This window comes from Pristis pectinata, chromosome 15, assembly GCF_009764475.1.
Source record: "Pristis pectinata isolate sPriPec2 chromosome 15, sPriPec2.1.pri, whole genome shotgun sequence".
NCBI classification, from domain to species: Eukaryota; Metazoa; Chordata; class Chondrichthyes; order Rhinopristiformes; family Pristidae; genus Pristis; species Pristis pectinata.
In genome coordinates, this window is record NC_067419.1 from 21,456,374 (window position 1) to 22,609,806 (window position 1,153,433).

At 40.8% G+C, this 1,153,433-nt stretch overlaps 15 protein-coding genes across 29 annotated transcripts; 8 read left to right on the plus strand and 7 right to left on the minus strand.

Moving 5' to 3' along the window:
- Positions 1-22,960: 22,960 nt before the first annotated feature.
- LOC127578140 (synapsin-3-like) lies at positions 22,961-226,440 on the plus strand. Its single transcript, XM_052029747.1, has 14 exons — positions 22,961-23,078; positions 51,082-51,654; positions 74,408-74,465; positions 94,853-94,944; positions 133,133-133,289; positions 145,593-145,682; positions 200,472-200,534; positions 205,189-205,331; positions 207,185-207,259; positions 208,869-208,971; positions 214,813-214,959; positions 215,907-216,000; positions 216,881-217,187; positions 218,445-226,440. Exons 2-14 carry the CDS (start codon positions 51,335-51,337, stop codon positions 218,575-218,577), a joined length of 1,782 nt encoding a protein of 593 aa, XP_051885707.1. The 5' UTR covers positions 22,961-23,078; positions 51,082-51,334; the 3' UTR covers positions 218,578-226,440.
- LOC127578142 (metalloproteinase inhibitor 3-like) lies at positions 147,657-175,339 on the minus strand. 2 transcript variants are annotated; one of them, XM_052029749.1, is made up of 5 exons: positions 175,014-175,339; positions 156,492-156,574; positions 152,998-153,109; positions 150,556-150,677; positions 147,657-150,209 (listed from the first exon to the last, which is right to left on the minus strand). In XM_052029749.1, the coding sequence occupies exons 1-5, from the start codon at positions 175,141-175,143 to the stop codon at positions 150,015-150,017; spliced, it is 642 nt and encodes a 213-aa protein (XP_051885709.1). In that variant the 5' UTR covers positions 175,144-175,339; the 3' UTR covers positions 147,657-150,014. The 2 variants fall into 2 exon arrangements, with proteins under 2 accessions (XP_051885709.1, XP_051885710.1); XM_052029750.1 differs by lacking the exon at positions 175,014-175,339 and adding an exon at positions 171,969-172,228.
- Positions 226,441-234,148: 7,708 nt separating the features above from the next.
- fbxo7 (F-box protein 7) lies at positions 234,149-247,199 on the minus strand. Of its 3 annotated transcripts, none has more exons than XM_052030240.1 (9): positions 246,976-247,199; positions 245,018-245,170; positions 241,266-241,752; positions 238,886-239,027; positions 237,854-237,937; positions 236,811-236,906; positions 236,004-236,180; positions 235,573-235,604; positions 234,149-234,762 (listed from the first exon to the last, which is right to left on the minus strand). In XM_052030240.1, the coding sequence occupies exons 2-9, from the start codon at positions 245,137-245,139 to the stop codon at positions 234,370-234,372; spliced, it is 1,533 nt and encodes a 510-aa protein (XP_051886200.1). In that variant the 5' UTR covers positions 245,140-245,170; positions 246,976-247,199; the 3' UTR covers positions 234,149-234,369. The 3 variants fall into 3 exon arrangements, with proteins under 3 accessions (XP_051886200.1, XP_051886202.1, XP_051886201.1); XM_052030242.1 differs by having other exon boundaries at positions 241,266-241,749; positions 246,976-247,157; XM_052030241.1 differs by having other exon boundaries at positions 246,997-247,156.
- Positions 247,200-248,720: 1,521 nt separating this feature from the next.
- rtcb (RNA 2',3'-cyclic phosphate and 5'-OH ligase) lies at positions 248,721-273,424 on the plus strand. Its single transcript, XM_052030428.1, is given in 15 exon segments — positions 248,721-248,871; positions 255,511-255,589; positions 256,384-256,451; positions 258,357-258,456; positions 259,212-259,368; positions 265,308-265,327; positions 265,330-265,463; positions 266,030-266,189; positions 268,649-268,824; positions 269,589-269,777; positions 271,133-271,214; positions 271,217-271,242; positions 271,900-271,987; positions 271,990-272,018; positions 272,800-273,424. Coding segments are annotated over 15 exon segments (1,509 nt in total). The 5' UTR covers positions 248,721-248,778; the 3' UTR covers positions 272,908-273,424.
- A 3,290-nt stretch (positions 273,425-276,714) lies between these two features.
- wash1 (WAS protein family homolog 1) lies at positions 276,715-305,127 on the minus strand. 2 transcript variants are annotated; one of them, XM_052030430.1, is made up of 10 exons: positions 305,003-305,127; positions 303,599-303,758; positions 297,251-297,362; positions 291,642-291,788; positions 283,685-283,821; positions 282,535-282,670; positions 281,502-281,706; positions 279,412-279,552; positions 277,317-277,478; positions 276,715-276,788 (listed from the first exon to the last, which is right to left on the minus strand). In XM_052030430.1, exons 2-10 carry the CDS (start codon positions 303,736-303,738, stop codon positions 276,751-276,753), a joined length of 1,218 nt encoding a protein of 405 aa, XP_051886390.1. In that variant the 5' UTR covers positions 303,739-303,758; positions 305,003-305,127; the 3' UTR covers positions 276,715-276,750. The 2 variants fall into 2 exon arrangements, with proteins under 2 accessions (XP_051886390.1, XP_051886389.1); XM_052030429.1 differs by having other exon boundaries at positions 304,830-305,005.
- A 15,639-nt stretch (positions 305,128-320,766) lies between these two features.
- On the plus strand, positions 320,767-609,229 carry LOC127578611 (IQ motif and SEC7 domain-containing protein 3-like). 3 transcript variants are annotated; one of them, XM_052030780.1, is made up of 14 exons: positions 320,767-321,120; positions 398,893-398,973; positions 482,587-482,920; positions 516,599-517,683; positions 530,265-530,426; positions 542,677-542,799; positions 550,735-550,901; positions 553,447-553,586; positions 558,388-558,513; positions 559,786-559,885; positions 563,555-563,716; positions 568,095-568,187; positions 593,902-593,948; positions 602,986-609,229. In XM_052030780.1, the coding sequence occupies exons 1-14, from the start codon at positions 320,813-320,815 to the stop codon at positions 603,418-603,420; spliced, it is 3,363 nt and encodes a 1,120-aa protein (XP_051886740.1). In that variant the 5' UTR covers positions 320,767-320,812; the 3' UTR covers positions 603,421-609,229. The 3 variants fall into 3 exon arrangements, with proteins under 3 accessions (XP_051886740.1, XP_051886741.1, XP_051886742.1); XM_052030781.1 differs by lacking the exon at positions 593,902-593,948 and having other exon boundaries at positions 603,003-603,251; XM_052030782.1 differs by lacking the exon at positions 593,902-593,948 and having other exon boundaries at positions 602,986-603,195.
- Positions 609,230-613,099: 3,870 nt separating this feature from the next.
- On the plus strand, positions 613,100-680,276 carry LOC127578464 (macrophage mannose receptor 1-like). 4 transcript variants are annotated; one of them, XM_052030524.1, is made up of 6 exons: positions 613,100-613,274; positions 668,873-668,952; positions 673,502-674,265; positions 675,799-675,939; positions 677,808-677,919; positions 679,401-680,276. In XM_052030524.1, exons 2-6 carry the CDS (start codon positions 668,910-668,912, stop codon positions 679,472-679,474), a joined length of 1,134 nt encoding a protein of 377 aa, XP_051886484.1. In that variant the 5' UTR covers positions 613,100-613,274; positions 668,873-668,909; the 3' UTR covers positions 679,475-680,276. The 4 variants fall into 4 exon arrangements, with proteins under 4 accessions (XP_051886484.1, XP_051886487.1, XP_051886485.1 ...); XM_052030527.1 differs by having other exon boundaries at positions 673,505-674,265; positions 679,401-680,221; XM_052030525.1 differs by lacking the exon at positions 613,100-613,274 and having other exon boundaries at positions 668,796-668,952; positions 679,401-680,221.
- Positions 680,277-682,923: 2,647 nt separating this feature from the next.
- On the minus strand, positions 682,924-710,138 carry LOC127578445 (protein mono-ADP-ribosyltransferase PARP12-like). Its single transcript, XM_052030474.1, has 7 exons — positions 710,028-710,138; positions 708,640-708,733; positions 704,251-704,347; positions 698,496-698,589; positions 690,489-690,619; positions 686,509-686,663; positions 682,924-683,929 (listed from the first exon to the last, which is right to left on the minus strand). The coding sequence occupies exons 1-7, from the start codon at positions 710,106-710,108 to the stop codon at positions 683,655-683,657; spliced, it is 927 nt and encodes a 308-aa protein (XP_051886434.1). The 5' UTR covers positions 710,109-710,138; the 3' UTR covers positions 682,924-683,654.
- A 722-nt stretch (positions 710,139-710,860) lies between these two features.
- LOC127578546 (protein mono-ADP-ribosyltransferase PARP12-like) lies at positions 710,861-728,959 on the minus strand. Its single transcript, XM_052030695.1, has 6 exons — positions 728,602-728,959; positions 725,655-725,790; positions 720,940-721,204; positions 718,477-718,578; positions 713,593-713,716; positions 710,861-711,059 (listed from the first exon to the last, which is right to left on the minus strand). Exons 1-6 carry the CDS (start codon positions 728,934-728,936, stop codon positions 710,861-710,863), a joined length of 1,161 nt encoding a protein of 386 aa, XP_051886655.1. The 5' UTR covers positions 728,937-728,959.
- A 5,694-nt stretch (positions 728,960-734,653) lies between these two features.
- Positions 734,654-770,905, minus strand: dennd11 (DENN domain containing 11). The gene is made up of 9 exons (XM_052030157.1): positions 770,521-770,905; positions 765,513-765,612; positions 756,610-756,768; positions 752,646-752,808; positions 750,995-751,133; positions 750,299-750,427; positions 740,995-741,145; positions 740,454-740,522; positions 734,654-739,844 (listed from the first exon to the last, which is right to left on the minus strand). Exons 1-9 carry the CDS (start codon positions 770,756-770,758, stop codon positions 739,649-739,651), a joined length of 1,344 nt encoding a protein of 447 aa, XP_051886117.1. The 5' UTR covers positions 770,759-770,905; the 3' UTR covers positions 734,654-739,648.
- A 5,665-nt stretch (positions 770,906-776,570) lies between these two features.
- On the plus strand, positions 776,571-792,335 carry stmp1 (short transmembrane mitochondrial protein 1). Of its 3 annotated transcripts, XM_052030385.1 has the most exons (4): positions 776,571-776,781; positions 788,836-788,939; positions 789,469-789,522; positions 791,083-792,335. In XM_052030385.1, exons 2-4 carry the CDS (start codon positions 788,889-788,891, stop codon positions 791,161-791,163), a joined length of 186 nt encoding a protein of 61 aa, XP_051886345.1. In that variant the 5' UTR covers positions 776,571-776,781; positions 788,836-788,888; the 3' UTR covers positions 791,164-792,335. The 3 variants fall into 3 exon arrangements, with proteins under 3 accessions (XP_051886345.1, XP_051886348.1, XP_051886346.1); XM_052030388.1 differs by lacking the exon at positions 788,836-788,939 and having other exon boundaries at positions 776,634-776,781; XM_052030386.1 differs by lacking the exons at positions 776,571-776,781; positions 788,836-788,939 and adding an exon at positions 776,812-777,440.
- A 15,167-nt stretch (positions 792,336-807,502) lies between these two features.
- On the plus strand, positions 807,503-841,617 carry LOC127578230 (sodium- and chloride-dependent GABA transporter 1-like). Its single transcript, XM_052029980.1, has 14 exons — positions 807,503-808,006; positions 810,364-810,495; positions 815,166-815,266; positions 816,868-816,977; positions 818,912-819,044; positions 819,427-819,561; positions 822,709-822,812; positions 823,923-824,047; positions 827,128-827,240; positions 830,392-830,523; positions 831,982-832,084; positions 834,194-834,294; positions 838,939-839,106; positions 840,368-841,617. The coding sequence occupies exons 1-14, from the start codon at positions 807,772-807,774 to the stop codon at positions 840,470-840,472; spliced, it is 1,797 nt and encodes a 598-aa protein (XP_051885940.1). The 5' UTR covers positions 807,503-807,771; the 3' UTR covers positions 840,473-841,617.
- A 9,704-nt stretch (positions 841,618-851,321) lies between these two features.
- LOC127578457 (protein FAM180A-like) lies at positions 851,322-884,412 on the plus strand. Its single transcript, XM_052030494.1, has 3 exons — positions 851,322-851,482; positions 873,010-873,113; positions 882,361-884,412. Exons 1-3 carry the CDS (start codon positions 851,407-851,409, stop codon positions 882,679-882,681), a joined length of 501 nt encoding a protein of 166 aa, XP_051886454.1. The 5' UTR covers positions 851,322-851,406; the 3' UTR covers positions 882,682-884,412.
- A 12,116-nt stretch (positions 884,413-896,528) lies between these two features.
- LOC127578277 (solute carrier family 13 member 4-like) lies at positions 896,529-957,485 on the plus strand. Of its 4 annotated transcripts, none has more exons than XM_052030083.1 (15): positions 896,529-897,186; positions 914,226-914,357; positions 934,569-934,705; positions 937,236-937,441; positions 938,642-938,690; positions 944,292-944,346; positions 947,377-947,543; positions 949,206-949,325; positions 952,161-952,262; positions 952,373-952,474; positions 952,718-952,824; positions 952,977-953,131; positions 953,718-953,879; positions 954,753-954,890; positions 956,196-957,485. In XM_052030083.1, exons 1-15 carry the CDS (start codon positions 897,088-897,090, stop codon positions 956,331-956,333), a joined length of 1,869 nt encoding a protein of 622 aa, XP_051886043.1. In that variant the 5' UTR covers positions 896,529-897,087; the 3' UTR covers positions 956,334-957,485. The 4 variants fall into 4 exon arrangements, with proteins under 4 accessions (XP_051886043.1, XP_051886044.1, XP_051886045.1 ...); XM_052030084.1 differs by having other exon boundaries at positions 938,645-938,690; XM_052030085.1 differs by lacking the exon at positions 896,529-897,186 and adding an exon at positions 913,777-913,869.
- Positions 957,486-1,049,497: 92,012 nt separating this feature from the next.
- Positions 1,049,498-1,050,910, minus strand: LOC127578423 (muscarinic acetylcholine receptor M2-like). The gene has a single exon (XM_052030432.1). It carries the CDS (start codon positions 1,050,908-1,050,910, stop codon positions 1,049,498-1,049,500), a length of 1,413 nt encoding a protein of 470 aa, XP_051886392.1.
- Between the last annotated feature and the right edge of the window lie 102,523 nt (positions 1,050,911-1,153,433).

Genomic DNA, 1,153,433 nt, shown 5'->3' on the forward strand with positions numbered 1-1,153,433 from the left:
TAGAAAGATGTTTTCTGAAATAGGAAAAAGGCAAGAAAAAAATAGCTTTTAAAAATGGATTTGAGATCTACTGATATTTTTATTATGCAAAAGGAGAAACAAAACTGTACCAAAACAGCAAAACAAAATCAGCAACAAAGAAAACCCATTAAACCCCTGATTGTGACTCCATTTGCTGAGACACACAGGTCATTTGTATCAAGATGATGAATGGAGATGTGTTATCTGTTCATTTTGTAGACTCCATTACATTTGATGGTGGGAGGGCATCTGAAAGGTGTTCATGATTTGTAGACTGTAAAATGCTTTATCAGCATCATCTCCCAGGTCTTGTGATTGCTGCCTGCTTTGTTACTCTGTTTGTAACACGGGGAACATGCACCAAAATTTAGCCTACTCATAATGATCTAACAGTATAGTGTTCTCTGCTTTTTGAAGTGGCCAGTTTATGGTAGCTAGAGGTTAAATGGAGCAATACGTTATATGTTAGCTCTGCGATAATATGCCATTCAGATCATGCAGGAGTGCATGTTTTTGATCCTGGTTTATAGCTGTGCTGATAAAAATCACGAGAAGAAACAGTGTATTGAATTTATATTTTCCCTGTTTTACCATCAAGCAGGTGCAATCTTTCAAAGTTGAAAAATCCCAAGTTTCCCCTGTGTTTCCTCACAACTCAGTTCTTTAATGATCAATTATATGCCTTTTGAACCACTGTGGTTTCTGCATATTGCCCTCAGGGGAAGGTGTAATTGTGCATTTCCCTATTCTGAGAGAGAGGATGGTTAAAATATTGAGAGTGAACAACTGTTTCACCAAGGGGCTGAAAAATGTTACATCTGCATTTTTTGGATGGGGTGCAAAGCTTGGGTAGACTCTTGCTTATGAGCTGGAAAATAGTTAAATTGTGGGTCCCAGTATTTTTGATGTAATTATGTGCCTGGCTGTTTATTACTTGGTTTATGCATTTCTTTAGTGGGAATAACACATTTCCCAATATTCCCATTGTTTTGCTCAAGAAAGGAAACTTAGTGAACCATCCTAATTACACAGTATACTGTGACAAAGCATTAAAATTTCATTGGAATTGCCAATTTGACTGGATTAAAATCAACAGCTGTTGCAGATGAATTTGATACTGGGAGACCTAATGACAGACAAAAGGATCTGTAGAAGCAATTTATGTTAATATTACATACTTTCAGATCATAAAGTTCCCATTGTGGGATGAGTTTGACATTAAGAACAATAACCAAGATTGTCTCCTAAAATGCCATTTCTACTTTAAAATAAAAATGATTACCAAGAAATGTACCATAAAGAAAATCTGGTAAAAAGAGAAAGACTGAGTGAATTCTAAGCAAGGAGGGCAGATGTTAGAACTAAATTACAAAGGAAAACGTGTGAGAGTAAATAAAACTAAAGGGGGATGTGGGAATTGTGTGAAATCATTCTTTCCGTCTTAAGGATCAAGGACTCTGGACACGAGCTTTGTAGACCAAAACTAGCTTAATAACAAAGGCAAACGCGGGACAGAATGGATGGGACAGACACACGCTCACTCACGCACAGGATATCACAAACACGAGAGGGAAATCGCAAATGGGGTAAAATACACACACACACACACACACACACACACACACACACACACACACACACACACACACACACACACACTGATACAAACAAGCACGCAATAACAATGTACAACTTCAGGATATAACACTTCAATGCCTGTCCCACATTAGCATTGGCCCTTAACACTCCCTGAGTCTGAGTGAAACGCTCCCTGACCATGTGGTGATGCACTCTTACCAATGATCTCTGCAGCATTGTCTCACTACTCCTGGGGTCATCAAAAGAGTAAGGGCTAGGGGATGCAGCCGTTTTTATGGTGCTAGGAGGCTGGGTGGAGCCTCACTGTTGTGATTTAAACGAGGCAATGGTGTGGGATTCAAAGACAAAGGTTCCTTCCACAGCCAATGGTCAGGCAGGTTCAGAGACAAAGGGTACTGGTCAGGCAAGTTCAGAGTGGTCAGGCAAGTTCAGAGGCAAAAGGTACTCTCACACCTGAGGGGTGGGTGGAGCCGCACCTTGATTGACAGTAGTATCACTTCCGATCAGAGGAGCAATGCTGTCCTCCGGTCAGCGGGAGTCATTGTCGTTACTGTCACGTGACAGCCTTGTGGATTTCTCACAAACGTGGGAGAAATAGGACAAAATAGAAAAGCAACAAGTATAACTTAAGGTGGAAACCTTTAGTTATGTTTCACTACAGATGTTCACGAGGAACCCAGATACAGTCAATGGGTGAAGAGAAGCAGAAACTATCTTTTAGTCACTAAGGTCGGTGATAATGGCTGGTTAGCATTCAACACCCAAGGGAGAAGGACAATCAACATCAGCACCTTCATGTTATAATATCACGTGGTGGAAGAAGTGAGGCAAATGGGGAGGAGAACAGAAAAAGCTAAGAACGGTAAGAAGCCCTGTGAAGTTACCCAGTAGATTGTCTTCAGATACCTGATGCTGTACAACATTGCAAAATAAGCTCCTTGATAAGAAAGCTTATATAAAAAAAGGACAAAATGGGGAAAGACATAGTTTGCAGATTAGAGAATTGTATTTGAGATGATGCTTTGAAAAGTGGATAAATGTAAACGCAGTCCCCAGCTACAGGACACCACAAGTTTATGGTTTGCTTCAGTGGGAATGGTTGAGACATTACTATTGAAATTTCTATTTAAAACTATGTTTTGAATTTGAGCTTCTCTATAACCATTCAATTTTTGGAGCTGTTCAATGTTGTGCATTTGCTGCCTTATGTGTAGGCTGAAGTAAACTGGTGATAAGTAATTAATTGGCTACAAATTGTACCAATTAGTTTTTCCCTAGTAGTTCATTGTTGTAGTTGGACACTTGCGTAAATTGAGACAGTAACACTAGGCAGCTCCAGCTGAATTCCAGGCTGTGAGAGACTTGTTGAGTTAGTTTAAGTTTAAGGTCAACTTTCAGTTGCAGTTGGATAGCAATATCCTAACACTTTCTCACCATTCCTAAGTTGAAGTGAGGGCCAAGGTGTTTGAGTTTGGTGCTCAGGCTAACGTTGTCAACATTTTTTAAGGCATATGAAGTGGGAGTGTGAGAATTTATGGTGTACTAGGACTGTGATATGTGCAGCCTCTGGATTCTCAGTGGGTCTGAGGCAATGCCCTTAAACTGTGTGGGAAAACTGAACCTCTGTGCCAGAGGATCTTTCTACTTGGGTAGCTATTAAATACATTCTAAAGCATCAGTTAGTACCACTTATGCAGATACAAACCTGGGATTTTGGTGTGTAGGGAAATTAGACAAAATGGTGGAAGGAGGTGTTTCTCTGGTACTTTAGAAAAAAAGGAACAATCCAAGGAAGAGAACGGGAGGGAATGAGAAGATGCTTGGCTAGTTGAGGCCACTTCAAAGGAAGGGGCTGGTTGGTGGGTTGCTGGTTAATGAGTGCTTCTGTTTTTAAACTCTTCAAGACTTTTATTTTTGTGAGGTGCAAACTTAAGGACTTTTCCTGAATTCAGGAGCTTGAGCTGTGGGTTTTGGAGCTCGAGCAACATATGATGTCTCCGTGGCCTAACCTAGTTAGGGAAACATCCTTCCTGCATCTACCCTGTCAAGCCCTGTTAGAACTTTGTACATTTCAATGAGATTCACCATTAAACACAAGAGTATAGGCTCAATCTGTGCAACTCCTCCTCATGGGAAAGTGTGTATTCCCAGAAATTCCTCTATCCCAAGCATATCCTTCCTTAGAAAGGGATATCAGTTTTGTCACAGTATTCCAAGAATGCTCTAATCAGGGCCCTAAATAATTACTGTAAGCTGTACTTACTCTTGTACTCAAAGCCTCTTTCAATAAAGGCCAACATGTTAATTGCCTTCCAAATTGCTTGCCATTTCTGCATGTTAAATTTTCAGTGATTCATGTACCATGTCACTCTGAACACCAAATATACCATTTAAAATATCCTCTGCTTTTTTAAATTCTTTTTTCAACCCGGTTGGATGGCCTCACATTTTTCCACATTATATTCTGTTCATTGTATTCTCCTTATCCATTCATTCAGCCTATCTATATCCCCCGAAGCCTCCCTGATTCCTCTTCATAAACGACATTGGAGGCCTGCTTTGTATCACCTGCAAACTTGCACATGTTACACCTGGTCCTCTTTTCTGAATCATAGAAAGCCATTTCTTATACATTGCTTGAATTTATTCTCCATAGTATTATGGCTGATTTGCTGTTCCCAGTATACTGACAGATTACTGTGTTACATGCACCTATAATTTCCCAATATATTTTAAGTCCTACATTACCGCTACTGAGTGGGGGCTTATAGGCAACTCCCACCAATGTCTTCATTGTCTTGCTGTTTTTTTTAACTCTGTGCACACTGATTCCACCCCTTCATTTTCCAAACTAAGATCCCTTCTCTCTACTACCTTTATCCCATCCTTTATTATCAGGGCTACCTCACTCCCTTTTTCCATTTTGCCTGTCTTTTAGCACATGGAACAGTGCAGCACAGGAACAGGTCCTTCAGCCCATGATGTCTGTGCCGACCATGATGCCAAATTAAAAAAAAATCTGCCTGCACATGATCCATACCCCTTCATTCCCTGCATGTTCATGTGCCTGTCTAAATGCCTCTTAAATGCCTCTGTCATGTCTGCTTCCACCACTTCCCCTGGCAGTGTGTTCCAGGCACCTACCAGTCTCTGTAAAAATAAAACACCCTGCACATCTCCTTTAAACTTTCCCCCTTTCTAAAACTTCCTAAAAGATAAATATCCTGAAATATTTAATTCTCAATTTTGGTCACTTTGCAACTATGCCTCTGTATTGTCTATTAGATTGTGTCCATTTACTTCTATTTGTGCTATTCACCTATCTTGTAATGAATGTGCATGCATTCAGATAAAGCAGCTTCAATTTTGTATTTGTACCATTTTTTCCTGCTCAGGAGAATATCTAATTAGACATATAATTATATGTCTGGATACAGTCTCCCTCCTTGGCAGACTCTGGTTATCATTACCTATTTCATTACCCTGCACTATCTCCTTGTCATTTCTGTGCAGCTATCTAAATGTCCCCTCATTAGAACCCACCATCCACTACTTAGTTGAATGCATTACCTACAGCCCAAGTTATTTCATTTGCTAGGACATTGGTCCTAGGCAAATTCAAGTGTGGCCTGCCCCACCACATCCTCTAGTTCCCCCTTCTTTGCTGGTTACAACTTCAAAAAAGCTCTATTAGATTGGTCATAAATGATTACCCTTCTATAAGTCTACAATGACTCCCTCTTTTCCCAGTGCTGGTACAGTACCCCTTGAAGTGAAACCCATTTCTTTCACACCAATCTTTGAGCCATGCATTCAACTCTTGGATCTTATCAACTCTGCCAATTCACGCACGGCTCAGTTAGTGATCCAGAGTTGATTAATTTTGCAGTTCTGCTTTTTAATTTGGACTCCGGCTGTTTACACTACTTCAGCTGAACCTTGATTCTATCTCTGTTGATGGACCACAGAAACTGGATCTTTCCCCTCCCATTCTAAGTTCCTCTCCAGCCCTGAGGTGTTATGCTTTACTCTTCAGTGACTGCAGAAGACAGCATCCATCCCCCTAACTTTACTCACAACTACACTGGTTTTCGCTTCCCGTGAACATGTAGTAAACATAAAGATGCCCTGGGATTATGCTAATATAGGGATAGGGTTAAGAATTGAAAATATGGAATTAATGAAATTTTCTTGGCATTTTATAAACCATTTATAAAGGTGGAGGTAGGGACCAGCATACTTCAGAATATTTAATGAAATATATTTTGAAAACTGTGGATGAATAAAAAGATTTGAAAGTTCAAGTATATTATCCCTGAAAATGCAATTTCAGGCAAATGGAGTCACAAAAAGCTGATAGTTTTTTTTATAAACAGAGGCATAAAATACAGGAGTAATGAAATCACAATGAATTTACAGAGGTTTTTCAAGGCACTGCTGGAGCACCGCGTGCAGTTGTGCATGTTCCATTATGTAAAGACATTTTGTCTCCATTTGTTACAGAGTTTTGAGATGCCGGGACTATTTCCACCAGAGCAGAGAAGGCTGGGGTGAAATTTAATGGAGTTCTTTTCATTATTATGAATGCAGTTGATACGGTGAATGCATCAGACTTTCCTTATTTTTGGAAGTCAGTGACAAGGGATCATCAATTTAATCTGTTGGATACTAATAGAGACGCCAAGATGTTTCTGAATGGTTGCCAAGAATATTTGCCCCATGCAGACAGCTCTGGTGCCTGCTGCACTCTCATCTGCTTTCCCTGCTTTTTCTTCTTTAATTACCTTATTTACTAAAATACTGTAATAATTTTCAATGCATTTCACAATCTATAACCCTTTGCATAAATAAGAGCTTCTGATTATTTATTATCTCAAATACCAATCCTAAATTTAGTCAATCATTATAATACTAACTTGTGGAAATAATTTTATACAAATAATCCTTGCAAACCTGTGAAAATTTTAAACATTTTTATTGATTGTCTCTCAACATCCTAATTTTTACTACTTCTTTTCTCTTCCCAGGGATCATCTTCATGAATCTTCATTTCATTTTTCCTGGTTGCAATGCTTTTTGAAAGAGAATAACAACATTGTGCAGTCTATGATAACTGGACCAGTTTTATAGGAAGAAACAGGAAACATAAAATTGGGCACATCAGACTTCCTTTGTATAAATTATTCAATCAACCTTGTCATCTGATCAGAGTGGGAATCTGTGACAATGACTAAAAAATGGAAACCCATAACTACAGTTGGGGATGACAGGGACCATTGCGTAAATTTACAGTGTGTGGCTTGGCTTGAACTGCATAATGTAATGTGTGTGTGAGTTCTTATATTAAATGCATGAGGTGCCAGGTATATAATGAATCACTATGAGACATGGAGAACTGCTGAAGCAAATGCATCTTGTTCATTTCACTTTCTCCACTAGACTGTGCATGTGCCATATATATATAAAACACATACGCTACAATGATGGAAAAGAAAGAAAAGGTCACATATTCAGAGTATAATGTGTAGGTTTTCTGAATCTCTTTTAGATCTTCCCAAAGGAGCCTCTGTTGTTTACGTTGTGTTCACTCCTTGACCTTCTGTTCTTGAGGAAGGTGAGATTTCTTGATTTAATTCAGTAGAACCTTGTGTCATTTCTTCTGCAATCTCCATTGGGTCCAATTCTAAATACACTCATGATCACAAAACTCTTCAATATTCTCTTGTTTAATTCTCATAGAAATTAAGTACATGTGCACTTCTAAATCTATTTCCTATTTTCAAAAGGCATCTCTTTGCTATAGTCCAATACATGACTAATAATTTTACTCCATAATTTGAAGCATTACATGCAAGATTCAACACACAGTATACCACATCATGGTAAACTAACAAAGACTCATTCTGAAGATTCTTCTTGTATGAGTCATATGCCTTTTGCTGTTTTAGCCCAATTTCATTTTTCATCTTTCTTCAGTAAGTTGCAAGTTCTGTACCATGCCTAGGAGCCATCTAAGTTTTGCTAGGCTTTTGGGTTCCCTTACTTTTACAATTACTTTGACTTGCTGCAATTCATTTGCATCTATTTATGGCCCAAGATAAAACATACAAATGTGAACTTGGTTCTTTTGAGAGTTGCATTACATTCATATAACTTCATGTAGCTTCCTCTTGTAATTTCAAAGATTTTCCTTGGTATTAATACATTATCTTGTTAGCATAGACAATAGTCTATACCTTGTGGTGTGTTGTCCACTGTAACTAGAAAGATCTTCAGAGATCTTCAGAGATTATTTCACACCACTAGGTAGCTTTGTGTATAAATATAATCCCATTTGTGTATTAATTGTCGAATATTGCTGACTTTCCTTTTCAACATATAAATAGAGCATTTACATGTGGCAGATCTAGTTTGGTGCCAAGTTTGCAAATAAGGCAAATATTACCCGTGAAGTAGCTAATAGCTACTGATATCATCAATTGCATAGTTCAATGTCACCATGCAAACATCACACACTCAAACAGTCTTGGAAGTATTGCAATGATTGGTCCTGCCCAGTTCCTCTGGCCTGCTCTAGAATTCCATTTCATTCTAATTTATTTAAGTCTTCCTCCACCTGGTTCTTCAGTGGATATGCATCAGATTGATGCTAACAGTAAATTGGTTTACCACCTGAAGATATGAATATGGGCATTAAAGTCTGTAACAAAAAACTGTGTAGGCATCTGGAATGTCTCTGCAAACTCCCAATAAACATGATTTTAAAGCATTTGTGTGAACACGTCTTTCCAGTCTAGTTTCAATTTTCTGAGTCACGCTTTGTTGGACAATTAATGTATTCAGCTACAAACATTATTAGTCCTATCTGCTGACTGCTGTGACTTGCTAAAAATTGAATTGAGCCTAAATTGTTTAACACTTCACCTAAATATATTTTCAAGTTCACCGTACTCTACATCTATGGTAGTTAGTTGAACTTACCCATTATTGATCAATTTGTTGCTGTGTTGATGCTGATCTCAATGCGTTTACAGTACATTTCACCTGTCTTCTTTTGAAAGCTGAACTACCCTTGAAGACATTCTGCTTTTCAGTAATGCTGCCAGTGCTGAAAGTGCTATACAAGCCCAATTCTCCACTGTTCTCAGTCGCTCCAGTACTGTGCAGACTTCCTCTCTCTGAGCTTTTTACTATGAAAAACTATCTTCTGTGAAGAAATCACATCCTGGATTTCAGAATGAGGATATGTGGCCTAAGTCTCACCCAGACATTTCATATTCTGCTTTGAAACTGTAGTCTTTACCAGTGCTTTTCAATTGTGAACTGCCATCCATAATTGGACCTTTCAATCAATGAAATTCTTGAGCATTTGTTAATGCCATTTCCACAGATATTACACTTTTGACATAAGGTCAAATATGAGATCTATGTGTTTACTTACTTTAATTGAACTCATTTGCTAATTAACCTGCAAACAGACTTATGCAGCACATGGTCCAAGCAAGTGTCAAAGTTGTAGTGCTGAGACAGCTCCTTCAATAAGACGCAGTACACACTGACCATCTTGCCTGATTTCTGATTCCTGCTTCCAAGTTAGCATCTCTCCACAATTCCTGAGCCTTTACAATTAAAGTGATCTTTTACACTACTTCACTAAACAAGACATCTTTCTCCTTTTAGAAGTTTTGCCAATGTATTGTACATATCCGAACCTATGTCTAGTAACAAAATAGTTTTCTGCTCCTCAAAAACATTGTTTTGTGCTGGCACATTCTCAATTTCTGCCCTATTATTTGTTCTGACAAAATAATTCCATACATTCTTTGTATGATCTGAAAAGTATGAGAGTTTTATCATATAACCTGGCTGCCACTGTAAGAAGCCTTAATCAGAGTGGCAATTTTGTCCTGTTCTTCTGATGCCACTCCTGCCAAGACTGATGATACCATGTTTCCTGCAGCTTTTATTTAGTTAAATGGCTGCACCCTCTGACTCACTAAACTAACCACAATGCTTTTCTCAATGTGGCTCTTGTGTTGTTGGACCCATCAGGTGTTCTGTTAGCCCAGTGAACACTCACACCTAAAGGTGGTCTCCTGCAGACATTGTATCTGTGAAACCCCACTCTTTTCCACAGAAACTGTGCCTTTGTTCATCAAAAGTATTGCTCAGGAGACTCTCAGGCCATACTGAATCCCATTTTGGTGTAGACATTTGGCTAACTGTGCCCAAACCTGCTGGCACTCGCTCAGGGTCAGTTACCACTGTGCTCAGCAATGCTGCTGTTCATCAAACTGCCCCAGTAGTCAGCAACACTTTCTGTTTGCAGGTAAGTGTTCTTGCTTGACATCTTTCTATTATTTTTCAATACACAGGATCCATTCTTGCCAATTTGTAATGTACATGAGTTCTTATTCTAACTGCACATTGCAGAAGAAATATAATGAATCACCAAGAGACCTGGTGAATTGCTAGAAAATTTGCACCTTGTTTATGCCACCCTCTGCAAAATGATTGTGCCTATGTGCAAAAGTTGTACATAGGTCACTTATTTATATATGCTCCATGTACAACAAGTAACCTCATGTTATCAACCTAAAGTACCACACACTGATCAAATCTATATCCATTATCCCATACTGTAAGAAATCAAGTTATGAAGAAATCCCGACAATTCTTAATTTTAAAGAAAATAAAGTGGCCTGGCTTCCTTATGAATCAAAAGCAATGAGATTGCACTGCAAGGGCCCATTCGGTTCAGAGTTGCTGATGCTAAATTCCATCTATTTTCGATTATTAATCATTTGGGCTGCTCTGGAAAATCAGTTGGTGTGTCCATGGTAAAGTATGTAGCTGATGTCAATTTCAGTGCATTAATGATTTGATTCTAACCCTGCAAAATTAGAAATGGTTTGTAATCATCTCTCTTGACAGGTTCCAGAGAATTTGTCCAGTTTTCATCCCCTTAGTTTCCCCAGTGATTTCTTTTCGGTGATTTTAATTACTTGATTACTTAGTGGTTTAAGTCCTTGGTTCCTTTTAATTTCTGTTATGTTAATTGCAGCTTCTAGAGGGAAGACAAATACAAAATATTTGATGCCTCAGCTATTTCTTTATTTCCCATTATAAATCGTCCTGGCTTTGTCACTACAGAACCCAGGTTTGTTTCCTTTACCTTTTTTTTACATTGTTGTAAAGGTTTTACAACTTTATTTGCATAACTTACCTTCCCAACTTTATCGTTGGCATTCATTGTTGTTCCTGAAACCATTCCAATCCTTAAGTTTGCTACCCTTTTTGGCAACATCATAAACTTCTTTTAATCTAAAACTATCTTTATTCTCCTTAGTTAGTTTTCCCATGGTGTCCTAATTTCTCAGGGAAATGTACAATTGTTGAAGATCATGAAATATTTCTTAGATGTTTATCTATATAATATTTTAATCTCATTGACTACTCTCTATTGACCAATTCACTCCTCACACCAATGTTATTGGATTCAGCTAAGGTCAAAATACCAGTTTGACTTTAACTAAAGCCTACCAAACTGTATCCCTCTTAAATTGCATACAAAATTCTGAGACATTGTGACCACTTTTCAGTAGAGGATTCCTTACTAAGAGATTACTACTTAATCATGTTTCATTACACAGAGATAGGATCAAAGAGTTTCAGCTGAAGGAATGTGAGCAGCCAGGGTTCATATTATAAAGCAGAATTGTAAAAGTAATCATCTCCGGATTGCCACCTGAGCCATGTGCAGGCTAACTAAGGGTTGACAAGATTATGGAGTTGAATGCATGAGTCAAAGATTGGTGTGAAAGACTGGGTTTCAATTTATGGGGCATTGCACCAGTACTGGGCAAAGTGGGAGTCAATGTGGATTTATAGAAGGGAAATCATGTATGGCAGATCTAATTGAGCATTTAATTTGAGGTTGTAACCATCAGAAAAGATAAAGGAGAATTAGTGGATGTGGTTTATTATCTGGGCAAGTACCCATATCTCTATTGTCAACTGGGCTATCAGACTGATAGAGACAGACTTGGAAGCACCCAGTGGCTGAATATCAAAGGGCTAAAAATTGGCAAGCATGATGGATAAATTTCTAGTGCTCCTTGTTACTGAGTGGTGCGTTACTGTGGGTTAGTATTGCTGATAATGGAAATACTAAAATTTTGATATAGTGATCAGAGAAGACTGTTCTTGTGTCACACTGTGCCGGCTTAAAGTCCTAAACCAGGTTACTGACTTGAATATGGAAGACCAGAGGGAGTGGGAAAAGGGAGAAAGATTTTTAACTTATACACAAAGCTACAGAAGAATGCTGTATAAAATAGCAATAGTTTTCTAGGTGCAGTTTTATCAGTTTCTAGAATGTTCTGCCAAAGGTTTCCCATATTATCTTGCATGCAAACAAAAACTAACTTTCTCTGAATTAATTGCTTAGAATTATTCTGTTGATTTAAAGAGTAATATTGCTCAAAGGCATTGAACCATGAAATTATAGTGGGCAGTTTTCAGATTTACCCACAATGTCTATCCTTCCATTTATAGTGAAGGGTGATAAAGCGGCTGTGGCTTGATGATCTTTTAACTGTAAAATTCCAAGATTTTTTGGAAGAGTGGGGCATTGCAGGAGGACCACTTTCTGTTTGAAGATATGACTAATTATAGCACGTTTATTTTCTTGTTAAACCTTGGTTTTATGCTGATATTTGTTTTAGTTTGTCAACCTAATCAAACTCTGCCATTAAGAGATGCAGTTGTATCCCACGAGAACCAGAGTGGGTTTTTAACTATGCAATACTTATATAAGGCACTGGGACCTGCAGGGGTCAAACAATTTCTTGCCACTGCTCTCTGTTTTTTGTGCAGGAATGTGAAACTTTAACAGGTTCACCTCAAAGTGAACCTCAAGTTATTTTGTCTGGGCCATCAGCAATCACACCGAATATTTGGAATTGGATCAGATAACTTGACCTGAGTATTTTGAATTTTGGTGATCATCAGAATTAATGTTGTCCAGTCATTTTATGAGACATTAACAGAGCAAATGCAAACTACTGCAAATACTGCAACCTGCAAGAAAAAAACACAGAAAATGCTGGAAATATTCAGGTGGTCAGGCAGCATCTTTGGGGAGAGAAACATTTCAGAACAACAAATTTTGTCAATTTTGAACAATATCAATGAATTCTATTCACTTTACATTTCCTTTTGTAGGACATAACATAAAGGAGGTTATTTGACTGAACTAGTCAGAGCAGATCTTTATTTATGCATCTTGCAGGAATAAGTAAACCAACATGAGTTCACAGGAAATGGTGTTAACCTTCAGTAATATACAGCTAACAATCTATTCAAAAGGTAATGCTTTTTCACCTTCACAGTTGACCCCAATAAGGTGGAAAAAATCCCACCCTGCCATGAATGATGGGAAAGGGAAAGGTGAAATAGACAAAGGTCATTGGAGAAAGAAAGTACTGTGAAGCAATGATGATAAAGCAGAATTAATGTTTCGGGTCCATGACCTTGCATTGGAACAAAGCATTCTAGCGGAGCTTCTATACAGGTGAAAAGTCATCACCCTGAAATATGTACTCTGTTTCTCTCTCCACAGATGCTGCCTAACCTGGTGATGACTTCCAGCATTTTCTGTTTTATTTCTGATTTCCAGTATTTTGCTTTCAGAACTTACTGTGTTGGAATGGTTTATGAATACACCACATGTAGCATTCCATTAACTCTGAGACTGTGTGGTCCCACTGAATGTGTGATTTTAAAACGGCGATATTGCAGGATCTGTGACATAGTACAATCTGCATATAACACATTCACTCCTGGGGGGTTACTCCTGGTTACTGAAAGATTCTGGCTTTTGAAATGGAAATCTGAGTCTCTGTCTTCTACTCTATTTACTTTTGTGTCTTATGTAGTTGGTAGCATTTGTCATTATTGCTGCTTATCGACACCAAAACACTATTAAAATTCCAGCAGATGTCCTGGTTCTGTAGCTGCCTGGTGTAGAATTGGGAAAGGTTTGTGCACCTACATGGGAGATAATAAGAGCTCAGCGGGCTGCCTGTTCGTAATTGTAGAAGTGACACTTGTCACTTGTGGCTTTATTGGGTATGTCACTCTGAGTGAAGTGGAATACTTCTTTATGAGTCTGAACAATAACAGAAGTGGTTCTTTGAATCACTATGACATGCAAATAAAATTATAAATAAAATCCTCAATTTACAGGGGAAATCTAATCATGATTGAGGAGGCCACAGACTGAAATGTACAGAAGACGGAAAAGCTTTAGCCAAGCACTTTCATCCGCTCCAGCAATAAAAGCTCTGATGCAGAAGGAATTAGGAATGATTAGGATTAAGAACCTTTAATCTGCAGCAGAATGTTAGTGAAAAATCACTGAAAACATCACAAGTTGACAGTTACCCATTTGATTGAACAAATTAATTCAAGGACAACCTCTCTAAGGTCTGTGGTACACTTATTCTTTGGAGAATAACTTCCGAATGATCTTTATGCCTGACCTCTGGTGATGTTGTGTATTGATAATTGGTAATTGGTTTATTATTGTCACATGTGTCAAGGTACAGTGAAAAGCTTTTGTTTGCATTGCCATCCAGACAGATCATTCCATGCATAAATATATTGAGGCAGTGCAAAAGGAAAAAAAACAGTATGTGTTACAGTAGTGTTACAGTTACAGAGAAAGTGCAGTGCAGGTAGACAAATAAAGTGCAAGGGCCACTATGAGGTAGATTGGGAGATCAAGAGTTCATCTTTTAGCATATGAGAGGTCCATTCCAAAGTCTGATAACAATGGGATAGAAGCTGTCCTTGACTCTGGTGGTACGTGCTCTCAAGCTTTTGTATTTGCTGCCTGACAGGAGGGGGGAGAAGAGAGAATGATTGGGTTGAGAAGGGTCCTTGATTATGTTGGTTGCTCTCCCAAGGCAGTGGGAAGTATAGGCAGGGTCAATGGAGGGGAGGCTGGTTTTTATGATGGACTGGGCTGTGTTCACAAGTCTCTGCAATTTCTTGTGGTCTTGTGCGGAGCAGTTGCCATACTAAGCTGTAATGCATCTGGATAGGATGCTTTCTATGGTGCATCTGGAAAAATTGTGAGACTCATCAGGGACATGCTGAATTTCCTTAGCCTTCTGAGGAAGTAGAGATGCTGGTGTGCTGTCTTGGCCATGGTGCCAAGCATTGCAACAACACTCAAGATGTCGAGGGACTGTGTTCAGAGAAGCAATTTAGATTTAGGTCTTTCCGTTTTTAGTAGACTAGAGAGCCCCAAACAAATTTTTTGCTTTGCTGCACTAGAAAAAGTTTTTTTTCTGCTTCCCCCTCCCAGCTAACATTCTAAACACGTTCTACTTAACCCTAGTTATACAAATTGAATAGAAACTATTTGCTTTTATAATTGTCCCCCACCCCTCCCCCTCATGGGGGATGGGGGGCACCCTTCAGCGTGAACACTTTAGATCAGGTTGTAAGCATATGAATCAGATGGCCAGAGAGTGTTGCTCGCATACAGCTCAGATTGTGTGGGGCTGTGGGTGTCATGGGGAAAATTCCAGTCTGTTGTTGGCTCATCCGAGGATCATCTCCTCCCAGGCTCTCACTATGAGTTGACTCAGCCTCTAGGATGCTGATTTCCTTCCTCTGCAAACTGGAAAGCTGCAGAGTGGCAACTATGTAGTGTATGCCAGTGACATGTAAGTGAGGCTTGGCCATTAACAGAGCTTTGCTTCACACTTGGTGAGAGCAGTGGGTGGCACGAGTTCTGCCTGCTGCCCTCCTATTCCCTGTGTGCCAATAAAACGGCCCCATCTGACAAAAAATATCCTGTGTTACTTGTATGCAATCAGTGATTGGGAAGTGTGCATTAACCAATATTAAGTGGTTATCAAATCACTGCAGATAGAAGGATTGTGCATAGCTGGATCTTTTGGAAAGAGAGGAGATTGTATAATTCTCATTCCAGTGAAGCATTAAAACTGCTGACTTGGAAAAAGACTCATTTTTTAATGAAAATTGCAGGAATTGAGAATAAGAGATTTATAAAGTGAAATATCAACTAGGTGTTGATCCAGAGGACGAGGAGATAATATATTGAAGATAAACTTGATTCAAGTAAACCAAAAGATTTATAGGGTCTGATCATAACTGATGAAAGGAGTGTTGGAATTGAACTGTTGTTAGTATGAGAAACTAGTGAAAATACTGATGATGACAGAATGTAATGAGTTCAGTTATAAACGTACAGATTGATTGTCCAGTAAAAAGAAACAGAAATCCCAAGCTAGGTTAGAGCTGCATTATATTGAATAGCATGACCCTTCCAGAGTAATTGAAATTATATGTTTATATGAAAAAAATTGTAAGTATATAACTGAATGAAACCCATTTCCATCAGTATGCACTGAGAGAATGCATGTGGCAAATACATGAAATCCACCAAGTCTGGTGTGGATGGAGCTACGCAGTTTCTGACTCCTGTCCTCTCTGAGTCTCAAACTGTTTGATGGTAATACAGCGAGATTTGCCCTTAGCAGTGACTCAGTCACACTCCATATTGCTAAGGCTTTATGGCTTTGAATAATTTAGTGTTAAAATCGTTGACTATACAGATCCATCATCATTGATTCTGAGAGGTGTGGTGTTGTCATGGGAACAAAACTTGCAAGAACAAAACCAGGCAGAGAAACTGAGGGAAGTGTATTGATGTTGTTTGGTAATGAATTGATGCAATTGATCAACCTGATATTAAAAATTAAATACCTTTGAGTCAATGAGTGTGACAGTTATGGAGAAGGTTTATCACAATTTGCAAAGAAGATGATAAGAATGAGATTTTGGAGCAGCTGTCTCTGAATTTCTAGCAGGGGTGGTGTGAATTTGTAACAGTAGAAAATACATGCAAGTACCATGACTTCAGCACCAGGAAGAGTTACAAATGTGAGTTACACAAACGGAAGGCAATTTTGTTCTCGGGTACGTTGGTGAATGTAAGTTCTTCCAAGCTGGGCTCTGTCTTTTCTTGCAATACTGAAACTACCTTAGACAATGTCATAACTGACATTTTCTAGAATGGTGAATGGATTATTCTTCTTCCTTAAGGGCTTGAAGCAGCTGTCCATATCATTTATCTCTAATTCTCTCCTCCATCATTCAGCTTTGTGGGACTACAGTTGCTTGTCCTATCCCTAAATGCTTGCAATGCATTACCAGCCATGGGTTTTCTTACAATTCATACTTCAAAATGGAACATAAAAGTGTTTTGATGAAAGTATATAAATGGTCAAAAAAAGGTTGGAGCATAATAAGGACCAAAAATGGAGATAATCTTGGGGAGGCAGGGGGAATGGTTGAGTTACTATGTAAATATCTCGCATCTGTCTTTATCAAAGAAGTGGGTGCTGTCAATATCACAGAGAATAGCCCTCACACTACAACCTGGAAGACTAAGTTCCTTCACCAACCTATCCCCAAGGCACAACACTAACCCCCAATAGTTAAGATTTATGACAAAGGACAGATAAACATAAAGAATAGGAACCGGAGCAGACTAAGCAGCCCCTGGAGCCTGATCCTCCATTCTGTAAGATCTGATCTAATTTTGTCAAAGCTACTCTTTCCCCATACCCCTTGATTCCTTGCAGTTGAAATGTCTGTTCTGGCCTTAAATATATTTCATGTCTCCACATCCACAACTCTCTAAGACAGAGAGTTCCAAAGATTCATGACCCTCTGGTAGAAGAAATTCCTTCTCATCTCAGTCTGAAGTGAGCAACCCCTTACTCTGAAACTATGCCCTCCAGATTGAGTTAGGGGAAATATTCTCTCAACATTCATCCTGTCAATCCCCCCTCAGAATACTATATTACCTCTCATTCATCTGAACACCAATGATTTGGATGAAAACATGGATGGGTTGATTAGTAATTTCGCAGACAATACAAAGATTGGTGGCGCTGTGGATAGTGTAGAAGACTGCCAAAGGATACAGCGGGATATAGATCAGTTGCAGATATGGATGGAGAAATGGCAGATGGAATTTAATCCAGCCAAATATCAGGTGTAGGTATGAAAACAAAACCTGCACACAAATACCTGGCATGGTCTTACCAAAGCCCTCTATACTTATAAGACATCCTTACTCATGTACTCAAAGCCTCTTGTAATGAAGACCAACATACCATTTGCCTTCTCAATTGCTTGCTCCACCTGCATATTTGCATTCAGCAACTAGTGTATACCCAGATCCCTTTGTACATTAACATTTCCCAGTCTATCAACATTTAAGTAATAGCCTGCCTTTGTGTTTGTCCTGCTGGATTGGATAATTTCACAGTCATACTGCATCCAGCATGTATTTGCCCACCCACTCAACTTGTCTAAATTGTCTTGAAACCTCTCTGCATCCTCCTCACAATTCATAATCCCACCCAGTTTCACATCATCAGCAAACTTGGAAATATTCTGTTCAATTCCCTCATCCAAATTATCGATATATACAACATACATTGATATAATGATGAGATCTATCACAAAGTCCAGCTCAGCAGCATGGTCTCAATTTACCTGATAAAAAGTATTACCCAAGACCAGCGTCAAGGACATGGTGCATTGAAGTGACCTCCACACTCCTGTATGCACTGGAGACATGGACAACTGAGAATAGCCTCCTCAACATGGTCTCTGCAAAACCCTCAAAATCTCTGGCAGGATGGGTAAACTCAGGCCAATGTCCCCAGTAATGAGGCTCCAACCATGCCTGACCAACTCTGGTAGGTGGGCATCTACATGCCTGACACTGGACTCCTGAAACAAGCACTCTACTCCAAGCTCCACCACTGCAAGGGACTTCAAAGAGGACAGAGAAATTGCTTCAAGGGTGTCCTCACTGATTCTGTGGAATTCCTGGCCTGTGACCACTCAAAATAGAGAAGGATTTTAGTCTTCTGAACAGGAGTGCACGAGGTCAAGGACAAACAGCAGATGGAGTGTGCAACAATTCAAACAACCCACCTTCCTACCCCCTTAAGCTCTGCCTGCCCCACCTTTAGGAGAGTCTGCAGATCCCATGTAGGAGTTATGTCACTTCAGACCCACTGAATTGAAATGGAAGCAAGCCATCTTCAACTGCCTTAAGAAAGAAGTAGGAGGTGGTTGAGAAATTAGAAAGGAAAAGATAAATCGATGAAGATAAAGTATTAAACAGTTGGCTGCATTCAAAATAGAAAATTATCTGATGAATGCATGCTACAACCTGACAATTACAGCTTAGTCAGCTGAATTTCAGTTTAGGGACCCTATTCTAGGGCAAAATTAATTGGCATTAGGAAAAGTACAGGTTAGTAAATGAAAAGCCAGTTTGATTTTTTTAAAAGGTAAATCCAATTTAACAAATTTGATTGAATAACTTGATGAAGTAATGAAGAGTGTTGGTGAGGGTAATGTAATTGATCTTCTGTATATGGACCATATCGTAAAGCATATAATAAAGTGTTCATAATTGACTTTAAAAAAAAGATGAAGCCCACAGGGCTGGAGGCAGTGACAGTCTGGACCCAAAATTGTTTAGGGATAGAAAGCAGAGAGAGCTATTAAACAGCTGATCTCCATGTTGGAAGGAAGTATGGAATGGCATTCTCCAGAAGTTAATTTTCAGACATAACTCTTTCTGATTTAAACCTGAACCATTATTTCCCAGTTTGCGGATGAAATAAAGAGAAGGGCTTCAGGAGAGCATGGATGGACTGGTGAAATGGACAATGTTTGCTGGATGAAATCTAGTACGGGGAAGTTTGAGGAGGAAATGAAAAGAGGCATCTTAAACTAAAGGTTTGACTAAGAGCTTCGGCACACATCTTTAAACTGGTAGGACTAGAAGAGACGCATGCTTCAAAAACATAAAATCCTGTGCTATATGAATTGAAACTTTAGATACAAAACCTATGAAATTGTGCTAAACTTTTGTAAAACACTGGTTAGCTCCCAGCAGGAATATTGTTGTTAATTCTGAATACTTTAGCAAGGATGTCAAAGCTATGGAGAGGGTGCAGAGAAATTTTCAACAATAGTAGTACCAGGAACTGAATACTTGGTTCCTTGGAAAGAATAGAGAAACTGGTATTGTTCCTCTTTAGAGTAAAGAAAGTTAAGGGAAGGTTTGATAGAAAGGTTCAAGGTTCAGGATCTTGGAAGGAATTTGTTAGATAATAAGGAGAAACTATTTCAAATGGAGTAAACATTTTGAAGCAGAGGACACATAGAACAGTTGATAGAAATATCAAAGAAGACAGGAGGACTTTTTTTGCACAGTGGGTTTTGTGATCTGCAATGCATGATGAGACTGCGTAGGGAAAGCAAATTTAACAATAACTTTCAAAATGGAAAGTTGAAAAGACAAAAATGTGGGGATATGACCAAAGGGAGCTGAAAACAATGCATGTCTTGTTCACTTCTGTATGACTATCTGGAAATTATTCTCTGCTCTTATCTCTGTTACACTCTATTTGTTACAACGTGTTCAAAGTTCTGCCTCACCCATCTTATCCTGTACAGGGACTTGGTTGTCCATCATTCCAATAATTGAGGAACTTCTTATTCCAAATACACAAAATTTTAAATTTTTGACTCTTTTATAAATACCTCTTGTCCTTTATCCACATCTCAGTGTTTATTCATTGTTTGACTTTTCCTTCAGTTAGTGCAGAGTCTTTCTTGCAACCTCTCTCCCTGAACCCTCTACCTTTAAGAACCTTTACAGCATCCATCTCTTCAATCAGACATGATCACCCAATCTTCATTATCCATTGTCCATTTTCTTTATCTACCCATAAAGCATTTTGAGATATTCTTACAAGGCACTATATAATTTTAACAGAATATGACTGGCCTTTTACATGCTCAGGACACCATAAATCACTTTACCATCAAGAAACTACTGTTGAAGCAAAATCAGTGTCATTATGTGAGCAAACACTGCAGTATGCACGAGGATTGCTCCTACACACTGCGAGATGGATGACAAGTTAATCCGATGGGTAGGATACAGGGGAACTTCTCAGCTCTTCTTCAAATAGTGCCAGGAATCTTTTATGTCCATGAGAACAAGCAGAGGGTCCATGCCCTGATACCTCGTCTAAAATAACCCACTCACTCATTTTTTTCTGAATTGTCAACCTAGGCTTTGTGCTCAAATCTATAATGAGATTTGACTCAGAAATAACAGTGTTACTTACAAAGCTAAGAATGTGAATAGTATTAAACAATTCCAGTCTCAGGAATGATTCATGGGTAGTACTGGGGACGAGAACAGAATGCACAATGTAGCAGCAGTAGAGGGCATGAATTAGGTATTAATATTTTTGAGAGAGTGAAAATAGGAAGTTGGGATACATGAACTGGGGACAGTAAGAAAAGATCTTGCATCTGTGTACAACTAGAGGATTGTTGCAGCATGAAAGCAGGCCACTTGGCTTATTGACCCCATGTCAGCTCCTTTCAAGAGTAATCCAGTCAGTCCCTCCCATATTCCTGAAATCTTTTCTCCCTTATGCACCTATGCAAGTTCCTTTTCAAGATGACTGCTGAATCTGCTTATGCCATCTGTTCAGGCAATGAAAGCCATATCATGACCACTTACTGGCCGCAGCTCTTCTAATTACTTTAAATCCATGTCCTATGATCCTCAACCCATTGGCCGAAAGGAACAATATCTTTTTATTCACTCTGCCTCAACCTTTTGTTAATTTAGTAGGCAGGTGTAGCAGGTTTTAGAAAAACAAATGGCATAATGGCTTCCATTGCAAGAGTATTGGAGTTTAGAAATGAGAAGTATTGTTAAAATTGTACAGGGTACTGGTGAGGCAACACCTAGAGTACTGTGCAATGTTTTGGTCCCCTTATGTAGAAAAGGATATACTGCCATTGGAGGCAGTCAAAAAGAGATTCACTAGGCTAATTCCTGGAATGAGAGGTTTGTCCTATCACAAGTGGCTAAAAAGCTTTGATTTATGTTCTTTGGATATTGGAAGAATGAGGGGTGATCTTAACGAAACATATAAGATTCTGAGGGGGCATGACAAGGTGGATTTCAAGATGTTTCCACTAGTGGGAGAATTTTGAACAAGGAATCAGAATCAGATTTATTATCACTGACATTTGACGTGAAATTTGTTGTTGGTGGCAGCAGTACAGTGCAAAGACATAAAATCTATAAATTACAAAAACAAATAGTGCAAAAAAGGAATAATGAGGTAGTGTTCAGGGGTAGTTACAAAATTAGAGGTGGACATATAAAACTGAGGTGTGTAGGAAGGTCTGCTTGCAGAGGGTGATGAATTTCTGGAGGATTGTGGAGGTTGGATCATTGGGGGTTTTCCAAGAGGAAGTGGAAAGATCAGGGAATTGAGGGCAATGGGGAACTAGAACAGAGGAGGAGTTGAAGCCGGGGTAGGGCAGACTTGCCGGGCCAGGTAGCCCATACCTGCTCCTATTTTCTTATGTTCTTATACATTCATTGTTGCTGAGTAGTTTGTAGAACCAGGAATGGATGGGAAGCTATAGGATCTCTTGACAACTATATAAATGTGTGATGATGCAAATACAATAAATGAAAGAGGAAAACATTCTAATATGATGCTATAACTTTAATTGGGGTGTGGGGAGGACTGAACTGGGGGAAATTTTGCTTTGGCATTGGACTGAAACCAGTATTTTTGACAAATTCGGCAAAATACAGCTTGCTCATGTTGCACGGCAGATTATAAGGTTATAACCTTCTGTAGAAAAAATGGCACATGTCAAACTATCGGGTGAGAACTGGAGGGAGATGACTGCTGGGCAAAAGAGGCAGTAAGATTCAAAATAAGGAAGTCAGTATGATCACAAATGATCAGAGTCCCCTCTTTAAAGAAATCAATGCAGTAATGAATGGTAATAAAGCTGCCTATATTCTAATGGCAACGAGTCTGGCTGCAGGTGCCAAGTTACATTATCTCGGCAGCAAGGGAGGAGATGCTCCATGTTTCGTTTTCACTCGGCGCTGGTAAGATCCAAGCAAATGGCTCTGATGTCTTTGTGAAAAATACATGTTTGTCTAGTACAGCTAATATGACTACGGGGAAGGAAGCATAATTTAATTCAGCACGTCGCAATTGGCCAACAGTTTAAAAGGGAGGGGAAGAAATGAAGTCACTCTGCAGGTTCCCAGTTTGCATTGGGGTTGGAGAGAGAGGAGGGGTGGAGAGGGGGAGCTGGCGTGGGTGTGGGTGTGGGGAGGGGGTGTTGGTGGAGAGAGAGAGAGCGCAAGCAAGCAAGCAAGCAGTGTATAGGAGCTGGTAGAAAGAAGTGCATAGGAGAGAGTCCCATCGCACAGTCCCTTTTGTAGACGGGCACGGGGACACTACAATAGTGCACAGCAGGTGAGGTAACAGATAATATAAAGAGATATGAAACAGTCTTTCAGCATCGCAGGTCGTGAGCCGGTTATTTCTTTTATTTTTAAATTGCTGTGTATACCCGCTGCTTGATAGCAAACCAGTTTATTTGCCTTGGGATTCTGTAACCTCATTGCATGCAGCCTTGTATGCTCTAATTATTTTATTGCACTGAGCAGCATGCAATGTTTTCACCGAGATTGTTTGATCTTAATGTTTATTTCTGGTTGCTGAGCATTGTATGTGTACGTACGTATGTGGAACTGAAGATTAGTCCTGCTTTCCACTGGAAATGCAAGGCTGTGTCAGGAAACAGTGCAGTTTCTGATTTGAATTGATTTGGGGGAGGGGGACGCTGCTTTCACTGGCGGATGCTTCCCTCCCCCCCCCCCCCCCCCCCCCCCCCCAGCCTGCTCGCTGCTGTTCAATGTTTAATGTCACAGCCAGGACTCCGAGCAGAAAGAGAGAGTGAGCGATCTATCTGTGTGTGTGGATTCTAGCATTGCCCCCCCCCCCCCCCCCGCCCCTCCGGTCATCGACAAGCATTGTAATCCACCCGGGACTGGACCCGGCACTCTGATGGGGATTAATGAGATGCGGCAGCGAGCATCTCTGAGAAACCGACGGGCACGTGGAGTGGGGAGAACAGCGCTCCTTGGTGGCTTGGACAACCTCCGAAGGACATTCTGTGTTTTCAAGTGTTAAAGTCTTTATGGGGATCACACACGCACAAAGTGCAGGCAGCGATTTCAAGGAATTCCCTAATTTTCAGTTTGTGTTGTCTTTGTACTTGCCTCGCCACTTGTAACCCCACCTGTTACAGACGGTGAGTTACGACTGTTTCTTTTTTGTGGATGGGGACAGCGGGAAATGCAGCACTGCCTCGTCCAGTCCGCCAATGCCCCTGATGTGGCTGTGGGCGCCCTGGGCGATTGTGCAGCCGATGATCCGCTCACCTAGCGGATTGGTCGGACATTCGTCGGAGTGTTGCGATCGCTCAGACCCACTGCCAACCAAGGGCGATATCATCTGGGATTCTCCCCCAATTGCTGGTGCAGCGGTCCCCTGTAGGAAAGGGTGCGTGTGTGTGACTATGGGCGGATCGGTGGGCGCCCAGTCTGGGAACTGCATGGCCCAGTCGCTGTAGTCGACACAGTTTGGGTGTGACAAATGAGAATTAGCCACTTGTCCGAGGGCATAAGACAGTCGCCGCCACACCCCCTGGAAAGCTACAGTTTCCACAGCCGAGAGAGACCAGTGCCGGCGAAACACAATAACGTCTAATCTCGGTAAATGATTCAAAATAAACTAACCTTTGTTGCCAGTCTCTTTTCGAAAGTGACAGCACTATAAAGTTAAGCTTCTGATTGATCCCAGTTTTATTACGTGCGAAAGTACTTTCTTTACCTCAGTACAGTAGGTATTTTCCCTATTGTGGAGCCTCTCTTGATCGTGCCCTGAATGTGCTGACAGGGCTGGTGGAGAAAAGTAGAAGTAATGTTCCTGGGCAGACCATTGAGAAGGCATGAGCAGGACCTGGTCATGTCTCGTACCTTTAATGTCCATCCTTTCCCGGGAGAGTGCAGCAGGCTATGCAACCACTTGCTGTACTCCCACAATGGCATCACTGAGAGAGACTTCTCAGTGTGAGATGGTTGTGAATCCATGGCTAACCACACAGCAAAGCTCTTTGGAGGTGCACGTTTAAGGCTGATTCCACTTTGGGAAGCAGAGTACCTCTTCAGTACTGCAGCCTACTTCAGTGTCAGCCCTGTCTCTAATGGAGTCATGTTCAGTGTTCACGTTGACCGTGTAGAAGTACTACCACAATTTCTAACTTGCGATACCAATAAATATGGTTCCAGACTGCCTGGAAACATTCGGCATTTGAAGTCTGCACAGTGCATTTCAGAGAAAGGAAACAATTCATTCCTATCAGCTGCTAGTCATGCTGACTGTAGTGCAGGAGCTGGTGTCTCACAGCAAAACAGCTGTTGCTGCAGGTACAATCTGCTCTTGGTTTCTTTCCTATAAAGGGAAAAGACTGGTAACTGCCCATTCTTCTGCTAGGCTTCATTTTTAATCTAGTTTTATTAAATGTTGAATATCTACAGCAGGTGTATGGAATCCACATCACCAAATGTTACCAAATATTGCTGGCTTTGTAATAGCTTTACAGCCAAGTTACTGTAGACATTCTCTTTTTTTAAATAATAGATAATATGTAAGGAGGTATTCTGGTCTGTCAGACTGTGAAGCAATTTTCTCTATTCTTCCTGGTCAGGTTTGATTGGTGAGTACCAGTGCTATTAATGGAGATAAAAGATATACCATGTCTGTAACCTCTGTGTCAATCTTGCTGCAGTGAACCTATTTAAAAAAAATCCCAAGGCTTTCCATTTGTGCTGAGGTTGGAGGGTAGTCCCTGACATTTGCCCTCATTTTGAGTAGCAAGCTGTATGCTCAGGATGGTAATGCCTGCCTGAGCTGAAATTGTTAAATGAGGCAGTGAAACTCAAGGGAGAACTATGCTGCTGAGGTGTAAATGTATTGTGGTGCATTTTCCTTTATAAGACAAATGTGATGATGATTCTGGGCTATATTTTCCACTGATCAAAAAGACAGAGAATGCCAGTTTTTAATTAGCATTTGTGTTTGAAGCTGATGGTCAGGGTTTTGTGAGCTTGGTTAGTGCAATCAAGTCTCTCTTATTCAGGTACTATTGTTTGGTTGCAGGTGCACCAGACAGGCCTCAACCTCCACTCTACCTGTGGCCTGGATGACTGCTCCTGTATACTGTAACTGGGAACTCCCTGAAGGCATCCTGCCAAACTGATATAAGGACAACAATCCCAGTCCATTGTGGCACATGGGAATAGGGGAAACGGAGCTGCAGCTGTTGGACTTGTGGGAAATGTAGGATAGCAGGGAATATATGCCAAGGGAGAGAGGCCAGAATGAATGATGTTGGGGGAGTTGCATTTGAATGGCAGGATGAGGAAAGGGAGGATGAATGACCACAAGATCACAAGAAATTGCAGAGAGTTGTGAATGCAGCCCAGTCCATCATAAAAAACCAGCCTCCCCTCCATTGACTTCATCTATATTTCCCACTGCCTCAGGAAAGCAGCCAACATAATCAATGACCCCTCCCATCCCAGTCCTTCTCTCTTCTCTCCTTTGTTGGGCAGGAGATACAAAAGCTTGAGAGCGCATACCACCAGACTCAAGGATAGCTTCTATCCTGCTGTTATCAGACTTGAATGGCAACACTATATTCTGCATTCTGTTTTTCTTTTTACTACCTTGATGTACTTGTGTATGGAATGGTCTGTCTGGATGGCATGCAAACAAAAGCTTTTAACTGTATCTCAATACAGTGACAATAATAAAGCAATAGCAAGACTGAGGCAAGAGAAGAAGTGTCAGAAAGATTAAACCTATCAATTTTAAATGCACCAATGCTTAATGCATTTTTACACATCTCACACTCTCAATTCTAATGGTAATGCACAACAACCGTATTCTTTATTTAACGTTTGCCCCCCAAGTGTACCATGGACATATCTTTTTGTTTTCTCCAACATAGTTGAAGAAAGGGGTATTTTTGAACTGTTAGCTCTTCATGGGTTGAGCTAGCTTTTCTAAATTTGTTGGTCAGGTCCGATTGATTTTCTGAGTTGGCATGTATAAACTTATGGTCAGTCGGGAGTACTGGAGATCTTGGTCCATATTTTACTTTCAATCAACATAATTAAAATGTAGTTTATGTGCAAATGTATTACAAATGCAAATATATCCAGTCTCTCAGAATACCCTCCAATAACTTTCCCACCACTGATGTAAGGCTTACCAGCCTGCAGTTCCCTGGCCTATCACCTGCTGCCCTGCTTAAATAAAGGCACAACATTAGCTATCCTTCAGTCTTCTGGTACCTCATCTGTGGCTAACAAGGATACAAAAGTCTCTTTTAGAGCCCCAGGAATCACCTCCCTTGCTTCCCATAACACCCAAAGCACACCTGGTCAGGTTCCAGAGATTTATCTACCCTAATGTGTGTCAAGACCTGCAACACCTCCTCCTTTGAAATGCTCCAGGATACCACTGTTCCCTCCCCTGAACTGATCAGCTTCTGTGTCTTTCTCCACAGTAAATACAGTGAGAAGTTTTCATTTAAGACTTTGCCCCTTTCCCATTGCTCCACACATAGATTACTACATTGATCCTTAAGGGGACCTATTCCTTTCTTAGCTAACCTTTTATTCTTTAATATTCTTAAAGAATCTTTTAGGATTTTCCTTTATTTTATCTGCCAGGGATATCTCATGGCTCCTTTTTGCCCTCCTAATTTCCTTCTTAAGTTTATGCCTACATCTGTTGTATTACTAAGGTACTTGCTTGCTCCTGTTTGCCCATACCTGACATATGCCTTCTTTTCCCTGACCAGACCCTCAATACCCCTCATCAACCTAATCTTGCCAGCCTTGCCCTTCTGACAGAAACATGCTGGTTCTGAACTCTTTGTATCTCACTTTTAAAAGCATCCCACTTGCCAGATGTCCTTTCTACTGCAATATATGGATATAGAAAAGATATTGGAATTACAATGCAGGCCAATCAGCATCTTTAAGAAGAAAAAAACATTTGTTATCACTCTTACTTTCTCATTTATAGACACTGACTGTAATATTTTTATTTTGATCACAGGTCCTGGATGGGTTGAATGGGATCCTCAATATTCATGTGTAAAATAAAATGCACAATTAGAATTTGTTTAATATATATCCATAGCAAAAAAAATTGTCATGGAAATGGATGTTGCAGAAAGCTTAACCACAAAACAGTGTGATACAAGTGATCTGTGAGTGACACATTAACATGTGTCATTGTTTTTATATTGCTCAGTTCCCTTCAAAGAAGAGTGGGCATGAAATGTGCTGCTGTAAACTGTAAAACAACCAATTAAGCCAGTTTGAGAGGTTGTGAGTCTGACCTTTCCACTGATTAAAGCACTGCAAATAAACAGTCAACACATGGTGGAGTTATGGATAGTGAAGACGGTTGTCAAAGCAGGATGTAGATCAACTGGAGATGTGGATGGAGAAATGGCACATGGAGTTTAATCCAGACAAGGGTGTGGTGTTGCACTTTGAGGTCAAATGTAAGGGGGAAGTATACAACCAATGGCAAGACCCTTAGGAGTATTGATGTACAGAGGGATCTTGGGGTGCAAGTCCATATATCCCTTAAAGTGGCAACACAAGTAGATAGGGTGGTAAAGAAGGCTTACAGCATGCTTGCCTTCATCAGTTGCGGCACTGAGTATAAAACTTGGGAAGTCATATTTAAGCTGCATAAAACTTTGTTTTGGCCACATTTGGAGTATTGTGTTGCAGTTCTGGTTGCCCCATGACAGGAAGGATGTGGAAGGTTTGGTGACGGTGCAGAAAAGGTTCACCAGGATGTTGCCTGGATTACAGAGTATTAGCTATAGGGAGAGGTTAGACAAACCTGTGTTGTTCTCTCTGTAGCACTGGAGGCTGAGAGGAAACCTGATAGAAGTTAATAAAATTATGAGAGGCAGTCAGACAATCAAAGTTTTTCCAGAGTGGAAATGTCAGATACTAGAGGGCATAGCTTTAAGGTAAGAGGGGAAAAGTTTAAAGGAGATGTGCAAGACAAGTTTTTTTTGTTTTTACATGGAGAGTGTGGTCAGTGCCTGGAACACACTGCCGTGGGGAATGTTGGAACTTGATACAAGAGGCATTTAGACAGGCACATGAACGTGCAGGGAATTGAGGGATATGGTTTGTGTGCAGGCAGATGGGATTAGTTTAATTTGGCATCATGGTTGGCAGGCATCAAGGCCAAAGGGCCTGTCCCTGTGCTCTACTGTTCTGTGTTCTATCCACATGGGCAGCAGACACAGTGCAATCTTACACCCAAGCTGCTGAAAGCATCTGCATGTCAATTTTTAAAGTTGTGATTAACATTATTTGGAAAGCTAATACAATTTTCATGAATGGATTATCTTTCCTCTCTGTTGAGATTAATTTGTCAAACTATCAGCAGTTTCAAGTTATCAAATAATCACCTTAGGAACATTTTGTACTGTTCCATCCCTTCATAATAATTTGATATATTGGAGAAGATTCAGAGAGAAGCTATATGTATGATTCAATATGAGGCAAGACTCCTAAGCAGAAAAGATTGAGAGGATGCTGTCAACCCTTTCAGTGTTCTCATGGCTGTGACGATATTTACCCTGTTTTGTTAATATATGAAGTTCAAGGCATAGGACAGAGAGAGCACAGAATTACACCCTTTGGGCAAGAATCTCCTCTCAACCTGAGGCACTGATACCATTTCAAGGAGAGAGATTGCACCTATACAGTGCTGATTCTGATGTAACTTATGACTGAACCTTCAGTATTGCTGGGTCTAAGTCATGCAATTCCCTACTCAACAACACTGTTGGAGTACCTTCACCAGAAGGACTAGAGCAGTTCAAAAAGATGGCTCACCACTGCCTTCTCGTGGGCAAATAGGGATGAGGAATTACTGCTTGCCAATCTCACCCAGATTCAGAAAAAAATGAATAAAGGAATGTTTGACTAGTATCATAAGGAGCGTGTTTTTAATATGGCAGGAAGATGGGCATCGGAATAAAGTACTAGGGTTGAGAAAACATATCAAAGGATTGGGACAGCACTAGAGTAATAAATGATTCAGGGTTAGGAGAAAGAGGATGCAGCTGAGGTATCTCAGGATTTTACATTTCTCTTCATTAAAAAGAATGCTGGAAATTTAGAAGTATAGGGGAGAGGCTAATGATATAAAACACAAAATGTTGGAATTGCTCAGCAGGTCAGACGGCATCTGTGGAAAAGGAAATGGAATCAATGTTTCAGAACAGTGCTGCTGAAGGCTCTTTGACCTGAAATGTAACTCTGTTTCTTTTTCCACAGATGCTGCCTGACTTGCTGAGTGTTTCCAGCACTCTGTTATTTCAGATTTCCAAGATCTGCAGTTTATTGATTTTCAAGAGACAAATTGATAATGGTAGGATAAAAGTCAACAATGAGAAGGTACATAAATGTTCAAAATAGCAATGTCCCCTATTTCTGACAGAAACAAGAGTAGACATTTCAGAGGCTCTGGTAATAACTTGAGTAGGGAACTGGGGCCAGAGGACAGGATGCTGTTTTTAAAAACAGGCACAAGGTTAGATTGAACAATTGACAGGACAGCTGGTCTAATACAGTTGGTGGGAAAACTTTTGTCCAGGATAAAATTAATTATTACATGGGAAAAAATGTTAATGCATGAAAACCAGAAAGGATTTGTTGAAATTGTTTTAGAAGGTATTTGACAAAAGAGTTGACTGATTAGCAAAGAATAACCCAAGAGATTAAAGGTTGCATGGATACGTAATTGATTGGGGGAGAGAAAGCGGGGAGCAGTGGTAAATGGGGTAGGGATCACTTTTTAATATAGATTAATGACCTGAATCTCAGGAATATAGAACATAATTTGTAAGTTTACAGATGAAACGAAATTTGGGAATGTTGTACCAATGAGGATCATGGTAACAGACCTTAGTAAATAACATATGCTTTCCCATAAATATAACAGAAATGTTAAGTGATATATATTTGTAAGAAGAATGAAGGAAGATTATATGAACCAAATGGAAAAAATATTAAAGGGTTGCAGAAACAGAGACTTTGGGAGTGAAAGCACATAAATCTTTAAAAGGGTGAGGAGAGGTTGTTAAAATATGTAATATAAAAAGAGAAAATGCTGAAAACACTCAGCAGGTCAGGCAGTATCTGGGGAAAGAAACAAAATTAATGTTTCATGCCTGGCACAAAGGGCATCTTATGTTTCTATTTCAGATTTCCAACATCTGTAGTTATTTTGATTTTCATTTGTTAAGAATATATTTGGGATTCTTAGCTTTATTAATTGCTAACCAAAGTAGAAGTAATGTTAAATCTTTATTAAGGACTGGTTACACCTCAACTGGAGTATGGTGTTAACTTCAGTTTAGTAATGATGTCAAGGCCCTGGAAAAGATGCAGGAAATATATTATAATGGTAGCAGAAATTAAGGATTTCATTTAGCTGCAGAGACTTGAGAAGATTTATGTTACTCTCCTTCCAGGTTAAGAGAAGATCTGATTTACGTCTTCAAAATAGGTGAACTTTCGAGAGAAAATGAAGGTATATTGTTTCCTGCGGCAGGATTTGAAACCAGAACCAATAGATAAGATCAGAAGAACTGGGAATAACGTGAAGAGTCACTTTTTTTAAAAAAGTTGTTTGGATTTGAATGGTATTGTTTGAATGAGTGTTAGAATTGGATATGTATCAAAATACGAAAATTGTAGGAAACAATGGAACGATTTGGATAGCTCACTCAAGGCAACAAGTCTTCTCATTTTCTCTACAATTCAATGAAAACAATGCATTTACATTGTAAAATTGTTTTCCAATGGAAAACTTCAAGGAAATTATTTATTATAGCTCTACTCACTTTCAAAACAACTGTGATTGTAATTTTCTTGGATTTGCACTGGTTATCTTGTGTTGCTGAGAAATTGGGCTGCAGGTGGGCTTTTGGCACCTGGTAGCTTTCAGATGATTCTCAATGTGGAATAGCATTTTGTGCTTTCCAGCTTCATCTGAGCAGTGTGAACTGGTTTCTCCATTTTATTTCTACTTTGGTCCAGAGTAATTTAGCAAATTGTGTGTCAGCAGGTCATGCTTCACTTAAAGGACTTAGTCACCACTATAAAATGCTGCCGGAACATCAGTGGAAGTGGTTTGCTTCCCACAAGGACATAGAAATGAAGGTCACCACGGCTCAGGGATTCTAATTCTTATTCTGAGTCATATGCTGGAGCTCTGCAGCTTCAGCCAGAAAGCTGTGAGGGACAATATTTGACAGCTGATATATCAGGGTATCAGTCCCTTGGATAAAAGAGGAAAGAGGCAACATCATCAACACCCACGATATTGCTGGCTTTCCCAAGTGTAGGCATCTATCCATGGAATTGACCCGAGTCAAAAAGAAGCAAACGTGGACCCTTTCACTTGCAAGGCAAAAACAGATTCATTTTGCTCAAAGTGGAAATTGCAATACTGTAATGTGAATTAGTTTCTTGTTACATTACGTAATGAACTGTAAGGCAGGAGACATACAGGTGATCAGGTCCCTCACTCGTTGTAAAACAGCATTGTAGGCCAGCAGCGTGACAATTCATCACCATGTTCAGTACTTGGAGTGTATTCTTTCCATGTCCAAAGTGTTTTGGGGGAGGTGGTATCCCAGGTCTATGTCCTTTTGTTCACATATATTATGGATTAACATTTCCTTGAGGAGATGAAAGGATATCAGTGAGGTGCGCAGTGAAACAACATGACAAATGAGAGCTTGACTACGGCTTTAAATCCTGTATTTCTGCTTTGAGGGAACATTGCAGTCATCAAGATATGTCAGTTAGTCAAATTTCCCTTTATAGCTTGCTCCTGCCTCATTGATTTTATTGTGAGCAACCTTTAAAAGTCGGTCTCCCTAAGCAACAGAAACTGAAGCCATTTGTCAACACATTTGTAGGGTGGTGTCTTCTTGAGTAAACAGACCCATCTGCTTTTCATAGTTAATGATTTGTGAGAGCACTTACCCATTTCAAATTCCTGTAACAGGCTGCATTAACAGGTTAATGCCAAAGGAGTAGCAGTTGTTAAGAGATCATTTTATTTCTTTGTCTTCATAAAAACAAATAAACAGAACAATCTGTAATCATTCAGTCAATCAGGCCACATGTTATAAAGTAATTGAAAATAAAAAATTGTTGGAAATCTGAATCATGAATTCTCAGGAAGGGTCTTCAACCTGAAATGATACTCTCCTTCTCTTTTAGCAGATGCTGCCTGACTTGCTGAGTGTTTCCAACATTTTCTATTTTTGTTGCCTCACCTTTTAAAATTTGTTACCTTGCCTGTTGAAGTCAGGTTGTTGAATTTTTATGGTGCTGATCTTTAATCCAAAAGGAGTTAGTTGGGGGTGGAGGAGGGAGGTGGGTTGTTCCTGCCACCTCCTCCCATGTGTTCTGACTAATTTCCTGGGGAGAGTGCCCTTAGACATTTTTAACAGCTGCTCAGTCATTGAAAATGACTTCTTAAAGTGACATAAAACAGTTTTCATCAATAATTGAAATGTTGAGATACTGACAAGTGTTTAAATGCATTTAAAAGAATTTCCAAGAAAATAAAATTGTAGAGGCCTGAGCCTTATTCTGAGGAATGACATTTTGCACTGAGTTATTATAGCCCTTTACCTGAGATTCCTAGTCCTTGGAATTGGAATCTGAGGTCCCCAAAGCCACACTAATGATACATGCATAAATGACTATGGACCTGCTACTGGGAAAATGGGATCAGTATTAACATGACAGGTTGAAGGCCTCAGGTGTTGTATACTTTCCAAAGGTTTTCTATGTCTGGATTGTTACATCAACAAACACCAGAGGGGCCTGATCTGTGTTTCCGATTTTTGGCCAATGTTGTTGGGGTTGGGGATGGGGATTGGGGTTAGGGGAGGTGTACCAGCATAGGCATATAAGAACTTGTGAATTTTTAGGAGCAAAGTGCAGCAGAAAATGCTGGAAGTGCTCAGCGGGTCAGGTAGCATCCACGGAGAGAGAAATAGTGCCAATATTTCAGGTCAAGGACCCTTTATTTGAACTGGAAAAGTGAGGAAACAAGCAAAGGGTGGGGAGGGGTTTGGAGAGAACAGAGGGACCGTCTATGATTGGATGCAGAGCGAAGTAGTCAAACTTTTTAAAGTATTTGACTACTTCGCTCTGCATCCAATCATTTTTTTAAAGACAGCAGTTGGAGACAGAAAAGAAAATGTTACGACGTCTGAATTAGAGGGACCTGGCAGCAGTTTTGGTATAAGTTGATGAAAATGCCATTCAAGTCACTTATGTCCAATGAAACACTGGTTGCAAAAATAATAAGTTGTGATTAGAATTGTGAATTTTTCTTGTAATAATCTTGCTCTGGGAATAATATACAGATTAAATCTGCACCTTTAAGCATTTCCATTGTGGAAGTCCATGATGAAAACTCCACAACTTGCAGCCATTCGGTTGCCCTCCAGAATAATGATGTTGCTCGTTTACTTGCCATGTGCAAAAGCAAAGAGATAACTGACGTCAGGCTTTTTCAAGAATATTCGGCAGATATTTTTCCCAGTGATGACATTCCTTTTTCTGTGCTGCCTCTTTGGAAATAGCAGATTGTACAGCAGGATGCAGAAGTATAAGTAGCTGTGACCACATCTGGCACCATGGTGAGAAGGTGGTCCGAAAGCACAAAATAATGCCATCAGGTCCTCATTCCTGGCAGCATGTGGGTTGTGTTTATTCTGCAGCTCATTGCCACTGAACTCCTGTATTATTTTAGGATGAGTCATTCTTTGTTTCATCTCATGGTAAAATGAGACAGTAAACAAGTCATCAGGGGAAAGTTTGGAACTGAGTCAGTATTATCTGAGTGACTGAACCCTCGGCATTTAGCCAACATGTTCAGAATGAATTCCAGGGTGACTGGTATCCAACTTGCTTATTAGTTGGGAGGGAATCAGGCCTGATTGAAGTCTCATGCCATGTCTAACCTTTAGGTGTTCTCTCTGCAGTTTTTTCCTAGTGTTTCACTCTCTCACAGGATAGACACCACAATTATAATTACCCAGGTATGTACCTGAATATTTTCAGCCATCGTTTTAACTATACTTTTTAAATTAAAAGAAAGGGTGAGAGGTTGTGCAGGGAACTAATGGAGCAATATTAATTACTAATAAACCAGCATAATAACCAGGTCCACAGGAAACTCCATTTGTGCTGGCTGTCATGATTTTTCATAACTTACTAATGTAATGCCCACTGATGACTCAAGATGATGGTAAGAATTAGATAATGGATATTATAGACCTCTGCAATGGGCGGTACTGTTAACAACATTGGGGGATGTTGTGGAATGATACCAAGCATCCTGCAGATCCGAAATGGCACATAAAACAGAATGCAATTCTAAACACTAAGGATTGAAAGATCTTCAGGAGCCTGATGTAAATGTTTAAAAACACAGTTTAAGAGGCTCTGACTGTTATCTGGATACTCTGTTTGATCTGAACCTGCAAAGCAAGATGCTGGTCTTACTTATGGTTGTGCTATCCAATCCCCATCAAACTTATACTAATAGGAAATGCTGAAGGTACTTAGTGGGTGTAATGAGTTTAATTTTATTCTAATCCCACAAAAAATCACTTGCACTTTTCGAACACCAACACCTCTCATCAATTCTTGGTCACTCTTCCTCATGTTTCAGTTAACTCTGTGCCATATCTTGGGTTTTTCCTTTCAATGGGAAACATGTTTTACAAGTGCAAGTGGTTGTTTATGGGATTGGAATAAAATTAAACTTATTTGACAAAGTCATTGTTTTCTTTGTTAATCATTTTGTGTTTAGTAGTGTATTATTCAAGTTAGGGTCATATCTGAGCTGGAACCAAGCAATGAAAGAACTTTATGACCAGCTCCAGTTGGTTGGTGCATTTGAAATTATATATTCAATTTAAAGACAAGGGCTGACAACCTGAGGGAGCTGTAAATATTGTAGGTCCTACTAGTTTCACTATTACGTGGAGTGCATAAAAAGGATTTTATGAGTTGAGTGCTTCACTACTAATGAGGCTAAAAGGATTGTGGATTATGTTCCTTCATTGGAGTGTAATAGTGAATTTATTAGTGGATTTATTACAATAACAGTAAGTAGCTAAATTTAAGACATCAATACTTTATTCATTCCTTCAGTTATAGTCTTTCAACCATGTTGTCAAAGCCATACTGAGAACCAATTTAGGAATAAATTATCCAGTGACATGGAGTTAAAGTTGGAAATGATGTGAGAAAACACAGTTGCTAGGAAACAGCCTATTCGCTTGCTGTTGAATAAATGATAACATGTTACAATCGCTTATGATGAGGGATGGTTCAGTGTTGAAATGTTTTAGTCAACAACGTATAAATATTATGTCACACAATAAGCTTACGATGGGAGTATTAAAATTATACTGTCATTTGATGAGTTGGAGTTACAAAGGTCACATTTGGATTTGCAAATATCCTTTCATCTTTGACAACAGAGGTGACACCTAAACTGGTTATTTTCATGGTAAAGGGGCATAAAGAAGTCAGGTGTCCTGAAAGGACATGGACAGTATCAGGATGCTTTGTAGTTTTTCATCAACTGCCTAAAACTTAACATGAAGTGCTGTCAAATACCTGCATGCTAACATTATCTAAATATGTTAAATATGAGCAAAACTTGGAACTTTTGAGACTTTTCCACTTCATTTGGCCTCAGGCTCAGTACAAGGGTGAAATGGCATCTGTGCTTTATGTCATCTACATTTGGGTTGCTCTAGGATTGTTCTTCATAAAGATGGTTCTGAGCTCTGCAAAGAGTGATCTTTGCTTGGAGGATCTTCTCCAAAAGTCCCTCCAGTGTTAGCTGAGTGAACTCTTTGACCTGTGTGTTTCTCCATTCATTTCTCCCTGTAGCAGGAGTGCTTCAAAGGAACAGCTTGCACTTTCAAAACTGACTCCACATAACCCAATTTTTACCCACTGTGTCCTCTCAGCACCTGGTGCTACGCAGCAGGATTTAAGTGATTTAATGCAAATGATTTGGTGAAGTATTATAGCATGGGGTTATTGAGATTGTCAAATGAAAATAATCTCTTTTTCTGTAATGTCTCTTATTCAATTTATTGTGTTCATTGAATTGTTCTTTCATAGAGTAATACCAGTCTTTCAGTAATCAAATGTTAGCTATATTTTCCACTTTAATTACACTATGAGCAGGCTTCTGGCATTAACCGATTATCTGGCTTGGAGGAATTATTTCATCTGATAGTGTTAGAAATCTGAATCAAGTTACACCTTAATATATTTCAGATTTGTACATTTAATCAACTCCTTCATTCCACCACAGTATTTCATGAGATCATGGATTAGGCTGTCAATCTGGGATATTTCTGATCTGTCCTACAGATCAGAATTGCTATAGAGAGAAATGAATGGAGAAACAGGAGATCACTGAGAGAGTTAACCTGGGCTGGTATATTCAATTTGATTCCCTTCTTTGAACTTCTCATTTAATTCTTTATTACCAGCTCAGAGCATGGTAGATGATATTCCAAATGAGCCAGTGACTTCCTACTGGTGGGTGGTTCAAATTCGGCCATGCAGAAGATTAAAGATTTCTTGGCTGTGAAGAATGCCTGTAATTAGAGCAAACCAGGCCACTCTTTTATCAAGTGTGACTATCAATTAGTATTTGTATAGGGCAGAGAGAGAGAAGCAATGATCTTTGATGAAAGCATAGGTTTCAAAGTGGCACATTGGGTATGGCCTGAGTAACCTGAGTTTATAATATTTAGGGTCAGCATGTAAAGGGTTCAATCCACATCCTCAAGGTTTTTTTCAGGAGATGTCATTAGCAACTGAACACTAGATGTGACAGCAGAATCACTGTATACTTATGTTTAGCCATGAATGATGGAGCACATTAATTGATGAACTGCTTTGGCCATTAATTACAATTTTCTGCTTTTGCTATTTGTTTCTCTTTTCCTGTCCCTGACACTTAATTGTAGAATGGTATGTTTCGACCTGAAACATTAACCTGTTTCTCTAATCACTGATGCTCCCTGATCTGCTGAGTGTTTCCAGCATTTTCTGCTTCTATTTTAAATTAAACTTCAACAAGGTTGCTTTGGCTGTAAAGCTCTTTGGGATGTGTCTCTCCCTTTCTCAAAAGTAGCAGTCTATGAATTTTACAATCAGCAGCAAAATGGTTCTCTGCACTTTTAACCTGCTTAACCTAGAGGAGGTAATGAGCCCTTCTTAGGTAACTAATTAAATTTTTTCAAGACCTGAGGCAGGTAGAAAATATATCCTTCCTTTGGGAGCTGTGGATTCGTATCTTGATTATTTCTATCCACTTTCAGTTAAAAGAGAGCTTGCATGGCAGCATGTCATACATGAACTTGCGCTGGGGCAAAGCACAGGTGAGTTTTGCAATTGTCACATTCTTTTTGTGCAACCAGTTTCATTTGACCAACATACAGCAGACTGTTAGTGATTATCTTCCAACAGAGGGAGGATAAGAAAGAAAGTACATGGATTTATATAGTGTCTTATCATCTCTTCAAGCCTTGCTAAAATACTTCACAGCCAATGAATTATTTTGAAATGCAGTAAATTGTTACATAGGCAAATACAGCCAGCGCTCACACAAGAACCCCGTAGTAACAAATAAATGAATGACCAGACCTATTATGGCATCGCCCATTGAGGGATGAATGTCTGCTCAGATACTGAGAGAACTCCCACACAGTTTTTACTTAAAATAGAGCTGTGGGATTTGTTTTGTAGTTGCTTGAATAGACAGATGGTTTAAATTGTCACATTAAATTCATCTTCTCCAACTGTTCACCACTCTTTGTGCACAACACTGAGCTGTCAGTTTAAATTATGGAATGGAGGTTGAACCCTTAACCTTTTGACTCTGAGGCAAGAATGTTACAGACTTCGCCAATCTTTAGATTTGGCGATGCTCCAGTTTATAACAAAGAAAACTGTCTGCGACAGACTCAGGAAACTAGTAATTGAGACAGATGGCATAAATTCAGGAAACCGAGTAATTTGTATGGTCAGGAGCAGTTTTGACAATTGAATCTCAGGAAAGATGTACTAGCTTTGAAGAGATTACTACAGAGAATGAATTATGAGAAGAGGTTGCATAAACTTGGACTGCATTCCCTTGAGTTTAGAAGATTGTGAAGTAAACTAATCAATGTGTATAACAGATAAAGGAATTATAAAGGGTAGACACAGAGAAACCCAGAACCAGCCAATTCATGCTTTGATGAAGGATCTTCGACCTGAAATGTTAACTCTGTTTCTCTAACCACTGATGTGACCTGAGCTGTTGGGTGTTTCCAGCATTTTCTGTTAGTGCTTTTAATTAGACCATTTGGATGTGAAAGGTCCTTTTGTCATAAAAACGGTAGTGGAAATTTAGAACTCTTTTTCCCTATAAAGCTGAAATTTTCACAATTGGAAATCGGTTGATTTTTTTTGGGTAAGGCCACCATAAGATATAGACCAAAGATGGATAAATGTGGATAAGACACTGATCAACCACAGTCTAACCGAATGTTGGAACAGGCTTGAGGAAGAGAATGGCCTGCTGTTATCTTCTAAGATAGTTTTGACGAGCCATAATGACTTGTTAGTGAAATTTCTGAACCTCTTCACATTGTACTTCACATAACTCTGCAAGCAGTATTCTGATGGATAATGGATCTTAGGAAGATAATCAGAAGGAAGTGTGTGAGGAGCTAGGCTTGCAGGTTCTGTGTCTTAAGTTGTTACAATTGCAACATCACCCACACTTTCTCCATGGTTTGCTGATGTTTGGTTTTTGCCAATTTGTGTCTTGGGCAAGTGGAAGGATTTCTTTGGGAAAAGTGCATTTCCCATTTTAGACAAATAGACTCTCTCCTTGTGTAGGTCCCTTTTAGTTTGGTTTAGGGGTCACTTCATTTTGGTGATGGGATACAACAGATATCACCTTTGTAGCTGACCAGTAAAAAAAAAGCTTTGATTAGAGTAAGTGTACTCCATCAGAAACTAAAACGAGTCAACGATTCATACAGCAAGTTTGTAATGAACATTAAATTCAAAGGCAATTCATTCTGCTGTGTGACCTTTTGGCTTCCCTGACAAGGCAATATATTTAAAGGGGTTACCAGTATTGGGGAATATTTAATTAAGCTAATACCTGTTTCTTCTTAATTAAATCTAAAATTCAGTAACAAATATATCAAATATTTGTTGTCACTCACTTCTACCTGCTCTTAAAGTGAAGTATATATTTCTTAATTTAGAAATTTAGTGACAAATTCTCACTTGCAATTCAAAATGTCTATTGCTTTCAAACTTTAATGCAGAATTGTTTAAATCATCAGAAGTAACCTATATGATTGGAGACAATATTATAATGTTAGGACTGCTATTTTAAGAGGTCTTCTGTATTGTTTAACCATATAGTCTCAGAGATTTACAGTACAGACAAAAGCCATTCAGCTCATCTATTTCTGTTAGCTTTGTCAGAGCAAACCAAAACTAATCTCAGTTTCTTCACTTCCTATAGCCTGGTATCTACCCGGCTTTACAGGTAGATAATTTCTTTTAAATGATACATGGGTGTCTATCTTAACTGTTTCCTGCTGCAGCAGAATCTATGCTCTATCTGGCTTATGTTTTTTGAGAGCTCCAGTTGTGAAATTGATTCCAAGATGACATCTGATGCATATGCATTTGCACGATATGTTGGTGAGGGCATTAATGCATGCTGGTAGAGTAACAGATTGTGCAGACATGCAATTTCACTATTAATTTGGAGTGCATCTTTCCAGTGAATGCCCTTAACTCTGCAAACCTGAACTCACATTCAGCAACAGAAAGGACAAAGCCCTAATTAAACAAAACCATCTATTTTCAGATTAGTTGCTGGTTGATTTCGGCTGGCATTGCAATGGCATTTACTAGATATATCATTGAACATCCATGTGTCTGAAAGGCCTCCAGAGCCCCTGCAGATACATGGGTTGTCCCCTCTTCTCCACCTCCTTTAGGAAGGTCTCTAGTGGAGCTTTATGTTGGATCCAGTGCTCTCTCACGTTGTGCCATTCTTCAGTGTCTCCCATGTTAGAATGAATTCCAGAATACCGGTCACCCCTGTCCCAGCCCCTGTGAACCTCGCCTTTGAGAGGAGTAAATGCAAGTCCATAAAGCAGGTTGGCTTAAATTTTCTTTTCCATTAACAAAACATTGACCTCCCAACCCCTAACCCTGAGATATGAAACTACTCAACAGCATGCTGCAAACATGTTAGTTAGCACTTGGTGCAATGTCTGCCTCAAAGCAATGGGTACATGGTAATTGGAGATTGTAATCCATGTGCCCTTTTTATGGAGATTTCAAAAGGGAATCGGATAGGCACTTGAGGGAAAATAATTGAGAAGAATTGCTACAGGGAAAGAGGGAAAGAATGAAACGGAGTAGGTTGTTCATGGACTTGAATGGCCTCCTCCTACTGTTATGATTCTATAACTACATTCATTGGATCCCCACTTTAAGAGTTGCAAATCATTAGTATTTGTCACAATAAAGTCATTTCATCCTATTGCAAGAATTCATGTCCAACTCAGTTATTTCTTGATCTGATAGGTCCTAGCAGGAAGTGGTATTTACAAGACAAGGGTCTTGGGAAGTCATCACAGGGCAGGCCAAGATTTTCTATCCGTTCATTGAATAGTAGACAAAGCACAGCTGGTGCTGCAATTTCCTGAGATCTGTTCTCCATGAACATCACTCCCTATCAGTGTAAAATGGATAAAGTACAGTTCGATCTGGGTTACGATGACCTATTTTATTTTTTATCTGATATTTATTCTATACTGATCTTTTTAATCTCTCTTTATCTGGCCTGCTGGCACCCACTTTCCTGACTTCATGTCAGTGACCCTCAGGTATTGTGTATGCTTGGAATGTTATGAGCAATTAGTTGCTGAGTTTTAGACCGAGCAGTTGCTCATTGTGTGTGTGTCTATCAAACAGATGGCCAAGAAAGCAACCTTTTATTAACAGAGACACAAATCTTTGTGTTCTTCCTTGCTGATTAATTGCTGTTCATTTCACAGCTTGAGAAAGACTTGCTATCATTCACATGGATAAGTGTGCAGAATGCATTGGGTTATTCAGGGAATGCAGCGAAGGGTGGGCAAATTGATGAAGTACTTACAAACTTCTAGTATAACATGACAGTCAATGTGAACATGCTCTGCAGCACAGTCTCAAAGTCTGAAAAGCTTTAAAACTCCTGAAAATAAATTAATGTGTCTTCTGGGAAAATAGCTTATTTTTTTTTCTTCTTTCTAATTGACCCATGCAAACTTTTCATGAAAGATTTATACACATACTGTACCTTCTGGATGTCAGTTCCAACTATAATTTTAAATATCTTGTCAAGGCTTTTAAAACTGTGTGTGGTAAATCTAAATGAGTCTGTTTGAACTCTAAGAATTCTCTTGTGGAAAATCTGTGAGTGTTTGGTAGACTCTGTACTTTTTTCCATAAATAATTTACAAAACCATATCTAGTTTTAGTAGGAATTATGAACTATGATGGCTATTTATAAACTCTTGTCTAGGCCAGGTGAGATTCTTCCTTCCAACTGCTCCTTAATCTGGCGAAGGAGGATACACTCTATTTTTTGTTATGTTGCTTTGCATTATGGACCTCCAGTTACAAAAGGATTGTCCAAATGCAATTCCATTTAAGTGTAACATTTCCAGTCAACACACAGATTTTAATCTGGTTCTCTAAACTGTATAAGCATAAGGACAGTCTACTAGCTGACTGGTTATCTTTTGTGTAACAAAGATGCCATTGCATTGACCAATTCAAATTGAAAAATAGAACTGAAAGGTCAGGACAAACTTATCCTGAGTAGTACGAACTGGATTTCTTCATTTTACTGTGTGTTTATATTTTCCTGGTGGGAGAGGAGGAGAGAGAATGGTTGTTCATTCCTCTCTGTGGTTGGTGGCATCATGAAATATATCATGTGCTAGTTTATATATCAATGACATTGCAGTAAATTTTCTGCCTTTGCCTGTAACACCAACTATGGCTCCAAATGATTTTACCTAGCCATTGTATGGAATACCCTACTGGGATGATACAGAGATGTGATGTGAAAGTAGGAAATCAGTGAAGACGGCAGACAAAACAGATCAATAACAGCAACTGACCTAATGGAAGTCATTAACTACTTACATTAAAGGGATTATTTTGGGCAAGGAGTGGAAGCAATCGCTAAGGCAATGGTGTGCCAGTACAACCATCCTGTTTGAAAGTTTGTGTGCAGCACTCAATTTTAGTCCAAGATGCTGATTAGCACCTCCACATTAGTTCACTTACTAATAATAAGTTCAATGTTTTTCATTTATTTCTTTTTGCTTTAATGCTTTTAATTATGTAAAAATATTTGAAGTGATTTTTATACTTTTTAAAAATTTTGTATAATTTTAAAAATCGTCTATTTGATTTTAATAGTTTTTGAATGCTCTGAGTGTTGGATACATGTGGTAGCATTCAGAACACCTAACTGCTTTGACAGATGGTAAAGCTGAGATGTGGCTTTCCCATTTGTCAGGTTTTCCTAATCATTTCATTGGTGGACCTTACACTGGTTCATCTATGTGGCTGGATCATGCTTCACATTGACAAATGGGTCCTAGGAGCTCTTGTCCCATTTTATTCAGTTCAGCACTATGGGTATGAAGCAGGAAAATAAGCAACCTCAGTGATGAATCCAGATGGCAAGGTGCTTTCAATAACTTTCACGCCAAAATGTTTACTCCAAAAAAGCTTGGTACCAGCTACCAAAATGCTGTACAGCCTCTTAAAATGTCTGCAAGTGTGCATTAAAGTTTCATTCAACTGTTTAAAAGGGCTCTGCAGGCCTTTCTAGCAGTGGCTTCAGTTCCCTTACCAAGATGGCATCTTGTGTTAAGTTCAGGTTAAATCAGTGCTTCAGCGTAAGACCTCAGCTTGGCTGATATCTTCACCTCTATGTTGTGGATGTATGATGTAATGAACATATGGAAAATGAATTAATGATAACCTTGTGTAATTTTTTTAGAATAAGTGCTGATTAAGTAACAATGTTTCAGAATATGAGTGGTGAAGGTTTAAAATTAGCAGTATGTTAGCATCATCATTCATTCCGTAAACAATTGTCTTAATGTACATCGATTCATTAACTTTTGCAGCAATTAAGATGGATGCAGGAGCAGGGATTGCCAGAGCAGGAACTTGCCACAAGTTTATTGGTACTTTGTGCAGGCATACTTTCAGCAAACAAATAGAACATAGAACAATTACAGCACAATTGAGGCCCTTCGGCCCACAAAGCTGTGCTGAACATGTCCCTACCCTAGAAATTACTAGGCTTACCCATAGCCCTCTATTTTACTCAGCTCCATATACTGATCTAACAGTCTCTTGATAGACCCTATCGTATCTGCCTCCACCACCATTTCCGGCAGCCCATTCCACACACTCACCACTCTGAGTAAAAAAACTTACCCCTGACATCTCCTCTATATCTACTCCCCAGCACCTTAAAACTATGTCCTCTTGTGGCCACCAATTCAGCCCTGGGGAAAAGCCTCTGACTATCTACCCTATCAATACCTCTCATCATCTTATACACCACTATCAGGTCCCCCCTCATCCTCCGTCTCTCCAAGGAGAAAAGGCCGAGTTCCCTCAACCTGCTTTCATAAGGCATGCTCCGCATCCCAGGCAGCATCCTTGTCAATCTCCTCCGCACCCTCTCTATGGCTTCCACATATTTCCTGTAGTGAGGCAACCAGAACTGAGCACAGTACTCCAAGTGGGGTCTGACCAGGGACCTATATAGCTGCAACAATACCTCATGGCTCCTAAATTCAATTCCCCGATTGATGAAGGACAATACACCATATGCCTCCTTAGCCACAGAGTCAACCTGCGCTGCCACTTTGAGCGTCCTATGGACTCGGACCCCAAGATCCCTCTGATCCTCCACACTGCCAAGAGTCCTACCATTAAGACTATATTCTACCGACATATTTGACCTACCAAAATAAACCACTTCACACTTATCTGGGTTGAAACTGCATCTGCCACTTTTCAGCCCAACTCTGCATCCTATCTATATCCCTCTGTAACCTCTGACAGCCCTCCAAACTATCCACAACACCCCCAACCTTCATGTCATCCGCAAACTTACTAACCCACCCCTCCACTTCCTCATCCAGGTCACTTATAAAAATCACAAAGAGTAAGGGTCCCAGTACAGATCCCTGAGGTACACCACTGGTCACTGACCTCCACTCAGAATACGACCCCTCAACAACCACTCTTTGTCTTCTGTGGGCCAGCCAGTTCTGGATCCACACTGCAATGTCTCCTTGGATCCCATGTCTCCTCACCTTCTCCATAAGCCTCGCATGGGGTACCTTATCAAACGCCTTGCTGAAATCCATACGCCTGATGAACATATGTTAAAAGGTATTGGGCAGGCACAGTAGTGTAGCAGTTGGCGTAATGCTGTTACAGTGCCAGCGACCCTGGTTCAATTCCGGCCGCTGTCTGTAAGGAGTTTGTACATTCTCCCTGTGACTGCATGGGTTTCCTCTGGGTGCTCCAGTTTCCTCCCATATTCCAAAAGATGTATGGGTTAGAAAGTTGTGGGCATGCTATGTTGGCGCTGGAAGCGTGGCGACACTTGTGGGCTGCCCCCAGAACACACTACGCAAAGATGCATTTCACTGTGCGTTTCAATGTACATGTGACTAATAAAGAGATCTTATCTTAAAAGATGTGAAACATTTTGGTTGCATGCAACGATGAACTGAAGAGATGTGAATGTGCACTTAAACAGATACATACTAGACAATGGAATTTAGATTCTGTAAAATAGGTTAAATTTCACCAGTGTGCATCGCTTTGTCGTGAGGGGTGGGAGTAATCCTATGTGACCAATTTGATTGAGTGTTTTGAAGAGGTAACAAAATATGTTGATGAGGACAGTATGGTTGAGGTAGTCTACATGGACTTCAGTAAGACCTTAGTCAAGGTCTCACATAGGAAACTGGTCCAAAGATTAGAATCCATGAGGTCCAAGGCAAGTTGCCAAATTGGATCCAAAACTGGCTTGGTAATAAAGAGGTAGAGAGTGATGGTGGATGGTTGTTTTTTTATTTGGAGGCCTGTGACCAGTGGTGTACCACAGATATTGGTGCCGGGACCCTTGCTGTTTGTCATATGCATTCATGACTTGGATATGAATGTTGAAGGTATGATTAGTAAGTTTGCAGGTGACATGAAAATTGGTGGCGCTGCTGATAATGAGGAGAGTTGCCTTAGACTACAGGATGATATTGATCAGTTGGGAAGATGAGCAAGGGATTTAATCCTGATAAATCTGAGGTGATGCACTTTTGGAGGACTAGTAAGGGTGGGACATAAATAACCTGAGGAAGAATTTTTTCACCCAGTGTGTGGTTGGAATCTGGAATGTACTGTCTGAGTGGGTGGTGGAGGCAGGAACTCACATACAGTAACATTTAAGAAGTATTTAGACAATAACTTGAATTGCCAAGGTATAGAAAGCTACGGACCAATTGCTTGTAAATGGGATTAGTATAGATGGTTACTTGATGGTTGGCATGGACATGGGCCGAAGGCCTTGTTTCTGTGCTGTATGACTCTATCAGGCCGAATGGCATGTTTCCATTGCTGTATGATTCTATCAGTGAAGGTATTTGAGAACTACAGGCAAAGGTGATTGAAGGCTTTATAGAACTAAACTACTCCTATGCTTCTGAGATTATTGCAAATATAATTTATGAAAAACAATTGTTCAGAATTGAAAATGGATTAAGATGCAGAAAAACTGTGAAGGTGTGCTTGAGGGAAGGCTGAATATTTATCTAGGGATATGAAGTTTTTTTTTAATGTTTTCAGTATTGTTGCCCGAAGAGCAAGGTTATGAACTTTCTCGAACATTATAGCAATGTTTTTGGATTGATGGTCCCACAATGACATTGTGAGAATTCCAGACTGCTGCAAGTGATGCTGAAGAATTGACAACTAATATCCAACTTGCAGGGGATGTGAAAGGTGATGGCAGTCCTGCTCTTTTACTTGTTGATAGTAGAGGTCATTAGTGAAGAAGGTTGTTGTTGCTAATTTTCATTGCATAATTCAGTTGATTTTTATAATCCATATTTTATGCAAGAAATTTTCCATTTTCAAGAGTAAATTGTATTGCACTTGCCGCATCCCCATCTGTGTGCTGAAGGCATTTGATCCAGAGCTACCTGAGCCAACAGCCAAGCTGTTCCGGTACCGCTGTGGTACTGTGTGTTCCGGTACCGCTGTGGTACTGCGTGTTCCAAAAAATGCACACACTGCCTACAAAAAGCAAGACGGATCCAACCCAGCTAATTACTGATCATCAGCAACAAAGTGATGGGGATGATTATCAACAGTGCTAGCAATTGGCACTTACCAATAATCTGTTTGTTCATGGCTAGTTTAGGTCTCCGTTAGGAGAATTTAGCTCTGGACATTGGTCCAAACATGCACGTGATCTGAATTCCAGTTCTGAGGCAAAACCGATTAGCTTCATGGCCCCAAGGAGGAGCACAGTTGTGCAGTCATTAGATCATTAAAGCTGTTGCCTTACAGCTCTGGTGACCTGGATTCAATCTTGACCTCTGGTGCTCTGTGGAGTTTGCAAGCTCTCCCGTAATGTAGGTTTTCCCGGGTGCTTCAGTTTTCTCCCACATCCCAAAGACATGCGGATTAATAAGTTAATTGGTTACTGTAAAGCGTGGGGGATGAGTGGAAGAATCTGGGCTGAGTTGATGGGGATGTGAGGAGGATAAAATGGGATTAGTTTAAATGGGTGCTTGATGGTTGGCACAGACTTGGTGGGCTGAACGGTCTTTTTCCATGCTGTTTGACTCTATGTAGAACTGACATCAATGGACATCATGGGGAAAATATCCATCTATTATGGTCAATATTGGCACAATGGTTATGTTTGTTGGAAGCATGTTATCTTGGGCCTGGGTCACTGCTGCAGGAACTCTTTAGTTTCAGCCCGATTTGTATTCACCCGAAGGAATTTCCTCCAATTTCTGAAATTGAGGTGTTTGCTGAAGATTGCTTGATGTTCTATTCCATTCAGATGTTCTCAGATAATGAAGCAGTCAATGCTTGCATGCACTAAGATTTCACAACACACAAATGTCAGACAATACACAACACACAAGTGTCAGACAATAACAATTTTCAACAAGGTAGAGCTCTACCACCTACCTTTGATATCAGTGGTAACATCATTGTCATATTGGGAGTCACCATTGACCAGAAAATCAATTAGAGGAGTTATATCAATACTATGGCTACTAGAACAGGTTAGTGGCTCCCAACACTCCACCACCTACAAGGTACAAGTCAGGAGTATGATAAAGGACCTATCTGGATAAATGCACCTCCTGCAACACTCAAGTCACTTGATAGTAAACAATCAGTTTTCTTGTCTGATACTACAAGCAATAGTTTAAATATTCACAAAACCCATCATTACTACACAGTGACCACAAATTAGCAACAAGATACACCTCCAGGGTTCTTTGGCAACACTCTCCAAAACCAGAAACAACAAGAGCAGCAAGTGCATGGGAACACCATCACCTCCAAGTCACATACCATCCAGACTCAGGCAAATATCACTGTTTCTTCATGGCTGCTGGGTGAAAATCCTGAAGCTCCCTATTTCATGATGTTGATGGAGTACCACCCATATGGACCAACTATTCAGGGCAATTAATACCTCTTTCCACTGAAGCCCACATACTGTAACAAAATTTTAAAAAAATTCCTTGGTGGTGAGCCAAAAAATTTCTACATCAACGTGTGTCTGGAACACTTTGTAATCTCAATTCATTTCACTCCAGTTGTCAAAACTGCTGCCAAGCACATTTTTGAGAATGCACTATCGAAATGATTAATGCAGTTGATTTTCATGTCAGAAAACAATAACACACGGTTTAAGAGCCGTGGATATTTGATGGCAAATAGAGTTCTTATTTTGGTTCCTCTGTTAAAAGCCGGATTTGAATTTTGTTTTTTTTAAAGAAGGAAATAGGTCCATAACAGAACTTAAAGATAGTATAACTGTAGGCAGACAATCCAGCAGATATTTCAAAGGAAATGGGGAACACATTTTCCTTTTTTCTTGATCTTTGTCCTTAACCTTAAGACTCCTTAAACAGGTGGAATTAAATTACAGTCAACCATTTAACAAACCTTGTCAAGGAAAGCTATCACATTAATCTTGAATAATTTAATTGGCTGTCAAATTAATTAAAACCTTTGTAATCTGAAATTCCAGTAAATTAGTGTGGCGATGTACATGATGGAAGGAAAGCAACTGATGCTTCGTCAGCACCTGAACAGCAGCCAACATATGTATAGTTAACAGTGAATATTCTAAACTCAGGCCAGCCTATTACTCAACTCAAATTCTCAGAAGTATATCTATTAGAGCGCTGATTTTCATTGTGTGCTTATAAAAATGAGGTAGAGCATAGCAATTAATCATACAGTTTTCGCCTCAGAGCATTTAAACTCACTCTGTCCCAATTAGTAAACCTATTCTAATAACATACATGGCATGTGTAAATGTAACATTCCCTCTGGCCATTCCCAATGAGTGATTTGAACTTTGGCCATCAAAGAACAAAGCTTCTTGCATCAGCTTCTCGCCTCCTGTTCTGACAGTCATTCACAGAAATGGTTACCTGGGATATCTTCCTCAATTCATTACTACTGAGCTGCACAATTGAGGTTTTCTAGGGAAAATACAATAAACAAATTAAATATAAATCGCAGAAGCAAATTAAAATGCACCTCAAAAATGAAAATATATATACTCTTTGACAAAATATTTAAAACATCAGAATCTGTATTTCCCCTTCCAGATATGCTGGGAGCAAGGTAGAGTTGAGGAGCTGTTGCCTGGGGCTAGAACCAAGACCTTCTGCTGTGCCTTTGCCAGAGCTGACCTAATGATGGACTCTTGACCTCACAATCGACCTCATTATGGCCTTGCACCCCACTATCTGCCTGCACTGCACTTTCTCTGTAACTATAACACTTTATTCTGCATTCTGTTATAGATTTCCCTTGTACCACCCCAATGCACTGCTGTAATGAAATCATCTGTATGGATGGCATGCAAAACAAAGTTTTTCACTGTACCCCAGTACATGTGACAACAATAAACCGATTTACTAAGACAAATAAGAATCAGCAATTAGCTGGCACAAATTGAGTTACACCCTTTAAGATGAATCAAGGAAATCCAGGTACGTTCCCACTAGGCAAAAGAGAGGGCAAGCAGAAGTAGAGTTGCCAGATGAAAGAGGCAGAGAGCACGGGGAGCTCCTATTAATGCCAAATATCTGACAAAAAATGGTTTCCACAAACTTAGCAAAGCTTCCTCTTGCTCTTGCCAGCCCATTCTTTGTACATGTTTGCAACCTGAAGCAACAACAACAGGAAGCACTAAACACTTGCAGATTCAAATCTAAAGCCAGGAGAAATTAACCAACAATGTACCTGTAGGTACTGCATGATCCCCTTAAAGGCTACAGCTAGGGGGTTCTTCCTGCAGCCAAACCTTTCTTCAGCTGTGCGATATTAAAGGAAGATATTAGCTGGAGTGCCAAGCTTCAAACGGATAGCGCTGGCATTGTCAGTATTGCATGTTAATTGTCAGCATAATGAATAAAGAGCATAGTGTCCTTCTTCCATTGAATGATTGTCATATGTTGTATAGTTTTCAACATTTACAGCTTCCTTGGAGGAGTGGACTGGCGATGGAAGTTGTTCCAAATCTCCACCAGTTGGGCCTGTGGAGGAAGATGGATCCTTCAATTATTATTCCCTAATCTTGACAGCTTCATGATGCGATGTTTGAAATCAGGAACTGGCGAAGTTGGAGTCGCAGTCGTGTAGTTAATGTAATTACAGCTTCTGTAATCTTTTCTTTGACAGTTGCATCTGGCAAGATTGCAAGTTGAACACTGTCCCTCTTGACAATCCAGTGTTGCAGCCAACATTACTGAATAACATTCACTATTGAACTGGTGGTACGTTGAGGCAAATCCCGCCTTGCTAATTGATCTGGAATGTTTTGTCCGTCACAGGAAAGACACAGCTGTCTGAAGGCCTGAGTGTGGCACAGAGGACATCAACCCCACAGTCGTTAGATCCTCTTCAGGAACCCCAGATCATTACTCCTACCTGCTTGCTTCACCATCTCGAGTTACAACAAGCCACACAAAGATAAGAACACCCGTCGAGATATCTCAGAAACTGAAAAGGTGCCAGCGTGTCACCAGAGTCTTGCTCATTTGAGCAGTAGTAGCCCATTCCTTCAAAGACGCACTTCACCTTTTCATGAAGATGAATTACTTGAGGAGGCGCCTCTCCGACAGCAGTTTTGTGGCGAATTTGCCGAATGGTTATATGATGGACCTGCAGCGACCTAACAATTCAACCAGCTCACCAGTGTCCCCGGCCACTGAGCGCCGCCAACCGCCGGCCCCCTCCGCTGGCAACACCATCCTCAGCTCCATCTCCAACGCCGTCAAGCAGACAACAGCAGCCGCTGCGGGATTGGTGGACCAAACGGGAGCGCCGCCTGCTGCCGCTCCCACCCCTCCCGCCGTCCGGAAACCGAAGATCCTCTTGGTGGTCGACGACCCTCACACTGACTGGTAGGTGTTTGTTGGCTGGGCTAGATTGGTGGAACTGAAAAAGTTGGTTTCTCTATCTTGGTTTGAAATCTTGTATTTGAGGGTTTGGCTTTGGGAAGGAAGAATTGAGATTGGACCAGAATGTTCCCACAAACATGGGCCATTCCATGGAACTTGTGCTGGGTTTTCGGTTCCTCACTAGCCGCCTTCTACTCATTTATTGCCAGTTGATGTGCTTGTTCACTTTTGTATATAGCTTTACAAAATTGCCTTTTATTTTACCCAGTTGAATCTCAAAAGAATTTGTCTGCATCCAGTTGTGTAAATATGCTGCATGTGCTCAAACCGCCCATTGCCGGAAAGTAAACTGATTCGCCTTTCCTGAGCAAATAAAGCAAACGTCCAAGTGCTGGAACTTCAAAATAAAAAAAAGGATGTTGAGTGTTTCCAGCACTTTCTATTTTTATTTTCGATCTCCAGAGCCTTCTGTTGCAATCTTAGCAGCCTTTGGGTTATCGGATATCACCAGGAAGTCTGTTTGTTATAAACGCTAATATCACCATTTTATAGAAGTTTCATTATCATTTTAAGATGTTGTTAGTATGGTTTTGAAGTGGATTAAATGATGATGTTACTGTGCGTAAACCAACTAAACTTAACAAAATTGAAGTACAGCAGCTGCTGGGAACCTGAAAAACAAAACCAGAAAACATTCAGGACTCAGACATCATTAGTGAAGACAACAGACAAGTTTTTTTTTTATCATTCGTTCATTGAACGTGGCCAGCATTTATGGTGGTAGTGAAATGCCTTCTGGAACTACTGCAGTCCATTCAGTGAAAGTACTCACCTTGTACAGTTGGGTAAGGAGTTCCAGGAATTACATTCAGTATCAATGAAGGAATGACAAGTTTGACTGCTTTGTAATTTGGAGAGGGACCTGCAGATGGTGGTATTGCCATGTACCACTTGTCCTTGTCACAGATCTTTTTAAGTAAACTGGAAAATGTTACCAATTTAAAACAGAGCAGAACAAGTGTTCAGGGAAAACAAATACGTGGATTCCCCCTGAAATAGAATGGCCTTTAATGATTGTTGAATGATAGAGCTGATCTTACAATGGGATTGGGGCGGGGTGGGAGGGTTGATGGTGGTGGGGGGGGGGGGGTAAGGAAAGTTAAGGAAAAAATAAATAAAGGCACAGAGAGAATGTGAATGGCATAAAGAGAAGGTAGTGTGCAGCAAGATACATGTGAAAATGTGGAGCATACTTTGATGGCTCAAGAACCTAGTAGAAGTCAAACCAGGTCAACATTATCACAACTGAATTCTAATCCTCCAACACAGAGTAGGTCTGTGCTCAGGCTGGTTGAGTGACGGGGGCTGTGGAGCAATCAGAGCAAAAGGATTGCTCCACAACCCCCATCACCCAACCAGCCCGAGCACAAACCCACTCTTTGTGCTGGAAGATCAGAGTTCCGTTGTGATAATGTTACTGGACTAATAATCCAGAGGCCCCAATTGGAGAATGTCAATAAAAATTCTATTGTGGCATAGAGAGAATTTGAATTGAACAAACAAAAATGTTGGTATCAATAAAAGTGACCTGAAATTGATTCTTTTAAACACTTAACTGCTTGATTAATTTCCTTTTGGGAAGGAAACCTCAGCACTTACTCAATTTGGTTTTTAAATGACCCCAGTTTCCAGGATGTATCTTCTTCCTGGTTGCAAGTAGGGTTTTTGTATAGCAGCCAAGAAAATCACACCGTTGTATCAAACCACTACCTTAAACCTGACAGAAATGGTTAAAAATGTAAGCCTGCCCTCACCATTTTGTGCCAAGCAGGCCAGGTGCATAAACATAAGCTGTGCCACACTCTGAAAGTTCTCATACTCTGAAAATTAACTTAAAAAAATTTGATTTAAAAAGCAACACCAAAATGGAAAGCCAGAATATGTCAATGAGCACTCTCTAGAGCAGGCCCGATTCAACTGAATTTCTTTCCAGAGATAATTAAGTGTTGCAGTGAATTGGGTTGCCAATGTTTAACCAAGCTCTCAGGATTTTGGTTATTAATTTGTGTGATTGTCCAAAATAAGGTTGGGGAAGAAAGGTGATTGGCACAAGGTATGTGAGTATATGAGACTGCTATTTTGGAATCATTACAGTATGACACTGATTTATTGCAGACATAATAACATTCCATTTGGAATTATACTGAGCTCCTGTGGGTTATGTCTTAAGATACTACTATTCAAATACTGGAGTTGTAGTCTGAATTATCAGTTCATGATTCCTTCATTATCACACTGCAATCCCCAGAATGCTGATTTCTGCAGAATGAAGAGTTAACATTAGGTATTAAAACTATTTTTCTTATTTATTGACATTAAGAGAGATTGAGTGAACTGGGAATATAGTCTCTAGAATTTAGGAGAATGAGAAGAGATCTCATTGAAACATAAAAATTTCTTTAAGGGCTTGATGGACTAGTTGTGAGGAAGATGTTTCCTCTGACTGAGGAGTCTAGGACTAGGGGGCATAATTTTAGAATAAGTGATTGCCTGTTTAGGACTGCAGTGAGGAGAATTTTTTTCAATGAGAGGATTATGGACCTTTAGAATTCTATATCCTGGAGGGCTGTGGAGGCTCAGTCATTGAGTTAATTCAAAACACAATAGATAGTAATGGATTTCTAGATGTTAATGGAATCAAGAACTTTGGGGATGGTTCTAGAAAATGGCACTGAGGTAGAAGATAGCTATATTCTTGAATGGTGAAGCAGGTTTGAAGGGACAGGTGACCTACTACTCCGGCTCCTACTTCTTAAGGTCTTTTGTTCTTGAAAGTGCATCATTGCCAAAACGTGGTTCCTAAGCATACCAGAGCCAGATGAGCTTCCACCAACCTAACTAAAGGACTGCCATCTAATAACCAAAGTTAGATCTACCAAGAATAACAAAAACATTGTGGGTCACATTTATAACCTAGAGAAAACTGGCTGCTTTGCTGCAAGTGCCCAACTAGTTTTTTTTCAATATTCCTGGATAATGTCTCATCTCTACAGATGCTCTGACATATTACTTATTTTAGTGACTTAATGCTTAGCTGTATCAACATTAATGGACAGTATTTTAAAGGACTATACCTCAGCTATGTAAACTTTCTCCTGAACAAGAAGCAAATTGCCAGTATTATAGACAGCACAGATAAGTTTCACCTTGCAGAGTTAGGAGTTGGAGCCAGATTTGGAGCAGGAGCTTTGAAAAGAGGTGAGTCTCTGTACGTGTGTTTGTGAGTTTCACCTTGCAAGAGTCTAAGAGGCACATTTGCAAATTGTTAATAGTTCTCTTTGTGATTTTTGTAAATTACTTGGATGAAGATGTGGAAGGGTGGGTTAGTAAGTTTGCAGATGATATAAAGGTTGGTGGTGTGGATAGTGTAGAAGGTTGCTGTAGGTTACAAAAGGATTAGAGGCATAGATTGAGTGGACAGTCAGAGACTTTTTCCCAGGTGAAAATGGCTAACACGAGGGGGAATACTTTTAAGATGATTGGAGAAAGGTATGGGGGATGTCAGAGGTAAATTCTTTTACACAGAGAGTGGTGGGTGCGTGGAACACACTGCCGGCAGAGGTGGTGGAGGCAGATACATTAGGGACATTTAAGGGACTCTTAGGAGGGAAGGGTTAGATAGATCTTAGAGCAGGATAAAATGTCAGCACAACATCATGGGCTGAAGGACCTATACTGTGCTGTAATGTTCTATGTTCACAGAACTATCACCAGTGCAGACATTATGGTAATGAATGAAGGAAGTACACAGATTTTGTGCATTTCCTGAACTCTGGATGTTACACAATGCTTTACAGCCAATTATATATATATTGGGAGTATAGCCACGATTGGAATGAAGGAAATGCAGCAGCCAGTTTGCATACTCTTGCAAACAGGAATGTGATAATGAGTAGATTTGGGGATAATTATTAACCAGGGCACCAGGGATAATTCCCTTAATCTTCAAACTAGTGCAATTGAGATTTTTTTGATCACCTGATGGAAGAAGGCCGATAACAAAATGAACAAACCAAGATCTGGTGTTTATTTCCAGAGGGATAGAATTGAAAAGTAGGGAGATCATACAAAATGTGTCAAACTGGTTGGATCACAGTCCTGGTTGTATATTGTGCAAAGGTTACAGAGGCAGTGGAATTAAAAACGAAAGCACTAGAAATACTCAACAGGTCTGGCAGCATCTGTGGAGGGAGAAAGAGTCAAAGAGAAAAAGGGAGAGAGAAGCAGAAGCACTTGAGTGAGATATACAGTGAAAGATGAATAAATTAGGCCCTCTTTCTCTGGAGAAAACAAGGCTGAGTAATGGAGCTCTAAAATGATTAAGGATTTTGACAAAATGGATGTTTTTACTTGCAAGAGTAGCAATGGAAGCCATCATTATAAGATAGTTACCAAGAAATCCAATGGGAAGTCTTCTTTACTCAAACAGTGATGAAAATGTTGAGCAGTTGAAGTGAATAATAAGGATACACTTAAGGGGAAGCTGCATAACTACACGGCGGAGAAGAAATAGAGGATGGGGTGAAAATAAATTTCTCACTGGTATGGGTGTATTGCTAACATTGCTGATTTAACCCATTTGGAATTAATGCATCATCCACTTTCTTGGTACACCACTCTGGCTTGTACCAGTTTACTCTCTGAGAGTTATATTGATAGCTTTAGATGAGGAAAGGCTAGAGGAGGCTTAAGTGGAGCGTGAATGAACTGCTTAGGCTGAATGGCCTGTTTTTGTGCTGCATGTAATCTTTGTAATCCTTTACAATGACACAGGGTCTCTGTTTAACATTCTGTGTGGAAGAAGACATCTCTGACAATGATGCATCAATACTGCATGGGACTGTCAGCCTGGATTGTGGCTTAATTCCCTGGGTCCTTAAAGTCTTCATGCTCCCCAGAAGAGACATTGACACTCAAGCAGCAATTGGGAGGTCAATTTGGGGAACTAAAAATGGGGTTGAAGAGTAAAACTGAGTGAATTTAGGACAAAATCAAATGTAGCCAGAAAAAAATGTGATGTTGGAATTTGAATAGGATGGAATAGGGAAGTTGGTGGATTAGGCTGACGAAGATTTGGCTGAAAATTTCAGTGGCACCTGAATGAGTAGTAATGGACCTGGATGATATTAAGTGTGGTTTATGTATGCATTTAGGCATTTGTCCAATTTTTGATGCTCAGACATTTAATCAGAAGATATTCCATCCTCCAGAAAATTCAGCTTCTCCAACCATGCTGAATTCCTACCTGAACATGTTTTGCTTGCCTATCAAGCAAGTCTGCATTGACTTTTATTGCTTCTTAGTTCCTCACTGCCTCAAATCTAATTTAGATATCTGCTCCTTTTGGTTTATCTTCTTGCGGCCTTGCCCCTCCCCCTTTGTACAATCTCCACTAACCCTATAATGTCCCTTCCTCATTTGGACCACATTCATGCCACTGATGGTATCATGCTTTCAGCTGTCCAGATTCCACCCTTCGGAATTTTTTTCCTTATTCCTTGTGCATCTCCAACTCCTTAAGAGCCACCTACCTGATTAAGATTTTGATCAACAAGCAATTGTACTGAGATTTCAGTAATGCACCATGATTGGAAACATCGTCATTCAGCAAGTATGCTGAAGTTTACCAGTGTTGTTTATCTTTGTAATTAATATACCATCCTGTCACATTCTGTAATACATTCGGTTTTAAATGCGTGTGCAACATGTTGCATTACTCAGATGCGGAACATTTCTCTTTATTGTGTACTAGTGACTCACTAACGTCCTGCATAGTCAGTGGCATTTTCAATGCTAATTCTGTATCTACTTGCTGTGAAATTTACAATTGAGGAAGTAAAATTAGCTATCTTGTAGGTTATAAATTATCTTTTTTTGCAATGGCTTTGTCGCAACGACTGCTGGGCCAGATCTTCATAGTATCTAATAATTCAGGGTCTGAAACAGATGTTCGACACCACAATCAAATTACACTGATGAAGCAGTTTATGTCTTCCATGTTGCTAGTGAGCTCTCTGTGCATCCTTCCAGTGATTTCCCACAGGAGATATCTTGTGTATTGGCTTCACAATTTGGCAGTAAAACCTACCTACATGGCCCTATTTGCATCATAAAGAATTTATGAAAAGTTCTAATCAACACTGGGGAATCAGTACAGGTGACATAAGCATTGTTCTCAAGTTTGAACCCTGTCCAAACCTGGACAAGTGTTCAAATGGATTCAGTAATGTATATAAAAAAAAATTCAGGTTCAAACAAATCTGAAGAGAAAAGGAATTTGTTTCAAACTTGTATTTTTATAAACATATTTGTTATGTATAACTGGAGCAAAAACGTGCATAACCACTGGAATGCACAGTTCTGTTTTCCATTTGAATTACTTTATAAAACTTGGAATCATCCAAAGAGTTTGCTTAATTTGAATAATCTTCATTTGAATTTAATTCAGTCATTATGACATCTTTAATAAATCAGTGACTGAACCAATGCCAACAAAAATGGCATATATTCATAAAAAATAAAAACATTTTTTGTGTATAAATTGCAATAGAGTACAGTGAATTTAAGAAAACAACATGCACGTCAAAATTTTCTGAAAGATTGAGGCTGAAAGTGTGGATGCACTTACAGATTTTGGCTTTGTAGTGATATATATAAGAGTTAAAAAGTACAACGGTATTCATCTACTTTTACACAAAATGTGTAGGATTTAACCATTGTACTTTTTTTTAACAAAAAGTACTGATAATCACCACCAAGGACATCTTTTGTAGGTTGGATATAATAGCATCTAAGGCTAAAATCACATGGTGAAGCCTCCAAGAACATATCCAGCTGTAATAACATATCATATTTCCAGTGTTAACATACTATTGTGCATTAGTAATGAATATCGGGTGATTCTATGCAGTATTGAGGGACTGTTTTGGATGAGTCAAGTGTCATCTCAGGTGGATGTAGGAAGATCTCATGGCACTATTCGAAAGGACTGCAAAGCGGGTCTCCTGGCATACTGATCATCATTTACAGTATGTGTCCACAGATATGTCTCATATACATTATCGGCCTGGGCCATTGCATTATTTAACCAGGCTGCCACATCTGTGTATGATAGATCAGTAGCAACATTGCCAAACTCCTTCCTTGGCGTTGAGGTGCTTGGACGTCCTGAGGCAAGGCATGCTGCTGTATAATTACAAATGTTTATTTTTAAAGTTAGGAGTATGACCATCTCTAAATCAGATCATCTTCACTGACTAGCTTTTTCATGCAAAGCAAACATTATCTATTTAGTCTTGAATAGTATCTGCTGTTAATGAAGAAAGAAGGTTTAAAATTTTAACCTGAAGATTAGAAATAGGATGCCCTGTTTAAAACTGACAGTAGAACAGGTTGCTTTGACCTGGATGGTGTTGAGATTCTTGAACGCAGTTGGAGGCAAGTGGAGAGTTTTCTATCACACTCCTAATAAGTACCATGTGGATGGTGGAAAGGCTTTGGGAGTTGCTCAGTATAGGATACCCAGGTTCTGATTGCTCCATATATGTCAGTGGTAGCCTCCAGGAAAGGGATTTGCCAGTGTTAATATTGAATATCGGGGGAGGTGATGAGATTCTCATTTATGGAGTCAGTCATCGTCTTGTGTGAGCAATGAGTAGAATTCAGCACCGACTAATTGCTGTGAATACGCCCACTTCAACACTTATGATGGAGGGAAGGCCATTAATGAAGAAGTGGTGATGGCTGGGACAGGAAGGATGTCTTGGGGTTGACATGTTTGGCCTCCATTAACCACAGTCATGTTCCTTTATCCTAGCCATGTCTCCAACTAGTGGAGAAAATTTCCCTGCTTCCCATTATTTTCAATTTTACTACGCAGTGACTGTCACATCACTTCTGGTCTTTTTATCTTGTTTGAATGAAAGCAAAAATGAGATCTGGGACAGCTGGTCCTGGCCGAACCCAAACTCAGCATCGGGTAACAGGTTACTGGTGAGTAGTCATGATTGAGAGGAGGCTGTTGTGGTGATAACTGTCCAGGTTGTATTGTCTGTGGTTTGTTGGCCTGATAAAGCTGGATGCTTTCCCCCTTTGTCAGGTGATGCAGTATTGTAGATGTACTGGAACAGCTTAAGAAAAGATTGAAGTTATTAAAAGCATGGTGGGGAGTAACCCTTAACAAATGTCACTTTATTGACTACTGTACAGTTATGGAGGTAGAAACAAGCAAAGAAGTTCACAAGTAGAACTTGGTAACACCAGGAGATGGTGCTGTTTTTCAATAGTTTGCAATGGCTTGTTTTCAGTCTAATTGCAGTGCAGTCATGGGTTATATTGCTAGGTCCTCCAACTTCATTGATGATATTTAGAATACATGGTAATCTGCTGGGAAAATGGGAAAGTACTGTGTCAGCATTTAATTGAGAATGTCACAATTTGTTGAATCAAAGATTTGCAAAAATACAAAGGTGGAGCATGTAAGGTCCTCTGAAGTCCTCTTGTTAGACATTCTTGCACTCACGAGAAAAAACTGATTCAGAAAGTTCTTTTGAATAGCTACTACCTGAAATGTTATCTCTGCTTTTCACAGTACATATGATGCCTTGTCAGATGAATATTTCTCGCACTTTGTTTTATTTCAGTTTTTCAGCAATTGCTTTTGTTGCAGGAAATACTTACTGGAGTGTCTTGGTTTTGGGTGCATTAAAACATGAATTAAGCATTGATCAGGTAGATATTTTAGGAATTTAGGATTGGGAGCAGGTGTTTTCGATCCTGACTATAATAAAGTGATTCCTGTTATCACTCAAATGTTCTAATTTTAAAGTTATGCCCTTTATTCAGAGTTTGTCATCAGAAGAAATGGTTCCTCTGTCTCTATCATAACTGATTACTTTGTGTTGAGTTCTCTCACCAAGGGTCTCCATTAAGGGCCAGTTTCTAGGCAAAATAGTAGCTAAAGGTTCTAATTTCAGTTTTCAAAGTTTGGATAACATTTGGACTGATTAACCACTTGTAAAAGTAGTGAATTTATTGCACAAAAGCTTTCATTCAAAGGATGTGGTTTCACAGGCTAAGCCAGCATTTAGTTGCCCATCTCTAATTGCCCTTGAGAAGGTGGAGGTGAACTGCTGAAGTCCTTGAGGTGTAGGTTTACCCAGGGGGAATTCCAGGATTTTGGCCCAGCTACAGTGAAGGAACAGTGATATATTTTGAAGTCAGGATGGCGTGTAGTTTGGAGGGCCACTTATAGAGTTGTTGGTGTTCCCATGTTTTTGCTGCTCTGACCTTCTGACTGGTAGAGGTTGTGGATTTGGAAGGTGCTGTCTAAGGAGTCTGGTTGGATATTGTCATTGCCTGGGACTTGTGTGGCACAAATGTTACTTGCCACCTATCAGCCCAGCCCTGGATATTGTCCAGATCTTGCTGCATTTGGTTGTGGACTGCTTCATTATCTGAGGAGTTGCAAATGATGCTGAATACTGTGCAATCATCAGTGAATATTTCTTCTACTGGCTTTACAATTAAAGGAAAGTCATTGATGAAGTAGCTGAAGATGGCTGGGCCAGGGATACTACCTGAGGAACTCCTGCAGAGATGTCCTATTCACTGACTTAATGAAAAATTAATTTTTAATGTTGCCCTTTGACTTGCATTTGAATACATGAAGCACTGAGGAGTTCTGGAGCGGGGAGCAGAATTATCCTGTGCTTATATGGTTCTGTGCTGGCTCCCTGTCTGCTTCTGCTCACTCTTTGGATATTAGTATAACCATATTAAATCCATTCGTCATTGTGAATGTACAAGTTGCATTTAACATTGTATTTAATATTGCATGCAAGTAATATTTAGTGCCAACATAATGCCAACAAAGGAGAACTGTGACCTGCACAAATCAGAATCAGGTTTATTATCACTGACATATGTCGTGAAATTTCTTGCATGGTGCTGCTGCCACAAAACAACAAATTTCATGACATATGTCAGTGATAATAAACCTGATTTTGATTCTGATTTGTGCAGGTCACAGTTGTCCTTTTTTGGCATTATGTTGGCACTACATATTACTTGCTATGCTACCTTGGCATCTAAAGCAAGAAAAAAAATCTCCTGTGCCAAGTCTCGTTATAAAGCTGGAAGTCATAGAAAGGATGCAGAGTCGCTACCTTGCTATAATGTGCAGTGTTCTAATCTGGAGTTGGAGCTGAAGGAGATGCCTGGAACACATACATTTGATTGAATGATACAGCATCATCAAGTTTTTGAAGTGACAGTGCATAGTCTAGCTCCCACAGGTACAATGGATAAATTTGCTGTCTAATATGTTCCGCAGGAACTGAGCAGATGAAGGTTGCTTTGGCTTGCTTGCTCCTGCACTGCTTTGTTTCTGCCAACAGATGGCCTTGCTTCACTGTAAATATGTGTGATTAATGAGAACAAAGAACACATGCTCATAGGAGTGTGAGCACGCATTGCTGCCATCACTGCATAGGGAAAATATATCACCTTACTTTGGCCTACCGATTTCTTTGAAGGCTGGGGATTCAATATGTTTTGCAAAGGTTTTTTGTGCAGGTCATTAATTACATTGGCCCCTGTACTACTGTGATTTATTTCACTGCTTTGTCCTGAATGATAAGCTTCCTAACATCAGTGAGAGGATAATATACATTGAGCTTGTGCTGGTATGGATCAGACAACATATTTTACCAGATCAGCATTGATTGTTGCCACTTTTCCAACACCTTCAATCTAGATTCATAGAAATGTGCAGCACGGAGGAGGGTGCTTGACCCATTGAGTCTGTGTTGGCTCATTGAAAACGCCATGAAAATCCAAATTGTTCACTCACCTGTTCAACTCCCTTTTAAAATGATTCATGGAATCAGATTCCATCTCAGGGATAGAAGACACCTGCTCATTGGACTTGAAGTCAAGATATAAAGAAATAATGACACCTGTTTATACAATGCTTTGTATAACCTTAAGATGTCTCTAAGCACTTCATGTTGAGCTGAGTTGTTTTGAAGGGGAGTTGTAAGGTAGGAATGTGACAACATTTGTAGGAATAGCAAGCTTCCACAATTAATACTTAAATAAATAGACTAGGGACCATGCTTTAGGTGATGTTGGTTGAAGGATAAATTTTGCCGAGGACACAGCAGAGGACTGCCTTGCTCTTCTTTGAAGGTGCCCTAGCAATTTTCCATCTTCCCTTTGATTGGGCAGATGGGGTCTTTGTTTAACATCATATGTGTGTGGCGCAACCTCAGACAGTGCAACCACTTCGTATTTTCTCAAATAAGTAATTCAATTTGAACCTTAATTGATTAAAAGGAACCTCAGGCTGTCCAATGTATTTGGCAGAGAATCATGAATTAAGTGCAGCTTCATTGGCACAAGATTGACAGATGGATCAGAATGCTGCTGTAGGCCTGGAGGGATTCAAGATTGCTCAGGCCAGGTAGAAAACATGTGGTGGGACAAAACAAGGAAAACTTGGACTGCACAGGGCATATGATGCTGACACTGGACGAAAAAAGGCAGAGAAATCCCCATCATTATCTAGTAGGGCAAGGATAGATGCAAAAGGGCAGATGATGAATGGATAAGACAGGGAGAGCTCTTTCCTTACATTTCATTTTTTGTGGTACATTTCATTCTTCCTTTAGGAATCTGGTTCTGTAATGCTTTATAGGTTTTGATTTTAAAAAAATCAGACTCTAAATATAATAAATAGAACTCAGATATGGGGATCTAGGTAGTTGTACATTAACAAATAAAATCTCGTTAGTTGAACCAAACCTTTTGATTTGTTGGCAAATGCTCTAAGGACTGTAATGTGTTGCAGTAGTATAATCGCATGTGTAGCTGAGCATCCCATTAGCTCCTTGGCTAAACTTTTCCTATCATTCCTGTATCTATTTTGCATTAACATTTATTCACTGTTCCTAGCTGCATACCTCCTCTTTGCTCTTGAATTAAAACCATTATTCCTTCTGGCCTCATGCTCTCCATTAAAACTAGCTTGGACCCGCTATCCTCCTTACTAGGTGTTAAAGGCTCTGCAACTCTTTCTAAAACCCTAAAACACTGGAGACACCATGCTGTCCGTTGCTTGTTGTTCACTTTTGAGAAGGCCGTTTGATTAGAAACTCTACACTTGCCGTGTGCCTTACAGAACAACAAATAGAACAACCTAGGGATGCTGCGTTGGTGATGAGTTTGGAATGATATTGCTGTGGTAGAAACAAGACAATAATCAAGGCCAAGTATATGGAACAGTGATGACTGCTGGCAGTGTACACGGCTGATATGTTTGTAAGCTGGAAAGGTAGGAGAGGACATCGTTGCCTGCCCTGTACATGGACAGAGCGGGGGTGCTCCTGGACACACATTATATCAACTTTGCAGGGAGGACTCAGAACTGAGCAACATGGCCATATGTGAAGAGAGGAAGGTGACATCAGTACAATTAGTAGGGATGGAGATAAGTGAAAGTCTAGTTATTATGGACCACAGATGAGTTCTCTAATGAAACAGGAGAGATGGTTGGTGAATAACTCGTCAGGTTAAATACACTAGCTGAAAGGTGCAAATTTCAGATTTTTCAGTGTCAGTTGCAGTGGGATAGTTTGGTGTGCAGGATGGTAAATGAGCAAATACAAGTAAAACTGAACTGACACGGAGGACATCCACAAAGATGGGGAGAGCATTAATGAATACAGAATTAGTTTTGCTTAGGGCACAGTCCTGAGTAGCAGGCAGGAAACAAGCTTATATAAATGGCAACAGCAGTGGGATCTTCTTTGCATCTGAGTTACGTGGGTGATACAAGCATCTTCAATAGAGCGACAGTAGGTCACATGAATAGCACAAGCTGGAAAGCTGTGGGTGGTGAGGGCGGAAAAGGCAGGAGGCCTTGCTATGGCTGTTATGGAAACCACCTGGTGTCCAAATGCTTGTTCTGGATGATGCATTGCCTTAATTGCTGCCACATAGGGCATATTGCGCAGGTGTGTGTGTCCCTAAAGAAGGCAATTGCTGGCAAAGAAAGTGGTCTCCAGTAAGGGACAAAAGTGCAGATTAGGCCTGTTGAGGTTATGGTCCATATGTTAGGATTGGAGAGTGAAGAGGTGGAGCTAGGTAGGTTAGGTTGAATTTGCTGTATACCTGTAGAGGAGTTATTGAAAAACACTATGATCATTATGCAGATTGATTCTGCTGCAGGCTGGTTGAATATAGGGCAAGATGTGTACTGAAAATACTTCAAACACTTCTTGGTAAGTCATTGTGAATAGATAATCGGACTAATGCAGGAGAGACTCTTCAGGTTCTGGGTGAGATTGACACTGGTAACCCAACAGTCTATGGATGAGTCCAGTTAATTATCATGGTTATGGGTCACAACCATGTACCTGCAGTTGTGGGTATGATCAAGTCACTTTAATTAGCAGGGTTGGCAATGAAGAGATCCTGGAACTTCTCAATTTGAGGGTGCGCTGGGCCTGCCCAAAAAGACCACTGATTGGGGGGTTCAAGAGGGACTACAGGATCTTGAGCTCACTGACATGACCACATCAGGACCACCAGTTTGCACAGGCTGATCATGACTGATAGCCACTGGTTCACTGTCTAAAAATGTGTAAGAAGATAAGCATGGGAAGACTGTGACGTGATTCTTTGAGGGAAGGTATGCTGCTTATGGTATGGGTAGCAATGGACTGGCACGGACACAGATGGAGTCTGAGGAGAATGCATCCCAGGGGGAGTGTTCAGCTTGGGCTAAAAGGTGAGAGGTTTTCTTGAGAGGAGGAAAGTCAGAAGTAGGTTCAATGTATGCAGTGGTTGAGTGAACCAGAGATTGTGGGAAGATCCAATAACATAGAGACAAGGGCTAGGATGGAATTGCATGATGATGCATGGAAATGTTTCACTCCCAGGCATAAGGCTATGGATATCAATGAATAATAAATGTAGGAGGACATCAAAAGGATTGTTAGAGTGTTTATTTAAACCTTGGGATTTGCAGAGCAGTAAGTAGTTCAGAAGAGGATTCTGATTTTCTTTTTTAGAAACAAGACAGCCTGTTCACCAATGTGTTACGACAGCAACTGTACCATTGCTAGAATCCATGAGAAAGGTGGGAGGGGAAAAGCCCGACATGAGGTATGGTAGCAAGGCCATCTTGGTCAAGTTGGCCAGTACTGTTGTGGTAGATGCAATTGGAAAGGGTGTGGAGTCTTCGAGACTTGTGCTGTTCACACAGCTACTAAATGGCCCAAACAATAAAAAGCATTGTCATAGAGTCATACAGCATGGAAACAGGCCCTTCATCCCAACACGTCCATGCTGACCAAGATGCCAATCCAAGCTAGTCCTATTTGTCTGCGTGTGACCTGTATCCCTTTAAACCTTTTTTATCCATGTACCCGTCCAAATGTTTATTAGATGTTGTTATTGTACCCGATTCAAGCACTTCCTCTGGCAGCTCATTCCATGTACATATCACTCTCTGTGTGAAAAGTTGCCCTACAAGTTCCAACTAAAGCTCTCCCCTTTCACCTTAAACCTATACCCTCTGGTTCTTGATTCCCCAACCCTGAGAAAAAGACCTTGTGCATTCACCTTATCCATGCCCCTCATGGTTCTATCCACCTCAAATAGATCACCCCTCAGTCTCCTAAACTCCAGGGAATAAGGTCCTAGCCTGTCCAACCTCTCCCTATAACCTGGTCCCTTGAGTCCTGGCAACATCCTTGTCAACTTTTCTGCACTCTTTCCTGCACAATGGCACCTTTCCTATAGCAGGGTGACCAAAACTGAACACAATATTCCAAGTGTGGTCTCACCAACATCTTGTACAACTGCAAAATAACATCCCAACTTCTAAACTCAATGCCCTGACTGATGAAGGTCTGCACACAAGAAGCTTTCTTCACCTCCATGCCTACCTGTGATGCCACTTTCAGGGAAATATGTACTTGTACTCCTAGGTCCCTCTGTTCTACAATACTCCCCAGGGCCCAACCATTCACTGTGAAAGTCCAACCCTGGTTAGACTTCCCAAAATGCAAAACCTCACGTCTCTGAATTAAACTCCATTTGCCATTCCTTGGCCCACTTCCTCAGCTGATCAAGAGACCACTGTAATTCTTGATGACCTTCTTCACTGTCTATGATACCACCTATTTTAGTGGCATCTGCAAACTTACTAGCTACGTGTTGTACATTCTCATTGAAATCGTTGATATAGTTGACAAACAACAAATGGCTACATCTACCTCCCTGCCCTCATCGACCTTCTTGGCTACTTCTTTGAAAAATTCAATCAAATTCGTGAGACATGATCTCCCATGCACAAAACTGTGCTGACTATCCATAATCAGCCCCTGTATTTCCAAATGTGTGTATATCTTGTCTCTTAAAATCCCCTCCAATAACTTACCTACCACAGATGTTGCACTTGCTTGTTCCCGCGTTTTTCTTTGCAGCCCTTCTTAAACAAAAGCACAACATTAGCCACCCTCCAGTCTTCTGGCATCTCACTTGTGGCTAACGTTGATGCATATATCTCAGCCAGGGATCCTGCAATTTCTTCACTACCTTCCCAGAGTGTTCTTGGATATACCTGATGAGGCTCTGGAGATTTATTTACCTTCATACGTTTTAAGATGTCTAACACTTCCTCTATAGTAATGCAGACTATCCTCAAGACACCCCCATTAACTTTCCCCAGTTGTCTAGTCTTCATATCTTTTTCCACGGTAGAAGGAGAGGAGAAGTATTCATTGAGGAGCTTGCTCGTCTCCTGCAGCTCCACGTGTAGATGTCCACTTTAGTCTTTAAGGAGTCCTATTCTCTCCCTAGCTACTCTTTTTCCCTTAATATACTTATAAAATCTCTTTGTATTCTCCTTAATCTTCTTTGCCAAAGCTATCTCATGCCCCCTTTTTGCCCTCCTGATTTCCTCCTTAAGTACACTCCTGCATCCCCTATACTCCTCTAGGGAGTCACTTGATCCCAGCTGCCTGGACCTGACCCATGCCCTATTTTTCCTGACCAGAACCTCAATATCTCTTGCCATCCAGGGCTCCTTACTCCTGGCAGCCTTGCCCTTCACTCCAACAGGAACATGCAGATATTGACCTCTCACTATCTTACTTTCAAAAGCCTCCCACTTGATGGACATCCCTTTCCCCAAAACCTACTCCAATCAAATTTTGCAAGTTCCTGTCTAATACATCAAAATTCACCTTGCCCCAATTTAGAACTAACTTGTGGATCAGTTCTGCCCTTTTCCATAACTATTTCAAAACTAATAGAGCTGTGGTCACTGGTCCAAAAGTGCTCCCCCACTGACTCCTCAATTACTTGCAGTGCCCTATTTCCCAAGAGTCGGTCAAGAATTGCCCTCACCCTAGTAGGACCCTCTATATATTGCCTTAAGAAACTCTCCTGAACACACTTAACATATTCCACCCCATCTAAGCCCTTAGCACTATGGCAGTCCAAGTCTATATGAGGAAAGTTAAAATCCCCCACGATGATAACCCAATTATCCTTGCAACTCTCTACAATCACCCTACATATTTGTTCCTCCAGTTCCTGTTGACTGTTTGGGGGCCTGTAGTATAATCAACCAAGGTGATCATCCTCTTCTTATTTCTCAGCTCTACCCATAAATCCTCACTGAATGTAACTACTGCTCAGTAACTACTGCTGTGATGTTCTCACTTATCAAAAATGAAACTCCCCTCCTCTCTTTCCTCCACTTCTATTTTGCCTGTAGCACCTGTACCCTGGAACATTAAGCTGCCAGTCCTGTCCCTCCCTTAGCCATATTTCTGTAATGGCTATAATATTCCAGTCCCACGTATCTATCCATGCCTAAGTTCATCCGCTTTACCAGTCAGGCCTCATGCATTGAAATAAATGCAATTTAATCCAACAGTCTTTCCTTGCTTCCTGCTATGATGTTGCCTGTCTTGCCTACTGAACATGCTGTTGTTGGCTCCTGTATCAACTTCCAGCCTCTCATCTGCCTTACTACTGCTTTGGATCCCACCCCCCTGCCAATCTAGTTGAAACCCTCTCCACTAGTGCTAGCAAATCTGCTGGTGATTGATTCTGTTGCATATGGAGGTGATTTAAGGAATCTGAAGATCCCATGCATGATGTTACCTCAGGCCTAGATTTTCTGATGTCTGCATGCTGCCCTCCAGCTAAAAGAGGCTGAGAACATGAAGGCAAGAGTTGTGAGCACTGGGAGCCATTCAAAGTGGGCAAGTCTGTGACTTCCTAACTTCAAAATGGTTAACAGAGAAAGGCCCATTGTCCAGGTGAAGCTGTTGTGGGAGTTGGGGTGTGAGGACAGAGTGTATGTGAAAGGAAGCTGATGGGAAGCATTTAAGAAAAAATGAGTTAAAAATATTACTTAGTTTGTGATACTTGGAAATATTTTGGAAACTATGAATACTTGTTGGAGACATAATTGTAATTATTGTAGTAGTAAATTGGTGTATTGGTGCAAAGGGCCTATGCCTGTCCCTATTTCTTCTGTTCATAAGCATATGATATTCTGTATTTATAGCTATATATAGTCAAAATAAGATCTTAGTACAGGATGTGAGACTTGTCATATGGTAAACTGATTTGAAAAGTTTTTTATTGGGTTTCTCAGATCTCAGCTCATACTTTGGAGCTGTTAAGCTTCGTTAGTGTTAGTGCTGCATCTAAGAGGACTAGAAAATAAGTAGGTTAATGTTTAGCTAAATGTATTGTTGACCTTGTTCATGCGTTTCTTGTAAAGAATTAGTTGTACAATTTTACATATTGTGACAATAGTCAAGAGAATAATTTAATGAATATGGATAATAATCTGTTATTAGACAGTTACTTTTCCAAAGGTAAAACTGTAGTATTTGAGTTTGCATGTAACTTTACGAACTGTGTGTACATTCAGGAGTGATTTTTGATATGCTGTCAATGTTAGCTACTGCTATTGTTGGGTGTTGTTTACCTTCAACAAAAGGATGTTTGGTTAGAAGCTCTATGCTTGTTATTTGCCAAACTGAATGGGAATATAGAATCTACGGATGTTAGAAGTTGCAGTAACAATCTGTTGTGAAACACAATATCCACGTAAATTGGGGGCATTCTGTTACGTGAATTCATTTTAATCATTAACACGATGTAAGTACACAGTGGGTTTGACTTTGACCTTTCAATTCTGGTTGCTTGGTCAAAATCTAGCCTGATTAATGAAGTGGATGAAAATTCCCCTGTCTGAGCAGGTTCAAACTAGTTTATGTTAGGTGGGGATATCCTGTCTAATCTTTGACACTGATTTAGATAATGGGTCAAAAATATTTCAAAGGACTTTCTGCACAATGGATCACTTTTAAACATAGCCACTGTTATGTAGGTAAAATATGACAGAAACACAGCTCAGAAACACAGAAATATTCCCTCTCCCACCATCCCTGGCACTAATGAAATGAGTGATCATACAGAAGGAACAATGTTGATCAGAGCACAGGGAGAGCTACCAGGTCCTCTTCAAACTCATGGCATCTTTGTTATCCAGAAGGATGGGTTCTTCAGCAATTGTAGGTGTTCCTGAATTAGCAGACCAGACTGTAGCCATTCATTTGTGTGAACTAATAGGCAGTAAATTATATTCTATTGGATTGGAGGTCTCTTCTGAGGCAGGGCCATTATCATGGACACCAATATTGTGCTTGCAGACCAAATGCTGCTCCCCAAGGACTGCCTAATGCTGACACGGGGTTACAATATGTAGCATTTCATCCTCTATCACTGTAAACTGATCAGCACAAACATTCATCAAAAAAGAAAAAGATACTGAAAACAGAATACTTAACATTCAATTCTCAGTGCAGAAACATGGTAACTTCAACCGTGCCCAGTGTCTGCATTATGAAAGGCTATTCTGGTAACCTTTCAGAAAACATTGAACATTGGTTACAGAGAAGCCTTGTGCATGCTTACAATTCTAAGTATGTCTCTTTGTTGTTGTTACTGCCATTGTGGTAAACAAGATCAGAGTGAACATGTCCAGAATTCCAATTTGCTTCCCTTCATTCTTGGCACGTTTACCTCTGATGCTGTCAAAGTCCTGTAAAGAATCTTAATCCATGTGCAGACTGAACATGTGAATGCTGGAGCTGACAGCCAGGCTTCTGTGTAAGGGCACTCGACCATAGCATTTAGGCTGCTGGTGCTTTCAGAGTGATTTAAACACTTCTCATTGCACAGGCAACTGAATCACCTCAGTTAATACTGCCAGCTGGCCTCACCACCAAACCCACATTGGGCACGCCAGTATTCAAACAGGTTAACTCAGGAGGCCAGTATGTAGACACAGGCTGAGAAAGATCTGATAATTACAGCTGAAATAATTCTATATAAAAACAAACTGATCCTGAGTTCAAATCTAATTGTTCCAATGGCTTATATCATGTATGCTATAATAAATGCTATGTATCATATATTATAATAAATACTGAATGAATCATAAGCTACACACTCTATCGAATAATAGAAAACTTGCAAAACATTTCCAAAGGAGAAATTGTAAAGAGTCTTGACCCACCTGTTATGTTTCTCCAGAATTCTAGTAGGTGGTGCTGTAATAGTGGCTCTCGGCCATGAAGTTTAGTTCTGTGGCACCTATAGGTCGGGTGCCAGTGGAGCCAATTTTCTGTGCAATGAATGCATGTACATTTATAGTGTGAATCGTGGCATCTGCAGGGATACTCACAAGTTCATGCTGTAGTTTAAGAGCTGTGAGCAAAGGGTTTACAGATCTGCTTCTGGAAGGTGTAATTAGGTTGAGTGGCCCATTGGCTGAATGGCCACCTTCTATGATTCCACTTGCACTTGTTGGAAGATGGTGGAGTGTAAAGATTGTGATATAAGTCAGTGTGCAACTATGATATGACACCACTTCTGGTAAATGGAGTATTGTTGAATGAGTCAAATTGATGTGTTCAGCTTGTATGGGGAACTCAGAGTTAAGCAGGGAGAAGGTATCTTCCCCAAGCTCCAGAACCTGCACTCTTTAAAAGGATCTGTACCGATTTGGTGCTGATTGGTTTATGGGGTGGTGATTGGAGTAAGTGATGCATTAATCTTTTTCCAGACTTTGCTCTGAAGTTTTACTCGTCCATGCACTGGTTTTGCAGTATGTATTGACTTCAAGCTTTAACTTGAACTTTGGATGAGGGGAGAGTGAGTTTATCTCAATAATGGATGTGGAGGACTGAGTGTTGTAATGTGGTGCCCAACTTGATCAGGGTTGCACAACCACATCCTGGAGAATTTGTATAAGCCACAGCCACCATGTCCCATTTAGATCTGACTGAGAACCTTCCATGTTTTCCATGGCAGGTCAAATCAAATAGATTCATTTTTGTGTTGGAAACTTGATGTTTAATCCAGATGGTGCGTTCCTCTGGGCTGCTGCACTGCTGTGTTCCATTGGGGTGTGTGCTTATCACCCAAAAAATGTTTCTAGACACCAGGTGAACTGTAAGATTCAATGGTGGACGGAGAAGTCTGGGCTATTTCTCTTTCAAATGGCTTCCCCTCATGTAGCTGTGTTGCAGCAGGCATCTGGTGGAGTACCATTGGCCAGCACCAACAAATGCTGAACCTGTGTCAATTTCAGAGATCCAGTGAAAGCACGCACTACCATATTCAGTTGAGCATTGAGATATTAGGAATGAATGGCTGCAGCCCAGAGAGGCACACAGCACTCTGTGGTTGGACAGCCCATTGCCAAAGCTGAGGTGCAGTTAGGTTTGGGTCTACTGATTCCTTGAGGGTCACCCATGACATTAATTGTTTGCCCCATTTCCTCACTGACCCTTGGGCTCCTACATTATTCTAATGAAGCTCAATATAAGATTGAGGAACAAGGTACAGTATTTTACAACTTTCTGGACCCAGCATTGAGTTCACCTGTTTCAGATGATTACTCTCATTTAAACCTCCTCTGGAACTATTATTTCTTTATTTACTTGTCCCACCACCACCCTCTTTCTCTTGGGCTACCATGCCATTTCTCATTTATTCTCTCCTGCTTTGCACTGTATGTTGACCTTTACTTGTCTTGCGCAACATCCCACTCCTCCCTCAACTTTATACCTCTCGAACTTGCTTAACCCAGTTCCAGGTCTAACTTCTTCCATTTGCTGAAGAATCACTAACCTGTTTCTGCTTCCATAACTGCTGCCTGACCTGTCAGCGTATCCAGTTCTTATTTCAGATTTTTTTGTTTTTGCTGACTATTTTTCTTTGGAATCTAGCAATTCTAAATACCGTGGATGGCACGGTAGTGCAATGGTTAGCACAATGCTTTACAGCGCCAGCGACCCGGGTTCAAATCTGGCCACTGTCTGTAAGAAGTTTGTATGTTCTCCCTGTGTCTGGGTGGGTTTCCTCCGGGTGCTCCGGTTTCCTCCCACATTCCAAAGACGTACAGGTTAGGAAGTTACGGGCATGCTATGTTGGCGCCGGAAGCGTGGCGACACTTGCGGGCTGCCCCCCAAAAATCACTGCACAAAAGACGTATTTCACTGTGTGTTCTGATGTACATGTGACTAATAAAGATCTTATCAATTACTGATCTGTGATTTTCAAAGCTGTTGGTGGAAAAGTTAGATGAAAAATCTCAGAGTTAGAAACTTGTTTTTATCTGATTTTGATTGAATCCATGGGAAACAATGTCTCCATTGATTAAATAAGTATCATGGATTGGTAAATGTGTACATCTCAACATTTCCGAAAAGTGAGACAGTTGGAGGGAGGACGTCGTTGGAAGGGAGAAGACAGCTGTGGATAAGGAGACCAATGCATGTGTTAAGCGGAAAACAGATGAGGAAAGGGAGGAACTAGAAATGTGGGAAATGTTTGGGAATGGAACAGAGAAATTGAAAACATTGTATGCCACCCACCGCTCTCCAGAAAGGAAAGATAAAGGAAAACCAGAAAAAGAAAAGAGGGAAAAGTACACAGGAATAACAGCAACAAGAGAGTCTTTACATCTTCTGATCTAGCACGTGTCACTCTGTGGGAAGTGACACTACATTGTTTCTGTGTGTATGTTTACACAAAGATATTCCAGCCCTGGGGTCAAAGTGGGGATTAACAAACGGCTTCAGTTGGTTTCTACAGAGTATCACAGAATCTCTGCCTGTACTTCAGCTCATCTGCCGCTGATGTTATCATTCATGTCGTTACTACTTACTGACTACACTTGTGCCCTCTGTAAACTTGAGCTCATCCTGTACTCTAGATTGTATTCAGATCCCCTATGGCCTCTTCCAACCTCACAGCCTTCAAAGGCATTCCCTCTGTCAAAATTGCTAAATTACGTTATAGCGTCTGCATTATTTTGATTGCTGTAGGATGTTACACGGATGCGATTTCCTATTGAATTACATTGAATTGGATTTTCTAATGTTGACTGTAAAGCTAGGTTTTGGATAAGCTTAGAATGAAGACTGAGTGGTGATCGGAAATTCTACACAATATTGTCACAGTATTTTTCAGAAGGGAACATGCAGCTGAAGTAAACATAATTACGATCTTCGCCAGTGTTGACGTGAGTTGTTGTACGTCAGGTAGCAATCTCAGCGTGTGACTTTCTTCTCATTTCTCTTTCCAGGTCCAAGTACTTCCGTGGCAAGAAGGTTTTGGAAGAATATGAGATCCGTTTAGAGCAGGTCTGTTCAATTTCACTCAACCAAGTGATGAGGGAAAGGAAGGAGCTGAAATGGGTGAAATATGAAAAGGCTGGGAAGTAAGCAAAATGAGGAAGGGATGAAAAGATTGGGAATGGAGCAGGAAATGCTGAAGAACTGCAATATTTAAATATTTTGTCTAGGTCTCAGGCCCCAGAAGCTCAGCAGAGATAAAAGTCCCTGCTGATTGCTGCATCAGGTACTGGAGGTGCTCTTGAATGCAGTTCTGCACTTTTAGGTGAACAACACACCATCTGCCATCCTTTTTCCTGTGCCCGAACTCCTCTCAACTCAGCTTTTTGTCCCCCTCATTGCAATTTGGTGCTGAAGAAGACTAAAGTGAATAAATTGTCAAGGGTTTGTGAGGGATCTGTCACTGTTGGAGTAGCATTTGGCAAAATTTTAAAACCAGTATGCAGCTGACTATGAAGCTCATGACAGGTTGTGGTGAAGGTTTTCTTTCTAGTGAGCATGAGCTCGGAGAGTCATAGAATCAAACAGCACAGAAATGATACCTTCTGCCCACCATTCCTATGTTGACCATCAAGTACCTATCTATAGTAATTGCATTTACCAGTATTTGGTTTGTAGTCTTAGTACATAGAAGAGTACAGTACAGGAACAGGCCCTTCATCCCACAGTGTCTGAACCAAACGCAATACTGAATTAAACTAAATCTCTTCTGCCTGTACATGATCCACATCCCTCCATTCCCCGCATATACATGTGTCTGTCTAACAGCCTCTTAAATGCCATTACCGTATCTACTTCCATCACTACCCCGGCAGCCCATTCCTGACACCTACCACTCTCTGTGTAAATATAAAACACTTGCCTTGCGTATCTCCTCTGAGCTTCCCCCCCCCCCCCCCTCACCTTAAATGCATGTTCTCTAGTACTTGACATTTCTGCCCTGGGAAAAAGATTCTGACTGTCTACCCTATCTATACCTCTCATAATTTCATAAACTTCTATCAGATCTCCCCTCAGCCTCCAATCTCTCCTTATAGCTCATATCCTCTAATCCAGGCAGCATCCTGGTAAACCTCTTCTTCACCCTTTCCAAAGCCTCCACAATCTTCCTGTAGTGAGGCAACAGGAACTGCACACAATACGCCCAAGTGCGGCCTAACCAAAATTTTATACGGCTGCAACATGACTTCCTGACTCTTATACCCAATGCCCCGACCAATGAAGGCAAGCACGCCATATGCCTTCTTTACCACCATATCTGTTTACGTGGCCACTTTTAGTGAGTTATGGACTTGGACCGCAAGATCCCTCTGTACATCAAAGCTGTTAAGGGTCCTGCCATTAACTGTATATTTTCCCCTCATATTAGACATACCAAGGTGCAATAGCTCACACTTGCCTGGATCCATCTGCCATTTCTCCACCCATATCTGTAACTGATCTGCATCCTGCTGTATCCTTTGACAGCCCTCTACACTGTCCACAGCTCCACCAATCTTTGTGTCATCTGCAAACTTATTAACCCACTCATCTACGTTTTCATCGAAGTCATTTATATCTGTCACAAGCAACAGAGGCCCCAGCGCCGATCTCTGTGGAACACCACTGGTCACGGACCTCCAGTCAGAATAACACCCTTCCACCACTACCCTCTGTCTTCTTTTGGCAAGCCAGTTCTGAATCCAAACTACCAAGTCACCTATGGATCCTATGCATCTTAATAAGCCTATCCAGTTTCTCCTCATAACTGAAATATTCCATCCCAGGCACCATACTGGTGAATTTCCTCTATTTCTTCTCCAGTGCTATCACGTCCCTCCAAGGTGACTGTGGCATGGACCACCTCAGAGATTTGAGAGTGCTGTGCCCCTCTGACAGCAAGGATGTATCCTCCACAGTTTGTCAGTTTGAATCAGGGGTTTGAGATCTAGTCCAGGATCATTCTCTCTCCCTATTAACAGCTTGTGGCCCTTTTGTACACCTCAGCTGAGGTGAGCTACATCAATCCTCTTCAAGGTAAAAGGAGTTCCTCAACCCTCCCTTCAATGTGGTGGGAGGCTGGGAGCTCAGAATTCTTCCTTGCCCTCTCCTTCTGGGAAAGTAGCTGGATGGAAACACTGGGGTGGAGCCGAAGCACAGCTGGATTTTATACTATTTTAGTTGCCTGTTACGGTGATCTGCTAGAATCTTTATCCTAGTTGAGATTCTTTGACCTGGGACCGAACGGAATATTTAAGTGCTGCAGGTACTCGATGTTCCCAGCTCAATAGGTTCCCTGTCATCGTGCAAACAGTATTAAATATTCAAGATGTTCACTTTAAATAAATATTTTTGTGCAGTTCCTTCTCTTGGCTCAGTTAAGTTGAGTGCTGGTTATATTAAATGGGCTCTGGCACAAAGCTATTTTTATTTGTGGTTAATAGAATCCTGACCCAGGCAGGATACTTCTGACAAAGCACTTGCTGTTCAACTTCAGCTGTGCATGTATCTTGTCAAAAACACATTCTCACTTATCAGCAAACCTTTAACGAGACCTAAACTCCATGCTTCTCAGTTTATCATGTTACAATCAAGCTCCTTCCCCAGACTGTTTCCGTATACCTCGAGACATCATAAAACAGATCTCCATTTTACCAGGTGTGGGTGAATATCAATCTGGATTTCAGAAATGAAAGGGAACCAATACACCCAACCCTAGCCAGGGTAGGAGTTCAGTGATGGGCTGATTTCCTAAGATTATTTAAAATGATAATTAACCCCTTGTGTCCTGATGTTCTGTAAATTGCAAGGTTATGGGCTTGATACAAAGAGCTTCCAGTAACTAAACTGTAAATCTCTAGCTTAGAAATTCTTTTGCAGACAGCATTTTTATCCACTGCACTATCATAGTTTATAAAATGTACAGATTGCTAAGCACACTTTCATAATTTGTTTTTGCATTTTTTTTCTATTTATTTGCTCACAGGGTGAGCTTGTTGCTGGCAAGGCTAGCATCTATTGTTCTGCCCCAATTGCCCTTGAACTGGATCATTTTTTGGGGAACAAATCAGAGGGCAGAGTCAACCACATTGCTGTAGGTCTGGAATTACATATAGTTTAATTTGGGCTAGGATGTTAGTTTTCCTGACCTGAAGGAGCTTTGTGAACCCGGTGAGTTTTTCCAACAATTCAATAGTTTTGTGGTCACCTGACCTGATGCTAGCTTTTTACTTCTGATTTATTTAATAAAAATGTGACATTCTACAAACCAGTTTCTTGGTATAGGTTTTAGTTGATGTCTGTTCAGTATAAACAGGACCTGACATGATGAATACATACCAACTTTTTTTGAAAAGAGAGAGAACTGCAAGACCTCATGGCAACAGCCTTGATCTAGATTCTGATCCCTGTTAGGTTGTGTCCTCTTCTAGGCAAAAGACCAAACAATGATGTCCTCATTACTCCTGTTATGACAGCTGCCAATGGCTGCTGGATTGACCTGTGCCTAAGTCTGTCCACTGTCTCCATCAGCCTGTCCCAAAACAACAGCAGCGACAGAAATGCTGCCAGAAGATCAACTTCAATGATTTCAAGGACCTAGATAGAAAATTGTCATCAAGCAGAACTAGATGGATAACCTGGGGACTTGTAACTTGTGAAGGCTACAGAGTGTCCAAAATGCCTTGATTGGCACCCTATTCATCAACCTAAACATTCATTCCTTCCGCCACCTACACACAATGGCTGCAGTAAATACCATCTTCAAAATACCGTGCCACTGGGATCCTGGAAAATGAATACATTAAAAAAGTGATAGTGGGTGCAAAGGACACAGGTGATCTTGTAACTAGCTGATATTCATGACATATGAATTCTTTAGCACCATGGGCCAAACATCCAAGGGCCGATTTTCTTAAGACCCAGGAACAGAAGAAGCTTAAGAGAAGGGGCCAGTCTGGAGCTGTTGGAGGCAGCACTCTGAAGATTTCTTCAACTGCAACTCTGTCCTTGACTCTGGGTCCTTGTTTATAATCAACAGCAAACCGGTCTAGTGTTTCTATCTACCCATGCTAACAAGACATTGAAAAAGCCTTACTTCAACTGAAAAACAAGAAAATCTTTGGAGTGGATTATATTCCCAATTAAGTTCTAAAACTTGACGGAGAGGAACTTCAAAGCCCACATCTGAAAAGAGGAAGACATGCTAGGGGACACTGGTAACCTTGACCATCTTCAGAAAGGGGGACCGATCCATTTATGGTCACTACAGATGTGTCTGCTACAGGGAAAGTCATCATCATAGGCTTAACGTGAGAGGGGGGAGATTTAATAGGAACCTTAAGGGCAACTTTTTCCACCCAGAGGGTGGTCTATATATGGAATGAGCTGCCCGAGGAAGTGGTTGAGGCAGTTACGCTAACAACATTTTAAAGGCACTTGGTCAGGTACATGGATAGGAAAGGTTTAGAGGGATATGGGCCAAAATGGGCAAATGGGACTACTATAGAGTGGCATCTTGGTTGGCAAGGGGCCGAAGGGCCTGTTTCCATGTTATCTCACTATTATTCTATGACCATGGTTCTCCTCAATCATTTCCTTCCATTGCCTAAAGAACTTCTCCCTGGATTTTGCTAATCAAGAGGCACAATTATCTTCATCCTGTGACAACTCCAGGGAAAATGAAGCACCAACCTTTTGACCTCACAAAAATCTTTGCGTCTGTCAACTGACAGGCAGTGCTGAACATTTTTATCATATTTGGATGCCATCGGAGTTTGTCTCTGTTCCATGTCTGCTACGTAAAGATATGGAAACTATGATTCCAGCCAATGACCCATAACAGACCCAGTGTCATTGCCCCAACATCTTCTGCAATTCTTGTCTACTTGGCGAATGGGAAACTGTTCAACCTCCATCACGTCCTCTCCAGAAACAAGGTCACTCCAATTGTACTCATTGAATTCCAGTGTGCAGATGAGCTCCAATTCATTATCTATTCACTCACAAAAATATATAAGAGAATGGATCTTGTACTAAATATTCACAAAATGAAAGAACTCTGCCAATCTACCCTGACTACATAGTACCGCCGCCTAAAAATAAAGGTCCATGACAAGACACTGGATCACTTTCCATATGTCAGGAGCTGCCTCCCAGCAAAGGCAGACATTAATAATGAAATTCACCATGTTCCTGCACAGTGTCCCTGCACAGCCTTTGGCCATCGGGGGAAATGTGTATTTAGCATAAAACTATTACAGTGCCAGCGACCCGGGTTCAATTCTGGCCACTGTCTGTAGGAGTTTGTACGTTCTCCCCATGTCTGCATGGGTTTCCTCCGGGCGCTCCAGTTTCCTCCCAAATTCCAAAGATGTAAGGGTTAGGAAGTTGTGGGCATGCTATGTTGGTGCTGGAAGCGTGGCGACACTTGCAGGCTAACCCCAGAACACTCTACGCAAAAGATGTATTTCACTGTGTTCCGATGTACACGTGATTAATAAAGGTCATTTGGCAGCAGTGATTCCTACCTCCTTGTATGGTTTAGAAAATTGGAATGCCTTCATCAGGTACCTTAAAGCACTGAACAGATACCACCAAAGTTGCCTCTGCAAAATCCTCCAAATTCACTGGCAGGATAAGCAAATCAAAGGTAGTGCCCTCTCCTAGGCCAACATCCACAGCCTTGAGGCTACAGTTACACTCAGCCAATTCCATTGAGCAGGTCATGTTATTTGCATCATCACAGTAAGGGATAACCAGGAGCATGGAGTAAATAGTTCAAGAATGTCCACAAAGCCTTCCTGAAAAAAATATACAACCTAACAGACTTTGGGAATCCCTGGCCTGTGACCTGTCAAAATGGAGAAGGAACATCAAGGATGTCAGTGAGAACTTTGGATTCCTTCGCCAGCAGCACATCGAAGATCAGCATGTGCTTACCGCATTCCAAGTTACTGAAAAATTGCCCACTGCATTGAGTATGTCTGCGAAAGAATCTGCGGGTCCACATTGGTCTCATTGACCACCTCAGAACCCACAGAACTGGGAAGCAAGTCATCATCAATCCTGAGGTGAGCATGGGAGAAATGAGGATCCACTGGTTCAAAATATGTAAAACAAAATGCAAACATTTACAAATAATGTCTCAATTTGTGAATTAATCACTAACAAGTCATAGATAATGAAATTGCTCCTTTGTAAAAGATTGAAGCTTGATTAAAAGTTGATTGTAAATAGGTTAAGAGAAACCTTCCTGGAAGTTACAAGCGTGACTAATAGCTTTCTGACATTCCGCAATGTTTGCCTTCATTTCTTATGCTATTGAATGGCTTTCCCAAGCTCAGCTGATACAGTTTCTAGAAAATCACATGCCATTCTGTTCTTTTTTTGAGAGTCTTTTGATTAAATAGATTTGGTACTTTGGAGAATCTCAAGTGCATTGAGCCATTTTCTCAGGATGCTTGTGACTGGTTTTAGATTATGCTGGTCTGTGGACTTTTGTTATCAGGAGCCACTTCAGGTCTTATAGTTCAAGCATGAAGTAGAAGTGGTTGGGAAAAGGGAGAGGGAAATTATGTGTTTCCTTAAAAGGAATTAGGAGGTGAGGTTTTGTACAGAAACTTGGCAGAGCCTACAGAAACCCACATCCTTGAATCCTTTGGTATTTAGAAAGCTGTTTGTGGAAATACATCCCTGCTTGGTACAACTGAACAAAGTTAGTGGATTGAATTTTGGAGACCGATTACCATGTGCTAAGATGACTATAAAGCATGTTTAGTAGTCATAACCACAGATGAATTAGTGGTTGAAAATCAACATCACTGATGATGGAATTCTAAAAAAAACAGTAAATGTGAGAAACATTCAGTAGGTCAGGCAGCATCTGTGGAAAGAGAAACAGAGTTAATATTTCAGGTTAAATAGAATGGCAGGGCACTAGGGAGTGTAATGGAACAGAGAGACCAAGGAGTACCAGTGCATAGTTCATTGAAAGTGGCATCACAGGTAGATGAGGTGGTGAAAAAGGCTTTCAGCATGCTGGCCTTCATCAGTCAGGCATTTATAGGAGTTGGTACATTATGTTGCAGTTGTATAATGCATTGGTGAGGCCGCACTTGGAATATTTTGTCCAGTTTTGGTCACTGTTACAGGAAAGACGTGCTTAAACTGGAAAGAGTGCAGGAAAGATTTATGAGGATGTTGCCAGGACAAGAGGGACTGAGTTATAGGGAGAGGTTGACCAGGCTTGGTCTTTATTCCTTGGAACGTAGAGGAATGAGGGGCGACCTTATAGAAATGTTTAAAATTATGAGAGGCGTTGATAAGGTGGACGGTAACAGTCTTTCCCCGGGGTAGGGGAGTCCAAAACTAGGGGGCACAGATTTAGGGTGAGAGGGGAAAGATTTAAAAGGGAACTGAGGGGCAACTTTTTCACACAGAGGGTGGTGAGTATACGGAACGAGTTGCCAGAGGAATTGGTTGAGACAGGTACAATAGTATTATTTAAGAAACACTTGGATAGGTACATGGAGGGGCGGGGCTTAGAGGGATATGGGCTGAATGCAGGAAATTGGGACTAGCTAGGTGGGCACTGTAGTTGGTGTTGACTTGGTGGGCTGAAGGGCCTGTATCTGTGCTGTATTGCTTTATGACTTTATAAAGACCCTTCTTCAGAACCCAAATTGATATTTTGATCTCTATAGAGAATCCAGAGTGCACTGATTATTTGTTCTTGATAGGAATGCAGTATTTATTGGGACCTGCTTGCTTTTGTGTAGCATCAACTATTTTGTGCTGAGAAGCAGTAATTTAAAGGCTCCATCCAAGTATTTGAAACCTTTCATCCTACTTTTGTCTTGAAACTCCATCGCCCTTTAAAGTTCAAATGGTTCATATACTGGAATACAACTGTTGGGAGCTTTTTAGAGATAAATCATTGTGAGAAATTGGACTGGGTAGACTGCTGTCTGTTCATACAGACTTAGGTTTGCTTCCAGTGCAGACTGATGGAGTATCTCTCTGCCAGTTCTAGGTAAGGTGAAGATAGGCTCCTCTTGACCCAGTTCCACAATGCACGAGTCTGCAGTATTTGCTGGTGATTTTGGTTGGAAAAAAATTGTCCTCTGTGGATGGTGGGAAAACTCACTTCAGGAGATGAACTTCTAAGCTTCAGTCTACACCACATTTTAAAGTATTATCAAGGCAGTTGATTATCACAAGATAAGGGAGCAGAAGCAGGCCATTCGGCCCATTGAGTCTGCTCCAAGGAAAAGGGAAAAAGAAATGGGGAATGGGGAGAGAAAAAAAAACTATTCTAATCCCAATTTCCGGCCTTATCCCCATATCCCTTGATACCCTGACTATTTAGATATCTATCTATCTCTTCCTTGAACGCCCCCACTGATCTGGCCTCCACTGCTGTACGTGGCAAGGAGTTCCACAAATTCACCACCCTCTGGCTAAAGAAATTTCTCCTCATCTCTGTTTTGAAATGTGATTTAATTGAATTTAACTATTACCAGGTGAAAATAATTTCCTTCTCTCTCATTATATTCTTTCACTTTCTTTTATATTTGCTGTCTTTCTCTATTTTGACCATTACTTCACTTATTTCCCCGAAAACTTAATCTATAAAATAAATAGGCTTCTCTGACATGGTCTGCCATTGACCCCAGCCTTAAGCAAATGTTGTAAATGAAAGAAGCCTTTGCAGTACCCTCAGTGCATTGCACAACTTAGCCTTTGCTATCTCAGTTTATCAAACATTTGGTATTCATCTGTTAGTTGTGCAATATTCCTCAGCCACTTCCATTGTGTTTGAGGATGAAGATCAGAAACAATCTTTCCATTTCTAAGACACTGTAATTCTGATTTATTGTCAAACCCTCGCAGGAGCAGAGAAGGATGATTTTAACAAAATATTGATGAGGAAAAATATAAATTGAAGATGTAAATCTACTGTAGTGAGCAAGAACTGAGCACAAATACAGTCAACCTTGCATGAACCTAGAGTTTTGGTACTTGGCAACTACAGTGAATTGTCAGTCCCACAAGAACTAGATTCAACACCATCATGGTGGTCTTCTCCAGCTGGCTGCATTTGTTACTGATGATTACATTCATCTCTGCTCACAATTCCTCACAGTTCCTCCTTTAAACATTCTGGCTCTGAGACGAACTTCTCAACAAAAAAAATTTTAAAAAGCATTCTTTTACATTTCCTGAAGACCATGTGCTTCAGGCCTTGTTTCACAGTGAATGTCCCCAGATTCAATCTTACATTGGTACAAAAAGTAACAGCTGAAGCATTACAGTGTCTGTGCCAGTGTCTCTATTCTAGGTGATAGGGCAAAAGAATAGTAAACTTACTCCTGGTACGTTGCATAATATTTAGGTAGAGGATAAGAACAAAATTGGTCTTAATGATGCTAAGTACATCAACAGCGGCTTCTGACACTCACTGTCTGTATGCACACTTGAAGAATGGCAGCATTGGCCAAGGTGACCAGCACTGGAAGTAAAATGTTGGCAAAGAGAATCAACTTCTTCAGGGAGGGAGCAGAGTCAGCTTTGGAAGTGATAGGTGTGGGCAAGGCATGGTATTATCTTGTGTCAATAGTGCACAACCTAATGTGGCTCTGAACCAGAGAGACCTAGAAGATCCCTGGTTCATCTCCTGTTCAAGGCTGAGTAAACTGAACTTATCAAGCTGATTAAACTGATATGATTGGCAGAGCCCTACATGAATAAAAGGAATAATTAGGCAGGGCTGCTACTTCCAACACTCTCCCTGGAAAGTATGTGCAGATGGACTTTGAAAATGAATAAAAACTTAGCTGTGCTACACTATGTGATTCAGTAACCTTGTACTGCTCAGTATCTGCATCTTAAAAAAAGATGCATTCCTTCGGGGTGCGGCATCAAAAGAGATGCCAGTGGACACAAAATCAAATCTCAGCCACTGCACAGTTAGGGGGAGGCAAAAGGGTAAAGAATAGGAGGAGGTGATAAGTGCCCAACATGTTTCTTCTGGGTTTTTGGATACAGAACCAGAGAGCTCGGGCTGTAGCAGAACAGAGAGTTGTAACTAAGCTACAGTGGATTATTAAAGCTTTTAACTATTTAAACTTTTTCAAAGCTGGGACAAGGGATGTGGAAATCACTTTAGAGCACAGATACCCCTGTGAGTGTAGAGCTTGTTCCTTTCTCATTAAATAAATAGTAAGGACGGAACCTTCAATTATGTGAAACTGAAGAGATCTAATTGATGATGTCGGACATCTGGCCTTCTTAATGAAATTTTGTGGCGCCCACACCCTGTCTGCTCTCTATAAAAGGTGGGACATTTATTTTATTAGCAGTCTTAATCAGGAGGGTTTCCGGAATCTAACCCTTTTGCGTGACATGTTACTGTCCAGTTGCAATACACTGTAGAAGGCTGGTTATTTATATGAAAGAATTCAGACAACCAACCCAGGCAATGATTTCTAAAAATCATGCTGTGGCTCTTTTTGTGTGCTGGGTTTGTTTACAACCTCTCAATTATCTTTAATGTCAGATGTTTTTATGTGGTAATATGATGGGTTCAAAAACATCTGTTTAATATAACTAATTAAATGTCACTATTAAACCTCCCTTATTTTGACCAAGTTGACAGTGATGTGCCAATGTCAGCCAACACCAAGCCTCAGAGCTACAAATTCACTCTACTATGGCATGTACGGTGGCTGTTCACCAATGTGCACTGCAGTGTGTGCTGTTTCACAGACACACCACAGTGAACACACAGTAAACCATTTCTCATGAGTTTGTGTATGGAAGGAATGTAGGAACATGAATAGACTTCAGAGTTTTTAACCTTTTCCCTTATTCAGGCATTATTCAATTAGATTGTGGCTGATTCATATCTTAAACATATTTAAAGTTTCTGTAACGATACTAAAGGTGTACAGTGGTACAGCTTTTAGAGCGGCTGCCTCTCAGAGTCAGAGAACTGGGTTCAAACCTGACCTCGGGTCCTGTCTGTGTGGTATTTGTACTTGCTTCCTGTGACCATGTGGGTTTTCTCGGGGTGCTCCAGTTTCCTCCCATGTCCCAAATATGTTCATGTTGGTAGGTTAATTGGTCACTAAAACTTGCCTTAAGTGTGTAAGGTGAATGGTAGAACTCTGCAGGGAGTTGATGGGAATGTGGGGGTTGGATGGAGGTGGGGGAGTAGGATTAGTGTAAATGGGTTGGTGCAGACCCGGTGGGCCATAGGAGCTGTTTCCATACTACTTGTCCCTAAGACTCTATGTTCTGTAATCTTCAATAGGATCAGAAGAAGAGGGAAGGACATTCAGGGCTTTCCCAGGCTTTACTTCCCAAACCATTTAACAGCCAGTTACACACAAATCATAGTTGAGCATGGGAGTAGATTGCTTGTATGTGGTTTTCAAGCCAAATCATAGCTGCATTGAAAATAACAAATCTTCAAAAACACAACAGCGAGAGACGAACCATGAATAAATCTATATCCCCTTGTTGGGAGAGTGGAAATGTCGCAAGGGATGGTGTAAACAAGCACTGAAAGTCGTGCACTAATCCAAGATAGTCACCATGGTTTCTTAAAGTTGCTAATTTATCGAAGTTATTTTTGCAGATTACTAGCTACTGAGTAGGTGCATGTTTTAAAATGGATGGTAACCGCGTAATCAAACTTTGGCATGGGTTAAGGAGTCTTAATTGGGAAGGTTATCTTAAACCAGTGGGTTTCAGATTTCTAGGAATGCTCTGTGGGTAGGTGGGTAGTATGGATCAAGGTCATTTCTTAACCATTTACACAAGTGGATACAGTGATTAAGAAGGCATGTAAGATGCTTGCTTCATTAGCCGGGGCAAAGCTTATAAGACCAAGGAGGATATGTGATATTGGTTCAGCTTTTCTCTCTCCATTAACACAGCCAAACCTTCAGGACATATCCTACAGCATAGCATTTCTGTTCCTTTGTTTTCTCACTCTCTGACTTCCCTAATTTCATAACATTAGTTCATGTTTTCTGTCTCACTCTCTAATTATCTCCACCAGCCAGATGACCTCATCTACAACTTATCTCTATAGCAATCCTCCCCTCACCCATTGTTCTGTCAGTTGTCCCCCACCCTCTCTTCAACTTGAAAGTAATTTATTTTCTCTGTTTCCCAGTCCTGATGAAGGGTGTCTAACCTGAAACATTAACTCTCTTTCTCTTTCCGCAGATGCTGTCTGATCTGCTGTGTGGTTCAGAATTTTCTCTGCATAATGCTGTGTGGAGGGTAGATACTGACATGCACCGGTTGGTCCAAGTGACCTATTTCTGAATTGTCACTTTGTGTATCACTAAAACTGCACCAATTTTCTCAGTAGCACTATTATTAATTTACTGGAACAGAATTCAGAGGCTTGGACCATTGATCCCGAGCTATTTGAATGAAACAACCAGGTCATTATAAAAGTCCACCTGCTTCTCTACAGGGAAGAAAATCTGTCATCCTGAGCTGGTCTGGTCTGTATCTGATGCCAGATCCATCCATGTGGTTGATTTCTAACTGGCTCTTCAGTTTACAGGCAAGAAATGCTCTTCTTGCCAGAAATGTTCCAGTCCATTAAGGAAGCCAAGTTACCCACACTGTGACCAATATTTAGCACTACTGATACACAATCAAGTATGAGCCTCTTTTACATTGCTGTGGTAGGATTTAGAGAATAGAGAATAATAATTGATATTTTAAAAAAATTACCCTCCATGTCCCTGGGTATCCTTTTGGAAAGGCAGCTAGAAGGACTTTAGAAGTCCCTGTAGATCCTTCAGCTGCTGAAACTAGATGAAAAATGGACAGGGTAGAATCATTTTCTCCTGAGATCAGCTTGCACCTAGCAATACTATGCATAAGATCACTATCCATAAGACTGGGGATTTAATAATGGGAAATGGGAATGGCAGTGATTCTAAATAATTATTCTGGATTAGTTTTCATTAGCAACATCCTAATGATAATAGATAATCAAGGAGTTTTAGGAAGGGAGGAACTTAAAACAATCTTTATCACTAGGAAAAAAGTACTTGGCAAATAAAAGTGGTGAAGGTCAATAAGTCTCTTGGCTATGATGGCCTGCATCCTAGGGTCTTAAAGGAAGTGGCTACAGAAATAATGGGTGCATCTGTTGTAATTTGTTGAGGTTCCAGAAGATTGGAAAACCACAAATGTAATACCACTATTCAAGAAAAGGAGGTGGAAAGCAGGAAACTATAGGCCAGTTAGCTTAACATCTGTCCTTTGAAAAATACTGAAATCCATTATTAAGATAATAGCAGAAAATTAGAAAATCATGAAAATATCAAACTGAGTTGAGATGATTTTATGAAAGGGTGATGGTGTTTGTTTGAGTTCTTTGAGATTGTAAGAAACAGGGTGAATAAAGGATTCTGGATTTCTAAAAAGCATTCGATTCGGCATCACATAATTGGTTACTGTATAGTATAAGCCTGTGCAGGGTTAGAAGTAACGTATTGGCATTGACAGAGGATTAGTTAACCAAATGAAATCAGTGAATTAGGATATATTAGTTAATTTTGGGGTGCCACTGTTTGTGACTTGGATGAAGGGACTGAGTATACTCTAGCCCAATTTGGTGATGATACAAAATTAGATGGGTTTCCAAGTTGTGAGGAGGATACAAAGAGGCTTCAAAGGGATATAGACAGGTTAAGTGAGTGAGCAAGACATTGACAGATGAATTAAAGTTTTGAAAAATATGAGGTTAATCCACTTTCGAGGAAAGACTGAAAAAATGAATTACTACTTAAATGGAGAAAGACTGCAGAATGTTGTACAAAGAGATTGGGGGGGGGGTCTAGTGCATGAAACACAAAAGATAACATGCAGGTACAGCAAGTAATTATGAAGATTAGTGGAATGTTAACCTTTTTTTGCAAGGGATAAAAAGTATAAAAGGAGAGAAATTTTGACTCAACTTTACAGGGCACTGGTGAGACCTGCATACAGTTTTGGTCTTTATGTTTACATAACCATATACTTGCTTCGAAGACATTGCAGAATAGGCTCACTAGGTTGATTCCTGGGATATGATGAAAGGTTGAGCAGATTAGGCCTATACTCATTGGAATTTAGAAGGATGAGAAATTGCCTTATTAATATATATGGAATTCTGAGGGGGATTGACCGGTGTATGCTCAGGATGTTTCCCATCATGAGGTATCTAGAACTAGGCAGAATAGTTTCAGAATAAGTGATTGCCATTTAAGGCACAGCTGAGGAAGAATTTCTCCTCTCAGAGGGTCATGAATTTTTGAAATTCTTTACCACAGAGACCTGTGGAGGCAGATGCATTGAATATATTAAAAGTGAAGACTGACGGACACTTAAACTACAAGGGAGTCAAGGGATATAGATAGAGATTGGGAAAGTTGTGTTGAGGCCAAGGTTGGATCAGCCATGATTTTACTGAATGGTGGAGCAGACCTGAGGGATTTATTGGCCTACTCCTGCTCCTGTTTCTTCTATTCTTATGTTCTTGTCCATAGTATGAGACATGCTGACTGCCATGACTTTAAACAGTTACTGCAGAAGACAGCTCTTCAGCTCTTAAACAGCCACTGCAGAATACTCCTACATCAAAAGAATCATAATACATAAGCTAAGAACCAACATGTGGAAGCATTTTTTTACCGTCTGCTTTTTATCCATTTTTAGTGTAAGTAAATACAACTATCATCTCAGTCTGTCATGGTCCCATTTGCCTGTCATCAGCAGTACAGTTGTCATAAGTACCAGATTCTCCACCATGGCACAGAATAATTAATAGGATGTAACTGTGTGGCATACAGGGTTAGTATGTGGACTACACCATGTGCCGAGGCTTAATTCAGTTGCTTTTCAGGAAGCAAGAAACATGTCAGACACTACCATTGAAGCATATGTTTTGATTTTTGTCCTTGGTTACTTGTACTAAGCACAGATATATGGTACCAAATGCCCAATGTGCTCTGTTCTGAAATTTTGCTCCACTGAAGCTAGTAACTCAGATATGTAGTTTTACTGATTTGTGTGTTAAAGGGATTATCAGTGGGCAGGTATGTTATAAGGGATTGAAAGTTTGCATGTAAATTTGAAAACATACAGAGTGTAGCGGTTGCTACCGCGGAATAAAACAAGACTCTACTCGGAGGATTGCCAAACAGAACTGGTTTATTTTCCCGCCTTGTGCGGGCCCTTTAAGGGAGAATGTTCCCGCCCAAAAGAACCGGCAATGACGTAAGTCCTACGTCATCCGGACTTCCCGCGCGCGGGTTCTCCCCGTCGCTCGGAAAAACGAGGCCCGCCGCCATCTTGGGCCTCGTCGCTCCGACGCCACGCGACCCGACTGCGGAGCCGGTTCGCCCGACTAGACGGTGAGTCGCCACACAACCCCCCCCAGAACCGGCGATACAGTCCCCAAGGTCCGTGGGCTGTGCCAGCTGCCGCTTAGAGGGGCGGCCTCTGCGTCGCGGCGTGGCAACCTCGACAGGCTGTTGCAGATCCAAATGGGCCGGTTTGAGGCGGTCCGCCGTGAAAACCTGTTCCCTGCCTCCAATGTCCAAAATAAAAGTGGATCCGTTATTCCGTATGACTCGGAACGGTCCCTCATATGGTCGTTGCAATGGTGCCCGAGGTGTGCCCCTGTGAACGAAAACAAACTTACAGTCCCGTAGTTCCTTGGGCTGGCAGGATGGGGCTTGACTGTGCCGTGAGGTGGGAATCGGGGCCAAGGCGCCAAGCTTCTCGCGCAGTCTTTGTAGGACTGCTGGGGGTTGTTCCCCTTGGTCCCGAAGGGCAGGTATGAAATCCCCGGGGACAACTAGTGGCGCCCCGTATACAAGCTCAGCTGACGAAGTGCGGAGGTCTTCTTTGGGGGCAGTGCGTATGCCGAGCAGGACCCAAGGCAGCTCGTCAACCCAGTTAGGACCCTTCAGGCGGGCCATCAAGGCCGATTTCAGATGGCGGTGAAAACGTTCCACCAACCCGTTTGATTGAGGATGGTAGGCCGTGGTGGTGTGCAGCTGCGTCCCTAGCAGGTTCGCTAATGCAGCCCAGAGACTGGAAGTGAATTGGGTGCCTCTGTCTGAAGTGATGTGGGCCGGAACGCCAAAACGTGAGACCCAAGTTGTGAGCAGCGCCCGGGCGCAGGAATCAGTTGTGATGTCAGTCAGGGGGGTTGCCTCAGGCCACCTCGTGAACCGGTCCACGATGGCAAGGAGGTACTGGGCTCCTGTTGAAACTGGCAGAGGGCCCACGAGGTCGACGTGTATGTGGTCGAACCTCCTACGGGTAGGCTCGAACTGCTGTGGTGGGACCTTGGTGTGTCGCTGGATTTTTGACATCTGGCAGTGCAGACAAGTCCTGGCCCACTCACTGACCTGTTTGCGCAGGCCATGCCAGACAAACTTGCTGGCGACCAGTTGGACAGTAGAGCTGATGGACGGGTGCGCCAACCCATGTACCGAGTCAAAAACGCGTCTCCGCCAGGCTGCAGGGACTATAGGGCGGGGCTGACCAGTCGCAACGTCACAAAGTAGGGTCCGCTGACCTGGACCAACCAAGAAATCTCGGAGCTGCAGACCCGAGACTGCGGTTCTGTAGCTGGGCAGTTCGTCATCGGCTTGCTGTGCGTCAGCTAGGGCCGTGTAGTCGACACCCAAGGATAGGTTGTGGATGGTTGGTCTGGAAAGTGCATCAGCAACGACATTATCCTTTCCAGAGACATGTTGGATGTCAGTTGTGAACTCGGAAATGTAGGATAAATGTCTCTGCTGATGAGCTGACCAGGGATCGGAGACTTTGGAGAAGGCAAAGGACAGAGGCTTATGATCGGTGAAAGCGGTGAAAGGCCTGCCTTCTAGAAAGTATCGGAAATGCTGGACCGCCGGATACAGCGCTAGAAGTTCCCGATCAAAAGCGCTGTACTTCAGTTCGGGCGGTCTAAGGTGCTTGCTGAAAAATGCCAAGGGTTGCCAGCGGCCTTCGAGTAGCTGTTCCAGTACCCCACCCACCGCGGTGTTGGACGCGTCTACCGTGAGGGCAGTCGGGACGTCAGTCCTGGGGTGTACCAGCATCGTGGCGTCTGCCAGGGCGTCTTTGGCCTTAACGAAAGCAGCCGCAGCCTCGTCAGTCCAGGTGATGTCCTTGCCCTTACCAGCCAGCAGCGAGAACAGAGGGCGCATGATATGGGCTGCTGCAGGGATGAAACAATGGTAAAAGTTGACCATCCCAAGGAATTCCTGTAGGCCTTTGACTGTGTTGGGGCGGGCAAAATGGCAGATAGCATCCACCTTGGCGGGTAGGGGTGTTGCCCCGTCGCTGGTGATTTTGTGGCCGAGGAAATCGATAGAGTCAAGTCCGAATTGGCATTTGGACGGGTTGATCGTGAGGCCGAAATCGCGGAGGCGGGAATACAGCTGGCGGAGGTGGGAAAGGTGTTCCTGGCGGTTACGGCTGGCAATCGGTATGTCGTCCAAGTAAATGAACACGAAGTCCAGGTCTCGGCCTACCGCATCCATCAGCCGCTGGAAGGTCTGCGCGGCGTTCTTAAGGCCGAACGGCATCCGAAGGAATTCGAACAGGCTGAATGGGGTGATAATCGTAGTTTTGGGGACGTCATCCAGATGGACCGGGATTTGGTGGTATCCCCTAACGAGGTCCACTTTGGAAAAGATGCGGGCCCCGTGTAAGTTCGCTGCGAAGTCCTGGATGTGAGGGATGGGATAGCGGTCCGGGGTGGTGGCGTCATTCAGCCTGCGGTAGTCGCCGCAGGGCCTCCACCCTCCGGTGGCTTTGGGGGCCATGTGCAGGGGGGAGGCCCAGGGGCTGTCTGACCTGCAAACAATCCCCAGCTCCTCCATGTGACGGAACTCTTCCTTTGCCAGGTGGAGCTTGTCTGGAGGTAATCGTCGTGCACAGGCATGAAGGGGTGGCCCTGTGGTAATGTGGTGTCGTACCCCGTGTGTGGGCCTAGAATTTGTAAACGAAGGTGCCAAAATCGATGGGAATTCGGCTAGGAGCTTGGTGAAATCGTCGACAGAAAGGGAAATGGAGTCCAGGCGCGGGGCTGGTGGGCTGATTTCTCCCAGGGGATAGGTCCGGAGAGTGCTAGAGTGGACTAACCGCTTCCTTCGCAGGTCGACTAACAGGTTGTGGGCCCGAAGGAAATCGGCTCCTAGGAGTGGTCGGGCGACGGTGGCAAGGGTAAAGGTCCAGGTAAAACGGCTGCCGCCAAAGTGTAATTGAAGCGTACGGGTGCCGAAAGACCGTACCGTTGGCGGCATTGAGTAGAGGACCTGGTGGCCTGTCACGAGTGTCGCGGCCTGTCGGGGGCAAAATACTGACTTCCGCTCCAGTATCAATGAGGAAACGCCGTCCAGATTTCTTGTCCTGAACGAAGAGGAGGCTCTGTCGGCGGCCAGCCGCCGTAGCCATCAGCGGCGGCTGGCCCTGGCGTTTCCCTGAAACTTGCAGGGTGGGCGGCATCGACGGGCCTCCGCACCCCACCTCTGATGGTAGGAGCACAGCTGGTCACCCGTGTCGTTGTCTGCGTTCCTGGGGCATGGCTGCTCGGTTGCTGGGGCCGGGCGAGGCGGGCGTTGGGCTCGCGGCCTGGTGATTTGACTGACGGACGAACCGCTCTCGCGCTTGGCCCTCCACAGGACATCTGCCCGGGCGGCCACCTCACGGGGGTTGCTGAAGTCGGTGTCAGCTAACAACAAGTGGATGTCATCGGGGAGCTGTTCGAGGAAGGCCTGTTCGAACATCAGGCACGGCTTTTGTCCCTCGGCCAATGCCAGCATCTCATTCATTAGGGCGGATGGGGATCTGTCCCCCAGGCCATCCAGATGAAGCAGGCGGGTGGCGCGCTCACGACGGGAGAGGCCGAAGGTCCGGATCAAAAGGTCTTTGAAAGCCGGGTACTTATCTTCCTCCGGAGGCGACTGGATGAAGTCTCCAACCTGGGCGGCTGTCTCCTGGTCCAGAGAGCTAACCACATGGTAGTACTTCGTGGAGTCGGAGGTGATCTGCCGAAGGTGGAATTGCGCTTTGGCCTGGTCAAACCAGACGCTGGGCCGAAGTGTCCAAAAGGTGGGCAGCTTGAGGGCCACTGCGTTGGCTGCTGCGCTGTCGTCCATTTTGCGGGTCCAAAAACCGTTTGGACCGTCGGGGTCACCAATGTAGTGGTTGCTACCACGGAATAAAACAAGACTCTACTCGGAGGATTGCCAAACAGAACTGGTTTATTTTCCCGCCTTGCGCGGGCCCTTTAAGGGAGAATGTTCCCGCCCAAAGCAACCGGCAATGACGTAAGTCCTACGTCATCAGGACTTTCCCGCGCGCGGGTTCTCCCCGTCGCTCGGAAAGACGAGGCCCACCGCCATCTTGGGCCTCGTCGCTCCGACGCCGCGCGACCCAACTGCCGAGTCGGTTCGCCCGACTAGACGGTGAGTCGCCACAAGAGGATGTATTATAGATGATGTATTACGTGTAGGGAGACATTCATTCCCTGCACCACCAACATGCAGAGGCTATGTACCAGCTACAAAATGAATTGTAGTTACCCACCTTGGCTACTCTGACAGTTCCTCCCTGATCTGTGACCTTTACAGCCAAGGTAGGCTTTCCATGTCACACACCATTCTGACTTGGAAATATATTGCCAGTCCTTCATCATCCTAGAATTCCCTCCCCTACATATAATAAGCCACATGCTAACCCAGCACTGTGGGAGTACCTTCACCAGAAGAACTGCAGCACAGGAAGGGATGGGCAATAAATGCTTGTCTTTTCAATGATGCCTTGATCCCTAAAAAAGAATAAATAAGAAATAGCAAGCAACCTCTGAACCTGTGGATGTTACAAGCAGTCTGTTACAGAAAGCATGCCTTATATGTTCCAGATAAATGCTAAACATATATACGTTTTGGGAAAGTGACAAAGAACACACTCAGCAGGATTTGTGATAAATAAAAATGAATGCAGCCTCATAGTGTTGTATGTGCATTAGATATGATTTATTGTAATTATCACAGTACCCTTTCTACCTCCCTATTTGAAAATAAACAATATTTCTTCCTTTTGAAGATCGGAAGATGCATTAGACATTTTCTAGTTTTTTAATAATGTGTTCTGTACATATTTTCAACCAGATCTAATGTAAAACTTTCTCTGTGCCTCAGTGCAGAAGCATAGTGAGGACTCTCTATTTCAAGGAAGGTGAAATGAAATGGAAGATTTTATAACCTGCAGCTGGCTTTTAAAACATTTTTGCATTCAAGATTTGCAACTACTTATGTGGATGTGATGTAAATGCGTGTACTAAAACTCATCAGTGTTTCCTACAATTATTAATGCAGGCTGAGTTCTCAGAGCTGAATCTGGCCGCCTACGTGAATGGGGGATGTATGATTGACATGCAGCTGATTCGGAATGGAACTAAAGTGGTCAGGTAGGGCAACAGAATCTCATTCCTTTGTGCCTTATTTGGGAGGGAGTGGTGGGGCGAGAGGTACGTGGAATTCACTTGTAAAAGGTGTTGCACATTGAACAAACCCTAACGCTCAAATTGAAAGGAAGAAGAGCTTAAACAGCAGGTTGTAAATGACATCTGCAAGTTAAGCACATTTTCTGCTTGATGTAGGCTATAATTAAAAAGCATGGATTGTTTTCTTGCATTTTAATGGATTGAATCAATTGTCAAACGGGTAAAATTTGACAAAAGAGGCTAAAGTAGCTAAGTTAATAAAATGAATTAATTTGCACAACTATTTCCAAAACATTTTATTTTTCCTGCCATTTTTTTTCTGCTGAGCATTTAGTTGCTAAGTTCAGCTCATCCCACATACTTCTTATGCACAGAATCGATGCAAGCATTAATGATTTGAATGAATCAGCCAATTCCAATGCATTGGGAACACTTGGAAAGTATAATGGGGTGGAGGGTTTTTAATTGGTTCATGTAAAGGATATAGATGTTGCTGGTAAGGCCAGCATTTTTTCTTCATCCCTAATTGTCCTGAACTGAGGAGGTGGTTAATAGTGGACCATATTGACAATGGAGTCGCATAGAGACCTGAACTGGTAAAGATGATAAATATCAGTCTCCAGTGGATCAAATGGGTTTTATAACAGTGTTGTCATTATTTATTATGTTTTTCTTTGCAAATATATTAATGTTTTGACCTAAATTGTATTGAGACACAGACGAATTTGAAATGTAATTGAGATGGTAACAATCCATGTTGTCTAGACGTTTTGCATAACATAACAAAAATAAATTGCCAAATAGGTTTTGTTGAGTTGGTGGTCTTTTGAGACCAAAAGCAATCCTTCAGATGTAAAAGAACGATGTGGTTTTAAAAAGAGACCTATTCATTTACAAGTATACACATGGTATTCTGACTCATTTAGTGTGTTAGACACATTCTATTTTATGTCTGGGTGATGTGCCGCAGGAAGGGAACAAATTTATGTTTATGAGATTCATGAACGTCTGAGAAAAATAATGAAATGTCTTTTGGTACTTTGAAGCAGGAGCCTAATTTTGCATCTGTCCCAGTCACATTGCCCTGTGGCAGGGCTCTGCAGAGTTACATGTGAAGCAGTTAAAGTGCACTGTGAAAGAGAACAAAGTAGTGAGTTACAATGCACACTGGAAGGTTTCCCTGTAGTGAGGTACAACACACGATAGAAGGGTTCTGCCTTCCACAGTAAGTTATTGTGGAACAGGAAATGCTGCAAGCACTCAACCGGTTGGGAAACATCTCTGGAAAGGGAAAGATCTGTGGAAAGACAAACATAGTTAACATTTCAGGTAAAAAAAAACCTGAACCTCTACAGATGCTGCCCAACCAGCGGAGTGTTTCCAACATATTCTGTTTCTTTTTCAGATTTCTATCTCCTGCAGGTTTTGTTTTATTTTTCAGTGAGTTAGAATGGTCTGGGAATTACACCAGTGCAGCGAAATGTAGTGCATTGTGAAAGGGTATTGGACAGTGAGCTATAGTGCACTCTTCAATATCTCCAACCAGTGAGCTACACTTTACAGTGGAAGGATTTGCAGTGAGTTGCAGTACACAGATGAATGGCTCTGCAATGAGTCATTGTGCGCCACGGAAAGGCACATTGCAGTGAATCATTATGGATCGGAGTAGCGCTAGGCATTACAGTGCCCGGAGGAGGGACTCTTAGCAATGACTTACAGGGTCCTGTGAGTCTTGCAGAATGAGGGTGACTAACATTGTACCATTTTTGAAGAAGGGCAACAAAGGTAAGCCAGGGAGCTAGAGGCCAGTGAGTCTGACATCAGTGGTGGGCAAGTTAATGGAGGGGATTCTGAGGGATAGGATCTTGGAGAGGCAAGGACTAATTAGGGATAGTCAGCATGGCTTTGTGCATGGGATATCATATCTAACAAATCTCTTAGAGTTTTTCAAAGAGGTAACCAAGAGGACAGATGAGGGTGGGATAATGGATGTTGTCTATATGAACTTTAGCAAGGCCTTTGAAAAGATCCTGCATGGCAGGGTAATCTAGAAAGTTGGATCGCTTGAGATCCAGGGAGCGATAGTTAATTGGATTCATAATTGGCTCGATGGTATGAAGCAGACAGTGATGGTCTAAGGTTGTTTCTTGGACTGGAGCCCTGTGACTCGTGGTTTGCCAGAGGGGTCAGTGCTGGGACCTTTCTTGGTTGTTATTTATATAAACCTTTTGGATGTGAATATCCAGGGTATGGCTAGTTTGTGGATGATACTAAAATAGGCGGTATCGCAGACAGTGAAATAGATTATCAAAAATTGTAGGGGGATTTTGATCAGCTCGGTAAGTGGGCTGAGGATTGGCAAATGGCTTTCAATTCAGATAAGTGTGAAGTGATGCATTTTGTGAAGTCAAACCAGGGTAGGACTCGTACAATGAATGGTAGCATCCTGTGGAATGTTGTGGAATAGAAGGACCTAAGAGTACAAGTGCATAGTTCACTGAAAGCAGCATCACAGGTAGACAAGGTGGCGAAGAAGGTGTTTGGCACACTGACCTTCATCAGTCAGGGCACTGAATATACAGTAGGAGTTGGGATGTTATGTTGCAGTTTTACAAGACGTTGGTAAGACAGCACTTGGAGTATTGTTTACAGTTCTGGTTGCCCTGTTATAGGAAATACGTCAGTAAATGGAAAGACTGCAGAGATGATTTACGAGGATGCTGCCAGAACTTGAAGGTCTGAGTTATGGGAAGAGGTTGAGCAAGCTAGGACTTTATCCCTTGGAATGTGGGAAATTGAGGTGTAACCTTATAGAAGTGCATAAAATCATGAGGGGTATAGATTGGGTGAATGCACATAGTCTTTTTTCCCAGGGAAGGGGAACTAAAAACTAGGATTAGGTTTAAGGTGAAAGATTTAAAAGGGACCTGGGGGCAACTTCTTCACAAAGAGGGTGGTGAGTATATGGAATGAGCTGCCAGAGAAAGTGGTTGAGGCAGGTACAATGACTACATTTAAAAGAAATTTAGTTTAGTACCTGGATAGGAGGGGTTTAGAGGGATATGGGCCAAGCTCAGGATACCTTGGTGGGCACCATGGTCGGCATGGAAGAGTTGGGTTGAAGGTCCTGTTTCCACGCTGTATGACTCCTTCAAAAATGCATTAGGCAGTGAATTACTGTGCTTTGGGAGGAGCTGTGAAGTGATTTAAAGTGCTTTGGGAAGGATTATGTGTGATGAGTTACAATGTTCTTGATTGTGAATTACAGTGCTGTGGGGATGAGTTCTGTGCAGTGAATGACAGTGCTCAGGGAAAGAGTTCAGTGCAGTGAATTATTTTGCCTTAGAGAAATTTATGTTAATCTCATTTAAAGAAAGTTTGTGGACTTCTAGCGAATTTCCTTGCTTTTGTACATTCTCCCTTTTCCAATATTTACAGAGTGATGTCATTTAATATGCTTGACTGCAATAAATGGAAATTCTCCAGTTCTTTGGTTCCAACCATTTTCCAGTTGTTCAAATTGTAATTTCTTCCAAATTGTAATCTCCTGCATTTCACACTTTGAGTTTATTTTTTGTTCTTTCTTGGAATGTTGACTTCTTTGGCAAGGCTGGCATTTTCCTTTAACTGTTTAGTTTAGTTAATAGTTGTTTATGACATTCTATTAGTTTTGCAGTTAACATTACCTATACTAGGTTTTATTTAAAAGTTTCTTGAATTTATTTGAATTTAATTTCAAAGCTGCTGAGAGGGAATTTGAGGTCATGCCTCGAGATCTTTAGGAAGGACTCCTGGATATTGGCCCAGTAGATTGTCCATTGTGCTAATGTACTTTCTCACCCTTTTTCACTCCTTCTCACCTTCTTCTTTCCCACTCCTAATTTATGACTTTCTGCTCTTGTCTTTTTGTTTACCTTCTCCCATTTTTCTCTCCCCTCTCAGTCTCTTCTCTCATTTCATCTTTAATCTTTTAATTCCTCTTCGTAAAATAACAGAATTTGGTTTTGGCTCTTCTGTGGGGTCTCGGTTTGGGTTTTGTCATTGACAATGCTGCTCCCTGTTTGTTTCAGTGAACATTCTGATACAAAGCAAATGTGCACTTCTGCCCACTGGTTTGGTGCAATTAGCATAAAATTAATAGGCAGATACTGTATTTAACTCAAAAAATAACTTAATGTCATCAGAATGCAAAGGCAGCAGCCAGTGGTTAGATTTCACATCTGTCAGTGGGAGTGGATGTATTTTGTAGACATGAAAGGCCATCACAAAGGAACTCAGTGCAGCTGACAGAATACTGGCTGCACTCCACTGACTGTGAAGATTTGTTTATAAAGGCCACTCATAGCTCAGCTATGTTCAGCATCACCACAGGAAGGCTACCAATATTCTTCCAGCAATGGGCACTGTATCACAGACGTTTAGTTCCAAGGTCATCCAGGGCACATAAAGGTAATGAGCAAGACCCCCTGGGGGTAAAAATAACCTCCAAAGTGCATGGCTTTGGCTAGGATGGGAAGTAAACAGTTCAGAGATTTCATCCTGAACTCAAGCTGCTTTGAACTCTCCTACGCCTTGTTGCTGGGTCCAAATCCTGGAACTCCCTCCCAGCAACATCAGGGGAGTAATTTCAGCAGAAGAACTGCAGTGTTGAAGAAGGCAGCTCTCCACCGCCCATCTCCTGCGTAATTTGGGATGGGCAATAAATGTGTCCTTGCCAGCAACACCCACACCCTGAGAAGTAAAAATAAACTACATGTCCAAATTGAAAGGAGGTGAGACGACGAATGAGGCATGATGTAGGTATTTGTTTGAAATCTACTTAGAAGGTCATATCCTTCTATTTTATAACAAGATTTCTTTTGTCAATGACTATCGCCAAGTTTCCTGGGACATAGGAGGGGCAGAGGGCAGGAGGAGTCTCGAGCATGTCTTCCACCCAACAAGCCTCGTGAAATGCCTCACCATTCTCCCTGAACCCTGGTGATGGCCAAACTTGGCAAGAACCTCTACTATTAATCATTCATGATAGTTCCCCTGCAATTGGCTTTAACTGCTGGGCAACTGTGAACAACAAACTTCCATGGCTCATCGATTACTACTGCACCCAGATCTAACTAGTAAATATCAGTTCTGCAAAACAATCGTCAGAAATTTCCTTGACAGATTAAACGGAAGAGAAGATTAACCTTGAAAAAAATGACAATAATGAGAAATCATCTAAGCCCAGAATGGAAAGCAGAAACAGTATGGATGAAAATAAGAGAAAACAGGTGATAAATCGCTGTCTGGAATGGTAGGGAGACCTCAAACAGCAGCAACACAATTGGGAGGAAAATTAATCAAGGAATAAGAAAAGTTTGTAAGAATGGTAATACAATAATTACATGGCACTTTAAGACAGAAAAGTTCAAATTGGCAAAATCAGTTTGGAAGGTGATTTCACAGAGAGCACTAGTGTCAGTTTTCTGGAACAATTGATTAGAAAAGCATTGCATAATTCAATTTTATATCAATGTTATTAGTATTGGTATATTATTGTCACTTGTACCGAGGTACAGTGAAAAACTTGTCTTGCATACTGATCATACAGGTCAATTCATTACACAGTGCAGTTACATTGAGTTAGTACAGAGTGCATTAAGGTAGTACAGGTAAAAACAGTAACAGTACAGAGCAAAGTGTCACAGCTACAGAGAAAGTGCAGTGCAATAAGGTGCAAGGTCACAACAAGGTAGATCGTGAGGTCAGAGTCCATCTCATCATATAAGGGAACCGTTCAATAGTCTTATCACAGTGGAGTAGAAGCTGTCCTTAAGCTGGGTGGTACGTACCTGATGGAAGAGGAGAGAAGAGAGAATGACCCGGGTGGGTGGGGTCTTTGATTATGCTGGCTGCTTTGCCAAGGCAGTGAGACGTAAAGACAGAGTCCAAGGAGGGCAGGCTGGTTTCCGTGACACACTGGGCTGTGTCCACAACTCTCTGCAGTTTCTTGCGGTCCTGGGCAGAGCAGTTGCCATACCAAGCCGTGATGCATCCAGATAGGATGCTTTCCATGGTGCATCGATAAAAGTTGGTGAGTGTTAAAGGGGACATACCAAATTTCTTTAGCCTCCTGACGAAGTAGAGGAGCTGTTGAGCAATTTTTGGCCGTGGCATCTATGTGATTTGACCAGGACAGGCTATTGGTGATGTTCACTCCCAGGAACTTGAAGCTCTCAACCCTCTCGACCTCAGCACCGTTGATATAGACAGGTGCATGTACACCGCCCCCTTTCCTGACGGTGTCAGGAAAGTATGGGGTTGAATATTGATTTTTTTTCTTTGAGTGAAATGTGATAATGACTCTTCCTTTGTCATTTTGTAGCACTCCAGATATTTGACCTGGCCCCTCTCTGTATGCAGTTGCTCTTGTCATTGCTGTGCCTGTCACACTTTAGGATTTTGTTATTGCCCTAATGCAGAGGAACTTGAATTCCTGAGGTAACCTAGGCTTCCCAATGTTGCACTGGACTGGGTGCCTTTCATTTCTTGAGTCGCACCACACTGCAATGACGCTCGTCCCCTCACAATTTTACAGATTATATTCCATCTGCCATATTCTCTCCTAGAACTCAGCTCGTTTATATCCTCCTGGAGCCTATTTACGTCCCCTGACCTTGATCCTAATCCCTCAACCATACAATGTCCCAAGGTTCTGATGTCATCTCCCTCGGCCAAACATCCATCCATCCCAGTCTCGGGGTGCTCCTCCCCCTTCTCTTCCCTCCCTCTCACCAGTCTACCCATCACCCCAGTTCCTCAATTTCTGTGGATGCTCCTCCCCACCCTCAACTTCATTCATCCTTCAGTGCCTCTGGCTCCCCCCCCCCCCCCCTCCACTCCATCCATTCAGCTTAGGTCCCCGATATCTCTGCCCTTTCCATCCATCATCATGGTTCCCTTATCTCTGTTGAGCTGCCATCCTTCACTGCCAGAGTTGAATTTCTGCATCCACCTTCCTCCCCATCCTCAAATCAGTCCTATCCTTAGTTCTGATGTCACCCTCATCTTACCATTCAGCGCTGCTGATCTACAATGCCACCCTCCACTCCCTCCCCCCACCCAAGGCCTGCACATAGGATTAGATGATGATTGAGCCTGTGGCTGTCTGCCTTAGTAATCCCACTGCCTCACCACCCCATACACTGGTGTGCGCCCACACACACACACACACACACACACACACACACACACACACACACACACACACACACACACACACACACACTATTTTCAAGAGAAAATATTTGAAAGATCTCAGGAGGGTGGTTGCAGTATAATAACTGTCACGTGCTTAGAATGTGTTAAGAGTGGGGTTAGAGCAGGTAGAAGGTTAGGGAGGTTCTTGCCTGGCGTAAAGTTGAATTAGGTCATGTAATTTTTGGTTTTAGTATCACTGGGAGTATGTTAAGTGTGGAGAAGCATGTTTTGGAGAAGGTGAAAGGCTTTGGTGGGGTAGGAAGAGAGAAAATTGGTCAGGTGGGAGTAGGATGCAATTGATTCCAGTTATGCAGGTACACTGCGAAGGATCGAGTCCTGGCTTTGAGTGTGAAATGTAGCCTAGCCCTGATGGCTGGAGTTCAGAAGCTTCTTCCCTACCTACCCCATTGGCTTTAGGGATCACGAAATCTGATCTGACTCGCTTGCTCACGGGTCCTCTCTGCTGGCAGCATTGCAGTAAAAGCCATTTTCACCTGAGAGGATTCAGGCCGTGGCTGACGGTTTGGTTGTGGGCCCTGGCTCAGTGTTTGGAATACATGTGTTTTGGACTGGTGATCAGGAACCAAGGCCTAGTTGGAGGTAGAGTGGATGGGAGCAGCTACGGTCTAGAACTTGCCCAATCAGATGATTCGATTCTGCACCCTGGCTGCTAGGTATTTGCCCTCAGAGAGAAGGGTTTTGTTGCTGGAGATTGAATGTTCAGCACTGGCTGACTGGTGTGGTCTGCTGTCTCGCTGTCAATTTGTGTTTGCGCTGAAGGGTCTCAGCTGAAACTGACCAATGGCTGGATCCAGAACCTTGACCTGCAGTTGAGTTCAGTGCTTATTGGTGGATATTCAAGGCTGTACATTGGGTCAGCTATTTAGTTGTCTCCTCCTTCAAGACAACCTGCCTTATATTTGTAAATTTTGCTGATGCTCCAGTTCCTTCAAGCGTTCTAACATTTCATTCTTAATAAAGGATTCACATTGCTATGTGTGGGAGAGCCTGTATATCACAAAGGAAGGGTTGGGTTTGAGACAGCAGGTGGCTAATGATGGAGATGATGCCCTTTCTACATCAGGATGCTTGAAGGACGATATACACACTTGATGGGTATAACATCCTGTATCTGAAATTGTAGAATTTCCATAGGGAACACCAAAGACTGCAACCAGACTGGCAAATCTTTGCTGCAAACCCTCTGTGGCAAGTACATTCTTAAGAAAATCAAACCTATACATAATAGTCCTGGTTTGGTGTCTCAAAGTTGCTGTATAATTGCAATAAGCCTTCCTTACTTCCCTATTCAAATCCTTTCGTAAGAAAGGCTAACATAACATAACATTTGCCTTCTAAATTGCTTGCTTCCACCTACATGATAGTATTCAGTGACTTGTGTTGAAGGACTCCTGGGTCCCTTTAAACATCAATATTATTCAATCTCTTGCCATTTAAAAGAGTACTGTGCTTTGCTGTTTTCTGCACCAAAGTGGATGACTCACATTTTTCCAGATTATATTCAACATGCCATGTTCTCCACCACTCACTCAGCTTGTGCATATCCCCCTGAAGCCTCTTTACATCCTCTCCCTACTCCCATTTCCATCCAGTATAGCATCATCAGCAAACTTGGAAACATTTGATTCCCTCAGCCAAATCTTTTATATAGGTCGTATATAGCTGGGACCCAAGCACCGATCCCTGTGATACCCGACTGGGCACAGCTGCCAAACTGAGGTGGTGATATATTCCTTTGTGTGAAAGGTAGCTTCAACCACTCTTAATCACAGAGCAGGTAGAGAACTTCAAAGATTTATAACCCTCTGACCCTTCAGTACATTACCGAGAGATTGCTGCCTTTTTGGTGTGCAACTTTTGGATAAATCATTTAAACAAAATGTCTCTGCCCTTTTGGAGAAATGTAAATGATCACATAGTCCGAGCTGAAGAAGAGCACGAGTGTTTTCCCATATTCTGTTCTATATCTGAACCAATATCATCCAAAAAGATTACCTGATCATTCATTTTATCTGTAATGTATGGCTAGTCTTGAAAAAAATGCGCTTAATTATTTTAAAGCACTTTGAGAAATTTAGAAGCCAAAAAGGCTCTATTTAAATACAATTTAACTGGCTTGTTCATTGTGCACGTTACTAGGTGGAGGCTAGGTATTTCCCAAAGAAAGAGAAATTATTTAGTGATGCTTTTGGACTGCCTCCTGTACAGTTCCGATTAGCTGCATGCAATTCATATTCATCTATCAGTCCAGGACCAAGGGTTAGGGGTGTGGGGGGGGGGGGCATTGGAGGAATAGGGAACTCTCAGAACAGCAGAAATGAAGGTCAGGGTTATAAATGTACCATTTCTTTGTGAAAATATGGTAACAGCTAGAGGAAACAGTCACTTTCTTACTGAGCTAAATACAATTGTATGTATTCTGCACGACAGAACAGGAGGGGATCTGCACTTGGATGCCTGCACGGCAGCAATTGCAGCTGAAAGATTCTGCAAAGCCAGGGTTACTTACAGCACAGGATGTGCAATGAAAAGGTTGTGAACCTGGGCTTGGATCAGACTACAGGAACTGCTCAAGGATTGGGTGATTGCCTTTGGAAAAGTACAGCCTGTGTTATTTTAAGTAGGAACCAAGCCAAGCAAAGCAAACCATTTAGAGATTAGGAACAAAGTCTTGTTGTATGAAAAGGATTATGCTGGGTCTGGAGAGTTTTTGAGGAAAAGTACAATAAAATGGGAATTTGGAGCAAGAATAATTTTTAAGCTGTTCATTCTATGAAAATTCTCAAAACGTGTGTGGCATTTCTTATTTATTCCATTTTTATGTCTCAGCACTATGTGCTGGCTGGGGAGATGGATGGCAGCCAGCTGTGATCAGGTGGGTAGAAGCTTTGCTGCTGCTTCCAATTTTTCTTCCTTTCTCCTTTATTTTGGGAAAATGCCTGATCTCCACCCAGTGTATGCAGGCAATATTTCCCACTGTGTTGAATGGTGCTTGAGATCTATCTGCTGTCATCCATGAGATTTTTGGTTTTGCTATCACTATGTTTAGTGGAATATTAGGCGATACATTAATTTCTTTCCCCTGCATTGTGGCTTAACATCTAGCCAATATTGGGATTCATAGACTCTGCCCCAGGAGGTACCTGATGAGGCAGATGTGTGGATAGTTCAAGTGATGGCGTGCTCCTTTCACCATTTACACTGGGCTTCAGTGATATAAGAACTCCAGTTTCTCAGTAGCATCCTATGTGCTCCTTCTCCATTTTGATGGGCAGGTGATTCACTGAAAATGCAACATTTTCTTTAAGGACTTGAGAGCATTTTCACTCATTTCCTCTGTTCTCCCAGTAATCACTTGCCATAGCTGGGTTCAGAATACCTCTTGGTGTCAGGCATGTGACCTGACCATCAGAGCCAACTGAATGTGATTAGGGCCTTGATCATCAGATCATAGAAAACCTGTTACATGGAAGAGCCTGTTCAGCCCATCAAGTCCGTGCCAATCCAAAAAGATGTACCCAGCCTAATGCTACCTTCCAGCACTTGGTCCGTGGCCTGGCAGATCATGAGTCTTCTTGAACACTTCTAAGCACAGTTTAACTGTGTTGAAGGTTCCTTCCTCTCTCAACCTTTCAGACAGACCCCCATTACCTTCTGGGTCAACAAGAAACATTTCTCAATCCTTTTAACTATCCCCCTTGGCTTTTAATCCCTCTGTCAAGGTAAATGGTTCCTTTCAAGTTGCTGTCTGGGGCTCCTCATTGTTTTATGCACCTGAATTAATTTTCCTTCAGCCTACCCTGTTCCAACAAAAACCCTATAACATCCAACCATTCTTCACAACTACAATTTTCCAATGTAACATCTTTATAAATATCCTGTGCATCCTTCCCACTGCAATCACATCTGTTTTGGGATGTAATGACCAGAATTGTACACAGTACTCAAGTTGTTCCATAACTAGTCTGGCACAAATATCAAACTCTGTGCCTTAGCTAATAAAGAAAAGCATCCCATTTGCATTTTTAACCATTTTATTGACCTGTTCTTTTGCAAGGACCTTCTGTTCCTCCATATAACTCATAACCTACAATTTATATTAATTTGTTTATTATGTTATTTAACTTACATTTGTCATGTCTATAATGTACTGCGACGCTATTGCAGAAAGCAAATTTTCATGGCATTTATACTCTGTGTATGTATGCCTATGGTAGTAAACTTGAACTTGAACCTCAGTTCCTTGCCTCTGTGTACCTTCCCGAATTCATTGTGTCACACTTCTCTGGATTAAATTCTATTTGCCATTTTGCCTTCTGACTGACCAAACCATCTATATCTTCCTGTAATCTAAAGTTTTCCCCCTTGTTAAATACTACATGGGCAACTTTTGTATCATCTGCATCATCATTTTATCATGTCCCCTGCATTAATATCTAAACCATTAATATATATTACAAAAAGTAAAGGACCAAATACTGAACCTTGTGGAACCTACAGCTTTCCAGTCACAAAAACATCATCAATCGTTACCTTTTCCTTCCTACCACTGAGTAATTTTGGATCTAATTTGTCACTCTCCCTGGATCCCAAGGGCTTTTACTTTTTGACTAGTTGGCCATATGGACCTTGTCAAATGTCTTGCTAAAGTCCATATAGACAACATCAAACACATGTCCTCATTAACCTTCCTTGAAATCCTCTCCAAGAATTCAGTCAAGAATCACAGATGTAACCTTCACTTAACAAATCTATGCTGATTGTTTCTGATTAATCTTTCCCTTTCTAAATTAAGATTTGTAGGGTCCCTTAGAACAGATTCCACTAGTTTGTCTAGTACCCAAGTTAAAGTAACTTCCCTGAAATCATTTGGTTTATCCCTATCTCTTTATAAGTAAAAGTAGGACAATTAGCAGTCCTCCAATCTTCCCACATCACTCCTGCAGTCAGGAAACACTGAGAAACTGTAGTCAGAGCATCTGCAATTTTCTTCCTTGTCTTGCTTTCATCTGGACCTTGCCCATGTATGCTGCTTCTACACACTGTAACCTTTTTGGTCATTAATAAGCTCTCCTCTTTCCTTAGCTGTACTCATACCTTTGTTTACTTTTTTGATTTCAGTACGACATCCTTTGTAATCATCCATGCTTTCTCTTGTACTAATAATCTTGACATAAATTTCCCTTTTTGCCATATCCTGTCCTTTGTGCATCTAGGTCGTTCTAGATTTGGCAGTCCTGGTCTTTTTCTTATTCTGGGAACACATTTACTCCAAATTCCTTGAATCAACTTTTTAAATGCCTTCTATGCTCTGAGACTGATTTATCCTCTCGCTGTTTCTAGTTCACTTTTATTACATCAATTATTAGTCCAGTAAATTGACAAGACCCCAATTTAGAACCTCTACTTCTATTTTATCTTTGTCCTTTTCCATAACTAAATGAAATTGAACATTGTGTAATTATCAGCGAACATCGCCACTTTAACCTTATGGCGGTTCAGTAGTGTTCTATCACAAGATGTTTGGCTCTAGGATATTGCACAGAAGCACTACTGTTGTGATGTCCTGCGGTGGAATAATTGACCTCCAACAAATTGATAAATTGGTTTATTATTGTCACATGTACCGATGTACAGTGAAAAACTTGTCTTGCATACCATCTATACCCATCACTTCATTACAACAGTGCACTGGGGTAGTACAAGGTAAAACAATAGCAGAATGCAGAATAAAGTGTTACAGTTACAGAGAAAGTGCAGTGCAGGTAGACAATAAGGTGCAAGGTCATAACAAGGTAGATTGTGAGGTCACGAGTCCATCTTATTATACTAGAGAACTGTTCAGTAGTCTTATAACAGCAGAATAGAAGTAGTCCTTGAGCCTGGTGGTATGTGCTTTCAGGCTTTTGTACCTTTTGCCCGATGGGAGGGGGCAGAAGAGAGAATGTCAGGGGTTGGTGGGGTCTTTGATTATGCTAGCTGTTTTACTGAGGCAGCGAGAAGCATAGGTAGAGACCATGGAGGGGAGGCTGGTTTCCGTGATGTGCTGAGCTGTATCCACAACTCTCTGCAGTTTCTTGCGATCACGGGCAGAGCAGTTGCCATACCAAACCATGCATGTGCAGGAGCATATGCACTGCCCCCCTTCCTGAAGTCAATGACCACCTCTTTTGTTTTGTTGACATTGAGGGAAAGGTTATTGTTATGACACCATGTCACTAGGCTCTCTTTCTCCTTCCTGTACTCTGACTCATCATTATTTGAGATACAGCCCACGACAGTGGTATCATCTACAAACTTGTAGATGGAGTTAGAGTACAATCTGGCCACACAGCTATGAGTGTATAGGGAGTAGAGTTAGGGGGCTGAGGACACAGCCTTGTGGGGCACCAGTGTTGAGAATAATCATGGCAGAGGTGTTGCTGTCTATCCTCATTGATTGCAGTCTGTTGGTCAGAAAGTCAAGGATCCAGTTGCAAAGGAAGGTGTTGAGTCCCAGGTCTAGGAGTTTGGAGATGAGTTTGCTTGGAATTATAGTACTGAAGGCGGGGTTGTGGTCTATAAACATTAGTCTAATGTGGGTGTCTTTACTGTCCAGATGCTCCAGAGCTGAGTGAAGGACCAGGGAGATGGCATCTGCCATAGACTTGTTTTGGTAGTCTAGGAGGCTGGGTTCATGTGTGCTGTGACCAGCCTCTTGAAGCACTTTATGATGGTGGATATCAGAGCCACCGGGTGATAGTCATTAAGGCATGTTACCTTATTTTTCTTAGGTACTGTGATGATAGTGGTCTTCTTAAAGCAGGTGGGAACCTCAGATTGAAGCAGGGAGAGGTTAAAAATGTCTGCAAATACCCCACCAGCTGATCTGCGCAGGACCTAAGGACACGGCCAGGGACACCATCTGGGCCAGATGCTTTCCACAGGTTCATTCTCTGGAAGACTGATCTTACGTCCTCAGTGGTGACCGTGGGTTCAGCTGCATTGGAGGTTGTCGGGGTGGATGGTGACATACCAATCCCCATCTGTTCAAAACGTGCATAGGTTAAGCCCATCGGGAAGGGATGCACTGTTATTGGTGCTGTTGCCCAACTTTGTATTGTAGCTCATTATAGCATGTAAGCCCTGCCACAAATGATGGCTAGTCGGGGACTCGATTTTTGGTCTGGTATTGTCTCTTGGCATCTCTGATAGCATTACGGGGGTTGTATCTCGATTTCTTGTATAGGTCAGGGTCTGACTTGAACACCACAGTCCTAGATTTCAGTCGGGAGTGGATCTCCTGGTTCATCCATGGTTTCTGGTTTGGGAACACCCCATCTTACTTGGTGCAAAGTATGACTCCAACCAACAGAGTGCTTTCCTCTTGGTGCTCATTCATTTCAATTTTACCAACATTGCTATTGGAAAGTTGAAAAAACATATTGACATGGAGCTTGAAATGCCAAGGATTTAATGCACAATGGGTGTGACTAACTAGGGGAGGTTTCCTGCATGTCTCCCATAACTTTAGCAGGAAAGCTAAATGTTACTGGAAAAATAAAATACCATTTATGCCATTTTTTAGAATCTCTGTAGCTCCTTTGCCAAAATCCACCACACTGGTTATTAGCAACAGTTTGGCATCGTATTAAATTTTGTATTCCCGGTAGGACGTGGAAATGTATTTACAGAGAAAATCTAAACTGTTTACAATTTTGAGGAATGCCTGGTTAAGTTAACTTTCAAAAATATTCATAAATCTTTTTTTATAATTTGTCAAACTGCCTGATTATGTTTAATTGTCACATCTTAAAATAATTAAATATCACTCATCTGACAGTAAATATTTGAAAGATATTTGAAAGTGGAATATGAAGGTTAAACAGGGAATTTGGATAATGTAGCTTGTAGATGGAAAAGGTACTTTGTACCTTTCATGGTTTATCCTACCTCACTAAAATTTAAAGTGATGCCGTAGGGATTGCTTTCAACCTGTGTGTCAGAGGAGTGAATCATACTAATTCAAGGTGTCATCCTATTCTTCACATTAGTGAAGCTCATAGCCTCTTGAAAAGAGAGTGCAAAAGGTGCCCAGTTGTATCATCTTAGTGACCAGGCTGGTGACCATATGACACAAGGTTTGAGATTCCTTCAAATTCCTTTATGTATAACAGTCCAGTATCAGTCAGTCAATCACATCCGGGATGAAAGGCAAGTTTGCATATTGTGCAACCCAACTGCTGAATTGTTAACTAATTCTATGAAGCAACAGATGTGGTATCTGATGAGCACACAGACTGAGATCTGTGTGTTATGTGGAGATTAGAGCACATGCAGATGCTTTTTCTAATAATGACAGTTGCACTTTATTAGCGTGTTCCAGGCTGACTTTACAATTCAGAGCTAAAATTGGAACCATCAGTTAAACTCTAATCTACTGTGTAATATCGAGTGATATGATAATGTGTATAAATAAAAGTGCATTAACTCTATCCACACTGATAAATATTTACCTAGTTATTTAAAAATGGGTGGTGGCAATTGTGGTTTCTGGCTTTGTTTTGGTGATTAAAATATAGATAAGATTGCACTAAGATGACGCACAGTTAGAATATTAGCAGACGTGCACACCAAAGCCTTCTAATATGGCTGCAGATAACCCATCTGATCAAGGAAGAAGAAAGCTGCTTAATGAGCTAAAGATGGGAGAGGAACCACACCCTTAGGCAAGACTGGAATAAAGTAGGATTTATTCTGAGAAAAACCTTGCCTTGGTAGCATTGATTTTAAACGTCTGTTTTTAGCATCACATCTGCTTTCAATATAATTTTAAAAAAGCCTTGGCAAAGCTTGGTCTAGTTTTCTTTTGTGGAATGTTTTAAGATTCTAATCATACAATGCATCAGGGTTGGTTTTCTTGCCGTGTTTATCGAAAAGTTCTCCTTATAATTTTTCTCTTTTGACAAGAGGTACTATTAAAGGCTAATGTGGTTTAACATTCAGCAGAATTTAGCCATGATTTAAAAAAAGAAACAAATGCTAAATATACTGCAGGTTAGTTAGCATCTGAAAGAGACTATAGAGGTTAATGTTTCAGGTCAAAATCTGCATTCATTTTATGAGAAAAAAGAGCATTTTTTAAACCTGAACTAAAAAGGTGAAATCACAGTCAGAAGAGTACAAGTATGATAATTGGTGTTTGAGAATGTAATATTGTGGAATATTCTTTATTGACTGCAAGAAATTGTAGAAAGTCGGATATATAGTGCACCCTAATGTGGTTTGTGAAATAAATATCCCAGCAAATTTCCTAAAATTCAAAATGAAAGATCTTTCTCTCTGTCGGCCACAGCACTAATTCTATGTCCTCCCTTTCCCAATTAGTTCAGTATAATTTGGGTGCGAGTGACAATACTTGTTGCTCAAGTAAGATATACTTATCTTTTTTTCTATTAGTCAACAAGAAAGAAAGTATTTTATTTGGTGACTTTCGTGACCCAAAAACATCCCAGAGCAATTCATAGGCAACAAGAATTTTTAAGAGAAAGTTTTGTTGGGAAATTCAGCAGCTGATCAGTTAGTATCAAGTTGCCTTAAAGAGCAGCATGATTAGTGATTAGTGCTCTATTTCAGTAATTTTGTTTCAGAGCTAAATATTGATCAAGACACCAAAGAACTTCCCTGCTCTTTAAATGATGCCACATGACTTTGGTTCCACCAGGAAGAGCAGAAAGATGTTAGTTGCCTCAGTCGTGCACTTTGTGAGTTCATGTTTTTGATTCTGTGACTTTCTGTCAGAATGGCAAGAGCGTGATTATTAAGCTAGGATTGATAGAGATGTCCTTCATGTGACGCTAGCACATTTGGATTAGTAGACTCCTCAATGTTTGAGGCCATTCATAGTACCTGCTTTTGCTCTCCATCCCAAATGGGTTGATGCTTTGTAATACAGAAATGGTTGTTCTACTTTTAACATATGGCCATAGTTTGTGCACATTTGGTTGGATTCTGTCAAGACTTCACATCTGTTGCTTAGTCTGACCAGTTGCATTTGCACTGATCTGATGACATTAATGTTCCTGGTTGCGACAGCTCCTGAATGAGGGAGTCCCTGCACCAGCCCTGTCCCTCCCCCCACTCCCTCCCATGTTTGAAAAAGACAATTCTGCTGCTCAAGATCATCCTGGAAAGTTCTCCTTGTAGTCAGGATTTGGTGTCTCCAGGTCTTGGTCTGGGTTCCAGATGTTCCAGCAACTGGTATTTCATGCTGGTATTCCACTTCTTGAAGATCTCTGCAAAGTGGAATGGAGTTGACTTACAAGATCAGTCATAAACATCTTACTGAATAGTCGAGCACACTTGATGATATGTAAGGGGCACTGCTGTTTCTACTTCTTATGATTTCATTTCCTTCAACCTTATTTTTTTAAGTAACCCTTTCAAAGAGAGAGGCATCCCTCCTGTATGCAGAATTCAGCAATTCACTCTGGAGGGGTATATTTGGTTAGTTATTGGGAGAGCAGAACTGCAAGCACACTTGAAACTTGAACAGAGGGGTGTGTGTGGTAGGACTTTCCTACATTGGCAGGGAAAGCATTAATCCTTGCCAAGCAGGCCTTCATCTCCTTTCCAATCTCGTACCCAGTTCAAGGCAGCCTCTGTCACTTCTCCCAATACAAACAAAGGTATCCCTGTTCATCTCCCAGCCTACCGCCTTTCCAAATATTTTGTAACCTTTTTCAGCACCAAGCTGTTCTTTTCTAAACAACGAAAAATACTGCTTAAATAAAAGGGAACTTTTCCTTCCCATGGATGTCCTGTTCTGATGTTTGCCGTACATATTCTGGGCTTTCTATAAGTATTTCTGGCTTGAAGACCCTAGAGCAGACTGTACTTGATAGTAGGGTTGTATCTCTTAATTTTGTTCCTTCGAGAGAGCTGGAAATGTTTGCCTGAGCTTGATTGTTGGTCTGTTTTATAGTTTTTTCCTCCAGGAAGTATACACATGAATACATACATGTATGTACTTGAATATATGAGTGACTGTCAGTATCCTTGTTTACACATATTTGTATAAAAAGCATAAAAACGGTACATGTCCTTCAAATGTGTGATTGCTGGGTAGGTGCTCAGTGCTCACTTCTAAGGACAGCAATGGGACATCATATTAATACTTTCATCAGAAATTAGATCCACAAATTTGTTGTAGCCCTCACCATGAGGTTGCCTGGCCCTGCAAGTGTACTTTAAGTGCAAGACTTGAAGCAGATGATCTTAAATATTTTGGACTGGGTGCACAATCTTCTTGTTCTTGTATTTTTATGGGAGATAGAGTTCGATGGTCACCTTGCCCTCCTGTTCTCTCGTTATTTCTTTCCTTGGTCTGCTGTTAGAAGTGAATAGTTTTATTCTTGGTGCACGGTGAAGAGCTCACTTGTCTGTAGGGTAGCTATTTGGTCCACTTGCCTTAGTTGACAGGATCTCGGGGGAGGGGAGCAGAGAAAGAAGTGAGCTAGAGTGGGACTGCAGTTTGTAGTCATGTTCTGGAGCTAGGATTAATCTGATTGCTTTCCCCAGCCTCCAAGGAAGCTAAGAATGCGGTGAATGATAGGGAAGTGCTGTGGAGGGAATTGCAGGTGAGGACTAGATTATGAATCTGATATACTTGGGTATGTTGAGGAGCCAGCAGACTGGAGTGATGAAGCAGAGAAAAGTTCATGTTGCAGAGATTTGGGCTTGATGAAAAATGGATTGAAGGAAGCTGACAAGGAGGCCATTGGTGTAATCAAGCCTGGGTATGATGCAGACAGGTAGAAATAAGCAGTGTAGTAGCTATCATGCAATGCATAGCCCTTTGTTACACAAGGATATGTGTGAATCATTAGCTTCAGAAACCAATAATAATGTGATATCCGATGAGCACAGCTTCCTGCTCTGCAGATGGCTGACTGCAGGCACTGAGTCTCAGACCTTCGGTCCTTGCAGTGCACGTGGATCTCAGCCCTCGTGTGACACCCATCTTTTCCTCCAAAAGGGAGATGAGAGACTGCAGATGTTGGGATCTGGAGTAACAAACAATTTGCTGGAGGAACTCAGCAGGTTGAGGAGCATCTGTGGAGGGAAAGGAATTGTTGATGTTTCAGATTGAAACCCTACATCAGGACTGAGAGGAAGAGATGGGTGGATGGAACCAGGAAGGGGACAAAAATGTGTGGTGGGAGTTTGGGGGGAGGGTATGTGAAAGGGGACAAATTTGGAGGACTGTCTGAGGATTGGGAAGGATGGGGGAAAGTACATTGAGATGAGATAAGATTACTTTATTAGTCACATGTACATCAAAACACACAGTGAAATGCATCTTTTTGCATAGAGTGTTCTGGGGGCAGCCCATAGGTGTCGCCGCGCTTCCGGCGCCAACATAGCATGCCCACAACTTCGTAACCGTTATGTCTTTGGAATGTGGGAGGAAACTGGAGCACCAGGAGGAAACCCATGCAGATACGAGGAAAACGTACAAACTCTTTACAGACAGTGGCCGGAATTGAACCTGGGTCACTGGTGCTGTAATAGCGTTACGCTAACTGCTACACTGCAGTCCCTGACGTTGGAAGTGAGTGTTACCTGAAACTGTCACATTCGTCATTCATACCATTAGGTTGTAGACTACCCAGGCGGAATATGAGATGTTGTTTCTCCAGTTTGTGTTGGGCCTCACTCTGGCAGTGGAGTGTGCTGAGGATGGATAGGTCGGTGTGGGAATGGGAGGGGGATTTGAAATAACATGCAACCAGGAGGAGCAACAAAGGAACAGACTGGAGGAACAACACCTCGTATTCTGCCTGGCTAGTCTACAGTCCAATGTTATGAATATAGAATTTTCCAATTTCAGGTAACCTCAACCTTCAATGTGCTGCCCACACCCCCCCCCCCACCCCGCCCACTTCTGATCCTCCCATCCACCCATTTTCATATCCCCTCCATCTCCTGGTTCCATCCACCCACACATAATAAGTCTGGTTTTATGCACCAGCTCCCTCCCCAGCCCCTGCATCTGGTCCTGGTTCCATCTGATCTTCACCTGTACCCTAACAGTTCCCATTATCACCTTCCTCACTTATCAGATTCCAGCACTGGCAGCTTTTCTGTTCCTGTTTATCAGCCTCTTAACTGTGTCTGCCGTCACCCTCCCCTCCTCCCACCTCACTCCATCTACCTCTTCTTATTTTCTTTTTGTCTGACTCCATCTATCATCACCTGAAATGATCTGTAGTGCAGATATATGTTTGTTTCAAATCCATAAGGATCATTGGATTGCAATGTACAAATCAATCTTTAAATTACAAGGCCATTCAGAAATGGAACTGTGAGAGATGAAGAATGTTGCTTTTTATGCAGAAGTAGCAATCTGCAAGGTCCATTTTGCTCTTCATTTCTTGACTTATTCCATAAATTTAAAATATTTAAAAGTTATAAATGAGCAGAAATGCAATGGATTTTAGAACAATGTTGCTTAATGCAGGGCATGATAACAAGAGATGCCCAGGAAGTCACAAGCTGGGTCTCTATTGGTTTCACTTGGGTGTTTGTGCCCCCAGCTAGGTCTCGTTCAGTTGGCAACAATCCTAGAGGAGAACCATTAGCTTCACCGAGGCCAGTCCCAAAGAAAAATACTTTTTCTGACTTGCCTTTATCAGCACTAGCAAATTAACTTTAGATTTGTCACCAGCTGTATAATGGAATACGTGTCAAGAGCCAGTGGCGGAAATGCAGATCAGATGGATAGAAATTATTGAGAGCGGTTTCATTTTTCTGACCTGCAAACTGAATGCCATTAATGTCTGCACTGGTCTGTATGGATAGTGATGATGGCTCAGTCATAACTTTCCACTGTGATGCTTGAGAAAAACTATTTCGTTTTAAGCTTTGAATGGTTGAGATGTCAATCCATGTACCCATTTTCTCTTCCTGTTTCAAAATTAGCCTTGATCTCAGTTGTACGGCTGAGATGACTCCATACCAGTTTAGAGTCTGGAACTTTGCAGTGATTACAAAATAGATGATGGAATCCAGTAGATTTATGTACCATTGTCAAGTAAATGACACTGGAAGTTAGCATTGATGTATCAACAGTTTCACTTGACGGGGCGTGGAAAAGTACTGGAGGGAGAATTATGGTTTATGACAATAATCTCTACCAAAAGGGATCTGGAGTCAAACTACATAATACAACAAACCAAAGAAATTCATCACAGCCAGGACCAGTGTTATTGTACATTACACTGAACTTCAAGTAGTCACCTGACCTTAACAACATCACAAATATGTATGTTCCATGAAAAGTTATTTCCATTCACATCTGAAAAGATAGTTGTGTATTACAGCCAATTAAGTAATTTTTGAAGTGTAAGCATAGTTTTATTGTAAGGGATGTGGCAGACAATTTGCATTTGATTAACTCCCACAAACAAAATCAATATAATAATGACCAGATAATTAATTTAAATAATTCTGATTGTAGGATTAGTATTGGCCAGGATATCTGGAATAACCTCCCTATCCTAAATAGTGCCAAGAAATATTTGATGTTCCCTTGTGAGGGTAGATAGGGCCTCTAATATGTTAGGATATCGGAAACATTTGAAATGTTTCATTGTCAGTAATGCAGTAACATCCCAAGATCATGTTTGATCTTTAAGCAGAAGATTTAACTTCTGTAACTATGTTATAATTATTGTATATAACAACTTGCATCTGTAGTGCTTTTATTGTAGTAAAATGATGCAAAATGTTAATAAGGACCATGAAGAATGAAGATATTTCTAACCGTAAACTACAGAATGGAGTGCCATGACAGATTATAACAAAAAACTTAGAAGAGGTTTTAAGAAATACCTTGAAGAAGCAGAGGTGGGTGAAGAAGCAGGGAGATGGAAGGACCTCATGGTGACTAATAGTAGGATGATTGAAACTGGGGATAAGCAGGAGGCCAGAATTGGAGCAGCGCAGAAATCTGGAAGACTTGTAGAGCTGAAGATGATAAGGGAGATAGAGTGGGGAGAGATGTAGCCATGGAGTGATTTGAAAACACAGACTACAGTTTTAAAATTGGGATATCATTGAACCAGGGATCAATGTAAGAAGTCAGGAGGTGTATGGAATCGTGGGGGTTATGATATGAACAGCAGACATTTGGATGAACATATAGAGGATTAGAAGATTGGCGGGAAATGTGACGGAATAGTCAAAGCAACGGGTAAAAGGACACAAATAAGAATTTCAGTAGCAGATATATTGAAGTGCGTTGGAGTTGGTCGGTGTTCCAGAGGTGAAAATAAGCAGTGTTGGTTGACATGTAGTCTGAGAAACCTCAAGCATCAAGTGTCACCAAGATAACCTAGTGAGGGTTCGTTTCAGACTGTTGCAGAAGGATAGAGTCAGTAGCCAGGAATAGATTCTGTGCAGGTACAAAAGATAACATTCAGCTGGAGCTGAATTTCTGCTGGTTGAGGCGTGGACAAGCTATCTGACTACTTGGCAAGTGTGAGGAGTTGAGAAGTCTGCTGGTGAAGTGGAGCTGGTTGCCTTTGATGTACCTAAAAAAGCTTATGCTGTATTTTCAGTGATGTAGAAAGGAAACAGTAGGTGTCCAAAGGAAAAGTGTCTGAGGTCACCAGATGCAACAATGCAGCAGAGAAGCCAATGCCAGTGATGGTCTGGCCGTGACTGGATGGGTAGGTGGGGAACTAAGCTTCTACTTGGATGCTTTGGGAACACCAAAACTAATTGTTTGCCTTATCCATCAAGGTCTGCCATTTGTTTATTAGCAGTGGAGATGAGGGCCATAGCAGGGGAGAAACCAAAGGAAGGAGTGTGATAGAACGGTATAGCACAGGAACAGGCCCTTCAGCCCACAATGTTGTGTTAAACTAATTAAACTAGTAATTAAATGCCTAACTAAATGAATCCCTTCTGACTACACAATGTCCATATCCCTCCATTCTCTGCACATTCATGTACCTATCTAAGAGCCACTTAAACACCTCTTGTATTTGCCTCCACTACCACTCCTGGCAGCGAATTTCAGGCACCCACCATTCTCTGTGTAAAAAAAATGCCTTGCACATCTCCTTTGAAGTTACCCCCTCTCACCTTAAATGCATACCCTCTAGTATTAGACATTTTGACCCTGGGAAAAAGATACTGACTGTGTATCTATGCCTCGCGTAATCTTATAAATCTTTATCAGATCTCTCCTCAGCCTTTGCTGCTCCAGAGAAAACAACCCAAGTTTGTCCAACCTCTCCTTCTCATACATGCCCTCTAATCCAGGCGGCATTCTGGTAAACCTCTTCTGCACCCTCCCCAAAGTCTCCACATCCTTCCTATAATGGGGCAACCAGAATTGAATGCGGTACTCCAGATGTGACCTAACCAGAGTTTTGTAAAGCTGCAACATAACTTCCTGACTTTGAACAACATCTTGACTAATAAAGGCAAACATGCCACATGCCTTCTTTACCACCCTATCAACCTGTGCAGCCACTTTCAGGAGCTATGGACTTGGACCCCAAGAATCCCTCTGTAAATCAACACTGTTAAGGGTTGTGCCATTAACAGTGTACTGCCTCTTTACATTTGACCTCCCAAAGTGCAACTTCTCACATTTGGCTGGATTAAACTCCATCTGCCATTTCTCTGCCTATATCTGCAACAGATCTATATCCTGCTGTATCTTTGGGCAATCTTCTACACTATCTACAACACCACCGATCTTTTTATCGTCTGTGAATTTACTACCCACTGGTCCACATTTTCATCCAGGTCATTTATATATATGAAAAACAGTATGATGCTGGACGAACTCAGCAGGCCAGGCATCATAGTATTTTTAATCTAGATTCCGGCATCTGCAGTCCCTTGTTTCTCATTTATACATATCACAAACAGCAGAGGTCCCAGTATGGATCCCTGTGGAACACCACTAGACGCAGACCTCCCGTTCAGAATAAGTCCCATCGCCTACTACCCTTTGTCTTCTATAGGCAACCAATTCTGAATCCAAATGGCCAAGTCATGATGGATCCCATGCATCTTAAATGCCTTACTAAAATCCATGCAGCCAACATCCACAGCATTATCTTCATCACCTCCTCGAAAAACTCAATCAATTAATGGTTTTGATGGGGTCCGGGTCTCCAGAATTGGAGCCAGATTTACTATGAATAGATGGAATGCTGCGGAAATGCCATGGTAAATGGAAAGCCAAAGGCCAGGCAGTTGGAACTCTGAAAGGGCTATTGTTGATGACTTGGAGGGAGTTTTTTTCCCAGGGCAGACATTGAAGGCAATGGGATTGGAAAGGGCAAGGGTGGAAAGTGATACTAGATAGTAATTGAAGGAGGCTTTGTGTGTGTTGGCAGATGAGATGGCAAAGTCAGGGGGACTAACTGAATGTAATGAATTTATGTGGGTGGAGATTGAGGAGGATAGGAGGACTTTGAACAGAGGCAAGAGGGCATGAGGAGTTGAAATAAACATTAAAATATAAGAAAGAGGAGCAGGGAAAGGCCATTTGGTCCCTCAAGCCTCCTCTGCACTGCAATCACTGAGAAATAGCTCAGTGCAGTGCCCCAGGAAGGGAGGCAGTGAAGACAGCTTAGTGAGAAAGCTACAAGTTATTTTAGGGGATGTGTTTAAGCTATTTAATAATTCCTTGAATTTCTAACAGATTATCTGTCCAAGTCCTTTTCAAATGCACTTTCATTGATGATACTCATACAGGGCAATATTAACTGATAAGTTTATTTCAAGGATTTAGCTCACAATGTTATCTGACACATTTTTGTCCTTGTTATATTTTCTGCTCAGAATTTCTGTTGTTTGAAGCCATAGCATTGTTTTGAATGAATTGTATCAATTTCATTTATAGGAATTTGGTCCTGTAATTAATTCTATGGTGTGAATATCTCCGTAAGACCCAAGTGCATTGTAATTCAGTAGAGACTGTCCAACTCATTTCTCTAAATATCAAATAGAAGAAAGTTTCATCAAAAGGATGAGGGCTGGATTTGAAACCAGACTCCTTAAATAATAATCAATTCAGTCTGTTTGAATAAAGTTTCCACCAAATCATAGCAGCTGCAAAACAGAAGGAGACTAATTGCCTTGGTGATGGTGGTAGAATTCCAGCTGACTCCAACTACGCTAATCCTATTTTCTTGCACAGTCTCAACGTGCTTTATTCTTTAGAATTTCGTACCTAATTCACTTTTATATGATGTATCTTCTTGACGTCTGTTACTGTGCCCAATTCTGGCTTCATAATGATAAAAAGGAGAATAAACACTGGAGAAAATACCAATAAATACAATATTGGTACTAAACTGAAAATTTACCACCGTGGGGGAAATATCCAACATGTTGGAGTGTTTGCTTTAGAAAATAAAACAGACTTAGAGGTTAAAGAGGTTCTTTAAAATTAGGAATGGCTTTTGTCAGGTGGATGTGGAGACACATGGATGGTCTGCAGAAATGGGCAAAGGAATCACTACATACTCACATTTTTAGCCCAACTGCAAATCATAGAACTACATCTAAGTGCAGGCACTGATGAGATATTGTGCAAATATACATTGCCACACTCCTTGACACATTTTCCCACCTGTGGCAGGACAAGGTGGCACATATTCACAGGAAGCAGCAGAGAGAATAGGGGCTGTTCGTGACATTATGCATGCTGAGGAAGCAGCGCTTGCCATCACTGGAGCTGCCTTTTCTGAAGTTGCATCTGGTGCCAGGTCTAAAAAGACTGTTACAAACAGAAAATTGCAAAAAGCTGGTTATCACAAAAAAATTTACATTTGTCAAACACAATTGTCAGTCCATAAAACCATGCTGCCTCTGCCAAATCATTTTTAAGTGTCCTGTTACCACATGCTAAAAATGGATTTTGGCATTTTCCCAACAACTGATATCATTCTAACTAGTCACTAGCTCCCTTTTCTTTCTCGCTTCTTCCTTTCTTAAATAGCAGTGTTACGTTTGCTCTCTCCCAGCCTGCCAGTACTATCTTACCACCGCCACTTTTCTGGATACCGACTCCCAAATTCTCTCAATCCTCAGACTTGCAACTTTTCTTAGTAACATTATAAGCCTCTTCTTTTAATCTAATACTGCCCCAGGTAGAATTTTTATTTCTGAAACAAATATACATTTGATGAGAAATATTAAATATTTTATTAAATATTTGACATTGTTTATCTACCAGCAAACCTTTTAACTTAAGTTACCTAGTGGCATACCTCGTAGAACCACTACCTCATAGCACCAGGGACACAGGTTCAATACTGACCTCAGATGCTGTTTGTGTGGAGTGTGCATATTCTTTCTATGATGGCATGGGTTTCCTCTGGGTACTCCCACATGCCTAGGACGTGCAGGTTGGTAATTGGCCATTGTAAAATGTCCCTCGTGTCTGGGTGGGTGGTAGAATCTGGAATTTGATGGGAATATGGGGAAAATAAAATGGGATTAGAGTAGGATTAGTGTAAATGGGTGGTTGATGGTCGGCGCAGACTCGGTGGGCCGAGGGGCTTGTTTCCGTCCTGCAGGACTCTATGACTCTACTAAGTGAATTCACTTCTTATACCCATGTAATTGGCTCCATTTAAGTTCAAGTCTCCAGTTTCCTCTGAACTTTGTCCCCTTGAATGGAATATAAAATTCTATCATATTGTGATTTCTTTTTGGTTGATGATTTGAATGAGGTTATTAACTAATCCTGTCTCATTACACAAGGTTAAATCCCAACATAATGTTTCCTAGCTGGTTCCATGATGTATTGCTCCACATTACTGTCCTGAATGCACTCACTCTTCAGATTAAAATAGAATTGAAAATGCTAGAAATACTCAGCAAGTCAGACAGCATCTGTGGAGAGAGAAACAGACTTATTCTTCATGCTATTGGAATTATCTTGTTAGGCCCTGTTGATTATCTTGTGTGATTCAGCTCAAATGCATTTTACCAAATTGGAAGTCCATGTAATTTGATTTTTATTGAGATTTATTATCCCCAAAAGGACACTTCATTATGAAATACAACTCAAGCACTCATGACCAGCAGACTGATTTACCCTTAACCAGCTGGGCTTGCCTAGGCTTCAGGAAAGATTATTGCCACATGGAGACGGGACAGCCAACTCCAGTAGTTTTTCCAGTCTGTGACTGGAGCTGGAGTGCATTCCCCAGCCCCTCATGCAAATCAGAATCAGAATTCTGCAAAGTTGGCTAATGCCCACCTCTGCAAATCCCTAATACACTTTCCTGTAACTTTTATGGTCCCCTTTCCTTCCTAATTACTCACTTGAGTCTCACTCCAGATCTTCAATCTCTGGTCCCTGGCTTTCTGCTGCTGGCTGTCCCCATCTGCCTACTGGCTAGCTCATTATCTGCCTGCCAGGTGGAAACAGAGGAATAAAACAAGAATTTCACTATACCACTGCCCCTAGTCTGGAAAACCCACCTACCCAGTCTGGGCATTGAGGAGATATAACATACTGTCGTCTCTTCTGATAACTGCTGGGAACTGTACATCAGCAAGAGAGAAGATGGGGCTGTGCTGATTAACATCAATGGAACGTATATTTATGTTTCAGGAGATGGGACAAAGTAAAATTGTTGGGTGGGGTTTGGCAATAAGGAGGAAAGCCAATATGACATTTGGAAGGGTGCATAGTTATTTCACTTAGAAGACAAAGCATTCCACAAATTAGGGAATGAATACATGTAAGTCTTTGCATTCACCACTAGTGAGCCTTGCTGCCAAACCCTGATGTTCTTGATGGAAAGCTTGTATAGAACAATGATCGTCTTGTTGTTTTACAGTCACTCATTTACTCAGATGTCTCCCAGATTAGGACATCCTTCCTCTGAGCACATATTTTCTGAATTGTGTTGACTTAAGCATGTGTCTACTTGACCTTGTTCAGGGTTGAAGATATTCCTCACAACCCTGATGGCAGAAGAGACAAAACAATTCACAGAAACTGAGCACTGAATAATATCCATGCAGAGATAGATTTAGATAAATGCCATTTCAATTCAGCTAGGTCATTGATAAGCTCTCTGTATTCCCAGACTAACAACATGAATTGCATAACTGAATTTGAACTGAACAAAATATTCATATTTCCAATGGTAGACCCTGTCAAATCAAACATAATAATGTGATGTAGCTGGAGGTATGCTCGAGCCATTCAGTGCTTTCTCGATCCATGCACCGTTACTGGATCATGGTATACTCCATTTTATTAATTTGGAACACATTGCATTCATTCTCTCTCTGACTCACGGACTTGTAGACTTTCTGAATATCATTTTTTCATTCTCTGTCCTCTACTTTCTGTATGTCTATCTCATGAGTTTCAGCAAAATAAGAAACCTGAAACACATGCATGGATCTTTTGCATGAAGAGTAACAGAAAAATAATAATCTTGCATGGATTAAAACTGGGCGTCAAAGGAGTAGTAAATGAAGGATCTTATCTTGGGAGCAATAAATCTGAGAAGAGTAAACTAAAATAGAGGTCATCCTCAAAGTTAGATGACAGCAGATTTATCTTATGTTTTTATACAATGGGGAAGCTCATATCTTCTGTGAACTTTATTGAAAATATTTAGTTTTCATTTGCTCTGAGTATTACCGTGGGTATTGAGGGAGGCTCAATGCATAAACAGAATTATCAACCCTGAGAGATTGGGGTCAAGGATTGTGCCAGTGTGTTTGTAGAGATGGACATAGATTAGACCAGTTGTTGGTTGGAATAGTGCACATACACAGATTTGGCAGGGGATTAAGCACTTGAACAAGTTTGGTTGAGGAATGGACCAATGTGTTTGCAGTGTGTTCTTCTTTCCCTGTTTATTACTGCAGTCTCTATTGCAAAGGTGACGATGCATGTAATTTGATAAGCTTGCCCTGCTCATGCCACATCTTAAGAAAAAAAAGTGCTGAAGTATTGAACAAGCTGCGGAACAAATATTTTTCAGTTTTAGTAACCATTATAACCAGCATATTTCATGGTGCTGCAGAACCTCTTTGATGCACATTCAGAACATGGTGGTAAACCAAAATTCTTTTTAACACATTTGTTTGTCAGAGGGTGAGATTCTTTGAACCATGTGATTTTAGCTTTGCATGTTAGTTCTCCTCCCTGCACATGAACAATTTTGAAAATGCACTGAGAGCTATGTGGACAAAATGATGTCCTTTCATAACCTTTACTAAACAGTAATAAAGTAAATAAAGAGAGCCATCTCAAATGCTTGGTGTTGTTTAAGTGGTTGTTATAAGGTTAAAATCCTACCTTTGGTAATCTCTCATACACACTGTCACAAGTCACTCCTGTAAATGTCACAGGCAGCATGCAGGTTGTGTAATTTCTGAATGTGGGTCTCTAAAGTGTCCTGAAGGTATGTTCCAGAATGGTGGGCAATCAGGACAACTACAGTTTTGGAAGAGTAAATCTGGTCCTCCTGGCTCCATACGAGTTGACCTGGTATTTGGAATTCTCATCAAAAGTACATTTGCCAACAGGTATTAGCCCCACATTCAACACTTGCAAGAGGCCTAAGTGCTTGTCTTAGACAACTGCCCAGTATCAGTATGCTCAGTGGGTTCAACTGTTGCCCATCTGATGCATGAGGCAGTCTAACATATGTGTGCTTTACAGAGGCTTATCATAAGATGTAGTTAAATGTCAGGGGCAGAAAACACTTAGTGAATCAGGCAGCATCTGTGGGGTGTGAGTAGTTTAGATCAATGAAAGGTCATTTTCCTGAACCTTTCCACACTCGTGTTCTCTATTGGTCTACTTGGAGTTTGCCTGTTTTGCTTGTATCAGTCTTTTGGAGTTTCATCACATGCAGTAGACATTATGTTTAATTACATTTGACATAATATGACATAAACAAAATCATAAATCACTCACTTCCAAACAAGAGCAGCCCAGATGAAGCTGGAATGGGTTCTTGAAGTAGTCTTAAATTTGAATTAGAATTGGCTTCGGGCATGGTTGGTGGTGAGGTCCTTTGCTCTCCATACATCTTGTCTTGTGGTCCAGGCACCACCACCATTCTACCACTGTGTAAGGCTGGTAGGGGCCTGAGCTCCGTGATTCAATTTATTGCCTTGTATGATCACCCTTTATTGAGCACTTCTCAAAAACGCCAATAACATTTACTGGACAAGCAGTATGACTGTCCCTGTCAATGCTGCTTCATTCTCACCTATGATTACATTTGAGAATATCTGTACACAAACTTACAATTGGGCCACTGTCCCAAACGTTTAACAACAGTAAATGCGAAACGAATAATTGCACACCCTAAATATAATAGGGTTGGAGAATAAGCAACTGAGATTTTAAAGAGTCCAAATTAAATTATACCAAGAACAAAACAACATTAATAATAAGAGCAGAAGTAGGCCATTTGGTTCCTGAAGACTGAACCACCATTCAACAAGATCTTCCACCTCTTCGTCCACCATTTTCCTCCCTATCCCCCGTGCCTTGATTCCTTTAATATCCAAAAATCTGTCGATCCCTGGTTAGTACTTGATCAATGATTCAGCCTACGTTGGTGTCTAAGATTGAGAATTCCAAAGATTCATAACTCTCTGAATAAAGAAATTAGTCATCACTTCTGCCCTAAGTGGCCTGTTCCTTACTTTGAGACTGTGATCCTCAGTTCTAGGCTCCTCAGCCAGGTGAAACATTCTCGCTACATCTAGCCCACCAAACCTACTCCAAATTTTGTATGTTTCAATGAGGTCACCTCTTGTTCTTTTACCCTCTAGAAAATACAGGCATAATCTACTCAATCTCTTCTCATATGACAGACCCACCATTCCAGGAAGCAGTCTATTGATTTTTTGCTGTACGACCTCCAGTGCAATGCCTGTCTTTTTTTAGGAAAGAAGATCAAAACTACATGCAATGTTCCTGTTGTGGTCTTACCAGGACCCTATATAATTGCAATAAGACATCTTTATTCTTCTACTCAAAACATCTGACAATAAAGGCCAATATGCCATTCACCTTAATACTCGCCTTCTGCACCTGCAGATTTGCCTTCATTGATTTATGTCCAAGGATATCTGGGTCTCTTGAAACATCAACATTTCCCAATCTCTCAACATTTAAAAAAATACTCAACATTTCAATTTTTCTACAATGTTCTCCATCTGCCAATTGTCACCCATTCATTCAGCTTGTATGTGGTGCCTTGAAGCCTCTTTGTATCTTCTTCACCACTCACATACCCAGTTAGTTTTACATTATAAAAAATTTTGGAAATATTACATTTAGCTTCCTTCACCAAATCGTAAATATAGATTTTGAATAGTTAGGGCCCAAGCACTGATCCCAGCAGTAATGCACTAGTAGTGCAGATGTGTGGGTTACTACTTGGTGTGTGTAGAAAGAAAATCCCAGGAACGCAGGCATTGAATGCAAAGTGTATTTCTCATTTCTCTGGGTCTTTTTTTTTCAGCAAAGCAAACTTGTAAAGTGGGAGATCAACACCAATCCATGCTTAAAAAGAAAATATAGTTTAAAAAAATCTTTAAAAAAACGAATGATTTAATTGACATGACAGTGTGGAGGTTAAAAAAAATTGCTTAACCGCAAACAGATTAGATCATGATTTCATTGCAATTAGAGAATATATTTGAAGCCAAGCACTATGTAAAACCCCCAGCAATATTATTTTTGATTATACATAGTGGTGGCATGAAAAATGGTTTAACTTCAGGAAGTTTGTGATCACCATTGACGTTAACAGGGCGGATATATTAACAAAGTATTGATTGTTTCAGCACCACTAGTATTGATTGAGAGGACTTTGTAGATCAGTTAAATAATGAAAGGTACAGACTGCATAAACTTCATTACAAATGATTCTATTAAAGATTTATTGGGCACTTTTCATATAGGCTTGTGCAAACTTTTTAGTTTGGTAATTGATCTCAAAAATATTGGGGTTGAAACTTTGTCAAAATCACACATTCTACAGTGATATGTAATTACTGCAAAATGGAATGTATGACATCATGGGGAGCAGAGCTCCTGAAGAGCTGCATTTATCTCAGCTCCAGAATCTGTGGGCAGAGGTAGAGATGGGCTGAGGGCTGAGGGCTAAGACTAAAAGCAAAGTTAACTTTGTCCTTAATGTTGCTCTCTGGTGCACTGTGTGAGTACTCAGTTCCCTTTACCTCCTATGCCATGCAGGTTGTATTTTCAGGAAGGGCTGTGTTTATTCACTCAGGTCTCACAAAGCAACATGCCTCATTTCTCCCTGCCTCTGCAATCCTATGGAAATGAATGGCCCAACCTCACTGCTTCCTAGCTGTGAGTCTAAAGGTGAAGTGGCAAATCTCCCTTATTGCTTCTACAGATCTTCTTGCTTAAGGGGGCTTGTGTTTTTATAGCACCTTTCTTGGCCACAGGATTTCCTCTTGCAGCAGGTGAAGGATAGTTTGAGACACAGAGCAACACTAATATGTGTACGGGATGGTCCAATCAACTACTGCAGGACAGTGCCCAGATTATCTGGTTTATTGATGTTGATTGAGGGACAAATATTGGCCAGGACATGAGGAGAACTGCACTTGTGCTGTGGGATCTTTTACATTTGTATGAAAAGTCAGCGGAACCTCAGTTTGATGTTTCATCTGAGAGGTAGCCGTCAAAGTTCCCACTGTCATGTTTCAAGAAGCCTGGGGAATCCATGGATCACGCATTAATGTGTGAAAGTGGGTGCTGACATTGTTCTAGTTCAGTGATTAGCATTTGATAATTGCCAGCTGCAACACACGCAAACATGCATCAAGCTGACTTCCTGACCCATGGTCAATTTTACCTGCTTTAATCCCTATTTGTCCAAACTAACATGCTCCTTCATGTTAAAGTCTACACACAATCCACTTTAGTACCCAACATGGATATGTGCTTGGCCTCCTGCCTTTTGTTGCAGTGAGTTTCTTTTCCCCAGGTTGCAGAAATGTCTTTCCTGGCATGACAAAGGAGTTATTCATGTGTGAATACACTTGATTTCTAAACAAGTGGAAATTACTCACCATGAGCTGCCAGCCTTGGCCTGAGATCCATCTAATTACATTGCTTAGTAATGTTTGTGACTGTGTGTTTGTGTCACACTTGAAAGAAATCTGGGAAACGTTTATATCTGATTGAACAAGTTTAGCTCTGCATTGGAAGTCTCCTTATTCGAGTTATTAGCATGCTTTTACTTCAGAGAGGGTCAGAGGTGCGTTCTGAACCAGAAGGCACACCTAACCTTTTAAAAGCATTGGTTGTGTGCCATTTAATTTCCTTTACTTTTGGATGTTTTCAAATTGGACGGTAGCCCACTTATTTACCCCACTTTGGGAGAAATGTGAAGGGCTTAGAAAGGACGCAGAAGAGATTTACTAGAATGATTCCAGGGACAAGGAAGTTTGGTTACATGGATAGACGAGAGGTTGGGTTTATTATCCTTGCAGCTTGAGAGGGGATAAGATAGAACTATTTAAAAATATGAAGGGACTAAATGGAGTGAAATGTCTACTTCTACTTTTTTGTGGTCTGACTTTGGGTGATTGTCTGAGAGAACCTGGATTTCACAGACTGTGCTTTGTAGCATTCTGAGCTTGCTGAAGAACATCTGGACACTGGAATCAATAGATCTTTTTTTTTAAAAAGTGAATTTATCTTCAATGTTTTGTGGCATTTTTATTGTTTTAAAAGCTACTTGGACAAAGGTCCATGCAAAATAACATTAATATCTACAGTTTACTGGTGTGTGAGGTGGAGGGAACTTGTGGCTTGATCTTCATCTCTTGTACTCTGAATATTGCTACAGGAAGGCACATGCAGGGGAATGTGATTTCACAGCATATGGATAGGTTCGACCCCCTGTGGGGATCTTGAGTCTCTATAGCTGAGGCTGCTTGCTGCACACGAATTAACATGATTTGCTTCTGGCCCCTCATCCGCACAAAACTGATGAGATTATATCCTCAACTCCGCATTGTTGTCTACCCCAGGTAGCCTTTCACCTCTTTGTTTACCGTGTCCCTATCTACCTCTGTCTTAAAAAATATTCATTCAAAGATTCTGCTTTGACTCGCAGCTCTGAGAGAAAAAATATTGCTTCATTCCTGTCTTAAATGGGTAGCCCTTTTTTGTTAAACAGTGATGCCCCACCCCTATTAGTTGTGAATTTTTGCTGAAAACCCCTGGTGAGTATTGATGGTACTGGAAAATTCTGGGTAATTCTGAAGATTTCTTAGTTATGGTCATAAATTAAGGGGATTTCTACTGGTTGGGAGATAGTGATAGGAAATGGGGCCAATAGATGTGTAGCTTCAGGCCAAGAACAGCCCATAGGCTTCTGGATTTGAAAAACAATTAGAGGATAGCAAGAGGAAGAGAACTTCCCACTCCTTGGGGGGTAAGGACAGATCCTTAACAAACTGTTCAGATAATTATGTAGGGACAGGGAGGAATGCCATTGCTGAAATTAATTGGGTAATAAAGGCTGGTCATTTTCCTGAAATATTGGTGGCCTGAGTGCAGTTGTTTTCCTGCATTGTTTCTGGACAATGTGGAAAATTACCCAGGCACGTCCTGTCCACAAGAAGCAGGACAAATCTGACCTAACCAATTACCACCCCACCGATAGTGCCATCAAGCACCATTTGTTTGGCAACAACCCGCTCACAGAAGCTCAGTCTGGGTTCCACCAAAGTCACTCAGATTCTTACCTCATTACGTCCTTGGTCCAAACATGAATAAAAGAGCTAAAATCCACAGGTGAAGTGAGAGTAACTGCCCTTGACATCAAGGCCATATATGCCTGAGTTTGGCATCAAGAAGCCCTGGTTAAACAGGAGTCAGTGGGAATCAGGGGGAAAACCTGCAGTGGTTGGAATCATATCTAGCACAAAGAAAGATAGTTGTGGTGATTGGTGGTAAATCATTTCAGTCACAGGACATCTCTGCAGGAGGTCCTTGAGCTGGTGTCATAGGCTCAACCATCTTCATTTACTTAATCAATGTCCTTCCTTGAGTTGTAAGGTCAGAAGTAGAGATACTTGTTGATGATTGCACAATGTTCAACACCATTCGTGACTCCTGTGATAATAAAACAATCCACGACCAAATGCAGCAAGGCTTCAACAATACCTAGGCCTAGGCCGATAGGAGGCAAGTAACATTTGTGCCACACAAATGACAGCCAATGATGATATCCAACAAGAGAAAATTCAGCTATCAACCCCTGACATTCGATGGCATTACCATCACTGAATCCCCCACTCTCAATGTCCTGAGGTTACCATTGAACAGAAACTGAACTGGAGTAGCCATATACACAAAGTGCATATAAGAGCAGGTCAGAGGCTAGGAATTTTGTGGCAGATAATTCACCTCTTAACTTTGCAAAGCCTGGATGAGTGTAGCTTCAACAACGCTCAAGAAGCTCGACACCAAAATGGACATAGCAGCCCACTTGAAAGGCACTCCATCCACAACCATCCACTTACTCTACCACCGAAAGATAGTAACAGCAGTTTGTGTCATCTACAGGATGCACTGCAGCATCTCAACAAGAGTCCTTGGACAGCACTTTCCAAACCCACGACCTCTACCAGCTAGATGGACAAGGACAGAAAAAGCACAGGAACACCACCACCTGGAAGATGACCTTCAAGCCATACAGCATCCTGACTTGGAAATCTATCACCATTCATAGCATTTCAGTAGCAGGAATGAAGTGAAGCACTATAAACTACGGGGTACAATTCTAAAGGGGTTATAGGAAGAGGGATCTAGGGTCATAAATGCATGAATTATTGAAAGTGGCAGGACAGATTGAGAAAGTGGTTAAAAAATATGGGATCCTCGGCTTTATAAGTAAAGGCATGGAGTATAAGAGCAGCAATGTCATAATGAACCTTAATAACTCACTGATTTGATCACAGCTGAAGTATTTTGTTCAGGTTTGGGGATCAGACTTCAGGAAAAATGACCTTCGAGAGGAGATAGCCTAAGATTTCCTAAAATTATTCCAGGATAAAACAGAGAACTGGCGTTGTTCTCCTTTCAACATAAGAGGTTGGGAGGGGATCTGATAGAGGTATTTAAAATCATGAAACATCAAGACAGTGCAGATGGAGAGAAACTGTTCTCTTTGGTGGAAAGATGGAGAATTAAAGGATATGGAATGATAATGTATGGCAAAAGAACCAAAAGCAACTGGAGGAAAACCTTTATGGCACAAGTGGTTGGAATGGAATGTGGTGCCAGAGGGAATAGTAGAGGCAAATCAACCATGGCATTCGAAGGAAACTGGATAAATTATTAAAGGAAAAGTCATTACCAAATTAAGGGGAGAGGATGGGGGAATGCAACTAACTAGATTGTTCTTGTGTAGAGTTGGCATAGATTCAGTGGCCTCCTTCCTTGCTGTGTAACCTTTATATGATTCTGTGATTACTGTTTGGAAATGAGCATCAGGACTCAATGTTCACAGGAAAGGCAGCAAAGTGTGGGAAACCCAGTGGGGGAATACCATATTTTTCATCCTCCCAGTGGAACTGTCAATTGGAGAAAGGGCTGAGATGTTGCAGGTTTGGAGTTTATTCCATATTCCAAGCTGCATCTGCTGGTGTTCTCTGGGACTGTCCTCTCAGGCCCAGGGATTTAGGGAACATTATATTTATTTGTATGTTTCCACTCAAGTGTTCCCATCCAGTCTCTGCCTCTTCATCGTCCATCTTTGAGTGGAATAATCTGTTTGTATGTGGAAATCTGTACAAAATATCACCCCCTGGGCAGCCTTAGACCACAGCTTAGGTACAATTGGTATATTTTAAAAGGAATTCCCTGTGCAGCCCCAAGTCAAATTCTGGTGCTCAGGCTAAAGATCAGGGCTGCCTTGTTTCAGGCCTCATTGGGACATACTTTGCTAATCACGAATGTTGCCAATGTTGTAATCATCAGTTCTGTGTACGATGCAATGTCAAGGGAGCCTCAGAAATATTAGAAGCATAATGGGCAACATTATGCATAATGGAATGTTCATCGCAGGCCATTCAGCTGATTGAGCCAATTTTAGTCTATTTGTTGGGCATGATAGTTTCATTCTATCAATTATAGTTGCCTGTCATTTCTCAATTTCGTTTCTTTTTAGGAATGCCCATACTTGACAAATAACTGTGTGATTTTCAAACACTTTTAAATTGATTCTCCATCTGCATCTTGGAAATACTCCCTTCACCAAAACCCTGGGAGACAATACTATTATTTAAAGAAAAGTCTCTGCCAACTTGCTCTGAACCTGTTTCTTGTTTGTGCTCTGATTCCATGTGCTTCAATTTAAGCAATTGCTTGGGCTGAACCTTGGCAGTGCCTCTTTAATTCTAATGGTGTATAGCAGCACATGATCAGGAGACAATTGATGGCTCTTATCCATCTTGGAGTTTAGATTAATATGATTTAACTCTTGTGATCCACAATATCACCTGAGCCCTAAAATCACTGCTTTACTGTTATGTGACATCTCCCTGAAATATTATGAGTATTATTCCATTAGTTCTGATTAACTGTCTTCTGTCTAAAACAGAAAACATTAAGGAAGTAATTTGTCCTCTGTTTTTTTGGGGGTAAGCTATGGTAAGTTAGGTATGTGGATTGAATGCTGCATCTGAAATTTGATTCCAGTAAAATCAATTTATATATCACTTGTTCGGCCCATTCAACTGAGGACAAATTTCTATCCTTTAATCTCTGGAACAGACTTCTGTTTATTACTTACACTGATCAAGATTTTTTTTGATGCTCCTGTAGGTCTTTCAAACCAGACTTTGTTCTCATTCGTCAGCATGCGTACAACATGGCCCATGGTGAGGACTTCCGTAACCTCATCGTCGGCTTGCAGTACGGTAGGGTGCCCGCGCTTAACTCTCTCCAGTCCGTCTACAACTTCTGCAACAAGCCCTGGATGGTGAGTTTGGGTGCCTGTGTCTAGTGCTGTGGTATTTCTATCTTTAATGGAAACCATCTGACAGCAGCATTCTAGATCACCTACTGGTATGTCAACTTCATTGATTCTAGGCTCTAGGTTTATCCTTCAGAAGTTGCAAGTTGCTTTGCTCTGGCAAGTTGGACAGTGGTAACCTGTTTGTGCTGTACACTACAGGCTGGATTATGTCTTGCAAGGAAAACAGGAAGGAGGCATCTGTGAAAACAGAGGGCATGCAATAGTCAGCTGATGGTCAGCAGCAGCTTTCTACACTGCTGCTCAGAGAGATTCCAGAAAGTAAGTCTGGACCCTACAAAACAGAAAATAGCATGGTGGGTATGTTATGCTTCTGGACCAGTAACCTGGAGGTATAGACTCATGGACCAAATACACATTCAAATCCCACCATGGTAGCAGGCGAACTTAAATTCAGTTAAATCTATCCAGAATAAAAATAATTGTGACGATGACCATGAAATGACCAAATTATTCAAAATATCTGCTCTACTTCACTAATATCATCTGGGGAAAAAAACCTGTTGTATCAGTCCAACTTATACATGACTTCAGACTCAAAGTACTCTCTTAAACTCTTAACTGCCCCCTGAAATGGCTTGACAAGCTACTCACTTTTGGAATAATTTGGCCTTGTCTATGACACCCACTTACCTTGAATGTATATATTAAAAAAGGGGCATGTAACACTCGTGCAGGACTTGATACAGACAATTCCTGTACACTCCTGGAATAAGTGTGGGATTTGTGTAAATGAGTGCTTGATGGTCAGTGTGGACCTAAAGGATAGAAAGGCTTTTTCCATGTTGTATGATTCTATGGCAATAAAAAACAGAAAGTGCCAGAAATATTTAGCAGATCAAGCAGCCTCTATGGGGAAAAAAAATAGATGCAATGCTTCTGGTGAATGATCAGACCTGCCTAATATATTGACAAACAAGAGTCAGAGTATTAAATGTGAGTGAATTGATTTTATTTTATATCTGGATAATGCCCACCTTGGTTAGAAGAATTGTTACCGAGCATTTTAACTGGTAAAATATTTCTGAGAGTGTGTTTAGGCTACTCAGGGTATGGTAGTGCAGTGATTGTGTGACTGAGTCTGTGACTTGGACCTTTGATCTGGAGGCATGAGTTCAAATTCTACCATAATAGTTGGAGAATATAAATTTAAATAATAAATAAGTGGCTTGGTTATCATCCCACTTATGAAATACTGTAAACATTTTATCTTGTATGTCATTAGCAAAAGATATTGAATATATCCAAAGACAGGCAAAAGATTTTTGAAACAAATGTTGGGAGACTGTGAAGAATTAAAAGTCTGTAAGCAGGTTGGCACATGGGAAGGAATGGTTAGAAATTATCTTATGATGTATTGATATGGAGAAGCTTGGCATATTCTATTTTTTTTATGGGAAGCTTAAGTGAAAGTGATTGAATAAAGTGAACCTGATTATAACTATTGTTTTCTATATTAATTCTACTCCGAAATTTCCTAGTTGACAACTTCACTTTAACTAGCTTCTTCAACTGTTTGCTTGGTCTGCACCTTGAGAAGATTTTAAAGGGGGGGCATATACGAAAGATGGACATTGGGCATAAGCAGACTACATCTTTTTGTAACCCTGTACAAGATGGCTTGAGTCAACATATATGTAAGTTACTCACTGACTTAAGGGAACAACAGATGTCAGTGAACCAGAGAAGATATGAGAGGGTAGACCTTAATCTGTAAGGCAAAGATATATTTCTGGACATATATTTGAGAGATAGGACTGGCTGCAGTTCATTTCTATTCCTGTACGGTGTCTCTAAAACCAGTTTCCTGCTGAGAAAGTAGCAATTTATTTTTAAAAGCATTTACTATGCCTCAAATAGCCCAGCAGAACAGGAAGCAGGTTTGTAATGAGAAATTGGTAAGAGCATCACCTGATTAAAGATTGGGCAGAATGTTAGAGGCCAAGAGCTCAACCCTCTGCTGAAACAAAGGTAGTGTCTGGACAAACAAACAAGCTGCTGGAGGAACTCAGTTGGTCAGGGAAATGGACAGTCGATGTTTCAGGAAATGTTGACTGTCTGCTTCTCTCCACAGATGCTGTCTGACCCGCTGAGTTCCTACAGCACCTTGTTTGTTGCTCCAGATTCCAGCACCTGCTGTCTCTTGTGTCTCTGAAGTAACTGCACGAGTCCAGCAGCAGCTTACTGAAATTTAAAGTTAGGCTTGCTTGGCAGCAGCAAACAGAGGTTAAGCTGGTGAAAAATTAAATTTTGTTGCAGAGAACCAGAATTTAGGTGCTAAATAAATCCAAAAATAAATCTGAATGTGGGTTATATGGGTATTTAACAGGCATTCCTTAATTTACAACTGTTTAGTTTACAATTTCCCCAAAATGCTATTGACTTCCTGAAATAAATATCTTCAATTTGCAAAGCTATTTTCCCCGTAATGACTAGCATGTTACCCTCTATCCATAGGAATATTTTGTACCAAAATTCCCACAATGGATTTTTCCCAGCCTTTTCAATTAACAAAATTTTGCTGAATGATCTGTTTTCCAGGAAGACTTTCCCTTTTGTAAATTGAGGAATGGCTATACTTGAAGGTGAAACTTACAGTATCATGTATATAAGAAATAAATGGATAAATGAGGTGCCTTCGTCTCTACCCATGGTGATATTTACTTCCCTGTAGATCTGTATAATATCTTTAATCTCACTACTGCACGGTTTTGCATGAGTAGGATCTTGGACCTTGAGAACATGCCCTTTATAATTGCCATTCCGTATATGTAATTAGGAATGCCTAGGGGGAATGCATTCTTAACCACAATTTAAATAAAACAAGAATTTTGCATATTGCTGCTGGGTGACTTGAAATCTGTGATCCCTGAAGCTTTTCTGGGAAGTCTGATTTAAATCCCAACTAGATGTATTCAATTTGAAAAGAAAATGTTTATTCTTTCCTCACCAGTTGCATAAGTGCTAAGTGCCATTCTGTGATCCTAATGCAGAACTCTGATATTAGATTTCCTGTCAGACTTCTCGTGTTGCACATACCCAATTTTCTCCAACTTATGACCTTCCTTTTTAAAATCAGGAACATCTGGCACTTCCTAATGTTAGTGTACTGCTGGGGCAAAGAGTTCTATCAAGCTAAACCTGGTTCAACCCCAACAATGGTTATGAGATGACTTTATCTACACTGTTCCACTGTATCTTTTCGTGAAATGGGTACAGAGAGTGACTTTGAAAGAAGCTTTGGAGGAAGGCATTTATCCAATTAAAATGGGCAAGGAAAGAGAGAGAGAATAAACTCAAATTCTGGGAATTATTAACCAGTCAACGATGTTGTAAGGACAGAATAAAAATTAAAGAGAATAATTTCTATCTTTCCATCCACCTTTGGCTCATTCCACCTTTTCAAAAAAACAAACAGCAGTTGCAGGTTTTTTGCAGTGGCTTATGATCTGGAATAAATTATCTGAAAGGGCTATAGAATATTTTTTTATAATAACTTCCGAAATGGAACTGGATATGTACTTGAAAATGGGAAAAATTGCAGTGTTATGTGGAAGAAACTGAGTGGAATTAATTGGATGGTTCTTTCATGGAGTCAGAAGAGAGAATTGGATGAATGGTTCGATAAGACCTTGAGCCAGATTGAGCTGGCTCAGTACCAGCAGGATTTATCCATTCCCAGGGAATCTCAGGACATATGCAGTCCGTTATAAGTCTGGGATGTACTGAGTGACAGATGCCCATTAGCCAGGGGAATCTGCCTCTCTGATCTGCACCAGCCAGACCTGGTGTCGGAGTGATGACCCCATTCATTTGAATGTGAATTCCTGGGCCTGCAGATTAAATGAGAAATGTAAATTTGGTTATCTATTCTTTAACTTTATTTTAATTTTTGTAAATATGTCTTTATGTTTTTAATTGATTTTTTTTAGTAATTTTTAATCATGTTTATTCTTTTAATTATTTAAAACAATCTTAACAGTTTCTCTGTGGCTCTGAGTATCCAAGGCATTTAAAACTCTTAAAGATCCTCACAGCCCTGACGAGACAAGGCTTTGCTCCCAGTTTTACCTCCTGTCAAAGGCTGTCCCAGAGGTGTGATCTCAGCAGTACGGTCCCTGAGGCCAACTCACCATTGTTGCCTCCTGGGTGTGAAGGTCCTGCTTGCTCAGCTCTCTACTTCTGGCCCAAGTGTTGAGATTGTGGGAGGTGGGCTGAATCTGGCTCAATCAGTCTTATAATCTTATCTTGGTGAACAACTGACCACACATTCAGTTATTATATGACATGTAAGTTCACGTGTCAAGTCTTGAATAGCACACCAACTAATAAAGAATGCTTTGCTGCGTCTTGACACTTTAATTTCTACCTCATTTATTACTTTAGCTACTTTGACTTAATCTAGAAATTTGGAGAATTTTAATACTGTTCAGTGTTTTACAGAAAGGAAATGGTTTGACATGTTCCAAATACTCCATGTGGTGCTTTTACAGGCAACAGATAGAACAGATTCTTGCCCGTTAATCTAGCTAAATTCGTACTAGAGTCCAGAGATGAAGGGACAATTTTCTGAAATGATAAGTAGTGCAGATTGGGCCCTTAACTTCTCTGCTGGCAGTAAGGTACCTCCTATGTTTTGGCTGCAAAGGACCCACTTCAAAGCAATAGTTGTGTATCTAAAGTTTTTAGCAGGAGAGCTGCTGAAGGGGAATCTGTCACCAGCTGAGCCAGATGTTTCTTTTAGTTCTGTTCTAAACTGGAATGATTAGAAAGTTGAGAGCTGAAGCATTTCAATTTTCTTTCAGTTTTTTTTCAATTTTCTGCTCAGATATGTCGACCAGGCCTTTCATCTAAGAACCGTTCACTGAAGAAGCACATGCCTGTTACTAGATTAGGGTCCATGTGCCGATCCTTGCATGTGTGTGATTGACATGTCTGTAATGCTGTTAGCTATGGGCAGAAACTGAGTGTTAAATATTTTGTGTGAACCAGCCACATTCCCAGGATGCCAACTTGTACCACTGTCACATCTGTGGTTAAAAGTGACCAGCTCCATCCATTCACAGACATATTAATATACAAATTAGAAGCTGGAGCCAAGATTGTGGCCTCTTGAGCTTGTTCCACCATTCAACAAGATCACAGATGATTTGATTGTAACTTCTGCCTACATTTCTGCCTACCTGCAATAACCTTTCACCCCAGAGCTTATTAAGCTTCTATCTTCCTCTGCCTTAAAAATGTTCCACAATTCTGCTAGCTCTGCCCTTTGAGGCAGAGTGTTCCAAAGACTCATGACCTTCTGAGAGGATAATATTTTGCCTCATCTCTGCCTTAAACTGAGCAACGCCTTATTTGGTTGCTTCTGCATGTTAATCAGTTAGTAATGAAAGGAAAGGAGACAGATATATTTTAATATTTTTCTGCCAAGTGATTTGTCCTCCAGTACACTAATATCCAATTATTTATAACATTTCTTGATTAGGATTAGAGACTTATTTGTTTCCCACAGTGGCGTCTCACTGGAGACTAGCTGACCTTTCAGCGAGCATCAATCTCCAACATATTTTCTGTGTAAGTGTTTTTAAATAAATGAAATCTCCTGTGTGGGGAGAAGGCACAAGAGATGCAAAATAAACACTGAGGAGGAAAGCAACTTCAGGGCAAACTAACTTGAAGTTTCTTTAGTGCTCAATGTTACGAAGGTTAAAGCAATGTGACCACACATTCCCGTTTTCAGCGATGGTTCCTGGACAAAGTGGCCCCAGGCAGTGTTCTCAGTTCATCAAATTAATCTCATGCATCAAATTTCACTTGATCCATGTGAAGCTTGGTGTTTCATTGAATCTTTGGGGGCTTTTTGTGGGTCAGGATTTCATGTCATTCCAAAATCTGATCTCCCCTGGCCTGGATTTAATTTTCTATAAAGTCCCTATCCAGGAACTGTTCACATTTTGAAAGCGACCGGGAGCCTCACTGTGGGGAATGTAGTGCAGTTGTGCCTAATCTGCTCTGTTGCATTTCCCACAGAACTCTTTAATAGAATTACTGAATTTTATAAAACAAAATAAATCCCATCCTTTGTGATAACTGGTAAAAATATTCTGCTCCCACTGTTCTTATGCATTTGTAAGTGCTGTGAGACATGTTATTCCTGACAGTTGGTTCTCCTTATTAAATGTGCCTTCACAAAGTACTGTAATTTAACAAATAGCTGAGCAGATCTATTGGAGGACTGTCCCTGTGTGTGTCTTCCTTGCTGAGAGGAGGAGGAGGAGACACTCATATAAAAGGCCATGTGTTGATGTGCAGTGGATTGAACAATAGGGCGGAAAGACAGTTGGAAAGAAAGTGGCTGACATTCGAAATTTCCACAAATGATGCATCCAGTCAGATTCTGCCTGGCATTCACCTCTTGTCAATCTTCAGGACAATGGTAGTAGAGTTTGGAGAGTGATATTGAATTAGTTCCAAGCAGTGTCTAAAGGAGCATCCATAGTGTCACTTCTACAGCATCTACAGCAATTGTATGCACATTTGTTTGGATTTGTATTGTATATGTACAACTGCTGAATTATAGCCTGGTAGAAATGTTTACCCATTGATACTGTTGCAAAATACATTTCCCATCCTGGCTGGATTGCTGTGCTTCAATACTGTTTGTCCTTGGATTTTTTTTTAGAAAATATTCCCCTTGGTAAATTAGTTTATTATTGTCGCATATACCGAGGTACAGTTTAAAAAAACTTGTCTTGCATACCATCCATACAAATCATTTCATTACAACAGTGCATTAAGGTAGTACAAAGTAAAACAATAGCAGAATGCAGAATAAAGTGTACAGTTACAGAGAAAGTACAGTGCAGGCAGACAATAAGGTGCAAGGTCATAACAAGGTAGATAGTAAGGTTAAGAGTCCATCTTATCGTACTAGGGGACTGTTCAATAGTCTGATAATAGTGGGATAGAAGCTGTCCTTGAGCCTGGTGGTCTGTGCTTTCATGCTTTTGTATTTTCTGCCCGACGGGAAGGGGGGAGAACAAAGAATCTCCAGGGTGGGTGAGGTCTTTGATTATGTTGGCTGCTTTACCGAGGCAGCGAGAAGTATAGACAGAATTCATTGAGGGGAGGCTTGCTTCTATGATGTGCTGAGTTGTGTCCACAACTCGCTGCAGTTTGTTGCAGTCATGGGCAGAGCAGTTGCCATACCAAGCTGTGATGCATCCAGATAGGATCCTTTCTATGGTGCACTGATAAAAGTTGGTGAGGGTCAAAGGGGACGTACCAAATTTTTTTAGCCTATTGAGGAAGTTGTGCTGGTGAGCTTTCTTGGCCGTGGCATCTACGTGGTTGGACCAGGACAGGCTATTGGTAGTGTTCACTCCTAGGAACTTGAAGCTCTGAACCCGCTTGACCTCAGCGCCATTGATGTAAACAGGAGCATGTGCACTGCCCTCCTTCCTGATGTCAATGACCACCTCTTCTGTTTTGCTGACATTGAGGGAAAGGTTGTTGTCATGACACCATGTCACTAAGCTCTCTACCTCCTTCCTGTACTCCGACTCATCGTTATTTGAGATACAACCTACTACAGTGGTATCATCTGCAAATCTGTAGATGGAGTTAGAGCAGAATCTGGCCACGCAGTCATGAGTGTATAGGGAGTAGAGCAGGGGGCTGACGACGCAGCCTTGTGGGGCACCAGTGTTGAGAATAGTCGTGGCGGAGGTGTTGCTGCCTATCCTTATTGCTGCCTTTTAGTCAGAGAGTGAAGGATCCAGTTGCAGAGGGAGGTGTTGAGTCCCAGGTCTCGGAGTTTGGTGATGAGTTTGCTTGGAATTATAGTATTGAAGGTGGAGCTGTAGTCAATAACCAATAATCTAATGTAGGTATCTTTACTGTTCAGATGCTGCAGAGATAAGTGTAGGGCCAGGGAGATGGTGTCCACTGTAGGCTTGTTTTGGTGGTTAGCTAATTGCTGTGGGTCAGGTTTGTCTGGGAAGTTGGAGTTAATGTGTTCCATGACCAGCCTCAAAGCACTTCATGATGTTGGATGTCAGAGCCACTGATCGGTAGTCATTAAGGCATGTTACCTTGTTTTCTTATGAACTGGGATGATAGTTGTCTTCATAAAGCTGGTGGGAACCTCAGATTGAAGCAGGGAGAGGTTAAATGTGTCTGCAAGTACCCTGTCAGCTGGTCTGCGCAGGATCAAGGGACAAGGCCAGGGTCACCATCTGGACCAGATGCCTTCCACAGGTTCACTCTTCAGAAGACTGATCTTCCGTCTGCATCAGTGACTGTGGGTTCAGGTGCATTGGAGAGATAAGTGTAGAGTTTAGTATTGGTTTTGCCAGACAATGAAGCTCCAGCATTTGGAGCTAGCAACAATGATGCTGAACTCTGAAGCCGATAATCAAAAAGCTTTTTCACAGATCTTCACCTGATTTAATGAAGTATTCAATCTGCACCCTGAGGACACCCCCCTTCGGCTTGTGTAGCATCATCATGACACTAAGTGAGATGTTCAGAAGAACAGTCAACATTTACCATCAAGCCAGAGGACCCCACTCCCCTGGATTCAGTGAGGAATAGAGTTGAGCATGCTGAGAGCTGCAGTAGGAGCACCTAAAAGTAATGTGAACTTATTGAAGATAAAAAGGAGAAGCAATGTACTATGGAGACAACTAAGTAACCCTCCAGATTAAAACTTCAGAGTCCTGTGTTGTAAAATTAAAAAAGGTGTAAACAACCAAACACTGATAGGAAGGGGTCCATAAATATCACCCTCCATTAATGATGGTGGAGACAAACACGTGAGTGTAAAAGATAAGCCAGAAGTATGTGCAGTCTTCAGGCAGAATTGTCAAGTGAATGATTTACCTCGGCCTCCTATTGAAATCCCACCATTACGGAAAGTCAGTTAAATTGATTCAGTACACTGGATATCAAGGGGTGGCTGAGCATACTGGAAGAACAAGAGTAGGGGTCTCAGTGATGTTCTGGCTGCAGCTCTGAAGGCTTGTTCAAGTCTTGTGTTTACACAATCAGTTCCAGCAGAGGTACAATGTTGGCATCTGCCCAATAGTCCATCAAATAGCATAGTCACCATTGCTCAGTTTGGGTCAGGCAGAGCCACATGGCCCCAGACATCATCATTGCCTTAGACCAAGCACAGGGAGAAGAGCTGAATGCCAAGGTAATGTTAGAATGACTTCCTTTGACACCAAGACTCTCCAGTAAAATTGAAGTCAGTGGGAATTGTGGGAAAACACTCTAAAACCTGGAACCATACCCTATACAAAGGAAGATTGTTGTGGATTTTGGAGGTGAGTCACCTCTGCTTAATCATAGGCATTTCTATAGCTGAAGCCTAAAAAGCACAATTAATCAGCACTTATCTGGGTTAACCACATGAATGCTGTGGCTGAATGAATATTCTTTAGATAGTCTGTGGTGAATGACTGACCTTTTGACTCCGCCTGCCCTTCCACCAAGGCACACGTTAGGAGAATAATGGAATGTTATACATTTTCTTGTATGAGAACAAAGCACACAGATTTCCAGCTTAATTATTAACACCCTCTACCATTGGTACTCCTTGGCTCTTCGACCATTTGTCACATTGCAGTAACTTGCCAGGGCTGTCCAGCAACACCTCCCAAGCTGAGGGGAACAATTCTTGCAATGGGAACACCAACACCTGCAATTCTCCTCCAATTCATTCACCATTCAGACTTGGATACATAACGTTCTTCCTTCCCTATCACTGGGTCAATGTTTTGCAGCTTCATACTGACAGGACTTTGGGAGCACTAGTAAGACATAGTGGTTGAAAATGGTGGCTCAATGCCACTACTCAGTTAGATCCAGGCAATAAATGCTGGCTTTTCCCCAGGAATAATGGAGAAACAAATCGTGATCAGATGGGTGGCAATGCAATTTAGTTTGATTAGTATTAGCACTAAAGCCATTTCAAACAGTCTGCAGATGCATCTACTTCTAAAAACAACTGTCACATATTCACGGGAGAATAAGGGTATTCTGCATGCAATTCCTACGATTCTGGTGTGTGACCTTTACACCTATTTTAAATAGGTGTCCATAAATGACAGCCACAACAATGGCTAAAGGATATGCTGGGAGCTCTAGTTCTTTCATAGTTTTCTGACCTGCTGCCTCTGTGCCATTGAAACCACTTAGCAGAGGGAACAATAAATTAGATTCCAGCAGGTTTTTGCTGAATTCATTGCATGTAATCAAATGAACTTTAGCAGGAAAAGGTTAGGCACTATTCTGCCTCTCAGATTTTGATGGGAAGCAAATCAAAGATTTGAACCGCACTTGTAAGGAGGTAAGTAGTGGTCACGTTTTGTCCTGTGGCTTGTTCCCTTTTGTACAAGACCAAGAACTATTTCTTTATAATGTATTGTTTGAAGACTATATGTCATGTTAATGTTGTGTTGGCTGCCTGTTTCCTTTGATGCCTCTGCTGGGGTCCTGGTCTGCTTCGTGCAGTATGAGACCTCGTTCTGCTTTTTTATTTCCTCCAGCATCACAGAACCTGTGGTTCTCTGTCCTTCTGCAGTTCTGTGAGATGCTAGACCAGGTTGTGGCCTAGGAGCATATACAGACTGTCAGCAGCACTTCAGTGTTGAGCTCTTATGTCTGCCTTTGTCTTGTCATTTTTTGCTAACATCACAAACTGTCCATGACAATATTCTTCTGTGTATGAACCACAGCAAAGTCTGGCTGCTATGGATTGTATAACCGTGCCATTATGCCATGCATCATGTTTTGCCATTTTCAAATGGTAGTGGATCTGCATCGATTGTCATTAAAGCCGTGAAAAACACGATGCTGGAGGAACTCAGGAGGTCAGACAGCAACCGTGGAGAGGAGCAGGCAGTCAACATTTCAGGTCAGGACCCTTCTTCAGGATTGAAGATAGGAAAAGGGGAAGCCCAATATATAGGAGGGAAAAGCAGAGCAGTGATAGGTGGACAAAAGAGGGGAGGCGGGGTGGGCACAAGGTGGTGATAGGTAGATGCAGGTATGAGATAGTGATTGGCAGGTTCAGGGGAGGTGGGGAGAGCAGATTCACCAGGGGATAGGTCAAAGGTAAGGAGAGGATAAAAAAGGATAGAAAAAAGAGAGAGAGTCTAGGAAAGGGAAGAAAAGAAGAAGCATGGTTTGGGAGGGGGGGGGTTGGTAAAATTTATGAAACTGTCGAGTTCCTCATGGGTACAAGAGGTGGCACCAATGCAGTCGTCCATATAGCGGGGAAAGAGTTGAGGAATGGGGCCAGAGTAGGCTTGGAACAGAGACTCTTCATTGTAGCCAACGAAGAGGCAGGCATAGCTGGGGCCCATGCAAGTGCCCATAGCTACACCCTTGGTCTGTAGAAAGTCAGAGGAGTCAAAAATGAAGTTGTTTAGGGTAAGGACAAGTTCAGCCAGGCGGAGGAGAGTGTTAGTGGAAGGGGACTGGTTCTGTCTCTGGTCAAGAAACAAGCAGAGGGCGGTGAGGCCGTTGTGATGGGGAATGGAGGTATATCGGGACTGGATGTCCATGGTGAAGATGATGATGTACGTGCCGGAGAACTTAAACCTATGGAAGAGTTGGAGAGCATGTGATGTGTCATGGACGTACGTGGGAAGGGATTGGAGCAGGGTGGACAGGATAGTGTCCAGGTACGAGGATATGAGCTCCATGGGTCTTCCATTGTTTCATCTAGATTCCACCATTTGCAGTCCTTTGTTTCTCCGGTCATTAAAGCCATTGTCTGTTTAAATTCAGTTTGGTTCAAGAACCATCAGGTTGTTCTCTGAACAAGTGATGCCCAAACTGAATTTGTTTAACTTCAACTTCCCAGGACTGGTGTCAATCAGATGCAACCTATTGTTAGGGCTCTTGTCCACAAATGTGGTCCTCCATCCCATTAGACTTCAAAGACCCAGGAAAGGAGTATGGGAGGTCAAATAAGAAGCAGTGTTCCCTTCCTCCTTGGGCTGCACTTGGAACATTTCTCACACTGGCATGACTGCATTTCATCCTTTTTGTTAAAGTTTTCTGTGCTCTTACACTTCACACCACACAACTATCAGGATTTTTTTGTTTACAAAATAGCTTGACAGCTAAGTGAAACTCTTGTTCAGAAGGCAGAATCTGCTCTGGGTGCAGAACCACAACAGTGAAGAGCTGATGGAGATGAAGATTAAATTGTTTACAGCTGTTTTTCTCTTACAGTTTTCCCAACTGATAAAGATCTCCCACACTCTGAGTCCAGAGAAGTTCCCACTGATTGACCAGACTTTCTTCCCCAACCACAGAGAGATGGTGAGTATCACTCAGACTAACTCTACAAAATGTTAAATGCTGCTGTGTTTTGTCCTTCACAGCTGGTTGGAAGAAGGAATGAGGGGGCTATTTAGTTTTCTTTCAGAATATTCGGGAGCGGAGTATTTTTCTATGAAACTACTCTCAAACTCATGTGCTTTCAGTTTAGCCTAAATCTAGATTTTTCCTTCTGAGTTATTGTATGTTCACTTCTGTATTTAATTATAAATAAAATGTTGGTTCCTCTTTTGGCAATAAATACCTGGTCAATATCATGAGCTGTTTTCAATTGGTTTAGTTCCTGAGTTGGTCCGTTCTGAAAATGTGGTTTCTTTTCTTATTTTATTGGCTGTCAGTGGATTCACACAGCAGTAGGTGTGATGACAGCTGTGGTGCTAGCATCTGGATCTGCTTTTTCTTGTTGAATTTATGAGAATTTTGAAATAGCAGGCTATGAATGCAATCCTCAGTCATTTAACTGAAGACATGCTTTGTGTCTGGCAGACATATCTGAAGATATTTTGGCTCTTGATATTGAAATTGAGCTGGCACTATTAAAGACAGCATAAATTCAAAACTAAGGCAGTCACTGAAATCAACTAATTGATATAGCTAATGCAATGGTAACACTCCATGTTATTCTCTCAATATTGAATTCTACAGTTCCACATGTGTTGGCAGGACCTCACACCCCAATCCTTAGAGTCATGGCTTTTTTTTTAGTAAGGCTCATCAAAAAGTGACCAGAAGTGGATTTTTCATTCCCCAGTCCAGTTGTTGAGGGCAAATTTAGCATCTCTGGCTGAGATCAAATTATTCATTAATAATGGGAACTGTATCTTTCCTGGTCTGTAAAATTAAATTCTCCACAATGGCACCACACATTCCTCCACAGTACCATTTGGCTTAGCTCTATGTTTGGGCTTAAGTAAGTTTAGCAGAAGTCACAATGTGTGGTGGCAGACACTTTCTTGAGTACTGATAGGGAGATATTCATTTAGATCTTATTCTACGTGCACAGACTGTTTATCATCCCCACGTGGTTTCCTTACAAATGTCACAATGACCACGTCCTTCAGTAACTTCCATGCTCTCATTAAGGATTCTAGTGCTAGTCTAATAGCTCATCTACACCTCATTACTCAAGTGCTTCCACAAGGGTCTATGTTTAGAGTTCTGCAGGAAGTTCATTTGCAGTCTGCAGCATTTACCCTTATCCAATATCTGCTGTGGAAGTTGAATAACTGACAAAGAATACAAGTTAGTGACTGTAGGAAATTGCTTTCAGCTCTAGTTCCAGATAGAAATTGTTTAGTTTTAGTACTTTTGTGTGCATAACATTCTTCCTGCAATTAAACAGAAAACTAAAAATGATGCTTGGAATTATTCTTTCTAAATCAGTGCAATGCAAGGCTAGGGTTCCTGCTACTGTGAGGGTAAAGCCCACAAATAACTTCAGCCTATATATCTGTGAATATATCTACAAATTTCTCTGTGGTCTGAACTTTTCAATAAAGAGGACCATCCTAGGATAAATAAATTGATATTACCCAATAACCTTAAGCCCTGAGCAACTTTGAAACAGTTCATTGCTGGGAAAGAGTAATGAGAGAAGAGGTAGAATGGCCAGTGTGTATCCAAGAGCAATACCAATCTCCACATTTGCCTGGCTGTTTTCCCTGCTGAACAGCAAGGCTGACCTATTTATGGAAGCAATGTTGTTAGTTTCTCAATCTCACAATCCTACATCATTTCACTTGGTGGCCAACTTGTACAATTCTGACCCCATCACTCCTCCCAGCTCCTCAGTACCAGATCTCCAATAAAAGTCATCCAATTTGGGGACTGGGAGAGGAGGGAAAATGTGATAATCCAGTTTAAGTGAGGATCTGGGGGCTACTTCTCAATGACCGATAAATAGAACTAACAAATTGTCAACAATCAAGAGGATGAAAAAACGAAATGGAGACAAAGTTACTATGATAGCATTTTTACTACTTAGAGTAGAAAAGACTCTAAACGTGACACATGAAAAGTTAATTTCTGAAAAGGCAATTTACATTCATGGAATATAAAATTCATAAATAATACAGAGAAATTTGCAAATAATGCTGTGAATTTAGCAACAAGTACATTCCCTCAGGAAAGCTTTGTTTCACCTTATCTTTTAATTGCTTTGTTTAAATCCCAACTCTACCTCCCCCTCCAAAACCATGCCCTTATCAAACAGCTAGACACAGACAAAAAAAAGTGTACAAACACAACACAACCTGGCTTCTATACTTGTAAAAATGCTGACATCCTGGTTGATATACAGGATGTCAGCATCCTTACGTGAACCACCAAACCAGGTAAGCTATAAGAAAATTAAAAATAACTGATTTCACAAAGATACAGGAAAATGTTTTGAAAAAGAGCTTTGAATTCCTTTTTTCCCCTCAAAAGAGTTCTGTATGTTTCTTGCCTGGCCCTTAATCCAGACACAACACAGAATACTTTTCAAGCAATTAAAGATGTTCTCCATAAGGATGAAATGCCCACTCATACAGCCATATGCTGAGTCGAATATAGCTCATGTAACTAGTTGATAAAATTTAAACAAATTATATATAGTTAGGTGCTTGTTTCCACCACAAAATTTTGGGTGATTTCTTTTCTGGAATATTTGTTGATCAGAATTTACATGATGTTTGTGTGAAAATATAAGGACCAGTTTGAAATTTTATAACCTGGCAATGTAAGGGAGGTCTGCAAGTCCAGGCAGGAATTATTGTAATTGTTGGACACAAACAGGCATTTGGCTTGTTTGTTTCCAATAATTACAACAATTTTTAAAACCTCATCATTTGTGCTGCTTGGCTTTGCAAATTGTGGTTGATTAGAAGTGTTCTGTAGCTATATGAATGATGCTCCCCATTATCTCAGGTTCAGAACATTCTTTCTGAGCATCGGTGCTCTGTAATCATGCAGTAGCTCCAGTAAACTTCAACCTGCAGTGAAATGCATTACAACTATAAGGCCTTCTGTTTATTTGCCTATATGTCACCTTGGTGTGTTCTTCCATATTACAGGTGCTCCACTAATGCAAGTTGCAGTTGAAAGGAGATAGTATAGAGTCAGCCGTGTGCTCTACTTTGGTGTTTACAGCAACTTCCTCATTATGGCCCCAGAAACTGGTGGGAACTTAGCAGAAGGTCAGCAAATCCTTTGGGATCCTTAGCCCTATTCCCCAGCCCCCACATATGTGTGCAGATGAGGAACAAATAGGCAATGTTGCTTCCCCTCGAGGAGAAGCAGTGTGCTTTCTGACATTCTCCAGTGTGATCCCACCCAGCAGTGAGAAGGATCATAGAGGAGAGGGAATTCTCCTCATTTAGTCAAGTTCCATTTTTATGACGTGCCTTTCAGAGATCTTACTGGTGCTTTGGGCATCACAATTCTGCAAATACATTCATTTTTAATGCAAGCTAAAACCCAGAAGCATTAAGTAGAAGGCTATTCAGCTTTTGCTTCTCTGTAAATATGCTTACACTTCTGCATTATGTGAGCCATTGATGAGAGACTAGATCTTCTGCAATTGTCTGTACGTAGAAGTGTAAAAAAGCCAATGCCAAGGTTCCTTCATCCATAAGGCAGTGCAAAACTGAAAAAATATTGCAGGCATTCTATTATCTGGGTAAAGAAGCTAGTTTCAGCTATACAAATGCAGCAGCAAGCCTGTCCAACATGGCTAGTCTCCATGGAGCTTTATAATATTGAGATCGGTTCTTTACTGTAATGTAAAAGAAGAAGAAAAGCACACTTATGAAGCTTTTCCAAAGTGGAATCAGTTCAACCATGAAAGATAAAGTTGCTTAAACCCACCAACCAAATAGGTTGCAGAGCTGCCTGTAAGCAATGTACTTTACAACAACCACAAATGTTCAGAATTTGAAGATCTTATTTAAGTATTAACAAAACTTATCCAAAATATCTTCACCTGGAACCTTATGGGGTAAGGCACCTTCTATTGTGCCACATTTATAAAAGGCAGTAACAGTTATGTATAGCTCAAAACACTCCAATATTAAAATATATTTATATATAAGAAGCTCAGTAATATATCCGTTACTGTAAGGAGCAAATCTGAAGCAACATTAATTGGCATGGAGTCAAATGGCCCAAGCACTGGGCAATTTAAGAGTAATTCTGAGAAAATAAGAAAATGGCTTAGATAGAAGTCTGTGTTTGATGTACTAATACTGGGAGCAGGCAGGCACTAAGTTGTGGCTGGTCACACAAAAAGGTTGCCTTTGCTGGCCAGCATTTTTTGTTTACAGAGGAATGTCCCTTTCAGGGGTCTGTGGCATTAATCTTGGTTTTGTCTGACATGGCTCCTCTGTACCAACTGCAGTAACCTCCTTTCTGTTCCATGCAGCCGTAGTGCTTAGCCTGATGTCCCATGTATCCCTGGTCAGACAACATATCGGTCCACAGGCATTCATTCTTTGCTGTCACAGAGCATGGCAAGTAATAACAGGGTTTGATCTGTGGAGATATGATTTAGAGATTGGAAAAATGTTAAATATTTTTTACTTATGGAGAACACATTGCCTATTCTCTGGAAACTTGTGTGGAATAGTTGGAAGCATTACTTAGCCCACTATGGCATCAACATCAGAAGAAATAGTCAATAACATGAGGTGCTCCTAAGGGTTATGCACTATTTCTTACTGATCATGGTCCAGCTTCCATGTATTCCTTAATTCCCTCCAATCACCACCCACCGTGAGGAACTGTAGCTTTATTTTTCTCAGTAATAGATAGGAAGTACACATTGGTGGTGGTTAAAGAGCCCAAAGCACGAGTGCCTCATTCCAGAAAACGTACATACCTTGCAATTGCAGCCAAACTGGTAGCGATAATTAAGACCTTTACGTTGTGATAAGGTCAGTTTCTCCCATGGCTCGATAAAGTTACATACTCCTGTGTAGACTTTACCATCGTAAACTCTACCTGCATTATGGATGAACAAAAAACTATTATTCCCTAACATTTTCTGTTTTTATGCAGGACTGTGTTTCTATTACATTTACTAAAAAGGAACATGATAGAGTAGGCAGTACCTCTGCAAATGGTGAGTCCAGCTGACTGGGGTGGGGAGGAGGGAGAAGGTAGGTGAGGACAGTGTAAAATATAACTGCCAAGATTCTGCTTTGCTTTTTTTCTGGTAAGTGCTCTTTTTCTTGTAAAGTGGGTGGATGGGATTTCCTCCTCCTTGGCATGCATTGCTGTTCCTAGGGTCAACCTAATTTTTTTGGTGGTTTCCTGGGAAGATCTTTGATTGAAGGGATCAGATTGGACATATACCCTTTTGCAAAATTCTAGTGACTTCAGTAACAGATGAAATTGGCAAAACCTGTGTTAATCCTGCAAATAGTTCTGGAATGTGACAATAAGTCAACTGCCCGAATTATAGCTTGTGGGGAGGACCTTTTCATTTCAAAAGGGCTATGCCTGTGCCGGCAGTGCTAAGTGCTAGCTTCCGCTATCTAATACTCCCATGACAGTAATGATGGAAAATATGATGCATTACAAGCGTGGAAGATCTGGCTAAACTGACCCCCACTCATCAGGGACAATTTCAGCATAAAAAGAAATCTAAGGCTAACAAATATGACCTTTACTGATCATTTACTCTCAACAACTGTCCCTTGCTATCTCCTAATCTTTTCCCTTTCTAGAGAGGGGCACTTCACTTGATGGCCTTATGAACGCTTTTATAATCTCTGTTTTAGTGGCAATCCCAGGTCATGTCTTCCTGGCTCCAAGCAAAAATATTCAGCTTAGTTTCCCTTCTTACTCAGCTCTGTAATGCTTAGCCTGCATTGGATGATCTTTGAACCCTGTGGTGAATAATTTCGTTGCTTGCAATTGGATAATCTTTGAACCCATAGAGAATAATTTACCTGTATCAATTTTGTTGATGCCCTTGTCCTAATATAATCCTGATGCAGTGTTTCAAGCTGAACTGTCGACAATTCTTTCCCCCCCACTGTTGCTGCTCAACCTGCTGAGTTCCTCTAGCAGCTTGCTTTTTCAGTTCCTCACAACGTTTACAAGACTATCAATTCCTTTGATAGTCTTATAAACATTGTGAGCAACTGAAGAAGACACCTTTGATTCTTCCACAGGGAAACTTGTTAGTACATTCTGATTTTCAGAAGACTAATATTGTATTCAAGGATGCAAAACCAGATGATCTTACCAGCTTTATAAATAAATATCGACTGTGTTCACCAATGGCAAGGGCTCTAGTGGCTCAAGTTTCATTATATTGACTGTCTTTTTGGTCACCCTCTAACCTTTATTTATGTAGAAATAAGTTGAAGAGAACAAGATTAAATACCCTTTTCTCAATATTTAAATTATGAATATTGTAATTATCTTATTGGCACCTTTACAGTGGAGATGCACATCTCAGCCCAAAGACTATTTAGATACTGCTCAAAATGCCTATTGATGGTCATGTTCATTATGGTTTGAACATGGACCAATTGGTCTACAGTCAAGAGTGCAAGATTTTGGATGAGCAATGCATTACATTTACTTGTAATTTTGCCTTATGTGATTACGAACTTTGAAAGCTGAAAATTATCTAACGTGAAGAAGCATGACACTATTAATAAAACCAATAGTGCTTCTAAGCCTACAGTGTATACAGGTATTCTAAACTGATACTAAAGACCCTATAAGTGGTAGATGCAGGTTCAGTTGTAACATTTAAGAGAAGTTTGGATAGGTACATGGATGGGAGGGGTTTGGAGGGATATGGTCCAGATGCAGGTAGATGGGACTTGGCAGAAGATCAGGTCGGCATGGACTAGGTGGGCTGAAGGACCTGTTTCTGTGCTGTTATACTCTATGACCCAACAAAAGGAGATAATTAATTGAATAGGAACTGGTAGGGGCCAATATGTGGTATATCCTTCTTTAAAATTGCCTCCATGAAAATCAATCACCATATTAAGTGACTCCACCACAATCTTTACCATGGAAAAAAGAGAAGTGATCACTAAATCCATGAAAATAAATCATCCATGCTTTGAATTCTTCTATACGATGTTAGGGTGCCTGAAAATCTGACAACTTGCCAAACTTCCTGATGAAGGAACTCCTAGATAGAGGTTTTCTTCCCAACATTCTAATGGGAGATACGCATCCTTAGATACAGCCTCTGTGAGGATTTTTTTTTACTCAAAAACAAGTATTGTTCTAATTTGTAGGAGAATTTGTAGAAAGTTCTCTGGAACTCAAGATGTACTGTGCTGCCTACCTGTGATTAGGTATTGGAATTTGTTCACCTGCAGGCGTACACCACACAGGCTCTCAGAGGCTTCTGTATAGATGTACTGAATGTGGTGCACTTTGTTGAAGCCACGATACATCTAAAGAAGAGAAAAAGTTTCCGTTGATACAGAGAAACAATTACCTTAAACAAAAAGCATGTAGATATCACATCAACAAGAATGGAGTTGCATAGTTTGGGATTATATTAATATCTCAGCAGTGACACTAATTAATTCAGCTGATAATTAGCTGTGAAGAGTTCTTGGCATTATGGGCAAAAGGCTGGAAACAGGTAAATCCCTGCCAGTCAATTCACTCTCTATAAAAAAAAATCTGAAATGGAAGAAATCAGCTGGAAGCAGAGCAAGAAGATGACACTGTGCATGGAGTGGCACAACACAGGCTCGAGTCCAATTCTGCACAGTGAGGTCCCATTAAGCTGGTGGCAGGAGAAAGTTCTGTTCAATAAAGTATAGGTATTGTTCTTCGTGCAGGCGATCCTTTGTGTTAGAAGGTCAATGGGCCACCTTCCCACTTGTAAGACTGCAATATAACATATTGGCTTCTTCATTGGCCATTTATTGGTTGAGCCAGAGTCCAGAAGCTAAAATTGTTTTGTACTTTTGCCTTTAATTCACATGGCAATGAGCTGTCAGTGAATGTAATAGCAAAAGTCCATCTGAAAGAGTCAGTTAAAGAAAAATATACTGAAATTATGAGCATTTATTTAACAAGGGCTATTTTTAAACATTAATTGCAGAGAAAGAATCTTGAAGGACATAAGATTACAAGAAGAGTTTGCATTCAAAATCTCTTATGTCTTCATTGTCTTGGCAATAAGCCATTTTGTCAGAGTTGTAAAATGCAGAAATGCTCTATGGCAAGGCTAAAAATGTACATGTATATTTAAAACACTATTTGAAAAGAAATAAAAGCCATTTGCATTATACTGGTTTACGTTGTGGCAGATAACATAATTCCAATTTTGTGGGCAGTCGGCACAGCCTTCTTTAATGTGAGTTGTTCAATGGAATTGTTGTTGGTAAAATTTACTGGGTAGAACTTACCAGTGCTGTAGTGATGATTTTTAAAATCCATTTTATTTCAACAAGAAAAAGCAAGGCTTCACAATATGACTTTGCTAAATCCCATGAGATTACCTTTTTAGAAATGGTTTCAGGTTCTGTCAGACTACCCCTTGGGATTTTCACATTTTTGAAAGTGATCAAATTCAACTTCTCAAAGTGCAGTTTCTTAAAAAAAAATCTTTATTTTTTTTCTCCTAAATCCATTTTGTATGAAAGGATAATCCATGGAACAATTGAATTCCCACCCTTAAGCACATGGTAAAGTTCAGTGCACACCTGTCCATATGAAATGTTATGAACAGATGGGAGGGGAGAGGGATAGCTGATGCATTTATTCTCACTACAATATTGCTGTCATTCTGTCTGTCCCCATGTGTTATCTCCTGTCTGTTAAAGGATGGGGTCTTACAAACAGATGCCCTTGATCTGCTTCCAAGGGACAGTTGCCTCCTGTACTAGGTGAATTATACTGGGTAAAAGGGAACAATTCATTGTTCCTTGTTCTCCTGCAGCTGCTACAATGTGATCACTTATACATGTACAGTACATATCTAGAACAAAGAATGTCTCACTCCAGTTTGGTATTAAATAGCTCATGTTTGGCATCCACCTTCTTTAGATTCTGCTTATACCCTGTGCTTCGCTGAGGCTAATGTTGGAGCTCTCTTCCCAACGGCACTGTGGTGTACTGTCACAAGAGGAACTGCTGTGGTTTACCATCAACATTTCCTCGAGGGCAAAGTGGGAAGGATAATATACGCTAGCCTCATGAGCGACACTCTATAAGTGATTAAAAAAAAGCAGGAGAATGCTTACATACATCTGTAAGTTAGGGGATAAACCTCCCAGTTATCAGGAGTCATTGATAGTGGTGTGAAGACGCACTGACTCAGTAATTGCTTCTGTAGCACTCTGTTTGTAGTCGAGTGATTCTGGTTAGGCCCAGAAACAATCGCAGCATTAAATCACTCATGGATCATGATCCTGATATTTTAAAGAACCAAAAGGCAATTCACATCAGCCCAAGAGGGACAGGGTGATGATGCAGCAGCAACCTGTAATGGACTCAATTTCATGATTTCATTCAGGTTAGATTTCCAATTATGGCCTTAGCACAACTTGAAGTAGGCACTGCAGGGAAAGGAAGGCAGGATTTCATGGTTAGCTTCTAGAAGCTGGGAGCCTGTTAACCGCTAATGATAATGGCCTTCTACTAATGAAAAATAATGTTTCTCTGGATAATCACAATGCAGTTTTGTATATTATAATGAATAATTTGAGTTTACTTGCCTTCTTACAGCACTGTCCTTCCATTTACTGCATCATTTGGTGTATGACACAACATGTTCTCAATCTGCTGTATGCATTGTAAGGCAGCGTATTCTGTGCAGTAGCCTATACATTTGGCGCATAATAGTCGAGGCTAGTCGATTACCAAAGACTTCCCCTCATGATGACAGAATGGAGAATGTAAGGTGAACCAACTGATGTTGGTATAATGACAGAGAAAATGAAAACCTTCTGTCACCCTTGCAAAAATAACTTAAGGGAACATGAACCTGCTTTCTTCAAGATGACTATACTTGTGGTGCAAATGGAACTTCTTGTGGCCTAGAAATTGAAGGTCACTGTTTAAAGGGATGGTGTGCAGCAGGCACTGAAGATTTTGTACTAGGACCACTGATGCAAAGTTCACTGGTGCACAAAGCCCAAAGTGTCACATTTTATTGAATAGGTCGCAACTTGGGAATCCTTGAAGTACGTGAGCAAGTCTAGGTCTGAGTCATACCAGAGTTAGTGAGAGTGGGTGGGTGGAGTTTATTGCTTGAGAGATGATAACAAATGCTTGTGGAGTGAACGATCTGTTGAGGAAGATCCAGCACGATGGGGAAAAATGTGTGTTACTTAAGAGGAAACAGGCATTGAACCTCATTGCATATGTCTGGCCATCTCTGTGCATTAGTTTGCACCTAGGATCTGGAAGGAAAAGCACAGAATTTGTACAACTTAGAGTGTTCTTGGCTTTACTTTACAGAATAATCTTTTGTGTAGTGCTGAAAAACAGGAGTGGTGTTATATAATTTAATTCCTAGGCTCTAGACTTTACTCAAGGTATCAACGTCAACCATTCTCGAGCCAGAAATACTTTGATGAAAAATAATTGGTTGCTGTTGATTTTCACATTGTTTTGTGCTGTTGATTTTCACTCAGAACTAGATTAAAACCTCCCCAAACTTGGGCCCCTTACAGCCGTAGCAAGAGAAAACTTTTTATCACATCAGCCTAACTCTGATTTGAATTCAGTTCCCAGAGTTGAAAAGCAGTATATCACTGCATCAGTACATGCAGTTTTCTTATGATGTTTAAACTCTCTGAGCCTGTCGTGTCTCACCTTCATTTGTTTGATGGTGTAGCGCATTGTCCCAAAAGGCCCATGGTTCAGTAGCTTCTTCCCAACCACTTTTGCCCGAATAACTGGAAGATAAAGCATACGTAAAGGTCATTCCATTTTAAAGTGCAAGTTTATCAGTTCACATAAGTGTTGGCTAAATTTGACAGCATAAAAATGGCACACACACTTCAAGTTGTTATTTAAACTACTGTTGCAGCTCCTTCCTGTTTGGTTATTTTGCTTACCACTGTTGAACTAACCAGGCAGCAGGATAAATATCAAATAGGGTTTCCGCTCCTATCATTTTTACACCTGCAGGCATGGGATGAGATGAGAACCGGATGAGATAATCCCAGTAGTTGAAAAGAATGTAAGCATCACAACAGGTCAGGCTTCAAGTATAGCCACTCAGGTGAGGCTGGAACCTGTGGAAATACTGTAAACCCTGGCAAAATGTTGAATTCTGGAGCAGAGAGAAAATGGGAGGAAATAGCATTGTAAATGTCACAACCTTCTCTGTGAAGTTGTTGAGGAAAGCAGGCACTTTGACAGTTTTTGTTAGCAAACGTAGAATGATTCTTTAAAGGGGAAGTAATGAAGATATAGAACTAGTTACTAATGTGAGTAAATGAAGGATGAAACAAGGCAATTTCAAAACTGATGAGGCACAAAAATCTGTTTCTAGACTGACATCAGTAAAATCTCCTTTTTGACGTCAGGAGAACTACCTGCAAAAAGAGAACATATTTTCTCACTGGAAAGGTTACAATGTACCCCTGTAGCATTTGTGGATGAGAGCACTTTAAATTGGTTTAGGCCTTTCCTTTGGGCTGTTCAAGATTGTTTTTCAATCCTCCATTCCTCCTCCCTCCTGCTTCCAAAAACGATGTGTACTGGCAGCTCTTGGTCTTCATTCCAAGGAAATGCAGCAAGGTTAGACACACACTGTGCTGAAGCTGGCTTTGAGCATTTGATTGTAAAGCTTTGTTTCAAGGAAAGTGTGTGACTTCTACAGGAGCTGCTGTGTATTTAGTCTATAGCCCACCATTCTAGCCCCTAAGCACAAGTGGACTTTTGTTCCATACCAGCCAAGCGGCAGCATGAGGGAGCTAGGTGCAGTGTACCAGATGGGGCAAGAATGTGGAAAAACACCAGTAGCAATTCACATTGTTTTGCATCTTGCTCCAAGGATTTGGCTTAGTTTTTAAAGAGCAGTTTCTGGTCAACCTAATTTTGAGTGTCTAAAGGGAACAAAAGTCTGATTGTGTAACAGACTTGACAAGGTCACTGCTTTGGAAATAGTTAGTACGGAAATCTGCTTTGGCATGGCCTCTCATTAGTAGTGTTGTGGTGCCTATTTATGATCATTTATATTACGGTGCCAGAATGGAATGTCACACATTCTCAAACTGCCCCCTTTTGCCCTTCTTCCCATTGCTGCTGGTGCCTTGGAATCTAACCATTGTATAAATAAAGCAAATTTTGCTCCACCAGAAACCTCAGAATTACAAAATTTCAGCTTCTGACAAGGATCTTAGGTTTAGCAGGAAACAAAGCAGTTTTCTTTATTCTCCATGTGCAGCAGTTTGTCACCAGCTAAGACACTGATGTACGGGAGTGATTTTTAAGTGCCAGATAACTATCGCTTGCTTGATAAATGGGTAAACAGCAATAGAGAAGTAAAACTGCGACTCCCTTCAGCCACCCATTTGACACTCGAGGCCTGACTGAGGCAACATTCAGATATGCAACCTGCCAGGAAAAAATAGGTAGGAGGCAATGTAAATATTCAAAATCTAGTTAAAGGCTTAGAGATTTGACCCACTTGGAATCATATTCCCCAGACCTGGCCTGCCAGCTGGTTCAGCCTTGGAGCTGAACAATTTCCTTAGGCCTGACAGCTCAGCAGCAGCAGCAGCAGATCATAGAGGGCAGGGTTCCACATTGATGGCAGCAACTGAATGTCATGTTTGCTCTGGGTGACACTGCATGTGTGTCAGGCAGTCAAAGATCCAAAAAGCTTCCATGATATGAGGACATCCCAAAGTGCTTTACAGTCAGTGAAGTTCTTTTGATGCTCAGAAACGTAAGAACAGTATGTGCTTAATTGGCCCCAACAGATAGCTGGGTGATTTTGACCAGAATATTTCTTTTAAATCATCTTTAATGAAGTTTAAGTTTTGGCTAGGACCTCAGAATAATCTGTGATGTCTTTTGCATCCACCAAAGAGAAAAAGTTGACAGTGCAGAACTCCCTTAGTACTGCACTGGAATTTAGAATCTATGTTCATCCTGGATAGTGTACAAGTAGATGAAGCGTGGTCAGAGATGCACCAGTAAGACTAGTGCATCATCTAAGCTGATATAAACTTGATGGATTTCTGGAAAAAGATAATAATAACAAAGCCAGGATATCTCAGAGGAATATTGAATTTAGGACCCAACTGCCCTCCACATCACATATTCTGCTTTTCAGCCACTTCAACCAGGGTATACCAATTATTGCAATTGTGGTCTGTCACCAAAACATTTAATTATGTACTTCACAGGATATGGAAAACATTAATAATTTTTTTATTCCAAAAAGCTCATCTACTCTTCTCAAGGATAGTTCTTAGAATCTTTTTTAGGAAGCTTCATTATGCGAAGTTCCTCTCTCATACAAAAGTGTACTTTAAGCTCCCTGCTATGAATGACATGGGGAAACTGGCAGTAAATCTAAAAAAAACAAATGTTCCTGTCATTTGTAGAAAATGGAGAATAGTGTGTGGTTCCTATAGTAGTTGAAGAGACAAGTTGGGAACAAAAATGCTTTTTAGGTACCATGTAGTGTGGTGAATTTGAAATGTTTCATCTGAGAGACTGAAACTGATCTGAATGGCCCCTATGCTAAATTCAGTTCTTTCAAAGGCTAATAAGCTGTATAACCTCATACTGATCAGTGGTGTTGAACAAACTTTTAGGAACTGGTTTGAGACCTATTTACATCCTCTTCACTAATTAGCCAGGTTCCCTGTGGTTCACCTATTTACCGGGACACATTGCCATTAATTCCCAACTGTAAGCATGTCTGCAATTTACTCGACCAGTAATTTCCCTTTATTGGCACATTCTGTGTATTAGTACTTGCTCTCTCTGAAAGGCTATATATGGAAGGAGTGTACGAACACAGTGCCCCTTGCTAAAGTTGCATTTTAAATAATTTGGCCCAATTCCATTAGCCGGTGTCTGGATCCAGATAAACAGTGCATTTAGAACATTTATAGAAATGAACAGTTTTACTTTGTCACTTCATCTTATTTCCATTTCCAGAGCAGTACATAAGAGGATTTCCATTCTTGCAATCAAAGCCCTGTAGTTTTGATTGCCATGTATTAAATCAAATTAGTAGTAGTTAACTAGTAGCTACCCCTGAGTGCAGCTGGGTTTCATAACAATCTACCTGAATTCACATTGACTTTAAATAAGGATTTAGTGTTAATTGCAACCAAATGTTGATTGGTGCAAAGAAAGAGAGGTGCTGGTAAACTGAGTAATTAAAAATTTTAGGAGTTTTTTTGTAGTCAACAGAAACTTAATTTACAAAAGTAAATGAATGGTCAATGTGCCTAGACTTGCTCACCGAGGGCCATGAAAATCCAGTTTCAAAGTTTGGGAAAAAGGAACACCATTCCAGGACATTCCTGGGAGGAGGATGATGTGCCAGGCCTCACATGCACCTGAAACAGATGCAGGCTGGGAAGGGAATGTTCTGCCCTCTGTTTGCAGATGACACCACTAGTTTGAACATTTCAGTGTCAGGTTTTGCAGGAAGAAATGATGTTTTAGCTTCCTGCTGAACTGAAGAGTCCAACGATTTCCAAGCAATTAAGTCCATAAGTTATGGATAACATTTTTCTTTAGGCTCCAGCCAGAAATTAACGTTATTGAGGATAGAGTAAAGCCAGAAGCTTTTCCTGATTTACTAGGATTTATTCAGACATAAACTATATCGAGATGCCTGTAAAATAACACAAGTCAAAAATTGCATGTGGATAACTACAGTGTGCTTGTGGTGGGCATTATGAGTTCAGTATCCAGCTTTGCATGGGTAGTGTTGGAACCTGCTTTGCCCTTTGAGAGTATATTTGTATCTTAAACTCGGTCTGACAGCTTTACAATTAATATCCAGTGGCATACACATACAGCCATTTCAAGAGAAATAAAGGACTGCAGATGCTGGAATCTAGATGAAAAACACTATGATGTTGGAGGAACTCAGCAGGCCAGGCAACATCTGTGGAGAAAAGCAGGCAACCATTCCAAACTGTGACCAACCATTGAGTGAAACCATTCTATTTTCAACCCTCTGAAAGAGCAGACACCTACCTTGCCTATTCTTTATACTTCTTATATATTTGTTTTCAAAAATATTTTCATTGCTTTATTGAAAGCCATTAGAGATATTTGCGTAGTCCACTTTTTAATAGAGAATTTCATCCTAACAACTCTGAATCAAAACAAGAATATAATTTCTTCCCAAACTCCATTGGTAATTAAGTTTATGTCTAGTTATCAACTTACCAATGGAAATAATTGGGGAAAGTGGACTAAAACTGGCAAAAGAAAGTCTGGCAGAGTGTAAAAGTGGCCGAATTACTTGCATCAAATGCTTTGTACTCCAGTTGAAGATCAGTTTTAAGTAACTGGTCCAAACATGGAACAAGTGGAGAGGCAGGGGGAAGGTTGGGCTCCATAGTGAGGTTATTGTGGATGGTCAATCCAGTAAATACCTCTAGACATACAAACACGTAGAGCAGGTAGCTTGGCTCGATTATGCTGATTTGACCAAGGCACAGACTAAGGGCTTTGATTTTACCCAGTTCAGCCACTTGAGGCATCATAAAGTTATTACCAGTCCTGGAGTATGAAGCACCCCACAACAATATGTTCTGTATCTTCACTTCCTCTGAGATGTGCAAGGAGTAGATGTGCTGAATTGTCAGTGAGCTGTAGGACAGTTCCATTACTTGGAGCAAAAAGATCTTAAGGTGGTTGGTGTCAATATTAAGTAGATTAGAACATAAACCAGGAGTAGAACCACTTTCCCACTATTTTTTAATATTGCTTGATTCCCTTGTTGTTTAAATGTCTGTCAATGTCTGCATGAACATATTCAATGATTTTGCCGTGAATGTATTCAATGATTTCGCCCCCACAGCCCTCTGGAATTCCAAAGATTCCTAACCTTCTGAGAAAAGAAAGTCCTCCTTGGCTCTGTCTGAAATGGGTTTTTCTTTATTGCAAAACAATGCCTCCAAATTCTAGATACCTTCACTAGGATATCTCAGTATCCACCAGATGAATCCCCTCAGAATCTTTATATGTTTCAATAGAATTACCTCTTGTTCTAAACTCCAATGAGTATAGGCTCCACCTGCTCAACCTTACTACACACACAGGCCTTCACCCCAGGAATCATCTAACAAACCTTCTCTACACTGTCCACCAATTCCAGTATATCAGTCTTTGAATATGGAGACAAACTGTATGCACTACTCCTGGTGTCTTTAACTTATTGTGTTGCATCTACTCAAACCCCCCCAGATCACTTTGCACTGCAACATTTTGGTGTCTTTGAGTGCTTTGTGGGCCAGGTCCAACCATGCCCTAGTGCAGGTAGAAGAGGGCCTGCAGAGTGATGGTGGAGGAAATCTCCAATATCAGCTGATGTCTGTGACTCTCTGCATTTGGCCACTGATGTTGCTTGCCTCATCTGTGGGCAGCTCCCTCAAGCTGAACACCTGATGTTACAGAGGAGGAACTGACTGGGTTGATATTTAACCTAATCCATGCCTGGATTGTTGCCAGTTGTCCATCGGTTATTTTTCATGGTTGTGTTGCTACATTTCATGAGATAGAGTCAAAACTGTCTTGCTGATTAGAGAGGATTGGCAGGCACGCTTCAGTGGCACAGAGTGATAGTTTGTGCAATGTTTCCAGGGTGTTATCATCTCAGGATTCTGCTCAACTTTGATTATTTTTATCTCTTATTCTTATAATCTTCAATCCCATTCTGAAATAGACATGTTGCTGTACATGATATAATAAATTGGACTAAAGTGTTAGCTTCTCAGATCTGTACTGTACATGACAGGGTGACAGCTGCCTCCCTTAATGCAGACTCCACTCAATGCTTTGATCTGCTTTTAGAACTGGAAATGATTAAAAAGGCATCACTGGCACCTTTGGGAGTTTGGTACAGGCCCAATTCCTGGAATAGCTGCATGATAAAAGTCCTTTGTAATTGAAAAGCTGGGTGAAATTTTCTTTCCTCTAGTTTTCTATCCTCTTCTGCTGAAGATGGCGGCTCCTTGTAGTCCTATGGCAATTAACCACAATACCCCTGCCTCACTAATGGGCCAGTCATTGTTCCATAGCTAAGTCTCTGACAGTAAGTACTGGGAAACTATTCAGCTGTGGAGAAGAGGTAGGTCTAATCCTTCATTCACACAACATTATTGCAGAAACATTTGCAGTGGGAACAGCTCGGTCTGGACGCCTGGATAACTTCCTTTGCACTTGTTCAGGTGTAGCACTTGTACTCAGCAAAAACTAAAAGAAAAATCAAACCCCTGTGCGTCCTGAATGGTAAAATTCTGCAGTTACTTTACCTCTGACTCATTTTAAGTGTGTAGGGTCAGCTAAAGTATAAAGTTTTATGTGTAGGCAGAAAAGTAACATGGATATATTGGTCCATTGACTACATATGATGTCAACAGAATATCTTTATGGAAGACAAGACTCGATACTTTCTCAAGCAATTTTTTCAATAAATGTGTTTCTTTGTTGCCTATTCTCCACTTCTACCCTCACTTAAATAAGGCAGAGATGTGGGTATTTCATGAATGGAACTCCACTACCGAACCCATCAAATGGTGGGTTCGAGGGAGAGGTCTCTGGAGTGCAGCCTTGGTGCTGCGGGTGCATTGGCTGCACTCGCCGGGACTAATGAGCCACAAGGAAAGGTGGAGATTGAATCATTGGGTGTGGGACCTTGATCCATTAACCATTTACTCTATCCTTCACAACTTCCAGGGATAGAATTGGGATCCTCATTCCATCCTTCAGGAGGCTCATTAGCTTCAATACACTTAAACCACTGCCTTGCAGGTGGATTGGAGTTCACCATCCTCAGGCTTGTGCTGTTAACATGGGTGACACTCCAGGGACTGGAGCTTGCACTTCTGGGTTCCAGTAAAGTTTGTGATGGCTCCACCAGATTGCCACTGGAATGAAATGGCCAGAGAGTGGTCTCTGATTGAGACTGGCTCTGCCAGCAGTTGTACATAGCACGTACATCCATTAGTCTAATGCTCGATCATGTGGAATGCAATATGAAGAGCTTGATATGGCAGCCTTGAATCCCTTTGTTTAATATTAGTGATTTTCTAAAAGTCCTTTTGAAAATCATATGTTGAGGCATGAATAATTACAGGTGTACAAGGAGAGAGCACCCGTCATTCAATAACTTGTGCTGAAACTTAACGCTGACGGTGAAGGGATAGATTTTGGTGGCTGACTGGTGAATCAGATAGCCTACTGCCTTACTAGCCAGCTGCGGCACCTGTGGAGGATGAAGGACTGTTGTTAAAGGGAAGGAGGGATCTAAACTCTGCCATTGTTATTACTGGAGTACCTGGGAGAGCCACTTTAGATAATATTAAACATCCGTCCAGAACTCCTTTGACTGGCTTCCAGCTGATACTAGCTGGAAAGGGCATTCAGGTCAAGAATAACAAATCATTGCCAGTGTGCGTGCTCCTTGATTGATGGGATTAAACCGGTTGTGGGGCCAGGGGAACAGAGTTGTCATAATTATACTGGTAGTGGGGATAAGAGTTTACTCTTTCTGTTAGATAGGAGACATGAAGATTCTCCCAGTAATCTCTTACTGACAGAAAACAAATTTAACTTTGGCAATTCTCCGGAGCTATCGGCTGTAGCCATGGAGAGGCTGAAATTGTGACAAACTTTGTGTATTCTTTGCCTTACCCCAACATGGTGACAGGAATTGGGACCTCAGGCAGTGGAAGTGGAATTGAAGTTGCAACAACCTGTACCATCTGACTGAGACAGCCCTCCAAATAGTTGAGGAGGTCCATTAGCATTCCACATAATTAATAAGCAAGCACTGTTTAAACAGCTGAATAAATACTGTGTTCCTGGCAGCACTGGGAACGCGTGACTCTGCTCTCACTTTGTGCACACTAGGATTATGCAGGGGTTAATGTTAAGGTGTGCACAGACAGAGATCACTTTTGTTCCTGTAGCAGACGTACAATGGTTCAGCGTAGTTTCTAAACTGATGGGGGCTTTAGTTATTTGGCATTACCCTCAGCACCTGCCTGGCTGGATTTCAAAACACATAATTGCAGTGATCTCATCTGCATGAGGGATAGAGAGATTACTGTGGCATTTCCTGCTGAGGGGCATACTTCACATTTAGTGCCCAGGCATTCCATGGTTCATTTAGGCCAGACAAATAAACAAGCCATAATGGGCTACGAGCCAGAACACAAATGCGTCTGCTCCAGTCAGTCACCTGAACAACCTTGAGCTTTTAGGAGTTTCTGTTCAATCTTTAAAACAATTTGATATCTTTCCACAGCCGTAAGGTTTGAGCAACTGGTGTGAAGAATCACAATACAGGAGGGAAAATGTAAATGAAAGGAAATGAGAAAGAAGTTGTCACCAATAACATGAGGTGTCCATGTGGCCCAGGCTGAGATCTCCATCTTTTGTTTCCTTATATCGCAGGGAGCCTCGGCTTTTCAGTCAAGCTGATTTTATGCTAGCTTCCACCTGAACCCAAGCTGTTATTTCCAGAACAACTGACTGAGATTTGCATGCACAGTTATAGGGCACTGAATCTTAGCCATGATTCTTGCCAGTCAGAGTTGTGCAGCAGAGCACAACTCTGCAATTTTCAGCTCAGGAGACTGAAAATTGGGCCCAGTATATTAATCCCAAATCAATCATCAAAGATCCCATTGGGAAATTGCTACAATGGAACCTCCTTGTGAAGGGAGGTCAGCACCTGTCCTGAGGAGAAAGAGGCTCTCCATATTGGAGGTCTTTCCTTTGTGGTACAGTATTGTTCTATTAAGTAACTGGATAAATAACTGAGTTCTAATCCCACTAAGGAGTTTAAATTCACATAATTCAACAAATCTGGAATTTAGAAACAGCTTGTATCAAAGCTGTAACCATCAAACCATCAGATTGTTGTAGAAATCCATCTGATTCATAATGCTTTTCAGGGAAGGAAATTTGCCATCCTTACCTTGTTTGACCTTAGTGTCACTCCAAATCCACCAATATAGTTGTCTCTAAACTACCTTCTCAGTTCAGGGGCAACTAGGGTTGGGCAATAAATTGTCAGTAATACCCACCCATGAATGAATACAAAATTAATGCAGGACTGTACCTTTATGTCTCAGAGTTTCGGTCTCCCCTTGAATGGGCTCCAATATCTCCCCCTTCCACCCCCCCCCCACTCAAAAGAATCCCACATGAAATTCATCTGTCACATGAATACAGCTCTCCTCTTTGTACTAGCCAGGTACTTCTGAGTACATGGACTCTGCTCCCACATGATGGTGCTGCTTTAATAGAGTGGTACAGCATGGAGACAGGCCCTTCAGTTCACTGGGTCCACACATCAATTGTCCATTTATATTCAGCCACTGTATTCTCCCCATATTACCATCAACTCCCTTCAACTCCTCCTCCCTCTATCTCAGGTTCTATCACTCACCTGCACACTAGAGGCAATTTACAGTGGCCAATTAACCTACCAACCAGCTCATCCTTGGGATGTGGAATGAAAATGGAGCACTTGGAGGAAACCTGCATGGTCACAGGGAGCACATGCAAACTCCACACAGACAGCGCTCAACGTCAAGATTGAATCCAGACTTCTGGAACTGTGCCACTCTTCCACAAATTTTGGCTGAGCAGCTTATCAGCAAAATGCATTACTGGGTTAAGAGCCAAAACATCCTGGGTCTATGCATGCAATTTGAATTTGCCCTCCCTGTGTTCTTGCTGTGAATTGGAACTAACTCTTGCTTCCTGCAAATCTAAATCTAAGTTACGGTCTGTCCCTCCTGGAATATGCAATGTCACAGTTCCTAGCAGTTGTGATGCTGAAGGACAGTTTGAATATTGAGAATGAGCAATCCGATCTAGAGCATCGGCTTTCTGGACACTGACGTAACTCATAGTTCCAGCACCGCACAATCTGTTACAGAACTGGAGTGCAGATGAGATGTCCTGTGGCCCTGTGGGTTGGAAACATACTTTGGGGACCAGTTGTACTTTAGAATTAAAGGGTACGTGCAAAGTTCAGGAAGACAGGCTTTCGGCAAAGCATACGAAGTTGGCCAGATAAGTTTTAATATGGCAAGATCCTGTACAGTTAAATATATAGTGCAAGTTGGTGTTCTCCTTCAGGATTGGTTTGGACTGGAGATAGGGGTGAGGGGAGAGAGTGGTGATTTGTCTCCTTGCTATTTAATTATTGTGGAGATTGAGTTTTGATGCCATTAGTCACACCTTCCTTGAAACTTGTACTGCCCCAGTCCTTGTGTTCCATTCTGAAAAGGAGGGTGGCAATATCTCAAAGATACTCTGAAAAATATACATCATTTGGGCACTCCAGAAGTGGTATAGAAACAGAATATTAAATGGCTTCCATAAATAGAATTCATGATTTATTTTTATCAGGAATTAACTGCACGATGTGGGCAATGAATCTGTTTTAGGATCACAGTGGTGTTAATTCATGGTTCTCTCTCATAGACCCTATCATGCTGTGCTGATTTGTGGCTTGGTGCTCTTCCCCCTCCGCAGAGCATTGAAACATTTCCCCAGTACTTCTGTTTGTCCACAGTCATTCACCATTCACACCAACCTCATCTATTTGGGAAGCATAGATGAATTCAAGTTTAAATGGGTAAAATCTGTATGTGTTCCCACCTCTACCTCCTGTGCTGTGATTTTTCTCAACTGCCAAAGTCCCACTTCTATCTCAAAAGTTTCCGTGCATAATAAATGGATATTAAGCAGGCTGGAGAAGGGGCAGTTCCCAAAAGAAGTAGGAGAATAAGGGAGTTATGATGTAAATTTGGTCAGGACCTTGAGTTGACCAAAAAATACATGCATGAGAAATAAAAAAAGGGTAATCATTGTTATTCAAACTTCGTAAAAACACTAGAATATAGTTCATTGCAGGAAACATTTCTGCGGAGTGGTAAAACTAACTAGTTGCACACCATCCTGAGCAGTAAAAACTCAGCATTACTGCCATTTGTGTGGAGAATGGCAAGAGCTTGTGAATGCAAGGAAGCAGAACATATCACTAAGCACTGAACTCCAAGTGCACTGCAAGCAAATTGCACTCAGTTCTGTGTTCTGCTTTCCAGGAGCCATTTCTAAGCAATGAAAATGGAGTCCTGAGGTGGTGCAGTACCCATCAGGGTTGCATGTTCTCTGTCAGCCCATGAATATTTCCTTGCATTCATACAGTAGGTGGAAATAAAGGAGGCTATTTGGCCATCTTACAATGTTTTCAAAAGCCTAACTTTATTACAAGACAGTTCTTATGGCCTGGTGGTGTCTTTACTGACAACATGCTGGTTAAAAAAAGGTGCCTTGGCAACACATTTCCGATAAAAATGAGTTAAACTTTGTAGGGCGATTATTTTAATCCAGATTGCACCAGCAATCCAGATTTTGTGGCATGCGTCTGCTGCTGGAAAGAGAAGCTGGGTTTAATGTGAAAGCCTGGGGTGGTGGGCAGCAACCATCCAAAATCCAAATTAAAACATCAGCAGTATGAGAACAAATATAATGCTTCCCAGCTCTAGTCTGTTTCCTTTAGTCCTTGGCTCAGACTTTGATCTCTGATTGTTTTTATTTGATCCCAGTCTTTCATTATTTGGGCCCTCTTCATTCAATATTCAATTTGCCTCAGGTTATCTCAGACGATATGGTTACCCAAGTCACAGATTAGGACAAATGGCTTTTCAGAGCCTCTCAGTATGCTGCTCCAGAGCATGCATGCCACACAACTGACAATAACCATTGCCATTTCTGCCTTTTCAATTACACTGCACACTCTGAGCTTCAAAAATTTTAAATAAATGATGTGGATTATTTTAAAGCATTGGGAGCTTTCCTTCTCTCTGCCAACAGAGATACCAGAAGGTAGCTGACAAACTATTTGAATATGTTTATTGTGGTATTGTCGACATCACAGTTTAACTTGCAAGTCACAAACCTAATGCAAACAATATGAATTTCTTGGCAGTATTGAACCATAAGAAATTCTGAGTTTAGTATTCCTGTAACTATTTGTGGCCCACAGCACTCATCAATTACATTAGGAATGTACATGGCTTTATAGCTGGTCAGTATTACCAAAACTACTTCCATAAATGTACTAGACGTTCATTATCTTTTTGACTTAAAGCATAGTTGCAGTCGTGTGAGAGCACCTGTGACTCCGAGAAGAAAGAGTAGATCAAATTGCCTTCCAGTGTGGTAATACATTGGGCAATACAGTGATTTACAATGCTCAGACCTTATATCAAAAACCTTGAATCAAGTTTGATTCTGCTAATTTGAGCAAAACTCTAAGCTTTGCTGCACTTTTGAAATGCTTTCAACCTGTGGCATTTCAGCTGTTATGTTTTGATTTTTATCCCCCTTAGAGGTCAACTCTGTTAAATAATATAATGGAAAATTAATCATAGGGAAACCCGCAAGAAATTATCCCAGAAGCTTCCAGTTATACTAGCTGTAATTTAATAAATCCCCTCATATCAAAGATTTTTAAAAAACCTGAGAGGCAAATTATAACCAAGTTTGCTCTCTAGTGCAGAGTAATGATCAGTCATTTTTCTTTTCCCCATATACAATAAATAACTTCAAAGAGATGGACAGTTGAGAACACAATGGGAATTCTGTGTGTAGAAACTCATTTCAATGATGCAGCAGTTAAAGCTGACTTTTAAGTGGCTTGCCAAAACCTTGTCCAGCCTGATTGCTCTTATATAAAAAATACTAGCTACATATTCTGATTCCACAGCCACAATAATCTGCAATGCACCTCTCCCTCCTCCTTGCCTTCCACAGGGTTTTATTGGGAGGTTGGGTAGAAGGGCATGGGGAGAACAATAGAAATTAAGAAATAACTAACTCGTGCTGACAGAAGTCATTTACAAGAGTCCTTGGGGTTTCATGGGTTGGGGAATACATGTGGTGGCCAATGTAGACAGTAACCTAACATCAGGCACGGTTGGGAGGAGAATTGTGAGACAGATCCTCTCGTTGATCTCTGTAGGAGGTAATGTGTTTGGTCAAATGAAAATTTTGACATTATTAACTCCTTCAGTTGCATTAGCTTACATTTTATTTTTGGGTACATGTATTTATGTTTGTAGTCTTGACCCACCTGTTCTCTCTGAAAAAAGACTATACGAGAGAAAGAAGAGAAGGACAATAATATTGAATGAGCATGTAAATAGTACTTGCTGCTCTGCAATAGCCAGACTCTGGAACTGGCAGAATTAAAAATTGAGCATTAGTATATGACATGGTACATTAGACTATTTGGGTCTCAGGAAGTTTGCAGAGCTTCACCTCAGCTACATTGCTACAGTAGGATGCTCAGCAGTAGTCAAGTTCTTCCTAGTCCTGGGAAGAGAACAACAATAGTCCCCAGGAGCATGCTGTTCCACCTCGACTATCTCTGGGGTAGCAAAATATTGGGCTGTTAATGGAAGGAGTACTATGCACAAAATGAGTATCCAAAGATTAGGCAGGACTAGAAGATCATGAAGGAAGAAATGGGGAAAAAAGACCTAAAAAGGTGCAACCACTGCTATATGGCATGTTTTTGCCATGCTGACTAAGGGTGACTTCTCATGCAATTAAGTTAGATTTTAATTTGGAGTGAGGGGAGCAAAATGAATTGGGGAAAGCACACCTCAGACAACTCTGGTTCGAGATCCATGTATTTAACTGAGCCTCACATACATTTCTTTGAATCATCTTCTGCTGGGGTTGGGTTAGGGATGCAGGAGCAGGGGATTGGCAGGAGACTCACACTGCATGGAAGCTAAGACAACAATACTTGGCAGGGTAAAGACAAAGGAGGTGCCAGCACTTACATCTGCTGCTGTTGTGAAGGGCTGGGTGTCCCAGCCTGAGTCACGATGCTGAAGATCCTTGGACAATTGTTCCAGGACATCCTGTAAAGGATTAGCAATGCAGCCACAGTGTGGTAGTGAGATGAGATAGGGTGGGTGGGCAGAGTTGTGTTTCAAAATAAACAATGGGGAGCGACTGATAATTGTGCACAAAGGTCTACAATTTTATGCAGGGTTCAACCCCTTAAATCAAAGCTATGAACAATGGTTACCTGTTCACTTCAGAACAAGGTTGTTGGCTTTTACAAACTAAGAATGTTCATGTATAGGTGAATCCTACTATCCTTAGTCCACAGTCATGCTCTTTCATTTACCTCACATTAGAGATTTAACAGCACATTTACAGACAATCCAGTGATTTCCAGCAGCCTCCTGCATTATAGCATGACTACACATCCCCTTCAAATTCCCAATTTCAAATGCTGTTATTGATTTGAAAGATTAGTTGCAGGCAGAGAGTCAGTAAAATATCCCAGATGAGCAACTCAAGGCAGCTCTAGAGTACACAGTTGGTAGAAGCAGACAGCTCAGAGTGTATTGGATGGGAACCAAGAGGAAGCCAATAAGGTCTAGGAAAAAGGTGCAATTCAATGATGTTTCAGCAGGATATTTAACAAAATTGTCTGTATCTTCAGTATGATTGTTCCAGAACATACCACTCTACAGAGGTCAAATATACCAGTGAAAAAGCCCATTAATCCTGAAACTCATTAAAGAGAAGCTTTACTTATTTGCCCAGAGTTTGGGAGGATGGTTTCTTTCTGGCTGTAAATGTGTAAAAAAAAGCAATAACTTCTACTGCGCTGCTGAGCTTTTAAATAAAATGACAGTATTGACTGTAGTGTAATAAGATATGGGCAAAATCTTACAACTCATCTTCAGGCAAAGAACAGAAAAACTGATCTTTAATCCTAATATCAACTAGTTCAGGTTACATTTTACAATAGTTCACATTGAGCTATTGTTGATTGAAGTAAAGTTTATCAAAGGAAACAACAGAATCATGTATTTTAACAATGAAAACTAATAATGGTGAAAGACCCAAGTTATATTCACATAGATTACATATTAAAAAAAAACTGGTGAATATGTTGAAATTTGGAGATTTCATTCCATGCCATGGTTAAAAAGAACTTCTATATTTTCCTAGACGTACCCAATGTGTTCGCCATCGTTCACCCCTTTTTCCTTTCACCCTTTAATAAAAGAGAATCCTTACCTACTTCAGAGTTACAGAAGGCGTGTTGAGGATGGGTTGGCATGCAAGAGCAAGCTTCTGTTAGCTGGCTGAACTGCACACTGCTCACAGCCAGCAACAGACTCAAAGCCGCTGTGGTAGAAACTGCCATTCTCTCTGAGAGACCTTTCCTCTGGAAAGCGAGTAAAATGAGAGTTGCAGAAACCTATGTAGGAGAATCTTTCTGTACTGTTTTAGTCGATGATTGATCCTTCTCTGTCTCTCTCTCCAACTGAATGAGAGAATATAACTACGCACCATTTATTAGACAAGTGACACACTAGCTCTGCCCACCCTTCAACGTAGCAGCCAATTAGCAAGTAGCAGATGGACGTGATGCAACCCACTTCTTCCTCTTCCTTGCCCTCTATGGGGTTTTATTGGTGGGGGGGGGGGTGGGGGTTGGGTGGAAAAGCATGGGGAGAACAATAGGAGTTAAGAAATAAACAACTCATGCCAACAGAAGTCACGTAGAAGTTTCCTTGGTGTTTCATGGGTTGGGGAACACGTGTTTTCCAACATAGACAGTAGCCTGACATCAGGCACTGTTGGGAGGATATCTGTGAGACAGATCCTCTCATTGATCTCCATGGGAGGTAATGTGTGGTCAAATGAAAATTTTGACATTATTAACTCTTTCAGGTGCGTTAGCTTACATTTCATTTTTGGATTTGTGCATTTGTGTTTGAAGTCTTCACTCACCCTACTCCCTCTGAACAAAGACTTAATGAGAGAAAGTAGAGGACAATAATATTCAATAGCCATGTTAATAATATTTGCTGCTCAGAATTAAAAATTGAGCATTAGCACATGACATGACGAATTAGACTAAATTGGTCTCAGGAATTTTGCAGAACTTCACCTCAGCTACATTGCCACAGTTGTACACAAAGGTCTATGGTTTTATGCAGGGTTCAACCCCTTAAAACAAAGCTATGAATGATAGTTGCCTGTTCACTTTAGAAAAAAGTTGTTGGCTCTTACAAATTAAGAATATCCACATAGGTGAATCCTACTATGCTTAGTCTACAGTCATGTTCTTTCATTTACCTCATGTTAGAGATTTAACAGCACATTTAACAGACAATCCAGTGATTTTCAGCAGCATCCTGCATTATAGCATGTTAAAGGTTAGTTGCAGGCAGAGAGTCAGTAAAATTTCCCAGATGAGCAGCTCAAGGTAGCTCTCGAGTACACCGTTATTGGAAGCAGACAGCTCAGAGTGTATTGGATGGGAACCAAGAGGAAGCCAATGAGGTCTAGGAAAAAGGTGGAATTCAATGATGTTTCAGCAGGATAGTCATTGTTGCTTTGTCGCTAGTATGGGAGCCAACTTGCCTTCAGTTAGCTCCCAGAATGAGAGAAATGCTCCGTTAACTTTGATTTGTTTTAGGTGTGTTCAAGGAAAGAATGTTGGTCGAATACCAAGAGACCTTCCAGCTGTTTGTCAAATACAACTAAAGACCTTAAACATTTCCCTGAATTGCCAGACCAGGCAGATTAACCAGTTACTGCCCTGTAGTTTGAACATTAATAAGCTGAACTTCTCTGGACCAATTCAGCATCAGTTGTACATTGGAAAATAGACAGTAGCTTTTAACCCTATGCCTGGTGCTGCTGGAGTTCAGAGCATTACTTAATTTGAGTATCCTTCCTATTCTCTTCCTCTTGGAATGTTCAATTGAAATTTATCAATTCCGTGTTTCGATTCTCTCCGTATGGATTAAAGTTTTCGTGCTTTTTCTTGTTGCATATTCAAGTCCAAGGCATACAGTATGTGTGGGGTTGAAACCTTACTGGAGTGTAGTACAAGTGCAGTACAATTTTCCTTCTAAAAGAATAGATTGCTCCAACATGTGTCTGGGGCTGCACCCGACTGTTCAATTCTTACTGAATAATATTTGGTTTCTTCCAAAACCTGCACAGAACAGGAAAGAGGTGCACAATCTTGCTGTTGGTATGGGGTATTGAGACAATTAGAGAAATTGTCTGTACCTTTAGTATCACACAAGATGCTGTTGGAACTCAGCAGGTCAGGCAGCATCTGTGGAAGGAAATGGAGGGTTGACATTTTGGGTCAAGATCTTTCATCTGGACTGAAAGATAGAGGGAAGATGGCCAATATAAAAAGGTGAAGGGAACGGGTAGAGTAAGGGCGAGCAGGTGATAGGTGTATCCAGGTGAGGATCCTCCTATCTTCCTCTCAGTTTCTCATACCATTTCCACTCTCCCTCAACTGCCTATCACCCCTCCTCACCTGGATGCACCAATTGCCTGCTAGCTCTTGCTCCAGCCCTTCTCTTCACCTTCTTATACTGGCTATCTCCTCTCTAACTTTCAGTCCAGATGAAGGGTCTCGACCTGAAACGCTAACTGTCCATTTCCCTCCTTAGATGCTGACTGACCCGCTGATTTCCTCCAGCATCTTGCTCTGGATTACAGTGTCTTGTGTCTCTTGTATCTTTAGTATGATTGTTCCAGAACATTCCACTCCAAAGAGATCAAATATATCAGTGAAGAAGCCCACTAATCTTGAAACTCATTAAAGAGAAGCTTTACTTATTTACCTCAGAGTTTGGGAGGATGGTTTCTCTCTGGCTGGAAATGTGTTAAAAAAAAGCATAACCTCTACTGTGCTGCTGAGCTTTTAAATAAAATGACAGTATTGACTGTAGCATAATAAGATGTGAAAAATCTTATAGCTCATCTTCAGGCAAAGAACAGAAAAATTGATCTTTAACCCTAATATCAACCAGTTCAGAATACGTTTTACAACAGATCACGCTGAGCTATTGTGGATTGAAGTAAAGTTTATCAAAGGAAACAACAGCATACAACTGATAATGGTGAAAGACCCAAGTTATAATGACACAGATTACTTAAAAAAAACTGGTGGATATGTTGAAACTTGGAGACTTCATTCCAGGCTATGGTTAAATTTTAAAAATATTTTCTGACAAGTGCCCAACATGTTCACCATCGTTCACCACATTTCCCCTTTGCCCTTTAATAAAAGAGAACCCTTACCTATGTCAGAGCTGCAGAAGGCGTCTTGAGGATGGTTTGGCATGCAAGTGCAAGCTTCCGTTAGCTGGCTGAACTGAACGCTGCTCGCAACCAGCAGCAGACTCAAAGCTGCTGTGGTGGAAACTGCCATTCTCTCTGAGAGGCTTTTCCTTTGGTGAGTTGTTTTGATAAATTGAGAGTTGCAGAAACCAAAGTAGAAGAAACTTTGTATATAGTTTTAGTGTTTTAGTCGATGATTGATCCTTCTGTTTCTGTGTGTGTGTGTGTGTGTGTGTGTGTGTGTGTCTGTGTGTGTCTGTGTGTGTGTCTCTCTCTCTCTCTCCAGCTGAATGAGAGAATATAACTACCCACCATGTATTAGACAAGTGACACACTAGCTCTGCCCACCCCTTCAACGTAGCAGCCAATTAGCAAGTAGCAGATGGATGTGATGTTATAAAAGGAGTCAGGTCAGTAATGGGAATCCGAGCTGTAGAAGGACATGTTAATGATCCTGGGATAAACAGCTGGCTTGTTAGCAACTGAGGAGGGAAGAAATAATTACTTAGTAGTATCAAAAGAGGCTGTCGGAAGCCACTTCTCTAGCAGATTAGATTGTGTCCGTGAAGTATTTAAATTCTAAGGCAGGAAGAGAAGACTGTGTTAAATATTAAACTGAATTGCAAACATAATTCAACCTAAATAGCCTGGCACTGAGTGCTGACCCGACATTGCTCCTGCTTTCACCGCACCCCCACCACTTTTTTTCACTGTATTGCGATAACACTGGAGAATCTGAGACAACATTGTGTACAGATGACAAAGCTGAAGAGAGTGATAGAGTGGGAAAGAGAGGTGGGGTACATTCCATTCCTCGTAAACTGTGTGCTCCCTGTGAATTAACAATAATATGAAGAAATGAGACCAAACATTTGCAGACTGGCTAATGATTAGTCCCTGCAGAAGTATTAGTTGTTTACAAAGCAGAATGTTAGCTGGAGCTTTCTATTTTTTAGCTGCTGAGTTGATTCATGTAGTGCTTCCTGAAAAAGGGAATTTTGTGCATGTTCTTGAAAATAAATCAATTAAGACAAACTTTTTGTCATTGTCCACAGTGTCTGTGTTTAACTTATCCATTTGTGCTATGATTAAGTTTGTTCAGACAATTTTCTCTATGGGGTGACTGAGTATAATGTATTCACTTGCCTGATCCCAATCCAACTCTGTACCACTGCCAAATTACATCTCCTAGTTTTTTTTGTTCTGAGCAATGAACCATAGAAAAACTGTGACATCACAGATACTCTGGTTACAGATACACTGCAATGTTGGTTGCAGTGTGAAGAATGTCAGAAAGCTTAGAGGAGCTGCAAAACTTGTATTTATATAGCACCTTCAATGTAGCAAAATGACTCAAGTCACTTCACTGGTGTGATATCAAGCAAGATGTGATTACACACTAGAAAAGGAAAAATAGTGACAAAATTCTTGCTTAGACGTGGAGGTTTTAAGGGGTATCTTAAAAGAGGAAAGTGAGGTGATGAGAGTGGGTTTGGCTGGGTTTAGGGCTTTGGTAGCCTAAGGGATGGCCACCAATGGTGGAGCAATTAAATTTGGAAGTGAAGAGGCTTGAATTAGAGGAGCACTGATACCTCAAGTAATAGGGCTGGAGATCAGAGAAATAGGAAGGGCTGACATCATGGAGGGATATGAAAGCAAGGATAAACATTTTTAGAGTCAAGGTGCTGTTTAATTGGAAGGCAGTGGTAATGGAAGGCAAGAATATAGGTGAAAGGAACTTGCTGCAAGTTGGGAAGGGACAGAAGTGATTATGGAACTGGAACAAGAAATTTGGGCAGGACTGCACTAAGATAATCAGGTCTAAAAATAACAAAGACATAGATGAAGCTTGCCGCTACAAATGAGCTGAAGCAGGTAAAGTTTCAGAGTTGGAAACAGAGGACATCGGGATGGCCAGATATGAGGTCCAAAGCTCATTTTAAGGTCAAAAGTGACACCAAGCTTGTGAAGGGTTGGCTTGTATTTCAATTGCCCAGGAACAGCATGACATCTGTCTTCACTCCCTAGTCCCCAGGCTCTGATACTTTATCATGCTTAATGCCTAAGGTTCACAAGAACCCTTTCCTCTGTTGCCCTTCCATTGGCTTGGGAGATGGTGGGGGAGGGAAGATGTTTATCATGAAAATGATTGGGTAGGATTTGGTGGGGGAGGTGATTGGATTGGCGAGATGATGGGGATAGATTGGATTAGGGAGGTTATAGGGAAGGATTGTGTTGGGGAGATGATCAGGTAGGATTGGTTTGGGGAGATGATTGGATGGGGTTCAGTTGGGGAGGTGATCAGTTTAAGAATCATTTGGGGAGGGGATTGGGTTTGGATCAAATGGGGAGATGACTGGGTAGTGTTTGAGGAAGTGATCGAGTTGGGGAGATTATTAGCGAGATGATTGGGAGTATTTGTTGGTCAAGGAGGTGACTGTGAATGTTAGGAAGCCTGAGGATATCAGCAGATAGGGGATGGGGGTGATTTGTAAATAAAAACTGAAGATAGGTGAAGAACCTGTGCTGATGTTAGTGGATGCCTTGGACACCATGCAGTGGCCCAGACTGGTTGTGATCTTTAACCGGTCATGAAATTGACCTCAGCCCTCCAGCTAAGAAGTGGGTGACATTGCCTTTGAATAGAGGGATGAGTGTTGGCAGCTGGCACCATCTGTCTCTGGGTGATTGGATATTATGCCTTCAAGAGTAGGCACCAAGGCAGTGGTCATTGTGGTCAGCCCAGCCAGCCATAGAAAGTAACAGTGATCTTCATGATGGAAGGCATCAGAACCATCCATGACGTTTCTGGGCTTGGTTCACTAGTGGGCTCCCTGATAGTGGCTCAGGTAGGGATGGCCTTTTACCTTTCATTGGAGTCAATGTTCACCCTCCTGTGAACCCCACCCCCTGCACATTTGAAGTCCAATGCAATTCTGAGGCATACATTCATGCTATGGTATTGCAGCAGTAATGTCAATCTCACATTCACACTAATGATCACAATGCACGGAGAACCATGATGTATGTTTCCAGTGCTTTTGCAGACAAAGCACAGCTGATAGCTTCTAGTACTTGATTTTCATCTCCAAAACTTTCAGTGAACAAAGATATCCTATGACATTTCACCAATCCATAATCAAAGTTCAATAACAGGTCAGGGGAAGGCATTTTTAGGAAGAGTGCCTTATGTGTTGACTAAAGAGGTTCATTTCAAATAGCATCATACAGGAGAAGAGTCTTGGAGAAAGGCAGAGGGACTTAGAAAAAAATTCTAGAGCTGAGGGCCCAAGCAGCTGAAGGTTCTATTGCCAAAGGTGAGGGATGTGGAAGTCTCTAAATCTGGAGGAATGTAAGAGTTTGGGGCTTCCTGAGGGCAAGAGAAATTTACTAAGATTCTAAGGCCAAAGCTACAAAGGGAATTAATATAAATTTGAGTCACTGGAGGACAATGAGTCAGAGCAGTTTAGCAAAGACTTGGGCCGGAGGGCCTGTTTCTGTGCTGTTTAACTCTCTGGCTGTAAATCCCACCTGTGATTTGATTTGGGATCATTGATTTCCGTTTCTGCTTTTGGTGAATTAAAAACAAAGTCACCTCATCTTGAACAAGCCACCTCTCTGTAGACTTGCCAATTTGTAATATTGATTTTCCCTTTAAGCGTAGAGCTGAGGTCTTTTTCTATGTTATCAGAGGCAAGCAATTCCAGAGTTACTGTAAGGAACAGGTTGCTCTCTGGTGTACCTCTCCTAATGACCATTTAAACATTAAACACATCAGTCACAGAACTATCATCCAAAGCAATAAAACAGGCTTTTACAACACCACTATTGTGATTTGAATGGCTATCATCTGTCACATGATTCAATAGACTGAACGTGCTTTGGGATTTGGGTACAATATTCATATTTACCAATGTATAGCTTTTAGTTAATAACAAGCTTGTTTTATCAGTGGGCTGACCCTTAGTTAGGAGGTTCCATGGCCTTTAATTGCTGAAAGCTGCCAGTTAAAAATCCAGCATCTCTGAATTGAGATGTAGATCTCAGAGGAGATGTGTGTATGTTTATGTAGGGTGGAGGGAGTGGTGAGTGGGTGCTTAGAGAGGTGAGGGACAGGCTACTTTTCTGCTGTGTTGCTTGTTAATGATATTAGTCAAACAGATTTCCTTTCACAAAGGAAGAAAGGCGAAGGCCCCTAATTAAGGGGGAGTGTGTTTCCAGCCAAACTCTATTTGTAGGAGTCCGAACATGCAACATTAATTAGTATGAGCTAATTACTGTGGCTTGCCTCAGCATAAAGAGGAAGGAAGTCTCCTGAATGTTACTCCTTATTAGTAGAGCAGGATAGGCAGTCATGTCAGTTTGAAGCAGAAAGCAAAATTTCAGCTAATCACAGAAACATTTTTTTAAATGTATGAAAATCTCACTGCGGACTCCCCAAGCCATTCATCAGCTGCCCTAGAAGAGTTGTCAGGCAACTGAGATTTAAATCTTCCTCAAAGGATCTCGGAGCTGGTCACTACAAGATGTGTTAGAGTAGCTCGGGGAATAGTTCTCCTCCTAACATTATACAGAGCAGCATCTGGTTCCACTTGTGTGTTACTGCCAGCAGCATTCAGGGATTGAAGTAGATTGTCACGTATCCATGGTACCTGCCAGGGATTCATGGCCTTGAGTAGATTTCTTAAATCTTTCTGAAGATCATATTCTCAGGTCCAAGCCTTGTGCCAATGGTGAAGTAGTACTGTTGAAGTTTATGTCTGCATTTCCTTTTATATTTGCAGTGTCATTTGGGAAAAAGAAAGAACTCACATTTACATGGTGTGTTGTATTTGTAGAAAATATTACAAATCCTCTTACAGGCAGCGTGGATGAAGGCTAGCATTTAGTGATTTCTGTACTTAAGAGTCCTAATCCTCTGGGCAGTTTCAAAGTTGCTAGCTTCACACCGTTTGTAAAATATGTTGAATGGATTATCCTGTACTATAGTCTTGTGACTGCTCCTTCCTCTCATGTGACACAAGTTACAAAAAGAAAATTCCCCTGGATTTCTCTGTCCTGAAGCAAACTCGAGCTGTAACATTTTGGTCAGTAGGGGAGCCATAGTCAATCAGGATAAAGGTATAAAACAAAGAGCAATGCATCCTGTCAGTGCTTGGTCACACTGCCCAGCATCATCTCACTCTCATCAGTGTTCATAGTTTGAACAGAATTTGATAAAACTTTACTGAAACAGAAATAAAGCCGAAATATAAAGTGAGGCAGAATCCTTCATCTCAGAGGTGAGACTTGTCCCTCTTTAGGGCAACACAAGGATGAAGCTCTGCAGAACCTTGCTGGAGCAAGGGGCTCTGAATCACGTCTGAGTGGTGCTTGTAACTGGCAGTTGTGTTTACTCTCCCATCAGTGTGAGCTGTAGGGCAGGATTCCAGCTTTGTTCACATGATCAGCAGAATTTTTATATCAAACAGCTCCATTTTAGGAAGAAATCGGAAACAGGTTAGTGCTCCCTGAGAGGGAAAAAATACTGAAGCATTTGTTTTCCCTCTGGATTTGTGTGATTTGGCTCGTCCCATTTGTGACCGACAACATTTCTCGAAACAAGCCAATTCACAGTATCATTTCACTGCCAAGAAAGTCGTGCAGGGAAAAATAATGCAACAGCTTAACCTGGTAACAATGATATAAGCAGCTCATTGCTAGTCAGGGTTTAATGAATCCAACACATGGTTGTAAGATGAACTCTGAAAACTGTCTGGCAGATTTATTTGCTAGTCAGTCAGCATAGGAATTATAAAATGACACTCCAATGTGTGTAATAAGGTTATTATCAGTAATTGTTTATGGAAAAATGACTATTCTAATGAGCAACACCATAAAATAAAATCTGACAATAGGTTTGGGTGACATAAAATGAGGCGAATGTTTGCATCCAATATAAGGCAGGTTTGCAGCAGAATTGGGGCAGTAAGGCATAGTATTCTTTAGAACATCAAACAATACAGCACAGGAACAGGCCCTTCCGCACATGTTGTTGTGCCGAACTAATTAAACTAGTAATTAAATGCTTAACTGAACTAATCCCTTCTGCTTACACAATGTCCATATTCCTCCATTCTCTGCACATTCATGTATCTATCTAAGAGCCTCTTAAATACTTCTATCATATTTGCCTCCACCACCACCCCTGGCGGGTCATTCCAGGCACCCACACATCTCCTTTGAAGTTACCCCCTCTCACTTTAATTGCATGCCCTCCAGTATTAGACATTTCGACCCTGGGAAAAAGATACCAGCTGTCTACTCTATCTCTGCCTCTCATAATCTTATGAACGTCTATCAGGCCAATCCTCAGACTCCCCTGCTCCAGAGAAAACAACATGAACTCTTTCGGGTGCACCGCATCAAGTCACTGTTTACTTAAATGGTCCTTCCCGTTACACTCATCAGGCTGAACAATGATGTCATGTAGTCACTGTCATCCGCGAGTTTATGTCTAAGAAATTATGTTCAGACATCAACCATGCCTTTGGTTGCTATTTGCTTGAGTCAATGTACTGAAGCTTCTGTCATTGAAACACTTACAAGGACTGACAAGGTACAAGATTTTTTTTTGATTTCTGCCTCTGCATTGGATGTAGGAATTGGCAATGAGTGCTGCCTCATCGTTGAGCATTGCTGTGTTCCTCAGAATAATCTCTACTGAGATATTTGGTGGAATTGTGGTCCTTGATGAAAACTAAGAGGACCAGAAATGTTCAAACATGCCCCTAATGTAATGTTATGCAGCAAAGGACAGGGGGAAAGGACAGGCTGGTAGATAAATCTCTGCTGTGATATAGCATATAGCGTTTTGTGGTGGAGCAGAGTCTACCTGACACTGCATTTATGAGATGTGATGAGCTGTTTGCTCTTCCTTCATCTGAAACCCACAAGTCAAGTTCATTGGTTTAGTGAACTTTTGACTTGGGAACAGATGATTCTAGGCAAATAATCCAACTACTGCCACCAGCAAGTAATCATGCAACGTGTTCCTGGAGACTGAAAATTGCATCTTTATAAGATAAGATATCTTTATTAAATACATGTACATTGAAACACACAGTGAAATGCATCTTTTGCGTAGAGTGTTCTGGGGGCAGCCTGCAAGTGTCGTCACACTTCCGGCGCCAACATAGCATGCCCACAACTTCCTAACCTGTACGTCTTTGGAATGTGGGAGGAAACCGGAGCACCCAGAGGAAACCCATGCAGACGTGGGGAGAACGTACAAACTCCTGGGATTGAACCCAGGTCGCTGGGGCTGTAATAGCGTTACGCCAACTGCTACACTGGGTTATTTTATGTGACAAGCCATTTCTCATAGAACTTCATTATTCTAACTGTTGTACATCTGCATAGCAGGCTTGAACTTGGAGGATTGTTGATAGGTTCAAAAGAACTCATTCAGAGGAAGCGTATGGTACCTATTCCTCTGTGTGGTGCATTCACCACCAAATGGCCATCTCATCCATCGGATTAAGACATTTTGCATTCTTTAACTCTTTATAGTAACTTATGCTGGTTGAATAGTGTCAAGCTATTTAACTGCAAGAAGTATAATAACCAGCCTGAACCCCTCCACATTCAATGCCCAGATATTTAAAGAATAGCAAGTTAAAATCCATAACGTCAGGGTATGTGAATAGTAACTATACTCCTAAAGCCATGGTAGAGCTAAGTGGAGGAAATTGTAACACTGAACAGTATTTAAATTAGTAAAAGCTGAAATATGATAGAATATTTCCCTTACTTAGAATATAGTATATACTTATGGTACATAATGAATACATTGAAGGGTATTGCACATAAAATTCATAACCAAGAACATGGTTTCTGTTAGTAAAGTCACTAACCCTGTAAAGCTGGCCAAGTAAATTCTTAGGCTTACTTTCCTGTAGGTGTTTATGGAGAAGTAAGGAGAAATTGGTTAGCTCGCCTCTCCATTGACCCTTGTTCCATGATTAACTTTTCTACTTTTCCAGCTGTATCTTATACTTTGCAGCATGCTCCAGTTTTTGCCTCACCATTAACAAGCTCCCCATCTATCCGAAACGACTTCTTTAATCAGTTACATTTATGCTTTGCCCCTGCTGATGACTGAGTGGAAAACTGCACTGCCTGATATAGTACCGAAGGTTGCAAACCAGTAAGGCCCTATGTTCAGTGCTTGGTCCCTATTGAGTTCTTGTGTTGGGTTGGGCTAAATAGAGAATAAGAGCAGCCAGAATTCCTATTCTTTGACCTACAGCAGGTCACCCATGTGGGTAATGAGTGAGGATTAGAATTTTCTGTCAAGTCATTTTGATCACCCCTTATAGTTGAAGCATAGCCTCACGCAGCTGACATATTGAGAATAACCCTTGGAGGAGAGGGTGGCAGGCCCCTGTGGAGCTATGACCAGCATGTCAATATATTCAGGAAGAAAGGGGGAACAACTGTGGGAGTTCAAAGTATGCAGTTTGGAAATGAATTGCGTCTGAGCAAATTTAAAAATACAGTTACACCCACTTATTGGTGAGTAATTTAGAAAAACATTTCTACTATTTAAAGGGAAATGGAAGATTGAGTGTGGGCTGATGCCTGTGAGAATTACATGGAAAAAAGAATTAAAATTAACTATTCTTGAGTTAATTTATTTTCTGTATATCAGACTTTAGGATGAAAAATGAGATTTTGTTTCTTCAGTGCAGTGATGATTTGTCTATCATTCCCCTGGTGAAACATTATCATAGCGTAAAGCCATTTATAGACACTGTCCTTCCCAATGCATTTTTCTTGTGCAGAACTGCCTGAGAAATGGAATCAGAGCCAGCCAAATTGCCTCTGAGAAAAAAAGCTTTTTTTGTCTTCGTCTCCTTAAGCTGGACACATGCTGGTTCTGCATATGGTGAACTACCCATTATCAAATGTGAGCCAGAATAGTGAACAATAGCAGGATATTCAACCACCAAGAACTGCCCTGTTGCACCTGACCTCTGTCCTCGCCTAACATCTGAATACTTGCATTTTGCAGAGAGGTGTTGGGAGAGGAAAGCATGATGTTGTTTTCCAATGGGTGACCCAGGATAGCCAAGACTAAAACCTGTGCCTCATTCAGCACCACTCTACCAAGCACAGCTAAGTCAGGGCAAACCAGAGATCAAGCTGCATCTGCCTAATGCACGAGTTTTGTACCACATTATGCTCTTAACCACCAATGTGCTTCAGTGGAATTTTATCCTCATTCATTTATAGTGACAGTTTGCAAGAAACAGTAGAACTGTTGCTAAGCATTCAACCTAAATATGATCTTATGTTTCAAATAAAATGGATAAAGAGGGATATTTGGCCCATCATAGTTCATTCTCAAGGAAAACCCTATCACAGAATCCAGCTGTTTTGGAAACCTATTCCAAATGGTGATTCAGTCAAAAGGTAGATTTAATTCAAGAGTAGTGTAAATAGGTAACATCAAATGGGTCACCCGTTTTTCCCTTTCTATTGCTCCAGGTGGATAGGAATGTTGGGTACTTTTGTATAATTTGTGACAAATATAATTTCTCACATTTTACACTTCCTCAAGTTAAAATTATTCAATGTCCAAAAAAAATTCTTGAAATCGGTCTTAATTTAGCCTTTCATTGCTTTGATTCTGCAACTCACTTGGTGTACTGTTGCATTTAATTTGAAATGCTCTGGACTTGCTTATCATATCAAGTTATTATTGTACATTCCCCTCTACATGTAATGATCAAGTACATGTGAGTGGCAAAGCTGGGGTGTCTAAAGACAAAACCTGGAAAGTGTTGCAATATTATTTTATGGGGTCAGTTTGGTTTTGAAGAGACTACTGATACAGCAGGATGGATAAAAATGAGCAGAAGCCTCAATCTGAATCTGAAACTTTAATCCAACATAGTGCTCTGCCTGGGTTGAGATGTTGAGAATCTTTTTTATTAATCATTTTTAGAATCTGTGCATCACTAGCAAGGCCAGCTTTTATTGCCTTGAATCACCTTCTTGAACTGCTGTCTATATGGTGAAGGGACCCACCCATTTGTGTCCCTCCCCTGAATTCCCCCCCACCTCTTCCCAATGTTAGGTCAGGAGTTACAGACTTGGACCCAGCAATGAAAACAAATGATGGCTTCCTAAATAAGTTGCTCAACTATTGCCACGTTCATAAAGAATAAGCAGCACACTGGAGTTTGGCAGTATAAGAAGCCTACTTTTTGGAATGACAACTGATTAAGCACCCTTCATACCCACACTGACAGGATTGCATTTACAATTGATTGGAGTTTCCCTCTGGTAATGACTAATAGATGTTATCAGTTTTAACATCTTTAAAAATATTTTATGCTTTTCTACAACACTTTATGCTTAAATCTTAAAGAAATTTAATTCCATACCTATTGTTTAACTCTGCCAAGCCACAATGACTACTGTATAGTTAAGCCATAATCTTTTATCGCCTTCTTTACTCATACCACTCTATACTAGCTACCCAGAATTTTATGAGGGCTGCCCCACAATTACAGCTTCCTATCACTTTAGGGGAAAAAAAATGTTGAACTTGCAGCCCCTGGCAATCTTCCCTTCAAAATCCAAACACCTCATCCATTTAACCCATCGTAGTATTTATTTCTTATTTGGTGGTTTGTTCCACTGGAATATGTGAGCTGGATTTAAATGAGCCAGAATGATCTCAAATTCATCCTGTAAACACAGTGACCCTGGACTAGGAGGAGGGGAAAAATCAGTCAAAATATCTTCCTCAAAGTTGCTGTTCATTTTCTTAGTTGGAACTGTAAGGAAGAATATGTCTAAGTACATCTACCATATTTTATTGGCAAGGTTCACGAATACTATAAACTTCAGGGAAGCACTGAAGGACCACTATTGCCTGTAGAAATCTAGCCTAGCAAGCCTAAAGACAAAAATAGAAGTGGTTGGATAAAAATACAAGATCTATTGAATCTTCAACTAAATAATTAAAAGAAACTCAGGCACACCTTTAAACATCTCCATAAATTATCAAGTACAGTAAAACTCCAATAATGGGGCAGCCTTGGGACTTTGGTGGTGCCCCACTAGCAGATTTTCCTGACTGTTGGTTGTTGTTCCTATTGCCTCAACACGGTCTTATTTCACTTATTTTATATATTGTATGGGAGTAAGATACATTCTCCAGTGAACAAAACGAGTTTAAAGGGAGTTTGAAGCTGAGCCCTGGTGAGCTTAAAGGGAGTACAGGAAACAGAACCTGGTGAGTTTCAGCTCGGCCTACAGTAATACACAACCGACCTCGTGAGTACGCAGATCCCTGAGTACGGATAACGAGAACTTTGTATACTATTGAGTGAGCCAGATTCCAAACCATCAGACTTCTAAACAATTGGAAACTGGATTATCAGAGTTTTCTGCAGGAAGATTTCTGTGACTCTCAAGCTTACCAAGCCAAGCAATATCTGTGTAGGGAATAACCCCTTCTATTTCAGGCACCCAGAGCCTGCCTTATGTACTTCCAGGTTGAGGCTAGTGTAGAATTCCTCCTATTGTGCCCACTTTATTTTTGTGTCAGCTCTAGAATCATCAGCGCTATCGACTGAACCAGTTTTGAAAGTTTTGAATTTTTTTTCTATTTCTCCTGTGGATTAATTGAGTGAGATTGCCAGTTTAGTGTCAAATACATATGGAAAAAAGGCTTAACTTTCAACATTCCATTTCAGTGCCTAACTTTATTTGATTAATATTTATAACAGATTCATTGTGGACATAGTCACTGAGAGGCTTTTCCAAAACCAAAAGTGTGATAAATCCATGTTAAAAGAAACAGAATAAAAAGAAGCTTGTGTGGCGACTCACCGTCTAGTCGGGCGAACCGGCTTGGCAGTCGGGTCGTGCGGCGTCGGAGCGACGAGGCCCAAGATGGCGGCGGGCCTCGTCTTTCCGAGCGACGGGGAGAACCCGCGCGCGGGAAAGTCCCGATGATGTAGGACTTACGTCATTGCCGGTTGTTTTGGGCAGGAACATTCTCCCTTAAAGGGCCCGCGCAAGGCGGGAAAATAAACCAGTTCTGTTTGGCAATCCTCCGAGTAGAGTCTTGTTTTATTCCGCGGTAGCAACCGCTACATTGGTGACCCCGACGGTCCAAACGGCTTTTGGACCCGCAAAATGGACGACAGCGCAGCAGCCAACGCAGTGGCCCTCAAGCTGCCCACCTTTTGGACACTTCGGCCCAGCGTCTCGTTTGACCAGGCCGAAGCGCAATTCCACCTTCGGCAGATCACCTCCGACTCCACGAAGTACTACCATGTGGTTAGCTCTCTGGACCAGGAGACAGCCGCCCAGGTTGGAGACTTCATCCAGTCGCCTCCGGAGGAAGATAAGTACCCGGCTTTCAAAGACCTTTTGATCCGGACCTTCGGCCTCTCCCGTTGTGAGCGCGCCGCCCGCCTGCTTCATCTGGATGGCCTGGGGGACAGATCCCCATCCGCCCTAATGAATGAGATGCTGGCATTGGCCGAGGGACACAAGCCATGCCTGATGTTCGAACAGGCCTTCCTCGAACAGCTCCCCGATGACATCCACTTGTTGTTAGCTGACGCCGACTTCAGCAACCCCCGTGGGGTGGCTGCCCGGGCAGATGTCCTGTGGAGGGCCAAGCGCGAGAGCAGTTCGTCTGTCAGTCAAATCACCAGGCCGCGAGCCCAACGCCCGCCTCGCCCGGCCCCAGCAACCGAGCAGCCCATATCATGCGCCCTCTGTTCTCGCTGCTGGCTGGTAAGGGCAAGGACATCACCTGGACTGACGAGGCTGCGGCTGCTTTCGTTAAGGCCAAAGACGCCCTGGCAGACGCCACGATGCTGGTACACCCCAGGACTGACATCCCGACTGCCCTCACGGTAGACGTGTCCAACACCGCAGTGGGTGGGGTACTGGAACAGCTACTCGAAGGCCACTGGCAACCCTTGGCATTTTTCAGCAAGCACCTTAGACCGCCCGAACTGAAGTACAGCGCTTTTGATCGGGAACTTCTAGTGCTGTATCTGGCGGTCCAGCATTTCCGATACTTTCTAGAAGGCAGGCCTTTCACCGCTTTCACCGATCATAAGCCTCTGTCCTTTGCCTTCTCCAAAGTCTCCGATCCCTGGTCAGCTCATCAGCAGAGACATTTATCCTACATTTCTGAGTTCACAACTGACATCCAACATGTCTCCGGAAAGGATAATGTTGTTGCTGATGCACTTTCCAGACCAACCATCCACAACCTATCCTTGGGTGTCGACTACACGGCCCTAGCTGACGCACAGCAAGCCGACGACGAACTGCCCAGCTACAGAACCGCAGTCTCGGGTCTGCAGCTCCGAGATTTCTTGGTTGGTCCAGGTCAGCGGACCCTACTTTGCGACATTGCGACTGGTCAGCCCCGCCCTATAGTCCCTGCAGCCTGGCGGAGACGCGTTTTTGACTCGGTACATGGGTTGGCGCACCCGTCCATCAGATCTACTGTCCAACTGGTCGCCAGCAAGTTTGTCTGGCATGGCCTGCGCAAACAGGTCAGTGAGTGGGCCAGGACTTGTCTGCACTGCCAGATGTCAAAAATCCAGCGACACACCAAGGTCCCACCACAGCAGTTCGAGCCTACCCGTAGGAGGTTCGACCACATACACGTCGACCTCGTGGGCCCTCTGCCAGTTTCAAGAGGAGCCCGGTACCTCCTTGCCATCGTGGACCGGTTCACGAGGTGGCCTGAGGCAACCCCCCTGACTGACATCACAACTGATTCCTGCGCCCGGGCGCTGCTCACAACTTGGGTCTCACGTTTTGGCGTTCCGGCCCACATCACTTCAGACAGAGGCACCCAATTCACTTCCAGTCTCTGGGCTGCATTAGCGAACCTGCTAGGGACGCAGCTGCACACCACCACAGCCTACCATCCTCAATCAAACGGGTTGGTGGAACGTTTTCACCGCCATCTGAAATCGGCCTTGATGGCCTGCCTGAAGGGTCCTAACTGGGTTGACGAGCTGCCTTGGGTCCTGCTCGGCATACGCACTGCCCCCAAAGAAGACCTCCGCACTTCGTCAGCTGAGCTTGTATACGGGGCGCCACTAGTTGTCCCCGGGGATTTCATACCTGCCCTTCGGGACCAAGGGGAACAACCCCCAGCAGTCCTACAAAGACTGCGCGAGAAGCTTGACGCCTTGGCCCCGATTCCCACCTCACGGCACGGTCAAGCCCCATCCTGCCAGCCCAAGGAACTACGAGACTGTAAGTTTGTTTTCATTCGCAGGGGCACACCTCGGGCGCCATTGCAACGACCATATGAGGGACCGTTCCGAGTCATACGGAATAACGGATCCACTCTTATTTTGGACATTGGAGGCAGGGAACAGGTTTTCACGGCGGACCGCCTCAAACCGGCCCATTTGGATCTGCAACAGCCTGTCGAGGTTGCCACGCCGCGACGCAGAGGCCGCCCCCCTAAGCGGCAGCTGGCACAGCCCACGGACCTTGGGGACTGTATCGCTGGTTCTGGGGGGGGTTGTGTGGCGACTCACCGTCTAGTTGGGCAAACCGGCTCAGCAGTCGGGTCGCGCGGCGTCGGAGCGACGAGGCCCAAGATGGCGGCGGGCCTCGTCTTTCTGAGCAACGGGGAGAACCCGCGCGCGGGAAAGTCCTGATGACGTAGGACTTACGTCATTGCCGGTTGTTTTGGGCAGGAACATTCTCCCTTAAAGGGCCCGCACAAGGCGGGAAAATAAACCAGTTCTGTTTGGCAATCCTCCGAGTAGAGTCTTGTTTTATTCCGCGGTAGCAACCGCTACACTTGCATGTATATAGCATCTTCCCCAATGTCAGTGCAGCTCAAAGTGTTGTATTTCATGCAGCACTTTTGAAGTGTAGTGACTGCTGTAATTTTAGAAGCAGAGAATCTTGAACTGTAACAGCACAGAAGGGGCCATTTTGTCCACCAAGTCTGTGTCAGTAATGTAGTCACCTCCCTTCCATTCTTTCCCTATATCCCTGCAAATTAGTTCACTTTTGATAGTCCTGATTGACTCATGGACGGAGAATTACTGATTATAACCACATTCTCTGGAAAGAGCAAGTTTTTCCAATCATCACCTTCCATTGCGATCTTTTGCTCATAACTTTAAATCTGTACCCCCTTATCAACATAGTCGCTGAATTGTAGTGAGGGTCTGAGACAGGAGCTGGTCCTCATATTGTTGGACTCTGTTCCCCCCTGCAGTATGTTTCCCTGATGGTACCTGCAGTTAATAGTCTCTTAGGATTGCTCAGGTGATGGAGGTAAAGGAAGAACTCTTGGTCTCCCAATCTACCTTGTTGTGGCCGTTGCGCTTTATTTTTCTACCTGCACTACACTTTCTCTGTATCTTTATTCCACATTCTGTTTTCCTTTTTACTATCTCAATGTACATGGAATGATCTGTCTGGATGGCATGCAAGCAAAAGCTCTTCACTGCATTTTGGTACATGTGACAATAATAAACCAACACCAAAAAGGATGATGACAATGAAAGGTCTTTGTAAATTATGAATCTTTTAAAGAGAGCTGCAATAACGGCACTCTCTTTTGACAGTTTGCAGTTTTGATGTTCAGTTTAATTCGGGGTCCCCACATTCTGGTATATTTCCCAAGATTAAAATAGCTCATTCTTAATTTGTGGAAGAAGTTTGTGTCAGTCAATTTGAAGGAAAACATTACACATAAGTCTGGAATAATGGAGCACCTCAGCACTTGCTCACATCTAAAGCTGCCGGAAATAACTTATATTCCAAGCCTTATGAATGTGTAAGCTCTTTGCATGTTTTTAATTAAGATGTTGGTTGTGGGAGGAGGAGGGAAAAGTGAGGAGGAGTCTGTGCAGTCAGATTCAGCAGACCTCAAAAATTAAAAAGCAACATCAACTCCTTCTCAACTTAAAAGTTTAGAGCATAATAATTGTTGCTGTTGGGAAATTTAAATTGGGTTCTATTCCACTTGGCTGTTGATCTGAGTCATTCTAAAAGAAGTTGCAACATTACTTTGTAGGGAGGAAGGAAGTTAAAAGAAATGATCACTGCTGGGTGGACCCTAGTACCATTAGGCTGTCACAAATAAGAATGTTTTAATCAGACAGATTGCAAATTAGGCAATACTTATGGGAAGGAAAGTCTAACTGTTTTATGATGTTGTATAAACAATCCTGATGAAGAGAATCTCTGATCTTTCCTTCCCTGATACTCTACTGCACAAGCCAGCGCTACACATATTTTGGAAGGAAAGGAGCTGAAGGCTATGAATACTGGGGATCTGGGTGGTTCAGTGGATCAGACATTGGCTTTTAATCTCTGTGGCCTGATAGGATCAAAGTGTCTGGTGGTTATGAGGGACTTAAATGCAATGCGTCAGAATCATCTCACATCACAAAATCTGTAATTGTGTATTATGTAACACTGGATTTTTCAATCTCTCTTAGAAAGCCACAATATATGAAGTGGGAATTTGAAATAGACAATGTAGGAGGCACCATCTTGAAGCTATAGTCGAAGATAGAGAAAAATAATGAGAACTTTACTATATTACTAAACATATCAATTTAAAACTTTACCTCCTTATTATAAGCACTCGGATTTCACTGAACTTATACAACTCAGACCCAGGACTTCTTATGTGGAGTATCACTGAAATTGCCTCAGCTCAACATGAAAGTCGCCTCATCTTGGAGAAAGATTATTTCAAGCAGTTGTTGCTACATTATTTCAATGAGCTAGCAAAGAACAATATAGCACCCTGTCCATGATTAGTCTATAGGCTTTCTGTGGAAAATATGTTGGGCACAGAGAATAGCAGACAGGTTCCAGTGAGAATAAGCTGACATTCATTCCTGAACATGCCTTTGGTATTGGGTGGTACGGTGGTGCAGCAGTAAATGCTGCTGCCTCACAGCTCTGGCCATCCAGCATCAATAATGACCTCACATGCTGTCTGTGTGGAGTTTACACCTTCCGTAGCAAAAGGGGAATTAGTGGGCACAGGAGAGAGAATAAGTTGCAGGACTATAGGGAAATAAGAGGGGTAGTGGACTGATAGGATGCTCTGCTGGGAGCCAACATAGATGCAGTGGGCTGAATGGCCTTCTTCTGTGTCATAATAATTGAATACTAAATAAGAGTATAAAATATACATTACTCCTGTGTTAGAATTGAGGAACAGTTTAGAAGAACAGAATGGAAATAAAGTCCATCGCTCCGCCGGGCTACTTGGCAAATCAGAGTGAAAATATTCATAGGCACTGGATATTAAAAATGCTCTTTTTTGCTCTCTAAAATGTGAAAGAGCAAGCAAGGAAAAGCAAAGCGCATCATTTGACCAGAAGACTCATTCAAGATGAAAGGGGAGGGGCAACATGCACTGGATTTCTATTCATCATGAATTCGGTTTGACAGAGTTTTGTGTTTGGATAAGATACAAGTGTATTCAGCACCTATAGTGCATATGTTTCTCCTCCATCTCCTGTTTTGGCTCAGTGTCAATTCTTGTTAGACAGCATTCTAATTTAGGACATTATACTCTATTACAGGGGCTAAATAAATGCATGCTGCTCTTTATGAACTTGCATCATGATAGGCAGATGTTTGTGAAGGTATTGGCAGAATTAAGCTGACTAATTGAGGCCTTTCCTTTAGAATATTGTGTTACCTGGGATTTCCTTTCTGCAAAGTCTTCATACCCATGTGCTGTCCTTTAACCTTGAATAAATATAGCAAATGTATAACCTACAGCTGAACAAATCTCAATGGAGAGTGTCAGCAGCTCTGTAAAAAGTACCAGTTCAGTGCTGTTAGGATTTGACAAGTACTGACCTTCGGATTATTTGAAAAAAAAGAAATTCCGTCTCAGGAGAGGTAATGCTGCAATAAGATTGTGTTTAAATGTGCTATGTATGACTTAGGAGAGCTGCTTGTACACTATAATACTTTATTCCTGCATGCTGGTAAGCATGAAATCTACAATTTAAAGAATGATTTTACATGGCTTTCTTCCTGATGTGATACATTGAGCTGCTTGAAAGGGAATGAGCAGTTTTTCTCTTTCCCTGATGTCTCCACATAGTATTCCTAAAACATCAAAAAGTGAAAATTGCAGACACTCGAAATCTAAAATGAAAACAGGGAATGTTGAGGATACTCAGCAGGTCAGGCAGCATCTGTGGAAAGAGAAACAGTTAATGTTTTGAATCAATGAACTTCATCAGAACTAAGACATGTACTAATACCATCTTTACACAGTTTACCACAGCTCCACTGTAACTCTAGTAGAGGATTGTAAAACCCACAGAGAAGCTATTCCCACTGATTTCCACAGAAATTACAGTGGGAGAGGAATTCTCATAAAAATGGTAACGGTGAGATGACTAAGAGACTCGTATGAGCAAGATCTGATGTAATAATTAAGAATTATTGGAGAATTCATCATAACAAAATATTTAAGCAGTCTGTAGGTTGACTGTATTCAGACAAAAGCTGAATTGATGATGGACATATGCTAGTGATGAAGTTGGTTGGTCTTGTAAGTGGAACAACAAATACACTGTGGACAGACAGTGGGCATACAGACATTACAAGAAGGAAAACTATCTTTGTAGATGTTCCTGGAAGAGAATGTCTTTATTTCCTTTAACTTTTGTTATCTGATGGCTCTGCATAAAAAAATGTTTATAGAGAATTCAGTAAGCTGTGTTCTGATGTGACTTACAGTACACATCAAAGAGATTACAGCATGCAACATCTGTTCTCTCTCTCCCAGGGCTGCCTTCTTGTTTAATTTACATTCCGTTTATGGCAACAGAACAGGGAGTTAGATTGTGTCTGCTACATCCACACAATTTGGGGCCTGGGTGATTCAGACAGGCATCATAAACTGTTAACCAAAGAAACCCCTATCTTGAGATAAGTTTAATTTACTGAGAACAGCAAACCAGCATTGAAGAGAAAGGATCTTGCCAGTCTTTCACTTGTTAACATTCCTTTCAGAAATAGGTAATATTATGTGTATTGATGAACGAGACGGCAAAAGTATCTTTCCCCTTAGTCATTGAAATGTCTTATCCACTTACATTTTACATTTCTTTCAGTCACCTCTGAGAGACTTACAATTCAGTGTGAAATTTTAACAGTATGATTGGTCTTTTTTGCCAAGTAACCTTGTTGGCACTTTTATTGTGTGGTGTCCCCGTCCTTCTACTATTGGAGATTTTTTTAAAAATCAGAATTATTTTGTGTTTCCTTTCTGTCCCTTTTGTCTCTTCCTCTTTTTTATCACTCCTTCTCATAATCCTTTACCTCATTTATTATCTATCTTCAAATTAACTACACTAATTTTCCCTTTGTTCAGACTGTGTGACTGATTAAGGACCCTTCAATATGTTTGGTTGAAGAGTTACCTAGTTGCTCATTCTGTTCATAGTATGAAGAAGAGGCTTTTGTCACCAAGACCCCAAATCATGTGGATAGAACAGACACAACCCAACTATAAACAGCGTGTAAGTTATACAAATCTGCAGTGTCAGGTGTCACTCTTCTTGGAATTTTTAATCATTTCAAGTTCTAATGCAAAAACCCAGAGAAGGTCTGTGGACTGGTACAAAAATAATAAATGGCTGATTCCCCTTGTCATTGCAAAATTTGGCCAAGGTCTGTTTCTTAAATGAAGAAATGTGGGCTACACTAACATGGCCACCTCTTATTGATCATTCCTAGTGCCAATGGTGAGTCTTCACCTCAATCCACTGCTGCCCTATACAATTTGTGCTTAATGACATCGTAGAAGCACTAATTGTATAGAGCAGCAGTGGATCGTAGAGAATTCCAGGATATGGGTGAAGTAACAATGAGGGAATATTCCAGATCAATTTGGACTTAAGCTTCTGTGACATTCTTGCTTTTTTTCCGCCTAGAGATATAAGGGATTTGTAATGGAAACCATCCTGCTGAAGTGGTAAAAATTGAGGGTAAGGTTTCCTCACTGTGACAAAATCATACCCAGAGAGCTGTATAGGCTCAGTCTCTGAGTATATTCAAGATGCAGAGTGGTAGCTTTTTGGTCATTAAGAGAATTAAATGATACGAGATTTGATATGGGGAAAAGTAGCACTGAGGTAAGGATCATCCACAATTGAACTGAATGGAGGTGGGTACAGAGGGCATTTAGCTGGTTTGTTGCAGCACCTCTGCATTTCGTAAGAGTGGAAAATGCATTATTCAATGAGAATCTCCACTCTGCAGCTGTGAGCGGTGGTGCACAGATCACTGTGACAAATCTTGTGAGGATATAAGATTTAGAACGTAGAACAGTAGAGCAGAAGAACGGGCTCTTGGGCCCATGATGTTTGTGCCGACTACAATGCCTATCTCCTCTAATCCCATATGTCTGCATTAGGCCCATATTCCTCTACTCCTTTCCTATCCAAGTACTTGTCCAAATGCCTTTTAAACATTGTAATGTTATCTACCTCTATCACTTCCTCTGGCAGCTCATTTCAAGTAACCACCACCCTCTGGCTGAATCTGCCCCTCAGATTGCCTTTAAATTTCTCCCTTCTCACTTTATACCAATGCCCTCTAGTTTTAGACACATCCACCCTAGGAAAAAGACTCCGATTATCTACCCATCTGTGTACTTCTATCAGGTCGCCCCTCAGCCTCTGATGCTCCAGAGAAAATAATGTAAGTTTGTGCAATCTCTCTTTTCAGCTAATACTCTTTAATCCAGGCAACATTCTGATGAAACACTTCTGCATCCTCTTCAAAGGCTCAATGTCCTTCCTCTGGCCAGAATTGCACACAATAATCCAAATGTGGCCTAACCAAAGTTTTATACAGTTGCAACATGACTTCCTGACTTTTATATTCATCGCCCTGATTGATGAAGGCAAGTATGCTGTACACTTTCTTTACCACCCTATCCCATTGTGTTGCCACTTTCAGCGAGCTATGAACTTGGCGCCCCAAGATCCCTGCTCCTTAGGATCCTGCCATTGACTGTATACTTTTCTCTTGCGCTTGACTTCCCAAAGTGCGACATTTCACACTTCTCTGAATTAAACTCCATTTGCCAGTTCTTTGCCCATATTTCCTACTGGTCTATATCCTGCTGTATTCTTTGACAACCTTTTGCACTATCCACAACTCTGCCAATTTCTATATCACCTGCAAACTTGTTAATCAGCCCACCTACATTTTTTTCAAATCATTCATATATGTCACAAACAACAGAGGTCCCAGCACTGATCCCTGCGGAACACTGCTGGTCACAGATCTCCAGTCAGAATAACACCCCTCCTCCACTACATTCTGTCTTCCATGGTCAAGCTAATTTTGAATCCAATCTAGCAAGTCTCCAAGGATCCCTTGTGTGTTAATCTTTAGGATCAGCCTACCGTGAGGGACTTTGTCGAATACTTTACTAAAGTCCATGTAAACAACATCCACTGCCCTACTCTCAACTATCATCTTCGTCACCTCTTCAGAAAAATTCAATCAAGTTTGTAAGGCCTGACCACCTCTGAACAGAGCAATGCTGACTATCCCCAATACGTCCATACTTTTCCAGATGTGAATAAATTCTATCCTTAAGAATCTTCTCCAATACTTTCCTTATGACTGATGTAAGGCTCACTGGGCTATAATTCTCCATTGCTCTTCCTAAACAAAGGAACAACACTGATTATTCTCCAGTCCTCTGGGTTCTCAACTATGGTTAAAGTGGATACAAAGATCTCTGTCAAGGCCCCAGCAATCTCCTCTCTTGCCTCTCTCAATAACCAAGGATAAATCCCTTCAGGCTCTGGAGATTTATCCGCCTTAATATTCTTCAAAAGACCCAACTGCTCCTCCTCCTTGATATCAACATGCCCTAGAATATCAGCATACCTCTCCCTGATCTCACCATCCCGGTTGGACTATTCAAGAAATCTTCCTGGATGCACCTAATAAATTCTGCCCTATCTAAGCCTCTGGCATGAAGAAGGTCCCAGTTAATATTGGGGAAATTAAAGTCACCCCCTACGACAACATTGTTGCTTTCACATCTTTCCATAATATGCCCACATATCTGTTTCTCTATCTACCACAGGATATTGGGAGGCCTATAGTATAACCACTTTGTACCTTGCTAATTCCTGAGCCCAACCCATATTGCCTCACTGCATGAGCCATCCAGAATGTCCTCACTAAATGAACATTGGTCTGATGTGCGGGGATTCTTACTCCAAGAGGCAATTCTATAATCACCTTACACCAGGCCCTTCTTGTGGTGGACCTGAAGGGTAACCTGCCACCTAGCATACAGGATCTTTCTTCTGGCATGTATCCTTTTGACCAGGACTTGCATTTCTCTTTGGGTGAATGTAGGAGCTCTCTCTTCCTGCCCTGTAGTCTCTGTCTGAGCATGGCAGAGATCATGCAATGCTGTTATTGTCTGGTGGATGTGGGGAGTGAAGAGGTTGCTGCCCTTCTCTGGTTGCAACCTCTTCACTGCAAATTGTTTGGAGCTGTCCCAAATTTAGTGAGGTGGCCTTGAATATCATGGACATCCCCTTGTGGATCTTGTAAACCACCCTACCACCATTTCACAATGTGCTTTGAGAAGCTTCATGATACTTTAGGGGGCACCCCAATTTCATGTTACCGTTAAATGCAACCAGGTTTAAGTGGAATAGTGGAATCCAATTGTGAGGCAAAGGATTCTCCCCGTATGTTTTAACTTCATATTTGTCCATGATTCCCTGTATACGCTGGTAGCTGAAGGAATTGGATTTTCAGAACCTTTTATGCAGTTTTTGCCCTTTTGCACAGCAGTACTCTCTGTTATTGGGAGTATTAGCTGAAATCACCCTCTCATGTGAAGGTGCTCCAGATTGAGTGGAATAAAATAAGAATATCCTTAACATTGCCTTGAATTTCAGCTCCCATGCCTGAGAAAGTTGCAGGGAATTGTGGAATGCATCAGCAGTGGTGTAGTACCTTCAGCAGAGGATTTGGCAACAAAATATGGGTTATCTTTTCACTTATGAATCACTGCACTTTCCCCTGGGCCAGACCATGGAAATATGGAATATTAATAACACAGGAGATGTCGTTGGAAGGGAAATGTCAAGTTAATAAACAGCAGTTTTCAAGATTTAGAATAGATTTGTAAATACTGCAGCCAATGGAATCACTGACTATCCTGAAGGGGTCATATTATATCCTGTCCCATTGAATCACTGATTGCTCTGAGGGGGTCATGTTATATCCTGTCCCGTGGAATCACAGACTGTCCTGAGAGGGGTCACATCATGTACTGTCCTGTGGAATCACTGACTGCCCTGAGGAGTCACATTATAATCCTGACCCATGGAACCCACATTGTACATTAACCATAACAGATGGTGCTACATTTCTGAAATGCTTAGAAATCTGAATCATTAGCAGCCAATTTTAGGTGCAAAATGCACATCTAATGACATCACTGGCTGTGCTCTGCATATTTCCTCCCATACTGACATAGGTTGCATGTGAAAGCTCCAACTTACGACCTTCATTAACCATTCAGGGTAAAGCTTGGAACACGTGGTGCTACTATATTGCACATATGGCTATTTAAAGGGACACTGCTAACATTGGGATATCTGACTGGGCAGCTTCAGAACTGAAAGTAGGCTGCTCAGACCTTTCCTAACTCTACAGTATGCTTAAACTAACAGGCTATATTTTTCTTTTCTGCATTTGGCTGCTGAGATACTTATTTAGTGGGTGTCTGGCAGTACTCCATCAATGGCCATGCAAAGCCTTGCAGGAAGGGTCTATTCCAGAGAGACTGCAGAAACACCACATCCTACCTAAAGAACATATCTGAAGGCTCAGGCTTTCCAGGGCTGCCATCGCATAAATACATGACGTTCTACAGGAAGACTTTTAGCTATGTTTTGACACTAGGCTGTATTATCATCATATGGTTAGAAGTGGAGATTCTCACCGATGGTTGCACAATATTCAATTCCATTTGCAACTCATCAGCAAATGATCTGGCAAAACCTAAACCACATCTAGGCATAGGCAGTTAAATGTCAAATAATATTTGTACCATAAAAATGCCAGACCATAACCATCTCCAACAGAGGGTCTGATGACCTATTCTTAATAACTAATGGCATTATCATTTTGAATCACTCACCATCAGCATGGTGGGATCATCATAATCAGAAACTCAATTGGACCAGTCACGTAAACATGAGAGCAAGTCAGAGGTTGGGTATCCTGAGGTGAGTTTTATCTCCTGACACCCCAAAGCCTTTTTGCCATCTACAAGGTAAATCAGGGTTGTAATGGAATACTGAGACACAAGACACTGCAGATGCTGGAATCTGGAGCAAAAAACAAACTGCTGGAGGAGCTCAGCAGGTCAAGCAGCACCTGTGGAGGCAAAGAGATAGTCAACATTTTGGGTCAAGATTGAGAGAATACCATGATGGAGTACTCTCCACTTGCCTGGTAGTGTGCAGCTTCAGTAACATTCGAAGCTCAACACCATTCAGGACAAAACAACCTATTGGTACCCCATCCTCCGCACTGAATATTCATTCTCCCTGTCACTGGTGCATATTGGTTGCTGTATGTACCGCTTACAAAAGGCACTGAAGTTACTTGCCCAGGCAACTCTAATAGTAACTCTCAAACCCACAACTTCTGCTACCAAGAAGGGTTCAGGTGCATGGGAACACTAGCCATCCTTGGAAATATATTGCTGTTTCTTCATTGTCACTGGATTTAAAACCTGGGATTCCCTCCTCAACAGCACTGTGGCAGTACCTTCATCTGAAGGACTGCAGCAGTTCAAGGAGGTAGCAGTTCAAGGAGGTAGCTCAAGAATTGTCAGGGATAAGTAATAAATGCTAGCCTTGCCAGTGATGGCCAGACTCTGAAACATGAATAAAAAAGGAAACTCCAACAAGATATCAAACTAAAAAATGGGGTATAATTATGCTACAACACACATAAAATGTTGGAGGAACTCAGCAGGTCAGGCAGCATCTATGGAGGGAAATAAATAGTCGACATTTATTTTTTTCCGTAGAAGCTGCCCGACCTGCTGAGTTCCTTGTATTTTGTGTGCATTGCTCTAGATTCCAGCATCTGCAGAATCTCTTGTGTCTCTATAATTATGTTATGCAGTTTGACTGCAAAGTTTTAACTCATGAAATTGCCCACAAAGAAATCATAGTGACTAGGGATGATCTACTGCATAAGACTTAGAAGTGTAAAACGAGAAGAAACAGGAAATAAAATGAAGGTAAAAGCAGGTCATGAGGTTCTAAATGATGTGCTGTTTTTCTGTTTCAGCTCACAATTCCCAAATTCCCTGTGGTTGTAAAGATGGGCCACGCTCATGCAGGTATGGGTAAGGTAAGTGGTATCAAAGCAAAAGCAGCCTTGGACACTGTTCACTCCAGCTACTCAACACAAGAACACAAGAATATAGGAGCAGGATTAGACCACTGGACCCCCTAACTTTGTCCTGCCATTCAATGTTATCATGGCTAATCTGCAGTACTCGATTCCTCTTCTGTGCCTGTTTCATATAGCCCTCAGTTCCCCAATCTTTCAAAAATTTATCTATCTCCACTTTAAAGTGAACAAGCCTCCACAACCCTCCTGGGTTGAAAATTTCAGAGATTCTGCGAGAAGAAATTCCTACAGCCCTTAATTTTAAATGACTGCCCCCTTATCTTGTAAGTATGTCCTGTCATTTGAGACTCTCACCATTGGGAACATCTCAGTGTTTATCCTGTCATGCCCCTTTAGAATCTTATACATTTCAATAAGAACGCCCCTCCTTCTTTTAAACTCAAAGCAATATAGATGTAACTTTTTTGGCCGGTCATGACAGGACAGTCCTCTCATCCCAGGAATTAGCCGAGTGAATCTCTTCTGGATTGCCTACAATTAAATGAGAGGACCAAAACTGTGCACAGTATTTGTGGCGTGGCCTTACCAATATCTGTACAATTGAAACCAGGAACCAATAAAGCACATCTATTTATAAACTAAATAGAAATGCATTACTCACTTTAATCCTTGGTCTCCATCACTTCTGCATCATTCTGGTGTGCCCTAATGGGTGCATTGGAATTTCAGAATGTTATGGATCTCTGGAATTCTCTATACTTAGGGCCATGGATACTCAGCTGATAAGTAAGATTAAGACTGCTATCACTATGGAAATCAAAGATTATGGGCATAGTAGTAAGGCACGGTTGATGTAAGTTCAACCATGATCCTATTTATTGGGGACCACATCCTGCTCTTGGTTCTACTTGTATCCAAAATTGAAGGAAAGGAGTAATTTGACAGAATGTTAAAAATAAAGATGGAAGTTGAAGAAGATAAGGCTAAACTAGAAAACGAGAATACTCCATTAATAGAGAATGGCACAAATAAGTGATATTATTGATAATACTTGAAATATTAAAAACTAAAGTATATTGCAGGTACTAAATAAATGAAAAGGGACTGAAGATAAATGATTCCCTTCAACTTGAGGATGTATGCTTTCACCAAGAGACGGTCATTGGACAAGATATAAAGTACGAAGTTGGCACATCTGTACATCAAATAGAAACAAATCCACAGTTTTGTTAAACTAACCTGCATGATGGATCAGATGGCATAAATTATTGTAATGAGTGGACTGGACTAGGAACTGGAGTGAATACAAGTTATATAAATGAAAAATAATAGTCAGGAAGTTGGAAGGATGAGCACCATTTTTATGTGCAAATTACGCATCAGCAATCTTTTCAGGGAGGTATGACAGCCTACAGCTATGGCAGCAGCTGCCACGCCAGTAACACTCATATGGGACTAGTGTAGGATTAGTGTAAGTGGATGCTTGATGGTCAGTGCAAGATAAAGGGCATGATCCTTGCTGTATGACTGTGACTCTATTTCAGCACAGTGAAAGTTGTCGTTTGCCCTAAATGAGAACAAATTTGAACGTACAAGTGTGTTTAGGGTCACTTATTAACAAAAAAACCCTGAAAGTTGTTACATTTGGGTCTGAACTTTAACAGCCAAACCCATTTCACTATGAGGGTTTTGATGTTGGATCACTGTGTCCGTGTTCCTGTGTGGCTGCTGGAAGGCTGCACCCACACAATAACCCTAGAGAAGCTCTTGCCTTTGCTGGGCCAGCCACAAGACGACTGTTCAGGAATGGTTGAAGGACAGTCTGGGATGGCTAGTGTTTTATATACATTGGTACCTGTTGGACATAACCATAATCACAGTTATACACACCCTGTTCTTTAAAAAATGGCATCCAAAGACACAAACAGGGCATGAGCCCCTACCCTCTACTGGAGCTGCTGCAACAAAACTTTTCCCATGGCTCGGTGTGGAGAGGCTGCCTGAGATAGTGGGAATGCTGTGATGAGGGCACTTGTGGTCACTTATCACTGCAATGTGGGGCTCATGGACTAGCAGCACCTGCTGAGTTGACAGACTACACAGATCCCACTGTCTCTCCCATTACCTTCCATTGGAGGGGATGGAAGCTGCTGTCTCCTCCTCCCTTTATTTGGATGCAGAGCTCTCTCCCCAGCCTGGAGGTTCCTCTATGGTAACAAGCTCAATGGTGGTCACTGGCCATTGGGCTTGTTACCGTAGAACTGGGGAGTAAACAGCTTTGTCACCACCAAGAGGATGTGATCGACTTTGACTTGACAATAAACTCGACTTCAACTTTGATCTGGGCAGTCCGTTAGCACGTGGATCAGTCACTGCCACCCCCAGGAATGGCCTGCACTTGCCCCAACAGTTAGGAAACAAATCAGAGCCCCACAGCAGTGAGCATCAGCACTGCTCGTCTGGCACATGCAACACCGCCCTTGAAGGTAGTCTCTCCATGCTGAGCCATGGAAAATTCATTGCTGTCAGAGTGCTAGTGGAGGGCAGGGATTCAGGCCAGGTTCCCAGAACAGCAGCATGCAACAAAAGAGAGGACAGGAAACATGAGACTGCAGGTACTGGAATCTGGAGCAACGGTCTGCTGGAAAACTCAGCAGGTCGAGCAGCATCTGTAGGGGGAAAAGAATTGTCGATGTTTCAGGTCGGAACCTGCATCAGGGCTGGAACTCCTGCCAGGTTCCCAGCACAGCAGTGTCATCAGTAACACATCTTTCTCAATATATAAAACACTATAATGAACGCTTTCTGCTGGTTCCATTAGCTTTGTCATTTCTCTGAATGCATCCTGAGTACCAAGCGAGGTACCAGTATATATTTAGCATAATCTCCTGATCTTTTAGGGTTGGGGACAAATAATAACTGTGGGGCTTGCTACTGATCCCAATCCTGAAAAATGATTAAAAACTATCTACTCCCTCAATTATCTCATTTAAAAAAAACTCATTCAATGATGATTTACTCTTAATATATGTGTGCTGGCTTCCCTTTTTTAGTCCATACTTGTCGAAATGGTTATTTTCTTCTGGATAACTATTTATAAAAGCTTCCCCACCATCAGTATTACATTTAAAATACTGTCCCCCAGTGTCTGTATCTAAAAACAAGTCCGGGACTTCCACAATTTTTATTCTTACTTTTCCCAACAACCTAAGAGGCATCATAGGTATGGCCAAACAATCTAATATCCCTTTATCTATTATTGTCTCGCCCAATATCTTGGCAACATTCAGGTTTAACATAACTTTGCTAAACGCCAATGTAAAGTAACACCTTAGCCATGCATTTAATCTTCAATACTAGATCTCCATGTTGGCATCTAAATGGCCTGATCACATACTGTATCTGACATAGATCTTAATTGTGATATAAGGGAATGTATTTCTTTGGAGTACCAACTTGTGCCTAATGGAGAATTTACTCAGCCACCTCACTTAGCTATTTAAAAGAAGGAATACTAAAACAAGACACAACGCATCCTCAAATTTGATGAAAAGGCTGAACCCCTTCACTGAGAGGACCTGAGTTGTTTAAAAGTGAGTGTTAAACACCTGGTCTTACACCAGTTATTAATTTCCAAAGCAGGAACCTTGATGCATAGCAGTTGTTCTTGTATTCTCAGTGAACCAGAGCAAAATCTACTGTGGATAACAGGTGAGTCATTGAATTATTGCCCAATCTGGGGGTGTAGAGATCTCTGTCATTGGATGAACTGAATCTTCTCCGTGATTCCAAGAAATTACACATCTCGCTTTTCCACAACTGGCCATCTGTGAAATAAAAATAATAATTCTGTAAGGAAATCTCAACAAACTCAACTCACGGCTGACTGAACTGATAATGCAGTGAAAGAACATGCCCAGTGGTTACATGCTTGTTAGAAGTATGGCTCTCACCTTAGTTCATACTTGTCTTGCTACCTGGGGGGAGAAAAGGTACTGACTTGATGAAGGCTGGCAAGATGACACATTAACTACTTTCCCTTCATTTTCTTCAACACATATTATCACACCATTCCATCTCAAAACCTAATAGGTGGACAAGTCATCTTTAATGCTGCCCTGTGATTAAGATTTCATTAATTCCCAGTGTGACAATATATACATTGCATCTCTTTCAATAGAGAAAAAAAAGACATGTATTTATATAATGGTTTCCATATATGGCAATGCGAAAATGAGCAGATAACTTTTTAACTGTTGCTTGAATTATAAACATTGTAGCAAAATCAATAGTACAATGCAGGCAACAGGTTAGTGGGTGCATACCTACTTCTGCTGTAAAGCAGAAGTAACTTGGGAGCTTTGTCTTTGTCTTAATCCCAAAAGGGCAAGACCCAGTCAATTTTAGTTTATGCCCTCTTTCCTGTAGTTCCATTGCAGCAACATGAAGGCAAAGGTAGTTGAGGATGAGAAAGAAATATATTTCTTATCAACTATGCTGTGATATCCATGAATATGAGGATGTTGTTATGGGTGAATTCAGAGCTCAATGAAACATAATGGTGTGTATTTATGAAATGAACTTTCATCATGCCCCTAACAAGGTTTACTTCTTTCTCTTTGTCCTGCTGGCCTGGATTTGTTTCTTACAGGTAAAAGTTGAAAATCATTATGACTTCCAGGATATAGCCAGTGTCGTGGCCCTGGCAAAAACTTACGCGACCACAGAACCTTACATTGATTCCAAGTACGACATCAGAATTCAGAAGATTGGGAACAATTATAAAGCATACATGTAAGGATCTGACGTTTTATCTAGCAGAGAAAAATCTGAGAAGGGCTAGGCAGTGTGGGTGCAGGGAGAGTATTTCCCCTGGATGGGAGGTTTAGAAAAGGAGTCACAGGATAAGGCATTTACGATTGTGATAGGGAGTAATTTCTTCACTCAAAGGGAGGTGAACCTGTGGAATTCTTTACCACAAAATGTCGTGGAAGCCAAGTCACTGAATATATTTAAGAAGGAGGTAAATAGACTTCAAGACAAAAATGCCATCAGGTAGTATGTAGAAAGAGCAAGGTATGGTATTGAGATAGAGGGTCAGCTGTGTTCATATTGAATGGCACAGTGGGCTCAAAGGGCCTAACAGCCTAATCCTGATGTCAGGACTTCGACCTGACTTGTTAACTCTGTTTCTCTTTACACAGAAGCAGCCTGACCTGTTGTGTATTTCCAGTATTTTCTATTTTTATTTTAGATTTCCAGCATCTACATTTTTTTTATTTTCAGCCTACTCCTGCTCCTATTTCTATGTTTCTAAGTAAGCATGTTCAAAATGGTAAAATTAATTATGGTTTTGGTGTTTTAATCTGCTGAAATGGAAGGAAGAATAGAAAGAATAATACATTATGGTTTTCAACACATTTTGAATTCCTGAAATGATTGTATATTGAGAATGTACTAAATTGCATCCAGGGTCTTCCTATAATCAAGGGGGAAAAGCCTATTGATAGAATAGTAAGTCATCTTTCCTACAAGGCCTGGGCTCAGTGGATATTGTATGATAGGTACTTTTACTTTATCCTAAATCAAGATGATCAAGTTGGTATGTTTCCAAGGCAATCCTCTCAGCCAATCTTCAGGAGAAAAGTTCAAAGGAGTCAGTATTATCTGAACCTCTTCAGTTACTTTGTCCTGCTTAAATAATTAAACTTCACCAGCTGCAGGTAACAAAAAAGGAATGTATTCATGAGCTGTGTTTTGAAAAGATCTTGACCTCCGTGTATCAGATAACCAACCAGTGACAAAGAAGGGATGAAGAAGTTGATGAATGAGTTTCTGGATGTAAATCTGGGCCCTTCTGACAACCACAGCTGAAATTCTCCTTATGCATAAGGAGGCTCATTTTTGTCTTTACCTAAAATATATCTCTTGCAAAGCAGTACATTTTAGCATCTGATTAGTTAATACAGTGATAGCTATTTGAAAGAATTCCTTGACAGTTTCTTAGGTTCCCAAAATGTAACAGGACTATGAGAACATTTGGAAATGGAGCAAATCTTTCCACACCTGAGGTTAGTTTAACATCATCTTTAGCTGCTTAGAATTCCAGTGTGCACCTGGTGGATAAGCTGAGAAACATCCACTGATATTTTAGATTGTGACGCAGGAAGTCCAATATTGAGCCAGTCTGCAAGTTTCTCTTTGGAGTCACTAGTAAGAATTTAGAATGAAAATGGGACTGTGTAGTTAGTCATTCACACAGCAGACAACCTGCTACACAATGTACTGACTTGTTTCATTGGGACCACTGTGTGGTAGGATGTTAAAACCTGAACTTCACACCATGGTACATTTCCGGTTACAAATATGCCACTAATGTAGAAACATTGGGATAAGTGAGTGAGTGGTGAGTTATTTACAGCTATGCTATATAACCATTATAGCCCTTAATGTGACTGTCTCAAGAGCACCAAAACAGCTCACACATGAGATTAGGAAAAGTTATGCTATTCATGTCAGATGTGAGGTGAGGGAGGGAATTTGTCTTGTGACCAATTTGTTTTTGCAGTTATTTTACTTCTGCCTCTAGGATACAGCTGTAAACATTGTAAAAATGATGTTCTCATTGTAACTTTTCTCATTTTCAGGAGGACTTCAATTTCAGGAAACTGGAAAGCAAATACTGGCTCTGCTATGCTGGAACAAGTGGCCATGACGGAACGGTAAGAATTTAGACCACATAAACCAGGCCAGGAAAAATCTCTGTTTTGAGAACTTAACATTGTACAAAATGTTAAAGAATTAAACCCATGAGCAAAACTTTTAGCAAAATTTTCCCCAGACTTATTTATTTAATATAACCTCCCTGAGTTAACAAATATTTTCCATGAAATCTAATTAATAATGTTACTTGTTTTGAAAATAGGTTATTGCTTCATGAGCCCTGTCAACAATAGCCAAGCCCTACAGGGTCAGATACAGGGCGCAGTGTTGGTTCCTGGTTTGTTTGTCTCATTCCCTGTAAGTTTTCATTTTTGTAGGGCATTTTCATATCATGGCCCTCCAGGGAACTGTACAGACTAATCACAATCAAGAGAATTATTTATAAGCTAAAAATGCACAATGTAAATGGAGCAAGTCAGAGCAGAAGGCTGGAAAAGCATGCTGCTTTCATTCAGAAAAGGAGAGGGAACTTGCCTCTTATTTTTATAACCTATCAATAATCAACAATGCAGTCTTTATAGTGTCATTCTTCAGAACTCTTTAAAGTAGCTTGAATGAAAAAGCAACATGTAGCTTTACATCTATTGTTTAAAGTGGCACCAATGCATTGGCAGATATATCCGGTTGTGTGAGTCACAGGTACCACTCCATCTCTCAAGTTGAACACTCCCTTCTGCTTCCGCTGAATACATACTCCATTGGGGAACGCTGCATCCCAGTTATATTAGAAGACTGACTGAATGAGATCAGTTTTGAATTGGTAATCCCTCTGGTCAGATTAGCTCAGTATGGAACTAGTGTGGAAACCAAGACGAGTGCCCAGAAACAGTCTCTCAAATGTAGAAACAATACAACTGCAACAACTTTGATCAGCCCAAAACATTTTGTTGAAACAGTCTGGTGACTGGTGCTGTCTAGCTGCCAGACCCATTGCCAGGATCTTAAAGCCACCATGAGGTTTTGTCATATTCCTATGGGAAAAGACACTCATGTTGTGTGGCAATTATTTACAATGATGTTGTGATAATTAGCTTTGGTGAGCTCATGTCTAGCGGGTGCCACCCGCAATTCATTATCTCGATTTATGATTTTACTGAACACCTGTTCCAAAGCTGCCCAAGGGAAAACACAACAAACATTAGAACAAGGAACAACAGAAGATAAGATATTTACTTATTGGTCATATGTACATCGAAACACACAGTGAAATGCGTCTTTTTGCGTTACTGAGAATGTGCTGGGGCAGCCCGCAAGTGTCGCCACTCTTCCAGCGCCAACATAGCATGCCCACAGCTCCTAACCTGTATGGCTTTGGAGTGGGAGGAAATCAGAGCACCCGGAGGAAACCCACGCGGTCATGGGGAGAGCGTACAAGCTCCTTACAGACAGCGGCCAGAATTGAACCTGGGTCACTGGCACTGTAATAGCGTTACGCTAACCGCTACACTACCATGCTGCCCCAAAAGCACTGTCAAGATTCTATATGTGGAAATGGGGATTAAATTTCCTTTATATAGAGATGCTGCAACACACTGGGAGAATGCATGATAGTGTGCAGGACTCTAGTGTTTCAATGGAACTGCCTTTTCAATGGAAACTCTCTTGCAGCTATCGAACATGGGTGGATGCCTGTTCTGAGATGTTTGGTGGCCTGGACATCTGCGCGGTAAAAGCTGTACATGGGAAAGATGGGAAGGATTACATCATTGAGGTTAGTTGGATCGCCCACATCCCAATTCATAATGTATTTTCACATTGTGAATGTTGATTTTGGTAAAAAGACTTTTTCATCTTGTGTGGGCTCATCTTCTGGCAGGAGGTTTCACAAGCAAATTATTAAAATTAAGGATTGTTTACAACAGTGTACAAGAAAAGAGCAGCTATTTTAACAGTGACTATCTAAATTATAATTGGGGTGACACCAGTGGCTTATTTCACACAAACCAACCCTATTAATGGAATATAACACTTCATTGCCAGTTTAAAGCTCTTTTTAACTTAGTTTGTGGTTTTGCCAAGCTAACTGTGGAGGTTCACTCTATTACCTCTTAATTTTATTTTTAGGTGCCAATTTTAGCTACATCTACCTGCTCTGTGCAGCCATAATATTCTAATTAATTCTAATGACAATACTAATGTTACTAAAATTATTAATAATGTTATTATTCCATTCCCAGTCCAATTATGCCTGCTGCCACTAAGGGACCAGGCCAAAATGGCATTTTCCTGATGCAGGAAATACCCCCAAACCCCAAATCCAATTTTGACATGTGACTTTCTAGTTTGTCTCTGGTGGTGACCAGTAGTCCTTAAAAGAGATGGGTAGAGGCGACTCTAAAACACAAAGAAAATATTTCCTTGGTGAGGCCAGGAGAAATGTAAAAATATGATCGGAGGCCTCCTCCTGGATCAGTATTCCTGCTCCCATCAACATGAGAGCCATCGGACTTCTTCCTTATACCAGCAAACTGCAGGCCAATATGAGCACCACCCTTTGTTGCTTCCTTGCTGCTTTAGATCAATAAATTATTGTGGAGTCCATTTACCTAGCCTTGATTCTGCACCAGTTAAGCTTCACATCTTATATTGAAATCTCCTGTATGCACATCCCTTCCTGTTTCTTCATACAGGCAACCCCCATGTTATGGCTATTTGAGTTACAGATATTCGCCCTTAAGGAATTCACAAATCACTACCCAAAAATTTGAGATATGGAATAAAATTAGCTCACGGAATTTGTGTGAAAGAAAGTAAATAAATCAACACAAATTTATTTTTTTCAACTCGCATTTCTTGATGCATGCACAGATGATGCAGCTTTGTGTTATGGAAAATCACAATATGGTCCGTTTTCTAGGAACACAAACTCTCCCCCTGCCTCCGTAGTTGATTGGGGGGGGGGGGGGGGGTGGGGGGTGGGGGTTGTCACCTGTGGTCTCAAAGACATGAGTTACCTATCTGATGAAAACATGAGGTTGTGTGAACATACTCCAAGAGTTCATTTGGAAATGTCTCAGTCTGGCAATGATTATCCAGAGTGATTTGTTCTGTGGCTTTTATCTTTTCCTGGACTGATTATATATACATGCCAGTTGTTCCTGAATTTAAAGCTAGTCACCTCCTTTATTTATTCTCTCTGTCTTTTCTAAACACTTCATAGAACCATAAAACAGTACAGCACAATACAGGCCCTTCGGCCCACCATGTTGTGCTGATCTTTAAACCTCACCTAAGACTATCTAACCCCTTCCTCCCACATATCCCCCTATTTTAAATTCCTCCATATGCTTATCTAACAATCTCTTGAACTTGACCAATGTACCTGCCTCCAACACTACCCCAGGCAGCGCATTCCATGCACCAACCACTCTCTGGGTGAAAAACCTCCCTCTGACATCTCTCTTGAACTTCCCACCCATTACTTTAAAGCCATGCCCTCTTGTATTGAGCATTGGTGCCTTCATCTGCTTAAATGTCATATTCCTCAATATTTAACCAAGTTCCTGATATTTGCACCATATCATGGTCTTCTGTTGTCATCAGCCTCCTGTGCTGGCAGCCTAATGCATTCACAATGTTGTAATACATCTAGTTCCTCTTGTCCATTATGAGAAGAGGAGAAAAAGGGAAGTGCTGCAATGAGACTGTGGACAATGAATCCGTGTGATACCAGTGCTCCACAGGAAACAGTAATCCTTGACTGCCATCCTGTGGCAGGATTAGCAAACATAAACAAAAAAACCTCAAAGCATCCCTCTCTAATAGAATCCAACTTTTTACCTTTGACAGAGGCTGAAACTGTGATTAATTTGGATGTTATATGGCTGGGGGAAAGAAGCAGATGCAGTTCTTGTCCCTGAATGGTTTCCACCTCCATCAGTGTTGACATTTGAATGTCAAGGGTGGCATCATCTAAGGCTTTTCCACTATCTGTTTGCCTCGGCATAAATCAGATGCTGTTCCTAATCCCAGCCCTTTATGCTTGTAACTGAAGGTAGTCGATTGCTATTATAAAGTAATAGTATATGGATGGCAGTAACCCCTGTTTGCCTAAATAGTTAGGTAGTTATTGTGAGCACTGCGTGTAACACATCATTTCTTTGCTCAGTATTAAATGCAGCCTATTATTACTTGCAATGATTACATTACTGCTGAACTCTTGGAAGAGTTAACACATTTTGTACTGAATGTTGTTCTTTTGGGGCTAAAGAGTGAGTCTTTCCTGGAGCAAGCTGGAAGGGAGTAACTACTGTTGAAAGTTGTTGCTAACATCAATGGAAAAACAAATTGCATTGGTGGAGCTGCTACTTCTTTTTCTTCTGGAAAATGCCTATAATGTTTTCTTTTAATGTGACAGAATGAGGTCATAATCCAATGGCGAGAGAGTACAGAGTATTGAAGTTCAAGCTACACACATGCACACGCATGCACGCATACACACTCCATACACATGCACATATAAGCCCTCTTCACAGTTCTTCCTCATCCCACTTCACCAATCCCTTCTTTAGAGGCCTTGCCCTAATTCCTTTCCTCCTCAGCACACCCCTCCTTACAGCCCCCTGCTCTCTTCCTCTCACTCCTTCTCCCTTTCTGACCCCCTTCTCTCCCCTCCCTCTTCTGTCCTCCCTCTCTCTCCTCTTGCTTACCCCCTTTTCCTTTCTCTCTTGCTCCCCTCTGCTGTCTGACTCATTCTTCTTCTTTCCCACTATCCCTAACCTTGTCCTCCCTCTTAATCTCTACCTGACCTCTCCCCCCATTCTTCAGCCACCATTCCCTTGTTTCAGGGCCGCTCTGCTAGTTGTCCTCCCGTATCAGCATCCTGATTCCAGCAGCCATATCACGTGAGACTAGTGGAGACCCTTCAAAAACCTCGGGTGTGTTCCAGCTGCATTTGTAGAACACCATAAACAAACTACGGCATGACCTACAAAAGCACACACTACTAACTTGTTTATATTGAGATTATTCAGGAAGTTTCATAGGCTTTTAATGCAGAGGAAGAGCATAACATCACAATCTTCCAATATTCTGCAATATTATTCACTGTCTGTGGTGCCCCCTCTTTTCTCCAGAGACAGAGATATTTCAGCAGTATTTCAGCATCAAATAAAGTTTTGACATTAAATTATTACTTTATAATTCCCACTCCTGGTATCTATCCCAAAATTATAGCCTACAGGATGTTGTACAAACGAGCATTTGGAGACCTCTGGGATGGACGGAGATGGATTTGCCGGCTGCTGTGGGGCTGCAGGCATCTTCTGCCAGGTGGGAACAGGCCACTTCTGTGCACATTCTCCCCACATCACAACATACAGTGTGAATGTGGGACTTAGCAAGTGATCATTTCAGAAACAACATGCATAAAATCATCCCCAGAAACCCAGTGTTCTGCCACACTGCAAGGATAAGCAATGTTGTGCATCAATTTACAGAGGTGCCAGAGCTTGGTAATAGAGGATCCTTTCATAGATCACTGGAACATTTTGTGTTCAGCCACATTTTGTCATGACTTCCTTTCCAACACACAGACCGTAAAGTACGCAGACTTGACTAGATAGGACCAAGAAATTGCAAAATAACATAGGCAGCTTAGTTTGTGAATAGAACAGTGACAGATGGAACTCAGAGCTGGCAAGTGTGAGTTGATCCATTCTGAATCTAAGAATGACAAATCAGAATATTTTCTAAATGGCAAGAGACTAGGAACTGTGGAAGACCAAAGGGATTTAGTTGTCTGTGTACACAAATCACTCAGCCAAAATAATCAAAAAGGCTGATGGAATGTTGGCCTTTATCTCAAGTGATCTCGAATGTAATGAGATGAAGATACACCGCAGAGGCACGGGACCTCGGTCATACTTCACCTGAAGGAAGGATATTTTGGCTTTTGAGCATACACACAGCAATTCAGCAGACTTGTTCCAGGAACTAAAGGGTTAAGTTGAAAGACCAGGTTGCATATATTTGGCTTGTATTTCTCTAAAATTAGGAGACTGAGAGATGATTTAATTGAGGTTTAGAATTTTAAAGGAATTTGATAGAATGGGAGTGGCAGCTACAAAAAAACAATGCACCACAGTAAAGTCATTAGAAATAAAATCAGAAAATGCTGGAAATACTCAGCAGGTCAGGCCACATCTACGGGAAGAGAAGCAAAGCTAATGTTTCTGGTCAAAGACCCTTCATTGGAACGTGGAAACTTGGAAAGAGACAAAAGAAGCTTGTTAAGCTGCAGGGAGGCTAGGTGGGGGGATCTCTGATACCATAACACTGGGCGAACTTGGGCATAAGCTCCACAAGAGCCACAAACTTTAATTAATAGTTGGGCTATTTGCTGGAGGTAATGCCAGCAGTAAAATCAGAAGCACCAAAAAATCTGGAACTGTCATTCCCTGTGTGGTGGCTAGGTTGATTGACATTTTCAGGAGAAAGATGGGGTGGAAACACACTATCAATTGGCCAGTGTGTCCACAGTGAACTCAAGCACGCAGTTACAATGTGCACAGTGGCCCGCTCCTGATTTTGTGCTTGTAAAATGAAACGTGCTGGAGGTCAGGTGCACTGGCAACTGACATCACACACTGATGCTGGATTCATCATGTGGCAGTCCCATTCTTGAGTAGCTGAACTTTAAAAGGTAAATTTAGGTAAGCTTTTTGTTTATTTTTCTTTCTCCAGTTTCGTGAATTAATAGCAGTTTTATGTTATAGTAAATAAAATAATTCCTTTAACATCAGTTATTTTTTCCAACTGTTTCCAAAGATCTCATCATCAGAGCAATGAAAAGTTGCTGACAGCACAAGCTATCAGAAGGCAGTAAGATAGTCCAAGGTCTTACAGCCCTGTGCACACAGTCTTGTCACAACTTTCAGCCTGCTGGCCTTGGCAGTAATGCCAGCAGTGTACTGGGAGCCACAGTGTCAAAAAAATTAAATGTGGCTATGAGGGTCACTACTCCAAGTTAAGTGTGATCCCACCTATTAGTCACTAGTGATGAAATACTCAGCAAATCACCATCTGCGGAGAGAAACAGAGACAGCACTTCAGGTCAATCGAGGAATATTGCTGAAGCGGCGATAGATGGAATAAAGTTAAGGAAAGATCTGAGTGGATGGTGGAGCAGACTCATGGGCCTGAATCATCAGATCCAGCTCAAACCTTTTGAGTTCCCTCATCTTTTAGTCAGAATCAGATTTATTATCACTGACGTATGATGTGAAGTCTGCAACACATTGTAACAACAATAAAGGAGATGGTAAATGTGGGTGTCTGGTCTGGATCCCATGCACTGAGTTCTCATTTTTAGCCACAGTTGGTAAGAGAAATTTGGAACTCTATCATATGGTTTCTTGTCATGACTCGGGAGCATGGATCAATTTGAGTGACGTGGGTCATTTGCCAGAATTCAAAAATTTAAAATCATATTAAAAATGTGTCGGATAAGGAATGTGATTTTAAACTTCCACAGTTTTGTGTAAGGTTCTTGGTGATGTACGCACTCCGATTACTGAGCTGACTACTTTCTCTTTGCTGCCCCCTATTGCAGGTAATGGACAGTGCCATGCCTCTCATTGGAGAATATATTGAGGAGGACAGACAGCTCATAGCAGAACTGGTCATAGGGAAAATGAACCAGCTTCTATCAGACAACCCTGCAGTATCCCAGCAACAAGCCGGAATGACTCTGAGCCAGGTTAGCAGAGAAGCCAGCATGAAGCTCTATTTCCCATTTAATGTTGATTCTTTGTTTCCATGGAAGGTTTGTAATGCCCTTCGTACTTTATCCAGGTGTCCATCCATCACATATTAACCTTGTGAGCAACTGTGAGCAATGCAGTTAATTGTGTGGAACATCCAATGCAGCACACATTCGAACAAGTGTTTCAGGGGAGTGATCAGGAACACAAGTCCAGCCTCATTTCTCAGCTCTCTAACACAAAAGATGTCAAGGCTCGGTTTGTTCCCTCCTCTTAAGGAACCATTAAACTGGATTACCTGGGCTAGTTGTATTTTCAAATGCCTCAAACGAATAGCAATTCCATGAAGGTGTTTTACTGACAAATTCATATGTCTGTGACCCTGAAAGAAAAGACTTTGTAGGGCCAGTAAGAGAAAGTGGAGTGGTGGGACTATCTGGAGTACTCTTGCTTAGAAACAGTGCAGACTTGATGGCCAAATGTGCTTCTGTGCTGTAATTTTTCTGTGATATTTGCAGGGAGATGGGAACATTGTGGAGGACTAATACCTCCTAACCCAGGAGTGCTGAAATGGCCACTTACTCTTGTAGAGTCATCTACTCCAGCCTCCTGACCCCATGGAAATCCATGGCATTTAATTTTAAATTGTGTTCTCAAATGTTGCACCCATGGCAGAATGTAAGCTCTTAAACAAAAAAAAAACATAACTAAAGAACAATGAATGTTAAGTAATTAAGTTATTCTCAAGGCTGAGATTTATATACTTCTGCATTAATTGGGAACCAAGGGTTAGAGGGCTCATGAGGGAAAATGGAGTTGAAGTCAGGATCATACCAGGCATTAAACTATTGACTGGCAGAACAGGATCAAGAATCAAATGGCTTACTCTCACTCCAGTTTCTTATATTCATATTTTTACCTTAATTTCTTAAATCCTCAACAGGTCCAGCCTCCATCAACAAAAGCTCCGATGCATCCTCAACCAGGAACCATTTCCCAGTGGGGGCAGACAGCCCAAACGCGTCCACCACCTCAAGGTGGGTAGTACCACGGGCAACAATGTAGTGTTACTATACGAGGAACTATCGAACAAATGCTTTTTGAACATATTTTTCAAACAGGTGCTGCCAAGGAGAGTGGGGGGATTCTCCAGACATTCCAGTATACATTAAGCTGCCAACAACTCTAACAGAGTAATCATTACTATTAGTTAGATGGTTCATTGTGAACAGCCAACCGTTGGTGTGTGTCAAAGGCACCATCTTTTACTGAATGCAACCTGATTTGAGACTGTGCTTCCTATTGGGTGTGAAATCAATTGGCTTTGTTGCATTAATTTCATTAATTCAGGAAAGGAAACTGATGAGAAAGTTGCTGTAGTCTGCCGCTCTGAGGTTCCCAGTGCTAAACCTCAGCACAGCAGAATAGTGAGGCGTTGACCAGCCTCTAAATGTCCATGGAATGAGGAGAAAATACATTCAAAACATCCTTATCCTGTCTTTGTTAAAAGGGTAAATAGAAGCTCAGTGTTTTTCTGACTTCAAGGCATCCATTTTATTTTTATATGATTAGTCACATTGCAGATTGTACATTGATTAAAGCTGCCCTGAATTCTGTTAGCCATAAGTCATATATGGTGTACCTTTCCTGGTCTTGATGTAATGACTCAGCATATTCCTGGCATCTCTGGGCAAAGTCTGGACCTGAGCTTGTTGCATTTGTTCAGTTATGATAATAATCTGATGATGAATTGCTGTTTCTTTTTTGCCTTTGGAAGATCTAACCAACGTGTTTCAAAATGCCAGAGGATGGCTTATTCCAGACCACAGAAAAATGGAAATTAGTTTAAAGTCAATGCTGTAAAAGGTATAAGAGAAAGGAAAGGAATCACACCTTCTCAATTTTTCTTAAATGCAGGAAGCCCACGACAGCCCCAGAGTCCCCAGATACAGCGTTCCAACACGGCGCCTCACCAAAGGCCTTCTCCACCAGGGCAGCAGTCTCAGAGTCCTCAGTCTGCCACAGGCCAGCAGGATAAATCACCAGGTTCAGGTTCTCCAAAACAAATCAAATCTGCCGGCACCTCTCCTAACCAGTCATCCAAGCCAGGAGCTTTCTCTGCACTGCAGGCCAGGCTGCCCTCTCAGGGCCAGGCACTTTCTCAGCCAGGATCTGCGGCAGTGTCACCACAGCAACAGATTGCAGCACCGCAGCCACTGCTCAAGTAAGTACTGTGAAGTGGGAGTTTCAAAAAGATGGCATTTAAGTGCCCATTCTCTTTTGTGGTCTTGCCCTTTTCTCAGCTAGTGAAATTAGACATTTAGGTTAATACAGCTGTCTAGAAGGTGACAGAGACAGGAGGACTATTTGCTTGCTGCCTATATACACTATAACCACTGTCCAGAGCACTGAGATGCAGGAGCACAACTTGTAGGGAAATGTACACCAGTTAATGCTCTATTTCTCTGCTGTGTGCCATATTGGTATATCATCACATTATGTCACCCATGGTCCAAAATAGGGTTACTTGGCACAATAATGGCTCCCATTGTCTTTTATTGTCAGATGTATCAAGATTTTCCTAGTCACATCTGATACTGATGTGGCATGGACAGGTATGAAGTGAAATAATCAGGAACTTAGTGGTTAGAGTAGAGAACCCACCGCAGAACTTCAGCCATCCTCCCTCCCCACCAAGATGCTCCTTTGCTTTTCCTGCTGGAGGTTTTTCATATCAGTTTAGACGCTGCCCCCACCAACATGATATGAACATGGTATAAACTGGCATCATGGCTGGAAGCAGATAACAATTGAGGTCAAAGAGCAATATTACTATTCTGTCATGAATAATGTGCAGGATGAAGTTAAAAATAAACCTGTTTTGTCCCCACCAAGTGAGATAATACAATGAAGTGTACCAATTAGTGATGTTTTAGCTGCAAGGAAAACACTGTAGAAATAACAAAGGACAATATGGCATGTTGGCGCCAGGTTCAAAATCATTACACAGCAAATCTTATATGGTCTGTTAAACTCCCCACATCTTAATTCCTGTTAAGTTTTTTCATTATTCAAAACTCTGCAACAGAGTGCATATTTGTATATTCAAAGCCTTCATGGCTCTCAGCTGGTCCCCAAAAACAGCTACTCTGGGTAATGCAAATATCACAATAACATAGTGGACAGTTAGTACTGAGATCAGACGTAAGAGAAACTCTTATATTGGAGTAGAGCAAATATTACATCTAATTGTGCTAAAACTGATGTGAGAGTGTTGGATAGTAACTTGTTGGCTAAAATGTGAAAGTATCTCACTTTGTAAGGCTCATGTCAATGAGCACATGGTTAAAAGTATGATATTCCAAATGGGCATATTATGTTCAGAGGCTCTTTTATTCACAGATTTTGAATTAATATAATTCAATTGTATGGCTGGTGTTGTAGCTAATGGAAGCCTATGCCCATTTAATTTCCCTTTCAGCAAATCACAATCCTTGACAAACAGCTTCAGTGTTACTGAGACCCCTCAGCATGCCGCTGCCAATGAAGATGAAGCAAAAGCAGAGACAATTCGAAACCTGAGGAAATCCTTTGCAAGCCTCTTTTCTGATTAACTCTTTACAATACTTTCATTTCTCAATTGATGGAATAGATATGTAAAGCTGTGAAATTGCAGGCAACTGCCAAACTGTTCTGGAAGTTTAATGGGAAATGGAGATGGAAACATCTGGAGTGTAGGATGCAAACATGGATCAGAGGGTGTTTCATTTCAATTTGTGGATAAAAGGCTGTAAAATGAGGTATGGTTTTCCAACTAGGTTGAGGCAAAAAATTCCTGGAATGTCAGGTGTGTGCAGATGTAACTATGTGTGGTGTGAATAATGTGCACTTTATCTCTCAATGCAGTTGTTGAGTGTCTTATGGAATGCTGTTACCAATCAGAGAATCACCATTTATTTGGATTAAAAAACAAAGCATAGGCAAGATTGCTTGATAATTAATCCCTAATAACCAAACCACTGATCCACTTAAATCACTTCCATATTCTCAAACATTTCAGCTTTATGCTGAATTTGAATTCCCTTCTATAAGCACTAATTTTATTTCTCTCCGTATTCAAATCCTGGATCCTTTATTTCTCTTCTTATGTTGCTTGATAATTTTGCTCAGAGAGTACAACAGATTTAAAATAAAAATAGGTCAACACCATTATAGGTTAGCCTTAATCTCTCATGTCCCTTTTAAATGAATAAACGCCGGAGGAGGATTTCTCCAGTCTGCACCGCACTGCAGAAATGATTATCAATCAAGGCAGAATTCATCACCAGCTTCCCATCTCTATTGATGCGACAAACTCTATACATCAGTGGCAGATTCTTCCATATCCAATCAGTAATTCCCCGTAGTGTTGCATTCCCCATTTAACTACAGCTAGATGCTATCCTCATTTTATATCCTCCAGTCACACCATCTGGATAAATTAAAGAAGATTCTGACACTAGTAGTAATATAAGAGATCAGCATTGCAAATGTTGTCCTAACTGTGATCAATGATAATTTGGGTTTGCATACATTAAAAGGGAATTTAAAGCCACCAGCAAGATGACATTATTATGGTTTTCCATTCCTCGTGAGGAATGACAAAATATTGAACATGAATAAAAATACTGTAGATGCTGGAAATCTTTAATAAAAACAAAAAAATTCTGGAATCACTCAGCAAGTCGGACAGTGTCTGTGAAAGAAGAAACAGAGTTAATGTTTCAGGTCAAAGACCTCTCAGACAAAAAGGGTCCTCGACCTGAAACATTAACTCTGTTTCTCCTACCACTGATGCTGCCTGACCTATAGTATGCTCCTCCCATTTTCTGTGATAAAATACTGGGACAATTTCAACCGGCACCGAGAGGACAAAAAGGTTAAAGGATTTCGATTGGGATTATCAATTTAAAATTGTCACTGCAAAAGTAAGGAATGAGTGTAGGAGAGATTTTATTTTGTGCAGCAACTTGTTAAAGCATAGAACGCTTAACCAAGAGTAGCTAAGGTAGATCTATTGAATCCCTTTAAGCAAATTGGATAACTTATTGAAGCCAAAGATCATACTCATTATGGTGAGAAATCAGGGCAATGAGATTGTTTTGGATCACTCCATCAGAGAGCCAGTCAAAGTACAGTAGGCCAATGCTAAAGTTTTCTTTGATTCATGCAGACAGGAGGCTTATTTGGACTGTAAATTTCTTTTCTGTAAATTTAAATGCATCAGAAATAGTGGATTCAAGCAAGAAGTTAGTGGTTTGACGATTTAGTTATGCAGTAAACTAGACATATCTCACAGCATTTCTGGGGTATAAATGTTAACCTTTGGTGATGGTGTAACACAGACTACATCATATTTTCTTTTTCATTGACTAACCCTGAGCCTAGCTAACAAATCATTATAAGCAAAAGATTAGATGGGATGTACTATGTCAGACTTTGGGACTGATGGGAAGTACCACATTTCCAGATAATTAACTCAGGCTAAGTAACATCAGTATGGCCTTTAGAAGAAAAGACAACCATATTCTATCCAAAATGGAAATCCTTATATTCCCTTCCTACCTCCCAGGCAATATGATGGATATAAAGCAGACTTTTTAAAAAAAAAGGCTTCATATACAAAATTATTTTCAAGGGTCTAACAACAGCTTCTCACTCTTGGCTCAAACAGTTGGCAAAAGAAAGCAAAACTGCAAAATGAATGCTGCCAGTGCGTCACATGGGATAGCTGTTGCAGAGCCCATCATTTATAACAAAATTATCTGTAAGCAGAAATAACCAAAATATTAGGCGTTGAATGCTAATTATTTTTATCATTTTGGTTAGATTTATGTCTGGTAATAGTTGCAAAGCAATAGACATCAACCCTTTTTGAAATGTCTCTAAATACTAGGCAGGTATGTATATAGCTGTTTTATTTTACTCCAGTAGAAAGAAGCAACAATATCACTGAGAGATGCAAGGTCGGCAGGGTAGATGCTATAAGACTGTTTCCCCCTGGCTGGACAGTCCAGAATCAGAGGGCATAATCTCAGGATAAAGGGTTGATCATTTAGGACCAACCTGTGAAGAAATTCTCAAATGCAGAGGGTTGTAAACCTTTAGAATTTTCCTCCTCAGGGTGGTGTGGATACTCAGTATATTTAAGGCTGAGATCAATACATGTTTGAACACTAAGGGAAATGGAGAATGAAAGTTGGCTAGGGAGGGTGAGAGAATCAGGTGGCAAAGTGAACTTCAGGCACAGTATTAACCCTTATCTTATTGAATGGTGGAACAGGACCAGGCTTGAGGAGGAACTCTTGCTTCCAGTTCCTTTGTTCTTATTCGTAAGATCATCACAGGAATCATTTTATGTTGATGCACTAATTCGTACAGAAAAGAAATTCTTATGATCTGAAACCCAATAATTATTCTCTTCTCTATTCTTTCCTTGTTCTTTGAGATATTTAGTGAAAGATGTATGACGCACAACTAATGAACGCGTTTGTGGACTGGTGCCACTATTGTCTGAGCCAGGCCGATGTTAATAACTTCCTGCTGCTGCCTTTTCCTCTTTCTTTAAATGCCTGCGTTCCCACACGTACTCCTCTTGGTCAAAGCCCGCACTCTGCTCGTTCTGCAGCTTCATCCAATGTGCCCCTGTATCCCTATTTTTCTGACTAATTTAGGGTTCTGTCAGTCATGAGTGAATCTGGAGAAAAAGTTTTCCTCCTTCAAATGGACACTCTGAGCTGACTCAGATATCCATTCCATCTAGAATCTGCATGGATATAATCCTGAGGGAACTATTCAAGATATACAATAGTCTCACCTCATGGTGAAATCTTTCATCCGGGCTTTTCCAGATAATTGAAGTTCCAGGAATGTAGTGAAAGAAGATTGCTGAAGAGGTAGAAAGATGAAAGGAGAGAAAAGCAAAAACTGGAAGTGAGGAGAGAGAAATAAGTGGAGGTGAGAAACTGAAGGGCATAATGAAAAAGGGGGAGAAAACATCTTTTGCAGGCTTATCTGAATGCTGTAAGCTTTTTGATTGGGACTGAGGCAATAAACTAGTAACATTGTTAAACCTTGGAGATTCTCTATGGTTTGGAGCTGGGACTGTTGGTTTGCCATTAATAAAATGGATTCCAAAACTCAATGCAAACTGATCAAGTATGAAGATGATATCACACTAGGAAGGACAGTAAAATGGACATAGGAAATTCAGTTGGAGAAAGAAGTAGCTGGAAAAATGGTAAATTAAAATTAATCCAAAGAAACATGAAGTGCTGCATATCTGAAGGAAGATTTGATGATACATAGTACTCTATGAATAGTACTGAAACACCCAAAGGTGAAGCTAGGATACCTCCTACCTGTCCATCTCCTATCAGGAAAGCCTTAAAGTCCTCTGCTTCTTTCTGCAACTATGATCCAACCAATTGTCCTCCACCAACGCTCTCATCAACATGGCTGAACTTGTTTTACCCTGACCAACTTCTCTCTTCACTCCTCTCACTTCCCACAAGCCAAAGGTATAGCCATGGGCCTTAGCTACGCCTGTCTCTTTGTTGGCTACATGGAACAATCCCTTTTCCAAACTTTCTCCGGTACCACTCCCCAACTCTTTCTCCATTACATCAACGATTGCATTGATGCCACTTTCTGCATCCATGTGGAACTTTATCACCGTTGCTATTAACTTCCCACTCTCAAATTCACTTGGAAGATTTCTGACACTTCTCTCCCTTTTCTGAATCTATCTCAGAAGACAAGTTATCCACTGACATTTACCATAAACTCACTGACTTCCATAGTTACCGAGACTACACCTCTGCCCACCCTGTCTCTTAAGGATGCCATCCCTTTCTCCCAGTTTCCAGTTTTTCCATCTGCTCTCAAGGAGAGGCATTCCATTCAAGAACATCTGAAATGTCCTCCTTTTTCTGAAAGTGTGGCTTCCCTTTCCCTGTGGTTGGTGAAACCTTCTCTCACATTTTCTCAGTTTTCCAGACTTTTGCTCTCACCCCCCCCCCCAAACAGAACAGAGAGAGAGCTCCCCTCCTCCTCACCTTTCACCCCACTAGCCTCTGCATCCAGCACATCATCCTTCGTCATTTATGATGAGATGCAACCACTAGCCATATCTTTCCCCCTCCATTCCTTTCTGACTTCCGCAGGGAACACTCCCTCCATGACTCCCTTGTCTGCTCATCCACCCCTCCCTGACCCCATGCACTTTCCCTGCAACCGCAGGAGGTGCAACACTTGTCCTCACACCTCCTCCCTCACCACCATCCAGGGACCTAAACAGTCCTTCCAGCTGACTCACGTGTCCCTCCTCCAAACTCATCTACTGCTTCTGGTGCTCTGGACGTGGCCTCCGCTACATCGGTGAGACCAAGCACAGACTAGGTGACCAGTTTGCACAGCACCAGCACTCTGTCCGCAATGGCCATCCCAAGCTCCCAGATGTATGCCATTTCAATTGTCCTCCCCCCCGCCCCCCTTCACCCACCAGCTCCCCCTCCCCCTTCTGGTTCTGGCTCCATGTCCCTTTCACCTCTCCTCTAATGGTTCCCATTATCACCTTCCTTACTCATCAGATTCCGGCATTGGTAGCCTTCGTGTTCCTGCTTATCACCCTGGGGCAGTTGTCTCCACCTTCATCCTCTCCTCACCACACCTAGCTCCATCAGCTTCCATCTATCATCCACCTGCCTCTGTCTCCCGACTCCATCCCTTCCCCCCTCCCCCCCCCCATCCACCTTCCTGGCTCGATCTGCCTGTCACCCTTCACCTCTTCTACCCCCCTCCCCACCCTATTAGTCCACCAATCACCTCTTGCCCCGGTCCCACATCACCCCCCTCTCCATTCTCAGTCCTGACGCAGGGTTGAATAACCACATGGTTTTGATCACAAATAGACAAAAAGCAATTTAAATACTTGAGACTGTAAAAAGTCACAAGACTGATCTTAATATTAGGGTGTTGAGTCATGAGGAAAGACTACTCAGGTTCATAGGTTATTCAAGTGGAAAGGAAGCACGATGCTGATCTTGTAGGGTGTAGGAAATAGCAGATAACCTGGTAAAGTTGTCCCGGAATATTGCAAATTGAGCTGTGAATGGAATTGGAGGAAATAGGTCAAACTAAATAAAGATTTTAGGAGTGTAGTTAAGAAATTCCTCCACACAAAGAGTGATCAAAGTCTAGGATACACTTCTAAATATAATGCAAACAGAAATATCAGGATAATTGAAGAAAGAATTGGAAGCTACAGTGGGTGGTGTTAGGATCTATCTGAGTGCATCAATGAATGAATAAAATTAGCTTTCTCATTAACCTGCAATATTTCTTGACAATTGGCATAAACTAGCTTCCAGAAAAAGCATGTGTTGAGCTTCACATATCTCACCTAAATATTTATCAATATGTTTCAAGTGGTGCATCGAGAGAGCAACCTTTATACAGGCAATGTGATAATGACAGAAAGACCAATCTCATGTTCCCCACATAGTCTGTACTAATGGGTATACCTGACTTCATCAATCATGGAAAAAGTTGTAGGTGACCTACTACATAAGCAGGTAAATGCATTGTAAAAATTTCAAATCTTTTAACTTCAAAAATCAGGAAAATTATGTACACTAAAATTTCTCATTGTGCTTCCTCAATGTGAGGCAAACTATGAGTTTATACTCCACTTCTTAATTTAAATAATAATACGTTAAACAGTTAAATTTTTTAATCCAGCATGTGTCATCAAGATAATGGGAATACGTGGAGAGCAGCAGTCACAAACCATCAGTAGGCATAATCCAATCTACCAGGAGGGTATTTGCAGTGAGTTCAAATAAATAGGATTCTCTTACTATTTGTCATTTCTAATTGTAGCATGTCTAACAGATCCTCTTAACAATGGCTGGCTGCCAGAGGATCATCTGAAATGTTTACTTTCTATTATTTTGCAAAAGTACATCTCCCGGAACATGTCAACAGAAAACCAACAGTGGTTTAGTGAGCCAAACCTGCATGATTGTCTTACAGTCAAAGTGCTGGCTGTTGTTTTTGTGATGCATTGCTTATATTAAATTGTTTTTCCGCTATTCTTCTCCAGAAACCATTTTTATTGAACTTCATTTCCTCAAAGTAAATGATAGTTCCCTATGTGTGAGCCTAAACAGCTGGTCTTTGCTCGCTGTTTGATCAAGAGGCTCATCAACAATTAGATAGGAACATCATGTACCTTCCACATCCAGGACCCAATGGTTAATTAAGGAGAATACATTACTCATCCACACTGTGTTCACTGATGGAGGAAGTACAGTTTATTGGAACCACATCCCTGTAAATTGCTACTTCCCCTGGATTTAAGACTCATCTCTGGAATATTGCTGGAAGCAACCCAGGAGAAAAGCCACATGGAAGGTGAAAATTAAATTGCCAATTTTTTTAACACTTTTGTTTACCAGCGTTAGGATATTGGACATGGGAAAAAGTGCTGTTTTTGACAGTTGAATATCATCCAGTCAGGTAATGAGCATTATTTCCTCTCCAATCAGTTTGTGAAGGCAGTGCAGTACAAGGATGGGCATGGTGGACACCCAGTAGCAAGATTGTAGGGTAGGAGTAGTTAGCAGCATGGGTCATGTGATGACAAATCTGGAAATGTACTCTGCCAGAGCTGGAAACCTACATTCTAGTGGAAGCCACCAGCCCGGGAGATGAAGGTAAATCGGTATATCCCTTCTCTGCTGACTACCCTCACTTTCTAATATAATCATTAAAACAATTGATTCATTTTGGTTTACTCAAGCACAAACAGATTTATTTATTTTTTGAAATACCTATCTTTTACATCATCAACACAACACCCACCCTTGGCCAGAATTGATGGCCAGGCAACCTGCTCCAGGGTCCTTTCTTATCTTACCCTGCCTGCAGAGATGAGGCTGAGATCTGTGTGTTTAAATGGGTGACAGATGCTTATGATAACAATAATGTACTATTCTTCAGGCTACCATATTTTAACTTCTCAGAGTCAGCAGAAGTGCCCACCAGAGGCAGACAAAGGGTTATATAGATTTGTTAAAATTTGGATTCAATCACAGCATTAAGACCAATGCAAATTTTACCTTAAGTACTGGCACAAAAGTTCACATCCATGTGTGTTCCAGTACACTGCAGTCATGCAGAATATTGAAATGTACTAACCTTTATTTACCCTCCATCAGTCCATTGTGGATGGTATTGAAATGTAAATTCAGATTGACATTTTTATTGTGTCATATTCTTGTCAGATTTCTACAAATTGTTTAGTGATGAAGCTGTAATTTATTCTTGTGATGAGGAAGAATGTTGTAAGTGACCGCCATGTTGATGTAGCGTACTAAATTAAGTGTGATAATGGTTTCTTTTAGAAATAAAGTTAATCTTTTGTGCTCTCTATAGCTGTATTGTTAGATGTATATTTTCTCCCAGTTTCAGTCAGTGATGTTTGCTTCTCCACTCTACTTTCATTGGGACAGTATGCATGTATACATTGCCAAAGTACATACTTTACATTGGTTTAGACAGCATAAGTAGGCTTCCAAATGTAGGAGCACAGCCACATCTGAAGCTGTCTTCATCGATCACTTCCTACCTGCACCCCTTTCTGCACTATTAATAAAGCAGTAATCGAGAGATAGTCCTCACTATTGCTTAGTCTGTATGGTTCACAGTTTGTTTAAGCTTATAGAATATGAAAATTTAGTTGTCAGGTCATATTATCCCTTCATATTGTTAGATTCTATTAGAACTATATCACGATGGATTACAAATGCAGACTTGAACATTGTTCAGCATTGAAATTGAGAACTTATCCTCAGTGCTGTCATGTATCTTTAACAGATCAACACTGTTGGAGATTTGCAGTTCTATATGACCATATGGTAACTTAATACCAAGAAACACACTTTACATAAGGCTCATGAGTGTTTAAACTGTTACTTACTTTAAGTCCTAGGAAGTTCTGACTGACTGACCAGTACTTGATTGAGAGCTCTTCTTAAATTAAACCAAGAATGAACTAATTCTCCAAAAGGTCTTTTTCATCAGGTTGAAAGATACCTGTAATGCAAAAGTACTTTTAGCTTTAATTTGAAGTAAAAGCTTTAAGATACAACAATGGATTTTCTTAGTTTTGGGCTGCAAAGCGACTGCCAGCCCTTAGGGTCATACATAAATTCTATCAAATAATGCTACAGACTATAACCTACTGTTACACCAAGCAAATACTACTTTTTAAAAGCTTTGAATGCTTCAACAGAGCCAATTGCTTTACATGTAGGTGACTTGAACTATTTTGCCTGACTGGGTATTGCCAACATCACTGTTAAAGTGTATTGAAAGCAGAGAAAAGTGTTCAAAGGCCATAGTACAATGTGCATCCAAAATGAAAAAGAGAGGTAAGTCAATAATTATGATTAGATATCACAATCTTTAAATTTGTAAATGCTGCAGATTTTAATAGAGGAATAAGATTTTCTTGCTTCCCTGTATTTTTTTGAGGTCCTGGGAAAGAAAGGAAATAATGATTGTCTTCAATGAATGAGAACATAGACACAATGGAAAGACAAAAGTGCAGAGGAAACATTACCATTGGAATAAAAACAAGAAAGGATTTAATGGAGAGTGGTTAAAAGTGGGTTAAGGGAACAATGTTGCCTTATGACACAAGATTTATCTTGTATGATATTCCACAGAGAGATGGCATAGGATCTTCCCCAGACATAAAAGTTAACCTTGAATATTTGAGTGATGCATAGCATGTAATGAGAAACTTTGGAGGCAATTTTATCATAGGAGACATTGGCGAGTTCATTTGGAGAGTTCAAAGAAGATAGTGAGGTTATGTTATGGATGAAGAAGGAATGGTAATTTTTCCACTAAAAACAACAGGTAAGTTGTTTGTGGAATTGTGACAGATTTTTCACAATGTAGATGTGTCATTGAACAGAGCTCTAGGGAAATGCGAAATTAAATGAAAACTTACAGGACAAGCCATAAACTACTGTGTGGGTAGAATGATTGCAAGGAAATTTATTGCCAAGGAACAAGTTACAGTGTAAGACCAAATACCAGTGTCTTGTTTAGCAGCACATTTTGTCAGAACTTTGGATATTACCAAGGATATGAAAATGAGGTAATCAGCAACATTCTATAGCAAGGCTTGAAACATTGCAAAGGAAAATAGCAATGCACAGAGATGTGACAAAGAATTACCCAGGTGATCATGGACATGACCAGAACTATAAAGTTAATGAGTCATTTAATATATGTACCTTGGCTCTGAAAATACAAATGTAAGTAAAACCATTAATCAGTAGATAACTGCTTAAAGGTTATCTTTAATTCAGGATGGCATTAATGACTGTGGCAGTTCTCTGCAGTGGTTCTGACATATTTCACAACTTTTATACATCCCTTTGTTTGGTTTCCCTCTTGAACTGCCCTCAATCATCTGCCTTTTATCCAGATAACTTGGTAAATAGTACATCAACATACAACCCTGGCCTCACCCTATCAGAGATATCCCTTTTGTCCTATCTATCTCTCCCCTCCCACTCCACCGCCTCAAACCACCACCCCCCTGCCCCAATCCTATCTGAAACTTAAAGCTAACTTGTTTTTTTTCATTTTTCCAGTTCTGATGAAAGGGCTCGGGCCTGACTTGATAACTCTGTTTCTCTTTCCACTGGTGCTGTTTGACCTGAGTTTTTCAAGTATTTTCTGCTTTCAGATCTCCAACATCTCTTTTTTTGTTTTTTTTAGTTATTAAGGGTTTTGTTCACCACAGTTTCTTGGAGATCCACCTTAAGGTGGTGTTGCTGAGTTCACCTTTAAGCAAAACTAAGCTTTAGTTTTTCAAGAGTTGCCAATTGCAGTATTTTGGGGCTTGTTTGATTCCGAGGTTGTAGGGGTATGTCTACTGTTCAAATCAATCAGCCACTCTGGATGTTTCGAGTTCCAACACATTGTCAGGCAAATGCTGGTTCCAGCTTGCATTGGCACCATGAAGCTGTTTTGAGAGTGACCAACAGATTCTGAATTGCAGTGCGATTTATCTTCCTCATGAGACCGGGCAACACCTTTGTTGGTTGCTCAAATAAAGAAATGGGATACAATCAGATAAAAGCAGAAAGTAGTTGCTCTTCACTCTACTGCCAGTGTAAGGAGGTGTTTTTCATGACCTTCAAGTTCTTTGTAAAAATTCTCTTGATAAGGGTTTGCTTTGCCCTTACATTAGAGCTGACCTGCTCTGTCCTGCCCTGATCTGGAACTGCTCCAGGCACTAGGTCCAACTCAATACAAGAGACAAACCACTGAAACTCCAAAGTACAGTGGTGGTGAACACCTTACTAGTTGTCATACAACTTGCAGGGGCCAAAAAATCAGTTATTTGACACATATACTGCATGAAAAGATAAGTTCTTCAAAGCAAAAGAAATGGAGAAAGTGATATCATGACATCCTGAAATTATATGTCATTTGAGCGTAAAAAAGCAATACTCTTGACAGACAGGACCAGCAGCATATGACACATTGATAAATTGTCTCTTGCCACATAAAGCAAAAAAAGGTCTTGCTTAATGATATTGTGCAGAATCTAGAAGATTACTTTCAAGTTGTAGATAATAACTGAAGGTTGAAAGTTTGTGACAAGAAGCCAGAAGCAGGGTTAGACAATTAGTTTGCATGTTTTTCCATTGAAAAAAATTAGCTTTGCATTTTTGCTGCCTTTTCTGGATCATGCTTTATGTGAAAGGGTTCTGTGGACAGTCAAAGCTATTGAGCATGTAAAACCTGACATTTGAATTTGCATGTAAAGTTGTTGTATGAATGGAAATTGCATCCAAGAATGCTAGAGAATTTCAGCCAACCTCGGTGATTGGTATAACTACAGACAACACAAAATAAACGCAAAAATCAACGCAAAAACGGGCCAAAGGACCTGTTTCTGTGCTGTTGTACTCTTATGACTCTTTCGAGCCTTTGAAGGGGCAGGTAGAGTTTGTTGCTATCGTTGAGAAGGACCCTCACCTTGGTCTTGTCAGTTTAGAATTGCCTAGTGTTTCAGTTGCCAAAAATAATTTTGACAACTTTCAGATTCAAGGCTAAGGCAAGTGACGAAAGCAATTCCAGTAGTGTTTTGAAACAATAGAAATAATGACTTCATAGTTTGGCAGTTCACTAGTTAATGAGAAACTGGGTCAAGTGTGCTGCCTGCTTTGCAGTAGTGGTGCGGAAATTCAGTCTGCACCAAGATTTAAAAGTTGAGCAGGTAAATAATTTAAATGTTCTGCCGAGAAAACAACCCACTCAATGCACTTGTGAAGACATTACAGAGAGTCATAAATGATAAGAATAGATTTAGTACTCTAGTTATTAATATATATGAATGACATGACAAGAATTCAAATTAATCCAGCTGCTATAAGTAGCTGCTACAGTTAAAGGATAAGTTAAAGTTATTTGATTAATCCTAGCTGTTCTTCTTGATTTCCTAATACTGAGAGTTAACATGGCATTAATAGATGCAAAGAGCCTATCTCACTGACCCAGAGCATCCTGGATTCCACTGCCATGGTCTGAGAGGCATTATATCTTCAGCAATGCACTCGGAAGCATCCCACAAAACATACGTTATGCATGTTTGAATGTGCAGGCCCATTCTGTGACAGATTAACATATTCAAAGTTTGGAAGAGGCACCTCTGCAGGACTGAAGGTCTGTCAAAAGTCTCTCTTTAAAAATAAATGCAATTGTTTTATGATCTAAATGAAAGCAAAATAATGCCAACACCAAAAATCTGAAATAAAAACCAGAACATGTCAGATATTCTCAGCAAAACAGGCAGCATTTATGAAGAGATAGAAAAACAAGAGTTAACATTTTGGGTTGATGACCGTTCATCAGAACAGAGAAAGGATATGAATGAAACAGAGAAGTACGGTAGTTTCAAAATTCAGACATCTCACTATTTAGCGTTCATTTATCCAGTCCACCTTATTGAATACCGTATTCTCATGAGGCAACACCTGATAGTTCAGTGGCTGGTTTACTGAGTCAGCTGTTTCAGTCCTTGGGTCTTGCTATTGTTAATCCTGGCATTGATTTTGAGTGTGCCTTTTCATAGCCATAGGAATGATGTCCAACAATGGATCTACTAGTTACAACCTGAATGGCAGCTTAATACAATATAAATGTGTGCCTCACTGTCGATGCAAAAATAGATTTTGAAACTCAGCATGGGAAGGTTAAGAATAAGTTTGTGCTAAAAGCTATTTTTGCATGTATGTTAGTCATTACTACTCTGTAATTTTAATGCAGGTATCACCGATTGAAAAAAATTTTTTCTCTTGTCTAAAGTAAACCTGGAATTTTTCATGCACAGTGATTATGCAATGCTGATGCTGTTTAATATTTAAAATTATAAAGCAGCCCTTTGTCAAAAACAGATAACATGAATTGAAGATTTGAGAACATTTTGAATGAAAATTTAATATCCAGGAGTTTAGAATGTGACTATGTAAATATTCATGCTTTGTGGTATGATGTTGTCAGAGAAAAGTTATTTCCATTTCAAAAGTATGTAATTGTCCTGAGATAGTACCCCTTGGGAGTTAATCAGGTGGCAATTCATGTGAGTCTGGACAGTGGGTATCAGAAAACTTCATCACAGGTTGGTGCATCACTATTAGCTCAATTACTCCCCTCTCCTGGCAGCTAATTATTGATTAATGCTATAATGTGCAGATACTATTCCAGCTTAATCAGTAAGACTCTGCTCATAAATTTAAGCCGATAGTATCTGTGCCAGTCAAAAAATGCTATTCAGCCTAATCTCAATGCACTAAGTCCGCAGTCCTGCAGATCACAACCCTTCAAGTACATTTTAAATGAGGATTTCTGAAGCAGCATCCTTTTGGGTGGTGAATTCTAGACCTTTATCACTGGTTGAAAGTATGTTTCTTCCTCTCTTCCTTTGGAGTGAAGGAAGCTGAGGAATTACCTGACAGAGGTACGTAAAATTGTTAGAGGCACAGATAGGGTAGAGAGTCAGAATCATTTTCCCATGGTAGGGTATCTAAAACAAGGGGCCATAGGTTTAAGCTGAGAGGAAGGAGTTTTAAAGGGGATTTGAGAAGAATATTTTCTTTTTTTTTTACACAGAGTGTTTGATAGCTGCCAGATACAATCACTACAGTTATGACACATTTAGGCACTTGACTAACCCAGGCATTGAAGTATACTGACTTAATGCAGAGAAATAAGATTAGTGTAGATGGGCAAAATAGTTGCCATGGATGTTATGGATTGAAGGGCCCATTTCTGTGCTGTGCAACTCTATTGCTACAAGTCCATGCCCCTGGTTTTGATCCTGTTATTAAGAGCTTTTCATGTATTCCATCTAGGCTGCTCATAATTTTTGACATCTCTAACAATTTTCCCCTTGACCTCCTGTGTTCCAAAGCAAACACTTTCTTCTGGTTTTTATGCATTTAGAAAACACTTGGATTATCCTAGATTTTAGCTGCCAGTATATTTTCCTACCTTCTGTTTGCTTTCCTAACTTCCCTTGTAGTTTCACACCTTCACTGCTATATGACACTCTTGGTTCCTTTTTTTTGCCTGTTGTACCCTCAGTGCATCTTGATATCCAGAGCACCCTAGATCTGGCAGTCTCATCCTTTCTCTGTGTGGGAACATGTTTAGCCTAAACCCTTTGAATTTCTTTCTTGAATGCCTCTCAGTGCTCTGTGACTGATTTATGGTTAAGTCACTGTTTCTTGTCCAAGTTGCAGACAGTACTCAATTTTGATGAATTTGCCTCATTCAACTCACATTAGTGGATCCAGTGGGTACAATTTCACACCATTCAGTGAGCCAGCAAAAGTTATCTGCAAATTGTTTTTAAACTTTTAAATAAGAGAACATCAAAGTTATGTAAACTAAATGAAGCACTGCATCACTGTACTATTACCTCTGGGATCTATCTTCAACTTTGTCCATTTGATGATCAAAAGACAACGCTCCCTAAACCAAATCGGTATGAATTCTGGGGAAAACAACCCTAATAGCCACATCTATCTAGTAATCTCAGACTCTGAAGAATTGCTACAGTATGGAACATATGCTACTTGTTGTACTGTTAACGTACTCTACATTTAACTGGTACTGCATCATATTGGAGGGTTAAATCACAGACTGATAACTTGTATTAAAAATTCCAACAAATATACTATGGTATCTCAGATAACCACACAGTATGTTAAGGTCCCTACCTACATACAAAGATGAAAGATTACCCGTGATGCATACAAACATACCAAATCAGTTCTAAAGTATTAGTGAAAAGTTTTATAACAGCTGATTTTGTAACACATTGGACACCTTCTTGATTTCTAATATTTAAGTGACTGTAGAAACACTGCATTGTAAATAAAAGATACTGTATTAGCACTGAGTTGCTCTCAGCACACTGTTAAAAATCAGGTTCATGCTTATGATCTCCTGAAAAGAAATCTCCCAATTTTACGCAAAGGAAGAAACTGAACAGAAGTTACAGAGTGCAGAAGAATTCAAATAAATTGTATTGGCTAAATTCCAAAATAAATAATATTCCTTTCTGATTAATCTCACGAGACCTCCTCAAGATGATTAACCATAGGTGCAAGCTGCAAAGAATGTTAAAACGACTTCAGTTTTCCAGAAAGAAAAATTTCAAAAACATCTATATCCATTTATTTCTTTCGACTTTGCAGTAAGTATTATAATTGCTATTACTTTAATCAGCTTCTTTTCTCTTCCATGTAGAATACAGAAGTCATAATTTGGTAATTTCTCAGCACAAGACAGGTATTATTTATACTGCTACTTTGCAGAGAACAAATTCTTTAGCAGCTGCTTTCCTAGTATTGCATATTCCAAATTAACCCATTTTAATCAAGTTTACATTACAATCTGCTCAGACAAGTATTTACCTTTGTCACGTAAATTATCCAGAAAAGATTAGGAACATAGAAAAACTGCAGCGATATTCCAAATTGTACATTTTATTTCCCTCCTCCTGAACTAAAATGTACAAATATTAAATCATGGGGCAACAGTGCATTTAGGTTTCTTTTCCATACTTTCTGTAGTCTTTATTTCACCCATCAGGCTTGGATCGGCAAATGAAAATACACTGTGTGCAAGTTCAGCAACCCATCTAAGTGCAACCATAATTATTTACAATTCTTTTGAAAAAAAAAACTGACAAAAGCTAAAGATGCAGAAACTAACCATCCTTTAAGCACGTACAAGAAAAGTCCAAAAGCTTCCATGAAGTGTTCTTAAATGATTCCACGTCTTATGTTTGCTGATCTGCCTCCAGAAGCTCTTCCTGGAAATCTGCTGGCATGAAATCCAGGCACTGCAGGTAACTGACCTGGCACAGAATCTGATGGGTCAAAATGTGGTCTGAATGGTGGCAACGTTCCTGGCATTGGTCCTGATCTCGCTCCCGATCCAGGTAAAAAGCGATTAACAGGGTCTCCTCTGTAAGGCAGCTGAGGATGCTCATCGTATTCTCCTCCAATGATCCCAGGTGGATAAAACTGGCGAGGTTCAAACTGAAAGGGATTGAAGGGACTGGGCTGACCAGGAAATAAGGGCAAAGCCGGTGGCAAATACAAGGGAAATCTTTGCAGTGTTTTTCTCCTCATTGCATATTTTTCCTTGTAGAGCTTTAAAAACAAATGGAAATATTCAATTTAGAACAGCATCTGTACAAACACAAGGATTTTTCATTAAATAAGAGATGCATCTTTATTAAATTTGCCCTCCCTCTAATTATCTTAGTTATTGTGCCTCAGCTAAGAAAGCAGGGCAGGCCTGCTCCCAAGGCATGTATGAGAATGCTGTGGGTGACTTGCTGTGACAATTCTTCTTGAATGCGAAGTAAAAACATTATTCCACTTGGACAAGTCTACTAAAGTACAATTGAAATCAGGAAATTGATATTAATTAACATATTGGTCAATGGAGGATGTAGCAGGAATGCCCATGTTATTTTCTGTGCTGTTTTCTTGAAATTTGAATTCAATTGCACATTTGAGAATCTTCCAAAGGTTACCCTCTGCATCATCATCATAATAGTATCATAATTTTGTGTTTCAGTCACCCAACAATAGTTTCCCTGGTGCAGTTTGCTCTTGTTTTGATAGTGTGTCATGTACTTCAACAGGTGACATCAGCACCTTGCTTTACTGCACATCTTCACCGAACTGCATCTATTAAACTAGTTAGCTGGGGTTAATGGACACTGCTTATGAAACAGAGATTAATCCAATCTTCTGCTTTCCAACACAAAAAATATACCCTATAGTCTAATTGTTTTTCTCTTTTAGCCCAGGGAAGTTGAAGCAGATTATGACAAAGAAAAATCAGTACATTCAGGCAAACATTTGATTCCGACTCAAATAACCGATTGTGATTTTGAAATATTACTGGTGTGATTTCAAAATAAAATGAAATTCATTAAAAGCTCTACTTACTTTCTTCCAATCATGGCTGCTGGTTCTTGACTCTGTTTCAAAAAAAAAGAATCCTCAATTTATAAGGCAGGCAAATGAAACATCACTGGAAAATTGGTACCCAAAGCTTGACAGAATCAAGGTTCACTCAATAGACTATTGCCAGCATTAATTTCACAGTTGGAATACACACTAATAATAAGAGGTTCAATTATTTTCTATGAAATACATAGCAGTTTACACGTTCTATGGATAATGTTTTGAGAATGTTGAACATTTCAATATTGGACAAACTCACAAAATAATAGAGGAATGGTAGTGCAGTAAATGTTGCATCCATGCCTTTCATCGGACACAGCCATTATGCTTCAATATTATAATTTCTATAAATGCCGCCATTACTTTAACGGGTGCCTTGTAAGATCTGGTGACTAGCATGAATGTCAGCTTACCTCTGAAGTCCCTCAGGTACAGAAATCTCCAAAGCAATTGGTCATTGGTAGCTGTATGAAGATCCCGGCAAACCGCTGAGAGAGAGATGATGGAGAATACATCCAACAGACGGAAAATTCGTAATTTGAGTTCCAGAGGGAGAACCACAAGACCAAACACATCAGGAAGATTCAAAGCTGGAAGGGTTTAAAGTTTATAAAACAGTTACCTCTACTGCATGGTGAAGATAACTGCATTTCCTCTTTTAACAATGAAGCCAATCTTTGTTTTGTTTACCAATTTAAAATAATATTTTTAAAATGCAACTACTTGCATGATCAAGTAGTTGCATTTACTGCAAAACAAAATGCTTAAAATTAAAACAAAACAGTAGATTAACTTTAATGCATAAGTTAATATTTCTGTAAACTTATCAAATATGAACAAACACACGTAAACACATTACAGCCACAGAACGTTTGAAAGATATTGTAGTTTGTGTCCCTTCACAGATTAAGCGGCAACAGATTAGTGCCAAAGCAGATTAGGGCGTATTTGGTTTACTAGGAAGCATCAGTTTTTGAAGCCAGGCAGTCACATGCCATTGAAATTAAAACTCCTACAATGAATAATAGAAAATAATTTCTCTGGAGATTTGTTCAGCTTTCTAAAGATTTTGAGGGATAAAACAAGGTATAAAATGGAAAACATTAATACTTGAGGGGAAAGCAGTACTTTCAACCAAAAAAGATTCCTGTCCTGGTCCTCCCAGCCCTCCTCATCACAGTAAATGTACTGGAAGGAAAGACAGAGGCTAAGTCTTTTACCTTGTCTGGCACTGGCAAACAGAGGATACACTAGCTGATCTTTGAACATGCAGGACAGTTTCTGTAGATCTTTATACACTTGTGCAGCATTCTCACCTTGCAAAATAAACAAAACGGGAAGAATTAGGAATTGTTGGTAAAATAGAGCTTAAAATTGTTGAGTTTACCAGAAGATTAGACGAGAAATGCAATTAACACTAACCTTGATTCAGGTCTAAGTATTCAGTGCATCCAAACTGGTGAAACTACTGTGCTTTCCATATAATAGGGTCATTTCATTATAAGGAGAAAAAACACATGGCTCTCAAACCAAATTTCTCTCATCAAAAGGTTTTTAAGCTATTATACAGTTACTAATACTTCATATTTATTTAAGACTTTCTAGTACAGTAAACTTCTGTGTTTGATTTACTTGACTCCATAGTTTAAAATGGCAATCCCCATACACTGAAATACTGTAATTCTGTGTTGAGAGGGCTTACCTAGAGATAAGAAGAAAGCAAACCTATACACATACACGCATATTCAAGGAGAAGAAAACACGTGCCAATGACTGCTTAGTCTATTAGAAAAATAGGAACTACCAAAATTTTCTCTAAAAGACAATTGTAATGAGCTTCATTGTAATGAGCTTCAAGGTATTATGAAAAAAATGCTTATGGCCTATACTGGTGGGTCCTAAAGTATTTTTTTATTAAATCTCTGACCAAATCAGTAAACATGAAAGTAAATGCAAGAGACTAATCAATGCAGTAGGCTAGTTCCTTTCATGTTTGAGATTAGGTTAACACTTGTTGGTCTTGAATTTGGTGTTCCTTAGTGAGTAGAAATCAACACTAATACTAGCATAATACTAATGCACAATCCATGTTGGGCTAAAACAGAGACTGTTTAATGCTGCCATTCAATTTTTACCTGGGCAAAAGCAAATATTGCTTATTTGTGTAACATTTGTACAATATATGCATTCTTCTGATAATTTTCTATAACTAAATAATAAAGATCAAAGCTTTAGATTCCATTAATAAAACTACAAAGCTTACCTAGTCTATTTGAACGAACATAGGACACGGGAGATAACTGCACTTTCTTTACACTTTTGATATTCTCGTTGATCTTCAATGTAGCTAAAGGAAAACATTCAAATGGAATCAGCGCATGTTAATACACTCACAAGCAACCAAAATTTGTTACAGATCTTGCACTATTCCACCTTTATTTGAGAAATCCTGCATAAACTTTAGGTACTTAATGGCAACGTGTTGGAATACTAGTACAATTTCATCTCAGGTGGGGAGAAAGTTCACTTTCTCTCTTTTCACACACCCAAAATTTGAGGAGTTCCAATCTCAGTTCCACATTATGAAGCATTAACTAGGTGCTTAGCTACAGGAATGAATTTCAGTGTAGCTTTGGGAATAACTATCTGCATCTTTAGTACATGAATCCAAAATTAGTACTTGATCCAGGGACCAAAAAGGGCCTTAAGTGTGCAAATCCCAAACCACACTAATCTCATTATTTTAAACAACTGAGCCATAAATATCGTAAATGACTCATATATGTGTGTGGGTGTGTGTGTGTGTGTATACACACACACACCCACACACCCATTCAAAAATTAGACTGGCTGTGTTGTCCATTTACACAAAGCCAATTTTAATGCTTGAATTTAACTGACACATATGCACAGCAGTAAAAGAATGCTGCACTTTTGGAAATACTGTCCATGTATAATACATCAATTGCTGCTCTGCTTAATCAGGTGGACTCACAATATTTCATTATACGTTGTAATTAAAATAGGGATTTCTCCCAGACACTGGACTATACTTATCATTTAAACAAAAGTACTGAAACAGATCAATTGGTCCTAAGCAAAGGGTTAAAAGGAGGATAATTTGAAACAAATGGAAAAAGACTATTTGAACCGAAAATTAGAAATTCAGGGATCTAAAATTAGAAGTGCCACTTAACAGTTACCACAATATAAAACAAGTCACGCAAGATAAAAAAAAATTTACAGAACATTTGACAAATTACATCATTCTTCATACAAAGCTAGCATACAATACCATTGACTACAACCAGATTTCCCATTGGGATGCAGCTGAGTGTAGCAGACCCATCTTCACACAAGGAATGATTGTATTGTAATCTATAAAGACCTCCGTTCTTCCATTTTTCAGGCATTTGGCCAACCTTCAGACTGGAATCCTGGGAAAATACAAAGATTTTTGGTTTTTGAAAGTTATTATCACCTACTTTTGAATCTCAAACATAGTTTCAGCTTTGAAGAAGAGGGACTGAAAGCTCAATCGGAGTTATTCAAGAGTGACCTAGGTGACACTTCAGAGGTTGACACCTCAACTCATTCTATAAAGCCCACCTGAAGCAGCAGTATTAAAATCCTGTATGTTGGTTGTTGGATTATCTTCCACTTAAATTTCCCCCATCAACTTTGAACCAACCAATGTTTATAAAGACAGAAATGAGGTGAAAACTAATTATCAAGTCTGCTTATGGAGTAGTAGTTATTATTACCAATGATCCTAGAAAAAAACAAATCCATTAATTCCCATCCAAATCAAATGGAAGGTATGAATAGTGGTGTTAAATTGCAGAATCAGAGAATAATACATTACAGAAAGAAGGAAGATATTAAATCTTGCCTTTACTGACCTTTTGAAGAGCTAACCATTTAATCTCATCCTCCAACCCTGTCAATTCTCTCTCAATTTTTTATCCAATTCCCTTTTGAATATGGTTATAATGTTATGTTTCTACAACTCTTTCGGACAGTGCATGACAAATAACAATAAGTCATTGTATTAAAAAAAAGCTTCCTTATGTCCCCTCTGATACCTGTGCCAATCTAATTAAACCTCATTCCTCTACTTACCAATCCTATGCTCCCTGGATACTTAGATTTTTTAAAAAACTTTTCAAAAACCATTCCTCCAATCATATAGCGCACAAGGTTACCAGGAAATAAGTACAACTCCAGCTCCAGTAAATCTCTCATGCACCATCTGTGAATCTCAGCATGCTTTCTAAAGTATGATGCTCAGTATTGGTTAAGTATCAGTTGAAGATTTAGCATAACCTTGTACACTATTAGTCCACTACAAAAGCCAAACTCTCCATTTGATATTTTGAACATTTGCAATGTTCACCCACTTTCAAAGATTATTTTCAAAGGGTCTTGCTTTTCAGCCGATTGGGAAGCCTGTGATTCTGAGCTCAGAATTTAGGCTTGACCATCAGCAGCAGGAACGCTACATCGTTGAGCTGCTTTTTTGTGATTAAGGCACAAGTGTGACCCCACATGCCCATCCTAGTAGTCAAGGTGTAAATTTTAAAAGATTTGCATTAATATCCCCCACCACATTTTGAAGAGAAACATGATGACCTCAGGTGTTCTGGATAACAATTTCCTTGATAAATATCACCAAAATATAAGCACCAATTGAACATTCAATTTGTTGTTCTATGTGGGATAAAATTAATACAAGAAAGCTGCTGTGTTTGTCAACCACCGCTGCATTTCTCAAGCCATTCTATACAGATTTTTTTTGAAATGAGGTCAAGAACAAATGAACTAAAATTTATATACTATTTCCACATCTTCACAACATCCTATTTATTGACATAAAATACATTTACAGTTAATTAACTGTAGCATTTAGAATTACTGCCACACAGCTCCAGTGGCTGGGGTTCAATACTCTCCTCGTGCCATCCTTGTGGAGTTTGCACATTCCAGCTGTGACCACATTGGTTGCAAACGGTTTTCTCCCGAATCTCAAAAATGTGCTGGTAAGTAAATTGGCTGCAGTGAACTGCATCCATTGGAGGTGGGTGGCAGGAGAATCGGGGTGTTCATGGGCATGAGAGGAAATGGAACTGATATGAATGCTTTGAAATTTGGCAATGAGCTGAATGGCCTCCTCTGTCATAAGGAAAGGTCGGTAGAAAGTATACAGCCATTTTGCACATAGTGAGATCCCACAGATAAATGACAGGTAATTTGTTTCGAAGGTCTGACATTGGCAGACTTTCACTCCCTAAATTGTATTTGGAGGTCTTTCACATAACATAAGAAGATGTAAGAGCACTTTTCAATGCTGTGTGGACTGATCCGTTAAAAAAGTAGCACAAGTACTGCCCATTTTGCTTCACTCATAAGACACTTGTGTATTTTAAAATAGAGAAAACATGGAAGAGAAATCCAGTGGTTTAGAGAGAGAAATATAGAAACTGGTGAAAATTACAACTGCAAGATTCTCAAAACAGAGTTGGAGATAGACACAAGAATTGTAATTCTATTGATTTAGAACCAAATTCATTTCATCAGGTCAACATCTCCAAAAACAAAAGGAAACGCAAATGAAGTAAAGAATTATCATACATGACTATCATATTTAAATATAATGTCACTCTAAAATTGTTTACCTGTGGAATGTACCCTGCCTCCAGCATGAGGAGGTGAAGCACCACAATCAGAGCGTCTTTTGGGTCAGTACACTGAGCTGAGTGATAAAGTGTTTCTAACGAATGTGGCACCTGCCCATCAGTTGCTTCACTGCACAACATTGGCTCACGTGGATATTTTGTTTCTTCAACTGTCACAGACATGTCATCCGATGATGAAATCAGGAAGTTTGCTCCAGACTGTTGAACTGTGGGAGAGTCATCCTTATGACTGGTCTGAAGTCCACCCACACTATTCTCAAGGGTCTGATTCCGAGCAGTATGGGAGCATGATGGTTGCTCCCTAACATTCAAGTCTGTTGCAGAGGCAGAGGCTGAGGCAGTCGAGGAATCTGGTACTATCAAGCAGATCAAATCTCCAGTGACTATTCCAATAGACTTCATAGTTTGCTGGTCATCAGTCAGAACATCTTTCCCATTTAAACTGATTTTAAACTCTGTACCACTACTGTAAAATAAGAGCAAAAAAGGCTTCAAAATTAAAAAAAAAACTTACAACATATTTAAAATGATTATACGGACTGTCCCTGCAATTCCCTTTTGAAAACTAAAGAAAAGCTCCTCTGCATCACCACCCCCCTCAACACACACACACACACACACACACACACACACACACACACACAAACACACACAGTAAAAACCAATAATGTAGAACCTGGGACAAGACAGCATAGACCAAAAACTACTATGCCACTATCACAATCAACTCCCTTCTGTTTTACTTTTAATGTGGTTGAGCAATATGTAAAAAGAGTTATTTAATAAAAATTACAGAAAACATAACACAATGTCAATCTACAAAAGGAAGTTAACAAATCTATGTTTAAATGAAAATTGTAAACTTTGCAGATCAATTTTTAAGAAATTATCAACCTAATTGTTGTTTGTAATTGTGTCAACTGCTACATAGCTAGTATTCCAACAATAACTCTACAAGGAAAATAGAAATAAAGGGACATCTAAAAAGCATATAATGATTTACTTTTTCTTCTACTTATTTGAATACATCATCCAAGAAAATGTTTGCTACCTATTCTAAATCTACTAACACACTTACCTAACCATTGAAAGCATCCTATCTGGATGTATCATGGCTTGGTAAGGCAACTGCTCTGCCCAGGACCGCAAGAAGCTGCAGAGAGTTGTGGACACAGCCCAGTGCATCACAGACACCAGCCTCCCCTCCTTGGACTCTGTCTTTATCTCTCGTTGTCTTGGTGTAGCAGCCAGCATAATCAAAGACCCCACCCACCCGGGATATTCTCTCTCCTCTTCCATCGGGTAGAAGATACAGGTGCCTGAGGGCACGTACCACTAGACTTAAGGACAGCTTCTACCCCACTGTGATAAGACTATTGAATGGTTCCCTTATACAATGAGATGGACTATGACCTCACGATCTACCTCGTTGTGACCTTGCACCTCATTGCACTGCACTTTCTCTGTAGCTGTGACACTTTACTCTGTACTGTTACTGTTTTTACCTGTACTACATCAATGCACTTTGTACTAACTCAATGTAACTACAGTGTAATGAATTGACCTGTACGATCAGTTTGTAAGACAAGCTTTTCACTGTACCTTGGTACAAGTGACAATAATAAACCAATACCAATGTCTTTATTTCTCCCAACCTACTTAGATATTTTTCATTAGACTTGGTTTATTCCAACTCCTTCATGTGTCCTTTTCAAATCAGAGCTTGAATTGTACCTTCCTCAAGCAAGATTTCCCGTTCCTACCTCAGAGAACAGTACTGGTAGAATTCCATGCTACCGTGTTATATGAAACAAGGCCAGGCCACATGCCATCTCAGAAGGACTTAAAATATTTAACAAAGTTGGGGGAGCTATAGGTGTACCCTGACCAATATTTATCCTTCGAACAAGACCTTTCAATACCTATAACTAGAAATACCCCTGCATAATTAAAAAAAGATGCTATGCAGTACACAACTGGCATAACACAGAGCAGAGCAATTTTGCACACTTCTCTGGCTGACTTAGCACCTGTCAGTAAATTTTACCTGAGATTTCATTTGCTGTAGTAGCTCTTTTACTGCTGTAAACCACCAACATTTTCCCCAAATGACAGTAGTGCTAATCCCAAAATGCATTTCTAGTATGATTTTCAACCTCACTGTCCTGATTAAAGACAGCGCTTGTTTAAAAACATAAATAGAAGCAAGAGCAAGTCACTTGGCCCCTGATCTGCACAGCCATTTAGTCGGATCATGACTAATCTTCTACGTCAGCACCACTCTCTTGCACATACCCCACATCCTTTGATTCCCTTGATATTGAAAAATCTATCCATCTCCATCTTAAATATACACAGCCCTCTTGGGTAGAGAATTCCAAATATTCACTAACCTCTAGGAGAAGGAATTTCTTGTTTATGCCTTGAATGGCTGACTCCTCATTTTGCAACTGTGTTCCTTGGTTTTAGGCACCTCAACTCTGCATCTACTGTACCCTTTCAAACTGTGTAAGAAATTTGTACCCTTCCACAAGATCATCCTACATTCTTCTAAACTCCGGAGAGTATAGGCCCAGTCTTCTTAAACAAGCCTCTTACGACAAGACCACTCCCCACACCAGGTATCAATCTGGCAAACCTTCGCTGCACTCTCTCTATTGCGTGTATATTGTTCCTTAGATATACATAATGTAGGCACAAGATACTGCAGATGCTAGAATCTGGAGCAAGACACAAAACACTGGAGGAACAGCAGGTCAGGCAGCATCTATGGAGGGAAATGGATGGTTGACATTTTGGGCCAAGACCCTTCAGTCCAGAGGAAGGGTCTCAGCCCAAAACATCAACTGTCCGTTTCCCTCCATAGATGCTGCCTAACCCACTGAGTTCCTCCAGCTTTTTGTGTGTTGCTTTGTACATAATGTGCCAGATGCAGTCATACCAGAGCTCTGTATAATTGAAGCAAGCGTTCCCTAGTATTCAAATCCTCTTGTAATAAAGGGCAATATTACATGTGCCATCCCGTTGGTTTGCTGTACCTGCAAATTAACCTTAAGTGATTTGTACAATGAAAATACCCCGAACACTGACACTTCCAATACCTCACTTGTTAAAAAAAAATGCATCTCTCAATAGTCACTCTTAGCTTGTTAGACGCAGCATCATTCCAGGCAGCTACTTTGACCTCTGCAACATCTCAGTTTGCTGCTACATTAGGAAGCTCGCCCAACCTTCTCGGAGAGAAGACTTCATCTGCTGTTTCTTCCACAGATGTAGGTAGAGTGGACACAGCGATTTACAGTTACACAAGGAAATCTGACAACAGTGCTGCAATTCTTGCAGTTGAAGATTTCAATCTACCCAGGACTTTCACCATTTGCAATATGGTGACCTGCATGCTGTTTTAATTCTATTGACATGGTAGGGAAGTCATTTCTAGGCTTACATCTATACTAACTTTCATCTATTATTTTCATAAAACCATAATTTGATAACATTGATGTGACATTCCAAACAGCTTTTGTAAAGCTATTCTGCAACAGAGTATAGAACAATGAAGTGACAGGTCAAGAAAAGTATGTCTGTGCTATAAAATCATCAAAGATATTAATAAATTCTTATTGATCATTTTTTCAATAAATAACAACATTTTGACAATGTGAAAATAAAGGCATTATTAGCAACGAAAATAATTAATAATAGAAGCCATGTTTTAACTTGGTATAACTTACTTGTAGCCTAGCGATGGCAGAAAGGAATCGGCAATCTTACTGCGCAGGTCACCGAGAGTAGGTTCCTTCTCTTCCAGCTCCACCCAGCCTCTCTGTCTTTGAATACGCACACGCAGTTTCATTTTAGCTGATTCAACATGAAGATGTTAACTGCTGTTGGAGGAAAGATGGAGTGGGAAGAATAAGAGGAAGAATTGCATCCAAAATTACAATGTTCTCAAACCACCACCCCACCCCAGATTTAAGTGGTTTATGTTAGTTAATTCTGTGGCATTTATGTAGCTGATGACACCGTAGCTTTGAGATGGAGCATGCACATAATCCCATTCAATAACTATGTCACTTATTTTCTTTTACATTTTCCTGGCTAGCAAGCATAACATACGATTCATGTCCAAGGTTTCCACCAATGCCACTCTGATAGATGCAAATGTTATCCAAGGGTAACTTCCCCAAAATCTGTAAGGAAAGTTATGATAGCAGGGTACAACTGGCATCTGGAACTTGGCAGAAGCTGCTTGTTCTGTGGGACAGAACACTGATGCTGAAGCCTGCCCTCAGGAAGATTAAAATTCTTAATCCCTAGATTGTTTAGTTCATTTTCAAGACTGGGTATCACTGGCAAGACTGGCATTTAATACCCATCTTTAATTGCCCTCGAGAAGGTGATGATGAGCCACCTTCTTGAAGCACTGCAATACTTGTGGTGAAGATGTCCCCACTGTGTTATTGGGTAGAGAGTTCCGGAACTCAAGAGTTACTGGAGCTGTGCTCATCCAGGCAAGTGGAGAATATTCCATCACACTTCTGACTTGTGTCATAGATAGTGGAAAAGCCTTGGGGTGCCAAGAATTTGTAGAGTTAAAAAAAATCAGTGGGTCTACCACCATCTGTGGAGGCAAAGGGATAGTTGACATTTCGGGTGAAGGCCCTGCATCATTCCAGCATCTGCAATATCTTGTGTCTTCAGGTTACAGAGTAACCTGCTAGCTACTGAACTCAATGTTACACCCTCCACTATGGGCACTTAAGGATGGCACTATGTACTATCTGCTGGGCACTGGGACAACTCACCAACTTACTTCAATAATATCTCAATATCAAGAACTCCACCAATGCAGAAGGAAAAGGCTGCAAAGAGCTCTGGAACATCATCAAGATCCCCTCCATGTAATACATTGTTGTGATTTGGACATAGGGGATTTTGGTAAAAGAGCAATGATCTAGTTTTGGTAGCATTTGGTATTCCTCATTAACAAAGTATTTCCAGCTCTGTAGACAACTCGGAGGAAAACAATTTCAAGGCAAATCCATCATCTCCATCAATTTAAGAACAAACAACGTTATAAGGTACAATGGAAGGCGTTTGCTTTCATTCCAGAACCCTTTTGGTTATGCAGTATTAAGAATAAGCGCTGGATTAAGAAATTAATGCTTCTTCGGCTAAATCAGTAATACTATTTATAATGGAAATTCAGATTGAAATAAATAATGTCAAGAGAAAACAATAACATATTAAATATTTTAAAACAATGTTAAAAACACTTTTTGTGAAGAAGTGGCAGGTTATTTGCTCAAAATCCCAAAACTACGGCGGAAAAGCGACAATGTACAAGGACAGCACCAACCACCTGATTTACTGGAATCCTTGAGAACGGTTTCACTTTGGCTTCGGAAGTTAAATCTATAAACAGAATGCAGGTTGTCCCTCCCACCCTCCACAAACAACATTCACCCACTACACCGTTTGCATTCCTCACTCTCCTTGCAGCAGACGCCCGGGGCAGTTGAACTAGTTTCTCCCGGGTCTGGCACTGAAGGGCCGAGCCGGGCCGGGGGCCGGGGCCCGGCGTGAGTCGCACTATTCCGGCAGCTGTTCGATGCCTCTTTCCGGGCCTAACCTCCGCATCAGCCCGAACTGCCACCACTTACAACTCTGGGCAAGCGCCCCGACTCACCGCGCTCCGGCCTGGTTTTACCGTCTGCACCTTGTCCCCAGGGTCTGAGCTGACACGACCTGTCAGCGGTCACTATGGCGATTATCACTCCCGGTTGTTAGCCTTGCCGCGGCTGTCTCGCAAACTGACGGCAACGCAGGGCCCGCCCCCGCCACAGGCGGCCCGGCGATCGACTACGCTGCGCCATCGGGGGCCGGGCCAGGCCTTGCCGACACCCCCAGCCGCCGGGAAACAAACACTGTGACGACATTATTGATAAAGGCAATACTTGGTGCTGGAGAGTTGTGTCCTACAGAGCTCTCAAACTCCAATACGTTTCAGATTTTTCAAGCGTATTACTTATTATTTGGGCAACTATCACATATTTCTGGTTTAAATAGAATCTATTTTGGTTAACCACTGTTTTTGAAAAAGTCAATACACTTTCTGATGCTTCCAGCTCATTCTTGCTTAATATATTAACTCCAATATTTTGGGAACACTAGCTCCTTTGAATAGGTATTGGATTTCAAATACTTGATTTCAAATTTGGATCTGAATTATGTCGGAGCCCTTGAAAATAATCTGTGTCTTCCAGTAAACAATCCTGCAGTTTATTTGCCCCAGGCCCATTCTCTTCTGTGCACTCCTTTCCCTGATTTATAAAAAAATTCACGGAGTAATAGCACAGAAACAGATTCTTCAACCACCGAGATTATCATCCACTTCCTCTTCAAATACCCCATTCCCCCAATAATCTAAACTCCATAATCCTCCGGGGTGGAGAATTTTATTCATAGAACAACATAAATTAATATAAATTAACACGTTGAGCAATAAAAATAAAAGGAGATTACAATAAAAGGACAGTTATTTGGATAATACACTGGCTTGTGGCAGTATACATCTGGAGACCCTGAGGAGAATGGAGAAGAAATACTGAAAGCCAGAGAAAATAAGGTTCTACAGAACATTTCATAATGCCGTAGAACCAGAAAATGCTTATTGTTGGAATTTACGAATAGGCTGGATAATTATGATAAGGACCACCTTATGAATAATGGGTTGGCTGGTATAGACAGCCTGTAAATTTCGTATGTTGTATTTAGCATGTTTCTCTCTCCTCGGATTCCACTTAAATTGCTGAGTGCCCCCTGCATTTTTTTTTTGTTTTTATTTCATTTCGATGCTGTCCATTTCAGGGAAGAAAAGACTTGGACAGGGGTTATACAATTTAAACAGAGGAGAACATGTGTTGTAGGTTGTAATTGTGTAACCCGCAGCCTTATGTAGCAAGCAGCACAAGTACCTAAGTGACTCGAGTTTTGTCAAACAATTAAAGAAAGACTTAATACTTGATTTCAAATTTGGATCTGAATTATGTCTTTAACATCCGATTACCCACTGCCACATTCCAAACGCATTCACCTAGACTATCGGTACGTCAACAAAACGACAATTTTGTATTTTTTAAGAAAGTCTACCAAGTCATATCAGACTTGTTTAGATGTATAATTATAACCTATTTTAAATAATTTCTTTAAAAAGGTTTCATTATTTAATCTGGCTTTCTAAAAATGAATTTTGATATTTTTGCTTAGAAAAGTTACTTCAGTGAGTATAAAGCTGATGCATTGAGATATGACCAATTGTTTAAAGACCCTGGCTTTATATGAGAGAAATCTGTTCTGCTCTGGCTTGATGTTTTGAACAAAAAAAACGCGGTAACGCATTGTTTGGTCTGGCTGTTTTGGGCAGCAGCGGGACCTGTAGTTGAGCTGTCGTCGTGTGCGTGCGGTCACTCGGTGCCGGGCAGCCGTCGCCATGAGTCGCAGCTATAATGATGAGCTCGGTTACTTGGATAAAATTCACAAGAACTGTTGGAGGATCAAGCATGGCTTCGTGCCCAACATGCAGGTAATTTCGCTGCAAGGATGCAGAACGGCCTGGGCTCTAGGCGCCCTCATGCTGCATCATCGCTGGGCGAAGCTTCCAGTCCCCTCCACTCACAGCCTCCTCCTCCTCCTCCTCCTCCTCCCTCCACTCACAGCCCCCTCCTCCTCCTCCTCCCTCCACTCACAGCCCCCTCCTCCTCCTCCCTCCACTCACAGCCCCCTCCTCCTCCTCCCTCCACTCACAGCCCCCTCCTCCTCCTCCTCCCTCCACTCACAGCCCCCTCCTCCTCCTCCTCCCTCCACTCACAGCCCCCTCCTCCTCCTCCCTCCACTCACAGCCCCCTCCTCCTCCTCCCTTCACTCACAGCCCCCTCCTCCTCCTCCCTTCACTCACAGCCCCCTCCTCCTCCTCCCTCCACTCACAGCCCCCTCCTCCTCCTCCTCCCTCCACTCACAGCCCCCTCCTCCTCCCTCCACTCACAGCCCCCTCCTCCTCCTCCTCCTCCTCCCTCCACTCACAGCCCCCTCCTCCTCCTCCTCCCCCTCCTCCTCCCTTCACTCACAGCCTCCTCCTCCTCCCCCCCTCCCCCCTCCTCCCCCCCTCCCCCTCCCCCCTCCCCCTCCCCCCTCCTCCCCCCTCCCCTCCCCCCTCCCCTCCCCCCTCCCCTCCCCCCTCCTCCTCCCCCCTCCTCCTCCCCCCTCCCCTCCCCCCTCCTCCTCCCCCCTCCTCCTCCCCCCTCCCCTCCCCCCCTCCCCTCCCCCCTCCTCCTCCCCCCTCCTCCTCCCCCCTCCTCCTCCCCCCCCCTCCTCCCCCCCCTCCTCCCCCCCCCCTCCCCCCCCTCCCCCCCCTCCTCCCCCCTCCCTCCCCCCCCTCCTCCCCCCTCCTCCTCCCTCCCTCCCTCCCTCCCTCCCTCCCTCCACTCACAGCCCCCTCCTCCACTCACAGCCCCCTCCTCCTCCTCCTTCCAGTACTCTCCACGCACAGCCTCCTCCTCCTCCTCCCCTTCCAGTATCCTCCACTCAGCCCCCTCCTCCTCCTCATGTCCCTTCCAGTACCCTCCACTCACAGTCTCCCACCACCCCCCCACCCCCGCCTGCTCCCAAACCAGGGCATAACCCATCCCTTTCCCTTCTCCCTGGCACTGCAGGGGTGCCACCCCTCTCTCACTCTGCTCATTTGCCCCATGTGAATATTTGGCTTTCCATTGTACTACAGTAATCCTAAAGTGACCTGCATTTCCAGCCATTGGGCACTGGAGGTTGAAGCAGACAGGGACACCCTTTCTCTGGCTCCTCTCTTCCCCACGGCCCTTTGCTGACAACAAGAGTTCGAACTAAGCCTTGTTGTCTGCAGTTGGAAGTCAGTTGGATAGGCCTTTACTGGGTGTCCGCGGGTAACAAACGGACACAAGTCGATTGTTTCCATAAATCAGAATCTACACAAGAATCACTCTACGGTAACCATACCTCCACGGTATTGTAGTGAATGATATTGACGAGGGCCAATTAACATGAACACTTATTTATTGTCTTTCCATGTCTAGTTACAGTGGTACAGAATGGCATGTCCCACGCTGGTTTCGATGGCCGTGAAGTATTGGTGGATATAGAACAGTACAGTACTATACAGGCCCTTTGGCCCACAATGTTGTGCTGACCTTTAAACCTTGCCTAAGACTATCTAACCCCTTCCTCCCACATATCCCTCTATTTTAAATTCCTCCATATGCTTATCTAGGTATCTCTTGAATTTGACCAATGTGGATATGGACCCCCAGATCCCTCTGCTCCTCCACACTACTAAGAATCCTGCCATTAACTTTGTACTTTGCCTTGGAGTTTGTCCTTCCAAAGTGTACCACCTCACACTTCTCCAGATTGAACTCCACCTGCCACTTCTCAGCCCAGCTCTGCATCCTATCAATGTCCCTTTGCAATCTTCGACAATTCTCTACATTATCCACAACACCACCGACCTTTGTGTTGTCTGCAAACTTGCCAACCCACTCTTCTATCCCCTCATCCAAGTCATTAATAAAAGTCACGAAAAGCAGAGGTCCCAGAACTGATTGTTGTGGGACACCGCTAGTCACAGCCCTCCAATCTGAATGCACTCCCTCCACCACAACCCTTTGCTTTCTACAAGCAAGCCAATTCTGAATCCACACGGCCAAGCTTCCCTGGATCCCATGCCCTCTGACCTTCTGAAGAAGCCTACCATGTGGAACCTTGTAAAATGCCTTACTAATATCCATGTAGACCACATCTGCTGCACTACCCTCATCAATCTGTCTGGTCACCTCCTCAAAGAACACTATCAGGCTTGTGAGACATGATCTGCCCTTCACAAAGCCATGCTGGCTGTCCCTGATCGGACCATGATTCTCTAAATGCCCGTAGATCCTATCTCTAAGAAACCTTTCCAACAGCTTGCCCACCACAGACATAAGGCTCATTGGTCTATAATTCCCTGGACTACCCCTACTACCTTTTTTGAATAAGGGGACATTTGCCACCGTCCAATCCTCTGGTACCATTCCTGTGGACAACAAGGACTCAAAGATCCTAGCCAAAGGCTCAGCAATCTCCTCCCTTGCCTCGTGGAACAGCCTGGGGAATATTCCGTCAGGCCCCGGGGACTTACCTGTCCTAATATTTTCTAACAGCTCCAACACATCCTCCCCCTTGATATCAACATGCTCCAAAACATTAACCTTACTGACACTGTCCTCAGCGTTATCAAGGCCCTTCTCCTTGGTGAATACTGAAGAGAAGTATTCATTGAGGACCTCACCCACTTCCACAGCTTCCAGGCACATCTTCCCACCTTTATCCGTAATTGGTCCTACCTTTACTCCCATCATCCTGCTTTTCACATAAGTGAAAAATGCCTTGGGGTTTTCCTTAACTCTACTCGCCAAGGCCTTTTCATGTCCCCTTCTTGCTCTCCTCAGCCGCTTCTTAAGTTCCTTACATTGTTTAGTGGAGTATTGGTACACAAGTGTCAATAAAAGTGAATGATTGTCGATTTCCAAAGCATCTTTCTTAAGTGACCTCCCAGGGTGAAACTGACAGTCTGTGCTCTTAAGAGACAGGTGTCTGATTACTGCTGGTGTGATTACATGTAAACTTCTTTTTCGAGACTGGTTCTCATTTGAATTTAATAATACTTAGGGGAGGTTGTTCATATTTGTAAGTCAGGCTCTAGTAACCCAGGAAGGGCCTGCACTTGGATATAGTCTTTCAGCCTGTTATTTGGATCCCTAGCTCAGCCCAACAATGGGGAAGACAAGCTGATATCAGGAGCTATCAAATTCTTGCCTTGCATCTGCTGCTGGGTCACCAACTTTCCATGTCACACAAGGCCACTAAATGGCATGGAAATATCATCGGTTGGTCCTTTTTAAGGAAGCAGAGTTGGCTTTTGGATTCCTGGGTAATTCTCCTACTTCCTCTGGTTGTATGGTAAAATTGGCATTCTGTGTTCCCATTTCCATTTCATTCAGGATAGCCAATATTCCTTTCATATGGAGGTAATTCTATATAATGCGGAACTGTGGACAAAACTAGTGGGGTTGGGGTTGTGAGAGAGGTGTCTGATATTCAAAGCAAAATGGCAAGCTTGCATCGACAGTAGATTAGGAGCTCCTCAGCTGATGTTGCAACCTCCTTGGGAAGCTCTCTTTTAGGCCTTGGAGAGGTTAGGAGATAATTACTCAGTGTAGAATACCCAAGCCCTGATTTCCTCTTGAAGCCAGACAGCTTCGAAAGTGAAGAATGATCATAATAGAACACATTACCTTGTGTTTGGGAGTGAAATTATAGAGACGACACAGAAACAGGTTCTTCAGCATGTGAAACTTTCTCAGACTGAGAGCCTATTACATCGTATGAGCATTTAGCAGGCTAAAGTAGTTAGAAATGTATAAGAGGAGGTAAACAGTGCCAAATCTTTAAAGAAATATTTCATAAGAATAGAAGAATCATAGAATAGTTACAGCATGTTCAGCCCATTGTGTCCATGCCCACCCTCTAATTCCACACCTGGGCTCCTTCTTCATAAATATGAAAATTTTTCTTCACCAGTTATTTTCAATTCCCTAATGAAGGCCACAATGGAACCTGCCTCCACCACTTCTGCAGGCAACTTCCAACCGCTCCTTGCTCCCATTATCTAGGCTGCTCATCATTTTGTATGCTTCTATCAGATTTCTACTTTGCTTCTGTTTTTAAGTCCCAGTCTTTCTAATCTGTCCTTTTAACTGTGGTCCTTCATCCCAGCAACCATTCTTATAAATATTTTCTTGACCCTTTCCAATGCCTTCCTCTAATACGGCAACCAGAACTGGAAATGCTACTTGTGTTTAGGCCGGAACAGTGTTTTATAAAGGTTCAGCAAGACTTCCATTTTATACTATGTCCCTTTTGATAATGCCCAGAAATGTATGTGCCTTATTATGTTTTCTCAACCTAAAACCCAGAATTTTGGATGCCTTATTAACTTTCTCAACCTGCCCCGTCACTTTGTGCGCACACAACCTTGGCTCCCTTTGCTCTAGCATCACCTTCTGGAACAGTAAACATTATTTTATGTTCTCTCTACTCATTCGTTCTACCAGAATGCATCACCATACATTTCTCCAGATTAAGCTTCATTTGCTGTGCATCTGCCCATTCCACCTGCCTGTTTATATGTTGCTTCAATTTATCCCCTTTGCAGCTCACAATATTGCCAAATGTTATCTACAAATTTAGAAATTGTGGCTTGTGCTCCGAAGTCATTAATATTAGATCAGTTCTCAACAAATTTATATTTCATTGGTAAAAATAGGAAGCATCAAGTTTTGGAAAGTTTTAGAAACTTGCAAAAATTGACTGAAAATTGATGGAGAAATACTAGAATAAAGTATTAAAATTATATCAATATGTGTATCGAAAGAATAGAAGTAAATCTGCGTCTCTTAAGACAAGTGCAGGAGAAATTATTAACAGCAAATAAGGAAAGGGCTGAGACATTAAGTTACTATTTTAAAATCCAGTCTGGACATAAGCTATCCTGGGTAATGAATGGATTTAATTTTTACAGATGTCCATAAGTTGATTTTTGTCTGTAAGTCAGAAAATACACAAAAATTACTCGATATGGTAATCATACCTCCACAGCATTGTAATGAATGGTATCAGAAGCAGACAAGACTGATAAAGAATAGTTCGTAAATGTAGAGAGAGAGAGAGAGGAAACTATTTCTGCCATTCATAGGAATGAACATACGTACATATGTCAGACTTCTGAATTTAATAATATTATGGGAACTTGTTAGAATGTAGGGGTGTCCATAAGTCATGACCTGGGACAGCCTGTATAGGCTTAATGAGAGTAATTATATTCATGGGATCAAAAGTGTTTAAATTCCCTGAACTTGGAACTCGCTGGCTGTGAAGGTGGCAGAAACAGTTAATCGGGGCATTTGAAAGAAAATTGTTTAGGCCCTGAAGGGAAAATAAGTAACAGGACTATGGGCAAAGAGAGAGACAGTTGGAATTGAACAGATTGCTCTTATAACAGCTGGCATTAATGCCAACCTCCTGAATCTCAGTAATTCAAATAGCTGAAGATGGTTGTGCCTAGGAGAATTAAGAATCTTCTACCAAGCTCTTTTGTGAATAAGATTGATCTCCAACAGCCAGAGCCATTTTCCTTTATGCTGTATATGACTTCAGCCAGTGAAGTATTTTCTCATTGATTCCCAATTTTATTTAAATATCACACAAGTGCTGCCTTGAGATTAAGAACAATCATTCCTAACTTGCTTATAATGGTAAACTCCTTTTGTCCATGTTTGGACCAAAGTTATAATGAGCCCTGGAGTGGTGTAATCCTTGCAGAAGCTAAATTGAGCATTGATAACTCAGCAACATATGAATTTGTTGACATGCATGAGAATTCAGCATGTGGGAAGAGGGTACATGAGGCCAAGCCTTCATCAGGAAAGGTTTGGAGATAAAGTTGGTTAGATATTGTGAAAATATTTATCATTTTACATATGCTCCCACATATATACAAAAAAATCCCTTCAAACAGCTCGTTACACTGTAAGAGAAAACTTATTATTAGGTGATTCAGACCTTTCTTCCATAGCTTCACATAGCATTTTTGTAAGTTTTCCTGTTTTGCAGTGTTACCTTTCAAGTTCTAAACTTGGTATTGCACAATCTGTAGAACTGATTCACACCATCTTTCATTCTTTTCACTCTTGTTAGTGATGACTGTTGTAGATCATAATTTTTGACTTCTGAATTGGGTGGCACAGGCTCTTTGGACCGGAAGGGCCTTCCCTTTTCCTTCCCTTTTGTTTCTTTGCTCCTTTAGATACTTATTAAATTCTACCTCAAAACTTTTTTTTTAACTTTCTACCCTATTTTTAGTGCCTTGGTTTAAAATTTTGTTTAATAATGTTCTTTTGAAGCATTTTTTGAGACATTTTTGTACAGTTAAAGATATATAAATGCACATTGTTGTTGAACGTAACAGTTTCAATCTTGTTAGAAGTTCCCATCCCAGTGCTGTATGAGTGTAATTGTATCATAAAAATTAGGCAGAAATTGACTGGTTTTAATATTGAACCTAATTAAACACTGAAAATGTTTTCCTGTATTCCAGGTGGAAGGGGTATTTTATGTCAATGATACCCTGGAAAAACTGATGTTTGATGAACTTCGAAATTCATGCCGCGGGGGAGGTAAGAACAAGCTGCAATATGCTTATAGTGTAGGACTTGAGTACAGGAGTTTGATTTTAAGTGCTGCAGTATGCAAACAATGGTAATGTGTGTACATGTTCAGATATTGCGTTCCAAGTTATTGTTGATTTGTTCACTGAAGCATACAGGAGAATGAACCTTTTAATAAATATATGCAAAGCAAAGGTCCTCCATTACCCTGATGCTTTGAAGATCTATGATGAGATCCTGGAAAACGTGGGCTGTGTCCCATATCTTACGAGCCACTTCTCAGCAAAGTATTAGTACAGTCCTTTATTGCCTTTGGTGTGGCAATACATCCTTTGACTGTCAGTGGAAAAGAATGAAGATCAAACCACCACAAAGCTTATGATTTACTGGGCAGCTGTGATCCATGCCCTACTGCACAATTCTGAGATGTGCACTACCTACAATAGGCATCTGAACCAATGTTGTCTCTGCAAAATCTACCAAATTCATTGTCTTATCCACACCTTTCTGCATGATTTCTCTTATCTCAAATCTATAGGTCAGATATGGTTGGTGTTATCCATCTACTTGAGGACCTCTGATGTAGGAGGGAAATTAGGTAGTTAGTTCCTGAATAAATATGCTTATAATTTGTATGGTTGTGTAGCTTGATTGCAAATTTGGTAAAAGTTTAAACTGCACAGAATGAGACGGTCCAGGTCATTTTAGTGTTCTGTGTAAATATCTGTACTTCTGTTGGTACGTTGGATTGCAACTTGCAACTGTAGGAAAGTTAAAAAGGTTAATCTTTTGTCTTGTTCCAGGTGTGGGTGGCTTTCTGCCAGCCATGAAGCAGATTGGAAATGTGGCTGCATTACCTGGGATTGTTCATGTGAGTTAGTAATTACCAACTAAAATTTGCTGCTTGGTGGAATTAAGAGCAATCCAATTGTGGGATTATATAGGAAATTGAAATCTCGTTGCATTGGTCTTTACACAAGATCATGATTGGAAGCAAGTTTCAAAATAAACCATTGTAAAGAAAAACAAATAATCATGTCTTGCATTGTAAAGTCATTGATGAAGAAATTGCAGTGCAGATAATGCTTTACAGATTTTTGGCTTTTGGTTCATCAAGGCACCCAATATAGAGCAGCTTGAGCTGCAAGACAGGGCGTCGAGGCTATTCAACCAATCATAATTGAAGCATCTTCATTGAGAGACACACTTTTAAGAGGAACTGTAATGAGATTAAATTCAATGTGATTATAAAGATTTAGGAATGAAAATGGGATTAAAAGAGTGAGATAACAGAGAAAGTCAAGAAGTTATTCTATTTTTCTTTAATTTTTTAATGCTAATTATGAAGAAAAAGACTAAATTTTCTTGCTTAGGGTTGTTCGTTGTACATATATAACACTTATGCTATTTAAAATTTACTTCATCCTAAATGTCTAGGCCTAACTTTTACCAATGCATCTACTGGGTAAATATCCAAGCCTCTTGTTATTTACATCTTCTTCATTGCTGTGTTTACCAGCAATGCAGCCAGAGTTTTAGTAGAACTGTAATTTCTGGATTTTTGCTTTTAACTGTGCTGTGCAGACTCTTGAACTTTGATTTATTCCATCATAATAGTGATTCTTGTTGGCCTAAGTATTAATATTAACCCAGTGTCTGAGCCATTGATACATTTTTGAAGCGTAGATTGTCTCTGAATTCAAATGTACCAACCATGGTGTTATTTCTGTCTGTTCTCCAGTTGCTATTACAGCAACAGAAATGGACACCAGGATTCCGTAAATACACAACATGATAGAGGGAAACTGTGTTCTCTTTACGTTATTATAATGTGGAGTTATTATATGGGATTTTTTTCTGTATTCCTGTAGTAATTCAGATAAAGTTGTTTGTCCAATAGACCATTATGTCTCAGTAGCTGTGAGTTAGAGTTTGTGTTCAGGATGCCTATGAAGCATTGCAGCATTTTGATTTGGGAGGCTTGTATGCATAAGTTGTCTCCTGGACTGAAACTAGACAATTTAATTAGATGTGTGGAAGTATAGCATGTATGTAAAATAAGCATGCTTTAAAGAGACAAACTGCTAGAAATATTCAGCTGTGGAAAGAAAAACAATTAATGTTTCAGGTTTCATGAAAGACCATTGACCTGAAATGTTAATTCTGTTTCTCTCTCCACTAGCACTATCTGACTTTTGGAGTGTTGACAGCATTTTCTATTTTAATTCCAGATTTGCAGCACTTGTAGCATTTTGCTTTTGAATGCTTTAAAATAAGCACACCTGTTAAAATTACATTTTCAAACACTTCATGTTGAAGTTTCGTAAGCAGATGGAAGATTGTACTATCAGAACTTGTTGCATGTAAAATATTTTGGATACAGTAAAGCTCTGACAATCCAGCATGCTCAGGACTTTGGTATTGGACTGGCAGATTTTCTGGACCATTGAATGCTATTAGTACCCCTAAACACATTAAATTCACTTTTTTTTAGTTGTTACACAATGCTATAATTTTCTAGTGAGACTGGTAAGTTTGAAGAATGCATGGGAGCCAGGGTCCTGGTGGATTTCAGAGGAGTGTGAGAAACATCACCTGAATCAATATATAACACTTATGCTAATCATCAGGATTTCCAAATAGGTAGTAGATTACGTAGTGAGCTCTTAATCACTTTTAAAGTGTTTCACAATTGTAGGGGAATGCATTGTGTGAGAGGTTATCAGATTTCTAATTATTGAAACATTTTTATTAAAACTTCTTTTTCTTTCTAAAGAGATCCATTGGACTTCCTGATGTCCATTCGGGTTATGGGTTTGCAATTGGAAACATGGCGGCCTTTGACATGGATGACCCAAAGGCTGTAGTATCCCCAGGTAAAAACAAAATCACTACTTAGATTGGACTGCTGTTGACAATTTGTTATGGAGTGCTGAATCAGTTCAAGATCTGGAGCTTTTATTTCATGTTCTACTTTGAATTTTGTGATATTAGATTTACAGAAATATACAACACAACCACCAGGACTGCTGAATTGAAGCAGTGCTAAAGCATTGGACAAGGGTGGGGATCGCAAATATTCACATGCTCCCTTGATTAAGCCCATAATGATTGTGCAGTTTGCTTGTACAAGGCACAGTTGAAACCATTGGATTCTAGCTCCTTTATGTTCACAGGATATAAAAAGTGCATCTCTACGTTGATTATTTTTGACCGGTCGAGGAGGTCTTTCAAACCCTAGAATTTTAATGCTAAATGTTTCAAGGTTCTGGGCTTTGGAAAGAAAGCTCTCAATATTTAAGGATTACGGAGTCATCTTTGTGCAAAAAGCATCTTGCCTTTTACTTATCACTGGTCAAATTGTTGGTCACAGGATTTATTGAATTAAAAGTTTTGATATGTGTGTTAGACTCTTGGCTTCTCCATTCGGAAATCCCACCTTGAATTACTGTTTATATTCTGTCAAATCTATGTTGGCACAGAAGAGTCTTGTGTGTATGATAGCTTTTGGGTACATTGAGGAATGTTAGTCTTAATTTTGCTGCCTGAATTACAGATGGTGAAGGTGGGCAGGAGAAAGAAATAGGATGTAAGAGGAATGATTTTATGAAGGTATATTTTTCTTTTGCAGGTGGTGTGGGTTTTGATATTAATTGTGGAGTGCGATTACTGCGTACTAACCTCGATGAAGGAGACGTGCAACCAGTGAAGGAGCAACTGGCTCAAGCCATGTTTGATCACATTCCTGTAGGAGTTGGATCCAAAGGAGTAATCCCAATGGGAGCTAAGTAAGATTGCTCCATAAGACCTTCAGGGACTAACATTAAAGTAGTATAAGAATAGGGCGGGGTGAGGAACAAGAGAGATTGATCAAATTTGATTGCATATTTGGCACATTACAATATGAAAGTATTTTTTTGTGGATTGCATACTTTGTGCTATTTACAAGCCAGAATACCCCATCCATCACTCACCACCTTTCCTGCCTGAGAGAACTAGCTGCAGTATATGCTGCTTGGTGAACTCTTGGCCACTCTGATGGAGTTTGGCTATCTCTCCCTCCAGGCGAGGTTCAAAGGTCAGCACAACATTGTGGGCCGAAGGGCCTGTATTGTGCTGTACTGTTCTATGTCTGTGTCCAGCCTGTTCTGCACCATCCTGCTATCATCATGACCAGCCCTCAAGTTGCTGATGACTAGCCTTGACGTCACCCTAACTTCCATCCCAGAAATGGGATTTTCAAATCAGGTCCTGCATTTGTCCACTTAAGACATCCAGTGAGACATTTCGTCAAAGCAGTCCATCTCTATGTAAACAGAAAATCAGGTAGACAACCTCAGTGGCTTAGTATCTTTCCTGTGTGATCTCCTCTTGTTTTAAATTCTTTTCTATATGTAATATGTCACAAAATAAGTCTTTAGCATCAGCTGTGTCCATCAGGCGAGCGTGTAGATCAGTGACCTGACCTTCTCTCACAGTTCGTTGTTGAACAGTAATACCATAGCCACTGTTATGATCTTATAAATACCTGCTTCATTCAGGGAAATTTAGAAGAGGAACACCCCAATCTTTTCACTTCATCAGACTTTTATTTATTTTGTAGTCGAGTAATTGCATATACAGAAATGTATGGGAAACTAGGGGAAGGGGTGCAGTTTTATGCTTAACTATTCAAAGTTTCCTACGTTTTCATTTATGAAACAGATTTGATATACCTTAGCTTTTGCCTACTGAAGATTGCATCATAGCCTATTTACTACTTCCTTTGTGTTGTGCTATAACCTTTTCCCCTTGCAGATGGATGACATGCATCCATTGGCAGATCCAAGATGGTTTTATTAATGTTGGTCAATTTGTCTGATTGCCTTTGCTAATTCACTGTTTAGCATTTCCTTTGGGAAGGCCAATCGCACTAAGAGGTCTGTGCATATATCTAAAGCATACTGTGATCACAGTGGTGTACCCCAGCTCACACTCTCTTGAGTCACATCTCCTATCGGTGCCATTGTAGTTGCGGACATTTAGCAGCCCACATCACTAGCTGTAGAACAAACAAACATTGTGAATGATTGCCAGTACAGGGTGAATTTAGGGAATTAGGCGGAAGGTGAAAAAGCAGGACCTCTTAGAATTGTAATCTTGGGGTTACTACTTGTGCCATTTGTTAGTGAGGGTAAAAATAGGACGATAGGACAGATAAATGTATGGCTAAAGAGCTGCTGTCACCATCTTGAGGCTGCTTCTGTGACACCAATTGGGAGCATGGCCTGCTTGCCTGCTGGTGCCATTGTGCTATCTCCTACTCTGTGTGGGTGTGCTGGTGACTGGCAGCACTCGGACTGGGTGCCAATAGCAGCCCAGACCCTGGGCTGCACCTCCCAAAAATGAATCTCCCTGCTTGCCTGTCTGAGCTGCAACTGAGGATCTGGGTGAACAATGTAGCATGTGAGGTGCAGAGCCTCGACTCTTATTGAGTGGCACAGAGAGGGAGTGGGGCCTGGGAGGGGCAAGAACAAGGCAGAAGGATGAAGGGTGCATGCTTGGCTTGGTGATAGGAGGCAGAAGGTAATGGTGGAATGATTTTTTTCTGATTGGAAGTCTGTGGCATGTGGTGTTCCACATGGTTCAGTGCTGGGATCTTTGCTGTTTGTGATGTATACTAATGACTGGGATATGATTGTAGGATGTATGATATGGAAGTTTGCAGATAACATGGAAATTGGTTGTGGTGTGGATAGTAAGAAAGGTTGTCTAAGGCTACAGCAGGATATTGATCAGTTGGAAGTTGGGGGGAGTGTTGGCAAATGGAATTTAATCCTGACAAGTGCGAGCTGTTGCACTTTGGGAAGTCAATAGGGGTACAACGTACCCAGTAAATGGGGTGCTAAGGAAAGTTGAACAGACTGACCTTGAGGTTCAAGTTAATAGATCATTGAAAGTGGCAACATAGGCAGATAGGCAGATAGGGTGGTGAAGGCAGCAAATGGCATGATTAAACCTATGCCCTCTTGTGAATGATTGCAGGATAAAGTGCCCAAAAAGATTATCAATGCCTCTCACTGATTGTGGTTGTGCATTGAGAATAAGAGGTTGGGCGTTATGTTACAACTTTACAAAACATTGGTGTACAGGGCACTGCCCTGTAGGATGAACGTGATTGCTCAGGAGAGAGATTCACTAGGGACGTTGCCTGGATTGGAGGTCATTAGTCATGGGGAAGGATTGGATAGGCTGGTCTTGTTTGCCTTGGAGTGAGAGTTGAGAGTTGACCTGATAGAAGTGTATAAAAGTATGAGAGGCATTGATAGGGTCTTTTTCCCATGGTGGGGATGTCAAAAACAAGAGGTCATAGGTTTAAGGTGAGAGGCTAAGAGTTTTAAAGGGATTTGAGGGTAAAACTTTTATAATAAGAATAGTTGATATCTGGAACATGCTGCCAGAGGAGGTGATGGAATTGGATACAGTTACTACATTCAACAGGCATTTAGACAAACACTTAAAAAGGCAAGGCATAGAAGGATATGGTCCTAATGTGGGCAAATGGGATTAGTGTAGATGACAGAAAGATTGGCATGGAGGTGGCTGAAGGACCCATTTCTGTGCTGCACAACTTCATGACTCTGACTTTACATTGCAAGGGTGTTTGCTGTGCAGTGCAGATATAATTTGACTGAGTTATTCAGGTGATATGGTGAACTAGATGAATTAAATCATCTGACACCATTTGAAGATCAAAGCTTGGGGGACTTTGACACTGTACTTGCAAAGCATTATTGAACAGTACAGGGAATCCAAGTAACTTTTTTTAAAATGTGTGGCTAAACAGTCTTAAGATAAATTGTAAAGGGTTTGGATGTTTTATGCAATACAATAACACAATTAAGGAGAAGAAGCAGAATAAAATAGAACATGGGACATATACAGTAATTGTTGATCCTTACCTTGGTCAACTAACTCGGGTTAGGTAAATGACCACACAAATTGTAATTAATTCAAACTTGTAACTTCACTGTATCAACTTTATTATGTCAATGTAAATATCCACGTAAGTTATGTTGACTCTGGGTCAACAATTCCTGAATGCTATTGTTCCTTTAGGACCAGTACCTACCCAAACTACTTCTCCCATTTACAACACCAAAATAGGGGACCTCCTGCTGGCTAAACGATTGGTCTTTCTCCCTGCCCCAGGCATGGGGGTCTTCCTTGTGATAGTTAGTCTCCCTGGAGTTTTCACTGCTCTACCTCCTGAAATCTTTCATTTTTATTCTTTTAACGTATCAGTTCTACACTGTTATACTTCGATTCTGTTGATTCTGACTTATCGGCCTATCCTGTGTCCACCTTTCATTGGTACTGGCCCAAGGCTAGAGGTAGCATTACCTCATTGCTCTTCTCCCAAATAGGGATATGCCTTTGCTTTTCACTGAATCAGGCCATTTCAAACCAGCTTACATGCAATTCAAGTCAGACACTGGGCTCTGGTTACTTCAGTTCACGGACACAGACTATTCTTCTTATGAGCCTATGTTGATTCTTCTACCTTATCAAAGAGCATTCCACAAATAACTTGTTATTTGAAAATAATCTCTGATTAGCAGATTCTCTGTGGGACCTTCGTTATGTCCAGTTTCGACTACTTCAATCCAGCAAGAGTTAATTCAGAAAATGACAGCAGCCTCTTCTTCCACCACCACCTGGCGAGCACTAAGACATTTGTTTTGTCTACTCGTCCACTGTCCTTGACTTGTTCCAGCTGGCTGTTCTGCAGATTTTTAATTTCTTCAGGCTAACATAATGCAACTTGAAAGCAGGTTAAGACTTTATACTGATAATGGCAGAGTTACCCACCTGAACCAGAGTCCTTGATTGAAGCAGAACCTGTTCCTTCCTGGGGTGTCAGTCACCTCCTGCTACTTGAGTGTGGTGCAAAGTCTTGGCAGAACCTGGATTGCTGCAAGTGAAGGAGGCCCACAATGCAAATTCCGGGAGATTCTTCCATCTTGGCAATTCCATCAGGGCAGCCTTTGTTGAGCGGATGGGTAAACAGATTGCAGCTTGGCAATCAGCAAGGGACTCTGTCCATCTTCCAACCTGAACGGGTCAGTGCTGCTGTAACTGCTGGTTGGTGGGACGTTACGGTCTGATATCAACTGTTGGATATAAGGAGGGAGTGAGAGATTTGCTTTCAATGTCTAAATGAGCATTTCTTTCGATAAAGAATCATTTTATTTTGACAGAATGCAATGACACATTAGATCCAATTAGAAGTAATGGTTAGGCTTTTACTTCAGGATGTTTGCTTTTTGCATTTGTCTACTGTTGTAGGTGGTCGTATTCTTGAGTGTTTTCATTTTGTATAAAACTGGTTATCCTTTCATCGTTTAACTATTTGATGTATGCAGTGCTCCCATGGAGCCTTTATATCTTTAAAAGTATTTGAATAGCACTTGCACTAACACTTATTAGACATTAAATTCATAAAAGATTTTTTTTTAAACTGAATGAATAAGTGAACCACTAGTAGAAAAATAATTTGCAATGAGTAATAAAATAGAAAGTGATGCCGGTAAACTGTTAATTTTAAACCTATGGGGATTGTTCCGATTCAGAGGTTGTTTTAAATCTGGGAGGATGTTAAATAGAGTAAAAGTAAACAGTGTTGGTTACAAATCAGCAGTTTTCCCAAAACAAAATCATGCATTTGCTGGAAGTCAGAAATAAAGCAGAAAATGCTGGAAATACTCAGCAGGTTGGGGAAGCTTCTGCTGTGTAAAAGATACAATTAGAGAATGTTCATCACACTTTAAATGTTTTCTTTCTCCCACATAAATGCTGTTTTTATCTGCTGAATATTTACACTGTTTTTCTGCATTTGTTTCTGATTTCCAGCCTGCACATTATTTTGCTTTTGCATTGTAATTGTAAACTTTACCAGCCAAAGTTAGTGGAAAACAAATTACACTTATTGCTATGAATTGCACTTACTACTTAAAGCGGCTGTCTTTATTAATCATTTGCACCAATGATTTTAAAAGTGTAAGCAAATAAATAATCCCTGTGGATTTCAACCAAAGCCAAACAGTTATTTAAATAACCATCTGGTAAATTCAGAAAGCTGCTAACCTTGACAGCCATCTGAACAAATCTCACAGTATGGTAATATTTGAACTGTGTGGCTTGGTTCTTCCCTTAAGCAAATTGCCTAGAGACTGAAAAGACTGCTGCAACAATGTACTGAGCTAAACTTGAATGTGCTTTGCATGAGTGTGGTTGTTTCAACACATCTTCTATACCAAGAGAGTACATTAGTATTGTATGTTAAGACAAGTTTGCTTCATTTTGTTAGTGAAGTACCAATCATTTTATACTTAAAGGAAATGGCCATGAAGGTATACACTAAGGTAATAAAGAAATTTGGAGCATGTTATCTTTTTATTTCATATTTTCTACCTTTTAAAAAAGAAACTTCATAACCAAATGTTCTGACTCTTCAGCGTTTCGGTTCCTGATGAATATCACAGCCACTGAATTTGACTGTTGAGTTTTCTTATCCTTTCAATGTTTCTGCTACGGAAGGGCAGCTTTGAATTAATTATTTTGTTACTGAATGGAAAAAAAAACTTTTTTTAATTGACCTTTGGTTTGCTTCTGTCATTCCTCTGTATATTAGATTTTAAAATATTTTGTTTACTGCTACAGGTTCTCTGTTGACATTTCCTTACAGAGACTTGGAAGAAGCTTTGGAAATGGAGTGGACTGGTCTCTGCGGGAAGGTTATGCTTGGGCTGAGGATAAGGAACACTGTGAAGAATATGGGAGGATGCTGCAAGCTGATCCTTCCAAAGTCTCTTCAAAGGCCAAAAAGAGAGGATTGCCTCAGGTCATTCTGTCTACATTTTCCCTTTTTTATTTCCTGATCTGTACTATAGGATTCCCAAGAGCTGTCCCTGTTCACTGTTGCATCACTCTGTACCTTCTTATTTGTGTTTTGACTTGCTGTCTGGAAATTCACAAGCACAACTATATTACACGTGGCTCCAGATTGCAGCATCTCCAGTCTCTTGTGTCTCTATACTACATGTGAAGTGTTCATAATGAATTTTTTATAGCTCTTGACATGCTCTATTGTTGTGAACTCTTATAACAATCATCCAAAAACTTGTGCATTTAAGTTTTCTATACTTATTATAAAACAGATGTGTAAATCTAGTTGGCATTTGGGTAAAAGATCAGCCATGATCTTATTCAATGGCTGTGCAGGTATTAGGGTTGAATGGCTTACTCCTGCTTCTATTTCTTATGTGTGATTATGTTAAATTCTCAGTTTTAGAAAGCTAACTTTGCAAATCTCTTTTTACACTGTTCAACTTAACAAAATACTTAAGGACTGTTTGAATTAAATGAATACCAGAATATGTATGGTAATTTTTTTCCTTTTTTTTGTAGCTGGGGACATTAGGTGCTGGAAATCACTATGCTGAGATTCAGGTGGTAGATGAAATCTACGATGATTATGCAGCACGTAAAATGGGAATTGACCACAAGGGCCAGGTTTGTGTCATGATTCACAGTGGGAGCAGAGGATTTGGACACCAGGTTGCAACAGGTAAAACATGTAGACTTGTGCTGGTCTAAGTATGATGAAATGCATCTTGTGCTCTGTGCATAGCCATGCTCCATAATACTGTAGATGGTATGTCTATGATAATGGCCCATTGTGGTATTTGTCAGAAAATCTGTATTTTTCACTGTTCTTTGCAGATGTTCTAACTCTATAATGTATTATGAAGATATTGTCACATCCATTGTTAAAGGCTCCTATAAATATGATTTTGACCAACAAGAACACTCTAGGATGAGGTTCAATAGTGACTTTATCCTTGTGTGTCCTTTATTGTAAACATGTTTATAGAGTCATGATCATACAGCACTGGAAACAGGCCTTCATCCTTCGTGTCCATGCTGACCATCATACACCCAGCTGTACTAATCTACTTACCAGCACTTGGTCCATTGTCTTCCATGTGCTTGTTTAGATACTAAATGTTGTGAGTCTCTGTCTCCATCATCCCCTCATGCAGTGCATTCCAACCACATCTAGGTGAAAAAGATTCTTCCTCCAGCTCCCCTCTAAACCTCTTGCCTTCAACCAATACCCTCCAGTTTTAAACACCTCTGCCACAGGGATAGGTTTCTTGTTTATCCACTCAGCCTCGTCTACCTCAAGGCAAACAAACCTAGTCTATTCAGTTTCTTCTTGTATGTGAAATGCTTTATCCCAGGCACCTTCCTGGTGAATCTCCTCTACACCTTCTCCAGTGCAATAGTGTTCTTCCTGTACTGTGGTGATTAGAATTGCATACTTTGCTCCAGCTTGGCCTAAAAAATGATTTTATAAAGTCGTACCATAGCATCTGCTCTTCCATGTCCTGGCTAATAAAGGCAAGTATTCCATGTGCTGCCTTTACCATCTTGTGTAGCTGTTTGAGGAAAGGAGCAATCCTTGGACTTTACACCGAGGTCCCCCGCCCCTGTAACTCAATGCTCCCTAGGGCCCAACTATTCTTTGTATCTGTCCTAGTCTTATTAGTCCTCCCAAAATGCATTGCCTCTCATTTATCAGGATCAAATTCCATCTGCCATTCCCTTGCTCATCATACCAACTGATCAATACTGTCTTGTAGTTGAAGACCTTCCTCCTTGCAGTCAACAGCCACTAATTTTTGTGTCATTTGCAAACTTACTAATCGCATCCCTGCATTTGCATCCAAATCATTAATGTATAATAACAGTATGGGCCCTAGAATCAATCCCAATGGTACACCACTGGTCACAGGCTACCAATCACTAAACAACCCTCCACCATCACACACTCTTTTCACCAAGCCAGTTTTGGACCCAATTTGCCAGCCTGTCTTGGATCCCATGGGCTCTAACCTTTTTGGACCATTTTCCCATGTGGGACCTTGTCAAAGGCCTTATTGAAACCTATGTAGACTACATCAACAACACTGCCCACGTCAATACACCTTGTCGCCTCTCTGAAATTTTCAATTAAGTTGGTCAGACAAGACCTTCCCTCAAACCACGTTGACCATTTTTGATTAACTCCAGCCTTTGCAGGTATAGATTAATCCTGTCTCTCAGACTTTTTTTTCCAACAACTTCCTTGCTACTGACATTAGACTCACTCGCCTGCCATCACCTGGCTCATCCCTGCTTCCCTTCTTGGATAAAGACACTGCATTTGATGTCCTCCAGTCATCTGGCACCTTGCCTTTGGCCAGTGAAGATTTAAAAATCTCCGTCAGGTCCCAGCAATCCCCTCCCTTGCCTCCCATGGGATATTGGGAGATATCTCATTAGGCCCTTGGGATTTATCCACCTTTAAAGCCACTAAGATATCTAATACTTCTTTAAAGATAACATACTCCAGAATTTCACTGTCCAGCTCCTGAATCCACAAACTACAATGTCCTTGTCCTTCTTCATGAATGCAGATGCAAACTATTCATTTAAGACTTCACCTCTGTCCTCTGCCATAATGGCTCTTGCTCTTGCTCTTTCCCTGGTTACTCTCTTGCCCTTGCCATACTTATAAAATACTCTTAAAAATTTGAATTATTTTTACCTAGTGATAGTTGCTTGTTTCTGAGCATTTGGAAAATACAGGAAAAATCAAATCTTAAGATTTGATTCTTAACCTATTCCTTTCGTATAAACTTGCTGCTGGTAATAGTAACATAGTGGATGTCAGCTCTTCAGACAATGTAGAATTTTGACTTTTGAATATATTTTAATATAATTAATGCAAAATATTGGTGCCACGTGGACTCTGCCATAACATTATTTTCCTACATTCATTAAGAAGGTTGCTAGATGCCTTTTTTATTGATGGAAAATGCGCTGGCATCCCAGAAGTGAAAAATTATGAATATGTGACCAATTAATTTTTTTTAAGATCGCTCCAGTATTTCTTTAGCTAGACTTGACAAATGTGGCTTCTTTGTGATGGCTTAGAATGCAGTTAGTGTAGCTGAGGAAAGGAATTGGTTTATTTTCCAGATGCGTTAGTGGCTATGGAGAAAGCAATGAAGAGAGATAATATTATTGTCAATGACAGGCAGTTGGCGTGTGCCAGGATCAATTCCCAAGAAGGTCAGGACTACCTTAAAGGCATGGCAGCAGCTGGAAACTATGCTTGGGTGAATCGCTCCTCTATGACCTTTCTGACACGACAGGTAGGATTTGTATTGAACTGTTCCATTAAGCTAATGTGTTAGATCACTATACCATTCAATTAATCTCCAAGTTTTTCAAATTTTACTGTGTAAAGACACATTTAAGAGATTAGTAGCACATGGGTTTGTCCAAGTGGTTTGCTGATGAGGAACACTTCATCCTATCCAGGTCATTATGGGGAGGTGCAGAAACAAAGCAACTTGCTTTCCACATTCTTGGAAACTGCTGTTGATTAACTAACCTCTTTGAGTTTGCACCTCCAGCAAAAGATTTGTTAGATTCATCTAATCAAGGGAATGGCTAATACATCCAGAGAACTGGGAAACTGCCTATTTAAAAAAAATGTAATTTCCCTAATATGTCAAAATGTGAGTTTGAAAGTATGATCTTATGAAAAAGTTTGTAGATGTAGCTGGCATTGTATTGGTTTCCTGCTCTTTTCAATTTCTCTCATTCTTTCACTCCCCATTTCCTTATCTTTGTTTATCTTTCCTACTTCTTGCATTTATTCTTGCTTGATTCCCTCCCAAAATGACTCCCATATGCTCGCCTTGTTCTTGAATGTTGTGTGTATTCTCTCCCAAATCTCTCACTTGTTTTTCTTGCTCATCTTTCTGGTTGATCTATTTAACTTCTTTGCTACCTACTCCCTTGTCTTGCAATTCTGCTCCCATGATTCCCAAATCACTTTCTCCAAACTCTGGGTTCTATTTTTCCTCTTGTTTTCATTTCTTCTGTTCCTTCCTGTTTTTCTTCCTTTTAGGCATTTGCCAAAGTTTTCAACACCACACCAGATGATCTGGATATGCATGTGATTTATGACGTATCTCACAACATAGCCAAAGTGGAAGAACATGTGGTGGATGGGAAACAGAAGACTTTGCTGATCCACAGGAAGGGTTCTACAAGAGCCTTTCCACCTCATCATCCTCTTATACCGGTTGATTATCAGGTAACAAAACTGCTGAAATAGTACATACATTGTAGTCCTCTGGAAAGTAGAAACCTTGCAAGATGTCCAAGAGATTGTCAAGACTTGACTTGGGATGCAAGTGACAGAAAGGATATTTAGTGTCTAATTCATCAATATCTTTATTTAAAAGCTTGGAGCAGTTTATCTGTTGTAAATTTACTTTTGATATTACTTGAAATTTTAGTAAATATTTCCAAATATGCAAACCATGCAAGTATGAGAATTGATACAAAATTGCTACAGCAAGTTTTATCCCACTTTGACCATAGAAATTTGAACATGGGAGTCAGACTTTAAGTCAGTTCTGGAACCTCATTAACCTTAAAGCTGCTCAGATGGAGAAAGTATCATTCTGTACAATTATTTCCTTGGATCTTTTGACTGAAGATCACTTGCACTTGTTTATGGGCTTGTTCTGGAAACTTGGGTAGGATTACTTGAAGTTGAGCTGTCACTTTGTAAGTGTTATTCAATTAGAATTTTTGGCTAAAATGGTACTTTGGAAAATGGGAGGTCTGTAATTTTGCTAAAATGTACTTTGTACATTTGAGATTGAGATCTAGCACATTATTCAATGCATACGCTGAACAGGTATATAAATGACTGTTCTGATCTGAACTGCCATCCTCATTAGAACCTTTGCTTCAAAAAAATGTTGAAAATTGTAAAATTATTAACATGCATACACTGTACACACAAGTATTTAAATCTATTTGAATATATACCTATTTGTTCAAAGTGAATCCGACTACATGTAATATTTATTGTTCCTGTTATCCAAATAATATTTAAAGGTCAACTATCTTTTACCACATGGCTGTGTACACCAATACTTGTATCTATATTAATAAAACATAGCAAACTGGGTTGTGATGTAGGAGACATGGATGTAGTATTTGAAAGTGTCAAAGAATATGAAGTAATTATGGTTATAAATTCTGATATTGAAGCTTATTGTCTAATATTTTAATAAAATAACATGCTTTACTCTAATTTAACTCTTACAGCGTTTTATATAATAAACTTTATAAAGCAGTTCTCTTCTCAGGGAAAGGCCACTGGTTTCTCTTGAGGCTTTAAAAGATGGACAAAATGGGAGGTTAGATCTAGGAAGGAAAGTGCTGGGAGCAGAGCACTGGGCTTGGGTGGATGGTGGTGTTTCTAGATGTATGGTCCAATTGCAAGAAGATATATGAGGCTAATCGAAGTTCTGGTCTATTCTGATGGGATTCCCTTATGGCAAAGAATAATTAAGATATTTTTGATTACATGGATTTCCATTCAGCAAATAAGTCAGTGAGTGATTTCCATGCCTTTTTTTTGTACCTTTTCAGTTAACTGGACAGCCTGTTCTGATTGGTGGAACAATGGGAACCTGTAGCTATGTCCTTACTGGCACAGAACAAGGCATGACAGAAACTTTGGAACGACCTGCCATGGGGCGGTAAGAAATTCTGAATAAATGTGCCATTGTGGATCTTCATAATCCAGTAATTGTGATCTTGCCTAAATTTCTTATGATAAATTTGTGGACTTTTTTTTTGAGCAGAGTCCATTGCAGATACTGTTTCTTTATACTCAATTAAGTAGGCTGTTTGAATATTTTGTAGTATAATGTTGGATTAGAAATTGCTATTGAAGAACTGGAAAATATAATGCATAATATACATCAGGTACAGCAGCTGCCTCATCGTTAAATTATTTAAAATGCTATTTTTCATAGCTGTTTCTTAAACAAAAATATGCAGTGAGGTGGGTGGCATTCCTAGAAAACTTGTTATTGTGATTTTCCTGTAATATGAAGCTAAGTTATCTGCATACATTGAGAAATGAGAGTTTGAAGAAGGCAGTTGGTTACTATTTTTCCACAAATTCCGTGACAGTGAATTTAATCTGTATCTCCAATTTTTGGGTAGTGATTTGTGAATTCCATAAGGTGAATTTCCATTACCTAAACGTATAATGCAAAGGGTCACCTGTGGAGCTTCAAAAGCACCCTATTTAACTCAGTGTAATGACATTGTAAGTGTTCCTTACTTTGATTTAGACATTGCTTTGTGGACTAAAAAGCTGGAATATAATTTTAGAATGTTCTTTTCAGGGGCGAGCTTTGTCACGTGCAAAATCCCGACGTAATCTTGATTTTCAGGATGTGTTGGACAAACTAGCTGATATGGGAATTGCTATTCGTGTGCTTCACCTAAACTAGTAATGGAAGAAGTAAGTGCTGCAATTTATTTATCTCTGCTGAAGCTGATTAAATGTTGTGGGAGCAATTTGTTTTCTGGATTGTTCTCTCCTTGTACTTTAGATAACTTGAAGAATGTAAAGATCCTGGGTTCAAATTCATTTTTGTTCATGTACTAAAACTAAGAAAGCAGTGAGTGTACATCAAACTTTATTGAAGGCAATGGAGCCAAACTTCTGTCCCATTATATATACATTAGAATTAAGTTTTTGAATATTAAGAATCTCAATGTGGTAGACACTAATATACAACTTGCAGTCATTTTCAAACTGTTGGAGACACGAGACTGCAGATGCAGGAATCAGGAGGAACAAACAATCTGCTGGAGAAACTCAGTGGATCGAGCAGCATCTGGGAGGAGAGGGGGGGGGAAGGAATTGTTGATGTTTTGGGTCAAAACCCTACATCAGGACTGAGGGGAGATAACCAGTGTAAAGAGGAAAGGGGGAGTAGTGAGGCAGGACCTGCACGTCTTTGGACGTGGGAGGAAACCAGAGCACCTAGGGAAAAGCCATGTGGCCATAGGGAGAATGTGCAAACTCTTCACGGGCAGCACCAGAGGTCAGGGTTGCAGCTATGAGCAGCAGCTCCATAATTGTGCTACTGTGCCAATCTGTGTCTTGAATGACTGTTGGAATTATAACATGTACTTATGTTCATCCTTTCAATATAAATTCCCATTCAAGCTAGGTTACAAAAGAGATGCTGAATTAAAACCTGAAGTCAATTATTAAATTATCTTTTCTTTCCTAGGCTCCTGAATCGTACAAGAACGTAACTGATGTTGTGAATACTTGTCATGATGCAGGGATCAGCAAAAAAGCTATTAAACTGCGACCTATTGCAGTTATAAAAGGCTGATAGAAATATCTTGATAGTTTAAATTAGACATCCTTTAGATGAACTGACTACCTTATTAAACTGTACTTTTTTTGTAGAAAATCCTGTTTACTCTGCCACACAAATACTGACTTTTAAGTTTTTCACTCCAGAAAATCTGAAATTCAATCAAATAATTTGTTCCAGTGAGATGGCCACTGTACATTTCTTTCCATCAAGCTAACAGTGCAGAATTTTGCATTTTAATTTGAGAAAATGTGTTTTTTAAAAATTTGCGATGAAATGGATTGAAGTACAATAAATTGAAGCGTTTTTTCTTTAAAAAATGTTGTATAATAATCATGAATCAGTTAAAGAAACTCAGCAAAACATTGTTTTCATGAGGTGTACAGTACTCTTATTCAGGGTAACGGTGGCTATGCTAAATTGACCTGAATATCTATGGAGGAATAAAGCACTTTGTTCACAATCTAATGACGTGTGAATTTTGCATGAGATTATGATCAGAACAACCTGATTAAATCTTTCTTCTACTCACCCCAATGTTTTGAATAGCCTTAATGTGTGGTTCTTAGAGTTTTGTGTAGGCATAGGAGACTAGTTTAATTAGTTCAGTACAACACTGAGTTGAAGGGCCTTTTCCTGGCTGTGTATAAAGCTGATGTACAGCTATTGACAACAAACAACATCATAATCTTTACTTCCCTCAATCAACAGCAGCTATTGTAGAGGGAATAAATTCTTATATGTTCCTCCAGTGCCTAAAGACAATAAACAAAGTTCCAAGAGACAAAAGTAATCTCAGCATCTACCTATCTTTTATATACAATGGCTAAAGCTGCAGGCTGTTAAAACCTAATGAGTTGGATGCTAAATTCGTGATCAAAAGCCCTGGTTAGGTTATATTTGGACAGTAAGCAATTCTAAACACTGCATCTCAAAGGATGTAATAACCTTGGAAAACAATGTAGATTTATAGAAACTGCAAAGGGATAGAGGGGAAAAACAGTGACTGGATGAGTCACTGAATGAGTGCTTTAGTTGTGCAGAGCTGTTAGTTTGTTAGATGGAATCAGGCTAGCATTTATAGCGTTAAATTACTATTTGCAGTAATCTAAATGTATTCCCTGAAGCTTAACCATCTGAGGATTTGGAATAAAAATGGATACTGTAAATAGAAATTATTTGCTGTGTCAGTAGAATCCAGAACAAGAGATCAATCTCCAAACTAGAACCTGCCTTTCACAATGGTAAGGTATTTTCCAAACAGTACTGGAATATCTCAGTACAGGGTAAATGAAATTTAAGGTTTGTTTGATGGGGGCAGCAGTAATATATAGATCTTGGATGGCACTGATCAGCCATGATCTGATTTAACCTACTCCATATTAAAAATGCATAAGGCCTTTTGTTTCTATGACCAAACTTACCTTGAGGACAGATTGACATACTTGGTATTAGCAACAGAAATCCAAAGGAGCTCCTTGTCTAATTCAACGGATGTTAAGTAAAAGCTGTGGGGTTGGGTGGAAGATGACAACACATTTTAAAAGAACTTATTTCATCAATTCATCTTGGGGGGGTGGCGGAAAACAGCTTTTAACCATCAGGCAGCCAATGCAGAAATAATATGTTGGAAATTTATTAAACAAAGCTAATGTGAGAATTATGGTGACACATTTTAAAATGAAAACAATGGTAAAGTAATGAGTTACATTTCATGTGATTGCTGGGTTGGAGGTCTTTAATGGAGCGAAACAGTCTGCTGCTTTGCTCAATAACAATTCAAACTCTTGTATTTCATTGACAAGCTCAATTAAATGGGGCACCATTCTACTGTGATAAATAGTTTATATTTCTACATATTAATGGCAGAATTTCAAGTTGTCCATGTGTTACTTGTGATGAACATCCTAAAATGAACAAATTGTACAAAGGAGCTCTCATACCAACAATGTGTTTCTGCACCTGCAGTAGAAATGTGACCCAGCTATGTTTAAGATTAGTAAGAGACAACATCTAAATTGTAGTCTATCCTTATATAAGTAAAATATACTAGGGAAGAAATTGCTGGGTAATACACCTAAAAGAATCATTTCTTCCAAGAGAATTTTTGATTGAAGACTATTCAAACAATTTCAAAGATTGATGTAACCCATGCTTTGGTGGAAAAATGACATGGGTGGAGACACCTTGTCATTCTCCAAAAAGTAAATTTGTTCATCGAATTTGAATTAAAACTGGGTAGGAACAGAATTTCTTCTGGGGTCAGCAAAAAGTTTCACTGTACTAGGAGACTGTTTGAAGTTATCATGTTTATTCACACTTGTGCAATAAATCACAACAACCCAATCATCAAAAACATGATGGATTATGCATCTTTCATGACATGCTGCTTATTCAAGTTCAAAATAGTGATTTATGCAATAGTAACATTTGTGTGATAGCAACTGTTTCACTTGAAACTTTTATAAGACCTTGTTCGTATTAGATCAAATTATTTCAAAACCATTGCTGACCTTCATTTATATTTCAAATTTTACATCAATTAAAAGTAGACTAAATTTTATTGCTGTCCTAAACTAGGGTTAGTTGATTTAAACTTGAATTATACATTTTGCATGGCTTTCCTTAACTCGTTCCTATTTGATTCTGGGATTATGTACAGTAGAATCAAAAATCCCTCGACAGTGCAAACATTAGAGTTGTAGAACACACTGATTTTTTTTTCCCTTATCAGCCACTGTCTAACAACTGGTAAAGTGGTTTTGGCAGAGCTTGGAATAAGTACCGTCATGAATGACCTCACATGACTTGCATTTTAGAGATGAAGGTTAATGCTGGCTGTGACACTACTTTCAAACCTGAAGTTATTTCATAAAAGGATAAAATATACCTGAGTAAATTTTGCTTAAAACAAGCTATGAATGGTTTGTTATTAGAAACAGTTTGGATGTCCCTGCTACTCACATTTTAGCTTCTGTGTTGCAGGCAAGACCACTTGATATAATTTAAGTATAGGATGAAACTCTAGTTACTTAATGTGGTCTTTAGATGGTTATGCCCATTCATGTAGCAAACTCGAGCCAGTAGGGTACAGAGCCCTGTTTGTCTCCAGGTCTCAAGCACAAATGCATTATTAAAGACGTTAATAGGCAACATTTTCCTTTAAAGAAAATAAATTTCTAAGCTTGAGCCAGAATTGATTGACATTAAAACCTGAAGTTCAAGCTTTCACAAGAACAGAGATCAGTTAGACAATCTCATGCATCCCAGTCGTCTTCATCTTCGGCAGTTTGTTGCTGCGGAGGTGGGAGGGGTGGAATGGCATCAGACATACGAGCAAAAGCACCACCTGGTACAGGAACTTCACTTCCCGTTCCTTCACCACTGCCCTCGCTATGTTGAGGACCTTACCTGAAATACCTGCAAGAAATCAGACATACAAGTTTGATCCAGCTAATTACATATTAACGTGTTCTGCAGTTTAGTTCAAGCTGCAGTAGAATAAAGTATCAGCATTGACTACATCATCAACTCCAAATCAAATGGGGAAATATTTCCATTTTTATTGGTTACAAAGATCTATGAAATATGGGTAACTTTGAATTTGAAGCATAAATATGTCCAGAGTAAATATTAAACAGTAGCTGGTATCAGAAGTCCCAAAGAAATGACGGATGTGAAGATGTTATAAAGCAAAGCAGAGGAAGTTCTATATTTGTACACATTGGGTATAGCATTAAAGTAACATAAATATCTATTCACATATTAACACTAACTGAAGCTAAAATTGCCATTTATACAGCTGTACCAACAATGGATGTTATACCTTTTCTCCTCATTGCAAGCTTGTTGAAGAGATCAGACATCAGATTCCCCCCCTCCTTCCCTTGTTCCACCTAGAACATAACAGATAACATTCAGCAAAATGTCCACTTCCTCCTCAACCCCCACTCAAAATTAGCAAGTGGAGGCAGGAAAACAACCATACCCATTACTACAGTTGTACTGAGTACAAGTTTCCATTTTAAGTTCCCAAACATGCATTATCAAACTATCAGTATCAATGAGGGGAAAAAACTACACCATATGGAATGTTTCTACTATTCCAAATCTCAACAACTGATGCATAAATTTGAGTCATTTTTTTTGCAACCATCAACATCAATAGTTCCACATCTGCAACAGATGATGTATTTTACATCACTTTGATGAAACCAATTCCCAAATTTGCAGCAGGCATTGACAATGGTTCAATTTTCCTGAAGTTGAAGGAAAAAGCAGTATCTTTTCCAAATGAATAATTGAACTAAAACATGGAAAAGTGGAAAATCTTTACAAGCTCCTCTAAATATTAAATACAAAGTGTAAGAATGTTTCAAGCATAACAGGTTTATGAAACCAAATAGAGTTATATGGGAAAATACCTTGTTCTTGTTCTTTCTGTTTTTTCTTTTCCATTTTAATAGCTTTTGCATTGCGCAGCTTGGCTTTCCCAATTCCTCCTGCCTGCCGGATAGATTCCAGCAGACTGGCTCTTCCATTTGAGGGTTTTACAACTTCCTGAGGTGCTCCCTGAACAATACCATCTTCCAGAAAAGAAATCAGAGAAAACAGAAATCAATAAAAGTGTTCTTCACAATTAGAGTAATATTTGTCCGGAAGAAGATTCTTCTTGAGACTAGACTGAACTTTTGGGACAGGCAACAAAAAAAAACAATGATAAAAGGAAAATTAGCTGGGATGTACAAAATGGATGCAAATCAAAAAAAACCGCAGATGCTGGAAATCTGAAATAAAAACAGAAAATGCTAGAAGCACTCAGATCAGGCAGCATTTGTAAAAAAAAAAGAAACAGAGTTAATGTCACAGGTCAAAGACCTGTTAGAATATTCAGCCCAAAATGTTAATGCTGTTTCTCCCTCCACTCCTGCTGCTTGACCTGCTTGGTGTTTCCAGCATTTTCTGCTTTTTAAAAAATATAGTTGATATGCAAATGCCAATTTAACACACCCGTTGATACTGAATTTCCCTATGGTTCCTGGACATCAGAAAGCAATTAATAGCCCTTTTTTTTGGAGTTTTAGTAGATAAACAGAGCAACTGTTTCATCTACAACCAAGATCCACTAAATGCTTGTCGTTTATCTGTATCTGGTTGAGCTAATTTAAACGAGAATGTTGCCAAGTACATCAGTGTCTTAACGTTCAACAAACAAGCCCTGTTTTACTAATTTAATAGGAATCCACAACTACAACAATGCATCAATCCCTCAGTACTGCATCGAAGTGTCAGAGCTCAAAAACTCTAAAGGGGCCATGAGGAGTGTTAAATTTACAACCTTACCCAGAGGTGAAACTGCCACCAAACTTTTGGTAATAAAGATGATGTGTGCAGGGAAAAACATTTGAGGAAATGCATTTTATTCATAGATTTTTGCCTAAAGGACTGATTAGAAATATATCATGCAATAATTATTTTAAACCACATGTAAAAACTAATGAAGGAATACTATTCAACCTGATTTTCAAAATTATGGATTCAATTTCCCTTCATGATTTTTTCATTTCATGATGTAAGCATTGCTGATAATGTAGAAATTATTGCCACCCCTGCTAGATGACCTTGGGAAGCATGTAGTGGACTTTCTTGAATTGCTGCAGTCCCTGACCTTGCAGGTTTTTAAGCTAGTGATGATGAGAAAAAAAGTGGTATAAGACATTGTTAGTATTATCACACACCATAATTTGAAACCATAGACAAGCAAGGTCCTCAAAAGGTGATCCACAATCTATGATTTTAAATGGTTTCAGAATACCTAGGTTGGGACAAGGTATACTTTAGGAATGCTATGATTCACTAACTTCCATCCAAAGACTTCAAGATAAAACTTTATAGAGATGACAAGGTTCCCATAGCTCCCTACTTTTAAACTTTAGTTTCAAAGTGCCACCGTCTTTCAACACTGCCCACAATGGTGATAATTATGAGGGAATTCAGAATTTGGTTAGTTGCCTCCATGTTTACTTTTATTTTTTTAAATAATGTTTGGGGCAAAACAATTTCAGAAATTCTGTTCCTTTAAGTTCATTAAACTGAAGACAATAGAAAATTTAAAAAAAATGACAAAGCATAGAATTCAGCTGGGATTACTCATACTTCTCACCTATCATTGAAATGTAATGAAAAGTGACAGAACATAATGAGAAGAAGCTTGAGAAACTTGCAACAAGATAGATACTAGTAATTTCTAAGGTAGGGACATGTTCGGCACAGCTTTGTGGGCCGAAGGGCCTGGATTGTGCTGTAGGTTTTCTATGTTTACAGGTATACCCCCCTTGCATTTGCTGCAGTGACCTGCAATCCCACTACACTCCTACTGATGGCAGCACTAATCTATGAGATGGTAGCAACAAAGCTAACTGGGACAATCATTTTATTTGCTGACATTCTAAATCTCAGTGGCACAGGAGAGAATAATTCATCAGGTTTAGCCCAGATCAAGGAGAGAGATTTACAAACCTGGTAGCTGACTACTGGTAGGCTCAACTGGAGGTGGAGGTGGTGGCGGTGGTGGGGGCGGTGGAGGACCACTCATTGGCGTCAATAGTTCAGGCGGAGGGAGTTCTGCAGATGGCACTGGAAGATTAGTATTCTGTTGATCTGAAATGAGAAACAAAAATTGTGAACCACCATAGAGCCATGTCATAATCATTTTGCATAATGAAGAAAAAAATAACTGATACTCAAAGTCAGACAGTGGAGAAAAACAGAGTTAATGTTTCAGGTCAATAACTTTTCATCAGAACAAGAAAAAAAATGAGAAGACGAGCATGTTTTAAGTTGCGGAGAGGAGAAGGGACGGATGGAGAAAATGGATTTTCTGTGATAGGGTGGAGACCAGGTGACACAAGAGCTGTTGGTGCCATGAACAGGGTTATGAATTTTTGTTAATCATAGCAGATCGGTCTATTGGAGGTGTAAGTGGCAGGACAGGAAAAAAAGCAGTAGGGAGAAAAAAATTCTGGAACTGTGAAATGCAGAACACAGTCTTTGTGGGAATTCTCAATCAGAAGATAATTCAGGAAATATTCAGCAGACCACGTACCATCTGTGCAGATAGGAAAAATTTGGTTAATGTTATAGGTGGAAAACCTTTCATCAGAACTGGCCAGTTCTGCCACAGACAGGAAAGGTTGCCTACCTAAAACTCAGAATTCACTGAGGGTTGAAACACTTAGAAGATGAAGTGCTGTTCCTCAAGCTTCTGTTGGGGCTTCATTAGAATAGTAATAAGAGAGAGGTCAGTGTGTAAGAGGCAGGCAACTGAAAATGACTGAACTGAGCAGTGCAAAGCAGTCCCCCAATCTGTGGTCGTTTCTCCAATGTAGAGGAAACCAGTGAATGCAGTACGCTAAATTGGAAGCAGTGCAAGTGAATTGCTGCCACACACGAAGGACTGCTTGGGTCCTGGGATGGTGGGAAGGGAAGACCTAAAAAGGCAGGTGTTGGATCTCCTTTGGCTGCATGGAAAAGTGCTGTGGGAGCGGGGGTGGTTGGTGGAAGTAGAAGAGCAAACCAGGAGGATCACAGAATACTGGAGGGGAATGAGAAGATGCATCTCCTGGTGGAATCTCATAGAAGGTAACAAAAACAACTGAGAATGATCCACTGAATGAAGAGGTTGAAGTGGAAGGTGAGGAAATACGAACCCCATCCTTGCCCTGGCTAAAGAGCAGAAATGTGGGAAATTAAACACACAATTCAGAATCTTGTCAAGTATGGTAGAGGGAAAGCTGTGATTAAGAGAAAGGAAGGTACCCAAGAGACACTGGTATGGAAAGTCTCATCATAAGAACACAGAGAAACTGATAGAATATAACAAGGTTCTTACAGGAGGTGGGAGAAGATGTAATCAAGGTAGTCATGGGAATCAATTGTTTGTCAGGGATACTGGTCACTAATCTAACCCTTGAGATTGAGACAGAGAAGACAAGAAATGGAAGAATCAGGCATAGAACCATACAGCACAATACAAGCCCTTCGGCCCACCATGGTCTGCCGACCTTTAAACCTCGCCTAAATCTATCTAACCCCTTCCTCCCACATATCCCCCTATTTTAAATTCCTCCATATGCTTATCTAACAAGCTCTTGAACTTGACCAATGTACCTGCCTCCACCACTACCCCAGGCAGCACATTCCATGCACCAACCACTCTGGGTAAAAAACCTCCCTCTAATATCTCCCCTGAACTTCCCACCCATTATTTTAAAGCCATGCCCTCTTGTATTGCACATTGGTGCCCTGGGAAAGAGGCGCTGGCTGTCTATGTATCATGAATGACATTGATAAAGATGTTCTCTGTCAATCGAAAAGACAGCTGATTCCTCTACACCAAGAAACAAATGGGGGTTGGGAAGGAGGGGAAGACTAGTCCCTTGGTCAATCATTGGAAGGTTGTTAAAATATTACAGAACTTGAAAACAGGTTAATCAACACTGTGCACGCTTTGAAAATTGACTCTGCTGAGCTGTCCCCAGTGGGTGGGAATAATAACACTTAAGGTTTTATCAATCCCACAGCAGCAACCGTAGACCACCTTATTTTACCTGGGCCATTTGTGTAAACTGGTTCCGTATTGAAACTGGGCAGTTCAGGCATATTGCTTCCTGGTACAGAGGGTGCAATACCCGGACCTAGATCAGCACTATACATGAGGTCATCTGCGATGCCAGGCAAGTCTGGCAGGTAGGATGGTACATCTATCTCTGGGACCTGACCCAGGTCAGGTACATAGAAATAATTCTCAGTTGTCTGAAATACAAAAAAGATGCCATATTCAGAACCCAAGAGAAACAGCTGAAAAAAAATCTTGTAGCAAAAATTAAGAAGGAATTAGAAAAATATTCTGACTGTTTCATTTGTGGAGTTATTGTGCTAAGAAATAACACCGTCTATTTTACAATAGATTTTCATTCATAAACCAGAAAGTCATTTAGGAATTGGATATTACTACATCATCAAGCATTTTCCTTTTGGGTATGCTGAATCCCATGTTCAACTAGAGAAGAGAGCCTAGTTCTAGATTCAAACACAAGGTTAGATATTAGTGTCTTCTCCCTTTACACCAACCAAATGAATCCCTAATGAACACATCACCAGTAAAGTAAATCAGATGGCCAATGTAAAGCTGATAGAACTACGGCAAACTTCTCAGCATCAGTCTGAGAAAGGATGTACTGATGATGCAAAGTTATTTGCAGCAATGAACATATATGAGTGACAATTTAATTTTCGACAGAACCCTGTTACTATTTCCTATCACATACAGACTGTGTGAAATTAACTAGATTATCATTCTCTTTGTTCAGCTAATGAAGCAGTGTGGCTTTCATTAATTACAAATTAATAAGTGTAGGTATCTCCATTTCAACCCCTATTCAATGAAGTAGTCTGTAGAAGATGGCTGGTGAAAGATAAATACATATTGTCCACAACACAAAGCTGTGCCCATTACATGATCAAAATGTACCATGGACATCCCTCATTATATACGAGTTTAATTGTGCCACATGTTATGTAGCTGAGTCGACAGGATCATAAGCTTTTCCAATCTCAAGTGATAAAGTTCTCCACATTTACCCGTCTTTCAAGCTGTTCCCTCTTGGTGATAGAGAGTGGTGCATCAAATGGCTTCTCCTCTTTCTCAGTCTCTAGCGCAGTGTGAGTTTTTGTCACAGCACCGGCTAATGGATCTAATAGAACATATTTCTTGTAGCTGCAGGAAGAAGGAGAAGAACACTGTGTGGTTCAATATTTTAGGCTTAGCTTCTAGAGAGAAAAGACCGCAAGCTGCATGTCAACAAAATACATTTTTTTTTATATTCTTGATAAAAATTCCACAGAAATAATCTTCACAATTCCTAACTTATACATTAGAAACCAGCCATAAAAGTTTAATCTACATTGGAACCAGCCCAGCATTTCCATTTCCAGGGGCATCTCACAGTGAAATATACAAACGAGTACCAGTTACCACAAACTCTTAAGGATAGTTTATGCTCAATGAAAAATGCATCCAGGCACCCACTTTGTTTAAGAGCCTAAATCGAGAGGTTGAAGTAACCTCTAAATAATTTGTACCTCCTCCAGGCAGTACAGCAATAGTTCTTATAGGATTACTATTTCTGCTAGAATTGAAACCTGTGAATACATTTCACTATTTTCATTTGTTTCATTGAAGATTTATTTAATTTTCTTTTTGAAAGGATCAGTAGAAATTAGAAAGTAAGGTTGAGAACAGCTCCTTTATGGGAACTTCAAAAAGATTAAAATAACTTTGCAAGATAAAGCATCTTCAAAACTTCTGGTAAAAATAATAAAATATACCCTAAATGTGTAAACTTCAGAGTTTACATTCAGGAAAACCCAGTTTGTAACTGCCTTTATGCAGACAAAAATTAAAAGCTACTGCTTTATTCAAGTTTTCCAATTCTTTGTCAATGAAATTTATTTATCATTTTTGATCCTGATCAGGACAAATAACATAATTATATACTTTTAAGATGGTTTCATTATCATACACAGAACCAGCAGTAAACACTAATGTTTTTAAATATGATGGTGGCTGTTATTCTGTAAAAGCATTCCCAAGATGTCAACAGTTAGTTGTCATCCATGACTTTCATCTTGCATTAATGGCATGATCCACAGATCTTACTGACATATGTACATACAGAGAATAAATATACCAAAGAAAAATAGTTCTCTTCACAGGATCGTTGATACCTACGGGTTCTCAGTTGTGTTGAAAAGCAGAAGAGAACTGATGGAGCTGATATTTCGAGGAAGGCTTCCCAGCCCTTCCTCCGTCTCATTGTCCTCCTGTGACTTAGTGTTCAAATACACAGGATAAAGCTTTGCTTTCTCCTAAAGGAAATTAAGGAAAATACCTAAATTAGTTTAGCTGGTAAGTCTTGACCAGCACTAGAAACACCTTCTGTTCCCACCAACTTGGCTTCTGGTTGTTCACTGGAGTGATAAGACCGATCTCTATTCAGAACAATATAATAAGGAGATTGGCCTCTCTTCATTGTTGAGTCATGGTAGACTGAATACAGTCAAGCAATCATATATTCCCCAGCCAAGAGGCATTCATCTCACATGTTCTTTTAACCTGAGGAGGCCATCTGTTTAGCATTCAGATACAGCAGCAATTCCAGCTGATTTTTCACCACCTAAGTTCAGACACGTTAAGGCATCACCACCACCTTAGGTGAAATTAGACTCAAGATAGAAAATATATAAATTAAGAGCTGAAGGCCACGGAGCCCCTCGAGCTCTGCCATTTAATAAGACCATGGCTGATTTGACTGTAACCTCACTATTTCCATCTATTTGCAGTAACTATCAACCCTTTGTTTATCAGGGATCTATCCAATCTGCCTAAAAAATATACAAAAAGACTCTTCCACCCCTCTGAGGAAGAGCTCCTGAAGACTCCAAAAGAGAAATGTGCATCATCTTTAGCCATGAGGGAAGTTCTGGAAGACTGGAGGGTGGCTAATGTTGTACCATTATTTAAGAAGGGCAGCAAAGACAAGCCAGGGAACTACAGACTGGTGAGCCTGACATCAGTGGTGGGTACTTTACTGGAGGGGATTCTGAAGAACAGGATTTACCAGCATGTGGATAGACAAGAACTGATTAGGGATAGCACAGCTTTATGCATGGGAAGCTGTGCCTCACAAATTTGTTAAGAGTTTTTTGTTTGAAGAGGTAACCAGGAGAATTGATGAGGGCAGGGCAGAGGACATTGTCTATAAGGCCTTGCTAAAGTCCATTGACAAGGTCCCTCATGGAAGGCTGGTCTTGAAGGTTAGATCGTATGGGATCCAGGGAGGGCTAGCTAAGTGGATACGTAGTTGGGTTGATGGAACAGCAGAGGGTGATGGTGGACCTATTGTAAAAATTGTGTATAATTTATGTTTATGTTTTTCTTGTGAATGCTGCTTATATACTATATGCCTGTGATGCTGCTGCAAATAAGTTTTTCATTGCACCTGTGCATACGTGTACTTGTGCATATGACAATAAACTTGACTTTGACAGGTTATTTTTCAGACTGGAGGCCTGTGACTAGTGGTGTGCCACAGGGATCGATGCTGTTTATTGTTGTTCGTCATTTATATGAACAATTTAGATGAGAAAGTACAAGGCATGGTTAGTTAAGTTTGCAGATGGCACCAAAATAGATGGTATCGTAGACAGTGAAGAAGGTTATCAAAAATTACAGGGGAATCTAGATCAATTAGGTAAGTGGGCCAAGGAATGGCAATGGCATTCAATTCAGATTAGTGCGAGGTGTTGTATTTTGTGAAGTCAAACCAGGGTAGGGGTAGGACTTGTACAGTGAACAGTAGAGACCTGGGAACAAAGAAATTTAGGATTACAAACACAGTTCCCTGAAAGTGGCACCACAGGAGATAGGGTTGTGAAGAAGGCATTTAGTATACTGGGCCTTCATCAGTCAGGGCACTGAGTATAGGAGTTGGGACATTATTTGCAATTGTACAAGATGTGGATGAGGCCGTATCTGGAGTATTGTGTACAGTTTTGAGTACCTTGTTATATGAAAGATTAAGCTGGAAAGAGTGCAAAGAAGATTTATGAGAAGGTTGCCAGGACTCGAGGACTTGAGTTAAAGGGAGAGGTTGGGCAGGCTAGGACTTTATTCCATGGAGTCTAGGAGACCGAGGGTGACCTTACAGAAGTATATAAAATCAAGAGAGGCATTGAAAGGGTGAATGCACACAATCATTTCCCAGGGAAAGGGTATCAAAAACTAGAGGGTGTAGGTTTGAGGTGAGCGAGGAAAGATTTAAAGGGGTCTGAGGGGCAATTCTTCATGCAGCGAGTGGTGTGTGTGTATGTGGAACGAGCTGCCAGAGGAAGTGGGTGAGGCAGGTACAATAACAACACTTAAAAGATATTTGGACAGGTACACAGATAGGAAAGGTTTAGAGGGATGTGGGCCGTAGAAGCCATATAGGTTTAGAAGGATATGCTTGCATTAGGCCCATATCCCTCTACTCCTTTCCTATCCAATTGACTGTCCAAATGCCTTTTAAACATTGTGTAATTGTATCTATCTCTATCATTTCCTCTGGCAGCTCATTCCATATAACCTCCACCCTCTGTGTGGAAAAAAGCTGCCTCTCAGAGCTCCTTCAAATTTCTTCCCTCTCACCTTAAACCAAAGCCCTCTAGTTTTAAATTCCCCATCCTGGGAAAAAGACTCTGACTATCTACCTTATCTATGTCGCTCATAATTTTATAAAAACTCAAGGTCAACGCTCAGAGCCGCCTGTGTTTTGGTGAGAATAAACCCAGCCTATCTAATTTCTCTTAGAAGTAACGACCTCCATTCCAGGCAACATCCTGGTAAATCTCTTCTGCACTCTGCGACATCCTTCCTGTAGTGTGGTGATTAGAATTGTGCACAATACTCCAAGTGTGGCCTGACCAATGTTTTGTACGGCTGCAACATGATTGCAACTCTTATACTCAATGCCTCAGCCTATGAAGGCAATCATGCCAAGTGCCTTCTTTACTACATATCCACCTATGTTGCCATTTTCAGGGAGTTATGAACTTCACACCAACTTCCCTCTGCATATCAACACTCCCGAGGTCCCTCCCATTTATTGTATATGTCCTGATAGTATTTTACATTCCAAAATACATTACCTCACACTTGTCTGGGTTAAATTCTGCCTGCCATGACACCGCTCAACTTTCCAACTGATCCATGTCCCTCTGTATCCTTTCACAACCCTCCTCATTATACTGTACTCCACCAATTTTTATGTTGTCAGCAATTTTACTATATATATACACACACATACACACACCCACACGACAAACAAAAAATGGTCCCAATATCAATTCCTGTGTCACACCACTTATTACAGACCTGACAACTATCCTCTACCTTCTATCATCAAGCCAATTTTAGATCCAATTTGCCAACACATCTTGGATCCCACATGCCCTAACTTTCTGGACCAGTGGGGCTTTATCAAAAGCCATGCCAAAGTCCACATAATACACTAATGCCATGCCTTCAATTTTCTCAGTTACCTCCTCAAAAAAACTCAGATCTGAGAGACAGGATTTCCCCTGCACAAAGCCACATTGACTCCTCCAAACCAGTTTCTGCCTTTCCAAATGAACATAAATCCTGTCCCTTAGAATTTTTCCATTAATTCTTACTACTGATGCAAGGCTCATCAACTGTAGTTTCCTGGCTTATCCACACTGCTCTTTTTGAATAAGTGAACAATATTAGCTCTCCTCCATTCTTCTGGTACCTCACCTGAGGCTAACGGAGATGCAAGAATCTCAGTTTCTCCTGCAATCTCCTCCCTTGCTTCCCATAGTATCCTGGGATAAAGCCTCTCAGGCCCTTTTGATTTATCCACCTTAATGAGTGCTAATATCTCTAACACTTCCTCCCTCCTGACACCGATGTATTCCAGAGTATCAGCATATACCTCCCCTAGCTCTCCATCCTCCGCATCCTTCTCCCTGGTGAATATTGATGAGAAGCATTCATTTAGGACCCCACTCATATGCCCTGGCTCCACACATAGATTTCCCCCTTGGTCCCTGAAGGAACATACTCTTTCCCTAGTTATCCTCTTGCTTCTAATATACCTATTAAGGATTTTGAGATTCTCCCTCATCCTGCTTGTCAAGTCCATTTCATGTCCACTTTTCTACGACCAGGGTGCAGAGTTTGAGACTTTTAGGACTAAAATGAGGAAAAGTTTCTACATTCTGAGGGAAGTAACTTCTGAAATTTTTATACCCTGGAGGGCTGAGGGGTCACTTATCAAGTTCATTTAAAACAGAGTTTGATAGAATTCTGGATACTAAAGGATTCAAAGGATATGGTGATAGTTCTGGAAAATGGTGAGACTATCAACCATGATCTTGACAAATGGCAGAGCAGGTTGAGGGAGCCAGATGACTCACTGCTGCTCCTATTTCTTATGTTCTCTGAATCTAGAGAATTTTGGAAAATTGAAATCAGTACTCCGACTATCTCACTGATCACCTTTTTTAAGACCCCAAGATACAGCTCATCAGAACCCATACAGATGTCAGCCCAAAGTTCCAACAATTTGCTCAATAACTCTGCCCAGATGACTGTTCTCCCCTCAATATCTCCCTCTCTTCCAATTGTCAACTTTGTTACTTCTGGGATGTTACTTGTATCCTGTACAGTGCAGACTGATGGTAAATATCTGTTTAATTCATCTCCTAATTTACCATTATTAATTCCCAAGACTCACTTTCTATAAGACCAATGCTCACTTAACGTTTTTCTTTTAATAGAAATTCTTACTATCTGTTTTCATTATTTCTGTTTAGCTTTATCTCATAGTTTTATTTATTCTCAACACAATCGGTTAATTAATTGTTGTGTGACTATAATGATGGTGTTGAATCAACCATCTCAATAACATATTATTGATGCAAAGACAATGTCAGTGATCATTAACAGAGTCACAGAAAAGACAGGGGTCTATTATTCAAGTGCACTGTATACATGTTGATTGATAGAGAGCTACCCAACCTAATCCCATCTCCCACCCCTTGATCCATAGCCCTGCTGTAAAGTCTCATCCAGTACTCACCCAAGTGCTTTTTAATATGGTGAGGGTTTCTATCTCATCCACCCTTTCAGGCAATGAGTTCCAGACTCCCACCTTTATCTCTAGGTAAAAACACTTTATTCATTTCCCACTTTAAACCTACTAAATACTTTTTAGTATTTAGTAGGTTTAAAGGGGAAATGATTTTTGATCCCACCGCTCGGGGAGATTGATCCTTCCTATTTTTTCACTTAGGTCCTGTTTAATTTTATACAACTCAATTAATTCTGCCCTCAGCCTCCTCTGTTCCAAGGAAAACAACCCCAAACTATCCAATCTCTTGTCACAAATACAATGTTCCAGTTCTCACAATTTCCTAGTAAAGCCCCTTTCATCCTCTTCAGTACATTGCATTAATCCTATAATGCAATGATGGGAAATATCCACAAGACTCAAAATGTGGCCTGACAAATGTTGCATACGATTCTATCATATCTCCCTGCTGTTATATCCTATGCCCTAGCTAATAAAGAAAATCATCCCAGATGTTCTTTTTCTACCTTTCCTGCAACCTTCAAGAATCTGGACATACAATGTGAGGTTCCTCTATTCCGCCACATGAATCCTTTCATCCACTGAATATCGCCTTGCCTAATGCGCTTCCCCAATGCACTACCTTGCACCTCTCTGATTGAATTCCATTTGCCCTCTTTGCTAACCGAATGACCAGACCTTCCACACCCTCAAAAACTTTCTCCCTCCCAACTTTTGTGTCATATGCAACTTCTTAACATGCCCCAAGCATTTAAGTTTAAAGGGACTCTGTGGTAATGGGTTTCCAATCACAAAAATACACGTTAGTTAATTACTCACTGCCTCCTGCCACTGTGCCAATCCTGGATTTAATTGGTGCACTCCTTGGATCCCACGCACCTTTAGTTTTTTTTGACCAGCCTGCCATGCAGGACCTTGTCAAATATTTTACTGAAATCCAGGAAGACTTGCATCAAATGCCCTGCCCACATCAGGCCTCCTTGTTACTTCTTCTAAAACATTTAAGTTAGATGGACATAACCTTCCATTAACAAATCCATCCTGAATGCCCTTCATTAACCTGTGCCTTTCAAAATGAAGTTTACCCTCATTTGAATGCAATAATTTGCTCACCACTGAAGTTAAACTAACTGGACTGTAATTACTCAGTTTATTCCCTCATCCCTTTTTCAAAAGTGATACAACAATAGCAGTCCTTCAGCATCATTCCTGTAGGTAACATGATAGCTGAAGGACAGGGGTGGAAAAGGACTATGGGAAAGAGGTACAACAAGATTGAGTATATAGGATCAGAACTATTGTTCATAGAGGAAAAACTGAGCAACATAATCCCTTTTTTTAAAATTCTACAAATGCATTTATTGTATTTCCAAAAAAGTACAAGAGCTTCAGAAGCAAAAAGTAACGGAACATGTTCCTCACACCTCCTTTAGACATCAGATGGCATAATGCAAGAAGCACATGCTCAAGAACGGCATTTTTTCCTGAACAAGAATATTGTTAAGCATAAAGTAGAAGATGGCAGATTACACTCTCCAAAGGATGTCAGTGAACCAGCTTGGCATTTACAAGAGGTTGATGGTTTCAAGGTCACCTTTATGATATTGGTTAAATAAATCTGAAATATGCATTTTCTATGCACTTCGATTTTAGACTTCACTTCAACCATGATCAGGACCTCACAGAGTGCACAGTGCATAATGGAAGTCTGGTTTGCATGTTTCCCTCTTTGGAACTTGCGTATACATGAAGGGCCATGAGTATACAGCAGTGATGTCGGTTGACATACAGTGCCCTTTTGACATTGCAGCTGAAATGTTGGATTGCAGATACATGACGTAGAACAATGTGGACCCTGAACAGAAAAAACAGGCTTCAGTACGTGGATATTGAACTACTTAGATGTTCCTTTAAAGGCACAGACCTTAGCAGGTTATTGTTGGGCAATCTGTTTCACTATCAATGATGGACCAGATTTCTGGACATTGTTCACATCAGTCCTTTTCACTTTTCACCTGTGTGTTGGAGGAGTTGGGTCAGCCCCAATTCTCTCTCTAGTTGTACACCTCTGCTGACCCTCCATCTCCAGTCTTGCACTGATGAAGTTGGGGTCCGCTCGCATATCTGTCCCAGAATTTCTCACCCCATGGGATATGCAGTGAAAGGGAAAGAAAATGCACGGCAAAAACTGCTTCATAGGGCTGAATGACAATCACAATCATCACAGCATGGAAGGTGGCCATTTGGCCCATCAAATCTGGACCAGGTCTATGCAAGAATAATTCACCAGACACATTCCCCTGCCCTCTCCCCATCGCCACAAAATTTAGGAACTGGGAGCACTGAAAAATGAATTATTCATTGCTCTATTAGTTTTCTGGTCCAATTCACTTTGCATTGTAAATAAATAATCCACTGCCTAAAGAGATTAATATGTGCAGTGTATTAACCAGAAATGCATAGCACAGTACTTTGAAGTAGAGTGACATAAGTATTTTAGTTCATTCGCATCAATTTTTAATACACAAAACACTTCAGCCTCATGTGCACAGCTCTTCATATTTGTGCAATGCATTGTGGATCATTGAGACGGTAAAAAGCACAGAACTGGAGGAGTAAACAGAATTGATGTCACATAATTTTGTTTACTTTAAAATTAATTAAACACATAATTCATGAGCAAGTTGCAATAGTCAGAAGTTCCCAATAACCCAGGGTATTTTCAGGGGTTGGCAGCATAAATGGTTCATGTGATGTCAAACATCTGAGAAAGTAAATCTCCTCTTTCATAAAATCACCTAAATATTGCAAAAACTGGTTTTGTTTTGAGAATTATAACTTTCATTCTGGATAAATTGTGCACCCAGAATGTCCAAATTTTGCTAATAAAGTACAGCAAAATTTTGCAGCCAACCTTATACTGGAAACATTCCTATTTGAAAAAGGGAACAAAGGCTCTGGAATGATCCAAAAAGGCTAAATGGCTAATTATGAATTATTTTCACAAATGAGGTATTTATTACTGACTGATACCTGTACTGCCTTCTCATCCAGTGGTTTCAGCTTGCTGTGAATCTTGTAGCGTGGACGCTTCTGCAAAGTGGAGTCATCTACACCAGTGAAAATTGAAACATAATCCTGAAGCCTGTCAGGTGCAGGGTATTTTGCACTTGAAAAGACCTGTGAAAGGCAAATAATTTTATTTTTTAAGGTGGCATTAGCAAAATATCAGCATATAGTAATTGCCACAAAATGACGACTCTGGAGCAACTCCTGTCTAACCCTTCCACAAACTCCAAGGATCACATATAGCTTCCCAAGCAGGATATATCAGGAAATTACAGCTGCAAATAACAAAATCATAGGGGACACCGGGCAAGCTAAATCAGCAGTAATACTGTGCAGTGTATAACAGATGGTAGCATATTGGGGAACGAATGAGGGAACAGATTATTTTTAGATTTGAGTATTGTGTAACGAGCAAAAGCTAATTGATGACCTGGTACTTAACAGACCTTCACAGAATATTGATCAGGATACAATAGAATTTTAAACTAAATCACTTTCAGTCTTTGTGTAATCCAACACCGAGGATCTTAAATCCAAATGAAGCAAACTATGAAAGAATGAGGCATATGCTGTCGATGTAGATTGGGAAACTACATTTAAAGATATGACAGTATCAGCAACAGCTAACTTTTAAAGAACTAGTGATGTTTTTATATCACTTTAAGGCAAAAAAAATAGAAGTTGTTGACGGGTCATATTCTGCATGGAAGTCGGTGACCAGTAGTGTGCCTCAGGGATCTGTTCTGGGACCCTTACTCTTTGTGTCATCAGCAAACTTACTAACCTATCCCTCCACTTCCTCATCCAGGTCATTAATAAAAAGCACAAAGGTTGGAGGTGTGGATAGTGTGGAGGGCTGTCAGAGGTTACAGCGGCACATAGATAGGATGCAAAACTGGGCTGAGAAGTGGTAGATGCAGTTCAATCCAGATAAGTGTGAAGTGGTTCATTTTGGTAGGTCAAATATGATGGCAGAATATAGTATTAATGGTAAGACTCTTGGCAGCATGGAGGATCAGAGGGATCTTGGGGTCCGAGTCCATAGGACGCTCAAAGTGGCGGCGCAGGTTCACTCTGTGGTTAAGAAGGCATATGGTGTATTGTCCTTCATCAATCGTGGAATTGAATTTAGGAGCCGAGAGGTAATGTTGCAGCTGTATAGGACCCTGGTCAGACCCCACTTGGAGTACTGTGCTCAGTTCTGGTCGCGTTACTACAGGAAGGATGTGGAAGCCATAGAGAGGGTGCAAAGGAGATTTACAAGGATGTTGCCTGGATTGGGGAGCATGCCTTATGAGAACAGGTTGAGTGAACTCGGCCTTTTCTCCTTGGAGCTACGAACGATAAGATGATGTGTATAAGATGATGAGAGGCATTGATCATGTGGATAGTCAGAGGCCTTTTTCCCAGGGCTGAAATGGTTGCCACAAGAGGACACAGGTTTAAGGGTGCTGGGGAGTAGGTATAGAGGAGATGTCAGGGGTAAGTTTTTTTTACTCAAGAGAGTGGCAAAATGCGTGGAATGGGCTGCCGGCAACGGTGGTGGAGGCGGATACGATAGGTTCTTTTAAGAGACTTTTGGATAGGTACATGGAGCTTAGAAAAATAGAGGGCTATGGGTAAGCCTACTAATTTCTAAGGTAGGGACATGTTCGGCACAGCTTTGTGGGCCAAAGGGCCTGAATTGTACTGTAAGTTTTCTATTTTTCTATGTTTCTAAGTAGCAATTCAGACATGGCTAGCAAGTTAAGGATAGCATTAGACCAAAGGAAAATGTTTATAAAACTGTCAAAAAGCAAAGACTGAGGATTAGGTAAATTTGGAGACTGATACACTGATGGGAAAAGGAAAGCAGAGTACAAGAGTAGGCTGGTAAGAAACCTAAAAAGATTGTAAGAAATGCCTATAGAAATGCAAAAAGGAAAAAGATTAGCTGAAGTTATTTTTATTCATTCATTTTTCATGACATCGGCATTGCTGGCAAGGCCAGCATTAATTGCTCATCACTAATTGCACTCGAGAGGGTGGTGGCAGTGAGCTGTCTTTTGAACTTTTGATAGTTCTCCCAGTCATGTTGGATAGGGAGTTTCAAGATTTAGACTGAGTTACAATTAAGGATTAGCACTACTCTTTCAAATTAGGGTGCTGTGTGATTTGGAGGGTAACCAGCATGCAAGGTCTTCCCCTATGTCTACTACCCCTGTCCATCCTGGTTGCAGAATCTGTGGAGTACCAAAGTGGCCTGGGTGAGTAACTCCAATGCAATTTGTAGATGATGCACACTGCAGCCACAGGACACAGTGGTGGAGGAAATTAACTTCATGACTTGTGCCTTGCAGATGTTGGAAAGGCTTCAGTGAATCTGGTATTTTTGTGGCTGGACCAGTTGACTTTCTAGTCAATGGTGATCCCCAGGAAATTAACGGTGAGGGATTCAGCAGTGCTAATACCACTGAGTACCAAATGTAGGTGGTTAGACTCTCTTATTGGAGATAGTCATTGTCTGGCACTTCTGGGCATAAATGTTATTTAACATTTTCCAGCTTATTCCAGTCTTGTCTAGATCTTCTTGCGTGCAGACTTGGACTGGCTAATTTACTGAGAACTTGCAAATGGAATAGAACATTATGTAATCATCAGCAAATATTCCCATTTCTGAACTCATGATAGAAACAGCAGGGGGACTGGGGGGGGGTGGGATGGGGTGGTGCCGGAGGGAGGAGGAGGTCACTGGTGAAGCTGGTTAGGCCCAGGACACTGTCCTGAAGAACTTCTGAAGTGATGTCCTGGGACTGGGACAGTTGACCTTCAACAACTACAACCAACTTCTTTTGTGCAAGATTGAACTCCAGTCATTAGATTTTTTTTCTTTGATGCCCATTGATTTCAGCTTTACCAGGGCTCCTTGATGTCACACTCTATCAAATGCTGCCTTGATGTCAAGGATGATCACTTTCACCTCACCTCTGGAATTCAGTTTGTTGGTCTGGGTTTGGACCAGATGATGAGATCTCTCCCCGGTAGTCCCCTGAGAAGTCCAAACTAGGCATTGATAAGCAGATTATTGGTGAGAAAGAGCTACTCGATAGCACAAGTCCCTTACAGGTAGGGGAGTACATTAGGGAATATGGAAATTGCAGAGAAATTAAATGAATATTCAGTGCCTATATTTGTGGAAGACTACACAGAAATCCTCCCAGAAGTACAGAGGAATACAGTTCTAGAATAAACAAAGAGCTCAAAGAAAATAGCTTTAGTAACAAAATAATACTGGAGAAATTATTAGAGCTTATAAATTTGCAAGACCAGATGACTTGTATTCCAGGGTTTTAAAGAAGGCAGCTTAGTGTGGATATTCCAGCTGACATCTTCCAAAACTCCTTAGATCCTAGAGTAGTTCCCACATATTAAAAGGTAACAAACATAACCTCACTATTTAAGAAAAGGGGGAGAGAAAACAAGGAACTATAGACCAGGTAACCTAACAAAAGTAGTAGGGAAAATATTAAAATCTACTATTAAGGAAATGGTAACAGGACACTTGGAAAATAGTAATAGCATTGGGCAGAATCAACATAAATTATGAAATGAAAATGACATCTGACAAATTCATTTGAATTTTTTTTTGAGGTTGTATCTGGAGAATAGAAAAGGGTAAGCCAGTTGATGCGGTGTATTTAGACTTTCAGAAGGCCTTTGATTAGATGCCTTACAGAGATTGTTAAACAAAATTAGAGCACACAGTATTGGGGTCTAATATACTGGCATGGTTTGAAGATTGGTCAACAGACTGAAATGAGTAGGAATAAACAAGCCATTTTTAGGCTGAGCAGCTGCATCTTGTGGAGTGCCACAGGGATCGAAGACGGGCCCCAACTATTCACAATTTGTAACAATAATTTAGATTAAGTAATCAAGTGTATATTATCCAAGTCTGATGATGATACAAAGCTAGATTGCAATTTGGACTGTGAAAAGGATGGAGAGGATTTGGGTAATACAGATAAACTAAGAGCTAGGAGATGGCAAAAGCAATATAATTTGGAAGAATGTGAGGTCATCCACTTTGGTAGAAAACAGAAAGATGGAGTTCAATTTTTAGATAATTTAACTTGAGAAATTGAAAAGTGTTGCTGTTCAGAAGGATTTGGGTATCCTGTACATGAAACGTAAATGTTACATGCAGTATTCAGCAAGGAATTAGGAAGGAAAACAATTTATTCCAAATTGATATGAATAGAAGGCACAACTTGCTCCAATTATACAGGGCCTTGGTGAAAGCACATCTGCAATATTATGTGCAGGTCTGGTCTCCCTACCAAAGAAAGGATGCACTTTTAATCAAGAGACTACAGCAAAGGCTCACCAGATTGATTCCTGGAATGGCAGGTTTATTATACAAGGGCCAATTAAATAGACCAGCCCTGTACTCTTACAGTTTAGAAGAATAAGAAATAATTTCACTGAAACACACAAAATTCTTAAGGGATTTGACGGGGCAGATGTAGAGTTGATGTTTCCACTAGCTAGGGTGTGAAAAACCAGGGGCTACATTCTCAAAATAAGGGGTTGGCCATTCTGGATAGAGACAAGAAAAAAGATATCTTTACTCAGGGAGTCATGAATCTTTGAAATTCACTACCAAGTGAGTTCTGGAGGCTTAGTTACTGAGTATATTCCAGGGAAGAAATCAATAGAGTTTGGGATTTTAAAAGAATCAGGGGATATAAAGTTAATGAAGGGAAATGTCCTGAGGCAAAAGGTCAAGCCAGGATCTTAATGTATGGTGGGGCAGGTAAGTGTGGCCAAATGACCTCTTCCTGCTATTTCTGGAAATAGATACAAAAAACCCAAAATTTAAACCACTCCTAGCACTTCACAAGAACATTAAGTTTGAACTGACATTTATTCCTAACTACAGCTGACAGTGCTTTTCTGCTATTTTGTAATTCCTTCATTCCACTTTATAACAACTGTGACAGATGATCATTGCACACACAAAATAACCTATATAACTTCCACACAGTAGGTTTACAATTCATTTCATATTCTTATAATTCTGTACTTTTTGACAGGAGCAATATTCAATCTTTATTAAGAGATGGAATGTCAAATCAAACAGACCCCACCCCCTCCCTCACATGCTATTATACACTGTGTTCTAATATATTTAATAGTGGCTGTTGTGTTTGCATCTTTAGATTTTGACACAACGAAGGTAATAAAAATGGAAAAGTGACCAGAATCAGGATTAATTGGGAGGTCTGTAAACTAAAGCTCCATTGTTACTGGCTCTGGAATCAGTAAAGAAAATCTAGCATACAAAAGGTTAAATAGTTACTTGATTGGAAGTGCAGAAGTTGTCTCAAGAGAAATTCAAATTGAATTTAAGCGCAAATACGGTAGTTTTTTTCCTCGACAATTTGCATTGAAAATGTCAGAACATCTAAATTCAAATCACGCGACACGAGAATCAGAGCTAAAGTTTTCTAAATTCATGACTCCCCATTTCCATGAAAAAACTCAGACTAGAATCATATTCACTCAAAGAAAATGATGTACTCAGCCCTCACTTTAGTGGCTTTCTTGCTGCCTTTGATTTTCTTGATCTTGGCTTGTGCCAGGTTGATCCGGTCACTGATAGACCTCAGGCGAGTTTGGTTACTCTCCACGTTTTGGGAAACCCTGTAACAAGACATCCTGTTATTAAGATTTTCTCCTAAATGGTGAAATACCATTATGAAAAATGTATTTGCCATGACTCAGTTATGATGCATGTAATTAATGCTAGAACAGCTAAATGGATTCAAATTGGTTAGATAGAGAACAAGAGGTTCAGTTCTGGGGTCAGTTCTGTCTTCTGCAGACAGGTTTAGAAGTATACAGATGGTCCCAGAACAGGCATAATAGTTAACTCTTTAGAAGACCATTAAAAGCTGCAAGGAAGATCAATATTGAGAAAGTGGGCTAAAAGGTAAATGAATTATGACTTTAATAGGTTTGACCCAATGCAATTTGGATAAATCACCTCACTCCTCACCACACGATATTATACTCAGAATTTAGGTCAGCTCTGTGTAATAGTACAAGGATTTATGGGTACAGGTTCACAAACACTACAAGGCAAAACTCTGGTTATTAAGGTTGTTTAAGGAAAGAAAAATGGGTGTTTAAAGTTTCGGGCTTAGGTATAGAAAAGTGAAAAGGTAATGATCAGCCTATACAAAACCTGAAAATCTGAACTCCAACATCATTCCACCACATGCAATGCAGTGTGATGTGATAATCTCCATCTAGCCAAATTAGTGCAGCTTCCAAGGCCAAGACATTCAGCGCAAGGCACCTAGACATTTGGGTTCCCCCCCACCTCCATACCATGAATGCTGTGTACACCAGCTGATTCCCTCAATTATTTATGATTTATCCCTCAATTAATTACAATTTATATTAATGACATGGAGGTGGGGGCAGAATTAAGGTATCCAAGTCTACCATGACATGAAAATAGGTGGGAGGGCATTTAGCGATGAGGATGTTAGGAATCTGCAATAGGATATAGATTGGTTGCCGTTTTCACCCTTTCACTCAACCTAAGTTTTGTGTGGGTAAGTGTGAGATTATGCATGTTGTTTAGAGGAACTTAAAAGCAGACTGTTAAAAGAATGATTACAGATAGGTTCAGAGCCATACAGCATAGAAAAAGGCCCTTCAGCCCATTGAATCTGCACCAGCCATCAAGCACCCATTTACATTAATCCTGTACCAATCCCATTTTATTTTCCCCAAATTCACCTTCACACAAAGAGCAATTTACAGTGGTCAATTAGTCTACCGGCCCACAAGCCTTTGGGATGTGGGAGGAAACTGCAGCACCTGGAGAAAACCCACACAGTCAGCGAGTAGAGGGATTCCAGGTATTCATGTGCATGGATTGCAAAATATCAGCAGGCAGGTGCAGCAAATGGAGGTGAGTGGCACATTGGTCTTTATTGCAAAAGGGTTGGAGCCTAGAAATAGGGGACCGACCCGGGTTCAATTTCGGCCGCTGTCTGTAAGGAGTTTGTACGTTCTCCTCGTGTCTGCATGGGTTTCCTCCGGGTGCTCTGGTTTCCTCCCACATTCCAAAGACGTACGGGATAGGAAGTCGTGGTCATGCTATGTTGGCACCGGAAGAATGATGACACCTGCGGGCTGCCCCCAGAACACTCTATGCAAAAGATACATTTCACTGTGTGTTTCGATGTACATGTGACTAATAAAGAAATCTTATCTTATTTTTTGTTACAATTGTTCAGGGTGCACCTGGAATACTGTGCACAGTTTTGGCTCCCTTACTTAAGTAAAGATAGACTGGTATTGGAGGCAGTTCAAAAGAGTTTCACTAGGCTAATTGTTGGGATGAGAGGATTGTCCTATCATGAGCAGCTAAAGAATTTTGATCTATATTCTTTGAAGTTCAGAAAAATGAGACGAGGTTCTATTGAAACACTTAAGAACTTTTTCTTGTAGAGCGTGGTGAATCACTAGAATTCTCTACCTCAGAGGGTTATGGAGGCTAGATTATTGAGGGTGTTGAGGGTATTCAGGGTGTATATTGAGGGTGTCCACAGGAACTAGGATATAAAAATAGGATATAAATTCCATAGGAACTCCACTAGTCACCAGCAACCATCCTGAAAAGGACCCTTCATCCCCATTCTCTGCCTTCTGCCAGTCAGCCAATCTTCTATCCATGCTAGTACCTTGCCTCTAAAACCATGGGCTCTTATCTTGTATAGCAGCCTCCTATGTGGTACTTTATCAAAGGCCTTCAGAAAATCCAAGTAAATGATGTCCATTGACTCTCCTTTATCTAACCTGCTTGTTACCTCCTCAAAGAATTCTAACAGATTTGACAGGCAAGACCTCCCCTTAAGGAAACCATGCTGACGTTGCCCTATTTTATCATGTACTTTCAAGTACTCTGAAATTTCATCCCTGATAATGGACTCTAAAATCTTACCAACCACTGAGGTCAGGCTAACCAGTTTATAATTTCCTGTCTTTTGCCTCCCTCCCTTCTTAGGATGTTTTGTTTGCTATTTTCCAGTCCTTTGGGACCCTCCCTGACTCTAGTGATTCTTGAAAGAACACTACTAATGCCTCCACAATCTCTTTAGCTACCTCTTTTAGAACTCTAGGGTGTGGTCCATCTGGTCCAAGGTACTTATCCACCTTCAGGCCTTTCAGCTTCCCCGGCACCTTCTCCTTAGTAATGGCCACTACACTCACCTGTGCACCCTGACTCTCTTGTTACTGGTGTCTTCCACTAGGAAGACTGATGCAAAGAAATAAGCTATTTTTATTCTCTGCACCAAAACAGGTAAAAATTTGCAGACCAGAAGTAAAGATAAAGGCAACAGTGAGGTGGCAGACAACATGGGGATATGTTACATCAAAGGCAAAAGATGATATCATTGTTGTGCCACATTCATGCAATATCCATAGTAAAGTTATCTCCAGGAACTTCTGCTCTGCTGGCTGTGATTAGTTTTGACAGCAACTCAGTTTTCATATCCTGTTTCTGTGTTTGGTTCTTTTGAGTTGCATACCCTTATGATTTTCAAGCATTCAGCAGAATCTGCCATTGGTATTTCTGGATCAGCTGGAATGTTAATTACTCTTGCAATCATTGCTAATGCTAATTACTCTTGCAATGTTCCTGAAACCTTAACATTCATGTAAAATCTGATGATCTTTAATACCCAAAGTTTTCTATTAAGCAAATTAAAGACTATGTTTTTGCAAACAATTCTAAAAGAGAACAAACATGTTAACATTTACACAAGAGAAACAAAGGACTGCAGATGCTGGAATCTAGATGAAAAACACGATGATGCTGGAGGAACTCAGCAGGCCAGGCAGCATCCGTGGAGAAAAGCAGGCGGTTAACGTTTCGGGTCAGGACCGTTCTTCAGGACTGAAGATAGGAAAAGGGGAAGCCCAATATATAGAAGGGAAAAGCAGAACAGTGATAGGTGGACAAAAGAGGGGAGGTGGGGTGGGCACAAGGTGATGATAGTTAGATGCAGGTAAGAGATAGTGATAGGCAGGTGCAAGGGAGGAGGGCTGTATCTTACCCTGTATCTACCTATCACCCACACCAATCTCAACACACCAATGAAATCTGAATATTTACAAAATACAGGTCTTATTTCCATACTGACTTGTCCATTTTATTTTCAAATCTTAGGTTTTCAGCAAGAATCTTCAAAATATGATAAAAATCAGTCTTTCTGGACATTGCACATCTTAAATTTAAAAGTATAACTGCCACCACAGTTCAACTCGGTAAAGGTAGGTAGTGGGGAGAGTTCAGTCCAATACCAATAATGTTCCAAGTGTGCTAGGCTGGATGATCACAGCTAAAGCAAGGATCCATCAGTGATGCTTGAAAGGGAATTCTTTGTCATTACAAAACTGGGTTAAGCAAACATACCTCAGGCAGACAATTAAATTAATGGCAGAAACTAGGCACATAGATTGTCCTGACACCGAAAATGAGGTGACAGGGGACGATTTGTGCTAAAAGAAATTCATCCCAGAAACAATTCAACATCAAATAAAAACAGAAGATAAACATGCTTCAGTGTTTCATAAATTGCTGCTGAATAATACTGCTGTTGGAAACTTATTGCACAAGTGATCACTGTGCAAACTTTCTACTCCTTACAACTGAAGTGATAGCCATAACCTAAATACTTGCCCAAAATTGAGCTTTAATGTTGAATTTTAGATGAAGATCGACAGTTCTTAGGTTAAGTTTCGAGAAAATCATATCCAGTGAGTCAGAGAAAGGATCAGTTGAAGATTAGGTTTCCATTTATTGTACCCCAACTGCAAGTTTCGAACCTACTCTCAGGAGCGCTCTCCTATTTGAACCAATTCCATTTCTTAACAAACAAGATAACAAGTTAAGTCCCCATTTCTTCATGAACTAATTCCCACTGGGAATGATATATGGAAAAGTCAACCTAATCAGATTTATTTCCCTTATTTCTTTGTGGATTTAAACTCTGCTTCCTGTCATCTTTCTTCCTCAAGCTTCCTTCTGGATCTCTATAAGTGAGAAGCGATCTCTCATTCCCAACTGTTAATCAGAGTTTTCATCCAAATCCAATGGGAGCAAACTAAATGCAAACAGCACATAATGTCTTTTCACAGAACAAGACCATACAGCTCATTGCGTTCATCCCCCTTTCCAACTCTTGGACAATATCCCTGCAGACAACTGCACATCATGTCCATATCAAATCTTTTAAGTATGGCAAGGGTTTCTACTTTCACTTTCCTTTTCTGGAGATACTGAAGGACATCACTGATCTGGTGAATGGCTTCCTTGTGAAGCAAGTCTGATATGATGAAGTACTGCTGCATCATTTTAATTTAGTGTTGGAAAACCAGAAACAGGAAAAGAGTTCCAGATCTTTCTATGAAGAGAAAAAAAAATCTTGACCTCCAAGATTCTTCCAATTACCATAAATCTATGCCCACTAGTTACTGACATTCCGCTAAAGGAAATAGGTTCTTTCTGTCCACTTTAGTTTGGAGCCTGGACTCAATTTTATATTATTTTAGATCATACCACTATGAAAGACAGCACCTGTGTATTCGAGTTACATTAGATTGCAGAATATAGAGTACAGATGTCATAACAGATATACAAGAATATGGGAAGCATTCCCATGCCAATCCACTACTTATGCTGTCCACTTATGCAATCCACTACTTCTACTTATCATCATCTTGTGCCCACCCCACCTCCCCTCTTTTGTCCACCTACTGCTCTGCTTTTTCCTCCTACATATTGGGCTTCCCCTCTTCGGTCCTGAAGAAGGGTCCTGACCCAAAACGTTGACTGCCTACTTTTCTCCACTGATGCTGCCTGGCCTGCTGAGTTCCTCCAGCATCATAATGTTTTTCACTTATGCTGAAACTTCATCTGAGTTGTCTTTGTCTCTAAGTTTTATCCACCCAAATTCTTCCTGAAATTTTTCTGTTTTAACTTACAATTTGACCAAATTCTGCTACCTATTGACTCTCCTTGCAGATTTCCATTTGTTTCTTGTTTCCTAACACAAACAAGTGAAGACCTTCATTCTTCTGAAACTTTCAATACCTCACCCATCCAAAAAAATATATTAAAGATCAGCAAAGATCACTGCAATCTATCCAAGCAACCTAAGTTTTAATGCAGCATCCAGCAATACCAGTTGTATCCCTCCATAAACATTTTCTTCACCTTCTTCATTTCCAGATATAATCAAGTCCCCTTTCTTTGGCAATCCATTTCACACATTAGCCATATTTTGTATACTAAATTTACTTCTTTTAACTACCGCATTAAAGACTATTATCCATCAGCTTTCAGCCTCTGAGTATTGCTCTTCCATTCTTTTGTATCAGAGGTGAGGCTTTTTAGCTGGCTTGGCCTCAAACTCTATAATTTTCTCCCTAAACCTATCTATAAAAGTCTCTTTAAGCCCACCTTTATGACCAATTCTTCATTAGATGCTTGATATTCATTCCTTCACCTTAACATGCCTGGAAACATTAGAAAAATACTTCTATTTATGTAGCACTTTTCACAGTCACAGAATGTTCCATATCACTTTACATGCAGTTCTGTACTTCTGAAGTATATTCTCTGTTATACAGATCTGGGACAATTTGGCACAGATAATGGGTTTTAGAATGAGGGATGATATTGGGCAGGACATTGGGGCTAACTCCCCTGTATGGACAGTACTGAATAAATGCAAATATTAATTATTGCTATGCACTACAAGCTATAGAAGTCCTAAACAATCTCACCTCACTAGCTTGTTTTCAACGAGCCCAAGTGTAACACAAATCTACCAAGATATTTTCAAGGTCCATACCTAGTGAACACATCATTGGAGATTTTCTGGAGATACTGAAGGGCATCACTGATCTGGTGGATAGCTTCCTCTCGACGCAAGTCCGACTGGATGATCGGAACAGTGTATACCTGTCCTTCAGTGAAGTACTTCTGCGTCATTTTAATTCAATGTTGGAAAACTGAAAACGAGAAAAGTTAATTACCATAATTTCCTATTGACATAGGAGGTCATTTCAGCCCATAAGTCTACATCAGCTCACAAGAACAATCCCATTCCCCCACTGGTTTTCTCTATAACCTATTCTCCTCAAATTCACATCAATTTCTTCATTTCTTCCCTCCCCCCCCCCCCCCCCCCCCCCCCCAGATTCTACCACTCACACCTATATGGTTGGAACAATTACAGTAGCCAATTAACCTACCAACCCACACTACTTCAGGCTATGGGAGGAAACTGAAGCACCCAGTGGAATCACAGGGATAACATGCAACTTCTACACAGACATCAGTGGAATTTAGGATTGAACCAGGGTCATTGCAGTTGTGAGGCAGCGGCTCTACTGGCTATGCTACTGGTACAGGTGCTGCTGCATGGCTTAAGTAGAGTAATGGCTGTTCATTCAAGTTTTTTTTAGCAGAGAACTGTTGACTTCTGAGATATGCAACAAATTCAAAGTCAGGTTTATTGTCATATGCACAAGTACATGTATCCGCAGGTGCAATGAAAAACTTACTTGCAGCAGTATCACAGGCACATTGCATCATACAAGCAGCACTCATAAGAAAAAAACATAAACATAAATTATACTACAAGTCCATTGAAGTGCAAATTGGTCATAGTGTTGGGTTGTGCCAGTTGGTTCAAGAACCGAATGGTTGAAGGGAAGTAGCTGTTCTTGAACCTGGTGGTGTGGGACTTCAGGCTTCACGTTGAGTTCAGAGGTCCAAAATGAATGCAGATTTCCAAAAACCATCTGAACTCAAATGCACAATACCCATCTCACATGATACATATCATCTGAATCCATTAATTAAATGCCAGTTATTTGTAAACAGTTGGTTCCTTCATATGACAAGGAAACATGTATAAACATCCACTAACACCATCTGCCCACGCCTAGGTAAGGAGAAGGCAGCAGCATTGACCTGGTCGGTGAGGGAGTGCACTCGACCCTCTGGTCCCAACACTCAGGACCAACTGTTGAACCTTCCTCTTCAGGCGATTCCTTTCAGCGCATGCGCACACCCACCTTGGGCCCACAGGCAGCTTCCTCGCGCATTATTTACGTTCACGCTAACAAATTTGGCTTGTGAAGCTGGCTGTGTCTCATGCTTGTGATTTTGGTGCCATCGTCAACTCAGCCGCAGTCCCATACACCCATTCATTAACCTCTATCCCCTGTTCTAACCTCCGTCACCTCACCTCAGGAAATGAGCCCGCGCCTGCGCATCGCTTTACATGTTGTGCGCATGCGTATACCACATCGCTGGCCAGAAACCGCGCCCACAGCCCTGCCGGGAAGCTCCACACTCTTCCCGCCTCTTACTGGACTGCTCAGTGGATTGATTAGTAATTATCTTATATTTTTGGCTCCTACTTTTTATTTCACATAACAATGTACTTATCTCCATACCTACTCTATCAAAATCTTCTGTAGTTTGAAAACTTCTATCAGATCATTCCTGTCTTTTTTTGGGGAAAGATTAATTTGTTCAGTCTTTTTAGATAGTTATAACATCTCAGCTCTGGTATTGAAGATGTTTTTCTAATACTTTATAACATTTTAAAAATATGGAGACCAGACATGTTCACAATATACCAAACATAGTCTAAACAATGTGCTGTATAAAGCCCAACATGCCTGCTCTGCTTTAAGAACCATAGAATATTTATGATAGAGATGGATGCCATTTGGTCCATTTTGTTTGTGCTGGTCAAGAAAGGGATATCCAACCTAATCCTACAATCCTACAGAAGAAATTAAATATAGTATTAAAGGAAGAGACATATAGAGTTGCTAGAACAGCACCAAGCCTGAGGATTGGGAGCATTTTAGAACTCAGCAAAGGAAGTCCAAGAAATTGGTTTAAAACAAAATGTAGTTAGGATATGAGAGTTAAGTGGCAAGAAACCTAAAAATGGACTGCAAGACCATCTATATATCTACAAAAAGGAATAAATTGGCAAGTGCAAATGAGAAAGACAGGAGAATTTATTATTGGGAATCAGGACAAGGTAAAGAAAGTAAATACTTTGTGTCTATCTTATTGGAGCAAGGGACAGAAAACCTGCCAAATATATAAGAGAACGAAGGGCCTAGTGAAGATAAAGAAACTGAGGAAATTATTAGTAAAAAATAAAGTACTGGAGGTGTTATAAAGGGCCTTAGTGAGACTACACCTTGAATAATAGTACAACTTTTCTTGCCTATAAAAGGATATACATGCCCTGAAGGAAGTGCAACAAATGTTCACCAGACTTTTCCTGTAAGGGGAGAGATTGCATAGACTTTGTCAATAGTCTCTAGAATGAGAGGTGGTCACATTGAAACAAAATTCGTACAGGGCTTAACGGGATGCAAGGAGGACATTTCTTCTGGCTGCGTTGTCTAAGACCAGGGGCCATAGTCACAAAATGAAGAGGTAGCCATTTATGATTCAGATGAAGAAAAAATTCTTCACTTGGAGGCCGGTGAACCTTTGGAGTTCTATCTTGAGAGGCTGTGAAAGATCAATCACTGAAGTCATTCAAGACAGATTTCTGGATATTAAGAGAATCAAGGAATATGGGATAGCACAGGAAAATGGTGCTAAGGAAAGCAGATCAGCCATGGGCTTGATGAATGGTAGGGTAGGCTCAAAGGGTCAGATGGCCTGCTCCTGCTCCTAATTCTTACAGAACTAGGTCAATGACCCCGTAGGTCACAGTTCTTAAAGCATGCACTCAAGCAGTTTGTAAATATGATAAGAGTTTCTGCTTCTCACATTCTTTCAAGCAGACCCCTTCCACTTTCTGGCTAAAAACATTTATCCTCATCTGCCCCGTAGTCCTTTTACTAATTACTTTAATATCTCTGTTACCTGGGATTTGACCCCTCTGCTAAGAGAAATAGGACCTTCTTACTCTATCAAGGCTCCCCGAATTTTATATACCTCAGCCAAGTGTCCATACAAGTTCCTTTGTTTCAATGGAAACAACATCAGAGTATCCAACCTGTCCTCATAGCTAAAATTTTCTAGTCCCGACGACATCATCATAAATCTCCTTTGCACCCTCTCCAGTCCAATTACCTATTTCTTGTAATAGAGTCATAGAGTTATACAGCATGGAAACAGGTCCTTCTGCCCAACTCCTCCATGCTGACCAAGTTGCCTACCTGAGCTAGTCACATTTGCCTATGTTTGGCCCATATTCCTCTATTGTAATTGTACCCATCCCTACCACTTCATATGGCAGCTCGTCCCACATACCCACCACCCTCTATGTGAAGAAGTTGCCCCTCAGGTCCCCTTTAAATTATCCCCCACTCAGCTTAAATCTATGACCTCTAGTTTTAGATTCCCCTACCATGGGAAAAGGACTGTGACCATTCACCTTATGCCCTTCATGATTTTATACATCTCTATAAGGTCACCCCTCAGCCTCCTATGTTCGAGGGAAAATCCCCAGCCTATCTGGTCTCTCCTTATAACTGAAGCTTTCCAGTCCCGGTAACACCCTGGTGAATCTTTTCTGCACCCTTTCCAGCTTAATGACATCCTTTGTATAGCTGGGTGATCAGAACTACGCACAATATGATGACCAGAACTATACCTCATTTTCACCCCATGGTCTAGCTAATGTGTTTTCTGGCATAACCTCTCTCCTTTTCTATACCTTGGTAAATAAAGGAAAGCATCCCTCAAGCCTGTTTAATCACTTTATCGACCTGTTTTGTTAACTTTAATAATCTGTAGACACACATTCTTAGGGTCTGTCTGCTCCTCCATGTAACTCAAGATCCACACATTTATTGTATATTCCTTTGCCATTTTGCACCTCCTGGTGGATTATTTCACACTTTCTGGATTAAATTTTGGATTAAATTCCATTTGCCATTTTTCAGCCAACTGCCCAGGTCAACTGTATCTTCTTCAGTCTAAAGCTTTTGTCTTCAGCTACATGATCAGCTACATGATAATTTATTGTATCATCTGCAAACTCCTTTATCATGTGCACTACACTTATGTCTCAATTATTAATATATATTGCAATAAGCAGGGGACTGAGCCCTGTGGGATTCCACATATCAGCCTTACAGTCACAAAAGCACCCATCAAACTTTTACTTCCTGCCTCTGAGCCAATGTTGGATCCAATTTGCCATTCTCCCTTATATCCCTGGAGCTTTTTTTCTGACTGGCCTGTCATGGGACCTGGCCTTGCTAAAATCCATGTAAACTACATTGACCCTCCTATTACCTTCTCAAAAAACTGAATCAAGTTAGAACCTTTCTTAACAAATCCACGCTGACTGATCCTGATTGATCTCTGTCATTCTACATGAAGTTTTATACTATCTCTTAGAATTGATTCCAATAATTTGCCCACAACTAAATTGGACTTAATTACCCTGTGAGTACTCAGTTTATTGCTTCTTCTATTTTAAAATAATTGTACGGTAGCAGTCCTCCAATCCTCTGGCAACTCTGTTATAGCCAGGGTGGATTGAAAAGTTATGGTCAGAACCTCCATTATTCCTCCCCCCCATCCCTTGCTTCTTTTAGCAGCCTGGGATTTATTTCATCCAGGCCTGATAATATATACATTTTCAAAGATGCTAAACTCCTTAAAAACTCTTAGTTCTATGTCTTTTGAACTTCAGTGCTTTGTTTTATTCTTATGGCATTGTTAACCTCCATTGCTATTTTTAGTGATTTCTGTATGTGTACCCCTAGATCCATTGTTTTCAGATCCTTCAGTTCCTCTTGCCATTTAGATTTGTCTTCTAAGGGGTTTGTGACTTTCAATTTTCTTGACATTAAAATGCATTATCTTGTACCTCTATCTTGAATGCTGATTGTTGCCTTTTCAGTATTTTGTGTTCTTTATTATTTCATTGTGGGTAAACCACTGGGCAGACAGATTTGACATCTAGACAATAATAGAGAAAGCTGTGTGGACTGCCAAGATGAATTTTGTACAATATCAGGAGGAATGCCCCATGAAAAGAAATAACACTTGAAAAATTGACCACATAAACTTGTTGAGAGATAGTGGGACAAGCATGGGAAACCCTGAAGAAAGTTAGTGGGTTTTAACTCAGCAAGATTATTGGATTTTACTTTTAGGGTTGACATCCAACACAGTGCAACAGATGCAAAAACTGTCCACGTGACATTGTCTCTACTTCGGTATTTAAAGAGCCAATCCAAAGAAGGAACTAGGAGTGTTGGAGTTTGAAACAACAAGAGGAAGTTTAAGAATGGATTCCAAATCCAGAAAGGTTACACTTGGTTCACCAATATCTCCTTGATACATTGATTATCAATATTGAGTCACAGGAAAACACCATTCTTCAACAGTGTAAGGGAAAAACCTGCTGATTTCACCTAGACAGTGTGGCTGGTGGTGGCTCAGGAGTTGAGAGCAGGAGCATCAGCAGGAACAGGAGATCTTTGATTCGGTGCGGGAGGTGATCTAATAATGAAAGCAGGCATGGAAAGCTGAGTATTGCTCCACAATTACTTTCATCCTGCTGCGTTCATCACTCCACTCCACGATGCTCAACTATTTTTTTTCTTGTCATTTAATCACAAGCACATTTTGTATTTGTTGCAATACAATACAATTCATGCTACACTCTCATAGTCACTTTCACTGAGTGCATTGCAGTTAACACGGTAGGATTAGGATAGGCACATGTCATTGCATGTACTTAGGGGGTCACAAAACAGGGGAGAACTGGAGGTGGCTCTCCATATTTTCCAGCTTACCAGTGCAGGCAAGGTAGCACTGGAGATCAGTGGATGTCGGAGAGGAGGGATTACCCCCTCCATCCTTCTGGTGACAAAGTTAAACATCAGTGACCTACTTATCATATGACATATAAAAGCTGACACTGCATATGCTTAGTCCACCGTTGCCCACACACCTGCTGTCCTTTCTGATCCATGCCCTTGAGAACGATGGTACATGGACCTGGTTCTGGTCATGTTGATTCTTGTCTAAGGCCTGATCTTAAATAACCAAAGACACCGTCCATCCTGCTGTAATTCAGAAAATTAAGTGTAAATTTTCAACAAACCTTATTCAATGAGCAGATAAGAAAAGGAGCTGTGAACACTGAATATTTATTGCAGTGTTTCCATGACTTTGCTTCAACACTTCAGTGGCTGTTGTGTCCTCGTCTGATTCTTCTGGAGTGTTTCAAAATGTCTGGTAAACCCGTGGATGTGCCATTAACTTGAAAAGTCAGTTGAATTATTGCTCTGGTTGAGTGAATAGTCAATATTAGTAGGCAGCCTACTTCTTCAGAAGGGATTTTGTATAAATAATTAAATGCAGATGCCTAAAGATTGAAGCTGACTTTTTTAATACTTGCACATTGATGCTATTTTAATCTGCTGGCACCTGGACCTAATGTCCTTCTATGTTAAGACAAGCTTCATAACATCCCAATGAAGATCTCAATCAAGATTTGGTGTTTGATATGAGTACCTTTGACTTTATTCCACAGCATGCTATCCACCACAACCTTGGTACTACCCGAGCCAGACAAGAGTTTGAAAAGGCAATCCATTAGTTTAAAGACAACAAAGACGCTGGAGCAGACAAATCCTCATTTCAGTACTAAAACGTGGCAGAGAAATGACAAGAATTTATAATCTTCCACTACTGGGAAGGGGAGAGCACACCAGGGAATCTTAGAGACACTGATCATGATCATCTTCAGGAAAGGAGAAGTGCAGTAATCACAGAGGAGTTTTTTTTAATTCTCTGCCACAGAAAAAATCATTGGAAGAATCTTCCTCAACTGTCACCTCCCAGTGGCCAGACAGCTCCTCCCAGAATAACTGTGGATGCCACCTATTGAGGCACAATGGACATTACCTTCACTGAAAATCTATGCAAAGTTCAGGAAATGGTATTAATCGCCAAACATAGCCTTGCAAAAGCTTTCAACAGAGAGAGATTATGGAGAGTAGTTCTCATATTTGTTCATAAAAAATTGTCAGACAACAACTGTAAGAGCCTCAAGCTTCTTCAATGCAGTACTTCACCTTACCTCTATTAACCTCTGTGCTTGAGCTACTCTGCAAGGTGAGCAGGAAGCTGTACAACCTTCATCACCTCCACTCTAGAACAAAGATCAGACCCACTTCTATCTTCAAGTTACTGTGTAAAGACAGCACTTGTGTTTGTACACACACAAACTCTGAGCTCCAAATGATTGGGACTTAGTTCACTGAAGCATACTAGAGGATGAACCTCATACTAAACATATGAAAGACCAACCTTCCCAACTATAGAGCACCACTTCCCCCACTTCCTCCTGATAATCAACATCCATGATGCTGTACAACAGGGATCACTTTCCATATCTTGGGTGGAAAGATAAACATCAATGACAAAATCCACCATTGCCTCCAATGCACCAGGACAACCTTTGTCCACCTGTGCAAAAGTGCTTTCAAAGATCAAGACCTCAAATTCAGCATTCAGCCACAGTGAACCATGCCCTCCTGTTGTGTCAGAGATATGGCCAATTTATGGTAGACCCAAGGTCTTTTAAAGTGACAGTGAAGCATCTAGAAAGGCTTTTCACACTTTGAGTCTTATGGTTGGAAATATGTGGAGGTCAAGTGCATGATGCAGAAAGAATGCGCAAGCGCCCAAATAAACTGCCTACCCACCCTATCAAACTCCATCTCTCTGGTATTTAAAATCTAAAGATCTGTTATGTAGATTTTAAAAGGACAAGAAGAGTTTGTTCCTAAAACCTCACAGCTAACTTTTAAAATAGCATCCTAGCCCTACAAAGATTGTTGGCAAAATATTCCACATCAGTATTAAATAAAACCAGATGTGAAAGTGGGGAAAATAAAATGGGTTAGGGTAGGATAAGTATAAATGGTTGCTAGATGGTTGTCATGTACTTGGTGGGTCAAAGGACCTGTTTCATGTGCAGTATCTCTCTATGACTCTTTCATTCCATGACCAATGAACTGAGTGTGCACACTCCACTCACTGGTACATAAAAATTGGATTAGGGGTCTTTTGTCAATTTTCAGAGGTGAACAAGACAACTATTTCTAGTGGGCATATAAGCTAGCTATTTTAGTGCTCACACCAATATGGCACTGGCCAAAGAAGTAGGAAGAGGCTGACATGAATTATCAAGATATTATTCCTTTTCTTCCCATTTGTAAAAGAAATTGACTCTACTGTCTTAACATGATAAATGCCATTTGAAATGGATGCAGGAACAATTGATGTCTAGTAATGGTAGCGTATGATGCAGCCATTTTCAGGAAAGCAAGGAAAAATGCAAGGAATACTATTTGTCCTAAACTCAAGCATATAATTGATTTTGTGTAATGTAATGGTACTTAACAAATGCATTATGATGTTTAATAAAATCCAGGAAATATAGAGCAATCCCATAGGTTTCAAACAAACAAAAGCACCAGTCTGGAAAATATTCAAAAGTTGCTTTTAGAGTATTGTTACTCTTAAAAATAAAAAAAAAGACAGACTCAATAATGTATCTAATGGAATATTTAAGTACAGAAGCAGTGGACTGTATAATTCAAAACCCCTAGAGTTCTACACTTTGTCTCCTCCAGAGGAGCAGCAGTGCTTCTGTTAACAAAAGGAATAAAAAGATCCTCATTCAAAAGAGTTCATGAGTCTTAATATTTAATATTGCGGGAAGTTTATGATAGTAACTCAGCAAAACAAATACGTGTATCTGAACTTACATTTTCTTCCTTACTTAAAGATCATAGAGGCAAAATATTATTTAATCGGGGCAGTGAATGCAGGAATAAAATTCCATCCAGCTCATTGCCCCCTATTGCGTAATCCAAACACAAACATTTCAAGTATGGAAGTAATCTGAACTTCTGAAAATGATGCAGGCTTTATATGCTGAATTTCTAAGGGATTCCTGGAGTACGATATTCATGATTGGCCACCATGAGTGTTCTTGGTTACTATGGATCATAGTTCTACAGAGTACTGCTGTTACAAAGTTCTGTAGGATTTTGCCGAGAGGGGGAAAATGGTGCACTGTTTATATTTAAATAAAAACATGAGAATGTAAGAAATAGAAATGGGGGTAGCTTTTGGCACTCAGGTGAAACTTAGTTGCATTTCTTCTATTGCAATTATATCTCTTAGGCAGGGAGACTATTATCTGTACACAATATTCCAGGTGCAGTCTCACAAGGTCCTTATGTATTTGCAGAAACATGTTTCAAATCCTCTTGCAGTAAAGGCAAACATAATGCTTGCCTTCCTAATTGATTGTTGTATCTGTACATAAACTTTGAGAGCTTCAGGTACAAGAACACCCAAGTCCCTCTCAATTTGACCTCCATTCAAAAATACTCTGCTTTTTTATTTTTCTCTATCACAGTAGATGACCTCACACTTTTCCACATTATAGTCCATCTGCCATTGTTCTTCTATTAACTTAGCTTGTCTATAGACCTCTGAAGCATCTCTGCATCCTCACAGCCCATTATTGCCACCTAGCTTTGTATCATCAGCGGATTTGGATATATTAAACTTGATCCCCTCATTCAAATCATTGATATAAATTGTAAACAACTGAGTCCCAATAATGATCCCTGCAGCCGCCGCTAGTCACAGTCTCCAACCAAAAATAACTCCATTTGTTCCTATTCCCTGCTTTCTGTCCGTTAACCAATCCTCATTCCGTAACAATATATTAACCCCATGCTCTCTAATTTTGTTTCAGAATATGTCCTGAAGTATTGGTATTAGTTTATTATAGTCACTTCTACCAAGGTACAGTGAAAAACTTGCCTTGCATACCGATCATACAGGTCAATTCATTACACAGTGCAGTTACATTGGGTTAGTACAGAATGCATTGATAGAGTACAGGTAAAAACAATAACAGCACAGAGTAAAGTGTCACAGCTACAGAGAAAGTGCAGTGCCATAAGGTGCAAGGTCACAACAAGGTAGATCACAAGGTCATAGTCCATCTCATCGTATAAGGGAACTGTTCAATAGTCTTATTGAAGGCCTTCTGAAAGTCGAAATACACTTTCCCCAATGTATTTTGCTAATTACAACCTCAAGAAATTCTAACATTTATCAAACATGATTTCACTTTCCTAACTCTACATTAACTATAAAAGGTGCCAGCTTCCTTAATAATAGATTCATCCAAAGTTTCCTGCTCCTGATGTCAAGCTAACTGGTCTCCTGACTCCAGGTCATCATCACTGAGCAAAATTCCCACAAAAACTGCAGATACCTTCTGTAGGTGTAATCACCAGCTATAGTTGTGGAATGTAGGCAACAGTCTTAAATAATTTTAAAGTAGGCATGTGTCAAAAGTATTCTGTAGGCACTTTTGTTAATTACTCACTTTTAAACATTTTTTGCATCACAGTTGAATTTTCATTCCATTACGAATTATTGGGCTGTACCTTCTCTTAGGTATTTTGTTGCTATGACCCAATTAAGAAAGGATGGTGCTGCCACTTGAGGTTACCTTTTGCCCCACTTCTTTATGGCATAATCCAACTACAGATCTGACCAAGAAAGAGAATTGATACCATGAGTTAGCACATTGCAGGATGACCATGTCTGATAATGTTTCTTGGTGTTGTTGGTATAATCAATTGCTTGACTAAAAGGGAAAGAATCAACACCAGATGGGACATGATCTGTTAAATGGAGGAGGGGGGCATGTAACTAGAACTCAGTGCAAAACAAAAAGATGTGACAAAAACAAAAAAAAGCTGTGAATGTCTGGGATCAGCTGTTTATTTCTACTTCAGGGATAATTGGTTCAGCTCACACCATACCCTTGCAAATTAATCCTTGCAACATTTTATTATGAAACATCACAATCCTCTCAGTTTGGAATGGCTCAAAAGCATGGATAATATTGAATTAATACTTCTCATTTTACCTTTGACAAATTGCTTAGATTAAATTTACAGAAAAGATTTACTTTGTTTTCATGTATCATTTGGTGGTCCAGTTTTTAGGGAAATGCGCAACCTTACCTTTATGAAATTATTTTCTTTTCTCACTTGAAGGTGCCAGCTGCCCAGCCTTCCACGAGATTTGACACTATTCATTGAGGGTTAATTACTGGCCAGGACAACAGGGACAACTACCTTCTTCAAAGAAGAAGTGTCATGTGATCTTTACATCTATCTGAAGGGCAGATGGGCCTGTGATTTAACATTTCATCCAAGAGATGGCACTACTGATAGTGCAGCACTCTCCCAGTACTGCACTTAAGTGTTAAGTCAACTTGAACCCACGACATTCTGAACTTCGTAACAGTTTTGCGCGGCCTTCTGACACCAGCTGTGCTCTCAATAAGGACGGGCAGCAGCAGTCAAGTTCAGCACCCTTTCCTTGGGTGAAGAAACGGAATATCAGAATCTATTGAGTGGCTCACTCAGCATGAGCATTGACAGAACTCTGACACACAAGATCCTGTTTGGAAAACTAAAAGAAGAAATAATAACATGAAAATACTTAGAAACATGGCCTAAGGTTATTTTCAACTGCCTCCATCCAACATAGAATGACACAAGACAGCCAGTACTGATGGTAGTTGTGGGTAAGTGTTGCACAGTTAATTTTCAATTTTTGGAAATGTACTTGTTTTCTTTGAATTCAAAGTGCAAAGACTAGACACTTGCATCAGATCTTTGTCAGTGCTATTTTGTAGCTAATTTGAGTTATTTGACAAATGTTTGAGTGTTGTTTGGAACGACTGGTCCTCACCTGTTCTGAAAGTATCTGAGTTATCTCACGTTGCAGTAACAAGACCCCATGGAATATAGCAGCAGTTTTGTTTTAATTTTTTGCTGATTTGAATGTGAAAATATGCATAGAATAGGAAGGAGAATCCGTCTTGTTCAGAAAAACTCCCTGCCGTACTTCACCAATTGACAGATAACGTGCCAGTTTGCAAGTCTATCATAGCAGTCCAGAAGAAAGCACTGTGTCTCTTGGGTTTATACTTAAAAACAGTACTGGTTCCCAACAAGGATTATAAGAAAGTCAGTTGACTATGTGTAAAAATTTCCTGTTTTTCATACTTTCTAGACTAGCTGGAGACATAGAACTAACTTGTGGGAATGCATCAATTAGAGAACAGCCAATGACAACATTATTGAAAAACATAGTGATCTGTCAGGCTGGCACTGTACTCTCACCACCACCTTTTACTATTTAGTTAGAACAAAAGTTGAAACATCTTGTGTTCTTTGTTTCTCAGACATTAATCAATCAGGTAGCAGCATTATTATCCACTAAACCAGAAATATTATTTCAATATGCAATGACCATTGTGTGCCCTAGTTTAAATCTAGGTCTTTATCTCAAACCTGTTTTACTGACCCAAACTCCAGCCTGAGTTGACATAACTAATTTTGATTTTATTATCGTACTTCAGCTAAACTTCTGCCTGCCATCGAGTCCATTTAAGAGGATCAAAGTTGCATTTAGATGTTTTAGTTCCAGAATTGTGTTTTAATTTGCAGTTGAGATGACAAAAATAAAGCACCAAGCAAAAACCAGAAAACCTGTGCTTTTAGGTGGAAGAATCACACAACTTGAACATTGATGGTTTGTTGCCAAAGTTTTTAAAGCACCAAATAACCTTTGTTTGACTGATCTGCATATATCTTATTTTTAAGTCTCTCACTCTCTTACAATGACACTTTGGATTACAATTCACGAGGCTGTTTCACTGGCTTCCACGTGAAATGAATATATAATTTCATTATGGTCTCTTTGCATAGCCCTGGGCTATACACTTAGACAGAGCTAAATAACGCAATTACAGCAGTCAGAAAATGTGGAAGGGGAATTCTTTCTGTCACTGTTGGTTCATGTTGTTGATCACTGCTCAGTTTTATTGTAGTACACGGGCTGTGGAGAAATGCTGTCAGTTAAAAGCTTTCATCATTTGCATCCCTCCATCTGGGTCAGCCTTTTCTTTATTAGTATGAGGAATGATAGCCTTTACTCTCTTCCTCACTTGCATTTCTGTTTGTCTGTCGCCATCTGTTTCTGTTTAACTGTCACTCACCATTACTCTTTCAGTCTTTCTTTTTATTTGACTGTCTTCTCTCTCTCTCTCTCTCTCTCCACTTGCTCTCATTGGCTGTCTTCCTTATAAATGTCTATTTTTTTCATCTGTATCACTTCTGCTTGAGCATTCTTCACTCTTTATCTTTTAGATGCTCTCTTTCCATATCAACATCATAATGTTCTTTCTCTCAACAGATCATTCTACGCTTTCTGACTACCAAACTGTTTCCTTTTCTCTCTGTTTGTTTCCTTCTTTTTCTCGTTCCGTCCTGCTCTTATGTCACAGCGTACATATTTATTCCTCATTTCCACTCCCTTGCTTTTTAAACTCTACATCACTGAATTTACTTTTCTACAGGAGGCTGCTGATTTGTGCCAGGGTTCACAGACTGGTGGCAGGGGGAGTGTTGTTAGAGGGGTGTTGTGAAAAAGTGCTGGTTTACTGCATAAACCACTTCAGCACACAGTTCAAGAGCGATGCTGGTGGTTCAGTCCTGTTCAGCAATAAATGGTATGAACCCAAGAGGATGAGGGAAACTCAAGAGGAATAGATGGAATCATACCTATAAAAATAACATATTATTCTACTGGATTCATTTTGAACAAAGCAATTTTAAATGAAATTATTTCAGTGTTGTTGCTAACTATTTCCAGATAGATGAGGTTCAGCAAGCTCCATGGAGTCTTCACCCACATTATTAACTCTTAAGCAATTTTATAAGAAATGCAATTAGCTCTAACAAGTCTACCCCTTATGGAATGATTTTAATTCACTTTATCACCATCCATCAGTTTATCTCTTTCTTGGAAACACACTAGAGTGATTGGGACTGGTCCTGAGAATATGCGGGGGTGTGTGGGTATTGGGAGAAGTAGCTTGGGAAGTTGGGTCGTACATATGGTAGAGGTAAACACTGGAAACAAAACAACGTAGAGTGGGACCAGATGACTGTAATAGTCAGGTCTCAGTACAACTGGTGGCCAGCCAATGGCACAGTGGCAGGCTGCATTTACAACTTTAGCATGGAATTTCTAGCAGCGCTCACAAGCTAGCTATTTAAAGAAAGAGTCTACCAAAGTTCACCATTCTTTCCATCTTCATTTTATCTGGACAATGAACATAGCTGGAAGGAGGGAAGGAATTCGACCATGTTAGGGGGCAAGTGCAGTTCTCACAGCATGAAGAAAATGTCCAATTGATGGGAGAGGAGGTGGGGAGTCTGACATCTTGCTACAGTGTGCTCACTTCATCCCACTTGTACTGTCTTTGAACGACAAGCAATTCAGCTTTAACCAGCTGGAAAACCTCAACCACTGTAGCCAAGCCTTTGATGTGAAAACAATCAGCCACTCATGTTTCAGTAGTGTCTGTCCCAAGCACAGTGAAAAGATTCCCTTCTTTGTAGGGTAGAGGGTCTGAATTGGTGAAGCATAACTAAGCAGGAACATGTCCCAGTGGTCGGGGAAACCCTGGGCATTTCTGATTGAAGGTGATGACCTCACTCATAGTTCTAGTGAAAGGAACAAATATGCAGATTTCTGGTATGTGGCCATGAACAGAAAAGAATCTGAGACACACCAGGAATAATATGATGTGCAGTAAGGCCTGCAGAAGGGTTTGAGTGCCCTGACTTAAAGTATATAGATGTTTTGTCAATTAGCATTTCCATTCAACCACTGGACATCATAGCAGGAGTGTGTTAAACCAGGTTAGGCAGCTTTGATGGCAACTGAGCTAACTGCTATCCTTCTTTGGCAGTCTCTCTCAGGGATAATTTGCTTCCATTCTTAAGATTCTGAGTTGACAAAATAATCCTTAGCAGGATCCACAGACATAGCGGCACGTGTGGGTCATGATGTTTGATGAGGTGGGGGATGTTGTTGTTGGTTGGGTAGGTTATTGGGGGTGTTGTATGGTCCTTCTACTATAAGTGCTTAAGCATCTCTATGTCTTGTTGTAGAGACTTGATGTATTGCTTCCTGGATATTCCTTTCATTTTGAACAATCAAAGTTGGAACCACCCATGAGTCCTTGAAGATGTTACATTTTATTCAAAAATAATTTGAGAACCTGGTTGAAATATTTTCTCTTCGCTGGATTGGGAATTCAGAATCAAACATGTGGATGATGTAGCCAACCTTTGGTGCTGGTTATGCATGATGGTGTAGCTGGAGTGTGAACGCGGACATTACTTCACCAATCCTGCCTATGAATTTGAATTTGGACGATTGTGCAGAGATGGCATGGATGGTGCTTCTCCAGTGCTTAGAGGTACCTAATGCAGATTAACTATATCTCTGATGACATGGTGGAGTTGATGTTTCCCCTGGATGGGTTATCTAAAACTCAGCTTTACCATTTCAACATAAAGAGTCAGTCATTCAACAGAGATGAGAAGAAATTTCTTCATTCAGAGAGGAGTGAACTGTTAAAATTCCATACTTAAGAGGGTTTAGTCACCAAGTATATAGACAACAAAGAAAGATAGATAGATTTTTAGTAACTGAGGGGATCAATCGATATGAAGTTAATTCAGGAAAGTGACTTTGACATAAAAGATTAGCCATGATCTTAATGGCAAAACAGGTGTGGGTTCTGAACAGCCTACTACTGCTTCTATTTCTCATGTTCTCTTTCTTATGTTGTTATATTCACATAAATACCTTCCCAATTTTCACACTTTGATCTTGAGTGTTTGTTGAGCAACTTGTAAGTACTCTTGACAAAAAATCATTGATGAAGAAGTAAGGAAAGTGTATTAATTATACAATGTAAGAGTAAAGAAGCAGCAATGTGAGTAACGGAATTGAATATAATAGTAACAAATGAAATAAAAACTGGAAAAAGCCATTCAGCCTTCTGCAACTGCTGCATCATACAATAAGCTTGCGGCTGACATTTTATCTCAGTGCCACTTTCCTGCACTGACTCCACATTCTTTGATTCTCTTATTACCTGAAAGTTTATCAATTTCTGTCTTGAAATACTCCGTGAATGTGCCTCCACTGCCCTCTGGAGTAGAGAAGTGCTAGGACTCATGACCCCTTAATTCCAGACTTCCCAACCACTGGAAACATCATTTCTGCATCTACCATGTCAAACCCTGTAATAATTTTCTATGTTTCAATGAGATCACCTCTCATTGTTCTAACTTTTAGAGATCATGGCCCAATCAACTTAATCTCTCCTCATTCAATAAAACAATAGTTTGCTGGTGAGAGGGAGTGACCCTGGGACTTCTCAATCATTGACTCCAGACTCCGGCACAACTACCTTAAGGTTGCCTTCCAAATTGTACACCATCTCGACTTGAAAACATATTGCCATTTCTTCATTACCACTGGGTCTAGGTTCCAGAACCCTGCCCAACAACACTGTGGGACTATCTTCACCAGAATGACTGCAGAAGTTCAGGAATGCAGCTCACTACCACCTCTCAAGGACAATTAGGGATGGGCAATAAATGCTGGGCTTGCCATCCTGAAAAATGAATAAAAATAATTTCCTCCTCAAAAGAAAGCTGTTCCTGTCCACCTGCCTTCTCCCCACTGCCCTCGTTAGGTCAGAATAGAGCAAGTCTCTCAGTGGAATACTCTGGGCGCTCTATGAGAGGTTACAACATTGGGCTCAATATAAAACCCACATCTCCCCGTCTGAGATTTGCAAAATGAAGGCGCAAAGTGGGACGTGCTCCAACAGGCAGCTCACCGGAGAAAAGGTTGTGGATCACAAGAGGTTCGTGCATATATAGTTTCATTTTGAGGAGCGCGCTTGAATGTGATCCTGGTCGCAGTGCCTTTAACGGGCGGGTTGTCCCTTTAAGTAGCGTGGCTGTGCGTCAGTTTCCAGCTGGTCCAGGAGAAGGAGCAGCCTGAGTGCGGAGCAGCAGCATCCCGTCTCCCGCGTCTCCTTGCTTCCTCCCCGGCCATGGAAAGCCTGATGGAGAATCCGATGAGGGCAGTGCTGTATCTCAAAGAGTTGACCACCATCGTGCAGAATCAGCAGACCCTCATCCAGACCCAGAGGCACAGGATTCGTGAGCTGGAGCTGAAAGTGGAGGAGCTCCTGGAGGAGAACCGGAGCCTGAAAGAGCAGGCGGCGAGCGGCGGCCCCCACCGCCACCACCACCACCACCACCATCAGCAGCAGCGGCGGGATCTCCAGCACCATCAGCAGGACCCGCAGCACAAACACCCCGCCATCAGCACCAGGGCACCGATCCCCTGCAACCCACAGTAAGTCGTGCACAGCCCCGGTCCTCCTGAACTTTATCCGTTTCTATTGATATAAACAAGCACATCACTGGCTAGTTGAGAAGGCATTGCTCGACTTCATTAAAGCCCCGCAGCATCTTCTGTCTGTAAATTAATCTTAATAGTGGTTGTAATTTCCATGGTTCGTTTTCCAGAAGCGCATCTAAGTTTATATTAAAACTGCCCCCGTGACTGGCCACAAATAATTATTTTAAAGGATTGATCGGTCAAAACACGGGAAGATTTTCATAGTGGTGTTTGGAGTCTTCATCACTGAGCTTTGAAATTAAAGTGGAAAAGCCCAAGTGAAAATTACATTTGCTAACACTGAACTACCTGGCTGAACTGCAGGAGATGCCAATTATAAAGATCTGTGTACTGAGGGTAATGGTCCAAAAAGCACAAGGCATTGACTTTTTTTTTATTTATCAGTATTTCCAACTTAGTTACCAGAAAGGCTGAGTGAAAAGAAGTGCATATGTTTACAACTAACTTCAAAAAATGTACATTAGATAGTTAGACTAAAGGAGAAGGATTTGAGAGTATTGCCAAGCAAAGATTGGTTTTTGGAGTATATCAGCAAAAAGTGGCTCCTACTGTACTCAAGGGAAGGAGAGTTAAGAAGAATTTTGGAAACTTTAAAATAATACATGACTTCTAGATTGCAAATAAGTGTTGAAGCTAGTGACTTACCAATAGATATTCAAAGATTAAGGGCATTAGTAGATGTTTTCTTTTTATGTGCCAGTTTTGTGTGTTGGACATGTTAACTATTGTTTGATAAACTCATGATGGGTCTTCCTGTTATGAGGACCAGTCGCCTTCCTATCTCCCCTTCAGCCTTCCCCAATCTGTTCACATGTACACACACAAACACCATGTACTTCACAATCTTATATAAGCAAATACAGGAAATTGTAGGGACTCTAATAGGTTACATTGTAATGTGAACCCTTTGATGATGAACTGCATCTTAATCATTATATATTGATATGAATATGAGCATGCACAGAATTAGTTTTGTGTTTGCTCTGTGTATGCTAAAAAAACTTTGGATGGATTTAACCTAATTTCTGTTTTTCCCATGGCTGTCTGTTTTTTTTGGCCCTGGTTTCCTTTTGCTTCCTTTCTTTATATCTTTTTAATTTTTTCTGTCTGTTTTTTTGCTTCTCTCAATGCTTTTTTTTCTTTGTCTATCTTCATTTCTGTCTTGCCTTCTCCATTTCCCTCAGTGACAGGATGAACTTCTCTCCGTCCTTCTGGTTGTTCCTATTGCTGATTTTCTGACTCTGTCTGTGATTGCACAAGTGAAAGTGTCTTTATTTTCTACCTCTGTCTCCATCAGATCTAGTAGTTCTGCCTCTTTGCGTTACCAACCTTTCTTTGCCATTCTGTCCACCTCTAACTCTTTCTATCTGATTCTGTCTCTTTATTTGCATTTGCTCTTTCTTTTTCCATATTTTCTGTCCACCTATGTAAACATTTGGTCAAAAAAAAAGACTAACCTTACTACCTATGATTTTACTATAATATCCTCTCAGGAGATTAGCATTGCTTCTGCACTGTATCTGAAATTGTAAAAAAGATCATCATATGCATATTGATATTGCAGATTGGCTGATTAATGTGACAAATGGAAGCATATTACAAGGAAATCTAATTTAGTTAGCAATTACCTCATTTATCCTGTAGTTCCTGAAGCAGAGGGTTAGAATGTATGAACATTAGAAATAGAAGAAGGAATAAGCAATTTGGGCCCCTTGTGCCTTTTTTGCCAAAGAATAAGACCATGTTGATCTTGACTTCAACATCACTTTCGGGCACTAAACTTATTTCCCTTGATTCCCTGATTTATCATTCTCTGCCTTGAATATGCTTAGTGACAACACAGCCTTCTTGGAAAGTGATTCAACACCCCCTGGCTGAAGAAGTTTCTATTCACTTCTGTCCTGATGGCGACCCCTATTTTGAGATGGTGACTGTGGGTTCTGGACCTGCCAGCCAAGAAAAATATCAACTCTGCATCCACCCTGTCAAGCCCCTTAAAAATGTTGGACATTTCAATGACATCATCTTTTAGTAAAGGCCTGTTTAGTCTTTCATCATATGACAAACTCACCATCCCTACCTCACAACCCTAAAATTACCCATTTACTTCTGCTCTTTGTTTTCTGTCTATTAACTAATCTTTAATCCATTCCTGAATATTTCCCCTATGTCACGCACTCTGATTTCATTAAAAGAGCCTCTTATATGGCACCTTATCAAAAGCCTTTTGAAGGTCCAAATATACCATATTTCTCCCGTTGGTTCAACCTATTCTGCTTAGGTTGGGACAAATGCATTAGATAGTGTTTCCTCATAGCTTTTGACCATTTACAAGTAATTCAGTCAGAGCTTTATGCGATCTAAAAGCAAGTGAAATACAAGTTCATATTTGTGATATGAATATTTATTACTGTTTTTTCTGCTTAGGTTCATTATTATTGAACTGCACAATGCAAACTACTGTATGTTGTTTGGTTTTACATATTGTTATATCATAGCTGGAGGAGCACCAGCTTAGTTACTGAAGTCATTTTCAATTAAACAGAACCGCCTAACACCGATTCTTGATTCCACTTATCTCTTAACAATAACAAAACATGTCCAAGGTCATTTGTTGCGGAAGTGTGTCAAGTACTGAGTGATGTCCCTGCATTCCCCACATGCTAAGATTGAGTTAGAAACTATATAGATTCTGGTTATATTTGACAACAGTCTATAGGAAGGGTAACTGTCTCGTATTCATGGACATTATTGAAAAGAAAAAAAAATTACCATGATTAGATATTTTATTCCAGAGGCAATAAAAACTTTCCAGTGCTATTCCACTTAACTTGTTTAATTCATTCTCAGCAGATACACTCTTTGCTGAAAAAATGAGTGGCACCTTCTCCACATGTGTGTGATTACTTTATTTCAATCACTGTGATTGAATGTTGCTTTATTGAATAAGATTTGCTGAGCTCCAAGCTAACTAAATAGTCTTACTCTATGACCTATCTGTTTATTTTGAAGTTTAGTAATCCTTTGGTGCTTTGCTGGCAAGTATAATCTTGCGATGGATAAAATATGCATAGTGATACTTATTGACATTGAATAAAATAAATACAGTGTAAAGAGGAAATGCTGACAATGTATGGCTCATGCTACCATCAATATTGGCTCCAGTGCATAAACAATGTTGATGAGGTAAAGAGATAATTTCAAGCTGTTTGATAATACACAGTTTGAAGTGTACTGTGAGTACACAGTACATTTTACATAACAACTAGTAAGAACTCTTGATGATATTCTCTATTTGTGCTGTAGGTTTAGTTAGAAATTTGGAAAATAGGAGCAGAGGTAGGTCATTTGACTCTTTGGGTCTGCACCGTCATTCAACACGATGATGGGTTCTCATCCCTGTGACTTGTTTCTGACTTCACTTCGTATCCCTAGATCCCTTTGGCATTAAAAATAAACCTACCATCTTCACAAGTATATTTAATGACATCCTCTACTGTCTATTCCACAGGTTCACCACTCTCTGGTTGAAGAAATTTCTTCAGAATAGTTCTAAATTACATACCTTTTATCCCGAGGCTGTTATCCCTGGTTCTGTGCTCTCCAGCCATCGAGAACATCCTCCCTGCATCTAATCTGTCTGGACTTGGTAGAATTTTATAGGTTTCTCTGAGATCTCCTCTCATTCTTCTATACTCCAGTAATGATTATGGGCCTAAACTGCTCAATCTCTCCTCATATATCAGACTTGCTAACCCAGTCTGGTAACTTTTGTGGCCTTCCTTCCATGGCAGGAACATCCTTTTTTTCAAATAAGGAGACCAAAACTGCACACAAAACTCCAGATGAGATCTCACTAAAGCTCTGCACAGCTGCAGCAATAATCCTTGCTCCTGCACTTAAATCCTCTTGCAGTGAATGCCAACATTCCATTTGCCTTCCTAACTGCTTGCTGCACCCAAATGCTTGCTTTCAGTGACTGTTGTATAATTACACTCCGATCTTGTTGCACTTTCCCTTTTCCCAATCTATCACTATTCAGAAAATAATGGTGATGATTTGCACTTTTGCACTGTTTTGTTTAGAAATCGCAGACAATGTACAGAATTTTTAAAAACTTATACAACCTAATTAGCAGCGATTACTTAGTTTTATAATATGCTTACAGTGGCATAAAATCAATGTTCATGACATTTTGTAGCTGAATGGGTGTCTGTCAAGATAACATTTGAGGAAAAATTGCTTTGTTAACATGCAGGGTTGAATCTTTGAATCAGTGCCGTGGAAGATTGACTCAGTACAATAACTGAGTGACACAGTTGATTAGCACCGATCACCTCTGAAATCTGGGTTGGAATCTACAAAGACTTCTTTGTCTGCTTAAACAGGCTTTGGCAAATTCAAAATGGTTCTCAATGAACTCATATATTGAATCCCTGTTATGTCTGAGCTGGGAATGCTTGGTGTTGATTCTCAGAACAATGTGAAATAATTGTTCCATTTCTAATATTGACTTTGCTGATCTTGATTAATGCAATTGCCTACCAAAAGAATGGCAAAATAAAACAATGTATTATTATTATTGTTATTGTTATTATTATGATTTTGTGTGTGCGCTCATGTGTGTTTATGAAATAGTTAATAATGCTACAGACCCATCAGCAAACAATTAGAATAGGATTGGCAATTGGCATTCATAGTAACGAAATGCCCTCATGTCTTTGTCAATAAATTCCAGTATAAAATCCAGCAAGAATAGCCATTGAGAATTTACCTGTTTTGGATCTGATGAGGAACATTAAATTAAGAAATTGATGTCTAAAATATTCAAATATGACTGGAGTCTGAATCTGAAAATTAAACTGCTTTTGTAGTATATCATGGTGAAAACACATTTCTAGAATTTACTAGGGAGAGAGGATAAGTTCAGTTTTTCGGGGTAATGCATTGATCTAGGTGTTCTTGTACATAAATCAAAGAAAGTTAATAGGCAGATGCAGCAAACAATTAGAAGAACAAATGGGATTTCAGCCAAAAATTGTAGTATAAAACAATTATTACTGTATTTAGTTTTGGTGAGATGCCTAAGAGGAATAGCAATGAAAATTCATGAAATTAATTCTTGGGATGGTGGTTTGTCCCATGAAAAAAGGTTAAGTAGATTAGATTTATGTTTTATGGAGTTTAGAAGAAAAAGTGGGGATTTTATTGAAATACAAAATTTGTAAGGGGCATGACAGGGTAACAATGGGAAGAATATTTCCACTGGCTTGGAAGTTGAAAACCTATCAGAAATAGAAATTAGCCTGTTCAAAATTCTCTACCCAGAAGGACTGTAGATGCTTGTCCATTTATAACATTCAAAACAGCTATCTCTAGGTGTTTGGATATAATGGCTTGAGGGGATATAGGAGCAATGTAGAAAGATGGATTTGAGGTGGAATGTCAGCCGTGTTTTTTATTGAATGATGGAATAGGCTTGAACAGCTAAATGGTTTACTCCTGTTTTTATTTCTAATGATCTTGCATCTTTTTTTTGCGGGATTTGGAGGAGGCCTGGACAATGATAACCTCTATCCTTTCAGATACTCTGATTTTAAATTAACCCAGATTAATAAAGTTTTCTGAGCCATGTAAAGGAAAAAGCACAGAACAAAGTGTCTATGCTGAGATTGAACATTAGTCGGCTAATATCACCAACAGCAAGTTCTAACCATCTTTTTGTTATAACTACTATGATTTTGGTGTGGCGGTGGGGGGGGGGGGGGGGGGGGGGGGGTGGTAGTGGTTGTTAGAACATTCTGTATTCTTTGCATGCACTTCAGCAAGGCCTCCATTAGGAGCAATCACAGCCAAAAGAGCTGACAGGCTTATTTTTCAAAGATTGCATAGGCTTCAAGTTGTCATGGTTAACCTGAAGGTGAAAAACATTTAGTGCAAGGGATTAGCAAGACAATCAGTTTCCAGCCCTGTGTGGGAAGAGCACGTCATCTTTGATAACCTTTTTTAAAAACTACTGTTATGAAGAATCGTGATAAGGTTTAACAGTTTTTCATTTCTGTGTTTCTTTTTACAGCCATGAATAATTTTATATACATAGTGCCACATTAAGAGGGCTGGCTATAATTGTTACTCAAACCAGGGCTCTAAAGGAACTCATTTTTTTTCCACAAATATTTTCCCTACTGTTCTTCAAAGGAAGACCACATACTGTCTAATGCTCCGTGGATATCCAGTGCTCTGATATTTTGCCCAAGCAATCATTCTTCATGGAACAGCAATGATTCTAAATTCCTATGAGTTATTTGACCACGAGAGACAATATGCCCCTATTTGAACCTCCTGAACACATTTTCTTGATTGGATAGCTATCAGCAGAGAAACTAGTGGTCATTGACAGATTTTTATTTTGTCCTTTCCCATATTCCTTGCTTAGAGATGTTGAGGTTCACAGTTGTGCCAGCTCAACAGAAACTAGGAAACATCATTATGCATCATTACTCATAATCCTATGACAGTTATTGTCAGCTAATATCAATTAAAACAATACTCAAAATTGGAAGAAAAATCACAAGCATAGAAGCATAGGTTGGATTGGTGGCAACTTTTCCTTATATGTTAGGATCTAATTAAAGGATCCGGTAGATCTTATGTAGAAATATGGATTTGCAAGAGTGAACAATCTAGGAACTAATGAAGAATTTTTGATTAATTATGTATTGAATAATAGATCCCAGGAATGAATTATAGGTTAGGATCTAAAGAAAGCTTTACATGAATTACATATATGAGAAAAATGAGTGCCAATGAATATTATTGTTCAAACTTTAATAAATATGGATTTTCAAGCAGAAATGTTGCCTAGTTCAGTCCTAAAGTGTGTTCAAATTTAAATGCAAGTTTGCTTTCTCAAAAGATTCCACATTATTAATTCAAGTTGATTTAAAATGCTGAGTTGCATGAAAATGATTCAGAGACAAATCATGATTAATGGGAATTACAAAATAAATAAATGTTGGCTCTTAGTTCATTTTGTGGTTCGATTGCCTTGTGGATATTTTAGATATGTGGCTGACTCCAAGTTCTATTAACTGTCCTCGTCAACATGAAGCAAGACACAAGGAATCTTAGGCCATTGTTGAATAACTCTCCAGTGGAATTAGGTTGCTAAATACTCCCAGGAACCTAGATCCATATGAACAAAGGCTGCATTTGTGACGTGGTTGATGTTTGTCACAACACAAATTACATTGTTATGATCATGTTTTGATTACTACAGTTAGAAAGTTGTCTTATTAACTTTTCAACAATAATAATTCTCTTTTAACCATTATAGTGTTTTTTTTCTCTCTTCAGTTTCCACCCATTATCTCCTCATAACCTGACTGACACACCAAGGTATGGTTCCTCCTCAGGTGGCCATTTCTCTTGTGTTAATATTGACAGTGTTGGCATACTATCCAAATATAGATGTTCGCTAATTCTAGTCCCGCTCTCATCCACTGTCAGTAAACATGCACTTATTGTATGATTCTGGAGTGGAAATTCCAGTCAGTTTACTCTTCCTCAATGTAAGAATATGTTGAACTGATGATATTGTTCCTACTGCTGCCTGACCTCAAATCAGCTAATTCTGTGGCATCCAGGGATTGAACCTGAACATCTTCAGATTTATAGCAAAGCGGAAGCTTTGGTATAAACCACAGGCAGATACATCAAAGTGCAGAGAAAGTGGGAGCAAAGTGGAGCAGGGGCAAGGGCTCTCTCAATAATCATGAAATATGCATGTATATGCACTATCCATAAAATATTGATCTGTTTAAAATGCTCCTCAAAAACATGGTTAAACTTAAACTCCTGTACCCAGCCCTGGATAGATGAGCAAAGGTGAGTTAGGTACCCAAAACTTGGACTTTCAAACCTTGCTTACTCCTTTCATAACATCTTTGCAAAATTATACAGATTATTTAGTTGCTGTCACCATTTGCTATTTTCTGCTTGTTTACTGCATTTTTGGCAACTTACTCAGTACTTGCAATCATTTGATTTTTGTTTTGACAGATGCAGTGGGTGGATTGCTTAGAGACATGTGATGTAGATCTGCTTGGCGACAAACGGGAATGTCATTAATTATGTCATATTGCACCTCGTAATTCAAACAATGCAAGGCTTGAGCTATATGAAGCCACTGTAAAGTAGTTAAACAGAAATGAAGCCCACCAAAAGGTGAAGCTATTGTTAATTAAAGCAAGTTGAGAATTTTCATATTGAGTATTTCATATTGAGTATTTTGAAGGGGATTAAAATAAACTTCTAAAGTAGGGTTGCATCCTTCTACATGAGACTCTCAAATAAGTTAATTGCAGAGCTTCTTTTCCTTTACGGACACCAGGCAGGAATGTAGAATATTTCCAAATGCATTGTGCAGATGTACAGCACTCATTAAACTATTACATCTGTCTGAGATATAATTCAACAAACACAGTTTCTCCATTTGAAAGAAGGGTTGATTTTTTGTGGTGTATTTTAGAAGCTTTGAATGTTCTGAAAGCTTTGCCTGGCACTTCTTGAGGCTTAGCGTGCAAAAACAAGGAGGTGATGTTGAACCTTTATAAATCTGATAGTGTAGGCCACAATTGTGCCCAGAAATTAGACCCATTTGAGCCTGGGGTTTAAAATGTAAATTATGCAAATAAAAAAATGTTCACCTGTTTTGAAATATTTGCATTTTTTTGTTGCCCATTAAGAAATTGGACTTGCTGTGATAATTCACTTGCCCATCATATTTTGTGCATGTGATAATGTCATTAATGTGCATCTCATTTTTATTACTTAATGGCAGAAAATAAATCAAATGATCATGACTTATGACTTTTATAATTAACTCACAATAAAATAAGGAGTACACCATGGTGAAAGCAGTAAACTATGTGTGAATTAAAGTCATCCCAGGGACATGGCTTTTATATATAAAACAGTATTCCTGATATTTTTGTTTAAAAATAATTCTAAGAGCCATCTGATAAGATTGAGTCTGTGAGCCTGATGGATGGTGCTAATCATGGAGTCTTGGGGCCAGATGTGATCAAGGGGTTTTATCAGGCTTGCTCCACAGATGAGGGGGGCTATCCCAAAAGAAGTATAAACCATTAGTCCCCTCCCACCCTTGTTTTGCATTCCTCCATCATGCTCCTACACCACTCCCAGTTCTCTCTCATATCCATGGTAGCCACAGGCCATGGAGAGCTCTTTTTAAAAGCACTGACCCACTTCCTGTGGGTCAGTGTGCAAATGACGTGGCAGCTGCCTGTCTAGAAAGCAGCTGCTGTCTGTGAAATGTGCAGGTTGGGATTTAACACTCTAAAAGGGAAGCAAACCATGATAATGATTTCTTAAAGCAAGGATATCCCAGCTACAGGATTCTTTTTGTGGCTTGTAATTTGCCATTAGCCCTATTTGTGGGACCCATTTAATCTACCAAAAATGCCTATAGTCCAATTTCTAGGCACTAGAATTTTGCATCTAGTACTGGTCCTCACATTTTTGGATGAATGTATAGATCCTAGTGAAGGTAGTGAAAAGGTTTGTTAGAATGGTACCAGGAATGAGAAATTTCACCTACAAGGTTAGACTGGAGATACAGGCTAAGTTTGAGAGGAAATTTGAAAGAGAGGTACAAGATCACAATTAAGTTAGATAGGATAAATAGAGAGAAGCTGTTACTGTTAGCAGATGGTTCAAAGAACAGGGTATGCAGATTTAAAATGATGAGCAAATGGTACAAGAGTTTGTGAGGAAAATCTTTCATGCACAAGAGTGGTAATGACCTACAATTCACTTACTATAAAGGTGGTGGAGTCAATTAGGCTTTTAAATGGGAATTGAATGTGCACTTGAGGAAAAATATTTTTCCAGGCCATGGGCAAAGGGCAGGGAATAGGAATTACTGGATTGGTATACAAAGAACTGGAACAGAATCAATGAGCTGTATGGCCTCCTGTGTTTGAGTCTAAGTGTAGTCACTGTTATGATATAGAAAGTGCAACAACCAACTTGCACATAGCAATGTGATATTTATTGGAAAATTTGATTTAGTGTTCTTGATTGGGGGATAGATATTGTAAAGGACATTGGGGATAACTATTCTTTAGTATGGTCCCATGGGATCTTTAGTTCCATCTGAGAGGGAAGGCAGGCATTGATTTAATATTCCGTACAAATGACAGCACTATTGACAGTGCAGAACTCCTTCAGTCCTACAGCAGAGTGCCAACTTACACTTATCTGCTCAAGTTTTTGCAGTGGGACTTGAACCCATAACCTTTTGATTCAGAGCAAGCACATGATCAAACAAGCCAAAACTGACATGGTCTAATTGGTTCACTTGTTGGACTTGATGGATTTTTAACTAACTCTCTTTACAGTGTAGGACCAGAGCTTTTGATGAAAATATGCAGTGCATATATAGAAGCTGAAGTTGAAACATTCATGCTCTCCCAGTGCTGTGGTATATACATCCAGTATACTGAGTCATACCAATGAGGAAGATTCCAGGTACATTAAGGTAGGTGAATTCTACAGGGACTTCTGTATTTCACCAAAGTATCCTTAGGTTGGGAAGCTGAAAATTAGACATCACCTATTTATTTTAATTCTCTGGAATGGACAATGTGCTAACTCACATGCCAGTCAATTTCCACAATGTCCAAAATCAAATAGGATTCTGAATGTTATTTCCAATGAGGGCTTATTTTAATTAGTAGCAGTATTTTGATGTAAAATCTTAAGAGGTGAATACCCACTCTGATACCCAAACACGGTCTGGGCTTATAGGATCGTAGAGTCATTCAGCATGGAAACAGGCCCTTTGGCCCACTGTGTAGTCCCATCTGCCTGCGTTTGGCCCATAGATCTCTAAACCTCTCCTATCCATGTACTTATATAGATGGCTCTTAAATGTTGCTAATGTGCCCGCCTCAACCACTATTTCTGGCAGCTCATTCCAAATATGCACCACCCTTTGCATGAAGCAGCTACCCGCTGTCCCTTTTAAATCTCTTGCCTCTGACCTTAAACCTATGTCCTCATGTTTTTAGCACCCCTTCCCTGGGGAAAAAGACTATGTGCTTTCACCCTGTCTCTGCCCCTCATGATCTCATACATCTCTATCAGGTCACCCCTCAGTCTTCTACGTTCCAGTGAATAAAGACCTAGTCTATGCAACCTCTCCTTGGAACTCAGGCCCCCAAGTTCAGGCAACATCCTGGTAAACCTTTTCTAGTTTAATAACATCTTTCCTATAACAGGGTGACCAAAACTGTACACAATACTCCAAGTGCAGCCTCACCAACGTCTTACATAACTGCAACATAACTTCCCAGCTCCTATACTCGATGTCCTGACTGATGATGGCCAGCGTGCCAAATGCCTTCTTCACCACCCTATCTGTGATGCCGCTTTTAGTGAACTATGCACCTGGACTCCTAGGTCCCTCTGTTCTATAACACTCCCCAGGGTCCTACTATTCACTTTATAAGTCCTACCCTGGTCTGATCTCCCAAAATGCAATGCCTCATTTTTATCTGGATTGAAAGCCATTTGCAAATCCTGAGCCCACATACCTAGCTAATCAAGATCCCCCTGTAATTTTTCATAACCTTCACCACCTATTTTAGCATTTTCTGCAAACTTACAAACCATGCCTTGTACATTCACATCCAAATCATTTTTATAAATTACAAACAACAAAGGTCCCAGCACTGACCCCTGTGGCACACCACTAGACACAGGCATCCAGTCTGAGAAACAACCCTTGACTATCACCCTCTGCTTCCTACCACTGAACCAATTATGAATCCAATCTGATATCTCGCCCTGGATCCCATGCGATCTAGCCTTCCAGACAAGCCTGCCATGAGGGACCTTGTCAAAAGCCCTGCAAAAGTCCATGTAGACAACATCCACTGCCCTACCCTCATCTACCCTCTTGGTTACCTCCTCGAAGAACTACACGAGATATGTCAGGTACAACTTCCCATGCACAAAGCCATGCTGACTGTCCCGAATCAGACCCTGCCTCTCCAAATGTTGGTAGATCCTGTCCCTCAGAAACCCCTCCAGCAATTTACCCACCACTGATATCAGACTCACTGGCTGAGCCAGTTGCCTAGCTTATATATTAAATGACAAATGGCTTATATTTGGCCTAGCCAGCCATTCAGTTCAAGGGCAATTAGGGATGGACAATAAATACCAATTTTGCTGGTGATATACAGATCTGACAAACTGAATAAAGGAAAATATTTAAAAAATTGAATTCACTAAACCTTAGCCTACACCTTTTAAAACTTGAATTTCCAAGTTCCTCCTTATGTAATTCCAACATATAAAATCACTGCTAAGTATATCATTTCCAACACAAAATCATTTCTATTGCCTTCCCTGGGTACTCAATCCCTCTAGTTCCTTGCTTTAATCTTCAAATCTTCTCATGATCGTCTCTTTCTATCTCTACCTTCTCCTTCATTTCAGCTCTGCTGTATAGCATGTTCCACTTTCTCTTTGTTCCACTACCAGTGTCAGAGCCTTCAGTCATCATTGTTTCTGAACATGATATTTGTACACCTTACAGTTTACATGTTTTTTTCTATAAACCCAGTGTCTGCAATGGATAAAACTCAATAATATTTTAGTTATGGTCTAGGCTTCAATTTGAAAGTTGCTGAAATCTCACCTATAAGTATTCTTTAAAGAGAATCTTGGGCTTTCAAGTGTATATTCTTTATTTGAAGTGCTGTCAAACAGGAGAAACCATGTTAACATACCAAAATTCAACAGTCATTCTGATTTTTAATCTTCAATTCCAAAGTAAATTAAATCTCTGCACCTTAATGTAGATAGCTGCTGTTCAATTCATAGATAAGGATCTCCTATTACTACAATTAACAGCAGCTTTCTATAAGATTTGCAGTTCAGAAATACTGAAATTCCAGGATTATCAGATGAGTCATAACTTTCAAATTTGTAGCCTAGATGGTGATCTGATAGATTAGATTATTGTAGAACCTGGCTAATTCTCATCACATCATTGATTTCGGCACTATGAATGTCAGGCGATCTGCACTGTCAATCATTCCTCAGATAATTATAATGAAAGTTATTCTGTGTTATATCCATTGCACTTATTGCATTGTGGCTGGTCAACCAATTAAATAAAAAGGTTATCTGAGGTCATCGTCATGGGAGAATGGTCCTAAAGGTGGCTGACACATATCCCACAGGCTTTAAATAGATTTTACAAAGATTCCCACAGAAATTGTGCAGAAGTAATTTCGAATCTATTGTAATCTCAGCAGCAAAAATAGCTGCAAAGTTGGAGAATACAATTCATGCTAATCTTTACTGTATTATTCCAAATTTAGTATATGTGGCTAAGTCCTGGACTAGCAGCAAAAGGCCAGGATCACTGATCCAGAGATAATTTAAAAAGATAGATAATTGATTTTTTTTAATAAAATCTGGAATTACAAAAAAAAATGCTACTCTCAGTAACGTAACCATAAAAAATTCAGAAAACTGTTCTTCAGGGAAGGAAATTTTCTGCCCTTACCTGATCTAGCCTGTATGAGGTTGACACTTCACTGCCTCTCTAGTTCGTGCAATTAAGGATAGGCAATAAATGCAGGCATTGCCAAAGATGTCCATATCCCTTGAATAAATAAATAAAATTATACCATCTGCTTCTCAAGAATAAATTCTGAAAAGTTGAAGCTTTGTTAGTTTATTTCATCCTCAGTCTTCAAGTTTAGCCCATGTCTGACATTGGGAAGTACAGGTTAGACAGAATTCCATTTTCTTTAAGTTTTCCCATCACAGATTTTAGGAGAGTAAGATACAGAATAGTCTTGTCTTCTGCCATTGAGCATTTGATGGGATGAAGAGTGTCTAAGTTGCATAATATACCGAGTCGGTATTGAGGCCACAGGGCTTAGTTATGTTTTGCTTATCCTCCTAAATATTTTCTTAGTGCTGGATGCTGATGACAGAACCTAGCCAGGAATGAAAACATTTGGAGCGTGTTTACATCTTAAGGATGGTACCATTGCTGAGAGTTTGAACTGGAATCTCAAACTGATTATAATGAATCTCAATTTCTAACTCAACTTCTTTTGACTGTGAATTTCTAGCTTAAGCATCATCATGCAACTCTTAGCTTCACAGCTCAAATAAAATGCATTATAAAGGTAAATTCAAGTCCTGATAATGCCACTGCAATGTCTTTCAGGTTTCCTTAGGGCAAAAATGATTATAGACGTTCAAATTTCTTATCCTCTGGTCAAACATACATGAGTCAGTTAATTTGTTGTACTACAGAGCTTTGCATTAAGTTATCATGAAGGCTAATATTCTTCAATTCTCAGTATACAACTTGATTTTTTGATGTGCAGTGGTATGCTGATTGCAATCTGCTTTGACTGATTACATTAATTATCTTCTTTTTATGTGCCTTGATAATTCTCATTTTAAATTGTGTAGCTAATTGCATTAGAATTTTTTTTTTGCTTAGTATGAGGTATGTCATTACTGTATAATGAAACACTTCACAAATTTTTGCATCTTAGGTTACTAGTATCACCAACAAACATTTCCAGTGTCTTTCAAACCGGATGCAGATAGAAGCTCTGACTACACTTCACAAATTTGATGCAGAATGAAGCCCTCTACTCAATCCCAACTATGTCACAGCACCTTCAGTTAATCCTCAACCTTTGAATGCTATTTTGTTTAAGATGATCAATTCATGTCAAATTTACTTAATAAGGGAAAATATTAAAATCTGGGGGAGTCAACAGTAGTGGCTCAACTGGAAACAAAATGGAAACTTCATTTTTTAGAAGACACATGGGTGAAAATATTTACCTTTGTGCAAAAGGAGTGCTGTTTGTGAGTTACAAATTATTATTGTGGAGGAGTAAATAGAACACAGGCATTTCACCAGTGCATAAATAACCCCTAAATATCATTTGATGGAAATCAGGCATCCTGCAATAAATGATTGCTATTTAGAGTAGAAACCATTTTCACCAGGTTTTTCTCCATCTTTGCCTCACTGAAAACTTTCAAGAGATATGGATTGTGCACTTTATTTCACTTTATTCTCTGAGCCTCGATGTAAATTTTGCAGATCTGTAGTATACAATGAGAACAACTTGCATTAATATAATGCATTTAATGTAGAGAGATTTTCCAAGTTCTTCTGCAGATTCATGATGAAAACTAAATGAAGGTTGAACCAATGATGACTCTATTTCAGAGGTTCCAAAAGAATGGTCAAAAAGGTAGGTTTTACAGTGGATCCTAAATAAAGCACAGCATGGCAACTAGATAGGGGCATTCAGCCCTATGAATGTGTTTTGCCATTAAAATAGGTCAAGACTGATTTGTGTCTTGATTACATTTACACTCCTATTGTATTACAGCTTTGATCAACAAAAGATTATTATTCTGACCTGAAACTTTGAATTGACTCATGAAGTTCTTTGGGGAGTGAGTTCCAGATTTCCAGGAGGCTAAAGGAGGACGCCAGAAGTCACAGATAATAGTGTTGGGGTGAATGGATGGAGAATGCAGAAGTAGTCAGGGTGAGGGTGAGAATTTTAAGATTGGATGTTGAAAACCATTATAGCTAAGTGATGAGAAATGTGATTGAAGTGCTCTTACATTTTGCAACTAATTCACGTTTGTAAGGAAATGAATGAGGACTCCCAATTTCTTCATTTAAAGGGCTTTAATGAATTATTAGGATGTTTACAATAATCCAGGATGTCATGGTTATTTTTACTTATATAAACAACTTATTTCTGAATATTTTTTAATCTTAATCAAAATTCTGAAACTGTTGTAGAGGGGTTTGAATTTACTATCTCTTGGCGAATTCACGCAGTCACATAACCATTACAGAATTATGCCCCTAGGTGGTGTATTATTTAAGAAAAGTCACCTGCTGAATAATTTTGGTTAGCTTTGTATAGCTGTGTCCTATGGTCCATTGTGAGAGAAAGAAAGGATATGTTGAATATGAAACTGAATATGATGGAAAAATGCCAGGATCTTGATTAGATATGGAAGTGAGCTGATTTGCAATCAAGAATGTACTACTGATACGACATTTTAATGTAATGATAGGTCATTATCAGGTGGCATTTATCTGCAACTAGATGTCATTTTGCAGAACTACTCAACTGAAATTGTTCCCACCAAGAAATATAATTCTCTACATTGGGTGAAAGCAATTGAATGATGTATGAACAAATGGGAAAAAATGGGTGAAACAAAGAATTTGCTCTTTGAAGATCAAGTCATGTTGTAGCTGATTGCAGTTGAGATAGTGATTTATAATTTCAATTTGAATTTAAACTATCACATCTGCTGTCAATGGGGAACTTGGTGCACTAATTGCATAAGCCTGCTAGGTATGACATGCATTGAGATGAGTTTGATGCTCATGTGCAGAATGGGAAATATGATGCCATGAATGTGCAGCAGAATTCATTCCAGGAATGGTGAATCTTCTGTTAAGGGCTAGTGTTTGGGTTCCTATTACCTCATTTCCTTCAAAATCTGCTTTCTGGGATAGATTGTTTACTGGCCATTTCAATCTATGATTAAGATAGGTTTACAGCTTGAGACAGTTTCTGCTAATAACAATATCGCTTGATCACCACAGAGGGATCTTAGCAATCATGTTAAATGCACAACAGATGTCAGCATGTAAAGGTATTTAAGAATTGATTTAAAAACAAGATTTTTAGTTGTTATTTAGGTGCAAAGGTTGTTTTATTTTACTGTAATTGGCTGCTGGTAAAGTAAAATAAACATAGAACCCATGAAATTATTTGAGGTAATCTCATGAAGTGATGCAGTACCGTGGTTTAGAGGCAAAAGGTTGAACACACATTCTTCAGAGTCATCACCCACAGAGTTCTCTGTGGGTGGAAACAAATTGCCTTGAAACTTGTTTTTTTTGTGTGCAGATGAAACAGCAGATTGCTCACCTTTTATAAGTAGTTATCATTCTTCAAGTTAAAGTTGAACACTTGGCATAAGGTAAGTCTGCAGCTGATGGAATTGAATTTTCTAATTTGTCAGTTTTTCCTTCCTAAATCTCTGGATGATTGGTGACAAAAGTGAATTACCAAAAAACAGTAGCCATGATTGTGACTCATGATTAATGCAAGCCCATTCATAGCAATGCAGGCACCATGCCAATTTGCTCACTTCAATGACTTCAACATGTAGCCACTGCTAATTGTGCTGTTAATTGGCTGGGTGTATTCAGCAGAGGATTAGTATTAGGACTGAGTGCTATTAGTTAAAGCTAAATCTGGATTGTTCACAACCAATCTTGACTTCTTAAAAGTGAGCACTGTGGTAGAAGCAGGTGCTTGCATTTATATGGGAAGCTTGATCAAGGAGAAGTTGAAGAATGCCCAACATGGGAGAGAGCAGGGTTTCAGGACAGTATATCAGAGACCTTGGTGGAGGAGATGCAAAATAGGAAAAATGTGTCTTATCAATAAGAAGCCAAGAGGCCCTCCAGTCAAACTCTGGGAGCAGTGTATGACAGAAGTAAACCCTGAGGGCAATGCAGCAAAGAATTCAATGAACACTCCAAAGCTCAAGGTCAGGAAGTACATTTCTAGTGCCATATCTCACAAACTAGGTTCAATGTCTTATTTTATCACACTCCATCACTCACTTATCAATGATCTCTATTGATCAGGTCTTGTAACTAACATTTATATTCTCTAAGACTCCCCTTTCACACCTAGCACTGCTGCAAGCCTCATACACACATCTCACAGCTTCCACACATTGCCAACTACTCAGCCATGGGTATCACTCAAACAGATTGCATGGCACTGAAATATTTTACCCTTTCTTGTGGGAGAAGCTGATGCACAAATTGAGACAGCAGGCTGTAATGAGAAAAGGATGGGTATGCCTGCATATGCTAAATCACATGGAGTAGATGGTGCTAACCATTATTCAGACAGGCATTGCTGAGGATGTAGTTAGCAACAGGGCTGAAATCATTGAAGATGCCAGTAACTTCAAATCTAATCCCTTTCTTACATGCTACCTTTCCTCTTCACACCATTTTCTGCCTTATAATCTGCATATGGTATAAGCACTCACCTTTGCTTTGACCCTTGCCCATCTAATCACAACATTACCCGTCTGTAATTTTTATTTCAGAAACCCAAAAGCTACATCTTAGTCATGTAATGGCACAGCATCAAGAAGACAGCAATGATGAAGAAATGGTGCCTCTGATTTACACTTTCACAACCACATGTTACTAATTAAAGAGTAATGTAAAGAATAATTAAAGTATAATTTAAAGATTAACATAGTGGCTGTATTTTGCACATGATGAATTACTGAGTAGACAGGAGAGGACGCAGGTGTCAGCTCCCCAGAGGTTAAGGTTGCAAACAAGTTCAGCTGTAGAGGAATTAGATGAGCTCACCTATTGGTGTACATGCCAAAATGATTAGTGCATTGGGAATCCCACCAGTAAGCCTCATTTTAGTGTCAAAGAGGAACCTGGCATTGAACTAGTACAAGGTTTGTACAGAGTTTGTGGTTGATCCTTTCCAATATCCTTTCACTTTCTATGATTGATGATGTTTGATGCACTGTCTGATAACCAATGTTGTAGCATCCCAGTGGTGCAAGCAGCTGCCACCCAAACTCTGAATGATGATGAGGCTCGGTCTGCTGACATGGAATGTTCATTTTATGTTGTCCTTTACTTTTGCATTGTAGTTCAGTGGATATTATGGTGGTCAAGGAGGGAGGGAAAATGAGGAATGGATTGTTGGTGAATGGGGAATTGGGGTTATACATTGATTTTACAGTCAAGGGAGTTGCTCACTGATATCTGGACAGAAAGATACTCTCTAGGTTGCCTCCTCCCTTCCTCCTCCTCCTGCTCTCTAAAAAGCTGGTGAGTAAGGCTGTTCCTTCATGCTTCAGACCTCTATGAATCTTGGTGCCCACTTTGCAGAATAATCCTGAATTCCTCCAGAGTGGTCCAGTCAGCATTTTGTTGATCTTACACAGAGAATAGTGGGTGTCTGGAATGTGCTGCCAGGGGTGGTAGTGGAGGCAAATTTAATAGAGCTATTTAAAAGGCTCTTAGATAGGTACATGAATGTGCAGAGAATGGAGGGATATGGACATTGTATAGGCAGAAGGGATTAGTTTAATTAGTTTGGCAGAACATTGAGGGCTGAAGGGTCTGTTCCTGTGCTGTACTGTTCTGTGTTCTATGATTCAGGAATCTGATTGTTTATTCAGAAAAACAGTTATCATTTTGTTCTGGATTTGGGTGATAACCTAACTTTCATTACTTGTATGTTGTGCATATGTCAATGGGTTTTGCCTTGGAGCAACGATAATAGTGCACAGCCCTTGTCACGCTTTGATTTCCTGCACTGGCTCAATAACAACAAACTGCTGTAGAATAAAGGCATAGTGATTGTGGCCAGGACATTAGGCATTAATGTACATTATTCACTAGCTATTGTCAGACTCCAGTTTGACATGAAAGAGAAATACTTTTGGTTCTAGTGTAGGGCAAAGTGGACGTAAAGCACCCACAAAGTGATGTGTGGAAAACTCAATAGCAAATTATGGGAATGGAAGTCTGAGTTCTGCCTTCAATTTGTGATGAACTTGCTCTCTATTGATGGACTCCTTTATGCTCTTTCTCTACTTGCTGTTACTGCAATTCACCAGTGCTCAGTAATGCCAACTCTCCTCCTCTTGATATCTGTGTAGACCTTTTGGGATGAATATCTCTGATCTCATGCATTAAGAGGGAGAGTTCATTGACATGATGTATGTATTCTTAGCTGCTGCTAAGAAGTGGTTTTGAAGAATCCTTCAATAACAAGTTCAGGTAAGACAAATAAATATTCCCTTTGGTTTAGGAGGCACTGGGAAAGCAAAAAATTGCAGTGCAGGAAATATGAACATAAAAAGCTGGGAATATGCAGCACGTCAGGCAGCATCTATGGCAAGAGAAACAGAGTTAACATTTCAGGTTAAAGAAAGGTTGCCAACTTGAAATGTTAACTCTCTTTCTCTTTACACAGATGCTAACCTTTTGAGTATTTACAGCAATTTCTGTTCGTATTGCTGTAGTTTGGAAGCTTTAGAAGATGTAATTCTTGTGTTGTGAGAATTCATGGTGTTAAAAGAATATTTGCAGAGAAGACAGCAAGCTTTCAGGACCCATGAAAAATTGTACAGGACAGAATAGAGACGCACGCAAAAATTGTCTTCTCCTTGAAGAGAAGCGTTGCCATCTAGAGACACAAGAGATTCTGCAGATGCTGGAATCTGGAGCAACACACACAAAATGCTGGAGGAACTCAGCAGATCAGGTAACATCTATGGAGGGAAATAAACATCTCGACCTGAAACGTTGACTGTTTATTTTCCTCCATAAATGCTGCCTGACTTGCTGAGTTCCTCCAGCATTTTGTGTGTGGTGCCATCTAGTGTCTGCCATATGTATGTGAATTCACTGTTTAATTGTCAATCAGTTCCTTTGCATATGTTGCCAGGCCATGTGCCATGCTATTTGTGGGACCTTTGTGCTGTATGAGGTGAACAACCTTTACCTCTGCATCTTCACAGCCTGAAGCTTCACATCTGTGCTTTGTGTTACACTGAATCCTATAACCTTACCGCTCATGTTGCCATCCTCTCCTGCCAGAGGAGCAAAAAGTCATTGTCTCCCTTAAGAGAGAAATTTATAACACGTTAAAGACATATTTAAAGGGATCTTAACAAAGCTAATAGGATTAAATCTATCTGGAGCAGTTAAAGCACTGGCATAGCACTACCCAGGGTCCTGTGGACTGGTGAACATGGACTCTGCAGCACCTATTCAGTCTCACTGCCTGAAGTTCCTCAACACTCCAATATACTGGATTGCTGGGTTTGTGATATGTGGCTTAACCTGCATCCATTTGTATCAGTGCAGAAAGCACACAGTATTGATGCTGCCCATTCATTAATAGGATTTAAAGAACCAAGCAGCACCAATTATACTGTTCATGGCTGTAATATATAATCATGTGACTCAGTTTTGTGAGTAACTGGCACATGTTCACAGTAGCTAGTGATGACTAAAGCCATCCTGCACCTTCTTAAAGGAAAGTAACTTTGTGCCAGGAATTTGTGTCATTCCATTTGTCTTTGGATATTGCTGAGAGAGATGGCAAAAAAACAATGGGAACCCGGATTTTCCGCTGTGGCTGTGGAGGCCAAGTTGGACAACATATAGAGGAGGAAAGAGGTCCTCTATGGACAAATGAACATTGGAATTGGAGCAAGAGTAGGCCACTAAGGCCTTTGAGTGTGCTCTACCGTTCAATAAGATCCGGGCTTGATGACCGGAACTCTGCATTCATGTCAACTCCTGATAACATTTCACACTCTTGCTTATCAACCTGTGCCTTAAAAATATTCCATCACCCTTTGAAAAAGATAGTTCCAAAGATTCACAACCCTCTGAGAGAAAAAAAAGCCTCACCTTTGCCTTAAATCGATGACCCTAAATTTTTAAACAGTGACCCCTAGTTTCAGATACTCCCACACGGGGAAGCATCCACACTGTCCTATTAAGGATCTTGTATGCTTCATTCTCTCACTCTTTTCAACTCCAGCAGACACAAACCTAGCCTGCCCAACCATTCTTCATTAAATAATCCTCCCACTTCAGGTATCAATTTAGTACACCTTCTCTGAATTGCTTCCTTAAATAAGACCAGCATTATACAGTACATAGTTTTCCACATGTGGACCTACCAATGCCCTAAATGAATGAAACATAACCTTCCTGCTTTTAAACTCAATTCCTCTTGCAATAGATGATAACTTTCTATTTGTTTTGCTTATTACCTACTATGTTCAAAAGTAGCTTCTTGCAAATCATGCACTCAGACCCCCAGATCCCTCTGCACATCAGAGCTCTGCCATCTCTCACCATTTAGATAATGTGATTTTTAAAATTTTTATTTTCACCCATTATTTGCCCACTTAACCTGTTTATGATATATCGCTTTGTAGCCTCCTTATGTCCTTTTCACAACTTACTCTCCCTCCTAACTTTATGTCATCAGCATATTTAACAATCATACCTTTCATGCTTTCCTTCAATTCATTTAGATAATCGTAAAAAGTTAAGGTCCCTTTGGCACACCGCTCATCACATCTTGACACCTAAAAAAGGGCTCATTTATGCCTATTGGGTCAATATGTTACCTCCTACACCATGAGCTTTTATTTCTTGCGGTAGCCTTTGACTCGGCACGTTATCAAATGTCTTCTGGAAATCTGAGTACAGTTCCCCTTTACCCATAGCACATGTTACTTCTTAAAAGAAGTCTAATGGATTGGTCAAACACGATTTCCCTTTCACAAGTCCTTGTGACTTGACCTGATTATCTTGATTTTTTTTTCCTGCTATTATGTCCTAAATCAGTGGTTTTCAACCTTTTTCATGCTGTGGTCCCCCAGAACATGTCCTTGTTAGATGGCAGACCCCCAAAGCCCACAAAATCAAACAATCGATAACTCGTGCATACAACACTTAAATTACTGCACATAGGCCCTATTGAAATAGTGACTATTTCAATGACTGACAATTACCAGCGGTGACTCTCAGTGTTCAGTTCAATGTGAAGGTTGTGCCTGTTTTGCACTGCAGAGTTTGTTCAAATGTGGTGGTATATGCGACAAACATACGCGTATGTCATCCTCAATATTCAGTCTTGATCTGTATTTGGTTTTCATGGCAGTGACTGCAGAAAATGCTATTTTGCACAAGTAAGCGGTTGCAAATGGTAACAGAACATTGACGGCTTTGCCGGACAGCAGTGGATACTCCTGGGAACATGCTATCCAGAACGACAACAGTGATATTCCATTGAACTGCAGGTGCAAAGTCCTGTCAGATGACAGTTCAGCCAATTCTTCTTGTTCATGTCCAGTTAAATCAGTAAGCATGCATTCAAATGGATTTTGAATCCAATCAAACATGCTCGTGTCATCGTCGCCGAAATACTCATGGAAATAATGTGACAGCTGTTGAATATGGTTCAAAACGGTGCTTGCAATGGCCTCTGTCTTAGTCTCGTTCACCGTCAGAAAGTTAGCCAGCAACGGAAACATATCATAGACGCCTTGCTCGCATCTTCCCTTCCAGATATGGAGTTTTTTCTGGAAGGCATTGATTTTGTCATGCATTTTCAGAACATTTGAGCCAGGTCCTTGCAATGATAAATTTAAGCTGTTCAAAATGTTGAAAATATCTGCAAGATAAGCTAATCTGGCAACCCACATCTCATCTGTCAAGAACTGTGCCAATGATCCGTTATGCTCATTTAGAAAAATGAGCAATTCATCTCGCAATTCATATACACGCTGCACAATGCGGCCTCATGACAGCCATCTGACTTCTGTATGTAGCAACAAATGCTTATGCTTGGCTTCCATTTCACGGCATATGTTTTCAAACAAATGATAATTGAGCGTCCTGGCTTTGATAAAGTTAACGATTTTAATGCACGTGGAAAACACATCCGCAAGATTTTCATCCATATCCTTTGCAGCCAAAGCCTCATGGTGAATCATGCAGTGGGTTGCTGCTACATGTGGAGCTACTTCTTTCACTCTTGCGACTAGACCTGACTTCCGTCCCATCATTGCAGCAGCACCATCCATGCATACTCCAATACACTGTGTCCACACCAATGCCGATTGTACAAAAAAAGTGTCAAGCACACGGAAAAGTTCTTCACCGGTTGTACACCCTGGGAGCGCCTTGCAAAACAAAAAGTCTTCCAAAGCCTCTCCTTCCTAGCAATATCGAACGTAAACCAACATCAGTACTTTCATCGAGCTGAATCACAAATCTGACTTGCTGAAGACATGCTATCAGCTGGCTCTGTATATCTTCTGCCATATCGCCAATTCTTCTGCTTACTGTGTTATCAGACAGCGGAATGGCTTTCAGTTTTTGACTGGATTCTTTTCCCAGTACAACTTCACACATATCTACTGCTGCAGACAGTATAAGCTCTTCTCCAATTGTGTGAGGCTTTCTGGAACGTGCTATTCGTAATGCTACCAAATATGATGCGCAAAGAGCCTTCTCATTTACAGTGGCGCAGGCTGTCATTTTGCCTTTCTGCTTGAGGTACAGCTCCTTTTGCCGCTCCAAATATTCCTTTGACTTACTGGCAATATCTGGATGCACTGCTGTTAAATGGCACTTCAATTTTGCTGGTTTCGTTGCATTGTTGGACAGTATTTGCAAACACACAACACAGAGAGGTTGGTCCGCATTTGTCCCTACTGCGATGAAGCCATATGAAATGTATTCTGGTTCGTACTTGCGTTGTTTTCTCTTTCGGTCACCCTTATCCCCTTCGTCATCAGAATCTTCTGGTTTCTGGTCAGCTTTTCTCTTCAGGAATTTCTCCATACTGAGCAATACATGCTGGATAGTTTAATTACTATTACTGATAAACAAAATTATCAAAACTAATCTAAAATTTACACGCTTGCGCACTTTTCATTTAACAGTGATGTCACTGTGGTGTAAATGCACGGTAAGTAAGCAATATTATTAAGGCGCACCAACAGCGTCACTTAGTCTCACTAACACTACAGTGCACAACGGAATAGTAGTGAGTAGTGAACACTACTGACTACTGTGACTACACAAATCAAATATTAAGCGGCAGCTTACCAGAAGGGAACACCGTCTAAGTCTCTTAGATTGTCGCCTATAACAGATAGAATAGATATGGCCGATTTTCTGAATAGTGGAAAACTGGAGCAAGCAAGTAAGCTACGTCTTTGTAACAGGTTGCTTTTCCATTTTTTTTCTTGGCTTGCTTGCGGACCCCCTGGCAACCCACCACGGACCCCCAGGGGTCTGTGGACCACAGGTTGAAAACCTCTGTCCTAAATAATAGCTTCTAACATTTTTCCTATAAGAAATGCTAAGCTAAATGGTCTGTAATTTGCTATTTTCCAATTAAAAACAATGTATCTACGATCTTTTTGACTATTTTTTAAACCTTAGGGTGAAGTCCATCAGGACCCAGGGACTTATCAACATATAGCACTAATAACTTGTTCAGTACCACTTCTCTGGTGATTGGTATTTTCCTGAGTTCTTCAATCCCTTCCAACTGATTTACAGCTATGCTTGGGATGTTACTTGCATCCTTTATAGTGAAGATTAATGAAAACTACCCACTTAATTTATCTGCCACCCCCTTGGTGTTTTGCTAGGTAATTAATAATGTTTTCCTAACTCACTTTCTATAGGGCCAATGCTCATCTTGTTAATACTTTCTTTTTCAAAGACGTGTAGATATCTGTTTTTACATTTCTAACTAGCTTTGTCCCATACTCTCATTTTTCTTTCCTTATTAATCTATTGGTTATTTGTTGCTATTTCTTATATTCTTCTGACCTGCCAACCACCTTTGCTGGTATCAGGGGGCTAAAATTCCATGATTGGTATTGGTATTGGTTTATTATTGTCACTTGTACCGAGGTACAGTGAAAAGCTTGTCTTACAAACCGATCATACAGGTCAATTCATTACACACTGCAGTCACATTGAGTTAGTACAGAGTATATTGATGTGGTAGATGTAGTAGATGATTGATGATGATGATGATGAAGGCAATGTCAAGTGGCAATAAGGGAAGGCTGCAATTGAGGTTAACACCAGGAATCACACCCCAAGGCCATGGATGCATTGCTCCAACAAGTTTAGTGACTCTGCACTTGGGATTAGGATCCGTGAGGACATCATCAAATCCTATCTTCTTTTAGCCTAACCAAGAGCCTCATACATTGCTCAATGCAAACGTCCTTATCACTCTCCTAGAATCAGTCTGGGATCCAGGAATTATATTTTTCCACAGACCAATACTTCCATGTCTCACGCATACACCTCACAGCTTGTATGCACTGAGATTCAAGCATGCAGACACGTCACCCACACATGTTGCACGACATTCACTAACATATTTTTCTCATTTTTTGGAAAAGAATCTGCCAGACAATCACTGTCAGCAGCAGCAGGCTAGTTGGCAGCAATGGCTTACTTCACTGGACAACCAATTGTTGGCCATTATGGAAGCTGCTGTTGTAAATCTATGACTAATGACAATACAGAGACCACTGAAGATGATAGTATACTCTTGTCTAATCCTCCATGTCATAGCTTACCTCCCCCTTATCGGACTTTTGGATTGGCAAGCTGCAATTGGAGTAAGGATGCAGCACATATTTTATCCATCCTTGTGTCTTTCTCCTTTCAGATAGCCAAGAACTCCCACGTGGCAGGAGAGCAGTTACTGAACAGCAAGAGAGAAACATTCACTTGATCTGACACTTATCAACACCAGCCCAGATATAGCAACCATTGAGGCTACCTTAGATGAAGAATTCAGTGAGTCACCAGGAATAAGTCGCCTACAGCAAAGGCAGGGCATAGGCTGGCCAAGTGTTAGCTCCCAAGAAAGCAAGGTGCTATGGAATACTTGTAGAGGACTTTCATGTGACAGACTTTAGCAGAAGGTTGATCAGCATTCACAATATCTTTTGCCAAGGAATGTGTGATGTTCCTGCTCCAGCTATGTTGAATATGGAGTTCTAGCATGGAAGTGGTGGCTAGCCCCATTTCAATGTTTGCAGATCCAGCCATCATACATCTAATGTCCTCTGTTTCAGCTCTCATTGCAGCACAAATAGAAGCCACCTAAAGAATATGAGGATGAATGTAGGAAGTGGTAGTATTATTGTTAAATTACAGAAGTAATAACCCAGAGGCCTAGATTAAAAATGAACAGACCTGAATTTGGATCTTACCAAAGCAACTAGGGAATTTAAAATCAGTTAATAAAATAAAGTGGGATTAAAAATGCTAAATAAAAAATACATATGGGCCACTAATGTTTTTAGGGAAGACTGTTTGCTGTACTTAACCAGTCTAGCCTACACGTGACTCCAGACCCACACAGAACAATGGTAATTATTCAAGACTTCCTGAAATGGCCACCCAGCTGCACCAAACCACAACCTTAACTTTCATCACCACTACTCAATAGTTCAAGGAAATGGCTACCTTCTCAAGTACATTTATTGACAGCATATATAAAAAAAAAGTCTGTGTAGCAGTGGAAGCTCAGGCAACTGCCATTGAAATATAGACTACTGCCATTGTAATACTGGATACCACTGTTGAAGGGGGCTTTGAGGATGTTGCTGTATTCCTGCAATTTGTCCTCCAACAGAGTACAAAGATTTTCAGAGTGCTCTCTGGAGCACAGATTTGCAGACTTTCCTGGATGACTGTTTTCAAGATCTCATGATTTACGCTAGATTAATTGGCTATTCTAAATTACCCCTCAAAATCAAAGTGGAGTTGATGGGCATGTGTGAGAGAATAGATTGCAGAGCTACAGGGAAATAAGGGGATGGGGAATGGAACAGATGGGATTATTCTGCTAGAAGCTAGCATGGACCTGATAGATTGAATGGCCTCCTTCTGTGTTGCACCAGTAAGTAAGTAAGCTCTGCTACTTTCTCAGTGCCTCTGAGCAGTCAGCCAACCCAGACTGCTGCTGCTTGTGGGGGAGCTCATTGAAACCTGCCGAATAATGAAAGGCCTGGATAGAGTGGATTTGGAGAGGATGTTTCCAGTAGTGGGAGAGTCTAGGACCAGAGGGCAGAGCCTCAGATTAGAAGGATGTCCTTTTGGAACAGAGGTGAGGAGGAATTTCTTGAGTCAGAGGGTGGTGAAGCTGTGGAATTCATTGCCACAGATAGCTGTGGAGGCCAAGTCATTGGGTATATTTAAAGCAAAGGTTGATAGGTTCTTGATTACTAAGGGCATCAAAGGTTACGGGGAGAAGGCAGGAGAATGGGGTTGAAAAGGAAAAGTAAATCAGCCATGATTGAATGGTGGAGCAGACTCAATGGGCCGAATGGCCTAATTCTGCTCCTATGTCTTATGGCAAGAAGATGCAATTGAAACCAAACCTACCTAATGCTGTCCTTCAAGATAACTTGCAGCCTTCTCTGGTGCATGGGAGCAGCCTTCCACTGGCTCCACCATTGCCACTGAGGGAAGACTGTGTAGAAGAGCTCAGACAGGCAAAGGCATGCAAAGGACAAGCACTAGGAAAATACATAAAGGTGTTATTTGATGTTTCTATGTTTTTGCCAGCTTGATTGTATATTAATGTTTTAGAATGTTGATCTAATGTGATTTTGTATTCTGTAATTGTGCTCAAATAGATGTGAAGTGATCTATAGCAGACAAGATAGGAACAGTAGTGAAATAAGAAATCAGGATTGTTATTATTGAAATTTTATTGATTATTCCCTGATTGACCCATGAGAAGTGGGCTCCTGAATCTGTTCCTTATCTTGGAGACACAAGAGAGACTGCAGATGCTGGAAATCTGGAGCAACGAACACAAAATGCTGGAAGAACTCAGCGGGTCAGACAGCATCTAAGGAGGGAAATGAACAGTCGAAGTTTCGAGACTGATGAAGGGTCTCGGCCCAAAACATCAACTGTTCATTTCTCTCCATAGATGCTGCCTTGCCTGCTGAGTTCCTCCAGCACTTTGTGTTCGTTGTCCTTTATCTTCCTCGTGTTCCATTTTTCCCCCAGTTCTTTCCTCTCCTATGCTTTCACTTGCTGCTTAAAACTATTGGCAATGCCTGATCCCGTATTATTTGCAGTTATATTGTTTGATATCTTTGTGGCGGTGCACATTGGATAATTGTCCCCTCAGCACCCTTAGCATAGGCTTCCTTCTCCCCCTCTTCCTCCTCTTCTAATAGGTGGCCCCATTCTACAGGATCCTCCCCTGTTCCCTCCATCCTGTTAAGGATCCACAGCAGCTACCACAGACCCTGTGTTTCACAGCAATATGTTTTAGCTAAAGTTTGGAGGAGCATCTTTACCCTCCCAACTCACCCATGAAGCTGCAATGTTCTCCAAATACTAACAGTGTTTCTCCACAACCAATTTTCCTTCTAATCAACCATAAATAAAGTTGCAAGTAATTCATGATCCTATTAAACAGTGCAAATAGGAAAGTGTTCTTATAGCTAAGCATTGTGTCCTCCATGCCAGTTAAATACATGGCCTTAGTGGCATATTTGAGTTCAGCTTTATCGGCACTTGTATCAGGTAAGCATTGCAGAATGACTGATGTCACAACATGCTTATTCTGCAAATTCTGCCACATACAAACTGTACATGGTACAATCTGAACTAAAAATTGCAGGAAGCATTTCACATTAAGATAAGCCTATTCAGGGCCTTGTTTTACTGCCATATAGTTCCAGATGAGAGAGGGTTCCTCAGCCAGAAGTGTGTAGAATAATGTGCTGACTTTTTGCATTGACTTCTAGAAATGCCACTGTGATAGCTAGAGAATTTATGTAATAAAATGAACCTGTAATTTAAATTTAGAATTAGTAATGGTAACAAAGCTATTAGAATGTTGTAGAAATCCATCTGGTTCACTCATGTCCTTTGGATGTAGGTCTATACTTTCTCTACACTGAGCATGAACCTTCAGTATTTAAATACATAGGGTCAACAACCTTGTTTCAACTTATTTTTGCTTTTACACCTGTATTACTTAATGGCTACAGCTCCAAAATCTGTTTTGCAAAAATGGTCTATCCTCTTTTGACCAATAATGATTATTTTAACTTGTAGCAATGTAACCTGATCAATAATCTTAACAAATCCCACAATTATTGACTGCAGTTGACCTCAAGTAGTAAAACAAGAATCAAACCAGATCATGCTTGTAAACTGATTGGAGGTCTCCAGTAGAGCAATCACCTTTTTATTGCAGAAGAGAGTGCACTATGAACAATGAATACCATACACTTGATACAGGAAGATGCCACGGGAAATGAAACAGTTATTAGGAGTGATGGAAGATTGGACCAGGTTGCCTTGGGGGGAATGCTAAATATAGTTTACAGCATTGTATGTTTGAGTTGATACAATCAGAAAAATGATTCAGCGGGCCCATTTTGTTCTGTGCCAATTTTCAATTATGTTCTAAATCCTTGGTTTATTAAATGCTTTCTCTGTTTCAGCAAGTTATCCATTGTAAACCATGGGAAGTTAGTTAGTTGATATAACACTTCTTCCCTGCTCTGCTCTGCCTGTATATGTGACCATAATTTGTATAGATCCTCTGCACCCATCTCTGACAAAATGTAATTGAAAATCAGCTCATGAAGTCACTTCAAGCGACAGTGGTCATATCTAGGGCTGATTGGTGTTCCAGTTGATTGAATAGAATCAGCATACTTATGCAACTCATTAACAATTTTATCTGATGCTACAGTAGGTGAAAGATAAGTATTCTTCAGCAGTTTATTTGTATTGCAGAGATTTTTTTGTTAAAAATTGGTTTCTAACTAATCCAATGAGATCTTGCTCAAAACTGTCTTTCCAATGCTATATACACTAACTGAGGTCAGCCTGCCATTATAAAGAAGAACAAGAAATAGCATAATTATTTGTAATCTTAATTTCTAATCAAATGAGGTCCCTCTGTTTCCTTTCAATCAGATTCTGAGCTCCTCCTGATCAGTCATTGCTCAGTATTGGACAAAATTTAATGTGCATTATCAATCCCTGCTCTTCACCAATCCTGGATCAAGCTCTGCTGTTCTTTGGCTGTTCTGTGCACTAGTGCTCCACAGCTTTCCAAATCACACTTGCTTCTGAACTAGACCACAACTAGGTGAGGATTGTATTCTTCTGTTGTCTTTGTCGTCTTCTGCCTTGAAGCCTCTCCTTCAACACTAGATTCTTCTATTCCATGACGGGTTACCCCGCTCATTAACTTTTCACTATAAAGAGGCAGTTATCAAGATAGTGACCCTTCCTATCTTCATTCCATGTACCAACACAGCCTTCTCCATGCACTAAGCTGGTATCTTCAGGTGTTGAAGCTGCTGCTGCTGCTCTTCATCTTACTATTCATCCATTGAAGGGAAGTTAACAATATTCAGATTCACTATTACTGAATAAAGTTTCAGGAAAGGGGGAATAAAAGACAGGAAAGTGAGAAGGAAGCAATCTGGAGGTTAAAACTCTCCTGCAATCCAAGCAGCAAGCCTTTGATCCAATTAGCTATCAGAGTATTCTTTGAAATACAGCTGTGGTGGCTCAGAGTGCCCAATGCACCTGGTATAACTGGATTTTTGATAAGACAACATTAGGGCCCAATTGCATTATAGGACCCTAATTTATAAATATTAATGAAGCCCTTGTATGTCTCCTTGGAAAATGGTACAGGGAACAGTGCAGTTATTTTAATCATCCACCCACTCCATTGCCGTCAGTGGCAGATTTAAAATAAATACTGAACATTTCTCTAACCAACATTGTGTTAGAGCCAGAAAGCAACTTGGCAGTTAACATCCATCTTAAACATGACAGAAGCCAAGGCATCAACATTCCTTATCCAGCTGATATGAGCAATGATTATAGCAGGCTTCCTGTTACACAGTAATGGTCATTCAAGGAGAAATCAGCTTGGAAGCAGAGTGGTTTCCCATCTATCTGATGTAAAATCTTTTGCTTTATGAGAATAATTGTAGGAAGAGACATGATTCTCAGTTAGCTTTTGGTCAAATTCAATTACAGATTAGAGGACATGTAAGTGTGAAGCACGTGATTAGATTGTGCTGTGCATTCAGCTTGCTGCATCAAATAGGTTTTGCACGATTTGCTTAGACACATTTTCATCTCCCTCCACTGCCAGAATGTTTCTACTTCCCCCATCCTGTGCCTTATCCCTACACACACAAAACGTTAAGATTTTAACATCTTTTCAATTGAAAGAGCATTCACTGTGATATTCAATTAGCATATTCCTAAGTGTGACTCAGCATTTAAGATGGAAGAACATTTCTACAGAAAGATAGACAATTACTGAGTCAGTGCAGTCAATCCTTATTGCAATATCACACTCTCTGACATAATAAGGTCAGTTTGAACTCCAATCCTTTGATGTTCAGCTTCCACAAGTACAGAAGCTGATATCCAGTAAAATAAACAGAGACAACAAATGGAAACACATGATATGGGAATTGTAAGGTAGAATGAGAAACGGGGAAGAAGAAGAGAAAAATAATGGTGTGCTGGAGGTCGGGAGGGATAGAGGGAAGTGGGGCTGGAGGTGGACCAGTTCTACAGAATGTGGGAAATTACTTATTTCTTTTCTCTGCTGATTTTCCCAAATAGTAATTCCTCAATTTTAGGGAGCATGTGGCTTTTGGCACTGACCCCTGTCAACCAACTTTGTCCAGTCATGATTCATAGTGGCCCTGGCAATGCTCCTATAGATGCTGGACTACAATATTACCTTTCTTGCCCTGATCAGGTTCTCCAGGGGTTCATCAGAAAATCAAAATATCTAACGCTGCAATACATTTTGAAAAATGTTTTCACCAAAGTGAAAGCAGAGAGTTAATTCCCGCTTTAGGAAATGCATTGCTGCTTTAAGTATATCTTGTGTGCTACAATTTGCATATACATCGGTAGGTTGTCTTTTCCTAATGCCTCTGGGAATCCAGCTTGTCAATCAACTGGAAATGATATCAGGCATTCAGCTTGCCAGCAGGTCAATAATATTAGTAAGGCTTTCAGCCCACCTCACTTGATTCATGCTTTGAGTTAGAATCGGGTGTTAATTTTTAACTGATCCAAAGAGTTCATGTAATCTAATGCTGGTAGTAATTTAGTTTCTGTCTGCATGTTTCAGTAATGTACAACAGAGATTGACTGCTTAATCACTTTCATTTAGTACAGAGAATTCACAAATTAAAAGGAACATCTGCCCATCTTTTAGCTGGACTCATTTTCACCAGTACGCAGGAATGCTTCACTTTGAATTTCATCCATTGGCATCTAAAGATGGAGAGGGCACTGGCATATTGCTGTATTATGGGTTAGAGAGTTAAAGCCTTAAACCGACAGTATCCTGCACACAATTTGAGCTCCCGATATGTCTTCAAGTAAAGCTGCAAACCAGAAACCCCACTGCTTCTTTGCAGTGAAGGTGGAAGTAGTAAATCTATTAGTCTGAAGAAGGCAATTCACCCACAACCATCCAGGACATGGTTAGATGTGATGGTGACAGTAAGACGGGAGCTGCTTGATTAGGGTACAATGCCTAGGGTGAAAGAAGGGCCAAAAGAAACTCATGTGTTTAATGTCTGTCAGAGGATTTTCCAGGGAAAAACCTTGGTAAGTGACACCCTGATATTGCAAATGTTGTAAATTATAAAGACTCTCATCAACTGAGGAGAGATGACTGGAGAGTACAGCCTCAGTTTACACATTCAGCTGTTTCCATGGCAACTCTGTCCTGAGAGTTAAGTGTTATGCATTGCTTGTAATCTCTAGCTCCATTGAGACTATTTCTGAAAAAAAAAATCAAATGACACGCAAAGGCACTTAGGAAATGGAGAATATTTCTTTCATTTCCATCCTCTGCACAAAGGAAGGTGGTAAGTTGCTTTCAAGAAGCACTCTAGCCATGAACAAAGTACCTTATCCCTCAAAGTGCAAAGTAGATTTCCTACAATTAACAAAGTGCAAAGTGCCTTATTCCAAGTGCAAAGTGCCTTTCCTGCTGGTAGAGGAGTAGAGTTGCCAATTAACCAATATAATTGGAGATTGGATCCAGCTCATGCTAATGGGATCAAAATCTCTCTCTGACAAGTGTAAGAATTTGGCGTTGTCCCAGTGTAGTTCTTCATTGCTACAGTTGTGTGTCCCCAAATAGCCCATTATTCAAAGGGGTTGTTTTGACATGCTCAATCCTATTCTACTGACAAACGGAGCTCAGCTATTTACTCTGAGGGCCCCATCAAACTGTCATTGAAGATCCTTTGTGAAGCTCCAAGCAGTCCCCTGTTGGTCCTTTCCAATACACAAGGTATTTTGCCCCACAACTTTTGAGTTAAAATGATGGTACACTTGGACTGGATGTCCACCTGGAGTTTCTGCTGACTTTCTCTGGTGAGAGATTGATGCAATAATTGGGTCATTTCATTAAGATTTTCAAAGACTTGGCTGGAGATTGGAAAATTGTGTGAGTTCAGAGCTATAGTGTTCAAATAGCTGATAATATCTGTGTGGTCAAAAATAGGGGCGCATACTAACATACGAGCATGCATGATTTTGTCCCAGGAATTGAGTGACAGAGAGCAAATTAAATACAGGGCACATCTCTATCTATAGACCTCTATCTTAGTTCATCAGTAATTACATTATATTGATAAAGAACACGAATTATAATTAGATTCTGATTTTCATTTTGGGCTGCAAAATCTTCCCCCTGTTCCAGGAGTTTAAGGATTTGTATATGTAAATCAAGTTCTGATAACCTCCTTCTTCTTCTTAAGCAGCTCCTTTGGATTGAGGATGACATGTTTCCATGCAAGTGGCTATTAAGGCTGATGTGGGAACTGCAGACTCTTCCACAGATGAGGCAGGGAGTGGTTGATGGGATGGGTGGTTGGGTAGTTTGTGAAGCAATGTGTTCTTTCCACCATTTAACAGAGCCCCCATGTACTCTGAAAGCATGGCTTTTGTGGTTGCAATCCCATGCCAAATGTTCCTTCTCCACTTTGAGCCATCATGGCCCAAAGATTCCAGAATAAGTGAGGTTGTTGCATTTCTTCAAGGAGGCTTTGAATACATCCTTGAATCCTTTCCTCTGGCCACCTGGTAATCCATTCCCATTACAGATCTTGCAGTAGAGTGTCTGTTTCAGGAGTCTGGTATTGGGCATGGGAGTGATGTGACCTGCTCACTGTAGCTTACTGTGTCACTAAAGGCTCAATACTGTGTGTGTTAAGATGTAAGAGGACAGTCTTGTTGGTTTGCTTATCTTGCCAATGAACATGGAGGATTATACAGAGGCAGCATTGATGCTACCTTTCCAGTACTTTGGGGTTCTTCTATAAGTAATCCAGGTCTCAGAAGCAGATGGGAGGGCAAGGATCACTGATGCTAGGTAGATCACTTCTTGTACAAGGATTGACATCTTGATCTTCAAATACCCTTTTCCTCAATTGACCAAAAGCTTTCATGGCATTCAGAAGGTGGTGGTGCATTTAATTATCAATGACTGCCTTCACTGAGAGGTGGCTTTGGTGATGTGGAAAGTGGTCCATGTTTTCCAGGGTCTCACCTTGAACCTTTGTTGTCAGAGGGCAAAGTATTGCAACAGGGACAGGCTGGTAGAAGAATTTTGTGTTAAGGATATTGAGTGAATGGGTCATCCTTTTATATATTTCAGTGAAGGAGTCAGCAGTGGTTTAGACCTTGGCTTTCAACGTCTGCAAATGGAAACATCCTCTACATATTGTAGCTTGACAACTGAAACTCAGGTGATCTTGATTCTGGGGTGTAGACAATGTTGAACAGTCTCTTATTAGTTCTGAAAATCAGTTCCACTCCTGTCAGAATAATATCAGAGGTGAAGTACAACATTAAGGTGACAAAGACTGAGAAAATTTTGGAGACAATGACGCAGCCTTATTTGATCAAAATCTTCACTAGGATTGGCCACGCTGAGTCCCTCTCAACTAATGGAATCAGAGGCTTTAGCGAAAAGAAGGCCATGTATAGTGGCCAGTTCTGTTCCCTGCATTTTTTCTTAGAGTGATCACATGATGAAGATCATGTCCATTGTGTCTCTTAAATAACTTTCCTTGTGGCAGGAAGTGGGAAGACCCCACCGTAGTTCCCACAGTTGGGTGTCTCCCTTCTTGAATATGATCATGAATATGGCATCTCAGAGGTAAACTATGTGTGTTCACCCAAAGGTTTCCCCCCCTTCCCCCCCACCCCCCAGCTCCCCTATCTGGTTCTGGTTCCATCTGCCAGTCACCTCTACCCAATGGTTCCCACTACCACCTTCTTTGCTTAACAGATTCCAGCACTGGTAGCCCGTTGTGTTCCTGCTTATCACCCTGCAGCAGCTGTTTTCAACCTTCACATTCCCCTCCTACTAGCACACTCCATCTGCCTCTCGTTTTTTATTCTCTCTTAATCCGCCTCCATCTATCATCCACCTGCCACTGTCTTCCAACTCCACCCCCTCCCCTCCCCTACCTGGTGCAACCTGCCTGTAGTCTTTCACCCCTCCTCAGTCCACCAATCACCTCAGGCTCCTGTCTCACCACTCCCCTTCTCCTCTTTATACTGGCCATCTCCCCTCTCCTCTCTCTGTCCTGATGCAGGGTTTCAACCCAAAACATTGACAATTCCTTTCCCTCCTCAGATGCTGCTTGACTCACTGAGTTTCTCACGCAGATTTTTTTTTGCTCCAGATTCCAGCATCTGCAGTCTCTTGCGTTTACAGAGGGCTCTAACTCTTGTGCATGAATCACAAAAGGTTAGCAGGCAGGTGCAGCAAATTGTTAAGAAGCCAAACTTCACAATGACGTTTATCGCAAAATGCTCGGAGTTTAGGAACGGAAGTTTTGTTACAATTCTACAGGGTGTTGGTGAGGCCAAACCTGGAGTACTGCACACAGTTTTGGTCCCCTTATCTAAGAAAGGGTATTGTAGCATTGGAAACAGATTCACCAGGCTAATTCCTGGAATGAGAGGAATGTCCTTTCAAAAGAGACTAAGCACCTTGGCTCTATATTCTTTGCAGTTTAGGAGAATGAGGGTGAGATTACTGAAGCATTAAAGATCCTAAGGGGGCATGATATGGTAGATGTTGAAATGTTTTCAGTCGTGGGAGAATCTTGAACAAAGGGATATAATTTCAATATAAGGGACCAGTCATTTAAAACCGAAATGCATAGAAATTTCTTCTCACAGGTGGTAGTGAATCCCTGGAATTCTCTGCCCTAGAGAATTGTGGAAGCTAGATCATTAGAAGTATTTAAAGTGGAGGTTGGTAGATTTTTGAAAGATTGGAAAATTGAAGGCAATGGGGAATTGGCACAGAAGAGGGAATGAGCCCCCTGGGCTAAATCAGTCAGGGGGGGAGGGGGTGGGCAGACTTGAGGGGCCAGATAGCCTACTCCTTGCTCCTATTTTCTTGTGTTCCATTAGTGAACAAGCTGCAGGCACCAATGTTGCACCTGCAGCCATTCAGCACAACTTTTTATTTGATTTGCATTTCACAGGTGATATAAGTATATAAATACCGTGCTTTATCACTTAAGAACTACTGCAACAATCCGATTTGAAACAGTATTTATCATATAAATGGCAAACAAACAGCCGCACATGGATCACACACTGGAATGTTCACACAGTAGTTTGACAATAGTCAGATTTGAAGGCATTAGAATTCAAATACTGAGAAAAATGTTAGAACATCATATCAGTTTGTAGAGCCCTAGGGTTTCCACGGGCAAAGCCTGTGGAGGGTAGAGATCATTGTTATCTGGAATATTTTACTGCAACTCCAAAGAGTGAAGACAGCTGCATTGCCACTGCAAAACGTAGGGACTGTGATATCAGATGTGGAATACAACAGTGGATGTCCAGTCGAAAATTCTTGTGGGAATTCTCCTGATTTATTGACAGAGCTTTGGTGAAACTCCTGAAGAAATCAATTTTTCTTTAAAAGGTTATCTGTATTGTTCCTCCATGGTTTCTCAATGTTTGCCATAGTTATGCCAGCAGTTTGGGAGAAGGCCATGTCTTTTATTAGAGGTGCATAATTGTAAGGAAATTATCTTAAGATAACAAAAAAGCATGGGAGGGGGAAGGTCAATACATATAGAAATAAAAATGGAGCAGTTCTTATGAAAAAGAAGACGTTAAGAGCACATTCAATTCACTGAGAAGCGATGTAGCAAAATCAGCAATGAAGTGGGGATTTGGAGCAGTAATTAGAAAGAGAAAATAGCTGTACTAGGGATAATAAACATTGCTGCACAACGGGATTATTGTGTAGGTATTGCCAAGCTATATTGTATTTGCAAAAGAAGTGTGATTGAGGGGGCAGCTCTAATAATCATAAATTGAACAATGGGGTTGCCAAGAAAGCACACAACTAACGAAGGGATAGAAATTAAATCCATATGGGTAGAGTTAAGGGAGTGCAAGAGTTGAGTTAAGGGAGTGCAATTATGGCCTAAAACGAGTGGAAAGGATGGAGAGAGAAATATAGTGAGTTGAAGCATAGGATGAAGGGTCTCGACCTGAAACATCGACTGTCCATTTGCCTCCATAGATGCTGCCTGACCCGCTGAGTTCCTCCAGCATCTTGTGTGTTACTCCAGATTCCAGCATCTGCAGTCTCTTGTGTCTCCATTTAACCAATTTTACCCAAGTTTCTGAGTAAAGCCAGTAATTAAAAATAACTCTTTGCAGTGAAAATGTTGTGTAATCTAGAGCAGTTTTCTGGTGTTCAGTTAATCAAATGTCATTATTACTTGCACAGCACCTAAAATTTGTTTCTGGCTACTTTTTAATCCACGTTGGCCTGAACCATGACTGCTCACAGATGAATCAGCATTTAGTAAATGTTGAAGATTCAAACTTAATGTTATTTAACAAGCTAGATAAAATTCTTCTGTAGCCTCGGGCAGAACACTGTGTAACTCTTTACCAAACAAATCTCAATCAGCTGACCCAAAGAGGGATCCCATTTATCCAGTTCTGACAAAGAATACTTGACCTGAAATGTTAAGTCTCTTTCTCTTTCGAAAGGTGCTGCATGACCTGCTGAATGTTTCCAACATTTTCTGTTTTTATTTCAGATTTCCAGCATCTGCAGATTTTTCATTTGTGATTTTGGCAGCTTACTCCACAAAATGGCCAGAAATGTCAGAAGAAATTCTGCAAAAGCAGTAGTTCAACAGATTAAAAAATAATTGAAAAGCTGGAGAAAGAGTGGCACTCATGGCTGGGAGTTGCCAATGGACATGAGTGGCCACTATGAATGCCTATGCTTTTAGGAGGCTTGTAGTGCAGCCAAATGCTCTTTCCAGCTATGAATACAAAATTTGCATTTAGCAAAAATCAACGGTTCCCCACTTGCTGGTAGAACTTCTACAAAATGGCAAAGAGCAGCAAAGTATCATATGTGGCATGTCTCAGCAAAGGCAATTTGCAAGGATGAGGAAAGGCTTTTGAGGGTGAGGTTTTGTACTCTGAGGCAGATGCTTGCATTTGTTTGCCAGACACACCATCAGCAACTTTCAAATGCACCTAGCTGTACAGTCATCAAAGTTAAAGTCAGAGCCATCTGCACCCTCAGAATCCTTGAAGTCCGTCTCTTCTGATGTATGCCTTGTATGACACTTTTCTGCTCTGCAAAAATCAAGAACAGCTTTGCCAGTAAAATGCAGATGCTTTGATTTTTGGTTAATTGCAACTTGTACTCCCATGTTAAGGGGCATTTGGTACATTTCCAGGCTTCCAAAAGTGTAGGCATTCATAGAAAATACTCTTACCTTTAAAAAGACCTCCCTGGCAACTATTTGTTACAAGAACCCTCTGTACACCAAAGCTAGTGCCTGTGCAGATTCCCCTGCCTTCTCTATCCATCATTGTTGCATGCCTTGCCAACACTCCCCCCTAACTGAAAAATTGCTGGTTGTATTGTGGTATAAAGGCGTGAGGTCTGAGTTATTGAAAGGTGCTAATGACATCTGTTCCCTGATGCACGTTGTGCCTGAACAGAGTAGTGTTACACAAGGAAACCTGCTACCGATGCTTTGGACTGCTAACAAGTTTTACAATTTTTTAGCATTTTGAAATAACATTAGAGAGATTGCTGATGCTGCCTTAAGGCTATGTAAATGGTGCAGATAAATTTCTAAGTGATTGATTATTAGAGGTTGACCAGTCAAGAGGCATATTTAAAGGGGAGATGAATAGTGTTCAGGAAAACAGATATTGCATTCAGTAATAAGAGCAAACTAATCAAGAATGAGACCCCATGAATAAACTAAGAAGGATGGTACATTTAATATAATGAAAAAGATGCACAGCACATGACAAAAACTGATATATGTGGTGGGTGGAGGTATAGACTGCATTCTAATCCAAAGAGAAAATTATTTGTGGCAATTGACTGAATTTCATGCCTTGGAGAAAACTAGCAGCAAAAGGGAGATGAGAATTGCCAGATGGAATAGGAGTCTTTGCAGAATGGCCTGTGGAAGGTAGGAACAGGAATGATTCCACTTTGTCCTATCAGCTTATCCCATTAACTCCCACGGTGATGGGATACCCTATGAGATTGCCATCACCCCTCAGAAATGTTTCTCCCCCATCCCACTGAATCCCCACACTTGTTCTTCTCCATATCAATATCTGTTCCATCTCCTTTCAGGCTATTCTCACTGATCCCCACTCTGAACACTCTGGTGCTCCTACTTGATGAGCAGCCAGAACCTCAATCTGATTGGCTGCAGCTGGGAAACAGATTCCAAAAACTGGTAATATTCAGCAGCTAAATTGGATTAGAATGAAGAGAATCCCATATTTTTGGATTTTCTACTAAGCAGTTCTCACATTTTCTCTATTAACTCCATGTAATCCCATGTTCTATCAAAATGTGCATTGTCCAAATAGTCACAGATTATGGGAGGGGCGGGGGAAATGTGTTTACATATGCAGCTGATTGACAGCCAAATGTGATGAAATAGTTGTATGTGATGTGCCTATAAGTGAGGTCACTGTGAGCTGTAGCCTAGCAGTAAAACAGGTAACAAAGGAAACACAACAATATCAACATTGATCAGTTGATGGTAAATGCATCAGCCACCTGGATAAAAAATATTAGAGATTTGGAAGGTGAACACCCAAGTGAACAGGAAGGCAAATGTTTAATTTGTGTTGTACAATCTAAGTTCAGTCTGTGAAATTGATTTTACTTGTAAATAGATAAAATTGGAAGGAGTTGTCCTAGTACCCTAGATGAAGGAGTAAATCTCATACTGGTAGACATCCACTGACTGAAATCTGGCTGTTGCAGAAATCTGTTCCAAAGAGCTGTGTAAATTTGCTCAAATGCATGTTCTTTTTCCCATCTGCTTTCACATCATTATTTTCCAGTAACATTCACTGTGGATGGCACTTTTATACATAGTGGTTCACAAGTTGGATTTGAAAAGCAACTTTTGTTACACGTTGTAGTTGGTTAACATCAAATGTTTGTAACTCATATACACAACTTATTGCCGCATCTACAATTTGGATCACAGCCAATGGTGAAAATTATTTGAAGCAATCAGACCATTTATTATTCTTAGACTTATGGAGATCTTGACCCTGCCAGGTTTCGAAAGCCTTACAATAGTACTCAGATAGTTTTATTGCATTACAGTACTAACCGTTTCCTCACCTACACTCCTACATATGTCGTTGGTGAATTTCGCATGGGATATGCATCAGGAAAGGGATAATGGTATGGAGTAAAAAATTGCTTTGTTTTACAGATGGACAGTTGAATTTTATAACGCAATTGTCCATCTTTACAGCAGATTTAGAACAATATTGAGAGGGAATAATCCTTAAGATTATATAATACACTAAAAATTCAAGACTAATCTTTAAATTTGAAATTATGAAAAGACTTCTTCCTTACTTCAACTGAATTTGAGAGCAAGTCCCAGATTTATAAGAGAGTTTCTGAAAGTGAGGACTTTGGAAGAGACAAATTAGGTTATAAAAATCCTTCCGATATTGAACTGCAGCACTTATGAAATTGGTTATATTTTTGTAAAGCTGTGACAAGCCTTTTAATGTATTTCTTGAAGATAAACATTATTTATCCGATTGAACCTGCCAGTGTTTACCCACTTAACTGGGTAGAAGCTTGGGCCTCCTGAGTACAAGATGAAGTCACGCCTTCCATTCTTACGACGAGCTGCTCCAGAAATACCCATGCTGTGCTTTTGGACTCTTCATAGAGTAATGTTGGTGAATGCAAATATCCTTGCATTTCCTAGCACTTGACTGGGAAATTTGCTGTTGAGCTAAGTTCAGCAAGCCCATTGATTTTAACCCGAAAGAAATGGCTGTGGAGAGAATGATAATTTCCTTTCGATTTTATTTCATACAAGTTATTAATGTAAGTTTATTATGCTTTTTAATTGTGTACAAGTCTTTTATTAGTGTTTTCAGTTTTAAAAAATTATTTGTTTTTTTTATTAATCTCTGAATGTTTTTGAATATTTGTGAATGTCAAGGATGTTCACAAACATTCAATCTAAATGATAGCTTTGACAGCTGATGGGCCTGGCTTCTGTGATCAGGTGGGAACTGGCTTCCCAGCAGTGGACTGCTCCCAGGGGCCTGCTGCAAAAAAGATTATGCCAGGTGACTGAGAGCTTGGGCTGCTCATGGTTGGTGCCAGATACTACCCCTCCCCACATCCCCAAAGTAGTCAGAGAAACATAGGGCCAGAAATTTCTCTTCGTTCAGTGGTGCCAATTGGAACAATGTCAAAAACCGAGTATGATGGGTGACTGATGCCATTGTGCCTTTTTGGAGCACTATGGTGTCAAAGAATTCCTACTGCCTAGAACTTAGACTTGGTATCTCCACAAGAAATTTATTGAAACTAAAGTCATGTAATGTAGTTGCTGTTCGGACTGTGAATGTAATTACCCTTTTCCTCTCGAGGACATCAGGAGACTTTTGCGTTGCAAAGGCTTGTCCAGGTTTCAGCATTTTCTTTTTGCTGCAGCTACAGAAGGCTGATGATCCTACAGTTTGGATAAGGTTATTACTTTTTATTCCAGGGAAAATGCTCAAGAATAAAATGAATAACCAGCAGCCCTGTTTTGCTGTTTTTTTTATTGCTGGAGTAAGACTTGTGCTTGTGATTAAAACAGAAAATGCTGGAAGTAGTCAGCAGTGGGAAGAGAAACAGAGCTAATATTTCAGGTAGACACTTTGTTAAAACTGGGAAGGAGATGGTAGAACCTTGTCAAGCTGCAGGGAAGGTAGAGAAGGGTAGATATCTCTGACAGAGAAAAACCAAAGTAACAAATGGAATAAGGAGTAAATGGGAATAGTTGTGTTTGTAACCCTAGTACCCGACCAAGTCTGACAGCAGGCCATTAGCATGATGGGTGAGCAATGCTGACTTGTTGGCATAGTAGTGTAGAAGGGACATTGGCTAGCTGATGTGAAACAGAAAAATGTCACTACTTGGAATATAGACAACATTCAGTAATTGAACATTGACCTGTGAAATCCTTCCATGGGTGTCAAATAATATTGAAAAAACATTGTTAATTGATGTTCAGCTGATGTGTGTCAATTGATGGGTACCGTCTTCTGTTCACCTAAATATGGGAACAGGCCTGGAAGGGAGACTGAACTTATCTTACAGGTGTAGGTATGGATAAATTGGTAAATTGGTTTATTATTGTCACATGTACTGAAGTACAGTGAAAAACTTTGTTTTGTATACCACCCATACAGATCATTTCATTGCAACAATACATTGAGGTGGTACAAGGGAAAACAATAACAGAATGCTGAAAAGGGTTTACAGTTTCAGAGAAAGTGCAGTGCAGGCAGACAATAAGGTGCAAGGCCATAGTGAAGAAGATTGTGAGTCCATCTTATCATACTAGGGGACTGTTCAATAGTCTTATAACAGTGGGATGGAAGCTGTCCTTGAGCCAGGTGGTACGTGCTTTCGGGCTTTTGTATCTTCTGCCCAATGGGAGGGGGAGAAGAGAGAATGTCTGGGGTGGGAGGGGTCTTTGATTATGTTGGCTGCTTTACTGAGGCAGTGAGAAGTGTAGACAGAGTACAAGCAGGGGAGGCTGGTTTCCGTGATGTCCTGAGCTGTGTCCACAACTCTGCAGTTTCTTGTGGTTACAGGCAGAGCAGTTGCCATACCAAAGCCGTGATACATCCAGATAGGATACTTTCTATGGTGCATTGATAAAAATTAGTGAGGGTTACAGGGGACATGCCAAATTTCTTTAGCCATCTGTAGGGAGTAGAGGTGACCTCAGCACCATTGATGGAAACAGGAATGTGTGCACTGCACCCCTTCCTGAAGTCAATGACCAGCATTTTTGTTTTGCTGACATTGAGGGAAAGGTTGTTGTCATGACACCATGTCACTACGCCCTCCATCTCCTTCCTGTACTCCAACATCGTTATTTGAAATTAGGGCCACCATGGTGGTGTCATCTGCAAATTTGTAGATGGAGTTAGAGCAGAATCTGGCCATACAGTTGTGAGTGTATAGGGAGTAAAGCAGGGGGCTGAGGACACAGCCTTGCTGGGCACCAGTGTTGAGAATAATCATGCTGGAGGTGTTGTTACCTATCCATACTGATTGTGGTCTGTTGGTCAGAAAGTCAAGGCTCCAGTTGCAAAGGGAGGTGTTGAGTCCCAGGTATAGGAGTTCGGAGATGAGTTTGCTTGGAATTATTGTATTGAAGGTGGAGCTGTAGAAAATAAACAATAGTCTAACATAGGTGTGTTTACTGTGCAGGTGCTCCAGAAATTAGTGTAGGGCCAGGGGGATGGCAACTGCTGTAGACCTGTTTTGGCAATAGGCAAATTGCAGTGGGTTGAGGTTGTCAGGGAGGCTGGAATTGATGTGTGCCATGAACAGCCTCTCGAAGCACTTCATGATGGTGGATGTCAGAGCCTTTGGGCATTAGTCATTAAGGCACGTTACCTTACTTTTCTTAGGTACCGAGTGATTGTGGTCGTCTTACAGCAGGTAGGAACCTCAGATTGAAGCAGGGAGAGGTTAAGAATGTCCCCGCCAGCTGATCTGTTTAGGATCTAAGGGCATGGCTGGGAACACCATCCAGGCCAGATGCTTTTCACGGGTTCACTCTCAGGAAGATTGATCTTACATCTGCAACGTTGACTGTGGGTTCAGGCGCATTGGAGGCTGTCGGGGCGGTGTGTCAAGGTGAATAGTGTGTCAAGGTGAATAAAGACTTACAAGCAACATGTAACTTGCCTCTAATATTCTGTCCTTCACCAGCTGACAACCTCAGGTGAATAATGGGTCTCCCTTTAGTGGCTTTGAGCCATTATATCCATATTCATTGTTACAAGACATTGTGACCATCAGCAATGGGACTAACAGGATTTCTGAAAAGTGAATTCATCTCCTGGATTCCATTTCCTTTTCTGACATCAGAACATCAGATCGCAAGATGTGGATACACCTAGAAAATGCAATCTATCGCATAGTGCCAGAGAGAGAGAGAGAGACTGCGATGTGTGTGTGGGGGGGGGGGGGGGTGGTGGGTGGGTGGGGGGAGGGGGAGAATGAAAGGGTGAGTGGGGAAGGAAGCAGATTGGTTGGGAAAGACCTCACCTCAACAGGTCCCACCTAGTCCAATTTCACATGAAACTTAAATCTGATGAAAGGTGCAGATTTCTTCCTTTTAACCTTTTATCCTTCTAGAACAATGAACTGATCAAGGAAAGCTCTTTTGCAGGAGCTACTGGCTTACTCACAGTGACAAGTGGTCTATGTATTCTAGACTTGTAAATTTAGAAATGTTCTTAGATTGTGTTTTTGTTCATTTGAAGGGAACAATTGTATTCCTTTTGTGCTCATGATACAGAGAAATGTTAATTCCATAAACAGAATTTTTCTTTTTCTCCTCAAGGTTAGGCCAGGATGGATAAGACCGATTTTTTGAAAGCCCATTAATTGTTTCCAGATTGTCTCTATGGCTTACCATAGTCCTCTGTGATGATGCAGTACAATTATTAATTTGGAATATAAAGTTGAAGATATACTCATATATCATACATTTTAAATTGACCTTTTAATGACCTTTGAGTCTAAAAACTTCCAGGAGGCTCATCATTGTGAATCCTCACCAGTGAGGAAGCCAAACTTTCAATAATCACATTGCTATTCTCCATTTCCAAAATTCAACAATATATCGTACAAAAGTGGCCATATGGAAAGTTGATGCAAATTGGAGGCTGCCCTGGCTTATCATAATTCTAAGGCATTTAAGGTGGGGTTGGCAGGACTGGTCTGTTTCCCTCTTATTTCCAGACCATGGCTCCATTGTTTTAATTGGTAGGATTGAACATTTCATTTTCTGTTATCCTGTGAGATCCTTAGCTTCATTTGGGACCTTTTTTTAAATCTAAAGTCCCTAGTTCTCTTTGCAAACTTGTCATTGAAGAGAACTGAACATGTATATCTGTTGTGGGAAGATTTCTCTGAAGCTCTATATTAATTGTTCTGTAATGGAAATTATTTGAATGGGGAGCTCCTTTTCCTGAATGTAGACCGGAATCCATGAAGATTCGAACTTCTCACAGCTGGGGGAAGAGGGATCCTTGCAGAAGACATGATCCCTGTGACTCCACAGCAGTAATCTCAATGCAGGAAAGCAGTAAAAAAAATGTGTAAAATATTATGAGCTGAATAACTGAACCCACTGCTTTGCATTTAAAAGAAAGTTGATGCCCTTTAGCTATAGATATACAATATGGTTGAAACTGAGGCTTTTTCCCAGCATAAAGTTTATGATTGCAGGGGGCAAAATCCTGATCTATTTTTGTTTCAAGGCTAAATCAGCAAATGAAACCTTGTCACATTGTATTGTGTCCATGTCAATCTTCCTTATGCCCCTGCCTGTACTTCCATTTTGCTGCCATCCCAAACACTTGTCTCTTCTGAGCAGGCCTATCATTTCTCTTTACTGTAACAGAGAAGCATCTCTTTGGAACACCTGGACTGGCAAAGGCAAATGAATGACAATACGCAGGGAGTACACAAGGGTGACCGGTTTCTTCTTGTATGCATTATGACACTGATTTAATGTACAATTGGATTAGACTCTGCATTTTCTGATGGTTTTTATTTCTGTGCTGTCAGATAGCGGCTATGTAATGGTGAGCAATAAAGCAGAAGTAAGGACTGTGTGATTGCTCATGTATTTTATGATAAGGAGCCTGAGAGAAAAGAATGTGAAGATTAAAGCTGTACTCCATGTTCTTTCACCTCCAGTTGCATATCCCCTTCCTCCATTGTCCCTGTCTTGCTGAGGCTCTTTCTTGTATCTCCTCAGCTTCTGGCCTGATGAATAATAATGAAGGTTATTCCTTCAGAATGAATAGAGTATAAGTTATCAGTTTAGCTAAGTATTGCAGTGCTCCTCCTGAGCTCTCCAAACAGCAGAAGAGTGGCTTGGGGAGCTTTATGATGTGCTTTATGATGGCTGTCATTGTAGGCCTTCTGTGCATGTGTGCCTGGGCTTCAGCATTGTCCTGATCCATGACTAGCCACCTGATAGCCTCTTTTTGATTTGTCTTGGATATGGGAAAAGGTGGGAGAAGGTTGGGGGTGGGACGATACAGAAGGAGCAGACGATTGATGTAGAATGATAGGATTATGGCTACTGCCAAGACTGAATGGATTTGCCTATTTGATGTACAGCCTGTAGTTGCATACCAGCTGCATATTGAGTGAGTGACAAGTCAAAAACTGGCTGCTGGGTCACACAGCTAAACCTTTCCATCAGGCGAGCATTCACAATAGGCCTACAATGTGAGCCATGTGGCCACAATGCACATTGTACAGCACACCATTGACTTTCTTGACCAACACCACCTATGCCAGGACAGCTCAGGTGAACCTGGTAATACTCAGCTGAGCAATAGCAAGATTTGTGATATTATAATTTATCCATATAAGAGAGGATAAACTCAGACAAGGCACTTGAAGAGCAATGTATAACCAGCCAATGGCATCCTGCTCTATAGGATAGCCTGCAATATGTCCAATCTTGTTTCATCTATGTGTGTCTGGCAAAGGGGACTAAGATGAAGCTGTATATAGAGAGATTTGATGACCTCCCTTATGTGTAAAGTTGAGGATGTAGGTTGAACTGTGTTGTAAGAAAATGACAGTGCTGCTGTGGAATCAGCATTACACAATAACTGCTAATATATGCTGATCTACATCTTGCTGGTACTAAGGTGGCATCCTGCACACTTACCAATGGAAGTGTGTGCATAAGTTTCAGACTCTGTTTTCAATCATTAAGAGTCCACATAGCTAACTAACAAAACAGACAGAGCAGGGCCCAACTTCTCCACCAGAGTCTCACAGTAGAAGATCTAATGTTTGGAGGGAATTGAATATATCTGGGGAAAACCAAATTATTATCTCCTATTGATAAACCATTCTTCCATAAAGCATACATGGTTAGTCTTTGCAACATTTCACCCTCCGAAGCTTTGAAGTACTTGTAAGCCAGCAGTTGTTGTTTCATCACAGAAACCAAGATTTTCTTTTGACAGCAAATGCTGATGCTTGGCATGCACAACAAGGAGAATCATTTTCATTTTCTCTCCTGCTATTCAGACCCAATCTCAAACTTGTGCATGACTAACATTATACAACTTGTTACATAAGCCTTGAACATCTTCAAAAGAGAATTGTGGGAAACTTGGAGTGTTGGAGTGACTTCAGTAGTGGGTTTGAAGCGGTGTAGGAACAACTAATTTTTGTCAGCGTACTCAGGCATCATAATAAACATTGTCTTTCAGCATGAAAGACTTGTGATTGGCAAATGTAGTAATCTAAAAATTGAACTTTTAAAATGTTCTTGTAGTTTATGGATCAGTACAGCAGTAGAGTACAGTTAGCCATTGAAACGCCAGTATATCTTAATAGGATCACACAGTCCAATTCACTGTTGTTATGAAACCACTCAACTATAAAAAGAAAATCACTGTATTTAGATCCAAAAGTTAAGAATGATTATCATTTGGAGAAAGGCTAATAATTTGGTTATATTGTTTAATAGATACTTATTTTAGTAGTAACTTTAGACTGCAACCTAACTGTTTATACCATTCATAGTGTTAGGAGGCAGAGGGAGAATTTTGAACTTGAGTAATGGTGTGAAATGAACATCAAATTAGCTGCTAAAATCTTGACAGTTGAATAATGTGGAGCCAATTCAATATTGACCAATTTACTCTTGTGTCCAAAGTTAAAATGATTCTCTATATATTTAGAAGATTAGAAATGGTGTTTCATGAAAGGTGAAAAGAGGACAGCTGAGGAAGTGTAGTTTCAAATGCTGGGCTGTGCATACCAGGAACTTTCAGTTGAGATATACAGTAAGTATGTGTAAGTGTGTGTTTTTTTTTGAAGTCATTAACACCTAAGACAGAATGAAAAGCATTAAGGTCCATTCTTCATGGTCATGAAATATTTGTAAATTATTTTGAATTTGTAGAAAATGTTGTGTCCCACAACCCATTACACCTGCTGCATCCCACTTATCCATCACTGAGGGTTGGCTGTGCCTAGAGGTACACCCAATGCAAAGTTTAAATGCAATGTGATTCCTTGGCAGGAAGGCCATGCTAACATCACTAGAAAATATACACTGACAGCAAAACATTTCTTTCAGACAACGTTTGCGAGCTCGTGCTTGAACTATCTACATCTTGTATAATCTCTTTCCACTATTAGTTCTTTATGCTTTTTATTTGTAATTTGTTCCTTAGCTTTAAATAAAGTCTCAACTCTGACATCCTCTATCATCTAATGATTCAGCAGAGCTCAGGAACATCCATGAGGGAAATTATGACCACATATTTGTATATTCTGTGCCTTGAATGTTTCAAGTCTGACTGACAGTATGATGGCTTGATAATCTAATGCTCTAGCTTGTTCCAAAATTCCCCATGAAGCAAATAAGTTATCTCAGCCATATGATAATGGGAAGTGCTGAATGGATATGAAAAAAATCCAAGAAGGGAAAGAACAAAAACTGGAAGTCAGGCTGCACCTCTATGATCTTGCACATCAATATTGACAGATGTGATGTTGAAGGTATGGTTCAGTCAATGATTCCCAGGAATAGAGAACGGATGGTGGCATGGCTGATTGAAATAACACAGCTGTAGTGCTATGTTATTTCTATCAACTTTTGTTCATTTGCCCTTATGCTGCAGGAGTTTATGTACAATCATTTTGTTAGCATATCACTGAAAGTGTGTATATTGTTAGGAAACTGAATGTAGTTGCAAGGTGAGCAATGCCACAATGAGAAGAAGCATTGATGGAGATTCCAAAGTGTCTATGATGTGATGCCCCAATTATGATGTATACTAGTTATCTGGAGATATGTCTTTAATGGAAGTAGATAATAAATGATTCTGGTAGGGAGTATTGCCAATGCCTGAGCTAACTATTTGCAAATGCAGTCCAAAAAAGCAAGCACAATCCACTGCATATTTGTGATCCAAGTACTTCACAGGTGGAACAAAGTTTCTAAGAAATTTCAAAGACACTGGGATTTTTATTGATTCATTGCTCAGAATGTCTACAAAGTGCATAGTGACAATAAATAAAGTAAGTAGAATGCTTGGTTATTTTTTTCAAATCAATTGATTTCAAATATCTAATTAATGCATGTTGCTGTTGCTGTTGTCATTTCTTTGAGTGAATGGTATGATGTTTGTGTGTTGGGAGAGGTTTTTCTAGAAGGTTAAAGTCTGGTTCATGATTCGTTCAAGGGCTCACCCTAAATTATGCCCCTGTTAGAGAGACGGCTGTTAAGTAGTGCCTTGATTTATTCCAAAGGGCCCAATGATATCCTTTAGTAAATATAAGTCCTTTGTTCTTATTGCTTTGGTGCACAAATCACTAAAGTGCTTGCATGGGTGTTCACCACTGATGATACAATGTCCCAAAAACCAATTGAGATAAGTGTTGCCTGTCTCTATTGCTCACGCTTCAATAAAAGGAGCATGTATGCCAAAGCGGTAGAGGATGTTGTGTGGATTGGATTATTGTTTTGCAAACATTCCCCCCCCCCTCCCCCATGCCATCTTTCATGGAACTGGCAAAGTACCCCTATACCGCACTATTTTAATGCACAGAGTCTGTGCCCTGAGGAATTTCTCAGCCTTGCCTTGAATCCTTTCCATCAAGGTAATTAATTTCACAGATCCTCCACTGGCCACTTTCTTGCCCATTCACTTAGGCTGTCTTTTTCTCATTGTAGTGTGTAGGCATCCTCTCACAGTTTGATTTTCCACCTAGCTTTGCATCATTAAAAATCCTATCTTTGGAACTGAATTATGATTTTCTGCACATCTTTTTGGAATGGTGATTTTAATATTGTTGCTTTTGAAATTGTTGAATTTTTCAGTGAACCATAACATCATTTCCCTAGCTGTAGCTGATTTTCACAGTGCCATAGTAGCCTGCACAACTGACAAATTACATTAGAAAGTTGAAAGAACACCGAGTTAAATGATAGATTAACTGACGCATTACTATATGCTGTTGACAGAGTTCCACAGCCCCATCCTAATTTGTTGCTGAGCGCTTGTTCTATACAAGATTGTTTCCACTAGTGCTGTCACAGCAAGCCAAGCCATTAAAGTATGTGTTTAGTTTGTGATTCATCAGCTAGAGTTCACTCAAATCATTTCCTAATAAACTGTCTTCAGCAGCCTGCATTTATAATGTGGCATCTTTCCACTGAGCAAGTATCAGTTTTAAGCATCTGCTTACTCTTGTCAGAAGTTCCTTGGATGTTTGATTACCAAAGTGGTCCACAGCCATGGATATGATGTTATTAAAGTAGTTAATCATTTGTGGTCCTCCCACTAGAAATTTCATGTAATGCATAGAAGTTAATAAATGGGAATGATTTCCAGAGACACATTATGTAAAACAGGATGACCAATGGTCATGAAACTCTGGCATAGAGGATAACTAATAGTAGAGACTATGCAAGAACAGGATAATTCTGGGGTCAAATTTAATAATTGGGAGGTGTAACTAGCAAAATAGTGATCTTCCTAAGTGGCTTAATTCTTATAAGCTGGAACCTGCATTTTTATTATGTACCAAGAGAGCAACATCATGCCCAGGTTTAGCAGTTGGCCCCAATGGTAAAATTGACTACAGAAGATTATATGGGATATTTATCATTTTCTCTTGACTAGTTCTTATTTTCTACATAATGCCTACAGTTTTTCAGCACTCTGGAAAAAATATACGGTTCATTGAAAATCCAAGGATTGATTGATTTATTTTCTTTTTCTTTGAAGGCTAGCATAATTTGGCAATAACTGTTTACCTACAGTGGTTATTGATTTTAGCTATGAATCCAAAACACCTCATGGAGGATGCTAGATTGTTGAATTTCTTTCACTGGTGCAATACATGATTACAATGTATAATAAGCAAAAGAAATATCAATGCTTTCAGACAGAATGAACTTGTAAATGTTCATGAGACAGCAGCTTTAAGTCAGTGGTAACAAGATGGATTTCACAGTTAAGCAGGAAAGTTTCCAGCTTGCATTAGTAACTTCATAAAGTCTTGTTAGATGGTGCAAAAATTGTTTAACCATCACTAAATGTTTTCCTTCATTTTTCTTTCTATCTGTCTTGTAAGCTCCATTCATGATTAATGAATTCCCATAGCCCTCTGGTACCTTGCTCCATTGATATTGTGAGAGACAACAGGAGAAACCAGGTTGTGTCCTTACACAACACACCTGTAGGGATCACTGGCTAATGGTGAAGCAAGCTGATTTTCTTTCATTGACATGCCCACAAGCAACTGCAGCCCCTCAACAGTCCCAGATGAGATCAATGGCTGCTTTAATTTACCAAATGTTGTGCTTGGTCAGGGTGTGCCAATGACTTTAAATATATATTTACAGCATGTTAGGTCCATCTGAATGTTCCATCCAGAGATGTTGTTCCCTAGGTTCTGAAATAAAAAGTAGACAGTTCATCACTGCTGTATTTTTGTTTGAGTGCTAATCAAACATAATGCTTTATCTTAATGCACATGGAAGGTCTTTCTGTCTGCATATTCACTGCTACTTTTGCCTCCAAAGATTGTGTTGCCTGTGATACATTTTGAGACATTGAGGATGTGAGAAAACCTGTATCAATGTAAGTTCATCAATCTCCTTTGCCTGTTTAACGGTGACCAGGTAGAGGGAGCAGTAGTGGTGCTAACCAAATCCAGGGCTTGTTTGCAAGGGATGTGGAAACGTTGTCAGGTGTAGTGGATGCTGTTGGAGGGTTCACAATTGCTGTCTTCCCGAAAGGAATAAGGCTGGTGTAATAGGCTCAGACTTGCTGTTTGGAAATACTGTTTATGGTTGTGTTATGTGTGCTGACCAATCACTGATAATAACATTCTAACGTTCTTCCAGCCCAGTACTACAGCTGAGAACTTTGCATGAAAAGTATTAGAAACATAGAACAGTACAGCACAGGAAGAGACCCTTCAGCACACCATGATGCGAAATTAAACTAATCCCATCTGCCTGCACATGGTCTGTATTCCCTGCCTGTTCATGTGCCTGTCTAAATGCCTCTTAACCATTGCTATCTTACTTGCTTCTACCACCCCACCCCCCACCCCCCAGCAGTGCATTCCAGGCACCTACTTCTTTCTATGTAAAACAAAAGTTGCCTTGCAAATCTCCTTTAATCTTTCTCTCTCTCACCTTAAATCTATGCCCTCTAGTATTTGACCTTTCCACCCTGGGGAAAAAAGACTCTGACCATCTACCCTACCAATGTCTCTCATAATAATATACTTCTTCTATCAAATCACTTCTCAGCCTCCGAGGCTTCAGAGTAAATATTCCAAGTTGTTCAACCTCTCCTTATAGCTAATACATTCATTTCTGAGGAACAATTAAATGAACAGTAAGGCAAACAATGCTGTTGTCAGTTGGATAGAACATGCTTCTGAGCAGGCTCAAAGATTCAGTTGAGAAATCTCAAAACACAAAAGGCTTGTTGCTTGGTTCTACTTGGGTGAAATATCAGTGGGCTGCCAGCACCTAAGGAACAATATTCCAATCTGAATCTGACACTTGGGATTTGCATTGAAGTTCTTCCAAATGGCAACCAAAAAGAAAAATGGAAGAAAAACCATTTATACCATTGTATAAGACTAAATATTAGCCGCCTTGCTTTTCATTATATATATTTGTTTCATATTTATATTTTCCTATGACATAGGAGGCCACTAAGTTCATCAAATCTATGCCCGTTCTCAGAGCTTTCCCATCATTCTCATTACTCCACTTATTTCTCTGTGATCTCTCCCTCATGCCCACCAAGTACCCCCTGATTCTCCAGCCATCCACCTGCACTAGATGAAACCACAGCACCTGGAAGAACGTGAAAGATTGCTAATGATATTGGCAGTGTAGTTGATAATGAGGAAGAAAGTTCTAGGCTGCAGGAGGATATCAGTGGATTGGTTAGGTGGACACAATGATGACAAATTGAACTCAGTCCGGCAAATTGTGAGATAGTGCAATTGGGAAGGCAAACAAAATACGTGAGAAATGGAAGATACTATCAAATGCAGAAGAACAGAGGGATCTTGGAGTGTATTTCTACAAACTGAAGGTTGCAGCACAAGCAGATAAGGTGATTCTTGTGAGATCCTTGCCTTTATTGGCTGAGGCATGTAGTACAAGAGCAAAGGGCCTGTTAGAACTGTATTAAACATTAGATTCATAGAGTTACACAGAACAGAAACAGGCCCTTCAGCCCAACTTGTCCATGCCAACCAAGATGCCTATCTAAGCTAATCTCATTTGCCTGCATTTGGCCCATATCCCTTTAAACCTTTCCTATCCACATACCTGTCCAAATGTTTTTTGGACATTGTAATTGCACCCGCCTCTACCACCTCCTCTGGCAGCTTGTTCCATAAACCCACCACCCTCTGTAAAAAAAAAAAAAAAAAAAAAAAAATTGCCCCTCAGATCCTCTCACCTTAAACCTACACCCTCTGGTTTTAGATACCTCTATCAGGACAAAGACTGCAACTATCTATATATGCTCCCCATAATTTTATAAACATCTACAGTATAGGGTCACCTCTCAGCCTCCTTTGCTCCAGCATATACAATCCCTTCCTATCCAATCTCTCCTTATCACTCAGGCCTCCAGTCCAGGCAACAACTTTGTGAATCTTTTCTGCGCTCTCTCTCTAGCTCAATCACATCCTTTCAAAGACATGGTGACCAGGATTGCACATAATATCATGTGCGGTGAAACCAATGTTCCTTACAACTGTAACATGACGTCCCAACTCTTGTACGCAGTGCAACAGCCGATGAAGTCAAGCATGCCATGTGCCTTTTTCACCACCCAGTCAACCTGTGTGGCCACTTTCAGCTAACCATATACTTGTACCCCTAAGTCCCTCTGTTCAACAATACTCCCCAAGGCCCTGTATATGTCCTGGCCAGGTTTAATTTCCCCAAAATGCATCACTTTGCACTTGTCTGAGTTAAATTCCACCTGCTCTTCCTTTGCCCACTTTCCCAGATGATCAATATCATGTTGTAACCTTCTTCACTGTCCACTATGCTACCAATTTTGATGTCATCATTTGTTAGATAAAGCCAGAATGCAGTGTACACCACAGGAGGTATGTGACAGTATTAGACAACGACAGAGGGGATTTACAAGAATATTGCCAAGCTGGATAATTATAGTTATAAGGAGAGACTGGGAAGTGTTCTTTTGTAAGAGAAAATTTTATTAGGGTGCATAAAATTATGAGAAGCCTTGACTGGTTAAACAGAAAGGAAATATTTTGCTTAGCAGATAACTTAGGGGGCATAGATTTAAATTAGTTGTTCGACAAATTAGAAAGAAGTTGAGAAATAGATATTTCATTCAGTGTGTGCTGGGGGCCTGGAACTCAGTGCTTGAAAGGGAGATGGAGGCAGAAGCCCTCACCATATTTACAAAGTATCTGGATGAAGATTTCAAGGGTTAAAGATCAAGAGCTAAGAAGTGGAGGTAACCTAAAGTCCATTCATAACTGGTATGGACTTGATGGCCAAATGGCTTTGTTTGTACCATAGTTTTTTTTATAATAATATGATATGCTATAGCTCTGGGGAATCACGATTTTTTACTGATGCTATGAAATTCCATAATGGGACTTATACGCTAGTCCTAAGAAAATTGAAGGAAAATGAAAAGGAAATATTCCAGTATCATACTCATAACAGATTAATACTGAAGATATTAGATTACTATATAATAGAACTACATACTTAAGACTTTTGTGAAAGAAATAGTATGGCACCATGTAGAGAGAAGTAAGAATTATGGTAGTCTCAATCATAGGAAATACTGCAGCACTATATATGTATGTACAGGTTTTTTAATGCTCTTTTTCTAACTACGGTCAAAATAAATTAGTTTCTGAAAAAGTTCTATATAAAAAGTACATATTTCTTAGTTAATTAAATAATTTCAGTTCCCAAAGGCAGGCAGCATTTCCTGTTGCCATTTGAAATAAAAACGTGCAATCCTGGAAACACTCAGCAGGTTAGACAGCATTTGTGGAAAGATAGTGTTAACATTTCAGCTCTAAGACCCTCCAGCATTTTGTTTTATCTCAGATTTCCAGCATCTGCAGTTCTTTTGATTTTTATTTCCTGTTGCCATTTGTCCTGATTACTTCAATTGATGTACAAAGGCATCTCTGAAACTCAGTCATGATCAGTTTCTCACTGCAGGGTGCACACTTTACTGATGTAAAGAACTGAGTACTGCTCCCATTTTGATTTTAAGTAATGAATCTTTGCGCGTGGCAGTGATTTTTTTCCAGTGCCCTTCCAATCATCCCATCTTTTTCTTACACAAATTGCAGCATGTCTTCTTCATTTGCCATAGATCCTTCTGCTGAGGCAGTAGTGTTCTTAAATATGTCTCAAAATATCCTAAGTCTTTTACTAATTTGCTTATTGTTTAGTCTTTTCCTTCTTTGATAGACAATATTTTGTAACTTTGTAATTTTATTTTTGTATTACTGGGTCAATTTACTGGATAAAATAACCTTACAAAAATGTACTTTAATAAATGAAAATTCTTTACCTTTATGCGGCAGCTGTGATTTTTATCTCTGACTCAAATATCCAGCTGTTTTCAGTAAGAGTTGGAATAGATGAGAAAACCTTTAATATCCATTTCTAGTCAATAAACACAGAGTTAATCAAGCTTTTCTTCCTCTTAGGGCATTATTGTATAACTCGAGAAGGAGTGATCTCTCAACATTAGCTGTAGTCCTTCTGCTCTTTTTTGCTTTATTTACTGATAAGCTCAGGGCTGATGTTTTATGGGATCAGCTTAATTCATATTTGCTGCCTTACAGTCACAATCACTAGGCCTGCAACAATTTACTTCTATTATTCCAAATAACTGCAGGGACTTTTACAATTGTGTATGGTGGAAAATGTTCACAGTAAGAAGCACAACTGTTCAAGTAAACATCTCACTTTGTTTTATTTTCTATTGTGAAAGCTTTCATAACACCACACAGTATTTGTAACTGAAGAATATTACAGTTACAGTTATCCGATTATTGAAAAATCCTGGCGGTTTAGCATCTGTCTCACTGGGTAATGGTTCCCATGTTCCCTTTAAATTCACCAGGGCCATGTTTACAGCACTCCCCTGATAAGCACTGGGACTCCGTTTCCAGTGCTTGCTTTAAACTCACCTGTTTCCCTTTGAAGCTCATGGGGCTTCATTTCCTGTGCTCCCTTGAAGCTCACCAGGGCATCATTTTCAACACTATTAAACTCACCGGTGTCCCATTTCCCATTCTCCCTTGAAGTTTACAGGGATCCTGTTTCAGGTGCTCCATTCAAACTTACTTGGGCCCCATTTCCCACACTACCTTGAAATTCACTGGGGCACCTTTTCCCATGCTCCCTTTAAACTCATTGGTGTCCCATTTCCCGTGCTCCATTAAAACTCACCATTACCCTGTTTCCCCTGCTTCCTTGAAAATTACTGGGTTCACTGGAATTGCATTATACCACAGTGTATTATCTATGCATTACCTAAAAAAAAAAGCGATTTAGAAGTGTATTGGGTATTAATAGGAATGATATCCAACAGTCTGAAAAGTTTGTCATTTGGAGACCACCAAAGTCCCGAGCACTCCAGATTCATGGAGCTTTTTCAATATTTGGCTCAGGGCATGTCATGTCTATAGCATCCAGTTGTATTTAAATTAAATCCATGCCTCTATATTGAAGCCTTCTACACATGTTATCATCATTTTAATGAAGAACAACTTATTGCTGTTACCCTAAAATAATCTTTTACTAGTTGAAATCTGTCTCCCCTGGTTCATTTAATTTAAAGTAATATTTTAGGTTAACCTTTCCTACACTTGTCGCCATCTTGTACACTAATGTAAGATAATCACATAATTCCTTTCCAGAGTGAAATAATCTCTGTTTTTCCCCCATAACTCAGACCTTTGACACTATATCAAGCATCATTGCTTTTGCAAGGTATCTGCTACTTCAATGTCTCTCCCATTTCCAGAACTAGCAATATTCAGGGTGAGGTCTGACTTAATGATTATGTAGTTTGGTTCCTACTTGCTTTGTCAGTTTGACTGATGCCTGTCTTTGAAATAGCTTACTTGTTCTCTGATACTCTGCATATCTCTTCATGGAACAAGTTTACTTCTTACATTGAACTGGTGATTGCTGGATGCTCTGAGTGTCAACTTGGATTAGAAATGCCTAAAAGATTACTTCATCTTCTCCAGATCAACTTCTTGTTCTTTCATGATACAGTGGTTGTCTTCTTCAGAACCATCTGTATAAAATCCAAGCAATACTTAGTGAATGCCACTTGTTACAGATGCCATCTTTCGATGTCATGCCAAATCGAGATCCCTCTATAAGCATTTGTAAAAAATCATGTGGCATTACTCAAGGAAAATGTAAAAGATTTCTACAATAATCAGCATTTAGCTGACATCATTAAAAGCAGATTAGCCCAGAAATATGTCACTGTCAGTAGCGCTAAATATGTTAAGTAATTGCGTCAGCATCTCTGAAATTCCATTCCATGGACTTCAATTGAATGAATTTGAAGGCCAAGTCCAATGCACTGGTGAGACTACATTGTGCAATTAGTACTATTAACTGGGGACGAATTTCTAGCAATTAACTGGCCATTTATTTAATTGCTGTTTGTGGTACCTTGCTGTGTGTAAAATTGGCTGTTTGGTTTCCTTGTGTCATAAAAATTATTACACTCTAAGAACTTAATTGTCTATAAAGTACTTTGGGGTGATCTGAGGTTGTGAAAGGTGCAATATAAATGAATTTTCTTTTCTTTAACCTACCAGGTATTTCTGAGGTTTAGAATTTCACTACTTCCTCTCCTGCTCACTCAGTTTTTTCTTAAACGTAGCAAATTACTGACTTGTTAATTGAATTTTAGCCTCTGTAGTTAGCCCCATCTCTGATCTTCACCATTTCCAATTAGCCCCAAGACCTCCAGTTTTGATATCTTATTTGTAATGCTTCCAATATCCAGGCGTAAACCTGGCAAATGAGTTTAATTGGGGAAGTGTGAGGCCATGCACTTTGGTAAGAGGAGTCAAAAAGCGGACTATTATCTGAATGGAAAGAGATTGCAAAAGAGTGAAGTTCAGAGGGATCTAGATGTTCAGTTATTATCACTGACGTATGTCATGAAATTTGTTGTTTTGTGGCAGCAGTACAGTGCAAGGCATAAACATTACTATAAGTTACAAAAATAAATAAATAGTGCAAAAGAGGAATCACAGGGTAGTGTTCATGGATTCATGGACCGTTCAGAAATCTGACGGTGGAGGGGAAGAAGCTGTTCCTGAAACGTTGACTGTAGTTCTTCAGGCTCCTGTACCTCCCCGATGGTAGTAATGTGAAGAGGGCATGTCCTGGATGGTAAGGGTCCTTAGTGATGGATGCCGCCTTCTTGAGGCACCATTTCTTGAAGATGGCCTCAATGGTGGGGAGGGTTGTGCCTGCAATGGAGCTGGCTGAGTCTACAACATTCTGCAGCCTCTTTCGATCCTGCACATTGGAGCCTCCATACCAGGCAGTGATGCAACCAGTCAGAATGCTCTCCATCGTACATCTGTAGAAATTTGCTAGAGTCTTTGGTGACCTACCAAATCTTCTCAAACTCCTAATGAAGTAGAACTGCTGGTGTGCCTTCTTTGTGATTGCATCATTGTGTTGGGCCCAAGATAGATCCTCTGAGATGTTGACGCCCAGGAACTTGAAGCTGCTCATCCTTTCCACCACTGACCCCTCAATGACTACTGGTGCGTGTTCTCCTGACCTCCCTTTCCTGAAGTCCATAATTAGTTCCTTGGTCTTGCTGACATTGAATGCGAGATTGTTGTTGCGTCACCACTCAACCAGCTGATCTATCTCACTCCTGTACACCTCTTCATCGCCATCTGAGATTCTGCCAACAACAGTGGTGTCATCAGCAAATGTATAGATGGCGTTTGAGCTATGCCTAGCCATGCAGTCATGAATGTAGAGAGAGTAGAGCAATGGACTAAGCACGCATCCTTGAGGTGTGCCTGTGTTGATTGTCAGCTAGGAGCAGATGTTACTACAGATCTGCACTGATTGTGGTCTCCCGAAAATGAAGTTGAGGATCCAGTTGCAGAGGGAGGTACAGAAGCCCAGGTTTTGAAGCTTGTTGATTAGTACTGAGGGGATGATGGTGTTGAATGCCAAGCTGTAATCGATAAACAGCAGCCTGATGTATGTTTTGCTGATGTTTAGGTGCTCCAAAGCTAAGTAGAGAGCCAATGAGATTACATGTGCTGTAGACCTGTTGTGGCGGAAGGCAAATTGCAGTGGATCCAGGACCTTGCTCAGGCAGGTGTTAATTCTAGCCATGACCAACCTCTCAAAGCACTTCATCAAAGCACTTCTAGTTCTACTTATATTCTAGTTATGTTCTAGTGCATAAATCATAAAAAGTTAGCAGGCAGATCCAACAGGTAGTTAAGAAAGCCAGCAGTATGCTGACCTTTATTGCAAAGGGTTTGGAGTTCAAAAATAGGCAGGTTTTGTTGCATTTGTAGAGGACATTGGTGAGGCCCCACCTGGAATACTGCGCAGTTTTGGTCCCCTCACCTGAAAAAGATTATAGTAGCACTGGAGGCAGTCCAAAAGAGATTCATTAAGCTAATTCCTGGGATGAGAGGGTTGTTCTCTCAAGAAAAGCTAGACTGTTTAGGACTGTATTCCTTGGAGTTTAGAAGAAAGAGGGATGACTGTATTCAAATGTATAAGATCCTAAGAGAACCTGACAGAGGGGATGTTAAGATGTTTTCACTGGTGGGAGAATCACAAACAAGGATACATAGTTACAAATGAAGGAGCTAGTCATTTAAAACTGAGATGCTTATTAATTTCTTCTCTCCGAGAGTAGCGAATCTCTGAATTTCTCTGCCCCAGAGGGTGGTGGAGGCCAGATCTAAGGTAGTGATATATAAATATTTGAAGGATCAAGGAATTGAGGGTTATGGAGAACTAGCACAAAGAGAAGGTGAGGCCAGCATATATCAGTCATGATCATATTGAATGGTGGGGCAGGCTTGAGGGGTCTAGTGGCCTACTCCTGCTCCTATTTTGTTTGTTCTTATATTAATATCAGTTATTAGTTACTTTGTTCTCTAGTCCTTCAGCAAATGAAGAGATGAAAGTAGATATTGGTCTTTACGCGTTAGGCAGTATTCTGATTGGTTCACCCATGTTTGATTAAGATCTGACCAAGTTTAATGCAAAATTATGTGCTGTGGAATGGCCATCGGGAAGGTTCAATAATGGACATGTAAATCACTTGTCAAATTACCACCTATACTCACCCCTAAAACCATACCTCCTGATCTTAAACACACTTACTATTTGCACAGCAATCTTCAGTAATATTTACCCTGGATAACCTGATCTCTGACCTCTATTATTGTTAGATCAAAAACAAAACTGGGGAAGATTTGGATGAGAAGAGCTTTTAAAAAATAAAGAGAAAAGTCATAGAGCAGTGTAACAATTTAAAATAGTAGTTATCAATGTATGACAAGAAGGAGCCATGGCCTAGAAATCCTTCATGATAGAAGTTTCTTCATGCAACTTCTTCTATGTCTAAGTATTAAGAGTCTTGGTCTTGGATGCAATTTTACATGGGTTAGTTGAAAAGTCATTGGAGAAGCATGAACTTTTAAGGATAATCTGCAGCCCAGGCAGGAGAGTTTAGAATAACAAACCAAAGTTGGGCCATAGGAATGGGCAACATACATTATTGATGATTGGCTTCTCCCCTTGTTCAAGACTCCAGAATTATTGAGCTCACTCAGGAAAAGGGGTTGACCATTTAGGAAAGAGATGAAAAATTTCTTCACTTTATGGTTGAGGGTTATTGGAATTCTTTTACCTCAGAGGGCTGTGGACGTTCAACTACTGAGTATTTTAAAGGATGAAACTGATAGGCTTTTGGATCCATAGGGAATTGTGGAAGATGGGAATGGGGCAGGAGATAAGATTGAGGATCAGCCTAAATCTTATTGGAGGCAGAGTGATGCAGCTAGTAGAGCTGCTGGCTTACAGTTCCTGCCACCCAGGTCTGATCCTGATCTCCAGTGCTGCCTGTGTGGAATTTGCAAGTTCTCCTTGTGGCCACTTGAGTTACCTCCAGGTGTTTCGATTTTGTCCCACATTCCAGATGTGCTGGTTGGTAAGTTAATTGGCCACTGTAAATTGCCCCTGGTGTGTGGTTGGTTGTAGAATCTGCAGGGGGATGGGGTGGGAGATTGATGGGAATGTGTGGAGAATAAAATGGCATTAGTGCTAGATGGTCAGTACCTACTTGATGGGCTGATGGGTCTGTTTCTAAGCCATATGACTATGATTCCATGATAAACAAGTTTCAAGGGCTATTCTTGCTTTTTTGGTCTTTATATGATGCAGGTACTAAGAGCTATGTGACAGTGATGCTTGAGACAGATCAATTTCTAATTTTACTGCTCAGTCATTGACACACCTGACGGTGGTCAGCTTCTCTCCTTCGAATGGAAGATCAACAAATCAGATCCCAGCACTTAGTGGCACTGCTGCAATATTAATCTTGACTTAAAACATGTTTTCAGATTATAGATGAATATTTTGCTTATCCAGAACTGTTCACACAGCTTACAAAAGAGCAATGTAGTTTATTACAGTTCAATATATACTGATAAAGGTTTGTAATATTCAAGATACTAATGTCTTTTACGTGTACAGTCCTACAGCATATATGGGCTCATCATAATCTTCAATATTAAATGAGTGACTTACCTCTCACCTTTATCATTGATAATGGTTAATTTATTTCTCAAATATTTCTCCTAATGGTTTTTTAATCAGCAGTCGTTTGTTTCAAGTCTCATTTGATTGGGAGCTTTATAAACTGGTCTGTCACTGTGATTATAAACGTAGGATTTATTTACATCAAGTATTGTGGAGTCCTAGTCTCAAGTGTCTATTTGATAGGTGCAACAGTACAACACTAATAAAACATATTATCATTCAGAGGTAGAGAGATTTAGGAAAACAAATGGAGCAGACATCATTGACAATTTTCTCTCAAGTGCAGCACTTAATTGATTCTTTGTTTTAGCCTGTAATCTATTCTTCCATGCAACATTTTTCAGTTCAATGTTTTGATTTTTTTATGGTGATCAAGTAGAGGTACGTGGATGTGATAAAATAGAAGATTCCCATTTTCAGTCCTCAAAACTCCTAATTCAATTAAAGCATAGGCCAGACTAAAGACACCACTGATCCCATGCATCTTAATCTTCTGGATCAGCATACCATGCAGGACCTTGTCAGGTGCCTTACCAAAGTCAATGTAGACAACATCCACTGCCCTACCCTTATCAATCATTTCCATCACCTCCTCAAGAACCTCAATCAAGTTTGTAAGACATAACCTGCCCCACACAAAGCCATGCTAACTATCCCTAATAAGCCCATGCTTTTCCAAATGTGGGTAAATCCTATCCCTAAGAATCCTCTCCAACACCTTCCCTACCACTGATGTGAGGCTCACTGGCCTGTAATTTCTTGGATTATCCCTATTGCCCTTCTTGAAGAAAGAAAAACACTGGCTACTCTCCAATCTTTGAGGATTCTTTTTGCATACCTAATAGATGCAGTCAGAATATTAAATAAAACTGGAAAGCAGGAATGTATATGTCCCTTAATAAGTTGTACTTTAGGCTTTAGCACTGTCTGTGAGAAAATTTTATCAGGGTATATTCATTCTTCAGGGAATGTAACAATTTTTGAGTAGAGAACTTATTACAACAACTTGTGACTTGATGAGGTTCACTAAGGCTAACCATCGGGAAAGAAAGTAAGAACTTGACTTTATGTAATGCTGTTGATGTCCTCCATTCAGCCAAAAGTGTGTCATGGCAAATTATTTTTCAAATCCAGTCTGCATTGTCATCTACTCAATTTGAGCAGGGTAAGGACCCACAAACAATAAATGAACTAATAAATTACCTGAAATCAAAATAGAAATTGCTGGAAACACTCAGTAGGTCAGGCAGCATTTCTGGAAAGAGAAATAGAGTTAATATTTATTTCTTTTTGTCCTTCTTTTCGGGGAAAAAAAACAGAAGTCTCACCAGTTCCCTTCCACCAACACGTTCATTCTCACATTGAACAACTTCTTCTTCAGCTTCAATCAGTTTTCCAGATCAAAGGTGTAGCAATGGAAACATGTGAGGGCATTTAGCTGCACCTTTGTTTCAGGGCCATTTTGTTCCTTTTCCCCTAACTCTCTTTTTCTGATCCATCAATGACTGCATTGGTGCTGCTTCCAGTTCTCTCACAGGATTCCAAACTTTAATTAATTTTGCTGCCAATTTCCACCCTCCTCTCATTTTCACATGGCGTAACCCTTCCCTTTCTAGATATCTTCTGGATAGCTCTGTCTCTATCCCAGGGGATAGGTTAGCAACAAGCATCCATTATAAGGCTCCCTACAGTTATTTCACCTCTGCTTCCTTCCATCCTGTTTCCTGTAAGGATGCCATTCCATTCTTCCATTTCCTCCATCTGCATTATATCTTCCAGACAGGTGTCTCTGAGATAGCTTTCCAAACCATGACTTCCCCTTTACCACAGCCCTTGACCACATCTCAAAGATTTTCTGCACCTCAGCTCCCATTCCCTCTCCTCCAAGACAGAGCAAGGATAGAGTTCTACTGGTCTTCACTTTCAACCCTACCAACCTCTGAATTCAACATCCTTTGTGATATCAGTCACCTTCAACAAGATTCCACCACTAGAGACTTCTTCCCCTTCACTTCCCTTTCAGCATTTTGAAGGGATTATTCCCTTCATGCGTCCCTGGTCTGCTCTTCCATCTCCACCAACAACTCCCCTACTCATGGCACTTTCCCATGCAGGAGAAACAATACCTGTCCATTTATCTGTTCCCTTCCCACTCTCTGGAGACCCAACTGTCCTTCCAGGTGCAGCAGTGATTCACTTCCACTTTCAATCTAGTATATTGCATTTGGCCTTCTCTACCTTGGAGAAAAGAATTGATTGGGTGACCACTTTGTGGAGCACCTGCATTTGGGCTGATCCTGAGCTTCCTGTTGCCTGCCACTTTATTTCCTAATTCACTCCTACTCTGACCTGTCTGTGGTCTCCCGCACTGTTATCATGAGGCCCAATGTAAACTTGAGGAACAGCAACTCATCTTCTGTCTGGGAACATTGTAGCCTTCAATAGCTTCAGAGAATCACTTTTACAGCCTATTTCAGAACTGGCCAGTTCTACTATAGGTCATCCATCGGTAAAATTGGTAAAATTGTTCTCTCTCCATTCGCACTTCCTTTCTTGTTAGGCATTTGCTACAGTTTTTTACTTTGCATTTTCACATATTTTTGTTCATGTTTTCTCACTCTAACTGCTTTTTCACAGATTTTAAATTTCTTTGTGTTTTCTCTCTCTTAATGCCCTCATTAATCTGTCAATCACTTTATCCCCCAGCAAACTTGGCCTTAGCCTATTAGAAATTTTCCCTTTGTCCATCCATCCTCACGTACTCTCTTTGCAAGTTAAAACTGACTCTCTTTTCCATGTCAAATAGAGGGTTTTTAACATGAAACATTAACCCTGTTTCACTTTCCACAGATGCTGCCTGACATGCTGAGTGTTTCCTACATTTTCTGTTTTTATATCAGACTTCCACCACCTGCAGTTTTATGATTTTCAATTAATGAGTCTGTTTTGGTGACACTGGTGGAGGGATAAATGTTGGCCTTGGTTGCAGAAAATCAGGTATTGCATGTTTTCACATTTGAAGAAGATATTATGCTATGTCCTGCTGCCCAAGGGATGGGCTTGGGAGGCCAGCCATAAGTAAACTCCAACAAGTATACTATTTTGGATACTGTTGGGGGTGGTGGGGGGGGGGGTGGAATTGGCATCTCAGGTACAGCAAAAGGAGCAGACAGATCAGTGGCACTATGACTGGCTTTGTTGTACAGCAGAGTAGGGCAAAGTCTTGGATTCTATAGTCAGGGCACAGATAGGCATCTCTGAGACAGTGAGCAAGACTCCAGAATGTTTCTCAGTAGGCACAGGGCATTCTGAAAGGTGAGGGTGAGCAGCCAAAGGTTGTGGTGTATATGAGGTTATGCAAGGTCGTGCACAGAGAGTTAGTCGGAAGGTTAAAGAGCAGGACCTCTAGGGTTGTAATCTCAGCATTATTGCCAGAACCACACACTAGAGTGAGTAGGAGAAGGGGGATAAGACAAATGAATGTGTGGCTGAAGCGCTGGTGCAGGCAGGAAGGCTTTAGCTATCTGGGCCATTGGGATCTCTTCTGGGGCAGGGGTGACCTGTACGAGAGAGACGGATTGCATCTGATCTGAAGGGAAACCAATATCCTTGCGGGGAATTTGCTGATGCCACTTGCCATTGCTTAAAGTGGTCTCATAGGGGTGCAGGACCCAAAATAGTAGTGTATCAGATGAGAAAGATGAAGCAAATATGGAGGTTAAAGCAAGAAAGTTCAGTAGGAAGGCCAGTGAGGTGCAAAACAGGGATTGTGGAAGGTTGATAGACTAAACTGCATTTATTTTAATACACTAATCCCATCTGCCTGCATGTGGTCCTGATCCCTGTATTCTCTGCCTGTTCATGTGTCTATACAAATGCCTCTTAAACATTGCTATTGTGTCTGTTTCTACCATGTCCTCTGGCACCACATTCCAGGCACTTACCACTCTCTGTGTGTAAAAAAAGAATTGCTCCACACACTTCCTTTAAGCTTTTCTCCCTCTCTCTTTAAATCTATGTCCTCTAGTATTTGACCTTTCCAACCTGGGAAAAAGACTCTGAATATCTACCCTATCTATGCCTCTCATAATTTCATATACTTCTATCAGGTTGGCCCTCAGTCTCCAATGCTCCAGCAAAATCAATCCATGTTTAATACACACCAATCCAGGCAACATCCTGACAAACCTCTTCTGCAACCTCTCTAAACTGTCCACATCCTCCTATAGTGTGGCAACCACAAATGCACACAATTCTCCAAATATGGCCTAACTAAAGTACCTGTAAAATCAAACTAAAGCTGACTTCCTGACTTTGCCCAGACTGATGAAGGCAAGCATGCAGTCCGCCTTCTTTACCATTCTATTCACTTGTGTTACCACTTTCAGGGAACTATGGACTTTCACCCCAAGATCCCTCTGTACATTAATGTTCCTAAGGGTCCTTTCTCACTACAACTCCACCAATTCTCATGTCAACTGCAAACTTACTAATCAGACCACCTACATTTTCATCCAGATAATATAGATATATCACCAACAATTGATCCTTGCAGAACACCACCAACCTTGCAGTTCCATCATGAACCTCTGTCTTCTATGACCAAGCCAATTTTGTATCCATGAAGGTGGATAAATCCCCTGTGCCTGACCAGGTGTATCGTAGAATGTTATGGGAAGCAAGGGAGGAGATTGCTGGAGCCCTGGCAGAGATTTTTGTATCTTCGTTAGTCCCAGGTGGGGTACCAGAGTTCTGGAGGATAGCTAATGTTGTGCCTTTATTTAAGAAGGGCAACAGAGATAAATCAGGGGACTATAGGCTGGTGAGCCCTACATTAATAGTGGGAAAGTTATTGGAAGGTATTCTGAGAAACAGGGTTCATTTGCATTTGGAAAGGCAAGGACTGATTAGAGATTGTCAGAAGGCTTTGTGCATGGGAAATCATGTCCCACAAATATGATTGAGTTTTTTGAATAAGTGACCAAGAAGATTGACAAGGGTGGGGTAGTAGATGTTGTCTACATGGACTTTATCAGGGCCTTTCACAAGGTCCTGGGTGATAGGAGGGCCCAGAGGACAGAATACATGGGGTCCAGGTAAGTTTGCCAATTGGATACAAAATTAGCTTGGTGGAAGAAGTCAGAGAGTGGTAGTGGAGGGTTGTTTTACAGGTTGGAGGCCTGTGACGAGTGATGGCTACAGGGATCAATTGCTGGGTCCTTTGTTGTTCATTATATATATGTTAATGACTTGGATGAGAATGAAGGTGGTATGATTCATAAGTTTGCAGATGACATGAAAATTGGTGGTATAACGGACAGTGGAAAAGGTTGTCTAAGGTTCAAACAGGATATTGATCAACCTGGAAAATGGGTAAAGGAATGTCAGATGGAATTTAATACAGACAAGTACAAAGTGATGTATTTTGGGAAGTTAAACCAGAGGAACATACACAGTGAATGGCAGGGCCCTGGGGAGTGTTGTTGAACAGAGAGACCTTGAGCTACATAGTTCCCTGAAAATAGCAACACTGGTAGATAAAGTAGTGAAGAAGGAATATGGCACGCTTGTCTCCATCAGCCAAGGGATTTAATACACGAGTTGGGGTGTCATGTTATTGTTATACAAAATGTTGGTTAGGGCTGCTCTTGGATTATTGTGTGCAGTTCTGGCTGCCAAGATGTGATTAAGCTAGAGAGGGTGCAGAATAGGTTCATAAGGTTGTTGCCTGGATTGGATTGAGTTAACAGGAGAGATCAGATAGACTGGGTCTATTTTCCTTGGAGCAAAGGAGACTGAGAGGTACCATGATAGAGGTATGTAAAATTATGGGAGGTTTAGATAGGGTAGATAGCCAGAGTCTGTTTCCCTTGGTTGAGGGATCTAAAACTAGAGGGCAAGAGTTTGTGAAAGGGAGGAGATTTAAAGGAGATCTGAGGGGTAAATTTTTCACACAGTGGTTGGTATCTGGTATGAGCTGCCAGAGGAGGTAGTGGAGACAAGAACAGAAACAGCATTTAAGAGGCATCTTGACAGGTACTTGAATGAGCAAGGCATAGGGGAATATGGAATTAATGCAGGCAAGTGGAATTAGTATAGATAGGCCTGATGGTCTGTGTAGACATAGTGGGCTGAAGGACCTCTTTCTATGCCATATAACTCTATGACTCAGTTAAAACCTTCCAGCCTATGAGTGTTGAGGGTGGATGGAGGGAGAAGGGAGGAGTCAGGGATTTCTCCAGCGTGCTTCATGCATGGGTGAGTTCTTCGGAGGGAGGGATCGGGACATCTCTGGCACATTTTCATGGAGATGTGGCAAGGGTGGGTAAGGGAGAGGGAAGAACTAGGGATGTACCAGTACTAATGTAAGGGCTGAGAGGAGAGAAATCAGAGCCCAGGAGTTTGGCTGAGTGGGGGTGGTGATGTCAGAAGATACACAGATTGGGATGCAGGCCTGCTGGAGATCGAGAGATACTGTGGAGAGAAATCAGAATCAGGTTTATTATCACTGACTTATATGTTGTGAAATTTGTTGTTTTGTGGCAGCAGTACAGTGCAAAGACATAAAATTACTATAAATTACAAAATAAATAAATAGTGCAAGAAAAGGAATAATGAGGTAGTGTTCATGGACCTTTCAGAAACCTGATAGTGGAGAAGAGCTGTTTCTAAATCACTGAGTGTGGGTCTTCAGGCTCCTGTACCTCCTCCCTAATGGTAGTAATGAGAAGAGGGTGTGTCCCGGATGGTGAGGGTCCTTAGTGATGGATACCGCCTTCTTGAAGCACTGCCTCTGTGCTGATTGTTCGAGAAGAATGCAATGACAGGACTCTAGGACAGCATTCTGCCAGCTCCCCTGCAGTTCTCCAGAGGAATGTTGCCTGGAGAGCTATGCCTTTTCGTGTGGCCCTGCTGTGAAGTCACAGGGTGACTCATGGCTGGAAAAGACAAGTCAAATTTTCTGATGAACAACACAGATATTGTTGTTACTGTATTTTACTCATGGAAAAAAATCAATTCGCAATTGCAGTTCCATGCAATTGAACTTCTAGACAAGTACCTCCAATTCCCTCAGGACTATACTGAATGGTCAGCCCTGTTTATTTGCCTCAGTCTCTGGAGTGTGGAATCTTAGCATAACCTACTAATGTCTGCTATGTTACCACTGAACCAATCTGAAGCACTAAGGAAATATTAATCCATTTTCCTTTAATTTGTTTCAGATTTGTGGGTGTAACAGGAAATTAAATATTTGCCTATTGCAGAGAAACCAATATATACATTTGCAGAGATAATAATATTTGGGGGTCTTCTGGGAAAAGTGTATTAGGTAGGACCTGAATACAACTGCAGTAGATCAATTCTTGGCAGATGGCTCAGAAAAGCTGCAGTGACTTTCATAGGGAATCACCAGCTATCGAATAACCAAGGCTAGTAATGTGATTTGGTCTTTTACCTGCTATTATACACAGAGGGCTTTTGGGGGAGGTGAAAGAAACATCAGAAGGAGAATAAGTACAAACTGTTCTCCTGCGCTGTTGGTAATTGGCTAAACATTGAGCCAGGTAAAGATCTGAGTATTGGTTGTTGGTCTGTGTTCCTTACTGGAAAAAAATAGAAAAGGATCTTGGAATGGGACAAGCAAGTATTTTTTATCCACAGCCTTTTACATCATGTCAGCTGTCTTCACTAATCCCGATCAATTTTAATTAGTTAACATGCAGCACAATCTCATCCTATCTCAGACTATACTGCCCACCTCAGCAAAGTAAAATGCCCTGCTTCTGCATGAGAGCCGTCCTCCCCATTGCTAATACCTGTTGTTATCCATCATCCCCACTATCCAAATAAAATCAGAGGCACAAATGGAGATCTGCCCATACTATTCATTAATTTATTAATTCCCAAGTGTCCTCACAGAAACTGACACTGTCCATTTGGTGTTGATATATAAGTGGTGTTTTATACAGTATATAAAACTTTTTGTGCCAATTCTGAATGAATAAACATATCATTCTTTCCTATAATAGTGAGTATTGGAAAGGGTGCAGAAGAGAGCCAGAAGATTAGTTCCCAGTCAAAGCATCTTATGAAGCTAGACTAAAAGAATTGGCTCCTTATTACTGTTGATGGGGGTGGGTTAGGATTTGATCAAGATTTTTAATGATAGAAGAATTAGATTAGATTGTGTTTATGTATGAATTAATGAGGACTGGGACTAGTAAACTCAGGTTATATAATGGCAGAATTAGGTTAGTTGTTAGGAGGAGGTACTCTTCCTGGAGAACACTGAGACTGTGAAACATGCTGGCTCCTGCACAATGAATCTTAAAACACTAAAGTACCTTCAAGCGAAAGCTGGATCTGTTTCTGGTTGGGAAGGGCATTATGTTGTGCAACTTTGATACTGTATTACATTCATAGAGGCACGATTTGTTTTGATCATCTAGAGGAGTCAGAGATTTTCTCCAACTGTTTTCACCCCTCAGTTCACTGGTTTTTATCTGGCTTTTCACTCTCTATGAATAATTATATGGCTTCTAGATGGTAAGTTGATGCACTCTGATGCAAAGGAAGAGTAACAATGTGTAGAACAATGCTGGAGTCAGATGAAGTAAAAGGCAAGTCTTTTCCTCCTTCTCCTTCTCCTTCCTGTTCATGAAATACTTTAACATGAGGAAGTTGTTACTTACCATCTACCACATGGTTTTTGGCAGTGCGATGGTCCTATGTACACAAGTTTATGTAAGTTTTATTACTTGGAAAATGTCTCTGGATTGTAATGTAAATTATAAAATCTGTTAGAGTCATACAACCTGGAAACAGGCCAGTTGACCCACCACATCCACGCCGACCAGTGGGAACCCAAGTGTATTAATCCCATTTTCCAGCACTTGACCTTCAGCCTTGTATGCCTAGGCAATTAAAGTGCCCATGTAGTTACTTCTCAAATGCTGTCAGTTACTCTGCTTCTAGGGGGTCTCAGGCAATGTATTCGAGATTTTTGGTTAAAGAAGTTCCCCTTCAGATACCCTCTAAATCTCATACCCCTAACCCTAAATCTGTATCCTCTAGTTTTATCTATCTCTGATATGGAGAAAGGTTTCCTGCAGTCTACCCTATCTTTTAAATAATATCAAGACGGATAAATCTCCGGGGCCTGACGGGATTTTCCCCAGGCTGCTTCGAGAGGCAAGGGAGGAGATTGCTGAACCGCTGGTAAGGATCTTTGAGTCCTCGTTGTCCACAGGGATGGTGCCGGTGGATTGGAGGGTGGCGAATGTTGTCCCCTTGTTCAAAAAAGGTAGTAGGGATAGTCCAGGGAATTACAGACCGGTGAGCCTTACGTCTGTGGTGGGTAAGCTGTTAGAAAGGATTCTAAGGGATAGGATCTATGAACACCTGGAGAATAATGGACTGATTAGGGACAGCCAGTATGGCTTTGTGAAGGGAAGATCTTGCCTCACAAGCCTGATAGAGTTCTTTGAGGAGGTGACGAGGAAGATTGATGAGGGTAGTGCGGTGGATGTGGTCTATATGGATTTTAGTAAGGCGTTTGATAAGGTACCTCATGGTAGGCTTCTTCAGAAGGTCAGAGGCCAAGGGAGCCAGGGAAGCTTGGCTGTGTGGATTAGGAATTGGCTTGCCTGTAGAAAGCAGAGGGTTGTGGTGGAAGGAGTGCCCTCGGATTGGAGGGCAGTGACTAGTGGTGTCCCGCAGGGATCGGTTCTGGGACCTCTACTTTTTGTGATATTTATAGATGACTTAGATGAGGGGGTGGAAGGCTGGGTTAGTAAGTTTGCGGATGACACTAAGATTGGCGGTGTTGTGGATAGTGTGGAGGGCTGTCAGAACTTACAGAGGGATATTGATAGGATGCAGAGCTAGGCTGACAAGTGGCAGATGGAGTTCAATCCGGAGAAGTGTGAGGTGGTACACTTTGGAAGGACAAACTCCAGAGCAGAGTACAGGGTAAATGGCAAGGTACTTGGCAGTGTAGAGGAGCAGAGGGATCTGGGGGTTCATATTCACAGTTCACTGAAAGTTGCCTCACAGGTGGATAGAGCAGTTAAGAAGGCCTATGGGATGTTAGCTTTCATAAGTCGTGGGATTGAGTTTAAGAGCCGCGAAGTGATGATGCAGCTTTACAAAACTCTAGTTAGACCACACTTAGAGTACTGTGTTCAGTTTTGGTCGCCACATTATAGGAAGGATGTGGAGGCATTGGAGAAGGTGCAGAGGAGATTTACCAGGATGCTGCCTGGATTAGAGAGTATGGAATATGAGGAGAGGCTTAAGGTGCTAGGGCTTTATTCACTGGAATGGAGGAGGATGAGGAGAGACATGATAGAGGTATATAAAATATTGAGAGGAATAGATAGAGTAGACAGTCAGCGCCTCCTTCCCAGGGCACCAATGCTCAAGACGAGAGGGCATGGCTTTAAGGTTATGGGTGGGAGGTTCAGAGGAGATGTCAGGGGGAGGTTTTTCACCCAGAGAGTGGTTGGTGCATGGAATGCACTACCTGGGGTGGTGGTAGAGGCAGATACATTGGACAGGTTCAAGAGTTTGTTGGATAGGCACATGGAGGAATGTGAGATAGAGGGATATGCGGGAGGAAAGGTTTAGATAGTGTGAGGGTGGTTTGATGGACGGCACAACATAGTGGGCTGAAGGGCCTGTTTTGTGCTGTACGGTTTTATGGTTTCACTTCATAATTTTATATTCCTCAATCATGTCTGGTCTGAACCTCCTCCATTCCAGGGAAAATAGCCTCTCCAGTCTACCTTCATAACTAAAACTCTCCATCTCTGGCAACATCCTGGTGAATCTCCTCTGCACCCTCTCCAGTGCTCTCACATCAAAGTGTGGTGACCAGAACTGCAGGTGGTCCTCCATCTGAGGTCTGACCAATGTTTTATAAATTTGGAGCATTACCTCCCTGCTCTTGTATTCAGTGCCCTGACTAATGAAGCCAGTATTCCATGTGGAACGCCACTAGTCAAAGGCATCCTTTCACAAAAACATTGTTGACCTTGAAATTGAAGTGCCTTCAAATCAGGCGCTGATCCAAATGCAGTGCACACTGCTTCTTCCTAATGAGGCCAGTGTGAAGAAATGAAACTTTGACTGACATCCTCTATGGGAGAGTACCAACAATCTAGGGGTGTCATGTGTGTCCCTCAAAGCCAACCCGTTGACTATGGGAGGGACAATGAGATCAGTCAATATGACATCACCGGAGGGTCTCAAGAGATGAAGAGGCTGAAGTGAACAGTAGCTGCTAGTTGTGCCCCTGTCTTGGATAAACCTAAGATTTCAAATTGAGATTAAATTAGGTGCAAATGAGGTCCTTTGGGAGAACCAAGAAACCAAATTTTAAGGTGGCAGTTTTTCCAGTGCAAGGATCTGATAGCTTTATTTGAGATTAAGGGAAAACAATGCAATAATGTTGCAAATTGTGGGAAAAATTACAACACTGAAATGATCACAAATAAGATTCTTGTTGTTTGAACTTCTGAGAGGGAGTCTGAAGAATTGAAAAAGCAAAATAGTAATTGCCCAATTTAAGTGAATGGAGATCAAAATGCAGTCATTCAGAAATAGCACCCCGAAGGAACAAAGGCTATGCATTTAGGTGCCAAGCAGTCTGAAAGGTTAACAGCACTTGAGAAAAGTTATCAGCAATAACGAGAGATTAAATTATGAGTAGAAGTCATTGAAAGTCATTGATATAAAAAGGATTGAGTGGGAATGTTCCTTAAAATGAGTAAAAATAAAATCCATTGATGCTGGAGGAAGATCATGATAAAATGATGTTATATGGAATATGCCCAATGGGTCAAAGAGTTTTCCTATTTTAAAGTAAAAATAAAAATAAATGTGTCAAGTGCACAAATTGTTCAAAATGAATGATGGAATTCAAATTAAGTTAGTGCATTGTTCAGCAAGGAATTGACTTTATTTATTAGGTCACCTGTCACATCATTAAGCCCATTAATTCTTCAGGTTAATGACAGTACCTCTGCTAAAGTTGGTATTATCTCCCTTCAGCATTTCTTCCACATTAGATCTTCTTATCAGGGCTCACTGTTTAAATAAGCATGTATGAACACATATAAGCAATCAGCAAAATTCTAATAAAGTACATTAAGGAATTTGAGAATTCATTGTAGCTGTTTTTTGAGGTTTCTCTTTGGAAAAAAACATCTTAGGTGATTGTTTTCTTATCGTGACATTCTAGAATATAAATTATTAGTAGGGAGTGCATCAATTTTGTATGTTATGTAAGTGAAGTTTACTTGAAGCTTATTGCTAAGTACATAACAGTCCTTGTGCTTGTGTAGCATCCTAAAAATTCATTCTGACTCCTCTGTGCCAATGACATCCATATATAGGGACACCACAAGACAATGCAATGACATGCACATCAACAGGGTGCTTTGCATATTTTGTCACAAATTCTTTTGCACATTCAAAATCAAATGGTGAAAACCATTCACATGATAGATTGTTGAGGTGTGATTGGGTGTTACCTAAAGAGGCCAAGGTTGTCTGCTCCACTGCTGTGCACTCTGAGTTGTTTGATGACTTATAGATAAGACTTCCTTTAAGTTTGATCCTTGGTATTTGTTTCTCCCTTAACCCTCCATGCCAATATATTTGAAAACCCAGATCTTGTGTCTAATCAATAAAATATTGGACCTTGGCCTAAAGTTGTGTAAACTCACCCTCATTATCCTGGCCTGATCTTGTGACCAATCACCTACCCCCTCTATCCAACTCGCAACCTGTTGCTCTCACCTACAATCACTGGCCCAATTTTATATCCCCTGACCTTGTTCTTTAGACATGTTGTTTATGTTAAAATTGACAGGCGAATCAACTGGTTGTAATTCGCATGTTTGCAATTATTATCTTCATCTGCAATGCATAAACATCTTGTTTCAAGCTTGTATATTTTACACTAGTGGTGCCATTCTGGAAGAAACTTGTAGAAAAATGCATTCCACACAAGAGATCGAGGAGAAAGTAATTTACCTGCATCTTATTCATGGTCTGCACCAATTACTTATACCTGATGGAAGATACAGAAAAAAAGTTGTCTCCTGAATAGTTAACAGTATTAGCACCTGCTAAGAACAAGAAAACATGAACTACTTTGACTTATTTACAAATCTTACAACTTTATCTGAGTCATTGGTTTGTGGAGTCCCTGTGATCTTCAGCAATGTTGATTTTATTTCTGATGATGCCATCTCACCTTGACACTTTTTTGAAATGCTACATGTTGACTCAGCTTGAACAATCACTAGACTCATTTCAGAAACATGTTGGATCTCACAGTTTTCCCATGATGGAGTCTGCAGCTGTGTCAATATTCATTTCGACCTGAAATGTCGACAATTCCTTTCCTCCCACAGATGCTGCTTGACCCACTGAGTTCCTCCAGCAGATTGTTTGTTACTCCAAATGCTAGATAAGACTGTTTCATGATATTCAGTAGTCATATAAATGACAGTGACAGGCTTTATTGTTCGTTACTTGTGTATGCTTTTTTTTCTGCTCCTAATAGCCAGATGAAATCACTTTGTTTTTGCTCTGCTACTGTATTGCCTTATCTTGAAGCTCAAAATTGTTGACCACTTTCCCACCTTTTGAGCTGGGAAATTTTGTGCTCATTTTGTGGACAACTAATTTCCTCTTATCCCAGGGCTAATTTGAATACTTGCAGCATTAGAGGGAGATGATATTAAGTAACCTAAACACTTGATATAAAAGTATCATAGTCTTGATAGTTTGCCTTGTTGAATATTTTACATCTGGGGATCTTACTGTGTTTTGTTTTCACATCAAGAGGATGTGCATTGTTGTGACCGCATTGTTTTGAATTACACAGTTAAGCAAATATGGTTTTGTTGAATAAGTGAGAGATGCAGCAGTGGAGTGATTTTGACATTTTATTCCACCTTAACAATTCAGCACTGACCTTTCAGAGAGGAATTTCTCGTGCATCGATGTAACAACATTGCCATTTCTCCCATTAGTCATTGTTCGGTTTCTTTCCGAGAAAACCCAACAAATTACACCAATTAAGAGCTGATACTGACTGCTCAAACCTTCTTACACTGAACAGAGACGAGGCTTCAGCTCTTGTATGGGCTTGATTTGACCGAGGTAATGAGGCACTGTGCCAACACACTGCCTTGTCATGTCCCTCAGATTGCATTTCTTTATCTGCTAAACAGCTGTGATTTGATAACTCACTGTTTGAATAAATTCACCCAGGCAACTTGCTTCTCTTTATCTAGTAATGCACCAGAAGCTAGACTAATTTCTATTTTCTTCAATCTTCTCCTACAGAAATGAAAACGTTTTACACCAGTTCTGTTGCCCAGCAGCTGACGCAGATCAGAAACTCCCCTCCAGTGCTCATTCTTCCAGGTACGTGGAGAGATTTTCTATTTGCCAATTAAGTGGATGGTTGACAGGAGATAAAGTAAAAGGAGCAGCAGCAGCCAATGATGTGACCTGTCTGTCACTGTTGAGAATCTAACTGCACTTGGACATTAATAAATCAATCTATGTTCTCTGCTGCTACAGTGTCATGTTCAAGCAGGGTCCTGTTGGGCTGGTTCTGAAACCTCAACATGAAGTATCATCATGTTACTGTAGCTGTAGCTTTGAGCTGTGATGTTGGGGCACTATCAGGTGTTGGTGTCACTGTCCCAGCTTCATTCACTCTGCGAGCAGTTCATGGCATGACAATGCACTGTTAAGTTTTAAACCTATCACTTTAACATTGTGTAATCTGGCTGCCATTTTGAAGACTGGAATCTTGCATACTCTGTCTGCAGTGCTGCATAGATAGTGTAAACTGGCTCAGCTGGTTAAATGGGTTTGTAATTGAGCTATATAGATTGGAAAGATCCTGGATTTGAGTTCTATATTGCATCCCTGAAGTAATTTAGCTTCACTACCCCTTTGTTAAACAGAGGAAAAGCAGCCAAGATTTCTGTTCTTCATTGCTTTCCAGTGGCTGCTAATGAAGGTATATATGTTTGCTGTTGTGGAAAGTAGGAATAGACTGAAATCATCAAAATCAAATAGATTGTCATCATTGTGCTGGAAGAATGGTCACTTTTGTTGAAGTTCTGAGAGAAACACCTGCTCTCTTGGAACTTAACAAGGATTCAGTTGGCTTGACAGGAAAGAATAATTTTTAAAACATTTTGTAAAATTATTTTTGAACTAAATTCTGTTACTTGACATAGATTCTGTTTTGTGATTTCAGATACAATTGTCTGAACAATGTAATCCAAATAATGGTATTCTGGTCCATATAAGTCTGTACCTTATAATTACAATACTAATAACATCCAAACACCTCAAACTCAGATGATCTTTTGGGCAAGGCAAATGAAAATAGAACATAGAACAATACAGCACAGTGTTCAGCCCACAATGTTGTGCCAAACTATATGAACACCTCCTCCATGATCAATCTAACCCTTCCTTCCTGCACAGCCCATAACTCTCCATTTTCTTACTTCCATGTGCCTATCTAAGAGCCTTTTAAATGTCCCTATTGTATCTGCCTCTACACCACCCACCACTCTCTGTGTAAAGAACCTACCTCTGACATCCCTGCTGAACATTCCTCCTCTGACCTTAAACAGATCTCCTCTGGTATTGGCTATTACTGCCCTGAGGAAAAGGTGCTGGCTCTCCACTCTATCTATGCCCTTCATAATCTTATACACCTCTGTCAAGTTGCCTTACATCCTGCATCACTCAACCTTTCCTCATAAGACATGTTCTCTAATCCAGGCAGCATCCTTGTAAATCTCCTCTGCATCCTCTCTAAAGCTTCCACATCCTTCCAATAATGAGATGACCAGAACTGAACACAATATTCTAAGTATGGTCTAACCAGAGTTTTAGAGAGCTGCAACATAACCTCGCAGCTCTTGAATTCAATCCCCTGACAATTGAAGGCCAGCACACCATATGCTTTCTTAACCACCCTATTAAATTGCATGACAACTTTGAGGGATCTATGGACTTGGACCCCAAGATCCCTCTGTCCCAGCACACTGCTCAGGATCCTGCCGTTAACCTTGTACTCCGCTTTCATGTTTGTTCTTCCAAAGTGTATCACTTCACACTTTTCCAGGTTGAACTCCATCTGCCACTTCTCCACCCAACTCTGCATCCTGTCTATATCCTGTTGTAACCTACAACAACCTTCTACACTATCCACAACCCCTCCAACCTTTGTGTCATCCGCAAATTTACTAACCCATCCTCCCACTTCCTCATCCAAGTCATTTATAAAAATCACAAAGAGTAGGGGTCCCAGAACAGATCCCTGTGGAACACCACTGGTCACTGAGCTCCATGCAGAATATTCTCCATCTACTACCACCCTCTGCCTTCTGTGGGCAAGCCATGCAGCCAAGTCTCCATGGATCCCATGCCTCATGACTTTCTGGATGAGATTGTTAGAACCATACAGCACAAAACAGGCCCTTCGGCCCACCATAAATACCATTGCTAGCAAATACCATTGCTAGCAAATGTTAGCAAATATGAGACAACTTGGCCGGATTTTTAAAAATCTGGGAAATTTATTTCCAATACATTCAGTTCGTTGAAAAGATTGCAGAAGAGATGGTGTTGAATTCCCCATAATACCCTCCTTCAATAAAGAGTGATACCTCTTCCAGCCAGAAGTGGGATCTCTTTAAAAGAATTCATTGACTTGATGACCATTGATGGAGCTGGCACCCTATTCCAAAGGTCCACCATTTTCTGGGAAAAGAACCATCTTTTGATATTTATTTTGGATCTGGTGTTAGTCAATTAAAAGTAGTGACTGTTCAGTCCTCCCAAATCTATAATCTGTCAACTGGAATAACATTCATTCATTTTTATCATTGTAAATACCTCAGTTAGATCATATTTTGAACCTATGTTTCTCTACCACTACCTTGATAACTAGGGCCCTTTATAATAGGAATGAATCTAGTGGACCTCCTCTCTATTCTTTCTATAATCTCAATATCACTTATGATATGAAGTGACCAAAACTGGGCATAATAGTTCAGAGATGTAATCCAGGACCTGTGCTATAATAATGTTGAATGCCTTGTCCTATAATTAAATGCTTAATGAATGCTCAATGCCCTATTTCTGCCAGATATTGTCGTCAAGTTCTGACTACCTATTGAGATTTTGAGAACTATGTTGAGCATTTGCTCTGACCACAAGCTTAACATTGCACGGTTCCAAAATAAATATTACAAATAATGAATATTTTACCATCTGAAAGTTCCTGATGGTTTGGCAGTAGGCAGTGGTAGCCAACCTTGTAATAAGGTTGAGAGCCAATTTCTGGCTTACGACCAAGGCAGGCCTGAGGATTGGGCTTTGGATCCAGGTTTCTGAGTGCTGAATTCATGGTCAGGGTCAAGAGCTGGGCTTGCAATTATGGAATGGAGGTTGAGGGAAGGCATTGATAACTGGTGGGGATCAAACTTGTGATCAGCAGAGTGGGCAGAGACCAGGCTAGCAATGGGTGGGGGATGATCCAGCTTCAAATAGAGGGGTAAAAGAAAATGCTGGAAAGAGGAACAGGTTTAACATTTCAGCTTGAAGATCCTTCATCAGAACTGGAAAAGTGAGAAGACAAGTTAGAGTTAGGGGGAGGTAAGAAGGTTTGCTTCCCTTTCATTTTGGTGGGGTGAAGATTGGGTTTGCAATCAGCTTGTTGGGCTTGTCCATTGCTGTCTGGTTTGGGGATTCAGAGCAGCAATAGGGGCAGGACTTGATGGTGGGATGTGATGTTCAGCCTTATGGAAGAATTTGGTAAGGGGTAAGCTTATGACAAAGAGGGAACTGTGTGAAATTGTTTCCAGTGCTAGACTTCATGGACTAAGACCTGCTCAGGCAGTTTCCTTTAACTAACAACAAGGAAGTCTCAAAGATGTGTGAATGAGGTGTACGTAGGACCTGGATTGAAAATTGCAGATTTTGCAATTCATGTGGTAATTTCCCAATTTTCTTTAACAATTGTTTTTCCGAGCAATTATATAGCCTAGTGCACATGACCGATGCTATATGTGATAGAATTGTTAAGTTCGTCTTTGCCAGTCAAAAGCCTAAATTCCCAACTCTTCAAGATCTTCCCTTTGTGGGTAGGAATCTATTCAAATGAGGGTGAGAGATTCTTGCTGGGAACTTGGCATTGCCAGTCTTCTGCACTTCCGGTACAAATGGCTCAGTGCCATGAGATAACACATTCTATTTTTATTTCCAGACTGAAAATTATCATTAAAATAGCTGAAGGTTTCCGTTCCTATTCCTTTAAGGTCTTTTGTGAAGGGATCAATAAACAAAAGATTAAATTACATAAGAATATACAAATCAGAAGTAGGAATAGGCCACTTGGCTTGTCATAAGATCATGGCTGATCTGATTGTGATGTCAACTCCACATTCCTTTCACTCCCTTGCTATCCATCTCTGGCTTAAAAGTTATCAAAGCCTTTGCCATCACCAGCCTTTGAGGAAGAGACTTCCAATACTTATGACCCTCTGAGAGAAAAAAGTCACCTTCTTTTCTGTCCATTCTGTGAGATGGACAGTCTTGGCCCGGGATGTACAACATCATCAAGGTACTGAATGCTATCCACGGCCCTTGTCTTGTGTGCCCATTCACAGCTGTGGCATTCACATCTGTGGCATCGTGTGGTAAATTGTGGAGTAAGGCCCTAGAAAAGAACTGCCTTTGACTGTCATGCGCACCTCCAGTGATTGGTTTTAAGGTAGCATTGACGAGGGGCCAGTAGCAAGCCATCAACTGCTATCTTATGGTAAGGAGAAAGGCCAAAATGCTAGAATGGAGACCCTTAAACAATGAAAAGAATTGTACAATAGCTACTCATTTAATCTAATGCAATAGTTGTTTATATGTTCAGCCCAATCTTCACAGCCTCTGAAAATCAAAGTGCTGAACTTGCCCTATTGGCCCTCTTGACCCATCTGCTCCGCTTTATTTTGGGATATTTACAAGGCCAGCCTGGTGCTTACCTGTTTCAGGTGAATGGCTATGTGTTAGATATGGTTGAGTGTTCCTTGATGTACAGTTATGGTGTTCATAGTTAAAGCATATGCATATGCTTAGCATGTTCTGCCCCTTGGCACTGAGCATGGAAGGGTCTAACCAGAAGTCTTTAAAGGTACAGCTTGTTTGGCATGATCCACTTACAAACATTGGTATGGTTTGTTACCATATAAATTTTCCTACCTGCTGCCAACCTTGCTGTCTTTCTCATACAATTTCCTTCATACCATTTAATTCATTGCTCCTGGTTCGGTTCCATGGTAGATTTCCTGACCCTTCCCACTCCTCCCCCACCGGTGAGCTCCCTTGAATATTGTCTTAATGCTAGCAACTCCCTGTGTGCAGTGAATCAGGCCCAACTATTCGAACCACTAATGGCTCCTGGCAAGCATACTGGGCAGGCAGCTCAGACGCATCTCCTGCTGTTAGCCCCAAGGCCCTGCAGAGTTAAAATCAGTCCTGTATCCCATCTCTGCAAGATTCCATCATTTTTATTTTATATGCCTGCCAGTCCATCCTAACATTCCCCCTCCCCTGCTAGGCTCAGGCACTGGGACACAAATGATTTCTGTCTTCAAGCAACTGGCATAATGAAATTTTCAGCCAAGCGAGAGCAGGAGCTGGGACATAAAGTGATTCATTACAGTGGAGTTAAGCCCCTTTGTTGCTTCTGGAATTAATGTCAATCCTTTCTTTCCTGTCTGGTGGACTCTAAGGGAGAATAAAACGGCATCAGTACTGCTGAACCAAACAATCAACTAACATCTGACCAAAGCCAATATTAAATGGCCCCTGAAGGAGCCACTTTTGTTGCTACAGCTGGAGAATGCTGAGTTGGGGGGACTCTCCTCTGATGGAGCCACTTATTAAATGAGAGAGTGGATGATTGGGAGAAAGGAGGGAATGATGAATGCGTAAAGCAGTATATTTCCAAAGGCGCATGGTGAAATGTGTTTCTCTTGCCACCTCAACCTTTTAATGCATTAATCAATCAATACATTTCCTCTTTGTGTGATGCATTGTTCAGTCTATATAATGTCCCCAGGTACAGTGCATTGATCAGTCTGTACAGCTTCTATTTTTTTATAGACTGATCAGTTCTAATGCAGAATTTCAATCCAGATATTTGCTTATTAGCATGCCACACACAAATCAGCTTTCTACCTGGGTATGGAGATCGTCAGTGCTTCAACAAACATATCAACAGAAGCGCATAATGGAGTATTAAAACAAGGCTGCTTGGTAGGATGGAGGGATTGAAGGATGTTGGAAGTAATGGAAGGTGAAATGTGAGCTCTTCAGAACTAATCATCAGCTATCTCAGTAAAAAGAATGTTGCACAGATGTTTTCTGAAAGTCATTTGCAGATGTGTTCAATTACTCCCTCCCTTTCCCACCGCAAATGCAAACCAGCTATTAAAAAGTTTTAATTTGCCTCTAACTAACATTCTGACATTATCCAGCTATTGTTTTGTGTGAGGTGTTATTTTATTCCACTCTAAGTGCTGACGTATTTTTAAGATAAGATTTTTTAGGAGCAGCACTGGCCTTAAGAGACTTTGATATCAGCAATGTTCCAATGGATTTTGGGATTACGTTCTTTGTAACCTGAACAATTCGCAAGTCGGAACTGCGGCCCTGATCTGAGTTCCCACACCGCAGAAGTTGGCTGCAGCCCCGCAGCAGCCAGCAAATCCCACCCACCGGTCTCGCAAATGCTTGTTCCTATGTATGGGCTGTATGTGAGTCGGGTGTTCATAAGCTGGGGAGGACCTGTGTCTGGAAGATGTCAGTGTTCAGAATGGCAACCAAAGGGGCACCTTTAGAGGAGGTCTAAGGAAGATTAGAGAGGTGCTATTTTAAGCAAAGAAAAGAGCACTATTTGAAATTTGCATACTGGCAGAAAAAGGTGAGTACAATTTGTAAAAAGGCAAGTTCAGGTCTGTTCAGAGGCAATTTCTACAAAAAATATTTGCTACCTGGAACTTAAGGAACATTGGAGGCAAAAATTCTAGTATCACAGAGTCTTACACCATGTCCATGCCAACCATCTTACACTAAACCCATTTACTGGCACTTGGCCCCTAGGTGTAAATGCTTTGGCAATTCATGTGTTCATCTGGATACTACTTAAATGTTGTGAGAGTAGCAGCTTTTACCATCAACCAAGATGAAGTTAAGTACAATCCTATTGAAAAATGAGCCACATGCACAAAAGTGGTCTCTGACTAGTGCATCTCCGTTTGGAATCTTTGTGGTATAGTTATGGATGGCAGGACATATAAGGCAATATGGAGTTGCAGTCTGGAATAAGTAACTGTTCAAGGTGGAAACTGGCACCAAACTTCACTTTAAAAAAAAAAGGAAAATTAGAGCATGATAAGAGGGAGTTGGTGAGAAATACTAAAACAATCCTATTCCACAATGCTCAGGGGTGAAAGCAATAGCCCTATGGTTTTGAGTCACACAGACCAGGAAACTCCTAGGTTCAATTACTGGTTTATTCCCAGTTGAGCATTTTACAGCTGGAATAAAAGTTGGAGACTAAAGATAGTTACAACCCATTCCAGCTGGACTGTACCAAATATCAGCAGGATTGAATCTGGGTTCAATCCTCACCTCCGCTGCAGTCTGTGCAAAATTTGCACTTTTCTCTATGATTCCAATAAAGAGGAATTGAACCTATTCAGCCTTGAAATATTGGGGCAATCACAACAGCTGTGTAGGCTGTGCTGCCAGACAACTTAAAGTCCCTGACCTTTCCTTTTACTGCTCTTTCAGCAGTTTTCAACCTAATTGTATCTTGTTGGCAAGAGACCGAAGTGTCATATTGTAATTAAAGAGGCACCAACCGAGGTACCTTGCATGGTGTCAGATGGGTGTCCTATTAGAAGTGTCATTTTCTGTTTGAATACATAGTGATTACCAATGAAAATATTGTTTCGTGCTTGACTGATTTAAATGATGACATTCTATTTTTAATACCACAGGGGTCTTGAATTCCATTCACCTATGATATCAAACCTTGTAATTTGAAAGTGAAATGCAGTGTGTGGTTTCATCAAAAGCTACAGAAGCATTCCTAGTTCCCAAATATCGTCAATTGAAACCTTTTTCTTATCATTTCCTCCTGATGATGGTGCTTTGGTTTGGTTTCATCAGTATTAATTCACTCAGGCATTGCTCAACTGCATATACTTAAGTGTATGAAAACACAGTGAAGTTTGGCAAGCAGTGGGAAGTAGGAGATCATTTGGAATCAAATTTAACTTTATTTCATGTCTTCTTGCAGCTAGATTACTGGGTATTAAACAGGAGAGTAAACCCTGGCTGATTTTTCCTTTTATAGTCTAGGGATACTGAATCAAGCTGTAGCATCTAGGAATGGTCTTAGTTGAGATCAGATAGCTGAGGTTTGGTGGCCCATTTGGCTTAACACTGTGCACGGAACGACCAGGGGATTCCACCTTTTTTTTTCATTGTTTTACCTCTGATTTCAAGCTGTTTAATTTCTTTTCCCCACTCACCTTCAACTTTACCATTTTTTTACAGTTTCTCCTTGATTTGTAAGTCTAATGCCTCCTTTTCTTGGGGACTTAAGACCTTCAGTGCTGGGACCATCCTCCCTGACTGTCTTTCTGTAGTATATGCTACATTTCTTTTGGAAAAACAAAGGCTGTGTGAGCATCAGGGAAACATCTGCAATGTGAAGTCAAGCATGTTGTGAAGCAAAGATGCCTTGATCTTTAAAGAGCAGTATCCTTGAAGAATAGCAGTAGCTCTTGCTGTATAAGTAGTGAACTGAGGGGACATTCTTCATTAAAGAGGTGCTTATGTGTTTGGAAAGAGTTCCTTGGCAATATTGAGTTTCTATCCATGTCTTGATGGCTTGTGTTTGTGTGCATGTGTGAGGGACAGCACTGATTGAAATCATTGTTTGAGTACAATGTGACAATGATTTATTGCAAGTCTCTGTTCATGGGCTCTGAGTTCACAGTCAATTTGAAAAATGTCAAAACATATTCGCCATTGTAATAGAAGATATTACATATAGTTCCACTGGGCTTTCACAGGAGGTCCTACTATTCCTGCACTGGGATTTGTAGTGTAAATTAACATTTCATGATGCTTCATCATCACATTTCAGCTCCCAGTGTGCAGGTTCCTGAAGAGCATAGAGCTGGGACTTTAAAGTTCCTACAAGCTATATCTTTTGACTTGAGCATCCACCCTGTTCACTGAATCCACACCTGAACTACAGTATACACTATACATGAGCTTGGAGAAATGCTGCTGAAGAAACCTCAGCAAGTCAAAGTCATGAAATTCCTAATTTACAGATCGTGAGTGGGAATGCCTTCACCTCCAACTTCCTTTCCGAGTTGCATAGTTTTTTGACTTATGCATAAATTGCACTTCCTTAATTGCTGCTGGGTCAAAATCCTAGAACTCCCAATCTTACAGCACTCTGGGAGTAACACTGCCACACTGGCTGCAGCTGCTAAGATGATGGCCCACCATTTCCTTCTCAAGGTAAACTGAGGACAGTCAAAGAACACCAGCTGAGAGTGAAGCAAAATGGTGAATGCATTTACCAGCTTGGCTCTGTCACAGGTGAACCACTATGAAATGGCACATGAATTGAAGGTAGGGCTCTTACATATCAGACTGATTTCTCTGCCTGTGCTCCTTTTGAGCAGAATATCCTGCTCAGAATGTTTTATTTGTCCTTAAATGTGTAGTGCAATGTACATCCCACCATTGATGTGTGCTACAAAAATGTTCAGAAGGAATTCTGGAACTCTATGAGCTTTTGCCAACCCAGTTAGTTTTAAAAGTTAAATAACGGCTTTATCAATCTCTAATAACAAAATGGATTACATTTATTATTCCATTAAAAGCCCAGAGCAGTGATGGCTTCCATGTAAAATTTAATATCCTTAATATCCTTTCATATCCATATCCAAATTCGCCGATGATACCACTGTTGTTGGATGAATGACAGGTGGTGATGAGTCATCATACAGGAGCAAGATAGGACAACAGGTTGAGTGGTGCCGCAACAACAACCTCTCGCTCAGCATCATTAAAACTAAAGAACTGATTGTTGACTTCAGGAAGGGGAAGGAGGGCATACATGCTCCAGTCTACACTTTCTGGATCGGCGGTGGAGAGGGGTCGCAGCTTTAAATTTCTGTGCATTAACATATCAGGCGACCTGTCCTGGGCCCAGCACATAGATGCAATCACAAGGAAGGCGCACCAGCGTCTTTATTTTCTTAGAAGGTTAAGCAGGTTCAGCATGTCACTAAACACTCTAGCAAACTTCTACAAATGTACTATTAAAAGTATCCTGACTGGTTGCATCATGGTCTGGTATGGCAATTCGAATGTGCAGGAATATAAGAAGCTGTAGAGAGTAGTGGACTCAGCCCAATACATCACGGGCACATCCCTCCCCACCATCTACAGAATCTACGTGAGGCGCTGCCTCAAGAAGGCAGCATCTATCATCAAAGATTCCTGTCATCCAGGCTTGCCATCTTCTCGCATCCTATCAGCAGGATGTACAGAAGCCTGAAGTCCAACACCACCAGATTCAAGAACAGCTACTTCCCTTCAACCATTCAGTTCTTGAACCACCCTGCACAACTCTAATCAGACCTCACTATAGCAACACCATGACCACTTTGCAGTACAAATGGACTTTGTTTTATTTTGTTCTAATTGTGTTCTTTCTTGTATAATTTTGTATAATTTATGTTTAATTTATTTTTTCCTTGTGAATCTTGTGTCTTTAATGCTATGTGCCTATGATGCTGCTGCAAGTAAGTTTTTCATTGCACTTGTGCATACATGTACTTGAGGATATGACAATAAACTTGACTTTGCCTTTGATATCATATTGGTGTACTCACAGAAATGCCACCTTATGTCCTGTGGTGGATCACTGTCCAAGCTATAATTCCTCTCGAAGGATAAATTCTCCCACTAAAATAATCCCAAACTCTCTTTTCCATTCTTTCCCTTCCATAACCACCATTTTCATTTGATAATCTATGATGGGAATTTGGATTGGGGGAGACTTTGAATGAGGTAGGGAAATACAATGTAGATCTGAGTCTGCAAGAGGGTGGTAGGAAAATGTTAAAATAAGCTGATAAAGGATTTTTAAGAGTCATGTCTGCAATGTTGAGGAGATTTTGGATGTCAATGGACATCATAGGGACAGCTGAGTGGGACATGGTAGGAGGTAGAATGTAGCCTGCTAAGGTTGATTGAGTTGAAATGGTATAGGGTGAGATGGGAATGGGTGCTGGAGCTATGACCCCTTTGGTGACAAGGATTTCTGTCACAATGCTGCACAATATTAATGGAGGCAGGTCAATATTTTAGGACTGTTATAAATATTAGAGCAACATTCTACTGCAAACAAGGCTGCTTATTAGGGCTTGATATTAATTGTTTATTTTTTTATATGTGGGTTCAAAAATTGAGATAAGTAATAGAACAAGGTGAATCAGCAACTGAGTGTTTATCTCTGAAAGGAATTACAATTCAGATATGAGGGGTAACTTTCCAATCTCACTCTCTCAAAACTTTTTTCAAAGAACTGGAGGTAAAGCTCTTGTTATTCACCATCTGAGGTGTTAGAATGAAGACTGACGTTTTACAAGAGAGGTTGGAGGAGGTGGTCAGCAGTGGTGAGAAAGGATTTGGCATCATTTTCATGTTCTGGGATGATTCTGCAGGAAGAGGAGATTTTTCCTTAGGGACAAAATAGCTGTGTTGTTTTAATATAGGTAAGTTTAACGATTAGGCTTTCCTTACTCAGAGCTCAAACAGAAATTGAACATGAAGTTGTTTAGCACAATACTATTTAAATACCCAGACATTTAGGTTTCACTTCAAGAGCAAATAATATAATTAGGATTGCCAAAATTTAGTGATTCACAGTGTAGGATATATGGATGAAGATGGGATTGTGGGCAATTAATGGGCTAGAAATTCAATCACATAGCATGTGTTTTTATGCTATTAAATAAATGTGCAAATTGATCATAAATCATGTAGGCACTTCCAATGTGCATATTGTTCACAATATGGAGTTTAATGGCTGATTTCCATGTGTACAATGGGGCATTACAAGGAGACAGGGACATCAATCAGCAGCAGAGCATATTCGATGTCACTGCTGCAGAATGGATGTGGTGCTTATACTTCAGCAATGGTGTTGGTCTGAACTAGAAGAGCAGGTCTTCATGTGAGGATGATCAACCATGAATTATCGAGGCTGTCCTTTTCTGAGCCATGGTTGGTGAGTCTGCCACTAGGGATGACAATGGAATCTTCTCTGATGGACCAGATATCTCTGCATAGTTCAGGTAAGACCTCCTGCTTTTTTGGGGAGACATGATGCTTCCCCCATTCTGATGCTCCCATTGAAAGCCGCTGCCAGCTCATACCATGGTTGCATGCTGCTGAGTAACTTGTGATTTTTAAGTCTGTGTGAGGCTACTGTGTGTAACCATGGCGAAGATCTGGGAGTCATGCCACTTATGTGTTTGAAACCTCTCACATCATGCACACAAAAAAATCCATCTGTTACAGCCCTGAAAAAGTTGATGTGTCCCACTGTGCAGGGCTGTTTTAGCAGCTGTTTCTACGTGCTTCACAACTTTCAACCCTATAATTCTCTTGCTGATGGTGAAAGAAACCTCTGCAGAAACAAATAATTGCATTTGTGTAGCACTTTTTAAATATACTGGGCATCTTAAAATATTTTGCAACAAATTAAACACTTTTTAACTTTAGTCACTATTGTAAACTAGGACAGGTTTCAGAGATGGTTGGTAATAAATACCTCTCTAAAACAAGGAAAAGAAGAAATATAAGAAAATGCTTTCTTATTATTCAACTGAAGGACCTTTTTAAGACTGGTCTACATTTTTGAAATTTCAGTACAGCCCATTCAGAAACCTGACATCTTTTCCAAACTGAAAATTGATTTATTTAAATATAATATTTAGGTTTGAAACAGAAGCAATTGAAATAGATCTCTTATGTGCATCACCTCTACACTCTTGCTACGGGACTCAGTATAAATGGTGCTGAATTACACAACAGTAAAGTACATTTTGTAAAGGAAAACTTATATATCCTGATTTAAATTTCACCTTTTGGAAATTATTAATCCCATTATTGAAGTGAAATGGTATTTGTGAAAAAGCTACTAACAAAATTCTGATGATTTGTTAACATGACTTCAAGCTGGAAATGGAAATTGATGTTGCTGACAATAGGCCAGGAAGGAAAGGCCACTTTATTTCATTGTACTATACTGCAGACTTTCATAGATTCATAGCCTCTACTGTGTTGTGTGGCCCTACCGTTGTGCTAAAAGGGATAGACTCTGAACAGATGTTGCAGAACAAAACTGGCTGTACACGAGGAGTTGTAGATTATCAGCAGCAGCAGAAATGTACCACACCACAATCTGTAACCACATGGCCCACCATATCCCTCACTCTACCATTACACTCAAGACAGGAGATCAAACCTGGCTCAATGAAGTGTGCACAAGAGTATTCTGGGAGCTTTTTTTAAACTAAATATTTAATATAAATTCATCAACTTTTAGTTTGGAATAGATATCAGATTTTTGAGAGTGCTATATTGGGGACTTAATGAGGTGCTGACACCTCAAATAACATGCTCACTGATACAGGTGACCCCTACATTATGGCAGTTCGGGTAATGGAAATTTGCCTTTATGGAATTAACAAATCACTGGCAAAAAAATCTGGGATTTGTAATTACAATTCACTCTTCCAAACAAAAAGTAAAATAAACACAATTTCTTTTCAACTCTCATTTCTTGATGCATGTGCAGATTACGCAGCTTTGTGTTATGAAAAGCCATGATATGGACTATTTTCTAGAAACACAAGCACCCCATGTAATGTGGAGGTCACCTGTACTCAGTTAAGGTTTTGCTGGGACCATTCAGCTCAGGACCTCATCACAGACTTGGTCCAAGCATGGACCAATGAGCTGAATTCCAGAGATGACATTAGAATGTCAGCCCTTGATGTCAAGGCAGCATTTAACCAAGTGTCAAATCAAGAGTCCTGGTAAAATTGAAATTTATGAGCATCAAAGAGAAAACATACCAATGGTAGGGTCATATCTCACATAGAGGTAGATGGTTGCGGCTGCTGCTTTACTGAGCATGTGGCAAGAACAGCAATCCAGAGTTGCCAGGACCCTCCTTTATACTTGTATATTTAATCCTGAGGGTATCAATTCAGATCAATTGCATTTTTCATTGTGGAGAGAAGACAGCCAGAAGAAGAGAAGCACACCTAGTCTTTTAATTGCCTTACCCATGGGGCTAGGGAGTGAAGGGGTGTCCCTCTTGGTCTCACAAGGAAAGCTTAAGCCTTCCCTAGTGTGGATTCTCTCCTCCTCCAGAATGGAGGAATGGAGGGAAGTAAGCTGCCTATATCAGATCCAAATGTTAAAATCCTCTGGGAGCTGAAATCCAAATCTCAAGTCCCATCATTATTTCTGTGCAATGCCTCTGTCTCTGTCTCTTATTGGCTGCCCATATAAATGTTTTTGCATATCTGCTTGTATTTTCATCTTTTGGTTTACTTCCACTTTATTCTTTATTTGTCTTTGTCTCAGTATTTATCTTTGTGTTTCTATCTGATTCTGATTTGACCCTGACCCTGTTTCTTTGTGTCTGTCTGTCTTTGACCTCAAACTGAAAAGATCAGCCATTACAACATTCATCTGATATTTCCATTAGCTTCACCAGAAAGTGCCAAATTATGCACAGATGTGTGCTCCAAACTCTTGTCCCTTGGTCAAGAATGTCTCTACCTTCTTTTGCATTGGACCTCTACGGATGGCAGAGAGAGATCACTTTCATCCCATCGTTCTGGGCTGGATTCCAACCTGTGTCCTATTGATTAAAGGAGAGTGCGCCAGCTGACTTCACAAAATCCTAGTTTTTGAACTTGAGTTTCACAGAACTCTATGCAAATCTATATGGAAATAGCTCTCAGATAACCAATAAATATTCACATTTCAAAACAAAACATGGGCTAACTGAAAACAGTCATCATAGATTTAAAAAGGCCAGTTTGTGCTCAAATAATTTAATTGCATTTTTGAGATATCAGATAGGCTTAGAAATTGGATTTCACTTTATGCAGGTGTAGTATGTAGTGCTAACAGCTATTTGGGTGATCCAATAAAATGGTGAATTGCTGAAAAACATGTTAAAAAATCATTTAGGGTGTTTTTCACCCAGACTGTTGCATTGAAGCAGTACTTGTGAGGTCTGATGAAATCTGCCCACTGATATTGCGGCTGCTGTGTCATTGCTATTTGGAATCATGGGAGACCAGAGGAAGAAGAACCTCCTTCCATCCTTCTATGGCATCCATTGAACAGCTGCAGAAAAGGCTGTCATGTAGGTGAGGAGACATGCAAAGGGGTGGGGGGGGTGGAATACATGATATCAGTTTGTTTGACAACCAACCACACCACACAATTGTGTACACTGATCCAATTCTTTTGTCACAATTGGCCTCACGTCAACGTGAAACATAGATTTATCACTTTGAAGCTCACAGTTTCAGTCTTTACTGTACATTCTATAGACAGGCATGAATAAGTAATTAAATAAATATTTTTTCAGGAAACACTGAATGATAACATTTCTGGCTGAGAGAAGCAATGTGTGGCGACTCACCGTCTAGTCGGGCGAACCGGCTCGGCAGTCGGGTCGCGCGGCGTCGGAGCGACGAGGCCCAAGATGGCGGCGGGCCTCGTCTTTCCGAGCGACGGGGAGAACCCGCGCGCGGGCAAGTCCTGATGACGTAGGACTTACGTCATTGCCGGTTTTTTGGGCGGGAGTTTTTCTCCCTTAAAGGGCCCGCACAAGGCGGGAAAATAAACCAGTTCTGTTTGGCAATCCTCCGAGTAGAGTCTTGTTTTATTCCGCGGTAGCAACCGCTACATTGGTGACCCCGACGGTCCAAACGGCTTTTGGACCCGCGAAATGGACAACAGCGCAGCAGCCAACGCAGTGGCCCTCAAGCTGCCCACCTTTTGGACACTTCGGCCCAGCGTCTGGTTTGACCAGGCCGAAGCGCAATTCCACCTTCGGCAGATCACCTCCGACTCCACGAAGTACTACCATGTGGTTAGCTCTCTGGACCAGGAGACAGCCGCCCAGGTTGGAGACTTCATCCAGTCGCCTCCGGAGGAAGATAAGTACCCGGCTTTCAAAGATCTTTTGATCCGGACCTTCGGCCTCTCCCGTTGTGAGCGCGCCGCCCGCCTGCTTCATCTGGATGGCCTGGGGGACAGATCCCCATCCGCCCTAATGAATGAGATGCTGGCATTGGCCGAGGGACACAAGCCATGCCTGATGTTCGAACAGGCCTTCCTCGAACAGCTCCCCGATGACATCCACTTGTTGTTAGCTGATGCCGACTTCAGCAACCCCCGTGAGGTGGCCGCCCGGGCAGATGTCCTGTGGAGGGCCAAGCGCGAGAGCGGTTCGTCCGTCAGTCAAATCACCAGGCCGCGAGCCCAACGCCTGCCTCGCCCGGCCCCAGCAACCGAGCAGCCACACCCCAGGAACGCAGACGACGACACGGGTGACCAGCTGTGCTTCTACCATCAGAGGTGGGGTGCGGAGGCCCGTCGATGCCTCCCACCCTGCAAGTCAGGGAAACGCCAGGGCCAGCCGCCGCTGATGGCTACGGCGGCTGGCCGCCGACAGAGCCTCCTCTTCGTTCAGGACAAGAAATCTGGACGGCATTTCCTCGTTGATACTGGAGCGGAGGTCAGTATTTTGCCCCCGACAGGCCGCGACACTCGTGACAGGCCACCAGGTCCTCTACTCAGTGCCGCCAACGGTACAACGATATGGTCTTTCGGCACCCGTACGCTTCAATTACACTTTGGCGGCAGCCGTTTTACCTGGACCTTTACCCTTGCCACCGTCGCCCGACCACTCCTAGGCGCCGATTTCCTTCGGGCCCACAACCTGTTAGTCGACCTGCGAAGGAAGCGGTTAGTCCACTCTAGCACTCTCCGGACCTATCCCCTGGGAGAAATCAGCCCACCAGCCCCGCGCCTGGACTCCATTACCCTTTCTGGCGACGATTTCGCCAAGCTCCTAGCCGAATTCCCATCGATTTTGTCACCTTCGTTTACAAATTCTCGGCCCACACATGGGGTACGACACCACATCATTACCACAGGGCCACCCCTTCATGCCCGAGCACGACGATTACCTCCAGACAAGCTCCGCCTGGCAAAGGAAGAGTTCCATCACATGGAGGAGCTGGGGATTGTTCGCAGGTCAGACAGCCCCTGGGCCTCCCCCCTGCACATGGTCCCCAAAGCCACCGGAGGGTGGAGGCCCTGCGGCGACTACCGCAGGCTGAATGACGCCACCACCCCGGACCGCTATCCCATCCCTCACATCCAGGACTTCGCAGCGAACTTACACGGGGCCCGCATCTTTTCCAAAGTGGACCTCGTTAGGGGATACCACCAAATCCCGGTCCATCCGGATGACGTCCCCAAAACTGCGATTATCACCCCATTCGGCCTGTTCGAATTCCTTCGGATGCCGTTCGGCCTTAAGAACGCCGCGCAGACCTTCCAGCGGCTGATGGACGCGGTAGGCCGAGACCTGGACTTCGTGTTCATTTACTTGGACGACATACTGATCGCCAGCCGTAACCGCCAGGAACACCTTTCCCACCTCCGCTAGCTGTATTCCCGCCTCCGCGATTTCGGCCTCACGATTAACCCGTCCAAGTGCCAATTCGGACTTGACTCTATCGATTTCCTCGGCCACAAAATCACCAGCGACGGGGCAACACCCCTACCCGCCAAGGTGGATGCTATCCGCCATTTTGCCCGCCCCGACACAGTCAAAGGCCTACAGGAATTCCTTGGGATGGTCAACTTTTACCATCGTTTCATCCCTGCAGCAGCCCGTATCATGCGCCCTCTGTTCTCGCTGCTGGCTGGTAAGGGCAAGGACATCACCTGGACTGACGAGGCTGCGGCTGCTTTCGTTAAGGCCAAAGACACCCTGGCAGACGCCACGATGCTGGTACACCCTAGGACTGACGTCCCGACTGCCCTCACGGTAGACGCGTCCAACACCGCGGTGGGTGGGGTACTGGAACAGCTACTCGAAGGCCGCTGGCAACCCTTGGCATTTTTCAGCAAACACCTTAGACCGCCCGAACTGAAGTACAGCGCTTTTGATCGGGAACTTCTAGCGCTGTATCTGGCGGTCCGGCATTTCCGATACTTTCTAGAAGGCAGGCCTTTCACCGCTTTCACCGATCATAAGCCTCTGTCCTTTGCCTTCTCCAAAGTCTCCGATCCCTGGTCAGCTCGTCAGCAGAGACATTTATCCTACATTTCCGAGTTCACAACTGACATCCAACATGTCTCCGGAAAGGATAATGTCATTGCTGATGCACTTTCCAGACCAACCATCCACAACCTATCCTTGGGTGTCGACTACACGGCCCTGGCTGACGCACAGCAAGCCGACGACGAACTGCCCAGCTACAGAACCGCAGTCTCGGGTCTGCAGCTCCGAGATTTCTTGGTTGGTCCAGGTCAGCGGACCCTACTTTGCGACGTTGCGACTGGTCAGCCCCGCCCTATTGTCCCTGCAGCCTGGCGGAGACGCGTTTTTGACTCGGTACATGGGTTGGCGCACCCATCCATCAGATCTACTGTCCGACTGGTCGCCAGCAAGTTTGTCTGGCATGGCCTGCGCAAACAGGTCAGTGAGTGGGCCAGGACTTGTCTGCACTGCCAGACGTCAAAAATCCAGCGACACACCAAGGTCCCACCACAGCAGTTCGAGCCTACCCGTAGGAGGTTCGACCACATACACGTCGACCTCGTGGGCCCTCTGCCGGTTTCAAGAGGAGCCCGGTACCTCCTTACCATCGTGGACCGGTTCACGAGGTGGCCTGAGGCAACCCCCCTGACTGACATCACAACTGATTCCTGCGCCCGAGCGCTGCTCACAACTTGGGTCTCACGTTTTGGCGTTCCGGCCCACATCACTTCAGACAGAGGCACCCAATTCACTTCCAGTCTCTGGGCTGCATTAGCGAACCTGCTAGGGACGCAGCTGCACACCACCACGGCCTACCATCCTCAATCAAACGGGTTGGTGGAACGTTTTCACCGCCATCTAAAATCGGCCTTGATGGCCCGCCTGAAGGGTCCTAACTGGGTTGACGAGCTGCCTTGGGTCCTGCTCGGCATACGCACTGCCCCCAAAGATGACCTCCGCACTTCGTCAGCTGAGCTTATATACGGGGCGCCACTAGTTGTCCCCGGGGATTTCATACCTGCCCTTCAGGACCAAGGGGAACAACCCCCAGCAGTTCTACAAAGACTGCGCGAGAAGCTCGGCGCCTTGGCCCCGATTCCCACCTCATGGCACGGTCAAGCCCCATCCTGCCAGCCCAAGGAACTACGGGACTGTAAGTTTGTTTTCGTTCGCAGGGGCACACCTCGGGCGCCATTGCAACGACCATATGAGGGACCGTTCCGAGTCATACGGAATAACGGATCCACTTTTATTTTGGACATTGGAGGCAGGGAACAGGTTTTCACGGCGGACCGCCTCAAACCGGCCCATTTGGATCTGCAACAGCCTGTCGAGGTTGCCACGCCACGACGCAGAGGCCGCCCCCCTAAGCGGCAGCTGGCACAGCCCACGGACCTTGGGGACTGTCTCGCCGGTTCTGGGGGGGGTTGTGTGGCGACTCACCGTCTAGTCGGGCGAACCGGCTCGGCAGTCGGGTCGCGCGGCGTCGGAGCGACGAGGCCCAAGATGGCGGCGGGCCTCGTCTTTCCAAGCGACGGGGAGAACCCGCGCGCGGGAAAGTCCTGATGACGTAGGACTTACGTCATTGCCGGTTTTTTGGGCGGGAGTTTTTCTCCCTTAAAGGGCCCGCACAAGGCGGGAAAATAAACCAGTTCTGTTTGGCAATCCTCCGAGTAGAGTCTTGTTTTATTCCGCGGTAGCAACCGCTACAAATGTATATTTAGAAGACTTGGGCCCTTTAATTAATGTTTGTGCCAATCTGCTGTGGCTTGTTATACTGTGAGTTAAAATGGAAGGATCTAGGTTACACATTGTTGCTCTGGTTTCTGTCATGAGTTGCATCTGGAAGTGGACAGTTCAATTTCCTTATGGCCAGGAATTCCACTGGAAATGGGTGTTATTGTATTAAAATATGCAGAAAATGGCTTTTATTGCCACATGCTCCAATTTATTGGCTTCAGTGTATAGACAAAAGGAAAATCAATATTAATTTTATAATATCTTGCATAAACTTACTTAAAAGGGCTATGCAATCTATTTTCTGAACAGGAGTGTTTTACAATGAATATCAATGGAGTCAGAGAGTATAGTACCATTTAAAGAGGATTAGGTCAGAGTTTGCAAAGGAACAATGCAAAATGAGACAAAGAATGGATTGGTATTCTAGAAAAATGAGAGTACATCAGGACAACAAAAAATGGCTTAATTGTTTTTTTTCCCAACATGTCTTATATTATTTTGCTGTCCAGACCATCATCTAAAGCCAGTGTTTTAACCACTATAAAATCGAATGACATATGGCCAGAACTACATTAGGACTGAGCTTATCTGCTAGTTTCATGCTACTGTGACATTATTGTTCTGTGATAAGCTTATTCTAATTTTATGGGGATAAGTTGATTCCTCTATTGTGAACTTTACTCTGGAGTAAAGGGAACTGAGGTGGTTTTATAGCATTAAAGTGAGTTCCTTGGTGTTGCTCCAAGATATCTGAGGCTAATGAGTTGTTAGACTACAAACCCTCAAATTATCAGTCTCTATGGGAGAGGCACTTTTGACACTAAGTGTCAGAGGTCGATGAAGAGTATGGTCTCAACACAATAGGAGAAAGTGACCTTGATTCTGAGTGCCAGCTTTAGTAGGCGTGAGGCTTCTTAATGTTATAACCACTTTGTAAAGGTGGGGGAGCACAGGTTGAACCATGGGAATGTCTTTTATTTTTGCATTCATCTTGACCTTGTTCTCAACAACCTCAAATACTACTTCCTTAAATGCCTGTGAGGGATCAAGAGACCATTTTAATCCCTCCTTCCCCACAACTCTTCTTCACTCACAGCATAATGTTATGAAGGCTAACATTTTTATCATTGAAAACAACGCAATATGCATTTAATACATTTCTCTGTGCTTCTCTTGTTCTCTGTAAATGTAGTTAATCATTTTCCATTCCCAGCACTAAAATTTCTTGCTCTGAGAATTCAATTCATGTCAATTTTCACCTGATTTCATCCACGTCAATTCCAATCCATCACAACTGGAGTATTGTGTCAGTTTATGATAATCACACTTTAGCAAAGATGTTAAAGCTATAGAGATGGTGCAGAAGAGATTTACTAAAGTGATTCCTGGGTTGAGGGTGTTTAGTTATGCAGACAAATTGGAGAAGCTGGGGTTGTTCTCCTTAGAACAGAGGAGGGGAGATTGTGAGGAGATCTAATAGAGTTGTTTAAAATCATGAAGGGCATATTCAGAGTAGATGGATAGAAATGGTTCCCTTTGATGCAAGAATTAAGAATCTGAGAATACAGAAAGAGCTGATTGGAAAAAGAACCAAATTAATGTGGGGAAATTCATTTTTATGGAGCAAGTATTCAGGGTCTGGAATGAACTGTCAGGAATAGAACTGGAGGCAAATTCATTTGTAACATTCAAAAGGGAGCTGGGTGATAGCTGAAAGGAAAGAATTTACAAGGGTATGGGGAGAGAAGGAGGACTGGATTCCTCTTAAATAGAGCTGGTATGGACTCAACAGGACAAGTGGCCTCCTTCCATGCTTCAACCATTCTGTGATTCTGTGAAATGCATTTGCTCTTGTGACAGTTGTATACACTTTGATTCCAGGCCTGTACATACCCAAATAATGAAGCAGTTCACTTTTGACTTGTTTAAGTTATATTTTAAATTGCAAAGAAAGAAATCTCAAATTGTTTTCTGGAAAGGCATGTTCTCTGCTTTATCTCTCTTGGGTCTCTCTGTCTCCTTGTGTCTCATGGAGAGGTTGGCAAGTGATCTGCCCTCAGTCACTCTACAGCTGGGTTTTGGGAGCTACTCTGGAGCTCTTCATTTAAAATTCCTGACCAGCCTTTAATGCTTTCCAGGTGCAATGGCGCAAATAAATTTGTAGACATGGAGGTTAGAGAAACCACATGCAGGACACATTAACATTTTGAAATTTCCATCTCAATCCTTATTTCTTTTTTTCAATCTTTTTATTAATTTTCAAATTAATACAGAATAATACATATAACATCAGTAATTATACACGTAATACAAAGAGATCGGGAGGACAATCATGACATATATAGTCATAAAGAATATAAAAAGATATATTCTAAGCCCCACAGTTTCTTAGTAAACGAATATATTACAAAAAAAATCAAAACGAGAAAGAAGAAGGTTTATTATATAAAAAAAACCCAAATAGAAAAAAAATTATAAGTAATAAAACAAAACAAACTAGAAATAAATTTCAGAAGAAAAAAAACTGGACTGACATTTCTCGACAAACAAACAGCATTATTATGTCATCAACTCTGCTCCTCTAAGTTCAAAGATTATTGAAAAGGGATCTATATCATATGAAAATATTGAATGAATGGACTCCAAACTTTCTCAAATTTAAGCGAAGAATCCACAGTGCCACTCCTAATTTTTTCTAAGTTTAAACATGATATAGTTTGAGAAAACCATTGAAAAGTGGTGGGAGGTATTGGATCCTTCCATTTAAACAAAATGGATTGCTTGGCCATTAATGTAACAAAGGCAATCATATGACAAGCAGCAGCAGATAAGTGGCCAGATTCCATCATTGGTAGCCCAAAGATTGCAGTGATTGGGTGAGGTTGTAAATCAGTATTCAATACAGTTGAAATAATATTAAAAATGTCTTTCCAATATTTTTCCAAAAGAGGACAGGACCAAAACATATGTGTCCGGGAAGCCACCTCTGAATTATATCTGTCACATATAGGATTTATATAGTAATAAAAACGGGCTAACTTGTCATCCGACATATGGGTCCTGTGAACCACCTTAAATTGTATCAAAGAGTGTCTGGCACACATTGAACATGTCTCTGTGGGTAAAAGTATCTGGAGTGCTCTTTCCCATTCATTCTTAATTTTATCAAGTGTCTCTGGACGTATTTTCATAATTAGATCATAAATTATTGCTATCAAGCCCTTCTGATAAGGATTAAAACCTAAAATTTTTTCCGTAATTTCAATTTTATATGGAGTCAGAAAAGAAGGCATAGTAACTTTTAAAAAATTTCTAATCTGTTAAGTATCGAAAAAGTGTGATCTAGGCAAATGGTATTTATTAGACAACTTTTAGAAAGATAAAAAAACAGTTATCAATGAATAAATCATAGAAACATGTTATTCCCTTCATTTTCCATAAAGAAAAAGCTGAGTCGATTCTGGATGGTTGAAGGAAAAAACTAGATTGAATGGGGCTTGATCAATCCTTATTTCTGACTGCACCACAAATGTAATTTGAAAATTAAATTTGATTTTTGCCAGACTAATACTGTGCAAAAACATTCTCACTTTCCCTTCAATTGAATGTACTTCTGTATTGCATGCTGTGAAGTCCTATTTTTGGCTGAAGTGAAGAAGCAGCACACACCTAAATGTAGTTTGATCTTCTGTTCTTCAGGAAATTTAACCTTTTGATTTCTCTTCAAATTCCAGGCAGAGCTTTTTGCAATATTTCAACATTAGGGCTACACAATCTTTAACTCAGTGTGTCCAATTTGCTCAATCTTTCCAATAGTTGCATTCTCTTAAATTTGGTCACATACCTACAAATATTTTCTGCACTTTCTTTTGAATTTCAGTATTTTATGCATTATTAGGAGCAGAACTGCACACAATACATTAAATGCAGTCAAAGAGAGCCTCTGTATAAATTTAACATTATTTCCCTGCTTTAGTATTCTATTCACTCAGAAATAAACCCCAGCACTTTGGACTCTTCAATACTTTATTAACTGGGGTAGCTATTTGTAGCAGCTTATGCACCTCCATTTCCATATTTTTGCCTTATCTACCTTTTTACTTTATAATGAACTTTCTCAGGTTTTGCTGCACTGATGCTCATTTGCTTTTTATCCATCCGTGCTGCAGGGTTATTTAAGTCATCCTGCATTTTGCTGCAGTCCTCGTATGTGCTTGGTATTATTTATAAATTTTAATCCCTTACCTCCAATTCCTCATCCAGATAATTTATACATATATATGGTGAGCAACAGTGAACCAAACATAGAAGTTTGCTGGATGCCATCTACTTTCTGCAGTTTGTACCTTCCTCTCTCTGTTTGATGTTTATTAGCTGTCTTCCAATCCAGTTTGATCTCCGGCCCCTGACTCTATAAATATTAACCTTTATCTTGAATCTTACATGGCACTTTATCAAAGGCCTTTTGAAAGTCCATATATTTCAAGTCAAATCAAGTTGAGTTTATTGTCATGTGCACAAGTATGGCGAGGTGCAGGTACAATGAAAAACTTGCTTGCAGCAGCTTCACAGACATATGGATTTAGACAACACACAGAACACAGAATATATGTTATACATAAATTATACAAGACAGTGAAGAAAACGTGAATGAACAAAGCATGGCTAAAGTTTGCAGATAATTCTGAAATAGGTGGTATTGTAGATAGTGTATAAGGTTATGAAAAATCACAGGGGGATCTTGATCAGCTAGGTATGTGGGCTGAGGATTGGCAAATGGTTTTCAATCCTGATAAATGTGAAGGATTGCACTTTGTGAAGACAAATCAAGGTAGGACTTGTACAGTGAATGATAGGGCCTTGGGGAGTGTTATGGAACAGAGGGACCTAGGAGTACAAGTGCATAGTTTGTTGAAAGTAGATAGGGTGGTGAAGAAGGCATTTGACACGCTGGCCTTCATTAGTCAGGGCACTTAAGAGTTGGGAAGTTATGTTGTCGTTATATATGTTGGTGAGGCTGCACTTGGAGTATTTTGTACAGTTTTGGTCACTCTGTTATAGGAAAGATGTTATTGAACTGGAAAGAGTGCAGAAAGGATTTGCCAGGATGTTGCCTAGACTTAGGGGCCTGAGTTACAAGGAGAGACTGCATAGACTAGGACTTTGTTCCCTGGAACATAGGAGACTAAGGGGTGATCTGATAGAGGTATATAAGATCATGAGGGTTATAATAGGGTGAAAGCATGTAATCTTTTTCCCAGGGAGGGGATGCTAAAAACAAGAGGGCATAAGTTTAAGATCAGAGGTGAGAGATTTAAAAGGGATATCGGGGCAGCTTCTTCATGCAAAGGGTGGTGCATATTTGGAATGAGCTGCCAGAAATAGTGGTTGTGGCAGGGACTTTACCAACACTTAAAAGCCATCTAGATAAGTATGTGGATAGGAGTGGTTTAGAGGGCTATGGATCAAATGCATGCAGATGGGACTAGCTCGCTGGGCAACACAGTTGGCATGGACGAGTTGGGCCAAAGGGCCTGTTTCCATGCTGTATGAGTCTATGACTCTAAAATAAAATAATGTGTAAAACAACACATCAGTGCAAAAAAAATCATAAGATTTCTTTATTTCTCATAAGATTTCTCATAAGATATCTTTATTAGTCACATGTACATCGGAACACACAGTGAAATGCATCTTGTGCGTAAAGTGTTCTGGGGGCAGCCTGCAAGTGTCGCCACACTTCCGGCGCCAATGTAGCATGCTCACAACTTCCTAACCCGTACGTCTTTGGAATGTGGGAGGAAACCGAAGCACCTGGAGGAAACCCACGCGGTCATGGGGAGAACGTACAAACTGCTTACAGACGGTGGCTGGAATTGAACCTGGGTCACTGGCGCTGTAATAGTGTTAAGCTAACTGCTACATTGGTAGTGCAAGAGGTGGTCCTCAGTGTTCTGTTGCTGAGGTAGGATTGCAGGTTGGTTTAAGAACCTGGTGGTGTGGGATTTCAGGCTTCTGTACCTCCTGCTTGATGGTAGCTGCGAGAAGAGGGCATGACCCAGATGGTGAGGATCTTTGATGATAGATGTTGCTTTCTTGAGGCAGTGCCTTATGTAGATGCTTTCAGTGGTGGTGAAGGCTGTGCACATGATGGACTGGGCTGTGTCCATTACTCTCTACAGTCTCTTGATTCCTGTGCATTGGAATTGCTGTACTAGACCATGATACAACCAGTCAGGGTATTTTCAGCAGTGCATCCATAGAAGTTTGTTGAATATATGCCAAATCTCCTTCAGCTTCTAAGAAAGTAGAGGCACTGGCGTGCCTTCCTCGTGATTGCATTTATGTGCTGGGCCCAGGACCAGGTCATCTGAGATGTTAATGCCCAGGGATTTGAAGCTGCTAATTCTCTCCACCTCTGACCCACCAATGAGAGCCAACACGTGGTCTCCAAACTTCCCCTTTCTGAAGTCAATGATTGGATGAAATAATGTTTGAATGTTTACCTTTGTCATCAAAATTGAAAGAAAAGGCAAACAATGCTGTGAAGATTACTGGTAGGTCAAAGGAATGGGAAATATTTAGAGATCAGGATGACTAAAAAATTAAACAAGTCCTCCCCAACTTATGAACATCTGATTTATGTATAGCTCGTAATAGCAAAAAATGCAAAAAAAAAAGATATTAAGCTTCTCCAGGTATATAAAAATGAAGAGAGCTAAAGTGAATGTTGGACCCTTGGAGGATGAGACTAGATAATTAATAATAAAATGGCAAGGATTGTAAATAATTAATTAATAGTAATTCTACACCTCCATCCCCCATCAGTAATGTTTTAAAGCCCTCTGCTTCTTCCTGTAACCAAGATCCAACCAGTTCCCCTACATCCAGACTCTCATCCACCTGGCTGAACTTGTTCTTACCCTGAATAACTTCTTTTTTAATTCCGCTCACTTCCTACAAATCAAAGGTGTAGCCATGGGCACTTGCCTGGACCCTAGCTACGTCTGTCTTTTCATTGGCTACTTGTTCCAGACCTTCTCTGGTACTACTCCCCAACTCCTTCTCATTACATCAATGACTTCATTGGTGCTGCTTTTGCAACTGTGCAGAACTCGTAAATTTTATCACCTTCACAAGGAACTTCCAACCCGCTCTCAAATTCACTTGGACCATTTCTGACACTTCCCTTCCTTTTCTGGATCTCTCTGTCTCCATCTCAGGAGACAAGCTATCCACTGACATTTACTATAAACCCACTAATTCCCACAGCTACCTGGATTACACCTCCTCCCACATTGTCTCTTGTAAGGATGCTATCCCTTTCTCCCAGTTTCTCCATCTCTGCTCTCAAGATGAGGCCTTCCATTCCAGAACATCTGAAATATCCTCCTTTTTCAGGAAGTGTGGCTGCCCTACTACTGTGCTTGATGGAGTCCTCTATCGTATTTCCTCCATTTCTCAGACTTCTACTCTCACCCCACTTCCCTCCAATCAGAACATTATTCATGTTCCCATTGTCCTCACCTTTCAACCTACTAGCCTCCTTCTCCAGTACATCATCCTTCGTCATTTCCGCTAGCTACAACCAGATCCCACCAGTAGTCACATCTTGTCCTCTATGTTCCTTGCTGCCTTCCACAGAGACCACTCCCTTGTTGACTCCCTTATCCACTCATCCCTCCCCAACCACCCTTCCCTGATTCCTGCCACTTTCCCCTGCAACCGCAGGAGGTGCAACACTTGTTCTTACAGATCCTCCCTCACCACCATCCAGGCACCTCAACAGCCTTTCCAGCTCAGGCAAAGATTCACGTGCGCCTCCTCTAACCTCGTCCAGTGCATTCAGTATTCCTCTACGTTGGTGAGGCCAAGCACAGGCTAGGCGACCGATCTGAAGAGCACCTGCACTCTGTCTGCAATAGCCATCCTGAGCTCCCGGTTTCATGCCGTTTCAACTTCCCTTCCCAATCCTACACCAATATGTCCATCCTTGGCCTTCTCCACTGCCAGGGTGAGGCCCAACAGAAACTAGAGGAACTCCTCATATTCCACTTGCTTAGTCTACAACCCAATGGGTATGAATGTTGAACTTTCCGATTTCAGGTAATCCTTACCTCCCATGTTTCCACCTCCCCGCCCCTTCTCTCTCCCCTTCCAATCCACCTCCCATTTTTGTCCCCTTTCCATTATCCCCCCTCCTCCTCCTGGTTCCATCAACGTGCTACCCACATGTTTGACCCACCAGATCCCCCACCTCCCCCATCTCCCCCATCTGGCTGCCTACCTCTCTGCTAATGGTTCCCTTTATCACCTTCCTTACTTATCAGATTGGAGTACTGGTAGCATTTGTGTTCCTGCTTATCACCCTCCTAGCTGTCTTCACCATCACCATCACCCTCTCCTCCCCGGCTCAATCTGCCATTTTTTTATCTGCCTCTGCTTCCCAACTCCGCCCCTACCCCTCCCCTACAGGCTCCATCTGCCTGTCATCCTTCATCCCATCTCAGTCCACCAATCACCTACTGGCTCCTGTCTCACCCCTCCCCCTGCCCTCTATACTGGCTATCTTCCCTCTCCACTCTCAGTCTTGATGCAGGGTTTCAACCCAAAATGTTGACGGTTCCTTTCCTCTCCACAGATGCTGCTCGACCTGCTGAGTTTCTCCAGCAAATTGTTTGTTGCTCCAGTCTCCAGCATCTGCAGTCTCCTGTGTCTCTTCTTCTAAATAATTACTTTGGATCTGCCTTTTAAAGGAGAAGCCACTAAAAACATTCCAATAGTAATAGAGAATGAGGGAGCTATAAGGAGGCAGGAACTTAAAACAATCTCTATAAAAGGGAAAAATATTAGGCAAACTAATGGGGCTAAAAGGTCAACGTCCTCTGGACCTGACGGCCTGCATCATGAGGTCTGCAGAGATAGTGGATACAAAATACCGTAACCTCCTGGATGCCAGAGAGGTCCTAGAGAATTGGAAAATATAAATTCCACCATTAAAAAAAGGAGGGAGATAGCAAGCAGGAAACTATAGTCTAGTTAGCCCAATATCTGTTCTTGGGATAATGACAGAACCTACTATTAAGGAGGTAATAACAGAATGTCAGGAGACAAACAGGCAGAGTCAGCTTCAATGGGAAATTCAAAAGGGAAATTTTGTTTGATAAATCTGTTAAAGTCCTTGGATAAAGAGGAAACATTGGATAGAGTGTGTTTGGATTTCCAAGGAGGCATTCAATGGGGCTTCACATAAAAGGTTACTGCACAAGATAAGAGTGTGCACTGTTGTAATATCTCTGTTGCTTTCTTCTGCTCTTGTCATTTCTTTTTTTTTTGTTGGAATTGGGTGAAGACCAAGGGAAGTAAGTCTTCACATCTGACATTGAAAATCACCTCTTGTAGATATATCTTTCTGTCTCTTTACAGACCATATCCCTGCCTGCATTCTGTGTGCTTTTAGAATACTTTGATATTAAATATCATGCTTCCTCTTTATTAATTTTCCATATAATTTCCTTTCTAAATGCATCCTATTCCCTGTTACAGTCCTCTCATTTATTGTGTTTGTATTTTGAGCATGCTGTCCTATTTTAGATTTTAATTTCACACCTACTCATTTATTTATCCATGGCATCTCTCTGTTGCTAATTAGCACATAAATTTTAATAGAATATATTTATCCTAAGCTCTATTGATCTCTCCTTCAAATATAGTCAATTGTTCCATCTCTTTGACTATGAATATTCTCTCTAAATTTTTGGCTTCTTTTTCCAGTTTATTTCTTTGATCTTGGTTATATCAGCTTATCTCTGAAACCCCGGATCAGAATTTCCTGGCAATGGTGAACCACCCATTTTTGCCATTCATCTACCTGCTAAGTTTACACTTACTTTGAGTGGATCCCCTGAAGAAGTCGTTCCAATCCTCATCCTAATGGAGCATTGGTCCTTTGAATGTACATTGGATCGTGCAGCAGAGCCAGAACAACCACCTCACTCAGTAATGCTGAAAAATATATGGCGAGCTGGCCAAGACAGATCCTCATGCTCCTCCAGCTGTTAGCACCATAAAAATTTTTGATTGTTTCTCAATAACTATCACAGTTAGAACATTTAAAACAGTAAAGCAAGTATTAAAACATGAAAATAATTTAAAAAGTAATACACTAAAAACAATTAAATGCTTAATTAGACTTAATTAATTCAATAAATGTATATCACCTAAAATTTATTCAGGTCCCTTGCAGCCATTCCTCTCCACTGAAATGAATCAAGCTGCTGTTGCTATGCCAAGTCCAACCTGCACAGATTCAGTAAACAGATTCCCTAGAGTAAGTGCAGGGGAATTGCAGAAGGTTTACTCTCCATTGCTTGTTTGCATGTGGGTCACAATCTCCCTGATATTTACACAGGGAATTGTTGACAGTTCCATATGGAATTGCGAAATATGTCAGGAAAACCTGGGCCAAAATCTTGAATATTATATTGTGATCCATGCTCTCTAGACATTGACCCATATTTGCATCTCTTATCCGCACTGGCTCACTTCCCATTACTAGGTCTAGGAGTACTGACTCTTTTGTTTGTTATGTATTGAATCAGAAGGATTCTTTTGCTCATAGAAAAACTTAATCCCTTCCATTTTAATCCTCCTTCCTTCCAGTTTATTTCGGGGATATCGTAATTCCCATGTTTATGTATTGTTTTTACCAATTTTATTTACTTCTCCTTCCAATTCTTTCTACCCTTTGATGGCTGGAGTATTTCTGTAATAACAGAAATTGGTAAATTGGTTTATTATTGTCACATGTACCAGATACAGCGGAAAACTTGACTTGTGTACCATTCATACAGATCCCATACATATTCATTACAACAGTGCATTGAGGTAGTACAAAGTAAAACAAAAACAGAATGCAGAATAAAGTGTCGCAGTTATAGAGAAAGTGCAGAACAGGCAGACAATAAGTGCAAGGTCATAATGAGGTAGACTGTGAAGTCAAGTATCCATCTTATCATACTGGAGAACCGTCCAATACTCTTATAACAGTGGGATAGAAGCTGTCCTTGAGTCTGGTGCTAGGTGCTTTCAGGCTTTTGTGTCCGATGGGAGGGGAGCAAAGAGAGAATGACTGGAATGGGAGGGGTCTTTGATTATATTGGCTGCTTTACTGAGGCAGCGAGAAATGTAGACAGAGTCTTTGGATGGGAGGCTGGTTTCTGTGATGTGCTGAGCTGTGTCCAGAACTCTGCAGTTTTTTGTGGTCTCGGGCAGAGCATTTGCCATACCAAGCCATGATGCATCCAGATAGGATGCTTTCTATGGTACGTCAATAAAAATTGGTGAAAGTCAAAGGGGACATGCCAAATTTCTTTAGCTTCCTGAGGAAGTAGAGGTGCTGGTGAGCTTTCTTGGCCGTGGTGTCTACGCGGTTGGACCAGGACAGGCTATTGGTGATGTTCACTCCTAGGAACTTGAAGTTCTCAACCCTCTCGACCTCAGCACCGTTGATGTAAACAGGAGCATATGCACTCCCCCCTTCCTGAAGTCAGTGACCAGTTCTTTTGTTTTGCTGACGTTTGAGGGAAAGGTTGTTGTCATGACACCATGTCACTAAGCTCTCTATCTCCTTCCTGTACTCCGACTCATCATTATTTGAGATACGGCCCACTACAGTGGTATCACCTGCAAACTTGTAGATAGAGTTAGAGCAGAATCTGGCCACGCAGTCTTGAGTGTATTGGAAGTAGAGTAGAGGGCTAAGGACACACCCCTCCTTTATCTCAACCCACAGTGAATCCACAGCTTTCCCCTTGCTAGTTGCGCCCCTTTTGGTTTGTACCATTATTTCCTGTTAACTCAGTTACTCCAGCAGTGTTCCTTCTTTCTTCTTCCTCTCTCCCGTTTCTTTCTTTGCACCGCTTTAACTTGTGGAGAAGGTGGATGATCCTACTGGGCATCTCTTTGTCATCTATCAATATCATTCTGTTCCCAAGTGGATTTTGAAGTGCATTTTGAGGTGGAATCCATGACATTGTCCTATTTTGGTATTGGTATATTATTGTCACTTGTACCAAGGTACAGTGGAAAAACTTGTCTTGCATACTATCCATACAGATCAATTCATTACACAGTGCATTGAGCTAGTACAGGGTAAGACAATAACAAAATACAGAGTAAAGTGTCACAGCTACAGAGGAAGTGCAGTGCAGGTAGACAATAAGTGCAAGGTCATAACAAGGTAGATTGTGAGGTCAAGAGACCATCTCATTTTATAAGGGAACTGTTCAGCAGTCTTATAACAGTGGGATAGAAGCTGTCCTTGAGCCTGGTGGTATGTGCCCTCAGGCTCCTGTATCTTCTGCTTGATGGGAGAGGAGAGAAGAGAGAATGACCCAGGTGGGTGGGGTCTTTGATTATGCTGGCTGCTTCACCCAGGCAGCAAGAGGTGTAGACAGAGTCCATAGAGGGGAGGCTGGTTTCTGTGATGTGCTGGGTTGTGTCCACAACTCTCTGCAGTTTCTTGCAGTCCCGGGCAGAGCAGTTGCCATACCAATGTATCAGCCAGATACTTATCAGTACTTTGGTGATGCATTTCATGACTCTTCTGAGGTCATCAGTAGATCACCTAATAGTTAAGTTGCTGTTGGGCCTTGTATACCTTGACCCTGTAAGACTATTTATCGGTCATAAGTCAGTTCATGTGTCAATTCAGTAATGCAGGTTGCCATATTAATATATTGTTCTCCTTCTAAAGCTCTCCTTGTTTATCATTCTATTTATAACAAGAATTGGAAAAGCGATATTATACCAACAAACCTGTTCCATTGTTTTGTACCACTTACTTCTGGGCTCACAGTATTCTTTCCAAAGATGTTTTGAATTTTCTCTTGAATCCACTGTTAAATGTCTTATAATTAATCTTCTCTGGTAATTTATTGCCAAAATACATTATCCAGTGGGAGAAAATTATACACATGACAGTTTGGCTTCTAGGATTCAAATTTATTTTGTGCTGCTTCAATCAATCAAATAAGGAGTATTCACTTCTCAACCTGTAAAATAGTTATCAGATTAGCAGGAATTTGAGTTCCAATTTTGAACATTCAAGAGAGATGCCAGGCTTCCTGTCGAGGTGTAGATGGGTAGAGGTGGATTCAAAAGTGAAGATTGGGGGTCAGGATTGGGGTTGGCGGTGGGGATGGTGTCCATAGAGTTTAGTATCTGAGGAACAGCACAAATTCAGAACTGCAGAGTGCCTTGATGGGACTCAGAGGAGTATGTTTGATTCTCCTGACTCCATGAAGATAAGATTCATGCTTACATTCCAGGTCTTTCACTTCTTCCCCATTGGATTGTTCAGACTGTTGTGGGACTCTTATCTAAGTATTATAAGCCTGATTTTTTGCTCTGATTCATCTTTCCATCTTAAGCAATAAATTGCAGATACACTTGAGACAAAACGGGATCAGAGTTTTATTAACACACCATGATCACGATTCTTGGAGAAATGGTACTGTACAGAGTTGACCTCGCATATATAGACCATATTTTCCTCCGATCACAGTATTCCATCCATGTTGACATAGTAAAATAAAGCTCTTAAAAGTAGCAACAGAATAACAAATACAAAACCAGTGAAATCCACCAGAATTGTTGCAGTTTTGTTAAATCATGTTATTACGATGTTTTTATTCCATCTGGCTCTTTATTGCTCTTTCAACCACTACCAATTGTTTTATTATCTTGGTTATTATGCCCTCCAAGTTCCTCTAACTGTTTTAATATGTCCCTTACCCTGTGAAAATGCGTTTGTACCAAACCCCCTACAGATATGAATATCGCTCAGTCTCCACCTCAGCAAAACTGAAACCACGGCAAATGATTTCTGCAGGGCAATAGAACTGTGGGATTTTAACCCAGTAACTTGAATAAAGTTGGGCTTTCACAGGAGTAAAAAGCAGTTTACATTGTTTTCCTGAGTTTGATGCCAGCCTCATACAGAAGTTATGATAGGAACCCCCCCTACCACCCTTATAAAAATTACTAGCACAGAATTTATATTCACTTCTTCCTTAATGTGACAGCTTTTATGAAATTGTCATCGCCAGCTCCTAGATACTTCATTGTGTAAGATTAAAAGGGTTAATTTCCTTTTGATCCCTATACCCGGGATAACAGTCTCTGTTCTCTGGACTGCACCTTAGATTCCTGAAACTGTCCAGATTGTGAGGAAGGCTGATGTCAATTCTGAAAAACTCATTTGAGAATTCTGAGAAGTGAAAAGTGGAAATTACACTTTGGGCAGGAAGAGATTTTGCTGTTGTACCCCTCAGGGAAATTGATATTTTACTATGATTTTTTATTAAATGGTTGAGACTCACCATTCTATAGTCAGTTTCTTTCAGGACTCCAGTTGGGTAACTGTGGAACTTACAATTTCTGTCTCTGTTTCCACTCTAAACATTTCCATCCATGAACCTGTCCAAATGTCTCTGAAACGCCGTAACCGTAACCACCTCTACCTCTTCCTCTTGGTTCCATATGCCGACCACCCTCTGTGCAAAGACCTCCTCCCTCAGGTTTCCCCTAAATCTTTCCCGTCTCACCCCAAACCCATAAACCCATGCCCCCCATCCCAGACTCCACCATCCCAGGAAAAAGACCATGTCCACCCACCCTATCTGTTCCCCTCAGGATTTCACAAACCTCTGTAAGGTTACTCCCTCAGCCCCCTCGCTCCAGGGAAGACAGTCCCAGCCTATCTGGTCTCTCTTTATGACTCAAGCCCTCCAGTCCGTACACCATCCTTGTGAATCTTTTATGCACCCTCTCCAGCTTAATCACATATCTTCCCATTGCTTGGAGAACAGAACTGCACACAATATTCCATATGCAGTCTTGCCAATCTCCTATACAGGTGTAACATGACATCCCAACTCTTGTACTCAGTGCCCTCTCCAATGAAGGCAAGCATGCCGTACCCCTTCTTCACCACTTTGTCTACCTGTGTTGCCACTTTCAGAGAACTATGTACTTGTACCCCTGGGTCTCTCTGTTCTATACCATCCCCCAGGGTCCTGTATAGCACTTAAGGCTTTGAAACTGGTGTCCGTTGACCTAATTTTATGCTTGACTAACGTGGCCCAATATTCCTACAATTCAATTACTTAGAAAAAAAGTGCAAATTTTCTTTTTTGTTGTTGCAGTACTGGGAATATTTTCACTTTAATATTTTTTACTTTGAATTCAACAAGGGCATTGGTAGTAGTCTGCGATGCATGATCAGAAAGAATGCACAGAAATGAATTTGTAACTTGTATAAGTTAATTAAATGATCATGCACTCTGATTAGCCTTATTTAAACACCTGTGAGTAATTGATCTTTCAAACAAAGTGAAGGATTACATTCAGGCCTACAGGGAATAAGAATCAAGGTGGGCTATTCAGATAATCAAATGCATCCTAGGTGAGCATATTAATTAGATAATTTGCATAATACTGGGGTTTATACTTCTAAACACACTGTCATGGTGTGTGTCATACTGATTCTGGTTTTCACTGTTTTGCTTATCCTAAGATTCATGGGGTCTCTTTGGGATGTATGATGAAAGCTGTTTTTTGTGCACCTGGTTTGAATTCTAACCCTCTTAGACCAGATGCTATTGGATCCCATGAGAATATAGGAAAGTTCAACATGGCAGGCCTTTCTGTCTTTGTCTTCCCATCTGCATATTATAAAATTTGCATTGTTTAATTTATATTTGCAAAATCTTTGAATGGTTTGCATGAAGAATTGGTGGTTTAAGGTTTGGTTAAAAACCAACATTATTTGTCATCTTTTATAGAGATCTGGATTCTACACATGAGTGATTAATGATAGTGCTATTCACCTCTAGGAGATTCCACTGAGTCTTAACATGGGCATAACTCCAGTTCAAATCTTCCTCATTCTCTCTCAGATTCCAAAGCTATTTGGCTGAGAGCCAAGGATTACCTTCCAATAAAAGCTTATAGGATAATACACCAAGACTAAGGGTCTCTGACCTGAAATGTTAACTCTGTCAGCCTGACCTGCTGAGTGTTTCCAACATTTTCTGTTTTTATTTAATACATTGAGACACTTAGCAGGTTAGCGCGATGCTATTACAGTGCCAGCGATCGGGGTTTGGTTCCCGTCACTGTCTGTAAGGAGTTTGTACGTTCTCCCGTGTCTGCGTGGGTTTCCTCCGGTTGCTCTGGTTTCCTCCCACATTGCAAAAGACGTACAGGTAGGTTAATTTCTGTTTAAAATGGGCAGTGCGGACTCATTGGGCCGGAAGGGCCTGTTACCACGCTGTAGATAAATTTTTTAAAAAAATTTAAATTTAAGTGAGTAAAAGTTTTGTCACAGAGGGGCTCAAAGGAGGAAAAAGAGACGGAGAGACAGAGGTTTAGAAATTCAAAACCAACGTTCCAGGTAGCTGAAGATGGTGATACTGGTAGTGGAATGTAAGTAAAGTCAGTGTTCAGAGTTGGAGGAGTGCAAAGGGCTGTGTTTGGAGAGTGTACAGAAATAAGGAGGGATGTGGCTGTGGAGGGATTTGAACATAGGGTTGGGGATTGTAACGCTGAGGTGTTGGTGGACCAGGAGTCACTATAACCTCATTAGCACAGGGTAATAAGTGACCAGACCTTAGTAAGGGTGGCGGTTTTGTTGAGTACAAGTTTGTGTGGGTGTAAGATGGGAGGTCAGCCAGAAAAGCAGGAGAAAATAATGCCTGGAGGTAACAAAGGCACAGATAAGTGCTCCAGCAGCAGATAAACTGAAGCACAGGTAAAGATGGGAAATATTATGGAGATAGAAGCAAATGAACTTTGTGATGGAAAAAATGTTTTTGGATACTCTGGATCAGATAGGATGCTGAGATCACAAGTGATCTATTTCTCTCTGGGGGAGCAGCTATACGGGGAAATGGAATTGGTGGCAGGGATTGGAGTTTGTGATGGGTCAAAAGACAATAGTTTGGTCTCCTAAGCACTTAGTAAGAGAAAATTACGACTGATTGGAACTGATTGCTGGACAACCAGCCTGGCAATAAGTAGCCATTGGGGACATCAGGACAAGTGATGGTTGTTATAATTAATTAATGTACTAGGTTTATCAGTTGAATTTGCCATCAGTGTTTTTTTTGTAACTGTTTCACTGTTGTTTCCCTCTCATAATGACTGACAGCACATTCTCATTGTAGTTCTCATGCAGGTGTCTATCAGCACAGAGCTGTAAGGATCTTGAAACCAACTGCCTGGCTATTCTTTGTAACTTGAATATGTGATACCCCTAACAGGGCTTAAAAGAGTGCAGGGCTTGAAATTAAAGCAATGAGTGGGAATTGAAAATTCATATTGTTCACTAATAGGATAAACAATTTGCAGTGTTATTAGGAAGTGACCACTGCAGTGGTATCACCACACACGAAATCACAGAAAAAGTCACAATGTGTATTCTTTCCCGTTGTTAACAAGAATTGTATCCAAGAAACCATGGATACTGGAAATCCTTTTGATTTGAATATTTTCTTCCCTCTGAAATTCTCATAATTTCATGACAATTTCTCCTTCCATTAAGAATTCCTGTCAGAAAAGTTCAAAAGGCTAATGTTACTCTTCATTTCCACTTGTCATGAAAAGTCTTCTTTTCAAACTCCTTTTTGTTTGAAAGAGCGTAGTTTGCCAATAGCTGCTATCTGCTTGCCTTTCAAAAATTTGTTATCCTTTGATGCCACAAAATTATTTCTATGCGAGAATGCAAGCATTCTGTGTAATAATTCTCTGAATTATGTGCATATGTTTAAAGTCACTCTATTCAATCATTTTGAAAGTCATTCGTTGTGCTTGTCAGTGGGGTACTCATTATTATGCAAATAATGTGTTATTTATGCAGTCCAGAAATGGTCACAATCAACCATCATCAATATATTTACTGCATTTATATTTTATTCTACACTATGGAATTTGAATTTTTTTAATCTTTGTTATCTGATATCAAATGCAAAAAAAGATCGTGACATAGTCAGATTGCATTTCAGTCTTTCATGGGCACTGATTTGTTCAGCCTAGTAAGACAACCCGTAGAGACACAAGAGAATACAACATTACATGATCAAATTTCTGGGCTTCACTATTGACATCACTATTGTCTATTAAGGCAAACCATATTCTGCCTTATAACAGATCTGACAAGTAATGTAATGAGGGAACTGAACATTTTGAGGGATAAGCAGGATCAAATATAGAAATCATAAATGTGATCTTTGTTGTGGCAATTCATGGCTATGCTTTCTTAAAACAAAATACTTGTTATATAGCATTTTAGAGGAGCTGCTCGAACAGCCACTTTATCCCCTTGTCAGGTTATGATCTTCCCCGGTGTTGCTTAAAAGCTTGTCGCTTTGCCCGGGTGCACTTCACAGATGCAGACTATCTGGTGCAAGTAATCATCATTCATATGTGAGCACTGAAGGCAGGCCTGTGTACGTTCTAGGCGATGGGCTTGACCTTAAGCCCTGAAAATGGGTGGCCGGGTCTGGCAAGGTGTAGAAATCACAAACCTGAATCTTAATCTGCAAATTGCCAATTTGCATGGTGGCCACCATGAGGGTAGGCAGCCAATCGTTTTTCAGGAGACAGGATGGCAAATCAAGCAATTTAATGTAGCAGTAATCTCTGATTCAGTCTGCTTTGCAGGCAGATCCCGATCAGCTGAATTCTGACACCTTGCAAATTGGGAGTTTTCCTAGCAGGAGAATAAAGTCAGCTTCAGGCAGGAGATCGGTACCTCCCCTGCCCTCTAACCCTCAGTTCCATGGGTGGCTATCTTGCTCACCTCAAGGTTAGGGAACAGAACCATCCATGCTTCTACCAGCAGAGGTAGATGCTTTCCCTGCAGTTACAGCCTGGTCTAATAGTGCTCCCTGCCCCAAGTGATCGTCCAGCCTGTTTTTCAGGCTGACCTCTGGAGGGTGAATCTTTGTAACCATGGTGTACAGCATGTGGGAAACTCAGAGCTAAGCTTCACAACAGAAATTCTACCCTCTATGCAATCTACCTCTGTTCACACTTGACATTTGTAACACTGTATAATTTCTGCCCACACTGATCTCCAGAATTTCTAGCAAGGATTAGTGGATAATAATTTGGAAAGAATTTGTTGCCCAATATTTCTATTCTATACTGTAATCTAGGAGTACATACCACAACAGTAGTGTTTTCATTGCCAGGGTCGAACTAGGGTATTTCTCCCCACACCTGCCACCCGCTGAGGCTCAAATCTACCATTCCTCTTACTGGGTCACAACAATTTCATTTTGGCTACTGGGATTCACTCCATCAGACAGAGTTTGTGCCAGAATTTCCCCCAACATGACTTGACAGTAGCATTCCCATCAGAGATCTAATTAAAGCATTCTTACAAGGTATGTGAACATGAGCTGCCTACTGCTAAGAATACAGTTCCCTTGCAGAGACACATGCATCCATCCATCCAAACACACGAACAGTTAAGCTTTTTTTTCCATCCATACCCACAAAGCTTCCCAGCCTCTCCTGTACCATACCACTTCCTAACCTCACCGCATTCTATCATCTCCATCCCAAGCCTTGCCTTTAAGGATAGGATAAAGAGAAGGTCACTAGATTCCAAGGGACAGTCTAACAAGAAACTAGTGTAAGAATGCCTCTGTTAGTTTTACTGCATTCTGCAGACTTTGGAAAGTGTTGGAACAGTCTGCAGACATTTCCAAAGTTGCCCAGTCAGGTTTTGTGATGTCAGCAAAGTGTTACTTTAAAAGTGATGAGCTCCTAGTTCAACTGAGACAGTTCCATGAGGATTATAGTGTGAAGCTTTGTCCTCTGATTTATGTCAGTACAGGTGTAGCATGCTTTGCATGACCAATGATATGAATAGGTGCACGGGCACACCTGGCCCTGAGAAGAGTTTAAGCATTCTAATATGGATCCCCTTTCTAATGTGGATACGTGACTGCTAGAATTTTGCAACAGGCATGATTTCATCTGGAAATGATTCCTAATGTGATGTTCTCTGAGCAAAATAAAATTTGGATTACATATTGCTTAAAAATACAACATTACAGATTGAATTTCTGGGCTTCAGTATGACATTACTATTAAAAGATCAAACTTGCACAATGAGCTGTGACTAATATCCTTCTTTTTTCATAGAACATAGAACAGTACAGCACAGGACAGGCCATTCGGCCCACAACGTTGTGCCAATCTTGATGTCAATTTATACCAAATATCCTCTTCCTGTGTATTATTCATATCCCTCCATTCCCTTAATATTCATGTGTCTATCTAAAAGCCTCTTAAAGACTCTTAAAATAAAAGATCATGTTTCATGTGCCTCTTAAACTCCACCAAACTGCCTGCTTCCACTACTACCCCTGGTAACCCATTCCAGGCACCTACCACTCTCTGCATTAAAAAACTTGCCCCTTACATCACCTTTAAACTTCCCGTCTCTAACCGTAAAAGCATATTAAGATTTAAGATCTCTTTATTAGTCACATGTACATCGAAACTCACAGTGAAATGCACCTTTTACGTAGAGTGTTCTGGGGGCAGCCTGCAAGTGTCGCCACGCTTCCGGCACCAACATAGCGTGCCCACAACTTCCTAACCCGTACATCTTTGGAATGTAGGACGAAACCAGATCACCTGGAAGAAACTCACGCAGACATGGGGAGAATGTACAAAATCCTTACAGACAGCAGCCAGAATTGAACCTGGGTCGCTGGCCCTGTAATAGTGTTACTCTAACTGCTACACTACCGTGTCTGCCCTCCATCTCTGGTGTTTGACATTTCTACTCTAGGGAAAAGATTTTCACTGTTTACCCTTTCTATGCTTCTCATAATTTTTAAAACCTCTACCAGGTCTCCCCTCAGCCTCCGACGCTCAAGGGAGAACAACCCAAGTTTGTCCAACCTTTCCTTATAGCTCATACCCTCTAATCCAGGCAGTATCCTGGTAAACCTCTTCTGCATCCTCTTCACAGTCTCCATATCCTTCCTATAATGGGGCAGCCAGAACTGCACACAATACTCTTTAAGTGTGGTCTGACTAAAGTTTTATATAGCTGCAGCATGACTTCCTCACTCTTATACTCAACAGCCCTACTGATGAAAGCAAGCATGCCATATGCCCCCTTTACCACCTTATCCACTTGCGTAGCCACTTTCAGTGAACTATGGACTTGGACCCCAAGATTCCTCTGTACCTCAAAGCTATTAAGGGGCCTACCATTAACTGTATACTTTCTCCTTTCATTTGACCTCCCAAAGTGCAACACCTCACACTTGCCGGGATATATCTCCATTTGCCACTTCTCTGCCCATATCTGTAACTGATATATATCTTGCTGTATTCTTTGATAGTCCTTTACATTGTCCACAACTCCACCAATCTTGGTGTCATCCGCAAACTTGCTAATCCACCCATGAACGTTTTCATTTAAGTCACTGAAATAATATAAATATATATATCCACTACCTTGCTCTCATTGAGCACTTTTGTTACCCCCTCAAAAAATTCAATCAAGTTTGTAAGGCATGATGTGCCCCTCACAAAGCCATGCTGACTGTCCCTTAGCAGGCCATACCTTTCCAAGTGAGCATAAATCCTATACCTCAGTATCTTCTCCAATAGCTTCCCTACCACTGACATGAGGCTCACTGGCCGATAATTACCTGGATTATCCCTATTTCCCTTCTTGAACAAAGGCACAATATTTGCTACTCGTCAGTCCTCTGGGACCTCACTTGTTGCTAGTGAGGACACAAAGATCTTTGTCAAAGCCCTCAATCTCCTCACTTCCTTCAATATTCTGGGATATATGCCATCAGGCCTTGGGGATTTATCCACCTTAATGTTTTTCGGAAGACCTAGCACTACCTCCTTAATCTCAAAATGTCCCAGCACATTAGCATGCCCCACTCTGTTCCACGTGTCAGACGAGGACTCGTCCGACAGCAGCTGTTCCCAATCAACACCCCTTTGGTCCTGTCTTATCCCGTCGTAATTTGCTTTCCCCCAATTTAGTAACTTCCTGCAAGATCCAATTTTATCCTTACTCATAACTATCTTAAAACGTAACAAGTTGTGGTCACTATTCCCAAAATGTTCACCCACTATCAGGTCTGTCACCTGGCCTGGCTCATTTCCCAAAACTAGGTCCAGTATGTTCTCTCCTCTAGTTGAACTCTCCACAAACTGTTTCAAGAACCCCTCATGGATGCACTGAAGAAATCCCACCTCATCTAAGCTTCTCGTATTAAGGAAGTTCCAATCAATACTGGGGAAGTTAAAGTCCCCCACTGTGACAACCATGTTGTTTCTGCACCTTCCCATAATCTGTCTACATATCTGTTCCTCCACCTTTCAGTGGCTATTGGGGGGCCTATAGTATAATCCTATCAGCATAATTGCACCTTTCTTATTTTTGAGCTCCACGCAAATTGCATCTGTGGATGAGCCCTCCAGTATGTCCTCTCTGAGTACTGCTGTGACATCCTCCTTTATCAGTAGTGCAACCCCTCCACCTCTTTTACCCTCCTCTCTATCACATCTAAAGCAACAAAACCCAGGAATATTGAGCTGCCAGTCCTGTCTGTCACTCAACCAGCTCTCTGTAATGGCAACAACCGTAATTTTCCTGTCATTTTCCTGACTGTCCTGTCATTTTCTTTAATCACTAAATTCCACTGGCCCCTTGGAGAGCATTCTCATTGGAGATCCTCCTGAGCAATGCAAGGGAATGAAACTAACATGTACAATTGAAATTAAGCCCCAAAGTTTCTGGGATAGATGACATTAATGCTTATTGAACTTGCAATATCTGAATATCTAACACTTGAATGTCTGTGATGACTTAGTTGATATTTAGCAAATTCTATTTAAACTGGCTATATGCAGTAAAATGAAGAAAGGTTGCAGCCACCCACCAGTCGCCTGCTCACCTGCTGATTTAACCATTCCTGCTGAGAATCAACGGACTCTTCTGGACAGATTCTTCTAATATAATTGATTCCTGTCATTATCTCTGCTCCTGGGCCATCAACCTCCTACTGACTGAAGCTGAAGCTCATGACTACATGACCGTGTGCTGAGTTTCTGACCCTTTATGCTTTCCTGTCATTAATACTGCCTACTTCTGCCGCACCACCATCCCCTATCCTTATTCCTGACATAGCGCTTCTACAGCTGAAATCTTATGTCACTTGTGGACAACTTGCCAGCTTCACTCCTTGCAACAAGCTTATTCAAAACTCTACTGCCTGCATCGTAAGTCAAACCAATTCAACTCACCCATTATTCCCAGTTTTTCTGACCTATAAAAACTCCTGTATTGCTAGCATCTTGAATGTAATATTCTTATCTTAGAGTACAATATCCCACTCATCCCATCTCTGTTATATCTGCAGTCCAAAATGCTGCTGAGATCACTGTGTCCTTCAGACTTGGACTCTTCTTTAACCCTGATTTCCTTATGTCACCATTATCATCAATGTCTTTGTTCTAGAATCTTTCCCTTTCATTTCCTGGATCTCCACCTCTCTTTTCTCCTGTCAGACAGTCTTTAAAACCCACCTCTTTGACTTGGCTTTTAGGCATTTGCTACTGTATCTTTATGTGGCCTGGTATCAAATATTGTCTATCTTTGATGTTTTGTTATCACAAAGGTGCTTTATAAATATAAGTTATTATTTTATATTGCTTACAGTTTCTGCTGTAAACCTCTATGATAGGGCATGCAGCGAAGAACTACTACACACAATGATGTGGCCCTGTTTTGAATATCACAGAGAAACTGCCACCAATTTTGTGTTGGACATTCAATCCACCCAAAGCAACTAGAACTAGTACGATTCCTTAATTACATGGCAACTTGATTGCTTCTTGGTTTTTAGCTATTTGTTTGTAGATAGATGTTGGTGGCCACAATGACTCCAAATTTTGCTTAAAAAAAATACAGGAATATCACAGGCCCTGAAAGAAGTTGAGCTTTGTTGGCAATCAACACCTCGCTATTCTGCACCAGTTCAGATGTACACTTTCCAGACAATGGCCAGAGCTTTATCTTTTGTACTTTTGCCAAAAACATGGGAGATGGAAATAGGGGAATGTAAGATGGGCAAGCAATTGGTGATCATCATCCATATCTGACAAAAGAAGTTATGCTTCATAGTGAATTAGAAAATAAGCAATGAGAGGTGAGTCATTGATTACCAAATAAGTCAACAGAAGTAATGCAGAACAGAAAATGCTGGAAACACTCAGTAGAGCAGGCAGCAACCATAAAGAGAGGAGAGGAAGTCAATGAACCCAAACTTACTGTCAGCAGTAAGATGCTTGTGGCTTGCAGGGCCTTGCTTGGCATAAAGTGGTCAAGTGGAAAAAACAGAACAAGTTCCACTAAGAAAACAGCTGTTTGAGCCATGCTCCCAGGTTTTGCTAGCTCTCAAATCTGCCAATTACTATGAATGTTTCTTAATGTCCCTAACATTCAGAAATATCCAGAAGCATTAAAAAAACTCTGTTAATTCAATTAATCGGTTAAAATATTAAATAAAATGTAAAAAAAACAATAGCATTTAAAGTATTAAAAAATATTAATTAATTTGCATCCTATTCACTGCAATCATTCCTTTCTGTTGAATAGATTGATTCATTGTTCCTGTGCCATCTAGGCTGGCACAGATTCAGTAAGCAGATTTCCCAGCACAATTGTTGGGGAACTGCAGCAAGTTTGTGTTCAGCTACTGGACTCTGACGAGTCCAATGTCAGCATGCAGTTGGGAAAACCCCAGAGTGGGGCAGGCAGCAGGTTCAGAACTTTAGCATTTGTGGATTTCTTCATAAATAATTGTGGGGTAACTGCTGGAAGCTTGGCATGGAAATGTTGGCATTTTCCAACAAGTTCGGACCCATGGTTCATATGTAACACTTTGTCAGTACTGGAAGGTATTATAAACAATCATCTCAGAAGAAGGAACTATACAAGGAAAGGGCTAAAAAATAAAGAATTAGTTGTAAAATGATCAGCAGGACACCAGGTAAAGGTTAAATAATAGTAGTGATAAAAATAAGTATGACAAGATAAAGATATTAATTCATTTTTCAAAATTTGGGTGTCATTGGCAAGGTCATATTTGCATATAATCAGAACAAATATTAGCAGGAGTAGGCATTTCTGCCCTTTGTGCCAGCACCAGTGATTAATGAGATCTGGGTGAGTGCATTTTCCTGCACGAACTCCATCTTGTCTTAATGGCATATGCATTGCTTGCAAAATATGTATCAGTTCTTTAAATATTAGCCATTACTTGTTTACTGTTATACTTTTTAACGTAGTTTTCTAATCTACCACAGCCAAATCACTCCAAGTCTTTGTAATTTGCTTTATTCATATTTAAGATCCTTGTTTCAGATTGAACTAAATCATTTTCAGTCTTTATATAAAATTGTATCACATTATGATGTAGCATAAAGGCCTCTTAACTACCAGATCATCAATGCACACTTTTTCAATACACTACACTAGATTTAAAATAGCCTGCTCCCTTGTTGCTTTCTTAACATACTGATCTAGAAAACCATCTCTTATACAATCCATAAATTTGTTCTCCATACTTTACTGCTACTCTGGTTTGTCCAGTATATATTTAAAATTCCCCATGATTATTGTATTATCCTTGTTACATGGATCTCTAATTTCTTGATTAATACTGTCCCCTACATTATCATTCGTGTTTGGGACATTTAGACAACTCCCAAAAATGTTTTTGGCTGCTTTCTTAGTTACACCAACCGCTGAACTGAGATCCTCCCTCTCTGTTGCCTTATCCCATTGTTTAATATCAGGGCTACCACTTCTCCTTTTGCATTTGGCCCACCTCTTTTATAAGTACGCTGGAATATTCACTTCTCACTTCTGGTTCTGGTGTAATCACATCTCAGTAATGGCCATGGATTGTACCAGCTTATTGCTATTTGTGCCATTAATTCATGTGTCTTGTTGGGAATTCTGTTTGCATTTAGATAAAGACCCCTCAGTTTTGTCTTCTTTTGAATTTTTCCTTGCTTTGACTCTAATTAGTGATGCACTCTTATGTTTGTTTGTTCTTTTTCTGTCTCTATCAGGCTTTGGTTACCACTTTGGCTACCCTGAACTATTAGTTTCTATTTTCTCTTTAACTTTCTGAATTTCCCCTCAGCAGAATCCTCCCCCGGTACTTAATTAAAAGCTTTATCTACAGCCTAGTTACTAAATTTGCTGTGACACTGATGCCAGCCCAATTCAAGTGAAGCCCATCCCTCTTCCAACAGTTTCCTCTTTCCACAATACAGGTGCCAGTGCCTCACACACTAAAACCCATTTCGTCCACACCATTCTTTGAGTCATGCATTCAACTGTCCTTTTTTTTGTGATCTTACATTAATATGCACTTGGGCTCAGGTTTGGGGATAATTAATTTTGTGGTTCTGCTTTTGAATTTGGACCCTAGCTACTTGATTCCTTCGGCAGAAGCTTTTTCTTTGCCTGATCCATACCATTAGTTCCCACATTGACCATGAAAGCTAGATCTTTCTTCTCCCAATCCAAATTCTTCATCAGCCCCAAGGAGTTATCCTAAAGCCTGGTCAGTGCAGGCAACATTACCTTCACAGTCATGCTCACAGCTGCAGAGTACAGTACAGATCCCCCTAACTACACTGTCCTCTATCACTACAACATTACTTTTCATTCCAAAATCTGAACAGCTCCCTGTACCATGCTGTTGTGGTCAGTTTGCTGATACACCTTGCATTCTCTGCTCCTGTCCACGCAGGCAACATGAAGCTTTAGAACATAGAACAGCACAGTACAAGCCCTTTGGCCCATAATGTCTGTGCTGACCATGCCAATTTTAACTAATCCCATCTGCCTGCACATGGTGTATCCCTCCATTCCAAGCCTGCTCGTGTCTAAATAATTTAAAACTTTACTTTTGTCTCTGCATCCACCACTTCCTCTGGCAGCATGTATTGGGCACTTACCACTCACTCTTTATATATAAAAAAAAATGCCTCATAAGTCTCCTTTAAACTTTCCCACTCTCACCCTAAAGCTGTGCCCCCTAGTATTTGACTGTTCCATTCTGGGAAAATAGTCTCCGACTATCTACCCTGTCCATGCCTCTCATAATTTTAAATACTACTATCGGGTCATCGCTCAGCCTCCGATGCTACAGTGAAAGCAATCTTGTATCCCTTTGAATCATGCAAGTGCTGAGGTTCCTCCAGTGTTACCTTTTTGATACCCAAATCTGTTTGACTCATAGTCGCACTCTCTTCAATATTTAATATGAGTGGTGTGACTGCTGTAGGGAACAACTTGTTTGGGTAACTTTCCCCTTCCCTGATATATCACAGTTTCAGATCTTGAGAAGATGGTGGTGAAGTGTCACTTTGAACCTCTGCAGTCCTTCTAGTGAAGGTACTTCCTCAGTGCTTGTAGAGAGAAAGTTTCAGGACTTAGATCCACTGGCAATGAAGGACTGATGATATATTTGCAAGTCAGAATGGTGTGTAACTTGGAGGGGGACATCTTCTTCCATGAAGCCCTCATCCTTCTAGCTGGTGGGGGTCACAAGCTGCTTTGTCCTGGATGGCGTTGAGCTTATAGTGTGTAGTTGAGGCTGCACTCATCAACACAAGCAGAGAGTAGTTTATTGCACTCCTGATTTGTGCTTTATAGATGGCAAAAAGGCTTTGAGGTGTCAGGAAGTGAGTCCCTCACCACAGACTACCTAGCCCCTGACCTGAACTAGTATCCACAGAAGGTAATCCAGTTGGTTACCTCCCTTCCAGGATGTTGGTTGGTTACTCAGTGATATTGAGTGTCGTGGGTGCATGTTTAGACTTTTTTTTGTTGGAGATGGTCATTGCTTGGAGAATTTGTGGTACACACAAGGTCGAGATATTAGGTAAAGAAGATTAATGAAACAATGAAGAGGAGAGCCTGAAATGATTGCAAACCGGAACATTCTGTAGCAACATCAGAGTTCAGTGAAGGAAAATGGCAATGTTTACAGCAGTTTCTGTTTTCTTTCAGTATGCCAGCATCTGCTATTTATTATTTTCTTGGTGGGTGATGTCAGCCTGGTTGACATAATATAAGATTAGCTGAGTAATTTTGTGCCTTTAATCTCCTAGCACCAGCAATGAAATGAGGAACCGTGGCGAAATGTTTATTTTCCAGTATAATCTTATACAGATCATCCCACTACCTGAGATGATGCAAACAGGTCTTGGTGAAATTGCAGTTTCAACTGCCTGGTTAAGCCAGGTGATACAGCATGAGCCGTCTGCCCTATTGCTTGCAATTGTGTAGCTTATAGCAGTGGCACTCACAAGGAGACCATGAGCACCAAACCAACCAACACAGTTGAAATGTCTTTAGGGAATACTGAGTTATTTAAAAACCACAGTTCAGAAGAAGATAAAAGCTGATTCCAGTCAGCTGAACACACAAACAGGAAAGATACCAATGAGGGATTCAGAGACCTCTAAGCAGTACAACATTCTCTGTACTGAGAAATCTTGTAGAATACAGCATCCATTTGCAAGATCAGAGATACAGGCACCTTGATACTCTAATTATTAACAATACCTGCCTTTGGACAAAGAATAGAAAGAGCATGCCAAAAGGGCTAAAATCCTGGAGTTCTCTCTTGAAGAGTATTGTAGTTTACCTACACCTCAAGGACTGCAGCAGTTCAAGAAGGCAGCTCACCCCCACCTTCTCAAGGGCAATAAGGGATGGGCAATTAAATGCTGGCTCAGCCTGCGAAGCCCATGTCCCTTGAATGAGTAAGGAAAGCACAAAAACTCCAAAACGGAAACAAGGCAAGACCATCTGGTGATATAGAAGTCGAGCCCTCTATGGAATTACATGGAAGTTCTCAGGAATCCTGTCAGTGACCCTTCATACCTTATCCTTACATTAGATCCTGTTTCTGAGGTAGTGTGCTCAAATGAATATAACCAATTAGTTGATGAAATGGAATGAAACGCTGTACCTATCCTTGACTCTGATTAAGAATAGAAATGCTAGAAAAACTCAGCCAGTCAAGCATCATCTGTGGAAAGAGAAATCAGTTAACGTTTCAGGTCAGCGATCCTTCATCAGAACTGAAAAAGAGAGAAAGCAAGTTAGTCTAAGTAACAATGTGTGGAACAAAGAGAATGTCAGTGATAGAATGAAGTGATGGACAGTCACTGAATGGACAGGGAAGCTCCTTTGTCTGTGTCATGTGTTGCTGCTGTCGTATAGTCTAACCTACGAGGATGTGTTGAGCAGGCTGGAATATACAAATGGGGGAAAAAAAGAAGAGAGGAGAATGGCTAGTCTGGATACGACCGATAGAAAGGGCAAGTTATATGAAGATGAAGAATCCAATATTGAGTTCTGCAGGCTGCAAAATGCCCAAATGAAAAATGAGGTGTTGTTCCAACTTACTCTTTCTTTCCCTCCCCTACCTTCTCTATTCCTTGTACCAACTTGCTTTCTCTCTTTCTCAGTCTGATGAAGAGTCTTCGACCTGAAATGTTAGCTGTTTTCCCTTTCCACAGATGCTACTTGACTGGCTGAGTTCTTCCAACATATCTGTATTTGTTTCCAATTCCAGTATCTGCAATTTCATTTGTTTTCCTTGGCACTAAGCATATTGGGACTGAATGTGCAAGTACAAATGGCCTGTTGTTACCAACCCAAATTGGAAGTTCATGTGATCCTTGACTACAATTTTATGACTGTTAATTGAATGAATAGTTATAACATTACAAGCAATGGGCCTCCAAATTTCCATTGCACACTACTAGTAGCATAGATTTATAACATTATCTATGAAATATGCAGACCTCTAACTTTAGTAAAAGAAAACATACTGCAAATTTTGAAATTAGTACTTTGTTCATACAAATTAACATAAAAAAAATCCAGTAAAAGAAGCACTGTAGTCAACTTCCAGTCTTCCCTGAACTCTGCAGGGGTGAAAAGAACTCTACATGCACTCGATTGTCTACAAGTATCTAAATTTTCTTGGTCAAGTCTTTAATCTGACTCAGCTTGAGCACCTAGCAATACCTAATGCTGGAAATTTGGGAGAAAGTACATGCCAGAAGCCTGCAGCTATGGAACGGCCCATTCACCTCGGGGCCTTCTGAAGCTGGGAGAGCAGCACCAAAAGATTTTTGGATCCCTCCCAAAAAAACAAGGTCATTCACACTTTCCTGAGATACCTTTGCTTTGCTGTCTATCCCTCTCAGACCCTTCCCTCTGTGGGATCCTAGATACAAGTCCTTGTGGAGTCATCTTCTAGCAGGGAGGGGAGAGTGGGTTGGAAAGGGATGGGTTGGAACTTTTTACCTCATTATCAATGATGCTCTTGGACCACTCCTAATGGTGACATAGTCCAGCTGAATATCCACAGATATAGTAAGAGATGCAGATAATGTAAAAAAGTTAGAGGCCCTACATCTTTGGTTTTTGTCCCTATTCTCACCAGCATCTTAGCAATAAGCACATTCTGGCTGATAGCAAGATACTTGCTTCATGTTGCCATCGCTTACTTTAAGGCTTATTCTTTAATCAGAAACCTTCTGCTAACAGCTAGAGTTCTGCCAGCTCCTCCTACTGTTTTAACACCAACTTTAAATAGGAGAAGTTAATGTGATGTGGGAATGAAGTAGATTTAACAAGACCAATATTAATTAGTGTTTAAAAAGAAATGAAGTGTGGAGGTTGTGCCAATGCCATATTGTGCACTACAAATAAATGAAAGATTACTCAGCATTTTCAATGCAAAATTTATATATTTGGGTGGTTGGAATTTGGACTGAGACCTGGTTCCAACCCTTCTGATCCATAATCTAAAACGTGGGTGTCTTTAGCAACTCCTCTTTTCATTGTGAAAAAGACAGGACTTGTGGTGTAGCATCCATGTCAGAAATTTAGCAGGTTCCACCTTCCTCACTCACATGATACCAGCATCATCAGAACTGGAGGACAAGTCCTAAATAGGGTAAAGTTAGAGCTAACGTCATTGACTGGTTGTCTACTCTTCCAGCAATTTTCTTCAAGTCTCCCTTAAAAGATGCAATGATCTATAATTCAAGCAGTAACCAGTTTAACAACCCTCAACGTAAAAGCACGTCTTTAAACTTCCTTGCCATGGTAATTTTAAATTCATAGCATTTAATCACTGTCTCAGAATAAGCTATAAGCCATTTAAGAATGAATTGAGAAGAAATCGCTTCACTCTGTGAATCTCAGTGATGGTGAATCTTTGGAATTCTCTATCCCAGGGGACTGTGGAGTTTAAGTCATTCATTGCATTCAAACAGAAGTTCATAGATTCCTGGATACGATATGTATCATGGATTATGGTAATAAGGCAGGAAAATGATGTTTGAGGTAGATGATCAGTTATAATCTTGTTGAAAAGTGGAAGAAGGTCAAGGGGCCAATTGCCCTACTCCTGCTACTCTTTGTTATGTTATTATTAACTTTGCCAAAACAAATCAGTCTTTTAAAACATTTTATTATTATTAATAATGATAATAATTTCCATATCAGTCCCTAATTCAGTGTCATACATTTCAGTGTGACAAATCTCTCCTCTTAACTATAGTTTCTCAATCCTGACATCATCCTGGTAAACCTACACTGTATACCTTAGTGAATTTTTTGCAGCATCGTGTCCCAAACTGTGCACAGTACTTGAACCATCGATTAATTGTTGCTTTGAGTATTACTTCTTTATTCTTTTATAACTATTTATAGACCTGAAAAATTATTGGCTATTTTTAAAAATTGTATCTACCTTCATGCATTGTTGTGTTATTATGGGGAGTTTTGAGTTTGTGACAATGTTAAGTGGGTGATGGTGAATCTGTATTGAAATAAAAACCGGTGAGAAATGCAACAGAAGGTGCTGATTCACTATCCTCTATTATATATTATCCTGCTATTATATATTATCCCACTAACTCATATTACTCTGTATTTAACTTTATGGGTTCTCTCCATTTTCAGGATTTGTCAATTCTTATTTTTTTCTCCTCGAACATATTAACACATATGTATTTCTCAGAAGTGAACTGCATTTGCCGCCTGCATGCTCATCCATCTACAAACCTGTGTCTGCCAGAGATAACTTAATGTTTTCTTTGAGATTTGTTAAAGCTTCTATTTTTTAAAATCAACCAATTTAAGTATTAGCAGCAAGCTTTGCCGCACTACATCCTGTTTCCCACTTTTTGAATTGAGGCATCCTTTCTAGAAACAACATTCTTGGGGTAGATGCCCGAAGCATTTCCTCATATGATCAAACCCACCAGGTTGTCGATTCCTCATGCTGCACATATGAGGAAAAGCTATGAACTCTCCACATAAGTTTGATGCTCTGAGAATGTGCATCTGCTGAAGCAGAGCTTGCAAAATTTTTGTCAATGATTCTGAGCCTAGCATTATACAATCAACACAATCACAAGCTACCATATCCTTTTAAATCTCCCTCCTCCTGCCAACCTCTGGTTGGAACTTATCCATTGATTTTCCTTGTTACAGACTAGCTAGATGTACTGGAACATGTTTCTGTGCTGATACAAGCTAAGGATAGTGCATGATGATGATAATGATGGCAAAGTTGACATTTTCTGAAACTACTCATCTCCTCCTCTTCATCTGTTCTGCCTCGTATAACTCCAGGTGTCATCTGGCAAGCAAAAGGGAAATAACAATGAACATGATATGAAGATAAAGTCACAAAGCAGAACAGAGTTTGATGCTGTTATGAGCTCTGATTTCTGTTTTTACCTCCTCAGCAACAGATTAAAAGTCTGGGAATGGATTAATAATGCTTACTGCTTTCCTGTCCTCTGCATATTCAACTAAAATCCCCTATGACTTCTTCCTGGGAAGGACTGGAGCTTGTAAATTTGTTTTTATATCCAATGCAGCCCAAAATTCCATGTGGACTGTGGACCTTTACTCTTGCTTGGATTAAGTGAGTTGCCTGAGAGACGCAATGGTACTTGATCACACTTAGAACTTAGTCTTTCAATACTGGAGCCTAGAGACTAGATTGCACAAGTTGCTAGCAATCATATCCAGGTGAAATTATACTGGGTACTTCTATGTGCTATTCATGTCAGGACATTTGATGTCTTTCCAGCATCAGACATGTATCTAATAATGCCAGTCTACACACAATGCCAATTGTGGCCCTTACCAATAAAAATTGTAGCTTTTGGGTGCAATGTATGACTGTTATGGAACAGTTTTCATTAAAATAGGACCACATCATTCTACCTTGTTGCTTTTCGTACTATTTAATGGGACACTGGAAGACCTGACTGGGTTTCAGAAGTGACTACAGGATCTTACAGCACCTTCCAAAGTCCACAGAGTGTGTTTAATCTAATAGAGAGTGCTTTCCCACCATTTACCTGCTGAGGTAGTTATTAAATGGGTACCTTGATAGTGACACCACTGAAGCAATCTATTACTGTAGACAATGGCAATGTCTAGCTGGTGTGGAGGTTTCATCATTGTATGGTAAATGTTACACAACTGAGCAATCCGAAGGCAGCAGTCTGTGCCAAAAGAAGAGCAGCACACAGACCTTGAGCTTAAGGGCCATGATGTACAGCCTGATTGACAGAAAGACCAGAGGAGCTGGATGTGGAAGGTGACCAGGGAAATCCCAGCAGAACACCACAGCCTTGCTTCCCAACAGAGCGCAGGTGGAGGCCACTGACTACAGACCAATGAGGAACTCTCTGATAGAAGACAGCATTTCATAAAGAGCATGTGAAATCCTAGCCCCATTCCAGACAAAGTGATTCTCTCTACATTCCAATCCTTAACACCAACATAGTTCACTGATAATCATCTGTGAGAGCTCAGATAACAAATAACAATCCCTCATCCCTTCTTTGCAGGATCCCTTGTGCTGATCATAACACAACAATGAATGAATCTCTGTTCTATTTGCTGAACTGGCTGCTGCAACTGTTTTCAGTGGTGGGCAGCTCAACCTGAAATACCTCGTGAGGACATTAAATTTATTTTTGCTTTACTTGATAAATGGGCATTCTTTCACCTGGAGGAGTTAAATTGACCAATTTCTTTTGACCTGAAATGTTAAATCTGTTTCTCTTTCCACAGTTGCTGCCTAACCTGCTGAGTGTTTCCAACATGTTTTGTTTATTTCAGATTTCATTGTTTATCTCAGTTTTTAATTACTTTACAGTCTGAAGCCTGGGCCCATAGAGAACCACACAGATTCCAGTTTGGTGCATGGTTCTGCGTGTGAACTACACTAAAGCCACTTCCCAAATGGGAGTTAATACAGGTGCAGGTTTAGCATATTAATATATTATTATATGCTAATATACATATTAGCATATAAATGCAGGTTTAGCATATTAAAACAGAGTGAAATCCAATTTAAGTGAGTGGTTGAGGATACTTATCAGAAGCAACATAACAAAACATATCTATGCTCTTCTGAAGAGAGTTTCTTTCCTTGACTTTCAAAAAAAAATGCATTTCCAGGTTGTCATCTGTGAATTTAACAGAAAAAGTTGCAGTCATATATTTCACACCACTCCTTAGAAGCACTGTTCCTTTCTTTCAGTTCTTCATTGAACTCCTACTCATCACAATATGATTATGATTCATTGTTTTATTTTTTCCTTTTCCTTCAGCTTTAGTCATAAACTTTTAAGACTTTACAAGTGTTAGGAGAAACAGCAGGACTTTAAATCCTGTTCCTTTACTTTGATTTCTGCTTCCCTTGGCATCCATGCCCCTTTCACAGCTGGCTCACTTTCAGAAGACAGCTCTAAAACGTGCATTCCATTCAACATCTGCTTTACTCCTTGGGGCTTTAATTAGAAAAAAAATCTTTTGGATGCTAGGTATAGTATAATTAAATTTAGTGACATTGGATGTCTGGATCCATGAGTGACTACAGTCAGATGATTCCTTCCTTCAATGTGTGTCCACCTTAAGGACTCCTGGAACCTAAAATTCTGCTTTGTGATTTGTCATGCTCTTCCCAAAACATTTTCTTGGGAACTCTGGCATTTGGCTATTTGTGAGGAAATTATTTTTTTGAGTCTCAGTGACCAATGCTGCAACAGCAATAGAAAAAGAAAGGCCATTTGATTCCTGATTCTCAGGCTATGGCCATCTGGATTTTAGTGTCAGTATGCCTCAAACCACAGCCATTATTTAAAATTTCCAAAAAAGTAAACAAAATTAGGATTTTAATCCTATTGTATTAACTTGATTTGCTAAGTTTTGTTTCCATATAATCTGAATAGAATGAATTGCCAAAAACAATTGATTTGAATTGTGACTGACTATAGAGTCAATTACTGAAGGCGATTGGAACTGAGTTGAGGCAATTTTTTATTGCAATTGATCTGAAATCAATTGCACAGAGTGATTGATCTGAACTATGAGTAGAGTCTGTTATCCAAGCTGATGTATAAACTGTGGAATCAGTTACTGATGGTGATTGATGTGGACTGTGCAATCAGTTACTGATAGCGATTGAACTGAACTTTAGCTGGAGTCCATCATTGGGAAAGATTGATTTGAGCTGTGAAGATGGTACAGGCTTTTTATCTTAGTTTAAACAATTATATGGCAAGCTGTTTGCTCTAAGGGCCATTATCGTCTGTGCACAGAGTTGGACACTTATAAGAGTTCTGAAAAATTGAGCTGTTTGCCACATGCTTTGTGTTCTAGATGTAGATCTGCTGAACCATGGTGCAGGCCACCTCTATGATTTTTTTTCAGCTATACTATACCCATTAATGGTAAGCACTGCAGAATCCTAGTCAGTGGGAGGTAAAAATGGAATGGATGACTAATCCATATTTTTCCTATTTAGTTCTGCATTTGTAATTGCAGACAGCAAGGACACCCTGTGCCTAAGTATTCTACTTGGGTTCTAACACTGTTATTTTTATGCAAAGACCTAAGAGGGGGAACAATGTACCTTCCCTGGTGGAAAAGGAGCCAGACCGTGGGGAAGGCTAAAAGAGTTCAATTTTTAAACATTTCTTTCTGTATCTTGTGGGTCCAGTGGGGCAGGACCGCTCCTCCTAGACCCTTGAGGAAACCTGGGACTCCCCTCCTTTATTTCACCCTTGACCAAGTTTCCCTTTTGCAGCCATTTTGAGCTGGAGACATTTTCCTTGTGTCCCTGGTGGTGGTCTCCTTGCCATAGAATTCTTAGATGTTTTGGTAAGGAAGTCAACAAATTGCATGCAGGCTCTCACTGAGATCAGCGAGGAGAGTCTGCTGCCCCCTGATGCTGAAATGAGGGAGGACACAGTTGCCAGGAGGAAGCCCCCACTGATGAATCCAACTGGCAGGTACTGATATCTCAAAGTGCATTGATCCTATCTACCAGGAGTCACCTGCCAATATGGTCACCGACCCAGAGAGAAGGACATCAAGAGCCAAAAATCCTAAGAAAAAGGAGTTGTGACAAAGGGTCTCAGACCAGAAGGACAGCAGAGTGGTGCAGCTAGTGGAGACCCTGCTTCACAGCTCCAGCAACCCAAGTTTGATCTTGACCTCCTGCACTGTCTGCGTATTCTCCCTATGCACATTCTCCCTGTGACTGCATGGGCTTCCTCTGGGTGCTCTGGTTTCCTCCCATGGCCCAAAGTCATATCGGTGGGGAGGTTAATTGGCTGCCGTAAATTGTCCATAGTGTGTGGTGAGTGGTAGAATATAGGGGAGTTGATGGGAAGGTGGAGAGAATAATATAGGATTGGTGTAAATGAATGTTTGATGGTCACGTGGACCAGGTGGGCTGAAGGGCCTGTTTCTGTGCTGTAAGACTCAATGACAGAAGGATAATGACCATCCTTTGAAATTGATCAAATCTACCAGCTATCCTTCCAGATGAATTGAATGCTCACTGGGCATTGTTTTTGTCTTTGAGTTAAAATTCAGGCCTCTTTCTTATTATCTATGTGCTCATCATTTGTAGTTCCAGTTTGTTCTGCAGGCTAAGCATCTGATGGCTGAAGCTTTGCGGAATCACTAAGCCAACTAAGTGCACTTTCAAAATGATGGTACATTATAGCTTAAAATTCAGCCTCAGAAAGCCAATAGCATCCAATGTATTTCTCCCCCTCCAGGATGGTGAATAGTTTTCAATTGTTAAACAGAAACATGGAAAGCAAGATGTAGGCAAGAAATAGTTAAATAATAAAAATGGAACAAGTGAATGGGAATGAAGAAAGTACAGCCAGAGGAAATGTTTTAAAATTATTTGTTAAGTTGTGTTTATTTTAGAACACAGGTGCTAATATCACAGCAACAAAGCTGCCCCTGATGTGCGAGTTGTTTTATTGCTATAGTTTTAGAGTTGTTTCATTGTCATAACATGTGAATTGAACACTTAAGAAACCTAAACGGATTGGAAGACTTGAACTCTCTGAAGTTGCTGACAGCTGAAGAGTTAAGTTAATTGAATGGAATTTAAAGGTTCTTTTGTATTCCAAGCTACCTATGGTTCATTGCAGCCTATTTCTCTTATGTAGCTAAAAGCTGGCCCTTGAGGATTGCATAAGTATTATTTTAAGGAGAGGTCCATCATATACTATTGAACTCAGTGGACCGTGGAATGACGATGTCACCAGTATATTGTCATTGTGCTCAGAGCAGCAGAAGCCAGTGTTGAGAGTGTCAAGCCAGCTTAATTTCACCAACTCTACTGGATAGATTGAATTTGTGTTGAAAGAGGTAAGCAGGCACAGCTAAGATCAGCAGGAAACAACTGCTGATCGACTCTTCCTTGGAGATAGAAATAAACCCAAAGAAATAAATAAAGATTTGCATTTACAGCAGTTTTTATATGAGCACAGGATGTCCCATAGCACTTTATAGCCAATGAAATACTAATGAAATATAATCACTGCCATAATTTCAGAATCACATGGTCCTATGGACCTCAATGTGATAATGACCAGGTAATCTAATTTTTAAAGGATATTACTTGAGGAGAAGTAATGTCCAGTCAACTCTCTGCACTTTGTACGTTACTGTGACATCTTTTATACTTATTGGAAAAGGACAACTCATTGTTTGTCACCTCTCTGTGAGATAGCCCCATTAAGTGAATTTGTCACTCTAATGATCTTGCAAAGGCTTTCAAAATGCAACTTATTCTTATCTCGGGTGAAGGTTCTGTTAGCTAAGGCACGTCAGCTCACCAGGTGCAAACTCCCATAATTCATTGAGTGGTGGCTTCTTCTAGGTAAAGAAACCTCTCCTGAATTTCTTACTGAATTTATTATTAACTATCATTGATATGTCCCCTTGTTTTGGAACACAATCAAAACTCAGAAACTAAAGATAGAAATTGAAATCTATGACTGTGAAATTATGAGTGAATTATATCTGTAATGGTGCTTCACTTGCATTTACCCACTTTTCCCTCAAGCCTACATTTGTTTTTTAATCCCTGTGTGTGAATCAACTGGAATGCAATTTAAAAAATTTTGCATGATTTATTGCTGTCACTCTAGAAGCCTTGGCCTATTGTTGCCAGCCATGTTTTTGGTCAACATTTATCATTTTACGTTGTTATATAAACATTTTTCATTCCAATTTGCTTTGTTAACTTTGCTTTCTTTTTGCTTTCATGAAGTAGTTTCAAGCTTGGGCTCAAAAACGATGGATGAATGGATAAAATTTCTTGTTATCTTGTTCAAGAAAAAGCATCAACTGATTGTGAGGCCTGCCAGTGGCAATTTATTAATATTTAAAATTCATGTTTTGATTTTTTGCAATATCATGAACATGGAAAAAGTGAAAGAGCTGTTAACTTTTCTTAATTGTGCACTGTACAGTTAGCAACAAATAACGTTCCTGTGAAGTTAAACATTTTCCACATTCAGATTGTGACTGCAATCGCTAAATCGTCATCAGTGCCTTAAGGCGGAAAAATTACATTTGACTGGTAGTGAGTGGGACTTAACAGCTGCGCTTATTAGTGTCTTATTGACACTCATTCACTAGATTTAGAGAGAGTTTTATACAGCCTATTTCATTTTGGCCTGGGCTCAGTAATATTTTCTCATGTTCATCAGCAGCTCTCTGGCTGCTTTTCTGGCAATTGCCATGAGGCAGAACCCAAACACATTTATAGTGGACTCCTGCACAATATTGTTCAAGCTCCCTAGCAAGCTGTCCACTATATTATGCAACTGGTGAGCCACAGTGGGCTTCCTTCTTTTACAGGCTGGCACATGAAGTCTTCCACTCAGTTCTCTTCAGCAGAGCTGCATGGCAAAGTTGCCTTCTAGTAAGCTGTTCCCTGGATCATCCATTCACTTGGCGTTTATTCTTTTTCCTTGTGGTCAGTGATTCACTCAGATCAAATCCTTCTAGTCCACTAAAAATGTACTTCATTTATACACAGTGCCAGTTTCTAAACTTGGGCTTGAAAGGGTGAGACCAAGTGATGGTGCATTTTCAGGTGAATTGTCCTTCACACTGACTTCTGCAATTTGACCTAATGAACTTGATGAGGGAGGACAAGAACAAGGATTGGCAGGTAATGGAATAGTAAGCAGTGGCAAATTCTTTTAAGTGATTATAAATCAATCAGTCTTCCTGTCCTCCCACAATTAGCACAGTCTGAACATTAAAGTGAGGCTTCATCATGAAAAGGAATTGGGTCTTGCACTGCTGCCATTAGACTGTTATACAGGATCCACTGCTTGCAGATTTACAGGACACTTTACATCACCATTATCAGTCATTTTCATGTCATTTAATTAGCTTATAACCTCTGTTTTGAAGAAGATGGCAACAAACTTCAGGTAAGTTGCTTTTTAGTTGTTACTCCTGACTTGGAGTATTGCTGAGCCAGCACAGCTGAGCTTTCCTATGCCCAATTGTTGCATGTGTCCTGCCAGCTGAAATCACAACATAACAAACAAAGATGAGAGTTTTAATCTTATATGTGACAGATGTAAATTGAATGTGGCTTCTTTGACACATATGTTTTGGTCCTGTCCTCTTTTGGAAAAATATTGGAAAGATGTTTTTAACATTATTTCAAATGTATTGAAGATTGATTTACAACCTCATCCTATCACTGCAATTTTTGGTTTACCAAAGATAGAATCTGGCCATCTATCTGCCTCCGCTAACTGTATGATTGCCTTTGTTACATTAATGGCCAAATGATCCATTTTGCTTAAATGGAAGGATCCAATACCCCCTACTACTTTTCAATGGTTATCTCAAACTATATCATGTTTAAACTTGAAAAAAATTAGGAGTGGTACTGTTGATCCTTCGCTTAAATTTGAGGAAGTTTGGAGTCCATTTATTCAATATTTTCACATGATATAGATCCCCTTATAACAACCTTTCAATTTAGAGGAATGGAGTTGAGGACATAATATTGCTGTTTCTATTGAGAAATTTTAGTCCAGTTTTTTTTTGTTTTTTTTCTTTAGCTTAGTTTGGTTTGATATATTGTTTATCATTTTTCTTATTGTTTTGTTTTTTTTTCTTTATATTTTATAATAAATCTTTTTCTTTTATATTATATTCATTCACTAACAGATCATTGGATCTACAGATTTTTTTTATACTCTGTTGTTCTTTATGATTATCCATGTCGTGATTGTTCTCCTGATCTCTTTGTATTACATGTATAAACATTGATATATTAATCTGTATTAATTTGAAAACTAATAAAAAGATTGGGAAAAAAAAGATAAGAGTTCTAATAAACTGTTGTGCAACTTTGCTAGGAGATCTTCAGAGCAACCATAAGGTCTCATTAGCAACCCAAGTGAAATCAGTAACCTCACTTCATTTAATAGCTTTACCTGATGCTTTATGGAGAAGCAGGGCTTTCTGAGGTTAACAGTGACTTTATATGCGTTAACATTGGAAGTAAATGATTGGAAATGAGGACATGACGGCTGCAGATTAGACAATATTTTTCAAGCAGCATCTTAAAATAAACATGTCCAAAACCATTATAGTTTGCCATATCCATCTAGACTTCTACTTCCTACATTCAGTAAGGTATGATAAACCTCCATCTGTGATATTGTCCATACTGAGAAGTAAATAAGAAGTTTGATTTTGATACTTAAATGAGTCTGTTGTACCATCACAACAACAGGAGGTTATTACTGTTAGAGTATAAATGAGAATGTGTTATGTGTCAATAGCGATATATAGTTAGATGCACTTCAGACTGTGGAGTATCAGTTTCAGTTTTTAAATGGCTGTTTATTCTAAAAAAGCACAGCTTTTTACTATGAAGAAATTTTCTCAATTTCTGCATTTAACAGTTCAAAAGAGAATGCAATTTTTTTGAACAATTGCTAAATCATTTTATTATCATGCTGTTAAGTTCTGTGATTGTTTTTCATTTGAAATTAACAATATGCATGATGAATAGACATTTTATTCCTCATGTGGGTTATGTCAATCTTCTCTCTCCTCAAGAAGGATTAATTTCATTTTAAAACAATAGCTTGAGGCAGTTGTAAAATAGTCAGTTCTGTATAGTTTCTGTTAACAGGTATTGCAAAGTTCCTTAAACTTGAAACCAACAATCAACTGTCACTTGTCTGTCAGAAAAGTTCTCAGTTTTCCACTTTTTATTTTGCAACTACTTTAATTTAACACCCTATTCTTCTTTCTTGAAGCTCATTGAAACCAATTATTACTCACGGGGTCTGGAACTCCACTGATAGACTGTACTGTAAATGATCTTATGCTTGGAGATTTTCTCTCAATCCAAGCTCTACTGTGTATGGTTAAGCAATCTAGTAACTGTATTGGGTATAATCACACCTCCTTAGTCCTAACATTAATTGTCATGCCCTTTCTGCTACTCTAGCTGAGATCAGCAAATTCGTCACAGATCAAGCTTATACCCAGGTTATACTCCTGGACTGTGCCTTTGTGCAATGGCAAGGAACATAATTACTCAACTGAGTAATTATGCTCCAGAATCTATATTTATTTTAATAGCAATGGAGTTTGATCAGATATATTAACAGGATTTTATATCCATTTTCAATCTCTGCAGTGATGATGATGTAGTGTCTCTGGTAGTACTTGCATATTTCCTTAACTTTAAATCTTAAATTAAATATTTTAAATTTTATTTATTTACAGCGTGGTAACGAGTCTGCGCCGCCCATTTTAAACCCAAATTAACCTACCCGTACAGGTCTAATATACTGAAGTATTGGAAAACCTCCAATGAAAGCATGAGGCAATCACTCAGTGTTGCCAGTGATAGCTATTTGGTAACACTTTTTTTTAACATAAGAAACTGATAGAAAATAACAAATACTTTTCATGCCTGTTAAATACAGATGGTGGTTGTACAGAAAGGCTGGCACTGTGGCTCTGAACAGCTACAGGGACTGGGTTCAATCCTGACCTTGGGTGCTGTCTGCATAGAGTTTGCACATTTTTCCCATGATTGTGCACATCTCTTCTGGGTGCCCCACTTTCCTCCCACATCCCAATGATGTTAATTAGCTACTATAAATTACCTGCAGGTAAGAGGTAAAAGAAAGGGGAAGATGGGTGTATGAGGGAGTATAAGCTTCAGGGGTAGTGGGGAACTCAGATGAGGGGGAATGGCACTGATGGTATTGCTGTGCTGGCAACTGCCATGGACTCAATAGGCCAAGTGGCCTCCCTCCACGTCATAATAAGTATGTTAGTAGAGTCATACAGCACGGAAACAGGTCCTTCATCCCAAATGGTCCATTGCCAACCAAGATTCCCTTTTGCCGGTGTTTGGCCCATATCCCTCTAAACCTTTAATATCCATATACCCATCCAAGCACCTTTTAAATGTTGTTAATTTACCTGCCTCAACCACTTTGTCTGGCAACTCATTCCATATACTGACCACCCTCTGGGTGAAAAAGTTGCCCTTCAGGTTCTTTTAAATCCCTCCCCTCTCACCTAAAACCTATGCCCTCTAGTTCTTGATTCCCCAACCCTGGGAAAAAGACTGTGCACATTGACCCTATCTAAGCCCCTTATGATTTTATCCACCCCTATAAGATCACCCATCATTCTCCTATGCTCCAATGGAAAAAAAATCCCAACCTGCTCAACCTCTCTTCACAACTCAGTCTCTTGAGTACCAGCAACATCTTCATACGTCTCCTCTGCACTCTTTCCAGCTTAATGGAATCTTTCCTATAGCAGGGTGATCAAAACTGAACACAATATTACAAATGCGGCTGAGCCAACGTCTTGTACAATTGCAACATAACATCCTAACTTCCATACTCAATGCCCTGACTGACGGAGGCCAGCATGTCAAAAACCTCCTTCATCACCTTGTCTACCTGCAATGCCACTTTCAGGGAATCATGTACTTGTATTCCTAGGTCCCTCTGTTCTACAACATTCCCCAGGGCCCTCCTGTGAAAGCCCTACCCTTATTTGTCTTCCCAAAATGCAACACCTCGCACTTATCGGAATCAAACTCCATTTACTATTCCTCTGCCCACTTACGCAGCTAATCAAGATCCCTCTACTAATCCTGATAACCATCTTCACTGTCAATAACACCATCTATTTTAGTGTCATCTGCAAACCTACTAACAATGTCTTGTACATTCTCATCTAAATCATTGATATAGATGACAAATAGCAATGGGATCGGCGCTAGGTAGTAACTAGATGTTTTGGAATTGTACCAGGGATATTGTCAAATAATGATAGGGAGGAATTGTAGAAAGGAAAGAATACAAATATACTTTAATCAAAACCATCGATCTATTTATAGCATAAGTGACCATAGACTAAAAAGTAGTTTTTTAAAAATTGCTACAAGTTTTCGAGTAGTCCATATTTAAGAAATCTTTTGTCATTGTATAAGATGAGATGTAGAAATCCTGAGGTGAATTCACCCATAGTTGATCCTTCAGAATGAGCAGAAGCATGACTAATGGTGATGTATGGGCATCCATGTGCTGGGAGGGGTCCCTGGAGGCTGGTACATGGGTACAATCCTAAAATTATAGTCATTGACAAGGAAAATCTGCATCAACCACACCTCACTGAAGGATTTACTATGAATAAAGAACAGTGCTGATCTTCAGAATGCTGAGGGAGACAAAGTTGTTTACAAAATTGGATGCTTTTGCAAAATTCTGCTAGAAGCAGTGGCCGCACTAACCTAAAGTTCAATTGAGAGATATTATTTAAAAAGAAATCCTTATAAAATTTTCATTATTACCTCATATTTTTCTGAAATTGAACTTTTTACTCTGCATGTAGGCTAATTAGACTTAACAAAGGAAGCCATAGCTCCAAACTCAAGAGGTTTGAGTTTAATGAGCAGTAAAAATGCAAATAATTCTTAAATATGAGGTCAAACTATTGCATTTCTGCCCATATGATATTAAAGGAAGCAGCACAGTGAATAGATATCCAGCCCCTCCCAAGAAACAGCTTTGTGGGCCGAAGGGCCTGAATTGTGCTGTAGTTTTTCTATGTTTCTAAACCATTTTTTTTTCATTTCAATAATGTAATGAGGTTGGATGTCAGTTGTTTTCCACTATTTCTGCTTTTATTATAGTGGGCTTGGACTCCCAGGGTTCTGGAGACTTGCCAGCTGCTGGAGGTGAACACTTGGGCAATGTGATGCTTTTTCAGCACTGCTTGTGGACCAGGAGGAATGGGGATGCTTCCGTGGTCCCTAAATGCATGAGGTTCCCATGATCTTCAGCATTCCCCATTCAACTGCGATCCTGCAGACTAGACAACTTCTGTCTGCCTCCACTTCCCACTTGCCTTCTAAAGATCCTTTCTACTCTCCTCATCCCCTTGCCCAATTTCTCTGATCTTCTGATCTTGGCCCCCACATTGAGGTCACTCTCCAACCTCTAAAACATCCTTCTTTACTCCCTACCCACATCAATGTTCCTGATTGCATCTCTTGCATGGACCCTCCTTCCACTCTCATTGAAGTTCCAGTGACACCCAGTCCCTACATTCCTCATCATTTTTAGATTTGTCCAAATCCCCAATCTTTCTCATCCTTCCCACTGATTTTTCCATCTCCAACAACTTCCAGATCTTTCTCTTCCTACCCACCAACATCATTCTGACCCCACATTCTATGACTCAATGATTTCCCCTTGTCTCCAATCTCTTCCCATCACCCTTTATTCTCTTAACCTCTGATCTCTCCTTCCTTCCCTGAAGGCATTTTCTCCCCCCATTGATAATACCCTGACCACTGATCACTCCGTATCTCTCACTAATATCTCCTCTCCAACCCCTGAACTCTCACTTATCCTCTTCCAATATCACCACTGTTCTCACCCCAGTCTCTTTCCTTCCTCCTTCCATTGCTTTCTTCCAATGGGCTGTTGCCAGCCAGCATTTCAACCTGATTGAGTGGCAGGGCCTGAGAGAAACCAGTCCTTCTGAGGCCCACACCACCTTTTCTCAAATTCTCAAACCCATCCCTCCACCCTTGCCCCTGTCTGCTCTGCCTTGCCATGAATATCAGAATAAAGAGACCTCTGGACAACTTTTTAAATGAACTTTCAAACAACCAAAGAAAGTGAATAACTGGGTTGTTGCTTCTGAAGTCATTTCCAGCTGAGGTTTATGTGAGCCTAAGAGAGATAAGCTGATATTTCTAGGTCATAGTCATTCAGCCAAAGGAATGTAGCATTACTCAGAGAATCTAAAGTAATTTAGAAGTACACTTGAGCTGACATAATTATTATTTAAGAATAATGCAGTTGTCTCCAGTAAAATTATTACTTTCCACACAGACACCGAAGCAGAATATTGTGGATTCTGGAAATCTGGAATAAAAGCTGAAATTGGTAGAAACTCTCAGCAGGTTTGGCAGAATCCATGAAGAGAGAAATGATTCAGGTCAACAAATTTTCATCAAAACTGAGGAAAAGTTCATGTAGCAGCATATAGCCAAACACAGGCCAAGCAATATTATGCTCCAGGAACTTTACATTTCAACTCAGACTCTTCTGTCTTCCACATATACTTTGCCCTGCTGTTGGTGGTTATATTTTCAGCCATTCAGGACCCCAGTATCTGGAAACCAACCACTCCATCCCTTAGTCTTTTGAAACTATCCGTAAAATCCATTCAACTACTTAAAATCTCATCCATTGGTTCAAACATGCTTTGATATGACATTCCATAAGTATCCTGGAATCTTAAGTAAATGATACTTACTCCTGATGGAACAACAATCACTGTCACAGAGGAGGAACGCAGTGTTGTTGAGGAACAAATCTTGCAACAATATTGAACAAGCCCATATCACAGCTGCAAATATATGAAGGGTCTGGACATGTTTGTATCAGGAACCTTACCGACTTCTGATTGTTACAATGCACAAAAAGAAGAGGAATTACCAGAAAAATCCAACTTGGCACAAATTCTGCATGGATAGAGAGAAGATGGTGCTCGAGAGAAAAAGACCAATTATAATCAGTGAAAATGAATATCCAGGCAACATGTTGACTTGGACATGGTCAGAACAGAAGAAGTTTGGCTAATCCTTGCCTAATAAATCAACAGGGTGCTCTGTATTCTAGCAATCCTGTGAAAGTAATAATGCTTGTGAAGAAATATGACAATTTTAAGCTTTTGTCTGCTGGTGCAAACCCAGTGTTCATGGGGAAAGGTTGGAGTTTCACACTGAACACTGGTAGAATCGTACTATTACACAGCTACCACAGAGGTTGAAATAACCCAATTGCTCTTCATGGAATTGCCTGCTGGCAGTGTCTACCAAAAGTCCTTTTTTTTTGCAGTATGAAATTTCAGGTCAACTCTGGTTCATTTACAGCCTCAGTGTTGGCAGCTTGTTTTTGCAGCTAAGCAGAAGGAAAATTTATGGTTTCCTTTCCCGCCAGGGGTTGCTGGGACTCATAGAGACATGGAGTTCTACAGCACAGAAGAAGGCTCTTCGGCCTATATGTGCCCATACTGACCAAAGTTTATATTCAAGCTAATGCTATTTCCCAGCACTTGGCCCATATCCCTCTAAACTCTTTTCATCCATATATCTGCCCGCATATTTCTTAAATGTATCTAATATACCTGCCTCAACCACTTCTTCTGGCAACTGGTTCCATATATCTACCACCCACTGTGTGTGTAAAAAAAAAAAAGTTGCCCCTGAGGTTCTTAGTAAACCCTTCACTTCTAACCTTAAAACTATGTCCTCTAGTTGTTGATTTCCACAACCCTGGAAAAAAGACCACCCCTCATGATGTTTTATACCTCTATAAGATCACCCCGCAGTTTCCTACACTCCAAGGAGTAAAGGTACAGCCTATCTAACCTCTCCCCTGTAACTCAGTCCCTCAAGTCCTGGCAACGTCCTTGTAAATTTTTGTTGCACTCAGTCCATTTTAATCACATCCTTCCTATAACAGGATGACCAAAATGGAACACAACACTCCAAGTGTGGCATCACCAATGTCTTGTACAGTCGCAACATAACCTCCCAACATATATATTCAATGCCCTGACTGATGAAGGCCAGCAGAGCAAAAGCCGCCTTCACTGCCCTGTCTGCCTGTGACTCCACTTTAAGAGAACTATGCACCTTTACTCCAAGGTCCCTCTTTTCCACAACAGTACCCAGGGCCTTTCAATTCAATGTAAAAGTCCTACCTTGATTTATCCTTCCAAAATGTAACACTTTACACTTATCTAAATTAAATTCCATTTGCCATTCTTCAGCCCACCTACCCAGCCAATCAAGATCCTGCTGCAATTCTTGATAATCCTCTTCACTGTCCACGACACCACCTATTTTAGTGTCCTCTGCAAACTTATTAACTATTCCTCATATATTCTCATCCAAATCATTAATATCATTGACAAATAACAATGGGCTCAGCATTGGCCCCTGGAGCACACCACTAATCACAGATCTCCAGTCTAAGAAACATCCTTCCACCATCACCCTTTGTTTCCTACCATGCAGCCATTTTTTTCCAGTTTGATTGCTCTCCTTGGATGCCATGCAATCTAACCTTCTAGAGCAGCCTACCATGTGGAAACTCATCCAAAGCCTTACTGAAATCCATATATACTGTATCTACCATCCTCCCCTCATCAACTTTCCTTGTCACTTCATCAAAAACCTCAATCAAATTCGTATGACAAGATCTCCCATGTACGAAGCCATGCTGGCTACCCCAATCAACCCCTGCGTTTCCAAAGGAAAGTATATCTTATCCTTCAGAATGCCTTCCAGCAACTTACCTTCCAGGGATGTTAGGCTAACAGGTCTAAAATTAGTAGGTCTATCCTTACAGCCCTTGTTAAATAAAGGCACAACATTTGCTATCTTCTAGTCTTCCAGCATCTCGCCAGAGGATAGTGATGTTGCAAATATCTCAGCAAGGGCTCCTGCAATTTCTTCTCTAGCTTCCTATAGTGTTCTTGGATATACCTTGTCTGAACCTGGAGATTTGTCTTCCTTCATACATTTTAACACATGCAACACCTCTTCTACTGTAATATAGACTCCTCCCAAAACATCTCTATTAACTTTCCAAGGTTTCCAAGTGTTCGCATCTTTCTCTATGGTAAAAACAGAGGACTCTGCCCATCTCCAGTGGCTCCACACATAGATTTCCATCTTGGCCTTTGAGGGACCCTATTTTCTCCCAAGTCACTCTTTTTCCCTTAATATACTTAAAAAAATATCTTAGGATTCTCCTCAATTTTCATTGCCAAAGCCATCTCATGTCCCCTCTTGGCCCTGCTAATTTCCTTCTTGAGTATACTCCAGCATACTCGACATACCTCCAATGATTCACTTGATCCCAGCTGCCTGTATCTGACCCAAACCTCCTCTTTCTTGATCAGAGTTACAAATATACCTTGAAATCCAGGATTCCAAACTCCCAGCTTCTTTTCCTTTTAATTTAAAGCAACATGTAGTCCTTGCACTCTTGCTATCTCCCACTTGCCAGAGGTCCCTTTGCCTGCCAACAACCTGGCCCAAGCAACCTCTGCAAGCTCCTGTCCAATACTGTCAGAATTCACCTTGTCCCAATTCAGAATTTGAACCTGCAGACTAGTTCTGTCCCCTTCCATTACTATTTTCAAACAAATGGAACTATGGTCACTGGTGCCAAAGTCCTCCCCTACTGTGACCTTGGTCACTTCCTTATTTCCCAGAAGTAGATCAAACTTTGCTCCCTTCCTGGTAGGTTCCTCTATGTACTGCCTGAGGAAACTTTCCTGAGCATGCTGAATAAGTTCTACCCCATCGGGACCTTTAACACTATGGCAATCCCAGTCAGTGAGATTCTGGGAGCTTCTTTCAAGCAGAAAGTTACAGGTATTCATTTCCAATTACGCAAATAATACATGCAAAGGCCTTAAAGAAAGATGTCCTTTGGATGGTCGGGAAGATTGGGCAGAAGGTCCCTAAGCCTTTTCCAGTGTGGACTATTAGGGCAAGAACTGAAGCTTAGTAATGGCCAACATGGATCAGGGATATTTACAGGCAGAGACCCACAGGTTCCAACAATAATAGAAGAAGACCCCTAAAACTGAAACAAGTCGAGCTGTCTGTCAGGGTGAAGAATCAAATGCTTCAGTGTCATGGCTCAAGGCTCATTATCGACCATTTAATATTTGCAATAGGTTTGGATCTTTGACATCTAATGAGGCTTCATAGCAGAACTAAAGGTATTAATTTTTTACTAACCTATTATGCTTGGAATCACTGGGAAAATACCAACCATTCTTCCATGACCTCTGCAGGAGGTCATTTACATTTATACTGCTTTATGCCAGCATTGTTTAAGTATGAAAATTGTTTCCATTCTAGCTTTGATTTTAAATGTTAAATGCGTAAGGTATTATTAATTTAACCCCTGATACTAAATATTAGCATTATGAACCCTGAGAAATGTCACACACTATAGTACAAAATCAAAATAAACAATAAGGTAACTGCAAAGCATTTATTACATTGTGTTATTCAAAGATGCTACTACATGCTGGTTCTTAACTCAATCTCATTAGCCTCCTGCGAAATAGTCTATTGATGAGACTGACACTATAATGAAACAGACATTACTATCAGAATCCAACAACCTGAGCCCTATTACATTCAAAAGTCAAGCCGAAGAGTTTGAGTTAATAACATGATAAAAGCTGAGTCCCTCAGTTCAAACATGTTCTTTGCGTTCTCTGCTTGCAGTCAGGCAAAGTTCCGCTGAGACCTAGGAATGGAAATTACATTTTAATTGCTTCTCTTCTGTTGTGCCATCATGTTCTCCATGGCTTGCTATGAAACTAATCTGTTGTGTCCTGGGAATCTGGCTGTTGTGATTAAGCTAACTGTTTACTCAAGGGAGACCCCATCTACGCCTGTGTTATGTACAGAAAAGGTTTAGAGGTCAGATATACAGATTTTCATGAATTTATTTAAATTCTGAGTGTAAAAGTATATAAGATATCTGTGAGATGAAAGAAGCATTTTTTGGACCTTGTTTCTTTCCCTACATCAAGGTCTCTGCAGAAGCTGGGTTCAAAGTCACTCCAGACTGGTACTGGAGTATTCATGCTGAGAACTAGTACTGGCAGGATTGTCTCCTACTGGAGTTACTGTGGCAGACTAGCAAAACCCTCTGGAATTAGAGCCACTATGTGCATCTGAGTGCCTCATCTGGACATGCGCAACAGTAGTACCACACAACATGCCCTAGATGGACCCCATACTGTTTGCAGTGGAAATGTGTAATGTTACAGGGCTATGGAATCAGAGATGTCAGACAAGTAAATTTCCCTTCATTCATTACAGTTCATTTTGCTACTGTCATTTGTATCAAAGTCCTTTGTGATGAAAATAGGGATACTTGTGCTGAAGAAAGGAACTTACCTTCCAGTTTAGACATTCTGTATCCACTACTGTCAAGTGAAACATGTTGCCATTCAGGGATAAAAATAGTGCTCCTTCCACCCTTTCCCAATAAAGTATATTTAATCTCTACCCCAGAAGGAGCATCCTCTTTCTTCTCTAGAGCATTACTCCACACAGCACTTCCTTTTGGGAATTTGGGAATAAAAGCAAAGAGCCTCAGGGCCTTCATTCGTGTTTAAAAGTACAAGTTGTTGCTGAAACACAGACGGCATGGTGGCACAACAGTTATTGTTGCTGTCTCACAGATCCAGGCACCTAGGTTTGATGATCTCAGATGCTGTCTGTGCAGAGTTTGCATGTTCTCCATGCCAGGTGTCTGTTTTCTTTCCATGACTCAAGGGTGTGCTGGTGGGTTAATTGGCTACCGTAAAATACTCCATAGTGTAAGTAAAATGAATCAAGGAGGAGATGATGGGCATGTGTGAGGGAGAATGAGTTTCAGGGATGTAGGGAAATGAGGAGAGTGGAGTGGAACTAATGTGATTGCCCCCTTGGGAGCTGGCATGGACTAGATGGGCTGAATGGTTTTCTGTGTGGATATACAGTAATATGCAATGAAACCAGGAAGCATCATTCATATGAATGTTCATGGAAATCTGCAATCTAGTCACTGATGGCTGTGGATTTAGGTCAGGTAAAATAGTTTTGTTTTGGATTGATAGATACCCTTACCAATAAAGACAAAGGATGTCGAATTGCAGGTTAGATCAGCTATGGTCGAAATGAATGCAGACAAGTTGGAGAAGCTTCATTCTTAATGTTTTCTGGGTGATTTAGTAGGTTCAAGTGAATATAGATCAGGCAAAACATATTAAAGGAGAAAAACTCCATTTGCTAGAATGATTAATGTCAAGAGGCTAAGGATTGAAAAGATTGATCAATCAGAGTAAGGCTAATAGTTTATTAAAAGCATATTTATTGAAAAATTAATTGGAACTTCCCAAAGTCTGCCAATTTAACACGGAGAAAATGATGAATATTTTGAGTGTTGGGAGGTTTTTTGGCAAATTTATAAAGGAATAGTTTAAAAAAAGGTTTGCACACTATCTTTTAATAAAGGCACACCATCTCTAAGAATATCTATGCAGGATGTAAACCTCCTCAGACAGAAAAATTCTGGCTCCATCATAAATGTATTGTTTTGAGCTAGATATAAGATTTCACTCCTTTCCTCTCATGTTATCAATGCTGGCAGTGTTCAGTACTCTGAGCGCTTTGATTAAAGATTGAAAGGGCTTCCTACGAGAATTTTCCTCACCATCTGTCAGAGAATAACTGGGTTTACGATAGAAACTGATAACAGCTGCACTGTTTCGCCCACGTGGATGGAATTCAAGAGAGTGTTGGAGTGTTGCAAAATTAATTTGCTATTATTCCTTTCAATATTGAATTTCATTTATTTCCCATAGCATTCATTATAAAGATCCTTTCTGTGAATATCAGCAAAATCCCTCATCAATATGAATAACAATGTTGTCACTCTGCGAAGATGTGTTTTACTGCAGGGGCAAACTAGTGTCTAATTTAGGAACAAATAAAAGTTCTCTGCTACTTTATTTTAGGTGTAGCTTACAATTTGCAAGTAAATTGTTTCAGAGTTTGGGGACTGAGTATCATAGTGAATCAGAACACTCTTGTCTCTAGACACTCTTCCTCTTGTTCCACAAACAAAATGTGTGGGATTGGTTATTCTCCAGCTTTGAGAGTCATTTGGTAGCATTCTCTTCTCAGAGTCAGAAGGTTGAGTGTTCAAGATTCACTTCAGGATATGGACACATTATCTGGACTAATGTCACTATATTAGACATTATTAGATATTAAACCAAGGTACTTTGGTTGACTAAAGTCCATGTGGAATCCAGCAGCTGAGCCCAGTCTTGCTGAGACTGCCCGAATTTATTGATTAACTCTGGGCAAATGCAAAGTGTCATGTGTGTTAGATTTATCCAATTTAGGCTTTGGGCTTATAATTGCTCACAGACCATATTGTAGGCTAAGTGTCAATTGTGAAGCATGACTTTGCCTTCTTAATCTCCTGCAATGGCAGTTCTTGTTGGATGCTTCTCCTTGGACCATTCAGGCTGGTTTGGAGCAGATTTTCCCATGACTGGCAAAGGCCAGGTTCAGGCATGAGAACATGAGCCTTCAATTGCTGAGGGGATATTCATGGTCGGCGATGCAGGGTCCCAGGTATAAAGAGAACTTAACTTCAAGAAAGACACTGAGGGAATATCCTGTTGAAATTTTCACTGTCAACCTTCAGTCTGTAGCCCAGTTAGGGACAGGCTTTTTAAGTGATGCAAGATTGGAATTTCCCCCTCTAGTCAAGGCCCATGACATTTGGAAAGCTCAGGAAATGAGAGTTTGATATCAATTGTATGTTGCATGGTGATTGATGCCACTTAAATGCAACTAGCAGTTTCCGTGCATAAGTGACCCACATGCATTTATTTGAATAAAATTCTATTGCATAGCCCATAGAATGTTGTGGTACAAATAGAATTTCTAGCCCCATGTCCTTTATATACTCTGGTGCACTTCTTTTATTTGCCTCAGGGCAGTCCAGGAAAGATTATAAGACAAGTCATTAATGTTTTATTTTAAAAGTAAGAGGTACATGTGGAGAGTAAAACCTAAGTTTTCCTCCCAACCTTGACCAAAAATGTAGAACAACAGTAACTTCAACTGGGAAAATGTACCATTGATCCACTGACCTTATCTATAATTTCCTCTTTTGCCATCTGTGTAAGGAGGAATTAACCATATCTTAGCTGTTTTAATTATATGTAAAGGAAGATTGGCAAATGAAGTCTGGCTTCACAACATATATCTTACTAGCCCTGATCATTTGGGCTCATTTTTCTTCTCCTCAGATCCCAGCCACTCAGCAGATGAAAACATAGGCCTAACCACAGGCCCAACTGAGAAAATAAAATACAGATCTTTGATTCCTTTGTCTCCTTTAGTTGCCCTCTTCCTCTAGCTGGGTGCTGAAGTGGTGGTCCCTGCACGTTCAGCTGGCAGATTTCTCAATGCAACTGCTGGGAAATTGTAGTTAGCACTCAGCTGCAGGGTTCAATATGGAGTCCAATGTGGAATGCAGTCAGGAAATTGCCAACAAGCATTTCTCAGGTAGTTTGAGACTTCCACATTTGTGGATGCTTGCATGAAGAATCAATGAGGCAAATACCATTTCTAAGGAAAATCTGGGAATGTATTGTTTTCAGCAATGAGCCATTAATGGTCTCTCTGGAGCAAAGAGCATCTATGTGTGCATAACCGTCTATATTTTTTTTCCCCTTTGTATGCTTCACTATATCTGTTTCACAGCATCTCTGTCACTCTATGTATGCTTATCACTATGCTTTTGTACTATTCTACCTGTCTAAACATGGGAGAATATTTTACATGGTCTTGATGGCAGCAGAGGGTCAGTCGTGAGTCAGAAAATTAGGACCTAAAATTAAATGCTGGAAGGCTGGACTCTACTTTTTGCAACATGTTTTGACTCTGGAAAGATGCTATGCTGCTGCCATATTATCTGACCACATCCTCATTACTCTTGGTTGCTGATATTATATAAATAATACTAAAACAAACGAGATGGGAATAGTTTGGCAATTTGTATGATTTAAATGAGGAAAACAAGGGAACATTAAATGCAGGAGTCATTTTGTCTGTGTCCTTATTACTTGATACCTGAGCCTTTATACTCTTCCACACATACCTGGGCAGGATAGAAGCAAGAGAAACAAAGGACTGCAGATGCTGGAATCTAGATGAAAAACACGATGATGCTGGATGAACTCAGTAGGCCAGGCAGCATCTGAGGAGAAAAGCAGGCAGTCAACGTTTTGGGTCAGGACCCTTCTTCAGGACTGAAGATAGGAAAATGGGAAGCCCAATATATAGAAGGGAAAAGCAGAGCAGTGATAGGTGGACAAAAGAGGGGAGGCAGGTTGGGCACAAGGTGGTGATAGTTAGATGCAGGTAAGAGATAGTGATAGGCAGGTGCGGGAGAGGTGGGGAGAGTAGATCCACTGGGGATTGGGTCAAAGGTAAGGAGAGAAAGGAAAAAGAGGTAGAAAAAAGCGAGATAGGCTAGGAAAGGGAAGAAAAGAAGAGGCACGGTTGGGGGGGTGGTGGGAGTTTGAGGGGATTACTTAAAGTGGGAGAATTCAATGTTCATGCCGTTAGGCTGCAAGGTTCCAAGACGGAAAATGAGGTGCTGTTCCTCCAGTTTGCGCTTGGAATTCTCCTGGCAGTGGAGGAGGCCGAGGACTGACATATCTGTGATAGTGTGGGAGGGGGAGTTGAAGTGACTGGCAACGGGGAGATGCAGATCGCAGTTATGGACAGAGCGCAGGTGTTCTGCAAAGCGGTCACCTAGTCTGTGTTTGCTCTCACCAGTGTAGAGGAGGCCACACTTGGAGCACCAAATGCTGTCACCTAGTCTGCATTTGGATAGAAGTAAACTGCCTTCACTGTCTCCACTTCACAACACTGAGATGAGTTGCATGACGTGAACCAGGATGATATGCAACATCTTGAATATTTCAGTAGAAGTGAGCATTATCAGTATATAAAGCCTTAATGCTACAGGATCTTTGCAACACAAGCAGTATGTGATAGTCATGGAGTCAGAACGTGTCCTTTGGTCCAACTCGTTCATGCTGACTGCTAATCCTATTTGCCCTCATTAGGTCAGTATCCCTTACTCCTTTCCTATCCATGTATCTGTCCAAGTATCTTTTAAACACAGTAATTGTACCTGCCTCTACCACTTCCTCTGGCAGCTCGAAAAGCTTTAAGCTTATACCTACAGCGAGCTTCGTTACTGAAGCAATTACAGGATATTAGAATTTCCAGCTGTATCTTCAACCATCCCAAACTCTGAGAGATGTTACTGATTGAATTCCACAGTTGACAACAGCACAGAAATACTTGGCACTTTCCAACATAGCTTATTTTCTTACCTTGCCTACCAATATACACAGGTATCATGTAAGTGACAAATGCAATGCTTTTAAGGTTCAAGATTTCAATATCTTTTCCTGTAGAAGAGAAAGACTAGATTAACAGGAGACAGAGCTTTCACTCAAGTAGGTCTAACTTGCTTTGGTCTAGCTCCAGTTCTTCAGAATCAAAGTGAACATGCAGCACGATCATATTGTGAGCAGTTTTATCCACTACCAAAGCTTATCTAGCTGCTGCAGGTTGAAGTCCTTTAAAAGTTGCTGTCTTTTCATATTTTGCACACAAACCAAGTCGGTAATAAGCTGATTTCTCCAAAGTGGTGTTTCATTCACTAGGGGCCTATCCAAATTCTCTCAATAAATCTGGCATTGCCCATATACCGTAGATACATCATTGCCAGGATCAGGAAAAATATGTGGGAATAGGGCATCCCGTAGTGATCTCAAATGAGAAGCCAATTTCCTATCTAAATAAAGGTACCTCATCAATTCACAGCCTTTTTCCTTCTTCCATTATTCCTCCTCCCCTCCCCTTCCTCCCTTCCCAATTCTTACCCTCCGGCCAACCCACTGTTTCTCACCTCTCTTCTTTCTTCCTCATTCTCTCCCTCTCCCACTGTCCTTCTTCCTGACTCCTCATTCTGCTTCCTCTTCTCTGCCTCTCTCTCCTTTCTAGTATCCCCTTCCCCTTGCAGCCTCAATCTCTCCCACCCTCTTCCTCCTTCCCTTCCCTCTACTTTTCATTTCCTCTGATGTCCTCCCTCACCCTTCCACCTCATACCCTCTCCAACCTTTCCCCCTCTCCCTACATTCTTCCCACCCCTACCGCTCTTCAAACCTCTCTCCGCCTGGAACAGCAGTCTAGTGTCAGTCTAACGGTTGACAAGGCTGGGGGTAGGCCCAGATCCCTGTCAGTGATTGGGGCTTGCAGTTGACAGGGCTTGTGCCTTACTGTGAAGAATTCATCCCAGCAACAGGTGAATGTTCCATCTGGGATAATCCAAACCACTCCATGATAATTAACATTCCAGATAAATGACCGATCTTTCCGATACTGTCTGACCGGCTGAGTATCTCCAGCATAAATGGCTGCTGGATGTTCAGCGCTGTAAGGCCTGTTTTTATGCTGTATGACTTGATAATACTGTAACACCTAATGAGGCCATTTAGCTGATCAGGTCCATGCCAGCACCCAGCAGAACAATTCATTCAGTCCCACTACCCCTCTCTTATTTCCTGTCGCCCTGCAACCTTTTCACTGTCATGTGCCCATCAGCATTGCTTTGATTTGTTTTGCCACTTACTTACACTAAGGGATGATTTACACTTGCCACTTAACCCAAAAGCATGTGTTTGAGATGTAGGAGGAAACCAGAGCACCTGCTGGAAAAGCACACAGTAATGGGGAGAACATATAAACATGTAAACCATCTGAGGTCAGGATTGAACCCAGGCCCCTGGGGTTGTGAGGGATAATGTAGAGCTCAGGAATATAGAACAGATGCAGTGTGCAGTAAATCAGAGGTGGCAAAGCACAAGTGTGAACTTGTAGGTATTTGTTGGTGAAGACTGCTGGTGAGGATGAGAGACCTGTGGATGAGGGAGAATTTCAGCAACTGAAAGTGGTCAGAATATGTAAGACTGTGGAGTCAGGCAGTGTTACAGATGAGGAAGTAGGTATTCCTGATACTAGACTAGATATGGGTTTGAAAGCTCAGCACAGGTGCTCTAGGATGGTAGGATTAACTCTGGGTTCTACTAAAAAGATGTCCAGGAAAGGGATGGGATCAGGGACTAAGACGTGGAGTTTGTGGCAGAAGTTGCCTATGTTCTAGAATGGCTTCAGGAAATAAGGGATCTTTGAGTGATGCTATTTTTCCAAAGGACTGTAGATGACTGCCTCGCAAGCCAAACAATCGCAACATAGATGAAAAGTATGATTTTGTAGTGGCTGCTACCGCGATGTGAAAGCAAGGCACTAGTCGATGGGCTGCAGAACAAAAACTAATTTATTTTCCCGCCTTGTGCAGGCCTTTTAAGAGGAACGGTTCCCACCCACCGAAAACGGAAATGATGTATGCGCTACGTCATCAAACTTTTCCCGTGCACGGGTTCTCCCTGTCGCTCGGGGAAGACGAAGGCCCAATGCCATCTTGGGCCTCGCCACTCCGACGACGCGCGACCCGACCGCCGAGCTGGTTTGCTTGCTCGGACAGTGAGTCCTACACAACCCCCCCCCCACCCCCCCCAGAACCAGCGATACGGTCCCCAAGGTTCGCGGGCTGTGCTAGCCGCTTCTCTCACAGGTCGACTAACAGGCTGTGGGCCCGAAGGAAATCGGCTTCCAGGAGTGGCCGGGCGACGGCGGCAAGGGTAAAGTTCCAGGTAAAACGGCTGTCGCCAAATTGTAATTGAACTGTACGGGTACCGGAAGTCCGTATCGTTGTGCCGTTTGCGGCATTGAGTACAGGACCTTGTTGCCTGTTACGAGTGTCGCGGCTGGTCAGGGGCAAAATACTGACCTCTGCTCCAGTATCGACGAGGAAGTGACGCCCGGACTGCTTGTCCCGAATGAATAGGAGGCTGTGTTGGCGGCCAGCCATCATAGCCATTAGCAGCGGCTAGCCCTAGCGTTTCCCTGAAACTTGCAGGGTGGGTGGTATCAACGGGCCTCCGCGCCCCACCTCTGATGGTAGAAACACAGCTGGTAGCCAGTGTCGTTGTCTGTGTTTCTGGGGTGTGGTCGCTCGGTTGCTGGGACTGGTTTAGGTAGGCGTTGGGCTCGCGGCCTGGCAATTTGGCCAACAGACGACCCACTCTCGCATTTGGTCTTCCACAGGACATCTGCCCGGGCAGCTATCTCACGTGGGTTGCTGAAATCCCCATCAGCCAACCGCAGGTGAATGTCATCGGGTAGTTGTTCGAGGAAAGCCTGTTCGAACATTAGGCAAGGCTTGTGTCCCTCAGCCAAGGCCAGCATCTCGTTCATTAGGGCCAATGGGGATCTGTCCCCCAGGCCATCGAGATGAAGCAGGCGGGCGGCGCGCTCGCAACGGGAGAGGCCAAAGGTCCGAATAAGAAGGTCTTTGAAAACCGGGTGCTTATCCTCCTCTGGAGGAGACTGGATGAAGTCTCCGACCTGAGTGGCTGTCTCCTGGTCCAGAGAGCTGACCACATGGTAGTACTTAGTGGAGTCGGAGGTGATCTGCCGAAGTTGGAGTTGGCTTCAGCCTGGTCGAACCAGACGCTGGGCCGAAGCGTCCAAACGGTGGGCAGCCTGAGTGCCACTGTGTTGGCTGCTGCGTTGTCGTCCATTGTGTGGGTCCAAAATCCGTTTGGACCGTCGGGGTCACCAATGTAGCAGCTGCTACCGTGATGTGAAAGCAAGACACTAGTCAGTGGGCTGCAGAACAAAAACTGATTTATTTTCCCGCCTTGCGCGGGCTTTTTAAGAGGAACGGTTCCTGCCCACCGAAAATGGAAGTGATGTATGCGCTACATCATCAAACTTTCCCCGCGTGCGGGTTCTCCCCGTCACTTGGGGAAGACGAAGGCCCAACGCCATCTTGGGCCTCGCCGCTCCGACGACGCGCAACCTGACCGCCGAGCCGGTTTGCTTGCTCGGACGGTGAGTCGCTACAATTTACACATAAGTTGCAGGAAATTCACGGGGAGAAATTCAACTCAGAGTTTCAAAACTAATGCCTAGAGACATCTTATTTTCATGTTGCAATAAATGTTGTGTTGGCAAATTAGCTCAGGTGTCTTTAAGTTGCTGTGGGCACCAATGAGAACTAAGCATTAGGCTCTCTAAAGATAAGTTGGAGCCCGACACAGAAAATCAAGCAGACAGTGCAATTGCCATGTATGGCGCACCTAGTCATGCTACTAAAGGTCCTCCTTCTCAGGTCTGTTTACGTGAGCTTTGACACAGTGCCTCTTGGGTTGCTGTTCTTTGGGAACTGTGCCCCCCTGCAGTGCAGGTTGGCAGTGTAAGATCAGATTATTTTTATAAAATGACAGCATTCCTGATGCATACAGAATGGCTGGCTGAGAACTTTGTGGGCTGCCCAATCTGCTGCCTGCAGCTACAAAAACTCAGTTACCAATGCGGCTTAAAGGAGGAAAACACTGATAAAGAAAATGGTTGTGACTGAAGAAGTATCTTTAAATACATATGAGAAGCTATTGGTAGAGATCCTGTGGAAATAGATATCATCCTTTATCTATTGAGGGACAACTTCCAGTGAAGAGCAGATGTAGCCTGGATAAAGAAAACTGCAAGTGTGTCTATTGCCTTGCTTATATACTGAGTTCTGGTGCCGGCAAGGAAAAAATCTTGCTGGTTTCAAGTTTATTGCCAATGTTGACTTCTGTTCACATTTTGCTTTGTCAAACAATGATGCCCTTGCAATTTATAGTGACAGCACTTCAGTTTAAGTTTGGGCAACATCACAAAAGGATACACAGCACTCTGCCAGCTGCTCATGTACTTGTGTACAGGCTGCCTATATTTTTCCAAAGCACTGTTATTGCTGTCGTGGTGGCCTGCTTAATTTGGGGACATCTGATCTGTAAGACCAGAACCATTGAGAATTCATTGGGGGCTTTTATGAGGGGCTTAGATGGGTACATGAATGAGAGGAACATGGAGAGATATGGGCATTCTGTAGAAAGGAGGGGTTAGCTATGTCAGCACAACATTGTGGGCTGAAGGGTCTGTTCTGTGCTGTACTGTTCTATGTTCTATGTTGCCAGTGCCAGGCAAACCCACCCATATTATTGGTTAATGTGTGTATTAACATGGACATATGCATGGTAAATACCTCTGCTCTTTCTAACATCTGTCATTTTCTATATACATATAAAAGGGGGCCACATATATTCAAGCAACATGACATAGAATGCAGAGTAGACATCTAACCTTGAAACTATAACATAATATGGCAGAGCAGGCTATGGGGCATTATATGTTCTTCACCTGTGATCGCAGATGAACAGACTGGTGCATATTAATAGAGTGGATTCCATTCTTTTTCATGAAGGGAGTTGCATGGGGGTAGAAGTAGGAATTGGTCGGACTGAATGTCTAACACTAACAGTTTTGTGAGTTGCAGACAGTGGGTAACAGTGCAGGATTTTGTCTCAATCTCTTTTTGAAACAAAAATTGTATCGCTTGTTTTTGTCATGGTAAAATTGAGTAATCATAGACTTAGACAAAAGAAATGTCATTAACTATAATGTAAATATTCAATGGCTGTTGTTAAATTTGACAGTCTCTGATTATTGGTTGGGAAGATCCACAAACCTACAAGTTTAAGGCAGTGATTACCTTGACAGGCACAGAATGGTTTCCACTTCTGGCTGCAGTAGCCTCACAGGGGAATCATAATCATACGCATGGGTTTCTTTGCACCTCTCAAGTGAGAGGGTGTGGATTTAAAGTAATTGGTAGAAGGATTAGTGGGGTGATGAAGAAAAGAAGTTCATCCAGAGGGTGACGAGGGTCTGGAACTTAACGCCGGAAAGGATAGTAGTGACTAAAAGCCTCATCATATTAAATGGTACTTTGGCTTGACCGGTGGGGGGATGAACTTAGTTCTGAAAACTGGGATTAGCTCGGGTAGGTTTCCTCGGGAGCTCTGGTTTCCTCACACATCCCAATGATGTGCAGGTTGGTAGGTTACAAAATGTTCTCCCACTGTGTTTTAAACGTTTTAAATATACAGCATAGCTCTGGGTAGATGGTCTCAAATATTACGTGGGCTGCAGTATTAAAAATCTCTCAGAAGTTTAATTTTAGTAAAACAGCTAAACAGCAAGGAGGCTGTGAAATTATCCAAAATATTTGCAGCACCTCATTGCAAAGCAATCATGGAGCATGAAGGTATGTTTGGAGATTCTGGTCCAATATAAGAGAAAGGACCTTTCACCATGTGCCTTGCAAACTTTCAGACTACATATATGAATGTTTAATATTACCTCAGTTAGTGACTGGGCAGACTATTGTGCTCCAAACTAACAGAAGGATAGGAAGGATTTAGAGGGATATGGGCCAAATGCAGGCAGATGGGACAAGCTTAGGTGGGCACTTTGGTAAGCATGGATGAATTGGACCGAAGGGCCTGTTTCTATGGCTTTAAGGAGTCATACTGTCATACAGCATGGAAACAGGCCCTTCCTCCCTCTGAGTCTGTGCCAACTATTAATCACTCATTTACATTAATCCAACACTGGAGGAAACCTATGTGGTCACAATGAGAATATGCAGATTCCATACTGACAGTACTAGAGGGAGCTACTAGCAATGCAGTGGTCACCCAAACTCTATGTTTAAGAAGAGGACAATTCATCTACTTTTCCTTCAGCCCATTAGAGATACTGAGCAGGCATGGACATCTGCGTGCATCACAAGCATCTCCAAAGACTGCACTGGTCCTTGCAGAGATCTCCCTGGCAGCCTCATCCCAGGAGTGCCTTGCTGTAGCCCTGGAGGGTTCCATGGCCGTCAAGCACAAAGTTCATGCCTGCTGTGGGCATTGCTCTTTACAAACCTGACCAGGACCCTCTGACACTGGGAACACTCTCCTATCATTGGAACATGTATATTCTGTTGGAAGAGTGTTGCTTGTATTGTGGTAATGACCCCTTAAAAGCTGACTGCAAAGATTGCACCGACTGGGCTATATGCTGAGATAGAACACCTCGTTAGTGAACACCACATTGAAACCAATAATGTCACTTTTAGTCAGGCATCACACAGGGAAACCTACAATTGCTGTTCTGTGAACCTTACAATCAAAGTTTTCATTCCTTATGCTATTTTTACAAACAGCATTAGGGTCCCCATCAACAATGTTTTAACAAACTAAAAATTGTGGTTATGCAATTTCTAAACCCAAGTGGGTAAAAGTGTTCAGAATTCTTTGTTCACGTGGAAGTTAAATGCTGGATCAATTCTGTGTTTTAATTCTAGATACATTTTCTATGCATTTTGGTGCCTGGTCTCAAATAATCTGCAAAAGCTCACAGTATTGACATTGCATCCTTACCATATTGTGAAATGCACCAAGAGTAGCTGGCAACTGATGCACTATTTCATCACAGAAGTCAATCATAAAACATAACGGAAGCAGTGTGCCAAATCATAGTTGTATTAATTTCAATGAAAGGTGTAGCAAGCAAGCCAATGGTAATAAACGCCCAAAATCAAGCCTTACCACAGGTTATCATTGGTTTTAGTCCATTGTAATCTCAACTAGCATTTGCCTCTCATCTTTCAATCAGACTCAGAGAAAATGGCAATAGTTTTAATAATTTATAGGTGGGAAACATATGGAGTGAGGTGATTGCTTGTTCTACCCATTTCTAACTTTAGTCTTCATTGACAGGGGTCATAGAGAAAATTGGAAAGGATGTAGAAATGTCTGCAATATGATCCCATCTGTTTCTTGCCAGACAAGCTAGATTAAAATGCCTTCCAGTTTAATATATTCAGACTTGTTGTTTGAGTTTAAATCTAACTCTTCTTCATTTACCACCTCATGTATTGCAGCTTTCCAACTGTCTGTTGTAATTATAAATTGATCTTTCCATGTGCAGCCACCTTCCATGTGAATCAATGAGGAAAATGGTAAAGAGGCTGCAGCCTGCCACTGCGTGAAGCCTGTTACTAACAGCATGTGTCTCACCTTATTTTTGCAGTAATGAAACTTGCTCTCCTGGAGGCAAATCCATTAACTCTGAGGCAGATGGTCCTGTGAAGATCCCAAGTGAATGCGAAATCAACGTTTCCAGCGGAGTCAGTTCAGATGGGGCTGACGTGGACAATGCTTCTCACCAAGTGAAATGCCCATCAGCTGATGCCAAGGAGGGAAAGCCATGCCGTGTTATTCCAGTCTCCAGCACAATGCTGCAAAAAGCAAGCTTGCACCACACCGCTTCCCCGATGAGAATGCAGCGGAGCAAAGGGACAGCAGCATGTTCACACTTACCAGCTTCTGATTATGAATTGTCACTGGATCTGAAAAATAAGCAGGTATTCCAAGCATCCGACAGAATATATCTGAAGTGCAAAATATGTAAAAAAAAATGAAAAGCTTATGCTGGATATAAAACTAAAATTGGGCATAAAGCATTTAAAAGAGGCACCTTTTATAAAGTTATCTTTCCAAACCCTGTGACATATCACCTTGCTCAGTTGCAGATTATTATGATAAAAATTAGGAGAGCTGTACTTTTTCAGTGACAAAGATTGTAATGTCTTTTTGATTAGTTTCCTTTATTTCATTTATTTTACTGAGTCAGTTTATTTAATTACTATTCAAAAAGAACATTATTGTTTAGCTGACTTTGGTTTGACCCAAATAGAATCACACTGGTGAACCCCAATGCCCAGCCCATTACTGGATACCAAATGAATCGCAATCATAGCATAGTGTGTATTTCTACATAGCTTTCGAGGATATTAAGCAAAATTGAGAGGTTTGTAATAGTCTCCTTCCATTTCCTCCCATTGGCAATGAATGAATGGCAATAAATGCTGGCCTTACTGGTGTTGCCCGGATCCCAAAAATGAATATAAAAAGTCCTGTCAGGTTGAGATCATCATACATAACAGTACAGAATGTAGCAATAACAAACAAACTTCATTGTTTGTTTTGAAAGGCGAGGATAGAATATACTGCATTGCTGTGGGGCAGGGGAGGAGGTGGTGGGTGGAGACGCATATGGCTGTGAAGAAGCAGAAATGAAGCAGCTTTGCTCTGAAATGAATCCCGCTGGACTTGATCTGGGTGCTTGCTGCTGACAAGGTGGAAAAAAATGTAAATTTTGCACTACTGAAGACTCACCTTGATAGGCAGAAAAAGAAGCCAGCAGTCCCTGAGTATTGCATTGGATGCACATAAAAATGTAATTGATTAGAGGTCTAATTCTTGACCCGTCAATATTCAAAATAACAAATGCTGGTAAATAAACTTCCTTGTTAGTAATCTGCGGAAAAGGTAGGTCACTGGCGAAGTGTGAATATACTTATTTGCATTCTACCACTGATTAGTTCATAATTCATGAGGGACCACTTCATGCTGGTTTTCCATCAGTGAAATCTATTCAGTTGTTGAAGCTTGTTCCAGATCCTGAGTATATTTTCATAACACACAGCTGGCAAAAAATGTTCATTAGTTAACCATTCTGTTTTTTAAGAAATAATCTTCATGGATTCTATATGGTATCATACGCAGCTTGAGAGATTTAATGCTTGTCAGCTGCAATTACCTGTTGCTAAATAATGGCATAACATTGATGATCACTGGGTGGCAAAGGAAGTGACTATATTTACATTATGCATTCAGGATAAGAACAGAAGTCATTATTTGGTTTGTGGGTACTGCCAGCAAGGACTACATTTATTGCCTGTCCCTAATTGCCCTTAAGAAGTGGTGGTAAGTTGCTTCCTTGAACCATTGAAGTCCTTCTGGTGAGAGTTTTCCCCCAGTATTGCTGGGAAAGGAATTTCAGGATTTAGATCCAGGAGTGATGACAGGAGAGAATAAATTGCAGGGTTATGGGGAAACTAAGGAGAGGAGGAATGGGACTGATGGGATTGCTCTGCCGGGAGTTGGCATGTACCTGATGGGCTGAATAGCCTTATTTTGTGTTGTAATAAGTAAGTAAAAGGATGGTGTGTGCCTTAGAGGCGAGCATGCAGGTGCTCGTGTTCCACTGTACACTTTAGTCACATCTATGTTTGAAGTACAACCTTTGATTTTCCTTGCGCAAAGTCTGACTCTTAAAAAGTGCACAAATTATAGACAATTTACTTACATGGGTAACTATGGATACTGTACTTCTATTAAGTCACCCATTAAGTGGGTATGGCATTATAGCAAGATCACAGTGGTGCTGAGGGACATTATCTTATACACTAGTAATGCCACAAGAGGAGTAGTTCCAGCATTTTGATCCAGCAACAATGAACAGAAGTTTTTTTTTATTTCACTATAGGATGGTGTTTGATCCAAAGGGGAACTCACTTCCCACTTCTTTCGATTTGGTAGGGTTTGGAGATTTGGAATGTGCTGGCACAGGACACATGGAGAGTTACAGTGTGCAAACGTATGGATAGTACACACTGCAGTCACAGTATACCAGTGGAAGGAACTAATACTTAGAGTCCTGTTGGGTAACTATGAAGCCAACTGCTTTGGCCTGGATGGTATTGATCTTCTTGAGTGTTACACATCTAGTAAGTAGAAAATGTTGCATCAAATGCCTGACGGAAAGGCTTTCTGAAGTCAGGTCTCCAACTACAAAGTAGCCAGCCTCTGATTGCTCTAGTAGCTACAGTATTTTAGAATCTATTTTAGTTACTTTCTTGTCAGTGGTGACCCCTAGGATGTTGGTACTGGATTTGGCAATGGTAATATTGTTCAATGTCAAAGGGAGATGGCAAAACTGAGAAACTTTTGCAGGGATGTCATAGAGTTGCAATGATTGGCCTTTGACAACAAATCCATCTTTCTTTAAATTGGGTACAGCTCCATCCTGTGGCAAGTTTTCCCCTTGACTTCATTAACTTCAATTTTACTGGTGTTCCTTGAAGCTGTGCGTTTTCAAGGCAAGTCAGTCCCACTTCATCTTGGAATTCTGCATTTTGCCCATATTTATACCAAGGTTGCAATGAAGTCTGGAGAGTCAAACTGAGCAGCAATAAGTGGGTTATTGATAGATGGTGCTTGATAAACCAAACCATGAATCTTTCATTAATTTGCCGAAGTTCAAGAGCAGACTGATGGGATGGTAATTATACACATTGGATTTATCCCACTTTTTGTGATTAGGGACATACATGGGCAATTTGACACTTTGTTGGCTAGTTCCACAGGAAACATGGACAGAAGCAGGCTAGGATACTTTCTGAACAGTGCAGCTCCAAAGAGCAGATGTGTCCCTTTTCTCAAAGTTAGTGAATCCTGGGAAAGGCCCAGGATTGACAGCTTCTTGACTTTGTCTCCACAGTATTTGCCTCAAGATGTATTACCTATTATGGCACCTGAGAGTTCTGTGAGGGAATCTTGAGCTATCTTTCCTTGACTGCTAAGTGACTGCAGGATACTGGAGCCCACTGATCTATGGAAGTTAAGTTAATAATATCCCTTCATGGTCAGGAGAAAGTTTCTGAATAGACTACCAAACCACCAAAATGGTGTTCGGAGGTGTTGTAACCCAAAAGATATTCCTCTTTTAATTCTCTCATCGAAGACCTGATGTCACTTGCGAGTATTTGTATGCTGGACATGATGAGTTGTCTGCAGAACTCTGTGTTCAGTGGGATGTAAGCAGATGTTTTCATATTTGACACTCAGTCCAAGCTGTTTGAGCTGTTGGAAACCATCTGATGGTTACCACAGAGGGTGGAGTTAGGCTCTGTTGCCAGCCCTGCTATATCTCACACATTTTTTAATCTCTGCTATACGTTTATGAGTTTGAAGCTTTACTACTGTTCTCTGCACAGCAGGACCCCTGAGATTAATGTCCAGGGGAGATATGGCTGATTTTAACTTAGGAATTCCTTTTTCCACATTCCCAATTTTTCCACTTGTTTCATTTTTTACTGTGCATCCATATAAGAACTACTTATATTTGCTGGCGTGATTTTATCTGGGTTGGCAGTTTTAGGGGATTAGCAAAGATTTTGAATGCAAAGCCAGTGCATGGAACGGGAGTCAGGGCATTTGTACAAGTGTGAATGAATTTCTGATGAATGACTATTCCTTTAAGGTCCTGCAATTAGGTTACTTTTGCTCTCTGCCTTGTCCTTTTGTGCCCAGCTATGGGAAACTGAGGGCCGCACTGTGTTAGCCATCAATTCTTTACTATTTTTTCTCCTCACAGTATGAATAGCAGGAAAGGAAACACTGTGTTTAGCATCTTTGAAGAGCAGCAGAAGTTCTGCCTGAGCTGACAGTGGTGTCTGCATGTCCTGCATCTCCTCCTTTCACTGCAGCTCTGTAGGATCCTAGTATTTCAATTACCTTTTCCTCCTGGTGAGCTAGTGGACAAATGTCTGCTGCTCCCCCTCCAGTTGTTCCCATCAATTATGTGTAGTTTTTTTCTTCTTGAATGAATAGAATAGTTGTTATTTGCAATCACCTACTGGATTATTTGACAGTTGTAGGACATCCAAATCACTTCTCTTAAACTGCTCTCATGGAGAAAACTGGTCTTTGATGGTGACATAAAATGCGGGTTGGGGAATTAATTGAGCACACATCAACACTCAGTTAATTCCCAAACCTCCATATGATTTTCTCTTCCACTGAATCCTTGTTTTAAACATTTTGTGAATCCAGGAAATACCATTGTATAGGCAAATTTGATCGTCTTTTTTTTAAATTAATGTGAATCTTATATGTTTTTATATTATTAAAAACCTCATTGCTGGGGTTTAGTTCTCAGCTGGTGGATAATTTAGACAATTTAATTGCTTTTCATGCCTTTCCTTGGCAGCTTTTGTTGACTACCCAGTTTAAATTTTTGAACAATAATCAGAGTTTACGCATTTAGCTTGCTAATTTGTACAGGGTCAATGATTTAAATTATGATTTTTTTTCACTCTTTCATAAATATGAAAATTAACTCAATTTGCAGGGATCTAATTGCATAGATGAAGCAAGGATGTCAAGGCAATTCCCTAGAATGTGACACCGGAGGTGATTAATTGCACACTGGTTTACTGGGCTGCAGTTCCTGCTTTGCAGTAGACTGATACAGAGGTAGAATTTTAACCATGACTTTGTTTCCCCATAACCCCACTCAGTTTCCTGAGCCAGAGACATCTGTAAGCTTCTGGTAGGATTCCTATCATTGCTGGGCCTCTAGGAAATCGGAACCACACATGCAGCCTAGTTTTGTTGTTACTCTATCCAATGTTTGCTTGCTCAGCATCAGCTGCATTATACTGTATTTTTTTTGGAGGACTATAATGTTTTGTGATGCAATGAAAAATGTGTTATTTTGCTTAATTGATTTTGTGTCCTTTTGAGACTGACCTGAAGTTAATTACTTCTTAAAATATAGTGTGAGGTCAAAGAATTTAATTGCTTTATATAAGGGAAATATCCAGATTGGAAGTCTGTTAACATATTTCAGCATTTCTTTGGTTATTATTTTAATTCAGTTTGGTTGCTAAGGCTTCTTAACGGCTTCAAAGATTCTCATTCTGCAAATAAAGCATTTTCTGTTGGAAACACTTAGCAGGTCAGGCAGTATCTGTGGAAAGAGAAATAGAGTTAATGATTCATCAGTGAGTGAATTGTTTTTCTTTCAGCAGTTTCTGCTTGATCTGCTAGGTGTTTACATCATTTTCTGCTTTTTATTTCAGATTTCCAGCATCTGTAGTTTTTCTTTTGATTTTTCAAGTGTTTTCTGTTGCTGAGGGACTTTCTCTGTTGATTCAGGGGTTACAAGGTGAGGAGAGAAAAGAGTTCTTGAGAATAAAAATGAAGACGGTGTACTTCCTTATTGAATGAAAACATATCAAATTCTACTTGGACAACATTGCAGCAAGAGCTTAGTTTAAATCCTGCAAATAAAACAATTCTGTCAGATTAGCATTTCCCCCCCACCTCATTAAATGCTTGCCTTGTTTTCGGAAGCAAGTCATTGTGTGAGCAGTGGTTGTACTGGAAAAAATCTAATGGTTTTGGGATCACCTTTATGTCCATATTTCTGTCAGCTCACTGCAGTCTTTGTCTTTGAAGCAATAGAGGGTTGCTAAGTTTTAAAATAATTCAGAACTAACTTGTGCTCCTGCATGGTCACTTTTTTAAGTGAAATTCATGTCAGAAATCTCCCCAAACAAAGAGACTTTTCTGACAATGAAATACTTCTTTTGGATGCCCATCCAAGAATGGTACATATCAGGAGGCTAATTGATCAGACGGGGTTCTTGAGCAGGATTGGGTGCAAATGTTGGAGAGACCAAGCAAATGGCACAGTTGCCAATTTAGTTTCTTGACTCTGACAGTACAGACAATTCTAATTCTGCCTGCCTGTCAGAAACTGAATAGGAAGGCAGCTAAAAGTAGTTGTGATATTTTTCTATGCATACTGATTGTTCAGGTCCAAAGTTAAAACGCAGGAAACACTCAGCAGGTCAGGCAGCATCTGTGGAAAGAGAAACAGAGTTACTGTTTCAGGTCAAAGAACGTCATCAGAACTGGGGTTCAGCTCACTGGAGGCATTTTGCTCCCACCTAATGTTCTGCCCCCATCCACTACCCACCCAGTTTTGAAGTGCCTGATGGTGCTGAAGCAAATGAGTAGGGAGTTAGGATCTGCTGATTTAGGTTACACTTCTTTCACTATATTTCTGTCGTAAAGTGGGCAGTTTAATGGAGTGGATAGATAGGTAATACATGTAGTTCAATGCAAAAAAATAAACAATGAAAATAGTTCACAATTTTTATGCTAAATTGCATGAATCGCCCACATACCCACTCTATCGAACTGCCTGTTTCCTAATCCCATTCTCACATTTTTCCCCATGGTTTGATGTCATCAGTGAAACTCAGTACTATTAATCCAATGGTCTCCATATGTCCAATCAGATTATCTTAATGGAAAATAATGTTCCAATACAATAACTAGAGGGAGAGCTCCATCTTCATCCTAATGTGGCTCAAACTATTCCATTTAATTTTCATGATGAGATATTGCACAATGATTCAGTGTTATAAAAATATTTACAGAAATAGCTAGGTAATCAGGCTTTTTATGTATGGACTATAAAAGGCTTTAGCATAAAAGCACATTTCAACACAATTTATCCATTTTTAATGCAAGGTTTAAATATTTACAGAAGCAAAAATAAATAAACTCAGATGGCAAATTCTAACTTTCACTGATGCATTAAACTGCTGCCTTGAGTCCAATGTAATAAACACTTCGAAAATCTCAGCCTTTTCCAGAGTCCTTTACCTGAACCTCTAGGCCATACATGAACTCTGAGCACTATGAGCCTCCAGTCGGCACTGCAGCATTAAGCTAACTGGTTGAGTCATGTGAAATATGGCAATAATGAAAGACTGTCATATTTATAGCCAGCCTGAGCACCCTCTGGACACAGGGCTACCTGATCAAACACACAAGGGTAAACTGTAGCACCTTGATTGGGTAGCTCCACTTATATTAAGCCTTCTAATAATTTTATCTTTACCCAAGCATGAATTCTGTGGCTGTATCTGCACTACAAATTTGGGAGGTTGCATTGGTGGGCTTTGGTTGGAGGAACACATCAATGAAACTGCAAGAAACAGGCCTTCTCAAGGATGAAAGTGAACGGGAATTGGCAATAGCAAATTAGAAGGAAGTTATCCCAGTTATTTTTAATAATAATGCATAGTATTCTGGTATAAATCAAAGCAAATTAAGATTGGTGAGGGAATACATTAGAAAAAGATTTGGAATTAGCAGAGAATTTTGTTGATAATTGGGGCTGTCTTTTATTGTTTAATTGTGTTGGGGAATGAGGTTTGCACCTTTTATCTGTGGAATGTGTGTGCAGATGTTTTACAGTGGTGTGAAAGCTGGACTGGTACTGGAATTGGGAACAATGAAATAGTGTGGGTTGACCAAACCAATTTAAGTTACTGTCCTGCTGGGGCTCAATATACAGGTAATTCCAAAAAAGAATCTTTTAATTTCACGCATTTTTTTGTTGTGATCAGTGGTAAATGGCACGCTGCTGAGGGTGAGAAGGAGGAGACAGACAGTGTTTTTATCTCCTGTTCTTCAGCCCAAGGATTGCTATCAATGGAAATTAGTTGAATAACAGAATGTTGAAAGCCTATGGCAATGCTGTGGGTACATACCATATGCCAACTGCAATATTGAAGATAATTTTTCATAATATGTTTGCTCATGCAGATTTTTTTGTCCTATATAAATTCATGTCTATTTAATTATCCCCATTATTCTATCTAAACTTTGGAATCATTGAACACCCATGCTAAATAATTAATTTAAAACCATCCATTGAATCTCCATCACAGATTCTTAATACTTGCTAATCCTTCAAACCCAATACATCCTATCATAATATTTTGAATTTTCCCACTTTCTTGGACTTTGTTCGACTGGGGCGACTTGTTAAATGAATATTTGCTGCAAGAAGCCCTTACCCACAATCATCTGCTTCTTTTCCTCCATCTTCTGCACTTGTCTCTTGTTTTGCAGTTTCCTTTGTCCAAAGGTGATTAGACTCAGAAACATCACAAATTAGTTAATTCACATATGATAAAACTGAGTCTAGGAAGGTGAATAACTGAAAATGAAGTCAAGAACTTTCAAAATGAAGGTGATAAAATTTACGAGTACATTGAAGATGGATGAATTTCATAGTGAAAGTGTAATACTTTGTGCTTGGAAAGGAAAAAAGTTGATACCATCACCCTTGGTGAAGTTATGGAGAAGTTGAGAAGCATCCAGGCTTTATGGAGTAGTAAGTCACAAAGCAAGTAAAATGATGACAAGAGAATAGAAATTATAAGAAGTGCTCTTATAGCAGTGCTATGAAACCACATTAGAAGAACTTTGTCCAGTTTTGTTTAACAAGATACAATTTACTTGGAGGCAATACAGAAACACACCAGAGACTGATTGCTCTGGGTTTAGTTTGCCAGGCAGAAAACTTGTCAACCTGCTGCTTAAGGTCACAGGAATATTGCTCTTGACCTTGTGTACAAAATGATGAGTAGAAAGTCATGAACAATGTACTAGGAATTCCTAATAGTCTCAGTCTGTGGGTGAGCTCACAGAAATAAAAGACACAACTCGTTGCAAGAATATTAATGAAACCTGTCATGAAAGTATATTTCTGGGTGATTTCCACATTGCTTAACACAGTTAGAACTATTTTCTAAATCTGGTGGTTCATTTTGATCTTCCTATAGCACCCTGTACTGGAGAAAGAAGTGGTGATATCAAAACACCCCCTCCCCCTTCCCCACCGTGTAAGAAGAAGGGGGTCTAAAAGCCCCAACGATTCTTTTATTAATTTTCCCCATGAACTGAAGGAAAAAGAAATGAACCTTAAGGAAGAGAAGTAAGACCACAACTGGATCTTGTTCTCCAAAAGAGGTTTACTGTCCCACTTTCTTGGTTTTCTCTTCGATTGCTTATGATAGATCCAATGCCCATTCTGCTCATCGGGGACAAGTTTTGTCAAATGGGTGGAATGCATATCAACTTCTACCCTTTAAATATACCTTATGCTTGATCAAGTGCATTAAGCACATCAGTGAGTTGACATTGTAACTTATTGCAAAAGTATCACACCAAGCATGAGTTTCATCTGCTCTGAGTAAAGAATTGGAGCAGGGAAAGGCCTGGCGGCCCCTAGAGTTGCTCCACTATTCAGAAATATCATAGTTTGCTCAATAAGATGAGATATTATGTCCACTTTGCCCTACTGCTGTATTCCTGATCCCCTTGAAATCCAAAGTGTATTTAATTCAGCCTGGAATATGCCCAGTGATTGAACGTAGTGGTAGAAAATTCTAGAGATTCCCAATGCTGAATGATTTTATTTCTCATCATTGACTCCTTAAAAGACCAACTATTTATCCAGGAACTGGGCTGTAGCTGGGGAACAGACTTGTTTTACTTGGTGGTAAGGTTCTTGGGCCTGGGAGATGCTGTGGAGTAGCCCAGGTGAGTAACTGCAATGCATTTTACAGATGACACATACTGCAGCCACTGTGCACCAATAGTGGAGGGATTGAATAATTAGGGTGGTGGATTGGGTACTAATCATAAATGATATATAGCCTGGATGGCATTGAGCTTCTTATGGTGTTGGAGTTTCATTCATATGATATTCCAAATTGATTTTTTTGCATTAATTTTTCAGGATTTTTGTGTCACTGTTAAAGCCAGCATTTATTGTCTGTTGCTGATTGGTTAGCAGTCCTCATGTTTATGTGCCTTGTAGATGGTGGAATTGCTGTGTGGTGATATGCAGACAAACAACCTCTGACCTTCTCATTTAGCCATGGTACTTACGTGGCTGGTACCAGGATGTTGATAGAGATGGATTTATTGATATTAATGCCATTGAATGCCTAGGGTAAGTGGATAGACTGTCTTGTTGGAGGTGGTAATTGCCTGGCACGTGATATGCATGATACCTGGGTCAATCCCTGCCTGAACATCATTTAAATCTTTCTGCATACAGACATAGGCTGCCTCGTTTGATGAGGAATTAAATGGAATTGGGTATTGTGCAATCAAAGCAAGCATTCCCATCAATGACTCTATTGGCAGAAGAAGGGTTATTGAGGAAGCATTTGAAGATAGTTGGACCTAGGACACTGCCTTGAGGAACTCTTTCTGGGGCCTGGATGATTGACTTCCAACAAAAGCAACCATTTTCTTTGTGTGAGGTATGAATCCAGCTAGGAGGATATATCATCTTTTTATGCCCAAGTAGTAATTGTAGTAAAAGTATTCTGTGAGCAAACAATGGAATTTAATTCCATATGTGATTGCTTTTGCATGAGGCTTCAGGAGGGTTGCCTGGTTTGCTGATTATGGCCCTCCATTGCGGTGCACAATGCCTTTCAGGACTAGCTAGGCTGAAAGTTTTGTAGCCCTCCACAGCACATTTCTTGAGTTGTTTCTCAACATGTTAGGGAAATATTCAGGGAAAATCTTTGAAGTGGAAAACCACTTCTGCACAATTTGCAATGACTAGCCGAAATGAGGTTAGTCATTGACTGCCTGGCAACCAAAAAGAAATCATTAGATCTGCAAACCCTGTGGGAAAACTGATTTGGTAATAAATCCCATCTGAGTGCCTATCATCTGGATGTCTGTCATCTCTCTGAATACTTATCTATGTTATCTTTCTGACTGCATATCCATAGACCCTTGTATTTTTCTGTTTAAATATCTGTCAGTCTTACTAATAAAAATGTCTGTCTGGTTTTGCATATCTTTCCTTTTCTTTTTTCAGATAGCTATTTCTCTAGGATAAGTTCAGTAACATTCAGGGGTGATCTGATTTTCCAATCTCTCTCCTTCTGGTCATTGTTCTCAGCTGAGAACAAGGAATCATTGCATTTGCCTTGTGTCCGAATCCCTTCTTCTAGACAATGGTGACCTTTTCTCCAAAGACCTGTCATTCAGAATGTCTACAACCTTCTCTGTGTCTCAGGATCAAACTTATTTCCCTGTTCAAATATCTAAGCATTATTTTGTGAGAATCTGCAACTTTTCCAATGGTATTGGTATTGGTTTATTATTATCACTTGTACCGAGGTACAGTGAAAAACTTGTCTTGAATACCGTTCATACAGATCAATTCATTACACAGTGCACTGAGGTAGTACAGAGTGCATTGAGGTAGTACAGGGTAAAAACGATAACAGAATACAAAGTGTCACAGCTACAGGGGAGTGCATTGCAGGTAGACAATAAGGTGCAAGGTCAAACAAGGTAGATTGTGAGGTCAAGAGTCCATCTCATCATACAATGGTATCAATTATTCAAAAATTAATAAAACTGCAGGTGCTGGAAATCTGAAATAAAACTGGAAAATGTTGTAAACACTCAGCAGGTCAGGTGGCATCTGTAGAAAGAGAAACAGAGTTAAAGTTTCAGAATGGAGACCCTTTGTCAGACATTCAGTTATTCCTTAGTGCACACCAAAATGAACTGTTCCATAAAGTCTTAGGTAAAACTTCCTCAAACTTTTTAAACACATTCCCAGAAGACAGACTCAATGTGAAGCTGGATTTGGTCTGGTAAAGAACAATTGATAAGGGCAGTGCCAATTAATTTTAATGAAAAAGGCATTGTGAAATTATTCAGAAATGGCCTTGCCGCTCCCTGGCAAGGTTTATCTGCAAATTCCTTCAATTAAATGCTTCAGTTCAGCTGAAGCTGGGTTTGCTCTGCATGCATGCCAAACTTAACAAAAATCTAACAGTTCCCAAAAGCTGATAATCAGAAACAACCAGAGGCATGACTTGTGTATTTTGCATTCTTCAGTTGGACTTTAATGTCACATGTGCTATGCCCTTCCCAATATGGCCACTGGCATGACTTGTACAACAAAAGTATGCATGAATTGGTTGCAATAATGGATACTATATGATATCCATATTGGATTAAAGTGGTGACTAATTTTACTGCAACATCTTGTATTCATGGAATATTTTTAACATAAAAAACATCCCAAGCATTTTTTCCCAGGGTAGGGGATTCTAAAACTAGAGGGCATGGATTTAAGGTGAAAGGGGAAAGATTTAAAAGGGACCTGAGGGGAAACTTTTTTCAAATAGAGGATGGTGGGTATATGGGACAAGCTGCCAGAAGGAGCTGTAGAGGCAGGTACAATTACAATGTTTAAAAGACATTTAGGCAGATACATGGATAGAAAAGGCCTAGAAGGCTATGGGTCAAACGCAGGCAGCCGGGATTAGATCAGATAGACATCTTGATTGGCATGGACGAGTTGGGCCAAGGGGACTGTTTCTTTTCTGTATAGCTATGACTATGACCTTACAGAAATCCTATCAAAGAAAAAAATTATGCCAATTTATGTAGGAAATGTTAGTGCATAGACTGTCAGTGTGATCTAGGAGGTAGCTTTAACAAGTGAAGATAAAAAGGTAAAGAAATTCTGGGAAGGCATTCCATAGTTTTACGCTTTGACATCTGGAGGCATTTCCACCAATGGCAGAGTATTTAAATGAAGGGATGACCAGATAATTAATAGAAAAGTGTAGCTAACTTGGGCTAAATGACTGGAGGACATTACAGAGATAGGGAGGGACCAAGATTTGAAAACAAGAATGAAAACTTTAAAATTGAGATGCTGCTCAACTGAAAGTCAGAGTAGGTCAGCCAGTATAATGGTGATGAGTAAATGGGACTTAAAATCATGGTCATGGCATTGTGCAGCAGAGAAACAGCCCCTTCAGCCCATTGTGTCCTTGTCAACCTTTTTGCCTATTTGCACTAATCACATTTGCTGCATTAGGTCCGTATTCTTCTGTGCCTCGTCTATTCAAGTACCTGTCCAAATATCTCTTAAACATAATGATTATATCTGATTCCATCACCTCCTCTGGCAGCAAATTCCAGATATCAACCATGTTTCATATAAAACAAAATCTTTCCCTTCAAATCCCCTTTAGAACTTCTTCCTTTCACCTTATACCTATGCCCTGTTGTTTTTTTATACCCCTCCCATGGGAAAAAGGTTTTGAACATCTACCCTATCTATGCCTCTTATAATTTTATATACCTCTATCAGGCCTCCCCTCAGCCTCCTTTGCTCCAGGGAAAACAAACACAGCCTGTCCAATATCTCCCATAACTAAAGTCCTCTAAACCAGGCATCATCCTGGTAAATCTCCTCTGAACTCTTTTCTGTGCAACCACATCCTTCCTTCCTGGTGACCAGAATGCACACAACACTACAAGTGTGGTCTAACCAGAGTTCTGTAAATTTACAACATAACCTCCTACCTTTTATATTCTATACCCCTACCCATGAAGACAAGCCTGCCATATGCCTTCTTCACCACCCAATCTACCTGTGTTTCCACTTTCAGGGAACCACAGACTTGAACTCCAAGATCCCTCTGTTCATTAACAATCCTTAGTGACCTACCATTTACTGTTTATATCCTACCCCTATTTGACTTTCCAAAATGCACCACCTCGCACTTGTCAGGATTAAGTTCCATCTGCCAACACTCCACCCTTAGGTATACAGAGGGTACTAAGAACAATGGCTAGCATCTGTCTGAAAATAAAAGAAAAAATGGATGAATGGTTCAGCAACAGATGAGCGGAGGAAGGGGCTGAGTCAAGTGATGCTATTGTAGTGATAGCAGGGATATGTGTTTCACAGATCACTTTAGGCTCAGATATGACATAAAATTGATAACCACCAAAAGAGTGGGGAGCATGTGGAACCAGCTACCAGATGGAGTGGTTAAGACAACTAATACTGATGTTTTTAAGGAGAGGCTGGACAGCCACATGAGAGATAAGGAAACAGAGGATGACATTGATAGAATTAGATGAGGAAAATTGGGAGGAGGTGAGAATGGAGCATAAATCTTGGCCTGCTGTGGTTGGCTTCAATGGCCTGTTTCTGTGACATGTTTCACATGTAATCCTATGTAATGCTGTCATTTAGAAATAACTCTACTCCCTTTTACTGAGATTGAAACTATATCGTGGGTCACCCTAACACTGTTTGTGTAAACCTCATAAATTCTCAGAGCTTCAATTGTGAAGTTCACAGAACAGCATTGTTGGAATTCCCGATGTGGCATTGTCAGTTGCAGCACAGCATCCCTTATTAATATGCTGCAAATTTTCACAGTTCTCTACTCCTGCAGGCTGAAGCAAAGATGGAGCCGGGAGTTTGAATGACCTCCCAGTGCAGCAGTGAGCAATAAACTGTGAAATGCGACAGAGATCATCTGTTGCAGGTGAGGCCAGGAGACTGAAGGTCACTGTGCCCTGACTTCTGTGCCAGAACAGTCAAAGCACATGGAAAGTTGTATTTGAGGCTGCAAGATCCAGTTTGAACATTGATCCTGAAAAAGCACTGTTTGTAACACCTGGTTGTTCTGTGAGTAAATGGGAACTGCTATTTACAGACCAGTCAGGCTGAAAATCTCACTGTATATGAACTACGCCCTAGGATTGACATCATTTGGGGGAGTTGTATGCCTGAAAGAAAAATGCTAAAACAAAGCTTCATTGATAGATAAGGAGGCAGATTTTACAAATGGTCATTAGGCACAGTATTGTGCACAAAATTACCGTTTTCCAGGTTAACCTGATTTTCAGAAGCACAGCACCCTTTATTTGGTTTTGTGTGAATGAATATCCAGCTCTCTAGCTTAGTTTCAAACAGATGTCAGTGAAAGAGATGGAGTTGGAATTTCATCAGCACGTATGGCAGCAAGTTGTGACATGGGATTTGTAACAGAAGCTGTAGGTATGCACAACAATTCATCGCTTGTGCTGAAAGAAAACAAAAGGTCTGCTTCTGGGTGACAAGGATCAAACACTGATGACACGGCTCCTGAATTCAGTACCAACCACAGTCCCTTGGGCAGTATGCCTACAACAAATGCCACATAGCACACAAACTGTGGTGGAGCAGACCACTGGCATGCTTTAAATGTTATTGCAGTGTCTGGACTGCCCTGGAGTATATGGTAGAGTAGATCTTAGTGGACTGCTGTGTGCTGCACAGCCTTGGCATTCATGAGGGCTTAACCTGAACGTACAGCAAGTAGCTGAGAAGCAGAAGGAGAAGGAGGAGGAAGTGGAAAGGATGAAGCAAGTTAGGAACCTTCTTTGTGGTCAGGCAGGCCTTGACCTCTTATTCCTCAAGGTGAGTCTTCAGTACTCCTGGTAATCCATTGAGAGGTTTTGGTGGAAGAAGGTGAAGGGATGGCAGCTGCTTGTAAATCTAGAGAAGCTGTGGGATGAAGACCTTGGAAGTGAAAAAGGGCACAAGATGTGATGATTTTCCTGGGTTCCAGCTCTACTGTTGAATAAGGGCTTGGTAATGGCTGTTCCAAGTTGCTCTCTATTCTAGATACTCCACAGTCAAGTGGAGCATGAATTGACTGAAAAATCAATTTCTTTTTTTTTGGCATTTCCAGTTCATGCTTTGCATTGATTATAGGTAGCATGAACTATCTCCAACTCTGTTGCTGTATCGTTCACTTGATTAGCAGACTAGAGAGTTACAGTCTATTATTGAGAAAGAAGGGGTGGGAGATGGAGGAGATGGCAGAAATGGGATGGGGATAGATATGAAGGAACAAGGTCGAGTAAACTTCCTCAGAAGTGGGATTGAGAAGGTATGAGGTAAGGTTCCAACGCCATTTCTGTAAAAGGTCTGGAGGAGGTTAAAATGATCTCTTCACTTGCTGTCATCACATAATCTCCCCTACTTTACAAGCTTCTACCATGTACCTTCCCCACCGCAAGCCTTCAACAGATTACTGGAATTACTGTGATGCTGCCTGGAGTAAGGGCTCAATGGGACATGAATCTGGTATGTTCTCTCAGATGAAAGCCTTCTCTTATCATGGGAAAATGACAGCTTCTCTTCCAGCCTGCTGCCACTGGTCTCCCCCATGATCCTTGGGGATTATTTGCAGATTAATACAGGACAATTAAGGAACAGGACAGAAGCTTTCTGGAAGGGGGGGATTCGTATAAGTCATTTTGTAAGGTTCAATGAAGAAAGGAAACAAACATAGTCAGACAAATACTTCACTAAACATCAATTGAAAATTAATATCATCCCATTATTTAATTTTGTAATATGCCTATGAGAATTGTGGCTGGGATTGCATGCTGGAGTTCGGCCACCAAGAGGAGAGGAGGCCAGAGTGCAGAACTCACTGAAGATTACCATCAATGTAGTGCACCCTCAGCACCTGTGACACATTTATCTCATGGATCCCCCACCATAACTCTAGTTACTGGCATATACAGCATTGGCATTAGGTGCTGAAACTTTTTAAATGTTCCTTTCTTTTGCAGAGAGAGATAAACATAGGAATGTTCAATGTATTTTGAAATGGTATTTTGCAACCAGGCAAAATAAACTAATTTTATTCTATTGCATACATTTCATATTCATTTTAACTAATTCTCTGTATTCATAAATTTCTACAGATCTAAAAACTAAATTCTATTAATTTGAAATGCTTAATATTTTTTATCATTTCCTTCTCTCTGTGGCCCTCACTTTTTGTGTTGGTTGTATTGTCATTAGAAATGGAGGCAGATGTGTGCAAATTTAGACAGTTAGTTTATATGGGATTTGCTACATATGGTCCTGTGACTCCATGTTTTCTGTCTCACTCACAATTCTAAATTGTATCAATTATTTTATCATAGTTTTTTTATGTCTGATAGGTGAACTGCAACTATTTTTAAAAATTTTCCCATTTCTACTCTCCCTTCCCCTTCCCAACAAAATGCACCAGGTTGCTGATTCCTTTGGCCTGAGTGTGAGATGCAACGATGAAACCAGACAGGTTATCATTCAGCTTCTTTCACCTACAATTACAGGCAGGGCCGTGGGACATGGGCGATGGTTCCCATGTTGCAGTAAACTTGGACTGAGTGTGATGAATACTAGCAATGGCTTCCCATAAATCTAACACTAACACTATAAAAGTTTGCTACAATGACAATAAAGGGCAGAAGTCACAAAAAGACACTTGAGAAACAGAAATGAGAAAGCAAGTGCTGGAGGCAAGATAAGGATATCATGCAGTACCAGGTTGAAGGATTAAAACGATAGCACACTTTATCTGGAATATTCGATGTATTATTGTTTTGGTGTTCTTTTAAGACATCAATAACTTTCTGACAGTTGTTGATGGATTTATAAATGTAAGAGTGTGTAAAATATCATGATTGAAAATCGTGTAATGAGTTGCTTTTTCATCTTCATGCTGTGAACGTATTGCTGAAAGCCTTTATTTCTCTAGAGATATGGCAGTCTTTGTGATCAGTACCTGCTCCTCAAGAAATAATAAATGGGAATATAAAGAATTTATACACTAGAAAAGCTAACCTGCAGATGAGGCGATTCTGTGTGGGTGTTTCTCTCAAAGGTCAATGCACAGCCGATGAACCTTGTGGCTTCCCTTAAATTGTAATTCCTTTCAATATAATTTTCAATCTTTTCTTCCCATGTCACCTTCCCTAGGTTGTGACAGAATTGAAGTAGCCAATAGCAATAAACACAAAGACACAAAAACAATTCATTTTTATCTCACACTCTAATATTAATTATAGAATCTGTTGTGATGGTTATTAGCAGCCAACAAGCCATGTGTTTAATTAACAATTCTTACAATCTAAAATATATTCACATGCTATTTGACCATAAAGCTCGTCATATTCAATCCTGTTCCATTTTACTTATACACTTTTCATCAGAAATTGCTGAGGTGCATTCGAGACTGGAATTCCCTGACTGGTATGTCTGTTACTCTTCTACATTCATTGGAGCAGAAGTTTGTTCTCAGTTGCTAGTACTAAACACAATTTTATAATTGTGTATGTACATTGCATTTTGCTTCCAAAATTCATCTCCTTGATGCTCAATAGACCAGGATTTCAGAAGCCGAGTTCCATGCACATAATACTATATAGGCACATCTTGCTAAACCTACTGAGCGTGAGTTTCTATCTCACAGTAGATGGCTCACTGCCACCCAGCTGCTGTCAGTAACTTGGGCACAAACTAGTTATGGAAATTCTGCTTGTTCTGATTCTGTATAATTTACTATTATATTGTGCAATTCATTTAATCACTGAGTGACTGTAGGAGGGTTTAACAAATTGGACGACTGCCACAGTCAAGCCCCTTTTGTGTGTCCATTTATACTCTATCATTCATAGTAAAATATTGGAACGCACATGTCCCTCTAGATTCCAACTACGTGTAAACTGCTAATCAGCTGTGTTTATATCCTGATTATTTATCTTTTGACTGCAGTTGATTTTTTTAATGCAATACAGACAAGCTCTTTTTTTTACTATTAGGCTTTATATTGGATTCTTCCATTGTCCCAGTACAGTGAACATACATACTTATATTGTCAATAATTATTTTCATGGCTGCATTTATCAGATAAGCAATGCTATCCATTTGCTAGTACCCCATTATTCAAATGCAACAATGCCATTTATAACATGTTGTATCCTTTGAATATTTCAGGTAGTTGGCATTATCTTTGTACATCATTTTTATTACATTGAATTTGTTTTATCGTGGCAGGCCATTTGACCCAACTAATTAATTCACCCTTCCTGTTATCCCTCTTCATCCATCTCTATCAAGCATACACTTGCATTTCTTTTCCCTCATTTACTTGAAGTACTACAAATGCATTTATGCTCTGCTCTGCACTGTTTGCAGTAGCTCTTTATGTTCTTGTGAAAAAAGTTTTCCTGGATTCTTTGTTAGATTTATTAGTAACTATCTTACTTTTATGGTGCCAGTCCTGATATTGAAATCCCTCCACGATTTGTGTCATGCCTGTGTTTGTTTTATGCCCATGATCTCTCTTTTGTTTAACATTCACTCATTCTGAACTCGAGTCACGCCAATGGTTTAATTACCTGTGATGATGTCGAGATTTAAGAAATCCTGTCCTACCTGCATTTTACCCATCTTGCAATTCTTCAGTTAGTCATTTTGGAATAATGGAAAACCCTTGGTTTCAATCCCAGGCAGATAATTTGCTAAACTACTGTCATATTAAATTTTATCGCCAGTAACTCCAGGGACAGAATTGGAACTCAGTTAACTAATCATTTGTTCCCTCTCCCACTCAAAATCTCTAAAAGATGGTACACTGTTCAAAGCTTAGGGCCAACTTTAACCATTAATATCAACACACACACACGCCAAGAATGAGGGAGTAAAACCCTGAAAGCAATGCCAGAACAATTAAAAATTTAAAACTTTATTGATACAGCACGGTAACAGGCCCTTCCAGCCTAACGAGCCCACGCTGCCCAATTACACCCATGTTAACCTATTAACCCGTATGTCTTTGGAATGTGGGAGGAAACCAGAGCACTCGGAGGAAACCAGAGCACTCGGAGGAAACCCACATAGTTACCTGGAGAACATAGAAACTCCTTACAGACAGCGGCGGGAATTGAACCCCGATCGCTGGTGCTGTAATAGTGTTATGCTAACCTCTACATAGAAAATGGCAAAGAAATAAAAGCAATAACAGAAAATTCTGCCTGCTTTACTACAGATGCTGAGAAATTGAACAGGAAGCTAAACAAGTGGCTAATTTCAGCATTATTGACGGAAAATTGTTGGGAAATTCTGACCCAGCTGGAAAACTGGGCAATGCATTAAATGGTTAAAGTGTTGGCACAATAGTCCTCCACTTCTTTTCCCCTTGGTTGCATCCACATTATCAAGCAAAAGTAATCAGAAAATCTGCTCTAGTGCATCTGTTCTAATATTAAGCTGCAACATTAGTTGTAGGTCATATCAAGGCCCAGCTCTGTGAAACCAATCGTTTATGTGTGTCTGTTATTTGTTTTATTTGTTTGTTTAACATTTGATCATTCTTTCTCTGGCTCTGGCTTTCTTCATCCATTCATCTTAATCTCAGCACCCCTAGGTCTTGGGTGAAATAACCAGCACAATGCAACATGAACCTGGAATTCTGCTGGTATTTCTGTTGCTATTCTAAATTCACCAGAGTAGAGATCTCTTCTCAATCGTTTGTGCTGAACACACATTTATCATCACATATCCGAGTTGTGCTCTATTTCCAAAATATACTTTCACAAACATCAATGGTTCAGAATTTCAGAAGCAAAGTTCAGTGCATTGTCAGATGGCTAGCGATAGGTGCTATTCTGACTTATTTAAGCTGGTTTCCTCTTCCTCACTGATACAACAGCAATACTTCTTCTGTGGCACCACTGACATTTTCCAAATTGGCAGTGGGGATTCTCTATGATCCCACCTAGAGCCTGCCCCACATCAGGCATGAGCTCCATCTAGGATGCTGACTCAAAATCAAGATGAGGACAGAGTAGTAGACAAACTTCAATCTTCTTGTTTTAGGAAGGAGGTACAATCCATCAACTTCAATGTCTTGATCAAGAACTCACACTTCTTTGATTAATACGTATTTTGTTGTAGGCAGCTTTATTGTGATGATTTCTTTAACTCATGTTTTCTGCTAGTACAGATTTATGATTTCATGTTTAGAACTCACTTGACAACTGGAAAACAATTACGTCAATGTGCTTTAGCTCCAATCTTATCAAAACATCATTTTCTGAGTTACCGTAACATTTCCCGTATTTACTCGGACCTAGTCTGAAGCTGTGTAAGACTCAATCCACATAGGCAGCAGGAAGAGAAGACCTTCATCCTCTCTGCAAGGCTGGATTTTACCCCAGGTCATAAAGCGAAAAGATCTTTGGATCATCATGTTGTACCATACAGTTTGAGTTTTGTAACGTCGTATTTATTGTATAAATCATGGAAAGGAGTCTGGACCAGTTTTGTGAAGGAAAAGTAAGCTGAAATTGCTCCCTTCCAAAACTGTAAGAGTCTTTAACCTGTGGTCCTTCAACCTAGGACTCTTAGTTTCAGAGGCAAAACAGCAATAAATAAAGGGACATGTTGTACAGCATGAGCCTGTGGCAACCCACCTTCGACGCAAGCGAACCGGCTCCGAAGTCGGCGTGTGCATCGGCAGACAGGCCAGCCACAAAGTGGCGCCGGGCCTTCTTCTTCAACAGCGAGGGGAGAAAGCCCGCGCGTGGGAAGAGGTTCGGTTGGCGCACCTCTGACGTCATCGCCGCGCGTTGAGCGCGGGAACTTATCTGCTTAAAAGCCAGCGCGGCAAGATTCGAATAAACCAGTCTCGAGTTCAACCCACCGACTACGTGTCGTTATTCCTAGCTCAGTGCGTAGCTCGCTACATTGGTGACCCCGACGGTCCAAACAGGATTTGGACCGAAAATAATCGACTCTTCATCCGTTCATGCAGTTTCGCTGAAACTGCCACCCTTCTGGATGCTGCGACCACGGCTGTGGTTTGACCAAGCAGAGGCCCAGTTCCAGGTTCGGCAGATATCTTCTGATTCCACGCGTTACTATTATGTGGTGAGCTCCCTTGACCAGGAGACAGCCGCCCAGGTTGAGGATTTCATACAGTCACCCCCAGAGGAAGGCAAGTATGCAGCATTCAAAGCGCTGCTCATACGGACCTTCGGCCTCTCACGACGGGATCGCGATGCCCACTTGCTGCACCTGGACGGTTTGGGGGACCGGCCGCCATCAGCATTAATGAACAAGATGCTGGCCCTGGCTGACGGACACAAGCCCTGCCTCATGTTCGAGCAGGCGTTCCTAGAGCAACTGCCCAAGGACATACATCTGCTACTGGCCGATGCAGATTTCAGTGACCCCCCCGGAAGGCAGTGGCCCAGGCAGACGTGCTGTGGAAGGCCAAGAAGGAAAGCGGGACGTCCGTTGGCCAGATTACCAAGCCACGTGCCCAACGCCAGGACAGACCAGGCCCGGCAACGGAGCGCACACAACCCAGAGGCAGGAGTGAGGAGGCCACTGTACAGTGGTGTTTCTACCACCAGCGGTGGGGTGCAGAAGCCCACCAGTGTCGCCCACCCTGCGAGTTCTTGGGAAACGCCAAGGCCAGCCACTGCTAATGGCTACGGCAGCTGGCCACCAGGACAGCCTCTTGTACGTCTGGGACAAACAGTCAGGATGCCACTTCTTGGTCGACATCGGAGTGGAAATCAGTTTCTTACCCCCGACGGGGTACGACACCCGCAACAGGGAGCTGGGACCCACCCTGAGGGCCGCAAACGGCAGCACGATACGCACCTACGGCACCCGCACAGTGCAGCTGCAGTTCGGCGCCAGCTGGTTCACATGGGACTTCACACTGGCCGCCACGGCCCAACCACTCCTGGGGGCAGACTTCTTGTGAGCTCACAGCCTACTGGTCAACTTGCACGGGAGAAGGCTGGTCCATGCCATGACTTTCCAGACGTTCTCTTTGGGCAAAGCCAAGTTGCCAGCCCCACACCTGGACTCCGTCATGCTGTCGGACAACAAATTCACCAGAATCCTGGCAGATGTCCCATCGGTTCTGGCACTGCAGTTCACGGCAGCCATACCCAGACACTGAGTACAGCACCACATTCCCACCGAGGGACCACCCCTCCACACCCGCACATGACGGCTTCCCCCGGACAAGCTCCGCCTAGCGAAGGAGGAGTTCAAGAGGATGGAGGAATTGGGGATCGTACGGAGGTCAGACAGCCCATGGGCTTCCCCCCTACACATGGTGCCCAAAGCAGCCGGGGGCTGGAGACCATGCGGCGACTACCGTCGACTGAACAAGGCTACAACCCCAGACTGCTACCCGCTGCTGCACATACACGACTTTGCAGAAAACCTGCACCAGGCAAGCGTCTTTTCCAAGGTGGACCTCGTCTGGGGATACCATCAAATCCCAGTACACGCTGAAGACATCCCCAAGACAGCACTCATTACCCTATTTGGCCTGTTTGAGTTCCTCCGAATGCCGTTCGGCCTGAAGAATGCCGCACAGATGTTCCAGCGGCTAATGGATGCAGTGGGACGCGACCTGGTCTTCACGTTCATCTATTTGGACGATGTCCTCATAGCCAGCAGAAATCATCAGGAGCATCCGTCTCACCTCCGCCAGCTCTACTCCCACCTGAGTGATTTTGGCCTCATGATCAACCTGGCAAAATGCCAGTTCGGACTCAACACCATCGACTTCCTGGGCCACAGGATCACCAAAGACGGGGCAACGCCCCTGCCCGCCAAGGTAGTCACGATCCGCCACTTTGCCCGGCCCAACAGTCAAAGGCTTGCAGGAGTTTGTGGGTATGGTCAACTTCTACCGCCGTTTCCTCCCCTCAGCAGCCCGTGTCATGTGCCCTTTGTTCACCCTGATGTCGGGTAAAGGCAAGGACATTACTTGGGACGAAGAGGCCACGGCTGCTTTCGTCAAAGCCAAGGAAGCCTTGGCAGACTCCGCGATGCTGGTGCACCCCAGAACGGACATTCCAACCGCCCTCACAGTGGACGTGTCCAACATGGCAGTCGGTGGGGTGCTGGAGCAACTCATCGAGGGGCGCTGGCAACCCCTGGCGTTCTTCAGCAGGCACCTGCGGCAACCCGAACTCAAGTACAGTGTTTTCACCCGGGAGCTGTTAGCACTATATCTGGCCATCCGACATTTCAGATATTTCTTAGAGGGCAGGCCGTTCGCCGCGTTCACGGACTACAAATTGTTGAGCTTCGCGTTCACGAAGGTGTCCGATCCCTGGTCGGCCCGCCAGCGGCGTCATCTGTCCTACATCTCCGAGTACACGACGGACATCCAACATGTCTCAGGAAAGGACAACGTCGTGGCGGATGCACTCTCCAGACCAGCTATCCAGGCCCTGTCCCAGGGGGTGGACTATGCAGCGCCAGCAGAGGCGCAGCAGGCAAATGACGAGTTGCCCAGCTACAGGACTGCAGTCTCGGGTTTGCGACTGCAGTCTCGGGTTTGCAGCTGCAGGACTTCCTAGTAAGCCCAGGTAGGAGGACCCTCCTGTGTGACGTGGCTACCGGCCAACCTCGCCCCATCGTCCCGGCAGCCTGGCGGCAGCGAGTTTTCAACTCCATGCACGGTTTGGCACACCCATCCATCAGGACAACCATCCGGGTGGTCTCCAGCAGGTTTGTGTGGCACGGCCTTCGCAGACAGGTCAGTGAATGGGCCAAAACGTGCATGCAGTGTCAAGCAGCCAAGGTGCAGTGGCACACCAAAGCCCCGCCGCAGCAGTTCGAACCCACCCACCGGAGGTTCGACCACATTCATGTGGATATCGTGGGGCCCCTGCCAGTGTCGAGAGGAGCGCGGTACCTCCTAACTATGGTAGACCGGTTCATGAGATGGCCAGAGGCGGCCCCACTCGCTGACACCTCCGCCGATTCCTGCGCCCGAGCGCTGATCGCAACCTGGGTAGCACGCTTCGGGGTATCGGCCCACATTACCTCTGACAGAGGCGCCCAGTTCACCTCCAGCCTGTGGTCGGCCGCGGCCAGCCTGTTGGGAGCACGGTTACACCACACTACTGCCTACCACCCACAGTCGAATGGACTAGTGGAATGTTTCCACCGTCACTTGAAATTGGCTCTCATGGCCCGCCTGAAAGGGCCTAACTGGGTGGACGAGCTCCCCTGGGTCCTGCTCGGAATCCACGCAGCACCCAAAGAGGATCTGCACACCTTGTCAGCCGAGCTGGTGTACGGCGCACCCCTGGTCGTCCCAGAAGAGTTCCTACCAGCCCCAAGGGGGCAAGAGGAAGAACCCGCGGCAGTCCTGGACAGACTACGCGAGAGGCTCGGCAACCTGGCCCCCGTACCGACTTCACGTCATGGACAGATCCCCACCTGCATACACAAAGACCTGCAGGACTGTAAGTTTGTATTTGTATGGAGGGGCGCACACCGGACACCGCTACAGCAGCTGTACGAGGGGCCGTTCAAGGTACTCAGGAACAACGGGTCCATGTACGTTCTAGACATTGGGGGGAAGAGGAGGTTTTCACGGTGAACCGGCTCAAACCAGCCCATGTAGACTTGGCGCAGCCAGTCGAGGTTCAGGCTCCACGGTGCAGAGGCAGACCGCCCAAATAGCGACTGATCAGACTGTGGACTTTGGAGGTTTATCACCGGTTCTGGGGTGGGAGGGGGGGGGCGGGGGTTATGTGGCGACCCACCTTTGACGCAAGCGAACTGGCTCAAAAGTTGGCGTGCATGTCGGCAGACAGGTCAGCCACAAAATGGCACTGAGCCTTCTTCTTCTTCAACAGCAAGGGGAGAAAGCCCACGCGTGGGAAGAGGTTCGGTTGGCGCACCTCTGATGTCATCGCCGCGTGTCGAGTGCGGGAACTTATCTGCTTAAAAGCCAGCGCGGTAAGATTCGAATAAACCAGTCTCGAGTTCAACCCACCGACTATGTGTCGTTATTCCTCGCTCAGTGCGTAGCTCATCGCTACAAGCCACTCTTTTTATGGCTACAATAAATGCTGAGTTGTGATACAGGAGAGGTGAGTTATGAGCTCTCTAATCTAGGCTGATTCCGTTGCCATATCTTCTCCTGCAGCGCTGTGAAAGACACTGCAGTCTATCTACACGGAAGGATAGAAATTCATTCATGTGTTACTAATGTGCTTTGCCCACTCCTCTTCATTGGTGCGTATTTTGATCATAATTCACAATTCTTACAGCAACATTAAAGCTTGCCTTGTGCTACTTGGAACATTGAGCCATGTGTTTGGCACAAGCCTCAACTATACAGTGGCAAAGTTAATACCTGTGCAGTGTTGCCTTGCCCTGAGACCTGCCCTGCCACACTGGGTCCTGTATTTGCATGTAACACACAAGGGTCCTACATGTATCTGACCAGCAGGAAGAAGGCCGACACTTGTGGTTTTTAAAGTAATCCTTAATTATTTGGTATTTTGTTATCAAACTATCACATTTCTTCCATGTTTTTAAAGGCATTAATGCTGTCATTCATCCACTATCAACACCTTGACATCACCATCAACAAAAAACTGAACTATTCCAGGCACATGGTTATTGTGGCTGCAAGAGCTCCTCAGAAGTTGTGTATTTTACAGCTAGGCACATACTGAACTACTGACTTCACAAAGACCTAGGTTGGTAGGTAAATTGTCCCTAATGTGTAAGTGAGTGGAATGATCTTGTGGAGTTGAGAAGATGTGGGAGAACAAAATGGGATTAGTGTAAGATCAATATAACTGGGTGCTTGATGATTAGACTCAGTGGGCCAAAGGACCTTTGTCTGTGTTGCATGCTTGGGCCATTTGTAAGGCACAGTCAGGGTTGCAAAGATTTCTCTACTTGCCTCCAAGTGTATAGCTCCATTGACATTGAAGAAGCTTGAATTTGTTCAGGACAAATTAGCATCTTCATACGTCAAACAGATTTACTGTCATCAACATTCATTGCTGTCTGCCATTGACACATTGGCTGCAATGTATTCTATCTACCAAATGGATATCAGCAACTTGTCAAGGCTTCGTGGTCACACTGAAAAGGCTTTCTCCTCTACCACCCTGAAAGATTAGGGCAGCAACTACATGCATAATCCACCACCTGCAAAATGGAAGGGATTGTATCACTTTTCTTCATTGGTTCTTTCTTCAAAATGTTGAGTAGCTCATGTGCAGTTCAATGGGAATTCCTTTATCAGGAGCACCTCAGTGGGTCAGGAAGGTGCCTCCTCAATACCCTCAATGACAATTAGGTACAATCATTGCATCCTGACCTCCCAGCTTCCATCAATAATTACAAATAATTAGAAAACACCATGATGACATTGAATTCACCATGCTGACACCTACTGACTCCTCTAAAGCAGAACTAATGTGTGCCCTCACCATGTGTGGAGCTGGCACACAAGCTAACCAATTGTCTTGGCATGGTTTCAGACCACACATGCCTGATGATACACACGGAGAGATCCTGCTCTACACTACTACTGGTGGACTGCTGATATCCAAGCTTGTGGCTGAAGAGTCAGATGGAATGATGGCTTGGTATGTGTACAAGTGGGCAGGGCACAATCTTACTATGAATGATTTGTAGCTCCCCTACAAATCATAAAGCACAGTAATATTGTGTATGGGTGTAATATGTGAGTGCTTAACATCCCTCTCCAAAAAAAGGTCCCATTTCAATTCCTGTGTGTGCCCCGAGTGATGTGATGTTTTCCTCTTCTGTTTCTGGAGGCTCAGCTACTGGGCCCAGGCCAGCTGTGAGTTTTTGTGGATCTAGGTTGAGAAGCATATACTCATTGAGAGGGAGTTGGGCATTAGGAGGCAAATGTTCAAACCATCCAAGTCAGTAAGCCCTGAGGGGAGGGAAATATGAGCAAACCATCAACTTTCATGAACTTCTCTCTGCTCTAGCCATGATCTTGGAGTCATTGAATCACAGGATGGTATAGCGATGAAACAGGCCCTTTGGCCCACCTTGTCTATTCTGACTATTGCACCCACTGATACTAATCCATTTATCAGCATTAGGTCCATAGCCTTCTGTGCCTTAGCAATTCAAGTGTTGGTCCAGAGATGTTTCTTAAGTGTTGTGAGAGTATCTGCCTTCACCACCTCCTCAGACAGTGTACTCCAGATTCCAAATTCCAACCACACTCTATGTGAAAAATTCCCCCATCTTCTTGATGGCAGACCCTATGATCTCCACCACTGCCTCCTAAAAGGAACGTAACCTGTAGACATGGTACAGCTGCCATCTGCCTGCAAGCTGCTACTGTAGTTGGAGATTTCTCACCATCTTTTGCTACACAAGAGAGAGAGAGAGACACACACACACACACACACACACACACACACACACACACACACACACACACACACACACACAGATAATGTTAATGTATTGCGATGTGTCTAGAATGATGAATCTCATACCATAGATGGAGTGTGCAAGCTGCAAAATATTTGTGTGAGGATTGGATTAATCATTAGCTTCTGAGTATGAAGTAGAACAACTGAATGTTAGCTATGGCTGTTGATTGCTGGAGATTGTTAGTTGAGCAGTGAGGTGTGGTAATTAGAGCTGTTTTGAGTGTGGTTGCTAATCAATGAAATTTGTTGATGAGCACTCGGGCCTCACCACGCAAGTGAGATCATTAAACTTCTTGTAGCTCTGGGCCAGATTGAGTGGTGTTGTTCCTGGAACTAACCTTCCGAGCAACTTCTTCCCATTTAAATTTCATTTCTGACCTTGAATGTCTCCAGAAAACCTGGGCATACAGGACCTTCCTACTGGTGCAACTTGACCTTGGAGGAAAGTGACTGGTTTGCCATGGTTGCACTGAGTGCTCTGATAGCTGTAGAGTGAGTTCCAGATGTGGTTGAAGCCTTTTAGGAAGGGAAGTTATGACAGTAACTTGTGCAGTTCACACTCAGCTGGTGCACAGGACTCCTGAACATTGCTCTCTGTTACTGAGTGCAATAAAAGCAAAATGGATGCCCAAATCCTGTGTTTGAGTGGCACTGGAACATTACTGATTTAGTGGCCATTTTTGAGGATGAAATTCACCATCTCTTTCAGAGTGCCAGCACATCTCAGAAGAAAAATGTTTGAAGATCAAGGCCTCAAATGCAGTTCAAATGCCCTGGTCTACCAGCCAGCTATAATCCTTTCTCTCCTGTGCACCTATGAATCATGGACTATCTGCAGCAGACACCTCTGAGCACTGGAGAGACACCACTATCGCTGTCTCCACAAAATCATCCAAATTCACTGGAAAGATAAACAAACAAACATCAGTGTCCTCTTCCAGGCCAACATCCCCAGCATGGAGGCCCAAATTACACTCAGACAGCTACTACGGGCAGTTCACGTCATTTGCATGAGAGAACACCAGAGTTCTGAAGCAGATGCGATATTCTGAGTTTTGTCACAGCAAGTGGGCACCAGCTGGACAAGAACCTCCTTGACAAAAATGTAACATACCCACTGATGTATGTGGATCCCTGTCCCATAACTATTCAGAAAGGAGAAGCATTCATGATGATATTAGGAACCTTGAATCCATTCACTGGGAACACCCAGAAGCCAAGTGTTAACAGCAGAAGGAGGACACCACCTGCCAAGCCCACTGCCCACCCTGTCAAGCACCTGCCCCAACAGTGGCAGAGTCTGTTGGTCCCACGTTGCTGCCAGCAGCCACCTCCGGATCTGGTGAACTGGAGTGGAAGTGAGTCAACATCACTTCTAACAGACAGCCTCAGAAGAAGCAGCTATAATTTTAGGGCATGCTTTCAAATCCCTATACAGTACCAGTGAATTTAGTAGTAAGATAGGGTACATGTGAAAGAAAGGAAATATTATCCACATATTCAAAATGTTGGGAGGAATAGAATAATGCACAAGCGAGCATGAATTGTGAGCACAAAACCACAGGTCTGTAAACCTGAAACAACATCAATATGGTAATATGAAGCTGCTAAACCATGCAAACTTCAATCTCCCAGCTGGAGATCATCTGAAGCTGTCGGTGAGAATATTGTCTTAAAGCCATTCAATAACATCAACCTGCAATTTTCCAGCCTCTTTACCATAATGAAACTCCAAGATACTTTGTCACCAAACCCCAGGAGGAGGGAAACAAGAGGAGGCAGCCAAGGATTTGTTGGAGTATTTTTTAAGGGGAATATTGAAGGTAGAGAGGGATGCAGAATGTTTGAAATAAAGCCCTGTAATTTCTATCATGGTGATTATTCATAATGTTAATGTAAATTCTTTCATTGTTTTCCTATGAAATCTTGTATTCTGATATGATAGCTCTGCTCTTGATGGTGAGTGAGTTTGCTGAACTAAAGTCAATGCAAGCACTGTTGCCTCTTAGGCTGTTAACAAATGAAGCAGGTGGGCTTACTAACTTAGTGTGAGATTAATCATTACATAAAACACTTCACAGAATTAAACAAGTGAATCAATTACTTTCTCTTTTGCTCAAAAAGAAGGGTTAATGTGCAGTTCACTCCTTTTAAAGCCAGGAATATTCTTAATTAATTTAAGCAACATAAAAACATGAAAGATTTAAAATCTGGCAACACGGCAGGAGGTGCCTTTGGCTTTGGTCCAGAGGTAAGGAAACAAAAAAATCCCTCAGTCCCTAGAGTTAATTCACTCATTCTTTTAATTCACTGGTCAGTACTTTAATACAATGTTTGGCGACCAGACAATATATTAACTTTCAGAGGTTAAAGGGGAGGTCGGTTTTGTGAGTTTAAAGGAGAAATGAGAATAATTCACCACTTCTATTTCCTGCTATTTCTTTACTAGGACCTTTTTTTGTAAGAATGGAAACCAACGTTCCTGTCCAAAGAGAAATGTCTCCTATCTGAGCTTTGACAACTTGTACAGTTTTTTAAAGTCATCAAAAAATTTTTTTCACTCTAACCTTTCGGTTAATTCAGTTCATGTGTTGACTTTTTTTTCCAGTTCAAGTAATTCAATATTTATTCCAATTTTTGATTATTATTATATTTTGCTGGATATAAATTTATAAAGATACATTCCTGCAAAAATAACTGAAGTGTGTGTCAAGTCTGGTCCTAGGGTTTTTTGATCAGTTGTAAGGTTGAATGTTATTTTCAACAAAGTAATTAATACAAAAAGAGAGGCCTACAGTGGTAAATATTATTTTATATTTAGGAAAGCAAAGGATTTCTGGCTAATGAGTTGCTGGTAGATTTATTTTGCTCAAAAACCAACGTAATTTCAGTGCTTCAAATCTCCCTGCTCAGGTAACCCTGCTATTAAACCCTTCAACTATAATTCAATTAGGAGGATTTTCTGCAGGCTGTGATGCTTCTGATTTGCCATTGAGCTCCCTGCAATGGAATCTCACCTGTTTCCCAGCATACCTTTGTTTCGTTTCAGAGGTTGGGGAGTGTGACATTTTAACATATAGTATCCATTGCCAGTTGCAACAAATTCTGGTCCTTTGCTGCATACTGATTGAGATGAAAGTGAGTTTCAGTAATTTATTTAGCCTTTCTTCTCCCCTCTCCTGAAGGCAATTCCTTCATGATCCACTTCCTTGAGGCCAGCTGCTGAGACATGATTTTGACCGAGGCTGATGTCACAGCTGAGTCTGTTCTTCACCTGTTGTCCCCACACATGCAGCTTCCAGCAGGGATCACTGAACAGGCACTCTTTTTATCCCCCCTGAGCTTAGGAACCAAATGCTAATGCTGCACTGCTCACGTTAAGCCATCTGAGGTCCATAATTCGCCACAATCCATGTGGCTGATTCATACAGGTCCTAGTAATGCCGACCAAAGCACTTCTGCTGCAAGTTGGGCAGGAGTATGGTTCAAAGCTCACAAATCAGCCTGGAATTAGGATGTCCAGTTCTCAGACCCCAGTGCTAATTTCTGCGGATTCTGGTTTGAAGTGACAGCATCCCCGCTCTGAACCCTATGTATCAAATAGGCCAAGGCTGGGGAGGTGGGTAGTAGTGGTGGGATGGGGCATTGTGCATACAGGGGCTATGGGTTGCATTGGAGAGGAAAAGTCCTCTGATTCCCTTGGGTGTTGGTGAAAGAGACCTGACTGATAACCAATGAGAAGCCAAATGACGAGGTGTACCAGCTGGCTGCCCAACAGTTGTGGGCCTGGCTCAAAGCACAAGGAACAGACAACGTGGGCGAAGAACCAATCCTCACCGAATCTGTAGCTACAGCACACAGTATGAAATGAACCAGTTGGCCAGCCCTGTTTCTGTGCCTTTTCCTGTTCTGGCAGGTGGTTAAGTTACACCAACTTGGCATAGGTGCCTGACGAGAACATTGATGTTTGGAAACCTCCCCTGATCCTGTAAGTTCAGACAACATCAATGACAGAGAATTTACAGCTGGGTCAGGACTCTGGATTTCAGACTATACTCCAACAAATGAACCATTTGGATCTATTCAGTTGGTTAGTCACAAAGACAAGCCCACTTGTTCTGAACTTTATGCAGGAATCCAGCCTGCAGCTCTCCATTATTTAGGGAAAGGAATGAACATGCTTCTTCTATTGTTACTGCTGGAGAAAATGGAATTAGTGAGAGTTTATGTGCTGCTTTTGCACCACAGCTATTTACAGGGATTTCTGACTTACTGGTAATGGTGATAGTTGTCTTATACACAAGGATTGAATGGAGGGAGGCCATTCAGTTCATCCTGCATCTCCTGGCTCTCTGCAAGAGCTACCTATTTAATTCCACTTGCCTGCTATTTCCACAGAGCTCTGAAAACATATCCTTTATGAGTATTTATCCAACTCCTTTTGAAAGTTGCTATTGATTCTGTTTCCATAACCCTTTCAGTCAAATCATATCAGATCATAACAAGTCGCTGAGTGAATCAAATTCTTATCTCCCCACAGGCTTTTTCTACTTTATAAATAAGTAACAAAAAAGCTGGAGCTTAGTCCTGGAGCATCAGAATATAATCCCAGCATCTTACTTTACTATTACAGCAGATCCCAGGTATGATTTGTGAGCTGTGTAGGTAATGGAAAAAACAGCGTTAGAAGCAACACCCTGTGAGGCAGCATGAGATATGGTGATGGCCTGTACCATTATAAAGAAAGAATTTATCCTTATGCTTCATGTCTCATGTTTAGGCTATCCCAAAGCGTTATAAAGAAATGGACACAATTTGGAAATTTAGACATTGTTGTGCAGGCAAATATTTCTGCTCAACGATGCCTCACAAACAACGTTAAGATCATAGAATCTCAGAATGGTTACAGCACCAAAGGAAGCCATTTGGCCTATTGTGTCCATGCCGGCTGTCTGCCAGGGCACTCCCTCATACTACACAGACATATTATCCAGGACTTGTACAAAAATCCTAGAACTGGGCCTAAACCCAAGATCTCTCTGATACAGGACAGGTGCTACCACTTGAGCCAAGTTGACTGTCTGAATGTACTGCATTCGTTTTTTCCCTTTTACACCTCCTTTTCTTTAATATCTGGCCTTATCCCTATTATTTTTCTTTCCAATTCAATTATTCAGTAGAAACAAAACAAAGGAAATGCTGCCCATCTCTGCCTGTGATCCTGCTTGCAGGAAATGACAATCCTCAGTCAGGCTGGAGATTGCAATGCCCATGTGGAGGGGTGGGGTCGTAGACCTGACAACCATGGAGGTCCCTAGAAAGTTGTAGTTGCAGACTACTGTACAAACGTGCAAGGTTGCAGTGCAGCTGTGTAGTGTTCTATCATTTTAAGACAATGGAGTTGGAGCATAGTTCAGTTATAACCTATCACAGGGAAGCCAGTTTTCTTTGAGATTCACACCTTTCCCAGGTAAGATAAATAATGTGTGGAATAACTCCAACCATAGGATAGGGTGTTCTATGGCATTAGCCAAGCATTGATTTAATACAGAGGAATCATATCTTCTTCATTTAAGTTTTTGTATGTGGATAGCTACAGTCAGAATGGCATCTGATGTTCCATATCTCTCCTGTTTCAGATTGAAATGCTGGAACATAAATATGGAGGCCATTTGGTATCTCGCCGGGCTGCCTGCACCATCCAGACAGCTTTCCGTCAGTACCAACTCAGCAAGAACTTTGAAAAGATTCGGAATTCCTTACTGGAAAGCCGCATGCCCAGGCGCATTTCTTTGCGGAAGGTCAGGTTACAGAATGCCGAGAGCTTAATGGAGGGGTATAACTTTGCAGGAATTCCCCTAGTGCGGTCGCCATCCTTGCCTGCGAGTATCAGCGGTGCTCTGACTGAGCTCGAGGACTCCTTCACGGAGCAGGTTAAGTCGCTGGCTAAGTCGATCGATGATGCTCTCAGCTCATGGAGCTTGAAAACAATGTGCTCACTGCAAGATGGCAGTACTTACCAATTCACAGAGACCTTCAGCAGTAGCTCAATGCAGGAAGGAACAGCAGCTGAGATGGAGAAAACAGGACAAGAGAGCAATGATGGCGGGCTGGATGAGGGCCTTGCACACAGTAGCAGTACACTAATGATGGCTTTCAGGGATGTCACCTTCCACATTGAAAACAAAAACATGTCTGTTTCCTCAGTACTGGAATCTGCATCGGTTGCCATGGCGAACTGTGAGAATGCTCAGTCAGAACCTGAGCAGAGTGCTGCAACAAAAGATGATCATGGTCCAGGGGAAGAGGAGGACAAACGATCCCCAAATGCTTCTTCAGAACAGGGACAGACACTGATTCCGAACAATCACCCTTTCACAGAACTCAATGTCAATATCAACTCGAATGGACTTGGAGGGGGATTGATGGGACAGGGTCAAATCACAATGCAGAAAATTCAAATTGATCACAACAATGGGATCATGCAGGAAAATCCATTGGAATCCAATCGCTTGTATAACACGGAACAACTCAGCAGCGGCAGCACAACTTCCATCTCTGCTAAGTCTCCATCAGAGGTCTCTTCCAAAGAAGCCCTGCATGCCATGATATTGAGTATGCCCAGGTACCACTGCGAAAATCCAAGCAGCTGCAAGTCACCGACCCTCTCCACCGACATCATCCGCAAACGCCTCTACCGCATCGGCCTCAATCTGTTCAATGTGTAAGTAAGAAACAAATGCAGGGTTTTGTCCAGGGAAACTCGTGAGGATGATATTATCTAGGCACGGGGAGCATGTAGGGGGATGGTAAAATCTCCTTTTACACTCAACTGAAGCGGGTGTTTTGAATTGCAATTTGTCCAGTTGCAAAAAATTCTGCTGTTGTTTTTCTCTCCATTTCACAGCCCCGAAACCTCCATGGGGTTTTTGGTAGGCCTCTGTTATAAATCACACAGGTAGGCCAGAGAATTAAGTTGCAGCCTGGTGAGGGAGTCTCATCCTTCATCAGCCTCAAACATGGATATCTCCTCAGAAGAGATTGGGTTTCCTAACCTGAGCTTTACCTTACTTGGACTGCAAATCCACCTGTTTGACAAGAGAAAGACAACTTACCCCGAGGCAGACGGGGACCCGTCCCGTCCCAGGTATCATCCTGGACCCCTCAGCCTGGTTTTATACAAAAATTGACGCCCATTCACAATGAGTCAGTGAACCCAATTAAAAGGCTGGAAGATCTAGTGGTTGGATTCTGCCCGTTTCCTTCCCAGGTGCCTGTGGTTTATGATGACATAGCAGCACAGACACACAATAAAAATATTTAAATGGGTTATTCTGTATTGACCCTGCTAAACTTGTTGGGAACAATGGCAGTGCTTCATGGTGAACACACACACTGAATGCTGCCCATACAGGTAGTCAGCCTCCTGGTCATCTTCTATTTCATTGCAATGTTTTCTTTTCATTTTATCATAATTTTTCCATCCCTTTCTTATGCTGTGGTAAAATTTAAGTGCATTCCTTATTTTTTTAATGATTTTGAACTTCTTGCACATTTCTTTATTTTCACCAATGTATCTTCTCCTTGCTCTATTACAAATAAATTGCTTTATCATATTTTCTTACCTCTAATTTAGCATAACTTTGTGACTCCCCAAACACTACACATTCAAACTGGAAGGGTATTCGACTGAATTTTTTTTTCAATCCCAAAGCTATTTGAAAGGGTTCCTTTTTATCGTGTTTATGCTTTACAGCTGTTAACAAATTCAAGCATACATTTTTCAACTGCTCCATTGATGTCACTGGGCTATAATGCCAAACATCTTAAAAAGAAACAGTAAGTCAATGGCAGCTGTCCTTATCCCTGATTTCACTGGTGTAGAAACTGGATAATGAGTTCTATTTAAAAAGTCTGCTTCTATGCTGCTTATATTCCGTTTTCAACCTGGTTAAAAAGGGTTGAAGTACATTAATAAGTATATAGACATCTCTTTTCTATAACGTACTAATGAACCACATATTCACTTTCAGTATTTTAAAGGCAGGTAGGGAATACTGCATATGAATTGCATCAATTTCTCTGGTGGAGCAGTGGGATGTGACTGTATTCCTGTCAGATTTGAAATTCATTGTGTGGATCAAAATTTTCACATTGCTTTGCTAGAAAGTTAGTGCACAACATGCCAATCAGAGCCACCAGCATTCAGCCACTTAAACTTCAATAAATCTTGGACTTCCATATGCATTCAAGGATAGATGGCATCACATCTACCACTATGCTGGCTGGTTCCCAATGATGGAGTCCAGTTTTGATAGGATTCCACAGCATTATGTTGGGGAATTGCCACTCGGACTACACACCAGCTCAGACCTAATTTAGAATCTGATACCCAATTGATTGCAATGAGAATTTTGGGCTTGTGGATTAGGAGCCAGAGCTCCTCACCAGCAATTTACTGACTTTATCACCTAGGATAGTGGTTCTCAATCTTTTTGAATGAAACCTCCCACTTATTCAAACTCATTAAATGTGTTCACACCAAACACTCCCATAAATGCCTGTTGCCATTAAAGGTTCTTCCTTTAAAGGAATTGGGGCAATTCTGGGGATTTCTGAAGACTTTCAGCAGTCCCATGGTCAACCAGGTAGCACGTTTAATATCTTTTTCTTTGGTAGTAGTTATTTTTAGTTTCTATCTAAATTATCTCAAAAGTATTGAAGTCTCATGGACCCCAAGTTAATTTTGGACTGCCTCCCCGCACTCCCCGACCAACCCATTCACCATCCCAAGTTTGCGACCCATTCACCTGGAGGCCCAGCTGCAACAGGTGCATGGAAACCCCACCATCTACAAGCTGCCCTCCACGTGTCTCTCCACACTAACTTGGGAATATACTACTAGTCATCATCACTAGGTCAAAATCCTCCAACACCCTGCCCAACATCACTTTTGCAATATCTTTTCAAATTTGCCTGCGGTACCACCTTCTCAAGACAATTGTGGATGGCTAATAAATGCTGGTGAAGCTCACATCTCTGAAGTGAACTAAGAAAAGTTACACTATTTTAGAGAAACTCTATGTAACCTTGGCTCTGACATGAATCAGAATATTTTTAAGCAGATGTTTCCTACAATTTTCCATCCAATGAAGTAAATGGGCAGAAATGTATGGGCAGTGAGTTAACAATTTTGGTGGATGAGAGTTCCTGCTGTCAGTTCATAGTCGGAAAATGTGCTTTTATCATGTCATTCTAAGCTTCCATTATTCGTAGCTAATAGACTGTCACCATCTATTGGGCCTTGTTTCAATTTACCTTTTAAAGCTCCCTTACCACCTGTTCAACATGCAAATGGGTTACCAGGGTACAGTGAAAATAAAAAGATTCATTTGGCAAACAAGTGCATAATGTTAATAATCTATTCATAATCCTGGCACAGAAACACTGCACAAACATAAAGCAAGTTAATAAAAGAAAATAAGCAGCAAATAGACCTGTCCAATGCAATCAGTTTGACGAAGCATTACTTAGTGCAAGTCCAACACAATCATTACTGAGCTGCTGCAATATTGACAGTTTATCTTGATAAATGGATCTTGAAAATATGGTTTTATTTCTAACTTTACAGTATATGTTTTTTTTTACTTATTCTTGCTCTTTGTTAAATGGACACTGCAGGGATATAAAGTAAACTATATTATTACACTGTTCAAGACAAGTTATCTGAGAATTACTGTGTGAACTTTATTTCGTCATTCTTTGCTGCTTTGTGGCTAATCTGAAATAAGTGTTTGTTTAAGCAAATAATATTACTTGAGCTGATTGTTGAAAAATTGATTTTAGTGGAAAATTTTCATAATATTTATAACAGATTCTTTTTTAATATGTTTCTGAATTCATTAAGAAAAATTGACCAAGGAACTTATTTATCAGTTCACTGTACTTATCAACCAGTGCTGATTTTCCCTTTATTCCTGCCATTGTCTGGGGACCTGTTAGTGAGGCTTCAAGCTGCAGTAAAGAGAGAAAGATGACAATGTGGGTTTTTCCTTATAATAAGCCATCTGAATCTTCCCATTAGATTAGAATGAACTCATCCTGAGGGAGCTACTATTCAACATAGAAAACATCTGATACCTTCAATTAATGTGGTCATAAGAGCAGGTCAGAGACTAGGAATCCTGTGGCAAGTAACTTGCCTTCTAACTACCAAAGCCTATCCAGCATTGACAATGCTCAAATTAGAAATGTGATGGAATACTCCCCAGTTGCTTGGATGAGTGCAGCTTCAAAAACACTGAAGAAGCTCAACACCATACAGGACATAGCAGCCTACTTGATAGGCACCCATCCATTACCATCCACTCACTCCACCACCGACGCACAGTAGCAGCAGTTTATACCATCCACAGCACACACTGCAGCAACTCACCAAGACTCCTTAGACAGCAACTTCCAAACCCATGACCTCCACCAGCTAGAAAGACAAGGGCAGCAAAAGCATGGGAGCACCACCACCTCGTTGCCCTCCAAGCCACACACCATCTTGATGTGATGTTCCTTTACTGTTGCTGGGTCAAACTTCTGGAACTCTAACAGCATTTTCCTAACAGCATGGTATCCTGGACTTCTTGTACATCGTGGGTATACCTACACCTCAAGGACTACAGCAGTAAAAAGAAGGCAGCTCATCATCACCTTCTCAAGGGCAATTTGGGATGGGCAATTAAATGTTGGCTCAGCCTGTGAAGCCCACATCCCTTGAATGAATATAAAAAAAAGCTATTCAATTAGATTACGTGCTTGTATTTACTCTCAACAATCTATAGTTCTGTATATTATTTTACATGGAGAACATTTTTCCAATCCACAATGATACATTCTTTGGTAATACATTGGTTACCTGGTTTCAAAATTGGAATTAAGATTTTCAGTGGGTGGGAATATTGTTGTTTTACCTCCAGAACCAGGTCTGGATTCCAGGTCCAACTGAAGGCATAAGTAATTCTCTATTCAGTCGGATATAACAAGAATTGTGTGTTAGAAATATCGCTTGAGTGAGTACTTGAATGGTTATTGCAGGAAATAGAAAATTCACATTGCTAAATCTGTTTTGCATCCAATCCAATGCATACTAATAATCTAGCCTTAACAAACCTTTCTGAGGGCGATGTACAAGAAGCCCAGGATACCATGCAAGGTGTTCTGCTGTGTTTTCCTGTAATTTTGCCAGATGCCTGATTCTTTCCTTCTCTCTCCTTAAAGCTGATTGTAACTGATTGGCTGACCTAACTCCTTTGTAGGTCTTAAAGCCTCTTTCCTTCTGTTTAGCCAAGTTTCTGGTGATTATAGTTAAATAGAAAGAAGATAAAAAACTCATCTGAGTTTGAAATTGTATTCATTGGATTTCTCTCAGAATGTGGAACTGTAGGATAACATTTAGACATCAGAGCAATCTCTTAGATTTTTTTCCCTGAACATCCCTTCTAAAATCAAGCACCACTGTAGCATGAAGACACAGTGACAAATTAGTTTACAGTTCTAAACTGTTGTGGAATTGGCAGGAATGAAATCTAACCATTTTCTTAAAGTTCCTATTGTGTTTTATCTGTGCCTCCTGTTTAATGGCCTGTTTAATCATTTGTCATATCTCCAGCATTAAATGGACTAATCCTTATTCCAGAGTTTGAAGTAGATTTCTGCTTTTGAAAAGTCTTCATTTTCACCATCAACTTAAAATAAATTCCAGCTATATTTTTTTATTTTTAATTTAAATCATGACACTGAAATAAATACTAATATTACAGAAACAAAGCTATTTGTTTGCCAACCCTGGTCTTAATATCATTGTACAAACAAAATTAGTACCACAACATTGTAAAAAGAACGAACAATTCTGCCATTCAGCTCATTGTGACTAAATCGGTTGAGAAAACCTTATCCTAAGCTTATCCTACCTAAACCTACCAGCACTTGATCAATAGTCATGCAGGTCATGGGTCTGCAAGTACACATACAAGCACTTCACAAAAGATTTTCCTTCCTTTATTCCTGCTGGAAATGTCTGCTTCCCTCTCTCCATCCATCCCAATAAAATCCCACTGGGAAGTCAAAGTCTACCTCTTTGCCTTCTCAATCTTTCTCCCTGGAATCAACAGCAGAAGCCTTCTAGTAGTTCCTGGAGTCATGATGGGAAAAGGAGGAAAGGTTTACAAAAAAAAATGATCTGGAAAATGGCTATTGTCCAGTTTGGTGCAGTAATTGGGTATGGTATCTGACACTGGAGGCAGAAAGAAGTATAGAACTACTGAGCTGAGGTGCAGAATGCATTGATTAGAAGACTGAACTGTAATATTTTTTTCAACATTATTTTCCTAATGTAAAGTCTCCAATAATCATGTTTCTGATAATGCTATGTGATTGGCATAAAACAATTAACAGTGGCACATAATAATACATTCTCTGAATTCATGTAAGCATAAGACATTTAGCAGCAACAATTCAAGACACATGGTGACAGACAGAATATCAGTCATATCCTCCTTCATAATTTTATGATATTAGTAAACTGTTCCAGTCAGATATTAATCTTTTTTTGGACCAGCACTGCAATATCTTTTTGCATGTGGACATAGTCTAAACATTGTATTAGAACCCATTATTACAGCATTGAATTCAAGGAATCAATGGTTTGATCTCAGATCAGCTTAGTGCGAACCTGGTCTTGATGAAATGTCTTTTTATAACAAAGCTCCCCATTAAGGAAAGACCACTATTAAGTAAACCATTTAAGCAATAATAGTTGAGTGGGAGTTGTAATTCATGACAAACAGTCTAACTGAATGCTGGTGCTCCATGCTATATTTTGCAATTACCACTTAACTGTCTAGACACAGAACTACATGGTGATTGAAATATTTTTTTCTTTGATAAAGGAGAATATTTAACTTATAACTGTTGAATTTGATGGAGAGAGCTTAAATAGTTCATGGATGATCTAGCAGGGCTGGTGTTGGTTTGAAGGATTTGAGAAGATTAGTTGGTAGGAGGTAAACCCAAAGGTTGCAAAGCAGCATGAGGCAGGTCCGTGGTACAGAAAGCATTTCAGCAGTTTTAAAGTCAGGTCATAAGAAAGGGTAATAGCAGAGAAAAATGTAAGTTCCTGAAATTCTTGGGTACTTCAGTTAGAATCAAGGTTGTTGGTAATTTGATGACACAGAATGGTCAGAGAAATTCATTGTGGATTAAGGCAACTTGAGAACAGATGTGGAGCAGCTGGATAATCGAGATGGCAGCAAGCAGAGTGGGAAATAACTACATACGTTTTAGGACAACTCACATGGTGCTTAGGGCTAGCACAGTGAACACCTGGCCCAGCATGTTGGTAGGCAGCCTCTGCTATTCTTCAGTACTTGGATGTAAATAGTATTATAAAAATAAAAATTTATATTTGTATGAATTTACCCTCAGTGTGACAAGGTGCTAAAGCACCATGTATGGTTGTCCATATGTTCACTCCCTGTGACCACAGTCTTCAGAATCATAGTGCAAACACAACTCAAACTGATTTAATGAATAGATCTAAACAGCCAACATGAGCAGAGCTAGACTGGAGTCAAGAAAGATCTGTGGACATTGTACTTGGTTCTATGTACCTTGACTTGACTTTTCATTGTAAGATCTTTCAGAACTGGTCCATTTTCTTGCCTCTGAGACTTCGATTTCAAGAAAATAAGGATTTTCATTTTGAAAGAGTAGATGGCTTGAGTAAGTGGGCTTGCGGTTCAATTTGCTGTTTTGATACACCACATTAAAATTAGGAAAGCTGTCCCACTGAGTGGTCAACCACAGCCTGATCAGTCATAAGCCCAGAGCCATAACTTTCAGCCAATGCCCCAGACTCTACTGTAACCATCTCTGATGATGTATTTTCCCTCTGGCAGAGGTGGTGATACAGAGGAATATAGTTAGGACAGAGTGGCTTTGGAAGTCTCAAAGTTCACATCAGACTGCATGAACTCTCATGAGCATCAGATCAAACACTAACATGGACTCATCTTATTAACTTCTAACTGATGTCCTCCCTCAATTGGTGAATCAGTTGTCCCTCATGTTAAATACTATCTGCAAGAAACAAAGCCACAGAATATACCATGTACTTTGATAGGGGAATTGGTAACATTACTTGAAAGACACAACTGCTTGCCTCATCCAGGCTCAGCTGGTGATAAAAGCAACACAAAAGGGAAAAAAAAACTAACTTACCTTGTCCTCGTCAGTGTATCTGTTGCAAGCTCATCTGTCTGGGAGAGTAATGGAAGGAGTAACCACTGCACTGTTTTTGTGGAGATGAAATCTGATCTTCTGTTTGAGTTCACTCTCTGTTGTGTTGTGTGTTGCCAACGCTGCACTGAATGAGATAGATTCAGATGGAACCAAGAGCTCAAAACTGGGAACCCATGGGCCATGGTGACCTATCAGCAACAGCACATTTCTATTCCATGTGATGCAGCATTTTCCTCACTCTCATTGCCATCACACCACATGGTTTAATGAGGAGTGCAGAAGGGCATCCCCAGAATAACAATTAATGTACCTGGAAGTGAAGTGTTAACTTAGTGAAGATATGACACAGGGTTTCATGCATGCTAACAGCAAAGACAGCATGGTTTGGTGAGATCTAAACAATCCTATAACCTTTGCTGTCTTATCACCTCATGTTGTGAATGGTGAAATACAATTGCACAGGAGGCCAAGACACAATGGACGTCTCCATCTTCAATGAGAACAGAGCAACTGAATAGAAAATACAAGATTGAGATGTTTGTAACTACTTTAAGCCAGAAATGAAAAGTGAATGTTCCATCTCATCTAACTTCTGAGGTCCTGACCGTCAGAGAAAAAGTTTTCAATCATTTAAATTCCCTCCCTGTGAATATTCCCTCCTGGATGAATTATTCTCCAGTTGCCTTGATTGTCGCCTCATGATGCTTGACATCAAAAGGATAAATCAGCCTGCTAGATTGGCAGCATGTCTGTCATATTAAACATTCACTACTCTATCAGCAGTGTGCCATGACTACAGTGTGTACCTTTATCTGAATGCACTTTAGCATCGTGCCAAGACTTCTTTGAGAACAATTTTGACACCTGTGACCTCAGCCATCCAGTGTAAGATGTATGGTAATGTCAAGCACCTGCAAGTTCTGCTCTGATTGAGACAATATCATAACTAAAAAATAAATCACCAGTACTTCATTGCTGATTCAAAACCCTGGAGCTCCCTCTCTAATAGCACTTTGTTGTTACCCTTCTTTCATAGTCTGCAGCTCTTTAAGACTGCATTATGATCAGGCGGTCAATACTGATTCACCAATGGTGCCCATGTCCTTTGAATATAACAAATTGCAAAATTGGCTATTAACAGTAAATTGAATTCTGACAATTTGAATGAATGTAAGTAATGAGTTTAACTGGGACACAACTGAGTGACAGCATGTAGAAGACATGGTAATGGACATAATCAGTACATCGAACACAGAACAGTACAGCACAGGGACAGGCCCTTTGGCCCATCATGTCTGTGCCGACCATGTTGCCAATGTAAACTGATCCCATCTGCCTACATATACTGTGTCCCACTATTCCCTGCCTGTTCATGTGTCTGTATAAATCCCTCTTAAACGTTGCTATCGTATCTGCTTTTACCACCTCCCCTAGCAGCACTACCACTCTCTGTGTAAAAAAAACTTGCCTCAGAAAACTCCTTTAAACTGTCCCCCTTTCACTTTAAACCTATGCCCTCTACTATTTGACAGTTTCATTCTGGGAAAAAGACTCTGACCACCTACCCTATCTATGCCTCTCATGATCGAATACACTTCTATCAGGTTACCCCTCAGCCTCTGGCCCTCCAGAGAAAATGATGCATGTTTGCCCAACCTCTCCTTATAACTAATCACGCCAATCCACATAACATCCTGGTGAATCTCTTCTGCACTCTTTCCAAATCCTCCACATCCTCTTTATTATGTGGCAACCAGAACTGCACACAATACTTCAAATGTGGCCTACTCAAGTTCTTATACTGTTGCAACATGATTTCCCAACCTTTGTAAGTGCCCTGACCAATGAAGGCAAGCATGGCATATGTCTTTTTTTTAACCACCCTTGTGTTACTACTTTCAGGGTGCTATGGACTTGCACCCCAGGATCCCCCGTACCTCAATGCCATTTACTGTATACTTTCCTCCTGCATTTGACCTCCCAAATGTATTGCCATACACTTGGCTAGATTAAACACTATCTCCCATTGTTCCACCCAAATTTCCAACTGATCTATATCCTGCTGTATCTCTTGACAACCTTCCTCACTACCCAGTTGATTGATTATTTGGAACATGGATTTATACCTTACTCAAACTGAGAAAGTGCAAGTCACTTCTCTTTATTGGTCAGCTTCAAACTGATTCCTAATGAATGTTGGGAATCGTAGCACTGAATATTCTACAAATCTGGCTCAAATTTGCTCTTAATTTGTATGAGATACCTAGAAATTAGACTACATAGCACTGCATAGTGTGCTCTGCAAATTTGTTTGGAAAAAGAAATATAGAACATGAAATTGAGAACATATAGTACGGATCACACGGTCCTTGAATTTCATTCTGGTTCCTCTGTGTGTTAGATGTGTCTAGACATTACTTCCTGGATTTTCATTCATGCTGAAGTGGCTTATATAATCCACCGGCCACTATTGCTGAAGTAGGCTTCCACAGTACCCGAGAGGTCTGTGTGTCTGTGTGGTACTTGGAATGGATTCATGTAGATTCCTATTATTTATTTACTGAATCTCATTTGATCCCCCATCAGCCCCAATGTACTCATCTCCACCCCACCCAAAGCTTTTGACACTTCTCCTGTCCCTCCTCCCCAATCACTAATCATGCAGGAGCGCCATGTTCCGATCTAGCCAGTACTTGAGGATGCTGTGCAAATCTAACAGAAAGATACTGCGATAGGAATAAAGGAGGTAAACTATGACGACACATTGCACAGACTGGATATGTATTCCTTCAAATGTCGAAGACAAATGGTTGAAATAACTCAGAAATTAAAATGATTAAAGAATCTGAGTCGGTTGATGGAGGGAAACTGATCTGATGGAGAGTCCAGCACAGGAGAAGTGGGACAGTCAAGGGGAAGTCAACAAGCACTTCTTCTTAGAAACAAATATTGGTATCCTAGAACTTCCTCCCAAAAAGCTGTTGAGGTGAAAATTTCAAAACTAGGAATAATGAATTCTGCAAGTTGAAGGTGTTAAGAGATATGCAACAATGTTCACTTACTGGTATTCAGATATAGATCTGTCATGGTGTAATTGAATAATGAGAAGCTGAATTACCTTCTTCTCATCCAAAGCTCCTGGGGTTGAATGCGAGCAATTCACAGACTCTAATAAAGACAGAACTGTGACAGTTAGTGGCTCATTATACCTTGTACAGGAGTTTCTTATATAATGCTATCTAAATGCAATTCCTCTTAGCTGCTAAGGTAAAATGTATAAACCATGCAGGTGGTGTGATACTGCAGCCTCTATCAACCCTGACTACAGCTGCCATTATTCCTCTCTTTGTGACTTGTATCTTTCCAATTAAAGTTACAGTATCCTCCATTGTCCAGCTTTGTGCTGGGACTTGTCCACTGCTTCCCAAAATCCTCAACTGTTCCATGGAGCTGACATACGTCCCTAAAGTAAATAAATCCTGTAGATACTTGAATGTAATGTTGCTGGAAGGGCCCTTTTGAGTTGAATCCCAATGAACTTTGCAACAATACATAAGGCAGCGCCCTGCAGATGATATGTTTCCAATCAGAGATGGCCAGGAACTTGTCATGGAAATTGCTTTGGATGCTACATAACATACAGAAGTCTGCAGGTCTGCCATTCCGTATTTCATAACATGTGGCATTATGTACATGTTCAATGTTTTATCGTACCACTATATAAGATATCTATTAGTCACATGTACATCGAAACACACAGTGAAATGCACCTTTTGCGTAGTGTGTTCTGGGGGCAGCCTGCAAGTGTCGCCACACTTCTGGCGCCAACATAGCATGCCCACAACTTCCTAACCCGTATGTCTTTGGTATATGGGAGGAAACTGGAGCACCCGGAGGAAACCCACGCAGACACGGGAAGAACGTACAAACTCCTTATGGACAGTGGCCGGAATTGAACCTGGGTTGCTGGCACTGTAATAACGTTACGCTAACCGCTACACTACACTACGCTACCTACCATAAGTATTATTACATGTTCAATAACCAGGAGCATGCAAGAGATATGGGGGTCCAGCATGGGAATGAGCATTTCCTCGTAAGCACTAAGCTCATTATGAAAACTTGCACCCTCCAGATAGTGGCCAAATTTAAATTCCTATGCATGCCTCTGCCAGGAGTCAGTAACTTGTGGAGGGGAACTAGCAGCTTTCAAAACCAACCTGGTCGGAGGAAAGACAAAATGGCATTCACCCCTCCTGAAAATAGTTTCTGAAACTGTCTAAAGCTGAGTTCTGTTCTTTGAGCTTGTGTCTTTGTGCTGCTAAATTTTGTGGCATGTCAGATGTCAAGTATTGCAAAAAAAAATGTTTCTTCACTGAGGAAGTGTTTTTTTGCCAGTGGACATTCTGCTTCAAGATAGTTTTTACATTTTGCCTTAGCAAGTGTCTAGGCTTTCCCTTTGGCTGCCCACATTTTAAAATACAGGCAAGCTGCAATTCAACGATAGAGACTTGTATCCTAATTCACACCAAGTCTTGTTTGGCCTGCTTACTCACTGATTTACGTTGGCTCCCATTTTTAATATTCTCATCCCCTTTTCAACTCTCCGAATCTCTGGCATCTTACATATTCCTGATTTATACTGCTGCACCACAGGGAACTGTGCAATCACCTGGCTAAACTCTGGAATTCTCTCCTGCTCCACTTTTAATCCACTCCCTAATAACTAACTTCTTGACAATGTCTTTAATCCCTTACCCTAACTGTTGCTATATGACTGGAGGTCTGATTCTGACTGCCGAGGCTCATCTGAGTCATTTTGAGTCATTTTACTAAGGTAAAGCTCTTGTATTTGGTGTTGTAGTGTACTTGTGATCTCCTGGCCTTTGCTGGTAATAGGAACAACTCCTTGCTTATCTGGCCATATGACATGATATTGGGATATCTTGTATTCTCCTCATAGTTTCATATTGTGGCCTTCAACATTATTTACTTCACTTATTCTTTCTTTTACAGAAATCCTGACAAAGGAATTCAGTTTCTGATTGCGCGTGGATTCATCCCTGACACGCCAATTGGAGTTGCCCACTTTCTGCTCCAGCGGAAAGGGCTGAGCCGCCAGATGATTGGAGAATTTCTGGGCAACAGCAAGAAGCAATTCAACAGGGATGTTTTGGAGTGAGTAATGGCAAGATGTTTCATCTATCTTTCTCCCCCACCCACAATTTTTCAACTCAAGTTGGTCAGTCATTCACCCTTCAAAGACCCTCTCACAAATTACACCAGAAACCTCTGGCTATAGTAGTTCATTCCCATGTCCCATCAATACATTGCAGTCATCATAAATAGTTAAAATTGCTTTTACAAGGACTAATGGCAGTAAGAGTACCTTGATGGATTTGGTTTTGCTGTCTCTATCTGAAGTGTAGTGCATCAGAACTTCTGCTCCTGGGGAGAGACACAAAGAGGGTTGTTAAAAAAAAACACATAAAAATTGCTGTTGGAAGTACAATAAAATACCATCACAGCATTTTTCCAGAGTGCTAAAGTATGGAGATGCAAACTTCTTAAAAGCTTACATTGGAGCTATACATAAAGCAATTCCATTTAAACACTGCATTAAAAGCAAAGAACATAATGTAAGACCATCAGAAATAGAAGCACGAATAAAGGCTGTTCTGCCCATTGTATCCTCTCTCTCATGGTTGGTCTTTTATCTTAGAATCTATTTCATGTAGTTCACTCCATTTCTCTTATTTTCCTTAATATCCAAAAATGTATCCACCTCCATCTAAAATATACTCAGTGACTGGCCTTCTTCAGTACAGAATTGCAAAGATTCTGGGAGAAGGGATCTCCCAGTCCTGAATTTTGAGACTTTGAGACTGTGATCCCTGATTCTAGACACCCCAGCCAAGGGCAACTTTCCCTTCACATCTGTCCTGTAAGCCCCATAAGGGAATTGTTTGTTTTAATGAGATCACTTCTCATTCTTGTAAATTCTAGAGAGTAGAAGCCCAGTTTGTTTAAGGTCTCACAGAACATTCCCCCTCAGCACTCCCTGCTCCAACTTCCTAGAAATCAATCTTGTGAACCATCAATGCACTCTCCAATTGCAAATATATCCTTCCTTAGGTTGGGAAACCAGATATGGCATAATATTCCAGATGCTTGCTTGCCAAGGCATCATATAATTTCAGTAAGATGTTTTTATTCAGACTTAAAATGCCATTGACCTTTCCAATTGCTCCTGTGCCTGAACATTAACCTTCAGTGATTCATTTATGAAGACACCAAAAGCCTTTGAATACCTGCTTAGCTTTTCTGCTTTTTTTTTCTACCAAAGTGGGTGATATATTTTCCACATTATATTTCATCTGCTGTGTCCAAAAAGTTTTGAAAGTGGCTACTCATCATAGAGCTCGACTGCCTCTACTAGATCAATACAGGAAGCAGAGTTAATGTAGAATGCAGTAATGGGAACTAATTGGAAACTGTTCAACCTACAATGACTACACTTCAGAACCAAGGTTATCTGAATCTCAGTAGTCATGTTGTGGTGCGCAGATAACGTGTATTTGTGTATGCTTAGAGGCTGAGCTGTAAGCCATTGTGGACATTTTCAGTGAAGCGTACAAGAGAATGGGCCTTACACCCAACATCTGCAAAGTGAAGGTCTTCTACCAACCTGATCCCACTGCACCACACTGCCGTCCAACAATAAAGGTTCACGGCATGATCCTGGAAATTGTGAACCACTCCCCATATCTCGGGAAGGATCTCTTGGTGAAGGCAGACATTGATGATGAAATTTACCACTACCTTCAATGTGCCAGGACAGCCTTTGGTCAGCTGAGGAAAAGGGTATTTTAAAGATCAAGATCACAGACCTGTACAAAACTCATGGACTACTAGACAGCAGTGATCCCTGCCCTCCATATATGTTCTGAGACCTGGGATACATAGTGGAAAAGCACCATCAATGCTCTCTCCAGTCCTCCAAATTTACAGGAAGGAACTAACATTAGTGTCCACCCCCACCTCAACATCCACAGTATTGAGCCCCTAGTTACCCTCTGTCAGCTACATTGTCTCTCTCTTGCCTAATACCAGACTCCTGAAACAGACACTATTCCAAGCTCTGTCATGGAAAGTGATTACCAGGTGGATAGAGGAAAAGATTCAAGGATGTGCCCCAAAGCCTCCTTGAAGAAGTGTACCATCTCCACTCCTGGGAATCTTCGGTCCATGACAGTTCAAAGTGGAGAAGGAGCATGTGGGATGATATTGAGAATCTCATAGCCATGCATTGGGAGAACAGGAGAACACTGAGGTGTTGTATAAGTGGTGGCACATTGATAGTCGCAAAGTACCCACCTCCCACTCCGTCAGGCGCCACCTGCCCCATCTGTGGAAGTGTTTGCAGTTCCCACATTGGCCTCATTAGCGACCTCTGAACCCAGAAATGGGAGCAAGTCATCATTGATCTTGGGGGACTGCCTAAGAAGGAGAAGACAATTTACTTAAAGAAGTTATTCTCAGAAATTACACTCACAGGGAGCAACAGTAACTGAAGAATTCCCATTACTGTTCCTCAGTATTTGCATTTCTGATCTTCTTTCTATCCTTTCACAAAGGGGCCATTGGGTTAGATCTCTTTCACGATTTTACCTTTGATTTATACTGGTTATTCCTAGCATAATTTATTTCTCCTTAGCATTGGCTGTGGGGTAATAAAGGAAGGCACTACACAGGCAGCAAGATATAACGCAAGCTGATTTGTGTCTTTACACATACCAAAAAAGTAAACAAACTGTTGTCAAACGGATGGTCAGAACCAGACAAGATACAAGATCTATCTTATGTAATTAATAAACTTTAAAACTTTATTTATACAGTACGGTAACAGGCTATTCCTGTCCAACAAGCCTGTGCTGCCCATTTACACCCACGTTAACCTAACTAACCCATACGTCTTTGGAATGTGGGAGGAAATCGGAGCACCCGGAGGAAACCCACGCAAACACGGGGAGAATGTACAAGCTCCTTACAGCCAGCAGTGGGAATTGAACTCCAATTGCTGGCGCTGTAATAGCATTACGCTAACTGCTACGCTACCGTGCCGCCCAGTGTTCAGTATCAACCATGTAAGAGCCTGTGAAGATTTGGACTGACTTATTTACATCATTTTGATATTGCTAGTTACAGGGCTTTTAACCACAAAACAGAATCTTTGATACAAAGTGGAATCCAAACACCATTTTGTATCACAATGCTTCTTCAACACAAACTACATCAAGTATAGAAACACAATCAAGTAGTCATAGTCATAGAGAGATACAACACAAAAACAGGCCCTTCAGCCCACCGAGACAATGCTGACCATTAAGCACCTATTTTTACGCTAATCCCTCCCTAACCCATTTTATTCTCCCCAGATTTCCAACCACTCCTGCATGGCCCCCACCAAAGATTTTACCGCTCATTACAGCAGCTAATTAACCTACCAACCCACATTTTTGGGATGTGGGAGGAAACCCACACGTTTACAGGGAGAATGTGCAAACTCCATGCAGACAGCTAGACTATTACAAAAGAAATAGTCATGACCTATTTTCTGGCATTCTTGTTGCCTACAGAGCTCCCTTCAATCACATCTCAATCTACAAATATTGCTTTTCTAAACTTTGTGCAATTCAGCTAATAATAATTTGACCACCGTAGCATGTATGGCAAGAATTGCAACTACACTTTTTACGTTGTACATCGAAGCAATTTACATTGTTCATCGAAGCAAAGCACTATTTGATTGGGGGACAACGCAAAGATGTCAGTATAACTAAAGTCTGACCATTGTGAAGTGAAGTAGTGCAGGGTCCCCTCTGGGAAGGTGATCGCCTCACTTCATCTGTTGAATGCGAGGTCATCACCTCACATTGAACCTTCAATGTTACAAGAAATGGATGTCAGGGGAGCAGGGGTACATTTGCTTGTGTAAGTAATGATAGTCAAGGTGAGAGATGCAGCCTGCAGTGTAATTTGGACTGACAACCTTTTGTTTTTTTTTGCTTCCTTATTCAAAAACCCAAAAGTATCATACTTTGACAGAGGACATGCAACACTTAAATTACTGATGTTGAAGCAGCGTTTTGGGAGTAATTTTACCCCTGACCTCTGGGGATTTGTGCATGTAGTCTAGCCTAATACATTGGTGCTGAAGGAGTTCTGCCTTCTTGGGCATGTCTTTTATCTTAACCAATATTTTAAACTGGGGTTTTGTTTACTTTTTCACATGGTGCTATGAAAGGGCAGAGTGGTTCACGGCTGAGCAATGTCAGAACCATTTGCGTGTCATTAGTAAGCTGGTCAAGCTAACTGAAGGTACATGTGTACATCCCAATGCTGAAATTTAGTTAGAGCTAACATTTATCTCAACATGAGCACTTAATATATAAGGAGAAGTGAATAATCAACTAATTGGAACAATAGACAATTATTGGACCTCAGTGTGTTCACATTTTTCATTACCATTCCACTGTCTCATCCACTTTTCCTCCAGTGTTTGGGTAAGGAGTCAAGAGCTTGCTGCATTTACCTGCCTATTCACCTGGCTTTGGCTGAAAGTACATACCTTGGTGCTTCTGCTCGGTGTCATAACTTGACCAGAGCAGCAACACAAACCCTTTTACATCGGTTAATGGGATCACTGCCATACCAATGCCATAGAAATGGAACAGGGAACAGTTCAAGAAAATTTCTTGCCATTACGAATCAGTTGGTACTATGTCCATGTCTGTTTCCATGTCATTGGAGATACAAGAGCACATCTGCAAAACAGTGATAAGCACCCTTTGCTGGTTGATAGTGGTTCTGCACAGCTTCCTGCTGCAGGATATAGCACTGGGCAAGTGAGGCTAATGTCTGGCTTTATGAATCCAGCAGTAATTCAGGTCCCATGTGCTGATGACAAAATCATTGAAGTAACATTACTGCTGGTTTACTGCTTTTTGTCATTTTGTGTATCCTATCTTTTCCTCTCCTGACGTTCTATATTTTAATCATTCAAAAACAAAGCAGTAACAGTCTCAAAACATACAATGATGCTAAATAGCTGCAGAAAATTTAACTTGAGAAATTTGTATATTGTGAGATTGGAAAAAATAGGTCAAGCATTTGAAGAACAGCAGTAAAACCAGGGGGCCTGTAGTTCCTTGGATATTCTCCACATCTCTCACCAAGCTGCAGCAGGAGACGGAGCAACCAAATGGAACTTTAAATAAATGAATCATTAACTGTGAGTTTAACCAACTTTAAAAGTGGCCCAAGAGGACTGTTCCTTTATTGTCATCCGGGTAGTTTGAGACCTAACCAAGTCCTTAATGATCCATTCAAGAGAGTTAATACTGATTAATGAGCAAGCTGAAGGAATGTCAGGTCTGATTTAGTAATCACTCCCTCATTGTGGAAGTTGTTAAAACTCACCAAAGCATGATAATATGCTCTACATTAGTGCTGGTTGTTCAAAGGTGATGTTGCCTCCAGGAGATTCTGGCTTACTTGCACACAGAGCTGCCAGCTTGATTATTGGAGACAAAAGCAGAAACACAAGCCTGCTTCTATTTTTACCACAGCTGCATCTTTAGTGAGTTTCAGTAATGGAGGTCTCCATTATTCTACTTTGCATTTTGTTTATCTCATTCTGCCATGTCACCTTTCTTGTCCTACTCTTGAACCAATTACAAATAAGAGAAGGGGATAGGTGAATCCGCCATCTAACTTCACAGCTTACCTTATTTTTCAAATATAAGGCGGATATGGAAACTCCATTTGTAAAGTAGCAAATGTTGAGATGTTACAGGAGGAACGGCTTTAGATGTATATTGTCTGATGGCAAGGGACTGTAGGAGTGGGGACTCTCTCCACAATCATTGTGTTCAATTTCAGTGGGTTCTCAACTAATTCCTAAGAAATTCCAAGGAGCTTCCCCTGCTCCACAGCTGTAAATAACATGCTGAAATCCCATTGAAACCTTTGCTGACACTAAGCATGAATTAGCCCACAGGTGTCTTTGGAATCCAAACATTATCCTGCCCAACCCTTCTCATATCACACATGTGCACCAATGTTGCAGCCTTATTGGAGCCCTGCAGGGTTCAGGGTCAGCTAAATGTTAAACTTCCAAGTATAGTTCATGAACCTTCACATAGAGCTTTATAAAGAACTTACTGATAAAAGTCTGCCAGTTCTGCTAACAACAAGAAAAAAACAAACTGTGCTACCACCTTGCAGTAGCTGTCTTCACACGCTCTTCTCCGCAGAACCTAGCATTACATTTAGGTTCAGAATGTGGGAAAAATAATGGAATTTATCTTAGGCTGGTAAGCTAGGTCCTTCTCTGCTGCCATTAATGAAAGGAGTACTTGACAGCCTCTACTTGGATCTTTTGGACTGATTTTCCATGGTAGTTATGCTATTTTTTGGCAAGATTCTAGTTGGGAAAGAAGAGACTTGTCTGATTTCTGTACTGAATTTGTAAAAGTATTGGCAATAGAGTTAGCAAATTTAGTTAACACATTGTATATTCTTCTATAAATTATTTGTTTATTGAACAAAATTGTTAATTGTCCATCATTATTTTCAAGGGAGATTGGGTTGATATAGGAATGAAAAATCTTCTCCAATACAGCAAGTCTCTGTCTGAGACTAGAATTAGTCATATAGTACAGAAAGGCAAAGGTGAGCAATGTTGCACACCCGCCTGAGCTTTAGCAGGCTTATGGGTGCTCAATGCTTCCTTTAGGTGGGTCATTTTCAGACCTCGTGGAAGGAGGTGGAGAACTGTGATGCACATTGAGAATTCTGATGACAGTCAATGCATTATTCCTTGACTATTAGCACATCAGTCCGAGAACTGTGTGCAGCTGTGGCCAGATTTTTAACAGGCACTGCTGATGCACAAAGCTCTCAGGTTGGATGAACTAAATTGGAAAATCTTTCCATGGAACATCAAGGTGTCTCAGTTCCTCACCATCTTATTGTTTACTCAACTAAGTATCAATTTAAGGCCACATAAATCACTGAACTGATTTACTTGTTTCTGAATATACCACCTCCCCTATTACCTTTGTGTTCCCATTTATTATCATGTTTTAATTTCCTCAGGAAACATTTTGTTTTGGGGCCCTGAATTGCCCTCACTGTCTCCCACTGCACCAACTGCGCAGAAAAATACCTTTTATCTGCACAACTAGGGATTGGTCCGTACAAGGGCTTGCACAAGTTGGGAGTAAGAGACATAAATTTCTTAATTTTTCTTAAGGATAATAAATTACCCCTAGTATTGAAGAATAATAAACGGTTTATTGGGAAGTGACAGTTTACTGCAAAGTAATTCAAAAATGAAAAGATTTACTGGTCTCTCTCTCTCTCTCACACTCACTCTCACTTTCTCTTTCTCTCTCTCTCTCTCACTTTCTCTCTCTCTCTCTCTCTCTCACTTTCTCTCACTTTCTCTTTCTCCCTTGCTCACTCTTGCTCTCTCTTAGTGTCAAACACTGCTCCACTGCTTAATTTGTCAATTTAAGCTGATTACGGGACCAAGCTGTAACTTAACACCCCAAAGCTTCACCCCATTGCTCTCTTTGTCTCTGGCTAAATCTTTGTCCCTTTGTCTTCTTCTGTCTTAAGGTCTTCATTCTATATACCCTGCTTTGGTGGTGGGTAAGACCCTAACATCAATCATTTGCTTAATTACTCCGTATAATCAACTGTCTAATTAAAAGTGCATAGATGGCAGGATTGATTTCTTCTGGATTCCTTCTCAACCAGGTATCCAGCCCTTCCATTATCTTTTGTATGAACATTTTTCAGGACTTTTCTAGACAGGGCCACTTGTGGCTTTATAAATCTTAATAATGGTCATGGAGAGATACAGCTTAGAAACAGGCCTATCAGCCCACTGAGTACATGCCAACTATCAGGCACCCACTAATCCTATCCTAGCCCATCTTATTCTCCCCACATTCCCATCAACTCCCCCAAAATTCTACCACTGATCTCCACAGCAGGAGCAATTTACAGTGGCCAATTAACCTACCAAGCCGCTTGTTTTTTTTGGGAAACTGAAACACTCAGAGGAAACCCCACAGAGTTGCGGGGAGAAAGTACAGTTTCCACACAGACAGCACCGGTGATCAAGATCAAACCTGGGTCACTGGAGCTGTGAGGCAGCAGCTCTATCAGCTCTGCCAGCCCAATCTTACGGCATTCTTCCCTCTTCTTATCAAGTTGATATGTCCACTGTGAACTAATGCTGCCTGCATTCCAGCTAATAGGGTTAACATCATGTCTTGTTCTGTGTTTCTATAAAGAAACTGCAGGAATTGGAATATAATATTTCAGTTATTATATTACACAGTAAAGAGTAGAAAAGATAGATGAGGACAAATTATCCATTGTTATTTCATAGAGGAAGGGCCAGCAGGTGTATGTATCATCAGCACCACCACCATCACCGTCATAATCACTATGCACATTAAACATGTATGCATATGTGTATAATATGTGTATAATATTTAATATCTCCCTACAGAATTGTCTCATTTAAGCTCTTGCACATAGCATGCCCTTGTGTCATATTTTCATGAAACATCTTAAAGTTCCTGGAAATTTACTAGTATTGAATGATTGATCTTTGCATGTGAAGTTAACCCCATTATAATATAGACATGTAAATAGCTTACTAGATGCATTAAAAGTAAACTCAAACGAATTTTATGCAAGCGCACAAGGCAATGTGCTGCATGAAAGGTTAAATCACTTTGGGTGTAACGACATAAGACCTCAAAAAAATAGGTCTTTTGCATCAGCATTTCAGGCAGGTTTTAGTCACAACTTCTCTTCTTGAATCATTAAATAACCGCACAAGACTGGAGCTTAGTAATACTGAAATGAAATCCAGCTTAGAACTATAATACTTTCTAAATAGCGAAGAACACAGCTAGGAAGAATAATCTTTATGTATGTAGGTAAAAGCTGTGCCTTTTGCCCTATAATTCCTATAATTGCCTGGTGCTTTTGTCTTTGCCAGCTGTTGGTAATTTTCAGTCCACCGCCTTTTCTCATTTATTACATTTTTCATGAGTTGTATTCAGGAGCTTGTTATAGCAAGATTTTTGCTCTCAGCCAAGACCTCAATGCACCAGAGCAATTCCACAGATGGAGGCAATCGGGTCACAGCAATTGGATTAAGCCAAAGTGATCTGAAGGATAACATTTGATTTTTTTTTACTTGGAACTGTAAGAACTGCACATTTGTTTTTTGACTGAGAATTGTTCTTTCATGAGGTGATGGAAATATTCCACCCCAACAGTGCCAAAAGTTTGAGGTAGAGCAGGAGGGAAACAATTGATGTCCAACTCCCTTATTCTTCCTTCCACAATGCATATATCATTCTCAAGACTGACAGTTTAATAAAATGTACTGGCTCAACTCTTAGCAAATTTGGTGAGGGTAATTTGCACCACTGCCAAACCCATCAGCTTCCTGATGGGTGGGTTAAATTCATATTATTCTCAAAATGCTGGCATAAACACTCCAATAGCAGTTGAAGGAGTATACAGCAGATAGAGCTGAACAATTCCACTGAGATGTGATCAGACCAACACTCTGAGCACTGCCATATTCCATTATGAATAGTAGTAGGCAGTTTTACAGTAAATAATGTGGAGAGGGCCTCCCTGAATAATTGCCTCTTCAAATCTTCAATGATGGCAATGTCCAACATTTCTTTTCATTTATTCATGTCCACAATCTGAGTGTCACTGGCCAAGCCAGAATTTATTACCCATCCTTAAATTCCTTTCAGAAGGTTGCAGTGAGCTGCCTTCTTGAACCGCAGCAGATTTTCTGGTGAAGGTACTAAAGTATTCCCATGTAAATTTGCAACAAGGTTTCCAGAATTTAGACAAAATGATGATATCTTTCTAGGTAAGGATGTTATGCAATTGAAGTTTGTAGGGTGGGGGTGGTGTCATCTCTGGGTGAGTGAATCTTTGTACGTCTCCTCTCAAGAGGCCTTTGGAGGCTCATTCATTAAGTGTACTAAAGAATGTAGCACAATATATTTTTGGATATTAGGAGAACCAAAGAAAATGGGATCAGCACAGTAAAGTGGTCATGATCTTATTGAATGCTGGAGCAGTAGTGAAGGGCTGAATGGGTTACTTCTGTTTCTATTTCTTCTGCTCTTATGTTTTCATAGAGTAATACAGCATGGAGACAGGCCCTTTGGCCCAACTCATCCATGCCGACCAAGATACCCATCTAAGCTAGGCTCATTTGCCCATGTTTGGCCCATATCCCTCTAAGCCTTTCCTATCCATATACCTGTCCAAATATCTCTTAAATGTTGTTATTGTACCTGCCTCAACCACTTCCTCTGGCATCACGACCCTCTGCACGAAGAAGTTGCCCCCTCAGTTCCCCATTAAATCTCTTCCCTCTCATCTTAAATCTATGCCCTTTGGCACTAAAATCTTCACCTCTATTTGCATCTCCTCCTTTGCCAGGATCATTTTTTTTTCAGGGGAATGTTTCGATGAACGCTTTGGCAAAATCAAACTGTTAGTCCCTACTGCTTACACCATGGCTATAGGGCACTATTTCAAGTGCAGCAGCCCTTTAACAGCAACTGAGCTTCAGGTCCTTGACTCCCCTGTGATTCAGCACTCCTTCCACATAAAAAACAAATAGGTACCTTAGACAGATTTTCAGAAGATTTGGCTTCAACATGTGTGGCAAGTCTGAATGTAGATTCAGCCTCATTAAGTACTGTTTACTTAAATATTTTTCTTCCAATTCAGAAAGTGCTCCAAGCTGACATGACTGAAGGAAATTCAAATTCCACAGGGTGCACAGGTTTCTGATTGAATATGAGCATATTTTGGGGAAGAAGCAGGAGCATTCTGTTGTGGGAAAAGTATTTTACATTCTGGATAGAGTTTAGAAAATTTAGACTTGTATATGCAACAATTCTAAGGTGATTGAGTCTTAAATTAACAATGCACTCTCAAAATTTGCCTGAGGAAACAAAAAGCATTAAAAGCACAAAGAGCCCTTTGAGGGTGAAGTCATTTAGGAAGGATGCGAGAACTCATTATTGATTGATGCTTTAAAAGAAGAGAATAAATTGGTTTTGTACGTTTTTCAATATCTGCCCTTTCCATTTTGTGGCAGGCACCTTTCCACAGGCACTTCTACAGCATTGTAAACTGGGAAGAATATTTTCTCTGTATCATTTGAACCCTGAGATTAAATTTTTGTGGACCTTACTGAAAGGCATTTCTTTTTACTTATCACACAAAGTAGACAGAACACCTTTCTAGATGGCTGTCGTTTTCTTTGATACCTCTCCTTATTTTTTGAGGATAAGGTTGCAGGTTTGCCTGTAATTCAGTTGGTTAAATTAGTGAGTAAGACAGATCCCTAGCAGGTGCAATTAGTTGATCTCAACAAAGGCAGGGTTAGAATGGTGCATTTGGTCTGAACACACCTGTGTTATGAAAGGAAAAATCAACAAGATTCTTCTTCATTAATATTACCCAACAATTGTACCAGAAATGTGTATGTTTGTATGACTAAGATCAGTCTTAGTTGTGAACACAGGTCCTCCCCAGGTTACAGCAGGGTTCCATTCCTGTGAACTGTTCATTACCCGGACAGTTTGCAAGTCAGAAATGCGGCTGCGAACCAAGTTCCCACACAGCCTGCATTCCTGCAGCAGCTGGCCAATCCATACCACTGATCTCCAAATGTTTGTTCGTATGTACGGACTGTACATAAGTCGGATGTTCGTAACCTGGGGAGGATCTGTAGTCAAATAGCTTGCCCACCTGGGATCATACCAGAAGAACGAATGCCTGAGCCAATGCAACTGCTGGGCAGCAGAGGGTCAGATGGTTTGAACTGCCTCTTCTGTTGTATTGGATGATTGGATGGGGCTTCCCCACCGCACAATATTAGTTAAGAATTACTTAAGGACTTACCATTTGAGTAAACATCAAATGACAATACTCCACCCAAATATAAACATAAAAATTGGATGGCATTTTTCCCTCATTTGCATCTAAGCATTACTATGTGTTGTAACATTATCTTGCCTGTCAGCCATTAAAATTAAAGCATGTTAAAGGTTTCAATAATGTGTTTTGTTTTAATTGAAATGGGGAAAAAAATGGATAGGTCCCATAGGTAGGTGATTATTGCCCATTCCCATGTGAGGAGAATGAAAACTTACTCAAAACATATTTAAGAAATGAGTTGATGAGATTCATTCTATTGTCCTACCCAAGCTAATGCCCTACTTCAATGATAACATGGCATTCACTACCTAATGGCAGGAACCAATTGTCTTCTGTTTCAATCTAGTTGTGTTGTTGATGAGATGGACTTTTCTAACATGGAACTGGATGAAGCACTGCGCAAGTTCCAAGCTCACATTCGAGTGCAGGGAGAGGCGCAGAAGGTGGAACGACTCATTGAAGCATTCAGGTAATAAGAAAAGTTCTTTTTGAAGCTGCTTTTATAGCATGTTCAGTATTCATGCTCCTCATTTGTAAATATTCTGGATTGGTCTGTTTGCTGATAATGTTTTTGCTTTGGTTTTTCCAACCAGATGATAGTGATTTTGTATTAAATCAGGAAAAGGTAATTTTGAATCTGTAGTCTGTCACTTTGTCACTTCAGCTTGGCTGAGTTTATGAGTTCCTTACCTATGAACATACTCATAAAGAAATGGAAATTCTCTTTGAAACACTATAATCATTAAATACGTAAAATTATAGGTGCATTTAAAAATTCCTTATGGTTTTAAAAATGAGTTCAAAAATATTAAAAATAGTATATTTAATAAGGAAAATCTTCATTAAGATTTCTCCTCACAACACTAATATCAAGCATTTCATTGAGAATATTTCAACACAGTCAACCTAGGGGTAAAATTTTGTGTTGGTCACTGGCACTGAGTGGTTCTACAGAGTTGGCTGCCTATTGTGCCTCCTTCCCTAGATCCAGTTCCATTGAAATTAGTGAAACTGTGCACAATGGATGATTGATACTGCAGTGCCCATTTAGCACATGACTACACATCAATTTCTACTCTGTACTCTGCTGGAAATCTGGATTGACATATTTGGATACTTGCACAGAAGGGCAAGTACCTTGTATGAGATTTGGTAAGGTTTGCGGATTCTGCACTTCCAGCTGGGGAGCTCATTGTAATAGAGTCGATATGGCCTAATTGCAAGCAAATGCAAAAAGAGCCCCAGCCTCTGCTATTCTTCCAGGGGCCCCAAGCCAATGGGTAGAGGGGATTCCAGTCAGCTGGCCTGGATCTCGCAGTTACAGGTTGCAACTGGGGGTCTGTGATTTGACATTTGACTTGAGACTTGCGATTCAGCTTCAAAGCTGCTGGCAGGAGGGATTGGGAGTTTGGAGCTGCAGCAATGATGAAGAATGGTGCTGTAGGGCTGGTTTTCTTAAGTGAAGTTTTCAATAATGCAAGCAGCCCAAGCCAAACTAGTATTAGTGCAGGAAAAGGCCTACTGAGGTATGGTTTAAAGGATGCAGCATCTTTGTACTAACTCAATATGGTGGTTGCTGCACTTCCTGCTTCCCATTTTGAACTCTTCACTTGAAACAAAATGACCATTCACCACTGCCAGATACCAGATGGATGAGAAACAGGAATTTCTAAACTTTATCTTTTTTCAGTAATGCTCATTTGAGCAGGCTGCCCAGTATTTATTAATGCATGTGTGTGTGAAATTGTCCCATCTTGTTCCATCAACTTGTAAATAGAAACTAGTCAGAGTCTGAATGTAAATGGTGGGGAATTCACTGATGTAATGCCATCAAAGGAAGGTGGTTAAACTCTCTGTTAGTGGAGCTGGTGAATATTTGGAAATTGTGTAGTGTAAATGTTGTTTGCCACTCACCAGTTTGTGCCTGAATGTTGTCCAGGTCTTGTCATATGCGGGCTTGGACTGCTTCAGTACGTTGGGTAAAGGCTTGAATACCATGTGATCATCAGCACACTTCACCATTTCTGATTTTATGATGAACCTAAAGGGAATTCCTGCAACAACATCTCGGGACTGAAATGATTGACCTCCAATTGCCACATCCATCTTCCTATGTGCAAGAAATGACTCCAGCCAAGGGAGGGGTTTCACTGTGATTTCAACTGAATCCAACTTTTACACTTGATCAAATGCTGCCTTGATGTAAAGGTCAGACATATCTTCTGATCAAGACTGGTCTGAATCCAAGTGGTCCAGACAGATCTCAAAGTGAACAATGATGAGCCACTTATTGCTGATTAAAAGCCACTTGATGCCACTGTCAATGACAGATTACACCACTTTGCTGATGACTGACAACACAATAATTGGCTGAATGTGATTTATTCTGCCTTTTGTAGGCAGAACACATCCTTGAAATTTTTATTATTGTTGTATAGATGCCAATAGCTGTACAACAGCTTGGTTAGAGGTGAGGCTGGTTCTGGAGTGCCAATCTTCAGCATTGATGCCAGGATAATTTTAGGACCAAAAGCCTTTGCTGTATCCAGTGCTGTCCGCCATTGATAACTGGCTGAAGACTGGTTTCTGTGATAGTGGAGATCTCAGAAGGAGCAGATGGATAAATCCTATCAGCATTTTTGCCTTAAAATGCTTTAGACTTGCTTTTTGCATTGGCATCAATAAGGATGGGGTTGTTCTTGGAGTTTCCTCCTCCCATTAATTGTTTAATTGTGCTATAATCATTCATAAATGCATGTGGCAGAAGTCCAGAACTCTGATCTGATCTGTTGGTTGTGGGATCACAGCTCGTCTACAACAAGCTGTTTTCACTGTTTAACATCCTGTGTTGGCATGCAATTTTTAGGTTTGGCAAATGATGCATCTAGCATGCTCTTCTACTCTTCTCACTGAACAAGGGTCAGTTGCTTGGCCGGGTGGTAACAGTAGACTTAGAGATATACCAGACCATGATAAAATACAAATCTGGCAGCCCAAAGTGCCTTTTGAATGCCCCATTTTATGTTGTTAGCTCAGTTCTGTGTAGTGGTAGTGATACACAAAATGATAGAATGTGTCCAGATTGTGAAGTCAGCATTCCATCTCGAGAAGGGCTGTGTAGTGATCAGATGCATCTGCAACAGGTCATCTGGGTATTTCCCTTATCTTATTTTCTTTTCCCACGCTCAATCTGGTAGCTACATTTATCAAGATTCAGCTAATCTGTTCAGTGGTGGTGTTGTACATTGAAGGCCCCCACCCAGGGTCCCTTCTGTGCCCTTGCTACTTCCAGTGTTTTTCCATGAGATGTTCAATTGAGCATAGGTGGTTGGTGGTAATCAGCAAGAGCCTTTCTTGCCAACATATGACCTAATATAATGACACTTTATGGGACTTGTAGTCAAAGTTGAGCACTCTCAGGGCTACTTTGTCCCAACTGTGCTGCTACCTATAGTCAGCTGTCTGCCTTGGGGGAATATTGTGTGGCACAGATGGTGGATTGAGTACATTGGACTTAAGATAATTATATGACTATGAGAGAATGTTGCTTGTCTACATTTTGAGATGACTCTCCCAAATGTGGCACAATTCTCTACATGTTTTTAAACAGGCACCACAGATTCAACTGGACTGGCTGTACCTTGGTCTTTGTCAAATGCAGTGCTGTCTTTATCTGTCTGGTTTCATCTTTTAATGTTTTGATACAATGCATGCTTGCTTCTCCTTGTACAGACTTGTCTTTTAAAAGAGCTAAGAATTGACCACATTACTCTGTGTCTGGAATCACATATAGTCCAGAGCAGGCAAGGATAACAAATTTCCTTATGTACAGGACAGTTGTGAACCAGATGGATTTTGATGGCAATTCAATAATTTCAAGATTTGCTGATATTAGCTCTTCATTCCAGATTTGTTTAATTAACAATTTAGATTTCCCAGCTGCTGTGGTGGGTTATGAACTCCTACCTCTAGATCATTATGCTTTTGGATTCATAGTCCAGTAATTTAACTTCTTTGGTGTTCCCCCACTGAAGACAAGGGGAACAGTGAACTCTAATTAAAATGGGAGCACTGGAATCCACATACACTGTTTAAATGTCCACAGATAGAAGTAATACTACTTAAACGAAGGATTGGTAAATCATTGATAACTTGGATTAACTGTTCCAATTCAAATTTTTAATTAGTTTGAGCCCATCTATAATAATTACAGGAGCAGGATGGTATAGAACTGTTTAAGCAAATTAGAATGATGGTATTGACACCATCAACTGGATAATGACCTTTAAACATGCTCATTTAGATTAATAATTAAACTGATTAGTGTAGGCTGTGCTGCTGAGAGAAAAGTTTAATAAATTTGCATCCTGTTTATGAATTTCAAAAGTTAAACAGAATTCATTGCGATTACTGATGCCGTATTTACTTTGCAGAAAGCAATTCTTAGAATATGAATTAGCCAAAATCTGGGTTTAAAATGTTATCCTTTTTTAAGCCAGTCCACAGGGATTAATGCAGTATTGCAGTAAAATGGAAGCAAGTTTTCAGGCATAATTCAATGTCAGTTCTATCATGATTATTGGTGAGATGAATAGATCTTGACAACAATCATGGTGCTGTCATGTCTTTTGTATTAAGAGCATAGTTCTTATGGTATTAGCATGTGTTGCCCCCTCCATTCAATAGATCGTGTCTGTACTTGTATATTAATTCCACTTTCTCACTGTTTACCAATGTGCATTGATTTCCTTAATGCCCAAGAATCTATTGATTTCAGTCTTGAATGGCCCAGCATCCACAGCCCTCTGCAGTGGAGAATTCCATAGGAGGAAAATTGGAAAAGATTGGAAACATTCATCAGGTCAGGCATTATCTGTGGAAAGAGAAACAAAATTAACATTTCATATCAAAGGCTTTTCATCAGGACTGGAAAAGTGAAAAGACAAGTTAGTGTTAAGTTGCAGAGTACGGGAGGGTTGGTAAAACAAAGGGAATATCTCTGATAAGGCTAGGCTGTCTGGTTGACAGATTAATGAGGGTATTAGAGAAAGAGAAAATAATCAAGAAGACATGTAAATGCTGTGAAATGCAGGTCTAAGCTGTTGCAGAGAACTGAAACCAAAAGGGGAATGTTAGAAATGCCCAGCACTCAGGCTGTATCTGTGGAGAGAGAAAACTGTTAATATTACAGCAGGACTGGCCAGAGACTTACAGGACTTTGTTGAATTTGATATTGAGTCCTGAAGACCGCAGTGTGCCTAGTCAGAAGATGAGGTGCTTGCTGTTCCTCAAGCATATATTTGGCCTCCTTGGGACAGTGCAGGAGGCCACAGACAGAGAGGTCAGAGCAGGAGTGGGATGGAGAATTATTATGTCCAATAACTGGAAACTCATGGTCACCCCTGTGGACTGAACAAAGGTGATCCACAAAGTGGTCATCCCATCTGCATTTGGTTTCTCCAGTGTAGAGGAGACCACACTCTGAGCACTGAATGTAATACACTAGATTGGAAGAGTTCATGTGTATTGCTATGGGAGTCTGTGGGCTTGTAATGGATGTTTGTGCTAACCTATCAACTGAGACAGAGACAGAGAGTGAGATGATGTATGTTGGGAGGACCGATAAGTCTAGGGGGATGCACACAAATAATAGGGCCCTAGGGAGTATTGAGAAACAGACCAACCCTGATGTACATGTCCAAAGATCCCTGAAGGTGGTAGCACAGGTAGATATGTTGGTGAACAAGGTCTATGGGATATTTACCTTCATTGGTCAGGACATGGAATATAACTGCAGGGAGGCCATGGTACAGCTTTTCTGAGTGGGCGGTGAAGGCAGGTACTCTTACAACATTTAAAAAGTATCTAGACAAGCATTTGAATTGCCAAGGCATAGAATGCTAAAGACTAATTGCTGTAAATGTGGTTAGTAGAGATGGGTACCTGAAGGTTGATATGGACATGGTGGGTGGAAGGGTCTGCTTGGAGCTGTGTGACTCTATGACTTTATAAGACATGGTTAGGCCACAGCTGGAGTACTGTGTGCATTTCTTGTTGCCGGACTATAGCAATGTTGGGATTGCACTGGAGATGTGCAAAGCTGATTCACCAGGATGTTGCAAAGGTTGGAATGTTTCAATTATGAAAAGGGATTGGATAATCTGGGTTTGTTTTCCTAGGAGAAGAGGATGCTGAGGGGTATTTGACTGAGGTATACAAAATTATGAAGGGCACAAATGGGGTAGAAAGTGATAAACCTTTTCCCATAGCAGAGGTATCTAAAACCAGAGGGCTTAGGTTTAATGTATGGGATAGGAAGCTTAGCAGGGATCTGAGGAAGAATTGTTTCACCCAGAGGGTGGTTGGAATCTGGAACGCACTGCCTGAGAAGATGGTAGGCCCAGGTACTCTTGCAACATTTAAGAAGTATCTATGTGAGCACTTGAATCCCTAAGACACAGGAAGCAGTGGAGCAAGTGCTGATAAATGGGATTAGTATGGATGGGTACTTGATTGTTGGTTTGGGCATTGTGGGCCGAAGGGTCTACTTCTGTGTTGTATGACTGTATGGCTGAAGAGTGCATTGAAGGATCCATCAGTTCTGCCACAGGTAGGGCTGATGGTGCTTGGCTAGTAGGTAGTTTGGGATGTTGTGCTGTCTTTCAGCTGTTTGTGTTTGTCCTGTGTGTGCTTCCAACATAGAGATTCAACCTACTGACTGCCTTCCTGGACATTCCGTAGTGAGCAGTCAGGAGCTGAGGATTTGCATGTGTCAGTTGGGATGTTACCAGAAACTTTGGGAAACTGGAAACACTCTTTCCATCCTCCTGGAAAGCTCGTCCAATGATGGCCTCAGAGTAGAATGCTTGCTCTAGGAACCTGTTGTAAGGAATGTAAATGATGGAGTCTGCTCACTGGAAATAGTTGAGTGTGAGCAAAGTCTTAATGTTTCCAGGGGAGGAGGTTGACACTTGCTCCACCTCTTCCCCTCACCTCTTTACACTGCCTATCTCCCCAGTTATCTTTCAGTCCGGATGAAGGGACTCAGCCCAAAACGTTGACTGTCTATTTCCCTCCACAGATGCTGCCTATCCTCCTGAGTTTCTCCAACAGTTTGTTTTTTTCCTCCAGATTCCAGAATCTACAGTGTCTTATGTCTCAAAGGTGTACCAACAGCATTTGTCGTGGAATCTGTCTTCTCTAGCTTGTTGTGTCTCACTCAGGATGGTTTATATTGATGTTGATGTACTTGACCTCCCAGAGTATGATAGCAAATTGCTGTTCAGGTCTATAATTGCTGTGTTGTCCCTGGTTTGTACCCTACTTTTCAGCTGTTTACAGATTGCCGTGTCAGAGAGGAGGCAGGAATGCAAATTACATGCAGTGATTTTGGAGACCTGTCCATTGAGATTTCTTGTTCTAGCATTGACTGCAGTTCCTGAAATACTCCTCCCATTGATTCCAGATCTACTATTTCAACAATAACCACCTCATGGGGATCAAGGAAAACAAATTGTGCCTCACTTGCACAGCAGCACTAGAGTGCCAAACCCCCTGAACTGAAAACCTGCCCTTTGCAGAACTTGCTGGCTGTTTGGAAAAACATGTTCTCTCGTCCAGAGATATGAAGTTAACAGTGATGTAAAACAACTCTCCCACTCCCTCTCCCCTTCCTTCTCAGGGCATGTGGAGAACTGGTGCTTTGCTGGTATCTCTGTTCTCTTTGCCACCTCCAACCCTAATACCCTCTCTCTTCCACCCATCGTCCCTTTCCACTTGCTCCTTGCTTTCCCTTACTTGTCTATCTTTGTATTTCCTGAAATATAAAAAAAACTGAGCATTGCCTCAGTGCTACCTACCCTTTCATTGACCTGCACTATTATACCTTCACTCCAGCAGTTCCCCAGTGGGCTTCATAACCTCAGCTTATATTTGGAGAATGCAAGCTGCTGTATAATGCATATTGCTGACAAGTGATTCTATCCACAGGACATTTCTGAGTAGTAGCACAAATTTGTTCAAGTAACTCGATGTACAATGCTGATTATTTATATGAGAAAGGTAGTAGTCCCATTAGTAGAAGAATTTCTTGAAAGTATGTCAACCAGGTTATGATGTATCTTCATCCTTATGATACTTACAGTGAGACCTTGAATGACCAGTCGAGGAAATTATCAGGACTTTAATTAAACCAGTACAAAAATCAGCATATTCTTTCAGAGTAATGCATTCCTCTGGGGGATTGTATATAATAGAGGAGGATTGTCTTATCTAATGCTGTCAATTTTACAGCAAGATATGCACTGAATTTATTTGCTTCTGGTTCTTTGCTAGAGGCTGAGCCAGCAAGTCAATCATGTGCACGTTTCTCACTAGTATTAACTATTCTGTGTGCTTCTTTCAGCCAGCGCTATTGCATGTGCAACCCTGATGTGGTTCAACAGTTCCACAATCCGGACACCATCTTCATCCTAGCTTTTGCTATCATTTTGCTTAACACAGACATGTACAGCCCCAACATCAAACCTGATCGGAAAATGATGCTGGAAGACTTCATCCGTAACCTACGGGGTGAGTGCAGCTATCTAACATTATCTTGGGAAATAATGGGAACATTTCACTAATGCTGGAGAATGTCAATTGAAAATAAAATCGTGGCTGTATAACAGTGATCAAGTAGAAGAAGTCAATTGTCATACACAATATGTGTCCTTCTATAGTTACATTTTTAGAGAAGATGAGTTGTAGGAATATATCATTTTTCCAAAGATTTGGGGATAAAATGCGAACTTCTGATTGGAAATTGAAGGGTTATTTTTCTATGCAAGTGAGCTGGTGGTGTTATATGTATAGCCTAGGCAAAGGTGAGGACAGCAGATGGTGGGATGGGAGGGGGCAGGCAGGCGGGCTGGATGGTGGGGAGTCAGGATTGTTGATTTCCAACCAACCAAAGTTAGGGAGGGAGATTGAAGCAGGGCGTAGGCAGGCACTGGAACCCAGGGGTTAGTGGGTGGGTGAGGTTCTTGTACACCGGCTAGTCTGCACACCTTTGTGTTCCCTGCTGTAATGGATTTTGCCCTTTATTTCCATGTCTGAATGCTTATAAAGGAGTGTTATTCATGGCTGTCAATATAAATAGATATGCTGATGCAATTTACTTCTCCTTTTCTTAAAGCTACAATAATTGACTTTTCCTTTTAGCATTTTAAGATAAGCCTAAACCCATGAAAAAGTGTCTTGTATTGCAGCAGTATTTGAAAGAAAATAGTACTGTTCCATTGCACCTTGGAAGAATTCTGTGGAAGCAGTTACAGCAGTCAGGAGAACACACTGATACTTTATCATTTTTTGTAAGGGTTGACTCACCAAAGCATGTTCACAGTCACACTCTCTTGCTTTCCAACTTCTGCTGAGTCCTTTTTAATATGTCCACATTTTCCTTTCTATCGTCCAAATCTTGAATACATTCAGATAGGTTGAGTCAAATCTTTTGACCTCTTAGTGAAATCTTGGAAGCAATGTGAAAATGTTTTGTTCAAAGCCTCTGTTGTTGCACTTTTAGCCACCATGCCAGAAGCCACCAATAAACAACTTAGGGTGTTAACTTGCAATGAGGTAGATACAAGATCCATGCAAATTCATTGAAAGATAAGAATGGACTCATCACCTCAGTAGGTACAGCATGCAGACCACAACATTGCAGAAAAGTACTGGAAGAAGAATTATATTAGCAAATCTATGGGGTAAATAAAATTTATTAAATAATAATCATGAGGAAATTCATCTGCCTCCAACTAGTAGTGAAACTTAAAAGGTAATCAGTTTTTTTTTAATGTAGCCACTGGATGCTTAATCCAATGGAAAGGGTAGATGGCGATCAGGGATATGGAATGGATGGTTACAAATGGAGTGAGATAAATCCAACAAGAAGAGGAACACTGCTGGAACTTGAAATGGCTAATGACCCAGGAAAGATAGATAGGATAAGTAAGGAAGGAGAACATCTTAGTTGTAGTAGCCATAACTAAGTGAAGTTCAAGATTAGGATAGAATGTGGTATAATAAGGAGAAAGGCTAAAGCATTAGAAAAGAGCAAGTTATAAGGGAGTGAGGGTGGAATAATAGTAGGTTAACCAGAAGAATATCATGGTAAACTCACAGAGAGGTCTGGAGTAAAGAAATTACTCAAGCATCCTAAAGAAGGGTGAGCCGGAGAGGTTTAGAAAGAAAATTACAGAACTTTGAGTGAGGCAGCTATTGATATGCCCACTGACAGAGGAGGTTAAAAATCAGGAATGTGTACTGACCCATTCCAAAGTCTGGAGCTGTTCCAGTTGCTGGCACTCCCAAGGCTTCCCTTCCGTCTCTCATCTGCTGAGGAATGATGTCTGTTAATTAGTTGCTGGATTTTAAATGCTGCACCAGAAGAATACTTCCATATTTTCCTGTCATGACAATTCAATTAAAGGTGATTTCCTGGTCTTGCAACTGAGTGATGAGAGATCTGGAAAGAAACCACATCAAGCTAGAGGTGGTTTTATTTTGATGAGTGAAAGGACAAAGATGTCACAAGATACCATCAGGAAAAGAATTCAGCCTCGCAGTTATGGGCAGAATACATTTGCAATAGTGCTGTTTGATTGGATTAAAGCGTGGAACATCTTCACTTTGGGTTTAGCTTCATCTTCAGAGAATTCAAAGAATTAAAGCGAATATAGGATTGGAAAATATCCTGTAGCAAGATCAGTGGCATTTGATAATTTGGAATTATCCATTCCACTACTACCTATTATCTCCATTGGTTTAAATAAACAATGGGTATAATTATGCATTTCAATATACAAAGTAAATGAATAATAAAAATTGGCTTTCCAATTACTACCTGAATGTCACTTGTCATGATGATGAGGAAGCTGACAGGAAGATTGATAACACAAGTTATTTGGCATGGTTAGCATTCTTGTTTTTGAGACTCAGATCAATTTATTGTGTCTTTAAGATTAACCAAATTTAAGTATTACTAATTCAACTTAATCTGAATCCAATTTCTTTGATTCTGCACCGCAGTATATAGTACTTATTTCTTTCTTCTCATTCCTTCACTTCCCCTAACTAGGTGTGGATGATGGAGTGGACATTCCTCGTGAGATGGTTGTTGGTATTTATGAACGAATTCAACAGAAAGAATTAAAATCCAATGAAGATCATGTAACATATGTAACCAAAGTAGAAAAATCAATTGTGGGGATGAAAGCAGTAAGTTCACTGAATTTTTGCTAATTATGTCTTGATGATTCCCACATGCTTACATGATGCAGATATTTCTCATTTCCCTTCCCTAAATAGGTACCTTGCTACCATTTATCTGTTATAGTCAGTAATCTGGTTTATGAGTTTTTCAAAATCCCTGCTTTGTGACCAGCTGTGAATTTGCTTTTAATTCAAAATGTGTCAGCCGTCTGGGTGAAGAGAAAGATTTTGAGTGGAATCTGATATTGTGCAGTACAGTAAAATGGGCAATGGTTAAATGACATTTTGCTTTGTACCTGTCACCATTTTTTTTCCTTTAAACTGAATCATCACCACCTTATTTACACTGCTTTGAGTGATAGGAGGACTGGGGACAAAATTTCACCACATTATGCTTGGGAGTCAGATACTCAACCATCAAGTTATTGAATTGCTGACAATGTTCAACAGACATTAGTGGCCCCTGCAATTTTTTTATTGCTTTTGTGAGAGTAATTTTTCTTGTGCACAGTGGATCCTTATGATTCTGTGTAGATTGATTTTGCAACAAATTAATGCCAGACATTGCTCTGTCTGCAGTGAATATTACCATTAAATTTGCTTTATCCTTCAAAATGGCCTTTGAACGGCTTGTCAACACATTCATGTCATGTTCTGCAACCCGTCAGCAGAGAGGCTGAAAGACTCAGATGTGCCATCTAGTGGCCAATTCATGGGTAATGAATCAATCAGACCAAAGAGAGGAAATCAACAATAGGGGAGGTGCATTCCATGAACAATAGACAGATATAACTCTAGCCTCGATCGGCTGAGTAAGGTACCTTTCTTTCTCCAAACTGAGCTGACCAACAGGAGTTTCTCATAGAAAAGGGTAGAGTACATTTTGTAGAAAAGAATAAAAGATAAATATACCCAGAATAGTAATCTTAATAGAACTGAATTACAATGTGCTCTAAAGGGACAAATAATAGCTTGAAATTCTGGGGGTAACTTATTGATTTTCTGCTGCAACTCTTATGGATCAACAGAGCCACAGGAATTGTTTGGGGAGCCATAGACAAGAGATGAAGAGGCACCTCACTATCCCACAAAATCATTCCAGTACCATAGATCTGTAAGGGGTGGAAATGCAAATCGAAAAGCCATAGGAGTCAAATGGGATTCTCTGTTTTACATTATTGACTATTTAAAAAAAGAGTGAAGTTAATTTCTATGAAACATTGAAATAATTGGTGCCGTGTTAGTCTCCAAATTAGCAGAAGATAATTAGAACTGTACAAAAGTCTAACCAAGGTTCATGAGATTGATATTGGAAATTAATTAGAGTTATAAAATAAGCTCACAAAAATGTTGGGCTTGAAAATTCTGCAAATCTACAACAACAGTGTTTGATTTATATTGTACCTTTAATCTAGAAAAATGTCCCAAGGCACTTCATGGGAGCACTATCAAACTAAAACTGATTTGGAGACACAAAGACAGGTATTAGGGCAGATGATCAAAGACTTGTTTAAAGAGTAGGTTTTAAGGAAAGTGTTAACAAAGAGTGGCAGAAAGGAATTCAAGAGCTTAAGCCCAAGGCAGTTGAAGACATGGATGTCGGTAGGGGGGAGATTAAATTCAGGGATGCTCAAAAGATGAAATAGCAAATCACAGGTATCTCAGAGAGTTATGTGGCTGAAAATTACAGAGGCAGGGATCTGTAAGTCCACCAAGGATTTGAAAACAAGGATGATAATTTTAAAATTGGGACTGCAGGATGTATTAGATCATGTGTGTATTGTCCTGAGCATTTGCATTTGGAGAAGAATCTCAAATAAACCAGACACACTTTCTAGGGCCCTCCATGTTTCCCATATAACACTCTGCACACTCTGTATGTTGCTTTGTTAGAAACTGGGAACCCTCAGAAGTATATGTATTACACTGGCAGAAAGAATGGGAGGGAATAGAATTGAAGTTGCTAATACATCCAGTAGCTACAAACTCATGGTGGTAGAGTGAGTCTGAAAACTCACAGTTAGTCACTGCATGTAACTTCATCAAGAAGGTTGAAGTGATGGCACTTGAATTCAGACTCACGCACAAGGGGAATAAAGGTTTGTACATGTAGCTCGTAGAGTTGTAACTATTAAAGCAGGAACAGTGTAAGATGGCAGCTCAGACTCAGTCCAGCTATATCGAGAACAGTGGAGCTGATGATGAAGCACAGGAGCCCTTCAGTTCTCACGTAGAAAGGATGGAGATGCTCTTCAGGGCAAACAGTATTGTTGAAATTGGGCGAGAGAGGAAGTGTGCATTTTCAAAACAACACCATTCAACAACATAAGAAAGCAATCTTCTTTACAGAGATAGACCTGGATATCTGTGCCATTTTGACAGATTTCCCAGTGCCAAAAAAGACATTCACTGAGGGAGCTTGAAAAATCACATTTTTCTTCAGGCACCTTCAGAGATCATTCGGGACCAGAAACAGGCAAGACCATTCATGATTATATAGTGCTGACGAATCTGTCTCAAATGTAATTTTGATGTCTTCCTATATGAGTTCCACAGGACAAGTTTGTGTGAGGTCTAACACATAAAGAAATTCTATCTAAATTATTAGATATACAATATTTAGCAAAAAAAAACAGATGCTGAAATTCTGAAATAAATACGAGTGCTCGACATACTGAGCAGGTCAGGAAGGCCATCCTTGAGGAGACAAAAACAGATTGACATTTCAGGTGGATGACCTTGCATCACCATGGTTAATTTTTGAATGTGCATTTAAAATCACAACATTAATGGAGATAGATTCCAAAAATGCTAAAGAATTTTGGCTGGTCTCCATGTTCATGCAAAACATGACAAAGAGCAAAGGCAAAATGGGAGCTGCGATATTAAGTCCCAGCAAAGAAAGTGAGTTTGGTATGAAAAGGCAAGACTGGCAGGAAAAGCTGTTAATGATGTTGTGGCATCACCCATAACAAGTAATCCAGTTTAGTGTGGTGAACTGCTTCCAATGCAGAAAGAGGAGACATGTAGCAAGCTGTGCTGATGTAATACTGATATGACACGATATGCAGTGTATCCAGCCTCTCAACTCAATCAATCAGGATCCATCCTTGGATTCATTAGTAAATATAGGGTCATAATTGGATGTCAGATGCTGATACACATAATACAGCTAGTTTGTACTTTTCTATGGATCTGCCTGCTGGCCACCGGCATGACCTGGGCCATGAAGGTGATTTTCCTCTAACAGTGGTGGAGAGAGCAAAACTGATGCAGAAGATTGAACACTGAAGCAATGACATCAGTATAGTTTGAATGGTTGGACGGAGGCTGCTATGAAAAGATTACCTTAAAAGTGCTAACACTTTTCCCCAGGGGTCAACATGTGAATGACTTTGCTACAACTGAATCTTGCAAGTGGCAATGTCTATGAAAAACACACACAGGTCTTAACACTTCCTAAAAGCAATAAACCGTAATCATAATTTCTTAAAGCAATTATTTTGATGATTTCAGAGTTGGTGCCAGCAGCTGCTTCTAATTAACAGAATGAAGCCTGTTTAGTGCATCAAATATGGGAAATTCCAATTGAAAGGCATCTGCACGTCACCAGAGACTAGAAACATATACAGCACTGAGACAATGCTTAACTGGGAGCCGGTGTGAGTCAGTAGGCACAGAGTGATAGGTAAATGGTCATGGTAGGTATCTTTGGGTCACCTCATATTTACAGAGAGTGTGGGGAGAGAGGCTGACCAGTGTATATTTGAATAGACAAGTCTAGAGGTAACAAAGAGATGGATGTAGGTTTCAGTAGCAGATGCATTGAGGCAAGGCCAAAGTCGTTCATGTTAGCAAGGTGGAGTTAAACAATTTTTGGGTGGGAATGATATGTAGTTCAAAACAGAAGAGTATGATTTCATTTCAGGCATTTCTTATGATTTTACACGAAAACATTGGTTGAAAATGGCCTAAACTCATAAAGAATTAGTAATCAAGGTTGCTTTAAACACATAATGCCAATCCCTCTCTCTTAACATTACACTGAAGTACTGGAATAGGCCTTGAAAACGCAATCTTCTGACAATCATTGTAGCAAGGTTCTCACCTTGAGTAATTCTTGAACACTCAGCATAGAATCTAAGTCAAAGTCACCAAAATTCTTCACAATGATGGAAAATGAGAAGTTAATTGATTCTCTTGCATTCAATACAAAGAAGATGACAGAAATTATTTCCTACTACTTGAATACTCCTCAGTTTTGAAAATAGAATCGTTTGTCTTCATTCCTATTTTCCCGTCTTGTTTAATGAGGGAATGGGATAAATTTGACTCATGAAACTTACAATGTGATTCGATAATATTCATTAGATTCTAATTAATAGGAGTATGCAGAAGGCAATTTGTCTTTGAGAATTCCATGTCTGCATCAAAATTCTGCTTGGATTGTATAAGTTAAAGGAAATCAACTCTTCATGAGCTTTACCTAAATGTTTGGTGAGTTAGAAATTTCGGATGTAAACTGAGAATCAGAGAAGCAAAAACAAAATTTACATGATTAAATATGTGATTCTTTGAATTTTGGAGCAAACTTGACGAATTTACTTCTTTACATAGAATTTTTATGGAAAGTCAAAGTTTCAGATAACTAATAGAGCTTTGATATTAATGAAATAATATAAGGAGGAACTGTAATGTTTTAACATACTGTTTGAACAATGGTTGGTCAGCTTACCATTGCTGGAGTAATGTGAGATAATATTCATCCTGGACACCAGAGTGAACTCATTGTTTGGTGCATTCACAGGACCTTTCCGTCCCCCATCGGCGATTGGTTTGTTGCAGCCGGCTCTTTGAGGTGATGGACATCAACAAAGCACAGAAGCAGGCAGCTCATCAGCGAGAGGTCTTTCTCTTTAATGACTTGGTTGTGGTAAGAATCTCTCTATTGGTGCTTACACACCTGAGTAGACAAATACTGCAAGCATGAAGTTCCCTTCAACTATTCATGAGAATTTGTCAAGGTCCTGTGGACCAAGTGCTAACATGGAAAAAAAAACAATCTCTATTCCTTATGCCTTAAACTTATTTGGAATACCTTCATCAAGATTGGTTAGTCTGCTGAGCTTGCCTGACACAAGCAGGGGATTGTAATGATTGATATCATCAACTACACATATTAAGCTTCTGATATAAGATCTCAATATGTATGTGGACGAGAAAGGCTTCCTCTTATTGAAGGTGCAACTGGTTTGTGATGATATGAGGACATGATCTGGGACGGTGCCAGGTACCTTGGCAGTTGACACGACGTTTTCAACTGCTGCACTCCTCAATTCTTCCCTTTTTTCAAGTCAGAAGATGACTGTCTGGAAACAATGACTCTCCCTTTGTTGGAAGTGGATTCCTCCAGCGTGGTGTAAAAGCTCTCATCCAGCAGTACAATGATCTTCCATCTGCATTTAAAAGTTGGGCTCTGGATGCACCCTAAACAACAGAGTTAGAATTTGTCCTGATCTTTCCTCTTGTCTTAACTCCTGCGCAGCCATGCTTGTTAAAATATCTGGTACAGACCTGTAACTAATATAATATAAGGGATGCCAATTTCCTTCTCCCTTGATTATCTTAAGCTTTATTGAATTTAGCATCTGTGTACTCTTTTGTATTGCTATTTAGTAAACCAAGTAACAAGGCTAGAGCGACATACTCTATTGCTCATCTTTACTCATCTAATAGTAGTAACTGGTTCAACAATGTATCAAAAGTAGTCCCATATAGTACACAAAAATAATACTATATAGTACACATGGTTCCTAAGGTACATATTATGCAATATATACAGGGGCTTGTATATATACAAGTTATAGATGACCTGACTTACAGAAATCTGACTATGCAGATTCTCCTATTTTTAAACCATTTATCAAGTTAGTAATAATAATAATAAAATGTGATGTTCATTAATCACTGGCTACAGCAGATATGCCATTAATGAATATGATGGGTAGTATTAGGGTGAACATTCAACGAAATGAAAGAATTATAGCAAGTGTATATGGAGCAATATGATATGGGTAGCTAAAGTAAATGGATGTTTCTGACTTGCAGAGAAATCAGCTTGCAGACAGTTCTCAGGAGTGGAACCCTTATGTAACCTGGGGATTGCTTTCATTAAAGTGCTGACTTAATTTATTATCTATTACAGATACTTAAACTGTGTGCAAAAAAGAAAAGTTCTGCTACATACACTTTCTACAAGTCTATTGGCCTACTGGGAATGCAGATTCATCTCTTTGAGACTGAATGTGAGTGTTTCTGAATTCTTCAAGTTGATTCATGTTGAGTTATAGATAGATTGTTCTTTCCAACCTCTAAGGTTGTAATTGCTTTAGTCAGGTTATAATAACATATTCTTTGATTTACTTCCTTACCCTCAATGCTAAAGTAATTGAGGATATAACTCAGCTGATAATGTAAAACAGGTGATGTCAGATCAGGTGACCATTGTACATCCCTCCTGATTTGGGAAAATGATCTAATGAATGTCCAATCTTGAAATTATGTAATGCCACCAAAAATCAAAGCCACAAGGCCTAGAAATTCTTTGCCACCTCAATGACCTTGGTAAATTTGAGAAGAAGGGTGGTGAATCCAGGACTGAAGGTGTTAAATTTGAATGCGCGCAGTATACGATAAAAGGTAGATGAGCTTCTAGCGCAGTTAGAAATTGGCAGGTATGACATTGTGGGCATCACAGAGTCGTGCTGAAAGAAAATCACAGCTGGGAGCTAAACATCTAAGGATACACATCCTATTGAAAAGACGGGAAGAGGGGGTCAGGTGGCTCTGTTGGTAAAAAATGAAATCAAATCTTTAGCAAGAAATGACATAGGATCAGAAGATGTAGAATCCTTGTGGGTAGAGTTAAGAAACTGCAAGAGTAAATAGACCCTGATGGGAGTTACATACAGGCCTCCAAATAGTAGCCAGGATGTGGGGTACAAATAACAAGGGAAGATCGAAAAGGCATGTAAGAAGGGCAATGTTACGGTGGTCATGGTGGATTTCAATATTCAGGTAGATCCCAAGAGAAGGAATTTGTAGAATGTCTATGAGATGGCTTTTTAGAGCAGCTTGTGGTCGAGGTCACTAGGGAAAAGGCAATTCTGGATCTGGTGTTGTGCAATGAACCGGAGTTGATTAGGGAGCTTAAGGCAAAGGAACCCTGAGGAGGCAGTGATCATAATATGACAGAATTCACCCTGCAGTTTGAGAGGGAGAAGCTAAAATCAGATATATCAGTATTACTGGTGAGTGAAGGTAGCTACAGAGGCATGAGAGAGGAGCTGGCCAAAGTTGATTAGAAGGAGAGATTAAACATCTTAACATTTTCTTCTGTGCTATTGTGCCTTATGCTTCTGTGTTACCTTATTTACTATTGATCATTACAACATTTCTCTGTTTCCTGTAATAACTCCCTATTGCCTTGATATGAGAGGATAAAGATAGGGTGAGTGGAGCAATGTGAAGAGCTCTTCACTAACAGCATGAAGGAAATGGTGAAAATACCACTTTACATATTTGTTCTGTTCCTATATGTTACTGCTCCCATTAAGAATTGCTCCCACACCAGAAAAAGACAAGAAAGGGATCTTCACATTCTTCGTTATGTTCTTGAGGATAAAGTAGTTATCACAGAAGTACATAATGTAGGCACAGATGGTGACATCCCAATACTCAGCCTCTTAATACCTGCGAGGAAAAAGCATGGGACCGTTGAACATGTGATACCTATCTTATACATATATTAGGAGCAAGAGGGTAGCTAGGGAAAGAGTAGGTCCCACTCAGAGACAAAGGAAGGGTTTATGCGTGGAACTGGAAGAAGTGGGCGAAGTCTTTACTGAGTACTTTGCATCGGTATTCACTAAGGAGGAGATGGTTTGTGGTGAGATTTGGGAGGGCTGTATTGATATTCTAGGGCATGTTGACATTAAGAAGGAGGAGGTGTTGGTTATCTTGTAAAACATTAAGGTGGATGACCCCAGAGCCTGATGGGATCTATCCTAGGATACTGAGGGAAGCAAGGTAGGAGACAGAGAACCTTGTATCCTCCTTAGCTACGGGCGAGGTGCCAGAAGACTGGAGAATTGCCTATGTTGTTCCTTTGTATAAGAAGGGCAACAGGGGCAAACCAGGAAATTATAGGCAAGTGAACCTTACATCAGTGCTTGGGAAATTATTGGAGCAGATTCTTAGGGACAGGATTTACTTGCCTTTGGAAAAGCATGGATTTATTAGTCACCATGGCTTTATGGTGGGGAGGTCCTATCTCTCAAATTTCATTGAGTTTTTTGAGGAAGTGACAAAGATGATTGATGATGGTGGGGCATTGGATATTGTCTTTATGAACTTCAGAAATGCATTAAACAATGTCCCTCAGGGTAGGTTGGTCCAGAAGATTAAGTCACATGAGGTCCCAGGCGATCTGGAAAATTGGATTGAAAATTGGCTTGATCATAGAAGACAGAGGGTAGTGATAGAGGGTGTTTTTCTGACTGGAGATTTGTGACCAGTGCTGTTCCACAAGGATCAGTGCTGGGACCTCTGTTGTTTATAATATATATGAATGATTTGGATGAAAATATTGGTGGTCTGATGGGTAGATTTGCAGATAACACAGAATTTTTTTTTCACAGAAAACGAGTTATGGTCTTGATCTTTCTTAGTTTGACTGGGGTATAAATCTATTTTCTAAGTAATCAGTTAACTGGATAGTGAGGAAGGTTGTCAAACAATACAGTAGGATATAAATCAGTTGCAAATCTGAGCAAACAATGGCGGATGGATGTGAGGTGCTGCATTTTGGGAGATCAAGTACAAAAGGAACGGGTACAGTAAATGGCAGGACCCTTAGGAGCACTGATGTACAGAGGGATCTTGGGGTGCAAGTCCATAGCTCCCTGAAAGTGGCAACACAAGCTGATAGGGTGGTAAAGAAGGCGTACAGAATGCTTGCCTTTGTTGGTTCTTGCATTGAGTATAAAAGTCATATTGCAACTGTATAAAACTTTAGTCAGGCCGCATTTGGAGTATTGTGTGTTGTTCTGTTCGCTGCACTGTAGGTAGGATGTGGAGGCTTTGGAGAGGGGGCAGAAGAGATTCACCAGGATGCTGCCTGAATTGGAGTGTATTAGATATAAGGAGTGGGTTGGACAAACTTAGATTGTTTTCTCTAGAGTGTCAGAGGCTGAGGTGCAACCTGATAGAAGTATATAAAATTACGAAAGGCACTGATAAGGTAGTTAGTGAAAATCTTTTTCCCAGGGTGGAAATGTCGAATACTAAAGGGCAGAAGTTTGTGAGAGGGGAAAAGTTGTGAGAGGGGAAAAGTTTAAAGGAGATTTGTGAGGCAAGATTTTTTACACAGAGCGTGGTAGGTGCCTGGAATGCACTGCCAGGGGAGGTGGTAGAAGCAGATACAATAACAGTGTTTAAGAGACACATGAACAGGCAGGGAACAGAGGGATACGGATCAAGTGCAGGTAGGTGAGATTAGTTCATATTGGGACTGTTGTCAGTGCAGACATGGTGGGTTGAAGAGCTTGTTCCTGTGCTGTACTGTAGTATGTTTTATGTTCTATGTTCTATCTATATCAGGCAAGAACTTTGCACTCTTGTAAACTTACACTCAGAATTACCAGGACCTACTCTGGAATCTTTATTCAGATCATATGTCAGCTGAAGATAACATGTGACCTTTAATACATTTATGTATGAACAAATGTACTTCCCTGAGCTTTCTCTTTAAGCAGTTAATTTTATGTGAAGTTTTTTGTAGCACAGGTCAAGGTTAATTATCTCTGTTGCATCCTTGTCTCCTTCTACTTAGAAATTACATGGTATAAGCTGCAGAAAAGAAAAGGAAACAATTTACATTAACTGGGCTAATTCCTGAGTGTTTTGTCTGTTAGTTTATCCTCATGGGATCACCCTGGTGTCATCTGTTTCTGGCTCTGAGAAGAAGCAAGCACTCAGTTTCTGTGCACAAAGCTCAGAGGAACTCCAGAAGTTTGTCGAGGAGCTGAAGGAGTCAATAGCTGAAGTAACAGAAATGGAGCAAATTCGAATTGACTGTGAGTAGTTGTGTTTACGTGTGCTTATTTCTATTGCAAATATGTTTAGCTGTCAGTTGAGCCCAACTGGTTAAAATGAAAATCCTTTACTCTGCAAATATAATAATCGTTGATTTCAGGGATTGTCAGCCTGCATAATTCTTGCAGCTGTACAATATCAGAGGGAGCTGAGAGGCAGCATCCACCAATGTCCAATTCTGCTGGAAAACAATAGGTCAATGCAATCATGTTTTTGGACTGGGCAGTGGAAAGTTGACATTTTTAAATCTTTATAAGCATTATAATACTTTTTGTGAGTTTTCTTCAAAAATTCCACAAAATTACCCCAGAAGATTGAGTCAGACAGGAAGGCTGCTGAGATCCTTTAGACTTTTAAACCCTCCTTCTGAATGCTCAAAGGTCATCCTTTTTTCTACCCATCCATTTTGATTTTCACAGTCCCTCATTGGTGCCATGAGGAACTAACTGTCCTAGTAATGGTGGGATGGTAGAGGGGTGAATGTGATGATCATTGGTGGAAAATAAAAATGACATTCACACTCCGTAGCATTCCTCATGAAGCCATCCAGGAGTTCGAAGTGGTATCATAAAGGGTTTAAGATGTGTATTTAGAATCCTATAATATTTAGAGGAGCTGTGAATCACAGAGTGAACTGTTGACATAGGGCAAAAATGCTGTATGAAATTTTCAGTCATAATTCCACGACCTACAGAAAATGTCACTTCGTGCTTGAAACAGAAGTGATTAAAAACAGAAAAAAGGCATCTGTAATATGATCAGAGTAAAATTTATTGAAACATTTATTCACAGAATTGCTTGTGCAAGTATGTGCAGGCAGTGTGGCTACAATACTTCAATGTATTTTCACATTTTTCATTTAGCTGCCATAAGCCATGTTGATGTCGTTCCAATACATCACTCAATTTCAACACCAATTCCTATTCTATTTATGATCATCACAGTAAGAGATATTAGACTTTTAAAGTTAACACTTTCCATTCACAGGTTAAATATATGTTTAGATAGGAGATTCAAATGAGGCAGACAGAGCAGTTCCCACTAGCTGATGGTGTAAGGGCTACAGTACACAGATCGGAGGTTTGGGCAAGAGGTATAGGGGAGATGTGAGGAAGAATATTTTCACACAGTGAGCGTAATGACATGGAACATGCCGCCTACGAGGGTGACAGAACTGAAGGGTGATTTCAGAGTGATATTGGATGGGCACTTGCATGGCAACAGGGATAAAGTGGGGGAATGGGATTGACAGGATTGTTCTTTGGAGAACTTGCATTGACTCATTGGGCTAAATCACCTCCTTCTGTGTCGTAATGATTCTATGACACTATAAGTGACCCCATTACCCTCTGATGATAAAGGTTCACAATGACACCCTGGAAAATGTGGACAATTTCCTATCTTGTGAGAGCCGCCTCTCAGCGAAGGCAAACAACAAGGCTGAAATTCACTACCAACTTCAATGCACTAGCACAGTCTTTAGTTGATTAAGGAAAAGTGTTTAAAAGGTCAAAAGGTCAGACCTGGGCAACAGTGATCTCTGCCCTTCTGAGACTTGGACAGCCTTCAACAGGCATTTCAAGTCACGGGAAAAACACCACAACAAAATCTTCCAAGTATACTGGAAGGATGCGAACTGACATTAATGCCCTCTCCTGGCCAGCATTCTCAGCATCGAGGCCCTAGTTTCTCTCCATTCAGTTACTTTGAGCTGACCACATCGATTGCATGCCCAACACCAGACTCCCAAAGCAGTCACACTATTCTGAGATCTGTCATGGGATGAGAATACCAAGCGGACGATTCAAGGATATGCTTAAAGCTTCCTTGAAGAAGTTCAACAACCCCACTGACTTTTGGGAATCCCTGGGCTATGACCACTCAAGGTGGGTAAGGAGCATTCAGGATGGGATTGAAAGCCTAGGGGGAGCACAAAGAAGCCCTGCATATGTAGTGAAAGGAGCACCACCACTTCCTAAACTATCCACCTTCCTGACCTGTCAGCCACTACCTCCCCAAGGAGATTGTGATTAATACATGGCCCTCATCAGCCATCTCAGAGCCCACTTAACAGTAGTGGAAGCATGTCATCCTCAATCCCAAGGGACTGCCTAATAAGAAGAGAAGGTAAGTGAAAATTGCCTGAAGGAGCTAACATGATATATTTCTGTAAAGAAGAGCTTAACAGAAATGAAAAATTAGATGTTGCTGAACTTACATCTGTCTTAATATTCAAAATATAAAGACAGCCAAAATCATGGGCCATAGAGAAGTTAATAAGTTAAAATTGGGGTGCCTAAAGAAAATGAGAAAAAAAGATTTTACTTTAATTTTTTTGCAAACACACAATGGACTGACATAATGTACTTTAAAATGCCTCACTGCAATACAAATAGTAGTTTCATTGCATTGGGTATAATTGCCTAGTTTGTTTATTCAATTGGGATACCATGCAAACACTTTTCATCTTCAAAGTTAAACTGTGCAATAAACACATGGCACTTCTGACGCTAAATGGATCCCTTCAGTATCAAATTTCTTCTGAGTAATGTGGCAGGTTGAAGAAATGATGGGAAATATTAAGATTCACATTAAGATAAAATTCCTGTTAAAGATGAGCAATAGCAATGTGATTCAAATTGGGTAATTTTGCAAACTAAACCTTTATTTAGTTATAGTGTTTCTCCCTCTGAGATGAATAATGATGACATCAAGCACCCCTCTTACAATTCTGGGAACCAGAGACAAGAGTGAAAACTGGATTAGCATCCAACAGACTGTGTTAAACGAGGTTGGCATGCATTGCCCTCTCCCTAACTATATTGCATCACATTTCTCCTGTCAGGGAATTGAGAGTCAGCAGGCTAGCACAATCAACCAGTGTGTGATCTATGACTCCTTAAAGGAATTGTCAAAGTGTATCCAATTTTACGCCATAATGATAAATTTCACACTAACATGAAGCATTTATTTTTCTGGCATTGCTTCTAAAGCTACAAGTTTGGGTATAAACAACAATAAATTACATCTACAGATGCCCTTTATCATGGTAAATCATCCCAAAGTACTTGACAAAAGTATATCAAACAAATTTTGACACTGAAACAATAGATATTGGGACAGGTAGCCAGAAGTTTGCTTTCAAGGAGCATCTAAAAGGAAGATGCAGGGTTGGAGAGATCTAAGAGTGTAGTTTGAAAAGCTAGGGTGAGACAGCTGAATATATGCTGTCCTGTCAGCCACCATCCGCCCCATGTGTGGAAGGATCTGCCACTCCCACATTGGCCTCTTCAAGACAGCTCAGAAACTAGAAAGCCAGAATGGAAGTAAGTCATTCCCAAACCCAAGGATAACCTGGGAAGAAGAAGATGGCTGTCACTGAAGGAGTAATTCAAATCAGGGATGTGCAAGAGAACAAAATTGCAGGACTCCAGAGACCTCCAGAGATATTTGATGAAATGCTTTAGTTTTCAGTTATGTCTCTCCAACTGCTTGTTTTATGCACCAGTTCTTTTGGACACACCACAATCCTTAGAATTGAGAAGCTGGATCCTTCCTATACCTTGTCCTTCAAGAACTGCAGGCCTGAGTGCTCAAAGTAATTTACTTAAGCACATGCTGTAAGACAAAACAAACCTTTTTCAGAATACTTGGTGTTCCCACACAGAATGGATATAACAGGCTAATGCAAACACTATTTATATTAACAAGAAAATGGTTGGTAAGGTTCCCTCCTTAGCAGTGTGTATCATGACATAACCCTCCTCTATTACTATACAAAGATTAAAAAATCCACAGTAGATCAGTTATCATATAATTTCATATATTTAATTTAATTTCAGAGGCAATACTTAATAGAAATAAGACTTGTAGAATATATTTTGACATATATTGAGCTCATCACAGGTGTACATATGATTGCAGAGTCACTACTTCATTGTATCACAGAAAAAAAGTTCATTAAGAAATATTTAGGAATGCCAATGGCCAATAGCTCAGAGCAAGTTGATGATTCTAACAAACTGCACTTACTGCAATCTGGTCTCTACCCCTTTTCCCTGGGTATAAATTTATTTTCAAAAGCCTTGGTGCTTTGCATATTTTCAGCTCTTGCATGGCAAAGGGAAATACATTGCAGTTCAGGCTGGCTTTAGTCCACTGCTATCAAACAAGAGGTCAATCAGTTCCTACAAAAATAACAGAGAAGTAATAATTTATAGGAATAGATATTTCCAAAGTAATGACTTTGGACATTAAGCAAAATCTGGAATGAATTGAAAATAGTAAGAAAAGTTTTTTTTAAACTAATTTAATTAAATAAATATCATATTAATACTTCATTTTAAATTTTGTCTCCAGGGGAGTTGGAAAAGCAACAGGGATCAAAAATCCCTCCCACAAAGAACAATGGAGCTCAGCTTAACATCCGAACCAAACCAGGATCTCCGTCAGGTCAGGCTGATTTGTTTTATACTCAAGAGACATAACGTCAGCTGGAGTGATGCCAGCAGCAACTCATTGATAGAGCATTGTTTGTGAGTAGCTGACTGATGTTAAGAATGCAAATTGATGATCTGAGAACACAAAATGTATTCACCGCATACATGAAAGATGCAACTGCCTGAAGTTGAAATAAGACATGTGGGTAGGAATTTTATGATACAAACTTCCTCCTAGTAAGATTGGAGGCTGCTATGTCACAAGTTTTAAAGAGCTGTTGCTGAAATGTCAAATTATACTGAATTTAGGTTAAAACTTTGATTTTAAAAAATGTGCTTTTGTCTCCACATTTTTTGGGTCAGAACCATTCCAAATATGTAAAAGAAAAGAATGTGTCCCTCTACTGCATGTTTCTGCATTCATTTTTCTATTTTTGATTTCTGTGCCTCCTCCTCCTCATCATTTGATTTCTCATTTTCTCTGATTTGCACAACTCTTACTGCTTTTTATCAGCATTTTTCTCCCTTTTGTTCGGTGTTTCACTCCTTCTCTATTCTATAATCTTTTATGTTTCAATCTGTAGTCACACACTTGCACTCACACATATTAACATGAAGCATTCTCTTTCTTTGAGATTGTGGTACAGTTAAGAATTCAAGTAAAATCAAATGTCATCTAAATCTCAAGATGTACTAACTCTCAGTTAAAGGCCTCTGGGACAATTTTCTACCAATGCCCATTAAATAGTTGTTTGGAACAGGTAAGATGTCAAGAGGCAAGACTTAAATAAGAATTGAAAAAACCTGCAGAAGATGAAAACCTGAAATAAGAGCGGAAATTGCTGGGAACACTCAATAGGTAAGGCAGAATCTGTGAAAAGAAAAACAGAGTTAACATTTCAGATCCGAGACCCTTCTTCAGAATGGATTTAAGTTAGAAGCAGCCAATTAAATTAAATTGGCTGGGCATCACTCTGCAAAGAGTGGGACATTAACACTTCAGTGCAATTTCTTGCCAGAATTCAGCAGCCTGTCAAAGTAGGTGGTTGCAGTGTGCAATGAAAAATAGCTGACACAGTGAAATTCGTACAGATAAATTTATGTACATTATACATGAGATGGGATCATTTCCATTTTTAGTGACTTGGATGTGAAGTATTGCTTGAGTGCAATGCAGAGAGGAAATTGTGATTGGGAGGAACCAATGGGCTTCCACTTCCTTCTGCTTAGATTGTGAAGGAAGACAAAGGGTCCGCTTAGGAACCCATGACTTTCATCATCTGGCTTTCACCTCTGCAGTGTTTCCAGGGCATGTTTTGCACTGTGGAATGAAGGATGATTACCTTAGAGTAGCAACAAATTTTCCTAGAAATCAAGATAAATTACTTTATCATAACTTGTAGTTATTATAATCTTGTTGGCAGTCATTCAGTGTGGTTTTTTATCAAGTATCAATACAATAGCTCTATCTTGAGATCATCAGACTGTGCTTTGTGATTTTATCAATGTTGTTTGTGCCCTTCAATTATATTTCATCCTGTAATTTGGCTTCCAAGTTAATTTTGTTCTATTATCCTATGCACAAACCTTCGACTACATTAGAGCTTTGTAATCATGTTCAAGTATCAATTATTCTGCCTAATCATATAAATATTACTGTTTCAGTATTCACTTGAGTGGTTTTGAAATTGGGAATGTTTTATAATACTGAAGCTAAGAGTAAACAAATAAGCCAATGCTTTGTTCATTTCTGTTTATGTTGATATATTTTAACATATTGCAAATTGCCAAGCAGCTGAATCTAAAGAGATTTGGATATTACTGCACAATATAAGACCAGTTCATATCCTGAAAGGGCAAGAGATTGGCTTGTATAGTTAAACAAAAGTATTGAGAGGTAGTATAAGACTAAAGGAAAGGGCTAATGGAAGTGCAAGCGAGAATGGACATCCAAAATATGGAAGAAATAGGAAGGATAGCTGTGATGCAAAAAAGGTAAGACAAGCTGCAGATGGGAATACTGGGATGAATGGGGTCAACACAATCATTTATAAGGACAATTAGAGAAAGAGTGTGATTTAGGATGATGTAAGGTCAGTAAAGACAGATGAGTTACAACCAGAGTTTAATATAACTTCAGCATTTCCTTTACCCTTTATACACCAACCACTTAGAGGTTATAATCTATCATTATTTTTAATTTCATCTTTGTTTTATTAAGCACAAACCTGTCTCCTCAAGGTAATATAAGGCACTTAAAGACCATCACTTCATTATTCTTAAGTTACACTTAAAAAACACATGCATCTTTACATTGCACATCTGGAATACTGTGTTTAATTCTGTATGCCACACTTCTGGACAGATATATTGATCTTGGAGAGCGTCTAGTACCGGTTCACTGGACTGATAGTGACAATACAGCGGTTAAATTATGAGGACTGGTTGCAAACATATGCTTGTATTCTCTACAGTATGCAAGAGTAGAAAGTAGTCTAATCAAAGTCTTAAAGGATTTGGTGGAGTAGGTAGAAAAACCATTTTGGCTGGAGGGGGAGTCCACAACAAGCAGTAATATTTTTATTATTATTCATTTGCAGCGTGGATATTACTGGAAAAGGCTGGCATTTATTACCCAGCTCAAATTAGCCTTGAAAAACTACTGTTGAGCTGCCTTGATGAACTGCTGCAGTCCCCATGCTATTGAGTACAGTGTCCCAAAATTTTGACCCACCTTTAATGACAGCTTAGTTCTAGAATTCAAAATCAGAATGCTGTTGGTGTGCCAGCTGAAGGAGAAATCGCCTATTGGTGGAGTGCCCTGTGCTTGCTGCCCTTGCCCTTGCAGAGGGTGCACGTTGTGAGTTTGTCAAAGAAGCCCTTGCATATTCTACAATATAAATTGTGGATGGTATTGACTGCAGACATGGTACGCTGATGGCTAACAAAGTGAACATTAGAATGGTGGACCCATTAAGTTTCTGTCCAGTGAATTCCCCAGGATGTTGATGGTAGGGATTTGCTGATGGTAATGTCATTGAAGGTCAAGCCATGGAAAGGTGATTGTAATGGTGGTGGTTATATTCTGTTGTGGAAGTCAGAGATGCTTGTTATCAGGCACTTATGTGCCATAAATATTACTTGCCACTTAACAGACCTTACCTGAATGTTGTATATATCTTGCTAGATCACATGAAGCCATAAACTGTTTCATTTCTGTGGAGCTGTAAATGGAAATGAACAATTGCAATTATCAATGAATGTGGCCTAGGGCTGGATTGATTGGCTTCCAATAACCATAACCATTTTGCCAAATTTCGAGTTTTCCCTTGATTTCTTTTTTTGTTAGTTTTACTAATACTCCTTGACATCATATTGTTTTATGCTGCCTTGATGCCAAGGGCATCACTCTTATCTCGACACAGAAATTCAGCTGTTTGTGCAAAGGCTGTAATGTGTTCTGGAGATGTGGTCCTGGTGGAAACCAAATTGTGCAATGGTAAGTGGTGCTTTGTAGCACTGTCAATAACATCTTCCATTAATTTGTTAGCGATTGAGAAAAAAAACAGCAACTAACTGGATTGAATTTGTCCTGCTTTATGCGGACAGGACACACCTGGGCAATTTCCATGTTGTTGGATAGAAGCCAGTGTTGTTGGTGTACAGGCATCCTTCTATTTACAAACATTCCACTTAGTATTTGTCCTCGATTTGGAAATCTATTATAACCATGATAAATAGTGCACCACTCTCCTCTCATAGGAATGCACTGCACCAAAATACCTTCATTTCGCCCAGCCTTTGCTATTCATGAAATTTCATTTAACAAAAAAAAATTTCCAGAACAAAACCCTTTTGTACATCTAGGAACACCCATACTGGAGTAGATTAACTAAATCTGATAGATTAACAAAAGGTTCACTCTTTTGACATGGATGCTCTTTTTATCCTTGTCAATAATTTCTTGCATAGAAGATTATCAAATGCTTTATAAAGATTCTTGTCGACAACGTCCCAACCACTATGCTGGCAAAGTCAGTATAAATCTCCAATAGATTAATCAGAGATTACCCACCCCTCACAAATCCTTGCAAAATATGAGTTGTGTCTGTTTTAATTGATTGTGGACTTCAGGAAGGGGAAATCAGGAGAACACACACCAGTCTTCATTGAAGGGTCAGTGGTGGAAAGGGTGAGCAGCTTCAAGTTCCTGGACGTCAGCATTTCAGAGGATCTATCTTGGGCCCAACACATTGATGCAGTCATGAAGAAGGCATGCCAGTGGCTCTACTTCATTGGTAATTTGAGAAGATTTGGTATGTCATCAAATACTCTTGCAAATTTCTACAGCTGTATGGTGGAGAGCCTTCTGACTGGTTGCATCACTGCCTGGTATGGAGGCTCCAATGTGCAGGATCGAAAGAGACTGCAGGGGGTTGTAGACTCAGCCAGCTCCATCGTGGGCACAACCACCCAGCCTTCGAGAACATCTTCAAGAGATGGTGCCTCAAGAAAGTGACATCCATCATTAAGGATCCTCGCCATCCGGGACATGCCCACTTCACATCACTACCATCGGGGAGGAGGTACAGGAGCCTGAAGATGCACACTCAATGTTTCAGGAACAGCTTCTTCCTCTATGCCATCAGATTTCTGAATGGTCCATGAACCCACGGACACTACCTTGTTATTCTTCTTTTGCACTATTTATTTATTTTTGTAACTTATAGTAATGTTTATGTCTTTATGTCTTACACTGTACTGCTATCGCAAAACAACAAATTTCATGACATTTGTCAGTGATAATAAACGTGATTCTGATTCAATAAGTTAGTACTTGATCAGTGCAGTTGGTAGTTCTTAATTTAACAAACCTTTGTGGTGGCAGAACCAAAAGTCTTTGTGCTGTACTGGCTTGGTTCATTGAATGTTTACTGGCACATGTATGAGGCACATAGTTACATGGTATTGCAAGGAAAGTTTATGGCTGTAGAATTTGTTTGGAGATTGAACTTATTAATTTAATTGGTAGGGCTCCTAGAGATTTATGCTCCATTTCAAATTCACTTTGAGGATGAAAAACAGATCTGAAACTAGTGTCCTAAAATTAAGTAAAAGCAATTAGAATGGTATGAGGAGAGAGTTGGATAAAATAGTCTAGGAAAATAGATTAAAGATAGAATGGTAGATCAAAATATTAGCCAGTTACGGAGATATTTCATAAATCTCACAAAGGTATATTCCAGAGAGAAAGACTCTACGAGAAAAGTGCACTATCCATGACTAAGTAAGGATGGTATCAAATTGAAGGAAAAGGCAGACAATGTTGTGAAGATTAAAGGTAGGCCAGATAATTGGGAAATTTTAGAAACGAGCAAAAAATATCTGTAAAAGTTATGGAGGGTTAAGATAGAGTGCAAGGATTAACTAGTAAATAATATAAAAACAGATTGTGAGAGCTTCTACTGATCTAGAAAAAGTTAGAGAATGATTGAAGTAAATATTGTTCCTTTGGAGTGCAAAACTGGACAATTAATAATGGGAAGTAGAGAAATGGCAAATATTCTAAATAATTATTTTGAATCAGTTGTCATGGTAGGAGCCACTAAAAACATGCCAATAACAATTGATAATCAAGGGGCTATGGAGACGGAGGAACTTAAACCAATCCCTATGAGCAGAGAGAAAACATAGGTGGGCTAAATAAAGGCAGTCCAGTTCCCTGGATCTGATGGGCGACATCCTTGGGTCTTAAAGGAAGTGACTACAGAGATAGTGGTTATAACCTACCAAACTTTCTAGATACTGGAGAGATCCCAGAGGATTGGAAAACTAAATGGAATGTAACTATTCACAGAAGGAGGGAGACTGAAAGCAGGAAACCACAGGCCTATCTGTCATTGGGGAACTTCTGGAATACATTACTCAGAAGGTAATAACAGAAGATTTAGAAACAGAGTATAAGACACTCAGGCTGAGTGAACACCACTTTATGTAAGGGAAATTGTGTTTGACATATTTGCTTGAGTTCTTTGAAAATGTAACAAATAGGTGGATAAAGGGGAACAAGTATATGCAGTGTATTTGGATTTCCAGAAGGCATTTAGTCAATGTTCCTCAAAAAAGGTTACTGCACAGGATAAGAGTGCATGGGCTTGGGGATACTATATTGGTATGGAATGGGAATTAGTTATCTAACAAAAGACAGAGAGTTGGGGTAAATGGTCCTACCATATGAGTCATATCAAAGTACATCACCTTGCTCTTTACAAGATTAAATTCCATCTGACATTGCTCTGCCCATTTTACCAGGTATTCAATATTATCCTGTGATCTAAGACCACCCTCCTCACTATCAACAACCAATTCTCATGTTCTCTGCGAACTTACTCATCATACCTCTTATTTTCACATCCAAATCATTAATGTGTATAATGAACTGTAAGGGTCCTGGCACCAATCCCTCCACTGGTCACTGGCTTCCAATCAGAAAAGCAACCCTCCATCATGATGCTCTGCTCCTAATACCAAGCCAATTTTGGATTTGATTTGCCAATTTCCTCTAGATACCCTGGGCTGTAATCTTCTGGACCAGTTCCTATGTGGGACCTTATCAAAGGCCTTACTGAAGTTCTTTCCTGGTAGGCAAATTTGGTAATGATACAAAGGTTGGTGGATTAGCAAGTGGTGAGAGGAATACAAAGATCATTTAATGTGATACAAATTGGTGAAGTGCATGGGCAAGAAGCTGGCTGATGGAATACAATGAGAGTTTTTCCATTTTGGAAGAAAGAATGAAAAAGCAAACTATTATTTAAGTGCAGCAAGATCATGAGATGCAGTGGTACAAAGGGATCTGGAGGTGCTAATGCATGAAAGATAAAGTGTGGGTATGCAGGCACAGCAAGTAATTAGGAAGGCTAATAGAATTTTGACCTTTAGTACAAGCAGTATAGGGTATAAAAGCAGGAAAGTTTCAATGCAACTTTACAGGGTGCTGGTAAGACCACACCTGGAATACTGCATGCACTTTTGGTGTCCATATTTACAGAAGTGTATACTTGTCTTGGAGGCAGTGCAGTGAAGGGTCACTCTGTTGATACCTGGGTTGACATGCGAAGAAAGTTTAAGCAGGCTGAGCCCATGCTTATTTGAGTTTAGAAGAATGAGAGGTAATCTCATTGAAACATACCAGATATTGAGCATGATTGACAGGGTGAATGGTAGGAGGATGTTATGGTAGTAAAACTGAATTATCCCAGGTGTGTCCAATATGGACATGGCCAGGACAATATGGTCCAAGTTCCCCTACAATGCTCCTAGGAGAGCAACTCATTGAGAACGCCATTATCCTGTGTGCCATTAGCATGGAAATCTTGCCAGGGGCTCAAGGATGACTGAAACCCAGAAGTGCCTAGTCAAATGTCTGGATTTCTTCAAACCAGACATGAAAAGTTGATTTTCAATTGCTTAACACTGTAAATACTAATATTGCACCATTGAACTTCTTGGCATTCATGTTGTGGTCAAAGCTTCCATAGTTACACTAGTAAAATTAACTCAGCAGATTGTTAAGGAGCTTGAATGTAGGAATTTCTCAGTTTTATTCTTAATGGCTCTAATTGTTAAAGGTGCTTCAAAACAGAGGCTAACAGTAAAACACGGGGACATGTCCGGAGATAAGAGTCTCTTAATTTAATGGCAAAGTTAAAATACTTCAAGATATTGTGCTTGGAAATGGAATCACCCATTGAATTGATATGCTTGACAAAGATGATTGGTAGCAGCAGTCTATTATTGTGCACAGATCCCTGAAACTAAACTAAACATGCCCAGAAATTCACCTCTGGTCTGTCGTGTTAAGTGTGTGACAAAATCATGTCAGAATGATGTACTATTTCTCCAAAATTCATTCCATTAAGTCCATATATAGTGCACTCAGTGCTACCAATTAGGGATGAATTCCAAGACAATGCTGTGTAAAAACCAGCCATATTCCTGAATGCATTAAATCTTCAATACTACTTCAAAATAATGAAATCTGTTCCATTTCTATTAGAGTTAATTGTATTAACTAGATATTTAATGGAGCTATACGTAATGAACACTGACAAGAGCTCCTAAAGAGCAGACTAAAGTCCTGCTACTGCTCATGCACATCGTACTACAGGTGATGGAAGAAGAGTTGATTAGGCTCAATGCCAATGAAAATCGAGTTAATTTCATCTTCTAAGCTGTATTCTGTAGGACCCTACTGGCTTCAGGATTTAGACAACACTTGAAAAATTAACCTTACTGGGCATTTTTTTAATTTAATTGACGTATGATGGGAACTACTAAATGGGTGGCAGATTTCTTTCAAATTTACTCATTATGAAATGCATATGACTTGCCTTTTATCTCTTTTAGATATAATTGACTGTCATTTGGAAAATGTCCTCAGAAGCATGGAGATATTTCAGATTAGGTCATGATGCTAGAATAGGTTTAATGTTTAATGTTTTTAAATGCTAAGTATTTTTAAAATTGCTGTTTAAGTCATAGGAGTTGAAGCAAGTGGATCTTTTTCTTTTCACTTACGGGGACTTGGTTGAATTGAAGTAAAATTCTTTCTCTTCTGCCTGGTAGGTTTCTCCATCGAACAGGGGCGAGGCAGGATATTAACTCTGTTCTTAGATGTGAAGTCAAGTGTCGAAACTCCCATAATTTTGCGCATATTGGAACTGAATTGTTTTATTTTGGAAATGGCAATTTTACACTGGTACAGTAGGGGATGGATAATCTTTTGTTTTCATTTTTTGGCCATGGACATCACATGAAAGGCAATACTTACTGTCGATTGCTAATTTTCCTTGAAAAGGTGATACCGATCCACATTTTGAACCACCATGGTTGAACTGTGCTGTTGGGGAGTTCTAGGATTTACAACCAGTGACAGTGAAGGAATATATTTTCAAATCAGAAATGATGTATATGTTGGAGGAGAACTTGCAAATGGTGGTGTTCTCATGCATCTGCTGTCCTTGTCCTTCTTGGAGGTAGAAGCCATGGGTTTGAGAGGTGCCCTCTGAGCAGCTAAGGTGAATAAATCCAGCGCAATTAGTAGATGGTGCACGTAATTATGGTGTGCTGATGGTGGATGACTGAATATTTAAGATGATGGAGGAAATGCCAATCAAGCAGGTTGCTTAATGTTGAGCTTTTTAAGTGTTATGTGAGCTGCATGAATGCAGGCAGTGGGAGAATGTTCCATCAGACTCCTGACTCATGCCTTGTATACGTTGAAAAAGGATTTGAGGTGTCAGGAGATTTACACTGAAGCACAAGAACAATGAAATTCTTCATTTGCAGAAAACATGCTCACTTTAACTTCTTTTAACTAGTTGATCCTGATGCAAGTCTTGGGTTCTATTCCAATCAATGCACAAATATAATTCATTGGAAAGCAAAGAGAAGTGGGAACAATTTACCCGCCACATTCATTCTGTACATAATAAAATTACAAATGAGACTGGATATTTGCCCTTTTGGGTGCTTTCTGCTTTCATTTTCAAAGTACACCACTTAGTTCAATATTCGTAAGAGCTGACTCACACAGAAAAACAATATAGAGCCAACATAATTAAAGGAGCACTGTCAATTCAATACTTAAATAGTTTTCAGCATATCTCTGAAAATTTGGCAGCCCTGGCAACTTGATCTGGGCAAGTATTGTTTGTAAATATCCTCTCTCTCATGATGCTTATCTAAATTGGCTAATATAAATTTTTGAAATTTGCACCAACTCAAAACTGCTCAGTGAATAAATACATGTTATGTTGCATCAGTACATGAGGAACTCTATTGTTTTCTCCTAGTTCTGGCTAAGATGGCATATCTCATCTGGAACAGTACATAGCATCAACCTCACTGGGCTAGAGAGAGTAAACCATGTCTTATCTAATTGTTATCATACACTATGGCTAAAAAGTGCATTCATGTGAATACTGGTCTGAGTTTAATTGCATTGCTCCCCACTGGCCAATGTTATGATCTTAAGCTCAGACATGGACAACTGCTGCTTTCAGGCATTCATAGAACCGCACCCTGATATCAAACAGGAAGTAGGAAAACTGAAAAAAGCTGCCGAGGAGGAAAAGACTGGTGGTCATACAGCAGTTCTTGTATGTTTTGAGGCATTCCCCTGCCCAATATAGCCAAGAATTGCCAATTAAAGTGTGGACAGTATTATAAAGGCAAGTGTAGCTGTCAGTATGCACACAATATGAGATAAATAACCAATTAATGAGTTTTAATTGTGCTGGTAAAAAACTGACTGGAATGCATCAAGAGAAACAGCTTATCCAGCCTTTATCACTGCTGGACTGAAGTTGGCAATCCACTATTTTCTACCATGTATTTGCAATCTCTGGGGGCTGAGAAAGATTTATCACCTGCATGGCAGGTCTTTTTGGTTTATAGAATCAATAAACTATTCAACAAGTTGTGAGTTGATTTTCACACAATGACAGCAATATTAACTGAAATGAATGACTACCTTTTTACCTCAAAGAGACACTAAACAATTTAATTAGTCAGGAAATTGAGTGGAACCTAGCCACAAAATCAAAACATATTAGGCAGGTTTGTTGTATAAAAATGACTTTCTGACAGTTTTGAAATATGGCTACTACAAGTAAACACAAATCACACTTCAGTTAGAAAGAGAAAGACACAATGATAAGACAGCTTTTAACAATTCTAAGAGGATGTGGTAATGTGATTGTGTCAGGCACCACGCAGCTGATATTTTAATTAAAAATAAGATTATGGTATAGAAAAGCATTAAAAATGTCCCTGAGAAAAATGGTAAGAGAATGATGAAAGCCTCCTACTGAGACAGCTTTTCTTTTATGGAATTTTGACATGATTTGTTTTATTTTGTTCTGCCTGTTTTAGTGAAACTACTCTGGCTGCAGACAAGTTAGTTAGGGTTTGACTGTTTTTCTATCCTCATACATTGTAATAACCAGATTAATGGTGAGCCATTAAACTCCTTTAGGGACAGAGATATATGTACTTAATATGTTATACCTAGAAGTTGTTGTTGCCTTTTGTTGACTTTGTTAACTTTTTATTAACATTAATCTACTCCTAGAAGTATTGAATAGATAGTAAAGGTAAATGATGTGAAATAATGAATGCTTTCCTTTTTGCTACACTAGGATACTAGGTATGCTCTGAACTCTACAGTCTTGAAAAAGAAATTCATATTGTGTCCCTAAAATGAAATGTAACACAATAGGATAACAATAATAGAAGATAAAAACACTACAGCAGACTTGGTATCCAGTACTCTGGCAATGTTCTTACCTTGGCCCTGAGCAACTTTAGGATTTGCCAGAGTGCTGAGAGATTGATCTATCTTGGCCTTTATCTGACGTGTCCACCATCACAGGTGGCAATCTTTGGCCAATCTGATTCATTACATTCAATACAATGAACAATGATGGCTGAGTACACTGGATGCAGTGAAAGCTGTGGGCTACACCAGCATCTTGGCTCTAGAATTACTCTTCATAAATAATTGTTTTCCCAGTCACGTTGTTCCAGCAGAGCTGCCTCAAGTGTATCTACCAGATAATGTGGAAAATTGCCCAAGTAAGCTCAGTTCCCCAAAATAACAACATAACAAATAAAAGCAGGCATCAGCCATTCATGCCTTCATGTTTGCTCTGTCATTCAGTAAGATTATGGCTGACCTATTATCCCAACACTGTTTTACTGCACTCACCTCACAATCCCTTGATTCCTTTAATATATAAAATTGTAATATATACATGAAAAAATATCATTGTCAATATATTCAGTGACTGAGCCTCCACAGCCATCTTGGGTATAATATTCCGAAGATTCACTAAAACTTGGGTGAAGACATTTCTTATCATCTCAGTCCTGAATGGCCAACCCCTTATTTTGAGGCAGTGACACCTGGTTTGAGACACCCCAGCTAGGGAAAGCATTAGTTCCATGACTACCACATCAAGATTGGGAAGAATTGTTGTACTCTTCATTGATATCACCTCTCATTCTTCTAAACTCAAGGGTGTAAGGCCAGTTTGCTTAATCTCTCCTCATGAAATAATCCTGCTATCCCAGGAATCAATCTGGATATCTTTCAGTGCCTTCCCTATATCACATATCTTTCCTTATACACAATATTCCTGATGCGGTCTCACCTGGACTCTCTGTAATTGGACCTAGACATTGCTACTCTTGTACGCAAATCCTTTTGCAATAAAGGCAACATGGCATTTACATTTTAGTCGCCTGCTGTACCTGTGTGCCAGCTTGCAGTGATTTGTGTACAAGAACACCCAGGTCCACCTGGTCATCAATATCTTTCAACCTCTCACCAAAAAATACTCTTCTGTCCTTCTACTTTTCAAGTGGATGACCTCACATTATAATCCATCTACTATGTACCCACCTATTCATTTAATCTATTTATGATCTCTTGAAGCCTCTCTGCATCTTCTTTACAGCCACTACTGTGATCTAGCTTTGTATCATAAGCAAACCTGGATATATCACACTTGATTCCTTCATTAAGAACATTGATATAGATTATGAAGAGCTGAGATCCCAGTACCAATCCCTTTGGCACCCTTCCAGTCACAACCTCCCAACCTAACATGGCCTGTTTATTCCTACTATCTGTTTTCTCTCCCTTAACCAATTCTCAATCCACACCAATTTATTACTCTAATACCATGTACTCTAATTTTGCTTGATCATTTCTTGTATCACACCTCATCAATGCTTTCTTAAAGTCCAAGTATGATACTTTAGTAGGTCTGTTAGCTACAACCTCAAAAAACTCTAGCAGATTTGTCCAACATGATTCCCCTTTCATAAATCCATGTTTGGTCTGCCTAATCATACTATTAGTTACTAAATTCTTTGTTGCTACTTTCTTAAAAAGATTTTTGTATTTTCCCTTTAACTAATGTCCAGTCCAGTCCAGCTAATTACCACCCCATCAGCCCACATATGTCCTTCAAAGTATGAGGTATTGTCAACAATGTAATTGGGAACTAGTATTTCCAAATAATCTGCTCATTCATGTTTAAAGTGTCTTCTGCCAGTACCATTAAGTTCCAAACTTAATTACAGGTTTTGTCCAAACGTAAACAGAACATCTGAATTCCAGAGATGAGGTGAAAGTGACTGTTATTGACCTTGAGGCAATTGTTGACTATGCGTGGCATGTGTGACCAAGTGGTACTGTCAGACAGCAGTGGCACAACAGATAGTGCAGCTCTTTCACAGCTCCAGTGACCTGGATTCAATTCTGGGCTCCAGTACTGATTGTGTGGAGTTTCATGTTCTCCCTGCACCCACATGAGTTTCCCTGGGATGCCCTGTTTCCTCCCATATTCCAAAGAGGTGCTGGTCATTAGGTTAATTATCTGCTGTAAGTGTATTGTTGGTGGCTGGTGAGAAAATTAGGGAGTGTTAATGGGCACATAATAGAGAGTAAAATACAGGGATACTGGGGGAAATGAGATTGATGAGATTACTTTGAGAGATGGCAGAGACTCATTGGGCCAACTAGCCTCCTATCTCGCAAGGAAATATGAAATTCACGTGTAGGATTAAAGATTAGGTGATTATGGAAATAATCTGCATTGGTTTGAGACATGCAGATGGATGGCCATGGTTGTGGGAGACCAATTACTTCGTCCTTAGACTCAAGAGACTCTGCAGATGCTGGAATCTGGAGCAACACACACAAAAAGTGCTGGAGGAACTCAGCAGGTCAGGCAGCATCTATGGAGAGGAATAAACAGTTGACATTCCGGGTCGAGACCCTTCATCAGGACTGGAAAGGAAGAAGGCAGAAGCCAGAATAAGATCGGTGGAGTGGGAGGAGCACAAGCAGGCAGATGATAGGTGAGTCCAGGTGAGACGAAGGAGGTAGGTAGGGGGGTGGGTGGGGGAGTGGGGAGATGTAAGAAGCTGAGAGGTAATAGGTAGTAGAGGCAAAGGGCTGAAGCAGAAGGAATCCCGTAGGAGAGGGCAGTGGACCATGGAATAAAGGGAAGGAGATGGGGAATACATGGGCAGGTCATGAGGGTGTGGGAAGGGGAAAGAGAAGGCGGGAGGGTGCTACAGGAATGAGGGAAGACAAAGGGGGGGGGGAGGGAAAAAAGAGGGAGAGCAGGGGGTATGGGTTTACCAGAAGTTAGAGAAATCGATGTTGAGGCTGTCAAGTTGGAAACTACCAAGGAGGAATCTGAGGTGTTGTTCCTCCAGCCTATGTCTGGCCTCAACATGGCAGTAGAGGAGACCATGGGTAGACATGTCAGTATGGGAGCGGGATGTGGAATTGAAGTGGCTGGCCACCGGGAGGTCCTTGCTTTGGCGGCAAATGGAGCAAAGGTGCTTAACAAAGCGGTCACCCAATCTGTGTCGGGTCTCACCGATGTAGAGGAGGCCGCACCAGGAGCATCAGATGCAATAAGTGACATCCTCGGATCCACAGGTGAAACAGTGCCTCAGTTGGAAGGACTGTCCAGGGCCCTGAATGGTGGTGCGGGAGGAGGTGTAAGGACAGGGGTAGCACTTTGTATGGTTGCAGGGATAAGTGCAGGGAGGGTCATTGGTGGAGAGGGACGAGTGGACAAGGGAGTCGCGGAGGGAGCAATCCCTGTGGAAAGCAGAGGGGGTGAGGGGAAGATGTGCCTGGTGGTGGGATCCTGTTGGAGGTGGCGGGAGGTGCGGAGAATGATGCGTTGGATGCGGCGGCTCGTGGGGTGGTAGGTGGGAATAAGGGGAACGCTGTTCCTGTTATGTCGGGGGCGGGGATGTGGTGAGGGCAGGTGTGCGGGAAATGGAGGAGATGCGGGTGAGGGCTGCATTGATGGTGGTGGAAGGGAAACCCTGTTTACTGAAAAAGGAGGACATCTCAGATGTCCTGGAATGGACAACCTCATCATGGGAACGGATGCAGTGGAGGCGGAGGAACTGGGAGAAGGGGATGGCATCCTTGCAAGTGACAGGGTGGGAAGAGGTGTAGTCAACGGAACTATGGGAGTCAGTGGGTTTGTAGAAGATGTCTGTGGTTAATCTGTGTCCGGAGATGGAGACAGAGAGATCCACCACGAGCACATCTTCCCCTACCCCCCCTCCCCAACTTTCTGTGGGAATCACTCTCTCCACAACTCCCTTGGCCACTCGTCCCTCCCTACTGATGACCCTCCCAGCACATATCCCTGCAACTGTGTAAAGTGCTACCCCTGCCCCTACACCTCCTCCCTCACCACCATTCAGGGCCCTAGACAGTCCTTCCAGGTGAGGCACCACTTCACCTGTGAATCCGGGGGTGTCATTTATTGCATCTGGGGCTCCCAGTGCTGCCTCCTCTACATTGGTGAGACACAATGCAGATTGGGTGACCGCTTCATCGAGCACCTTCGCTCCGTCTGCCACCAAAGCCAGGACCTCCTGGTGGCCAGCCGCTTTAATTCTACATCCCACTCCCATACTGACATGTCTATCCACAGCCTCCTCTGCTGCCACATTGAGGCCAGATGTAGGTTGGAGGAACAACACCTCATATTTTGCCTTGGGAGTCTCCAACCTGACAGCCTCAACATCGATTTCTCTAACTTGCAGTAAACCCATCCCCTTTTCTCTCCCCCTTTTTCCCCCTTTCCCCCCTCCTTTGTCTTCTCTCATTCCTGTGGCCCCATTCCCCCCTTCTCTTTCCCCTCCCCCGCCCTCATAACCTGCCCATCTATTCCCCACCTCCTCTCCTTTATTCCATGGTCCATTGCCCTCTCTTACCGGATTCCTTCTTCTTCAGCACTTTATCTCTTCTACCCATCGCCTCTCAGCCTCTCCCCTCTCCCCACCCTCTTACCTTCCCCCTCTCACCTGGACTCACCTATCACCTGAACTCACCTATCATCTGCCACCCTGTGCTCCCCTCCCTCCCCTGACCTTCTTATTCTGGCTTCTGCCCTCTTCCTTTCCAGTCCCGATGAAGGGTCTCGACCCAAAACGTTGACTGTTTATTTCTCTCCATAGATGCTGCCTGACCTGCTGAGTTCCTCCAGCATTTTGTGTGTGTTATTTCATCCCTAGGTCATTGCTGAAGGAGGTCCTTATCTCCATCTCAAACATCTTCCACAACTTTATTAATTATCTTCCCTCCATCATGTCAGAACTGGTGATGTTTACTGATAGTTGTGCATAGTTACATTCTAGCTCCTTAGATAATGAAGCAATCTGTGTCCTATGCAGCAAAACCTGGACAGCACTGAGGCATGGACTGATAAGTGAAAAGCAACATTCACCCTGCACAAGTTTGAGGCAATGATCTTCTCCAGCAGGAGATTGTAATCAACTCCTCTTGATGTTCAGTACCATTACCATCAACATCCTGAGGGGCTTCATTGACCAAAAATTTTGCAGGATATAACAGTTCGCTGGTATTCTTTAGTGATTCTTCTCCGTTTGTCCATAGCCTTTATATCACCTGTAAAGCCCAGGTTAGGTGTATGATGGAGTATTACTGGTGTGGATGAGTTCAGCTCTAGTTATACTCCGAAATTTGGAAATCTTTCACTGCCACTGGATTTAAATCCTGAAACTACTTACCTAATAGCTCTGTGCAAGTCCTTCACCTGAAGAACTGCACTATTCATGCAAAACACCAAGGCAAATGCTCTGTAGTGACCACCCCATGAGAACTCTGAGATTACTAGTGAAAATGTGATCTGCACCTTAAATATAGCCGATGATAGTTTTCCAGAAACTGCACCTGAAGTCTCAGACTAGACCTATGTTGAAAAGGTGTATGAATGGACATTGAAATGATTGGCAGAATTGGACCAGTATATAGACAAGGACCTGAAACTGTTCCACAGTCATCACAATGAGTTTTTTATGTGAGATGGGGTGCAGCATGGGATCATAAAGTGGTAATACTTACTATGTTGAGAGGAAAGATATTGGCTAAACTTCATATTGAACACACACAAATAATCAATATGAAATCAATGACATGAAGCTTTGATTTCTGGCCCTAATTTACAATAACCTTGCATCATTGGTTAGTAAATGTAGTATTTTCCAAACTCCTTTGCAATCTTGGTCATGGCCTATTAGACCTTTTCAGAAACTGTATGTAGACCTTTGTGAAAAGGAGAATGACAAGGCAGTATCACAAGAGCATGGGCTGGTGCACCATCTGAATGTGAATAAGTAATATTCCTGACTGAGTTAGAGCTAGAAGCAAACAATATGCTGACAAATCTTTTCAAAGGGCAAAAGATGTCTAAAATGGAGATGCTGTGCAGAAACTGGAAGATTAGTTTTAATCCAAAGCTATTAAAAATAGCTGAAAGCTTTATGTTTGTGACAGGATAAGACTATAAGTGAGTACATCCATTAAAGATCCTATCTTGGCATTGCAATTTTGGTGCCATGTTAAATCATGGCTTCCAGGAATAATTTGGCTTGGAAGATAACAAATAAATGGCGAGTACTGCACATTATTTAATTGTTGCATATTGCAACAATTTCAAAAGGACTTATATTGGGGTCATAAATAATACATACTATAAATACATCCAGTCATAAAGTCAGAAGACATTTCTTTATGCACAGAGTGATGAGAATTTGGTGTTCATTGATGTATAGAATGATTGAGGTGAATAGCAGATGCATTTAAGAGGAAGATAGATACACACACATGGAATAAAGGAATATGTTGATTCTGCAGACTGAAGCAAAATGGGACAAGGCTCATGTGAAAACATAAATGCATAGTCTGAATAACTGCTCTATTCCTGTAAAATTCCATATAATTCCATTTAAAAATGTGGATAAATGTTTTTTCTTAATATATCCCCACAGTGTCCAAAATCAAGCATATCATTCCATCTTCTTTCCAGTTTTTTATCTGCTCCCCTGAAGGTGGCTGCTTTACGCTAGCTCAAATTCACTGACTTGTCAGTCATATCTCATCAAGTGTTCATCCTTATAAATAAGCCTCATGTAAAGTCAATAGGAATTCGATGCAGCCCAGATGAATCCCATCCTTACCATCCACATGAATGATCATGTTTTCCCCAACAAGGATCACACAATAGTAAACAAGACAAACTAAGGAAATTTCACCATCTGAAAAATTTGGAAATACTGGGGTTGGTTGTGATGTCCCACTTCTCACCTGTTGTAGTTACACACTCTGCTCCAAACTGGAGGTCAAACTGGAGGTTAAACTGGGGTAGTTCTGCTTCTGTGGCTTCATATCTCTCCACACTCACAGACTTGGCACTATAGTATCTGTAGTTATTTTTGATCACCTTTCTACCAACTCACACCCTAAAGAGAGAATTCTTGGTGATGATCTATGCTCCTTCAAAATCCTAGCAGAAATAACAGGTGTGAAGATGCTGCAGAGAAATCAATTTAAGTTCTGAGTAAAAATTCCCCATGACATGAAATTACCCATGTGTTGGTGTTAATGAAGAGAAAATTGTGGGAAGTACATGCCTAAATTGTCAATATTCAGTTCCCAGTGGGTGAAGTACCTTACTGCAAATGCAAATTGTAAAATTATCCCTTTAGTTTCTTCTGATAGACTTACCAGAGTACTTGTAGTGGCATCTGGTGAAATTACATATATTGTGCTGTCATGTGAGGCAGTTTGAAATTCACATTAAAGCAACATTGGTAATTAAATAATAGGAATCAATGTCAGATGAAAGTTAAATCCTACATGCTTGAAAAGAGAAGAATTCTGTTGCTGGCTTAATGGTGACATATTTCTCTTATACTGTAATGAGGGACCCAAATGCTCTTTCAAGTGGATAAAAACAATCCCAGAGCATTATTCTGAAGAAGAGCACAGGGAGATCTCCCCATTGTCTCAATGTGCCTATATATTTATCCCTCAAACAAGACCTAAAATAGTTTTTCTAACTCGTTACCTTTTGTGAGAGCTTGTTGTATGCACTCTTCCTAGAAAGCAACAGTAATTAAACTTCAAAAATGTATTTCATTGTCTATAATATGCATCTGGTTCCATCGGCCCTTCACCTCTCCCCTAATGGTTCCCATTATCACCTTTCTTACTTATCAGATTCTCGCACTGGCAGCATTTTGTGTTTCTGCTTATCACCCTCCAGTAACTGTCTCCACCTTCACCTTCCTTGCCCCCCCCCCCCCACGTGGCTCCATCTGCCTTTTTGTCTGCTTTCGCCAATCACCCACCTTCTTGTCTCCCAAATCCACTCCTCCCCAACCTCACCTTGCTCCATCTGCCCATCTTTCTCACTCCTCCTATCACCTACTGGCCCGTCTCGCCGCTTTCCCCTCCACTCTCAGTCCTAATGCAGGGTCTCGACCTGAAACATAAATAATCCTTTTGCCCCACAAATGCTGCTTGACCAGTTGAGTTCCTCCAGCAGCTTGTTTTTTGCCCCAGGTTCCAGCATCAGCAGTCTCTTGTGTCTCTATAATATGCATGTCATAAGGTTTGGAAAAGAGCTATGTAAATACAAGTTCTTTCTTTTTCTTTTATAAATGTCAAAGAATAAACATCTGCCAGAAAGTACACACAGTGCTGCACTAACATTTGGCTCATGGTATCATTTACCTTCAAATCAACTGTATTGCAATCCTATCATCCTTTGCATATATTTCCTTAACTCAGCACTATGGTGCTGTTGTTGTGTACCCTCTGGCAAGCAAACTAATCAATTAAAGTTGTAATACATAAAATAAGTTCAAATGAGGTCTGTAGCATGAAATTTGGATAATTTTCACAAACCATTTGCTGAAGCCACCAATTGAATTGCAATGCTGTTGAGCCCATTCATATTTTGCACATTATGGGAGTTTTTCTGCAGCCCTGAAGTGATTCTTGACCCTATACACAGATAAAACAATTTTGGGTCTCCATCATGATATGCATTCATTGCCAACTATCGGTTCCTCCTCCATATCCAATAAACTGAAAAATACTTCCAAGATACTGAAAATTGTTTTAATTCTGAGGAAATTATTTTCAATAAGTGAGAATCTTTTATAATAACAAAAATATATGAAAATTCTATATTTAACAATATAAATAAGTTGCCCTCTTGAAATTAACATAATTTCTGCTGTGGTAACTGGACTGGTAGGGAGCATGACACTGATGACATGTAAGCAGTTATACTCATTATCGGAATTATCTGTGGTTAACATGAGCAACCCACATGTTGTGTCCACCTAATATTTCTTATTTCAGGACATGATAAAATTCTGCAGAAGTTTACCAAAAATCATAAAGGCCCTAAATAAACAGCCCATGAAAAGCATCAATGAAAGCTTAGTGAATCAGATCAGTGCACATCTCACATGAGTTGGCATCCTTGACTTGTTCCACATAAGGTACTGTTTAAGTACTGGGCTTGGAGGAAAGCAGGACTCAGACTTCCTTTAATCTAATCATTGATAGAGTTTGAGTTAATTTATGCACTAAGGAAGTTGTATGGTTTTCTGGAGAATTTCCTCATTTTGGAGAGTAGATAAGAGAACATCGTATGTGCATTGTCTTGGGCCCACAATGCTTTGCATAAATTTGTGTGTAGATTACTAAGAACCCAGGTAGTACGATCTGTCAAGGTGTACTTTAATATGGGCATAACAATGAATTGTTTTTGCATATCCAGGAAAGACTCCTAAGCACTGGCTGTTCCTCCCCCTCCACTCCTCCACCCCCACCTTGTCCCTGATTATTCTCTGGTTCAAGGAAGGGCGAGGAGCAGCAGATGACAGCAACTTTCCTCTCCCTGCCACCTCTTAATAGACATTGAGAAACTCACTTTCCAGCTATGACTGTGAAAAATACTTCCTATTTCAGAACATCAGTACTCTCACTTCCTTTTCCATTCTTCATTTCTTCTGGTTATTTATAGTTTCACAACAAAACTTTGTATGCAGTGATTTTTAATTAGAGTATTTTACCCTTCCATACATTGCAGCACAGCTAAAGTTGCTATTTTCAAAACAGTGTTCACCCTTTATATTTTTTCTTTTAAGTATGTGGTAGTGTTTCATTCTTTTTTTACGTATTCTTAAGTGATAGATCAAGCACGATGTCCCCTCTTCAATTCTAACCAAAGGGCAGGATTGAACTGCTGGCTTCCAGAAGCAGTGCTAGGGTTGATGGACACAGCCGTGTGTGGGGAGGGAGGGGTGAGGCAGCTATGCAGGGTTAAACAATGAGACCACGATGGTCAAAGACAATAAGCTCCAATAGTGGCATGAACAAAGTCAAACTAGTCACATCTTTCATCATCAGAGACCTAGGAATGAGGTTATCTACAACATCAGTCATTGTATGATATAATGCTGGTTTGAAAATAAGAGTTGCATAGCGCTGGTAAGAACAAGGAACAGTGGCAGCTGTATTTTGGGAAAAAAAGTAGATTCATTAAAGTAACCTTTGAGTCAGAAAGCCATGGTTCAAACTCCCTTCTAGGTATTGGAGGACACACACGAGGATGACATTTCTCTGCCACACTTGGGGAGTCACTGTATTGTAGATGGAATATTAAACTGAGACTCCACCTGTCTCTCAGGTGAATTACAAAATCACATTAAACTATTTGAAATGTGAGGGGTTTTCCCACTATCCTAGGTAATATTAAGCCCGTTCCCAGCATGGCTTGACAGGCTATGATTATTAATCTCATTGTTGCCTGTTGGTCCTTGTGTGAAAATTGGTGACTGTGTTTCATTACATTATGGCAGGGACCATAGAACTTCATTGGCATTGTTTAAAGCAACATATTTCTTTAACGACCATTGCACATAGATTTTAATTTATAAACTGCTCCATGACTCGGAAGTTGTACAACTTTAGGCAGCTATGTTCAGCCCTGTTGTGACCAATTGGGCACTACTGTGTGCTGCTCAAGCATACACTTGTGGCATGGCATATTGCAACACTTGTGAGACTCATGCATCAGGTTGATACACAGATTAGGAAAATCATGACATTAATCCTAGGGTTATGTTGATGTGACACTCATACTGTCAAAGTAGACATCAGCGATGGAGCTAACTTACACAGATATCCCAGGATTTATCACCAAAAATACCTCCTCACCTACCTCCCATGCTTGTGCTTTTTTAAAAGCATCTTCAATTACTGCAAGTTTTTAGCAATAGATTTGTAGGAGTGTCAATTGCTGAGAGGTATTGGTTCTTATTGCTGATCCTGTCACATAGGCACTGGAACTCAAAAAAATTAGAAATGCTGGAAATCTGATATAAAAGCAGAAAATAATAGAAACATTCAGCAAGTAGGCAGCCTGATCTGCTCAATATTTTCAGCAGTTTCTGTTTTTATTATGAAAACACAATGTTGCTGGAGGAACTCAGCAGGCCAGGCAGCATCTGTGGAGAAAAGCAGGCAGTCAATGTTTCAGGTCAATATTGGACTTCCCCTTTTCCTGTCTTTAGTCCTGAAGAAGGGTCCTGACCCAAAACGTTGACTGCCTGCTTTTCTCCATGGATGCTGCCTGGCCTGCTGAGTTCCTCCAGCATCATAGTGTTTTTCATTTAGATTCCAGCATCTGCAGTCCTTTATTTCTCTGTTTTGATTATCACAGATGCTATAATCCACAGCGAGGCACCCAAAATCAAGAATTGTATCCTGAACTCTGGGCTTCAGCCAAACCTCTTTACCTCCAGAGACTAGGTCGTTGGTGGCCATCACCTTCAGTGTTCAGAATGCCCTGGAGAATGAGGACAGGGCACACAGACCAGGGCAGCCTGTTAGAGGGGGAAGGAGTAGGAATGGGATAAGGCCTCTCAGCAGCAGAACGTATCCAATAACAGCTTGCCATTTTGCCAAAAGTAACCTTCCTATGCACAGCTCAGGAAAGAGCAAGGCTTGAGAGCACCCCCCACCCCTTCTCTAACAAGGTGCTGATGGACACATGCCACCTGCTACAGAGCAGAGTAAGAGCTGTGTTGTCTGTGTCTGAATACTCCAGGAGGGAGATTTTTTTTTCACTTTGCAGGGACCACCAAGGCAGTTCTCCCAATGAGCAAGGAGTGCACCCGCATTACCCTGGAGGCTCCATATTTGAATCCTGAGATGTTCAGTAAGTGCAAGTGTTCCATACCTTTTTCCTTACATCCTAAAAGGAGGCCATTTGGCCCATTGAGTCTTTGCCAGCTCTCAGAGCAACCACTTTAATCCCATTCTCCCACTCATTTCCCTGTAACCTATCTTCTTTAGCATGTCCATTAACATCATCCCCTCACACAAAAAAAAAATTCTTACTAACAAAACCACAATAGGGGCAAAATGCAGTAACCAATTTGTGTAGGAGGATACCGGAGCATCTAAAGGAGAACTTGCAAACTCCGCACAGACAAGATCAGAGGTCCCTCGTGCTGTGAGACAGCTGCTCTACCTACAGCACTATTGTTTTGCTCCCTGATTGAATAGCTGGACTGTGATCATACACAGAAGGTCATGAAGCTTTCTCAGAAACGACCAGGTAGTAGTGACACTTTCTTTATTTTCCTCAGTCTGCGGGACACTTTTTCATCAGGCACAAGTGTGGCTCAACTCCTCACTGTAGGCAAGGATTACCTTCTCACCACCAGACTTATAACTGCAGTCCAAAATCCACAAACAAGAGGTGACCAGAATGAGATCCATGCCCCACACCCCCTCACTAAGTGAATGGAGAAGCAGCAAAACAAATCTTGAGGGTAGAAAACTAATTTATGCTCCATTGAGCTACTGTCAAACCCCATGGGTGGAGAGGAGACAGGTGCAGAGGTTGTTGATTGGGCAGAGGGGGACACAGGAACCTTAGCAATTTTAGCAGTCGTTTGGAAGGGAGATGTTGAATTGCTTTGACAAAATCCTGAAAGCATCTTTGAATGCTGGCATCCTGACCAATAGTGCCAGGAGTCTGAGCTTTCACTACAGCACTCTAATATTGGGTGGCTTCTGATTGTGGTGCAGAAGAAGCCTAGACTGATTGTGTCATCTGATACTGCATGATGGTGGGGTCTGCAAGCTTGGAAATGGACCTGGCACCACTTCTATGCTGGAAAGCCCAAGCTCCAGGGTCTGTAAAAACCCTGCATAAGGCTAGAGCCACACAACCCAATTTTCTGTAAAGCTGTGTGCATTCGGGCAACCTTGCCAATGCACTGAACATTTCATTGTGTACACCTTTTAGTGTTCTTCTCAGCTGCTCCATTAGAGTTCCCATCTGAATCCTGTGCAGCAGAAACGTACAACCTTGCCCTGTGAGGAAATGGCACTTTCGCTAGCTCTCACCTGCTCCCTAGGCTGCTTGCAGATGCTGTCTCAAAGCTGTCCACTGCAGAACGTGTAGTGTCAGCATCTGAGCTGGTGAAGCCATCGTCAGATTGGGTGATGGTATGTCTTCTTCATCACTCTCTTTCAACTGAACCACATCTGTGGAATGATTTCTTCTACTCGTTTCAGCCACAACATGCCTCTGCTGTAGGAGATGCAAGCCAGCTAACTAACATACTAGATACCTTGAATTGAAGCTAGCCCATAAGAGGTTGGGCCTCCTTGATCATGTAATAAAGTTGACAGAAGTGCGGTTAACGTTAGATACTCACTGAGATCATGATAATGAATTTACAACACAACGTATTTGTGCGTTTTGCACTAGATCGCACATGGCTGGGTTAATCATACATCACCATCTAGTCCGTATTTTCCAGTGTGGTCCAATTTGTCCATCTAAGTTCCTAAAATGGAACATTAAAGGAAAGAAGTGTTGGATGGTTAATATATCATGCATGCTTAGATATGTTGTTCTGTGACTGTACCCACAAGATCTTTCTTTGGCTCTGGTTTGTCTCAATATTCTGCCTTTTATCATGGGCATTAGGGTCATTGACCCCTGTATCTTTGTTTATAATCACGCAAGCATATGGTGAGCAATGGGGATAATCTTAGTTCTGACCAGACATAGAAACAAATGGCTTTGTCAGTCTTGTATTCATTGGAGCTTTATTTTCTTCAGTAAGGCTCAAACAAAAAGAAGCCATAGCTTAACTTGAAAAAAAACACAGCAGGAGAATAAAATACGTGTCCATAATCCCTTTGTAATAAAACAGTATAATTTTTAGATTTTAATATCGGTGACAGAGTTCCAATTTTAAAAAAAAGAACAATTTGAAAAAGGACTAGTGTAGAAAAGGTTACTTTACTAAATTACTCATAGATCTTAACTATTAAAATGGATGATGTATATACTTGCCCTTCTGTCATACCTTATCAGATTTTATTGGTTCAAATTGTTGTTCAAAAATCGGCTGGAAGAAAACGGCTTCTGTATGGCCTCTTTGGCATGATGTAAGGAATAGCTGCCAAGTAACATTATGAATAGAAATACTGTGCAGTAAACAATATGGTCATTCATTATGTCATTGAAAATGGACCACAAAATACTAGAACATGGCAGGGAATGAGTGCCACAAGCAAATATAAATGCTTTCCTATCCAAAGCACTAAAACAAAATTGAGGCATGGCTCAATGAAACACAATCCCTTTAATATCTATTGGTGAAGATTAACAAAGACTGGAATACCACAGCTCAGCTAGAATTCAGCACTACGGACAGCTACATCTCAACTGATGTCAAAAAATGTATTCTTTGTTTTAAAGGCAAAAAAGAGTCTGGAGAAAACAAGACCACTAACAACGCTGTGGAGGTAAGACACTCCTGCTTTGGAATAGGTCTGTGCTTTTGGTTCGTAGTTGCCTACAATTTAATATAAAATACACAGATCTGGCATGGCCCTTTAGCTCCTTCTAGGACACATGACCAGATTTAGTTCTCTGTACACGTTTAAGTCCTTAGATCATTAAAGCAAGGCATGTCAAGGCAAACAAAGAATCTGCATCAGTATTAACATCAATTGTTGGTTTACATATTTCTACTGATATTACTGAGCAGTATTTGCTTAAAATCAATTGGGAAAGATGATCTAATGAAAACAAAACTGACCTCATTCTCTAAGAGTCTGTTGTCCCTCCCATTGCCTTCCAGCTCAGATCCTCTATAGTAATCTATATCACTTTCAAATTGTTTCTCTACTAAATGACTACCTGTTCCATCTTCTTTCTGTCACCTCCAGAAATTGCTGAAATTCCTTCTTCTGTCTCCAGTTTTTTGCTCTTTCCAATATTTTGCTTTCCATTGTCTTAGAATGTCTCCCTTTCAAGCACTCTGCTACTTCCTTGCAAGCCACCATTTCTCCCATTTGTTTATTTCCTCTCCAACATAATTTCCTCAACTGTCTTATTCCTAATTGTTTTCTCTTCTCTATAATCCTATCTGCTCTGTGGCTTTCTTCTTTGTTCTAATGATTTTTACCTTTCTGAACTTCCAACCCTTCCAGAATGATTATTTTCTTCTGCATTTCATCTTTCCCAGTTTAGAAACATGGAGTCATAAAGTATGGGAACAATCCATTCTCTCCACTGAGTCCATGCCAACACCATGCATCCATTTAGACTACTCCTACACTAATTACATTTTCTCCCTACATAATCGCCCTACGTTAGTTATTTTATATTTACAGAGTCTCTTAGCATAGCAAATCTTAATCTCCTTTAGTTTGTATATCTGCGAGACAGCATTTTCCTGGCTCTACTCTATCATATGTTATCTCCTATCCAGTGTTTTACGAGTTTTCTCAGGTATCCATCTCCTGTGCATCTCTGTGTCCTTTCATCCGCAAAAATTGCTATTTTATAGCTTGTTTTTATTTTCCTTCTGATGTATAATGAGCTTTCTTTCTCTTCTGTCCTCCCTGCTCCTTTTGATATGGCTTGTATCCTCTGTCTATTTTTCTTTTGTCCATTACCCTGTGAATAACTCTCATGTTGATTTAATTCTTGTTAACATCTGTGATTTGTTCTTCATTTTCACTTTAGTTTGTTTCTCTCATTGCAACAGTGTGAGAGTCTGTTTTTCTTCTCTCAGGGTGTTCTGACTCCCTTCTGTTTTCATCATTCCCCATCAGTTTGGTTGCTTCCCCCCAGTGCTGCTAAACTTCCTTCTCTCTTTAGTTATCAGTTTCTCATTAAGCCTGTTGCTCTCCTTAAGAATGTGCAGACATTCTCTCTTGTTTTTCTTCACTTCACCTCCATTTCTATGCCCATTCTATTTTCTTCCCTGAGTTTTCATTTTGAGCATGTTTCTGTCTTCACGATGTTTGCCATCTCTTCAATAATATCCTCCAATATTGCTAAATGTAGCAGAACAGATTGGCAATTGATTACATGGCACTGGGGATACTTGCCTTTATGACCATGGCATTGAATATAAAAGTATGGAGGTCATGACAGAACTATATAAAACACTAGTTGGATCACAGTTTCTGTGTGCAGTGCAGGTCACCATATTACAGGAAGGGTATGTCAGCACTGTAGAATGGGTAGAGGAAGTTTACAAACATATTGCAGGGATTGGAAAATTCGACTTATGAGGTTGGGGTTGCTTTTTTTTTGGAATGAAGGGAGCTGTGGGGAGAGTTAATTGAAATGGATAAAATTATGAAAGGCCTATTCAGGGTGAATAGGAAAGACCTGGTTCCCAGGGCAAAGAGGTCAATAGTTAGAAAACATAGATTTAAATTAATTCATAGAGGGATTAGTGGAAACTTGAGGGGAAAAATTCATCTGAGGGGTTGTAGGATCCTAGAACTGGCTGTCTGGAGGCAGAAATTCTCAACACATTTAACAAGTAGGAGAACATAGTGAACTGTAGTTTTCAGGGCTATGGTCAAATACATGAGGTACAAGAATAGCCTAAACATGATTTTTGACTGCTGTGGACGTGATGGGTTGAATGGCCTTTTTCTGTGCTATTTGTTTCCATGATTCCATGATTAATTCCTTCTCAAATAGATTTCTTTTCCCACATTATTATTTCAAATTAAGCAAGGAAAAAGCCCATATTTTTAAATAAGTGATTAAAATGAAATTAGAAATAGAATGAGCAATGTGAAATAAGTTATTCATTAAAAGGTTGAACAATGTTTGGACTAATCAGCCAACCAGAACAGTGGAGAGAAAAAGCAACAACTGTGTGTGTGTGTGTGTGTGTGTGTGTGTGTGTGTGTGTGTGTGTGTGTGTGTGTGTGTGTGTGTGTGTGTGTGTGTGTCTTAGTGTTTCAGGTTCTCTCTTTTCATTTCTTTCTCTCTGTCTCAATACTACTCACCATCTTATTTTATTCCTCTCGCCTTTGCTGCTAGGGAATGATTTTCTTTCTCATCTCATCAATAATTTTCAAGTATCTCTCGCCTTTCTTTCTTCTGCAACATACTCTTACATTTTACACCTATTTTGAAATCTTTCTCTATCTCCCATTGCTATTCCTATTTCCTTCAAAAATGTTCACTATTCTGTCCAACGTTTTCTCTCCATTACAACTCATGCCTCTATCTTTACAGCATGTCAGCTTCTTAATATGCACTTACAATTAAATACTTTATATTCATGTTATTTCTGTACCTGTAACTCAACATTGTCCCACCATCAGATTGTCTTCCAGTTATCTCTCAGGTTGTATCCTTTTCCACAAGGCTTTTTTCTGCTTTCACAATTTGATTGCATCATTTCCATCACTTGGTCACACATCCATAAAGCTTCTTTCATTATTAATAATTTTCTGCTTGCTTATTTTGCTTTGTTCTAATGTTTCTCCATCTTGCTTTGTCCACTTTCTCCTTATTAATTTTCGACAGTTGTTTGTAACTATCCGAATGCTCTGTTTCTTAGTCATTTTAATTAAGAAAATTGAAGTCATTGTTTTCAGTCCCCAATTCCTTGCCAGCTTCTGATTCCATTCTCCCTGGAAACAGTCCAAAACTAAACCAGGTTGCCTGCGCCTTCAGTGTCCTTCCAAATTTGCACATTAAAAGCAGGTTCACAAATTCCCCACCCACTTTACATTCCCAAACTGTGCTCAGGTATCAGCTCATCCAAACCTTTATTACTCTGGACAGATTATTTAAACACACTCCAGCCAGGCCTTCACCTTCCATCCTCAGTTATCAAAGCACCAGAAGCACTGCTGCTTGTGAACTAATTCACAGTAAATTCCATTCAATGCATCATCAGCGTGCTAACTGGCTTACACTGCTGCCTCATTAAGGAATGCTTTGATTCTAAAATACTCTAATTTCAAATCTTTTCTCTCCCTCAGTCTGTAAATTTCCTCTGGCCCTACAACCCTCTGACACACCTGTGCTCCTCCAACACTGACCTCTTGTACACCCCTGAATTGAATTGCTCCATTGTCAGCGCTGTGCTTTCAGAGGCAAAGACAGTGGTGTTGAAATTCCCTCCTGAAATATCTCCGCCTCTCTAACTTCTTTCTGTTCTCTAAGATATTCTTTCAGACCCATATTTTTGACCAATCTCTTGTCTAATTTAGGTTGATATCACTCCAATGAAGTGTCTGAGATGTCACGTTACGGGCATTGTGCAAGTACAACCGTTGTTACTATCACTCTCGACTTTGCTGGGTGCTCTCTCCAGTGCTCTCACTTTGTCCCCTGCTTCTCAGACATAGAATCATTTATCTCACTGCCAACTTCTAGAATCACAGAATCTCTTTCCTTTTCCTTGTCTCTTTTCTAATACCCCAACACTTACCTGCCTCACCCAACGAGTCACCCAATTTGTCTGCCCTCCTTTCTCTCCTCCCCAACACCTGTCGCTTTTCTATTAGTGTTCTTACCGTTTTTATCCTGAATAAAGGAAAATTGTGCAGGATTGTAAAATGTTTAGGTTTTGGAAGCAGTGCATTTTGTATATACTTACAACATTTTAAGAATAGTCTGATGAGCAGAGAGATGGGAGAAATTAAAAAAGAAAATAAAACAGAAAAGATATTTATTCAAAGCTGCAATGTCCTGCTGAATTTTATGCTGAGTCATTATGTAGCATTTCTTCAAGCAGTATCTAATAATCTTCATAGAATGTGTTTGGGGAAAATGTAGGTCACATGTATGTCCATGAGTAGCTGCACATGAGCTTGTCATAACACTCAGAATAATGACTTCCCATCTTTCCTTGCTTTTGATTGAATCAAAATTTCCTTCTTTATGCAGCATTGATCCAGTTCATTTTAGATACGACAATAGTAAAACTTGTAGATCTCTACACCGTTAAAACAAGTGAATGTAAGAATTAGGAGCAGAGGAATGAAAAAGCCCTTCCAGTGGGCTCCATCATTCTTTAAGGTCATGGTTCATCTCCCATCTCATCTACATTTTCCTGTAGTATCCCCATATTCTTCTCAAGTCCAAAATTAGATCTCAATCTTGGTTATATTCAACAATTAAGTATTGACAGGTCTTTGTTAGTTGATAGTAATTTGATAAATTACACAACCATGTTCATGGGACTTCATTATTTACTCCAAGTGGTAAAAGATCTACTGAGAAAAACTTAGATGGTATTTATCCATGTTGTAAATTATCCAAAAAGGAAAAGTATAAATGAGTTAGTAAATGATAACATTGGTGTCCAGCAGAGAAAAGGATTACAGCAATGTAAACTGCAAGGTTATTATAGCACCCACTGTGATGAGGATTTGCCCAGTGTTATATTCACAGACCAGCCACTCCCAGCATTTCCAAAAACAGCCTGCTTGAAAGCGTTTTGCAAACTCCCAGAAACAAGTGCTCAGAATAACATCATGTGTACCAGATCAACATTATAGAGGGACAAGATGAGTGCAAATAATCAGGCCATAAAAGATTTATTTCTCCAGGAACTATCAGTAGGCTACCTGTAGTAGGGCGACAGCATGTGTTTTTTTATCAAAGAAAGTTCCAGAAGAGCTACTGAGACCCCAGCAATCAACATCCCAGGAAGATCTGGGTTCACAGAACCTATCCCTGTACAAATGTACTGATGTTGTCTATTAGTGAAAATGATATATTCCTCTGAACTTGCACCCAAGCCTGGGGACCCGAAGACTCTCCTGCCTCACATTCCATAGTGCATTCCTCCATGCACTTGGCTGAGGCCTTGCAACAACTGCTTTAATCAAGCACCAGACTGCCTGAAGTATGGAGAAGTTAGGAGGTCAGGACAATCCATTGTCAGGAGATTACTTATTGGAATTGGAGGAAGGCAGGGATTAGAGGATGGTATGTGAGGGAGAGAATGCTGGGATTGCCATGGGATCAGGATGGGATCTGAAGGAGAGAGGAATAGATTGAAGGGAGAGAATGATGGGGTTGCAGGATATGGGGAGAATAGGAGATTGGGGATGGTGTGGGGATGGAAGAAAGGAGATCCGAGAGGTGACTGGAGATTGGAATGGGGGAGAGGACTTTGGGCAGGAAGGACAGAGAATTTTCTCACCTTGACTGACCAGACCCATCCAACCATGTACCTGGCCTGCACTCAATGTGCTTGGATCGTGAGATATCACATTTATAGTAATAGTATGCATTTTTCTTTTATATTTCTGATGTATTTCTACAACTGTTAAATGTTCTGCTTCACTACAAGCAACCTATGCATTAAGCCTATTTAGCCTACTTTGTTCTTCTTTAACCACAGTGTCCACAGATTTAGTTTAGAAAGTGTTCTCCCTTATATCACCACTAAATCTCCTTCTCTATTTGAGATGTTGCCCTTTCTCTGCACATGAGGAGAGATAGAGTTGGCAGTATTTCTATGATTCTGTTTTCATAGTATATCGTGATGTACTGAGTGTATTGATCACTGCTCATTGTTAGAATCTCCTGATATTCTTTTTCAATTTACCAATATTAGCATTGCATCTCTTTGTCACAGTCACTGCCAAACTTAATATATTTCCTCAGATTTCCCTTTTTTACACCAATGGTTTTCCAGAAAACCAAGTGAGCCTCACCAATGCTTTATTCATCACATAGAGGATTGTTGTGAATGGTGATAACATTATTTTGCTGCAGCAAAGAAGACAGATGCATTGTATTATCTGTAATGTGATGATAAGGCTAATTCTGTGATCCTGCACCCTCAGTTATGAAAAAGTACTTAAAATGAGTGCCAATCATGGCAGATTTACCACGCAGAACACCTATCCTTTAACCCATTCCTCATTGGAACCGTAATGCAACAGAAATATTTCAAGTTTAAATACTTTTTGAGTTATGCTATGTGATTGTAAAACAATAAATGACTATCCAGCTGTGAAATTGGAGCAGCAGAGAGAGTTACAGTCAGGAGGGTTTTCCCAATGTTTGTGCAAACATCAGAGGAAATGTGTGGAAGACTACAAGGATATAACTGGTTAATTACACAATGTTCAGGGTTTTCTCCTGAAGATATGGTGGGAGATTGGGAGAACCCACCATTCCAGTCTTGCCCACACTGTCTACAGGGTTTTGTTTTTACTATTGTTAAATAAAAGTAATGAACCAATTCTGACTGTGGCATCACAATCTACTTGCATGTAACAGAGAGCAAAAATCACAATGGCAGACCATTAAACTTAGTTTTGTCTGTGACCATTTCATTTCCATAATTCCATGAGCCCTTGCCCTTTTTTACTGGAAGTGAGAATGGAAACGGCTGTCCTGCATGGTTCTGTATGATGGGACAAGCATCTGTGTTTCTCCTTAACCAATCCAGTTGAAGGGTTGTTAATTGAACAAAATAGAGTTTGAAACAAGTGCAAGTTAATCTATTAATTCAATGTCATATCAGGCATAGAAAGGAAATAGAAAGAATGGAAAAGGAGGGAAAGAAAAAAAGTCAGAAAGTATTCTGTATTTTTATAATCCCTAATAATAATTAAAAATATTGCAGACTTGTATTAGTTCATTTTCAGTGTCAATAGCATTGACAAGCAGTAATTAACATTTACTATGTCGTTAAGAATATACTTCCATTGAAATTATATGATTTAACTTTCTGTGCCAAGTTGACTTCACATCTGCTTTGTAAGTGCAGCAAGTTCATGCTGCTCCCTGCATTTGAATGAGCAGTGAAGTGATGAATCTCCAACAGAAAATTGTCAACTTATGGGTCTAATTGTGTGTCTGCCCTTGACTGAAGGTGCTATTACATTGCACTGAGCTCTATTAGCCTTGCCATTACTCTGACAGCAATTTTTGAATCAATTTTACAGCAGGACAAAATTGTGACTAGTTCTGCCATCTGGACAAAAATACAAATGGGACTTCATATGTCTGTGATTCAAAGTGACCTGTGACGATAACTAATGATATTGATACTGATTATGTTGAGCAGTTCTAAAGAACTGTTTAAATGTAATAAATCCTGGTGTTCATCAGGAAATGAAAACAGACCAAAGCTGAAGCTGGCCGCCATTCATTGAGCCCAGTGTAGACAACTGTAAGTACAGAACACAGCCTCTCTGATGCTGATTTGCACTCAGCATTTGCAGCTTCAACATGGCTGCTTCTTCTCTACCCTTTTATTTCCCTGGATTAGGCAGGGAATGTCCTACATTAAATTATGCAGCAGAGAGAAACTGGAGGGAATTGTATCTTTGCAACTAGCTTCAGAAAGTTTTCATGACGTTAGGAAAAGTGGCACACAAGCTTTGGATAGGTCATTTCCAGGATAATCTCCTCTGTGCACTGATTCTGTACACATACCAAGGTATGAAAGAAAGAGGAGGGAGATTTTCAGTGGCTACACTGGGCTGGGACAGGGCTGTTGCCCTGTAGTTTTTAGGTAATCTCTTTCTACCCTATTCCACTCAACACCATCCTAAATAGGAACCAACCCTTCGTGAGGATATTGCTTATTGACCTTTTAATATACAAATCAGGGTTCCTACATACAAACAAAATTCTTGCTCTGTCCAGGTTTCTGGGTTGAAGAAGTTCAAATACATCAGTGATAAACTATTTTGATGGTCCAAAGGAAGCAGGAATATTCATCACAATAACGATGTGGATGCCTACCTCCCTGGACACACCCAAAGAAGTGCCTGCTGCCTCCACAGATGGGCCTGGCTGCAGGCTGGTTTGGCCCACAATCTGTCCCATAGTGTGCAATCATGTTTATTCTTCATTATTTATTCATGGGTTATTAGACCACACTAAGTGAGAAGGCAGTGAAGACTCAACCCTATTGGTACATCCGGCGGTACCTAACAGCCACATCAGGGTAAGAAAGGTAGATTTCCTTTCCTAAAGGATATTAGTGCATGCCAGTTTGGTAGTTTCATGGTTATCAGCCTGCTTCAGGGCAGCAGACTGCTAGTGGCATTGTCATAAGGCCCAGGTTCAGAATGGGCTGAGCTGGCTGCTGAATCTAAAGTGCAGATGGGCTCTAAATGGCACTTCAAGAAAATCTCAGGTGACTCACAACAGGAGTTGCCTAGTTGAATTGTCTGAGTGATACGAGGTGGACCTGAACTGGTTGCATCAGACCTCACTCATAGAAAAATAGATTTTCAACTACATTACACTGTAAAAAACATCTGTTGAGTTTCCAGACAATACTCTGGTTGCTCTTGGTGACAGGACCTCTTTCTTGTACTGTGGACAATAGGAAGTCTCATTTGGTGACAGAAGAACACTGTTTCAGATTTACAAAGTCAGGAATCACTTCTGAAACAATTGCTAAGTACATTGTAATGAAAATCCCTTGAAATAATTAATAGCCTTTCTCTCCACTGCACTAGCTAAGCACAAATGTAATGCGTGAAATGATTAACATTCGAAGTAACAATATGTTGACTATTTCTAACCTAGGTGTCAATTCAAAACAGGCTTCAAGCCTACCAGCACAATTCAGTGGGGAACCAGGAATGTGCAGTCCAGCAAAGTACCCTCCTTAACATCAAGCAAGAAAACTCAACAGCATCAGGAGCTGTGGATCATCTCCCTGAAACGTTACTCCAGTGCCAACAGATTGTGAATGTCATCGTGCTCCCTGTGAAACCTGACAAGCTGGACAGCCCTCAGAATGAGACCCCCACTCATCAAATGGGAACAGATGCCAACTCCACCTGCTCAACGCCTCAAAAATTAATTGAAGACAGGCTTCAAGGAACACCTGTGAAAGCCGGTCACCAGCCGCCTCTGCCACCTCCACCGCCACCCTACAACCACCCTCACCAGTATTGTCCTCCCAATCCTTTTGTACACAGACGTAGATATTCCAGTGGATCACGCAGCTTAGTGTAACTTTACATTGCACAATTTAAAAGCCAGATTAAGCATGTTTTTGATGCACAGGTCCATTTCTAACTAAATTCACCTTTAATCTATCCTTTCCCTATCATTTAAATGACAATTTTGTCTTTCTTTGGTACATTGACTTAAATCTCCAGTGAGCAATCATGGTGAATATTTTGTAATTAATTTTTTATTTTTCCGGTGTTCTCTGACCAAAGTTATCTCTCCCCTAGCCTCTAATCCTCTTTACCCTAAATTCAGTGTCAATCAAGAATGTGGGGTAGTCATTACTTATGGCTGATTCCATGAATAATGTCAATAGTTGGTTTACTTGCGGGCTGCCCCCAGAACACTCTACGCAAAAGATGCATTTCACTGTGTGTTTCGATGTACATGTGACTAATAAAGATATCTTATCTCTTATCCATCGGAAGATACAGTTGAATAGTCTATGAAGTGTTCACTCACTTCTCTCCCTCTATTCACCAAGTGACTTGCTGAAATCTGAGTCAGTCAGATCTGGACAATTAACTGCCCTTTCATGAGTATCCAATACTTTGGGTTTGTTACTTTTCAGTATCATTTCACGTTTCTTCAAATCTTTAATCTTCTGTTTGGTAATGATGAATTACTGACCTTGGTTATCTTAAACTTGTTTCATTACCAGTCTATCCATGACATATGCTGCTAGAAAATTTTTGGGGATTAGCTCCTAGAATTCATCAGTCAACCCTCAGCAGAGAACTGACATACCTGACAAATCAACAATAGGGTTATTCTGGCTTGAAGACAGAAATACACAAAATGACTTTACAATTACTGACAACTAATTTTCTAGTGATTTGGTGAATATTTGATTGATGAAAATTGTGTATCTTTGGACATCAAGGGCACAGCTTTAATAACTTAATTTCTAAATTATAAAACTCACCAAATTTTAAGGCAGTTTGATAGAAGCATTTCAACTTTATTGTAGATAATTCAGATTCATGGATTGCATTGACCATTATTATCATTGCTGTTAATAAGCTTTTGGTAGATTAAAGAAAGCAGAGTAGGTTTTTATATTGAGTTTTCATGCACAAATGTTTTTAAATGTATCTAAATTTATAGATCACTTTAGTTTAGAATAGGTCTTCAGAAATTTTATATTTTCTTTTGTCATAAAATATAATTTTGATTAGAATTAGAATACTTCACTCATCATGGCAGCAATATATTTAAAGCAACAGAAGAGCAACACCAGATGGTAAATGACTTTGTTTCAAAGAGCAGTGGGAGAAAGAAGAAAGTGAGAACAGATATTCTGCAGAGGAGACCAGAAATTTTATAATGTATATAGTTTTCATTGAGATATCAAGGTACATTGAGAAAAGTAACCGTCAATCAGAGGGGCATAATGCTCCTTAGAGATGTACTTAACAGTATTTGTTATTGCTCCCAGTTTTCTTCTGGAGGATGTTTCTTAAACTAGCTCTGCTTAGATTTGACTTAACAAATTATTCTGTAGGATTGTTAAAAAAGAACACTAGGGTAAAAATCATCCGTGGTCTCTGTTAAGTGAATTGTCATCTTGTTAGTTTTTACATAAGTCTGATAATTGGTCCAATAATGCACACTTTTCATTAAATCACAATTCTCTCAGTAAATGGCACCTAAAGAATTTCAATATGTGATATATTTCAGTTCATTGTTCATTGTGTGATAGGATAGATTGTGTGCTTGTCAATCACCTTTAGGGAATATGACTTACATTAAAGCTATTGTTTATTAATATATGTAATATTTATTATAACAGAAAGAAAAGATATTTTACATTTTTGCTGTGGCATATTATTGTATTATTTACAACATTTCACAGTGTACATTCACAGGATTTCTTGTAGCAAGTTTAAAAGGCAATGCTTGAATTTTGTGGTACAATAGTTAAATTTTTCATTGTACTTTGGATTTGAAGACAATCCCTTCCATACATTAATTGTTTCCACTCATAAGGTGCTGGCATGGCAAATATCTGATTGATAATGCAGCCAAAGGGTTTAAGTATGATGAAATATTCTGTGGAATGTTATGGTTTCAACAGGGTTGCTACCACTGATGTGGCAATAATTAGTAAACCAGTCAGAAAGTGTTAGCCACCAAAATGTATTGCAACTTCTTTAAAGAGCAGTAGCAGGGAATTTTAGTTGGCAGCCAGCTGTTTAACTAGACTCCAGGTGGCAGTTCCCAGTGCAGGCTTCAGCTCATTTACCAGGGTGGTGTCTCCTTCCAAGCCAAAGTTTCAACCCCATCTTGGCCATTATGGAGATTCTTTATGCCCGAATGCTAAAAATTGCTCCCTTTAATTTAGAGTATGCAACACAGTGGCTTTGTAAGGTTCTTTTCATGTTAAAATTCTAGCTCCTACCCAATACCCATTTAGATTTATTTTGGTGAATTATTTGTATTTTGTTGAATTATTTGTATTATGTTGGGCTTTACCATTTTAAATCTAGACTTCCAAATAGATGCAGAACCATTGAGCACCTTTTCTCAACTTTTCACCACAATAAAAGACCTGTCCCAGCAAGGCTCTGACCAACAATAAAAATATCAACAACTTCCATTTATATACCATGTTTAACAAAACAAAGCATCCTGACGAGCTTCATAGCAACGTTATCTGACAAAAATTGACTCTGAACCACATCAGAAGCTGTCAGGGCAGATGATGAAAAGCTTGGTCAAAGGTGTTTTAAGAATAACTTGAAGGAATAAATAGAGGTTTTGAGGTAAAGTAAGGGAAGTCTTAAACTTATAGCCATGGCAGCTGAAGGGAGAGCACCAAACTGTGGATCAATTAAATTTGAGAGCCCAGAAGGTTATGAGAAGGAGATTACAGATATAAAGAGGGGTGAGAGGGATAGAGGGATTTGAAAACATGAGTGAGCAATTTAACATTGAGGTATTGTTGAACGAGGCACCTAAATAAATCAGGTGGGTGATGGGTGATTTGGACTTGGTGTACGGAAGAAGGTGAGCAGCAGAACTTTGGATGGCCTAACATTTTGGAGTGTAGAATAAAGAAGGCCAGCTAGAAGTGCACTAAGGGAGGGTTTCAGATGAATGAAGGCAATGTTCAGTGATTTAATGGATATGGAAATAGATGGTCTTAGAAATGGCATAGATATATAGTCCAAAGATCATCACAGAGGCAAAAATGATACCAAGGTATCAGCAGAATGATTAATTTCAACAAATTGTCCGGACAGAAAAGGTGCCATTGACCAGGGAACAGAAGGTAAGGTAGATACAGAAAATAATTACTTTGGTCATCTCAATATTTATTTGCAGGAAGAGTTAAGGAAGGTTAAGTTGAATGCATTAAGGCACTCAAAAAATAGAAGCAGGTAGAACTAAAATATTTTCCGTTTTAAGTTGTTTTCATCACTTTGCAACATCAGGGATTATGAACACACTGCCTGTGCATTGGGGTCCGTAATGAAACTCTAGGGAATTGAGTTAATTCCAGCAATCAATAAAACTTCTGAGGTAGAATGTGTTCATATTAAATAAATAAGCCACTGAAATAAGTATAATTATACTTTTTCCACAATATTTTCAAATGTCTTCTTAATTTATGAAGCATAATCTTGCACCTGAAAGCACTTTTAATGGAACGTTTTTGAGTGCATTGTTTACGGAATTGTGTAAAGTGAAGATGTAAAATAGGATGATTGTATTCATGATAGAGAATTTACTGCTTTAGAAATTAGTAAATATTTTCAAAGTTGGTTTTGCCTTCCTTGGAGAAGAAATAGCACAGAAACATCACTTGGTTTCTGTAATGTTTGCAGTATCTTTATATTTTTAAAGAAAATGTGCATTTTAAAAAAAGAAAATAAATGTGTGTGAGATATGTTCTGTTTTGCAGCAGATGGAAGTGCTAGGGTACAGCATCAATAAAGAAGCCTGGAAGTGAAATCCAGCCAACACCCATTTGGTTACCAAAGGTTTCTCTCAGCATTAGTCACAAAAGACTACAGCATTCAACAACAGCTGAAAACATAAGTTGAGTTTATAGCTGAGCAGATGTTACAATGTGTAACAAGTCCAGACCCAAAAAGAGATGTGTAATGTATTTGGAATGGGAAATTAAAGGGCATCCAGGATTCAGTGCTGGGGAAGAGGTACATCATCTATATCAAACATTTGGAGGGAATGCATCACCCCTCACCCTCGCCCTCTTCCCTTCCAGAGGGTGCCTCATGTACCTTGACTGTTTTGTGCTGGGTAACATTTGTAATGTTTATTTAAATATATAAAATTACTGTTGGCAGGAATAAAATCCTATTCCCATCAGTGAAAGTAAATTCATTCATTCAATCCAGGTGGAAATTTGGCCCAAAGGTTATAAATCAGCTGTGTTGTGTGTAAATAAAATTGAAATTACTTTTCTGAAATTCGAACTGACCTTACTTGGTAGCTGGTTTTGTCTTGTTGCAACTTTGTCTTCATAATTGAGTAGGGTTGGAGGTGTAAAAATACCATCAGTTCTTGCATTGTGCTTCCTAATTTAGGCAGCACTTGTGTCTTAGTCATTTATTTCTGCTTAAAAAGCTGATCTGATTAAAAATACATTTTAGAAATAAATGCTGTTCATTGTAAAGATTTTTATTCTTTTGGAGGCCATAGCAATCTCTAAATTGCATGGTTTGTGGAACAAAGGTAAAAGCTGAACCTGCACCTTCTTGGTTTCCCACCTGTCATAAGAATTAGAAGCCCAGAGATGAAGAGCAGAAAGGAGCCCCACAGATGTTAAAGTACTCATTCCTGAAACTGCCTCCAGCACAAACAAATGAATATTTTTAATGTGGAGAATGGACAATATAGCAGGCCATAGCTACAAAAACTCTTCTTTCACCTCTGGGTCCTGGAATTTTAATCCATCTACACTGATAGAATGGAATTGTCTTCTCTGTAAAAACTCTTAAGGATCCAAAAAAAAAACTGGCTTACTACAGAATAAACTTAAAGGTTATCTATAAAATTTTAAAATGCTGTATTACTCATCACACAGCAAAGATTGCTTTAACAGTATTAGCCCAGGGGCTTCCATAACAAACCAGAGAGGAAACACAACTCCTCCTTTGCCTTGACGAAGGTCTCTACTGACAAAGACCAGCAAGTAAGAGAATATTCTGCTGTTATCAATCAATCGCTCCATCTTAGTAACTCTATTTCTGGCTTGTACAACTTTATAGCCTATCAGAGACCCACATGCCCAATACCACAAAAATGTTAGTTATGGTTCAACTTTTTACTGCTCATGACTGTAAGCCTAAACTAAGCCAAAGGTTCTAGGAGATACGAAATACTTCGTGCTGCTCATTGATAAGATTGATAGGAACTTTCCAAGACAGCACATATTACTTAAATAAGGCACTACGCCAGAGCTAACAAGCATTGCTCCATTACTTGACACATGCACAAATAAATCAGTCAATGCAAAGTGAGGAGTTTTTCTAATCACTTTGGGATTTTAATCATAAAGTATGCAGTTACACAAAATGCCTGTGGCATGAATAACTTGGCAGTGATGTTTGAAGAATATCTCCCAGGCACACAGTTCTTCCCTGCTCAGACACATCACAGTAACCATGGGGTCCAGAGATTTGAAATTATTTGAAATATTGTTAAATGATCAAACCACTGCTGCCCTATTGTGTACCTCCTATTGGTTGTGAAAGTTTTTCCCTTTATTGCTTTTATCCAACTTGTTAGACATTTGCTTTATGAAATATTTATGTTTCAATAAAATATATACTTAATAGAGACAATTAAATATCTGTTGTTTGATTATACACAGCGAACGTTATCACCCAGTGTTCTTGGACAGAACAGAGTAAAATAAAAGCACATGTGTACATCATGATTAATATACAGAAATGGAGAGAGAAGCCCAGCTGGAGTATTACCAGTCTTACAATGTTCAACAGGGTCTAAGAATTTGTACCTATTATTAGTGGAGTTCACCAAACATGGAAGCCTGAGAGAATGGCCATGGATCTGGCTGGGCAGTGGATATGACAGGTCCCAGCTCTACATGGATAATTCCTGAATGATTTTCTAAACTGCTTCCTTTGCCTGCCCTATCAGACCATCAACATTGGGAGATCTGGACAAGGCTCAGGAGGTTACTTGTTACACAGGGAGAACCTGCCTTCCAACCCTCATCTGTTATCCAACCTAAAGTTGGTACAAGTACAGCAGGTGCACCTCACTGACTTGAGTGAAACTAGGGTCCACAGGATCCCTGAAGATCCAGCACAGGGTTGCCGGTGCTTTTCCTAATCCTAAAGGATTACTTTTCAGTGACTGGGCCCAGCAAACTTTATAAAATCATACAAGTGGAGCTTATACAACTTATATCTGTGCTATCTTTCCTGGTAGCTTTGAAAACTTTACCTATGAGTGTTTATCCAATTCCCTTGGGAAAGTTACTAATGAACCTGATTTCACCACTCTTTCAGGCAATGCAGCTCAATGCATAACAAGTATACTTCCTCCTCTTCTCTCTGGTTGTTTTGCCAATTTTCTTAAACTTATGTCCTCTGGTTACCAAGTCTCGTTCACTAGAAACATTTCCTACTTATATTCTCTTATCAACATTCTTCACAGTTTATTACAGTGTAGCAAATCACCATTTAGCCTGATCCCATTACCTCTGGCCATTTGGATTTAGGGCACTTCTGATGCATGCCCAATCTACCAAAGACCCTCTATGTGAAGATCCTTCCGCTGAATTTTGCATAATCTGGCAGAGTCAGTGACTGAGGCCTCTGTCACATCTCAGTACTTACACTAGAACACAACTTCCACACACCTACCACAGCCCCCATTCTTCCCCAGTACATGGATTGCTAGAGTTTAGGTTTAGATTTACAGCAGCATGCAAAAGTTTGGGCAGCCCTGGTCAAAATTTCTGTTACTGTGAATAGCTAAGCGGGTAAAAGATGACCTGATTTCCAAAAGGCATAAAGTTAAAGATGACACATTTCTTTAATATTTTAAGCAAGATACTTTTTTATTTCCATCTTTTACAGTTTCAAAATAACAAAAAAGGAAAAGGGCTCAAAGCAAAAGTTTGGGCACCCTGCATGGTCAGTACTTAGTAACACCCCTTTGGCAAGTATCACAGCTTGTGAACGCTTTCTGTAGCCAGCTAAGAGTCTTTCAATTCTTGTTTGGGGGATTTTCACCAATCCTTCCTTGCAAAAGGCTTCTAGTTCTGTGAGATTCTTGGGCCGTCTTGCATGCACTGCTCTTTTGAGGTCAATCCACAGATTTTCGATGTTTAGGTCGGGGGACTGTGAGGGCCATAGCAAAGCCTTCAGCTTGTGCCTCTTGAGGTAGTCCATTGTGGATTTTGAGGTGTGTTTAGGATTGTTATCCTGTTATCCAAGCCCAAAGCATGATCGATCCACCCCCGTGCTTAACAGATGGAGAGGTGTTCTTTTCATGAAATTCTGCACCCCTTTTTCTCCAAACTTCCCTGCGTCCTTACCACAAAATTCAGCGTCAGAAGTTTGCAAAGGAACATCTAAACAAGCCTAATGCATTTTGGAAACAAGTTCTGAGGACTGATGAAGTTAAAATAGAACTTTTTGGCTTGTGTTGCAGCCAGTGGCACAGGGAACATTTCACTGGTAGAGGGAAGAATGAATTCAATTAAATACCAGCAAATTCTGGAAGCAAACCTCACACCGTCTGTAAAAAAGCCGAAGATGAAAAGAAGATCGCTTCTACAACAGGATAACGATCCTAAACACACCTCAAAATCCACAATGGACTACCTCAAGAGGCACAAGCTGAAGGTTTTGCCATGGCCTCACAGTCCCCTGACCTAAACATCATCGAAAATCTGTGGATAGACCTCAAGAGAGCAGTGCGTGCAAGACGGCCCAAGAATCTCACAGAACTAAAAGTCTTTTGCAAGGAAGAATGGACGAAAATCCCCCAAACAAGAATTGAAAGACTCTTAGCTGGCTACAGAAAGCATTTACAAGCTGTGATACTTGCCAAAGGGGGTGTTACTAAGTACTGACCATGCAGGGTGCCCAAACTTTTGCTTCGGGTCCTTTTCCTTTTTTGTTATTTTGAAACTGTAAAAGATGGAAATAAAAAAGTAATCTTGCTTAAAATATTAAAGAAATGTGTCATCTTTAACCTTATGCCTTTTGGAAATCAGGTCATCTTTTTACTCGCTTAGCTATTCACAGTAACAGAAATTTTGACCAGGGGTGCCCAAACTTTTGCATGCCACTGTATATTGTCTTCTACATGTTAGTAAACATATGATGTAATAGAACTCCCTTATGTGCCAAATATACCTCACACTTCTAAACTGGCAATGTCAGCTTCCCATACTATTTAAGCACTAGGAGCATATAGAGAGTTGTAGTTTCATGGATGTTCACTGTCCTGTCAGCTCCCAACATCAATCAGCAGCAGTAGAAGGCCCTAACACAATCTGGCAGGCCTGACTAAAGACTGCACTCTTGCAAACAACCTGATTCCACACCAAAGGAGGTTGTGAAAAGTTTAATCATAATTGTTAACATTTTTAAGTTTTCTTGTTCACTAGGAGGAGCTGCAGGGAATATCCTAGTCTCCTCTTGCTCTACACTACCCACCTTTTCACCATCTCCATCAAATGATGGACATTGCTGTTGCTGCTCCATTGCGCAGGCCTTTCAGTGAGCTCTCAGTGTGTTGTAACATCATACGCTAATGGATGCAATGGCATACAAGGAGAAGAATTTAACAAATTCAAATGTGGCTTGTAATTTCTTTATGTATTCATTTATAGGTCATGGGCATCATTGGCTGGGCCAGCATTTATTCCCTGCTCCTTATCACCACTTATGTCCTAGTTGTAAGTCCAATAACAGCCTTTATTCCTTTTTATTATTTGATACCCACAAATTTAAGAGCAGAAAGAGATAATTCAATGGATTGAATATAATCTGTTAGCCAGGGTTTATCTATCCTTTTAACATCAAGGTCCTTTCTTTATCCATACTTTCTAGCACCAATATGTAAGGACCATCAACTCCCTTTTAATTGCCTCACTGATTCTTCATTGTTGTGTGTAGGACCATGCTTTAGGACTGAAATCTAATGTAAAGAAGATAATTTACTACTATATTGGTTTCGGTTGAATTCCGCTGTGTTCAACTGGAAGGCTTTCCTTCCTTCTCTCATGCTTGCTGGTAATGCAGGGAAGATACAATGCGATTAAAGTAGGATTGGTGTAAAGAGACGGACTCTGTGGGCCGAAGGACCGGTGTCGTGCTGCTCTAGCATCATTTCCTACCATAGTTCGCGAAACGAAGTACTTCGCACAACAGCCCAAATCCAGCTCGTTACCACTGGAGGACCGGCGGGGAAACGCCAGCGTTCACCGCGCCCGGGATTGTGCCGGACAGGTGATTGACAGATGGGTAACCGTCTTGGGACACGTGGGTGACCGGTGATTGACAGATGGGTGGCCAGTGAGCGACACGTGGGTAACCGGTGATTGACACGTGGGTTACCGGTGATTGACAGGTGGGTGACCGGTGTGTTACTCAGCTCCATCGCTGGAGTCCACGCCCAACCGGTGGCGGGATCGGGATTCCCGACCTGGAGACCAGGCAAAAAAAAGTTCAGTTTTGTTTTACTGATTTTGCTTCGTTTATCGGTGGTTAAAGTTATCTAATAAAACTCTTACAAACCCTCACAGACTTTGACAGGCGGCGAGCCCCTCCCATGGCGACGGCTATCAAGACATTTCGGGGCGGCCTCCCCAGCTGAGGCCTCGACCACTTCACCCCACCAAGGTCAGTTGTTCCCAGGTTGGTGTGGGCGTGGGGAGAGCGGTGCAGGGAGTCCTGGCAGGGCTTTAATTGAGTAGGATTCAGTCAAAAGCAGCTTAAAAAACTGAAGCGTTCATATTTAAACTGAACAATACATTTGTTTAAATACATTTTTTTGTACGTCAGGTGTGAGACATGATCGCAGCGGAGGCTCTTAAACTCTGGGTTTGGTAGTTTGAGCAACACTGATACCGCTGTGGTCCATCTGCTAGGCTGAATGTTTCATGGATAGCTTATGTGCAGGAGATGTCCACCCTTTAGTTCAAAAGAGTGCACCCAGAAAAGAAATGGGTGACTACCAGATACAGGAACACAAGTGCCTGTTGTTTTCTAACCAGTTTTTGGTGCTGAATACTGATGGGGGAGAGATTGCCCTGGGAGTGGCAGCCAGAGCCAAGAATGCAGCACCATGGGTGACTCAACTGTACAGGGAGTGTAGAGAGCTGTATTTATAAACGATTCTGTAGTTATCATAGCATGCAGAGTTTCCGTAGGTATAGATATGATTTGAAGATGATATGTTCCTTCCCTAATGCAAGGGTCAAAGATATCATTGAGTGGCTCTGGAACATTTCAGAGGGGAAGGGTGAACAGTCAGACATCACAGTTCACTTCAGTACGAAGAGCATAAGTAAAAAGGGATTATGAACCACAGGCACATTTTAAGGAATTAGGAAAGAGATTGAACAGCAGGATCTTTAAAATGGTCATCTCCAAATTAGTTCCATTGCCACCACTAGTGAGTACAGAAATAGGAATATGGTAGAGATAAATGTGTAGCTTCAGAAAGAGTGGATCAGATCAGATATCTTTATTATTCACATGTACATTGAAACACACAGTGAAATGCATCTTTTGCGTAGAGTGTTCTGGGGGCAGCCCACAAGTGTCGCCATGCTTCCGGCGCCAACGTAGCATGCCCACAACTTCCTAACCTATACGTCTTTGGAATGTTGGAGGAAACCGGAGCACCCGGAGGAAACCCACGCAGACACAGGGAGAACATACAAACTCCTTACAGACAGTGGCGGGAATTGAACCCGGGTTGCTGGCGCTGTAAAGCGTTATACTAACCGCTACACTTACCTGGAGGGAGGGCTTTAGATTCCTGAGACATTGGGACCCATCCTGGGAAAGATGGGATACGTACAGATCAGATGAGTGATGCATTACAGCTCATCAGTACTAGGACCTGTGTCCTTGCTGACAGATTTGTTATTGATTTAGGATGGTTTTATACTTTCTGGGCAGCAGGATGAAAGCTCAGCAAAAGTTCAGAGGGGAGAAAAGCAGAACTGGAAATGAATGAGAAAGTTTGAAAAATAGAGAAAACAAATATATATTTGGAAAATAGAACAGCCTGCGTTTGCTTAAATGTATATAACTAAATGTAGGGAGTGTAGTGAATGAGACAGGTTAATTGAGGATACTGATAGACACATGAAAGTAATTGGGATAAGGCTAATTTTACTAGACTGAAAAGAAATATAGCAAAAGTGAACTGGAAATGACTATTTGAAGCAATGGGAAGAATTTAAGGAGGAAATTCAAGGGAAAAACATGTTTCCATGAAGAAACTGAATGGGAATGGCAAATCTGGAGCACCATGGATGTCAAGGTGCATAGACAATAAGAAAAGGCAAAAAAAAAGGCATGTCAGACACTGAAAACTTAATGCAGGGGAATGTCTAGACATGAATAGAAAATGTAGGAGTGAAATTGAAAGGGAAATTAGGAAAGCAAAAGGAAGGTATGAAAAAAGTACTGGCAAGTAAAATCAAAGATGTTTTATAATCACGTACAGAGCAAGAGAAGAGAGAAGCGCCTATGAGAGGCAAAAAGGGATGACCTGTAGAGCCAGAAAATTAGGTAATGTTCCCAATGAATATTTTATAACTCTGCTCAAACCACCCCACTCCCCAATTTTCATCACTTCTGAAATTGAAGAGGCAAGGACAACTGGATCACAAAGGATCCAGAGGGAGGTGTCAGGGATGTTCTGATGGATTGGTAGGTGTGGGCTATTATGGTTTGCACAACCATGATGTGTGTTGCAGAATCTCAACAATTGCAAGGAAGGCCAACATTCAACAGCTCTGGAAGCATAAAGTTGGAGATTTACTTTTATGTTCTAATGACTGAATGTGCAGCCAGACTCAGCTGCATGTCAATGAGTTCAGAATGGCAGCTTGTTGACCACTGACTATGGTCCTCAGCAGTAGAGTTGGTAAGTGTGAGGGCAGAAGACCATAGTACCTCAATGTCAGCACCCCAGCTGGGGCCTGTGTGTTTGAAGGTTATGTTAATCTGTGCTTTTGTCCTCCCTTCAGCCTGGTTGCAAAAGGTCTCAGTGACATGTCATGGGTCATTCCAAGGTGTGCTGGTGTTGGGTTGTGGTGAATTTTCTCTCTAGCCACATTGCGACTGCCAACCAGTTTCTGGAGTGCAGTGCGTTGACCCTAGATTTTACCAGTTTGGTCACTGCCCCCACTTCTGCAAATATTCAGCCAGTGCAGTTAGGCCCACCATCAGAGTGGCCTGCCGGTCCGTAAAGGTTTCAGTCAGTGTTGCAAATGGCAAGTCAATGTAGGCAAATTACTGTGGTGTAGTGAGAGGCCCAATGCCATATAGGTGTTGAGTGTGTGAGTGAGAATGTGGTAATCATAACTTTCTAGCAGAGTCTTACTCGTAGCAGCAAGACTCAGACGGTATCTCCAGCTAAGGGATTGAGGCCGGGCAATTAAAGCAGGACTAGAATGATGGGATAATATGGACAAATGATAAAACCAGAAGATTCTCAATGTCCCTGGTGACGACACCCGCTGGAAATGTGTCTAGCTGCAGCTCCTGTCAAACCACATAGAGCAATTGGAGCTGTGGTTTGACAGGAGCTGTGGTCATGCCGCAGGTACTGAAAGGAAGATGATGGGTGATCACCAGAAAGGGCAGTAAGTGCAGGCAGATAATGCAGGAGTCCCATTGGTCATCCCCCTCTCAAACAGGTATACCATTATGGATACTATTGGTGGGGGGAGAATGGCCTCTCAGAGGAAAGCAGCAACAACAACACGTGGCACCATGATTGGCTCTGATCAGAGCAGGGGAGGAAAGAGTCTAGATGAGCAGTTATGGTGGGGGATCCATTAGTGAGGGGAACAGACTGCTCCTTCTGAGGCCTAGAACGAGGCTTCAGAATGGTGTGTTGCCCTCTCTGGTGCCAGGGCCAGGAATGTCTCTGATCAGATACTGAACAATCTGAAGGGGGAGGGAAAACTGCCAGAGGTCAGAGTGTATGTTGGTACTAATGACATAGGTAGAAGGAGGGATGAGGTCCTGAAAAGTAGTTTAGGAAGTTAGGCAGAAGGTTAAAAATCAGGACTGTCAGGTTGTAATCTCAAGATTACGCCCAGTGCTAAGTACAAGTGAGGGTAGAAATAGGAGTGTAGGACAGATGGACAGCTTTAGCTACTACGATCATTGGGATCACTTCTGGGGTAGGTGAGACCTGTACAAAAGAGACAGGTTGCACCTAAGCTGGAGGGAGAAACAATATCCTTTCAGAGAGGTTTGCTCGCCCTACTCAGGAGTGTTTAAACTAGTTTGGTGGGTTAGAAAACATAGCAGTACTGCAGCAGATGGAGAGAAAATGGTAGAGGATTAATCAAGTAAGTCCTTTGGGCAGAGCAGACAGAGGCAGGATAGGCAGGGCTGGCAGGCTCGACTGCATTTACTGTACTTTCATGCAAGGAGAATCACAGGTAAGTCAGAAGAGCTTATGGCATGGATCAGTACTTGGAATTATGATATTGCAATCACAGAAATGTAGTTGAGGAAAGGACAGGGGAATAGATAAGCTAAATCTATCACAAGGGGTTTAAATTAAAACTGGAGGAAATACAAAGACCAACAATATTATCAAATAATGATGTGAAACAGCAAAGGGAAGCATTTAAACATGTTTAATGAATTATATTAATTTACATAGAATATTACACAGGGCATTTGGTCCAACTATTCCATTGTTGCACTTATACTCAGTTCAAGTCTCCTTGCAGTTTACCATACTGTAAAAATGGCACAGAGGCACAGGAGATCAGTTCTTCACAGTCTAACCATAGATCATTTTACATCCCTCCCTCAATTCCATCCCTCTACAAATAATCACTGGTGTTTCCTTGCTTTTATTATGGCCTTATTCATCTGTGATTTGTCTATTTGTGCAAATTTGAACTCCCAGATCTCTTTGCTTGTTGGTGCATAAACTTGTTGAGCTTGAATTACATGGAAGTTTCTGCTGAAAGACAAATAAGCATTCTGTTGCAGTAATAACCATGGTTTAATTATTGGCTTTCACGATGGCCAAGATATTGTGGCACAATGCTGGAACTATGATCATTATCCCTGTTAGAAAGTGTATTTTTGCCACCTCATGCTGGAATTGTGATACTACAACTGACGGGTAAAATAGTTGTCAATATCTATATTGTACATAAATAAATTTTAGTCACATTAGCATTCTCTAACATCAAAATCATTTTGCCAATTCCCAGCATCCATGATTTTCTAACTAGCCTTGCTCATTAGCTTCTCTGTCTGTATACATCTGACCAAAATGCTCAGTGATGAAAATTCTAACATGCTTCCAGTCACAATTTGCTTTTTGAACAATTAATCACCCTGGTATCAGCTCATGGTTCCTTTTTTAAAAAGTATATTCACCCTACCTTTTGGGCAGTACTTCTTTATGCCAAGGAGGTTAATTTTAATTATAGGCAGAGCAAGGAGCCTACTGAGATACCTCACTGGGCAGGAATAGGTCTAGAATGAAGACAGAAGGTGCCTTCTGATAGTGTTTAAAAGTTTCAGACCAGAAGAAAAGGATTGTCCCTTGGGATCCTAAAAGGAAAATCATAGCCTCCCTGCCTCAGAGACCACCACTGCCCATTTCCCTCTCATGAAACGCTCTCAAATCCGCTGCCTGCAGGACAGCATGCCAGCTCCTGGCTGCTGGAGCTTTGCTGGTCCGCAGCTATCTGGTGGGACCTCCACTCATTAATAATGTGAATGCTGAAAGTTTTGTCATGATTACTGTGACAAAATCTGAGTTCATCCAATTCCCAAGCCAAGAATTCCTCTCCACTGTGCTAGACAGGAACCTTGAGCAGGTATGGCCTTCACCTCTCCATCACTCACCAACCCTTCTTTAATCACTTCCCTCAGCTTCATGATAGGATCCCTGCTAACCCCGTGAGCTTCAAAATATCCTGGCTGAGATGAGATATTTTATGCATCTCCTCGATCATGGTATACAGTACTTTTTTCTCAACCTATGGGTTGCTCTGCTTAGGTCAATCGAAACTAAATTGACAGTTTAGTTTATTCTGTCTACAAGTTACCTGACATTTGCCACTTTAATTCAGCATTGCATCTGATCTCTGTTTTTGACTTTCTACACTGAACCAGAAAAGCTCAATTTAAGTTTCAGGAGCAGCACTTCACCCTTCTATTTGACATATTGTAGCCACTTGACTAGCCTGACCTTTTAACTATATAACCTCTTTTCTGTGCAGAGGTGGGCCTGAAGATGTTTAGTGCTTGGGCAAGACCACTCAACCAGAACGTCAAGTAATACTGGGTGAAACCAGATAGTAAATTTCATTGTAAAGAAACACACAAACCACATATTATGAATATTGATTGGACCAATTTGCTATAGTTTTTGATCATGTTGCTCTTCAGCATACAAGATGATGCTATCACCCTGGAACAAATATCAATTTAACTGTGGTGTTGCTGAGGTTACGAAGGTTTCTTCGACCAAACTTGATTCAGACTTGAAGATTACACACTCATCAAGGAAACTGCATCGGTCAGATTGTTCTTCATTACTAACAAATTCAGTGTTTTTAAACACTGGACACATGATCTTAGTCTTAATGGCTGATACATCAAAACAGATTTGTAGGATTAATATTTTTCAATTAACAGTTAACAGTTCTCAAGTCACTGTAGAATTAGGTTGGATAGTATTCTATTTTGAGAAATTGATGAAGAATTGATCAGCTGTGTGAGAGATGAGCTTGTTAATCTATTAATAGACTATTCAATGAAAAAGAAACTTTTTGAAATAGTAACTTGGGCAGCTTTGGTCTTTCAGTGATATTAAGGCCACTTTGGGCTCTCCTGGGCCTGCATCTTTAATGTATTGACATTAAAGTCATTATTGAAGGTCTAAGGTCTAAATCCAACCTGATTGTCCTAATAGGGGGTGATTTGTGACTGTAGCAGATAGCGAAGCTGGTTCTCAGAGACCTGCAGCTTGGGCAAAACTGCAACTTCCCAGTTTTCTGATATAGGTCTGGAGGCCCTTGTGGATGAGGAGAAGAGAAGTTCTCCACCCACCAAGGATTCAGGAAACCTCCAGATTGTAGACAGATGACACAGAGAAGAAACAGTGAGATGATTACAGGGAGCCAAGCTTTGGGGATATTAACATAATGATGTCGGACATTTAATATCCTCACATTCGTGGTCAAATTGTATCATAAAATCCCACCAACCACACCACTGGCCTCATACCTGCCAATACAACACTCCCCCACCAATGATCTCCATCAGTCAACATATAAATGGCCCAACAAACCCTCACACCTCTAAACTCCAAGAGTCACAGCCACAGCCAGTGCCTTGCTCATATTGCCAGTTATTCACCAGATATGAATTGTCTGCAGACAGGGGAAGGAAAAAGGGTTGTGCAGCTGTCAATTCTGCATGTAAATTCTGCTACAGAAAACTCGGGTAAGGAATTCAGTGGAGAAGTTTACAGAAGGAGGCTGATGCGTAAGCACACTGGACTGTGTGCTGCATTGCCAGGAAGCCTGATATAGTGTGCAGAAGCATTAGGGTCCAGTTCAAACATGGATGCAGAGCCTGGAGCCCATCCTTTCCATTTCAACACTTGAGGACCTGACCACCATGGACAGTGTCTCAGCTTTAACTGCAACAAGCAGGAGGCAGCCAACATCTAAGCTGCAGTGGAAACTTAGACCTGTCATGGCAATCACATCAAACAAACACATTGTTAGATACTTACTAAGGCACTAATGCTCCCTCTAGCAGAATGCTCAGCAGCGGCAGAGTGAACCTGTGGTGGACAAGTGTAGTCGCAGTGGCTCACCATCCAGAAGGGCAGTGTGCTGCCCATTATTGGAGTGGCTGTCACAGATCCTTAGCCTGCAGCATTGCTGTGTCCACCACTGTTGATGATATGGTCATGACTAATCCTCCTTATCACATTCCAGTCCCCCAGGCAATCCACAGCCTTCTCTGATTTACTTTAAATGGTGCAAGCATAGCCCTTTCACTGGGCACCAATCCCTTCGCCATAACCCTCCCCTTGTTCCATTTTAGGTAGCTGAGATCACCCATGTGCCCAGCATGCCACTCAACTTGACACTCAGTGCCAGCAGCTCAGATATTGACCCTCTATAGTGTCGAGGTAAGTTTTAAGATAGGATCTGCATTTGGTAAGTCACCAACCATGAATTGCCTGCAGACAAGGAAAGGGAAAAGGGTGGTGCAGCTGTCAATTCTACAGCCTTCAATTCTGCACACAAATTCTGCTACAGAAAACTCGGGTAAGGAATTCAGCGGAGAAGTTTACAGAAGGAGGCTGATGCGTAAGCACACTGGAATGTGTGGTGCATTGCCAGGAAGCCTGATATAGTGTGCAGAAGCATTAGGGTCCAGGTCAAACAAGGATGCAGAGCCCGGAGCCCATCCTTTCCATTTCAACACTTGAGGACCTGACCACCATGGACAGTGTCTCAGTTTTAATTGCAACAAGCAGAGACAGCCAACATCTAAGTTGCAGTGGAAACAGACCTGTCATGCAAGCTCAGACTACTCCCATCATGGCCCTAGATAGAAACATTCAGAAATGCTTTCATGGTCTCATGGCACCCTAGAAACTGTTTTCCAGTAGATTACCAGGATTGCTTAGTGAAGTGGCAGATGCTTCATGGAACACAAAGCTACTGTCCTCTCTCAGGGTGATGGCATTCTTTATACCATTACCACCTCTCTACCAGGTTGTGAGGGACACAGCAGGGAATGACATAGTAGTGTTGCTACTGCACAGCTCAGCATCCTGACCTCCATTCTAACTGTGGAGTTTTAGCATTCTCTCTGTGACCGTGGTGTTCCTGTTTTCTCCTGCATCCCGAAGATTGACAAGATAAATAACATACAAGTTACGTTGATTGACAGGGTGACTTGTATATTATTTATTATTTTATGACATTGAAGGTCCATGCTGGTGCTCAGAATAATCCCATCAAACCATTCCCCCTCTTTATGTTTCCTGGAAATGTTGCAACATATTCTCTCACACAACTCCCCTTTAATTTTTTTTTGACATTTACCAACACTGAGGGGTAATTTACAGTAGCAAATTAACCTGCCAGCACATTTGTGGGATGGAGGAAGAAACTGGAGCACCCCAGGGAAACCCATACAGTCACAGGAAAGAAAGAGTAAACTCCAGACAGCACTTGAGATCAGGTTTGAACCTGGGTCGCTGATGCCGTGTAACAACAGCGCCAGCTGCATCTCCAGAAGAGTCCAAGTAGAAGGTTTCAAAATGATGTCAGGAATTTGGTGATCAGTAGGTAATGCAAGGGCCAAGCAGCCACATTTTGGACTGGCACTAATGTTTGAGATATAGCTTAAAGCAGATTGTCACAGAATGAAACCCTGGAGACTTGACATTGGCCAACGTGATATCTTATGGATCCTGAACGTCCCTGGTTACAACTTGTAAGACATGTTGAACTCCCCAGTGTTAGTCTGGAAAGAGCCAGAGGTGAAGAAATTCATGATGTTTATCTTCACTGCCACTAGCTTCAGAATTCTGGATCTGTTTTGCAACTGCATTTGTGTCTGAACCATGTGGCATTACTCAATGCGTTTTGAGAGACAAGGACTGATTACAGATAGTCAGCATGGCTTTGTGCATGGGAAATCATGTCCCATGAATTTGACTGAATTTTTTGAAGAAGTGACCAAGAGGATTGACAAGGCAGGGTGGTAGACATTGTCTACATGGACTTTAGCAAGGCCTTTCATGAGGTCCCGCGTGGTAAGCTGCTCCAGAAGGTTAAAACACATGAGATCCAGGATAGAAAATTGGCTTGGTGGTAGGGGGCAGACGGTGATAGTGGAGGTCATTTTTCAGATTTGAGATCTATGACCAGTGGTGTGCCACTGTGATTGATGCTGTGTCTTCTGTTGTTTGTCATATATATTAAAAATTTTGTTCAGAATGTAGGTGGCATGATTAGTAAGTTTGCAGATGATGCCAAAATTGGTGGTATAAGGTCACAACAGGATATAAAGGTCACAACAGGATATAAAGGTCACAACAGGATATAGATTAACTGGAAAAGCGGGCAAAGGAATGGCAGATGGAACTTAACTTGGACAAGTGTGAACTGATGCATTTTGGGAAGTTAAACCAGGACATACACAGTGAATGGCAGGGACCTAGGGATGCAATTACATAGTTCCCTGAAAGTGAGAACACAGTTAAACAGGGTGGTGAAGAAGACATTGCATGCTTGCCTTCATTGGCTGAGGCATTGATTACAAGAGTAGGGATGCCACGTTACAATTGTACAAAATGTTGGTTAGGTGGCATTTGGAGGTGCTGAGTCCCAGGTCTAGGAGTTTAGAGATGAATTTGCTTGACATTATTATATTGAAGGTGGAGCTATAGTCAATAAACAATAGCCTAATGTAGGTGTCTTTACTGTCCAGATGCTCCAAAGATGATTGTAGGGCCAGGGTGATGGTGTCCGCCGTAGACCTGTTTCGGTGGTAGGTGAATTACAGTGGTCTGGGACTCAATTTTGGACTGGCATTGTCTCTTAGCATCTCTGATAGCCTTACGGAAGTCGTATCTCAATTTCTTGTAAAGATCATAGTCACCTAATTTGAACTTTGCAGTCCCGGACTACAGTAGGGAGTTGTTCTCCTGCTTCATCCATGGTTTCTGGTTGGGAACACCCAGATTGTCCTCTTTGGTACACAGTCCTCGACACACTTGCTGATAAAGTCCGTGGCGGTGGTGATGTACTCATCTAGGCTGGCTGTTGAGGCTTTGAACATGGACCAGTCTACCTACTCAAAGCAGTAGCATAGAAGCTCATCTACGTGGACGGATATGATTAAGCGATGGAGGGTGCAGAAAAGATTTACAAGGATGTTGCCTGTTTTGTAGGGTTTGAGTTATAAGGAGAGATTAGATAGGCTGGGTCTGTTTTCCTTAGAGCAAAGGAGGCTAAGAGGTGACATAATAGAAACACATAAAATAATGAGCAGCTTGGTAGGGTTGTTAGCCAGAGTCTGTTTCTGATGGTAGGAGTGTCTCAGACTAGAGGGTATAGTTTTAAAGTGAGAGTGAGGAGATTTAAAGGGGATCTGACAGGTAAATTTTTCGCACAAAGAGTAGTCGGTATCAGGAATGAGCTGTCAGAGGAGGTGGTGGAGGCAGAAACAGTTACATTTAAGAGGTATCTGGACAGATAGCTGAATGGGCAGGGCATGGAGCAATATGGGATTAATGCAGGCAAGTGGGATTAGGATAGATAGGCCTGATGGTCTGTAAGGATGCGGTGGCCTGAAGGTCTTGCTTCTGTGCTGTACGACACTATGATCGCATCCTTTGGGAGGAGGGGTCTGCAGACACACTTCTACTTGTTGATGTGTATGGAGGGGAATTCTTTGCTGAAATCTCATGGCATCTACTGCTGTGGGCTCTTCTCCCCTTCGCCTCCTAACAGGTAGCCCTGTTGTCATTTTTCATTTCATGCTGCAGACATGTAGTTGCCAACCCCTTATGTCTGGCAGCAATGAGGTTAGATTAAGAATTAGCTCTAGCTTTAGCTACATTACTCCCTGAAGACATTCCAAACACTGGTATTAGTCAAAAAGCAAACACTGAAATTCTCTGCAGCCTACTCTCATTCCAATCAATCACCGAACTAATCTGTAAATAATCTCTGATCCCTTTAAGTTACAGAGGAAAGGGATTTCTTTCTGCTGCTAAACACTCAGTTCTCCATATGATTTGGAATACATGGCATTAACTGGATCCAATGTTGCTAGTGTCAAATCATGTTACTGAAGGATTGACATCATGCCTTATGGACACACTCCTGGCCCACCCAAGCTTCATACATAACTTTATTATTCCCCATATGATAGCCAGTGTAAGGTAGCTAAAGATGCACTTTGTGCAAGAAACTTAAAGCATATCAGCAGCTTTACCGCACGCCCCCCCCCCCCCCAAACAATGGGAGCCCAATTTCATAGCCCTGGAATTGTCAGATTGTGAACATATTATTACATTTATGTTCCTTTCAAATTAAGATTCTGCTTCCAGAAATTAATAAGATTTGAGGAAAAGTCTGTGTACTTTACACATTTTGTATTAAAGATGTGTTGTGGATTTATTTTGACTTCAGTTAACATGACACCACAGTTGTGATGTTGCTTTGGAGAATTAAGTTTGAACTTTTGATGACACTTTTTGTTACTGGCTGTGCAGCATGTCTGAAACTACTATTGTGCTATCTGGTGCTTTCACTGACCCCAAGGGTTTTGCACAGTGAACAAGTAATTAATGCCTTTCTTCTTTTTGTCACGTTGGATGGCTGAGTGTGAAGGAGACATTCTGTATTAGTTTTTAAATTATCAGCTTGAAGCTCTACCACAGTGTTCATTCCTGTGAATGTTCTTGAAGATCCCTCTCCATGACAACAGTCTGAAACCGAACCAGCTGGACATAATCTGTGGAGCACTTATCCATGCCTTCATTTATACCCAATTACCATGTTATCATAATTGACTCTGAGATGAGCTATCTTCAAGATGGCTATTAACCCCATCCCTACCTCATCTGCAGCAGAAACTTCATACATGCCTTTATTCCTTCTACACCTGACTATTTAGCACACTCTTGTCCAGCCACCCTCTTTCTATTCTTTGTAAATGTGAGGCCATCCAAAGCACTTCAGCTTACATTTTATTCTTGTACCGTCTCATTCACACATCAACCTAGCACAGCAACACTAAAAGTCGCTCTACACAATAGAGTCTCTGATGTCAGCAACTAAACTAGTAGACTGAATCAAGCTGGCTACAATGGATGGTTCTAGAGAGTTGAGAGTATTTGGTGCTTCCAGGTAAACAAGTCCCTGACTGTCGCAGATCTGCTGTAAGTCTAGCAAACAGCAATGGACTCTGATCATACCTGGAATACACTGGAAATCTCTCTCTCCCATCCCTTGTGGATCAGACCTGGCATAGGAGCAGTGACCCCACTTATTTGGATAGGGATTCCTGACCCATTGAATAGAAAGAAAATGGTAACTAATATCAGTTTTTTGAAATTAATTTTAAAGTTTGTAGTTATTCCTTAGTGTTTTAATATGTATTGAAATAGATTTGTTTCCTTACTGCTTTTAATTTCTTTAGTAATTTTTATTTTTAATCAAAGCGATGTTAATAGCTTTTAAATTTCTCTGAATAGAAGAAACATTAATAATCTGTTGCAATGACTTGACAGCTTTGACAGGATGCTTTGCCCCCTGAGTGTTCCTGTTAAAGGCAATCAGGACATTCCAAGGGTGGGGTCTCGGCAGTATGCCCCTCTATGGCCTATTTACTACTGATGTCTCACTATTCATTATCTGACTTCCACTACTGTCTGTGTGGAGTTGAATGTTCTCCACTATGTGGTTTTCCCTCTGGGTGCTCTGGTTTCCTCCCACTAACCAAAGGCGTGCAGTTTGGCAGGTTCATTGGCCATTGTAGGTTGGCCACTGTACTTCTGGGGAGATTTGATGGGAATATGGGGAGAACAGGGTGCAGGAATAGGATTGCTCTCTGAGCTAGCGTGGACTTGATGGGCCAAAATGACCTCTTATAGAGAAATATGGAAAAAAAATGGAAGTCACCTTTCCGCCCAGCTCCAGGCTGCAGATGAACAGCTCATTGAGCCCTCCATATCTGACCCAGGTATGTTCAGGCAGCAAGCTGAATCCAGCTCAATTCAACCCAGTGTTTTTTCAACTTCTGAAGCAGCTGGAGGTCATGAAAAGGTAAACAGCTCTCTCCTTTGGCACTGAATTCTTTCGTGGGCATTGATGATTGAAAGACCTTCAATTTTCAGTTTATATGTGTTTGGTTAATCTCTGATTAAATTCTAAATGGAAAAGTTCTCTTTCTTTTTGGTTAATAAAATGATGTGGATGTGCCTGTCTGCTCTGGTGGACTTTGATGAATCACACTACCTGACCTTCCTTAATAATGAGAACTAGCGATGGAAGGTAAGTCACTGTGTTGCTGGTAGAATGATGAACACAAAATAAGTTTTTTTTTAAACTCGCTTCTGGCAGTGGGGTGATGCCAAGTAGATTAAGATTGATGAAAGATGGTGTATTTGAACTGTGGACTCTTCTTAGAAAAGGGTGAGATTCCATTTCAAACAAAGCTAAATTGAGGGAAGTTGAACTGAGTCAAGGAAAATCCACAAGTACTGCATTGATAGGAACTTTCAAATCAGTAATGTTGCTTTCTGTTGAAGCTTTTTTTGCATTTTTACCTTCAAAGTTATGTGACTGTAGGTATGCAAAATGTACTTGCGCATTCCAAAGAGAAAAAGTATATAATTTTAAGATGCACAATTTGTGGGGAAGAAATCAAGTGACTAGACATCAAAAAGGTGTGGAAAAGTGCTCAAACAATACAACTAATTAAAGGAACTACTTAAAGAAAAACCAAGACAGAAAGGGAATGTTATTTTGGAAGAACAAACACTAAATGAACAATGGTGCAAAGGTATTATGTATGGATGCTTTGGATATAAGATAATTTAAATAATATAGCTACCAAATTGTATAGTATGCAAACAGATAAGGATTTGTACAACAGACTGAGTATGGATTAGTATAACTTTAAAGCTTTGCATCAGATTATCATAGCCAGTTTACAGAGGTTATTTTCTGTGAAGTGATTCTAGGGAAAATGGCAATGTCATTGTTATGCCTTAATGAGAGGATGCAGCAGGTCTTCAAAGTGTGATTGATAGACTTATTGTAACTAACCATTTACACAAGTTACAGAGACTGGGAAAGTCTGTAAAGCCCCAGATACCAGGAAAATGGTGGCTGCTTATTCAGCTGTGATGAGCTATGGAGTTCATCATCAGCATGTCTTCACTCCAGATGAAGAATCTTTTAGCTTCATTAAACTGACAGTGCATTTGGAGTCAGTGTAATTTAGATTCACTAGATTGATCCTTGGGATGAAGGAGTTGTCCCATGAACAGACACTAAGGAAGATTGTCCTGTATTTAGTAATTAAAAAAATATGAAGTGAACTCATTGAGACATAGTGGATTCTGAAAGGGATTGACAGGCTGAATGCTGGGAGGCTATCTCAAGCTGGAGAATCTGGAACTCGAGGACAGAGGCTCGTGGTAAGGGGTTGATTAAAATATTTGAGTGAAGTAAAGGTTTCCTTTCACATAAAAGGCTCTGGAGATGTTGTAAATAGTGGCATCTTGTCTGCTCCTTTTTCCAGTTTTAATCCATATTGCAACACATTAGTACCAATGCCTTGGCCAATAATAAATGAAGAGAGTTTTATGAATCTGTGTAAATGAAAAAGAACTTAACCAACAATTTTCTAAACCTTCAGAGACAACCTGATAAACACATTATCAGGCCACTTTATGTATCTTGCATATAGCTAGAGTCTGATTGATTTTATTAGTATGATATTCCATGGGTTTATTATTGAGGATAATATTGCTACAGGCACCCTCTTGAGTGATAACACATAGGGGTAAACTGCATGGAACAGTTTCTGCGCACTCAAACCAGGAATCCAGAGGGCAGGATTATTCTTAATACACTAAAAAGGCAGACAAAGGTTAATTGCCATGTTCTGGACACCTCAAGATAAAAATACTAAAATCGATATCTCTTTCAATCAAGCAGCAGAAACACAACAAACTGAATAGTCCTTTTTCAGTGCTATTATGTTCTGTGATTTTAAGAATCCTGACTATTTTGAGTTCTACAGAAAATACCAAATCAGTTGTTTTGCATTTGGTTTTATTATTTACTGCTGGCTTAAATCATTACAATCACCTCAAACACTCTATCACTCCAAGGTAATTCAAAATAATTAACCCATTTCCAAAGGCCTGCCGAGTATCATTATATATTGTTGACTTTAGGCGAGCTTGTAGGTGCAAATGAAAGGTAGATCTTCTGTACAGTCTGTATCACTCCATCTGCCTTCGGTATCTGGAATAAAAAAAAACTACGGCTGATCTACAATAATCTTTCAGATTGTTATTGACCATTGAATCATACTGATGTGTGAAATGGTTTGATTTGTTTTTCCTTTATTTCATAGTGTGCGTGAGCATTAGTATATCCTTTACATTCAGATCAAAGATTCCTATTTCCCAAAAGAGCCCTTCAACATAAACAAAAACTTCCCTTCATCACAGGAGGAAAACATGTCCACGATTTTTAGGTCATTTTAGCAGTGCAATAAATGGGTCCTGTCTGTGGAAAGGGAAGGGAAGGTTACTGGTCTGACAACAAATGTGGCCAAGAAAAGAATCTTCTGAATACTTTGAAACAGGCTGGAGTATATTTTACAGAAAGTATGACTATAGTTGTAGACACAAAGTGACTATTCCAAGAAAACATTTATTTAGTTGGAGGTATGTTTAATTGTTGCTGATTGAAAGGTGATAGAAAATGAGGCTTAGGAAAGTAGTCTTCTGATCCAGGCTCCATCTGGCAATCAGAGTCTCTACTGCCACTCTGCCCCATCCCAAACCCCTGTGTGATAGGACAACACCCCTGATTCAGAGAAGATAGCACTATCCCCCTTTCCCACCTCCAGCCAATCAGGACTGGTTACATAACAACTGTAAACAGTGTCACCCAGGATCTGGGCCTTGTAACGCCCTTGTTGCAGATCCCCCATGAATCCTATGTCCTGATCTCTCTCACACCCACAATACACTCATCCACCCTCCCAGGCTTTGATTTCCATTGTATCACTCAGGTTGCTTGTGCCTGAGAACCACGGTAAGAGGAGCTTTGCTGTCAAATTCTCCAAAGAAATATGTTCTTTTGGAATACATTCTTCTTTTTCTGTCACCACAAATGCTGCCTGATCAGCTGAGCATTTCCAGGATTTTCTGGTTTAATTTCCATTTTCAGCAGCTATATGGTTTTGCCTACAGGAAGCAGCCAGCTCAAACTTCCAAAATCCCTGTGTTCATGTAGATGACTCTGTGCAGTACACACCCCAATCCCGAACATCTACTTTTAGGTATGGTCAGATCTGTTGACATATGCTTGTGATCTAGAGGTCAGCAGTATATTTCCTTTTGTCAGCTTGGCTACCTTGACAGAAGGAAAATGCACTCTCCACATCTTGTAACTGCAATATACAAGTCTAAGTCAGTTATTTATGTTCCAGCACAGGTTGAACTGGTATAAACCATATGGCCATCTTTTGTTTACTCAAATTTTATGAATCTTCAACTGATCCCACTGTTCATGTCAAAGGATCAAACTTTGATGTTATTGTGCTGTTTCTGGGACTGGTGAAGGTTCACTACAAAGTAGTCCCAATGGACAACCTGTCAACCCATACAACACAGCTGCTTCTGAGTCTCTCTCACTCCATTGTCACACATGGAAAGTTACCTTTATTGCTTTAGTTTATCAGTCAGGTTCTCTAGTGTATCTGGAATTAGTTTGGGTGAAGGTGCCTTTGAAATGCAGTCTAAAATGGTAACGTACCTCCAGAATTAAAGCTCACACAGTTCTCATTTTCTTTTACGTTGTCAGGCTGGTCATTGTTCCATTTTGTAAAATCTAGCATAGATCCATCACTCCACAGAAAAATACCCTCCTATGGGAAAAAGTATATCATTATTTGCATGTCCTTATTTTTTGTGAAAAGCACGCAATGTGAACTGTTTATTTTCAAATGGATGATAACCTTTAATAAAAGCGTAGGATTCACTATGAATATTTTAAGAGGCTTTGTGATAACACAGTAATATTAGGGCTATAAGAAGCAAGGGAACTTTACCTCATAGCAGTCACTAAGACCAATCCAAGTGGTGGGTTGTGTTGGGTCCTGTGCCTTAATCAGACTTTGAATGAATTGATTATGTTCATTCCAGTGGATGGAGGCAAGGTGGCCATTTGGCACATATTGCCGGCACTGTAGCTACATGGAAAAGAAAACATTTTCAGGAGTTTTGCTTTTTTCCCCCAGTTATCAAGCTCAGTTCTGTGCCTTGTTCTGTAATCAGTTTTTCATTGAAGAAGATTCCAGGGATTGCCAATCCAGAAATACTGCCCATTGAAAAAAAACATGTCATAGATTGTAACAAATTACAATTATGATGTGTGAAAAGCAACTCACAAATTAACCATAAAAAGCAAAAGGAAATACTGAAATATTGTTGTCTTGAAGTTGGATTGCACCTTTTCTGGTTGCTAGCTCTAAATTGGATTCCTCAAAGACATCATCAAATTGGTTAAGAACAAATGTGTGTTAATGTGGTTTCCACTTAAGAAATTGCCATGATTTGCAACTTGCACAGATCCCAATGGGAGAAGCATTGCTGTATCGTTGTTTCCACTGTCTTGTGGACAACACTTGGGGGAGGGGGGAATCATCAGTCCTTAAATCTCAAGAATAGCCAGACACTAGTTGCACACAGACTTCCAAGGAGGAGAGTGAGGTTGCAGAGGAGAGGGAAGTTGCAGAGAAGTGGGTTTCCACCATGTGCATTTCGGTCCATCCTCCCAGGGTTGCCTGCTGCATCTAGCCCCACATTTTGTTTTACCTCTGAGTGATCATTGAGTCTAGCACAGCATTATTTTCTCATTAATTTGTGCACAGACCTTGGGAAAATATCAGTCATGCTGACGTTACCTGAAGTGCCTGATCTAATTTTGAGATTGGTGCAATTTCATTGGAAATGATTGCTAATCTGATTCACTCCAGGTAACAGCAATTTTGGAAAATGTAACACTGGAAAAAAAAAAGCATCCAATTTCTTGCTGTTACATTTTTAACACTTTACACTTGCCCAATGTCCATTCTTCTGAAAAGCTTTCAAGCACCAGATTCTTTGGCACTGGTACTGGACAGAATCTTAAGGAAAACACAGATAAGTAAGGCTTTCCTGTCCATCTAAAGAAAACTGTGATTCATATGTCAACATTCATCTTTAGACAATGTTATGATTTTATCTTTTTCATACAATTTTGATTTTTTTTGCCTTTCATTAACTCCCATTCATAGTTGAGGAATACAAGATTCTCAGTCCTTCAAGATGATTCAGTGTATAAATGCCAGGCACCAGATAGTTACTCTTTTTTGGTCCTACATCTCCTTTCAATCTCGGAGATCTGAATTGGATACATCACTAAAATTACAGACAGACTTTCACCATGATATCATCCAGTCTAATAATCAGCACTGTAACTTTGTGGTTTACAGCAAATAGCATCAGCATAGAAAGTAGTAAGTACAAGGAAATTCAGGACTATAGTTTCAGAACTTACAACTGTTGTCAGTACCAATGCTGAGACCTCCCGGCCTTCTAATATATTATCTTGATTATCTTTATTAATTGATATGTTTTATTGATATTATTTATTAATTGAAACGGTCATTCACAGTGGTAATTGATTGAGGGGCATGCTATTATCTCTTTGAATATAACATTGCACTTAACACTAGTGAGAAGAGAGAAATGCAGGGAAAAGCAGCTTAGTGCTCATCAGATGGAAATTATGCAGCAGCAGCAAATTCATGCAAGCGTGGAGTTAATTTTCAGTCAGCCACTGGAACTGATGCTTTCCTCAAACCTTTGTATTAAATGCTCATACCTTCCAGGGCTTCTAAGACCTTTCAGTCTGTTTCCTCAATGTCTGTGAGCCCAGAGAACCAATGGTTAACGTCAGTGGCTGTCATGCATGATAACCAAAAATCCTGCTGCCCCAAGGATTTTCTAATATCAGTATGCCACAAGTCAGATGTGTGATGGAATATCTTTCACTTTTCTGAATGGAAGCAACTGAGAAACCTCAACACCATTCTGGACAAAGCACCTATGTGATCATGTTCAGCCTGTAAATCTGTTCCCTCCAACATTGCTGAAAAGTAACTATTGTCAGTAAGATGGAGATTCCATTCTTTAAAAAAGGCAGTGTTTCCATTATAGGATTGGACCAGCAGTCCATTCAAGCATAAGGTGGCGAGTCCATTCTATTTTATGGCAGACATTCCATTCTAGGATATGGTGGAAGTTCCAGTGTAAGATAGAGCAGAGGGTTCATCCTAGGATAAGGCAGAGGATGATCTCCAAACCCTTGACTTTTAATATCCTACAAGGGCAAGAGGAACTGACACAGTGGAGGATGGTCACTTTCAAATTCCCATCAGTGTCACATACCATTCTTATTTGATGACTGTTGTCATTGTTTCATTGTCAATGGGTCAAAACTCCAGAACACTCTACTTATAAGTGCAAATACCCTCACCACAAAGATTGAAGTTGGTATAAAAGGCATACTTCCTCTGTAATGAGAGCAATATCAGCACAACATCTCCAAAATCATCACATTAAAAAAAAAGGAAAATATCAGGATTATTTTGCCTTACCTCAGCTTCTAACCAGGTTACCTTCATCTTAGGGAAGAATTGATAACAAGATGATAGATAGTTGTAATGAGTCCATCCAGGTAGACAGGATTGTTTGTATTGCTGGACTGGTGTTTCTGAATGAGATTCAACCTTTATGCTGAGATTAGGATAAGAGTCATCCAGTTTTTGTTTCATAGCAGAAAAATGTGGATATGCTTTTTCATGTTGTAATGGAGCTGCCACTTCAGGGTGAGTTGGAGATAACTCTTCAGGGTTGAGTGAATGTTTAGTTTCAGGATGTGATCCAACTTCGGGATAAGATGAAAGTTTACCTTTAGAGTAAACTGGAGGTTCCATTTTGGTATGCAGTGGAGGTACCATAACAGGATAAAGTGGATGTTCCAGTCCAGGATTAGGTGGCAAGTCCATTCCAGTATATGGGAAGGGTTCTATTCTAGGATACAGAGGAGGTTCTATTTTAGGATATATTGGAGGATTCATCTTAGGATAACCTGGATGTTCCATTCTGGAATATGGTTTACGTTCCACATCAAGATGAAGGGGCGGTGATATTCTTTTAGGATAAGGCATAGGTACCACTTCAGAATAAAGCTGTGATACCCCATCAGGATTGGGCAGAGCTGTCCCCTCGGGATTCAGTTGAGGGGGTATTTCAGGGTTTAGCTGATATATCATTGCAGAATTGGTTGGATACATCATTTCAAACTGAGGGCGAGATGCTACTTCTGGATTAGGTGGAGGCACCACTTCCAGGTAAGAAGGAGATTCCATTTCAAGATTTTCCAAATGTGCTGTGTTAGCAGAAGATGGGGATTCTGCTTCTGGAGGAAATTGAGATACCACTTCAGGATAAGGTGGTGACAGTATCTTGGAATAAGACCGAGGTACTGCTTCAGGATTAGTTAAAAGTGCTGTTTCAGCAGAAGGCACTTTTGAAGGAAAAGTTGGAGACATTACTTCAGGAACTGGCTGTGTTACCACTTCAAGGTCAGATGAAGACATTTCTTTGGGGCGAGGTGGAGACATCACTTCTGGATAAGGTAGCGGCATCACTTCAGGATAAGGTACGGAAATCAGTTCAGAAAGAGATGGAGGCATCACTTCATGAGAACTCAGAGCCACTCCTGCAGGCAAAGTCGAAGACATCACTTTAAGTGAAGGTGGAAGCACTGTTTCAGGTGAAGGCAAAGGTGCCACAAAGGGTGAAGGTGGAGATGTCCCTTTGGGCAGAGATACCAGATTGATTGATGGCAAAGGTGCTACTTTAGGTGATAGTGGAAGAGAAACATTGAGTGAAGATGGAGGTGATGCCAGAGGTGCCACTTCAGAGGAAGGGGGAGATGCTGCATCTGGTGACGATGGAGGTGCCACCTTGGGTAATTGTGGTGATGACTCTTTAGGTGTCGTTGAAGGTTCCCCGTCAGGTGAATGTGGAGGTGGCACCTCAGGTGATAATGGAGATGGTCCTTCAACTGATGATGGAGCTGTCACATCAGGCACTGGTGGAGGAGGCACTTCAGAAGAAGACAGGGGTGCCACTTCGGATGGTGGTGGAGGCACCACTGTAGGAGAAGGCAGAATTGCTGCTTCAGGAGAATGAAAAGGAATCATTTTAGGATAAAAGAGAGGTAATTCAGATGAGGGAGGAGATGCCATTTGAGGTGAGGGTGGAGTTCCTACCAAAGGGACTGGTGTTAGTTGGGGATGCACTAATTCTGTTATTATTTCAGGATCAGCCAGAGATTTAATATCAGGAGATGTCACTTCAGGTGCTGACAGAGGTGGTACATTGGGTGAAGGTGGGGATGGCAATTCCAGTGGAGGTGCTGCTGCAGGTGGAGGTGGAGGTGCTGCCACAGGTGGAGGTGGTACAGTGAGTAAAGGTGGAGAGGTTGATTCTGCCGAAGGACATGTCACATGAGGTAATGGCAACATTGCTACTTCAGGTGCAGGTAGAAGTGGCGCATTGGGTGAGGATGGCAGTGGTATTCTAGGTGAAGAAGGTGGTGGCACTCCAAATGTAGATGGAGGTGGCATTTCAGATGAAGGTGGAGATGGCAGTTCAAGTGGAGGTGGCATTTTGGGTGAAGATGGAGGTGGTGATACATTGGGTGAACTTGGAGCTGGTACTTCAGGTGAAGATGCAGGTGATAAATTGGGTGAAGATGGAGGGGGCACTTCAGGTGACGACAGAGAGGGCACTTCACGTGACGACAGAGAGGGAAGTTCAGGCAGTGATGGAGGGGGCACTTTGGGCAGTGATGGAGGAAGAACTTTGAGTGGTGACGGAGGGGATGGTATGGGTGATGATGGAGGAGCTGTTACAGGTGATGATGGGGGTAATGCAGGTGACGACGGAGGGGCCGGTTCGCGTGACGACAGAGGGGCAGGTTCAGCTGATGACGGATGGGGTACTTCGGGTGGTGAAGGAGGGGGCGATGGGAGTTGTGACAGAGGGGGCATTTTGAGTGACGACAGAGAGGGCTGTTCAGTTGATGACGGAGGGGGCAGTTTGGGTGACGACGGAGGGGTGGATGCAGGTGATGATGGAGGGGGCGGTTTAGGTGCTGGTGCCATTTTAGGGAAAGCCTGAGGTGATTCCTTCGAAGGCGGTGATGCTTGCTCAGGTGAAGGTGGTTGTACTAGTTTAGGATTATGTGCTGCTTCCTTTTCAGAAGAAATCAGAGTTATCCCTGTAGGCGAAGAAAGTAACTTCAATTCAGGATAAAGTGAAGGTGCCACTTCGTGATATAGTAATGTGTCCTCTTCAGCATTAGGCTGAGATACTGCATCAGAATGAGAGGAATACATTACTTTTAAAGGAGGATAAGATGGTAACTCAGCATGATTGCCTTGTCCTACTTCATGGTTTCTGTCAGGGCCCATTTCACCATCCATTCTGGGACCAGTTTCATGATCAGGAAGTGATTCCATCATGTAATGTGCTCCTTCCGGATTTGATTCTTTTAATTTTTCATTCTCATGAAAAGCATAAGCTGATTTTACGGGATAATGTTGAGTGTAACTTTGTTTGACATCCGCATAATCATGATAAAGTACTACTTCAGGATAAGGATTTGATGCTAATTCATGATATGGATGCTGGACTTGTTCATTATTGTAATAAGGATTCACAAGTTTCTCATTTACTGGATATGCTCGCTGTAATATTTGCCGCTTCAACATGCCTGACAATTTTCGAATATCGAAAGCTGTGATTAAATAAAAAGAAAGCTGAAATAATCACAAACTGAAATTCCCACCGATACTATCACTCCATGCCAGTTTAAAGCACATGCCTGGTGTCCAATTTAAAGAGAACCCAAATTATCTATTACAAGCGGACTCTGAATGTTAGCTGGAGGGAAAATTATAAAAGATGAATTCAACTTTTTAATTACCCATGAATCAATATTTTTATTAGCATTATGGAGTAATTAATATCAAAGCCTGAAGCAAGGTTCATATGACTTCTGAAAAGTACAGTACAGCTACCTCAGATGACAAATGCATAGGCATTTGCACTTTCGTTGACAGTTTAAGTTTACTTAAATTGAAGTTAATCAATTAAATGAATTAAAATTATAGTGCATTTTTTAAACTTTTGAATTTAATATACCAATGTAAGGTCATAGAGTTAAACAGCATGGAAACAGGCCCTTCAGCCCAACTCGTCCATGCTGACCAAGTTGTCTACCTGAGTAAGTCCTATTTGCCTTTGTTTGGGCCATATCCCTCTTAAACGTTTCCTATCCTTGTACCTTTCCAAATGTCCTTTAAATGTTTTAATTATACCCACCTGTACAGCTTCCTTTAGCAGTTTGTTCTGTATACCCACCATCCTCTGTGTGAAACAGTTGCCCCTCAGGCCCCTTTTAAATATTTCCCCTCTCACCTTAAACCTACACCCTCTAGTTTTAGACTCTGCTACCCTGGTCAAACCTGGTCAGAGAATATGATAAATCATAAAGCTTAATATTTTAATTTTAATGCAAAGAGCATTTCAAATGAAATCCTGAAGTTAGTGATGCTACTTGTACAAGTATAGGTATTACTAGTTTTCAGAGAATAAATGAAATTTATTAAAATGGCCCAAAATAAAATCGATAGATTGATTAATTTTACAAAAAGGTTATTCTCCTAACTACTCAAAAATGCTGAGTACATATCTTCCAAGTGTCAATCTAAATGGCATTCTGGAAAAATAACAAAGTGGAAGATGTTCACTGATACTTGGGCATAAATTGAACAGTATCTGCTGAACACTGCACTAGAACAGTTAAATGCAACAAAATGCCAATTTTCTCTCTGAAATACCCCAGTTCACTGTGGGATGCATGAAAATGGCATATCGCCATTACAGAAGATTTCACTTTTTGAATGCCAAGTGAGTCTACGATCATCCACTAAAGATTATGATCGTCAATGTTCAATACCTGGGTAGTGCTCTAGTTTCTTAAAACCATTGCACCAGACCAAATAGTAAGTACTAAAAGAGCAAGGGCTATTTGCTTTGTAAAATTGTCGAGCAGGAATTTCCATTAGTTATGCCAAGGAATCCGTTCTTGAATCCTGTATCAGATTAGATCTGACGCATGAACTGTGATCCCATTCAAATGAATGTTAATTGTAGCGTTATGGGGAAGAATTAAGTAGGTTACATTTGTTTGATTTATTGTGTTTCGTTCAATGTTTTAAGTGTAAAATGAAAGTGTTTTAAGTGTATTTAGTATGAAGATTACAATGAACAATCGAGGTCCTTGACCAAGCGTTGTTCAGTAGGTAATTGGTGAGTAAGTGCCATTGAATAACACTGTCACTGATTCCTTTTCATCACTGCTGATGCTGATGAAACAGTAGTTGCTAAGGTCGATTTGAGCTGCCTTTAAAGTACACAGAGTGCAGTCTTTGAGTTGACGCTTGTGAGGATAAGTTCAAATGGTACTATCTGATCAGGAGAGGTGGCCTTCACTTCTTCTGGCAGAGGTAGCTCAACAGCTTCAGGACCCATAAATGAAGCAAGGATAGGGTTTAGCTTTCATGTAAAGATTGAATAGTTACTGGACAGTTTGAAAGCATCTGACATTTGTCATACAAAATGTGGAACTTGAACTAGAAATAAGAATGGAAAAAGGAAGAAATCCTGTATAGCATCTCCTTCAGCACCAACAGTCACCATGGCCTTCTCTATCATGATAGCCAGTATGGTTTGTTCAAAGAGACATTTATTCAAGTGTCTATATTGAATATTAGACACTTCCTCTACATGGAGTTAGATGGAGACTTTGCCTGCAAGAAGTGTATTAGTGACAGACTTGTGAAAAATTGAGTGAAAATGCTATAGTAATATTCACATAAAAGATGTGAAAAACTGTTGTTAAAGAAGTATTGAGTATGTTAGTTAAAAAAAAGGATGTGTAGTGGTTCACTGTTTTGTAGGAAGCAGGGAGATTATTGAGAATAACGAGGCTGTACGTAATCCAAATGTAGAAGGTGATAAGGGGGTAACTTTGCTGCCATTGTAGCCATGCCCTTGGCTCCTGAACTGAACAAGGTCTTTCTTGCCCTTTAGCTGAATCAGATTCTCTTATCAGAATCAGAAAACCTATTAATCCACCTTCTGGCATTTCTTTCTTCAGAATTATGCTATTTTTCATGTGGGCCAATTGAAGAGTTCACCAAAGAGCTGCTGGCTGCACGTGTACTGTATGATATGAGACTCTGTCTCCTACATCCTAACTTACAGTACAAAAACAGGAGGGGAAATCAGATGTGTCTTTCTGCATGCTGGCATGGGTTGCTTCATTTGCTAAGGTGAATTAAATTGAATATTGTGGAAGCATTGTTACAGATTCTCATTTCTGATCTTATGATGGATGTATGGTTATTAATGAAGCAGCTGAAGATGGCTGGGCCTAGCATAATTCCTTGGGTTTCTCCTGCAGTGATATTGTAGGGCTGGGATAACTGACTCACTTTCAACAACCTTTGGACAAGGTATGACTCCAATCAGTGGAATACTTTCCCTTTGCACTCTCCTCACAGTCCACAATGCCATCTAGATTTGTATCATGGACAAACTTGGATTCATGACACTTCCCACCCACCCCCCCCCCCCCCCCACAACCAAAAACAAACCATTGATATAGATTATGAACAGTTAGGGCCCCAGCAACAATCCCAGTGGCAACCCTCTAGTCACAGCATTGTCATCTGAAAATGATCCATTTATTCCTACCCTCTGTTTACAGTATATTTTCTAAAAAATAAATTCCCCAGTCCTCACCAGTATATTACCCCTAATCCCATATACTGTAACTTTGTTTAACAACAGCAGTTTATCAATGGCCTTCTGAATGTCCAAAGCCACCATATGCATTGATTCTTCCTTTTTATTCTGTTAGTTCCAACCTCAAAAACCCTCAATAGATTTGCAAGCATAATTTCCCTTTCATAAATCTGAGTTGACTTTCCTCAAATTTATCATTATTTTCTGAGTATCACTTACTAATTGATTCCTGCATTTTTCCCTCTACTGATGCCAGGCTGAATGGTCTGTTCTCTCTTTCTCTCCTTTACATTTCTTATCTTCTAATTCAGAATCAATAGAATTTTGGAAAAATCCACTGTTTTCATTCCCACCTCTTTCAAAATCTTGGGATGTGGGGCATCAGGTCCTGGGGATTTATTGGCTTTCAGTCTCATTAGCTTTTATTAATGCTAATTTTATTAATGCTAATTTCTTTCCGCTCTTCATTCACCCTCAACCTGCTGTTCACTATCACTAGTTTTTTTTCTGTATTTTCTCCATGAAGGCAAACACACAATATCTCTTTTTTTGCCATTTCTTTATTCCCCGATATAATTTATCTTGTCTCACTCAACAAAGGACATAGATTAATTTCTGGTAATATGTTCATGTTTACATATCTATGGAAGCTTTTACAATCTGTCTTTGTTTCTTCTTAGAATAATCCCACGTTCTACTTTGTTGTATCAATTTCTTTTAATGGTGAATAAAGAGATGGTATAATTCTGCAGAAGACAAACTAAATGTAGAAGAAATGGAAGGGAATCAAGGGTGCAATGAATGTGAGAAAGTTAATATTACTAAAGAGGAAGTATGAAAGGAATGAATAGCAATTAAAACAACACCATGGACATGCACTTACAGATTAGAAGCAGGAGTAGGCTATTGCCCCTCAAGCCTGTCTGCCATTCAATAAGAATCTGGCTAATCTGACAGTAACCTCAACCTCTCATTACTATACCCTTGCTTATTAAAAAAAAAATCTACCTCTGCCTTAAAAATGTTCAAACATTGCCTGCATCACCATTTGAGGAAGAGAAGTTCAAAAGACTCACAACACTCTGGAAGATATTTTAAAAATTTGCCTCGTATCAGTCTTAAATGGGTGACCTCTTATTTTTAAACAGTAACCCCAAGCTCTTGGATCACCCACAAGAGCAAACATCTTCTCCACATACGACTGTCACGACCTTTCAGAATCTTATATGTTCCGATCCAATCCTCTTACTTTTCTAAGCTCCAGTGGATACAAGTCTAACCTGTCCTACCTTTTCTCATTAGACAACCCATCTGATAGCCTGCATATGATGAATGAAGAGATGATTTTCCAAAATTCCTTACATTTTGTAAGCTCGACAGCTGTTTGGATCTTTGCAAATATAACACTGCTATTTAATGAGGGAGGAAAACATAGTGACTTATGGACCGGTTAGCCTGATAGTCGTTATTGGCAAATTGCTGGAATCCATTGTTGGCATTAAGTCCATATGAACTAGGCAGAGTCAACATGGTTTTATGAAAGAAAATGTGTTTTACATATGTAATAGAGTTTTTGAGGATGTAACTAGCAAAAGGAGAACCTGTCCAGAGCTCTCTATAGAACTCTGGTTTGGCTGCATTTGGAGTATTGCGTGCAATTCTGGTCACCTCACTATAGGAAGGATGTTCAGGCTTTAGGAGGTTTACTAGGATGCTGCCTGGATTAGAGGGCATGTACTATCAGGAGAGGCTGGACAAACTTGGGCTCTTTTCTCTGGAGCGGCGGAGGCCGAGGGGTGATCTGTTGAAAGTATATAAAATTATGAGGGGCATAGATAGGGTGGACAAGCAATATCTTTTTCCCATTATTGAGCGATCCAGTACCAGAGGGCATGCATTTAAGGTGAGAGGGGGTAGGTTCAGAACAGATGTGAGGAGTACTTTTTTTACTGAGAGAGTGGTGGATGCCTGGAATGCGTTGCCTGATGGGGTGGTGGAGGCAAATTCATTGGGGGCTTTTAAGAGGGGCTTGAATGGGCACATGAAAGGAAAATAGAGGGATATGGGCATTCTGTACATAGGAGGGATTAGCTATGTTGGCACAACATTGTGGGCCCAAAGGCCTGTTCTGTGCTGTACTGTTCTATGTTGTCATTGTAGGAAGTTTTAATTTTCAAATGCCATTTTAAAAGGTATCACATCAAAGATTATTCCATTAAAATAAGGGCTCAGAGTTTGTGGGCAACCTATTAGTACGGATGGAGAACTGGGTGGGAAACGGGATGGGAATAACAAGAATATTACTAGTGGATGATTGTTATCAATGGGGTACTGATAGTCCTCAGCTTTTGTGTCCTCTGCAAGCTACTGATCAGCCCACCTACATTTTTGTCCAAATCATTTACATAAGTGACTTGGACAGGAATGTGGATGTGCTGATTGGTGAGTTTGAAGAGGACGTGAAAATTGGTGGAGTTTTGGATAGTTAGGAAGGGTATCAAATGATTCAGCAAGATATAGGCCGGTTGGAAATATGGGTGGAAAAATGGCAGATAAACTTCAATCCTGACATGTGTGAGGTGTTGCACTTCGTGATGTTAAGTGTAAGAGGAAAGTACACAGTAAATGGCAGAACCCTTTGGAGTATTGATGCACAGAGGGATCTTGGAGGTGCAAGTCCCTAGCTCCCAGTAAGTGGCAACACAAGTGGATTGGATGGTAAAGAAGGCGTACGTTATACTTGTCTTTATTGGTCAGGGGATTGAGTGTAAAAGTTGGGAAGTCATGTTGCAGCTGTATAAAACTTCGGTTAGACCACATTTGGATTATTGTGTGTAGTTCTGGTTGCCGCATTACAGGAAGGATGTGGAGGCTTTGGAGAGGGTGCCAAAGACGTTCACCAGGATGTTGCCTCGATTAGACTATTAGTATAAGGAGAGTTTGGAGAAACTTGGATTGTTTCCTCTGGAGTGTCAGAGGCTATAAGGGGTGGTGATAGAAGTATATAACATTATGAGAGGCATAGATAGGGTAGATAATCAGAATCTTTTTCCCAGGGTGGAAATGTCAAATACAAGAGGGCATAGCTTTAAGGTGGGAGAGGGAAAGTTTAAAGATTCGTGAAGCCATTTTTTACTCGTAGAGTGGTGGGTGCCTGAAGTGCACTGCCAGGGGAGGTGGTGGAAGCAGATATTATAGCAACATTTAAGAGGTATTTAGACAGACACATGAAAAGGCAGGGGACTGAGGGATATAGGTCATGTGCAAGCAGATGTGATTAGTTTAAATTGGCATCATGGTTGGCACAGCCATTGTGGGCTGAAGGGCCTGTCCCTGTGCTGTACTGTCCTATGTTCTAATTCATAGTAATGATTTAGCTGAGTACAATATGTTACAAAGCTACTTGGGAAAGTTGGTGAGTCGTAAGGAGGAAACAAAGATCCTGCAAAAGGCTAGAAGCAATGGGCTAGGTGGCAGTGGGAAACTGTGAGTTTTTTCCTCCATGGTGAGATGGATGAAAAATTTTGGTGTATACAGAGATCTCAGTGTATGGGTTCATGAGTTGCAGGAAGTGAAGACACAGATAGAGCAAGTACTTAAAAAAGCAATTGATATGAAAAGCAAAGAAAATGCAAGTACTGGAAATCTGAAATAAAACCAGAAAATGTTGGAAAACACTCAGAAGATCAAGTAGCATCACTGGAATGACAAACAACTCTGTTTCTATTTCCACAGATGCTGCTGGCTTACTGAGTGTTTGCAGCATTTTCTGGTTTTAAAGCAATTGACATGTTAGCCTTAACTATAAGAGGGATGGAATACAAAAGAAAGGAAGTCCTACTTAAATTGTGCAGGACTTCAATGAAAATAGACTTGGAGTAGTGCATGCAGGTTTGGTTTTAATTAAGACGGTATGTACTTGGAGCCAGTGCCTTATGTATTCATTGAGTCTGTTTCTGGAACAATGGGGGTTGTCTTAAGAAGTGTAACTGAACAAGATCAGCCTTTTACTCACAAGACATCAAAAGAATGAGAGTTGACTTGATTGAGATGTATAAGATTCTAAGAGAGGGATTGAAAGGGTAGATGACCAGAGCCTGCTTCCTCCATCTGGAGAGTCTAGATCTAAGGGGACAGTCTCAGGGTTACTGGTTTGATATTCAAGTCTGAGATTAGGAGAAATTTCTACAAACAAAATTCTCCTGTCCAGAAGATTCTAACTGACCAGTCAGCAAGTATATTCAAGGCTAGGATCAATAGATTTTTTGATTTGGGGATGCAACAGTAAAGTGGACCTGACACACAGTTTCAGCCACGGTCTTATTGAAAGCTGGAGAAGGCTCCTGTTTCTACTTCTTAAGCTCCCGTGCTCTTATTTCACATCCAGCTAAACAGTTAAAATGAGCCTCACTTTATCATATTGTCTAAAGGATGGTATATCCAACAATGTAGCACTCTGCAGTGGACCAAGTGTGTGGTGCTATATGTAGTGTATCAACTGTGTAGCATTCTTATCAGTATTTCATCATACTGTCAGTTCCCAATAGATGGTAAGTAAAGAAAATTCTGAAATGTTGTGGCTTTAAAGACAACTTGGTATTCTAATTGAGGACCAAGGACCATTGACTAATATTAATCTTACTGCACAACTCTAAACTGCTCCAAAATACAGGAGGTCATATCTCATTATATTTCCATAACAAATGCACCATTTCACATATTTGTTAACCTACAACCTAAATGGTAATTTCCATCAACATATTTTCATTAGTGGTATTCGGGAAAGCTAGGCGATAACAACACACCTGTAATATTGACCCCAAATATCTCTCAAAACTAAACAGCTGTGAGAATAGCTGGGATAAATAAGGGGGGACTGGTGGATATGGCATATTTGATTTTTCAGTAAGGTCCCACACAAGGGGATGGTCAACATGATCAGAGTAGACTGTTGGAGGTAGTATACAGACATGGAGGGAGAATTAGTCATCTGACAGAAAGCAAAGAGTGGACATCAACAGATGTTTCTCGGGTTTGCAGGCTGTGACTAGTTGGTTACCACAAAGGGTGGGGCTTGGCCCATTTGTTCATCATCTATGTCGATAATTGTGTGAAGGGGCCAAATGTCATATTTCCAAGTTCGCTGATGATTTAAAACTAGGTGGGATTGTGAGTAGGGAGGAGAATGTAAAGAAACTCCAATGTGATATCGACAAGCTGATGCAGTACAAGGTAGAAAAAACAAAGCAAAAAAACTGAATACTTTTTTAAATGCTGAGAGATTGGGTAATGTTGATGTTCAAAGGGATCTAGGTATTCTTTTACCCAAGTCACTGAAAGCCTACATGCAGATGTAATAAGCAAATAGGAAGACAAATGGTACCTGGGTGTTTATTTTGAGAGGATTTCAGTACAGGAGTAAAGATGCCTCACTGAAGTTATAAAGGGTTTCAGTGAGACTGTGCCTAGGGTCTTATGTATTGTTTTGTCTCTTTACGTAAAAAAGGATAAGTTTGCTACAGAGGGAGTACAGTAACAATTCAAAGAATCAAAGCAGTCCCTTATCATTTTATACTGCAATTCACTTCAATTTACACACATCACATTTTCATCAAAGTTAACAAACTAATTGTAATTACCTGCAGCATCAATTAAGAGCCTTGCGCTGATCAGAAGAATGATCCTCAATATCATGTTTGTACCATGAAGTTCTTTTCCTGCAGCCTGAAAGGAAAAACAAAATTTTACATTAATATGTTTAAAAGTAATTAATGTGAAAAGAGAGAAATTCCAATCCTGTTCCAATATCTTTTCTCCAGTCTACAGTGATAGTTTACATTGGTAATTATATATACATCAGGTCTGCACCACATTTGAAAGCACAGAAATTTGATACAATTGGTAGATCGACACTGATGTCAAAACAACTACCAGCCAGTATTTGCTTCTTATTGGAACTGAGGGAAAGAGGAGGTGGAGCTGGTGGAGTTTTCACAGTACAACTGGAGTGCACCATAGTATTGCAATACTTACTATGTATCCCAAACCTTTTAGTCAGATCATTAATCAGCACATGTTCCAAGTGGGATCAAGGAGAAAGCTCCATTTCTGCTAACATGAGACTTGGAACTAGACCTTAAACAAAGGGGCAGAATAGCCCAACAATTGCTTTTAAATCAACTCTCTCTGTAGGGTCACTCGCCATTTTAGTCATCAGTAGCCCGTTAACTATTTAATAGCTTGAAACACAGTGAACAAAATCTCAGAACAAACTGTTTTTATTTAATGCAGAAGCCATAGAAAAGCACACCATGAAACAAAGGAAGGTAATAATTAACCATAATGTCAGTGCATTTTTGATTTTATTTTCTTTGTGACCGTCAGTTGCTGCCTTATTTTCACATGAAAATACAGGAAATCGAGTTCAAAGCAACTGCCAATAAGAAATATATGAGCCAAAAGACACTACAAACCACATTAAACCTCAAAAAATGATAGAGTTAAGGTTAGAAGAGTGAAATCAATTGTTGATTTTAAAACAAATGTGTCGAGTTGGTTTGACCTTCAGTGGTTAGTGTTGGTGAAAAATGGAAACTGGAAAACAGTGACTGCTGCATTTGGTTTGGAGACCTTTCATTAGCAAGAATTAAAACAGGGATGAAGGTTATATAATTCTGTAACAATGAAGCAGCCTAAATCAGAATAGTGGATAGTAAGAGGCACTAATGTTTCATATGAAAAAGGAAGCTTTAGCAGTGGTCATTGCTAATAAAAAAATGTCAATAATTAAAGACACAAGACATTGAGGACGTACAAAAGATGAGAGAGATTGTGAGAGGCAGAATATGCTAGAGTACATATAATAATTTCCTTCACTAGTGATCTACTTTGCTCTTTCCAAGGCATCCCATAAAGCTACTGCAGCGCTCTATATTGAGTATGGTGCAGCTGGAGTCCAATTTCTCTGATCATATGACATGTTATTTCTGTAAATATTGTTGAACGGGGATTCCACGCTTGTTTCTTCAAGGTCTGAAACGTTTTGCTCCCTTCTTTGTGTGGCCTTCTACTATATCCTGACAAAGAAGCAGCAAAACATTATTAACGATAGAATTTTTGAAGTGAAAGTGATCACATACACCATAAGAGCAGACCTTAGTGCTTTTAATGTTTTTTTTAGAAAATTTTACAGAAAACGTTCAGCTACCTTTAAACTACGAAGTCAGTCAGCAGAACAGGAACATCCATCAATTAGCTATGCTATCTGAACTGGAGTATGTGTTTGCTTGCAGCCCCTTCCAGTTTTTTTTTATCCCTAATGGGTCATGAAGGCATCTTCTGGGTAAATGGGAATTTGGTCTGGAACTACTAGTGCCTTATGATGTCCAAGTCAAACAGGATGAGACGGTTGTCTTAACACAAATGGCTAAAAGGTTGAAGTTTAGAAAAATGAGAGGTGATCTTAGGACCATAGAATAATACAGCACAATACAGGCCTTTCAGCCCACCACGTTGTGCCGACCTTTAAACCACGCCTAAGTCTATCTAACCCCTTCCTCCCACATATCCCCCTATTTTAAATTCCTCAGTTGAAACATAGATCCTAAATGGTATGATTAGGTAGATGTTGAGATGTTCCCACTAGTGAGAGAGACTGGAACAAAAGGGCGTACCTGTAAAAGAGCGAGCAGTCACTTAAGCCTGATGTGTGAAGAAATTTATTTTCACACATGGTGGTGCATCTTTGGAACTCTTTATCCAGAGAGTTATGCAGTTAGAGATCACAAGATCACAAGACAAGGGAGCAGAAGTAGGCCATTCGGCCCATCGAGTCTGCTCCAAAGAAAAGAAAGGAAAAAAGAAATGAGAAATGGGGGAATGTCCATGAGAAGAAAAAACAACTATTCCTTTCTAGCCCCAGTTTCCAGCCTTATCCCCATATCCCTTGATACCTTGACTAATCAGATAACTATCTACCTCCCCCTTAAACGCCTCCAATGATCGGACCTCCACTGCTGTACGTGGCAAAGAATTCCATGAATTCACCACCCTCTGGCTAAAGAAATTTCTCTTCAACTCTGTTTTAAACCTGTACCCTCTAATTTTAAGATTGTGCCCTCTGGTCCTGGATTCACCCACCAAGGGAAACAGCTTGGCCGCATCTACTCTGTCTAGTCCTTTCAACATTCTAAATGTTTCTATGAGGTCCCCTCTCATTTTCTGTACTCCAGTGAGTACAGTCCAAGAGCCGACAAACACTCATCATAAGTAAGCCCTTTCATTCTGGGAATCATCCTCGTAAATCTCCTTTGAACCCTCTCCAACATCAGCACATCCTTCCTAAGATATGGGGCCCAAAACTGCACACAGTAAAGCACTGTGGCTATTTAAGTAGGAGGTAGATACATTTTGAAAGATTGGTGAAATGAGGGCTATGTGGAACTGGGACGGAAGGGGAGTTGAGGCCTGGAACAGATCAGCCATGATCATATTGAATGGCGGACAGGTTTGAGGGGCCAAGTGGCGTATTCCTGCTCCTATTTTCTTGTGTTCTTGTTTTCGGTTGCTACGTGCATATAGCATGTTATTGTATGGGCTTACACAAAGAACTGAGGAAAGCACTCAATGACCTTTAGCTGGAGGCTGATGTCCACCAGAAATGATGTCTCTGTAATTATAACACTTGCTAAATTGGCCTAGTCCTGAAGAATAAACTGCCAGACCAGGTCAACTTCATTTGGTAAGATCACTGTAGCAAGTGGACAGACTAAGTGCCTCAGAAGCCAGGGGACAGGTGAACATTGATGTACATTCCCCACTTATGGAACTTCTAACCCAGGAGCTGGCTTTCTTTGGCACTTTCTACCTGATTGCTTCATAGCTTGAGATGCTGTTCTACATTCTGGTTGTTGTAACTGCACAGCACCAGTTCTCACATTTTGATATTTCTTCACACATACAAAATTAGCCTACATCACATGCATGCTTCAGCAATTTGGCATATATAAGATAACCGGTTTACACTCTTGTTTCAGACTTAATGGCAAACCTATTGAAGGGAAACTTTTTGCATACATTTTAATATTAACTAGCCACCCATAAAGACAAGTTGGACAGTGAAATTTACAACCTGGCATCCTTAAAAGTTCAGATGCATGGATCAAACAGAGGAATGTTATAGATTAGGTTGGTGTCAAAAAACACTTTATACACAATATTGCCTTGTAAAGGGGCCTTGCAATGAACTGAAAGTCCTAAACACTTCTGACATTAGATCAGTGGTAGAGAAGAGTCTGAAGCAGAATTCCTATAGCTAAAAGTCTAAGGATTGATTCTCTCAGGTACAGTACTGGATCTTAAACACTGGAAGATATCATCTTAAACATTGGGAGGTATCAGTGTACTTTATAACTATGATGCATGTTTTTAGAGCTAATCAGCAGATGGTCCTTGGACATGGTTTGCAATTGCACGCATGGAACCTAAAACAGAAATTGCATAAGCTTTTTATTCTGTTTTCTACAATTGCAGATTGATTCTGTTCCAACTCCTTCTTTGAGATGCAGTTAGAAAATATGTCTTAATCTCATATAACATATATATTAAAATCTGAATTTGAACTCACCACTGTTCCTTCATGCCTTTTCACTCTTTTTCTTTCTGACTTTCAGCAGAGTAACAATCTTCAGCTCTCCTCATTAGGCATAGTGTTTTGCAGTATTTTGCATTCGACTCTCCCACTGATATTCACTGCCCTGTAAAATTAGGATAAAGTGCTTCAGCTTCTACTTATTACTATGACTAATGCTAATTGGATGTCTTCACTTTGAGATGAAATAAGAATTTCTTTTAAGCATTGAGCTATTATGATCTTTAAAGCACTGCTTCGACAGAATCTATCCCACTCACCACTATTCAAAAAGGAATCGGATATTTATTTGAAAAGGAAATGCTTTGAAAGATATAGAGAAAGAGCTGGGAAGTGGGGCTAATTGGACAGATCCAGCAAAGAGATGCCACAAGCATAGTGAGCTGAATGTTATCTCGCTGTGCCTTATGATTTTATGCTTCAATGACTCATCAGAATAGTAATCTAAAATATGACATATTAGAATTTGTAGTGTTCTTCCCTGGGCTGTAAAGGAAGACCTTCACTGCTTTCTCACCATCTGCATATCAAACCGTTTTCCTTTTTATTGACATGTTAGATCTCAGCTGGTCTTATTTTTAGAAGATTTCCTCTCAAAAACAGAAAACCTTTAAATTTGTTAATAGTGAAATATATCAGTGACTACTAACTTATGCTACACTACAAATTATTAGGAAAAAATATTAGGAAAAACACTTTATGAATCAATGTTTTAAATAACTGCTCAAATATTAATATCCATAACCTAGTCATCAGCCAGAAATTCAGACACCTGAAGACGGTTTAATACCTGTTCTTAACCTGGGTCACACTATTCAGGGTACCATATAAGAAATAAATCTTTTTCTCTGCACCTCCTTTTGGCTTATTTTCAGCATTATTGATGAAATATGTCATCTTGTCAACCACACTGCATTGAATGGGGACTATCAAAGGAATATTTGTCAAATGATATAATTGTTAAGATTTCAATTTTCCTATGGTCCTATTTTTGCTGTGCTTTGCTAAATAACCATAGAGTAAAATGATTTTTGCAATAACAGTCATTGATAACCTTCATAGAAATAGTAAAAATAAAGTTCTATATCAAGATTCCTATAGATTATGAAGATAATTTTCTGGAAAACACAAGATGATTTTGAAATTGCCATCTAGGCATTATACTGGCATTATGGATTGGTTGCCAATTACAGATTTCCCAATTTTCATATCCATTAACTCTGTTTTAACAGCTGATCTGCAATGCTGGATGTATGCATGAGCAACAAATTGAAAATCTACCCCAGTGAGAATTCAAGTGATTTTTGAAAAAGATGTGTTCAGCTTACTCCTACCAGTATAGCTTTCTTTGCAGACTGACAGTTGAGATATATTGGAGCAGCTGTTAATTGTTCATCAAGAGCTTCGGTTTAATGCTGGTGTTCTTGCTTGTGAGTCAGGTCACGATCCAGCTCTAATCCAATGACATGAGCAAATAATCTAGACTGACAATAGAAGACTGAAATGGTGCTGTACAGTCAGAGATTCCAATGCAGTTATTGAGTACGGAGTTTCTTCTTTTGTGCTGGCCAATATTTTATCCTTCGTCCAAAGCAACAAAGCAAATTATCTGAAACTTTATCGTATTGTTAGAGAACTTACTGCATTCAAAGTAGCTGTCACATTTCCCTACACAATAACAGTGACTGCATTTTGTAGGTATGATCTTTGCTGTGAAGTGAGCTTGTGAAGTATATTACTGTATATAACACAAACTCTTTATTAGTCTGGTTATTTCATGGACACCAGTAATCACTATGATAATGCTAACAGACTACAAACAGCCAGATGCAGATCCCATATTGAAAACAGATGGAATATCCATACTTGCTATGAAAGGACTGTTAATATACTCTTTACAAGTAAATATCCCCTTAACTCAGTGATTAAAAAGTACAACAAAGAAATGCCTGTTTAGCTAACTGACAGTTAGCATTCTTTCTAAAAAGCAGGCTCTGACCTGACCAAACTTTTTGAGGAGATATCGTTCAAACAAAAGGTATGATGGTTGCAGTGCAGGTTTGGGCCTTGCTTTTGACATGGTGAGCTGAATTCCTCTTTGCTGGTACATGACATTGCAACTGGCAAAGAGCAAGTGTCAAACTTAATAACATCTAGGTTACATGGATCATCAATTTCTATACTTATTCACAGATCCAGGTGCAGAGAGGGCAAGTGCAGGAGGACTGGAGTTCCATTGGGAAATGACAATCAAATTTAATTTTATAAATTCATGCTACGATAGAAAGATATTATGATGGTGCATTAGTACAGTGAAACTAACACAAAACCCAAAGATTTGCTGAAATGGCATGTTTAGTGACAATTGCTGATATTTAGACTCTTCAGCTACTGCTTCATATTAATTTATACTTGTGGCCTTCTGTACTAAAGTGTCAGTGTATCTATTGCTAGACAAAGTCAAAGGTGAACCAGAGACCTTGCCGATGGCATATCAAAAGATTGGCCCACAGATGAACCACAATGTAAGTACCTGGGAACAGAGGCCAGAAATTGGGTTGATATGTGACACTGGAAGACACACAAGCTGCAACATCTAAAATTGACCTAATCAACTTCCAAATATAATTCTTTTTTTTAAGTTTCTAGAAAATGATCTTGAGTGTTCTCCAATCCTGGTTAGGAATGCTTCTTTCTTTTTCTTTCTTTTTCTTTCTTTTTACAATATTTTTATTAATTCCACAAAAAAAATACAGAGTACATGCATCAAAAAGAGGGTAAAAATACTACTGAATACATTGTGTTAAATCATACTTGAGATCACAATACTCTAAATTAATAATCACAGGTGATAGTTAATAAAGAAAAAATAGGAATAATTTTATTATATAAAAAAAATCTACACCCACTATCAAAAATCAGAGTTGTTTGGTAAAAAAAAGACAAGGAGAAACCATGCCAATATCTGTACTTTAGTCACCAAGTCAAAAGTTTTGAAAATAATTCAAAAAAGGTCGCCACAGGGTTTGAAAGTCTAAGTTAGATTCAAGAATTGAGCAACGGATCTTCTCTAGATTCGGGTGTGACATAACATCCCGTAACCATTGAGCATGAGTAGGCGGAGTAACTTCCTTCCACTTAAGCAACACAGCCCTCCGGCTATAAGAGAAATAAAAGCCAGAATGTGTAGATCAGAAGCCTCCAAAGTTATATCTTTTTCTCTGACAATCCCAAATAATGCAGTCAAAGGATTAAGTTTAAAATTTGTTTTAAAAAGCACAGAAAAAGTTTGAAACACCTCTGTCCAATATTTTTTAAGACTCTGACACGTCCAAAACATGTGAATTAAAGAAGCCTCTCCGTTATTGCATTTATCACAGTAAGGAGATATATCCAAATAAAAATGGGATAGTTTGTCTTTAGACAAGTGAGCTCTATGGACCACTTTAAATTGAAGGAGAGAATGACGAGCACATAATGACGAAGTATTAACCAATTTAAAAATTTCATTCCAAGTTTCCTCAGAAATTGACATCTGCAAATCTTGTTCCCAGGCATTTTTAATTTTATCTAGTGGAACCCTACTCATTCCTAATAACCTGTCATAAATATTGGATATTGAGCCATCATGAAAAGGCTTCAAATTAAAAATTGCATCTAGTAAATTTTTCTCAGGACTCATAGGAAAATCTCTAATTTGTAAATATCGGAAAAAATGAGTTTTGGGTAAACTATATTTGGTTGACAGTTGTTCAAACGAAGAAAGATTTCCTCCAACGAACAGATCCTGAAAACAAGTGATACCAGATTTGCCCCACTTTTTAAAAACTACATTAGTCATAGAAGGTTTAAAAAAGTAATTAGAAAAAATGGGACTAGACAAAGAAAATCTCGATAAGCCAAAGTATTTTCTAAATTGTAACCAAATCCTCAAAGTGTGTTTAACTACCAAATTATCAGTTAGTTTATTTAATAATAAAGGAAGTGAAGAACCAAGCAGAGAAATAATAGAATTTTTTTTTTAAACAGAGTTAGCTTCCAAAGAAACCCATACTGGACAAGCCTCTTGATTAATGTAATGTAACCAAAACGTAAGATTTCGTATATTGACTGCCCAGTAATATAACCTAAAATTAAGTAAGGCTAAACCTCCATTCTTCTTAACCTTCTGAAGGTGAGCTTTATTTAGTCTAGGATGTTTGTTTTTCCATATGTAGGAAGATATAATTGAATCAAGAGAGTCAAAAAAGGACTTAGGAATAAAAACAGGTAGGGGAATGCTTCTTTGATAAATTTATGAATTGAGCATTGTTAACAATTAGCTCAGTGAGTGGTAATCCCTCCTGTTGGTCAGTGGTAGGTTCTTCAAGTAGAACTTTCAGCTGCACACAGGTCTCAACAGCTTCCCTGAGCCTCAAGCTTGATGGTCCTGTCTGTTATGCAATGTACATGCTTATTTCACAAAGTCAAAAGTCCTAATGAAGATAGAATCTGTCACCTGTTGAATGAAGGTCCACACAGTTACTTGGCTGGTATTACAGAGGTCACCAGGGCCCTGAAACGAAAGGCATCATCAGCCTTATCGCCACAACAAAGCCCTGCAGGAGGTGAAGCACAGCTTTAAGTCATCTTGGAGCATCAACCATAGATGCCCAATTGCTTTTTGACCACAGAGTAGTCTGTGCATTATGATCTTGTTTCAAATTACACTGTTGTGGAACCAGTGAGAGCAGTTCAATCCCTGCCCTCAGGCGCTCAAGCAATATGCCTTCTCTTTCTACTTCTCGCGCATGTTAACTGGGAAAAGAGGAATGGCCAGTGGAGAACTGGTACTTTACCAGCAGTACAAACATTAATGACATGGAAGCTCTGTAAAAATTGCTTTCATTCTGATGGGGTTTTGTAAACCAAAGCTTACAGAGATAAATTGTCAGAAAGACAAATATAAGAAAATACCAGTTAGATCCATTTCCAGAATTGCAAGGCTGAGGTTTCATAGTTGTAGTGGGCCCTCTGCTGGTGTTTATGCTTAGTGTTGTATTGTGCCACTGGATCACATCATTGCCAGATCATCGAAACTTTACTTTTCAGTCTAGCTGACTGCAATGTGAATAAAGATGTGACCTGAAAAGCAACATTGACCGTAATAGAATGCTGAATGCATGAGTTAAATTTAATTACAATGCTTGCTGTAGCTCATTTCGTTTCTGGAACCTTTGCATATTTGTAATGATACATACTGCAAGTACATCAATACCACTGCCTGAGGATGTAGCAAACAGACCCATTACCTGGACTGAACAGTATGACACAACATGGAAAAGATGGAAAATCCTGGAATCACTCGTTTTATACAGCTGCTTAAAGCCAACAGGGAACTATATCACGATATTATTGTTGCTGCTTGTAGTATTTTCTCCATTCTCATGATGAAAGGTTAAAAGTTGAGGTTTGCCACCTTCAATGATCTCAACAGGACCTATATCCAGCGTGTGCACACAGCCTATGCCTGTTTCTATTTGCCTTTAATAATCCAAATTCAATATTCTTGCCATTTCTCATTGTAGTGTTTTTAGGTAGGTTTGTCACCTTCCTCATCCTCTTCGTGGGAACAGCATTACAAATGGGTCAGAATAGGAACAGTAAAAACTGCATTATGTAAAGTAGGCAGAAAAGCAAGTGATCTACATGGTTAAAGTCTTTCCTGTTCTTTCAGCTGACGCTCTCAAGTGGGACATGAATGGGTGCAGTCAACTGCTCCTTACACCTGTGAAATTCTGTTAGTGGTTTAAAGACATCTTAATGTGCCAAAACTATTGGGAATGTAATGATCTGTACAGATCCGTAACCTGCTTGATACATCAGTAGACCATCACCTGGTCCATATTATTATGTCACCTGCTGTGTCCTAAGGGGAACCAGCAACTAAAGGTTATTGAGACCTGTGTTATTGGGAATGTAGCACTAGTGATGTAGGTTCCAGGAACAAGGCCTGTGCTTCACACACCTATCTGTAGCCTTAGAAATTAAAAGTGCCCTCTCCTTCAAATTTGATATTATTTTTGAAAGAGAGCAGGTAGAGCCACAGGCCATAGCATTAAACTTAAGTATGGCAGATCTCAGGAGGTGAGAAATGAAATTACTCCATTGTGCTGGGCTGGACTGGCAATGTGGTAACCTAAAACCGGTGGGAAATCATGAGCTGGATTGTCTTGGACCCTGCCTTAACCTACAGCCACTGTGCCCGTCCACACTCATCTGTTCTGGATAGGGAGGGGCAGCCAAGCTAACCTCTGTACACGAGAGGTGTTGCAGCCTCTGAACTGTGAATTGGGCTCAGGTGTCTGATCCCTGTCTCCAGAACACCCTTGGAACAACGTGACAGCTTTCGACAACTAACCACTAGTTGAGGCATTTAAATATGGTTTAAATAGATTTAAATCATTTTCTTAAAAAAATAGTAAAAAATAAAAAGCATACGTGTAATTGAAAACACCAAATTGATAGCAACAAATTAAAGACATTACAATAAAATGAAATAAATAAACCACTTTTTCAGAGCTCTGATGTAAAACTGCATCTGGCCTTCTCAGCACATTTGTGCTGTGTGATTGGGTTCAATGCTGAATCCAGCCATGGGGTAGATAAAATGCATCAGCACCTGACCTCCCCTCATCTCCCACATGCGTGGAAGTCTGAGTCGTGCTGAGCTGCCATCTGCAATCAGCCTGTGACTGTCTACACAACTGTGGCAAACTTGATAATATGCATCAAAAACAAAGTCAATACATAACCCTAAATAGCATAGTGAAGTGACCACATTATCAAACATCATTAGAAGATGGCACAGAGCTATGACACTAAATTAAACAGCCCAATACAGTATTGATTTTTAATTCAGAGCACCAAACATGTTCAGTTCTGGACATTTCCAGAATGGTATTACTCGTACCGGATTGGTACAGCTTAATGGCTTGTTTGGGCACTTTAAAATGTTAGCAGTTTGGTGGGATTGGAGTCGCACATACTTCATATTGGCTAAGGATGATGGGTTTCCCTCCCTTAAGGACATGAGTAAGCATGCTGGGTCTTTACAATAATCCAGCAGAATCATGGTTACTTTACTGATACCAGCTTTGTGTGACAAAGTTGTATTAAAACTGAATGTAAATTCTCATACAGCCACAATGAGATTTAAACACAAATTCAGTGATTAGGCCTCTGAATTTTTGCTACCCAGGCTAATCTGGTTTAAGTGTAAATATGAAGGGACCAGAGGTTATCTGACTGAGGTGTTAAGATTTTGGTGTGGAAAATGCTCTTTCCTCTGGTGAATAAGTCCAGAATAAGGGGGTACATTCTCAGAATTAATACCAGAAAGCACTTTTTATCCAAAGGATAGTGGAAAACTGTAACTCTCTCAAAATGAAGTGGTTGATCCATGGGTGGGATGGTAGGTGGACTGAGAAAAGTTGCCATGGGCTTGACTCTGTGCTAGATCAACATCCTTGCAGTACAAATGGGGGTGGGAGAGCCAGCATCACTTCTCCCACCATCTACCAACCCCTCCCTACAAAGCTTAGCCCACCCCTTTGCTCCACTCAGCCTCCTCCTCTGTACTCACTGCTCCCACACAGCTTCCTCAAATGGTGCTATGTGGTGGAGCATGTAAATTCAGTGGATTTCAGGTCAGATTTACATTCCTCACACAGCACATGCCCTGCAATCTCTGCTGTTGGTCAAAGCCTGCAGCCGTCTACTGAAACATTTCACCTCCTGCCTATCGAAACCTGGTGGTATTCTTAAAAATTTCAATGGCTGTGAAACTCTCACAAAACAACAGTATGGAGACCTCAGGAGGGCACCATTGGATAACCTGCAGCTGCAGGACACCCACCAGCTGGGAGTCAAAACTCTTGAACTGTTGACTTCTCCATCTCTTGCCAGGTACTCATACTTCTGATGTGCAGACCTGCAGGTGAGAAAGGAAAATGTTCAAAAGGTTTCTTTGTATGAGGTAGAGATACTTATCTGGAAATACATTTCTAGAAATTTTATTTTCATACCTTCAGAGAATGTCAAATCTAATCATGAGACACTGACAGGGCTTTCTTCCATAGCTCACAATTGTGGATTCTGCATGAAGCAAAGGAATAGATAGCCTACTTAAATCAGTCGTTACTCACTGTGGGAGTAGCAGATTAATAGGGCAACCACTTTTGATCTGAAGCCATTCTATAAAAATCAATTGCAAAAACAATGTTTAATTTTATAGCACACAAATAATGATACAGTGCAGTTTGAATCTCTGAGAAGATTACCCCACCTATCCTGGTCAGACCATTGTACATCCTTCTGTGTTACCTGCCTGACTCTATCATGTCAGATATGGTTAGCATTTTGTTCACTGTTCTTTATGTCACCTAATTGATCTTTCAGGGAGCCTTACTATCCCTACCAGGACCTCATTCCTCATAGAACAATACACGGATACAGGCCCTTTAACCCTATGAGTCCAAGCCGACCATGTTGTCCACCTAGCTGGTCCCAATTTCCTGCATTCGGCCCATATCCCTCCAGGCCCCTCCCCTCTATGTACCTACCCAAGTGCTTCTTAAATTATACTATTGTACCTGGCTCAACCACTTCCTTTGGCAGCTCATTCCATATATTCACCACCCTCTGTGTGAAGAAGTTGCCCCTTAGGTCCCTTTTAAATCTTTCCCCTCTCACCCTAAATCTATGCCCCTTAGTTTTGGACTCCCCTACCGTGGGGAAAAGACTGTTACCGTCCACCTTATCTATGCCACTCATGATTTTAAACACTTCTGTAAGATCGCCCCTCATTCTCCTATGTTCCAAATTGATTGAGCATTTCTTCTGAACTTCCATGAACGTTTCTGTGGGATTACTTTTCTTTAACATTTTAAAAACATTCTTAATGCTAATTAACTCTTGACATGAGTTTAAAGTTAGTATTCACCTAGTGCCACAATGCAACCTGGCATCTGTTTTCAGCGTCTGCAGGGTTCCTGAGTCGCCACTATCCTCACCGTGCTGTAGGAGGATCAGAGTTCTAGAAAATGTCAGTTAATATGAATGGCAAAATGGACAGTGTATCACCAAACACATTACTCCAGCAAATTCAGGCACTATCCCATATAATTTAGATTACTATTTGCTTTGGTAATTTTTTTTGTACAACTACATTGTCTATCTTTTCCTGTGAAATTTTTAAATAGTTAATTTGTAACTTAAGTCTCTGAACACATCCAGTTGTTTAGTATCCTTTGACTTGCTTTTGTGACTTGTTTGAATTTTTACAGAACTAGATTAAAAGAATGAAAGCATATTGATTTCAAGTTAACCCCATAGTTTGAAATAATCTTGTAACACAAATATCAGGATAAACTTGGTTAAGTGGATCAAAACATCAGTTATCTTTTTTAATTAACGATATCGTTACTGGTTTTAAGGGAACAGCCACATTAGTCAAAAAATTGGTCATGGTTCTAATCACATGCAGGAGTGTGTAGGATGACATTTTTTTATAATAAGGAAGACTAACTACAAGTGGTAAAATGAGGGAAAGTGGGATGTAGATGGAGTGTTAGTGATATTGGCAAAGAGGAGGAGAGAGTCGGGAGAAGTGTGTGGGGTGCTGGGGGAAAACTGGGTAAATTCAGAGGATGGAAGCGCAGTGACTGAATGATCAGCTGTTGTTGGAGAGATAAATGAAGAGAAATCTTTAGAAGAATGTAAGAAGGGATAGCTAATTAAGTAGAATGGCTGATAGTACAAATGGATTTCAAGTTAACAAAATTTAGCACACTGAGCCTGTGGAACTTCGCAAGGTCAGAGATACGAATATGGGACTTAGACCAATATTAGTGCAGGTTGTGGTATTTAGGATGAGGACAAAAGCAGAAAGAACAGCTTGGATAGTTTAGAGCAATCAAAACCTGGGATTATGAAGGGTTAGGCTAAAAGGCTAGAAATGGAAAGAATGAATTTATAATGGTAAGGTAGAGGATGAACTCATGACTCATTGGTATCATGTGCCCATGAGTTAGAAGACTAAGCCCTACTAAATGACTTTTCAGTGTAGTACTGAAGGTATGCCACACTGCCAGAAGAACTGACTGCATGTCTGCTGGTAGCAGACATTTAATGCTGGGTTTTTCCAATATAATATGAAACATACAATCCCTATTCAATAGAAGAGAATCAGTACCTTTGACCACATTGACCATTGGAAAGAAAACCCAACACAAGAAAACCAGCTACAAGAAAGTATTGCAGAGAAGAGCAAAAGACCGGATATCAGAGAAAAGATAAAGCACGGAGCAGAGAGCAAACACACTGGGAGTGAAATTGGACTCCATTACACTTGTTTCTAGATGAATGGCAGGAACTGGGTGGTCCACAGTTCCTACTCTGAATCTCCTGAGTCAGAGTCATCCAAATGCCCGGTTGTCTGCCACCCATGCTCGGCTCATTTTCTTCAAATTTTAAGGGCTGCCCTTAATATTTTCTTACCTTAATGTGGAGCCAGGAGAAGCAGGAATGCAGACTCCCCAGGAATTATTTTGGAGCCATCCCCAAGAACTTTTCTCTCAGTCTGTTGCTACTGGAAGCTTTGAGCCATCCAGAAGTAAGCAAGTCTCACCTTGTCCTCCTAGCATTTGGCAAATGTAGCAGATCTTCACTGAAGAAATGTTAACAATTATTTTAAAAGAAAGACTTGAATTTTTCAAGATGTCCCAAAGTGCTTTACAGCCAATCAAATATGTTTGGAGTGCAATCTGCATTCTAATGTCAGAAATGCCAATGCCAATTTGCTCACAACTGAGTCCTTCAAACAGGAATGAAATAATGGTTATTTCATCTGCTTTATGTGCTGGTTGAGAGATTTTTTTTGACCAGAACACTGATGAAGGATGTTTCACGTTATCAGTAACTTATTAGATTAGTCTGTCTCTTAACGTTCTGGAAGGACACTTCAGTCATTAAACCAATACTACCAAATATTACCAAAAGGGACAGAAATCATTAAATTATGTTTCTGACACATTTTAAATCTAACACTAGACAGAAGAGATTATGTTTAGTTTTCAATTGCCACTTTATTTATAGTTAATAATTATTGTGAAATGTACAACTTTAACCAGTGAAGCTGGATTCTTTCATACTTTATTCATTAATCACATTGATACTTTTTAAATAAATATGTTTAGTTCCTATCCAAAGTTGCTTCCATCACCCTTTCTAAACGTTCTGCTATGATTGGTTCTGTTACAAATGATACATGTCTAAGTTAGCATTGATCTTGTCCAGAGATATAAGGTATTAACTCTGAAAGTTGTGAAAATTAATTTAAGCCCTCTGTTTCTAGAATGTGGCATCAAAAGTGTATTTTGTCTCATTGTACACTGTGTCCTTTTTGGTGTCTCTGAACTGAATGAAAGATTAATCTATAACTTTTTTCACTGGACACTTGTACTATTTAACAAACTCTTACCTTATTTCAATTGTTTCATGTAAGGTTGATTCAAAGCCAAAGTGATAAATACGCTAGAGTACAATTAACTCTCAGAACGTATACAAAAGCAATCTATCTTTGGATGTTGGTCCAAAAGACAGAAAATAATGAATTCTGTGCAAAAGTGACTGCAGAGAAATGATAGCCTGGTCAAATAAAAGGGGTAAAAACATTAAGTTTATAATCTGAAAATGTCAAAAAGAGTAGAAACTTTGATTAATATCCCATTTGGAACACACAAGCCCTAAAAACGCTGATGTTTTCTTCTTAGACACTCCTAAGCATAACTTGCTTCCACTCTGGTTTTGTGGGTTCTAATAAATCCTGTGGGATCCACAGATTCTACCACAGTTATGACAGAAGGCATTTGATGGAGCAAGTGCACGTTTGAAAGTTTCTGCACTCCTGTTGCTTTGACTTGGTCTCCATCTGCTCCTGTCAAACACACTTGAAGTGCTTGGTACTTTCCTGAATGCTTCTTCTTGAGCTTGAGTGGAATGGACAATGTCCCTTACCGAACCAAGCTGGTTGAGTGTACTTGTTGCTGGGGATGTTGGCCTGGAAGAGGATGCTAATGTTGTTTCACTTATTTTGCCAATGGATTTGGAGGATTTTGCAGAGACAGCCTTGGTGGTATCTCTCCAGTGCTTTGAGGTGCCTGTTGTAAGAAATCTATGTCTCAGAAAATTACAGGAGGGTACTGCTTGATAGAGCATGAGTTTAGCTATGGGTTTAAGTTTTTGATCTTCAAACACTATTCCTCAGAAGACCAAAGGCTGTATTGATGCAGTGGAGGTTGTGGTAGATTTTATCATCAATGTCTGCCTTCAGTGTGAGATATTTCATGATGAAACCCTGGAAAATCAGGGTTCTTTATTTTTGGGAGTAGGATTGTGCAGTAGAAGACCTTTGTTTTGTGAATGTTTAGCATAAGCCCTATTCCTTCATTTTCTTCAGTGAATAAGTCAGTAATGCCGTGGAGCTCAGACTGCACGTGTTGCTGCGTATTGCTGTTCGGGGACTGAAGTTGGAATGACCAGGGTTCTGAAGATGGAGTTGAAAGTTGGGCATGTACCCATTCATCCTGTAGGTTTTCTTCACTCCAGTGGAGAGCTTGTGGGAGAAGTTGTTTGATATTGCCTCAAGGGAGATTGAGAGGGTTTGAGTGATGATGTGCTGATGCTTGGCCCCAGCCTCCTCTGGGATAGGGTGTACAGTGGTGCCATTGATTAGAATTACTGCCTGCATGACATGGCATAGCAGGCAGAGAATGGAGAGAAATTTCTGAGGACAGCCAAATTTGAGAAGGATTCTCAACAGTGCATCTCAGTTGGCAGAGTCAAAAGCTTTGACCATAGGGGCAACACTTCCACTCCATATTCCTCCCAGACTTTGACCTTGCTGTTATATACATGCTAATATTGACTGAGTGAAATCTTACAGCATGGACAATCTGTGCTGAGACAAATGGCCATTGTATATGCAAGCCGTTAAAGAGCCACAAATAGCACTGAATAGCAATGGGTCATCACTGGACTAAAAGTGTTGTCAGGACTATATATTTAATGGTTTCTGTATGGTTTTGTGCCAGTTTTAAAGAATTTCACTGAGTGATCTGCAAGACCAGAAGCAACAGTATTTAAGGAGGAAGACCAACAAACACTGCTGAATGAGCTGTGGAGAAAATGTTGGTTTCAATGTTTGTAAGCCACATGGAGGGAGATGATCATGGCAGAGAACCTCAAAACCACAGATTAGTATGGAAATGTTTCAATGATCTGATGTGGACAGGAAACATAACAGATTGGCCACTCCATTCTTGTACCACATGGACACCAACACAGTGCTCACTGTCTAAAAGTCACCATTTACAATGTGCTATGATTAAGAGCTTCATTCCATTCCATGTAACTCCTTTCAGATGCTGGATCTACTCCATTTTAAACAGGTACTATGAAGAGGTCAATTTTACAAACTGATTCTAACTGAGAAACAGCTTTCAAGTGTCAACTTTTGCTTAATTAACTGAACCTGACTGGAAGGGAAACTTGCACACATGCCCTAAATGAAAGGGAATTCTGGAGCCAACCACTGGAAGGAACAAATGAGAGATCTCCTGGGGATATGTCTGACTCTTGCTGTTTCATTGTGCCAATGCATGTGGTAGGTTAATAAGTGCATAGCCAGACTTTCCATGAAGTAGCAAATGGAAAAAGTTTCCATGCGCTTTGTTGAGTTGAATTTCCACAGTCCATCTCCAATTTGTTCACACATCTTGGACAGAATATCCACAACAATCCTAGAGGGCTGGCATAATGTTGGAGCAGACAACACAGCGAGATTTTTGTAAGCTTCTTAGATGAAAGTGTTCTTTTTTTCTGATAAGAAATGGAGATTATGTGAAATTGAAATAATTACGAATTTAACTGGAAGCAGGCCATTTAGAGACTATCAGTACTAACAGTAAAAGAGGGGATACAAAAAAGGTTTTTTGTTTTACAAGACTTTCACTGAAAATGCTTCAATTTTGCAATTATGAAACTGATGGCCATCTCTCTTTCACCTGCAGCTAAACTATCTGCAGAACATGTAAACCAAATAACTGCAATAGGGGATCAATGTATTCTGGCTCAAAAAGGTTCAGGGTAAAAGGCAGCTAATGAAAGAGTCCCAGAGCCAAACAGGATAATCTGAAACTCTTGCTGAATCAAAGAATTAGAGAAACTTTGGAAAAAGAAGTAGCAAAATATTATCAATAATATTGATCTCCTCTGCTCGATAGAGTCCTGATGATTGAACCAGGATGTTAGGCCAAATGGATGTGGAGACCAGATGCCTCAACTAGGTTGTTGTTCCACTTGGCTCCACACCACCACTGTAGTCCACTGCCACCCCATCCCATCCATCCTCACCCACTTGCCTCTCCCTCCTGCTGTGTGTTTCTCAATAGTGGTGGACTGACGAAGTGTGTCAGGATGACAAAGTGGCACAGGAATTATGGAGAGAAGGGCCAAAACAAACTTTAGGACAGGTTTCTGGGCTGCCATCTTTAGGCATTGTTGACATTCTGCCAATTTGTAATTCTGCCAAAAATGCAGTTTCCAGCACTTTAATTTGAAGGTAGGCTACGGTTACCATAAAATGAACAATGTATTTGCATTGCTGTTAATTATTACCTATTCTGTTTCATGATGTCCACTACAATAGTTTCTATCCTGGAGAAAACATTTTGTTCTGTGATTCCATTCACATTGTTTCAGACAAGAAAACAATTCATTAGTTGATAGTGACTAGAATGGAAAGAAGTTGTGATCAGCATGGATCAGGAAGATTTAGTGGAACATTTTGCTCCCTTGTTTTAGAGTACTCTATACTTTCTTAGATGTCAACTACAGCAAAAACACAGCTCAGCCATCAGATTGTTGCTGAAACCATGAAGCTGTAAAATCGTCTAATTATTTAACAGGCATGTGGATGCCCTACTGACTAGGTTAAATTTGAATGCCCATGCAAGAAGTAAGAATATCCCTAGAAGTATGAAACTAGAAATGCAAGGGCATACATATCAGGAAAGGATAAGAGACTAGGCCCCTTTTCTCTTGAGGGGTGACCTAACTGAGGTCTTTAAAATTATAAAGGAATTTGAAAGAATTAATGCAAGGAGGTGAGGAAGAACATAACTGGAGGCCAGATCTAACAGGGAATTCACAAGAAATTTCAATATCAAAAAAGTGGCAAGAATGTGGAACTTGGTGCTACGGGCAGTAGTTTAAGGAGATAGTATGGAAGAATTTAAAAGGAGGCTGCAAAAGCATAAGAAGAAGAAAGGAATAGAGGACTATATTGATAAATTTAGATGAGAAAAGACGAGAGGAGTCTCAAGTGGCGCTTAAATGCCAGCATAGTCCAGATGGGCTGAATAGTCTGTTTCTGTGCCATGCATCTTTTGCAAGGCAGTTTCAGGTTTTTACAGATAAGTAAGTGGTGCTGTGTTCTCCATGAGGTGGGTTTAAAACTGATCAGCAGGAGGGTGGGGATAGGGATAGCTCGAGGCAGTCTAGGTCACAGCTGGCATATTTACATAATTGCATTATCTATGGAAACATCCCATTGAATTATGCTTACATAAATTAATTATACAAACTGATCAGTATTAAATTGAGTTATAGAACCATACAGCACAAAACAGGCCCTTCGGCCCACCGTGTCGTGCCATTTTTGTTTGTAACATTGTAAGGAACTTGAATAGGTTTTCACAAATCTTTATCTGCTTATGTGTAAAACTTGCACTGAACCTCGTTAGTATTGAATTATTGGATTTTTATTAACTTGGCTAATAAAGATTATTGATCAGGCATCCTCCCATCTTTCAAGTTCATTGATCTGCATTAAAACAGGTGGGAATGGCCTCAGAAAAAGGGTTATCTATTTCAAACAGAGATGTGAAGAAATTTCTTCAGCCAGGGTTGAGAGTCTGAAATTCTCCACCCAGGAGCCTGTGGCTGCTTATTGAGTGAGCTTGATTTTGAGGAATTAAGGAAATCAAGGGATAAAAGGAAAGGGAAGGAAAGTGGAGTCCAGTGCTGATCACTTTTCATGAAGGAGGAGATGTTGCTAAACAAAACCTGTCAAATTTGTGCTTTACATATTGTGCACAACATACACTGGCCAAGAAGTTCTATCATGTTTAATTTTCAAACTTCCCATGATCGGACGAGATTGAATTAAAATGGAAAATAGCAAATGCAATTCCTTTATTCAAGAGGGAGGGAGACAAATAGCAAGGAACTACAGGCTTAACCTTCGTCATGGAGAAAAGGTTGGAACCTAATACAAAAGACATTATAGTGGGGCATTTAGGAAAGTGATTGCAATTTGTGAAAGGGAAATCATGTTTAATAATTTATTGAAGTTCTGTGGATAAGGGGAAACCAAAATACTTAAATTTTCAGAAGGGATTTAATAAGATGTTGCATCAAACTCATTGTGTGGGAGTGGATAGAAAATTAGTTGGCTAACAAGAAATGGAGAGTAGGCATAAGTGGGTCCTTTACTGGTTGGCAAAGTGTAACAAGTGTTGTGACGAAAGAATCAATGCAGTGGCCTCAACTTTTTACCGTTTATATAAAATGTATTGGATGTAAGCACCAATGATATGAAGAGGATATAGGGGAGCTCCTCTCAGGGGCCTTCAGGATCCATCCATTCCATCTCTTTAATGACTCCTTTTCCCCATTTTCAGTTGCACCCATCACTCCACCCTGTAGCCAGTAATCCTCGTCCTTGGGAACCTCTCCCCAACTTTCATTCCCTGTAGTCCCCCTGTCCCCTCCCTCAGCAGGCACTATCTCGCACTCTCAGTGGTCCATCTGCCCCCATCCTCTGTGGCTCATCTTTCCCTGTGCTCAGTGGCCCACCATTTCCCAGCCATGAATCCTCTTCCCCTGCTGCCATCAGTGTCTCCTCTTTGGTGGCCTCTTGATATTTGAATTTTGTGAAACCACCTGCACTTGCACACTATCAGAGGCAGTAAGGCTCACTTACAGTGTTTAACATTCATTAGGCCAGTGCAGCAACTGTTGTAGAAGTCGCACAAAATGATTGGGTTGCGGGCAGATGCCATGTGATCAGACCCCTGAGATGACTGTACCCAGAACTGGCAACTCTTGGGCTCAGGTGGCAAGTTGCTTAATATTCTCGGTGATTCTGGCTCACTGATGTCATTTAGAGCAGTAACATTGATGTCGGGGCTGGTGAAGTGGAAGGATGATGAATGTGCCGTGTATGCATCAACTAAAGCTGGCTTTGAATTGAGAGAGCTTCTGAGTTGGTCATGAGGGGATATGGTGCCATCCATTGGCCAAACTCTGTTGCTGCATGCAGACTCAAAGCCTCGGCATTACAGACGAGTGCGTGGAGTAGCATTGGCATATCTGTTTATGCACCACTTTGAAGTGGATCTGTTATAGACAATGATTTGGTGAATATTTAGCCTGACAAGATCCATAGGAATAAAAGCAGGAAGTGGTGGAAATACTCAGCAGGTCAAGCAGCATGTGTGTAGGTAGATGACCTTTCTAACACCTGGGAGCAGGCCACTAAGGGCAGCAGAAGGTGGGGGGCTTGCTGATCACAGATCTTTCTGACAAAAGGTCACAGAACTGAAACATTAGCTTTGTTTCTTTCTCCATGGATGCTGATCAACCTGCTCAGCATTCCATCATTTTCTGTCTTTATTTCTGATTTCCAGTTTGCACAGATTTTTTTTTGTTTTTCAGTGTTGATAAGAATAGCTACATATCAGTCTTCAATGTGACAGAATACCAATTTTAGCAATATTTGTAGAGATTGTGTGGTGTGGAAAAGAGTATTGGAGTTTTTACCAGTGTCTAAATTATTTTTATTCCTCAACTACGGTCACTGAAACATACTAACTGGTCAGTTATCATGTAGTTCTTTGTGGGAGCTTGCAGTGCATTAATTGACTGCTGCAAATTCTACTTTAAACAGTGGTTATGTCTTAAAAGTATTTTTGTAGATTTAAAGAGTTTTGGGATGTCCTGAGTTCATTAAAAGCCTTATTCCAGTGTTAGTCTTTTATGACAATCTTATTTTCTATAGTTTAGGTCTTATCCTAGAACCTATTTTTATAATTAGTTATAAAATCAGCTTTATTCAGTGCTTTGTTTTTCCTGAACCAATGATATGTCTTCTGGCCTGAAGTTATTTTATTTTCAAGGTAGTGTGCCCAAAATCAATTAAACCAGTGCAAAAGTTTGAGAAATTTTAAGTGCAAATTAAATACACTTAGCTAGTTTAGAAAGCACAGTACTGGAACTGGCTCTGACTGGTGGATAATTGACAATTAATCACTATTGGAGCTTGCTATTACTTGCACTTACTTGTGGTCTTCAAGGATGCAGTGGCGCTAGTAGGTGCATTTTAAAAGCTTTTTTAACATATTATGTGAAATAACTAGCAAATAGTTGTGTATATTTTTAAAACTTTTGTTTATTTAAAATCCAATTGAGCACTTCTGTTGCAATCCCATCTTCCGTCGTAGTAACCAAATTGTCATGCTTAAATATATAAAGCAATATGTTTTAAAAGTAAAATCTGTTTCTGAATGGTCATGGCAGTATGTACCCTTCTGAATTGGTCAAGGCAGTATGTACCCATATAGAAAACGTACAGCACCAATTTGCCAAGGCCTTTGTAATAACTCCTCTTAAACTCATGATCTCTGTCACCTCGAAAGAACAGCACAGTGGGGGCATGGCAGTTCTCCAAATCAAACATTGACCTACTTGGAGATATACTGCTGCTTCTCATTATAATGGGGTCAAAATCCTGGCACCCCCTACCTAAAACTAATGCGGGAGTACCTCCACCTCAAATGCAATGGTGGCTCAGGAAAATGGCACACCATCACTTTCTGAGCATTAAATGCTAGCCTTCCCAGAGATGCCTATGCTCCATAAGAGAAGTTTCATAAATAAGATTTTACACTAAGAAATGTGGAATTAATCTGAGAGAAAACTTTTGTAAATATCACCACTTAAGACCAAGCCGCAATGTGTGCCTGGCTTGTTGATTGGTCCCAAAGCAGAAACTATACATCTCTGTATCGTGCATTTACCTACAGTCGACCTGAGATTCTGCTACGAGTCAAAGAAATGTTATCAGGTAATGAGGCAACTGAAATAAACCATGAAATCAAGTAAAATAGAGACCTCAGTTTTAATTGTTTCAGCATGTGCTTTCAATGTTTTTTTTGGCTTGAACAAGACACTTGGTACTGGGATTCCATTTTAGGTATGTGCATATGTACTTTCCCTCTAAATATAGTTAATGAGTTACTTATGATTAGAATTGGAAGATAACAGGACAGATTTAAACAGATTTATTATGCTGTAAGTTTCCCTGTGACTGGGGGTCTCTCGCTGAACTGAATATTCACCAGACTCCCATCTTTCAACTTGATCATGCACAACAAGAATTAGTTGACTAATGGTGTCAGGCAAAGAAATAACACTACTTTTTGTATCACTGCTGTTCCAGCCAGAAGCTGTCAATAACCTATTGGTCAACAGTGATTTTGACATCAAGACTGATCTAACCAATTGTATGTGGTTATTGCAGTTCTGGAGGACCGCTGTTTTTGTCACATATATAATTGGCACACATGTAATCATGCTGAATGAGGAACAAGAATCAAAGTGGACAGTTCCTGCTTTGTTTCAATAAATTAAGACTGCTTTGACATTAAAATTAGATTGTTTTTATTTCAGCCAACGGAAGAAGTATTTTCCCGACACGAGACTGAGGATGATTTCGCTGATTACTGCACTACTCTCCATTGATGCTGCAGGTTAGTTTCAGTGATGTATTTTGATTAGTGCTCCAAGTTATAGCACCTTCAGTTTTAAGCTGGAAAATATCCATTAAACAAGAAATTTAATGATGTTTTGTACTTAAATTCATTTAAAACCAAGCAATCCATAGTGCTAAAGATCTTACCATGGTGATCCTGACTTGAGTTCTATCTCATGGCTGGGTGGCTTTATTTTAAGCTGTCAGCCCCATCATGAACTACAGACCAATCAGAAAGAAAGAAAAAAGCCTTGAAAATCATTCCTCGTCAGTAATTAACCCCACCTCTGAAATCTAGTTGCATTGAAATCAATAGGATAGAATGTGCAGAAGCTACTATAGAAGATGTTTAGCACTAAATGAATTTATACCAAAAGAGTTCTGCATTTCAGTCGTGTCTTTCATATTCTCATGTTGTTCCAAATCAGTTCACAACCAAAGCAGCACTTGGCAATACCATCACAGTTGTTACATAGGAAAAGTGACAGTTGCACCACAGTACGTTTCCCCAAACAGCAAAGTGGTCCTGAGAAAATAACCTGTATTTCTAAATGATATTGAGGTTTTATTGTTGGCCAGGACACCAGAGAGAAATCCTCCAGCTGTTCTTGCTGATGCCATGGGATCCTTTGCATCCATTTGAAAGGCCAGGTGGGGCTTCAGTTTAAATTTCACTTAAAGGCAGCATTACAAGGCAGTACGACCAATACTACAGTTATGTCCTTGGTATTGCAATTAAATGTTAGCTTTGATGTTCTGCTTAAGTATCTGGCATGGAACTTGAATCAGAAACCTCAGACACAGAGGGAAGAATCCCACTATCAAACCATGGCATCATTGATGTCTTGAGTAATGGACTTTGATTCTTTAGGTGGATGGTTTCCAGCAATTTTGCGAAGTAATGTGTAATATATCAAATATGTATGGTGTATGGGACTTGTGGACTGCTACAGACAACCCTGGAGTTGGTGATCTTCGGTCTTTTGACCTTAATTTAGAGCATAGAATAAAAATAGAATTGAGTTGCATGGTTAATAGCATCACAGTTACTCTTATGAGTTCGTGAGGAAAGTTTAATTTAAAGGCTGGTAGTGAAATATCTGCATATGTATTTTTTAACTTCCTGTTGAACAGGTAATTTCATCAATAGGGAAGGAAGTGCTCCTTCAAAAATGCAGTTCTTTGTCATATAACATTTTATCCCAAGATAAATTTTATTTCCTTGTGAATTTTTGTTAATCATCTGCCATAATCTTAATTTCATCACCTTGGGGTTCCTCCAAATAGATTTTTCTCTTTCTTCATCTCAAATTGATTCATTTGTTTTGATTCTCAGTTTTACTATTGCAGTATGCCAGATATAGTAAGCAAAGGTAAACTAAATGTAGCTTTGGAACTATGTAGTTATCTTAGATTGCTGAGAACCAACAAACTGGTTGGACTCCCTTTAGAGTCTGGCTTAAGACAAATAAAGGAAATGCTAAAGAAATAAAGGACTGCAGGTGCTGGAATCTAGATGAAAAACACGATGATGCTGGAGGAACTCAGCAGGCCAGGCAGCATCCGTGGAGAAAAGCAGGTGGTCAACGTTTCAGATCAGGACCCTTCTTCAGGACTGAAGACAGGGAAAGGGGGAAGCCCAATATATAGGAGGGAAAAGCAGAGCAATGCTAGGTGGACAAAAGAGGGGAGGCAGGGTGGACATAAGGTGGTGATAGGTAGATGCAGGTAAAGGATAGTGATAGGCAGATGCAGGGTAGGAGGGGAGAGCAGATCCACTGGGGGATGGGTCAAAGGTAAGGAGAGAAGTTTTAAAAAAGGGGGTCGAATAAAGAAAGAGAGGCTAGGAAAGGGAAGAAGAGAAGAAGCATGGTGGGGGGGAGGTTTGTAAGGAAGCAGTGTGGGGATTACTTAAAGTGGGAGAATTCAATGTTCAGAATGTTAAGGAAATGTTAGGATAGATAGTGTCCTCTCTTTTCATTCAAAGAGTAGTGGAAATTTGGAACTGTCTCCCACTGAAAAACAGTACAGGCAATAGTAAGTGAACAATTCAGAACTCAAATGGTTGGTTCATTGTTCTGTAAGGTTATTAAGCAGTTCCTCCCAGGTGGTCCTTCAGGATTGAGGATGAATTACTTACACACCAGTTTTCTGGGTTCTGAGGTAACTAATGAGGCCATTGTGGCAACTATCATAGGTGGGGCAGGAGGATGCGACAGGGCAGGTGGGTGATAGTTTGTGAGGTGGTCCACTCCTGAGCTTACACAAGGTCTCTGTGTCCTCCCAAAGCGTGGCCTGGAGGTTCTCAACACCATCCCATATGGCTCTTTCTTATTTTAAGCAGTCATGGCCAGAAATTCCCAGGAAGCTTTGACCACATCCTTATATCTATTCTTCTGTCTGCTTGGTAATCTCTTCCCAAGATGGAAGTCAAAATAGGCTGTGTTTTGGGTGTCTGATATCAAGATGTGAATGAAGTGGCCAGCCTAGCTTGGCTGACTGTGTGTAACTAGTGCCCCAATGTTGGGGCTGTCAGCCTGGGAGAGGACACGGATGTATGTTTCCTTGTCCTTCCAGTGAATTTGAAGAAACCGATTATATACATATCAACAATGATTCTAAATGAAAAGCTAATTCAGTTGAGGAGCTGAAGGACCTACTACCATCCCCATGTTTTATTGCTGTATCTAATCAAGAGGTAATAATGAAAAGACTTAATTGGATGATTCTTTCAAAGAGTCAGCATGGATACAGTGACCCGAATGGACTCCTTCTGTATATATACACCATAACATTGAATCTGTTGAGTTCAGATTAAGCTACACAAGAAGAGCTTCAGTACAGTACATTTTATTGAACAAAGAGTCCTTAAATCGCCCTTGCTTTGCCACATTCAGTCAACCCCCAGTCCTACAAAGCGGGGCGATTTAAACATTGTGATAAGAAGCTGCATCAGAAGCTGTGTTTCATTTTAGTAATGGGTAGGAGATTTAGAGGGAACTTGAGGAAGAATATTTTTCACCTCAGGAGTGCTTGAAATCTGGGATTCACTGCTGTGGGAATGCTGGAGGCAGGTACTCTCAGCGCTTTAACATTATTTGGATAAGCAAATGAAGCACCTTGGCACGGAGGCTATGGGTTGATGGCTAGAAAATGAGTTAATGTAGATAGGTACATTTTGGCTGGTCTGGACACAGCGGGCTGACAGGCCTGTTTCTGTGCTCTGTGAGTAAATGACTTTATGATGCTGGGACTCTTAAAAAGTAATGAGGGAAAACAGAGAGAATGAAAAGAAATTGCAGATAATATTAAAAACAGTGTCATAGAGATTTTATACTTTAAATGCACATCAATGCAAGGAAAGGCCAACGAGATGGAAGGCCCATTATAAATATGTCTGTCAGAATGGGGTCTCTTGGATGCAGCCTTTAAGAGGTGCTGGCTGTTTGTAAGTGATTGAGAGATGCCCAGTCAGTAGCCTTCCCCCAGATGCAAGCTGTATGAGGCCAAAGAACATTTTATTTTTATAAACCAAAATAAACTTTATTCATAATAAAAGACAAACTATATACAAAAATAAAACAGTGCAAGCCTTTACATTCTTGTACAGATCAATCATTGGTGTTACCTTTTTATATATAAAAAACACAGCACTGATGCCACTCGTGTGGCTCCCTGGGAGCTACCCAGTCCCGTATTTACAATATTTAAGGGGCTTTCTTGCCTGACCTGCCTCTCCCTCTCCAGTGGCAGAAGAACCCTAAACTGTAGTCCTTCCCCACCGAGTCCTTGTGTTGGCTGCACCCAGCTTCAGTGCGTCCCTCAGCACGTACTCCTGCAGCCTGGAATGTGCCAGAGGCCAAAGAACAGTGCAGATAGAAGAAACAGTACATCTGACTCATAGTAATGAGCAGCCAACTGGCTAAAGCAATACCAACAGGGAATCCCAGCACATTCGTGTAAGGGTGTTTTGAATTTTCATGTCACTTATCTGTTCGTGTATCATGCACTGAATGATGTATTCAGAAACAATTGTTTTTACCTCAGAGGAATTTGTCCCATCACCTTTCCCTTTGGGTTGTCCCTGAAATACCTCTAGTCTATTCATATTCTTAGTGATTTTCATATTGTAATTTCCTGCGACATCTCCTGCCACAGTAAGTCTCTGCTTTCTGCTTCACATGCGCTGATTAGTAGTTTCTCATTATTACTTGTTCCTCATTAATAATTTCCATTTTTGCAGCATACAGTTTTGCTATTAAATTGCTTAAAATTTTAAGGCACATTTTATTTTTAATTATATTAAACAAAGAGTGTATAATGAAAATATTAATATTTGCTTTGATACTAGTTTGATCAGTATGTACAAATGATTTATATAATTTCTGTTTTAAATGCTTGGCTTACAATTTAAACTATATAAATTTGCATAATCTTCGAGGCATTAGCTTGAATTTAGCTTAAATGCAAAGACTGTTGCCTTTTAGAAAAACACTTTTGGGACTCATGGTGATTTTATTTTTTCCATTTGTTTATCTTATTAACAGCAGCTGTCAGTATTCACAATATAGCAAGTCGATTGAATGAGAAACAAGTGCAAAATCTTCGTCCCCATTTACCTGACAACAAAGCTCAAATGAAGTTGCATCCTCATCCTTTTCCTTTTCATGAGAAATACAACTCAGCGAAACCTTATGCCTATGCTGTTCCTCCACCTGAGAGCAACAAAGCAATGGCATCTTATTCCTATCCCATGTCTCCTAAGAACAACCCAGAGTCAACTTACCACCGCTCTTACCCTTTTTATTCTCAGAACAAGCCAACTTATACTGGAGATTTTGCTCATCCTTTTCTTGTACCATCTCCTCAAAACCATCCAATGATCAGCAATCTATTCCCACCAGAAACCAGTCCTCGTCCTATTCCTTTCCCTTTCTCTTTCCCTTTCTCTTTAGCTGCTTTCAATCCCAACAACCACAAAAAAGTATCTTATCCTTTTCCTGAAGTGGAACTATACCCCTCTTCAGAACATGAGTCGGAAGTAGAATTCTCTCATTCTTCAGATAATGTGACAGAAATGGAAGCTTATCCTTCTCTAGAGGATGAGGTAGAGAAAGAACTTGATTCTTCTGCAGAGGATGAAATAGAAAAAGAAAATTCTTCGGAGAACGAGACACAAAAGAAATCTTCACCTGATGAAGTAAATGCCCGAACCTCTCAAACACCTTGTTTAGTTGGGTGGATTTATAACCGTGACTTATCTACCTGTTACAGCTACTACCAAACTAAAATGAACTGGATTCAAGCTGAGGTAAGAGCCAGGGCTGCTCGCTTGTTTCCCATTTTTAAAATAGCTCATTTGTTCATTCAAACAGGAAAATGAAGTAAAATAATATTTATTTATATGTAGATAGCTCACATTAATAACATATGCAATATTATCTCGGCATTGTGCTGAGCATTAAACAAGTAACACTTGGGGATTTGTATTGGACCTGAAACCCATCCCCACCCACTGCACCCACGGAGAATATTTGGTAATGGTCATGTAAGCTTGCTGGATCTTAGTGGTAGGCCTTTCCACCATGGCAGAGTACCTAGAGCAAACAAGTAAACATGCTGTTAATATAAGACTAAATACTGTAATGCAGATTGGCAAGGCCCAAGGTTCAGTTCCTTTTTTGGATAGGGTTCCTACTGTGGGGACAAGGATGTCAAGAGCCCAGTGGTAAATGCTGCTTGGGTCCATTGCAAAGAATAATCAGTGGAATTGGTATACAGCTCATTCACGAGGGACTCCTGTGAATAAGTGTACACCTACAGGAGAGGAAGGAAGAGACCGGAGTGAGCACTGATACAAGAAGAGTTTGGATAATTTAAAACGATGAGTTTTGTTTATTGAAGTAGATTAGATTATTCCCAGGGGCAAAGAAGTCATTCTTAAAAGGTAATTAATCTGTTAATGTATTGAGGAACTTTTTTAACAAAGGGGGCTGTGGATGCTCAAACACTAATCTTAGATGTACTTAAAATATTGGTACTAAATAAATTCATTGGGGAATTCAGGAGAAACACATCGACACAGAGGGTGATTAGAATGTGAAACACATTAAGAAATGGAGGGTTTAAGCAAGCACCATAGATGCTTTCAAGAAAGGTTTTAGGTTAGCACATGGGAGAAAAACAAATGGGTTAGGCAGATGTATTCAAATGGATGGAAGGAGGCTTGTGTAAAGCATAAAGCACCACAGCCCTATGGCCTGGTATCTTGCCTTAAATTTTGTCTAACAGGAAATTGGTTATTGGGCCAGAGGCACCTGCTGGGTGCCCCAAGGAGCTCAGCAGAAGCAGACAGAATTGCAGACAACTGTATCTTTCGCAGAAGCTCGACAACACCAGAAAAGGGCAGTAGCTAGTGAAGGGCAAGTGATCCAAGGGGTTCAGCACAGTGAGGGGCATCAGGGTGAGGGGTAAATGGGGGGGGGGGGGGGGGTTGTTGGGTTCATTCAGACAATTCTACTGCAGCCACAGCCATTAATTATTACCTTCTGAAGCTGAGGTCAGAGTAAGGGGAAATTAGAGGCAAGGTCAGTGAAAAGTTTTAGACAGGAAGAGTAGTCCTGGGATATAATGAAGAGGAACAGTTGGCTTCATTATGTACATTTCTGTTCAGCAATTTGTCTTTCTGTTTTTTTTCTCCAAGGGAAGCCTTTTTTTATATAGAGTTTCTCTTTCTTTTATGACTGGTTTGGCCCTGGGTAGCACAAAGCACACCAATGTGTGATGGTGTTGAAAGTAATCAATGGGAGGAAAAGTCCTGAAACTAGTTTCTTTTAACTTGAAGATATCTTGCCAAATGTATGCACCAGGTGGACACCTTGCCTCCATACACTGGGAAGAACACAACCAGTTCATTCAGGATTTGATAAAACGCAACAACCCAGCACAGACCAGCACTTGGATTGGTCTAAACGATTGCCACAAGGTAAGGGTGATTGAATGATTGTAGCCATGGTGTTCTGGTTTCAGTAACTGTTCAGTTGAACATCCTTTAATATCTGGGGGGAGGAACTGTCTTGATATTCAGTGAGGAAGGAAGTGTTCAATGAAACAACTGAATAAATGATCTGAAATATCGCCACCTCCCCCATCAAAGACCTTACCTTCCTCTATCCATCTTGATAGGACTGCCCATTTTTGCTGCAATAGGACAAGTATCGGGATTGGTTTTAGGGGAGGAGAGATGTTTTTAAAGGGAAAGTCCAAGACCATAGAACAAAATAGCAACAATGTTGGACATTCGGGGACATGAATTTATAGGTTATAATGCAGCAAGGAATACTCAAGTAAGCAGTTTTCTGAAGGTGAAATTCTATTTGACAAATTTAGAAGCTTTTTGACAATGTAACCAGGAGAGTAGAAAAGAGGAAAACAGTGGATAATATATCTGGATTTTCTAAAGACATTTGATAGGATACCACTTAAAAGTCTCTGTCTTTCTTTTAAGCATATGGCAGAGCAGGCTTGAGGGAACTTAAAAAAACAGGGTCATGGGATATTCTGAGCATAGAAGATTAGTTAAAGGGCTGAAAACAGAACGGGAACAAATGGGGCATTTTCAGTTTGGTAGGGTGCTGCTTGCAAAGTACTACAGGGATAGGTATTGTCTTTTGGTGGGACAACACCTGGAGTAATCTGCGTGACCTTGCTTTGTGCACCTAAGGATGGATACACTTGCCTTTGAGTCACTGCAGCCTAATTTCATGACTGTGCTAAGGAGACATAATGTAAGACTGGAATTTAGAAAAATGTGATGTGATCACTTTGAGACAAAGAAGGCTGTGAGAGAGATTAATAGGGAACATGCTAGGATCCTCTGTCATTTTATTGGTGTGTGTAGATTCAGGGGGCATTAACTCAAGGGAAGGGTCAGCCATTTAGGATTGCCTCAGAGTTGTAAATCTATTGCATGCAAGGGCCTGAGTTGATCTACCATTAGGAATTTTCGGGCACCAAGGGAATCAGGGATATGGAAATTGTGTGTTGGGGGGGGGGGTGGGGGAGGGATTCAAGGCTCATATGTAGCATATGGTAGAGGAGGCTTGAGAGAACTCGAGATTTACTCCCTCAGTTCCTTATGTTCATACTTGTACATCAATTTGAATCATAGCGAAACAATTTATGGCAATAGCTTATTTTCCCATCCAATTGCTTCTGGAGTTCTCATGCATCCATCCTTGGTGTTCTTATCTTCCTCTTCTGAATGGTGCCCCTTCCTGATTTTGTTCAAATGTTCACTGATAGTGTCCAGTTGTAACTTTTCAGTACCTTTCTCAACTGTTGCACTGATTGTACTGTCGGCCTGCTTGCCTGCAATTAACCCTTAATGAGTCAGTTTCTTCCTGTGAACCATCACAAATGAATGTAATTGTCACATAAACATTATCTATATGCTTTGACTCAGTGTTTACTCAATTTCAATTTGAACTTGCAGTTTTAAATTAAGCAAAAATAAACTGTAAGTGCAAGGGATCTGTTTTAGCTTTATATCTTCTCTACCACAAAGATTATGCTCTGATTCCAACATCTTTCCTACAACACTCACACACTCTGTTCCTTTACATCTGGCTGGTGCCTTCAGCTCTATTTCCTTTACCTCAAAATTGTCTCTCAAAGTCCATACCCTGGACTTCCCTCCTTAAATATCCCTTTCTTATAGTGACAACTGTAGGAGGACTCTCTAACCCTCCAAGTGACTGGCTGCCATTAATGATACTGAATCCAGTTTCATATTCCACACAAATGGTATTTTGATGGAAATTGGCATCATTAATGACTTTTTGTCTTACGAAGGAGGGTGTTTACCTTTGGACTGATGGATCTGCAACTGATTTCACAAAGTGGAATCATGACCAACCTGAGGATAAAGAAGAGATGGACACCTGTGTGAACATTAACTCTGAAGGTATATTATAGTTATGAATTATGTTAAGGTGTGTATGTACATGCAAGTAAATTTCAGAAGCTTGGAAGAGGTTAACTGATAGTGAGACAAAAGGATGAACTCTCTCCATATCGAGGCACCAGAGCTTTGCACACCAGGAACTTTAGGGGTGAACATTTTCCAAGCTCAACAACAGGAGCTGAGCTAACTTGAATTCTGTTGTAATGGTGTGGAGCATTAGGATCTAGCTTACAGTATTTCTAGAACATTTTCTTTCATAAATTGGCCTGACAGATTAAGTTGCAGAAATTAAATTTGTTGTTCTGTCCTCATTACTGATATTCCAGAGAGTTGGATTAATGAGGTCAGAACATTACAGCTGAGTTGAATACCAAGGCCAACTGCGGGGCCTTTCCTTCCATGGGCTATTGTTGGATATTAGGCATGTAGTCTGCTTATGTTCTAGTTATCCTTCACATTCAAAAGTGTTGATACTTTCTGTATTAAAGCACCATCTAATCAAAAAGGGGTTATCAGTTTTGATGGGATTTCATCATTCTATAATCAAATATAATCAAAGAACTCTTCAATTATTGCAGGATCTATCCCATGAGCCCTAGGAAATTGTGGTCGTGCTCTGAAGCATGTGCTATCATAAACCAATAGTTATTCAGAACTTTTTAAAGATAGCAGTGAAGATGACACTGCTTAAATATTTGTTCATGTTCAGTCACTCCAGAAACATGCAAAAATAATAAAGTAACAAAGACCCTCCATTGAGGTTGAGCACCAATTGAGAGACTGAATCTGTTGAAAATTAGTTTTGGGAATTAGCTTTGAATGGCTCAAGAGCATAATTTCACAGGAAATTGGAACACAAACTGCATGATCACAAACATGGTGATTAAAATTAAGATTTATAGGGAACATTATCAAAGAAATCCCAAGCCTAGAACTTAGGAAGTTGTCAATCCATGTAAAATATGTTGCTAATGGTGACCACAACCTGAATAGTAGATAATGTATTCTGCAAAAGGATAGGAATTCCTTGAGGAGCATCACAGCAATTCTGAAACTCGTCACACTAATCCAGTCTGGCTTGTGTGTGACGCTGAACCCAAGCTGTATTTCTTTCAACAAAACATCATCATTCTTGAGAGAGGTGTTGGTATTTTCTTCAGAACTTTCCCCTCAATGTCTTACCAATTGTCAAATAGTTTTCCAGGACTAATAGGAGTATTGGTTAGGGAATTAGAATGCCAAAGATTTGTTATAGAAACAGATGACTAGAAAGGGTAACTCATTCAGCTTGGTGTGAAGTACTTTTTCATCACCAATCAGAAATCTAGTACCCAATATGCTCAACTTTCTTCAATTGTCTAATTCCGTATTCATGTACAACAGATGACATTGGCATATGTAAATAAGAGATTAAAAAGTAACACTTGTATACACAAAGGAGTGCTTGTGACAAAAATGTTCATTTCAATTATTATTTTCAGGCATTGGAGGCACATGGGATAACAGGGTCTGTTCGGATGAACTTCCATTTGTTTGTGCTTACAAACTCCTTTGAAGTCAAAATACTCAGTGCTTTAAGAATCCTATTGATTTGCTTCATAATGCTCATATTACAGTTTGTAGTAATTATAATTATTTTCCTAGCAGTAATTAATAAAGACAACTGCAAAAATAATTTGTATTGTTTTAGTTAATTTTCAGACAGTGATAACCTATTTTCCTTAAGTACTGAATCAGTAACAAATGCTAGGTGTATTTTGAGATTTTTCTGACATTCTTACTACAAGTAATTTGTAAAAGAACTTGCTTTTGATGTGCACAATTTTAAAGGAAAGCAGAATAGGTGATTAAAACATCTTTGGTGTCATTTTCCCCATTAACTGTAAATAGTTCAGTACCTTGGCCCAGTTGTTGCATAGATTGAACTCTATGTTGGGGAAGCTCCAATCTTTTTGGACTATGAACAGGAAAAGGCAGCTGTTGGGACATTTTAAACAATGTTATGAAACTTTAGAAATGGAATTTATTTTTAGAAGAAAATTTTTGAAAAAGCTTTTGGGTAAGAGTGGAGGAGTGAATGAATTGGTTAATCTTACAGGCTTGTCACAATTGGCTGAAAGGCCTTCCTTCTTCCATAGAGGACTCAATGACTGAGCAGCAATGCCCAGAGAATATTGCTGCAATGGAGTAATCATAAATTATTTTGGTTAAGTAAGGTGATGTGGGGAAACACTGTATTCATTATTTTGTATTATTATGCAGAAGATGGATTGTATAGGTTGAACTAAATCTGATTGTAACAGTTGCCAATGTATGCTCACTTACTGTGAAATAAAAGAACAAATTCATTGTTGGTCATTACTTGTCAGGAGCTTGCTGCTGCCCTTTGAGAGATTGAAGGAACATGTATCATTCACAAATATTAAATACAAAATGCTGGAAATACTTGGAAGGTCAGGCCACAACTGTGGGAAGAGAAAGAGTCAATGTTTCAGGCTGAAGACCTTTCACCAGAATGGAAATGGGGACAAAAACAGCTTGTAAAGCTGCAGGGAGGGTTGGGGAGGGCAGGGGCAGTTGGATGCCTCTGATAGGGTTAAACTGGGAATAAACTGTAATCAAGGTTATCTGGTTAATGAGTGAATGGGAGCAGTTAGAGGGTGAGAACATAGGCAAAATAATGTGGGAGTTGCAAAATGCAGATCAAGTCAGGCTGGGCACGTCCAGAGAGAGAGCAACAAACAGGCGGGGGGAGGGGGGGGGGGACACAAGCAGATGGCAGATGGCTGACTGATGCAAACTAAGAAATCAAGTTACCAGAAGCTGTACAATTCAATATCTAGTCCAGAAGGCCAACCTGTTCCACTCCACTGTTCCCACCAACCACCCCCCTTCTCATGGCCCTTTCCCTTGCAGCTGCAGGTGATGCAACACTTATCCTTTCACCTCTTCCCTTCCCACCATCCAGGGACCAAGTTGAAGCAACGATTCACTTCTTCCAACCTAGTGTACTGCATTTGGTGTTCACAAATGTACTCTCTACATTGGAGAAACCAAACACAGATTGGGTGATCACTTTGCAGAACACCTGCATTCAGTCCACAGGGGTGACCCAGAGCTTCCAGTTGACTTCCACTTTGATTCTCCAATCCACTGCGACTCTGACCTATTGGTCTGTGGCCTCCTGTACTGTCAAGGCTGACTGCACAGTGAGGCCCAATGCAAACGTGAGGAACAGCACCTCACTTTCTGTCTGGGTACATGGCAACCTTCTGGACTTGGTATTGAATTCTATAGCTTCCTTGGTCTGAGTCAGTCAGTCATCTGTAATTTTAGTTCAGCACTTTTTCTTCCCCCTCTGTGGGAGTGGAGGACTTTCTCAGAAGAGCAAGTCCCCCTGCTCTGCATTTTGTGACTCCCACATTCTTTTGTCCATGTTACTTTGTCTCTCCTCTAACTGCTCCCATTCACTCATTGACTAGGTGACATTGTTGCCAGCTTATTCCCATCCTTCCTGCAACTGCAAAAGCTTCTTTTGTCTCATTTTAAGTTCTGACGAAGGGCTTCTGACCTGAAACATTGCCTCTGTTTCTCTTACCTTGGAGGTGGCCTGACCTGTTAAGTACTTGTAGTTTTTTCTGGTTTTGTTTTAGATTTTCAGCATCTGCAGATTTTTTTTAATTTTTGCACATAAATATGTAACACAGACCATAATGACATTGTTACAATCCTGGGTCACGCAATTGCAGGGTAAGGTGTTGAACAGTAGTTGCACCAAAGGTATCTGCAGCAAGACTCAAGAAGGAACAGCAATTTGAAAAATTTGCAATACAATTAATCATCAAGCAGCTTACAGTTACCAATTCAAATTTTGTGTTTAATTTTAGAATGCTTATGTATTGAGAAATTAATTCCAAAATGTACAAGAAGGTAATAGCCTGCTGATAACCAGACAAATCTGCTGATGTGAATCCAGGAACATTTTCCAGTTTAATGCTTTAACAAAGTAACAAACATTCAGTATCAAATTAGATTCCTTAAAACATTACACAAACTACTCACCTGAACTGTACAAATTACAGTAAAATCAGAATGTGAACAAGTTGTAAAATTTAAAAAACAGTATAGCCCTCTTTATCTGCACTCTGGCTCCATCAGATGGAGGGGAATATGTAATGCATCTTTCACGGCCACAAATACCAGTCAAAAAAATTAGATGATCAATAAGTTATTTTCATTCCAAGATTTGTGAATGAGATGATGATAATTATCAAAGATACACCTGCCCAGACCACTCTAATATACCAAACATGCTTATGCAAAATTTTCCAATAACAAATAAAATCAATCATATTTAAAAAATGCAAAATAATAATTTATGGCAATTTAAAAGTCAACCAAATTATTGGCAAATATCTCTCCCTGAATTAAAACAAAACTGTCACCAAAAATAGATGATTCAAATTAATAACTCATTAAGTTTTGCTCCCCAAAATAGATTCCATCCTATTCGAAAGCTCAATGTTTCTTTAAACGAATTAACGTTACATTGCAAATGACCGAGTGAACTTAGCTACACAGGAGAATTATGAATTTTAGAACAATAGAGATAATGTCAGTGTGTAACTTCAAATTTATACAACATGGCTATTTGGAAAGTGCTTCTTCCTATTGGCCTTTGAGGGACGATGATGGAAAAGAGAAAAATAGCTCCAAAACCTCAGGAATACTCATTCTAACCTTTAAATTAATCAAAGACATCCACCTATAATACATGTTTTAAACAAATGTCATTATCTCCTGATGACTGGATAATCTCCAGATTGGGGGAGTTAATCCATTAAAATCAAATCAATTTTTTACCATATTGTGAAAAAATAAAAATTTTCCAAGTATCTATTTAATGGACCTTTGTGATCAATAATGAAGTATCATAAACAGTGACTGAAGGAGATGGACCAATACAGTTTTAATACACCACATTATATTTTAACACAGCAAAATTGAAACAATGTCACATAAACGTATTACTTATTCACAATCTTAACCTACCCAGTGCCTTCATCCAATAGAGAGCCAACATCTTCAGAGGAACACCAGAAACATATGGGAACCAGTAGGAAGTAGCAGAGGAAATTCTGCCCCACCTCCATGAACTGCTAATAATAAACACAGACATTGTTCCTATTTACCAAATACTTGTTCCCACATATGCAGTAAGTATGAACAATTTTCAGTGTTTTTATTAGAAGTTCATGCATTTTACCAAAGAAAGTTTGGTTAGAAACAAAGTTGGAACTGAGTAAAACAATGATGGGAAAGCCATTGCAACAGTGCTGCCCTCTCTAGATTGTGAGTTCATTTGGCGAGAGATGGTGGAGGGGGTTGGTGGGCGGCACTAATAGTACATTGGAGAAAGAATTCATCTTTAGTTGCAGCAATGTTGTACACCTTTCCACACCTTCTGTTCAGTCAAAGTCAATGAAAGAGAGTATGTGAAGATGAGTATAATCAGCTGCCATTACCCCAGTGTTTGGAAGTGCTGTCAAACTCCACAGTAGGACAGGTAGATTTTGTTTTATGGCAGGTAGTAACACAGGGTAATAATGTGCATGCCAGCACCAATTACATTTGGTAAAAGTAGGAAGCCTTGAGTTCCCAAAAATAAAATGCTGATTTCATCATTTCTCATCATCAGACACTATTGCAGAAGAGTTGTCAGAAATGTTTGATTTCTACATTAAATCAGTATCATATTGTATGACATATTCTGGGTAAATCTGATATTTCTCAAATATAACAAAGATAGAAGGATCACTGATGCTGTCAACACAGCTGTCATATAGATTGAGCCTTGTGCCATCCTTAGATGGCAGCTGATGACAAGCTCCATGCCCTTGAGCAGACTCTCCTACCAACACCCGTGCCAAGAACATGATGTTGTGCTCTGTTGGAGATCCTGAGTACAAGTCAAAGAAGCAGCAAGATGCTTTCTCAGCAAAATGTATTCCTGTAGATGAAAATATATTAATTGATTTGTTGACAAAGTCTATGAATGGGAAAAAATGGACTTTCAAAGGGCTTTTGATGAGGTACTGCGAAATGATTGTAACTAAATAAGGGTTCATGAGATTGGGGTAACATATTTGCATGATAGAAGATTGGTTAAAAGACAGACTGAAATTACTTATTACTGAAGGAGACCATTCATCCCTCTGAGTCCATGCCAACTCAGAATAGAGCAATGCAATCAGTCCCATTCCTCCTCTCCTTATTTACCCTGTAGCCCTCTTGCCTGCTCATTAATTTCTCTAATTGTTTTGACAGATAACAGAAAAGGAATAAACAAGTAATTTTCAAGTTGGCAGATTGTTACTTGTGGTGGGCCATAATAATCAATTTGGGGCTCTCAGTTATTCACATTGTATATTAATGACTTACGTGAAAAGATCGATACATCATATCCAAGTGAGCTTGGTGTGTAAATGAACTGCAAGAAAGAGTCTGTGGGAATATACACAGGTGAAGTGAATGAATAAGATGACAGAATACACTGTGGGGAAAATTCAGTTATTCACTCTGCGGGGAAATATTTCTTTAAAAAGAATACTTTTAAATGGCGAGAAACTAGTGAATGTGCGTGTACAAAGAGATCTCTGCGTGCTGGTTCATAGGATGCAGAAAATAATCATACAGATGCAGCAAGCAATTAGGAAGGGGTATGGTATGTTGGCCCTTATTACTGGGAGTATGGGTGAGCAGAGTCGTTCGAGTACAGAAGGAAGGAAATCTTGCTCTAATTATATGGGATTTTGGTTAAATCGCACCTGGAGTCCCATGAAGTTGTCAGCATGAGTGTACTTATTTTGAAGCAAGTACCAGGAACAGTGTGCTAACTTGAAGATTTGTTCCTTTTCTCTATATTATGTTCTGTAACCAATCTTTTACCATGCTAATGTTACATTCGCTTGTTGTGCAATCAGAAGACATTGCAGGAGATTGCCCCGTGTGCTTGAATTTAGAAGAGTGAAAAGTGGTTTCCTTGAAACATACACAATTCCAAGGGGATATGACGAATTGGATGCTTAGAGGTTATTTGCTCAGGTCGGTGAATCTAGAACCAGGGGGAAAGAGGGTTGGCCATCTGACGTTGGGTAGAAGTTTATGCAGAACCTAGGAAATGTTTGAAATTATTTACCTCAGAGGGATGTTGATGCTCAGTCACAATGTATGCAGGATTGGGAGAAGATCTGAGGAGCCAATGGAGCCAACTGCTGCTTCTCTGGAGTGAACAAATCAAATTACCAAGCTCCTACCTCCCCTGAAGCATTTATTTTATACTCCACTGCCAATATTTAATTTCTTGAAAGGGAATCTGGCATAAACACTTGAATTACTACAGGCAATAAAATGAAACTCCAGAATATTTATCCTCCTTGTCTACATAACATCAGTTATTTATATGTCAGAATAACTTTTAACACAATTAAATCTGTCAAACTCAGGGTCATGGGAACCAATCTTATACTGTGAGTGCTGGAAGTCAAGGAACAAAACTAAACCAGCAATCATTTCATATCTGGGGTGCTGCAGCAGCTGCCACATCTCTACTTCCTGCACTCTTGATCAGAGCCCATTATAGTGTAGCGAACTGGTCAGCACCAGTACACTGGGATGGCTCCACTCTTCCTGCTAACAATTCAGTGATGACATTGCTGACGATCTTTTCTTGAGCTCATCTAGGTGGAAATATTGGGGCAGCCACTAATGGCACTGAGTACCCAGAAGTCAGGAAGAGTACAAATAAGTGAAATGAAAGTCCTTCTAAATTTGCCTTGAGAAAAGCACTTCCTAATACACCAGTGTGGCAGACAACACAAGCCACCCTATGGTCTATGGGCCCTAGCACCAGACTTGAAACAGTTTTGTTTGAAGGCCGATGTTTACAATGAACTGGGTTGAGACACCCCATCTAATTGTAATCTAGTGTTGACAGCAGTGGTTGGAATGAAGCCTGTGATCCATTGTCTAATCATTGAACCATGCAATTCTTCTGAAAGATGTTGATTTTCATCAACTTGGATCTAATGCTTTCTTTTTTCTGTTTTATTTTGGACCCAACTACATGGAGGCAGGCTCTCTCCCAGTGTAGTTATTATTTAGGTATGGCCTTAACAGTGAGTGTCAGCTGGCAACTGAAGCCTGGAGACATTGAAAATAAAAATGATTCCATCCTTATTCCAGCTCCCAGGTAGAGATGTGGGGTGAGAACCAAGGCTACACCCACCCCCCAAGTTCTGCAGCAATAAACATCAAATTGCAGTACCACAACAAGTTAACAAACTCATTAGAACTGATTCAGGGTCTGATCATTTACTCAATCAGTAAATGGCAATGAGGACTGTCTCACATCATTTATGATAGTTTTGTACAATATTCTTTGCCTTTATTACTTCATTTGGCAGCCAAGTTGACTCAAATAAAACACAATGGTGAAGATAAAATTACAATTTAGCTGGGGCAAGACCTATACATCTGATGTAGGTTAGTTCTTGAAATGTAACAATAAAGAAAGGCTACAGTACCAACCTTTGCCATACAGAGTTCCATCCTGTGCCATGGTTCCCCAATCAAAGTTCTGGTAGCAAATGGTATCAACAATTGTGGGAATTGTGATCCCATGAAAAAGGTGGCGCTCATTCACATTTTGGGCACCATTCTTTTTCCTCATCTGCTCTTTTTTCCTGACAACCCGATACATGCAAAATAAAAGCAAATTCAACAATAATAAATTTCCTAAAGTTTAAAAGAGACTATTTTTGAATTCATCATCAAGAGATATCCGATCTTTTGGTACCAGTCTTTCCTTGACTTTTCCCAAAGACATGCTTGAATGTCTACTGTAAATTACCCCATAGTATAGGTAAGTGGTAAGAGAAGGGAAGATGATGGGCATGTGAGAGAGAATAAATTGCAGAGGATTGCTCTGCTGGGAGCCAGCATAGATCTGATGGGCTGAATGGCCTCCTTCTTTATGGTAATAAACAAGCAAGCAAATAAGATACTACACTGAGGAACTGTTGATCAGTAAATGACCAACACAAGAATACTGGGCATAAGCTGCATCATATAATGTTTTTTTTTCTCAATGCAATCTGAAACCTTTGACTGAGTACAGTAAAACTCCAATAATCCACTGTTGTTTGGAAATCCCAATGGTTCAGCAGCTGGCTTATTGTGTGCTGTTACCCGTGCTCCTTTTTAACTTACTAGGCCCACATTCCCCATGCCGCCTTTAAATTTACTAGGCCCCTGCTCGCCATGCTCCTTTTAAAGTAACTGGGCCTTTGTTTCCCACACTCCCATTAAACCCACCAGGACCCTGTTTCCCATGTTCATCATGGACCTTCAGCAGTATGAGGCTGCCAGATTTGTTCTCAGCTTATTCCATTTAGCATGATTGAAGTGTCCCACAACAAAATGGAGGGTGTCTTTGATGGAAAGGCAGGACTTTGTCTCCATGAGGACTAATGAGCTCTTTCTCTGCAACTGTCACACTATATTCTGCATTCTGTTATTGTTTTCCTTTTGTTCTACCTCAATGTACTTATGTATGAAATAATCTGACTGGATAGCATGCAAACAAAAGCTTATCATTATATCTCAGTACATGTGACAATAATAAACCAATTACCAATTAATGCTAGCATGGACAGATTCATCTGTCATAGGTAGATTGCAGAGGAGGAGGTCGAGTAGGTTTACCTACTTAAATTGGTTCATTTACTACTTGCTGCAGATTGAATCTGGCAGCAATATCCTGCGGAGCCCAGCCTATTTAGTCAGTGGTGGTGCTACCAAACCATGGATCCAGAGAATATTCTGTGCCCTTGCTACTTTCAGTCCTTTTTCCAAGGATTGTTCAATATGGAGGAGCACTGCTTCATCACCTGGGGGAGGGCATCAGGCGGTAATGAGGAGAAGCATTGCCCATATCTGACCTGATGGAGTCAATGTCAACTACACCATGAGCTACATCTTTCCTATTGTGTTGCCACCTCTGGTGGGTCTGTCCTGCTGGTGGGAAGGCTGCACCCAGGGATTGTGATGGAGGGATCAGGTACATTGCCTCTGTGAGTACAAACACGTCGGGTTGTTGATCAAGGACTCTGTGGACAGCTCTCCCAATTTAGATGTCAGTCCCCAGATGTTTGAGAGGGGGAATTTGCAAAATTGACTGGGTGGAGTGTGATTTGCCATGGAGAGTGCATAGATCAATGCCAGGTGGTCCATCTGTTTCAGTCTTTTTCTATGCGAACCTAGTGTGGGACAAGTTGGTGGCTTGCTGGGCCATTTCAGAATGCATTTAAGACTATCATGTGGAGACACAGACAGGCCAGATCAGGCAAGGATGGCAGATTTCCTCCCCCAACGAACCAAATGGGTTTTTATGACAATCAGGTGGTTTATATCATCATCAGTCTAGCAAAGTTTCTCCAAGTTCCAAATTAACTCGATTTAAATTCTACAGTTATTGTAATGGGATTTGAATTTGGGTCTCTGGATTATTAGTCCAGCCACCTGGATTACTAGTCTGGTGCCATGTCACCAGCGTATCCATGCAGATGTAGACACTTCATTGTGTGTACTGCATGTTACAAAACCTAGCAAAGCAAAGGCTACCGCTGACACCAGAGGAGAGGAGCAATGAGTCCAGAAGAGCAGCAGGAGCAGGAGGATGATGATGACTGTCAGGAGGATGTTCTTGCTCAGCATCCACTGGCTCATCTCCCAAATGAGTAAAGACATTCCCCAATAGAGAGAGAATTTTCATTGGAAGCCTGCAAAATAAAATTCCCTTGTGCAAACCAAGTGATCCTCCCCAAGGTCCACCTGCATTAATAATATGAATGGGTGAATCCCTTCTGCAACGATTTGTTACAATATCTCTGGTGCACGCTCCTTCAAATTATTGTGGAGCTGTCCCTTTGTTCCCTGTAGCCTCTGCCTCCTCCATGGCTGCCACAGTGCGTGTTGCTTCCTGTGGCTCCCCTGTAGTGTGTGCTGCACAGCGAACTGCAGGGAGATGCATGGAATTGGCTCAGGTTCTGTCAGGAATCATGCAGTTCTCATTTTATTGCTTGTTTTTGGCTATGAACTACCCTAAGGTTATCTCAAACTGGATTTTTACCAATTTTGCAGCTTTTCGTAGAGGGTGACCTAATTGGCTACCAGTGCTAAACACGGGCATGTTTTTGCACACCAAAAATGCTTGTAATCCAATTTCTAGGTACATGTGATAAATTCAATAAAAGGATGAAGCAGCTAAGTGGACTAAACTGAATGCGATTGTTCAACACACGTTGCAGAGGAAAAGCAGAAGACCTATAAAGCCATGCATTCAGGATAAATACATTCCAAAAGCTAACATGCAAGGATGAAGCAACTGGGGCTCTAAGTGAATTCAGAAAGAAAATGAAAGGAAGAGAAAAGGACATATGGCAAGTGGAAGCGGTGCAAGAGCAAGGAATCTCTAGAATACTTGAGAAAATGCAAAAAAACTTAAAATGTTAACAACGGAATAAAGTCGTGAGATGAGATAAAGTGTTACAGAAATAATGTTAAGGGAGCAGAACATTAAGCCATAGTAGATGATTTTTTTGGTTAAAACTGGTTAGATAAGAATAAACTCAGGCAAGTGTAGCCCATCCAGCTAGAAGGTAGTAGAGAGGGATTAGTCAATTGTACCAAGTGCTGCAGTTAAGTCAAAAGGAGTAATTTCCCATTGCCCCACTCAGCCTGGATGCCACTTGTGACTTTGAGGAGTTGAGTTTTAGTTACCATGGCTGTGCAGAAACCTAATTTGGTGGGGGGGTGGGATTCAAATTTGAAAACCATAAAAGAAGCAAGTAAATTTCAAACTGGGGATAAGCACAAAATAGGGAATATTTTGGACTTCCAAAAATTCAAAAGGGAAGACACAAAGAACTTCAAAGACCTCCAGCACAAATTCATAAAATGTAGCTATAGAAGTTTAGATAAATAGGAGGCAAGATTATCTAGTCCATAGCTTCCTGAAACAGTCTTTCCCTATTTCACAAACCAGGCTGTAAGCTGAGCCACTTCCTGTCCTTTGCCAGAAATAACAGTTACAACTTGGGTAAAAGAGGCATAGCAGCTCCAAAGCAGAATCATTAGGCATCATAATATTTCTACTTTTAGTTCTGTTATCACACTTAAAAGAATTTTCGTTTCAACACTTGCAATCTCTTCCACACGATGCACTGATATCTCAGCAAATCCATTTACTCTTTGTTCTTTAAAAACAGTAAAATATTTGATAAGTATTTATCTTCATCATTATGCCATGATCAAGATGACTTCCTCTTATTTGTGGAAGCTTTTGTTATTTCTATCTAACTTTAACCTCTTTTATACCACAGTTAAACTTCTCAGTCTCCCAACTTGCTATCTTCTAAACTGTAGCATTTGCAATAAGATTTCTCATATGAAAAGCATATAGGTAGATAGACATTACTAATTATCATGTCTAACAATATTATACAAACCACTGAAATATTTCCCAAAGTCCAACGTTTTGGATTCTGTCAATCTTCTGGATTTTGCTGGACTGCATAGTGTTATGGAAGAGGGACTGGATTTTCTTATACTCTTCAGATGACTGTGAGAGTTGAATACGCTGTGAAAAAAATCCAGATCATCAGAACACATGTAATAACACCAAACTAAACACCAAACTAAACTTCACTCTACAGTAGGGGTCATTCTACAATCTCACATCCTCAGAAGGAAAGACTGCAGAAAAAACAACAGCCCTTTATTTACTTAGAATGAAAGTGTAGGCCATCCAGTTTTCTCATTCAGCCTATTGAGTTGATGCCATCTTTCATTCCAGTCAATATTATTTCACCAATTATTTCCCTTGTCACATGCTCGTCAGCTCCCCCCTATCCTCCTGGCACTCACTACACTAGGGGTAATTCACAGTTGCCAAATAACCTAATAATCAGCACATCTTCGGGGTGTGGGAGGAAAATGGAACGCCTGGGGGAGACTCATGTGGTCACCAGAAGAACATGCAAGCTCCACACAAATAGCATCCAAGGTCAGGATCGAATCCAGGTCACCAAAACTGTATGGCAGGAGCACTAAATCATGTACCACTTGCTGCCCAGCTAATGTACTATCCGTGAATAGGTCAAACAAGTGACAGATCTATGTATTTCCCAATTTACAGGGAGAGGGTCCCTTATCAACATGCTGAGTGTCTGTAAATGGGAAACTTGCTCCAATATTTTGACGGATGGAACAAATGAAGATGGCTATAACACTATGATGACAATAAAGGATTCTGAGAGAGCTTGGCAAGGATAAGTGTTAAATGAGCAACAGGCTGATAATTATATATTACAAAATATTGCCTATGTTCTCAATACCCTGATTATCTAGTAAATGGTGCAATGGATTTTCTGCCTTTACACATTCATTAAAATGCATTGCCTCTGGATCTGTTATCGTATCTGCGGTGTAGCATACAGCATCAGGTCCAGCAACTTCCTGCCAAGTATGATGCAGGCAGATGAACTGAAATTTGCCTTTGGCTATCATTTTTTCCTCCTTTCCATTTTGGGCAGAAGAATGAAATGGAAAATTATTTTTTTTAATAGATCAAGACTACAAAATGTTATGGTGCAAAGGATAAATACTTGGAGATATGATGTGGTGGCCATTACAGAGACTTGGAATGGCTCAGGGACTGGAATGGTTACTTCAAGTGCTGGGGTTTTAGATGTTTCAGAAAGGACAGGGAGGGAGGCAAAAGAGGTGGGGGAGTGGCACTGTTGATCAGAGATAGTGTCACAGCTGCAAAAAAGGTGGATGTCATGGAGGGACTGTCTACAGAGTCTCTGTGGGTGGAGGTTAGGAACAGGAAGGGGTCAATAACTTTACTGGGTGTTTATTATAGGCTGCCCAATAGTAACAGGGATATCGAGGAGCAGATAGGGAAGCAGATCCTAGAAAGATGTGATAATAACAGAGTTGTTGTGATGGGAGATTTTAATTTCCCAAACATTGATTGGCATCTCCATACAGTAAGGGATGTAGATGGGGTGGAGTTTGTTAAGTGTGTTCAGGAAGAATTCTTGACACAATATGTAGATAAGCCTACAAGAGGAGAGGCTGTGCTTGATTTGGTATTGGGAAATGAACCTGGTCAGGTGTCAGATCTCTCAGTGGGAGAGCATTTTGGAGATAGTGATCATAATTTTATCTCCTTTACAATAGCATTGGAGAGAGATAGGAGCAGATGGACTAGAAAGGTGTTTACTTGGAGTAAAGGGAATTATGAGGCTCTCAGGCAGGAAATTGGAAGCTTAAATTGGGAACAAATGTTCTCAGGGAAAAGTACGGAAGAAATGTGGCAAATATTCGGGATATTTGGGTGGAGTTCTGCATAGGCATGTTCCAATGAGACAGGGGAGTCACGAGAGGATACAGGAACCGTGGTGTACAAAGGCTATAATAAATGTAGTCAAAAAGAAAAGAAAAGCTTACAAAAGGTATAGAGAGCTAGGTAATGTTAGAGATCTGGAAGAGTATAAGGCTAACAGGAAGGAGCTTAAGAAGGAAATTAGGAGAGCCAGAAGGGGACATGAGAAGTCCTTGGTGGGCAGGATTAAGGAAAACCCCAAGGCATTCTACAAGTATGTGAAGAGCAAGACGATAAGATGCGAAAGAATAGGGCCTATCAAGTGCAGCAGTGGGAAAGTGTGTATGGATCTGGAAGAAATAGCGGAGGTATTTAATGAATACTTTTAACATCAGTATTCACCACGGAAAAAGATCTGGGTGATTGTATTGAGGATTTGCAGCAGGCTGAAAAGCTTGAGCATGTGGATACTAGGAAAGAGGAGGTGCTAGAACTTTTGAAAAGCATCAAGTTGGATAAGTCGCTAGGACCGGATGAGATGTTCCCCAGGCTGCTGTGGAAGGCGAGGGAGGAGATTGCGGAGCCTCTGGTGATGATCTTTGCATCATCAATGGAGACGGGAGAGGTCCCAGAAGATTGGAGGGTTGGGGATGTTGTTCCCTTGTTCAAGAGAGGGAGTACAGATAGCCCAGGAAATTATAGACCAGTGAGTCTTACCTCAGTGGTTGGTAAACTGATGGAGAAGATCCTGAGAGGCAGGATTTATGAACATTTGGAGAGGTATAATATGATTAGGAATAGTCAGCATAGCTTTGTAAAGGGCAGGTCCTGCCTTACGTGCCTGATTAAATTTTTTTTGAGGATGTGACTAAACACATCGATGAAGGGAGAGCAGTAGATGTAGTGTATATGGATTTCAGCAAGGCATTTGATAAGGTACCCCATGCAAGGCTTATTGAGAAAGTAAGGAGGCATGGGATCCAAGGGGACATTGCAATGTGGATGCAGAACTGGCTGGCCCACAGAAGGCGAAGAGTGGTTGTTGAGGGGTCGTATTCTGCATGGAGGTCAGTGACTAGTGGTGTACCTCAGGGATCTGTCCTGGGACCCTTACTCTTTGTGATTTTATAAACGACCTGGATGAAGAAGTGGAGGGATGGTTTAGTAAGTTTGCGGATGACACAAAGGTTGGATGTGTAGTGGATAGTATAGAGGGCTGTCAGAGGTTACAGCGGGATGTAGATAGGATGCAAAGTTGGGCTGAGAAGTGGCAGATGCAGTTCAACCCAGATAAGTGTGAAGTGGTTCATTTTGGTAGGTCAAATATTATGGCAGAGTATAGTATTAATGGTAGGACTCTTGGCAGTGTGGAGGATCAGAGGGATCTTGGGGTCTGAGTCCATAGGACGCTCAAAGCGGCTGCGCAGGTTGACTCTGTGGTTAAGAAGGCATCAATCAGGGAATTGAATTTAGGAGCCGAAAGGTATTGTTGCAGCTATATAGGACCCTGGTCAGACCCCACTTGGAGTACTGTGCTCAGTTCTGGTCGCCTCACTACAGGAAGGATGTGGAAGCCATAGAGATGGTGCAGAGGAGATTTACAAGGATGCTGCCTGGATTGCAGGGCATGCCTTATCAAAGCAGGTTGAGGGAACTCAGCCTTTTCTCCTTGGAGAGACGGAGAATGAGGGGGGACCTGATAGAGGTTCATAAGATGATGAGAGGCATTGATCGGGTAGATAGAGGCTTTTCCCCGGAGCTGAAATGGTTGCCACAAGAGGACACAGGTTTAAGGTGCTGGGGAGTAGGTATAGAGGAGATGTCAGGTGTAAGTTTTTTTTACTCAGAGTGGTGAGTGTGTGGAATGTGCTGCCGGCAACACTGGTGGAAGCGGAAACAATACGGTCTTTTAAGAAACTTTTGGATAGGTACATGGAGCTGAGAAAAATAGAGGGCTATAGGTAAGCCTAGTAATTTCTGAGGTAGGGACATGCTCAGCACAGCTTTTTGGGCCGAAGGGCCTGAATTGTGCTGTAGGTTTTCTATGTTCTAAAGGGATCTGGGGGTCCTACTACACACAACACAGGCTAGCATACAGGTACAAGTAATTGACAAGGCTAATGGATCGTTGCCTTTATTGCAAGGGTATCAATTATAGAAGTTTTGATGCAACTTTATAGGGCACTAGTTAGACCAGACCTGGAGAACCACATGTAACTTTGGTCTCCATATTTAAGGAACGATGTGCAAAGAAGATTCACAAGGTTGATTCCTGGGAATGAAAGGCTGAGGAATGAAGAAAGACTGTGCTGGTTAGGCTTATACCCATTGGAGTCTGGAAGAATGAGAGGTGATCTGACTGAAACATGAAAGAATCTGAGGGAATTGACAATGTAGATGCCAAGAGCATGCTCAGTGGATGTATCTAGAATAAGGGGGGAGGCAATGTTTCAAAACTAGGAGTTGCCCATTGCAGACGGAGAGGAGGAGGTATTTTGTTCCCCTCAGAAGGTCGTGAATTTTTGACCCCATGGAGCTGTGGAAGCAGTCATTGAAGAAATTCTGAGTGGAGACTGACAGATATTTAAACTGCAAGGGAGTCAGTGGGTACGAGAAGAAAGCTGGCAAGTGGCTTTGAGGCCAAGACTAGATCAGCCGTGATCTTATTAATGGTGGAGCAGGCTCCAGGAGCTAATGGTCCTACTCCTGCTACTGGTAATGTCCATACTATAATGCTTCCAACCTTTCTCCCCCATATGAATTTAAGTGCTCCAGTTAAAGGTGAGCTGAAGACTTAATTTTGAGTTTGCCTGCTGAAATGTATTCTTAAGCTTGGAACATGCTATTTTCTCTGTAGCTGTGTGTATTTTTGTTTTGTGATCTTACTGGACTGCAAAGTCATATGTGCCGATGCAGTGTCTCGACCTGAAATGTCAACCATCTCTTTGCTTCTGAGTTGCTCGAGGAGTTTTTTTTGCTCCAGATTCCAGCATCAGCAGTCTCTTGTCTCTCTAAGGTCATGTAATGTGCCTGCTTCTCAAACAACATAACAGTTTCTCAGGCATTCAGTCAGCCAAAGGTCTCAACATGTAAATAGCTAGTGTGCCATCCTGCCGCTAAATACCATCCCCTTTCATATCAATATTTGCTTTGTCTCAATAGATTCTATAGACTTTAAAATTTGGCACAAGAGATGTTTAAGGATTTGTAGGACATTGAGGACTCTTATTTAGCACATTTTAGCTGAGTTTACAGTACTAAAACAATCTTTTTTTTGCAGTTTTCCTGCAACTACTGGCATGGAATTTTATTTGCCAAACATCTCAACCTGCACAAACAAGAGTGGAAAGGCAGCATTTCATTATGGAAAGGGGCAGGGACATTGAGTTATTACCGGACCAGTGCATGCACATTTAGCTGTTTCACTGCTGAATCAGAGGGGACAACACAGCTGCCCTGAAAGATGATTGGAATTGGAGTAGTATTGTCACATGTACTGAGGTGCAGTGAAAGGCTCATCTTGCATACCGTTCATGCAGATCAATTCACTACACAGTGCATTGAGGTAGTACCCGATAAAACAATAACAGAATGCAGAATAAAGTGTAACGGCTACAGAGAAAGTGCAGTGCAGGTAGACAATAAAATGCAAGGTCATAACAAGGTAGATTGTGAGGTCAAGAGTCCATCTTAGTGTACTAGGGAACCATTCAATAGTCTTATAACAGTAGGATAGAAGCTGTCCTTGAGCCTGGTGGTATGTACTTTCAGGCTTTTGTATCTTCTGACTGCTGGTGGTGGTGGTGGGAGAAGAGACAGAATGTCCCAGATGGGTGGGGTCTTTGATTATGCTGGCTGTTTAACTGAGGCTGTGTCCACAACTCTCTGCTGTTTCTTGCAGTTGCCATACCAAGCCATGACGCATCCAGATAGGATGCTTTCTGTGGTGCATCAATAAAAATTGGTAGGGGTCGACGGGGACGTGCCAAATTTCTTTAGCCTCCTGAGGAAGTATAGGAGCTGGTGAGCTTTCTTGGCCATGGCATCTATGTGGTTGGACTAGGACAGGCTATTGGTGACATTCACTGCTGGGAACTTATAGCTGAGGCAGGTCTATATGTCTGAGCTCGAGTACCATTCAATTCATAGCAAAATAGTGGAAATGTTCTTTGAAGCAAACAATCTCCTGGAAGTGAATGAGAAAGTAATAACATGAGAGCCCAAAAAATGTGGTATGTGAGTGAAAAAAGTGATAGTCCTGACAGACAGTAGGCCAGAAGCAAATGGGTCACTGACAAATCTTCTCACAGTAGCCAAGATGAAAGATGTTTCGTTCAAAGACATTCTGCAGAAACTTAGGAATTACTTAAATCTGAAGCCATTAGAAACAGCTGAAACCTGCAAGTCCGGGGTAAGGAGCCAGAAGCAGGTGTGAGTTTAAGAGTACATTGTTTCATGAAAGAGCTTGTTTTCGCACGACAATTTTGATGGCATTTTGGATCACACCTTATGTAATAGGCTTGTGCTTGAACTGGTAAATAAAGAAATTCAGACATCTGAACTTCTATGTACAATTGAAATCTTGATGGAAACATCACACAAAAATGTTAAGAGAATTTCATTCAACCACAAACCAGTTGTATAGTTGCAATCCACAGTCAGAGAACTGTTGTAAAGTCAAATGCTACAAAACTGAGTTCAAAGAGTGGGTAAGATCACTTCAGTCAGTTGCTATTGAGACAATGGCCATCACTCGTCAATCTCGGTCATCAGATGAAGAGTCAGGAGGGTTGAATGTAGTCACAAAAACTGACCTCTTCCATTTGCACTTGTTGATGAAGATAGTCAGCAGTGTCTGACCATCAAATGAACAAAGGACTCTTTAGTTCCTCTATGGACTCCATGATTTTCCAGGCCATAATGGTTAAAGCCTTACAGAAGGTGGACCATTGCTTATGTAAACAAGATGATCTGTTGATTGCCAGAACCACAGAAGAAGAAAATCATCTCATTTTGGAAGAGGTGTTCAGGAGATTATGCAAGCAGAATGTGAATTAGAAGAGAACTATTTTTGCAATGAGAAATACATACCTTAGTTCAAAAGTTGATGCCAATGGCCCACAGCCAATGAAGGAAAAAATACAAGCCATCACTGAAGTGCTAAACCATGAAAATGTAAGCAGAGGGAAGGTTGTTTCTGGGATGCTGCAGGTTTACAGATGATTCCTTCCACATCTTGCAGTGGTGCTCAGACCACTGCTTCACGTTGAAAAAGGATGTGAAATGCATATTGAGCTAGAAGTAACAAAGTGCATCTGAAGTACGCAGGAGAAAATTACTAAACTAAGCTCGCCTTGTTCATTTTGATACTACATGTAGCATATATTGTGTCAAGTTATGGTGAAGATGCAGTACTAAGCCACAGAATTGATGATGAGCAAAAGAAGTCCACTGTTTACTTCTTGCTTTCTTTCAAAGTGCAACTACAATTGTAAACTGATCGAGAAGAAAGCAATTGGAATATTAGTTGGAATCAAGAACTTCCATTAGCTTTTACAAGGCAGTTCCTTTACCCTAATAACAGCTTATAAACCACTACTAGCAATAAAAGATTTCAACTCAGCGATACTCCCGTGACAGCATCATTGTGGGCAGTCCTTCTATCATAGTACTACAATACAGTGAAGTACAGAGTAGAACACCATGGCACATGCTCTGTTGTAGCTACTTCATGAGCATTCTAATGCTGCAAGAGAAAGTAGTTTCTATGCATCAAAAGCAGTTAATGAGGACTATTTGTCTGAAAGCACAGACAAGTCCTAAAATGACTGTGTTGAAAAGGATCTATGAATGGACATGACCCGTATACAAGTAAGGAACTGGAGCCATTTTTCAATTCTTCCAGTGAGACATGACTTGTCATCAGACCTTATTACTCTCTACAAAGATGCTGCCTGTCCTTCTGGGTGCTTACAGCATTTTCTGTATTTATTTCAGATGTCAAGAATCAACAGTATTTTGTTTTTTGGTTAGTCTTTTTACAGGGATTTCAAGGCCAATAAAATAATAAACTGCTACAGAATCACTGTAGCACTAGTGTAATGTGGCAACTTAAAGCTTTTACCTTGAATCCCCCGTCCACCAAAGCTGATTTGTCCCAATTTTCTGGAATGTTTTTTGAATCATAGACATCAGTTTCTCCTTGTTTTGACAGGGATCTGCCACATAAGTAAAGAATGTCAAATAAATAAAGCTACTTTATATGATACAACAGAGAATAACTCCATATATATGCATTTATGTATTTGTTCAACTATGGACTATATACCCGAGGTGAAATAGTAAACATTTCTTTTTCTTTTACCATTAGTTTCAACAAAAATATTGAGAGATTTAAAGAGATGGATCCTCTGTAACGTCCTACTGCACACTCCTAAGCAAATACACAACCCAGCCCAAAATGTCAACCATCCCTTTGCCTCCACAGGAGCTGCTCAACCCACTGAGTTCCTCCAGCAGTTTACATTTTGCTCCCGATTCCAGCATCCACCATCTCTTATGACTCCAAATACCCTTGCTCATTTGCTTGTCTCTGGGTGGATTATAACAGTGGTTACGAGGCAAGGTTTGCTAGATGGCGCTAATCTGTGCATGATAACACATTGAGCCACAATGTTTGAAGTCAGCATCAATTATGGGGAAGCTGGGAGTACAGGTGCCTTTGCCTGGTTTTATCCACCCTCCCCCACCCTACTCTCTCAGAAGAGGACAGGTGGGAAGCTAAGCATTGAGATCAAGTATAAAGCTGGTCTCCTTCTGCAGAATCCTAACTTCAAACACTCCTTATGCTTCATTTTTCATTAAAATCCTTCTAGCATCAAGAATGAGACCCAGACATTTCCTGAAATGTCTTCCGGCCAAATGTGTCAGAATATTGCACAATACACTGCCCATGTTTTGCCAACAATTCATTGTAATTTTTTTTTACTATCTCAAAGCAAATAACTCATCTGACACAGATGTCACCAATCCCAATCCATGAAACAAACCAGAAAGGAGCTGCAGAATATTGGAGCACAATTTTCCATTCCTCCTTAGATATGTAAACAGAAAGAAAGATAAACTATAGATAATATTTCCAAAGTTCTCTTGTGGAAACACTTTGAAGAAAACATGCTCAAAATTTAAAATCAATTTAGTGCAACTTTGGAAGCATATAGAATATGGAGAAATCTGAAATAAAATGCCATCCCCACTGCAGTAAAAGTAGCTAGCAGAAGACGTAACAGAAAATCATCATGGAGACACAAGGGACTGCAAATACTGAGATCTGCAGCAAAAAAAAACAAACTGCTGGAAGAACTCAGTGGGTGGAGCAGCGTCTGTGGAAGCAAAGAGAAAGTTAACATTTCAAGTCCAAGACCCTGCATCAGGACAGAGTGTAGAGGGGAAATAGCCGGTATAAAAAGGTGAGGAGGAGGGGTGAGGTTTTTTTGCTCCAAATGAACTGTCGTACTATAAATGACAAAATTGATTGAAGTGACAAACTTCAAGCAATGAGAGTTTATCGGTTTATAAATGCTACTGATGAGGGAGAATAGGACAAAATTCTTCTAACAGAGATTATTGGAGCATGAGATCCTTTTCTGAAATACTTGAAACACAAACAGTGTTATCTTTTAAAGGAAAAGTGAATAAGTATTAGAAGGAAAAAGAATGCACAGATTGTGGCAAATTAGAAATAGTTCTGTATTGGTCTAATGAAGGGCCTATGTAAATGTCTGTGGTGACATCTGGGAGACATCCCTTGCCAATAATGCACAAGTAGGTCCTGCTCATGTAACTTAGATGGAGTTTTCATCACCCCCTCTTGTGGTTGGGTTGAAAGTGCATGCAACTAAATTCACAGTAAGGTTATTCACAGCACTACTTGCCATGAGCTGCTTCAATTTTAACACAAGTCTTGAAATTTAGGTCAATGAATTTTCTTTGTTCAGGGGGCAAGCTAAATATCGACCAATTTCCTGTTGGGATGATCTGCTGGTATTTTAGGAAGCTGATCCTAATAAATGATTTGAAGAATGCCTCTCCCTCATGTTGCACTTTGCACTAATGAGCTGGGGTGTGGGTGAGAGAAACATTTTCTAAGCTAGAGAGGCTAAGATCACTGCAAAGTTCAAAAACACTACCAATGACAGTTATGTCCCTGTTTTAGATATTGCTCATAGGTGCTTTTGCAGCTGGTGGCAGGGCTGTGGAACTACCCCTAAAATTGGAGTACCATAGTTAATTTCCCAGACCTATAAACATGAAACCAGAGGTGCAAGTTACATCCTATCAAAGCAGCTGTAGAATTTAAGTTCAGTTGATTATCTGGAATTAAAATAAAAACAAGTTTCAGTAATGGTGACCATGATACTACCAGTAGTGGATTGTAGTAAAATCCCTGGCCTTTTTGCAACTCCAGACCCACAGCAATGACCCACTCCTGCCCCCCGATACAGCCTAGCAAACTTAATTGTCTGCTAAACAAGAACACCTTCATGGTGGACTGAAGTGTTTCAAGAAAATCCTTCACCAGTTCATTCTCAAGGGCAATTAGAGATGCTTGTCTTGTCAGTGACATCCACATCCCAAAAAATGAAGTAGAACAGAAGCCTAAAGGATGTTGTTCTTGGCAAATGGTAGATGTTCCAGGCCTGCAGTTGAAAGGCTTGCATTTCCCATCAGTACTACTCATGGGTAGAGCCCTGCTTCCCAGCACCACGTATGGGTAAAGTTAATTGACTGTGGAGGCACCTTCTCCTGCTTGTTGATCTCCCTGGCATGCTTTCTTCACTAATACTTTCCTATCATGATTAAAAACTTGGGACATGTTAAATTATCGCCAGCTGTCACAGAGCTCGACATTTTCCAGTTACAGAGTTTATTACTCCCAAGCCTCTGTTCAGAACATCTGTTTCAAACATGAGCAGCGTTACATTGTAAATCTTTGCGATACGATTATCCATTTTCATTGAGTATCAAATGCCGCAATCAAACGAGTGGCACAGGCTTTCATAGATGGCTTACGGAGTATCAAAGGTACCTTAAGTGAGATACATAGGATGCTCGGCTTAGTTATTTGCTGCAATAATATAAATAGAAAATGCTGGAAATGCTCAGGAGGTCACATATCATCTGTGCAGAAAGAAACAGGGTTAACATTTCCAATCAATGATTCTTCAACAGAACACATTGTTCCAATGATGTGCAATAATGTGCTGAGCTGCTCATTTCAAGAAGGGATGTGTGTGTGTGAGAGCCCTGAGGATGATGGAAGTGTGGGTTTGGCTCAAAATGCTTCCATTTCTTAACAATTGCCTACCTTGTCCCCATTCCTCCAGTCAGTGTGTGTTATCTTCGTTCCTGATGGCAAAGGCTGCACTTGCACAGGGGCAGGTGAAGCAGTCTCTGCCGGAGGCCTCATGGGTTCCAAAACCCAGAGGACATCCAAGAACCAAGAGCATCTCAGCAATCAGAGTAGGGTTTCAAATCATCTGCCTCTATCACTGCTGAAGCCACAGAGGTAGCAGCGATGAAAGGAAGAATAATAAAGTTTGAAGTTGCATATTGTGTGTTACACAATGATAGACTGGTAAATTTAGATGTTATTTTTGACCCATGTAAATGTAATTTCCATAATTTGCTCCTTTAGCCCATTTTTGATTGCTATCAGGTGGCTTTTTTTTAAATCACTGATGAGACACAAATTGTATCAGCAATGGAGGGGAAGGCTCAAAAGAGATAGTTGGCTCTTTGCGGTGGTGTTATTAGTTGGGAGTAGGGCAGGGAAGAATGTGGCTTTTTGCATATGAAAGTCAGAAGGGGACTGATGGAACCCAAATAAATATGGCAATAATAGAGCAACCCAATACCAACATGCTCCAAAACTCCTTGTGCAAAGTTGTCCAGAGGGCAGTGCACCACTACCCTCCTGGAGACCCTGGTAACTGTGGGGAGCCTCCAAAATTGTCCAGGTACCTTAAGATAATAATTGTATGGTCAGTGACATAGCTGATTATCATATGGCTTTCAATGCATTGCTTCTGGGCCTGGGTAATTGGACTTTTCTTGGGTGTGGCTGGAAAAGTTTTAAGCTGCCCTCTACCATCTCCAAGCAGGCAGCTGGCATGTCTGCTCTGGGATGCATAGGGTTCAGGAAGCTGACCAGAACCTCGTATACCCTTGCACAAAGGTGTTTACTGGTTGTACATTGGCTGCAAATAGCTGGAGTGGAAGTCTCAGGAACACTGTTGAGGAATCCATAGATGCACGGTTGAAGTCAATGACCCCTGCAGCCCAGGGAAGCCAGCTGAGCTCCATTTATAAGAAAAATTCACATAACTGGCAGCTCTGGTAAGCATGCCAAAGGCTGCCCACCTCTTTTCTGGATTTGCAGCCAATCGACCTCAAGATGCTGCAAATACCTCTGGCAAAGCACTAGAAGAGATCCAGACATAAAGAGTTTGATGGCGATGGTGCCTAAGCCTCTGAGACACTTGCCTAGAAATTGGACTGTACCTTTGTTTGGTGTGTTAAACCCAGACTGGGTATAGCAATAACACTCACATGGGTTCCCTGCAAAACAGGAGCAGCAGGTTGTTGCAACTCCTCTGATTCTCGCCTGTCTTGGGCCTTGCCCAAGGATCAAAGTAACATGAATAACACCAATGCTGATGCAAAGTGGGGATCTGGTATTCAACCTTCCCAAGTTGTCAAAGTAATCTCCAAAGTGCACGAGGCCAAAGCCTTTCACATGGGCAGCTGAGAAAGCTACTGGGAGGGTTTGCGACTTGCTGGCATCTTTCCTTATCAGGTCTTGAGCCCCCTCAATTGGTCCTCTTGCCAAGATTTCACTGGTGATTTCTAATAAGTCTAGAAAACCATTCAGTCACAGTTAAATTGGAAAAAGTTAATCTATCTCCAAATGAATCATTAATACATTGAAATTGAAAACTGCCTCTCCAAAGGGACTGCTTGTGCTCAGCCCAACACACTGCGATTAAATGGGGGAAGACAGATTGGAATGAGCATCTCAATGTGTTTTTGATTTCACAGGATTCAACCCCATTTCACCCGATTATTAAAACTCGCCCTTATATAGCCAGAGCTCCTGAACACGTCTACTTACATTTGTAAGAAAGATTGAAGAGGGTTTAAATACAGCATTTCCAGAACTTTGCTTGGGGTTTAATGGGAAGTTGAAATGGCAAACAGTCTAAGACGAGGGCTGGGAAAGGATTTGTGTTGGTGGCAGTTTTACAAAATTTGTAGGAGGCAAGAGCAAAGAAAATGGTCTAGATTTTGAAACAATGGAGGCGAGGTGGACTGTGAGGCAGCTGAGGTGAGGTGAGGTGAGGTAAGCAGGGGAACTGATCAACCTTGCCCAAGGCAGCAAGGAGATTGAGGAGAAATACTCCAGCACACTTACAGAGGATGTCTTTTTTGATTTTAGGAGCAAATGTCATGCTGTGGAAGCATGATTCAAGTAATTCACAGATTGATTAGCTGAAAAATTGAGGACAACATTCTTTAGAACTCTAGATGCACACTTACACTTTTGAGGAAAGAGACATTGGGAAATGCTGCAAACACAGGATGAAAGCACATTGTGGGGGAAAACAGGCTACCCGTAAACTCTCCCTCTGGTATCTGCCTTGGGCACGTTTATCCCCAACACTAATTGACTGACCTAGAAAATGCGGCATTTGTCTGTATTACAACCATTCACCTTCATAAAGACTGAAGCTAACAAAACAATCAGAAGTTAAATTGCCAGAAGTATTAGCTACGAAGAATTCTTGCTATTATTTAGGAGATAATTTAAACTTCAATACCTCTGTATTATTTTTTCCACGTCTTGTTTAGAGACAAATCTCGGCCTTCTGCGAAAATTGCTTTCACTTTCGAAAGGAATAAACGTCTGAAACATTTCTAAAAGAAGAAAGACTTCAGTACTTCAAAAATGGTCAACACATAACAAAACCTAACTTGGAAACTATGTCCAAAAAGCGATGCAAAGAGCATGGTACCAAACCATCTGGGAACTCCTGGTTCCCATAACCAAAATCTTTAGGACTTAAAATAACTTAAACAAGGGATTCTGTTTCTACCTGGCACTGGGCAAATACCACGTAACATGAAATTCCCTTATCAGACAACATCCAGAGAGGAATTCAGATGGCTTTTTATCCCATAGTTCTTTAAATTGGAGTACAGGCGAGCAATGGTCATTTATGCCCATATTTTTCTTTCAATATTTACTGATCTCCATAGAACAATACAGCACAATACAGGCCCTTTGGCCCACCATGTTGTGCCAACCTTTATACCACACCTAAGACTATCTAACCCCTTCCTCCCACATATCCCTCTATCTTAAATTCCTCCATATGCTTATCTAACAATCTCTTGAACTTGACCAATGTATCTGACTCCACCACTACCCCAGGCAGCACATTCCATGCACCAACCACTCTCTAGGTGAAAAACCTCCCTCTGATATCTCCCTTGAACTTCCCACCCATTAAAGCCATGCCCTCTTGTATTGAGAATTGGTGCCCTGGGAAAGAGGCGCTGGCTGTCCACTCTATCTATTCCTCTTAATATTTTGTATACCTTTATCATGTCTCCCCTCATCCTCCTTCTCTCCAATGAGAACAGCCCTAGATCCCTTAGTCTGTCCTCATAATCCATACTCTCCAATCCAGGCAGCATCCTGGTAAATCTCCTCTGCACCCTTTCCAACGCTTCCACATCCTTCCTATAATGAGGCAACCAGAACTGGACACAGTACTCCAAGTGTGGTCTAGACAGAGTTTCCTTGGGAATCTCCTTGGGATTATTTTCTTATTGATGGGTATGCAAAGGAAACAATTTCTCAGTCCTTTATTTTCTATTTAAAATTTGAAAAGGAACTCATTTAAAGATCTACTGATCCTTTTGTGTGGAATTTAGGGATATGGCCAATAATTTGAGCAATGGAAAAAGATTATCTATTCACCTAAAAATCCAGGTTTGTTACAGCCGCAAAACCCAGAGCTCCTCACAAACTCGTATATTAGAACTACATTTAAACATTTTGCCCATTCCCAGCAGGAGCCAGCAGGCTGAGATTCTGGCCTGTTGTCAGGCAGAAAGGCCTGTGGCATGAAGAAATGGAGAGAAGCCTGAGAGAAAATGAGGTGGGAGGGGAAAATAAAATGACTTGGGGATGTGCTTCAGACAACGGGATTAGGAGAGACAATGTTAGCTTGTGGGGCTTGAAGGAAACACTCCTGCTCCTCTTGACAAGCCAACAGTGCTGGAACCACAAGCAGGAAGCTGGAGGAACTCAACAGGATAGGTAGTATCTGTGGAAGGAAATGGACAGTCGACATTTTGGGTCGAGACCCTTCATCAGGACTGATTTCCTTTGTAACTTATCCCCTTCTTTGATCTGGACTAACCCCTTCAGCTTGAACCAACCTGGATTCACCTCTCTTCGGCTGGGTTTACCTGAGCCCTGAAATTCATGGTGTGCAACAATTCAATGCGAAACAACTTTTTGAATGCAAATTTTAAAAACCATTACAGGTCTTACCCAGCTTATGAACGCCCAACCTATGTACAGTCCATACATATGATTGAGCATTTGGGAGAGCAGTGGATGGATTTGCTAGCTGCTGTGAGGCTGCAGGCATCTTCTGCTATGTGGGAACTGTGTCTGCAGCTGCATTTCCGACTTGCGAACTGTTCAGGTTACAGACAGTTCACAGAGACAGAACCCTGCCGTAACCTGGGGAGGACCTGTATTAAAATAAGTAAATTATTGACCCACCTCTTGAGAACAGGAAGGTCACTTCTATTAATACCAAATGCTGGGAATGTTTGGCATTGGGTTTCTGCTCTCCTCTAATTCTACCTCCTGATTATCACTAAAATTTAATTCTTCCACCTTTTGGATAGCCAACCTTTCCTGTCTGTTACACAAATGGCCAGTTCCATTATGAAGTCATCCACCTGTGACGTTAATTCAATTTTTCCTCTCTCCACAGATGCTACCTGACCTGTTGAATATTTCCAGCCTTCTCTTTTATTTCAGATTCCCAGTAACTGCTGTGTTCTGCAACTCGCTGTTCCAGCATTTTGTTTGCTCTCTCTGCCCTTATTCATCTGCCTCTAATAACACTCCACTTAACAGATCAGTTACAATCAACAAACATTCACCACCCTCTCTTAGACAGCACCAACAGTATTGTGTCACCTGCACACCCTTGGATCCACCCTACCATAGTCACCCCCTTTTCTTTCCACCCTGTTCCTTCTCTACATCTTAAAACACTTGTTTTCTCACTTTTCCAGTTCTGTTGACAGATCGTCAACTTGCAATGTTAACTCAGTTTGTCTCACTTCAGATGCTGCCTGATCTGCTGAGTAACATCAGTATTTTCTGTTTCTACTTCAGATTTCCAGCATCGGCTGGTTTTGCTTTTAGTCTCCTTGCTTACAGCTGTCCAAGCCCTAAGATCTGCAATTCCATCCCTAAACTTCTTGCTAAGATATTCCTTAATACCTGCCTCTTTGACAAATATTTCAGGCATCTGCTCTGGAAACTTCCTACATGGTTCAATATATAATTAGTACTCCTATGAAACCGTTTGTACAGTGGTGCAGCTAACAAAGCTGCTGCCTTACAGCTCCATTGACCTGGTTCGGTCCTGATCTCCAGTGCTGTCTGTGTGGTGTTTGCACTTTCTCCCTGAGATCACATGGGCTTCCCCAGGTGCTCCTTTTTCCTGCCATATCCCAAAGATGTTAGGTTGGCCACTGTATATTGCCCCCTGTGTAAGTGAGTGGTAGAATCTGAGGAGTTAACGAGAATGTGGGGAGAATAGATGACAAGGAAAATTAGTAGGGGAAATTGGATTGCTCAGTGAGCCACAGAGACTCAATGGGCAAATGTGGCTCTTTTTAGTCATTAGGAAATATTTTGCTATATTTAACTCCCATAAAACATGGGGCATTAATAATCCCAACCGCAGAATGTTAGAATGTGTACATTTCCCCATTTGTTGCAATTTATTTACTGCAGACATGAAATAAAAATACAAGTCAGACCTCTACTCTACTCCCTATACACTCATGACTGTGTGGCCAGATTCTGCTCTAACTCCATCTACAAGTTTGCAGATGATACTACTGTTGTAGGCCGCATCTCAAACAGTGATGAATCGGAGTACAGGAAGGAGATAGAGAGCTTAGTGGAATGGTGTCATGACAACAACCTTTCCCTCAATGTCAACAAAACTAAAGAGCTGGTCATTGACTTCAGGAAAGGGGGCAGTGTACATACACCTGTCTACATCAGTGGTGCTGAGGTCAAGAGGGTTGACAGCTTCAAGTTCCTAGGAGTGAACATCACCAACAACCTGTCCTGGACAAACCACGTGGATGCCATGGCCAAGGAAGCTCACCAGCGCCTCTACTTCCTCAGGAGGCTAAAGAAATTTGGTTTGTCCCCTTTGACTCTCACCAATTTTTACCGATGCACCATAGAAAGCATCCTATCAGGATGTTATCACGGCTTGGTATGGCAACTGCTCTGCCCAAGACCGCAAGAAGCTGCAGAGAGTTGTGGACACAGCCCAGCGCATCACGGACACCAGTCTCCCCTCCTTGGACTCTGTCTTTACCTCTCGTTGCCTTGGTGAAGCAGCCAGCATAATCAAAGACCCCACCCACCCAGGACATTCTCTCTTCTCTACTCTTCCATCGAGTAGAAGATACAGGTGCCTGAGGGCATGTACCACCAGACAAGGACAACTTCTACCCCACTGTGATAAGACTATTGAACAGTTCCCTTATACAATGAGACGGACAACTTCTACCCCACTGTGATAAGACTATTGAACAGTTCCCTTATACAATGAGACGGACTATGACCTATGACCTCACGATCTACCTTGTTGTGACCTTGCACCTTATTGCACGGCACTTTCTCTGTAGCTGTGACACTTTACTCTGTACTGTTATTTTCTTTTTTACCTGTACTACATCAATGCACTCTGTACTAACTTGATGTAACTGCACTGTGTAATCAATTGACCTGTAAGATCGGTTTGTAAGACAAGTTTTTCACTGTACTTCGGTACAAGTGACAATAATAAACCAATACCAATATAATATGTGCATTTTAATTTATGATAAAATAATACAAATGACAGTTTTATATGAAATGACCATACCTTTAAAACGTTGTTTTTCATTGAATTCTCCTGAAGGCACTTCACTAATTTCAGTCAAGTATATATTCTCCAGGTCCACGGAACGTACTTGACCCTATCAAATATGCCAATCTGATGATTAGACTCTGGTGTTCATGAAGGCTTTGCATTTCCCCTGAAATAATAACTACCAACACACTGGACACTGTTTTTGACAGAAATGAGCAAACATGGCAACTTTGAAGTCTAAAATTTAGACTACAGAAGATTAAGGAAATTTGGTCTGTTCCTTTGAAAAATTATGACCCAATGATATTTTTAAATGTATAAATGTTACTTATGAAGATAATCTAAAAAATTGTTCAATGTGATCAAGAGTTCAAATATCAGAAAAAAATGTTAAACCACAAGATATAGAATTAGGGAGGCCCATTTTCCACACAGGGTGATGAACAGGGACACCTTATTTGGGGAAGCAACTAAAACGCACAGTATGTATCAAGAAGTTAGATACATCTCTGGAGAAAACACAAGTTGTGGTACATGCAGGGGTTCTTAAGAATTAAGATCTATTTAGCATGCAAATGGTTGTTGGGCCTATCAGCAAGGTTATCTTGTTCCTGAAAACCCAGACATCTTAAAATGCTTTACACTGGCATTTGTTTCTCTCTGTATATTGCATTGACACATGGGATATAATTATTTGTCCCTTGACATTTGAAACACATTTATTAAATTAATGGAGGCAGAGAAGTACTATTTAGCCAGAGGAAAAAGATGAATAGATTTCAGGTCAGTTGATCAGAGTTCAGGACCAGCATGTTCCTGTGAGGATAAAGATTAGAATGGCAAGGTTCAGAACCTTGGATGACAAGAGATATTGTAAGTTTAGTGGAAAAGAAAAAGAAAACATATGCAATGTTTAGGAAACAGACAAGGCTGCTCAGGAATATAAAGTCAGCAGGAAAAAACTTAAACTAGAAATTAGGAGGGCTATGAAATGTCCTTGACAAGTAGGATCAAGGAGAACCCCAAGGAATTTTACACATATTTTAGAGCCATCAATATTTATATGGAAGATGACAATGTAACTGACAAGGGTACCAAAAGTGAAAAAATTATACCAAAAAATCTGTTTACACTTCGTTGTGAATGCAAACTTATTAGGCTTCAAGTTGTCAGTTTTATTATAAAGATGAAATTCTAAAAACAATATTTAATCTCGCTCTCCCTGTTTTCCCATGCTCTTCGCTGAAGGTAGTTTACTCTTGTTTCCTATCCATCAGACAGTGGTCAGCACGTAACATCCTGCAGACACTGCAGTAGAAGGACTCGATGGATACTGTGGGGTGGTTCCCTGAGCAGATTATCCAGACCATCTGGCGCAATGCCTCATCACCAGAACTCACCAACAAGCACCAAGACCTCGCTTGGCTGGCAGTGAGAGGGGCCCTCCCAGTCAGATCCTTCCTGCATGGTCGGAACATCATTCCCAGTGCGCGCTGCCCCAGGGAGGACTGCGCTGGCGATGAGACGGTCGCCCACCCCTTTGCAGGCTGTGGGTTTGTGAGAAGAGTGTGGCGAAAGATGCAAGGGTCCTTGTCACGGTTCATCCCCAGCAGCTGCGTAACAGAGGATTCTCTGATCTACGGGCTGTTCCTGGCGACACACACAGAGATGGACATCAACTGCTGCTGGAAGGTCATCAACTCAGTGAAAGATGCCCTTTGGGCTGCCCAAAACTTGTTGGTCTCCCAGCACTGTGAGATGTCCATAGGGGAATGCTGCTGACTGGCACATTCCAGGCTGTAGGAGTACGTGCTAAGGGATGCAATGAAGCTGGGTGCAGCCAATGCAAGGGCTCGGTGGGGAAGGACGACAGTTTAGGGTTCTTCTGCCACAAGAGAGGGAGGGGTGGGGTCAGGCGAGGAAGCCCCTTAAAAATTGTAAATATGGGATTGGGGTATCACCCCAGGGAGCCACACAAGTGGCATCTGTGCTGTGGTTTGTGTAAAAAAGTAACACTAATAATTGATCTGTACATGAATGTAAAGGTTTGTACTGTTTTATTATTGTATATAGTTTGTCTTTTATTATGAATAAAGTTTATTTTGGATTTAAAAAAAAATAACATCATTATGTCTAGGTAGCAAGTTGAAAATCTATCCCCAAGTTACAACCTTCATTAGTAGGCTATGTCTGAGTATACAAAATTTTTGGAATTGTTTAAATTGGCCCAAAACTAAGGAGCGAAAAAGAACAAGAAACTTGCCTGATTTTCACATTCAGTCCATTTTCCAAAAGCATTCTTTACATACCACAGCCATTCAGTGGTCAGGGTGTAGTGTGGGGGTTTAGTAACAGAGGATGCAGTGGAGAGACGCCTCACCTGGTGAGACTCACACATCATTGTCTCAAAGTTAATGGAAGGAATCCCTGAGCTGTTAAAATAATTTTGGAAAAGAAAATTTTGAGGGGAGAGGATCCAAATCTTTAAAATGCTAGCAGTCATATATAGTTAAGCACAAAAATCAAAAGGAACATGTTTAAGACTAACAATCTAAAATTAGTCTAAAGATTAGAATCTATATTTCCTGGTGGTGTAATGCATCTGTGGAACAGGTCAGAATCAGGTTTATTATCACAGACATATGTCATGAAATTTGTTGTTTTGCAGCAGCAGTACAGTGCAAGACAAAAATTACTGTAAGTAAACATTGGATTCAGAATTGGCTCGCCCATAGAGATAGAAGGTGGTTGTAGATGGAGCGTATTCTGCCTGGAGGTCAGTGACCAGTGGTGTTCCACAGGTTTCTGTTCTGGAACCCCTGCTCTTTGTGATTTTTGTAAATGGCTTGGATGAGGATGTGGAAGGGTGGGTTAGTAAGTTTGCTGATGACATGAAGGTTGGTGGTGTTGTGGATAGTGTAGAACGTTGCTGTAGATTACAACAGGACATTGATAGGATGCAGAGCTGGGCTGAGAAGTGGCAGATGGAGTTCAACCCAGAAAAAGTGTGAAGTGATACACTTTGGAAGATCGAATTTGAAGACAGAATACGAGATTAATGGCAGGACTCTTAGCAGTGTGGAGGAACAGAGAGATCTTGGGGTCCACATTCACAGATCCCTCAAGGTTGCCACACAGGTCGATAGGGTTGTTAAGGCAGCGTATGGTGTGTTGGACTTCATTAGTTGGGGTATTGAGTTCAAGAGACGTGAGGTAATTTTGCAGATCTATGGAACTCTGGTCAGACTGCTCTTGGAGTATTGTGTTCAGTTCTGGTCACCTCATTATAGAAAGGATGTGGAAGTTTTAGAAAGGGTGCAGGGGAGATTTACCAGGTTGCTGCCTGGATTGGAGAGCATGCCTTATGAGGATAGGTTGAGTGAGCTAGGGCTTTTCTCTTTGGACAGGAAGATGATGAGAGGTGATTTGATAGAGGTGTACAAGATGATAAGAGGCATAGATTGATTGGACAATCAGATTTTTTTCCCAGGGTGACAATGGCTAACACGAGGGGGCATAATTTTAAGGTGATTGGAGAAAGGTACAAGGGGGATGTCAGAGGTAACTTTTTTGTTTAAACAGAGTGGTGGGTGCATGGAACGCACTGCTGGCAGAGGTTGTGGGGGCAGATACATTAGGGATATTTAAGAGACTCTTAGATAGACACATGAATGATAGAAAAATGGAGGGCTATGTGGGAGGGAAGGGTTAGATAGATATTAGAGCAGGATAAAATGTTGGCACATCGTGAGCCAAAGGGCCTGTACTGTGCTGTAATGTTCTAATGTTCTATCTGGTTTTGTGACAAGACTGATAGGTACAGGGATAAATGATGATGGACATTTACCAAATATTCCATGCTCATGATTGTTGTGCTCCTATTGTGGAGGCAAGATTGACACACCATACAATGCAGCAGGACCTGCACAATGTGAAGGTGCAAAGATTTCTAGATTTCTTAGATTACTTTCAAATGTCATGATATACTTTCACTGGGTTAAATATGCGGACTGGAGTCCACAATAGGATTGTGTATGAACTGAGAAAGAAAGAAATAGCCTTTTCCCTCTCCATACGTTGCATGAATTTAATTTCAGAAGGCAGTGTTGATCTAAAGCCAAAATTTCAGACTGATCACAATATTTTTAAAAACTTGGGCTTCTCTGTCATTTAATTGTTCACTTAGAAACTCAAGCTGTGTTATGAAACCACCTGATTTTCAGTGCAAAATGGAAGTTGATACATAATGTTAGTTTTACATACAGAAGGCAAGTTGAAAATCTCTTTAAATATCAGCTAGCAATAAATTGCATCTGAGAGGAGACAAGAGACTGCAGATGCTGGAACCTGGAGCAAAATACAAAATGCTGGAGGAACTCAGTGAGTCAAGCAGCATCTGTGGAGGGAAATGGACAGTCAACGTTTTGAGTTTAGTCCAGATTAACGGTCTTAACCCAAAATGTGACTGTCCACTTCCCTTAACTGACGCTGCCTGACCCGTTGAGTTTATCTAGCAGTTTGTTTTTTGCTGTATCCGAGAGGATATTGATGGAGGATCCCAATTTGCATCTATCGCTAATAGTTTAAGTGAAATAATCCCAATTGAAAGGATGAAATACACGGCTAACCTTTGTGGTATTGCCTCTTGGAGACACATTTGGATTGGTTGCCTTAGACAAGGAAGAGCTCTAGCTGATCCAGTAAAGTGAGGAATAAATAGGAATGTAGTGTCAGGAGTGGATCATTTAATGGTGCAAGTTCGAGTAATTTTCAGTTTGGATTTGAATTTATCCTTAATTGTAAAAGGCTTGGTCTAGAGATTGAAGTGGTTCATGAAATATAGAAAAACATCAAAGAATGAAATGCATTAATTAATTGAGATTATAGAGTACAATTAATTCCATTTTTAAGCCACTGGGGATACAATTTATTTTAATTACAAGATGAATTATATCAAAAAGATACCTGGTGATATTGTTTGGGTCACAGAAATCCATTTCAATTTCTTCCATGTTTGGCAAATCCTGCCATGTTTCCTTGCAGATCTGCCACCTGTAGGGAAGGTTGAAGTGAACTCTTATGCATTTTTCTGTAAAAAGCAAAGGATTGAAATTAACTATTTATCTTTATACTGGATCATTCTGTCTTCTTGCATGATCTCTTTAATCCACTGGCATCAAAAAACAGATTATTGGATACTGTAATCCAGCGCCATGAAGGCACCAGACTGAATTTATGTAACAGCAAAATGAATTTGCAAGACAAAAACTTGAGCTTCCACTGCAGCACTCAGACAATGTGTGGTGTTAGTTTGCATAACAATGGAACAGGTATGTGCAAATTGTGGGACATAGGACAGTACAGCACAGAACAGGCCCTTTGGCCCACAATGTTGTGCTGACATAGCTAATCCCTCCTACCTACAGAGTGTCCATATCCCTCCATTTTCCTCTCATTCATGTGCCCATCCAAGCCCCTCTTAAAAGCCCCCAATGAATTTGCCTATCAGGCAACACATTCCAGGCATCCACCACTATCTCAGTAAAAAAACTTCACTTGACTCCTGGCATTGATCACCAAAACTATCACCTCCCTCTTAATCTACCCTTTTGCAAAACCACCACATATCCTTTCCTTGCCACTTCCAAAGCAGCATCAGAAAATTGTGGAGCATATTCTGTCCTCCACTGTGCCATTACTGATGATATCCCAGGTCAGCTTTGGTTCCTGAACACTGACAAGGATCTGCTGCAGCCACAATCCACCTCTCCTTTAAGAGATACAGGCTGATTTTAAGCTGTGCACATCAACTTTAACTGGTATTTGTCCTCATGAAATCAGGCCTCTTCAGAGACAACAAATCAGCAAACATCATGCTTGCACACTGAAATATAAAGTGAACATTCAGTAAGAATTTGCTGACCTCCTACATTGAATCAAAAAGGCAAAGGCTAATTACGCTTTTTGATCCCTGCAATCATTTTTGGAGACTATCCAATGTAGCACCCATTCTGTTTTATGCAGTGATTAAGGTATAAAACGGCTAGCACACATACGTGCAAAACATGGCAGCTCAGACAATGGAGTGCTCTGTCAGTACGGCACTGAGATGGCATTCAAGATAATACTGAAGTTTCTGGAATGGGTTGTGAACATAAAAGACATAAAAGTGAAGAGTGCAATTTCTTAGCCAAATTGTACAAACTGTATGTGGAAAGCTCCTTGAACCATACAAGAAATATCTGAAAGCTACAATGGTAGAATGCTTGGATCTCAATTGACTGATGATGTAAGGAAGAAGAGTGAAAGGGCAATAGTGACAGAGAATTCAATAGTTAGGGTGACAGAGAGGTGATTCTGTGGCTGTAGATGTGCCCCCAGCATTAGTAAAGGAATGGTGCTAAGGGAAATTAATGGTGCTAAAGGCTAACAAATCCTCAGGGCTTTATAATCTACATACGAGAGTACAAAGGAAGTGGTCCTGGAAACAGTGGGAGCATTTGCAGTCATTTTCCAAAATTCATGAGACTTTGGAACAGTTCCTACAGAAGAATTTTTTTTAAGAAAGGAGGAAATGAACAAACAGTGAAATATAGACCAGTAAGCAGAACATCAGTAGAGGGGATAATGCTAGAATCTATCATAAAAAAAATGTAATAATGGAACACTGTGAAAAGCTTTAATAGGAATGGATAAGTTCAGCATTGGTTTATGAAAGGGAAATCATGCTTAACAAATCTACTGGAGTTTTTTTTTTGAGGACGTATCATAGAATAGAAAAAGGAAAACCAGTGGATATGATGTATTTGAACATCCAGGCTTTTAACAAGGCCCCACATAAAAAGCTCTATGCAAAATTAAGCACATGGGATTAATGACAATGTACTTGCATGGACTGAGAAACAGTTGAGACAGGAAACTGAGGGTAGGAATAAACATGTCTTTTTCAAGGCGGCAGGCCTTAACAAGTGGAGTGCCATGGTGGGGGGGGGGGGGGGTGGTGTGGTGGTGCTGGGGCCCCAGTCATTCGCAATATGTATCAATAATTTGGATGAGGGAGGGAACTAAATGTAACAAGTTACCCAACAACTCAAAGCTGGGGTAAAATGTGAGCTGCAAGGAGGATGCAAAGAGGCTCCAATATAATTTGGACAATTATAAGTAAGCAAGAGCATGACAGATGCAGTTTAACATGAATACCACAATGATTCTGAAAACAGAAAGACAGATTATTATCTGAATAGTGATAGATTGGGAAAAGGGAAGGTGCAATGAGATCTGCGTGTAATTGTACATCAGTCACTGAAAGCAAGCAATTAGTGATATGCTGGCATTCTCTGCAAGAGGATTTGAGTACAGAGCAAGGACATCTTACTACATCGTTACAGAGTTTTGATGAGACTCCATCAGGAGTTTTATGTGCAGTTTTGGTCTAGTTAACTAAGGAAGGACATTCTTGCTATAAACATTGTGCAATAAATGTATACTAGGCTGACTCCTAGGCCAGCAGGACTGACATATGAGTAGATATTGGATCAGTTAGGCCTGTATTCACTGGAGTTTGGAAGAAAGAGGGGATCTCATATAAACCTGTAAGATTCTAACAGGACAAGATAAACTAGATACAGGGAGGATATTCCCAATGGCTGAAGATCAGGAGAAAATTCTTCACCCAGAGGGTGATGAATCTGTGGAATTCTCTACCACAGGAGAGCACAGAGGTCAAGTCATTAAATATATTCAGGAAGGAGGTAGAGATATTTCTCCATGTTAAAGGGATCAAGATTTATGGAGATAAAGCCAGAATAGGGTACAAAGGTGAATGATTAGCTGTGATCGTGTTGAACGGTGGAGCTGAACTGAAAGATCAAATGGCCTATTTGGACTCCTATTTTCTACATTTATATGTTTCTATGTACATTGCCTTCCTAGTTCCAAGATCAAGGATGTCACTGAGCAGCTGCAGAGCATTCTGGAAGAGGAGGGTGAACAACCAGAGGCTGTAGCCCAGATCAGTGCCAATGACATAGGTAGGAAAAGCGATGAGGTTCTGCAGGCAGAATTTAGAAAACCAAGAAAGAAGCTGAAGGCCAATATCCAGGCACTGCAAGCAATTAAGAGGGCAAATGGTATGTCAGCCTTTATTATGAGAGGATTTGGTTATCCAAGTTAAGAAGCCTTATTGCAATTGAATAGCACATTGGTGAAACTGCATTCTGTAGCAGTTTTGTCTCCTTACCTAAGAAAATATGTACTTGCCATTGAGGGAGTGCTTGGTTGCAGGGACAGCAGGTTGTGATACGAAGAGAGACTGAGTGAACTGGGACTACAGACTTCAGAGAGGAAACCTCATGGAAACATAAATTCTTAAAGGGCCTTGACGGGTAGATGCAGGGAGAATACTTCTCTTGGCTGAGGAGCCTAGGGCCAAGATGAGTAAAAAATTCTTCACTCAGTGGGTAAGGAAAATTTGGAATTCTCTCTTCAGGGGGCCCTGTGGAGGCTCTGCTGTTTGTTCATTCAAAACAGAATCAATACATTTATGAACATTAAGGGAATCAAGAGATCTAGGGAAAGTGCTGGAAAATGGGGGTGAGGTAGACGATTAAACAAGATCTTGGAGAATGGTGGAGCAGACTCCAAGGGTTTGATGGTCTATTTCCACTTCAATTCTTATAAGATAGACTGCAGGGCTCTCATTGTTCTCCTGCATCATTATAAGATCTATTGATTAGTGTCGTGAGCTGCAAACATAAGCAGTTAACTTAGGGAGACTGGAATTAAAATAAAAAAAACTGCACACACTGGAAATCTGAAATAAAAAGAGAAAATGCTGGAAAAACTCAAAAGGTCAGGCAACATCTGTGGAAAGACAACCAGTTAATGTTTCAAATCTGAGACCCTTGATCAGAAGTGAGAGAGAGAGAGAGAGAAAGAGAGAGAGAGAGAGAGAGAGAGAAATAAGTTAGTCTAGGTAGCAGAGAAGGTTACCTCAATGAAACAAACAATACCTGTTAATACTTCATTTAAAATATAAATTGGACATCAATTTTGTGATGTGCAGATTCAATATCAACTTATATAGGAGTAAGACCGTACCTACAACATTGTTGGTTATTGCATTATTAGCTTATCCCGTTCCACAGAAAACAAAACTTAACAACAGAGAGCAATTAACTTTAAATATTTTAAGGGTCAAATCTACATACTAAAGTTTGGGTAGGTACTCACTGAGCACTCTTGTTCTTCTGGTATTTTCACTTCTAATGGAGATATCTGTTTCCAACCTTTTTATTTGATGCATACTTTGTAACTATTTATACATCTAATTTTATACTATAGCCCAAGGCTTTTAGACCTACAGGAAAATGTCTTGACTGTATTGCAGAATAAGTTACCCATCAATGCTTAATGAACAAATAATTGCACTTTCTTGAACTTGAGAAAAAAAATCATCTTGTAATTCTATTTTTGGTTAATCTTTCCTAATAGCCGGAAAAGGCAAATAGGGCAATGATATTTTTTATTCCCTCTGTCTCAGCTGAATCAGAAGCGATACAATGGATTTCCAGAAGAAGAATTTCCAATAACATTGATGCGCTGCTTGTTCCAGACATAATGAGGAAAACAAAACTCTAGCCACAGCTTGGTGCCTCTATGGAAACAGTACCGCTTTATCTATCTTAACACACTGCCTTCTTAGTTGCTGCTGCTATCTGTGAAGATAATATTAGATAAATGCAACATGAGTGCAAAGTAATGAGGGAGAAAGCATCTTAATTGTGTAATTAAAATATGGTATCAGAGGAGAAATATATCATTAAAACGGTCAATAGCCTTTACAGGTACCTTTGAAGCTGCAGTATTTTCTGATGAAGTACAGACAGATCTCCTCAGCGTTTGTGTTTCTTTTGGTGCTTGTGCAAGCAAATGAGGTGGCAGCATTCTCTCCTGCAAAAATCACAAAGAGTTGTAACCTTGGTACTTCCTCTTGAAGAGGTAACTGTTTTGGTGAAGAACTGTTTGCTCAATTGAAATGAAACCTGCACAGATCAAAGAGCCCAAAAAGTCATGGGTTCTTTTGGTTGCACATTATATCATGGTTTGAGATGATTGAATAGATGAGCCACAGAGGAAGGACATCTTGGAAGGCTATTTTGAGAGGGGCCGCTTTGAAGTGGAAGTGCTGCTGGTAGGTTAAAATGCAGGCTTTGGTGAATATAGATTAGTTGCAGATGTGGGCGGAGAAATGGCAGATGGAGTTTAGTCCGAGCAAATGTGAGTCTTTGCACTTTGGGAGGTCAAATCTAAGGGGAAAATATACAGTAAGTGGTAAGACCCTTAGGAGCATTGATATACAGAGGGATCTTGTGGTCTAAATCATAGCTCCTTGAAAGGGGCAACACAAGTAGATAGGGTGGTAAAGAAGGTGAATGGCATGCTTGCTTTCATCAGTTGGGTCATTAAGTATGAGAGTCTGGAAGTCATGTTGCAGCTGTATAAAACTTTAAGCTGCATTTGGAGTATTGTATGCAATTCTGGTCACATTATTGCAGGAAGGATGTGGAGGCTTTGGAAAGGGTGCAGAAGAGGTTCACCAGACTTTTGCCTTGATTAGGGAGTATTAGCTATAAGGAGAGGTCGGAGGCTGAGGGGAGACCTGATAGAAGTTTATAAAATTATGAGAGGTATAGATTGGGTAGGTAGTCGATGTCTTTAACCCACACCCCGCAACCCCCCTTCCCCCAGAGTAGAAATGTCAAATACTAGAGGGCATAGCTTTAAGGTGAGAGGGCACAAGGTTAAAGGAAATGTACAGGGCAGGCACGGTAGTGTAGCGGTTAGCATAATGTTTTACAGTGCCAGTGACCCGGGTTCAATTCTGGGCACTGTCTGTAAGGAGTTTGTACGTTCTCCCCGTGTCTGCGTAGGTTTCCTCCGGGTGCTCCGGTTTCTTCCCACATTCCAAAGACGTACGGGTTAGGAAGTTGTGGGCATGCTATGTTGGCGCCAGAAGTGTGGCGACACTTGTGGGCTGCCCCCAGAACACTCTACGCAAAAGATGTATTTCACTGTGTTTCAATGTACATGTGACTAATAAAGATACATCTTAAGTTGTTTTTTTAAACACATACACAGAGTGGTAGGTGCCAGGAACACGCTGCCAGAGGGTGGTGGTGGTGGAAGCAGACACGATAGTGTTGCTTAAGAGGCACTTAGACAGGCACACGAACATTCAAGGAATGGAGGGATTATGGACCATGTGCAGGCAGATAGACTTGGTTTAATTGGTCAGTACAGACATCATGGGCTGAAGGGCCTGTTCCTGTGCTGTACTGTTCTAAGTTCTATGTTCTATCTCTGACTTGTGCTGAATTTGTTAATTGCCTGCATTATAAAAGCATTACTGAACTTCAAAATATTCCAATAATTGGAAATTGGGTAGGGTGGCAAAGGAGAGAGAAAAGGTAGCAAACAAGGAAAACTGCAGATGAGAAAGGATAACAAATTATTTAAAAATTATTATTTTCTTCCTAAAAAAGCAAGCCAAAAAGGGTTAGCCAAACTTTTTTCTCATGAGCAAAGCAAACGAGTAATATTAATTAGACACAGGGCCAGAGCCTTGCTCTCCACTGCTTGGAGCCTGCTCTGCCTCGTGTCGTGGAAGCAGCAGTGAGGCCAGCAGGAGATAGGGTGCAGAGCAGCCGCACAAGGTTGATTAATCATCTATCATTCTCATAGTGAAATGGTTCAATGACAGTGGAGTTGTAGCTACCTCTCTGCAATTAGTTTACACTAAACCCAGAAATGAGATAAAGAAAGTTGCAATTGTAAAGAAACTATGGGAGTCACATCTAAATGACTTACTGGACTTTCAAGTCCAATATTTCACACTTCTAATACTTGCATAGCTCTATGTGATGGCAAAATAAACTAGGCCATTCAATTACAAAAATAAAATAAAAGACTGCAGATGCAGGGAATCTGAAATAAAAACAGAGTTAACGTTTCAGAGCCAAGACCCTTCTTCAGAATTCTGTTTCTCTTTCCACAGATGCTGCCAGACCTGCTGAGTGGTTTCTGTTTTTCTGTCAATCCTGTCATCAGCTGTCCTCTGCACTTTCACACTCATCAGCAAGGATGCTGAGAACAACAGTAAACCTCTCAACTGCTGTCTTGTCCAAGTTATGTCTGCATTGACGTTGGACTAAAATTGACACCACCAAGGCCTGCAGGATGGCTAGGGAGCACAGACATGTACTCCAATGCACATGCAAAAAGATTAGAAATATTCCGTGCCTGGATGCTCACCATCAGTGCTGGGAACTTGTTTAAGGTAGTTCCTGTTCTGATATATCTTCTGCAGATTCTGCATCACTTCCTCATCCAAACATAATTTTCTGAGTAGGGCACTAATGTCATCACCATGGAAATGGTGAGAACGTCGACACTCATCCCCAAATTTACAATTTCCTGAGACGTAGTGAGAACAGATGTGGAGTTTATTACAGGCTTGTTTACGGGAACAGATTCCATATCGAAGATTCTCACTTCCCTTATTGTAATGCAAGCAGATCTGGAAGAGAGGTCAAATTCAAAATTAAAATTGAACTGAAGAGGAGGAAAATAGTATGCTGCTTTCAGATTTTTTTTTACTCTCCTCAATTGTAGGAAGTTGCTGTCAGGGCAGGACAGTGGTACTGCTGGTACAGCTGATACAGCTGATGTCTCACAGCTCTAGTGACTCAGGTTCAATCCTAATCTCAACTGCTGTTTGCATGACATCCTTATGAATCTGCATGCTCTGGGTTCTCCCACATTTCAAGGACTTGTGGTTTGGTAGGTTAATTGGTCACTGTAAATTGTCCCTAGTCTATAGGTGAATGTTCGAATCTGGGGGGAATAGGTTACCGGGAAAATAAGTAGGGAATGGAATTGCTACACGAGCCAGCAGAGACTCTATGGGCTGAAATGGCCTCCTTCTATGTCATAAAGAAATATGGAAAGATGAAAATGCTTTATATTCAGGCTCCCTACATTTTGTAACATCAGTTACACCTAAAGCATGAAGAGTATGGACTAGGTTAATGGGAAATCTAGGATAAATTGACAGCATCTAGAAGGAGGCATCTACCATCAAGGATCCCCACCATCTGAGTCATGTCCTCTTCTCACTGCTACTATCAGGCAGGAGGTACAGAAGCCTAAAGTACCAAACAACCAAGTTTAGGAACTGCTACTTTCCTACAACTATCAAGTTCTTGAACCTACTTGCACAACCCTAACCCTACCTCAGCAATGGAACACTACGGACAACCTCTTGCACCACCATGGAGCTGTCTTTGATTGTGACTTTATGCAAAAGCAAGACCTTAGTGCAAAAAAAGTCTTTTTTTTCCCACTGCATGGTATAAGTTTACGTACAACTTGTGTAATTTATTTTCTGTGTGTCATCTGTAGCCATGTGCCTGCGATGCTGCTGCAAGCTAGCTTTTCAGTGTACTGTACCTCACCTTACTTGTGCAAATGACAATAAACTCGACTTGACTTGAATTGTACTGCTGTACGGTTGGTTACTAGCCTGTACAGATCACAAAAAGGACCAGGGATGTATGTTTGTTTGGATGAGGTTAGTTGACCTCAGCTGGAGTGGAGGCCTAACCACTGCAATTAGCTTCAGCTTCCTGATGGAAAAATATAGTTGGCTGCCAGGCTATGACTGGAATGGCATTTATACCCTGCAGTTGAATAATTTCATCATATGAAAAAAATTGAGTTCTTATAACATCCCCGATACAGTTCCCCTCGAGTCAGTAGAGATGGAATAAAATAAATGGTGTGAATAATTTTTATTGCAAACTGATGTCTATTATATTGATATTAATAGTATAAATCTTAAATGTTAGGACAGCTCGTTTAGATTTTCTATTAACTTTCTGAGAGTTTATATCCACCAAACGTATTTTAATTAAAATCTTCGCACCTTCTCACTACCATTCCACTTAGAAAGTAGATTGAAATTAGGAATTCTGCCATGAGCTTTTATTTGCCAACTAACCACTGGAATTGTAATGTGCAATCAAAAACCTCCTCAACTACCTCTAAATATCACTGAGACTCAGAAGCATTTAAAATCATTAAGATTAAAATGTAAAACAAAATATTTAACTAGAATACATTTATTTTAAAACACATTTTCTTCACACAAGTTAAGTAAGAACATTAATATTAATTAACATAAAACAAAACTGTGAACTTCATCGACATTATCCATCCAGATTGGTAACCTGTTCAAATGAATGAAAAACCAGACATGGCTGGTCCAAAGCTGAGGGGAGAGACACAAAGTGTACCTGGTCCATCAGCTTAGGTTGAACTGATTCATATGTGGAAGTCATTAATGGGCTGACCCTTGTGCTGCAGCTACCTGGCAGTTATCCATAGCTCATCATCAGTGTGATTGTGGCTTTGTGTCCTCCTCACAATTTGTCTTCCTACCCTTCTTCACAGAGTCAGAAAATCTGGCCATAATAAATTCAGTCTCTTCATCAAGGATCCCCATCATCTGGGTCACGTCCCCTTCTCACTGCTACTATCAGGCAGGAGGTACAGAAGCAAATTGTATCTAGTTGAGGTCCATGGTCTGATCCCTATGGCACCCCATTAATTACAGCTTGCTCACCTGAAAATAGCCCATTTATAGGGATTCTCTATTTTCTGTCGCTTTATCTATGCTAATTTATTATACCAATACCATGAGCACAAACATTCTGCAGTAACCTATGTGATACCTTCTCGAATGCCTTTTCAGAATTCAAATATACTTCAACTACTGGTTCCCCTTTATCCATCCTGCTTGTTATATAGCCTAAGAGTTCTAATAAACTTCTCAAATATTTCCTTTTCATGTTAACTCTGCTCGACTGTATCAGGATTTTTCTTGAATATCCTGCTATTACTTCCTTGGTAATGGACTCCAGTATTTTCCCGATGACAGATGTTAAGCAAACTGGCCTATGGTGTCCTGCTTTTTACCTCCTTTTGTGAATAGAAGCTGCCCTTTTGTGCATTTAATCCTGGCTCAGTTTAAGAACAAAGTCCATTCCAAATTCTTCTCGCAGTAGATATGGAATTGGATTAGGATGGCAACCAGAACAATAAAGGAGCTGTCACAAGAGACGCAGGTGCTAAAAATCTGGAGCAACACACAGCAGAATAGGCAGTATCTGTGGATGGAAATAGAGAGTCGACATTTCAGGTCAAGACCATTCATCAGGACTGGAAAGAGGGGAGATGGCTAGTATTCTAATCCTTCCAGGTAAGGCAGTCCTTCCACATGAATCCAATTTTATTTATTGCATCTGGTGCTCCCGGTGCAGCCTCCTCTACATCGGTGAGACCAGACGCAGATGGGGGGAAATCACTTCGTCAACCACCTTTGCTCCGTCTGCAGCACCATTCAGGATCTCCCAGTGGCCAGCCATTTTAATTCCACTTCCCATTCCCACAGCCTCCTCTACTGCCAAGTTGAGGCTAGATGCAGATTAGTGGAACAGCACCTCATATTCCAGCTTGGTGGTCTCCAACCTGATGGCCTGAAAATTGATTTCTCTAACTTCTGGTAATTACAGCCCTCTGTCCCTTTTTTTTTCTCCCCCTTATCTCAATGGCCCCCATTACCCCATCTCTTTCCCCTCCCTCACCCTCTCCATCTGTGCACCTCTCCCACATTCCTCCCACTGGTTCCCATCCCCACCTCCTTCCCTCTATCCATGGTCCACCGTCTTCTCCTATCAGATTCCATCTTCTTCAGTCCTTTGTCACTTCCACCCATCTTCTCACATCATTTACACTCCCCCCTTCCCTCACCTGCCTATCATTCCCCTCACAAAGATCTACCTATCACCCGCTAGCTCTTGTTCCCCCCCTTCCCCCCACCTTTTTATACCGCTTATCTTCCCTCTTTCCAGTCCTGATGAAGAGTCTCAACCAAAAACGTCGACTGTCCATTTCCCTCCACAAATGCTGCCTCCAGCTTTTTGTATGTTGCTACAGTAAAGGAGCTGCCTGGGAAATTCTAAAATGTAGATCAAACATTTTACAAACTTATACATGTGAGGTAGGGATGAAACATGACTCAAGTTCTGTAGTAATTTCATGAGATAGCTGCTGGTGGGGACCATAACTAGATCAGACAGTGGTTTGGAGAGACATATATGGCCATATACTTCTAAATATGCAATGTGCATTTTCATCAACAGCAACAAAGCGGCAATTTCTTGAAGCTCCACCAATGGCAGCAAAGGCCAATCAGAAGACTGGAGTTATACTCTCAACTGTCTGAATATCTCAAGTAAAGCTTCACTCCTGAGGCAGAGCTCAGCTATTGGCAACTTCACTCAGAGGATAGAGCTCTACTTTGTGATCCAGACTCACCGTCAGTGAGGGTCTAGATTGGTAGTGCAATAATCTCAATTCAAGTTTATCAATAGCTTAGTATTAGAAAAGGTGTAATCCCATATTTGAGCTAAAATAAAGTTAACTGGTGGTCTTGTGGGATCAAATTGAAACAGGATCTGAGGAATTCAATGAAGTTTAACTTAAATTGTCTCGCCTAATTCTTACAACTTATCAAACACAATGTTGCACTGGTTAGTATAACACTAGCTGTACCATTATTTGATACCATTATCCATTTTATAACTCTCGCCTGTAACTCTCCTTCCTATAAACACATACATGCAAAGATATTAAAATAGATGAAAATTTCCATCCGATAGATATCCAAGGTATCTCATCACACTTAGTAATTGGAATTTTTACGAAGGCATTAATTGCTCAATTATCAAGTGCAGAGAGTAGTGAATTTTGAATGTAGACCTCTGGAGCAGTGGAGACAAGTACTCACACATCACTTAAAAGGTATATAGATAAACACTTGAAAAGCTATGACATATACTTGATTCTGGCACAGCTACAATGGGCCAAAGAGCCTGTTTCCAAGCTCTATGATTCTATAACTTTACCTCAGGTAAAAGCGATGGGTCATTCTGAAGCAGAAGGATGCGCAGCTCATTCACATTCAGTTCCTGGAGGGAATTAATGTTGATGATTTTCCAGTTGTGAAAGTCATGGATATCATGGGAATGTTTGCAAGTTTTGCTGAAAGAAATAAGGAACAATTAACTCAGAAAGAAAAAAGAAACAAACAGTTTTCTCACTTTCTATCACTTTCGTACCAAGAGACCATGGCCTAACTTCTGTTCCTGGTGGGAAACCTACTGGGACCAAAGAGGAAATTTAGTAGGATGAGAGATGTTCTTATTGGTAAGATACCAACCATGCTAATGGCTGGACAATGGGTCCATGGAGCACTGCCACCTAGCTGCAGTGCATGCATGACCAGGTTCTGCATTCCAATACCTGTACAGTGCAGCAAATATATGGCATGTGCCCAGATCGATCTTCCTGCTCTGTCTCTGACTCATCAGGGTTCCAGCCCTGCCTACCACTTTGCATCTTTACTCCAGCTCAGTACAGTGAACATTTATAAAGTTGAAGCAAGTGATTTTTTTTAAAAACTTTTTTTTACTTGGGGGAAAACAAACTGCGGAATTTGCTGACTCTCTAAATAATGGAATATCCAAAAGTGTGAAAAGTTCATCAGATATAAAGAGCAACTATAAGAATAGTATTTGTCAGCACAGAATGGTCATATGCTTCTTTTATGAAATTCTGTTAGAGTCAATCACAGAGCACTGAAACAGGCACTTTGCCTCACCATGCCTGAGCTGACCATCAAGCTCCCACCTATACTAATCCTGCACTAAACCTATTTTATTCTGCCCACATTCCCATGAACTCCCTCCTCTCAGATTCTACCACTTATCTCCACACTATCTGCAAATGGACAATTAACCTACCAACATGTATGCCTTTGGAATGTGGGAGGAAACCGCAGCTTCAAGACGAAACCCACACCATCATAGGGGGAATGTGCAAACTCCACACAGATGTATCAGAGGTCAGAACTGAATCAGGGTCTCTAGAGCTGTGAAGCAGCAGTTCTACTAACTTTGTCATTGTGCTGCCCTCCAACCAGAGTGTTAATGGAGCAATTCCCTTGGGTTCATTCACGGTGCAAAATACAGACATAGTACGTTGGTAGAAGAGGCTTCGACCTGTCTTTAGAATGCTTATTCTGCTGTTTGGTATTTATAGTCCTGTGTTAGTGTAGATAATAGAACAGAATAGGTGATGGTCAGCCCAGTAGTCATTGGTAAGTGTCATGGGATGCCTCTAGCCAGTGAAGGTAACCTGGCCTCCTTGCACTAAAAGCTGACCATCACCTATTCTGTTCTATTATCAACACTGGCTTCAGAAAATATTGGGAGATTTCCAACTTATCACACATGTACATCTTACTTTTAACTCACATCCTAAAGGACACAAATGCAAAGTAGAAAATAGATAATGCAAAACCGCAAATATCACGACCAGTGGTTCTGACATCCACCATCATGAAGTGCTTTGAGAGGTTGGTCATGTCACATATCAACTCCAGCCTCCCAGACAACCTGGACCCATTGCAATTCACCTATCGCCGGAACAGGTCTACAGCAGATGCCATCTCCCTGGCCCTACACTCAGCTCTGGAGCATCTGGACAGTAAAGACACCTACGTTAGACTATTGTTTATTGACTAGCTCTGCCTTCAATACAATAATCCCAAGCAAGCTTGTCACCAAACTCCAAGACCTAGGACTCAACACCTCCCTCTGTAACTGGATACTTGACTTTCTAACAAGCAGACCGCAATCAATCAGTGAAGATAGGCAGCAATACCACCGGCATGATTATTCTCAACACTGGTGCCCCACAAGGCTGCGTCCTCAGCCCTCTACTCTACTCCCTATACACTCACGACTGTGTGGCCAGATTCTGCTTCATCTACAAGTTTGCATATGATACTACCATCGCAGGCTGTATCTCAAACAGCGATGAGTCAGAGTACAGGAAGGAGATAGAGAACTTAGTGGAATGGGGTCATGAAAACAATCTTTCCCTCAATGTCAACAAAAGAGCTGGTCATTGACTTCAGGGGAGGGGGCAGTGTACATGCACCTATCTACATGAGTGGTGCTGAGGTCAAGAGGGTTGAGAGCTTCAAGTTCCTGGGAGTGAACATCACCAACAGCATGTCCTGGTCAAGTCATGTAGATGCCACGACCAAGAATGCTCACCAGTGCCTCCACTTCCTCAGGAGGCTAAAGAAACTTGGTTTGTCCCCTTTGACTCTCACCAACTTTTACCGATGCACCATAGAAAGCATCCTATCTGGATGTATCACGGCTTGGTACGGCAACTGCTCTGCCGAGGACTGCAAAAAACTGCAGAGAGTTGTGGACACAGCCCAGTGCATCACGGACACCAGCCTCCCCTCCTTGGACTCTGTCTTTACCTCTTGTTGTCTTGGTGAAGCAGCCAGCATAATCAAAGTCCCCTCCCACCTGGGACATTCTCTCTTCTCTCCTCTTCCATCGGGTAGAAGATACAAGAGCCTGAGGGCACGTACCACCGGACTTAAAGGACAGTTTCTACCCCACTGTGATAAGACTATTGAACAGTTCCCTTATACAATGAATGGACTATGACCTCACAATCTACCTTGTTGTGACCTTGCACCTTATTGCACTGCACTTTCTTTGTAGCTGTGACACTTTACTCTGTACCGTAATTGTTTTTACCTGTACTACATCAATGCACTCTGTACTAACTCAATGTAACTGCACTGTGTAATGAATTGACCTGTACGATCGGTTTGCAAGACAAGTTTTTCCCTGTACCTCAGCACAAGTGACAATAATAAACCAATACCAATCTGTAATTGTAAATATTCACTTTGCTTTTGATTACTTTAAGTATCACACATTGGTTCTGTACTGTAATCAATATAATAGTATGCCGATTTACCTTTTTCCTCCAAATTTGCAATTGCCAAGTATAAAAAACCTGCAGAGGTGAAGCATTCCACAATCTTGACATTCCTTGTTTGGATAATTTTTACACAGCCTGACGGGGGAGGAGGAAATAATTTGACTGTCCGAGGTCAGCCCAAATGTAGAAGCGTTGCTCCCTGTTCCTGAGACAATGAGGAAAAGCTGGTGGTTTGACAATACTGTATTTAGATTCAAGTCAGACACTGCACAGATATCAGCCATTTTACTGCGGAGCTCCTCATAACACAAAGACCCATTATTTGAACAGAGAACTTTTAAGGCAATCTTAGAGAGCTTTGAGAGAGACATTTCTTCTCCTACTTGCAACTCAAAATGCAGGAAGTCCTATTTAGCTGGAAACCTGGGAAATGAAAGTGAAATTACTTTAGTGACGGAATGGTATAATGAATTCAATTAGATGGGAGTGGTTACACAATCACTAGATGAGACTGATTAAGTCATGACAGCGCTTATATTCATTCCAGGAGCATGTCCACATATAGTAGCAACACACTGGGACACAATGATGGATACTTGTATTAAGTACTGTAAATGTAGGCAATGGGGATAGCTATTAACAGAGCATGAGCACATCTGGCCTGCTTTTAGTCTTTATGTTGGTTATTTACAATTATAAAAGCAAAGTCTGGGGAAAAGATTCATGTGAAGGAGTTATATTTCTTTGTCATATGAGGAATATTACAAAAGCTTCGCTCTTTGGTGACAGTTATACATAGATTGTAGCTTGATTTTCACACATACTTGCATATGGGCTTATAACTAGTTAACCTGGCTAAATTTATCTGTTATTTTTAAACAAATGTCAAACCAAATTGAACATGGCAAAGAGAGAGAATTTAAAGATTCTCAGCTTCCTTAAGATAACTCACAAGTAGGACAGATGGGGGAAATGTTGGATGTATTCTACTGCTACCTGTGTTAGCACATTTTAGAATTATTTTAGAATTTCCTATGAGGCGGTACAATCACAGACAAGGAAAAAAGTATGTGGGGTTAACCCACATGGTGTAAATATAAAAGCACTCCACCAAATAACCTGACGTGTGGTAAGAAATAAACAGCCCTTTGGTAGATCCTCTTAGAGATAACTCTCATCATAGTAATTTACAAGATCATCACTGTCTTTGTATTAACGTATTGAGAGATAATGTAGCTAGCTCCAAGGCCATCTCCATGAAGACCAGGGACCCACCCAGACGTGTCCCCATACATTAATGACATGCTGTGAGGTAGTGATGGATATTTGCTGTATTGAGTAAAAGTAGGTGAAGGAGATAACTACTAACAGAGTTTGAGATTAGAGATACTAGAAGACTCCTGGAGGAATGTGCTAATTGGAGATAATGGGCCTGCTCCTGGTATTATTACTGTGGTAACTAAAGCCTTAACTGAACAAATGGGTGCTTCAGATATGAGACCTTCAGACCCTGACCACTGGCAAGAGCCTGCAAAGCATGGGAGGGTGATGTCAGATTATGCAGCCTTCTGTTTGGGTTAGTCAATAGGTAATAACTGAACAGCTGTACATTGGTGAAGATGCTAAACCTTATTTCTAAATGTTCAGCAGGGCCAGACTTTGTACAATCAGGAAGTATGTGGATCATGCCCTTGAACTGAACAAGCCATCTTTTTGCTCTGCAGCAGAATTACTGCAAGTAATTCATGCAAGTGATTCTTTTAACCCACAACATGTACTACCACCACCAATTCCCACTGACAACCTGTATGAAGGAGAGGAGGGGAGGACAGGAGGACAGGAGGCTGAGGGAGAAGTGAGGGAAGTACAAAGATATTTGCATATGGCACATTTGGAAACAGAACTCCAGGATATTGACATGTCGATTGAAGCATACAAAAATCATCCACAAAAAAAAGGTCATCTACCAACCTGACCCCTGCTATACAACACCACTCTCAATAAAGATCCAGAGTAAGTCACTGAAAAACATGGGGAATCACTTCCCATATCTTGGAAGTTACCTTTCAATAATGGCAGACATCAATGATGAAATTCACCATCACCTTGATTGTACTGGGACAAGCTTTGGCCCTCTGATGAAAATGGTGTACAAAGATTCAAACTTCAAACCTTGCACAAGTTCTTGGTCTAACAGGCATTGATCCTTGCCCTGCTTGTGTGGTTCAGAGATGTGGACTGTCCACAAGAAGCACCTCAAAAAATTGGAGACATAATACCAACACTGTCTCTGCAAAATCCTCACCACCTCTCAACCTACCTGTTCGCAACACCTACTGCCCAACTTATGGCAGTTCCCACATTGGCCTCAGTCAATTCAGAACACAACTTCAGTGAAAGCAAGTCATCATCAATCCCAACAGACTGCTGAAGAGTTGGAGGAATCTCGAACCTCAGTGTACAAAACCTCTAGTGCACTCTCATCACTAGATGGCACTGCTGCACTTCCAAGTCGTGACTTCCAGATCCACTCATCCTTTTTGTAAACCAGGCCCCTTGGCCAACATTGTGGGAGGAAGATAACAACACCTCAACAGAAATGTGGTGAATTTTTCCTCTCAAGAGGATCGCAGTTCTTTCAAACTCTCCTTCAAAGGGCTGAGGAAGTAGAGTTTTTGAATATTTTTCAGACAGAAGTAGATAAATACTTTCAAATAAAGAAGTTAAAGGCTACCGCAGGCAGATAAGAACATGGAGTTAAGATTACAATCAGAAGAGTGAAGCTCTTATTAAATTGTGGAGCAGTCACGAGGATCCGAGTGAACTATTCCTGCCCTTAATTTGTTTGTTCAACTTGAGTCATTTGTAGCTGCTTAATTATGATTTCTGGCATGAAACATACTCACCCTTTTCCAGTCTCTCAACCTACTGGGAATGCAGGAAGTTTGGGATGGACATTTTGGGACAGAAATCACCAATAGCTGGATGCTATTGAAGTGGCCTTATCTCTAAAAACTACCTAGCTTGCTTCCATTAGATTTCAAAACTCTGGGAGCAATTCCCTTGTGGTATTGTGTTGTTAGCATTACCACCACCTTATCTCCCCTTTGTTTCTACAATGAAGCTTGTCCAAACATTAAACTCTTACCAGTCACATGGGATGTGGAACATAATTCAACCTCATATTTGATGAATAAGTAATCTGAAATAAAGAGAAAATGGTGGAAACACTCCAAAGGCCAGGCACCATTTATATACAGAGTGACAATGTTCATTTTGAGGATCTGTCAGAAATGCATGATCTGCTAAATAGTCTCAATGCTCATTTATCTACCGATTTACTATCAGTGGATCCACACCTTCATAATGTCGGCCCCAGACCTCGAGCTACATTTTTTTCTAAAATATATCCATATACATGAATGTATCGCACAATTTGTCTGCATGAGCACGGTGATCGATTTCCAGACCACTTGTACTACTCAAAGTCAAATTTATTGCCACATGCACAAGTAAATATATGCACAGGCGACTCCCTGCTTTGCACTGCTCTAATAAGGTTCTTTGTTTACGTATCAGTACCTTCTAATTTCAAAACCTATCACTGCTTGGAAGTTTCAATGGAAGAAATTTGCTAGCTATTGACATTTTCTTTCAGGTGTTTAAAAGCTTTAATGTTTATTAATGCATATTAATATTTTAGAACATTACAGAGTTTATTTATGTTTTTGTGGAGGATGCTTAGGGTGCAAAATAAGAGGGCCATAATGATAGCTGCAATTTTTGTATCTGTGAGAAGTACCCCTAAGCCTCACTGATGAGGCCTTGAGTATTTCTAGGATTTTGTTTTATTTCAGATTTCCACTATCTGGCATATTAGCTTTGGCTGCTTGTAAATGAAGTGTGATCACAACTTGTGGGGAGAATAGAGGAATTGGATGGGGGGAGGGGGGTGGAGAGAATATCTCTAATATTAAAAAGGGCAATGAAATCAACATGTCAGCAATTTTAGTCAATGATTAGTAACTTGATTTTAGATATCCTGATTCTACATACTTTTCAATTTTCTTCTGCTCTAAATATTTTTTTATCCCTCTGAAATACTGTTGAAGCTGAGAAACCAATTTATTTTCGCTTTCTTTGCTCAATGTTTTCTGATGTCCAAGCTAGGATTCCCAGCCTTCCTCTTTTAAAGAGGGGGAGAAACAAATTGATAGGGGAGGTAAGAGACCAAAGCAACGTCAACTGGGTGAGGAGGCAAAAGCTAATGTAATAAAGGAGAGGAAGAATTAAAGTTTGCCTGTATCGTGCACTGCTGCATAATTAGTTTCCTGGTGAGAGCTGGGCTACTTTTATACTGCTGTGTGGATTGAGCTTCACTTCTTGAAGCCTGGATTTCAACAGTGGGGTATGAGTCAGTGAACTGATTGAGCTTTTTTTTAAGAAAAGTGTGCATTGTTAAAATGAGAAATTGTATAAAGAATTTAGTTAGATGTTATATTGCTTTTGATGAAGCAGCACATTTGTTGTTTCTCACTGTGGACAATACATCACAGGGCAGTTTAAGTTGTTAATTACAATATAGTTTATTAATACAGTTGTTTTAACATTGCCAAACATCCAAGGTAGTTATTTTTAAATAATTGCATTCTTCTGTGCTCGTTGATTTATATGAATTGATATTCAAATCACTCCAAAAGTGAAATATTTTATTCAGAAACTTGGTGATGTCCAGTTAATTAAAGAAAATGCAATTAATATTTTCAGGTGACAAATGTCAGAGCACCACGTAACGAAAATGTGATCAAATCACCAAAAATAAATCTCAATCCTGACCCCAATTGAAAATCTTAGTCCTGACTCCAATTTGATCCACTATAAAATTGCTGCTGGGCCCAGCCTTAATTATTCAAGTTGAGCTTCCCTTAACCCTTCCACAGCCAATAACTTAAAATCCCATTCCTGGTATTAAGCAGGAACTAGCTATTAATTCTTAGGGCAGGATTCTCTAAATGGTCACCCTACAACTTACAGTTATAAAATAATTAAGCTATATATAGTTCCAAAACAATAATTACACCAGAAACTTAAAATTCTTAGAGTCAGAGTTGTACAGCATAGAACAAGCCCTTTGGCCCACCATGTCCATACTGGCCATCAAGTACCTGCCAATACTATTCCCATTTTCCGGCACTTGGCCATAACCTTCTATGACATGGTGCTTTAAGCACTCAACTTCACACTTTTTTAATGTTGTGGGAGTACCTGCCTCCACCATCCCCTCAGGCTGATTCCAGATTTCAAACACAATGGCATGGAGCTGGATCCTCATTAAAACCTGACTAAAATGTACTTTTTTTCCATATATAAAAAGTAGCTTGCATCTATAGACTCACTCTCATACATTTTCAAAGCATCTACAGTGTGTATGTAATGTCCAAAAGGCTCAGTGCAAGAGGTGATTACAAAGCAGCTTGGAACAAATGGCTATGTAAATACACTTTAGTCTACTACTTTGCCTTTCCCCTCCCTCTTTTAAAAAAAGAGGTAAGATTGAAGCTGATATTTCATTTTCACGTGCACTCACCTCAATCCATCTGATGACAGAAACCTGTCAGCTGTAGTTGTTGGTGGCATTCCCAATGAAGTCAGAACCTCACAGATTGAAGTTCCACATTTGCACCAGAGCACAAAAATCCAGTTTATAGCTAGATTTCCTGGTATTTGTGCACAACATTAATAGCCTAATAGAATCGAGCATTGAGGATTCCCAATCTGCATATCATTCTAGCCACCCTAACCAACTGTTTCTGAATATATTAAATGCACACAAATATTGAGTAGACTAAAGCTGCAGTATATTTTAATAGAGTGCTATACATTCACAGCATGTTGTAACAGGCCCACTTAAAACTAATGCTCTTTTACAAGTGCATAACCTGGCTCAAACAGATCAGTGTGACAAGAATATATCACGTCTGACAAAAACAAGATTTACTACAGATAACTTTTAATTAGAAAATATATTAGGCACATCTATTCAGATTTACAGAGTACAAAATTAACAGAAGACAGTGAGAAATTTACATTCCTTCACATATACCTTTTATTTTAAAAGTCCATTTTTAATACCCTTGACCACAGTTTTTCTTTTAAATTCAAATTGTCCATCTTCTCCTAACCTCCATCAGTAAAGAACACACAAGCTTCACAGTGTGTTTAACATAATTCAACAAAGCTCTCTACAACATTTCTTAACTATAAGTATAAAATGCTAGAAATACTCAGCAGGTCTAAACAAGGTTCTTTTGAAACATCAGAGACCTGGTAAGTTCATTCTCTGCAGATACCGAATGACTTGACTGCTTCTGGCAATGTGTTTTATTTCATATTTCCAGCATCTGCAGTATTTACCTTTAGAACATTTATTATCCGCTGGTTAATACAACAGAATTTTGAATCCAGAGTTTTAAGCAGATTAACAAAGGTTCTTCAAAACAATACCTACAAGTACATAACACAGACAGATCAAGAGCCTTCATTTCCACTATGATACTGGCAGGCCAGTGGTAGTATAGATTTCCCCCCACTTCAGTCCTTGTTACCAAATTCCATTTGCACTTTGATTACTCTTAACATCAATTAATACTGGTGGATCTCAACAAATACCTGTTGAGCAGATTGTCACCATTAATGTATCATGTTCTGAAACTGTAACGTGCATATAAAGAGTGGAGGCAAGAGGGAAAAGAGGCCAGTTATCTTCCTAGAGCATTGGTAATTAGTATTTATTTTAAATATCACATTTCCTTACCTCATTGATAATCACGACAAATTAAAGTCTGCCATCATAAACCTAATCAATATCCAGGAACCAAAGCATTTAGTCTCTCCCCACCGGACAGAGGCTGGAGGTTTGCAGCTTCCACATCAGAAAAGTCATTACAAAGCAACTACATAGTCTGGTGCATCCATTCTGAATGCTACTGCTCAACCTAGCTTAAATTAAATCTATTAGTAATGGACAGAAACACTTTGCAAAGTCACAAAAGTATTTACTGACCTCAGCTTCTTGGATTTATTAAATAACACGTCTTACAATTCAGAATAAAGCAACTTAAAATACTCTATTAAACCATTCAGTATTACACAGTTTTAGGAATGTTTTATTAAAGATGTTGGTGCCAACATCATTCCATACCATGTCTGGAAATGACAATTACAATACCACTCTCATGGAACTGAATTTGTTTGCTGATCTCTTAGGCAGTGTCTGAGGCAGATTCATTGCTATTGTAGATGCACAATGGTTGGGCATATTAATACAAGTGGGCAGAGTAATCAGATGGAAAAACACCTACATATGTTGAAAAAGTACTTTGACATCTATGGACAAACTAAAGGGAACTGCAACAAAAAATGAAAAGGAGAATGTACAAATAAACTTCATGCCCAAATCACTCAATCATGTTTTATACACTTCCTATACAACTTTGAAGAATTTTCTAAATTTATGGTGAATGTGACTGAGAACAAAAGGTCTGAGTAAATGTTGAGAACTTGTATTTACTTTGTAAGGATAGAATTTTGGAGGGTCACATGCAATATCAGCACTTGTTCAACTAAAATGCAGTATTTCAGATTTAAGTTACACTCTCACCCCACCAACACCACCCCCCCCCCAACAAATCTCCAGCAATCATCAATCTTGTTTACATGTTAGTTATATTACTGCTTAATTGCATGTTTTTGACATCAAGAAACATTAGCTTATGTTAAAGGGAACTACGAAGAATTAATGCTTTGCTTTTACTAACATTAGCAGTACTAGAAGACACAGCCAGCTGTCAAAAGACTTTTTTAAAAAAAGGCAACTAAACAGCTAATCTGACTACCCAAATGGTTGAAGATTTAACAGATGAAATGGTAGGTGTAAACATTACCAAAGGTATTATTTGAAAACATGTGCAATGCTTAACTATAGCTCCCAAATGTAATTTAACAGAACAGAGCCAGAGATAAACCATGCCACCATAGCACAGGTGGATAAAATCATCCAGTGTCCACTCTCTACCACAAAAGGTTCCCACACAAGAGGCAGTAGCATACACAACTGCATGCAGGTTAATTAAACATTTACAAAAGTTACTTTCAAACCTAGAGGAACAGGCCGACGATGAATTAAGTAAAATCATAAGGATTACTAAGATTAGATGCACAATTAGGTGTCAAGTGCTGTATTCATTTTAGACAAAGTGCAGCACAACCATGTTCAATGTAGTATCAGTCCAGCATTAAGTAACCTCCTCCTGCTTTTACTATTATGCAGTTAAAAATGCATCAAGTGCAAATCACCATTACAACAGATCTGTAATAGACTTATCTTTAACCTATTGAATATTGACCCTCTCAGCTTCAAGAAAAAACATAACCTTGATTGCACACCTGAAGTAAAATTTCACTTTTTAAAATACAAACAAAATTATTGGATAATAGAAACAATTCTAAAATCTGTATTGGGAAAATGTGAGGCTTGCACTCAATAGATACCAAGGAGAAATTACTACACACTCTAAACAACATCTATGGTAAAATATTAAAATTATAAGTCAGCAGCATATGCAGTAGTGCAGGTTTATATTTCCTGAACCTTTAGGTGGTGTCAATACTCTTTAGTATACAAACCAATACAAAAATCAAAGTAAAAAAAAAATCAGAAAGGCCAATTTAATTTTGAGTAGTTATGGGGAATGAAAACTAATATTTTGGGTACAAACTTAAATTGTACAAATACCTTTGATAAGTCTATTGCACTTAGCTATATTGACAGTTTCACATTGATAGGCAAAAAGATGATTGGAAAATTAGTGATTCCTGTGTAGTTATCATTTTTACTAATACATTTATCATGAGAACATTTTGCACGATCCATTGAGCATTACTTTAGTAATATTAAAATCAATGGAGGTGATCAAATTATTCAGTTTAGATCCATCTAAAGGTTCAATCCTTTTATAAGCCCACTGAGCATATTATTTTGCATTGCTGGAAAATTTAATTGCTACAGTATCTTTTGCCACACTGTCCCTGGTAATACCAATTTCCTTGCTAAAACTACTTACAGCAAAGAAAACTATTCTCATCTTGTGCCAGTTGTTTATCCACAACATCCCATTCATTTGGTATATTTATTCATTTCCACTGTATTTTTCTATTCTCTTTCTGAACAGGTTTCTAATGGGTGATTATTTGTATTATTAGCACTCTCTGTAGACATTTTTGTGATGATCTTAAAACCAATATCACTAAACACTATCACTTAATTTTGAACACCTTTATCAGACTTCCTTTTGCACATTATTACTGTATGGTGGGGCTTGAGGGTGAGGGGAAAAACAATTTCTTGGGTCTCTCATAATTAATCTCTTATTCCTGACATTACTTTAGTGAATCTTTTCAGCACATTCTCAATGGGCCTATTGGCCTTAAAATAATGTAATCCATAACTAGGTTGTAATCTGTCTGGACAAGTAATAACTTTAAGCCATTTTGGCTTTTAAAATTTACTTATGGTTAACATTAATCTAAATGACCTATAATTACCTGGTTTATTTTGGAGTCCCACTTATGTTTCCTAATACTTGCTTAACTGTAGTTGTCTCCTCAACCAATCACTTCCAATTCTCATGTTTTCATTCTTACTAAAATACAGAGGAGAGATAAGCACACGCAAAATTGTCATTTAGCATCTTCCTTCACACCTCATTAGATTTCCTTTCCTTTGACATGGGGCTTCATCCTTTCTTCATATGCTATAAAATCTTTTTACAATTAACCTTTGTTACCTGGCCACTTTTGTTACTCATCAAATAAACTACGTCAAAGCAGGAAAACATTGCAAACAACTCTCTATCAACAATAAGAGGCCAGCTTCTACGACAATACCCAACACACCTTCATCCTAAATGAACAGATAAAGATGGTGATACTTGGTAAAAAGCATGAACCTTATTACTTGCATTCATTATGCCTTAAAGTAGCACTGAGAAACATTTTCCCACTTGACCAAATAAGTGATCATTCCGCAGTCATGCTCCAATATCACCTTGTAGCTTCTGTTCAATAACAACATACAAAATGCAGCCAGACCTATAAACCAATTACCAAATAGATGCTTAATGGCAAGTATCCTGCATTTGTTGTATCAAATGTCTTTTTTTCTTTACTTCTGAAATGCTATGGATCTAATCACATTCATAACAATACTTTTTAATGCTTTTATACATGGTACTTGGCGAAATTTGCCTGCTATGTAACATTATGAAGTTACCAGCAAAAGGTCAAGTAACAATTAACAAAATCAGAAGCTATATTCAGGGATAATTTAAAAGTTTGATGGTACAATATTTCAAATAGCAGTTTAAAGAAATGATTTCTTTCCTAATAGTCATGTTACAGTGCACTTCATTATTTAATGGTCAAAACCTTCACTTTAAAAATGAGTGGGTGATTGCCAATACCATATAACCACTCAGCACAGCTTAGAGAGGGCCTTATGAAATCAAACTAAACTCTTCCCAAAAAGTAGAATCCAATCTTGGCTGAAGATCAATACAAAAAGGCATCTCCCTGCAGTTCAGTGGAATGGTATAGAGTGTCTGTGCACTGGAAATGTATTTGTGTAGATGCACAAAAGTCCACATGTGCATGTCGCAATTCACAACTGCTATTGTACAACAGTCACAAATGCCAACAAAAAAAAATCACAATAGCTTTTATCAATAGAAGGCAAAAACCAAGAACACTTTGCTATATAAAAAAAATTCCTTCAAATTAGCGTTTCTTGCAGTGAAACCATCCTGATTTATCCCGTAGGTTAATTCTTCAAAATCTTTAAATTTATTGACAATGGAAAAGGGAGAAAAACAAGTGGTTTGTGAACTGACCTGGGCACAGCTCAAGAAATCGTGGTGTGCCATGGTACAATTGCAGTTGGTTTCTATATTTTTTTTAAAACGCTACGTATCAATTCATTTAGTATCTTGGACCCGTCTGGTTAAAACAGCAGTTCACAGGTCCTCGATCATGGACAACAGGGATTGTCAATTACGAGCATCACATCAATCCCATAAACCTCAAGCAGATCCATCAGGAAGATGCGATCCCCCTGGGGGTCCAGCCCCATACTCCTTACATGGTCAGCTGTTAGCGTTTTATCTTGGCATGCTGAAACTTCCAACAACATCTGAAAGATGCGATTATTCTGTTCCATGAAAAACCTGCAAGAAATTATCAAAGATAGGTCAACTCACTGGTCAAATTACTTAAAGGCACCAAGTGTTACCAAGTCCTTAAGAGTATCCCTCTGACAAAAAAATAGGTTCACCATTGACTGTTTTGCTTTGAAAGGCATTCTGATTGGAGTTCTTCCAAGGTCACAGTGTAGATCCAGCAAAAGCCAGCAACAAGCGGGATACGATTGATTCTCAGAAATCCTGAAAAAGAGGTGCTCTGCCCCATTCCTCCAAGATGTCTGCATTATTATTTACCTTTCCGTCTTACTGGTTTTGAATTTGAACATAAATGCAGAATCCTGATCTACCTATAACATTCCAAGTTACTGGAGATTCATGTTGATCCCAATAACCTTTTGTCTAATTTCCACAAAAATAGAACAGATACTTAATCCCAATTTTGCATTATAAATTCTCTTACGGAGTGGTGCCATAAAACATGAAGTGCCATGTCATGTTTTTATAAAATGGTGCTGATCAAATTTATTTCAGCCCAACATGATTTACAGGAATTAACTTATGCTGACTTTCCTGAAACACAAATGTCTAAAATATATTTCTTTGCTCTCTCCCAATGTAAACATAATTACTTACATAATGAACAGGTCTTCTTCATTGGTGCTGCAATCTCCTCCCACCTCCTGAGAATAAAGCAGCATTTGCCTGTTGGAAAGATTTAAATGGCATATAAATATCAGGATTCACTTAGCAGAGATGCACACATGAACTCTGATTTGGTAGGATGAGCTTAAACAAAAATTCAAAGGGGAAAAGTGAATTTACTGAGTGAATTACAGCATCATCTTCAGTCACGTGAATGGTGGATCTCAGCCCCATCCTGAGATACCACCATCACCGAAACTAGCCTTCAGCTAATTCAGTTCACTTCATATGATATCAATAAACACCCGAGCAGACTGGACATGGCAATGGGGCCAACAACTCAGCTGCAGCAATAACATCTACAAAGATGAAAATGTCCCATCTAGAAAAGGACACTAATCTATTAAGCTCCAGTCTTACCTCCAGCTTTACCTCCATGCAAACCTCAATTTTAGAACCATACTGGAGCATTCAGTATGGTTCTGTGGAAAGGGAGGGGTGAATGTGGTGTTGGAAAAGAATCTCAGCTTACCTCTGGTCATTGAGCTTGCGGTACTTGTCCTTATCAGCACTGTTTACTTTCAACAGTTGCTGTAGATGCTCATGGTCGGTTTTCACATTTTGGTTATCAATGTAAACATCATACAAATCCTTCTTTTCTTCAAATATCTTTTCCGTTGTGCCTTAAAACATGAAATGCCATGCCATGATTTATAATAAAGTGGTGTCCTTATAGAATAAGCTGTTTAAATTCCTCATCAAATTGTGTTTCTTGGGACATGCGAAGAATACAAAATAAATGCTGTTATATACAAGAAAAAAGGAGCAGGAGTAACCACTTGACCCCTCAAGCTTGCCCCGCCATTCAGATCTGATCATGATTGATTTGGCCCAGACCTTAACTGCTCTTCTGTGCCAGTTCCACATAGCTCTCAATTCCCCAATCTTTCAAAAATTTATCTTTCTCTTTAAATACCTCCATGGCCCTCTGGAGTAAATAATTCCAGAGATTCACCTTCCTCTGCAAGAAGAAATTCCCAAGTACATCAATTTTAAATGACCATCACCTTATGTCGTCACTACTTCTGCTTGTTCGTAACATCTCAACATCCAACTTGCCATACCTACTTAGGATCTTGTATGTTTCGAAAAGATCACCCCACATTTTTTCAAACTCCAAAGAATACAGTTCTAATTATTTCAACTTTCTCATCCTAGAAATTAGCCCAGTGAATCTCTTCCGATCTGCCTCCAATGCTAGTATATTCTTTTTTAACTAAGCAAATCCAAACTTTACATAGTACTCCTGATGTGACCTCACCAACACCTATACAAATGCAACAATACTTAGCAATTTTTAAGCTCCAACCCCTCATCACAAAGGCGAATATACTAAATGCCTTCTTAATTACCTGCCGTAGAGAAAGGACTGCAGATGCTGAAATCTGGATGAAAAACACTATTATGCTAGAGGAACTCAGCAGGTCAGGCAGCATCCATGGAGAAAAGCAGGCGGTCAGCGTTTTGGTTCAGGACCCATCTTTAGGACTGAAGTACCTGCTGTACCTGCATGCTGACTTTTTGTTTTATGCCCAGTGGCACCTAGGCCTCCCTGTACTCACTTGCATTCCTTATTTAGATAATTGTCTTTTTATTCCTCCTACCAAAGAGCGTGACCTCACACCTTCCTACATTCAATTCGATGTGCCAAGTTTTTGAGCACTCACTGAACTTATTTAGTGACATGTTGCATGGAGCAAATAAGTCTCTTTACAGCATGCCATCCACCTAGTTTCATTTCATCAGCGAACTTGATACCTTACACTCTTTCTTCTCCTCCAAGTTATTAACATAGACAGTAAATAATTGAGAATCAAGAACAGATAAAATCATAAGCAGTCTTTTTTCCAGGGTTGGGAAATCAGCAACTAAAGGGCAGTGAGAGGAGAGAGATTTAATAGGAACCTGAGGGGCAACCTTTTCACCCCGAGGGTGGTCAGGGTATGGAATGAGCTGCCAGAGGAAGTGGTTAAAAGGCACTTGGACAAGTATATAGATAGGAAAGGTGAGAGGGATATGGGCCAAACGCAGGCAAATAGGACTAGCATAGATGGGAATCTTGGTCAGCATGGACAAGTTGGGCCAAAGGGCCTGAATCCATGCTGTATGATTCTATAACAGATCTTTTAGTTAAGTCCTTCCAGTCTGACAAAGATCCTTTTCCAAATACACTATATCTACAGGTTCTGCTCTATCAACTCTGTTTGTATTATCCTCCCAAGAATTCTAGCAACTTTGTCAAACATCATTTCTTTCATAAAACCACGTTGACTTGATTTGACTTCATTCGCTTTTCTAAAATGACTAGCTACTTTATCCGATTATGGACTGCGGCATCTTCCCAACAACAAATGTTAAGCCAACTGGCTTACAGTTAAGTGGATGAAAACTTAGTAAATGAAGTTTAATGTCAGAAACTATGAAGATATGCATTTTGGCAAGAAGAATCTAAATGCAGACTATTACCATAATGGAGAAAGATTGCAGATGAGCGAAGTACAGAGGAATCTAGGTGCACGAATTCCAAAATTAGCAGAAAGGTGCAAAAAGACGTACGGGTAGGTTAACATGGGTTTAAAATGGGCGGCGCAGACTCGTTGGGCTGGAAGGGCCTGTTACCATGCTGTACAAATGAAGTTTAAAGTGTAGTGACTCATTAGGAAGGCAAATAGCATATTGGCCTTTCTTGAAAGAGGGTTGGAGCTTAGAAATAGGGAAGTGTTGTTACAATGGTACAGTATATACTGGTAAGACCACACCTGGAGTACTGTTTACAGTTTTGGTCCCCCTATTTAAGAGAGGATATACTTGCATTAGAAGCAATCCAAAGGAAACTCACTTGGCTGATTCCTGGGGATGAGGGGATTGCATTGTCTATATTTGGAGTTTAGAAGAACGAGGGTGATCTTATTGAAACAAAGGATCCTTAAGGGGGCATGACCAGGAAGATTTTGAAATGTTTCCACTAATAGAATCTCAAATGAGGGGACATGGTTATAAGATCAGTCACTTAAAAGCAAGGTGCATAGAAATTTCTTTTACAGCAAGTATCCAAAATACTCTACCCCAGAAGGTTGTGGAGACTGGATCATAAGTAGCATTCACAATGGATGTAGATGAATTTTTGAAAGACCATAGAACTGAGGGCCACAAGGAACTTGCAGAGAACTTGAGGGCTGGAGCATATCAGCCATGATCAGATTGAATGGTACAGGCTTGAGGAGCTGAGTGGCCTACACTTGGTCCTATTTTTTTTGAACCTGCAGTTTTCCATTTCTTGTCTTCTCCGTTCTTGGTCAAGGGCAAAGGGCATCATGTTCATGCTTTGAAATTCACTGCTACCCACCTAGAGATTGACAGGTTTTGAAAAAGTTTAAATTACTGGCTCTACTATCTCTGCAGCCACTTCTTTTGGATCTTTGGATGCAGGCCATTCGGTCTTGGCAACTTGTTTTCTAGCCCCCCCCCCCCACACACACACACACACACACACACACACACACAAGTACTTTGTCCTCATCATAGGGATTATTACGATTTGAAAATAGACAGCTATTATCATTGGGATATTTGCAACATCTTCCACTGTGATATAAAGTAATGGTTTAAATTATCTGTCATCTTCCATTATTAACTCCCCAGTCTCTCACTTACCCGAACTACCCCCTTCCTTTCTGTATTTCCACAGAAGCTCTTGCTGTTTAACTAATTTACTGTCTATCAATTTCTCCCTTCTTATTGGCTTTTTAGTCCACTAATGCTGGTCCCAAAAAGAAAGTACCAGTCCACTGGTCTACCACTAGCCTTTGCCACTTTATATATTCCAATTTTAGATTTGATATTTTCCTTAACCTCCTTTGTTAACCATAGATGGTTTACCTTTCTTACCATGGGATAAATTTCTGCTAAGCATTATGAAATAGCTGCTTAAATATCTGCCACTGATCCTGACCTTTCTTTTAGCCTATTTTCCTGGTCCACTCTTCAGATCATTGAAATTGTCCTTATTAACTTGAGGAAAGTTATTTTGGACCCAAGGTGTTCAGCTTCAAACTATATCGAGAATTCTATTGTGTTGCATTCATTAATCCCTGGAGGAATAGAATGTAGAACAGTACAGCACAGGAACAGGCCCTTCAGCCCATGTCATTGTGCTGAATTAATTAAATTAGTAGTCAAATGCCCAACTAAACTAATCCCTCCTGCCTACACAATGTCCATATCACTCCATTTCCTGCACATTCATGCATCTTTCTAAGAGCCTCTCGAACGCCTCTATCATATTTGCCTCCACCGCCACCTCTGCAGCACATTCCAGTACCCATCACTCTGTGTAAAAAAAAAACTTGCTCTGCACATCTCCTTTGAACTTACCCCCTCTCACCTTAAATGCATGCCCTCTGTATTAACATTTCAACTCTGGGAAAAAGATACCAGCTATCTATCTATGCCTCTCATAACCTTATAAACCTCTATCTGATCTCCCCTCAGCCTCCACCGCTCCAGAGAAAACAACCCAAGTTTGTTTAACATCTCCTTATAGCACGTGCCCACCAATCCAGACAACATCCTGGTAAACCTCTCCTGCACACTCTCCAAAGTCTCTACATCCTTCCTGTAACGGGGCGACCAGAACTGAATGCAGTACTCCAGATGCAGCCTAACTGGAGTTTTATAAAGCTGCAACATAACTTCCCAACTCTTGAACCCAGCTCCTTGACTAATAAAGGCAAACATGTCATTAGCCTTCTTTACCACCCTATCAACCTGTGTAGCCACTTTCAGGGAGCTATGAACTTGGACCCGGACCCCAAGACCCCTCTACACATCAACACTGTTAAGGGTCTTGCCATTAATAATGTACTGTCCTTTTACATTTGATCTCCCAAAGTGCAACATTTTACATTTGGCCGGGTTAAATTCCATCTGCCATTTCTCCGCCCATATCTACAACTGATCTATATCCTTTTGCATCCTTTGGCAGTTTTCTATGTTATCCACAACACCAATCTTCCTATTGTCTGCAAACTTACTAAGCCATCCATCTACATTTTCAACCAGGTCATTTATACAGATCTATATAGATATATCACAAACAGCAGAGGTCCCAGTACGGATCCCTGTGGAACACAACTAGTCACAGATCTCCAGCCAGAATAAGTCCCATTGACCACTACCCTCTGTCTTCTATGGGCAACCCAATTTAGAATCCAAAAAGCCAATTCACCATGAATCCCATGCACTTAATCTTCTGGATGAGCCTCCCATGAGGGACCTTGTCAAACACCTCACTAAAATCCACATGGACAACATCCACAGCTTTACCTTCATCACCTCCTCAAAAAACTCAATCAAGTTAGTAAGACACGACTTGTCCTGCACAAAGCCATGCTGACTGTCCCTAATTAGACCATGGTTTTCCAAATGCTCATAAGTACTATCCTCAAGAATCCACTCCAGTAACTTCCCTACCACTGATGTGAGACTCACTAGTCTAGAGTTTCCAGGATTATCCCTATTTCCCTTCTAGAATAATGGAACTTTAGCTACTCACCAATCCTCCGGGACCTCACCTGTGGCTAGAGGATATGAAAAAGTTGGTCAAGGCCCCAGCAATCTCTCATCTCTTGCCTCTCTCAATAACCTGGCATACATCCCATCAGGCCCTGGGGACAGCCACCTTAATGTTCTTTAAGAGACCCAACACCACCTCCTTCTTTATCTCGAAATGCCCTCGTCTATTAGCATGCTCCACACTGATCTCCCTATCCTCCATGTCCTTCTCCTTGATAAATACTGATGCAATGTACTTGTTTAGGACCTCTCCCACATCCTGTGCCTCCAAGCACATGTTCCCTCCTTTATCCTTGAGTGATCCTCCCCACTCCCTAGTTATCCTCTTGCTCTTGATGCATGTATAGAATGCCTTGAGATTCTCTTTAATCCTACTTGCCAAGGACTTTTCATGGTCCCTCATGGCTCTCCTAATTCCCTTCTTGAGTTCTTTTCTGGTTTCTTTGTAATCCTCAAGGGCTCTGTCTGATTTTAGCTTCCTAAACCTTACAAACACTTCTTTTTTCTTCTTGACTAAATTCACCATCTCTCTTGTCATCCAAGGTTCCCTTACCTTGCCATCCTAGTCCTTCCTTCTTGCTGGAACATACTTGTACTGTACTCTGTGCAGTTGGTCTTTAAACACCCTCCACATGTCAGATGTGGACTTGCCCAAAAAACAGCCGTCCCAATCAAGTCTCCCTAGTTCCTGCTTAATACTCTCGTAATCTCGTCCTGAAGAAGGATCTTGACCCGAAACATTAACCACCTGCTTTTCTCCACAGATGCTGCCTGGCCTGCTGAGTTCCTCCAGCATCATACTGTTTTTCATCATTCTTGTAATTTTCTTTAAATTTTTAAATACAGCGTGGTAACAGGCCCTTCCAGCCCAACGAGTCCGTGCCGCCCATTTTAAACCCAAATTAACCTACCTGTACGTCTTTTGCAATGTGGGAGGAAACCGGAGCACCCGGAGGAAACCCACGCAGACACGGGAGAACGTACAAACTCCTTACAGATAGCGACAGGAATCGAACCCTGATCGCTGGCGCTGTAATAGCGTCGCACTAACCACTACGCTACTGTGCCGCCCAATTTCTCTTTCGATGCTCCCTGCTCCAATTTAATACTCTCCCGCAAGGTCCATACTTATCCTTATCTATAGCTATCTTAAAACTTAAGGAGTTGTGGTCACTGTTCCCTGTTCTGCCATTGAAAGGTCAGTCACCTGGCCAGGCTCATTACCCAACACCAGGTCCAGTACAGCCCCACTTCTTGTTGGACTATCTATATATTGATTTAAAAAAAACCCTCCTGGATGCACCTAATAAATTCTGCCCTGTCTAAACCTCTTACACTAAAGGAGGCCCCGGTCTATATTAGGGAAGTTGAAGTCACCCACTACAACAACCCTATTAGTTTTACACCTTTCCCTAATCTGCCTGCATATCTGTTCCTCAATGTCCTGGTGGCTACTGGGGGGCTTGTAGTATAATCCCATCAGAGTGATTGCAACCTTTCTTATTTTTTGAATTATACCCATATAAACTCAGTAGATGAGCCCTCAATTATGTCCCAAATGCAGCGGTGATATTGCCCCTGATTAATAGTGCAATTCCCCCTCCCCCCCAACACTTTTTACCTCCTCCTCTACCTTTTCTAGAACATCGAAACCCTGGAACATTAAGCATCCATTCCTGTCCCTCTCTCAACCAAGTCTCTGTTATGGCCACAACATCATAGTTCCATGTATGGATCCATGCTCTAAGTTCATCACCTTTACCAATAATACTCCTAGCATTAATATACACACACTTCAACCCGTCCTTCCCATTCTGTCTATTACTTTGCTCCTGCCTGTTCTTACTGGTCATGACATCCATCTTCCTCTCAATCCCTCCATTTTCTGACCTGGTGCATTGGTTCCCATCCACCTGCCAAACTACTTTAAACTATCCTGAGAAGCACTAGTGAACCTCCCGGCCAGGATGTTGGTTCTCCTCCAGTTAAGGTGTAACCTACCCCTCTTGTACAGGTCACCCCGACCCAGATGTTTCAATGATCCAAGAACCTGAAACCCTGCCACCTGCACCAGTTCCTCAGCCACACATTCATCTGTTCTATCCTTCTTTTCCTGCCCTGACTAGGAGGTGGCACTGGAAGTACTCCAGAGATTACTACCTTTGAGGTCCTGTTTTTCAGTATCTTTCCTTACTCCCTATTCTCACTGCTCAGGATGTGAATCTTAAGCACAAGATCTCCTATTAATCCTACCTCATCACACATCACAAAATCTAAAATATCCTGTGCCCAGATGGGTTCTGTAGCTTATTACTCCAAGAAACAATGATACACTCTATAATTCCTCTTCCAGCTCCTTTGCCAGTTAGATAAATCCAATTAATATGTAGATTAAAGAATCACCAATGATAATTGCGATTCCCTTCTTACTCACCTTTGATATTTCCCCATTTATGCTCTGTTCTACTGTGAGGCCAATTGACCACACCTTCCAATCTCTCCTTTATTTACACCCAAACCACCCCGTATCTGTGTCACCACTCACTGATATCTTTCTTAATTAACAATGTAACTCCACCTCCATACTCTTTCTGTCTATTCTTTTGGAATGTCAAAGAACCTAGAATATTGAGTTCTCAGTCCTGGTTACTGTGCAACCATATCTCTGTAATAGCTATTAAATCAACATTCATTTCTGTTTGTGCAGGCAACTCATCTATCTTGTTACAAATGCTGTGTGCTTTCAAATGAAGACCTTAGGCTTAGGTTTCTTACTCCATTTAAGGTTTCTTTATCAGTCACATGTACTTCCCATCCTCTCCTCTAATTGCTTAAAAGCACTGCCTATAACCCTAGGTATGCGATTCAACAGGGCACTGGCGACAGCATGGTTCAAATGTAGCCCGTCCTAACAGAAATGCTCTCTCCTCCCCCAGCACTGGTGCCAATCAGAACTCATTTCTCCTTATCAAATCTTAGAACCAACATTTATTTCTCTAATCTTATTTATCCTCTGCCAATTTGCACCTGGCTCAGTTATTAACCCAGGGTTTAATCACCTTTGCTTTTCAATTTTGCCCTGAATTGTTCATAATCCCTCAACTAAACCTCGTTGCTAGTCCTACCTATGTCATTAGTGCCTTGTCACCATAAATGGATCCTCCTACTCCCAAGTCCCAATTTCTTCTCCAGCCTCCAAAAGATGTTCTACACTGGGGCAATGGGCTGGGAACACAACCTTTAGGACTCTTTCTTTGCTGCAGAAGAAAGAGCACATTCCCCTGACTATGCTGAACCCTATAACATTTCCCTTTTCTCCCCCCACTTCAATCACAACCCCCACTCCCCTGTGCTACATACAGTTTGCACATCCTCCCTGCAGTCCTTACCCTTGTCCAAACGGACTGCAAGAACCTCATACCTGTTAGATAAGGTAAGGGGTAAGGCTTCTTCAGAGCTATCCACTAGTTCCTTCTATTTGCTTCTTTTACAGTCACACCTTTCTGTTCCTGGCTGATGATCATATGCAACATAATTAACCCAAGGGTTGCAAATGTCTCCTTGAACAAGAAGCATCCAGATACCTTTGCCCTCCCTAGTATGTCACTGTGAATGAAGTTTGGACTCTAGCTTATCAACTCCGAGCCAAACTTCCTCAAGTAGCCAACGCTTGCTGCAGATATGGTCACCACAAACGGATCCATGAGTTCCCATGTGTTGCAGCTACAACACATCTACCTCTGTTCTATTTGGTTAATTAGATTGGAATTATTTTAAACAAAACATTCCCTGCTTTAACCTACTTGGCCAATTAGAAGAGACTAGGAAGAAATACCCACAGTGAAAAAAAAAGCTGCAGATGCTGGAAATCTGAAATAAAACAGAAAATGTTGGAAACAATCAGCAGATCAGGCCTTAGACCCTTCACCAGAATTGTTCTGGTGAAGTGTCTCAGTCTTGAAGCCTTAACCCCGTTTCTCTTTTGACAGATGCCGCCTGGCCTGCCGAGTATTTCTAGCATTTTCTGTTTTATTTCACCAGCTGTCCTGTGACATCATGCTTTGGCGCTGACAGTCAGGAACAGGTTGAGACCAGGCCTGTCACTCATTTCTCCCCGCCTCCTGCTCTTTGTATCGGCCACTCACTCTTTATACAATATGTTAGGATGTTGATATTAGAATGAATATTTGTTTTATACTTACAGGCCACATAGGACATCTCAGTCTCCAGGGTTTCTATATCGGCTACACTGATATAAAAGTAAGGTTTGGATTCAGGAACTCCTCCAATCCCAGGCAGTGAAACATTCGCAAGACAACAACAACAGTAAACTAGAATGGAATGTTGGGAGGAAACAGACACAGAATTATGAGACAACTTGGTTCACTGTTGGCTTAAAAAAGGTTGGCGAATGGATGGTCAGAAAACATTGGAACATGCATTTCAAACAGGTATTCAGTGATAAAGGGGTCACTGAAAGGCCATCAAGAATATAAAATTACAGCTTCCTAGATTGCGTGGCAGCTGTGAGTTTAGATGTGGGATAAATATTCAATCATTCTGGATTAATGAAAATTAGGACCAGGGATTTCTATTTTAGATTTTCCACAATAATGCACACCAGTTTAGTAAAAAGCAAAACTGACTACTCACTTTGGTTGTACGAAACCAACAACCTTTCTTAAACATGACATACTTAAGTTTGCCAAGTTTCTGCCAAATAAAATCAGCGGGTACCTTGCAATAACTAAGTGACTTCCTGTCAATAACTGGCACTGGACAACCACTGAGCAAACTGCAGCAGAATGGTCTTATTTTATATGTTCATGGATTCTCTACCGCTGGAGAAAAATGAAGTACGAGCTATGTTAAAAGACAAACTTGTTTAAAATTCGCACCTCTATAGCAGACCACTCCAACCGGAGGCGGTGAAAAAATCAAGATCCGTTTCCTTAAAAGTGCAAACTTCCAAAGAACCATGATCTGCTCCCCAAAAAACTTGATGAACTGCGACATGCATCCTGCAGGATGAGTGATCTGTTTTAAAACAAGGATTTCAGCAGTATTACTTGTTAGTTCATGAAATGAATAAAACTTGTGGAATAAGGTGGATACACTAGGTATGTTTTCAGTAGGAATCTGTGTTTATACTCAGAGTTGGAGTATAAATTCCCTCCACAGATTGCAACTGATGCTTAATACAATCAATTTTCTAAACACTATGGGTCATATTCAGCTGCCCTGGACCCCACTGCTTGGTGTAACCACCCATGGTTTCCCCACGCCTATGCTTCTTAATCCAGAAGTGGTGGCCAACCTGGCTGGCCTGGAACACATAGCACACCAATGGCAGCAGTGGCCTCAAGTCCAAGCTGCAAAACTCCCATGAAAATGCTTACAACTTGAAAAGTCATACTCCCACTTCTGCCAGCTGAAAAAGCAGAGGGCAATTTCTGATAGCTTTTTTTTAAAAGGAGGTCTGACATTCAGGCACATGTAAAAACTATTAAAATTAAAGTAAATAATTAAAGTTTAACATGCTTAACTAAAATATCTAACAATATAATAATGCAAGCCATTAAATTAGTGCAACCATGCCTCTGTAATGGTGATCAGAACATGTCCAATTATCTCCATTTTTGCCAGTAGTTCATCTACCTTATTATGAATGATTCATGCATTAAGATGCCTTTAGGTTTGCCTTTTTTGTTCAATGCCAAAAGACTCCAGAATGATCTGGGAGGATTGGAAAGCCAATTCATACCCACTATAGGTTGTGTTACATGACACAAGAAACAAATATTTTAATAAAACTGGCTGCTTTAAGTGTGGGAAATTTTCAAATTTGACTTCTTCTGGCTAATGCACATTCTGTTTTCTTTATTTTCTTTCAGGTGTCCAGACGTAATCCCCAAATCAGAATGTTGCTTTAAATTCACCTATCAACCTTTTAGTCATCTCACTTAGTTATTTTTATTGTTTTAATGTAACTATGGTAGATTTTTTGTTGATATTACTGGTGCTACATAAAACTACTCAAGTTTAAAAAAACTGTGTGGAGAATAAATTCACTTCCCATGGAACATACTATACAACTTACTGTTCATATTAAAGAAAAACATGAAGTTCATCTTAAATAAAGCAAAGATCAGAGACTGCCATTTGGTGCTAGATTTATCAATTACCCTAAGTGCTCCAAGTTATAATATTGTTTAACCCATTCAAACCTGCTGCAAACATCAGGACAGAACACAAATTCCCCACTTATTTTGCTTGGGATAAAATCAGAGTTTTAGTATGAACTTAATACAAAAGTCTTTTGTGGATGGAATCATACTTAGAAATGCAACTCACTTGGTTTCAGAGTTGGCTTAAATTTCAAATGATTAAAGTGTCATTCTCCTATTTGTACCAGCATGACATGTCTCACATAAGCAGTTAGTATATTAACAGATTTGTTTTGTTTAATCGTTTCAAACAACCATTTTACCTTTCCTGTATCTTTGTACAATCCATCTAAATGCTTTGAATAGCGATATATTTTGTTACCTTCATCTCTGGATACATGTACTTGTTAACTGATGGCAACCAATGAAGGGGCTGAATGGACGTCGGGGTTCCTTTGCTGCTCAGTCCAGCAGGTAAAATACCTTTCTTGTCTTCATAAAAAGCTTCTAATTGTGCATAATGTCCAGGAATTTCAAGTTGATGTCTGTAAAAATGTACAATACATTCCATGAGTTATTTCAGGATTCTATCATTTTGAGAACCATGCCTCTGTATTTGCTTTTTGGTTGGAAGGATTTTTAAAACTCTGCCTATTTTGCCAGTAAAACTTGTTACTCAGTTCAGTAAGAGTTCCAACTGAGCTAAATTTTGCAAATGGGTTCAGATTTTAACCGAAAGTCATGGAAAAAGAAAAGTTTACAATGCTCCTTTGTTAGATAAAGGTTTTAGAGCTTGGATTTTGCAAACAACTCTCATCAGAATGAGATCACAGTAAAACATCTGTCTTATTCATGGTTACATGTCCCTTTGCCTTTGCATCAAAATCAGGGGGACATCTGATGAAAATCTATTCTCTCTGCACAAGTTTTAAATTTCAAGATTTTGGTTCTGTTCTACTCCATTTCCTAATTAACCAAATCCATAACCACTAAACAGCAGACTGACTAATTTTCCATTCTAACATGAGAACCAGCATAAACAATAATCACTCAGTATAGCAGAATAGGCACAGACATGTTGCGAGTTGAATGCCAACAGGACAACTTATTTGACCCCAAGGTTTAATATTAAACTAAGAACTGATGGCACAATACAAATAAAAAGTTATTTTTCTTTACTCTAATATAGTAGAGAAATAAAGGAAACTGCAGAGATATCAGTTGCTGACAACAGTGTCATTCATCACACACAGAGGGAAATATTTAATCTTTCATGGTGGCCAAAGTTTTACTGCTCAGAATCTTTAAACGCCCCAAATAACTCAATGTGCAACTCTTGGTGTTTCATAATTTTTACAAAGTGAGTGAGCACTGTTTTCTTTCCAGTCTGTGTGTCACAAATGGTTTTAGATTTATTAGCTGTATATTACAGCTCATTAAAATATTGCTCCCAACCAAAAGTTTGATCTACACAAAATTTGAGGCAATCATTTACAATGTATTGATGCCAAATGTCGAATAAAGGTCTACTACGTGATTTAAAGGAGGATTCATCTATTTCAGTTAGCTTGGATGCATTAAACAAGAAAGACCACAAGCTGTTCCCACTTCTGCTGCATTATTCTCTTCCAATAATAGGGGTGAAAACATAAAAAGTTAAATTCTCTGGCAACACACAAGTTAGAGTAACTCAACAGGTCAGGCAGCATCTATGGAGGGAAATGAATGGTCAACGTTTCAGGTCGAGACCTTCAGGACTGGGAAAAAAGAAGAGGGGAGATAGCCAGTATAAAAAAGTGGGGAGAAAAAGATGGAGCAAGAGCTGGTTTTTTGGGGGAGGGGGAGGTGATACTTGCAATGTGAATTTCTTCAACTGGTTGAAAAAAAATCTGCATGAAATGATTGTTAACTGGGCAAACAATACAAATTTTGTTGGTGTTAAAAGGAGCTGAAATAAATGTATGATGATAACTGCTGGTCAAACTAGGGAGAGAAACATTTGTTACTGATTTTGGTGCTTATGTTGTTCATAAATTTACAGCTTACTGTCTTCCATTCAACGAAGTGCTTTGCCATGAAAGCTTATAAATACTTCCTTAATTATATTATTTGTATAGAAGACCAAAAAGATTTTGGCAGATCTGTGAGCCCCGAGTATTCTTAATAGCTAAAATATGACAGCATGGGGTTCCTTTCTCTTGGACCAACCCTGGACAGAATCTTGGTATCTTTTAGAATGGTGCAGTCGCATAGCAAGGGCAGTGCAGTGGCGCTGCAGGTAGGACAGCTGTCTCACAGCTCCAATGGCTCAGGTTTGATTCTAACCTTGGGTGCTGCCTGTATGAAGTTTGCACATTCTCCCTGTGACCACGCAAGTTTCCCCCCAGTGCTCCTCTTGCATCCTGGTGGGGTGGGGGTGGTTGGTAGTTAATTAGCCATTGTGAATTGCCCCCAGTATAGATAGGAGATAAAAGAATCAAGGGTATTCATGCAAGAGGGAAGAAGTTACAGGGAAATAAGTGGGGGAGTGGGATTCCTTCCAGAGCTGGCATAGAGTCAAAGGGTGAATAACCTCCTATGTTATAAGGAATATGAAGGCATGTTTTAGGAAATATGAACGAATGTATCACAAGGAAAGTGCCAAGATTGTTGAAAAAAATTCTTTAAAGATATCTTTATTAGTCACATGTACGTCGAAAAACATAGTGAAATGCATCTTTTGTGTAGAGTGTTCTGGGGGCAGCCCGCAAGTGTCACCACGCTTCTGGTGCCAACGCAGCATGCCCACAACTTCCTAACCTGTAAGTCTTTGGAATGTGGGAGGAAACTGGAGCACCCAGAGGAAACCCACGCAGACATGGGGAGAAGGTACAGTGGCCAGAATTGAACCCAGGTAGCTGGCACTGTAATAGCATTATGCTAACCACTACACTTCCGTGCCTGCCTCAATAATGGTTTGCTTTTCTTTTAATCAAATAGCTTTCTTTCAGAAGAGAGGCTATTGAGAAAACTTAGCAGGAGACTCAAAGATTTGGTACATCAGACACAAATATATTCCTGCTGTATTAGGTGATGGTAGGTTAATTAGCAAGGAGGAATCTAGGAACTGGGTCTGTGTAATCTAGCCTTTGAGTGCACAGAATAGCTCAAGTGGGTGTTGTTGAACATGCCCAAGTGGAATGATGTATAAAACAGTTTTGTCACTTACCAAACAAGAATTGTCACCCTAAGATTAATAGACAAGAATTGTCTTTTTGATGAATGGGCAAACACAAAACTAGTGTCTGAAACCCACAGAAAATAATCAGTTTCTGAAAAGTGGCGCAATGTTTCCCAGATGGACAGAAATGCAGTACAGTACTCAGATCTGGCTAAGGAAATTGCATTCATATTGTGTCTACCTGGCAGCCCAGTCCCCATTAAACAAGTCTTTTCAATACAGTCTGGTCACCTGAAAAGTAACTTCTTAGTGTTTCTACAATGAAGACCATTTTGTTCAAGGGTAAATTTTGACTTAACTACACATCCTTTTATGGTAAAATGTTGAAACACAATACTGATCTTACAAAAGTTTGTTTTAAAAGAAAAGTACAACCCACAGGAAGCATTGCACAGCAGTCAGCACTACAAGAAGACGCCAAGCCCTTTGAAGGAGCGGTAGATGCTTAATTGTAAGCATTGCCATACTGTTTTTCTTTATTGACGTCGTTATAATTAGCAGATTTTAATTATTTTGATGTAGGATGAAAGATCTGTGTTTCATTTGTGTTATTTTTAAAATCAATTTTACCTAACACAGATGGTTGGGTAGAGTATGCCTTCCCAGTTTTCGAAGGTCAGTGCCCTATACTAAGGCAATATGAAAATGGTCACCCTCACCCTGCTGGATAGACCACAGTAAATCACAAAGGTATGAAAGTAGTTAATAATTGGTGAAAAGACGCAAGAAAGATAAACAAAACCCTGAGAGCAAAATCATAAGCAAATGATCCAATACCAAGTACAAGTCAGTACAAGGGAAAAATAAAAGTGAAAACACAATAGCTATCATTAGAGAACAACATCAGCACAAAGCTAGGTGAAAATTGTTTTAAGTCTTTCTCTATAATACATAAGAATAGCACATCCATTAGTGTTGGTTAGAATCCCCATTACACCAGGAAGTATAATGAGTTAAGAACATTGGGTTCCTGAGGCTAAGTGGTACCTTTAGGGATCAGTAAGAAACCTTTAATACCTATTACCAGAGGAAATCTGATAACAAAAAATTTCACTTTCATCCTTTGTGTTATGTTGATTGAAACGATTCATCACATATTAAGAGCAACTAGCATAAGAGCTCTCACCTGACCTGATTCTCCAGAAAATGCATGTATCTGTACAGAAGTGTATACGATGGGGAAAGAATTCCAACAGACTTCATTCGAGCACCTCGTTCCAGTTCACTCTCCACAGGCATGTTGGCAAAACATGCCATACCAAAGTAGTTACCTTTCCGAAAGTAGCTGAAAACACAAAATAACAGCTATTTGATTAGGAACATATAGGAACAAAAGTAACATTTTATCTATGAACAGTTTTCTGGTTAGGTCTATAGATAATAAAAATATGCAATAAGGATAACGGCCAGGGTTTATTTCAGGATTCATCTACACAACTGATAGCTTCATTCATGAGGCAGACAAGGACACATGCTCAACATTTGTAAACCAAGCACATCACTGGCTAGACCACAGTTGAAACAGGCTTTCCCAACATGCCAAATTTACTAAAATACGATAGTGAATAATAAGCCAGAGAAAACTATAATTAAAAAAAGAGGAAAAAAGCAAAACAAGTGCAAAAGATAATGTATATACAAGAGCCTAGATCATACACAAAATATGGCAAAAGGCAAATAAAGTAAGAATTGCAAGGAGGAATACAAACAAACCTTTGATATTAAAATTACCATATTTTTGAATAACTGCAACAGATTAGAAAGGATTGATTATTTCCTGCAAATCTTCAACGTAAAATAAGAGGTTAGTATATCTGCTACCCTAGGGAACCAATAGCCAATCATGAAGTACAACCCACCAATGTTGCTGCAAGCATTAGAAAAAAATAGTAGTACCCTATGTTACCTTGCTATCCAAAACTCCCAATCAAGTTTCTAAAGGCAATGAGGACATTACATATACTTTAACTGCAATCTCCAAAAGGACACTCAATTCAGATATTGACCTAATTGAAATGTAATATATATTTAAGGAAGTTGAGAGAGAAGCAGGAAAATTTGAGGCAAACTAGTCTAATCTGTTATGATGATATTATTAGAACTTACACTTAAGGGCCAAGTTATTGAGGACTTAAAAGATATTTGAGTTAATCTGAGAGACAACAGTTTGTAAAGGCTAGGTCATACCCAACAAACCAAACTGAAGTCTTCAAGGAATTAACAGAAGTACAAGACAGGGACTGTCAATGGATACAATTCATGTAGAATCACAGACTGCATTTGAAGTTCCACTTAAAAATAACTAACTGTAAAGCTCCAGGAATGGAAGTCAAATTATATATCCGGTGTAGGTTACTAGATAGTATGGATAGTCAATTACTTGCTTGCTTTGGGAAGTGTCCTATTGAATGCCTTAATAATCTTAGGTATCTTCTTGGTATTCTATATCTACTGAAATGCCTCGTGTGTGCACTCAGTTAGCATAATATAACACTTTTAAGCCCATAAGGACAATATATTTCATGGAATGCAGCACTGAGCACTGGAATGTGGAACCAAATAAGAGTTCTGTGAGGAGATGGAATGTGGTGCTGCTGTAATCTAGAAATTAAAGACCAATGATCTGTTAGACACTTTAATTAATTTGCATGCAGCAAGATACCATAAACAATATGTTAAGATCAGAATTCTTTTTACTGATGTTGATAGAAGGATAATTGCTGGCTAGCAGAGAACTCTATGGTATCCAAAATACCAGTGCTTTAAAATAATGCATTGATATCTTTCAATTCCAACTGACGGGCTCAGTGACACACAGCTTAACAATAGTTCTTGGTACAGCACTGTGATGTCAGAAATGAGCAATGGCCACAAGTAATGCATTCTAGAATCCTTAAAACAGTCAATATCTTTGTGAGAAGTATAAAGAGCACACATTAGTTATAAAAGTAAATACAACATGCAAAAATTAATCCTGTAGAACCAGCAGAGAGAAGTTGGTATTTTTATTCACTTATGGATGAGGGCATCACAGGCAAGGCCAGTATTAAATGCCCCTGAATGACCCGAGGATGTGGGGGTGGGGATGGGATGAGCTGTCATCTTGAACTACTACAGTTCACTTGAGGGTATCAATGCTACTGGGTAGGGAGTTGTAACATTTAGACACAGCAACAATGAAAGAATTGCAATATATTTAAAAGTCAGGCTATGTGCGACTTGCATTGGGACTCATGCAACTGCTGTCCTTGTTGGCAGCAGGGGTCATGGGTTTGGGAGATGCAACCACAGTAGCTCAGGCAAGGAACTATAATGTATTTTGTAGATGGTATACATTGCTTTGATGATGCACCAGTGGTGGTGGGGGAGGAAGAATGTGCTTCATTACATGCCAATCCGAAGTGGTGTTTTTAGAGTTGAAGTCATCCAGCCAAATGAACAGTATACTATCACAGTCCTGACTTGTGGATGGTAGAAATGCTTTGGCTGAACCACTTGTCACAGGAGATACACCAATTTCTTGCAATCACAATATTTTATTGATGATCCAATTAAGTTTCTGGACTCTGGCTCTCCTTCCCAGATGTCGATGATTGGTGATGGTCATTGTGTTTAATGTTGATCATTGTGTTTAATGTTGATAGTGGGAGTTACAGTTTGTTTTGTTGAATGTGGTCACTGACTGGCACACATAGCATGACTGCTACTTGCCACTCATCAGTCGATGCTCAAATGTCATCTATGTCTTGCTGCACATAGACGTGGACTGCTACATTTTCTAAGAAACTGCAAATAGAATTGGACATTACACAATCAGCAGCAAATATCCCCAACTCTAATCTTATGATTGAAGGAAGGTTATTGACAAAGTAACAGAGGGTAGGGCCTTGGGCACTGTCCCAAGTCTGAAATGATAAAGCTCCAAAAAAACTGATCTTCCTTAGAGCAAGGCACAATACCAGCCATTCTGTTTTCCCTTTGATGTCAGTGTACATCATTAAACAAGGCACCTCATGTTTGGAATTCACCGTTTTATCTAAGATTGGACCATGGCACAAACGAGATCTGGAGCTGAGCAGTCCTGGGAAAGTTCACCAGAACACAGATGAGTGGACACTGCTTAAAAACAACACACTCATTTTTCTAATGATCGAGAGCAGACTGATGGGCTGTGATTAGCAGGGCAAAACATGACAATGTTAGGTGGGTACTAGTGATGTAACTGTAATGAAACAACCTGTAGGGAAGAATTGCTGATTAAGAATGAATCCAGTAGGACTGGCTGTGAGATCGCTTATCTGTGTCTACATTCTAATTTTTCTGTTCAGAACACATGTAGTCCTGTACTGTTGCTCCACCAAGTTGACACCTCATTTTAGATATGCCACAGGGTACTCCCGGCACGACCTTCATTGAACTATGGCTAGTACTCTGTCTCGATAACAGTAGGGCATAAGAAATAACAAGCCAAAAGGTTTCAGGTTATGGTGGTAGAGAAATCAGTGCTGATAGCCCACTGCAGCTCATGAATGCTTAGCTTTGCCACCAGATCTGAGTCTACCCCATTTAGCCTAATGCTAATACCAGACATGATGCAGAGCCCCTTCTGTACATAAACTAGACTTTGTCTCCATAAGAACAGAAATGTTGAAGGAACTCAGCCAGTCAAGCAGTGTCCATAGAAAGAGAAATCAGTTACCACTAACATTACTACTGTCTCCACAAGGATTGTGCAGGAATACTGTCAAGGAAGGATCCAATGAGTAGATTGATGATGATGAAATCAAGTAGGTTTACCCATTGTGCTAGTTTACTTGCCACCAGCCTTTTAGCTATTTCCCTCAGGGCTCAGCCAGCTCCGCCACTGGTCCTCGGAGTGCAAACATCTTTGCTAAGCAAGGGTGAGTAGAGTTGTGGGAGAAATCCAGCATCAGCTTTTGATTCAACAGTGTGACATTGATGCAAGTCAGGTAAAGGGTCAGCAAGTCTTTTATACACTTTTATAGTCGACTGGTCATGGGTAGGGGTTAGGCATAGCGTGTAGCTTGGCTGAGAGGAATGCACTCTGGCACCATATGGGAGGCCAGGGATACTTCAAGTGTTGCAGACAACCACATTGAGGATGTACTTCCAGCTGCAGCAGTTTGAGCATGGCATTTTGGAGATAGAGCAGTGACTGAAATCACTGTGGTTCAGGTGCAAGGATGAAAACTTAATGGATAGCATGTTTAGAAAGCTTACATGTAGGCAGGCAGAGGGAGGATCAATGAGACTAGCAGAGCAGGGAAATAGGTTTTGAGTCAAACTCACTAAGATTTTCTATTTTGGATGCTATTGGGGAAGATGTTTCTTTGCAGGAATACAGTCAGAGACAGGAGAGTGGCACCCCAGGTGGCTTAACTGCACAGGAGGGGAGAGTGAGAGAACAATTGTAATAGGAATTCAATGGATGGGAAACATACCAGCATTACTCTAGCCAATGATGTGACTCCTAGATGGTGTGTTGTTCTCTGGTGTCAGGATGTCAATAAAACAGCTGTCGTGCATCCTGAAAGTGGAAGGTGAATAGCTAGGGGTCATGGTCTGTATTGCTCCCAATGACATATAGAGAGAATAGGATGAGGTCCTGCAGGCAGAGTTTACAGAGCTAAGAAAGAGGTTAAAAAGCAGGACCTCAAAAAAAATAGTATTCTCAGGATTACTCAGTCCCACATACTAATAAAGCACAGAAACAGGAGGATAGATAGAGCAGATGAATGCATGGCTGGTAAGATGATGTAAGAGGGAGGGATTTGGATTTCTCAGGCATTGGAACCAATTCTGCGACAGGCGAGACCTGCAAAAAAAAAATTGGACGGGATGCACCTCAGCACAGCCGGAATCGATATCCTAACAGGACAGGTTTGCTGGTGCTATTAGGGACGGTTTAAATTACCTTGGCGCAGAGGATGGGAACATTAGAGTAATTCAGCAAGGAGAGAAGCAAAGTGGAAGGGCAAGTTAGAAAAGCAGTAAGTGAAATATATAATGTCAAAAACAAAGTCAGACAGCAAAAGGGGGGGACCGGGCAAGAAAAGTATTAAAATTACAAAATTAAAGGTGTGTAATGGGGGTAATACCATAATCACAGGAGACCTTAACCTACATATGGAGTGCATAAATCAAATTTCTTGTAATAAAGAGGAAAGTAAATTCTTGGAATTTATCCGAGATGCTTTTTGGGATCAATATGTGGAGGAACAACTTAAGAAATGGTGACTTTGGATCTTATTTTGTGTATTTAGAAAAGGTTGATTAATGATCTTATCATTAAGGGGGCTTTTGGGAAGGAGCAGCCATGACATGAGAGAATTTTACTTTGAAAATTCAATGCAAAACTAGGGTTTAAAATCTAAATAAAGGAAACCACAAAGGTACAAGGGGAAAAATGGAGGTGATTGATTGGGAGAACACACTGAAAGGCATGGTGTGGATAGGTAATGGATAGCATTTAAAGTGATGCATAAGTTGCAAGAAGTTCCTTTAAGACACAAAAACGCAACAAGGAAAGTGATTTATTCATGAGTAAAGATAGGAGCAAATCAAAGGAAGAGGCTTATAAAGTTGTCAAAAATAGTAACAGGCCTAAAGACTGGGAGCATTTTAACAAAGGCACGGTAGTGTAGCGGTTAGCGTAACGCTATTACAGCGCAAGCACCCGGGTTCAATGCCGGCCACTGTCTGTAAGGAGTTTGTACGTTCTCCCCGTGTCTGCGTGGGTTTCCTTCGGGTGCTCCGGTTTCCTCCCACATTCCAAAGACGTACGGGTTAGGAAGCTGTGGGCATGCTACGTTGGCGCCAGAAGTGTGGCGACACTTGCAGGCTGCCCCCAGATCACTCTATGCAAAAGATGTATTTCACCATATTTTGATGTACATGTGACTGATAAATAGATCTCTCATCTCTCTCAAAGGAGGCCTAAGAAATTAATAAAGGGCGACGTAGAATATGTGAGTAGACTGGCAAAAAAAAGACCACAAGAGCTTTTATAGCTACATAAAATGATTACAGAGGGCAAATGTGACAGGTGGGAGAATTTATGATGCAAAATAAGGAAATGGCAGTTAAATTAAACAATTATTCTGCACCCATCTTCTCAGAAGACAATAAAAATACTGTCAGATATGTTAGAGAATCATGGGTCTAGCGAGAATGAAAAATTGAAGGAACTAAGTATTAATCAAAAAAAGTAGTACCAGAGAAATTGGTGAGCTTGAAAGATGATAAATCCCAGGAACCCGATGATGATGGGAGAACACACACCAGTCCTCACTGAGGGGTCAGTTGTGGAAAATCTGAGGAGCTTCAAGTACCTGGGTGTCAACATCTCTGAGGATCTACCTTGGGCCCAACACATTGATGCAATCACTAAGAAGGCAAGCCAGCAGCTCTACTTCATTAGGAGTTTGAGGAGATATGGTATGTCACCAAAGACCCTTGCAAATTTCTACAACTGTATGGTGGAGAGCATTCCGACTTGTTGCATCACCGCCTGGTATGGAGGCTCCAATGCACAGGATTGAAAGAAGTTATAGAGGATTGTAGACTCAGCCAGCTCCATCACAGGCACAACCCTCACCGCCATCGAGGACATATTCAAGAGGCAGTGCCTCAAGGCAGCGGCATCCATCATTAGGGACCTTCACCATCCGGGACATGCCCTCTTTGCATTACTACCATCAGTGAGGTGGAACAAGAGCCTGGAGACCCACACCCAGCTTCTTCCCCTCTGCCATCAGATTTCTGAATGGTCCATGAACCCATAAACACTACTTCGTTATTCCTCTTTTGCACTATTTATTTTTGTAACTTGTAGTAATTTCTATGCCTTGCACTGCCCTGCTGCTGCAAAACAACAAATTTCACGACACATCAGTGATAATGAAACCTGATTCTGATTTACATCCCAGAGTTTTGAAGGAAGTGGCTTTGGAGATAGTGGATGCTCTGGTTCTCACCTTCCAATGTTCTTAAGACTCTGAAATTGTTCCTGTGAATTGAAGGGTAGCAAACCAATCCCACTGTTTAAGGAGGGAGGAAAATCAGGAATGACTGACTTGTTAGCCTAGTGGTAGGGAAAATGCTGGAATCTACAATGAATGATCTAAGCTTGTAAAGAATAATAGGATTGAGCAGAAAGGATAATCATGCCGGAAAAATCTGCTGGAGTTTTTTTTTGAAGATGTAACTAATAGAATAGATAAAGGGGAACCACTGAATGCAGTGCATTTAGATTTTTGGAAAGCTTTTGATAAAGTTCCACACAAGAGATTGTCAACAAAAGCACACAAAATCAGGAGTGATATACTAACATGGACTGAGAATTGGTTATCAGACAGGATACAAAGAGTGGGAATAAATGGATCGTTCTCAGGTTGGCAGGATGTAACCACAAGTCTTGGTGCCTGGGCTCCAACTTCTCACAATCTGCATCAACAATTTGGCTAAGGGAACCAAATATCACATTTCCACATTTGCCAATGATACTATACTAGCAGTATTGCAAGTACAGAGAAAGATGTGAAAAGGTTTCAGGGAATATGGAGGGCTAAGCGAGGGGGGTGAAAGCACAGCAGATAAAGTGAAAAAATGTGGGGTTAATCACTGCAGTGATAACAAAAGGGCAGTGTATTTGTTAAATGGTGAAACATTGGGTAATGTCGATGTGCAAAGAAAGCAAGGTATGCTTCTACACATCACTGAGGGTCAAAAGTGCAGTTGCGATTAGGAGAGCAAATGGTACCCGAGTCTCTGCAACAAGAGTATTTGGATACAGGAGTAAGCCTTACTGCAATTGCTTTGGGTGTTGGTGAGACACCATCTGAAGTAGTGTGTATAGTTTTGGTCTTCTGCTGAAGAAAGGATTGACTGATCATTGAGAGAGTGCAGTGAAGATTCAGTTGACAGGTTTGAGGAATGACAAGATTGCCATATGAAGAGAGATCAAGTAGAATGGACTGTATTCTCCAGCTGTGAGAAGAATGGAAAGTGATCTCATCGAAACAAAATTCTTAAAGGGTTTGACCGGCTAGTTGCAAGGAGCACATTTCTCCTGGCTAAGGAACCGAGGACCAGGAGCACAGTTTGAGAAAGAGGTAGGCCACTTAGGACTGAAAGCAAGTGAAATCTCCACTGCAGCAGGCTGTGGAGGCTCGGTTGTTGTTTGTTCAAAACAGATCGATAGATGTCTGCATATCAAAGGAACTAAGAGAAATCGTGATACTGCTGGAAAAATGGCATTAAGGTAAAAGATCAGTCATGATCTTGATGATTGGCAGAGAAGACCTGGAGAACCAGACAGCATCCTCCTGGTGCGACCTAGTCACTCTTGGTGATGAATACTGAAGCCTCTCATTGACAACAAATCTTGTGCTCTCGTAATCTGTGCTTCCAGTGTTAATGAACACAGAAGTATTAATCCACATCAGAAATGAATCCCACCATCAATGACAGATTTTATTTGCTCAAGAACTGGTTGTTACAGGCACGAGTTAAAAGTCAATTAAATTGGGGTAGGTCTGGAGAAACATACAAGCCAGATATGGTAAAAACAGCAGCTTCCACCCCAAATAGTACATTACTCAAATAATTGAGTTATTACAGAAGCAGCTTGGTTATAACCTGGGATTTCCATGGTCATTTTTACTAATGCCAGCTTTTTATTTCCAGACATTTTGCAGAACAAACTGAAATTCTCAAACTGTCATGTCTGATTTAAACTCATGTTTGCTGAACTGTTACTACGTGCCTCTAGATTACATTCTAATAATATTACCAGTGCAAAACATTAATAACCAGAAAACAAGTTCACAAACAAAATGGACATCTAAAGTTCTTCCTGCTGTTTTAACTCAAACTGGCACAATGTAACCATTTTACAAAGCCACCATCATGCTTTACTGACTTCAAATGATAGCATTTCATGTTAAAAACAACCTCATGTTTACACAGGTTTGCATTTAAAAAAATAAGAATCAGAAATCTCCTTACACAAAATCAGAGTTAATTCTATGAGATCCACTGGCCATGGATTTAAATTCCACTCCTTCCAAGTCCACTTCTTGTGGCAAACGCCATTCAACAATGTTACCTGCAGAGAAAAATATTAATTATCAAGACAGCAGACCATGTCGATCACCTCTCATTGCAGCTTCACAGAAGCTAGCAAGCAATCACCTGTCATCATAAATTCCAGATTTTTCCTTTCCAACCTACTGAATCAAAATCCTGAACAGAAAGACTTGAATTAATGGAAGACAATTTGTATGCTGGATAATTATACTAATCTCCTTTACAGCATCTCTGTTAGTACTGTTTCTCAACACACCTACCTCACCATCTATATGTTTTGTAGGCCTTAGGAACTACAACCAATGGAATGATAAAGTGAATTCAATCTAAGAACACAACCAGCAATCAGCTTAGTTTGAATTTGAGCAACAATAATACTCAATACAGATTAAACACTTGCAGATAACTAAAATATTTCTTTCCTTGCAAACACTAAATACCTCCAATACATCTCTATGGCATGGTGTCAGAATTCCAACCATGTAATCATTCCATCTGTATTCAACCACCAAGCTCTGTCTAATTTTCTCTTGGTAACCACCTACAAATGCAGGATGTAGAAGAGGTGCCATAAATGGATGCAACATTCTGCATTTATGCAGCTGTCTGATATTCTAAAGTAGGCCTAGGTGCTTTACTGCAGCATAATCAGTCAAAAATTGGCACAAGACAAAAGGGGACAGATGACCAAAAGCATCCACAAAGCCTTAGAGGAAAGGCTTTGAGATTTAGAGGCAGATGGCTGACAGCATGGTTACTAACGGTGGGACAAGAGTCACACAACATTCCAGAATAAAAGTGACACAGAGTAACTGGATTGTTGTGTTAGGAGTTAGAAGACCCAAGGATGCCAAAAGCATGACAGTTAAAACAGCAGAGATTTGACAACTATGTCCTGTACTATTCACCTTCTGTAGGTGAGATAAAAAAAGAGCAGAAAAGGGCTGAAACCTATTAACAGTATTTTGATGTACATTATCTTATATTATAACCAAAACATCTTCCAGAAATCAAAACAACACAGGTCCTGGTTTGATAGGTATCAACTATGAAAAAAAAATCAGGTAGCAGCCAAAAGGTGATTCTCCTCAAAAGGATACATCTGTGTAAAATTGACTGTATTTCCAGCTATGGAATTTTCTTAATCTAATTAACTACAAAGGGTGCAGAAAAGATTCACAAGGATGTTGCTGGGACTGGAGGTCTTGAGTTATAAGGAGAGACTGGATAGACTGGGACTGTTTTCCCTGGAGTAAAGGAGGCTGAGGGGTGACCTTATAGAGGTTTATGAAATCATGAGGTTTATTAACTTATTAAGATGGATTATCACAGTCTTTTTCTCAAGGTAGGGGAGTCTAAAACTAGAGAGCATAGGTTTAAGATGAGAGGGAAACACTTTAAAGAGGACTCAAGGAGCAAGTTTATATGAAATGAGCTGCAGAAGAAATGGTAGAGGTGGGTACAATTACAACATTTAAAAGACACTTGGACAGGTACATGGATTGGAAAGGGTTAGAGGGATATGGGCCAAATGCAGGCAATGGGCCAAGCTCAGGAAGGCACCTTGGTCGACATGGGCGAGTTGAGTCGAAGGGCCCACTTATGTACTCCATGACTCCATCAATAGTATTAACTGAGCTCTCTATTTATTTTCATAACTTACCTGCTGGGAGGGGGACATCCAAAGTGAGCTTCCAGACTGTTACCAGCTTTATTGCTTTGAATGTCTTAATTGGCACAGAATTCTCTTAAAACCTATTTGACATATTCACAAATTCCTCCTACTTGAATCTTGCATTGAACTGTAATTTGATTGAATTTTCATTTACATGATAATGCCTCACAATAAGCAAACAATGAAACTCAGTAGGAAGGATGGTGGAAATCAAAGATTTCAGAATGATTTGAAAGAACAGAGCAAAAGCTGGAAACACGTTGGTGGTGCTGAGGATAGCGAGGAAGATTGTCAAAGGATATAATGATGTAGATCAGTTGGAAATTTGAGCAGAGAAATGGCAGATGGAGTTCAATCCGGACAACTGTTGCACTTTGGGAGGCCAAATGCAAGAGGAAAATATACAGTACACTGCAGGATGTTTAGGTGCATTGATGTACAGAGGGATCTTTGGGTGCAAGGCCATAAAGCTCTCTAAAAGTGGCAAAGTGGTAAAGAAGGCATACAGAATGCTTGCCGACTTCAGTTGGGACACTGAGTATAAAAGTTGGGAAGTCATCTTGCCGCTGTATACAACTTTAGTTAGGCCAGATTCAGAGAGTTGTGTGAAGTTCTGGTCACCACACTATGGGGAGGATGTAGAGGTTTTAGAGAGGGTGCAGAAGAGGTTCATCAGCCAGTCAACTGTATTAGCTGCAAGGAGAGGTTGGACAAACTTTGATTTTCTTCTCTGGAGCATCAGAGGCTGCGGGGCCACCCGATAGAAGTATATAAAATGATGAGAGGCATAGACAGAGTAGACAGTCAGAGACTTTTTCCCAGGGTAGAAATGTCAAAGACTCAAGGGCATAAATTGAGGTGAGAGGGGGAAAGTTTAAAGGAGATTTACAAGGCAAGTCTTTTCTTTAAAAAACAGAGAGGTAGGCATCTGGAACATGCTGCCAGGGGAAGTGGTAGAAGCAGATACAACAGCAACACTTAAGAGGCATTTCGAATGGCACATGAACACACAGGGAATAGAGGGGTACAGACTACATGCAGGCAGATGGGATTAGTTTAATTTGGCCTCATGCTCGGCACAGACATGGTGAGCCAAAAGGTCTGCTTCTGTACTATACTTTTCTATAAGTCTATGTTTCTACGTGTAGAAAATAAGGAGGTTCTGAAAGAAAACAGTAGGAATTCCACCATTGAAGGTGTGGGAAGTGGTGATGGTGGAGGGCGTGGGGTGCACACACCTATGTTGGGGTAATTTGTGTGGAGGGCGAGTGAGTTGGTGTAGGCAACCAGAATCAGAAGACCATAAGTTACCTGAGGCAATAAAAGACTGGAGGTCTGGAAAAGCTAGAAAGATTTCTGGATGTGCTTTGAAATTCAACCTATATAATCAAAATTTACATTACATGCCTCTAAACATTCCTACATCATCTGAATTGTGTGTCAGATGAAACTGTTTTTTTTTAATAAACTCCAGTTCCATTAATAATCGTCAATTTGGTATCAAGGCTGAAAGGGGCGAGAGGTCCTAACTTCACATCTTTCCAGCCCTTATGATTACTGCAAAATTCTTTCATCTTCTTTACTCAATGTCCAATTCATTCCCGTACTCACTGTCAGCATCCCATGCCGTTAGAGCCAATGTGCAGGAAATCACATATTCGACAACAACTTTGATTATTAGGGAGTTATAAACTGCATCACTGAGCTCCGAAAGAAGGAATTGGATTAAATTCAAGTAAAAGAGGAAGAAAGAGTTCCAAGCATGATGCTGGATCAATCATTAGTATTTCACCAGTGGTCAAGAATGCAAACATAAAACTAGTGGTGTGATAACCTCCAACTGCAGCTGCCCTTCAGGTTTGCCTTCATGCTTCATTTCATTTCTCATACTACGTGAAACAAACAGAATTATTGGATTGAGGCTAGGGAAAAAAAGTTGGGATAAAATTCAGAAGACATTAAAATCATTGCAAGATTTTAATAGAGCTGTCTGAATTCTATTACAGAAATGGATCCAGGGCTAAATATATGTGATAAACTGGTTAGAGCAATGGTCTCACTACATTAAATATTGTGACCATAATGCAAATACCTTGATACATGTGATATACTACTTATAGAATAAAACTGGCAACCACAACCATATAGCAAAATTTGTTTTTTCTAAATGACACATGATGGCCACAATATTCTTTCCCATCCAAACCCCCATTGAACTCCAGGCTGATTCATTTAATCAAGCAGAACAAAACAAAGCAGTTACTGCTGCCCAGCACAGAAGTGGATCCAAGCCAAATCCAACTGGCTTACATTCCAACCCACGCAATATTTTCTTTTGGCAAAGCAAGATACACTCCTTCTCAGCAATATAACCATATCGCAATATTACACAATGCCACAGGACACAGTAACCCTGCATCCTGTTACTACATACTGATGCATACACATTGTGTACTAAGCAAGCAACTCTTCTTTCCTTGAACACCACATGTGCCTATGCCAAAAGATAACTCTTTGCTTTCATTCTTGTATCAGAAATACCCTCTACACTTCTTTTCTGAGACAGAAGAGGGAGAGGATGGGGAGGAGGGTGAGAAACAAAAACTGCAAAGGGACAGAGGGACTTGTGGCACACAGGATTTGGGGTGGGGGTGTCAAGTGAAGACACTGGATATCTCTGCACTGGGTTTCCATTCCCAAGGATGTATCTACCCAAAAGAATGTGTAAAATTGATTCACTAGGTTGATTCCCAAGATGCCATATGTTGACAGATTAAGGCAAGTCCGTGTTCACATAAGTTAGGGTGCAGTTAAAATAACGAAATAAATTGACAGAATCTGTGGCACTAGATCTGCAGCGTTCAACAGTTTGCGAGAAGGGCAATCTAATCCAATGAGACTGGCAATCCAGTTCTCTGATTCATCTGAAGATGGAAATGCTACACAATCATATTTCCAACTTTTTACATAATATCCTTCTACTTTATCCGAGAAGTCCCCATCCTCCCCATATGCCCACTGTCACGATACCCTTGCCATCCAGTCACCCAACGCGTCCATTCAGATGCTAGCCCTCCCCACCCCTCCAGACACACCCTTCTCCCAACCCGCCTCCTCCCCACCGGCACAGGAACCTCCCGCAAGTGTTCCCCTCCCCTCCCCTCTACACGCCCCCCGACCCACCCCGCGGCCATCTTCCTGCTGCCTCTCTGCAGCCATTTTAATGCCAAGAGTCGGGCGGGGCGGCCTTACCTGCTCTGGTGTCAAACGTGACCACAAACACGGCGACCACCTGCTCCTCCTCTTCGTGCTCCGGGCCTCGGTGCGCCGCCTCCGCCGCCCATGGACCGCTCGCTACCGGGCTCCATCTCTCGGCACTACCAGCGATGCTGCGCGGTCCAGACACCGCTTCTGATCCGCTACCCGAACCGGCAGGGAAGGCGACGGCAGGACCCTCCTCATACTCCAAGAGAGGTGCGCGGTCCGCCATTTCGGCTCGGCACCGCCGCGTCTCCTAGGTGCTCCTACCAACGACTCGCCGCCGGCTCTGCTGCACCCGGAAACTGCCGCGGCCAACCGGACATGACGACAGGCCGAAGGCACCTGTACGATGCCATCTTGGGAAGGTCTCAGCACTACCTGCTCTCACCAGGTTGACCCTAGTGCTTGTGATCAAAGAGGGTGATTTTGCTTGTATTGAAGCAGGGTAAAGACTGAGTCGCGTTTTTCAACGTCGTCGATAAACTAAAACAAAAACAGAAAACGTTGGAAATACCCAGCAGGTCAGGCCACGTCTGTGAGAGGAGAAATAGCCAAAGTTTCAAGACATCTTTATTAGTCACATGTATGTCGAAACACACAGTGAAATGCATCTTATGCGTAGAGTGTTCTGGGGGCAGCCTGCAAGTGTCGCCGCATTTCTGGTGCCAACGTAGCATGCCCACAACTTCCTAATCCGTACGTCTTTGGAATGTGGGAGGAAACCGGAGCACCTGGAGGAAACCCACGCAGACATGGGGAGAATGTGCAAACTCCTTACAGAGAGTGGCCGGAATTGAACCTCCGTCAGTGGACCAGGGAGTCACAGAGGGAACGGTGCCTTGGAAATGTTTGAATCTCCTATAGTGTAACTGAAGTTCCCGAGAATGGCCTATTGAATGCTGAGGCCATTGGGGTGGAAGGTGAGGACCAGGGGAACGCCATCCTTGTTATTCAAGTTTTTTGTCATGGGCATACACACCCAGGGTGTAAATGCCATGAAAATTAGCTTTTTCCTGCAGCAGCACAATACATTACAAACATGACAAACATAAATTACATAAAGTTAAATTAACGTCAATTATATATAACCTACACAACAAAATAAAGAAAACTAAACATGATGATATTAGTGCATCACAGGTAGATAGGGTCGTAAAGAGAGCTTTTGGCACCTTGGCCTTCATAAATTAGGGCATTGAGTCCAGGAGTTGGGATGTTATGTTGAAGTTATACAGGATGTTGTTGAGGCCAAACTTAGTGTATTGTGTGCAGTTCTGGTCACCTACCTACAGGAAAGATATCAATAAGCTTGAAAGAATGCAGAGAAAATTTACACGGATATTGCTGGAACTTGAGGACCTGAGTTACAGGACTAGGTTGAATAGGTTAGGACTTTATTCTCTGGAGTGCACTGAGGGGAGATCTTGTAGAAGTATACAAAATTATGAGGGGTATAGATAGGGTGAATGCATGCAGGCTTTTTCCCCTCAGGTTGGGTGAGACTAGAACTAGAGGTCACAGGTTTAGCTTGAAAAGTGAAATGTTTAAGAGGAATCTGAGGGTGAACTACTTCACTCAGGGTGGTGCGAGTGTGGAATGAGCTGCTAGCGGAAGTAGTAGCTGTGGGTTCAATTGTAACATTTAAGAAAAGTTTGGATAGGTGCATGAATGAAAGAGGTATGGAGGCCCATGTGCAGGTAGATGGGACTGGGCAGAAAACCAGGCCGGCATGGACTAGATGGGCCAAAGGGCCAGTTTCTGTGCTGTGCTGCTCCATGACTCTAGAGCAAGTTGAGGGAAATATAGTCCGAGATGGAATTAGGGTATTTCAGGTCGGTTGAAGAACCTGATGGCAGTGGGGAAGAAGCTGTTGTTGAACCTTGAGTTGTGGGTCTTCAGGATCCTGTACCTCCTGCCTGATGACAGCAATGAGAAGAGGACATGGCCCAGATGGCAGAGGTCCTTAATGATGGATGTCACTCTCCTGAAAAACAACTCTTGTCATATACCCGTGATGGAACTTCCATTCCTGTGCATTAGAGTTCCCATACCAGTCCGTGATGTAACCAGTCAGAATAATTTGCACTGTATATCTGTAAAGTTTGTCAGAGTCTTTGATGACGTGCCAAATCTTCTTAAACTTCCATGAAAGTAGAGACGCTGGCACCCAGGATAGATCCTCTGAGACATTGACATTCAGGAACTTGAAGCTGCTCACCCTTTTTACCGCACACCCAGTTATTGTCCCGGGGAGAGGGGCTGAGAGCAGAGATTCCACCACCAGACACATCTTAACCTCTGCTCTTTTTCCGCATTTCTCAGGGATTGTTCCCTTTGTGACTCCTTGCTCCACTCATCCATTCCCACCAACCACCCCTTCTTGCAGTACCTTGCAACGACAAGTGATGCAACACTTGTCCTTTCACCTCTTCCCTTCCTGGATTCCAGAGATCCAAACGCTCTTTTCAGGTGAAGCAGCGATTGACTTTCACGTTCTTCCAATTGACTGTACTGCAATCAGTGTTCACAACATGGTCTCCTCTACGTTGGAGAAACCAAATGCAGATTTGGTGACACTTTGCAGATAGCACCTGCATTCAGTCCACAGGAGCAACCATGAGCTTCCCATTGCCTGCCACTTTAATTCCCCATCCCCCTCCCACTCTGACCTATTGGTTTGAGGCCTCCTGTAATGTCAAAATGAAACCCAATGCAAGCTTGAGGAACAGTGCCTCTTCTTCCATCTGGGCACACAGTAACCTTCTGGACCCAGCCTGATCTGCTGGGCATGTCATCCTGCTCTGCATTTCACAACTCCAATGTTCTTTTGTCTATGTTCTCACTCTCTAACTGCTCCCATTTGCTGATTAACCAGATAACCCTGTTTACAATTTATTCCCATGGTCACTCCAGTTTTACCCTATCAGAGACATCCAGACTCAATCCTTCCTGCAGTCTTACAGGCTTCTTTTGTCTCCTTTCTGATGAAGAGTCTGACCTGAAACTTTGACTGTTTCTCTTCCCATAGGTGCGGCCTGACCTACTGAGTATTTCCAGCATTTTCTGTTTTTGCTTTAGATTTCCAGCAAGTGCAGTTTTGTTTTCATTGTCAGTACACTGTTCTTCTCTCAAATAACCTGCTTCTGGCAATGCGCTGTTAACCAAGTCAGCCATTCCTTGCTGTCTTTCTACATTTATGGGTGTGGCCATTGAGCTTTATTTCTGAGCTTGAAATCTGTCTGGTTCTGGCCCAAAAAACAAACTGCTGGAGGAACTCAGTCGGTCATGCAGCATCTGTGGTGGCAAGGGGATGGCCAATGTTTTGGGCTGTAACCCTGTATCAGGGCTAAGAGTGTAGAGGGAAGATAGTATAAAGAGGTGAGAGGGAGGGGTGAGGCAAGGGGTGGTAGGTGATAGGTGGAACTGGGTGAGGTGGAGATGGGTGAGCCATTCTCTTTTCATGTAGTCTATTCTTGCTGACTATTGTATACTGGTGGTGTGTCTAGGGTGTTGAGAACAGTAGTCATATCAGCATCCAGCCTTGCAGACAATAAGCTAATGCTGAACCTTTCAGTACTTATGTTTTGTCAACTTCATTGATAAAAAGAAATTGATCAAGTCTGTGTTTTTTCTTTGTATTTCAGATAAGGACTCATTCCCCATAATAAACCAAAGGGAGTTATCAACAATTTTGCTGACAGAACAAATGAAAATTTACAATGTAGGAAGACTATTCAGCCTGTCTTGCCCATGCTAGTTGAAAAGGAGTCATCCAGCCTAATGCCACTTTCTAACATTAGGTCCGTAACACTGTAGATTGCATTTCATAAAGTGCACATTCAAGTAATTTTAAATTGTGATAAGCATTTCTGTCTTTTCCTCCCTTGAGCAGACTCGATAGTACGTCACACCTTTGATATAACGTGTTGACCAATACTATACACTGTATTCGGGCTTTGGTTTGATTCAAGATGTTCTTGACCCTCCCTGCTCTTACATTCTATGCTCAGCTAATAAAAGAATACATACTGTTCTTTTTAACTACATTGTCAACTTGTCAAGCTACATCTAAAGATTTACACATGTACACACCAAGCTTCCTCTGTTTTTCACTTGTCTTGATTTCCTCCCATTTATTATGTATTCCCTTGCCTGGTTGCAACTCCCTGAATGCACTTCTCCAGACTGAATTCCATTTGCCAGTTTTCTGCCCAATAAATCGATCTGTCAATATCCTGCAGGCTAAAGCTTTCCTATTCACTTAACCACATGGCCATTTCTTATATCATGTGCAAACTTTATTGTGCCCAAAATGTTTGCATTTATATCACTCATAATACAGACAGAAAGAGGCCGAGCATTGAAGCAACTGGAAATACCCTTTCTGTCCAAAAACAGCCATCAATCATCATGCTTTCCTTCCTCCCACTGTTGGTTTTAGATCCAATTTGACACACTCCCTCAGATTCCATAGACTTTTATTTTTGTTATGAGGCTACCATGTGGGATCTTGTTAAAAGCCTTGCTAAAATCCATGTAGACCACATAAAACATAATACACTCATCAACACTCCTTGTTATTTCCTCAAAAATGTACATCAGATTATATTTGTTCATTTGGAACAAATGAACACAGGAACAGGCACCTTGGCACACAATGTCTGTGCTGACCATGATGCCAATTTAAACTACACATCTGCCTGCTTGTTGTCTATACCCCTCAATTCCCTGCTATTCATGTGTTTGTCTAAATGCCTCTTACACATTGCTATCATATCTGCTTCCCCTTGGCAGCACGTTTCCAGGCATTTACCCCTCTGTGTGAAAAAACTTGCCACGTAAGTTCCCTTTAAACTCTCCCCCTCTTACCTAAATCTATGCTCTTTAATATTTGACAATTACAACTTGGAGTTCTGATTCTTAGTGTTTATGTATGCAAGTGTTATCTGTGTACCATATTTCAATGGTGGGGGTTGGAATGATCTTGGTTCTGAAATGGAGATGATAAAGGAGGCAATTTCCTGCTCATGTGCTGGATTAATTCCTCTCCAGCTGGAAGACGATTGGAACAAGATAGAGTACTGTAGCAAGGACGATTAAATAAGTACAAGTCAGTGGTGCAGAAGACAGTCAAGAACATGCATGTGCCTGTGCATGGCACTGACTGTATGTATGTCAGGATGTATTGAGAACAGTGATGCAGAAACAAAATTTCTTGGTGATATTTATCATCATGGGCATCCAAAAGAAAAATCTGTAGATGCTAAAAATCTAAAATTCAAAAGCAACATACTGTTCTCCCTGATATCCATCAAAGTGATCCAAGCAAAACTGCTCCCTCTATATAAGTACATCAGGTATGTGACAGCCTGTTTACTTCTTTATTATAGGTATAGGATTGTGCTCAATACACATTTCTCAAGATTGACAAGTTCTTCAGTGCAACTTTGCCTCATTATCAGTTCTTACAGTTCTTCCCAGTTCTGTTGAAAGATCATCAACCTGAAACATTAATCTCTCTCTCCACAGATGATGATAACCAAGTTTTTTTAAGCTTTTTCTGTTATAGGATTTTGTGTTCTGTCAATTTAGAGGTTTTAGTCCTTCTACTCTTATTTGAAGGGGCTGTTCCTCAGTTTTTAGCTGCACTTCAGTCTCATTCTCCTAATCTTTGGGCACCTGGTGAGTGTATTGAGGGACCTCCTTATGGAACTGCACTTGAACCTTGCTAAGGTGACCATGAACAGACCCAACAGTGAACCTTACAAGCAGTTTGTTCAGCCAACACCTGCACAGCTGCATTTGGGGCATGTGTCGATGGAGAGGGAACATGCAGCATCGGTTGATGCATGATCAATGTGTGTTGTCATTATTTTTCTTTGTTTCTTAAAGTCAAGTTTTTTAAAATTAAAATAAAATAGCAATCCTTAAAGGAGCAGAAAAAGCAGAAGATGTAAGCGTTGACTGTGCGCCCGCTAAATCCTTGGCGGAATGGATGAGTCAGTCTGTTGTGGGTCTACAGTTCCGGCTGTTACAAAAACGTCTGTTCCACTGTGAAAAAAAAAGCCGCCTTATTGCTTAGGTGTGCAAGCTTGGAATTCATTGCTGCAGCTGCGACCTTCTCAAGATGGTGGAACGGCGAGCCCAAGTGTGGCGGCGCGCTTGCGCAGTGCGGTGCTGCGGGTGTGTGAGAGAGGGACAGCGGGGCCCAGGTGTGGAACAGGCCCGTAGCGTAGGATGTTTCAGTTTTTGGTGAGTGAGGCCGCGGCGAGGGGTGGATTCAGTCCGATCCGCGGTCGGGGGTGGTTGCGGTTTCCACCGGGTCTCGGGAGAGTCTCTTGCCCCGCCCTGGCCGAGTGGAGGAGCTGGAGGTCGGACCCCGCCGCCCCCTGATACCTAACTCACGGTGATGACCGTGGGTGCGATGCACTTAGTGTTGTCCCAGGCAGCAGCTTGTTGAAAGGGAGGGTTCACATGCTTCAACTCTAGGATGCCAACGCCCTTCTGAGTCTGTTTGTCCCTTCACTTTGCTTTGAGTGACAATCCCTTCATTTCTATCTTCCCGTCCTCTCTTCTGGCCATCTCTTCTCTTACCCCAAATCTTTACTCATCTCGCTTAATTGTGAGCTTAATGGGATACACAGCGTTTCACCACTTGCAGTTTTACATTCTTTTCCGATTCCTGTACAACTTTTAAAATCTCAGCAGTCTGCCTATTCCCTCCATATTTCTGCAATTACTGATCTACTCGGCCAAATCCTTGTCTTCACCCACGACTCCTTGATTCTATTTTCTAAATCTCATTCTGGCTGCTCATTGTTGCTCGTTGAAGTTTAAGAAATAAGAAACTGAAAGGATATGACTCTTGGTAGATGATGGATTTAATGTCACTTCAAATCTGGCCAGACCAGGTAAGTAATGTGCTTTTAAATATTAGTTCTAGCTTCGTAAACTTCTGCCAATTGAGGTTCATCCTGGAAGATTCTTTTCTGCAGCATAAACCATATCAAGCTCCTCTTCTCTACCCTTGCTTCAAATTGTGAGTCAAAAAATTGACGCTTAACTGGTCATATCCCTCCCTATCTTCCAAATCTCTTGCTTGATAACCATCTGAGATATCTGTGCTGCTACAGTCGTGGCCACTGAAAAATCCTCCTTCATAAGTGACAATGCTTTAACTAGCCACGGCTCCACAACGTGCAGATCCTTCCCAAAGCCTCTCTTCGCCTGCTTCAGAAGCTTCTTAAAACTGATTGTGTTGAATATTTTTATTAACTACCTGCCCCAATATTTTCCTGTGTCATTCAGCATTAACGTTTTTGTTTGCTAATGCTCTTGTGAAGTAGAACATCGAACATTACAGCACAGTATAGGCCCTTCGGCCCATGATGTTCTGCCGACATTTTATCCTGCTGTAATATCTATCTAACCCTTCCCTTTCACATATCCCTCCATTTCTCTGTCATTCATGTGGCTATCTAAGAGTCTCTTAAATATCCCTAATGTATCTGCCCCCACAACCTTTGCCGGCAGTGCGATCCACGCACCCACCACTCTCTGTGTAAAAAAAAAACTTACCTCTGACATCCCCCTTATACCTTCCTCCAATCACCTTAAAATTATGCTGCCTCGTGCTAGCCATTTTCGCCCTGGGATAAAGTTTCTTACTGCCCACTTGATGTATGCATTTTATCATCTTGTAGACCTCTATCAAGTCACCTTTCATCATCCTCCTCTCCAAAGAGAAAAGCCCTAACTCACTCAACCTATCCTCATAAGACATCTAGGCAGCATCCTGGTAAATTTACTCTGTCCCCTCTCTAAAGCTTCCACATCCTATAATGAGCGACCAGAACTGAACACAATACTCCGAGCATGGTCTAACCAGAGTTCTGTAGAGTTGCAACATCACATCGTGGCTCTTGAACTCAATACCCCGACTAATAAAGGCCAACACACTGTATGCCTTCTTAACAACCCTATCGACCTGCGCGGCAAGCTTGAGAGATCTATGGACATCTGTTCCTCCACACTGCTAAGAGTCCTGCCATTAATCTTGTATACTGCCTTCAAATTCGATCTCCCAAAGTGTATCACTTCACACTTTTCTGGGTTGAACTCCATCTGCCACTTCTCAGCCCAGGTCTGCATTCTATCAATATCCTGTTGTAATCTACAGGAACCTTCTACACTGTCCACAACACCACCAACCTTTGTATCATAAGCAAACTTACTAACCCACCCTTCCAAATCCTCATCCAAGTACTTTGGGATGTTTCTGTTTTGTAAAAGGTGCTATGTAAATGGGATCTATCTTCAGAATTCTCATTCCATCTTCGATCTATCATCTAAAAGATAGAGTCCTGATAAAGGGTCTCGGCCCGAAACGTCGACTGTTCATTTCCCTCCATAGATGCTGCCTGACCTGCTGAGTTTCTGCAGCATTTTGTGTTTGTTGCTCCAGATTTCCAGCATCTGCAGTCTCTCTTGTATGCTCTATCATTGGTCTTTTACCCTCCCTGGATACTAAGAACATAAGAAATAGAACAACAGTAGGCCCTTTGGCGCCTTGTGCCTGGTTTGCTATTTAAAAGGTGGTTGTTTTTTTTAAAACCTTAGCATTGTTTTTCTACATGATCCTGATATCTCCTGATTCTTGTCATTTCTAAAAATCTATCAATTTTTTTTATTGCAAACTGCTGCCATGACATTGAATGGAACATTTACTACAGCCTTCACTTTAATCCATCCTCCACTGAATTTTCAAGGCTATTTACCAAAGTCAAGTCATAACATTTTCGTTAAGTCTGCTGACAAGGGTAACATTATGTTTGAAGAACTGGTTTTTTTTTGCTGTGCTGAGACTGAATGATTCTACATTTACTCCACTTGAGAATGAAGGTCACTCCAACCTCTGTCACTTAGGTGCAGTATGCAGGCAATAGTTATGTGTTTGCATATACAGAGGCTGAGCTCCAAATCAGTGTCAACTTATTTACTGAAGTATATGAGAGAATGTGCCTTACATTAAACATCTCTAAACAAAGGTTCTCTAATGAACTACCCCACTGCGTCAAGTTGAGTTTATTGTCATATGCACAATTACTGTGAGGTACAGGTGCAATGAAAAACTTGCTTGCAGCACATCACAGGCACATAGGGTCAGACAACACACAGAATTTAAATTATTCATAAATTATACAAGACAGTGAAGAGAAGAAATTACTATGCAAAACAAGACGTTAGTGCAAAAGAAAACACAATCAGAGGCAAGTCCATGGTGGTGCAAGAAGTAGTTCATAGTGCTCCATTGCTGAGGTAGGATTAGTGTTCTGGAGGTTGGTTCACGAACCTGATGCTTGTAGGAAACTAGCTGTTCTTGAACCTGGTGGTGTGGGACTTAAGGTGTGGTACCTTCTGCCTGATGGTAGCAGCAAGAAGAGGGAATGACCTGGATGGTGGTGATCCTTGATGATAGATGCAGCCTTTTTGAGGCAGTGCCTCCTTTTGATGCTGTCAATGGTTGGGAGGGCTGTGTTTGTGATGGACTGGGCTGTGTCTACTACTCGCTGCAGCCTCTTGCATTCCTGTGCATTGAAGTTCGTGTACCAGGTCATGATACAACCACTCAGGGTACTTTCAGCAGTACATCTGTAGAAGTTTGTTGGAGTAGTTCGTGACATGCTGAATCTCCTTAAGCTTCTAAGAAAGTAGAGGTGCTGGCGCGCTGCCTTCGTGATTGCATTTATGTGCTGGGCCCAGGACAGGTCACTTGAGATGTTAACACTAAGGGATTGGAAGCTGCTTACTCTCTCCATTTCTGACCAGCCAGTGAGAACTGGCACCACTCATCCAGATGTTCTATCTCACTCATGCATGACATTGTCCTCGGTAATAAAATGCACAATGGGACTCTGGAAAGTATGGACCACTTTTTATATCGCAGGAGCCACTCCTCACCAGAAGGCAGATGTTGATGATGAATGTTGCTCCTATGCCTAACACCACCACTGCACCAACACAGCCTTTGGCCTTTTGAGGAATGAGAATTTAAAGATTAGACTAGGTGTAAAGGTCACTGTCTACTGAGAAGCAGTGATTCCCACCTTCCTGTAAACCCCAGAGACATTGACTACCTAGAAAAGGTCCACCAACACTGCCTATACGAAATCTTCCAAATCCACTGCAAAGATGGCAAACCAGCATCAGTGTTGTCTTATGTGTCAGTATTCCCAATGCTGAGGCTGTAAGTGCACTCAGTCAGCTCTGAAGGGTGGGCCATATCAATCATGTGCCTCACACCAGACTCCTGAAACGTGCACTCTGTTAAAAAGCATCATTACAGCAAGAAGGTATTAGGAGGACAGAGGAAATGATTCAAGGATATTCTCAAAGTCTCCTTGGAAAATATATAACATCCTTACTGAATCATTCAAATCCCTGGCCATTGACAGCTAACAATGGAAGAGGAGTTGAGGTGGAACTGAGAACCTGAATTCTCTTTGTTGTGAACCAAGGGACGAAGTTTGGCAAAAACAGCAGAAGGAATACACCACCTCCCACACTGCACATTGAGTACATCTTGTCACACCTGTCAGGCTCTGCAGACCCCACTTAGGCCTCATCAATCACCTTAGAAGTTAAGTGGAAGCACATCATCCTTGAATCAAAGGGATACCCCAAGAAAGAAAAGACTACATTCACCCTTCATGATGTGGCCTCCCCTACCTCCCCTACACAGTGGGGAACAGATGCTAATCGGATGACATCTTTCTGAAGCTTCTTCATTCAATCAGCATGCGACCCTGAGCTATCGGTCGTATGTCGCAAAGGTCCTCTGTCTGACTATCACTTTAGCACCTCTGTTCTCGGCATCTTACACTGTTCTAATTAAGATCAATGCAAGCTTGGGGAAAAGATCTCATCTTTCCTCGAGTTATGTTACAGGCTTCCGGACTCAATATTGAGTTCAGCAATTTCAAATAACGATTCTGCTATTCTCCTTTATGTATCCATTGAACCCATCTTTTGTTTCTTTACTTGTTCTGTTATCATCCTATTTACCTTGCACCATCATCTCTTGTTATTTAATCTCTTCCCATTCCCACTACAAACCTTCCCTTTTCGCTTTTTTTATCCTCTCCCTATTTCTCTGCTTCTCAAACAATGTTACACATTTAATTTTTAACATTTCTGAAGAAGGGGAAGGGGAATTCTATTTTGCTCCCTGCAGGTGCTCCCCAGCTTGCTGCATGTTTCCTGGAAAGTCTAGAGCATGAATTCAAGAGCTAAGGGCTTGGGCAGCTGAACACATAACAATGTTCATTATGGCCATTATGTTCAGTGATGTCTGAAAATTGAAATAGGAACTCAGTGGAGATCCAAGAGGTGTATTCTGCTGGAAGAGTAGAAATGAGGAGAGGTCTTTCACTGGACTATCTCCCTTTCTTTGCTCTTGAATGCTTTCTGATATTTTAACATAAAATAAATGCACTTAGACCTTTCATGGCACCAGTTATTTTGACCAAAACAAATTTCTGGAGACAGCATTATGATGAAGATAAGGTAACCTTTTTTTTTGTTACGCTGATTGAGGAACACATACTAATGAAGGTAGCAGGAATAACTCCCATACTCTTCACAGAAGTACCAGTGAATCTTGCCTGAAAGAACTAACAGAGCTTCAGTTTAATGCCTAATCTGAAAATGCTCTACTGACAGTGTAGCACTCTTCATTGCCCTGCAGTCTATTCCCATTATTCAGACTGAGGGGGGGCTAAGAGTGCCATTAACTGAATCACAGCTTACTATGTAAGCGATGCATTGTTTTGGATGGGAATTTCATATGTGAACAAATATGAACAATTTCCACGTGCTTTCTCTCCCCACCAACCACCACTGAGCTGTAACAACTGGGGGCTAGCTGGGAGCACTGAGCAGACTCACTCGCTCACTCAACAGCTCAGTGAGGCCAGCTGGTAGCTGCTCTTACCACGGCTGCTCACTCTCCCCTCGCAGCTGATTCTGTGATCCTCTCCCACACACTGTTTTTGTTCATTTCAGTCTCCCGAGATGGAGACAGAGAGATCAAGAAAGGGGAGAGAAGTGTCAGAGATGGACCAAGTGAATTTAAGGGTGGGTGGACTTTACTGGAAATGGTTTTACCCCCATGGTTGGCTGAGCCTATGAGGCAGGAGTGGAAGAATTTGTTGCGGAATTTGCTCAGCTGGGGGATTTGGGGTAAAACCTGGGGGCCTGTGTTCCCATATGGTCCATTAAGTACAATATTGTGGATGAGCAAGACTTGGTGTGAGAAAACATTGAAGCAGCAGAACCTTTGGATGAGATGGACCAAAGAATATTGGCCACAAAAGGGTTAAAAGACTTGTTATCCAGGTTATCCAAATGTATACAAGTGGATAAATGGATGCAGGTAGAGGTGGAAGCACACCGCTTTTGTGACAGAGAATTTTAGTGTTACTGAGAAAATACTGCCGTACATCTTCTGACCCTTATCAAAACTAGTGAACCCAATACTTTAGAGGGTGTCAGAAAATAGAGTTACTGCAATAAATGTGCTCCTTTGACAGTCACAGTATGTAAAAGTTATAACATACAAATAATAAATACATACTCTCTTCTGTCAGTTCCCAATGTTGGTCTTTTTGAACTGTCTTGACGTAAGAGTTTAAGAAATATTTTCCAGTGCAGCTTGTGCTCCACCCTTAGCAGTGACTCAGCACGTAGTATGTTTATCATAGGAGTATTATGGAGACCCATTAATAAAAAAACATCTGATACATATTAGAGGAGGTGGAATTTTTAAATAGTTGTCTTTGCATATCCCCAGGCATTTCAATAACTTGGGTCTTTATTGTACACTTAACATAGCAAAACATCCCGAGAACATTATGAGATATAATTTGATAGTGTCATATGAGTTATTAGGATAGGGAATTTAGTCATCAAGTAGTTTTAAGAAGCATCTTAAATGAGAATAGAGAGCAAGCTATATGGAGGGAATTTCCAAAGCTTGTGGCCTAGCCAACTGAAGGCACGGTGGCCAGTGATTGGGGTGGGGGGTTAGTGGGAGGAGATGTTCCTCCAGCACTGGCTACTAGCACACAGTAATCTTGGATTGTTGTGAGACTAAACATCAGCAGTAATGAGGGACCTGACATTTAACTGGCTCTCTTAAGAATTGATCTGGAAAAATGTTTTCAGAATTTTAGCTCAAACATGAAATTTATAACAATAAATCTTCTGAAGCATCAAGAATAGCTATATTATTTTAAATATTAAAAAATATGTAGCAGATCAGTAATCTGTAAAGAGAAAAGACAAGCCATTGATTATGCATGCTATCAAAATATAAATGTATAGAACATATATGATTAGTGTTTTCTCTTTACAGATTCAACTTGTTATTTAGTGCCTACAATGTTAAAACACATGTTAAGGTTTTTTGGACGTATGATTAAACTAAAACAGCAAGCCAAAAAAAAATGGGAAAAGAATTTGCTTTCAAAGTCCTTGAAGGAAAAGAGTGAGATGCAGAGGAATTTAGACAGGGCTGGAGTGTGAACCCTGGACTGTTGGAGATACAGTCTACCAATAGTGATAAAATAGAGGTGTGTATGCAAGAAGCCAGAGATGGTAGAGTAGCATATTTGCATCTCCAAGCCACTGGGGTAGAGAATTCTCCAGGTTCACTACACTCTGAGTGAAGAAATTTCCCTTTCAGTTCCATGTGTCTTATCCTGCATTCTAGCACTGCACCCCACCCCCACCCAACTGGCCAGAGTATCCAGCATCCAGCCTGCTTGCCATGTCAGAATTTCGAATGTTTTAGTGAGATCTCTTGTTCTTCAAAATTCTAGTGAATGCAGCCTAATTGACCCAGTTGTCTTCTCAGATAACTCTCCTGCCATCCTAGGAATCAATCTGGCAAAGCTTTGTTGCACCCCCTGAGTCAAATATATCCTTCATGAGATGTGGTCTCACCAAGGCCTTGTACAATTGTTGTACAACATCCATGCTTCTGTTCCCAAAAACTTCTATGATGAAGACTGATGCATCATTTGTCACCTTGACTGCTTGGTACACGTGCATGCTTACTTTCAATGACAAGTGTTCTTGGACACCCAGATCCCTTCTACACCAACATTTCCCAAGCTATTACCATTTAAGTAATACTCTTTTTCTGTTTTTTTTTCCCTACCAATGTGGATGTCTTCACATTTATCCATGATGTACTGCATCTGCCATGTATTTGTTCAATCACTCAACTTGTCAAAGCCACCTTGAAGTTTCTGCATCTTCCTCACGATTCATAGATTCTTGTCATAAGCAAATTTAGAAATATTACATTAATTTCACTCATCCAAATCATTGATATATATTGTGAGTAGCTGAGGTTCAAGTACCAATTCCTGTGATAGCCTGATAGTCACTGCCCAAAAAAGAACCTTTTTATTCTTCTTCTGTTTCCTATCAATCAAGTTTCGATCTATGTTAGTTTATTACCCCCAATTCTGTGAGCTTTAATTTTGCATGCTAATCCCTTATTTGTGACTTTATCAAAGGCTGTCTGGAAATTCAAATACACCACATCTAGTTCTTTCTTATCTATTCCACTATTTACATCCTCAAAAAATTCCAGCAATTTTGTCAAACAAAGAACCTGTAATAAGGATCAAACATACTCGACTTGTTATCGCATCTTTTTTAATAAACTGTTAATGTTTTCCCTACCACTGATGTTAGGCTAACTAGCCTGTAGTTCCCAATTATGTCTCTCCCTCTTAGTTACAGTCGCCATTCTCCAATCTGCAGAAACTGTTCCTTAATAGAATTTTTGAAGATGACAACCAATGAATCCACTTTTTCCATGGCCCATGATTGGTCCTATTGATTCTTCATCACTTTTTACAATTGCTGATTTCACTTAATTCTTCCTTTTCATTAGATTCCTAGCATTTCTGGGGAGTTACTTCTGTCCTGTGAAGACTGAACCTAAGTACTTGTTTAATTTGCTCCCCATTATAAATTCTCCCATTGTAAGAAACTTGCAATTACTTACACTAATTTTTTTCTTTTTACATATAGTAGTGTTTACAGTCCACTTTACATTGCTTTCAGCTTTACTTTCCGAATCATTTTTGCTTTCTTAATCAATACCTTAGTCCTTTTACGCTGAATTCCAAACTGTTCCCAGTCCTTGGGCTTGCTATATTTTCTGGCAACTTTATATGACTCCTCTTTGGATCTGATATTATCTTTAACTTTTATTAGCCAGGGTTGGGTCACTTTCTCTTTTATGTTTTGTCCCAGAAGAGAATATATAATTGTTGTAGTTCTTGTGTTCATCCCTTAATTGTTAGCCAGTGCCAATTCATCGTCATGCTTTTCAATTAAGCTCCCCAATCCATTGTAACTGACTCACCCCTCATTCATTTGTACTTTCTTTGTTTCAATTTAAGACCCTAGTTTCAAATTGATTTACTTCATTTTCTGTCTTAATCAGGAATTTTTTCATGTTATGATTACTTTTTCCTAAAGGACCTCACTCAACAAGGTTATTAACTAATCCTTTGTCCTTGTATGGTACTCAATTCCCTTGTAGACTACTCAACTAATTGGTCTACATATTCCAGTAATTTATCTGCCACAGGATCTTGATCTGACATGCACAACCCTAACCCTATCTCAGCAATGGAATACTGTGGACCACCTCCTACACTCCCATGGACCTGTCTCTGTGTCCTTTTTTTTGCATTAAGGTCTTTTTTTTAATCTCTCTCTTCATTGTCTTGTATAAATTAAGTATAATTTCTACAGTGGGTGCTGTCTGTACCAACATGCCTGTGATGCTGCTGGAAGCAAGTTTTTCCATTGTACCTGTACCTCACTGTACTTGTGCACATGACAATAAACTTGATTTATTGCTAATCTGGTTTGATCAGTCTGCATGTAAATTAAAGTTACCCATTGTTACATGCACCCCTAATATCCTATTTGGTGCCAATTACTAATTGCCAATTACTACATTAGCACTTCTGCTTGGAGGCACATAGACAACTCTATAGGTATATTAAGAGTAAAAGGGTGGCTAGGGATAGTATAGGTTCCTTTAAAGGCTGCCTGTGTGTGGAACCAAAGGAAAAGGGTAAGATTTTTAATGAATATTTCTATTCCGTTTTACTGTGGAGAAAACAATGGAAGCTTAAGGAAATAGGGGAAATGAGTGGTGTCGTCTTGGACCACATGCGAATTAGCAGGGAGGAGGTAATGGAGGTCTTAAAGTACATTAAGGTGGATAAATCCGCAGGCCCTGACCTAGTGCACTCTCGGACCTTGTGAGAAGCTATAGGAAAAATTGTGGAGGGCCTTGCAGATTTTTGCTTCATCTCTGGCCGCAGGTGAGGTTCCAGAGGACTGGAGAATGGCTGGCTAATGTGGTACTGTTGTTTAAAAAGGGTAGCAAAATGAAGCCAGGAAACTACAGGCCAATGAGTCTGAAATCGGTGGTGGGTAAATTGCTGAAGGGGATTCTGAGGGACAGGTTCTCCCAACATTTGGATAGATGGTCTGATTCAGGACAGTCAGCACGGTTGTACGTGGGAAGTTGTGTCTGACAAATCTCTTGGAGTTCTTTGAGGAGGTAACCAAGAGGATAGATGAGGGTAGGGTGGTGGATGTTGTCTATATGGACTTTAGCAAAGCCTTTGACTGCAAGGTCCCTTATGGCAGGCTAGTCTAGAAGATTAGATCGCATGGGATCCAGGGAGAGATAGCAGATTGGATTCATAATTGGTTCAGTGATAGGAAGCAGAGGGTGATGGTTGAGGGTTGTTTCTCAGACTGGATGCTTGTGTCTTGTGGTGTGCCACAGGGGTCGGTGCTGGGACCTTTGTTGTTTGTAATTTATATAAATGATTTGGATGTGAATGTACAAGACATGGTTTTTATGTTTGTGGATAATACTAAAATAGGTGGTGGTGCAGATAGTGTAGAAGGTTATGAAAAATCACAAGGGGATGTTGATCAGCTTGGTATCTGGGCTGAGGATTGGCAAATGGCTTTCAAACCAGATAAATGTTAGGTATTGCATTTTGGGAGATCGAACCAGGTTAGGACTTGTACAGTGAATGGTAGGGCCCTGGGGAGTGTTATTGGAACAGAGGGACCTAGGATAGTTCGCTGAAAGCGGTAACACAGGGTGGTGAAGAAGGCATTTGGCATGCTGGCCTTCATTAGTCAGGGCATTGAGTATAGGAGTGGGGAAGTTATGTTGCAGTTATATAAGATGTTGGTGAGTCTGCACTTGGAGTATTGTGTACAGTTTTGGTCATCCTGTTATAGGAATGATGTTATTAAACTAGAAAGAGTACAGAAGAGATTTTCTGGACTTGGGGGCCTGAGTTACAAGGAGAGGTTGCATAGACTAGGACTTTTTCCCTGGAACACAGGAGATGGAGGGGTGACCTGATAGAGGTATACAAGATGAGGGGCATAGACAGGGTGAAAGCACAACATCTTTTTCCCAGGGAGGCAGTGCTTAAAAACAAGAGGGTATAGGTTTAAGATGAGAGGCGAGAGATTTAAAAGGGACATTGGGCAGTTTCTTCACACAAAGGGTGGTGCGTATTTGGAATGAGCTGCCAGAAATAGTGGTTGAGGTGGGCACATTAGCAATGTTTAAAAGCCATCTGGATAAGTACATGGATAGGAGGGGTTTAGAGATCTAAGGGACAAACGTGGGCAGATGGGACTAGCTCGCTGGGCAACACAGTCAGCATGGACAAGTTGTGCTGTTTCCATGCTGTATGAGTCTATGACTCTGTGACTCTATAACTTCCACCAAGGTTTTCTGCCTCTTGGTTCTTCTTAGCTTCACCCAGACTGAATCTACATTGTGGTTTTCTGAGCCAGTGTCCCTTTTCACTTTGCTCTGATTTCATCCTGTACTAACAGTGCCATCTAAACTCCTTTTCCTTTATGCCTACCCTTCCTCACCCATTCATATACAGCATCTTTATACTTGAGACACAAGACACTGCAGATGATGGAATCTGAAACATCTGACAAACTGCTGGAAGAACTCAGTCAGTCAAGCTGCATCTGTGGAGGCAAAGGGATAGACATGGTTTCGGGTCGAGACCCTGCCTCAAGACTGAGGGTGTAGAGGGAAGATAGCCACGATACGGAAGTGAGAGGGAGGGGTGATGAAGTGACCATTTTGCAGAGCACCTGCACTCTGTCTGCATCGGTAATCTTGGAGCTTCTGGTTGCATGTCGTTTCAGCTCCCCTTCTGATTCCCACACTCACCTGTTTGTTCTCGGCCTTCTCCACTGCCATGGTGAAGAACAGCACCTTGTATTCCACTTGGGCAGCCTACAGCCCAATGGTATGAACATTGTGTTTTCCAATTTCAGGTAACCAACAGCCCTTGTGTTCCTTTCTCATTCCCACCAGTCTACCTAGGTTCTCCCTTTTGTTCACCTTTTCCATCCCCCTCCCCCTCATTTCCAAGACCCATCACCTTGTCCCACTGGGTTCCTTCTGCCCATCACCCATATACCTATCTACCTGGGTTTCTTCTCCCTTGGTTCACCTTTCCTATGCCCTCCCCAACTTTATTCTATCTGCCTATCATATCACTCCCCACCCCACCCCCAATCTGGTTCCACCTAATACCTACCAGCCTCTGTCTCACCCTTCACTGTCCCTTCTATATACAGGCAATCTCCCCTCTACACTCAGTCCTGATGACCCAAAATGTTGACTATCCTTTTGCCTCCGCAGATGCTGCTTGACCTGCTGAGTTCTTCTAGCAGGGTTTTTTGCATTTTTTTTAAACATTTTTAGAACTTGTAGCGAGCATTATTTATGAAGATAATTGAACCTGTGGTGAGTATGTGTGTCTTTTGTTTCAGGTAGGGTTCACTCTTGGAAACGTGGTGGGGATGTATCTGGCCCAAAATTATCAGGTATGCTTATGAAGGCTATGTGTTTGAAGGATGACTTTATATCAGTTGATATATTTAAACTGACTATTATTTACGTTTTATACTTAAATTATTTATATATTCTTTCAACTTAGTATTGACTGTGTTTTCTTCGGGGCCAAGGAAGGTAATACATGGCCTGATCTTGAGTCTGGTCTTCTAAAGTGTTCAGTAATGACAGTGGAAGTTTTTAATCCTCACTGTCAGAATTAAGTCTGGCTCATTTCTTATCACAGTTAGGCAGGATATGTGTTATTACAGTGGTGTTGTGTTTGTCAGTTCAAATTAAACCCCTCACTTTATAAGATTACTAAAGAACTTGCAACTGCATTTTGGTTACAGTTTAGTTATAATTCAGAAAGGTAGTGGCAAGAGCCCAATGCTTATGTGGATAGCCTATTCAGATTACAAAAGTTAGAAAGATCAAGATGGGTGTCGGCAGGTTATAGCTCCTGGAATCTTGATCCCCAGGCATGTCAGACTGAGAAGTTCAGATTTCTGGAAGAATTACAGACAGACCTCTCTGGAAGACGTGAAATCAGTGAAGTTCAAGGAATGGCACTGGTTAATCATGGTTGTGGCATTGCAACTTACTTCTTAAATTCATTGAAAACTTAGATATGGGGAATTAACCTAATGTACAGTAGATTACAAGGTTCAATCGATTTCACTAATCATAGTGATTTTTTTTAATAAAGTACTTTTATTCTCACTACTCCAGTCAAAAATACATCCTACTGCAAGGAATGGACTTGCACAGAAAGTACTTTAAGTTTAACAGAGAGCTAAAAATAGGTGAGTTCAGATACCACATCAAAACAATTCAGCAGCCCAAGCTAAACACAGTGGCCAACTTCAAACTCGTAGGCAAGTGAATCAGTCACAGCAGGATTCAGAATTCATTTACAGGAAGCTCTTGAGATTGTGAGAATATCACCTTTGTGATTTCCAAAAGCAAGACTACAAGAATGCCATTGAGATCAATGAGGAAGAATTTATTAACTCATGATCCTGAAATAAATGGATAAAATGGATGTACCACCCCTGTTACTGACTATTCTCTGTGTTACAGATACTCATCCAAAGTTTGAATGTAATTTAAGCTGCATGCATTATGCCACAGGGCTGTGCATCAGATAGTCATTTCCCCTATGATGTAAGTAGGAAAACATATTACCAACAGCGAGATGCATGAGTATATGGGAAAGCTGATGAGCTTTGGCCAGTAGCTGAGAGCTGATGTTTTAGTGTCACTAAAATAACTAAGCATCCAATGCCAGATTGTGATTAGTTCATTACCCTGATTTTAATATTACCTTATAATGACAAGATTCAATGGTATACATCACTGCCATAAGGCATTTATGCTTTAATTTTTGTGGCCAATTAACTTGCTAAAGGCAGGATCTGTTACCCATCCTCCTTAGAGGAGTCCCAACAAGCCAAACAATTGTTTTTTTTAGGTTTTTCTTGGCAAGTTTTGTCATGAGCATTTACTGAGGAGAACAAATTTTATCTCTCAATCGTTTGATCTCTTTTTAGATTCCAAATATCTATAAGAAGTTTGAAGAATTCAAAAAGGATGCTGAAGCCCGAAAAAAGCCACCAGATGATCGATCGTGATATGTACAACTCATGGATAAGATTGGGACATTGGTATTAAGTTACTAGTGCTAAATTGATTGCATTGAGTACCAAACAGTATTGGACCCACCTCAGCAGTTCTATTTATTTAGCACTGATTAAAAAGTAGTCCAACTCAAAAGTCACCAGTGTTTTTATTACCATGACCTATTATTTTACTGTATTTGTTTCTGCTGGCATTTGATTCTGCTTGTGGTGGAACCAATTTAATTTTTGATGGGAATCAGAGTTTCATTGGTGGAATCAAATCTGTGGTCTCTGTGTGTTCTTAAAGGCCAGTGAATACATCATAAAGATGGTAAACAATATATTGTGTTCATAACATCAAACTAAGAGTTACTGATAATGTGATCAAATGTGTCTCACCATTTGAATTTTCACTTTTCTTTGCATAAAGATGAATGAATAGTTACTTGTCTGCAAGGTTCAGAGAAAATGCCATCACTATTTCGTGAAATACAGTTTCAACTTTGTCAAATATATTGCCAAATCCATAGGACAATCCACTGTCACATTGCTTTTCACAGAAGATAGAATTGATGTGATGACACCAATGATGTTTTATGCTATATGTCTCTAATTTTGAACAGTGTTTTGTACATTTTAGAGCACCGTCAACAAATAGATCCTCTGGCTGTACCAGAGATTGATCAGTAGTGACGATCCACATCTGTATCAGGTGGGTTACATTGCCTTGTGGAATGATGGAGTCAATAAGTCCTTGAGAAAGGGCCTCAGTCTACCCAATCAACATATTCGACCTCAATTCCCTGGTATGTTGCAATAAGTAGATACTCAAGAAGGTGAATTAAAAGAATCATCGGTAAAGTCATTCTCTTTTTATATATGTATATGAAGGCCATTTCCAAACCTGCTGCCTGAGTTTGCTGAAAAAAAAACAAATTTCACCAAAGACATAAATATGTCAACTTCAGCTGATAAAGGGAACTTTGGGAGAAATTCATCTCTGATCATTAGCATTAAACCTGTGCTAAAGCTTTGGTCTCCAGTCATACTCCCAAGAATTGAGTACAGTTGGCAGTTTATACCCTTGCATGTCTGGCACAGCCAACCAAAAATTAATTTTTCTTCCATGCTCTTGGGGTGTGTGTATTTGCATGATCTTAATTAAATTGTTTGCCCATCTCAAAGAGATATTTGCAATGTGTGTTATGAGTTAATGGGTATCTGGCTCTGACTACTGTCGCTCTGATACGAGCTTGAGATGAGTGTTTTTTCTTTTCTTGCTATCTTTTTAAAAAATATTTCTTATAGTATTTGACTGCTGCTTGCTATCATTTCAAGTAAAATGTGTTCTTTAAATTACATTCTTCAAATGCCTGCAGCCCAGACATTTTTATTTTGTTTTGAGATCTAATAATTTAAATTAACTTCTCCAGAGAAGATAAAAATTGCCTAGCCATCCTACAGAATGGCAAACTACTTGATTGTGTGCCTGGTCATACCACAATGTAATAATGGGATAGCAAACTTCAAGATGTTGATCCTTTTTAGTCAATGGGAGCAAGATATTTACTACTTCAGTTTACTACTGTGCCACCCTTCCAATGTAACACTGGCAGGTGCCTTTTCTGAAAGGTACCCCTTGCAGCATAGAAGTATAACTTACTGTCAGGTTTTAGCCAAGATTGTCCAAAAAAAACCCAAGTGATCCCTCCTCCTTCCTGTGAACTCCGATCAAGCTCTGAACATGCATGGGAAAAGAAAACTCTGGAAATCTAATTCTCTACGGAAACTGTAGGCTACTCTTGAAGAGCTAAGACAATACATTTAACCTCGTCCCTCAGATTTCTAAGCAACTCCCAGCCCTTTCCAAGCCAATCCTGATCTCTGCTTTTGGTCTTGTCAGAACCTGGAAAATAAAAACCATGTGAAAGAGAAATCCAGGTAAGGAACTTCCTTTATTCTAAATCACTCCTGTGTGCTCCAGCCTGAAAGGCAGGGACCAAAAGGCATGTAAGAGGAAGTGGAATTCTTGGTTTTGTACAGAGCTGATGACTACAAAATATGGGGATGCTAATTTGGTGGATGAATTAGTGGACAGGATGTACCATTATAGATTAGTTAAATGATTTGCTATTCCCTCTTCTGGTTCTGATAAAAGGATCTTTGACCTGAATCATCAGCTTTGTTTCTCTTTCCACGGATACTCCCGACTTGCAGTGTTTCCAGCATTTTCTGTTATTTTTTTCAGGTTTCCAGCAGCTGCAGTTTATTGATTTCCACCTGGTTTTCCATTTCCTTCAGCTAAGGAAATCTAACATCTTTATCAGGTCCAGCCTATATGTTACTCCAGACCTACAGAATAGTGGTTGACTCTTAACTGCTCTCTGGAATAATCTGGCAAGACATTTAGTTTTATGAGATCTGCAATATGTAATCACAATAATCGGGTGGGCTACCCATCTTGAACTGGATTCAGACATGAAAAAAATTGCTCCCATCCAGTTGAATCTGCAACATTCTCACTAGCATTTGGGATAGTTGCTCTACAGACTAGTTGAGCAACACCCTTTCTTTGTTTAACTAAGTATAACTATGTGCCAATCTCCTATATCACAATTGCTAGGTAGGTCCTGTCCCATTGGCAAGCAACCCGCCCTCTTGTTACCATACCACCTGTCCACCTCCCTCATGCATCCATGCTCCATGGTTAACATCAGGTAGACGAAACACTGGGGGTAGCAAGGGCACAAAATGTTCTCTGGATCAGGGATGTCATTGTCCATCACCAAGAATGGCTCAGCAACACCACCAATGCCCAAACTGGCTGAATCCTGACTGATGGCGGCCAGACTGGGATTGTGGCAGGTGGTGAGAGAATCAGCTTGTGGTAAATCTTGTTGGCTTTGCTCTCAATATCTGTTTCAGATATAACCAAAGATGATAGCACTATGATAGATGATATTTCTTCAAGATGATGGGTGATAGAATTTTGTTTTTCTATCTTCCCACAGAGGAGTGTTGTGTGGCACTATTGTTAAGCTAAATCTGACAGTTCAAGCTGGTCCAGTGGCTTAAAATCAGACATTCATGAGGAACTGTGGGCCACCAGCAGCAATAAGAGGATATATTCTACTGCACTATGTAACCTTGTGGCCATCATATTCTCTCTCTACCATTACTATAAAAATGTATTGAAGGTTCCATGAAGAGTGCCTGAGGGGCATGCTTGGAGTAGCACCAGGTGTGCTTAAAAATGGGCAGGCACGGTAGTGTAGTGGTTAGCGTAATGCTTTACAGCACCAGTGACTCGGGTTCAAATCTGGCCACTGCCTGTAAGGAGTTTGTACGTTCTCCCCGTGTCGGTGTGAGTTTCCTCCTGTTTCCTCCTACATTCCAAAGACGTAGAGGTTAGGAAGTTGTGGGCATGTTATGTTGGCGCTGGAAACATGGCAACACTTGCGGACTGCCCCCAGAACACACTATGCAAAAAGATGCATTTCACTGTGTGTTTTGATGTACATGTGACTGATAAAGATATCTAATGTTAAGCTGCAAAATGTTAATATAGGACTACAGATAGCATGTTATTTTGCTGTTTAGCATTCAGACTGCTAACTGATTCCACAATCAATGGATCAAGTCAAAGCTCTGCAGTCCTGCCTCATCCAGTTGTAAATGGTGGTGAACAATTAGGAAGTAGAAGCTCCTCAAATATTCCAATTTTGGTAACAGATGAGCCCAGAATGAGTGCTATGGCAAGACTAAGGTATTTTCAATCATCTAAAATGAGAAATACCAATTGAATGCTCCATCTTGACATCCTCCTGAAATTCTGCTTTTACAGAAGCCAATTCAGTCATCTCCATGTGATGTCAAGAAATAGCCAACAGGACCAACTGCAGCAAGGTTATGAAACTAAATAACATCCTGGTTGTAGTGCTGAAAATTTGTCCTCCAAAAGCCACTTCATCTCTACGCTAACTGCTCTAGCACAGTTACAAGACTGGCATTAGTTCCCAACACTGGGAAATGTCTGTCCACAAAAAGCAAAATAAATTCAATTACTGCACCTCAGTCTATTGACAATCACGAATAACGCAATGGAAGATGATGTCAGCAGTACTATAAAACAGCACTACCTAATATCTGTTCATCAATGGTCAATTTGGTTCCGCAGAGATCCCCAACACCAAATCTCTACAGCCTTGGCCCAAGCATGGGGAAGAAAAAAGTGAATTCCAGAGGCAAGATGAGTGTAACTTCCCTTACTATCAAGGCAACATTTGGCTGAGGGTGGCATCGTGGAGTCCTGGTAAAGCTGGTCAGTGTGAGTTAACATTAAAATCTTCACTGGTTGGAGTTATAACTTGTATGGATATGATGTTGGGGGTCAATCATCTCTGTCCCAGGGCACCACTGTAGTAGCTGTAGAGAACAATGCCTGAGGCCTAATCATCTTCAGCTGCTTTGTCAATGAGCTTGCTTCAGTGATAAAATCACACATGGAGATTATTCATTGATGATTGCACAATGTTCAATTCTATTTGCAACTTTAAGAAAATGCCTGCTTGTGCATTACACAGGTAGTCTTGGGCTAATAGGTCTCAAATAAGCTCCAACAGTCAAGAAACTTGACACCATCTAGGGCAAAGCAGGTCACTCGATTGGCATCCAAAACATTTACTCCCATCACCACTAGTGTACTGTGGCTCTGGTGCGCACCATCTACAGAAAGGCCTGCCATTACTCACCTAGCTCATTCAGTGAAATTGAAGAAATACTTCGAGAAACTGGAGTTCTCTTCACTGGAAAGAAGGGAGTTGGGAATTAGGTCAAGTGTCTCCCTGATTTTATGATAAGGAAGCAAAAATTAATTTTTAAATCCAAGGTTTGTCAATGCTATGAAGGTTTGAATGGGTAAATAATTTTTCCATCAGTTAAGATATCAATCAATTCACTAACTATTATCATCAGAAGATGAAGAATGTTAAAGGTAACATTTTCATAGAGAGCATATAACAATGTAAGTAGGAAAGAAATTTAGAAAGATACATGACAAAGGGGAGCAAAATCGGACATTTCCATTTGAGGAATCAGTACTAACGTGTATTAAATATCTCACATTCGATGCTGTGAATTCTATAATTCACCCCTTATCATCTGAGATCAATAGATTCTGCTATGTTAAGACTCTGAATTGCCAGGTGATCTTCATGACTTATTCTCCCTAAATCCAAAGAGTGCAAGGATATGCATGTAATATTGAATTAAGAAGTCACAAAATAGGACACAGCTGAAAGCAGTAATGTGAGTAGATTGAAAATGCTGAGGATTTTGAATTGAAGCTGTCAAAACAATACTGCTCTTGGCAACAGACAGATAATTATGTAGAAATTTGTCCTGTTGAGAGCTCTCAATGCATTACATAGTTGAGTCACCTGTCTCCAAAACTGATTCCATGGACTTCATGTGATTACATTGCATATTTAACGCTACCAACTGAAAATGAATTTCAAGGCATGGGCACTAAAGGCCAACTGTACAAAGTAGCACATTTTTACAGCAGGAATGAGTACAAAACTATTTTTGAAAAGCCATGAAGGTGTGATCAACTTTACCTGATCCATAGCATAATAGAGCAATACGATATGGAAACAGGTCCCTTGGCCCACCAAGTCGGCACCAACCATGAACTTCCCATTTACAGTTATCCCACATCAATCCCATTCTCAAAACCATCTGGAAGGCACAGACATATCTTTCCATTTATTAAGCCAATACCAGTGAAAAATTTAGTATAAATTAACAGAAGAATCACAGTTTTTTTTATAGTTTAAAACAAAAGCCATCTGAGATATATAGAAAAGAAACCATGCACACTGAAGCCTGACCTACTCTTTCAGTCTCAGTGGAAGCATTCAAGTGCTGGCTGGGATTGGCCACTACACATTTGCAGAAATCTTTCTTGATAAATGCTGCTGGCATAGCCTCTCTTTATCCAGCAGTAAGAATGCTAATGTAACAAAATCTGTTCAGCATTGACAACTATTGTTTTGATAGTTGTGTCTAATAATTTTGTGTGGGTAGATAACAACAGTGCAGGGTCAGGTGGATTCATTTGATCTCGTTGCGCAACTTAGCTTCTTACACCAGTGACTGTCAGCAAACTGTTTGACTCTGAGGACTGTTGCAACCAATATAATCTTGTCACCTGGTGTCCCTGTACATTCACTTCAATCATGAACAGAAGCCCCAGTCAATATTTCTTTCTAAGCATGGGCACTGCAACATGTTATGGGTCAAAATATTTGATTGTTGTACCTTTGGACTTTGTTAGAATCTCAAATCTGGTTGAAAACAAATTTATTGTCAACATAAATGAGTCACAATTTGATGTAGCTGTCAGCAGACTTGTGTAATCAACTTGTTGCTGCTGTGAGGTTAAACATAAAGCACAAAATCAAGCAGCAGTTAGTAATCACAAATAATTAATTATTTTCTGCCAGCAAAATATTAATTACTTTTGCACCTGAAGGAAAATACAAAAACTGCTGTTGATGGCATTTATCAGTAAGACAGTTTTTCTGGATTACTAATTAATTCACCAAACAAAATTGGTGTGAGATTTTATAATCCACCAGAGGGCAGCATGCTCCTGGCATTACTTAACCAGGCACTTGTTGAACAGCAGGAGATTCTGAATTGATTTCTTAGTCATTTATACAAATTCACTATATTCATCTCAAAGTATCTTTCCATAGTTAAATGGGCCTTTCTGCTTCTCTGGGATAAATTTGAGATGCTAAGGATAGGGTTGGGAAGTCACAGGCCAGTCACCCTGTCAATCCCACTCTGCCACATTTGAAGGGATTTCACTCGCAGTTTTATCATTTTAAGTCTCTCATACCTCTTTATTTCCCTGAATTTCTATTTCATTTGTCCATGATGGGTCAACTTTTTATACTGAAAATGATTTATCCAGCAATTTGATAGAAGCATACAATTAGAAATTAATTTAGTGGTAAGATCTCAAACAATTGGATTATTTTAAAAGACTGAATGAGAGGGCCAAACTGTGCTGCTAAAACTTTCTGTCACAGTGTGGAAATTTTCCATAAAGCTTTGGTAAAGTTCTTCCCTGGACTTTTTGGAATGTGAGGCATGTAAGGAAGTCTGACCAGAAGTTTGTATGATTGAGGTACTACCTCCCTCTTTTAGATTCTGTGATTGCTTTTGCATGAGTGATATATATAAATGATTTGAACAAAAATGTAGGTGGGCTGATTAGTAAGTTTGAAGACGACATGAAAATTGCTGGAGTTGTGAATAGTGAGGAAGGTTGTCGAAAGATACAGCAAGATATAAATGAGTTGGAAATATGGGCGGAGAAATGACAGATGGAGTTTAATCCAGTTAAGTGTGAGGTGTTGCACTTTGAAAGGTAAAATGTAAAAGTAAAGTATTAACGGCAGGCTCTTAAGATCACTGATGTACAGAGGGATCTTGGGAGCAAGTCCAGAGTTCCCTGAAAGTAGAAACACGGTGGACAGGGTGGTAAAAAAAGGCATATGGTATACTTGCCTTCATCAGTTGGGCATTGAGTATGAGAGTCTGGAAATCATGTTGCAGCTGTATAAAGCTTTGATTAGGCCACATTTGGAGTACTGTGTGAAGTTCTGGTCACTGCATTACAGGAAGGACATGGAGGTTTTGCAGAAGAATTTCAGCAAGATGTTGCCTGGATTCGAGAGTATTCACTATAAGGAGAGGGTGGGCAAACTTGGATTGTTTTGTCTGGAGCGTCAGAAGCTGAAGGGCGACATGATAGAAGTATATAAAATTATGAGAGGCATATGTAGGGTAGATAGAGTCTTTTTCCCAGAGTGAAAATGACAAATATTAGAGGCCATAGCTTTATGGTGAGAGGGGAAAAGTTTAAAGGAGCTTTGCAAGGCAAGTTTTTTACACAGAAGGTGGTAGGTGCCTGGAACACACTGCCAGGGGAGGTGGTGGTAGCAGATATGATAGCAACATTTAAGAGGCATTTAAACTGGCACATGATATCGGGATATAGACCATGTGCTGAGATATGGGATTAGTTTAAATTGTCATCATGGTTGGCACAGACATCATGGGCCAAAGGGCCTGTTCCTGTGTTATACTATTCTATGTCGAAGACTTCATCAGAACTGTGTCAGTGAATTTGCCATTGGGAGTGAAATCTTCTAACTTGGTTGTCATCTCAGAAAACCTGGAGCTTTAATTATAGATTACCCAGTTTTGGGTTCTGATGTAGAGTCTTCAACCCAAAATGTTAACTCTACTTTTTTTCCACAGATGCTATCTGACCTGCCGATTGTTTCCCGCATTTTGTGTTTTTATTTCAGATTTAAAGCATCTGCAGTTTTTAATATTTTTGCTTCTAATATAACCTGCATTTTGTGTCTCTGCTATCAGCTACATTTTCAAATTCATAACTTTTAAATAGTGAAAATTGGTGATAATGTCAATAGGAATAGGCCTAACTGTGTTGTTCCTTAACTAACTGTAAAAGACTCTGGAATCATAATTATTTGTGTGTTGGGAAAGGGGTACGGAGAGAGGGATTGTAATGGAAAGACACAAACAGGAGCTCTAACTGGAAACGAACCCTGAGTGTAATGACAGTGACTGGACAATGACATATAACAATCTGGCTGAGTGCCCCCAAGTTAGTTAGTTGGGGGCACTCAGCCCAAACTGCTTTGACATGACTGTTGTACAGGGAGCTTTAGTTAACACCATCCCTGCAATGTATGTGACCTGGAAGTTGGATGGCCTCCTTGAACCATTTGAACAGCTTTGACAGGACAGAAACATCATGAAACGGACACTTAACACAGCTTTTAAAAATATTGTCTGCTTTATTATGGAAGTCTTTGTGAGAAGTGTTTAATGCTTTGTGGAAAATGCAACAAGCACAGTGAATAAAAGAAACAGGACTTGCTTCTGTTTAAACACAGGTCCAATATTTTTAATATAATTTGAATTGTACACAAGCCTCAGTACCACACTCCCTGCTTAAACATTTTCTCAATCAAATATCTGGGCCCAAGTTTTAACCTTAGATGAATCAAGGTGAGCAGTGAGGGTGGGCAAATGGGGTGATTATTATGCCAGGGTTTGCTAACATAGCTCAATCCAAATTTTAAAGTAACACATTCTCTGGCTAATGTTACATGATTAATTTAATATTATTAGATTAAATAGCAAAATATTTGGGAAGGAGGAGAGTTTAATGGCACATAGAAACTCGGCTACAAAACAGGCAGAAGAACTGGGAGAGACAAAACAGTGTAATGTGAGTTTACACAGATAAGTTCCATTATCAATGTCGACAAGAATTTAGGATGGAGAAATGATAAATTACGCACAGATTTTTAGTGTAATGCAATATAGATATAAATTATATTTTCTTGATTAAAATGGAATCCATTTGCTTCATTGGAACATACATTAGTAATGCTATGAGCGTGGCTGGGTTGAAGCCCCAGTAATGTTCAGTTAGTTAAATTAAGTCATTCATGTTTCATTGATTTATTCACTGCTGGGATATGCTCTTTGATGTATGTTGTGTGCCCCACATTATTTTCTGAGTCGTGTGTACTTTGTGCCCTTCTGCTCAGTGTTAGGTCCTCTGTGCTGTTTGCTTTGCAGGCATTGCAGTTTGCTGTCTGCCACATGCTTCAGCTCTTTTCGTTTGCACTTTGGTCTTTACTTGATTTTTTTTTGCTGTAGCCTAGGGCAGTGTTCTACTCATCTAGTTGGGCATGTAAGTAGAAATGACATCCAATTATACAGCAATCACAATGCAGTGTGATGGAAAAACTACATGAATGAAAAAGTGCTTCAGCAACATGGGATTGTTGAGCAACCAGCAGCTGCAAAGATTAATCATTCTTTGATTTATCAGTGAGGGCCCACTTATGTCAGGCTGTGAAGACAGAATTAGTATTTATACAGCAGGCTGTCCAGGAGAAGTGGAACAAGAGAGAAAATTCCGTGGCAGACACACGATGAGAAGAAGACCATAAGAGCTCCATCTTGTCCACCAATCCTCTGTAATTGGACAGTGAGTTGTGGAGGAGGATTGACGTTAAGAGTCGCTCCCAGCTCCCAAAATAGGAGTCTCAAGGAAAGACAGCAGGAGGGAACATTGACCAGGCCAAACTGGCTGGATGAAGGGCCAGCTTGTGCTGGCTGCAAACACTGTATGAGAGAAAAGGCTTCATGTCAGTGGCTGTGCTGGTGTCTTTGAATAACACATCTGATTATTACAACCTCCATCTGCCAAATTAACTGCTAACTGCTCTGTTTTAATGGTTGCTTTTCAATAAACTGGGAATATGCTCCCCCGTCCCTTGAGTTTAAATCATGTGCTGCATAGAGCAGAACCTGTTCCTCTTCTGCCATTTATATCATCAAAAGTAGCTCAGTTCAGACACAATGAAAGTGAGCAACAAGAAGTGACAGTGCACGGTGCGTTGCAATGTGCTTGGCAGTTGGTTTGTGAATTCCTAATTTAGGCCTGAATCATGGTTAAAATAATCTCTTTTAAATGTCATGCCTAGTTTAAGGTCATTCCGACTTGCACATAGCAACAAAGTGCAATCATCTTGCTTTTCACAGGACTGAAGATAACCCTGGTTTTGTTGGTTCTGAAGTGATTGATGAGACCATTGTTGATGGGCAGGGAGCAGGGTAGTCGTGATGTGGTGCGTTCCTTCAGCTGTTTATGTTGATTTTTTGTGTGCATCCAATACAGGGACTTGACATTGTCGAAACCATACCAAATGCTCCTTCTCCACATTGAGCAGTCATGGGCCAGAGATTCCTCAGAGTTAGTGGGATTGTTGCGTTTTTTTCAAGGAGACCGAGAGCAGCTTTGAATTTCTTCTTCTGCCCACCTGGTAATATCTTCCGATGGTCGAGCTTGGAATTGGGTGTCAGTTTTGAGAATCTGGTGGTGCACATGAGAATGACATGGCCTGTCCAATGGAGCTGACTGAATGTAATTAGGGCCTGAATACTGGGGATGTTGGCCTCAGACAGCATGTCAATGTTGGTTAATTTTTCTTTCCAGCAGATTTTAAGACTTTGCAGAGACAACATTGGTGGTATCTTCCCAATGCCTTGAAGTGTCTGCTGTAGTTAGTCCAGGTGTCAGAACCAGTCAGGAGGGCAGAAATCATTGCTGCCTGGTAGACCATGGATTTTCAACCAGTTTTGAGGGTGTTGCTCTTCAAATATCCTTTTCCTTAAACAACCAAAGATTGTACTGATACATTGAAGGTGAAATGAATTTCATCACTGGTATTTGTCTTAGATGACAGGTGGCCCCCAAGTTATGAGAAGTAGTGCATGTTTTCTAGGGTCTTGCTGTTAACCTTGTGTTGTTAGAGGGCTGTTTATTAAAGTGGAAGCAAGTTAGTAGAGGAACTTTGTCTTGTAGATGTTGAGTGTAAGGCTCATCCTTTAATGTGCTTCAGTGAATAAGTCAATGATGTCTTGGAGCTCAGCCTCTGAGCACATTGCAAATGCTGGCATTATCTGCATACTACAGCTCAACTACTGAGATTGGGGTAACCTTGGTTCTGGTGTGTAGTTGGTGTAGGATGGACAGTTTACCATTAATCTATAGATCACTTTCACTCCAACAAGAAGTTTGCTGGAGGTGAGTTGAAACACTGCATTGAGAAAAAATGTAAAATGTGTTAATGCAATGATACAGCCTTGTTTAACACCAGTCTTCACTGAGACTGACTTTGTAGTAGAACTTTTGATTAGTTCCACTGTGGGCAAGTGAAAGGTAGACAAGGGTGCTCCAAAATCCCTCCCAAATGATGGAGTCAAAGGCTTCGGTGAAATTGTAGAAGCCTGTGTTTAGCAGTTGGTGCTGATCCCTGAACTTGCACATGGTGAAAATCATGTCCCCTGTGTCTCTAAATGGACAGAATCCACACTGTGATTTGGGAAGCAGCTCTTCGACCAACGGGAGGAGGTGGCTGAGGAGGACCCTGGTGATGACTTTCCTTGTAGCAGACAGCAGGGAGACCCCTCTGTAATTATCACAGTCAAACTTGTCTGCTTTCTTGAAGATGGTCACAATTACACAATCTTTGAAGCCCCCTGGTAAAACTTCCTCTTCCCAGATGTGGATGATGATTGCGGAATTGTGACTATCGTTTTTTACCACTTAGTTTTAGAAGTTTTGTGGAGACTTGTTGATCAAGTGTGGTGCCAAGGATGGGTTGAACAGCTTGGTATAGAAGGGAGTGCAGGGCATTGACGTCAAGGGCAGAGTTGTGGTTGAGATGATCTTTGAAGTATTCCTTCCAGCGAGTACTGACTGATAAGTTCACGTCGATTCTTAGGTTGGCTCTCAGTGGGGTGGGGCCTTAGGTATTTCAGCCATATGTGGACTTGTCAGTGCCAAAGAACTCACGCATGCCATGACTGTCAGCGAATTACCGGGCCATCTGCCCTCTTTCCACCCAGCATCTGTTTTTTTTTGTGTCACAGGCTTTGCTTTCAGGTGTCCATGGAGATATTTATTTATTTTCCCTCGAGGAATGGTGGAGCTTCTAATCTGGAGCCAGTTTACGTTTAGGTTTAATTAGCTTCTTGATCTCCTAGTCATTCTCACCAAACTGTGAGTATTTAATCTGGCATTTCACTTCCAATGGGAAATAAAATTGATTGTGGTTCGAACACCAACAGTATGAAGTCATGAAAATATCAGGTATTGATTCTCTAATCATGCAGAATCCCAACAAGACTGGGCAATAATCTGATTCGACAAGCAAATCAAAACTCATTAAATGCATCTCAAAATAGAATGAAGTGGGTCAGGAGGAAAGAGTAAATTAGGGAGAGAAAGGCATGAAATTTGTACACTCAGTGGATTACCATGTAGTATGGTGAGCTATCATGAATACAAGGTTATTGCAGTATCTGTCTTGAAAAGGCAATTAACAATTAAGAAAAGGTAAGATTTTATTTGTTAAAGATGCATGGCTTTAAGAAATAGAAAACTTCCGGCAACATCTGTCGGAATAATATACAACCAGTTCTGTTTTGTGTGGTGTGCAGCAACATAGGGTCGGCTTTTGTTTTGGAATATTTTGAGTTCAAAACTATTGTCACACTGGCAACAGAAGACGTTATATTGGCCCTGGTGTCAGCATTGATCATTCTCAGTTAGGGTATAACCTTGTTCAGATATACTGTAAGCCTTTTTTATATTATTACCTTACACCATTTCAGTTTGGGAATAGAATGGGTTAGATCTGGAGGAAGATTCCTGTTAGAAAGGTTTAAACTTCAGCCTTGCAGGAGAAGACTTATTAGTCACATTTATAACTTTTCTGACTGATGTATCTTTATTATTCTTACAGATAGTGTTAAACTTTTCTGTTATGTTTGATCTTAACTGGTTGTAACTGTTTTATTGTCAATCATATAATAGTCAAGGTAACAACTGATGCATTTACAAACTGGATATTTCCCCACGTCCTAGGCCTGGTAGGTAGGTGAGAGTTCTGTTAAGCAGCTTGAATCTCTTATGAGGTGAAATTTACATCCTTATTCACACTGTGTATTGGTGAAACTTTCTAGGTTTAACAATTAACCTCCAGACGTTAATGGATGCCTATCATGTTCTTGCATCATTTTTGAAGATGGAGGATAATATGTTATGAAACTAAAACAATGAGTAAAAATAATTAGTAAAATTTATCTGCAAATTATGCAATGGATAGCTGAGTTATACAGCAGGGTATTGGCACAGCACAGTACTTAAAATACATTGACATTGAGCAATTCATATGGTGGGTCCAATTGTTCCTTTGTAGTAAACTCCCAAAAAAAATTTGACTGGTGAATTGTGTGGAAACAATTCCTCAATTATCTTCTGTTAGGACTGTCAGTTGTCAAGGTGAGATGAGACCTCTGAGTCAGCCCCCAGACTTCTGCCTTTGATGTAAAACCTGCCTCTTTGGAGAAGGTTTCCAATGAACTCACATCACAGCAAACTGGGAATGAAACACATCCAGGCACTGCTTGCATCTTCTCAGTAAGATAGGATCTTAACGTTCAGTAGAGGGAGAATCATCTGCAAAAGATGAATCAGGAGTAGGAATAGAGCACTCAGCCACACAGCCTGCTCTGCCATTCAATAAATCATGGCTGGTCTGCTTGTAACTTCAACTCCACAAACTTGCCGAAGTCCAGTAATCTTTATTTCTCTCCAAAGATGCTGCCTGACCTGCTGAGTTCCTCCAGCACTTTGTGACTGTTGCTCCAGTGTATTTTCACCCCTTTAGCTTGTCAAGAATGTATCTAATTCTGAATTAAAATGATTCAGAGACTCCAATTTCACTGTTCTTTGAGAAAGAGAGTTCCAAAGACTCTCAAACATCTGAGTGAGAAAAGCTCATCTCTATCTTAAAAGGGTGACCCTTTATTTTTAAACAGCGACTCCTAGTTTAAGATTCTCCCACAAAAGGAAGCATTAAATTCCCCATCAAGATCCCTTCAGATCTTACGTGCTTCAATCAAGTCACTTCTCACTTTTCTAAACTCCATCAGATACAAGCCTAGACTTTCCAACCATTCCTCAGAAGACAACCCGCTTGTTCATATGTTGGTCTAGTAAATATTCTCTGAGCTGCTTCAATGCATTAATGCCCTTCCTTTTTAAAGGAGGTTAATATAGTAATACAGTCTCAGCAATGTCCTATACAACTGGAGGAGCATTCGGATTGTTACTGAGAATGTCAGGGCCATGCACTAGGAGCGCACAGAACCTTGCGTAAGCAGTGGAAGGAGCGGACCATCTTACAAACCAACTGTCCTGTCAGGTATCTCCTGCCTCATCTGCAGAAGTGTTTGTAGTTCCCCCACTAGCATCACCAGCCACCTCATAACACATACATCTGGAGTGGAATAAAGTCATGCTTGATCCTATAGGACTGCCTGAGAAGAAAATAATATATCTGAAGCATAACCTCCTAGCTGTTATATTCAGATGTCCCAGCAATAAACAATAACATTCTGTCAGCATCCATAATTATTTGCTGTACCTGCATACTTGTCTTTTGTGAATCATACACCAGGACACCCAGATCCCTCTGATTCTCAAAATTGTAATTGCAATACATATCTGCTATTTCACCTCAGAAAGAATAGTTTGCTTTGTGATCAAAAATAAATTTCCAGCTGTGATTTACAAACGTATAGGTTTAAGAAAAATAAGATACAAAAAAAAGACCAAATTAGACAGAGAGAGATCTTGGAAATTCCTCTCTAACCTCCCAGGCGATCAAATCTAGTTCAGGCAAATACTCCAGTGGTGATCATTCCATGCAGTACTTATCATTATACAAGGTGATCTCAGCCAGAAACAGCTGAAAATTTCATGAAGAAATTATGCAGATCAGCATCCATTACATAAACCACCATCATTTCCAACTGTCCACTGTCCCTAGGTTAGATGCCACAAACTGACAACTGAGTCCCAACAAAAGGAAGTTCTCAGGATAGTGTAGGAATGCCAACCCTTATTTAAAAAATTATATGGAAACCAACTTCAAAAATAGGAAATGAACATCAGAAAACTGAAAATGCTGGACACCTGAATAAAAACAGAAAATTCTAGAAACACTTACAAAGGCTCTTCAACCTGAAACGTTAACCATGTTTCTCTTTCCATTAAAAATGCCTGACCTGCTGAGTACCTCCATCATTTTCTGTTTTTATTTCAAAAGGAAGGACTTTGCTTTTGTGGACACTTCATGTTATATTTGTTTATGTTTTTTTAAATTCAGAATACTGACATCATTGGGATATTATAGAGGTGAGCTGGTTTAGGATTGTAAGGCAATTAATTATGTAACTATCTTAACACAAAGGAAGCCTTGATTGAAAGATTGTACTTGACAGGGTTGTAAAGCTTTTTCTTATGGCAACTCTAAACAGACTAAAGGAAGCTACATTCACTGATACAGTAAAACCCAACTGAAGGTATTAAGATCATGACTTGCAGATGTAAATTTAGTTTCCTCACACTGTTAGTCTCAGTAACTCCATGGGTTAATAATTGTTTTTGTCTCTGATGTTAATCTAGCCCCTTTACAATATCACTACTGTCTCTATTACTGTTAAGGTTGTCAAGTTAAACTAAAACCTGCCACAATATTGGCAGTGCAGAAGTCCCTGTGTGGTTGAGTTATCTGACGTGTTACATCAGGTTTGAAATCTGTTCATGCCAGTTTTACTGCAGCCCAGTTGTTTTTTGACGTTTCCCTTGAAGGCTAGTGTTTGCTGGAGTCTGTTAGGGCTGTGATACACCCATCCTCAAGTGGGGCTGAGACATTAAAAATATACCTGGGCCTACTTGAGAAGATATAAATTCATGTCCCTCCCAACCAAAGTAGGCAAAGGAGGGATTGCATTTATACTAACAAACTCTTCCTTTTCTTTTCAGACTTTTAGTAAGAAGCGAAACCTTAAGGGAAAAGCACTTGATTCCCGCCACAAACTGTCAGATATTAGTGCAGGGAGTTGATAAATCTGAAACCCATGACTCGGGAGATGGAACAAGGTTCAGTGGAGATCAGCTTTCTCCCAGGCTCAAGGCCAGCACGGCCAGAGGAAACAGCAGAAACTCTAGACGGCCAGGCTGCTAAAACTGAACCCCTACAGGACAGGGGGAACTGGAAGGGAAAATTTGACTTCCTTCTTTCCTGTGTGGGGTATGCTATTGGACTTGGGAATGTCTGGAGATTCCCTTACCTCTGTGGAAGAAATGGTGGAGGTAGGTCACATTGCTGCATGCTATTTGTGTAAATTGGATACTGTCGCAATGCAGCTGAGATCAGTATTCCATTGTTTTCCTGAGGGCACATTGACACAGGCCGCTGTGCTGACGCACCACCCTTACGGTGCTTATCCCACTTGATGGTGCAGTCTTCACCCGAGTGAAGCTACAATTTTTTTGCCTTTTTCCACATATTGATTCTGGTGTTTTCATTCCTCCTGTAAGCCACTGCCGGTACCCTTCACTCATTTTCCCAGCTCATGTTGGTGCACTTCTCCATCCAGGCCCTCATGGTTCAAGCTCACCCTCCTGACATGCCTTCCAACTCAAACCGGCATCTTTGCGCTCTCTGCCGTTTCATCACCTCACACGAGCATCCTCTGCTTCCGACACACCGTCCCTCAATAGCTTCAGGTCATGTCATTATTTATTTACTGCTACTCTCCCCACTCCTCCCCACCCACCAGCAATTATCTCTGCATCTTCAGTTTCTGCAGCCTTTCTTTGCCTCTGCCCTCTCCATTAAAGTGGACTCTCCTTCTCCTTCCCGTGACCAGGATCAGCGGCCGTGTCCTCTTCCATCGCTGCACTTTCCTCTCTCCTCAGCTGCTGATGCCATTCATCAGTCTTTCTCCAATCCACATGTTTTAGTTACCTCAGCCTACACTGCTGTGTCCTTGCTTCTTTACTCTTTCCTGCTGACTCAAGATGACATTCTTCCTCAAAGTACATTGGCACCCTCCCCCTATTTGTGCGTGACAGTCTCACCTATAAAATCCCAGCATGGTCCCCGGGGGTGAAACAATGTTTGACCCATGGTGCTCAAGCCTCGGTTGACTTTTCACTCCAATGACTCCCTGGCAGCGGGTAGCGAGAGGAGTGGAATCCTGGATACAGCAAGGAGTTCCAGAGGTGACGATGGGGAGCATGGGGTCCTGGAGATGGTGGCAGGGGAACTTTTGTGGAAGGCGATAATTTCAATTGATTGTTGGAGTTGGTCCCTCCCTCCCACTGCTAATTCAGGACCCAGCTCCCCTATTCCCCCAGCCCCCACAGACAACTCCGACCCATCCCCTGACAACTAAATAGCTGCACTTAAGGCTCTTAATTGTAGGTAAATAGATTCTGGACAATCACCTATGAAGTTGAATGTAGATAAAATGTCTTTAAAAATGATGGTATCAATTAGGCCGTGGAGTCTGATAACTGTAGTTGTGCTGATCATAAATTGCGCTCTTGCCTTGTTGGGAGGCCCACCACCGAGTGCTGGTTGGGCTTATGTTTTTAGTGTTAACATTTACTGTAACTTGTAATTAAATTTTGTGTTAGTAATCGAAGTACAATTGCTGTTTTCTGCGTTTGCTATGGTATTTGTTGCAAGAGATAAGAAATGGAAGCAGGAGTAAGTCAATCAGTCCCTCAAGCCTGCTCTGCCATCCAGTAAGAACATGGCTGACCATTTACCTCAGTGCCATTTTCCTTCAGTAAACCCACATCTTTCTCTCTCTCTCTCTCAATCTACCTCATCATGGCCCTTATTTGTCTACCTGTGCTAGACTTTCTCCTTAACTGTAACATTATATTCTGCATTCTGTTTTTATTTCCCTTTTGTACTACCTCAATGTACTTAGGCATGGAATGATCTGTCTGGATGGCATGCAAACAAAAACTTTTCTCTGTACCTCAGTACATGCGACAATAATAAACTAATTACCAATTATCTACCACATGATTGGATTTTGCTTGTGGCTGAGTCTCACCAAATGTATTGGGTAGATCATTCCAAAGATTCTCTATCTTCTTATCAAAGATCTTCTTATCTCAGTCCTGAATCACTGACCTCTTATTTTCAGTCTATGACCTCTGGTTCTAGACATCATGGCCAGGTAATCTCATCACGCCCTGGAAGAATTTTTTTTTTACTTTCAATAAGATTAGCTCTCCCTCTAAACTCCAGAGAGTACATGCCCAGTCTACTTAATCTCTCCTCATACAACAAACCCACCCAACCCAGGAGTCTATCTGGTAACCCTTCAATGGTAGGGAGACCAGACATGTACATAATACTTCAGATGTAGCCTCATTGCCAGGCCCAGGACCCCACACCCCTCCTACTGCCAAATCTAGGATCCTGCACCCCAGCTGGGATGCCACTCCCGTGACACACTTGTAATTAGTGCCTGCTAAACAGATGAGAAACAATACCACATGCAAACCATACTGAAAGTAACCTGGATCCAGTCATTTTAATTATATGTTCATACAGATTAAAAGCACTTTATTATTTACCTGGATATAATCTTTTCAAATTTCCGTCCCTTTCTTGGAATAACGTCCCATGTATTATATTTCAGGTGCCTTCCTGATCCCATATTTTATGACACTGATATTTGCTGGGATCCCTTTGTTCCTCCTGGAAACAGCTCTTGGTCAGTACACAGCCATTGGAGGCCTCGGTGTGTGGAAGCTGGTTCCCATGTTTAAAGGTCTGTATTTTTGAATGTTTAGTTTAGAACTTGTTTTGAGAAAGGCATCTAATTTTGTTTAATGGAGTGAAGCTTCTTCCAAAATGTTTGGAATGTTTGGTTAAAAGTTATCACTGATTTGGCAAAGAATCAGTAATATAATAAAATTAAAGTTGAATATTCAAATAACGTTGAATGTGTATATAGAGAAAGGATAGGAGATGATAGGAGTAATGGTGAAATGTTAGTCTTTTGCCCTCTGACATCCAAAATTGGATTGCTATAATGAAATTCCCTTTTATCTCTCAGTCGACATGTCCCAGCTTATAATGGTAAGACATCTCAAAGCACTAATACTGTCTACAAGATTACTTTAACTAACTCCCTCTCAAGACCAGCTTGGGGTGGACATTAAATGCTGGCCTTGCCAGCAATGCTCACATCTGAGAACAAGAACAAACTAAAAAAAAATTGTCATGCACGAGATACTTTGCCATAAAGATTTGCAAAATTTATCCTATTGTTTAAAAAATTAGGTAAATCAAGTCAAGAATGTAGATAGATTACATTAATTGGCAACATACAGTAATAGGTAGTTTTTTTAACTCCTGGGCCACTTGGACATCTGAGCGTGGGAGTGGGAATGGCACTCTGAAGCAGTAAAAAAAAGTTTTACGGTCACTGTGAGTGGGTCTTTGCAAAAAGTACGGTAACAGACAATAGTTGTGATGATCAGAGCCAGGAGTCAAGCCTGTTAGATAGCCAAAAAATGTTACCTGATTAGGCAGTGCTGGAAGAGAAGAAGACAAGGAAGGCTAAGACACACTGACTGTCAATTTGTTGCTTGAAGTCACCACCTCCGACAGTGCCTTTAATTCAAAGTTTAGCTTAGAAGAAGAGTTTGCATGTGGTCACTGTTATGTTTTTTCTTCATCAAGAGACAAACTTCGCGTGGGTTTAACATCTGAACATTTTTATTATCCGACACACCAGGCTGGCTAGCTTTCCCTCTCTTTACAGCCACTTCCTGTTCCCCCCATGTGACCCCTTGCATTGCCTACTGGGAACTGTAGTTCTTTATTATAACCACATAATAACACATAATAACACAGCTTCCCCCTTTAAAGAAAAACAAACACAATACTTTGTCCTTCTAAACCTACCAAGAACTCTGGTCCACTCAGCCACTTTCATTCAGTCTCTGAGGTGGTTTAATGGTGCTTTTTAGTCTGGTATTTGTTTTTGCAAGTGTGTTGCTTTCATTTGCTGCATTACTATTGGTGTTTTCCTGGGAACTCTGGTCCACATGTTCATTTTCTCCATATGCTGGCCCCTTTGGTGTACTGACAGGGGACAGGTCACAGCCATGGGTTGGAGCTTCTGGTCGTAGATCCACACGGTTCCTCCTCAGAGGTGTCCCTCGCTCTGTCTGGATCTGGTATGAATATGGATTTACTTCCTCTTGCACAACTCCTTGCATGGACCATGTGCCAGAATCATGATCTCGGATTCGCACTTGATCCCCAGGCTTCAGGACTGGTAGGCTTTTCACTGTCTTGTCGTGATTCAGTTTCTGTTTTTCTTTCTCTTCCTCTTTAGCCTGTTTGACCTTGTGTGCTCCTTCAGGTGTCAACAGGTTTTCATGTATTGGAAGGTCAGTGCGTATGCGTCGACCCATCAGCATTTGGGCTGGTGAAAGGCTATTCTGCAGTGGCACACTTCTGTAAATCATTAGACTTCTGTGGAAATCCTCTCGTCCATCTTGCGCTTTCTTCATGAGGCCCTTCACAACCTTAACTAAACTCTCTGCTAGACCATTAGATTTTGGGTGATGTGGGCTTGAGGTTATATGTCGAAACCCCCAAACATTGGCAAAGGATTCAAATTCACAGCTCGAAAATTGTGGACCTTTGTCTGATACTACTTCACGTGGAACTCCATGCCTCGCAAACAAGCTTTCAGGAACGTGATAACTGCTTTGCTGGATGTTGATTGCAGTGTCACAACCTCTGGGTAATTGGAAAAGTAGTCTGTTACAACAATATGGCTCTTCCCATTACAGTCAAACAAATCCACTCCAACTTTGAAATACGGCCTGTCTGGTACAGGGTGTGGTGTAAGTGGTTCTGCTTGCTGCTTTGGTCTGTAGGTAAGGCATATTTCACATGAAGCAGTGGTCCGGCTGATGTCTTGGTTCATTCTTGGCCAGTACATCACTTCATGTGCTCTACATTTACATTTTTCCTCCCCAAGATGCCCTTCGTGTATCTTCTGGAGCATCTCCTTGTGTAGTGACATTGGAATCACAAACCTGTTCCCTTTGAAGACTATATCTTTCACTACTGACAGTCCAGCTCTGCATGCCCAATAATCCCAAATACACATTGGACAGTCATCCTTTGCTGCTGGCCATCCTTTCCATATTGTATCCTTGAGTACTTTCATTGTTTCATCTGCCTCTGCTGCTTTCCTAATCTGCTCTGTTCTATCCGGAGATACTGGAAGAGAGGTGACAATCATGTCAACATAGGCCTGTATATCTGCATTAACCTGTTGGTCACTCTTTTCTGTTTTGTCGACTGCTCAAGACAGCACATCAGCAGCAAACATATATTTTCCCAGTGTGTAGATCATCTTCACATCATATTTCTGCAGCCTTATCAACATGCGCTGTATCCTCATGGGACAGTCATTCTGTGGTTTGAACATAATTGAGACCAATGGTTTATGGTCTGTCTCCACTTCAAAAGCTTGCCCAAAGATATATTGATGGAACCTTTCACATGCATACGTACTGGCAAGAAGTTCTTTCTCTATCTGTGCATAGTTGGCTTCACACTTGTTAAAGCCCTTGATGCATAGGCCACAGGTTGCCATGTGCCATCATGCTGCTGCAGTAGTACTGATCCAAGGCCGTGCCGGGACGCTAGGTATTGGTCGAAGCTAACACCTTGTTTCTGGTCACAGGAAAAAAATTTATATCTCTCAAATATGATGTTTTTACTTGGGATAAAATACTCCTCAAATTTTTTTCATCAAAGTGCCCAATTCAAAAGCTGTCTCATCAATTTGAAAGTTGTTATAGATGTCCAAAGCATCTTCACCAAACACGTGCAGAAAAATAGACACTTCAATTTTTCATCGTTCCTTCCCGCTCCACTAGCATCTAAATATATGTTGAATTGCTGTTTGAAGCGTTTCCAATTATCGGTTAGATTGCCAGTAAACTGTATAGGCGTGGGAGGACTAAGCTTATCCATAACGGGAACTCTCAGCCTCTCACCTGAATCCCTCTTGGCAAATCTGGTGACTGCTGAACTTCAGGAACAACGTGCTCCCTCGCCACGCCGGCCGGCTTTTTCTCTGTCTTATTACAGCTTTTCTTCCGTACTCACTGAGTCTCTTTCTCAATTGCACACAGCATTCATCTACTCTCCCTGTTCAGACCTCACTCCAACTTCTGACACCATGCTATGTTTGTTCTTCATCAAGAGACAAACTTCACATGGGTTTAACATCTGAACATTTTTATTAACCAACACACCAGACTGGCTTGCTTTCCCTCTCTTTTTATAGCCACTTCCTGTTCCTCCATGTGACCCCTTGCATTGCCTACTGGGAACTGTAGTTCTTTATTATAACTACATAATAGCATATAATAACACAGTCACCCATTGGATATGGTTTGCCTTCAGCCAGAACAGAGCAGAAGGAAAGCATAGAGCAGCAGCTAGCTCCCCGAAGGAGAAGCTTACACACGAGTTTTGCTACTGATGACACGGATGTGGATGACACAGTCTGTTGAAGAAAGCTACTGAGTAGGCACAGACCAAATGCTTGATGCAGCCTTCCACCAGCCATGCTTCAGCCTCTGGGGTAGCAGAGAGTCATAGAGTCATAGAGCTATACAGCATGGAATCAGGCCCTTCAGCCCAACTTGTCTGTGCCAACCAAGTTGCCGACCTGAGTAGTTCCATTTGCCTGTGTTTTGCCCATGTCCCTCTGAACCTTTCCTAAATATGTAACTGTCCAACTGCCTTTTAAACATCATAACTGTACCTGCCTCTACCACTTCCTCCGGCAGCTTGTTCCATAAACTCACCACCCTCTGTGTGAAAAATTGCCCCTCAGGTCCCTTTTAAATCTTTCCCCTCTCACTTGAAACCTATGCCCTCTAGTTTTGAACTCACCTTATCTATGCTCCTCATGATTTTATAAACCTCTATAAGGTCACCCCTCAGCCTCCTACACTCCAGGGAAAAAAGTCTTAGGTTAAGCAGCCTTTCCTTATAACCCAAGTCCTCCAGTCCCAGTAACATCCTTGTAAACTTTTTTTGCACCCTCTCCAGTTTAATGATGAACTTCCTGGAGCAGGGCAACAAGAACCATATGCAGTACTCCAAATGTGGCCTTACCTGCGTCTTGTACAGCTGTAGCATTGCATCCCAACTCCTGTACTCAATATTCTGACTGATGAAGGCAAGTGTGCCAAATGTCTTGTTCACCTCCTGTCTACCTGCGTTGCCACTTCCAAGGAACTATGCACCTGACCCCCTAGGTTGTTCATATTCACAGTGAATTGTATTGGTCTAGTCTGTGATTTTTAATCATTCATTTTTAATAAATTAACAGATATGGCAATTGCTTATAAATGTCTTTTCCACAATAAACTGCACTGTCATTCCTGACAGGGGTTGGGGTGGCTGCTGTCATCTTGTCATTTTGGCTCAACATTTACTACATCGTGATCATAGCATGGGCTCTCTACTACCTCTTCAGCTCTTTCACAACGGTAAGCCTCAGTACTCAGGTATTATCATCAGTAATTTCCACCAGGGTTCTTTTGATCTCATATGTAATTTCAGCGGTAGATGTGTGGAAGCATTAAAGAAACGGTAGGTGTACCATTTTGATAATGGCACTACAACAAGCTTTACTTTTCTAGACCTAGGAATAACTTTCAGTTTGTAAGAAACTTCATTCTGCTTTCCGTACGTCCATATGGCATAGGAGGACATTCAGCCCATCAAGTCTATGCGTACTCACAGACCAATCCCATTCCCGCATTAATTTTCCCAGTAAGCTATTCTCCCTGCAACTCTAAACTTATCTATGCCAAAGGTCAGGATTGAATCTGGATCTCTAGAGCTTCGATGCAGTGGCTCTGCTGGGTCCTCCACTGTGTTACCTCCATTTGAACAAACACTATTCAGACAATGGTTAATTATATGGTGTGGAAGAAAATCTACTCATTGATAAAAAGCTGTACAAGATTATTTGAAGGGATGTGTGGAGGAAGTTTTATCCATTAATTGTCTCATACCATATTTGCAGTCGGCATGGTCAACTTATGACAACATTGTGGCTAAAAAGAAGAGATCTATACTTGACTCTCATCAATTAATTTGTGGGCAACAGCCACTCAATTAGATATGTTCTAGAGAAGGGAAAATCCTCTCAGGGTAGCCAGTGGCAATAGAGGTGATGGAAGTAACAATTTTTTGTACAGTTGAGGATGCAGGATGTAATATTGTAAATGTTTTAATTTATCATAAATAGAGAAAATGAAATTGTTGATGGCTGAAGAGAAGCTAATCTTCAAAGTGCAAAGGTTTACAATTTGTAAGTGATGGGAAGAAGGGAAATTGACAATAGATAATGGTCTTCTTGGATGTTAGAGAGAGGTTCAGTTCGATGTTGGGTTATGTGCCAACTTCCCACATATCCAGATTGCAAGCAAGAACAACAAATTGCATTTATATGCTATCTTTAATACAGAGAAACCTCCCAAGAGTTCATAGGAGGGTTACTCAGCAAAATTATGACTGAGCTATAAAAGGAAAAATTGTGGCAGGTTTGTAGCAAGACAGGTTTTAAAGAGCATACTAAAGAGGGGAAGAGATGCAGGAAACTTTAAGGAGTATATTCCACAACTTGGGTCCCTGGCAGCTGAAGGCTTGACTGCTAGTGATGGAGTAATTACATTAGATCAGAGCATGAAGTACAGCAAAGGAGATTGTTGGAGTCAAGTCTTGGAGGTATTTAGCTCCATTTAAAATGATGTCTGTGGTTTTGATAAGATTATGTTGGAGGAGGTTTAGTCTCATGCATCGCTTCAAGATGGACATGGAGTTAGTGAAAGCAGCTTCAGCTGTACAGTTGTGGGAGGAGGCAGAAGGGAGACACTGGATGTTGTGTATTGTGGAGGGTGACCTGTTTCTTGTGGGTGTTATCAGGAGTTTCCCACAAACAATGAAAAGAGCAAGACCCGAGCATTGAACTAGCATCGAGTCTCAGACAGTGAAGAATATATAAATAACAGTAGAGACACTTTAGATTTTATTTCCTCCTTTTAAACACTTTGATTGAAGGGTGTATAAATCTTTTCTTCAGGTACTTCCTTGGCAAAGCTGTGACAATGATTGGAACACAAAAGCATGCTTCTCTAACTACTCTCTGGTAGATACCACCAACCTGACCAGTGCAGTGACAGAATTTTGGGAGTAAGTGGTGCTCATTCTAACTAGTGAATTGGAGTGGACAATGTTATTAGGAATTATGATTTAAGAAGCTAAATATATTAGCTGGTAATGAACATTGGTTAACTGTATTTATGTAAAGTGTAACATTTGATAGAGGCACAAAATATATTCATTGATGGCAAGCTGCACACACCCTTCCGAATCTTCCAGTCTCCATTGATTGAGATGTATCTCCAAGGATTGAGGAATGGGACCATCCATTTGCCGTGGAGATCCACTTGGATTCTGACTAGCTGTTCAGCCTTGGATCATTAAAATTTAGGAAACATGTTTTGGAAGCCTGTTATTGTATGAGGATGCTTGCAAAAATCAACCTTTAAAAGTTGCACCCTGGTCTCCTCTCCAAGTGATGTAAACAATGTCTTATGAAAGCTCTCATAAACCATCGGTATTAGGTGACTCTCAGTTATCAATGCAAAGAGAGTAGTCTGTGCTTAAGTGTTATCCATAGCATTGAGAAAACAAACCAAGTAAATTGTGGGAAATACATCAGAAGACACAGTTCCATAATATCTATTTATCTACTGTCAGGCACAGAGACTGGAAATTGAGAGGAGGCATGAATGTGGCAGTGCATATTCTTACTTAGACAACATCTACCCGAGTTCTACCAAAACATTGTTGGAGGATGGAGAGGCAGCAGGAAATCTAGTACATCATGAATAAGACACTTGAACTCCTGCATCTGACCACATTACAGATGGATTTTTTTTCATCTATTTGCGGGATGTGGGCAATACCTGGATTTATTGTTCATCCCTTTTGCTCCTGAGTGGTGCTAGTGAACTGCTTTCATGAACCGCTGTGTACTCCTGCAGTGATGCTCGGCAGGGTTTTCCAGTTTAGTCTGAATGCTGATATATTTCCATTGCCAAGTACATGTTTGACTTGGAAAGGAACGTGGAATTAGCGGTGATCCATTGGGCTTGCTGTCCTTGCATGGTGATTCCTGAAGGAGTGTTGATGTGGAAAACGGAAAATCACTGGTGCTCTTTGGAACTTGTGGTGTGCTATAATGTTGATCTGATATTATTCTGCAACTAACGCATGCTTCACCTAATCAGGCAAAGCCTGATCTCATTCTTGTCATTTCGTGTCATTATGTAGATGCACCTCATTACAGTGGGCGGAATTGCTTACTCTTATTCTTTTTTTAATTCCTCACTTATGTTTTTCCAGATGAAAAGACAGGCACAAACCCCCCCCCCCCCCCCTGCCCATGCTGCCCTTTGGTTGGTCAATGTTCATGAGAATGGGTAACTTGCCTCACTGTTTTCTCATATTGTTCCATATATATTGTCTGACCTCAGCTCCTGTTGTGGAGCTTCAATAAATGAAGCATAAGAGGGACGTACTGTTATATAATGATTTTCACGTGGGTACATTTCCAAACTCTGAGATTAGTCATTAGTATGCTGAAGTCAAAGAGCAATCCTGCTTCTCCAATCGGCGCAACCCCAAACACCAAATGGCCTTCAAACTTCAGAAGTCATCATCTCGGCCTGCAGTGGAACTGCAAATGCTGTGTCCATACAGTTGTCAATTACCTGCACATCATTGTGGGAATATGGGAACAAAAATAAATATTTTCACTGAGGAAGAGAACTGGGTGAGACGGTCACTTTGGATTGCTTTCATGTGACACATGGTTACTGTTCCAAAAACATATTACTAGAGAATAGTTCTTTGTCCGGTTGGAGGAGATAAGTTATACTGTAAGTTTTATATAATGGGAGATAATACCTGATGAGAAATTGATATGATTGAGTTGAAAGATGAGAAAACTCATTTGAGGATGTAGCCATAAAAGATAAAAAGAAACCAGGGAGATTTACTGTATATATTGCTGTGAGATGATAAATGTACACCACATTTTATATTTTATGTACTTTCAGGCGAAATATGCACCAAATTACCAATGGTCTAGATGAACCAGGGAATTTGCGATGGCCTCTGGCTGGCACGCTGGCCCTCTCTTGGATCCTTGTTTATTTCTCAATCTGGAAAGGCGTGGAATGGACGGGAAAGGTGGGATCAATGCATTCCTCTTTCACTTTACCTTCAGAAAAGTCAAGAAAAGTCAAGAAAATGGTTCTCATTTAGTATAATTGAGCTCAGTAAAGTTGGTCTTAGAAATGAAACCTGACTGTTTTACAAGCCTTTCCAAGCAGAAATATTGTAGTTACCTCTGTTTTTTTGTCCTGCACTGCATATAATCATATCCAGGAGAATAAAAAATAGTTCAGAATCTGAGTGCTGGAATCTGAGATTAATCTTTACTTCCTGGAAGATTGCAAGGTTGGATGCCCTACCTAATGGTAAAGATACAGTCTCTGTTGCAGAATATTCTGTCATGTCTTGTATTCATGCTTCTAATTTTGTGGTTTTTCTCTCTGCTTTACCTAACTAGGTTGTGTACTTTTCTGCCACTTACCCCTATGTCATGTTGATCATTTTATTCTTCCGTGGAGTGACTCTCCCAGGAGCAAAGGAAGGGATTTTGTTCTACCTAACTCCCAATTTCAACAAACTCTCAAGCTCGGAAGTGAGTAAAATGTGGATTTTCAATTTAACTGTAGTTTTCATGCAATATGATGCAAAGTAATATCAACTGTAACCACTGAGTATCAACTTGTGGCCTTGAGGGAGGCAGAAGATTTGGAGCTTTTTTCCTTTGGATTTTCACCTTCCAAAGCTGGATATAGTCTTGTCACTGCATATTACATTTTGAAGGGAGGAACTTGATAGGTTGTATGAAATTCTCCTGTTCAATGCAATATTATCCTTTCAAAAATATGTTTTGTCATAACTTCTGTTTCCTACTTAGGTCAGTGCAGTGACTTGCCGAATCACCTTCAACCTCTCTTCCCTTCTACAGAATCATGCACAAGGACACCAATCTTCTACACAGTGTTCATAAGGGATGCATTGAATGCATTCTGACTAAGAGAGGGTACTGAGGAATGGACAGTTAACAGTTCATCAGATTATGTGCATTCTTGTGCAGAGTTTTAGGCAGCAGGTCTCAGGAATGGTTTATTGGCTATGGAGGGGTACAGCAGAGTTTTACCAAAATGGTATCAGTATTGAAAATGATAAATTATTTGGACAGGTTTTACACATTGTATTCTCTTGGTTTTAGAAAGCTGAACAAATGTTCCGATCCTGGTTTATAAAAAGCTGAATTGATTTATCGGAGAAGAAATTTCTTCCTTCCTAATGTAAATGAAATTCCTTGCCCTACTACCATTGGTAAAATTAGTAGCAGAGCAGTGCAGCGATTAGTGCCTATGCCCCATAGCTCCCGCTACCTGGGTTTGACTCTGCTCCTGGTGCTGAATGTGGGGAGTTTGCATGATATCCCTGTGACTGCGTGAGTTTCCTCTGATTGCTCCGGTATCCTCCTACATCCCAAAGACATGCTAGTAGGTTAACTGGCTACTGTAAGTTACCCATAATGAAAATAAATGGCAAAAGAATCGAAAAAGTAATAGATGGGCATGTGGAGGAGAATAAGTTACTGGGAAATAAGAAGGAGAATGAGATTGATGAGGTTGCTGTACTGGGAGCAGGCATGGGCATGATGGGCTGCATGGCCTCTATCTGCACCATAGTAAGTAATTATGGAACATAGAACTGTATAATATGGGAACAGGTCCTTCATCCCACAATGTCTGTGCTGACCATGATGCCAAACCCCATCTGTCTGCCCATGATCTGTATTCCTTAATTCCCTGCGTGTTCATGTGCCTGTCTAAATACCTCTTAAGCATCACTATCGTATCCATTTCCACTAAACCCAACCCCCCTCCCCCCTTCCCCTAGCAGCATGTTTCAAGCATCTCTCATTATGGTGGATTATAATTTTCATTGGTCTGGTTAGGATGATCATGGAGGCACAGAAAGTTTACAGCAGGAATGGAGCCTATTTAGCCTATTGAATCTTAACTGACTTTTTGCAAGAATACTCAAGCTAGTCTCACTCCCCCACCCTCTCCCTGTGGACTGCAGTTTTTTTTCCCCCTTTCAAATAGTTGTCTGTTGAATGCATTGATTGAATTTGCCTCCACTACTCCCTTGGTCATGCATTTCAAATTCTAGTCATCCATAAGAAACATCAGAAATGGGAGCAGGAGAAGGCCACCCGATCCTGTGAGCTTGGTCTGCCACTCAATGAGCTTGTGGCTGATCTGATCCTGGATCTAGCTCTAACTTCCTTTTCCATTCTGTATAAATCTTGGCTCCCCTATAGTACAATGATACTGTGTCCTTCCTATCTCGATAGGGATATTCAAAGATTTATGACTCTCTGAGAGGATAATCTCCTCTTTAACTCTGTCTTAAATGGGCAACCCCCTTATTCTGAAACCCTGGTTCTATATTCCCTTAGAAGGGGAAACATCCTTGCAACATCCACCTTCTCAAGCCCCCTTTTTATCTTACCTGCTTCAATAAAATCACCCTTCTTTCTTCTAAACTAAATGAGTATACATCCAACCTGCACAACTTTTCCTCATGAGGCACCCCCTTCATTGCAAGAATGAATATATTAAAATAAAGCAGAAAATGTTGGAAATATTCAGTGGATCTGGCAGGATTTGTGGAGAGAGAACTAGAGTTGATGTTATAGGTCAATGACCTGATTGTTAACTCTGTTTCTCTATGCACAAATGTTAGTTGATCTGCTGTGTATTTCAAGCATTTCCTATCTTTATTTCAGAATTCCAACCTCTGCAATGTTTTAATTTTCAAGCAACCTAGTGAATTTTATCTGAATTACTTCCAGTGCAAGTAAATTCCTTCTTAAATAAGGAGACTAAGTTTTTATGAGTACTCCAGATAAGACCTCATTGATATACAGCAAAAAAACTTTTCCTCACATCACATTTTGTTCTTTTGCAAATCATCTTCCTTTTGTGTCTTCTGGCTCTTGACCTTTCTGTCAATGCAAACAGATTCTCTCTATGTCTATCTGGATCTTAACTGATTTTAATCAGATCCCCTTATGAGCTTCCCTGTTTCAAGAACAAAACCATTTTCTCCAATCTATCTATACAATCTGTAATTATAAGGTCCCTCATCCTGGAATCATAGTAGTAAATCTGCTGCATCCTCTCTAAGGCCTTCATATCCTTCCTAAAGTGTGGAGTCCAGAAGTGGACACACTGCTCCTGTTGAGGTTGAACCAACATTCAACAAAATTTCATCAATTGCTCTAGTACTCTATGTCTCTACTTGTAAGGCTTTTTTTGAACCACTTTTTTTACCATTTCCAACAATTTGTGCACATATAAACCTAGATCTCTCTTTTCCTGCAGCTGTACTAGACCTGTGCCCCCTAATTTATGTTGCATATCTTCACTTTGCCTATCAAAATGTAACACTTGTTTTGCATTAAATTTTATCTACCACGTACTGTATTTGCCTGTAACACCTGGTGCAGGGTCTCGACCTGAAATGCCAACAAGTCCTTTCCCCACACGGATGTTGCTTGACCCGCTAAGCTCCTCCAGCAGATTGTTTGTTGCTGCCTATACCATCAGTCTGTCTATATTATCTTGAAATCTATTAGTATCCTTCTCTCAGCTGACTACATTAATAAATATACATTTATTTTGTTGTAGGTATTTGCTTTTGATGAACTACTGATTTATTAATTTCCCACAATGAGTGTGTTTTCCTCTTATTATAGGTCTGGCTTGATGCAGCCACACAGATTTTCTTCTCCTATGGACTTGGTCTGGGATCACTTATTGCTTTGGGCAGCTATAATAGCTTCCACAACAATGTTTACAGGTAAATGTTTATGGGTAAATCACTTAGTTGGAATTGCAATTAACTTAATATGAATACTTTACAGTTTCAATCTTTGCTGAAACTGAGCCTATAGCTTGATGTAGTGGTTACATCATCCTAAAATATTGTCGTGTCCACATACTGCAACACAAACGAGACCTTTGATTTCTGCCCTTGTAGCTAAAGCATAATTAATCACTTGTTGTGACACTTGAATTTATTCCCTATGGTCTGCGATTCCTGTTATTGCAAGAAGGCTTTTTACAACCACTGATATAAACTTTACAGAAAAGCATTTAACATTAGATTAAAGTGAAAGGCAATGACCTCCTTGCAGATTAGAAATAAAAGGAAGAAACAAAGCTTAATATTTATATAGCACCTTTCACATCCCTTTCAGGAAGTCAGTGAAGAAATGTGGTTGCTGTTGTGGTACAAGAAATCACATCATGATTGTGCTAGTTCCTTACAAACAGTGATAAACACACAGACATACACAGGCACACAGGCTACACACAGAGACAATCAGTTTTATTCATTGGGTTTTCTAAAATATTTGCAATATTCCATTATATGGTACATAAAAACATTGCTCTACTTGTTAAAATTTCCAGGTCAATTTGCGCTATCTGTAATTTTAAAAAAATTATCAGCCATCCCCAGAACTATCAGAAGACTGACACCCAACTCCAATATGTGATTACATGAGAAAGCTGGGGGGAAGATTAGTATTTATTTTCCATTATCACAGTATTTATAAAGGTAATAAATATTTTACAGATCCTGTCACTCCACATTTTCACAAGCCTTTCCCAGGATAGTTTAATGCTCCTTTTGGCAGCCTGGCTAGAAAACAGTCAATGACATTGCCAGAGAACAGGTCTCCTGCATGTTCACTGGAGCACACAACAGTGCATAAGTTGGAGTGATTGAAAGGCAATGAGAAAATAAGAATGAAAAATAACAGAAAGGAATATTTTTGAAGATCTAACATCATTTTCCAAATTAACTAATACTTAAAGATTAGCTCCCTATCAGTCACTCTGGAAGCAAGATTAATTATATTTGAGATCCTTTAAATGAATTCCATCTGTCTGCTTTACCTTCCAGAGATTGCCTTATTGTGTGCAGCATAAACTCCTGTACGAGCATATTTGCTGGATTAGTCATTTTCTCTGTCATTGGATTCATGTCCCACATCACAAAGAAACCAATAAGTGAGCTTGCTTCATCAGGTAAGAACAGAGATTTTCATGCCATCATCCTTGATGCTCATTAATACTTGACTATATGTAATGGAAGAGTCAAACCTAATATTTGCATAACAGAGGAGACATACAGGTTTGTAGGTATTTTAAATATGCTGTATTTAGGTACTGGGCTTCAGTGGGGTATTACTGAGTTACTTCCATGTTCCATCCATCAAGCAGATTGCAGAAATATCTATAATAGGTAGAACTTCCAGCTTGATCATTGTTGTCAATGTCTTGCTATTTATTGTATCAGCTCAGCTAAAGTATCCCATTCACAGTATCTGTCCATACTATTGGATATGTCGCCAGGACTGGATGAGATGTACCCCAGACTACTGTGGGAGGCTAGGGAGGAGATTGCTGAGCCTCTGGCAATGATCTTTGCATCATCAATGGGGAAGGGAGAAGTTCCGGAGGACTGGAGGGTTGCGGATGTTGTTCCCTTACTCAAGAAAGGGAGTAGAGATAGCCCAGGAAATTATAGACCAGTGAGTCTTACTTCAGTGGTTGGTAAATTGATGGAGAAGATCCTGAGAGGCAGGATTTATGAACATTTGGAGAGGTATAATATGATTAGGAATAGTCAGCATAGCTTTGTCAACGGCAGGTCCTGTCTTACGAGCCTGATTGAATTTTTTGAGGATGTGACTAAACACATGGATGAAGGGAGAGCAGTAGATGTAGTGTATATGGATTTCAGCAAGGCATTTGATAAGGTACCCCATGCAAGGCTTATTGAGAAAGTAAGGAGGCATGGGATCCAAGGGGACATTGCTTTGTGGATCCAGAACTGGCTTGCCCACAGAAGACAAAGAGTGGTTATGGATGGGTCATATTCTGCATGGAGGTCGGTGACCAGTGGTGTGCCTCAGGGATCTGTCTGGAACCGTTACTCTTTGTGATTTTTATAAGTGACCTGGATGAGGAAGTGGAGGGATGGGTTAGTAAGTTTGGTGATGACACAAGGTTGGAGGTGTTGTGGATAGTGTGGAGGGCTGTCAGAGGTTATAGCGGGACATAGGTAGGACGCAAAACTGGGCTGAGAAGTGGCAGATGGAGTTCAACCCAGATAAGTGGAAAGTGGTTCATTTTGGTAGGTCAAATATGATGGCAGAATATAGTATTAATGGTAAGACTTTTGGCAGTGTGGAGGATCAGAGGGATCTTGGGGTCCGAGTCCATAGGACACTCAAAACAGCTGCACAGGTTGACTCTGTGGTTAAGAAGGCATATGGTGTATTGTCCTTCATCAATCGTGGAATTGAACTTAGCAGCCGAGAGGTAATGTTGCAGCTCTATAGGACCCTGGTCAGACCCCACTTGGAGTACTGTGCTCAGTTCTGGCCGCCTCACTACAGGAAGGATGTGGAAGCCATAGAAAGGGTGCAGAGGAGATTTACAAGGATGTTGCCTGGATTGGGGAGCATGCCTTATGAAAACAGGCTGAGTGAACTTGGCCTTTTATCCTTGGATCGACAGAGGATGAGGGGTGACCTGATAGAGGTATATAAGATGATGAGAGGCATTGATCCTGTGGATAGTCAGAGGCTTTTTCCCAGGGCTGAAATGGTTGCCACAAGAGGACACAGGTTTAATGTGCTGGGGAGTAGGTATAGAGGAGATGTCAGGGGTAAGTTTCTTACTCAGAGTGGTGAGTGCGTGGAATGTGCTGCCGGCAACAGTGGTGGAGGAGGATACGATAGGGCCTTTTAAGAGACTTTTGGATAGGTACATGGAACTTGGAAAAATAGAGGGCTATGCGTAAGCCTAGTAATTTCTAAGGTAGGGACATGTTCGGCACAACTTTGTGGGCCTGAATTGTGCTGTAGGTTTTCTATGTTCTATTAAGACTTGATAAAATAATAATAATCAGTAGGATTAGTTCTGATCAAACAAAAATGGAAGCATACCTTCACTCCGTCCGCCACAACAGCCAGGATCTCCCGATGGCCAGCCACTGCAATTCCACTTCCCATTCCCATACTGACATGTCTATCCATGGCCTTCTCTACTGCCACATTGAAGCCAGACGCAGGTTGGAAGAACAGCACTTCATATTCCGCAATGGTAGTCTCCAACCTGACGGCCTCAACATCGATTTCTCCAACTTCCGGTAACCCCTCCCCTCTGTTTTCCCTCCCACCCCCTTTGTTTTCCATCATTCCTTTGGTTCCCTTCACCCCTTCTCTTTCCCCTCCCCTGCCTTCATGACCTGCCCATCACCTCCCTCTGGTTCCCCATCTCCTTCCCTTTATTCCATGGTCTACTGCCCTCTCCTATTAGATTCCTTCTTCTTCAGCCCTTTGCCTCTTCCACCTATCACCTCCCAGCTTCTCACACAACTCCCTTTCACCTCCCCCCCACCTACCTTCCCCCTCTCACCTGGACTCACCTATCACCAGCCAGCCTGTGCTCCTCCCCCTTCCCCGAACTTCTTATTCTGGCTTCTGCCCTCTTCCTTTCCAGTCCTGAAGAAGGGTCTTGACCTGAAACATCGACTACTTACTTCCCTCCATAGATGCTGCCTGACCTGCTGAGTTTCTCCAGCATTTTGTGTGTGTTGAAACAGAAATAGATATGTGAGTAGCCGAATAATGCACACCATTGCAAAACCAGCTTGTTATGGCAGGGGAGGTAGTGGGTGGACGTCTAACTTCAGTGGGTAAAATAAATCACTGTGTACTCTTTAATAAAAGAAATTCTCATCTCTATTACTAGGAGATTCTCCACTCTTGTGGCTGAAACCACTAGTGCAACCACAAATGGATATACCACACTCCTTGATAACCATGGAATCTTACCTGCTATTTAAGCAGCCAGGTTGCTCTGAAAATTCCTCCAGTGGTCTAGATACTGCTGATATGTTCCTGATTCAGACTTCCTGAGCCCAAGTAAAGATCTGGACTGAGGCAGGCAGGATTATCATTCCAATCTGTGCCAGCAGCAGGGCCTCTATACCCTTATTGTATGTTTTCTGTGGAATAGGTGCATTTTAATGAGTTTTTCTACTGCCTTTTAGTTCTGGAGCATCATCTGAAATGTCCTTGTGATTTCATGCACAGGTCCCGGGCTGGCATTTCTGGCTTATCCACAGGCTGTGACACAGCTGAATCCAGCTTCACTATGGGCCATTCTCTTTTTCTCCATGTTACTGATGCTTGGTCTTGACTCACAGGTTAGTACTGAAATTGTGTAAAGTAATAACCGTAATTTCTGATATGGTATCAGCAATATTTCATCAGGCATCAAAGGAGCAAAACATTGTGATGAATTTTGAATTAAAATTGTTATTTTTCTTTACTTCCTTCCCACCTGAAGATGCTATTGCTTTTCTGCTTTGGGACATTAATATGATTTTTATTCACATGTGAGAGCTAGATTGTGAGTTATTTGATCCTGAAATGCACAAAGTTGAACACGTCCTTCACCTAATATTCACATGCATGCTTCAACTTGCAGGAATCATCAGCTAATGATCAAGATTGGGAACATCCACTATTCCTGCCCATACCTGTCTAGTTTTCAGTTAAAGGGACAGCCATGACCTCTGAACTCAATATATGGGCCATGAAAATTCTTCAGTCTATTGATAGCAGCATTTTGACACTTTGTGACAGAACATTGAATTTGCAGAGCTGAGTATGGCACCTAATCATCACTGCAATGGTGTATGATGGAGAAGCAGTTATCTCGTTATTTGACTTTGAGCTAAGCTTCCATATTAAAACCAACCACTTCCACTTCATGGCACTGCCCTTGCCTCAACCCACCAGCTGCTGAAACTCATCCATATCATTGTGGGTTTTAAATTCACTCTTGGTCACCTCCCACCTTCCTCTCTTTGTTAACTTGAGCTCATCCAAAGTTCTACTCCTCATATCCTAATTCCCATCAAGTCCCGTTGACCCATTTTCTCTGTGTTAACCAGCTTACATTGGCTCACAATCCAGTAATGCCTATATTTTAAAATTCACAATCATGTTTATAAATCCCTCCATCGCCTCATCCTCCCAGCTCTGTAATTTCCTCTAATTTTGTATCATTTCACTATCTGTACATTCCTGGCCTTTCACTCCACCATTGGTGGCCACTCCCAGCTATTTGGTCACTAAACCCAAGAATTCTTTCCCTAAATCTTTTGAACTTTTTACCTCCCTCTGCACCTTTAAAACGTTCCTGCAAATCTCTCTTTGATCAAGCTTTTGGCCCTTTGTTTTAACAGCTTTCTGCTTGGATCCTTGTCAAATTTTGCATGAGATTCACTCCTGTGCATTGTCTTGGCTCTAAATCAGTGGAGGTTGTTGTTGTTACTGGAAAATTACTCCAAAGATGTGGGTTCACTTCCCACCATGAGAGTTAGTGAATTTGAAATTTAAAAAATGCAGATAAATTTGGAATAAAAGTCTGGTATCCATAAGAGTTGTGGATTGTCATAAAACACTTAATGTACTTTTGAGAAGAAAACCAGGAATCCTTACCTGGTCTAATATAAATGTGAGTCCAGTCCCACACAAAGTGGTTTACTCTTTACTCTAAACTGTTTACCAATACATTCTTCTGTATTACGTTAAACAGATTGCTTAGATTTGAGATCTGTTTGATTGCTGAGGGGTGGTTACATGTAAACAGTTTTTTTGAGCAGTGGTTGTCTTTTGAATTAATTAGCTGCTATACCTATTCCATAACTCCTGAAGGTGTTTGCATTTCTGTAAATAACTTTCCTGTGTTGAAAAATGCTTTAAATTTTATGGGAGAATTTGTGTAAACTTGGATTTCTATAGTCAGGTCTTCCGTAACCCCAGGAGCCATGTATACTGCTGTTTTCTGTAGCTTCACCATATCCCGGGTGGTAGAAAAGTACAAAAGAACAACACCAGAAATACTCAAAAGAGCTGGAGTAAGAATGCTGAACTGAGGCAGCCTTGGGCACTCTGAGGCCCTCAAAAAAGCCCTTTTAGTTCCTACTTAAGATTCGACAAAAATATAATTTTGAATATGTTTATTGAGCAGGCTCCAATAGTATCTTTAAGGTGCCTATAAACTTTGCAATCTTTTTCAAGACCTGGTTAAATAATTGGGGCTTGAATACCCATGAGCTACATTTCCCTTCTCCCTTAGAATTTGGGAAAGCTGAAATTCTATTTCTCCCTCACATGTTGAAAATAATAAAGTTGTTGACCCGGCTGAATGATGCAGCTGTAACATTGCTTACCACCCACCCCACCCTGATACATCTGTAGGCAGACCGTGCACTAATATTTTAGAGGCAGCCTGGAATTTATCTGAGCTGATGATCACGGCCTCTGCTATGTGGAAAATTGGATCCTGTGTGCAAATGTTCCTGAATCATCCAGGTCACAGTCTTCTCAAAAATTATCAGTTTCTTGGTCATAGACTGAACATAAGAACATAGAACAGTACAGCACAGGAGCAGGCCCTTCGGCCCATGATGTTGTGCCGAACCAATTACATTAGTAATAAAATTCCCATCTAAACTAATCCCTCCTGCCTTCTTAGGTTCTTCCATCATTCTGGGTAACTGCTCTGGTATAGGTATTCTGTTGTGTTATGTACTGATGAGCTTGAGCAATCCATTTCCTTTTGATTACCTGGCTTCACAGCAGCCTATTCCTACTGGTACTGGTTCTCCTTTGCTAGTCAAAGTAAGCTTGTAGTTTCACCTCAAGCATGTAGCCCTCAACCTTTCAATTTAGAGGAACGGAGTTGATGACATAATATTGCTCTGTTTCTATTGAGAAATTTTAGTCCAGTTTTTTTTTGAATTTTTATTTCTTTAGCTTAGTTTGGTTTGATATATTGTTTATAATTTTTCTTATTGTTTTGGGGTTTTTAAAAAAAAATTTTATTTTATAATAAATCTTTTTCTTTTATATTATATTCATTCACTAACAGATCATTGGATCTACAGTTTTTTTATACTCTATTGTTCTTTATGATTATCCATGTCATGATTGTTCTCCTGATCTCTTTGTATTACGTGTATAAACATTGATATATTAATCTGTATTGATTTGAAAACTAATAAAAAGATTGAAAAAGAAAGAAAGCATGTAGCCCTCCATTTAAGTGACACTGACAGCCCTGTATAACATGGTGACTGAACAAAACCATTTCTCTGTATTAGTTCCCTTAGAATTTTTGTATTAAATATTCACATGAACATTTAATATAGGAATCTCAGAGGACTAATTCCTGATCCAAGAATCTAATAAGAACAATGACTTTACTTTTCCTGAATCTAGTGTTTGCATTCCTTGTTGTTATATTCTTCATGTCGTTTCTATCTAATTACTCCTTTGTTTTAGTTCTGCACAGTGGAAGGCTTTGTTACTGCCCTAATGGACGAATACCCTCAAAGCCTGCGATCTCATAAAAAGCTGTTCATTGCATTGGTGTGCCTCATTTCATACCTCATTGGATTAAGTAATGTTACTCAGGTACATTTGAAATAATACCCTAAGACATGTCTCGTTTGTACTGTGCTCTGCAGACTGTAGACTGGATGTGTATAAACATTCCAACTTAAACAAGTGTGGATTTCTCTACAGCTCAAGTGTGCTTTGGTCAGAGCTGAGTTTATAATTCAACCTTTTTTATGTACTCCATGCTAATTCAGGTTAGGTGTGTGATTGCCAAACCTTTTTGAATCTTGCTTCAGTATTCAGATGCTCCTCAGCCAATGATAGCAAAGGTCAGGTGGAAAGTAAAACATTTTATCTCATGTGTATAAACTGTAAGCTCAGAAGGTGTGCCTCTACTGAAATGGATTGGCATTTTGGATTCGGCATATTACCTATTTTTGAATGATGTTGGCAATTTTGTAGCAACATGATAAATTATTATCAAAGTTGAGCCGTAGTTTGTTGATTGTCCAGTTGAATGTGCTCAAAGGCAGTTCACTTAGAACCAATGACAATCAATGGAGATGAAATAATTGAATCTAGTAATCTAGAAAAAGTTCAAAATGAAGTATTACTATACTACCACTTCTCAAAACATCTATACATTTTTAATCTGCTGGTCAGAAACACCAAGAAATGCCAACTGTGATAACTGAGTGACCTACTCACAGGGTCCTGGAACACTACTTAGAATCAAGGAATCATACCATTGTTATGGCACAGGAAGCCATTCAGCCAATTGAATCCATGCCTGCTCCTTGTTAGGTATTCCATTCAGAACCATTCCCTTATAACTTCCCCATAGCCTTGCAAGTTTCCCAATTCTCTTATGAAAACTCTGATTGACTCTGTTTCCATTACCTTTACAGGCAGTGAATACCACACTAAAATATTTGTTTAGGAGGTATAACATGGTGGCCTAAATAAACTTTTGGATGGATTTCCTTTTCCTCCCTATGAGAAAGAGATTGGGTTTGTGCTCAGACAGAACTTATTGAAGCAACTTAATAACAGATTCCCACATTTCACCATTGTGTTGCTCTGTAACTTAAAACTCTATACTATTTCACCGGGAAAGCAGGAGTGGGTTATTGAAGTTGCTGTTCTGTAAGGTGAATCAATGGACTACCATTGCTACTGCTGGGTAAGCTGGGTAAGCTGGGTTAGTGCAAAGTACCAAATTCCTAAGTTATTGCTCCTGGATGCAGGTTTGTTTCCCCTGGTTTTGTGTTGGTGAATTTCTCCAGTGTTGTTAGTGGATTTCATTGTTAGTTGGTGACCTCGGTTGGTGTGACCTCAGTTGGTATGACCTTTTGTGCACTTTAACAGTTGTTGAATTTGCTGTCCCAAAGCACAATTGCATTACCAACTTTTGCATTTTGTCCCATATTCTAAACTGATTTACAAAGGATACCCTGAGAAGATAATTTCTAAATGCATTTGTATATTTTTACACCTTGCATTTCTGAACTTTGTTTCTGTTTCTAAATACAGGGTGGCCTCTATGTGTTCAAGCTGTTTGACTATTATTCCGCTAGTGGGATGACCCTGCTCTTTCTGGTTTTCTTTGAGACTATCTCAATATCTTGGTTTTATGGTTAGTAGCTGCTTTAAGTATTACCTGGTTCTCTTATTATTAAGAAACAAATGAATGTGATATATTTTCATGTGAGCCCTTTTATTCTCCCCAGTAAGCTATGAAAAAGAACACATTTTAATGGCCAATTAAATGCAGCAGATATCTGTATCAATTATATTAGGTTGCGCAGAGTTTGTGGTTTTAGAACAACAAAGGTGAAGATGATTATCAGAAAGAAACAGATCCAAGTACAATTGATGAGATCCTTACATTTTTAACTTCATCCATCACACAGCATTTAATTCTTAAGAGGACCTCAGCTGTCAGAAGGCAGCTAAGTGATCAAAGGAATTTCTTCTCTAAAGTTCAGGGTCATCCCTAGATTGCTATTCACGGCACCCAGGGATGAATACAAAAATAGCATTGCTCAATGCTTGGGAAAAGGCTTCTTGCTTGCCTTCCCAGAAGGAGTCTGGCAATCCAGGAAAGGTTGAGAGAGAAAATCAATCTTCGGCTTTTTTTCTTCTGGGTCTCTAACTTATCTTTCTTATATCTCTAAATCAGTGAAATTTGTATCGCCATGGTACTTGTAGTGGCTGCATCACTTAGATAATGAAGTCAGAAGTCATACTGGCAAGTGATCCCTATTTGGCTAGAAATTAAAACAGACTATAGGAACAAAGAGGTAAGTATGTCCCTTCTGAGAGAGAACTCAGCTAGATTCCCACTGCTTTCCATCACTGGAAATTGCTGCTGATGTAATGTATTTCAGCAATGGCAATTGCACAGCAGGGAACTGCAGCTTCTGGATTCCTCAGGTTTGCCTACTTTCTGCCCACTGTTCATAATATTGCCTGGGGGAGGAGGGGGGGGGGGTCTGAAGAGATTGTGAATGTCATGCACTATTTCTTCAGTAATGTTATTTATTATGTGTGCAGCACTATTATTTATGCTATTATGCAGTAAACATACAAAATTGAAATGTACCAGAGCAAAACATTGGAGCAGAAAGGCAGATTGGGTTATGTGGCCTAATGAGCATTCTTTAAGCAGATGCAAAATGTTTGCCCTTGGTTGCTTGTGCTAAAGCCCATTATAGCATATGCATAATATATATTCTATTCTGAAATTCAGTACTAATGATTTTAATGGAACTCCGTTTCAGTGGGGGGAGGGGGGTACAACAACATGTACTATTATATGTGTGTTTAGCACAAGAAACTGAGGTTGCAGTTCTACAGATAATAAAGGGAAAGCTGAATGAACTGCAGGCAAAACTTCAGCTTGGAGTCTGTGGCATAGTCATGTACTGAAACATCTTTTAGAGACAGTCATGATTAGGAACTAAATATAGCATGTTATTAAGTTTACAGGAAACAGGCAACATGATAGAAAGTGTAGTAGTGGTTAAGGATTAATTGACTTCAGTAATAACAAAGGATGTAATGGGTGGTCAGGAGATGGAGGAGACATTTGGGGTAGAGTTAAACAGAACAGAAATAGATTTAACTGAAAGTTCAGTTCATGGTTTCTTGGCAACAACAATGAAACTGTGGAATATGAAAATGCAGTGATTAGACAACCATGTAGAAAAGCCAACATGGTATTAATGGGAAATATCAGAAATGTAGATTTAGAATAGATTTCTTTTTAAATTCTTTCATTGGATGTGGGAATTGGAGGCAAGGCCAGCTTTTAATGACAATCCCTAATTATCCTTGATCTGAATAAGGAAATTAAGAGTCAACCACTGCCTAGAGTTTATTGTCAGCCAGTCCACAGGAGGTTCAGTAGATTTCAGTTCTTGGTTGAATGCTAGTAACAGGCTTGATCCCATTGAATGGTGGACCAGACTTGAGGGTGTCCTATTTCCATGTTTCAATGTTGCTACAAGTTTCAGGGATCTGATCCCGGATCCAAAGGAGGATTGAATGGTCATCTTCATAGTGGCCTGTTTTTGCTCCTTTGATTAAATTATAAGAATGTTGGGTAACTTTCTGCAGTGAGCCCTGTGAGTCAAACATTTGCTAATCACTTGGATATAATTAGACCTTCAGATAAAAATGATTCATGTAAATGATTCTGGTAATAATATAAAGAGAAATATATATTTTATTTTGTTCACAGGAGTTAACAAGTTTTATAAAAACATTGAGGAAATGATTGGGTACAAGCCTTGCATTTGGTGGAAGCTTTGTTGGGTATACTTTACACCCATTATAGTTCTGGTAAGGCAAAGACCTCTTTTTAGCATTCTTATAAACCTGTCAAGAACATTCAAAGACAAAAGTGGATTTAAGTGATGTTTTTGCTCTTTGGAGCAGTGTAAAAAAAACATTAGTATGATGCAAGGAGCTTCTTTTCTATTCATTATTAACTTCATTTCTTTATTTGCATGTACGTTTCTTCATATACCTATTATTTTCTGTCCTGACCACTCTGATGTTCTGGTTCCAATATCGTTTCATGAGATAAACAATGTACATGAACTTACCCTGGACACCACACCATTTATGTTTCCTGACCTACTTAGGGCAACTTAGTTTTTGTCATGAGCCAGAAAGTAATACAACAGTCTGAACAGAACAGAAAGCAAAATATATGCCTTGTTTCCAATCAGGACACTTCTCATTCAAACCCTGGTCTGTCCTAACAGGGGAGTTCAGCATCTGTATTCTTAGATGTTCAGTATATTGACCTGTTTGTTCCTGGGCTAAAGGGAAAAAAATCACGTTAAATATAAGAAGGAGATGACAGCTTGACTGTAATATCTCGGAGCACTGAATTCCTTCAATAAGCAAAGAATGGCTAAATAGATGAGATCCAGGAAACTGTTCATTTTCCCAAAAATACCTTGTTTACATCTCATCAATTGGGTTTCTGCCCCTCCCACCAAACAACAATGCTTCAAAAACTCTGATCAAAACTACTAATTATAAAAGTATTAGATCTTTCTCGTCCTTCTTGACCTGTCTGCATCCTTTGATGTGGTTGCCTCACTACCCTCACTTGCTTGGTTGCATTCTTGTTTCTGTAGTCGTAGCTAGACCACCACCAACGGTGGCTTGTCTTCCTATGTTTCTACCATTATCTGGTATATGCTAAGGATCCACCTTTGACCCCTTCCTATTCTTTATCTACATGTTGTGCCTTGGCAATGTCCTTCAAAAATGGTGTCAGGTTCTACATATGCTCTGATGATATTTAATTTCAAGTCACAACAACTCCCCTTGACCCTGTCATCATCTTTAAATTAGTTGCTTGTTTGCTGAACATCCAGCACTGAATAAGGAGAAATTTTTTCAAACTAAATGTTGGGAAAGCCAAATCTGTAATCTTTGACTCCTGTCACACATTTCATTCTCAGGTGACCAATTCCATCTTTCTCTCTGTGGCAGCATCTGAGCCTGAGTTGCAGTGTTTGTTACCTTTGGACCCCATTTCTGGGAGATCACAAAGGCCTCCTGTTTCCACCTCCTTAACATTATGGACTGTCCCATTTCAACTCAGCTGAATTCCGCACCCTGGCCTTTGTAACTCCTTGACTCGACTCATCCAATGTAATCCCAGTTAGTTTCATTCATTCTAATCTCCTTAAATTTCAGAAGATCCACAACTCTACAGCTTGTGTCCTAATTTTCACCGAAACCTGACAATCCATCACCTCTTTAGCTGGTGCTCTACATTGATTCTGTATTAAAGAATACTTTAGTTTTAAGATTTTCATCCTTGTTTCTGAATTGCTCAGAAGTCTTAGCCACCCACACCCCCCCCCAACCCCCCCCCCCCCCCAAATTGCTGTAATCACTACAAGCCCACAATGCTTGTGGCTCTTTTTTCATTCTGAATTGAATCACTCTGCCATTGGCAGCCTTACTTCCAACTGCAAAGTTCCAGAATAGTGGAATTCCATCTTTAAACCTCTAACCGTTCTACCCCTCTTTCCTCCCTTAGGAGACTCTAAGAACATGACACATGACTAAGAGTAGGATATATGGCCCCTTAATCCAGTTCTGACATTCAATAAGATTATAACATAGCTAATCCTGACCTCCATTCTATTTTCCTGCCCATTCCCCATTATCCTTGACTCCCCATTAGCCCAAAAATCTGGCCATCTCAGCCATCAATAAACTCAATGATTCAGCCTCCACAGCTCTCTGGGACAGAAAATTCTGAAGCTTCGCAACCATCTGAGAGAAGAAATTCCTCCTCACCTCTGTCTTAAATGTGCTATATCTTGACTTGAAACAATCTACCTCTAGCCTTAGGTTCCCTGAGGAGGACAAATGTCCTCTCAGTATCTACCTTATCAAGCCCTTTCAGAACCTTACACATTTCAATAGATCATCTCTCATTCTTCCAATGCATATTCCAGTGAGTGAGTATAGGTCATCCTGTTCAGTTTTTCCACATAAGTCTCCTCATCCTGGAAGGGAATACAGTGAACTTTCTCTGAACAGGTATTGCAAGTGTATCCCTGTATATCCCAGTTTAAATAAAGAGACAAAAATATACACAGTACTCAGGATATGGTCTCATCAATGCCCTGTATAACTATAGCAAGAAATCCCCGCTTTCATACTCAATTCCTTTTGGAATAAAGACTTTTCCTGTTATTTGCTCTCCTACATTTCTGTGTTTCGTGGACTGAGGAAACCCAGATACCCCTGCACCATTTAAACAATACTCTTAGTTTCTTCCCCCCAGAGTGCATAATGTTACGTTTCTCCACATAAAATACCCCCAATGTCATGAGTTGTTGCCTTGTGCAAAAGCCTTTCATGTTATAGCTGACTGAATGCCTTTTGGATATCAAATATGCTACACCTACTGATTCTCCTTCATCCACTCTGCTATAATTAAATCATCTAATAAATTTCCCTCTCAAAACCATGTTAACATCTAAATTGACCAATAGATCCTTCCTCTTTGACCAAGCTTTTGGTGATCTACAATAATCTCTTCTTGCGTTGCTCTGCATTAATTTTTTTGTTTGACTTCACCTTGGTATTTATTTGCAACAGTAAAGATGATTTACAGGTAAAGTTGTGCTGATTGAACCATTGCCCTGGGCTACCAGTGATTTCAGGAAAGGAAGGGAAAATTAGGGAGGAAGATAGGTTTTAAAAACCAGTGCATGTGAATATGATGTCCTTAACAGAATGTAGATTGGTCACTTGATGCCCAACTGCAACTGATCCAATCTATCCAGGTTGTCCAATTTTCAGGACTTCAGCACCGGATTTAGAATGAGTAAAATGTTAGAGTGGCAGCAATGATCTGCCTGTAGATAGCTTTAACATGCCAAGTACATTTTACTATTCTTTATTGGCAGGAAATACATACTGAAATGACTTCTGTTATTCATTAGATAGTCAAAAATTCCTGGAATGCTTTGATAGCATTCTCTTAATTCCCAATGTGAATATATAACTGTAAATAATTTAGAAGGCTACTCTGTATCTAGTTAAACAAACTTGTTCCCAATAGGCGTTTTTTGTTTTTACACCATCTAATGCTTTGCCTTCATAGTGCTGGTGTACACAATGAAAAGTAACATCACTGGAACAGCTCCGAAAATCCTCCTCACCCTCATGTGCCTTGTCCTCACAAATCTTATGTCCTTTTTAAAACGTAGAAGTTACTCGCTAACCCAAAAATGCCAGTGAACAATGGCATAAATAGTGTAATGCCATTACTGGGCTGAATCATGTTAGATTTGGCCCTCTACCCAGACTCACAAGTACCACTTGCCTACAATTACTTGGGTCAGAAATGAGATGAAGACCTTTCCTGCACCCGTGAGGTGTCCAGTGAGACACAACAAGGCCTCAGTGATCAGCAGACCTCAGTCCTGAAGCCCATCTACAGAATGCCCCGACAGCATTTGATATGAGGCAAGACTAAAAGTGGAGCCTCAGCTCCTATCAACGTTGTTAAGGCTTTGCAATGATATTTAGACTCGTTTAATAAATTTAAGTGTCCTTTAAATAATTAAAAGAGAAAAATTATGAAAATTAAAATGAATTAAAATAGATTAAAACACGCTAATAATTTAAGACATTAAAAGTAAAAGTAATTTAATCTTGTCTCACTCACTTTTTCCATTTAATCTACATAACAGGGAACCCAATTTGGATACACCAGCTGTGGATGGTGCAGCACCGGAGAGACAGATTCCCCAGTGTAATGCTGGGGAACCTTGGCATGACTGGAGTCCACCACTGGACTCCAGGTGGAGTAACGATCATTGGAGCATAGTGACAGTTGTGCTGGAGCATCTGTCACTGAGCACATTCCAGACTTATAGTGGTCTACTTTAAGTCTGAGGCTTACCTGGGAGGGGCTGAACTCTTGCAATTCCCTTCAGACTTTCAGTCAGAGCTAGCTCGGTTGAGCTCACAGTTGCATATGTCCAGTTGGTGCCCAAGTATCATGGTGCACTATAAATTCCTCTCTTCTGAGTTACTTGATAGGTAAATAAGTAGAGGGAGAATCTTGAATTTACAATGCTTTTGTTATCCCTTCAGTATGCCCTGAAGTGCTTCGTATTTCTGATATGCAGTTGTTGTTATAATCCAGGAAATGCTACCATCAATGTGAACATAGCAAGATCCCATAAACAACACAAAGATAAGTGACTGTATCCAACTGGTAGCTCTGAGTTTGCTATATAATAACAGAAATGCATTATACGCTGCCTCATAATTCAGTTCAATGTGGTTAATGAATTGAAATATAGAAGTAGAGGACCGCAGAGTACTAGCACTGGTCCCATTGATTTGCAAAAGGCATATCCTCTACATTGATACTTGGATCATGACCATGATGGATTTATCTCCTAATACTGTTTTGTCCCCACTTTCTAGGGAGTATTTCTCTTCAGTGTTGTTGAAATGTCACCATTGACCCTTGGGGATTACATTTACCCCAAATGGGGGCAGGGGATTGGCTGGTTCATGGCAGTCTCCTCCATGGTCTTTATCCCAGGATACATGGTCTATATGTTTTTCACCACCAAAGGAACACTCATACAGGTATGGAGAAACCATCTGGAATATAGCACCAGACTTCATACTTACACTAACTCTGGTTATCACATTACTTCATCGAAGTAAATTAAAGCAACTGCTTTTTCACTCATGTGTGAGCTACATTCTAACCTTGACTGGTGCTGAGGGCCCTTAAGTATTAAATGACCAGCAGGGAATAACTCAGGCAGTATTCGAACCAACCAGAAATGCATGATGCTGTAATAATCATTCTAAGTGGTTACATTACACAAATATAAAGGTTCTCCCCAGGTTAGGAACGCCCGATTTATGGACAAGCCATACATACAAATGAGCATTTGGGAGACCAGCGGGATGGATGGGGACGGATTTGCCGGCTGCTGCAGGGTTGCAGGAATCTTCTGCCGGTTGGGAATGGGGCACTTCCACGTGCCTTCTCTCCCCAAGCCCCGAGCCGCAACTATCGGGAGCTGGGTTGAGTTCAGCAGAGCTGGGAGTGCTGAGCAGACTCACTCACTTACTCACCGAATCAGTGAGGCTGGCTGACAGCTATTCTTTCCATGCCTGATTGCTCACCCATCTCAGCTGTTTCTATGATCCTCTCCCACACACTATCTTTGTTCATTTCCAACTTATGAACAGTTCAGGTTATGAACAGTTCTCAGGAACAGAACCCTATCATAACCTGGGGGTTGCCTGTATATGTATGTACTACATGAGGGCATACAGTAGATTGACAAAGTTTGACTCAGCGATCCTGCTTTAGGGAAGCAGTTATGTGCAGAACTGATGTAGAGGTAGCACTACACTGGAGGCAATTGCCTTAATTTTTCAGGATTGCTGCCCAGTTTACTTTAGGTGTTGGAAAGCTGAAGGGATTGCACCTGTTCTTTATGATAGTTGCATTATTATACAGGGTTAAAGGAATGCAACTCAGTGATATAGGTACAGGTTCACTCTTTTACTTTGTAGATTCATTCAAAGGAAGTGTATTGTGAAGAACTATCGCTATTGTTTGCATTTTTATAATGTTTTTAAGCCTGTTTATGTGTAAAGGGAATGATATTTTCTAAAGGCATGCACTGATCTTGACTGAAATGTCAATAACTTTGGTTTTATTACACCAAGTTGGTAAACAAAGATGTGCTTTCTTTCCCTATTATATACTTTGGCTCCAATGTTTGTCTTGTTTAATCAGGACACAATGTTTGAAAAGTTCATTATTAACAGTAGTTTCTTTTTGTAACATTTTCTCTCTCTCTCTCTCTTTCTCTCCTTGTTCTAGCGTTTACTAGTAATGATACAACCCAGGCAAGAGGTCATAATTCACAACAATGGGCTGCAAGCCACCCAGTCCCTCAGCAGAAGCTTTGATGATGACACTGTTTAAGGGTTTATCTGTGTAAGAAAACAGCTTTATTCCATCCACCACCAACCCCTCCCCACTTTTGCTATTTCACAGTAATCCACACATTGAATTAGATTGCATAGTTAAATTGGGGTTTGTCCTACTGAACTGGTTTCAGTTACAAAAATATGGTTTTGATGAATTCTACCTGGTAAGCATTAAACATCAATTTTCACACTGTGCCATAGTATTGTGAATAAAACTAATTCCCTCTTTCCTGTTACATTGTCAATCTACCCGATAGAGGTGCTCTACACTGTGAGGATATTTGTTCTCACTTTTTACAGATATGATTGTTACCACCAAAGGACTTGGAGATAATCCAAACATCCCCGTGGATAACCATCTGCTGTGAGCCTTGTGAACATTCTCTAATATTAGCAGGGCTTAAGAACAGTTAGATTGTCTTTTGCTCTTCTGAGGATGTATAAATGGGCTTCTCCTCATTCGCTCTTTTGTTTCATTCTTGGCACTCAATTATGACTTTTCCCTATGATACAAAAGAGATCAGACATTCAGGAAAATATTATGTTCCAGCTGAATGCCTTGAGCATAGACAAACACATATTTAGATGTTTGCTCTCAAAAGAAGAAAATGAGTAAGTTAATGAAGTAGATGTTGACATATATTTATGTTGCCGTAAACAAGAGAATACATGTTTCCTGTTATGGTGTTTACAGGAATCTGTGACAGAGGCAGCAAGGCTGATTAGCTGCTGACAAAATAAAAGTTTAGAAATACAAACACTGGAAATCTGAAATCAAATAGGGAAACGTTAGAAATGCACAGTAAATCAGTTAGCACCTGAGAGTGCCATATTGATTGATGTGCTGCCTGGCAACTGGTGGATCAGGTGATATTTAGCAACCTAACTGACCTATCCAAAGAAGTGAAGACTTCTGAAACTCTAGCTAGTCTTGTTTCTACAAGCAATGCCACCAAGAACAGATTCATAGAGAATTTTATTGATACATGGAGCTTTTAACCAAAACTAAAATAAATATATTTTTGTTTAAAAATAATTCATCAGAAATGTCTGAATGGTTGTGAACTGAGTTTAGATACACAGAGGATATAAAAGGCACCATATAAAAGGAAATTCTAATTAGTAGCCATTCCATGCAGCTTTCTTTATATGACCCATCAACATACACTATAAAGTTTACCGAACCCTCCTGGTAACCTACAATGGGAATGTCTAGTGGCACTTTCACAAGGCCCCCAAATTAGAGATCCAGTGATTGAGTATTTGGATTAGTTGTTTTTTTTTAATCTGAATTTAAAAATGTAAAGAAATGATAAATAAATTTATCTGAATACAATAACATACCAGATTGAGAGCAATGTTTTCTTTCTCTGCATGACTTTGGGAATCGAACTACAACGCAATACTTGAAAGATTAGCACTTGGCAGCAAATAGTGAAAGAGAGCCATGAATTCCTTTACGACATAGCAAACATTCTTCCACTTAAAGGATCAAGTGAATCAAAATAATTCAGGAAATGATGAAATAGAGCAAGAAGCTCAAAAATAGGGATTAACAACAGTGCTGGAATTTTTAATGACAAAAATGATATTTAGGCAAAAGCAAAACACTATGTATGCTAGAAATTGAGTTAATATTTTAGATCAGTGGGGAAATCTGTGGGAACATCTGAAGTGGGGAGAAATATCAGAGCCGATAGTTGGACAAAACTGGATTTGAGGAACTTTCCCAGAGAAAGTGGAAAGCAAGTTTTGACCTCATTCTACAATATCAACTGAAATATAAATAGGCTATCATGCAGTCGGCATGCAGATACAGAGACTGCAGTTTTGTTTGGCTGTCATTGGATGACAGGAAGAACCTTTCCAGAACTGGGATGAGTAGACAGAGTGCAGGAATAGAGTCTTTTCCAATCCTTCTGTCCTTAAAGAAGACAAATGACGAGGATTCCTTAAACAAATTACTTTATTCGGGCCCCTGTGTTACAAAAAATGTCTAAAGGAGGCCTCACTGAGGAGGCAGAGGTTTATAAAGTCATGAAGGGTATAGATAGGGTGAACACACAGTCTTTTTCCCATGGAAAGGGAACTAAAAATTAGAGGGCATAGGTTTAAGGTAAGAGGTGAAAGATTTAAAGGGGATCTGAGGGGCAACGTCTTCATGCAGCAGGTGGTGCGTATATGGAATGAGCTGCCAGAAACTGTGTTTGAGGCAGGTATAATAACAACATTTAAAAGATATTTGGATAAGTACATTGCTCAGAGGGGTTTAGAGGAATATGGGACAATTGTGGGCAAATGGGACCTAGCTTGGTGGGCACCATGGTCAGCATGGATGAGTTGGGCCAAAGGGCCTGTTTCTATGCTATATTGCTCTACGACTCTTCTTTTACCACGATTACAAATCACTTCAACTATTCTATGCACAGACCCCAGCTTAGCTGATTGTTTCTATGTAAGAATGTTCCGAAGATTGTCATTCTTGGCCAAACGTACCTTCCTGAGTTCAATTGACTAAATTGACTCCTCCAAGTGAGTAGATTCAATTCTTGTGACTACAGTACTGAAGTTCATACCTCCTGCTCCTTACCTTCATTGTCCCCTGGCTTGAGCATGTGATCAGCCACATGATCATTACCTGAATGGATGCCTGGAGCATGCTCACATTACTGCCCAGACACTTGAACCAGATTTCTTTGCTGTTATCTTATCATGTAGGCTTGGGCTACTAGCTTCTAATGTGAACAATTTGTTTTAGATTTAGCTTAGATTTGCCTTTATCAGTTCCCTTGTAAATTGTTCTTCAGTGCTCAGAAAACAGAACAGCATAGTCCAAGGTTCTTGCCTAGTGGTTTTCCATAGCTGTAGCTTACACTTTGAAAGCATCTTTGTCCTCTTTAATCATTTGGGAGTCAGGAGCATAATTCCATAGGAGCCCAGGATGGTGCAAATGACACATCCAATGTGAGAGAAGTGTGCTCAATGAGCTCAGTATTTTCCCTTATTCCATGCTTTATTTCATTCAGCTTCATGTGAGCATAAAAATCCCCACTTCCTATTTTTAGTTTGTGTTGAATGAGCTGAGTGTGGTCAGGATAGCGTGGGAGTATTTTATTTGGCCTAAGGTTCCCTGAGTGGGGGAAGGAAAAATGTGACAAAGGCATAGGGTGAGAATAGGGTTGGGGCCACTTCCCTCATTCAGATAAACTAGGCCTTTACTTAGGCATAGACCGCACTTTTCGTATGAGTTTATTAACATTTACTTCTGTATTTCAAAGTATTTGGAGCTATAAAGTCATTTACAAAAACTGGCAGAGCCATGCAAAAAGGAGACAGTGTTGGTATAGAGTAGATTCACTCCCATGATCGTGGAAGCCAAGCAGGCAATGCTGAAATTCCTTGGATTACTAAACAATATAGTTAAAATGAGACAAAAAAAGGTTTCTAATACGTTCGAGTACAACGCCAAGTTGAATGCACAGAGAGATCTACAAATAGGAAGAAGAGGGGCAGTATGAAGAGGGGAGTAATTAAATATGTTACTGAACAACATATAAGGAAACCTAAAAGTCACTTATAAATAGATAAAGGGGTAGTTAAGAGAAGGACATCTTAGGAGCTAAAAAGGAGAAGACCCTAAGGAGGCAGATGGAATGTCTAAGGTACCAAATGAGTACTTTGTATCTGTCTTCACTTAGAAGAAGGTGCAATTAATATAACAGTAAAGGAGGAGGACATAGCAATGTTCGATAGTATACAAACATATAAAGAGGTGGTACTTAGATGAATAGCAATGCTCAATATAGAAAAAGTCACTTAATAGAGATGGGATGTACCTTAAGGCTACCAAGAGAAGAAAGGATGGGGATTACAGAGGTTCTGGCTACACTCTCGTATCATATTTCCTTACAACATAGAAGAAGGCCAATCAGCCCCTTAAGTCCTTGCCAGGTTGCAGAGCAATCCCATCAATCACATTCCCACAATTATTTCCCTCTAACCTATTCTTTCTTACATGCCCAATTTTCTTTGAATATGGAGAGATACCAGAGCACTGAATTACAGATGTTGCATTCCTGTTTATAAGATTGGAGAGGAATAAGCCTGGAAACTACAGGTCACTCAGTCAAGCATTGGTGGAGGGAAAACTTTGTCAGTTATCCAGGATAAAATTAATTGGAGTTTGGAAGAATGCGTGCTAATAAATGAAAGTTAGCTTAGATGTGCGAAAGCTAAATCAAGTTTGACAAACTTGATCAAGTTCTTTGACGAAATAATCAAAATGATTGTTGAGGTAGTGCTGATAATGGTAATTGATCCTTGGTCAAGTGCAATTTTAGATCTGAGGTTGATTGGTTTGTCTTAACCAAAGTTTTTAAGGGCTGTGGGGAAAAGGTGGGTATCTGAAGTTAGATAGCTGATCAGGACTCATCTCAGTGAGTGGGGAAACATACCTGAGTGGCCAAGTAAATTTCTCCTGTTCCTACGTCAGGATGTGCCTTTGTTTCCCATATTCTTATGGTTGTTGTTGTACTTGGCAAAGTAACATAAAATAGAATTATCAGCAAAAGGAAATACCATCTCAATAAAGGAACAATGGCGGCTTGAGTACAAAATTGACAAAGGGACAGAAAGCAGAGAGTAAGAGAGAATGTTTATCAGATTGGTTGGAAGTATACAATGGGGAGTATATAATGGGATTCCCCAGGGGTCAATGTTAGAGGCACAACTGTTTCTGTGTAATAATCACATCGACCTAGGTACACAGGTTTTGATTTCAAAAATTTGTAAAGGGTACAGCCCATGGAAACGCAATCTGTAACGAAGAGAATAGTAATAGACTTCAAGCAAACATTGATAAAATGGCAGACGCATGGCAGGTAAAACTATCAGTATGACATCAAGAGTGCCTCTACTCAGACAGAGTTGCTCCTGATATCGTGGAATCTCAGAGCTAAGCATGTTGATATGCTTGGGCTCTACTGCATCAGTGGGGAAAATTTTACACAGACTGAGGTCAGGATTTTCTGCGCTGAGGTATCCTTTCACTTGAGGAAATCCAGCCTGGTTTCTGGTGCAACTGATGTTTCACAGCCAGATGTTGAGGGATATAGTTCACTGACTGGAAGCTGCAGAATGTTTTTGAACAGAAATTCTGATCTATAAATAATCTGAACCAGAAAAGGTTCTTGTGGGGAGCCGCATGTTCGTGCTGTGAATAATAAGCAGGTTCTTTGGAAAAGGACCTTCCAAGACAAAATGGCCACTTCTTATAAGTTGATGTGTAAGAGCACATACATACCTATGTCTGCAACTAATTGATGATATCTTCACGATCTTGTTTACATGAAACATCTTTTCTGTAAATTTAGGATTCAAATTGAGCTGAATATTTTATTTAAAGACTACTTGATTATGACTTTGATTTCATTAAACTGCATGTTATTTCTATAACTGACGTACTTGCGTGCTGATTAAAATGTGGCAATATCATTCTCCTGATGGTGCTCCAGCTCATTTCTTTTGTTTCCAGTGGATTCTGTTTAGATGGAGTGGATGTCTCAGATCAAGCTATAAGACAAGGCCCCAGCCTTATAAAATGGTCCTGGTTTATATTTCCCATTAAACCTATAGTGATAGCATTAGTTGCAAAAGATACCTTTCCTTGTGACACTCTTATAGTGATACCAGCAGAATGTTTTTTTCCCAATAACTTTCTTAATATAAATGTGACAAACAATGCTAGTATAATGTTACTTCCTTTGATGACCCAGGTCATCCATTGCTTGTGTGAGTGACTTGCTCACAGAACGACAGGTTGGTAATGTTTCTGAACTCCAGAGATTGATTTTCAGATTTTAGAAAACTCCCTTGTGATGGCTTCCAGTCACGTAACATACGATGGTACACCCTACTAGAATGTCAACTCCATCGGTCATACAATATTTTTATAAGTACTAAATATAGATTAGATGATAATGGCTGCTTTTAAATGGTGATTCCACTCAAGAAGCCTTGCAAAAAGCAAGGGGAAAGATCTAGATTTATCTTAAACTTTGCACCCAAAATCAACAAATACAGATGTGACTGCAGTTACTTTTGTTGAGCTCCACTCTGCATGCTGTGTCACACATGTTTCCAATGTAACAGCATATTGATGATTTGACCTCCAGATCAGCAGATGTAAAGAGGGACCATATGTTTTTGGTTAAAACCTGTCTATCCAAGACTGATTTTTAAATTGTTATCTTTGCTGTCTTGTCTAAATGTCAATTAATATAACATTCACACAAATCTTAGTCCAGTTTTCTTCTGTCTTTTGAAGATGGGGCTTATTTTAAGATACCCTGTACAGGGAATTGGCAGCCTTCTGACACTTCATATTTATCTTTGTAAAAATGAATCTGCATAGTTTAAGAATATATCGGGAGGATCAGAGCTGGAGCTGACTGCATCCTATCTCAACAGTAATATGCAAACAATTTTCAACAGAGATTGCTGCATACCGATCAGAAGGCAGAACCCAGGCTGTTTTCTTTTTATTCTTTTCCCAAATCCACAGCATGAAATTCAAAGACTAATTCAGGAAAATCTTCTGGATCACTGAACCCTGACAACCAGATATCTTCTAGAAGGTATGAGCAATTGTTGATGTTATGTAATTGAAAGGACCTGTGGTGCAAGCATTGACTGTTTTGCCTGCTCTTGTATATCCTTCAGATATTCTTCGCTGCCTTCAGAGATTACATGCACAAATGTATAGGCTGGCAGTGCTCTCCAGTTGGACCTAGATGTGAAGTTCAGAAATTGATTTGAGAAAGACAAAAAAAAATTCCAGGAAGACACAAAGAAAGAAAAAACAATAAAAACATTTTTCCCACCCATCAGTTGCTGCAGGTTCCTTTAAGGCTCCTCCTTTGTCAGTTAATCCTGGATTTCCGAACGCATCCATGAAGGATAAAGGTCACAACTACTGTGTTGTTACTGAGGAAGGGCGACTTCATCCCATCTTAAATCCTGCACTGATTGAGCTGGTGCTTTCCCTGCCCTCAGTCACATTTGGCTGAGTTTAACGTGAGATATGTACAGCACAAAACCCAGCACTGCTCTGTTCCACCCTGTTGTTACCTCCCTCTTTTTCATACTTTTTCAAAGCCCAGGAATTTCAAGACAACGTCATTTAACATATTATTTCTGACTAATGAAAAACTCTACAAATAACGAGTATCACCTGCCATGATCTATGTGGACAATGTGTACTCAGGATGAAAATCCTCAGATTTTGACGTGCACAGAAGCAGTCTGCCGGAAAATGGAAAGGAGGTCTTTGGAAATCTAATTATAATTCCCCATACTGTCCTCAGAACTATTCTTGACAAGTGATGCATCTCAGATTAATAGGTATAATGTGCCATTTGTTAACCCGATGGAACTGGACAGATCGAACGTGTGAATCTGATTTATGATCTTACTTGTCATTACTAATTTTGGTAATGGTGATAATTAATTACTGGATTATCGTAAAATCCAAGCTAATTTATCAATATTCTTCAGGGGAGGAAAACTGCCACAAGAAAAGGCAGCAAATGCTATCCAGAAGGAAGGGTGTAGCCCTGTGAGTCCTCCACCGTGTCACCAGACCTCATAATATCAAGTCAAACGTGATAAGGAGACCTCCTCCTGATGATCTGCACCATCCTCCCTCAGCTGATGAATCCATGGTCTTCTATGCACTTGGAAGAAGTACTGAAAATAATGAACTCTGGATGGGAAACTTCCGTCAATCACCAAGTTTGCTAACGCTTTCACTGACTAAGCTGGCTTGACTCCTAGGAGATCTTGTGAGATTGAGTCTGCGCCAAGTAGTGAGTGAACCCACTTGACCGATCTCACCAATCTACCTGTTGCAGATGCATCTGTCCACAACAACATTAGTAGAAGTGACCAAGGAACAGTCCTTGTGAAGGTGAAGTACTGGCTTCACACCAAGGACACCCTCTGTTGTGCTGTGTGGCACGACAATATTCCTAGTTGGGTAGCAATACAGATTTAGCAGCTCAAAACTACAAATCCTTGAGTCACTTTGGACCATCAGCAGCAGCAGAAATGTACAGCACCACCATCTGTAACCTCATGGCCTGGCATATCCCTCACTCTCCTCTTACTGCCAAGCCAAGGGAGTAACCCTAGTTCAGTGCAGAAGAGAAACATGCTGGGAGCAGTACCCAGTGTACTTAATAATGAGGGCAAACCTGGTGAAGCTGCTCACGACATCAGGCATGCTGAAAAGAAGCATGCAATTGACATAGCTCAGCAATCCCACAACCAACAGCTCTGCCACATCAGGTGATGAATGATGGGGGACAGTGAAATAGGTGATGGGAGAAGGAGGATCCGAGATCATCCCACCCTCAAAGTTGGTAGAACTCAGCAAAGACAAGACTGAAGCATTCGCAGTCATGTTCAACCAGAAGAACAGGATTGGTGATCCATTTCTGCTTTCTTCTGACATCCCTACCAGAACAGAGACAAACTTTGCGAATTCGCTCTGATATTAAGAAATCACCGAGAGCACTGGATATAGCAAAGGGCATAAGACCTCAAACACCCCAAATGTAGTCCTTAAGACTTGTACTCCAGAACTGACTACATCTCTGGCCAAGCTGTTCCAGTGAAGTTACAAAAGAAGGACAATCCAAGTCAACTAATTGCCACCCAAACAGTCTACTCTCAATCATCATTCCTGGGGAAGATGAGATGTATTTTGAGGAAAGATTGAGCAGATAAGGCCTATACTCATTTTAGAAAAATGGGAGGTAGTTTCTTGAAATTATGAGGAGTTTTGACAGGGTACATGCTGAGAAGATATTTCTCTTCATAAAAGTATCTAAAAGTAAGTTGCATGGATTCTGAATAATGGGTCACCCACTTAAGAGAGAAATGAAGAGGAATTTCATTTATTGGAGGGTCATGAATCTTTGACACTCTCTTCCACAGAGAACAGTAGAGCTGGAGCCATTGAATATAGAATTTTAGACATTTTGGGAGTCAAAAGTTAAGGGGAACAGGCAGGAAAATATATACATATAACATTGGTGGCATTTGTTTTAAAGCTGCTTGCCTCAATGCAGAGGCAGGTGCTTGATTGTTCTGCGATGCAACATCGTTTGTTGACTCTTCCATAATCAGCCTTGAGATGTGATTGTAATAAGCTGTCATAGTTATTGAAGCTCCCGAGTCTTGCTGAGTTTGTTCACACCATGGTCAAACAGAGGACGTAGGATGATATGCTTGTTGCTTCTTTTGTCTCTGAGCCTTGGTGAATCAACCCATTTTTATATAGTGGAGTTGTCTATTTTATTGAACCCAGTGATGCGTAAGAGTTCATCAATTGTTGCCTTTGGATGTTTAAGTATCTCTGGGATGGATTGGATATTTGTACCTAAAATGTTTTGATTTGTTACGTGTCGGTATGGTTCCTCTGGATTTGCTGAAAACAGGATTATTTTTCAGTGGTCTTGGATTCTGAGGATTTCTGGCATCATTATTAGTTCATTTTTATCATCCTAGGCTTGAAATTTGAAAAAAAAACTTTGCAAAGTCCATTAAAATTGAATGTTTCTGCCTTCAGGCACACAAGCTTGTCATCCAGACTGCTTCTCATTTTGATTGGCTTTAGTGTGGTTGAATTGTGTGAGAAAACAAGATGTGCTGAGGATTTGTGCTTATTCCAATGCATTCTGCTGCCTGATTTCAAAGCAAGCTATTTCTTGCAATGCTGTTCATTCCCATAATCTAGATTGTAAAATAAGTAATTTTTTTCCCTTTTTTCTGAAGCTACTGGCTTCCAGTAGGATGAAAAGATTGTCAGTTGTAATGTCTGATGAGGTCACTGAACTTAGCAAAGACCTGCTCTCGAAGCACCCACTTTTCCTGTGCGCAACAGACACTGACAGGTCTGATGTGGCATTCATCATGTGTGGTTTACTCCGTGGCTGGAGAACCCGTGTGCCAAAATGGTTTGGCTGATCTGGAGTTCTCCTGGGGTCCACACTTGAAACTAGTGTTAAATCCATTTCCCCTGTCAATTCCAGATCAAATGCTAATTTCAGGCCAGCTTCCCTTATTTGATTGCAGAATTCCAGAGCGCCAGGTAAAAATTGTGCAGCAGTATAGGTCACAGAGGATATCACCTCTGACCTCTGTGGCCAGGACAGTCAGTGCTGTGGCAACATCACAAACCTCAGCAGAGGGATTTTACCATGGACTTGTCAGAAAAGTGGGCTGTTGTTGACTGTGCGGTCATGGCAGCAGTCTGGATGAAAGAGACATTAACACTAGACATTAAAACAGGAAATGAGAGAAAATCTAGGTGAGGTTGACGCATGTTCACACTCAGTATTTTGAAAGTGGGAAAGGAAAAATACTGACGAATATGGTTCATTAGAAAGTGGAGCTTTGCATACCATTGCCAAGATCTGGAATGTAAAGATTGTAGATCTATCTATACACCATGAGACACTGCTGTACAAATTGCCCACATAAGTCTACGTAATTAAATACCAAGTACCTATTTGCCTGATTTCTGCTCTGTGTGTGTGTGTGTGTGTGTGTGTTTGTGTGTGTGTGTCTCTCTCTCTCTATATATATATGTAAGATTACGTTGTATGAAAATACGTATATGAAATACGGGGAGTGAGAGGGAGCAACTGGTTGACTGAGTGACAGCATGCATACGTAGTTCAGACTGCTGATGTTTACCAGATGTTTTTGAGAGTCAAGGCAAGTTTAAAGAGAGCCACTGCATTTGGACACTTAAGGAGGCTCTGAGAGACTTCCAGACTCTTCAGAGCTGTACTATATTCTCATATATTGCCACCAAGGAGTTGTTTTAGTTCAAGCTCATTAACTAATCGATCCCTTGGGAAAATGCAGGGGAGAACTCTGATCTTGCTGATATTTTCCACCAATGTTTGTGCAACTGCACTTCCTAAAAGGAATAAAGGTAAGAGCAGTGGGGCATAATAAAAAGGATGATTTCATTAAGAAAAGGATCTGTAAAAAGTTATTTGTATGTAACGTGAATATATTGAAGAGCCTTGTTTGCGCTTAGGGTTTGAAGTTATTGGGAATGGAATTTGGCTTGGCTGTGAGCACAAAGCAAGCAATAGCAAATTGGCAATCTACTTTTCATCTGCCGAGCATCAGTTAGAATTTAAACCACATCACTAATGTCTTATTGTTTGTTTCGTTTCACCAACCAAGATAAATTTCATATGATGAGGGCTAGCTACAGCGTTTCTGTGAGATCGTTCATGCGTGTGAACAAATTAGTACCTTCTTGTTTGACTTTATGCTGGTGCATTACTGTGCACGTGTCTCACCTCTCGGTGGCTGTTGCTTCTGTGTTAGTGTGCATAGGTTATCTTCTTGTGTGCTGGTGTCCACATCAGCTACTTTGTGTTTATGCTGACATGCATATTTGTGTGTCCATCTGTGTGCGTGTCTCTCTCTCCCTCTCTCTCTCTGTTGTGTTAAATGTGTATCTCCATTTGTCTATATCTGTCACTATTTGTGTTAAATTCTGTCTGTGTTTGTATTGAGTTCTCTGTGTCCTTAACTACCTGCATATTTGTGCAGTGGTGTAAAACAGTGATGTTGAGTCAGCTGCCATTTTAACATTTCTCCCAGTTTTTATTTCCATTGAAGTTCAAGTAAATCATTTTAGGAAAGAGTGACCTATCAAATCTTTGAATAGACTTCAATTCGAGGGCAATGGATGTTTGTTTCTTAAGATTAATTGTTTGTTTAATGAACTAGACAGAGCATATCAGGAGTTATCTATCAGTTCAAGAATATTTTAAAAGCAAGAAGGGGTTGTAATAATCATTCTGCTGTCTGCTCTGCGCGTGGAAGTAAGCCAATAAAACATGGGTGTCCATGAGTTTATAAACTACTTTCTGTGCTAAAATGGGTCTACAATGTCACATTAAATCATTTGTTAAGTATAAGATAGATAAAACAGTCTTCTTCAGAATCCTTTCAAGATACAGCAGCCACTGTTTCTGTTTCATCATCGTTGATCAGGTGAAGGGGTTCATCAACTTTCTTCAACATGGCTCTAAGATTAATAGCAAGATCATTTGCTGGCAAGCAGGTAGTTGTGTTACACATACATTAGCAGCCTCAGAGAATATGCTGTAGGCATTTGCACACAGACACCCGTGTTTATTTTTCTTGGTGACCTACTATGTTTCCAGGCGAAGATGACAAGCATGTGACAGTGAATCATTGCTCCAGTGGGCCTAGGATCACAGTCTGGAACTCTGGCACTGCTTCCTGAAACAGCTGTGAAAAGAAGCTTGTGTAACTTTAATCCTTCACCGGCACATGGAAATTTTAGTGATCTTTAAGAAAAAATACTGAATAGGACTTCTACCTTTACTCCCTATCCCTTAAACTGTAACTTCATCAATTGTTCCGGTGTTTTGAAATGATATGAACTGCTGCTGTCCTCTGTAAATAAATAGTTTCTGGAAACACATAATAGTGCGCGATCCTATTCCAAGAATTCTTGAGAGAAACATATGCTGGTGAATTGTCTGCCAGATTGGTGTCCGTGTTATTGTGTGGAGAGCCCATTGCTGTCTCCTTTCCACCAAGTGCAAAAGCTTGGGGCAAACAGGAATGTGAGTGGGAAGGCAGCAGAATTTAATGGGTGGGTTTCAAGTGAATCCTGCCAGTCAGCTACTCAGCTGGTACCATTGGAAAGTGGCAACTGGCTGATGGGGAAGGAAGAAAATGGGTGCCCCAGAGTTCACTTACCAGCATCAAAAGGACGTTCAACGTGGTGGATCACGGAAAGAAGGACTGTGTAAAAGTTCATTATCGTACAGTGGAGTTTATCATGGGGCTCAAAGGAGCACGTCTACTCTCAAGAACCTACTAAGGACTGTTTCCTTGCTGCTTTACTGATAAGATAAGATAAGGTATCTTTATTAGTCACGTGTACCTCGAAACACACAGTGAAATGCGTCTTTTGCATAGAGTGTTCTGGGGCAACCCACAAGTGTCGCCACGCTTCCGGCGCCAACATAACATGCCCACAACTTCCTAACCCGTACATCTTTGGAATGTGGGAGGAAACCGGAGCACCTAGAGGAAACCCATGCGGACGTGGGGAGAACATACAAACTCCTTACAGACAGTGGCCGGAATTGAACCCGGGTTGCTGGTGCTGTAATAGCGTTATGCTAACCGCTACACCACCGTGCCACTCTCAAGTTTATCTGAGGAATAAGTCTGAGATAAGATCTCAGCTCTGGAGGGAATTAAAATTCCACACAGTCTTATACATTATGGAATCCCAATGTTCTTCTTTTAATGAGCCAGTAGCTTTACATTTGCATTTCAGCTGAAACAGGGCAATAAAAGAATGTTGTCATTATTCATTCCATTCTCAACATTAGATTTAAGTAAACACAATGATGCTGGAGGAACTCAGCAGGTCAGGCAGCATCCGTGGAGAAAAGCAGGTAGTTAACGTTTTGGGTCAGGACCATTCTTCAGGACTCAAGACAGGAAAATGGGGAAGCCCAATATATAGGAGGGAAAAGCAGAGCAGTGATAGGTGGTCAAAAGACGGGAGGCGGGGTGGGCACATGGTGGTGATAGGAAGATGCAGGAGAGAGATAGTGATAGGCAGATGTGGGGGAGGAGGGGAGAGCAGATCCACCAGAGGATGGGTCAAAGGTAAGGAGAAACAAAGGGGGTAGAAAAAAGAGAGAGGGGCTAAGAAAGGGAAGAAAAGAAAAGGCATGGTTGGGGGGGGGGTTGTGTGGAGGGGAAGGGGTGTAGGGATTACTTAAAGTGGGAGAATTCAATGTTCATGCCGTTAGGCTGCAAGGTTCCAAGATGGAAAATGAGGTGCTGTTCCTCCAATTTGCACTTGGAATTCTCCTCCACTGCCAGGTAGGTACAATAACAACTTATAAAAGACAGTTGGACAGGTACATGGATGGGAAAGGTTTAGAAGGTTATGGGCCAAATGCTGGCAAATGGGATGGGCTTTGATGGAGCATCTTGGTCGGCATGGCCCAGTTGGGCTGAAGGGCCTGTTTCTGTGCTGTACGACTCTGTGACTCTTTGCACAAACACTGCTGTGCAATCTGCTATGGTGGGAGTTCTTAAAGCAGATTTTCCCTTGAGTGATGGCTGGTGAAGGGAGTGGGCACCACGGTTATCCAGCAGAGCCCAGGACAGAGATTGTTTTGGTTTGTTATGGTTTGGAAAATCCCACAAAGAAAGAGAAACAATTTAACTTTAGGTGGAAAATTCTGGAACCACTTAAGATGAATTAAGACTTTGCTTAACAATCAAACTCACTGACAGAAGCTCAGATGGATATGAGCTAATTAACATATTGGAAAGAGGTGCACTTCTGTTTGAGGCCACGCCACTTCTCAGTCATGCTAGAATATTGCAGCGTGCCATTAATCACACATTGCATACCAAACAATGCATTCCCTACGCAGTACACAACCTAGAGTCCTCTGTGCTTAAACAAGCAATTTGCATGGAAAATCACATTGTAGTTAACTAAATGTGCCTTGCCTGCAAGGAAATTGCTGATTCCATTCAGTAATTGTTTTTCAGATTTAAAAGCTTATGCGTAATGCATAAAAACATGGTGCTCTGTGAATTTCTAGCCCACTGTTCTTCCATTGCATCAATTAATTTCCTTCATGAATAAATATAGCATGTGTATTCTATTGCAAAGAGCACTGCAGGTAATAATCACACTGGAAGAAGCATGTCCTGACATCAATTTGTTTCCACTTTGTACCTGTGACCATTTGCTGTATATGGTACAAAAAAGCAACAAGTTATCTTTGTTATGTCCTGCCCAAACAGTGGAAAGTTCTTTATAATGACCCAGACTCTTGCTAAAATAATGGCCAGTCTAATAATGCTCTCTTAGATGTTCATCAACTACAAATGTGGATATTTGTACAGTTGTTTTAATATTTTCTTCTGACATAGAAGTAGGTCATTGTGCTAATCAAGCCCATGCTGGCTCACCGAGCAATCCCATCAAACACATTCCCCACTTGTTTCCTTGTAACCTACTCCATTAAATATACAAATCTCAAAATTTCTATACAAGTTGTGCTAGTTCACCATAAATTGAACAGGGGTTTGCTGCCTGTCTCATTATTAGAAATAATGGCATGCATATCTCTTAAAATGTAGCTACTATAATCGTCATTGCCACATGACTGTACTGGAGGCCAGACAGAAGCACGACTTATATAATTATAAATCACTTATCAGGTTCAGCAACAGCAGTTGGGCCAGAAGCATCACAACTGGCACAGTGAGCACTTACAGCAATTAAGAACAGTGTTTGCTCTATTTATTGTCATTCCTTGGTGGCAGAAGAGACTCTTATATCATCAGACCGGTGTTCTCTTAAACTTGAAAATCAGGATCATCATCGATTCTGTACTTTATTCCCATGAGGCTGTCTATATGTCTCACTGGGAAAATTAACAAACAATGAATCTAAATGAAGGATAGATTATAATTCTTTATTTGTTCAGATATCTTTTAAAAGAGAACCTATTGATCATTTGAATTTTTAATCGCAAATAACTACAGTGTAGGAGAGGCGCTTTGAATACCAGTCAATATTATAAGGAACACAGGAAAGCAATAGCAAGACAGGTATGCAAATCTGAACTACGTCTACATCTTAATCACTTTGATATCTGTCCCTTGATATGTTTTCCTTAGTTTTGAATGTTTTATAAATGAAGTAAATACGTTAGCAATGTTACCATGATGATATATTTTGAATGGATTTTAAATGGATCGTTTGTTAAAACTAATATGTGAAGTTAGCTTTGTCACACTTATGCTCAACTGTAACAATGTCCCTTATTTGCAAAGTTTTAGCAAGGTGATCCAAAAGAAATCAGGTCAAATTGCAGAATAACAGAAGATCATGCGCTGTATCTGCAAGGATTTGAAAGTTTTTGTTGTTGAACAAAGATTAGCTAATGGTTGCAATACACAAAAAGTGCTGGAAGAACTCAACAGGTCAGCCAGCATCCGTGGAGGGAAATAAACAGTCGACGTTTCAGGCCAAGACCCTTCATCGGGACTGGAAAGGAAGAAGGCAGAAGCCAGAATAAGAAAGTAGGGGGAGGGGGAGGAGCACATGCTGGAGAGCAGCCGAGATCACAGAAGGGGAGCAGTGAGAGAGGGTTTCACAGAACTCCTGTCAAAGTGGAAAGCAGCCGAGATAATGGCTGTACTTTTCACAAACCATTGCTTTGCCTGAGGTGGAATTACAATTGGACAGAAGCAGAAGATTATGGACTAAATTTCAAACACTGAGATTGGCACATCGATTGGCGAACCTTGGAGTGTGTATTGCCAATTACACTATTACAGGAAATTCCAGGCTGTGCTTCAGGTTTTGGATTAACCTTTTCCATTCAGTTTATGATCTCTGATACACTTCTTCGAGATCCCTTTTTCCTCCTACCTTGCAACATTCTTAGTCTGAAGAGTCACTAGCCTCATGAACACTGACCAGTGGCCCGTGGGCTGCCCAGTGGATTAAGTCCTTCCAGTAGGTTTCTCCTTTGGAATGACAGAAGCTCAGATGGATATGAGCTATTTAGCGTATATTGGAAAGAGGTGCACTTCTGTTTGAGGCCATGCCACTTCTCATTCATGCTAGAATATTGCAGCGTGCCATCGATCACGCATTGCATACTGAATAATGCAGGCACGGTAGTGTAGCAGTTAGCGTAATGCTATTACAGTGCCAGCGACCCAGGTTCAACTCCGGTCACTGTCTGTGAGCAGTATGTACGTTCTCCCCGTGTCTGTGGGTTTCCTCTGGGTGCTCCGGTTTCCTCCCACATTCCAAAGACGTACGGGTTAGGAAGTTGTGGGCATGCTATGTTGGCGCTGGAAGAGTGGTGACACTTGTGGGCTGCCCCCAGAACATTCTATTGCAAAAGATGCATTTCACTGTGTGTTTCAATGTGTATGTGACTAATAAAGAAATCTCATCTCATCTCATAATGCAACACTTGTGCAGTTCACAACCTGGAGTCCTCTGTGCCATTTGCATGTTTATCTCAGATATATGGTGGCCCTAGTCGTACAGCACTGGGACTGCTGGACACAGCCTGTGCACACACACAGCACAGACACCTGACTTTGTGATTCTGCAGATCAGTTCAATGCTTAAGGTCTCCTGCTAAGGGAATAAAGCCATTTAGAGTATGGTTGGGTGGAAGGAATTTTTGATATTCATACTTTATAAAATGCTTCCATGGTTTTTAAAATATTTTTATTATAAATCTTTAAGACTGATTTGGGACAGTGGGCAACGTGATCTGCCAGAGACCCAATGGGATGAACATTGAGTTTTCCAAATTTAGGTAACCCTCCCCTCCAGTGGGTTGTTTCCCCCTCCCCCTCCCTTTTCCTCCTCTCTCTCTCTCTCTCCTTCAGATCCTGCTCTGGTCCTCCCATTTTTGCCCCCTTTCCCTCAACCCCATCCCCCAAGCCCCCCATCACCCATCTTCATCCCCTTCCCCCCCTTGGTCCCATCCACCCACCACACACATAGTTCACCCCCAGGCTCCCCCCCCCCCCCACCCCTTCCCGCTCCCCTTCCCCTTCCCTTATCTGGTTCTGGTTCCATCTGCCTTTCACCTCTCCCCTAATGGTTCCCATTACCACCTAAATAATCAGAGTCCAGCACTGGTAGCCCATTGTGTCCCTGCTTATCTCCCTCCTGCAGCTGTCTCCAAACTTCTCACCCCCCTCTCCCCCCACCTTGCTCCATCTGCCTCTCAATATCTTTCCTCTCTCTCTCTCTTTGTCTATCATTCACCAGCCAGTGTCTCCCAACACCAGCCCCGCTCCCCTCCCCTATCTGGCACAACCTGCCAGTCATCTTACACCCCTCTGCAGTCTACCAATCACCCTGGACTCCTGCCTCTCCCTTCTCCTCTTTATACTGGCCATCTTGCCTCTCCACTCTCAGTCCTGACGCAGGGTCTCAACCTGAAACTTCGACAATTCCTTACCTCCCACAGATGCTGCTCGACCTGCTGAGTTCCTCCAGCAGATTGTTTGTTGCTCCAGATTCCAGCCTCTACGGTCTCTTGTGTCTCGTGACTAAACATGAATTGGAAGCTGTAGTGAGAATCTGGGCAGGTACTCATTTTCTCTTTGTTGACTTGCAAAATGGGTGTGATATGTCATGAAACCAATGTATATGGTAAATTCCAGTGGACTCACTGCACAAGGTGGTAGGCAGGCAGGGAGCACACCATTCACAGTACCTAGAGGGCTCAGGAAATAATGCAAACTATAAAACATCGTAAAAGACTCCCATGCAGGGGGCTGGCGATGCAGTGACTAACTGCAAAATGTTCCCTTGCCCCACCTGCACTGCATGTCTATGTCATGTCCTCACACAATGTGATTGTTTGCTCTCTGCATGTTAAACTTACCCATATCTTACCCAGAGTACACATTTACAGTTGAAAACTGACATCTTCTAAGGGCTCCATACGTCAATGCAGTGTAACACCAAGCTTGCTCACATGCCTGCAATGGACTCCATTAATGGCAAAATCCTTAACAGTGTTGATATACAGCGGGATCTTGGGGTCCAAGTCCATAGCTCCCTGAAAATGGCTGCACAAGTTGATAGGGTGGTTAAGTAGGTGTATGGCATGCTTGTCTTTATTAGTCAAGGCATTGAGTTCAAGAGTCAGGAACTTATTTGCAGCTTTATAGAACTCTGGTTAGGCTGCACCTGGAGTATTGCAATCAATTCTGGTCGCCCCGTTACAGGAAGGATGTAGAGACTTTGGAGAGGGTGCAGAAGAGGTTAACCAGGATGCTGCCTGGATTAGAGGGCATGTGCTATAAGGAGAGGTTGGACAAACTTGGGTTGTATACTCTGGAGCGGCGGAGGCTGAGGGGTGATCTGAAAGAGGTTTATATGGTTATGAGAGGAATAGACAAAGTAGACAGCTGGTATCTTTCTCCCAGGGTCAAAATGTCTAAAACTAGAGGGCATGCATTTAAGGTGAGAGGGGGCAAGTTCAAAGGAGATGTGCGGGACAAGTTTTTAACACAGAGAGTGGTGGGTGCCTGGAATGCGCTGCCAGGGGTGATAGTGGAGGCAAATATGATTGAAGTGTTTAAGAGACTCAGAAACTTTTCCCAGGCGAAACAGCAATTTCTTTCAACTTACTGCTCACAATACACTCACCTCTGTACCAGGGAGACCATACTCGATTGCAGAGCATTTATAATCAAGTGTGAACCTGACTTTTGGTCATCTGTCATCCCATTCCCACTTTGATCACCTGAACTCGGCAGCTTAGTTTGTTCCATGGAAGCAAAACTTAAGTTCAAAGAACTGAACGTTGCCTTTCATCTGGGCACACAGCAACTATAGTGAGTTTCAAATAACAATGCCACTGTTCCCATGACCCCTGCTCTAGACCCATTCTGTTTCTTGTTCCATCACCACTCCCTTTTGCCTGTACCACCATAATTCTTGCCACTTAATCTCCCCTTCTTTTCAGTTTATCAGACTTTTGTTTTATTCTTTCTTTCCCTCCACCATTTCCCTGTGTTTCTCTATCTCCAACATTTCCACTTCAGCTGAAAGGCCATTCGACCATTACAGTCGTTTGACTTCTTTCTTCACAGACGCTGCCTGTTTGTTTGTAACTTTACAGAATTTACTGTCTTTATTTTAGCATCCATATTAGTTTATGACTTGTATCTTTCCTGTTGGAAGTGTGCATGTGCATCATTGACCTTGTGTCTTAGCTCATCACATTGGACCTAAAATCAATCCTGGGTGGCCATTACATGCTGATGTCTGATACTGCATCATTACACAGGGAAGGCACATCACTCTGCTCATTTTCTCCTAGAGTCATTAACCATTGCTTTCAGCTCAAGATGTGGTAACATCCTAAATTTATGCTAACATAGACCGCAGTTATATTACTTAAGGGCATGGACTTACATGACATAACATAGGTGTTTGGAATTTGATATTGTCGCTTAATATACAGCTATGTTTCTTAATGATTTACTGTGGATGCTTCCTGTTTGTAGTGATTGTGAATTAATCATGTGCCATATTGGCATTTTCATATTGATTGCCTTCTGGGCTATTCTGCTGTTGAAAATTGATTAAGCTTGAATGAGAGACTACTGGAGACTTTCCAGTAAGAAATGCAGAACAGGATTTCATTTCAAAAAATATTTATCCATTACCATTTGGTCAAAAGTTGATTTACAATCAGCACTTCACTGACTACTATGGTTCATAATGACACTTATGACAATTATGGTTCATAATGGTACTTCGTGAAAGTTATTTACTTGATCTACTTTAAGCTGCTTGCAAGTGTTGCATTTTCAGCATTTCATAAAAAATGTTTTTTATTATTGAAAGCTCATGATAAATGGTGATATCTCACGCACTGCAAGCTTCTTCCAGTTGACTTTTCGCCACGTTTAACTGACTGATCAGCTCTGAGAGGCTTCACTGTTGATTTTGGTAATTTCTTTGCCTAATGGGCATCATTTTCCAGAAGGAGCCATTGTGTAATACGAGTGTGGTTGCCAGCTTTTGAGTCATTTGATATTTTAAGGGAACTAGGACAAGGTTTGCACTATTGCAGAACTGAGGTCAGTTAATGTATTGCACTTACTCACTGAATCATGACAGGAATCCAGGATATACATCTAATGCTTTACTTTTAATGATTAAACAAGGAGGGGTGGAGAGACCTCCTGGCTGAGGAGACTCCTTTGGGTCAGAGAGCTTTTGAAAATAGGCCTTCTCTTTGGAGATCTGTCATGTTAAATCACAAACAACAGATAATTGCATTTGTACAGAATATTTTAAGTAGTAAAATATCCTAAAGGACTTCACAGGATTGTGTACCACACCTGGAAGATTAGAGCCACTTCTGGTGGGTTGGTTCTGCTGGTGAGACAGGAGTACTCAGGCATATTGATGTAGGAATCTGGAATATTTCTAGGCATCTGCATAGGTTTTGAAGCTTGAGAATGAGAGTAGTTCACTTAACTTGCATTGTTAGGGGTAGGAATAGAGAGGGTTAGTAACTAGTAAAATAGGATGTAGCTTATGTTGATGTGGTAACAGGGAACCACTGATAAGGTTCAACAATAGAGAGATGGGATGTAGCTGTAGTTGCACCAGGCTATCATTGTAGGGGTGAACGAGAAAGGCAACATGGAGTTGGTGTCCAAACAATGGGTGATTTATAGAAACCGGTGCACACCAGGAGACCAGACAAAGCCGATCTACCCAAACACAATTTTGGAGCAGCTTTATACACTTCTCCGCATATGTGATCACACAGAAAACTTAATTAACTAAGTTTTGATTGTTACAACTCTTCGTATACATCATTACACAGAAGGCTTAATTAACAGTAAAACTAAGTTTTGATTGCAGAATAAAACACTAATTATCCGTGTCTAACTTAGTTAACAGCAAATCTAAGTTTCAGCCACAATAATAGTGGCGTGCTGTAACATAATCAGCAAGCTTCTGTATCCTGGTGCAGTTACAGCTGCATCCCATCTCTCTATTGTTGAACCTTATCAGTGGTTCCCTGTTACCACATCAGTACAAGCTACATCTTATTTTACGTTATTAACCCTCTCTATTCCTACCCCTACAACACCTTGTCAAAAGGTATATTTGGGTTTGGCCATTAATTCGAGTTGCCTGTGTTGAGCTGAGGATCCTAATGGTCTGTTGCTGGAGGGTGGGCTCAGTGGTGTGAAAGGAATAGGTTCAATTGTTATAAGCAACTGGCTGAGAAGCATTTGTTCATAGAATGGGCAATTCTACCACGACTGTCTTCCTGAAGCCAAAACACTCAACCGTGTCACAAAGAAACTACATCCACCTGGGATTGTTGTGGTGACAAGAGGTTTAGAAATCACTGGAGTTCAAGAGGCACAGGTCTGTGAATCATATATGTTTGTTTTAGTCTCACAGGGAAGAGTCGATGTTGGAAGTCAGGATATGTGTCACCAGGCTCAAGTCAATGTTCATGATGCATGCACTACACAAATGGGTAATCCTGATGTTGTACAGCATTGTAAAACAATTCTGTTCTCTCCTGGTCTTTATTTCTGTTGAATTCAGGGGAAAAAATAGAAATAATATTGCATAAAAGCAAAATTACTCCCAAGTGTTGAAGGGTCTGCACTAACAGAAGAATTAAAAACCTGGAGAATATTCTGCACCCAGCTGTGAAGGGAGATGAGTTACGTACATACTTAAAATGAAACTTTAGGGAAGATTAATGATCTCACAATTTATTGCAATTAGCCAAGGCATCAACAAAGGGAGTGCTGTTGAGATCAAAGATGTTTCTAACAATCTGTCAGAAATTTAGATCAGATTCTGCAAAGTGAAATATCTTGTTGTTATGCCACAACATAAGTTATGACTGCTGAAAGATTCACTACAATATAGTGGGCTGACCTTGAGCATTTTACAGGAGATTATAGAAAGCATTCCTTTATACTCTAAACTCCATATCATCCAAGCTTGCTGCCTCTAATTAATAACAACATCATTACTGGGCAGCTGGTTGAGAGCAATTTTGGCAGTGAGAAGTGCTGGACTACAGCCTAGTAAAGGTAAAAGTGATGTGAATTTCAATTTGAAATGTTTCATTGTGACAGTACTGCTCAATTAATCCTAGAATGCAAACATTTCTTCTGTCCCATTTATTGTCTATTGTTGGTTTAAGAACATATTTATCTGATTAGTCAAATAACATAATTCTGAGGTGGTCTTATGAAGCCTATTCCCCAGCCTCAACAATGGCCAGCCCTTCCTCTACCCTGCTCTTCCCCCCATTAACTGCAACCTACTCAAGGTCAGTCATAGAGCCATGGAAATAGTTCAGCCATTGAGTCTGCTCTGATCATCAAGCACCCATTTACACTAATACTACGCTAGTTCCCCTTTTCTTATTCTCCCCACATGTTCATCAGCTACCCCCAGATTCTACCGTTTGCCTACACGCTGTCAATTTACAGTGTGCAATTAACCTCCATGCATGCCATTGGGATGTGGGAGGAAACTAAGAACCTGGAGAAACCTACGGAGAGAACAGGAAGTTCCTCCATCACAGTAAAGCAAGTGGAGGAAGGGCCTCTCTGTGCACTGAATGCTGAGGGTTCAGTATACAGCTTCTCTGACAATTCCAGCACTGCATCCTCTAATCCAGCAGTCAGAGACAATATCATTAGTTGAATCTTAATTCTCAAAAATGTATAGCTTTGTCAGAAGTTAATCTGCAATCTGAACTTGAACAAATCTGCCATTGCTATAGATTGGAAACAAAATGATGTGTGGAAGTCAATTCAGTCTATAAAGTGGATTTTTAATATATTACACCACCTACCTCCATGTTAATGATCGTTAGATGTGTAACTACAGGTGGCCGGGTTTTGCAGGCCTTGAGAAACCCAACAGGTGCAAGCAGGTAAGAAAGGGTGAATTTGCTGGGCTAGTATAGCTTAAGGATCAAATGCATTTTGTTCAAGCCAACAATCTACGCAGTAATCACCCTGCTCCTGGCCTTCTGTTTGCTTTTAACCCTGACCCTCGTCCTCGGGCACCATTGGAATACCAGCAGACATCTTGACCATTGTCAGAGAACCAGAATGTCTACAATAAGGAACCCCATCACCCTCCTTCACCACCCAATCACCATAAGATAGCACTTATCGGTAACTAGGATTCCCTGACCTCCAATTGCTTAACCTCCGACCTTGCTCCCTGACCACCATCCCCAGGATCAGGAGTGCCCCCACCACCATCCCTAATTGATCTCTTTCTTGCTCTAAATGTATCTTCTAACTCACATGAATTTTGGCCTATTAAAAAGCAGGCTTTCTACCTAGGGACTCCATCTTGTTAATCAGTCCTTACTTGGTAGGAACCCATTTAAATGAGGCCTGTGTTAAATTCCACAGGAGATTTATTCTTTTCAACTTTACAACAGCATTTCCATTGAAATTAATGGAATCAAACCTGCAGTGCCATCTATTCATCAGTAATAAAATAATTTTCAATGCATCGTTCTCCAGTGTACTTGAAGTCTATATTCATTTTTAAAGGCTGCTATTTCCATTTCTAAGTAAATGCCAATGGGTTCATAATGCATTTTTTCCTGACGATGAATACATGGATTATATTTAGTGTCATTTAACATTATCCAACAAAATGTCATTCAAACAAGACACACCCATGGATATGGTCTGATAGGTGACTAAATAGTGAAAAACAGCAGCTTCACTTAGTGGTGCTTCTGGCAAACAAATGCTGTTCCAGTTTCTGGCTTCTGGTGAAAGGAAATTCTTTCTATTTAATGAACTGGTTTTGTTGGCTGCAGGATAATGCATTCAGTAACTGTTTTCATCCCTGATGTTCCCAACTCCATGGCTTTAATGAAGCAGGATTATGAAAAAGAGCAAGACTAGAAAAGACCCTGGTTGCAAATCTCTGTCAGGGCCACTCCCACACACACTACTTTTTACTTACACATTCAGGATTTGTAGATGTCATGGCAAGATTGACATTTAATGGCCATCCTAATTGCCCCCTGAATTCAATAACTTAGAGGGCAGTTAAGAGCCAACAATGTTGGTGGGTCTGGAGTCACGTAGAGGCCAGAGCAGGGAAGAGTAACATTTCCTTCTCTGAAGGGCATTAGTGAATGAGACAGAGAACTCCTGCAGGCACTCTATTCTTTTTTTTTCAGCCTGGTACCTAATACCAGACCTTGAAAAGCACAGTATGGGGCATGAAACTGATTTCACTACCCCATTACCACCACAATCCAGTCACTTCTGGCCAAACATAATGCTGTAGATTTATTCTGCATTATCTTCCCAAAAATGTAACTGTGAGCGCTCATGGGATGCCCAAAGCCTCATTCAAATCCATCTGCATCTCATGAGCAGACAGAGCTTTTATTCCATTATGCTTTAAGTATGTGTTTCTAATTACCTGACCCATTATATCTGCTCCAGATACCATGGGAGCCAATGCGACTCTTTAAACATGTGACAGTCTGCCTGTTCCAATCCCAGAGGTATGTGTCAGGGTGGTTGAAAAGGAACGGACACTGACATTGTGGATGCTGGAAATCTGAAATCAGTTGGGAAATAGGATTATTGCTTCCATGTATAGATGGCAATACCTGTGAAATTTCAGTGGTCCTGTTAACCCATCAGCCTTCTGCTAGTTAATAACACGCTTCGCCAGTGTTCCTTGCCCTCTCCCACCAGTCCACCCAGGATCTCCCTTTGATCACCTTTTCCATTCCGCCCCCCCCCCCCACCCCTCCTCGCTACCTCGACTCATTACCTGCCCCTACCTGGTTCCATCTGCCCCTCACCCACATGTTTATCCTGCTGGGTTTCTCCCCCCGAGGTTAACCTTTCCTATCCCCTCTCACATCTGGTTCCATCTGTCCATCATCCCTTCCGTATCTAGCTCCACCTATCACCTACCAGCCCCTGCCTCTACCCTTCTCCCTCCCCTCTCCACCTGGCTCCACCTGCTTATTGTTTCTTCTTATGTTTCCACCTATCACCTACCAGCCTCTGTACTGGATATATTTGCTCTACACTCTCAGTCCTGGTGCAGGGTCATGACCTGAAACATCAGTCATCCCTTCACCTCCACAAATGCTGCTTGATCCATTGAGTTCCTCCAGCAGTTTGTTTAGTGCTCCAGATTCCAGCATCTGCAGTCTCTTGTGTCTCCTGCATAATGTATGTTGGCTTCCATTCCAGCAAAAAGTTAATTTTAAAATGCTCAACCTTGTTTTCATCTGAACCTAGTCTCTCCACAGATTTTCCTCTCTCTCTCTGACTGTCTTCAACCCTTCAAACCACCGAGGTCCCTGCAGTCCTTTTATTCAATTGAATTCTTTCAAGTCAGGGGTAAATCTAATCCAGCTACAGTCCTATCTGTCCAGTCTCAGTCATCAACAGCTCAATGTAAGGTGTCTTCAGCAGTGCTATCAGAACAGTCATTACCTGCTCATTAAGGGCACAGTCACTTGGTTCCAGACCTCACTAGAGCTTAAGTCTAAACATGGACATAAGAGCTGATTTCTAGAGGTGAGGAGAGAGTGCCTGCCCTTGACATCAATGGGAATATTTGACCCTTCCTCCATTGTTGCTGGGTGTAAACTTCGGAACTCCCTGCTCTACTATCTTCACTTTAAGGACGGAAGCAATTCAAGAAGCGACCATCACCTTCCCAAGGGCGTTAAGGGGTGCTCAACAAATGCAGACCTTCCAGCAATGCTCTCATACTGTAAGTGAACAAAAAATAAACACTGGGTTTAGGAATATGCCAGACTATCACACCTGGCTAATGCACGATTTGGTTATATCTGCTGGAAGTGGTACAATTCATTCAGGAATGAAATAATTACTTGAATCTGTACTTCATCAATGAGCCCCGTATCAGCTGGTGCATGAGATGAGGACAAGATTTCTCTTCCCTTCACTTCCACTCAACTCATCAATTAGAGCTAATCCCGGGCAAAGAACATTCATGAGAATGAGAACTGATTGAGTCAGGGACAGAGCCTGCTGCATTCAGGCCCCTGAAGCTGTCATCCAGGGATGATGGATAGGTGCTTGAAACGCTGGCCCTGAACTTGCTGATAGTGCTTTGCTGCCATTGCTTGGTGCTGAGGTTGTGCTCTTGTCAGGTTCAGAAACAAATGGCTGATTTTGCAGGCTAAACGCATCTAGTGCCTGTTCAGTAAGGCTTTTAGACACTTAAATACATAAAACAAACACAAATAATTTTTTAAAAGTTGTAACTTATTTATTTTTACCCTGCTTCCTTACAGCCATAACTTTTCCATTCCATTGAATGGGCTTGCAAATCATGTGACTGTTCGAACAAACACGATGCTGCAGGGTCAGACAGCATCTGTGGAGGGAAATATATGGCTGACGTTTTGGGTCGAGACCCTTCATCTGGACCAGATTTCAAGCCGGGGAAGGGTCTCGACCCGAAATGTTAAGATAAGATATCTTTATTAGTCACATGTACATCGAAACACACCGTGAAATGCATCTTTTGCGTAGAGTGTTCTGGGGGCAGCCCACAAGTGTCACCACGCTTCCGGCACCAACGTAGCATGCCCACAACTTCCTAACCTGTACGCCTTTTGGAATGTGGGAGGAAACCGGAGCACCCGGAGGAAACCCACACAGACACAGAGAGAATGTACAAACTCCTTACAGGCAGTGGCCGGAATTGAACCCGGGTCGCTGGTGCTGTAATAGCGTTATGCTAACCACTACACTTCCCTCCACAGATGCTGCCTGACCCAATGTGTTCCTCCAGCATCTTGTTTGTTGCTCCAGATTCCAGGCATATGCATTCTCTTGTGTCTCCATGTGGCTGTTCTAACCTGGTACTGTTTCTGTGGGCAGATTCTGCAGCACAAGTACCAGGCAAGTTCATGTGGAGATAACCACGCAACGCAGCCAGGAAACCACTGGAATGATTCACCTTCCCATAGGAGAATGGAGGCTTGAACTTGCTGATGAGACTTGTGGCACTTGCCAGAACTTTCCAATAATGAGCATGGGCCCAGGGTATCCTCACCTGCAGATGCCTGACCTAATCCCCCTCCCTAATCCCTGATCACACTGAGGGCAAGGATCACACTGATTAATCGCTGCCAGGTTCTGCTTTTCTTACTGGTGAGGCTGCCCCAGTATGTAGGTGAGACCTGAAGTTCAGTTTCAGAATGGCTTTGGACCTTTCTGCGCAGTTGCCTCTGGATCCACAAAGAAGCTCAGTCTAATTTTCACCCCTAACATTCTTCAGATCAACACTGTCCAAAGCACCAGTTAGGAAATACCAGTCTCTGTTTAGTTGCTGCTTTGCCAAGTTATGATATGTGTGACAGAGGTTGTTGAAGGTTGGATGGAAATGAAACAATGTGTATATTGTAGTCTTTCCTTTTTCTCCAATTTCCCCCCTTTCCTGAAGTCATCAATTTCTTGCTGCAGATTGGCTTCACATGTGCCAACTTTCCTCATCTGCCTCACTCAAATGGCTGCTTGCTATGCATGAAAATAGGATGGTGTGTATCATCAGTTTATTTGCCAAATGCTGATGAGACCTCATCTGACACTCCCCACAGGGCCAATAGGTTCCAATCAAGAGAAAAAATGCTCACCACACTGATCTAAGATGCTGAGGCTAACCGTAATATTTCAAATACCAGGAACAGCTTGTCTACACAGACTTCTTGGCCTGATCCATATAACCAGCTGGGTAGTTAAGAGAGTGCATGAATGTATTTAGTCTGTGCACATATACATGCTGATAAATAACAGAAGATACCACAAATATGGAAAATATATAGAATAAGCACACCTTTGGTCAGATCTTAAATACTTCTAGATTACTTTTCTGGAATTTTAATGAGTGAAAGCAGATGTTGGTATGTAAGGCACGAGATGATTTCCTTCAGATATCACTTCTCGTGTTAACTGCAGACAGATGCCAAGATAGACCTGCGTAAACACAGCTTCAACCTTCAAAGTAAAACACAGACAACTTATAGAATATATTTAACACTAAAATGTTGCAAATTATATACATTTAAGGCACAGTTGTAGGTATTTCAGCCTAATGTATCCATGCTGAACTAAGTTTATCCCCGTTTGCCAGTCTTTGGTCTGGAGGCTTCTAAGTTATGGCCTTCAAGTGTTCATCCAGTTACTAATGTGGTGAGAATTTCTGTCTCCTCCACCCTTTCGTAGAGTTAGCTCCAGAATCCCACTTGTCAGTTCCTGAGCAAAAATATATCATCAACTCCCCTCTAATTATTCTGCACTTATATTTATGCTCTCTAGTTACAAGAACACAAGAAAATAGGGGCAGGAGTAGGCCACTCAGCCTCTCAAGTCTATCCTGCCATTTGATATGATCATGGTTGATCTGCCCTCAGCCTCAACTCCTCAGTTGAGAATAAGGCCAGTTATCCATAGCCTTCAATTCCCCAATATTTCAAGAAGTGATCTACCTATTCTTTGAATACCTCCAGTGACCTTGCCTCCACAAACCTCTGGGTAGAGAATTAAAGACATTCACTACCCTCTGTGAGAAGACACATCTACACACATCTGCCTCACTTTAATATAATCTCTGTTAAGGAAAATAGATCATTCCTGTTCATCTTGTCTAGGGCCCTCACAATGTTAAATACCTCAATCAATTTTCCTTCAGTGACCTTTGTTCCAAAGCAAACAACCCTAGCCTAGCCTGTATCTCCTCATAACGATAATTTTCCAGCCCTGGCAACTCTGCATCCTCTCCAGTGCTCTGCTATAGAGTGGTGTTCAGAACTGTACTCAGTCCTTTAGCTGTGGGATAATCAGTGTTTTATACAGCTCAGGTATGACTTTCTTCCTCTGATATTTTATGCTTTGGGCCAATAGTGGTAACCACCTGACCTAGCTGTCCTGTTACCTTCAGTGTGCTATTACCCCCACCCCCCCCCCCCCCCCAGGATCCCTCTGTTCCCTTAGTTTTCTATTATTTATCATTTGTTCCCTTGATTGTTTGCTGTTCCCAGGCGTATTATTGTTTGCTATCTTCCAATTTTTGCTTTATCCTTCCTTGTATGTTCCTCAATATCCATATCATGGAAAAAAGGAACATATACATCAGGATAAAGCAAATGTCCCTGGACAGAATTCCATTTTCCATGCTTGTGCTCTCTAAACACTGATTTATTTTTGCAGCTTCAAACTTTCTTCCTCACCATCAACCACAAAACCAATTTTGATATCATTGGTTAACTTCCTAATTGTGGCCCCCAAGTTAAAATCATTTATATATGGCATGAAAAGCAAAAAAACCTAGCTCTGAGTCTTATGGAACCTTAGCGCATACAGTTCTCCAGTGACTACAACTCCCAACAACAATTATCATTTGATTTTTTTCCACCTGTGCTGATTTTTAATCTAATTTGTCAATTTCACTAGGATTTTACTCTCTTGATCAATCTGTCATGTGCAACTTGGTCAAACACACTACTATAATCCATGTATATATTACATCAATAAACCTTGTTATTCTCTCAGAAACTGGGTTATGCTAGTTAGTCTGAATCTTCTCTTAACAAATCCATGCTGACTGTCCTTGATTAATCTGTACCATTCTAAACACTGATTTATGCAATTCCTTAGAACTTTTTCCAGTTTTTTCTTCCAGCAAGTTTCCCACAACTGATATTGAACTTACTGGCCTGTATTTATTCCATCTATCATTTTTTCCCCATTAAACAATGATACCACTTAAGGAACTATCAAGTCCCCGAGCACATGGCTGTAGCCAAAGAGCAATGGAAAATGATCATCAGAGTCTTAGATACATCTATCCAGGCCCAAAGATATATTAAGATATCTTTATTAGTCACATGTACATCGAAACGCACAGTGAAATGCATTTTTTTTGCGAAGAGTGTTCTGGGGGGCAGCCCGCAAGTGTCGCCACGCTTCCAGCGCCAACATAGCATACCCACAACTTCCTAACCTGTACATCTTTGGAATGTGGGAAGAAACCAGAGCACCCGGAGGAAACCCATGCTACAGGGAGAACCACCTTTAAATGAAAATCAAAAAAAATTGCAGATGTAGGAAATCTGTAACAAGAACAGAAATGCTGGAAGAACTCAGCCAATCAGGCAGCATCTGTGGAAAGAGAAGTTTCAATATTTCAGGCCAGTGATTCTTCCTGATAACTTCCCCAGTTCTGAGGAAGGGTTGCTGACCCAAAACATTGACTGGTTTCTCTTTCCACAGATGCTGCCTGATTCACTGAGTTCTTTCTGTTTCTGCTTCAAAGGTTGGAAACACTGAGGTCAGACAAGGTCTGCAAACAGAGAAACAGGGTTAACGTTTAAGGTCAATGACCTTACATCAGAACTAGAAAAGAGAGAAAAACAAGCTGGTTTTAAGACCCTTTGTTTGCTTTCTTTCTCTCTAACTTCTCTCATTAAGCTATCAACCGGATGGCTTCATCAACAGCTTATCACGATAGTAACATTGACCTCATCCTATCAGAGATATTTTCTTCATCCTACCCATCCCTCCTATATCATCTCTGCAACTTAAAACCAACTTACTTTCTCTCTCTCCCAGTTCCAACGTAGACTCATCAACCTGAAATATTAACTCTGTTTCTCTTTCTATAGATACTGTCTGACCTGCTGAATGTTTCCAGCATTTTCTCTCTTATCCACTTTAAAAGACGCTTGGCCCTTAATATGTCTCTCTGTCTTTGTCACCTGTCTCTCGGTCTTTTTCATTTGCAAGACTTAACATTCCTATATCATCCCCTTCTATCATGAAAAGATACAAAGAATTCACTCAGAACTTTCCACATATCTTCCACTCCATGCTCATGTTACTATTTTTGTTTTTAAAAGGACCCACTCTTTCCTTTCTGATCCTCTTTACTTCATATATTTATAGAACACCTCAGCTATGACTTGCCTGTCAATACTTTTTTCATGCATCCTCCTTGTATTCCTAGTTTCATTTTTAATTTCAACCCGACACCTTTTACATTTCTGTAGACTTTCTGTGGTGTTGAGCTCTCGACATCTTTTATTTTTTTTGCTTTGTCTGGCTGTAAATGTTCCTCAGTATCGATGAGGTTCAGAATTGGAACCTGTCCCTTTCCTTAAATGGGAATATATTTGTTCTGGATTTCTTTGAATGCTTCCACTGCTCCTGCACTAGTTTATGTTTAAACAGTTCATTGTAGTTCACTTTTACTGAATTATACCACAGCCTGATACAATTGGCATTACTTCAATTTAGAAGTTTTATGTAAATCCTGCATCCCACTGTGACAGTTCTGGCTGTTCTTTTCACTCTCAAATGCTGGCAAAATCAGCTCATCTTGGACCTATTTCTGCATTTTAAAATGGAGCTTTATCCTGAGGCAAAACCATTAAACTTATCACCCACAATGGCTCTGTACACACATAAGAGAAGCCACTATAAACTAAAACAGTGAGCAACGATGGTACGCTTTAGAAGTTGGCTATGAGATAAACACTGATACAAAAATGTTCATGTAGGGGAAATCTTTGACATGATGCACATTATCTGACAGGGCAAGATGAGTAACTCATAGAGTGTGATGCTTACGGGCAGGATACAATGGTTTATTCACGTGTCGGCTTAGTCTCTTTCATAAATCTCATTCTGCACCCCCTTCCACTTATTAAAAATTTTTATTCTCAATGTTAATGTGCAGTTGATAGCTTATCAATGTGTGTGAATTTGTAATTATTTTATTCTCATTGACAACATTTCCTTTTCCTTTCCTCCTTCTAGTTCTCTTCCCATCTGCACAGAGGTTAAAAAGAAATCTAGATTGCGACATTCCAATTAATCCTGTGTTCCAGAGGTCACAGAAGGACGTGGAGCTGCTGTATGAGGTTTCTCTCTCTCTCTGTCTTTCTCCCATGCTCCTTCACTTGTTTTTATGATGTTGTTGAATGCTTACTTAATTTGATTAGGAAGAAACCAAATTAAAGTGCTTGGCAGTCAAAGCTCCCCAATACAAACAGTCACGTATCACTTCAGAACAGTGTACTTTTTTGACTTTCTGGCTGAAGACAAACTGTATCACTTTTATAAGTTTTTAATGGTAATTCTGTGTAATTTTTTTTTGATTTGCAACTTGACAATAATAACTGCCATGGGGACTGAAGTACAATATTGTGCAAAAACCTTTGGACAGCTGTAACATTTGCAATGTTCTGGATTAACACAATGCCCTGCCATATCATGAATAGACTGTTCCAAATCAACAAGGTGCTGTACATTCTCCACTAGATCGCTGCTGTGTTGTACTGCACAGTGTGCCAAATAATTTTGGACCAGTATGATGTTTTGCAGTATAAGAATAACAATTCAAAGTAAAAAAAAATTATATACAAAAGGAAACCACGTAGCCAGATGCCTCTGCGTGGATGAAACAAACCCAAAGGGGGTTATTTGTATTCATCAAAGAGCGTTTAAAACAAAATAAAATCCTCATTAGCTTCAGTGATGAGTATAACTACAGAATAACAACTAGTGCCTTTAACATAGAACAAGTTTCCAAGAGAGTAATCAGAAAATAAAAGCTCGAGGTGAATCAGTTGATGATCGAATAAACCAGAATAAGAAGCAAAACTGCCTTATTCTGTTAGGTGTAAATACCCCAATGCCAGAAAAATATCCAGACATATCTCAGTCTTCAACACGGACTCCCAGGGCACACCAAAGATGCATATAAAAAGGCAGAATATATAGAATCATTGTAAGCCCTCAAAAACTATGCAGAAGCAAATGGATCATCCAACACTGGGCAGTGATTTGTAAAGGGAATCAGAATCAGAATCCAGTTTGTTATCACTGACTTATGGAAATTTGTTGTTTTGCGGCAACAGTACAGTACAAGACATAAAGACATAAAAATCACTATAAGTTACAAAAATAAATAAATCGTGCAAAAGAGGAATAATGAGGTAGTGTTCAGGGGTTCATGGACCATTCAGAAATCTGATGGCGGAAGGGAAGAAGCTAACCCTGAAACGTTGAGTGTGGGTCTTCAGACTCCTGTACCTCCTCCCTGATGGTAGTAGCGAGAAGGGGGCATGTCCTGGGTGCTGAGGGTCCTTAATGATGGATGCCGCCTTCTTGAGGCACTGCCCCTTGAAGATGTCCTCGATGGTGGGGAGGAGTGTGCCCGTGATGGAGCCTCTGCAGCCTCTTGCGATCCTGTGCATTGGAGCCTCCATACCAGGCAGTGATGCAACCAGTCAGAATGCTCTCCACCATACAGCTGTAGAAATTTGCAAGAGTCTTTGGTGATGTACCAAATTTCCGCAAACTCCTAATGAAGCTAAACATGTGGTGTTGGGTCCTGTTCTGCTCGAACCAGATCAGGGCCCCCTGAATAAATGATCACCAATTTGGTCAAAGAGATGTTTGGCAACGCCTTAGGGTGGTTTACACACAGGAGGAGCTAAAAGAGGACCTGCTCTGTTCCTGGGGGCCCAGGTCAGATCCAGTGCAGCATTCAGAGATGGGCATCAGACGGCACACTCCTCGTGACAGCCAGACACACTGCCACGGAGGAGAAAGTGGCCACAGTGGTGAGGGCAGTGGCATACAGAGTTACAGAAAGAGTCTTGGTCAGCCAGACACCAGGAGGAGGCTCATGCGAACTGGAGGGTGGGATATAGTTACCTCTTCCTCACTCACCATTAGAAGACCCCCGTAGGAGATGGCTAGTGTTATCAGTCCTCCAGGGATGAGAAGCCGCACACCATGGGGAAATACCAAAAGAACTTTCACGATCTCTCAAGATATGTAAAGTGAGCTGAACCTCACTAAAAGTACTTGCCTGGAAATAGCATTTCACACAGATTTGGCGTACTAAATAGTTGCTACTTTTTGCCCGATCCTCAAATCTGATGTCACCGCCCCCCCAAAAAAAAATCACAAGATTGAGACATCTGTCCTTTAAAAATTTATTATTGTGTTTTCTCCCTTTAAGGAATGTTAACAGTTGACCTGCGCAACTGGGCTAACAGCTGCCAACTTATTACAGGAATTAGGTCCATGGTATTAAAGAGCTCTCTCCGTCAGGGTGCCATGGAGATGAGAGAAACAGAATTGTGGGGGAATTGTGACAAAAGATGGGGATCATGTAAAACAGGGGGGGACGGGTAAGGGGGAGTGTGTAACAGTGGCCTGGTTTACATGGAGCAGGTTGTTCTCACCTCCTTTTCACAGGTTTGTTTGCACCTTGGCTAGCCACCAGCTGAGGCTTCAGTGAACTGAGGACATCAGTGCATGGATTCCATGCTCGATGTTGCAGAGAAGAGATTTAATGTACATTATAATGATGGGGGAGGAGGGGTTGGGGAGGTTTATAAAACATAAAACCAGTGCCAGAGCAGAAAGACTTCACCAGGCATGCTTCACTACCATCAGTGTGCTGTATTCCTTGAATTATTCAGAGTTAAGTACAAAGTTGTAGGTATTAATCTTCTGATTTAATTTCTCTCAATAAGTAATTAATGCAGACTGTGCACATTGATGACATCATCATGTGCATTGAAATAAAACTGGGAAATGACAGCAGTGTTCGGGAATGTTGCCAAGTCATTTTCCTGATAGACAGTACTTCAACAGGAAGTGGGCACAGACGTATGAAGTCTATGTATAAAATGCATCTTTGTGGATAAAGAAAAACAGGAGCAAATGGATTCAATCTGTAAACAACTATCCATCTGCACACTCCAGCCCACCCTCTCTTACACCATCCTCCACCCTTATTCTTCCACTAATACTCTCCCCCCCTTCACACAGAGATCAAGCCTCCAAAGGTAGAGTTACTCGTGGTCTTTGATCTCCTCTATTTGGGCCAAGACAGTGAGGACAAGATAAGTGGGGGAAGGGGGTGGGGAGGCGCTGGCAAGTACAGCAGCTCACCAGGCTGGAGGAGATATCCTCCTCCTCCTCCTCATAGGCAGAGGAGACGAGGGCCACACCACCTCATGAGGAAGGGCTATGAACAATATGCCAGACAAACCCACTGACAATGTTTCATTGTGCTCACTTCATCCCCTTTCATTTAAACAACAATATATCTCATTCCCGTTTTTACTGATGCGTCAGGTGTTTTGGCAGCTGGGTTACAAGTGCAACTATGTTGTGTTTTGTCTTTTCAGGCTCTTGAGATAGGTCACCTGTCCCTCCTTCAGCAGGAAACAAAAGAGGGGTAGCAGGAGGAAACACTGGGGGGAGAGGAGCAAGAGAGGGATGATGGTGGTATGACCACAATGCATCACTGCACTCTACACCCCAGGCTCAGAACCTGGCGCCACAAAGGATGAGCAGATTGACATAGAGTGACTGTCGAGCTACGGACGAGGCCGCTGCAAGGCTATCTGCTTCGCGACAGTTTCACCCCGATTCTGCTCGAGGCCTGGTCTTTGCCACATGGACACCGCTTGAAGGTGTGAAAGAACCACAACGTGCCAACAGGGAGCAGCTTGGTCACCTCACTGAGAAGCCAGGGGTCACCTGTGAGCCGATTGCAGTTCCCAATGGATGTTACTCAGGAGCGGCTCGTGGTTCCTGAGGAGCAAAGGGGCGCTATAATGCGCAGCTAGCTGTTCTTCAAGAAGGCGAGATGCTGAGTGTCAGCAGACTGCTCTCCTGGATGCCATCCGTAGCAGCAGAAATATGGCAAGAGAGATCTTGTCTTTCTTCTGCTGGAGCAGAGACCCCCACCCCCACCACACCACCAAATCCCACCTCTCTTCACTGCAAGCAGACTCCTGCAAAGGGCTGACCCTGAGGAGAGGGACAGCAGGGATTAGACACCTGTGACTGGTGCCTGTCGACTGCCTCGGCTCCGGGTCTGGAAGTTGGAACAATGGTGGAACAGTCCATGGGGATCAAAGTCCACCCAGTCCCCTGAGAGGCTGCCTGGTGTGCTGGCTCAGGACAAAGATGACCCCCGCACCCCCCCCCCGCAAGTTCACCTCCCACCTGGGCCTTCCAGGCAGCACGCTCACCCATGCGCACAGTCAGACTTCACTTGGACTTTGGCTGCGATCTTGAAGCCAGTCGATCTAAGTCAAGAACCTCTGAGCCATCTGGAACAAATGTGCAGACTCAGAGTGAAAGGAGCAGGCTCCCAGCAGCCAGGGGGCAACATAGAATGTTGAGACCCAAGGTTGTCAGCTGGGAAAGTCATTAAAGTGTGTGACTTCTCAGGACAAATATCAGATTTTATATGTATCAGTTGATATCTCCTTGCTATAAAAAGATATTAGTCCTGTTCAAATGCAGCCTCATTTTGGACAAGTAGCATCCTTCAATCTGCAGGGATGGACCAGAGTTATGAGGCAGCTGCTGGTACTGTTGCATCCCCTCAACCACATGGGTTACTAATGTCATGTGTGTCATGTGAACATGCTCAAACATAACCTTGGTAATGGCGTGTTGAGTGATGCTTTCTCCTCAAAAATTACAGCCTCATTGTGGCCCATCACTTGGTAATGATATAATTAGACTCATGCCACATTTGCCATGTTTCTTTGGCATTGACTGTGAGCAGCCTCCAGTGGGGGCGAGTACTATCTGATGATTCCAATCCCTACTTGCTCTGCTCTTACAATATTTATCATGGCCTCCACTGAGGTAGGGACTCTGATGAGAGACAAAGAAATATGACACTGTGCTCTTGGTGCTTCTCTTTGGACAGAGGATTGGAAGTGACAGGGATAGGTGAGAGAGCATTAGTGAAAAGTGATTGCTTGTGAAACAGGGCAGGACAGTACAATGGTCAAGTTGTGTCAGATTCAGTGTTTCTGCCACCATCAATGATGGATCAGGGACTTGTTCATTGAGGAGTGATATTCAGTGTAGGTGGACATGCACGGCGGGAGTTTATGTATCATCTGTGCTCTTTCAGCTATTATGTTGGCATCAAAGTTTGGCTTGTGGAAAGGCACACTTCATTTCCTTTGGGGGGTCTATGATATGGTAGGCTCATTTTGAAAATTGTTTCTGCAGATGGAAATCCCTTTGGTCCATGCAGACAATGCCTCCCTCCTCAGATCCTCTGGGAGATGACACTGTGAATGCATAACTATGACTTCTTGCTAGTAGCTCTCCTTGTTCTCCTGGTCTTCCTGCTGCAGCTGCTTCAGGCTCTGCCTCATGTCCTTCAAGCTCCAGGTGTGTGTGCTGCTCTTCCTCTATCACTGCAGGCTGTCTTCAGGTTGTTCAAAATGCAGCACACAATGATGAAGTCTTTGCACTCGTTGGCATATACGGTAGGGCAACTTCATAGTGATTTAGGCAATAGTATCTCATTTTTAGAAGACCAATAATCCTTCTACCTGCATGTCTCTTATTGTAGAGGAACGTTGATGTTATGGTAGGAGCCTGATTTGGAGTGAGGAACCATGGAATGTAGGGTAGCCGTTGTCTGCAAGGATTCTCCATTGGCTACTCAAACTGTCCGGCACTGCAGTTGAGAATGAAGGAGTCATGTTTTCTTCCCAGAAACACTGCATTCACCACGAGGAAGCTCTTTGCACGGTACACAATGACCTATACAATAAAGGAGAGGAAAACTTTCCTGTTCACAAATAGGCCCGTGTTATTGATGGAAGCCCTAATGAGCACATGGGTGCAGTGACTGGCTGCCTGCACTCATGGAAACTAACAATGTTGGCAAATCCTGGTGCCCAAAATGCCACCTGTTCTCCACTGAAATTCAAGTAGATGAAATCAGTTTTTATGTGACCTCTCTGATGCAGCGGTGAGCAGTATCTTGGGAGAAAAGGCAGAAATCTGCTGTGGCCATCGGAAAATCTTGTGACAAGGAAACTGAAGGTCAACGTGACCCTGACTCCATGGAGAGAGCAGTTCAGGTGTGAGAGTGTGGGTGAAGGTCTTCCTGCAGAATGCCACATATCTCAGAGATCACAGTCTTGGAAAACCTGAGCTTGTGAACACATTGTTCATTTGGAGAGCCCCAGATAGGATGTGGTGTCTCCCAGGATGGTGGGATTTTGTTTTTTCTGGGAGGTGCACGTCTTTGCCTTTTGCTCTGAGGTCTGGAAGCTTTTCTGAGCGGACAGCCCTGGAATGATGATACCAGCAGCTCAGTGCTGGAAAAAACGCTCCCTGTTAATGTTTGCACAGTCTGTAGACCTTGAAAAGTGTCAGAGCAGCCTGCAGTCAGTTCTCAAACTGAGCAGTCAGGTCTTACGTCAGCAGAGTGCCCCTTGAAATAGTGAGTAAAGTGCCAAACTACAGCAATGTGCTTCTTGCTGGAACTATCTTGATCCATGGCAAACACACAGTGGAACTTTGGGCTCCAATTTACGTCAGTGCAAGTGGAGGGGGCAATACACAGCCAATGACACCACCAGGCTCACCCTGGTGATGGGAACAGGTCAGACGTGCTAACCTGGGGCACATCCAGAAATAAACACAAAAAGCTGTAGGAACTCTGTGGGTCAGACAGCATCTATGGAGGGAAATGGACAGTCAATGTTTCTGGTTGAGACCCTTCATCTGGTTCTGTTTAGTGCCTAAGAAAATGTAGTGGAACATGATCCAATTTCTAGGCATACCTGAACAGACTCTCTGACAGAGAGTAGACACTCCAAGTGAGTTGTCAGAGGCATTGATAGAAATAATTGAGCTTGCAGCTCCCTCTAGTGAAGCAGTAGGGCAGCACTTGCACCTAACTCACTGTCACCTCAGGCAAATTACTAACAACGTAGTCCCACCTCGGGACCTGGGGGACCTTCCCTTGTCCTGAATTTAAGTGCAGCAGATTGATCAGCAGCTATAATTCAACCCATTACTTTCTCCACTGTGATTGAAGTATCTTTCCCAACCCTACCAAAATTCACTTAGTTATCCTGCTATTTTCAACTTACAAAGAAATACATCCCTTCCTTCGTTATGGATTCTGTATGACATCTTGTACATTTTGTATTATTTTCTGTTTTTGTTTTGGATTTCTAGTTTTCATGGGTTGCTATTAACATTATTTGTTCGTAATATTGTCTAATAACTGGAGAGCTCCGAGTGTTTTCAGTTGTTGAGTGTCAAAAAAGAGGATTGATGCCATTAAATTTAAGTGACTAGGAACAGACGACAGTAGGAAATTTCACACGGAGATTTTTGAGGCTCTTGAATTTATTTCCAGCACTAGTGGTTGAGGTGGGAACCATCGAACCTCCAAAGTTAGATTGGATAAATAAAGGGAGGAAAAGTGATTGAGGGGAAGCAGAACCAACGTGGGTAATTGTGATAGGAGCTATTTGTCAACACAGATAGGATAGACCAAATGCCCTATTTCTGTAACTTCTGCATCTTAGTAGCCCATTCCAATGATATAAACGTTCATGTCATTGTTGCCTAGTAACTTGGTCTCATGCAATAATTTGCTTGATAATTAGCTTCCTTGCTTGGCTCCTCATGAATGACAGAACCCATAATAATCCTCTCCAATAATCAGACCTTTCACAGTAAACACTCTTCAATGACTGGATTCCACACTCCATCATTACAGTGTTATTCAGTGTCTCACAGTCACTGTCTCCAACAGTCAAGATCAAGAACTATTGCTGCACTGTAAATAAAGTTCTTGCACTGACCTTTTTAAATTATTTTCCTCACATTTACCATTCCCAGCACATGGATCACTCACAATAAACATTCCAAATAATTTGCTCTCTTGCATCTTGTGCCTCTGTACCTGATGGTAACAGAAGGTAATGATTAAAACCCTCTCAAAGCTTGGCTGTAATAATGCGTCATGTGGTTCTCATTATTGACTGGGTTTCACACAACTTTGCTCTTCATTGATTAGCAATCTGACTGTAATAAGTCTGATTTAAATAAATGGACACAGGATATGAAGACAGCAATCACAAGTATACCTTAGCCACCTATACATAACAAAATCTAAGCTTCAATGTTTTAGAATTATGTCTGACATTACTAAAATAAATATAATTCTTTGATATCATGCCCAATTCTCTTGTCTTTTATTTCATATTAATCTTCGTGACTTTATAGACATTATGCATCCAGAGTTTTGTTTATTTTTGGTGTGACCACATTAATGATTTGGCCAAGAGAAGAAGGTGGTTGATGTTGGTGTTGGTGTACGTCCATGTGTCCTATACCGGCCATTCTTTAATGGTATTAAATTGGGAGGGGGTGAAGTGGGGGATGAAGGGGAGGTGGAGAGATACGTGGCAGTAGTGGTGGTATGTATCGAAGTGGAATAATTCAGGAGAATACTGCTTGTACAATATGCACTGAGCCCAGTTTTTGGGATGATTCCCAATACTGGATAATTTAAATCCAAAGCCAAAATATAAAATTAACTATACACCTACACCACTTTTCCAAACTAAGGCACTGTCTTCAAGATGTTTTGCTCTTCACATATAGAGATTGAAACACGACTATCAATCTCTAGGTTTTATCCTTTTTATAATCTAATTTAATCCGCACCTTTGTTCCTGCTGGGATGATAGTTCCCATGTTCTGGCTGCTCTCCAGCACTTTGCCAATCTTCACATGTGGGCCTGGCTAAAAAGTGAAGCAGAGGATTCAAATGCTGGAGGGTGCTACATCAGAACTTAATCCTACCCCTGATACAACTTCAATAATTTATTTACTGTGGTTATAAGGAAGAAATCCTGACTGTTTTTGTGCCATCCCAGAATCTAATCCAAGGGCACCCAAAATCAATTCTCATACATTTCCCATATTTTCTTAAGACATAGAAAGAGGCTGATCTGTCCAGTGGGTCCATGCCAGGTCTCAGAGCAATCCCATCACCATAAAGCTCATTCTCTCTCCTACCACCCTGATTCTCCAACCACCCTCTTACACTACAGGTAAATTATAGGAGCCAATTGATCTACCAACCAGAAACAGGCCATCTATTGATCCTTCCTGATATCAGCCAACTAGGCACAGACCAAGAATTCTTAACATCTTAGAGTTTGAACAGCAAATCTGAGCAAATGATTCCCATAAATTTACAATCCTGTTTTATGATTGCTTGTGCCTTCCAAGGTACTATATCCCTGCAATTTTAATCATATTTTTATATCTCTGTTGCATTTCTAGTTTCTTCTGGGTGGGTTGAATATCGATGACAACTTTAAGTGTACCCTGAAGGATGAAGAACTCGCGTCAATGAGAGCAGGAAAGAAGTTCAATGTTATTATTAATAACATCATCCCCAAGAACATTACTGACATCCGAAGACTTACTTACAGACTCTCCAAGTATAGTGGGCAGCTCAAGCCTGTGGACTTTGAAAGGATGCTGTTGACCCTGTTGTTCACAGTTTATCGGGCATCTAGATATCAAGGGCATCAACAGGATACCTGGGTAGAGGCATTAGTGAACATCTTTCAGGCTTTAAGACGTGATTTAATGCTTTAATAACTTTGATTTTGAGGGCGCTGGATGTGAAAAAAAGCTCATTTAAATTCTAACTCTTGAATACTTAATTCTCTTCTAATTCTGAAGATTTTTGATGGTTTCTCTGGTTTCCTGAATATACATCAAGCTTTCCATAGATCCTTGCAGTACCTGAACTGGAAAACAGCCTATTTCTCAAGATAGTGTAGACTTTCTGCTCCCTGCAGGCTCCCTTCAAATTCCCCACCATCCTGATTTAGGAAAATATTAGGAATCCTTCATCTTCACTGAATCTAAATCCTGGACACCCTATTCAAGAACATTATGGGAATAGATTCACTAGAAAGACTGCAGTGGTTCAAAAAGGCAGCTACTATCTTTTCAAGGGCAAAATATGATGAGCAATAATGCCTATGTCCAATAAATAAATAATAATAAAAATCGCAATGCATTCAAATTAAAATAAGACTAATAATAGAGACTACAGGTTAAATTAAAACCAGCCAAGACCATTTCTAGGCAAAACACCCAACAGATGACATACCAATGTTGAAGCTGTTCTCTTGTTCCCCTTTCTCTTTATTGAATTAGCAACTCAGAGCTTAAAAAAAAATCCATTAAAGGTAAATGAGGCTAAGATTCTTTATTTTAATATATTATAGGGATTTATGTAGAGTGCAATATTGTTTTTTTATTCTAATTTGCATATCAATTAAATAATTCATTCTAACTACTGCAACTTGCCCTGAAAGCTAATTCACGGGGAACTGAATACATTTCCAGATAATTCTTTCCCCTCTGGTCCCTGTGTTTAAATCCAAGGCAGATTAATGAAACGAAGGTTCCTTTCTCCGCAAGCTATGAGAATTCTAAACAAGAGTGTGTGAGTCCCTTTTATAAGGGAATCAATAAGCTGGCAACAAATTACAATTCTTAGTGATAGATTACTCTTCTGAGAGTAGAGTTGTGTGGTGGGATCTTTATTCTGCAATTGGCTATGCTATATCTGAACTGATACAGAAGGCCTGAAAGGATTTCAATACCTAACACTAACATCCCTTAGCAAAAATAAAAATCTGGTAATGCAAGCTGATGATGAAATAAGATTAGTCAGCTTTTCTTCAATGATATAGGCATTCTAATTCCCGCAGATTGCCTGCATTTAACTATTACTTGCACGTAGTTAACCAGATTTAAAAATATAAACTGCTTTACTAATTAAAATGCAACATGAAAATATGATAGAAGTGGTTGTGTTCAGATAAGCACTTTGAATTTGTTTTTTCAACGTTGTTGGGTGAGGGATAATTTTCTGGGCATTAGAGTCAGTGTGCAGAAAATGTAACATCGTGCTATGTGGGTGGTTGTTCTTATTTGCTGATGTGTGTTTAAAGCAGTAGTAACCATTTTCTGCTGGAAACATGAAAGTACTTATCAAGACCTTTATTAGTTGGGTGAATCCAACTAAACATACCTTATGGATCAAAAATTTCACAAACAGCACACCTGAGGAAGGCTAGAAAAGGATAATAATATGGAATTTGCTCCAATTACGATGGGTCTAATCTTTTGGGAGCTGGAGCAAGAAAAACGTGAGATTAAGGAGCATCAATTAAAGGGATCTCCAGATACAGTTAGGGAAATGTCATTACCTTAACATGGCTGAAAACTGAATCATACGTACAGACTCAACGTAACAGTATTATACACAACAAACGCATTAATAATATGTGTATGTAAATACAGAGTGAAATAAATCATCTGCCACATGAGAGGTTGTCAGTACATTGTTCTTGCATAACATCTCTTGGTATAATGGTACATACTTTTTTTTTACTAAATGTGGTTAAAAATTGGGATCCCATAAGGCGAAGAAAGATAAAAATGCTGTTTTAAAATTTATATTTATTGTCTTAGTTGAAGAAACTATAAATGTTCCCAGTATGCTTTCTTCATCCATAGAAGCCTTCAGAGGTCACCCTCTGTGCTCTGTTGTCATTGAGATGTTAATAGTGGATTGGGAGAGCAATTTGTCATCCCATTGAGAATTCTTAATTTTGCCTTGCAGAGGATGTAGAAATTAATGGCAATCCTGTTAACAAAACATAATTGTTCCATATGTCTTAATAGTCAGAGTGCAGATCTAACTGCATTAGGATGAGATAAGATATCTTTATTAGTCACATGTGCATCAAAACACACAGTGAAATGCATTTTTTTGTGTGTAGAGTGTTCTGGGGGCAGCCTGCAAGTGCCACCACGCTTCTGGCACCAACGTAGCATGCCCACAACTTCCTAACCAGTTCGTCTTTGGAATGTGGGAGGAAACCGGTGCACCGGGAGGAAACCCATGCAGACACGGGGAGAACATACAAACTCCTTACAGACAGTGGCCAGAATTGAACCCGGGTCACTGGCACTGTAATAGCATCACGCTAACCGCTACACTACAGAATTATTCAACAATATTTAAATAGGCCTCTCTTCTATTAGCCTGTAGATCTGAGTTCTAATACTCAATCTGGGAAGTTCCCCATTCACTAGTGTTAGGATCTGTTGTTGGCTGCAGGTGATCTATTCATATTTTTGTGAATAATGTACATTGGTAGGTCAAAGAAACCTCCCCTTAAGGCTGTTGGCAAATTTGCTTCAAGAATGTTCTCTCTGACAACTATATTTCTTTGGAAGTTATTTGACTTCTTGACATCATTTAATATACTTTAGACTTCTATTTCAGTGAAGTTGGTATTTTCTAGACTAGTTATCTCTCTCAGATCTCTGTCCTGGTCCATTGATTAAGTTGGGGATATTACCATGCTCAGACTTTTTGCACCTAGTGACTTGAGTCATTTTTCAGACATTGAAACTTAACTTTTACACTCTCAACAAAGTTTTGTCATTTTGCAAACGTTGCTTCTGCTTGGAGGCTGATTTTCACATTTGCTAAGATATTGGTAATTGTTTTATTATTGTCACATGTTCAGTGAAAAGCTTTGTTTGCACATCATCTCGATAGATCATTCCATATACAAGTACATTGAGGTAGTACAAAAAGGAGAACGATAACAGAATGCAGAATATAGTGTTAACAAACAATTTGAACTACGATGATCCGAACTTTGCTTGGATTTGGTGTGGTACTTTCCATCAAACAGGTGTGAGAGTGCTCCTTAGGGGAAATGGGCAGCAGTAGCAAACATGATATAAAAATAATTACATAAAGGCTTGTAATGACAGCTTATGTATTTATGGCTTCCATTTATTAAGAGATGAAATGTTAATAAGTCTTAAATTACTTTAAGGTTCTATTCAATAGATGTCAAATTGAGGTTGATATGATTGAAGCAGATCCTTTCTGCTCCCTTATATTAATAAATATTAATGGCTAAATCATAGCAATTAGTTTAATTGGAAATATTCTCAACTCTGAACCAGGAGAGACAACGTATCAGAATTTGCCATAAACATTCAACAGCGACCACATGTTTATATTCCAAGGTAATGCTCCCTCTCCAGCAATCTGAGTGCTTTGATCTCTAATTTCCATTGCCAGTCTATGGAGACTTGACTCCAGCGCTGGTGTTACATGTATGAAGATCACTTTGTTGCTAAGATTGAGAGCATCAGGTTAATATCGTCTGCCTCCCCTCTACCTCCCCATAGGTCTTCCGAACTTCTAAGGCTCTCTCCTCCCTTGATCCAATCTCAGATCTTCTTAAGCTCCTCTCCTATCTCAGCTCACTTCAATTATGGGATCTACTTCCTGTTCCCTCAGTCCTATTCCCACAAAAATCACTTCTGGTGCTCCTGAAATTGTTAATGACTCTCTCATACGTACGCTCCTTCTTCAATTTGCTGCCATCCCAATTCTCCTCAAAAACAATTTTAACCCTCTCAACCTCATAAACTACTACCTACCTACAAAGTCCCGTCCCTCTCCAAAGTCCTTAAATACATCATTGCTTCCCAAATTCATGCCTGATTTTCCCAGAACTGCTTCCTTAAACCTTCCAACTAAGTATTGGCATCTGCTGCAATACCAATATATCTCTTATCAAGGTCTCCAGTAGCAGCCGATGTGATAATGAGAAAGGTAATTTCTCCTTCTTTCTCAGCCTACCAGCAGCCATTGACATGGTCGGCCACCTCATCCTCCTCCAATGGTCCTCCAGCAGGTTCCATTTTCATCTATCCAGAGGGTCATGTTTGACCCCGAAATGAATTTCCCAGGACAGAACCATCCAATCAAAGACCACATAACCTCCCTAAAATCATCTGTATCTGCCCTGCTTCAACTCATCTACTGCTGAAACCCTAACTCATGCCGATTTATTCTGGACTTAACTCTTCCAATGCACCCTAACCAGCCTTCCTCATTCCATACTTCGCAAAACTGAGGCTCTTCCTGATGTCTTCTTAGGTGGCTCTGTGCAATTTACTTTGTGAAACACCTAAACATTTTACTACATTAAAAATTCTCCAGAAATACCACCCTTTTCATTGTTATTTTATATTACAAAATGGCTTCCACTCTTCCCTGGAGCAAGTGATAGGACAGGCAAATCTGGACAATTTTCTGTAGGTTTCATGACACGTGATACCTGTTTACAGTCATAAAAAATTATTGTATTTAGTTTATGAGAGTTGGATGCTCTGTAGTTGAGCAGTATCACTCCTGGTTTGCCTATAAGAAACATTTTTTACTCATTAATAGGGCATTAGGAAATTGTAAACTAATAATACTCATAAATGGTTCCCTCCTACCCCAGGAGTTTGCTTTTTAATTCCCCCCATAACCCAAATTATTCCAAGAACCACACTGAGGGGATCAACAGTTTGGTCATTGGTTAACTGCACCGTGCTGTGTTATGCAAATAGACCATAAGGTGCAAGACAATGTAAAGTAAGATCAGAGTTAGCTGTGCTGCTTGGGCAGGCTGACAAAACGGTACAATGAACAAGGCCAGATAGTCCAAGCTGTACAGACAGGATTCTCATGACAACATTCTCAGCATCAAGGCTCTGATCACTGTCAATCAACTTAAAGGGGCAGGCCACATCATCAGGATGACCTCAAAGCCTCCTTAAACATTCCCATTGGTTCTCCCTGGCCCAGGACCACACAAAATGGAGAAGCAGTGTTCAGGATGGCACCGAAAGTCTCGAGTCCCTTTGTCAGAGCATGCGGAAGCCCAGAGAAAACAGCAGAAGAGGTCATCAACTCCCTTAAAACCCACCTACACGCCCCTTCAAACATCTCCTGCTTCGCCTGTGGCAGAGTCCGCACGTCCCACATTGGCCTTGTCAGTCACCTCAGAACCGAGAGCACTGGAAAGTCATCTTCAACCCTGAGGAGCTGCCGAGGAAGAAGCAGAAACAACAATGATTGTGTGTTTCAATTGTTAATGGGATAGACTTGAAAACTGGTTCAATTTAAAGTCAATGGTGTATGTACGAACTTGTTAATAGTGTAACTATAACACAGTTTTGCTGTAGTTGATTGTTGAAGCGAACTTAAAGGATGCATGGAGATGCCTGTGGATAATCCCTATGAAATATTCCTGAAACAGACCATCCACTCCAAGCTCTGTCATAGAAAGGGATTACTAGTTGGACGGGCGAAACGATTCAAGGGTGTGCTCAAAGCCTCCTTGAAGAACTGCAACATCTCCACAGCGTTCTGGAAATCTCTGGTCCAAGGTTGCTTAAAGTGGAGGAGGAGCATTCAGGATGGCAGTGAGAACCTGAAGGCCATGCATGGTCCTGAGCAAGCATCTAGAGGAGCCGATCACCTCACAGGCTACCCACTCGCCTGTCCTTTCAGCCACCACCTGCCTCAGCTGTAGGGGAGTCTGTGGTTCCCATACTGGCCTCTGTATCCACCACAGAACCACATAGGACTGGAGGTCAGATCTGTTACAGGAGTGGATAACGAGTATTAGATGCTGGTCTTCAGTACCTTTGATACTATTTGTTCAGGTTCAATAATAAGAACAATGGAAATGCCACAGAAACACATGCAGATACATGGTGTGACAGGAATCCCAATAGAAATTCAGAGTCTTATTCTGGAACCCAGTCCAACTAATAAGTTTATCAAACCCAAAGACTAAGTTACCGTAGTTTGTACATCTCTTTGATGTTGGAAACATGTATTTAAATTGTTTTAGTCTGTCAAATTGATGATGTAATACTCTCATCTAGACTGAAAATATAGTGAGAATCCTACATAACTTCATAATTATTAAATAAAAACAGAAAATTCTAGATATACTTAGCAGGTTAGGTAGCAACTATGGAGAGAGAAACATAGTCAATGATTCAGGTTGTTGATTTTAACCAGAAGTAGGAAAAGTTGGAAATCAAGCATGTTTTAGAGGGCTAGGTGGAACAGAGGGAATGTCTTTGATAAGGAGAGCAAAAAAGACACAAATGGTGTCACAAATGGTGATGTTACCATCAAAGCTCTTCAGGCTATTGTCACAGTCACTTACCTCATTTTCTCTGGAAATCTTTCCTCTGCAATCTGCAACTTTATAGTCCCCCAACCCAGCAACAACCCCTCCCACTCCCATGCCCACCATCAGCAGCACCATCTTGGTAGACCTATCGTTTAGGCCTGTTCTTATCCGCAAAATATTTCAGAATATATTTCTTCTTTCCTTTACTCTTTTCATTCTCCACTTCTTCAGTCTCTTCTCCATTTTGACTGTTTCCAGTTTCTTGTTCCTAACCAGATAATTTTCAACATAGCCATCCAATCTCTCTGTACCTCTATCTCACACCAGGACGGTCTCAGGGACCTTTGCTTCCTTCTTGAACAGAAGTCCAACCAGTCCACCTCCACTCCATACCCCTTTACCTGGCTCTCCTGGGCTCACCTATGCCCAAGTTATGCATATCTCTTGGTGGAGTATGTGGGATCTTCAGTCCGACTCAAGATCCTTCCTGATCACTTTTTCTTGTACATTGATGACATTATTGCTGCTGCTTCCTGCATGTGTATGCCTCCACTGTGTATGTTCTGATGATGATGCTTTACACACTTCTGTGACATCTTCCATAACTGTGGTTCCCCACCCCCCCCCCCCCCCGACCCCAACCCTCACACGTAACTGTTCCACTCCCTCACTTCTCATCTCACCCCCTCTCTTCCCACACAGATCAAGAACAGGGTTCAGGTCCATAAACACCAGAAACTAGCATGCAAGAAAAAAAGCAATATACCCCACATCTTCCCATTCTTCTACTGAATGATCTGATATTACATTTGGAGCATGCATTAACCCACGCAGGGTTCTATTTCACCATCATTTCAAGGAAAATGTGATCAGAACAGATGAAGTGAAGAAATAGAAAAAGCTTACAGAATGCATTTTTGCTTCAGTAGACTCACCTCTTGATACCCGTCAGACAACTCATGTCAAGCACGCAATACTGGGAGATGTTGACATTTGAAGTTAATGAGCACTGTCCTAATGACATAGGTATCGCTACATGCTGCAGACTATACTCTTCTGAACACAGTCCTCTAGCATGCTTTTCAACAGGCTCCAGTCTCAGCATGCACTCAGTGAAAAGAACAGCTTCCATTAACTCAGTTTGCTCAGAACCAGCAAGTAGTTTATGCTACCTATAATTAAAATCATAAAGGATAAATCCAAATATTGTCCTGACCTATTGCCCTGAACCGCATCTGGACATAACTTGGCATCTATGGAACTGCTGTTAGGCAAACATGAAGCAGAACAAGAAATGAAATTTTCCCTATAAATCGTGACTGGATAACAATCAATCAATGTAAGGATCGGATATTCTTGAATAACCAAACATTTTTTTATTAAGCCAGCAAGAACAGGACATCACACGCAACTCCAAAGTTTTCCCAGTGGACTAATTAGAATTGAATACTGTCCAAAAACGGCCACAGCAGTGTGACATTGATTGATAAAATGCACAAGGAATTGGACACTATCATCATTAATTAGATTTCCTTCTTTCATCTGCCAGCTTGTGATGTGTAAGTTGAAAACATTATTGAACAATTAAAAGAACCTTTGTACAGAGTTTGTAGCTTTAACACCTTTTAGAAGTGAAAATTATTGCTGAAATACTAGTTTTGCTCTTCATGGAAAATTGTGTTCAGACTTCAGAATCAGAATCAGATTTATTATCACTTTTTGCTTCAGCAGTACAGTGCAAAATCATAAAATCTATAAATTACAAAAATAAATAAATAGTGCAAAAAATGGAATAATGAGGCAGTGTTCATGGGTTCATGGATCGTTCAGAAATCTGATGGCGGAGGGGAATAAGCTGTTCCTGAATCGTTGAGTTTGGGTCTTCAGGCTCCCGTACCTCCTCCCTGCTAGTAGTAATGAGAAGAGAGTGTTTTCCAGATGGTGAGGGTCCTTATTGATAGATGTCACCTTCTTGAAGCACCACTTCTTGAAGATGTCCTCGATGGTGGGGAGGGTTGTGTCCAAGATGGAGCTGGCTGAGTCTACAACCCCCTGCAGCCTCTTGCAAACCTGTGCGTTGGAGGCTCCATACCAGGCAGTGGTGCAACCAGTCAGATGCTCTCTACCGTACATCTGTAGAAATTTGTAAGAGCCTTTGGTGACATACCATATCTCCTCAAATTCCTAACAAAGTAGAGTCACTGGTGTGCCTTCTTTGTGATTTGGATACAGGAAAGTACTTGCACTTATATAGAATGTTCATTGAGTTGGAATGACCTTATGTCCCATACTATCAAAATTAGTCACTTCTGTAAGGCCGTAGAGCAAAGCAGTACATTTCCGCACAGCTGTATTCCCAAACAGCACTGAGTCAAATGACTAGGGTAATCTTTCCTTTGGGGTTGTGTTAGGTATGGGATAAAAATTGTCCAGAACAACTCCAGTGGAATCATTTGCAGCTAGCAAGATCTCAGTTTAAACCGTCACCTGAGGTACAGCACCCCCAATTGTTCAGGCTCTCTTGAAACCATACCTAAATGTTAGCCTTGATTAGGTACTCAAAGTTTCTGGAGTAGTTTTGGAACTCATGACCTACTGAATCAGGTTAATCTGAGACAAAATGTATCAGCATGGACAGTTTAAAGCTGAGATATTTCTCTGCACTATTTTTACTGGTGTTAAAACAGCTCCAGTACTGTTTGTGAAAGATGCTTGAAGATTGACAACATCAATTGTGTGGTCCACTGATGAGTGTTACTGGATTTTCCTATGAAATAACTGTGCTGAAACTGATGTGCTGCTTTTCCTAAAGTACTCAGCATATAGCTCTTTATTAATGATCTTTGGAGCTGGCACCTAAAAGGACATATCACAATACAAGCAATGCTCTTATAACTAGAGAAGAGTTAGTACAGAACAAATGGATGCTGCATTGTTGAGAGAGTGTTCCCAGGAGCCTGAAGAGTAACAGTGTCCTCAGGAGGTTTGTTCTCTATGCATGGAGCTCATGGAAAGTCTCCAGGGCTACAGCAATATAGGCAATGAAGTTGTCAGGAAGGTCTCTCTAAGGAGACAAGTGCAGCCTATGTACTGTATGTCTGGACTCTGGGAAAGCTTCTGATGCTCGCTCAACTTGTTCCTGGGCACTGAAAGAAAAGTAGCTTAACTAAGGAGTTTGAGCAACCTTCCTAATGCAGCAGTGAGCAGCAAACTTTGAAATGTGGCAGAGATCCGGAATGATCCTGACGCAAGTGACCTCACTGGGCAAAGCAGTCACATATGTGAGTATGTACGTAAGATCACAAAAAGGTCAAAGATTGCAGTGAGGCCACAGAGTGCAGCTTGAGTGGTGTTCCTTTACAAAGCATGTTTTTTTGGAGAAATGGGGTTAGTTGAAACATCATTGTCCATGAAGTAATTGTTTTTCAGAGCAGTGTGGTTGAAGATCTCATGGCAAACAAATTGGTATTGGTATTGATTTATTATTGTCACTTGTACTGAGGTACAGTGAAAAACTTGTCTTGCATACCGTTTATACAGATCAGTTCATTACACAGTGCATTGACGTAGTATGAGGTAAAACAATACAGAATGCAAAATAAAGCGTCACAGCTACAGAGGAAGTGCAGTACTGGTAGACAATAAGGTACAAGATCATAACGAGGTAGATTGTGAGGTTGAGAGTCTATCTTATCGTACTAGGGAACCATTCAATAGTCTTATAACAACAGGATAGAAGCTGTCCTTGAGCTGGTATGTGCTTTCAAGCTTTTGGATCTTCTGCTCGATGGGAGAGGGGAGAAGAGAGTATGTCCAGGGTGGGTGGGGTCTTTGATTATGCTGGCTGTTTTACTGGGCAGCGAGAAGTATAGACAGAGTCCAAGGAAGAGAGGCTGGTTTCCATGATGTGCTGGGCTGTGTCCACAACTCTCTGCAGTTAAAAATTGGTGAGTGTCAAAGGGAACATGCAAAATTTCTTTAGCCTCCTGAGGAAGTAGAGGCACTGGTGAGCTTTCTTGGCCATGGCATCTACGTGGTTGGACCAGGACAAGCTATTGGTGATGTTCACTCCTAGGAACTTGAAGCTCTCAGCACCATTGATGTAAACAGGAGCATGTGCATCACTCCCCTTCCTGAAGTCAATGACCAACTCTTTTGTTTTGCAGACATTGAGGGAAAGGTTGTTGTCATGACACCATGTCACTAAGATCTCTATCTCTTTCCTGTACTCTGACTCATCGTTATTTGAGATACGGCCCACTACGGTGGTATCATCTGCAATCTTGTAGATGGAGTTAGAGCATAATCTGGCCACACAGTCATGAATATATAGAGAGTAGAGCAGGGGGCTGAGGACACAGCCTTGTGGGGCACCAGTGTTGAGAATAATCATGCCGGACGTGTTGCTGCCTATCCTTACTGATTGCGGTCTGTTGGTCAGAAAGTCAAGGATTCAGTTGCAAAGGGAGGTGTTGAGTCCCAGGTTTAGGAGTTTGGAGATGAGTTTGCTTGGAATTATAGTATCGAAGGCAGAGCTGCAGTCAATAAGCAATAGTCTAATGTAGGTGTCTTTACTGTCCAGGTGCTCCAGAGCTGAGTGTAGGGCCAGGGAGATGGCATCCACTGTAGACCTGTTTCAGTGGTAGGCGAATTGCAGTGGGTCAAGATTGTCAGGGAGGCTGGAGTTAATGCATGTCATGGCCAGCCTCTCGAAGCACTTCATGATGGTGGATGTCAGAGCCACTGGGCGGTAGTCACTAAGGCACGTTACCTTGTTTTTCTTAGGTGCCGGGATGATAGTGGTCTTCTTACACCAGCTGGGAACCTCAGATTGAAGCAGGAAGAGGTTAAGTATGTCTGCAAATACCCTGCCAGCTGATCTGCACAGGATCTGAGGACACGGACAGGGACACCATCTAGGCCAGATGCTTTTCTTGGGTTCATTCTCCGGAAGACTGATCTTACATCCTCAACGGTGACCATGGGTTCAGGTGCATTGGAGGCTGTTGGGGTGGGTGGTGACATACCAGTCCCTACTGTTCAAAACACGCATAGAATGCATTAAGCTTATCGGGAAGGGATGCGCTGTTGTTGGCGATGCTGCCCGACTTTGTTTTGTAGCCTGTTACAGCACGGAAGCCTTGCTACAACTGACGCCTGGTCTGAGACTCAATTTTGGACTGGTATTGTCTCTTGGCATCTCTGATAGCTTTACGGAGGTCGTACCTTGATTTCTTGTCAAGATCAGGGTCACCTGATTTGAATGCTGCAGTCGTAGACTTCAGTAGGGATTGGATCTCTCAGTTCACTCATGGTTTCCATTGGGGAACACCTGGATTTTCCTCTTTGGTACGCAGTCCTTGACACATTTGCTGCTAAAGTCCGTAATGGTGATGACATTTTCATCTAGGCTGGCAGCTGAGTCTTTGAACTATGTTACACCACCACTGGCTTTATCTGGGGGAGTTTTACAAAGGAAAAAAAGTGCTAACAAAATCCCTGCCAAAATATCAGAAGGTGAAATTCCCAATGGGTACTAAATTGACCAGAAATGTGCACAATATTGCCCTGTTTTAGGTGAACCCAATTTCCAACAGCACAGCACCAACTTTTTCTGGAGTTGCATGAATGGCATATTTTGAATTGCAGGTTAAATGCCCAATGAAGCTTGGAATCTTGTTGCTTTTTCTTGATGTCCTTCCCCCAGCCCCATCCCTATTTACACCATCCACTTTCGGGGATTTTATTAAAGCTTTTATCTGCATCTGATTCTTTTCTCAGCCATAGTGTTGCATGATTTAGCTCCAGGTAGGCATCTTCTTTGATACGTCAGCAAGGTATCAGCTGTGGCGCAATGGGTGGGGTGTTGGGGAGTGGTGGGGGGAGGGGGTGGGAAAGATTTTGGCCTCTGGCCTCTCACCCAAAACGTCATGGGCGTAAGTTCCAGAGACAAGCAGGAAACGTAGGCTGGAGACACAAGAGGCTGCAGATGCTGGCAGATGTTTGTTGCTCCAGGAAACCTAGGCAGATGTTCCAGTGCAGTACTGACTGAGTGCTGCCCTGTCAGATAGGCAGAATTTCAGATGTGATATTATACCAAAGCTCATCTGTTCCTCATATAGCCATAAAAAGAATCATAAAATTCTTCCAAAGGAGCGCAGGAGAATATTATCCTCGATCATCATTACTAAAACAGATTAACTATCTGCTTGTGCCATCTTGCCGTGCAGATGCTGACCATTGTGTTTCCCATATAACAGTAGTGGCTCACATGAAAAGTACTTCCTTCGCCCTAAAGTGCCTTGGAATGTCATGAATGGGATACAAAATGTGTTCTTTAAACCAAGGCTTTCTGTCATGACTCAGCTTCACCAAGATCCCCATGCTGTCCTCCATACCGAACAGAGAGTGGGAAGAGCCTGCCAGGGGCATTTGATCTGCCATGGAGGGGAACTGCCTGCGCATTAGAAACTAAGATGTCAAGCACTTTGTATTCCTTTTGCTGCAAGGAGCTGACAGTGGGCTGAAAGCTGAACAATGAGCTGAAAGAGACGGACAATGAGCTTCGCCCTTCAACTTCCGAAGCTTTCTTGGCTGCTGGTGAAAATTCTTTTAAACGATATCCAAGGGGTCCGTATTGCAAAACACAAACATAAACCTTGCATGTTCTTTTATATTTAAAAAAAAACATTTGTTTGGGAAGTTCAGTATGGAGCTCACCTGAAAACAGGACCATTGGTTTTAAATATTACGAACTTACTAATGGACACTTTTTGTCTCCATTACATGAGTTTGCAGGATATTTTTCCCGTTTTCAGATGTATAAATCTGTTGCATGTGCAAATTGGAGCCAGTTTCCTTGGTTATCTGTGGAAGAACTCTGTGGCTTATGATTTAATTAATTTTACTTGCAGATGGATCGACATTCATGGTATGGTCGCCCGTCTTGTCCTGTCCCAGGACACCCAGTGCGCGAGCAAGCTGCCTGTAAATTCCGTTTTGCTTTAAGTTACTTTATTGAATTTAAAACAGTTCTTCAAGTTTTAAGTAATGTTTCCATCCATATCTGTGGAATAATTAGTTAATACGATTTGCAGTTAATTTTCACCACACATTAATTCCAGTATCTCTTCAAATTATCCAGGAGTATCAAGCAAATAAACAAGCGATCCAGGTTCCCCAGTGTGTCTTGGATTAGGCACACACTGGGGTTAAAGAGCAGGGATATTAACTCTGCATTGTGTCCGGGCGCAAATCGCTATGGATCACCTGAGTAGCTCGGACAACATGATACAGGGGCGGGTGTCTGTAAACAAGCGCCACGGTCTGATTGGATGGAAGAGGTGTTTGTCATGCACTGATTGGCGGGGATTCCCCGCTTGTGGGCGGGGTCTTGCCATGGTTGAAATTAACTTTTGATAAAAAGCGAAAAGTTCTGAGAAGTTTTAGGGGTCGCGGTAGAAATAGGGTCAGGGTGAAGGACAGGTAGATAAAGAGTTGCTGGTTCCTGCCACATCTCAATTCAGTCGAAGGAAGTTACTGGTGGATCCCCAACTGATCGCAGCGAAGGAGATACGAGAGAGAGAGCCCGGTACCGGCTCTGAAACTTCACGGAGGAAACCTCAGCACGGGAGCACGTTGCTTTCGGGCTGAGCAACACAGCATAAGGCAAGGCAAAAATCTGGCAAGAAGACATTGAGGAATTATCCCCATTCCAGAGACATTGGACACCGGTGGATAGTTAGAGTGGAATTACTGGTTAAAACGTATCTTAGACAACTGAGGGAAAAATTGGATATCATCAATTGGGCAGGTGTTTTGGAAGGGTTTCCTGACTCCAGAGCAAACACTCAAGTTCAGGAGGTTCCCATCTACTTCAGGGACCAGGTTTCATCACTCGATTCCACCGTTTCCAATGAGAAACCCCCTCATTCAGTAAGGCCAGAAGGTTTACTGTTTAGACACTATGGGGATGTTGAGGAACATCTGGAGAGCCCGGAAGCTGTTGCTGGTCGTCTTGATCCCTCTTCTGACATTACCCCTGCCTGTCCTCTACCCTGACAGTGTAAGTGCACTATTTCATTGCAAAGTACTGCGGTTCCAGGTGATGTCTCATGATGCTGTAAAACCTGTAAAACACCTTCCCGAGTGCAAGCACGGTGGTAACTAAATATTGCTTCATTATCATTGAGTGTCGTATTTAAAAGTCCTTCATTGATGAGGTAATGTAAACGATGCATTTAGACAATAAAGAAAATTAGATCGTCGGGTGACGGATAATTTAAAAGCCTCCAGATGCTGTTAGATTAGTGGCGGTTGGTACTTGGTATACTTCTTCAGGATGAATGAACTACTCGGATTCGGCGTGGAAACTCTGGATATTGCGATAACACGTTGCATTTCCAAAGGGTCGTCATTGTGGAGATGCTCTCAATGGGGAAGGGTGGAACTAGAGAGGCCCTCCATTAGACGGCCAGAGCAGATGGCCTCCTCCCACCCGTACCCATTCTATGGCTCTGTGAAGGTAACTTTCAAGACGAGGAAGGATGATACAAAATTATGAGGGGTATAGACAGAGTTAATGCGAGTAGGCTCTTTCCACCTAGATTAGGAGAGATAAGTATGAGAGGACATGGATTTAGGGTGAAAGGGGAAAGGCTTAGGGGGAACATTAGGGGGAACTTCTTCACTCAAAAAGTGGTGGGAGTCTGGAATGGGCTGCCATCTGATGTGGTAAATGTGGGCTCGCTCTTGAGTTTTAAGAATAAATTGGATAGCTACATGGACGGGAGAAGTCTGGAGGGTTATGGACTGGGTGCAGGTAAATGGGACTAGCAGAATAACGTTTTGGCACAGACTAGAAGGGCTGAATGGCCTGTTTTCTGTGCTGTAGTGTTTTATGTTCTATGGTTCTAAGTAGATACAATCACAGATTAGAGGGCTGGTCAGAACCTGGGTTAAAGTGCTGGGTGTATAGAATGAGGGGAGTGTGAGGAGTCAGGGAGGGGGTGCCAGAGGTGAACCAGTTGGAGGCACAGCTACCACCAGCAGGCATGGTCTGAAGACTGGAGTCAGGGTGGTGAGTATCTGGGGAAGGAGTACTGAGGACGGTTATAGAAGTAATGAGAGGGGAGTCTGAGTAAGATTTAAATATGAGGGAGAAAATTTCAAGTTTGAAGAAAGTTGTCAGAGAACTCTTGGGGAAACTGAGATCCATTACTGAATGAACCTTCTGCACCCCCTCTATACACAGGGCCCAGATTGTAGGATTGGAATTTTACTTCCTTCATTTGTACTCAGGGTCAGGATTAGGGGTGTGAAAGATGAATGGTGTTAAAATCAGTGGGCTCTTCTTATCTCAGCTCTGGTCTTGTCTCTAATTCATGGAATAAGGAATCACCTAAAGTACATCTCCAAAGGCACCGATATCCTTTCACGCATATCAGTGATATCTGTAAAAGGACAGCAGTCCTGGTGAAGGGTCTTGACCCAAAATGTCAACTGTTAGTCCTGATGAAGAGTCTTGAGCCGAAACGTCGACTGTTTATTTCCCTCCATAGATGCTGCCTGACCTGCTGAGTTCCTCCAGCATTTTGAGTGTATTGCTCCAGATTCCAGCATCTGCAGAATCTCTTGTGTCTACAATTTGCCCATGGTGTGTATATTAATGTTGGCTATTCTACTTTTGAGGCATTACAACTGTGTCCAAGCTTCTCCCCAAAAACATCTACAAACATTTCTTGGGAAGGAACTCCACTTTTTTTTTACCCATCATTGGCATAAGGTATTTGAGGCAAATTATAGTATCCTGGCTGAGGACATAGAAAATGGTGCTGCAATACATTGATCAGCCCTTGTCTTTCAAAGATATCCCAAAATGCTTTATACAGAATAAGTTACTCTGTAGTCTGTTCACTGTGTGAATGTAGCAACCATTTTTTTGCACTTACATTGTCCTGCAAATAACAATGTGATGAAAGATCTGTTAATCTATTTCTAGTGGTAATGATTGAGAGAAAACATGTTAAGATGTATCAGGTGAGGTCCCTTAAGATCTTTAACACACATACGTCATAGAAGCACTTTTCTGAATCAGTGGCAAGAATGCTATTTGCAACCAGGTCTTTTGGTTCACAATTACACTGTGCATTTATTCACTGACTCTTGGAAAATTTCAAATCTTTGATTGTCTAATTTTCAACACTTTCAAAAGGAAAAAAATTATTCAGACTAAGCTGCTGCCTGTGTTTTCAGAGGTAAACTGTGTACAATTATATCTGTGCCTTGCTTTTTAAACTGGCATGATGTTATTTGGTATGGTGAACCCATCTGAAGTGCTTTATCTTCACTTCTTCCCCTGGGATTCTTCCTCCGATGTCGGGAGAATGGTCACAGGACCATGCGTTATGGTTCAGCAGTACAATTTCTTGATTTTAATCAAAGAGCACAATTGTCATTTGAAGATTTCAATAAAAGCATGGGACCTTTCAATAAGATTGAGAAAACTAATCTTGATGGTTAAATGTAAGGTCTGATAATAAGCACTTAAGCCACAACTTGTACATGCCATTTTTAATAGCCTGAGCCCTTGCCTTTCTGGACCCATTCGAAATTAAACAATTCCCAAAGAAATTAGGACAAACTTTAGAATCAGTAAGATGCAAAGGCACAGACAAATGTAATTAAGAAGAATGTGCTGATGGAGGAATAAGTCACATCAAGGGCAACAGGTATCTGATCTCATCACACAATGCTGATGGGTCATGTCTCAGTGCACCTTACATACTGTAATCTGTATCAGGTTTTCTCAGGATTACATTCAACAACAAAGATAACAAGAGATAAGTTTCTTCAACTTGTACTCCATCTCTAATAAAGAGGTAAATGAGTAAACAGGATAAAGTAAAGATTTAGAATGCAGTCAAGCACTTTGTCTATCATATACCATACCTGTTGGAATTCTTGTATTCTGAAGAAAAAGTATTGAGTGACAGAGAGATAACAGGCAGATGGCTAGTGGGTGTAATTTCTGTATTCTTCAGGGGAGTTTGCCAGAAGACAGGAGAACACTGACATTGCATTAATGATTGGTGTGATTTTAGAAGTGTGATATGCATAGCATTGAAATTTTTAGTATGGACATCTTGGGGAATGTAATGTGCCAATAATTATAAGTGTGCTGAGCTTATTGGGAATTCATGAAGTTCATCAGACTCATCCAAATGAAACTATTGTATTCTTTTCATTAAGTGCCAAAATTAACTTTTGTATTTTTTGCTCTTTGCTTTTAAACATACACAAATATGTAAAAAATGTGTACATCCTGAAGAGCTGCTTGTGACAAGATAACTCTGTAGGCGTTGGCTCAGTGTTTAATTCTACATCTTTCAGTTTGCATTCTCCAATATTTTTGATTGGCTGAGTTGTTGTTTGTGTCACTGCTGTGCTGTTTTTCTGGATCACAAGCAGGCTCCATGTTTCCTTGCATAATCTTAATCTTAATGGGGTTTCTATAAAGTGAATCCACTAATATTTTCCCAGGATCTGACCACCCAAAATGTTTTCCCGACCATTCCTAAAGGGGGAAAATTCCAGTATATTTCTTTAGTTTGCTCTGTATTATGAGATTCCATCTGATGTGTTACTTTGGAATTAAAAAGAATATTGCACTGGAATTAGAAAGTAAAAACATTTTCTATTTTATTTATAGCAATAATTCAATAAATAGTAACAATTCAACATTTAAGTCGTCCACCCATTGCATATGGGAGAGGTACAATGATAGGAGGTCACATGATTGCATGAACTAATGGGGAGTTAGGATCCGTTTGAAGAAATGAAAGAATGTGATGGCCCAGAGTTTGGGACAAAGTTAGCATTTCCCTGTGTAAGTGAGTAAATTTGGGCTTCCATATGAATACAGAAGCTTCAAAGAAGCAGTCAACAATTTGTCACTGTTTTTGAATGTGCACCACCATTTGGTTCATTATGGAGCCCAGAGTTGTACTGATTTCCCACTCATTGCTCTGGAGAATCTGGATGGTACTGAAGGTGTGTTTGAAAGTTATGGCAGGAGAGAACTTGATACAGGGGTGGAGTTAGTGGGGATATTCTAGAAGTGGAAATAGACAGTCATCATGATGCTAAGGATATGAGGTTGGAAGCTCACCTCAAGGTTTTGTAAAGTCTCATTCAGTGTCACAGTTGCCAGAAAGATGGAGTCAGTGGTTCGGGAATGGAATTTGTGTCTGGGACAGAAGATAATGGCCCATCCAGCACTTGGTGTTGGACAAGGAGTGTGGCAATTTAAAAGTAACAGAAGAGTTAAGAAAGGTGATGATGAGATAGCACTGAATGCTCTCAACATACATGTGAAAATTGGCATTACTTTTGAATGGTGCTGGCAAGGGACAACATAGAGATTAGAAAATGGAAGGGGACAAGGAAAGATCCTGGATGTACTTCCATGACTGCCGTAAAATAATCCATCATAGTACTCAGTTATAACTGGATAGAAAAACTGGATAGAGACTTGTGTTAAGCAGCTGTTTAAAATAAATGTCAGCAAGTGCCCCTTGAGATTACTAATTTTTTTCTTTACCTTATCTATACCCTGCACCCAGTTCTTGGTGGATGCTCTGAATCAGCTCCCCAGCACTTTGTAGTGGGACCTCTCGGTGAAGGGAACAAAGGACTGGTCAGAGCAGCTGTGAAGGAACATGGCCTTGCTTTTGTGTGATTGACCCTGGCCCCTAGGGCCAATTTGAAATGCTCATAAATTCTCATCAATCCACAGCTTGACCATCTGTCTGAGCAGAGAATGGTGACACAGTCCATGTATAGTGAGGCTCTAACCTGAGTGCCTTCACTTTCTGGGACCTTTACCCTTCTTACAGTATACCTGCAGGACAAGGTAAAAGACTCTATGCAGCACACAAACTAAATAGAGGAGAAAGGGGAGATTCAGCAGATACATCTGTGGCAATGTATAGTTAAGGTGCTAATGAGCTGGTTTAAATGTTATTCCGTCATTGACTTTGGATAATGAGTAATATATTAGTCAGTCTCAGTAAATGATAAACCATAGTTGCTCATTGTGCTGGAGAGCTCCTCATTCCAAGCACTGGCCCTCACTTGTTTGCAGTGAAAAGTGAGGGGTAAAAGAACAAGCATGGAGACTTTTTGAGCAGGATGCTGTGTGGGTAGGCAGGTCTTTAAGAGAAGAAGTAGACAGGCCACTGAGTGCTGTGTGAGAACTATACTGTTGGAGGGATACTTTGTACAAGTCAACAGGCTGAAGAATAATGGGGTCTTTACTTTGTACAGGGAGGTGACAGTAGTTTGCACAGTTCAATTAAATGAGTCCAATCACGATTTAACTTATTGTATTGTTATTTGTATCATGGCTTGTCTCATCAAAGGATTGATAGGACCATCTTTAGGAAGTGTGCAAAAGACGCACAATTTGCTGGTGGTTCACATTACCATACAGGTAAGTACATGGCAGTCTGAGTCAAATCCCACGAGTAAAAACAATTAAAACTTTTACAGTCACATTAATGTAACACCATAGATGCAGCCCAGTGGAGAGACAGGAGACTGCAGATGCTGGAATCTGGAGCAAAAAGCAAACTGCTGGAGGAACTCGGCAGGTCAGGCAGCATCTGTGGATGCAGAGGGATGGTTGACAATTTGGGCTGAGACCTTGCTTCAGGACTGATGTAGCCCAGTATTTTATGGATCTATATATTAAATATCTGCAAAATTATAATAGTGCACATACAAATTGCATGGCAAAGTGTCACAGATGATAGGAATCAAATATTCCCATAATGTACAAAAGTTAATTGGAAGTAATATTGTATGTGTAATATTAGTTCAATATTCATATTAAGCCTTAATTATATTTCTGTAATACTCCTTCTGTAAGTTAACTTGAGAACCAAATATGCATTTACAATCCAAATAATATATTTTAAGATGTCTTTTCAATCTAGTGAGAAGTCATTTCTAAGAATGAAATACCATTTTTTCTCAGAGTCAATGTTGTGGTGTAAGTTATATTTTGTTCAGGTTAGACGCAGAGCAAGAGTTTCCTTCAGAGTTTCTTAGTCCAACCATTTCCATTTCATGACTTAGCCTTTTAAGTTCAGCTAAAATGGCACCATTGGGTAAGTCATTATAGATCGTGGCATTTCTTGAAGGTTCCATATGGTGACACAGATGTAGGCTGTCAATAGGGAGATGCTTGGGCAATTCCCCTATCAATCAAGTTGGTGACCAAACTGGCATAATTGACTATGATTGACCTAATGCACACAATTTATTTGTAACCATCTTCTATTCAGAACAATTAGCAGGAGGCCATGTCCACCATGGTTCTGTTAGAAGCAATTCTCCCATATACACCAAGAAATGCTTGCAATAGAGGGGAGCTCAATACTGTAATAAATGATGTTTCACCCAGACCTACAGCTGTAGAGCAACACAAGGACCAATTTGCCACTAGTTCTTTCCAAGCAGGGACTGGAATTATCTGATAAATGCACCTTCAAATGCCAGGTACAACCCACTGCATGACTATCAGACACTACTTGATGTACTGCATCCCCAATGGTCTAAAATCCTTATTAATCCGATCTCATCCCAAGCATACCCTCCATACCCCTCGTGTAGAAATGCAGAAGGGAAGCCACAAATGCTCTCAATTCCTAGATTGCTTTCCCATGCTCAGAGTGCCTGCAATGTGGTTGGTGGAAGGATTCTGAATTGCAGTGGAAGAAGTTTGGATATCTTTGCAAGATCATCTCAAGCAGCTCTGGTTTTGGGTTGTACCATCTGGGCAGCAGGATTTCCTTCTCCCCCTCCTCTGGCAGCAGACCATCAGTGCCCATGACTCACTACACGCAGTTCTGCTCTTTAGTTAACTTTTAAATTACACCCAGTGTCAGCATCCTTCCTGTTGCCTGGCCATGTTGGATTGAAGCGCAGTGTGTCTTCACCTTCAGTCTCTTCCAGCTCTGACATCACTGTCTGTCCAGCTTGCCGTTCTTGGCTAACTGAAAGGAGAAGGTTGCAAGACTGGAGTTCTGCTGATTGGAGTGAATGTAACAAGTGGCTGTGTACATCTGCAGCTTGCAAACCAGAGACTGCAAAATGAAGGGGTGGTGAGATGTCAGATGGGGGATTGGGGGTGTGAGGATATTGTCATCAGAGGTATCAGTTAATGGCCAACCACATTGAATGGTCTAGAGTCACATATAGGCCAGACTGGGTAAGGATGCAGATTTCCCTTCCTGAAGGACATTAGTGAATTAGCCCTTCTTCCTCTGTTTAGGCTAATCTACTTAGCAGCACAGTTAGCACTGGTCGGTACAATCATGTCAATAAACTGGCAGCAGAGGTTTGCATGCTGCCTGCACCAGGGCAAATGGCCCTGGGCTAATTATTCATCATGATTGCTAGCCCTTTTTCTAACAACTCCATAAATGTTTTTTATGATAGGAAGTGTCTTAGATTGCGGTCTAGAAATTGGAATTCACTCTGTTTTGATTCACTAAATGGGTGCTGTGTTAGTGCCATCAGGTGACCCACAAAATATCAGGTAATGGGCAAAAAGTTCAACTTCCCCAATTCCTGTATGTAACATCAATGTGCACAGCTCTGGAGGACAGCTGCTAATAGAGGTCAGAGCTGCCACATCAGAGCATAGCATAAGAAGGTGGTCAGAGCCTGCAAAAACCTCTCTCCATAGCAGCCACGGAGCAACTGCAGGAAAAGCAGTTGCAGAAGTGCAGGAAAACCTGGGATAGGTGATTGAGGGGAATAAACCTTCAGTGTAGTCAGCCACTCTCACAGCACATCATCCCCTCCCCGTCCCGCTGTCATCTGCACAGATGGGGTCTCATGCCATGAGTGGTTCCACACCAAGTAACTCCACTGTGAATTACATAGAAAGGTTGCTTTGAATGATGAGATCCAGCAATACTACTAGCAATGTGCTGGTGAATAAAAAAAACTGAAAGATGCAGGCAGCAGTAGCTTGCTGAAAAGAGTGAATCCTTGTTCTTTCTGCAGGTTTTTCTCTTCGCCTTTGTAGGTTAAGCATGCAGGTCATGGGTTGCACCTTTAACATCCAATTTCTGTTGCACTATGTCCTGGATGACATAATTTGATGTGTTTCTGGCACTTGGAAAATCAGGAGTATTATTATGGATTATGCCCAGAAATTCTTGCTCCAATTTCCCGATAGATACTAATCAACCTGAAAATTATTGTCCGCAGAACCTAAAATACGGAAATCGCTTTCATGCAATGTTTGTGCACTAAAACATAGGCAAATAGGTCCAACTTCTGGGCATGCATGTTGTGAGTCTACACCATACAAAGATCTCTATCATGCAGTAGTTCATCACTTACAACATGTATTCAGACAGAACTTTTAGCATGAGAAATTGACCCAAAGAGTACTCTTAAACAAAATTTACCACAAAAGAAAGTATTAAGGCAGGTGGACCAACAGCTTAGTTAAAGAAGTGTTCCTTCTGATGGTGCTCACTGGCTCTCTCACTGATAAGTTCACCCCTATTCTTGATTCTCAGCAGGGCAGGGGCCTCCAGTGTTTGGACTGTAGATGACCCTGACAGTGCTGAAGAATTCATGGTTATCAGTGAGTTGCTGGACCTGCTGCACTCCTTCCACCCACCATCTGTTCTTTAGGTCACAATATTTATGTTGGATCTTATCCTTCAGGTGCCTGTAGAGTTGTTTGCTTTCCCTGGAGTTTCCAAGCTAAGAATGCCTTGCCTTTGCATTTGGTTATCTCCTTGATCTCTTGGTCATTCTCAATAAACAAGTCCTGGTGTTCCTGAGAGAAAACCCAAGAGTCTCTTCACAGTTCGTACTATAGTAGACTTCAAGAGATGTAGTGAAAGTTCTGTAGTTCCCTTTGGTTGGGGTTTGTTAAGTTGCCTGTGAGATGTCATTGAGGAGAGCGATCTAGACACCTGAGCATGGACATTCTTGCAGCAGTATTTCTGTTGCTGCCATTGTTTTGAGTCAGACTGATGGATGTAACAAAGTGGGTTGGGTAGTGGTCAATCCAACAGTCATCACCGCATGGCTCATGCACACATCCTTGTGGTCTCTCAGTCAGATGATAGTATAACATAACAGGTGACATTGCCTGGATCAAGAGAGTTGCCATGTTTGTGTCTCTGACAGAACAGAATATTGGGTTATTCTGATTAAGTTCTCAAATTCAGCCCAAAACCCATGGTTTACCAGGCAGCAGTGATCGTGCCCTCCAGTACATTTCAGAGACATGGACCATCTGCAGTAAGTATATTAAAGCAGCAGAGAGATACCACCAACATTGGCTCTGCAAGATTCTCCAAATCCTCTGGTAGGTTATGTGAACTAATTGGTTATGTGAACCAATGCAGTGTCCTCTCCTGGGCCAAATCCCCAGCACTGAGGGCCAATTGCACTTAATTAGCTCCAATGGGTAGGTCACATCTTTCGTGCCCCTGGCACCATATGCCTAAAACAGATTTAGATGCTCTCAAAGCCTTCTCCTTGCCCTTCTGACTGTTTCAAAATAGAGAAGGAGCATTGAGAATTACATTGAGAACATTGCGTCCATTTGTTGGGATCACGCAAAAGCCAAGAGTAAATTGTTGAAGGAGCACACCACCTTCCAAACTGCACACCAACTTCCAAACTACACACCGGCCCACCCCATCCAGCAGCTTCTGTGGCAGATTCTACTGATTACACGTTGGCTTCATTGGTTCTGAAAGTGGAATCTTCTGCTCTCCACATTGAAAAGCCTTCAAAGATCTGAACCATTCTTCACAAAACCAGTAAAGATTTTGGGAAAGATTTTCTAGGAAAGACAGAATGTGGAAAAAAAAATTATGTTGATTTGGATTCCATCAGAAAGCTTGAATGCACAAAACTATCTCAAGAACATAAACCAGAGGAGGTTGTGCTTCATTTGAACAAGTTCTTAGCAAACTCCATCTGGGGTGTTGAACACTGTCATGTAGGAATTTTATTGGCTTGAAGGGCAGATACAGTGCAGTTTTCTGAAAACACCCTGGAAGCTTAGAGGGAGATATCAGAGGAAGGTTTTATTTACCCAGAGAGTGGTTGGGGCATGGAATGCCTGCCTGGGGCGGTGGTGGAGGCAGGTACATTGGTCAAATTCAAGAGGTTACTAGATAAGCATATGGAGGAATTTAGAATAGAGGGATATGTGGGAGGAAGGGGTTAGATAGACTTAAGGCAAGGTTTGAAGGTCAGTACAATATTGTGGGCCGAAGGGCCTGTATTGTGCTGTACTGTTCTATGTAGATTCTGAGGAGAGATTGCGTGAACTTGGTTTATATTCCCTTGAGATTAGAATTTTGAAAGGTTATTGCATTGAGGACCTTGATTTAGTAGAGGAGATGCAATTTATATCAGTGGAGGAAATCCAAAATAAAAAATCTTAAAATTAAATGTGCACCTTTCAGAAATGAAATTAGGGAGTACTTCTTAACCCAAAGGCTAATAGAAATGTGGAACACTCATACCATAAAGATTATCTTATATTTCCTTACGAAACAGAGGGGAATTATTCAGCCCCCTGAGTCTTTGTGGCTCTCAGTGCAATCACATCATTCTCATCCCCCACCATTTCCCTGTAGCTTATTAACTCTCACATGCCCACCAACTCCCACCTAATTCTCCTCCTGCCACCTACACAGGGTAATTAACAGTGGGCAATTAACCTACCAACCAGCATATCTTTTGGGATATGGAATGAAGCCAGAGGACCCAGGGGAAACCCATACATTCACACAGAACATGCAAACTCCCCACAGATAGCGCCTGAGGTAGGACTGAACCAGTTGCTGGAGCTCAGTGGTTGTTGGTGTTGGATCAATTGAGTTATTGAAAAATGAGGATGATCATATTTTTCTTTGATGGGTGTATCAATACATAAGGAACAAAAGGGTAAATAATTCAAATGCAGATCCACTGTGGTCTAATTAAACAGCTGCACAGGCTGAAGGGGTTGAATACACAAGAACACATAAGAAAATAGGAGCAGGAGTAGGCTGTCTGGCCCTTCAAGCTTACCCTGCCATTCATGATCACGGCTGATCTGCACCAGGCCTCACCTCCTCTGTGCCAGTTTCATGTAGCCCTCAATTCCCCAAGAGGCCTGGACCTTTCCCTTGCTTCTGTTTTCCCCTGTTCAAATGTGAAATTATTCTAAAGGCAGAATCCACATGGAAAGCCTTAACAGAAATGAACTCTATAAGAGGCCATCAATGGAGATTTTTTAGACTGCCTTCAGGATTGCTTCTCGAATCAATACATTACTGGTTCTGAGAGACTGAAGGGAACAAAGAGCTAATGTGGAAAACAGGAACGGCAATGTTGTCGGACCCAATGTAAAAATAGAAAAGTCAATGAAGAGTTAAAAGATAAAGAAGCTGGATAGGAAAAAGGCAAAGTTCAACTGACAGAGAGGTTAGCAAACAGGACAATGGTAAAATTGGAGAAGGAGCCAGAGGTTCAAACTTGTGAGAATTAAATTTCGGTCTGATATCAGCAAATTCCTCTTTAAGTAAAGATTGCAGAGAGAATGGACTTAAGACCCCATGACAAATTATAATGGGGACATGAGAGTCATTCTACATGGATGAACTTAGATAGGAAAATGGCTTTCATTGCGTTAATGTGACAGCAGGGAGGAATGCTTGAGACTAGTCTGATATTTTTTTGTTCATTTGCATAATGTGCCAATTCCTGACAAGGACATCATTTACTTCTCATCTATAATTGTGGTAGAGTCACACAGCATGGAGAAAGGACTTCAGCCGCCCCATCCGTGCCAGCAACCAAACTCCCACCCGCATTAATTCTACACATCCATTTTCATCTTTTTATTTTTTAAGTTTTATTTCTCCCTACATTCCCATTAGTTACCCCAGATTCTACCGCTCACCTACACACCAGGGGCAATTTAGAGTGGCCAATTAACTCCCAGCCTGCATATCCTTGTGATCTGGGAGGAAAGCAGAGCACCTGGAGGAACCCTACGGGGTCACAGAGAGAACATGCAAACTCCCACACAGACATCACAGGAGTAAGGATCGAACCCAGGTCACCGGAGCTGTGAGGCGGTGCCTACACTGGCTGTGTCACTTGCCATCTGTGAGAAGGAAGATGGAGCCCCCTTTTTGAATGGCTGCTGGACCTGTGCTGAAACTCCTGCAAAAGTGTTGTTGGAAAGGAGGTCCTGGGATCTTCGTCAGTGATAATGAAGAACAACATCACATTTCCAACCAATGTGACCTAGAAGAATACTTATTCTCACTGTCCTTCTCCATCCAGGTGGCTTGGGAGGTGCTGTGGAGGAACCTTGGGGAGTTGTAGGTGGCACACAATGTGCTGATACTGGAGGGAGTGAATGTTGAAGGAGGTGAATGAGGCAGCATTCAATCAGGCTGCTTTGAGATGGATGCTTTGGGTCTTCTTCGCTCAGGCAGATGAAAGCAAATGGAATATTATCCCTGTCTTGTAGATGTTAGAAAGGCTTCAGGGAGTCAATTGGTGTCACTTGACTGCAGGATACCCGATGTCTGACCAACGTCACTCAACTAACAGCGACAAAACAGCTGATCCAATTATTTAGCTCAGTGATGCTTGAAGTATCTTGCTTAGGGTATATTGACAGTTGCATTTCCTACTAAGCAACTACACGTACTCTTTAAAAATTAGTTGTAAAATGCTTTAGGATACCCTGAAACCATAACAGATACTAAGTCATTTCCTTCCTTGCTTTTGAATAAATTGTTCTCCAAACAAATACAATAGGGAATAAATTTGGTATCCTAGAATAAAAATATAATTTTGGTAGCTATTTAGTCTTTAATTACTCATCACTATTGCAAACCAGCCACTGTAACTGTGGAGATATTGCATGTAGATATTTCATTGTGAGAATAAGAAAAATGAGGTCATTGTATTTTCACTCCAGTTTTTCAAGCAGATAATCTCACTTCCTGGGATTTGTACTCTCACACCAGGCTATGCATCTAAAGATCCTCTTATCTCTTTTCTAGTGTGGTGGTGCAATTAGTGATCCATCCACACTATGCCCAGAACTCTCTGATGATACATCTTAGCATAACACCATAGAGTCATAGAGTAATACAGCATGGAAACAGGCCCTTTGGCCCAACTGGTCCATGCTGACCACAACTTCCTCTCTGCAACTCCCAGTTGTCCTCATTTGGCCCATAACCCTCCAAGCCCCTCCTCTCCAGGTACCTATCCAAATGCCTCTTAAATGTTGCCATTGTAACCTCCTCAATCACCTCCTCTGGCAGCTCATTCCAGGTACTCACCACCCTCTGTGTAAAGAAATTATCTCTTGTGTATCTTTTAAATCTCTCCCCTCTTACCTTGTATCCGTGCCCTCTAGTTATAGATTCCCCAACCCTGGGGAAAAGACTATGATAATGCACCTCATCCATAACCCTCATGATTTCATAAACTTCTATGAGGTCACCCTTCAGTCTCCTACACCAATGCTTTCATTTTAAGCATCTGGGTTGTATTTACCACATTATTGAAGTCCTTCTGTTCATTAATCCAGCTTGTCAATTCATCAAGGCACTCTTCTATTGCTCCCTGGTGTCAACACACTCCCTCTAAAGGCCTCCTGAATTCTATAAACATATTCCAACCAGGGTAAATTGTTCAGAAATTGCCTAGGGTTCCAATGTTACATAATATTTCTTCATCTTTGATGAGCAAGGTTTTGTTTCATCATTGTGTACTCAAACTCTGTTAGGCAGGTTGCCTGCTGTTTTTCTTCCTCCCACCATTGTGTGCATGTTACATAGACAGAAAATATAGCCAGTATCCACTACTCAGGAGAATTCATTAGATAAGAATGTGTTTGATATTAAATAGTGTTCCTTTTGATAAGGAACACCCTTTCCTTTTTATTTTGCATAAAGCACAGGTTTGTGCTGAAGGACAATCCTACTGGAACAAGCTGCCCACTGCTATCTCACCAAAGTTTGAGACCTTTGTGTGAGTTCAGGTGGGGTGGGGTTGGCAGTTTGAGGGGTCTGTCTGGTTTGCAGGGGGCTGTGTGGGGATTGTCTGAGTCTAGGTGGGGTGAGGTTGGGAGGGGCAGGAGTCTGCTTAAGTGGGGTGTGGTGATCTGGGTTTAGGTGGGGTGCCAGTGATAGGGGGAAGGCTTCTGAGAGTAGGCAAAGTGAGGGTAGTGGGGGGAGGGGTCTGTTTATGTGGAGTCAGGGTGATGGGATGATCTGTGGAGGTGGAGTGGGGTGCTGGAGTCAGGGGTCTGTTTCTAGGGGTCTGTTCAGGTGGTGACGGGGGTTGGAAGGGCTGAGTGTTGGCAGAGTCGGAGAGTGCAGGAGTGAATCTGGGCAGGTAATGTGTGAGTCGAGGCAAGTCTGGATGGGGTTTACACGGTGGGTGAGAATAAGCAGGAACTGGGGGGAGGGGAGTCAACAAATGTGTACGTCCAGGCAGAGTTAGGAGTGCTCAGTGTCCATGTAGGGGTGGGGGTGGAATGTTAGGGAAGTGGTGAGTCTGGGCTGTGTGAGATATTGTGTTTGTCCAAGCAAGGTGGGGAGGGGATTATGTGAGTCTAGGAATGTTATTGGGGGGGGGGGGCGGTGGGGGTGGTGGGAGAGGTGGCGGGTATTGTACGAGTCCAGACCTGGTAGGGGGTGTCCAGGTAGGTTGTGAGGATTTTGCAGAGGGGAGAGATGATAGAAGTTTATAAGATTATATGAGGCATAGATAGAGTAGACAGCTGGTATCTTTTTCCCAGTGTCCAAATATCTAATACTAGAGGGCAATCATTTAGGGTGAGAGGGGTTAAGTTCAAAGGAGATATGCGGCGCAAGTTTTTTTACACAGAGTGGTAGGTGCCTGGAATGCGCTGCCAGGGGTGGTAGTGGAGGCAAATATGATCGAGGTGTTTAAGAGGGTCTTAGGTAGGCACATGAATGTGCAGAGAATGGACGGATATGGACATTGTGTAGGCAGAAGTGATTAGTTCAGTTAGGCACTTAATTACTATTTAATTAGCTCAGCACAACATTGTGGGCCAACGGGCACGTTCCTGTGCTGTACTGTTCTATGTTGAGAATAAACTCCAGCCTGTGTCTTCATCCAGCATGAGAAACTAGGTCCAACAGTGAACCAAGTAGTTGTGGTTTGGATATTATTGAACATAAAGTGGCCTTGGAATATGAAACGGCTCTGTGAAAATATCCTTCCACGAATGAATATTGGGATTCACTTTCTTCATTGATTAGGATTATAGATATACACAGATCATTTTCGGGTCCACATGATAATAAAATATGCATAATCCAAGTTTGCAAAGGAAGAAGGTTAACTGAGTGAACAAAGCTATGGCAGATGCATTTCAATTCAGTTAAGTGACAGTATATCCACTTTTGATAAAGTAAAAATAAAACAGACTTTTTAAATTAGAGAGGTTCTATGAAGGAGTAAATAGATAATGTGAATCCAGGTAAAACAGTCAATAATATCTGGTGCAAATATAAATGGTAATCAAAAGGGCTAATGATTTGTGGAATGGGGCTGGAATACATTGGAATCAAAGTTATGCTTCAGTTGTGCAGAGTGCTTGTCACACCACATCTGGAGTGCAAAATGAAGAATACACTCCAGTCCTGTGAATATTGCATGGGGATTATGAAGACAGATTGCCTAAACTTGGTTTCTATCTGTAAGAGTTTAGGAAGTTGAAGGCTGATTTAAAATTGCAATATGATTTAGTAGTTATGTATAACTGTATGCAGTAGCTGTAATTATATGTTATACTAGCGGGTTACAGTGTGCAGTGCTATGTTGTACTGCCCAGATACAATGTGCAGTTGCTTTAGTTATGTGTTGTACTGCCCAAATACATTGTGCAGTTGCTGTGGTAATGTGTTGTGCTGTCTGAACACGGGGGTGCTGTTGCTGTGGTGTTTTCCAGCATCTGCAGGTTTTTGCATTAATGCTGTGTTTATTTATTGGGTTGTCCAGTCACATTGTGCAGCTGTTGCGTTTTTTAATTTGGTTGGCCAGGTCATAGTGTTCACTTGCTGTGATTGGATATTGGATTGCCCAGTTAAGTGTGTGGTTGCTATGGCAGCACGTTGGACTGCTTGGGCATTGTGTGTACTGTAGTTGCTGTGGATATATGTTGGATTGTCAGACAATGTGTTTTGATGCTGAGATTACATCATGGTTGCAGTGATCAGTCGCTGTTGTTGAAAGCTGGATTGCCCAGACTAAGTGGTCAATTGCTGTGCCAGTATACCGGACCATAAAAGCATAGTAATCAGTTGTCGTGGTTACACATGGATTACCTACATGTGATGTGCACCGGCTGTGGTTATATGAAGGGTTGCCTGGGTACAGTGGGAAGTTGTGGTTATACTTTGGACTATGTGCAGTTGTGGTCCTGTGCCAGGTTGTCAAGGCACAGTACAGGGTTACTGCAGTGAAGTGTTGGACTGCCTTGCAGTGGAGTACAGCTACTGTGAATATGCATTGGATTGCCCAGACACATTGTGCTGTTGCTCTTGCTAAACCTAGGGATGCCCAGGAACTGTGTGCGGTTGCTATGGTTATCAGTTGTATTGCCTGGGCAGAATTTTCAGTGGCTGTTGGACTGCTCTACATAGTATGCAGCTGCTTTGGTTATACATTGGATTGCTGAGCCACACATTTCGGTTACATTTTGGAACGTCTGGGAAGAGTGTGCATGTGATGGCTATGTGTAAGATTCTCTGGGCCCAGTCTGCACTTGTGCTGTTTATATCTTGGATTCCCTGGACACTATGTGGTTGCTGTGGTTGTCTTGGATTGCCTTGGCTGTGTGCCATTGCTTCTGCTGTGGTGATATGTTTGTCACCCAGTCATAGTCTGCTTTCACTATGCTCAAATTTTCACACTGCGCCACTCACGCCAATATTCTTGCTGATGTGATACTCATTGTCTCAGAGTCAACTGAGTAAATGTTCTCTTTCTGTTTTTCAGCCGGAAGCTCAATGTGCATACGTTCTTATAGTCACTGCCGTGTACTGGGTGTCTGAGGCAGTTCCACTTGGTGCAGCAGCAATGGTTCCTGCTTTCCTCTTTCCATTGTTTGGGGTGTTAAAGGCCAGTGAAGTAAGAAAAGATTCAATTCATGTCTTATGTATTTATGTGTGTGCCTGTTTATACCATTGTAGCAACAATTACTCATGAAAGCAAAGAGGTTTTGCACATACCAGGTGCAATAACAATTTTCCCAATGATTATCCCAGAATAGCATCTGAATTCCATATTGTGTTCCCAACAATTAACATGAATATTGTGTCACCCAAGTTCAGAAAATGAAAGTGATGCCACATAGTGTCCTCAACAGTGATAATGGCAGGAACAAATGAGGCAACTGTGTCAGGTATGTGAGTAATATTGAAATGATACCTTGGATTTGCTGTGGAAACAGAGACAACATTGACAGAGATCCCAATGAACAAGCTGCGTGCAGAGGTTATGTGGTATATTACACTTGTTACAATGAAAAACAAGGACTGTCAGGGAATAATACAGAGAGCATTGTGATGTGCACCAGTCAGTACTATGTTGAAAAGGAAAGTGATGCTCAGAGAATATCGATGGTTTGTGGCGACTCACCGTCTAGTCGGGCGAACCGGCTCGGCAGTCGGGTCGCGCGGCGTCGGAGCGACGAGGCCCAAGATGGCGGCGGGCCTCGTCTTTCCGAGCGACGGGGAGAACCCGCGCGCGGCAAAGTCCTGATGACATAGGACTTACGTCATTGCCGGTTGTTTTGGGCGGGAACATTCTCCCTTAAAGGGCCCGCGCAAGGCGGGAAAATAAACCAGTTCTGTTTGGCAATCCTCCGAGTAGAGTCTTGTTTTATTCCGCGGTAGCAACCGCTACAGGTTCAACATTTTCATGTATCTAATGAGGAGTGAGACGTATCAAAGGACATTACGGTATGGTATAACTGAGAGTTTTCCAGCTGAAACATTTCAAGAATTGTTAAAGTGAATGATGGTGCTATATTAGAAAGAGCCACAGTGAAAGGAATAAGATACATCACTGTTGTAGTATGCAGTTGGATATGTTAGCAATGTTTTTCAGATCATCATGTTAAGATAAGATAAGATAAGATATTTTTATTAGTCACATGTACCTGTACATCGAAACACACAGTGAAATGCATCTTTTACGTGGAGTCTTCTGGGGGCAGCCCACAAGTGTCGCCACACTTCCGGCGCCAACACAGCATGCCCACAACTTCCTAACCCATACGTCTTTGGAATGTGGGAGGAAACCAGAGCACCCTGAGGAAACCCATGCAGACACAGGGAGAACGTACAAACTCCTTACAGACAGCGGCCAGAATTGAACCCAGGTCTCTGGCGCTGTAATAGCATCACACTAACCGCTACACTACCGTGCCTACTGAGGGAAGTGTCTTTTGGGGATCCAGTTGAGGTCAATTGAGAATTGGTCTTTTTTTCTGCTATAAGTTTCTATAGTTCTCATATTACAGTGATGAACACAAGGTACTTAAGAAGATATTACCCTAGAGGATTTAGAATACATCAAGTAATTTTGAAATGAGCACAGGAACAAAAGAAATGGACATGAAGTATGAAGGTTGTTGAGAGTTGTCCAGTAGCAATGGTAGAAAAGAGAAATGATTTGTGTGTGATTACTGATGATTCCCTAAAATTCTCCCTTCAGTGTGAAGCTAAGGCATGGTAACTGCAAATTATTGTTCAGCTTACATTTTGAATGTTACAGAACTTACTTTTAAATGGACATTGATGCATTGGTAAAGGTTTGGACAAGAATGATCAAAGATGATTATGACTCAACGTACCCTGAATAACAAAGAGAAACTTACAAACTGAACTCTTTTCCAAACAGCCAGCAACTAAAATCATTATTTTCAGAGGAGAAGTGGCACATGATTTTAAATGCTGATTTTTATGAATGGCAATGCTGATAGGAATGGATATTTTCACAAAGGCAAGGTTTCAGCATGTGGCAGCAGTGGAGGGAATTAATACAAAATTAATCATATTCTAGAATGACTAGAACTTCAAAGGAAATTTCTGCCCAAAAGTGAAATTCAGATTAGGGATTGGATAAAATATTATAAAGTTACAGAGTGATCAAATTATTGTTCCTGATGTTGAAAGTGATATTGAAAGCCTCAGCTTAAAAATCCAAGGTATGCTAGTTTTTTGGGAGCATTAAAATGTTATTAGGCCTTCTCTTTTGGAGGCAGAATGCATGATGATGTGTGGAGACAATAGCATGAACCAGCCAAAATCTCCCCACTGCATTAACAATTCATTTCTTATCTTCAAGATGATGTCAATAAGTTGCGTTCTCTATTTTGCATTCACTTCATATTGAACAGAAAAGATAATATTCTGTTCCACAGCAAGAATGCTTTCTGGACATAGTGTACCTTAGTTGTAATCAGTTTGTATTGCTTTACATGACAGCCTTACACCTTCTTGGCTCAGAAATTCGAGTGTACTATAATGCACAAGATTGAATTATGATGGTAAGAGTGTGGGTAAATGCCTGAGCTGATGTAAAATGACCTGGAAATGTTAATTATCAAGTTTCACTCCAGTTAAAATTAACACTGAAAACTCACTACACTGCCATGATAGTGTGCGACTGACGGGATGTAGAACCTGATCTCGTTATTTCTTTGTATTCACTCATAGAAATACATGAAATACATGCTGCTGTGTTTGGAATAGAGATGACAGGTCTCCATGAGTAGGGGCCTTGTGTCTCAGCTTCCAACTTAACCAGTTTCAGAACACTAGGCCTGTCAATTTTCTCACAATTTGCTCAAAAGTCTTGGTTTCATCATCCTGAAGGCTGCATCGCTCATGCATATTCCATGCATGCTTCCGATCCTGACCACAGTCTCAGCATTGCCATAGATTTGTGTGGCAGAATATCCAACACCATAAAAGGATTTGCTTTACTCCTGGTCAACCACATTCTATCTGTGGCTGGTAAATCTGAACCAGGAGAGAGAGAGAATCTCTTGAACAACAGGAGAAGCATTCTTTAAAAGTTGCAAGATTTGTCTGGAGGGTCTCTGCTGCAAGAGACTGGAGTTGTTTGATGCCTTTTGGTGGATTAGTAGCTTCTGATCTTGAGTCTTATCATAGTGCATATATGGGTAATGGCTGTTTATAAACTGCTTCAGGACTATAACAAAGCATCATACTGTAAAAACATTGTTCTTTTCAAAGCTTGTGCCCTGAGGTCTGATGTTTTGTTCTTGTCAGGTGAGGTTTGCATCCCCTTCAGATAAAAGGGATCGGTTCCTCTTGTGCTACCACCAGAACCTGCCACCCACTTTTACTGTCTATCAGCTATTACACTCTCTTCAAGCATTTTTTAATATCTTGTGGAACTGTAAACGTTTCTGTCAGCTGGGTCAGTTGCACTAATGTTATTAGTCTGAGATTATTGTATAAGGACAAAAAGAACAATGAGGTTGAAGTGTGGAGATAATGTTCAGAACATCTGGATCTCAATCCACTAATTAACAGTCCAGTTGTTGAAAAAAAACATGAATTCCTGCTCTTTTCACAACCTATAGTCAACATTCTTCCCGATTTCAGTGATTCTATAATTATTGGTTAAATAAAAGAATAATTTCAGCATCATGCAACATTGCATCCAGTAACTGATAAGCTTCCACTCTATGCAAATATTGCTGACTCCAGTAACAGACAGAGTTATGTAATGGTACTCAGCTGTGTGGGTGTGCACACTATTTGATTTTTGCTCCAACATTCATTCCTTATGAAAATTGAGACTAATCTGGATCTGTCAGTTACTACTTCCAATGAGTACTGTGGCTCTATTATTAATTAAATGTTCACTTCTCACTCCAACCGATTTAGATTGGTTCACTCATTTGTGCTTTGTGTGTTTGTGTAATGCAAGGATAAAGAAACAATTTGTTCTTTGTATATTAAGCAGCTCATGGACGTAGAGTGTTAGGAGCCTGTGTCGAAGTTGTTGTAAATTTTGTCTTGGTAGGGGTGAATTACGGATTGTGACGTATTGAAAATTCCGTACACTGAGAGCAACACTTAAGCACCTGTCTTTTAGAACCTGTCACATCCAGCATACTACTGCGACTTGCACTTTCTTCCATCTGCAAAATTATATTTGTAAAATATACAGTCATGTTTAAAGAACATAACTGATTTCCATTTATTTGTTTAAATCAAGGTACAATGAGCCCAAGGATAAGTATAGATTATGTTTAAAAGAGTGTGAGTTTTCCACCGGCTAATGCTCTGTGAGCAATTAATTTTGAATGCTAAGAAAGCTTTTGGTGTAAGTTGGTGTTAACCTAATATGCTTCAGATTCTTTGTTTCTGTTCAGATAACTTGTGTAAAGGCAATAATTCATTAATAAATCCACTGCATTTTGCACAATCTGTAGAGCCACCACTGGGTTACATGGTTCTGCTGAGACACAGTATTTTAGTCTCGTGTTCAGTGTCCACTGAGTGAAAATTTTATGTCGTGTGGACTTTGGTGAGTAAGGACAATGATGTAACCTTATATTTAAACAATTATACCAACAACTTGAATTCAGACAGGCTTGGCAGGGCAGGTGATGTGTTGCAGCTGCATGACGTGGGAGCTGATGGAAAACTTTGTGATCCATGGCAACTGTAACTGTAGTATGTGTCTGTAGCTCAACATGATGAACTGGAATCTGATACTTAAACACTGCAATAGGCAGGGGGTGGCTAATATTTAAATAATTGGTTTGAAGCTTTCAACAAATATTTGTTACTTTAAGGCACAAAAAAAACCAAACAGGCATGGCTAACAAAATACGTTGAATTTAGTATTAGGTCAAGGGAAAAGGCTTATAATGTTGCCAAAATGATCAGTTAGTCTGAGAATTGGGAACATTTCAAGATTCATCAGAGGAGGAAAGAATAGTTGATAAGGAAGGGGGAAGTAGAATATGAGCGTAATTCTGAAAGAAACACAAAACAGACAGGACTGTAACTGCTTCTATAAAAACATAAAAAGAAAATGATTAGCATATGTTACTGTGGGTGCTCACAGACCAAGAGAGCAGAAATTATATTTGGGAATGAGGAAATAGTGGAGAAATTCAAGTATTTTGTATCTGTCTTCGCAGAAGAAATCACAGAAAATCTCCTGGAAATAGTAGAGAACAATAGGTCTGGAGTGAATGAGGAACTCAGAGAGATTGGCATTAGAATATACAATAGCATTGGAGAAACTTAGGAGACTGAAAAGTTGAAGAGGTGACAGTGGAGAAGCCAAGGACATGGCAGATGGAATGTAATGTGGAGACCATCCACCCTGGTAGAAAAATAGAAGTGCTGAGAGATTGAAAGATGGTGATGTTCAGAGAGACCTCTGTGCCTTTGTACATGAATCAGGAAAAGCTAATGTGCAGGTACAGCAAGCAATTCAGAAGGCAAATGTTATGCTGACCTTTGTTATAAGAGGATTTAAGTACAAGAGTAAATATCATACAATTATACCGGTTTCTGATGAGATCGCATCTAGAATATTGTATACAGACCTGGTCTCCCTCTCTCTACCTGAGGAAGAATATTGAATAGCGGAGGAGAGACAAAGGCCCAAATGGTCTACTCCTGTTTCCATTTCTTGGTTACTCCAGAGCTCTTTGTTGGTTAAGTGCAAAAGAATAAGTGAACAATCGAGTTGATGTGCTATAGAATTGCACCAGTAACAGGATTAAATGTTACTTATTGTGAAAGAAAAAAAGTCAAATTTTGTAATGGCTGATCTCGCACAGCAGTCGTTCTGAAGAGCACAGTTCACTGTTTCTGCCCCTTACCTAACTTCTACATTTACATATGATTCCCATTCATTTAATTCCTATCCATTTCCACCCAAAATCATTACACCTTCATGATGATCCAATCCCCCTCTTTAACTGATAGTCACTTCTCTCTTCCAATCTTAACAGCCTCCTTTTTCTCCAATGTATTCAGTTGCCACTTGCTGTACAGTTTTTCCCTTTTCTGATAATCTAACACTTCTTGCCTTTCAGTGTCATTCAGAGTCAGACACGGTGCCCAGTCTAACCCACCCCATGCCCTACACTCTGCCCTTCTCTTACTACACTCACTTGCCTTCTTGTCTTACATCCGGCTCACCTTCCATTCTCTCTTCTTCCACAAGTTCTTCACCCTCCTTTCTCCTCTTACTTTGACATCCATTTGCCACTGCCCATTCCTACTTCTTGAGAGAGCCAGAGTTCCCATCTCCAACATACAAAGGCAACAGCCACAGCCATCAGTGATGGGAACTGCAGGAAAAAGAATTGTGTTGCCTGTTCATTACATTTACTAAATGACTTATGAGCTCTGTGTATGTGCGGGGGGGGTGAGGGTGGGAGGGGGTTCGGCTGAGGGGCTTTGATTGTGTGAATTGTGTCACCAAAGCTCTGTCAGAGTGAAATGCTGACAAGTGGTGTGGGTGTGATCAGTCTGAATCTACCCTAACCTTAGACACATCCTTGCTTTGTCTGAGACATTAGGATGCGAGAAGATGAGTCTTTAATAGCAACTATTATTAACCTGTGCATTCAGCCCTACCTGTTAATGTGCCTTTTCCTGCTCTTGTTTTATAGCTTTCTAGTTTCTTTGACTTTTTAGTATTTGTTCCAGCTCACTGCCTGAAATTCCAAAGAAACGGGGAAGAGGCAATCAGCAGTATCAGCAGGAGGGCAAGATGATGACTTGACTGAGTAATTTCCAGTCTGTTTTCTTAAGTTACCAGATTGGTGTTTTTGTTTCTTAGGGTGTCAAATGCCTGACAGCATCTGCAGTGTGCAGCAAGGAGTGTAATCTACATTTTAATTTCCAGTTGAGTTCATAGATATGCTAGTTAAGAATATTGCTGTTTCGTGCTTGATCCCTGAGGAGTGTACTGTCTTACACAAAACCAATAATCAGACCCAGCTATCTCTCCATATTTATTTCTCCATTATTCCTCAAGGTTTTCTCCTGGACTCAACTATAAATTGCCTGTAGTGCTTATATTCTCTGCCCAAGTATTTGCCATTCTTCTTGTTTAGTCTGTATAGAAATGCCTTGAATTTGGCGAGTGACTGCAGCTGCTGAACAGTTGGCTGATGAATGATTTGTTTCTGGGCCATTGCTGGGAATTTCTGTTGCTCCTGAGGTCCAAGGTACCGAGCTCTGCTGAATTAGCAATATGCTATGTAAAGTATTTCCTTTATGCACTCTTGTGTAGGTCAAGGTCTGAGGCATATCCTTGGGTTGGGTGTTGGAGGAAAGGGGAGGGAAGAGTGTGGTTGGTAACTGCAGAAATGCCCTAGGGATGTTGGAGGTAAATTGAGGATTGGGCTATGAAATAAGTAGGTCAGGTCAAGGATTGGTACAGGGCTTGGTGCAAGGGACAACTGGGGGTAGAGGGAGCAGCAGCTGGTGGGCAGGTTGTGGTATTTGGATCAGGGAGTACAATCAGTGGTTGGTGGAGTGGTTGATTCATGGGTGTGATCATCAGTTGGGGTCAGGGTTAGGTTGAAATATGCAATGGGGGCTGGCTATTCATGGCTGCGGGTTCAATTGTCATTTGAAGATGGGTAGAGGAGAGAAAAGAATCCTCCTGGATCTGTGAGGTACAAAGCACTGCCGCTGCTGGGAATATGAACTAAAAGAGAGTGCTGCAGAAGCCCAACGAGTCAGCTGGAATCTGTGGAGAGGGAAATACTGAATTAGTTCAGAACTGGTCAGAGACTGAAGAGAGTGGAAAAACACTTTTGCACACAAGGTTAAGTGTGAGATTCTGTATGTTTAATAATTTTGATTGAACTCACTTGTTGATTGAACCACAAACAAACTTGTCTTGCAGCACATGGTCTAAGTAAGTGTCACAGTTGTAATACTGAGACACTCCTTCAACAAAACACAGGACTCACTGATTTCTGATTCCTGCTTCCAAATTTGTGTCTCCTCACAATTCATAAGTGTTCACAATGAAAGTGATCCCATAACTTTTACACTACTTCACTATACAAGACATTTTTTTTTGTGTTGTTGGAAGTTTTGCCAACATATTGTAAGTTCCTGAACCCATGTCCATTATGAATCCATCGTTATTCACTCTAAAATAAAACATTTCTCTACATGTTTTTTATGAACTGAAGGACTTGTGCACTGTCCCAGCTGCTAGTGGACGTAGCCTTAGTCTGAACTGCCATTTTTGCTTCTGTCCTTTCTCTTGTGCTTCTCCGGCCAAGACTGATGTCACACCAATGTGTGCAAGGTTTGCTGCAACTTCAATGAATATTTCATTTAATGGCTGCATCCTCAAACTCATCAAACCAATGGCAATGGCTTTCTCAATGTGATTCCTGTGCTGCTGGACCCATGGAGGGCTCTATTGAACACATTAAGCTTCGGCAGACTACAGGCTTGTTGCAGCCTGCAGAACTCAATCCGAATTCTCCAACTTTAGATAATTCACCCTTTCTTTCTGTTTGTAACAGAACTGACCACTTCTGCCTGTCATCTTTTTGGCTCAGATTAGCTCTGTTGAGTAGCAGTTTAGCACATTAGCAGCCTGTGGCAATTCTTCAGGATGCAGAAAAGCCTTCACTAGAGCCTTAGCCCACATAGCTTTTCACAGCTGATTGTGTACAATAATTCAATGATCTCAGATAAGAGTTACTTCAGCTGAGCTACGTTAGTTGGAGCAGGGGTATTGGTAAAGGCTTTTACCTGAACTAGGTGTAGTCTTGGGCATCCACGAGCTGTCTGAAGCAGTGTACTTCATTTACCAAGAAAATACACTTACTTCTCTGTAAACACAGGCCTGCCTTTTCCAGGCTGCTCCAGGTTCCACCAGTATTCATCCCTGGAGGCTCCCCTAATCAGGATATTGTGCAATATCAAGTATACAGGAGCCCTAGGAATGCAGCAACCACTCTATGGTTCTGTGAAAGATAACAGGTGCAGACAAAACTCCAAAGGGTGGTCAGGTATAGTGAACAAGCTCTGGTTGACAATCAAAACCCTCCTGGACTGTTCTACTAACGCTATATGTTGACATGCAGAACTTGTATCTAACTTAGTGAACTGCTGCCCTCTAGTCAAAACTGCAAATATGTCTTTCATTCAAGGAATGAGATGCTGTTTCATGGACAAGGTTTGATTCACAGGTGGTTTGTAATCTGCCGATTCAGAGTACTCCACTGTCACATCAGTAACTCCCTTCAAAATCCATGCTGGCAGAATGCGAGGAGACAATCTCTGATTTGTAAGTTGAATGGTGCAGAGTACTTGGGGAATGTAGCACTGTCAGAGGTGCCATCATTTGGAAGAAATGTTAAATTAATATGCCAGCTCCTTCTCAGGTGGACATGGAGGATCCCAAGGCACTTTTCAAGAAGAGCAGAAAATTCCTAACATTCTGATCAACATTTATTCCTCAACGGCATCAGTAGGAAAAAACAAGCGGTCCAGCACATTGCTTGTTATGTGCAGAGAGCCTGTTCTATTTCTTTACATTACAACAGTGCTCCACTTCAAAAGTGCTTCACTTCAAAAGTGCTTCATTGGCTGTAAAGTGTGTTGGGTGATCTGAGGTAGTGAAGGGTGGCAAGTGATTTGGATATCTCTCATTCATTGTTTAGTATTTGTTACATAACTAATATCATGTGTGTCAGGATGAAGAGGCTATATGGGTGATATGATGTGCTAAATAACACTGTGGCTAACATATGATTACCTCAGAGAGTAGAGCCTGGGCTTGGTTCCCTGGTCTGGGCTGAAGCTGGAGCAGCAACAGTGGCATTATATTTAAACGTGGTGTCCATGTCAGGTTTTGCACCAGGACTGTCTCCCTGCACGTGTGGCAACAACAGAGGGAACTGTGTGCATTTCCCCCCTGCAATTCTACAGTCTTATAAACTTGATGAAAAACACCATGATGCTGGAGGAACTCAGCAGGCCAGGTAGCATCCGTGGAGAAAAGCAGGCGGTCAACGTCCTGCTATTCTCCATGGATGCTGCCTGGCCTGCTGAGTTACTCCAGCATCATGGTGTTTTTCATCTAGATTCCAGCATCAGCAGTCCTTTATTTCTATAGTTTTGTCAACTTCTCCAATTGTGGAAGCACAAAAGGAGCAAGCACTAACGCAAAGCTCTGACAGACTGTTAGCATGGGTGAAACTGTACTCCACTCCAAGGTCTAACTTTAAAATGAGAATGATAGCTAATGAGGGGGAAAACACAACCTTGTGTTTATTTGAATTCTTATGTTTAAGAATTAACACGTTCTTACGTTTATCAAGAGGGAAATGGACAGCTGATGTTTTGGATTGAGATCCTTCATCAGATTCGACCCAAAATGTCAACTCTTCATTTCCTTCCACAGATGCTGCCTGATCTGCTGAGTTCCTCCAGCAGTTTGATATTTGCAAAAGATTCCAGCATCTGCAGTCTCTTGCATCTCCATTGAACTACATGATTTTTGATGTCATTAGGTGCGTGACTGACACCAGGCAAATGTTAGACCCACTAAAGTGAGCTGTCCACAGAAGTGCCTGGACCAATTTCCCAACAGCTGTGATTTCACCCAGAAGTGATCATCTTTATCTTCACAACATTCAGTCCCATGTCTGAACAGATATTAGTCAGCTGTTTCTTCAAAGACATTAATTAGCATCGAGAAAATAATGATTTTTTTTCAGAAGCAGTTTCACTTATGAACCACCCTGTAGGAACAGAACAACTGTGACTCTTCTGTCTCACTTAACTTGGTGTTTGTTAATTTTGAATTGCTGTTCTCTAGTTTTGTGTTCACAGTCAAGTTAAATAAACCACCTGGATGCACAGTTGATGTACCTCTCAGCATTTTACAGGCTTGAATTATGCTGCCTTGTCTGAGCTTTGTATCTTACTAAAACTTAGAGATGACATGGTCATGTCAGAATATTCATAACTTCCACAAAATTTTTCTGGGAAGTCTTTCCTTCACTCCACGTGCCCTTCGACAAATAGATGTCCATCTATCTAATGTTCTAAAAGCAAAGGTTTTGGCAAATTAAATCCAAACCTAGGGACAGGTTGGTCACACAGAGGCCTGTGAACACAGAAATGCATTTCCATGGAAGGTTGTGGATAGAATGTCCATTAAATGCTTCAATCTAAAATGGATAATTACAGAGGCAAAAAGCAAAGTAATAAACCATGCAGAAAATTTCAGGGAACTTTCTTTCAAGAGATAAGGATCTAGGCCTAATTATTCCTTCATACCATTCCATAAAAACAGTCCTATTCAGATGAAACTCAGCATAAACTGGAGTGGAGCTGTCAGATAATCCAACTCCTGATTTTCCATGGAATTTTCACTTGTCCTTGTGCCATTCTTTTCAGGGTAAAACTCCCACAAATGATATCAACAATTGTGCAATGCCCAAACTTCAGTCTCAGCATTGTTTCCACCAGACTGATTTGAAAATCAGCTCACAGAACAACTAGGTTTTATTAACCTCACTTCCTCTGAAGGGGTGCTATTTCAAGAGACAGTACTCAAACTGCGTCCTTTACCCTCACTGAGATCCATGACCTCCTGCACGCATGCTCCTTGACAGTTTTGCCTGTGGAGATTGAGGGCACGGACAGTCTCAGCTTCCAAGACTCGATATCATTCCAGGCTCTGGTATATCTTACAGATTGCTATTCCCTGCTGCATTAGAGAGCACCTCCCAAACTCCATGCTCAAAGAGAAGACCTTGTCTACTTTTCCTTCAGCCCGCTCCTGCACAGGCATTTTCCTTCACTGCAGGATTTTCTAAGGTACGGGCATTCAATGAATTCACTCATGTAGTAGTTGCTTCTTACAGAAATCTCCCCTACAACTTCATACCAAAAGTGCCTGGCTGTAATCCTAGAGAGTCTGCATATCCACTTGCACAAAGGGTAGGCCTCCGATAAGCACTTCTCTCCATCAACCTATACCTGCCCCTCTGAACTCCTGGGAGCACTTTCCCAACCACCACAGTCAATCTCACAAAAATTCCCATTACTGCGGCATCTATTCATTAAGTAACAGCACTTCCCTATAGCTGGAAGCATGCTGACTCATGACATTGTGGTCTATCCCTTTAAGAGCTGGCTGCTGAGAACCACTTGGTTAATGCCAGCAGATGTGAGGAATCATAGTAAGTCAAAGAAGTGTTCAAGATGAAATCGACACAGCCCTGTGCTGAACCCCACATATGAAAATCTCTGTCTTTATAAGACTTTCACAGACAGTATTAGAATGATGCCCAGTGGTGTTTTAGATCCTGGTAAATTGGTGAATAGTTTGCTTCCTTGGCCCCATCAAAGGATTATGAGGAATTAAAAGTGCTGGCTACTTTTGTTAATTAAAGGTCATTGAGATACCTCTAAAACCCATTTATCTTTTGGCAATATTTTTAACTAATTGGAAAGTTTTGGTAAATTGTAAGTAATCACATCTAACTTTTTTTCCATATCTGCTGCTGGGCAGTTTTCACTATGTAGCCTTGCTTTATGTTTTTAGGTAGACTTTCCTAAAATACCAGTAACTTGCATTTAAATTTCATTGATTAAATAAGTCAAAATCTCTTTGATATTGATCTTTCTTTCGCTAATCGTTTGGTAGTGCAAGCGATTGAAAAAAATATCAGCTGCTGCTGCGGAAAAATCTTTCCCTGTGACCATATAACGCACAAGTATGTGGGACTCCACTATTTAATGTAGTCAGGCAGAAATTCCAATTCTGCTCACCTCTCACTCTATCTTGCTCAAGCAGATTCTAATCCAATTGCCTGATGGTAACTGAGCCCACAAATTTCAGTTCATTTGGAAACCTTGCATGTGAAAGTTAGTCACATGCGTTCCACGTATCCATGCAGATTATGTCCACGAAATTGTTCTTAAGCTTAACTATAGCCAGTTTTGTGAGGCTTATTGCTCCATATAACTTCTCAGCTTCCTCCATGGTGCTCCTTCAGCACTTTACTCAGTCGAGCTTTTTGGCCAACTGCTCTGAAGTTCTCTTGGTTGTCTGTAACATCATCCCAGCAGATTGGTGGAACCTTAAGGAAACAGTGTACCAGCTGAAGATGGCCATTTAAACTGTTTCTGCATTGGTGCCCAGAATGAATCATAGAGACAGTTAGAGAGCCTTCATTAAAGTTAAGGCCTTCTGTGTTGATGATTCACTCCTTCCAGAGGTTTGAAACTAGTGTGCTACAGAATGCATTTCAGATAGAAATTTGGCTGGGTTTCAGATGGAACAGAAATGTACAGCCAGTATGTAAACTGCCAGCATTATACTGCATACACACTTTATTTTCGTTCCAGCCTTTAATCTCCGTCTGCAGGTTAAGCCAATAAGATTGCAGTAATTTTCCCATTTTCTGTCTGAAGCTTTCAGTTAAATGTGCATGTTGACATCACACAATGATTTCACCCACATTGGTGAGCTCTGTAATGATGAATGCCTTCACATTTTGGGGGTGGTGGAATCAGCTTTTGTAATTGTCTAACATCAGACATGCAGTCATGACAGCCTTTGTGCCTCTGATTACTTTAGCAGAAGAAATAATCAATTTTTGTAATTGCTAATTTGAACAGATGAGCCGTGAATGTCAATTGCACTTATAGGCAGTTGGACTTTGGAATGGACCCACACACGTAGTTCCAGGAATACTGGGATCATTGCAAAAACACTCTCTCTCCTGTCTCCTGTCACCCATACACTACTGAGGCCAGGATAACTTTAAAACTGAGATTGACAGCATTTATGATTAATGATCTTCAACCTAAAACAGTAACTATGTTTCTCTTTCACTTGCTAAATGTTTCCAGCATTTTCTATTTTATTACCTCTTGACAGAATTTTGCCAGGCAGTGGTATTGGAGCCTGTAGAACTAAGCCAGGTAAATGGAGTTAGCACGCAGTTAAACCATGAGTGGATCAATAGCCTATTCCCAAGTTACTATCAGGGAGGTCAATGGATAACAGAATCAACAACACAATCATGAAAAAAAACACACTAAACATCCCAGAAAGGGGATTACCAGACATGCTTCCAGTTTTACCTAATTATAGATTGTGATCTCTATAGAGCATTAGCATATGCTGAAAGGGATATGCAGAGCACTATATAAATGCAGTCCAGCAGATGATAGCTTCTGTAACCTCTTCTGACTATATTTTGTGGCTGAATTGCAGAAGGAGAGGATGGATTGATTTCAGAATTGTACTTTGGTCATTTGACCTTTATTTCCAACGAATTAGCAAGTCTCTCACCTCTTTGCAGTGGCTGGGTCAGCCAACAGAATGAAGGTCCTTACAGAAGTCAGCATGTGCTGTCTTCTTGTGCTTAGTTAAGAACAAGATGTTAGTGCTTGTCCTACTTTTTGGAATTCATGCACAGGTGACCTGTGGCAAAGATTAAATAGCAACAACCTTTGATAAAGGATTGACAAATATTCCAGAAGACACTAATATTGCTACCACAAGAAGGAACACTCAGCTTGCTGGAGATTTTGGTTTCTATGAAATAAGATTGAGAAAAGAAAGAGGTGGTGGGGTGAAAAGACATTGAAGTACGATGAGGGCAAATTACAAATCTCTTACTTAGTGAACCACAAAATCTAGTGGAAGAATTAATCTAGTTCACTTTAGAATTTTCAGTATTCCCAGGGACAGGGATGAATCCAATTACTACCTTAAGCTCATTGAGTTTCTTATGATGCTGACTTCATTGAACTCTACGAAATCTAATGGCTCTTGAGGGATTAAAACAATCCTGGGATCTGTCTACCACCTCCAGCTTGTTGCCATGCTGACCTGATTTAACAGGCACAGCGTGAGAATTGGTAGTTCAGGCAGCAGTGCAGATTTCTGAAGAATATGATCTGCTTTGAAATGATTTTTGAGTTTCCATTTTCATGATTAGAAAATTCCAAATTAAATGCAAGATTCTAAACTGCCAGTAAATTGTTTAAAGGACTGAAGCAGCGAAGTTTTACAGCACTGCATCCCAAAGGTAGCAAGGAATGTTTAGACAGCCTTGTGTGTAATACTTTGGGCCTCCATTTTGTTGTTTGTGAGTACATGGCTTAAGAGAAGTAATTACAATGATAAATAATAATTTTCACTAGATATAACAATAAATGGTGCATTCATTATCCTATATTTCTCTTCTGTAAACTTTTGCCTTATTTTGTTTGGTCCTTCCCATGCTGCCCACGATATTTTTGGCCAATAACACAATAACAAAATATTCTGGTGGGCAGAAATCTGCAATAAAAACAGAAAATTCTGTAAGTACAGAGTTAGCATTTCAAGTCAATGACCTTTCACCCAAATAGTCATGAGGAGAGGTCCAATCTTATGTCCTTGGCCAAGTTCAGGAAGTAATCTCATCTCTCTGCCAGACTACTTCATAACTTTCTTCTAGCAGATATGTAGAACTAAATATGCAGACGAATGAAGAAGCTGGCAACTGAATGATCATGGTGCTGATTGATATATGTATGTATGCCGAGAAACTGTCAGCTTGAGGATAGATAAGGAGTGATGTTCCACACAGGTACACAGGTTTATTCTGGGACTAGTGGGGGTTTAGACTTGCTACTTGGCACATAGCCAGTGTGACAGAACAATCATCTCCAGCGAAACACCCTGATTTTGATTCTCATTAAATTTGTGCAGACCAAAAGTGTTGAGAATCTTGGCTGCTGCTGAACTCCCATCTGGACATTCAGTTCTGTGGATGCCATAAGATTGAGTTCACCCAGACAGTCCATACGCACGCTTGTTTGCCTCTTGATGAAAGATATATTTCTCATTGGTGCCTCCAGCCAACAAACTTTAACAGGAACAAACTTTAATAAACCAAATTTGAACTATGAGTTGGGAGTAGATTAGAACAACCATTCCATTGAGTCAGGTCTAACCCCACCTACTTAGTGTGCTGTTCATTCTCCTCAAGTCACTCTCACCTTGTCTTGAACCATGGTCTTTAGTTATGGTTGGGGCAGGTCATGAATCCCTACAAGTATGGTCCTGTGATCTCATCAGTAGCTCACAGTCTTTTTATTGTTTAAAAAAAAATCTGAGATCTCAGTCTAAGCCACAAAGCAAAATTGAGAATGAGCACAGAGGTGAAGTGGAAGCAATATTTAGAAGGAGAGGGAGTTGGTTCCTGGGGATCTGGAGAGTGGGAGATGGTACCTCTTTGTTATAACTGCTCATCTGTTGCTTTGCTATCTAGCAGCAATAGTTCTGTTCCTCTGCCAGCAACCCTTCGTCCAGCTGACACCCCCAACCAGCATGTAATGAGTGTTGCCAAATAAAATGAAGATAAAACCAGGAGAAAGGGAAAGATGTACATGAGTGACTAAGAGTGAGATTCAATTTGATTTTGTTCTTCCATGTCCTTGTGGAAATTCCTAGGCCTTCACTCAAAATTTCTTCATTAAAGTTTGTCAGGAGGTCAACTACTTCTCTCTTGCAACCTACAGGGATTGTAAGCTGCCACTTAAAATGTTACTTTTTAAATTAAAACTAAAATGTAAGTAAAATCTCTCAGGTGATAAAAGTCACTGATTAATTATCACTGCATCAGAGGCTAAAGTTCTCCCTGTACTATAATGAAGATGATGTAATTTTAATGGATTATCCATCAGCAGATGTAAACTAAGAGCTATAATTTAAATGCCTAATCATTGGGTTCAACCCATCTTGACCTTGGTCCCCAAAGACTGCCCAATGTTAACGTGGATCAGGGATCTAGGTACAGACTGGACATGGCCTTGCAACAAAGACCAAGCTGGGCCCTGAGATGCAGAACTAATCCATCATGAGAGAGGACTTTAGTTTTGCTGTGAAGATGGAATGTGAGTTTCAGCCACCTTTTGTGTAGAGTCTCCCGCAGTACCGTACAGAATCGGGTAACCCATGCCTCTAAAAGTGCTCTGCGAAGACCCTCTCCTCGTGCATGGAAAATCCTTAAACCCTGTGCTAAAAGAGTGGCACAAGTACAATTACAGAAGACATTTTTGCCCTGTAACGTTAATTGTCAGCACAATAGAGTCAGGTTTTCCACTGTCCCAAGTTTCCTCATTTTCTTTATCCACTAAACCCTCCGCCTTTCACTAACTTGCTTCAGGCCCTTTGGAAAATGCAGCTCAGTTCTTTAATGTAGCTGAAAATTGTTTAATTTTAGTCTAATTGCATTAGACTATCAGCATAACCTGGTGAAAACTCAAAGCCTTTGTACTTAATGTGACATAATGACGAATCAATATCTTCATACTGCAATTTCCAACTGCCACGGACCTCAGTTGTTCAAGATGATTCACACTTCTTCACATCAATATCTACATTCTGGTTATAGTGTAATGAGATTCTGAGGTATAGCAAGACCAGTGTAGACTTCAGCAGAGGTTTCCAGTTTACTAGATCAGGAAACATGGGAATCTCCTAATCCTTGCTTGTTAGTCCCATCCAAGATTTGCTGTCATGGAGACAGACTGAATCTTGTTCTTCTCTTCTAAGAGGAACTGATTATAGAAGATGTATTAAATGATGAGTCCATATGAAGGGTCTCAATCCAAAATGTTGACTGGTTTGTCTTGAGATTCTGGCTTGAGATTTTCAATGTCTCAGCCTGACAGGGAGTCCTATGGAGACCTTGCACCGGCTTCATTAATATGTAATTGGGGTTCCTGAGTTGTCATAACGTTTGGCTGTCTGCTGAACCCTTCAGCTTAAGTTGGCAAATGATGAGAAATAGTTGTGCTTCAGGCAGTAATTAACCTGCCTACCCTCCACCTCACCCTCCATATGGTTAAGAGCAGCCTTATGTTGTACTCTAGAAGTTGTAGCTGCTCAGAACGTCTCAACTGGTAGCTCTGGTTCAAATTTTATTCTTTGTACACTGCATTGTATGACAAATGCTGTCAGTGTTGTCGGGCAGGGGTCATCAGTATAATGAATGTTCAGTGCAAAATTGCCAACATTATACATGGCACTGTGAAAAAGGTTCTGATACTTTACAGAATTATGTTAGCTTGTGACAACTCTTAGCATAATGGGCTTTATTGTATCATAGCATAGAACATAGGACAGTACAGCACAGGAACAGGCCCTTCAGCCCATGATGTCTGTGCCGACCATGAGGCTACATTAAACTAAAGCCATCTTCCCGCACATGATCCATATCCTTCCACACGTTCACGTGCCTGTCTAAATGCCTCTTAAATGCCACCATTGTGTCTGCTTCAACCACCACCCCAGGCAGCACGTTCCAAGTACCTACCACTCTTTGTGTAAAGAAAGTTACCCTGCACATCTCCTTTAAGCTTCCCCCCTCTCACCTTAAAGCTATGTCCTCCAGTATTTGACATTTCTACCCTGGGAAAAAGACTCTGGCCATCTATCCTATCTATCCCTCTCATAATTTTATATACCTCTATCAGGTCTCCCCTCAGCCCCTGATGCTCCAGAGAAAACAATCCAAGTTTGTCCAACCTCTCCTTATAGCTAATACTCTCTAATCCAGGCAACATCCTGGTGAGCCTCTTCTGCACCCTCTCCAAAGCCTCCACATCCTTCCTGTAATGGGGTGACCAGGACTGCATGCAATACTCCAAATGTGGCCTAGCCAAAAATTTTATACAGCTGTAATATGACTTCCTGACTCTTAAACTCAATGTCCCGACCAATCAAGGTAAGCATGCCATACACTGTCTTTACCAGCCTATCGACTTGATTTGCAACTTTCAGGGAGCTACGGAGTTAGATCCTAAGATCCTTCAGTACATCAATCTTCGTAAGGCTCCTGCCATCTCCTGTATACTTTCCCCTTACATTTGACCTCCCAAAGTGCAGCACCTCACTCTTGCCCAGATTAAACTCCATCTGCCATTTCTCCACCCATATCTGCAACTGATCTATATCCCGCTGTATCCTTTGACAGCCTTCCCCACCATCCACAACACCACCAATTTTTGTGTCATCCACAAGCTTACTATTTAGTCCACCTACGTCTTCATCCAAGACATTTATTTATATATATCACAAACAGAGGTCCCAGTACTAATCCCTGCAGAACACCACTGATCACAGACCTCCAGTCACAATAGCATCCCTCCACCGCTACCATCTTATCTTCTACGGCCAAGCCAATTTTGAATTCAATCTACCAAGTTACCATGGATCCCATGCATCTTAATCTTCTGGATCAGCCTACCATGAGGGACCTTGTCAAATGCCTTACTAAATTCCATGTAAACAACACTCACTGCCCTACCTCATCAATCATCTTTGTCACCTCCTCAAAAAACTCAATCAAGTTTATAAGGTATGACCTGCCCCACACAAAGCCATGCTGACTATCCCTAATAAGCCCATGCTTTTCCAAATGTGAGTAAACTCTGTCCCTAAGAATCCTCTCCAATAACTTCCCTACCATTGATGTGAGGCTCACAGTTCTATATTTCCTGAATTATCCCTTTTGCCCTTCTTAAACATAGGAACAACACTGGCCACTCCCCATTCCTCTGGGACCACATCTGTGGCTAGAGGATATAAAGATCTTTGTCAAGGTCCCTGTAGTCTCCTCTCTCAGCTCTCTCCGTAGCTTGGATGTCCCATCAGGCCCCGAGAACTTATCCACCTTAATGTTCTTCAATAGACCCAACAGCACATCCTTGATCTCAACATGCCCTAGGTTGTTAGCATACCCCACACTGATCTCACTATCCTCCATGTTGCTCTACATTAGAATAGACTAGGATTTTGTTCCCTGGAACATAGGAGATTGAGGGGTGACCTGATGGAGGTATATAAGATCATGAGGGGCATAGACTGAATGAAAGTAGGAAGTCTTTTTCCCAGGGAGGGGGTGCTAAAAACAAGAGAGTGAAGATCAGAGGCAAGAGATTTAAAAGGGGCATCAGGGGCAGCTTCTTCACACAAAGGGTGGCGTGTATTTGGAATGAGCTGCCAGAAATAGTGGTTGAGGCGGGCACATTAGCAACGTTTAAAAGCCATCCAGATAAGTACATGGATAGGAGAGGTTTAGAGGGCTATGGGCCAAGCGTGGGCAGATGGAGCCAGCTTGCTGGGTAACACAGTTGGCATCGACAGGTTGGGCCAAAGGGCCTGTTTCCATGCTGTATGACTCCATGTCCTTCACCTTGGTGAATACCAATGCAGGCACAATTTCCTTCAGTCCCAGATCTGATGTTTGCATGTTTTATACAGGTCGCTTCAGAGTACTTTAAGGACACCACATTACTCTTGATTGGTGTCATCTGCCTGGCTGCTTCCATTGAGAAGTGGAACTTGCACAAGAGGATTGCTCTTCGCATGGTGATGTTAGCAGGAGCCAAACCTGGAATGTGAGTATATATCATCTTAAGCTTTATGGTTCATCTATGTAGGGAGTATAGGGTCTAGAGCAACACAGCAGGGCTTCCATAAAAGCCTAGGTGTATTCCAGCCTCTTAGTGTCTAGGTTTATTGAAGGGAATGTTTGCCAATTCATCCGATAACTGGGCAAACGGTGTCCCTAACATTAGAAAAGTAAGTGGAGCCTGGTTATGCCGGCCCCACCATTTTTCTAATGTTGTACTGAATATTTTAACTGACATTTGAAGCAGATCCCACTTTCTCCATTACATCATCTAACAGAGGCCCTGTGCTGCATTCATCTGGAATACTTGGAATTTGCATACCTGGAATTTCAGCACAGAAGCACAAAATAAAATTCCTGGATGAAGAATAATTGTACCATGGATTGCAAGGGGCTGTGTTCAGTGCCAAGGTGTGTACAGCAAGGCCCGTAAGAAGGCTTTTCACTGTCAAGAATGCCTAGTATGCTTTATTTCCCAAGTATCCCAGCATTCCTTTCTCAATGCAAACCACAGCAACAACACAATAGGAATTGCCCTCTCCTTCCGTTATGCAGGAAGAAGGAAGGAAGGAACAAGCTGCACCAGAGTCAGTTCAGGTCCACTGGCGACACATCCACCCAAGCACCTGTAGGCTGAGGTCTCTGCCGGGATCTCACAGGGACAGCTACCAGGAGATGATCCTCTCATGTAGAACCACCTCACCAGTAATCTACATGGGGTTAGGTGTCTCTTTTTTCATGCCTTGGCTATGGTAACATTTTGCCCTTATACATTTATGATGTTAGCCACTGAGTTTTGTCAGTTGCTTTTGTTATCTGGACAGTTTTATGAAGGTAAGTACATAGCAGAATGCCTCAGAAAGATTAGCTGCCTTTTTGGCCTGATTACCCTTCACTTCTTGTCTCTCCTTTGGTGAATCCCCAAGGGCAGGCTCAATATTATGTAAATATAGCTGACCCTACAAATTTGGATGGATGAGTGCTAATAAAGCACTGCTGGCTATTAGTCAAACAGAAGCCTGATCAAAATCTTCTTATCCACAGGGGATTGTGCTGGAAATTGTTCTGATCCAGCAGATCGTCCCAGCAGGCCTTCTCAGGTGTAGAGTTTTTGCTTGGGGTGGACCCTTTCACAAGTACCTCTGGATACCAGGGAAGGTCATTGGCAGTTATTATCAAATTACCTTCAGTTAAAACAACCTCCCATAGCTAACCAGCTGTAATTAAGTATGCATGGGCCTTAAATAGTTCCAAGACAGCCTCCTTAGTCCTCTCAAAGTGTCTCTGGGGACTTCAGTTCACATCTACCATGGAATCACAGCAACTTTTCAATGCATTTCAATGATGAAATAAAAACAGAAAATGCTGGAAATACTCAGCAGGTTAGGCTGCATCAGGCAGAGATAACATTTCAGGTCAAAGTTCCTTCACCAGAACTGCATCTGCAGTTTTTTTTTAATTTTCATATATTTCCAGTTTCCAGCATCTGCAGGTATTTTTATTTGATTTGCATTTAAATATTGTCCCAGCTGGTGAAGACAGTGGAATGACACACCTTCAACAGCAAACTTTATGTTGTAGCATTAAATGCATGTTTCACACTTCACCAAAAGTTCCTGCAACAAATGCACAAGGATAACAGCGGGTAGGCTCTCTGTGGCAATTTGTGGGCGTTGGAAATACATGCTTAGAGTATGGAGACCTCCAGTGGCAGTAGGGGGCACTGCAGCCATATTGAAATCAAAATCTATGAATGTTTAAAACTTTAAAGCAGTAATTATTATAATGGAATCCATTGATGGTTCATAGAATTGGCAAATCAATGGAGCATTTCACATTGGTGACAAGAAATATATCTTTAGCTGTGTTCCTAAGTTACTGTAGAATAGAGATTGTTGTGTAATGGGTAAGAAACTGGCAATAGGGTATGTGTCCAATACAGGAGGCCAGTAGACCGAAATGTAGACCTGGCGAAGAAATGGAGTTAGACAGACAGGACACCCATGGAGAGAGCACATGGTTTCCATTAAAGGCATTCAAAACCCTTCAGAGAATCCATGATCCAGAAGGAGCTGATCACCTGAACAGAAAGCTGATCTTTCTTCTGGGAATTGAAGAGTTGTGCAGCATATTCCTTGGGTCACTTCCACTGGATCAAAGTGGACTAAGATGGCTGTGACATTCCTGGATTCCTAACCTCTGTCGATTCAGGTGCAGAGGATGCATCTACCTCATTCTCCCATATTGGGACAGGATTAGCATCACTCAGAGTTGTCAAAGTTTGACCCTGTCCAATCAGCCACCTACTGTTAGGGTGGAGCCATAGGTACCTTGGCTGCACCCTGGTTTCTAGATGCTGGTTCGACGTGGCCTGGCTTTAAACAACCTCACTAGCAAGGCCCTAACATCAGCTTCCATTGGACAGTGCCAATGTAGATCAACCTCCCCCCCTACCCCCACCCCCACCTTTGGTACTAAGTACTCTGCAAGTTCCTTACGTTCATTTTTGCTCACAGGCTTGTTCTTGGCTTCATGTGCTGTACCGTGTTCTTGTCCATGTGGCTCAGTAACACCTCCACCACTGCCATGGTGATGCCAATCGCAGAAGCTGTCCTGCAACAGCTCATCAACACCAGCCTGGAATCCGATGTCGAGTTAGCTGTAATCACGGACACTGACAGTGTGGAAGATACATACTCTGGCTCAGGCTCCCAAAAATACGGTGGGTATTAGTTTTCTCTGTTCCTATAACTCACAATTACTGCAGCAACTTGGAGTAACTCACAACTTCATTAATACACATTGTTCTTAGTAACTCACATTGACTGCAGTAGTTTGCATTGTTTGTAGTAATTCACAACGACTACACTAACTCAGTTCATTTGTAATAATTCACATTGACTACATGCACTAAGTTTGCCATTCCAATATTTTTGTCTTCAAAGTCCCTGCTTTTTGGTAGAGGTCATTAAATTAACTAGCACTTTAAAAGGCTCATCATCCACAAGAGACAGGTGTTGGACCATCTTGCTGTAAGATCGCATCTAAATCATAGCGGGCTGATTGTCATGTTAAAGAGCCATAACTCTTTCATTATGGCCAGTTTGGGCAAGATAAAATCAACACCATTTCCTTCTCCTGGACACGTTGACCTTCACAGGGTTACGGTCCACAGTAAGACCCCATCGCCTTATCCATTCTTTCTGAATGGTCAGAGACAGGGAGGAAGCATCTGGCTTTTTGGCCACAGCAAGCCACCAATAACAAAGCAGTGGTGCAACAGGTACAGTTGCTACTGCACAGCTCCAGCAACCTGGGTTCGATCCTGACCTCTGGTGCTGTCTGTATAAATTTGCACATTTTCCCTGTGACTACTTGGATTTGACTAGGGTTCTCTATTTTTCTCCCACATCTTAAATGTGCACCGATAGGGTAATTGGCTACTGAAACATTCCCCTAGTGTGTCAGTGAGTGTCAGGAAAATTGGTGGTGAGGGGAGGGGGGTGGGGTAGGGTGGAGTTGATGGCCACGTGGGAGGGAATAGGTTAGAGGGAGATAAGTGGGGAAATGGGTCTGTTGGGATGCTTTGGGAACTGCCGTATGCCCTTCTATATTGTAAAGAAATATGAAACTTGAAAAATATATGATAATCTGCTCTTTACCTGTGAGTTTACTCTCAAGGGCTAACACGGATTGCATGGATTTTGATCAGGAGCAGGCTTCCCTCCTGAGAGCAGAGGCACTGAATCCATTACTAACAGCACAGCTGTCAGCTGACATTGGTAGAGGCTGGAGACCAAGCACGGCCTGGCTAAGGACAATGGGCGGCTGTACCTCCAAGCCAAAGCCATGGAGTTGGCCTCTTTTTCACTTTTGCTTTTTTCATTTGCAAGTTTCCTTATCTGCCCCTTATTCCTTCCAGAAGAGGAGAATGAGAAGAAGCAACTGGAGCTCATCTACCTTAAAGAAAAGTAAGTTTCCTACCGTGCTTGTGGTTCAAGTTATGTGAACTGGGCTCCAGGAATAGGACAGGGGATGGGAGCTGGTTTAGAATCCAGGAAGACTTGATTTTCAATTTACTTGATGATTAGCTTAAACTGAGTTTCTAACTATCTACAATAGGCACTTATTGTTGTTATGGTTGCTGGAGAAAAAAAGAAATTAATTCCAGAATGACCTGAAAACCTAATTCAGTGTTGTGCACTGCCCTGTGTGATCCTCACCACAAAGAGTCAACCTTCAGAGATGAACAGGCCGGTACCCTTGACTTGAACTCTCATTCAGAAAAAAGTAATCCTTTGAGCAATAATTTAAAGGCCTTCAGATGTCATCATGGTACTAGATGTTATAAGAATTGTCAATAAGAGTTTGTGCATTATAGATATGTCCCAGATTACATGGAAATAGAAAGGGCATTCAAATGATGTAAGGTGAGTTGGATAAACTGGAGTACATAGGGACAGGAGGAGTTTGTATTGGAATGGGTGTAATTGAAATAGGTCATGCTTCCTGCTGTTAAATTATTTGTTAATGCTCAGAACAGGAAAAGCTTTCTTTTTATAAGCATTGTGTGTTTCAAGTGTTACACATGGGCAGTGAAAGAAGTGACGGAGAGACTGAAGGCTGACACTTTGTCCTGGCAGGAGCAAGAAAGCTAAATTTAAACTACCGTTGCTTTTGGACTTTGAGATGTTTAACAGGCTCGTAAAGTTGGTTAACATAACTTATTGTTTCCCTTGGTTTTTGGAAGTCACCTCTTTGACGTCAAAAACATATTGAGAAGTTACATTGAAACAGACAACAGCAGAAATTAAGTGCATGAAACTGTGATTATTGCAAAGATAAACGGAGAGAAAGTATTTATATTACATCTCAATAGGACATCCCAAAAACCATCAGAACCAACACTCCTGGAGTGCAGTCACTGGTATGTAGGCAAATATTTTTCAGGGCTTCTTAAACAGCAAAAGCATGAGTGAGTAGTTAATCAGCTTTTGGTAGTTAATGGTCAAGCAATATTGGTTAGGGCAGCATGAGAAATTGCTGCTATTCTTTGGGAATTTTCCATGGGATCTGTTCCAACAACCATGAATATGAAGCTAGAGGATGAACCCCTCACTGTGAAAACATCTCCAGAAAAGCAGCCCCACACTATTAGCTGAGAGTGTGTGTGTGCGCGTGCATGTGTGCGTGTGTGTGTGCATGTGTGCGTGCGTGCGTGTGTGTCCTGAAAATGAACTGGAACACTCAACCTTTAGACTTAAGGCTACAAAAATTATTAACTGTGTGGTGATACTTGAAGAGATGTGCAGTGGGGACAAAACCCCAGATGTGAGCGCAAACAGCTCTAGTTGCTGCTTTTAGTTAGCCTGGGTATGGAGGAGACTGTAAAAACAGGCCTTAACTGACAGCATGCAGCTGAGTCAGGTTACACTCAGCTCCCTCTGTTACACTTGCACTTGAGGAGGACTGGCCAGAGGCAGCACAGACCCCTGGGAAAAGGCATTGCTATCTGTGTCAGGTTAAAGCCATCATATCTATGAAAGTAATAATGAGCTAATCCTTCATAGTTACACTGCCGCGCAGCAACAACTGCTTGAGAAAAAACTTAAGGTACCACCAGGCCAGCTACCAACATTTTCAAACACCAAGACATACAGATTACAGAATTGCTAAGATTGGCCGTAGTTTGGTTTGTATGCATGTATTGTGTTAGAGTGGGTGTGTACTTTTCTAATAGAACTTTCTTAAGATTTAGGTGTTTTATGATAGAGCAAGTCTTAGGCTGGAATTATAGAACACTCATTGCAGGTTCAAAAGTAGAGAATGTTTTGAGAGGTGAAAGGAGCAGAAAGTTATAAAGTCTAATCAATGGGCAGCAATAAAGTTAAATAAAGCTGGTTCATTTGACCCATTTACAGGCAGTTACTGCCAGTACTTTTTATGGTCAAAGGTGGCTGATCAATGGATTTCCTTGGCGACTGCTGAACCATTGACTTTCCAGCTGCTCACTGGTTGATGAATCCCTCAGAGCTGGATTCCCCACGTCAGCGACTTGGGCAGCCTCATATTCTGCTGACCCAGGCTCCACTGAGGCTTTTCAGGATGCCTGATCCCTAAGTGGCAAGAGGCCTCTGTGTGAAGGAACAGTCCCTGGCTCAGTCTGGGACTTGTTGGAAAGGAACAATTCCAATTTCAGCACATGTAAGTAACTTTGCAAGATCATGATCCCTGAAAGGAAAAATAACATTTATGGTCCTTGCAAAAGCAAATTAACAATGCAATCCTGCACACCCCTACTCATCTTCATCCCCTTATCTCTTGGGAGCAGCAGATAAACACAGCAGCTTATTTGGAAAAAATACTGAGAAATGTCTCTCTGACTTCTTAAGGCAATCAAGCAAAGCTCTGAGGTTGTCCAAGAATGATAATCACACTAACCAGCAGGTAACCCCTATGATTGCAAATGATTTCTTCTGTAAGCAAAATGTCACTTTCCTTTTCAAGGGCCTCCTTGCTTGGCTGTTAATTCGAGAGGGTGATAACATAATCCTAAAATAAGTACTTCTCAGCGTCTATTCTCACTATGTACCAGTAAATTTCACAAATGTTTAGTTCTGCCATTACCATCTCTTTCAAATATCCAATCTGACTGGCCACATAAAAGGGAGTCTGTACTGAGGAAACAGTTCAAAGCATAAACTGCTGGATACAGAGCTATGGAAGTGAGGAAAATAAGGCCTAACAACTGTATCAACCTTGTCCCCTGCAGGCATGAACATTGCTAAAACAGGTAAGCTTCATTCCAGCCTGCTCTCATCATTTAAAGCTCAAAATTTTGGCATTTTCATGTCTGCACCATCTAGAGAACCAAAGTTACTTTAATCTGAAAAGAAAACTTCATAATACTACAAATGTGGGTATACCAATACCACTTAAAGTCTAAATACAATTTGCACTTGCTAGTACTAATGTTTAAAATATCCTGTTTTCTCTTTACCCATGGTTAAATACCCTACTTGGTTTACTATAGGTATTTCATACTGTTCCTGCTCTCTATTAAGAGTCGCCAGTGGTTGGATTCCTTCCTGATTTGTTACCATTAATGGCTACCACTACTCGATAATAAAGCTGCCTGAATTTCCCCAACTCAATTGTTGATATCGATCAAATACTGGCACATTCTAAATCACCCCTGGTCTATTGATTTTGTGAAAATTACAGAGCTAAAAGGTAACATTTCTAAATTAAAGGAATGTTCCAGCTTATCATGAATGAAGATTTTGTGCTAAATTTAGCCTAGTACAGTACCCTGCAGATATCATCCTTAAGTACTTAAGTGGAACCTTTCCTTCACTCCTCAAAGCATACTCAGCTCGCATAAGCTGCTACCCTACACCAATAAGATATTCAAAGTAAAACTTCCCCTGCTGCCACCTAACAGTGTGCTCAACCCCGAATTAAGAAATCCATTCCCCTGCTGTGATTGTTCTATTTCTCACTGTACATATCGCTGTAAGGTGTCTGAATGAAGTTAGTTTAAACAAATAGAGACATTAATAGGCAAATATGATTCAATATTTTGTTCAGACGCAATGCAATTACCAATATTTTGAAGACAATTAATTAATATTAATAACTTTGATTCAATATTTACATGCAGCCTTTAGATAAGTTGAAACACAGGCTTTAGAGAAGTGGGTAGCTTTAACATTGACATCAACAGAGTGTAAGAAGGATGATCACTTGACCTCCTGCATGTGCAGATGGTAGGGTAGTGGGACAGAGTCCATCACGGGTCAGCCTATTGAACTCAGCCAGGACTGCATCAAGCATGTCAGTCGTCACTGAGTGGCACAATTGTGGCTGCAACCAACCAATGGATGGTGAGCAAATGCCAGGTTGGATGTCCTGGCGCATTTTGTCTTTAACCAAAACTCAGATATGATGTGGGATGGATAATGACAAAGTGATTTGTTTTAGTGATTATGGTTGAGGGATTAATATTGGTCTGGACACTGATGATATATCCCTTACTTTTCTTCCAAACAATATTATGTTCACCTGAGGATAGGTGTTCTTTGGTTTAACACCTCACCTAAGAGGAGGTATCTCTAACAATAAAGTGATCCCTTAAATGCTACACTGAAGAGTTTCTCTAAATTTTGTGCTCAAGTCTTTGAATTGGTCTTGAACCCACAGCTGTTGACTCAGAGACAAGATAGTTTGAGAAAAGTAGAATATTGTAGATACTGAAATAAAAATATAAAATGTAGGCAGCATTTGTGAAGATTGGAAAACAGTTATGGTTTCAGGTCCAAGATCTTTCATCAGAACTGGTTTTAAGATTCTAAGATACTTTCAGATTCAACATCTCATTGAAGAGCACTGAGGGAAATCAGATACAATAAATAATTTAATATTTAAATATATGAAGGCTTTGAATCTTCAGAGCGATCTTCCCAATAAAATTATCCACTGTGAATTAGGAAGGCATTTTTAGTTTGGGATCAGACAGGTAAGGCTTGCCATGGAATGAGCTGATTATTTTAGCTCTCTCTACTGTTCGCAGTTGCCACTCTTCTACAGAAGTGACACAACAAGGAAAGAACATCATCACTGATACAAGGCTTCTTTGATTCATTTTAGAATTCAGTCCTTACAAAGTATTCAGACTGAGTCTATTAATGCTGGGCTCTGAGGTGTGTACACAGAGTGCTTTGAACAATGAGTCAGATGAACATTTCTGGGTTTACTCCTTGTGCCAGTCAGTTAAATGCACTGATCAGTATTCCATTAGTAGTGGGGCTCACAACCAAATGCTAAATAGCTACAAAGTATCCATAATCTATACAAACTCGTGAAGTGAACCATAGAAATGTTGGGACCAGGAATATGCACAGACTAATACCAGCAATGTACTAATATCTGAAGGAATGAGTTGTGAATTATGGAGCTGACACAATGCCAGGAGAGAGAATTCACATCAGTATCCATCAGCTCAACCTCATTTGTGGCATTGGCAACTTATTTGCTCATCTCTCCATTAAGACCATTCTGAACCCAAATAGATGTTTTAATGAGAATGGATCAATACATTGTATGTGCCATCTAAACTAGACAAGCTCTTTTTAATGGCTGTATGCACCACTTTACAAATCCAATCTGGACATTGTTCTTGAAATTAATACACAGTAGCTGTGTGCACTCTACACCCAGTTCAATTTAAACAGATGCCTTAAGTTTTATTGGCTAAGCATGCATGCTGCTTGACTAATCTGTTCGCCTTAGACATTATAATTTGTTTTGCCCATTCATGCTCAATCAGGAAATAGGCAGTGAACTGGAAGAATTATTGGTTGAATTTCTGATAAGGCAATGCAATTTTTATTTACATTCAATAACTGAGAACATGGGACTGTTTGTAATGTCCAAAAACTCCCTCAGTTAACTGTTATGAATAACAATTAGAAGTTCTTCGAGATAGTTAGCAAGTGTTTTTAGCCAACATGATTCTGAAAAATACTGAAATGGTTTACTGGAGTTATTTAATATTTTGTTTATTTTTCTAGTGGAATGAAGAAAAACCAATCTGACAAGGAGATGCTGACTAAGTCAGAGAGGCAGGTTTGTAGCTTTATCAGATTTGTGGTCTTATCACTGATCGTGTTTGGTCACTGACTGGATTTTGTTTCTTCCTGTTTTATGACCCTGCTGTCCTTTCTCAGGAGCCTGATTATGATGTTTTATGATTACATTGTTGCCTGTGATAGTGAGAGAGATTAGGAGACTACTTGCATTCTGCAGCATTCACTTAAACGTTTCTGTAGCTTCCAACTGTTTACCAATTTCCTCCTTCAAGGGGAGACGTGAATCAAGCATATAGCAACAAGTAGACATGGACATTATATTTTGTTGGGTTGGATTTTCCTGGGTCGAGCCTGGCTCCTGAAATCAGTGCCTGTGAACTATGTATACTTGCACCTATCAGGGCTGGGTGTGGAGGCCTGATCTTCCCTGAGCCATGGAGCAGGGTCTGGATATTAATCAGGCTGCAGCGCACAGGCCCTGTCTCTGAACCCCTTCTGTCAGAGCCATCAGAGATCTTTTTCCTCGTTCAGATATTCAGAAACATTTAACGGGTGTCAACATCAAAGTAAGTAATTAAACATAAGCACACAGGGATATAATTAAAAGTATTAAACTAAAGTAAAATATTTTTCAAAAATTACCTTCCCCTTTGCCTTCTGATCCACAGGTCTAAAATCTCCTTTGAAATCAATGGGGTCTGGTATCCCGCGCCAGGTCTAAACTAATGCAGGATCGGTGAGTGTACTGCTCAGCCATCCCTCCGCACCTGGGCTCCAATGCTAAGTGTCCACTGCAGCACATCTGTAACTCAGTAAATATCAGACTCACAGCACATGGGTGCAAGTCTAGAGCTTACTTGTGCTCAAATGGCTGAACGTCAGCAGTTCCCCTCAAAACCACCAGACTATGCTTCAGCCCAAACAGCAACAAATATACCTCAGTGTTCTGACTATTCCTTCTGCCCTCATCCTGCAACATGTGGTGAAGGGAGGGGGGAATGGGATTTGCACTGGTTATGTTAGCAATGTGAACAGACTTAAAAGTGAAATATTACCCTCTGCCTAAGAGAAGAGGTTGGAATGGTATTACTACCAACTAAATTAAGGCGTAGATGTACCTGCTCCTTTCCCAACAATCTGCCTGACTGGAAATCTAAAGCAGATTGAAAAGGATATTGGCTAAAATTAGATCCATTGTAACTTGATGTCTGAGTCAAGTTTAGTCATTTGACTCAGATATCACTGGGGCCTGATCCGTGATTACAACCGTGGGGAGCTGTACTGACTTCCCACCAGGCCAAACCTGTGGCCTCCTCCAGGTACTGCAAGGCAATTTAAAATGCCCCAGGATGTGTGTACATGGACAAACAAAGGACTCAGGTAAAGACCACTGCCCAACCACAAGACAGTGGGATCTCAGGAAGCACTGGGATGGAGAAGGAGCTTTCTCAATTCTGGAAAACATTAGCACACGTTAGAAGTGTACTGATGAACTGTGGGCTCGTCCTCATGGGAGTTCTCACCACAGGGGAAGAAACAACTGTTTCCACCCAAGTTATTGAGCTGGGTTTAAAGAATATGGCCATAGCTGGACATGATACTAACCCAGGGTGGTTGTGGCAGGTGGTAAGCTTGAATCTGATGAAACAGACAAGAAAAACAAGAAGACATTTTAAACCAGAACAGTGATTGCATGTGAAAATGAATGCGTCTGTAATTACAGAGTATTAAACACTGCAAGAGAATGGTGTGGAATTGGCTAAAAGAAGCTGAACATGATCAGCATAGTGAACGCGTATCAGAGCTCTGCAGAGCAGTAAACAGAATGCTGAGCTGTGCTGCTGAATCAATAGGGTACACATCTCAGTCCTTCATCCTGCAGCTATGCAGTGCTTTGGTCAGATACATATAAATGAGGGAAGCAGCTTGCCATGGAAGTATTGTAGAGAGGGATCATAGGGTTGATCCCTAGAATCAGAGGAGGGAGTCAATAGGAAAAGCTGGAAGAGAGGGGGTACTCTTCAACAAGAGGAAGGGCCACTCGTATCAAGCTAGCCAAAGTGGACTAATTAGCAGGAGATTAAACTGCATCCTCTGTGTGACGTGGAGTGGGTTCATCTGGCTTGTACCAATGGGGCTGCCTGCAGAGAGTTTGTGTGAAGGATTTACTCATACTTTGGTTTATGGATACATAAACATTCCTCATCCTGGTTTTGGCTGAAAATAGACACAAGTAAACAAGCCGCAAGGCTATCGATCATTTTGCTATCAGCTGCTTACTTGAGCTGGGGACCCTCATCAGCCACATAATCTGCTCAAAATTCTCAATTATTCAAACTCAAACACTCGAACAGATCCAAAAGGTCGAGGCCTCAGTTTAATATGTTTGCTTGCCAAATACACCCAACAGATAATGTTGACAAAGTAAATATCCACTGAGGCTGCCTTCCAGCTCAGTCTGGGCAGTGGGAATTCACAGAAGCTTATCAGTTGCAGTTTGGCTCTGCTTAGAGTGTACAGGTGTTGAAATGGGTCAAACGTCCACCAGACTGGCTTTGCTGGCTATTGAGTCTGCAGTCTATGTTCTATCCTGAAATACAAGATTTATAGTCCATAACTCCCCAACACAAATAGTTAAAGGACAATGGAATGGGGAGTGGCACTGGTTGAGTGTAGGATAGGTAGGCCTGTAGAAACAAGACCTAGAAGCAGTTAGATGCACGTTGGTGCTTTGCTACCTGTTTCCATGCATTAGCCATTATCAGCTGGGAGTTATTATTGTCCACTATATGTATATATATTTCCAATGTATTTATAATGATCAGTAGACATCCACGGGTGTCTCGCATTGGCAAGTTTAACACTGGTTTTGACTGGAGATACCTCAGACCCTCAACGTATGGAATTTTGCTTTACTGATAGCACAGCAAATAACTGGTTTAGTTGCTGAACACCAATCCATAGCAGACGGGATATCCACTGAAAAGAAAGAAGGATACAAAGAGAGGGAGAGAAATGGATTAATGTCACACTATGATTTTTATGCTGTTGCTCTGTTTCCCAACAGGGCCAAAGTCAGCCCAGAAAGGAATACAGCAGTAAATACAAGACCAAGCGTGATCACATGATCTGCAAGTGCCTGTCTCTAAGCATCACCTATGCTGCTACCATTGGAGGCCTCATGACAATTACCGGAACCTCAACTAACCTCATCTTCGCTGAACAGTTCAATACGTAAGCTCTTCAGCCCTCACGTAATGACCCTGTTTATTAGCCTGATAGACCACTACTAGAACAAACTTCCCCCTGGGCCTTTAAAATGCTGTTTTATTTATTCACAGGTTATGGATATCGCTGGCAAGATCAGCAATTAATTTCCATCCCTAAATGCTGCGGAGGAGGTGGTGCTGAGCTGCCTTCTTGAGCTGCCATTTAGCAAGGGCTCTCTCACAGTTATAGTTACAGGCTTACTGTATACCTTGAAAAAACCCAAATACAAATTGGATGATTGCTTTGCGGAACACCTCCATTTAGTCCACCCATTCTCACTCTGTCGTCTCTAAATTTGGTCTCCTACATTGCACTAAACATGCTCAAATGTAAGCTCAAGGAACTGCACCTTCCCTTCCACTCCATACATTGTAACCCTCAGGACTCAATATTGAATTTAACAAGTTCAATTAACTATCCTTATTCATCTCCACCATTGTGGCTGTACCTTTCCGTTTCAACTTGTTTCTGTTCTTTTCCCTCTTCTGTCTCCACCTGCCTATTTTTAAAGTAATTTTTACCTGGACAACTTTGATCTGTAGCCTATCACAGGCATTCCTTCTGTTTCCTCCTCCACCCCTCCCCCTCTACAACTCAAAACAAACATGTATTTCAGTTCAGATGAAAGGGCTTCGATCTGAAGCGTTGACTCTATACATTTCCCACAGATGTTGCTTTCCTCATTTTCTGTTTTTGATTTGCTCATGGATATATGTCCCATAAGGAGGAACAGAAACAATGATGGCTCCAGTTATCAGTCATTTAGACTAAGTAATTTAAGAATAAAGGGAGCTGGTTGTGACCAGCAGATCCAAAAGCAATCACCAGTGCTTGGCCAATCGCACTCAAATAAGTGCCAAGCTTTCATTGGAGCCCCTGTAAGTCAGTGAGTTGTAGAGTGTTGCTGAAATCTAGTTGTGAAATCTAGTTGTGAAGCCTGGTTGTACTTGGACTCCCCAGATTTCCCTGTGCAGGAGCAGTGAGCCCATTAATTTGAATGGGGATTCCCAGTCTGAAGTTTAGGTGGAGAAGGGCAAGTTATTTATTTATTACTTATTTTATTTAAGTTATTTCATTAATTTTTTAGCAGTTTAATATATTTTTGAAGTTTCTATTTTTAAAATGTTTTAATAATTTTATTTTTTAATATTATTTACGGCAAAGTCAACACTATTTCAATCTCCGACATTTAAAAAAGTCCTAAAGTTTTAATAGGAGGTGAGGCTCCGCACAGAGCTGGGACTCCTGTCAAAGGTTGTTTGTGGTGTTACAGGGGCAGGGCCTCAGCACTGTGCCACCTGAAGCCCAGCTGTCACTGAGGCCTCACTACACCTTGTCATCTGATTCCACACTGCAGAGGGTCAGCTCCATTGCTGCCACAGATCTGGCCCAGGGTGGGCCTGGATCAGGTGTCATGAGTTGGCTGCTGTGAAAGGGTTCAATGACACAGAATATGGCCTCAGATCAGCAAAGAAGAGGTATGAAGGAAGCCATGTAGTCACCACATCAGCACTGAGCTTCTTTCCTTTATAGTTTGTGGTGAAATTAGTGTTGCTACGTGTTTGATGTCGGCAGATCTGTTGTTGGTACTGCCAGTCCTGACATCTGTCTGTTTTTATTTCACAGTCGCTACCCAGAATCAAGATCTATCAACTTTGGCACATGGTTCGTTTTCAGTTTTCCCATTGCCATCATCATGCTGGTGTTGACCTGGATCTGGATGCACTGGCTCTTCCTGGGATGCAAGTAAGCATGGAACCTGAAACAACTAAGCCACACTGCCTGCAAATACTGCAGGCGTTCTTTTTGTGGTTGATTATCTGAGTAATTGCACAGGCAAGGAACATCATGGGCCCTGGCTGTGGGATTTTACCCTTTGGCTGGACAGCATGCATGCAACTTCATGGTGTGAGATAACTTAGAAGGTTTAACCTGCTACTGATTATTTACTGTGGCAACCACCAAGTCTTGGCTCCCTAACTGAGAAAGGGAATTAACCAGGCTACCTTGCTATAACCTTTATCCTTTGGAGTTTTGTGCTCTCTGTTGCTGTATTTACCACTACTGTCAGCAGAAGAGGTTTGCCCCTGTATTTTTTTATTTGCTACAACACACTGTGTGATGATCAATTCACAACAATGCAAGATTTAAAACAAGGCTCTGCTCTCCACTAAACACAATCTACTGTGAAATTACAATAAGGGACCATTTGCTTTTGTTCTCCATTTTTAATATGTTTTGAAATGGTGGTAAAATGCCCTCTCTGCTCTTAATGGCTGTGGCTGTATTACTTGGAGTGTTATCTCAAAGTGCCATGTTTACCGCCTGTGGATAAGTCAGCTTCTTAAACTAGGATAAATTGATAAACAGGAAGCTGCAATCTCAGCCCATTCTTTGTATTTGGTTCTTTGATACCATAACTCACCAATCTACAAAACTAGCAAAGGTTAATCAACTTCTTAAAAAAAGCTGATATAGCCCAAAAATGTCTGGCAGCTCAGAGCATTGAAGATAAGCCTGTGACGAGCGAAAACAAGTAGTCAGACCTAGTGCAGAGGCTTGACTTCAGATTTAACAGGATATTTTTCACTTAAAAATTACAATGACTTGGATTTTATTCTGAAGTTTCAGTAATTTTGGTATAGAGTTGGGGCAATAGACCAAGTAAAAAGAGTTCTTCGAAATGATTATCTCTAAACTCTGTTACAAAAAGGCCACACTTGAATGATCCTCCCAAAACTGTCCCAGTCCCCTCTGAGGCAGGCTAGAAGCCCAAGAGACATTAGCGTAAAAGTGATGAAGAAACCTCTCTAATATATTTTCTCAACTTTTGCCCAAAGTATCACACCACTATATACTGTATATGGCAATGTGAGGTGCAGTAAGGTATTCCTGATGCAGACGCCACATTGAGATGGTCACGTTCTGTATTACCACTGAAGTTTCAAGTCAAGTTAAGTTTATTGTCATGTGCACAAGTATATATTTATGTGCAGGTGCAATGAAAAACTTACTTTCAGCAGCATCACAGGCGTATAGCATTAGAGACAAAACATTCACAAGAAAAACATAAACTTAACATAGATTATACAAGAAAGAGGACAACTAGAACAAAAAAAAAACGAAGTCCATTGTGATGCAAAACGATCATAGTGTTGCTGTACTGAGATAATGATTAGGGTTGTGCAGGTTGGTTCAAGAACTGAATGGTTGAAGGGAAGTAGCTGCTCTTGAACCTGGTGATGTGGGACTTTAGACTTGCTGATGGTAGCTGCGAGAAGATGGCATGGCCCAGATGGTGGGGATCTTTGGTGATAGTTGTTGCCTTCTTGAGGCAGTGCCTAATGTCGATACATTTGATGTTGGGGAGAGATGTGCCCGTGATGTATTGAGCTGAGTCCACTACACTACGCAGCTTCTTACATCCCTGTGCATTCGAATTGCCATACTAGACCATGATGCAACCAGTCAGGATACTTTTAATGGTACTTTCAACAAATGCAAAGTAACAAGTTTACTGTTACTTTGCATATCATCTCTTTTTCATTCAGTTCTGTTCAATGTACTCAGATTTCCCAGTCTAAAATCTCTATTATGCCATGACGAAGAAAAGGATGAAGATATGGATTAGTCTGAGCTGCACACATCTAGAGTCAGGTCTCAAAGAAGATTTCCTCCTTACATGCTGAATATCACTCACCTAGAAGCCTAGAAGATTTTGCACAGAATTTTCTGCTCATCAGCATCATATCAGCCTGTGTTTCTCCTGTGGTTCTTGGAGAAATATATAAATGGATGCCTAGAGCTCACTTTCACAAGGAGGCAACATTGTTTATGCCAGTCCCAGTCACTGCTGTCAGAACGCAGCATTTGGAGTTCTTTACCATACTGGACTCAGGCAGGTGTCACTACATCTTGGCTTTACAGAATCCAATCAACTTCTAAATGAGCTCATTCATAGCAAAGCCAAGTAACTGAACAGTTTTGCAAGAAGACTGATCTGCTATGATACATCCTCTATTTACAATTGGTAGATCCTTTTTAGAAATGAAATAAATCATAATAATAAAAGATCCAGAAGTAGAACATACAGTGAAAACAGTTATCATTGAATGGAATATGGCCAAAAGCAGATTTGTCGTCTCAGGTACAGTCTGCCTACTCTATGATGTGAACTACCAGATGGTGAAAATCTTTGAGAACTTGAAGTTTAATTTTACTAATATTATTCTGCAGCAAAAAATATCAACCGATGCTATCACATATCATCAGTCTCATGCCTTCCTCAGCTTTTCTATCCGTTAAAATGCATCCAAGAATGATTGATAAGTCTTGATTCTGGACAAGAGTCCTCTATGTGAATGAATATTTGGAAAACTAAGGCTCTGTACTTATTTTAAAATGACTTAAGATACTGGGATTAATTCCAGTCTCTATAGGAAGCACTGATTCAATATCACAAATGCCTATGTTGTACACACATTGTCTCTACATAAAGGGGATAAGAAGTCTCTGTTAGACAGAACAGAGAGTAACCTCACTTTATTTTGTTACATTACTTGAATACATCTTTTGTTACAGCTTTAAGGAAACTTGTTCTCTTAGCAAAAAGAGGAAGACAAAACGTGAGGAGATGTCTGAAAGGAGAATTCAAGAGGAATATGAGAAATTAGGGCCATTCAGGTAAGGGGATAATTGTTCCTGACTTTTAAAGGATTGAACCAATATTTGGCTTTCAAGTTTCTCAAAGTGGAATTGAATTTAAATCCATTATATTTTAATGTCTTTTCCAGCTACCCTGAGATGGTGACGGGGATTTTCTTTGTATTGATGACATTATTGTGGTTCACTCGGGAACCAGGATTTGTTCCAGGATGGACGTCACTCTTTGAGAGGTAAGGACGAGGTTCCATGGTTAATGGTAACCTTTTCAACATCAGCCTTGGCTTGATTCTCAGCATGCTGATTCCGCACCAGATCCACTGTCACTCGGATCCAGTGTCCAGATCCACCATCACTGCGATTTGACAATTGATCTCGTATTTTAGATAGTTATAATGGTTACTTTGTGTAGACTGTGATTACCTAATGGATCTTTTTTCTCAGTATTCTCTATATGTTGTTCCTTTTCCTTTTAGAAAAGGCTATAGGACAGATGCCACTGTCTCCATTTTCCTGGGCTTTCTTCTCTTCTTGATTCCTGCTAAGAAACCATCTTTCTCCTGTTTTGGTGAGGAGGACAATGGTGAGTTCTGATAAGCGAGTTGCTGGCCTCTCCTCAATCTGGTGCCAGCTCCTCCGCACCACACAATTGCAAGAAGTAATGACATTTGAAACATGACTGTGATGAGGTGCTGAGGTGGTTTTAAACCTGCTAATTTCTTTTGTTTTATGCAGATGAGGAAAGTGCAAAGGACTTAAAGAATCTGAATAAATCAAAGGAACCCAATCCCCTGGCACCACTGATAAACTGGAAAGACTTTCAGAAGCACATGCCCTGGGAGATTGTCATCCTGGTTGGAGGAGGATACGCCTTAGCTGCGGGCTGCAAGGTAAAGACAGGCATGAGAGGTAGTAAGTGTTCAACGTGCTTCAGAACTGGATTCCTTGTGAATGGGCATGAGGAGGCAAATCTGCAAGTGAGCTTAGCCTGGCACAAACAGTTGGTGAAAGTTACTGCTTCACACCACGGAAAGTGATCAGATAATAGGATGGTCTTTTGGTCCTATCAAACTTCCTAACAAACTGTAAGATGCTTTTATAGATGGCAACTAAACTGATGAAGCAACTCAATGGACTTGCCCAATTGTAAGGGAAATAAAATGAAACCTACCTCTTCATTTAATATTGGGCACCCTGCTGGCTGAACCTGTGGATAAGAAGGAACAGTCTGGGGAAGGACTATGCTTATCAGACGAGGTCTTCCCTACTCCAGGACGGTACATAGATGAAACTGTTTTTCAGTTCAGTCTACCAGCGAACTAATTGAACTCTCAGTTGTGTTGCATGAGCATCATTTTGGTGTTTTATACCATCATATGGTCTTTCTGTTTCCTGAACAAGGGATTGTTTTCTACAATCTGCAGCTCTCTCCATTGTCAACACAACTCTTTATTGAATTTATCTCTCTCCCCTCAGGTATCTGGCCTATCAGATTGGATTGGACGTCAAATGGAACCAATGAGTAATCTCCCACCATGGGCTGTTGCATTAATTGCATGCCTTTTGGTGTCTGTTGTCACTGAATTTGCGAGTAATCCAGCTACCATCACAGTTTTCCTGCCTATTCTCTCCACTTTGGTGAGCCTATACTGAGTAGTAGTCATGTATACTCTGATTATCCTGTATGATACTGAACTAAGATGCTCTAATTCCCACTTTGTTGCAAAATTTGGAGCACGAGTAGGCCATTCATCCCTTCGATCCTGTTCCACCATTCAATTAGATCATGGTTGATCTGCACCCTAACTCCATCTCCTTGCTTATGCTCCAGCTCGTAATATGCTTGTCGAAAAGAAATAATCAATTTCATTTTTGAAGTGTTTGAATTGATACCCTTTTCAGCAGAGAGTTGCAGACCTATTTATGTTAAGCTCTTGATGTGCAATGGAGTAATCTAATTAATGCCAGAAGTGCTCTCTCATCTTTTATCAGGCCTGTGGGTGCACATGGAAACAAAATATGGAAAGCATTGCATTCTCAGGAACTTGCACCCTGAAAAGCATTAACAAACTTTAAGAAAAGGTTAATTGGTTCCCTGTTTGTGACTCAGCTCCCCATCATGTTTCATAGCGAAACCTCCTCGAATCTAAGATAATTTATCACTGAGGAACTGAAGGCAAAGGCTTTGTGAGACGTGCATGCACAGGTTTAAATTCTACAGCTGAGAATATTAGGGTTCTGTGCCCCCACAGTTAAAGCAAGAAATTTACTATTGCACCAGTGGAGAGAATCTGTGGGAGAGAAATGTTCAGCACTAGAAGATTCTATTGTGTGAAGTTACCAAAACTCTCTCCCACAAGGTGGTGATTCCCCTTTAAAGAATTCCATTTCATTGTGCAACATGTCATGAAAAACAACTTCCAGTATTTTATTATTCTTTACATAAACCATAAGCTACTCTGGAAATGCTATTACTTTGTCCTTAACACTTGCTTTCTGTTTTCCTTGTAGTCTGAGACACTGCAGATAAATCCGCTGTACACATTGATACCAGCAACAATGTGTGTGTCATTTGCTGTGATGCTGCCTGTTGGTAATCCACCAAATGCCATTGTCTTCAGCTATGGGCACTGCCAAATTCAGGACATGGTAAGGCACACAGGGGCCTGAAATTCACCCTTGGTTGCACCATCTACTGTCAATAACACATTGTACTCCACTTCCAAAACGTTGAGTATTTATCCCTTCACCTTTACATGCATAGGAGGAGGATTGGGAATAAATGATCAAGAGTTTACTTCTTTCTCAATGTGTATCACCTGTAATGATGGAACAATTGGTTATTACTTTAGAGCCAGTGTGACAAACTAACCTACACTTTGAAATTATTTTGAAGTCATATTTTACGTAATAGAGGAGGCTTCCCAATTGGCAAAATTATGAGTAACTTTACTATAGATTGGGTTAGTAGCAATACTTTGGAGGAGGAATTCCTGAAGTATATACAGGATGGTTTTCTGGAACAACATAGTACCCATTTTCAGGCTATACTGAGCACGGTTAGTATAGTGGTTCAGGAAGCAGGCCACTAGATTAAATGGTGAAAGACTTTGTGTTCCATATTTGTGTACTATTTTTTTGTTGACACTTTGTCAGCAGTTCCAATTGATCCAGAGTATGCACATACAGAGAGGGAGAACTTAGAACTGATGTCAATACTGAGGACACGTATTGACAGAGCGAGTTGGAGACCGGAGAATGGCAGTTCTACTTTGACTTAGAATTGTTTTGTTTTGATCAGTTTCATTGAACTTTGCAAATTCCTGACAAGACTGGACAGACTAGATGCAGGAAAGATGTTCCCGTTGATAGGGAAGTCCAGAACCAGCAATCACAGTCTAAGGATACAGCATAGGCCATCTAGGACTGGGAGGAAGAGAAATTTCTTCACCCAAAGAGTGGTGAACCTTTGGAATTCTCTACCACAGAAGGTAGCACTGACTCAATGGGCTGATTAATTAACAATATCTACCTCAGTAATGCCAAATTTTCCAGTACAAACAGCCCCATTGTGTGCAAGTGACATGCCTATGTTCTAAAAGAGAAGGATGTGCTGAACTGTGCACACAGCCAATTCACATAATACAAGTTTCAGGCTATACTGAGCACAATTACATGTGCAATGGTTCAGCACTAGATAAAATGGTGAACAACTTTTGTCCCATGTTTGTGTACTATTGTTTCTGTTACCAACCTGATTGACTTTGTTTGTCAGCAGCTCCCACTGCAGTGTATGCACTCACATAAGGGGAAGAACTTAGTACTGATCTCAATAGTGAGGACATTTTGAATCAGAATTGTTTTGATGATGACTTTTGACTTGGAGCTCTGAATAGTGAATTAAATGTTTTCCCGGGACAATGCCTACACTAAAGTCCCACTTCTGTGTTTCAGGTGAAGGCTGGCTTCGGAGTGAACGTGATTGGGGTGGTCGCTGTGATGCTGGCCATCACCACCTGGGGATCTCCTCTCTTCCAGCTGGAACAATTCCCTAAATGGATCCCAGGTAGCAACACAACAGGAGGCTTTTAATCATGAGAGGTGGAGCAAGAGGTGCAAGGAGAGTGCAAATCAGACGTGAAGCAGCCTGGGAAACATTTGATTAATGACGGCCAACTAAAGAAGGGATCAAATCCAGCAAGAATCATTACCCAAAAAACACATGATTCAGGAGTGCAGGGTGGAACCCATTCTGACTTGGCAGCTTTCAAATCAGGAGCATTCATTTTATCATTTTGAGGACTTTTGCAGGTTTTTTTTATTCTGTCTTTGGGAAATATTCTTTCGGGCATGGAATTTCAAAGTTTATCTTTAAAAAATTTTTTTTCCTAATTCCTCCGAAGGCGGTGGTTCCTACAAAAACTCACTCACATAGCCTTTAGCATTTCCTGCCAATGAGCAGATTGATCATCATGTAAGAAAAAAGACAAACGAGCAGGCAATTTGGCCTTTCAAGCCAGACCAGATCACACTCTTCCAACAGGGATCACTTAATGACAATCAGGAGCAGGAACCTTGGTGATTTTTCACTTTCAAACCTCAGCACACAATGTTTCCACCACTACACCCTCAGAGCTGTCAATCTGCAACTGCAAAGGCTGGGGATTGCTGCGTCTGGTTCAGTGCCACACTTGGCTGCCACTGTCAGTGTGTTATATTTTATTGGTGGATCAAATGGCTTTGAATTTCAATGGATGATAGTGCTTACTATGCCCCGTTTAAGAGCAGAGGCAGTGATCAGTGAGTACTGTGAATCCAGATCCCCGCAGTGATTTGTATCAGTGTGTGCATGTGTCAGCCTAATGTGCACGCATGAAACTTTCCATAGCATTTCAGAGAATGCTGGCAAGTACACTGGATACTCTGTGTTACTGCCTCTATGTCGAAAATGGTTTTGCAGCACGTACACTGAACTGCAGTGTGATCCAAAATTGGCTTAATCTGTTCCAAAGTTGGTCATTGTTTCAGTACTTGGATGGTGTCTGAGGGCAGATTCTGTCAGAGCATAGCTTCTCTCAAAATCCTTCTGTGTAACAGCAAGGCCATGCCATTGTAGATCCTTTGTATATGCAGATCCAAGATTGTAGTACTTTTAAAAACAAAAATCAATATTTGTCTTTGTTTTTTTTTATTCAGACTAAAGAAAAGAATAAACTTGTAGCACAATGTGCAGTTGGCATTTCAGTGATAAGTGTTGGGACAATTTTTTTAATGTACCTCAGTTCATGAGGGCTATAACAAAATTTTAAGTTATGAGAAATGGAAGACAAGTTAAGGAGTGCGAATCATTCACCTCTTCAACAGGAACATCATTTTTCTGTGTTAGATCTAATGCAAAATGAGTCTAAATCTCTCTCCACTTGGATGTAACACAAAATGGCCCCATCTTACGCTCGAAGTATATTTGGAACAGCAATTTCATAAAATTGACTGGTATAAAGAGCGGGAGATGGGTTATTCGTCCAATAGAGGTTGCCTTTTGAAGTTATGGCTGAGACACAGTGTGAGAGTAAAGGTAAGGAAAATAGCTTTATATCTCATGGGGAGCACATCACACTCAGTTGCTTAAAATAGGAAGCTGTTTCATTCTCTAGTACTAATGTGTTTCACCCCAAGCATAAAATTCCATCATTCTCATGTCCCTAAAATTTACTTATGAAATATGAGAGTTTCAGGTTGTAATATCTTGAAAATCTTAATCACAGAGAAGTGGCTGTCCATCCAGTTAAGAAGTACTCAGGAAACATGAAAACCTGCCCTCTTCAGTTTTAAAACTTTCAACTCACTTTTGCTGGGCAAAAGTTTGAGAAGGAAATTTTACCTATAGAAGATATCCTATCCCACCAAGAAACACTAGTTCCATAGCTCTCTTAGTTCCATCAAGAAGCAATAGATACATCTCCATACCAAACAGGAGAGTTCTCATAAACTGTGAATTCCTAATTAGCAAATATACATTGGTGACTTACTGGTCAGCATCTGCGCATTGGAGAAACAAGCAAACAAATAATAAGTAAATAAGCAAGTTGTCTGGACACCATCATTACAGAGCCAAATTACTGATCTGCGTCAGAGTTATCTGGGATGCTCCAGATCACCATGTACTGTTGGCTAAATGAGCTCTATTGAGTGTTCTATTCACGTAGCACCTGTGGGTTAGCTGCCACCATTGCTTCTGAAGCTTCTGCTAGTTCTGATTCTAACATACATAGATAGTGACTCTTTTCTAGCCCAGTGTTGTTCATTAAAGACAGAAACAGATTATTTCACCATGTTGTCAGCAGTTGAGGTGGCTGGCAATTGTTTTTATGCTCCCTTCAGGTCTAATTTAATGACTTGCCAGAAAAACAAAAGTAAGGCTATATTTGTTGTTAGTTCCTCAGCAGTAAACCTCTCCATGAACTCATTGCTTCAATGCTACACATGGCATCATGAGTGCGTTAATGCTGCAATAAATCTGCCTCGTTTGCCAAATGGGATCTTACTCGTGACAATAAAGTCCATTCCCCCAAAAGATCTGTATCTACAGTATATTTAGTGAAAGTTAAAGGGCTCATTGTATTTCTGGCCAATAGGGTGATATTTTGTTCATTCTGCAGAGTCGATCTTTTCACTTTTATAGCCTTGAGTACATGATCTTTCATCACAACACTGAAACATTTGTTCTGTAGAGTAAATGGCAGTTTGAGGCACCATTTGTGATAGCTTCAGCATTAGAACCAGAGGAACCACCCTTATCCCTTCCATTCCTGTCTTCTTTCCGTCCCTTCATCATTCCCAGACTGCATAAAGACAAGAAGGAAAAATTAAATCTTTGGTCATCGGTGCTAAACGCCCACAAGCATTTCAGCCACTGGGTGTACTGACCTTTTGATAGTCAGTTCCTTTAACTTAAATGGAACCAAACATTGGGAATGGGATACAGAGACCAATGTTTTCACATGTGTTTAGTGCTAGTGACCAGAGGCAGATCTCTCCCCACAGTTTCCACTGTTCTTCCTTTCATCAAAAACAACCAGCGTCTCCTGGAAATTCAAAATCTGCTTCTTCTCCTGAATACGTGATTCTACTGTAGGAATGTAAATTGAAACTGGAATAAAGGAGCCAATGTGCCCTGCTCTCTTTGAAATTTGCACATGATTTTTTTTATTTTTTTGTAAGTTCAATGAAGATACCTATAATTGCAAACCATTCTCCAGTTTGGATGTACATTGATCCTTAACCATCACATGGACATTATTAACTGTGGATCTTGGCATGACCTAATGCGTGGATGTACAGGCTGTTTTGAATGATACTCATTAGCTCACCTTCTGGGTATTACTACCTGATCAAATTCTTATTGTTCCAGTACATGAACTATATTAAGACAACTGCACAGCATGGTCAAAAGCATGGTGCTTTCCAATTTGACTTTGTGTAAGAGGATGAGAGGACTCACATTTAAATCTTAAGATACTTCATAAAGAATGAAATCATGAATCAAAAAAGAAACATTCAATATTCTGACGTTAAATATTTACATGAATTTAGTGTTTCAAACACCAATGAATAAATGTCAAGCATCACAACTGTTTTGTGTCCTTTATGTCTGGATTTATATGGTGAATTGGATCAATAAGTCTTACAGTCAAGCTTCTAATTCAGATGCAGTTGAGAAATTGCACTCAGATTGCATCTGAAATGCCATTGATTAAGCTATCATTGAGGTTGCCCGTAAAATTTGTTTGCGTAATAATGCGTATAAAATCTACCATAATCCAGCGCACTCAGGCTAAGAAATAAAACTCAGTCACTTTCTTTCTTTCTATAAAGAGAAAATTGTGATGTTTTTTAGAATGGTGACCTAGTGACACCCGAAAGTACGTTTATCAATAAAAGTAAGCACTTTTTAATTCTCCTCCTGGGAGTAACACAATCTAAAATCACAAAATGTCACATTATTTACGAAAACTGCACTGAATAATTCCATCACTATAGTCTATTAAGTTTGTTAATCATTTCAATATTTTTGGCATGTAAAGCTTTGAAACATACCTACTAGTGTTCGTGTGCCAAAGAAAACACATGCATTTGCAAAGGCTCACGAATTCAAGACCTTCAGTGGTGTCACATGATTTTGACTTAGGATACCATTAGTTTATGGATGGAACCTGCTCCATACATTTGAACATGTGTAAAACATTACAGGAGACCAAAATGCAAGTGATTTTGTATAACTCAAGTTTAAAATTCCCCTATCTGTGGCACTCCTTCAAATGATAGTACAAAACTGACAGAATTTCCATGTTCTGATCTTTACTCTTGAGGTTCAGGAAATGAAATTAGAGAGTGAACACCAAATATTCAATCTCAGCAATCTTTTCTACCTTTGAGTGAGTGTATTAAGTCAGGTACACTGTAGAAAGGACTGAGGCTAGTGGAATGGTTTTGCCTACCCTTTGCCAAGTTTACAACTTGAGCTCTGAACATGCTAATTTATTGAATGCACTCCACCTCACAACTCATGGAAATCAGTGAAAAAGCAGGGAAGAATTTCCTGACATTTCTGTGATAGTGCTGGGAGGTAACATCGCACAATAAACGTGCTATACTTGTCATTGTCATTAATGCAGTCCATCCACTGGAAAACAGGTTAATGGAATGCTGTTGTGACCTTTGCTGATGGCAGCATAGCATTCTGGCTCTTTTCTCTTAGAACCTAGAACAGATTTTGTTTTGAAATCCCATTCATCCCCAGATTTCTGCTGAGGCTATTTAATCACTGCTCCAAGGTGAGCCCAATAAATGAATCCAATGTCAGGTTCATTGGGAATCACAATCTGATGTGCAAAAACAAGTAAATGCACAATATTGGTGAGTTAAAGCAAGGTTATTCTTGTATGTCATTTATTTCTATCAGTGGAAACAATATAATGATATAAAGATGGGACATTTGGTAATGGTAACATAGGAGTTATGCCATCAGACTAGTAAACCAGCAGTTTGGAATAATGATTCAGAAGATATGAGTTCAAATTCCACCATGATAGCTGAGATATTTAAACTTAGTTAATTTAATACACTTCCATTATCACTGTGGAGGACCATGAATATAATTGTTGTAAAATCCTACTGGTTCACTGTGTCTTTTAAGAAAGGACATCTACTGTTCTTACTTAATCTGGCCTTTATGTGACTCCTGGACCACTACAATATGGATGACTCTTGATAGCTTTAATAAATAGTCTAACAAGACATTTGGTTCTATCAAATTGTGACAATAAATACTGGAGAAACTGGATAGAGCAACCAACATCAAGCAATCCACCAGATTTGACAAAAACACAAACTGACTCTACTAGTTGTTCCAGCAAAGTCTTCGTCAGTAATATTTGTGAACATAGAGGTCATAGAGTGGTACGGCATGGAAGCAGGCCCTTTGGTCCATTGAGGTCACACTGACCATCAACCATCCATTTATACATCCTATTTTATTGCTTCCACATTCCCATCGAGTCCTCACTGATTCTACCACGCACCAAGAGCCAATTTACAATGGTCCATTAAGCTACCAACCCACATATTTTTGGATATAGGAGGATAGTAGAGCACCTGGGGGAAACCCACAGACAGAAAGAATGTGCAAACTCCACACAGACAACACCAGCAGTCAGGATTGAACCCAGGTCATGGAGATGTGAGGCAGCAGCTCTACTAGCTGTGCTACCATGCAAAAAATTATAAGAACTGTCCGAAACACTACCTAACAGCATAGCCTTTTTACAAATGTGGAATTGTACTTTTCAATGTTGCAGATTCACCCATCATCAACACTGGGGCTTCTCCCCTTGTACAGCAGCCTAGGGGTCTTGCCAACAGTACCCCAAAACTCACCACTTCCTTTCTTTTGGGAATCCCTGGAATTAACAGACACAGCGATGGCAGAAGGGGATATGAGCTTTACATGTTGCAGGAATTAACAAGACAGCTGAGGAACTTGCCAGGAGCAAGAGGACGAAAGTTGGGCTGAGTGGAACTATGGTAATTGCTCTCAACCCATTTTCCGACATTATTTCAGGCAACGTGGTGTGAGGAAACCCCAGCTCATGGTCTCCACTTAGAAATGTTTCTATAGAAGTACCCTTCTAATATTTTCAGATATACAGGATTTACTGTTATGTCAAAATAGAAGCTTATTTTAAGTAAATATATTTTACAAGGTGTCACAATCTTATTGACTGAAATGATTTTCAGTTTAAGGTGTCTCTTATTAAAACTGATAACATAGCAAGTTAGGAACTGAATACCGTGGGGGCACATAAGTTTAATTAAATGGGCTTTCAGTTCATTTGAAATAGTAGGCAATTACCCAGAGCATCATTGTTAACCAAAGTGGATTGTTTTCTCTATCAAGGGAAAACTTTAGCCACTCAGTTAATAGAGAACTTCACCTCCATGTTATTTTTAAGGTGAGTGTATCTGCAGATGATTTTCACTGTTCTATTATTGAATGTCTTGTGGCTACTATTTCTCCAAAATATGTGAAATGTTGTACACATTGATGGATTTATCAGTACAAAACTAGTATTGGATCCAAATGGCCCTGGTGTTTTTACAGATGATTTCTCCTTCTCAGAATAAGTCTGGCAGGTTTACAATATAAATTGATTATAATGCATGAGTGGATTTTGTTTCCGAGTTTGGAATTGTTGGTGGATTTCTTTGTTCAGCACACATGACTTACAATACAGGCCATTTTGGAGCAGCCATTGTGTGGGTGGGCCAGTGTAAGAGTGGGGAGCCAAGGCTTTGGCAATAGGCTTAGACATGAAAAGGTGGAAGCTAAGGTGAGGTTCTGTTGATTCTCTTTCTTTCTTTATTATTGCACAGGTAGAGCAGTGGGAATGATGCCCAGTGCAGTGGTGTCCTCCTTTTCATGATGAGGGAAGTCAGAGAGACCTCTAGTGTCCCTGATGACTACATCTGCGAGAAGTGCATCAGGCTGCAGCTCCTTACAGACTGTGCTAAGGAACTGGAGATGGAGCTGGATGACCTTTGGATCATTCGGGAGACTGAGAGGTTGATAGACAGGAGCTACAGGGAAGCAGTCACACCTAAGTTGCAGGAGCCAGGCAGCTGAGTGTTGTGACTGAGAAAACAGATTCAATGGATCTCAAAAGCAAGGACTCTGAACACAGTCCGGCAGGAAATTATTTATTTACAAAAGAAGAGCGCGGGAAAATGGTAACGGGAATAACACACACAAACACGCACAGTTGATAGCGAGCGTGGGAAAATCGCACCAGGGATAAAACACACACACACACACACACACACACACACACACACACACACACACACACACACACACACACAATGAACTAGGTACACACAATCAAGAAAAAACAATACGATACCCACCACCCCTTGACTCAGTGCAGGCATGGCTCTATGCTACTGGGGACACTAACTAAAACGCTCCCAACCCTTTAACAGTGCACACCTCACCAACGATTTCTCCAGCGCCGTTCCACGGTACTCGGCCTGGAGTGAAGCAGGGTGGTTCCTTGAAAGTGGCAAAGAGAGCGAGCTGAGCATACTTGGCGCCCTTTATAGTGCTGGAGGACTGGGGGGTCCAGCCCAGGTAATTTACAGGGGGCAAATGGCCCGGTGCCAGCAAGGACTAATTGATTACAAAGACCAATGGCCCAAGGCCAAGTACAAAGGTACTTAAAGGGGTCAATGGTCAGATGTGCGCTGATGGGCGGGGTTGGGCGGGGCTAAACCTTGATTGGCATTGGTGTGTCTTCCAACCAGGTAGTGGGCAGTGCTGTCACATGACAGCCACGACCCTCCACAATACACTGGGTGACCGTCAGGAGAGAGAAAGGGAATAGGCAGTCAGTGCAGGATACCCCTGTGGCCATTCCTCTCAATAACAAGTATATCATTTTAGATATTTTGGGGGGGAGGGTAGAATGACCTACCGGGGAAAGCCACAGCAGTCAGATCTAGGGCACTGAGTCTGGCTCTTTGGCTCAGAAGGGAAGGTGGGAGAAGAGGCAAGTGGTAGTGACAGGGGATTCAAGGATTAGGGGAGCAGACAGAAGATTCTGTGGACGAGAATGGGACTCTCAGATGGTATGTTGTCTCCCAGGTGCCAGGGTCAAAGATTTCTTGGATCGAGTCCAAAGCATTATAAAGGGGGAGGGTGAGCAGCCAGGGGTTGTGGTACAAGTTGGTACCAATGAAATAGGAAGGAAAAGTGACAAGGTCCTGCAAAGTGAATTCACGGAGTTAGGTGTTAAGTTAAAAGACAGGACCTCCAGGGTGGTGATCTCAGGATTGCTACCCGTGCCACATGCTAGTGAAGCAAGAAATACGAAGATAGTGCAGTTTAACATGTAGCTAAGCAGATGGTGCAGGAGGGAGGGTTTCAGATTTTTAGATCATTGGGCTCTCTTCCAGGGCAGGTGGAATCTGCACAAACAGGACAGTTTGCACCTGAACTGGAGGAGGATCAATATCCTTGCGAGAAGGTTTGCTGGTGCTGCTCGGGGGGCAGGGGGTTTAAACTGGAGTTGCAGGGGGTTGGGAACCAGAGTGGCAGGACAGCAAGTGCAGAGACTGTGGGGAAAGTAGATGTCAAGACTATAAGCAAAGATGGAAACCGAGAGGTTGATTATTCGAAGTGCAAACTGAAGGAACAGCACCTCATTTTCCGTCTTGGAACCTTGCAGCCTAACGGCATGAACATTGAATTCTCCTACATTAGGTAATTACCCACCCCCTTCCCCACAACACCCCCCCCCCCACCATGCTTCTTCTCTTCTTTCTCTCCTTATCTTTGACCCATCCCTCGGTGGATCTGCTCTCCCCTCCTCCCCCACACCTGCCTATCACTATCTCTTACCTGCATCGACCTATCACCACCCTGTGCCCACCCCACCTCCCCTCTTTTGTCCACCTATCACTGCTCTGTTTTTCCCTCCTATATATCGGGCTTCCCCCTTTTCCTATCTTCAGTCCTGAAGAAGGATCCTGACCCGAAACATTGACCGCCGGCTTTTCTTCACAGATGCTGTCTGGCCTGCTGAGTTCCTCCAGCATCATCATGTTTTTCATTCAGAAAGGTTGAGTGTGGTGCAATTAATGTTCTGAGTTGGTAAGGCAACTTAGAGCACGGCTCTGTATGTGGAATTATGATGTTATAGCCATTAGTGAGACGTGGTTGCAGGAGGGGCAGGACTGGCAGCTCAATGTTCCAGGGTTCCGTTGTTTTAGACATGATAGAGGGGGAGGTATTAAAGGGGGAGGGGTGGCATTACTCATCAGGGAAAATGTCACGGCAGTGCTCAGATAGGACATACTGAAGGGCTCGACTACCAAGGCAACTTGGGTGGAACTGAGGAATAAAAATGGGATGACCACATTAATGGGACCATATTATAGACCTCCCAATAGTCAGCAGTGTTTAGAGGAGCAAATTTGTAGACAGATAGCAGACAGTTGCAGGAAATATAATGTTGTGATAGGAGGTGATTTTAACTTGCCACATATTGACTGGGACTCCCATACTGTAAAAGGACTGAATGGGATTGAGTTTGTCAAATGTGTTCAGGAAAGTTTCCTTAATCGATATGTAGAGGTCCCAACTACAGAGAATGTGATACTGGATCTCCTCTTAGGGAATGAGTCAGGGCAGGTGACAGAAGTGAGTGCAGGAGAACACGTTGGATCTAGTGATCATAATTCCATTGGTTTCAAGATAATTATGGAAAAGGATAGGACTGGTCCTAGGGTTAAGATTCTATACTGGAGAATGGCCAATGTTGATGGCATCAGAAGGGATCTGGCAGGTGTGGACTGGGATAGGTTGTTTTCCGGCAAAGGGATGCTTGGTAAGTGGGAGGTCTTCAAGAGTGAAACATTGAGAGTACAGAATCTGTCTGTTCCTGTTGGGATAAAAGGCAAGGCTAACAGGTTTAGGGAACCTTGGTAATCGAGGGATATTGAGACCCTGGTAAAGAAAAAGGAGGTGCATATCAGGTATAGGCAGTTAGGATCAAATGAGGTGCTTGATGAGTATAAAAATACAAGAGAACACTTAAGAGAGAAATCAGGAGGGCAAAAAGAGGACATGAGGTTGCTCTGGCAGATTAGGTGAAAGAGAATCACAAGGGTTTCTATAGCTATATTAAGAGCAAAAGGGTAGCAAGGGACAAAATTGGTCCTCTTGAAGATCAGCATGGTCATCTATGCATGGAGCCGAAAGAGATGAGGGAGATTTCAAATGGATTTTTCACATCTGTGTTACTCAAGAGACAGACCCAGAGTCTTTTGAACTGAGGGAAAAGAGTAACAAGGTCATGGACTGTATCCTAATTACGGAAGAGGAGGTGCTTGCTGTCTTGAGGCGAATTAGGGTGGATAAATCCCCGGGGCCTGACGAGGTGTCCCCTTGGACCTTGTGGGAGTCTAGTGCAGAAATTGCAGGGCCCTGGCAGAGATAAATGTGTTAAAACATGCTTAACCATGGGTGAGCTCACGTGCCAGAGGACTGGACGATGGCTGATGTTGTTCTGTTGTTTAAGAAAGGTTCTAAGAATAAGCCAGGAAATTATAGGCCAGTGAGCCTGACATCAGTCGTGGGTAAATTATTGGAAGGTATTCTGAGGGACAGGATATATAAATATTTGGATAGACAGGGCCTGATTTGGGATAGGCAACATGGCTTTGTGCATGGCGGGTCATGTCTAACCAATCTAATATAGTTTTTCGAGGAGGTTACTAAGAAGGTTGATGAAGGGAAGGCAGTGGATATTTCCTACATGGACTTTAGTGAGGCCTTTGACAAAGTCCCACGTGGGAGGCTGCTCCAGAAGGTTAAGTCACTTGGTGTTCAGGATGAAGTAGCCAATTGGATTCAACATTGGCTTAGCGGGATAAGCCAGAGAGTGGTAGTAGATGGTTGTCTCTTTGATTGGAGACCTGTGACTAGTGATGTGCCACAGGAATCGGTGCTGGGTCCGTTGTTGTTTATCATCTACATTAATGATTCAGATGATAATGCGGTAAACTGGATCAGCAAATTTGCGGATGACACCGAGATTGAGGGGCATAGTGGACAGCGAAGAAGGCTATCAAAGCTTGCAAAGTGATCTGGACCAGCTGGAAAAATGGGCTAAAAAATGGCAGATGGAATGTAATGCAGACAAGTGTGAGGTGATGCACTTTGGGAGGACAAACCAAAGTAAGACTTGCGCAGTGAATGGTAGGGTACTGAGGTGTGTGGCAGAACAAAGGGATCTGGGAATACAGATCAATAATTCCTTGAAAGTGACATTGCAGGTAGATAGGGTTGTAAAGAGAGGTTTTGGCATATTGGCCTTCATAAATCAGGGCATTGAGTCCAGGAGTTGGGATGTTATGGTGAAGTTGTATAAGACATTGGTGAGGCCAAACTTAGAGTTCTGGTCACCTACCTACAGGAAAGATATCAATAAGCTTGAAAGAGTGCAGAGAAAATTTACACTGATGTTGCTGGGACTTAAGGACCTGAGTTACAGGGATAGGTTGAATAGATTGGGACTTTATCCCCTGGAGTGCAGGAGAAATGAGGAGAGATATTATACAAGTAGACAAAATTATGAGGGGTACAGATAGGGTGAATGCATGCTGGCTTTTTCCCTCAAGTTGGGTGTGATTAGAACTAGAGTTCATAGGTTTAGGGTGAAAGGTGAAATACTTAAGGGGAATCTGGGAGAGAACTACTTCACTCAGAGGGTGGTGCGAGTGTGGAACGAGCTGCCAGTGGAAGTGGTGGGATGCGGGTTCAATTGTAATATTAAGAGAAGTTTGGATAAGTACATGAACGGGAGGGGTTTGGAGGGATATGGTCCGGATGCAGGTAGACGTGACTAGGTGGAAAACCAGGCTGGCGTGGACTAGATGGGCCGAATGGCCTGTTTCTGTGCTGTAGTGCTCTATGACTCTATGATGATGTGCTCATTGCCTTAAGTAGCATGTAAGTGCCTCTCTGTGAGTGGAGTTAATCAAATCACATATACCATTTCAGCAAAAAGTCAGTCTGAATAGCTGGTTTGTCCTTTTCCACAGTTTCTATGTTTTGACCACTTCCATCATACTCAATCTTGGTGGCCTGCAGGAACTCCAAGATCAGCCTTTGCAGTGCAGCTCAGTGATTGTTCGAACTGCAGCAACTTATCGCTGGACAAAGTGGGGGAGAATATACTGCAGGAAAGATGCACATTCTGAGTCTGGCAATCAATAAATGAACAGGTTGGCGGTATAGCTGGTAACTTTAGTTAAAGGTAAATGGCGAAATTTAAGAGCAGTTTTCACAAATTAGCACGGAAGAAGATGTGCATTTTGGGAATTCCATTAACTTTCATTTGCCATGATGCAAAAGTTTAATGTACACGGTGTGATTGGTATAATCGGTATAATGTAAAACTGTTTGCTAGGAGCTTAGATCTTCCTTTCTGTACGAGTTTTAGAAAGCAACTGTGTTTCCATCTCCACCTCTGCCAAACCTCCACCCAGCCCCAGGTCATGGACTACGTGTGTTCAGAAGTTGCAGCCACATACTGCCACTGCCACCCACCACCTGCCACTCAGCCCCAGATGATGGGCTTTACTTGGTTCACTTTCCAGCATTTGAGAGTAGGTTTCCTTTTATAACTACATGCAGAAATTCTTGCTTGTGTGTAATATTTCATGTGAGAGAACATACACACTTAACTGAATAAACTACCACAATGATGATATACGTTCTCTATTGTAATCAATTATAAACAAAATCAGTGGCATGTCTTTTTCCTCCAGGAACAAACTATTCAACCTTACATGACCGTACTTACATAAAATACTGTTTAAAATCATATGGCTGAAAACCAGAAAAGACTTACAGAACAGTCTCTGACTTGAATCACTCTCAGGAAGAGAATAGAAGAGAACAGGGAAAAATATTCCATTCCCCATAATCTGGTGTTGAATAGGGCAGGAGGGATTGGCAGATGGTAAAGTAAAATGGACCAGTCTCATTCTTTCCATGAACTTTTCCTCTCTTGTTAGAGCATCACCAGCACATTTTGAGGATCTCATTAAAATGTAATTCACCCAGTACATCTGAATTTACAGAAACTCCTGTGCCCTGAAGGTACAAGACTTAAAATGGCTCCTGACCATCCAGTTTTCTTGTTATAATGGCAAACATCTAGCAGCCAGGTTGAAATGGCAAGGATTTGTTGTGTGAAGAATGATGATTAAACCTCTTCTCGTGATATTGATTGAAGGGTAATTATGATCACTGGGAAAGCCCTTCTCCTCAGCTTTGAACAGAGTAATGTTTTTTACATCAACTTGAAGGGTAGATGGTGTTTCAATATAATAGGTCATCCGATACGTTCCACCTTCCACTGTTACCATGCTTCCTCAGGATCCTGCCCTCATTCCCCATCAATACACATTTCAGAATTTATAGGTGCAAGACACAGGAAAGGAAATGTCCAATATCAATTACAAGAAAATAAAAGAACTAGCAGCAGGAGTAGACCAGTCGCCTCTTGTCTCTCCTGTTGACCTGATCCTGAGCTCGACTCTACTTTCCTGCCTGTTCTCATTAGCATATGGGTTGTAAGTATTTGTAGTTAAAGAGTAGGTCAGTTGAATGTTTTTAAAAAATTAAAGTAGCAACTCTGGGGAGTTTCTTTGAAAGTGATTTATTTATACATGCTTCCCCAGGATCCAATGATCCTAGATCCTCAGAACCAGAGGAGCTCCATCCCAAGGTTTGAAAGAGGAGAGAATGCATGACCTGTCATTTTCCAAAACTCAGTCAAGTCTGAATATGGTTCCCAGAGATTAGAAGGGTGCAAAATGTACTTCTACATGTTAAGAAAGGTCGGAGAGAGAAAACAGGGGAAGTACAGACTTGTTCCCCCTATGCCTAAGAGTAGGGAAAATGTTAGTATTTATTATTTTGGAAGTGATAACAGAACATTTAGAAAATAACAAGATTGGGGGCAGTTTAACATGGAGTTATGAAAGAGAAATCATGTTTGACAAATTTGGTTGAGTTTTTAACTAGCAGAATGGATATGGTGAATCAGTGAATGTCATATATTTAGACTTTTTGAGAAGACCTTCATTAGGCTGCCACACAAGAGTCTATTAAACATCAATGGAGTATACGGGATTTGGGATTATACACCAGCGAGGATCGAGGATTGGTTAACAGATATGAAAGAGAGAGTAGGAATAAATGCAAAATTTTCAAGCTCAAAGGCTGTGATCATTGTGGTGCCATAGGGATCGGTGCTGGTGTCCCAGTTGTCCACAGCCTGTATTAATGATTTGGATGAGGGCATCAGGGTATAATAACCAAGTTTGCTGATGATATAAAGCTAAGTGGCGCCGTGTGTTGTGAAGAGGTTGGAGAAATGCTTAGTGGGATAAAAGCAGGTTAAGTTAATGGAAGAGGATATGGCAGATGGAATATAATGTGGACAACTGAACTCAGCCAAGCTGGGAAAGATATCAGTCCTACACGGGACAGTGGTGAACCATCAGTCATGATCTTATAGTTGATGAGGCAGGTACAAGGGGGCAAAAGGTTTACTCCTCCTTCTGCTTATATTCTTATGACCTTAGAATGACACATTTCCAAACTTGCCTGTGACAAAAATGTAGGCCACAAGCCCTGATTGAATTTCTTTGAGGATGTGACAAAGAACATTGATGAAGGTAGAGCAGTGGATGTGGTGTACATGGATTTTAGTAAGTCGTTTGAAAAGGTTCCTCATAGAAGGCTCATTTAGAAGCCAGGAGGCATGGGATCCAGGGAAACTTGGCTGTGTGGATTCAGAATTGGCTCGCCCGTAGAAGACAGAGAGTGGTGGTAGATGGAGTGTATTCTGCCTGGAGGTCGGTGACCAGTGGTGTTCTGCAGGGATCTGTTCTGGGACCCCTGCTCTTTGTGATTTTATAAATGACTTGGATGAGGATGAGGAAGGGTGGGTTAGTAAGTATGCAGATGACACAAAGGTTAGTGGTGTTGTGGATAGTGTAGAAGGTTGCTGTAGCTTACAACAGGACATTAATAGAGTGCAGACCTGGGCTGAGAAGTGGCAGATGGAGTTCAACCCAGAAAGTGTGAAGTGATACACTTTGGAAGGTTGAATTTGAAAGCAGAATACAAGTTAATGGCAGGACTCTTAGCTGTGTGGAAGAACAGAGGGATCTTGGGGTCCAGGTCCATAGATCCTCGAGGTTGCCCATGCAGGTCAATAGGGTTGTTAAGAAGGCATATGGTGTGTTGGCCTTCATTAGTCAGGGTATTGAGTTCAAGAGCCACAAGGTAATGTTGCAGCTCTATAAAACTCTGGTTAGACCACACTTGGAGCATTGTGTTCAGTTCTGGTCACCTCATTATAGGAACGATGTGGAAACTTTAGAGAGGGTGCAGAGAAGATTTACCAGGATGCTGCCTGGATTGGAGAGCATGTCTTATGAGGATAGGGTGAAGTGAGCTAGGGCTTTTCTCTTTGGAGAGAAGGAGGATGAGAGGTGACTTGATTGAGGTGTACAAGATAATAAGAGGTATAGATCAAGTGCTCAGTCAGAGACCTTTTCCCAGGGCAAAAATAGCTAACATGAGGGGGCAATAATTTTAAGATGATTGGAGGAAGGCATAAGGGGAATGTCAGAGGTAATTTTTTTTACACAGAGAGTGGTGTGTGCATGGAACACACTGCCAGCAGAGGTGGTGGAGGCAGATACATTAGGGACATTTAAGAGACTCTTAGATAGACACATGAATGATAGAAAAATGGAGGGCTATGTGGGAGGGAAGGGTTAGATGATTTTAGAGCAGGATAAAATGTCGGCACAACATTGAGGGCTGAAGGACCTGTACTGTGCTGTAGTGTTCTATGTTGTAGATAATGCAGCTAGAAGCAATCAAATTGCATGCATATATTCATAAATGAGGTAAATGAGCAAGACTGTGGGAGATGCCTTTCAATCCAGGCAAATGCAAGATCATCTAATTTGGATTCAAGACAGAATGGAATACTTCCTAAAGGGTGAAATATTAGGAATGGTGGACATCCAAAGAAACTTAAGGATCTACATCCACTGATTCATCACCTTTGTCATAGATGGAATAAGAAGTAACTAGAAAGGCAAAAGGAATGCTGGTCTTTAGACAAGATATAAATCTTTGGGAATTATGCTATCGTTAGGCCACATATGGACAGTTCTGGGCACCATAACCCAGGATGGGCATGTTGACCTAGGGCAGGGTGGAACAGAGATTTACCAGAATGATATCTGCTCACCAAGAGTTAAATTATGAGATAACATTACACACTTTAATAAAATCACTCTATAAGCTTCTAATCTTCAGGCTATATTCCCAGAGATGAGAAGCTTAAAGAGTGATTTTATCAAAGTACCTTTTTGGAATATTAAGGGGAACTACTGGATGTAGTGATGTTGAGTTAGTTTTATTTCATAGATTTTCATACTTCCTTATGACAGAAGGAGACCATTCAGCCCATCGAGTCTATGCTGGTTCTCCGTGCAATTGCATCAAAACAAATTATTACCCTGTAAACTATTCTTTCATTTATTCCCCATTAACAACCCACTGATTCTCCCATCAGCCACCTATAATAGCAGCAGTTTACATTAACCAATTAACCTAACAATCAGCATATCCTTGGATGAGGGAGGAAATCAGAGCACCAGAGGAAAATACACACTCTCACAGGGAACACATGCAAACTCCACACAGACAGCTCCGGAGGGTCAGAGCCGAAACCATGTCACTGGGAGCTGTGAGACAGTTGCACTCCCTGCCATGGCACTGGGTCAATTTAATAACGGTATTGGCACATCTCCATTTTAAGAAGACTGTGTATTTCCCCTTTAATATATATGTGAACATGCCCAATGTTCCCAGAATTGAGCAATAGAGAAAGGAACTATGGTTTACACTGTGTGTTTGCAGTTGGTTTACATAATTAATTATAGATAGCAGAATCAATTTGTTGCAGTTTTTCATTGATTTATGAATAAGAACCTGGGAGTGCAGTCCACTGTTAGTTTTGAACATCTTGTATAGTATAGGTACCACCCAAAATGAAATTTTGTTTTGTATGTTGGATCCAGTATATGGGTTTTCTTGCAGCTGTGCCTATAAATTGGCCGCTGTTTAACCCTGCGGTTTGCCAAGGACGAAAAAAATTCTCAGGACTTAATCTCTTAACCTAGATCTGTTCAAGTCAAGCAATGTTGAAAAGACACATGTAACTAAACAGAAACAGCCGTTTCATTTCAAATGCACTATTTACTGCATTTCACACTGTAAGTTGGTGAAGGCCATTGCTCGCCTCACTGTGAGCTACCCCTTGGTTCTTGCAGCTTTGAAAGGTCAATGAACAGGATTTGGAGTCACAGATGATGGAGGAGAAAGTGCACTGCTGTTATGCTATGGCAGTGAAGAGTTATAGGCCACTTATGACAAATTATCTCCTGCAGCTAATAACTAGGTAGAAGCAAAAGCTGCACTGACTGCATATTTTATTCCAGAGCAGAATGTTTTTCTGTGCTGTAGGAGGAAACCTGAGCAGGCTGCAGAAAAGGCATGCAAACTCTCTACGCAGACAGCACCCGAGATTAGAAGTGAAACCACCCAGCAGAAATCCATACTCACAGGGTAAATGTGTGGACTCCATACGGACAGCTGCCAAGCTTAGGGTTAAACCAAGTCCCTGCCTTTGAGAGGGAGCAACACTAACTGCTGCATCCTTGTGCCGCCCTGGCTACAGAGAAACCCAAAGAAGGAGTGCATTTGGGCCTTTGCAACAAAGGGTAGGATATTCTAAGTTTTGCTGATCCCTACTGTCCTGTGATCAGCAGAAAACCAGGGAACTTCCCAGGTAGGAGACTGGCAGGAAAATCATCATCGATCACTGAAAATGTTTTTAATTAATCTGCCTGATAGGAACTGATAGAATGGAATCAGCCCTTCCTGTACTAATTCGACTGGATTGTATGGTGGAGTAAATGAATGAGAGCAATGTAGATTTTGTAGTGCCTGTAGGGTCTTTTGTGTTGCTGCTCACTGCAGCAAATAACAGGAGTGAGAGCCACTGAGGAAACATCCTTTTATTGAAAGTGGTTCAACTCTCAACTAATGGCAGTGGCTGACACACAGTTTTCAATGTCATACAAATGGTACTGCTAGCTCTTAAAGGTGAACGGTGAACTAACACTCAAGTACGTTACAAACTAAGTTTGATATAATACAGCAGAGTTGATCTGTTTACAAATTAATATTCATAACATCAAAGGGGCTGTGGCAGCTCAGATATGAAAGTGGATAATGGACAGAAATAGAGAGTAAATGGTGAATGTTTGTTTTCATGCTGAAGGGAAGGACACAGCTGGGTTCCTTTTTGGTCATTATTAGGCTATGACATAAAGTATTGACTTGTAATTTTTAATCTTGCAGATAACTTGAAATTTGGAGGGGAGGAGGATTGTTAGCAGATTCTAACAGCAACATATTTCTTGTAAGTCAAGTTTCCACGATACTTCACACATTTAAAAAAACAACGAGGTCGGTGGCATCCATAGGCAGACTGAAGACACAATATGATTAAAAATGTATAGAAAGACCAATGTGGTATCTGCAGAAAAGGCCTTTTGAGCAAACAAGTGTGTGCAGGCTTTTCTGTGGAGCTTTGTGCTCAGCAAGAATTTTCATCAATTAGGGCTTTAAGCAAAGCTTCAATTGGCCTTCCACACACTGCCAATTTTTCAGATGGCAAACAATATTCCCAAGAGAGATATGTAAAATGGAAAAGGAGATGTAAAGAATGGATTCACAAGCACAAGAGAGAATCTTAATTTTTGAAAATCAATTTGGGATGAGCTGAGAAACATTCGGGGCAGAAAGCATTGGTGAAGTTTTCTGTAGACCCCCTACCCCTCAAATAGTAGGATCTGGTGTGAAATTGGAATTTAGAGGCACATGTAACAAAGATAATACAATAATCATGCATAGGTTCTGGCCCAAACCAAAGTAGTAATAAAATGTAAGAGGACAAGTTCATGAACTGTATAAGAGGGCTATCTAGGACTGGTAATGTTGGGAAACCAACTAAAGAAAAGGTTATTTAGATCTAGTGTTGTGCAATGAAAAATAGTTAGTTAATAATCCTGCAGTTTGTGGGAGGAGAGAAGAACATGATCAATGTTATATTAAGGTTGAATATACTTTAGTTCAACCTGAAACCAGAATCTTAAATCTAAACTAAAAAGGTATGAATGGGTGACATGGCTATAGTAGGTCAGGAAGCTATATTAAAAGAATGACTAACATTTAAAGAATTAATATATAGTTTACAACCAAATATACTATCTGTTATTGCACACAAGCCCAACAGGAAAAGTGGTCCAATCCATAACTGACAAGGGGTCCAAAATAATGACTCTCTGCCTTCTGTATTACATAGAAAGCATCACATATTAGAATGAATGAAAAGGTTTATAATGTTGCAATAAGAGCAGCCAAGCCTGAGGACTGGGGAAACTTCAGAATTCAGCAAAGGAGGACCAATAATTTAATAAGTGAAGGGAACATAGAATACAATAGTAATCTAGGGATAAACATATAAAAACTGTGAAGCTTCCGTAAAAATATAAAAAGGAAAACAAAATAGCAAAAGTTTACATGGACCTGTTACAGGACTGAGACAGAAGAAACTATATTGGGGAAATCAGGAAATGTCAAGTAATTGAATTTTGTTGTATCCTCTTGGACATAATCTTCCAACTATTCCCTCTCAATTAATGCTTTCACCCTCCCCTCCTGTCTACCATTTGATGAATCTGACCAAGTTAAGTATGACTGCAGGAAAAGACCATGGACTCCCCAGGATTTTACTTTGGGACTTGTGGGACCATACCCAACTCCTCTATAAAATATGTCAGGTCCCTTGTTCTGAACACAGGCCAGCTCTTATAATGTATTGTGGGTTCTTCTGAAATAGTCTTTAGAACCAAGTATCACAGTGTATTTGGAACTTTTGTGAATAAGGTCATGTTTTTGAAATTAAAAAAAAATATATGCTGAAGTTTCTTCACTTACTTGGGCAACAGAGTATTAAGCAAACACCATCTTTTTTTTAGGGCAGTTTGGTTTTAATTGTACTGCAAGTATTGTGCAAAAACAGTTACGAGAGATAACCATGTGATGTGGTTTCTTGAGGTAGTAACCTTAAAGTGATTTATCAAAATATACCACTTCTGTGGTTTGATGACATTGGAGTGCATGGGGGCATGGCAGGGGCAGTGTGTGGGTGTGTTTACACCGAGAAGCCACAAGCAGGGATATGGGGGTGCAGTCGGCTGACAGATCAACAACTTGAACTCTTAGCTCGGTTTGCCTCTCTGTAAGTGCTGCCTAACCTGCTGAGCTTTTCCAGCATCAATTCTTTTTTGTTTTGATGAGGTTGGTGTCTGGGTGCCAAAAAGTGCCTGTTTTAGATTCCTCTGCATCTGACCACAAATTTTTAAGCATTATTGCAGCATAGAAAAACGGATAAGTGTTGCCTCTGCTGGGTCACTGTGCAAAGATACTGTTGCATTCTGATAGTTTCGCTTGGAATTTATCTTTCAGAAGATGTTTCTTTCTCTGCTTATAATTGATTTACCTTGCTATTCTCAAAGCACAATCCAGGGAATGTTTGCCTGTTAGCTCCACAGGGTTTGAGAACTGGAGTACCTACCCTGAATAAAATAAAAGTTGTGTCATTTACTACCATAGCTTCCAGCGTTCCCATGGGAGCTTTGTGATGCTCAACATCAAAAGCCTTAAATAAAACAACTGAGGTAACTGTCTCCTAATGAGAGTATCTACCAAGCCTCGCAACAACTTGCAGTCTGTCATGAAGCTGCAATTTGTCCACATGTTGCTTACTCCAGCCAGTTTTTTTTTATGCAGCGATCTTTAAAAGTAAACAAAATACTTCTCATAACAACCTGCAGAATGCTCTTATCCTCCAAATGTGGTGCAGAAGACCCTTCAGCCCATCATGTACATTCCACCCAAAAAATGCTCTTCACCTTTAATTCCACTCCCCTATTTTTGGCAGGTAAATGTCTGGGCTACCACACTTGAAATAAATATCCAAATACCTTTCAAACTGTAAATGTCAATTTATGGTCAATCAAACTGAATAATGATCACTATCAGCACAATGCTCTCCCACTAATATCCCTTCCATTTGCTAATGTCAAACTAAGTCCAGAGCTGGCCCCTCACTGGTTGAACTCCTTTGCACTTAAGAAATTTGCACTATTTCTATATCTTTTACTGATTTTGCCCCTGTAAATATCTATAATCATGACTAGTTAACAGTAGAATCATAGAGTCAAACAGCATGGAAACAGGCCCTTTGGCCCAACTGGTCAATGCTGACCAAGATTCCCATCTAAACTAGTTCCATTTGCCTGTGTTTGGCCCATATCCCTCTAACCTTTCCTATCCATGTACCTGCCAAAGTACTTTTTCAATGTTGTTAATGTATCTGTCTCAACCACTTCCTCTGGCAGCTCATTCCATATACTAACCACTCTCTGGGTGAAAAGGTTTCCCCTCAGGTTCCTATTAAATCTCTCCCCCTTGCAATCATGGGAGTACCAGGTTATTGTAAAACTCACCAGTTTCATCAATGTACTTTCCCTTGAAAGATATCTGCTTTCCTTTCTTGATTGACCAATATGTGACTCCAGATTCATCACTGTGGATTTTGAAGTCGGGCTTGATTTTAGATGCTGGTATTGCTGGTGACTTTACAATCTCATGAACAAATAGATAAATGAAATTGTGTCTAGGTGAAATATCGAACTCCCCTTTCACTTCAGCAATTCTCAGAAACTTGCCCAAATATTCACTGCACTGCCTCCTGCAGCTTACAGGACTGTCCCAACAGTGCAACTGATCCTTTTGAATCTTTCCTGCAGATGTTTCCTGGAATCCTTGCGTGCTGTGGGGTATGGATTCAAAGGGTCTGATGTGCCCTGCCACACCACTATTTGTCAGAGCACAGACTAAGATATACCAGCTCTCTCCAGTCCATGCTTTCTCATTACTGGGCTCTCTAAATGTTGTTTCATTTACTTAAAAGTTAATAATTAAATAATTATATTTAGTTCTCTAATTGATTAAGTTAGTTTTAATTATTTAACTAGTGTAGCTCTTTATCCTACATCGTTAGGTGCCTCAATATTTACTGTTGACAGTTGCTGTTAAAATATTTAGTATTCTCTTTGGGTCTGTCATCTTTTCATTCTGCAGTGATGCTGATGTCACTATTTCAGTTTCTGGTTCTGCTTTCTGCTGCTCTCAGCTCTTGCTCCTCTAGTCTGAACATTCATCTGAAGGCACTTTATGCAGCTGTTCTCACTGCCAGCCTTACTCAGCAACCACGCCTAGTCTGGGCACTCCTGCAGAGCCACACTTCACACCTCCGCTGCTACTCTTGGTCACACTTACCTTTCACTTCTGTTCTGAGCATTCATCTGGAGCCACTTTATACAGCCGCTCTCACTAACATTCTCATTCAGCCCCCACTCCAGCTTTTATAAGTCAGGTGTGTGAAGTTATAACTGAGTGGTATCAAAAGGAGGATTGCTCACTCAGGAAAGAGTATGTGCAGTCTTTTCCTCTTCAATCTATATGTGACTGCTGACCACTCAGCCCATTCTTACTAATTGGAATGGTTTGCAACTTTGGTTATATTCGTTTCAGTTATAAGTAATGACAAACAATGTTATTATCTCCTGTAGGCTCCTTCTAAAATTAAGGGTAGCCCCAACTGGTTTCTCTTTAGCCTTGGCTGTGGCTGCTACTCCACAATCCCAAGAATATTAAAAATTCAACCATCTCAACCATTTCTTTCCAGCAAGAGACTCCTGTGACACTTGTGTGTTAGGATCTGCCAAAGGCTAATCACTGTGGAGAGATGGATGATTTGACATTGTGTTGTCTAAATCTCCCATCTGTAAGCCTTCAAATGTGAAGAAATTACAGGATTCTACTAACATGGATGCATTGGGCCAAGCCACCTCCTCAGTGTTGTAAACTTTGTAGGATTCCATAATTCTACTGCCAATAAATTATTGCCATATCAAATCTGGTTTGAAAGGCAGACACTCATAGCTACTCTAGTTAAGGGAAATCATACTGTGGAAACTGCATCAAAATTTATAAAGTTGAGTAGAAAGGCTCCAGAGCTGAGAGCCCTCTCCTGTACAGGGTTCTACATGCTCTCTAACTGATCAACACAGCCTCATTGATTTTTACATGAATTCTGGGAGGCTGTGCATGAATGCTGATAAAAGCAGATATGGTGTCTTCACACAAACTGTCAGCATTCCAGCATGTGCAGCCGTGATGGATTTGTACACAGGTGTAATAAAGCTCTGGGGCCACCTGCTGTCTGAGCTGAAGAAGCAACAACTACCGGTGGGGTTATCAGGTTTTGGTGTGCATGAGCAACACTCTTTTCTTAGGCAGTACCTTGGGATTGAGGATAACTTGCTCACTGAGGCTCAGTGACCCTGCTTCCAGGGAGCAGTTGCCAGGAGTTGAACAGTTTTTGCCAAAGAAGAACATCCAAACATGGGCAGAACTAAATAAACTTGGGCAAGTAGCTGGGGTGTGAATCTCATTGGACACCATTTACTGAGGTGTTGGTCCATGCAGAGCTGATGCCCACTGAAAGCATGCAGAGTTTGCAGATCATGACCATCAGCACCAATAATTTAGACCTCTGTGCTCCAGCCAATGCCTTATCTTGACCTTCTTGGTATTGGTATTGGTATTGGTTGGTATTGGTTTATTATTGTCACTTGTACCAAGGTCCAGTGAAAAGCTTGTCTTACAAACCAATTGTACAGGTCAATTCATTACACAGTGCAGTTACATTGAGTTAGTGCAGAGTGCATTGAAGTAGTACAGGTAAAAACAGTAACAGTACAGAGTAAAGTGTCACAGCTACAGAGAAAGTGCAGCGTAATAAGGTGTAAGGTCACAACAAGGTAGAGCGTGAGGTCATAGTCCATCTCATTGTATAAGGGAACCGTTCAATAGTCTTATCACAGTGGGGTAGAAGCCGTCCTTAAGTCTGGTGGTACGTGCCCTCAGGCTCCTGTATCTTCTACCCAATGGAAGAGGAGAGAAGAGAGAATGTCCCGGGTGGGTGGGGTCTTTGATTATGCTGGCTGCTACACCAAGACAACAAGAGGTAAAGACAGAGTCCAAGGAGGGGAGGCTGGTGTCCGTGATGCGCTTCTACAACTAACACTGCATTTAGCTATAGGAAAGCTCCATTTAAAAGAACAATCCACCTTTTAGGATAAGTGCTGAAGAAATGAGGCTGCTGACCCTATCAGAAATCCCAGCCTAGTTCAAAACTGCTGGCTACCAATAATGAGTGGCTCATCTCCCATCCAACAGAAGGCCCAATATATGTTGCAGGAAATTTCTTCTCTGTCTGGCGAAGAAATATTGCTTTCAGATTAGAGAGAAAAGAAGGTTGTCTTTGCTGGAGGGAAAGTGGGGGAAGCCACTTGCAGCAGCACAAGTTCTTTTGAGTAAGGTGAGTGTGGTCAGGGGCCTCCAGAACACAAGGAACACTTTATAGTGTCAATCAAAGCTTAGCCACATCACAGTGAAGTGTTTTCCAATGCATCTCAATGATGTTAACTGAATCAGAGAGAATCAAATGTTTCCCTAGCATAAAAACTGGCATTGTCCTTAACATGTGGTATTATGTTCTTTATTCAAATCAAAGACAGCACTTATGTCAAGTATCTCACATTCTCCAGTGCATTCTGCCACCATGAACCATTTACCCCTCCTGTCTTTCTCTAACTAGCCATCATTGCTACCATCAGTTCCATAAATCTGTTGAAGAATCTGGGTGGTGCAAAAACCAGTTACTCTGTTCCTCCTGTGGGATCTGATAACACAGAATGGCAGGGATTAGTGAACCACTGGGGGAGGAGCACTGGCCTGTCCCCAACATTTATTATTGTCTGAAGAGAAAGCAATGAATCGTTAGCTTCAGTCCTGAGTTGGGAGTTGGAATGGAAATGTGGAAAGTACTGTGCCTTTAGGTAGCTCATTACAGGGCATATCCACACACTGCATCCCACCGCAGCATTGCTTTAGTTCACAAAAGGCACAATGAAGCCCAAATCAAATATGACAGAATGCACACAATCCTCAGCTGTGGCTGCTGTGATCTGTGTTGGATCAGTCACCAAGGAAAGCATAAATGAATCAGCAAGATAGCTGGTCAATAAAAACTGAAAGGAAATTAAAATGAAATTAAAATGAAATTAAGGATTAGAATATTCTTGTAACCAACCTGCAACAGAGTGGAAACTTTGGTATGCTGCTAAACCTTGCACAACATTGGCCTTACTCTCTCCCACCTGTAGGAATGAGAATTAGGAGAATTACTGGGAATTACTTGGGAATTACAGACACAACTGCAACTGGAGGTGCACTCAGAACAACACAGGAAGTCTGATCCTTTCCAGTAACACACCAGTTCCTTTATAGTTTGTACATTACCTGGAAATTCATTGTGAGTACCAGTTCTACTTCACCTCTTTCTTGAACTCTGCCATAACCAAAGTGGTATTTTCTCCTTCAGTCTCATCGTTAACTGAAGAACTCATTGTGAACCTTGTACAGTTTTCTGTAACAATCAAGCATTGAGAAAATGTGCGAATATCAAACCAAGCAAAGAGTTATTTTATTTCTGGAGATTAGAATGCCGGGCTTCTCAGTCGGATGACTACACACTGCAGAACGAAAGACCCTTCATTACAGGAGATTCAAAGCTGATTCTCCGAGTAGGGACACTCTGTTGTGGGAGTTCTCCCTGCTGAGGATTGTCTTTAGATCAGACCACTGTCCCCTGACAGCTATTGTTGCCAGACAACTTGCCCTTGATTCTATTGCACCACAAGTTCCACAGTGACTGGACACAGCCCAGTTACATTCCTTTCACCATAGATGGATATAGCCAGACACAGTTTCAGTCTTGGCTCACTGGTTAGCTCTGACTCAAAACTAGCAGTCCTGCTCCGTGAATTTAAACACACAATTAAACCAAAAGGAGAGGATAAGATCAAGACCGTATCTTGACTTGACGTAAGTTGGACATAAAAGATCCCATGGAAATGGAGGTCTTCCTGGCCTTATTGTATAATCTATGGCCATTCTCACATTGCTGTTTGTGGGAATTTGCCGCTGTACTTCCTCAGTTACGCTAGTGATGACATCTCAAAAGTATTTTCAAACCACTTGAGTCGTCCTGAGGTGGTGAAGGAACTTTATAAATGAAAGCTTGGCTTCTCTTATATTTAAAGGGATCCTCATCCCTGGTTAGGTTAATCATTTTATATTTCAGTGGGCATATGAATTTTTTTTGTCTATTTATTTACAGTAGCAGTGTTTATATCTTCCCTGAACCACTGTGCACAGTCTTTATGGTTTTCTGGACAATTTTGTGTTACAACATGTGTTTTGCTGGATTTATCATTGTGGCAATGTCGCCGCAGCAAGGAAGTCTCCCCAGACCAGGAGACACAAAGAGGGAAGATCCACATGCAGGGCTCCTGAATAGGAGACACCTCCACCTTCACTAGGACTGTGGTCACGGAGCTCTTTCACCAGTGGCCATCTCCAGTGTATGAGTTGTGGTTGCGAAGGCAATGCTGGCCTTTCAGTGCCACAAGGTCACAGCAGACTGCCATCACTGACATTAGTGTCATCGTACTGGTGGGAGTTCACTGCAGGGTGAGGATAATCTGTTCACCTTGTTCCATGAGAAAGAAGAAAGTGCTGCTGGTCTGTGACCACCAGCAGCACTTCTTCCAACACCAAGCCATTTCCTGATGATAATTATGATGCCTTTATCTGTCTCTGGTCCTCCTCCACACAGGTCATCGGTTGGCAGGCGAGGTTCTTGGAGGACACCTGGGTTATGGCTCTCACCGGAAGCCAAGCACTGACACTGAGGAAAACTTCAGTCAGGACCATATTTTCACCAGACTGAGCATACCACCAGCCTTCTGATCTACTCTCAACAGTCCTGCAGTAACACTCTAAGAGGGTCTCCAGGTTTGTCCTTTCTGTAGGCTCCATAACTACATCCTGCAATTAAATAAGGTTTGGACTCTCCCACGTGATTGGAATGAATGAGTAAAAATGTAAGATTAAACACATAAAATTTAGGGCCAGTAATGTAGAGGCTTAGGCCAAAATCTTGAGAACGTAAAATTAAATTTCACCAGGCCATTTTGAGACATTTCCTTAAGCTGAATGCAAAATCTGGAAATTAAAAAAAAATGATATTAGTAAAAGGGATTAGTAACCATTTAGATTATTGTAAAACTCCAACTGGTTCACTCATCCTTTTGGAAAAAATATCCTCTGTACATAATTGCTGTTCCTAAATATGATTTCAGTCCCAAATCAAAATGGTTGACTCTGAACTGCCCTCTGAAGTGATGTAGAAAGCAACTTGTGCAAAACACCCTCAATCAATGGCACACTGACTGCTGTGCCTCTCAGGACAATTAATGCTGGTCCTACTGTGATAATCACCTCACTAGGATCCATATAGAGGTAGATTTAATAGCAGAACAAAGACTTCTGTGCTGTCACTTATTCCACTCTTGTCTGCAGTGTGCCTGGGGCTGTTCAGCAGTGAAGCAATTGAAGAGGCAGAAAGTACTCCAGGTCAGAATAAGGATGTAATAAATTACCAAGTACAGGTCGATCGACTGTGTGCTATAGCCTGCACCTGACATAGTGAAAAGGGATAGTGAGAACACTGCAAATAAATTTCTTACTGCAGAATCCCAATTTAATAAAAGTTATCATTGTGGGATGGATTCCAATCCTCTTCAAAATATCTGTATCAATCTGAACCCATACCACAGGTAAGAAAGAACTATGTAAACAAACTGGAGACAACTTCCTCAAGTACAGTTCCTCTCAGAAATCCATCTCACTCACACTTGCTCCATTCAAGCCACGATACTATCCAATGGTCTACAAAAGAAATATTCTCGGTGAAGACAAGGCCCAGCACATTTTTTTCCAATCTTTACTGCTGGAGTATCAAAGAATGACATTCTTCTAATCGTATAAGATCCTAATGGAGCATGACAGGGTAGATGTTAAGATAGATGCTTCCACCAGTGGGAGAGTCTCAAACAAGGAGGGCATGATTACAAGATAATGGGCTGGTCATTGATATCTGAGGTACATTGGAACTTCTTCTCATGGAGGGTGGTGAATTTCAGGTTGTAGCAATCAGATCAATGGAGGTACCAGAAAAAGGAGGTAGATACAGTTTTGAAAGATCAGGGACTTGAGGGCTGTGTAAAACTGGCATAGAAGAGATGTGGAGCAGATCAAGCTTGGGCAGATCAGCCACAATCATATTGAATGCGAGGGGAGGACCGAGGTCCCAAGTGGTCTATTCCTGCTCCTATTTTTTTGTGTGTTCAGTGTTGCATCTCACTCCAATAAACTCCCCACAGTGGTGGAGCTAACCTTCAGAACTGAAGGGGAACTGTTCAATCCATAGTAACTACATTCCAGAACCATGGTCACTCACACCTCAGTAACTGAGCAGCAGTATGCAGATAATGCTTGTATTTACACACATTCAGAGGCTACATTGCAAATCATTGCTGATTCATTCACTGAGGCATACAACTAAATGGACCTTACACTCAACATCTGCAAGACCAAAGTCCTCCATCACCCTACCCCCATTGCACCTTGGTACTCTCTGACGATTAAGATTTACACCAAGTTTTTAGTAAATGGGGGCAACTTCCCAATTCTTGGCAGCAACCTCTCAGTGAAGGCAGACTCCAATGATGAAATCCACCATGGTGTTCAAGCACCAGCGCAGTCTTTGGTCAATTGAGGAAAAGGCTACTTGAAGATCAAGACCTCAAACCTGGCACAAGACTCATGACCTACTGGGCAGCAGTGACACTTACACTCCTATATGCTTCTGAGACCAGGAATATCTACGGCAGCCATCTTAAGGCATTGGAAAAATACTATCGTTGGTGTCTCCACAAAATCCTCCAAATTCATTGAAAGGACAAGTGAATCAACATCAGTGTCCTCGTCCAAATCAACATCCCGAGTACCGAGGCCCTAGTGACTCTCACTCAGTTACATTGGGCTGGTTAGTTCATTTGCATATGCAACACCAACTCAAGAAATAGACATTCTATCCCAAGTTCTGTCATGGGACGAGGTTATCAGGCAGACACAGAGAAAGATTTAAGTATATGCTCAAAATTTACTTGAAGAAGTTCAAGACTCCCCCCAAATCCTGAGAGCATTTGGGATGGCATTACACGTAACCTCAAGGCCATCCATCGGGAGCATACAGAAGTCCTGTGCACCACCTCCCAAACTACCCAACCACCCACCCTATCAGCCTCCAACACCACCCCACCATCTGTGCAGGAGTCTACCATTCTCACCTCAGAACCCACTGACCTGGAGTGGAAGCAGGTCATTCTCTATCCTGAAGGGCTGCCTAAGATGGAGAAGAACAAAATATACTCTTGGAATTACAGATACAGCAAAAATGCTAAAAATATAGATCGGAGGTGTCCAATTCACCGCTGAGAATATAAATCCCAATTCAAAAGAACTAATTTAAAATGTTGTTACACATATCACAGAAAGGAACCTTCTTGGATAGAAAAAGATCCTTTGTCCTCAAGGATTTTCCTTGCTCGTAACATGGAATTTACTTGAATTTGGTGACACAAGCTTGTTAAAACTCCTGGGGAAAAGATCTTTTTGAATGCTCCCCAGCTCTGATTAATAATGAAGCCAAATCCGTTTCCCTCCAATATTCTGTTCAATTGATTTACCTGACACATTTTGTTGGTACTTTACAAACTGTAGATCTTAGACAGTAATACATTTATGTAACACAATAGTGAAAATACAATGGGAAAGTACACAGTGGTTCAACAGGTATCTTGAAAAGAGAGAAAAAGGTTTTTTTCAGGTTTTTTTAATACAAGTTAGAAGGTAGTATTCTTCTTATAGGAGTGAATGAAAGGATAGGAGAGATGAAGAACTGAGAAATATCAGGAATCACTCAGGTTCTCTCCTATCACAAAGTATAGTTACTGTTCCTAAGTGTCCAGCAAATATGTATCTATATGTCCAAGAGTCTTTTAGCAAACTGAATGTGAGTGAATGCCATGCAAAGATCACCAATGTGAGATAGCTGGAACATGTGCAAGAATTACAGACAGTGTTCAAGATTAATGTAACTTCCAATTATAGGAGTGATTATAATGAGGAATGAAATCACTGATACAGTCAACAAATATTTTGTATCCATCTTCACCGTAGAAAAGAGAACAAGCAAATAAATACTGGGGAAACCAAGGGCTGATTGAGAGTAAGAGCATAAATGAATTAACATTAGTAAAGAGGAAATAATGGATAGATCAAAGGGATTAAGAACTGACAAGCTCCCCAGGCTTAACAGCATGAATATTAGTATTCTGTAAGAGATGGCTGAGGAGATAATGGATGCATTAGTGATCTATAATTCCCTGGATTCTGGAGATTGGAAGGTTGAAAATGTAACATCACATTTAGAGGAAGGAGCAAGAGAGAAAAAAAAATCAAAAACTATAGACCAATTAGTCCGTATAAGAAAGGTGGGAGGCAGCATAAAGGAAACTACAGACCTATTAGTCTGACGTCAGTGGGGGGAAAGTTATTAGAATCGATCCTCAAGGATGAGGTTATGGAATACCTAGAGGTCCAAGCCAACATGGTTTCATGAAGGGAAGATCCTGCCTGACCAACCTGTTGGAGTTTTTTGAAGAAATCTCAGGTAGGGTGGATAAGGGAGAGGCAGTAAATGTTGTGTATTTAGACTTTCAAGGCCTTCGACAAGGTGCCAAACAAGGGACTGATTAATAAGATGAGAGGTCATGGAATTACAGGTAGGATAACAGAATGGGTGGAGCATTGGCAGAAAGCAAAGGGTGGGAATAAAGGGATCCTGTTCTGGTTGGCTACCAGTTACTAGTGGTGTTCTGCAGGGGTCGGTGTTGGGGCCGTTTCTTTTTACCTTGTACGTTAATGATTTGGATGATGGAATAAATGGTTTCGTGGCTAAGTTTGTGGATGACACCAAGATAGGTGGAGGAGTAGAAAGTATTGAGGAGACAGGAAGGTTGCAGAGAGACCTTGATAGTTTAGGAGAATGGGCAAGGAAATGGCAGATGAGATTCAATGTTGAGAAATGTGCCATTGTACACTTTGGAAACAGAAATAAACGGGCAGATTATTATCTAGAAGGGGAGAAAATTCAAAGTACAGAAGTACAAAGGGACTTGGGGGTACTTGTGCAGGATACCCCAAAGGTTAACCACCAGGTCGGATCGGTGGTAAAGAAAGCGAATGCTATGTTGGCATTCATTTCGAGAGGTATAGTGTATAAAAGTAAGGAAGTGTTGATGAGGTTCCAAGGGGCACTGGTGAGGCTTCATTTGGAATACTGTGGACAGTTTTGTGCCCCATATCTTAGGAAGGACGTGCTGATGTTGGAGAGGGTTCAGAGGAGATTTACGAGGATGATTCCCGGAACGCAAGTCTTACATATGATGAGCGTTTGTTGGCTCTTGGACTGTACTCACTGGAGTACAGAAGAATGAGAGGGGACCTCATAGAAACATTTAAAATGTTGAAAGGACTGGACAGAGTAGATGTGGCCAAGCTGTTTCCCTTGGTGGGTGAGTTCAGGACCAGAGGGCACAATCTTAGAATTAGAGGGTACAGGTTTAAAACAGAGATGAGGAGAAATTTCTTTAGCCAGAGGGTAGTGAATTTATGGAATTCATTGCCACGTACAGCAGTGGAGGCCAGATCATTGGAGGCATTTAAGGAGGAGATAGATATATATCCAATTAGTCAAGGTATCAAGGGATATGGGGATAAAGCCAGAAATTGGGGTTAGAATAGTTTCTTTTTCTCATTGCCCCCACTTTCTCATTTCTTTTTTTTTCCCTTTTCTTTGGAGAAGACTCGATGGGCCGAATGGCCTACTTCTGCTCCCATGGCTTGTGATCTTGTGACATCAGTCCAGAGAAAGTGTGGGAATCCATTGTTAAGGATGTTGTAACAGAGCGATTAGAATGTAATTAGGCAGAGTCAACATGGTTTTGTGAAAGGGAAATCACACTTGACTAATCTAATAGAAGTTGTTGAGGAAGCGTTTGCCAGGGTCGATGAGGGAAAACGGTGGATATGATATAGCTGGATTTTCAAAAGGTATCATGCAAAAGATTGCTGGACAGCAGAATGACTCACAGATCTGTAAGGTATTGGGGGACAGCTTCCTGAATAGAGCACACCACCCAGAATCACTTCCCAGATCCAGATGTATGAAAGGAATGACAGTGTTCCTGTAAGGCATAGTGAAGCCTCGGCTGTGACTAGGCCTCGGGAAGATTTTGCTAAAGTCCTGCTCCTGAGAGCCTTTGACAGAAAGTAAGGTTGATGGTGTTCTGTTTTCTAACAGAGACATTTAAAAGCTATTAAAATTGATGTAAATGATTTAAAAGAAAATGTATTCATTAATTTATTCAAAAATATCAAGCTCATTAAAAACACATAGAATCATACATAAATGATTAAAAACATTATATACAAATATCTTACATTCCCCATTCAGGCTTGATCTGGTGTAAGATGTGAGTGGCAATTCCGTGGCATAATGCAGTCAAGACTGCTGTGAGCTTTCATGTGGGGTCCAATGATGGAAAGGAGAGAGGTGCAGTGGCATCTGTCACTCTGCTAGCTCTGGACTTAGTCCACTTCCATGGTAGTCTGGGGCTTTATAGTGTTAGTGACTGAGTGCCAACGGTTCTCTTTGGAATCCCCAAACACAGTGGGCATGATATAGCTTTGTTTATTAGCATCCACTGTGGATCTGTTGATGACAGGAACAACAAAGAAAGGAATAAATAAGTTACTTTAAGATGGCCAGCATTTACTAGTGTGATACAATGCTAACAAGTGCTAGGCTTTCTGTTATCTATATTCCACTTTAGTTATCTAAGTGAAAGCACAGAATGTGCTGGTTCTATGACCACTGTGATACAAAGCTAGGTGAGGAAGCAACCGGTAAAGACAATGCAAAGTGTCTACAGGGGAACATTGATAAGTGAATGGGAAAGAACATGGCAGATGGAATATAATATCAGAATCTGTAAAGTTATGTCCTTCAGCCCTACTCAGCCTCCTCCTTTAACTTCTTGTTATATGAGAATAATCATGGTGTTAACGTTGTTTCCTGCTCTGACCCGGCTGTATTCTGCTGCAAGAATAAATAACAATGATGCTACCGATCTTCATTGTTACTGCTGTAAACTGCAGTGACAGCGGATGCCGGCAGCTGCACGTGCTGGGTTAATTGCAACAATCTAGATGATTGATCCATTGTATCATCAAGAGCTTCTTCAAATGGTCTGAATGGCATGACATTGCTGCATTAACTTCACCGACACAGAGTAAACATGCCAGGAAATGTAAGGCATGTCCTTTCAACTGGTGCCATACATTGTAAATAATGCCAAACAACTTCCCTGGAACAGAAAATCAGTTTTGACAAATGTTATTTCTTATTCATTCAATTATTTGATTTACTGTCTCTTTTATCTTTCTCAGTCCCACCTTTCTTCCCCTTTATTTTGCTTTCAGTAGCTGAGATGATACTGAATTCCTTATTCTAAGCAGATACTTCCTGGTTCTGATTGTGTACACATATTAAGATTTCTTTATTCTTTATTGGTTAAGGAGAACCATAACTGCTTGTATTGGCCGCAGACATATTGTAGGGGATTCTGCTGTTTTGGACACATGGATGATTGTGTAAGAGCTCAGAACAACTCAGAGAGCATGAGCCTTACAGATGGTGGACAGGATTTGGGGAGTTGGGAGGTGAGTACCTTGCCACAGGATTCCTAGCCCCCGACCTGCTCTTGCAGCCACATTGTGTACATGGCTACTCCAGTTCTGTTTCTGGTCAAAGGTGACCCCCAGGATATTGAGAGTGGGGGACTCAGTGATGGTAAAGCCATTGAGTGTCAGGGGGTGACAGCTGGAGTTCTACAGTCGGACACCGTCATTGCCTGGCACTTGTGCAACAATGTTTGTTCTGTCTTCAGCTCAAAATCCAGCCCAGTAACAATATTTCAATTTTCCACCATACATTATTTTTTCTCATCTTTGAATATTCTAAATCATCCTGGTCTTCTGAAATGAGTTGCTTTACTCAAAGCCAGGCTATTCCCTGCACTCTGGTCTAGAGGACTCTCAAAAGAGTATCCACCAATCTCTCTCATAGAGTCAAGGAGCAATACAGCAGGAAAACAGGCCCTTCGGTCCAACTCATCCATACTGACCAAGAAGCCCATCTAAACTAGTGCCATTTGTCCGCATTTGGCCCATATCCCCCTAAACCTTTCCTACCCATGTACCTGTCCAAATATCTTTTAATTGTTGCTATTGTACCTGCCTCAACCACTTTCTCTGGGAGCGCATTCCATATATGCGTCACCCTCTGTGTGAAGAAGTTGCACATCAGGTCCCTATTAAATTTTCCCCCTCTCACCTTAAACCTATGCCCTCTAGTTTTTAATTCCCTTTCCTTGGGAAAAAGATTGTGTACATTCACCCTATCTATGCCCCTCATGATTTTATAAACCTCTATAAGGTCTTCTTCAACTCCTACGCTCCTAGGAATAAAGTCCTAACCTGCCCAACCTCTCTCTATAGCTTAGGCCCTTGAGAACTGTCAATATTCTCATAAACCTTCTTTGCACTCTATCAAGCTTAATGACACCTTTCCTATACAGGATGACCAAAACTGCACACAATCCCCCAAGTGTGTCCTCACCAACACCTTGTATAACTGCAATATTATGTCCCAACTCCTATACTCAAAGCCCTGACTGATGAAGGCCAGCCTGCGACACACCTTCTTCACCGCCTTGTCTACCTGTGATGCCGCTTTGAGGCAACTATGTACTTGTACTCCTAGGTCCCTCTGTTCTACAACACTCTGCAGGGTCCTATCATTCACTGTGAAGGTCCTACTTTGGTTTGACTTCCCAAAATGCAAAACTATTCTGAATTGAACATCATTTGCCATTCCTCAGCCCACTTACCCAGCTGATCAAAATCCCCTTGTAATTTTTGATAACCTTCTTCACTGTCTACAATACCACCTAATTTAGTGTCATTTGTAAACTTACTAACCTTGCCTTGTACCTTCTCAACCAAATCATTTATATAAATGATGAACAACAATGAACAGCACCAAACCCTGTGGTACCGAAAAATAACCTTCCACCATCACCTTCTGCTTCCTACCATCAAGCCAATTATGTATCCACTTAGCTAGCTCTCCCTGGATCCCATGCAATCTAACCTTCATGATCAGCCTTCCAGCCGGAACACTGTCGAAGGCCTTGCTAAAGTCCATATAGACAATGTCCACTGCCCTACCCTCATCAATTCTCCTGGTTACCTCTTCAAAAAATTCTAACAGATTTGTGAGACGTGATTTCCCATGCACAAAGCCATGATGACTATGCTTAATCAGTCCTTATCTATGCAAATGCTGATAGATCCTGTCCCTCAGAATCCCTCCACGAACTTACCCACCACTGATGTCAGGCTCACCAGCCTGTAGTTCCCTGGCTTGTCTTTGCTGCCCTTCATAAATAATGGTACAACATTAGCCACCCTCCAGTCTTCCAGAATTTCATCTGTGGCTAAAGATGATGCTAACATCTCTGCAAGGGCTTCCACAATTTCTTCCCTAGCTTCCCACAAGGTCCCTCCTTCACCTCTTTCCAAACCTTGATGTGACTTCTCTCACCTTCATCTTCCACCCACCAGCCTCCGATTTGATAGCTCATCTTCTGTTACTTCCATTACGTCCAACTGGATTTGGATGCCATTTCCATGATTTTGGCCCAAGCCTCCATGCCCCACAGAGGGTACACATTTTTTCCGGAGTCCGGCACAGAGTACCTGCATCAGCTGGGTCCCATTTAAGTAAAACACCTCTGCAGTGGCTCCCCTCTGATCTCCACAACCTCTTCTGGGCTGGATCTCTCTCCAATCGTTCCCCATTGCTCCCCCACCCTCACTGAACATGGTGTTGACCTTCACAACCACGCACCCACCCTTCACCACACCCCTGATCACATCTGGCCATCAAATGCAAGCCATCACTCACCAACATGTGCCATCACATTCTCTGCCCTGGATTCCCCAGCAAACAAGGCTGGATCCCCATCTAGCGGTTGATTGCACCACCATGTTCCCAGCCTGATGAGCTGACCTGGCATGATCCTCCAGTTCCAGGTCCACCTTGACCCCCACACCATCCCAGGCCTCTCCCTGCTGCGATCCACACCTGCAACATCATTTTCCCTTTGTATGCTCTGCAAAGCCAGACTGCCTGAAGGAAGGACCTTAAAGAATGTAATGTGGTAGGTGCTGCTGCAGCATACAATGCCGTGCACTAGTGGATTCCACAGCACTGGCCCTGCATTACTGTAGCAACAGGAGCTCCAGGTGCTTTAGAATTTCAAGGCCTCCTATCACATCATCTCAATATTCCATTTGTTTTTAGTGTCCTATCTCCTCCATTTTTTTGACAGATATTAAGAGAATCCCCAAACACTGCCCGATCCAAATCCAGGTATATATTAATTTACAATTGTTTGATTTATGAATTTTTTTTCTATTAACTCTCTGGAGCATGTGCATTCAATTTATGAAGCAATTTTTAGTGCACTATGCTCTGTGCGTGAGAAATCATTGCACCAAAATACTCAAAATGCATTGGCCCAGACTTCTGGATTTTAAAAAATTTGTTTAATGAATTGTTTTCCAGTAAGGTATCCCTTCAGTGGGAATAACTATATTCTATCATTCACAACCATGAGGAAATTTAATGTTTATTCTTTGGAGTTTGGAACAATGAGAAGAAATCTTACTGAAACATTTAGATCCTTATGGTGGATGTCAAGATGTTTCCACTAGTGGGAGAATCTCAAATGAGAGGGCATAGTTACAAGATTAGGGGGTGATCACTTAAAACTGAGATGACAGGAATTTCTGCTCACAGAGTGTGGTAACTCCTGGAACTCTCTACCCTGGAGGATTGAGGAGGCTGGATCATTGGAGCTATTTAACGAGGAAGTAGGTAATTTTTTTTCAAAGATCGGAGAATTAAAGACTGTGGGGAACAGGCAGAGAAGAGGAGATGAGGCCTGGGACAGATCAGCCATGACCATATTGAATGGTAGGGCAGACTTGTGGGGCTGAGTGGTTTAGTCCTGCTCCTATTTTCTTATGTTCTTGTGACAATGTTCATCATCTTCCTTCACTATTCTTTTTTAATCTCCTTCCCTCTTTCACAGTTCCCAGGGTGAGCCAACCCCTCTTCCTTTTACAGCCTTCGTGTTGCTTACTTTCCTTATGTCCATTTTAATAAGTCCTACCACTGGAAAGCTGAAGAGTAATTTGAGGCAAAATAAATGGTAAACAGCTGTTAAAATATTCGCAACAACAGTTGAGTCATAGACCTGCTAAATTGTAATTTTCTATGGTCCAAAGCAAGAATGCAAATATATATATATCAAGCAAACTATAATTATTGCATTGACAGGCACCAGGGAAATATAGCTAAATGAGTAAACAACATCGAAGGAGTAAATAATTATAAATGTGTTAAACAAAATCTTTGTAATTAAAGTAACCACTCTACTATTTAACATCAGCTCTAGTGTTACAGCCATAATGCTCACAAGCATTGGCTCTGTGTAAATTATATTAAAATGAAGTAAAAATTATGGTTAGTGATTGTAGTTTATGTTGCTTAGCAATTAGATTTCACCCTCCTTTGGCATGCTAAACACATACAGTGTAAAACCCATCCCAATCCCATGTTACCTTTCATAAAGTTGGGCAAAAATATGTCAAAGGCAATGCTGGTGCTGAAGTTGGATCTCTCAGAAGCTGTGTGAGAAGCTCGCAACTGCCACTCACTGCAGCACCAAGCACTTTAGACATTGAAGAAATGCGCCCAGGACAGGAGCAGAACAGCTGTAGCAAAGGCTGCCACAAAGGTGAGGGAAAACACAGGGAAGGGAAAGGAAAGGCTCAGGAAAAGCTCCTGTGTGTCCAGGCGTGGCCCAAGTGAAATCTCCTGTGTGTCCAGGCATGGCCCAAGTGAAATCTCCTGTGTGTTCAGGCATGGCCCAAGTGAAATCTCCTGTGTGTCCAGGCATGGCCCATGTGAAATCTCCTGTGTGTTCAGGCGTGGCCCAAGTGAAATCTCCTGTGTGTCCAGGCGTGGCCCAAGTGAAATCTCCTGTGTGTCCAGGTGTGGCCCATGTGAAACCTCCTGTGTGTCCAGGCATGGCCCATGTGAGATCTCCTGTGTGTCCAGGCATGGCCCATGTGACATTCTGCCCCAGTCGAGCCCCATGCTGCGAATGACCCTCTGTCACTGAGTTGTAGGCTGATCGAAGGGCAGGCATATCAGAAGTGCCTCGCACAAAGAGGGTGTGAGGAGTGAAGGAAGCTCCACTGCTGTGTAACCCTGACCAATGAAGACCAAGGGCGGCAGATACTGTGTACAGGCCATCATTGTGACGGTGCAGCCCCTTTAACTGACAAATCCTGCGTGATGTGCTCCTGGTTCTTTCTCCGTGTGATCAGCACAGGTTGTAAGTTACCTCCAAACTGTGACATTTTCTGTAGGCCATGGGGGAAAGACTTGCAGTACAACCTGCAATGTCATTAGATGTGCAGATGAACTGCCCATAGAAGTAACCGGATTAATTCCCCACATGCCGATATCACTTGGGAACAATCACTAGAATGTCTAACTTGGGTAAAATTACTTTTATGCTCAATTTGTGGGGCCACTATCTAGATTAGATAACGCTGAGAGCGCTTGCATAAATTCTCTTCCCTGCTGTTCAGCAGATACATCTTATCTCACCTTATAATGACATGGGAGGAGGTCTCTTGGCCCATCAGGTCCATGCTAGCTTCCAGAGGAGCAATTCCATTCCTTTAATTTCCCTGTACTGCTGCAACTTATTTTTTCTCACTTACGTTAGTTAATTAACCTACCAGCACATCTTTGGGATTTGGAAGGAAACCAAAGCACCCAATAGAAACCAAAGGGAATGTGTGCAAACCCCACACACAGCATCTGAAATCAGATAGAACCTGGTCCATGATGAGTTTTCTTTGGATTGGGACCTCTTAATGCAATTGTGGGAGGAATTTGATCTCAGTTGTTTCAGAATTCACACAATCACATTGCTAATTGTTCTTTGTACTTTGCAATTGTGTTGGAAGGGCACACTTCCCACATGATATTAATTTTATGCTTGTATGCAAAAAATACAGCAAGACAATTATTTCACCTGGCCCAAAACGTTTGTCTAAAACCCAATCACTAAATTACAAAGGATTGGGTCCTTTGTTTGACGTGTAAGTGCCACAGCGATGTCGAAGGATGTGCAGTGTACATCTTGCCAAACTTTCTGAAATTCTACTCATCCAAAGCCTGCTCAGAAACTCCAGATCTGTGCAGTATCTCTTTGTGTGTATATATTGATCAGAATTATCATCTATTGCAATGGTATTATAGCTGTTTTTATAATCAGAGACTAACGTTGAAGGGCTACGAAGGGAATAACATTCAAGGGCTATGAATAGATGGTCTACTCAGAGTGAAAAAGGCTTCACTGCCAATGTCTTTTGGTTCCAAGCTCATATGTTCAATACACAATTTCTTGGACCCCAGCCCAATCACTATTCCAACCCCTTCCACCTCCTGGTTTGTATCTGCCTGCCCTTCACTCCCCAACTGCTTAACATCCTGCCATGTCTGCAACACCCACCCATGATCACCCAGTTTTATATACAAGGCTCCCTCAACTCCAAATCATGCTTTGGAACACCCCCACCCCCCAACACCTGGTTGTGCTCCAACACTCATATCAATGATTGCATATCCAATGTCGTTCTTGATCCCCTTTCTCTGAAGCTACCAAACCCATTGCCTGACACTCCAGCTACTAGCTCAGTCCTTCCACGTCACACAAATTCCTCTACACTCCCACTCTAGCCCTTTCTCCACTTTACCAGCAACCTGTAATCTGTGGCTGACTTTACATCCTCCGCAAGCCCTGCCATTGTGGTACTTGTGGAGGTAAAGTTAGTGTGTGTTGAAGTGTACAGGACCTGTCCTTTTATGCACAAGGCCTTGAGCGGGAGGGGCCTTACACAGCATTGGTGTGACCTGTCACATCCCATGCTGCTTTAGCAAGCCTTCTGAGTGCACAAGTCATTCTGGGCCTGCTTTGTTTTGGTATAAAAAATTGTTGGAATATATTAATGAGAATAATGAGAAACATCTGGAAACAGCGGGTGAACCAATCAGAATGGTTCCTGTTAATAGTCATCACCAAATGGAATGAAACATGCATAATTCAGAAATCTGCTAGTGGAACTGCAAACACTGTGTCGAAGAAGACCTGCATGTTCCAGCCGACTGAATGACAAAGTCTTCACTGTGTATAGAAAAGGGCCAGATAAGGGAACTTATTGTGGGAAGAAGACAGTCACAGTGATGTACTGTATCCTTCTGCTGTGGCAGGAAGCCTACCAGAAGGATGACTGCAGCACAATGCTAACGATTACTACTCCCCTCAATACAATCTCCTCAAAACAGCCATCTCTGAGTCAAGGTTCCCCATTCTTCCTTCTGATGGACTGAAATTTAGTAATTTAAAAGCAAATGGAATAAATATTTCATAAAGCGCAGTACGAAACAATCTTAGGAAATGGGGCTTGAGCGATGACCTCAACTTACGAGATAGCATGAGAGCAGATTGGCCTCCTTTTTCTCGGAACAGGAAATTAGAACTTTCGCTGAGGTCATCCAGTTACCATTAATTTCTCCGATGGCTGAAGCACTCTCTGGAGCCTCGTGAATGCACTTACAACCTTTGGCCTCTGGGAGAAGAGTTCTCTGCACAAATGCAACTCAGTGAAAGGTGCTGGGCAGGGATCAAAAGTTTTTACAGCAAAGTGAAATGGGCCAGGAACAACAGAATTGTTCCTCCTGGTGTTCCACACAAAAAAAAGAGCCATTGCCATCTTGGGAAACCACCATTCCTGCACCTTCTCAGAGTGGGTAGCTTCTAGGGTGCCCATTTATCACCAAGCACTCATTTCAGTGGGATGTTATTCCAAACCCAAGAAGAGCAGGGTGAGCTGCCTCAATGAATATTGCCCAGTAGTACTCACATCTACTGTGATGAAATGCTTTGAGAGGTTGGTCATGGCCAGAATTAACTCCTGCCTGAGCAAGGTCCTGGACCCACTGCAATTTGCCTACCACCACAACAGGTCTACAGTGGATAAAATCTCTCTGGCTCTCTACTTAGCTTTGGAGCACCTAGACAACAGCAAAACATATATCAGGCTGCTGTTTATCGATTACAGCTCAGCATTCAACACCATCATCCTCTCAGTACTAATCTACAAGCTTCAAAATCTGGGCTTCTGTACCTCCCTCTGCAACTGGACCCTCGACTTTTCGGGAGACTACAGTCAGTGCAGATCGGCAGTAACATCTCCTCCTCGCTGACAATCAACACAGGCGCACCTCAAGGATGCGTGCTTAGTCCATTGCTCTACTCTCTCTACACTCATGACTCTGTGGTTAGGCACAGCTCAAACATCATTTATAAATTCACCGATGACACCACTGCTGTTGGCAGAATCTCAGATGGCAAAGAGGAGGCAGACAGGAGTGAGATAGATCGGCTGGTTGAGTTGCAACAACAACCTTGCACTCAACGTCAGCAAGACCAAGGAATTGATTATGGACTTCAGTAAGGGGAAGTCGGGAGAACACACACCAGTCCTCATTGAGGGGTCATCGGTGGAAAGGGTGAGCAGCTTCAAGGTCCTGGGGGTCAACATCTCAGAGGATCTAGCCTGGGCCCAGCACATTGATGCAATCACTAAGAAGGCACGCCAGCAGTTCTACTTCATTAAGAGTTTGAGGAGATTTGCTACGTCACCAAAGACTCTTGCAAGATTCTACAGATGTACGGTGGAGAGCATTCTGACTGGTTGCATCACCACCTGATATAGAAGCTCCAATGTGCAGAATCAGAGGCTGCAGAGGGTTATAGACTCAACCACGTCCATCACAGATACAAATCACACCCCCCCCCCCCCACCATCAAGGACATCTTCAAAGGCGGTGCTTCAAGAAGGCGCATACATCATTAAGGACCCTCACCACCCAGGACATGACCTCTTCACATTACCACCATCAGGGAGGAGGTAGAGGAGCCTAAAGACCCACACTCAACATTTCAGGAACAGCTTCTTCCCCTCCGCTATCAGATTTCTGAATGGTCCATGAACCAATGAACTCTACCTCATTATTCCTCTTTTGCACTATTTATTTATTTCTGTAACTTTTAGTATTTTTTTACGTCTGAGTTGTACTATTTTTTACATCTGAGTTGTACTGCTGCTGCAAAACAACAAATTTCACAAATATGTCAGTGATAATAAACCTGATTCTGATTAATGAGGCTGGTTCATTAAAATGGACTGGGACTCTCACAGCCTCTCAGCACAAGATTCCCGTCTACATTTACTTGTCAGTGCGTTAGCTCATTAATTTCAAGCTTTAAACTCTACAGTGGGAATTTTGAATCTTCTAAATCTCAGTGCAGCAACCAGTGTAGATATTTGCCAGGAGTACTTTGGGCCCCTCCCAGTCAGCCGTCAGCACCTACTGTTCCAGACCAATTACAAATCTGCATATTACCAGCAGGGGGAGCCTGCATTCTGTTCACTCAGTTCCACATGAAAACCACAGGAGGAAGGACAATTCATATTTGTTTTGACCATTTCATGGTTTCAGGACACCACAAAGTATTTTACAAGCAATTGTAATGTAGAAAATGCAGCAACTAGCACCTGCCCAGCAACTTCCCACGGGTAGGGCAATGCTGTGGTGCAGCAGTTAGAGCTGACTTCTCACAGCTGTAACTGATTCAGGGTTTGATCCTGAACTCTGGTGCTTTCTGGGAGGTGTATGCATGGTTTCCCTGTGACTGTATGGGTTTCCTCCAGGTGCTCTGGTCTCCTCTCATATTCCAAAGATGTGCTGATAGATAAGCTGACCACTGAAAACTATCCCCAGTGCAGGTGGCGGCAGAGCAACCAGAAGAGACACAAGAGACTACATGTCCTGCAATCCAGAGTACTAAACAAACTGCTGGAGGAATTCAGTGGGTCAGGCAGCATTGCCCAGGCAAAGGGACGATCAATGTTTCAGGTCCACTTCAGGATTACTTTGAACCCCAGTTGTTTCTTTTCCTCTCCAGTGATGCTGCTTGCCCCGCTAAGTTCCTCCAGCAGTTTGTTTTTTCCCAACCAGAGGGGAGTTGGTGGGCATGTGAGAGAGAAACAGTTACAAAGAAATGAGTGAGGGATGGAAAATAATGGAATGGTCTGGGAGCTGGCAAAGACTTGCTGGGCCAAATAGCCTCCTTCTATGTTGTAAGGAACTACAAAAATATGAAACATTTCTGGATTAAGACACTGGTTTATCTGTTTGCGTGATATTTGATGGATAAATGTTGGCCCTGATGTCAAGAAGCAAGTATCATTTCCATGGCCTTGAGGCTCCAGCTGAGAAGGTGCACCGCATCTCAATTTAATGTATCCTTTGAAGGTCTACAACAGCGCACACTGCTTTACTAATTATATGATTGTGTCTGGAATTGAGCTTGACCCTAGCTAACTCAGAGGGAACATGTTGGGATAGTCCTCTGAATAATAGACTCATAGAAGTTGAAGATGGTACTGAAAGCTTCTGGGATCTGAGTGAATAGGACAAGCAACAAGGTACTGCCTTAAGAAATGTGATTTCAAGTTGGTAATTTAATACAGAAAGAACTGAGTTGGAGGCTAAATTAAAGAGAATGAATTCATTGTTCAATGGGAAAATAAAAACATGAAAAGAAAGGGTGAGGAAAGAGAGAGGAAAAGAAACAATTGGTTCCCACAGTAATCCTGAACATACTTTTTATCTGGAAGAGATAAACTGATGGAAGTTTCAACAATCGCTCATACACACCTGGCCTAGAATATTCAACAGCTGGCAATCCACCAAGCTCTCTAGTTGTTAGCATGACCTACTCTTGTGTCATAAGAACATTAAAAAAAACGGAAAATAGAGAAAGGTCTTAGTGAGGATCACTTTTTTTTTAAAAGCACTAGCAATATTGCATTTAAAAATCCAGAAAAATTGCTGCTTAGAAATTCATCCCCAGCTTATAGCACTCTGCCACCAAAATTCATTCCATGGGAGTTTAGAGCTACTGAAGATGAATTTCTAAGCAGATGTTGTTCCTCGCTGCAGTTGAACCTCACCCAAAGGCTGTGGGAGGATGTTTGGTTTGAGACCTGTAGGCATGGCCAGTTTTGCTTGTGGAGGTTTGTTCAGATGGAGGGTTTGATGAACAGAAGTAAAAGACTGAGGAATCTGAGGCGTATTGCAGTTGCATATCATTTGCTTCAGCCCAGAATTCTGAGATTTTCAAACCATGTAATTTGTTTGCGGATAAGTCTGAAAACAAATGTGGAAGAAACTGCTGGCCAAAGAAAATATAGACACTGATAGCCCTATGTTAACATTGCATAAAAATTCCACCTGAGGAAAGGAATAAGGAAAGAATTTTACACCATAATCAACAGCTTAAAGAAGACAAACCCAAGAGGCAGTCTATATGAATCAAACAGCAAACTATGACAAAAATGGCTGTCTAGCCATTTAAAGCACAATTTAGTTCAAAACATTCAGTTACTTCTTCATGCAATATTTCTTACTCATGCTGGAGGACTTGAGCTCATTGATTAGCTTGGCTGCTTTATATTATCTTCCCTCTGTGCACCAATCAATGGAGAAATGAAGCATCACATTGCTATAATCCATCGCAGGCACTCAGTTGCTTACTAATCACTGTTTCTCCCGCAGCCTTTTATACCTGCAGAAGAGAAAGAAAAGTGTATAATATTGCACATAGAGTAAGTTGTACACTGAAGTTCCCCTTCTAAAGCCTGGAGCACAGTCTACATAGTTTCACACAGATCTGATCATTATGGTGCTGGATTTTGACTATCATTTGAATTCTGAAAATCTGAATTACAGAAGATAGTTAAAAAAACACAACTCATTAATTGGCATCTGAAAGGCAGATTAGTGTTTGAAGTGGAAACAGTCGTAAAATTGGCATTGGGTAGGATAAAATCCCTTAGTGCTGAAATGAGTCATCAGGAAGATGAACTGAAGAGAATGGGAGTCCATTTACACCGTGCTGGAGGGAATCTTCCTGGCATCTGTATCTATCAGGAAGTCACCTGCAGACAGAAGATGATGGGGAGGGCTCTGACAGTTTCCTAACACACAGACTCAGCATTGAAGGCTCCACACCAGGGGCACACATTCTGATTAACTTAAAATGGTGGGGAGAAACTACGACTGTTAAAGAAATGATACCATAGTACATGCTTTACCAACATCTTCCTTAAGAATATTGGAAAGACTACCAAGGTGGTGGTGGTGATTTTAACCACTACAGTCCTCCCCATCCAATGGCAATGTGGCAGGACCCTTTAAAATAGGTGTTTATTTTTGGCATTAAAACAGTTCTGTGGTCCACCATAACACTCGTCCAAATACAGGAGAACATTGCTGCTGAATGAATGGATGCTGAAAAGATGGAAGGCCACAGGAGAGAGTTTGCAGGGTGTCAGAGAAACCTGAAAAGGCTCTGAAGAACCCTGCCCTCAGGGATTATACTTTTTGTGATTGGGGGCCAAGGTTTTAGCCAGATGTCCTTTGGCAGAAGGTGCTCGGAAGGCGAAGAATGCCTGCACATCAGTGAAGCCTGCAGTGTGTGTAAATGCCCATTCTTCCTGCTCCTGTGGGCTGAAGGAGAAGTGGACAAAGTTGTCTCTCTGTGACTGTGTAGTTTGTGTGACCTCATTATTGTAGCAGTGAGCAGCAAACTGTTAGACATGTCAGAGATCAACAGCAGCAGCCTGGAAAGATCCTGAAGCTAGGAAGCTGAGAGTCTCCAGGGCCCTGACTTCCATGGTCAAAGTAAGCAGCCACACATGTGAAGCTGCAGGTCAGGACCAACCTCATCAAGAACAAAGACTGAAGCTTGAATGCTGGTCCTTTGGTTTCAGGGGAAGTGCAGTTAGTATAATATGGACCCACCTGTACATCAGGCCATTGTCTCCCAGATAGTCAGTGACCTCATGTCCTTGGGAGATCATCCCTCCACAGCCTCCAGCCTTTAAGTCGCTAACCACACACAGCCTCTGTTTCAGCCTCCACCCTGAGACACACAGACAGAAATATTCAAGTAGACCCATTGTTTCATCCTCTTCTTCTCTCTTGTTTCTTCTAACTTAACTCTATTCTTTCTCCCTTTGTTCAGTCTCTTCCCACTTAAATCCATAACACCACTGATGCACTCCACTACTTTGAGAGTTTTCAGTTTTGTGGTCCCAACCAGCTCATTCACCACTGCTCCACTGTAGTCATCATTTGAGAGAAAGAAGGAGGAACATCCAGCAAAGTATGTCATGACTTTTTCATTTGGTACTTAAGGTATCCAGAGATATGGGCAGGATTGCTCTACTCCAGGTTAACTGGATTTTCAACAACAAAGCACTCCTTCTTTTGGAATTGAATGAACAAATTTATGTCCCAAGATGTCAAGCTAGCTCTTTGGCCTCAACTAAATGTTGGATGCTATGAGGCCCTGAAAGTAGTGGAGGAAAGTTAACCCCTCCTGGAGGGCCATGGTCATTGGAGACTATGGCTGTTGTTCAACAGCAGCTGTACATTTTTTTATAATCATTCCCTGTCCCTGGAAGAAAGGTTCTTTGCATCAATTCTATTGTTTATTGAATACTTTAACACAGCGTCTAAGGCTCAATTCTTAATGGGTTCCCCATAGAAAAGAATATGAAGAATTTATGTAAAAGTTCTTTGTTTTTTTAGAAAAAAGCATTAAGACCAAAGCTCCATCGTGTGCAGTTTGTTCCCTTGAATGATGCAGGTCCGTGGGGCAGTGAGGAGAGCTAAGAGATATCTTTATTAGTCACATGTACATCGAAACACACAGTGAAATGCATCTTTTGCGTAGAGTGTTCTGGGGGCAGTTCACAAGTGTCGCCACGCTTCCGGCGCCAGCATAGCATGCCCACAACTTCCTAACCCGTACATCTTTGGAATGTGGGAGGAAACCGGAGCACCCGGAGGAAACCCACGCACACATGGGGAGAACGTACAAACTCCTTACAGGCGGCAGCAGGAATTGAACCTGAGTCGCTGGTGCTGTAATAGCATTACACTAACCGCTACACTACCATGCCTGCCTTAAAGCTGGGAACACTCACGTCTTTGAGACTTGGGAGGAAACCGGAGCACCCAGAGGACACCCACGTGGTCATAGGGAGAACGTGCAAGCTCCACACAGGCAGCACCAGAAGTCAGGATCAAACCTGGGTCACTAGAGCCATAAAAGGAAGCGGCTCTACCAGCTGCACCACTAGGGGCTCCTTTAGATCGTTTGCTTTTGTTTTTGTTTTCTCTTGCATCTTTATAAATAGATAAAGTTGACCGATTTTTCTTTTACACTTCAGATTTAGCTGATACCTAGACATAAGTCCATATGATATAGGAGCAGGCTTAGGCCATTCGGTCCATCAAGTCTGCTTCGCCATTCAATCATGGCTGATTCTTTTTTTCAACACTATTCTCCCACCTGGTCACCCACTGGGCCGTAGTGTCCCCAGCTGAGGGACATGAAAGCCTGGTCCCACTCAATGCACCAGATGTCAATAATCTGATTGAGAAATGAATGGCCAGGAAACCAGAAATTCTCTGACTGGGTTCCATACTCTCGTGAAGCAGGTATTGTTTGGCTTGAGTCAAGTCTCCCACATCACCACCATGTCTCCATCTCCCTTCAATAAGGCCAGTGTAAACCAGGTGGGGTGGAAGGCTGTGGGAGTTGTGTTTTTATGAAGGTCAGGGCCCACTGTAGAATGGATGCCAGGTTAATTTGTTACTGTTCAACTACTACAGTGATGTGCTAAAGATATTGTAGAAATTTCATCTCATTGTTTCACTTATAATAAGCTTGTTCGTTTGTGATATTGCACAGTGCATTTTCAACCATTAACCAACTTTATTTCATGCAAAACACATGAATGTACAAGAACACAAGAGATATATGGGGTCTTCTCTACATTTAGAAAACAACATGACCAAGTCTCTGAGCTTCCAATTACCTCTCACTTTAGTTCTCCTTCCTACTCCCTCTCTGAACTCTGTTTATGGGCTCCTTCACTGTTCCAAAGAAGCTGAATTAAGCTTGAGAAACTGCACCTTACCTTCCAACTAGACGAATTACAGTTTACCAGCTCAGCAGCTCATCAGATGACCAGACCTTCAAGCCTTGTATCTCTCATTACCAGAATACAGTCTTTTTCCCTTTTTTCTTGTAACTGCAGATTTTCTTCACCTCCTCCTGCTTGCACCCCCTCAGACAGTATCCTTTACCATTCTCCTTCTGCTGACATCGCCACCACTTATGTCATTCAATTTCACCAAGTCTCCACATTATCCCAGAACTTCATTTCATTCTCTCTGCCCTTCTTGCCTTTCTTCACAAGTTAAAACTTGTTTTAGCTCAAACATTTCCTACCTCTGATGAAAGGTTATTGATCTGAAATGTCAACTGCTTTCCTCTCCATAGACATTTCTAGCATTTTCTATTTTCAATATAAGAAGTGAAGTTGACTGTGCCTCTCATCCATTCAGTAAACCATGGCTGCTCCTTTACTTTCAGCTGCAAGGTGTGTGAAACTCCAGTTCATTACAGCTCTAGAAGCACCAATTTATCCATCTCCACTCTCAGGGAACTGACTGTCATTTGCAGAACTTAGAAGATGTATAATCAGCCAAGGATAGCAAATACAAAATCAAAATTCTTTGCTATTGCTGTCACAAAAATCCAGAAAGTAATGATTTCTGCAACGAGAATATTTATTTTTTCACTCCTTCCTTGGAATGATCTTCCAGGAGAGCCTGCACTCTCTGGAGGAGCTTTTGTTACTTTAGTTTCCAGTCCTCCTGTCTCATTTTGGTCAACCTCATTTTGCTAAAACCGATTCTTCCATATTTCTTCATCCTGCACAGTGCTGTGTAAAATTTCTTGCTTTTCCAAGCCAGTTCATACTGCATGCCCATGCACTTTCAGAAATACATAGAAAAGGCCTGTGTTCATATTGCATTACACACACAATGTAATATCTGGCATGTTCTCTTTGAGACTTCATGGAGTATTATAGTCAAATTGTTTACACAGTTATGTTATACCATGCTATTTTACATTGTGAAAGTCAAGCAGAATAACATGTAATTAAATTATTTTGCAACAACCTAAATTGATGGTAAAGTACATTTTGTGACTATTGTATATTTTATTGCAACAGGTTAAAATGTAGAGTATTGAACTGAGTCAAACTACTTAATATTGCATTGATGAACAAAAATTGATATAGACACTTTCTGCCTGACTCCTTCGCAAGTGCTTGACACTGATTAATTGCACATATGTATGAGGCACAGACAGCAATAAAGCTGAAAATGAAATGCTTGTCCTTATCAGAACTGCTACAACAGAACTGTACATTTAAAACTACTCCCACCACAAGCACATGGATTCTAAATACCTTAGAAGGGAAAAGCTGAGCTTTCTAATGAAAGAATATTTTTCTCAACGTTGAGTTCTTGAAGGATGATTCATTAATTCCTTTCAGAAATGGCAGCTGTCCTTCTGCACCAGTTATCTCTACATTGTGGATGCTTAGAGGCCAGGAGATCAGTGGTAGATTACCCGGGATAATTGAAGGAAATGGCAAAGTAGCATCAAAGGGGCAGAACTGAGAATTACAAGACCATTCTGAGAAAGATTAGGGAAAAACTGCTTGAGTCATGTTCCCCAGACAATACAAAGCAAAGATAAAAGGAACAAAGGGAATTGACAATTGCTGCCTTAAGTGGTCAAACTTTCCAAAGTAAATTGGTGTTGCTGACCGCTAAAAAGCTCAGCCTAACTGTTCACTAACCTGCCAATAGGAACTAATATTACGCTCTAGTGCACAGAAGGAAAACCATTTCACAGTTCTTGCCCTTGCATTTGTAAGAGTGCTGAATGCATTGGGGGCAGATGTGGCTCTCACTGGTCCAGTACTGAGGCCTCATTAATTCATTTGACCGTGGATATGTGATGGATTTGCCTGCATCTCTTGAACTGTGACATACTTACAAAATCTTGAGAAAAATAATCATAAGCTATAATAATTGGGCAGAGTCGGCATGCATGCATGAGAAGTGAAATGGTGTTTCAATTTTTGAGCTGTAGCTGGCAATGTAGATAAGGGGCAATGCAAATTTCAATGAGGGCATGCAGAAGTTTTTTCTCCATAAAATGGGGATCACAGGATTAGAGTGGTATATCAGTATGGGTTGTTGGCCAGTGGACAGAAAAACAGTTTGGAACAACAGACTATTTTCAGGATGGCTGTTGTACTGGTGAAGCACTGCAAGGATCAGTGTTTGGAACTCAGCTATTTACAATTTGTATCGATGACTTTGATGAGGAAATGATGTGAACTAAATCCAGGTTCACTGATGACACAGGGTGGGCAAGTAAGCTATGAAGAGAAATCAAAATGCTACAGAGAGATGGAGAGCTGCTGAGTGATTAGATAAGAAGGCAGTTGATGGAGAATAATCTGAGGAAATGTTAAGAAGGATGGAAAGCAAAATATCTTTTAAAAGTTAGTAATTAATTTATTAAATGCTGACTTTCAGATAGACTTGTGTTTTTGGACATGAATCACATAAATTTAGCGTGCAGGTAGAGCAAGCAATTAAAAACACAGTGGTGTGTTGGAGTTTTTGCTATTGGTTTGAAAGTTCCAGATGGTGCAGGAAGTTGCATATGGTGTAAATCTTTGATGAGATCATGCATCGAGTAATCTATACAGGTTAGTCCTCTTAGCCAAGGAGGATATACCCGGCTTAGAGAGGATGCAACAATGGAATGTTTCCAGAGATGAGAGAATGTGCAGAATGGCTCCAGGCTCTGGAGTTCAGAAAGATGAACAGTGTTCTCATTGAAATACTTAAAATTCTTGAAGTTTTGACCAGATGGATGCTGAAATACTCTTCCTCTACTCAGACAGTCTAGAACTAGAGGTCATGGGTTCAGGATAAGGTATCAGCCATTTAATATTGAGATAAAGAGATACTTCAGTTCAGAATATTGTAAACCTTTGGAATATTTTCTTTGCACTCATTTGGTGAGTATATTCAGAAGTAATATTGGTTAATCTTTGGGCACAAAGAAAATCAAGGAACTTAGGAACAGGATGGGAAAGTGTTGTGATAGAATGTCAGTTTATTGAATGGACCTGGAGGCTTACACCTGCACTTGTTCCTCATGGTCTCATGTCTCCTCATGAACATTGGAGACACGAGTTGTTTCCTACTATGGCCTAAAGTTTTGAATTATCCAAATTCCAATCCAAAATTTGGGTGGGGAGAGGTTACTCACTGTCATCTGGTTCAACATAAGAATACAAGAACATAATAAATAAGAGCAGAAATAGGCCACATGACCCCTTGAAACATGCTCCACCATTCAATGAGACCTGACTGATCTGATCTTGGTCTCCAGCCCATTTCCCTGCCTGTTCCCATAACCTGTAACTCCCGTATAAAGTAAAAACCTGCCCAAAAATATTCATAGCCTTGAATATTTTTGATTCAGCTCCACTGGTCTGTGGGGTTGAGATTTCCAAAGATTGGCAATGTTTTAAGAGTATAAATTCCTCTCCAACTTAAAAGAGATGACCCGTTGTTCTGGATTCTCTCATCAGGGAAATTTCTTCTCAGCACCTTGCCTTGTCAAGCCCCTTCAGAACCTTAAGTGTTTCAATAAGATTACTCACAGTCTTCTAAACTCCAATGAGTGTAGGCCCAACCTGCAGAACCTTTGTAAGTACCCCTTCATCCCAAGAATCAACCTAGTGAACCTTCTCTGACCTTTCTCCAATAAGGAGCACCAACTGTACACAGTACCCCAGGTGTGTTCTCACTAACAACCTGTACCCTGAAAACTTCTCTACTTTTATATTCCCTTATGTCCCCTTTCGCAATAAAGACCAACATTCCACTTGCCTCCGTGATTACTTGCTGTACTTGCACGCTAACTTTCATGAATGAGGACTTCCAGATTCCTCTGTACAACGTTATCTGTAGTCCTTCTCCAGTGAAACAGTATTGTTATTTTCCTATATGTTTTACTGGTGAATAACCTCACATTTTCCCACTTAATACTCCATCAGCCAAATTTTTGCCCAATCACTCAACCTATCCATGTCCCTTTGCAGTTTCTTTGTATTCTGCTTACATTTGCTTTCCCACATACATTACCACATGTACGGTGACAATACAGTTGGTCCCTTTATCTAAGTCATTAATAAAATTACTGAACTCCAGGACTAATTCTGAAGCATCACTAGTGACAATTTGCCAAAGATTTATCCTACTGTGTTTCCATGAGCCAATCCTCTAGCAATGCAAATATATTACTCCCAATGTCATAAGTTTTCATTTGTGCAGTATCCTTTTATGTGGCATCTCATTGAATATCTTCCAAGATCCAAAAGCACTACATCCACCAGTTTCCCTTCATCCACTCTACTTGTAACATTCTCAAAACAACTATAATAATTTTTTAAACATTACTTTGCTTTTATACAATTATGTTGACTGTACTTTGATGTTCTGCTAATACATCCTTAATAATGGATTCCATCATGTTCCCAGTGACAGATGTTTGGCCAATTGATTTAGGGTTTCTTGCTTTCTGTCTTCCTCATCTCTTAAATAAGGGTGTTACAGTTGCAGTTTTCCAATCTGCTGGAATCTTTAGAGTATCTAGGGAATTTAGGAAAACCATATTTACTACCTTTATTGATTGACAGCAGTTACCACACTTGCAATTGGGACCATTAGTGCAGTATGAGCAGCATTCACCTGCTTCTTCAGAGGCTCTGATCTTGATATCAGGAGTAAACCGTGTAGGGACTGGAGTGGTCCAATATCACACGGAACTGTGTTCAATGCATCAGTCAATGGTCTTTTTGTTCAGCCACCTGCGTTTAATTTTAATTCCTGTCTGGCTGTACAATCTCTAAAGATGACTAAAAAAAAGGCAACTGAGGACAATGTGAAGTGATTCCACCTAAGGAGACTAACTCGTGCAAAACCTGCAGGTGCTTGAATCCTAAACAAGTCCCTGAATGAAAAGGCAATTCCCATTCTCACTGCACTTTCCCATGCAATGGTAGGAGATGCAACACATGCCCTGCTACTTTGTCCCTTCCCAGCATCCAGAGATCCATGCAGTCCTTCCAGACAAAGCAGAAATTCACTTGTACTTCTTCCAAACTAGTGTACTACCTTCCAATGCTCATGAAGAAGTCTCCTCTATACTGGGGAAACCAAATGTAGATTGGGTGAACACTTTGTAGAACACAGTTTAGTCTATAGGATGAGGGTTGGTGGTGGCTGAGCTTCCAGTTTCCTGACATTTTAATTTTCTGACTGTGTCCAATGTAAGCTCTAGCAATAGTGCCTCAGGTTCCATCTGGTCATGTTGACAACATGAAATATTGATTCTGTTCCTCTCTCTCCGCAGATGCTGCCTGACCTGCTGAGAGGTTGTGTCACTTTCTGTTTTTGTTCAGGAGGTTAACACCAGGAAAGTACAGTCTGTGAATTCACCCCGTCTTTTATTTAAACCATCGGTAAAAGAGATAACTGTGCCTTAAAATAACTTAATAAGGAAGCTCTCTTTCTTCTCTAAATTGCAAAGTAGAGACATGACTCCAGCTGGTTGCAAGATACCAAACATTCTTTTGATTAGCAAATTAGTCAGAATGCAGTAGTATTGCAATAAGACTAATCAGATTATGAATAGTCAAAGTATTAGATGGTATATAAGGGCTGAATGAAGTGTAAACAGAAAATGATCTGTCCCTAGGATGCATCATTGTGTCTTTGAAATTAATTATTGAGATGTTTTTTTTCAGTGGTCTGTTAATGAGAGAATATGTGCTGAGCCTTTCCTCAATATACACTGTGGAGCAGTGTCAGAGAAGTCTATATTGACAACTTCATCTGGAGGACAGAAACAATTTCCTCATCATGTACAAAGTTTATATGGGGATGTCACAAGGTACTCCTTCCTTCAATGATGATTCAACTACTTCCTTAAATTATCAGATCATGTAAGAAACATTTTGCAAAGATGCTGTGTTGAGTCTTGTGGATTGTTTGAACAGTTATTTTATTCTGTTTTATTTCCCATTTGTCTTTGAGCACTGCACTAGTGGTTCTAATGAACCATTCATATACTGAGAGATCTAAAACACAATTTTATTTGGCATATATCTTTTTGTTACTGAACTGCATCACTTTGCACATCTACGTCATCAACATTTTCATCTGCTTTCAGAAAAGAAGAGGGCAGATCCTCCACTGCCCCAAGAACACTGGGCTTCTGCTCCAGTGTCATCCTGTTTGTTCCTGCATGGCCCCAAGGGCACAGGCACTGCCTCAGTCCAGATGACCTGTTGCACTCAATTAACAGCTAGTGAAACCTCACCACAGTCTCATAGGTTGCCAAAGCTGTCAGTGTGATCTGGGCATTTAAGGATTTGTGGCTGTCTTTAGTATCCACGGATGTGTAGTAATGCTCTGGCCACACTAAAAAGTAAAATATTGTTAAAAATTGAACAATATTTAAATGTATATTTAAAAACTAAAAGGTACCCACATACTTAAAAATAAATTACAATCATTGAAACTAACTTAAATAAATATTAAAGACCTAATTGCTTACCTTTATCTTGGGAGCAGACATCTTCCATTCATGTGTATGAGGACTGCCATGTTTGTGCAGGTTTAAACTGGTTCAAGCCCAGTGCACAGATTTCCCAGTCTGTGAATGGGGAAACCGGTGGAAGGTCTTGCTGCCCCATTGGAACAGCACAGGGGCAGCCACAGCTAGCAGGGACCAAACGACAGACACCACGGCAGACTCAGACTGACAAAAGTGGCAGAAACTGGGACTTCCACAGAGATACCTGGGTAAGTCCTGGAATCAGCGCTGGAATTGCGGCAGAAGATTGGCCCCTTCATGATAAAATGTTGAAGGGTTCATGTAGTAAAGTCACCCAGTCCATGCCTAATGTGTCCAGCTTGTTGAGAGAAACAAGGAAGGAAGCCGTGGAGGCTCAGCCCATGGCCATCTGAATATCCTTGTACATGGGAGTGGTGCCAGAGATTAGGGGAATATTAAAATGCACCCCTGTTCAAACAAGAGGGTTAATCTTCACAATTATAAGCCATTCAGCCTCGCATTGGAGCTGGGGAAATATTAAAGACATTAAAGTGGGACAAAATTAACCAGCAGGTGAAAAAATAGTTAATAAATGAAGACCAGCACAGATTTGTTAAAGGCAAATCATGTTTGACTGATGATTTAGTTCTTTAATGAAGTACTGGAAAGATTAGGTTGGGGTAGTGTGATGGATATTGTCTATATGAACGTTCAAAAGGCTTTCAGTAAAGTATTGCTCAATGGGCTTCTTAGCAAATTTGTAGTGCATAAGAACAAAGAGGCAGTTAGTGCATGGGTACAAGATTGATTAAGGGATGAAAACATAAAGTTATGGTGAATGGTTATCTTTTATCAAATATTAGGGAAGTATATAGCCATGTTCCCTCCTGGTTGGAATAGAGGTCAAAGGGCTTTACAATGGATATCAATGACCTGGACTTGAGTGTACGAGCAATAACTTCAAAGTTCACAAATGATGCAAATCTTTTTCATACAGTAAACGCAGAGAAGGGTGGCAACAGACATCTGGAGGACATAGGCAGGCTAGTGAAATGGGAAAGAGTGTAGCAAATTTGATATACAGAGGAAACTTGGGGTCTAAGTCCATACCTCCCTGAAAGTGGCAACACCAGTAGATAGGGTGGTAAAGTAGGCGTCTGGCGTGCTTGTCTTCATCAGTTGGGACATAGAGTACAAGAGTCAGGAAGTCATGTTGCAATTGTATAAAGCTTTGGCTAGGCCACATTTGGAGTATTTGTGCAGTTCTGGTTGCTCCATTACAAGAAGAATGAGAAGGCTTTGGAGAGCAGTCAGAAGAGATTTATCAGGATACTGCTTAGATTAGAGGGTATTAGTATAAGGAGAGATTGGATAAACTTGGATTGTTTTCTCTGGAGCATCAGGGGCTAAGGGGAGACCTGACAGAAGTTTATAAAATTATGAGATGTATAGATGGGGGTAGACAGCCAGAATCTTTCTCCCAGGGTAGAAATGTCGAACACTAGAGGGCATAGCTTTAAGGTGAGAGGGGGAAAGTTTAAAGGGGATGTGCGGGGCAAGTTTTTTTTCCCCGCACACAGAGTGGTAGGTGCCTGGTGCTGACAGGGGTGGGAGTGGAAACCCATACAATAGTGACGTTCAAGAGGCTTTTAGATAGGCACATGAATATGCAGGGAGTGGAAGGATATGGATCATGTGCAGGATGAAGGGATTCATTTAATTTGGTATCATGTTCAGCACAGACATCATGGGTCAAAGGCCATCACAATACTCCAAATGTGGTGTAGCCAAAGCTTCATACAGCTGCAACATGACTTCCTGACACTTATGCTTTATGTCCCAACTGATGAAAGCAAGCATGCCATACACCTTCTTTACCACCCTATCTACATGCATTGCCACAGTTACTGTGCTGTACTGTTTGATGTTCCATGTAAATGGAAGTTAACAGAGAATTGGAAATGACTCATATTTGTAGGAAGAAGGAAGAGACTCAATATGAGATAAATAGTGATTTCTTAAATGGGATTCAGGACCAAAGAGATCTGGTATGTTTGTACTCCGGGTTTTGTAGGGAATGTGAAAAGTTTTCATGAAGTTATTGGGATGCTTGGTTTTGAGGATAGAGTACAAAAACAAGAAAGTTATGCTGAGCCTTTACACAATACTGGTTAAGACGCAGGAAAAGACTAGCTTAGGTAGAATATCAAGACCTTACAGAAGTTGTAGAGGGGAATTACAGGAATGGTATGAGGGATATAGATATATGGGGAGATTGGAGAAGCTGAAACTCTCCTTAGAGATTTGATATAACTGTTCAAATCCTGAAAGGTTTTGATGGAATAAATAAGAAGAAATTGTTTTTAGCATCAGAAGGATCAGCAACCAGAAGACACAGGTTTACAGCAATTGGCAAAGAAATCCAAGGTCAGGAGAGTTGCTTCTCTCAGGTATGCGCAGATAACAAATATCCAAAAGCAACAGAAGAAAAAACTTATATTTGATATGATCTGGAATTCAGTGAAATGGAGACAGCGGATTCATTATTAACTTCCACAAGGAAATTGAGCAAATGCTTGGTAAGAAAAACATTGCCGGTCAATGGGGAAAGAACAGGCAGTGAGGTGAATTGATGAGCCAAATGGCCTGATTCTGTGAGGTTCTGTTCTATTATTTGTACAAGCGCTTTTCAGACCTAGCTTCGCTGTGTTGCTCATGATTTCTGGACATTAATATTCATCACCTGTATGATCTACAGAAAGCTGGCTGGTGAGAGCAGAACTTTGCTGCCCCCAGGGATGCAAAGAATATTCCCCGACATAAACAAAGTGCCCTGGGGTGGGGGTAGTGTGGATCTAAAGAGATGGGAGGACTCTGAGAGGGAGGGAAAAGTATTCTTTCCAGAGAAGCACAACTCATCTCCTGTTACACAAGGAATCCTGAAGAATAAGACCATGTAACTTATAGTGTCTTCTTCTGAGCATCATTCTCCATTCTGATAGGTTACTCATGGAGGTTTGACATTGTACGAGCTGCCTGTTCCCCTCAGAAGATGATCTTCAATTAAATCACTTAGTAGCACTGATGCTGCAAATTCAGATTTAAATTTGGTTCCGTCCAAATTAATTGCAGCTGGAACCTCAGGCCGATATTTAAGACAATGAAAGTAAAATATTGCCATATTGGAGATGATTGGATCTCAGGACGGAAAATGGAATCAACATTGCTTTAAACTTTCCCAGGGGTGCAAGGTTGAGGGAGGAGGCATTGAAAATCTATTCCATAGCCTCAAGGAAAAACAATTGGTTCAGCATTACTTGTTAAAATTATGCTGGTGTAGCGGTTGCTACTGCGGAATAAAACAAGACGCTAGTCGGAGGATTGCCAAACAAGAACTGGTTTATTTTCCCGCCTTGCGCGGGCCCTTTAAGGGAGAATTTTCCCACCCAAAACAACCGGCAATGACGTAAGTCCTACGTCATCAAGACTTTCCCATGTGCGGGTTCTCCCCGTCGCTCGGAAAGACGAGGCCCGCCGCCATCTTGGGCCTCGTCACTCCGACGCCGCGCGACCCGACTGTCGAGCCGGTTCGCCCGACTAAACGGTGAGTCGCCACACTGGCATTCTCTGATCATTTCCTATATTCTAAGATGAACCTTGTTTCTGTTCCCCATTGTGTCTGTGGATCATTACAGGTCATTTCCTTAGAGTGCTAAGATTTCTAGCTTTATAACTTAACAGTGTGCCCTTTGGTCCTTATTTTAAAAAAAGAAGAATGTTGAATAACTGTGATTTTCTAGTGTATAAGCCAGAGCAAAGAGCTCTGGAAAACAACAAAGGATCAGGATTTTAGCCAACTTCTAATAATTATTTTGCCTGTTAACTGACATTTAAAATTAACCTGTATGTCTGATGGTGTGGGATTTAACAGCTTTCCAAAGAGACAGAATAACATGGTGAACATTTCATATACTCCCAGGAGTCATTATTCAAACCCATGGAATATTATTCAACAGCTCTTCTGTCCTTGATGGGCATCACTTGCGGATAACCTTTTTTCTGTGCTCAAAGGCCATAAATTGAGACATAACCTTCAAGAAAGATCACCACTTGCAACAGTTCTACAATTTACTGTGACAATTTTGGTTTTCATTTTTCAGGATCTGAGAATCGCTGACAGAGCCAGTTTTTTTGTCCAATTCCTGATTGCCCTTGCGTAGCTATTTAGGAGTCAACCAAATTGGTGGGTCTGGAGACACATTTAGGCCAGACCAGCTAAGAATGGCAGATTTCCTCTCCTGAAGGATATTACCGAACCTGATTGCTTTCTATGGCAATCTAATAGCTTTGTGGTCATCATAAATAATGACTAGCATTTTCTGATAATGACATAGTCGGATATAATACTGGTCTCTAGATTGTTAGTCCAGTAACTCAACCACTGTTGCACCACTGTCAAAAAAAATCACACTGATATACATAAGTGCTTAAATAATGCATCCATCCCAGTAATGTAAATTGGTCTGCAGTTCTTAGCAATTGCATCTAAACATATATCAAAAAAAAGGAAATTTAATAACAACAATATTTTTGCTTGACCTTCTCAGTCTGCGAATGTTCGCATTTCTCCACATCAGGTCCAAGCTTTATCTGGATGTTTATTACTCAGGGCCGAACAGGCTCACATTTTCAACCACTCCTGTCACTTGAAAAATAAGTAGGTAAAGTTAACAGGAGACATCAAACTCAATCAAATCGAGTTCTTTTCCCAAATAATGGGAAAAACTACACTTGCAGATTTCTACATGATGGATGACTGCTGAAGGCAATACAAGTTCATTCTATTTGCGAACATTAACATTCAATGGTTAAGTAACCTCCTTCCCTCCAAGGTTCTTAACAATGTGCTTCAAATAAATGCTGGGCACATGATGATTGAGTATGTGGAATAGACTTTATGGCATAAATGAGTAGCCCAATTAGACACAGAGGAAGAAATCATTTTTAGTTACTAGTACTGAAGACCTGCAAAAGTCCTAAGGCAGGATTTCAACCCAAATTGTCAATGATTCCTTCCCCACCCCTCCCCCAGCTGAGTTCCTCCAGCAGATTGTTTTTTGCTCCAGATTCTAGCACCTGTAGTCTCTTGTGTCTTCAGAAGTATTGGCCATTGGAAGTGCTTACCTTTGCACATTGGGTTCCATTTACTTTAACAGAAACAAATGTCATGACACAAGTAAAATGGCTGCCTGATACTCTCACACATATGAAGGACTAAAGATTAATTTCTTCTGTTGAGAGTTCTTTCCATTTTCTCCTTCAAGCCCTCCAAAGAACTGTTGTAAACCATATTCCTTTATACATCAATGGAACATTTCATAGATTAGATTTCCTGACATATCTGTTCCTGAATCCTTTGATGAGAGTGCTTTTCAGTAAACAATTATAGTTGTTTACTACAAAAATTTTCTTCTCGGACAAATCATCATGACCTAACTGTTCTCAATTCCTTTGATGATTAATTTTATTAACCATTATCATTCCACATTATAGTTAATAGATTCTGTCTATTTTTATTACACTGACCACTAAAGATATACTTTAATCCATCATGCCTGATGTCATCTCAGACACTTATTTCCAGTATAAACACATGTGGCATGTAATATTCAGACACCAGAAGCAGAAGACAAGCTATACTTCTTGATATACCTAAAACTGTGTCTTCATATTGGAAAGCATGATTCAACAATAAGGAAGTTCAATTATTAACCCTTAGTTCTCCAGGAAGTCCAACAATGGGTACCAATAAGTGGTGAGTTTGGTGACGTTCCACCTCCACGTTGAGTCCCGACATCATCAGTTCCTCACAGATTAGGTCAAGCACCTGATTCACCCTGGTGGTTTGATGTGACTGTCTATGAATAATAGGCTTTGTTTATAACAAATCACTGATCACCAATTTATGGTCTTAATTACTGTTTCTCATTTGTAAACACCCAAGGAGCATAAATATTATTGTGATATATAAAAAAATTAGTGAAGTGGAAGACTTGTTTTCACACAGCTAAGATTCATGCTGGGCTCTGGAACATTTATATACAATTGTTGCACATAATTTAACATTGAATTCACTGTGACTTTTCTTAAGCCATGTATTTATTCCATGCAATTTTGTTTAGTTTTGTATGTGGCTATCTCCGTCCAAGACAAAGGACTTTGGAGGAAACCTTGCAACATAACAGGCTGATCTCAATTCACAATATTCCCCTTTGGTTATGGTTGGCTGGGGAATAATATCCCTGGATCCCCTAAATTATTGGGTGGAGGGTGGGCATTCAGTGGGCAGGACAGCCACTGTGACACTCTGATAATATATGTGGGAAGCAGAGGCAAAATTTGAACATACAGTGCAGAAGACTGGTCTGTCAAACTCTGAAAAAGATAGACTGTAATACGAATTGAATCACAAAAATGCAGCTACTGGAAATCTAAAACAGAACCAGAAAACGCTAAAGACCATCAGCAGGTCAGGCAGCACATGTGGAGACAAAAGGAGAGAGAAGGAGAGAGATAGATAGATATCCCACTGGAACTGTGAGATGCAGAACGTAGCAGTTGTTTGACATCTGAAACAAGGAGAATGCTGGGAATGCCCAGCAGATCAGGCAGAGGCTGTAGGGAGACAAATGTACAAGAACTGGAGTCCTAGCACCATTTTTAAGAACACAGAACAGGCAATCACAGTTGAAATTCTCCCACATTAAACATTCCATAAAAATAGGAAATAGAAATTACTAAGGCTCTCGTTGTTGCTGATCAGCCAGCCCAGATTGTTGTCACCACTGTGAAGCTTCTTCAGTCTACTGCCAGGTATTCCAGTTCCATTGCTTATCCTGTATAGCTATTTACAGCCTTCCATCACCAGGGTAGGACTGGTTAAGAGCACCAGGACAGACAAAATCAGAAACATAAAGGTAGACATAAACCTACACGGAAAGCATAAGGGTGATTTGTTGATTTTTGTGCCATAATTTCATTTATAAATTTAGTTTGCAATGTTCCGTTATGTAAGTTCCTACAGTCTTTTCTTCTTCCCTTCTCCTCTTCTGAGGCCATTGTGTCCTTTCTGGAGAATACTTTCACTGATGTTGTATGCTCTCCAGTGTATCACCCTGTGAGCTATTTGTTCATGTTTGAGATATCATATGATTACCAGCATCCACATAAAATCAACACAGACAACTGAGTCCTTGTCCATCAGTCACACTGGAGAACTTTCAGCAGAAGGTAGTGATCAAGAAAAGAAATCTGGACAGTTTTCTGTTCTCTAGCACTGAGAAACTACAACTGGAAAGACTCTACAGTGGATTGGCTGAAATCAGTAATTAGGTGCGACTTAAACCCAGGAAATACTTGGTACATACAGTACATCTTTGTTTCAGTAACTTCTATAGTATTGCAAAAAACTATTGTTCTTTGTGCTGCCTTTGAATGAACAGTAAGAGACTCACTCCAGATCCCTGCAGACATATATTAGTAATCTTTGAGACGAGGTCTTTTGATTTCAAAGTAACTCTTGTTTTTAATTAAAAACAGAAAATGCTAGAAGCATTCACCAGGTCAGGCAGCAATGATGACAAAAGAAGCAGGCTTAATGATCTGGATCAATGACCTTCAATCGGAACTGGACAATGTTGAAGGTGAATGTACAAGCAATTTCTTGGGTCCTATTCACCTCTGTAAGACTCATTGGTGAGACTTTATTAAATAGGTCCTGAACATCTGAGTAGGTAATATCCTCTGGATTTCCCTCATCAACCAATTTAATTACCTCATAGAATTTGATCTGATTTGCCTTTTAGCTGTGTTGTGAGTGATGCTTCATTTTCATTCCAGACACAAGTGAACAATTTGCTTTATGACCATGGCATATGTTCTGAGCATTGTCACAAGCTGTGGATTTATGGAACTTCATATTAGATTTTTTTTTACCTGAAATACTTTAAAAAACACCTTAACTGACAACCTTATCTTTCTCCAGCAACAGGCAATGCATTTCACAAGAATGTGTCTGCTCTGTGGAAATGACTCCTGTGACAATCATTATTATTCCAAAAATGTGCTGGCTCAATGAACTGGAAAAATTCATGCTACTCTTTCACTGTCAGGAAGACAGCAAAACTGTTCTGAAAACAAACCTTTTGTTTGGAACAATAGATATTAGAGAGAATGCTTATTTCTAAACCACATTGATTTATGGATTTAAAAGAGCAATTTCCAATAAAACATGATCTGGCTAACAATTAGCTTGAAACTGAAAACTAGTATGTCAGGGAAAATGGCTGTTCGTGTGACCCTGAAATCTTTTAAATTGGAAATGGACCTCACCTGAAGGATTCAGACATGCAGCAGACACTCCCTGCATCCTTCATTAGCTACATGTAAGAAAACAAGACTCCACCAATAACACTTCAAGTCAGCCAGCTTCACCTGGAGTTGAAATGCACTCTGCTGCAGACAACAGGGAAAGCTGAGGGAGGAGGCTCAGAGTGAGCCCTGCTGCTAATGGTGGAGGCACAGCTACAGATTGTGGACAGAAGCAGGTAGAGTTTGTTCCACAAAGGGAAGAAAACTCTGCAGAAGCACCACTCTCCTGTGGGAAGGGACTGCTGGAGAGGAGGGAGTGGTGGTCAATGGCAGGAGCTCAGCTCCCAGCACATGGCTATGATGCTGAAAAAAAGTTCTTGGCAATGACCTGAGTCTTCAAGGTAAGGATAGGGTGTGGGAGGCACAAGAGATTGCAGATGCTAAAATCTGGAGCAACAACAATCTGCTGCAGGAACTCAATGGGTTGGGCAGCATCTGTGGAGGGAAAGGAATTGTCAACATTTCAGGTCAAAACCCTGCATCAGGACTCTCTGCTCCACTCCCACATCCTGCTGCCTCGTCGCTCTCAGTACTCCAACTTCCCTCATCTCTTTACTCACCGACATTCACTGCATTGCTGCTGCTCCATCTCCTTATATCCACATACTCACCATGAATGCAACCTTAGACTCTCAAGAACTCACACCTTACACACCGCTGACCCCTAATCGTCCATGACATGTCTCAATATCTGCATGTGGATGGTACAAACTCACTAACTACCTCCTGTCTTGGAGGAGAAGAACCCATTAACAATTTACCTCAGGAGGCTCTTATCAGACAAGGCCTTAATTATTGTCATCCCTTTAATTATAGAAGTATACAGTTAAGGCGGCCATATGGCCCATTGTGCTCATGCTAGCCAAAGGTTAATCCCACTTCCCAATCCTTGATCCATAGCCTTGCTATTAATGATTCTTCATGGTGCTTGTCTAGGTATTATGGTGAGGGTTTCTACTTCCATCACCATTTCAACACAGAGTTTTAGACCCCACCACTCATTGGGTGATTTTTTTTTTCCATAGCCTCTCTAATCCTTCTACTAATTAACGTAAAACTGTATCACTTCATTACCACCTTTTCTGCTGAGGAAAATATGTTCATTCTGTAGGTCTCTTGTAAATCTATACACCTCAGTTAAATCTTCCCTCAGTCTCCCATGTTCCAAAGAAACCTACCACCGCAGCCTGTCTCCCCTCAACTACAATTTTGCAGCCCTGACAATGTCCTCACAAACCTCTGCATCCTTTAGCACAGTTCCCATATATCTACATATGCAGCATCTCTCTGTGATTCAATGACTCTAATATTGTTGAGGTAGAGATCTTAATTTCAATGGACCCTGAACTACATGAATGGGGCTGCCGGGGATGGGGCCTGTTCACTGATAGCTACACGATGAACAGAGATCACTTCAGGAAATTTCTCTGTGTAACTCAGTCTACCTTTGACACCATGGTCTGACCTCCCTCTCTGCCACTTCCAAATAGCATGATATTCCCTGAAGCAATGACCAGTCTTTCAACCTGACAACACATCAGCCCCCGTTGCCACACATGGCAGTAGCAGTAATCAACAGCTGAGGGAATGACAGCATCAAACAAATGTGCCCTTTCCTGTATATCTGTGACCTCCACCAGTAACAAAACAGCCTGTCAGTGCACAGTTTATCTCAGTACAATTGCTCCACATTGCAAGCTTTCACGCCACCCATTTTTAGCACTGTCCTTCCTCAGGCTGCTTGAACTTCATTCTTTTTCATCCAATCTACTACCTATGATAAATGTAACCCTAAGGGTCTCGAGTGGGTGGGTGGTAAGGAGGGGAGCTAGGGGGTAGTTGGTTCCTCTTGTTGTACAGATGTGTCAAGGGTCTGAGGCAGGTCAGCTACAGAATTGCCATATCTTCATACTGTAGGTGCTTTGTAGGTGGCCTTTGGTCCCACTTCCAAAGTGGCCCTGAGGGAAACCTGGTTTCCAGGCATATGTTGCTGTGCGAAGAAATGGCGGGAGGTCTCCAGCCCCCAATCTCTGGAGGTGTGACCTCAAAAGATAATGAAGGTGTCTGCTGTCAGATTCCACAATTCTTGAGAAACAGCAGTTGGGACCATGTGGAATCCGTAATTCAAGCTGTGCTCCAATCTGGCCCCTGGTACCTCCTGAACTATAGTCAACACTTCAGTGAGGGAAGCAGCACTGGCTATCCATGGGTACAGCCCACAGTTCTCTTGGATTCCAATGGAGTGTTTTGATCCCTGAAGGAAGGCAAAGGTACCATGATGTGAAAGCCTAGAACAGCTGTAGACATGAATATTACATCTGTTAATTGGCACAGGCTATCCTCAGATGATGCTTGAAGCTAGGATATGCCCTGGACACACTTTCTTCAGGTGTGTGCCTATCGATTCTGCATCCCATGAAGGTCTTAGAGAGCACTATCTCACTTACTGCCTGAAGCCCGGGTACTCTTGCTAGTCCTGGTGAACTTTCTGTAATGCTGGAGTCATGTGGCACAAAGGGGGTCAGGCAATTTGCACTCATCACTGCAGCCGTCTCCTTTAGGGCAGCGTATACACCTCATTTATGGCCAGTTTGTTGATCCAAGCGTAGGGTCCTCTTTTTTCATTCATCCTGAAAAGGGTTAGGAGATGTACAACACAAAGGTTCTCTGGTGGTTACAGTGCTGGGCAGAGGATTTACTGGAAAGTGAAGTGATGAGGTCACCTTTTCCTCACTCACAACATGACATTCAGTCCCGCAACAAGTTGCTGCTGAAATCCTCAGACCATTTACATAGGGTTGTATTTTATTAATGCCCACAGGGAAGTTTCTAAGTGGTTGAATAGATTTCAATGGATTTTATGTCAATAACTGCTCCCATAGCAATACTGACCTACATGGACATTCCTTGTCCTTGGGATGAACATTGATAAAACCTAATTCAAGCATTTTGGACGACAGAGTGTCACAGCAATTTGTGCTGCTGCCTCACAGCTCTAGTGACCTGAGCTCCATCCTGACCTCTGGTGCTGCCTGTGTGGAGTCTGCACATTTTCCCTGTGACCACATGGGTTTCCACTGGGAACTTCAGTTTACTTCCATAACTCAAAGATGTTTGGATTCGTGGGTAGATTGGCTGCTGTAAATCGTCCTTTGCACAGGAGAATAAGGGTGGTGTTGATACGTATGTAAGAGAGAATGGGTTACAACGAAATAAGTGGGGGAATGGGACTGATGGGATTACTCCAATGGGAGCAAGCATACACTTGATGGGCTCAATAGCCTCCCTCTATGTTGTAAAGAAATATTATTTTCTAAGAAATTGGGCCAATGAGGTTTTTTTTTTCCCCATTTAGTTGTCTTAACTTGCCAATGAATGTTTTCTTTTGGTAAAATCACTTAATGAGTTAAATGCCCTATACCACTCTCCATCTTGTGTTCTTCAGCTGAAGCCACAGTAAATAAGATGGAGACCCTGTGTGGCAATTGTTCCTTCTTAAGTAACAAAAAATCCTTCTGTTTGAATTGTAATTGAAATTTAAATGTAATTTTCTGAAATTAGGCAAACCAAAGAGAGTAGGAGTGCTACTTAATGTAATTCTGAGCACCAAGGCATTTGGTTTGAGAGACAAAGAGAAAATCTTCCACTTTTGGTTGCAATCAGACTTTATTTTGCTAAGATTAAATGTTAGCTACAAGCACTGAAGGAGGAATGACCTGGTCTAAGAACCCTGCTTTTTCCAACACTGATTATGTAACGTGTGGCCTTATGGATTCAAGTCCATTTAATTAATCGCCCCTTGAAGAATCAACAGAGGCAAAAAGAGCAATGTCTTCCAAATATAACTGAGGGAAAACCTCAGGATATTGGGCCAAGTGGTGCTGACTACGGCTCCTGAAAGGAATTGCTGGTGTTCACATTGAAAAAGCACGTGCACTGTGCGTCTAGGGCACTGACTGACAAATCCAGGGGCAGAATCTGTCACCAGAGAATAACTGCAGACTCTAGGCTGGCTGGGATAACCCAGCATTAACAGGGGAATCATCACTGGGATCCTGCATTAGACCAGACCTGGCAAGGGACCTGAAACTCCATTTATTACAGTGGGGAATCCAGGCCTGCTGATTAGGAGTAAAGGGGAAAATGAGCAAGTTTTAAATTATTTTACTTCACTTCAATGTTTTTCATTGTGTATTATCTACGTTTAACTTTTAACTTCAGTTGTAATAGTTTTTAAATGTCTCTGGAAGTCAATGCTAAATTTAATCACAGCTTTGACAGATGTCAGATCTCTGACCTCTGTTTTGCCTCCATTCAATGTTGGTCAACAGTGTATCAGAAGTGGCCCAGCACCACACAGCCTTCAGGCCTGTGGTCACAGGGACCACAGCATGGGAGTTGAGGGTACAGAGAGCCAGCCAGACCAGCCCGCCGCATCGGGCCCATATGAGAGCAGGAGTGCAGGGATCATGGGGGGCCATTCTGGGCTGCATGCTCCAGCCTAGAGACAAGGTATTTCAGTCATGACCATTGAATACTAAGCAGTGGGGAGGACATTCCACATGAGGATTGATGGGTTGTTCTAATCCTCCAAAATCTGCATGGTTCTGATCAAAAAGGATGGACTCTTGCGAGATCTCCTGCCAAAAAGATGATAGGAACCACTGCCCACTGAGGAAAACTTTGGCATGGCTACATCAGGACTTTTGTTGCAAAAGCTTTTAAACCATGAAGGTCAAGAGGAATCTGCGATTTCTGCACCTCACCTTTAAAAAGACAATATTCTGAGGCCCAGTGGCAATGGAGGTGCCATTGGAAGTCTTCCAACATTACCTCAAGGATTGCAGTCATTTACAGGGGCTGGGGAAGGTGGGGGAGGGGACTGGGAGACACCACCCTCAGCAAAGAAGTCGGGATATGGGCAGCTTTCCCGCAGTGTGGTGAATGGAGAAGTGTGGCCACTGGCCAGCCCAGCAAGGCACAGGTGAGGAGAATCCTGGTCAGGCTGGGTTTTTTTCTGCTTATTCCAACAGAAAAGGAGAGGAGAATCCAACATAATACTTCCAAAACCTAGTAGAGCACTTGATCATTTACATCAATGCTCATCTTTCTGGAAAATTGTTAATTTTGTATTCATGCTTTTAGTTCTACAATCATAGCTTAAAATAACAATTTACTGTCTTAATGTCCTTCATCATTTTAAATGCCTCGGTGTCTCATTTTAATCATTTTAGTCGTTCTCTCCTAATTGAACGAAATGCTGTTCTGTATTCTTGTCCTCACAGTCTAACCTTTTCAATCTCAGAATCATTGCCTTCTTTGAACATAACTCCACTCAGTCAGTACCCAATGGTAATAATGATGCACATCAAGCAACTAAATTGTCATGTAACTGATAAAATTGGCAGATATTTCAGCCATCCATTTCTACTGGGATTGTGCAAATGACATCCAGCTACATGGTGCCTGAAGCCTAATTAAAAAGGCCCTGTAGAATTCCAAAGTATAGACTGGGATCAGACAATACACCATCAAACTTCAGCAACCTAAAATCATACCATTGGCTGGAATCTGATCATACACAAATTGCAAATTAATTATGTGGGCAAGAGTTTTAAATAAAATCAGGCCCAGTGAAAATTATTCAGCATTACTATTCTCATCTAAATCACAACTTATACATCTTTATAGTGTGCACAATTATCACTCGGTATGTACCTGATCACTCGAGGTGTGCTCCATTGTTTTGTGCACACAATCATTCAGTGTGCAATCGATCACTCAGTATGCACTTGACCTCCTGATGCACACTCAAATACTCACTGTGCATTTGATGGTTTGAAGTGGACTGAATAACACGGTGTACAGTCAATCATTCTGTGTGTAAACCATTACTCATTGTGTAATTGGTGTGCACTCGATCACTTGGTGTGTGCAGTCAGTCAATTCAGCCAGTTACTCAATGTGTGCTTGAGGGCTCAGTGGGCACATAGTCATTCAATCTGAGTGTACTCAGAACATCCTCGATCACTCAATGTGCCTTTACATAATTATTCAATGTTTGCCTGATCATTCAGTGTGCCCTCTATCACTCCCAAAGCTCTGTGCTCAAACACTGTATGCATTCAATCGCTTGACCAGTCAGTGTACATTTGTACACTCAATGCACATTTGATCACCAGATTTGAACCTGACTCTAGTGTGGGCTGGATCACTTGGTTTGCACTCTATCATCTGGTGTGAACAAGATCATTTGACACACATCAGTCATTTAGTGTGCACATTTTTGCACACTCAGCCTACATTCATATCCCTTTGCTGTGAGCTTTTGTGAGTTCTCTGCTCAGCCTGAACCTCTCTGGTTTGCATTGATAGTATGAAACCTCAGCTGGGCCTCAGAATAAAATCAATTAGACCTCATACGCAAAGCAAGTGCTCGTATCCACATGAACTGGCCTTTAGTGCAATTAGAACAGTAGCCTATTCAAGGATGGGAGGGCCTTTGTGAAATTAAGTCCTTTGTTCACTCCTACCAAGTAGCCTGGCTGCTTGTTTTGACTTGAGTTGGCTATTTGTTTTAAATACCTATATGTATTTAAAGACTATTTCTGTTTGGAATTAGTCTCAGTGTACATAAATAATTCATATTGTTGCAGTGTAGAACAACACCACTCTTTATAATGGTCATGCAGATAAGCAGAGTATTAAGACTTCAATTACTCTTTGCTGAGAATGATTTCCACACTAACTTTCATCTTGTAACTGTTCTGTACCTCTTGAACTTTCCTTCACAGCTACTGCTGAAAATCCTTTTCCTCAGAAGAGAGATATTAAATTAGTGGAGAATATATGGGGCTCTCTGAAGACAAAGTCTTAAAATCACAGCATTTTCTTGGTGTTGTCTCGACACCGCTACACCTACGTTTGCTATAATAGTTAACAATGCAGAAAGCTGAGACACTATGGGAGCCCAGTCAGTTCCAGGATGGTGTTTGATGCTCACAAATGTGCATTTATGATATGAGCCCCACAAACCAATACATTGGGAAGGGAGTTAGCCTATGCAGTCAATGCCCACAGGGAGTGTACAGAGCAGGCACATTGTGACATCAATTGATATCAATGCTGATTTGATGTCATTTGGAGCTTAATGTTCCAGGTAATTTTCTCTCTGAACCTCACAGACTGAGCAGTTGTTTGAAGTAGGAAGGATCCCACCCCTCAGCTACTTCGTGACAACATTAGGTAAGTTGCTGGTTGATTACTACTTTTGATGGCAATGATTCTATGAATGTTTGATGCTTTCTGGAGTTTTTTAAGCTGTTTAAGTGTACAGGGAATGGTGCGCCAGATGCTGAAGGATTTTTGGCTTGTCTTCAAGGCTCCTGCACAAAATCAGCTGCTTGCAGACATGGAGGGATTAGCAGTGTAGACTGACTGGGAGAATGGGCAGAGAACCTGGATTGGAGAACAGCTGCTGAAAGAGGGAGGAGGGGAGGTTGTATGCTCAGTAGGAAGGTATGTCCACCCAGAATGTCCAGGAAGAAATCCTCGGACCTGAACCTCACTGAAGAACAGCATGTGAGCTGCCTGCTTTTCAGTGTGGGAACCCTCACAGAAATCTGCCCCCCAATTCAGCTGTAACTTCAGTTGCAGGATGAGGTGATAGTCTCTGTGACCTTTATAGGTCAGGTTCCCTCCTGGTAGGATCTCGATTTATTTGCAGCATCTCACACTTTTTTATCCATTATTGCACACGCCATGCTGTTTAAGCAGAGTAAAGCCCCCTTCACCCTCTCCTACCTGAGAACAGCAGGCAGAGGGGTCTCCACAGGGGCTGGAGGCTTATGGGGAGGGTGTTATTGAGCAATATATAATGCATCGCTTTGTGGTCCCATGTGTCAGCTGTGAAATGTTCTGTACCCAAGAGGGATTCCATTTTTTTGATCGCCTCTAGGTGTGTGACTGAACATACAGTGTGGCACAGGTCAACATGCAGTTGCTTGGCAGTGGACAACCACTATTATGACGAACCAAAGGGTGCCAAATGGCCAGCATGGCAGCATGGGTCGTAACTTCAAACAGAGGAAAACACAAAGCCATGGATTCATAGAGTTATACAGAACAGAAACAGACCCTTCGGCCCAATTCATCCATACCGTTCAAGGTGCCTTCCTGAGCTAGTCCCATTTGCCTGCACTTGGCCCATGTCCCTCTAAACCTTTCCCATCCATGTACCTGTCCAAATGTCTTTTAAATGATGTAATTGCACCCAGCTCTACCACTTCCTCCACTACCCCCCGTGTGGAAAACTTGCTTCTTAGGTCCCCTTTAAATCCATGTGTGTATCATACACACATGATGCAGCCATGGGGAAGACCACTGGCATGTGGAAACAATGGTTCCACTGCCTGGACTCTCTAGATAAGTCCGACAGTAGACGGAAGGCTGAGTGTAAGGATTCGTGGTGTCTCTGCTGAGACATTGCCAATCAATACAGCCCACAGTTCAGCATTCTAGAAACGGATTCTGCTACTGCCCACCTGGAGAGTTGGAGGTAGTTACAGTAGACAATTAACTTACAAACCAGCACATCATCGGGATGTGAGAGGTAAACGCACCTTGTCACAGGGAGAATGTTCAAAGTCCACAAGGACAGCACCCAAAGTCAAGATTGAACCCGGGTCCCTGGAGCTGTGAGGCAGCAGCACTAACCACTGTGCCACCATGCCACCCATCAGATTTCTTTTCGAAGCTGCCAAAGTCATTACCCAAATCATCTGCAACAGAATTTGTGTGTGAGTGCAGAGTGTGGGGAGCTGGCACTTCACAAAACTGCCTCTGTCCTGACTGCAGGCTGCTCACACCATTAACTCACTACACACAGGCTCTGTTGTTGATTTAATCATGTCTTTCCTGTAATGTGGCAACCAAAACTGCACACAATACTCCAGCCATGGTCAAACCAATGTTGTATAAAGTTGTGCCGTGACCTCACTGCACATGGATTGGGGCCCAGAGGGATTCTGCTTCCCTGTAGATAAAGTATATCTCAGCTACCTTGGATCCTCTCCACTGGGCTTCCAGTACAGGATAAGAAGACTACTGATCTCCAATTTAGCCATCGCTTCACTGCCCAGAATCTATAGCAGCCAAATTCACAAGGAAGCCTTAATAGGATTAAACACAGTGCAACTGGATGTGCCTCAATAATCTCATAACCCAACCTTCAGAGTAATCAGAGACAGGGCACAAAATAACACTTGCCTCTTGACTGGGCTGATTGTTTCTTATCACCTGACTTAATTTCTCAGTGAAGCTCTGAGGTGTTGCACTCTGGGAAGTCAAATGTAAAAGGAAAAGAGGGTAAATTGCAGGACCCTGAGGAGCATTGATGTGCAGAAGGATCTTGGGGTGCAAGTCCATTGTTCTATGAAAATGACAACCCATTTGAAAGGGTGGTAAAGAGGTTATAAGGCATAATTGCATTCATCAGTTGAGGTTTTGAGTATAAAAGTCAGGAAGTCATATTACAGCTGTATAACATTTTTGGTTAGGCCAGATTTTGAGTATTGAGTGCAGTTCTGGTCGCCACAGTACAGGAAGGATGTGGAAGCTTTGGAGAGGGTGCAGAAGAGGTTCACCAGGATGTTGCCTGGATTAGAGAATATTAGCAATAAGGAGAGCATGGACAAACTTGGATTGTTTTCTCTGTGGTGTCAGAGGCTGCAGGGAGACTTGACAGAAGTACAGTGGCATGCAAAAGTTTGGGCACCCCTGGTCAAAACTTCTGTTACTGTGAATAGCTAAGTGAGTAGAAGATGAACTGATCTCCAAAAGTCATAAAGTTAAAGATGAAACATTCTTTTCAACATTTTAAGCAAGATTAGTGTATTATTTTTTGTTTTGTACAGTTTTAGAGTGAAAAAAGGTAAGGAGCACCATGCGAATGTTTGGGCACCCCAAGAGATTTGAGACCTCAGATAACTTTTACCAAGGTCTCAGACCTTCATTAACTTGTTAGGGCTATGGCTTGTTCACAATTTGCCAGGTAGATGCAAATTTCAAAGCTTTATAAATACCCTGACTCCTCAAACCTTGTCCCAACAATCAGTAGCCATAGGCTCCTCTAAGCAGCTGCCTAGCACTCTGAAAATTAAAATAAATGATGCCCACAAAGCAGGAGAAGGCTATAAGAAGATAGCAAAGCGTTTTCAGGTAGCCATTTCCTCAGTTCATAATGTAATTAAGAAATGGCAGGTAACAGGGATGGTGGAGGTCAAGTTGAGGTCTGGAAGACCAAGAAAACTTTCCAAGAGAACTGCTCGTAGGATTGCTAGGAAAGCAAATCAAAACCCCCGTTTGATTGCAAAAGACCTTCAGGAAGATTTAGCAGACTCTGGAGTGGAGGTGCACTGTTCTACTGTGCAGCAACACCTGCACAAATATGACCTTCATGGAAGAGTCATCAGAAGAAAACCTTTCCTGCATCCTCACCACAAAATTCAGTATCATAAGTTTGCAAAAGAACATCTAAACAAGCCTGATGCGTTTTGGAAACAAGTCCTGTGGACTGATGAAGTTAAAATAGAATGTTTTGGCTGCAATGAGCAAAGGTATGTTTGGAAAAAAACAGGGTGCAGAATTTCATGAAAAGAACACCTCTCCAACTGTTAAGCACAGGGGTGGATCGATCATGTTTTGGGCTTGTGTTGCAGCAGGTGGCACAGGGAACATTTCACTGGTAGAGGGAAGAATGAATTCAATTAAATACCAGCAAATTCTGGAAGCAAATATCACACCAGCTGTAAAAAAGCTGAAAATGAAAAGAGGATGGCTTCTACAACAGGATAATGATCCTAAACACACCTCAAAATCCACAATGGACTACCTCAAGAGGCACAAGCTGAAGGTTTTGCCATGGCCCTCACGGTCCCCTGATCTAAACGTCATCAAAAATCTGTGGATAGACTTCAGAAGAGCAGTGCATGCAAGATGGCCCAAGAATCTCACAGAACTAGAAGCCTTTTGCAAGGAAGAATGGGCAAAAATGCCTCAAACAAGAATTGAAAGACTCTTAGCTGGCTACAGAAAGCATGTACAAGCTGTGACACTTGCCAAAGGGAGTGTTACTAAGTACTGACCATGCAGGGTGCCCAAACTTTTGCTTCGGGCCCTTTTCCTTTTTTGTTATTTTGAAACTGTAAAAGATGGAAATAACAAAGTAATCTTGCTTAAAATATTAAAGAAATGTGTCATCATTAACTTTATGCCTTTTAGAAATCAGGTCATCTTTTACTCGCTTAGCTATTCACAGTAACAGAAATTTTGACCAGGGGAGCCCAAACTTTTGCATGCCACTGTATATAAAATAATGAGAGGTATAGATAGGGTAGATAGTCAGTCTTTTTTCCATGGTGGAAATGTCAAACACTAGAGGGCATGGTTTTACGGTGAATGCTTAAAGGAGATTTGCAAGGCAATTTTTTTTAACACACACACACACACACACACACACAGAGGGAGTGGTAGGTGGTGCCTGGAATGTACTCCCAGGGGAAGTGGTGGAAGCAGAAACGATAGCAATAGTTTAAGAGGATTTGAACAGGCAGAGAACGGAGGAATACGGACCATGTGCAGGCAGATAGGATTAGTTTGGATTGGCATCATGGTCGACACAGAGTTTGTGGGTCAGTCTGTGTGTAGTACTGTGCGATGTTCTATTTTCCTAGTCTATCATTTGAACAATGTTGCTACAGTCACGGGTTTTCTGAAATGTTCTCTTCTTTAAATTCCAATATAACCCTTGTCTTGTTTGCATCCTGTGCTCAAACTGAAACTGAACATCATTCTACCAAACCAACAGAGGCAAGGAATGTGTCTTTCTTCCAAGTTACTATCGGGCATCCAGATAACATTCACAAAGTTATAGGTAAAATCAATGTCTTCATTATCACACTTAATAACAGAAGTCATGGGTAGTGGCAGAAATGTGTTTTTGTTCTCAAGGTGGCTGACGTGGACAAATTCTGTAATGTTACTTTAAATATCTACTAGATTACTGAGCAATGTGGGTAAGCCTAGCATTATGTTTTATTTGTTTTTTTTATATCAGCACCACCAGCCCATCCAGTTTCCATGGTGATGTGAATCTTATTTAACTTTCATTGCACTTGCACCAGTTTGATATGAGGTTGAGATAACCGTGTGAGAGACCTACTGTAAATGAGAGTTGGGTATAAGAGATTGCAGTCACATACCATGAACAAATTCAAGTTGAGTTTTACAGATCTCTGTATGCGCAACTCAGATGATTGCCAAGGCTACAGAAACGATCATAAATATAAAGTAATTAAATAAATTCAGCCTAGCAGCTAAGGTACTGTGAAAATTTGTTCCTTAATCAACTCCTTTGTCTTGAAATAAAAATGCACACACATTCCAGGACTGACATTATGTATGAGAAATACAAGATCAATAAAGTTTCAGGAGCTTTAGTATAATTACTATTCAGTGAAAATGAAGGGCAATCAACCTGTTCTCAGTTAGAAAATACCATGATAACAAGTTCTTACGATAAGACTCAAAGATTGGGGAATGTTGGTATGTTTCAGAATAAATGTTCTGTGATATATCTGCTCTGGTACTGGACCACTAGGTGAGATGTTGTGAGTTCAAATTCCAAGACGGCATTGAACAAATTTGAAAACATTAATTTTCAGGGTTATAAAGGGAAAGTGTAAAATATCAGATTACAGCAGATGCCTCTTTTAAAAAGCTGGAACACTTTCCGTTCTATAAGACTCTGAGGTTTACCAAAAGGAGTTTATCAGTGTCCACACCAAGCACTGAGGTTATGCTGTGCTTCAGTGATATGTTGTGTTTCTGCCCTTCCATTAGATTTTATTAGCTGACCTAATTCAGCATAGTTGTGACCCTAATGCCAGAAAATCCCAGGTTGGATTGAACATTCTGTGACAGCCAATTTATGACTTAAAATGAGTTTCCGGAATTACCTCACAAAATATTTTAGCATTTCCTCACATTAACTCAGGCAAAGGAACAATGGAAAATATGCAAGGAAATCGACAATATCTGCTTCCTTTACCCTGGATTTCCTTTGCCCATCACCAGGGCCTCCATCGGGTGCTGCTTGGCTACCAACAACACCCTGGTTCACTGTTCCATCGCCACCAATTCTCACTCCCTTCCCATGGCATGCTCCCATATAACTGGCAGAGGTGCAATACCATCTCCCCTTACAACACCTGGCAAGGGAGCGGTGCAAAACAGATTCATGGTCTCAGAAGGCAAGGACTCTGAACACAGTCTGGCAGGAAATGATTTATTTACAAAAGACAAGCGGGGAAAATGGTAACAGGAATAACACACACACGTGCACGGTTTATAGCAAGTGTGGGAAAATCACAACGGGGGTAAGGTACACACACACACACCAGACTAGGTACATACAATCAAGGGAAAGCAATACGATACCCGCCACCCCTTGACAAAGTGCAGGCACGGCTCTATGCTACTAGGGACACTAAAACACTCCCAACCCTTAAACAGTGCACACCTCCCCAATGATTTCTCCAGTGCCGTCCCATGGTACTCGACCTGGAGTGAAGCAGGGTGGTCCCTCGAAGGTCGCAAAGAAAGAGAGCTGAGCACATGTGGCACTCTTTATAGTGCTGGAGGACTGGGGGGTCCAGCCCAGGTAATTTACAAACGCCAATGGCCCGGTGCCAGCAAGGACTAATTGATTACAAAGGCCAATGGTCAGGTGTGTGCTGATGGGTGGGGCGGGGTCAAACCTTGATTAGCAGTGGTGTGTCTTCCGACCAGGTAGGGGACAGTGCTGTCACGTGACAGCCATGATCCTCTACAATACACCAGGGAAAGCAGCAATTCTCTTGCACATTTTTCAATTTAGTCACTTGTATTTTTTGTCCACCATCTGGTTCTCCTCTGGACTGGGAATCACAGGTTGGGTGAGTGGTTTGCCACGCACCTCCTTTTTGTTCAAAAATGTAACCTTGACTTTCCAGTTGTCTGTCACTTTGATTCTCCATCCCACACTCACTCTGACCTCTCTGTATTCCAACTCCTACACTGTTCCAATTAATTCCAATGTAATCTCAAACAATACCTTGGTTTGAACTGGGTCTTTCTGACTCAATATTGAGTTCAATGATTTCAGATAATCAGTAAGGCCATACTGCAGGATGAAATGCAAAAAGCTGCAACTAAGTTGCGGTCAAGACAGATAGAATTGGGGGAAGTATGATTTACTTTTCCTAAGTACAACAATTTGGAAAAGTGAGTTGGCATATTTGTTTCTAAGAGAATACAACTTAAGTTACATACACATTTTATATCATGCCATTAAATCACATCTGTAGAGTTGTTTTTACCTCAGTAACTATTTTTTGTCATGCACCTCCCTGACTATCCTTCATTTCATTGCTCCAATTTGGTTTGTTTGGTCTGCTGCAGAAATAGGAGGATTTGGGGGCAGGCAGCAAGCTCCAGGAATGGCTGAGAGGGAGGTCAGGAGTTCAGAAAGAAGCCAGCCAGCCAGACGTGTAGGAAACAGGAGTGAGTGGACAATCTGGCCCATTGTTTCAATCTCAATAGGGACTTGAAGATCAGCATTTCCAGCTGTTGTCTCTCACTTTTCCAGCATTCATAATTTTTTTTCTTCTGGTAATTCAGATTGGAGTACTCTTCATCTATGCAACTTCTGTCAGACCAACCTTTGTTATTCACAAATGTATTTTCCACCTTCTTTCGCCAGCACCATCAACACTCCAATCAGTCTCTCCTACTGTCCACCCTCACACAGCCTTTCCCTTTCATTCTCTCCACCACACTCCAAACCACCCCACCATTCTTGTGCCTCCTTTGTGCAGGATTATACACATCCGTGTACAATGTGATGATCCTATGTTATCTGCACCTGTGCTCTGTGAAGTGATGTCAGCTGTATCTGCTGATATTCCCAAGCAGTGTCCCTTTGACCCAATGTTCTACAATAAAGAGAGGGCAGACAGAGAGCAGGCAATGACTGAAGTCATCATGGCAACCACCTGTAAAGCTGGCCCAGACCCGAGCTGTGTGCGATTTCTTACCAATTTGCTGTTCATCTTCCTATTACATGGGCTCTAGACTATACTACTACACACACAAAGCAGCGTTTGCGCAGTGGTCGACACCTGTTCTCAGAGGATGTCAGCTCAGAGTTCTGTCTTCCTGCTTTGCGGCATCTATGGGGAAGGATTATTGTTTAGAGAAAAGGATTCAAAATTACAGAAGGAATTAATTAACTTTCTGGATGTGAGCAGCAGCAACCAGAAATGACCTAGAGGCACAGCTATTCAGGGCCTCAGTGTCTTTGACAGCTGTGGGAAATGACGTGGGTGCCCTTTTGCTGGGCTGCAGATGATGCCGCAATAGTTGCAGAGCTCGAAGTGACTTCCCGGTAAATGAGACCTTCCTCAAGCAGTGACCTGTGGCGAACCCAGACAAAGGTTCTAAGCTCCACATGCTCTAGTGAAGTTCAGCTTCCTGCGATTTACCCTCCGTGTAGTTCCCTCTGATGTTGCCTCTCCCTGGAGCCTGCTTCTTCTGCCTCTCCACCCACTCTTCAAGCTACAATAATGGTGAAAGCACCAAATCCATTCAAGCTATAGGAATGTGCTGCTGGACCTGGACATTCAGCCCATCGAGATCTTGGCTAGTCCGTGTCTAACTCTTCAGCAGCTGACCTAGCACCAGATGGCATTTGTAAACTTTTACAACCTTTGTAGTTGGAAATACTTTCTAGGTTCATTCGAAAAAGGCCTCACATTAATTTTTTAATGTGCCCCCTGGTCCCTTATGCCTCAGCCAGCTGAAATAGTTTCTGTCCATCCACCCTGCCAATTCCAATTAATAGCCTGAAAAGTCTAAATTTTTAAAAATTTTTTAAAAATTTTATTTACAGCGTGATAACGGGCCCTTCCGGCCCAACAAGTTCACGCCACACATTTTAAACCCAAATTAACCTACCCATATGTCTTTTAGAATGTAGGAGGAAACTGAAGCACCCGGAGGAAACCCACGCAGATACAGGAGAACATACAAACTCCTTACAGACAGCGACGGGAATCGAACCCCAATCGCTGATGCTGTAATAGCGTCACGTTAACTGCTACACTAACGTGCCGCCACCTAAATCTTCTAAATTCCTGGGAATGCCCAATCTGGGAATGTAAAATAAACCCTTGGCCAACAGCTCAATCCTGCACTCATTCCAAGGCTTTGAAATACTTCCTGTTCACAAAGTTCCACAGTAGTCTTGCCAGATTGTTAACAACTCTTTCTATCTGTTCACGTCATAAAAGCTAGCATTCCATTTGCCTTTATGATTACTCTGTATCTTCTCTTGAGCTACAATAAAACTTGGCCACCCAATCCATGTCTGACAGTATCTGACTATCCAGCTTGATAAACATTGTTGGCCCTCAGGTCTGATCCAGAGACTGTAGCTGCCGAATCTCACTGTCCCACTGAAGGGTTGAGGACCAAGTTTTAACAGTTGGACACATGGACCTAGAGGCTGGACACCCTCAGTGCTGGGTAGAGTGAATGCACTGACAGGCTGAGACAGGATTCCTAGCAAGCATCTGGTTGAGCTTGGGTTGGGCTTCAATTTATATTCGAGTTTACTTCTGATCTATGTACAAGGACTGCTTCTGGTGTTTTACCGTTGAGAAATTATTCTCTTCTATCCTTTTTAAGTCTAAAATGGATGATCAGAAATTTGCCCCATTGAATTCCATTGTGCATGTATTTAATCTATTATATCTCTTTTTAAATTAATACTTCCACCTTCAGTGCAAACAGTATCACCTATCTTTGCATTGTCAGCAGAATGGTTGTGTGGTTTTCCGACTCATCATCAATAAATACAGCGCATTGCTGAGTTACAGATCCTTGTGTGTAATTGGGAAGCAGCTCGTCACATTCTGCCCATTAGAAAGCCTGTCTATTATCTGTCCTTTCTGTCCCCTGAGGAGACAGGAAGAGGTTTAATAGCCAAGTACTCTAATTGGTAGCGTGTGACTAGTGCACCTACAGGGATCTGTGGTGGGGCTGGAATAATCCAGTGTGTTTAGTAATGACTTGGATATAACAGTCAGTCATATATCCAAGTCTGGTGATGACACAAAGATAGGTGGCACTCTAAGCCCTGTTGCTGGAGATTTATATATAAAAAGATATTTATCTTTTAAATAATTGAGCAGAGCTATGGAAAAGTTTGATTTCAGTGTGAGGTCATTCACTTTGGATCTCAAAGGATAGATCAGTGTATGTCTAAATGGTGAAAATATAGAAATAGTGGACTTCCAATGGATTTAGGTATAAAATACTAAAATGTCATTGAAAGTGAAGGCAATGAAAAGAGCTAATAAAGAGTTGTTTTTCAGATTACAGTGGTTCAGAACTTACATCACAGCTCCCTGGTTGGACCACATAGGGAGTAAAATGAGCACTTCAATACAGCATATCTTAAGGGTAAATTCACCAGATAGGGGGTGATGGGAAGATTTATCAAAATGATGCCTGGACTCTGAGGATTAATGTACAGGATGACAGTGTAAAAACTAGTTCTCCAGAATCTGGAAGAGTAAGAAATGAGTTGATCAAAGTTTTTATGGTATTAGAAAGAAATTATTTATACTGAATGGTAAACCTAGGGCTTGGGGACATAGCCTAAAAATAGTAACAGTCCATTCTGAGGGAATGTTATCAAGTACTTCTGCATGTTAAGGTGCTAAAAGTTTGTAAATCTCTTCTGCACACTGCAGATGATTTTCAGTCAGTTGAACCTGAGATTAACAATTTAACAACTAAGGTTAACAAGTAGAAGGTGTTAGGTCATAGATCAGCCATGATCGCATGGAATGGAATGGCAGCTGCAGGTGCTGAGTGACTTTCTCTTGAACCCATGTTCCTACAATTTAGGTGGGTGTGGACAGTGAGTGAAGGAAATCTAGCAGTAGAAGTAGATTGTCCGATCTAATTTTCTTTGACGTTGACTGGTGCACCCCAGTTTTACACATCCTAGCAAAAGTGGAAGTTATTCCTTTACAATGTAAAACCCTCCTCCTACAGTTGTACCTGCTTTTGAGACATCTGGTAAGATAGTAAGTGACATCCAATGTGTGAAATCTCCAACCTCAGCACCACCTACAATCACTAAGGAAGTGCAGTCGGTTTTCGCATCTTTTGGCTTTATCTGAAATACAACTACCACAAGAAAATAGATAAAAGTGAAATTAAATAAATGCAAAGAGATTAGCAATTGATAGTAAGAAAGGAGGAGGAGCTGAAAGCTGAGCAGTGTTCATCTCAGCCCCTGTGTTGGATCTCATGCCTCACTAATGCCTGATTGTGGATGTCAGTGGAGTGTCTCTGAGTGGAAGGGCAAGTGGGAAGAATTTCCACTGCTCTTTCTTGGCATTTTCTACCTCTTCAATTATTTTTTTGCCAGTGACAGTAGAAAAGTTGAAATGACAAATTACAAGGGTTAGGTTAGTTGCCATTTCATTCCCTGGTATTCAGTGTTACTAAGACAGTGTGAAGATTTAAAAATGAAAGGTCACTTTAGATAGTGAGAAAATCAATTGCAATAAGGCAAGACATGCATTTTAATACTTCTGTTCTGACTCTCCTGGGGAGCTGGCCATGTTATGTTGTGGCATTCACTAGCATAGTGGTTATGCTATTAGACCAGCAGTGAGAGTTCTGGACCACTGATCCAGAGGCATGATTTTGAATCCCATTATAGCAGCTGGGAAAAATCAAGTAATTAAATAAACTTGGAATTTAAAAAGAAATCTGGTTCATTAACGACCTTCAGGGAAGGAAATCCGCCATCCTTACCCAGTCTGGTCGTTATTCAACTCCAGACTTGCCAGTGTGGTTACAGAAGAAAAAAACTGTCGATACTGGGAATACAAAACAAAAACAGAAAATGCCAGAAGCAGGTCAGGCAGCTTCCGTGGGGAGAGAAACAGAGTCAATGTTCCAAGTTAATGCCTCTTCATGAAAAGTGGATGTGAGAAAACAAGGGAGAGGGGGAGGGATGGAGAGAACCAACAGAATGTCTGTGAGAGGTGCCAACCAAAGTTGTCAAGATAACAATTATTTTAAATACTGGCATGTAGAGATAGAAAAGAAGCAAAGAAACTAATTGAAATACCTAAAAACATCTGTGGTGAGGAAAGGGAAACTTTGGTTACCTTAGGTTACAGAATTCAGCATTGCACCCCGAGTGCTGCAATGTGCCCAGAGAGAAGATGAGGCGCTGCCCAGAATGGAGAAACTAAATACAAATTGAGTGCGCGCTTTGTAGAACACCCCCATTCGGTTCCTCAGCAGTGATCCTGAGCTTCCATTTTAATTCCCCACCTTACTTTCACTCTGCATTCCGTCTTCTAAATTGTTTCAACAATGTCAACATGAGCTCGAGGAACAGTACCTCATCTTCCCTCTGGGCACATTGCTGCCACAGGGAGGTAGTCAGCTTTTTTTTCTCTCTCTCTCTTAAGTACTTAACAGGGATAGGACTTGGTCTCACTGCACCATCCAGGGGGCCTGCAGGAGCAAATGAGGGAAACCCAAAGATGCTGCAGGACCAGGGATTTAAAAGGTAACTTGAACAATGCAACAGAACAGACATTGCTTATGGTGGTCTGGTGAGGGTTCACCACCACATTCTTAGAGGAAATTTCATCAAAATTAACATAACTCTTAGATCACAGATGTAAACATAAATTAGCCATAAGTAATTTCTCATGTATAACTGAGGTGTTTGTATTTTTTAGATAACACTTTTTAAATATGTATATTCATGTGTTCTTGCTTATTATGCATAGGTTTTGATATTTGAATTAAAATTATTACTTTTTAATAAACAAATAGCTATCATAGCTGCAATTTAATACTTTAATACTAATCAGGAGAATTCAATTAACATCATAAGCAAACAGATAACAAAAGGAAGACAAAAATCCAGTATAGACAGATTAACTCAAAGAAAAATCACGAAAGCTTTTCGTTTACAAAGTACTGATAATATAACAAAATTTAGATTTTCTGAGTACTTCATCAAGTTGAAAGGTCTCCAATACATGAATTACCTCTGTGGGATAACCGTTATTGCTCAAATCATACATAACTATGCCAATAAAGTTAACACGGCCTCCATCCACCTTTAATGGTGGAGATAAAGTTTTCTACATCCATGTGGAAGGATACCTGACCATTCAAGTTTACCCGATGTCTGGAAAACTTATCAAGTAACCGATGCATATCCAATGCCATTGGCTATTCAAAATTAGTAAGTTGCCAGTGGGCCTTTTTCTGACATACTATCAAAATGTATTAGATTCAGGGAATTTATGTATTTTGGCTGAAATTTTCAAATTCTATTGATATTGTATAGAATTTCAGGATGGAGTTTTCAAGGATTGAATTTTACAGTTTTGTTCCTCACTAAGGAGGGCCACAGGTCTGCAATAATTGAAAGGGCCGGATTCCTTTGTTATTATGCAGGGCACTGGGATTTTTATCCCTGGTGTGTTAATTGTGCAACAGGGCAAATCCTCACCTTCACTGCTGGGATGATAACTTGGCAAAGTTCATTGTTCACCTGCTACTGAACTATCCATCCATCCTCAACTTCCATTTACATTTAAATCAATAGAACTTAAAATTGGGCAGCTCGTGTAATGGCAGGTGATGCACCCTACTAACTTAGTACCAGGGACTGCCTGAAAAGAGCAGCACCCAAGAGGCAAAATGAAAATTATTCTCAGTGATTCTATCCATTTGTTCATGAAAATACAAAATTACCAGCCTTGACTATTATATATCATAAATAATGACATGTAGACAGGGTGTTTCACAGAAACATAAATGCTTTATACCAATTTTCAAACACCATAAAACTAAACAAAGACACAACACGTTACAGCAAATTTACACGAATCAGTACAGTACTGCCATAGTTATGTTACTGGCCTAGTAATCCATAGGCCTGGACTAATAATCCAGAAGAAGTGTTTAAATCCTATTAGGCTATTGTCCACACTTGAATTCAGTTTTAAAGTAATATGGAAATAAAAATCTGTTGCCAGTATTAGATAGAGTGAAGCTGACAAATTGTCATCAAATCCCACTGGCTCAGTAAAGTCCTTTAGGGGAACATCCTTCTCCAACTCAGCCTTCTGTGACATCTGTGTCACACTAACACAGTTGACCAGTAACTATCCTTTGAAGTGAGCTGGTAAGCTAAACAGTGATCGGCAGTAATTGCCAGCAAAACTTTCACCCGACTGATAAAAAAAGCAGCAAATCTGATATTTTCTCCAATACACTAAAAAACCTGATTGTAAAATAAAGGAATTGCATCCCGTTTTTAGGACTGCAAGAACAGACTACTATTCATGTGTTTCTGAACTGCAGTGTGTTACCCACCTAATATGTGCATGAGAATACAGCAAGCAATAAATGACAATGCCACTTTTGGCCAATCTCATTTGCTGTACATAGAGGTACTGTGGACAGTCCATATCAGTGTTTTCAGCTTGGCTGACATCAGGATCTCGTTTCATGTTGAACGTGCATCGAATGACTTTCTAGTTTCACATGCAGCTGGTCCTAAAGTCTGTGTCACAGTAATGCAATGATTAAAAATAATCGATATAAATATCTGTACATCATATACATCACATACATCAGTCTTTTTGCTCCGTATAAATATATGTCTATATTCTTGCTCTCTTAACACATATAAATTATCTATATACAGATTTCTATCAGTCCAGTAGTTAGTGCACAAGACAGCCACCAATTAGTAATAAAACATTTGGCATATTATGCCATTTCACATATTTATCATCCTTAATTAGTTAATCCTATATTTGAATTTTTCCTATCAATAACTATGATGTCATGAATAATTTGTTCTATTTTTTAAGATTCTAACAATTTGTCATTAATGCATCATTTATTAAAAAACTTCCATAATGAAATTATGTGCTATGTGCATCTAATTAGATCACTTACTGAAAAGGCACAAGTGTGCTCCAATACAATCAATCACTGTTATTAACAACCTACCAGCATATGCAAACTGTAGAGGAAACAAAATGCTTTAACTTTTACCAAGTAATGAAAGAACCAAGTTGCTAATAACAAATTAGAATAGATAATTTAAAAACATACTGTGGAAAATACAATCCACCTTTCTCAACATTTCAGTACAGATCTGAAACACAACGTGTCCTCACCCATTTTTAGTTCTTTTTCAGTGTCTAGACTGATGTTGATATTTAAGTTTGCCATCTGATCGATTCCTCCCCACTGAATCCAGGTTCAAATATGTAAGATACCATGCCTGACAAAGCACCTTTGCCTGATAGATCTATCTCCAAGCCTTGGTGCAATCACCAATAAAGGGCTATATCTCTGCAGTTCCTCTGCCTCTCTTAACCAGCACTGTGAAAATTTGCACATCGGTGCCCAGCAGTCTGTACCTTGCCTTTGTGGCTCAATACTCCTGGCACAACTACTGTTAAAGTACAACATTTCTTTCAAATATTGTTCCAAATTTTAAAGAAGTGTGAAAGAACAATGGCACTGAGGATGAAGAATGTCATTTTCATACCATGGTGCTCAAAACGCAGTCTGAAGGTCTTGTCTCATTCATGGATTCACAATGTAAAACAGTCATTTCGAACAATGGAAACTTCAATGAATTGTGAAATTATAGTACTTTTTCTACATGCATATTGAGGGTATTAATGAGCACACAAATAAAACGTCATTAATAGAAATCAGTTGGTGTGGATACATCTGAGAGCATGACAATGTTACCAAAGAGATGAGAGTGGTGCATGTAAGTTTTAGGTTCATTTCATTTAACCACAATGAATAGAAACTAAAAGGAGGCAATGATGTGGAACATAAGGTGCAATAGGCACCTTACTTTAGCCCTATTGTCCCATGATATTTCTATAGTAAGATATTGTTAATGATTCACTGGCACTGGCCTGATGGAAACACATTTCCACTTTGACTCATATTTGAATAAAATGAGCACTCTGCAGAGAACCTTGTCTAACAGCAAGGCAGTAATCATAGAAGAATCAATAAGTACATATGTTTACAGAAAGAGTGTGTTGATCATTTGTATTGAGAAGATTGTAACCCATAATTCAGCATAGCTTCTAGTGTTCAAAATCAGAGGTAATCAAACCAGGCTGAAGAAGAATTTGTAAAAAGCATAGTAGTTCAAAAGACGTTTTTGTTGTTTTTATTCTAAAACTGGACATTATCAACAAGTTACTGTGTATCTGTGTCGTATTTTATGCAAATTTAATCATACCACTGGGCTGTAAATTTAAATGTAGAATATTGAGTAAGGGTGCAGCCAAGTTTCTGGAAATAGAACAGTTCGTCTCTTCTAATATTTATTGAAGAAGACAAACTATGCGTGTAGTCTTTAAGCTAGATTATTTTTGGAATTCATTTGTTAAAATAGTAACAACCATTTTCTTCCAAACAGCATGCAGTATCTCTTCCCATGGTTTAGTAATAGGACCTCAGACGTGTTTGGGAATTAAAATTCCAGATCAGTCGCAGCATGACAGAAGTGCAGTACCCTCAGTGCCAACTGAAGAGAATGACAATTTTATCTATGGTTTGCAATTGTGCTTGGAACAGGTGGCAGATTTTAAAGAGAACAGCTTTTCTGAAACACAGGCATTTCAAACATTGTTTCATGCTGATGTTTAGGTAGAGGAGTTGCTCATGAATATTCCATGCAGTTATCAAAGCCCTTATTCTGAATGGCATTCTTTCCCTCTTTCTCCCTTGTTAAGTAACTTGCCCTCCTCTCCATGCCTTCAGCTCATTCTGTATTGCTGGAAGAATGCCTGCAATTCTCTTCCATATCTGGGAAAAACTGGTTTCTGCATAAGTAAAGACAAACCCTAGCACACCAATCTCCACACACTTGCCCAAGTCTAAGGACTCTTGAAGCAAACAAACACTTGTGACACTATAATCACGAGTAGAAAATCAATCAACAACATCAAGACTCTTCAGGATTGACTTTCCTTTTCAAAAATTGTACGTACTTCAAAATAGCCAGATGTGTCTCATTTCCTTAGACAACTCTGTCATTACAAATGGTACAATCCTTCCATCACTAAGACAAGTGCTATCTGCTGACCCATACAGTACAATGGTGGATTCCTATTTATTCCAAGTTATTTGTCGTGATAACATTGTAAGTTTTCAGCACAGCAGGCTATCTGGAAATACGCATACAATTTTTGAAAGTCCAAGGTAGTTGAGACTAGGCTGAGACACTTGATTTATTTCTGCTTGGTGTGGCTATAACTCCACAAGGGTTTGGTTGTTTCTAGCTTTTACACTTCGGTGGTGTACAGGGAATGGTGTGCCAGTTCACTAAGCTTTTGGCTTGACTTCAAGGCTTCTGCACAAACCAGTTTTTCTAAGATATGGGAGGGATTAGCAGGCATTCATCTTGTATACAGAATGAGCAGAGAGCAAAGAGAGAAGTGCAAGCTGCTTGACGAGGGAGGAAGCTGGGGGGCAGGGAGGGAAGTCTCTTAGAAGAAGGGCTCTCATACACAAAATATTCAGGAGCAATTCTCTAAAACTCAGTGAGAAAACAATCTGCCTGGTGTTGGTGTTTCAGTAGAGATGCTCTCTCTCAAACCTATCACCTTCTCCAGCCATAATTAGAAGCTCAGACTTGATGGGATAATGCATTGTCACTGGCTGTCAGCCTCCTATATTGCAATTTCTTATGCCAGAGAACAAAAAAATGGAATGCGTAAACAGCTTTGTGCACAGTGCAGCCTTCCTCACTGTGCAGGCTGGTCTGACTGCAACTTTGCAGGTGTCACGTTGAAAGCTCTAAGGTGTTCTGCAGCCAAAAGGAATACCACCCTCTTGATGTCCAGGCAGAGCATGACCAATCACTGGATTTGATACAAGTCAATGCTGGTGCCCTGGGAGCAGTCATTAAGCTTCTATTCTACAAAGGTCTACTGCACTGTCTGTAGTTCAACCACCACAACTAAACAAAAGGCAGTTATTGGAGGTCAAGGACTAATCCCTGGGGACATGGTGTGTGGCACAGTGATCCTTGTACACAGATTGGGTCAAGCACCCAACAAATGCTACATGGCTAGCAGACAAAATGTGAGAGAGCAGATTACTGGTAAACTACAACAAGGATTCCACAGTCTGGACCACCCTGGAGGAGCTCCGCAGTACTCAGCAGGACAATTCTGTTGTATGCTGCACAGGCTTCCCTTTACATGGGCTTTGCCTTGGTCACCAGCTCCATGTCAAGCAGTTAAACACTAGGAGCAAGGGAAGGAGGGACAGAAGGAGAAAGGGAACAAGAAGAAAGAAAAGTGGGGTGGCAATATGGATCCATCATGCCTGGCCAGGTTGTCTGCTCATCCAATTGCAGTACCAAAGAACACACCTCAGTTCTCTATTCACCAACAATTTATTCAACTGCAGCATAAAAATAAAAGCCAACACTAAATAAGTATTCCAAACCAATTTTATCAATCCAAACTTGGCAAATTGAATAGAAACATCAGTTTTTCACCCTTAGTGTCTTTGCCTGAGTGATTGGAGAGAGAATAGTTCCATTGGTCAGGAAGAGCAGATGGAGGCCAACAACACCGAGAAATCTAACTTACTTACCCAAAGACAGGTTAGAAGGTGGAAATCGTTGCCACAGGAAGTGGTTTAAGCAAATAATATAAACACATTTAAGTGGAGACTGTACATATGTTTGAGAGGGAAGGGAATAAAGCTTTATACTGATGGAAATGATGAAGAAAGTTGAGAAGAGGTCTATGCAGAGCAGAAGCAGTGGTGGGGCTAGCTGGGCTGAATGTGGCCTGGTCAAAGAGCTTTAGTGAAAGAGACTGCAAATGGCATCGGAGTGTAGCTGTGGCCCTGGAAGGCCTGTCTTTGTATCACACCTCCCCATCAAGGATGGCAGCCTTCCTGGTGAGAAGGGCTGCTCAGTGGAAGAGTTGCTCCTGAATATCCTGTGTGGCTTGGAGATCCTCTCTTATGATGACAAGAGGATTGGCAGAATGACAGTGGTGGGGTAATGAATGCTGTCATCCTGCAGAGTGCAGCTGTGGACCTGGAAGGGTGGCAGGCTCTACTGCACAATGCTACTGCCACTCGCTGTAGATGATAGCCCAGCTATCCCAGCACTGTGTGTGAGGAGAGATTGCTGTATTGTTGTGACGTCGCATAAGCTCTTTTGGGCATTGGTATTCTCACCCACGATGGCAGCAATCTGAGCCTAAGCAGCAACAAACTGAGACTGCATGGCAGAAATCGAAGCTTCCACATCAGCACACAGACTTTGGTCGGAGTCTGCCTGTGCTGCAATGGGACCTGAGCTATCGGCTGCAAGGCAGTGGGTCTCCAACTATGCAAATGGAGTTGCTCAGCACTTCCACAAAGCAATGGATGGGCTGCATTGTTATGCAAAGCCTTTTACAGGGATGATGTAGATTCCTCCATGCTCCCTGACATCATTCACATCTTCTGGAACCAAGCATTTCATCTCTTTCGCCTTCTTCTGTAGGCTTCTCCATTGAAGTCCTTACTTAACTCCTTTTTAGCAGAACCTGTCTGTGATCTCCTGAGTTATTCGTACCCCCAGCCCAAGGTACAGACTATATACCCAGTGCCACACCACATGCAAAGATACCCCTAAAGAATGCAGAGCAGCAGCACTTTGTTTTATTACAGCAGCGTTTATTTTGAGTGATAATGTGCCTTCATCAATACTCCTTTCCACCACCACGTTACTAGGGTGTGATTCTTAGCCAGCTGAAAGGGAAAGCCACAGGGGTGGCATTGTGTTGAGGGGAATGGGTGAATGTAAAAGATGCATGTTTCTGCCATGTACAATTGGTAAAATAGAAAAAATTGTGAATTTAAAGAGAAGTAGAACTTGAGAAGGGTTAGGTATTCAGCCTAGGACTGACCACTGACCCAATAGAGGTCGCCTCAGTAACAGGAAGCAATCTCTCCACGAGAACATGGTGATGCAGCTGAGACTGTCCCAGCCACAGTTGCTACTGCTGCCTGTAGAATATCCTCCTCTCTTTCAGGAACGTGTACAATGAGTTATTCCATGTTATGCAATCTATTTGGATGATGTGGCTGTCATGGTTGAATTGTGTGCAACGTCTGAAAAGTGGATGAAAGGCTTACTATGTGTGCAACTGAGTGTATGAACATTAGTTACGGACCTGATTGACAGACAGTGGTCAATGGGACTGTGGTGTACAGAGGGTGCCTGAGACATTGGGTGAAGATGTATTCACTGATTGTGGGCACGAGACATCAGCAGTCTTCTTCATGCAGGCTTTTCAACTGGCATTAAGCGGCATAGTAACTTGCTCTGAATGCCTTTGCAGTGTATGCTGGAGGAGTTCCCAGTTGCCGCTGAAGCAGAACATCTCTCCTGCTTTCCGTCTCCTCCACCATGGCTCCCACTGCAGTGGGATAGTCCTGAAGCCTTCTCTTTCCCATGCTCTACCATTCTCGAATATCTCCTACTTCAGAATGAGTACTCAGACACTTCCCAGGACCTGCTATAGCTGTAATCCCCAGCTCCTTTTGGAAGAACACACTCAGGCTTTAAATACTGCAGGTTAGCTTTAACTGGTATTTGCTAAACACAAAACTGTGTCCCTGCTGAGGCAGTAAGCTAATGAATAGCCCAGTGAACGCTGACTTCAAGCAACAATCATTTAGAAGTGCAGTCAGCATAAAGTTGACATAACTCCTGCACTGGAAATTATGGACATCAGGTTAATTGGGCATCAGAATCCCTATGCCAGATTGACGGACCTGTCCAATTTAGTCCCTAAGATGTTGCCTTGTCAGTTTAGCAGCTTTTGGCTTAAGCTTCAGTAGTAGGAGAATGGTTTACTTGGGATGAGGCTTTAACTACTTTTAATCATTAAAATCTCATGAAATAAGTCATTGCAAATTGATATTTCTTAACTTATCAGCAATCCATGCACAGATTGAGGGAAAGGGAGACCATGACCACTGGGAGACAGTTCTTTACACTTTGTTTCTGCCTATAAATGCATTAAACTATATCAATTTCTCATTATTAATTACCTCACCTGCATGAACCAAACTACAAATATTTGAGATGTCAACAGGAAGAAATTAAAAGCCAACATCCAAAAAAAAACAAAATATTATCCACATGTGCCTTCATTTCTAGGTTGAGAGAATGCATTTTGGTTCATCATGTTCTTTTGGGACCAGTTCCTAGTTTGTTGTGTTTTTGGTTATTCCTCTGTGACTTTTTTTCCTTCATTATAGGTGCTATACAAACCTGTATAGATGTTGTTTTACACCTAATCTTCTGGAAAGCACACCCTACCAAGATCATGGGGTAATCCCAGGCAATAAAATACCTTACTGACTCACACTCTTCAACTAAACACATTAACAACAGTCTTAATAGCCAGAAGGACACAGTAGAATGTTATACATATCATCTCAGATTTCAGGAGATGGAGCAGATAGATCACAAGGTTTTATTAGGTTAGTTACATGGTGAGGTTCAGTGTTAGTAGGAGACTCCTGTCAAGAATCCATGAAGGCTAATGAAGTTCAATGTACTTAAACCTAGTGGATTATTGTTGTTCCTTGTATTCTGGGCTCAAGGTTGTTGTGTTCTTAGAAATTAAAAGGTAGATCTTAGTGCTGTTGAAGGATAAAAATCCACTAGGAGGACCATTCTGGTGCATTTGTATCAGCCTGGGCCACAATAAAATGCTATAAATTATCAGATTAGGAGATTATCTATAGGAAAATTGTTTTCTTTCTTTAAATATCATTTCCAAATAATGAGTGAATTAGTATTGAAGCAGCCCAATCACAACTGCTAATAATATGGTAATGAAGGGTGCATCCGTTAGAAACACAAAGATATTGAAGGGATGAGTTAATATCTTTGATACTGAGTAATATTATGAAAATGAACATTCCCCTTTTTATGTGCCTATGCTGAATTGTATAATATTTAAATTTTGGGCAGGTTCTCCTTCTATTTCCCATAAACACATTATAATAATCAACACACTCTTCATTTATAACAGACATTAGAAATTCATTGGACATACTTCAAATGTGCTTTCATCATAATACATATAATGTCTACTTGAACCATAACCTGGCATGTTGAACATATTACTTATATACATGTATAGATAAACATTATGAAAGTCACCTTCAACATGTATAAAGTGTTCATGGAGTTGCGTTTGTTGTTGATTTTATCTTGTTGCACCAATGTTTTTATACTGACACAAGAGAAGATGTTTGAAGGTTTTCTTGAAGGTAGTATTGCATAGTGCATAGCAGGCTGGGTTGATGGTACTGTTGATGTAACAGAGCCAGTATCCAATAGTCCAGACTGTGTTAGGGACACAGACTGAACAGAAGGTGTTAATGAGCACCATGACATTATATGGGGTCCAGGTGACGATAAATGCCAGCAGAATAGCCAGGATGGTCCTGGTCACCTTCTTCTCCCGAGTTACAGCTCCCTTCTTCTTCTTAGCAGGGGTCTTTGTCATTTTAATGATCTTGTGGGCTGCTGTGATCTCTCTGTCTTTACCGTTCTTGTTGCTATTACCTGGCACTATTTCAACTGTGGTGGCACAGTAGTCACTCTTTTGAGATTTAGTGACGACCTTTATGCAGGAGAGTTTGGAGCTGTCGATCCTAAAGCGGCTTTGTGTAGTGGAGACCTTTGTGCTCTCTTCAATCACTCCTTCCTCCTTCTGGATGGAAGGGACCACACTGAGGGAAGTGGAGTCATTGGAGACCTCCTTCTCCTCTCCTTGGCCACAATTATCTGTCATTATTTCACCAGCTGCCTTGCCATTTTGCACTTTGACATCCTGCAACCCATCAGGTGCACTTGAAATGTTGTTATTATTCGGTTTCATTATTTTGCCTCTCACTAGACTGGGAGAAACGGTGCCTTTGTTGGACTCTGGCTCCTTCTTATCCTTCTTTATCCGACTCTTGCTGGCACGAGATATGTGCACATACAAAATAGTCATGATAATAACCGGTAGATAGAAGGCTGCTATTGCAGTGCCAAAAGTGACAACTGGATTTGAGAAAAACTGTACATGGCACTCACCCTCATTAACTGTCCGCCCACCTACAATGAACTGCCAGAAGAGAATGGCAGGAGCCCACAGGATAAATGACAGCACCCAAGCAGCTGCGATCATCATCCCTGCCATCTTGGTCGTTCTCTTCACAGGGTAGCTGAGGGGCTTTGTCACACAGAAGTAGCGGTCAAAGCTGATGATAAGAAGGTTCATGACAGATGCATTACTGACAACATAATCTAGAGCCAGCCATAAATCGCACACCACTGGACCCATGGGCCAGTAGCCAATTACAATGTAAATGGTGTACAGGTTCATGGAGAACACCCCAATAATCAAATCAGCACAGGCTAAACTGAAAATAAAATAATTGTTAATTGTTTGTAACTGTCTGTTTACTTTGATAGAAACCATAACCAGAATGTTTCCAATAATGGTCACCAGACTCAATGATCCTGCCACAATCACAATGAAGATTACTTCAACTGTTTTGTAAGAACTCCCTCTTTCAATCTCCGTTAAGTTGCTGAGAGATGCATTTGTCTCTGTTGAGTTAGCCATCCTTTCCCTCTGAGTTAACACTGGCGTGGCCTAAATGTAGAAAATAAAAGGAAAAGAAGAAAATGATTAGCAAACAAGCTTTAAAAGATCTCTAATTGAAGTCCCACCAGCAAGAACACACAAGGCCATCTGTTGTAATAATCTTCAAGATTATTGCCGGGGGATTCATTTTTAATCAGGAATCACAGAGGTCACTTACTGTACAATTAATTATGAATTAATAGTTAACTACTTGTGCCTAACTGAATGAAGATGTTGATGCCTGACATTGCAAACATGTTTTCATTTCATTGCTCCAACAGCTGAATCACCTTTGTGCACTTACAGTGATGGGATGCTTTCAATCCTTTGGTTCCCTAAGTGCATGTACTTTAAATGCACCAACTCATGTGAACACTGGAAATCCAGATTGCCTGCAGAAATGATGCAAAAAGAGCAGATGCACAGGGTTATCCCTCTCTTACAGGAGGAACAAGCAGCCAATCCAATAAACTTGCAGTCAGACGCAGATGTGAAGCAAAGGCTGGGAGCTTGACTTCAGGAGGGAGAGAAGAATCCGAGATTGAGTCATTTTAGGTCAACAGCATATGTTTCAAAAGCAGATTGCTAAAGAGTCATGTTAGTGATGGCCTAGCATTACTGAGTTCCCTCAGCAATGTAGCTCATATAGCTCATGAGAACTCTGCACAAATGCACATGAGAGGCTGATCTTCTTGTAACGAATAGCCCAAAAACAGAGGTGTGAATGTATCATCAAATGTAAAACTGCACTTGAGACTGGTACTCCATGCTTAATATCTCAGAATACATGAAGAGATTTTATGATCGATAATACTGGAGGTAGAATGGGAGAAAATAAGGAGGAAAGAATAAAGAAGGGCCACAGAGAGAGAGGAAAAATAGTATGTAGAAGGAGTTGAAGACTGAGAAAATAAAGAAATTAAGGTTGCATAAAAGATCAGCCAGAGGAGTTTTATATAATTTTGTACAATATGAACTATTTTCAATATTTATACGAGAGTAAAAACACAAGAGGAGAAAATAATATAAATGTTTTCACATTTTTGAGTGTTCTCAGAGTCAGGTGCATACAGGAAAATGAACAGCAAAATAAAAATGAATAAAGAATGTTCAAACAAAAATTATCAGCAATACACTTGTTTTGCGCTGTCTTGAGCAGGTTATCAGAACTGCTAAGTAAAATTACCCCTTCACTATCCAAGTGCAGGATGAAAGCTTTGGCTAGTTTGATAACTGGCAGGTTTGGTCTTGATGTTAATTCTACATTCAGAAGTGACTGAAGTAAAAAGTACTTCTGACCTGCTTACAGGTAAATTGACAGTGAGATCTGATACCTGCTTGTGTTTGGTCGTTAGGCTTCACTAACAGCTGCTTGGTGACCAGGAGCACAGTGGGAGTCAGGGAACATTGAACAGTACAGCACAGGACAGGCCCTTTGGCCCACGATGTTGTGCCAAACCATGGAAGCTACCTCTGTACAAACTAAAGATGCTGCACACAGATTTTCACTGAGGTTCTGCAAAAGGAGTGCAGAATACAAAGATTCATTCTTTAAGATTTTAACCTTATTGTTCATTATTTCATGCCATCCTTGCCATGCTACACGCAACTTCCAGTATTTAAAGCTTCCTGAGTTGACCAAGCCAAGGTCTGCTGATTGCAATTAAGCTCCCCCTTCAGAATTCAGGATGCCAATCTTTTTTGATTCACTTTCTCCTGACCACAAGTAGGTGACTGTTACCACAGCTGAGTTGAAGGCTTCAATTGCAAAGTATGACATACAGGTGAAAAATCTCACTGATAGATGAGATCTCCTTCTTCTTAGTCTCTCGGAACTGAGGATAACTTACTTCCACTCCAGTTTTGTAAGTTCTGGGGTGAATGATGAGACCAATATGGGAAATGCAGACTCTGCCACAGATGGGGCAGGATGGGTACCTGACTGGATGGGTGGATAGTTTGTGAGATGGTGCATTCATTCTGCTATTTACATATGGCTTCTATATGTCACTGTTCTCAATACCATCCTGAATGCTCCATCTCCACTTTGAGTTGTTATGGGACAGAGATTCCCAAGAGTCAATGGGGATGTTGTAATTTTTCAAGGATCCTTTGAGCACATCCTTGGATCTTTTCCTCTCTCCGTTTAGCGATCTTTTCCTGTGACATGGCTCAGAATAGAGTGTCTGTTTTGGGAATCGGGTGTCAGATGTGAATGAAATGGCCTAGCCAAAACAGCAGACTGACTGTAGACAGGGGCTTCAGTGCTGAGCATGTCCAGCCTGAGAGAAGACACTGTGGTTATCCTTCCAATGAAGTTGGAGGATTTTGCAGAGAGAGCATTGATGGTATTTTTCTGGTGCCTTGAGGTACCTAATGTAGGTAGTCCAGGTCTCAGAAGCATAGAGGAAGGGATGGATCACCTCTGCCCAGTGGACCATAAGTTTTGAGCCATGTCTGAGGTCTTGATCTTGAAATACCCTTTTCCTTAGTCAACCAAAGACTTCCTATTGCATAGAAGGTGATGGTGAACTTCATTATCGATGTCTGCCTTCACTGAGAGGTGGCTCTCGCGATACAGGAAGTGGTCCACATTTTGTAGGCTCTCAGCTTTATTGTCAGAGGGCAGGTTGTGGAGCAAGGGGTGGTCTCCACCTCAGATATCAGCAACATGTTACTTCTCTCTCCAACTGCTGTTCTACACTTTCAAGATGTTTTGTTTACTTTTCTCCTGTGTCTGTCATGGCTGGGAATTAGATCACATAAGCTCCTGTGAAAGGTACCATTACTTTATACAGAACACTCTAAGGAAATGACATTGAGACTTGGTTTAGCATTTCAAATCAGTCTTTGACGCCTTGGCAACATGAGGCCTCTGTCATCAGCATCGAATAATGAACAACTCACCAGTACAATTAGCATCTCAATTGCTGCCTCGCACCAGTAAATCTATTGGCACTTCAATCCCAACACTACACACTCCTTGTTTATTTATGCTCACTGCACACAATGCAATTGCCCTTTTCCCCATTATTAACAAGAGTATTTTTAGATATTTAATCAATTGTACCCTGCCTCTGTAAGCTTTCCTTCATTTTCTGCTCCTCTACCTATTTTGATGCATTCTCTGACACTCAGACAAGCTGATCTTCACTAGAATAAGATGGGCCCTCAATGTCTATTCCTTTTTTCAATTAGATCTTGGCTCATCTATACTTTAACTCCATTTTCCTTGCATTTGCAACAAAACCCTTGATAATGTAGGCAGGAAAAAAACTATTGGGCTCTCTCTTGAATATTTCAGGATTCTCAGCCTTCTCTTATTTTGGGGGAGGAATTCCTGGAGTTAAAGGGTGGAACACTTGGTTTCTTGAGACACAGGAGACTGCAGACGCTGGAATCTGGAGCGACAAACAATCTGCTGGAGGAGCTCAGTGTGTCGAGCAGCAGGACGTCCTAATGCAGGATTTTGACCCAAAACATCAGCAATTCCTTTCCTCTCACAGATGTTGCTTAACCCATTGAACTCCTCCAGCAGACTGTTGCTTTATTTCTTGAGTGTCTGGATTGAAAACCAGACTGGATGGAGGGAATGGTTATTAACAGAGATTTATGACTCAAAAGAATAAAGAGTGCAGGTGCAATGGAGTGGGTCTAACTTTTCAGCTTTCCCAAAGAGCTGGTGAGGCACTACTGACTATCATCTGTGCAGACTGATCCAGACCCTCCAACTTTGCTGGCAGGGATGTTGAGCATCTGCTGAAGACCAACCCAAGAACTCTCTGCGTCCCAGAAATTGGCCACAGCTCGGAAACAGTGACACCATAAATTGCCATCTCAAGAATTTCAGCATTCCTACTGCTGACTGGGACAAGCTGGACACCATCACCCAGTCTGGAGAGACAGGGTCAGATCTGGTAGCATCACCATGGAGGGAACAAGAGGACCCAGGCCAAGGCCCACAGGAAGGCGAGGAAGAGAGACTACAGCAACTTAATGTGGCGAGGCCTGGAATGGTTTGCTGCTCTTATACTGAGCTTTTCTCCTGCACCTCTGTTAGGCAACTTTGACTGACTGACCTTGTTGCTTTAATGGGTGAACTACTTTCAAAGTGCTGGCACAGCAACCTGGACCAAATTAGGTTCATCCATGCTGGGTTACTCTCCCATTTCCACTATCCTTTGTATAAAGCCTGAAAGTACCACACACAAAGGAAAATCTATGCCTTCAGAAGTGGGTTGCAAATAATGATGCATTTCAGGTCAAATCACACAACAAGGCCCTGACCCCCAAGCCCTAATCACCCACCCCAGCCTTTCTGCTCCCTTGGCTCAACCTCTCCCCGCCCTCCATCCACCAGGCCTCAATCATCCAACCTGAAGACACCCAACTCAAAATTTGGCTCTCAATATCACTCCCTTTGCAAGTAATTCCACCAACAGGCCACCCTCAACCTGACACCTCATGCTGTGTAACACTTCCTACCATCTCAGAGCCCCCCTGCCCTGGAATTCCCCAGCATCCTTTGTGCACTCTGTATTAGTGCAGCATGTGAAGGAAAGGCCTTTCCTCATGCAAGGCCAGTGCAGCAGCATCAGATATCTTGGGCTTCAGGCATTACTGAATTACCAAGCAACAGGTCCACACCCAAAGTCTTTAGCCTGCTAATGCAGAGACAATTAGTGTACTTTTACTTCAATCTCAGGGTCACATTCTGCCCACCCTCTACAAGAAAGATGTGCTTCTGCTGCATTGATTCATATTGGCTGATAGATTGTGATTGGTAATGGCAATTGCATCCAATTAACAATCAAATAGGCAAATTAATGGTGGGTGATAAGTGATAAATCAATGATAAGTGAACTGGTTGTGGTACTTGAACAATGTTTCAGAGCACTTTACTCTCTAGACTGCAGCAGCGTGTGGTCATCAGAGATTGAAAAAAATCATCAAAAAGTTGATGAAACTTTCCCCAGTGAACTTCCACTCTTGCCCTTATTTACCAGAGGAGCAGGGCTGTCTGTTTATCATTACCCACTTTATAAAAGTCTTTCTCCTCTGCCTCCCATTTTCTGGGCCCAAATTAAAATCCATCACACTTCAAAGCACAGAGTCACAATGTGAGGTTGGGTTGTGTGGCTGCTACAGGAAGTAATGCAGAGGCTGGAGAACCTTTCCTACTCCACCCAACTTCACAGGAATGAATTTTAATAAAAGGATCCTTTTCATGTTGAAGTCACAGCTACTGCTGAAGATCCCTGAATGGAGCAGGCCCCTTGCAACCTGAAAATAGACACTACAGCGTCTATCTTATACCAATGAAGCGAGTGCACTGAGGTTCCTGTTCTACCACTTCACTTTTTGTTATGCCTTTGTTCAAAGTTCTGATCCGTGCTCTTTCTGTAGCCGCACTCCCTGTGCTCAGTATAAGCTCTTTTTCTCAAGCTCTATCCAAAGTGTCCGTTCCTGACTGGTTGAGAACAGTCCAGCTCCCTGATCTCTCCCACCTCACCCTGCATGTGGGAGAGGCAGTGCAGTGAGAGGTAGAGTGGAAACAAAAATGTCGAAGTGAGAAAAGAGAGAACAAGGTGAAAAAAACGAGGGATAAGAACAGGTGGGAATAAAAAAAGAGGAAATGGGGGAGAGGAAAGAAAAATGATCAAGAGAACAGGAGAAGCAAAAGCGATGTAGGAGAGTTAAAAGCAGCAGTGAAGGAATCAGTCAGGAGCGAACGAGGAGACAATAAATGAGCAAAGGATGAAAGTACAAGATAAAAGAGCTCGATTGTGGAAATAATAGTGAATAAGTATGAAAGATATAAGTGAATGCTGGGTGCAATAGAAACAAAAATAAGGCAATTCTTTTTTCTTACTCAAATCCAATACCCTTGACAAGTCAGAAGAAGCCAAGACCATGATAAAGCTCAGTTGAAAACATTCTCAAACACTGATGAACCAAATAGCCTCCTAATGGGGATAAGAAATACGAAAGCCACACAGTCACAGGGAGAATGTGCAAACTCCACAGAGAGAGCAATGAAGGTTGGGATTGAACCCAGACTGCTGGAGCTGTGAGACAGCAGCACTAACTTCCTTATTGGTTATGGGTGAGACTGTGCTGCCACCCATAACCAATAAGGAAGTTAGCTGAAATTGGTGAATTCACAGTTGAGTCTGGAAGGCTGCAACACACCCAGACAGAAGTTGACATACTGTTCCTCCGGTTTATGTTGGACCTCATTAGGACAGTGCAGGAAGCTGCAGACAAATAGGTCAGAGTTGGGGTGGAAAGGAGAATTACATTCTTGTCATTTCAGATTGCCAGCACCTCCAGTTTTTTTTTTGATTTTCAAAGAACAAGTCATGCATTCTTTTGCAGGTTTTCAGACTATTACATTGTTTTCACAGCACAGAAGCCCAATAGTTTTTGTGCTTCACACAAGACTCACCCCCACACTTCTGCATTTAACTTCCCTGACATGGTCTTCCATTTCTTTCTCTGTCTCTTCATCGCATATCCCCTTGGATATGTTATCATATATGTTATGTGTCATATATGTTATCATCTCAACTAGTGCCTATGGTACCAAGATACAAATTCTAACCACTCTAAAGAAGTTCCTCCTGAATTCTCTCTTTGATTTAACTTGGTCAATTTATGAGCTCCAATTCCGCCCTGTCCTACAACTGGAAATTGTTTCGTTATTCTTATCACATCCAATCCTCCCAGGGGTGCAAAGTGGAGCAGCAGTTAGCACTGCTGCCTCAGAACTCAGTGACTCAGGTGTAATCCTGGTCTCCAGTGCTGTCTGAGTGGAGTTTGTACATTCTCCCTGTGACCACGTGTGTTCCCTCCAGTTGCTGCAGGTTTCCCCCTCATCTCAAAGACACGCTGGTTGCTTGATTGACTACTGTAAATGACCCTTGGTGTAGGTGGGTGCCAGGTGAATTACAATGGAGTTTATGGGCATGTGAGAAAGAATAGATTACAGGGAAGTGGGGCAATGGTACTGATAGGAATTCTCAGAGAGCTGGAAAAGACTAGATGAGCCAAATGGCCTCCTTTTATGTTGTCAGAAGATGAGAAATAACTTTAAAGACTTCTATTAAATGATTCTTCAGTTTTATACTTTCTAGATTTTTAATTTAAACTTTTAACATTTCTCACATTTCCCTTCTGTCTCTTTGATTATTTTCCTCTCTTTTACCTGCTACGTTTTCCCTCAAACTATTTCACTTTCTGTTTCTGATTTAACTCTAATTCATTCTTCATCAATATTATCCCTTTATTTCTTTCTCAATCTCTGAATCCCATTTGCTAAGAAGGAAGAATGTGAGTTCTGTTGTTTTCTAATGTCCAAGATACATTACCAATACCAGGCCCAGTTCTGGAAGGCAACAGAGTAAAAAAATGCTGAGGGAAGGCTGCAGGAAAACTCTAAATAATTGTGCATTCTATGAGATGCACTGATCTTGCAAGATTTGACTTATGATTTATGATTTTCAAATTGATGCTTAAAAATATCAATTAGTTTCAGCCAACCTTAAAAGAAGGGGGTTCTGACACATATACTAACATTGTCTATAACAGTGGACTAGCTGACAAACAATTAACAATGACTCTTGTTTGTCTCTGTCAAAACACAATGACATTTCCTAATGCTGACTTTCCTGCAAGAAAGAAACAATGTTCATACAGCAATGAATCTAACATCTGCTCCAGAACAAACATTGCCAGCAGCCAAGAGAAGTAAAAATATTATAAAACAAAGAATAATAATATAAGGGAATACATTTTTTTATAAAGCCCTTGTTGTTGACATTGAGATGGGAGGCTTTGGAAGGCTGGAAGACATGGATGGTCTGGTCAGATGAGTAAAATTGTGGCAAATGGAATTCCATCAAGACCACTCGAGGAGGTGCAACAAGGCAGGAGGCGGATAATTGAGAAAATACTGAGTGGTGTGGAGGAACAGATGAACCTTGGAATGTATGGCTCCAGATCCTTAAAGGTCGCAGGAGAAGTCAATAAGGTGGTTAAAACTGCATTCACAAAGATTTACTTCATTAGCCAAAGCATAGAATATAAAAACATGTAGATTATGCTGGAGCTGTCTACAAGACCAGTTAAGACACAGCTACAGAATGGTGAACACATTACTAGAAGGATAAAGAGGGAACAGAGGAGACTGACCTCATGTCTGGAAATTTGTAGCTATGGGGATAGATTGGATAAGTTAGGGTTGTTTTCTTTGAAACAGAGGAGTCAGAGAGGAGACATAATTGAGGTGTATACAATTATGAGTGGCTTAGAGTAAACAGCGAGGACGTTTCCTTAGCAGAGATATTAAAAATCAGGGATTTGTTTAAAATAATTGTTAAAACATTTAGAGGAGAGATGAGGAAATCATTTTCACCCAGAGAGTGATGGGTCTGGAACTCGATGTCTGAAAAGATGGTAAAATTTCCAGCAAAAATATAAATCACACTTAAAGCATGCTTGGATGTGTACTTGAAGAGCCATGTGCTACAGGGCTAAAGACCTAGTTTCAGAAGTTCTTTATAAACTGCCACAGATGAGTTAAATCGCCTCCTTTTATGTTCTAGTTTCTCTATGATTCAACAGATTTTCAATGGAGAGACACAGTGGTACTGCAGGTAATGATCTGAATTCAATCCTGACCTGCTTGTATGGAGTTTCCATGTTCTCCCTGTGATTGTGTGTGTTTCTCCAGGATGCTGTGGGTTCCATCCACATCCCAGGGATGTGTGAATGGTAGATTAATTGGCTACTGTAAATTTCCCCTAGTGTGGCTGTGTGGTAGGAGAATCAAGGTGAAGTTGATGGATTTGTGAGAAAGGTTACAGGGAAAATAAATGGGGGAATGGGATTGACAGCAATGCTCTGAGAGCCAACATGGGCTTAATGGCCTCCGTCTCTGTCATAAAGAAATTTGAATACCTTAAAAAGATTGTTGAAGGCTTTAAAATAGAAGTTACAGGCACAAATATGAGAAAGCAATGAAATAATAGATGAAAGACCAATTAATTAGAAAAAGTAACATGAGGACTTCACTGATCAGGGAGCAAGGTCGTGGGCAAGCATTGAATACATAACAAAACCCAGCAACAAAAACAACATCAAAAGATACTGAGGTATGAGGTCACACAAGGCACAACAGAAGAAGGTGTGAGATTATAAAATAGCATAGGAACAAGATCCAAGAACTGCAAAGAACATCCTTCAAAATAATAGACAGCATAACAGAACAAGTATCATCAGAAACCAAAGATAGAAAACATGATCTTGAGGTAGCATAGAAATTACAATAAATTACCAAGATAGCATAACACAAAGAAACAAAATCAAACTGTAAAAATGGGAGAAATGTCAGGAAGATGCACATTAATTTGCAAATGCTGTTACATATCACTGTGCCTAACTTCCTCATGGATTCTCTACATGTATGTAAATTGGGTTGCTCCCTCAAACTACCCACCCCCATTCCACCCACCCAAAAGTGTTATAAATGGGGTTATGTTTGAGGTGTTAATGTTTTGGCCTATTTAATCAGATTTTCCCATTTGTAATCTACAGGCAGTCCCCGGGTAATGAACAGGTTCTGTTTTTACAGACGTCCGTAAGTCGATTTTGTCAACAGGTCGGAAAATGCACAAAAATCACTCAATATGGTAACCATACCTCTGCAGTATTGTAATGAATGGCACCAAACACACATAAGACAAATAAGAAAGAACAATTACTCAAAGTAGAGAGAGAACAGTAAAAGTTCTGCCATTTGTTGGAACAAATGTGTGTGTATATATATATATATATATATATATACACACACATTGGACTTTTGGATTTATTATTATTATGGGAACACGTTCATACGTAGGGGTGTCCATAAGTTTGCCATTCCTAATCCAGGGGTGCCCTGTATCGTGCTCCTTTGTACTTAGTTCTGCCGTCTCCCAGGTGTTTGATGAGTCATGCTATTTCTGGTTGATTTTGTGTTAGTCAGAACTCCCTTACCTTTCAGAATGATCAGCCACACACAAGCACAATGCTGCTCACGTAAATTTAAGCAAAATTAGGGCATTAGTCTCTCATGACTTACTTAGAAAAAATGTTGATATCCTGGCATTGATTCACACAACTGGTGGTACTCTATGATAGAGGCATGGAGTTGCTTTAATTTCATCAGTACATCTGAAGAGACAAAATAACATTTAGGAAAAGGCCAGCAGGCCCTTCAAGGCTGCCCCTTCCCTCAGAACAGCTCGCACTTCATAACTAAACCTTTCCACACCCAGTGGCACATGATCTCACCCGAGAAATCTAATATGATTCCCAATTTAGGATTGGGAAACAAACTATTGCCTATGGTCCTACCACAAACTCACTGGCCCCATACCACAGCAGGGCAATTCTCTGAGACAATCAGACTGTTTACAACCTTCCTGTTGGATATGTGTAAGTACAGCATCAGTGACCCGGGTTCAAATCCAGCCACTGTCTGTCAGGAGTTTGTACATTCTCCCTGTGTCTGGGTGGGTTTCCTCCGGATGTGCCGGTTTCCTCCCACATTCCAAAGACGTACGGGGTAGGAAGTTGTGGGCATGCTATGTTGGCACTGGAAGCATGGCAACACTTGCAGGCTGCACCCAGAACACTACGCAAAAAGATGTACTTCACTATGTGTTTCTATGTACACGTGACTAATAAAAGTATCTTATCTTATCTCTAATGGATAGCCCATCTGTTTCCATCTCAGTAATGTCACTGACCATGCCCCCCTTTGGGTTACCTGCTGTTGAACCCAGAGGCAGCATAAGGCAACGACTGTTGGGCCCAAACTCCAGGACCCCAGAACTCTGGTGGAAACCACAGAGTTGCCTGTAGTGTTATTGGGCTTTTACTTATTCATTGATAGGACCCGGGTATTGCAGACAAGGCCAGCACTTACTGCCTTTCTGATGTAGGCACCTCTACAGTAGAGTTGAGGAGGGAGATGCAAGATTCAGATCCAACAATGCTGAAATGCTACATTTCCTTAGTAAAAGAGTGTTCGATTTGGAGAGGAATCTGCAAGTGGTAGTGTTGCTATATGCCCATCAAGTCTATGATAACACTTGTACCATTCCAATCAGTTCCATTCTGCCAAATATTTTCCTGTATCCTATTCTCTCGCACATGCCCATTAACTCCACCTGATTTCTCTGCCACTCACTTTCATCAGAGGCAACGTACAGTAAGTTGCCAGCAAAATAAAATGCCAGCATGTCTTTTGGCATTGGGGGGAAGTCCTCAGTGTCACACAGAGAACATGCAGACTCCACATAGAAAGTGCAAGAGGTAAGGTGTGGCATTTCTCCAATGAGGCTTTGAGCACATCCCTGAATCTTTTCCTCTGTTGACTGGTAATCTCTCCCTGTGACAGAGCTCAGAACAGAGAGTCTGGTTAAGGCATGCAGACAACGTTGCTGACTGAGTGTAACTAGGGAGCCAGTGCTTGCGATATCAGCTTAGGGGAGGAGAATGTCGTCGATTCACTTATCCTTCCAATGAATTTGGAGGATTTTACTGCATACAATTGAACGTAATCACACATACTGAGGATTGCAGTGCTTTCAAAAAATAGTCAGATTTCAAGAACAGGTAACTAGCAAATCCTGCATTATGTTTTCTTTTTCCTCTTTCATACAAAGAAGACAATTGAGCCTGTACCAGGGATATTGTTATACAGCGGGGCTTGTTCTAACCTAAAGCCGCTGCCCAACAAGCCCCACTCACACAAGGGGTGTGAGATGGGAACCTCCAGATTTTCATTTGTCCAGCTCTGAACCCCCCAGAAACTTTGTTACCTGTAGGCCAGGCAGTTCTCATGCACTCCTAGTCAGACTATGTTTGTTCTAATCTCCTTAGTTTAAGGTTATCCAATGCTCTCCTGCTCATGTTCGAAGTTGCACCAAACTCTCTGCTTGCAGATCGGCACTGGTTCCCAGTTAATCGGTGCCTTGCTATTAAAATTCACATGCTTATTTTCAAAGCTCTCCTTAAATGTAGGTAATCTGCCCTAAAACCTTCTTATGTGGCTTAGTGTCAAATTCTGTTTGATAGTAGTCCAGTGAAGTGCCTTAGGAGATTTCACCATGCCAGAGATGGCATATTAGTTCAAGTTGTTTTTGCTATTGTATTCAGCTCCTCTGTAAGTTTCTATTATTATATATCTCATTAATGTCTCATGCTGCAATAAAAAAAAGTTACTAAGTAGGAACAGTCCATCAAAGGAAAAGAAGTAGCAAGAAGGTTTTGATGAAAATATGACAATAAGGATGCAATAAAGAAAAGGAAGCATTGATCTGAAGAAATCTTCATATAAGGTTCAGCCCTGGACATAAAAGTAACAGGAAAACCAGAGAGAGGACCACCAAAGCAGACTGATTAAACAAAAGAAATCACAGAAGACAATTAGATTTAACAGAAAGATCCATAAATTATTAAAGAAAATCTAGGCTTCAAGAAAGTTAACAGAAGCTGACAGAAAAAGCAAAGAAACATGGGATAGAAAGACAAACTTGGAATGCAACTGATTTTATTTCTACTTACAATATGTAGAGTAGTCCAAATCTCATGCTATCAATGCATCCTGACAGAAAATGCTGCATAGTGCTGGGGTATTATACAATATAAAGGATTCATCAACAGTGGCTTGTATCTTACACATAAGACTCAAAGTGCAAGTGGACCCACTGCTCTTTACAACACATTCCATGTTACAATAAAATGTGAGCAAAGAGTTTTTTTAAATGCTTGGAGTATTTCTGTTTTATTTCTTTACTAAGTGAAGCGTGAAAATTTAGGTTGCTTCAAGATTCAATTAATGATGAACGTGACAGTTTTACTTAAGGTGGGTCAAATGCAGATGAAGATATGAAGCAATGAATTTGCATTTCATGGCTATCAGCTAAATACAGACGACAGGAAGAAGACAGAAACCAAATTCATCATTATTGACTGTGCTTCAGCAGGTGTATCCATAAAATGTGGCTGTACGTGCTGCTCCAAGCATATACCTAAATGCATTACACATACATTTTTTATAAATGCTAAGATGCAGTTCATGTGCCAAAAGTTCTCTATGAAATGCCGATAAGCCCTAAGTGAGATAGAAAATATGGAGAGTGATCGTTCTGGAAGACATCGAGGTTTGGTTATCAGCCAGTGAACCCAAACACATCACATAGTGCTATCATTTGGCTACAGAGACTACTTTTTTTCTTATCTTTGCAATTGGCTGATTATTCCTCTCCTCGGAGATTCTTCCATGCTCGAATAATAAGAAGGGAAGATTATTATGGTGAGTGTCCTTCATGGAATTAGTTTCCACCACCTAGTCCCTTTTCTCTGTTAATCCTTTTTCTTAATTCCTATCATAATAAACTGTCCTCCATCTCTCAGGCTGAGAAGGTAGAATTAGTTTTTGGCACTTGCCCCATATATCTTCAAACAATAAGATATTTTAACAATTTTAAGTCTGGAAAAAAACGTAATTTTTTTCAAGAAAAAAATTGCAAATTCATTTTAAATAAAAAGGGAATTTAAACAATATTTCACACCATCAGTCCTTCACTTTACTTTTACTGTTGGCACATGTGGATCCTGCGCATAGACTGAGGATCAGCCACAAATAAGTGTGCATTACAGTGATCCACTCAACCCAACATATTATCTTTCCTTCTCTGTCTGAGGATCTGAAAAGTTGATCTAAAACCAAACTAGGCCTGAGTTTAAGTCAGGGTGTGGATCAAGAGATCAGCATGTGGATTCGACATCACTAATCTGGAAATTATTCTCTGCCTTATTTGCCTCACTACAGGATTTCACTTGAGCGGAGAGTGTGAACTTTTGAATCTTGGCGGAATGCCCACTGGGATCTCACCTAAATATGCCCTGTTAGCCTGGGTTAAACATATAGTTGAACCTTGGCTGTGTCAACTCTTGCTTAAACCCACAATAGACATTCTTGCTCTCGCTCTCTTTCCAAGCAGGATTCCAGATTAGCTTCATATCCATTTTCTGCACTTTTATCCATCCAGTCTGCCCAAATGTCTTAATTGTATAATTAATTAATAGTGCTGACTTGTTAATCACTCAAAAGGAATGTTGTGAATTCTAATTAATCAAATAGCCGATGAATCACAATTGACGTTTCACCACAGATTCCCTGATGGCTGTAACTTTGGTGACATAATTATGCTATTCATGTAACACAATCTTAAAGGTCAATAACCTCATTGTGTAGCTTAATTAAGAATTGGTGTGTGCTGGGCTAGTATGTTATTGGAATAATTTCATCTGTTCATTTACAAGGAAATTGCAAAGATGACAAGAATTTCTCTTAACATGATGGTTCAAGTTATTCCCATATGCCTAGAGAAGTTGAGATGGATTGTGATTGTTTATGGGTCCCAGCATTTTTCTTAACCTCCACTCTAATGACATTCCTGTGTGTTCACTCAAAGATTATCCAATGATGTTATCTCTAGGCCAACTATAAGTAGTTGGTCATGCAATGTTTGGTTTACAATGGGCCTGCTGCTGTGTTACCTTTAGAACTGCAAGGCCACCCTCTTTCCAATATAATGCAGGTGGACAGCAGTATGAAACCTCAAAAGAACTGTGCAACATGAAGGCAGTGAGGTGCAAGGTACAGGTACTGGTGAGACTGCACCTGGAGTACTGCGTGCAGTTCTGGCCTCCTTACTTGAGGAAGGATACACTGGCTTTGGAGACAGTACAGAGGAGTTTCACCAGGTTGATTCCGGAGATGAGGGGGTTAGCCTATGAGGAGAGATTGAGTCGCCTGGGACTATACTCGCTGGAATTCAGAAGAATGAGAGGGGATCTTATAGAAACATATAAAATTATGAAAGGGATAGATAAGATAGAGGCAGGAAGGTTGTTTTCACTGGTAGGTGAGACTAGAACTAGGGGACGTAGCCTCAAGATTCAGAGGAATAGATTTGGGATGGCGATGAGGAGAAACTGCTTTTCCCAGAGAATCTGTGGAATTTTCTGCAGGGAAGCAGTGGAGGCTACCTCATTAAATATATTTAAGACACAGTTAGGTAGATTTTTGCATAGTAGGGGAATTAAGGGTTATGGGAAAATGGCAGGTAGGTGGATCTGAGTCCATGGCCAGATCAGCCACGATCTCACTGAATGGTGGAGCAGGGTCGACGGGCTAGATGGCCTACTTCTGTTCCTATTCCTTGTGTTCTTATAAAATAAGTGCTCACAGGGTCAGGGTAAATATTAGCAATGGAGTGATAGATGTTAAAGGACACAAAACAAATAATAGTAACAAACAGTGCTTGGAAATTCATTCCTGATTGGTGGAGCTAAGCACACTATACAGGAGCAAAAATGCTTTGTACGCTCTGTATATTGTACTTCTGCTACTAAATAGCATACTCAGCACCTACAAATGGAGAGCAATTTCTTAGCTTTAGATAGTTATGAAGAGAATATCACAATCTAACTGACAGATGAAAAAACAGAGTGTCTATACGCAGATTTGGAGACACAAGAAACTGCAGATGCTGGAATTCTTTATCATAGAGAAATGAAGGAATTTCCATTTCCAGAGGATTGAGGAAGTAATTTCCTATCTCATAGGAATGAAGAAGGAATTCTCAACTCTAGAGCACTGAAGAGGGAATTCCCCCATCCCAGAGAACTGAAGAAGGAATTCTCTAGCCCAGGAAAATTGAGGATGGGACATTACAGAGGGAAGGACCGCAAGAAGCTGCAGAGAGTTGTGGACACAACCCAGTGCATCACGGACAACAGCCTCCCCTTCTTGGACTCTGTCTTTACCTCTTGTTGTCTTGGTGTAGCAACCAGCATAATCAAAGTCCCCTCCCACCTGGGACATTCTCTCATCTCCCCTCTTCCATTGGGTAGAAGATACAGGTGCTTGAGGGCACATACCGCCAGACTTAAGGACGGCTTCTACCCCACTGTGATAAGACTATTGAACGGTTCCCTTATACAATGAGATGGACTATGACCTCACGATCTACCTTGTTGTGACCTTGCACCTTATTGCACTGCACTTTCTCTGTAGCTGTGACATTTTACTTTGTACTGTTACTGTTTTTACCTGCTCTACATCAATGCATTTTGTACTAACTCAATGTAACTGCACTGTGTAATGAATTGACCTGTACGATCGGTTTGTAAGACAAGCTTTTCACTGTACCTCAGTACAAGTGGCAATAATAAACCAATACCAATACCAATTCTCTACTCCAGCAGATTAAAGAGGAAATTTTTTCTCCAGCTGACTAAAAAAGGAATTCTCTGTTCCGGAGGACTAAGAAAAGAATTCTCTACCCAAGTTCACTGAAGAAAGAATTCCCTGTCCTGGAGTTTTGCAGAAGGAATTCTTACTCCAGAGTCCATAGGAAGAACTACCCATAAGGACTAAGGAAGGAATTTTCTGCCCCAAAATATGAAGGGATTTTCTGCCCCTAAGACATTAGTTATGAGGTCTCTACCCCTGAGGACAAAGAAATGAAGGATTAATTTCAGCAAGGAATTTCCAATCCCAGAGAATTGGGGAAGGAACTTCTGATATCATCAAAACAAGGAAGAAATTCTCTACTCTGGACCATTGAAGAAGGAATTTCTTTATCCCAGGGAACTGAGGAAGGAATCCTCTACCCCACAGAACTATGGTGGGCTAGAGTATTCCTTTCTCAGGAGGAAATTCATTAAATCGAATTTGAGAGTAAACTTGCAATGAATATAAAAGTGAATGATAAAAGCTGCAACAAAAATGTACAATAATGATCAGTGCAGTCAGGTGTAAGTCCTCTAGAATCAGAAGTGGGGAATTCATAATGAGGAACAGGGAAATGGCAGAACAATTAAACACATGGTTTAGTTCCGCCTTCATGGAAGAAGGAACAGTAAACCTTCCACAAATGTTAAGGAACCACAAATCTAATGAAAACGAGGAAGGAATTCTCTGCCCCACCATTCTGTACCCCTCCGCCCCCCCTCCCCACCCCCCTCCCCCCCCCCCCCCCGGAAGGAAAAAATGTCTTTTTCAGAACAGCAGGCAATAAATAGTGGGATACCACATGGATCAGTGCTTGACATTCAGCTATTCATAATATGTGTCAATGATCTGGATGATGGAACCAAATGTAATATTTCAAAATATGCTGACAACACTCAACTGGGTGGGATTATGAATTGTGAGGAGGATGCAGAAAGGCTTCAATTATTTAGGTAGATAAAATGAGTAGACAAAAATTCAGTAGACACAGTAACAACATGAAGTTATCCACCTCGGGAAAAAGAGAAATAGAGTGTACAATTTAAATGGCGTTAGATTGGGAAGTATTGATGTACAAAAAGATACGGGTGTCCTTGCACAGCAGCCACTGAAAGCAGATGCAACAAGCAGTTAAGAAGGCAAATTGTACATTGGTTTTCATAACAAAAAAAATTGAGTGCAAGAGCAAGGATTACACTATAATTATAAAGGGGCTTGGTGAGACCATACTTGAGTACTATGTGCATTTTTAGTGTCCTTATCCAAGTAAGGACATATTTACCATCAAGGGAGTGCAGTGAAGGCTGAGCAGACTCTGACCTAGGATAACAGGACTTCCTTATGAAATGAAATTAACATAACCAGATTTGTATTCAGTAAAGCTTAATAGAATGAGAGGGGATATAATTGAAATTTATGAATTCTGACAGGGAGGATTTTTTCCTCTGGTTGGGGTGTCCAGAAAATGGGGATCATAATCCTGGGTCACGGGGCAACAAATTTAGGATTGAGATGAGAAATTATTTCACCCATAGGATGGTGAACCTATGGGATTCACTACTACGCGGTTCAGTGGCCAAGTCATTGAATATTATTAAGGAGATAGATAATTTTTTTGATGTAAAGAGTATGGGGAGAGCTCAGGTATATGGTTTGAGAGAGATAATCAGCCATGATTCTATGGAAAGGTAGAGCAGGCGCAAAGGGCCAAATCGCCTAATTTCTATGTTTCAATAATTCTACCCCAGAGGATTGAGGAAGAAATTCTCTACCAGTCAGGTGAAGGAATTTCCAAAGAGCTGGTGAAGGAATTTTCTATCCCCAAAGGAGTGAGGAAGGAATTCTCCAATGGGCTAAAATAAAAATTCAAAATCAGTTAATTGTGGAATAATACTGCACCTGAGATCATAACCTTAAATGAAAGAGGAAAAAGATCTTCAAAGACATAACAATGAAATACATGAAATTGAATTAAAATGCATTTTCCAACACAGTGATATTTATTGACTCCAGCCACATGTCGCTGTACTTTGTAGATTTGTTTTTGCTCTTTCTTATTGTCTTCCAAAGTCACTTTACAAACTCCTATTTACAATGATTGTGAAATTGATGCTCAGTTAAATAAGGCATCACTAGAATAGCAAAAATTGCAGAATATTGTTAAATCTTCAGTGTTCTCCACACACCCACACTCACACACACACAAACTCACGTACACATTCATGTACATGAGTGGTCCTCCCTAATTATTTTTGAATGGGGAACAAGTAAGTCAAACCACACAAAAGCTCTAGGAGTTAATTGGAAAGGAAATCCAACTTTCAGGTCCTGGAACAACAGAAGCTAAATTTCAAGAGCACAGAATCAATGAGACAAATAAGAAATAGTCAATTGTTCCCAAAAGAAGGAGCCATCCAACCATCTGGGCAATGTCATCTTTTCACAGCTACTAGCGGGCAGGAGGTACAGAAGCCTGAAGTCCCACACCACCAGAACAGTTCAAGAACAGCCACTTCCCTTCAACCATTCGGTTCTTGAACCAACCGGCAAAACCCTAATCACTACAATTTGGCAACACTATGACCACTTTGATCACTTTGCACTAAAATGGACTTTTTTTGTTCTAATTGTGTTCTTTCGTAAAAATTGTGTATAATTTATGTTTAACTTTTTCTTGTGAATGCTGCTTATATGATGCTACGTGCCTGTGATACTGCTGCAAGTAAGTTTTTCATTGAACCTGTGCAAACACGTACTTGTGCATATGACAATAACCTTGACTTTGACTTTGACTTTGACTTTGAGTAATAGAATCCCATGGCACATTAAGATCTCACCCTCAATCAATCTGCTTATCACAAGTGGGATTTCTGGCGTCCTGGTCACCATTATCTCTCAACTTCTAGTTGCCAATTTCTTTACTGTTGTAGGCTATTACTACTCAACAAAAGTTCTGTACAGGGATACTGAACAGAGCTCACCAACCACCCCTACTACACCTTACCCAGTACGATAGTTGATGTTTGCAAGGCCACAACCAATAAGCAGTCTGATTGTCAGGCACAGTCTACCCCTATAATGCTGATGACTCCTAAAGTTCAGTTTTAATTGGCATGTTATCTTTGGCCATTTTGCACTGGAGACCAATGCTATCAGGATTATACTGGTGAAGAAATTATTACTCACAAATATATTTAAATTTTTAGTTTTGTATAAGTTGCTAAGTTAAAAATGCAGTTAAAAGATTTCCCAATTTTAATTCTTGTTTAGATTGTAATTAAAATATATCAGTCCCAACCTACAGCCATGATCTACTTTGGATATCAAACATTTTTGTTGTCATATTGCACAACTGATTTTTCTAGTATTAACTCAGAGCTGTAGAGTTATATTCAATATTGTGCAAGGAGTGGGGTTGGGAAGCTTGGTGGTTAACACTGAAGTCTTGCTATCCAGAAAGCCATTTCAATTTTACCTGCCCTGAGAGTTCTCATGGACATAAATAGAACAACGTAATTTTAAGCATTCATTGTTAATGGTCCCATTAGTTCTTCATTCTTGGCATGTTCCAAGTCAATAGATTGGCTATGTTCACTTTCCAGAATATGAAGTCATTGAATTTGGATTATCATTATACTCCTGTGCTTCATGATATTTGCCAATCTGCTTGATTTGGCAAGAGTACACAAACCTGCTTTGAATATGAATTGCACAATTTTCAACCTAATTTCTTGAAGAGTATACCAAAATGTAACATTGAGCTGGCATGTTTAGCTTAAAATGAATAGTTCTGGCATACATCTTAAGGTCAATTTCCATTTAACATAATCGCTTGTCTGAATTCATCCTGACTTTCACTTTCATTCTGCTCTTTTCCTGTATGAATTTTCTTTTTAAATCATTGCTTTTCTGACAGCAATTTTACATATAATGAGGTTCTATATGAGAGACCTGCACTCACAAGACTTGTCACTTTTTTCATACCTGTTGCACGTTGACTAATGCTTTCCCTTTCAAATTGAAAAATATTCTCTTGATGTATTAAATATTTCTCAAACCTGTCTCCCTGATTTATTTCTATGTATACCTCAGGCCTTGTTCACCTATTGCATGCCATAAAGTATTCATCTGTGCTTTGTCTCTTTTGTTTCTGAGGTCCATTATTACTGGAACTAACTCAAGACTGGTTTTGCTCAATCTCCTCCAGTCTCAAATAATCTGGGAGATTTTAAAATTCCACCTTTATCCACCTAGTACAATAAAATTAACTCTTGACCTCACAATCTATCTTGTTATAGCCTTGCACCTTATTGTCTACCTGCATTGCACTTTCTCTGTAACTGTAACACTTTATTCTGCATTGTTATTGTCTTCCCCTGTACTAACTCGATGTACTGTTGTAATGAAATAATCTGTATGGACGGCATGAAAAACAAGTTTTACACTGTACATGTGACAATAATAAACCAATTTACCAATTTACTTTTCATGCAATGTAATGATTTTATGATATTTTATGAGCAACTCTTGGAATTTCAAATTTGCTATGTTTCAAGTTTATTCTAAATGTCTAGGAACATGTTTTGTTTTTCCATCAATCCTTTTTCTCTAATTACTCACTGCTCTATATAACTTCCAACATTACACATGAGATAAGGAAGGTGATTTCATTTGGATTTGACACATAAAACTGATCATTAGCAAACAACAAATACTGTAAGACTGAACTATTGGAAATACCCAGTGCCCCAGTCAGTATCTGCAGGAGCAATATAGGTAAGCAGCTCAGAGGTAACCCTTTAGCAACATCCTGTAACATTTTATACCATGGTGGGCCAAAGGGCCTGTTTTGTGCTGTATGGTTCTATATAATTCATTCTAGTGAATTGCCTTTCTTACCATGATTTTTTCCAGATCTCAGCAAGTCTGGATTGACATAAAATTTAATTCTTTACCTGTAGCTCCTTTCCACATATCCTCTATTCTCAAAAAGTCTTCAAATCATGTCTCAATCTTATTAATATTGTACACCTCACCATGTGTTCATTGTTTAAATTAAGTAACTTGCTATGTCTATATTGATTTCAGTTTATGATCATATCGAGTCTGTTTAATCAAACCAGGAATAAAAAGTAATTAGATTTTTTTATTACTTATGAATCTTCAAAATAAGCTGGTTACACTCTAAAGGTTTTCTTTCCGTAGGCATGGGTCATGTCTTTTGCCAGAGATTCTAACTTTTGACAGAAATGGCCCAGTAAAATGGATTAATCCCCACAGTGGCAGCAGTGTTCAACAAGCAAAATATGTTCAACTGCAAACACATTTCTTGCTGAAGGAAAGAAGATATTTTTAGCCAAGTCAATATAGCAAAGGAGTAGTTTCTGTGTACAGTATATGTAGAGGCTATGAAAATGAAAACAGTATATTAGAATGAAGTAGCAATGCTCTACTTCAGAAGGTGAAGTATCCATCAAGTTGGTTATTACTTAATGGCCTAAAAAAGGGACCTGCTTTTTATTGTTAGGATCGTGCAGATTCAGGCAACTTGTTTCTGATGTAAGTGGAACACATAACCATTAGAAAGGAGGTCCTCTTTCAACTGGCTAGCTAATAGGTGTAAACTGAAGAAAGGTGTCAGAAAATGTAAACATTACCAAAGGTGCTCCCAGAAGCTATGTGTGATGCATAGGAAAAATAGTTACTGATTCTTTCGCAGACTGCCAAAGAAAGAAAGAATCCTTTTCATACGTCTTGTACTCTGCATGCCCTGCAGTGATAATCCCAGCACCATCAATAATTCCCTTTCCTCCTTTTTGTAGCTCTGCTCAAATCAGCAGGGAATCTTTCACTGCCAACACTACCTGGTTGAACTCACATGCACTAGACCCTGCTACTGTCCTCACAAGTAGTTCTCCCTTCTGGTCGCACTTTCTATGTCTTCTTGTCATGCACTTGACACAGAACTGCTTCCTCTGTCCAGCAAAGCCTTTAACGGTGCAGATATTTACCAACTTTCATTCTTACAGGGAGAGAAACTGCTACAGAAAAGGACATGAACATGCCAGAACAAATGAAGGGCCTGTGTCTTATGGACCCAATGGATGACTATTGACATTATTGTCAAAGAATATGTAGAATTGGGAATGGGTAAACTAAAGGTTTAGAACCCAGGCTGCAGTACAGTTAATGGGAAAAGTACAGAATTATGACTTAGGGTAATTTTATCCTGAAACAGTCACTTTGATAGCTCCTGGTTAGTGTCAGACCAAGATTGGCCTTTGGGTTTTTCAACCAGGCAACTGAGAGGTAAACTTATGGATGTGTGTAATGTAACTAAGAGAACAGTGAAAGTAAATTGGGAACATTAAATTGCAAGAGCAGGAAAAGAGATTAAGCGGATCATTTTCACCTTGTGCAGTAAGTAGACAGTTACAGATTGGCCAACGGTATTTTCTCAATTGTTTTTTCCTTCTAAAATTAGCCCCATGGATTAAAATTAGTAGAAGATAATTTTAGGACTAATGATAGGATATTCTATTCACAAAAATTGATCAATTTAGAAAATAAACTGAGTAAATATAGAGATGACAAGCTTGAAGTCAGTTTTGAAGAATCATTGAATGTTTGAACAGGTCTTTCTGGATGCATGAATTAGGATGGACAAAATAGCCTTCCTCCTCCAGAACTATCTTTTAATCTTGCAAACTAAACATCATTGAAAGTAATCCGCAGTTCCCTGGCATATGCATATATACAGTCTTGGAAATAATGCACCATTTAAAATCTAATGAAATGCTAGAAAGCATCCCAAGTCAATCACTGAGTAAATGGATGGGTGGAAGGGGCAGGGGATGTTTGGTAGGTAACAAGGGAGCTCTGTATGTGTTAGATGAGCTCTTGTATCAAGTTTAATGTGGATATCTTAGGGAGAATTCTGTAACAGCTTAGCTTACTTAGATTTATTAGTTGGAGGATGTCTGTCAGTACAAGTATGATTGTGAACTTCAGCTTCTGTAAATGTTATCTTTCACCTTCAATCTGTATTGACATCTTTTGTCATAACCAGTGTTCACATTCACATTCATCAAAATGAGTCATTTAAAGTGGAATGAGTTCTTTGCGAAGAAGTTAAAAGAATGTCAAGAGTTTATAAGTGAAGATGCCAAATGAATGATGTGACAGTAAATAATAGCAAGTCCACCTCATCGGGACTTCTGGCAGTAACCTTAGCCTTATTGGTGCTTGAAGAAGAAACATTGATAACTAAACCACAATAGTTTTGAATGATTCATATTTCTGTGTTACACATTTTAAGGTCTTAAAAGGAAGCATTCAATGATTTGTGAAATTGAGTCAAAGTTGTCTCCCCTTATTTGATAAATTGACTACTTTGTGTGAAAAAGAATTTCCTAATATTCGTCCTTAAATTCACTAACTTCAAACTAATAAAATAATTTTGGAAAGAAGTAATAGTTGAAGAACATATGGATGACTATGCTGCCATGGTTTATTTTCACTATGAAGTGAAAACGATCCCCTCTGTCTCCTTTCTTGCAAATTAAGGTAAATCTCTCAATATATTTCCCCTGTTCTTTCACATATACATGACATCTCCATGTTGTAAGAAAAGCGTAAAATGAAATAATAATTAAATATGGAAGGTTATGTCAAAAAAGCATAGGATCTGCAGGATGCTGTGCTGTGATGTGCTACGTAGGATGAAAAACAAGAAAATAAACAAGAAATGAGAAATTAATTCCACTTGCTTTTGAGATTGTGACTCACCATGAGAGAAAAGCAAGAAAATAGACGGAAAACAAAGCCATTTTGGTTGAACAAGAATGTCAGAAGCAGTCTGCAAATACAATGTCAATACTTTGAAGGACACAAGATTAAGAATGTGTAGATAACCAGGAGATGTAAAAGGCCAATTGAAAATCACTAAAAGTGAGGACTTGACTGAATAAGGAGAAACTATAAATGCAATCTGCAGATAGGGAAAAGGTTCAAAAAATTCTCAGTTTGTAACAATCTAGATGGAGTGTTAAATATAAGATATACAAGAGGCTGAACATCTGTTGAATGTGTGCTTTGCCAGTAAGGTGGTTAGGAATCAATGTTGCAAGCAAAGATTACCACAGTGTGTTTTATAGCGAAACTCAAGGATGCTATCATTAACCACTCAGCCACTTTTAATGGCTTTGTATCAAAGTATCCAGCATGCATTCACCATGATCCAATGAGATTGAACTTAAATTAATACTCATGGTAAATAAAGATACCAGCTTGCTACTGAGTGCAATTATTGGAACTTAATATCCTGATGAGGAGAAATAAGGTAGATGACCAATTTAGATGAATGTGAACTTGATTACTGATCATAATAAAAGGTGGAAAATGCAGACTGAATGTGAAAGATAAGTTTTTTTAAGACAAACTGATACTGATATGATTGTCCTCACCAATAAACCTACGGAGTTCTCTGTAACACATCCACATAAATCTGATATGTCCCAGACCTCATGTAGAAAATACATGCTGAGACTAACTTGGGACTCCTGCCAAATGCCCCTCCCACTTCCCCTAACCCATGATCATTTACTTTGCTGTTTATTGAGGAGGCTTCCCAGCATAGACTTACTAAATACTCTTTTTTTATCTAGTTGTAATTTCAATTTCTTCCCATTTATGTTTCTGCATCGTAGAATATCTCAATGCCCCTTTGCCATTGTAGAACAAGGATTCACTGAGAATTCAGGCATAAAACAAAGCCACAATGAGCCTTCTGCACAGTCCCCAGTTAGTGTTGTTATCAGATTTTAGTCAGGGTATTGCAGCAGCAATATGAGAACACTAAAAATGTTGCAGATAGATAAATAGAATATGTCTAATTGAAGCTTTCTATCTATTATTCCACATTTAAAATCATGTCAAATGAATTTTCAGTATATCTGAGAAACTGATCCAAGTGATACTATATTTTAAGTGAAGAGTTTTTTTAATGTCTTCATTTTACAACTAACCTTTGCTAATTTTGACATTTGCTATACCCTCCTGGCTTTCGTATAAATTATGTATAGTCAAGTTACAAAAAAGTCATAACTGCTGCTCCTTGGCTGCTGGACATAACAATATCACAATGAATTAACCAAGAAAATGAGGTCATTCAACTTAAATAAATGCTCACAGTTCCAGAAGAGGGAAAGTGAAAAAGTTGTCCAGAATTCTCATTTCTTAATGTGGGAGGAAAGCAAAGGCTTCAAAATGACATTTGAATGACCTATATCTGCCAATCTACCCAGCACATAGTACAAAGAATGATCATGAATCAAGCACCTGGATGCTACCATTGCTTTAGATTAGTCTGCTTCATCATCTTCTTAGATCCTTCCTTGGGATTGAGAATCTGAAGTGGATGATGAAGCTAATGTAGAACTGCAGACTCTTCCATGAACTTTACCTCATTATTCCTCTTTTGCACTATTTATTTTTTGGTAACTTACAGTAATTTTTATGTCTTGCACTGTACTGCTGCTGCAAAACAACAAATTTCACCACGTATGTCAGTGACAATAAACCTGATTCTGATTCTTCCACAGATGGGGCAGGCAGTGGCTGACAGGATGGCCAGCCGGGTGGTTTGTGAGGTGGTGCAGTCCTTCCACCACTTATGCAGAGCTTCTGTATGCCCTCGACAAATGGTGTCAAGGTTCTCAATCCCAAATGCTCCTTCTCTGCTTCGGGTGGTCATTGGTCAGAGGTTCTCAGGAGTCAGTGGCGATGTTGCACTTCTTCAAGGAAGCTTAAAGCACATCTTTGAATCTTTTTCTCTCCTCACCCAATAATCTCCTGCAAAAGAACTCAGGAGTCGGGTGTTGGGTTCATGAACAATTTTGGAACAGTACCATTTCATGAAAGTGAATTTCAAATTGGTGAAATGAAGAGAAATACACATGCAAAAAAATGAGCAGATAACACCATGAAAGAGTTTTACAGAGTTCACGCCCACCTGTGCTTCATTATTAAGCACCAAGGAAGGTATTCTCCACTAAGCAGCAAGCAGCTTTAATTAGTCAGAAAATTATATCTACTGTTCATCTTATACAACCTTTCTAATACCAACATATCAATTATCCAGCATCATTCTGGGTGATTAATGACATTTGGGAGTTCAGTTGCTCCTTATGGAAAGCCTCACCTAGTTATTTTCATACATCACGAAGTAAGACATTAAAATTACATAATTAAAATTAATTTTTAGTATTAAAAAGCTAAAGGAAGAAAATTGTCAGAAAATAGCCAAAAGAAGAGGAAATTGAACTTTTGCATTTGATAATGGGGGCAAAGTTGTGGGGTTATATAAACCTAAAACTTTAATAAAATTGTCAAGTCTGGAAGTATTTCCTTTTACTCAATGTCTGAAATAACCAAAACAGCAATTCCTTCTGAAATAACATTTTGGATTAAATCTTTTTATGGACGAATTGGCAGCTGTCATCAGGTCATTGAATTCGTCTTTTCAGTTCACAGGAATGCTGGGATTTTTAATTTATGAAAAATACCTACTTTGCTTTCATTGTAATATACAGAAACTGCAATCTACTGTTGAACACTCATGATACAAATAATTTGTGGAGAAATCTAAATATTGAATGTAGTACTGAAATATTGCGATAGCTATTTTCAATATTCACACAGAACAGATGGAAGCTGAGTCCCACTCCAAGCATTCTGATGAAGTGAGAGATTGGATCTATGGGTTATGTCATGAGTGAAATGACTTTCAGTTCAAAGATAAACATGAATATTATTTAGGCTAGGCGATCAGCTGCACACTTGCTTGCCTTTTGAGGGGATAATAATTGGAGCGAGATTGAGCAAGGCTGGCTTTTCACTTCTAAGATATAGTTTCAGATCCAGCACAGATTAAAGAGATGAAAATCTCATCTGTTGGTTTTAAGGATTATTTGTGGTTTATTTGGGCACATTCACCTGGTGAACATGGGTCTATAGAACAAGATTACACCAAATCCAAGAATTACCTATATTTTAAAATGTTTATTCATGTTTTTTAAATGCTTCCATAGTCTTGCCCTTCCCTCCTAAGCTGTGTGGTATATCTGCATTGATCCAATTCCACTCTTCAACATCCCCAAATTTAATTACTCCATTACTGCTGACTGCACTGTCAGCAGCTAAAATCCTGAGTTCTGAATTTCCTTCCTAAACCTTTCTCCCACTCGAGCACTCTTTTGAAGGCTTCTTAAAACATTCTGCAGTTACCAAACTTTTTATTCCTTTTCTCCAATAGCTGCTCATGTGGCTTGGTGTCAGACCTTCTTGATATTGTTCCTGTGAGAAGTCACAATGGTGCTTTAATTGTCAATTAAAAATTGTTAGTGTTGTACATCAGCAATCTCACTTAGAAGGGAAAAGACTTGCTTTTATATATTGCCTTTCTCACCAAAACATTTTGCAGCCAATTAAGTCCCAACACATTGTAGACACTTGTAACATAGGAAACATACCTTCCAATTGATGCAAATTCCCATAACAGCAATGTAACAATAGCTTGAAAATATTTTTTAGAGATGTTGATAGGGATTACTATGGCAAGACACCATATATGGCATTATCACTTCAGAATCAGATATCTCATCCATTACAACAGTACAGCACTGTCTCAGCTCTGCATTGGTGTATCAGCACTGAAAGAGTTCTGTGCTGTCATAAGTGCTATTTTTTGCGTGACACATTTAACCAAAACCATTGTCTGCCCTCCCTGTTAGATATAAAAGATCCTATAACACTTGAAAAGCTGTCTGACAGCGAAGAATTCTGACACCTGAAACATTTCCAGCATTTTCTAGTTTTGTTTTTGATTTTCACAGAAAACTTCCAAACTGGTACAATGGTTTTTATAGGGGGAGGAGTATTAATGTGGCAAAATGGAAAGATATGTACCTGGTATTCAACCACTAAATAATGTTCCATTGTTTTCAGGTTGGGTACAAAATTCAAAAAAGAAATCACTGGAAATTTTTTTTTCATAATTTTGGATTATTTCTCTGGTTGTTAACATCTGTGAAAGTAGAACAATAATGAAGCCATGTTATTTGGTTCCACACACATAATTGAGGACAAAGGTTTCCACCAAACATTTTATAAGGTACTACACCAAAGGTTATTGCAGGAAACAAAAGCTGATCATATAGGAAGAACATTTTGGTGCAGATAGAAGACTTGCGAACCAACAGGAGACAGAGAGTAGGGATAAATGGCTCTTTTGCTGGTTGACATGAGGTAATAAATGTGCACCACAGAGATCAGTGCTGGGACCTCAACCTTTTAAAATTTATATAAATGACTGATTGAAGAACCAAAATTGTGGTTGCTAAATTGGCTGATGACACAAAGAATGTGTTGGAAAATAAGCTATGAACAGGACATAAGCAAAGATCTGGTAAATGGAGTATAATGTAGGAAAATGTGAAATAGTTCATTTTGGCAGGAGAAATAAAAAAGAAGCATATTATCCAAACAGTGAGAGATTGCAGAGCTGAGATGCAGAAAGATCTGGGTGTCTTAGTACTTAGTGCATGATTTGCAAAAGGCTCGTGTGCTGATACAGCAAATAATTAGGACAAATAACAGAAATAATTGTTTATTGATTGGGAGATTGATTGCACAAGCAGAAAGATTATGATTCAGTTATATGGAGCACTGATGAAACCGTATCTGGAGTACAATATTGGTCTCCTTATTTAAGGAAGGATATTAACGTACTGAAAGCAGTTCAGTGAAGGATTATTAGACTAATACCTGGAAGGGACGAATTGTCTTATGAGAAAGGGTTGGAGAGACTGGATTTATATCCACTAGAGTTTGGAAGAGTGAAAAGGAATGATGGAAAAACATAAAATCCTAAGGATTCTTGACAGATTAGATGTGGAGAGGATGTTTCCTTGTGGGGGAATCCAGAACTAGGGGTCACTGTTAAAAATAAGGGGTCACTTATGACATTTGAAATTAATTTTTTTCTCTCACAGAGAGTTTTAAGTCTTTGGAACTCTTTTCCTCAAAGGGCAAAGGAAACAGAGTCTTTGAATTTTTTTTAAAATAAAGGTTGATAGGTTATTGATAAACAGAAGGGTGAAAGTTTACCACAGGTGGACAGAATGTGGAGTTGAGGTTGCAATGAGATCAGTCATGATCTCATTAAATAGCAGAGCAGGCTGGATGGGTCAATTGACTTACTTCTGCTGCTAATTTGTATGTTTGTATGTAACCGTTATCATAAGTAAGAATTGATTATCAGAAATAATCTCAAAGGTGTTGAAATGTTCATGTATGTTTTTTGTTTGCAACTCTTTTAGTTAAAATAGCAAGGTCAGTGGTGTGACTAGAATTTGCTTCCTGCTTTGGGTGTTGATTTTAATCCAAGCCAAGACAAAGGTTCCATGCATTAACTGTGTAAACTTTCTGTCTGAATCACACTGATGTTTTAACATGGGGAGCTTTACATTTGTCTCTTGATCATTTCCCTCCTCCCAAGCATATACCCTCCTTCTACTTATTTCACCCCTCTTGGTCACATCCCCATCTCTTAATTATCTTTCTTCCAGATAATCATAACCCTCCCACTAATCTCCTCCCCTCTCTCCAATCGCCTCTCATTTCTCCTGACCCCCACAACTTTGTCAACTGTCTCTCACCATTGACCCATCATCTCACCTTTCCCTCAATTAGAGAGCAACTTGAATAGCTGCCACCATTGCACGACCCTTGAAATGATGTTATGTTGCTGGTGAGCTAGCCAGAAATAGCAGCCCTCAGACTAATTTACACAAGATTGGAGAACTAAATTGAAAGAACCGTTCCCAAGTTTTAGTTTGCAGCAACAAATTGATGCAATCATTTTTTCACCCCTGGGCTTGTATTATTCTGTTGGTGCTAATAATGCTAAATGAAATCCAGTAAATGTTTGAATACTGAAACCAATTGGTATGCAAAAGAAAAACAATTTGTACTTCCTCATCAGGGACTAACAAAAGATCTCACGCAAGCTACCCACTTGCCTTTTCTTTTGACAGATGCCGATGAACCAATGGTGTATTTCCAATATTTTCTGTTTTTGTTCTTGAAGTTGCCGAGTTTTTATTATGTTTGCTCACATTATACAGTAACTACTTAGCTTGTTGATTATTTTATCATCAATACTTTTGGTGTGATTACATCCCGAGCTATAATGTTCCATGTTAAGTTCCACACAAACGCAATAGATCATTCCACTATGACTATAACACTGCTTATTAAGGGAATAATCTGACCAAGGAAGCCTCAACATCATATTAAGTGAGTCATTATGAGGCAGAGCTGAAAAATGTTAAACTCCCTAAACAAACATTTAAATATTTAGCTACTCGTATGCTGTGACTAGCTTTATTACTACAATAAGAAATGAAATAAACATTCTACACAATTCACACTTAAAGTAATATAATTTTAAATGCCTTCCTCCTTTTTCATGTGTTTACTTTTCTCCACTACTATTTTAACATAAATGTTTTACCCACATGCACGTCAACCCAGTTTGTTCACATCTAGACAGAATAACTAATCCCCATGATTAAAAGAGTTGATTGATATTTTCTACACTGCTGTATAAATTCTTAGCCGTGATTCAGAAATATCAGTTCTATTATTCAAAAAACCGTAGAGATTTATAGAACTGCAGAATCTCCTCATTATTCAACATGAAGCAATTGCATTTTGAAGTAATCTTGATTTATATAAACTAAAATTGTAAACTAATATTGTAATTATATATGGGAATAACAACAAGGATGCTATACATTGGAACTCTATTCTATGCAATTCTTTTATGCAAGATGTGCACACATTATTTTCAGTGACTTAGTTGTTATCACTCTCTTCTCTGTGCTTATGGGGTTCTTAAGCTGCTACTGGAATAAAATGTTGAGTCTTTGTGGTGGTGCTTGAGATTGTGCTTAAGTTTGGGTTCACATTAAAGAGCTGACTGAATTTTACACTAATTCAAGGCTGAGATTCTGTTGACGGTCAACATATTTAGCTAGGCACATTATTTTGTTGAAGCAGGATTTATTTTTACTTGGATAATTTTGTAGCAAGTTCACCAATGTAAATAACAGACTTCTTTGAGGCACAAGGTACAGTGTATGTGCATGAAAGGCTACCCATGTTTTGTTGCTGGTCTGCAGATTATTGGCCAGCTTCTTGTTGATTTATGGATTCAGGGTTGCAGTGTTGCGGATCATTCTTTACCAAGCATCAGTTTCCATGTGTACAGTGGTGACACTGAGCACTACTTCACCAGCTCTCATCTGGACTCTTGTCACAAAATTTTCAGATTGCTTTTCCAACATCCAATACTGGATAAGCTAAAATTCTTCAAACTAATTATAGGGACAAACTAAGTCTTTAGTCCCCATCAAAAAACACATTCCCTATCCATCGGTTCTATTCTTCCACCTGGCTTCTGTCTAAAACTGAACCAGACCCCAAGATGACTTTTGAAATATGTATCCTCACCATACACATGACTGCCTATTCCCACCCCAGTAATATTGCTTGACTCTCTCTATATCTCAGTTCCCCTGCCACTGAAGTATGTATACCTTTGTTACCCCTGAATTTGGCTATCTAATCCTGCCCTCCCTCCCTTATTCAACCCTCCATATACTTCAAGGTTTAAAAGAAACTGGTGCCTGACCTGACTTGCACCAAACTCCATTCATCCAGCAAACCTGGGCTTGCTGAACTATATTGCCTCCTGGTTTAGCAACATGGTAAATATAAAATTCTCACCTGTACTTGCATATCCATCTTTGGCCTGATTTGCTTTAAACTCTTTGAGTAATCTCCTATTCTATTCTCCTGATCATCACAGGTTTTAATTGCTTCATCCTTGAAGTAGTACCATCAGTGATTTAAGCTCCTAAACTCTGGAATTTACTCCCTCTTTGTAGCTTGCAGCTTTCTGTCTGTCTGTCTGTCTCTCTCTCTCTCACTCACACACACACACACACACACACACACACACACACACACAAAACACACACACTTCCTCCCTCTATCAATGTGGCTCAGTACTGATTGTGCTCCTGTGAAGTCCCTTGTTACACATGGTGAAAGGAATTAAAGAGGACAGGCAGCAGGGGAGTGAGTGCAGTTTTGGAGAGAGGATACAAAGTCCATTTAACTACTGAACACAACAAAACTGTTCAGGTTTTTGAATGTGGCTTCACTTTTACTTTTAGGCACAATATTCCATGGTCCTGCACTCTAAGATATAAAAAGGTTCTTCTCCCCTTTGTCCCAATGCTTGCCAAATGCCGATGTTCACAATAGGAATGTTTTACAGATGCTCTGATTGGATTTGTGGGTGCAAAGTGATGTCTGTACAATGATTTTCAATAACCCATTCTGTGTTGATCTTAAATTCTACTTTCTAACCCACTTGCTGAAAATCATTGGTACCATTTTAACCAAAGTTCGAAATTATAACCATACACCACCCAAGCAGAATGTATTTTCAGTGGCTGAGTGGGATGATTGTGGGAGGCAGAACTTTACAAGTTGCTTCAGGGTGAAGACATTCCATGTATGCAGCTACAATGGCAATTTTTGGGTCAGGTCACTTTATTATTGGTAGCTGTTCATGGCGGTGGCATTTGCTAACCATGGTCAGGGCCACTGTTTCCTGTTATTGATTACTTTTCGCTTTATGGGCATTTGGAACCTGAATCGGGAGGACAGTTTCTATCTTCCTGTTATTCACTTTGAAAAGCAGAACGGGTCGGTACTCTCGCCAATTGTTGCAACTGGAGCACTGAGCAGAAAGTCAAGAATGCAGGATAATACTCGTCAAGGAACCAAACCTCTGCAATTACCATGAGAGCATCTGCAACGTCTAAATTGAGATAGTAGAAATAGGCTAACATATAATGAATCCCAAGTTATTATTGGAAGTGACAAAGACCGAGAGAGCACAGATTTCTTTTATTATCTGAATGCGAAATTACCCTTCACACGAATTGAATTTCAGGACTGCAAAATAATCCATCCCGTTGCTCGAAGACAGATTAACTCTAGCGGGAGTTGAGATGCCGCAGTTTATTAATGTCGTCAGATTATAGCGGCTCTGCTGCCTGGAGGGCATCGGGGAAGAGGTGGGTTAACAGCACGGAACCGACTGCTGTTCAATACCCGTCTCCGGCTCCGGGGCTCAGATCAGTGCTCAGGAACCACGGAATCAAGTCCCGAACTCGATCTTGGCGTCTGGCGACAACTGATAGTCGAGTCGCTCGGGGGAGAGGGAAGAGGGGAGTGGTGGTGCTGGTTGTGGGCTTTGGGATTGGGGTAAGGGGGTGGAGAGTTGGGCGGAGGGTGGTTTCGGTCCCCAGTGTACAATGAACCATCTGCATAACATACTCAGTGCAGTACCATCCAACATGCAAGTCATTCTCCACAGTTTTGAGGTTATTACTTTTTGATAATGCGATTAACACTGAAGTCGATGCATGAATTACTGGGCAGGATTAAATCCAAAGGGAGTTAACACCAACAAGACATTGCACCCTCTTACAACTGCACACACTCTCGAGCCGTGGGAAGCCTCTGACATTAAAGATGGGGTTACTTACCTTTAAAATGAGAAAATAAGCAAGAAATGCTGATCATGTTTAGAGAGAATGCTCGTGGGGAAAGAGAACGGCGATTTCACTGTTTCCGTTGGTTCTGGTAAGGTTCAGTTATATGTTGATGCTTCAGTTTATGATCCTTTTTCTGATCAAATCGAGTTCCAAGCAGTGAAAAAAAGGGAAAGATAAGTAGTTCTACTGGTCCCAAATATTGAACTGTATGTTGTATCCAAACGCGACCAATTTATGAAATTACTGGGCAAACCATTAATTCCGAGAAGTTACTAATCAGTGGCCCTAGACACAAACTCTGAACCAGCCATTTTCTTTATATAATCATTACTTTGGAAGAGTAACACCATGCACCACACAATTATACATCATCTACCTGACCTGGAGATTGATGTCATCCTACACACCCACGCAATGGCACATTCAGATATATCGACTTCGACTTACCGAATTGGTACTTAGGACATTGAGGCACTTTGATAAACATACACATGTCAACAACAGCAAGTTAATAAAATGGGAATCACCAACATGGTATTGAAACTGAGCTTTGGAATAGAACAAAAACAAAAGTTTTACTGTGTGGTTTGAACTTCACCTTTGCTGCTTCGGTCGTGATATTGACCAAGATTACTGGACGTACACCCATTGCTGTTGTATTAGGTCGTTTGCCCATTGTGTTAACGTGGATGCTGACTGTCATAAAATAGAAACGTCATTAAGATAAGGAACATTAGAAGGGCATGCAGATGTGTAAAGTATTGAAGATTCAATTTTAGATGATTTACAACCTCTGCTCAATGGAAGAAAAAATTCTAAAGGCGTTGATTTTACACGTGGACATATAGTCAAGTAAGGGATATATACTAACAAGGGTGTATATATAACCTGCACATAATAGCACAATAACAGTTTATATGTACGTATATTCAAGCACACGAGTTAGCATATCCAAAGGCAACCAATACCACGTCTGCATAGTTTGCATATTGCTATGTATTTATTGGCTGTCGCACGTCGATTAAACTATACCCTCCGGTGGTGGAGTCATGCTGTCCTGTCACAGTTGCACAGGCCAAGAACTGTAGATGACAATGTTAGAAAGGCGCTATAGGCCTTTCAGAATCTGTTAAGGGAGGAGATCAAGTTTGTTTCGGCTGTATACCCTGCGTCGAATTACCCCCAGGATACGATCAAACCGCATGTTTAATCTTTGCATTTCAGACCTGCCGTGTAACTGCAGGGTTTTTCGCTTTTATTTCGGATTTGAAGTATTGAATATTTTTAGTTTGAGAGTCCGACACCACGGTAAGAAAGAGAGGGTAACTTTTCTGCCGTTCGCAAAAATACTGATAATGAGGAAAATATTAAAATGTGATGATTATTTAATAATACAGCCTCTCGTAGCTGACAAACAATCGCAAATTGATATATGCACATGCGGGTACTTAAAACGGGTAAACATACAATGTGAGGCACTTGTTAAAAATGCCAGGCAGTCATTAACTGAGAGAGAATGAACACAGTTTGCTCAATCAAAGTTGTATTCCCTTGGATAATCAAATAAGCTGCTGGAGGCGGGTGGGCTTTTCCTCAGTATGTCTTTGTCATGTAAAATACACTTTGAAATAAATTTCCTTTCATTGTCTGTGAATTCCAAATGTCTTGGTTTACCGGCACCCCACGGTCTCATTACTGCACATAATCCCGCGCCATTAGTCGCAAAGCACAAGCGAATGCAACAATCAGGCACAATATGTGCTCCATTTAATTTTATAATAGTTCAAAGGAGCCATTCGAATCAGATTATGAGACCCACCAGGCAAAATATCTCTTCGGTAATATCCTTGACTTCGATTAAAACCATGCTAAAAATGAGACATTAACTGATTTACTTTGAAACAATAACCTAATATTTCAAACAATGAGCCACCTCAGTGCACGATTCCTTTATACTGGATTGATAGAATCTTTTGTTGAATAATCAGAGAGAATGGAGCAAAAAGATAAAGGGAGATGGGCCTCTGGAACAACCATTTAAATTCTGTGAATTCCCCCGAGAAAGCCTATGGACGCCCACCAGGCAACTACAACCACTGGGTGATGGTTTGGCATGGAAACTTTTTAGGTTGATTATGCGCCTCTTCCCCTCAGATATTAAGTAAACAATACATCATTACAATGCGCAACACTGTACAAGCAATCCATAAACCCACAGTATAAACAGCACTGAGTCAGGTTGAATCCTTAAAAAAATAATCATCTGAAACTATAAACCAGCAGTACAACCCTAGATGAAAATGAAATAAACATAAAATAAATTCTGGAAAAACTCAGCAGCCGGGCATCATCTGTATGGGAGAGAAACAGAGGTACCATTTCAATTCGACAAAGTGTTAAAAGATACAACAAGATATTACTAGAAGTTCAAGTAAATTACACTCATTGGCTAAGTCTACCAGTTCTGTCACTATCTGAAGAGTTCCAGTCTATTAGAAATCCATATTAGGCCCCTTTATAGATGGTGTGATTTGTAGGTAAACACGAACAGGAAATCCAAAATGTGTACCTAAGGAGTTGTACCTATCAGGTATATCTCTCTATACGCTCAAAGATGTTAAGGTCCAATTAAAAGAACCTGTAAAATATTGAACAGAATTTGTGGTTTCATACTTTCTTTCAGCAATCATGTCATCTTTCCTATAGTCCTGTAAAAAAATATTATTAATAGCTTCATAGCTAAGGCCCATTTGGAGCTCTACTATTATGAAAGAATTATTTTGCATGTGTAGACTTTGATACTTGTAACTACCATTCAGATTATTGTTCAAACTGCTGGGCGGTGATCTATTCCTGTCTTTATCATGGAAGGAGATTACGAGGTGGACAAAAGATTGATGGATGTCCTTGAAAAAATGCAATAGCCCATTAACTCCCAAAACCTAAATCTTATTTAATCATTTTAATAAGTAAGCCCATCTTTAATTTCAGAGACTTTCCAGAGCTTGAGAAATCCCGAGGATCTCTGGCTCATGACCATGCGAGGTGGAGAAGGAGCAAAGAAGCCATGCAGAAATGGTGGAAGGAGCGTACCGCCTCACTCACATGCCCCGTCAGACACCTTCTGCCCATCTGAGGAAGAGCCTACTCTTCCCCACATTGACCTCATCAGTCACCTCATAACCTACAAAACCCCTCAATCACAAGGGACTGACTGAAAAGAAGGCATAGTGATCTGACTTCTAGGAAGCACTGCCATTTAATTGATTGATGTGTTTAGCAATCGTCACTGCCAAAGTCTAGCATTTTCAGGGTTTATTCTTATTTTTATATCTTTTGAGACTGCACCTCTGAGGCTGAAATTTTAACTTTAGGTGAGGTTATAGTGTGGTTGATGACACACCTGTACACAACTCCCGATTTTATTTCCCATTGAAGTAAATGTAAAGCAATCAAGTGAGATGTAAAATGGACTATTAACTCACTACCACCCATTTTACAATATCATGCCAAGCTGGTGTAATAGATTTATAATGTTTTGGGAGACATTCAAAGGACCTTAAATATTTGTTCATGTTAATTGTCCTTGATTAATGCTCCACACAAGATGATATCAACAGAGGCAAGATAGTCTCATCCAGATGGCTGAGCAACAGTGCAAAGTGGGAACTACTGTAAACTACTGGTGAACATCAAAAACCTGTCAATGCTAGAAATCCAAAACAGAAATAAAAAATGCTGGAATGTTGACTCTGCTTCTCTTCCCATAGTGGCGGTCCAACCTGCTGAGTATTTCCAGCGTTTTCTGTTTTTGTTGCAGACTAAGGGTACACTGCTGTTTCTCAGGTTAGAGGAAAGTTGATAGTGGCGGACTCTTGAGGTTCATACTGAGAACACGACTTTTCTTAATTTGTTTTAACTGAATAGACACAGTTTCAAAATCTATTGGGACATGGACTGATGGAAATGACAGAGGCCCAGGAGATGAAATTTAGCATAAAGAAGTGCAAAGTGAAATGTCAGAGGAGGAATTTGGAGAGGCAACACAATGAAGTTAGTGCAGAAACTGTAAGGCTATAGGGCAGGTACGGTGGGAATATAGGTAGAAAGATTTAACCATGGCAGAGCATAACAAGAAAGTAATTAGGAAGGCATATGAAACAATGGGTAGTCTTAGTTACTGTAACAATGAAACTACCAGATTGCTGTTAGAACCCATTTGGTTCACTACGTCCCTCAGGGAATACAATCTGCCATCTTTATCCCATCTGGCCTATATGTCACACCAGGCCAAACAACATCATTGGCTCTTAACTGCCTCAGTTCAGGGTAAATAGGGATAGACAACAAATGCTGGTGTTGTGAGTGATGTCCACATAACTGGCACAGTAGTGTAGTGGCTAGCATAATGCTTTATAGCACCAGTGACCTGGGTTCAATTCTGGATGCTGTCTGTAAGGAGTTTGTACATTGTCCCCGTGTCTGCGTGGGTTTCCTCCGGGTGCTCCGGTTTCCTCCCACATTCCAAAGACTTAAAGGTTAGGAAGTTGTGAGCATGCTATGTTGGCGTCGGAAGCATGGTGACACTTGAGGGCTGCCCCCAGAACACTCTAGGCAAAAGATGCATTTCACTGTGTGTTTCAATGTACATGTGACTAATAAAGAGATCTTATCTTAAAGTATAGAGTAAATCGTAGGATCCTTAGGAGAATTGATGTACAGAGTGATCTCAGGGTGCAAGTCCGTAGCTCCCTGACAATGGCAATACAGGTAGATAGGGTGGTAAAGAAGGCGAATGGCATGCTTGCCTTCATCGGTCAGGGCATTGAGTATAAGAGTCAGGAAATCATGTTGCAGCTGTATAAAACTTTGGTCAGGCTACATTTGGAGTATTGTGTGCAGTTTTGGTTGCCCCATTACAGGGATATGGAGGCTTTGGAAAAGGTACAGAAGATGTTCACCAGGATAGTGCCTGTATTAGAGAGTATTAGCTATACTGAGAGGTTAGACAAACTTGGATTGTTTTCTCTGAACCGTCGGAGGCTGAGGGGCAATTTTATTGAAATATATGAAATTATCAGAGTTGTAGATAGGGTAGATAGAGTCCTTTTCTCAGGATGGAAATGTCAAATACTAGATGGCATAGCTTTAAGATGAGGGGGGGGAGTTTAAAAGAGATTTATGTGGCAATTTTTTAACATAAAGAGTGTGGTAGGTGCCTGGAACATGCTGCCAGGAGAGCTAGTGGAAGCAGATATGATAGCAATGTTTATAGAGGCATTTAGACAGGCAGGGAATGGAGGGATATAGACCCTGTGCAGGCAGCTGTGCCAGTTAAAATGGCATTATGGTTGGCACAGACATCATGGGCCAAAGGGCCTGTTCCTGTGCTGCACTGTTATATGTTCTATGAATAGAGAAAATAAGATTTTTCAATGGAGACATTGAGTACAGAGCAAGGAAGTTTTATTGAACCTATTTATAAATACTGGTTTGCGGCAACTGTTATATTGTGTCTTATTTGGATCATCACAGAATGTCAACCATCTTACAAGAAGCTACAGAAAAGATTTAAGAATAGTCCAGGGATGTGGGACTTCAGCAACCTGGATATGCGTTACTTGTTTTTCCTAGAGCAGCGAAGGTTTGAGATGTGATTTGATGGATGTGCTCAAAATCATGACAGTTACAGACAGAATGATTCAGGTGAAAAAAAAACTGTCACCCACTGGTAGGTCAAAAAGTACAGATTTAAGGTGACTGGTTAAAAAAACATCAAAGATGTTGTAAAAAAAACTTGTTGATGCAGTGAATAGTTATGATTCTGAATTCATTGACCAATATATATAGATTCAATCATAGCTTTCAAGGAGATATTAGAAGCAAAATTGCTCAGGGCTGTGAGGAAAGAGCCAGAGAATGCAACTAATCAGGTAGTTCCTACACTGTCAGTGCACATATGATGAGCTGAATGATCCACTTCTGAGCCTTAGTGATTCTAAGACTCTGGATGTCCAAATAAATAGCTTGACTTTTCCCTGATTTTCAAATGGACTTCATCGGTATATTTCTGCCATTTTATAAGCAGCACTTTACAAAGAACACACAAGAAAAAACATAGAACATATAAGAGTACAGCACAGGGACAGGCCCTCAGGCCCACCATGTCTGCATCGACCATGATGCCAATCTAACTAATCATGTCTGCCAGCACATTGTCTGTATCCATCTATTTCCTGACTGTTGTGTGTCTACCTAAATGCCTACTTAAACATTACTATCATGTCTGCTTCTACCACCTCCCTGGCAGAAGGTTCCAGGCACTTCCACTCTCTGTGTAAAAAATCTTGCCCTGCACATCTCCTTTAAACATTCCCTGCTCACCTTAAAGCTATGCCCTCTAACATTTGACATTTCCACCCTGGGAAAAAGACTCTGGATATCCACCCAATCTATACCTCTCATAATGTTATATACTTCTATCAGGTTTCCCCTCAGCCTCTGACACTCCAGAGAAAACAATCCAAGTTTGTCCAACCTCTCCTTATGCCTAATTCACTCCAATCCAGGGAACATCCTGGTAAATCTCTTCTGCACCCTCCCCAAAGCCTCCATGTCCTTCCTGTAATGCGGTGACCAGAACTGCACACAATACTCCAAATGTGGCCTAACCAAAGTTTTATACAGCTGCAACATGACTTCCCAACTTTTATCCTCAATGCCCCAACGGATTAAGGCAAGCATTCTGTACGCCTTCTTTACCACCCTATCCACTTGTGTTGCTCCTTTCAGGGAGCTATGGACTTGCACCCACATATCACTCTGTACATCAGTGCCCCTAGGGATCCTGCCATTTACTCTATACTTTCCTCTTGCAGTTGACCTCACAAAATGCATCACCTCACACTTGTCCTGATTATACTCCATCCACCATTTCTCCACCCAAATTTCCAACTGATCTATATCCTGCTGTGTCCTTTGACAACCTTTCTCATCACTTACAATTACACCATTTTTCATCTCATCTGCAAACTTACTGAGATCACCAACATTTTCATCCAGATGATTTATTAAATAATACAAACAACAGAGGTCCCAGCACAGATCCTTGCAGAACACCACTGGTCACAGACCTCCAGTCAGAGAAAGAGCCCTCCACCACTACCTTCTGTCTTCCATGGCCAAACCAATTTTGTATCCAACTTACCAACTCACTGTGGATCCCCATCAGACTTGATCTCCTGGACCTGAAGAAAAACACAGAAGAAAATAGGAGCTGGAGTAGGCCACCTGGCCCTTCCAGTTGGCTCTGCCATTCAATGTGGTCATGGCTGACCTGTCCCAGGCCTTAATTCCTCTTCTATGCACGTTCCACATGGCCGTCCGTTCCCCAAATATTCAACAATGTTTCAACTCCACTTTAAATACCTCCAGTTGTCTAGACTACACAATCCTCCAGAATACAGAGTTCCAGAGATTCAGCACCCTCTACAAGAAGAAATTCCGACACACTTCATTTTAAATGACTGCCACTTATCTTGTAATAATATCCTCTTGTTTGAGACCCTCCCATTGGTTGAAACATCTTTTCATCCACCTTGTCATGCACTTTTAGATTCTTATGTGTTTCAATAAGATTGTCCCTCATTCTTCTGAACTCCAAAGAATATGGATCTAACATTCTTAGCCAGTTGTGTTTGGTAAACCCTCTCATCCCAAGAATTAGCCTGGTGAATGTCTTCAGGAGTGCCTTAAAATACTATAAATGTTAACCTTCTGCTTCTGATACCATGTGAGACTGTGGTCTCTTCTTGTTGTTCCTGATTCAAAATGTCTTCATAGCTGAAGTTTAGCAGCATATTTTAGATAAATAGTTGCTCAAGAGTAAGGAATATCCTCCTGTTCTTGGATTGTGATGATAAGTCATAGAGAGTTACAAAATGATACAGCACAGAAACAGGCCCTTTGGCCCAAGAAGAACATGCTAACTGTCAGGCATCCATTTGTACTAATCATAAACTAGTCCCATTTTATGCTCTCCAGCTTCTCATCAACCTACACATTAGGGACAACGTACAGTGGCTAGTTAACTTAGTAACTGCAGACCTTTGGGATATGGAAGGAAACCAGAGCACCTGGAGGTGAAAGGGAGAATGTACAAACCTCACACAGACAGCACCGAAGGTCTGAATTTTTGGTATTAATTGAAATCTTAATTGTAATGCAGTCATGTGATAGAAGAGGACCCCTGACATAACAAGCGGTGTTATAAAAAGTTTGTGCATCTTCCCTCTAAAATGTAGACCGTCTAGTACGCAATGATATGATGCGCAATGACCCCTACACATTCTACTTTTCACATATCCCTCACTCCCATACACTCCAAAGCCAACTCCAAGCATACTCCTACTCTACTCACTTTCACTCCTATTCCCTCCCCATACAACCTTCATTACCACCTCATTCTACATAAATGCCTAATTTCAAACTTACTCTTTACACACCCTGATCCTACTTCCCTCTTCACATGCACCTTCCAATGCCCTTTACCATTGCTCCTGCTCCAATTTCTATACACCTTCAGACCTGCTCACACTCTCACTATTACTCTGCTTTAATCTATGCCATTCTCCACACACCCTCAGTCCGACTCCACTCTCCACCCCCTTCACTCCTACACCCTCTCCATGCAGCCTCACTCTACTCCGCTCCCCACCCCCTTCCCTCCCACACCCTCTCCATGCAGCCTCACTCTACTCCCTCCCCACCCCTTCACTCCCACACCCTCTCCATGCAGCCTCACTCTACTCCGCTCCCCACCCCCTTCCCTCCCACACCCTCTCCATGCAGCCTCACTCTACTCCGCTCCCCACCCCCTTCCCTCCCACACCCTCTCCATGCAGCCTCACTCTACTCCGCTCCCCACCCCCTTCCCTCCCACACCCTCTCCATGCAGCCTCACTCTACTCCGCTCCCCACCCCCTTCCCTCCCACACCCTCTCCATGCAGCCTCACTCTACTCTGCTCCCCACCCCTTCCCTCCCACACCCTCTCCATGCAGCCTCACTCTACTCCGCTCTCCACCCCCTTCACTCCCACACTTCTGCGGACACCATTACTCCTAGTTCACTCTCCACACCCTCACCTAGTCCACTGTCCACACATCTTCACTGCTAGTCCACTCTGTACACACCCTCACTCCTACTCCATACAGCCTCGCACCTATGCACTCTCCATCTCCTTCACTCCCATCCTGCTCCACAAACCCTCACTCCTCCTTCACTCTCCACACACCCTCACTCCTACCCTCTTGTCCAAGCTCTCTCACTTCAATCTCACTCCCACCTCACCGTCCACACCTTAGTCTACTCCACCCTCAATCCTGTTGCCCTCTCCTGACACCACTCAATTCTACCCCAACCCTGCCTACTCTTCATACCTTCCTTCACCCCTCCACAAACCCCAAACTCATGCCCCTCCTTGCCACACGTCGTCATCCCTACCCCTCACTCTCCACACCTCCTTAACTCATACCTGACCCTCCACACGCCATTCATTCCTTTCTCACACTCTACACAACTCTGTCTTCCATTTCCTCACTCCTACCCTGCCCTGCACAGATCCCTCACTCCCAACTCATTCTCATCACCAACAGCTTTAACACAGTCTCCACACAACTTTCACTCCCGCGCCACAATCCACCCTGACTTCCATCCCACTCCCGATACAATCTTCTCTCATTCTCCAGAGACACTCAGCCCTCCCCTGCATTCTACACACAATCACTCCTACTCCACGCACCAGCCCATTCTACAAACCACTCACTTCTACCTCCCTTTGCATGCACCCTCACTCCCGCCCCATTCTCCCCTTTCCTCACTCCTAACCCACTGTCCACACTCTCATTGCTATGTCATGCTCCACACACACCTCACCACATCTCACTCTGCACTCACCCTGCACTCCTAATCCACTCTCCTCACACCCATCCTATTCTCCCCTCACTCTTCCATCAATGCCTACACATTGCAGCCACTTATTCCCATCCCACTCTTCACAAACCCCTCTGTTATTCCTCAAACTCTGCACGTAACGCACGTCAGCCCTCCTCAAACATCCAGTCCCATATATTCTCCGACTCACAGCTCCGTTTGACCAGAGTGTAGGTTTACCTTTCCTATTCGGCAGTCCGGTTAATGCTTTAATCCCATTAAAGGTTAACCTCAGGCAGCTCCCGTGGATATTTTCCTCAGAGGTTCATGCAGAATGAAATCCCTCATTGAAGCAACAATGAACCCAAAGCCCTGTTCCGCGGAGAAGAAATACATTGCTTCCTTTGTTTTGTGTAACCTCGGATGTTTGCAGATAAACTTTATACTTTTAGCGGCGGGATGGCCGTAGTTTATAATAACCTGGAGCTAATAACCTTCTTGAGTTTATAATAACATCCTCTCGGTTCCTGGGCAGGAGAACGCTGCTGAGCTCTCGGGAGGTGCGGGGGTGGGAGAAGGAAAGGCGGGGGAGGGGATGTTTCTCTTGCTATAGTTTATTTTCTCGTAGATCAGTCTGAAATGTCCTACGTGCGTTCAGCAGACCCAGAACGACTCTCCTTAATGCTTCACACATCCAACACCCCCTCCATCCCACACTTATATTCTCATCAAATCTCGAGCGTCTTTAAATTGCAGGGTAAACTGCTGTCTAATAACAGAATAGTGCGGAAATACAATAAGGGCTTACGTTGTAAAAGGCTAAACATTTAACAAAGGACATAGAAACGGGGAAGTGAATTGAAAGCATTTGCATGGAGCACGTGGATGAGCATTAAAACGGTGAATGCCTCGCTAGGGGAAAAGAACATTCAAAAATTAGTAATTAGGTTAGTTTTCACCAGAATTGTTTTTGTTTATCAACAATAAATCGGATTGTTTGGGCGAAAATTAGTCGAGGGGCATTGGAAAATGAGACGTGTCATCATTCCAAGCTTTCATTAATGGGCACTAAATGCAGTTGATGGACATTATAACTACCAGAAAATCAATGGGAGGTTGGAACATAAGTGCTCGCACACTCACTCACTCACACACACACACACACACACACACAGAGAGAGAGAGAGAGAGAGAGAGAGAGAGAGAGAGAGAGAGAGCTGGAACCAGCCACTAGTCAGAAGGCCCTGTTGAATCTTGCGCTTATTCAGAATTCCCCGCGCCCAGCTCCAGCAGCTGGCACTGCCGGCTCCATGTGGGGCTGGACAGTTACATTCGCAATCTCATGTTCGTGGTGTACTTCACGGAATAATGTCGTATCTTGACCACTATAACTATTCGCACAACCTTTATATTAAACCGCACGGAGGAAACACAAGAGGCAGCAGCGTCCGCACAACTTGCCGACTAAAACGCCAGCCCAGAATCTTCAATATTTTGAAAGAAATCGAAACATTTAAGCATTTCATAATGTCTAAATTGAAACAAACAGGCCTGACAAATATTAGCAAAATCTTCTCCATTCCTGACTTTGACAATCGCATTGTTGGTTAAAAACATTACTGATCAATGTGGTCGCTTGTGCTTCCAACTCTGTCAGCCTGCATAGGTTTACAACCGAGACACAAGAAAGGGACACCTCGGAGTCCTTGCGTGTTTGCAGACAGAAAATCTGAGCCACTTTCTGATGAAGGACCGCCTATGTGTCGAGGGGGTAGGTGCGTGGGGACATGGGGCCGTTCAGCGGCAGAAGTGGGCTGACTATTTTGTTACATAAACGAACTATTAATGGAATCGCGCTGGCACTTTGAAGTGCCTTTGCGAAGTGTAGGCGGCTGGAACTATGGCGTTCTTCCACGGGAAGTTACATTCGATTCCGCCAGAAATGGGAAAACCTACCTTTGGGCAAATCGACGTCATTCTGCAATATCTGTCATCACAGATGTGGTTTCCCGGTGCTGAGGCTTGGAGGGGTTTTCAGGATTTATGCATTATTGATTTACCGCCATGCATAATGCAGTGTAAGTCAAGAATGAGAGCCGGGGAGCTCAGAGAACAACATAATATCCGCCCGCCCCCATTGTTGCCCAGGAAGAAAGCAAAAATGCCTGGAGATTCTGTATTAACCCTGTGAGTTTAAAATTATAGGTCAAAGAAGTGTTGTAATTACAAGTGATTTCATGAAAATCAGAAAGTGTGGAATTGCATGAGGAGCGCGATTCAAGATCGAAAATTATAATATTCCTTTTATCCCCCCCCCCCCCATATTTAAAGAAAATCTCATTGGCGCTTCACAAGAGGTCACTTGTTTCAAAATGAAATGACATCCAATACTTTGCTCCGTTTTAATTAGTTTATACTCGTACCTATTGTAACGATCCTGTTGTGGTCTTAGGCATTGCCCCAGGCGTTCTTGATTCCAAAACTGAAATATCTATTTTCGCTGTACTGTATAATAAAAGAAAGTCACATAATGAAATAGCATTGCCACTACATTGTGTCGGAGCAGTAGCAGCCTTTTAGCAATCGTGCTGGCTTCAACCCTGTCTGACGGTCTAATGGTCGGAAAGAACAAAGAACAGCGCGATCTCCTAGTACAAGCCAGAAGTGATAAGACAGGAAAAAGAATCTTGGGCTTCGCACTAACTCAATATAAATGGGGACTATGTTAGATAGCAAGCTTTGAGAAGCTTGCGCTGCCATTTCAGCATCCCTTCTCACTAGATAAGCCCTGTCCTGCTCTCAGTCACTCCCAGCTCGGAAGGGACTGCTATCTCAGTCAAGTGCCGATGATCTTAGTCGAGAAATGCCGCGAAGGTCTCATCATAGCCAACACAACCCGCTTCTGCCCACCCATCCAATAAATCATTTAAGGAATTTGTTACGCCAAGTGCAAGCCTTCGGCGAAGCTAGTATCTACTGCATTTTATGCAGTGGTTAGTGGTTAGGGAATGTGTTTCGGGATTGCGTTAGTTGTAGGACTGAGACAGGAGTAATGGGCACGCCAGTTTGCGAGGAGCGCCTGAGTTTCACACAGTCAGCTCGAGACCATGTTCCAAAAGGTGTGATTTGACAGGTGAAGGCTGAAACCACCGAGACCTACGTCGTCAAAACCAGTTAAACTGAATGTAACCAGCCAATGTTGCTGTTGATACCACAACCATTATCATATCATCATGCGTTCTCTGTCATAACAATATTTCACTGGGAGCAGGTCAACAGGATCTTTCAATCCATAATAACCCGAGTTCTTAATCTCAGTTGCTGTAGTAGAAGGGTTGAGCTACATTTCGCTTTCTAATCTCGCTCTGTCGATAGCGAGACCCAGGGAAAGCGTGTATCTGACCAATACAAAGTGAGATGTACGCACTCATAAACTGAGCGTGTGGTTTTGCAACTCGTCATTTGGAATCGTTACCAATGTACATGTTTTTGAGAGCCAAACCGCACCAATACAATTAAATAGATAATGACTATTTGCGAATTGTATTTAGTTAGCTCTTTACCTGAAATCCAGCTGTGAAGTAGTGTTCCGACAGCGATGTTTGCAGATCCAGTACTCGAGCCTTTTTTGACACGGCACTCTTGGACTGGCCCAGAGTCAATTGCAAGTGTCAATGCCCATCCTTCTCTTTCATACCTTCCAGTAGTCTCTGTAGGCGAGGCGATTGACAAAACAGTTTTGAAACGTCAAAACGCGCTGAAAGTAGACAGCTGATAGGAGCTGGCTGCTACATAGCTGCCAGCGCTTTGGGACGAAAGAAAGCCTTAACAGAAGATACCCTGACAACTGTGGCGTCTTCGTGCAATGGACAGGAAGTCAATAAGTAGTAAAGAGCAAAGAGTGCAGCTTGGACCATCTCTCGCCTCCGACGGAAGAAAACAAGGGAGTTGCACTGAGAAAATAGAGCACTGCGCCAAGGAACGTTCCCTGCAAAACACTGTTTGTCGCTAACATGGTGCAAATATTCAAACGTTTCTGCCCATGCTGTTATAAACGATTCCGCTCTTTAAGGTATTCGCGATAATAATAACCCCGGAGCCACTGGCTCGGCCGAAAGCTTTAGTTTTACTCAACTGGACCGAATGAACTAATTTGACAGCCACTCTACACGAGACATTACAATCCCTTTATATGGCGAAGCATTTATAACTGTGACGTGCGTTGGTCGCCGCCAATAAAATAAACAGTTGCACCTGATTTGGTGCAACATTGCAACATCTCCTGGATCGACCTCTTATCAGCAATTTTCACATTACTGCAGAATTCGGTCCTACCGTTTTTAAATTACTTTTGAAGCTTGACATCAATAAAATTCCAGCACTAAGGGCACAAGAGGTCAAGGATAACAAACGGCCATCTGGTCGTCCGATTTATCCAAGTACCTTAACTCAGTGCCGCCTATTATTTCCGGAGCCGAACTCGCAGGAAGTTATGTTGTGATAATGATCAGATCATCGTCCGAAATCAACATGGTACTCCATTTAACTGCTGTCTGATTGGCTTAAAGTGATCAGGTAGTAGTTGGAATTCAGACAATGAATACGCCGTAATCATTGGGCTTCAGCGAAAAGATTTATTTTCATTGAGCCTTTATGTGTATCTATAGTCAATGTCAGATTCGCCTATTGCTTAGTTTCAGGGTGATTATCCACAGCGCTTTCTTTCTTCAGGCAAGAGACCGCAAATTTCTGGAAACTCACAGGAGATTTATACATGCAGCGCATGAAAGAGACTGAACCCTGACGAGTGGGATCGATACAATACAAAATACATTAAATGATTATCATCGCTCACATCTTTGCTGAGCATAAAGAATGGCACCATAGGGGGCGGGGAATGGAAGATCGCAGCGAGTGTAGAGGGGCAGGGTTGTTGCGGGGTGGGTGCGAACCCGGGAGCTAAGCTATCCTGTGAACTTAAATACAATTCATACCTTTCAGAGAACAAGCCCGCGATCCCTCTCGCCCACAGCCTGCAACGCCACGCGGTTTGACAGAAACGCTTCGCATCTGATGTGCGAGTGCTTGTATTTATTTGTCCAAATAGCATGTGAATCTTTAGATGCTGTTGGCTGCCGATCGCGAATAAAATCCCAGAGATTCTGCAAATGAAAAACTTGGGCCCTTAAATGAATCCTAACACCTCATACAATATAGTTCTGCGACAATCTTCTAGTCTGTGATCATGAGTCCTCACGCAGTCCAATCGGTGTCTCCGGATCAAACGAACAGTCTCCTCGGCCGCCTTACCGAAGGGACGCCACCCTCCCCCCACCCCCAGCTCTAGGACCCCCAAATATTTCCGCTGAGGGTTTATTTTCGAGGTTTTCCTATCCTTATTGATATTTTCCGGACTGGCTCTGAGATTGGGTAACGTTCACTGCATAATAAACTAAGTTTTACTTTGCAGTGCGAGGAGGCGCATTTTTTACATATAAAAAACTTCATCCGCAGTAATTTCCACCTGTTAGAGGCATTGACTTTAGTCCAGTATAGTAAGCTTACACATACGCACGACACTCTGGTATCAGAAAGAAGATATCACCACGGCTGGTGTGCATCGAGTTACACAATTGAATTGGTATATTCTAGTGAGAGGCTGGGCGCCCTCTCGCTTCACAGGGACATGAGCCCCAGGCGCTGTACAACATTAAAACATCAAACCACGTCGCAGCGCCTTCGCCAATGCGTCTTCAGCACCAGAGACAGCTCACTGGGAGATGGTTCTTTCACTCTGCTCATATTGAGCATTCCGTGCATTCATTTCCTCGGATATTCTGCCACCGTACCCCTATAGATTTACTTTAACTGCGACAGAAAGCCAGTGGAAACTCGGAGTAGTCTTGTGTTTTCCAGTGTTACTCCTCATTGCCCAGGCAGCACAGTGGGAAGAGCGCTGATTGCTCCGTTGGATGGTTATTCTTCAGATTTGTCTAATGAATTTTCAAGAATCCCAGTACATGGGTTTCTGATCGTGATCAAATCAATGCGCAGATATTGTAATCTTCCCCAGAAGTCCAGAACCCTGGCAATGTCCCTCTCCCATTTTGTGCATCTGCCTTGACATCTAGTTAATAACTAGTCAGGGCCATATATGTCTTAACAACGCCGACACAAAACCAACGGCCTTCAACTACTGCATTACTGGCCCAAGGTGCTAAAGAATAGTGGACAACGTCGCCCCTAAGAGGACTCTAATGTCCTTGACGTTGTACTAAATCCCCCAGACTTTGGTCAGCACCATGAGGGTGAACGTTAGTGAGACTATACGAATAGGAGCTGGAGTAGACCATCTAGAATCTGAAACCTGCTCTGCCATTCAATAGAATCATATAGTCATAGAGATGTACAGCACAGAAACAGGACCTTCAACCCGCCGCATCTATGCCAACCATTGTGCCTATCGATACTAATCCCCCTTGCCTGCATTAATTCCATTTCCCTCTGTCTTGCTCATTCAAGTACCTGTCCAGATGCATATTAAATATTGTTGCTGTTCCTGTCCCCACCACTTCCCCTGCCAGTTCATTCCAGATACCAGCTACACTGTGGGTGAAAAATTTAGCCTTCCAATCCCCTTTGGACCTCCTCCCTCTCACCTTAAACCTACGCCTTCTACTTTTAGACACCCAACCAAGGGAAACAGACTCCAGCTATCTACTCTATCTATGCCCCATATTTTTATATAGCTCTATCATGTCACTTCTCAGCCTCCTTTGCTCCAGGAAAAACGGACCCAGCCTATCCAATCTCTCCTTACGACTCAAGCCCTCCAATCCAGGCAACATCTTCATGAATTTACGCTGCACCCTCTCTAGCTTATTCACAGCTTTCTTGTAGTGTGTTGACCAGACTGCACACAATACTCTGAGTGCAGCCTAACTAACGTTTTGTACAATCGTACCACGACGTCCCAATTCTTGTACTCAGTGCCTCGGTTGATGAAGGCAAGCATGCCATATGCCTTCTTCACTACCCTGTCGACCTGTGTCGCTACTTTCAGGGGACGACGTACTTGTATCCCAGGGTCTCTCTGTTCAACAACACTCCCCATGGCCCTGCTATTCACTGTGTATGTCCTGTCCGGTTCAACTTTCCGAAATGTATCAGTTCACACTTGCCTGCGTTAAGTTCCATCTACCATTCCTTTGCCCACTTTCCAGTTGATGGATATCCTCTTGTAACCTTAGAGAACCTTCTTCACTGTCCATTACACCACCAATTTCGGTGCCATTTATAAACTTTCTGATCGGGTTCTCTAGAAACAATAGTGCAACTCCCCCTCCTCTCTTACCTCCATCTATATCGCGCCAAAAGCACCAGTATTCCAGAGCATTGAGCTGTCAGTCCTGCCCGTCCCTCAACAGTGTTTCCATAATGGCTATAATATCACAATCCCATGAGCTGACCCGTACTCTAAGGTCATCTGCCAGACCCTTGAGGCTTCTTACATTAAAGTAAATGCAGACCTAATCTAATCTGTGGCTTCAACTCCACTTACCAGCATGATCTCCATAACCCTTGCTACCTCTATAATCCAAAAATCCATCTCAGCCTTGGTTACAATAACTTAGTCCCTCCAGATCTGTGGCAGAGAACTCCAGATGTTCACTAACCCCTGACAGAAGAATTTCCCCCCATCCCAGATTTAAGTGGCCGATAATGTTCTCCAGCTCCCCCGCAGCAGAAGACCCTCACGGCATCTACCCTGACCATTTTCTTCAGGGCCCTTTACATTTCACCTCTCATTCTTCTGAACACCCGAGAGTGTGTGTCCATTTATTAATTTCTTCCTCACAAAACAAAGCCCTCATCCCAAGAGTCATTCTAGCAAACCTTCATTGCACCACATTCAGGGGACGTGTATCCTTTCTGAAATAGGGAGACCTAAATTGTACGCGGTAATAATTGTTTTTGGACAAAATTGAGGTCCAGCCATTGCATACGTTGGACTAGCGGCATCAAATCCTTTTGGGGAGCGGGGGAAGGGGAGGGATCAAAATCATTCCGTGGTTATGGCCTGTAGAAATGGTCACTATCTTTGACCGTATTCTAGCTGTACTCCTCAGATAAACTATGTTGGCTTACATTGCCCCGGGTTTCAATCTTGTTGTGAGATCTGAGTGCTGAGTGTTCGTGACACTGGACATCCATTGGACGCACGTTTAATCCTGCACTGTATTACGGTAGGAAAGCCCCAGAGGCGAGTTTTAGCCCATTTGAAGCTAAATGCTAATCATCCAGATGATGTGGCAGGAATTCGCTATAATTCTATGAAGATGAAGGTTCTTGCTTTCAAGAAAGAATGGAGCAATCCTACAGCAAATCAAAAGATGAATTAATATCTTTGCAAGGTTTTGACAGTTCAGTTTCGCGTAACCCCAATGTCAAGTACAGACGGTTGTTTGGGGCCCAGGTGTGTTCCCACTGGTTCACTATCAGATTCAACAAAGCTTAATCGCGTAAACAAAAGCACTGTACATTCACCACACGTTGGACTCGTCCAGTCTTTTGATATACAGACGCATTACCGGTTTAAAAAGCACCGCCAGTTGTCTGAATGAAGGAAAGCCCCTCATCAGAAGCGCAAATGAGGATGTTGAAAATAATTTATTGGGCAAGTGAGCAAGTATTTGAGCGATGGCTATATAGCTCTGCTGCTAATCGATAGGTGGAAATAACAATAAAACAGAATTCTGAGGATTCTGTGTGGAAGTCACTGTGGAACTTGGTGTTATTGTGTTTGTTAGAAATGGTGATTAATATGCATATATGCATTGATGAATATTTTACACTGATCTATCCCCAATAGAGCACAATTCTCTTTTTAGGTACCTATTTACGCTCGCGGTAGCTGACGCTGACTGCAATGAAAATTAACCATGGCTAGTTCATGATGCTTAAATGACCACATGGAGTTATCCAGAGAAATAAACAAAAAATAACAGATTTTTAAAACAAAGATCCAAACCAGAGCAAATTGTGGGCGGTGGGTGGCGCAGACTCCATTTTAGCGAATGCAGAGTTGGAATTGTCATCACAAGGGCATTTATAGAAACCATCCCCATAAAAACAATACTTTTTGCACAAGAAGCTATAACATCGCCAGTATATTAAAAATGGAACAGAAACGCCTCCATCTGATGCAGCCTTTAGTATTACAGCATCTCAACCTGTAAGTGGTATTTTGTTTCTTTCAATATACTTCGAGGTTACTACAACATAAAAGCCCCAGAGAAAAAAAACACTGAACTATTTTTCTTTTGTGGATCTTCGTCCCATGAAGAGTTGCACATTTCATTTATTGATCTGTTTGCTTTAATCCAGATCTGCGAAGTCCCTGGCACGCTCTGATATTGGGTTTGCTTCCAGGTTGAATTTGTTTTGTTTTGGAATTTTAACCTATTAATGAATGTCATTGCATCATTTAATCTCAGACGCTGAATCTCAATAATGATCCAATGGAGTAGCCGCACGGAGCTACTACTGCAACAATAGAAAATACGTTGTCTATAAAGAATTATTAGTCTTTGAGGAGAAACCCACTGCTACTCGTTTTTTTTCTGGACTGGTGCAAAATATTGCCAGTAGTTTTTTTTATTCTTTGATAAATACGTTTGCGCCCATTTCCGGCGATTGAGTCCTTGCCCATTTTATGGAACAGTTGAGTTCACAGTACTAGGCCTCCCTAATATGAAATAAACATTCCTCAGCTCAGTGTTCTTCAGAAGAGTTCGCGGCGCTTGCTTATCTGACTGCACCCAAGAATATCATTAATTGCATTTAAAAACAGCCTAGATCACGAGTAAGAAAAACAAATCGCAGGACGCCCAGTGAAATGGCCGCATTTACAAGATGCCACCTTTTCCTAGATATCCCAAAGTTCAATTACATATCAACCTCAGCGTAATTTACAATATGTATTTACTAAAAAGGGCCACGATAAACTTCATGACAGTTAGTTACTGTAAGAGTGTAGAACGTCTATTCTGGTAGCTAGGTACAAATACTTGAGTTACTGTATTCGGATCTCAGCCCTGGAAGTCACTGGGCAATGACGAGTATCCAGTTTTCCATCTGGGAAGAGCCCTTCCCCTGTAAGTCTCCAAGCAATCAACGCATTTCCAACACATGTTTCTTCGCACGTAAAACACGAAAACTCCGTTAGCAAAAACATTAATAACGCATCAGTCACAAACAAGGACGCTGTGGATCCTTGATTCTAACATCATCGTTGCGCTTTGGTGCACATTTAAATCTATGCACTAGGGCCAGTGACCTGGGGGTCCCGCGTGATTGCACAGACCAGGTCAGTTCAGGTCATTTTATTGCCTTGTCAAAAAGCGCAACCCAGTCGCATCGGCCACGGCGGCGGTATTTTTAGGCGGGGTTTGGTAGGAGGGACTGTTGTCTCCAGACTGGTATTTGGGGCCAGCCGCTGTCCATTGATGACAGCGTGTAGCTGAGACGTCTGGACGTTTTCCCATTGAGGAAATGGCAAACGGAGATTCTATAAAGGATCTCACGCCCTTTAGATTATTCTGCACACAGCTAACTTGGAAAGGACTGTAACTATAACATGTGTACTCCAACACGATTGTAATACAGAAACCGGATGATTCTGGGAGATCGGGAAATGTATTTGACCCTATGTATTGCTGTTACCTGAGTACTTACTGCGGGTTGCAGCGTGCACAAACAAAGCACGCCAATCACATTTACTTTCCAAATTAGTCTCCATATGTGCTGGGCTCACAGATGAAAACATTCTGAGTTGCAATCTTTAACAGTAACACCGACAGTCAGAATCGGCCCCACTTTCTCATTATTCCTACGTTGCCCGATCAGTAGCAGCTTCGCTTGGGGGCAGACAGTGGTTACAGTGAGAAAGGGGTGCCCATAGTCAGACCCATACCTACACCCCCTCCCCAGGCCACGGTGAAGGCTCTGGCAGTGGAGCAAAGCGTTCAATCGGACTTGTTTCTGCTGCCGAATCTCAGTGCGAAGCGGAGGGCGGCTCCCCGCGGTGATGTGGCAATCTGTTACTGGAGCCGCTGAAAATCGTACGGGGAAGACCAGGGCTCTTTGTATTCCAAGGGAAGCAATTCGAGTATAAAGATCAGCTGAATCTGGGCGGGCTGTTCGGGGCTTTGGGTGCTGGAGAAGGACACAGTGTAGGCAATGTAAAGAAATAACCAGATCCACCACTGACAATGAGGTGCAGAGATGTTAACATACAAAAGCAAAACGACGAAATGGCTGAAGTAGGTTTAGAAAGTTTAATGAAGTTAATGCAATATTCCATTGGTTCAGAACCAAGCTCCGAGGACAGCTCACTCGCTGAGAGGCTGGGTCTCCAGAATCGCCCCTCACCCCAACGCCGCACTGCACAGATCCCTGCCATCAACTTCACTTCCAATACACGACCGGCATGGAGTCCATACGGACTAAACTACCGCAGGCGGGTCTAGTGCAGAACGAAAAGGCCGATCAACGGACCCTCTTGGCTTAAGTTGTTTTCATCGCGGAGAGACCAAGGTCTAAATCGATATATATGTCCCTCAGCAATCTTGCCTTCACCATGGCAAGGAATTTTGGTTCAGAATTTGGTTCAGGGGTTAGTTTTGAAGACAGGCAGTGCACACAGTACTTATTATCTAAGGTATAGATAGACTTGTTACAATTTATACATATTTACATTAACTCTTTTGCATTTGTAGACAAATGGAAATTAAATTAATTATTCGATCATTTTTATTATTAAGTGTTTCACATTAAAAACTGTAGCTAGAGGTCAGTGATTTTTTCCCCGTTGTGGGGGATAGATGTCCATCTTGAGAACAAAACTCTTACCATGCATGCCATGGGAGTGGACGGGTAACCATCCGTCATCACCCAGCAAGCAGCAAAGCGGAGGTCTACCGTCCGAATAGAGGGCTGTGATCCCATTAGTACTGAAAGTGTTGACTGAAAGAGAAATATTCGTCCAAGTTCTCGGTGGAGTTCACTAACTCCACGATTAGAGCCTCAAGATCTTCACGGTCTCCTTGAACCGCGTGTAAACTTTGCCTCAAGTTTAATGTTTTTTTTTCTTCTGAGAATATTGATTAAAGGAGAACTGATTCAGGGGGTTGCACAAGTTTCTTGGTTCCTTGCTGTCCAGAGAGTCGTATGCTATTTCTATGTCAGAATGTAGGCTGCTTCAGACAACTCTACCGCTTTCATGAATTGGAGCGATTTCCACTGCATTGTGCATGATCCCCTAGCCCTAGATCATGTTGATTCCTGTTCATTTATTTACTGATTGCTATTTTGAAATTTGTGACAATTTTTCAAAAAATATTTTTTGTCTCTGGATAGCAAGTGGAGGTTGGACATTGTGGCCAATGGGAATCACTAACAGACTTTCTTCTCTCGGGAGAAATCTGATCTCAGTGGCTGAATTGTATTATGGTAAAATCCTTGGGAAGACCACAGCAGCACTGAAACAGCATGTTAGGTGTTTGGACAAGTCTAGGGCCCTTCTGCCATGGACGTGTCTTCCTGTGAGGTTTTCCAGACAGAGCGCCCCAATTTATTGTGGTTTGTCATGTGCTAAATATTTTTTTCTTCACAATAGGGATAACACTTCTGTGTGCAACTGTGTGCACACTTCTGTCACGTTAAAGGAAAGGATAATGAGGAAGTGCAAGATGGTTGGGAAGTGGGACAGAGGTTTACAGTTACCTACAGTCAGAGCTTTTCAATAGTGTTTCTGGAAGAGTTCTTCACCTTAACCATTCATGCTCCATTGCATTGTTAGAAACAATATCCCTCCCAGTCTGGCCATATCTTCCTCTAAGCCGAATCTTCCTCAAGACCTCTATGGGCATTCTGCCACCTAATATTGCAGCTCTACTGACAATACAATGTACTTCCTCCAGACATGCAGATTTCAAAAAACATATGATTTATTTGTTGATAAATACATGAAGATTAAATGTCACTGCCATGAGCACTCACTGACAGACTCAAGTGCTCTAGTATTAGATTGTTGCAACCAGTGCGGTAGCAGGCTGCCCTAGATACATGAAGTGAAAACAGAAAGTGCTGGAAATAATCAGCAGCTCAGGTAACGTGTGTGAAGAGGGGAACAGAGTTAACATTCAGGTCAAACACCTGTCTTCAGAACTGGAAAAAAAAGATAGAAAATATGTGTCTGGAGCAAAAAAAACCCAAACTGCTGGGGGAACTCAGTAGGTCATGTAGCATCTGTTGGGGGGTGGGGGGGAGGGAAGGAATTGTCAACATTTTGGATCAAGACCCTGCATCAGAACTGAGAGTGGAGAGGGAAGATGGTCAGTAATAACGAGGAGAGAGGGAGAAGAAGACAGAGGAGGAGTGAAGGATGATGGGCAGAAGGAGCCGGTTGGGGGGAGGGGTGCAGCTGGGAGACAGAGGCAGGTGGATGATGGATCGAAGCAGACGAGGAAAAATAAAGAGGCAAATGGAGCCAGGTGGGGGGAGGGGAGGTGAAGGGGAAGACAGAGGCTGGGGGTGATATGAAGACGTAAGAGACTGTAGATGCTGGAATCTGGAGCAAAAAGAAAACTGCTGGAGGAAATCAGCAGGTTGAGCAGCATCCATTGGGGAAGAAAGTTGTTGATGTTTCAGGTCACCCCTCTCCATTCTCAGTCGTGATGCAGGGTCTCGACCCGAAACGTAGACAATTCTTTTCCCACCCACAGATGCTGCTTGACCCACTGAATTCCTCTAGCAGTTTGCTTTTTGCTCCAGATTCCAGCATCTGCATTCTCTTGTGTCTCGAGAAAACAGACCTATATAAACCTGCAGAGAAGAGGGAGGAATGGAGAGAACAAAGGGAAACTCTGTGATTGGGTGAAAGCCAAGAGAAGATGGATGACACAGATTAATGCCACTAGGGTAGGACACGAAGGCTGGTTAAAGGCAGCTAACCTGTGTGAAGGAGGTGTAAGCAGAGATGGGAAAAGGAGAAAGTAAAAGTAACTGTTGGACTGTAAGACACAGAACAACATAATTCCTGTAAATTTGAAATAAAGGAGAATGATGAGAAAGTCCAGCATATTAAGCAGCAATTATGGAGAGAGGAAAACTGAGTTACATTTGAAATGGTTGAGGATAGAAAAGTAAAAAACTGCAGATGTTAAAAATCTGAGACAAAACCAGAGAATAGTGGAAACAATCAGCAGGCCATGCAGTGTCACAGAGAGAGAAGCAGTACTGACACTTCAGGCCGATGACTTCACCTCCACCACCAAGTTGTTTGTATACCTTATAAAAGAAGATGCTATTTAAGACCTTTAACATGTTGCATCTTTGTCAGATGTCCACCTTCCTGAGCAATATGTGGCCTCAGAATAGGATATTTCATGCAAGAAGTTCATCAAGTTAACTTAAACTGACAATTAAATAGTGGCGCAGGGCTACACTGACGACTCATCCACCACCACCTAATGTACATTCCATATGTTGTATAATTTCTGTATCCAAAACCAATGCTTCTTACAGCCTCTGTAATCTTAATAAGTATTGATTCCACTTCATATAATGTTCACAAGCATTTTACACTGCTGACTTTAGGCTAACTGTCCAACAATATTAGGAACCATCATGTCCTCTGATTTTATGCAGCTCAGCATATTCTTGATCAATAACTTGTCAATTATTACAGTGTTGTCCTTATTTTTCTTCATTTTCACCTAAATTGTTCTTGCAATTTTGCATTTTGCTGTTATAACCCCAATTTCAAAAGACATTTTTGATCTATCATTACTTGTGGCATTTCTCCACAGGTTTGAGAGATCTGGGTTTAAGTAAATGTTTAGAATGGCTGGCTTAATTGCAGAAGCATTTCATACATTGAATAATCAATGTTTTCAGAGAATTGCTGTCTTTTCATGTGAACAATAGATTATTGATCATGTGATTCTAATAAAAGGTGGAGAAACTATAGGAGTGAAATCTTTGTAGTTTGTGAGAGCCACTACTTCTACCTCCTTTAGGTTTTATTCATATATTAATAGCCTATCATGTCCAGAAAATCAATACAGTTGTATATAACCAAAAAAAGTCGGATACTTTAAAGAACCAAGCATTTGTTCAAAATAAGTTTACCAATTCATGGCATCTTCATATAAATGTTTGTCTGAGTGGGCAAGAACATAGTTGATGCAATATATTGTGGAAAAATGAAATTATCCACTTTGGTGCATGAAACAGAATGTAGGCAGAATAAAATAATGGGATTAATGTAAATCAAAAAAAAACTGCAGATGCTGATTCTTTGGGAAGAGAAAGAGAGCTAATGTTTCAGGTCAACAGCCCTTCATCAGAATGTTCTGATGAGTGGTCTTCACCCTAAAATATTTCCTCTGTTTCTCTACCCACAGATGTGGCCTGAGCAGCTCAGAATTTTCTGTTTTTGTTTCAGGATTAGTGCAAATGGATGGTTGATGGTTGGTGCAGACTTGGTGGGCCATAGGGCCTGTTTCTGAACAGTATCTTACTGGCCCTATGACTACTCTCATATTTACTTCCTCCCTCTTTCTTGTTTTCTTAATTAGATTTGCTGCTTTCTCACATTTTCTATAATTAAAATGAGGCCCACACACTGAAACTGTTGATGCTCACCACAAGAACTTTATGTAGCTCCCCACTCTTTCCACTCTTCTCATACAACATTTTTGTGTACACTTGAAATTATGGCTGTAAGTTAATATATTAAGTTTGAAGCATATTGTAGGAATTAAGATAAATATGTAAAGGAAATGCATACAATGTGTAAAATATTTAATAATATGTATATCATAATTTGAAATACATAGATATTCATCTCTTTGGTTCTATCTTGTCATACAATGATCACCACTCTCCATTTCCTCAAATCTTGGTCTATTATAACGTCTTTTTTCACAACCAAATATCTGGCAGCTCTCACAAACTGAGTTCTTATATCAATTTCACCTGCATTTGCAATCATCCATTTTGTTTGTACCTTAGAGTGATTCTATGCAGTTTCTAGATGAAATCTGTTTCGATTGAGAAGATTTATTGGTTCCTTTTTTCTGGCTGTGGACCACAATTTAGTCCATTTATAATTTGAACCACTGATTATTGTGATACAGTATCATGCATCTAACGTCAACTTAAAACAGTGATTGTGTAGCTAGTGTGAGTTAATTCAGTTTGTGTACAACTGGTGTTATTTAAATCACTATGTATATATTTAATGTTAATAAAATCAGTGTGTGTATATTTAGTGTGCATTAAATCATTGTGTGTACAGTTAATGTCAATTAAATCTGAAAGTCTGGAATTAAATTGGTGTTTATACTGTCAATTTCAATTAAATCTGTGTACATGTAATTAGACTCATTTAAATTGGTATGTTGTCATTCTCAATTAATCAGTTTAGGTAGAGTTGTGTCAATTAAAACAAAATGCATACTTCAATTAAATCAGACCATATACAGTAAGTCTCAGTTAAGTCAATGTATATACAGTGAATTCTCATTAAATCAGAGTTTATAGTCTTTTGCAATTAAATCTGGATGAACAGAGTTAAATTTGTGTGCACTTAGTCTCAGTTTATCGATGTATCATCTGTCTCACTTAAGTGTGACTTAGTGTGTGCATATCTAGTCTCCTTTAATATATGCAATCAGAGCCTGATTTGTACTTTCTTGGAATATTCAATGCAAATTATTTATTACACAATTGAGTTGTACAATCTTTGTGTCCCATTTTCCCACTTGTCAAGACTTTTCACACAAGAAAGCTAGGTTAACTGAAAATACCTCATGGTTGCTCAGGAGCCTTGAATAACAGCCAAGTAATACTGATGTCAAAACATCAGTAGCAAGCCTTTGTTTCTGAAGGTTTAGGCAGGAATGTGGAAAGCCTGAGCTGCTGGCTGAAGAAGAATTGCTTTGTACAACTATACAGTGACCCAGCTGCAACAAATCTGGTGTTACCTATGCTCTCACCTCTGTTCAAAGGATGGACTTACACTGGACACCTGGATTTTTCATTGGGAGTATCCTTATGCTAATGTTTTGAAGAGGAGTGTAAGGACATGGGAGTATCATTGGGACTATCCTTATGCTAATGTTTTGAAGAGGAGTGTAAGGACATGGGAGTATCATTGGGACTATCCTTATGCTAATGTTTTGAAGAGGAGTGTAAGGAGGTTGCATGAAAGGAGACTTACAACTTAAGTTATCACAGAAAGCAACTCTTCCAAACATTAGATACATATTTGTTAAGAGATACAGATCAAGAGGGTCTTATTAGACCTTTCTCACCATCTTTCATTCTAAAACACAGGTTGTTGGGGAATGGGCCAGGCATAGGCTTAAGACTTCCAGATCAATTCGTGCACAAAAAAAAAGTATTGGCTAAAAACTTCAAGGTTACCATGGGCTTGAATATCTCGTCATATTAACAGAAACAAAGAAAAACACCTGTTACATTCAAGAGGGCTTCAAAACTCTCACCCTATTTCTTGGATCTGGTGAAGGGTTACGCAGCTCTGCAGAATGACAGGGTTTCCAAGGGTGCAAAATGCAACTGATGAAACTCATGTTTCACTCAGAACCCTACAGAGGACCCTCTGAGCTTTTCTGATGCAGGGTCTCAACCCAAAACATTGACTATCGCTTGCCTCCATAGATGCTGACCCACTGAGTTCTTCCAGCAGTTTATTTTTTACCCAATGTAGTAATGATCTTAACTTCATAGAGAGAAGAATTCTATTCCACTGAGAGGATCTTCATAATGATAACATCCTCACCCTGTTAGTGCTTACTTGTACTCATTAGGTGTAATTTCTCAGCGTACAGCAAGTGTCCACAGACCAGATGAATGACAAATCCATAGAGGAGCTGAATCAATCTCATAGCATCGCACCATAGGATTCATGTTCACTTAAATCTTGCACTTTGGTGAAATCTAAAGGCAGGTAGTTGGGATTTCACCCGATAACTCACATTCATGGGTGAGCAAAAGCAGATGGTGGCAGCAGGGGCATGAGTTTAGTGTTTGTATCAGAGAGCATACTCCAAGCTCCCTGCTCAACTACAGAGTGAGCCATCCTGGGGTGGCGATGATGAAAAGGAGAATCACTGAGAAGCAGCAGAGAAGGTGTGATGTGCTGACAAGCCTTTCTGGCACACCGACCACACCTGCAGAGAGAGAGAGCAGGTGTTCACCTCAAGAATGAGCAGATTGACATCACAGCATACCTTCCAGCATGGATGGAGTGGCAACTCTACGGACACAGATTCTGGGTGCCAATACATCAGCTGCACTGAATGGGATGACAGATACCTTATAACTGAACTCACAGCATAACAATGGTTTGTATCGACGTTCTATCAGGTAGGGTGGTAAAGGTATAGTGTGGATGGCCCATGAAAAGATAATGATGAAGGAGATTATTTAAGTGTGAACTCCTCTGAAACCATTTCCATTTTCATCTACTCTCCCACTATCCATTGACACCTCCTCTACAGCTGACATGCTGCCTTTGGACTGTTGATGAGTCTGGTGGAGCAATCTGTGGCAGACCCTGGCAAACTCGAAAGCCCAGAGGATGTTGGCCGAGAGTACCTCAGCTGCCAGAGCAGGGATTTGAGATGTTTGCTTCATGCATTTACTTCTGTTCAACCACAGGGACTGCATTATGGAGTAGAAAAAGGAGCTTGAAGAAATGTTACGTTGTATGCTCTCTGTTCTTCAGTGTAATCTTATAAATTTTATTATTTACCTGGAATCATAAAACTGTACAGCATAGAAAGCCATTTGGCTGAAAGAGGTTTTCCCTTTTAAAAGCATCCCACTTAGTCTTCCTTCACTGTTACCTCCCCATATCAATGATTTTTTCTGCCTTCAAGAACTTATACAATTCCATTATGAAAGCTGCTGATGGAAAGCACCATTTGAAATCTGTGCCACTTGCTGCATAAAAAAACCTTTCCTTAATTTAGCCTCTGGTGCTGTTGCCAATCATCTTAAAGCTTACACTCTGATGAATGACCTTTCAGCTGTTGGAAACACTGAATTTGATTTTAAACAGTTCTATCAAATCTTCATGGTGTCTGCTCTGCTCATGCTTGCTTGGAGGGAGCTTACAATTTTTCTTATGACATAGAAGGACGCCATTCAGTCTATCAAGTCTATGCCAGCTCGGAAACATTTGATCAGTCCCATTCCCTCACTTAATTCCATGTAACCTATTTTCACTCACATGTCTGTCAACTCCCCTGAATCCTCTTGCCCTCGCCTCGATGAGGATTGACAGGAAACCCGAGCACCCGGCAGAAATCTACTCAGGGACACGGAGAATGCGCAAACTCCACACACAGCACCTGAGGTCCAGATGGAAGCTCGATTGGTGGAGTTGTGCAGCGGCAGCACTTCCTGCTGCACAGCTATGCTGCCCTCATCTTGTTTGATGGTGAAGGGAATTCACGGAACAATGGAACTTTTCTGGGAGGAGTAGTTTCACTTGGGGAAGAATCTCAAATGAGGGGACATTGTTCCAAGGGGCTGGTCAGTTTAAACTGGGGTGTGTAGAAATTTCTTCTTGCAGGAAGTAGTGATTCTCTGGATTTCTCCAGAGAGAGGTGTTGTGGTTAGATCATTAAAATCATTTAGGTAAATGGCCGGAGAATTGAGGGCTATGGGAATTGGCCACAGAGGAGGAGTTGAGGCCCGGAGTAGATCAGCACAATTGCACTGAGTGGCAGGGCAGGCTTGGGGCCAGGTAGCTTACCCCAATTTTCTCCTGTGCTGTTGCTAGTCTGCAGGTCTGATTTGATTTCATCTTGTTGGTGGGGCTGTGGGTGCTGGTGGCTAAAGTGGTCTTTGTCAGTGTTGCAATATGCATCGACCGGTGCAGTCTAAGTAAGGCCAAGAGAGTTTGGACTTTCATGACACAAATGTATCATGGCACCTACATGAAAGTGGACACTCTTGTAGGTGGCAAATGCTCCAAATGACCATGGGGATTTGCAGATTGTCTTTTATATGTAAATAAGAAGTCATTTGCCAGTAGGAACAAGTGCAGGCTTTTTTTAAAATAAGAAACCGTATTAAATGTTGGTTATCAAACGTCGATCATCTTTGCCATTTTCTTTACAGTTGGTCTCATTGCACATTACCTCCAAAAATTATTAACTGTAACTCTTATGCCAAATTCTCTCTGCCAAACCTAGGCAGAAAGAATCCCAAAATATGACATATTGCTCATTCTATGAAGATGAGCCAGCCTCAGCCCCACTACCTCGTTCACTCTTCCAGCACTCTCCCTTTTCTACCACATCCCATTCCCCAATCCCTCCCTTACTCTCCAAACCACTTCGAGCTGGAGATCCCTGCCGCTTCCTGGGATCTCACTGAACCCGAGGCCAGCTGCCATGCGCAGATCGACCTGGGCGGAGTCGGGACCACTGGGAGAGGCGGTCTCCAGCTGACGGGAGGGCGGGAGATTGGGCTCCCGGAGACAGAGTGGGGGCTTCCCAGACGGTTATGGGCGTAACTGCCTCTAAAGCCCAATGTTGTGGAGTTCACCTATTGCTGGCCTTTCCCCAAGTACAGTACTTGCTTCATCTGTCTGTGGGCCAGCAACTGAGAGACCTTGGATCTGTCTTCGGCAGAGATCTAAAAGAACCCAGAAGTATAAGAATGCAATTATTGGTTCCTGGATGCTTCAATAAGGCTGCAAATTCCTTACCGTAAGTGAGATGACAATATCAGAATCGTGGCCACTAGCTGTAGCTGCTGTCACATGTAGCACCGTGTGTGAACTGTTCCCCTCTATCACCTGCTCTGCCATTCCCGCCCATGCTTCACTCCGCGGTGCTACTTCCTTCGTTGCTCCACCCTTCTCTGCTGCGGCCCTTTCTGCTCAACAGCTGTAAGTCTCTCAGCAGCTGGATCTTTGCCCTGAGGTCCAATCTAAGCTCATCAGTTTCACCACCCCAAAATCCTGACGTGATTTATAAATCCTCCAGTGTAGCATGTAATCTCTCCACTAAAAACAGCGAACAAACCTTTTGCATTAGTAAGCAAAAAAGCTACAGCAGGTATAATTTATAGTAATTATAATCAGCCCCCTCAATAGCTATTGTGTTCATACTGGCAAGTTTTAGGAAGCCTGGGAAAACCTATGCATGTGACATTAAATTTAAGTGCATTGACATATTGCTGTAATTGAGCTATTACTATATGTTTATAGTCAACCAAATTCTCCTGAGGGCCAATGAGCATAATAGGCTTGAGTTAAATGTACATGTTTGTGGGCTGGAACTGACCTTATACTTTTACTGCTATTAACTCAACACCCTCGCCCAAGCTCACACACTCCTCCAGGTTTTCCCAGTTGATGCACAGCTGCAAAATATTTTCTCAACCAATGTACATTATAACAGCCCAGCCTTAAATGTAATACTTTTGTGTTGTACTGTAAAATTGTTTTAAACCAATGGTGGATGATTGAAAAAGGTTACTTGAAGAATACCATAAATTAAGGGTCTTTTTTAATGTTGTGATTGCATATTCAACGCAAGAAAGATACAAAGTCATGTTAGATGCTTGTTCTTGTCTTTAATCTTTATGTTAATTAAAAATATATATTTACAGTCTCATTAACTGTCAGGTTCAGTTTGATACAATAATATTACTTCCAAATATTTGGCAGGCAAGAATCTAAATAATAGCAATGAAAATAGTGTGGTGATGACTTTACAAAATTCCAAGAATTTCCCAAGCACAAAGTTGAAATGAATATTATTACAGGTCAAGTAAGAAAGTCACCTGTTATTTTTAGCTCCAATTCATCAAAAATAAGAGAGAGAATCATACAGTAAGGAAAACAGTCTGCATCAAGCACATATACACTAATCCATCACAAATCCAAATCTCCCCACATCCCCATCAACTCCCTCTAGACTCTATCACTCACCTACACACCAGGGGCAAAAATTAACCTACCAGCTCATACATCTTTAGGATGGGGGAGGAAACCAGAGCATGTGGGGCAAATCCACACAGGCACAGGGAGAACATGCAAACTCCACACAGACAGCAATTGTAGGTCATGACTGAACTAGAGCTGTGAAGCAACAGCTCTACTAGCTACACCATTATGCTGCTCCTAAATGGAAGAGTCAGCTTTTATGCATAAGGCTATCAAAAGCTGCCACTAGTTAAGTTAAATGAGGCACAAGGTAAGAATGACCTCATGCACATTAATTTAGAGAGTTTCCCTTGCGGACCAATAAGTTTTCCAAAAAAAATAGCTGAGCTACACAGTTCAAGACTCTTTTAGATTTGATTTCCTATCTGTGCTCAGTTAGCCACAGATAGGTAAAGGAAGATTAGTTAGCATTCTCACTTGTCGCTTCTTATCCAGTATCCCCTGGGTCATAGTGTGCACAGTGTGAGGATACAATTAGTCCTCGTATTTTGCAGTCGAGTCAAAAGTGAATAAAATGGTTACTTAGGAGTCAATGTTTTCTGATGGTGGAAAAAATGGTCATTTATAGAAAAATCCTCAGCTGAAGAATTTAAGCGAGTACTCTCTGGAATCAAAGTAGCTGTCTTCCAGCAAAAGGTTGACAAAAGTATAATTTCCAAGGCCAAAATATATTTCATAATTTTCATCTTTTCAGATAAATGTTTATATTTTAAATGGTTTACAAAACATTTAAACATTTATCTGAAAATACTACTTAATGCAAAATATAAGGAAAGTTAAGGATGAGCAAATATATTCAACCCGTCAAAGCTCACCTATTTGCTTCCTGTCTAATTGTGTTTTTAATTATCGCAGTTAACAGAAAAAGGTGCTGGAAGAGAAAAATGGGGGCTAAATTCATTTGTTAGAAAAACAATGCATGCAAAACCCTAAATCATATCCGAGCATCTCAAAGCATAGAACATTCAGCTTTTCACACCAATTATCTCCAATGGAATTTAAGCATTGTGTGGTAATAGCCTCTTGTTACTTTTGTTTACTGAGAGGGGATCAAATGGATAAATCTCTCAAGGAATCAAATATAACCTTGTAGCATTCCATGAACAATATAATTGCAAATGTTTTAATTTATCCCTAAAGTGTTCAACCCTCATTGTAGATTGATGATCATTCATTTCCTTTTATTGGAAACAATTGATTGGCACTAACATTGTGATGAGAAAATATTACAGTTGCATTTTAACCACGCTTGTGTGGTAGGAATGACACCTATGAGTGAGAGATATTCAAATGGCAGTCAGATGAGGCAGCTGTGACTCCATAGCACTTTTACGTACTCGACACTCAATTTTACGTTTTATTTTAATTTGTACACAGAATGTGGATATCATTGCAGTGCTAGCAATTGATCCTCATTGTCCCTGAACTAAGGAGCCAGTTAAGAGTCTACCACTCCTCGATATTCACAAAACTGGTGAACTTTCTCATAAACACAGAATTGTTTGGGGTCCAATGCTGTGGATTGGATCCTCTCTTTAACTTAACTGCAAGGTGAGAAAATAGTGAACAGACAAAGGCTGGTGTTAATGAAGATCGAAGCCGGAAGAGGCTATGGACAAATCTAATTTTAATCATTTTAAGATTGCCCAGGCATGGGGTCTGGAAATCTTTATTGGCTCCTTCAATTTGTGCTGAAAACTAACAAGTATTGCTTAGCGACTGCTTGGTACTTCTGCCCTCTAATTTCCTGATTTCGGTACTTTTTCAAACTTTTACCAGATGCAAATTATACCAGCCAGCCCCTTTATTTTTGGAATAAACAAGTTTAGCTCTTATATAGCAGAGAGCTTTTTTGCTCATTTCTTTATTAAGTAAAGTTGAATGTCTGTTAACAATAGCAATTTCATCACTGCCGTAAACTTAACATCATCAAACATTCTAAGACATCAGACAAAACTGGACACAGATTCATAATGGGTCTGATGACCAATACTCGATTGCAAATACCAGTTTTAAGTAGCATTCCAAAGCAGAGAGAGAAGTAAGTAGAAAAGCAGAAAGTTTTAGGGAGGGAGTGCCAGAACATAGTATCTTGGCAGCAGCAAATAGGACTGCCAGTGATGGAGGGATTAAAATAGGATGTGCATCAGGCCAAAACTGCAGGAGCCCATCAATCTAAAAGTCTTTAGGGCTGGAGGAGGTTATAAGTGCTAGGAAGAGGTGAAGACAAGGAGGGATTTGAAAATCAGCATGGGAATTTGCAGTGCTTTAAAGTCAATGCAGGTCAAAAAGAGCAGGGCAATATCGTCAGCTGTGTCATCTGTGCGCATATGGAATCTGATGCGTTTTCAAATGATAACCCTGAAGGGCAGCATGTATATGAGAAGTAGGAGGGGCCAAGGATTAATTCTTGGGGTTAACAAAGATGTCTTTGTGGGTTATTTGAGATGGAAATAGGGTTGGTGGAGCAGGAGATAGTTTTTCATGGATGACTGTAAGGATGATAAAGTGAAACAAGGTGTTAGTGACATTTGGGCAGTGTAGCAGGTAAAGGGATGGGAGTGACAGAGGAAGCTGATCAGGTGGTCTCAGTCTGAATGAAAATCTTCAGGATCACATCATGCTGTTGATGGAGGTGAGAGTAGGGGAAGAAGGAGTTTTGGGAGTTGTTTATGAGAGAAAACAAGGCAGAATTATCATTGTTTTTCCAGGGTTATCCTGGAATAATGAGTTATTTTGGTAAAAAAAAGAAGGCTCAACAGTGCTGTGAGGTTTTGCTAGTTCAATCAATCTCTGGTTAAAGAACATGCATACATTCATACAGATCTCTGCTCCTTGGATTTGTGGGATCACTATAAGAACTGAAAAGGGAGAATCACCAAGGTGAGAGAGAATGATGCTTTTGATAGAGACAAGGGCATAAATAGTGGAGGTGAGAGTGTGTGATTGATTAGATCACTAGCCAAAGAAATGTCCCGGTGAATGGAGGGTCAGAGGCTAGGAAGCTGAGAACTTGAAAATGTAGTTTTAAGTGACTTGGGGTACGTTTTTTTTCCCCAGGACAGAAAAAAGTGGATTGAGAGGGGGAAGGGAATGAGGGTAGGGAGGAATACAAGGAAACTATCAGATATAGGTTAGTCAATAATAGCCAAGGTGGAAATAGGAAGCCCCACATTGAGATAATGAGGTCAGGCAAACTCACTGAGAATGTGGGTAGGTGGATGAGGAGGCTAAGGAAGAACGTGGATTGAAGAGGTCAAGGAAGAACAGGAGGCATGATGAGATGAGATGGAGGTTCTTGTCACTACATTAATGTTATCACTGCATTGTCACCAAGGATGAGAAATTGTTCATCTCAGAGAGTGAAAGCGGAATACAATGAAAATATCTGGGTGCAAATGTTAGAGTAATCTTGGGTGGTATAATGTGAATTTCTAGTCCACAGTGCAGTGATATGCAGAGTGTGTGGAGTAATATGTGAGAAATAGAGAGAGCTCCAAAAATGTGCTTAGTTTATTAAGGTTCCTCTCAGACTGTATACAAGGATTCACAGATGATCAACTATGTCAAAAGTGGTCACACTAATTTACACATGCCACTCTGCTTTTCCTTTTAGAAGAATAGGAGTGAAGCTAATTTAATAACATTCACAAATTTAAAAGATTCGCATGTCTTTGAATTCTCTCTGAACTTGTAATTGTACTGGTGCTCCTTGTGTTGATTTAGAAACTCAGCAGATGTTATTGATGTGGCAGGTCTCACTTCTTGTCTCTCTTCAGTTATGTTCCATGTCAATTATCCTTCCACTATTTTAGAACTCATTTGCGAGTGCAATCAAATTCACATCTTCCTCACTATCCACTTGGTATCTTGAGCTAAGACCACATGATTTGTGTGAATTTTTAGCCAACTCTTACAGGATAATTCTTGGAACCATATACAGTATATCCACAATCTCTCTGATACCCCACTTTTCACATCCTTCAATCTGCCTGGCATGTTAACTCGTGAACCTCATCATGCAATCTGAAACTTCTCCCCGTTCAGCATGTGTTGTGAAGTTTACTTTGTTTCAACTGTCTTTCCTCCACTTCCCTTTCTGCCAAAACAGAATCAAAAAGGTCCTGGCTCTACTATGCATCAACATTTCTGCAAGTTTGTACCCTGTTGTGAAGTATGACGTTGATTTGTACCTCTGAATATTTTCTGTTTGTTGATGTTTTTTAGTCAGACCTGATCTGCCTTGCATGACTGGCTTCTTTATTGCTTATTTCATTGAACAGACTGATCTCTTGGCTTCTTTGAAGCTGGATAATAAGGAGACGTGAAAGAAGTTTGATCTCATTTCATTTTATAAAATTGTTCAAATTAAAATGATTGAATTGTTTTCATGTTAACAATGCCCAAGCATCCTGAGTGAAGTTCCTTCGTTATTCTGCTTTGTAGTCCTTTGGATATAACTACTCTCTAGCCACATTTTTGGAGAAGCATAACATCTATGATGGAAGAGCTTTATACTTCCAACTGAATGTGTTTGAATCAATTCAGCCACTCAAAGTATTTTCATATAATTGCATTAATTGTGGGTTCTCTTGCATCAATCTTCCCATCTCTAACTTTGTTAGAGGAAAATCACCCTTCAATGCTTGTAGTATGTATAATTGTATTCTGCTGAGCTTAATGATGCATGTATCTCTGTCTATGAGAGAGCAATCAGTAGCTGCATCAATGTCCCTATCAATATATACTGATCATTAACTTTCACTTTAATTTTAAAATTGCTGGGTTTTCCATTAGTGTCACAAATAGTGTATATGCTGTTTGATCTTAATATTTCATGCTATTCATCAGCATCAACATTCTGCTGGTCTCTCCTTTGTGTTCTCAGTGTTTCCTTACATTTAGAACCTGGTTGACTGACATTATTCTAGCTTACAATCCTGGGTCCAGCCTAACATTCCAAGGCTATAGGTCCTCTCTTTTTGCAGGGGAAGCAATGCTCCATATCATTGGCAGCAGCTTTTCCTACCAGTCTTGCCTTTCGCACCAGACTCATTTATATGTATCAGAGCTCCTGCTATTCTCACTTGCCAATGTAACACTGACACTATTCACTGCCTGAAATTCTTTGGTGTTTTTGGAAGTCATTTCCATTGATACGGCTATTTAACATGCAGGCTTCAATGTTAAATCTTCTGTATTTAATAATTTATATTGAATTTGCTTATCAGTTAAACTGCACACAAACTTGTCCTATTGCACTTAATTCAGGACGATGCCAGAATTACAGCATTAGGACAGATTTTTTAACACAGCTATGCTGCCAATAACAGTCTCACATGACCTTTGATTTCTGGTCTCGAATATGAAGCTTTCTACAATCTTCAAAGATGCACAATTAAAATGATCCTGCAATTTTTCAGTCACTTTATCTTCTGCCCTTCTTGGTGCTGGGAGGTTTATCAAAGTGACATACATAACTGATCCTGTCTGTATTGTAAGATTGCTTCCTGACACTATCACGGGACTTTGATTTGCACGCTCACACTCACCCTCAATTTCAACAGTACTCTTTGAAGGGCATCTCCATCCTTTCTACTCAAGAACTGAGGGGCTCATGCACATTATCATCAAAGCCAAACCTCCTGATATAGCCAGACTGGTTCTGAGCTGCTATCTTGCACTGTTCCCATTTTAAAAGTTACAAGGTTTATCTCGTCTGCTTGTACTACCACCCTTTACTTCTCACGTGCCTAAGTCTGAGCTCCAGTCCCATCTCTTAAAGCCTTTTCATTGAAGTTACTGTGAGTAATTTTGAGTTTTCAGACTCATCCTGGCATAATGAAAAGACCACCTTTGGGCAATTTTGCACTTTGGGCAACTTCAATTTCTCCCATTCCATCCTTGTCACTAACGGAACGTATAAGCCCCTGTAGACACATCATCTGTAGTGCAGTCATATGCCAAATGTGCAGAGTAATATGTAGGAAGTGCGGAGAGCTCAAAAAAGGTATCTGGTTTGCTTGAGGTTGTTCTTAGACTGTGTGGCTGGTTCTTCTTGGACTGTGTAGCTGGTCTGGGATTTGGGAAGGCAGCTTGTCCAAGAGGGAAGAAGTAAAGGGAAACTAAAGATAAAGAAGGAATAATGGAAAATAGAACTGATAAGCTGCAATAAAGTCATCAACTAAAACAAGCACCTTAATGGACACGGGAAAATGTGAGTTATGCATATGTGGTAGGTACAAAGATCTCTGTCTGGCAATAACCATTGAATGGAGATTCAAAGAAAGATGTGGAGATTGAGTGATTCCAATGGCTAATTGAAATGCAGAGCATCTCTACTAGTACCATGGAGGAGGTCTCATACAAGAACATAGTGAAAATCTTGAAAGAAAATTTTAATCTGGTACCATCCTAGACTTTTAAGAGCTACAAGTTTGGCACGTGCAACCAGGGACCAAAGGGTATGGTTGGTGAATACATAGTCAGGCTGAAGACACTGGTAAAAGGTGCAATTTTTGGACTGTTTCATATCAGGTGTTGCAAGTTCATTTAGTATACAGGCTAGGAAATGAGGGAATTCAGATGAAACTGTTTGATACGCTACACTTAGCATAAAGGGTGCATACAGAATAGTTGTGAGAATGAACAGTATAAGTGTGAACAGTGACATTGTAGCAAGGTGGCCTGTTGTAAGCTAGAGTGTGTATCTGAAATACCTCACTACTTTCTGTTGAGATGGACATATTCGGGACAGAAGCTTTGGGTTATATGGGAGGTGAACTGTTGAGTTTCCAGTGGAGATAATGGTTCCAGATTTTTTTCCACAGATGTGGGCCATAAGCATTACCCAGCAATCATGGTTAGATCATGATTGAATGCTGCTGGGGAGGGTTTAAACTAATATGGCAGGGGGATGGAATTTCATGCAGAATGATAGAGGGAAGCAAAACAGAGACCAAAGCAAAAGTTGGAAAAGTAAGAGTGGACTACAGAAAAGTCAAATGCAAAGGACACAGGGGTTACTAGATTCTAAAAGGACAATGAGTGTAAGGCCACTTTATCTGAATGCCTGTAGTATTCAAAACAAGGTCAGTGAACTTGTGGCACAAATCAGTACAAAGGGGTATGATTTAGTGGCCATACAGAAATATGGTTTCAGGGTGGAGATGGGTGGGAATTAAATATCTAAGGGTATCAGGTAATACAGAAGGATAGGCAGGAAGGTAAGGGAGGTGGGGAAGTGCTCTTAGTTAAGGATGAAATCAGGGCGATGGTGAGAGACGATATAAGATCTAACGAGCAGAATGTTGAGTCCATCTGGGTAGAGATTAGGAATAGTAAAGGGAAAAAAATCACTGGTGGAAGTTGTCTATAGGCCACCGAATAATAACATTACAGTGGCACAGGCAATAAACCAAGAAATATTTGATGCATGTAAGAATGGACCAGCAGTTGTCATGGGGGACTTTAACTTCCACATAGATTGGGCAAATCAAGTTGGTCGAGGCAGTCTTGAGGAGGACTTCATAGAATGCATCCATGATAGCTTTCTTGAACAGCATGTTAGTGAACCTACAAGGGAAAATGCCATCTTTGATCTGGTCCTGTGCACTGAGTCAGGTAAAATTAACCTCCTTGTAGTTAGGGATCCTCTTGGAAAGAGTGATCATGGTATGAGTGAATTTCTCATACAAATGGAGGGTGTAATAGTTCGATTTAAAACTAATGTATTATGCCTAAACAAGGGAGACTACAATGGGATGAGGGAGGAGTTGGCTAGTGTAGACTGGAAACACAGGCTATATGGTGGGACAGTTGAGGAACAGTGGAAGACTTTCAAAGAGGTTTTTTCACGGTGCTCAACAAAAGTATATTCCAGTTAAAAGCAAGGACAGCCTTGGATAATGAAGAAAATAAAAGAATGCATCAAGCTAAAAGCTTATGCGTACAAAGTTGCTAAGAGTAATGGGAAACTGGAAGATTGGAAAAACTCTAAAAAGCAACAAAGAACCACTAAGCAAGCAATAAGGAAAGCGAAGATAGATTATGAAAGTAAACAGCACAAAATATAAAAAGGTAGTAAAAGTTTTTATAATTATATAAAGCGGAAAAGGGTGGCTAAAGTGAACATAGGTCCCTTGGAAGATGAGAAGGGGGAATTAATATTGGGTACTGTGGAAATGGCTGAGGCCTTGAATGACTATTTTGTGTTGGTCTTCATGGTGGAGGACACGTCTAACACACCAAAGAGAGATGTTATGGATGCGATGGGAGGTGAGGACCTTGATACAGTCGCTGTCACTAAAGAGATAGTGATGAGCAAACTAGTGGGCCTAAAGGTAGACAAGTCCCCTGGTCCTGATGGGATGCATCCCAGGGTACTGAAAGAAATGGCAGAAGTTATAGTAGAGACGTTTGTGATAATTTACCAAAATTCTCTGGCCAGGTCCCAGCAGATTAGAAGACAACGAATATCATACCACTTTTTAAAAAAGGATGTAGGCAAAAGGCAGGTAACAAGAACATCTGTAGTTGGGAAAATGCTTGAAGCTATCATTAAGGAAGAAATAGCGAGACATCTGGATCGAAGTGGTTCCATCAGGCAGACACAGCATGGATTCAGGAAGGGCTGGTCCTATTTGACAAACTTACTGTAGTGAGCAGGGTGCGCAGGGGTCAGTGCTGGGCCCGCAACGATATGCATTAACAATTTGGAAGAGGGGACCGAGTGTAGCGTTTCTAAGTTTGCTGATTACACTAAATTGAGTGGAAAAGCAAATTGCGCAGAGGATGCGGAGAGTGCAGAGAGAAAGAGAGAGGTTAAGTAAGTGGACAAGGGTCTGGCAGATCGAGTACAATGTTGGTAAATGCGAGGTCATCCACTTTGGAGGGAAAAATAAAAGATCAAGTTATTATTTAAATGGTGAAAGATTGCAGCATGCTGTTGTGCAGAGGGACCTGGGAGTGTTTGGGTATGAATCGCAAAAGGTTGGTTTGCAGGTGAAATGGGTTATCAAGAAGGCAAATGGAACATTGGCCTTCATTGCTAGAGAGATTGAATTTAAGAGCAGGGAGGTTATGCTGCAACTGTACAGGGTACTGGTAAGGCCACACCTGGAGTGCTGCGTGCAGTTCTGGTCTCCTTACTTGAGGAAGAATATACTGGCTTTGAAGGCAGTGCAGAGGAGGTTCACCAGGTTGATTCCGGAGATGACGGGGTTAGCCTGTGAGAAGAGGTTGAGTTGCCTGGGACTATACTCACTGGAATTCGGAAGAATGAGGGGGGATCTTATAGAAACATATAAAATTATGAAAGGGATAGATAAGATAGAGGCAGGAAGGTTGTTTCCGCTGGTAGGGAAGACTAGAACTAGGGGACATAACCTCAAGATTTGGGGGAATAAATTTAGGATGGAGATGAGGAGAAACTGCTTTTCCAAGACAGTAGTGAATCTGTGGAATTCTCTGCCCATTACTACCTTATTAAATATATTTAAGACACAGTTAGATAGATTTTTGCATAGTAGGGGAATTAAAGGTTATGGGGGAAAAGGCAGGTAGGTGGATCTGAGCCCACAGCCCCATCAGTCATGATCTTATTGAATGGCGGAGCAGACTCGATGGGCAAGATGGCCTACTCCTGCTCCTATTCCTTATGTTCTTAGCAGATTGAGTCATTCTGATTGAGGATGTGCTTTATAAAGGATCAAAGCATTGACAATGAGGAGATCCTAGAGCTGATCAGGCTCAAACACTTCACTGAGAGGTGCCAAGAACTCTTCAGCTTATAGATACTGCCAGACTAGAGTTACAAGCTCCAGCTCCATCTAAATATGTCTGGAAAACAATCTTTTGATGGTCACTGCACAACCACCTGGTACAGTGGGAGAAGGCACAATCCACGATTAGAGTGCACTGACTGTTGGCATCTCACTCCACATGGGCAAGTGTGGTGATCAAGATGCAAATAACAATGCACCCCCTAACCACAGCAGATGGAGTTTGCTGAATCTGTATGAGGAATAAGTCGCTTGGACTGAAAGGAGAGCTAAGCAGGAGGCCTTTCCAGGAAGAGGTGACTTAGCAGTTAGCTGAAGCATGCAGAATTTGTGCACAAAAGAACTCATGAGAAGGATAGAAGCATATTAAATTGTAAAGTAAAAATCTTTTTCTCATGGTGGGGGTATCTTTTTCTCATGATGGGGGTGTCTAAGACATGAGGGCAAAGATTTAAGGTAACCAGTAAGAGGTTTAGAGAGGATCAAAGGGGGAGTTTTTTCATACGGGGTGTTTGGATTCTGGAACATGCTGCCTGAAGGGGTGGTGGAGTCAGATACTCTCATAAAAAGTATCTGGATAAGTACTTGAATCACGAAGGCATAGAAGGCTGTGGACCTAGAGTGAGCAAGTGGGGTTAGTATAGTTAGATACAATGGGCGAATTGGACATGGTGGGCTTGAAGGGCCTGTTTCTGTGCTGTATGACTATATCTGTATGTGCAATATGGAGCCAAGGAATATGGTGACGCTGTATCCTGATTGAATGGATTGTGATATCTCTGGAAGTGAGCTTGCAATAAGAATGGATAACAAGAACAATGAGTATTTGGAGACAAAAATAAATCTGATGACATTATTCAGGATACATGGACTCATGGTGCTGACTGTTCAGGTCTGCCTGTAAGGGCTGGGCGTCTTTATTTTGCTGCACAGCAGGAAGTGAAGCAGATCATTATCGTCCTGGCAACAGAATACCAAGTCATCAGGTGTTGATTCCAGAAACACCTGTGGAGGCCACCACCAGATTGAGAAACAGACATGCAAAGCAAAGCAAAGCTGGTTGGAGAATTAGATGAGGATGCCATGTCGTTGAGGGTGAGCAAAGATGTTCCGAGTCCAGGCCACTGTAAGACAGTCTATTGTAAGAAGCTCAAGTCAAAGGCATCACTTGGACAGTGTCTTGGTATTTTCAGAAAAGTGCTATTATTTCTTGATCAGAAGAAATTCAGAGGGTGAATCCATAATTAGTTTAAAAATTATGAGATAGCCAGTTCGCATTAGTGTCATGAGAATAGTTGGACCGCTACAGGTGACTCCACACCAACCCCCCCACCCCCCACCCCCATTACAAACGGGTTGCTTTCCTAGGAAACCATCCATATCACGATTTTCTGTAAGGCGAAGCCCCTTTTCCTATTTCTCTCAAATTAGGCGATTTTATCGGTGATGACAAAGTGACCAACTGTTAATTAACAGTTGAGGCCAACATTAGACGGGGATGGACAAGGTTCATGTGAAAGAAGCAACAAATTTTGTCAATTTTTATTTTTAGTACCTTGATGCTGTGGAGCAGTAAGACTTGGATATGATGTCACCATGTTGATTGTTTGGTAGTCACAGCTGAGCCCGTCCTTTGCCACACCCTCTGCAGTCCAAGGACATGTGAACAGATGTCTCAGTGTGCAGCGCTGCTGCTCTCTTCATCTGTGAGCCATTTTCTCTGATGTGTGAGGCTTGTTGCTTGGGAAATGGTTTAGGAAGTGTGGATATCAGCGACATGAATGGGATTCAAGGATTGGTGTTCATGGGGAAAAGGGTGGTGTAGAAGGAGTTTGGGGGGGGGGGGTAATAAGTTAAAATGCAGTGGAGTAAAGGCTGAGGGACTACTTTAAGGAACTGGCCGTGGCTACTTTCGCTCCCCACAATACAGCACATCAGAGAAAATGCCTCGCAGATAAAGAACACGGCAGTGCTACACTGAGACATCTGTTCACATGTCCTCAGGCTGGAAAGGGTGTGACAAAGGAGGGACTAGGCTGTGACTGCCAACCCAATCAACGTGGGACCACCATGTCCAAATCTTCTTGCCCCAAGTATTGATTGACTAAATTGACACAATTTTTTGTTTCTTTCACATTATTTTGTTTTCCCTACATACATTCCATAAGACTGAATATTATTCCGTTGCTCAGATTTTTGGGTAGTACTTTGTGAATTCTGTGAGGGTGAATTCTGTGAGGGTGAATTTCCGTAACCTGAACAGCAGTAACACAGAGGTCGCCTGTACAAGAGTCCAGAGACAAGGTGAGAAGCAAGACACTCAAAAGTCTGGCAGAGAAAATACAGTGCTGATGGAAATGATGAGACTGCACAAGTTCTCTGGAAGAGCTCTGTTTGTACAAGACTTGTTGTTTGCAGGTTGGCCAAAAGACCTGCAATACATATTGAGTTGGATACTTTAAGGGAACTGCACTGCAATGCAGAAGCATTTCAAAAGCTTTGAGGATCCTATGCAGAATGTCACTGCAGCCCGATACACTGTAGCTGGAGAGCAGCAAGACAGACTGAAAGCAGTCATGGCAGAGTTGAAAGTTTTGGAGGTGATCCAGAAAAGCAGAGTCAGTGGAGGTGACTTTGTGAGTTCAAAAAGGTCAGCATGAAAGAGAAAATGACCCCCGTCTACTAAGGAATCAGAATGGGTGTAGAGTGAAAGCAAAGGTATAACAATGGAGAGCTTTAAACAGCAAGTAGAGATTGTTGTAACTGAGTTCATGGTATCCATGAAGCACCAAATACAGAGTATAATTATAATTCTATAATTCATTGATAAGAATTATGTTAAGTTTCATGTGAATAGTTTTTGTGTACAGGTGAATATACAATATATTTACAGTCATAAAGACAATTATGTTAATGCAGCATTGCAGAACATGATGTGAGAACAGGTACAGTATATATGAGGCGGCTGGCGAAATGCTCCACTGAAATTATAAGTGCTTGAAGTGGTTATCTCAGAAGTGTTAAGTGCAGCTTGCAGTGAGCTTGCACTGAACAGACACCAAGTGAATTTATAGTTCGTTGAACTTGCAACTGTGTACTGACATGAAGTAAATAGTTAACATATGTATATTTTCATGAATGTAAATAGTTGATGACTTACATGAGTTTTACTCTTTTTAAAAGAAAAAGCTCCATACACTATATGTGCAAGTGGACCTTAAAGAATGGAGTGCACCATATAGCTTCACTTCTGATATATCATTGTATCCTACACTGCCATTAATTGAGAATTAATCTTCAATCAATGATGTTCGCTTCCTGTTATTTACACTAGCAAACACTACATTAAAGAGCCTACAATTAGTACACACTTCTGCAATTTACAACTTGCTTATTTTCCTACACAAACCATGTGGTGCTAAGAGATACAAAGTGTGTTTTCTACACAGATCATAATGCTCGACTGTATTATGATGCAATAAGTACAAATAGATCCCATTCATTCTTGCAATAATAAAGCAATAAAAACAAACTTAAGTGCCAGCAATTAGAACCATTGTGTGACTAGCTGCTCCTGAAGCCAAATAAAAACAGAACACTGGAAAAAATCAGCAGGTCAAGCAGCATCTGTGAAGCAAAAGGTATAAATAGACTTTTCGGGTTGAGACCCTGCATTAGGACGTCTGAAGCCACGTGCCTTGGTGTTCAAAGATTGCCATATTCAGGGCCCAAGTATTGCTGTATCCCATGGGAATACTGTGTCTTTCGAGTAGCTCTCAGTAACAAGGAAAAAGCCCACATTTGGAATCGGGTGCCAGTTAACTCAGTCTGGCAGAGTTCAATGGAAAATTTAAAATGGAGAGAGAAAGAAAAGTTAGGAATTCAGAAAAAAATGCAGATTGCTGTAATTACTGAAAGTTAGAATGGATACATTCAGTGTTTGTAGAACCTTATTTTGATTTTCTTTTTGCTAATCTCATTTATTAGCTTAGAGCTCTGGGGTATTCCATTTATTCATAGTCCTGCCTGCAGCACATTAATTATCCCAGGTCTATTTCATTCTTATTACCATACAGAGCCACTGTTAATTTGACAGTGAAGTCACAGGCGGCAGCTTATCGGGCCACATATCCAGACCTCTGAAAGCCTTCTACTGCATAGGAAATTGCACGGTGAATCATAATCATTTATATTGCTTTCCGCCAGTCAAGAACAATTACTACAGGTACACTCGACTTTCTCCCGCTAATATTGAATTGTGCCAAATGAGATAAATTTTAAATGAAATAAGTTTAAAGTAGACTCTCATGCAATGAAAATAAAATAATTTTTTTTACTCGTTTCTTGATTACATAAATCTGAGACAACAGAGGAATTTTATATTTAGTGTAGTCACTTCTTGTAAGAGCAGAAACATTGTTCAATCAATGCATAAGACATTCCTTATAAAAATGTATAAAAGCATGTGAATAAAATTTGTGTGTCTGGCACAGGAAGTGATTTAATTTAATCAGGGAGCATCAGTAGGCAGCGGAGAGGATGTGTATTCCAATAGATGTGTGCGTTCTTGTGACTTCCAAACTTTCAATATTTCTGATTTCAAAGTCTGCAAAAACACAAATATTTTAACAGTTCAGTAACTATCCCAAATGTGCTTACCACTGACTGCACTTCTCTGGTCTACTGCAGTGGTTTCTAACTGTGGTCCACAGATCCATAGGAGTCTGCAGAATATGTTCAAGGAGGTGTGAAAGCTGACTAGGCTATCAGATCTATGAATCAAGAAAAAGAACAAGGCATGAGATTGAAAATGAAAGCTTCATACAATAATTTACTCAGTTTGAAACTGTCTCAGCAGCTTTCTCTTTTTCAATATTTTTATTAATTCCAAATAAAAAAAATACAAAGTACATGAAACAAAGGAAAAAACAAAATGTTACAAAATACATTGTATTGAATCATACTTGAAATCACAATACTTCATATTAATAAACAAAATGATAACTAATTAATATTAATAAATTGGAATAATTTTATTATATAAAAAAATCTAACCCCACTACCAAAACCGAAGCTGTTTGGTAAATAAAAGACAAAAAAAGCACCCTAAAGACAGAATAGTATTGGCCAATATCTGTACTTTAAGCACCAAATCAGTGGTTTTGAAAGTAGTTCAAAAAAGGTCCCCATAATATTTGGAAGTTCAGAATAGATCCAGAAATAGAGCAAGGGATCTCCTCTAACTTTAGATATGACAAAACATCCCGTAACCATTGAGCATGAGTGGGGGGAGTAATTTCCTTTCATTTAAGCAATACAGCCCTCCTGGCTATAAGTAAATAAAGGCCAATATGTGTAAGTCGGAAGTCTCCGGAATTATATCTTTATCTCCAACAATCCCAAATAATGCAGTTAAAGGATTTGCTTAAATTTTTTTTAAAAGCATGGAAAAGGTTTGAAATACCTGTATCCAGTATTTTTCCAGACTTGGACATGACCAAAACATATGAATTAAAGAAGCCTCTCTGTTATTGCATTTGTCACAATAAAGAGATGTATCCGAATAGAAATGCAATAACTTGACTTTGGATAGGTGAGCTCTATGGACCACTTTAAATTGAAGGAGGGAGTGACGTGCACATAATGATGAAGTATTAACCAGTTTAAAAATTTGATTCCAAGTTTCCTCAGAAATTGAAATCTGCAGTTGTGTTCCCAAGCATTTTCAATTTTTTCTAAAGGAACCTTATTCGTTCCTGATAACCTACCATAAATCTTAGATATTGAACCATCATAAAAAGGCTTCAAATTAAAAATTACATCCAGTAAGTTCTTATCAGGACTTATAGGGAAAATATGTACTTGAGATCAGAGAAAATCTCTAATTTGCAAATATTGAAAACAATGAGTTTTTGGCAAATTATATTTAGTTGATAATTGTTCAAACATTGCAAAATTTCCTCCAACAAACAGATCCTGAAAACAAGTAATACCCAATCTATTCCCATTCTTTAAAAACTATGTCAGTCATAGAAGGTTTAAAAAAAAAATTAGCAAAAATGGGACTAGACAACTAAAATCTCAATAAACCATAATATTTTCTAAATTGTAACCAACTCCTCAAAGCATGTTTAACTACCAAATTATCAGTTTATTTATTGATAAAGGAAGTGAAGAGCCAAGCAAAGAAATAATAGAAATTTTTTTTAACAGAATTAGCTTCCAAAGAAACCCATACTGGACAAGCCTCATGATTAATATAATGTAACCAAAAAGTAAGATTTCGTATATTGCCAGCCCAGGAATAAAACCTGAAGTTGGGTAAGGCAAAGCCTCCTTTATTTTTAGCTTTCTGAAAATGAACTTCATTTAATCTAGGATGTTTATTTTTCCATATCTAAGAAGATGTAATTGAGTCAAGAGAATTAAAAAAAGACTTAGGAATAAAAACAGGTAAAGCCTGAAATAGATACATAAATTTAGGTAAAATATTCATTTTAATAGAATTAATGCAGGCAATCAGCGATATAGAGAGGGGTGACCAGTTTAGTAAGACCCTTTTCACATAATTTAGTAAAACAAGAAAGTTCTCTTTAAATAAATGTTTATAATTTTTAGTAATTGTTTCACCCAAATAGGTAAAATTATTTCTTACAGTTTTAAAAGGAAGGTTAATATCGAATGGTCTCAGATTGTTCAAAGGGAAAAGTTCGCCTTTGTGTAAATTCAGTTTATATCCTGAAAATTGGCTAAAACGGGAAAGTAGAGAAAGCATAGAAGGTAACAAAGTCTCAGCATTAGAAATGAAGAGCAATAAATCATTAGTATAGAGCGAAACTTTGTGGGTAGTACCTCTCCTAAAGATACCGGCAATCTCTGTAAATTCTCGAAAAGCAATAGCTAAAGGTTCTAAGACCAGCAGAGGGCTCAAAGGGCATCCCTGTCTGGTTCCACGTTGAAGTTTAAAAGGTTCAGAAAGTTGAAAGTTAGTAAGAACACGGGCAGAAGGAGATAAATAAAGTAATTTAATCCATTGAATAAAATCGGGCCCAAAGTTAAATTCCTCTAAGGTTTTAAATAAGTAACTCCATTCGACCCGGTCAGAGGCCTTCTCAGCATCCAGAGAAATCACACATTCCAATATTTCCTTAGAAGGAGAATAAATAATATTCAATAAATGACAAATATTAAAATGGGAATAATGGTTTTTGATAACCCCAGTCTGATCATCGGATATAATTAATGGTAAAATATTTTCCAATCTATGAGCCAAAACTTTAGATAAAATTTTACCATCAACATTCAGTAAAGAAATTGGTCTGTATGAAGAACATTCCATTGCGTTTTTATTCTTCTTAAGAATAAGTGAAATGGAAGCTTCATAAAAGGATTGTGGTAACCTTCCCAATTTAAAAGAATCTGAAACAACAACTTAAATAAGGTATAAGCAGTGAGGAAAGAGCCTTATAGAATTCTCCTGGAAATCCATCAGGACCTGGAGTCTTTCCAGAGTGCATTGACCGTATAACCTCGGCGATTTCCTCATAACTAATAGATTTATCCAGTTGTTTTCAGTTATCAGCAGAGAGTGTAGGAATATTTAATTGGTCAAGAAAGTTGTTCATTGCAGTATCATCTGTAGGAAAATCAGAACTATAAAATTTAGAATAAAATTCTCTAGAAGTATCATTTATTTCTAAATGATTCATTGTCCTTTCTCCATTGGCTTTGCATACTTCTTTAATTTGCCATCTAGCTATAGAGGTTTTTAACTGGTTAGCCAATAATTTACCTGTTTTATCTCCATGGATATAAAATTAACTTCTATCTTTTAAGGGTTGATTCTCAATTGGATATGTTAAAAGGAGATGGTATTTGGTTTTAATTTCAACTCGCCTTTTATATAAAGTGGGATCTGGATCCAAGGCATATTTTTGGTCTAGAAGTTTCAATTGATTGGCTAAATCAATCCTCTCTGTGTTAGCTTTTTTCTTAACATTTGCCACGTAAGAAATAATTTGTCCTCTAATAAAGGCTTTAAAAGCATCCCATATAATAAGACTAGAAGTCTCTCCCGGGGTATTCTCTTTAAAAAAGAAAGTGATTTGTTTCTCCAAAAATATTTAGAAGTCTTTATCAGATAGTAAAGTTAGATTGAAACGCCAGGATTTGTTTATTTGAGGGAGTCCGGGAAGATTTTAAAGATAAAAACACAGGAGCATGGTCTGAAAGAGCAATCTCTTTATATTCACAGGATCGGATTGATGAGATCATTTGACTACCAATAAAAAAATAATCAATCCTGGAATATGTGTGATGAATATGAGAAGAAAATGAATATTCCCTGACTTCTGGATGTAAAAAAACGCCAAACATCAGTAACGCCAGTTTTCACTAAAAAGAGATTGAAGAAATAAAGCTGATTTATTAAGAGCTGCTGGTTTAGTAGATGACCTATCTAACCTTGAGTCCAACCAACAATTAAAGTCTCCTCCTAGAACCAGAGAGTAAAGATTCAAATCTGGTAAAAGTGCAAAACATCATTCAAAAAATCCTGGATCGTCAGTGTTCGGAGCATAAATATTGGCAAATACCACTAGTCTATTATCTAGCTTCCCTGAAACTATAACAAAATGACCATTAGTGTCCATTATTACCTTATGTTGAACAAATGAAACGGTATTGTCTATAAAGATTGAAACCCCCCTGGATTTAGTTCGGAGAGAGGAATGATATTGTATCCCTCTCCATCGACTGAAAAAGCGTAAAGTATTACAATTGCATGTATGAGTTTCTTGTAAAAAAAATAATTGAAGCTTTGAGCTTTTTAATGTAAGCAAACATGTTGTTTCGTTTTACAGGATGGTTTAATCCTTTAACATAAAAACTAATTAAATTAATCACTTGATCCATTTTAATATTGTTTAAATGTGAGTAATAAAAAAGGTAATGCACAAGCCATATTAGAATGTAGATTCAAATAAGACACTGAACTTTCCAATAAGGTAACTAAACAACAGACTTGGCTAAAAGCCCAAAACAGCTTTCAAAGAAAGAACCCAACCCCACTCCTACCACCCAAAGAGAGAAAGCAGCTGACCAATAGAAAGCCAGCATCTAAATCTAGAGACAGTATAACCCAAATAATCCTGCTGCCAATTTCTCAAGGTTGGTTAAATTTCAACCCAGTCAAAACAGTAACTTGAAAAAAAACCCACAGTTTCAAAATCATGGAATAACAAATATCTGTTAGTTTATTAGTAAAAAACCTCAAGAATATATGTAAAATAATGTGTCCAAATAAGATCAAAAATCAAAGTACATAAACATTCAAAGTATTAGTAAAGGGTTATCAAAAATAAAAAAAAGTAGATGTTTATGAAGAAAATTATGGAGTCTTTCAATCCTCAAATTCCAGAAAAACTTGAGCATCTGCATGGGAGGTAAACCACTTATACGAGCCATTTTTCAGAATAATTCTAAGCTTTGCAGGGTAACGGAGAGACGGTTTATAACCTTGGTTAAAAAGCTCCAATATGACCTTCTTAAATTTCACACATTCATTCATAACTTCGGGTGAGAAACCTTTAACAATTCAGATCTTGTAATCTTGGTAGTTAATCATTCCTCTTCGGCGGGATTCACAAATTAAAAGGTCTTTAATTCAAAAGTCATGCTGAGAGATAATGACTGACCTGGATTTGCCTTCAGTAAGAAGTTTGTTCACCGGTGATCTATGTGCTCTATCAATCTTAGGTACAGCTTTTAAAATAGTAGGAAACAATTCAGCCAGAAGGTTTGCAAAGAATTCAATAGGTTGATTGCCTTCCACAAGTTCCTTGAGACCGAGAATTCGAAGGTTGTTTCTTCTGTTCCTATTTTCTAAGTCAATAATCTTCTTCTTTAGCTTTCATTAGATTTAGATTGCTTTTACAAAGCTTTACCAAGTCATCAATTTTCTCATCCAAAACCGAGAGAGACGCTTCATGCTGTTTAATCCGTTCGTCATGATCATGTAAAGTTTCTTGGATAGAATCCAACGTAGAATTAATCTGCTGAAGTTGCTTTTGAAATTGTTCAAATTTCTTGGCAGAATCATCTATATGTTTTCAAAGCAATTGTAAAATAGATTCCAGAGATGCAAGTGGGTCATCTTCCTTGGTAATTTTAGTACCTTTGGCACCCCTTGTAGCCATGGTGAAGTAAAATTGCAATTAGAGAGAGAGTTTCAAACTGGGTTGAAAAAGTAAGATAAATAGGAGCTCCGACATGTAGCTGTTAGTCCATTAAAGACCAGCAGGCTCCCCTCCTCAGCTGCTTTCTCGAGCACACAATGAAACCTTAAGTTGAAGTCTGGGAGCAACCATTGTGTTAACAATTGAACCAGGGCTTAGTAATCAGATAAGTAAGAAAAGAGCATGTCGGACAAAGCTTGGAAGCTAGTTTGAGATAAGTTGTGCTCTGCTATCACTATTCTCCCTGTTTCAGGGCACTATTCTTTGAATGATAACTCTATCAGTCATCAGGCTACATGTGGGTGAGAAAATAAATTCTCAGACACCAGCATTAAAATAAAATATTTCAATCCCCGAAACTGCAGAGCTCAGAATGGAGATAAGGGCAGGAGAACAGGTGCCCTGTGGTACAGGGAGAGTTGAGTCTAGTTTCAAGACAGATGCTATTCAACCCCTCAGGCTTAGACTTTGTATTAAAGCATCATCTCAGTTAACAGCAGTTGGAAGGGCAATATTTGGAAGCCAATGAAATTATGTGTGTCCTCTATTATTGCATTATATTTGCTGACAAGCTTCAAATTTCAATTGAGAATTGTTTGCTTATTTGAGGTAAAGGAAGTGAGGGGAACCCTTGAAACTCTTCTCATAATTTTACAAAAAGAAAGATGAAGTAATGGCCTGGAAACAGCAAGGATTAAACCAGGATGCTTGTACCTCAACTACACCACAGTTAAGAGGAAATTACAATTTGGAAATGAGACTGCAAGTTATTATTGTTTCCAAACTGAATTCTTACATTTGGGCTTTCAAAGCAGGTAGTACAGTGGCAAGTCTATACCTTGAAGCAAAGTTCTATTTTAAAATGAGATAGACAGCTCCATTTAAAGAACTAGTTCCAGCAAAAGCAAATAGGCCCAAATACACTAAATACATACACAGTCACACAGCTACAGCCAGAGATGAGGAGGTTTGAGGCTGGAGCAGACATATTTCTGATTGCATGAGAGAGATTTATAGAAATATAGGTTATTCCTCTTCTCTGTTGCTTCAAACAATAAACTGTTGTCTTCCTGCAGAGAATTCAGTTCTGCACTCACGTTAGTGCAGAGATGGGGCTTGAAGGCAACAAAAGCAGCTGCTTCATTTAACAATTCCTTTTGAAGTCGTAAGTCAAAAAAAATGGTTTGTGCAACATCTCTGTTTTCAGTGCTATGCAATCCAATTTTGCTTCTTACCAGAGTAGCTTGTGATAGAGATGATTTCAGGATAAAAGTGCATCAATCACAAAATTGAACCTGACTCTTCCAGGCACTATCCAAATTAGCACACTTGACCTTTTCCCAGTGTTGGTACGCACCTAATGATGTCATTAGTTGTTAATGCCCATTTCCACTGATGCTGACATAAATTAATGCTTAAAGTTCACGCTACAAGCATTGCATAGTAACCTCATTGCAGTGAGGAGTACATCACATGAATGCTGTTTTTCTCACTATTTAATGGGACTCTCTGCTGATCTCAGGAAAATAATTGCAGGCTGCTCAGACAGGTTCCAAAGCTCACAAAGATTGTTATAGCTAACAGGGTGTGTGTGTTATTTTCCCCAACATTGCATTCATGCAATGGGTGTCTCTCAAATACTAGAGGCCTCATTGTGGCCAAGGCTGGCCAATCAGGATGGGTGAAGAATCTCAGGAGATAGATCAAGACATGCCCATTGGCAAGAGATCTACTCCCATCAACAGCACCTTGTCTTAAACAGACCTTTCTGATGAACAAGGTACTTACAGGCTCAGGTTTTTCAGGGCCACCATCACTAAGATACATGACATTCTGCAAGAGTATGTTCAACCACACTCTCATGCCTAGTCTGCTCTTGTCATCGAGGTCAAGGTCATGTTGCTGTCAGCTTCCTTGCCATTGGATATTCTACATGTTGACAGGGGATTGCAGATACGTGTCCCAATTTTCTGCTCAGCCAGAGAGGTCACTCAAGCACTGTATTCACGAGGAACTGATTTCAGGAAGGAGCCACCTGGGGGGATCTGCACTGCCAGACATTTTCAGCAGCTAAAACTACCCAGAAAAGTGGATCTCTGGACAATATAGCTTACTCTCTGCTTCCCTGGGTCCTCACAATAGCTGAGTGCCTTCGTCAAGAGCCACACAAGTACAAAGATATTAATGGAAAGCACCATTGGTCTTCTGAAGATGAGATAACTTTAATATATATCTCACAGATGTGGAAACTGCTTCATTGTTTATTGTATGCTGCACAATGCCAGCAGTTGGAGGAAGAGAAGCAAGGAAACAATGAGACTGAGTGCCATGAGGCAAAGCCTGAAGAGAAACAGGAGCAAGAGGAGGATGAAGGCTATCAGGAGGATGTTCTCGCTCAGCATCCACAGCCTCCCCTCAACTGAGTGGAAGAGGCAGGCATAGGTCGCATGGGATATAAGGGGGCTTGCTAATCAGAGGTGATTTTCATAGGGCGCTTACAAATAAAATTCTTCAGTAACCAAATGACCTTCTCCATTCTAGAATCCCTAACACCAATATAACACCAATCAGTTAGGACAACCCAGATGACCCACAAAATCCACTTGTATTCTGATTTTATAACAAAAAGGCCTTGCTCTAAATTGACTATATTTCCTGATATGAAGCACCTTGCATAAAAACACAGGAAAATAGGAGCAGGTATACACCGCCAGGCCCCTCAAATCTGCCCTGCCATTCAGTATAATTATGGCTGATCTATACTGGCTAGAGCTCCTCTTCCGTACCAGTTTCCCATAATCTTCAATACCATGGACTAGATGGGCCAAAGGGCCTGGTTCTGTGCTGTAGTGCTCTATGACTCTACGACCTCGATCTTTCAACAATTTATCTATCTCTACCTTAATTGTATCTAACGTTCTTGCCTTCACCACCCTTGGGGGCAGAGAATTCCAGAGATTCCCTGCCCTTTGAGGGGAGAAATTTCTATGCACCTCAGTTTTAAATGACCAGCCCCTATTTTGTAGCTATGTCTCCTGATCGGCGACTCTCCCACCAGTGGAAACATCTCAACATCTACCTGTCAAGTCCTCTTAGGATCTTATATGTTTGAATAAGGTCACCCCTCATTCTTCTAAACCTCAAACTGTGTAGCCTCTCCTGATACAGCAACCCTCTCAAGCGGGAAATTAGTCTGGCTAATCTCCTTTGGACTGCCTCCAATACTACTCCAATAAGTAAGGGGACCAAAACTCTGCACAATATTCCAGATGTGGCCTCACCAGCACCCTGTACAACAGTAATAAAACTTTCCTATTCTTAAACTCCAACCCCTTCGCAATGAAGGCCAAAATGCTTTGTCTTCTTAACTACTTGTTGGACCCACCTGCTTGCTTGTTGTGATTCTCTAACTTATTGTGATTCATGTACTAAAATACCTAGATCCCTCTGAACTTTACTCATTTGCAGTCCATCTCTCCATTTGGATAATAATCCATCTTTTGATTCATCTTACCAAAGTGCATGAGCTCACACTTCCCCGCATTAAATTCCATTTGTCAGTTTTTCACCCAATCACTCAATCCATGTCCTGTTGCAAAATCGCAATGCCCTCATCACAACATGCCCTTCCACCTATTTTCTTATCATTGGCAAACTTGGAAACCTTACATTCCGTTTCATCTTCTAGGTCATTGATGTAAATAGTAAACAATTGAGGGCCAAGAACCAATCCTGGGGTACTCCACTAGTTACATCCCTCCAGTCTGAAAAGGACCCATTTATTCCAACTCTGTTTTCAACGTGACAGCCAATTTTCAATCCACGCAAACACACTTCCTCCAATACCTTGCACTCTTAATTTATGCATCAACCGAGACTCTGCATCACCCTATTTATCCTGGCTACGATTGCATATAAAACCCACCTCCCTTCCCTCCCCCCTATCATGCAGTCCCCTATTTCTTCTGCTCTTGCAATTGTTATCTTGGTCACCAGTGGGGGAGGGACCCTGTTTTTGCACTTCACCCTGTTTTTTTCTCTAGATTCCAGCATCTGCAGTCTCTTTTCTCCTCTTATATGCACGTTGATGCCTTTGTGAGTGGGGCCATCAATGGCCCCTTCAGTGGGGCCAACCTTCACACTGAACTACCTCTCAGGACATTGGGTAGAAATTGAGCAATCACCTGTTGGCCTTGGAGACTGCTTCACCATTGTTTCAGCCCCCAGATCTGGAGCTGACCCAGCTGACAGAGCCCAACTCACAAGAGTCATGCCCTGCTGCCTTCATTCCTTTCCTTGGAATTAAATGTCTGCATTGTCTGAGCAATGGTGTGCTCTTGAAGAACAGGGATGCAAGTGGGGTACATGTCTCTGTTCCTGTAGAACAGATGCGACCTATCGACAACATGTCACATCGACTCCTGCAGGAAAGTGATCTGCTCAGGTGGAATTGCAGTGCTCATGCAGGAGTGCAGTCAGCTGATACGCAGAATGTCTCTGCTCGGGTAGAACAGCAAGTGCACATCTTTGCTCCTGGAGAACTGATCGGCTCATGGATAGCGTCACTGTATCCATGGAAAATAGCAATCTATTGATGGATCACCTCTCACTGTTCATTTAGAACTTCAATCCCACTGGACCTCTAGCTGGATGAGTGTGTAACCCCTAGAAGCAGCAAGACTTGGTAAGGCCTCAGTCTGTGCCCCCAAAGCAGTCATTACCTGTACTAGTGGACGCTGGATTGTCAACCACCTTCACATATGGCCTCCACAGTGGAAATCATAGCCTCCCGACTCCACACAGTCTCCTGTATAGACTCCAGCCTATCCCTCATTATCTCCTGCATTGGTCCAGGAGAACAGATGCCGTGCTCAACCTTTTGCTGAGCAGCCTTGGCATGAATGGTCCCCATCCCAGTCCTCTTGAAAAGTACAGATGTGTGGACCCTCTTCCAGCAAGCTACTCTGAAGCTGATTCCTTGTGGATCATGCCAGAGTACAGCCTGGTGAATCTCACTGTGAAAAGCACCACTCAGAACTAATCTGCTCATGGTGCCAGTGCACAAAGTGGTGCTGTGAGCTGTCAAATGTAATGATGCATCACCATTATCACCCCACTCCTCCTCCGCTCCCTCAAATGTTATGTCCAGCTGAAAATTGACTTGCAGATGTGATGAGTAGTTGGTAAGGTATACAATATATTGGCCTTTAATGCAAGAGGCTTTGAGTACAAAACTTGTTATTCTCTAATTATATAGGGCCCTTGGAATGGTATGTACAGTTCTGGTCTCCCGATCAAAGGAAGGACACTTTTACACTAAAGGGAGTGCAGTGAAGGTTCACAAGATGGGGGATTGTCTAATAAGGAGATTATGCAGTCAGAGCCTATGATCTCTCAATTTGGAGCTCATGGTATTAGGTGTAAAATACACAAATTGATTGAGAGTCAATTAACGGACAGAAAATAGAGAGTTGGAATAAACAGATCATTTTTGAGTTGGGAGGCCACGAGAAATGGGATGCCACAAGAATCAGTGAAGGGACCTCAGCTATTCCCAATCTGTGTCAAAGATTTGAAATCAAGTATAATGTATCCAAGTTTGCTGTTTATATAAAATTGGGGAGCAGTGTGCACTGTGAGGAATATGCAGAGAGGCTTAAGAAGGATATAGAAATATAAACTGACTGTACTGGACTTTTAAGGGAACCAACAGAAATGGAGTTAGTGCAAGACATTATTGAATGGCAGAGCAGACACAAGGGGTAATGACCTATTCCTGTTTATATCTCTAATGTTTTTATTATGTATTTATATTATTATACTAGCTGTTTGTTGCAATTTATATAGAAGACTTGGTTGAAGGCACCTCAGTTATGGTTGCTAAATTTGCTCTTGACACAAAGACAGGTAGGAAAGTAAGTTGTGAAGAAGACATAAGAAGGCTACAACAGGACATGGATAGATTAAGATAGTGGGCAAGGATCTGGCAAATGGAGTATAATGTGGGAAAGTGTGCAGGAAAAATAAAGGAAAGGCATATTAACTGAGTGGAAGAGATTGCAAAGCTCTGACATGCAGAAGGATTTTCGTGTTCCAGTGCGTGATTCTCAAAAGACTGACATGCAGGTACAGTAAGTAATTAGGAAAGCTAAAAGAATGTTGTAATTTATTGAAAGGGAATTGAATAAATAAGTGGGAAGTTATGCTTTAGTTAAAAACGGCATTGGTGAGACCACATCTAGAGTACTGTGAACAGTAATAGTCTCCTTACTTTAGGAAGGTTGTTATTGCATTGGAAGCAGTTCAGAGAATATTTGCTGGCCTAATACCCGGAATGGGTAGGTTACCTCATGAGGAAAGATTGAACTGGCTTACTTGTTTTGCAGAAGTTTCAAAGAGTGAGTCAAGAGTTGATTGAAATTTGATTTTCTAGATCAATATGTCTAGATTTCCAGCATCTGCATTATTTTTGATTTTCAGTGACTTCTCAACAAGCTGATCTAGAAAACCAGGTTGAATACACTTCATGAATTTACCTTTCACATTCTTACGCATTATTTGGTTTGCCGGTCACTTTGCAGTTACCCGTAGTTTTTTAAAATTTATATTTATTAGTCACATGTACATCGAAACACACAGTGAAATGCGTCTTTTTGCGTTACTGAGCCCACAAGTGTCATCACTCTTCCAGCGCCAACATAGCATGCCCACAGCTTCCTAACCCGTACGTCTTTTGGAATGTGGGAGGAAACCAGAGCACCCAGAGGAAACCCACGTAGACAAGGGGAGAATTTACCAACTCCTTACAGACAGCGGCCGGAATTGAACCTGGGTCGCTGGCACTGTAATAGCGTTACACTAACCACATATTACTCTTGCCAAATGCACCACCAATTTTCTGATTGCTATACCCTGCATTACTGCTACTGTTTTGGGCACATAGACAACTCCCAACAATATTTTCTGCCTCTTGCTGTTTCTTAGCTTCACCCAAAATGATTCTACTTGATCTTTTGAGCTAAGATCCTTACTTCCAACTGCCTTTATCCCGTTCTTTATTATTAGAGCCATTCCTCCTTTACCATTTTGCCTACCTCATCTATTAGTTAATTATTTTGAAATATTAATCATGTGCAATCATGTCTCTATAATGACTATTTGCTCATTTATTTTATTTATACAAAATATATATCCTGTTACGAATGCTCCTTCTATTTAGACAAAGAGCCTTCAGATTTACGGTTTTACCATTTTTCCCTGCTCTGATTCTAATTGGAGATATACTCTTATGTTAATATGCTCTCATCCTCACTGACACACTCTAATTGTCATTATCCCATTTCACCACCCTACATTATTGCCTTATCTTTTCTATTTAACTTTCTAAATTTCCTCTGACTAGAATACTGTCCCCCTAACCCCACCACCCCTGGCCCATCATTTAATTTATAACCATATCTATTGCCCTAGATACTCATTTGGTTTGGACACTTGTCCCAGCCTGATTCAAGTGAAGCCTGTTCCAGCAGAACAGTTCCATTCTTTCCCAATGATCTGCTAGTACACCATGATTAGAATCCATTTCTCCAGTACCAATCTTTGAGCCACTTGTTTAACTCTCTGATTTGATGGTCAATGTCAATTTGCACATAACTCAGGCAGTAATCTAGAGGTTATTCCCTTTGTGTTACTGCTGTTTAATTGGGTCCCTACCTGCTCAGACTCCTTCACCTCCATCTTAGTCCTGTCTATGTGGTTGGTTCACATTTGGATCTTTACGCTTCCACCCTTCAGTTCCTCTCCAGCCCTCAGGAGATGTACTTAACCCTAGCATCAAGCAGGCAATACATCTTTCAGAACTGCAGAGAACTCTTATGTACCTGCCTAACTATACTGTGCCCTATCACTACTACATTTCATTTCACTCCCTGCCTATTTAAACCCCATACCAAAAATCTATGGTGATTTTGATCATCCTCCCCAATGCCTCTTCTCTCATTCACACAACCTGCTGGAATTTTATACCTGTTGGACAAGCGTAAGGGTTGTTGCTCCTCCTGTGCTATCTTCTGGACCTCTCTACCTGGCTCACTCATGGCCACAGTTTTCTGCCCTTGTGCACTGACCCAGTCTACAATACTTAACATAAAGGGTGTGACTACCTTCTGGAACAAGTGTCCTGGAAGTGTCATGCTCCCTCATACATCACAGTGTCCATCTTAACATTGCTTCAATTTTGCCATTTTTGCTGGGAGCCCAAGTTGGCATTAATGCTAAACATAACCATATTTTAGTGCTTCAAAATTGGTGGAATTCAATTTCTAGTCACTAATACATGCAAATTTACCAGAACTAGCAAGAAATAAAAGCAATTTATATTTCAGAAAGGGAGAAAGTATAATACTTTTCCAAATCAAGAAACTATAAGTGAAAATGCTGAATATGTGCACATTCATTATTTGTAACTAAAGAGACAGACAGTGAGTCTCTAACCAACTAGAAGCAGTCAGGCTAATTGGAGATTAGAAGCCAGCCAATTCCCTAGAATACTGTGTCTGTGCCTGCATTATTAGAGATCAAATCCTATCACCCAATGTTTTAGTGCAGAGTAAGGAAGTTAGAGTGTACAAATGGGGTGTTATTTCAGGAGTTAAACAGAATTCCAGCTTTTAGCTCTGCTTGTAGAATAACACCAACAACCTGATTTTGCCCAGAAAGTGGTTAGTAGCATTTTAAGAATTGTGAAAGAAATCAAATTGTCACAACAGCCATGTAGAAGAAATTAGTTGGAAATACGTGATGCCATCCTGAGATTTACAATAATTTACACTCACAGAACATTTGACCCATGTGCATTGAGCAAAATTGAACTGTGCCCCAGTAAGAACAGAGCACTGCTCTACGGTTCAAAGCAGTGCACAATTCTAAATATTTTAAGGGTGTGAATTAGAATCAGATTTATTATCACTGACTTATATGACACGAAATTTGTTGTTTTGCGACAGCAGTACAATGCAGGACATAAAATTACCATAAATTACAAAAATAAATAAATAATGCGAAGAAAAGGAATAACGAGGTAGCGTTCATGGCTTCATGGTCCATTCAGAAATCTGATGCCTGAGGAGAAGAAGCTGTTCCTGAATCATTGAGTGTGAGTCTTCAGGCTCCTGTACCACCTCCCTGATGGTAGTAACGAGAAGAGGGCATGTCCCAGATGGTGAGGGTCCTTAGTGATAGATGCCGCCTTCTTGAGGAACTGCCTCTTGAAGATGTCTTCAATGAAGGGGAGGGTGTGCCTGTGATGGAGTTGGCTGAGTCTATAGTCCTCTGCAGCCTCTTGTGATCCTGTGCATTGGAGCCTCCATACCAGGCTGTGGTGCAACCAGTCAGAATGGTCTCCACTGTACATCTATAGAAATTTGTAAGAGTCTTTGGTGACATACTGAATATCCTCAAACTCCTAACAAAGTAGAGCCACATGTGTGCCTTCTTCATGATTGCATCAATGTGTTGAGCCCAGGATAGATCCTCTGAGATGTTGATGCCCAGGATCTTGAAGCTGCTCACCCTTTCCACCACTGACCCCTCGATGACGACTGGTATGTGTTCTACCGACTTCCCTTCCTGAAGTCCACATTCAATTCCTTGGTCTTGCTGGTGTTGTGTGTGAGATGTAATGCTTCTTAATTATTCCTGTATGTTCTGCGTCATGTTCTTCCTTATGGAAGTGGAATCACATGGTCTCTGGTGCGGTGAAGCATTACACAAACCTATGTTGCAAACAATATTTGACTTTGGGAAGGACATTCAAAATGGTTGGGAATCTGTACAAATTACTTTTGAGTTAAAGACAACAACTCTGATAAAAATCTTCTTAATTCTTACATTGATATTCTTAGTGATAAAATTACCTGCATTCCTCTATCCATTTACTATAGAGATATCTGTTGTCTCAGGACTTGCAAGGATTGGAACACTAGCAAGAGACGACTGCTTGGATTATAAAAATCCATTAAATGTGGGGACATTTCCACAAATTTTTTTGAGAATTGCCTTGCAAGAAATCACCCTTCAGCAAGGTTATGTATCTTAAAATGTTAGGTTGGAAAGGGGCTGTCATAGCACACAAAGCATCTATAAGGGAAGATAGATGTATTAAGGAAGTGGACAAGATGGACTACCACATGGAACAATGTAAGGTTCTCAATATTGGGAAGAAGAACTGAGAAAAAAACTATTTTTAAAGAGGTGAGAAACCAGTAAATGATGGTATTTAAATGGGCTTTGATGTGTGGTTCTGGAGATGCAGAAAGTAAACATGTTGGTAGACTATGAAATTAGGAAAGCAAATGTATCTTGATTGCAAGGGGCTGGTGTACAATGTAAGAAAATAATATTAAAAGTGTACAGAGATTTGGTGAGACCTCATTTGGAATACTGTGCACAGTTTTGACCTCCAATAGAGAGTAGATTCATTTGATTGATTCCTAGGATGACAGGTTTTCCCATGAGACGAGATTAAGTAAGATTGACCTATCTCAACCTAGTGAACCTTCTCTGAACTGTCTCCAAGAAAGTTTAGCCCTCCTTAAGTAAGGTAACCAAATCTCTGTGCAGTGTTCCAGAGGCAGTCTCACCATTCTGTATAGTTAGGGCAAGACAGTGTGCTAGTATAATCAACCCCTCTTGCAATTAAGGCCAACATTCCATTTGCCTTCCTAATTATTTGCTGTGCCCACTTGTTAACTTCCTGTGTTTCATGTATAAGTAACCCAGATCCAACTACACATTTTTTCATCTACCCTGTTGGAGCTTCAACTAATTACAATGTACATTAGTGACTTAATGAAGTGATTGGGTAACCAAGCTTGCTCATGATACAAAGATAGGTGGAAAGCACGCTATAAGGAAGACACAGAGATTACTATGTGATATTGATAGATTGGATGGAAAACCTTTGTGAAGGATATTACATTGAGCTGCTTCAGTTAGCAAGGTTATTGCCACCCTCAGAGAATACAGCAGTGGTATTTGAAAGACCACACGATACTACCGTGAGCAGAATCAGAAGGAAAAAGACCAGAGCAGAATGTTTCACTCAGAACGATTAACAGAGGAGAAATCTAGTCAACATCAAGATTGGTTAAGGTCAAACACCAGCTTTAATCGTGGTGGCAGCCACCATCACAAAGCAAAATGTCCTACAAAGGTCCTGTGGGAAACTCAACCATTCACGAGAGTTAGCAAACACAATGCATCAAAACTCATCAGGCAATGTTGCAAGTATTGAAGCTATTGCAGAGGTCAACAACAATGCTGGAAATCCTGAGTGTATATTTGTTATCCACTACACTCATTAGAGCACTGAATCACAGGTAGAAGTGAATATTTGCAGCTCATGAACAAATGTACTAGTTGATACAGTCAATGTGATAAGTGAACAAACCTTCAGCAGCCTTTATGGTTGTCCTTCTCTAACTCAGTGAAGAAATGCCACGATATTTCCCTACAAGAGTTTGATATCTTTAACAGTTCTGGGGATATTTCCATAGCAAATAACATTCAAATCCTTGAATGTTCTCACGACATTCTATGTAATCTCAGGGAACTGTGACACTGTTTTAAGTTTCCACACAGCATCAACTCTATGGATTATAGAGATCTCATATGCAATATTTATACTTGATTCAATTAGTCACAGAGAAAAGGTCACAGAACAGCATATTAGTTTTGTGAGATTGAATGCAGTGTCTAAAACAATGACACTAAGTGAAATCAGAATCTATCTCTGTATACAATAACAATTCAGTCAAAGAAATTGAAACAGGTCTAAGAAAATACATGCTCTTTTGATGTCAAACTCTGCAAGGTTTGCACAGATGTTTGCAATAAATTTATCTTTGCACCTAATACAACAGAACTCATTCTATGAGCTAATCACATTATCATTCCACTGGTACTCATAGAAAATAATTGTATACAAAGAACATTAAGGAATCATGAAACCTGAGCAATTCTTAACAGAGAAGCTATGCTGTCCAGGAACTATTCATTAAGATTGTGTATAGTTCTGATCCTTCTCAGTATCTTGGGCATGGCTGTGAAGAAGATAGCTATTTGTTCCAGATTGTGTTTGTTTGTTTAATTAATCACACATATTAAAGATTTACAAGTTGCAGTTTATATGATCTAGCCTTAAAACAAAACAGGTGCACTCAAAACCTTAAACATCAGATTGGACAGCTGAAAAGCAAAATTATACTGGAGATAATTACAGGAGCTAGGATTAAAACAGAAGGGCACCCACAGGTTGGCATGGATGAATTGGGCCGAATGGCCTGTTTCCATGCTGCATGGTTCTATGATTCTATAATAATCAGGGGCACTGTTGTTGGAAATGAAACTGGTACAACGGTGCATGAGAGATTGGTTGCAGTAGACTGGAAAATGGATAAGAGTGCATAAAACATTACCACTGAGAATCTGAAAGCCTTTGAAACCCAATCCACGATTTCAGTAAATACATGTACCTGTAAATAGAAGATTGCAATCCCAATTTAATGAAGATGGAAGTTAATGCAGCATATACAGAACAGAATTAATGTAGCCTGTTCTCCAAAAAGAAAGAAAAGATACCTGGATTACCACTTAACATCAATTAGCACAAAGCAATTTCATCTTTAATGCAATACATTTTCAAGAACTGGTTAAATGTACATAATGTTCTCTCTCCTCTTTCAACTTAGAGGGAGAATTCAGACATTCCAAAGTCTCTTTCACACACCTTCTTCCAGAATAAGCTGTTATGCATTTCATGTTTCATGCTTAGGGTTATTCCATGTCATGCTTTGAAGGGATCCTTGCAGAATATTAGTTGACCTATGGATTCAAGTTGGCAAATTCCAAAGTGCAACAACATATAATTTATTGTAACAGTTGGGTGTAAATTTTCCTGTATGACACAAAAGTAAAGAATTATGCAAAAAAGATTATATTTCATTGTTAAAAGTAATACCTGTGCATAAATCTGAAATAACCCACTATGTTCTGATCACAATGGAATCCTCATCCTTGCTTCATCCATATCCAGCCATTTTAGTTCTGTCCTGTTCTGCTGTTTCATAACAATCCATTTTATTGCACTAAATGACTTAGCTTGTCTATGGTATCCACAGCAATCTAGTCTGAACATGTAATTCCTATGAATTCCGTCAGTAGTCCTACTCATTGACATTGCTGAACGTGGAAGTTACCTAGTCTCGTCTTCTGAGTCATTATCAGAACTACCTCTTGAATTTGAGACTTCTCTGTTCTGTCCTCTGCATCCTGATAATTCTTAGCTTTTCCAAAACATGGAACATAAAACAGTACAGCTCAGGAACAGCCCCTTCGGCCCACAATGCCTGCGTCGACCATGATGCCAATTTAAACTGCACGTCTGCCTGCGCATGGTCTATATTCCACAATTCCATGCCTAATTTATGTGTCTGACTAAATGTCTCTGAAACATTGCTGTCATATCTGCTTTCACATCTCCTTTAGACTCTCACCCTCTCATCTTAAATCTATGACCCCCAGTATTTGTACATTTCCATCCTGGGAAAAAGACGCTGACTACCCTGTCTATGCCTCTCATAATTTTATAAACTTAGATCAGGGCACCCCCTCAGGCTCCGACGCTCCAAAGAATTTGCCCAACCACCTCAAGAGACAGGACCATTTAAGGTTGCTCTAAGTTTGTGACCTTGGCAAATAACTTCCTTCTATTGTTCATTATGCTACTGATTTCAAATGTATGTCTGTTCTCTGGATTACTGTAAACTTGAAAGAAGTAGCTGAAGCCTATATTGCTATCTGTTCAGATAAAGGAGGTTTTGTCATGACTGAATAAATTAGCTTCCTAAGAGGGTCCTGTTCAGCTGATTATTATTCAATATGTTTACCTAACCTGGCAATGACACTAAATCCACAGTGAATCATTGTGTTGATTGTTACACATGTGTGCCTCATTAACTCTTGGCTTCTGACACATTTGAGAATTACCTGCATTTATGGATTGGAATGAAGTAGAATCACTGTTTGTATATTTGCAGATTATTTGTTGTATATTTGCAATACAGAAAACAGAACTATTCATTACAAATTTCATTGATGTACTGAGATAATTTATTATGATTATATTCTACATTTCATGAGCAAATGCTAAAGAGAAGAGAAATTCTCTCTGACGCAGAGAGTTGTAGTGAAAGTAGAACTAAAGGACTCCAATCTCCTGTTTGATTCATAGCTGACCTTTGGAGTGGTGCACCACTGTTTTCTCAAGACAATTAGGAATGGTTAATGGATGGTGGACTTTCATATTGCTGAGAATGAAAAGAAAGGGACTGTGGCTGAAAAGATTTGATTGATTAGATGATGAGATGATTAATGAAAGAAGTGCATTTGCAATGGAAAAAGCGAAAATATCAAAAATTCAAAGTCAAAATCAAGTTTACTGTCATATGCACAAGTACATGGATGCACAGATGCAATGGACAACGCAAAGATGACAAAACCTCTGGTCCAGATGGATTGTATTGTAAAATAATCTAGGGAGAAGATAGCAGAGAGAATATAATACATACTTAATTATTTACTAGAAACAGCTGCAGTGCCAGAACACTGGAGAAAGCCAATAACATACCGATTATTAAGTAGATGGATACAACGTTGCCAGGGAATTATAGACTAGTCAATTTATTTTTCCAGCATCACTGGTGGGATGGATAATGGGATCCCTACTGAATGAGAGAATAGAAGAAATCTAGAGATGGAAGGTATAGTAAAGAAAGTCAATATAGATTTCAAAGGAGATGATCTTGCCTGACCAAACTTACAGGTTTTTTGGAGGAAGTTATGAAGAGAGTAAAAATGGTAGTGTATTGGATGTAGTTTATCTAGTTTTTCAATTTGTTTTTGATTAGGTACACCAGAATAGTCAGTGAGTGTCAGAGAATGCAGAATTAGGGGACAAGTACCAGAATGGATTGCTAGCTGAATGCAGGACATAAAGCAAAGACTGGAAGTAAAAGATTGACAGTGGAGGCGACGTCGCCAATTAACTGGACTCTTGACAACTTGCACTCGTTTCTCAATCACACTTTATTTTACCTGTGCACAAGGAGAACAGTTGGCCCCATCACCAAACTATTCTAAAGTTTCAACAGCGAATTGACCTTTTAAGCAGATATAGACCAATTGAATCTTTTGGTCACCTTGGAATCCTTCATTTACATGCAAAAAATACCAATCACGTTCCATTAATAAAGATGTTTGTAACCAATAGAAACTATGAGTTAAAGGCCAATAATACCTTAGAGTTAGTAAAGCAATTGTCCAATAGTTAGTGTGTGCCTGGCATTCTTCATTTGCATCCTTTTCTTGTCTTGGAATGCCCGATGGCCTCGGGTCCCATGCTGTGCAAAGGGGAACTATGCTCTCAAGGACCTTTCTCGCCATGGTTGGCTGCACTCTGGCTGTAAACATTTGTCCTTTAACTCTTGCCTTGCTGTAGCTTCCACAGAGGAAGGTAGTGGTGTTCCAAATATACCAATGCTGGGACCACTACTGGGACCATTATTAAGCATGCAAAATGAGTAAATCATTGGCAAACTAAGTTCAGCATAGGTAAATGTGAGGTAGTGCTTTTTGGTATGAAGAATTGGGAATTCACATTACTTGGAAGGTGACTCATGGTGGGGAAGAGGAACAGAGGGATCTTGGAATGCAAATGCACCAATCACAAAAAGTTGTGCCATTAGTTAGCAAAGTCATACACCACACTCTAGAGTACTTCCTACAGTTCTGGTCATCATATTATAAAAAGGATATTGAGGCAGTGAAGATATAGAAAAGACTGACAATACCAGAAATTTGAGGACATATATATCAGGAAAGGATAAACAAATGAGGTCTCTTTTCCCTTGACAAAGGAAAGTTGAGGAGTCACCTCAAGGTATATCAAAATTCTTTGTAATTTTAAAGAAGGGTAAAAGAGAAAATACTTTCCATGGGAAGAGCACAACTAGAGGCCATCAGTTTAAGATAGCCACCAAGGAACCCAATCGGGAATTCAGAAGAAACCTGAAGTGTGGGGAAAATGTGGAACTCATTACCACAGGGAGTAGTTGAAACAAATGGTATTGATACATTTAAGGAGAGGCTGGACAAGGATATGAGGAAAAAAAGGAATAAAGGGCTACTCTGATAGATTTACATGAGGAAATATGGGAGGATGCTTGAATGAAGCAAAAACATCGTCATAGACTGGTTGGGCTGAATTGCCTGTTCCAGTGTTGTATTTCTTAAATAATTATCACCAGGCACATTAAGTAAGACCACACAGCCAATTTATAAAATATGCTAGGTTTAAATAAAAACAGATCTCATCATTAG

Bases quoted from the DNA above. Each gene is read 5' to 3' on its own strand.
- LOC127578457 (XM_052030494.1), top strand. From the start codon at position 851,407: ATGCAGGGGAGAACTCTGATCTTGCTGATATTTTCCACCAATGTTTGT. The intron at 851,483-873,009 runs GTAAGAGCAGTG...TCCTCCTTCTAG, and splicing joins ACTTCCTAAAAGGAATAAAG to TTCTCTTCCCATCTGCACAG. The intron at 873,114-882,360 runs GTTTCTCTCTCT...TTGCATTTCTAG, and splicing joins ACGTGGAGCTGCTGTATGAG to TTTCTTCTGGGTGGGTTGAA.
- LOC127578142 (XM_052029749.1), bottom strand. From the start codon at position 175,143: ATGGCAGTTTCCACCACAGCAGCTTTGAGTCTGCTGCTGGTTGCGAGC. The intron at 153,110-156,491 runs GTGAGACACGAC...TCTCTTCTTTAG, and splicing joins ACACCATCAAACAAATGAAG to ATGTATCGTGGCTTCAACAA. The intron at 150,210-150,555 runs GTATGTACGTTT...ATATCTCCACAG, and splicing joins AGTTTGGCTGCAATTGCAAG to ATCAAACCCTGTTATTACTT.
- LOC127578277 (XM_052030083.1), top strand. From the start codon at position 897,088: ATGGGGATGTTGAGGAACATCTGGAGAGCCCGGAAGCTGTTGCTGGTC. The intron at 953,880-954,752 runs GTGAGCCTATAC...TTTTCCTTGTAG, and splicing joins TGCCTATTCTCTCCACTTTG to TCTGAGACACTGCAGATAAA. The intron at 954,891-956,195 runs GTAAGGCACACA...TCTGTGTTTCAG, and splicing joins ACTGCCAAATTCAGGACATG to GTGAAGGCTGGCTTCGGAGT.
- LOC127578140 (XM_052029747.1), top strand. From the start codon at position 51,335: ATGAAGATGAATTACTTGAGGAGGCGCCTCTCCGACAGCAGTTTTGTG. The intron at 51,655-74,407 runs GTAGGTGTTTGT...TTCTCTTTCCAG, and splicing joins GACGACCCTCACACTGACTG to GTCCAAGTACTTCCGTGGCA. The intron at 205,332-207,184 runs GTAAGGATCTGA...TCTCATTTTCAG, and splicing joins AACAATTATAAAGCATACAT to GAGGACTTCAATTTCAGGAA.
- dennd11 (XM_052030157.1), bottom strand. From the start codon at position 770,758: ATGGCGGACCGCGCACCTCTCTTGGAGTATGAGGAGGGTCCTGCCGTC. The intron at 751,134-752,645 runs GTAACAAAATAT...GTTTTAAAACAG, and splicing joins ACATGTATCCAGAGATGAAG to ATCACTCATCCTGCAGGATG. The intron at 740,523-740,994 runs GTAAGCTGAGAT...TCTTTCCAACAG, and splicing joins CGCAAGCTCAATGACCAGAG to GCAAATGCTGCTTTATTCTC.
- LOC127578230 (XM_052029980.1), top strand. From the start codon at position 807,772: ATGACTCGGGAGATGGAACAAGGTTCAGTGGAGATCAGCTTTCTCCCA. The intron at 819,045-819,426 runs GTGGGATCAATG...TTACCTAACTAG, and splicing joins GCGTGGAATGGACGGGAAAG to GTTGTGTACTTTTCTGCCAC. The intron at 830,524-831,981 runs GTACATTTGAAA...TTCTAAATACAG, and splicing joins GATTAAGTAATGTTACTCAG to GGTGGCCTCTATGTGTTCAA.
- LOC127578546 (XM_052030695.1), bottom strand. From the start codon at position 728,936: ATGTCTCTCTCAAAGCTCTCTAAGATTGCCTTAAAAGTTCTCTGTTCA. The intron at 725,791-728,601 runs GTAAATCGGCAT...TATTTCTTTCAG, and splicing joins TGCAAATTTGGAGGAAAAAG to CAAAACTTGCAAACATTCCC. The intron at 713,717-718,476 runs GTACCTGTAAAG...TGCTTTTTACAG, and splicing joins AAAATACTGCAGCTTCAAAG to AAAAATGCATAAGAGTTCAC.
- LOC127578445 (XM_052030474.1), bottom strand. From the start codon at position 710,108: ATGATGTTCCGACCATGCAGGAAGGATCTGACTGGGAGGGCCCCTCTC. The intron at 708,734-710,027 runs GTGAGTTCTGGT...CATATTTGATAG, and splicing joins CGAGGTCTTGGTGCTTGTTG to GGTCAAGTACGTTCCGTGGA. The intron at 690,620-698,495 runs GTAAAAGCTTTA...TTTTTTTCACAG, and splicing joins TGGTGGACGGGGGATTCAAG to CGTATTCAACTCTCACAGTC.
- fbxo7 (XM_052030240.1), bottom strand. From the start codon at position 245,139: ATGAAACTGCGTGTGCGTATTCAAAGACAGAGAGGCTGGGTGGAGCTG. The intron at 236,907-237,853 runs GTAAGCTTTGTA...TTATTTTGCAAG, and splicing joins TGTTCGTTCAAATAGACTAG to GTGAGAATGCTGCACAAGTG. The intron at 236,181-236,810 runs GTAAAAGACTTA...AAACCCTTCCAG, and splicing joins GTTTGCCAGTGCCAGACAAG to CTTTGAATCTTCCTGATGTG.
- stmp1 (XM_052030385.1), top strand. From the start codon at position 788,889: ATGGTGAAGAACAGCACCTTGTATTCCACTTGGGCAGCCTACAGCCCA. The intron at 788,940-789,468 runs GTATGAACATTG...CTTTTGTTTCAG, and splicing joins GGGCAGCCTACAGCCCAATG to GTAGGGTTCACTCTTGGAAA. The intron at 789,523-791,082 runs GTATGCTTATGA...ATCTCTTTTTAG, and splicing joins ATCTGGCCCAAAATTATCAG to ATTCCAAATATCTATAAGAA.
- LOC127578464 (XM_052030524.1), top strand. From the start codon at position 668,910: ATGATTTCGCTGATTACTGCACTACTCTCCATTGATGCTGCAG. The intron at 674,266-675,798 runs GTAAGAGCCAGG...TTTAACTTGAAG, and splicing joins TGAACTGGATTCAAGCTGAG to ATATCTTGCCAAATGTATGC. The intron at 675,940-677,807 runs GTAAGGGTGATT...TGTCTTACGAAG, and splicing joins GTCTAAACGATTGCCACAAG to GAGGGTGTTTACCTTTGGAC.
- LOC127578611 (XM_052030780.1), top strand. From the start codon at position 320,813: ATGGAAAGCCTGATGGAGAATCCGATGAGGGCAGTGCTGTATCTCAAA. The intron at 398,974-482,586 runs GTACGTGGAGAG...TTATTTTTGCAG, and splicing joins TCCAGTGCTCATTCTTCCAG to TAATGAAACTTGCTCTCCTG. The intron at 550,902-553,446 runs GTGAGTGCAGCT...TCCCCTAACTAG, and splicing joins CTTCATCCGTAACCTACGGG to GTGTGGATGATGGAGTGGAC.
- LOC127578423 (XM_052030432.1), bottom strand. From the start codon at position 1,050,910: ATGGCTAACTCAACAGAGACAAATGCATCTCTCAGCAACTTAACGGAG.
- wash1 (XM_052030430.1), bottom strand. From the start codon at position 303,738: ATGACGCAGAAGTACTTCACTGAAGGACAGGTATACACTGTTCCGATC. The intron at 297,363-303,598 runs GTATGGACCTTG...GTCTTGTTACAG, and splicing joins TCCAATGATGTGTTCACTAG to GGTTTCCCAAAACGTGGAGA. The intron at 281,707-282,534 runs GTAAATGTGGAG...TTTGTATTTCAG, and splicing joins GGGAACAGCTTGAAAGACGG to ACAACTGAGAATTATTTCTA.